General features: G+C 44.9%; 1 protein-coding gene across 9 annotated transcripts; it reads left to right on the top strand.

Annotated features, from left to right (window-relative positions):
- The first annotated feature begins 252594 nt into the window (after nucleotides 1–252594).
- ABLIM2 (actin binding LIM protein family member 2) lies at nucleotides 252595–967039 on the top strand. Of its 9 annotated transcripts, XM_069203370.1 has the most exons (21): nucleotides 407371–407771; nucleotides 466939–467082; nucleotides 597467–597650; nucleotides 626500–626615; nucleotides 634263–634389; nucleotides 661016–661109; nucleotides 716012–716099; nucleotides 741857–741915; nucleotides 745840–745917; nucleotides 766011–766157; nucleotides 781955–782075; nucleotides 787099–787197; nucleotides 811973–812074; nucleotides 812538–812591; nucleotides 818911–818963; nucleotides 843236–843377; nucleotides 846564–846622; nucleotides 849175–849229; nucleotides 905137–905144; nucleotides 910885–910965; nucleotides 949153–967039. In XM_069203370.1, the coding sequence occupies exons 1-21, from the start codon at nucleotides 407756–407758 to the stop codon at nucleotides 949264–949266; spliced, it is 1941 nt and encodes a 646-aa protein (XP_069059471.1). In that variant the 5' UTR covers nucleotides 407371–407755; the 3' UTR covers nucleotides 949267–967039. The 9 variants fall into 9 exon arrangements, with proteins under 9 accessions (XP_069059423.1, XP_069059471.1, XP_069059415.1 ...); XM_069203322.1 differs by lacking the exons at nucleotides 407371–407771; nucleotides 905137–905144; nucleotides 910885–910965; nucleotides 949153–967039 and adding exons at nucleotides 252595–252841; nucleotides 779281–779313; nucleotides 818630–818668 and having other exon boundaries at nucleotides 849175–849278; XM_069203314.1 differs by lacking the exons at nucleotides 905137–905144; nucleotides 910885–910965; nucleotides 949153–967039 and adding exons at nucleotides 779281–779313; nucleotides 818630–818668 and having other exon boundaries at nucleotides 849175–849278.
- The last annotated feature ends 11243 nt before the right edge of the window (nucleotides 967040–978282 follow it).

Below are 978282 nucleotides of genomic sequence, written 5' to 3'. Positions count from 1 at the left end.
CCTTAAGGCAGCCATGAGGACCAGAGGGGCACCTGATATACAGCAGGAGTTGGACCCATTGGAGGAGCAAGTGGCATCTCTCATTCCAACAGAGTTGGTAGCTGGAGTGGAAGGTCCGGACAGTGATGAACTGGAGGACCAGCAAGAACCCGCAGGGTGCGTGGAAACAACGGACCATATTGTTCAAACGTCATACAGTGCAACGCAGCAAGACACTTTGCTGTGCTGCGCTGTGTGAAAGAGAAAGGGCAGGAATGCCCCACATGTTAACACATCCATCACATAACATTCCTTTCCTTGGGCAGTAACAATTTTTCCAACCCTGTCCAGCCCTGCCAAATTCCCCCGGGCCATGGGTGATGTGCTATCTCAGTCTGACTTTTGATTACTTTTACCTGTAGTGTAATATTTAACATTCTAGAGCAGGGCTATAACTCCCAGAATAAAAAGTCAAAACATCTGGACTGGAGCAGCACATCATGCGTTGGTCTTGCAAACCTGTCAGATATTGCCAGTGCCAATAAAGGTCCCTTTGCACCATAATCCAAGTGTGCCTCTGTTGGGGTTAAGCGGGTAAACGTGTAATGTAAATGAAAATCATGTATTGTGAGGATGTAGCAGGTCATCATGTAACCAGAGAGGGTATCCAGGTTCTGAGTAGGTGCATGCTCTGCAAGTAGGATCACTTGAAGAGGCAGTTGTTGAGTTACTATCATAAATCTATATTTGACGCAGATGTCCTGATGTAGCGGGTGACTTTACACAAGGTGTAACCTGGCGTGTAAGAGAACACCCTACCTCCTGTCTTGCTTATATGGATATTTGGGGGAGTAGGAGTGGAAGTGATGCAAAGCGTGGAAGTCTAGTTGGTGTGTGATGTAAGTGGGTTCCTGGAAGTGCAGTGCTTTGTAGGTGCAGGTGAGCATCTTCAACTGGCAGTGCGTCTGAATGGGCACCCATTGTACTGTCCTGTAGTGATGTGTGTTCTACAAGGTAGGTTGAGAAATAGTTTGCAAGTGCTGTTTTGGACAGTTTGCCTCTTGTGGAGCAGGTGTGCAGAGATGCTCTATTACAGTGCATTCTTGTAGTACAGTTAACATATGACGAGACACCTGTGTTGGTCTCACAGGTGTCAGGAGGAACCATATGAAGAAATGTCGGAGCATGCAAAATGTATGGAAGCAGATGGAAGTGTCAGTGACAATTTAAAGTTTCATAGTGAGTCTGTAGTCCAGGATGATGGGCAGGATTCTAGTGTGGTTGGAGGGTAATGGCTTTGGGCCTAGTTTTGTGGGCAACCAGGGTGAGTTTATGTTGCAGAATTGCATCAGTACTATTTTGGCAGGTTGAGAATAAGCAACTCCTAAGAGTTAATGTATGAGTTAATGTATGACCTGGGTGTCATAGGTGTAAGCAAATGTTGTAGAGTCCTTTATTCTGACTGATGCTTGCAAGAGGTATATGTTACACATATCCCTTTGTATCTGAAACTGAACAAAAATATTGTTTGAATGTTAACAAAAAACACTCATGTCTAATATAATCATATCAACTTACTGACAATTTTCTATTTTTTTTTACAGATGGTCAAACAGCATCTTCTGTAGATCAGCCTGTCTATGATGTCCAACCTGTTGAGGACACCATCCTGCTCCCCCATTGATGAAGACACCTTTCAACAGCTCCTGGACAGTACTGAAACCTCTTTTCCAGCACTGCCAAGGGAAGTCGATGTGTTCTAACAGCTGAGGACTCCGAGTACCCCAAGTTACTTTCCAACAATGAGTGTTAGGAGGCCAGCAGCAAATGCCTGAGGTAGTCTGGTTGGGGATGGAGACCACAGTGAGCACTCTTGAAGGAGTCCATAGGTGTCTTAGCCCTAATAAGGGGTTGACTAAGGTTATCAACCTCCATGGGATTGATGAGTCCCTAGCTAACATCGCTGGAGTCATGATGCAGAAAAACATCAGCTTGTCTACATCTGACACCAGTGAAGTCGTCCAGCAGCTGGGAGCCATCAGTACTTCCATCCAGGCCCCGGGGGACAAGATTGACTCCTTAACATTAACAAGTGCCCTCAATAGCAACATTGTTGCTTTGTTGGCTAACCACCAAACCCTTGCCAGGTACTACCATGCTGCCTTACTGGCACTTGCAAGTATTGTTGGGAACACAGGTTTTACATCTTCTGCCTCTGATGAGTGTGTGTCTGAGGCTATTAACAACTCTCAGCTGCCTCCCATTCAAACACTACAACTTCCAGGGGAGACAGAGCATGCATCAGAGGAGGAAGAAGCAGCGTTCCCCAGTTTCCATTGAAGAGCATTCTGATAAACATTTGTGAATGCCCACTGGCCAGTTTTCCTATCTGTCCTGTGTAGGACATCATGCGACCCTCTTTGGAACTCAGGACAGTACTCTTTGTTTGTGCAGTAATTTATCTTGTACCCTTGTGGCCCTAAATACTATGCAGCACTTGATAATGGCAATTGTTTTGATCCTCACTGATCTTGATCTTACTACATACATAAATGTGTTGTAACATGTGTAATCTATTGTATTTTTACACACTATACCTAATGATTTGACATTTATGTTTCTAAAATTGTATAAAAATAAACCTACTCACGTCGTAATGTGAGGATAGGAACCTCTAGAAGAAAATAAATATTATTTTCAGAAAGCATTATGAGGCTGGTATCGTTGTTCCTCAAAACTCTAAAACAATAATGTAACTATAGCACCCAACGTCACTTTTTTAAATCTGAAGAGTGGGCTCAACTTAAATGCACAGACTAACTTTGTATACACACCTACACTAATTACATCCATTGCAATGTTATGAAGAGTAATGAGTACCTTATCAATGTTATGCCAGCGTGTCTCAACCAGATGCATTTTCTTGATAGACACACAGTAAGAAGTTTCTTGCAATGTACACACAAAGTTACCTCCTAATCATGGGATGTGTGAGGCATGTGAGGCCTAAACACTGTTACAATGATCTACATAAATGTTGCAAAGTAAAGAAGTCTACATCATTAGCAAATGTGATAAAAATCACTGCTCACAGAAAAGGTAAGCAACAATGTATAACTCTGTGTGGTTGTAACAATACTAGCCAGCTACTGATGCCCATATTTCTCATGGATTTTTATTATGCTTGTGCCACAGAAGGTTTCACAAGGGCAACCCAATACAGCGATTGGCAGTAACCAAGAAATGCAAGAGCACCGTGCCTCTCCCTGTGTACACTGACAGGTGTTGAGAAATACAACACAGGCCAAAGTAGCACACTTACGTTACTTTGCCTCAGAGAGGCCTAACGTGTTGGGTGTGAGTGCATCCACATAAAATAATTTGCATGTTTAAGTGTGGCAGGTGGAAGACGAGTGAACCTGTATTAATGTTACACCTCCCCCGGGGAAAGGGGGGGAAGAGAGGCGGTAGACATATGGTAAAAACATATTTTTGTCCTGGCAGGTGTCACTTCCTGTACAATTACAATCCACACAACAATGGAGACCCCTTGCACACCTTGGGCTAGATATAAGTACAATGTTCCTTCAATACAATGACATCTCCTAATACAATATGTCAAACTGACAAAAGTAAGGTCAGTGTAGGTGTACAATATATTTATTTATTCAGAATATAAAAACATGCATTTTACTAATACCAGTGATCCACTCTCATTCAGATGCGTCAATGCCAAAATCTATCCATGGTCCAGATATGGTCACTTTTGGTGTTGATCTAGCATCATGCAAGGTGGTCAAGGTCTTGTCAAAATCTATGTGAGATTTGTAAAGTTAAGCAAGTTGAGCTTTTGCGACTTTGCATTCCATAAGTTATGCAAGGCAGCACACATTGCTCACTTGCCTTACTCTGAGGCAGGTAGTCAGTCTATAGATGGAGGGTGGTGTCTCAGTGACTAATCACTTTAATTTTGAAGACTTCACAGATTTGGCATAAGTGATGGTCCTGGAAGTGTGACAATGCATCAAGTGCACCCGTGTACCAAAACCAGGAAGAAGTTTAGATTTTTACATTTTTTTTCATGTATTCTCCCTGTGCAGCATTCAGCAGCACACAAAGAAAATACTAAAGCTTCTCAGAAGTTTGTATGCAGGCAGGTGTACGCACTTGACCAAGAACTATGTTGCTTGCAATGCAGAGCCCCTTGCACCATGATGCAAGGGTGCCTGTGCATGTGGAAGGCAGGCAAAAGTACCCCCACAAGTAGGAAAGGACAGTAATGCTCTGTATAATGGTATCACTGTGCGCTCCTGCATTTTCACTTTTACACAGTGAATCAAGTTAGCTTGCCACCTCACACTGTGTGAATGCTTAAAAAAAATACCACATGGGGGAGATAATGGGTAGGAGGCTGCCATTGGTATGCCAATCCATGGTAATTTTAGTGCGCTAGTCCCTGACCACACTCATGCCAATGATAACGTATCTATGCAGTGGGGACTACTGGAGCTGCATAGGTTTTACTACAATGAGATTGGCACACTGCGCTATACCGATACACATATGGCTAAGCTATGCAGGCTTACATACACTTTACACCTGCTAAGCCACAGAACAAGATCCCTGCCATGTGGACACCTATCCTCACAGTGTCAACCAGATAGGCTGAAAGCTAATGATCAGAACAACACCTTTGGTTGATAGAGCAGCTGCCTTACATCTCTGTTATTGGTCCTCCGTCACTCCATTTTACGTAGGTATGACACTGGCACCTCTGAGGGAGGCTCGGTCACCCCTGAGGCAGGAGTACAACAGCCGTACCTCAGGTAAGTGTTCATAATGATGAAATATCCAGACTTCATCCAAAATACTCGCATGGAAACACATGTTGACATGTCAATTGTACTTTTTCAGGTGATTTCCTGATCCTAAAAAACTTTGGGATGTAATTGCCACATCCTCAGCATTTATCAGTTGTACAATAATTGCAATGTGATTCCTATCCTGGCGACACTGTCATCAATGTATATTCAATTTGGGTTTAGGCCTGACACACAGGCAGTACCAGCTTTAGGGCAATGTGACCGGTGCGGCCACACCGGGTACTGACATGGATAGGGGGGCGCTGACCTCACGGGGCGCTGTGTTTAGCAATAACTTAAAAAAAAAATCGAATTTAAAAGCACCTGCTGAAAAGTTCCTTGTGCGTTCAGCCTTCAGGAAACAATTAAAATGTTAAGATAACTTGTGATTAATGTTCCTGCTAGAGAGAGATATGGAGTTTTGTCCAATTGGCAGCTTTGACTCACCATAAAGTAGCGCAGAGGGTTAGTATGCCTACTGCAAAGAACAGAACTATATTTTATGCGGACAGCTGAGTGGATTGGTAAAGTGAGCCTTTACAAGCACTTTACAACAAATGAAATGTAGTGAGGAAATCCGAGGAGGTGGTCATGGGGGTAAGAGGTGCCAAAAATGATTGTCGCACCAGGTGCCACCAGCGCTAAAGTCGGCCCTACACACAGGTACAGAAACAAGAATGCATTTTCGGATCTGCAAGAATATTTATCCACATTCACATCAACATGTTTCTTTGTCAAATCAAAATGAATCTGTGGACACATGCTGTTGTGTTGGCACACTTAATATCATTGCTTGCAAGGCGATGAATACATTGCCATGCACATCACACTGTTACAACTATCATGGATCACACCCAGGCGTCACAGAGCTACAACCATGTACTCATGACACTTATTTTCCGCACCAGAATCCTGAAGCTGTCAACTTCTCCCTGGGTGAAAAGGCAATGTCCTCCTGCAAGACATTAATTTGAAATATGCATTTTGAATAGTGCAACCCTACACAACTAAAGTTACAAACCAAACACTATGACATCCCATTGTAATGGCACTTTTCAACACCCTTAAAAACATTTGTATACTGTTGGACTTTTTGCCTTACGCAGGGTCATGCCCAGTCTTTTTGCTTCCTTCCTCCTGGTTTTTCTGACCTCTCGCTGTTGGCTCTAGGACTCTGAGCACTTTATCACTGCTGACCAGTGCTAAAGTGCAGGTGCTCTCCCATCTAAAGTTGGTATGATTGGCTTATACCTAATTGGCATATTTAATTTATCTATAAGTCCCTTGTACAGTGGTATCTCTATACCCAGGGCCTGCAAATTAAATACTACTAGTGGGCCTGCAGCACTGCTTGTGCCACCCACTGAAGTAGACTTTCAAACCTGTCTCAGGCTTGCTAGCGCAGGGCCTGTGTGCGCAGTTTTCTGCCACAGGGACCTGGCATCTAAACTTACTTGCCAGGCCCAGAACTCCCCTTTTACTACATGTAAGTCACCCCTAAGGTACGCCCTAGCTAGCTCTATGGGCAGGGTGCCATGTATGTAGAAAGGCAGGACATGTGCCATATTGCATGGGCTGTCCTGGTAGTGACAAACAGCCTAACTTGATGTCTCACTGCTGTGAGTGCTGCCTTCTCATAGGATTGCATTAGAAATGCCCTGCCTGTAAGGGGTATTGTCTGATTTATGAGGGGTAGCGTAGGCGTGTTTGGTATGGTTGTGATGGTGATAATAAATACTGCTTACTGTTGTGGGTGTATTTTTTATTACTATCACAGAAATGCCACTTCTAGAAAGTGCACATTTATCTGTACTTATGACTCTGGTGTTTTGCAGCTTGACTCCAATCCACGTCTGGGCAGAGTGACAGTTGGGGCTTTGTGCATACTTTTCAGACAGCCTGTACACAGGGAGGGTGGAGGTGTCACAGAGGTGTATCTGCATACTGAATAGTCTTCCTGGGCTGAGAGAAGGGAGAGGCAGGGCACACCTTCATTTGTAAAGACTGTGCCCTGGCCTCACACAATAGGGTCGTTAACCCCCCACTAATGTTTGGAGCCTGTGCTGAAAGGAGAGAGGGGGCACTCCCAGAACCAGTTGTAACTGGCTGGAACCTCCTCTCCCTACCATTGTAAAACACTGTAAGAACTGACTATAAGTACAGGGGAATTTTCCCCACAATTTGGAGACTCTTGGAATCATCTTGGAACTGGACACCAAAGGCTGAAAGGACTCACCAGGAACCGCCATGGACTGCTGCTGCTGTGCTGACCTGTGACCTGCCTGGTCACTGTGAAGGACTTGCCACTTGCTGCCTTTCCCTGGTGCTGGCCTGTAGCTGGGCCCTCCACCTGAGGACCTTGTCTTAAGATTCTGCTCCCCAGGGGCAGGGTGCTGTGGCCCTGACCCCTGCATCCATTTCTTCACGAGGGGTGCTTCTCCGTGGTTGCGGCTGCCATAGTGCTGATTGCAGCGCGCTTATGGAGCCTTGGGAGCTCGTATGCTCCTTGCTGCATTGTGCCCCTTTAAATAAGATCACCACAGCAGCCCGGGAAGCTGGAAGAACACTCGTGCACCGCATCGGGTGCAGGCGAGTGTCTGCTCGGGCCCCAGGAGGGGTCTGATCTTCTTGTGGCTTCACGGCAGGACCAGGAGAAGGCGCGGGGAGTGCCCCCTAACCTCTGCATTAGGAGCAGGACGCTCCTTTTCTGCTGTTAGGTAAAACGGGCATTATTGTTCCACCCCCAGCTTGGTGGAAGGGTTAGTGGAGGCCCGGGGGGGCCCCCAGAGATCACGGGTCCTGGGAGGGGCCTGTCATTAAACCGGAGGGGGTGCTTGGTGCCCCCCTCCTGCCCTAAGTTGTTTTTGCTGGCTTTGGCCCCCCTCGTGAGGGCCGGTTGAGGCCCTGGGGTCCCCAAGTAATCACGGTCCCCGGAGGGGCCTGTCTATAAAAGAGAGGAGGTGCATGTTGCCCTCCTCTGACCCCGTTTTGCGCATAGGAGCACCGGGGGCCCCATTGTTCGCCTTCTAGGCACTGGAGGTGCCTTCACCCAACCAGGTACTGTTTAAAGGACCAATATAGTTGCAATCCAAAGTTCTTTCTACAGACTTTTGTTTGATTCATATATTACCTACCTGCGTTTGATGTTTTTACGTATGTGTATGCAAATGTTCCTTTTATGGACATGCTTGCTAATATGTTTTTCTAACTTGCCATATGTTTTCTAATGTTCCTACTATGGGCATTTTATGATATTCTTATGACAAGTGCTGTGATGTAATAACATGTTTTCCTGACTACTGCTTATGTTGCAGAATACTGAGTAACCTGTGTATTATGTGTGACTACTGCTAGGTTGCAGAGTAACTAATGTTTAACGTTCTGACAACTGCTAAGGTAGCAGGATAGTACTAATATGTGATGTTTGGTGTGATAATTGCGTTGTGTGCAATATATTTTCATATGATCTGGTGTTGTGTTTCCTTTGTGGTGGGTTTATTGTGTCACATGTGTTGTGTGTGTTGTGCAAATGCTTTACACATTGCCTCCGGGTTAAGCCTGACTGCTCGTGCCAAGCTACCAAGGGGGTGAGCAGGGGTTATCTTGGACGTGTAACTCCCTTGCCCTGACTAGAGTGGGTAGGTTCTGCCTGGCTGAGGTGCATACCCTAGCCAACCAGAAACCCCATTTCTAACATATACATTGTCAGGGCAGAATGCAGCTAGTCACCTTGTGGTCCTGACCTGGGTGGAGGAGAAAGGTCAGAGATGTCTCACATCACATGCCAGAATCATGCTTCAGGTATGTGGTGTTGAAAGAACTGCTACCCAGTATCATCACAGGCCCCCTTTCACCATAACACAAGGATGCAACCACTGGCACTAGGCAGACAAAAGTGTTCCCAATTTAGAAAAAGACAGGAATTCCCTATAAAAGTTCGACAATGATGCATTCCTGCCCTTTCACTTTGGCACAGCACAGCAAGGTAACTTTCTGTGCTGTGCTGGGTGTAATGATATTATATGTGACACTTGGTACATACATATTAGCCTTGTCACACAGACATACCTTTTACTGTGTGCAGTGTGGATGGTGATATGTAATGTGAAAGTAACCATAGGGGCAGTTTTTCTAGCATAGTGTGCAGTGTTACCGTCACTTGAGTGAGTCAAATCAGCAATACATTATGAATGCCATTACACTGATATGCCAAAACATTCATCAGTGCAGGTTATTGGTAAATAGTAATCCTCAGTTAGGGAAGGGATGCTTGGCATAACTTGGTGCCATGAGTGCATGCTCCGTATAATGCAACACAGCATTTGTGCCAGCTGTGCTGCTTTGTGTGACCGTTTAATACATCTGCCATTTGGTGTCACTCTGTCTCTCGCCTTGTGTTTCACATGGCATCCACACATTGCAACTACAATTTGTGACTACAATTGAGCATAATTAATATATCAGCATAACTATATGCTCTTCCTGCATAAATACATATCTACGGGGTCTTCAACCTCCAAACCCAGGAGGTCTACCACATCCGCCTCATGGGATACCACATTTGCCCACCGATGTTTCAGATGGGAAATAGTCAGTTCACCTTTAAATACCTGGGCCATGTGCCAGTGCACCCTCTCCCATCTGTCCTTCCGATCCTTTGGGAGGTAATCTTGGCTTACCCTTCCCCCAGCAGCCACCATCTGCAGAAGGTAGTACACGACCACCCAGACAATGCATCGACCACTCCCTCAGTGAAGTTCTTGCCTCTATCTTTTCAGTCATTAACCCTATTTCTCCTAATAACACTATAAAAAAAAAAAAAACCTTAAACCTCAAAACTACAAATAAATACAAAGACAAATATAATTACAAAATACAACACTAAGACACAAAAAAGGACACAATCTATAAGTATCAGGAATAGACCAGACACAGACTACACCACAAACAGCCACATGGTCCTCCAAACTGCAATCCAAAGGAAACCACCAACAACCAACATATACTAACAGAAAGTGAAAGTAATATACAGAACCTGGTATGCAGGCACACCCATTAGATCATTTGCTTGGTGTGACAGGCAACTTGTCGTAATTTGTGCCGATTTTTCTGATGCATCGCTACTCATATGTCCATTGTGTGATGCACTAGCCATGCAACTTATACATTACCTACACAATGGCCTAACCAGGACACAGAAAATAGCCACACAATGTCCTAGATGGAGTGCCACAAAGGGTCATGCAACGGGCAACATAGTGATACGCCATTTATACAAATGCAACCCATATGTTACCTACGTAATGGCCTATGTAGAATGCAGCAAATAGCCACACAATGCCCTAGACTGAGACCCACAAAGATCTATGGGATAAGCAACATTGTGATACACTGCAAATACCCACGCAATGCATATGTTACCTAGGCATTGGCCTAGCTACAATGCAGCTAATACCCACGCAGCACGTTACCTACCAACAATGAAGCAAACAGTCACACATCGCAAATGTGACCTAGGCCATGGCTTAACTACAATGCAGCAAATACCCACGCAACACATATGTTACCTAGGATATGGCATATTTACAATGCAGCAAATACCCATGCAACACATATGTTTACTTGTCAATTGACGTTTTAGCACAAGACAAAGGCATGCACTTTCACATATGAGGTTATGCCAAGGGCCGCACAACCTAGATGTTCATGGAGCCCAATTTACCATCACATTTAAGGATACAGTATTATGTGTATATGGTTTTCAGCACTATGGATTAGAAGCAAAGTAAGAAAGTTGAAAGCTACAACATATTTGTGTATGAATACATATTGCAGATAGACATGGATATCTGCACACTAATGTTCACAAAGCCTAATAGGTTTGACACATCCATGATACACAACACTTACTGGATACGTTCCAAAGTGTTATCATGCTTGGTGCACAAGTGTATGTAACATTCACAGGTATTCATGTAGCTGCACTTTTCATGCATTACAGGGGTTTCTAGTGTGATACATGCTATCACTATCCACACACAGTTACCACTTTGGAATAACTTTATGACTCAGGTTCTAAGGATATGTTGAAATGTGTGTGTTCACCTTTCACTGGCCTTGTACTGTGAAACGTGGTAGTATGGTTCAAGATCACTGTAAGGTTGGCATCACCCTCCTTGGCCTCGTGTAGTACAAGTGGACTTCCCAACATTCACGTTTTGATGTTATGGTCCCACATATCAATCACTTGGCTTACGTGTTTTGCCCAGGTATTCAACTGAACATCATGAATTGTGTGACATTGACATGTATAAATGTGTAGTTCTACTGAAGACTATGATGTGACACAACAGATATTTATGTGTTCTTCTATGAGCCATATAACCGGATTAGGATGTGTGTAGGTTGACATAATTGCTTTAGATAAGTTTGTCCAGTTCAGACTCCTTTGCACTCATACACGATTCCTGACTGTTGCTAATAAGTGGTAATCCTTTAAAAAATTTACCTATCTGGGGGAATATGCTGGTACCTCAAGCGTAAGTGTGACTTGGTGGCTGACCAAAGATGGAAATGTTTTGGGTTTGTTCTTCTGAGTTCCCATGTTTTGTCATCACTCTGATTACATGTCACAACTGCTTGTGTGACAATTTTTTTTGTTCAGTGTGATCCCCAGTGTCCACGTGGCATTGCTGAAAATTATTTTTTTATGCACAAATTCCTGTATGTCTAATTTAGTACACCAACATGTTTGGTATGTTTGGAAATCACCAATGAATTCTATATATGCTTGATACATCTGTAATGGTACTTTGCGCCTTTCAAGTAGATGTTGTAAGTGCCACACTACTAGTGTAGAGTTTGCACTATCCTTTGTTCTCATACTTTAGTGTACTAACCATTACATGTTAACCTTCAACATGGATATGCACAGATGTATGCACACACCTACATTACTCATTGGGTGAGAGTGTCTCACATCTGGCATCTTTGTGACAACCACCACAGTATGCAGATGATTGTTGCATATCTAAATTTAAGTGAGACTTGATTTTGTATGGGTGCCATCTGTTTGAAATTGCACACGGGGACTTCTTTTTTGTATTTGTCACCTTATGGAGAAGTCTCAGACATTGCACAGTCACCTACCATTGAAGCTCAATGAAGCAAATAGTACTTGTATGTTGCAGCATTATAAGATGAAACAACATGGTAATATGATGGAATTATATTGGATGTGAGCCATACATTGAGGGCGATGTTTTATATTTTGCTGTTGTATATGGCCATTCTCACAAATATTTGTGTATTATGTATCTAATGTACACATTCCAGCTTCATCACTTCAGATGTTGTTGTACAAGGTAACTTGGGATTTAACATGTCTGTGAGATATGTTGTCACATAGTTTGGATTAGTGTCACTGTAATTAGCTAAACATTTGCAATATGGGTTGAAAGGAAACAAACAAGGAGATCATTTGAGGTGTCAATTATAATTATAATTATGATTAACAACTCATGTGTTAGTGTAAAGTGTTTCTCACTTTTTTAAGTGAAGACATTTTCAACAATTCTATCTCGTCACTGATGGCGGCATAGTGTGGACAATCTCTCCCTCAGAGTCTTTGTCCTATTCATGGTCAGGTAGGACTGTACCCTCATAGTCCAATGGGACATTTGTCCTTAGAGAGATATTGTGCAATATTGCACAGGCTAATGTGATTTTGCACACCATGGCAGGTCTGGTGCCTGAATTGTCCTGGCACCTGAAGCAGGACTTTAGTACCCCAAACATATACTTGAGAGTGTTTATAAGTGTCGATGTGCGTGCATGTGTAAGTATGTGTGATTGAAAGTGGAGGTCACAGTGCATGTGATGTCACTTCCACTACCCCTGGCATTTTGGTGAATTTACGTCCATGAACTAGACCCCAGCATGAGTACTTAAATTATGGTGACCAAAGGGTCATGCAATCATGCAAGTAATGGTAGGTGCCAGAGCTTTGAAATGGAAAGCAGAGAAGTGTTCATGTAATGATGGTGAGCAACGCAGAAAAGCGTCTTGGCAAACTTCAAACAGTGTAGCTAGCATTAAGGTAGTAGATCACCGGGACTAATCCAATAAAAATGGGTTATAGTATGATACAAAGAAGACGCCATGTAGGAGGCAAACACTTTTATAATGATGATTCAGTAAAAGAAAAAGAAGGTACCTAGACACCACAACCATGGTTCTAATAACTGTCACCATGTGAACAACACATTTGTGAGCACGTCTGGCCTTATTTGAGTTTGATAATTTATTCATAAGGGGACGTATTAGAGGTTCGATGGACCTTTTGACTCTGCTAGGAGTGATCCACCATGGACACAAATTTTACTCATGACCTAACCAGCAACAATACAACTTGTTTTATCAAATCATTATCAGAAATCTTGAGTCAGGAAACTTTACACATCATGGCCCCTGTGACCATGAATGACCACACCTTTTGGTAAAGTTAGAACGTTTATTTCCCTAGATTAACAATGCTAATATCACGAAAAGTAATCTTGTAACCAAATGATAAACATATAAGAACAACACAGGCTGACCAAAGTGACGGAAAATTGCAACCTAACCAAAGCATTTATCATTAAACATTCAAGAGTTACTGTACAAATGAATAGCAGCAATAACTGCAATAACTGAAGAAACAACTGAAATTACATACATTTAATCAATCCTTTGTTAATAACATTTGTTTGGACAGTGACACTCTAACTAACCCTCAAATTTGAAGAGCATGTTTGGCTTTCATGCAAAAGAGAAAATTAGACAAAAGTTAATTTGGAAAACATCTAGCTAGGGCTATAATAAAATAGTGGTTAGTACCTAAAAGAAAGGACAAAAATCTACAACAAATACAATTGCATTTTGTTATATCTCTCCAAATGGATCAGAAAGCTATGATTTCTTCGTCAGTTAGGCACCTGTCTGGTCAGCTATGGCAAGGAAAAAAAAATGAAGGGGATTGGCTGAGCCACGTTTGGGCTTTAAGCTAACCAAACCAATTTAGTAAGGGTATAAGACTAAGGGAAACAGTAACAGCAAACAACTTTAGTGATAATGGCAGTAGAAGGAAGGACAAACATATGGACACTCTGCTTCTCTCTGAAGTGGCCGTCTTGCTATATCAAATACCCAGCAGTAACACTCAGGGTTCCCATTGGTCAGTTTTCTCTGAGGTTCATAACAGAACCAATAATATTTAATTTCCGAAATATGTGATAAAGTTCAACAGTCTTTCACACATTTGTGATTGGATCCTCTTCTACCGCTCTCATCATCCGTTCTTGTCAGGTGACATTACTGTTGCGATCATAACTCCAGTCAGTAGTACTATTGTCACGTTCTAGGAACATCAGTTTCTCATGCGCGAAAGAAACAAATGTATCTACATCTAGGACATCACATTACAGCAGACAGTTCTCACAAGAAAGTTTGAGGCATCAACTTATTTAACGTTGCAACATTACATTTGGGTCAGCACTGTCTGACTGAAGAACAATGAACAATTGTGAATTGTGCTGAGAGAGAAAAACATTTACGAACATTATTTATGCCATGAAGCTTTAACATGAGGCTTTGCCTGGTAGGCCCATTTTCACAATTAGTTGCGTTCATTTAGTTTATAAGTGAAACGTTTAATTCATTCCTTGCTAATATAAGTTTCTATTACAATTTAGTTATACATGTGCACATTTTCTCGGCAGTTAATTTTATTAATATGTCGTACATGTTATGGTTGCCAACTAGGTGGGCACATTTTGCAAAACTCTCAATTTCAATTTATTAGCATAATAGATGTAAATTCTTCGCTATTAAGCACTGAACATTTATTAGTACTTAGTTTCACACATTCATGATGCTAACAACTACTTCTATGCACAGATTCTAAGTGCAAATTCTAAGTGCATCTGCCTCCACTTAAATCTTCAAATTAGTTTATTTCACTTACCCATCCTGCCCGAATAGAGTAGATTCTTAGTCATATATTAAGACTGACAATCTACTTGGAAGGTATTGGATGGAAAATTGAAAGTTTCACAGTATCCACCACCTGAGGCTTTAGCCAGCAGATCTATCAATCTTGTTACAGGTCTTAAGTGACTAAAAGGCAGGCAGCCTTGAGTTACACCTTTCAAAAGACTTAGGCCCTCATTACGACCTTGGCGGGCGGTGGACCGCCGGGCGGCCGCCAATGCAGCCGCACTCCCGCCACGGCCATCAGGAGATCCCCACTGGGCCGGCGGGGGGAAACCTGGTTTCCGCTCGCCAGCCCAGCGGGGATCTAGGCTGCAATACAGGAGACGCCGCTTTTCACTCTCTGCATAGCAGAGAGTGAAAAGCTGCATGGGGCCGTGGCAGGGGCCCCCTGCACTGCTAATGCCAGTGGCATGGGCAGTGCAGGGGCCCCCCGGGGCCCCGCAACTCCCCGCACCGCCAGCCTTTTCCTGGCGGTTCAAACCGCCAGGAAAAGGCTGGCGGTAGGGGGACTCGTAATCCCCTGGGCAGCGCTGCTAGCAGCGCTGCCCTGGCTGATTAAATCCACCGGGACCAATGTAGCGGGAAACCGCCGGTCCCGGCAGTGCGACCCCATCGCTTTCGCCGTGGTCGTAATACTGTGGATTTTACCACCAGCTTGGTGGTGGTGAAATCCGCCACAACACAGGGTTGTAATGACCCGCTTAGGCCGCAGACAGCTCTAGTGTAAAAATGTCATAAAAAGTTGTCTATATCGATGAAGAAAAACTTTACTTGGGTTTCACGAAATAGTAGAAATAGCAGCAAGATCTGTTTAAATACAAGTTTATTCCTTTCATCCGTATTGCAATTTTAAGTAAATATTCATCCTCTAGATCTCAAATACTAGATTTTATTTGCTGTTAATAAATTGGTTTTCTTAAAACGTCTTTGCACTAGATTTTAAAACAAAACACACTCAACCATCTAATATTAGCTTTTTATCTTTTGTTATACAATTCCTCGCAAACAATAGCTAAACTTTTATTGAAAACATACCCCATCATGATTGAGGGAGACTGACCTTTAGGGCACTGTTGGCGACAGGTAAATAAAGATCAGGAACACACGCTATTTTAGCTAAACCCCTGAAGAGGAAGCAGCACATTGGCTCTCCCATGGAAAATCTGCGCTGGCATTGCAAACTCTTACTTTCCCCCATCCCAGAGTGTAGTGTACTGGGTGCAGCATATGATATGTTTCACAAGGGTGTTGGCTCAAGCAGCTGTACACCTTGTAAATGGTCCCTAAGTAGGTCACAGTCTGTGCTTGCACTAAATAGTGGTCTCCCATAAAGCTGCATTTGCTCTCCTGTGAATGGGTTAACCCTTCAGGTGCCCAGGACGAGGTGGTTACGTCTGCTGCAGTGACGCTCAGGCGCAAGCGACGTAACCACCTCGTCCTGCTACCGGCTCTTGGGGAAGTGCTAGCGCTCCCCAGAGGGCCTTGCACCCACCTCCCCTGGGCAGGGATGGAAGGGGAATTGTTTCTCCCCAACCACCCGTCGCATCTGATGACGACAGCGCGCGTTCAAACGCTGACCTCATCAGAGGCTGCCCCCAGATCGGAAGAGAAATGCAAAAGCATTTCTCTTCTGATCACGTGGAGGGAGCGAGAGAGGCATCAAAGGAAAGGAAAGGCTTTTCCTTTCCTTTGATGTCTCTCTCAGAAGTTCTGCTGCCCAATCTTGAAGCGGTCAGGCAGCAGAAATGCCCACTAGACAACAGGGAATTTGTTTGTTTTTTTATTTACCTATAAGGAGAGCTGCCCTTGGGCAAGGGTCGCTCCCCAGGGGGGACAAATTATTTGAAGGCCATTTCTGCCCCTAAGGGGGGCAGAAACCACTAGACACCAGGGATTTTTTTTGTCAATTTCACACAAGGGGTGCTAACCCTTAGGCAAGGGTCGCACCCCAGGGTGGAGTGGTACATTTGTTTTAGGCCATTTCTGCCTATTGTAATTCGGATGATATGCCCCCGGGAGGGGGGGGGGGGGCGCAGAACCCTGTAGGCACCAAGAATCCTTATTTTTTTTTTTATTTTTTTTTTTTAGATGTGGGGAGCGACCCCGTAGGTATGTGTTGCTTCCCTGGTGGACAATTTTATTTTAGGCAATTTCTACCCCCCTTGGGGGCAGAGCAGCCTATTTGTATTAGGTCAAACCATTAGACACCAGGGATTTTTTTTTTTTTGCATCAATTTCACGCAAGGGGAGCGACTCCTTAGATAAGGATCATTCCCCTGGGGGCAAATTTATTTTAGACCATTTCTGCCCCCCTTGGGGGCAGATCGGTCTATTTTTATTAGGCCAATCTGCCCCGAGGGGGGCAGAAACCACTAGGTACCAGGGATTTGTTTTTGTGCCAATTTCATGCAAGGGGAGCGACCCCTTAGGCAAGGGTTGCTCCCCTTTGGGGGGGCAAATTTGTTTTAGGCCATTTCTGCCCCCACTGGGGGCAGATCAGCCTGTTGTAATTAGGCTGATCTGCCCCCAGTGGGCAGAAACCTCTAGGAACCAGGGATCATTTTTTTTTTATTTTATTTTTTAGACATGGGGAGCGACCCCTTGGGCAAGGGTCACTCCCATGGTGGACTATTTTAGGCCCCTTGGGGGCACATCGGCCTATTTTTATTAGGCCAATCTGCCCCCAAGGGTGGCAGAAACCACTAGACACCATGGATTTTTTTTTTTTTTTTTTAGTCAATTTCACGCAAGGGGAGCAGCAGCCCCTTAGGCAAGGGTCATTCCTCTTGGGGGCAAATTTATTTTAGGCCATTTCTGCACCCCTTGGCGCAGATCGGCCTATTTCTGGAAGGCTGACAGCCCACCAGAGACCAGGGAAGATTATTATTATTTTTTTAAAAGAGGGTGGAGGTATGGCCATACCCGCACCCCAAAAAAATGGGGCCGAAGTTGTCCTGCTCACCGGTGAGCAGATGGGGAAATTATCCCCAAGCCACTCCCAGGGGGTGGGAGGGAGAAAGCCTACTAGATGCCAGGGAATTAAAAAAAAAAAGAATTGTGGGGTGGTGGCTACCAACCAGTATGGGCATGGATGTTCCACACCCCAACTGAAGGGGGTAACAGTCTTTCAGCTCTCCCCCACACAATAAAACATCTTATTCCAAGGCAAGCAAGAGGACATTTGATTATTTTGGGTATTGGTTTTACATTTGGGCCATGAGAGGTTGTCTAACTCTCAAAATCGTCCCACTTGGAATGGTGAGGGCTGCTCTTTTGGACTTCGGGACGCTGCATGAAGAAAAATCCACAAGCTCTAGACACATCTGAAAACTAAACATCTGGGTGAGTCCAGGGTGGTGTGCTTCACATGAACCCCACACCATTTTCCTACCCACAATGCCCTGCAAACCTCAAACTTTGCTGGAAATCACACATTTTCCCACATTTTTGTGATGGAACCTTCCAGAATCTGCAAGAATCCTCAAAATTCCTACCACCCAGCATTGTCACATCTATACCAATAAGAATTCTGCCCCCCTTGTTAGCCTAAAAAGGTTTTTTTCAAACTGCCCTTTTGGACCCGCTTTGGTTCCCCCTCAATTTCAATATGTTTTTGGCTCTTCCCTGTCACAGGCACTTGGCCCATCTACACAAGTGAGGTATCATTTTAACCAGGAGACTGAGGGGAATGTTGGGTGGTAGGAAATGTGTCCCAGTGTGGTGATTCCACACAAACATATGGTATAAATGTGATTTTTTTGGCAAATTGTGCGGTTTGCTGAGGATTCTGGGTAAGAAAACACTGGGGGATCCACGCAAGTCACACCTCCCTGGACTCCCTTGGGTGTCTAGTTTTCAGAAATGTTTGGGTTTGGTAGGTTTCCCTGTAGGGCTGCTGAGCCCAGGACCAAAAATGCAGGTGCCCCCGCGAAAACAAGTAGTGTTTTGTATTTGATAATTTTGATGTGTCCACATGGTGTTTTGGGGCATTTCCTTTCACGGGCACTAGGCCTACCCACACAAGTGACATACCATTTTTATTGGGAGACTTGGGGGAATGCTGGGTGGAAGGAAATGTGTGGCTCCTCTTATATTCCAGAACTTTCTATCACCAAAATGTAAGGAAATGTGTTTTTTTGCCAGATTTTGAGGATTGCAAAGGATTCTGGGTAACAGAACCTGGTGAGAGCCCCACAAGTCTCCCCATATTACATTCCCCTGGGTGTCTACTTTTCAAAAATGCACTGGTTTGGTTGGTTTCCCTAGGTGCCAGCTGAGCTAGAGGCCAAAATCTACAGCTAAGCACTTTGCAAAAAACAGCTCTGTTTTCTTTGGGAAAATGTGATGTGTCCACGTTGTTTGTTGGGGCATATCCTGTCCCAGGCACTAGGTCTACCCACACAAGTGAGGTACCATTTTTATCGGCTGACTTGGGGAAACACTGGGTAGAAGGAAATTTGTGGCTCCTCTCAGACTCCAGAGCTTTCTGTCACCGAAATGTGAGGAAAAAGTGTTTTTTTTGCCAAGTTTTGAGGTTTGCAGAGGATTCTGGGTAACAGAACCTGGTGAGATCCCCACAAGTCATACCATCTTGTATTCCCCTAGGTGTCTAGTTTTCAAAAATGCACAGGATTGGTAGGTTTCCCTAGGTGCTGGCTGAGCTAGAGGTCAAAATCCACAGCTAGGCACTTTGCAAAAAACAGCTCTGTTTTCTGTGGGAAAATGTGATGTATCCATGTTGTGGTCTTGGGCATTTCCTGTCCCGGGCACTAGGCCTACCCACACAAGTGAGGTACCAATTTTATCAGGAAACTTCGGGGAATGCTGAGTGGAAGGAAATTTGTGGCTCCTCTCAGATTCCAGAACTTTCTGTCACCGAAATGTGAAGAAAAAGTGTTTTTTGGCCACATTTTGAGGTTTTCAAAGGATTCTGGGTAACAGAACCCTGTGAGAGCCCCACAAGTCACCCCTTCTTGGATTTCCCTAGGTGTCTAGTTTTCAAAAATGCACATGTTTGGTAGGTTTCCTTATGTGTCAGCTGAACTAGAGGCCGAAATCCACAGCTAGGCACTTTGCAAAAAAACAGCTCTGTTTTCTTTGGGAAAATGTGAAGTGTCCACGTTGTGTTTTAGGGCATTTCCTGTCGCGGGCACTAGGCCTACCCACACAAGTGAGATACCATTTCTATTGGGAGACTTGGAGGAATGCTGGGTGGAAGGAAATGTGTGGCCCCTCTCAGATTCAAGAACTTTCTGTCACCGAAATGTGAGGAAAAAAAGTGTCTTCTTGGCCAAATGTTGAGGTTTGCAAACAATTTTGGGTAACAGAACCTGGTGAGAGCCCCACAAGTCACCTATCCTCGATTCCCCAGGTGTCTAGTTTTAAAAAATGCACAGGTTTGGTAGGTTTCCCTAGGTGCTGGCTGAGCTAGAGACCAAACATGTCAGATTTCAATGTAAAAATGTGATGTGTCCATGTTGCGTTTCCTGTCACAGGCACTAGTCCTACCTACACAAGTGAAGTACCATTTTTATTGGAAGACTTGGTGGAACATAGAATAGAAGAACAAGTGTTATTGCCTCTTGTCTTTCCCAACTGTTGGGAACGTAGCGGTGCCTTACATGTATAAAAAGGGAAGGTTTAGGTCTGGCAAGTGGGTACACTTGCCAAGTCGAATTGGCAGTTTAAAACTGCACACATAGACACTGCAGTGGGAGGCCTGGGTTTACAGGGCTACTCAGGTGGGTCGCACAACTAGTGCTGCAGGCCTACTAATAGCATTTGATTTACAGGCCCTGGGACATATAGTGCACTGTACTAGGGACTTACTAGTAAATCAAATATGCCAATCATGGAAAGTCAATTACACATATATTTTACAAAGGAGCACTTGCACTTTAGCACTGGATAGCAGTGGTAAAGTGCACAGAGTACCAAAAACAGCAAAAACAGAGTCCAGCACACAGGGCCTGTAAATCAAATGCTACTAGTGGGCCTGCAGCACTGATTGTGCCACTCACATGAGTAGCCCTGTAACCATGTTTCAGGCCTGCCACTGAAGTGCCTGTGTGTGCAGCCCTGCACTGCCAATTCGACCTGGCAAGTGTACTCACTTGCCAGGCCGAAACCTTCCCTTTTGGTACATGTAAGGCACCCCTACATTAGGCCCTAGGTAGCTCCATGGGCAGGGTGCAGTGTATTTAAAAGGTAGGACATGTGCTGGTGTGTTTTACATGTCCTCATAGTGAAATACTGCCAAATACTGCCAAATTCGTTTTTCTCTATTGCAAGGCCTTTCTCTCCCAAGGGTTAACATGGGGATTGCATCTAAATTCCTCTTGAATGTAATTTCTCATTGGGAGCAGATCTAGATGTGGAGTTTGGGGTCTCTGAACTCACAAATTTAAAAATACATCTTTTGTTATTTTCTGTCTGAAAATGCCACTTTTAGAAAGTGGGCATTTTCTTGCCTAAGCATTCTGTGCCTCTGCCTGTCTGTGGAATCCACGTCTGGGTCAGACTGACAGTTGGGCTGTTTGCGAATTTCCTCTAGACAGTGACACAAAGGAAGCTGTGGTGTAGCCTGCATATCCTGATGAGTCTTCCTCAGCTAAAGTGGGGAAAGAAGAGCTGACACCTTCACCTGAAAGAGCTGTGCCTGTCCTCACAAAATTCAGTCTACGGCCCCCTGGAGTGTGTCTGGAGCCAGGCCCAGGCAAGGCAGAATTTTGTTTGTAAACAACAGAGACTTTCCTTTGAAGTTAACCTACTTCAAAGGCCAGAGCTGGTATAAGTAGTGGACCTGAAAACCCAGACTTTTAGAACACTTTTTGATCAAGAGTAACCTCTGCCAAGGAGAAGAGCTGGAGGAGGAGTACTTCCCTTTGCTGTGTGTGCTTTGCTGGGTTGGCCTGCAGTTTCAGCTTCTGCCTTAAAGAGGACAAAGACTGTGTATCTTGCTTTTTAAGTTTCTCCAAGGGCTTGAAGTACAGCTTGCCTCCTGTTGGAAGTCTCAGGGATATCAAAGACTTCAGCTTCATCTGTCTACAGCACTGGGAAATGTGTGCTTTGTGCTGAAACAGAAGAAAAACCACCACAATGCCGTCAACAACGCCACTGCCTGAACCTTGACCTGACATCACCGCATGGAGCTGTGCCCCACTCCGCACCACAACCCGGGTCCCACCAATGATGCCACCTGACGCCGTCACTGAGCCGCGTGACATGTGGGCCCTGCACTCTCCATCGCCTTGCTCACCCCGCGATGATGCCCTACGCTGACACCGCCGCCGCTGACTGCACCGTGGCATTAGGACACTGCTTGTGAGGCACACAAAAGACTTTCCCGCACCACAGCCTCGGTCGGCCAAGCCCATCAACTATAGCATCATCAAAAGACACCCCTGTCTGCACCGCGACCCGTGGGTGACGCACGGCAACAATGACGACGCTGCCTGCACGTGACCTGGAGACACTGTACATCGCACCGCCCCACTTCACACCTCAGCCCTGCTCTCACCTACGCCGCAGGACACCGTCGCTGAGCCTCTGGGTACACCGTGACCTTGTTCACCTCACGTTGCATTGCTCAGCTTCGCACCACAGTCCCGACGCCATCAACGCCAGTGCTCCTGACTTTGTCATCAGCCCAGAGTTTGATCTGCAACATGTGTGACTTCAAGGGCCTCACGACCCCTGCATCGACCTCCAGAACCGATGCCCGCCAATGCCTGCAGACGCCAACAACGCCACTCTCTGGATCTCATTGCGAGGATCACAACGTCCTACATTTCCAGAGTACAGTTTGCGGGCCTTACCGACACAGTAGCCGGCCCACGAACGTCCAGTCAGCCTGATCTGTTGGATTTATTGTTCACGACGTCGTGATAGCCCCAGGCAGAGCTATCGCCTTCAAGGAACTGTATTCTTAAGTAATTCTTGCAAAATTCATATCTTTATTACCGTATGTTGGATTTTTCTCATTTGGTCTTGTTTTACACAGATAATATTGGCTATTTTTCTAAAACTGGTGTGGTGTCCTTTTGTAGTGTTTTCACTGTATTATTGTGTGTTATGTGCAAAATGCTTTACACATTGCTTCTGAGATAAGCCTGACTGCTTGTGCCATGCTACCAAGGGGCTGAGCAGGGGTTATCTGAGCTGGGTATCTTCCTTACTGACTAGAGTGAGGGTCCCTACTTGGACAGGGTGTAAACCGACTGCGAACTTGAGACCCCATTTCTAACAGGGTGTATGTTGAAGACACCTGTAGTTTGACGTGCAGTTGCTCCATGTAGGGGGTTGCAGCTTCCATGCTTGTAGTGCAGTTGAAGGATACTTTATATATGATTGTGATTCCTCCTCTTGGTCTGTGTTGGTGGTGGTCTTGGTGTGCAAGTCTATATCCTGCTGGGATAGCTGTGGAAATGTTGGGTGCTGCTTCAGAGGTCAGCCATGTTTCTCTTCCAAATTTGTTATTTCCTATTAGGAAATCGCAAATCTGGGGATGCAAAACTATTCGTACGTATGGGCCATAGGAACGAATGCTTTTGCATTTTCTAAATAGCTCCACCTTGTATTAATCGCTATTAGGAAATCACAATTTTTGTACATTACACTTTGCATTTACAAATAGCGATTTCTTGGTATTCGCTATTTGGATGCAAAATGGAACTTTCGTACATATGGGCCTTGACCCGTAAATTTATTTTCGTGAAAGCCCTATTTTTATTAGAAATCATTGTGGGTTGGTTGCCCTTGCCTCATAAGTTCCAACAAATGTATATTCCAGCGGAAAGTTTTGGGAGCCGCGCTGCACCCGAGGAGTGTCCTACTCCAGAGGAGTATCCATGACAGGGAATTATAGGGTGACAAGACGGGTTACTTTGTTTGCATTTCTCTTTAATTGTTTAGCATGGCCTTCTTGCTCACTGACCTGGCCTCCCTAGTCTCAGAGAAAAGGAGTAGGGCACAGCTGAAGGAAGTGCGAGGAAAACCTTCAATATCCAGACTAATATACAGGTGCTTTCTTTCTGAGAGGCTGTCCAGAGGCGTGACAATTTGCGATTTGCATACGTGGATAAAATGGAAACATGCCCATGGCTTCAGTAATAAGCAACCTCTCACTTCATAACGCTCCTTTTTACGTGTGCCAACCGAGCAGTACGTTGGTTGAAAATGCTTAATGTATATGCCCAATAACCGTTTAATATATGAAAAAAAAACACGTGGATTCGGATAAGTGAACATACTTTTTTTTCATATTTCTCTGTGTGATATCTCTTCCTATGATGGAGGGACATCATATACTATACAAGTTACGAACCACAGTCCTGGACCTTCAATGTTTCTCATTTAGCGACCGCATCGTGCTAGTGTTTGAATAGTAATATGTATAAAAAAGTAAATTATTTTTTCATAGCACCCCTTTGCCTCCCTATAAAAAGCACCCTTTGGTAATTATACATCAAACATCCACAATATAAGCGAATTTGCACTCTGTCTAAACAATAGGACTGTTGACGTGACTAAGCAAATATTATTTGAAAGGAAGCATCAGCATTTCCTCTTCCGTGGCTAAAACAAAATATCCCCGTTAACCCTATCAGTCGGCTCTCTTTACATTGAAAAACATGGAAGCAGCCTGGACAATCTGGGTCAGAGATTGCATGTAGAAACCAAGAAGAAAGGGAAAAAAAGACAGAGCAAGTTAAGAGGAAATTCCGTCGCCTCATAGTCTACAGAAAAGCGCTGACTGTGAAAATTCCGCTGTGACAAGAATGCCATAAAGAAACGCAGACATTTACTTATCGGACCACGGCACGAAGCACCGAGTTCAGCGTCTCTCCACAGAAAAAGCAGCCAAGTTTCCTCACATGATTTCGTTATCGTGGCATTCAGGTGTAAAAACAGCATTTCTCAGGCTTTCGCAGAAAAGGCTGCCTGGGATACCGTTGTTTCTGTTAAAATAACATAATTAACAGTATCTACTGCAGACCTCTCGAATTCCCCTATTGCTAGCTCACGCTTCTGGTTTATACTTTGCATTCCGGTATTTGTGGTACCATGTTCCCATTATAATTCGAAGACTACATATCCCAGGATACTTTTACAAACCCTGGAAGTGGGTAGTTACTCAACCATTTGCATGCTGCGTCTGAAATATGATTTAAGAAAGGGTGCGACATAGATGAACACCTGCCATTCAACAAAACAGTTTAGACCTTTCTGTTCTGGAGCTTCGTGATCACCTAAGCGCTTTTTTATCGTTGTTTCCACTTCAGCGCTATTAAAATAACTGTGATTGATAAATGTATTATTTGCGTGAATAGGACAACGTTTTTTTGCAGGTGTTGTCGCTCTCGTGTGTCCTAATAGTTCTATGAAAATGGCAAAAGCGTTCACTTATAGCGCTGGCATTATTTTTCATTGCCACGACACACAAGCTAACACCCTCGATTTACTATGAAGATACGTTTAATAAGCAAAAATGAGTTTGTGCCTTCTTTCTTCCGCCTAGAAAATCCTGCACTTCAGGGGGACGCCTTTTTTCAGAATCCCCCTCTTAGTTCTCAAAAGTTGGCATGTATGAGTAACTAGTGGTACACATCAATGATTTACCCAAATTCTCAATTTTTAATTGATTCATAGTGTATTACAGTATTTTGTGTCAGGTGGTCCAAGTTTTGTTCACTTGGGGACAGGTTGCCACTTTATTGTTCACACATTCCTTTTTGGCATGATTTCACAGAATAACTTTGAAAAAGTACTTGCCTTGATTTCGTGACTGCCAATTAGAGGTCAAGACAGTGGGTTAAATCTGTTGAAGGACTGTGAATCCATTGGTTCGAGATTCCTAGTCAAAGCCGGATTACTAAATAGGCAAAGTAGGCCCGTCCTATGGGCCCCACTCCTTTCAGAGGCCCTGCGACAACGATCAAAATAATATTGATTTGATTTTGAAAGACAATTAAAATCAAGCTTTTTTAACTTGTTTCCAAAAGATAGAATAAAAAATCAACTCAAACAAACGAAAACTTTACATTAAAGACTCTATAGAAAAAAACGGTATTAATGTAATGTGCCCATCAGCTACTTAAAGTGCAGAAACCATAAACATGAGATTCACATAGTTTGTCTCTTAAAAGCTCATCTTCTGTCAGCTGTCAGTTTGTAAAACAATTTGGTGCAAACTACCTATGTGTAATGTTTAGTTTTGTGTAATAAATTTGGTTTATTAAAATTGTTGGTTGGTAAAATTAAAAACGTATTAGGAGATCATTTGTGAGGAGGCCCCGAAATTTCGACTGTCTAGGGACCTCCACAGGGTTTAATTCCGCACTAGTCATAGTCTCTTCAAACCTTCCATAATCACATTTATCCCCACTTATATATTTTGTAATGTCCATTTTTAGATGTGTAACACTGACTCAAGATTTGGCTACCTCTGTCTTTGCACAGATCAACTACCTTGATAGTGGTGCAAACAGCTTTAGGGGAATTCTTAACTGAAACCATTAAAATAAATCTGTATAACGTTTTTGAAGTTAAAAAATAAAGCAATTGTTCTATACTTAAGAGTGGTTGGTGAAATGTATTTGCTTATTGGAGTTGGTTCTAAGTAAACTAATATTATTGACTAAGTTACAACATCTTCAATAAACATAGATTGTGGCATGAAACCACCTCTTCGGCCAAGTGGACCTATTTCATATGTGTTAGAAATGGGTTCTGTAGTTGATAGTGGTTTACACCCTGACCAAGTAGAGACCCTCACTCTAGTCAGGGAGTCGCACACCAAAGATAACACCTGCTCACACGTTTGGTAGCTTAGCATGAGCAGTCAGGCTTATCTAAGAGGCAATGTGTAAAGTATTTGTACACTCACACACCCAGTGACACAGTGAAAACACCACAAAAGTACTTCACACCAGTTTAGAAAAATAGCCAATATTTATCTGAATAAAATAACCAAACAACACAAATCCAACATACACAAGCAAAGATACAAATGTAAAAAATTAAAATCTCAGTAAAGTGCTTGGAAACACAATAGCTCCAACTGGGGCTATCGCGGCATTGCTGACATAGTTGTTCCCAAAGCCATTTGCAAGTCTGACGCCACTTGCAAGGGAGTGTGGGCCAGCACGGAGTCGCACGGACCCCCAGGTACACTACCTTGGAAAACGATGAGGAAGCAAAGACGTTGAACAGAGTCAGGGAGGTGAGGTGTTGCTGGAGCCAGTGCGGCATCGGTTGCTTACTGCTACCGGGGAAGTGAGGCGTTGGTTCCTTACTGCGAAGCAGGCGAGGTGATGCATCGATTCCTTTCGGTTGCAGGAGAGGTGATGCAGTGTCGGTGGCAAGGCATTGGTTCCTTACGATCCGGCGGGGTGGATGAGTTCAGCAGGTCAGGACATGCGGCATCGACTTTGTGGTGTCGCGGTCACATCATAGGGCCGCAAGTGCTGCAGTGGAGTCGGAGTCGGCTGTCCTGGACGTCGGGGACACGGCACTCAGGACTCACGCTGTGTTGGGACTATGGAGGAACTGCAGCGGCATCAGCCCTGCGGCGTCAGTCATGGTCGTTGCACTCAGCGGAGACAATGGCTCCTAGTGCACGCAGCAGCGTGGAGTTTGACAGCGGTGCCAGTTCCGAAGTCGCTCTGGAGTCGATGCACTTGGTTTCTTCTTGGCTTCCCCAAAACTCACACCCAAGGGCCCATGAACTGGATGTGGCACCACTTGGCAAGTCAGGACTCTCAGCAAGAAAGCCCAGGTGCTGGCAGATGAAGTCTTTGATGTCCCTGAGACTTCTAACAGGAGGCAAGCTCAGGTCAAGCCCTGGGAGAACCTTGGAAAGCAGGATGTAGCAAGCAAAATCCAGTCCTTTCACTCCCAGGACAGAAGCAGCAAGCAGCAGGCCAGCACAGCAAAGCAACAGGCAAAGTGGCAGTCCCTACGGTATCTAGCTCTTCATCCTGGCATAATGTCATCAGTCAAGAAGCGTCTGAAGCTGTGGTCTCAGAGGTCCAATACTTATACAAATTTTTGCCTTTGAAGTAGGCAAACTTCAAAGGAAAGTCTTTGTAGTTTCCTGCCCTGTCCCCAGACACAATCCAGGGGGTTAGAGACTGCTTTGTCTAAGGGCAGACACAGTCCTATTCATGTGCAAGTGTCAGCTCATCCTTCTACTCTAGCCCAGGAAGACCCATCAGGATATGCAGGGCACACCTCAGCTCCCTTTTTGTGACTGTCTAGAGTGAATTCACTCACAGCCCAACTGTCATTTTGACCCAGAAGTGTATTCCACAGACAGGCAGAGGCACAGAATGGTTAAGCAAGAAAGTGCCCACTTTCTAAAAGTGGCATTTTCAAACGTACACTCTAAAAAACAACTTCACCAAAATATGTATTTTTAAATTGTGAGTTCAGAGACCCCAAACTCCAGATCTCTATCTGTTCTCAGTGGGAAATTACACTTGAAAGGTATTTCAAGGCAATCCCCATGTTACCATATGGGAGAAATAGTCCTTGCAATATTGAAAAACGAATTTAGCAGTATTTCGCTATTAGGACATGTAAACCACACCAGTACATGTCCTACCTTTTAAATACACTGTACCTTGCACATGGGGCTTCCTTGGGCCTGCCTTAGGGATGACTTACATGTAGTAAAAGGGAAGGTTTGGGCCTGGCAAGTGGGTGCACTTGCAAGGTCGAACTAGCAGTTAGAAATGCACAAACACACACACTGCAGTGGCAGGTCTGAGACATGTTTACAGAGCTACTCATGTGGGTGGCACAATCAATGCTGCAAGCCCATTAGATTTGCTTCTCTACTGCACGTACTCAGTTGCAGTGTTTTGTGACCGCATCGATCTAACTCACATCGCTGGATTCTGCTTCTGGTTCACAGCCGCTGCTTTCTGTTCCGGGCCGCTGCTGCACAGCGGCAGCAGCGCAAGAGAGCTGCAGTATCACAAGAGAGCAAGAGAGCTGCGGCCGGGTGCCACGAAAGCCGTGAGTGCCGCCGCCGGGTTCCACAGGTGCCGCAGCTGGGAACCAAGGGCACAGCGAGAGTTGCAGCCAGGAGCCACGAGAGCTGGGAGCACCACTGCTGGGTGCCGTGAGGGCCACGGACCGGAAGCACCACGAGAGCCGCGAGACGCAGACTGGAGCCGGTGCTGGAAGCTGCGAGTGCTGCTGGCAGGGAGACAAGCAGCTGGCCAGGTCCGGGAGGACTGTGGTAAGAGGCAGAAGAGCTGCTTGGGTGTTCCCCTGCTCCCTGGCATCCCCCACCCTCCTCTTTCAGTGGCTCTCGCACCGCTCCTATCGGCTAGGCCCCACCTGTGCGCCGTAGGACGCCACCCTCCTGGCTCTCCTTCGACACTCAAGCCACCGGCCCCCGCAGGGGCATGAGCAATCCACTGATTGACTGTGCTACAGTCTGCCAAGATCGCCAAGACTGCACCAAGTCCGTGCAGTCCATCGCAAGGCTGCTCTCTTGAAGGGCATAAAGACGCTGACTCATAGGCCGGGAGACCTAGCCATCCAACCAGCAGGCGGCCCTCAATCTAACGTGGGCCCGCAACTATCACAATATAGTAACATGATCCTGGTCCAGGAGGCTCCTGTTCAAAAGGCTCAAGCCATATAAATTCCAGCAGCAGTGTGCCTGAGATTTCCTGCACGATCTGCCCCCGGAGTAGATGCGTGCAGCATTTCAGGCCATCAGCACCGGGAGCAGCATATCTGGAAAAGGGTTAAAAGACTACTGGGATCCCGGGTGGCCCTAAGGGTTCCCTAGGGCTTCAGAGGGGTGGTCTCATACAGGAGAGAACATACAGGAGTTTTCAACAGAGTTCGGTCAGCAGAAGTGGCCAAGTGTCCCTTTGGTGCGGTTTGCTGCCTTTCTCCTTCCTCCTCCCAGTATCTCCGGCTTGTCTCGCCCTGCTCTCTATCATTTCCACCTTGAAAATAAGGCACTGCTGCCTCAAATACTGAAATACTTCTGATTGGTCTCCAAGGCGTCACATCCTCTTCTCTGCCAGTTCTCCCCCTGCTCCCCTAGCTCTCCATCTGAATTACCTTCTTACTGGAATATTCCACCGGCACCCAAAAGAAAGCAGGAGGTAATCTCTGTGACTCTCTAATATTGGCATTAGCGAAGGTAAAATGACCGCCAAAAAAACGAGATCTGTCTGTCTACTCCCAGGGACGTCTTGCTCCAAAACAAAATCCAGTCCTCTCCGCAACAAGGGTATAACCGTCCTGGGGCTGAAATGCAGAAACCAAATCTTTTCTCTCCGGAATAAAGCTCCCCCGCACCCGTGGAGTCTCTACCCACTGGCAATAGGATCACTCATTCGCCAGGGGACCAACAGCACTCTAGTTTCAAGGGGTTAGCATGCTTCAGCGTATCCGAAGATGTATTTCAGGATTTCCCCATTCCCCTAGTATCTTCCTCCCACACCAAGACTCTTGCTCCAGGTATAGTTGCCGCACTCTTCCACAATACCATCCTTCCTTCAGCTTGTAACTATGACGGCTTTGCCCCTAAAAGGGAGGGCTTGCTCATTGGAACCATGGAAAAAGTCCCCCCCCAAAGTACTGACCTAGGTCAACGGTCGGATGACTTCATGCTTCCCGATTTGGACTTAGATCTATACAAAAGATATTGTCCTCCACAGGAGGCAAATACCCTTCAGCCCTCCCCCTGCTATTATCTACGGGATTGAAGCTCTTTAGTAGCACCCTCTCTAACCATCCCTCACCCTGCTCACATCTTTCAGTGACCCCTGACTTGAATATAAATGTCAATCTTCCAAGTAATCCCCTGGATCAAAATATACAGGTCTCTTCTCTCCTTAGTCTAGAGAGACTACTTTCATCTATTTTAAATCTCTTGGAAAAGTTCGTCTGGGGATCTGACTGTATTTTTGACACTGTTACAGTCATATTAAAAGAACTAATCACCAGCAAAGGAGACAGCCGCAAATCTTCTACATCGCAACAAGAAGAAGCTTCAGCGCCATCTAGTGCCACTGAGAAGAAGGGGAGTCAACCTGGGATTGACTTCAGCTCCCAGGCAGGGAAGCCTCTGGTTAAGGCACTCTTAGTGAACTCAGTTCCTATCGAATGTCCGGTCAACGCTATTAGATTTTATTTTGAATGATTTTTCCCTAGAAAAAAATCATGAACTTTGAACCCCAAAGCACAGTACAAGAAGTATTCCCGATTTTTAAAGCATGTCTAAAGTCATATATAGTGACTGAAGAAACTCGTCCATCTCCACAAATGCCCATGCGCAAAAAGAAAAATCTCAAAAGGGCCAAAAAACTATATCGAAGGTTCTCCAAAAAGGTCGGAGAAAGGTGCACTTCTCAGAGGGTCTCCTTATGTCACAAGAACTCCCTTCCCCGAGGATCTCTTTCCACAACACCATGCCGTATTCTTTGATTCTCGAGTACAGGTCGCTCCACTTTGTACTGCCTGCGGGCCAAGTATGGCCGGCCCACCCTTGAGCCAAAATATTCCTCCATTACAAACAAGTATACTACCATTGAGTCCTTTAGCACAACCGTTTGGAGCTCCAACGTGGTCCAAGCATCGGCCGGTCAGGTCACCACCTCTACAAAGGATAGAGAGTCGAAATTATGTGGACTCTTTGGCTTTAGACTTTAAGCTTCTGTTTGACACAGAACCATTTTTAAATAGCTCTCTACTTCTAAAGTGTTTCTCAGAGGTAGAGTTGCTTAGTTCAATAGTTAACAATGACTTACACTTAGTATCTCTGGAGGACTCGTGTTTTGGCTCATAACAAGAGTGTTTTTTTTTCTCTGAATTGTTAGTTTGCAAAATTCTAAACAATTCAGATAGTTTGCAATGCAAAGGTATTGATGTTGTCCCCACTCCAAGTGTCCCGGGGAGCACCCCAGCTGATAAGATTCCACAATATCTCCCCACTGGTGCCGGGATCCATATGCCTATGCCCCCACACCATATGTGTACGCCCCCATACCTATGTCACCCAGACAACCACTTCCTCAGACAACAGGGTTTGCAAATCTCTCTAGGAAAACATGACAGGCAAGTTTAATTTAGGAACCCATCGAAGAGTGCATCACAAAAATTAATTGTCAATTGGAATTGGTTACCGGCTGCCTTAAGTAGTTCCTCTACAATGTCCCGTCCAATAGTCCCATCACTTTAGCAATGAGCTCATTATCATATCTTGGAACATTGCCGGCATAGGAAATAAGGGGGAAAAAATTGAGTTTTTGAACTCTCTTAATGCAGATGTAATCTGTTTACAAGAGACTTAGGCCCTCATTTCAATATTGGTGGTAAATGCTGCTTACTGCCGTGCAGAAGACCGCCAACACACCGCTGCGGCGGTGGAATTCCGCTACAGCTATTAAGACCCACAGCTAAGAATCCGCCACAACAAAGGTCAGAGATAAACTGGCGAAAACAAAACCTCCACTGTCACGCCAACAGGAATACGCCCTGTAAGGAAATGCCTCCTTGGCATGGTTACCCCCTGACTTTTTGCCTTTGCTGATATGATTTGAAAGTGTGCTGGGACCCTGCTAACCAGGCCCCAGCACCAGTGTCCTTTCCCTAAACTGTACCTTTGTCTCCACAATTGGCACACCCCTTGCACCCAAGTAAGTCCCTTGTAACTGGTACCCCTGGTACCAAGAGCCCTGATGCCATGGAAGGTCTCTAAGGGCTGCAGCATGTCTTATGCCACCCTGGGGACCCTCACTCAGCACATACACACTGCTTGCCAGCTTGTGTGTGCTGGTGGGGAGAAAATGACTAAGTCGACATGGCACTCCCCTCAGAGTGCCATGCCAACCTCACATTGCCTATGGCATAGATAAGTCACCCCTCTAGCAGGCCTTACAGCCCTAAGGCAGGGTGCACTATACCACAGGTGAGGGCATAGGTGCATGAGCACTATGTCCCTACAGTGTCTAGGCAAGACCTTAGACATTGTAAGTGAAGGGTAGCCATAAGAGTATATGGTCTGGGAGTCTGTCAAACACGAACTCCACAGCACCTTGAAGTTTGGTATCACACTTCTCAGCACAATAAATGCACACTGATGACAGTGTGCACTTTATTGTAAAAATACACCCAGAGGGCATCTTAGAGATGCTCCCTGAAAACATACCCGACTTCCAGTGTGGGCTGACTAGTTTTTGCCAGCCTGCCACACACCAGACATGTTGCTGGCCACATGGGGAGAGTGCCTTTGTCACTCTGTGGCCCGGAACAAAGCCTGTACTGGGTGGAGGTGCTTCTCACCTCCCCCTGTAGGAACTGTTACACCTGGCGGTGAGCCTCAAAGGCTCACTCCCTTTGTTACAGCGCCACAGGGCATCCCAGCTAGTGGAGATGACCGCCCCTCCGGCCACTGCCCCCACGTTTGGCGGCAAGGCTGGAGGAGATAATGAAAAAAACAAGGAGGAGTCACCCCCCAGTCAGGACAGCCCCTAAAGTGTCCTGAGCTGAGGTGACTCTTACTTTTAGAAATCCTCCATCTTGTAGAAGGTGGATTCCCCCAATAGGATTAGGGATGTGCCCCCCTCCCCACAGGGAGGAGGCACAAAGAGGGTGTAGCCACCCTCAGGGCCAGTAGCCATTGGCTACTGCCCTCCCAGACCTAAACACACCCCTAAGTTGAGTATTTAGGGGCTCCCAGAACCGAGGAAGATAGATTCCTGCAACCTAAAGAAGAAGAAGGACTGCTGACCTGAAGCCCTGCAGTGAATACGAAGACGAAAACTGATTTGGCCCCAGTCCCACCGGCCTGTCTCCCTACTTCGAAGAAAACTGCAACAGCGACGCATCCAACAGGGTCCAGCAACCTCTGAAGCCCCAGAGGACTACCCTGCATCTAAAGGACCAAGAAGCTCCCAAGAACAGCGGCCCTGTTCAAGAAACTGCAACTTTTTGAAACAAAGAAGCAACTTTTAAAGACCACACGTTTCCCGCCGGAAGCGTGAGACTTTCCACTCTGCACCCGACGCTCCCGGCTCGACCCGCGGAAAACTAACACTACAGGGAGAACTCCCCGGCGACTGCAAGCCCATGAGTAGCCAGAGTTGACCCCCCCTAAGCCCCCACAGCGACGCCTGCAGAGGGAATCCAGAGGCTCCCCCTGACCACGACTGCCTGCTTCGAGGAACCCGACGCCTGGAAACCACACTGCACCCGCAGCCCCCAGGACCTGAAGGAACCGAAATCCAGTGCAGGAGCGACCCCCAGGCGACCCTCTGCCTAGCCCAGGTGGTGGCTTCCCAGAGGAGCCTCCCCGTGCCTGCCTGTATTGTTGAAGAGACCCCCGGGTCTCCCCATTGATTCCTTTTAGAAACCCGACGCCTGTTTGCACCCCTGTGCCACTGAGGGTGTACTTTCTGTGTCTGCTTGTGTCCCCCCCGGTTCCCTACAAAACCCCACTGGTCTGCCCTCCGAAGACGCGGGTACTTACCTGCTGGCAGACTGGAACCGGGGCACCCCTATTTCCATTGAAGCCTATGTGTTTTGGGCACCACTTTGACCTCTGCACCTGACCGGCCCTGAGCTGCTGGTGTGGTAACTTTGGGGTTGCCTTGAACCCCCAACGGTGGGATACCTTGGACCCAACTTTGAACCCTGTAAGTGTTTTACTTACCTGTGAACTTAACATTTACTTACCTCCCCCAGGAACTGTTGATTTTTGCAGTGGCCACTTTTAAAATAACTTAGTGCCTTTTTCTTCAAAACTGTTCATGCTATTGTGATTATTCAAAGTTCGTAGAATACCTGAGTGAAATACCTTTCATTTGAAGTATTGTTTGTAAATCTTGAACCTGTGGTTCTTAAAATAAACTAAGAAAATATATTTTTCTATATAAAAACCTATGGCCTGGAATTTGGCTTTGAGTATGTGTTCCTCATTTATTGCCTGTGTGTGTACAACACATGCTTAACACTACCCTCTGATAAGCCTACTGCTCGACCACACTACCACAAAATAGAGCATTAGAATTATCTCTTTGTGCCACTATCTTACCTGTAAGGGGAACCCTTGGACTCTGTGCACACTATTTCTTACTTTGAAATAGTAAATACAGAGACAACTTCCTCACGACCCACAAATCCATGTGGCGGTCTTTCAACCACGGTATTCCATTGGCGGTACACACCGCCACACTCAAAATACACACACATTTACAAAACACAACCACATTGGACACATCGAAATACACACACCTGATACACATACACACACCGCTCCCACACACCCAATCCAATATAAAACACACACCCACATCACCCACAAACCCTTACTACCAAAAAGTCTGAAAGAAGGCCGGAGAGAGACACCACCAGAAACAACACTAGCTTCCACAGACACACAACATCATCACTCACACAACATCCACGCACCTCAAACAACACCCAACAACACATCCCCTCACAGATCACAACACACACCACCTCACACATCACACACGCCACATCATGGCACCATAGCGACACCCCAGGTTCTCTGAGGAGGAGCTCAGGGTCATGGTGGAAGAAATCGTCCGGGTAGAGCCACAGCTATTCGGATCACAGGTGCAGCACACCTCCATTGCTTTTGAAGATGGAGCTATGGCGCAGAATCGTCGACAGGGTCAACGCAGTGGGACAGCATCCAAGAACACGAGATGACATCAGGAAGAGGTGGCATGACGTACGGGGGAAGGTGCGTTATGTGGTCTCAAGACACCAGATTGCAGTACAGAGGACTGGCGGTGGACCCGCACCTCCCACACAACTAACAACATGGGAGGAGCAAGTCTTGGCAATACTGCATCCTGAAGGCCTCGCAGGAGTAGCAGGAGGAATGGACTATGGTAAGTCAACTCTTAACTATTATATCCCCCACCCTACCTGCATGCCATTACATACCTCCTCACCCTCACCCCCATCACTCCAACACCTCACATATGTTCCACTATCACAACCCACCCATCCCAACACCAAGCCCTGCATGCAACACCAAAGCAAGGACACCCATCACCAAAGCATGTCCACTACAGATACCCACACAGACCCCAAACCAAATATCGCACAAGGACCTAGGCAAGAATGTAAGCACTGGAGAACAGGGTCACTCACCCATTGCACACAATGGCACACACAGATGCAATAATCATGCCTTTACACCCCTGCAGGACCCCTACCCAATGTCACCGGACAGGAGGTTCCAGACATATTCAGTCCCCCCACAGAAGAGGCCCAGAGTGATGACAGCATCTCTGCACAACTGGATCAAGATGACCAGCCCGGCCCATCTGGGACCTTGGGACAGTCTGTTCCCCTGACACTGGCACAAGCTACCACAGAGCCTCCCCCTCAGGAAACACCAGCACAGCACCCACCCAGCGGCCCATCACTCTGTCCCCAGGACACGTCAAGCAGCAGTGGGTTCACCACTACAGGGAACCCAGGCAAACCCACCACCCCAAGAAAATCAGGGACCTGGGGGCAGTGGCAGTGGGCACACGGTTCAGGGGACAGAGGAACAGGAAAACAGGGGAACTGGGAGGACAGCTGTGCGACAGGGGGAGGACAGGCCCAGGGAACCCACTCTCCACAAGGCCCTCTCCAACATCATGGGAGCGTACCATCATTCCCAGGAGATGATGGCAACGGTACTGGCCAACTTTCAGGAGACCCAGCGGCTGCAGGAGGAACACTATCTGGGGATCAGGGAGGAACTGAAGCCCATTAACACCACCCTGGTCACCATTGTAGGGGTGCTGAAGGACCTTGTCAACACCAGGAGGTACACTGTGGCACAACAAGGGGCCCCTGACACTAGCCTGGATGATGAACAGTCCTCCACCTCCGCCGGCACTAGTGGACAGGAGGCACCGCCACAGGACCACGACACCAACACCCCATCCCCTGCAGATGGAGAGCCACCCCGCAAACGGTCCCTGAGATCCAGGAAAAAGACAGAGAACATTGCCAAGACCCCCGCCAGGAAATGAGACCTGCCTGAATGTCACCCTTCTGTCCCACTTTGTCACCCTGTCCATCCTTCAACTGCCCTTGCTCCACTTCCTATGCCCCTTTGTACAATGCACCTGTGAAACAAATAGACTGGACTCTGCCATGGACATTCCTCCACCATCACCCTTGCCCATTTTACAACCCCCTCCACTTATTTGCACAGAAATAAACACACATCAATAACAAAACAATCTGGAGTCAGTCTGTGCTTTCACTAATGTGTAATTGCAATAACTATGGAATATAGCAATGTCAATTTAATTGTCCACATACCGATGAAACACAGCCATAGGTCTGGAGGAAATATAGCAGAGGGCACAAAGTGGGACCCACATCTGTTAAATGGAAAGTGAAAGTGACAAGTCAGGGTCCATACACTGGGTGAAAATGACAGACTTCTGATAGCTCAAACAGTAGTATGAGATGTGTGAGGCAGTGACATTTTCTTACCTGTGTCTCACTGGAAGTATTGCTGGATAACGTTGTTTCTGTTGGCGATATCCTCTTCTTCTGCCTCCTTTTCTTCACTGTCCACAGGCTCCACAGCTGCCACAAGACCTCCAGCTGGACCATCCTCCTGCAGAAAAGGCACCTGTCTTCGCTAAGCCAGGTTGTGCAGCATACAGAAGGCCACGATGATCTGGCACACCTTCTTTGGTGAGTAGAAGAGAGAACCACCTGTCAAATGGAGGCACCGGAACCTGGCCTTCAGGAGGCCGAAGGTCCGTTCAATCACTCTCCTAGTTCGCCCATATGCCTCATTGTGGCGTTCCTCTGCCCTTGTCCTGGGATTTCTCACTGGGGTCAGTAGCCATGACAGGTTGGGGTACCCAGAGTCACCTGCAAATTTCTGAGGGACAGCTGTTAGACACACACTAACCCGTAGGGACAACCCCATACCAAGACACCTATTTACACTGTACAGGGTCCTTGTCCTCACCTATTAGCCACACATGGTGCCTCTGGAGTTGCCCCATCACATAAGGAATGCTGCTATTCCTCAGAATGTAAGCGTCACGCACTGAGCCAGGAAATGTGGCATTCAAATGGGAGATGTAATGGTCGGCCAAACACACCATCTGCACATTCATCAAATGATAGCTTTTCCGGTTTCTGTACACCTGTTCACTCCTGCGTGGGGGTACCAAGGCCACATGTGTCCCATCAATGGCACCTATGATGTTGGGGATATGTCCCAGGGCATAAAAGTCACCTTTCACTGTAGGCAAATCCTCCACCTGAGGGAAAACTATGTAGCTGCGCATGTGTTTCAGCAGGACAGACAACACTCTGGACAGCACGTTAGAGAACATTGGCTGGGATATCCCTGATGCAATGGCCACTGCTGTTTGAAAAGACCTACTTGCCAGGAAATGGAGTACTGACAGGACCTGCACTAGAGGGGGTATCCCTGTTGGATGGCGGATAGCTGACATCAGGTCTGGCTCCAACTGGGCACACAGTTCATGGATTGTTGCACGATCCAGTCTGTAGGTGACTATTACGTGTCTCTCTTCCATTGTGGACAGGTCCACCAGCGGTCTGTACACCGGAGGATGCGGCCATCTGATCACCTGCCCCAGCAGACGTGCCCTATGGAGGAGAATAGCGAGCAGAGAGTCACCCTACACTGAGGTATCACAAAATGTCATTTGCACACATTTATTAATCCGCAATGTGCATGTTACTGTGTATATGCAAGGCCTAGATAGGTGTGACGCAGTTATTATTAATGCCATGTGGCCTCTGAAATGGCAGCTGCCTGACCTGTAAGGTGGGACAAGGGGATATGAGGTAACTGCGCTGGTGTTCTACACCGTCGCGGTAGGCGGTCGAAGACCGCGGCGCAATCCTGCATTGGTTAACATTGGACCCTATGGGTCCGAGGAGCCAATGACGATGTACGTCGGCGGTGACGGTACGCACTGCCACGGACGTGACCGCCATTTTCTGTCAGTCCACTCACTTGATACCTGACCTTCAACAGGAGAGGACCTAAACTGCAAGTGCTGCTGTGACCTCAGTCTGGAAGCGACGATGGCTCACGTGTCTGGGGAAAGGGCCCCTGCCTTCACTTCGGAGGAGTTGGAGAAATTAGCGGATGGGGTCCTCCTCCAGTACACACAACTGTACCGTCCTCTAGACACACAGGTGAGTACACTGTGAGCATGCTGCATGGGCAATGCCTGTTTGGAGTGGTGTGGATGGAAGATACATGGGGGGGGGACTGAGGCCTGCATGAACGTACGGTGAGTGTATGTGCGTCAGGGCAAGGGTGGGAACGTGGGCTAATGAGTATGATGGTCCGGACGGGTAAAGATCTTCCTTTTCCCCTGTACTATTTCTCTAGGTCAGTGCCCACCAGAAGAAGGATATTTGGCGTGCCATCGCCAAGGACCCTGGGGGTCCACCACAGACAGAGACCCACTGCCGTAAAAGATGGGAGGACATTCGTCGATGGAGCAAGAAGACGGCGGAGGCCCAGCTGGGGATGGCCTCCCAACGTGGGAGGGGTGCCCGTCGCACCATGATCCCCCTGATGTTCCGGATCCTGGCGGTGGCGTATCCGAAGTTGGATGGGCGCTTGAGGGCAGCCACAAGGGGGTGAGTACAGTCACATTCATCTGACTCTGCGCGCATTACGAGGTGTCTGGGTGGGGGAGGTGGGCAGTGGGTTCCTCTAGGCCAGGGCGAGCTTGGTAGGCAAGGTCCCTTGAGAGTACCCCCTCAAAGAGAGGCCATGCCAAGGGAGGGGTAGCCTGTTTGCTGACTAATAGGCTTAGCTGTCGCTATGAAAGTTATAGAGATCCTAGCAATCTATTCTTGGTCATTACTTTATACAGTGCTGGAGAAGGGTCTCATGGAACTCCTCTTGCGATGGTAAACTCCTATATCCCCCCTGGTGCTTCCCAAGACCTCTTCTTAGATAAGGTATTCCTTTTTATTAATGAACCTTGCGACAAGGAGCCAGCTACTGGAATTATCATGGTTGGGGACTTAAATTGTAAAGTTTTTAATTCCGCCCTCTTACGTTTCTGGGATGAGGAAAAAGATGAAGCATTTGGTATTCCCATTAACGTCTTTCCAGAGAAAATAAGATCAGATAAGCGCAGGAAGCTTCTCCTTGAACACTTGAAGGCGAGTGATTGTATTATAGCGAATGGTAAACTCCCCTCCGGTTTGACAGCCCATCATACGCACAAATCCTCAGGTGGCTCTGCCATTCTAGATTATGTGATAACCAACTATCAGACATTCTCTTTGGTACAGGACATAAAAGTAATAGACAGCACTCAGCGATCATAATATCCTGGTTGCATCTATTTACCTGACAGTTCACCCTGTTGATTCATGGTGCCTGGATGGGTAGAAATTAAAGTTTAATATTAAAACTGGTAGAACGCTTTGGGCCCGTGACAGGGTTAAGGGGCTTGATTTTATTCTAGAGACCATCTCAGGCAATCTCGAACACTGGGTAGGAAATATTTTGGAGAAATCTTCTGAGTTTATGCAGCAGCTTATAATGATCACCCTCCATAAGTACCAGGGCAAGCATACAGTAAAACCCCGTCCCCTACTTCTACTAAACAGAGAAATCAATGCCCTTATTTGCAAACAATACAGGGAATACACTTTGGAAAGGTATACTCAATTGAGCTTATTAAAAAGAAGAAGGAAGCGTATAAGAGCATGTCTAAAAGGAGAAGCTATCGATAGATTCTGGACCGATGTAAGGGAAGCAGCTTTTAACAGCCATTCAAGACACTTTTGGTCATTGGTAGCTGATGGGTCTGGCTCGAGAACCAGATCTCTCCCAATTGTCATTAATAAATCAAGTTGGTGCACTTTTATCTCTGATCTTTACGCATCCAATGGGTATACCATGGAGATCCCTCATACTCTCACCCCACTATGAAAGAAATTGAGGATATTATTAGAAGCTTGCGCAGCTCTGCAGCAATGGGTCCTGACAAAATCCCTATATTAGCTATAAAACACGATATTCTCACCTGGAGTAAAATATTGTTTCTGGTCTTTAAGTGTTGCTACGAAACCAGAAAAATTCCACCATCCTGGAAGGGTAGTATTATTGTTCCCCTTTTCAAGACAGGGAACCATAATTGTCCCAGGAATTACCGCCAGATTGCTTTGTTAGATGTGGTGGATAAAATATTTGCTAAACATTTGCTCTCCCAGATTAGTGACTTGGAAGAAAGAAACAAAATCATCCCTCTGGAGTAATCTGACTTTCAACATAAGCATGGTACAATTGATAACATCTCGGCCCTTCAGGTAATAAATGAGAAATATGTAACTCTGAGCGGAGAGGTAATCTATGCAGCCTTTATTGACTTTTCTACGGCATTTAATAAGGTAGATCGGACTATGCTATGGTCAAAGCTCTCTTGACTAGGCATGCCAGGTACTCTTCTAGATTTGGTGATTGCCCTGCATTCCTCCACCTGTTGTAGGGTGCTGTTAGGGGGCGATAGGGGCTTATCCTATCAATTACCAACTCAGAATGGTTTAAAACAAGGTTGAATGTTGGCCCCGATGCTGTTCTACTTGTACATCTCTGACTTACCCACTCACTTATCCCGGTGCAAGGGTTTTGCCCCTATATTAGGAGGAAGGACCATACCCTGTTTGCTCAATGCCGATGATATAACCATATTGGAGTGTACACCAATAGGGTTAAACAATTGTCTTCAGGCCTTGGGGAGTTTCACAGAAGCCCACTTTCCAAAAATAAACTGCTCCAAAAGTAAAATCCTGTGTTTTCACAGTAAAAAAAAGGGCTCAAATACAGCAGTTTCTGTTGGTCACTGGGAGCTCAGAAGCTTGAGAGGGTAACCTCTTATACATTTTTGGGTAAAATTGTCTGTGGGAACCTCAGCGACAGGGCACACATAGAACAAAACCAACAAAAAACTCTATCCCACGGCTTGAACACCCTCTATAGGGTTACCGGCAAGAGACATTTCAAACCCCTCTTAGAGGTGTACTGGGCAAAGATACCTCTGTCTTTACTCTATGGCCTAGAGCACATCGAAGTTTCAAAATGTTTTTTTTAAGATAAACTAGAGGGCTGCATTTTGAGGAAGCTCTCTTCAAAAGCTCAGCCCTCTCCGCAGCAACCTTAAGGCTTGAGATGGGCCTGTGAAGTGCTTTTGTCCAAGGCCTCGCTGGGGTTGTACTTTGGGTGGTTAGCATGATGAACTTTGGTGACGATTCTTTGAGATCACTGTTAAAAAAAGAAGTCTTGGCTGGCAGCAGGTCAAAATACACCATTGGCAGGAATGTTTTACAGGCCACAGATCTCCTACTGTTAGACCCTGCCTCCATTCCCACACTTCCTCAGTCACAGTTAAAAGCCATCCTTAGACAATTAACTTCGCTCGGGAAAAAAAGGCCTGCGGATACAGGCAGGGCTTTCAATTTATAACTGACACTATCCTTTTGAGGGAAATGCAGCCCTACCTCAGCTGGAACCTGCTTCACAGGATCAGGTGATTCTAGCTCCTACTGCGTCAGGGGCTGCTTCCCGTAAACTCATTGTGGGCCAGATGGTATGGATCTTCAGCCACTTGTAATCTTTGTCATAATGGTGATCAAGACCTGAACCATGTAGTTTTCATATGTCCGGCCTTGCTGTTATTCTGCCGTAAGTGGATATGACCTACCTGTCTCAAATATTCTTTACGTACAGCTTCTGAGCTAATGTTGGCCTTTTCTGGTCCCCCTAATGAGATGTTTTGCTATAGAGTTTTTACCTTCTTCAAAAGCTTTTTATTCTTGTATTAAATTTAATTATCAAATTCTGTTTAAAGTTTGCTCAGGAATAATGTGTACTTTCTGTGATTAGACGCTTCTGGGGGTTGGGAGGTTGTCATATATATGATATTGTGTTATTTATTATTTATGTGGACCTCTATAGAGTTCAGTATCCTAATAACAAACTTGAAACTTACTGAACATTTGATTTACAGGCCCTGGGCACAAATAGTGCACGTTACTAGGGACTTACTGATAAATCAAATATGCCAATCATGGGTAAACCAAATACCAATACAATTTAGACAGAAAGCACTTGCACTCTAGCATTGGTCAGCAGGGGTAAACTGCCCGGAGTCGTAAAGCCAGCAAAATGAAATACAGCACAAGATCAAAACAGGAGGCGAGATGCCAAAAAGACATGGAAACCCTACAGAAAGGGCTGTTTCCAACAATGTGCAACACCTTTAAGCACTGATGGCTTCTTAGCCAACAGTGCTTATCGAGATGGGAATTTAAAAGCTTCATATACACGTTTGTAAGAGGAACTACAAGTCACAGAATGCAGTGTGCTGTTCCCTAAAAATCCAGGTCTGCTTGACGATGTCACACATGGCAGGAGCTCACTTGGCAGTTATATAGAGGGAGTCATTGGGCATGAGGGACCTAACATGGAATGATTGCTTCAAGAATCTAGAACAGAGATATCACCACAGAGGGTTTGTCCCTTCCTTAAAACAGTGCTACAGATTACTGTGTACTAACTGTTTTAGGTTTCTTCAGCTCTCCTAGATTTGGCATGTAGAGTAGCTCATTCTGTATCTGTTAGAAATGGGGTCTTTGGTTGACAGTCAGGTTACCCCCTGTTCAAGCAAGGACCCTCACTCTAGTCAGGGTAAAAGAGAATCATCCTCAGCTAACCCCTGCTTACCCCCTTGGAAGCTTGGCAGAGCACTAGGCTTAACTTCAGAGTGCTAGGTATAAAGTATTTGTACCAACACACAGTAACTTAATGAAAACACTACAAAATGACAACACCAGTTTAGAAGAATAGGAAATATTTATCTAAACAAAACAAGACCAAAATGACAAAAATCCGACATACACAAGTCGTTATGAATTTTTAAAGATTAAACTGAAAAATAGGGCTTAGAAACACAAAATGCTTCAATGCAGTGTTAACACGGCGTCGTGACGGAGTCGTTCCCAACAAGCCGACACCAGCGGCACCGGACATGGAGTCGCGTAGACCCCCAAGTACAGTACCTTTAGTGAAGAGTGAAAACAAGTCGATGTGCGAAGTCGGGAAACGTGGCATCTTTGCGAAACGTTGAATCCGCGCACTACGAGCGGCGTCGGTCACGATGTGGTGCGGTGACTTCCACAGAGTCACAGACTTCAGCGGGGCTGCAGCGACGTCGGGCCTGCGAAGGTCATCGCGTTCCAGCGAAGATCACAGAGTCGGTTGCAGGCGGCATCACCGGATTCAGCAGCGGCGTCGAGTTATCCGAAGTCGATTTCCTTGGATTTCCACCAGCTTTCCTTTCAAGGGCCCAGGGACTGGATAGGGCACCACTTGTCAGAGCAGGAGTCTCTCCAGAGACTCCAGGTGCTGGCAAAAAGAAGTCTTTGCTGTCCCTGAGACTTATAACAACAGGAGGCAAGCTCTAAATCAAGCCCTTGGAGATTTTGTCACAAGATGGAAGACACATAAAGACCAGTCTTTTCCCTCTTACTCTGGCAGAAGCAACAATTGCAGGATAGCTCCACAAAGCACAGTCACAGGCAGGGCAGCACTTCTCCTCAGCTCTTCAGCTCTTCTCCAGGAAGAGGTTCCTCTTGATGTCCAGAAGTGATCCTAAAGTCTGTGGTTTTGAGTGCCCTTCTTATACCCAATTTCTCCTTTGAAGTAGGCCTACTTCAAAGTAAAGTCTCTTTTGAATGTGAAATCCTGCCTTTCCCATGCCAGGCCCCAGACACTCACTAGGGGGTTGGAGACGGCATTGTGTGAGGACAGGTACAGCCCTTTCAGGTGTAAGTGACCACTCCCACCCTCCCTCCTAGCACAGATGGCTCATCAGGAAATGCAGACTACACCCCAGCTCCCTTTGTGTCACTGTCTAGTGTGAGGTGCAAGCAGCCCAACTGTCAAACTGACCCAGACAGGAAATCCACAAACAGGCAAAGTCACAGAAATGGTATAAGCAAGAAAAGGCTCACTTTCTAAAAGTGGCATTTTCAAACACACAATCTTAAAATCAACTTTACTAAAAGATGTATTTTTAAATTGTGAGCTCAGAGACTCCAAACTCCACACGCCCATCCGCTCCCAAAGGGAATCTGCACTTTAATAAGATTTAAAGGTAGCCCCCATGGTAACCTATGAGAGGGACAGGCCTTGCAACAGTTAAAAACGAATTTAGCAATATTTCACTGTCGGGACATATAAAACACATTACTATATGTCCTACCTTAACCATACACTGCACCCTGCCCTTGGGGCTACTTAGGGCCTACCTTAGAGGTGTCTGACATGCAAGAAAAGGGAAGGTTTAGGCCTGGCAAGTGGGTACACTTGCCAAGTCGAATTTACAGTTAAATCTGCACACACAGACACTGCGATGACAGGTCTGAGACATGATTACAGAGCTACTTATGTGGGTTGCACAACCAGTGCTGCAGGCCCACTAGTAGCATTTGACTTACAGGCCCTAGCACCTCTAGTGCACGTTACTAGGGACTTACTAGTAAATCAAGTATGTCAATCATGGATAAACCGATCAACCATACGATTTACACAGAGGGCATATGCACTTTAGCACTGGTTAGCAGTAATAAAGTGCTCGGAGTTCAAAAGCCAACAGCAACAGCCCAGAAAAAATAGGAGGCAGGAGGCAAAAAGATTGGGGATGACCCTGCATAAGCAAAAAAGTCCAACACGACCCCCTACCGGCCTAAAACCAGGGGAGAACAATCAATACCTTGATGTACTTTCCTGATTTGGGCGATAGAACAAGAACCCAGGCCCACAACAGCAGGGGCATGTTCCAGTTCTACGCCTTCCTGACTCCAGTTGGATCCCTCTGTCCATACTCTCAGGGCCCACTAAGCGAACCCATGCGGAACCCTTCTCCTCATCTGCAGATACCATCTGTGCACTACCTAACTTTACTTTGCTCACAGAGGTATCGCAGGGGGTAGATAGCACCACCAAGGCAACACAGTGGTGTTGCCCACTCCACCCCTGGGGTGTGACTCTCGTTCCCCCCTTAGGGCTGTCTCTGTCCACCAGGATAGCAAGCCACAGTGACCCCTGACAACTGTCAGGGATGAGAGCCTGACCTTAGGCCTCTCCAACCACTGTGACTGTAGAGAGTGGGGGGCGGTAGCCCCAGGTGCCTGGCACCCTTTGACCACTATCTCTTCCACTAGGTCAGGGATGACACCCTGACCCTGGTCCTCCCCTCTGGGGCTCGGTACCCTCCCTGCAGGAGCGGCACCCCCTTAGAGTCCAAAATTGTCAGGGTGCTTGTAGAAGCAGTCCTGCACAATTCTCCCACCAGTGCAGGGAAGTTAACCTGCAACTGGTCCTCCAACCTGAAGTCTGTACCTTCAGGTTGGATTAGGGCCAAGGATGAGGCTTCCCTCCGCCTTCCCTCCCTCCTGGGGTCCTGTACCCCCCAACTAGGAGTGGCCCCCCAGAATGTAACGTGGTAGGGGCACTGTTAGCAGTAGCCCCTTCCTCCAGGTCAGGGGGGACACCCTGTACCTGGCCCTCCAGTCCAGGGTCTGTACCCACAGACTGGACACCCATCTGGCAACCCAGGACTTCCTTTGGGGAATACCTACCCCCCACCAGGTCAGAGTTTACCCTCTGAACATGGTCATCCAACCCAGAGTCACGACCCTGCGGTTGAACCACTGTCTGGCGCACCAGGGCTTCCAGGGGGGCACACTTCCCCCCTCAGGGGACACACTGTCCCCAAGGGCCACACAAGAGTCTGTCTGGCATAGGTCTCCTTACCCCTGCCCATCTGGCAGAGTCTGGATTCCCGCCAACCCAGAAATGGTCTCACCTAGGTCATTCCTGGGGGGCTCTGCTCTCAGAGGTGACCCCTGACCCTCCAGGTTCTCCACTGGGGTCCGCAACCCCCTCTCAACCCTCTGTCTGGACTTCTGCACCCCCTCACTAGGAGTGGTACTGCCAGACACCAGAACTGGTGGGACGCTGGCTACAGCCGCCCCCAAGTTCTCCTGACACTGTGGGGTCTCCCTCAACAGAGGGCCCTACGGTGCAGGCTAGGTTCCCCTCCTGGTGTTCTCTCATGAAATCATCTAGGACCTGGGACCAGATTTCGGGCACCTTGGGCCTCAGCCCATCCCCATTCCCTCTCCTCTGACACTGGACATGGGGTCCCTCACCCATCCCACTACACAGGGACCTACCTGGGACACTACAATCCTTCCCTACCTTACCTGGTTGGAAAATACCTAGACCACTCCCCTCAGGAGCACCCCCAAATGCCTTTTCAGACTCTCTGGTACTCACCCACAGGTCTGCCTCCAGTGTATGTTCCCTGGGGTCAGAGAACTCACACTCCACCTGGTGTTGGTGTAGCTCTGGAAAATAAGGACTAGACACATGCTCTCCAGCAATTACATCACTCAGCCCCTCACATGAATTAACCAAAGTACCCTTCACCCAACCATCCAGCGACTGTGCTTTGAAAAACCACCCCACATCACCCTCCTGAGACTGGTGAGACAGTACCTGACTGTCCCTGACACTCAACCCACACTCTTCTGGTATATCTTCACACTCCATAACCAGGACTTCTATCTGGGGGAACCCCTCTCCCTGTCACTCTTACCTAGAGCCAGTAGAGTGTCCCTCCCATAACTAGGAATATGACTCCCTATGCCAGTTCCCCAATCCACCTCCGGGACCCTGCGCATCACTGGAGCAACCTCATACCCCTGAACCTCCTCATGTGTGTTAACTCCCTCCTTCAAATAGGGCACCACGCCTCTGGGCATACGCACTTCTTCAGCAGCCCTGGATAGAAAATTGTTGCTGCCACCTTTCCAGCTGGACTCAGCCCTCATGACTTCCTGCTCTTTCAATTTAAGCTCGTAAGCATAAATCATCCTTTTTATCTCTAAGTCTCTAAGTCCCTCCTCCTCTCTTCCAATCCCTTCCTCATCCTCTCTAACTCCAACTGGTGAGCCCTCTCTGCCTTTCTGTCCTGCAACTCTGCAGAGGTCAGACTCTTGGAGGACCTACTGCTACCTCTCCTGGAGACCCTTCCCCCAGGCGTAACAGGTACCTCCACTACACCACTGTGTATCCTCTGTGTAGGAAAGTACCATCTTGCCTGGCATGTCACCCCCATATTTCACTGTATATATGTTGTTTTAGTGTATGTGTCACTGGGACCCTGCCATAAGTATGTGCCCTGTATGTGTTCCCTGTGTGATGCTTAACTGTCTCACTGAGGCTCTGCTAACCAGAGCCTCAGTGGTTATGCACTCTCTGCTTTCCAAATTTGTCACTAACAGGCTAGTGACTAAATTTACCAATTCACATTGGCATACTGGTACACCCATATAATTCCCTAGTATATGGTACTGAGGTACCCAGGGTATTGGGGTTCCAGGAGATCCCTATGGGCTGCATTATTTATTTTGCCACCCATAGGGAGCTCTGACAATTCTTACACAGGCCTGCCACTGCAGCCTGTGTGAAATAACGTCCACGATATTTCACAGCCATTTACCACTGCACTTAAGTAACTTATAAGTCACCTATATGTCTAACCTTCACCTGGTGAAGGTTGGGTGCAAAGGTACTTAGTGTGTGGGCACCCTGGCACTAGCCAAGGTGCCCCCACATCGTTCAGGGCAAATTCCCCATACTTTGTGAGTGCGGGGACACCATTACACGCGTGCACTGTACATAGGTCACTACCTATGTACAGCGTCACAATGGTAACTCCAAACATGGCCATGTAACATGTCTAAGATCATGGAATTGTCCCCCCAATGCCATTCTGGCATTGGGGGGACAATTCTATGATCCCCCGGGTCTCTAGCACAGAACCCAGGTACTGCCAAACTGCCTTTCCGGGGTCTCCACTGCAGCTGCTGCCAACCCCTCAGACAGGTTTCTGCCCTCCTGGGGTCCAGGCAGCCCTGGCCCAGGAAGGCAGAACCAAGGACTTCCTCTGAGAGAGGGTGTAACACCCTCTCCCTTTGGAAATAGGTGTGAAGGCTGGGGAGGAGTAGCCTCATCCAGCCTATGGAAATGCTTTGATGGGCACAGATGGTGCCCATCTCTGCATAAGCCAGTCTACACTGGTTCAGGGATCCCCCAGCCCTGCTCTGGCGCGAAACTGGACAAAGGAAAGGGAAGTGACCACTCCCCTGACCTGCACCTCCCAGGGGAGGTGCCCAGAGCTCCTCCAGTGTGTCCCAGACCTCTGCCATCTTGGAAACAGAGGTGTTTGTGGCACACTGGACTGTTCTGAGTGGTCAGTGCCAGCAGGTGATGTCAGAGGCTCATTCTGATAGGCTCTTACCTCTCTTGGTAGCCAATCCTCCTTCCTAGGTAGCCAAACCTCCTTTTCTGGCTATTTAGGATCTCTGCTTTGGGGATCTCACCAGATAACGAATGCAAGAGCTCACCAGAGTTCATCTGCATCTCCCTCTTCACCTTCTGCCAAAGGATCGACCGCTGACTGCTCAGGACGCCTGCAAAACCGCAACAAAGTAGCAAGACGACTACTAGCAACCTTGTATAGCTTCATCCTGCCGGCTTTCTTGACTGTTTCCAGGTGGTGCATGCTCTGGGGGTAGCCAGCCTCCTCTCTGCTCCAGGAGCTCTGAAGAAGTCTCCCGTGGGTCGATGGAATCTTCCCCCTGCAAACGCAGGCACCAAAAGACTGCATCACTGGTCCTCTGGGTCCCCTCTCAGCCCAACGAGCGTGGTCCCTGGAACTCAGCAACTCTGTCCAAGTGACTCCCACAGTCCAGTGACTCTTCAGTCCAAGTTTGGTGGAGGGAAGTCCTTGCCTCCCCACGCTAGACTGCATTGCTGGTTCCCGCGTGATTTGCAGCTGCTCCGGCTCCTGTGCACTCTTCCAGGATTTCCTTCGTGCACAGCCAAGCCTGGGTCCCCGACACTCCTTTCTGCAGTGCACAACCTTCTGAGTTGTCCTCTGGTGTCGTGGGACTCCCTTTGTGACTTCGGGTGGACTCCGGTTCACTTTTCTTCCAAGTGCCTGTTCAGGTACTTCTGCGGGTGCTGCCTGCTTCTGTGGGCTCACTGAGTTGCTGGGCACCCCTCTGTCTCCTCCTCCAAGTGGCAACATTCTGATCCCTCCTGGGCCACAGCAGCACCCAAAAACCTCTACCACAACCCTTGCAGCTAGCAAGGCTTGTTTGCGGTCTTTCTGCATGGGAACACCTCTGCAAGCTTCATCGCAATGTGGGACATCTATCCTCCAAAGGAGAAGTTCCTAGTCCTCTTCTTTCTTGCAGAACTCCAAGCTTCTTCCAACAGGCGGCAGCTTCCTTGCACCCTCAGCTGGCATTTCCTGGGCTCCTGCCCACTCTCGACACTGTCACGACTATTGGACTTGGTCCCCTTGTCTTACAGGTACTCAGGTCCAGAAATCCACTGTTGTTGCGTTGCTGGTGTTTGTTCTTCCTGCACAATCCCCCTAGCACGACTTCTGTGCTCTCTGGGGGTAGTATGTGCACTTTACACCTACCTTTCAGGGACTTGGGGTGGGCTTTTTTTCTAACCCTCACTGTTTTCTTACAGTCCCAGCGACCCTCTACAAGCTCACATAGGTTTGGGGTCCATTCGTGATTCGCATTCCACTTTTGGAGTATATGGTTTGTGTTGCCCCATACCTATGTGCTCCTATTGCAATCTACTGTAATTTTACACTGCTTGCATTACTTTTCTTGCTATTACCTGCATAATTTTGGTTTGTGTACATATATCTTGTGTATATAACTTATCCTCATACTGAGGGTACTCACTGAGATACTTTTGGCATATTGTCATAAAAATAAAGTACCTTTATTTTTAGTACTTCTGTGTATTGTGTTTTCTTATGATATTGTGCATATGACACCAGTGGTATAGTAGGAGCTTTACATGTCTCCTAGTTCAGCCTAAGCTGCTTTGCCACAGCTACCTTCTATCAGTCTAAGCTGCTAGAAACACCTCTTCTCCACTAATTAGGGATAACTGGACCTGGCACAAGGTGTAAGTACCTCTGGTACCCACTACAAGCCAGGCCAGCCTCCTACACTCTGTACTTCCCCACCCACATTCTCCTCCTCTGTGTGCCCTTCAGCCTCCTTGGCTGTCACCCAGGCCCCCGGTGCCTCTTGCAGCTCCCCCTTCCTGGTGGAGCTCTTAAAGGGACAGGCAAGATCTTCACAGAACTGTTTCAATTGAGCAACTGAGTACCTCTTCAGTTTCCCCAATTCAAACACAGCTCCAGCTGTTGCATCTCCAGATTGAGACATGATGGCAACAAGTGCAAAGTTCCAACGGCAGGAAACAAGTTCCCAATAAAGTAAAAAGAATCAGTCAAGGGATCAGCAAAATCATGGAAGTAGAACAAAAAGGAGTCCCCAAGAGAAAAATGAAAGAACACCAAACAAGTAGTATGTGGTCATGTAGTGGTCTGAGATCAAAACAGTAGTGTACCCTTAATAACTGAATGTCAAGTACAAATACAAGTCCAAATCCCAACCGCTGATCACCACTGTTAGAAATGGGGTCTTTGGTTGACAGTCAGGTTACCCCCTGTTCAAGCAAGGACCCTCACTCTAGTCAGGGTAAAAGAGAATCACTCTCAGCTAACCTCTGCTTACCCCCTTGATAGCTTGGCAGAGCAGTAAGCTTAACTTCAGAGTGCTAGGTGTAAAGTATTTTTACCAACACACACAGTAACTTAATGAAAACACTACAAAATGACACAACAGTTTAGAAGAATAGGAAATATTTATCTAAACAAAACAAGACCAAAACGACAAAAATCCGACATACACAAGTCAAGTTTTTAAAGTTTAAACTCAAAAATAGAGCTTAGAAACAGAAAATGCTTCGATGCAGTGTTAACACGGCATTGTGACGGAGTCGTTCCCAACAAACCGACACCAGCGACACCGGACACGGAGTCGTGTAGACCCCCAAGTACAGTACCTTTGGTGAAGAGTGAAAACAAGTCGATGCGCGATGTCGGGGATCGCGGCGTCTGTACGTAACGTTGAATCTGCGCACTTCGAGCTGCGTCGGTCACGACGTGGTGCGGCAACGTCCACGGAGTCGCAGACTTCAGCGGGGCTGCAGTGGCATCGGGCGTGCGAAGGTTGTCGCGTTTCAGCAAAGATCACGGAGTCGGTTGCAGGCAGCGTCACCGGATTCAGCAGTGGCATTGGTCCGAAGTCGTCCAAAGTCGATTTCCTTGGATTTCCACCAGCTTTCCTTTCAAGGGCCCAGGGACTGGATGGGGCACCACTTTTCAGAGCAGGAGTCTCTCCAGAGACTCCAGGTGCTGGCAGAAAGAAGTCTTTGCTGTCTCTAAGACTTCAAACAACAGGAGGGAAGCTCTAAATCGAGTCCTTGGAGATTTCTTCACAAGATGGAAGGCACATAAAGTCCAGTCTTTGCCCTCTTATTCTGGCAGAAGCAGCAATTGCAGGATAGCTCCACAAAGCACAGTCACAGGCAGGGCAGCACTTCTCCTCAGCTCTTCAGCTCTTCTACAGGCAGAGGTTCCTCTTGATGTCCAGAAGTGATCCTAAAGTCTGTGGTTTTGGGTGCCCTTCCTATACCCAATTTCTCCTTTGAAGTAGGCCTACTTCAAAGTAAAGTCTCTTTCGAATGTGAAATCCTGCCTTTCCCAGGCCAGGCTCCATACACTCACCAGGGAGTCGGAGTCGGCATTGTGTGAGGACAGGCAGAGCCCTTTCAGGTGTAAGTGACCACTCCTCCCCTCTCTCCTAGCACAGATGGCTCATCAGGAAATACAGACTACACCCCATCTCCCTTTGTGTCACTGTCTAGTGTGAGCTGCAACCAGCTCAACTGTCAAACTGACCCAGACAGGGAATCCACAAACAGGCAGAGTCACAGAAATGGTATAAGCAAGAAAATGCTCACTTTCTAAACGTGCCATTTTCAAACACAATCTTAAAATCAACTTTACTAAAAGATGTATTTTTAAATTGTGAGCTCAGAGACTCCAGACTCCGCATGTCCATCCGCTCTCAAAGGGAGTCTACACTTTAATCAGATTTAAAGGTAGCCCCCATGTTAACCTATGAGAGGGACAGGCCTTGCAACAGTGAAAAACGAATTTAGCAATATTTCACTGTCAGGACATATAAAACACATTACTATATGTCCTACCTTAACCATACACTGCACCCTGCCCTTGGGGCTACCTAGGACCTACCTTAGGATACACTCGCACACATGTCCGCATACCCGCACACATGTACCCACATGCTCTCATACAGAAACATCCCCCCACTCACCCATGCACTAGCGTCATACACCCCCATTCACACTAGCATACATACACAAACACTACACTCACACACAAATTCACTCCCCCTCCCCGATCCAGCGCATACATACATTCACACCCTCCTCCCCCTGCCACCCCATACAGGTACTCACCCCCTCTCCCCGTCCACTGACACACACGCACCGGCTCTACCCGTTCACTCACAAAACCGCATCCCCCTCCCCGTCCACTCACACAAACACTCAACCTCCTCCCCGTTCACTCACACAATTCACAAAATTCTGACACGCACTCACACACTCACACAAACACACAAACACACACCCTCCCCTGTTGGATGATCCACTTACCTCTTCCGTGGAGGAGGTCTTCCGGGAAGGGACACGTCCCGGCGCTTCCACCGCAAGCAGTGCCCCCCCATCAGGACACTGCCACGTCGTATTACGGGTCATAATGTGGTGTGCAGCATCCTTTTGGCATGGTGGTGCCAGCAGTGGAACCGCCTCTTCACCGCCGTCCGCCAGCACGACTGGTGTCATAATAGGGTGGGCTTACGCGGCATGGGTGGTCTTATAAAAAGACCACTGAAGTCGAAATGAGGGCCAATGTCATTTTGTTATACCGCTTCTGAATGGATCAGCAAGCAAAGATGTCTTTGTCAATGGGGAATCTGTTTCATCAGCGTTGGCAGGGGAAAGTGAAAGGGATTGGCTCAGTGACGATTGGGCTCTAAGTTAACTGAACCAACGTAGAAAGAGCATCAAACTAAGGAAACAGCATTAATAGCATTAACAATCACTAATAACAGTAATTACGCTATGAGACTAAAAACTAGGAAGTAAGGGTATCTGGAACTGAGCCTTTCCTGGTAAGTGCAGTTGGGATACGTCAAATCCACAAAGTAATTTCTCGCGCCATCATTGGTCAGAACATCGGGTGTACACAGTAGAACGAATAAACATTATTTCTTATATCTGTAATATAGTTAGTCTTTCACATGTCGATGACTGGCTTCTCTTCTCCCGTTCCCATCACTAGTTTTTGTCAGGTAACTTTAGTTGCATCATAACTCCAGTCATTGAAGCCATTGTCATGTCCAGGAAACTTCAGCTTCTCACGCACCAAAGATACAAATGTACCGGTAACTAGTACATCGCATTACAGCAGACAGTTCTCACAAGAAAGTTTAAGACATCAATTAGTTTAACATTGCAACATTACAAATCTATTTGGTCAGCACTGTGTGAACAAAGAACAAGTGTAAATCCTGCTTGAGACAGAAAACATTTACGTGCAGTTATTTATGCCATGAGCTTAACATGAGGCCTCGTTGACTAGGCCCATAATTTAACAATTACTCTATGCCTAGTAAAATTAGGCAAATCAATTTCATTAACACATTATTATGATCCACTAATACATTTAGTTCAGTATGTGCATATTATTTCTGAACAGTTAATGTTATACCTTTATTAATGTCGTACACAATATGGTTGCCGCCTGGTGGGCACATTTTCCAAACACTCAATTTCTCTATATTAGTATAATTCACGTCAATTCTTAGTTACTAATCAATACAGATTTATTATTAATTAATTCAGCTTTCATAGAAATCAGACAGTGCCCCAAGGGCCGTTCTGAAAGGTCAGTATGTCAGCATTGTTTTGGGTGTTCGGTGGCCTGTTTCATTGTCTGCTTGCCAGACTTTTACTGTTGAGTTCTCTAATATTAAAACAAACATTGACTGCAGCAACCTCAAATCCATGCACTGCTACTTAGCTTGCAAAACACTTAAACAATGTGTCTATCTGTACAAGGTTAAAATTGGCTCAATATTTAAACATGCACCAATTCACTAATGGGGCCACTTTTACTTTTGTGCCCGGGCCTATTTTGTGTTTCAGTCCGACCCTCCGCAAATCTATTATGTGTGTTTTCCAAAAGGTCGCCAAACATAAACTTAGGGTCATATTTACAAGCCCCTAGCGGCACACTGCACCACTGGAGCGTCATTTTTTTTAATGCTCCAGTGGCGCAGTGTGCCAGCCCTTATTTACAAAGCCACACAAAGCCACCTTGAGTGGCTTTTCATGGCCATGTAAATATGGCATCTTTCGTGCGTAAAACTGCGTGAAAGGGGTGTTCCATGGGTGTTGCTGTGGGTGTTTCCCACATGGGCAACACCCATGGAACACTAAGGAATCTGATGTATTCCCAGATCTCAAAGTCTGGGAATGCATCAGATTCCTACGCCACCTCAGAGGTGGCATAGAAGTGACGCAACGGGGAGAACTATCTTTATTTCTCCCTGTTTTTCCTCTTTCTATGTGCGCTGTGTCTTGTAGGCACATCTAATTCTGCCCTTTGCCGGTGGTACAGGGGGGCGCAGAAAGACACTTGCTACGCAGCTCTGTGCCACAGGGCTTGTAAATAAGCCTCTTAGTACCTTGTGAAAGCTTGTTACTATGCAGGTGGAAATAACAAAAACTAATCTAGGCCATGGCTTTTCTTTGCATTGAGAATAGTGTAGTCTTGTCGTTCCATCATAAAATCAGTACTACAACTCACAGATGAAGAGAAAAAGCCTGGGTGGATGAGCTACCCATGCATGGACCTTGGGGACCTGAAAGCTCTGAAGAAACCTTCAATTTGCATAGCAAAAGGTACATAAATAGTTCCCACTCCTTGCCACTCTAACAAGGGGGGGGAAAATGCCGCTTCCAGAGCCTTTTCCATTGGCAGAAACTGTGAGAGGCCCACTATGTACTCTTTTCTGCCTGGCTCCCCCCAAAAATGGTACATTCCTTCCATGCTCCTCCTCTCAGACGGGCACTCCCATCTGCCTGCCCCATCTGAAGGCCCCCAAAAGCAATCTCATCTTCCTCCTCCTTCTTCCAGGAGCAATGATTGGCAGCTGCAATTGGCTGCTCTTAATACCCCTTGGCTACCCTGCATGCTCCTGTCCACCTTCTCTCCAACCAAGCGCATGTCTCTGTGTACTTGTGAATGTGTGTGAGTGCAGGTCTGTGTGTTTGTGCTTGTTTGTGCACATAGATTTCTGTCTATGAAAGTGTGTGCATGTGTGAGGAGTGTGTTAATGCTTCACCCAGTACCAAACCTGGTAAAATACAGGTACTGGCAAAATGGTGGTAATCATTAGCAACTTGTGGACATTGATCACATGAATTCCATTGTCTACTCTTGGTAAAATGCTGACAACTGCTTAATGGTGGTAATTTTTGACGACTTGGGCATCCATGACATGTTGTAACCACCCAATGGTTATTCTTTGGAACTTGTGAGCAACAATGTCATGTTGCTCATTCCCACACTAGTACAATGTTGGCCCTGACACAATGGTAGTCTGGAGCAACTTGTTGGCATCAACATTCACTTGTTGGAATACGCATTGCTTTTCCTTCGTAAAAAGTTGACCCTAATGTAATGTGGTATTTCTTGGCAACCTTTGAGCAATGGCAGTCTACACTGATGCCTGTTCATCCTAGGGCTGCTGTACTTAACCTTTTGACTTCTGTGGCCCCACAGAATCATTACTGGAATCCCAATACCCCCACTGAGTCAATTTTGGAAGCTAGGCACCCCAGCCTAAGAAAGTTCTAGTAATTTGAACTTCAAAACAATATACAAAAAGAAGTATATGCTAAACAACTGCTCAAATATTGAAATGTCTAGTGTGATTCACAATCAAATATAGAAAAAGTTCTACCATTTTGAATTTTGATTCCTTATTTATGTACACCTCATTAATTTTAATGTATTAATTTTCACATTCTTTCATTTTGCAAAACTTTCACAGACCCCTTGAGCAGGCATGGCGTACCCCCATAGGTCCTCACACCACTGGTTAAAAATTACTGTCCTAGAGCATTGGTGGTAATTCCTAGAACACTGTGGAAATCTGTAGTACCGTAATGGCCCTGTCAAAAGTTCCTACCATATTTAGAATATTATTTGAAAAATAGTGGTGATCATGATAAATTGTGCACCTCCATGTCACCCACACCTGCTAAAACGTGGGTCCTTACCATATGGTAGTAATTAATTAAATGTATTGTCATGCATGGCATGATAATGCAGATGATAGCGTAATGTTAGCCTCAACCTAATGATGGTGATTCCTGTCAACTGTAAGCAGCCATTGTATGATGGTGCCAACACAGAAAATATAAATAATTTTGAATATCTAGAAGTTCAAATAGATGCAGAGAAGAAGCAGTGCAAGTGAACATATTTCCATGCTTTGCTAACAATTTATACAAAACCTGGAACAGATGCATCTCTGTGAATCCCTTTTTTTTTGTTTGCGGTTTGGGCAAGGATAAATCCATTACATTTTCAAATTATGGGCCTCATTTACAAGGCCATTGTGCCACTGTTGCATCATTTTTTGATGCAATGTGGCGCAAGCAGTGCGCTATACTGCTTCACATGTACAAACTGACACATTGGGCCCAATGCGTTAGTTTGTAAAGTCTTGCATCACATTATACCTGCGCCAGATATAATGTATGCAAGGCAGGCATTCCCACGGGAAAAGCCATGCAGAACAGATGCAGTGAAATTTACATTTCACTGCGTCACTCTGCGACCTCACTGCATCAGAATTTCACTGCCTGCCAAGAGCAGGCATAAAACTGACACAGAGCTTTTCTTAATGGGGGCCTCCTGGCATTGCTGGAGCAGTGTCATTTTTTCATGCTAGTCCAGCAATACTTGCATTTAGTGACACAGATGCGTCAGAATCTCTGATACATCTGTGAAAACGTGCGCCATGGAGCTCTGTTTTGTAAATTCAGTGCATCCATGGGGTGGTTAGAGGGTCACAGGGCAGCGCAAGAAATCTGATGCAAGGCTCTATATTTGTTAGCATGGTGCTGAGAATGTTTTTAGAGTGACTGCCTCACCTTGGTTAAGCAAGTAAGTAATCTGTAGCATATTAGTCATTTTTCTAGTTCCATTGGGGAAGCGATACGGTGGGTATTATGCTGGGCATGCTGATTTTCAAGTATTTGTAGCACATAAAAGTCAATACAACCCATTTGTTTTGGATAACTTGCATCCACTCATCTTTTTCTTTTTAAAGATCAGAAACCATGTCATGTTTTGTAAATGTGTATTTGCAATTAAAAAAGATTACATTAATTGCCAATTTACTTATTGATTTGGCTGAAAATACACGTCTATCCAAAAATCACTCTTGAGACTTCAGTCCATAGACCCAAGGGTTACCAGGTGTCTCCATATTAAAAATGATGCAATGCTCCAGGCCTGATATTTTTGATTTCAAATCATTGCTTTCAGTTCCCATTGCCCTAGTCTGTGGTAAGTAGAGCAGAGAGACGCATGGTGCACATGGTTAACTTCAGTGTGAGTCACCCACATTCTGGTCTTTCACATGGAGAATATCTTACAAAGAACTTTCTCCTGGCATCACGGACACATTTGGCATGATGGGCTTTTGCCTTACTGGGTGTGCTGTAACAAAGTATTTTTTTTCATTCTTGTTCTCTTTTAGCTTCTTTGGACAATTTATTTGCAGCATGGAGTCAGGTGAGTGCTTTTCCCTTGATGTGATCATTTTTCACTTTTGTGGCATTGCAGTCCATTCTTTCAGTTCATAGCAAACACAAAGAATTCATTTCTACAAGTACCTCTGCATTCTACCTTGGCCATAAAGTTTTAGATAGACAACAGAGATGGCATCTCTGGATGACAGGGTCTGATACTGAAACAGCATCTGAGGGAGAGGTTCAGGGAGTGGAATATGGAACTCATTTTTCAGTCGGAGATCAGTCCAGTATTGACTCCTCTTTACATGTGCAATCTGTGCAGTGGAGAGCCTGTGACAAGGTACACCAATCCAGATTGCAGACAGGTGCATCGTTGAGCACAGACAGAGTGCTCAGGTAGCAGCTTCCTAGTTTACTTCTGCCACAAATGTCCTCATCCACTGCGGATGCTGGATGTAAAGTCAACACTACAATCAGTTTCCCTATTGATCACTTCCACCATTTTTCTTGTGATGCCTTCATTTAGGAAACTATGCATCAATTATATTTGCATGAAATCAGTTTCAGAGGGAGTATGATCCTGTACACCTCACTTGAGATGAAAACATTTCTGGCCCTAGCACTGAACATAGGAATTGTGCGCAAACCAGCTGTACAGTCCTACTGGTCTACTTTTACCATATGGGCAGCACACAGCTTCACACTGATGATGGGCACAGACAGTTTTTTTATTTTGCGGCATATGATGCCTTTTAATGATAACTCTGCTGCATTACCCTGGAACCAATTAGACCATGACAGTTAAAATTCGACCCGTCATTAAACATTTGTCTTTTGAATTTTCAAAGGTTTATATTTCTGGATAGAGTATAGTGGCCAAAGGGTCCTTGATTTTCAAGAGTGACTGTTAGGCAGAACATACTAAGTAAAAGAGCTTCTTATTGCATCAAGATGAACATGTTGTGTGAGAGCTCTACTGGTGATATGTACAGGCTGAGAGTATATACTGGGGTAGACTACACAATAAATCCTGCAGGTTGCCCTTCCATGGTAGGAGTTACGGAGAAGATGGTGTGGAACTTTGTTCAATCCCTCTTTCATAAAGGTTATAACCCTTATAAAAGTCACATCTATACAGGAGTCCAGCTTTTTAGTGAACTATAAAAAGTTGGGACTATGGCTTGCAGTACAATTTGAAAGCACCGCAAAGGAGTCCGTCAGGACCTTGTTTACAAGAAGCTCTAAAAAGTCCAGAAGACTGCATTGAGTTGCAACAAACTACAAAGGGTCAAATTCTCATACAGACATGTGTTATATCGGCTCACTGTAATACTTGATAAAAGTCCTTTTTTAGTCACAGTTTGGGGTCAGTTGAAAGAAGTCCCCAAGCCCTTCTTTGTACTTGACATGATAGAGTGGATAAAAATAAACAGGTTCTTCAAACATATATTGTGAGTCATAAAACATACATGTTATAAAATGTTAGCTACTCATCTTCTTCATTTGGCAACAAACAATATGTTGTCTGTTGGCAGACCGTGGCTGATGCCCTTCCTTGATTTCAGTTGGTTGTTATCAGAGGCTTTACTGCTGTAGAAACAGTAGCCTCCACTTCATCTGTTGTGGAGAATGTTGCAAGGCTGCAGGATTGGCACTTTCCAGAGTACATTCCTTCAACAGAGAAAAACAGTGTTCGATATTGCTGATTCAGAGTTGTTACTTTGCAAGGAAAGAGGCAGGAGAGTAGGTCTTACTGCCCAAGACCCCCTTTCAGCCTGGACTGTGTTTTCCAACTTGTTTTACTTTGTACCGTACAAAAGTTAAATTCTGGGGAATTGACTGACATGGAGCACATAGATTAAGAGTTAGAATCTGCCCTGAGTAGCTGTTCATGGATACATACCTTCCAGGGGCCATTATTTGAGTAGGTGAGTAGCTTTTTACATTATTCCATCTAATTTGGAAAAAAAGACTGTAAATGTACTTTCTAAATTAGAATTCAGCCTCTATGTCCTTACTGGCTCTTGTAAAGAGGCACACATTAGTCTTGCATTTGGCTGCTTGACACCATCATCAACGCCAAAACATAGTGGACGTTCTTTCCGCTGTATTACAAGTACATTATAGTTAATGCACTGCACATAACGGTGGACAGAACATGCGCCATGTTTTAACTAAATATCCTGGCCACTGAATACTAAGGCCCATAATCAGTGCTTTATTGGAAATTTAGTAAAACCTGCACCAGCATGTGTATCTCAGTTTTCAAAGGTATATTTGATGACACTGAAAAGGAATAGGCCACAAGGGCATTCTCAAACACCCACACAATGGATGTGACGCCGTGAACTACAGCGGCGTCTCTCTATCGGACAGTGGTCGGGCCAGTAGTCCTCATTTCGGGATGCCGGCACCGCAGCAGCCCATTTTTCTGTGTTCATTTTGCTGCAGTGCGGCTCAGGAGGCACATTTCGTGCTCTGGGTCGCGCCGCAGCCCCTGCCAGCCTCCCTGATTTTCCCTCTACTCACCTCCTTGGGTCTTCCGTCTTCTTTCTTCCTTTTTCTTTTTCTTCTGTCTTTCTTTCTTCTTGGTCTCTATATTGTCTTCCTCCTTGGTGTTCTTCTTCCCAGCATGACTTTTTCCTTTTATACTTGGTCTTTTTTCCTATTCATTTCTATATGGTCTTTCCCAATCCAAGATGGTGTTGTAATTTCTCCCTGTTGTGCCAATTCCTGTTTTCTGGTATATAAGCACTGCAGTTCCTTTCTTCCTTGTGTTGCGAACACTCCCGTTTTGGTGGTGATCCTCGCTCCTGTTTTCCGTGCTGCTTCTTCCTGCAAGATTACATTCTATTTTTTCCCTTTTCTGATTGTTTTTTCCTCTTTTTCAGGAGTTCCTGTGGTAGAGTTTTTTTTCCCAATTTTTGGGTTTTTCCTCTGGGACTCCTTCTGGAGGGTACAATCTGCCTTGGCATCTTTTCCAGTAAGCAGCACCAGGGTTGCCCCTATCTTGGCCAGTCCAGAACCAGTAAAAGACCGGGTGTTCCTTCAAGTTCTTCAGCCTACGGTGGTAAGAGACGTGCAGACCGTGACAATGGAAGAAGTTAGATTTAGTGCACTAACTGTGCTGATGGTGCATGAAAGGCCATTGTTCCAGAGCCTAAGCAGGCTTCCATGGTGAGATGTTAGTAAAGGTGCACCAGACACCCTTGCGATATTAGGATTCTACATGAGGCAGACATGAAAAGGATGTCAAAACGTGTGTAGGTTTGTTTTCATAGGGATCTCATTTAGGTAGAAGACGCCTGCAGTTTGTTAATGTGATTGCTGTGTGTGTTGAGTGTGTGGCTGGCATTGTGAATGGCTTTGTATGGCACACATGAAAAATGTTTCAATGAACCGTAAAATGGCTGGTACCTTGATGTGCTAAAACCAACTGATATAAGCTAGTACTTCAGTAGTGGATGGACTCTGAAAGAAAAATTACAGCCCCTCACATTTTTGAAAACTGAACACCCAGCAAATTCCAGGGTAGTGCAACTTGCATGGATCTCACTCACTTACCAACAAGGCCTCACACACCTGAAGATTTGCCTATCCAGTCAAAATCATACATTTCCCTCATATTTCTGTGAAGGAAACTTCATGAATCTGAGGGGATCCACAAAATTCCTACTACTTAGCATTTCTGCACTTGACCTAGTGCCCGCAACACAAAAGGCCCCAAAACGCTATGTGAAGAGATCAGTAATGGGGGTAACTGTGGTATTTGGGCTTGGGCTTGCCTGCCATGCAGAGAAACCTGGAAAATGCAGAAATGTTTTAATGCTAGACACCCAATGTGTGCTTGTATGGATACCATTACATGTTCTTACCCACAATGCCCTGCAAAACCCAAACATTTACTAAAATCAAGCAATTTCCTCACATTTCTGTGATGGAAACTTCTGGAATCTGCAAGAGGTCCACAAAATACAAATCCATACTTTTCAGGAACTAGACACCCAGGGGAATCTAGGGTAGTCTGTAGTGTGCTAACAAAAAGTGGGAGAAGGAAGGTTTGATGGGACTGGGTCTATCCTCCTTAGAACTTTGGTAACTGTACAAAAAGGCCCAGTCGGAAGGGACTTCCACAGGGAGAGGAAAAGTTTTTTTGTATGAAAAACCCTCACCCACCAGGGTTATCCCTTGGTGGCATGCTTCATCATTGGGTTTCCTCCCATTCTGTTACAGAACGAGGCGTGTTGCGACCGACGGAATACGTGGGAGCACTGATGGTTTCAACAATGTGAATGCTAAAAGGGATGGAGTGGTGGGATCTTGGTGAGTTAAAAATACCGCCCTATGGATGGTATTAATAATTTAATATGTCTCACACGGGTGGTATGGTTAAAAAGGGGTGCTAGAGGTGGGTATATTATGTACCTTACCTCCTAAGTGGTCTAACATGTTTCGGAGTCTACCTCTAGACTCCTCATCAGGACCAAGGGGAACTCCCTAGTGTCACTCCTTGTACACCTACCACTAATGAAAGCACTATCGCTACATGCTCTGTGGTGTGGTTTAATATATACAATTAAAATGAAAAAATACCCATTGATATCAAAGTTCTGCTGGACAAACCTGTGGAAGGATGAAAGAATAAAAGTTGCTAATTGTATCTTTCTGTGCAATTGCCACCATCACCCTGCCCAATGGCACTTGTAATCCACATAGAAAAACAAATACGAGACATACTACATATAGAAAAACATTACAACACACTTCTGTAGTCTGTAATGCACAAATTCCCTTATCTTTTCTTAAGCACAATGCTATTCAAACCACAAACCTTTATTAAAAAACATAATTTTCCTCACATTTCAGTGAGAGGAAAAATCCGGAACCTATGGGGATTCCCACACTTATCCTGATAAAAATGCTATGGCACTTGTGCGACTAGGCTTAGTGCCTCACAACATGATGGGATCAAACCGGGTGTTAGAAATTGGGTCTCTAGTTGGCAGAGGTATGCACCCTGTCCAAGTAGGGACCACAATCCTAGTCAGGGTAAGTCACAACACAACTGAAATTATCCTGTGCTCATCCTCTGGAAGATTGGCACAGAGCAGGCAGGCTTAACTTAGAAGGCAATGTGTACAGTATTTGTGCAATACCTCATACAATGAAACCACCTCAAAAAGACTCCACACCAGAATAGAAAAACAGATTGTGATTTTATAAATAAAACAAGACCAAAATGACAAAACTCCAATACATAGATCCTGAGATATGCAATTTTAAAGATTTAGGGGAAAATAGTGCATAAAAGCGTAAAGCTCCACCTGTGGTTATTTGGTTGTGTTGGACCCGGGCAAAGTCACAAGTTCAGGCAGACCATGATGGAGTGCGGGCCAGCTACAGGGACCCACTTGGGCTCGCTGAACACAGTACCTTAAATTCTGGTGCGTGGTCTATGCTGCATTGCTTTGCGTGGCTTTGCGTAATTTGGCATCAGATCTGGGAAGCTGTGCGGCGGGGCTTGACATCACTTCACGTTGATCCCAGAGAGCTGTGCGTTGAGGCTTTGTGGGGCTTGAGGAGCTGTGTGAAAAAGATTTGCAGGGCTTGGCATCACTGTGCACCAGTTCTGATGGGCTGGCCGCTTCATGGTGAGGCTTTGAGGAGTTTTTCACCACACGTTGTTGGGTCCGGCGAGGCTTTGCAGGGCTTTGTGTTGGTTTGCAGCAGTTCTTATGAACACCACAGAAGGTAGAGCACCTTAGGCCCACTTCCAAGGCTGGGCAGACTTACAGCTTGTAGAATCCAGATGCAGATGGTACAAATCTTTGATGTCCCTGAGACTTGGGAATAACTTGTGGTAGGAAGGTAGAGTCCCTCCAGCAGAGTCAGGGAGCAGCAGATATCAGGGCAACATGCATAAATGCAGTCCAGTTGAGTCCTTTGAACAGCAGCACAGTCCTTCTGAGAGAGTCCAGTTGTAGGTCCAGAAGTGTCTGATTTGATGGGGTCAGAGACCCAGGGCTTAGTTTACAATGTTTTGGCACAGGACAGTGTCGCTAGCCTTTTTGTTGCACTGCCCTACATCAAAACAAATGGGCAGGAATGCGCCGTATTGACAAGATATGGGGCACTACTGTCCTTGTCCCCTGCGCTGGCACACAAATTGCTGCCATGTGCCAATGCAGGCACCCTTGCACCATTGTGCATGGATGCTTGCATTGCAGGGATGATAGTTTTTGTGCAGGAAGGGAGACATTCCTGCACAAAAATAATTGCAATAGACATTTTCCTCTTTCTATGTATGGTGCAGAATGCAGCGCATATAGAAAGAGGAATGAATGGGGAGAAATAATGTTATTTCTCCATGTTGAACAACTCTTACGCAACCACTGGGGTTGCACAGGAAACTGACGCATTCCCAGGTTTACGAACCCTTGAAGGTGGCTTTGCGTGGCCTTGTAAATATGTCCCTGCAGCCTGTGCCACTGGTGCATAAAAAAAAACTGCTGCACTGGTGTCGCAGGCAGCTTGTAAATGAGGCCCCAGTACTTATATCCAAATGTTCCTTGAAATGGTTTAGACTTCAAAGAGTGGTTATGAAGCACACCAGTTACCCTTGCACTTTAGTACTGGTTAGCAGTGCAGAGTCCTAAATCCAGCAACAATGAAGTCAGAAAAAGAGGAGGAGGAAGTCAAAATGTTTGGGAATGACCCTGAAGTAAAGGGCTATTTCCAACACCAGTGACAAAAGAGAGTCCTTGCTTTGGGTAGGTAGTGGGGTAGCATTTTCATGGGACAAGTGTGGGAACATCGCATGGTAGGAAATTTGCAACATTCTGCAACATTGTGGAGGCTGTTTGTTGGCAGCCTAATCAGGGTGTCAATGCAGTGGATGACAGCAGCAAGCCAGTTTTAGGAGATATGACTGTGCCATGTTTTCCCCCTTGAGCATTGTAGTACAGCATAACTAGGTGCTGTTCTATGTTGCATGAAACACATAGGCCCTCATTACGAGTGTGGCGGTCTCAAGACCGCCACACTCACGATGGCAGTTGGACGGCCGCAGACAGGGCGCAGAGCCGCCACAGTCCAATCTCTGACACCGCTAGGCTGCCGCCAGCCTGCAGCCTGGCAGTCCTGGCGGTTAGAATCTGCCACGGCATTGCCACAAGCAGCACTGCCCTGGGGATTATGAGTCCCTGTCTGTCAGCCTTTCCATGGAGTTTTACACCACCATGTAAAGGCTGGCAGAATGGGGGTGTTGGGGGCCCCTGGGGGCCCCTGCACTTGGCATGGGCAGTGCAGGGGCCCCAATGCACAGCCCCATCACACATTCCATTGCCTGAACTACAGGCAGTGTAATGCGCGATGGGTACTACTGCATCCGCTGCACCACCACATTGAAGCCGGCTGGATTATGAAACGGCTGTAATGTTACGGCCCTGTTCCCCGCTGGGCCAGCGGAAAACTCAAAATAGGGCCGGCGGGGTTTAGCTCACAATGGCGGTGTACCACCAAACTCATAATGAGGCCTATAGTGTCCACAAGCCTAGAAACCTAGTTCATAGACGTGGAAGGTGCTATTTTTGCTGTATGCGCTATTGTCACTTTCCCAATGAAAAGGCCTACATGTGAATTAAAGTCAACACTAAAGACTACAAAGTTCATTCAGACATTTTCGCTAGGTGGGCCATTCACTGCAGGCTAAATGTGACCTTACGAAAGGGCTTCCTAGAAGGGTTGAGCAGACAACGACATGAGCCAAAGTAAGACAAGAAAAAGCCAATCTGTTTTGAGTTAACAAAGACCGAACTCTGAAACGTGTCTTATTGGGAAAGCACCTTCCTGTACTCTGTGAGCTTCAATTTCACTGCATAATAATTTGAAGACTAAAACTGAAGGTTCAATATCTATATATTCTGAGGCCCATATTTATACTTTTTGACGCTAAAATGCGCTAACGCAGTTTAGCGTCAAAAAATTTAGCGCCGTCTAACGCCATTCTGAAGCGCCATGCGGGCGCCGTATTTATGGAATGGCGTTAGCCGGCGCTAGCAGACCGGCGCTGCCTGGTGTGCGTGGAAAAAAACCACGTAGACCAGGCAGCGCCGGCGTAGGGGGAAAATGGCGTTAGGGCGTCTTAAAATGGGGCAAGTCAGGTTGAGGCCAAAAAATCGCCTCAACCCGATTTGCGCCATTTTTTTCGACGCCCAGACGCCATTTAAATGACTCCTGTCTTAGTAAAGACAGGAGTCATGCCCCCTTGCCCAATGGCCATGCCCAGGGGACTTATGTCCCTGGGCATGGTCATTGGGCATAGTGGCATGTAGGGGGGCACAAATAAGGCCCCCCTATGCCACCCAAAAAAATTAAAAAATATAAAAAATTATACTTACCTGAACTTACCTGAATGTCCCTGGGGTGGGTCCCTCCATCCTTGGGTGTCCTCCTGGGGTGGGCAGGGGTGGCAGGGGGGGTCCCTGGGGGCAGGGGAGGGCACCTGTGGGCTCATTTTGAGCCCACAGGCCCCTTAACGCCTACCCTGACCCAGGCGTTAAATAGTGGCGCAAATGCGGGGTTTTTTGACCCGCCAACTCCCGGGCGTGATTTTTGCCCGGGAGTATAAATACGACGCATTTGCGTCGCCGTCATTTTTTTAGACGGGAACGCCTTCCTTGCATCTCAACGCAAGGAAGGCGTTCACGCAAAAAAATGACGCTATTTGCCCATACTTTGGCGCTAGACGCGTCTAACGCCAAAGTATAAATATGGCGTTAGTTTTGCGCCGAATTTGCGTCGAAAAAAACGACGCGAATTCGGCGCAAACGGAGTATAAATACGGGCCTGAGTGTGTTCCATATTCCATCTATTTACGCAGCTATGGGAGAATCAATTTGTTGAATCATATGAATGACACTGCAGCTCTTGTAGACAGATTCTGAGTGCAGGATAGGTTGTTCTGCCCGCGGCTCTTGTTTTTTGTGCACACCTACAAAGTCATAATTAATCTATGTACTAGACAATCAAGTTGTCAATTTGTGATTTGAAATGTTAATTAACAAGCTCACGTTTGTTTTCTCAAGAACGGTTTTCCTTTTTAATTCTTTGTACTTACTTTGTTTAGGGAACATCCCCTCAAAAGATACCTTTCTGGTTCACTAGCTCACATATCGTCTCATCTCTTGTCCAGTTTTACAAAGGCTGAACCACACTACACTAGTATAGTTATGTAGCAGCAATACCAAGTTGGGCTGCTTTGTGAAATAGACTGTCAGAAACAGGACCCCATACTTCTGTGCCTTACTGTAGAGACAGACAGCCTGCATCCTTTCTGAGAGCAGACTGAGGACTGAGGTTTCCCTTTCCCTCCCCAGCTACTGAACACTGGAGGAGGGACACTGCCTGCTGAACCAGGGACTCTGCAGCCCTGTGAGGTCACGCGTGAGATATGGGACACGGCTGACCGTCTGGCTGGGCTGGGGATGAGAAAGGCCACCTCAGACTTGGGTGAATGAGGGCAGGGAGGCCCGAGCAGAAGTCGTGCCCAGCCTGGTTGCCTCAGAAAAAGAGGCTGAATTATGGGGACAGATATTGAGACTGCCTTCATCATTAATGGGTGGATCATAGGCTGGAGGTGATCGGGTGAATGGAGACCATAAGTGACTGCCACCCCCAAAACCAGCTTCACTGTGTTGCACTGTGTGAATCTGGTTTGAAACTGATTACGAACAATGGGTATTTTGAATGACATGCTGTTGCCAGTTGTAAGGAAATGGCTCCCTGTTGCAATTACCCCCCACTTTTTGCCTGATACTGATGCTGACTTGACTGAGAAGTGTGCTAGGATCCTGCTAACCAGGCCCCAGCACCAGTGTTCTTTCACCTAAAATGTACCATTGTCTCCACAATTGGCACAACCCTGGCACCCAGGTAAGTCCCTTGTAACTGGTACCCCTGGTACCAAGGGCCCTGATGCCAGGGAAGGTCTCTAAGGGCTGCAACATGTCTTATGCCACCCTAGGGACCCCTCACTCAGCACATACACACTGCTTGCCAGCTTGTGTGTGCTGGTGGGGAGAAAATGATTAAGTCGACATGGCACTCCCCTCAGAGTGCCATGCCAACAATCACACTGCCTGTGGCATAGGTAAGTCACCCCTCTAGCAGGCCTTACAGCCCTAAGGCAGGGTGCACTATACCACAGGTGAGGGCATAGGTGCATGAGCATTATGCCCCTACAGTGTCTAAGCAAAACCTTAGACATTGTAAGTGCAGGGTAGCCATAAGAGTATATGGGGGGTTATTCTAACTTCGGAGGAGTGTTAATCCGTCCCAAAAGTGACGGTAAAGTGACGGATATACCACTAGCCGTATTACGAGTTCCATAGGATATAATGGACTCGTAATACGGCTGGTGGTAAATCCGTCACTTTTCCGTCACTTTTGGGACGGATTAACACCTCCTCCAAAGTTAGAATAACCCCCATGGTCTGGGAGTTTGTCAAAAACGAACTCCACAGCTCCATAATGGCTACACTGAATACTGGGAAGTTTGGTATCAAACTTCTCAGAATAATAAACCCATGTTTGCCAGTGTTGGATTTATTAAAAAATGCACACAGAGGGCATCTTAGAGATGCCCCCTGCATTTTACCCAATTGTTCAGTGCAGGACTGACTGGTCTGGGCCAGCCTGCTGCTGAGAGACGAGTTTCTGACCCCATGTGGTGAGGGCCTTTGTGCTCTTTGAGGACAGAAACAAAAGCCTGCTCTGGGTGGAGGTGCTTCACACCTCCCCCTGCAGGAACTGTAACACCTAGCAGTGAGCCTCAAAGGCTCAGGCTGCGTGTTACAATGCCCCAGGGCACTCCAGCTAGTGGAGATGCCCGCCCCCTGGACACAGCCCCCACTTTTGGCAGCAAATCCAGGGGAGATAATGAGAAAAACAAGGAGTCACTGGGCAGTCAGGACAGCCCCTAAGGTGTCCTGAGCTGAGGTGACTCTGACTTTGGGAAATCCTCCATCTTGCAGATGGAGGATTACCCCAATAGGAATAGGGATGTGCCCCCCTCCCCTCAGGGAGGAGGCACAAAGAGGGTGTAGCCACCCTCAAGGACAGTAGCCATTGGCTACTGCCCTCCCAGACCTAAACACACCCCTAAATTCAGTATTTAGGGGGTCCCCAGAACCTAGGAAACTAGATTCCTGTAACCTAAGACGAAGAAGGACTGCTGAGCTGAAAAACCTGCAGAGAAGACGGAGACACCAACTGCTTTGGCCCCAGCTCTACCGGCCTGTCTCCCCACTTCAAAAGAACTGCTCCAGTGACGCGTTCCACAGGGTCCAGCGACCTCTGAAGCCTCAGAGGACTACCCTGCATCTAAAAGGACCAAGAACTCCTGAGGACAACGGCTCTGCTCCAAGAAAGAAGCATCTTTGCAACGAAGAAGCAACTTTGAAAGAACACACGTTTCCCGCCGGAAGCGTGAGACTTTGCACTCTGCACCCGACGCCCCCGGCTCGACTTGTGGAGAACAAACACTACAGGGAGGACTCCCCGGCGACTGCGAGCCCGTGAGTAGCCAGAGTTGACCCCCCTGAGCCCCCACAGCGACGCCTGCAGAGGGAATCCAGAGGCTCCCCCTGACCGTGACTGCCTGCTTCAAAGACCCGACGCCTGGTAAGAACACTGCACCCGCAGCCCCCAGGACCTGAAGGATCTGTCCTCCAGTGCAGGAGTGACCCCCAGGTGGCCCTCTCCCTTGCCCAGGTGGTGGCTACCCCAAGGAGCACCCCCCTCCTTGCCTGCCTGCATCGCTGAAGAGACCCCTTGGTCTTCCATTGAACTCCATTGCAAACCCGACGCCTGTTTGCACATTGCACCCGGCCGCCCCCGTGCCGATGAGGGTGTACTTTTTGTGCTGACTTGTGTCCCCCCAGTGCCCTACAAAACCCCCCTGGTCTGCCCTACGAAGACGCAGGTACTTACCTGCTGGCAGACTGGAACCGGGGCACCCCCTTCTCCATTGACGCCTATGCGTTTTGGGTACCACTTTGACCTCTGCACCTGACCGGCCCTGAGCTGCTGGTGTGGTAACTTTGGGGTTGCCCTGAACCCCCAACGGTGGGCTACCTTGGACCCAACTTTGAACCCTGTAGGTGGTTTACTTACTTGCAAAACTAACAAACACTTACCTCCCCCAGGAACTTTTGAAAATTGCAGTGTCCAGTTTTAAAATAGCTTATTGCCATTTGTGTAAAAACTGTATATGCTATTTTGCTAATTCAAAGTTCCTAAGTGAAATACCTTTCATTTAAAGTATTGTTTGTAAATCTTGAACCTGTGGTTCTTAAAATAAACTAAGAAAATATATTTTTCTATATAAAAACCTTTTGGCCTGGAATTGTCTTTGAGTGTGTGTTCCTCATTTATTGCCTGTGTGTGTACAACAAATGCTTAACACTACCCTCTGATAAGCCTACTGCTCGACCACACTACTACAAAATAGAGCATTAGAATTATCTCTTTTTGCCACTATCTTACCTCTAAGGGGAACCCTTGGACTCTGTGCATGCTATTTCTTACTTTGAAATAGTACATACAAAGCCAACTTCCTACACCAGTTGTATCTGAGGGGGGGTATTTGGGAGATGTTGATGTTGTTAGTTTATATCAATTCTCTATATGTTTGCTACTGCTTCCTACCATGTTCAGGGCTCGCATGGGTTGCAGGAGGGGATAGAGGGTGGAGAAGCGCACCCTCGACTATTACAATGTATGAGGATATGGAACCCCCACGCAGTGACTACTGGAGACATGAATGGGGTGACTAGGTATACCTTCCTTACATGCAACGTACATCGCCTGGGAACTGCTAGCAAGTGCTACAAAACACTGGCCTTTCTAAAGCCCAGGGGTATATATGTGGCACTGCTTCTGGAAACGCATCTCACAGCAGGGGATATACTGAAGTTACAGAGGACAGCTGTGTGCAGCAAGCTACTCGTCCTTCGCCCCAAGTGTTGCACGGGCAGAGACTTCCAAGACTGGCCGGCTCACTGGGATCTAGCTGACAGCTGGAGGGACAAGAACGTGGGAACGAGGGAATACTCCTACTACTCAGCAGTGCTTGCTCTCCATATCCGTCTGGACCGATATCTGTTCAACCGGACTAGCCGAACACATCACACACATGGAGTACCTGAGTCGCATACTCTCAGGTCATAATCTCCTACTCAAGTGCACGAGCTGGAATAGATGGGAGCACAGTTGGAGACTCCGGGTGGGGCACCTACAGGAACCAATGTTTCGCAAGCCCTAGCAGAAATCATCACTGACTATTCCCAGCAGAAGTGGCATACAGCAGAAAACACAAATGTGGACTGGGACGCCTTTAAGGTGAGGGGTTTCTGTATTGGGCCCACAGAGCTTTGATGTGGGAGCTACCTACCCTAGAAAGGGAAATAAAGGAACTAGAAAGGAATTTTGCAAATACTCCTACACTCCAGCAAAGAGTACTTGAGGAGAGGGGAGCTGGCCTCGCCACCCTGGGGGACCTTTATGAAGAGGGGAATTTCAGAAGCATCGATAGTGTGGAGGCCAGGTGAGTGCTCCCTGGGGCACAGTCCCTGACCTACTGAATGGTCAAGAGATCAGTGCTCACCTTTCTGGGGGACATTGAGCTAGAACCTTGCATGAATGACACATTACAGATGGTGCTTAAATTTGGGGATAGTCGCAGACTGATCGCCTGGCTGTACAAGATGCTACTGGCATCTCACATTGTTGGTTTGCCTCATGTTCGAGAGCACTGGGAGGGACTACTGGGAAGGCACCTGAGAGACAAGGAATGGGCACAGGCATTGGAGCACTCCTACAGACTGACGAGGAGGATAAGATTTAAACATACACACTTTGATCATTTACATGTGACATACCTCTCCCCACACAGGCTCAATATGATGCTACACACCAGACCTGAAATGCCCCCAGTGCCATCTACTGGACATGGACTTTGCCCAAATGGTGTGGCAGTGCCTGCACATTGTCACATTTTGTGAGGGAGTAATAGCGGACTTGGAAAGCACCCTTGGTAGGAAGGACTTGAGAATACCAAATGTTTGCCTGCTGGTCTGTTTCAGGAGCAGAGAGTGGAGAATAGCTTCCTGGATATTGCACTGGTTGCAGCCTGCAGAGACATAGCATGCCACTGGAAGAGTCCAGAGGGGCCACCATACATTAGACAGTGGGTGGAAGTCATCACCTGGGCGACGACTGAGAGCACAGCATTGTAATTAGAGGAAGACTGGGGTGTCTGCAGGGTGCTACTAGTGAACAGCCGGTTGGAAATGCTGACTGCATTGGAATTAGTTGGGGAGGAGGAGGCCACAATGCCACCACCGGAACAGCAGCAAGTACCTGATGCCCATAACATGGAGGGCCGTGCAACACCCCAGATCCAGAGACTGGGCCACCACATGGATGGGAACTTGAGCTAGCACACACAAAGCTCCACTCACAGTTATCTGGTCATGCTGAACCAAGAGAAGTCACAGGTTCAGGCTGACAGGATGAATCATGGGTCGGATACAGAAACCAGGTTAGTCTTGTTTAAGAGATACCTTCTAAAGTCCAGAGTAAAGGGTGGAGTTCACGTTTGTTGGGAGCCACGAGGAGGAAGCTATTGACGCGAGGAGCACGTCAGGCATTGTGTGTGTTTGCTGCTATGGAGTGAAGAGCCGGACATTGGTGAAGATACGTGTTGCGGTCGACATGGGCTGTCACTGTCAGCGCGAAAAGGTCTCACTGGAGCTTCGCGTTGGTGGTCGCCGTGGACAGTGACTGTTGACACAACAAGCAAGTCTCGCTGGTGGTCATTGTGGGCAGTTGATTCTCAATGTAAAGAGTTCACTTCACAGTTGCGAGCAGCCCAAAACTCCTGCATCTTCACCTTTTCTTCAGGAGGACGTCACACTGATGCCATCCAGGGGTCCAGTACCTGGGGTGCACCTCGTGGGAATCAGAACTCATGCCAACAGAGGCCACCCGCAGTGCTAAGGCAGGTCTGGTGCAGGTCAGCTGGGCAGTTTCAGGGAGGCCTCTGGAAGATTGTAATGTCCCTGTAGTTCACACATGAGGTCAGTGTACTAACCCTCGGAGTCCCTCGCAGTCTTGGACTCCGGGTAGCCTGGGTTCAAGGCAATGAGGTCCAGTCTTCCTTCATCCGTCAGTAGGGCAGTCTCTCTTCCTCAGACAGCATGGCAGACCTCCTTTTGATCCATCCGCAGGCCCAGGAGTGTTCTGATGAAAGGTTCTGAAGGCCCCATTTTTATACCTAGAGTTAGGCTTTGTGTGGGGGAATTCCTTCCTGAAACTGCGTCTGGTCAGCTCTTCCCTGGCTCTAAGCTGTCTAGGGTGATAACGGCATGGGCTGGCCTCGTGTCAGTTTCCTTTAAAGTGTGCTGCAAGCAAGGCCCCTTGAAGTGCAATTGGGGCAAGGGTACGCCTTCTCCCTGGCCATTCTGTAGGAAGACCCTTGCCCCTCACACCTAGCTTTCTTTGGGTCAATGTACTGAAGCAAATCACAAAACACAATAGGAGAGCCATTCCCAGTTATGTGACCCTGGACACAAGCAGAAAGGCAAATTTGCTTTAGGACAGAAAACTGCCAACTTCTAAAAGGGCATGTATAGAAAAAGTATCTTAAAATTCAACTTTATTATTAAAGAGCATTTGAAATTACAATTCATTTGAGCGCAAACAGCATCTCTATTTTGTTAGTGTTAGTCTGTGGGAGAGATAGGCCTTACACTGGTGAAAAATTACTTTAGGAGTTTTTTCATTGTCAGGGCATGTAAAACTTAAAAACACATGTCTTACTAAGTACCATGCACTCTGCCCTGAAAGCCTTTAGGGCCTAACCTTAGTGATTTTAAGAGTGACCTATGGGCATTAAAAAGGAAGGTTTATGCCTGAAAGGAAGGGTATTTTTCCCAGGTTGAAATTTCAGTACATAACTGGATTACAGGTTGCAGTGGCTGGCCTGGACATGTTTGAAAAGTCTACTTTAGTGTGTGACACAATGAGTGCTGCAGCCAATAGTTTTAATTTATATGCTTTGGGTACATGTATTACCATTCACTAGGGGCGTACAGGTAAATGAAATACTCCAGTCAGGTGTAGACCAATTAGACCATGTTTAAAGGAGAGATCACAAGAACATGATGTAGAGCATATTGCAATAGCCTGCAAGTACAGACTTTTGCAAGATTCTGAACGATTGGATGCTGATTAGACTTGAATCGCAAAAGCAGACTATGGACAGCAGAACCTCTGCAGAGGCCTGGCATGAGGCAGTGTGGTAGGAGACTGCAGACAGCATAGTGTTGAAAATTCTTGAAAGAAGTATTATAAGAGAGACATGGAGAGAGTACTGCTGGAGCGTTGCTGACGATGTCCAGAAGGAGCAAATGATGCAGGAATTTTAATACACGGAGGCCACAACATTTTAAATGGTGATAGCACTGCAAGAACCTCATAGTGAGTTATGCCGAATCTTAGAGGGAGTGTCTGCTGCAAAAACTGGAAGGGGTGCAGGGATAGAGTGTTGCAAGAGCCCTGAAAGGACAGAGTGATGCAAGAATCTAAAGGATAGAGTACAGCAAAAGCTGTAAGAAATGCAGGAACCCGGAGGGAGAGAAGAGCCACAAAGGATTTAAAGTGCAGATGAAGAACCAAGTCTGGAGCCAGGGAGTGCACAGAAGTACTACACGAGTGCGTGTGGAGGGAGTGCTGATACAGAAGTCTGTTACTGAATTTTTACTGCAGGACCTTGAAGGGAGGGGGCACTGCTGGGTCCCGAGGGAGAGTATTCCGATATAGCCTGGAGAAGAGCTTTGCATCAGCCTGGAGGAAGCCAGTACGAGCAGCTGGTCTGAAGTGCAAGCACGCCAGTCCTAGTACCAGTGGTCGCTGATTCTATTTGAAAGTAGTGGGGTAATCAGTTTAATATTTTGACCCAATTTAAGGCACTTTTAGAAACCAGGAATGCCCTTAGGCACAACGCCAACGCTCTCAATCGTGGTCCGTTACAAACACTGTTTGTAACTTTCCATGACTAAGAGCTCTGGAGTCGAGGCTGAAGGCAGAGCGAGTTTCTCACACTGCCTGATGGTGGGCAAAATAGAACAATTTAAAACTAAAAAAAAAATACTTACCTACGCCTCTCCATTCCAGCAGTCCGTGGCTCCAAGGAAGCGATGGGTCTCAAAGCCAAATCCCTTAACCCATCCAGGCTCTCATCTCATGCTGTTAACCAACATGAGAGAAAAGCTAGGATTGGTTGGAGCAGGTTGGCTCAGCCTCTTACAGACACTGGAGTCCTGTGTCTTCTCTCTACCTAGCTGATGAAGACAGCTCAGGTTGGAGAGGTTTAAAGTGCGCATGTCAGGCTATCCATCGCAAGACAGCTAGCCAAAATGACACACACACTTTAAACTGACGTGTGCAGCACTTCTCCTCCCCTGCTGCCAGTAAGAAGCAATGGCCCTGCCCTGCCCTAACACGGGCTGACTGCACTGAAAAAATGATAATAAAATAATGTTATCACCATTACATTTTTCATTTTTACTGCACTGGCATTGGGGTGGGCAACACCCCTCTGCCCTAATGGAGGAACCACTGCTGCCTAGTACCAAGGGAACCTGTACCACAGTCATTTACTGCCAGGATAGTTACCTAGCTCTCGACTAGCTCCATGCCATCCAATGGGGTGGCAAGGGTGACATGAGCCCTTCTACAAGCAAGGAAAATGTTAGGTGGTAAAAGACAAAAACTAGTACAGTACAGTGGGTCCATGTGCCCCGTTGGCACTGAGCGTGCTGGATCATTGTTAGCAATGCCCCTTATGACATCCTCCTAGTGCTCATTCTACAACTGGGAGGAAGGCTTGAACTTGGGTTTAATTGATTACACGTCAGTGCGTTCTGCTGTTGGGGCCTAAGAGTTTGGTCAGTGTTTATTAAAGGTGTGAATAAGTGCAACTCAGCGTGTAGCTTATGTGGTATAACAAAATGTCCCTAAATAAACAGTGCAAATACGAACAGTCACGCATACACGGGGTGAATGCTCATGATTCATAGCCGACTGAAATCTGTTCACTAATAAAGGGGACATTTAAGGTAACTCGATAAAACTTTAGTGATTTTGAAGGCCAGGGACATGTTGCTTTTGCTTCTGGTGTGACAAAGGTTGTCCAGTTTTATGACAGCACTCTTTGGGGATGCATAAAAAACATATATCCAGAGGGTCTTCTATGGGTATCAATTCACCAAAATGTAAGGGGTAGCAGAATTAACATCACACACCATTTGACCCTTACTTTGATTCACACACACATTCTTACATAAACACACAAATTCACACTCTCACATGCACAACACACTCTCACTCGCAAGTGCACACACAGCATAAATTTAATAGCATTTCTACTTATCTTATCTGCCACATAGTGTCCTATTCCAACTAAATGTACTCTATTTTTATGACACTAATAGTGAATAATAAAAAAAAGTGATAGAAAACCAGGAAAATATAGCCCAAACTGATGTCTATTAGGACGAGCTGACCCTATGTTCCAGGCACAAGTTTTGCCACAGCTGACGCCATGGGTCGCAAAGGCAGTGCCAGCGGTCGCAAGAGGCAAGACGGGAGTCGCTGCTGTGACCCTTACCGACCCCTAAATGACATCAAGGAGGTCTTCTATGACAAAAGGAACGATCCCGCTCACTTGATTGCCTCGTGTAATTCATACCCTTTGTTTGCTTTTTTTCATGATCTGGCCTGATAGCACTCTTGTCGCCAGACAATGTCACTAGGAAGGGTCTTTGGCTCCGCCCAACATGTTGGGGGCCAGGAGTACATGTTTTCATTGGGTGGAAGTTGCGAGCTTCCACAAAAGTTGCTTGTCCTTTAGTCTTCTGTGATCCTTTTGTTTGTTTAATCAGATGTCTAGCTTCAACTTTTAGGGACACACACATGACATTGGAACACTATTAAAGTGTCTTAGATAATTAGGTAATTTATGGTGTTTTTCTTTGACAGCAGCGCAGAAGGATGGAGGGCAGTCATTAACCTAAATGGAATTTTAAGTCTGGCTTGACAGTGCAACTGACACCTGACCTTTTTTCCTGTACCAAATATTAATAATCCACTTCGCTTCCACACACATACATATCTGTTGCCATGCTATTTACTTATAATGCTTCACATTACCATACACTATTCTTTTAAAGCCAGACTTATTGACATTGTCAGTGCTTGTTTCTGGTTGTTTTGCTAGTTCTCGTTCGATAGTAATGCTATTTGTAAATAAATGTGTACATAGTTCCGAATGGTAAGGGTGCCCTCTAGTGGAAATTACTATGTACCTTCCTGGGAAAGCAAACATGGAAGTTTAAAAATAACCTTCATCTGGCCCTTTACCAAGGTAAAGCGCTGACAAAAATTACCAGAACATGTGTGTTCTCACCCTGCTAGATCACGAAATAACATAATACTTTGACAGGATCTATTTGTAAGTGTGCGCATTTCCCCCCTTAGATTCTGATGAACTTTCTCTTAGGATGTATTTTCCTATGCTTTTGTTGTTCTAAAAGGTGGATTTCCTCTGCCTCTCCATATTGCGTCACTCAGGTAGATGCAGAATTTTAATGCCGCAGGGCTCTCTCTGGGTCACCTAAAGTGCACTGAAACGCTGTCTGAGGGCTTGCAGCTGGTAATAGTCGAACTACTCACAAATACAAGCGTGTCTTGCGCTTGGAAATAAGTTATAACTTTCCCATGACAATGTATATGCATTTTAAAAAGCAAAAGTTATCTAGATTATGCATAATTAATGCAAAACCTCCTAAACTACTCGTGTGAAAGTTTTAAGGATTAGTCAGCAAAAAATTGATGACCAAAATTACAGTAATGAAAATGTCTATTTCACAAAATGAATTTGCAATAAAAGATAAAACGGAATAAGTTGGCTCCAGTAATTGCAGACACTGTTAAATGGTAATCACAACTGGCGCCACTAATACATGTATTAGACTAACATGATAACACAGGGCACATACTCCGTTAGCCCAATTCTCGCTGTACTCTACGGAGCATAAACGCGCCATGGCTACATCATCCATACGATTGACTGTTGCGTTGATCAGTTGCAGCTCTGTCCCTTTCAGGCAAGCGTCCCTAGCATCTTTACAATACACGCAGGGCAGAACAAGCACACTGCAGGCCAGATTTATCACGGGTTTGCGCTAGTACAGTGCCACCAAAAGGGATGGAATCTGTTGCAAAGGCTAGAATTGGGATTCACTTTGCACCGCAACTCTTGGTTTACATTGGAAAGTAGCTTCAAAGTAACTTAAAGTATGGCTTTGTGCTACTTTGCACCTCTTTGCATCAAGAGCCTTTCCATGGGCATTGACATGAAACTACTAACATTGGTAGATATGGAATTGCATCCAAATGTATGCCTCCTCTAGGCGTCAGCAAAGTTGGAGAAAAGTTTAAGTATAGTACATTTTACTAGAAGGGCACACTCCTAGAACAAAACCTATGTTAAACATGCTGAATGAACACTTGCACTATGGCACAAGGGTGTGTGTGTGTGGTGTAATGCAGGCAAACGTGCACCTGCGCAGATCGAGGGAGAAACCACACCATATCTTAGTATATGACACTGTTTTGCAATGGCAGCCTGAGGATTCTGGTTTGCTCTGCTGAAGTGGATCTGACTTCCAAAAATGTCTTTATGTCTGAACATAGAGAGCTTCATTGGGACAGACGCTGAGCAGCAACCCATCAAAGTCAAGGCCTTCCAGGGCATGGATTTCAGACTTCGCCTGTCAAAGCTTTCCTGCCTTCGTCGGGCATCACATAGGGACCCCGCTCACCACCAAGCCACCTTCATTGAGCCACACTTCTGATCCTGACTGCAGCCTGCCCCATAGATGACCACCGTTTCTCACCTATTAAACACACAAATGACAAAAGTCTAATCAGTAGAATCAGAGCTATGAATTTTTAGACAATCAAAAGCAATGTAGTGCCTAAACGCATGAAGTGCCAACCACTTCAAACCTTCCTTTTCCACAAATAAAGGCACTCAAAAAGACCATACGTTGCAAATTAAAACCATCCCTCAGTGGTTAGCACACTGGAAAATACTCACCTCACTTACAGAAATACCATCTTTTGGTGAATACCAATTACAAATTTTGAAAAGAGAGCAAAATACATGACTTCACGTCAACGTTTGAAGCATTCTAATTGCCACCCCTGTTACACCACACTCTACAAGGGAGTGGGAACAAAGGGAGCAATTAATGCACATTGATATCTGATGGCTGTATGGCCTGCTAGAGAGACATGTTTTGTATTTTGCAAAACTGTGATTTCTTTTTTTCATCTGTGTCATTCTTTTGTTCATTTTATCATCTGCTTGGAGGCTTGCACATACAAAATCACAAAGAGGGAGACAAAACAGAAGCTCTGATTTTTGGGAGGAAGTAAAGAAGTAGAATGCCAGTGCATGATAAAAGTACAAGGCCTACCCCTGTATATTTTGTAATGTTTGTATAGAGTGATAGGGGTTGTGGTTTAAGGACTCCATGTCGTGGTTCATGCTTTCCATCCTATTCTCTTTAGAAATGCAATCCTGACAAATATTGATTAAATTTCTATATATGTCTTTATTCAACGTAAAAAATTATTTGGTGGTGTCGCGTGACACGGAAGACAGATTTGCATGGTACTTTCACCAGTATTTGCTTGTGGTCTAGTAGCATAATGGGCGTGAACTTCTGAAAGCCATGGACTTGTAACTGAGAAAGAGCAAAGAGAGAGGACAATCTCTTTAGAGATGTTGGAGATAGTGATCCTGCCAAAGCAAATCAGCATGCGTCTTTGGTGCTCTGGAAGAGTCAGAAAAGTTGTTGCGTCCATGTGCTACCTCCACAGTGATTTGTGTTGCTGGTATATTGTCTGGTACAAATGTACTAAGGTCACTGCTTTCTAATTGCTTGCAGTTTCAATATTATCTGCCTAAATAAACATGTAATACTGTAAGCAAAATACAGGAATTAAAACCTATCGGAGACAGAGCTGTCTAAAAATTACATAAACTAGGGTGTCTTAAAGAAGAACGTAATACAAGGCAGGTTTGATATTGAAAACATTGTGGTAAATACCGATGATTTGACATTCCATTTAGATCAATGGCCACTAAATAACTCCCGCCCAAGTGCTTCGATAAAGAAAATGCCCACCCACTTTTGGGCTTTGTTCCTTGACTCTGAGATGCCCTTGGGGGGAGATTTGTCCAATCTTTCATGTAAGACAAGAGGCGAATGAGAGTTTTGGTTTACACAAATCGTTTTTTTATTTCTTTTGATTAGATTTTCTTTCCATTCTGCTTTCACTCCTTCGATTAGTTCTGATATTCTTTTCCTTTCTTTTTCTCTTCTTCTTTCCTTTTCTTCCTAGATCTTAATGTCCGCACTTTTTTGGTCCTTTCAGTTGCGTAAGTGGGTTCTACCCGGCGGCGGTCTGGCGGTTGTCCTCCTTCAGAAGAACAACAGAACCGAGGTTAGGTAAATTATATTTTTATTGCAGGGATCGTGAGAGAGCGAGAGATCTGCGAGGGCGAAGGGAACAAAGAGTGCCCAGTTAGTGAGGTCAACACACCCACAAGTGCTCCTTTGCTAGCCACATCCCTCCAGGGACATGGCAGGATGGAATAGCTTCTTCTTGTTGTCCTGGCTGTGTTTGTTACGTCTCCTGGTGGTCCGTGGTCTATTCTTCACTGCTGCTGCTTCCTGGGTGTACCTTCTGCATGGCAGACCTTCCTGAGGTTGATTCGTCTTTGTCCCACTCCGCGCTGTTCTCCGGAACTGTCTCCATCTTGTCGTGCTAGATTCCCACGGTGTCTCTCCCTCCTGTAGTGTGTGGCTCCCTTCTCACCAATGCTCTCCTCTCCTCCATCTCACCATCCCTCTCCTCTTCCTCTTGGCTTGCGCGTGTGGCTCCCGTCGGGATCCAGATCTTGTTTGGTCTCCCAGGAAATGAGAGTTCCGGTGTTCCCCCGGGAGACCTTTGAGCATACACAGGCTGTTCCTGTTCATTTGAGGGGATCGCGAAAGTGACCTTGTCACATTCCTCTTGTAGTTTTGAGCTCAAGTAAGTTGACACCTCTGAATTTAGTGCTACTGTAAAAACTACACAGTGGTCATTGTACATTTAAAAGCAAAAGTGGTGTTATGTTATGTGTATTTGTAAAGCCCACAATTCACCCAGGCATGTATTTTGGCACTGGAAGCAGGCTCAGAGTGGACCTATCTCAGGCAGACAATTAGGTGAAGACCCAAGTCTTCAGTTTCTTGTTAAATTCAAGAACTAAGGAGGAAACTCCGATGTGTAGAGGCAGGTCATTCCAGGCTATAGGAATGAGATAGGAGAAGGCAAAGCCACCAGATCGTGTTCTGTTTATGTGGGGAATGTGTACAAGTGGGAACCCAGCAGAACTCAGGTGTCTGGTAGGTTTGTGGATATTTATGCAGATGATGAACTAGGTAGGGCCCATGAGGTGCAAAGCTTTGTATGTATGTGTGGGGAGTTGGAATAAAGCCCCTTCATGGATGTGGAGACAGTGAAGGTTTTTGAGGTGTGGATTGAAGTGGGAGAAGGGTAGAAGTCTTCACTGTGAGTCTGGCTGCTGAGTTCTGTATGGTCTGTAGTCTTCAATTGAGTAGTGTGCTGATGCCTATGTATAGTGTGTTGCCATAGTTCAACTTGTGATGAGGGTCTGGTTGACAGTTCTGTGGGTATAGAGAGGAAACCTCTTGAAGAACTTCTTGGGCATCGTCAGGGTGTGGCAGCAGGAGTCAGAGATTGTGTTCACTTGGTTTGTCATGCAGAGTAGATCGCCAACCAATTTTCCGAGGTTCTTTGAATGGTTGTTATGGTTGGGAGTGGGTCTGAAATGAGCTGATAGAGTTCCATATCTAGATGTCTTTGCTTAAGATGACTACTTCTGTCTTGATTATCTTCAGTTTGAAGCAGTTGGTCTTCATCCACCTGACGACTTTGGAGATGTAGGTAGAGAAGTCACTCCGGGTGCTTGAAGTTTTGTGGTAGAGGGAGAGGATGAGCTAGGTGTCATCCAGGTATGAAATAACATTGATTCTGTGAGTTGAAATGATGTTAGTGAGTGGGGTCATGTAGATGTTGAACAGCATAGGACTGGGCAAGGATCGTCATAGCACTCCACAGATGAGGTTGACTGCAAATGATGTGAAAGATGTCAGGTTGACTGAATGGGTGCATCTTGTCAAGAAGGGACAGATCCATCATAGTGCAGCTCCTTGAATTTCAGCATCATGTAGGCGCTGAATGAGGATGGGGTGGAACACAGCATCAAATACAGCAGAGAGATCGACAAGGATGAGGTCTCTTCTTGTCCATGATCAGTTGGATGGCATTCATGGTGGCAACGAGGGTTGTCTCAGTGCTGTGTTAGTGTCTGCAATCAGATCGGCTGGTTTCAAGGAGCTGGTTGCCACTGACGCAGGCTGCTAATCACTTGTTCATGATCTCTGAGATGTTCACCAGGAAAGTAAGCAGGGAGATGGGCCGGTAGTTGGCAAGCATAGTAAGGTTTGCTGAGGGCTTCCTAAAGTGAACTGTAGCATTGTTCCAGGCATCTGAGAAGGTGACTGTGTTGACTGAGTAATTTGGGATTGGATTAGGGCCATGCTAATGGGGTTCAGTGTTTTGGAGAATACATGATATCGGGGCATCAGTCTGATGGTGCACCAGAGCACATAGATCCTATGGTATCTGCAGTTAGGAGGGCTACAAGAGTTGATGGTCCAGTGGGGTTTGAAGTTGTCATAGATGCTGTTGATCTTTATGCTAAAGAAATGAGACAACTGGTTTCAGAGGTCCTGTGATGGAGTGATATTGGTGGAGGTTGCTGCCGGAGTGGCAAAGCCCCTCATGATAGAGAATGAGCGTGGATATCTGAACCTTAGTCTCCAAGTGAGATCATCAAATATATTTCCTGATTGGTCATATGGACCTTTGTTATTTGACTTGACGCATTGTAAACAAGTGCACATTAGAAATACATGCAAATTTGTCAAGCCAAATATTACGCCACAATGAAGACTGGGAATCTTTTGATTTTAAGTGTTTATTTAAGTACATTAATCCAACCAGTGTATATGCAAAATAGGAATACATTTGTTAGGTGTAGCAATATGGTTGAAAAACCAAAAAGTGCCAGTAAATTTAGTCGTAATAAACCAAGGTACAGAATAGTAACAGCCACAATAAAGAAACTTTAATTTCCTAAATTAAGCATAAGATTGGAACAGGGTTCTCTACAGAAAGTGTCTAAAGGGGAGCATAGAGGGTATCAGCATGATCTTGAACTTCAGTAGAAGTTCTGAGAAATAGGACAAGTGTTCCGCATAAAGCTTACACTTCAGGAAGCCCAGCACACAAAGAGATCTGTTCCCTCTCAAACTCAGAAAGAAGTCTGACTAACTAACTATGACACACCAATTAAAAACATGGACAGTAGTTTCTAGAACATTCATCTCTCACTCTCTCACTGAAAGCTATTTCAATAGTCTTGTTCGAAGGCAGTAGACATACTCCCTAATGTTCCCATCCTCACACAATTAGGTATGCGGTCTGTAAGCCTTGAGCGTTGTCCTTTCCTGGTACCCCGTAGACAGGAGGCCTTCTCTTGCAGTCATCCTTCTTACAATTTGTTGCCAACTTTCTCCTCTCTGGCCTCACTATCAGCAGTCTAGTACAGAACAATAAACCTTTCACTAGCTAATGAGAAACATGATACCACACCTGTAAAAGGAAGAAAACAGCATAAAGCAGCATGCAGGCAACGTTAAAGCAAACATTTTCAGTTATGGCTTAGTGTCAGACTAAGTTTAACTCGAGACGCAAAATAGATTAACATTACAGTACTATAATCAATGGAAGCATGATCAATGTTTATGTGAATATATATTGAAGATGATTATATCAGTTGGTGACTTAGGGCCACAAATGTGACAAATATCCCATTCTGTACGCTATAAAGAAATTGTTATACGGCGGACGGGATATCTGTCACAATTGTGACAGAGTAATCCCCTCCGCCAAACTCTAAATCAGGCCCTTAATCTTGTGCAGGTATGTATGAACCTAATGCAATCATTATGTTTATACGTATTATTATCATTTTGGTTACATATGCCACACACATTAATTAAGTTATTCCACATGTTGAATATAAGTGTTGTATGTAGGTGCATAAATGTATATCCATGACCCAAACAAGGTGGAGCCAATGTTAAGCTGCTCCAAAGGTAAAGATTTCCTTGACACTGTAGGTTCTGTCCTTGATGTCTTCAGTGAGGGTATTTCGTTTGATGGTCTTTTTGGCTTAGTCTCCATCAGGGCTCTTGCTGCTTGCAGTGGCATTTGGTGAGATTGCGCTCTTCCGTGTACCAGTTTGTCTGAGGTCATCTTCTTTTTTTGGTGTTATTTTTATATTTATACAGAGATCACAACATCACTGTTTTCAGTTCCAAAATAACTCACTAAAAGCGATGCTTCATATTTGCTATACAATAATAATTAATGTTAACATCCTCAAAATTCGCTGATTAAAGTACCTAGCCCTTTGCGGTAGGTTGGGCTGTTGTCAGTTATCAGTAATCTCAAACATCAAACACCCTTCCCCAAGTTTGGAAAAATCTCTTGAGCCCCCCTGATCTCACAGCGTACTTCCATTCCTGATTTCTTACTTGGATCATTTTATTGAACCATTCGCCTATAGTTGGGATCTGCGTGGTGCTCCAGTTTTTTAATAAATGGGATCTAGCCATCGCTGTGGGAATAAAAACAATTTTTACCCATCTAGGTGCAATCTTCGCCCCAGAGTAGTAGCCCAGAACCAATAGCCACAGCATGGGATTAATTTCCATCTGCGTTACTGTCGTCAAAGAGTTATACACCTCGCCCCAAAATCTAAAATATACCAACAAGTGACTATGACGTGTCCAGTTTGAGACTCCCTCCGCTTGACAGCGAAAACAATAATTAGGAGAAATGGGATTGACCTGGGTCAAAAATTGCAGAGTACGGTAGAGCAGACATTTACTAAAAAACACCATTCTGTGCCAGTTTGCTCCTCTCAGTGCTCCAAAATTTAATTCATTGATTTTCTCCCAGATACTCTTAGATAATATTAGTCCTTCATCCTGCTCCCATTTCCTGGCGGCTTTATTAAAAAGGTTGGGGTTTTTCCACTCCGTAAGTAGCTTTTTCCATTCCCCCGCTCGTCTAACCCCCAGCGTGTCAATGAGTTCTTTTGCTATCTTCTGAGTGTCACATATCTGACCACGATCCAAGTCATTGAAATAGCTGAGCAAGTTACTATAAGACCCCATGAGAAAAAAATCATTTTGCACCGCAGCCCTAATATCCGAAAGCGCTTCCCATCTGTCACCACTTAAAAAAGCTCAAATTTTCCTAAATCCGGCACATTCCCATCTTTTAACTACATCTGAATCGATCCTAGAGCTGGACCTCATCGTGAAGTCGGACACATGTGCAAAAAAGTTCACATATGGGATTGTGTATCTTCAAAAAAAAGCTTACTTTAAAAAAAATAAAAAACTAAGAATCTTATCACGTACTTTCTTTGGGGATTTTACCAGCAATATTAAACCCTCAGACCATAGTCCTTGTAAATTAAGTCACAAAATTCTTGAAGGAATAGACTGCCTTGACGTGATACAGGTTTAAAATTGGCCATATATTGGGCATAAAATGCAGAGTAGTAGTTTTGATGTTAGGAAGTGCCAGACCACCCTTTTCCCAATCTACATATAAAGTGCTTAGTGCGATACGTGCCTTCCCGTTGTGCCAAATAAAAGATGTAATTAATGAGTCCAGTTTCCGAAAAAATGAGGAAGTCAAAACAGATTGGATGGCTGAGAACAAAAGATTAAATAACTGCAAAATTAACATCTTAATCAGTGCAACTCTCCCTACAACAGTTAAAGGAAGTGGCCCATACCTTGCTAGTAATGCCTGCGTTTTAAGAAGGATGGGGGCAAAGTTAAGGTCGTAATGATCTTCTATTTTGGATCAGAATCTAATCCTGAGGTACCTCTTAGGTCACAAATTCACGCACTGCAGGAGTTCCAGAAGAGGTCTACTAGAAGAGCAGCCACAGAGTATAATTTCAGTTTTCTTTTGATTCACCTTATACCCCTCTATTTGTTCAAATTGAGCAAAAACTTCAAAAGCCTTCTCCTGTGAGCTTTGATTATCGTCAAGGAACAAAATTATATCATCTGCGTAATGTTTCATCTTCCCCATCTGCTTGAGTGGGGGATGAATCAGATCATGTTTTCTAATTGTGATAGCTAAAGGTTTGATAAATAAAGCAAACAGAATGGGTGAAAGGGGCACCCCTGACGGGTACCCAACCGAACTAGTAGTTTTCCGACATTTGCAGAGTCAATTATAATGTTTGCTTCAGCATCTTGATACATCCTTTGTATCAGCCCGGTGACCTGGGGGGCACCCGGTATCTAGATGGAATCACCGGCAATGTACCGTGCTGTTGCCTTGGAAGGAGCACAAAGTGATCAAGAATGTCTTGTTTGAGAAAAGAGTGATGGCCTAGGCAAAAACAGTTAGTTAAACCGTAAAAATTGTTATTGGAACAATAATAAGACGAAGCTGAATAAAATATATCTAGGTTAAAGTGCACAGCGGCCTAGTGTGTTAAAATAACGTGCATGGAGCTATAACTAAAATGGCTACACAACACCCTCCCCATGTCAGTTGAAGGTGGTTCAAAGCCTAAAGACATATAAAATTGTTACCAAAAAGCTCAACCTAAGATATATATATAAAAGCAATGTCAATGATGACAAGTTGAAGGGACACGTGAGCATGTAAAGGGACAATTTAAACATGAGCATGTGTCATAAAACCGAATTTCAAAAGGCAAAGTCAATTTTAAAAGGTTCCAATCGATTCCGGGACCATAGAGGACAGGACATCTTCCACTTCAGCCGATGTTAAAGTTGGAAAGTCATCGCCAAGAAGGATCAAGGAGCAGTTGTGTTCCGTAGCTTCAGCCTCAGCCAAGGCGGCATTCCGTGGTGTGCCCAGTGATGAGTCGTGAGCTACATCCTCCAGGAAGGGCAACTCATAAGTAGCTTCTCGTAGCAAACGCAACCTCAATGAGCATGTCCGGTAATGAACCCTCAGCGAGAACATCAACAGATCAGCATCCAATGTAGGCAAGCGCTGCATTGAAAGACAGACTTCCAGTGCGTGTTTGAAAGAGCACCAGAGGCACCGAAACACGGGCTGCACAAAATGCAAAACCGGTCTAAATGACAAACACCAGCCACACTCCAATTGCTCCAGGAATGTTGCTCCAAAATACTGCATCATGCGTTCACGGCACAGCTGCACTGATGGGAGCGTTTTCATTCCTCCTTGTTGCGGCGGGACAGCCATGGCGCATAAAAAATAGCAACAGCAAGATGCCAGCTAATAAAGTCAAAGTTATCAGAAATCCCCCCAAAATACTAGAGAAGACTGAGTGGATTGCTGATGGTATTAAACCGAATATGGAGGAGAAGGTGTGAATGAAACCAGAACCAACAGCTTTAAAAAAATGTGTGATTCCAGTTGTACTGGAAGCATTAAATATTCGTCCCACGAGTTCACCAAAGTGTCGCGGAAAGTTTGTATTTAAAAGGGACTGTATTTCTGCTGACGACCTTGCCACCTGAAGTGCATAGGTCTTGCGTGCAGATGTAAGGACCACATGCTTTTGAATCAATAAAGCCTTGAGTCTGCTCAACTTGTCCAAATTCACATTTGAAGTAGCAATGTGAGGCCAAATGTCAGCTACCTCTTTAATTTTAGTGGGGGGAAAAAGTACATTCCTGCAGCATGTAACGACCTTAGAGACTGAAACAACATAAACTATTCCGGCTCGCATACCACAACAGTCTTCACCATTGAGGAGGACGTAGCTGCCGTTTGAAAGCACCTGGATCAAAGGTCTAATCAAGGGGACTGGAACTCCCTTCAGATAACAAGCTAAGTTCGCTGCAGAAGCGTTATACCCCCCATGCAAGGACAGCTGTTTACAAACCATTGAATGGCTGACTGAAGTCTTGCATTCACTACCGCTAAGAAAGACTTCTTTCATGCCACTGAGACATTTGTACGAGAAGGGAAGCTCCCACACCTCATGGATGTAACTATCTCCCAGCCTTTCATATCTACCTATCAGAATTTGTTTTAAACAGGAGGTGAATTGGAGTGTAGAAATAGGCAGATTGATGACCCCGTGTATTAGCAACTCAGCAGATGGTATTTAAGCCACAGTAAAAGGCAACTTTTTGAACTTCTCAATATTAAGCATGACATAAGTTGCTTCTTTCTTAGCCATTAGTTGTTGTTGTCGCGTTAAGTTAAAGGAAGAAAATATCTCCCTCGCTCTGACATGCTGCCAGGGAACGCAACCTGCCTTCATTGTTTGAAGTGTCCAATTTAACTGCATAATGGACCTTAGCTGACTTTGCCCATGATATAAGGAAGACATATCTGTTTGTATGATGTCTATAGCAGAAGAAACAATGTTATTTAAAGTGTATGTCCAGTAGGACAAGGTATTAATCCCATTATCCACAACAGCTAATGCCTTTTTCAGATTTTCCTGGTCTATTTGCCTTAACTGGGCAGCTGCTTCTTGTTAGGAAAGCTTCCAAATTTCATTATATACTTCATATAAGAAACGCTTCCTACGGTGTTTTCTGGGGCCTAACAGTAAATCCTGTAAGTCACTGCTATTAGAGAGGAGACTGAGGACTGAGGTGTTTTCTAAACACATCTAGTGAGGAAGTTCTTAACCATTGCTGGCATAGTTTCCCTACACTATATGTCGTAACTATACCTGCATGTTCGGATGATATATAGCGAGGGTCCAGCCTACTAGTTCTAAAACCGCCCAAGGAGTTGATAAAACGTTAATGACACCCATTGGTATCTATTGGCCACAATAACCACCCGCCAGGACGTGTCAGTGAAAAATTAAATGTACCATTCTGGACCCATTCGTCGATCTGATCTTCAGTTGCATTTGTATATTTTTGCCATTTATAAAACTTTGCAGGGGCAGGTATACTGGGCATGTTTAATTCCTTAATTTTAGCCAAGTCTAAACAACTTGTTTGTTGTACTGTTTCATTTAAGAATATCATTTGTACAGGTATGAGGTATGCTCTAAATAAAGCTTCCTTTCCCCTAATTTGCCAATGTCTAGTTCCCCATACACTTTTCAGATCAATCGACTTCAACCAATATTCATAGCCTTCTATAGACAACTGGGAAACAAAGGATTTCGAATATATAAATTTCGTATTCGTCAATAGTATATGTATATCTTTAGTAGGTGGTAATTTAAAATAATATGACTCAGCATTTTTTACATTGTGCCTAGAAAAATATGTAAACTTTTCAGAATATGTTTTGGAACTCCCTTGTGGTGGAGTCGGACAATGTTCCCATTGTGTATAATTGAAAACAGTTTTGGGGTTGCTCGCTCTATGTATGAAATGGTGTTCATAATAATTAAAGCAAAACATATCACCATCATTTTCTTTAGATTGATAAACATCTTCATTTTCAAATACAGTATAATACTGCAATTCAGTCATCATAGAATCAACTGTTTTCACATCCCAATCATCAGAAACAATGCCTGGTATTATTATATTGTTCATTGATAGTTTGGACACATATGGTATTTGAATAACTTCTGTGGGACCGTATGTATCAAATATTACTTTGTCCAAAACAATCCCATCAGGAATTGGTACTGCCGAAATGTTCACAAATGATAAGTCGCTTTGGACCTTGTGTGATGAAAAATGTGGCTTTAAGACCTCCTCCACCAATTCAACTGTTGATTTTTCAGGGAGAAAATGACCATGTATTAACAAGAAGAAAGTGATAACAAAACCAATCCAAAGTAGGAAAGCTAGGACCGTCAAAGAAAGCCATAGATAGTTCCATGGAAAAATAAAATATGTTTTTTTTAAGCCAGTTCGTTAGCTTACATGTTTTTGACTATTCAGGTGATGAAGAGGCGAATGAGTCTGAGATGTATTCATTGAAGTCGGCAAAATATCCAGAAGTAGTACGTGCAAAAGCTGGAGCCGTGGTCATTGGTGGAGCTGGTGTTTCCCGTGATGGTACACAATATATAGCACCATCCGTTTGTGTTGAAGTTGAGTCAAATCGGTCAATTATTTCTGTATTTTTCGATGTTAGTAGAACCAATGCAAGATCATCTTCCACCCTCCCCAAGCTCGGAGAGGTGTCAGTGTTGCTGTTAACAACTTATAGAGGGACTTCTTGACCAGTAGTGAGAGGGATTCGGGAACTACTGGATATTCCTCTTGGTCTGCTGTGCAGGATCAGCCACATGGTGTAGTTTGACATTGTCGATGGAGACAAAACGTTTTTCTTTGGCACCTGCCAACGGTGGTAGAATTACAGTTCTGGTACTGTGTATTCCCAAAACTGGGACTGGTGCTCGATAGGAAGGGCCAAATTTGTTTTTCACAGTGACATTTTCACGTACAAGATCCCCGACTCTGGGAATCCAGCCGGTAGGTGTTACAGGCACATCCTTGATTCCTATGGAGGCAGCACTGATAGAAGAATTATCGTCACGGAACTGTTGCAATTCCTGTAAGACAGTGACACTTTCATTCATGTGAAAAGATGTTTCTGCTGCCTCCACGCCAAGACCATCAAGATCTGTAGCATACATTCGAGTTCCGAACAGGCACTCATATGGAATACGACCTCCCAGGGACCTTCCAGGCAGATTATTAAGTGCTCTCTGGACTCCATACAGGTGATTAAACCAACTACGGCCCGTACCTAAGACTCTGGCTGTTAAGGATTGCTTTGAATCACGGTTTAATCGCTCCACTACACTATTTCTCTTCGGATGAAATGGAGACGAGTGCTGGAGTTGGACCCCCAACAAAGCCATGGCGTCCCTGAATGCCTTTGAGGCGAAAGCAGGGCCCTGGTCCGAGTGGAAAGCTGCAACCGCATATGTAGCGATAAAGACTTGCAAATCTTTAATAACAGTCCGAGCGTCAGCCGAGCATTGTGGCCACACCCATAAAAATCTAGAGCATGAATCAACAGCGACCAATATAAACTTGTATGCACTATCCGGTGTTAGGGGACCACAATGGTCCACACATTGTAATGGTTTGTTTGAAATCAAGAGGGGTGTCTGTGGCGGGCGTTTGGCAGTGGAAACTTTGATTTGTTGGCAGATGTCACAGCAAAGGACATACTGCTTGGTCTCTTTGTAGAGGCCTGGCCACCATTAATGGGCTTGCAAGATCGAAATTGTAGCCGCCACACCAGCATGGGCAGATGCCACCCACTCATGCGTTGCTTTATTCAATTATGATCTTATATCTCTATTGGGAATGTCTTGTACCCCTACACCTGGTCTCTTAATCTCAGCGTTCAGCATACCTTCCATTTGGTAGGAATATTTATCAGGAAATCCTTTGGGATAGGGCGTACCATCAGCCGTAGCCTTCACTGCAGCCCATATGTCTGCGTCCGGTATCAAACTCAAACGAGTCACTGCAGCTACAGCAGCCACAGCCACTGCTGACTTTGCGGCTTCATCAGCCAATGTATTTCCAGCAACGTGTATCCCAATGCACTGGTGTCCAAGTGTATGTACAACATGGACATTTTTCCCCCACAGAAGTCTGTGTTAAATGGTGTTGCCTTTGGAATCTCTGAACCCATTCTGGTGCCAGTAATGCAGATTTTCATTGAAGGACTGGACACAATAATATGAATCACAAACAATCAGCGTAGGCTGTGCAGGATCCGTATGTTCCAGTGCCATCAACAGTGCTTTTAGCTCTGCCAATTGTGCTGTGCAATCCCCTAGGGTTTGCGTAAATGTATGTAGGGGACAACATTTATTATCCTCAATGTAGCCACTTACGACAGCGCAAGCAGCAGAATATTCATGTTTTGTGCCAATTGCAGGTTGTGCTGAGCCATCGGTGTACATGACTCTATGATATTGTTCAATAGGCAATGTATTTGCTGGAACTGGGTATTCTAGTTCATACTGCAAAAATTCTTGAGTTTGTAATTTTGGGTCAAAAATGTAGTCTACATCAGTGGCTGTCAAAGATGTAGCCCATTGTATTCAACGTGGATGTAATGCTTTTGGGCTTGGAACGCTGGCTTTCGTAACAGCCTCCAGGGCTGGGATTGGAGAAATGACAATAATGTATTTTCCTTGGGAAAGAGGTCGTTCTTTAATGACAGCCATTTGTACAGCAGTTAGTATTTTCTCAGTGGGAGCAAAGCGTTGTTCAGCCACTGAATATAAGTGTGATTTGTATGCAATCAGGACTGTCTCACCTTCATTAAATGTCACATAGGTGAAACCGATGGCACCAGCTATTACTCTGATGACCAAATGTGTTTTGTTGTCACTTGTGTGTAAATGTTGTGCTTCAAGCATATCTGTTTACAATTCTCTAAGAATGTGTGTATGTTCAATTGTCCAGTATTTGCTTGAAAAATCAGGACGTATCAAATCATATAAAGGTTTTATGCGTGTAGCATAATCTGGAATGTAAGTTCTACCAAATTTTAGGAAGCCCAATACAGATGGAGTTTTTTAATTGTATTTGGGGGTTGTAACTGTGTGCATTTTTCTAAGAATTGTGGCGCTAGGCTCTTTCCTTCACTTGACATCTCATATCCCAAAAACAGAATGCTGAGGAAGGCGTTTTTTTTTTTTTTATTGAATTTGTAGCCAAATTCAGCAAATCCTACAACAATGCGGGCTACCCGTCTTAAATGTTGTAGCAATTCATCACCTGTAAAATAGATATCATCTACATAGGACAATGCTTCAGGATCAATCTCGTGCAAAATTGCTGTCACACGAGCTGCGAACAGTCCTGGGCTGTTCTTATATCCCTGAGGTAAACAACTGAATTTTTTCCGGGAGCCTAGTGTACTGAAACTTGTGAAGTCTCTACTCTCAGGCGCTATATTCTGGCAGAAGAAACCATTGGAATGTCTAGTGTTGTTTTGTATTTTTTACGCACTATACTGTTCATTAGTGCTGTGCTATGTGAGTTTTGTATGGCATATGTGCGTGTATGACTGTTTAAGTGTCTGTAGTCTAAGACTATTCTATATGAATGTTCCGGTTTAGCTACTGGGAACAATGGATTATTCATTGGGGAGACACAGGGTTCAATTACGCCCTGATACTCTAATTGTGTGAGTATTTCTCTCACAGGTGCTTTTGCTTCATGTTTTATTGGATACTGAGGTTTGGGTTGAGGTTCATTTTTGATTGGAATTACATGGTAGGGGGATTCTTTATCCCATCCTACGTGATTTCGGTATAACGCAGGTGCCTGTGCCGAAGCCCAATCAATGGCATAGGATTCAGCGAGTTGCTCTGGAACAAGGGGCGAGAAAGAAGGCTTAATGACATCTTCTCCATATGAGCAGGTACAGACAAATTCAGGTGGCCAATCTTGTTCGGCCAACAAAACATCATATATGTTCACTACGCAATCCCAAAAGATTGTGTCTATTATGCGCTCAACGTCTCCTTCTAACTCTAGCGTTACTTTATACACCCTATCAGGCGTGGCAACACGCATGTCCACAGTTTCTACTTGTATAAAGTGATCAGCTGCCTTCACCTCCAGATGCTCTAGAAGACTCCGGCGAACTATTGTGACCTCTGCCATGCTGTCTAGCAGTGCTAGCGCCCACTTCTTGTTCTTCAAGAGGACCCTCTTCCTGAGTGGCATGTCAGACTGCGACTGCTGCCACTTTTTTCTTTTTGAATTAGGGTTTTTGTTGGGAAGGTTTCTCTTCCTTTTTAACAGAAACCACAGAGAGCGTTGTGATTCCTGTCTCGGTTTCACATACTCTGTTCTTCGCTCTGATCGCCACCTCTCTCATTTAGTTTTTCCAATGAGTCCTGAAAGGAACGATATTGGTGTGTATCAGTATATTGATATCTATCAGGCATTTTTATATTATCTATATTTCTGAGATTATATCTATTTTATGGGGTCTCCATCTGTGGAGATTCTCCCCTCTCTTTTTTAGGAGTTTGTTGTTTTTTATCCCAGTGTTTCTTATTACCCTCAGGAGCTTACTTGGGAAAATCTTGATTAGAATTGCCTTGAAATTGTGGTTTAGATGTTCTGGCCCCTAAACTATCTCGACCAATGCTAGAATAGGTCTCTGCGATAATCTTAGGCAGCTCGCATTCCTGATCCTGTTGTGGAACGTCACGGAGCCGCATGCGTGCTGCCAGTGCGACCGCTTCCCCTTTAAGGTTACTTAAAATGATTGAGGATACTGTGGCAAAATTGCCCATCAATTGCATACCCAAATCCAGGGCCGGGGCAGCCCCGTATTCATCTTGAATTTGTTTCAACACCTACGGTAAATTGGCATGTGTCGGTGTACCGTGTTCGGTTGTATAGAGCACGGCAAATACCGTGCCCCAGGTATTACAGTTATCCACTGTAGGGACCATCCCAAATGGCAATCACATCATTAATATTCTATGTTTATCCTGAGGTCCCGTATGGGAAATCACTGCCTCCAGCGCATTTATTTTTTTGTGCTAACCAAAACGGAGTTTCCTCTCGTTTGCTGGGTACTTTACTCATGATTGAATGCACAGTCACAGGGTTTATACCTGGCATTACTGCATGTGGATGTGCTGGAGCAGCACGTGCTGGGTCTGTATTCAATGTTTGCATTGCGAATTGTACTAATCGTCTATATATCGCGGTTAATTCTGTATATAAGCGCCGAACCTCAGCTACCACTAAATTTGCAGGATGTGGTGTATAGGTGGCCAATAAAGGCCAGGTAGGACCATCATTAATTAGAGGACCTAACCTTACTGGTAAAATTGTGTGGGGTATGGCGCCATCAAGCCAATTATTATTTTCTTGATAAAATAACTGTATTTCTAAATATGCGTATGCTCTGTATTGTCCAGGTGCATTTGCAAGTGTATAATGATGAAATGTATTTGTGTTCCCATCAACTGCTGGAAATGTGACCCAAGAATAAAAGAGCTCTGTTCTATAAGCTGCATGGGTATCCACCACAAATGTGACTGGACTCCCCTTGGCCGTTAGGCCATTTGCTAATAAGTGTGCAGTCAGAGGTTGTCTCATTTTAACTGCTATTTGTATCTGCTGTGGATTCGCCATCATAGACAGACTATGGCCCTCATTCTGATTTTGACGCAGCCCGCCAAAATCTGGCCGCCGAAAGACCGCTCTGCGGTCAAAAGACCGCGGCGGCCATTCCTACTTTCCCGCTGGGCCGGCGGGCTCCCTCCAAAAGAGCGCCCGCCGGCCCAGCGGTAAAGCCCCTGCAACATTGAAGCCGGCTCCGAATGGCGCCAGCGGTGTTGCAGGGGTGCGACGGGTGCAGTTGCACCCGTCGCGATTTTCACTGTCTGCAAAGCAGACAGTGAAAATCCTGCTGGGGCCCTGTTAGGGGGCCCCACGACACCTGTTCCCGCCATCCTGTGCGGTGAAAACCGCCAGAAACAGGCTGGCGGAAAGGGGGTCAGAATCCCCATGGCGGCGCTGCAAGCAGCGCTGCCATGGAGGATTCCCCCAGCCAGGGGAAATCCGGCGGGTAACCGCCGGACCCGGCTGGGAGGCCGCGGTCAGAATGCCATGTGAAGCACCGCCAGCCTGTTGGCGGTGCTTCCGGCATCCTCCACCCTGGCGGTCATAGACCGCCAGGGTTGGAATGAGGGCCTATATGTTCAGAGAAGGCACAAATGGGGTTTTTCCTTTTAAAGTTCAAGCTTGAACAACCTCCAGCCTCAGATAGGATAGCCTACGTAGCTGGGGTGGAAATCCTCAGTACCACGGACGTCTCCGTATACAGTATTGAGGCGTCATTGTATATTATGAAACAGAGATAGTCCGGAGGACCCGAAAATTAGAGCCTGACCAAATGTTGGCGGCGCCATGTCGCGTAGGCTTTCATTATTCTAATGAGACTACTGGATTTGGAACGGCAGAATCGCCCACGGTGTGGGAGACTAAGTCCAACCCACTGCGGGTGACCTCTGTCGCTCCAATCCGGGTTTTGCTCTGGCTAACTAGCAGTGCCTCATCTCTACCCAAGGATAGAGATGACTGGGCAGCCAAGCGAATGACATACTTAGGGGGTCATTCCCAGGGGCCCCACGACACCCATTCCCGCCAGCCTCTTCCTGGCGGTGTAAACCGCCAGGAACAGGCTGGCGGGAAGAGGGTCGGAATCCCCATGGCGGCGCTGCTTGCATCGCCGCCGTGGAGGATTCCCTGGGGCAGGGGAAAACCGGCGGGAAACCGCCGGTTTCCCTTTTCTGACCGCGGCTTTACCGCCGCGGTCAGAATTGCCCCTGAAGCACCGCCAGCCTGTTGGTGGTGCTTCCTCCGTCCCCGGCCCTGGCGGTCCATGACCAGGGTCGGAATGACCCCCTTAGCTTCTTAGGGAAGTTGTGGTCACTCAGGTCTCATCCGTTTCTCTAATTTACAATTCAGTCTCATATATAAATGACAAACAGAAGCAGTATATGTTTTAATAATGAGTTTAATAAAACGACTGCATCTTAGATAGCAAAGCGTGAGCTGCAATAACCAGGATGACACAACATGACCGTATTAAAATTGTGACGAGAAGAGTGAAGCATAAAAACAACGCTATCATATTGTCACTATAATCAATGGACTACCTAGGCTATGATAGAGCACAGCATGTCAAGCTCTAATTCAGCCCTTCAGGTTCCCCTGGGAAGACATCAACCCCCATACCTGAGCAAAGGCCTGCGGTCTGTGTTAGTATTTGTAGCGAAGCATTCAGCAATCAGCAGTCGTGGTTCCCTGGCTGGAATCTCCCTCTAACATGTAAGGGACAAGGAAGTGTTTTTATAACAACATAGCTGATATTCTGAGAAAATTTCCCTACGTAAGGATGTGTGTTTTCTATGAATGTTGGAGACTAAACTTCTACCACGTACTGTGCTGTAGCCTTGGAAGAAGCACAGAGTGATCAAGAATGTCTTGTTTGAGAACAGAGTGCTGGCCTAGGCAAAAACAGTAAGATAAACGGAAAATAAAACAAGACCGTAAAAATGGTTATTGGAACAATAATAAGACAAAGCTGAATAAAATATATCTAGGTTAAAGTGCACAGCGGCCTACTGTGTTAAAATACCGTGCATGACGCTATAACTAAAATGGCTACACAACAGCATGTCCCAAACCACTAAATCAAAAGCTTTTTCTGCATCCAATAGGAGGATAACAGCAGGGACTTTATTAACAGCAAGATAATCTAATGCCTCAGCTAAATAATAAGTATTAGTTACAAGTTGCCTGCTGGCAATAAACCCATTTTGGTCTTGATGGACTAAAGTGGTAACAACTGCATTAAAGCGATTAGCTAGAAGCTTCATAGTGATTTTATAAGCGGTATTTAATAGCGTAATTGGGTGATATGAATTTGGATCTTCTTTATCTTTGTCTGTTTTAGGAAAGCTACCACATTCCCTGCACAAAAAGTATTAGGGATTGCCCCGCCCTTTAACATATCATTAATTAGAAGCAAAAAATAATCTGCCAGAACATCAATAAACATCTTGAAATTTTTTGCCTGGAAGCCATCAGGGCTACAGGCCTTCCCCTTTGGGAGGTTTTTAACTACCTCCAAAAGTTCCAGTTTGGTCAATGGCCAGGAAAGGGCGTCCCTATCTTTCCTTGATAGAGTGGGAATCTTTAAATTCCCTAAAAAATTGATAGTTATTTATAATTAAGTCGATAAAGTGATTTGGGCTGTATATTCGTCTATCTTGCTCTAACATTACCTCTCCCTCTGTCCTAGGCTCAGTGTGTCTTCTCCCTGTAATTGGATTTCTTAAAGCGTGAATCCTATTAGTTGCCTCTTGGTCCTGGACTTGCCAAGCTAGAAATCTGCCTAAAAGTTACTCCCCTCATACACTTTCTGCCAATGGGCCTGGAATGCTCTCTCAGCCCTGAGAGATACCGGTCGGAAAGTGCCTGCTTCGCCTGATCAGTTAATATTTTATTGCTTTCCGTAGGGGACCTAAGATATTTATCTAATTTCCTCAGGTACTTCTTTTTCCAGCTCCCAACTCTGTTGTTTATCACGGCATCTTTTGCAATTACAATGCCTCTAACATAAGCTTTTAATGTATCCCAGACTATGCTCGGAGCAGCAGAGTCCCGGTTCCTATTAAGAAAATCCCTGACTTCATCAATACAGACCTGCACCCATCCATCCACTTGCAGATACTGCTGGTTGAATATCTACCTTTTGGATTGCAAAGTATCTCGATCTGGCTCCAGCAGTATATCCAGGATAAGCAGAGTATGATCTGAGAGGCCGGAATGCAGTGTGCGCTGACCCTTAAAGTGGAGTGATTTATTTACCAGAAAAAAATCAACATGGGAGGCACTTTTAAATCGCTGGAAAGACATGTATAATCTCTTTTATTTGGCGTATTGGACCTCCAAGGATCACATAACACCAATATTCTTAAATAGTCCCTAAAGATCTTTGCTACCTTTGGTTTAGGTTGCTTTTTCCCTTTGACTGAAGAATCAATATGAGAGTTCTGAAGAAAATTTAAATCCCCGCCAATAATGCCTTTGCTTGGAATTTGTAAGAGAGATATAAAAAGCTCCTCGAACGGCCCGGGATCATCTTCCAACGATGCGTAGAAGCTCACAAAAGTAAATCTCTCCATTGACATTTTACAGCTTACCCAGCACCAGCGTCCATTTTTATCACTATGAAAATCTAGTACTCGGGCGCTCAGGTTTTTGGTTAAAAAGACTGCGGTACCCCTATGGGCAGCTTGCGCTGCAGCAATGCCCTTATACTCGACCTAATTTTTGGACATAGCAAATTCCCTCCGTTTTTTGACCGGAATGTGGGTTTCTTGTAGTAGAAGTACGGAGGGATTTACTGTTTTGACCCACTCTTCAATTGCACCCTTCTTTTTGCTATTATTTAACCCATTAACATTCCAAGAAATAATTCTAAGTATGGGATTGAGCCCCGCCATTTGGTTATTTTGAAATGCATGTGCCCAATGGCTTCCCTCCCGGAGCCCCTATGATCTGCATTTTTATAATCGTCTGAGGACTGCAATGACAATTCAGCCTACCCCTGCTACCATTTCTCATATACCTAATCCTAACATGCCTCGCCTCCTTCTCCAAGGCTGACTTCTTCTGATCTGTGTTAGAATCTAATTTTCCTCTTTACCCCAGCAACCACCCCTTCCCTTGACCACCTTGCAACCTGGGCTACTAAGAACCCATCCCTCTCCCTTAGTGGCCTACACCTGGAGCCTTCCTGTCTGAGCAAACTGTGACCACCACCCACCCCCAACCCACTTGCAAATCTCCCTACCCCCAAAGTGGCAATGTGACATGGCACCAATGTCGCCAGAAGCAGCAGAGGGGAATTGGAAATAGATTATATTTAAATATGCTGTACATTGTGCAGAAGAATGTAAAAAAAAAGCAAAGCTTGTCGCCCTTGTCTTAGCTGCGTCAACTGCTTGTAATATATTAGATCGACCCTTAAAAAAGACTTTAAGCGTTGATTGCTGAATAAGCCCTGCCAAGTGTAGGAAAGTACCATCTTGCCTGGCATGTTACCCCCATTTTTCACTGTATATATGTTGTTTTAGTTGTATGTGTCACTGGGACCCTGCCAGCCAGGGCCCCAGTGCTCATAAGTGTGCCTGAATGTGTTACCTGTGTTATGACTAACTGTCTCATTGAGGCTCTGCTAATCAGAACCTCAGTGGTTATGCTCTCTCATTTCTTTCAAATTGTCACTAACAGGCTAGTGACCAATTTTACCAATTTACAACGGCATACTGGAACACCCTTATAATTCCCTAGTATATGGTACTGAGGTACCCAGGGTATTGGGGTTCCAGGAGATCCCTATGGGCTGCAGCATTTATTTTGCCACCCATAGGGAGCTCTGACAATTCTTACACAGGCCTGCCACTGCAGCCTGAGTGAAATAACGTCCACGTTATTTCACAGCCATTTTTACACTGCACTTAAGTAACTTATAAGTCACCTATATGTCTAACCTTTACCTGGTAAAGGTTGGGTGCTAAGTTACTTAGTGTGTGGGCACCCTGGCACTAGCCAAGGTGCCCCCACATTGTTCAGGGCCAATTCCCCGGACTTTGTGAGTGCGGGGACACCATTACATGCGTGCACTACATATAGGTCACTACCTATGTGTAGCTTCACAATGGTAACTCCGAATATGGCCATGTAACATGTCTAAGATCATGGAATTGCCCCCTCTATGCCATCTTGGCATTGTTGGTGCAATCCCATGATCCCACGGGTCTCTAGCACAGACCCTGGCACTGCCAAACTGCCTTTCCCGGGGTTTCACTGCAGCTGCTGCTGCTGCCAACCCCTCAGCCAGGTTTCTGCCCTCCTGGGGTCCAGCCAGGCCTTGCCCAGGAAGGCAGAACAAAGGACTTCCTCAGAGAGAGGGTGTTACACCCTCTCCCTTTGGAAAATGGTGTTAGGGCTGGGGAGGAGTAGCCTCCCCCAGCCTCTGGAAATGCTTTCATGGGCACAGATGGTGCCCATTTCTGCATAAGCCAGTCTACACCGGTTCAGGGACCCCTCAGCCCTGCTCTGGCGCGAAACTGGACAAAGGAAAGGGGAGTGACCATTCCCCTGACCTGCACCTCCCCTGGGAGGTGCCCAGAGCTCCTCCAGTGTACTCCAGACCTCTGCCATCTTGGAAACAGAGGTGCTGCTGGCACACTGGACTGCTCTGAGTGGCCAGTGCCAGCAGGTGACGTCAGAGACTCCTTCTGATAGGCTCCTTCAGGTGTTGCTAGCCTATCCTCTCTCCTAAGTAGCCAAACCCTCTTTTCTGGCTATTAAGGGTCTCTGTCTTTGGGGATTCCTTAGATAACGAATGCAAGAGCTCATCCGAGTTCCTCTGCATCTCTCTCTTCACCTTCTGCCAAGGAATCGACTGCTGACCGCGCTGGAAGCCTGCAAAACTGCAACAAAGTAGCGAAGACGACTACTGCAACTCTGTAACGCTGATCCTGCCGCCTTCTCAACTGTTTTCCTGGTGGTGCATGCTGTGGGGGTAGTCTGCCTCCTCTCTGCACTAGAAGCTCCCAAGAAATCTCCCGTGGGTCGACGGAATCGTCCCCCTGCAACCGCAAGCACCAAAGAACTGCATCACCGGTACCCTGGGTCTCCTCTCAGCACGACGAGCGAGGTCCCTTGAATCCAGCAACTCTGTCCAAGTGACATCCCACAGTCCAGTGACTCTTCAGTCCAAGCTTGGTGGAGGTAAGTCCTTGCCTCCCCACGCCAGACTGCATTGCTGGGAACCGCGACTTTTGCAGCTACTCCGGCCTCCGTGCACTTCCGGCGGAAACCCTTTGTGCACAGTCCAGCCTGGGTCCACGGCACTCTAACCTACATTGCACGACCTCCTAAGTTGTCCTCCAGCGGCGTGGGACTCCTTTGTGCAACTTCGGGTGAGCACCATTTCACTCTACTTCGTAGTGCCTGTTCTGGCACTTCTGCGGGTGCTGCCTGCTTCTGAGAGGGCTCCTTGTCTTGCTCGACGCCCCCCTCTGTCCCAGACGCAATTGGCGACATCCGGGTCCCTCCTGGGCCACAGCAGCATCCAAAAACCCTAACCGCACGATTTGCAGCTAGCAAGGCTTGTTGACAGTCTTTCTTCAGGAAAGCACGTCTGCACGACTCTCCATGGCGTGAGGGATCCGTCCTCCAAAGGGGAAGTTCCTAGCCCTTGTCGTTCCTGCAGAATCTTCAGCTTCTACTGTCCAGTAGCAGCTTCTTTGCACCCACAGCTGGCATTTCCTGGGCATCTGCCAATCTCCGACTTGCTTGTGACTTTTGGACTTGGTCCCTTTGTTCCACAGGTACCCTCGTTTGGAAATCCATCGTTGTTGCATTGCTGATTTGTGTCTTTCCTGCAGAATTCCCCTATCACGACTTCTATGTCCTTTGGGGAACTTTAGTGCAGTTTGCATTCATTTTTCAGGGTCTTGGGGTGGGCTATTTTTCTAACCCTAACTGTTTTCTTACAGTCCCAGCGACCCTCTACAAGGTCACATAGGTTTGGGGTCCATTCGTGGTTCGCATTCCACTTTTGGAGTATATGGTTTGTGTTGCCCCTATCCCTATGTGTCCCCATTGCATCCTATTGTAACTATACATTGTTTGCACTGTTTTCTAATACTATACTGCATATTTTTGGTATTGTGTAGATATATCTTGTGTATATTTGCTATCCTCATACTGAGGGTACTCACTGAGATACTTTTGGCATATTGTCATAAAAATAAAGTACCTTTATTTTTAGTATATCTGTGTATTATGTTTTCTTATGATATTGTGCATATGACACTAGTGGTACTGTAGGAGCTTCACTCGTCTCCTAGTTCAGCCTAAGCTGCTCTGCTAAGCTACCATTATCTATCAGCCTAAGCTGCTAGACACCCTATACACTAATAAGGGATAACTGGGCCTGGTGCAAGGTGTAAGTACCCCTAGGTACTCACTACAAGCCAGTCCAGCCTCCTACACCAAGGCTCCTGTTTTGTGAAATTCAGGTATAATTTCCTTCAGCTCCCTCCTCCTCTGTGCGGTGGCGACAGACATATCTGAAATATCTTAAAGGTGAAGCCTCCTGAGACCTGATATGCTTTGCTTTTAATCGCCTGCTGAAGAATACGTTCTTTAATACAAGAGTCACCAAAGTTCACCAATATTGTTCGAGGATATTTGGCATGAGGAGGTTGCACTGCAGGCACTCGATGACCACGCATAATAGAAAGATCTTGGTTTCTGTCAACCGACTCTGGGAGAACATATTGCACAAGGAGGTTAGTAATTAAGGCGATCATTCCAACTCTGGCCAAGCGGGAACCGCCAATCGGCCGCCATGCGGCCAAAAGACCGCTGCCGGCATTCCAACATTCCCGCTGGGCCGGCGGGAATGAGGCCGCAACACAGAAGCCGGCTCCGAATGGAGCCGGCGGTGTTGCGGCGGTGCGACGGGTGCAGTTGCACCCGTCACACTTTTCACTGTCTGCTAGGCAGACAGTGAAAAGCTGGCCGGGGCCCTGTTAGGGGACCCCTGCACTGCCCATGCCACTGGCCAGTGGCATGGGCAGTGCAGGGGCCCCCAGGGGCCCCAGGACACCCCTTACCGCCAGCCTCTTCCTGGCGGTGAAAACCGCCAGAAACAGGCTGGCGGTAAGGGGGTCAGAATCCCCAGGGCAGCGCTGCTTGCAGCGCTGCCCTGGCGGATTCGCCCAGCCGGGGCAAAAACGGCGGGAAGCCGCCGGCCCCGGTTTTCCGACCGCGGCTTTACCGCCACGGTCAGAATGGGCTTTGAAGCACCGCCAGCCTGTTGGCGGTGCTTCCGTCATTCTGCGCCCTGGCGGTCCAAGACCGCCAGGGTCAGAATGACCCCCTAAGTGTGTTACAATTTGCCCATCTTCGCGACTTTCCGGAATCCCTGTGAATCTTAGATTGGAACTGCGTGAGCGATTTTTCACATCATCTATCCGAATCTGCAAATTCACAGGATCTGCTTGACATTTGAATGTTGATGGTTCGAGGTGGGTCTGCCCATCTTCCAAATCTGAAATGTGCTGCTCCACCTCTTTGATACGAGTATTAAGTTGCTGCATATTATTACTTATCAAATTTAGTCCTATGGGTTGCCTCTTCTTGTGAAATTTTTAAGGTTTTTAATTCGCTTAATATTTGAAGAAGCAAACTCTCCATGGGTGTACCGGCCCGCTCCTTGACACTTTAGTCCTGAGTTTGAGGAACTGCCTGCACTCTATCCTGCTCCAGCTGTGGGGTCCCATTCCCTGGGCTGCTAATGAGGGAGACAATCGCTGTTCCCCCCTCACGGGTGCAAGTGCCTAAGCACTGTTGATCTATCGAAAGGAGATTAGCTTCAGAGGATATTGAATTATGGCCATTTGTCTGGGACCCAATGGGAACTTCCTTTGGCCCTCTGCCTCCACCACTAAATAATGGATACTGCTGCTTGAGGCCTGGACCAGTCTCCTGGCTATCATTGGTATTAGATGCTGACCCAATACTTTGTTCTCAATGACAGAATTCTTGTCTGTGATTGTCCAAGGGTCCGATGTCACTTGCTCCTTGCTTCCCAGATACCAACCAAGCCTCTTCTCTGTCTACTATAGCCTGAATTTTGTGATGTCAATATCAGGTGGGTCAGGCTAATGAAGGGGAAGGACCCTAAAGCGGAATTGTTGGCCATCTTTTGGGGGACTTTTAAAGCTGGCTCGATGTTCATCATCTTATCAGGGAGTGTGGGGTGCTTACCCCTACCAGTCTATGCTGTTTTAGAGGTTTTCATTATAGGGTGACACTTGCTCTGTAAGTCTCTGGAAGACTTTCGCATTGTTGAATAGGAGTTGTGCCCTGCGCCCCTCTGCTATAAAGCTACAGCACCCGGGGGGCCACAAGCCGCACCTGTGTCTGTACGACCCACTTCCGTGACCACCCTGGGCTTCTAATAACCTGACGGTAAAAACCTGGTGGCGCTACTGCTGGAGGGGGGGGGGCTTAAGTTTATATACGTCTTTTACAATTAAAAGTAGGCAATAGTGACTATAACGATCATTCTTCTGCTGTTCTTGTTACTGTCCTTGTCGTATCGTTATAGCATTGCTATTAGGGCAGCCAAGGTAGAGCAGTTTTGATTCAAATTTCCAATACAAAACAGAGCCACCCTCAGTTCAGGTTCCAACAGGCCCCCACGTTATTTTATAAAACAGAGTTGCCTGTGTGCTCAGTTCCCCCTCCACACAGTCTATTTGGTCTCCATGAGAGGGGCTTTAGTAAGTCCCCCCCATATTGAGTCCTACCGAGCTTCCAGCGAAGGGGCCTCTCTCTCCTCTCCACTGCTGAGCCTGAAACTTTGTGAGCCGATTATAAGCTCCCGCCCCCCCAAAAAAATCTGATTGGCTGCGTCCTTCTCTTCTCCGCTTCCTTCTTTGAAAAGGGAAAGTTCATGAGCCTGCGGGGGGTTCGCGTGCTGCCAGCCTCGTCAATTCAGTTTTCTCCCCCAGTCTAGGTACAGCGTGGCCGCCATCTCTGCTTGTCACTCCTCTCTGCAGCGTCCGGCGAGTCAGCTGCGGAGAATGACGGGAGCTCCTACGCGGCCGCCGTCGTTTCGAGTCTACCCCTGTGGTCATCTTCTGATGGACTTGGTGATCTTGATGGGGCCAGGTGTCTCTGCAGCAGGTAATCCAGGCATTGAAGTTGGAGATGTATCTGATGAGGTCATATAGGTGTTGTGGTTGGTGGTGTAGGAGATTTGAGGACCACTGTTCTTCAGAGATCTTGTTCCAGTCATGACAAGTGGATTTGATGGTTGCATTCCTGTGGTGGTGAGGGATGAGTATATTAAAGTGGATGAAGGCTTGGTCAGACCAGGTAATCAGTGTATGCATATCCACTTTGAGGGTGCTGAAACTTGTGAAAATTGGGTCCAGAAGGTGTCCGATGGTGTGGGTGGGGCAATCCACTCTCTGTGGGAGTCTAAGATTAAACCGGTCTTTCAGTAGGTTGTATGCGTTGGGGTTAATGGGGTCCTCCAGTTTGTTGGTGTTAGTTGTCCCTGAGATGTTTTAAGGTGCTGGAGTCGACTGTCACCGTTGAGACAATATCCACAATTGTGCTTAAAAAGTTGGCTATGAGTCCCAGGGGTCGGTAAATGAGAGTGCTGCTCAAGATGAAATTGGCAGTGATGAGGAGCTTGTAAGATTGGTGCTCTATGTTGCCATTGGCATCCCTTGTTGTTGTAGTATACTGGATATGTTCCCAGAAGATGATGAGGCTTTCCTTGCCAGGTCTGATGGTCCTCTCCTTTCTTATGATAGTAGAAGGGAGACAATGTGGGAAGGGGATCGCTGTGGCAATGTTGGAGGACAATGTGAGAATCAGCCAGGTTTCATTCAGGAAGAGCAGGTCTGGTTTGCAAGATTTTGGTGGCATGTCTGGTGAGTGAGCAGGTGTTGGGAAGGATGAAGGCTAGGGAAGGGTGAGTTCAGAGAGTGATGGGGTTGAGGTGAGGGTGGTCAGAGAAGGTGCAAGAGGAGCAGGAGAACATCCCTTCGATGTTGGCCGGCAAGGCTTGGCCACAATGTGGGGCAGAGCAATCGGCTCGAGAGCACAGAGAGTCAGAAAAGTAGCAGCCATGAGGCGGGCGGTGGGGGTGGATACCAAGGGTCCTGGTCTGTGTGGGGCGTGGACGGGTGCAGAGGGCTTTGCCTTTCGCATGCCAGCAGCATGTCTACCATTAAACAGGAGCGGTAGATGGAGCTTTGCTAGAGGTGGGCGGGCTTAGCAGGTAGTGGAAAGCCTGAGAGGAGTGTAGCACAGGGGAGGCGATAGGAAAGGCCCCCACAGAAGATAAAAGGGCACAAGAGAGAGAAGACAGCGGGAAAGAGGAGAGCAGTGAAAAGGCCAAATATGGCAAAAAAAGTCCAAAGAAATCTCGTGGAAAGAGACTAAAAAAAGAGCAAAAAGAGGTACCGAACAGAGGAAGACGGGAATTCGTGAGAGGAGTGAGAGATTGCTCAGAAAGTGGCAGAGAATTAATGTGAGGCGCTCAAGGGACGTCAAAGAATAAGTGAGAGTGAGTGAGTAAAAGGCAACCGAAAGTGGCAGAAATGCTCGAATAGAGGCTTGGAAATACAGAAAAGCAAGAATGTCAGTGCAGAAAGTGGCAGAGAGAGAGAAAGCCGGGTGCTAGAAGGAAGCGTATGGGGACTGTGGAGAGAAAAATACGAAAGAGCCTAGAATAGCTGTAAAAACAGGAGCTCTAATGGCGCAGAGAGAGGGTCGATCCGAGTGGGGAGCCTCGAACAACACTGGAACTGGGCCCAAAAGGGCTATGCCTGTATGGAGTACTGGGCACAGGTAAGCAGGCAGGCGCTAAGTAAGCGGCAGGCGATGCTTGCTTGCTCCATCTTAAAGACCAGAAGAAAAGGTAAATCCCGATTTATGTGTGGGCAGAGGAGTACCTCATGTAACTGGTTGGACAATTGAGCACCTTCAGGAGAAAGAATGAAAGGGCACACTTTAGAACCAAATCCTGCTTTTGTGTTTTACCTTTAGACAAAACCTTTTCTCAAGGTTCAATCGATCAGTGGGTTAAGGCTGGAGGCTGCATCCAGGAAGGCCTTCACAACATCAAATACTTCCTGGAAGGGGTCTACTGAAATCTTTTTTAATGCAGCAAAATGCTATGAGCAAGGCAACCTTGAAATCTTGTACACTGAAGTCACACCATCGTATGTAATCCTGCATTCGTGTCCACGTTCTTTAGAGATGAAAAAGTTAAATTAATCCTAACTTTTAAAACTTGCAGGAAATGTCCTGTATCTTTTCATGTTGTCTAAATGTTTCCAACTTTCAGTGACTACTCCTTGGATAGCAAGTTACGGGTTAATGTAGAGGGGAAAAGGATTTGCCCTCTCCCAGGAGGACCATAGCCAAAAGACAATACCAACAGGTATAGCTAGTTTTTGTTATAGATATGCTGGATCCTCTTCTTTTTTCTCCCAGTGGACCAGCAGGAGATGAACTTCTCTGACCCTTAGTGTACCCTTTAGAATCGAAGCTTGAAGGGGAAACAGGGACAACCCCCAACCACATTTCATTCAGAGAAGATCTACTAAAATAACAGCCTTCTTCATCTTGTCTTCCAGGATTCCAGCAGCACATTGAATTTTGAGCGATGGTAGCAGTATTTTTCACATCAGCCCAGCCAATGAATGGCTGAATTCCCTACACAAATCACATCAGAATTCCCTGACAACCTACCCACCCCTAACGTTTTAGCACAGTGATAGCTCTCCCTACAGTTTGCCGTAATCTATCCAATACTTACTATTCTCTCTCATTGCTACCTAGCTGCACCCAGAGACCACCTGTTAAACCTGGCATCCTTTGTGTGGCTCCCCTAACTTTTTACCATCTGATGATCTGTTTTTTTTACTCATTTTTGATGGGTATTAGGATTCCAGGTGCTTAACCACTGCTGACCAGTGCTAAAGTGCTGGTTCTCTGTACTTTAAAACATGGTGACATTGGCTTATCCACAATTGGCATATTTAATTTACTTTAAAGTCCCTAGTAAAGTGCACTATATGTGCCCTAGTAAAGTGCACTATATGTGCCCAGGGCCTGTAAATTAAATGCTATTAGTGGGCCTGCAGCTCTTATTGTGCCAACCACTCCAGTAGCCCTTCAAACATGTCTCAGGCCTGTCTCTTTAGAGCCTGTGTGCCGTTTTAAACTGCCATTTGGACCTGGCAAGTGCATCCACTTGCCAGGCCCGAGCCTTCCTTTTTATTACATATGTCACCCTTAAGGTAGGCCCTCGTTAGCCCCAAGGACAGGGTGCAGTGCATTTAAAAGACTGGACATGTACTTTTAAGTGTAACGTCCTGGTGGTGAAAAACTGCTAAATTAATTTTTCACTACTGCAGGGCCTTTCTCTCCTATAAGTTAGCATGGGAATGGCCTTAAAACATCTTTTAAGTGTGATTTCCCATTGGGGCAGATGAAAATTGGAGTTTGGTGTCCCTGGACTAATTTTTTATTAAATTTGTTTTGTAAATTGCAGGTCTGAAAATGCCACTTTTAGAAAGTTGCCATTTTATTACTTTAACCAGCCTGTGCCTCTGCCTGCCTCTGAATACACGTTTGGGGTAGATGTCAGTGGGGCTTTGTGCATTCTCTCTAGACAGTCACACAAAAAGGGAGCTGGGGTGTGACATTTACATCCTGATGGCGCATCACCAGGCTGATGGGTCTTACTGGGTTAGATGGGCGTAATGAGCTGACACACCTGAATGGGACTGTGCCTTTCCTCACACAAAACGCTGCATACCCCCTGAAGAGTATCTGGAGCCAGGGAAAGAAGGGCAGGGACCTTGTGATCTTCAAAGGCCTCTTTGACGTCTCTTCCACTTCAAAGGCACATTTGGATGTAAGTATTGGATCCCAAACCCCACCAATTCAGTTCACTTTTTGAGTCCTGGGAGGCTCTGCCAAGAAGAGAAGCTGTGTTGCCAGGAGGGGCTGCCACTTTGCTTACTGCCTTGCTGTGTTGGCCTGCTGCTTGCTAATTGCTGTACTGCCAGGAAGGACTGCCCCTTTGCAATCTGCTCTGCTGTGCTGGCCTGTTGCCTGCTGCCTTGGGCAAGACCTTCAGAAGAACGGTCACCCACGCCCTCGTTAGCAGTAGACAGGACTACGGCAACACACTCTACGCAGGAACAACGGCCAAGCTCCAGAAAAAACTTCAGCGCATTCAGAACGCCTCAGCACGACTCATCCTCAACCTCCCTCGCCACGAACACATCTCAGCCCACCTCAGAGACCTCCACTGGCTCCCCGTCAACAAAAGGATCATCTTCGAACTCCTGATCCACGCTCACAAGGCTCTACTCGACGCCGGCCCTGCCTACCTCAACGAGCATCTCAACTTCCACGTCCTGACACGCCAGCTCCGCTCCGCCAACCTCGCCCTCGCTACCGTTCCCACCATCCACCGTACTATGACCGGCGGCAGATCCTTCTCCCACCTCGCCATCAAGACCTGGAACTCCCTCCCCGTCAACCTACGTCTGACCCAGGACCTTCTGGCCTTCAGGAAGCATCTCAAGACCTGGCTATTTGAGCAGTAGCACCCCCCCAGTTCCTTGAGACCCTACCGGGTGAGTAGCGCTCTTAACAAATGATTGATTGATTGATTGATTGATTGAGAAGGACTAAAATCCACTCTACAACCTTCAAACCCGTTACTCCAAGGGCTTGTTGGCTTGCCCCGTTCTCGAAGTCTCAGGCCCATCAAAGACTTTGCTTCCTTCTTTTTATTACTCTGTGACAAGAGCCATCCTATGAACACCAGCATGTCACTAGCGCTCCGCTTTGCATAAGGAAGGACTGTGTTGTAAAGATCAAGTGCTACACTTTCACTGGAGCCCAGCGCTCTATTTTATGAAGCTGCAAGAGCCAAGATCAGAGAAACGTGCTCACCTCTTCCAGCCTGAGTGGATGACGCAGAGTCGAGGGAAACCTCCGAGCCCGTCCAGTGCGTTGCCATAACAACTTAGTTTCTCCTGTGATGATGCATCAGCAGAGGCCACGCTGAATGCTGTAGAGAGGACAAGCCAGGCTGTATGCGTAGATCTGACCTCGCCAAGCCTGCCTCGACCATCCGATGCTGCACCACTTGCCAAACAGGAGGACCGTTCCTGCACTGAGAGGTACTGTGTTCAGGGTCGGTACCAGCAAGGCCCTCTGTGTTCATCCCATGCCCGCACAGCAGCCAAGTAGCTCTTACCTATTGGTTCTGAAGGACCTGTGGCTAATTTCTCATTTGGGTGTGCCTGTAAGCTCACCCAGTACAGTGCACATACCTGTTGATCCCTTGTGGGAGCTCTGTCAAACACCCTGGTTAGTGAGACCGCAGCGACTCATTGATCGATAAATGCTCTTCTAGCACTCTCAGCTGAACACTACCTTAATTACCCCATGAGAAACAAACATATTTCTTTCAGCACTGTGATGTTGCATGCATACTTGAAAATGTTTTAACTTGCAAACTTCTTATTGTATCTTTGCCTTTTTGGTCTTTTTCAACTCACATAAATATTCTCTATTATTCTAAACTGATGTGGAGTCTTTTTGTGGTGTCTTTCACTGCGTTACTGTATTTAAGTGTTGCACAAATACTTTACACATTGCCGCTTAAGTTATGCCTGACTGCTTTGTGCCAAGCTACCAAGGGGTGAGCACAGGTTAATTTAGGTTGTGTATCTGACTTACCCTGACTAGGATTGTTGTCACTACTTGGACAGGGTGCAAACCTCTGCCAACTAGAGACACAATTTCTAACACTGGTGATCAGCGGTGAGAAAAGGACTTGTGTTTGTGCAGTTTCTTACAGTAATTTGGTGTACAATACTACCCACATCCAGACCACCTTGAATCAATCACCTTTTGTTCATTTTTCATTCCATCTCTCTATAAATTGGTATTTTTAATTTTTCAGTTCTCCCTGATTGGCATTTGCCTTTTTAGTCTAAATGAGTTCTCTGATTGGAGGTCCTATAACTCATCTGCACTTGCACTTGCAAAACTGGAGTTTGAGTTGTCCAAATTGGAGAATTACACGGTGAAACAATTTAAGGATTTGTGCAAGGAGTTTGGGGTTAATACCAAAGGCTTCACCAAGAAGATGGAGCTGAAAAAGTAGCTGAGAGCTTGGTTGTAATCAAGGGATGTAGCACATGAGAACCCAGACGAGGATTATGTGCACTTAGAGGATGATGATGAGCTGGACCAGGATTCAGCTGAGAATCCAGGACTGCCTGTGGGACAGGAGGCAACCAACCAGCAAGTAAAAATGGTCCCCCTAGGGTAGGAAACAGTGTGTCCTCTAAAGACCTGACCCCAGAGTAGCTGGAGTACAGGAGGGAGTGGAGGAAATTGAAATTGGAGCTGGCTGAGCCCAGATTGGAGAGGGAGAATTCCTTGGAGGAAAGGAAACAGGTCTTAGAGGAGAAAATATTGGCCATGGAAGAGAAGAAGATGGTTTTGGCTCAGGAACTGAGTTTTAGGGAGCTGGACAACAAGGCCAGACAGGTGGAGTCCACAGTAGTGGTGGCAGCCATTCTTCTGTGCACTCTGACAGGAGGGTCCACATACCCAAGGGTCTCATGTCTGATTTTGTGGTGGGAGATGACATAGACAGATGGTTTGTGGCCCACAAAACTGCTTTGCAAAAGCACAAGGTCCCTGTAGCAGATTGGGGAGCTAATTCATGGAGACATATCCCTAGTGAGGGGAGGAACACTCTACTGGCCCTAGAAAGGAGTGACAGGCTTAGGTATCACCCCCCATGAAGGAGGCCCTAATTGGAAAGTTTGGTTTGACACCAGAGAAATTCAGGGTTAGTCAGAATATTTCCCAACAGACCTGGGTGTATTGTATGGATTCTTTTTGCAAGGCACTGGATAGTTGGATGAACGGCAATGAGGTGCAAGATTGCCAAGAGTTGTACAATATGTTTGCAACAGAGCACCTGTTCAGTCTTTGCTTTGCTTTCCAGATCTGCACCAACAGCATGTTCACAGTAAGATTACTGACCCCAGAGAGCTTGCTGCAGAGGCAGACCCCTCGTTTAGCACCCATGCCCCTAAGAAGGTACCTGAAGGGGACTACATCAAGGATGTTGAAGGTCCTCACCAGAATAAGGAGAGGGGGCAAAAAGCATAAGGAGTACTCTAAAGGACCCCAAACTAGTTCTGTGGGACAGGGTTCAACCCCAGAGAAAAAGAAGAAATGGTTCCCTGAGAACAAGTCTGCATTGAAGGCTCCCATGAAGTGCTATGAGTGCCAGCAGACAGGGCACTACAAGGGAGATGCTAAGTGTCCTAAGTGGGCACAGCCCGCACTAGTGGGCAGTCACCAGAACTGGCTAGTGTAGTGCCTGGAGATGACATTACTCCAGATAGCTTTGGGAGAGTGTAGAATTGACGTTAAGTGTCCCTGGATGATGGAGAGATGATACACAGAACCCACATGCCTGATTATGCTAAAAGGTACAGTCAGTGGGTATCCATCAATAGGCAGAGGGTGGAGGCTCTGAGAGACACAGGAGCCAGCATGACAACCGTCAGGAGTCATCTGGTGTCTTCCGAGCAAGTAGTCCCTAACACATTTCACCAAGTTGTTGCTGCTGAAAGCCTTGAGAGCCACTATCCAGTGGCTCTGGTTCCCTTTGATTGGGGGGGGGTCAGGTTCCTTGAGGGTAGCTGTGAGTCTGTCCATGCCTGTGGATTGTCTGCTGGACAACGACCTGGCGCACACCATCTAGAAAGAGGTGGAGATTAGGTCATACTTGGAGATGATAGGTTTACCTGAGCGGGTGTGCCTGACCACACGGTCCATGGCAGCTCGAGTGGGTGGTCAGTAGGACTTGAAGACTTGAGAAATAGCCCAAGGTCCTGCCAAGAAGAGAAAGGGCAAGGGGCATGGGAAACCCACTCCTGAGATTCCCATAGACCCGGGAGGAGGCTGGATACCTCGGTACCTACAGGGGAAGAGGTAGACAAATTGGGGAACCTACCTGAGCTGTCCAACTGGCAGCAGGAAGAGGGTCTGACCAGGGAGGAGTTCTGCACAGCACAAAGAGAGTGCGCTACTCTTGTGGGTCTTCGGCAAGAGGCTGAGGCCCAGGTGGCTGGTGACGCCCCTGCAAGCACCTGTTTTACTGGGAGAATGATATTTGGCATAGCAAGCCTAAGGATCCTTAACCTGGTGCTTCACATGTGTTGGTTGGTCCCCCAGTGCTACATGACCTTCCTGTTGGGTCTGGGTCATGATGTGCTACTGGAAGGTTATTTAGGGCAAGACAAGACCTTTGACAGGCTTGTCAGCCACCTCTATTAGCCTCAAATGAAGTAGGCCTCAACTGCCCACTGTAGGTCCTGTCCTACCTGCTAGGCAAGTAGCAAGTGAAGGGGGAAGTGCAAGGTCCCCCTACAGTCTTTACCTGTCGTTAGCACCCCTTTTGAGATGGTTGGCATCAACAATGTGGGGCCTCTGGAGTGTGGGGTAATATACAGGTTTTCCACTCATTACCACCCCCAAACCAATGGGTGGGTTGAGAGATTCAACCAAACCCTCAAAGGCATAATTCTGGGTCTACCTGAACACATGAGGCATAAGTCGGATGTCCTCCTGCTATGCCTGTTGTTCACCTACAGAGAGGTATCACAGAAGGGAGTTGGCTACAGCCCTTTTGAACTTCTGTATAGACACCCTGTGAGAGGGTCTCTCACTCTGGTGAAGGAGGGCTGGGAACAAGTCCCCCAGGATGTGGTCACCTCATGCTGGCCCTCCTCAGACAGACCGAGGACTTCAGGAAGATCGCCCAAGAGATCCTAGAAGCCAGCCAGGAGGACATGAAACACTGGTACAGCCAGAGTGTCACTTTGGTGGAGTTTCAGCCTGGCCAAAAGGTTTGGGTCATGGATCCTGTGGAGCTCTGTGATCTACAAGACCGCTGGTCTGGGCCCTATGAGGTAAAGGAAGCAGAAGATTGATGTCACCTACCTGGTAGACCTCTAAACTCTTAGGAACCCCTTGACGGTCCTACATGTGAACTGCCTCAAGCCCACTTTGAGAGGTCGCCGATTACCATGCTCTTGGTAACTGATGATGCGAGTGGAAGAGGAGATTGAACCTCTCCCTGACCTCTTTTCTTCCAAAGAGCAGAATGGATCTGTGGAGTGTGTCTGCCTCTCCCCTTCACTGACCCTAGATCAACAGAGACACTGCCACCAGTTGTTGGGGCACTATGCCTCTCTATTCTCACTTATCCAAGGTGCACCCATGATATTGACGCTAGGGAAATCCACCTGTGAAGAAGGAAATGTACAGGTTGTCTGACAAACTGAAGGCTAGCGTTAAGGAGGAAGTCTCCAAAATGTTGGCACTTGGGGTTATTGAGTCCTATAACAGCCCTTGGACCAGCCCAGTGGTGCTGGTCCTCAGGGCTGCACCGCCAGGTGTCACCCCCTGAACTCTGGTTCTGTGTGGACTACCATGGGCTCAATGCAGTCACCAGAACTGACGCACACCCTGTCCCCAGAGCTGATGAGCTCATAGATCGGCTTGGAGCTGCTAAGTTCCTCAGCACGCTTGAACTAACATGTGGGTACTGTCAGATTGCCTTGACCAGTCGGGCAAAAGAGAGATCTGGATTCTCTACACTAGAAGGGCACTTCCAATTAATGGTCATGCCTTTTGGATTAAAGAATGTCCTGCCACCTTCCAGAGGTTGGATAAATCAGGTCCTGGCTAGACTGGAGAGCTTCAGTGCTGCCTACGTAAACAACATTGTGGTCTTCAGTTCTACCTTGGAGGACCACCTGTGCCACCTCAGGGAAGTGCTTCAGGCTTTGCAGAGGGCATGTCTGACCATCACGGCCAGTAAATGCCAGATAGGGCAGGCTTCTGTGGTCTACTTGGAAAACAAGTTGGTCTACTTGGGAAACAAGTGGGGTTGGCAAAGTGCAGCCCTTGCAACCTAAAATTGACACCATTCTGGCTTGAGTACTCCCCAAGACCTAGCCATAAGTGAATGCATTCCTAGGCCTCACTGGATATTACAGGAGATTCATCAAGCAGTATGGCACCATTGATACCCCCTTGACTGAGTTGACTTCCAAGAAGCAGCCGCTCAGGTGATCTGGACAGAGGCGTGCCAAAAAGCTTTTGACACCCTGAAGAAAGCCAGTGGCACGGCACCCATGCTCAAGGCCCTCGATTTCTCTGAAGAGTTTGTTGTGCAGACGGACACTTCAGAACATGGCAGAGGGACCTTGTTGTCACAGCTAAATGAAAAGGGGCTGGATCAACCTGTAGCTTTCATCAGTAGGAGAACCAGAGAACAGAGGTGGAGTGGGATTGACAGGACAGTCTTAGCTGTGGTCTGGGCGCTGAAGAAGCTAAGGTCGTACCTGTTTGGCACTCACTTCCTGGTTCAGTGAGAGCACAGGCCCCTCAGATGGTTAATGCAGATAAGGAGTGAGAATCCCAAACTGTTTAGGTGATCCATCTCCCTACATGGAATTGACTTCACTGTGGAACGCCGCCTGGAACAGACCACACCAATGCTGATAGTCTCTCCAGGTTCTTCTGTCTTAGTGAAGAGAACTCTCGAGAGGTTGGGTAGCTCTCCCCACCTTCAGCTGGGGAAAACACCTGTTAGCCCTGGCATCCTTGGTGTGGTTCCCCTAACTTTTTGCCCTATTTTCCTGACTCAATTGTGCTGGCTTTTACGATTCTGGGCATTTTACCACTGCTGACCAGTGCTAAAGTGCAAGTGCTCTCTACTTTAAAACATGGTGACATTGCAAGGCCTATCTCTCCCACGGGTTAACATGGCGATTGCCTTGAAACACAGGAGGCTTCTCCATGAGGATGGAGGAGGGTTGCCCCCCCGCGAGCAGCTACAGCTGCAAAACTTTTGCCAAACAACGATAATAAACCATGTTTATTATCGTTGTATGGTAAAAGGGCAGGGCCACTGGGGTGACGAGCATTGAGGTGGAGTGCTCAGCACTCCCCCTCAAAGCGCATGTGTGTTTGGCCAGCCGTCTTGGGCTGGCCAAACACAAATGCGCTGTAGGCTTTCTCCAGCCCAGCAACACTGTGCTAAGGCTGGAGAGAGCCTGCACAGACTCCCAGTCCCTTGCTTTGAGCAGTGTCAGGATTGGCCACAGGGTAGGCTGGGAGCCTGTGCCTGTAGTCGACGAGGGACAGAGGAGCAGCGCGGTGGACAAGGTAAGTTTTTTAAAATTACTAATTGTATTTTAATTCGCCCCCGCAGCCCCTCCCCCGGGTGCTGCCCCACCCACCCCTTTACCTTGCCGTGAGCCGCTGCTGCCTTAAAACATCTGTTAAGTGTAATTTCACATTGGGAGCAGATAGAAAAATTTAGTTTGGTGCCTCTGGACCAATTTAAAAACACATCTTTTAGTAAAGTTGTTTTTAAATTTCAGGTCTAAAAATGCCACTTTTAGAAAGTTGCCATTTTCTCCCAGCGCATCCCTCTGCATTGACATAACAACTGATCCATTGTTCTTTTCCTCACTAGTTCGTACTCAGCCATATGCAAATCAATCTTGGCCCTGTTCCTCATGGGAACATTCCAGCCCAAACTGCCAGGGCAGGTCCTCCCTGGACCGGAAACAAGCATCCTGAGACCGGTTTCGGGTTATCACCCTTCATCAGCGAGACTACTTTGAAGCCAGTGGCACAGTGAGCAAGGGACCCACGTCTTTGCATACCTTCCCACTTAGGGCAACTTTAGCAACACAAAATCTATTGTTCTTTTGCCCACCATGCTACCCCAGGTTGGACCCATCCATATGCTGGAAACAAGCATTTTATTTTGTGATGTTGGAAATGCAGTGCCAGGGGTCGCAAGGGACAAGGTAGGGGTCGCAGCTGCGATCCCTGGTGACTCCTAAATGACATCCATGACTACCAAGTTAGAGTTTCCATCAGTGATAGACAGTGGATCTGTTCAACCTAACACTACCTTCCCCGACATTGGTGAATTAAAATGTTTCTCAATGATCCATTCTACTAAACCGTCCTTTAGATTCTTAGCAAAGACTTTTCCAATACTGTTTATAAGAGACATAAGGCAGCAGGAGCCTGAAAAATCTATAGGAAACTTGTCCTTAGTTGGGACTCCAATACTTTCATTCCAGGAGTGGTGAGTTCCTGCTTCCTACTCCTATGCATATGGGAAAATAGGATGTGCAGGTTGACGCATTTTACTGAATGAATGGGGTTTGCTTTCAATAAAATATTAGATGTACCATACAGCCATAAGAAATTCAACAGTAATATATAATATGCAGCTGTTTGAGAATATATACAGTACATTACTTGTGGGCTGGACCTTCTGGTGCCAACTTTTCTGTTATTAAAAATAACCTAGAGATGTGCTTATGGTTGTTGACTTCTCAGGAAAATACTGCATTCATACAGATGACTGGCATGATGTAGCCATGATTTCTAATATTTAAATTTATATTGGAAGAAGGAGCGGCTTTTGTAGTGCAGTGCATGCAGAATGGAACAGCTTTTCTTCAGGGTTGGTCTTCCTATGGTGTGTGCATTCCTTCTTTTGGGGCGGAAATGTCCTTTTCATGGTGAAGACTTGAACCCATGCCCTGAGTGCCCAACTGTATGGTTGTCTGGATCCCTGATGCTGATTTTTTTGGTCATAGGCAAACACGGATCATGTGTGTGAGCCATGACATAGGCCTGTCACATGGATTGCTGTCTTGTTGGACTGGGAGGGGCACCCAAAGCGCTACCCTCATAGTGGTGGAAGGCTTCTGCCTTCACCAAGAGATAAAAAGCGCATGCGGGGTAGTGGCAGCATGCCGTGCAGTGATCAGTAGTACTGAACAGGTTCTCTAAACCCTGTGTCACTAGAGTGAGGCCTACATGCTCACTCACCTTTTTTTAAAGTTCTGCTGCTGTGTGTTTAACTTACCCTTGGCCTACATCAGGTTGATGTGGTAGTGCATGCCTGATGAAAACATGTGCTTAATGCATGTGAGAGCGCAAGCCATACACTACACAAAGGGTGTAGTTTGGAACAGTGTGAACATGGCAAATGTGTTTGTGTTGGCAGTATGTGTTTTTAAAGTGACACACTCAGGTGCGTAAAGAGAGACTGTAGGTACTGAACAGTGTGCACAGACTCAGTGCATGTGCTGCATGCAGGAAGGCTGGTTATAGTATGGTACATAGGTACAACAGTACTAGACAGTGGAGTGTGCTGTTAATGTACACTGAGTGCATAAGTGCTTACACTGATATATCACATGGAGGACCCTGGTTTCCATTTTGGGATGCCTGGGCTTGTCGGGTGAAAACATGAGAAGTAGAGGAATCCTCTCCAGATAGAGTTGTATATTGCTGCATTTCTGTAAGCTGGGAGGGACAAGCACTAGATGAGGGGGCCAGACTCTGTCTGTGCATTTCAAGGAGCTCTTTGATGTAATGACAAATCATGAGGAAGGGGCCTGGACACATCTCAGGAAGAGGGAGATGGGGCTGATAAGAGAATCATAAAGAGTAGGGCTGAGGGCCCAGGATAAACCTTTGATGCACATATCACTGTTGCTGACATCCAATTCTGAACTCCGGTCACTCCCATGAATCTTGTTGTGGGTTAATCAGCTTCAGAGTGCTGCCTGCTGTGACAGATATCCTTTCAGGAGGAAGGAGAAAAAAGTCCATTCAAAGAAACAGAATCCCAACATAAAACTTCAAAGGTCCAGACCCTAAATCATATTTGGTGTCTGGAAAAGAACTATAAGTAGGGGAGTTTGAGACCCTCAACTTTGTCATCTGCCAAGCAGCGAGTTGGGCTGCATGAGGAGGGAAGGCTCTGCAAGACTTCTGGCTGTGTCCAGGACTAGGGGCTAGTCTCCCGCTTGGTAAAGGGACATCACCCAGTGAAGTCAAGATCACCTGTACTGGAGTCTGGAGCACCAGTACCTGTCTGCAAGACCGGCGTGCCCGTGCGGGAGAGGAGTGTGTTGAAGAGAGCCAGATCCAGAGGGAAACCCAAATGTGTGGGGTTCCTTAGCAAGATGAAAGAAGCAGTGTAGCATCGATCGGGCCATTGCCCATGTGCAACGTTGTGATTTTGGCAACCCTGAGTGCCAGGAGGGCCGCTGGGCACCAAGTACAAGTGCTGCATCAATTGGGCCATCGCCCATGTGCTGCATTGTGGAAGTTGGCAACCCGAGCCAGGAGGGGCGGACATGCACAAAGGAACTGTGTTGCATCGATCGGGCCATCACCTGTGTGCAGGAAGTTATTGCAACCCTGTGTGGCAGCAGGGGCTGCAGTAGAGGCAACCTGAGGCCAGCGTGACCCGACAGTGAGGTTGGTTGGAGCGACCCTGTATGCCAGGAGGGACCACCCGAAGCGCTGAGGCCAGAGATCCAGGTCATTGCCCGCAATCTGAAAACTGTGGCTCAACCAAGATGAGGGAGGCTTTATGTCTGAGGAGGCCAGAGAATAGAGAAGGCACTGTTGGAGTCCCGCCCCTATCCCGGAGCAATTAAGAAAAAGGACTTACCACATGTGGCTGGAGCTGGAGTGGCTCATATCGTAAGGATGCTGATAAGCGTGGCTCAGGAGAGAGAGACAGCACTTGCCAGGAGCTGAGCATGTAAAAGCATGCAGCCTGACTTTGCTGATCCAGGCCAGGAACACACTGCATTTCTGCAAGGTTTTGCAGCACCGGAGAGGCTAAGCTGAGAACAGGGCCTTCCAGGCCCTGGGGGATATACCTCCTGTGGTTTTTGCAACCCTACTTGACTCTAAGTGTTTATACCTTATTGATTGAGTCTGAGATCTGAGAGGGGGAGACCCCATGAACAGTAGCAGTTTATATTCCCAAGATGTAGCTGCGTGTGAATGGGCGATAACAGCACACCCTTTACATGGGAACTTAGTAGCCGGGAGGATGGCCTGACAACTACTAGTGTGCCTACCTCAAGGAGGGCTGTGTTATTGTTTTTTTAATGTTGTTTACCTTTGCTTGTGTAGGATCAGAATTAAAATACTTTTTTATACAAAATAAGTATTTGACTGGACATTTGTGCACGCTGCTTACATGTTGAGTTATGAGTCGTGTTTACTGATCTGTATCTACACTTCCCTCTGAGGGAGCCTTGACTGCTCGCGCTATGCTACCAACTGAGAGTCAGATGCAGGAGGTGCTAGATCCAGTTGAGCAGGATCCATAGCAGGGTGGAGCCAGGGATATTAGGAATAAAAGGCCTCAACCACCTTGGTTGGGCCCAATAACCCCTGCTTGCCCTCTGAACAGGTTTCTGACACCTTCAAATGCAGCACAATGTTCCTTTTGAGACATGTAATCCTGGCCCCTGATATACTGCAGAGACAAAATTGTTGTCCAGACATTTTAATTTTTAAGTTATGTTTTTGGATTATTAGAGAGGTAACTTAGCTTGGGTAGACATTGCTGATCCGGCCCCAATTTTTTTGGACGACATTTTTAAAAATGGCGTATGTTTGCAGTGATTATGTAATATTTCAGGAACCAAGAGACCTATATACTTCAATTTGGTGTCAAAACATATGTTTTGGGGTCAAGTAGTCTTATTGAGACAGAAAATAACTCCTTAGAGGAACCGTTCTGCCATTTTCCAAAATGGTGGCTAAAATAGAGGAAGAAGAAACATATACAGAAATTAAATAAATAATAATGTTTTTGAATCCTTTTATGTGTACACCAAACAATGTTTATGATCTGAATATGAAAAGAAATATATGTTTATCACTCCCGTTTTAGACATAGTTCACTTTATTTGTTTCGCCTATCGCTCGTGGTACATTTACAGAATGTTGAACATTTGAGAAGAGCATATCGACAAGGACATCTTTTTGTAGCACAGGTTTTGCAAGTATATGTACGTGTAAGTTCTGTGGGTAGAGGTTTTAGAAATTTCATAGGTCTTAGCACTGCATCAATATCTTCCCAACCAAATTCACACAGATCTTTCTCTACATATGCATGATCCTAAACATTTACACATTTTCTAATCAAGTAGAACGCTCTTTTAATGTGTTTTTGCACAGAATATGATGTCGGTGGAAGGTCACTTAGCAGGACTGATCTCTTGAACTCACTGTACCAAAGATCGTCAAATGCGCGACAGTCAGAACTTGCTTTCCACACACGCACAAGGTGTTTTTCTATGTCTTTAAGGTCACATTCTTCTATCTCAGCTAATCATTTTTTTAAATTCACATGTTCAGCAGTTAAAGCTCCTAGCTTTGTTCCACTTTTTTTCATAGTGTCATCACTGGGCATCTCTGGGTCAAGTTTCCTGTACAGAATATGAAGCGGGATTAAGTGTCTTTTCTCTCCTGTTCCATAACATATCCATATTTATCAATCCTTGACTTATGGCCATTGCAACAAATCTAAGTAGCACAATTATAACATCTGTGTCATTTGACAGTGCAATGACACAATTGGAACTATTTTGAACAGCCCACTCAACATGTGGCACAACACAAAGGTCAGCTTCCTCTAATTTTCTGTTAAGTTCTTGACCAATGTAGTCCATACCTTTTGAATATATCTCTGCAGGCATCAACTCTTCATTGACTATCATTACACTTGCAATAATTGGAAATTCAGTGCTCGCTGAAGCATCAGCAATGTTTTGGTGAGTTAAAATTTCCAAGTTCATCTTGTTCAATGTTGATGACCAAAAGATATCAAGTTGCACAGGTATAGGTGTTGAATTTTTGATGCAGACAAAGTCAATTGTTCCACTGGTAGACATTCCTCTAATTCTCTCACATTCTTTGACAGATAATTCAAGATAACTGTCAAAGACAACGTGCAGTTCTTGCAAGGTGCACACTGACTTTGCTATCTGTAGAACAGTCTTAACAACCTCTCCGAAGTTTTTCAAGGATGAAATCTTGACCATTCGCAATCTTGACATATAGGGGGTGATTCTAACCCTGGCGGTCGGTGATAAAGCGGCGGCCAACCCGCCAACAGGCTGGCGGTCCAAAAAATGGAATTCTGACCCTGGCAGGAACCGCCAACACAGCCCGCCACATTAACACTCCGCCCGCCACGGCGGTACAGACAAACAGTGCGGCGGTCACCGCCAACAGACAGGGGGCAGACAATGTACCGCCCACAGTATCATAACTCACCAATCCACCACCTTTTCCGGGGCGGGAGCCCCGCCGATAAAAACACGGCGGAAACAGACTACGAACGGGAAAACGCTCACCTCTACGCACTCCACGAGGAAGGAGGACAGCATGGAACCCGAATTAAACATCCTACCTGCTCTCGTCTACCTGCTCATCTACCACGAGTACGAACGCCGGCGCAGACGACAACGGTGAGTACTGCACCTACGACACACGGGAGGGGGGAGGAGGAAAGCTTACGGCACACACATATGCGACCCCCACCCCCCCAAACTATGTACACACCAATGCAGAGCAACAAGTCACAGTGACACCACCCAAACCCCACTGAAAAATGCAAAGACATAATTAAATTGTGCATAAAAATTTATGTACAAAATAGGCTCTGAAAAGTATTGGTCAACTAGCCAAAAAATCAATATCAAATTAATTCTATATACAGTGCAATGGATAACCGAGGCAATTAGTCCTGCACATCAAAAGAAAATCGAAGTGTCCGTGGGCCAAAGTGTAACAACACAAGGGCAAAACCCACACAGGAGACCTGAGTCCTTTGGAGAGAACACTGCAGGGGCATCTGATGAAAAAACTACAGGCACCTCAGGGGGAAGGGAAGGGGGGGGGCACCACAGCCACATGAGTCCACGACGCCAGATCCACGAAGGGGCCTCCATGCCTACTGTGCCATCCTGGGGAGTGCAAAGCCACAGTCTCTCAATGTCTCTACAGTGGGTGGGCTGCCCACTGTACCATCCTGGGGAGTGCAAAGCCACAGTCTCTCAAGTCTCTACAGTGGGTGGGCTGCCCACTGTACCATCCTGGGGAGTGCAAAGCCACAGTCTCTCAAGTCTCTACAGTTGGTGGGTTGCCCACTGTGCCATCCTGGGGAGTGCAAAGCCACAGTCTCTCAAGTCTATACAGTAGGTGGGTTGCCCACTGTTCCATCCTGGGGAGTGCAAAGCCACAGTCCATCAGGTGGATTACAGTCTCCACTGGTCAAGGAGGAGGCATGGTGGGCACAGTGAACCGTTAACAGTGCATGCAGGAAGGGCCCAGCGGAGCGGTGCTTGACAGGAAGGGCCCAGCGGAGCGGTGCTTGATACGGCGGGGCCCAGCGGAGCGGTGCTTGACAGGAAGGGCCCAGCGGAGCGGTGCCTGAGACGGCGGGGCCCAGCGGAGCGGTGCTTGACAGGAAGGGCCCAGCGGAGCGGTGCCTGAGACGGCGGGGCCCAGCGGAGCGGTGCTTGACAGGAAGGGCCCAGCGGAGCGGTGCTTGACAGGAAGGGCCCAGCGGAGCGGTGCTTGAGATGGCGGGGCCCAGCGGAGCGGTGCTTGACAGGAAGGGCCCAGCGGAGCGGTGCTTGAGACGGCGGTGCCCAGCGGAGCGGTGCTTGAGACGGCGGGGCCCAGCGGAGCGGTGCTTGACAGGAAGGGCCCAGCGGAGCGGTGCCTGAGACGGCGGGGCCCAGCGGAGCTGTGCTTGCCAGGAAGGGCCCTGTTCAGCGGTGCTCTTCTGCACGGCGGGGCCCTCTTCAGCGGTGCTCTTCTGCACGGCGGGGCCCTCTTCAGCGGTGCTCTTCTGCACGGCGGGGCCCTCTTCAGCAGTGCTCTTCTGCACGGCGGGCCCTCTTCAGCGGTGCTCTTCTGCACGGCGGGGCCCTGTTCAGCGGTGCTCTTCTGCACGGCGGGGCCCTCTTCAGCGGTGCTCGTCCAGTAAGTCAAGGGAGCCAGACCTGGCCTGGACTCCCTGCTCAGTCGCCCTCCGACCGTGCTGTTGCTGGATCCTTCGGTGACGGAGTCCTGGGCCCTTTGGTGTCCTCCCTAACACCCGGGATGGGGCTTGTGGGGCCCTCCTGCTCCGCGCTCCTGCTGGCTGACTTCTCCGCCCTACTGCCCTTTCGCTCCTTAGATGGGGCTCTCGGGCCCTTGCCTCCCCTAGATGTTGTGGCTGGTGAAGTGGGTGAACTATGCTCCTTGGGGGCAGTCGTGTCAGTCCTCTCACGGCGGCCCTTTAGTTTCCTGGTCCTCTTGCCTGGGGGGGGGCTGGCTGTCCCCTTGCTGCTGATTGAAGTGTCACTGCTGGCAAAGGGTGGACTCCAGAACCCATGCACCACAGTGACACTCGAAGCTGGGCTGGTGGTGGCTGAGGTGCTCTTGGGACTCTTTGCAGATGGAGGGGGTGGGTCATGGGAGGGAAAGAGGTTAAGATTAGCGAGGAAAAGTTTTTTATGACCAAGGTGAAGGGTAGGAGAAGTGGTGATGGGAGTGGAGGAAGAGGATGTGGTTGTAGGAGAGTCAGGTGTGCTGTCTTTTGGTGCAGGTGCTTGTGCTGGAGGCTGTCGTGAGGTGGATGGCTGTTGGGTGGGTGTCTGCTTGCGTTTGTGTGTCTTGGAAGAGGGGGTGACAGACACAGTGGGAGAGGACACAGGGGACGTGTAAATGGTAGTGGGGGTGGTGACTGCACGTGTGCGGACTGTACTGGAGGGTGTGCTGGTGATGGAAGCACTGGCTGATGGTGGTGTGCATGCAGGTGTGAGTGTAGACGTCACAGGGAGGGAGGAGGGAGACGAGGAGGAGGGGGACACAGAGGTGGTAGTGACTGTTGGAATGTCTGCATCTGGGTGTTGCTTGCGTGAATGCTTGTGGGTTCTGTGGTGCTTGTGTCTGGATGAGCTGCCCTTGGGTGTTGAGGTGTGTGCAGGCTGGTCTGATGGTGTGGATGGGATAGGCTGAGGAACAGGAGACAGAGACAGGGTGGAGGCAGTCAGAAGAGGGAGGCTGGAAACAGGGACAATGGCTGCCGTCCGTGCTGAGGCCAGAGCATTGAACGATCGTTGATGGGCAGCCTGACCCGAATGAATGCCCTCCAGGTAGGCATTGCTCCGATGCACCTCCCTTTCTACCCCCTGGATGGCATTCAAAAGGGTAGTCTGCCCAACACTGATGGTCTGAAGGAGGTCAATGACCTCCTCACTAAGGGCAGCAGGGGTGACAGGGGCAGGGGCTGAGGTGCCTGGGGCGAAGGAGACGCCCGCCTTCCTGGGCGAGCGGGCACGGAGCGTAGGCTGAGGGGCTGCTGGGAGGGCGAGGCTGGTGCGCTGGGTGGCGGCTGTACCTGTAGAGGCGGGGGGCCCGGATGTTGCCGCCACCGCTAGGGAGCTCCCATCCGAGGACGTGTCGGTGTCGCTGGTGTCACCACCGGTCCCCGTTGTGGTGCTCCCCTCGCCCTCCGGATCACTGGTGCCCTCAGTGTCTGTTCCTGGGCCCACCGGGGCCTTGTGACTTGCAGCTCCCTCGTGCTCCGATGCCAATTCTCCTCCGCCTGATGATGCTAATGCACACATGCACAAGCAGATGAAGAAGAAGGGTGGGGGGAGAAAAACGAAGACCAGGTTGAGTGCATGCAATGTCAACACCGTTGGCGGAGAGGACAGACACAGGAGCCTCATGCACTAAGCCGCGCATTCGGGGTACACTACTCAGTACTTCTGACTAGGACAACAGGTCTAGAGACGACAAACGCGCACATGTGTGATGCTGGACCATCGATAGCTGTACTTGTCACCCTACAGAGGTGGGGGCCGGGAGCACAGGGCCATGCCTAAAGGAGAGGACTACACTACAGAAAGCGCCCTGGCCTAATGTCACCCACAACCCTCCTCCCCCACCCAGACGCCTCCACTGCGCAGAAAGATAGCAGAATGTGCTGATACTCACCCCCTTGTGTCTGCTGTGATGTCCTCAAGTGCCCATCCAAATCAGGGTAGGCCACCGCCAGGATCCGGGACATCAGGGGGGTCAGGGTACGACTGGCACCCCTCCTAGGTTGGGAGGCCATCCCCAGCAGTGACTCAGCGGTCTTCCTGGTCCCGCGGCGGATGTCCTCCCACCTCTTGCGGCAGTGGGTGCCCCGTCTGACGTGGACCCCCAGGGCCCGGACTTCCTTGGCGATGGCACGCCAAATGTCCACTTTCTGATGGGCGCTGACCTATTTTACATGTACAGGGTGGGAAGGAAAAATTCATCAATTTTCTGCATGTAAGATGTGATTGGCCCCCCCTCCCCAACCTTGCCATATGGCACATGCTCTCATCTGTCGTGCGTTGCACTCCTCATTCGCCCCCCACCCCACCAACTTACATCCACCCCACTCCACACAGGCATAGGCCATTCAATGTGCACCCAGTGTACTTACCTGTTGGTCTGGAGGACCGTAGAGTAACGCATACTGGGGGAGGACCCCATCCACAAGTTTCTCCAACTCCTCAGACGTGAAGGCAGGGGCCCTTTCCCCAGTCGCAGCAGCCATTGTCACTTCCAGACCGAGGTCACAGCATCACTTGCAGTATAGGTCCTCTCCTGTGGATGATCAGGTCTCGAGTGATTAAGCAGATAGAAAATGGCGGTCACGCCCGTGGCGGTGCGTACCGCGGCGGTGCGTACCGCGACCGGTGGCGCACCTCGTCATTGGCTCCTGAAACCCATAGGCTTCAATGTTAACCAATGCGGCTTCGTATAGCGGTCTTCGACCGCCACGGTGTGCCACGCCAGCGCATTGACCTCACATCCCATTGTCCCACTTCACAGGTCAGGCAGCCGCCATTTCAAGGGCCCACATGGCATAATTTGTACTGCGTTACACAGGCCTAGGCCTTGCATTGCCACACATACCCGCCTTTCAATACATAGATAATCGTGTGCTCGGCATGCTGTGGTGAACGTACCTGTGATTTGCTTGACTCTGTGCTCCATGTTGTCCTTCCTAGGCACCGTCCGCTGGGACTTGCGAGGAGAAGGATGAATCCTCGCGTGTACCGACCGCTGATGGACCTGTCGACAATGGAAGAACGCCGTATCATACTACGATACCGACTTGACCGAGCCACTATACATGAACTGTGTGCCCAGCTGGAGCCAGCCCTGATGTCCCCCATCCGCCAACCCACAGGAATTCCCCCTCTAGTGCAGGTTCTGTCAGTCCTCCATTTTTTGGCAAGTGGCTCATTCCAGACAACAGTGGCCATGTCATCTGGAATGTCTCAGCCTATGTTTTCAAAAATTTTGTCTAGAGTGTTGTCTGCCCTGACGAAACACATGCGGAGCTACATTGTATTCCCTGAGGAGGTTGATTTGGCCACTGTGAAGGGTGATTTTTATGCCCTTGGACATATCCCCAACATAATTGGTGCCATTGATGGGACCCATGTGGCTTTAGTACCCCCAAAAGACGATGAGCAGGTGTACAGAAACAGGAAAAGTTACCATTCTATGAACGTCCAGGTGGTCTGTTTGGCTGACCAGTACATCTCCCATGTGAATGCCAAGTTCCCTGGGTCAGTGCATGACGCGTATGTGATGCGTAATAGCAGCATCCCTTATGTGATGGAACAGCTACAGAGACAACGTGTGTGGCTAATTGGTGACTCTGGTTACCCCAACCTGCCTTGGCTATTGACCCCAGTGAGGAATCCCCGGACCAGGGCAGAGGAACGGTACAATGAGGCCCATGGGCGAACTAGGAGGATCATAGAAAGAACCTTTGGCCTCCTGAAGGCCAGGTTTAGGTGCCTGCATATGACAGGGGGATCCCTGATGTACTCACCAAAGAAGGTGTGCCAGATCATCGTGGCCTGCTGTATGCTTCACAATCTGGCATTGCGACGTCAGGTGCCTTTCCTGCAGGAGGATGGTCCAGATGGTGGTGTTGAAGCAGCTGTGGAGCCTGCGGAGAGTGAAGAGGAGGAAGACGAAGAGGATGACACAGACAACAGGGACAGAGTTATCCAACAGTATTTTCATTAGCACACAGGTAAGAATCACCCACGCCATTTAACATTTACTGAAAGCCCCTTGCCTCTTTACTTTGTGTATTTCCCCCCAGTTCTTTTAAACTGATGTTTGATTTTCCCTTCCCTTTTCAGTGCTGTATGACCCACTGCGTGACTTCTGCTTGGTTAGCCCATGGACTAATGCTTATTGACATCAGTATGTTGTCATCACAAAAATAACAGAACATTATTTATCAGTAATGTGTTATACATTTGTAAATAATACAGGCTGACTCCTGAATGATTTCAGTGCAATGAGTGATTTATTTTTAGTGCTAGATATTGGTACATGATATTAAAACGGTGATGGGTGAGGGTGGAGTTATGTCCATGGCAGAGTCCAGTTCTCAGTTTCACAGGTGCATTTTCCATATGCCTGTGGAAGGATGGAGCAGGGGCAGTTCAAGGTTGGACAGGGTGACACTGTGGGACAGTGGGATGACATCAGGGGGTATCTTATGCTGGCGGGGGTCTTGGCATCCTACTCTGTCTTCCTGTGAGATCTCAGGTTCCTCTTGCGGGGTGGTTGTTCTTCAGCAGGAGGTGGGGTTCTGGTGGGCCGTCGTTCTGTGGGGGCCTCCTGACCACTAGCGCCGGCGGAGGTGGTAGGCTGTTCCTGGCTAGTGACAGGGGCCCTTTGTGGTGCCACATGGTCCCGCAATGTGGTTTCTATCCGGTTGAGGGCCTGGACTATGGTCCCCATAGCGGTAGCGATGTTCCTGAGTTCATTGCTGAACCCCATGTACCGTTCCTCCTGCTGTGCCTGGATCTCGGTGAACCTGGCCAGTACCGTCGCCATCGTCTCCTGGGAGTGATGGTATGCTCCCATGATGGTGGTGAGGGCCTCTTGGAGAGTGGGTTCCCTGGGCCTGTCCTCCCCCCCCTGTCGCACAGCAGCCCTCCCAGTTGCCCTGTTTCCCCGGGCCTCTGTCCCCTGGACGGTGTGCCCACTACCACTGCCCCCAGGTCCCTGTTGTTGTTGGGGTGTTGGGTCAGCCTGGGTGCCCTGTAGTGGCAGACACACCGCTGCTTGACGCGTCCTGGAGACAGAGGCATGGGCCCGCTGGGTGGGAGCTGTGCTGGTGTTCCCAGAGGGGGTTGGGTCTGCTGTGGCCTGTGTCTGTGTGTGGGGAACCGACTGTCCAGAGGTCCCCGATGGTCCGGGCTGGTCATCAGGTTCTAGGTCGACAGAGCTGCTGTCCTCGCTGGGGGCCTGTTCTGGGGGTGGGATGGACAAATCTGGACCCTCTGTGGCGGTGTGTTGGCATTCGGGCCCTGCAGGGGTAAAGGAGTATGGTTATTGTTTCTGTGTGTGCCATGGCGTGCATTTTGAGTGCCCTTGTCCCCCAGTGCTGGCATTCCCTTGTGGGAGGTGTTGTGAGGGTGGTGGGGGGGGGGTGTATGGGTATGTGCAATGGTCATGCTTTGGTGGTGGCTGTCTATGGTTTGTGTTGGCATTCAGGGGTTGGTGTTGTTTAGGGTGGGTTGTGCTGGTGAGACATTGGCAGGGAGGTTGTGTGCTGGGGGGTTGAGATTGGGGGTAAGGGGGGGGGGTTGGCATGCTGGTGGTTGGGGGGGGGGGTGAAGTAGTTGAGATTCGACTTACCAGAGTCCATTCCTCCGTGTACTCCAGAGAGGCCATCAGGATGCAGGATGTTTACTACCTCTTGCTCCCATGCTGTGAATTGGGGTGGAGTGGGTGGGGGTCCGCCGCCAGTCTTCTGCACAGCGATGTTGTGTCGCAACACCATCGAGCGCACCTTCCCCCGTAGGTCGTTCCATCGCTTTCTGATATCTTCCCGATTTCTGGGATGCTGTCCCACAGTGTTGACCCTGTCTACGATCCTTTGCCATAGCTCAGCCTTCCTTGCTATAGTGGTGTGCTGCACCTGTGTGCCGAAGAGCTGGGGCTCAACCCTTATAATTTCCTCCACCATGACCCTGAGTTCTTGGTCCGAGAACCTGGGGTGTCTTTGGGGTGCCATGGGGTGGTGTGGATGAGGTGTGGGGTGGTGTTTGTGGTGATGTGCGTGGTGATATGTGGTGATGTGTGCGTAAATGTGGTGTGGGTGATGAAGTTGGGTTCCTGTGTGTGTTGGGGTTTTCGAATGCTGTGCTCGCTCTCTCTATCTCTATCTCTATCTCCTTCTCTCCGATTTCCAACTAGTGGGGGTTTGTGGGTGATGTGGGTGTGTGTTTTATAGTTGATTGGATGTGTGGGAGTGTTGTTTGTATGTGTGTCAGGTGTGTGTATTTCAAATTGTCCAATGTGGCTGTGTTTTGGAGCTGTGTGTGTATTTTGAGCGCGGCGGTGTGTACTGCCAATGGAATACCGCGGTTGAAAGACCGCCTCGTAGATTCGTGGGTCAGAATGGCATGGGCGTGTTTGTGTTGGCGTGACGGTGGAGGTTTGGTCATCTCAAGTTTTCCGCGGCCCGCTGATGAGGCGGCCTTCCTTGGTTGTCGGGTTTTTGGCGGTTTCACAGTTGGTGGTCAGAATGACCGTGGCGGTTTACCGCGGCCACGGCGGTAGAATGGCGGACTTCTGACCGGCGGTAAGGGCCTTTTACCGCCGAGGTCAGAATGACCCCCATAGTCCACAACAACAGCAGTTTTCAATGAGGTCACTTTTTCGAATTGAAATTCTTCAGGTGAAAGTTGTTTTTCAAGCTCTTGTATGAGTTTGTGCTTCACTGGTTTGTTTGCAGCATCTCCATCAAATAATGTGTTTTTGGAATAAAATCATGCAACAGAATGTCCTTGATAAATTCACCCCTTTGTTTTGCTACATCCATCTCTCCATGTGCTTGCAAAAGTTTTTTTTTTTTTGTAACCTGTTTTGCAGTGGCTGGTTGGATGAAACTCTTACTATGGCAATTAGCAAAGTGTGGCTTTAATGATTATGTCGGACAGATTTTTCTCTTTCAATACAAATCTCTCCTGCTTCAGTTCTGCGTATAATTTCGATGCACGTTCCAGGACATCTAGTAGACGTGTCTTTATATTGCTATCCGCATATTGCTTGGTCAGGAAGTTGTGTAGTCGCACAGGCTTAGTCATTTCAAAGAGGTTTCCTTGCTGCTGCATGAAACGAAGAAGGCTGTCAACATGTTTTTTAAAACGTTTGTGTTGGACCAGGCCCTTTTTGCAGTCATCCCCAAACTTTTTGCCTCTTTCCTCCTATTTTTTCTGACCAGTTTTTGTTGGCTTTAGCAATCTAGGAACTTTACCACTGCTAACCAGTGCTAAAGCGTATATGCCCTATGTCTAAATTGTATTGGTGATCAGTTTATCCATGATTGACATATTTGAGTTACTAGTATGTCTGAAGTAGAATGCACTACAGGTGCCCAGGGTCTGTAAATCAAATGCTACTAGTGGGCCTGCAGCATTGAATGTGTCACCCACACGAGTAGCCAGGCAAACATGTTTCAGACCTGCCACTACAGTGTCTGTGTGTGCAGTCGGGCACTACCAATTCGACCTGGCAAGGGTACCCACTTGCCAAGCCCAAACCTTCCCCTTTACTACATGTAGGCCACCCGTAAGGTAGGCCTTAGGTAACCCCAATAGCAGGGTGCAGTGTATTGAAAAGGTAGGACATATACTAGTGTGTTGTACATGTCCTGATAGTGAAATACTGCCAAATTCGGTTTTCACTACTTGAAGGCATATCTCTCCCATAGGTTAACATAGGGACTGCCTTTAAATATCTATTAAGTGCATTTTCCCATTGGGAGAAAATAGAGATATGGAGTTTGGGGGTCTCTGAACTCACAATTTAAAAATACAGCTTTTGGTAGAGTTGGTTTTTAGATTGTGTGTTTGGAAATGCCACTTTTAGAAAGTGGGCATTTTCTTGCTGAACCATTCTGTGCTTCTGCCTGCCTGTGGAACCCATGTCTGGGTCATACTGACAGTTGGGCTGTTTGTGAATTCCCTCCAGACATTGACACAAAAGGAACTGAGGAGTGGTTTGCATATCCTGATGAGTCTCCTCGACTAGAGTGGATGGAGGGAGGAGCTGACACTTACACCTGAAAGGGCTATGCCTATCCTCACACAATGCAGTCTCCAACTCACTGGTGTGTGTCTTGGGCCAGGCCTGGGCAAGGCAGGATCTTGTGAACAACAGAGACTTTCATTTGACGTTTGCCTACTTCATAGGCAGAAATGAGTATAATTATTGGACCCAAAACTCCAGACTTTTAGAATACTTCTGGATCAAGAGGAACCTCTGCCAAGGAGAAGAGCTGGAGGAGGAGTACTGCCCCTTCGCTGTGTTTGCTTTGCTGGGTTGGACTGCAGTTGCTGCTTCTGACTAGAAAGAGGACAAAGACTGAACTTTGCTGTGTATCCTGCTTGTGAAGATTCTCCAAGCGCTTGGACTGAGCTTACCCTTGTTCAGAAGTCTCAGGGCCATCAAATACTTCATCTGCCAGCACCTGGGATCTCTTGCTGAGGCCCCTACACTGCCAAGTGGTGCCACATCCAGTCCCTGGGCTCTTGAAAGGAGAAGCTGATGATCCCAGGGCGAAAATTAATTCACCGGAGCTGAGCAGGAGAAAAATCGACATAGCTCCTGCACAGTGGCTGAAAAATAAACACATTGCTGGTAAAATCGACCCGTCGCGAGGTCAGCGCAGATTCATTGCTGCTGTGCATCCAGATTTTCAACACATCATCCCTGAGTTTCAAACCCTGCAATATCACCACCAAACCAAAGTTGCTTACCCAAAAATCAACACATCTCTTCCCCGCGAGGAGAGAATCAATACTTTGTGCTAAAACAACACATTCATTGATTTCTATAGATTAAGACTCATTTTACTTTAAAAATTAATATTTTTGCTTGTGTATGTTGGATCTTTCTAATTTAGGATAGGTTTGATTTAGATAAATATTAGCTATTTTTCTAAACTGGTGTGAAGTCCTTTTGTGGTGTTTTCACTGCTTTACTGTGTGTGTTGGTGCAAATATGTTACACATTGCTTCTGAGATAAGCCGGACTCCTTGTACCAAGGGAATGAGCAGGGGTTATCTGAGCTGTGTATCTCCCTTACCCTGACTAGAGTGAGGGTCCTTACTTGGACAGGGTGTAAACTAACTGCCAACTAGAAACTTCATTTCTAACACTGGTGATCAGCGGTGAAGATAGGACTTGTATTTGTACTTGACAAAGTGAATGGTGCACACTACTGTTTTATTGCAGACCATTACACAACCACATACCGTTTTTTCTTTTAGATTTATTTTGCTTTTTGTTTTGGTCCTTTTTGGGATCTCTCTGCCTTGGAGACTTTGCACCTTAATTGAACCTTGTCTACAAAGATGTCTTAGTCTGGGGAGCCATCAGCAGTTGTTGCAAAAGTGGTGTTTGAGCTGGAGAATTCAGAGGGTTACCCATTGGCCCAGCTCAAGCAATTTTGTAAGGAGATCCAATGCCCAATCAAAAGCTCTACCAAGAAGGATGAGCTGCAAAAGGCACCAAGGGCCGGGTTGGCAGCAAAGGAGGCTGAGGGGCACACAGCAGAGGAGAATTTGGCTGTGAGTGAGGAGGTTCAAAGCATGCATGGTGATTTGGTGGATAACCTACACCTGCCTGGAGGGAGGGCCTCTAGGGCAGGCAGCAGTGTTTCTTCTAGAGGTCTGACCCCAGAGGAACTGAGGAACAGACAGGCAGAAAGGCAGCATCACTTGGAGCTCGAAAAGATCAAGGTAGAATTGGTCAGACTGGACTGAGAGGCAGAAGTAAAGAAAATAGCAATGGCCATGGAGGAGAGAAAAATGGTGTTAGCTCATGACTAAAATTGAGAGAGCTGGACCATAGAGTCATGAGAGCTGAGTCCAGTGCAGGTGGTGGCAGCAAAATTTTTACATCCATTGCTGTTGAAGAGGTGCACATGCCCAGAGACTTGGTGGCCAAAGTGAAGGAGGGAGATGACATACAACAGGAGGTTCAGGTTTATGAGGTACCTCCAGTGGTGCGCAGGGTCCCTGAGGTGGATTGTGGAGTGTGAGTCTCTGACCCCTGGAACCTGCATTGGAGGCAGGCCTCTGGGTGAGTACCAGAGAGTCTGAAGAGGAATTTGTGGGTGCTCCTGAAGAGATTGGCTCAATTTTTCCCCAACAAAAGGAGGTGGGAAAGGCTACGCTTTTCCGCCCTAATGCAGGAGCCGCCGCTGGGGAAAGCATCACTCATCCTTTGTCTGCAATTTCTGCTGCATCATCTCTGTTTTGGGAAAATCAAGGAAATTAAGTGCAATATTTTGCAAAATGTGTGAGGGAGGGCAGGAATCAACATTTTTTTCCTGCATTTGCATTTTTCATTTTGTTTGTTGCTGTATGGCTTGTAAAGTGGACTAGAGAATACAAGGTAGATGAAGGTGGGGATTAAGAGATAGGAATGTGAACACAATGGCCAATTGTGTTGTGTCTGGAGTCATATATCCTTATTTCCCTTGTGTTTGTTGTGTTGCTGGCCAGATCTGTGATTATACTGTGGTGTTTTACTGTTTGGGGACTAGTCTGCTGTAAGTCATTCATGCTGTTTTTAATGGATTTTCACATTTTCCCTGATGCTGTGCTAGATATATTTTGGGGCCTCTGGTTGGCATTGAATTTATGCCTAATTTAGGCCATTTTTGTCTGCATATGCCTATTGGTGGCAGGGGTGGGGTTGATTCAGTAATCCTGGCCCATTGTGAAAGTGTGTTTTCTGCAACTTTAAAAGTATTTGATTGAAGTAATTCTTGCCTAGGGTCATTTGTTTTGGGCATTTTCCATGTAATTGTAATTGCATTTATAAAGCACTTACTACCTCTGATGAAGAGTTGAATTGCTCTACGCTGAGCAGCACACTGCTCCGGAACTCACGTTTAGTGGTTAGTCTAGCATTCATTATTATTGTTGACAGTTGGGATTAGTCTTGTGTGTCTGTAAGGTTTGGGCAACAGTAAGGAGTCAAAGTCTGCTTACTTGCATGTAGTAATTTTATTTAAAGTGTATAGAATTGCAGGATAAAGGTGATTATAGACTAAATCATTTTCTTCTCTCTCTTGCTCCCGGCCCAGACTCAGGAGGATGCGTCACTGGTTCCTCAGAGAGAAGGAAACATGCAGGTAATTTATCTTTTATATTACAGGGTTGGGTAAAACCACCTGCACTATGTCTGTAGAAACTCTGTGACTGTAACATTATACATTCCATCTGGTCAGTTTCCCTTCTTGGCACCCACCCATCTTCTCTGAACCCGAACACGATCACACACCTGCGATAGTCACTCTCCTCCTGGAGCGCGACTGGGACTACAGTCTGTGGGAAGAGTTCCTCTCCTGCTGCAGCTGCGTCACCTCCACATAGCCACTGATTCACTCTTGCTTCACCTCCTGACCGTGCTGTGTCTTCCTCACAGTCTTCCACAGTTACGGCTGCCTTCAGGGTCTCTAGGGATGCCGGTTTCCCTGGATTGTTGGTGTCTTCTTCCTTCTCTGCATCATAACTCCCTAACTCTTCCTTCTGCCATGATGATACACCACTTTGGTTCCCTCATGTCTCTTTGTGTTGGTTTTGGGTCCCACACCATGCCTCAAGTCTCGTCTCCTCAGTTTCCGGAGTATTCTCCTTCAAGAGGCAGGCGCCGTCCTGTGAAAGAAAAGGCTCCTTTTCTTTCCGGTCAGACGCCTGGCCACACACACCCTCCCTAAAACATTCCCAGTCGGGGAAAGGGGAAAGCGAGACAGAAAATCTGCATTGCCCTGTTCCTTGCCCTTACAATGCCGCACTTCAAAATGGAAAGGCTGTAGAGACAGGAACCAATGGAGAATCCTTTTGTTGTTTACTTTGTTTCTGCATTAGCAGGAAAAGGGTCATGGTCTGTATGAAAAACAAAGGGCCTTTCTTCTAGATAATGGAGTTTCTCAATGGTCCATTTAAGCTCAAGGCACTCCTTCTCAATGGTGGGGTATCTTTGTTCACAGGGGAACAGGTTTCTACTGATATACACTATGGGTCATTCATTCCCCTCATGGTCTGTCTGTGAGAGTGCAGCCGCAATGTTCACATCAGATGCGTCGTTTTGTACTATAAACATCTTCTCAAAGCTTGGGGATACCAACATGGGGTGTGTAGTAAGGGCTGTTTTCAATTTGCCAAAAGCCTCTAGGACAGTAGCTGAGGGTTGTACAAAAGCATTCAAGGGGACTGATTTCTCTAGGAGGTCTGTCAAGAGGGCAGACAATTCCAAATATTGTGGAATAAAGCGCTGATAATAGACTAGTAGGTCTAAAAATACTCTCATCTCTCTTTTGTCTTAAGAAAAGGGATACTGGGTATGCCCTTGATCTTTTCTAGTTGAGAATCAATAACTCCCTCACCCAAGAGATCCTCCCGGTATTATCCTTTGCGGCATGCAAACCTAGATTTTTTTGCATTGATATGGATTTGTGTGCGCTGTAACTCTGTGAGAATCAATTGGAGGTGGTGTAAATGTTCTTCTCAGGTATTGCCGAATATAACAATGTCATCCAGATAAACTGATGAGTAACCCTGGTGCTGTTGCAACAGGGTGTTCATGAGCCTTTGGAAGGTAGCAGGGGCCCGATGAAGACAGGAGTACAGTAAAGTGACAGAGACAATCAGGAGTGGCAAAGGTGGTTTTCTCTTGATCACAAGGCCTTAAGGGGACCTACCAGTAGCCTTTTTTTTAATCGATGGTGGTGATCTACTCCTCCTCCAGCCTCTCAATTAGTTTGTCAACCCTTGGCAAGGGGTACCCATCTAGCTTAGAGATTTTGTTGATGGCCCTTAAGTCAATGCAAAAATGCAAACTTCCATCTGGTTTCAGTACAAGAACACTTGGAGAGCACCAGTTACTAGTGGAATGGACAATGACTCCCATTTTTAGCATGTTTTGGACCTATACCTGGAGCGCCGTGTAACAAGCCTCTGCTACCCGGTAGAGTTGCTGCTTGACAACTCCTTCAGGGGTAGGGATGGAATGTTCAGCTAGTTTTGCTCTTCCTGGTAAGTCTGAAAAGATACCAGAAAAAGTGGTAAGGACTCCAAGCTAGGCCTTTTTCTCACTGTTTGGTAAGAGTGTTATTAATATCAGTTTCCCAAAGAGAATGAGCCATTGGTAAGAGATGTGCATCATAAGGTGGAGGCCTAACCACTTCTATAGGAGGTTTATGTGATATATTTGAGTTTTGATGGCAGACATTTGCAAATGATAAGTGACGTGCCTGATTCTTTTCATTATTTTGACGGGGCGTTGCCACTCAGCTTTCATCTTAGTGCTGGAAGACGGTAAGAGGACTGAGACCCAATCCACCACAGTGTATTTCTTCCACTTTTATCCTTTGTCATAGAAAAGCTTTTGTTCCCGCTGTTATTATTTTTTAGGTTCTTGTGAGCCAGAGTCCATAGCTTTTGAGATGGGGCTGGGTGGTATACTCTATCTCATCTTCAATATCTTTTTCCCATACTTCCTTAGTAACTATGAGGTTGCCTACGGAAAAGCAGTTGAAGTTGAGAGAACCCTAGAGTGTTTTATACTTGACTACGGAGGACAAAAATGGCTAAGAGCAATAGCTTGTCCCAGTTATTTCCATCCCCTGGCAGCATCTTTTCAAGGGTCAGTTTGAGGCTACAGTTAAATCATTTCACCAAACCGTCTGTTTGGGGATGATACACATACATATCTGACTGTCTACATACCTCTTTCATCAAGTTTGAAACAAAAGGGGTACCCTGATCACTGGGAATTTCATGTGGAAAACCTTAACGTGAAAATACTTCTATCAGGTGTGCAATAGCTTTTGTGGTAGAAGCGCTTAAGGGTATAGCTTCAGAATAATGCATTGCATAATCCAATAGGACTAGCATTTTGATACCCTCTAGATGTACAAGGAAAGGGTCCAATAAGATTCAAACCAACTCTTTTGCATGGTTTACCTATAATAGGCATGGCTTGTAAGGGCACTCAGAGAAGTTGGTACAGATTTTTTCTTTTGACACACGTCACATTCCTGACAGTACTGTTTGATTTGGACATAGATGCCAGGCTTATAGAAGTGCCTAAGGATAGCATGATTGGTGGTATTTATTCCACTATGACCAGCTAGCAGGTGGGACTGAGCAAAGAACAACACCTGGTCTCTAAATTCCAATGGTACAAGGAGCTGCGGTTCCTCATTTGGGCCTGCTACCCGATATACCAATCCCTTCCTTCTTTAAAAATGTGGAAGCATTGAATTTGCTTTTCCCTAATTTTCCTTTGCAGCCTGCCATGCGTTCTGTAAAGCGGTCTCATTTAACTGAGCAATCTTGGATCCCCTATCTAGAGTCCAGGGCTCAGGTTTACGAACGCTGATTCCTTCCATTCTATTATAGGAGTTTTATTTCTCACATTATTCAGGTTATGCTCTAATAGATCAAAAAATTAAGGGTTAACGGTCCCAAGGATTATTGGCTCTGGGAGGTTGGGTAGAACCCCTACCTCGACTAGACTTCTCTGTCCTGTTTTATTTGTGAGGAAGAGGTGTGCTATGGGGTAGGATTTCTTATCTCCATGCACACAACAAATGTCCACTTCACTATGAGGGAGTATTCTGAGATAGAGAGCTCAATTCTTTCTTAACAATGGATTGTATACAACCTGAGTCGTGTCCCACTTATGGTTAATACATGGACTCACATATTAGACGTGTCCCATCTCTTGAGCATAAAGAATGCAAATGGGGAGCATAACTTATACCCATGGGTTCTTCTTCCTGTTTTTCTTTTTGCAAAAACTGGTGATATGTCACCATTTCCCACACTCAAAACATTGGGTCCTGTTTTCTTATTGATATCTAGGCGTGGGTTCTGCTTTTAGGGGGCTCAGAGGAAGTTTTATGGAGTGGTTTCTTCCAATCCTAGATATCAACTGTAAGGTGGGTTTAATAGTATTTTCCTGCTCTATGAACACACTACGAGAGTGAGCTTGGAAAAATGTAGAGGCCATCTCGACAGCCTGTTCCACTGAAAGACTCACATGTTGCCTTGACCAATTTTGAGCCTGATAAGGTAAGGCCTCAAGATACTGTTCAAGGTATATCTTGTTCATTATTTCCTCCTTTGTTGATTCTGATGGTTTTAGCCACCTATCGGCTGCCTTTTTCATTTAGAAAAAAACAGAGTTTTCGGTGTATCTCCAGGGAGACCTTTTTCTTTCCTGGATTTGAGCCTGTAGGTCTCATCATCCACCCCAAGATGATCCAGTATAAATTTCTTTATATCCACATATGAAGAGGTTCCATCTGCATTAGCGACCTGATAAGTGGTCTGTGTGTCACTAGTCAGCTGGAGAGCTAGATAAAAAGGTCACTTCTCCACTGATGTCACTTCTCCACTGGCCATGAACTGGCTCTAATGGCACGTTCAAAGCTGGGAAAAAATGCAATTGAGTTTTACCTGGCGACATACTTCTGTAGTGGTAACATAGGACTAGGGGCTGTTAATCCCTTGCCTTGGGCTATTACAGAAACTAGCTGGGCCTGAGCCTCTGACATCTTGGTCATGTTCTCGCCTTGGGCACATATGGCATTGGTAAAGACCATACGTTCTATTTCATCCTGTGTCATGTGCTTCTTAAGGGCCTATTCCAGTTCCCTCTGGCCCTCCCTTACTTGATGTATTTTATTTTCCATCTTGTATCAGATGTTATAATGGCTGCATTCTCCACCACCTTGTAAAGTTCAGTTGAAAGCAAGGAGTCAAAGTCTGCTTATTTGCATGCAGTTATTTTATTTAAAGTTTATAGAGTCTTAGGATAAAGATGGTTATAGACTAAGGCCCTCAGTATGAAATTGGCAGTAAATACCGAATACCGCTGTGCTGACTGCCGCCAGCATACCACCACAGAGGCGGACATCCGTCCACCACATTATGACACATACATACAAAACCGACAGAAAACAGCCTCAACCACAAATCCGCCAGACCCTCTGAACGTGATAAACTGTTGGTACTACCACCCATACCGTTACGCCACCAATACTACGCCCTCCAAATAATGACCCACCAATCACCACAGTGGAAATTCAACAGAGGTGGTGAACACCACCGCGGCGGATATGGACACACAAAGACAAAACAAGACAACATTGGCCAGAACAAAAAACCCACACCTGACACAAATCCACACACCACCCACACCCACCAACAGCACTATAAAATAAAACACACCCACATCACCCACAAACCTTTGCAAACACGAAAAGACCGCAACAGCTAGTCACGCAAATCACAGAGACAACTTCACACACACACCACAACCCCCCATTCATCCGTCATGCACCCCACACCCCACCACATTACTCAACACCCTCTGCACAACCCACACACACCACAACACCCATGTCCCCACAAAGGCACCCCCATTTTACTGATGAAGAGTTGCGGGTCCTGGTTGAGGAAATAGGGTAGAGCCACAGCTGTTTGGAGCACTGATCCAGCAGATATCCATTGCCAGGAAGATGGAGCTATGGCGGAGGATCGTGGACAGGGTGAGTGCCGTGGGACAGCATCCACAAACAAGGTACGACATCAGCCCACTCCATCCCACACAGTGCACCACCACAATTAACAAACTTTAATGCCAAGCTCTGCATGCCATACCCACTGCATTCACATCCCTTCCAGCCCTGCATGTACACCCACCATCAGTGCGTGCACAGCATGGAGAACTAACAATCCCACTATACGTCACCATACACAAACAAGTGTGGTAGGGCAGCAGCAATAAAATAGGGGAAGCTAGGGATGCAGAATATGTCACATACATGTAGCATAATACACCACTTATATTCCCACAGGTGCCCCAGCCAATCTCAGCTGGATGAACTCCCTGGCCCATCAGGGACCACTGGCCAGTCAGCTACCCCGGCCCACACCCAGTCCACCACAAAGCCTCTTCCCTCAATATCCAACACCACATCAGCCACCCAACGTCCTCAAACCTCTGTCCCCAGGACACATCAATAAGCAGTGTGCCCACCTGTACAGGGACCCTAGTCGACATCTCACAGGCAAGACAATGAGGGACATGGGGTCAGTGGGCACACCATTCAGGGGACACAGGCACAGGAGGCCAGGGACAGTCGGAGGACCGCTGTGTGCCAGGGGGAGGACAGGCCCAGGGAACCGACTGTCCAGGAGGCACTCACTAATGTCCTGGGGTGCTTACCAACAATCCCAGGAGAAGATGGGTCAGGTGAAAGACATCATGCAGGAGAAGCAGCAGCTGCAGGAGGATCACCACCAGGAGACCAAGAAAGAATTGCAGGCCCGAACACCACCATGGTCTCCATTGCAGGGGTGCTGGGTGATATGGGCAACATCATGAGGGACTACACATCACATCAGCGGGCCCCTTCCACTAGCCAGTCTACTGACCGGCCCTTCAAATCTGCTGCAGATATTGGACAGGCCACCAGCACCCCCTGCAGAAGGTGAACCACCCCGCAAACGACCCAGACACCAGAGACACTTGCCAAGACAAAGACCACTGCCAGGAAATGAGGCCCTCCTGAATGTCCCCCTTGTGTTCCACTGTGTGACCTTGTCCACTTTGAACTACCATTGCTCCCCTTCTTACGGCCCCTTGGACACTGGACCTGTGCTACAAACAGACTGGCCCACTACACTGGACTATTCCCAACCATCACCTCACTCTATTGCACTTCCCATTGTATAACAATTTTCAATAAACACCCTTGGACACAACTTGTGTAATAGTGCTTTATCTACAGGTAATGTACAATGTATTGAGCTGTAATTAACTGCATGGTACTGTGTAAATGTCCAGTAACATGTTGATCCATCCAACAAATGTGTCTCAGCAGTCTGTAAACATCACAGCAGTACACTGTTGGAACAACACCAACATCTGCAATAATGGAAGGCATAGGTGACAGCCAGGTGGGATGCAAAGGGAATGACTTGCATTATGCTGCAGTCACACAGTACAACACTAAACTAATGTTTAGTTCAACAGTCTTACCTGAGTGTCATTGGAAGTACTGCAGGATCAAATGTGACCTGTTGTTCACATCCTCCTTCTCTTCCTCCTCCTCACTGTCTTCAGTGCCTGCTGCTGCCACAGCTGAACTGTCACCCACCTCCTCCTGATAGGGTACATGCTGTCTGAGGCCCAAATTGTGTAACATGCAGCAGACAACAACGGTTCTGCAGACCTTCTCAGGGGTGTAGCATAGGCATCCACCTGTTAGATGGAGGCACCTGAACCTAGCCTTCAGGAGCCCGAAGGTCCTTTCTACAATCCTCCTGGTACACCCATGAGCATCATTGTACCTATTTTCAGCCCCTGTTCTCAGATTCCTAACAGGGTTCATGAGCCATGACAGGTCTGGGCAGCCGGAATCACCTGCAAGAAGTAAGGGACACACATTAGCCCTGCACAATGGCATGGGCAATGACTCCTGAAGGCATACATTCACATACCTTGGGTGGGGACTCAGGCTCACATATTAGCCACACTCTGTGCCTCTGTAGTTGTGCCATCAGCTGTGGGACACTGCTATTCCACAGGACAAAGGCATCATGCACCGACCCTGGATACTTGGCAGTGACGTGGGAGATGTACTAGTCAGCAAGGCATACCATCTGGACATTGAGTGAGTGGAAACTCTTCTGATTCACTTACACTTGTTCATTGGCCCGGGGAGGGGGGACTAAGGCAGTATGGGTCCCATCGATGGCCCCACTAACATGTGCTATATGTCCCATTGCAAAGAATCCAGCCTTCACAGTGGGTAAATCATCTACCTGGGGGAATGCAATGTAGCTGCACATGTGTTTGAGCAGGGCAGACAGAACTCTTGTAAGCACAATAGAAAAAATTGGCTGTGACAGCCCTGCAACCTAGTCCACTGTCACCTGGAAAGAGCCAATTGACAGGAAATGGAGCACTGAGAGTACCTGCACAAGAGGGGAGATTGCTTTGGTGCTACGGATAGCAGGTAGCAAATCAGGCTCCAGTTGTTCACACAGCTCTGTGATTCTGGCCCTGTCCAGATGATAGGAGAGTATGATGCGCCGGTCCTCCAGTGTAGTCAAGTCCACAAGGGGTCTGTACACCTGTGTGTGCCTCCTCCTATTCCTCAGCAGTGGTTGGTACCTGAGGGACCCAAATGTAAGAAAGGAGTAACAACAGGAACCATGAACACACTACAGCAGTGTACACAGAGCATGCTTGTATTTTGGACACTGGCATTATGTAAGTGAGTACATTCAACTACAATGATGCACCTATCTATCTGTACATGTGTACCAGCATTAGAAAATGGCACCCGCCTGTCCAGTATTCAAGGACAGGTGGAAGTAACCTCACTCTGTTGGCGTTCGCATCATGGTCGGCGGCGGTCTGCACCGCCATGCATGGCCCTCTATAGAGAATGGGAACCAATGATTATCAACGCCGGCAGTGACGGTGTTCAACGCCATGGACGTGACCCCCACTTCCTTTCTACTACTTCACTTGATTCCTGACTTTCCACAGGATGACACCTCCACTGCGTGTGCTGCTGTGACCTGTGCCTGGAACCTGCCATGGTGCGTGCAACAGGGGAAAGGGCCGCAGCCTTCACATCGGAGGAGTTGGAGTGCCTTGCGGACAGGGTCCTACCCCAGTATGGGCAGTTGTATGGGCCTCCAGACCAACAGGTGAGTACACCATGGGTACGTTGCATGTAACATGGCTGCATGGAGATGTGTGTGTGTGCTGGCAGTGTTTCAGGTGGAGGGGCATGTCTGGTGGCAGCGCTAATGCAGGGGTACGGGGCATGTGTGTGCCTGATGAGGGGAGAATGCTTTTTGTGGGCCGTATGTGTGACAGGCTGGATTGTCAGGTTCATGGTGTCCCACCTTCTGTGTTTCCTCTGCAGGTCAGCGCCCATCAGAAGAAGGGGTTATGGCATGCCATTGCCTAGGACGTGTGGACCCTGGGGGTCTATAGCAGGAGGAGCACCCACTGCAGGAAATAGTAGGAGGACCTGAGACGCTGGGCCCAGAAGCCTGCAGAGGCCCAGCTGGGGATGGCCTCCCAACGAAGGAGGGGTGCCCGTTGGAGCCTGATCCCCCTGATGGCCCGCATACTGCCGGTCGCCTACCCAGAGCTGGATGGGCCCATGAGGGCATCACAGCAGCCACAAGGGGGTGAGTACAGTGTGTTGGTCAACCATCTCTGTTGCCTGGCATGGGATTTGGGTGCAGGGTACTAGACAGTGGATGCCCCAATATGTCAGTTCAGACATTGCTGCATGGTCCAACTCAGATTAATAGGGTAAAAAGCATGTATTAGATAGCTAGGTAAGTGGCTTCCCATCTCAGACAGGACTTAGCTGGTCCCAGGTGGTGTGTAACTGGCAGTGTTTGGCATCTACCTGCTATGGTACTTAGCCAATTGTATGCCAGTGTGGTCCATACTTCCCACTGTCAGTGTGTGACAGTGATGTGTCTGCCATCTGTGCTGTTGGTGCTGAGGTTGACCCTGTGCTCCCTTTCTCTCTCCCCCTTCTCCTTTTGTCATCCTGTCCATGTGCATTTGCATCATCTGGGAAGGAGCAGGGGCACCAGCGAGTGAGGAAGCTGCAGCCCATGGGAACCAGGAGGCAGAGTCCACCAACGCCAAGGGGACCAGTGGGACGGAGGGAGAGGGGAGCACCACGGCAGGGACAAGAGGTGATACCACTGACTCTGATTTGTCCTCTGATGGGTGCTCTCGTGTGGTGGTGGACCCCTCTGGGACCACCCCAGCTACAGGTTCTACCGCCAACTCCTGTACCGCACCACCCGCCCAGTAGCCCCCCACTGAGTTGCCTGTGCCCGATCACCGAGGAGGGTGGGCATCTCCTTTGCCCCAGGCACCTCAGGCCCTGCCCCAGTCAGCCCTGCAGTCCTCGGTGAGGAGGCTATTCACCTCCTGAGATCCATCTCTGTAGGGCAGTCAACCATAGTGAATGCCATCCAGGGGCTGACATCCCAGATGCAGCAATGCAATGCCTTCCTGGAGGGCATCCAAGGTAGGCTGGTGGCCCTACAAAGATCGTTTCAGGCTCTGGCCTCTTCACTGATGGCAGCCAGTGTCCCTGCTTCATCTGCCCCACCTCCAAGTCCCACTACCCAGTCTCAGTCTCCTCACCCCATCCCTCGCACACATACTGACAAGCATGCACCAAAAACAACACACAAGACTCGCACAGAGAAACACAGGCAGCACACTTTTGTTCACAAGCACTCACACAGCCAACACACAGATGCATACACAACATCATCCACTGCCTCCTCCTCCTCCCTCACAGTCACATCCTCACTCAAACCTGCATGCACCGCATCAACAGTCCCAGAACCTTCCACCTGCACATCCTTGCCCACAGTCACCACAACAGCAGACCCGCAGACAGCGCACCACATGCACAGTCACCTCCACCACCATTACCACCTCATGCAGCACACCCACCTCACTTGAAGACGCCACCACAACATCCATCCACACATCCTGTTTGTCCTCTCCCACCCTGTCTGCCCCACAGAGACACACACATACGCTCGCACTCAGACCCCCCAACAGCCATCCACCTCACACATGCACACTGTCCATGCACTTGCACCCAAGTCCAGCACTCCTCCTCCTCCTACAACTACTCACTCTACCTCCACTCCAATCCCTCCTCCCACATCCCACCCCATTGTCCCTAAAAAGCTTTTCCTTTCCCGCCTTGACCTCTTCCCTCCCCCTCCCACCCATCCTGCCCATAAGAGGAAGGTCCCACCACCCCAGCCCAGTGCCTCAAGCACCCAGTCTGACACAGCTCCAACCCCAAAGTCTCCAGCTGCCACCAAGGGACACATGAGTGTGACGCCAGCCCCCAGCACCAAGGACACTCCTCCCCCCAAAACAGAGGGCTAAAGTGCCGCCCCCTCCCAAACAGACTGGCACTGCAACTTCCAAAACCTAGGGCCACGGAGGCTCCAACAAAATCCAAGGCCAAGGAGGCCCCAACAAAATCCCTGGCCAAGGAGACCCCACTAGAATCCAATGCCAAGGAGGCCCCACAAAAATCCATGGCCAAGGAGGCCCCAACAAAATCCAGGGCCAAGGAGCCCACACCCAAATCCCTGGCCAAGCAGCCCCCCACTCAAAATTGTGCCCAAGGAGCCCCATCTGGAACTAGAGGTCATGGAGCAGCATCCCAAAACAGAGGCCATGGAGCAGCATCCCGAAACACAGGCCAAGCAGCAGCATCTGGTACTAGAGGCCATGGTGCAGCATCCTGAATCAGAGGCCAAGGAGCAGCTTCCAAAACCAGTAGGCAGACATCCTCTCCAAAACCAGTGGGCAGGCAGCCCCCTCCAGAACCATGGGGCAGGCAGCCCCCTCCAGAACTTGTGGGCAGGAAGCCCCCTCCAGAACCAGTGGGCAGGCAGCCCCCTCCAAAACCTGTGGGAAGGAAGCCCCCTCCAGAACCTGTGGGCAGACAGCCCCCTGCAGAACCTGTGGGCAGGAAGCCCCCTACAGAACCAGTGGGCAGGAACCCTCCTCCAGAACCTGTGGACAGGATGCCCTCTCCAGAACCAGTGGGCAGGCAGCCCCCTGCAGAACCAGTGGGCAGGCAGCCCCCTCCAGAACCTGTGGCAGGAAGCCCCTTCCAGAACCAGTGGGCAGGCAGCCCCCTGCAGAACCTGTGGGCAGGAAGCCCCCTCCAGAACCAGCGGGCAGGAAGCCCCCTTCAGAACCAGTGGGCAGGAAGCCCCCACCCAATGGGTGCTCCCCTCAACCGCCCCCACCCCCCTGAGGTGCCTGCCCATTTCCAACATGACGCCCCAGAACAGTGGTGTCCTAATGTTGTTAGGTTGGGGTTTGGACTTTGTCCTGTGGGCATTTGTGACTTTGGACTGGCCTTTGGGTGTGCATGTATTTATTTCTGCAGTTGTGTATGTTTTTGCATTTTACATATTCATACAACAAGAATACAGTGGTTAGAACTGTGTTTGTGTCCTGGGTTTCTTTACTCCGGGGTCCTGTTACTGTTATTTTCCTCTGCATCTGGTTCTGGGTGTGTGGTCTGTGTATGGTCTGTGTTGTGCATGTGTGTGTGTCACTCTCCCACCCTCTCTCTCTCCTTTGTGTGCTAGGTGGCTGTACTCACGGTTGTCGTCTTCGTCGGCGTTGGTGCCCCAGGATGGCCATGGCGTGGTACAGCATTGGGAAGACTTGCAGTTCTCGTTCCATGGCGGCCGCGGACTCCTCTGTGTCCCTGGAGGTAAGTGTCTGCTTTTATGTGATGTGTTTCCACCAGGTTTTTGGTGTTGTTGCTACCGCCCCGGAAATCATGGCGGTGTGGTATGTCATAATATGGTGGGCGGATCCTTGTCTTCCACCTGCCTGTAGGTGGCTACCGCCATGTTCGGTGTTCGTACCGCGCTGGGGGTTGGTGTGGTACATTGGCTGTCTATGGGAGGGATCACCGCGATGGTCACTATTTGGCAATCATTACCGCCAACATGTTGGTGGTGATACTGCCACGTTAACCCTGGCGGTCACAAGACCGCCAGGGTCATAATGACCACCTAAATCTTTTTTTCTTTCTCTTCTTCCAGGTCCAGACTCACGAGGTTGTGCCTCCGGCCCCCTGGAAGAGAAGAAAACAGGTAAGTTACCTTTTCTAATATAGGTTTGGGTACTACCACCTGCACTGTGTCCGTAGTGATCAATAAACCTTTTATTCAGGGCTTTACAATATAGTGACTCCAGTGCAGTGAATTTTAACAGGAGCATAGAGCATAAAGGATATTAGACAATCCTGCCCCCTATAGAATTGCCACCACCAAGTGCCCGTACATGCGCACAGCGGGAGAAAAAACAGAAGTTTGAAATCAAGCAAAAGAAACTCTGTGACCGTAACATTCTACATTCCCTCCAGTCAGTTTCCCTTCTTGGCACCCACCCGTCTTTCCCAAACCTGAACCTAATCACACACCGTGATAGCTATGCTCCTCCTGGAGCGTGGCTGGGAATGTCAGCCTGCCAGTGGGGTTCCTCTCCTGCTGCTGCTGTGTCACCTTCACGTAGCCCCTGATTCACTCCCGCTTTGCCTCCTAACCATGCTGTCTCTTCCTTGCGGTCTTCTGCGGTTAGGGCTTGTTAGACTTTTGAGTTTATGCAGGGTCATCCCCAATCTTTTTGCCTCCTGCCTCCCATTTTTTCTGACCTATTGCTGTTGGCTTTTGAACTCTGAGCCCTTTACCACTGCTAACCAGTGCTAAAGTGCATATGCTCTCTGTGTAAATTGTATGGTAATTGGTTTATCCATGATTGGCATATTTGATTTACTAGTAATTCCCTAGTAAAGTGCACTAGAGGTGCCCAGGGCCTGTAAATCAAATGCTACTAGTGGGCCTGCAGCACTGGTTGTGCCACCCACACAAGTAGCTCTGTAATCATGTCTCAAACCTGCCACTGCAGTGTCTGTGTGTTCAGTTTTAACTGTAAATTCGACTTGGCAAGTGTACCCACTTTCTAGGCCTAAACCTTCCCTTTTCTTATATGTAAGGCACCCCTAAGGTAGGCCCTAGGTAGTCCCAAGGGCAGGGTGCAGTGTATGGTTAAGGTAGGACATATAGTAATGTGTTTTATATGTCCTGACAATTAAATATTGCTAAATTTGTTTTTCACTGTTGCAAGGCCTGACCCTCTCATAGGTTAACATGGGGACTACCTTTAAATATGATTAAAGTGTAGATTCCTTTTGGGAGCGGATAGACATGTGGAGTTTGGGGCCTCTGGGCTCACAATTTAAAAATACACCTTTTAGTAAAGTTGATTTTAAGATTGTGTGTTTGAAAATGCCACTTTTAGAAAGTGAGCATTTTCTTGCTTATACCATTTCTGTGGCTCTGCCTGTTTGTGGATTCCCTGTCTGGGTCAGTTCGACAGTTGGGCTGGTTGCACCTCACACTAGACAGTGACACAAAGGGAGCTGGGGGTAGTCTGCATATCCTGATGAGCCATCTGTGCTAGGAGGGTTGGGAGGAGTGGTCACTTACACCTGAAAGGGCTGTGCCTGCCATCACACAATGCAGTCTCCACCCCCCCTGGTGAGTGTCTGGGGCCTAGCCAGGGCCAAAAGAGACTTTGCTTTGAAGTAGGCCTACTTCGAAGGAGAAATTGGGTATAAGAAGAGCACCCAAAACACAGACTTTAGAACACTTCTGGAAATGAAGAGGAACCTCTGCCTGGAGAAGAGCTGAAGAGCTGAGGAAGAAGAGCTGCCCTGCCTGTGACTGTGCTTTGTGGAGCTATCCTGCAGTTGCTGCTTCTGCCAGAGTAAGAGGGCAAATACTGGACTTTGTGTGCCTTCCATCTTGTGAAGATCTCCAAGGGCTTGATTTAGAGCTTGCCTCCTGTTGTTTGAAGTCTCAGGGACAGCAAATACTTCTCTCTGCCAGCACCTGGAGTCGCTGGAGAGACTCCTACTCTGCCCTGTGGTGCCCATCCAGTTCCTGGGACCCTCAAAGGAGAAGCTGGCAGCCTAAGAGGAAGAAATCCACGCACAGGACTGTATGGTGGATTTTTGTTGTTTTGGTCTTGTTTTGTTTAGATAAGTATTTCCTATTTTTCTAAACCTGTGTTGTGGTATTTTGTAGTGTTTTCATTAAGTTACTGTGTGTGTTGGTACAAATACTTTACGCCTAGCACTCTGAAGTTAAGCCTACTGCTCTGCCAAGCTACCAAGGGAGTAAGCAGGGGTTAGCTGAGGGTGATTCTCTTTTACCCTGACTAGAGTAAGAGTCCTTCCTTGAACAGGGGGTAACCTGACTGTCAACCAAAGACCCCATTTGTAACAGGGTTGCCATCCTGGTCACTAGGGATTCTGGTTCCTTGGGGTTGTTGGTGTCTTCCTCCTTCTCGGAGTTGTGCCTCTGCAACTCCTCCTCTTGTCACGATGACGCGCCATCTTGGTTCCCAGGCATCTCTTTGTGTTAGTTCTGGGTCTCAAACTATACCTCCAGTCCAGTTTCCAGAGTATCCTCCTTAGAGGAACAGGGGCCAGCCTGTGAAAGTAAGAGTTCCTTTACTTGCATGTCAGATGCCTGGTCACAGTGTCCAAAGAAACAAATTCATGTATTTACTCCAGTTTATTGTGTTGAATAAATTAATAGAAGTTATTTGTGATCATTAGTTTGATACTATTAATAGATCAGCTAGGGAAGGTTAGGTATTGTTAGGTTGCAGAGATCTGACTTTCAGACAAGGTGAGGTTGGGATTTTGGTGTGGTACAAGCACAAGATGGAGGGTGAGTACAGCTTCCTCAGACAGTGGAAGTGTATTGTCTGCACTTCTGTTGCTGGAGGTTGCGGATCCACAAACTGAGGTGTGGTGAATGGTGACACACAGTCTGTCTCTCTGGAGCAGCCTGGAAAAGACATTTGGAAAGTAGGACCACCTCAAACTGGTTCTTATGCATGAGGCTGTGACTGAAGAGTAAGTCACGTAAATTCAGTTTTAATACAAATAAAGATACATTAGTGAAACAACACATAAAATAGTTTCACACTTCATTCTGCAAGTCCCAAGTAGTCCTCTATTGTATTTTAATTTTCCCAGACCGAAATACAGATTCAGAACTATCACATTTTTGGGGGATGAATGTTTTCTACAGTACAGAAATTAATATTTGAAAGAAATCTACCTTGCATATTTTTTCCATTAAAATAAAACAGATCCTAATGAAAATCACCACTTGTAATGGTTATAGTGCAAACCCTTCCACAGGTTCCCATATTAAATGTCAGATAAATAGATGAAAATGACAGGATTTCAGCCCATTCAGCCGAAAAGCAAAGTATTTGTTTAGTAACAAGCTAGTGAGAACTAGGCCCTGAGAAGCACCTCAGAGGCCACATGGTGGCCCTGTGAAGAAGGGAACTAAAACCAAATGCACACAGAGCATTTGCAGGTTGAATATAAAGCATTTGCAGAGGAAACAGAGTGTGCATGCACTCTCGGTGCAGTGCAGTCTCACGTAGAGTGCACAGAGCATGTGTGCATGTGCAGCAGGTAACTGTGCACTGTTGTAATTTGGGCTACTGGTTGAGGAGTGTGGAACATTACTCAAGCTGAAACCAGTCTCTCTCAGGGTGAAATACAAGCAAACCCCAAATTAACCTCTGTTTGACCCTCTGGTATCTTGCCATAAAAGCAGTCAGGCTTAACATAGTGGCAATATAAAGTATTTATACAGCACTTCAAACAGTAATAAAGTGAAAATACAACCCCAGAAAAATCCCACACCAATTTAGAACAATAAAGTCAAATTTTATAATTTATTTGAGATCAAAATTCTGAAAATCCATTCAGTAGAATGGGAGATGCGCAATTTTAAAGATTTAGGTAAAAATAGTGCCTAAAAGCATAAAACTCCAACTGTGGTTATCTGGTTGTGCCGGATCCCGACAAAATGCGAAATTCAAGTTGACCATGATGGAGTGCAGACCAGATACAGAGACCAACTTAGACCCAATTCTGGGTTGAGGAGTGTTGCAAGATCCCACGTTGAGGATGTGTCGTGCAGCAGCAGTTCCGAGGAGCTTGAGTGGGTGGCACAGTCAGTCCTGCAGGCCAACTAGTAGTATTCAGGAGATGAATCATCCCTATCCACTGAGTGCTGCATCTCAGGGCTTGCATCCAGGCCTGCTCCTTTTCCTCCTGTATCATCCTCCTGATTCCTATCCTCTGTTGCTGTCTTCAACTGGTAAACCTCTACAGAGACTTCTTGGTACAGAACTGCATGAACTCAACCAGAGTTTAGCTCTCCAGGCTGATGAGATCAAATTCCATCTCCACCTCAAATTATTTATCTGGGATTTTAGTGCTACACAAAATCACTGTATGGTATGCAGAAAACATCAGTCCTAATCTTACAGCTGAAAAAGAATGTTGGAAATTGGGTTACTGGTTGAAGGATGTTGAACCCTACTCGAGCAGAAACCACAATCTCTGACAGGGTGAAACACAAACAAAACCCAAATTAACCTGTGTTTAACCCTATGGTAGCCTGGCACAAAAGCTTAACTTAGAGGTAATGTGTAAATATTTATGAAGCACTTGAATCAGTAATAAAATGAAAACAGAAAACAAGAAAAATCACATACCAATTTAGAAAAATAGAGTAACATTTATGAAATTATTTGAAATCAAAACAACAAAAATACAAACAGTAGAACCAGAGATGTGCAATTTTAAAGATCTAAATGAAAATAATGCCTATAATCACAAAGTTCCAGCTGTGGTCATCTGGTCGTGCCAGACAGGGCAAACTCACAAGTTCAGGCCAAATGCTATGGAACATGGGCCAGATACACGGAAGAGGTTAGGCCTGCTGAAAAAAGTACCTTAAATCCTGGGTTGCAGTGCATTGTGAGATTCCATTTTGAGGCTGCGTCTTGCAGCAGTAGATCTGAGGAGCGGCGAGGCACAGTCCTGCATTGTCACCACAGATGCCGTCAACGAGGATGCGTTGTGCAGAGGCAGTTCTGAGGAGACTGCGGGCTGTGGTGAGAGTTCAGGCGTCAGCGATGCGTTGTGCTGCAGTAGTTCCAGTGTAACTACAAGGAGATGCCTAGCGCTGCATAGGTTCTGCTCACAGGGCCAAAGCTGGGCTGCCAGAGCACCTTCACGCCCAGTTTGAAGGTCCAGGACTGGGGTGGCACCACTTGGGGGGCAAGACTGACAGCAGAAAGAGACCAGGTCATGGGTTCAATGTGGCTGGAGCCTTTTCTGTTCTTGAGGCTCTTATCAGTAGGGTAGCCAACTAGCCTTGGAGTCACTCTGGTCTTCCTGGGATCAAAATGCACATCCAGTCCTTCTTACTCAGGAAGCAGGGTATCAAGGCAACACATGTGCTGTTATTATTTTTTTAATCTTTGTTGGTTCTTTTTATATTCTCATTGCTGCTTTATTGGTGATGCATAACCCCATGTATGTGCCCAGCCACATTTCGGTTAGACATGTGTGCAATTATTTCCATGCAAAGTTACACATGTTTATTTTTGGAGGGAAACAAAGGGACTTCAGAGAAAGCAGCCATGTTCACTTTGTCCTTCATGCCTCAACCTTCCTTGCCATGTGCACATTTTGTCAATATTCTGAATCCTGCCTCCTTTTTTGCCATGTGCTCTTTCACTATTTTGTGTGCCTCAGAGAAGAACATCTTTTTTTGTTCTCAATGTGTACTGCCTTTTAAAGCCACATGATTGTCCACCATTTTGTGAAACCAATTTAATTAGTAGATCATTGATTATTAACCATTTTATGTCACTGAATTGTGTCTACCTAGTGCGTGGTCCAACAAAACAATTAGTTTACAAATGGGTATTTCTTTTTTGCATGCCCTATATTGCATCGGCTACACTGGCCAAGTCTGACTGCCCTCCATCTTATTTTTTATTGCCTGCAGGTGGACTAGAAAGAGACAGAGAGAAATATATTAATTAGATAACACCAGAGGCCAGAGACTTCTCTACTACTGCTCATACAAACCGCAACGTAGTGAGGAAGATGGCACATAGGAAACAAGTACCACCTAGAAAGCGTCAGTTACTCAAAGAGGTCTGTTGCCACCATTAGCAGCAACCACTCTTCTGTTTTTTCCAGGAAGGTGATAAATGTAGTATACCTGTTGTATCCTGTTCTGGGCAGGAAAAAGGTTAAGAGGGCAAGCCCTGGATCCAAAATGGTACCACCCCACTAAATCCAAAGGAGATGGTTCTCCGTATTGGAGTGACTGCATTCACAGTGATATTAGTGTGTCCAAAATTAAATTGTCCCTGTGTAATGAATTTTCCCAAGACTCTCAACAACAACCCAAGTCTGCTACACCTCATCTTCCTGAGGTAGAAGTATAACAAGAGGCTAAGCTTGCTGCACAGTGGGATGCTTTGACTGCTTTCACAAAAAAAGAAACAGATTACTCCCCCCATCATCTCCAAGCCCCACTTCAGGTCAAGGTGGCATGGAGTTGATCCCATGTTCTGCAACAGGAGAAGAAACAAAAGAAAAATTCCAGAAATCTTAGTTGTTAGTGGAGAAGATTAACCAGTGATTGTTCATGTCAAGAGTGACAATAGGAGAGAGTATAGATGATACCTATTGGACTAGTTCCTGTACCACTGAGACCTTCTTCTATCTTTTCTAAAATCCAGAAACCAGCACCAAGAACCCCTCCTACAGAAATAGCCAGTCCAATGTAGCTCTACCTCAATGTCTGGTTTTGGTTTTTAAGAAAGCTCTCTTAACTGGTTTGGGGTTACTGTACACTTAGGTTAAATAAGGACCACAATTCAAACTGCACAGTACGTCACAAACTTGCCCATCGTGGAAATCCAGTAGGACACTATGGTACTAGGGACGAACTGACCTGCATGGAATCCCGTGGGACCACCATCTCAAAATGATAGCTGTTGCTGAGAGAGAAGAATATGAAACATAGCCCAGTCACTTGTAGGGTATACTCATATGCTCATTACTAGCAGCAACCTACGCTTGTGACTTCTCCGCCCTACTGCCCTTTCGCTCCTTAGATGGGGCTCTCGGGCCCTTGCCTCCCCTAGATGTTGTGGCTGGTGAAGTGGGTGAACTTTTCTCCTTGGGGGCAGTCGTGTCAGTCCTCTCACGGCGGCCCTTTAGTTTCCTGGTCCTCTTGCCTTGGGGGGGGCTGGCTGTCCCCTTGCTGCTGATTGAAGTGTCACTGCTGGCAAAGGGTGGACTCCAGAACCCATGCACCACAGTGACACTCGAAGCTGGGCTGGTGGTGGCTGAGGTGCTCTTGGGACTCATTGCAGATGGAGGGGGTGGGTCATGGGAGGGAAAGAGGTTAAGATTAGCGAGGAAAAGTTTTTTATGACCAAGGTGAAGGGTAGGAGAAGTGGTGATGGGAGTGGAGGAAGAGGATGTGGTTGTAGGAGAGTCAGGTGTGCTGTCTTTGGGTGCAGGTGCTTGTGCTGGAGGCTGTCGTGAGGTGGATGGCTGTTGGGTGGGTGTCTGCCTGCGTTTGTGTGTCTTGGAAGAGGGGGTGACAGACACAGTGGGAGAGGACACAGGGGACGTGTAAATGGTAGTGGGGGTGGTGACTGCACGTGTGCGGACTGTACTGGAGGGTGTGCTGGTGATGGAAGCACTGGCTGATGGTGGTGTGCATGCAGGTGTGAGTGTAGACGTCACAGGGAGGGAGGAGGGAGACGAGGAGGAGGGGGACACAGAGGTGGTAGTGACTGTTGGAATGTCTGCATCTGGGTGTTGCTTGCGTGAATGCTTGTGGGTTCTGTGGTGCTTGTGTCTGGATGAGCTGCCCTTGGGTGTTGAGGTGTGTGCAGGCTGGTCTGATGGTGTGGATGGGATAGGCTGAGGAACAGGAGACAGAGACAGGGTGGAGGCAGTCAGAAGAGGGAGGCTGGAAACAGGGACAATGGCTGCCGTCAGTGCTGAGGCCAGAGCATTGAACGATCGTTGATGGGCAGCCTGACCCGAATGAATGCCCTCCAGGTAGGCATTGCTCCGATGCACCTCCCTTTCTACCCCCGGGATGGCATTCAAAAGGGTAGTCTGCCCAACAATGATGGTCTGAAGGAGGTCAATGACCTCCTCACTGAGGGCAGCAGGGGTGACAGGGGCAGGAGCAGGGGCTGAGGTGCCTGGGGCGAAGGAGACGGCCGCCTTCCTGGGCGAGCGGGCACGGAGCGTAGGCTGAGGGGCTGCTGGGAGGGCGGGGCCGGTGCGCTGGGTGGCGGCTGTACCTGTAGAGGCGGGGGGCCCGGATGTTGCCGCCACCGCTAGGGAGCTCCCATCCGAGGACGTGTCGGTGTCGCTGGTGTCACCACCGGTCCCCGTTGTGGTGCTCCCCTCGCCCTCCGGATCACTCGTGCCCTCGGTGTCTGTTCCTGGGCCCACCGGGGCCTTGTGAATTGCAGCTCCCTCGTGCTCCGATGCCAATTCTCCTCCGCCTGATGATGCTAATGCACACATGCACAAGAAGATGAAGAAGAAGGGTGGGGGGAGAAAAACGAAGACCAGGTTGAGGGCATGCAATGTCAACACCGTTGGCGGAGAGGACAGACACAGGAGCCTCATGCACTAAGCCGCGCATTCGGGGTACACTACTCAGTACTTCTGACTAGGACAACAGGTCTAGAGACGACAAACGCGCACATGTGTGATGCTGGACCATCGATAGCTGTACTTGTCACCCTACAGAGGTGGGGGCCGGGAGCACAGGGCCATGCCTAAAGGAGAGGACTACACTACAGAAAGCGCCCTGGCCTAATGTCACCCACAACCCTCCTCCCCCACCCAGACGCCTCCACTGCGCAGAAAGATAGCAGAATGTGCTGATACTCACCCCCTTGTGTCTGCTGTGATGTCCTCAAGCGCCCATCCAAATCAGGGTAGGCCACCGCCAGGATCCGGGACATCAGGGGGGTCAGGGTACGACTGGCACCCCTCCTAGGTTGGGAGGCCATCCCCAGCAGTGACTCAGCGGTCTTCCTGGTCCCGCGGCGGATGTCCTCCCACCTCTTGCGGCAGTGGGTGCCCCGTCTGACGTGGACCCCCAGGGCCCGGACTTCCTTGGCGATGGCACGCCAAATGTCCACTTTCTGATGGGCGCTGACCTATTTGACATGTACAGGGTGGGAAGGAAAAATTCATAAATTTTCTGCATGTTAGATGTGATTGGCCCCCCCTCCCCAACCTAGCCATATGGCACATGCTCTCATCTGTCGTGCGTTGCACTCCTCATTCGCCCCCCACCCCACCAACTTACATCCACCCCACTCCACACAGGCATAGGCCATTCAATATGCACCCAGTGTACTTACCTGTTGGTCTGGAGGACCGTAGAGTAACGCATACTGGGGGAGGACCCCATCCACAAGTTTCTCCAACTCCTCAGACGTGAAGGCAGGGGCCATTTCCCCAGTCGCAGCAGCCATTGTCACTTCCAGACCGAGGTCACAGCAGCACTTGCAGTATAGGTCCTCTCCTGTGGATGATCAGGTCTCGAGTGATTAAGCAGATAGAAAATGGCGGTCACGCCCGCGGCGGTGCGTACCGCGACCGCCGGCGCACCTCGTCATTGGCTCCTGAAACCCATAGGCTTCAATGTTAACCAATGCGGCTTCGTATAGCGGTCTTCGACCGCCTACCGCCACGGTGTGCCACGCCAGCGCATTGACCTCACATCCCATTGTCCCACTTCAGAGGTCAAGCAGCCGCCATTTCAAGGGCCCACATGGCATAATTTGTACTGCGTCACACAGGCCTAGGCCTTGCATTGCCACACATACACGCCTTTCAATACATAGATAATCGTGTGCTCGGCATGCTGTGGTGAACGTACCTGTGATTTGCTTGACTCTGTGCTCCATGTTGTCCTTCCTAGGCACCGTCCACTGGGACTTGCGAGGAGAAGGATGAATCCTCGCGTGTACCGACCGCTGGTGGACCTGTCGACAATGGAAGAACGCCATATCATACTACGATACCGACTTGACCGAGCCACTATACATGAACTGTGTGCCCAGCTGGAGCCAGCCCTGATGTCCCCCATCTGCCAACCCACAGGAATTCCCCCTCTAGTGCAGGTTCTGTCAGTCCTCCATTTTTTGGCAAGTGGCTCATTCCACACAACAGTGGCCATGTCATCTGGAATGTCTCAGCCTATGTTTTCAAAAATTTTGTCTAGAGTGTTGTCTGCCCTGACGAAACACATGCGGAGCTACATTGTATTCCCTGAGGAGGTTGATTTGGCCACTGTGAAGGGTGATTTTTATGCCCCTGGACATATCCCCAACATAATTGGTGCCATTGATGGGACCCATGTGGCTTTAGTACCCCCAAAAGACGATGAGCAGGTGTACAGAAACAGGAAAAGTTACCATTCTATGAACGTCCAGGTGGTCTGTTTGGCTGACAGTACATCTCCCATGTGAATGCCAAGTTCCCTGGGTCAGTGCATGACGCGTATGTGATGCGTAATAGCAGCATCCCTTATGTGATGGAACAGCTACAGAGACAACGTGTGTGGCTAATTGGTGACTCTGGTTACCCCAACCTGCCTTGGCTATTGACCCCAGTGAGGAATTCCCGGACCAGGGCAGAGGAACGGTACAATGAGGCCCATGGGCGAACTAGGAGGATCATAGAAAGAACCTTTGGCCTCCTGAAGGCCAGGTTTAGGTGCCTGCATATGACAGGGGGATCCCTGATGTACTCACCAAAGAAGGTGTGCCAGATCATCGTGGCCTGCTGTATGCTTCACAATCTGGCATTGCGGCATCAGGTGCCTTTCCTGCAGGAGGATGGTCCAGATGGTGGTGTTGAAGCAGCTGTGGAGCCTGCGGAGAGTGAAGAGGAGGAAGACGAAGAGGATGACACAGACAACAGGGACAGAGTTATCCAACAGTATTTTCATTAGCACACAGGTAAGAATCACCCACGTCATTTAACATTTACTGAAAGCACCCTGCATCATTACTTTGTGTATTTCCCCCCAGTTCTTTTAAACTGATGTTTGATTTTCCCTTCCCTTTTCAGTGCTGTATGACCCACTGCGTGACTTCTGCTTGGTTAGCCCATGGACTAATGCTTATTGACATCGGTATGTTGTCATCACAAAAATAACAGAACATTATTTATCAGTAATGTGTTATACATTTGTAAATAATACAGGCTGACTCCTGAATGATTTCAGTGCAATGAGTGATTTATTTTTAGTGCTAGATATTGGTACATGATATTAAAATGGTGATGGGTGAGGGTGGAGTTATGTCCATGGCAGAGTCCAGTTCTCAGTTTCACAGGTGCATTTTCCATATGCCTGTGGAAGGATGGAGCAGGGGCAGTTCAAGGTTGGACAGGGTGACACTGTGGGACAGTGGGATGACATCAGGGGGTATCTTATGCTGGCGGGGGTCTTGGCATCCTACTCTGTCTTCCTGTGAGATCTCAGGTTCCTCTTGCGGGGTGGTTGTTCTTCAGCAGGAGGTGGGGTTCTGGTGGGCCGTCGTTCTGTGGGGGCCTCCTGACCACTAGCGCCGGCGGAGGTGGTAGGCTGTTCCTGGCTAGTGACAGGGGCCCTTTGTGGTGCCACATGGTCCCGCAATGTGGTTTCTATCCGGTTGAGGGCCTTGACTATGGTCCCCATAGCGGTAACGATGTTCCTGAGTTCATTGCTGAACCCCATGTACCGTTCCTCCTGCTGTGCCTGGATCTCGGTGAACCTGGCCAGTACCGTCGCCATCGTCTCCTGGGAGTGATGGTATGCTCCCATGATGGTGGTGAGGGCCTCTTGGAGAGTGGGTTCCCTGGGCCTGTCCTCCCCCCCCTGTCGCACAGCAGCCCTCCCAGTTGCCCTGTTTCCCCGGGCCTCTGTCCCCTGGACGGTGTGCCCACTACCACTGCCCCAGGTCCCTGTTGTTGTTGGGGTGTTGGGTCAGCCTGGGTGCCCTGTAGTGGCAGACACACCGCTGCTTGACGCGTCCTGGAGACAGAGGCATGGGCCCGCTGGGTGGGAGCTGTGCTGGTGTTCCCAGAGGGGGTTGGGTCTGCTGTGGCCTGTGTCTGTGTGTGGGGAACTGACTGTCCAGAGGTCCCCGATGGTCCGGGCTGGTCATCAGGTTCTAGGTCGACAGAGCTGCTGTCCTCGCTGGGGGCCTGTTCTGGGGGTGGGATGGACAAATCTGGACCCTCCGTGGCGGTGTGTTGGCGTTCGGGCCCTGCAGGGGTAAAGGAGTATGCTTATTGTTTCTGTGTGTGCCATGGCGTGCATTTTGAGTGCCCTTGTCCCCCAGTGCTGGCATTCCCTTGTGGGAGGTGTTGTGAGGGTGGTGGGGGGGGGGTGTATGGGTATGTGCAATGGTCATGCTTTGGTGGTGGCTGTCTATGGTTTGTGTTGGCATTCAGGGGTTGGTGTTGTTTAGGGTGGGTTGTGCTGGTGAGACATTGGCAGGGAGGTTGTGTGCTGGGGGGTTGAGATTGGGGGTGAGGTGGGGGTTGGCATGCTGGTGGTTGGGGGGGTGAAGTAGTTGAGATTCGACTTACCAGAGTCCATTCCTCCGTGTACTCCAGCGAGGCCATCAGGATGCAGGATGTTTACTACCTCTTGCTCCCATGCTGTGAATTGGGGTGGAGTGGGTGGGGGTCCGCCGCCAGTCTTCTGCACAGCGATGTTGTGTCGCGACACCATCAAGCGCACCTTCCCCCGTAGGTTGTTCCATCGCTTTCTGATATCTTCCCGATTTCTGGGATGCTGTCCCACAGCGTTGACCCTGTCTACGATCCTTTGCCATAGCTCAGCCTTCCTTGCTATAGTGGTGTGCTGCACCTGTGTGCCGAAGAGCTGGGGCTCAACCCTTATAATTTCCTCCACCATGACCCTGAGTTCTTGGTCCAAGAACCTGGGGTGTCTTTGGGGTGCCATGGGGTGGTGTGGATGAGGTGTGGGGTGGTGTTTGTGGTGATGTGCGTGGTGATATGTGGTGATGTGTGCGTAAATGTGGTGTGGGTGATGAAGTTGGGTTCCTGTGTGTGTTGGGGTTTTCGAATGCTGTGCTCGCTCTCTCTATCTCTATCTCTATCGCCTTCTCTCCGATTTCCAACTAGTGGGGGTTTGTGGGTGATGTGGGTGTGTGTTTTATAGTTGATAGGATGTGTGGGAGTGTTGTTTGTATGTGTGTCAGGTGTGTGTATTTCAAATTGTCCAATGTGGCTGTGTTTTGGAGCTATGTGTGTATTTTGAGAGCGGCGGTGTGTACCGCCAATGGAATACCGCGGTTGAAAGACCGCCGCGTGGATTCGTGGGTCAGAATGGCATGGGCGTGTTTGTGTTGGCGTGACGGTGGAGGTTTGGTCATCTCCAGTTTTCCGCGGCCCGCTGATGAGGCGGCCTTCCTTGGATGTCGGGTTTTTGGCGGTTTACCGCGGCGGTAGAATGGCGGACTTCTGACCGGCGGTAAGGGCCTTTTACCGCCGAGGTCAGAATGACCCCCATAGTCCACAACAACAGCAGTTTTCAATGAGGTCACTTTTTCGAATTGAAATTCTTCAGGTGAAAGTTGTTTTTCAAGCTCTTGTATGAGTTTGTGCTTCACTGGTTTGTTTGCAGCATCTCCATCAAATAATGTGTTTTTGGAATAAAATCATGCAACAGAATGTCCTTGATAAATTCACCCCTTTGTTTTGCTACATCCATCTCTCCATGTGCTTGCAAAAGTTTTTTTTTTTTTGTAACCTGTTTTGCAGTGGCTGGTTGGATGAAACTCTTACTATGGCAATTAGCAAAGTGTGGCTTTAATGATTATGTCGGACAGATTTTTCTCTTTCAATACAAATCTCTCCTGCTTCAGTTCTGCGTATAATTTCGATGCACGTTCCAGGACATCTAGTAGACGTGTCTTTATATTGCTATCCGCATATTGCTTGGTCAGGAAGTTGTGTAGTCGCACAGGCTTAGTTATTTCAAAGAGGTTTCCTTGCTGCTGCATGAAACGAAGAAGGCTGTCAACATGTTTTTTAAAACGTTTGTGTTGGACCAGGCCCTTTTTGCAGTCATCCCCAAACTTTTTGCCTCTTTCCTCCTATTTTTTCTGACCAGTTTTTGTTGGCTTTAGCAATCTAGGCACTTTACCACTGCTAACCAGTGCTAAAGCGTATATGCCCTATGTCTAAATTGTATTGGTGATCAGTTTATCCATGATTGACATATTTGAGTTACTAGTATGTCTGAAGTAGAATGCACTACAGGTGCCCAGGGTCTGTAAATCAAATGCTACTAGTGGGCCTGCAGCATTGAATGTGTCACCCACACGAGTAGCCAGGCAAACATGTTTCAGACCTGCCACTACAGTGTCTGTGTGTGCAGTCGGGCACTACCAATTCGACCTGGCAAGTGTACCCACTTGCCAAGCCCAAACCTTCCCCTTTACTACATGTAGGCCACCCGTAAGGTAGGCCTTAGGTAACCCCAATAGCAGGGTGCAGTGTATTGAAAAGGTAGGACATATACTAGTGTGTTGTACATGTCCTGATAGTGAAATACTGCCAAATTCGGTTTTCACTACTTGAAGGCATATCTCTCCCATAGGTTAACATAGGGACTGCCTTTAAATATCTATTAAGTGCATTTTCCCATTGGGAGAAAATAGAGATATGGAGTTTGGGGGTCTCTGAACTCACAATTTAAAAATACAGCTTTTGGTAGAGTTGGTTTTTAGATTGTGTGTTTGGAAATGCCACTTTTAGAAAGTGGGTATTTTCTTGCTGAACCATTCTGTGCTTCTGCCTGCCTGTGGAACCCATGTCTGGGTCATACTGACAGTTGGGCTGTTTGTGAATTCCCTCCAGACATTGACACAAAAGGAACTGAGGAGTGGTTTGCATATCCTGATGAGTCTCCTCGACTAGAGTGGATGGAGGGAGGAGCTGACACTTACACCTGAAAGGGCTATGCCTATCCTCACACAATGCAGTCTCCAACTCACTGGTGTGTGTCTTGGGCCAGGCCTGGGCAAGGCAGGATCTTGTGAACAACAGAGACTTTCATTTGACGTTTGCCTACTTCATAGGCAGAAATGAGTATAATTATTGGACCCAAAACTCCAGACTTTTAGAATACTTCTGGATCAAGAGGAACCTCTGCCAAGGAGAAGAGCTGGAGGAGGAGTACTGCCCCTTCGCTGTGTTTGCTTTGCTGGGTTGGACTGCAGTTGCTGCTTCTGACTAGAAAGAGGACAAAGACTGAACTTTGCTGTGTATCCTGCTTGTGAAGATTCTCCAAGCGCTTGGACTGAGCTTACCCTTGTTCAGAAGTCTCAGGGCCATCAAATACTTCATCTGCCAGCACCTGGGATCTCTTGCTGAGGCCCCTACCCTGCCAAGTGGTGCCACATCCAGTCCCTGGTCTCTTGAAAGGAGAAGCTGATGAACCCAAGGCGAAAATTAATTCACCGGAGCTGAGCAGGAGAAAAATCGACATAGCTCCTGCACAGTGGCTGAAAAATAGACACATTGCTGGTAAAATCGACCCGTCGCGAGGTCAGCGCAGATTCATTACTGCTGTGCATCCAGATTTTCAACACATCATCCCTGAGTTTCAAACCCTGCAATATCACTGCACCAAACCAAAGTTGCTTACCCAAAAATCAACACATCTCTTCCCCGCGAGGAGAGAATCAATACTTTGTGCTAAAACAACACATTCATTGATTTCTATGGATTAAGACTCATTTTACTTTAAAAATTAATATTTTTGCTTGTGTATGTTGGATCTTTCTAATTTAGGATAGGTTTGATTTAGATAAATATTAGCTATTTTTCTAAACTGGTGTGAAGTCCTTTTGTGGTGTTTTCACTGCTTTACTGTGTGTGTTGGTGCAAATATGTTACACATTGCTTCTGAGATAAGCCGGACTCCTTGTGCCAAGGGAATGAGCAGGGGTTATCTGAGCTGTGTATCTCCCTTACCCTGACTAGAGTGAGGGTCCTTACTTGGACAGGGTGTAAACTAACTGCCAACTAGAAACTTAATTTCTAACACTGGTGATCAGCGGTGAAGATAGGACTTGTATTTGTACTTGACAAAGTGAATGGTGCACACTACTGTTTTATTGCAGACCATTACACAACCACATACCGTTTTTTCTTTTAGATTTATTTTGCTTTTTGTTTTGGTCCTTTTTGGGATCTCTCTGCCTTGGAGACTTTGCACCTTAATTGAACCTTGTCTACAAAGATGTCTTAGTCTGGGGAGCCATCAGCAGTTGTTGCAAAAGTGGTGTTTGAGCTGGAGAATTCGGAGGGTTACCCATTGGCCCAAGGGCCGGGTTGGCAGCAAAGGAGGCTGAGGGGCACACAGCAGAGGAGAATTTGGCTGTGAGTGAGGAGGTTCAAAGCATGCATGGTGATTTGGTGGATAACCTACACCTGCCTGGAAGGAGGGCCTCTAGGGCAGGCAGCAGTGTTTCTTCTAGAGGTCTGACCCCAGAGGAACTGAGGAACAGACAGGCAGAAAGGCAGCATCACTTGGAGCTCGAAAAGATCAAGGTAGAATTGGTCAGACTGGACAGAGAGGCAGAAGTAAAGAAAATAGCAATGGCCATGGAGGAGAGAAAAATGGTGTTAGCTCATGACTAAAATTGAGAGAGCTGGACCATAGAGTCATGAGAGCTGAGTCCAGTGCAGGTGGTGGCAGCAAAATTTTTACATCCATTGCTGTTGAAGAGGTGCACATGCCCAGAGACTTGGTGGCCAAAGTGAAGGAGGGAGATGACATACAACAGGAGGTTCAGGTTTATGAGGTACCTCCAGTGGTGCGCAGGGTCCCTGAGGTGGATTGTGGAGTGTGAGTCTCTGACCCCTGGAACCTGCATTGGAGGCAGGCCTCTGGGTGAGTACCAGAGAGTCTGAAGAGGAATTTGTGGGTGCTCCTGAAGAGATTGGCTCAATTTTTCCCCAACAAAAGGAGGTGGGAAAGGCTACGCTTTTCCACCCTAATGCAGGAGCCGCCGCTGGAGAAAGCATCACTCATCCTTTGTCTGCAATTTCTGCTGCATCATCTCTGTTTTGGGAAAATCAAGTAAATTAAGTGCAATATTTTGCAAAATGTGTGAGGGAGGGCAGGAATAAACATTTTTTTCCTGCATTTGCATTTTTCATTTTGTTTGTTGCTGTATGGCTTGGAAAGTGGACTAGAGAATACAAGGTAGATGAAGGTGGGGATTAAGAGATAGGAATGTGAACACAATGGCCAATTGTGTTGTGTCTGGAGTCATATATCCTTATTTCCCTTGTGTTTGTTGTGTTGCTGGCCAGATCTGTGATTATACTGTGGTGTTTTACTGTTTGGGGACTAGTCTGCTGTAGGTCATTCATGCTGTTTTTAATGGATTTTCACATTTTCCCTGATGCTGTGCTAGATATATTTTGGGGCCTCTGGTTGGCATTGAATTTATGCCTAATTTAGGCCATTTTTGTCTGCATATGCCTATTGGTGGCAGGGGTGGGGTTGATTCAGTAATCCTGGCCCATTGTGAAAGTGTGTTTTCTGCAACTTTAAAAGTATTTGATTGAAGTAATTCTTGCCTAGGGTCATTTGTTTTGGGCATTTTCCATGTAATTGTAATTGCATTTATAAAGCACTTACTACCTCTGATGAAGAGTTGAATTGCTCTACGCTGAGCAGCACACTGCTCCGGAACCCACGTTTAGTGGTTAGTCTAGCATTCATTATTATTGTTGACAGTTGGGATTAGTCTTGTGTGTCTGTAAGGTTTGGGCAACAGTAAGGAGTCAAAGTCTGCTTACTTGCATGTAGTAATTTTATTTAAAGTGTATAGAATTGCAGGATAAAGGTGATTATAGACTAAATCATTTTCTTCTCTCTCTTGCTCCAGGCACAGACTCAGAAGGACGCGTCACTGGTTCCTCAGAGAGAAGGAAACATGCAGGTAATTTATCTTTTATATTACAGGGTTGGGTAAAACCGCCTGCACTATGTCTGTAGAAACTCTGTGACTGTAACATTATACATTCCATCTGGTCAGTTTCCCTTCTTGGCACCCACCCATCTTCTCTGAACCCGAACACGATCACACACCTGTGATAGTCACTCTCCTCCTGGAGCGCGACTGGGACTACAGTCTGTGGGAAGAGTTCCTCTCCTGCTGCAGCTGCGTCACCTCCACATAGCCACTGATTCACTCTTGCTTCACCTCCTGACCGTGCTGTGTCTTCCTCACAGTCTTCCACAGTTACGGCTGCCTTCAGGGTCTCTAGGGATGCCGGTTTCCCTGGATTGTTGGTGTCTTCTTCCTTCTCTGCATCATACCTCCCTAACTCTTCCTTCTGCCATGATGATACACCACTTTGGTTCCCTCATGTCTCTTTGTGTTGGTTTTGGGTCCCACACCATGCCTCAAGTCTCGTCTCCTCAGTTTCCGGAGTATTCTCCTTCAAGAGGCAGGCGCCGTCCTGTGAAAGAAAAGGCTCCTTTTCTTTCCTGTCAGACGCCTGGCCACACACCCTCACTAAAACATTCCCAGTCGGGGAAAGGGGAAAGCGAGACAGAAAATCTGCATTGCCCTGTTCCTTGCCCTTACAATGCCGCACTTCAAAATGGAAAGGCTGTAGAGACAGGAACCAATGGAGAATCCTTTTGTTGTTTACTTTGTTTCTGCATTAGCAGGAAAGAGGGTCATGGTCTGTATGAAAAACAAAGGGCCTTTCTTCTAGATAATGGAGTTTCTCAATGGTCCATTTAAGCTCAAGGCACTCCTTCTCAATGGTGGGGTATCTTTGTTCACAGGGGAACAGGTTTCTACTGATATACACTATGGGTCATTCATTCCCCTCATGGTCTGTCTGTGAGAGTGCAGCCGCAATGTTCACATCAGATGCGTCGTTTTGTACTATAAACATCTTCTCAAAGCTTGGGGATACCAACATGGGGTGTGTAGTAAGGGCTGTTTTCAATTTGCCAAAAGCCTCTAGGACAGTAGCTGAGGGTTGTACAAAAGCATTCGAGGGGACTGATTTCTCTAGGAGGTCTGTCAAGAGGGCAGACAATTCCAAATATTGTGGAATAAAGCGCTGATAATAGACTAGTAGGTCTAAAAATACTCTCATCTCTCTTTTGTCTTAAGAAAAGGGATATTGGGTATGCCCTTGATCTTTTCTAGTTGAGAATCAATAACTCCCTCACCCAAGAGATCCTCCCGGTATTATCCTTTGCGGCATGCAAACCTAGATTTGCATGATATGGATTTGTGTGCGCTGTAACTCTGTGAGAATCAATTGGAGGTGGTGTAAATGTTCTTCCCAGGTATTGCCGAATATAACAATGTCATCCAGATAAACTGATGAGTAACCCTGGTGCTGTTGCAACAGGGTGTTCATGAGCCTTTGGAAGGTAGCAGGGGCCCGATGAAGACAGGAGTACAGTAAAGTGACAGAGACAATCAGGAGTGGCAAAGGTGGTTTTCTCTTGATCACAAGGCCTTAAGGGGACCTACCAGTAGCCTTTTTTTAAATCGATGGTGGTGATCTACTCCTCCTCCAGCCTCTCAATTAGTTTGTCAACCCTTGGCAAGGGGTACCCATCTAGCTTAGAGATTTTGTTGATGGCCCTTAAGTCAATGCAAAAATGCAAACTTCCATCTGGTTTCAGTACAAGAACACTTGGAGAGCACCAGTTACTAGTGGAATGGACAATGACTCCCATTTTTAGCATGTTTTGGACCTATACCTGGAGCGCCGTGTAACAAGCCTCTGCTACCCGGTAGAGTTGCTGCTTGACAACTCCTTCAGGGGTAGGGATGGAATGTTCAGCTAGTTTTGCTCTTCCTGGTAAGTCTGAAAAGATACCAGAAAAAGTGGTAAGGACTCCAAGCTAGGCCTTTTTCTCACTGTTTGGTAAGAGTGTTATTAATATCAGTTTCCCAAAGAGAATGAGCCATCGGTAAGAGATGTGCATCATAAGGTGGAGGCCTAACCACTTCTTTAGGAGGTTTATGTGATATATTTGAGTTTTGATGGCAGACATCTGCAAATGATAAGTGACGTGCCTGATTCTTTTCATTATTTTGACGGGGCGTTGCCACTCAGCTTTCATCTTAGTGCTGGAAGAGGGTAAGAGGACTGCGACCCAATCCACCACAGTGTATTTCTTCCACTTTTATCCTTTGTCATAGAAAAGCTTTTGTTTCCGCTGTTATTATTTTTTAGGTTCTTGTGAGCCAGAGTCCATAGCTTTCGAGATGGGGCTGGGTGGTATACTCTATCTCATCTTCAATATCTTTTTCCCATACTTCCTTAGTAACTATGAGGTTGCCTACGGAAAAGCAGTTGAAGTTGAGAGAACCCTAGAGTGTTTTATACTTGACTACGGAGGACAAAAATGGCTAAGAGCAATAGCTCGTCCCAGTTATTTCCATCCCCTGGCAGCATCTTTTCAAGGGTCAGTTTGAGGCTACAGTTAAATCATTTCACCAAACCGTCTGTTTGGGGATGATACACATACATTCTTAGATGTTTGATATCTGACTGTCTACATACCTCTTTCATCAAGTTTGAAACAAAAGGGGTACCCTGATCACTGGGAATTTCATGTGGAAAACCCTAACGTGAAAATACTTCTATCAGGTGTGCAATAGCTTTTGTGGTAGAAGCGCTTAAGGGTATAGCTTCAGAATAATGCATTGCATAATCCAATAGGACTAGCATTTTGATACCCTCTAGATGTACAAGGAAAGGGTCCAATAAGATTCAAACCAACTCTTTTGCATGGTTTACCTATAATAGGCATGGCTTGTAAGGGCACTCAGAGAAGTTGGTACAGATTTTTTCTTTTGACACACGTCACATTCCTGACAGTACTGTTTGATTTGGACATAGATGCCAGGCTTATAGAAGTGCCTAAGGATAGCATGATTGGTGGTATTTATTCCACTATGACCAGCTAGCAGGTGGGACTGAGCAAAGAACAACACCTGGTCTCTAAATTCCAATGGTACAAGGAGCTGCGGTTCCTCATTTGGGCCTGCTACCCGATATACCAATCCCTTCCTTCTTTAAAAATGTGGAAGCATTGAATTTGCTTTTCCCTAATTGTCCTTTGCAGCCTGCCATGCGTTCTGTAAAGCGGTCTCATTTAACTGAGCAATCTTGTATCCCCTATCTAGAGTCCAGGGCTCAGGTTTACGAACGCTGATTCCTTCCATTCTATTATAGGAGTTTTATTTCTCACATTATTCAGGTTATGCTCTAATAGATCCAAAAATTAAGGGTTAACGGTCCCAAGGATTATTGGCTCTGGGAGGTTGGGTAGAACCCCTACCTCGACTAGACTTCTCTGTCCTGTTTTATTTGTAAGGAAGAGGTGTGCTATGGGGTAGGATTTCTTATCTCCATGCACACAACAAATGTCCACTGCACTATGAGGGAGTATTTGAGATAGAGAGCTCAATTCTTTCTTAACAATGGATTGTATACAACCTAAGTCGTGTCCCACTTATGGTTAATACATGGACTCACATATTAGACGTGTCCCATCTCTTGAGCATAAAGAATGCAAATGGGGAGCATAACTTATACCCATGGGTTCTTCTTCCTGTTTTTCTTTTTGCAAAAACTGGTGATATGTCACCATTTCCCACACTCAAAACATTGGGTCCTGTTTTCTTATTGATATCTAGGCGTGGGTTCTGCTTTTAGGGGGCTCAGAGGAAGTTTTATGGAGTGGTTTCTTCCAATCCTAGATATCAACTGTAAGGTGGGTTTAATAGTATTTTCCTGCTCTATGAACACACTACGAGAGTGAGCTTGGAAAAATGTAGAGGCCATCTCGACAACCTGTTCCACTGAAAGACTCACATGTTGCCTTGACCAATTTTGAGCCTGATAAGGTTAGGCCTCAAGATACTGTTCAAGGTATATCTTGTTCATTATTTCCTCCTTTGTTGATTCTGATGGTTTTAGCCACCTATCGGCTGCCTTTTTCATTTAGAAAAAAACAGAGTTTTCGGTGTATCTCCAGGGAGACCTTTTTCTTTCCTGGATTTGAGCCTGTAGGTCTCATCATCCACCCCAAGATGATCCAGTATAACTTTCTTTATATCCACATATGAAGAGGTTCCATCTGCATTAGCGACCTGATAAGTGGTCTGTGTGTCACTAGTCAGCTGGAGAGTTAGATAAAAAGGTCACTTCTCCACTGATGTCACTTCTCCACTGGCCATGAACTGGCTCTAATGGCACGTTCAAAGCTGGGAAAAAATGCAATTGAGTTTTACCTGGCGACATACTTCTGTAGTGGTAACATAGGACTAGGGGCTGTTAATCCCTTGCCTTGGGCTATTACAGAAACTAGCTGGGCCTGAGCCTCTGACATCTTGGTCATGTTCTCGCCTTGGGCACATATGGCATTGGTAAAGACCATACGTTCTATTTCATCCTGTGTCATGTGCTTCTTAAGGGCCTACTCCAGTTCCCTCTGGCCCTCCCTTACTAGATGTATTTTATTTTCCATCTTGTATCAGATGTTATAATGGCTGCATTCTCCACCACCTTGTAAAGTTCAGTTGAAAGCAAGGAGTCAAAGTCTGCTTATTTGCATGCAGTTATTTTATTTAAAGTTTATAGAGTCTTAGGATAAAGATGGTTATAGACTAAGGCCCTCAGTATGAAATTGGCGGTAAATACCGAATACCGCTGTGCTGACTGCCGCCAGCATACCACCGCAGAGGCGGACATCCGTCCACCACATTATGACACATACATACAAAACCGACAGAAAACAGCCTCAACCACAAATCCGCCAGACCCTCTGAACGTAATAAACTGTTGGTACTACCACCCATACCGTTACGCCACCAATACTACGCCCTCCAAATAATGACCCACCAATCACCACAGTGGAAATTCAACAGAGGTGGTGAACACCACCGCGGCGGATATGGACACACAAAGACAAAACAAGACAACATTGGCCAGAACAAAAAACCCACACCTGACACAAATGCACACACCACCAACACCCACCAACAGCACTATAAAATAAAACACACCCACATCACCCACAAACCTTTGCAAACACGAAAAGACCGCAACAGCTAGTCACGCAAATCACAGAGACAACTTCACACACACACCATAACCACCCATTCATCCGTCATGCACCCCACACCCCACCACATTACTCAACACCCTCTGCACAACCCACACACACCACAACACCCATGTCCCCACAAAGGCACCCCCATTTTACTGATGAGGAGTTGCGGGTCCTGGTTGAGGAAATAGGGTAGAGCCACAGCTGTTTGGAGCACTGATCCAGCAGATATCCATTGCCAGGAAAATGGAGCTATGGCGGAGGATCGTGGACAGGGTGAGCGCCGTGGGACAGCATCCACAAACAAGGTACGACATCAGCCCACTCCATCCCACACAGTGCACCACCACAATTAACAAACCTTAATGCCAAGCTCTGCATGCCATACCCACTGCATTCACATCCCTTCCAGCCCTGCATGTACACCCACCATCAGTGCGTGCACAGCATGGAGAACTAACAATCCCACTATACGTCACCATACACAAACAAGTGTGGTAGGGCAGCAGCAATAAAATAGGGGAAGCTAGGGATGCAGAATATGTCACATACATGTAGCATAATACACCACTTATATTCCCACAGGTGCCCCAGCCAATCTCAGCTGGATGAACTCCCTGGCCCATCAGGGACCACTGGCCAGTCAGCTACCCCGGCCCACACCCAGTCCACCACAAAGCCTCCTCCCTCAATATCCAACACCACATCAGCCACCCAACGTCCTCAAACCTCTGTCCCCAGGACACATCAATAAGCAGTGTGCCCACCTGTACAGGGACCCTAGTCGACATCTCACAGGCAAGACAATGAGGGACATGGGGTCAGTGGGCACACCATTCAGGGGACACAGGCACAGGAGGCCAGGGACAGTCGGAGGACCGCTGTGTGCCAGGGGGAGGACAGGCCCAGGGAACCGACTGTCCAGGAGGCACTCACTAATGTCCTGGGGTGCTTACCAACAATCCCAGGAGAAGATGGGTCAGGTGAAAGACATCATGCAGGAGAAGCAGCAGCTGCAGGAGGATCACCACCAGGAGACCAAGAAAGAATTGCAGGCCCGAACACCACCATGGTCTCCATTGCAGGGGTGCTGGGTGATATGGGCAACATCATGAGGGACTACACATCACATCAGCGGGCCCCTTCCACTAGCCAGTCTACTGTCCGGCCCTTCAAATCTGCTGCAGATATTGGACAGGCCACCAGCACCCCCTGCAGAAGGTGAACCACCCCGCAAACGACCCAGACACCAGAGACACTTGCCAAGACAAAGACCACTGCCAGGAAATGAGGCCCTCCTGAATGTCCCCCTTGTGTTCCACTGTGTGACCTTGTCCACTTTGAACTACCATTGCTCCCCTTCTTACGGCCCCTTGGACACTGGACCTGTGCTACAAACAGACTGGCCCACTACACTGGACTATTCCCAACCATCACCTCACTCTATTGCACTTCCCATTGTATAACAATTTTCAATAAACACCCTTGGACACAACCTGTGTAATAGTGCTTTATCTACAGGTAATGTACAATGTATTGAGCTGTAATTAACTGCATGGTACTGTGTAAATGTCCAGTAACATGTTGATCCATCCAACAAATGTGTCTCAGCAGTCTGTAAACATCACAGCAGTACACTGTTGGAACAACACCAACATCTGCAATAATGGAAGGCATAGGTGACAGCCAGGTGGGATGCAAAGGGAATGACTTGCATTATGCTGCAGTCACACAGTACAACACTAAACTAATGTTTAGTTCAACAGTCTTACCTGAGTGTCATTGGAAGTACTGCAGGATCAAATGTGACCTGTTGTTCACATCCTCCTTCTCTTCCTCCTCCTCACTGTCTTCAGTGCCTGCTGCTGCCACAGCTGAACTGTCACCCACCTCCTCCTGATAGGGTACATGCTGTCTGAGGCCCAAATTGTGTAACATGCAGCAGACAACAACGGTTCTGCAGACCTTCTCAGGGGAGTAGCATAGGCATCCACCTGTTAGATGGAGGCACCTGAACCTAGCCTTCAAGAGCCCGAAGGTCCTTTCTACAATCCTCCTGGTACACCCATGAGCATCATTGTACCTATTTTCAGCCCCTGTTCTCAGATTCCTAACAGGGTTCATGAGCCATGACAGGTCTGGGCAGCCGGAATCACCTGCAAGAAGTAAGGGACACACATTAGCCCTGCACAATGGCATGGGCAATGACTCCTGAAGGCATACATTCACATACATTGGGTGGGGACTCAGGCTCACATATTAGCCACACTCTGTGCCTCTGTAGTTGTGCCATCAGCTGTGGGACACTGCTATTTCACAGGACAAAGGCATCATGCACCGACCCTGGATACTTGGCAGTGACGTGGGAGATGTACTAGTCAGCAAGGCACACCATCTGGACATTGAGTGAGTGGAAACTCTTCTGATTCACGTACACTTGTTCATTGGCCCGGGGGGGGGGACTAAGGCAGTATGGGTCCCATCGATGGCCCCACTAACATGTGCTATATGTCCCATTGCAAAGAATCCAGCCTTCACAGTGGGTAAATCATCTACCTGGGGGAATGCAATGTAGCTGCACATGTGTTTGAGCAGGGCAGACAGAACTCTTGCAAGCACAATAGAAAAAATTGGCTGTGACAGCCCTGCAACCTAGTCCACTGTCACCTGGAAAGAGCCAATTGACAGGAAATGGAGCACTGAGAGTACCTGCACAAGAGGGGAGATTGCTTTGGTGCTACGGATAGCAGGTAGCAAATCAGGCTCCAGTTGTTCACACAGCTCTGTGATTCTGGCCCTGTCCAGATGATAGGAGAGTATGATGCGCCGGTCCTCCAGTGTAGTCAAGTCCACAAGGGGTCTGTACACCTGTGTTTGCCTCCTCCTATTCCTCAGCAGTGGTTGGTACCTGAGGGACCCAAATGTAAGAAAGGAGTAACAACAGGAACCATGAAGACACTACAGCAGTGTACACAGAGCATGCTTGTATTTTGGACACTGGAATTATGTAAGTGAGTACATTCAACTACAATGATGCACCTATCTATCTGTACATGTGTACCAGCATTAGAAAATGACACCCGCCTGTCCAGTATTCAAGGACAGGTGGAAGTAACCTCACTCTGTTGGCGTTCGCATCATGGTCGGCGGCGGTCTGCACCGCCATGCAATTCCTCATTGGCTAACATGGCCCTCTATAGAGAATGGGAACCAATGATTATCAACGCCGGCAGTGACGGTGTTCAACGCCATGGACGTGACCCCCATTTCCTTTCTACTACTTCACTTGATTCCTGACTTTCCACAGGATGACACCTCCACTGCGTGTGCTGCTGTGACCTGTGCCTGGAACCTGCCATGGTGCGTGCAACAGGGGAAAGGGCCGCAGCCTTCACATCGGAGGAGTTGGAGTGCCTTGCGGACAGGGTCCTACCCCAGTATGGGCAGTTGTATGGGCCTCCAGACCAACAGGTGAGTGCACCATGGGTACGTTGCATGTAACATGGCTGCATGGAGATGTGTGTGTGTGCTGGCAGTGTTTCAGGAGGTGGGGCATGTCTGGTGGCAGCGCTAATGCAGGGGTACGGGGCATGTGTGTGCCTGATGAGGGGAGAATGCTTTTTGTGGGCCGTATGTGTGACAGGCTGGATTGTCAGGTTCATGGTGTCCCACCTTCTGTGTTTCCTCTGCAGGTCAGCGCCCATCAGAAGAAGGGGTTATGGCATGCAATTGCCTAGGACGTGTGGACCCTGGGGGTCTATAGCAGGAGGAGCACCCACTGCAGGAAATAGTAGGAGGACCTGAGACGCTGGGCCCAGAAGACTGCAGAGGCCCAGCTGGGGATGGCCTCCCAACGAAGGAGGGGTGCCCGTTGGAACCTGATCCCCCTGATGGCCCGCATACTGCCGGTCGCCTACCCAGAGCTGGATGGGCCCATGAGGGCATCACAGCAGCCACAAGGGGGTGAGTACAGTGTGTTGGTCAACCATCTCTGTTGCCTGGCATGGGATTTGGGTGCAGGGTACTAGACAGTGGATGCCCCAATATGTCAGTTCAGACATTGCTGCATGGTCCAACTCAGATTAATAGGGTAAAAAGCATGTATTAGATAGCTAGGTAAGTGGCTTCCCATCTCAGACAGGACTTAGCTGGTCCCAGGTGGTGTGTAACTGGCAGTGTTTGGCATCTACCTGCTATGGTACTTAGCCAATTGTATGCCAGTGTGGTCCATACTTCCCACTGTCAGTGTGTGGCAGTGATGTGTCTGCCATCTGTGCTGTTGGTGCTGAGGTTGACCCTGTGCTCCCTTTCTCTCTCCCCCTTCTCCTTTTGTCATCCTGTCCATGTGTGCATTTGCATCATCTGAGAAGGAGCAGGGGCACCAGCGAGTGAGGGAGCTGCAGCCCATGGGAACCAGGAGGCAGAGTCCACCAACGCCAAGGGGACCAGTGGGACGGAGGGAGAGGGGAGCACCACGGCAGGGACAAGAGGTGATACCACTGACTCTGATTTGTCCTCTGATGGGTGCACCCTGGTGGTGGTGGACCCCTCTGGGACCACCCCAGCTACAGGTTCTACCACCACCTCCTGTACCGCACCACCCGCCCAGTAGCCCCCCACTGAGTTGCCTGTGCCCGATCACCGAGGAGGGTGGGCATCTCCTTTGCCCCAGGCACCTCAGGCCCTGCCCCAGTCAGCCCTGCAGTCCTCGGTGAGGAGGCTATTGACCTCCTGAGATCCATCTCTGTAGGGCAGTCAACCATAGTGAATGCCATCCAGGGGCTGACATCCCAGATGCAGCAATGCAATGCCTTCCTGGAGGGCATCCAAGGTAGGCTGGTGGCCCTACAAAGATCATTTCAGGCTCTGGCCTCTTCACTGATGGCAGCCAGTGTCCCTGCTTCATCTGCCCCCACCTCCAAGTCCCACTACCCAGTCTCAGTCTCCTCACCCCATCCCATCCCTCGCACACATACTGACATGCATGCACCCAAAACAACACACAAGACTCGCACAGAGAAACACAGGCAGCACACTTTTGTCCACAAGCACTCACACAGCCAACACACAGATGCATACACAACATCATCCACTGCCTCCTCCTCCTCCCTCACAGTCACATCCTCACTCAAACCTGCATGCACCGCATCAACAGTCCCAGAACCTTCCACCTGCACATCCTTGCCCACAGTCACCACAACAGCAGACCCGCAGACAGCGCACCACATGCACAGTCACCTCCACCACCATTACCACCTCATGCAGCACACCCACCTCACTTGAAGACGCCACCACAACATCCATCCACACATCCTGTTTGTCCTCTCCCACCCTGTCTGCCCCACAGAGACACACACACACGCTCGCACTCAGACCCCCCCAACAGCCATCCACCTCACACACGCACACTGTCCATGCACTTGCACCCAAGTCCAGCACTCCTCCTCCTCCTACAACTACTCACTCTACCTCCACTCCCATCCCTCCTCCCACATCCCACCCCATTGTCCCTAAAAAGCTTTTCCTTTCCCGCCTTGACCTCTTCCCTCCCCCTCCCACCCATCCTGCCCATAAGAGGAAGGTCCCACCACCCCAGCCCAGTGCCTCAAGCACCCAGTCTGACACAGCTCCAACCCCAAAGTCTCCAGCTGCCACCAAGGGGCACATGAGTGTGACGCTAGCCCCCAGCACCAAGGACACTCCTCCCCCCAAAACAGAGGGCTAAAGTGCCGCCCCCTCCCAAACAGACTGGCACTGCCACTTCCAAAACCTAGGGCCACGGAGGCTCCAACAAAATCCAAGGCCAAGGAGGCCCGAACAAAATCCCTGGCCAAGGAGGCCCCACAAAAATCCCTGGCCAAGGAGGCCCCACTAGAATCCAAGGCCAAGGAGGCCCCACAAAAATCCATGGCCAAGGAGGCCCCAACAAAATCCAGGGCCAAGGAGCCCACACCCAAATCCCTGGCCAAGCAGCCCCCCACTCAAAATTGTGCCCAAGGAGCCCCATCTGGAACTAGAGGTCATGGAGCAGCATCCCAAAACAGAGGCCATGGAGCAGCATCCCGAAACACAGGCCAAGCAGCAGCATCTGGTACTAGAGGCCATGGTGCAGCATCCTGAATCAGAGGCCAAGGAGCAGCTTCCAAAACCAGTAGGCAGACATCCTCTCCAAAACCAGTGGGCAGGCAGCCCCCTCCAGAACCATGGGGCAGGCAGCCCCCTCCAGAACTTGTGGGCAGGAAGCCCCCTCCAGAACCAGTGGGCAGGCAGCCCCCTCCAGAACCAGTGGGCAGGCAGCCCCCTCCAAAACCTGTGGGAAGGAAGCCCCCTCCAGAACCTGTGGGCAGACAGCCCCCTGCAGAACCTGTGGGCAGGAAGCCCCCTACAGAACCAGTGGGCAGGAACCCTCCTCCAGAACCTGTGGACAGGATGCCCTCTCCAGAACCAGTGGGCAGGCAGCCCCCTGCAGAACCAGTGGGCAGGCAGCCCCCTCCAGAACCTGTGGCAGGAAGCCCCTTCCAGAACCAGTGGGCAGGCAGCCCCCTGCAGAACCTGTGGGCAGGAAGCCCCCTCCAGAACCAGCGGGCAGGAAGCCCCCTTCAGAACCAGTGGGCAGGAAGCCCCCACCCAATGGGTGCTCCCCTCAACCGCCCCCACCCCCCTGAGGTGCCTGCCCATTTCCAACATGACGCCCCAGAACAGTGGTGTCCTAATGTTGTTAGGTTGGGGTTTGGACTTTGTCCTGTGGGCATTTGTGACTTTGGACTGGCCTTTGGGTGTGCATGTATTTATTTCTGCAGTTGTGTATGTTTTTGCATTTTACATATTCATACAACAAGAATACAGTGGTTAGAACTGTGTTTGTGTCCTGGGTTTCTTTACTCCGGGGTCCTGTTACTGTTATTTTCCTCTGCATCTGGTTCTGGGTGTGTGGTCTGTGTATGGTCTGTGTTGTGCATGTGTGTGTGTCACTCTCCCACCCTCTCTCTCTCCTTTGTGTGCTAGGTGGCTGTACTCACGGTTGTCGTCTTCGTCGGCGTTGGTGCCCCAGGATGGCCATGGCGTGGTACAGCATTGGGAAGACTTGCAGTTCTCGTTCCATGGCGGCCGCGGACTCCTCTGTGTCTCTGGAGGTAAGTGTCTGCTTTTATGTGATGTGTTTCCACCAGGTTTTTGGTGTTGTTGCTACCGCCCCGGAAATCATGGCGGTGTGGTATGTCATAATATGGTGGGCGGATCCTTGTCTTCCACCTGCCTGTAGGTGGCTACCGCCATGTTCGGTGTTCGTACCGCGCTGGGGGTTGGTGTGGTACATTGGCTGTCTATGGGAGGGATCACCGTGATGGTCACTATTTGGCAATCATTACCGCCAACATGTTGGTGGTGATACTGCCACGTTAACCCTGGCGGTCACAAGACCGCCAGGGTCATAATGACCACCTAAATCTTTTTTTCTTTCTCTTCTTCCAGGTCCAGACTCACGAGGTTGTGCCTCCGGCCCCCTGGAAGAGAAGAAAACAGGTAAGTTACCTTTTCTAATATAGGTTTGGGTACTACCACCTGCACTGTGTCCGTAGTGATCAATAAACCTTTTATTCAGGGCTTTACAATATAGTGACTCCAGTGCAGTGAATTTTAACAGGAGCATAGAGCATAAAGGATATTAGACAATCCTGCCCCCTATAGAATTGCCACCACCAAGTGCCCGTACATGCGCACAGCGGGAGAAAAAACAGAAGTTTGAAATCAAGCAAAAGAAACTCTGTGACCGTAACATTCTACATTCCCTCCAGTCAGTTTCCCTTCTTGGCACCCACCCGTCTTTCCCAAACCTGAACCTAATCACACACCGTGATAGCTATGCTCCTCCTGGAGCGTGGCTGGGAACGTCAGCCTGCCAGTGGGGTTCCTCTCCTGCTGCTGCTGTGTCACCTTCACGTAGCCCCTGATTCACTCCCGCTTTGCCTCCTAACCATGCTGTCTCTTCCTTGCAGTCTTCTGCGGTTAGGGCTTGTTAGACTTTTGAGTTTATGCAGGGTCATCCCCAATCTTTTTGCCTCCTGCCTCCCATTTTTTCTGACCTATTGCTGTTGGCTTTTGAACTCTGAGCCCTTTACCACTGCTAACCAGTGCTAAAGTGCATATGCTCTCTGTGTAAATTGTATGGTAATTGGTTTATCCATGATTGGCATATTTGATTTACTAGTAATTCCCTAGTAAAGTGCACTAGAGGTGCCCAGGGCCTGTAAATCAAATGCTACTAGTGGGCCTGCAGCACTGGTTGTGCCACCCACACAAGTAGCTCTGTAATCATGTCTCAGACCTGCCACTGCAGTGTCTGTGTGTTCAGTTTTAACTGTAAATTCGACTTGGCAAGTGTACCCACTTTCCAGGCCTAAACCTTCCCTTTTCTTATATGTAAGGCACCCCTAAGGTAGGCCCTAGGTAGTCCCAAGGGCAGGGTGCAGTGTATGGTTAAGGTAGGACATATAGTAATGTGTTTTATATGTCCTGACAATGAAATATTGCTAAATTTGTTTTTCACTGTTGCAAGGCCTGACCCTCTCATAGGTTAACATGGGGACTACCTTTAAATATGATTAAAGTGTAGATTCCTTTTGGGAGCGGATAGACATGTGGAGTTTGGGGCCTCTGAGCTCACAATTTAAAAATACACCTTTTAGTAAAGTTGATTTTAAGATTGTGTGTTTGAAAATGCCACTTTTAGAAAGTGAGCATTTTCTTGCTTATACCATTTCTGTGGCTCTGCCTGTTTGTGGATTCCCTGTCTGGGTCAGTTCGACAGTTGGGCTGGTTGCACCTCACACTAGACAGTGACACAAAGGGAGCTGGGGGTAGTCTGCATTTCCTGATGAGCCATCTGTGCTAGGAGGGTTGGGAGGAGTGGTCATTTACACCTGAAAGGGCTGTGCCTGCCATCACACAATGCAGTCTCCACCCCCCCTGGTGAGTGTCTGGGGCCTAGCCAGGGCCAAAAGAGACTTTGCTTTTAAGTAGGCCTACTTCGAAGGAGAAATTGGGTATAAGAAGAGCACCCAAAACACAGACTTTAGAACACTTCTGGAAACGAAGAGGAACCTCTGCCTGGAGAAGAGCTGGAGAGCTGAGGAAGAAGAGCTGCCCTGCCTGTGACTGTGCTTTGTGGAGCTATCCTGCAGTTGCTGCTTCTGCCAGAGTAAGAGGGCAAATACTGGACTTTGTGTGCCTTCCATCTTGTGAAGATCTCCAAGGGCTTGATTTAGAGCTTGCCTCCTGTTGTTTGAAGTCTCAGGGACAGCAAATACTTCTCTCTGCCAGCACCTGGAGTCGCTGGAGAGACTCCTACTCTGCCCTGTGGTGCCCATCCAGTTCCTGGGACCCTCAAAGGAGAAGCTGGCAGCCTAAGAGGAAGAAATCCACGCACAGGACTGTATGGTGGATTTTTGTTGTTTTGGTCTTGTTTTGTTTAGATAAGTATTTCCTATTTTTCTAAACCTGTGTTGTGGTATTTTGTAGTGTTTTCATTAAGTTACTGTGTGTGTTGGTACAAATACTTTACGCCTAGCACTCTGAAGTTAAGCCTACTGCTCTGCCAAGCTACCAAGGGAGTAAGCAGGGGTGAGCTGAGGGTGATTCTCTTTTACCCTGACTAGAGTAAGAGTCCTTCCTTGAACAGGGGGTAACCTGACTGTCAACCAAAGACCCCATTTGTAACAGGGCTGCCATCCTGGTCTCTAGGGATTCTGGTTCCTTGGGGTTGTTGGTGTCTTCCTCCTTCTCGGAGTTGTGCCTCTGCAACTCCTCCTCTTGTCACGATGACGCGCCATCTTGGTTCCCAGGCATCTCTTTGTGTTAGTTCTGGGTCCCAAACTATACCTCCAGTCCAGTTTCCAGAGTATCCTCCTTAGAGGAACAGGGGCCAGCCTGTGAAAGTAAGAGTTCCTTTACTTGCATGGCAGATGCCTGGTCACAGTGTCCAAAGAAACAAATTCATGTATTTACTCCAGTTTATTGTGTTGAATAAATTAATAGAAGTTATTTGTGATCATTAGTTTGATACTATTAATAGATCAGCTAGGGAAGGTTAGGTATTGTTAGGTTGCAGAGATCTGACTTTCAGACAAGGTGAGGTTGGGATTTTGGTGTGGTACAAGTACAAGATGGAGGGTGAGTACAGCTTCCTCAGACAGTGGAAGTGTATTGTCTGCACTTCTGTTGCTGGAGGTTGGGGATCCACACACTGAGGTGTGGTGAATGGTGACACACAGTCTGTCTCTCTGGAGCAGCCTGGAAAAGACATTTGGAAAGTAGGACCACCTCAAACTGGTTCTTATGCATGAGGCTGTGACTGAAGAGTAAGTCACGTAAATTCAGTTTTAATACAAATAAAGATACATTAGTGAAACAACACATAAAATAGTTTCACACTTCATTCTGCAAGTCCCAAGTAGTCCTCTATTGTATTTTAATTTTCCCAGACCGAAATACAGATTCAGAACTATAACATTTTTGGGGGATGAATGTTTTCTACAGAAATTAATATTTGAAAGAAATCTACTTTGCATATTTTTTCCATTAAAATAAAACAGATCCTAATGAAAATCACCACTTGTAATGGTTATAGTGCAAACCATTCCACAGGTTCCCACATTAAATGTCAGATAAATAGATGAAAATGACAGGATTTCAGCCCATTCAGCCGAAAAGCAACGTATTTGTTTAGTAACAAGCTAGTGAGAACTAGGCCCTGAGAAGCACCTCAGAGGCCACATGGTGGCCCTGTGAAGAAGGGAACTAAAACCAAATGCACACAGAGCATTTGCAGGTTGAATATAAAGCATTTGCAGAGGGAACAGAGTGTGCATGCACTCTGGGTGCAGTGCAGTCTCACGTAGAGTGCACAGAGCATGTGTGCATGTGCAGCAGGTAACTGTGCACTGTTGTAATTTGGGCTACTGGTTGAGGAGTGTGGAACATTACTCAAGCTGAAACCAGTCTCTCTCAGGGTGAAATACAAGCAAACCCCAAATTAACCTCTGTTTGACCCTCTGGTATCTTGCCATAAAAGCAGTCAGGCTTAACATAGTGGCAATATAAAGTATTTATACAGCACTTCAAACAGTAATAAAGTGAAAATACAACCCCAGAAAAATCCCACACCAATTTAGAACAATAAAGTCAAATTTTATAATTTATTTGAGATCAAAATTCTGAAAATCCATTCAGTAGAATGGGAGATGCGCAATTTTAAAGATTTAGGTAAAAATAGTGCCTAAAAGCATAAAACTCCAACTGTGGTTATCTGGTTGTGCCGGATCCCGACAAAATGCGAAATTCAAGTTGACCATGATGGAGTGCAGACCAGATACAGAGACCAACTTAGACCCAATTCTGGGTTGAGGAGTGTTGCAAGATCCCACGTTGAGGATGTGTCGTGCAGCAGCAGTGCCGAGGAGCTTGAGTGGGTGGCACAGTCAGTCCTGCAGGCCAACTAGTAGTATTCAGGAGATGAATCATCCCTATCCCCTGAGTGCTGCATCTCAGGGCTTGCATCCAGGCCTGCTCCTTTTCCTCCTGTATCATCCTCCTGATTCCTATCCTCTGTTGCTGTCTTCAACTGGTAAACCTCTACAGAGACTTCTTGGTACAGAACTGCATGAACTCAACCAGAGTTTAGCTCTCCAGGCTGATGAGATCAAATTCCATCTCCACCTCAAATTATTTATCTGGGATTTTAGTGCTACACAAAATCACTGTATGGTATGCAGAAAACATCAGTCCTAATCTTACAGCTGAAAAAGAATGTTGGAAATTGGGTTACTGGTTGAAGGATGTTGAACCCTACTCGAGCAGAAACCACAATCTCTGACAGGGTGAAACACAAACAAAACCCAAATTAACCTGTGTTTAACCCTATGGTAGCCTGGCACAAAAGCTTAACTTAGAGGTAATGTGTAAATATTTATGAAGCACTTGAATCAGTAATAAAATGAAAACAGAAAACAAGAAAAATCACATACCAATTTAGAAAAATAGAGTAACATTTATGAAATTATTTGAAATCAAAACAACAAAAATACAAACAGTAGAACCAGAGATGTGCAATTTTAAAGATCTAAATGAAAATAATGCCTATAATCACAAAGTTCCAGCTGTGGTCATCTGGTCGTGCCAGACAGGGCAAACTCACAAGTTCAGGCCAAATGCTATGGAACATGGGCCAGATACACGGAAGAGGTTAGGCCTGCTGAAAAAAGTACCTTAAATCCTGGGTTGCAGTGCATTGTGAGATTCCATTTTGAGGCTGCGTCTTGCAGCAGTAGATCTGAGGAGCGGCGAGGCACAGTCCTGCATTGTCACCACAGATGCCGTCAACGAGGATGCGTTGTGCAGAGGCAGTTCTGAGGAGACTGCGGGCTGTGGTGAGAGTTCAGGTGTCAGCGATGCGTTGTGCTGCAGTAGTTCCAGTGTAACTACAAGGAGATGCCTAGCGCTGCATAGGTTCTGCTCACAGGGCCAAAGCTGGGCTGCCAGAGCACCTTCACGCCCAGTTTGAAGGTCCAGGACTGGGGTGGCACCACTTGGGGGGCAAGACTGACAGCAGAAAGAGACCAGGTCATGGGTTCAATGTGGCTGGAGCCTTTTCTGTTCTTGAGGCTCTTATCAGTAGGGTAGCCAACTAGCCTTGGAGTCACTCTGGTCTTCCTGCGATCAAAATGCACATCCAGTCCTTCTTACTCAGGAAGCAGGGTATCAAGGCAACACATGTGCTGTTGTTATTTTTTTAATCTTTGTTGGTTCTTTTTATATTCTCATTGCTGCTTTATTGGTGATGCATAACCCCATGGATGTGCCCAGCCACATTTCGGTTAGACATGTGTGCAATTATTTCCATGCAAAGTTACACATGTTTATTTTTGGAGGGAAACAAAGGGACTTCAGAGAAAGCAGCCATGTTCACTTTGTCCTTCATGCCTCAACCTTCCTTGCCATGTGCACATTTTGTCAATATTCTGAATCCTGCCTCCTTTTTTGCCATGTGCTCTTTCACTATTTTGTGTGCCTCAGAGAAGGACATCTGCCTCAGAGAAGAACATCTTTTTTTGTTCTCAATGTGTACTGCCTTTTAAAGCCACATGATTGTCCACCATTTTGTGAAACCAATGTAATTAGTAGATCATTGATTATTAACCATTTTATGTCACTGAATTGTGTCTACCTAGTGCGTGGTCCAACAAAACAATTAGTTTACAAATGGGTATTTCTTTTTTGCATGCCCTATATTGCATCGGCTACACTGGCCAAGTCTGACTGCCCTCCATCTTATTTTTTATTGCCTGCAGGTGGACTAGAAAGAGACAGAGAGAAATATATTAATTAGATAACACCAGAGGCCAGAGACTTCTCTACTACTGCTCATACAAACCGCAACATAGTGAGGAAGATGGCACATAGGAAACAAGCACCACCTAGAAAGCGTCAGTTACTCAAAGAGGTCTGTTGCCACCATTAGCAGCAACCACTCTTCTGTTTTTTCCAGGAAGGTGATAAATGTAGTATACCTGTTGTATCCTGTTCTGGGCAGGAAAAAGGTTAAGAGGGCAAGCCCTGGATCCAAAATGGTACCACCCCACTAAATCCAAAGGAGATGGTTCTCCGTATTGGAGTGACTGCATTCACAGTGATATTAGTGTGTCCAAAATGAAATTGTCCCTGTGTAATGAATTTTCCCAAGACTCTCAACAACAACCCAAGTCTGCTACACCTCATCTTCCTGAGGTAGAAGTATAACAAGAGGCTAAGCTTGCTGCACAGTGGGATGCTTTGACTGCTTTCACAAAAAAAGAAACAGATTACTCCCCCCATCATCTCCAAGCCCCACTTCAGGTCAAGGTGGCATGGAGTTGATCCCATGTTCTGCAACAGGAGAAGAAACAAAAGAAAAATTCCAGAAATCTTAGTTGTTAGTGGAGAAGATTAACCAGTGATTGTTCATGTCAAGAGTGACAATAGGAGAGAGTATAGATGATACCTATTGGACTAGTTCCTGTACCACTGAGACCTTCTTCTATCTTTTCTAAAATCCAGTAACCAGCACCAAGAACCCCTCCTACAGAAATAGCCAGTCCAATGTAGCTCTACCACAATGTCTGGTTTTGGTTTTTAAGAAAGCTCTCTTAACTGGTTTCGGGTTTCTGTACACTTAGGTTAAATAAGGACCACAATTCAAACTGCACAGTACGTCACAAACTTGCCCATCGTGGAAAGCAAGTAGGACACTATGGTACTAGGGACGAACTGACCTGCATGGAATCCCGTGGGACCACCATCTCAAAACGATAGCTGTTGCTGAGAGAGAAGAATATGAAACATAGCCCAGTCACTTGTAGGGTATACTCATATGCTCATTACTAGCAGCAACCTACGCTTGGCACCAGAAGAGGAGGGATGCCACAGTCACCCAACGCGTCCAAGCAGACTACCCCCACCAAAGGTGACTTGAAATGGGAGATTTGTCACATAAACAACATACACACCCCACTATCAAGGCTTTGTTTTTTATGGATGCATCATTCCATCAAAACCATCAAAAACTCAATTTGAACAAAGGGACATTCACCAAAATGCCAGTGCTTGGCCTCTTCTTTTTTCTTTTTTGGACGAATGGGGTATCTGCAATTTTTGGAGGCTCTCTGTTCAATATAGAAAGTTCCAAGCTGAACAATTGTTACTGTGTTAAAACTGCACCATCAAGTGCTAGAATCAATTGCTGACAAAATCAAGAAGAGCACTGTGCAGTCCATTCATGTTACTACAGAATCAGTCATCAAGCTACAGACTATATGCACATCACTTCACACTGGGTTTCCTTCATTGGTGTTAAGCATAGGCTGCCAGCACCACCACTGTAGATGTGTTTCAAGGTATTCAAGATGCCACATCCTGGACGCTTTTAATACCAAAGACTACAAATAGTTTCAGCCCCATGGTCTCAACTTTTGGTTTGTTGACACTGACAATGGCAGTACTATTGTAAAAGCCAAAGCCAATGGAGGATACTTCGGAATGCTATATTTTAGCTCACTGCATCAGCCTATTTGTGCCAGGCCTCCTAAAAAAAATGGTAGCATTCTGCAAAATACTGGTCATCTCACACAATTTGCACACATTTCAAACATTCCTTCAAAATATAGAAACAGTTGGGATCCTTCAGTCTGCTACTAGAGTCCTTATAAAAGCACCCATATTTATGAGGTTCCAACCCCTTTCTTGCGGGAGACGCCAACCAATTTGAGGTCTACCTTCTATACGCTACAACACCTTTCTGAGCAGCATAGGTCTGCCCGATGATTATGTGCCTGTCACAGTGGTGAGCCCTCAAGTAAAGAAATGGACATGGATGACTTACCTTAAATCCTCCCTTGGTCCGCAACGGCACCAGCACCTAAAAAGGAAACAAAGAAAAGAGTACAAGCAGGACAAGAGAAATAAAAGGCAATAACACTAGAAACAGAAAAATGACTTTTCCTTTTATAGGGGGTTGCAGAGGGGATGGAGAGAGAGGAAGGACTAACAGCTTAGAGAGGGAGGAGCTAACAGAGGTGAAGGAGGAAGAAGCTGACGAGGAGGCACCACAAGAGAGAGACACAGAGTGATGGGTGCAGAATTGTCCCATCACTCTAAGAACAAGAGGGAGGAGCAGAGAGCGACGCTCCAGAGTGGAGTCCCGCTCAAGTAAGAAACTTTCCGGTCAGAAAATACTGAAACAGACTAGGTCAGACCCCGGGCAGCAAGGAACCCAAGAGCAGCAATACTAGCCAAAGGCAGCTTTATAGCTGATTTGGAGGGTGTAACCCACCGAGAGACTCTCAGACCCGCCATGCTCCAGGAGGAGCTTGGCATACAAAGGTGCGTGCAAGGGTGCAGGTTGGAGGGCAGTAAAAGGTGACACTAGAGACCCAAAGTTATATAGAGAAGAGAAAACACCTAGCATGGAAAAGTATAATGAAAACACAACAAACGATTTGGTGACCACTAACCTAGCCAAAGTCGGCTACTGAGAAGAGGGGAAGACTTGTGACTTAAATTAAGTTTTTTTTTCTCTTGCCTGTTTTTGAAGGCCTACAGTGGTGTTTTTGTTGAACATTAATTACAATTTAGAAAATACTCCTGACAAAAGGACGGAAAGTTATAAGGAAAATAGTAAACATATGTGCTGTAGGTTTTGCTCACCAGGCTCATATCACTCTTGCCTTGTGGCTTCTCTCTGTACCGAGCACTCTAGGTCATGCTTTCCTTTTGGTGCCCGCACTGAGGATACGAGGTCCAGGGAGTCCCGATCCTACTAGGCAGTGTACGAGACACCCGTGCAGTTCCCTCAGTGACGCAAGATCTTTTTTTTTTTTTTTATCCCATTCCCGCTTTCCCCCTGGAGGCAGTGGATGAACGAAGGCTGACTTTACCTTAGTTCAGTTCAGTCACTGTCTCAGGTGTAATTGGAGGTCCAATATCCTCTCTGAGGTTGGAACTAGGTGAGTGTGTGACCCATACACCCCAGGAGAGTTCTATAAATCCAAAAGGGATAAATTGCAAGGAACAGTCATTATTTCTAAATCAGAAGCCTGAAAAGCACAATAAAAAGTGCAACATAAAATTACTTGAGAGGATAATCCTAGAAGAAAAGAATAAATAAGAGGAAAAGGAAAAAATAAAAACAGAACAGAACTTATCTTTGTCTTTGTTTTCCAAGAGCACCAGCGGTGAGGAACAGGTACCGCCAGGAAGTAAAACAAAAGATGAAACATTTGAGAGAAACCACATAGAAAACAGTTATTCAGCAGAGTTATATTGAACCATAAGGAAGATCCAAAAAAATCTAGTGAAAGAAGGTATACGGACTGAGCATTGGACTAGCTAATTCAGACAAAAATGAAATCCTTTTAAATCCTATTTTCACAGTGGTTTCATTTTACAAGACAAGGTGACAAAGGAGAAGGGATGCAACTACCAGTGCCATGTCGGTGTTGATTGACTAATGCAGGCTAATACATTACAGATGACAAATGATAGAGAAATGCAGGCAATGCAGGCCTGATCCAAATGATTGTGCCTGTTAAAGATTTTGATGTGAGAAATCAGCAAGGATTATTGTACCAAGTACCGAGCCATTATCTTGTTGCACTGCTGCAGGCCAATTTGAGATAATGTCCTGAGAAGAGTATACTTGTGCCACTATAATGGATCCATGGTACACACATGGGCTATCTTCTTTAATTTCTTTTTCAGCAGAGGATATCATGATTTTTAAGAATTGTATTGTTAAGAAAGCAGTTGAATTGGGAGATGAAAGATTGCAACCTTAAGTGCAAAGAAAGAACTGAAGTGCTCATCCACTAACTTCTGAAGAGCACAACGGTGACCCGAGTCCAAAATCACGTCAAGCATGTAAATAACAAGCACACCCTTATCAGCCCATGTAGACCAAGGTATACTGTATTAAACAACCAATTGTCCTGTGGGACTCGTTTATCTTGGGTACCTTGTGTAATAAAAGAGAGCCCAGAGTTATTTGAACGAATTCTTTACAGACAAATTTAAAATTATGGTGAACAACAGATCATGGGGCACATTTGATTTATAACTGGAATACATTCATCGTAGTCATATATAACAAACACAAAAGTGAGTGATCATACTGCAGATACCACTGATATCCAATACTGAATGTATTTACATCATAAATCAATAAAGGCGTTGTACAAATCCCAATGGTTATCAACATTAACTAATAACAATCATAAAAGAGTTACATGAATCAATATTCCATACCCTGAGGGTAATTTCAAAAAACAACCAAAAGGGAGGGTTCGTCAACGTTTTGCACCCATGTGAGTGGTAGGACCTCATCAGGACATAGTCATCTGGCTAACAAACCTGCACATAATAGAGGACAGAAAAACAATAGAGGTTCCTGAGATCCTCTGTTTGAACTGAAATATCAAGAATAAATAACCAATCATTAAATGGCTCACCACTTAGTTACTGTGATGAAATAGTAGTCAAACTTCAAAAGCTACCAACCTGTCTGAAGCTAAACAGTAAGGAAGCAATCATTAATCCTGTGGTAACTCACAAACTGCTAAAACACATATCAATGAGGGGGCATCATGCCGCGCATCCCGGCATGAACGTATCGCAAGAAGATATTAACTGCTTGTAGAAAGAAAGATGTCATTAGATTGACCATCGCATCCGTGAAGCCTCACCATAATACATTACAGAATACCACCGCCTGGTTGTGTTTATCATAGTCATGGATGAAATACTCACCACCTAATGGAGTGATAGATTACTTGTCAAAATTCCAGCAGGTTTCCAACCTATATAAAGTTAAGCAGAGACATAGAGGGAACTGTCACCCTTCTATCTAGCAAATCATAGCCATTAAAACACTTATCCCTGAATGTGCTTCATGCTCCACTACCCCACCAGTGTGCAAGCTAGGTGTGAGGGATCCTTATCCAAATACAATGCATCCCGTTGCGCACGTGTTGCAAAAATGTCTTCACCATTACTGTAAAGCATGACGTAGGTGAGTCGAGAAGGCGTTATATAGGACCATAGCAACCACAAAGTGAAAACTGGTCAAATCAACTTAAGCCTTCAAAAAAACGAAAAAGGTCAAAGGCAAAGAGCTAGTCAACTCACCCCTGTGCAGTAGAGCTAATCCAAATCACTGAAACACTTTGCCTTGAGAGGAGACTCACCGACTTGCCCCTCAGCAGTGGAACTAATCCCACTCATCGACTCGCATACCTGTGTGTGGAGACAAAGGGAAGATGCATCAGATGCGCCGGGGATATCCCTCGAGGATATCCCCCGATGTCCCTAAAACACTAAACTGCAACAGCAGCACCTACCAGTGGTAAAGCAATCACTGTTCCAAGGCACACCTTCTACTAAACTAGCAACACCAACAGCATCACTTCCACCATTCTCTGCATTGGGTTTGCTCCGAGACCTAAATCAAACACACAGGGGTAGGGGACTCAAAAACAGCAAATGTCAACAACCATGACAAGAGAGAAGATGTTACAAGACTACTTTGACAATCAAACAGAGGTTTAGATGGATTTAGACCAATTGATCTATTGGCATGGAAAGGGAACTTAGCAAGTGGGCATTAATATATCTAGCATGTCCTTTAGCCAGTGCATCCTTTGAGCATTTTTCTGTGCACATGGTGAAAATGTCATGATTAGAGGGACCAGTTTTTCTCCTCAAAAAGTAGCAAAACTGATGATGATTAAAATGAATAAACATTGGACCCCCCAACATTTTTAGGTACCAGCTGCGAGTGAGGGTGTTTTCTAGGACGTCTGAAGCTTGGTTAGTGATCATCCTTTAGATGGAGTCAGAATATAAAAATAATCTGTACATTCTGGATTAAAAAGTAAAACTAATACACTAGAAACAGAACAAAAATGTTAGTTGTAAAGAGCAAAAAAGAGAAGGAAAACAACTAATTGTTAGATTTTTATATTTGGTGTGCCAAGAAATACTAATAAAATTAAATGTATTAGTGTGCAAGGCATGGACAGATAATCAAGGAGGGCACAGACATTTTTGGCCAGGTGATGGAGTGGTTAAAAGTCATTCAAATTCAGGGGCAACGTTACATTTTGCACTAAGCAACAGCCTCTGAGTCTGCAATGGACACTTCTTTTTCTTAAAAGAACAAAAGCCCTCATTATGACATTGGTGGTAAATCACACTTTCCGCCACGCTGACTGCCGCCAACGTACCGCCACCGCAGCGGATATCCGTTCACCATATTATGATACACACACACCAATCGTCACTATTCAGCCACACACACAATTCCGCCACACCAAAGGTCAGTGATGAACTGGCGGTGTCCAAACCCACACCGTTACACCAACAGAACTACGCCCATCGCATTATGACCCATGAATCACCACGGCAGACATTCAATGGTGGTAAAACATTGGCAGTACAACCCGCTGCGCTCAAAATACATACACTCAAACAAGACAGCACCACATTGGACAATTCAAACTACACACACCTGACACCAATACACACACCACACCCACCCACACACCCCACCCACCCACACCACTACAAAACACACACCCACAGTACCCACAACCCTGTACGAATACAGACCATTGGCACAAGACAGACACCACAACCACAGACAAGACCAGTCACACACCACCATCACCTATACACCAGCCACTTACATTACATCACACACCCCAACACATCACCATACACACCCTCACCCACACTACTCACACAACACCCATGGCACCACAAAGATACCCCACATTCTCAGAGGAGGAGCTAAGGGTCATGGTGAAGGAAATCATCCGGGTACAGCCTCAGCTATTTGGAGCACAGGCGCAGCAAATATCTATTGCTAGGAAGATGGAGCTATGGCGGAGAATCATGGACAGGGTCGGATGATATCAGGAAGAGGTGGAATGACCTACGGGGAAGGTACGTTCCATTGCAGCAAGACACTAACTCGCTGTACAGAGGACTGGTGGTGGACCCCCAGCTCCTTCCCCACAACTAGCAACATGAGAGGAGCAAGTCTTGTCAATCATGCATCCTGAGGGCCTGGCAGGAGTAGCAGGAGGACTGGACTCTGGTAAGTCAACTCTCTATTACTATCACCCCCCTACCTGCATGCCATCACATACCCCCACCCCACCCTCACTCCCATCACTCCACCACCTCCCACAACACCCACCATCACATATCACCCATCCCGATGCCAAGCCCTGCATGCACCACCAGTGCATGGACATCACTCACAGCCCTGCATCGACACCTATCACGAAAGCATGCACACCAGAGAGAATCAGCTAGCCCACCACATGCCAACTCACACAAGTCAATGCTGCCAGGGCGAATACAACCAAAGAGGGCAACCCACCGATGCACAATATGTCACACACAGAAACAATAATACTGCATTTACATCCCCACAGGTATCCTAGCCAATGTCAGCGGAGAAGAGGTGCCAGCAATATCCATTCCCCCCACAGAAGAGGCCCACAGTGCTGACAGCGGCTCTGGTCGCCTGGATCTGGATGACCAACCTGGCCTATCCGGGACCTCTGGACAGTCGGTTACCCAGGCATAGCCACACACACCACCACAGAGCCTTCCCCCTCAGGAAACACCACCACAGCACCCACCCAGCATGCCCATACCTCTGTCCCCAGGACATGTCAATCAGCAGTGTTTCCACCACTACAAGGACCCCAGGGCACACCTCTCCCCCAAGACGATCAGGGACCTGGGGTCAGTGGCAGTGGGCACACCGTTCAGGGGACAGAGGCACAGGGCAACAGGCACACTGGGAGGACTGCTGTGTACCAGGGGGAGGACAGGCCCAGGGAACTGACTCTCCAGGAGGCACCCACTGAGATCCTGGGAGCATACCAACATTCCCAGGATATGCTGGGCCAGATCCTGGCCACCGTGCAGGGGAATAGGCGGCTGCAGGAGGGATAGTACCAGGGGATCAGGGAGGACTTGCAGGCTATCATCACCACCCTGGTCTCCATAGCAGGGGTGCTGGCAGACATGGCCAACATTATGAGGGAGGCAGTCTCAGAACAGGCTATGCCTGGGTAACCGACTGTCCAGAGGTCCCGGATAGGCCAGGTTGGTCATCCAGATCCAGGCCCAGGGAACTGACTCTCCAGGAGGCACCCACTGAGATCCTGGGAGCATACCAACATTCCCAGGATATGCTGGGCCAGATCCTGGCCACCGTGCAGGAGAACAGGCGGCTGCAGGAGGGATAGTACCATGGGATCAGGGAGGACTTGCAGGCTATCATCACCACCCTGGTCTCCATAGCAGGGGTGCTGGCAGACATGGCCAACATTATGAGGGAGGCAGTCTCAGAACAGCGGCCCCCTGCCACTAGCCAGACATCTGAACTGCCTTCCACCTCCGCTGCTGCTAGTGGACAGGAGGCATCGCCACTGGACCAACAGGCCACCAGTACCCCTCCCCCTTGAGAAGGTGAACCACCCCGCAAACGTTCCCTGCAATCCAGGCAGAAGCCAGAGACTATTGCCAAGACCCCCGCCAGGAAATGAGACTCTCCTGATTGTCACCCTTGTGTCCCACCCTGTCACCCTATCCACCTTGAACTGCCATTGCTCCCCTTCCTATATCCCCATGGACAATGCATCTTTGCTACAAATAGACTGGAACTATAACCTGGACTTTCCTCCATCATCACCCTATCCCAATGCACTTGTCCCACTCCTCCTTATCACTTCAATAAATACCCTTTGAATAAATACAAGTATGGAATATGTCATATGATTTAAGTATGTATTTGTTTAACCAGGTTCAAACATTGCAATTCAACTGTACAATAATGTGCACATAGGACAGACCTGTAGTTGGTTGCAGTGATCACACCAGGAGCAATAGTGGGGCACCAACATCTGTAAGATGAGTTGCCAAAGGGTACAGCGAGTGGGCATAGAATTGGGAAATAACAGCCTGCCAGTGACAAAGATAAACAAAAAAATGACAATGAAATGTGAAGTAACACTGTCTTAGCTGTGTCACTGGAAGTATTGTCGAATCACTGCAGTTCTGTTGTCCTCATCCTCATCCTCTGCCTTCTCATCCTCACTGTCCACATGGTCCACTGCTGCCACACGGCCATCTCCCGCCTCCTCCTCCTGCAGAAGAGGCACATGGTGTCACAAGGCAAGATTGTGCAACATGCAGCATGCCACGATTATCTGGCAAACCTTCTTGGGTGAGTAGCACAGGGATTCACCTGTTAGATGGAAGCACTGAAACCTGGCCTTCAGGAGGCCAAAGGTATGTTCGATTATCCTTCTTGTTCGCCCATGTGCCTCATTGTAACGTTTCTCTGCCCTTGTCCTGGGATTCCTCACAGGGGTCAGTAGCCATGATAGGTTTGGGTAACCAGAGTCACCTGCAAATATCGAGGGACAACATTTAGCCACATACTATCCCATATGGCCCACACCATACCCATACACCAGCATCCACTGGGTGGGAACCAGGGCTCACCTATTAGCCACACCCTGTGCCTCTGTAGTTGGGCCATCACATTTGGGATGCTGCTATTCCTCAGGATAAAGGCATCATGCACCGACCCAGGATACTTAGCATTGACATGGGAGATGTACTGGTCCGCCAGGCACACCATCTGGACATTCATGGACTGAAAACTCTTTCGATTTCTGTACACCTGTTCATTTTGACAGGGGGGGACAAATGCAATATGTGTCCCATCAAGTGCTCCAGTGAAGTTGGGGATATTTCCCATTGTATAGAAGTCAGCCTTCACTGTGGCCAAATCCTCCACCTGGGGGAAAACAATGTAGCTGCACATGTGTTTAATCAGGGCAGACAACACTCTGGTCAGCACTATTGAGGACACTGGCTATGACATTCCTGCTGCCAAGCCCACTGTCATTTGGAAAGAACCAGTTGCCAAGAAATGGAGCACAGATAGCACTTGCACAAGAGGGGAGATACCAGTGGGGTGACGGATAGCAGATATCAGGTCAGGCTCCAATTGGGCACACAGCTCTGTCATTGTGGCCCTGTCAAGTCTATAGGTGAGGATAATGTGCCTGTCTTCCATTGTTGCCAAGTCCACCAGGGGTCTGTACACGGGGTATGTCTCCATCTCCTATTCATCCGCAGCGGTAGCAATCTATGGGGCAAAAGAGTGAGGAGCCGGTCACAAACTGTACATCGTAGCCACAACAGTACAATGCATGATGTCAATTTCTAATGTATATGTGGCATTTGTCCTGTATGTCCAACTGTGTACTATGATTCAGTTATAATCCAGGGCCTGCCCCCCCTGAAATGAAGTCTGCCTGTCCTGTGTGGAGGGACAGGTGGAAGTGAGGTAATTCCGCTGACGTTGTGCACTGTTGCGGGATGCGGTCTGGAACTGCCGTGCAGCGCCTCATTGGATAATATTGGGCCCTATGGGGTTCAGTGGCCAGTGGTGATGTACGCCGGCGGTAACGGTATGCACTGCTGCGGACCTGACAGTCATTTTCTATCTGATCACTCACTTGCTACCTGACCTTCAACAGGAGAGGACCTACACTGCATGTGCTACTGTGACCTGTGTCTGGAACCTACCATGGCTCGTGTGGCTGGGGAAAGGGCCCCTGCCTTCACCTCGGCGGAGTTGGAGCTACTGCTCGATGGGGTCCTACCCCGGTACCGACTGCTGTATGGGCTTTCTGACCAACAGGTGAGTACACTGTGAGCACGATGCATGGTGCATGAATGCATGGAGTGGTGTGTGTGAAGGCCTCGTGTAGGGGGGTTGGTGGATGGCCCCTGGGCGACGGGCAGCTTGTGTGCTTGGCTCTGTGTGTGCAAATGGTGATGTGAAGGGGTATGGTGGGCCATGAGTGTAGCAGGCAGGACGGTCTGACTAATACCTTTCCCTGTACGTATTTCTCAGCAGGTCAGCGCCTACCAAAAAAAGGGTATATGGTATGCCATCGCCAAGGACGTGCGGACCCTGGGGGTCTATGGCAGGCAGAGCACCCACTGTCGGAAACAGTGGGAGGACCTCAGAAGCTGGGCACGGAAGACGGTGGAGGCCCAGCTGGGGATGGCCTCCCAACGAGGAAGGGGTGCCCGTCGAACCCTGACCCCCCTGATGGCCCGCATACTGGCGGTGGCCTATCCGGAGCTGGATGGGCGCTTGAGGGTATCACAGCGGCCACAAGGGGGTGAGTGCAGTTCCCATCATTACAACTTAGGCATGGTAGGGGGTACCCGGGTGGGGGATGTGTGTCATTGGGTGCCCATAGGCCAGGCCTGACTTTGCAGAGTAGGTCACACGTTGGGCAGGGTTCTGAAGTGATATTCCTGCTGCCTAGCTTGTAGACATCTACTACTGGGCAGGGCTGTGTGGGTCCCAGGTGTGCTGCAGTTGGCGGTATGTGTCCCTCCCCATGCCCTGATGGCTAGCATTATTACTGGTAGTGCATTCCATAGTGCATAGGGCTGTTCCCTGTGTGTGATGGTGGTGTGTACGTCAACGGTGGTGTTGGTGCAGCCATTGACCCAGTGTATCCTTTATCTCCCCCCCACGTTTTTGTTTAGTCATCCTGTCCTTATGTGCATTAGCATCATCTGGCAGAGGAGCACAGGCACCAGCGACAGAGGGAATAGCATCCCACAGGACCCAGGAGGCGGAGTCCACCGATTGTGAGGGGACCTGTGGGACGGAGGGGAGCACCACGGTGGAGACTGGAGGGGACAGTTCGGACACAGATACCTCCTCCGATGGAAGCTTCCTGGTGGTGGCGGACACTTCAGTGACCACCCTAACTACAGGTACATCCGCCACCCCCGTACCTGCACATCCCTCTTAGCAGCCCCTCAGTGAGTTGCCCGGGCCCGTCCACCCAGGAGGGTGGGCATCTCCTTCGCCCCAGGCACCTCAGGCCCTGCCCCAGTTAGCCCTGCTGCCCTGAGTTAGGAGGCTATTGACCTCCTGCGATCCATCTCTGTAGGGCAGTAAACCATTGTAAATGCCATCCAGGGGCTAGCAGCCCAAATTCAACAGACCAATACATTCCTGGAGGGCATTCACACTGGCTTGGCGGCCCAACAGAGATCAATCCAGGCTCTGGCCTCCTCTCTGATGGCAGCCATTGTCCCTGTTTCCACCCTCCAACTTCCTCTTCCCAGTCCCATTCTCCTCAACCCCAACCTATCCCAAGCACACAGGCAGACGAGCATGTACACAAGAGAACACACAAGAGTGGCACAGGCAAACACAAGCACCACACATCATCCCACAGGCACTCACACAAACACCATCCAGATGCAGAGATACCAACAGCCACTGTTCACTGTGTCCCCCTCCTCCTCCACCACCTCCCTCCCAGTTGCGTCTACACTCACACCTGCATGCACTACACCATCATCCACTGCCAGCATCACCACCATACCTAGCAGAAAACACATCTCACTGGCAGACACCACCGCAACAGCCATGCACACGTCCCCTGTGTCCTCTCCCACTGTGTCTGTCCCCTCTCCTAAGGTACACAAATGTAAGCACTCAGACACCCAACAGCCATCCACCTCACAACTGCATCCGGCCCATGCACCTGCACCCAAACACAGCAGACGGACACCTCCTACAGCCACTCTCTCTTCCTCCACTCCCAAACCTTCTCCCTCTCCTCGCCCCAACGTCCCTAAGCAGCTTTTTCTCTCCACCATTGACCTCTTCCCTACCCCTACCCCCGTCCTTTCACATCTGGCCAGGCAAGCACCTCAGCCACACAGTCCACTGGCTCAGTAGTCTCCACACCCATTCATGGTGGGAAAGGATCCAGGGCACCTATCAGCCTCAGGGAAAGGATGCCTGCATCCCCAGCTGCCTGAAAGATGTGCAAGGATCCATCCCCAGCCTCTGCTAAGAAGAGCAAGGACTCATCCCCAGCTGCTACCAAGAAGAGCAAGGAGCCATCCCCAGCTGCTGCCAAGAAGATCAAGGAGCCATCCCCAGCTACCAGGAAGGGCAAGGGGTCTGCACCAGCAGGCAGGAATGACTAGGGGCCTGGTGCAGGGACTCAGTCGGAACCCCTACCACCAACCATGGTTGTGCAGCCGTCCGAGGCTGCCGGGGATGGGCTGGAGCCTCCCGACACCACCAGCAGAAGCACCACTAGCAGTGGGCAGCCGTCCGAGAATGCAGGGGATGGGCTGGAGCCTTCCCCCACCACCACCAACAGCAGCACCACCACCAGCAGTGGATAGCGTCCGAGGCTGCAGGGGATGGACTGGAGCCTCCCCCACCACCAGCAGCAGCACCACCAGCAGTGGGCAGTCGTCCGAGGCTGCAGGGGATGGGCTGGAGGCTGCAGGGGATGGGCTGGAGCCTCCCCCACCAGCAGTGGGCAACTGTCTGCGGCTGCAGGGGATGGACTGGAGCGTCCCCCCACCACCACCAGCAGCAGCACCACCATCAGCAGTGGGCAGCCGTCCGAGGCTGCAGGGGATGGGCTAGAGCCTCTCCCCACCACCAGCAGCAGCACCACCAGCAGTGGGAGGCCGTCCGAGGCTGCAGGGGATGGGCGGCAAGGCTGCAGGGGATGGGCTGGAGCCTCCCCCCACCACCACCAGCAGCAGCAGCACCACCGCCAATTAGCAGCCGTCACCACTGGCGGACGGTGTGTAGTCCTGCCTCCATGGGCTGTTATGCGGCCTGCCCCATGCAAATCCTGTGGGCAAGTCACCCACTTGAGAGACTGTGGTCTTGCACTCCCCAGAACCAAGCTAAGGGCATGTTGCCCCCTCCAGAGTCAGGGGGGGCAAGCCACCCACTTGAGAGACTGTGGCCTTGCACTCCCCAGGACCAAGCAACAGGGCATGTTGCCCCCTCCAGAGCCAGTGGGCAAGTCACCCACTTGAGAGACTGTGGCCTAGCACTCCCCAAGACCAAGCACAGGGCATGTTGCCCCCTCCACAGCCAGTGGGCAAGTCACCCACTTGAGAGATTGTGGCCTTGCACTCCCCAGGACAAAGCACATGGCATGTTGTCCCCTCCAGAACCAGTGGGCAAGTCACCCAGTTGAGAGACTGTGGCCTTGCACTCCCCAGGGCCAAGCACAGGGCATGTTGCCCCCTCCAGGACTAGTGGTGTTGTATCATCTGCCGGTTGAGGTACCACCCCGTTCCCTGTCCCCCTAAGGTGCCTGCCTTTTTTCCAACTGATGCCCCTGCAGTGTTCTCTCCTTGGACTTTGTCATGTGGCCCTGTGGCCCACGCACATTGAGGACTGGGCAGTGTCCGTTGAACTGTACATATGTATATATCATTAGATTGAATTTTCGTATTTCTACTGTATTTAGATTATTACACTCACTTTCATCTATTCCTGTATTCCTTGCATTATTACTGAGGGGCACGGGGCAAATATGTTTTATTACTGCATCTGATTGTGTGTATGGTGTTGGGGGTGGGGGTGTTGCCTGTGTGTCACTCTCATTTTCCTCCCCCCTCCCATGTGTGCTCTGCGGCTGTACTCACCGTGGTCATCTTCGCTGTCGTTGGTGTTCGTGGTGGAGCAGGACGTAGAAAATCATTGAAAAGATCTGAAGATCAGGCTCCATGGCGGCGTGGTTCTTCACTGTGTCTCCAAAGGTGAGTCCTTTGACTTCTGTGCAGTGTTTCCGCCAGGCTTTTGATGTCATTGGTACCGCCCCGGAAAAGGTGGCAGATTGTGTTGTCTTAATACGGTGGGCAGAACATTGACTTCCGCCTGGCTGTAGGTGGCTAACGTCGTGGTGGCTGTTGTTTCCGCCCTGGCGGTCAGTGTGGTAAAGTGGCTGTCAATGGGAGTTTTCACCGCCATGGTCATAATTTGGCGGTAATTACTGCCAGCCTGTTGGCGGTATTACCGTCACTTTATCACCGACCGCCAGAGTTGTAATGAGGGATAAAATATTCCCTGCCTAATCTTCTTGTCCATGTATGGCTGTCTGTGAAGATTCAAAGGACTGCACTACTTATGTGTGTGGCTAACATGAAAAAAGGTGCATAGTTAGATATCACATTTGGAACAAATGTCAAAAAAATATTAATGTGACAGATGGGACGGGCTTGAGTAAACCTGGTATTTTGAATGTTTATGTGATCATTCATGTTTCTATGTATCTCAAGTAGCGTTATTTGATTGGCCTTTCATTAACTGCACACCAGCACTTGTTGGTTCTTTGGGACCTCTCAGTTGACTTTGACACTAAGGGCCTGATTTTAAGTTTAATGAATGATACTCAATCAGTCCAAGTGGCTGAGGACATTCTCTCCACCATCCTGATGGACTACCATCTATCACATTTGTAGATACCCACTGAGCCAGCCGTCATCTCTGTACCTTGAAGGGAACTGCTGCCATGGTGATTCCCTTCAAGGTACAAAAATGCTGGTGGATGATCATATTCGGTTTTGATGGCTTCCCACCAAGTTTTTAACATTTTTTTGTTTTCAAAAACAAACTGCTTTTTTCCATACCATGTTTTCTCAAACATTGTTCTTTTCTTTTCTCAGTCAACTAGTTTTCTCTTAAGCAAGGAGCCTCCCTGGCACGTCTGCTCTGTGGTACCACCCTGTTTCCAAGGCATGCGATATCAAAATACGCAGTAGCACCATTTTTAGGCAATATCAGATTCATGTAAAATGTTTTGAACTGTGTGTTCTCCCTATTTTGCATTACAGCCTAGGTAACGAACCTGGAAGTAATTGGACTGGTAATGGCTGTTTTTACAATCTTTTCCCCACAAAGGATCTATCAGCTATAGAAATATTCTCCCAATTCCTGACTTGTATGTGGATGTAAAATAGAATAATCAATACTCTGCCTATAACGTATATAATATTGTTATAGATGGTAGCCTACTTTTATATTTGAAAAATATGATTCTTGATTCATTAAACTGTTTCAGTCTACTGTATTGTAATGCTGCTCTCTGTTTTTAGTTAACTGGTCTTTTTTGCTGGTTCACCTGCTTTACCGGAAATGAGGAACCTCATTTCCTGTGGCCTGTTACCTGTTTCGGTCTGCTAGCGCTGTCACCAGTTAGTCAACTGGGCAAAACCCCTTCATCAACAGCTACACAAGAGAGTTGAGTTGACAGCCCTCTATACATGAGTGAAAATGGAGAGATTTGGTAGCATAGTTGTAATGTGCTATATATATTGTTCATTTACTACAACTTAGTGGTGATTTCAGAGGGGAGGGCCACACACATTATTAATGGAAGAGGGTTCAGGTTACAATAAGTGAGAAAGGAGGGATAAGAATGGTCAGATTTTCAACACTGATTGCAGGAAGGTGAAGGCCCACATTAGCTGTGTCCTGACAAGTGTACTCAGGTAGAACGATTTAGAGAGAAAATTGTAGCACATCTTTGCTCTTTATGATGGATCTGGTTTGGGTCTTTATTAGTAGGTGGGTGATCTTCCCTGGTTTTTCACTGGATCCTACGGCTTGACAAATAGTAAAGTAAACTTTTAAACTAACACAGGAAGAGAGACTTTGGTGCATAAAATAACAATATTTAAATATATATTTATGGTAGCTACTCCCACCATGTGCAACAGGCCTCCCTCCTAAACCATAATCAATATCCCACCTCTTCCCCAACTCATTATACCCACACCACATGAAACAAATCATCACCTCTCTAAACAATTCACTATCCTACCCCCTTCCCTAGCTCATCAAACCCACACCCTCTGCAACAGACCATTCCCTCTGTAGCTTTTAAACTTTTCATTTCATCTTGTGACCCCCGATTATCGCCTGTCCCGTCCTCAAGGCCTACATAGGTTTGGGGAGAGGGTGATGCTGGCTGACCAGGGAGGAGTGAATATGGTGCTTCTCGACTTCCTAATGCAGATGTGGAGGTACCCATCTGATGGGGAGGTTGATGGACCTGCTACCTTCTCTTTTCTTGAGGTTCCCCAGTTGGCCAAAAGCTGATACAACAGCCTCCATTTTGGTCTGGTGCTGGGACTTTTGCTGTGGGTCTCCCTCTTGAGCTGACCTTCAGTGGGAGCAGCAGGCTGGTCTAAAGAAAGAAGAAAAAGACATGAATTGCGGCCGCTGCAGGGATACAGTTGTCCCAGTCACACAACGCTGCAGGTTCTCTAGGGTTGTTATGTGATTCTGCAACCCTTGTATTTTTTTACACATAATGGAGATTTTCTTAGCTTTTAGTGAAAGAAAGTTTTGATTTTATTAAAGACACGGAGGCGAGTATTATGCTTTCTTCTCTTTCTTTAATTCGAATAACAGCCAAGAAACACTACAAATCCCAGCATTCCTGGCTGGGAAACTACAAAAAACATGTCATAAAGAACGAACCAATCAGGACACAAGGTAAGTATAAACTTCTTGACTGAGAGCAACAAGTCCTCTTTTCTTGCAGAACAGTTAAGAAACTCTGAATAAAGGAAATATAAGTATGAAAATAAAACAAGCTAGAATAATAGTGAAAAAGCCTTCCAGGCGATTGATAACATTGAAAGCCTTTTCGTCGAAGTCTGGAACAAAAGAAATGTCTTGGAACCCCTTCAAGAAAGACAGCTTGTAAGCAGTTGCAGTCAAACCAGAAGAAGGGCTGAGCCGAAGAGGAAGGTCCTTCTTAAGACATCTGGTTAGGAGTAGCGATTGTACCTGATAAGACAAAGGGAGGGTTAATGTAAAGTGGAGGGATAATACTCGCCTCCGTGTCTTTAATAAAATCAAGACTTTCTTTCACTGAAAGCTAAGAAAATCTCAATTTTATTACAAAACAAGGAGGCTCCTATTATGCTAGTTCAAAGCATAGAAACTAACAAACTGGCAACATGAGAGACTGGTTTACAACAAAACGTTCTGAAAGTTGAAACATTTGACCAATCGGCCGATTTGATAATGTCAGCTAAACTCAATCCTGCCCAAAAGGCCTTGGATGCCATAGCTCCTATGGTGGAATGAGCACCAAAAACAGAAATGTCAATACCCGCCAGATTCATGATCCATTTTACCCAACGGGCCAGAGTGGTAGAAGAAACAGGGTTATGTGGGGACCTAAAAGAGACTAGGAGTTGAGGTTCAGATGACTTTCTCAAATCTTTTGTTTGCGAAATGTATTCTCTCAAACAGCTTCCCACACATAGATTTGGATGATCCGGAAAGTATGAATACAATACAGACATCAAATTAGTTTTTGTTCTTCTTCCTACCTGAAAGAAAACACCTGCAGCAGTATATTGGAAAGAGGTTACCTCTAAAGCTCTAACATCTGAAATACATTTTAAAGATACTAAACTAAGGAGGATAGTTAACTTTGCCGAAAGAAATTTCTGGGATAAAAGGGAATTAGGTTGTTCTGGATGTAGAATAGCATTAACATCCCACATAGAATTATACTTAGGTAAAAGAGGTTTAGAAAAACTTACTCCCTTTAAAAGGCGGCATATTAATGGATGCTCACCGACTGGTCTATTGTTAACTCGAACATGTTCGACAGAAATTGCAGATCTATGCATATTAACAGTTCTATACTGTGAGAAAGTAGCCTCTTTCTATCCTTGTTACCCCCACTTTTGGCCTGTTTGTGAGTATATGTCAGGGTGTTTTCACTGTCTCACTGGGATCCTGCTAGCCAGGGCCCAGTGCTCATAGTGAAAACCCTATGTTGTCAGTATGTTTGTTATGTGTCACTGGGACCCTGCTAGCCAGGACCCCAGTGCTCATAAGTTTGTGGCCTATATGTATGTGTTCCCTGTGTGATGCCTAACTGTCTCACTGAGGCTCTGCTAACCAGAACCTCAGTGGTTATGCTCTCTCTGCTTTCCAAATTGTCACTAACAGGCTATTGACCAATTTCACCAATTCACATTGGCGACACCCATATAATTCCCTAGTATATGGTACTGAGGTACCCAGGGTATTGGGGTTCCAGGAGATCCTTATGGGCTGCAGCATTTATTTTGCCACCCATAGGGAGATCTGACAATTCTTACACAGGCCTGCCAGTGCAGCCTGAGTGAAATAACGTCCATGTTATTTCACAGCCATTTACCACTGCACTTAAGTAACTTGTAAGTCACCTATATGTCTAACCTTCACCTGGTGAAGGTCGGGTGCAAAGTTACTTAGTGTGTGGGCACCCTGGCACTAGCCTAGGTGCCCCCACATCGTTCAGGGCAAATTCCCCGGACTTTGTGAGTGCGGGGATACCATTACACGCGTGCACTATACATAGGTCACTACCTATGTATAGCGTCACAATGGTAACTCTGAACATGGCCATGTAACATGTCTAAGATCATGGAATTGTCACCCCAATGCCATTCTGGCATTGGGGAGACAATTCCATGATCCCCCGGGTCTCTAGCACAGAACCCGGGTACTGCCAAACTGCCTTTTCAGGGTTTGCACTGCAGCTGCTGCCAACCCCTCAGACAGGTTTCTGCCTCCCTGGGGTCCAGGCAGCCCTCGCCCAGGAAGGCAGAACAAAGGATTTCCTCTGAGAGAGGGTGTAACACCCTTTGGAAATAGGTGTGAAGGCTGGGGAGGAGTAGCCTCCCCCAGCCTCTGGAAATGCTTTGATGGGCACAGATGCTGCCCATCTCTGCATAAGACAGTCTACACCGGTTCAGGGATGTGGACAGTGCCAGCAGGTGACGTCAGAGACGCCTTCTGGTAGGCTCTTACCTCTCTTAGTAGCCAATCCTCCTTCCTAGGTAGCCAAACCTCCTTTTCTGGCTATTTAGGGTCTCTGCTTTGGGGAATTCTTCAGATACCGAATGCAAGAGCTCACCAGAGTTCCTCTGCATCTCCCTCTTCACCTTCTGCCGAAGGATCGACCGCTGACTGTTCAGGACGCCTGCAAAACTGCAACAAAGTAGCAAAGACGACTACTGCAACCTTATATCGCTTCATCCTGCTGGCTTTCTCGACTGTTTCCTGGTGGTGCATGCTCTGGAGGTAGCTTGCCTCCTTTCTGCACCAGGAGCTCTGAAGAAATCTCCCGTTTGTCGACGGAATCTTCCCCCTGCAACCGCAGGCAACAAAAGACAGCATCACCGGTCCTCTGGGTCCCCTCTCAGCACGACGAGCGTGGTCCCTGGAACTCAGCAACTCTGTCCAAGTGACTCCCACAGTCCAGTGACTCTTTAGTCTAAGTTTGGTAGAGGTAAGTCAACCCCACGCTAGACTGCATTGCTGGGTACCGCGTGATTTGCAGCTGCTCCGGCTCCTGTGCACTCTTCCAGGATTTCCTTCGTGCACAGCCAAGCCTGGGCCCCCGACACTCTAACCTGCAGTGCACAACCTTCTGAGTTGTCCTCCGGCGTCGTGGGACTCCCTTTTCTGACTTCGGGTGGACTCCGGTTCACTCCTCTTCTAAGTGCCTGTTCCGGTACTTCTGCGGGTGCTGCCTGCTTCTGTGAGGGCTCCTTGACTTGCTGGGCGCCCCCTCTGTCTCCTCATCCAAGTGGCAACATCCTGGTCCCTCCTGGGCCACAATAGCATCCAAAAACCCTAACCACAACCCTTGCAGCTAGCAAGGCTTGTTTGCGGTCTTTCTGCGTGGGAACACCTCTGCAAGCTTCTTCACGACGTGGGACATCCATCCTCCAAAGGGGGAGTTCCTAGTCCTCTTCGTTCTTGCAGAACACAAAGCTTCTTCCATCCGGTGGCAGCTTCCTTGCACCCTCAGCTGGCATTTCCTGGGCTCCTGCCCACTCTCAACACTGTCACGACTCTTGGACTTGGTCTCCTTGTCTTACAGGTACTCAGGTCCGGAAATCCACTGTTGTTGCATTGCTGGTGTTGGTCTTCCTTGCAGAATCCCCCTATCACGACTTCTGTGCTCTCTGGGGGTTGTATGTGCACTTTACACCTACCTTACAGGGTCTTGGGGTGGGCTATTTTTCTAACCCTCACTGTCTTCTTACAGTCCCAGCGACCCTCTACAAGCTCACATAGGTTTGGGGTCCATTCGTGGTTCGCATTCCACTTTTGGATTATATGGTTTGTGTTGCCCCTATACCTATGTGCTCCTATTGCAATCTATTGTAACTTTACACTGCTTGCATTACTTCCTTTTGCTATTACTGCATATTTTTGGTATTGTGTACATATATCTTGTGTACATTTGTCATCCTCATACTGAGGGTACTCACTGAGATACTTTTGGCATATTGTCATAAAAATAAAGTACCTTTATTTTTAGTATATCTGTGTATTGTGTTTTCTTATGATATTGTGCATATGACACCAGTGGTATAGTAGGAGCTTTGCATGTCTCCTAGTTCAGCCTAAGCTGCTCTGCTATAGCTACCTTCTATCAGCCTAAGCTGCTAGAAACACCTCGTCTTCACTAATAAGGGATAACTGGAACGGGCACAAGGTGTAAGTACCTCTGGTACCCACTACAAGCCAGGCCAGCTTCTTACATATACGCTATACCTTGAGCTGCCAAAGAGGCCAAAAAATTGACTATCAGAACTACATCCGCTAAAAAGGGATCGGCACACCTGTCCAAACACCAATTATGCCATGCTCTCCAGGCTGACTTGTAGGCATTGGTTGTTCCCGGAGCCCGGGCTTGATGTATGAAGCTTGCAGCTTCCTGCGAAATTCCTGGGGCTCTCCAGGAAGACCCGAAACCATGCAAGCTACCAGCCGAAGCGATGATTGATTATAAGATTGTGAGGCATTCTAAGCGGATTCAAAAGGAGGGAGGGAAATTGAGGAAGAAGAATTGGAAAGTCTATTGACAACTCCAGGGCTGAGGGGAACCACGGTTGGCCCTGCCAAAAGGGGGTGATTAGCAAAATCTTTGGAGATTGGCGTCTGATGTGCGCAAAGACTCTGGAAATCATAATGAAAGCAGGAAAAGCATAATTCGTTTGATTGGACCAATCCTGTTGAAAAGCGTTGGTAGCTAACGCTTGAGGGTCCTGTCTCCAGCTGTAAAACCGAGGGAGTTGAATATTCAATCGAGAGGCAAAGAGGTCGACAGAGAAGGGACCAAATCTGGAAGAAAGGTTTTTGAAAACACAAGGATGAAGATGGCAATCGCTGGAATCCCGCAGATATCTGGAACACCAGTCTGCGATCGTATTCATGTTTCCCCAAAGATATTCTGCTTAAAGGGAAATTTGATTCTGGAGGCAAAATTCCCAGAGACTCTTTGCTAATTTGGTTAACGGTTTTGACCTAGTACCTCCTAAATGATTTATATACCGGACCGCTGATAGATTGTCCATCCGGAGGAGAATAGAACAACTTACCTTGTCTTTGGCAAATGTTTGGATCGCAAAGCAACCTGCAAGAATCTCTAAACAATTTATATGCAACGATAACTCCTCTTTTGACCATAGACCTCCATTTGAAAACTGACCACATCTTGCGCCCCAACCAGTCCGACTTGCATCGGATTTTAAGACAAGATCTGGTGCTGTAGAGAAAATTGCTCTTCCGTTCCAGGCATCTAGATGATCCAGCCACCACTGGAATTGGATACGAGAATCGTGATCCAGGCAGAGCAAGTCTTCGTACCCATAACCTTCGCGAAGATGGAGAATTTTTAGCCTTTGGAGAGCTCGATAATGGAGCGGACCTGGATAAATAGCCTGAATGGACGAGGCTAGAAGACCGATTATGTGAGCTAGACACTTGATTGTAAGCTGTGCTTTGCTCAAAACCAAAAGGATCTCCTTTTTTATGTGAGCAATCTTCTGGGCCCAAAGTTGAAGGGTGGCTTTGTTTGAGTCTATAAGGTAACCTAGAAATTCCATCTGACGAGAAGGGGTGATATTCGACTTCTCTTTGTTTATGAGAAATCCAAGGCTTTGGAGGAGAGGTAGAAAACTCTCTAATTGTTCTGTGAGGACTGACCTGTCCTGATGCAAAATAAGAAAGTTGTCTAGGTAAACCATAAGTCTGACTCCCTGAACTCTTATATGTGTCACAACTGGCTTCAAAACCTTGGTAAAACACCATGAAGCTGATGAAAGGCCGAAGGGAAGGCATTTGAACTGGAAGAACTGGTCCTTCCACAGAAATTGAAGAAACTTCCTGAAAGATTGATGGATTGGAATAGAAAGATATGCATCTTGGAGAACTAGACGAACCACCCAATTGTTTCCCAATAACGAGTCTTGAAGATGGAGAATAGTTTCCATCTTGAAATGGTGATATACTAGAAACTTGTTGAACAACTTCAAATTTATCACTGGACGATATTTTTGGTTAGTTTTTTTGGATTAGAAATAAAGCACTGACAAAACCTAAAGGATGAGGGGAGCAAACTTCTATAGCCTGTTTGTGAATAAGGGAGTGAATCTCTCTCTCGAGAGAAGATTTTCTTGTTCCTTAGAAAAAACCAATGGCTTTGGCAGGCATTGTTGAACAGGAGTGGAATAAAGCTCTATGCAATAACCTGAAACAGTTTGCAACACCAACAGATCTGCAGTTAACGTTTGCCAATATGCTAGAAACAAACCTGTCCGTCCTCCTCCCAACAACGGACCGGAAAACTGATCTCTTACCTGAATTCTGGAAACCTCAGGATCTGTAACCATGTTGTCTGAATGAACGATTCCTTTGGGGATAGAATTGTGGTTTAAACTCTTGCTGGTATCCAACGGAGCCTCTGTTTTGATTGACCGCACCTCTGTGGCCAAATCGGCCAGCAAAGTGACTCCTGCCAAAAACCCAAGAATAGAAATTCTTTTGCATGGACGATTGCGCCTTATCAATGGACGTAAAGGTGGCCACATATCTACTGAGCTCCTTAATAAAGGAGTCTCCAAAAAGCAATCCATTAGCGTCCTGTCCCATCTCTTTGGCAGCCAGGTTGCTTAATTTTGGATCAATTTTTAACAGGAGACTCTTCTGTCTTTCCTGCGCCATAGCAGCATTAGGGTTCCCTAAAAAACAAATAGCCTTTTGGGCCCAATTTGATAAGATGACTGGGTCGACTTTGGTACCCTCCATTCTAGCTTCTTCAGCCAAATCCAAAATTCTTGTTAGTGGACCAGAAAGATCCAACAGTCTATCTCGACAATTAGTCCATGCTCTGTCCACACCTTTTTTGGGGTCCTTGCCAAATTTACTAAAGAACATTAACATGTTAGGGTCAATCACCGGAGTGGCTGAAATGTTATTAGATAAGAATGGTCTGGGACATTCTGATTTTAATCTATTACAAGCTAATTTGTCTAAGGGTTGACGTAATTTATTGGAGACATAAGTTGCAACATGATCACAGGACGTCACCTCAGTGGAATTTGGGTGACGGATAAGCGCAGGATCAAACATCGGTTGACCTGAGAAATCTGGAATAGATTCATTAGAATTAGAATTAGCAACTTTAGAGGACTCTCCCAGTTCGTTAAGAGAAGTTTTACGCCTCTTTTCCACAGGCTTTGACCAGATCATTATGTCTGGATCATCCTTATCCATGTCCGAATCACCCAAATCATTGTCCGTGTCTCCCAATCGAGAAATATGAATGGGAATGCTAAGGTTTGTGGAAGTACCAAGTTCAGAAACTGAATTTTTTGAAGGAGAGTCTATATTTGAAACCAAATTATCTGACCTTCTTTTCCTGGACTTTTTAGAAGCCGAAGTAGAAGAGTCAAAAGTCAATAATTTTTTAACTGAGGCCTCAAAGGACTTAGAAAAATCTGAAATAGAGCTTGAAACAGCTTTTTGGACTGAATCTTTAATAAAAGAGTCTAAATTGTCCTTAAAAATTTGAGCTTCCTCATCTTCAGAATAATTCTCCATAATTAATATGTTTTAAATATAATTTGCAACAAGTAAATAAGGGTTAATTATAACCAGCCGCCTCCAGACATACACAGAAACGAATCGCCGGTAAGTGCGCTACCGTTGTGAATGACAGTTTGAACAGCACGCGCTGGAAGACGCTCGTTATAGAACATTGTGCTCAAAGCGAACAGAAACGGCTAATACACACGTTAGTTACTGAAACATGACAATAACTTAAAAATACAGATAAAAGTAATAAACAACCACAATGAATGTATAAACAGAAGATAACAAATAAAATTGGTACTTATCTTGGCTGAGAGCAGCAAGAAAAGAGGAATTGTTGCTCTCAGTCAAGACATTTATACTTACCTTGTGTGCTGATTGGTTTGTTCTTTATGACATGTTTTTTGTAGTTTCCCAGCAAGGAATGCTGGGAGTTGTAGTGTTTCTTGGCTGCTATTCAAATTAAAGCAAGAGAAGAAAGCATATTAGGAGCCTCAGTGTTTTGTAATAAAGTTACTGTTTGCGATATCTGCCATTAATTAATGCACCAACAAATTGATATTCATTAATTAAAAGTTGTTTTCTCAACTAAATGTGACAAGTTTAAAACAATTAATTGATGAGGTGACACTCATACCAGACACCATTAACGTATGTTTAAAGAAAAGTGACCAAAATGCAAGGACAGACTTTTGCTGAAACGTTTGATACAATAGATTAGGAAGTAAAATGTATTTTACCTTTTAATTGAGCTAACCAGGCTGCATGATTTTTGGACCACTATCGGCACATAAGGATAACTGCAAAGGGTCCTACTTTTTCCTCACTGGACTCCCAACCCACTGTCAGGAATATAAAGGAACATAGTGAAACTGTGCTATGTACAGTCTAACATCCAGGGTTCAGACCCATATATAAGATCAGAAGAGTTCAGCCACGAAAACTATGGAAGACTTCAAAGTTAGTGATGATACTTCTATGGTCATAACATAGAAACAGCATAAAAGACTTTCACAGGAATTTGGTAGAAATCTGGCAAAATGTCCCGGTTGTCATCACCTGGCCTTGTGTCTCTGTGCACTTTATTATATCCTATCCTTCTAGGCTCCCTGTCCCACAGACGTTATTATTCTTTCCCTTTGTTACCCCAGTTCCTCGTCCTGGTGAATTGTACAAGATTTCTACTTCCTTATGTTCGTTCTTGACTGTTGTTAAGGAACTGCTGTCAGAATACTGCCTTAGTTCAACTCCGCATCACTGCTTTTTTCTCCACACATAACTATAACAGAATTTAACTTTTTGCTTTTTCAATGCATTTTTCAGGTTTTTAACTTAATGTATAGTAAAATAACATTATCAGACCCAACTATAACTTCACTTAAACTTGTTATTTCAGTAATTTTCTAGGTTTTTTTTAAACATAAAATAATATTGTATGCTAGGCTATACTATATAGATTTTTGAAGCGCTCTAATCGCCTCTGGGGGTATCCAGGCAGTTGCTGGTGTGTAGGTGGGGGTGCTTTCCTGGAGTTAATAGAAGAGCCAGGCCTTCAGCTTCTTGAGGACTTCATGGGGAGATGCAAAGGGCCTGACATGGTGGGGGTGGTTGTTCCAAGCCTCAGGGGCAATGTATGAAAATGTTTGACCTCCTGTTCTCTTCTTGTGTATTTGGGGGATGTGCGAGAGTGAGAGACTGGCTAAACAGAGGTGCTTGGAGGGTTAGTAGAAGTGGATGTGTGCATTGAGGTAAGCAGGGTCTAGGTTGTGTAGAGTCTTGTATGTGTGTAAGGAGTTTGAAGTGGATTTACAGCTCTTGTTCTGCCAACTTCACCTTTCAAGGGCCCAGCAACTGGACAGAGCACCACTTGGCAGGGCAGGAGTCTCAGCAGAAAGTCCAAGTGTTGGCAGAGGAAGTCTTTGATGGTCCTGAGACTTCAAAACAGGAGGCAAGTTCAGTTCAAGCCATTGGAGATTCTTCTCAAGCAGGAATGCACAACAAAGTCCAGTCTTTGTCCCCTTTCATAGACGGAAGCAGCAACTGCAGGATAGCCCAAAATAGCATAATCATAGGCCAGGGCAGAACTTCTCCTCAGCTCTTCAGCTCTTCTCCTTGGCAGAGGTTCCTCTTGAATCCTTGAAGAAAATCTATAGTCTGGAGTTTTGGGTCCACTACTTATACCCCTTTCTGCCTTTGAAGTAGGCAAACTTCAAAGGAAAGTCTCTGTTGTTCACAAGATCATGCCTTGCCCAGGCCAGGCCCCAGACACACACCAGGGGGTTGAAGACTGCATTGTGGGACGACAGGCACAGCCCTTTCAGATGTACGTGACCTATACTCTCTCCACTCTAGCACATAGCCCATCAGGATATGCAGGCTACTCCCCAGCTCCCTTTGTCTCACTGTCTAGAGGAGATTCACAAACAGCCCAACAGTCAAACTGACCCAGACAGTGAATCCACAAACAGTCAGAGTCACAGAATGGTTTAAGCAACTAAATGCCTACTTTCTAAAAGTGCCATTTTCAAACTGACAATCTAAAAGATGTATTTTTAAATTGTGGGTTCAGAGACACCAAACTCCATATTTCTATCTGCTCCCAAAGGGAATCTAAACGTTAAAGTTATTTAAAAGCAGCCCCCATGTTAACCTATGAGAGAGATAGTCCTTGCAACAGTGAAAACTGAATTTAGCAGTATTTCACTGTTAGGACATGTAAAACACAACGGTACATGTGCCACCTTTAAAATACACTTCACCCGCTGCATGGGCCTACCTAGGGCCTACCTTAGGGGTGCCTTACATGTATAAAAAGGGAAGGTTTGGGCCTGGCAAGTGGGTACACTTTCCAGGTCGCATTGGCAGGCTAAACTGCACACACAGACACTGCAGCAGCAGTTCTGAGCCATGTTTACAGGTCTACTAATGTGGGTGGCACAACCAGTGCTGTAGGCACACTAGTAGCATTTGATTTACACGCTCTGGGCACCTCTACTACACTTTACTAGAGACTTACTAGTAAATCAATTATGCCAATCATGGTAACGCCAATTACACATAGAATTTACACAGGAGCACTTGCACTTTAGCACTGGGCAGCAGTGGTAAAGCACCCAGAGTACCAAAAACAGCAAAAACAGAGTCCAGCACAGTCAAACTATGGGAAGCACAGGCAAAAATGACAGGAGAGACCACGCCAAGGATGCCAGGTCTAACACTGATTGCGTGGGTGGCCATGTTGTAGATGTGATGTTAGCATGGGTCCGTAGGTGATCTGTAGTGGATGGCTCTCATTGTGCTTGTTGTTTATTCAGTGGTGATGGACTTCCACTTCGACAGTGTGCTTCCAATGTGGTGAGTTGGAAGGTTGACGGCAAGTTTGTTAGGGTCCAGTTGATGGTCAAAGTTGTTGTGAGCCACATGTTGTTGGCCACAGAAGTCTGGCCTGCATCAGCCAACCCCCATTGTGCATGGCTTTCGGCTGTGGCCAGGCCCCTGTGCCCAATCCCCCACCGGTGGGCAAGACCGTGTTTCTGACCAACCCCCATGGTCTTGCAGCACCCCAAAGTCCTGACTAGATATTTTTTTTTTAGGCGCTGCTGCACTATTGCAAAATTACAAAGGGTCCACATTGAATAGTGCGGTAGTACCATGGTACCACAACACCCTGAATTTTTTATTTTTTTATTTGACCCCTGGGGTGACCCTCTAGGATCCCCAAAAAGGGGCAGGGTTTGAGGGTACCCCTACACTCCCCCTTATTCCTTCTTTTTATTTTCTTTCTACAAAAAAGGGACTGAGTCATAAAACAGTAGCTGCAAATTTCTCTTCATGTTGCAGCAAGCCAATAAGGTTGCATGCCTTGAACTTGCAGTATTCCACAGTAATACTGATGTAAAACTGTTCTGCTGTACATACATTTTTAACCTTAATTTCATTAAAAAAACTACTGAAAGGATTTATACTAAATCACAAAAAGCATGCTTTCTGGTTAACGATTTAGCTATCTGTCAAATTTGTTGTAATTCAGTTCACCTTTTTCTACGCCCCACTTGTTGGACTATCTTGAAACTATTCACAATGGGGTTGAGCTGGCTCCAAATTTTTTGGGTAAAGTTCTGTGAAGATTCATCAAACAGTTGACCGTTTGATGAGTCTCCACAATACATTCCAAAAAAGTGCTACTTTCTGACTAGTTTGCGCATGAAAAGTTTTGGGGTGATCCATCAAGCAGGGGCTGAGGAAAAAAAAGGAATAACAAAATGTGTTTTCTCCATTCATTATTTTATAGGACCTTTAGGCACTGTTACAGCCTTGACAACATGTAAATTCTATGTTTCATGCAGTTCCTAATTATTCTGTGCTAGCCAAGTTCTATTTATTACTGTTCACTAGTCTATTTCTGTGAAATGCTTATCTGTTGACATACCATTAACTGCCAACTGTTCCTGACACTCAGGAACAGTCGAATAGAGTTATTCTTTCCTGTCTTGTAATTGCTCAGGATTCAAGGCTTGTCTCCTGTTATAGAGGACAGATGAGGCCTGCAGGAAATTCATCTGAGTTGTGTGTTTTTACTCTGGAAAGTCTGGTTAGGCCTTTTCTGAATTTATGTTTGAAACTAATGAGGGAAAGACAAGAAGTCTAAGGAAGTTCAAATGTGGTATATCTGTCAAGAACATGTATAACCATCTCCTTACAAGAATGTGAGCACCCACTGTGATATTTTTGTTTCCTGACTCATATGTTCCAATTCTAACCAATGGTCTCTTAAACAGATATATGTCGTGTACATGTCTAATTCGGAAGAGTTGACGGTCTGAAGGGTACCAGGCTCTCTGCATTGCTGCAACTAAATAAACAAAATTATTTTCCACATCTGCATTCTGTCCTCTTTGTGAGCAGTGACATTATTTACGCTCTATCAAACTGGAAGCACTGCTGAGATAGACGGTATCAGTCTAGCCTGATTTTTTATGCCACAGTTCCAGGGGCTGGTTTGTTCCTTCTAGGTCTGATATGTACACCTCCAGAGGGGATTGCCTTTCTCGGAGTCGGCACCAACCAAGGGACTGACCGTGTAACTCCGAGATACGAGACTGATTTCTTGCTCTCTCCAAATTATTGTGAATGCAGGCATGATTATCAGGTAAGATTGAAATCTTAACAGTTTCTCCTTTGTTAAGTTATGTTGTATTAATGAGATAAGTCTGTGCAGCAAACAGGGGTTAAATTCCCCAATAACAACAAAAAGGGGTTAGAGCCCCCTGCGAAATAGTATGGGTTAAAGTCCCTGCGTTAGAGACCCTAATAAACTAATAGTGGTTAGAATCCACAAACAAAAGTAGAGGGAGTTAGGTGTCCTCTTTCTCCTCTGAATACTGATGTTAAATTTCTGGCCTATGTATAATTTCCCTGCGTATTTTTGGGGTTCCTCAAAAGTAATACAGTTGGTCATCTATTTTATACACATACCCGGGTGGCTCAAGCACAGCCAAAAGATTTGCCTGCTTTTGAAATAATGATGAAAAAGGGACTTCAGTCTGGGCTTTTTCTGAAACAGTGGAATAACTACGCTTGGAAAAACTCAGACTTACAATTCCCGACTACGGGCACATTTGCCTTTCAAAAATTAGATTACGTTTGTGAAGCATTGTATTCACTAAGTAAGACAAAGATAAGAATAACACAATTTGAAATATTAAATATATGAGAGGACTATGCCAGGGAGTGATTGGTAAAAGAGGCCATGGTAAAGAGAGATAAATAAAAAGACTAACAGAGAAGTGGCAAGGTAAATAAGGGACCGAAGAAAGAAGCAAGGTAGATAGGATGAATCAATAAAAGAAAAATGGAACCCAGCCAGGCCTCCGGCACTATCAAAGCTAGAACCAGAACAGGGAAACTTTATTATAAATGGGTTTGGCGCCATATGAACTGCCTAAAATAGATAATAGACAGAAAGATGGAAGTGAATGACCTGTACAGGCTAAAACTTCAACATTACTTATACCAGTTGTATCTCCCAAAAGCTTAACTGCAAGGTTTAAAAGATTAGTAGGTACTGCGTTGTACACCGCTGTTATTTTTGGAGACAATGTGATATGCAATGACATTGATCATTTTGGGGGTGATGTTGAAAAAGTATCATTTCCTGGAGAGTTTACCTTTATTATGAAAAATTATGTTTTAGAACACGTGTGCTAACATATATTTTAAGATTTGAAAGAACATATGGCCAGGGCAAATGAAAAGAAAGTGAAATAAAAATGTGAATGGGATATAGAGCTGCAGGATATTGATTACCAGGCTTGCAACGTTCAAGTTAGAGCAGAAAAGGCACCATGTCTGGTGTTGCTTTTAGTATCCACAATTGAGAACATAAAACAAGTATGTATGGATGGTCAGTTTCCAATATGAGAAGTTCCTGCATTTAATGCTACGCAGCCTGTATTTTATGTACACACACCTTGAACTACGGCAGAGCTATTAGCTTTCGTAAAAGACTACTCAAACATTAGGGAAAATGCAGAGGAATGGTAAACCACGTAAGAAAGGATACTAAAGATAAGAGAGCTGACAGTAAGGGACTTAGATCAGATGTTTTCCATCATCTTGCCAGCAGAGATTAAAAAAAAGAAAAAAAATGTAAAAAAGACCGAACAGTAGCGAAGTGGCATAATGCAACATAAAAAAGGAAAGAAAGGATGACGAGAACATACATGATGAAATAAATGAATGTAAAGGATGTGCCCTTGCTGTCGTTACTCAGTAACATGGGAACCGCAAAAGACCATGTGCATATTTTTCTGTGGTGTTCGACTCCTAGCTAGAGGTCTTCCAAATTGAGAGCTATTGTAGTTACAGCAGTATCATTACAATAGGCTGAAAACTTTGATATTAGGAAATACATGCAACGTATACATTGCATATGCTGTTGACCTGATTTTGAACAAAAAAGACACAGCATTTAACTAATATTTGATTGTCACATTATGAGTTACTTCTGCATCTGTGCACCACCTTGAACCTAGCCACAATTATGCCCCTGCCTGAAGAGACAAAGGTTATATCACATGATTGTGTCCTCATAACTGAAACACAGTCTAAAGGACAAACTGATTTAACAGATGTTCCTTTTCAGGAAAGAGATGGGGATCTATGGGTAGATGGTCCTGTTGCCAAACAGGGATATTACTGTTGCATATCCTGTTGCTACAGTAAAAAAACAACTGTTGTTAAAATTTGAAAAATTGCATACATATCTTCACAATCAAGAGAGATTAGTGCATTGACTAAAGCATGTGAATTAAGCAAGGGATTGATAGTAAATGTGTATACCGATAGTATGCATTCGGAGTAGCCCATAGCTTTGGAAAGCTGTGGCAAGAAAGAGGGTTTCTCACTACCACAGGAGAGAAAATGAAACATGACCCACTCATTTTAACATTGTTAAACACATTCATGTATATCTCTCATTGTGTTACTGTATTGACAATTGATCCTGTACACTGAAGTCCCCAAGAATTGCAGACGTCAGCAACCCACCAGGAGATACAAAAATGGAAAAAGGAAGGACCACTATTGAATGATATTTGGGTATGATGTGGGGAAAAGAATAAGAATGCTTGATTCAGTGGTTCAAAATATGGCACTAACTATACACAGTCCCATCCACTTAAGACAGTGCACAATGTGCAGGCATTTCGCACAGTTTTGGTGCAACAAGAACTTTAGAAAGCATGCTGAAGCTGTAAACTTGCTTGACTTGTGGACTGCATAATGCTGGAAATATCAATGGAAAAAGGACATTTTATACCATTTGAGGCACCTTTTGAACATTTGAAAACTGACTTTATAGAGGTGCGTCCAAGAAAAAAAATATTGGAATGCACTGGTGGTGGTCTGTATGTTTTCAGGCAGGATAATAGCCTACCCCACTAAGTTGAATGATGCCATCAATGTTGCAAATAACTTGTTGAAAGAACTATTTCCAAGGATCAGGCTGTTTAAAATATGTTCCTCTGACAATGGGTTAATCTTTCTTTTTTTGAACAAAGTGATGAAATGGGTGACCAAAGCCTTAGCCATCAAGCAGAAGTTCCATTGTGTATATCATCATTGTGTATAAATGGGCAGACCCTGCAGGCGCAGTGGAGAAACAGGATGAAATACTGAAAGCCAAAAGTGTGAAAATGTACACTGAAAAAACCATCACATTGGTAGATATTCTGCCATTGGAACTCATGAGTGTGCACAGTACACCTGGTGCATCAAACAAACTGAGCCCCCATGAAATAGTCACAGTGCATCTATTGTCTGCCTGGGGGGCTCCTCTACATTCTGCAACATTGGGTTTGTCTAATGAATAGCTAAGAGACTATTGTATTGCCCTGACTAAGCATGTACAACTTTTGCACCAGCATGTGTAGGAAGCTTTTCTGGAACCTCTGCAGATGCCAGGGCATAATCTCAAGACTGGTGAGTGGGTCCCAGTAAAAATATTTTCAAAGACAAACTCTGCAGCAGATGTATGAAGGTTTGGTGCATATTCTGCTGGTGAGCGACACTGGAGTAAAAAAACTGGATACATGCCTCTCATGTGAAGGGGGCACCTGCATTGACGTATCAAGAACAGTCTGAACCTGGACGAGATTTACCACAAGCAGTGCATACCGACAAATCTCAATATAATATGAGAACAACAGTGCAAAGGAACCATAAGAAAGTAAAAAAAGCAAAATTGATAAAGGACTCATAAGTGCTGGAAACCTTTGTGAGCCTTAGATCTACGTGATTTTGGGAAATAATGGATGGCAAATTAAAAGAGAAGCTGAAAGAACTAAAAAGGAACATTTCTACAAAACCTGGTAGTATTATGATATTAGCATTTTTGAAGTGTTTCTTAATAGGTTGTGCCATATTCATCTATGGAATATTAATGCCTGTTATATTGCCTATGTCATCTCCTATATCACAAGATGTCCATGATCACCACCATTAGGAATATAAAGACAATGTCACTATATAGACTATGAATTCTTAACACAAGGAAAGAAATGTTTCAGACTGTTGGATATGTTTGAAACTCACAGGAACAGTGGAAGAAAAGGTTTTTCTTACATCTTTCTGTGTTATACGATGATTCATGTTTTAATATATATAAAGTGGTTATTACTTGGGTTCCAAGAACCAAACAAATTCACTTATGTAGCCTACATCGAGAAGAGGTAACTATATCTGGTTGTAGTAATTATTTACAAAGGTCACATTGGAGGATTCAGCATACAAAGGTTTGCTAAAGTGTGCTACCATATCTAGGAGATCTAAGGTTTTCCCTATGTGGCTAAATATCTCAGAAATAGAAGACATCAATACTCCACATCTTATGTTATTAGCTAACATTCTAGGAAAGTTGTGTAAACATGGCGACGGGTCACAAATATTACAAAAGCCCATCATAGTGGGGGACAGTGTATGAAATACTACATTTTCACGTACCAATAGTTTATGGTCTTTATATGCAGGGGATGGAATCTATTAGATATGTGGAGTGAAAGCCTATTCCTGGCTACTTTTAAATTGGGCAAGTACTTGCTACCTTGGAATTGTATTTTCCATGTCAGATATCACATTAGAGACAATATGAGGTATTGGATGGTGGATTATAAAACAGTGAGGGGAAAAGGGAAAAACAGAGTCTCCAACCTTGCCAAGGTTCTCTTTATACCTTGGGTAGAAATACATCTCAGTCCTATTAAGATTAGGAAAACGGATAGATTGCTGAAGACAACAATAAATGAAACAACTGTGGAAATAGCTAATCTATAAGTAGAAATAGCTGCAGTAAGTTTAGTAACTTTACAAAATAGGAGTGTTATTTAGTTCATGAGGGTTGTGGTAGACAGTTTAGCTTAAATGGGCACTAATAATACTTGGCCTGTTAGTTCGGGGTTGTCTCTTAGTGAATTTGTTACCAAGCTGTTTGTCAACCTGTTTATTTACATGTTGTCGTCAAATTACTAAGGTGATGATGGCAAAATCAAGGGCCAAACAAGTTGATAATGGTGATGGAATATATGATATGATGAAAATAGAAATAGATTAAAGTTAAACATGCTGAGTTGCGTGTTTTTACCCTGGAAATTTGTGTTTGCATTAATGAGGGGAAAAAGAAGCCTAAACTTAATAAATCCAAAGTGGTATATCTGTCAGGAAAGTGTATAGCTACATTCCTTTAAGGACGTGAGCACCCTCTGTGATAGTTTTGTTTCCTGACTCAAGTGTTTCAATTTTAACCAATGGTGTCTTGAACATATATATCATGTGCATGTATCATTCAGCAGAGTTGCTTGTCTGAAGTGTACCAGGCTCTCTGTAGCGCTGCAACTAAATAAACAAGATTATTTTACATATCTGCATTCTGTCCTATTTGTGAGCAGTGACATTTTTTACACTCAGCCTGAACCGCTGAACGGATTTAAACCAAATTTGTCAGGAAAGTTAGATCTTGGTCCAAAAAGAGTGATTTTGTGATCTGGTGTAAATACTTTCAGTAGTTTTTGAGCAATTAATGCTGAAAACTTTGTATATCCAGCGACACAGAGCGTCCACGCATCTTGACAGATCTCAAGCTGAGATCTGATTGGCTGCAACCATCTCTACTAGGACTTGGGACTCAGCCCTAGGTCTTGACCCCCTAAGCCTGGTGGTGGGGTCCCAGAGGGACTCCGCCTGGATTAAAAAACTTTTTTTTAAATGCTTACTGCAAATTCACAGAGGAACCATGAATCTGCAGCAAAATTAAAAAATAAACCAAGCACAGCCTCCTGCACATCTTTTTACAACCCCCCCCAAAGGCCAGGGCTTGTTTTTTTTTGGGAGGGAGACACTCATAGCCCCGACCCCAGGCTGATTTGAAACCTGTAGACCCCATTCCCTGGGGCCCGATGTATTTTTTAAGGGAGTGGGGCATGCGGCCACCCTCCCCAGGCCTTAATCAGTCCCATCCCCTGGGGCTCACTGTATTTTTAAAGAAGAGGATTGCCCCAACCTCTAAAGGACCTGGGCACCCTATACCTGGGGCTGCAAAAGTTTGAAAAGAAAGGGGGTCCAATGGGCCCCCTCCCTGAGCCGTTGATGGCCCTGGGGAACCCCTGCCCCTTGGCCAGCTCACTAGCTATGTCCCGGGGGTTTCCCTACCTGCACCAGCATGGGTAGGGAAACCTGTGTTTGCTCCTGCTTGGCGGAAGCATTTTCAAAATTTCCACCATGCAGAAGCAAACACAAAGGGGGTCAATACGACCTCGGCGGTCTTTTCGCAAGACCGCCGAGGTACCGCTGTGCTGAAAACCGCCAGTGGTGGCGGTCTTCCGCGCCGCGTATTATAACCGCTGGCAGCCCACCGTCCTTTTACGTACGGAAAGCCGCCAGCAGCCATACTGGTGGACGTCGGGAAAGTGGAGGTTGCTCAACCTCCACCGCCACGTCAACAGAACACCGCCCACTGAATCAACACCCCATGATTCGGTGTGGCGGTGTTCTGGTGACGGTGTTCTGGTGGCGGAGCTGCCCCCATGGATCCCGTCCCCTACCGGAGGATCAACGGACAAGGTAAGTTGATCGTCCGTTAGGGAAGAGAGTGGGGGGGGGTGTTGTGTGTTGTGTGCGTGCATGGGGGTGTGCGTGTGGGAGTGTAGAGGGGGTGAGTGAGTGAGTGTATGCATGCGGGGGTTGTGTGTATGGGAAATGTGTGCGGGTCGGACGGTGTGCATGTCTCTGTGTATGTGTGCGGATATGTGTTGTCGGGGTGTATGTGTGCGTGTAGGGGTGTGTATATGTGCATGTTCGGGGTCGGGGTGGGGTTGTGCCACCTTTGGGAGGATTTGTGGGGGGTAGCAGGGGTGAGGGAGACCCCTATCAGTGCCAGGGAAGGAAATTCCCTGGCACTGATAGTGCCTACCGCCATGGATCTCATGCCGGTTCCCAACCACCCGAGATCCATGGCGGTATGCAGGTTCCTGATACCATCGGCGGTCTTGTGACAACCGCCGGGCTGGAGACCGCAATCTCCAGCCCAGCGGTCTTCACCGCCATGGCAGTCGGAATAGTGAAGTGGCGGATGACCGCGGCGGTAACCGCTGTGGTCATAATTCCATTTTTTTTCCGCCGGCCTGTTTGCGGTCTTACCGTCGCTTTATCACCGACCGCCAGGGTCGTAATGAGGGCCAAAGTCTTCTCCCAGCCGGCCGGAGCTGAGAAAATGCTCCAGCCGGCTGGGAGCAGACTTTTGATCTGTTTCTTTGCTTGCATTGATACAGGCCAGGAAACAGGTCAAAATATTGGTCCTACCCAGAAGGTGCAGCGTACGAAGCTGCTCCCTGTGGGCAGAAGCAATGCCAGCTCCAGCTGCATGCAGGGAGCAAGCTGGGGTCATGGGGACCTTAAGGCTCCCTGCGCAGCACCCAATGAGTATATGATGGGTGCCCTGGATGGGCACCAGGGTACCCACCCTGAAGAAATACGGGCCCCAGGGGAAGGGATCCTGGGGCCGATAACTGCTTTGGGAGCAAGACCACATGGTGTTCTCCCCTTTATTTTCAGTAGTGGCTCAGAGGGATGGTGTCCCCAAACCTAATACGCCTCAGGGAGGGGGCCATGTGGCTCCCCTCCCCTTCAACAAAAAAATGGCCCTGGGAGATGGAGTACCCATTGCCTAATAAAGCTTGAGGAGGGGGGCTGCTGCATGCAGGCGGTTGGCCACAGGACCTGGCTGGAGGCCAGTCCCTGTGGCCAACCGCCGTTGTGCATGACTGATATATATTTGTCTATATATGTATGTAAATATGTTCAGTAGTTTTGTAGAAATTTAGGGAAATTCAAATTTGTATATCTCTGGTCGCAAAGTATTCGCGAACAAAGACGAGCTCATGCAGGGAAATACACAGCTCTGATTGGCTGCCAACACTTCAAACCAGGAAGTGTTGGCAACAGTAAAAATAAAATAAAAGGGCCATGGTAGACACCCAGACCCCTTAGCACTGGTAGGGGGTCTCAGAAGGACACCCCCAGATTAAAAACAAATGTTTCATCATTTTTTGCCATGAGTTCATTATATTTGCAAATTTGCGGCAAAAAAATTAACAAAAATAAACATAGACTTCCGGCTTGTTTTTTTTTTATAGGCTCCTGGGTGGACCAGGTTGTGGAGGCATTAAAAATATAGTGAGTGGGGGGCCTTCTGGCCCCCCACAGTTCTGGGAATCACCACCTCCCTGGAGCGTTAATTTTTTTTATAAACGGGGGGCACCTTAGCCCCCTGCTACCCATGGCTTTTTTTTATGTCCCTATATAGTTACCTTAGGGCATGAGTTATCGTTACTTGAGGTAACTCTAACTATAACTGCTAAATTTCTATGGTTTTGTACGCTTAACCTAACTATAACGGCCCTCTAATCTTTGTTTTTTCCAGTGGGAATAAAAAATTATATCTACATATATATGTATATATATACATGTATGTATATATATATATATATATATTTATATACAGTCATGTACACAAAAATAAGACAATTCTTTATTATTTATATATATATGTACTTTAACCTTTGTTTTTTCCAGTGAATATATATATATATATATATATATATATATATATGATATAGACTTACACGAACACATAAATATAAGACAAATATTCATTTTTCACATATATGTATGACCCATAAAGGAATGTGTGTTTAGGTTTAACATACACAAAAGGGGTTGAATCCACTAAATATACATGAACAAAATGATCTAATATATTTAAAATAATAGTCTCACTGCCTTGTTTAATACTCATTTCCATCAAGAACGCACAGCCCCTTCATCAAGAAAGCTCAAATTCGCTCAGACACCCCTGTAGGTTTTGCCACAAAATGTGTTTATTATTGGCGGACCTGCAACACTGCCCATGGTGGCTGGAACTGTCCACACCCTCTTGCACCCTTAATGAATAAAGCAATTTCTTCTGCCTGCTATCCACGGCAACGGAAGGAAGCGGTGGTAAGGCCAATTCTTAAAAAGTCCAACCTTGACATTATATTTTGGGCCATCTGTATAGTTAACAAGGCTCTCCATCAAGCTAGTTCAGTTAAGATTAGGGAGATGTTCCATTGGTACATTCCGGGTTGAAATCTCCGTTCAGCCCAGCTTAATCTGGTTAACCTGGCCGGAGTCCAGAAGAAGAGATAGGGTGGCAGAGCTTTCTCAGTCACTGCAGTAAGACTGTGGAACTCGCTTCTTCAGATTCTGATTTCGATCAAAGGGCATTTGTCCTTTAGAAAGGCCCTAAAGACCTTTTTTTTAAGTTATAGGCAGACCCATTCGTATTTTGTAAGTGTTTAATCCACCGCTGGACTGTAGAGGACTTCTGTGACTACAGCGCCTTGGCGCCTTTGGACATTTGTCGCTCTTTATAAATCCTTGTCAGATCAAATCAAATTAGACATAAAGATTATAGTGGGTGGGGCTCACAAACAGTCTTGAGTAACACCATGTAGAAGAGATTTAAAATTGGAACTAAAGGGATTTAAGCAGACTGCTTGGGAGTGGTTGCGGAAATAAGACTAGATCCATCAGAGTACCTTGTCCTGGATACCAACCTCTGTCAGTCATTATCGTAAGACTTGGTGGGACACTGTATTGAATGCAGCAAACAGGTTGTTAAAAAAAAACAGGTTTTTGTTTGAAAGGGGTGAGAATCCTTCTCAAACTACAACCACAATCCTTGTCAGCGAGAATCGTGAAAGTCACTAAATCAACCTGTGCTTAACCCACCGGTAGGTTAGCACAAAAGCAGTCCGGCTTAACTTAGAGGCAAGGTATAAAGTATTTATGCAGCACACAGACAGTGATAAATTGAAAACACAACACAAGAAAAATCCCAAATCAGTTTAGAAATATGGAGTACCTTTTATTAAATAAAATGATACCAGAACCACAAAATCCAATCAGTAGACCGTACGATTAATAATTTTATTGCTGAAGCTTTACGTTGGTGGTCACTGCAGGCTTTTGGTCGCTATATAATGAAGAGTTGAGTTCAACAGAACTTCATGCTGGTGGTCATCGCAGGCAGCATAGAATTGGCATGAACGAGCCCATTGACAGTCACAAAGGACCCAAAACTTCAGGAATTCTCCTTTTTTCACAGAGTGATGCACTCTGATGCCAGCCAAGGGTCCAGGACTTAGGGAGGCACCTCTGTTGAATTGGGGCCTCCCCTTAGCAGAGGTAAACAGGCTAGCTGCAAGTCCAAGCAGGTCCAGTTGAAGCAGGTCAGCTGGACAGTTGCAGGGAGCCCTCTGGAGCTTTTTGTGTCCCTGTAGCTCTGAACAAGAGGCCAGCCAACTGACCCTTGGAGTACTCAGGATAGCCTCAGATGAAGGGAACAGGTCCAGTCTTCCTTATCAGAGAGCAGGGCAAGATTGATGTTGTGCACATGGGGTTTGCCTTCGGATTAGGTGCGCGTTCTATCACCTTTTCTCTCTCTATTGGACTCGGTCCTTTCTGTCTTTTATTTTTACAATATGTTCATTTGTATATGTCTGTATTCTTTCTTTTTTTCAGGTGTCCCATTTTATCTGTTTTGTTCTGATGAGAGCCTGCCTTTGTTTAAAGGGTCAAAACATCAACGACTGTGCTCACAACAAACCTAAACACATGACTATTTGAAATTAATTGGGTCACAAGCATGGACTTGAATTTTCTTAGGTTGTTTTGGCTGTGTTTGGAAACCTCTTTCATGGTGTAATGTGTTATTATGTGTGTCATTTGAATATTACAGTTTCCACAGTTGTTTTTGGTTCTTCCCATAAACATATATGAACCCTGCACAAATATATTGATGTTAAGATTGCTTGGCATTTGTGAACTTATTATTATTTTTTTTCTGATAATTGAGGTTGTCCTTCCATTCTTTTCTTCTTATTATTATTACAATACCAATATGATTTTGTTTTGAATCTATCATATATCCATTTATATTCTACTACTGTGCTTTAGAGTATTTTGTTAAGGCCCAGTTCTTGTTAGGTAGGGCTGCCTTTGTTGCATTGCCGTTTAAATTGTATTCTTCTCTTGACACATTTAGTATACATTCAAAGACAGAGGTAAAATGTCAGGCTCTTCTTCTTACTTCAAAGTAAGAGAATTTTTCTGACAAACTGGGGGTTTTAAGGGGAAAACTTTTTTCCTGAACATAAAAACATTTAAAGTCACTAAATTAATTGTGCAAATGTTTCAGAATATATTGGAATTAGGAAAGCAAGAATTAAGTAAATTTTCTGTAATTCTGAAGTGTGCTGGAAACATATTTTAATACAATAACAAATCAATACTCTAGGTGATGTCATTTCCACACATTATAGTTTGTGTGTTGTGTAGTTTTATCAATAAAACTGTATGTCTGTGCAAATGTAATGATATGAATGATACGAAAAGCCTCATTTAAAGCTCTCAGAAGGAGCTTTATATCTGGGAGAGAATTTTTATTGGTGATACCATGATCTGCCTCATTTGCCCCATATTGTATCTAGACTTATGTTGTAATAATTGGATTAATATGTATAACTTTTATGGCTGAAACGACAATCTGCTCTATTTGCCTCACACATTGGAAAGACTTTTGATGCATTCATTGTATGATATTTTTTATCACCATCTCTCCGAAGCATTTATAACTGTAATATTAGGACCACGTTGGAATTATACATGAGTTCCCTTATTTGCCCCTTAGAGTAAACAGACGTATGGAGCAATAATTATGTTCCTATGAATAGTTGTTGATCTTTAAATGATTATCTGCTTCATTTGCCTTATAAGGTAAACAGACTCAGGGTGCCGTTATTTTTTAAATTCAGCATATTAATTTGCACCTGTACTATGAACAGGCATAATTTATTGTTGCCAGATGTAGGAAATTGTGTTACTGGTTGGTGGTGGGGGGGTGAAACCCTACTCAAGCAGCAACCACAACCCTTGCCACAGCGAGGTCACAAGCAAACCCCAAATTAACCTGTGCTCAACCGTCTGGTACTTTGGCACAGTCAGGCAATATGTAAAGTATTTATGTAGCACTTCAAACACCAATAAAATGAAAACACAACACAAGAAGGATCCCACACTGATTTAGAAAAATAGAGCTAAATGTACTAAATCATTTGACTCCAAAGTGGAAAAAATCCAATCAGTAGAACTGGAGATATGCAATTTAAAAAATGTAAGTGGAAATAGCACTAGAAAGCCCAAAGAGCCACTCACGGCTTTCTAGTCATGCAAGACTAGGAGAAATCTTACATTCGGGCCAACCATGATGGACATCAAGTTGTATAAACGTACCTTCTCAGTAGTCAAGTTCATGGTGGAGATGGCTACAAGGAGCAGGGAAACATCACGGACGGTTGTCGATGTAGCGTGAAGAGCAGGCTTGGCAGTGCAACAGTTGTCACCGAAGTCCAAAAATCCCATTGTTGTTGCAAGCCGACAGGCTGGTGCTTCACAGTGGCACTCCCCATGAGCAGTCGAGGCTGTAGCGCGAAGGATCGGGTTGACAAAACTTTGTGTTAGTGGGCTGTTCAAGCAACAACTTTTGGTGGCAACAGGCCTGCTTTGCGAGAACGTAAAAACTTCAGTTCTGCCCTCTAAGGCCACTCCAAGTATCCAGGACAGGATGGACACTGCTTAGAGCTCAGAGGCTTGCTCCAGCTGGATCTTAGTGCTGATTATGGTGGTTGGCAGCCATGTCCCCGTGGCTCTGAACAGGAGGCCAGCAGACTAGCCCTTGCAGTCACTCTGGCAGTTGTGTGTTCAGGTGTAGGTCCAAATACCTCTGACTCAGGCAGGAAAGCAGCAGAACAGTAATCCAGCAAGGCAGCAGTTCAGCAGGGCAATAGCCCAGCAGGGCAGTAGTCCTGAAGAGTGCCAGGCCATTCAGCAGTATAGCAGTCCTCCTTCCTAGCAGATACTCCACAAATCCAGAAGTGTACTGAAGAGTTGGTGCCTGAGGTCCAATATTTATACCTAGTTCTTCCTTTAAAGTAGGAGAAGCTTCTAGAGGTTTCCCTTTGAAGTCTTGCAGGCTTCCTCCCTTCCCTGTCTTGAGTCCAGACTAACTACAGGGGGAATGCAGCCCTTTTTGTGGAGGCAGGATACCGCCTATTTACGGATAAGTAGGCCTGTGCGGAGCTCCGCCTTTTCATCCTGCCAGTGATGGCTCATGCAGGCACACCTAAGCTCTCTATTTTGTGTGGCTGTAGAGGAGGAATACACAAAGCCCAACTGTCAGCTGCACCCAGTCATATGACCCAGAAAAAGGATGCAGGCGCCAAATAGCTAAGGAAGAAACCTGCCAACTTTTTAAAAGTGGCATTTTCAAAATTGTAATTCAAAATCCAACTTTACCATAAGATAGGATGTTTTTTACAATTCCAAAGACACCGAGCGTGAATTGGTTGCCTGTACAAGATTTAGCATGTCAGCTTAATAAATGTAATGAGGGAACCCCAATGTTATCCTATGGGAGAGGCAGTCCTTGCAGTAGTGAAAAACAAATGTAAAGGTTTTTCACTAGCAGGACATGTAAAACTTAAAAGTACATGTCCAACTTTTTAAATAGTCATATAAAGGTACACTGTTCCAAAGGGGGAAGTAATAAGAGGGATTCAAGGGGACCTAATCCTTCAGGAGCAAGAACCCTCATGCACCCCAGTGGATGACTGGCTTCATCATCGGGAAAGCTCCTCGACAGGCCGGCGCTGCAATGCCTGTCGGGCTCCCCGAATGGGGCTCGTGACCGTGTTGCTCTTAAGTAGACTAGGAATCAAGTCAAAAAGATGAGATACCTTGTTCTAGGTACCTGAGCAATATGGAGAGAAGGGAAAAGTAAAATTGGCTATCCATCTTGTACACACATCAATTTAATCAGTATCAATTAGATGGAGACCAAGATTAAAAACAAGGTGAGAGTGAAAGTTGAGTAATTACTAACTCTCAACACTACAAACATGAGAGGACTGAACCAATTAGGGTGCCTCTTATCGTGGGTCTACATGTTTCGCGTCTAGTGGCCTAGCCGGATCCATTGAAGCTTCATCAGGACCATAACAAAAGAAAACAACTTCTCCAAGACTTAAATTAGAAAGCACCCATGTGCAGGAGTTGAAAAATCACAGAGCTGTCACTTACTTTAAGTACAACTGGCTATGTCAAAAAAAGAAGAAGGTCACCCTAAAAAAGAATAAAAATACACATAGAGGTAGTGCCACGAATAAACTGATCAATGTGCACTTGTGAAAATCAGTGAATGGTGCCAAATCACATATTAAAACAATAAATTGAGCTCACCATCCCCAGATTCAAGAGTAAGCTCCTTGAGAATCACATGTCAGGAACTGGAACTGCCGCTGTATATGTATGATAGTCATGAAGATTTTATGTTGTGAAACAATTCATCATGGAAAAACCATTAAGACATAATTAAACAGCCGGGAATTGCTTGCTTAACTGATGGAAATAAAGAAATCGATTCATGAAAGTCAAGAGTGTATAAATAAGCATAATCCTGTAGTGCACAGTATATCTGCTCTGAAATACAATGCATCTGTCATTACACATTAATATAGAGGTTAGATCCCAAAGACCACTAGTATGTGTTAGAATTACGTAGAGGCATGTGACTAATACCAAATGGAACCAACCTCAACATATGTAAAAAGAGAAAGACAGGGGAGCATGTCATAGTTGTCAAAAAGGTAAAAATACATTCTTTTAGAACCATGGGCGTGAGCCCGTGTTGTCGTATAGGTTAATGTTTTAAATACACCATTATTGCCCATCAACCTAGTGACAAAATATCATGCAGAGCCACGATAGGCATGTGTAGAAAACGCCCATCAGAAAAGATTAATTAAAAAGGAAGAGTTGCATCGAATGACTTACAATTTAGTCAGCGCGTCCAAGGGCATTTGACCTACCCTCCTGACAGCGTCCCGTATAATAACCGGCGGGCATAGTCAAGGAGGTAATAAGCGTGGCGAAGACCCGGAAGTAAAGGCATATTCCGGCTCGCACGCGCGTACAGGAACATAGACATAAAAAGTGGACTCCGTGTTAATTACTGAAAAAGGAAGAAAGAAAAACGCGAGCCGAAGTCCCCTTTTAACTTGGTTTGGAAAAACCTGAAATTCAGAGCTTAATAACAACCAGTGTGTCAAAGAGCAAAGTTTGACAAAGGAGAAGTCTCATATAGGCAAAAATGTAAAAGTGGTCCAGGTGAAGGACTAAAACAAAAAATTGCACTAGGACAATCTATTTAGACGAGGATAAGTACCATCAAGGGGCATAGAGATATTAAAAGCCACTTGTCTGCATGACATGGTGGTATGTGTAAAACAACAAAAATCGTGTAGACATAAGTAGGCTTTTCCCTACATGGGGGTAACACCTATTAGTGATGTTCAAATAAATATTGTCTAGAAATGTCCTAGGATGTACCAGTCAAACAGAAAGGGTAGTCCATGGGATCTCATCATTGAGTCTCCGTATACTGGTCCTTAACTTGAAGACCCATCTCTGCTCAATTCTGAAGAGAGAATCAGTGTCAATATGTCGAACTTGAGGGGCCTCTAGGACCACCCACCAAAGGTCATCCGGGGTATGGGAAGTGTTAATGAAATGCGCACATAGTTTTGTCGTGACTCGACGGCATCTGATATTACTCCTGTGTTTGTTGATGCGTGTCTTGACTGGTCGTGTGGTCATACCGATATAGCGTAATTCACAAGGACAAGTGAACATGTAAATGCAATCCTTGGTGTTACAGTTAGTGTGTTTTTTTAAACACCATCGACCAATAGGGTCTAAATCAAGTGTTGTTAAGCGTCTGGTTAGTGAGCAAATGTTACAGTGACCACAAGGATAGTGTCCAACCACTGGAGGCAGATCCCACAATGTTTTTTGAGTTTGTACGTCCTGGGGCCTTGGGCGAGTATGGACCACAATGTCTTTAATGTTGGCAGTACGTTTGAATGCGAACAGTGGCTTAGGGAATGCAGTGCCTCCACTCTCCAAAATCGACCATCTTTGATTAATCAATGTTTTAATATTGTTAGACAAGGGAGTAAATGTCGAGACACAAGTTATCCGTGTCTGCGGACTCTTCTGCTTAGCTGCCAGTAGACTTTCCCTATGGTTATTTTTTGCTCTTTTGCGGGCCAAGTTAACAATCTTTGTCTGGTAGTGTCGTTCATAAAGCTTTTCTTGAAGATCAGAAGCCTGATGGTTAAATTCTTGTAAGGAGCTACAATTCCGTCTTAATCATAGGAACTGACCCACAGGCAAATTGTCTCTTAAGGTCTTCGGGTGGTGACTCTCATATAATAGAAGACTGTTGCGGTCTGTTGGTTTATGGTATGTGCTAGTAGTCAATTGTCCATTCTCAATGGTGATCATCAAGTCCAAGAATGGAAGGTGAGTGGAAGATACAGAAGCAGTGAAACTCAAATAAGGGTCAAGAGTATTGATCCAGGTTAGAAATTCATCTGTTGTTGACAATGGTCCATGGCATACAACCAAAATGTCGTCTATATAGAGACGCCATAGTTTAATATCATGCTGGAATGGATTAGTTGATGGCAGAATATATTTTTTTTCAAAGTCATACATATACAAGCATGCTAAGCTTGGAGCAAATGTGCTGCCCATAGATGTACCCCTAATCTGATGGAAGAATTGATCATCAAATTGAAAATAGTTCTCTGTCAGGGCCAAAGATGCACATTGCATAATGAAGATAATCAGAGTAGAAGCGGGAGTAAGGTCATCCCTAAGTGCTGACTCCACAACCTGCAGGGTAGCTTCTTGTGGAATATTCGTATATAATGCCTCCACATCCAGTGTGATGATCCCTTGTATCCCCCCAGTGTCATTGATAGATTCAGTCAAGTTCAGGACATCCTTGGTGTCCTGTAAAAAGGTAGAATTCCTCACTAATGGTTGTAGAAAGTGGTCACAAAAGATAGATAGTGGTTCCAGAATGGAACCTATCCCTGATACAATCGGCCATCCTGGAGGAGGTGTTGTTCCTTTATGTATCTTGGGTAAACAATAAAAGTAAGGGATACGAGGCTGGACTGTATCTAGAAACTCGGCCTCCTTCGAGGAGATCCAAGAGTTACCTCTGGCTTCTTCGATAAGGCGCCTAATCTGAGTTTGTAGTCTTCTAGTCGGGTCACTGGTTATCTTGACATAGTATGTGGAGTCACTTAGAAGACGCAGACATTCACATCTATAGTCAGCTGTGTTCATGATCACGATTGCGCCTCCTTTATCAGCCTGTTTTATGACTTTTTTGGCGTCAGATGCTAAAGTTTGTAAGGCCTGCTTCTCTAGTTTGGGAATGTTGATGTAAGGATGTTTGGGACGTAAGCGATTTACATCGGCTAATACTGCCTTTTCAAAAGTCAACACTTCACTGGGCATCATGGCTATAGGAGGAACAAAAGTAGAGTTTTTTTTTAAACCTGAGTCGGATTCCAGTGGTTCAGCTGGCTTATCTTTGAAGAGGAAATGCAACCGAATTTTTTGAAAGAACTGAGCTAGTTCAATATGTAGGCGAAAAAAGTCTTCGTTGGGGGTAGGGACGAAACCAAGGCCTCTATTAAGGACATTAGACTCATCCACTGTAAGTTGTCTTGAGGACAAATTTACAACTAAGGTCTCGGTATGGGGGTCTTCGTTTGACTCCTGGTTACCATTTGTGGTTCTTCTCTGGACCACTGGACATGTCTCCCTCTTCCTCTTCTTCTGCCTCTGCCTCTGCCCAGTCCGCGGCCTAAAAAAAGTCACAAATGGCATCAACGGGCGAGGTTGGAAGAACGGGTAGGGTGGTTGCCAAGACATGGGATTGTGCACAGGATAAGGAGGATAATTATAAAAGGGCTGGGGTGGATTCTCGTCAGTGCTCCACCCGTCGGATGATGATCCGCTACAAAACTTGCGTGGTTTTTTAAAAGCTGTCAATGTAACGGTGGTCTTCAAAGTGTTCTCTATGGCACTAATTTGGATGGTTATGGAATCAGCTATGTGTTTGGAAGTGTTGATTATCAGTACCAGCCAATCTCTGGTGCACTTCCACGCTATCTGTGCCCAATCTTTCCTGAAGGCTAGATCTTGCAGGAAAATCCTCGGTACATTGGATACCAGAAGACCATTGGGCGCTATGTTGGCGCGCAAATACTCAGTCAGAATGGTCCCAGGCATAACAGTTTTTATCAATTCACGTTTTAGAGCAGAGAGTTTGTTCCAGTCTTCCTTAAGGCTACCCGATGGGGCAGAACCATCACTACTGAGGATAGAGGGTGTCTGCAAAATTGCTGACAACTTTTTAAATACACTGCACCCTGCCCTCTTGGTTGTCCGGTGTCTACAAAAGGGATGATTTCTATGTATCAAAAAGGAAGGTTTGGGCCTGGTAACATTTGTATTTTGTCAATTTGAAATAGCAGTTTAAAACTGCACTTACAGGCTGCAATGACAGCCCTAAGACATGTTTAAAGGGCTACTTAAGTGGGTGACACAATAAGTGCTGCAGACATACTAGTTGCATTTGATTTACTGGCCCTGAGTACATGTAGCACCACTTTACTAGCCACTTCTAAGTAAATTAAATATGCCAGCTGGGGATAAGCAAACATTACCATGTTTTAGGGAGTGAGCACATACACTATATCACTAGTTAGGAATGGTAAAGTGCCCAGAGGCATCTGGGGGGCCTGTGGTTTGTCTGAACCCAGAAGTGAGTCCCAAACAGGTATGGTCTCACCTTCTTCTGTATCCAGACCACAGCAAAGGCGTCCCTTACAATCACACTCCACCTCTGTTCCTGGGGACCTTAGCTCCTTCTAATGAAGGCTACCAGTGGGTCTAGGCCCTCCTCATTTAACTGTGCTAAGACTGCCCCTATGCCAAACTCGGATGCATCTGTCTGCATGATCAACTCCTTCGAGAAGTCAGGAGCCTTGGCTTCTGGTGCTGCACACATGGCTTTCTTAAGAGTGGCAAAGACATTTGGTCATCTTTTGGGGCTGCTTTTTAGAAGTCAGTTCAGTCACGGTAGCAACAATGGTGTCATACCCCTCAATAAACCTCCAATATTATCTTGTAAGGCCCAGGAAGGCCTTCATCTTAGCCTGTGTTTTAGGGTGTTGCCAGACCAGGATAGTTTCAGTCTTAGCCTTGAGGGGTTGTACCTTGCCCCACCCAAATTGTGGCCCAGATATGACATGAAGCACTGTCTGATCTGGCATTTACTGGCCTTGACCAATAAGCCTGTCTGCTGCAGGGCCTGAAGTACCCCCAGATGTGGAACAGGTGTTCCTCCCAGCTGGAGCCGAAGGCAGCTATGTCGTCCAGGTAGGTGGCACAGAATGTCTCCTTCCCAGCTATGACCCTGTCCTCTGAAAGGGGGGAAGGGCATCCTTCAACCCAAAGGCCATCACACTAAATTAGAAGTTGCCCTCTAGGGTTGGGAATGCAGACCTCTCTTTTGACCCCTCGGTCAGAGCTTTCTGCCAGCGCTTTGATGAAAGATCAAAGGTACTGAGAAGCTTGGCAGCACCCATCCTGTCTATGAGCTCATCAGCTCAGGAGATGGGGTGTGTGTAAGTGGTTGCGGTGGACTGAGTCCTTAGTAGCCTACACAGAACCTAAGTTTTGGAGTGGTGCCTGGTGTGTCAGTCTTGGGTACCAGCACCAGGGGCCTGGACCAGGGACTGTTGGAGGGCTCAATCACCCCTAACACCAGCATCTTGGTGCCTTCCTATTTGATGTTGCCCCTCACTTTATCTAACGACCTGTACATTTTGTTTTTGACAGGCATACTGTCTCCAGTATCTATGTCATGGATACAAAATTGTGTAATCCAAGGGTTGAGGGAAAACAGAGTAAAACTGCTTTAGCAAGTGGCGTCAGTCACTCTGCTATTCTGGTATCAGAGTAGGGGAGAGGTTGGCACCCTGTACCGATCCATCAAGCTGTTTGGCACACAGAAGGTCAAGGGGAGGCTCGCTCTCCTCTTACACCCTTTCATCCATCACTAAGAGCATGTTGACATCAGACGTCTCAAAGTGGGATTTAAAACACTATGGGGGTCATTACAACATTGGCGGTAAAAGCCGCTTACCGCCGTGCAGAAGACCGCCAACACACCGCCGCAGCAGCGGAATTCCGCCACAGCTATTATGACCCACATCTCGGAATCCGACAAAATTCAGACACCCACACAAGTCCGCCACACCAAAGGTCAGTGATAAACTGGCGAAAACAAAACCTCCACCGTTACGGCAACAGAAAAACGCCCACACTATCACGACACACGAATCCACGCGGTGGTCTTTCAACCGCGGTATTCCATTGGCGGTACACACCACCGCGCTCAAAATACACACACTCTTACAAAACACATCCACATTGTACAATTCGAAATACACACCCCTGATACACATACACACACCACTCCCACACACCCAATACAATATAAAACACACACCCACATCACCCACAAACCCCTACAACCACAATTACAGAGAGAAGGCCAGAGAGAGACACCACCATCAACAAACTAGCATCCACAGGCACACAACACCATCACCCACACAACTTCCACGCACAAAACACCACACACCACTACATATCACCGCACTTATCACCACACACACCACCCCACACATCACCCACACCACCCCATGGCACGGCAAAGACAGCCCAGGTTCTCGGAGGAGGAGCTCAGGGTCATGGTGGAGGAAATCGTCCGGGTAGAGCCACAGCTATTCGGATCACAGGTGCAGCACACCTCAATTGCAAGGAAGAGGGAGCTATGGCGAAGAATAGTCGACAGGGTCAACGCAGAAATCGGGAGGACATCAGGAAGAGGTGGAACGACCTACAGGGGAAGGTGCGTTCCGTGGTCTCAAGACACCACCAGGCGGTTCAGCGGACTGGCGGCGGACCCCCACCTCCTCACCCACAACTAACAACATGGGAGGAGCACGTCTTGGCGATTCTGCATCCTGAGGGCCTCGCAGGAGTCGGTGGAGGAATGGACTCTGGTAAGTCAAATCTTAACTATTACATCCTCCACCCTACCTGCGTGCTATCACATACCCCCACCTTCGCCCCCACCCCTATCACTCCAACTCCTCACAAATGTACCGATATCACAAACCACACATCCCAACACCAAGCCCTGCATGCAACAACAACGCATAGACACCCATCACTAAAGCATGCCCACTGCACATACCCATACACCCCCCTAAACCATCATCACACAAGATCACACAGGAATGCCAGCACTGGGGTACACGGCCACCCACCCATTGCACACCATGACACACACAGATGCAATAATCATGCCTTTACACCCCTGCAGGACCACTACCCAACGTCACCAGACAGGAGGGTCCAGACATGTCCACTCCACCCACAGAAGAGGCTCACAGTGATGACAGCACCTCTGTCCACCTGGATCTAGATGACCAGCCCGGACCATCATGGGCCTCGGGACAGTCGGTTCCCCTCACACAGGCCACCACAGACCTTCCCCCCTCTGGAAACACCAGCACAGCACCCACCCAGTGGGCTCATACCTCCGTCCCCAGGACACGTCAATCAGCTGTGTGTCCACCACTACAGGGAACCCAGGATAACCCACCACCCCAACAACAACAGGGACCTGGGGGCAGTGGGCACACGGTCCAGGGGACGGAGACCCAGGAACACAGGGGAACTGGGAGGGCTGCTGTGCAACAGGGGGCGGACAGGCCAAGGGAACCCACTCTCCACGAGGCCCTCTCCTCCATCATGGGAGCCTACCACCACTCCCAGGAGACGATAGCAACAGTACTGGCCAAGTTTCAGGAGACCCAGCGGATGCAGGAGGAACAGTATTTGGGGTTCAGGGAGGAACTCAGAACCATCAGCTCCGCCCTGGGCATCATCGTAGGGGTGCTGAAGGAAGTACTCAACACCAGGAGGGACACTGTGGCACTACGAGGTGCCCCTGACACTAGCATGGACGATGAACTGCCCACCACCTCCGCCGGCGCTAGTGGACAGGAGGCACCGCCACAGGACTACCACACCAGCACCCCACCCCCTGCAGACGGAGAACCATCCCGCAAACGGTCCCTGAGATCCAGGAACAAGACAGAGCATGATGCCAAGACCCCCGCAAAGAAATGAGACCACCCTGATTGTCATCCAACTGTCCCACTTTGTCACCCTGTCCATATTGAAACTGCCCCAGCTCCACTTCCTATGCCCATATGGGCAATGCACTTGTGAGACTAATAGACTGGACTCTGCCATGGACACTCCTCCGCCATCACCCCTCACCATTTAACTTCCCTCTCCAATATTTTGTATTGAAATAAACACACCTAAAGCACCAAAAGATCTGGAGTCTGTCTGTGATTTCGAAATAGTGTATTTGCAATTGCAGTGACAAAATGTTAATGAAATAGTAATGTCAACATACCTATGTCACACAGCTCTAGTCCATGAGGAATCTAAGCAGATGACACACGTTGGGACCCACACCTGTGAAACCGTAAGGGAAAGTGACAACTCAGTGACCATACACTGGGTAAAATCAACAGAAATGATAGAGGTAGAAGTGTGAAAGTACATGTAGTAGGCAGGAATGTCTTCTCACCTGTGTTTCACTGGAAATATTGCTGGATGACTGAGTCCCTGTTCTGCATGTCTTCTTCCTCTGCTTCCTCCTCATCACTGTCCACAGGCTCCACAGCTGCCACAACACCGCCATCTGGACCATCCTCCTGCAGAAAAGGCACCTGTCGTCGCAAAGCAAAGTTGTGAAGCATACAGCAGGCCGCGATGATCTGGCACTCCTTCTTTGGTGAGAAGAATAGGGTTCGACCTGTCATTTGCAGACACCTGAACCTGGCCTTCATGAGCCCAAAGGTCCGCTCGATCACCCTCCTAGTTCGACCATGGGCCTCATTGTACCGTTCCTCTGCCCTTGTCCTGGGATTCCTCACTGGGGTCAGTAGCCATGACAGGTTGGGGTAACCAGAGTCACCTAATAGCCACACACGGTGCCTCTGGAGTTGACCCATCACATAAGGGATGCTGCTATTCCACAGGATGTAGGCGTCATGCACTGAGCCAGGGAACATGGCATTCACATGGGAGATGTACTGGTCGGCCAAACATACCATCTGTACATTCATGGAATGATAACTCTTCCGGTTCCTGTACACCTGTTCACTCCTGTGGGGGGGGGACAAAGCCAGATGTGTCCCATCAATGGCACCTATGATGTTGGGGATATGTCCAAGGGCACATAAGTCACCTTTCACTGTAGGCAAATCCTCCACCTGAGGGAAAACGATGTAGCTCCGCATGTGTTTCAGCAGGGCAGACAACACTCTGGACAATACGTTGGAAAACATAGGCTGGGACATCCCTGATGCCATGGCCACAGTTGTCTGAAAAGACCCACTAGCAAGGAAATGGAGCACTGATAGCACCTGCACTTGAGGGGGGATTCCTGTGGGATGGCGGATTGCTGACATCAGGTCAGGCTCCAACTGGGTACACAGTTCCTGGATTGTGGCACGGTCAAACCTGTAGGTGATAATCACATTTCTTTCCTCCATTGTCGACAGGTCCACCAGCGGTCGGTACACCGGAGGATTTCGCCATCTCCTCACATGTCCCAGCGGACGGTGCCTATGAAGGACAACAGCGAGCACAGAGTCAAACAACTCAGAGGTATGTACCCACAGTCTACACAGAACACCATTCATACACAAAATGTGGCCTGTATGTGTGTTGAGACTAGGCCTAGGTATGTGTGACGCAGTTGGTAATTAGGCCATGTGGGCCCCTGAAATGGCATCTGCCTGACCTGTAAAGTGGGACAATGGGATGTGAGGTAACTGCGCTGGCGTTGTACACCGTCGCGGTAGGCGGTCGGAGACCGCGGCGCAATTCTGCATTGGTTAACATTGGACCCTATGGGTCTCAGGAGCCAATGACGATGTATGCCGGCGGTGATGGCACGCACCGCCGCGGACGTGACCGCCGTGGACGTGACCGCCATTTTCTATCTGTTGAATCACTCGATACCTGATCTTCGACAGGAGAGGACCTACACTGCAAGTGCTGTTGTGACCTCGGTCTTGAAGAGACAATGGCTTGTGCGTCTGGGGAAAGGCCCCCTGCCTTCACTGCGGAGGAGTTGGAGAAGCTCGTCGATGGGGTCCTCCCCCAGTACATGCTACTCTACGGTCCTCCAGACCAACAGGTAAGTACACAGAGAGCATGTTGTATGGGCTATGTCTGTGTGGAGAGGGCTGGTTGTAAGAAGGAAGGGGGCAGAGTGCTGCGTGCATGAAAGATGGTGGGTGCATGTGCCACATGGCGAGGGTAGGGATGGGGGCCACTCACTTTGACGGCGCAGTTGGTAATGACTTCTCTTCTTACCCTGTACATTTTATGTAGGTCAGCGCCCACCAGAAGAAGGATATTTGGCGTGCCATCGCCAAGGACGTCCGGACCCTGGGGGTCCACCACAGACGGAGCACCCACTGCCGTAAAAGATGGGAGGACATTCGCCGCTGGAGCAAGAAGATGGCTGAGGCTCAGCTGGGGATGGCCTCCCAACGTGGGAGGGGTGCCCGTCGAACCATGACCCCCCTGTTGTTTAGGATCCTGGCGGTGGCCTACCCGGAGTTGGATGGGCGCTTGAGGGCATCACTGCAGACACAAGGGGGTGAGTACACTCTCATTCAGCTGACTTTGCACTCAGTGGAGGTGTCTGGGTGGGGGAGGAGGGCTGTGGGTTTCCCTAGGCCAGGGCGAGTTCTGTAGCCTAGGCCCCTCCGTAAGGCATGGCCCTGTGGCCCACCACCCCAGCTCTGTAGAGTGCCAAGTACAGCTATTCATGCCCCTGTGTCATCTATGTGTGCATATGTCGTCCATAGCCTTGTAGGCCATTTCCCAGGAATTGCACTGTAGAGCCCAACAGCGCGACGTAGTGCAGGGGGCTTCTGTGTCTGTCTGTTCTGCCAACGGTAACGGTAATCCATGCACTCAACATGTCTTTCTTCTGTCTTCCCCCTCCTTTTTTGTGGTCTACCTGTTCTTGTGTGCATTAGCATCATCAGGCGGAGGAGCAGTGGCACCGGAGCACGAGGGAGCTGCATCCCACATGGCCATGGAGGGCCACACTATGGACTCAGAATACACCAGTGGGACGGAGGGCGAGGGGAGCACCACGGCGGGGACAGGAGCTGAAACCAGCGACACAGACTCGTCCTCCGATGGGAGCTCCCTTGTGGTGGTGGTGGCAACATTTGTGCCCCCCACTTCTACAGGTACAGCTGCCACCCCCCCTACCAGCACCGCCCTCCCAGCAGCCCCTCAGCCTTCGCCCCGTGCCCGCTCACCCAGGAGGGTGGGCATCACCTTCGCCCCAGGCACCTCAGCCCCTGCCCCTGTCACCCCTGCTGCCCTCAGTGAGGAGGCCATTGACCTCCTCAGGTCACTCACTGTTGGGCAGTCTATCATTTTGAATGCCATCCAGGGTGTAGAAAGGCAGTTGCAACAAACAAATGCATTCCTGGAGGGCATTCATTCTGGTCAGGCGGCCCTTCACCGATCCTTTCAAACTCTGGCCTCGACACTAATGGCACCCATTGTCCCTGTGTCTAGGCCTCCCCCCTCCAACTTCCTTCACCCAGACCCAATCCCCTGTACCTCTGCCTATCCCAAGCACACCATCAGACCAGCCTGCACACACCTCACCACACAAGGGAAGCTCAGGCAAACATAAGCACCACACATCCCACAGGCACTCACGAAAGCATCACACACATACAGACACACCAACATCCACTGCCTCCACTGTGTCCCCCTCCTCGTCGTCTCCCTCCTCCCTCCCAGTCTTGTCTACACTCACACTTGCATGCACTACCTCTACAGCCACTACGTCCCGCACCAGCACACCCACCAGCACACCCCGCTCACGTGCAGTCACCACCCCCACTACCATTCACACGCCCCCTGTGTCCTCTCCCAGTGTGTCTGTGACGCCCCCTCCCAAGATACACAAACGCAGGCACACACCCACCCAACAGCCATCCACCTCACGACAGCCTCCAGCGCATGCACCTGCATCCAAAGCCACAAAACGTACACCTCCTACAACCACCACGTCTTCCTCCACTCCCAAACCCCCTCCATCTACCCGTCCCAGTGTGTCCAAACAACTTTTCCTGTCCACCCTTAACCTATTTCCCCCCGTCCAACTCATAGGTCCCGAAGTAGCACCTCAGCCACAACATCTCCGGGACCAGTGGTGCCTGTTGTCACTGGTATGTGGAGTGCACCGGCCACCAGGACACCCAGTGTGGTACGGAGCCACAGTCCCCCCCCCCTGTGAAGCACCAGAAGTTGGCCAGTGCCCGGCGGGAGAGGGGGAATACTCCAGCCACCCAAGCCGCTCCCAGGGGTCCTGGTGGGAGTGTGGACTCAGCTGTGACTCCTCCCAAGGTGGTGAAGGGCCACAAGAAACCCGGCAAGTCTGGGAGGAGCAGCACGGCGGAGAAGACCGCCATCATCCCCGCTGCCCAGGAGGGCCCCGCCAGCCCCATCGTCGCTGCCCAGGAGTGCCCCGCCAGCCCCATCGTCGCTGCTGCCCAGGAGGGCCCCGTCAGCTCCATCGTCGCTGCTGCCCAGGAGGGCCCCGCCAGCCCCATCGTCACTGCCCAGGAGGGCCCTGGCAGCCCCATCGTCGCTGCCCAGGAGGGCCCCGCCAGCCCCATCGTCGCTGCTGCCCAGGAGGGCCCCGCCAGCCCCATCGTCACTGCTGCCCAGGAGGGCCCCGCCAGCCCCATTGTTGCTGCTGCCCAGGATGGCCCCGCCAGCCCCATCGTCGCTGCCCAGAAGGGCCCCGCCAGCCCCATTGTCGCTGCTGCCCAGGAGGGCCCCGCCAGCCACAGCCCAGCTGACCAATGAAGGACCGCCAGCCCCAGCCCAGCTGGGCAATGAAGGACCGCCAACTCAAGCACCGCTGAACAGGGCAAGCACCGCTGAACAGGGCAAGGACTGCCAACTCAAGCACCGCTGAACAGGGCAAGGACCGCTGAACAGGGCAAGGACCACCAACTCAAGCACCGCTGAACAGGGCAAGGACCGCCATCTCAAGCACCGCTGAACAGGGCAAGGACCGCCAACTCAAGTACCGCTGAACAGGGCAAGGACCGCTGAACAGGGCAAGGACCGCCAACTCAAGCACCGCTGAACAGGGCAAGGACCGCCAACTCAAGCACTGCTGAACAGGGCAAGGACCGCCAACTCAAGCACCGCTGAACAGGGCAAGGACTGCTGAACAGGGCAAGGACTGCCAACTCAAGCACCGCTAGCCCATGAGCGGCAGGGGCACTGACGCAACTGGGACCGTCACGGGGTGAGTGATGCACTCTGGGCACCAGTCCCCCTCCAGAACCAGTGGATTATCACATCCACTACCTCAGTCCTTGGCAGGATGAAGCACTCTGGGCACCAGTCCCCCTCCAGAGCCAGTGGATTATCACATCCACTACCTCAGTCCTTGGGAGGATGAAGCACTCTGGGCACCAAGCCCCCTCCAGAACCAGTGGAGAAAGACATCCACTACGTCTGTCCTTGGCAGGATGTAGCACTCTGGGCACCAAGCCCCCTCCAGAACCAGTGGAGAAAGACATCCACTACGTCTGTCCTTGGGAGGATGAAGCACTCTGGGCACCAATCCCCCTCCAGAACCAGTGGAGACATGCATCCACTACCTCAGTCCTTGGCAGGATGAAGCACTCTGGGCACAAAGCCCCGTCCAGAAACCAGTGGAGAATGTTATCCACTTGAGAGACTGTGGCTTTGCACTCCCCAGGATGCAGCAGTGGGCAACCCACCCACTTGTGAGACTTGAGAGACTGTGGCTTTGCACTCCCCAGGATGCAGCAGTGGGCAACCCACCCACTTGTGAGACTTGAGAGACTGTGGCTTTGCACTCCCCAGGATGCAGCAGTGGGCCACCCACCCACTTGTGAGACTTGAGAGAATGTGGCTTTGCACTCCCCAGGATGCAGCAGTGGGCAACCCACCCACTGTAGAGACTTGAGAGACTGTGGCTTTGCACTCCCCAGGATACATCAATGGGCATGGAGCCCCCTCGTGGATTTGGCGTTTGCACTCATCTGGCTGAGGTGCCCCCCTTCCCTTCCCCCTGAGGTGCCTGTTGTATTTCTATCTCATGCCCCTGCAATGTTCTCTCTGTTTTGATCTGGTATCGTGTGTGGGCCTCGCCCATGCATTTTGGGCCCAGTGGTCCACGGACTATGAATGGTGCAATACCTGGACTACTAATCTTGGTGTATATTTTGTTAATAGTGTATATATGTATATTTTTGCTTACTGAATTTTGATATATTACAATGGTTACACTCATTTCCTTTTGTCTTTGCATTCTTCCGGGGGGGTTGGAGGGTGTAACTATAATGTATAGATATGCATTAGTGTGTGTGTTGTAGTGGGTGAGGGTGGGGGTGGGGGTGTTGCGTGTGTGTGTCCCTGTTTTTTCCCTCCCCCCTCCCCTGTGTCATAGGTGCAGTACTCACCGTGGTCTTCGCCGCCGGCGTTGGTGCTCCTGGTACAGGAGCAGGAAGACTATCGCAAGGAGGATTTGGAGTTCCGGGTCCATGGTGTCCTCCTTCCTCGTGGAGTGTGTAGAGGTGAGCGTTTTCCCTTCGAAATTCCTGTTTCCGCTGTGTTTTTATCCACGGTGTATCTGCCCCGGAAAAGGTGGCGGATTGGCCTGTCATAATAGTGTGGGCGGTACATTGTCCTCCGCCTGTCTGTTGGTGGTGACCGCCAAGCTGTTTGTTTGTACCGCCGTGGCGGTCGAGGTGTTAAAGTGACTGTCTTTTTTGACGGTTTCCGCCAAGGTCGTAATTCCCAAAAAAATTCCGCCGGCCTGTTGGCAGTCTTACCGCCGCTTTAACACCGTCCGCCAGGGTTGTAATGACCACCTATATGTGGAGCACCCTTAAGGGGTTTCTATTGTCTTGGGATCCACCAGATAGAAGGATTTCCCCTTCAGCTCCTTCACCTCTTATGGGCCTATCCAGAGATCCTGGAGAGCTGTGTGCTCCAAAACCTCCATAACCCACACCTTCTGGCCAGGTTGACACTCTACCTAAGTGGAATTCTGGTCAAATCAGAATTTAATAACTTCTTGACTGCCGTCAAGATTGCTTTTTGGCTTTTTGTAGAAGCGATGCATCTGGTTGCAGATTGCCAGCATGTAGCTGACCACATCCTGAGAGTGTTTCCTGGGTTATTGATCCCACCCCTCTCTTACAAGGCTGAAAGGTCCCTTAGCAGGGTAGCCATAGAGGAGTTTGATGGGGCTAAACCCAACTCCCATCTGTGGTCCCTCGCTGTAGGCAAACAGATGTCATGGCAAAAGGACCTCCCACTTGTGCCTTAGGGACTCAGGAAGACCCATTCACATGCCTTTGAGTGTCTTGTTGAATCTCTTCACAAGCCCATTTGTTTGGGGGTGATGGGATTTAGAAAACGTGTAACTCACTCCACACTAATTTTACATGGATTTCATATATGCTAACATGATGTTTGTACCTCTGTCAGACACTACCTCTTTGGGGAATCCCATATGGGTAAAAATTCCCATCATGACTGTAGCCACTGCATGCACAGTCACTGGCCTGAGAGTGATGGCCTGTCGATAGCAGGTAGCCTGGTCCACTAAGACCAGGATGAACCTGTTGCCTAAAGCTGTTTTGGGGTCCAAGGGACCAACAATGTCGGTGTCCACCCTCTCAATGCAGTGCCAATGACAGGTAAAGGGGTCAGGGGAACCTTCAGCTTTTTCCTTGACTACTCACTGGTCTGGCAGGTAGCACAGGACCTACAGAATGCATCTGAGGCCATCTTCGTCTGGGGCAAATAAAAGTGGGTGATAAGCCTGGCGAAGGTCTTGTCTTGTCCACGATGTACTACCAGGGGGTTATTGTGAGCCAACCCCAGTAAGAAGGTCCTATAACAATGAGGAGCCACCAGCACACAGGCTGCCCAGGTCCAGGAGTCTTAGGTTCAACATAAAGGAGGTCATTCCCCCAATAGATAAGGTAATTTTCAGAGATATCACCTGCTGTCTGGGCTTCAGCATGCCACCTCAAACCCTCTAGTGTAGGGCTGTCTTTCTGTACTTTGCAGAATTCCTGCCTGGTGAGCCCACCCTCAACTTGTCATCCTGCAAGCTCCGGCACGCCACCCAGGACAGCCATGTCCTCCCTGGTAGGCTCAGGAGCATCCTCCTCAGGTACCCCATCAACCTGGATTGCAAGAACTTTGTGGGCTACTTTCCTGCACCCCTTGACCTTACTGTTCTTGGCAGCTACCTGGGCCATTGTTCCTGGCTCCAGGCACCACTGTCTCCCTTCCTGGGCAGCCATGGCCCTTGTGGTCATACAGACCCATTCAGCAATCCCAACATCTCCAAGTGTGACATAAGCTCTACCTCCTTCCAGACACTGTGTTCCAGGTCATTGCACAACAGACAACCTATAGACATGACAAGGCTCACAGCTACTTTTAGAAAACCTGAGACCGCCCTCCCCCCCTTCCTTCAAAGGGAACCAGAGACAACAGTATATGACTCTCACTCTGGTGTGCAACTATGACTTGGTGGAATGATAATGAGGATTTTCTCTAAGGATACCAGCTGACAGCTCACAGTAGCCATGCCATCTCCTGTATCCTTCAGAGCCTCCACCTGTTGCCCATTAATGGTAACACACTACCTATACTTACAAGTATTTGAAGGCATATGTGCTTTTGGCACCATCTCCATATCCCCTGAGGACACTAGGACAACCTTTGTCTGCTTCCCAAATCTACCTAGGACTAACTTGTCCCCAAACGCTACACTCACCAACCCAGATGTCTGCCCACCAGTGGGGGGCTGTGCCCTCTTGAGACATGTGGTGTCTCCATAGGAGTCCCCATCCTTGTAGCACTCAGTACATTGGGGAACAAACCTCCCTTTCTGTTTATCAAAGAACCCTTTCCTCTTTGGCTCAGACAGGGAATGGTTATTGCTGTTCCCTTTGAAATTGTGTTGGGGCCTTTTGAGAACTCATTTTTAACCCCATCCCCCACCTTTTTCTTCTGGTGTGATCCCTGACCACCCTTTTGGGAGTTCCCCCAGATAAATATTTTGGACACTATGGTGCTGACCCAAAGGTCCGCCTACTAAGCAAGCTTTTAAAAATCAATCAGTTTGCCATTAGGTGGTAGTGCAGCTCTATAAAACAAATAATCAGCATGTGCTTCCCAAGAATCAGGTTGTGCAGCCCATTGTAATAATTAACCTTACTGCTCCTCACCTAGCCATTCAGTGCCTTGTTGGACTGCTCCAGGAATCCACCCAAGATTAATTTGGGAGAGTTTTGTTTCCTTTCGCCATACTTCTTAGGGGTCACTTCAAAATTAGCTAGAAAAATGGCTTTCACAGGGGTATATCTAATTTGGTCCTCTATTTCTCGGGTAAAAAGTGTGTCCCTCCCCACTGGAGGCACATGCTTCCACAGCCCCCTCCTCTTCCCCCAGTGCTCCTCTGGGATCCTGTGTACTCTCAGGGTCATTTAATAAGCAGAAAACCATTTATCTATGTCATCCCCCACCACATATCTGGGCACCAGGTCTTTAGGTATACAGACCCCCTTGCCTTCTTCAGACACGGAGTGTATTCTGCCATCATTGCTGCTGGACTTTGCTTATCCAGTTTTAAGGTCCAGCTCTTTGAGGCTCCTCTCATGAACCAACCTTTTCTCCTCTAGGGCCAGCTTTGCCTCCATTTTAAGCTTGGAGGTCTGTAGCCAGAACTCCCTCTCTGCCTTCCTGTCCGCAGCTCCTCTGAGCACAGGCTAAGGGAGGACACACTGCTTGCTGTCCTAGCAGGGAGTTCCAACTCAAGAGATGGATCATCCTGCTCTAATAGAGGCTGTGCTTCAGGGCTGATATCAGGTTCTAATCCTGCTCATCCATATGAGCTTTCTGCAGTGCCAACTTCTTGGTACCCTTCTTGGTGGAGAGTTCCCTCTCCTTGCAGAACTGTTTAAGCTCAGCCACAGTATAATTTTCCAAGTTGGCCAGCTCGAATTCCATTGCAGGTATATTGACACACAATCAGGTAGTAGAAATGAGAGTAAATTTGAAGAAAGCAAAGGAGCCAATCAAAGAGAATATTAAAAAAAAACTTGAAATGGTCACAGATTATTTATATGGGATAGTGCAACCCAAAATTACTGTATGGCACTGCACAAACACATGTCCAGATACTCACCGCTGAACACCAGGGTAAGGAATTGGGTTACTGTTTGAGGAGGTTGCTTTCTTACTTGAGCCGCAACCACAATCCTTGTCAGGATGAAGTGACAAGCAAACTCCAAATTAACCTGTGCTGAACTCTTTGGTAGCTTGGCACATAGCAGTCAGGCTTAACGCAGAGACAAAATGTCAAGTATTTATGCACCACTTCAAACAAGAATAAAGTGACAACACAACACAAGAAGGATCGCACACCGACTTAGAAAAAAGAAAAAATATATATTAATAATTTTATGCCAAAATGACAAATATCCAATCAGTAAAACTGGAGATATGGAATTTTAAAGATTTAAGTGAAAATAGCACCAAAATGCTCAAAGCACCACTCGCAGCTATCTGGTTGTGTGAAACTGGGAGAAAGTCACAATGTCAGGCCAACCGTGATGGAGCGTGGGTCATATACAGGTGCCAGGTTAGTCCCGCTAAAAAGTTACCAACTCAGTCCAGCACAAAGAGTCCTGTTTGTGATGAAGGGTTCACAAGGAGCAGGGAAGTATTGCAGATGGTCGTAGATGTAGCACAAAGAACAGGCATGTCTTTGCTGTAGCGCAAAGATCTTGTTGATGTCACAAGTGGGCGGGCTTGTGCTTCGGGTTGGCACTCCCCGCAAATGGTCAATGCTGTACTATGAAGGGTCAGGAACTTCTTGTTGGCAGCTATGGGACTGACAAGATGTCAGCGCCCATGGGGCCGTTCAAGAAGAGCCAAAAACTTCAATTCAGCCTCTCTGAGGCCACACCATGGGTGTAGGGCTTGAGGTGCATCACTAAGAGGTCAGGAACTTGCTTTAGCTGGATCTGGGTACTGGCTCTGGTGGTTGGGAGTCTGCTTTGTCTCTGTGCCTCTGAACAAGAGGCCAGCAGACTAGCGCTTGGAGTCACTCTGGAAGTCCTGGGTTCGGGTGCAGGTCCAAATCCTTCTGACTCGGGCAGGAGGGCAGCAGGGCAGCAATCAAGCAAGGCAGCAGTCCAGAAAGGCAGTAATCTACCAGGGCAGCAGTACAACAGAGTGGCAGGTCTTTCCGTGGCACAGCAGTCCTTCTTTCTGGCAGAGTCTCCACAGGTCTAGAAGTGTCTGAGGTCCAATATTTGTACATCGTTCTTCCTTTGAAGTCGGAGAAACTTCTAGAGGTTTCTGTTGGAACTCCACAGGCTTCCTCCCTTCTCTGCTCTGGCTCAGACTAACTACAGCAGGTATGCAGCCCTTTGTGTGGAGACAGGACATAGCCTACTCAAGTGTAAGTAGGGCTGTGCCCAGGTCTGCCCTCTGATTCTGCCAGTGATGGGGCAATCAAGCACACCTAAGCTATTATGTGTGGCTGTCTAGGAGGAATACGCAAAGCCAGACTGTCAGCTACACCTAGTCATGTGACCCAGAGACAGGCTGCAGGCACTGAATGGCTAAGGCAGGAAAATGCCAACTTTCTAAAAGTAACACAAAAGGATGATGGACGGAGTTTTGAAACTTTTCAAACCATCACCCCCAGTCACAGATCTGGGTTTAATACATTTTTCTTTTGCTCACCATGCCACCCCAGTTAGGACCCAGTCATATGCAAATCAGCCTTGACCCTGTTCCTCATGGGAACAGTCCAACCCCAACTGCCAGGCCAGATCCTCCCTGGACTGGAAACAAGCATCCTGGGACCGGTTTCAGGGTGTCACCCTTCATCAGCCAGGCTAGCTTGAATCCAGTGACACAGTGAGCAAAGGACCCATGTCAGGGCATACCCTTCCCACTTAGGGCAACTTTAGCAACACAAAAGGATGATGGACGGAGTGCTGAAAATTTTCAAACACTCACCCCCAGTCACAGATCTGGGTTTAATCCATCGTTCTTTTGCTCACCATGCCACCCCAGTTTGGTATGCAAACCAGTCTTGACCCTGTTCCCCATGGGAACAGTCCAGCCAAACTGCCAGGCCAGGTCCTCCCTGGACCGGAAACAAGCATCCTGGGGCAGGTTTCAGGGTATCACCCTTCATCAGCCAGGCTAGCTTGAATCCAGTGGCACAGTGAGTACAGGACCCACATCTGGGCATACCCTTCCCACTTAGGGCAACTTTAGCAACACAAAAGGATGATGGACAAAGTGTTGAAACTTTTCAAACACTCACCCCCAGTCACAGATCTGAGTTTAATCCATTGTTCTTTTGCTCACCGGCCACCCCAGTGTGGACCCAGACATATGCAAATCAGTCTTGACCCTGTTCCCCATGGCAACAGTCCAACCTGAACTGCCAGTCAGGGTCCTCCCTGGACCGGAAACAAGCATGTTGTGAAACCAAGAGTTAATATTGGTTGTTCGAAATAATCATTGTATTTATCCCTTGCCTGCTAACTGTTGTGAGTTTGCATAGTCCTATGGTCAGCAAAAACTAGATCAGCAAAAATAGAGGAGGAAGGTGAAAAATTTGGGGGAAGGTCACTAGATTGCATGGGAGTGAACTGACATTTCGTGGCTAAATATCTACACATATTTTCACATATGAAAACTGAACTAAGTTAAACATGTAAAGTGAAAATAAATGATTATGTTGAAGCCTGCCATAAAGTATGTGTCTGGTTGTGAAAGACTTATGGGGGCATATTGATATCTTATCTGGAAAACAACTTGACCTGTTACGTTCCATTGGTTTTTTGATTTATTACTTTTATTCTCCTGCTTTTTTTCAATGTTTTTATTTATTTTAGCACATCCATCTGCTCCTTCTAGATGTGCCTGTGGAGCATAGCCTGTTTACCATCTCTTTGATTGGCTCCTATAATCCTTCCACAAGTGCCTGCTTTTCTGGAGTTTTTTTCTTTTTCTAAAAGCACTCCATAAGAGTGCATATGTTTACCCCTTTCTTTTTGGTTTCTCACCTCTCCCAGCACATTATTTTCTGTACTTAAAAAAAATATAATTTTCCACAACTTTGTCCTTGAGCTGCTCTTACATGTATTTTCCCTTTTATAGAGCTTTGCCCTACGAGCTGTTCTTGTGTGCTTTAACTACGCGTTGCACTATCTTGTTTGTTAGCTTCTATTCCACCTCCGCGTTGTTCTGTCTGTTTACTTCCATCCCTCCACTCTGTTGCTTTCCCTCACCTGTGCCCTCTGTATTGCTTCCCCCGCAGACACCTGTGCTGCTTCCCTCCACCCTCCATGTTGCTTCCCCTCATAATTCTGTTGCTTCATCACCCTCTGTAATTTCACCCTCTGTGTTGCTTCTCACACCTGCGTTCATTCCCCCCACGTGCGTTTTTTCTACCCACCCATTCATGTTTTTTTTTTTTGTCTATTGATCCATCTTGGCTTAATCAACCAAAAAAAAGCTTGTGTTATTGTGTAGGCTTGGTGCATGCTTGGTGCGTGCAACTGCGATATCATGTAGCTGGCTTTGTCTTCTTTTTTCAGTTTGACTAAAACCATGGGCAAACCCAATAGGTCCCAAAGGAAAGACCTACTGGCTTTGCCAATGCTTTTTGGCAATGTGTACTGCGGTCTGACAAAGCAATGTCTGACTTCTAATAATATTTACAAACTACCTGACCCTGTGCCTCTGTCTTTTATTACCGTATCAACTAAGTTGCAACACTAAGGGCCATGATAAAGTTGATGCTGCATACAGTATGTGCTAACTATTTCTCAATCACACAAGATCAACAAATATTTCTTTAGGGACGGAGGTACAACATTTGACTACTATCAACAAAGACATTTTTGGTGAAATATAGTTTATTGACATACACTGGAAAATTATATTATTTTAACTGCCTAAAGAAGAGCAATGATTAAACTGGAGATAAAACCACAAGCACAGTGCCTCATAAATTAAGTGGTTATCGTTTTTTTCTTCCCAGCTCTGAAATAATCTGGCAGCCTCAGTGACAATATAGCTCTTTGGTACAGAAAGGCGTTTGGTAAGGAACCTGGCTATATTGGAAAACTCTACCGTTTAAATTATATTTGCATAGAATTAGCATAAATAGTTAAAAAAAAAAAAAAAGGAGATCTTGTATGTGGAGGCATGTCTGGGGTGTAAATCGCGAGGACTCAAGATCCTTTTATATTCATACTAGAGGGAAGGGTTGGTACGTTATTAGCGTGCTGCGCGCTAGCTGAACATTCAAAACATGTTTTGCATTCGCGGTCTTCAGCTCGGTATCAGTCTGCTGCTCTTCCTCGCTGGGGTGACCTTCAGCGAGAGTGGGTCCCCCAGCATTCCTCTCCGCCAGGCAAGTTGGCAGTCTATTGGGGAAGAGGAGACTCTGTGCCTATTCTGTCAGCGCACAGCCAGCCATAGCCGCCTTCCAATTTAATGATGCTCTGTGCGCATTGCATTTTGGATTACGTAGTTTTAAGAAGCACGCCCTTTCTGAAATGGCGTGACATTTTCAGATACAAGGAAACTACATCTCCCATGCTCCTCGACTGGTCCACTGCGCTGGAGCTGTCAGGGCTGCTCCTTATCACCTGGTTTCTGGAGGAGAGCCGAGCTGTCCCAGGGATGCTGGCACTGGAGAGGATGCTCAGGGGAAGATACGCAGGCCGGCCCTCGCTGTAGCTGAACTGGCTGCACTGGCCTGCGGCTGTTGCTGGACTCTGCACGCGCTGCCAGCCCTGTCTTGCTGGGAGGGGTGGGTGGGTGCAGAGACTGAGCAGGAGGAGGGTCTGAGCAGCTGGAATACAGGCAGGCTGAGCAGAGAAGCGCCCAGTGATGCACTCCCCAGGAGCGAACGGAGGATTCTGCTTAGTGCGTAACAGGTGGTAAATGACGTCCTGGGGCGTCTCGGACGGGGCACCTGTCTCTGTAGCCTCTTCTGCACCAGAGCGGCCTGGACTGTGCGGGCCCATAGGCAGCAGCGGACGAGAGCCGGAGGAGAAGCCAGTGCAGGATGAGTGCGGGTGAGTACAGCTCAGTCCGTGCGTGAACAGCACATTACCGCGCCTGGCGCCATCCTCTCCCTTGACAGAGAATTTAAGAGCTGCGCCCTAAATAAGCCGACTCTGTGCCATGCACCAAAGTTGCAGTACATGCTGGATGGCGTTGTAGGGAGGGAGGTGTGGCGGGGCAGCTTGCTGGTTGGTGCATGGTCCCTCGGGTCAGCCTCCCGCCTGCCTGCCAGTTTACAAGCCGTGTTGCCCCGTGGAGCCGTGCCAGGAGCTGTGCACACAGTGTGCGCGGCGTCTTGCAGCAGGTGCTCCTGGTCGGGTGCACGGGTTACCATATCCCGTGTTTCTGCCAGTGCTTGATGGAAGTCGGCAATCGAGGAGCAACTTGCATGCAGTGCCCGGGTCTCACTGTCAGTCGTAACTGGCCCTTTTGGGTGACTGGGAGCTCTCCCACCAAAACAAATATATTGTTCTATCTATTTTTAAAACAGGTTGCGTCACCAAGGCTTTTCAATTAGCGCATTTGGAATGGAATGGGATGAATGGTTGGGCGAGGTGATTGCAGGAAGGGGTGCTTTGTGGGATGGTGGGGGTTCATTTTAATTTGGAAGTGAAGTGATTTGCTGATAAACATGATTGAAATGTAATTGTTTGCCTGGGGCTTCGGTGGGTGAGTTGGCGAATGGCGGGGTTGATCAGTGGGGTGAAAGTCTTTGCTAAAGAGTGATGCTTGGCCATGGTGATCGCTGCAGGGTGTTCATTGCAAGAGGCTGCGTTGGGTGGTCTCCTCTCGGCAATGATTGAGAGAGGGAACTCTTTACTTATCTAGGGTAGGCCTGCGATGGTAGTTGTTCCGGTGCGGAGAAAGTTGAGCTTAGTAGAGCGAAGGGGGGAGGGAACGAGGCCTCTGCGCTAGTGTACAAGTCTGACAGCCAGCACTATTCACTGCGGCTTCATCTGGGCAGTCAGGGTGGTGGAGCTTGCAGCGGAGCACAGAATGCCGTGCCAAACCGCCCCCCTCCACCCTTTCAGGAATGCAAGTTGTTGTTTGTTTGCTATGTTTACAAAAAAAGGAACTGACTCCCATCCTGACAGAAGGTCTTGGAAACTTCCTTGATATGGGAATGTGGTGCACTGCTGCGGCCGGGGCCGGGGCCGTGGGAGGGCTGGAATTCTGCGTCGAGGCGTTGCCGAGCCTCCCCCATCAATCTGGAAAGACTGAAATCCGCGTTTAAGCATTTAAAGGACTGACAGACGCTTAGGCCTGGCTCCCTTTTCTGGATCGCTGAATAGCTGCTTGTATGCAAATACATGACTGGTAAAACATGGAGTACGAAACGTTTCCAGTCAAGCTTTTTTTCCTGCCAATGCACCACTGGTATTGCTGCTGAGTTATTTGAACATTATTGCTGCCATTTGCATTTTGGGGGCTTAGAGTCTTAGACTGGCATCTTCTATCCCCTGTGTAGAAGAGGATCACAGCAGCAGTTGCTGATGAAGACGGTAGCGTCCGGTTTACTGAACTGGGGAGAGACACTGGCATTTAGTGGCGGTGCTTCAGGGTGTGATGGGTCGTTTCCCATGCCATCCAATCAGATGTCGGCTTTACCGGAAATAAAATTGGCCAGTTCCATTTTCGAGTATTTTGAACTGCACCACAGTTACCTTCTGACAGGCACAGGAGAGGCATTCTTACCACAGAATATGTAAAACAGAGTTCTTCACGCAATTTCAGCACGGTTTTCACATTTATGGTCAGTTTACCTTCTGTATCATGGTCGTACCTTAATAAACACAGCCATTCTGTTATTCCCTTTACTAAAGCATAATAAATGATCTGTTGTGCACCACGGTGCCTCCTCGGCTCAGGCCCCTCTGGTAGCTTCCCTTGTTTGCAGTCCCCCTGGATGACTTCGGTAATATCTTTGGCCACTAAGGGAAATGAATCACACGGAGAATAAGGCGATTTGCCCAGAATCATATAATATGGTCACCCACAGGAGCTGGAGTTCACCCAAGTCCTTCTGCATTCCCAATGTGCAACACACCCACTAACGATGCTATTGCCCTCCACTCGGTGAAGGAGCCCCTGTGGGCTCACCTGCGAGTGTAACTGGGAGACCTATTAGGAACCACAAAACCACAGTAAATTCACAGGCATCTCCAGAAATATGTAAATTCAATTAATCACCTTTGCATCCGTCTTTCCTGCTGCAAGAACACAAAACCGATTTAAAACACGATCAAATGCAACACAAAAGCCAAAACGGAACAAAAAAATCCAAATATTAAATGGAATCTGGCATTAAAGTGGCAATCACTGATCAGGATCACCTCCCATCTCGGGAACTGTATTAAATACAATTGTGCATATCACTTTGCGGGAATACAGTTTGCACCCGTTGTTGCATCTTTAAATAACGGAAGCCCAGCAGCAGGGCTTTGAGGAGGGGTCTCACGTGGATGCAGCATTTAACAGCATCTGCCTGTGGTTGAGGTACCTGAGTGGGGTTCCTGTGACAAAGTGCCATCCTCCCAATGGACTAGTTCACATAGGGGACAGTCACTGGTCTTTCCAATGTGTAGTTTACCTTTGCACTAATTCCTGTAATAAGGTGCGGGCACAGGGACAAAGCAATCCTCTCATTCTCGTCACAGCCTTATTTATAAGAGGGATCATTTTGCCTGGTTTTACGATCAGTATTACAGTAGGAGCTATGCACGGGTCTGCAGTCCCTTCTGTAATATCAAAGTGCTCATGGAAAACAAAAAGTGAGGGCAAACACCCTATAGGTCCCCTGGGCACTATATGTAATAGGGACCCATGAGTCTTCATTGGTTTATATACTAAATACAATTACAGCCCTTCCCTACTCAGTCTCCCCTTAATCCTTCTTGAAGGTCTCCTAATATGTGAGTTCAGTTTGCAGTTGTGGTAAGGGTGACGGTGTGCTTGTGCCTGAAAGATTCTCAGACTCCAACGAACCATTAGGCACTGCTTTCCATAGCTTCTCCCACCGCCCATTTCTAGGTGACCGCTCTGTATTTCTCACACAGGCAACTATTCATGTGGAGAGTGAAACAACACGTGTTCAAAATGAAAATTCTGGTAGATGCAAAACGGTAGCAAAATGCACAACAATATACGCTCTAATTCGAGTGTACATCGCAAGATATTGTTTTATCCATCTAAATATATTTATGGTATTATGCAGGAGATTTGTTTCTTGGCAATTGACTGCTCTTGGAATCTGCAGTTTATCAGACAGGTCAGTCGCATACCTCAGAATAAAGTAACAACAATGAGTTGAATGTGGGGTAAAAAAAATACACTTTTCATTCCACTGTTTAGTTTCACAATTTAGTCTGGAAAAGGAAACGATCTTGTCATTTTAAGTTGGTTAGATGTTTAACTGCATTTTAGAAATTGTCAGTTGATCCTCATGTGATTTCTTTAAACGGAATCAAAACGAACTAAATAACATAAACAGAAAATGCACGGAAAACTGTAGCTAAAGGTAACCGTTACTACCTTCCAATGCTATTTGGGTTGCTTTGCAAGCCCTTTGATTTCACATATCTGGTTATTGATCTTTTAAAATTAAGTGATACTTTTGTCTGTCTCCGTTCAGTATTCAAGAACGATGTTCAGAAAACTTATAATGTCACCAAATTGTTGCGGTCAAATATCCTGGAATGCTTCCCGGATCAGAGACAGTTTGACTTCGCTTCTGCTGGCCTGTTCATTTGTTGAACTGTCTCTTCTGCTGTTGATAAAGGAAAACGTAGGCTATGGCATAATCTACCTAAAGGTATCTGCAGTCAGAGGCTTTCTTTTTTCTAAAACTAAAAAGTTTGCTACGAGTAGGTGTGACTGACTATTTTAGCACTTCCGGCTTACGCCTGACTTCTGGGAATGAACTACAAATACTCCTTGCTTACTTTTGGAATTCAAGAACAAGACTGATGTGCTCCTGAAGTAAGTCATAGCCGAACTGCTTTGATCTGGGCCACATGGTGTTAAACATTCATTTAGTATCAAATTTAACATGAATTAATTAGGAAATGGCCAGCATTATGTAGTCATCACTGAGAGCCAAACTAACGTGTCTGTCGCAGCATTAAAGTTCTCCAAAACTAGCTTGAAATGTGTCTGCACACCTCAAGAAATTCCCTACCATTCACCATGAAACACTTTGCAATGGTACCATAATTGTAACACTTATCATTCGTCTGCAGCATATCAGTTATCATTGTTGTCGACATTCTACAATATTTCCAATTCACATCAGTGCGGTTGACACTAGTGCTACAGATTAATACTGGTTGTAAGAAATTGGGTTACAGGTTGAGGAGGGTGAAACCCTGGTCAATCAAAAACCACAATCTTTGTCAGGGTGAAGTCACAAGCAAACCCCAAATTGACCAGTGCTCAACCCTCTGGTAGCTTGGCACAGAACAGTCGGACTTAACTTAGAGGTAATGTGTAAAGTATTTATACAGTGGCACGGAGCTGTCAGGCTTCACATAGAGGTAATGTGTAAAGTATTTATGCATTACTTGAGACAGCAACAAGGTGAAAGCGCAACATAAGAAGAATCCCACACCAACTTAAAAAATTGGAGTAGAAAACAAGACCAAAGCAACACAAATTCAGTAGGTAGAACCTGAGATATGCAATTTTAAAGATTTAAGCAAAAAAAAAAAAAAAACACCAAAAAGCACACAGTGCCAACCGGGGCCGGCTTTTGTGCTGGTGGAACCCTGTGCAGCAGTCTTTTTTTGGCACCCCCTTCCTCCCCCCATGACCACCTCCTCAGATTCCCTCATTACCACCTGGCAAATGTACTCCTCATCTCTCTATAGCCCCCATTTCACATACAATCATGTGTTTTAAAGCGCTTGTAAAGGCTGGCTTTACTAATACACTCAGCCATCCACACAAAATATCATTCTGTCCTTTGCAGCAGGCATATTAACCCTCTCCGCTACTTGACGGTGAGTCAAAGCTGCCGCAAGACAAACCTCCGATCTCTCTCTAGCAAGAACATTAAGCAATTTGAATTGCTTCCTGAAGGCTGGACGCACAAGAAACTTTTCAGCAGGTGTTTTTAAATCGCAAGTTTCGTAAGTTATTGCTAAACACGGCGCCCCCCTGAAGTCAGCACCCGGTGCGGCTGCACCGCACTAAAGCCAGCCCTGGTGCCAACTGTGGTTACCTGGTCACGTCAGACCGGGCAAAAGTCGCAATTCAGGGTGACCCCAATGGACTGTGGGTCGGCTGCTGGGATCCATTAGGCCTGCTCAACAAGAGTATATTAATCTGGGTTGCAGAGTGTTGCAAGGTCCCACTTTGAGGATGCGTTACGAAGCCAGCACGGTGCAAGGTCCGGATTGGAGGTGCGTCACCCCATGTCACTTCTGAGGGGCTGCGATGCCAGGTCCTGCATAGTTGTTGGGGAACCCGTCGGCAAGTGGGGTTGCAATATGAAATCCTGCATCAAGTATTCATTGCGCACTGGCTGGTTCTGAAGAAGCTACGGGGTTTGCATTGCAAAGTCCTGTTTCATCCTCAATGCTACTGTCAATGAAGGGCTTGAGAAGAGAGGCCCTCATTCAGGATGTGTCGCAATGCAGTTGTTCTGATGAAGCTGTGGGCTGTGAGGTCAATGTGAAGTCCTTGCTCCGGAAGAATCCTCACAGCAGAGGCGATGCATAGGTTATTTTCGGGGTTGTACTGTGAATCAGAGGATATGCATCGGTTCGGCTAGATCCACGAAAGGGATAGCAAAGCAACTTCAAGCCAACTTCATAGGGTCCATGATTAGGGTGACACTGCTTGGCAGGGTAGAACTTACAGTTGCAGAGTCTAGATGCTGGTTACAAAAGATTAGCCCTTGGAGTTGCTCCAGTGTTCCTCGGTACAGGTTGCATGTCTAGCCCTTCTCACCCAGGCAAGGGGGCAGGGGGCAGCAGACAGCAGGTCAGCACAGCAGGCAGAAATCCGTCAGAGGGGCAGTCCTTCAGCAGCACAACAGTTCCTCTTCCTGGCAGAGTCTTCCGCAGGTCCAGAAGTGTAATGAAGAGTTGGGTCGAAGGAGCCAACATTTATAACCAGTGTTCACTTTGAAGTGGAATAAGCTTATAGAGGTTTCTACCCCCTGAGGTGTCACGCACCCCCTTCTTCCTGTCCTTGCTTGTCTGGGGTCACAAAAGACCAGTGACAAACCCTTTGAGAGACTGCTTAGACATGGCTTTGTAATGTGCAAGTATGGTAGGTCACAGCTCCTTATTTCCTCTGTTCACTCAGAATGGCACATCCTGCCAACACCTATCTTCTCTTTGTCTCACTGCCTGGGAACAGCACACAAAGACCAGCTGCCAGCTACACCAAGTCATGTGACTCAGGATCAGGCTACAGACACCAAATGGTTAGGACAAAAAAATGCCAATTTTCTAAAAATGTCAGTTTTGGAATTATGAGTAAAAATCCAACTTTAAATTAAAGAGTGATTTTAATTACAATCTTTTAAACACCAAGCTGACCCTGTCCACCGCTTCCAATTGGAAAGTACAGCTCATTAAATTTAACAAGATAACTCTAATGTTATTCTGTGGCAAAAGTAGGCCTTGACGTAGCAAAATACAAATGTAGGTGTTTTCACTACTGGGACATTTAAAACTTATAAGCACATAACCTACATTTCAAATACACTACACCCTGCCCTCTGGGCTGTGTAAGGCCTATTGTAGGGGCAACTTATATGTATTAAAAAGGAGGATTGTGGCCTAGTAAAAGGTTTATTTTATCAGGTCGAAATGGCAATTTTTGAAACTGCACACACAGGCTGTAATGCAGGTCTGAAACATGTTCAAAGGGCCATATAAGTGGATGGCACAATCAGTGCTAAAGGCCTACTACTAGCATTTAATCTACAGGTCCTGCGCTCAGGTAGCACCACTTTACTAGGGACTTATAAGTAAATTAAGTATGACAATTGGGTGTAAGCCAATTATTCCATGTTTCGAGGGGAGAGAGCACAAATACTTTAGCAACTGTTAACTAAGGCCAACAAAAATGGTTTCAGTAAACAGCAGGGTCTGTGCAAAAGAAGTTTGAGGGTGACCCTGCAGATAGGGCCAAGTCCAACAACAGTCAAACCAGTGGGGCAGGATACTGAACAGCTACGCATTTTCCTTGCAGAGCAAGGTGAAAGGAGCTGCATATTTGCCAACAAGTTCTTCTTTCATTTCTTTTTCAGTAGATCTTTCATTTCTTTCAAATCCCAACTCTCATGTTGTCGTAGCTAGCCAGTTGAAAGATGTCTTGGAACTGCCTGTCAATTTATATCTCACTCGTTTTCTTTTCAACACCTCTTTGTATGTATGTGCTGATAGCTAAAAGAAAGGAGCTGTACAGTTGTAAAGTTGTGTTTAATTTCCTGTACACTTTTAGCCCTCATGTCTGTGTCCCAAACCACAAGTATTTTTGCTACGCCATACAGATCCTGGCAACTCACATCAAAATAACTGGGAACCTAGAAAGATGCTGTTGACTCTCCCTTTTAATTTTATGAGGGGCTGTCATCACAAAATGCAGTGGAAGTGTGAATTCTTCAGGTTTCTCCATCTTAAAATGTCCAGATTACCCTAGTAATTGGAGAAAGGGAGTAATATACTTTTCATCCATGCATATATCAGTAAAGCATGCCATCCTAACCCCTATCCTAAAGAAACCTTCATTGGACCCAAATATCCTCAACAATAGCAGGCCCATCTCTGGCCTTCTCTGTGTGGCCTAGGTACTCTACCCAGTAGTCTCCAGAGAACTATCACACTGTGCAGAGACTAACAGCCTCTTCAGTGACTTCAAATCAGGATTCAGGACAAAATGAAGCATCAAATCAAGTCTGCATTAGAGAGGAACTCCTATCTGCCGGAGATCTCTCTCTCCCTTGCGTGCTGATACTATTCGACCTTTCAGCTGAATTCGATACCATTGACCACAATGCACTAGTAAACAGGCTGGCATGATCCATAGGCATCGGAGGCAGGGCCCTGTCATGGTTTTCCTCCCTCTTCCAAAACTGCACACAACTAGTAAAACCATACCAATTCCTGCTGAGAAGAGAGTACACTGCTTACTTGCTGGACAAATTCATAACTGCCTGAATGCTACAGTGTCTCCAACTTTACCTTGAATATTTGGACCTGAAAGCAGCTCCAAAGGCTTACTTGGATAGTCTTTGCTGACCCACAAGTTGTACAAGTCCTTACCAGTCAAAGGAAAAAATAACCAGCCTTGGCTCACATGAGGTAACCATCATCTACTAGTCTGTATATGCAGAGGCTAAAAGGCTTCTAACTTCTGTCCATTGCATTTCCTTCTACAGCACCCTTTTCAATTACATGGTTATGCATCTGGTGTAGCTAGCTGTATGGATGTAAGTAAGTACTTCAGAAACTGACATTAACTAATGCACTTCTGTTCTTGCATTTTAAATTTGAATCCCCATAATCTTCAAATGCAGAAGCGACTTCACAGATAAACGTTTGCTGAGCCAAGCTCTAATCAGTTTAGAGTGTTCTACTATTCATTCCTCACTTCATCGGTTGCAATACAGTCATATTATACGTACTGTCTGACCTCAAAACCTCAATACATTACAGCTGTTTTTTTCTGTGTTTATATTATCATATTTAATGACAATGTGATATATTGTGTGAATTAATATCACAGTACATTGCTTAGTTTAGCAGTGCAAAGTGCTGTCTCTTGCACTTCCTAAAACTATGTTTTATTTGCTACTCTCATTAGTAACATGATTTCCACATTTATTGTAGTTAAAGCTTGTTCTGATTTATTAGTACAGTATTCGTAAGTCAACAATTCTTTTGAAATAATGCTACACAATAATTTAAAATGATATTCCATTTAAATATTTGAACTTTTGCAAAATAGTTTATAAGTGAATGAGTTTCTTGTAAATGTATTGTATTGCAATTGTTCAATCCATGAAATAGAGCATATATCCTGTCAATGTTTTGTACCATTGAATTCCCTCTTCTATTTTGTCAGCTTGAGTCACCAGCTGTAACACTCCATGTAGATTATGCCCAGGTGATGTGATAGTTGGAGGAGTCCAGGAATTTATTTTGGATCGTGCAACTGAATGAGTGCAGCAGGATAACACACACAACAGCAAAAGTATAGGATTTATCATATGTGGCAGTAAATACTTTTCTCTACAAAGTTACATATATTTTTGAATTGCTGCAATATGTTTTGACTGTCAACAGCACAGTTCATAACAGATTGTGACCTAAAACAGTAATTATATAGTACGTAGTGAGTTTTAAGGCTATTGAAAGTAATGAGGACTTCTGTGACCAGGTGGAGGAACAAGCCCAGAGACCGGTTCCTTTATAAAGTCACAGAACTCCAAGGGGCTTCCCACCGAGCATGACTTAACTAACCATGCTTCTAGTACAATTTCAAGGAACTCTTCTGATGTGCTCTTTGAAGGGCAACTATGTGTACTCTTATTTTTGTGACTTAGGACGTGCTTCTCAGCCGAACACCTCATTTTGCTTCAGAGCATGGGGAGGAGCATAGCACATGGTTGTCTAGGTTGCTAGTTTCACCCATTGCACGTTTCCCATAAGTTAGAGTGGGTCAACAATCTTATTAAGACTGCCTTCCAATATTCGCACACAAATACCTTTCTTGCCATTTTCTCAAAACTCTGTAATGGGTCAAATGTTAAAAATGGATATCTTTCTTATGCCCCTGCAGACTGCCAATTAGGCCTAAATCATTGTACCTAAATTGTACAGGCTTTTTGGGTGACTGCCCTATTATGGAAACATGCTACGCAGCCTGACGTGCTGCTGTAAACAACCTGATGTTCAACAGCCTTTCCTCAGAAAATTCCCTTTAATATTTTCTTACTGCTACTGCTACTGAAGACACTCTCTTTCAAAATGAGTGTTTACCAAAGAGACTTGTCTCACTTTTCTTCAACCCCAATATTTTCTTTAACACTGTCTTCAACCCCTACATGGGAAAAACTTGATATCCTTGCAAACCAGAGGCCATCCGGTCTTTTTGGTTTCATAAGCAATCCCTTAGTCTTACCTTTCCCTTGGGCAGATACTCTTTATTTTGATAAAGCAAATTATTGAATAAAAAGTATCTCAGACTATGTTCTTAGGATTTGAAATGATATCTGATCCATTTGGTTGAGTCCCTGTTCCCCCTACTCACTTTCCTTATCCACGTGGCTCCATTGAAAGAGCTGAGGAATTCTCTTTGGAAAAACGATGTTCTAACAATCATTTGCAAACTTCACCTATGTAATAATCTCCTGTGAATTGTTAAGGAACTCCTTTTCTCTTTTCAGTGGTGAATATTGGTCACAGCTGACTGTAATTTTTTATAATCTGAATTGTTGAGGCATCTCGACTATTTCACTAGCTTTGGTTGACACTTTGAGTCCTGTCCAGACCAAGACATCTACTGCTTCCATAATGGCATCTTCTGAGAGTTAAAGTTCTTCACTTCTATTGATTATCTCGAGGCTTCCTCTAATCCTTAATCCTTACTTTTCCTCCTATGCCAATAGGAATACTGTTGATAGTAACTTCAGTCAGTGGCACCGATTTTCCAAAGATTCTGGTCTGCCACTAGTTCTGGCATTCTGAATGTCTCTCATGTAGGACGGTTATCTCTTTCTTGGTAATATCACTTATTTAATAGTGGAGCAGATATTAGGATAACAGCAGCACAAAGCAACAACAAAAGCAGGCCAGGGGAGTAGCAGACTAATCATTGGTTGGGTGTCTCTGTTTCACTGTCACCACCCAGCATTTACTGGTAAATAAAGTGAATGTTCCTAACGTCTTCACCATGGATGAGCTATGTCCTCAAGGTTCGTGAACAATTTATAGAAATGTATGTTCTGTCCATTCCTCCCAATAAAGACTCTGCTTGCTAGTTTTTCATTACATCATCTTTTTTAGAATGCCTTCAAGTCCTGCCTCTTCTGCTCTACGTCAATATTTGCTTGCAGATCATAAAGGTGAAATTACACAGTTCCCAAGCCACAGTGTTAAGCTATGCCTTCCACTTGTATTTTCTTGAAGGAAAGTACCAGCCTATAATCTTGATGTAACTCCAGATGAAATGTCTGTATAGGAATATAGTGAACAATGCAGGGTGGTCTGAACCTCTCGCTTCTACTACTTTAGGTGACAGGAGCCTACTAGTCCATGGGATAACTGCATATACTTGTACGATCCAGCAATGCAATTGTGCTAACACATCTCAATGTATTCACTAGCTCCATTTAGCAGACATTTTGTGTGTCTGCTTCTTTTTTTTGATGTGCACTGCCACTTTGCTTACTGTACAACTCTCCAGTTTAACTAAAATACACCAATTTCACAGGATTGTGTTCATTAGGTCAAAGCCTGCTAGACAGCGCAGCAGTCTGGTTTGCTCATGACATCTTGAGGACATTTGGAAAGCTTTCCTCCATTGCCACCATTGCCCGCCGTTGGCTTTCTGATTTGTAACTCACATTTCCTTCCCTTCTGTTTGCTGGATTTATTTTGTTTGAGTTAGTCCATCCCGTAGCACATAACCTGTTTACCAGGGCCCCTTATATTTTTCCGTGAGTACTCCCTTTCTGTAAACAGGCCTCTAAATTATGTTCTTATCTTGTCACATTTGCTGTGCATTCAAGGAGAGATGTCAAATGTCAGGCTCTATCTTCTGAGGGTGCTTGGTGTTCGCTTTCTTTCTCTGACTTCAAAGTGAGAAGATTTATGTGACAATCCTGCTGGGTACCCATTTAAGACAAAAGACTGTATGATGTTATTTTTTCTAGCACACAAAAATTGTAAATGAACTGTGCAACTATTTCAGAATATATCAGAATTAGCAAAGCATAAACAAAGCACTTTTTTGTAATTCTGAAGTGTGGAGGAAACAAATATTTTAATATGATCAAAACAAATCAATACACTTGGTGATACCATGTCCACGCATTATCGCTTGTGTGCTATATAGTTTTGTCAGAAAAACTGTAAGCCTGTGCAAATGTAATGACCATTTCATCAAACATCTGTTGTCTGTAATGGCCGTGTGCTATCACACATTGCATACTCCACTCTTTGTAACTTCACTGTGTGACACTCTACTCCACCTTACGCCAGTCCACTCTACAACATGCCACAGCACACTATGACTGTCTACTCTCTTCTCTGCCACTCCACTCTGCGCCACTCCATGTCACTCAACTTTATGCCACTCTACTCCACTGTGCGTCACTCTACTCTACTCCAATTGATGTCACTCTACTGTACTCCACTCTGTTGTACTCCACTTATGCCACATTACTCTACTCCACTGTATGCCACTCTGTGACACTCTACTCCATTCCATTTCACACTACTCCACTCCACTCTATGCCACTCCACTCTATGACACTCTATGCCACTTTAGTCCACCTTATGCCACTCCTCTCTAGGATACTTTATTCCACTTTATTCTGTGGTGCTCCATTCTGCTTCACTCTATATCACTCTGCAGTACTCCACTCTATGACACTTTAGCCCACTCCACACCACAACACTCTACACCTCTCCACTCTATGCCCCTCTACTCTATGACAACCTTCTACTCCACTCTGCTGCCCTTCACTATATGACTCTTCGCAACCCTCTACTCCAAGACACTCCATTCCATTCCACTCCACGACATTCAACGCCACTCTACTCTACAACACTCTATGCCACTCTAATCTACAACACTCTATGCCACTTTACTCCACTCTATGCCACTCCACTCTATGCCACTCCAGTCTGACACTTTACTCTGTGCCCCTCCACTGTATGCCATGACACTAAACTCCACTTTACCCCACTCCACAACACTCTACTCCACATTACTGTACAACACTCTATGCCATTCTGTGCCACTCCATGACACTCTTTGACCCTCCACTCTATGAAGACCACTACGCTCTATGATGCTTCACTACACTCTGCTCTATGCCACTCCACTCTGTCACTCCACTGTATGGCCCTCCATTCTACTCCATTCAGCACTATGACAGTCCACTCCATTCTATACCACTCTGTGCCACTCCACTCTACATCACTCTGCTCTAACACTCTATTCCATTTCACTCTGTCACTCCACTCCAGGCCATTCAACTCTGACACTTTACTCCACTCTACGACATGCTACTCCACTCTACAACTCTTTACTCCACTCTGTTACTTCATTCTATGCCACTCTACTCTGCTCTATAACACTCTACTCCATTCTACTTCACTCTGCAGCCCTAAACCACTCTACAACACTTTACTCCTCTCCATGCTATTCCACTCTATGTCCCTCTATAACACTCTACAACACTGTACTCCACGCCAGACAATCTGTGCCCCTCTGCTCCATGCTGTGCCCCTCCACTCTATGCCCCTCCATTCTGCTTCACTCCACTCTACACCACTCTACTCTACACCACAATATTCCATGCTAATCCATGACACTCCACTCTGACATTCTACTCTATGACACTCCACTCTAAGACACTCTATGCCACTCTACAACACTCTAAGACACACCACTCGATGCCACTGTACTCCACAACACTCCATGCCACTCTACTCTGCTCTACACCACTCCATTTCACTCACCATTTTCCTCTTCACCATAAACTTTTAACCATGATGCACAGCAGCCCCAGTGGTGTACAACATGGCAATAACAGATAGGCAAGGCAATAGCTGTTGTATAGGCAAGACCTATTGATTTTGCCAATGCTTGTTCATACAAATATTGGTAATTGTATGGCTAGTGATTCCAGGGCCACATCTGCAGCCAACCCAGCGTACTGCTGCAGAACCTGACTTGTGCAGTTTCAATTCTTAAATTTTTTTAAACAATTCAGATTAGTGGACATATACATCATCTGCGGACTCAGGAAACTGTCCGCAGTGTTTATGGCTTATTATTCTCATCAATTCTGAACGGGAATATTAAGCAGATATCAAGTGGACTAGAAGTAGTTTGAAGAGCAGTTGCCATGATTATTTGTGTGAATGACTGCCTCTACCTAACTGAAGGTCTTCTTGCATTGGATGGTTTGAAAGCAGGAAAGTTTGCAGAGCACTGTGACTTTTGTTTAGAAATAATTGTACGTGGTTGTAAGTAATAGCTTTCACTTTTAATGGGGGGGGCTGAAACTCATCTGCGGAGCGCAAATAGCGAAGTAGTCGCGTACACTAAAGCTCTGTTCTCACAGTAAAAGGAGCATTCTTTTGCGAAGACTATGCAGCTGTTTCTGGTCTAAGGGCCATATGTACGAACACTTTTTCCCATAGACACAGAATGGGTAAAAACCTTTGCTATATCTGGCCCTAAGACTCTTACAGATGACCTCCTTTGCTTGTCAAAGAAGCTACTGGCACGTGCAGCCGTGGCTACTGACAGGCAGCGCTCTGATCCCTTTTGGATATTCAGGTACTATAATGCTGCGGAACACATCAAAACAATCGCCCTACTTTTATAATAGTCTAATAATGCGAGCACAAGCAGGGCCCTAGATGTCCCAGATATGACGAGAAGGGATTTGTTACTATACATAACAGGAGAACAGAGAAATAATGCGATGAATGTTTAGTGCAGGCGAAAAAGAGAACGTGATAGTGACCTTAAGGTTGATCTGCAGTCTGGATTTTTTTTTACATTCTTAAAAACAATGTGCCCTTGTGATTTCCCATGTTGGTGTTAATATTTTATGAACCTCGTATGTGGTGGAAAGTACTTTAAAATAACCCTTGTCTTTTTTCCTGTCTTGTCTACTTCATTTCCTCTTGCCATGTGCTCTCCCTGCGGATTTAACTATTTATAGAAAAAGAATGTTGAATCTTGAACTACTCGGAACCTGAATTTTGGCAGAAATCCTTAACTATGTGATCTGAATCGCCAGCCTTCAGGGGTCAGGCTTTATCCCGGCGATAAACCCGGTGTTCATGTTGATTCCTGGATATATTCTGCTCCCCACTGTGAAACTTCCAATGGGTCACAATTATGACCTGTTAGCTAGTATTGCAATCGATTAAACCTTTCAGGTTAAGGGGATACATTCTGCATGCAAAGTCCATCTAATGGGAATTAGAAAATCAGCAAAGATTACATGAGACAGATGGGTGGAGCAACTTTGCGTTTCAGTTGGATTATAGTAAATTGCGAATAGATTTGCAAATAATGGGAAGTCCTACACAAAGGGATGCTGTCAGCACTGAGAGGGTGGGGGGAGTTTAAGGGAACTCTTGCTATGGACTGCGGATCGCACCGTGGGGGAGTGGTGCTGACAGGGGATGTTAGTTTCAGCTGTGTTAAGTATTTCTTTTCACTGATGCTATAAATGTCAATTGGTTGTATTGGTGCATCTTTAGTAACAAAAATATATAAAAAGAAATTCCGGAGGGAAAAAAGCGCTGTTGTCCCAGACAGGTCACAGTCACCCACAACTGGACATTTCCAATAACTTAGCACCGAAAATAACACAACTAATCAGACATTTCTGAGTGACCCACGACTTTTCAAATTTAAACGCTCTAGTGGTGTGTCATGAACAAGTGCGCTGGCAAATAGCATAGCTAAATGCCTGTATTTCAGACATTGCACTGTCCAAGCTTGGAACTTCGCCTGGAAATTCTGTGTGTTGGTCAATAAACTGGTGACAGTAAATCTCGGAAAGACAGGGAGAGAGGCTATTGCTTCTCTCTCTTTCCGAGCGGTGAGGTCTGCAACACGTGCCTTAACTGAGAATTTGAGTTAAGTGTAGCACTTTAGACAGTGCACTTTGTTTGAAAGAGCAGCAGTAGGTCATTCAGCCTACTCCACAAGAAACAAAACCACTAGCTGTCAGGCACCACTAAGGGTTGACTTTGGCTGTCGGACATCAATGCTGCTATATTGTGTAAAGAACACCGACCATCACGTGGTTCCTCTCCACAAATGCTCAGGAACCTTAGCAAGTCCCCCACATGATCCTTGTTCATGTCCCCATTCTGATAGATCTGGGAGCTATCCAGATTATGTTTGCCCAGGAGTATCTGAGAAGTAGCATTTCCTGGGCATGAGAGTAATAGATGTTTGCCATGGGGCAAATATTAGGTACTAATAATACAGGGGAACGGAGATGAGGGGGAGGAAGGGGGATTTAGGAGCTATGATAAATATTTGAGGCTTACTGCATGCCATAAAGTTGCATAGGCCCCTTCTTCTCCTGGATGGAAACAGAGTGAAATGCCAAAGCACTGTCAGTATAATATCAACGTCCATGTTCACAAAGATATTTTGTATTATGCAAAGTGATTGTTAGTAAGTTATTTTCTGCCTGCATCATTGCCATTGATGCACTCTTTATGCGTTTGTGTAAATTCAAGTCAGTATAATCTGTGCAACACTATTACATCAGCACCATGATGCATTAAGGCTTTATCTGTTCACATGTGCATCCAATTGAGTGAATACATTTGGGCAGAATATCATCTGCTCCTCCCAAATTATGTGCATGAAATTCTGCTGTTGTTTATACTGCATTACTTTATTCAAGACGCTCTGAGGTTTCCTGAGCTCACTTCTTCATGTGTACATGAGAGGACACAACAGTGTAGCTCTTGCTTCAGACCCTGCGTGTGCATATTTTACTAATATTTGTGTGGCAGGGGCTTGTTGAGATATGTTACGTTTTGGCTAATGGACCTTTTCTGATGTCAAGATTGATGATGATTGCTTGGCGATCATGAATGTTTCATACCTGAGGTACTTTGCTACTACCGTGGATGCTTTATGCTAAAACTCTCTGAATTATTTATATGCAGTGAACCATGTACGCGAACAGTTAAAGTATGGAGATGGGATTCACAGTTGTGCCTCTTGACTAACATGTGACTTTCAGAATTGTACACATATTCCAAGTGTAGCAGACTCTTTCCGGTTGGCTGTTTTGCAATGCATTTGCATATCAGACTTAAACATAGAATGTTAATGTTATTCCCCATGGCAACTCACCTAACTTGTTGCTTCCTCATTTAGGTCTGGAGTAGAAATACAGGTTCTACTGCCTCCTAGGGCCTGATTACAACTTTGGAGGAGGTGTTAATCTGTCCCAAAAGTGACGGTAAAGTGACGGATATACCACCAGCCGTATTACGTGTCCATTATATCCTATGGAACTCGTAATACGGCTGGTGGTATATCCGTCATATTTGGGACGGATTAACACCTCCTCCAAAGTTGTAATCAGGCCCCTAGTGTCTTGTAATCTCTACAAATAATACATCATTATATAGTAATATATAGTGAAGATGGCATTGGGTCAGCCTTTTTACCTATTGGTTTATTGAAATGCCAATCATTTATTGGCCGACCCATACAGTGATGGGGCAGCCCGGTTCAAAAATTAACTTTGCTGCATCATTCACTTTTTGGCTCAACCCACAGAATACTCTTCATTTTGTATTGTGTCTGCAATGTGAGTGGCAACATTTTGCATTTATGAGAAAGAACGTGTCACATTTTGTGTGCATATTAAACAACCTCATGTCACCTGTTTGTGTTTTTTCAACTTTACTTTTGCTTCACAGATTAGCTGCCTTGATACTGATGGAGCATTTTTTGTATACTCTAATTCGGCGCTGATGAACCTTTGAATCAGTGCACAGGGTTTCACTAGGGAATTGGGTAACAATCAATCAACATTTAATTTACAGAGTAACCAATTTGCCACACAATGAAAACCCAAATCGGAAATAAAGTTAAAGGGTTTTATTACAAATTAACATTCAAGTTAATGTAAACAAATCTCAAAAATATACTATAGAGATACAGAATAACCACTGGGTAGCCAAATCTGAAGAAATTTAGATAAGACAAACCAAACATTCAGTAACAGCAATAAAAAATATCAACAAAACTATCTGGTGCTCTGAAAACAGACGGTGGTCTATTTTCCTACACATTAGTGCAAACTAAAGTCATCTACCTAATTTAAGCTATGGGCAATAGGATATCTCCTAATGAGCTTAAGTAATGCAGACATTTAGATCTAAATAAAAGATATAAGGGCAAAAGGTAAGAAGCAAAAATAGGATTGGAAAAATGAAGAGGAAGGTGTCAGCATTTCAGAAGCTCAGTAAAGAGAGAGAAAAGTGTAAGCTTAAACCACACTTAGCAAAGTATGGGACAAAAGGAAAAGTCAAAGGTCTGTACCTCTCAAAGTCCAAAGAAAAGTGTCTTACAATCAATTAGTGAAAGCCACAATTATTCACTCAAAATCGGTTAGGCAACACCTTCGTCACTCCACTATGACTCCATTATGCTCTCTTCTTCCACGGTTCAACTTGACACATCACCTGCAGCTTCCTACCACACTCTTGTGAACATTGATCCCCTTGGTCTTCTGGACATCTTTTGCAGCATGTATGAATAAAGGACAGTCATCTCACTCTCAAGCTCCCAGCGTTCCACATTCAAGGCCTTTCTCTCAGACTCTCTATTAGTAAAACAATAACACATCTGTTTCTAAAGTAACATTTCATGAGAATGCACCTACTATGAGAATGACACATCTAAAAATTCGACAGAGTTTCTTACGCTAAGGAAATTCAGGCCTAGTCAAGTTAACGTTAAGCCAATGTTTTTTTATTTTCACAATATATTGTGCACATACTAAATTGTACATTAATAAGAATGTGAATTACATTTTCTCAATCAGATTACATGTTACAGTTATTATGAATGCAGACTTCACCAATACATAAGTATAGGTGTGACAGAGAAATACATTTCATTAGACTGCAAACATTAGTGTACACATTGCATAAATTGTTGACATTTTAGATGTATTTATTGAAATAATAATATGATGATGGTTAAAATACTATACTCAATGATTGCATTTCATTTTAATAAAGTCAAGCAGTACAATATATGTTTCCTAACACTAGAGTCAATGCACCCTGTTGTAGGCTTCTAATGCATCACTTTACATTAGTGCAGTATTAATTCACACGTTATGCTCTATATCATTATTACACATAGATCAACATTGTGATGTCAGGGATGGCAGCAAACCTATGCTGATCCAATACTAAAACAAGGTTATAGCTAGGAGTAGTTTCACACCTTCTTTCTAAAAGCGGCACCAGAAAAGCAAATTTGTCATTGGCAAATGCCATTTAAAAAGCACTAGTCTGATTGCAGGGGGGGGTCAGGGGAGCAACTAGTCGACATAAATACCTTCTCTTCCACCTCTCTCAAAACAGTCCTTACTTTTGAGATCTATTCTTCATCCAGCAGACTACATTCCCTAACTGACAAACAATAAATAGCTCCCCCAAGATGGCCACCACTTCCCAAGAACCATCTCAAAACACTTCCTGTTGTTTTCATTCTTCAGAACTCAGCCCTACAAGGGCATGCAGGTAAGTGAACCAATTTCTTTTTTAGTATTATATTTTTTGGGGGACTTGCTTGAGCAGTGTGATTTCTTGTTTCCGTGCTTTGCTTGCTTATGCTCGCAATGCTTTCTGTAGCGTACAGGGTTTTTCAGCTGCATTCTAACTCGATATACTAGCTGAGCAGTCTTCCTCAAGATTAGACATCTCTGTTTGGTTGTTACTTTGTTTACTTGTTGTGATTTATTATGGAATTTGACACTTGCCCACAAAGTGATTTGGGAGCTTTGGCAATATTGTTTGGTTTTCCTGTCCAACATGGCGGCTCTCGCGAGAATGGCAGAGGGACTTTGTTGCTTTGATACCAGCCGAGAACAGGAAACTTTTAGTCGGGTCTTGGCCTCACTTGCTGGTCTCCCAGAGAGTTACAGTCTTGTGACCTTTTCTGGACTATGCCGCTTATGGTGCTATCTTGCCATGGAGGAAGGGGAAGAGATTGCTGGGCCTTCATCTCAGGCACCATCCAGGATATCCTTGAAAACCACAATTATGAAGCTGCAGTTGAGGCAGTCCTCCCCCCTACACATGTCCCCAGAATACAAGACCCTGCAGATGATCCTGGGATTGACTTAGAGGAAGAGAACTGGAGGTGTTGGTACATTCAAGGTTCACACTTGATTGAACTCTTGGAGCATTTGCAGTATGTTGAGGAAATATGAAACCACCTTCTCGAGTATGGGTTTCTCCTAAACTAACTGAAATTACACCTTCATCTTTCCCTATCTCTGAAGTTCTTCGGAGCTCACTTGCAGATGGATTTGAGGGAGGTATTTCTAACTCTTGAGAGGAGCAGCAGACTGGTACTTCACTTAGATCTTTTGGAGTTTAAATAAGACTTTGGCTCAGAAGTCACGGCAAGATGGCATTGACTCTAGCTATAGTTCTTTCAAGTTACTTCCCCTTTATCCCATGTTTCACCATATTCTTCGCCATTGAAACCCAGTTTCACAGATCTATGAGGTCCTTATACCAGCCACTCCTCAAATTTGTCTGAACATGCAATAGTGGCTGAATCCATTCAACCTAAATAGGGACTATCACTTACTCGAATCTCCCCTCATTGTGATCTCAATGGATACCAGCAGGTTGGTGTGGGGGACGGTCCCAGGAGAACACACAGCTCAGGGACAATGGAGCAGACAGGAGGCTGTAAATTCTTTATGTCCTTTCGATGATCCAGGGTTACATAGTCTGCTTTCAGACACACAATAAGGTAGTGAAATCATCCCTGTGCCATCAAGAGGGAATGATCAAATCCCTAGCTCTCTTTTCCTAGGAGATTTGTTTGTGGTTGGAACAGAATTTTCTTTCTCTGGTGGCAGTTTATTTTCCAGGGATAGAGAATGGGCCTGCCGATCAACTCAGTCAGAGGTTTACATCCTTGATCTCCCTCTGTCTGCCCCCGCTCACCTTTCATGAAATTACCAGGAGGTTCAGAACACCCTGGTTAGAAATACTTCAGATGAAAGTCCCATGCTCTTCTACCCCAATATTGCTCCCTGATTCCATCTCCAGTGGTAGGGGATGTAGATGCTCTGTTGGTGTCATGGCCAAAGGGCCTTCTGTATTGCCCCCCTCCAGTTCCACTTATGCCGAAGATGTTGTAGAAGATAATTCCAGAGTTCTTCTAATAGTACCTTTGTGGTAGCAGAGACCATGGTATCCTCTCCTGCTTCAATTGGCCATTTATCCACCATGATTCCTTCCCTTGATTTCCTCTCCTTTGAGGCAGCCGACCATGTCAGAAAAATCTCTCAGATGCCTCAGTCTGGGGGTCTGGCTGCTGAAAGGCCGAGTCTTTTAGTCCAAGGATGTTCTTTGGAGGTGGCTGAGTCAATTCAACTATCCCAAAGATCTTCAACTTGCAATTCTTATAGTCATCAATGTTGAAACATGGTGTCAATCTAAGGATCAAGTTCTGATGTCTAGTGATCCAGTTCAAATCCTAGACTTCTTGCAAGATGGATTTTTATTGGGACTGGCAGTTTCTACCATACAAATGCAATGGGCTGCTTTTCAAAAATTTAGGGGGGAAGATAGTGACCACAATATCTCCATTAGCACCCGGTTTGCTTAGAAGTTTTTTCTCCAATGGCTGGTAGTCCACTCTCCGATTCCTCCTTGGGATTTGCCCTTGGTATTGCATTTGAACCTTTTGCTTCAACAGAGTTCAAATATCTAGTTGAAAGGATGGTATTTTTAGTTGCCATTTGCTCAGGCAGAAGGATGGCTGAGATTGACCACTGCTGGCAGTTCCCCCTCTTTATCTGCTTTTTTCACTATTAAGTAGTGTTTCGACTGAGTCCATCATTCTTACCCAAGATTCCTTTGCAGTTCGATTGTTCAGAGTTCATTGTTCTCCCAGTTTTCAACTCCAGTTCTCCTTTGGCTGAAGAGGAATCTTTGCATTCTTTGGATTTGCACAGAGCTTGATGCATCTATCGTGAAATGACTTTAGCTCCCTGAAAAGTTGACTCTATTTGTAACTTTTGAAATCCATAATAGAGGCTCTCATCCCTCTAACTTGACTATTTCTTAATCGATTAAATAAACCATAGTTGAAGCATATGAGATCACAAATTCTCCAATTCCATCCCATGTGTGGGTATGATCAGCATGAGGTATCTCCACCTATGGGGCTTTTTTCAAGAGTGCCTCTCTATGAGATGTTTGCTTTGCAGCTACCTGGAAGTACTTGCATACCTTTCTCTCTCACTGCCATTTACAACTGGGGGAAGAGTCTTTTTAAAATTTCAGTGATTGTGTTCTTTTTTCTATTTCTGAGTCTTAATCACTATTATGTATGCTTGTGATATTTACAGGTTATACCACATAATACATCAGTATTCTGGAATCCACATAACTTACTTTCCTTTTCCCTTCATTTCTTAAAATAATCAATTTTCAATTACTTGGGTTATATCTCAATTTTAAGGACTGCATCTTGGGAAATGGACGCGGAGCTAATGCCCCGGCTACTTACCGGTATTCTTCATTACTCCAAGCCTAGGTCTTCCTCGAAAGTCCTGAAAAACCTGGGGTGGAATTGAACTTAAGTTTTTTGTATTTTAATGTATTCCAGTGATTTGTTTTGTGTGGCACATACAGAATGTAATATGAGAGGTACCTCCCTTTTGAGATGGTTTTTGGGTGGTCGTGGCCATCTTGGAAGAACTATTTCTTGTTTGTCAGCTGTAAAATCCATTCTGCTGGATGAAGAGTGGATCTCAATTGTAAAAACTGTATCTAGGAAGACCTGGACATGGAGTAATGAGGATTACGGTAAATAACTGGGGCATCACTAGCAGGCACGAGGAGCTGGAAAACCACTGCAATCACAGGTTAGCTAAACCAGATTAATATTACAGAAGTCTGCTATTTTAGTGTTATTCATGCACACATTTTGCATTATAGGCAAACTCTCAAACATTTTAAAAGTACCTCTTCCTAACTGCCTTTCAGACCTTTAATTTACAGCCAATATTTTTCAGAAATGTGGCAAATAATGCCAATTATTTCCCATATTCTTAAAACAAAAGTGCTTGACCTAGCACATATATGTCACTATTTTACTAATTTAATGTACCCAATCTACTGATTTTAGAAGGATGGAAGGCCAAACCAACCTTGCTGGGATTTAAATTAATCGTTTTCAGATTGTTGTATTCCAGCAGTGATCCTGAAGCACTTTAAGCTCAAATATCGATTTACACATTCTGCTTACACCTAAATCAATCACTGCATACCTCTGCATACATACACCCAGAAACACAGCCACCACCCACTTTCCAACCTCACCTCTCACTGGAATAAGCTGGGAAACGATCAGCCTGTTTCCTTTGCTGAATTGCTGTTTCTGAGTCGGGTGGGAGACACTGCTTTTAGTTTTTCTAATATTTGCTCTACAGGAATCACACCATGTAAAGCATTTAATGAAAAGTAGTATCTTTTCTTTTATAAATTTATTGTGACTACTCTATTTAAATCGATTTTTTCTTACACAAAAATAATTGAGAGATGCAAATAGAAAAACATAATCTTAATAAATTTATGTTCCAAGCACAAATTGGCCAATGCGAGTTTTACTATAAAAATCTATTCCTCTGGGCCTATTCGACAGTTCCAGTGGTCCAGTAAGTTTATTAAGAGCATATTTTTTATGTATGAAATTTTAATACTGTGTTCCTGTGGCAGCAGGCAGGCAGATCCTGCAATTCATTGCCGGTCTACGTGGATCTGCCCCAGTTGTGAATTTGTTTGTAAATCGATTCTTGTTCACAAACTTTTTTGTGCTACGAATATCAAAAAGGCAAAAAAAGTACAATTGTTACATTTTAATAATGTACCTAACAGGAGATTGGATTCAGTCATTTGCTCACCTGAGTTTCTGCCTAGCCAGCTTGGTGCACTTCTTGTTCTGGTGAAGACAGTAATGCGTTTGAGAGTTCTGTTTGATCAAAATTAATCCTTTCTCCAATAAATTTAGTATGTGTTGTCCAAAGTGGTTGCCTCCGATAGACTTTGAGAAAAATCTGCCCATTTCTGCCTATAGAAAATGTTGTCAAATATTATATACTTCTAGCTCACCTAGAGTAAAGTAACTCATTTATCTTGGTCTACCAGGTCACTCAGTGTCTGGGCTGCAGCATCTTCAAATATGGCTGTGAGGGTGGTGGTGGGATTTAGGAAGTTTGATAATGTTTCAAAGGGGAGATACTGGACAACAATCAGAGTAAGAACTCTATTGAGAACACTATTCCTGGTTGACAGAGCTTTTTATAATATTGTCTCTGCCTTTCTTTTTAGCATGGTGACTCCTTATTTCCCAGTTAAACCTTTACAGTCAAGCACTGTCCTCCTTTGAGCATTCCATGGGTCCAGCAGACAGATGCGGGGGCAGAGCTTTATGGATCTTGCAAGCAAAGCTCTAGAACGATGTACCTCTTGTGTTCTAACCTTTCAGCATTGAAACGTGTAGGCAGATTTCCAATTATGTTCATAGTTATAGTTCCGGGTCTGCTATTTTCATTGTGTCAGGCCATGGGGGAGTCTAATCATAGAAGTACAATTAAACACTCAGTACATATTCATGCTAGGGTATTTCATCTCTGGTAACGAATGACCATAACCGTTTCATTTATGCTCAGAGTGCTGCTGCATTGGGATACTTGGTTAAAAACCTGTACATCTTTACTTGTGCAGTATGTGTTGTGTGCAAGAGAAAAGTGTGCATTTTGCTGCCTATTATGTACCTATTGTACATGTGTCAGGGCATGCACTGCTGGCATAAATAATTTCCTGGTTCTGAAGTAAGCTTGTGCTGCTGCACGTGCTCTATCTATTCAATGTGTCAGCATTTGTAAAATATAGTTTTATTATCCACAACCTAAAACGTGTACCTATGATGGTGCATCCCTTCTGGGGTAGCCCACAGCTTAGACACAATTAGGAACTAGACCTCTGGGGATTAGGAGTTAGCGTTTCTAAAGCCTCTATACCCCATTTGTGAGAAAGTGATTATGACCCACTTCAATCCCCCTATATTTTTGATTTTGGGCCGACCTGTTTTTTAACCTATGTTGTGAGTCTCTGTAGTTGAGTTTCACTCAGTTGAGTGCTAACCACCAGTGCCTGCATTTTGAAATAAGGTACGTTTCTTTGCATGGTGAGTTAAGCAATAATGTGCTGATTACTCGTTAACCTGTGTGAGCATGCATGTGACTGAGCGAGTGAGACTAGTGTCTAACTCATCTTGGTATCTGTGCAAATGTAGCCTCTCTCAGATGGAGCCTTTGACAAATTGATTAAAGCCTGTGTAGTCCTCATGATTTAATTAGGCATCCAAGAAGGAATGTCTATATCTTCTTTCTCTTTGACTAGAGTGTGTGTCTATAGTGTTTTACTATGAATCTGTATTCCTTTCCTGATTAATGTCTCTTTTCCAATGTTTAAAAAGTTTCAGAGTGCAAATATGATATTAGTTTGGCAATATTGGGACTCATTCATATATTAGGGTTTGCAGTTTTTTTCTGAATCAGCCCTGAATGAGATTTGGGCTTTGAACTACTATGCTGGGCCAAGTTAATTACTTTGCTAGCCAATAGATAGCTCAAAAGCTCCCAGATAATATGCCTGTTTGAGGAGAATAAGCCTTCTCTTGGTAGAGGAAGTGAGTGATTGAGAAATATGCATGGACACTGAAAAGTGCCTTCCTCACAGAGACAAAAGACAAGGCAAGACCTTTCAATCAATCAATCAGTATTTCTAAAGTGCAACTACTCACCCGTGAGGGTCTCAAGGCGCTGGTGGTGGGTCAGGGCCTCATTTGAAAAGACATGTTTTGAGGTTCTTCATGAAAATGGTGAGTGATGGGCTCTGTCTGAGGTGCGTGGGCAGGTTGTTCCAGCTCTTAGCTGCGAGGTATGTGAAAGATCTTTCTCCGGAGGTGGTTTGCTGGATGTGTGGGATGGTAGCTAGTGCCTGGTGGGCGGAGCAGAGGTGTCTGACGGGGTTATGGAAAGAGATGCGATGGTTCAAGTAGTCCGGTCCGATGTTGTGAAGGGCTTTGTAGGAGTGGGTGAGTACTTTGAAGTTGATTCGCTTCTCCACTGGGAGCCAATGGAAGGTCCTCAGGTTTTGGGAGATGTGTTCCTGGCGGGGGTGGTTCAAGACGAGTCTCGCATTTTGGATGAGTTGCAGTTTCCTCATGTGCTTTGTTTTGGTGCTGGCGTAGAGTGCATTGCTGTAGTCGAGCTTGCTTGTAACTAGGGCGTGGGTGATTATCTTGCAGCAGTCGACCATGGTCCATTTGAAGATTTTGTGGAGTTGGCGGAGGGTGTGCCAGCAGGAAGAGGTGACTGCATTTGTGTGTCGGTCATTGATAGGGAAGAGCCGAGGATGAGTCTTAGGTTGTGGGCTTGGTCAGTCAGAGTAGGTGGTGCGCTGAGCGATGTGTGCCACCAGGAGTCGTCCCAGGCTGAAGTGAAGTTTCTGATGATGATAATATCGGTCTTGTCTGAGTTGAGCTTGAGGCAGCTCTCCCTCATCCAGACGGCAACGCCTTTCATCCTGGTGTGAAAGTTCTTCTTAGCTTTGTCCGGGTCACCACTCATACTGGAGGTTCCCTTTTGAAGTCTTGGAGGGAAGGAACCAGTTTTCAGTTTCAGGTAGGGGTGGAGCTAGGGACCTGGAAGGAGAACTGTTAAAAACCAAAGATTAATTCTGCATTAAAAAGTCACATCATCCTTGCGAGACAGTCAACCACAGTAGACTGTCCTAAAAAGGCCTTCTGGAGAGTCGTGGATGGACCAGTTAGGGTCCTTGGAGGACAGTGTCCCCCTTTAGTTTCTACAGACCAGTTCTATCCGGCTGTGTACTATGCAGTGATGCCCTGACCTGCTGCAGGTCACAGGTGCCCTGCATGTGGCAAAGAGGCTGTGAGACTTGAAGAGTACAGGTAGTTAGTGTGGTTTGCCTTGAGAACTGTAGGGTGCTGCTGCCAGGAGAACCTAGGACAAGATGACTGCTGAGAAGATGTAGAGATAAGAGGGCGAGTTCCAGAGATGACCTTCATTGGAGGAAGACCAACCTAAATCAAATAAAATGTATATTAAGAAATGTTGATATGTGCGAGGCCAGCCAGCATTATTGGTGGCTAGAGCACACCACCAGGAGCAACCCGCAGAAAATATTGTCTATAAAAGGCCCAGTGTGACTAGAGATATCCATTTTATTGTTCTCCTTTGTGAGAAAGCTCCCTGAAAGTCACTGGGGCTACTGGAATCAGCTGTCCTGCATGTATTGTGTTTTGGTTAATCCCCTGTAAGAATTTGGATTATTGGTTGACTGTGGTGTGAGCCCTGGTCAAGCAGCAATCACAATCCTAGACAGGGCAAGGGACGAGCAAACCCCAAATTAACCTGTGCTCAACCCCTGGTAGCTTGGCATGGAACAGTTAGGATTAACGTGGAGTAAAGTATTTGAGCAACACTTCAAACAGTAAAAAAGTGAAAACCCTCCATAAAAAGATCCTTGAAGGTTAGAAAAATAATTATTAGGACCGGAGTTAGGAACTTTTAACGAAGAAGCTGCAGTATAGCGCCTAAAAGCATAAAGTGGCAACTGCGCTATCTAGTCATGCTGGACCGAGTCAAAGTGAAATGTTCAGTCTGGCCGTGTTGGATTGTGGACGATATCCAGTCCAAGATTAGTCCTGTTGAAGTTTTACATTCTCAGGATTTGTGCCAAGAGTCCTGTTCAGGATGGAGAGGGTCGAAAGGAGAAAGCAGATCATTGGGGGTGTGGCAGTCAGCGTGGCATGATGGGCAGGCTGGGCACTGCAGATGAGTGGGCTGGAGCTTTGCATTTTCCCTTGGCATCTGTATATATTTCTTACTTTGGATGGTAGTATTTAGTAATGTGTGTAATAAAGCACATTTCCTTTTTATAAGAAAAGTTCCAGCCTAGATAAATTATTAAATGTTTGTTGCATTGCTGAGTTGTCTCTCGCCAATAGCTTCTCCCCTGAAGAAGCAGTGGATTGCTCTGCCTTTCTACTTTGAGTGTCAAATGCTGAAAGGGGCACCTGGTTCCTAGTTGGGTGTCCACAGGACTTGTGCTCTAGGATACCAGTGACAAAAGATTTGACATGCAGCTGAGGCCTACTTCCCTCTGTCTTCCCTCAGCCACTCCAACCTTGGTTTATTGTACCAGTCAATGTGTCATGGTAGTCCAAATTGAGTAATGTATCGATTAGGAGCTCACATTACTCTTTAATGGGACACATCCAGCTGTTTTAAATAGCCCTGAGGTGACCCAGACTTCTTACTCTAGAACTCTAGTTTCTGCCTTACAGCAGAAAGATGGGTCTTAAACTTTATACTGTGGAAGAAGCCTCTGTCTCTTCAATGTCTGTGTGTGCGCTTTTGTATGTGTGTGATATTTGAATAGTACAAATCTAGCTGAAAGGCAGAAGAGCCCTGTGTCCCAGGCCAAGAATGATATGAAGGGTAGCTGGTAGACTTTTACTTTATCTTAAATTGTGTTCTTTAAAGAGGTGTGTGTTTCAGCTCTTTCCTGATTCACAACAGGGCTTCGGAGATCCTGAAGATCATGGGATGTTATTCAAGTCCCTAGGTGCATAGACAGGAAACGCCTATTGTCTTTTCTTTGTCTCCTGACTGATAGAGTTATGCCTGTGGTGGGTGTGCCGAAAGCAACTAGAAATGGTGAACTTGTCAGCCACATAAGCAGGGGTACTGTTTACAATGTCCTTGTAGATGATGCAGCTGGTTTTGAAAACTGAGCATACTGGCAAGAGAGCCAATGGAGTCCTCTCAAGGTCATGGTGATGTGGCCATATTTCTTCAGGCTCTTGATGAGATGTTCTGTTGTATGTAGGTGTCTCTTAAGAATGGGGCTGCCACTATCTATATACAAGCAAACAAGGGCTTGCATGTTAAGACAAAAGAACTGGTTCAGGGTTGTTTTCATTTTCTTGGTGATGTGTTCCTCGATGAGGAGTTCAGTAACCAGGATGTATCATGTCACCTGGAAATGGGTGGAAATTGAGGTTTGAATCTGTCCTGTTGAGACGGGTTTGGATTATTTGTTTATTTTTGTTTTTGCTGAAAAGTAGATATTCTACTTTTGTGGGGTTTAGAATCATGTAGGTGTTGGATGTCAAGGACTTGATGAGGTGCAGACAGTGGTTGTGAGACTAGATATCTGTGGAGGAGATCTTCAAGTAGAGTTGTGTGTCATCAGCATACTGATGGATTTTATGCTGTTTTTATCAAGTAAAGTACCAAGGGGCTTCCTGTAGGGATTGAATATGATAGATGACAGGATTGGACTCCGGGGGACTCCACCGCTGATAGGGAACATCTGTGACCTGGAGGTGCACATGTGAAAGAATTGGTGTTGGTTGGGTTGACTGGATAGAAGGTAATCCAGACAAGTGTGTTTTCACTGAACACTATGCTGGACTTCAGGTTGTGGATGAGGGTGGAAAGACTGACTGTATCGAAGGCAGCTAAGTCAACCAAAATGAAGCAGCAGAAGTCATTTTTATAAGGTATAGTATATGATTTGTAATGTTCCTGTTTACATGCTGACGTGTGATCTGGAGTTAAGTTGTCTGTAGACTGCTTTTTTTATAATTTTTTGATGAAATGTAGATAAATGATTGGTGGGTGATAGGCGAGGTGATCAGGATTTTTTGTGGGTTTCTTCAAGAGCGGGAGGATCTGGTCTGTCTGGGAAGGTTCTGGAAAGATGCTGTTTGTAAAGGAAGATGTTGACAGTGATAATTTGGGATGAGAGAGCTTCTCTACAGGGGGTTTTGATGGGGTAGTTGGCAAAGTTGGTCAGAGAGAGAGGATTGAAGAATGACCATTGTGGCATGCAGTGGAAAGAAGTGGGTGTCAAACTGAAAGGACACTTGGTTTTATGAATGAGCAGTATTTTTTTTATTGAATATGTGGTTGATGGAATTGCGCTTCTATGTGTGGTGTGGAATAGGTTGGACCGGCTTGTTTGTTTTGAAGAGCATTCATTGTGTTTCTGTTTGCAGCACGATTTATGGTGTTGGACAAGTACTTGGCTTTGGCAGATGCGGTGAGTTGATTGTGGGTTGTGCAGCAGTTCTTCCGCAGTATGAGATCAATAGGGGTTCTGTTTTTCTTCCATTTTCTTTCCTGTTTGGGTATGAATTGCTTGTTTTCGGACAGGCCTTCGGAGTACCATGGTACTGAAGGGTTTAGCTTGAACTATGTATGTTTTTGTTTGAGTATGGGTTTTCCTAAGTGTGTTAACTTGTTTCAATAGGGTATTGATGTCCGATGTGGGAGAGATAATTCTAAACATTATTTTGTTGGTGGAGAAGTGTCTGAAGGATATGAAGGTTTATTGTTCTCTTTGGGGGCCCTTATTGTGTCGCTTGGGCAGGATAATGAGGATGGCAAGGTTTTTGGATTTCGCATTGGATGGTTGGTGATGTTGAAACAGCGTGGTTGAGGATATAACCTTTTGGCTATGTTATATGCCTTATTTTTTGCATATGCCAGTGAGATTGAGGAGGGTGTCTCTTGTGTTTTTTATGCTTGAGTTTTCTGAGGGGGATTAAATCATCAAGGAGGTTGGGGTAGGCATGTCAGATGGATGAAGTTGGTGAGGAGGTCTGAGAACTTATCTATGAAGTACTGTAGAGTATCTGCAAGATGGTGGACTGAGTTGAAGAAAGTGTAAAGTGGCATATCAGGAGCTCTTTGGAGCTGAGTGTAGCTTGCATGCCTATGATGCAGGACCAGGGGGACCTATAGATGATGGACAAGGCTCCTCCTCCTCCCTTCTTATGTGCATAGTCGGAACTCGGCGCCGCTGTGCTGATCACAATCCCACTTACCGCCGGCCTTTCCATGGCGAGGACCCCATGTCTGCTTTGCAGACAGTGTGCATTCCAAGGGTGCTGGGGTGCTACAGTATTGGCTTCGGCTCCCCTAAGGGAGCCAAGGCCAGTACCGTAGCACTGTTCCTGCCAGTCAGCCAGGCGGGAACGTCATGCTACAATGTTCCCACGGGTCAGCCCAGCGGGAACATTGTAATACGATGAAGGGGAATGCCACCATGATGATGGTGGCATTCTCCCCACGGCTTTGGTGGTCCCATGGTGGGACCGCCATAGTCGTAATGAGGCTCTTAGTGTGTGTGGGGAGTTGTAAAGGGAGGGCAACATCCAAAATGTATGGACATGTATGAGAAGTAGTTTCTCCACTAGGAAAGTTTTGCCCTGGTGCAGAAAATAATGTTTGATATGCTAATGTACAGATGCGTCACACTTGCTTGTTAGGTTTTGCCCTTAAGAATACATATAAATGAGAAGGAGTACATATCAAAATGTATGATGGATAGATTTCCATAACTGTACCAGAGCATTTTTACAAATCCTCTACACATTGATAGTCCACACCAGTTGTAGGCATACATTTAGATTTCTGACTGTTACTAACATTTTTTTAACCAACTTCTATTTAAAGGTTTTTCCACTGTTTGGCTACTGTTAAGGCTAGCACGTGGCCATGCAGATACCAGAATACTGTGAAGGAAAACTAAGCAAGGTCCATCCTGATACATTCAAAGTGCATTGTGTGTTACATGGTATGTGAATGTTTCGGTTTATGATGAAAAACATTCTGCTTACATGAACCCAAAGGCATAATTGCAGCTGACAGACAATTAAGTTAAGCATCGTTGAGTCATTAGTGCCTAATTGGTCAGAATTCCACTGTAGGGGCAAATTTATTAATTTAGTCCACTGAACTTGTACTCTGTTGCGTGTGACAGAATAGCCCGTTGTTTCAGAAAAACATGATGTCACAAGTAGAGAATTTTAAATAGTTTCCTTTGAGTCTCGAATGAAGGAAAATTCTTGTATTCACCCAGGGCACTTGATATCTATTACATTCCTTGGGTTATGGATTGGTAGGGAGGTTTTGTTGAGGCATTAATAATGTGACCAACCCACTCTCTGGGGTCACGCTACTGCTTTGTGACCTTGTTCATCCTTATTTACATAAAAAATAAAATATGCAGATAGCAAAAATGGAGGGATACTAATCAATGGAGTTTGATGGACCTGCATTTCCCAAAACACTGCAAGAGCATGATTGATAATTAATCAGATTGTTTTACGTGGATCAAAAGATTCCCTACCTTACAGGATTTCTTTTGTGCACAAAACAACCAATAACTATATGAATTATTTTGACAATTGTGTTCAGCACATCTAGTGGCCATTTTAATTTTATCACCTGTTGTCCATTAAGCTCCACATTTTTCGTACACAAATATCGAAAGGGATAAGTTTCTCAAATGAAGGAAGAAAGTCTGAGTTATAATTTTAAAAACTCTAACCTAGTTTGACATTTTGCCAAGGTGACAAAAGGACTCTTGCTGTAGTTCACTTTTCCATTAACTTTCATTTCCCTCTCATCTGGTTTAACGTTTTGTATGAAGCATGGAGAGACTTGCAGGGTGTTGTGTTTTCTGATTGATGTGTTCAGTGCGCAGCACAAATATGTCAGCTAAAGACAACTGTCCTCTTGTACTGCATCCGTGAGACATTTAGGAGTTTGATATCAGCTACGTACCCATTTTCCACTTTCAAAGAAGATAGCCAGAAAATAGTAAAGGAGCAAACAACAATATTAAAACTAGCAGGGGAACTTTCTGAACAGTACTGTCTTGTGCTACTGTTTTCTTCCTAAGTTTTTTGAAGTAGGTGAGAGTCTGAGGCATGTACCATAATGTATGAGGGAAGTGTGAGTTTTGGAGGTTGCTGTGACTTTTATGTAGTCGTTAAAACTCGTATTCAGAGTTTTCTACCACAAAAATATTTGTAGTCATCTACAAAACTCATTTTAAGAGTTGGTAAAGTTTTATAGACTCCTAAATTGGGAGTGTGACTGGCTACTAATCCGTTATTTGAAAGAGATGTGTTTTGGCATCCTTTCCAAATACTGAATTAGTGCCAGATGGATCAATGGACATAATTCAGGTACTTAATTTGTTGGCTCCGAAGGTGGGGTGGTACCTAATATGCTAAAGTGAAGGGGTCCCCTTGAGACCCCTTTCTCTTTGTGAATTGGGTTAAAAGTTTTAGAGAGAATAGGCAATGGTCCAGGGCACCACTGCCAACTTTCACTGAAACTTTTAAGGTAAGACTTTTTTTTTTTTTTTAAAGCAGAACCATTTCCTTCAAGTTAATAGGGCTATTTAAAATATCTTCTTTATTTGAAAGCAATCACAGGAATGGTGATCAACTGAGCCTTGCAGGAAACCATCCCTGTGATTTTGACCAATTTGTGACCTACCTAATGAATATTTAAATAGGTTAGAGTATGACCCACTCCAATTCCTTATTTTGTCTATTTGATCTATTAGTACGTAGTCGCAAAAAGCAGAGCGACAAGTTATGACTGCTTTTTCGAGCTAGAAAGCTAGTACATGTGGGCATAAGATTCCTAATGGTGAAAACTACCATGAAGCATCCAGCCTTTAGAGTGCATCATTCTGAAACACGTAATAATAAACACATTCTGGAGCTAAATTCTCTACTCTGTCATAAGGCAGCGATTAGCCAACACCGGCAATAGATCATGCAGTGTAAGCACAACCATGAATAGAGGACTCTGGAAAATATCAGGCGCGGCTCCTCACGGCACATGTATGTTTGGCTGGCCGTCTTGGGTCGACCAAACACACATGTGCAGTAGGCTCTCTCCAGCCCGGCACTGTGTTGCTGGGCTGGAGAGAGTAGGCACAGGCTCTCAGTCTGTGTCGGAGCGCCCTGGCTGGGTGCTCCCAGCCAATCCTAACACTGCTCTGAGCAGCGTCAGGAATGGCCGCAGGGCTGGCTGGGAGCGTGTGTCTGCAGCCTCTCTGCAGGAGAGGAGCAGCGCAGTGGTGACAGCGGCTGCGGTGATGATACAGGTACATTTAAAAAAATATATTATTTCACCACCACCAGCGCGCGTGCCACCCCTAATTAGCACCGCAAGCTTCTCCTGATGAGCACAGGACGCGTTAATATAAAAAAGGTCTCTGCCACAGCTTAAGGTTGAATGTATCTTAAATAGTTAAGAAAGAGCAGCAGTATTTTACCACCTTTGACAGTAGTAAATTGCTGCTCATCCCAGAAACACTAAATGCATGAAAAGCACGTGTTCGGTATTGAGTGCACATTTACAAGCAGTTTGCTCATGCAGGATTTCCACTGGTTAGAAAATTCCAACACATAAACTTTTGGATTTGAGTATTCCTGCGATATGAATTAGATCAATGGCCACACAACTGGAAGCTGCAGGCTAAAACCCCAAAATAAAATATTGGTTAAATGAAATATCAAGAATCTAAAAATGCAAAGGGAAAAAAAATGATACATTAATGAAACAGTCCCATTCTACTCAAATTGTACATCAAATTCTGCAACAGTTACAGAACAACCCTGGAGTGTGCTCAAGAAAACATGCAAGAGTAAAACTTTCATAAAATTCAAGAAATGCAGAAAACAAAATACCATCAATCCTTTCTTTCTCTCTTTGCACTCTCTACCCACTCTCTCTGTAATTAGATATAACTTTGTATTTCAGTTAGAAACAAGTGCCGAAGCAAATTAAAATGTGAACCTTGCTAGAAATTAAGTCTCTCAATCTGAAGATCAAACACATTTTTTATTGGTGTTATTGCATGCCCTTACTGCTAAATGGTGCTCTAGGTGGTGCAAATTGCTTTCATCACTACATCCTGAAAGCAGATATGTGCTAACGGTGATGTGCACCAAGAATATATGCGCATATTTAAACATTAAGTGCATTTTAGGTACAGCATTAACACAACAACAATATACCTGATTCTGATAACACACCACAACCACAAACTCACAAGAGAATGCAATGAAACAAAAAAATAACAAACCAACACTATAACACAATGAAACCACAAGAATGCAACACCACAATAACAACAAAATAATAAAGTGTAATAAATAATATACCCACATAGCAGAAGAATATTGCAAATGTGGTGGATTAGGGTGTATTATGTTGATGTGTTGTTATGACATTTAGTTGTTTTGTGTTGTGTTTTGTTGTGATGTTTTGTGTTGCATTGAGTTGTTACATAGTTATATTTCTTTAACTGTCTGTTTTGTGTTATTGCTGTATATGTTATTGGTTTATTTGTTGTGATCACTTGTATTGTGTTGCTTTGTTATTTTGTGTTGTGCCATTCTGTTACTTTTCAATAGTTTTTCTGTTTTTGTGTTGTGCATTTATGAGCCAAAAGACAACAGCAGGAGGCAAGCAAGAAGTATTCTAAAGTGAAATATGTTAATCAATAGACTTCTATTATTCAATAATATCATATTGGATAAAAAGTATCGAGAATTACTTGCCATATGCTAACACATTTCACATCATAAACTTATTTTCATAACTTGATCGGGGAGACATTTAACAGAATATCTCATAAAGCCACACTACTGAAAATTAAAAGTAGAGATAGAAAGAAAGAAAGAAAGAAAAGATTATATTGTGCACATTTTTTAAAAGTGAAAAAAATATTGCAGCGAATAAAAGTCATGAAAAACTAAAAAAATTACACATTCCCAAACATGTGGAATGTTAAAACTTTTTTTTTTTAAAACAAGTTAATTCTTTTCATATGGAAAGGATCATTAGATTTTAATGTATAAAAATCTGATTTTATAAAGAATATTAAAGATGTCAGTTATTGAAAATATTACTTACTGGACATCCTCATTACCCCAAACATCTCCTTCCAGGCCATACATAATGAGGAGGTGTGTCTTCTCCCCTAGACAATGTCAGTCCTGTAGTCTTTCTTCCATTAAAAAATGGAAGAACCCTCCCAGTCCACCACAAATGTCCCTCCTCTTGCAGACCTATGCTTTTATTATCAAGTTGCTTTGAGGAATTAAGGACCGCAAGGTGGGAGGGAGGGATCTTAGAGTGGGAAGAGGAAGGCTAAGGTCTTGAGCAATGAAGATTAACAGTAAGTAATATTTTCTTTACCCATAAACCCGTCCGCCCATCCCATGCCACATGTAAAGAGGAAATACACAAGCAGTACTATAATTAAGTAGTGCCCCAGCACAAAAGACAACATATACTGATGAACAGTCATTATTCATTTTAATACCTAAATATATCACAATAGAACTCTGCTAACTTCATAGCTATTTTTACCACTCCTAAAATGAAATTAACAGTCACTTAGTCCTAACCTATAGTTCTTCACAAAAGTGTCCTTAGATGACTTGGCTGTAGTGGTATTTAGGCAGAATATCGAGAACACAAATATCATGGGACAACATATTGTGTCAAAAATATTGAGAACAAAAATATTGTGAAGGTACATTTCTACAGGTAAGTACATTTTTACTATATATAACGTCACAATATGTATATCTTCAAGGTATGCAGATGTGGAGTTAAGAATAGTAAATCTATACTTACATATTTAATCTTACCTTCTCAATATTTTGGTCCTCGAATATCTGTCCACAAAATATGTGTGTTTTGGATATTCTGTCACTGATCTGGTTGTAGCTCTGCATATTTCCATTCAAGAGACACCATTTGCTTTTGCCCAGGAGGTTGCACACCCCTTGTAGACCTACCCTGAATCGAGCCAGGTACTTAAAGTTGCATGTTTGAGTAGGTTTTGTTATGGATTGATGAACCTACCTACTGATAGTGAATGTAGATGGCCTTTTTCATGTGTTTTCTGAAACTGAAACACAAAAAGAGACATAGGGCTCGGTTTAGATCTTAGGGGAGTGGAATACTCCATCACAATGATGGATATCCGCCCGCCATATTACAATCCATTATATCCTATGGAGATCGTAATATAGCGGATAGGATACCCGACACGTTTGTGACGGCGTATTTCCTCTATTGAGATTTAAACCAGGCCGTTAGTCTTTCTTGTACCCTTCACCATATCTAGGTTATCCGCTCTTAACTTCTAAACAAGGAGAGAATCCTCACTCTCAGATTGAAAAACTTGAAGATTCTAATGGAATTGAGATTACACTGTGGAATGAAACTTTGGATCTAGCTTTAGGATCACGCCATGTAGAAAAAAACATAAAAGGTTATGAGGCTGAGAGGGCTCCCAACTCCCCCAGAGCCTTGTTGCTGACATTTTCACGACCCAGCAAACAACCTTAACTGTCAGACAATGAAGGGAATTCACCTTTAAAAGTTCAAAAGATGTTTTGAATACCCCTAAAAACTGTTGGTAAATCCCATGAATGAACCACCACCAATTAAATGAGTCTCTTTATTCTGACCCCCCTAATCAACCTCTCAATTAGGGAGGGATTTTAGACACTTCCAGACTGAACCCCAAACACCAGCAATAGCTGCCCACTTAGGAGGCAATGTTGATGATGACAGACCCTTTTCAAAAACACCCCTGAAGGAACTACAATATCTTGAGACTCACAAAATGATTCTATATAGTCGTTATTTAAACACCATGTTTCAAGACCACACCATTGTTATGTGTATGCTGATAAGGTGGATGGTTTCCTAGACTTGTGTAAGATATTACCATGCCCTTTGAACAATGCAAGGGCTGCAATCCCCTCCTCTCAGTTTTCCGGCCGACAATTTTAGTACCTGAAGAGTGTTGTAAGGAAGAAGGGAATAACTGATTGGTGGATGGTGGAGGAAAATGGATTAGCTGCTTGGCCAGAATGGAGCTACTAGAATTATTCTCACACTCTCCTCCTGAATATTCCTCAGCTCCCTGTGGAGAAGGAGAATGGGAGGAAAGGCATATAAAAGCTCTTTCGGTCATTTAAAAGACAGAGAGTCCACGTTTCAGGCTTGACGGTCCTTGGTGTTCATGCAGTTTTTCTGAAACAGAGCATTGCTTGGGAGGGAAGAATGTTCAACCAATGCTGACCAAAAGTCTCCACCAGCTGTCTGAATGCCTCTTTACTTAGCCAGAAGTTTACTGACAAGGGCATTTTCCTGCTTAAAGGGACTTCCTGGAATTTGGCTTTGCTTGGTATATACATTGTCAAGAGTGGCAAAAGGTGACTCTCTGACCAAAGAAAATTCTGTGTGCCAGAAGTTTCCATCACTTTATCTAGAATGCCTTCCCATGACTATTGATTTAGCTTTTGGTGACTTGGATTACAGTCCTGATCAGGACATCTTTATGCGGAATCTAAGGAGCAAAACTAGTTGAGCTTTCTCAAGAGTCAGTGGTGTCCAAGGAGCTGGTAGGTGACTTATCAGAGGTTTCAGGTGGAGGCATGCCCTTGGAACCACTGCTGCCATGGTTAGCATTAGTTCTTACACTCTCAAAAACATTCTTGCAGAAGCATACTGACAGGAAAGAAGATGATTTAAGGCACGCAGTTGGACCCTTGTCTCAGGCAAGAAGACTTTTGCTTCCACCATATAGAACTGTACTTCGATAAACAGTATTTCTTGTGATGGAACCAATCGTCCAGGTAGGGAAAGACCTCAATATCATCTAAATGTAAAATAGCTACCACAGGTGCCAATACCTTTGTGAACACCCTTGGCGATATCGTCAGTCTAATAGGAAGAGCTCTGAATTGAGAATGGTTTCCTGCCATGACAAACCGTAGCAATGGTTGGCTTGTACGCTAGATGGGCAGTTAAAAATAAGCATCTTGGAGATTGAGCTCCATCATGAAATCTTTTTATCACAATCATCATTTTGCTGCCATCATCCTGAGCTGAATCATTTGAATGTTGAGGTTCAGTTTTTTTTAACTCCATTACTGGATGATAATATCCATCTGTTTGAGAAACTAGGAACAAAATTGAATAAACACCTTGGTTTCTTTCCAAAACTGGAACTTCCACTATTGCCCCTTTCATCATCAAAGACTCCACCCCTTTTAAGAGGTAATCCCTTTTCCTCACATCCATGTGCACGGGAGTCTTACAAAAAATCAGCTGGGGCTGATCTAATTCTTTAAAGTAGACTATTTTCACAACTAAAAGAACCCTCTCACCATTGATTCACTGTTTCCATTTCTCATGGGAGTCAAGAAGTCTTGCCCCAACTATTCCATGATGATAGTCATGACTGAGATGAGGGTCACCTGTGGTTGAGATTTTTCTTCTCACACAGTGGCCCAGACCTCAGGCTCTACCACGAAAGGTACATGTACTCTGTGCAACTCTTTTTGATGTAATTAATTTCTTGATGAAAATGTCCTGAAAGGTTGAAACACTTTCTTTTCTTCTGATGCATTTTGAACGAAAAACAATAAGGTGATGGGTGGAATGCCTGCATTAAATTCAGCCACTGTCAATTGCTCTGGGTCCCATCCCAATCCATTGTTTTCTTTTCTCACCATGCCACCTCCATTTGGACCCAGCCATGTGCAATTCATTCTTGACCTTGCTCCTCATGGGAACAGTTCAGCCTGACCGGCAAGGCCAGGTTCTCCCTCAACCGGAACTCAAGCTACGTAGGACCCAGAATGAGGTGGCATGAGTACCTCAGTAAACTAGAATGGCAGAAGCAGGGGGGTCCGTTTTGAAAGCCCCTGGCCTGCACATGTACACAAGATGGAGGTGAGGTGAGGTTGCTTTCCAGGAAAGTGGAAGTATATTTCTGATATTCCTTAGACTGGGGGAGGAAGCCCATACACTGAAGTGAGAAAAGTCAGACAGATAATCCATGTTCCTTGTCTGCTAACTCTGTATATAAGTGGGAGCTGCTGAACCACATATGGCTTCAGTTTCTGTTGCAAATTCTCTCTGACCAAGGAGGGGGTGCTTCCCAAAGTACCCACAGGACTACTCTGTAACCAGCGCTGTGGGGGTCCTGATACACAGCTTCCCAGAGGTGAGGGGGCATCATTTGAAGTCCAATTTGGACTGCCTGACTTGCTCAGGGAACCAAAGGAGTCCTGCCTGAGTGAAGGAGTGATCCCTCCCTACAAGAGGAGTTAACTTCTGGAAGGTGGATAGCAGCAGTTGACCTTGGTGCAAAGGTCTGTTCTCCAAAGACTCACTGACTGTGTGATTGATGTGATCAGCACTGGGGACTGGTCCCAGAAAACCTCGGAGGACAATGGAGCTTCTGAAGTGAGCATGAGTGGTCTCCGTGATCAACCCTGTTGCCACCATGGCACTTGAGAAAGTGTGCCAAATTGGCAGGCCCAACTGAAGCTGGGATCAACATTTTCTTTATGACTCCCACTGCCTTCCTGCAACCCCAGACAGCATGACTATGGAATTGCCAACACTGTGATGTGTGGTCCCAGCTGCCCTGAAACGGAAGACTGTAAACCTGCAATGACTATTGACAGTGCCCACAAATGAGTGGCTAGTGTGGTACTGACCCAGAAGTTTATTGCTCTGAAAATGTATGCTGTCACTTTGAGGCCCTACATGCCTGAATAATGCCTGGCAACCGAGGTGCTTAAGACCTTTGTGCCCAAGCAGACTACTGCCATTGTGCTCCCAGAAAAGCCTATAATTGCCCCATCGTTGCCAGAGCCCTACATACAGAGAAGAGGATTTTTCAACCACCTTCACTTCAGAAGGTCCCAGCTTAACTGAAAATGTACTCACGGAGTATTTGAACAGTCAGATCTGCAAAGCCTATTGAGCCACTGTGGAGTCCAGAAGAGGGCTAAGGCAAGAAGCTGCCGTACCTGCTGCTGATCTTGAAATTCACTGCCCACTCTGCAACTGTATTACCTTAGCAGGACTGACACGCAAAGTGCTCTTGGTCCTGCGCACCACTGGTGAACTTACCAGCTGGAGGCCCATAGTGGCTCCATGTGAAGAACAAAGAACAGGTTAGAGAAATACAGGAACTTCAGCCCTGCAAAATGGGGGTGTGCTAAGAGAGTGGAGAGAGTTCTGAGGGGGAAGGAAGGGTGTAGAGTGCCTAGCAGCGGCCCCACTAAGAATCACATTGGACTCACACCTGAATATCTAGTATGTCACACAATATTACAGTGTGCATTATTGTGCTTTTATATCAAATAAAGTACTTGCCTTTTCAACATAAAAACTCTGGGATGGCTAATTTGTGTGATGTGGTCATAGACTAAACTCCTTGAGAAGCTTGTGACTGCAAGCTGTCACTACCAAGTACTTAAAAGGGTTTTAAGTGACCAAGTTTTCAGAGCCCTATTAGAATTGACCTCCAGGAACTAAGAGGCAAATTACCCTAGCCCACACAGCTCTATCCCAGTAACCACTGCCTGCCCCGGGAACAGGGTTTGACACAGCCCATACTAATGAACAGCTCCTATATCAACCATTCACTACTGCAAGCATGAGCATCAAGTGTAGATGTCTAAAACAAACGTCACTTGAAAATACAAAGTGGTATAATGCATGAGGTACATAAGTGTCCATTCTGTATAAGGACAGCGTATCTGAATACAATGAAGTTGAAATTCCAAATTGCTGTTAAGAATATTATTTGGCTCTACACTCATGTTCTGCTAGATCAGAAACACTTGGAGAGGCAATTACATTCTCAATGTGGAATCATTGGAATATTCTCAACATTAACTATGATAATTGTAGCCTAAGTTAATATATTATCACAACTAAGCAGAAGAACGCTCTCCAAACCTATATTTGATAGTAAAACCATAATGAAATCCTTTTGACCCTAGTGTACACTGAAATGTAAAACTCTAAACAATGTAAAGTAACATTTATGAAAATCATATATGCAGGAATCATTTTTGTACAATGATTAGATGAAACTACTTTCTGTCTGAAAATAATTACACAGCAACTAAACACTGCCATGCATGTACCATTTTAGACCTGGCATCTTTGGCATGAATTGCCCTGACTTTTTGCCTTCAGACGACCTGTTTTTGATTACTTTGGTTATACTGGCTTTAGAATTATGTGCACTGTACTACTGCTAACCAGTGCTAAGTGCTTGTGCTCTATCCCTAAAATATGGAAACATTGGGTTATACCCAATTGGCATATTTAATGTACATATAAGTCCCTAGTAAAGTGCACACCATGCCCACTGCCTGTAAATGAAATGCTACTTGTGGACCTCCAGCACAGATTGTGCCACCGACTTCAGTAGCCCTCTAAACATGTCTCAGGTCTGCCACTGCAGAGCCTGTGTGTGCAGTTTAAACTGCCATTTCAACCTGGCAAAGTAACCATTTTGCCAGGCCTAGGCCCTTGGCAGCCCTAAGGGCAGGGTAAAGTGTATTTAAAATGTTGGACACATACTTTTAAGTCTTGCATGTCCTGGTAGTGAAAAACTCAAATTTATTTTTCACTACTGCAAGGCCCATCTCTCCTATAGGATAACATTAGAGTTGCCTTTTTACAATTTACTTTCCACAATAGGAGCATAAGCGTGACTTGACGGGCCATCCTGACAGGATGGGAGGGAGGAGCTGGACCCAGCCTCACTTACACCTCAATAGACTGTGTCCTGTCCCCACACAAATGACTGGATAATCCCCTGTAGTGAGTCTAGAGCAGTCAGGGTAGGAAGGGAGGACCTCTGTGCAATACAAAGCTATGTCTTTGAAGTCTCCCACACTTCAAGGCACCACTGGGTGCTGGACCTCAACCACCACCACTTCAGTACACTTCTGGACCTGTGGATACTCTGCCAGGAAGAAGGACTGCTGCACTGCTGAAGGACTGGCTTTGTTGTGCCGATCTGCTGCCTGTTGCCCTCTTGCCTGGGTGAGAAGGACTAGACCTTCATCACCTAAACCCAGAACCCAGCGTGATCCCAAGGGCTAGTTGGCCTCTTGATCTGAAATCTCAGAGACATAAAATACTCCCAATCACTCTGCTACTGCACCTGGGCTCTGCCATCTGTGAGTCTCCCTTTCCAATTGCTGCCACTCCATTCTTGGACCCTTGGAAGCTGACCTAAGCTGCTTGCCAGGGCAGCTGATGCATCCTCTCTACTGAGCGATGCATCTTCGAGCTGAGCCGATTCATCGCCGCTACTGTGTGGATTGACCCCGTTGCAAAGACTTGCATCACCGCCGCATTCCTGCATTTTGGGACTGATGCATTGCCTTCGGAACTGCCGCTGCCTGACGCCTTTCCTGGCGCAAGCTCCTCACATCCTTTGTGGATGGCAGTCTTAACAATGCCGAACCTCCTCATCCCAGTCTAACTGCTCGTTGGAATCAACTTATCACCTGTGCTGTGCCATGCATCCTCAACCCCAGACTTCGCATTGCAAGGCCAGTTGACAGGATCCTCAGCGCAACAGGACCTCACACGCATCACCTTGACTTGGTGACGCATCTTTGACGTGGATCAATGTAACGCTCATGTAACGGATTTAAGGTACTTTGTTCAGAAGGCCTAACTGGGTCCCTGTAGCCAGCCTGTGCTCCATCGTGGTTGGCTTGAACTTTTGACTTTGTCCAGGTCCGGTGCAACCACATATCCCCATTAGAGCTTTGTGCATCTTGCTGCTATTTTTACTTAAAACTTTGAAATTCAATATTGCCAGTTCTACTTACTGGATGTGTGCTGTTCTGGTCTTGTTTTATTTATGAAACTAAGGGCCAGATGTAGCAAGATATGCTTTTGCGATTCTGAAATTGCGAGTCGGTGCTACTCGCAATTTCCGAGTCGCAAAAGAATATGCAGAATTGTGTCTCAGACACCTTCTGCGAATCACTATGGGGTCGCAAAGACCCACCTCATTAATATTAATGAGGTGGGTCGCATTTTGCGACCCCATAGCCATTCCCTGCACTCACAGGGATGGTGGCCTGCTGAAGACAACAGACCTCCATGTCTGTGACTGCTTTTTAAATAAAGCAGTTTTTATTTTTATTTTGCAGCCCCTTTTCCTTAAAGGAAAACGAGTTGCAAAATAAAAAAAATACCGAAACCATTTGGTTTCGTTTCTTCAGTGTAGGCAATGGTCCATTGGACCACTGCCTGCTTTGAAAAAACATTCTGGGCAACATTCACAAAGGGGAAGGGGTCCCATGGGGACCCCTTCCCTTTTGCGAATGGGTTACCACATTTGTGACACTGGTGGTAACTGCTAATTGCTTTGCGACCGCATTCGCGGTCACAAAGCAATTTAGCATAGCGATGCGATGCGATGCGATGCGAGTCGCAATTAGGAAGGGAACACCCCTTCCTATTTGCGAGTCGCATTCACAATTTGCGAGTCTGTACCGACTCGCAAATTGTGAATGTGCATCGCAAAAGGCATTTTGCATGGCGCAAACTGCGATTTTCGCAGTTTGCACCATGCAAAATGCTTTCTACATCTGGCCCTAAGTTCTATTTTTCTAACCTGACATGGAATATTTTTGTGTGGTGTTTTCACTGTTTTACTGTTTGAAGTGTTGCATAAATACTTTACACATTGCTTCTAAGTTAAGCCTCACTGATTTTGGGTTTGCTTGTGCCTTATCCTGACTAGGATCTTGGTTACTGCTGACCAGGGCTCATACCTCAGTCAACCAGGAACCCAATTTCTAACATACCATACAAACAACTCTCCTACTGAACCACAGTTTTGGACTACTTCCTAAATACCGTAATCTGCATTTTACTGGACAGCACAATATTATAGTATGACAAAACAAATTAATACCACAAACACACACAGCAAAGCAACTGTGTCATAACACAGCCACTAAAGTCATAGCACAAATGATCAAGTCCCTAAAGGGAGGTGAAGTTTCTTAAGGGAGTAGTTTGGCTAACCAGTTGAAGTGCACCAGTGGGACACCAGCAGTAACAAAAGCATCCACAATATTTTCTATTACTTATTACTTTCAAACATACTTTGTGCATGATGGAGAGCTAAAAAGAGGAAACAAGCATTTGCAAGGCAATTGGTCTTGCGTTTGTTCGGGTTAGAGCTATTAGCGCTATAAATTTGTAGCTGGACATTTCTTGCCACATAAATTGAAAATGAAAAGTAAAACAGATGACATAAGCAAGCAGATTCAAAGCACCACGGCTGCCAGGAGCATGAGTGAGAAGGAGAGATACAAAAGGAAAAAGAAGTTTGCTCGCAGTCAAACGTATTGGCAAACATGCAATTATCCATGTAACAGGGTTGATGGCTAAGGTGGTAACAAAACAGCCCCATGGGGGGCAAACGTAAAGCATTTACCAATTATGATAAAGGATTTTTGAAAGGCAAGTCCATGAACGAATTATAGTGATGGGCGTGCGGTGAGCGTGGTCAAAAGCCCACTGATAAATTACAACATGTCAGAGCTCTTTCACGCTCAACCTACAAAGGAACTGAAGCATGTGGCATTATATGACAGGCTATGGTAATGCATCATAGGTGCATCATGAGAAGTATCAGACTACAGACGTAGATAGGGCAGCAAGGTAGGCCGAGAAAGGAGTAGCCAGATAGAGATGTGGAAATGGAGATGCACGATTAGAATTCTAAACAAACATACATTGCAAAGAAATATAATAGAAATTGAAAAAAAACGTACAGCCATAAAGTACAGTATATGGATATTTTAAAAGAGCAATAACTCACCTCTTGGTAGGTCAGTTATATATTGTATACCATTGGATTGCGACAACGCAATAAAAAGAACGCAAAAAGCTTTGCAATAGGTTCTTGTCATGAGTTGAGTTTTATAAACAGCGGCACTGTCGGTGTTAATCTTTCGATCATTATTTATTTAAAACTCTTGAACTGATATAAAGGCAAGGACTGCACATTTGGGAAGAGGCTCATTTGTAAGAGGAATCACCAAAATGTAATGTTCAGCTTATCAGCATCACTAAGCAATCTCAATGTCCCTGTCTTGAATCAATGTTTTCATTACCATAATGGTGCAAGGAGAACCTGAGTCTTCAAAGGTCAAAATGCTTTTTTGTATGTTTGTGAACTTGGAGAAGGGCTTATCTATGACAGAGGTATCTTAGAAAAGCACTTTGTAATACCAAACAAAACAGCCAGGCAACAGCTTGGGAGCGCAGCACCGAAGGTATATTGAATTTCCTGCTCATAATAAGATCTACTGATGAAGGTTCTTTCTGTTCTGTTGTCTCAAAATGGAGGAATGCAATTTGTTTAATTGAAATGGAAATCTGCAGTCCCCAGAGCACAGGGGAGTCAGAGTTTACCTGGACTGCAAAACGCAGAGCAACTCTTAACATTTACGTTAGTAAAGATGACGGTGGCCTCTCTTCTGTAAATGCCATACTCATATAAACATTTCTACATATTTTTTTTCCTGGTGTGAATGCTTATCATTTTTGTAATATTAAAGGTCGGTGGTCCATTGAAGGTAGGTGGTTCATTGTTGTAATTAGAAGTCAGGTGTTTTTAGGGTGCCACCCATGATTCATTGAAATGCAATCTAACCTGGGTGTGTTTTGTTGTAGCTTGAAACACTATTCCACTTGTCTGCTATTCATTAGATCTTCCTTTATTACCGCGTGGTTTAGTCTTGGCCCCTTTGAAGTCCTCCAGGCACGAAGCACAGATTTATTCCACGCTCTCACTTTCTGTGTCTTTTTAGCAGTCTCTTCAGTGAAGTACTGTTTGTGCACTGTCTACCTGTAACTTACAATACAGGGACCTTGTAGTGTCATTTGCTTTCTGATAGGTGGTCATCAACCGTGACATTGTTTGTGGATACTTTTAAAAGTGTTGGTGTCATTTGGTGTCTGTGTTGCCAGAACTGTCCTAGGTGCGATCAATTTGAAAATGCTTGACAAGTCACAAGGGGATTTCTGTGTTTGCTAAGGCGTTTGCCTTTAACAGTGGACTTTAGCAGATTTTGGGATTGAAACACGTGCAAAATATTTTTTTAACAAAATGAGCTGTGAAATCTATTGTTTCATCAGTAGGAAAAAACTGTGCAGGACCTAAATTTAAGGTGATAAATTAAGGGGTGGGGGAGTGACAATTTGAGAAAAACACAAAATAACATAAAAAAAATAATCGTCAGCCCTAAAGCACTGATGATAGGATGCTGTTTGAATAGTTCATATGAGGCAACAGTGGCTGCCAGTTAGACTATGGCCACCCTCTAGGTAGGCCATGTATTCGCTGTCACCCCCTGGATCACATTTGTACTGTGAGCAACGTGATACCAAAAAGAAAACACGGGTAGTTTGCAGTAGCTTCTTGTTACGAGTTGAGTTTTATAAATATCTGCCCTAAAGGTCTTAATTTTTCCAACATTACTTATTTAAAATTCCCAAAGTGATGCAAAAGCATAACAACTCGTTTTAGAAAAGACTCATTTGTAACCCATACTTCTTTGATTGAGAAGGGCGTCTTCTTATCTTAAACCAATTACTTTTGCCAGGTGTCCCTGGATGTAAGAATCTATGAGGTAATAAACTACAGCTATGGGACCACTAAAATGTGCATCAAACACACTTGACATGGTTGCAAATACTATGTTATTATTTATCTACGACGGATGTGATACTATCTAGGTATGGGATACTGTCAGAAGAAGAGCAGGACCATGGGGCGAAATAATATTCACTAATCAAATTAGAATTCTCTAAAACTTAAATGTCGCATCAAAGAAAGGTCTGTTTCTGCTATTTACAAGTTCCCCATGTCCCCAAATTGTACACAAACATTGCATTTAACAATATATCGCTGTGTGTGTAGGTTTTCTTGAAAATAATCTTATTAAAACTAGTCCGTAAAATGTCACAAGCTGCTTGGACAGGAGCAGCGGAAAGATCCGTCTGAATACAGAAGTGTATAAAAGGTATTACCAGGTGTTTGCATTTCTGGCTGTTCTTGTTTTCTACTGAGGTCAGATTTATTGATATATGACTGTTCTTCTCTTCTGAGAGCACCGTCGAATGCCACAACATTAATGGCAGCAGCAGATTCTGTATCCTCAACAGGGGCGCCTCCTTCGCTAGAGCATCATAAATTTATTTGTAATCAATTTCACCTTCATATTTTTACATTTTAAAAGGAAAGTCAGTTGATTAGTAAATAATTATTTGATGATATAGAGTATGATAATGCCTATGTCATTTTTTAGTGAGTTTGAGGTATTCTGTTTTTTTAAGAAAGTTGTGTTCTTTTAGATAATTTGTAAAAATATTTATGTTTCTAATAAAAAAGTATATTATTTGTGTGTAATGAAAGTGACCCTCCACAATATGCTTTTCCTCAATATCTGTTACACTGGGGTTAGATCAATAAATCTGACCACTCTCCCCAGTGCACACTTACAGTCTGGCATCAATCACTGTATTGGTGGGAAGCAAGGCCTGTTATGTTACGGGAGCCAGGACCTCGTGTCGAGGCTCATGAGGGAGAGGTGAGAAAGAGTGTGCAAGATATAGGCAGAAACAGAAGTCCACAAAGCAATACATTGCAAGCACTTCCGGGGCAGCAAATAGCAGGTGGCCCACAATAGACAACAGGTTAGAGAAATGAACTGACGTTATGAGTTAGGGCAGAAGGTAGTTTTAGAGGAACACATTCTGACCGATGATAATTGCCAGATTATTTGCTTTTTGGACCTCTGGTATTTGGACCGCTGTGCTAGTCAAGCCGTCCTAATGGATTCTCACCTCCATAAGCTTCTATTAAATATTAATTTAAGCTGCAGCTGGCAGTTCCTCCATAAAAAAAGAGTTGAATGTTCTGTACAGAGAGAGAAAAGGGTTTGAGCAGGTTGCACACAACACATTTTCACTTATGTGCACATGTGTAGATGCTGAGAGAATAGTTCCGGGGACTGTTAATAGGCGTAGGTGGTCCAGTACCCTTGTCTCCACATTAAACCAGAGTGGCTTTTCAAAGCCTGAAATTTCCCCGATGAGGCCCTACCTTTAATATTTGGAGGGTTTTTGGATTTCCGTATTGTGGAAGTCCGAATTGCTTAAAGGATTAGGTATGTACTGTGGTCCTGAAGAATCGCATTAAGATCATTTATTGACTAAAAAAAAGGCGAGAAACATGTTGACCTATGATATTGAGTAACACAGGGGATCCTGTGTTCACTCCCTTTTTTTACTACTCTCGATTATGAAACGTAGTAACTATACTACTTTATTTTTATATGGGGAGTGTAGACATTAATCTACCATATCCCTGTGTATTGTTTTTAATCATGTCAGAGGTTTCAGCATTAGAATACATTTGTAGGTCTGTTACCTCTAGTCATTTTTAACTATTCTTACACCAATCCTTCACGATTTTTGACCGGTTGTGCATCACTTCCAAAAGATCTCCGGCAAAGAGCCCCTGTGTGGGGCCCGTCAGGCATTGCAGTGCCGGCCTGACGAGGAGTTTGGCCCTATGATGAAGCATGTCACCGGAAGGTGAGTGAGGGCCCTTGCTTCGACCATTTTTGGTTTCCATTGAATGCAGAACCATTTAGTGTGAAAGAAACCTTCTGGCATTTTTGGAACCGTGTGTACCTTTTTTGATTTATTGATGCTGAGAGAGTGACTGCTCCTTTGGCCCAGCCTGGCATTTGCGCACACATAGCAGTGTGAATGTATATCCAGGTTGGTTTTACTCTTCATGAGTCTGTTTATGTACTTTTAAAAGTGGGCATGAAAAAGTGGGCATGTTTTCCTGACCCTGCGCAAATGGAATTTCTGTTTTGGCTACTGAGCTAGGACACGCTAATTAGCTTCTTGGCCAGTTAGCAATTCATAGCTCAAACTTGAGCAATAGATACTTTGTTGGAGATTAGACTTCTCCTGGCAGAAGAAGGAGGGGGATACAATATCTGTCAGTTAATTACCTGTGTCTTCCTGTCAAGCAACAGCAGGATGTTTCCACAATGATTCTTTGAAACTTGAATGTAAGTAACCAGACCTGGTTTGACTGTCCCTGGCTCATAGACAGGGATGTGTCCCAATGTCTCTTCATGCCACTATTTTTGTTCTACCCAAAAATGTGTGTTTTGGGCAGCCAACTGGAATGTTCCTGGAAGGTGCCCGTTAGCAGAAGTTGGGTGATATGGTATGTATTGATTGGGTAGGCGCTCCCTCTTTGTAGAACTCTGCACCACCATTTTTAAACCTAAACACAGGGAGCAATAGTTCAGAACAAGCGGATCAACAAAAGGAGAATGCAGAAACACACCATTGAAGAAAACCTGTGTGGACAAGAGAACACTGTGGACTTGTACTTCTTCGAATATTGTTGCACCCTGTCTCCAGATACATTAGCACTAGCTCCCTACCTCCCTTTTTTGCACAAGTAGAGAGTATGCTTGCCAAGCAACTTAAATTAAAGTGTCCCTTTATCTTCTGTGGACTGATTGGGTTGAGGGTGATCTAGGATTGGGTGCCTCATGCTCTTGCTAGACATACATGCACCTTGCAAGTGGCTGCAGAACCTTGGTGCTTGGGGACTGCTGGCATGGAGAGTAGCATGCCTTGAGGACTGTTTGTACTGCTGTTAGGAGACCCCATGTTAGTTGACTTAACAAAGGCTGGGCAAGAGGGCCAGTTCAGGCCAGTTCAGGTTCAAGGTCTGAAGAAGAAGCATTAGTATCAACCTGCGAACAACAATCCTGAATCTTTAATTAATAGCAGCATGCCAAAAACAGCAGGACAAAGGCAACACCATCAAAATTGTTTCAATGGGGCCATGAGTCTCCAACGAACAAGAAGACTGTCATCTGTGTTGAGAAATCAGCAGCACGTGCCCTGAGGCTTGGGACACCTGCTGAGTCATTGCATTCCAAGTGGGATCAAGAAATCACCCTTTCCCCCTCCTTGGGGAACCTTTGTGCAGCACCACTTTTCTGAATAAATCACTAGGAGGTTGGGTGGCTATGTCATCATCAGTGTGGCCCTGTAGAGTGGGTGTGACTTCTCTGTCCCTAGAGCATCCTGCACACTCTGAAGAGTGAAGTATGTGGGAGCTGAAGGCAGTGGTCTTCCTCACTCGTGGTGTAGAGAAGTGATGGGCAGACTGGAGACAAGGAGGAACATGCACCCTGGAGATCACTTTTTGGCACCTCAAAGCAAGTACATGGGCGCCCACAAAAATGGGAAGGAGCGCCAGCTTGAAAAGAAACCATGCAATGAGTGCATCATATGGGTGAAACAAAAAAAAAAGAAGCAATCTTCAGGAACTTGTGGCCACATCAGCAAAATACCCTTGCTGGTGAAGAGCGTGCCCTATAAGCAACCGTGTGTACCTTCAAATTTTCATATTTGCTGCTTTGGTGCCCCCAGAAGTGTTTAGCTGTCTGTGAGGGCAGTCAGTTGCAGCACAAATCCCCACAAAGAACCAGTGCTTTAACAAAGGTGTCTCCCTAAGTCTCCCAAATATATCACTTTTTTTTTTTTAACCCTGGTAGATGTTTTCACCTGGTATAACTGCTGCTGGGGCTGACCTTCTCTATACCACTGAGTTCATGGGACCTGTGGAGGCTGGGTCTGGTGATAATGCTAGGTGGCTTGGTACACCAGAATAAATTAGAGGCTTTCATGAAGGTGTTCAATTTTTGCATTATTTACGGTTGAAAGTGAGCCAAAGCTCACAGGAGTTGGTATTCAATGCTGAAAGACAAGATTCCATCATATTATTGGAATGCCATTTCTTTAGAGCTCATCCATTGTAGTTTTCAAAGCCCTATCGAGGGGGTTCATATTGTTTTTGCCACCTGGTATTTTGTAATTATTTGTAATGATATGCACTGTATATCATCATATTTGTAATAAAGTAGGTTTCCTCTTTTAAAAGGACGGACTGAACAATGGATTTTGAGTGCTTTATAATGTGTTATATGTTGTGTTGCTGACTTTTGTTGCATTGTTCTACGTTTGCAGCCCATGGCATCTCCCTTAGTCAGTATTGGAATGCTTTGCCACACTAAAAGCGGGGATGCCTGGTCCCGTTTCTGAGCGTCCACTGTAGTAGGGCCCTAGGACAATAGAAGCAAAATACCCCAGTTGACACAACTGGTCCCAGTAACTTCCTACTACTGTGGGACCTTCCAACCTTGATTAATCACAATAGGCTTAAGTGGCAGAGCATTGTAGACATCCAAGGTTTTCTTAGATTTGGGAAGCTAGAGTTAAATTAGGGAAATGAGGGTCACAAATTCCTCATTCTGAAATTATGGCCTTACTTTTATCAATTGCAAGTGAATCAGAACAGTTCAATATTAGATTTGTGCTGTGATTTTTTGCTTAGTTTAAGGAAATCTGGCTTTTCTGCATGGTCACCCCAGATTTCTCACCTTTTGGTGAACCCTATTTTTGCTCGTTTTTTAACTCCCTGAACTTTTCGCCTGCTAACCAGGAGTAATGTGCCTGTGCTCCTCTCTAAATATTGTTAAATTGGCTTATTCCTGATTGGCACATTTAACTTTCCTGTAAGTCCGTAGTGTATGGGATAGAAAGTGCACCGGGGCCTGGACTGTAAATGTCACATGTAGACTGTAGCTTTTATTGTGGTATACACTACAGTGGCACTGCAAACATGGCTAACTGCCTATCCTATATAACCTAACTGCCCAAGTGCAAAACCTACTGCACAGCCCATCAAAATAACCCTTTCTCACAGTTAAAGACCTTGCTTTTGAATATTAATAAGTCACTCCTGAATATGCCTTATAGCCCACGAGGCAGGGTGCATGCTGTTTAAAAGTGGGATAGGTAGAAAATCAATATTGCAATATCCCTACAATGTCAAGGCCCAATGAGCTATTTTTACTCTAGAGCTGTAGAGCCGAGATTAAACTACTGGAAACGGGAGCAGCTTAACACATATTTAAGAAACTATTTTTAATAGTTATTAAAAATCCAGTTTGTGATTTTTAGTAAATATTAAGGAAAAACACTTTTTTTTAAAGTTACCTTTTTCCTACATGAAATTCCTGAAGGCTAATTTGCATTAACTCTCCAGCAACACCAAACCTGTGGTCAGTACAGGAAGAGGTGTGAAATCTCTCACAGAACCACACAACAGGTTGACCTGAATCTGAAGAGATAACTCAGCTGAGCTCAATAGAAAATGCAGGCTGGGGGTTGTGGGTATTCTGTTTACACCACTGTGTCAAACCTTGCCGGGCAGATCTGTTGAGCTACATGCAACACTTTAGCACACTTAAAAGGGAGAGAAATGGATGCCAAGATATTCATTTTGTATCCACTGTCTGGTTGCTGAAGGATCCTGCTTTTGCACTACCAGACTTCTGTCTTGGGTTTCTTGTGGGTACAGTATCTGCTTCAAACTAGATTTTAGTGTTAGATGTGGGAGGGTGCCAGCCTTAGCTGTGGCACCCCAAGGCACCTGGACAGAACAGTTTCTGGACTGGCGAAAGAACAGAAGAGGGCTGGACCAGCTGCCTGTGGCCCGATAGGAGCTCTGAAGGACTGGACCTGCTCTCACTTGTACCCAGGAAAAGGAAATGGACTCCAAGGCTCAGTTGGTTGACTTCCTGTGTGGCTTCAGGGACACAACAAGCTGCAAGAAGTCTTTTCTCCGGAGTGCCATGCTGACCAGGACCATCTGGACCTTGCTGGTGGCCTCAGCTTGAGTAAGTCCTGCCCCCTAAGCACTTTTCCCAAGGTCCTGGGATACTAAGACGTGAACCAGAGGAGCTGCTCTAGAGCCCCTGAAAAGTTGGGACTTAAAAGACTACATCAGAAGGTAAAATCTTTGACCTGGATGGACCTGGTTGGTATATCCAACCTCCGCTCCATCGCAGTCATCCTGAAATCATACTTAGGTCCTGGCCTACCTCAACCATGGACTATTATTGGTGCTTAGCTATTGTTGGCACTATTTATACTTAAAACTGTAAAACTTCATATCTCCCGACCCCCCTTTTTGGATTATTGTCATTTAGGTAATATTTTGTTGATTACATTTTAGTCTGTTTTTCTAATTCAGTGTGTGATTTTCGTTGCTTGGTGTTTTTACTTTTTTGCAGTTTTGGTACTGCATAAATACTTTACACATTGTCCTATGTTAAGCCTGTCTGCTCTATGCAATAGCTATCACATGGATGAGCTCAGGGTAATTTAGTGACTATAAGGGTTTATCCTGACAAGAGTTATGATTATTCCTTGAGGTGGGTAGTGACCCACCCAAATAATGATCCAAATTCTTACTACTGTTATGTAATATTTGGTGGACTACACCACATTGACGTTATTTGTTCTGCACGAAATACGACTGCCTTTGTGAAAAAAGAAGAGCTTTACATCACTCAACTAAGGAATGACTCTACAATATTTAGATATCGTCCTACAACAGTAAGTCCTTCGAGGTAATTTGAAGATGACACTCTAATGAAAGTTGTACATAGTAAATATATAATTGCATGCGCTTATAGAAGCCTTCTTCAATTGATGTGCTTAAAGCTAAGTAATCATTCTGCAACCAGACCAGCTCAGGAGTGTTTAGATTTGGTCTAGTGTAGGGACTCCTTTGACCTTTAGAATGCAGAAAGAATGAGCTAATAATCTACTTGATGATCTGATTTGTGCACCTTTATTTTACCAGTTGTTCTGTTTTGGGAAGATACTTCTCCTCAGTTCATTTTCACATTTGTAAGTTCTAGAAGCTGGTTAAACATGTAAAATACCATTGCAGTGACTACATATGATTTAGAATCAGAAATAGATATTATAGTTGTGTTTTAAAATCTATCGAGCTGTTAACATTTCCACATCATATTTTTAAAGCTAATAAAATCTATCTTTTTGGTTGTAATAGGCTTAAGGGATGCAGTAAAGGAATTGATCAGGTACACGTATAACTCAAAACCATTGAAATTCGTAAGTTGTGGTGCACATTTACGTGGGGGGTGTAGAATACCAAGTTCTGGTCTTACCTAGAGCTTGCTATTTTGTTTACAATGTTGAGTATTCCATTCTTAAACTCCTGCATGATGTTTTACAACATTGACTGAAGTTTATGTGTTTGGGGTTAACTACATCTTATGAGAAATAAATACACCATCTACATCGAATACCCCTATATTGTCAAGTTAAGTAGATGTAGATGCATCTGCAAAATTTTTGTGGGTCGATATTGTGGACCTTGATATAGTTCTTTACGGTAGTGGATGTGAACAAATGTAATATAATCCCTCATTTCTGATTTGGAATGGGTGGAATGCAGTTGAAAAAAACACTCTCCCCTAGGGCCCTGGTTACAAGTTCTCACGTAATTCTGATGGCCTTAGTCACCAGCACCATCAGAATTCTAAGCTTGCGCATTAATAGGGCGATTTCGACTGCTGAAAGCAGACTCTGTGTGAAATTCCTGGGGAAATGATGAATAACCAGGGGAATCAGACCCATAATTACAGGTTCCATTAGTAATGCCACATTTTATGGTGGACTCACAGAGACTCAACTCACAATGGGCCTGATTTTACCCACCTATAGCTATCAGTCCCCCATGTATCAGTAGCTGGACCATTTTTTGAGACACTCATAATAAGGGCCATGTTCAGGAGTGTGGCAATCGATGAACACGCTTTTTCATTATACTGTTATCCATGGGCCTCTGGGTATTCTTCTATGGGTAGCACAAATGTATTTAAAAATTGTCTGGGAAAAATGGTTTTGTTTTTTTCTGATGTGTCATTATCAGGTGAAAGACCAACAAATGGAGGAGATGGACATGTTATGTAACAGAATATTGTGATTTCTGTAATTATGTTTCCTTGGTAGGAATGCCATTTAGGATCTTATTATTAAACCAGAAGACTGAGAATGATGTGCTTTGAAGAACCAGCACAAAAGATTAGATTTACTTTTGAAGGCGTTTGAGAAATACCAACGGAACAGCAGTGTGTTTTGTTCACTTTTGGATTTATATTGGAGTACATCAACTTCTGTTGTAGTTTGTTTGTGGTTTTTCCCATGCATCCTGATTTAAGCAAGTGACTGAACTGATAATGCATAAATGGAGGGTCCAACTAATGGTTCACTGGATTACTGGATTATCAGTTTATATATATAATAACAACAAGAACACATTATCTATCTATCTATCTATCTATCTATCTATCTATCTATCTATCTATCTATCTATCTGTCTGTCTGTCTGTCTGTCTGTCTGTCTGTCTGTCTGTCTGTCTATCTATCTATCAAAAAAGTGTTCTTGCTGCTTAGACCTTTTGATTTATTCTTTGCTTCCTTTATAATAATTCATGATGATAAGTGTTTATTTAATTTATTTTTTTAATTTTCTCAAGCGCGAGAATGACTCATAAAACATAACTTCAAACCACTTAGATTTCACTGGTGATTCACAATAAATAGTGAAAGTATGGGTAAACTCAAGTGACTTGATTTCATTAGAGTTTACAAATATGAGGAAACATTTGTCATTGTTTCTATTTCCTTGGTGAAGAGGTTTCCCTTTTATGTTGAGGTTCTTAACTTGCACTGAGTTTGATTTTGCTGTAAGACTGGTGTTCAGTGGATTCCTTAGTTTTCTTCACTGGACTCACAGAATATTGCCTATCTACTTCATCTATTTTAGGTTGCCATTGTGTGAAAAGTCTAGCAGTCACAGAGGTCAGTTTCTTGTTAGGGGAATAGTGGGCCTAGTATGGTTAGAGTATTGTGTAGTTAACTTTAAATGGAAGGGTTTTTAGAGGTAGTTTCAGATGGCTATACTTCCTTAATTTAAGAAAACATCCAGCCAACTGGTTGTAAAGCCTTAGCAGTCTGACAACGATTTTCATTTGGAACGAGATTTAAACAATATTACAATAATTGAAGCGTTTTATCACCAGGCTGGTCATCAGCTCCACCTGTTAAATAGTTTGAAAGGGTGTCAGGATTTCAATGGATAAGGAGAGTTACAGGTCAATTCCATCACATTAAAATGACAATTTAGGGGTTGCCCAGAATCAACTAAGAACTCCAGGTGCCATATACTTAGTGCAGGAGTTTGAGTCGTTCCAAGGGTAAGACGGAACTGACAGTACAGAAAATTAAAGTATGCACTTCTCAGTACCGGGAAATCAGTGTTGGTGACATTTATGCATAGTAGGCTAGTATCTATCCAGTAGAATACACAGAAGTGGAGATGCTGATCTAGTTCACTACCTAGTTTTCCATCAGGAAGTGGATTAGGTCATTGTGAGCTGTAGGAAAAGAGTGCATTTGGGTGCTGAAGAATAGACATGTGAAGGGTGAACCTTGAGATATTAGACTTGTCGCCATGTAGGACGATGATGCAATTGTCTCTAACCTTAAACGTCAAAGCATATTTTATTCACTATAATTTCCATGGTATTACACAATGAACAATAGTGACAATGTGAACATAATTTGGTTGATTTCGTCATAGGAAAATAGTTTTTTGACCCCCTATAACTCTGATGTCATTTGACGCAGAAGGAATACTTGATGTAAATTGTTTTAACAATTAGACTACATCAAACTGAATAATTCCTCTATGATTATCAATTAGGATTTACAACCCCCTAGGGGCATGGAATCATCTCTGTGCAGTCATGTGGAGGATTACCTCCTTTCCCTGGGTGAGGATGAGAAAACCACCTTTGTCTCTACAGCCTAGATCACTGTTGACCTCACAGTTCTGCCAGAAAATCTAAACCAGTGAGCCAGAATATCTTAATATGCTCTGATTTGGACTGAATATTTTCTTCACCAACACAGCCAATTGGCAGGATTAGGCCAGCTGAGTTTTCCACTATCCCAGCGTCATTCATTGTTGGACAAACCAACTTTTTCTTGCCTACTGTTTAATGTTTACACTTGACCCCTTGTCTCATTACTTGGCCATTTAAAATGTATGCTGATGACACACAAATTCACTTCTGGTTAGAGTAGACAACCATCCAGATAATACCACCAACATCACTTGAAGCTTGGATGATGTACTTTTCTGGATGACAATAAAGATCTCATACATAAAGGAGAAAAAACAGAGATCCTTGCAATAAGATTATCAGTGTCTGTTCTCTGCAATCCAGCAGACCTTTAATCCTAGGCCATCTCCACCAACCATACAAAACCAGAAACCTGAGTAAACATTTTGACTTGGAGTTATCATCGCCCCCCCAAGTCAATGCATCAACCCCTTGTTCTCCACACTGCACATTATCCTCTCACCGCTCTCAATCCATAACTGGGTGGAGCTTGCAATGTCACTTATCCTGGCATGCCTGGAGTGCTTCATTTGAGCCAGTGGTTGCAGGTGGGGGGCACTGGCGCTTATTCCTGGGGACCGGTAATTATTTTCCAGCATCAGGTAGTTCTTGAGACCAACAGAAAGAAAAACAAACACAACGAAAAGATGGAGGGAGAGCAATTACACCTGTAAGAGTGAGGTAACGTGGCATGAACTTCCGGGCAGTTAATTAAAGAGGCCCTATGCTGGATACGGGACCGCACAGCTTTGCTATTCACGCTGTGACATTTTATAGCGTCGCCGCAGGTGCCTGAGCAGTGCTTTGAGCACCGGCACTTATTATTTTACAAATAAAGCACTGCATACTTAGACTATTGCAACATAACCTACAGTCTCCCTGAGATATTCAGCTCTGGCTACTAATGATTTAGAACCAATCAGACAGACTGTGTTTAAATCTCTTCATACACGAACATTCAAGCCTGAAATTAAATTGCTCACGAGGCTTAGTAGAGAAAAGGCTTGGAATATTTGCTGAAATGAACACATCACTACACACCAGCTAAATACCTCAGTTCATCTGCCCACCAGCTGTGGTAAATAATATTTAAGAAGCCAAACATGGGGAAATATCGCACGGATTGCAGGGTCCTAGGCAGGGAATGACCTCACTACCTTGAGATCTAAACCCAAACATATTCAGTTCAAGAAACGCCCGAAGGCTAAATTATTCAGGCTCGCTTTCTAACCGAATTTATCACAATTTAAGGGACTGAAAAAATAATATTGTATATGGGCTCTACCCATATGATCCGACTCCAGCACCCCTTTTCTCCTCTTCTCTTATCTGCATGTTGTCTATTCCTTTATTACTCTGAAGTCATTGAAAGGTAACACAGGCCACAGTTCGCTTAGTAAAAAAGCTCATTTAATTTATTTTCTCTAACATTTTAGAAAAGATCCCAGTAAAAAAAATGAAGGTTGTGTCTATCCCGTACATGCTGCAGACATATGCTATGGGGTGCTGTTTGTTAAAATGAGCTACAGTGATGAATGTTAAAAGTCACACACTCTTTTTTCCTATAACACTATGGGGGTCGTTCTGACCCTGGCTGTAAAAGGCAGTTACCGCCGGTCAGAAGACCGCCATAACACCGCCGCGGTAACCCGCCAGGGTCATTCTGACCCACAACTGGCAAACAGCCAAAAACCCGACCTCCACTGAAGGCCGCCACATCAGCGGTCAGCGATAAACTGGAGATGACCAAACCTCCATCGTCACGCCAACAGAAATACGCCCATGCCATTACGACCCACGAATCCACGCGGCGGTCTTTCAACCGGGGTATCCCATTGGCGGTACACACCGCCGCGGTCAAAATACACACACATCTACAAAACACTGCCACATTGGACAATTACAAATACACACACCTGATACACATACAAACACCACTCCCACGCAATCAATACGATATAAAACACCCACCCACATCACCCGCAAACCCCCACAAATCGAAATTCAGAGACAAGGCGCAATACACAGAGAGAGAGCACAGGGAACGCAAACCACAACACACACAGGAACCCAACATCATCCCCCACACTACATCTACGCACAAAACACCACACACCTCTACACTCATCACCACAAACACCACCCCACACCTCATCCACACCACCCCATGGCACCCCAAAGACACCCCAGGTTCTCGGACCAAGAACTCAGGGTCATGGTGGAGGAAATAATCAGGGTAGAGCCCCAGCTCTTCGGCACACAGGTGCAGCACACCACAATAGCCAGGAAGGCGGAGCTATGGCAAAGGATCGTCGACAGGGTCAACGCTGTGGGACAGCATCCCAGAAATCTGGAAGACATCCGAAAGCGCTGGAACGACCTACGGGGGAAGGTGCGGGCGATGGTGTCAAGACACAACATCGCTGTGCAGAAGACTGGCGGCGGACCCCCACCCACTCCACCCGAATTCACAGCATGGGAGCAAGAGGTCTTGAACATCCTGCATCCTGAGGGCCTCGCTGGAGTAGGCGGAGGAATGGACTCTGGTAAGTCTAATCTCAACTACTTCACCCCCCCCAACCACCAGCATGCCAACCCACACCCCCACCCTCACCCCCAACCCCCCAGCACATATCCTCCCTGCTAATGTCTCACCAGCACAACCCACCCAAACCAACACCAACCCCTGAATGCCAACGCAAACCATGGACACCCATCACCTAAGCATGACCACTGCACATACCCATCCCCCCCCCAAACCACCCTCACAACTCCTCCCACAAGGGAATGCCAGCACTGGGGGACCAGGGCACCCACAAATCTCACGCCATGGCACACACAGAAGCAATAATCATACTCTTTTACCCCTGCAGGGCCCGAACGCCAACACACCGGCCCGGAGGGTCCAGAAATGTCCATCCCACCCCCAGAACAGGCCCCCAGTGATGACAGCAGCTCTGTCGACCTAGAACCTGATGACCAGCCCGGACTATCGGGGACCTCTAGACAGTCGGTTCCCCTCAGGCAGCCACAGGCCACAGCAGACCTACCCCCCTCTGGAAACCCCAGCACAGCACCCACCCAGCGGGCCCATGCCTCTGTCTCCAGGACTGGTCAAGCAGCGGTGTGTCTAACACTACAGGGCACCCAGGGCAACCCACCACCCCAACAACAACAGGGACCTGGGGGCAGTGGTAGTGGGCACACCGGCCAGGGGCCAGAGGCCCAGGAACAAAGGGGAACTGGGAGGGCTGCTGTGCGACAGAGGGAGGACAGGCCTAGGGAACCCACTGTCCAAGAGGCCCTCACCACCATCATGGGAGCGTACCACCACTCCCAAGAGACGATGGCGACAGTCCTGGCCAGGTTCCAGGAGATCCAGGCCATGCAGGAGGGCCAGTACATGGGGTTCCGGGAAGAACTGCGCAGCATCAGTTCCGCAATGGGTACAATCGTGGTGGCACTCAACCAGATTGTCACCACATTGCGGGACCATGTGGCCCCCCAAAGGGCCCCTGCCACTAGCATGGAGGAAGAACAGCCCACCACCTCCGCCGGCGCTAGTGGTCAGGAGACCCAGACACAACAGCAACGGGCCACCCGGACCCCACCCCCTGCAGAACATGAACCACCCCGCAAGAAAGGCCTGAGACCTAGGAAGAAGACAGAGTAGGATGTCAAGACCCCCGCCATGCACGGATCCCCCCGGATGACATCCCACTGTCCCACTTGTTCACCCTGTCCAACCTTGAACTGCCCCTGCTCCACCTTCCACAGGCATATGGACAATGCACCTGTGCGAACGAGACTCTGGACTCTGCCATGGACATGCCTCCACCATCACCCATCACCCTTTTTGAACTATACACCAATTTTTGCACTTCAATAAACACAATTATTGCACAAAAATCATCTGGAGTCTGCTATTTATTTTTTTAAACCAAATGTATTCGATATAACCAACCAAAAATGTCCAATTACATTGTGATGACAAAATACCAGTGTCACACAGCGGTAGTCCATGGGGAAATAAACCAAAGGGCACTCCGTGGGGACCAGATCACTGAAATAGGAAGGCAAATTCACAACTAAGTTACCATACATTGGGCTGAAAGGTCAGACAGTAGAGAGCCAGTACTGTTACAGATATAATAAAATGCAGGAGTAGATTCTTACCCGTGTGTTACTGGAAATACTTCAGTATCACTCTGTCCCTGTTGTCTGTGTCGTCCTCTCCGTCTTCCTCCTCTTCACTCTCCGCAGCCTACACAGCGGCCACAACACCACCATCTGGACCATCCTCCTGCAGGAAAGGCACCTGGCGTCGCAAAGCCAGGTTGTGAAGCATGCAGCAGGCCACGATGATATGACACACCTTCTTTGGTGAGTACATTAGGGAACCACCTGTCATATGCAGGCACCTAAACCTGGCCTTCAGGAGGCCGAAGGTCCGCTCGATCACCCTCCTAGTACGCCCATGGGCCTCATTGTACCGTTCCTCTGCCATTGTCCTGGGATTCCTCACTGGGGTCAATAGCCAAGGCAGGTTGGGGTAACCAGAGTCACCAATTAGCCACACACGCTGTCTCTGTAGCTGTTCCATCACATAAGGGATGCTGCTATTTCGCATGACGTACTCGTCATGCACTGACCCTGGGAACTTGGCATTTAAATGGGAGATGTACTGGTCAGCCAAACAGACCACCTGGACATTCATCGAATGATAACTTTTTCGGTTCCTGTACACCTGCTCATTGTCTTTTGGGGGGACCAAAGCCACATGGGTACCATCAATGGCACCAATGATATTGGGAATGTGTCCAAGGGCATAGAAATCACCCTTCACTGTAGGCAAGTCACCCACCTCAGGGAATATGATGTAGCTCCGCATGTATTTCATCAGGGCAGACAACACTCTGGACAATACCTTTGAAAACATAGGCTGAGACATCCCAGATGAAATGGCCACTGTAGTTTGAAATGATCCACTAGCCAAAAAATGGAGTACTGACAGCACCTGCACTAGAGGCGGAATCCCTGTGGGTTGGCGGATGGGTGACATCAGGTCTGGCTCCAGCTGGGCACACAGTTCCTGTATAGTGTCAGTGCTGAGTCTGTAGGTGAGTATGACATGTCGTTCTTCCATTGTCGACAGGTCCACCAGCGGTCTGTACACGGGAACATTCCTCCGTCTCCTCGCAAGTCCCAGCGGACGGTGCCTAGGAAGGACAACATGGAGCACAGAGTCAATCAACCCACAGATAAGTTCCCACAGCCTGCACAGTACACGAATCTCTCTGGATTGAATGGCTTGTATGAGTGTCGATGTAAGGCCTAGCCATGTGTGACGCAGTAGGAATTAAGCCATGTGGGCCCTTGAAATGGCGGCTGCCTGACCTGTGAAGTGTGACAATGTGAAGTGAGGTCATTGCGCTGGCGTGGCACGCCGTGGCGGTAGGCGGTCGGAGACCGCGGCTCAAAGCAGCATTGGTTAACATTGAACCCTATGGGTTTCAGGAGCCAATGACGATGTGCGCCGGCGGTCGCGGTACGCACCGCCGCGGTACGCAACGCCACGGGCGTGACCGCCATTTTCTCTCTGCTTAATCACACGAGACCTGAGCATCAACAGGAGAGGACCTATACTGCAAGTGCTGCTGTGACCTCGGTCTCGAAGTGACAATGGCTGCTGCGACTGGGGAAAGGGCCCCCTCCTTCAGTTCCGAAGAGTTGGAGAAGCTCGTGGACGGGGTCCTCCCCCAGTATGCGCTACTCTACGGTCCTCCAGACCAACAGGTGAGTACACGGGGGCCAATGCATAGTGGGCAATGCCTGTGATGAGTGGGGTGGATGTACGATGGAGGGGAGGGGAGCGAATTACAAATGCATGGCACGACAGATGAGAGCATGTGCCACATGGCAAGTTTGGGGAGGGGGGGCCACTCACATTGAGCATGCAGAAAAGTGATGATGTTTCTTTTCCCCCCCTGTACATGTCACATAGGTCAGCGCCCATCAGAAGATCGAGATTTGGCGTGCCATCGCCAAGGACGTCCAGGCCCTGGGGGTCCACAACAGATGGGGCACCCACTGCCGCAAGAGGTGGGAGGACATCCGCCACGGGAGCAGGAAGACCGCCGAGGCTCTGCTGGGGATGGCCTCCCAACCTAGGAGGGGTGCCAGTCGTACCTTGACCCCCCTGATGTCCCGGATCCTGGCGGTGGCCTACCCCGATTTAGATGGGCGCTTGAGGACATCACAGCAGACACAAGGGGGTGAGTACCAGCACATTCAGCTATATTTGCGCGCAGTGGAGGTGCCTGGGTGGGCGAGGAGGGCTGTGGGTATCCCTAGGCCAGGGCGATTTCTGTAGGCTAGGCCCCTCCGTGAGGTATGGTCCTGTGCCCCCACCCCCCATCTCTGTAGGGTGCCTAGTAACGCTATTCATGGACCTGTGTATTCTGTGTGGGCAGTTGTCGCCCATAGGCTTGTAGGGCATGTCCCAGTGAATGAGTAGTGTACCCCAAGTGCGCAGCGTAGTGCAGGGGGCTTCTGTGTCTGTCCTCTCCGCCAACGGTGTTCCCAATGCATGCACTCAACTTGTCTTTATTTCTCCACCCCCCCCAATTTTCTTTGTTTTTCTGTGAATGTGTGCATTAGCATCATCAGGCGGAGGAGAAGTGGCATCGGCGCAAGAGGGAGCTGCATCTCACATGGCCCCGGAGGGCCATGCAACGGACTCTGACATGACCAGTGAGACGGAGGGCGAGGGGGGCTCCACCACGGGGACCCGTGCAGACGTCAGTGACACCGACACGTCCTCGGATAGGAGCTCCCTTGCGGTGGCGGCAACATCCGTGCCCACCGAAACTACAGGTACAGCCGCCACCCAGCGCACCAGCTCCGCCCTCCCAGCAGCCCCTCGGCCTTCGGCCCGTGCCCGCACGGCCAGGAAGGCGGCCATCTCCTTCGCCCCAGGCACCTCAGGCCCTGCCCCAGTCACCCCTGCTGCCCTCAGTGAGGAGGTCATTGACCTCCTGAGGACCATCATTGTTGGGCAGTCTACCCTTTTGAATGCCATCCAGGGTGTGGAGATGGAGGTGCATCAAAGCAATGCATACCTGGAGGGCCTTCATTCGGGTCAGGCTGCCCAGCAGCGATCGTTCAACGCTCTGGCCTCAGCACTGACGGCAGCGATTGTCCCTGTCTCCAGCCTCCCTCTTCTAACTCCCTCCACCCAGTCCCACTCCCCTGTTCCTCTGCCTATCCCATCCACACCTACAGACCAGCCTGCACACACCTCAACACCCAAGGGAAGCTCATCCAGACATAAGCACCACAGAACACACAAGCATTCACACAAGCAACATACAGATGCAGACATGCCAACAGCCACTACCTCCTCTGTGTCCCCCACCTCCTCGTCTCCCTCCTCCCTCCCTGTGACGTCTACACTCACACCTGCAGGCACACCACCATCAGCCAGTACACCCATCACCAGCACACCCTCCAGCCCAGTCCGCACACGTGCAGTCACCACCCCCACTGCCATGTACACGTCCCCTGTGTCCTTTCCCAGTGTGTCTGTCACCCCCGCTTCCAACCCACACAAACGCAGGCAGGCACCCAACCAACAGCCATCCACCTCACGTCAGCCTCCAGCCCAAGCACCTGCACCCAAAGACACCAGACTTGACTCTCCTACAACCACATCCTCTTCCTCCACTCCCATATCCACTCCAGCTACCCTTCCCATTGCTCCTAAAAAACTATTCCTCTCTAAAGTGAACATCTTTTCCTCACCTGACCCACCCCCTCCATCTCGTAAGAGTTCCAAAAACACCTCAGCCACCACCAGCCCAGCAACTCCCAAGAACGTCGTGCCTGGTTTTTGGAGTCCGCCCTTTCCTTGGGCAGGGACATCGGCCAGCAGCAAAGGCACAGCCAGCCCCCCCCCGTGGGAAGAGGAGCAAAAAACTGAAGGGCAGGCGTGAGAGGCCTGATACGCCTGCCCCCAAGGAGGGTAGCCTTGCACCGTCACTTGCCACATCGGGTAAGGGAGCCAAGGGCCACGGAGAGTCTGCCATGGAGGGCAAGGACAGCAAAGCGCCGAAGGCAGGGAGCAGCCGACCTGGCCATGAGGGCCTCACCAGCCCCATTCCGGGGGTATCGGAGGAGACCCAGGGCTCCATCACAGGAGGGCCCCGCAACGGAAAGATCCGATGCTGACTGAGCGGGAAGTATTGGCCAGGTGTGGTTCACTCGAAACACAAGACAGGCACAGCTGAACAGGCCCCGCCGTGAGAAGCACCGCTGAACAGGGCCCCGCCAAGACAGGCACCGCTGAACAGGGCCCGCCGTGAGAAGCACCGCTGAACAGGGCCTGCCGTGAGAAGCACCGCTGAACAGGGCCCCGCCAAGACAGGCACTGCTGAACAGGGCCCGCTGTGAGAAGCACCGCTGAACAGGGCCCCCCAAGACAGGCACCGCTGAACAGGGCCCGCCGTGAGAAGCACCGCTGAACAGGGCCCCGCCGTGAGAAGCACCGCTGAACAGGGCCCGCCGTGAGAAGCACCGCTGGACAGGGCCCCGGCAAAACAGGCACCGCTGAACAGGCCCCGCCGTGAGAAGCACCGCTGAACAGGGCCCGCCGTGAGAAGCACCGCTGAACAGGGCCCCGCCGTGAGAAGCACCGCTGGACAGGGCCCGCCGTGAGAAGCACCGCTGGACAGGGCCCGCCGTGAGAAGCACCGCTGGACAGGGCCCCGCCAAGACAGGCACCGCTCCGCTGGGCCCTCCTGTCAAGCACCGCTCCGCTGGGCCCTCCTGTCAAGCACCGCTGGCCCATTGGCATGCCCGGTTCTGTGTTGGGCAGGGCTTCACAAGGCACTCTGCCCACCATGCCTCCTCCATGACCAGTGGACTCTGTAATCCACCTGATGGACTGTGGCTTTGCACTCCCCAGGATGGCACAGTGGGCAATCCACCCACTGTAGAGACTTGAGAGACTGTGGCTTTGCACTCCCCAGGATGGCACAGTGGGCATGGAGGCCCTTCGTGGATCTGGCGTCGTGGACTCATGTGGCTGAGGTGCCCCCCCTTCCCTTCCCCCTGAGGTGCCAGTATTTTATTATTGTGATGCCCCAGCAGTGTTCTCTCCAATGGACTCGATCTCGTGTGTGGGCTTTGCCCATGTGTTGCTGCACATTGGCCCACGGACATTTGAACTTTGCAAAAATGTGCCGGACTTTTGCTACTTGTACATATATAGTTCTAGATGTGTAATAATTCTGTATATATTGCTAAGTTCGCTATACTTCATTATTGCTATAATATAGTTCTATTTTTACAATCATTGCCTTTTGCCTTTGCATTTTTGTTTTGTGGGTTTGGGGGTGTCACTCTGACTTTTTAATCTGCATTGGTGTGTAGGTATTTTGGTGGGGGTGAGGGTGGGGGTGGGTGTGTGGCGTATGTGTGTGCCCGTAACCTTTCCTCCTCCCCCCTCCCTTGTGTCGTAGGTGCAGTACTCACCGTTGTCGTCTGCGGCAACCTTCGTGATCCTGGAAGATGAGCAGGAAGGCAATGGCTGGGAGGATGTGGAGTTCCGGTTCCATGCTGTTCCGATTCCGCGTGGAGTGTGTCGAGGTGAGCGTTTTCCATTGGAAATGTCTGTTTCCGCCGTGTTTTTATCGGCGGGGCTCCCGCCCCGGAAAAGGTGGCGGATTGGTGAGTCGTGATAGGGTGGGCGGTACATTGTCTGCCGCCTGGCTGTTGGCGGTGACCGCCGCGCTGTTTGTTTGTGCCACTGTGGCGGTCGGAGTGTTAAAGCGGCGGCCTGTGTTGGCGGTTCCCGCCAGGGTCAGAATTCCATTTTTTGGACCGCCAGCCTGTTGGCGGGTTGGCCGCCGCTTTAACACTGACCGCCAGGGTCAGAATGACCCCCTATATGTGAAAAGCATTACATGTGATGGTATTTATGAATGAGGATAAACTTCTGCTTCTCCAGCTCTGTAACTACCTGGGACACCAGTCATCTCGAAACTTAGGCAACTGAGACTTACTCCTCCTGCTATTGCTGAGTTTGATTTTGTTGGCTTTCGGACTCCGCTGGCTTTGCAACTGCTAACCAGTGCTAAAGTGCTGGTGCTGTCTCCTTTAAACATGGTGAAATTGGCTTACATTCAATTAGCACAATTAATTTACTTGTAAGTCACTAATAAAGTGGTAGTACGTGTACCCAGGTCCTGTAAATTAAATGCTGCTGATGGGGCTGCAGCACTGATTGTGTTGCCCGCCTAAGTGCAGTTTAAACTGACATTTCGACTTGGAAAAATAAACCTTTTGCCAGGCCTAAACCTTCCTTTTTAGTACATATAAGTCACCCTTATGGTACGCCCTAAACAGCACATAGGGCAGGGTGCAGTGTATTTAAAAAAGTTGAACATGTATGTTTAACTTTTACATGTCCTGGTAGTGAAAAACTCTTAACCAGTTTGGTGCAGAGGACAGCTCCAAGCCGTCCTCTAACATGAGGCAGAAAATCTCTCTGGTGCCTTTTAACTAAAATTAGTCTCTGGAGCTGGGGAAGAGCCTCCTCAGCTCCCAAGGCTAATTTAGTGTTTTCATTGCAGTGACGATTAGTGCACATGGTGCACTGATGTAATTTCAATGAAAATGAATGTGAGATGAGCCTTTTCGGCTCATTTCACTTTCACTGCATCGGTGCTCAGGGGGCTATCTCAGCCCCTTGATCACCAATTTAGATGGGAGAGGTATCATAGGAAAGCGGAAAATCTCCCATTTTCAATGATATCTTTCTGTAGTGGATCCCTGCTTGGAGATCGCTGCAGGAGGGTGATTCCCAAGCAGGAATTCAACCACTAGATAGCAGGGATGGAGGAGTGGCCCCTTGGACAACGTTTGTGCTCCCTCTAAAAAAATAAATATCACAGCCTTTCTACCCTGCCTCAGGAGTAGATGGGGCAATTACCCCCATCTGGTCGCAGTGGCGGAGAAAGCCCACTACACACTAGGGATTACCTTTTTTTTATTTGTAGGGGGTTGGGGGTACTGAGCATGAGCATAGCCACGCCCCACCCTACCCAAGCAAGGGAAACAGTTTTTCTACCCCCTTGTGAGGCGCCTGGTGACAATTACCCCATTTGGCCCACAGGGCATAAAACCTCTCAGGGGCAGATGAGGGGCAACTACTCCCATCTGTTCTTTTGGATGTTGTATTTACAAATGAGTCAGGAGAGTTTGACTAACTCCCAGTATCATTCCACTTGCACTGGTGAACAGCTGCTCTTTGTGGGCTCGGGTAGGCTGCCATGTGTAAATACCTACCAGACAGAGCTGTCATCTACCACATTTGCACATAGTAAGACTCTGGCTCAGGACTCTTACAGAGGGTTTCACAGTAGTCTTTTGTGACCCCAGACAAGCTGATACCAGGGCAGGGAGGCAGAAAATGCCATCCAGACACCTCCGTAGGGGGAGGACTCTAAAATCTTCTCCCACTTCAAAGTGGGTACCAGTATAAATATTGGCCCATCAGACCCAGCTCTTCAGATCACTTCTAGCCCTGTGGACTCTGCCAGGAAAAAGGACTGCCGCTGTGGAGTTTACCCTGTTGACCTGCTTGCTGAGCAAGGACTGCTTTGCTGCCAAGTCCTGCTGTTGCTGCATCAGGACATGTCTGCTGGTGTAGGAGCTGCCCTGCTGAATTCAGCCTGCATTTGTGGACCCAGAACTTTAGGAAATCTCAAGGGTTAGTTGGCTAGCCCCCAGTTCAAGCCACAGGGACATAGCAGGCTTTTTCGATGTCAGCACCTGTCCCCGCATCTCAATGCAGCGCAAAGCAGCCTGCCATTGACTTGGCTTAGCATGACGTAGCTTGTCCTTGATGTTGATGCATCTCAGTAAGTCCTTGCAAGCACCGAAGGCTTCTTCAATGCAGGCCAGCGTGACGTACCTCGTCCCCTGCACTGACTCATTGCGATGCAAGACTACATGAGTCCCAATGGAGGCTTCTGCAACGCAGGTCAGCACCATGTATCTCATCTCCTGCACTGACTCATTGCAGTGCAAGACTCCGAGAGCCTCACTGGCTTCATTATCGATGATGCAGGACCTTGCATCGCAGATCCTCGTTGATGGTCACTGACTCTGCTGCACGACACACCTCAATGCCAGACCTTGCATCGTCGCTCCTGATCGATGGGTCTTCGACCCCAGCCCACCCATCTCGACGCAAGGGCTCCTCATCTTGATGCCCAGGCCCCAAAGTACTTTGGCAGCAGACTGAAGTCAGTCCTTATCCATCCCGCGCTGCATTGCCGTCGGCTTGATCTTGTGACTTGGACCCAGTCTACTGCAAACCGGATTGGCGTTTTTTTCTTTTTGACGCTTGATTTTCACAAAACTTTGCATATCTCCAGTTCTACTCATTGGATCAAGGTATATGTGTTATGACTATAGGAAGATGAAATTTAATACATGACAGAAGTAATTTTTTACAAGGAACTATACTGGATTTTGGCAATTTTGCCAAATTTGGTTGGCAAACGAAACAGAACTTCATCCAGTGAACCTGACTGGTTGATTAGATCATATGGTTTGTGCATGTAGACTATCTTTATGGGTAGAGTAGGGCTCAGAAGTTTGTTTGCTTTATGCAGTCTCATTGTTCTGGCATGGGCCATCTCTCTGTGAATGAAACTGAAGAACCTATAAAATCATATTATTCATCAAGAGCTTCAAGACTGAATGGTGTCCCTGTTGTGAAGTTTACGTTAAACCCATGCTTCTAGGCATTATGACTATGATGTGTGACTGGTGCAACCCCACCATCTCACTTGCCTAGACCATGTTTGGCTAGCTACAGGATGATTGGTGCACTTGGCTGCAAGGATAAGATATTTACAAAGCTAATTTGGGGTCATGTTATGGATATGATTAATATCAGTACACATCCTAATGAGCAAGTGGGTTCCAGTACTAAAGCTTGTACCAAGATAAATTAATGGTATTATGCTGTCTTAAGGAAATAGCAGTTCAACATGGCATGAATCTTGTCACCCACTATATGGTGGACTACTGTAACCCCTTAAGAAGGGACTGTCTGTTGTAAATATAATGATACAGAGTTGTTCAAACTGACCCAAACACTCAACATCAACATGTGAGTCTTTGCTTAAAAGGGGATAGATGGTGCAAGCACTGGTCACATTTGGATGCTTGATGGCAAACAACCCTTAAAATTCAACTTATATGTGACATAGTGGCATGAGATGTTTTGCAGAGTGTTTTGAGTGCTAGAGCTAAGTTGAATGTGTATAGTTCTGAAGTCAAGGATCTCAGCATCACTGAGTTGTGACCTCTTCAGACAAGTCTACCCTAGGAAATTCCATCACGGCTGGTGATGCTATTTGAGATAGTTCTCCTGAGCAGCAAACACTCCAGATCTACCAGATACCTTTCTCTACCTTTCTCCACCAGAAACCACCCTTAGAAAATTGTGGTGATCTATATTCACTAAATGTCCAGGCAGTGCACACGAGTCAAGAGTACGACTTTTGCTACAAGCGTACGACTACATGATTGTACACAAGCTGGGGAAGGCCAAAACCCTTGCAGACTACTATTCACAAGTGTTGCTAAATCACCAGAGTTTGTCATCCAGAGGGGCTGAAGAGTGTCTCAATTTCACTGTGAGGTTCAGCCAGCAGCTCTATCCTAAGAACAGATCATTGTTGCTACCAAGGCAAATAAAGATATGTTTACCCTCAATCACCTCATTACAACGCATTCTTGGAAGACAAGTGTTAGACCTTTTGCTGACGATGTTGAATTCCAAAAGTTAAAAAATGTCCAGGATGAGTTACCTGTTACTCAAGAAGGTATCATATTGAGAGGCTTGAGAATTTTCCTACCTGAGAACGTGAGGCAGCAAGTTATCAAGCAAGCCCATGAAGAACATCATGGCATTGTAAGCACCAGAAAAGCCCTAAGACACCAAGTATGATGCTCTCTCCTAGATGAACAAGTTGAGAAAGAGCTAAGAGCATGTCATATTTTCATCCCCCAAGGTAATGCAGCATCCACTGATGATGCCTGACCTCCCTGTGCATGCCTGGGAGAGAGCTGCAGTTTATTTCTTTGGGCCTCTGGAAAACAGACATCTACTCATGTTAGTCATTGAATAATACTCAATCAATCAAGCAAGGATTTATAGAGCGCACTAATCACCCATTAGGGTTTCAAGGCGCTGGGGGGGAGCTACTGGTCGTAGAGCCATGTCTTGAGGCGTTTCCTGAATGTCAAGAGGTCTTGGGTCTGGTGAAGGTGGAGCGGTAGGGAGTTCCAGGTCTTGGCGGCTAGGTGAGAGAAGGATCTTCCTCCGGCGGTGGTGCGGCAGATGTGGGGGATGGAGGTGAGGGCGAGGCTGGCAGGGCGAAGATTGCGGGTGGAGGTTTGGAAGGTGAGTCTGTCGTTGAGGTAGGCTGGGCCTGTGTCGTGGAGAGCCTTGTGTGCGTGGATGAGGAGTTTGAAGGTGATCCTCTTTGATACTGGTAGCCAGTGAAGGTCTCTGAGGTGGGGGGAAATGTGGTCACGGCGTGGGATGTCCAGAATGAGGCGGGCGGATGCGTTCTGGATTCTTTGCAGCTTTGTTAGGAGTTTGGTTGTTATTCCTGCATATAGGATGTTTCCGTAGTCCAATCGGCTGCTGACCAGGGCGTGAGTGACAGTTTTCCTGGTTTCGACGGGAATCCACTTGAAGATTTTGCGGAGCATGCGGAGAGTGTTGTAGCAGGAAGAGGAGATGGCATTGATGGCATGAGTCATGCTGAGTGTGGAGTCCAAGATGAAGGCTAGGTTGCGTGCGTGGGTGGTGGGTGAGGGCACGGTTCCTAGGGAGGTGGGCCACCAGGAGTCATTCCAAGTTGAGGGGTTGGTGCCAAAGATGAGGATTTCTGTCTTGTCTGTGTTTAACTTGAGGTGGCTTGATTCCATCCAGCTGGCGATGGCGTGAAGTCCGTTGTGGAGGTTGTTCTTTGCAGTTGTAGGGTCTTTTGTGAGGGAGAGAATGAGCTGAGTGTCGTCTGCGTAGGAAACTGTTGATGTGGTGGGTTTGTGGGATGTTGGCGAGGGGGGCCATGTAAACGTTGAAGAGTGTGGGGCTGAGCGAAGATCCTCGGGGAATGCCACAGATGATTCTGGAGGTTTCTGGTAGGAACGGTGGGAGGTGGACTCTCTGGGTTCTGCCTGAGAGAAATGACGAGATCCAGTCGAGTGCCTTGTTGCGGATTCCAGTGTTGTGGAGGCGTGTGCGGAGAGTGTGATGACATACCGTGTCAAAAGCTGCGGAGAGGTCCAGGAAGATGAGTGCTGCTGTTTCTCCTTCGTCGAGCATGGTCCTAATGTCGTCTGTGGCAGCAATGAGTGCAGTCTCGGTGCTGTGGTTTCTGCTGAATCCGGATTGGGAGGTGTCTAGTGCCTTGCTGTTTTCCAGGAACCGGGATAATTGGCTGTTTACAATTTTTTTGATGATCTTGGCTGGGAAGGGGGGGAGGGAGATCGGCCGGTAGTTCTTGGGGTCTTCTGGGTCTGCCTTTGGTTTCTTCAGAAGGGCATTGATTTCTGCATGCTTCCATCTTTCTGGGAAGGTGGCTGACTCAGAGGAGCTGTTGATGGTTTTGCAGAGGTGGGGGGCGATGATGATGTTTGCCTTATTGAAGATATGGTGTGGGCAGGGGTCCGATGGTAATCCGGAGTGGATGGAGGCCATGGTGGTGGCGGTGTCCTCTATGTTGACGGGGGTCCAGGTGTGGAGGAGTTGGGTGTTGCTTGGAGCGTTGGGTTCTTGGGTGTTTTAGTCAGCTGGTGGGTCTGGGGATTGAAGCTATTGTAGATTTCTTTTATCTTTCGACGTAAGTGGGTTGCCAGTAAGTTGCAGAAGTGCTGTGATGGCGGGGGTTCATTGGAGCAGGTCCTGGGGGTGGAGAGCTCATTGATGATGCTGAAGAGCTCTTTACTGTTGTGAGCATTGGCGTCAATGAAGTTTTTTAAGTGGGTCCTTTTGGTGGTGCGGATCAGTTGGTGATGTTTGCGTAGGGCATCCTTGAAAGCGATGTGGTTGGAATTGGTAGGGTCGAGGTGCCAGCTTTTTTCCATTCTGCGACATAGCCGTTTGGATTCCTTTAGTTCTGGGGTGAACCAGCTGGCCTTGATTCTGTGGGAGGTGTTTGTTTGTTTTTTGAGCGGTGTGAGGGTGTTGGCGCAATCTTCAATCCAGCGATGCAGGTTGATGGTGGCTGTGTTGAGATCCGGGGTCTCAGGGGGTGGGGCCCGGGCAAGAGTGGAGATCAGTTGATCTGTTGATATTTTGCTCCAGTTGCATCGGGGGGGGGTTGTGTGCGGTGGTGGTGAGTGACTGGTTTCTGGTAGGAGAAGTGGAAGCAGCGGTGGTCTGTCCAGCTGAGTTCGGTGGTGTGGCTGAAAGAGACGTGGTTGCTGGCTGAGAAGATGGGGTTGAGTGTGTGGCCTTAGGAGTGGGTGGGTGAAGTGACGAGTTGCTTGAGGCCGAAGTTGGCGAGGTTGTCGATTAGGTTGGTGATGTTGATATTGTTGTTATTTTCTAGGTGGAAGTTTAGGTCACCGAGGAGGATGTAGTCTGTTGAGGCGAGGGCTTGGGAGCTGATGGCGTCGGCGATGTCATCGCAGAACTGCGGTCTGGGTCCAGGGGGTATGTAGACCAGTGTTCCTCTGAGTGTGTTGTTGGTGTTGATGTGGATTTTGAAGTGGAGGTGCTCGGCGGAGTTGATGGTGTCGTGGGAGTTGGTGGATACTCTTATGGTGTTTTTGTGGACTATGCGATTCCTCCTCCTGGTCTGTTGATTCGGTCTCTTCTGGTGATCTTGTAGTTTTCTGGTATGGCTATGGCTGCGTCTGGTTCCGAGGCCGAATTCATCCAGGTTTCGGTGAGGAATGCGACGTCGGGCCAGTATGTGGTCAGGAGGTCCCAGAGTTCAATTGCATGTTTGTGGACAGAGCGGGTGTTAACTAGGATGCATCTTAGGCGGTTGTCTGTTTTGATTTGGAGTTTGGAGGTTAGGTTGCAGGTGAAATTGCAGGCTTTGCAGGAGAAGGGTCCTTTGGTGCGTGTCGGTGTGGACTGGAAGCAGAGGAGCATCCTGGATTAAGGGCGTGGAGTTCGTTGGCAGTGTAAAGGTGTTCGGTGGAGCGGGAGGCATGTTGGCCAGGGGGTCTGGCGCTGGGCGCGGACGGGCGCAGACGGGCTTGCCTTTGGCGCACCAGCGGCGCACCCGCACTGCGGCCTGCATAAGAGGGGAGGTGGGAGGGAGTGGCAGCTGGGAGGAGGGAGGGAACCCTCCAATGGGAGTGCGGGGCGGGGGCAGCAGGAGTCAGGAGCGGGAAGAGCTCCGAGGAGGAGGGAGGGGGCGGGCCGCGGGGAAGCAGCAGCGCGAACCTTCCTGGAGATGAGAAGCCAAAAAGCCCAAACAAGCCCAAACAAGCCCAGACAAGCCCAAACAAGCCCAAAACAATGGCAGCACTTACCGGAGCAGTGGTGAGGAGGAAGCAACATTCCTGCACATTTTCCTTTGGTGGAAGACATCATCTATAACCCAGAATGAAGTAATTGAGCAGCTTGATTACATCTTTGCAGCGTGGGGCATCCCCGCTATTCTTAAATCTGACAATGGCTTGCCTATCGATAGCAAAGAATTCAAGCAGTTTATTGATCGACTCAGTGCTAAGCCTGAAAAGAGTACACCTCTCTGGCGCGGCCCCAAGCCAATGGTGGTGTTGAAAGATATATGAGTACCCTAAATAGGGTAATTCAGTGAGCATCAATGGAAGGAACCAACTAATTCAAGCCTGGGCCCAGCACTTCATGCCTATCGATCGCGTCCTCACTCCACAACTGGTAAGAGCCCTACCACCTTGCTATCTGGGAGAGCCATCAGAGCCAAGCTACCACAATGGACATCAAGCCAATCTGTGAATGTCGAAAAGGTTTGTTTCACAAACTCATCACACTTTAAACATCTGCCAAAGTATTTGTCAGCTCCTGAGATCACAAGTGAGGCAAACCCATCTGAATGTTCAAGTCTCACTTCTGATCCTATGCCCCCAATGCCTGATGAGGGTGCATCTCAATGACCTTATATGCCCGATCTGACAGGTGAGTCAGTGATAGCGCCTCAACGACTCATTAAGTAAACATGTTCCTAGTATTGTTTGTACTTTTTATTTACCAAGAGAGATGATAAAGTGTCTTTGATATCATGCACACTAGGGCCCTTGAGGTCCTGGGTGGACTTCAGACAGGAATGACGTAATTGGATGGAAAGTGTTAAGGTGTGGTTATAAAACGTATGATGCAATGTGAGCAGAGGGTGATAGTATGTTGAAGAAAAAAGACATCTGTTACAGAGCTCCATGTGTGATCATTTGCATGGTCCTGGGCTGGGTAGACTCACAAAGCTAAAACAGGAAGCTCACAATTGACTACAAATACATGTGTTTCAGGAATATGTTAATTTGGTGTTTAATTTCTGTGTTCACGCAATCTGTCAAATTAACTTCCACGTTAATAATAATAATATAACATTTCATTTACAGAGACAGGCAGCTGCAGAAACAGCCGTCGTGTTTAGTTCGGTATGCAAGTTGAGTGAAAAGGCGAAAATAGGGATAATGTATCTTGAAACACAATTTTCATACCTTCCCCCTCAGTCTAGAACAGGCTGCCCTGGAGTAACACTACTGATTTACAAGGACTGACGTGTTAACATTTTAACTTGTCTCTGTGGCAACTAAAGTCCCTAACATAGTGAGATCTAGGGTACAGAAATATAAGCTGTTACAAGGATGTACAAGCATGCCATATGTACAGAACAAGTGCGAATTCGGCCCTTTTAGTAGGCCTCAGACTAGAGAGGATGTAAACAAGGCGCAATTGAAATGCTGAGGATGTGCCTTAATGGGCCTTTCCACTCAATCCCCAGAGATACTGGTAGAACAGTCCTAAATCTGTGAAAGGGTCAAACATTATATCTGGGTATCACTGCTATGTAAAATAAGATAGCAAGTCGAACCAGGATTCAGAAAGACTCCTCAGTGGCTAAGGCATCCACCTGCATGTCATGTGCCTCTAGGCACATATGGATGTCAGGGTATCCAGATTCATATTAGGGACACATAATTGTCTGGCCACTCTGTTCAATTTCATTGTGAGGTTCAGCCAGCCAGCAGCTCTAGCCTAAGAACAGATCATTGTTGCTACCAAGGCAAATAAAGATATGTTTACCCTCAACCACCTCATTACAACGCATTCTTGGAAGACAAGTGTTAGACCTTTTGCTGACGATGTTGAATTCCAAAAGTTAAAAAATGTCCAGGATGAGTTACCTGTTACTCAAGAAGGTATCATATTGAGAGGCTTGAGAATTGTCCTACCTGAGAACGTGAGGCAGCAAGTTATCAAGCAAGCCCATGAAGAACATCATGGCATTGTAAGCACCAGAAAAGCCCTAAGACACCAAGGGGGTCATTCTAAATCTGGCGGGCGGCGGAGGCCGCCCGCCAGAGTTCCCCCCTCCGAAATACCGCACCGCGGTCAGTAGACCGCGGAGGGTATTCTAAGTTTTTCCCTGGGCTGGCGGGTGGTCGCCAAAAGACCGCCCGCCAGCCCAGGGAAAAACTCCCTTCCCACGAGGATGCCGGCTCGTAATCGAGCCGGCGGAGTGGGAAGGTGCGACGGGTGCTGTTGCACCTGTCGCGTATTTCACTGTCTGCCAAGCAGACAGTGAAATACTTGTAGGGGCCCTCTTACGGGGGCCCCTGCAGTGCCCATGCCAGTGGCATGGGCACTGCAGGGGCCCCCAGGGGCCCCGCGACCCCCCCTACCGCCATCCGGTTCCCGGCGGGCGGACCGCCGGGAACTGGATGGCGGTAGGGGGGGGTCGGAATCCCCTCGGCGGCGCAGCTAGCTGCGCCGCCTTGGAGGATTCCAAAGGGCGGCGGTACACTGGCGGGAGACCGCCAGTGTTGCCGGTCCGACCGCGGCTTTACCGCCGCGGTCAGAATGCCCTGCGGGGCACCGCCGGCCTGTCGGTGGTGCTCCCGCCGACCCTGGCCCCGGCGGTCTTAGACCGCCGGGGTCAGAATGACCCCCCAAGTATGATGCTCTCTCCTAGATGAACAAGTTGAGAAAGAGCTAAAAGCATGTCATATTTTCATCCCCCAAGGTGATGCAGCATCCACTGATGATGCCTGACCTCCCTGTGCATGCCTGGGAGAGAGCTGCAGTTTATTTCTTTGGGCCTCTGGAAAACAGACATCTACTCATGTTAGTCATTGAATAATACTCAATCAATCAAGCAAGGATTTATAGAGCGCACTAATCACCCATTAGGGTTTCAAGGCGCTGGGGGGGAGCTACTGGTCGTAGAGCCATGTCTTGAGGCGTTTCCTGAATGTCAAGAGGTCTTGGGTCTGGCGAAGGTGGAGCGGTAGGGAGTTCCAGGTCTTGGCGGCTAGGTGAGAGAAGGATCTTCCTCCGGCGGTGGTGCGGCGGATGTGGGGGATGGAGGTGAGGGCGAGGCTGGCAGGGCGAAGATTGCGGGTGGAGGTTTGGAAGGTGAGTCTGTCGTTGAGGTAGGCTGGGCCTGTGTCGTGGAGGGCCTTGTGTGCGTGGATGAGGAGTTTGAAGGTGATCCTCTTTGATACTGGTAGCCAGTGAAGGTCTCTGAGGTGGGGGGAAATGTGGTCACGGCGTGGGATGTCCAGAATGAGGCGGGCGGATGCGTTCTGGATTCTTTGCAGCTTTGTTAGGAGTTTGGTTGTTATTCCTGCATATAGGATGTTTCCGTAGTCCAATCGGCTGCTGACCAGGGCGTGAGTGACAGTTTTCCTGGTTTCGACGGGAATCCACTTGAAGATTTTGCGGAGCATGCGGAGAGTGTTGTAGCAGGAAGAGGAGATGGCATTGATGGCATGAGTCATGCTGAGTGTGGAGTCCAAGATGAAGGCTAGGTTGCGTGCGTGGGTGGTGGGTGAGGGCACGGTTCCTAGGGAGGTGGGCCACCAGGAGTCATTCCAAGTTGAGGGGTTGGTGCCAAAGATGAGGATTTCTGTCTTGTCTGTGTTTAACTTGAGGTGGCTTGATTCCATCCAGCTGGCGATGGCGTGAAGTCCGTTGTGGAGGTTGTTCTTTGCAGGGTCTTTTGTGAGGGAGAGGATGAGCTGAGTGTCGTCTGCGTAGGAAACTGTTGATGTGGTGGGTTTGTGGGATGTTGGCGAGGGGGGCCATGTAAACGTTGAAGAGTGTGGGGCTGAGCGAAGATCCTCGGGGAATGCCACAGATGATTCTGGAGGTTTCTGACAGGAACGGTGGGAGGTGGACTCTGGGTTCTGCCTGAGAGAAATGACGAGATCCAGTCGAGTGCCTTGTTGCGGATTCCAGCGTTGTGGAGGCGTGTGCGGAGAGTGTGATGACATACCGTGTCAAAAGCTGCGGAGAGGTCCAGGAAGATGAGTGCTGCTGTTTCTCCTTCGTCGAGCATGGTCCTAATGTCGTCTGTGGCAGCAATGAGTGCAGTCTCGGTGCTGTGGTTTCTGCTGAATCCGGATTGGGAGGTGTCTAGTGCCTTGCTGTCTTCCAGGAACCGGGATAATTGGCTGTTTACAATTTTTTGATGATCTTGGCTGGGAAGGGGAGGAGGGAGATCGGCCGGTAGTTCTTGGGGTCTTCTGGGTCTGCCTTTGGTTTCTTCAGCAGGGCATTGATTTCTGCATGCTTCCATCTTTCTGGGAAGGTGGCTGACTCAAAGGAGCTGTTGATGGTTTTGCAGAGGTGGGGGGCGATGATGATGTTTGCCTTATTGAAGATATGGTGTGGGCAGGGGTCCGATGGTAATCCGGAGTGGATGGAGGCAATGGTGGTGGCGGTGTCCTCTATGTTGACAGGGGTCCAGGTGTGGAGGAGTTGGGTGTTGCTTGGAGCGTTGGGTTCTTGGGTGTTTTAGTCAGCTGGTGGGTCTGGGGTTTGAAACTATTGTAGATTTCTTCTATCTTTCGACGTAAGTGGGTTGCCAGTAAGTTGCAGAAGTGCTGTGATGGCGGGGTTTCGTTGGAGCAGGTCCTGGGGGTGGAGAGCTCATTGATGATGCCGAAGAGCTCTTTACTGTTGTGAGCATTGGCGTCAATGAAGTTTTTTAAGTGGGTCCTTTTGGTGGTGCGGATCAGTTGGTGATGTTTGCGTAGGGCATCCTTGAAAGCGATGTGGTTAGAATTGGTAGGGTTGAGGTGCCAGCTTTTTTCCATTCTGCGACATAGCCGTTTGGATTCCTTTAGTTCTGGGGTGAACCAGCTGGCCTTGATTCTGTGGGAGGTGTTTTTTTTTTTTTGAGTGGTGTGAGGGTGTTGGCGCAATCTTCAATCCAGCGATGCAGGTTGATGGTGGCTTTGTTGAGATCCGGGGTCTCAGGGGGTGGGGCCCGGGCAAGAGTGGAGATCAGTTGATCTGTTGATATTTTGCTCCAGTTGCATCGGGGGGGTTGTGTGCGGTGGTGGTGAGTGACTGGTTTCTGGTAGGAGAACTGGAAGCAGCGGTGGTCTGTCCAGCTGAGTTCGGTGGTGTGGCTGAAAGAGACGTGGTTGCTGGCTGAGAAGATGGGGTTGAGTGTGTGGCCTTAGGAGTGGGTGGGTGAAGTGACGAGTTTTTTGAGGCCGAAGTTGGCGAGGTTGTCGATTAGGTTGGTGATGTTGATATTGTTGTTATTTTCTAGGTGGAAGTTTAGGTCACCGAGGAGGATGTCACTGTTGAGGCGAGGGCTTGGGAGCTGATGGCGTCGGCGATGTCGTCGCAGAACTGCGGTCTGGGTCCAGGGGGTATGTAGACCAGTGTTCCTCTGAGTGTGTTGTTGGTGTTGATGTGGAGTTGGCCAATGGTGGTGTTGAAAGATATATGAGTACCCTAAATAGGGTAATTCAGTGAGCATCAATGGAAGGAACCAACTAATTCAAGCCTGGGCCCAGCACTTCATGCCTATCGATCGCGTCCTCACTCCACAACTGGTAAGAGCCCTACCACCTTGCTATCTGGGAGAGCCATCAGAGCCAAGCTACCACAATGGACATCAAGCCAATCTGTGAATGTCGAAAAGGTTTGTTTCACAAACTCATCACACTTTAAACATCTGCCAAAGTATTTGTCAGCTCCTGAGATCACAAGTGAGGCAAACCCATCTGAATGTTCAAGTCTCACTTCTGATCCTATGCCCACAATGCCTGATGAGGGTGCATCTCAATGACCTTATATGCCCGATCTGACAGGTGAGTGATAGCGCCTCAACGACTCATTAAGTAAACATGTTCCTAGTATTGTTTGTACTTTTTATTTACCAAGAGAGAAGATGAAGTGTCTTTGATATCATGCACACTAGGGCCCTTGAGGTCCTGGGTGGACTTCAGACAGGAATGACGTAATTGGATGGAAAGTGTTAAGGTGTGGTTATAAAACGTATGATGCAATGTGAGCAGAGGGTGATAGTATGTTGAAGAAAAAAGACATCTGTTACAGAGCTCCATGTGTGATCATTTGCATGGTCCTGGGCTGGGTAGACTCACAAAGCTAAAACAGGAAGCTCACAATTGACTACAAATACATGTGTTTCAGGAATATGTTAATTTAGGGTTTAATTTCTGTGTTCACGCAATCTGTCAAATTAACTTCCACGTTAATAATAATAATATAACATTTCATTTACAGAGACAGGCAGCTGCAGAAACAGCCGTCATGTGTTTAGTTCGGTATGCAAGTTGAGTGAAAAGGCGAAAATAGGGATAATGTATCTTGAAACACAATTTTCATACCTTCCCCCTCAGTCTAGAACAGGCTGCCCTGGAGTAACACTACTGATTTACAAGGACTGACGTGTTAACATTTTAACTTGTCTCTGTGGCAACTAAAGTCCCTAACATAGTGAGATCTAGGCTAGAGAAATATAAGCTGTTACAAGGATGTACAAGCATGCCATATGTACAGAACAAGTGCGAATTCGGCCCTTTTAGTAGGCCTCAGACTAGAGAGGATGTAAACAAGGCGCAATTGAAATGCTGAGGATGTGCCTTAATGGGCCTTTCCAATCAATCCCCAGAGATACTGGTAGAACAGTCCTAAATCTGCGAAAGGGTCAAACATTATATCTGGGTATCACTGCTATGTAAAATAAGACAGCAAGTCGAACCAGGATTATGGATGTCAGGGTATCCAGATTCATATTAGGGACACATAATTGTCTGGCCACTCTGCTCACGCAAACACAAATGTTGGCGGAATATCCTTTGGACGAACAATCAGAGAAAATCATCTGAATGTATTTCTCTGCTCATTTTGCATATTAATGGTCATGGTCAACTCTCAAATGCAAATTTACATTTGTAAAAGTGAACCAATATTTTCTAATCTGAGCCCAATAACATCTAATGTCATTATCTAAACGTGAGACTTGTATTCCAGCATCCAACGTAGGTAACAACAAATACTGTAATGCACATAGTACAATTACGTGAATCCTGTTTTTTGTACATGACAGTCATGTATGTCTAGGCAGATTTATTATGTTTAATCTTCTTGGAGCTGTCAGTGGGAGACTTAGCCGTAGCGCCAAACAGACCGTGGCACATATGCTGTCGGATTGAATAGAACTGAAGAGCTGTAGGAAAGCAAGTAGTTGTGGCAGATCAGTCCACTTACAGTGAAATATTTATAATAGTATTTCAAAGTATGTGAAGGGGTTAGTGCGTTTTCAGCATTCAGGTCCAGCTAGAAGAGAGAACAGAGTAAATGGACCACTCCTACAGATGCTCTTGCATTTCACTGCACACACAACTGGCCTACACAATGGCATTGTGCGCTAGCAATATGTAAATACCTTCATTTATAACTGCGGCAAAAAATAAAGCAGCATTCTATACATACTTATACATTACTGAGTGTAACTATATATATATATACATATATATATATATGTATATATATTTACATATATATATGGATGTTTGTGTGTATATATATATATATATATATATATATATGGATGTTTGTGTGTGTGTGCGTGTTGAAGGTAACAGTGCAGCAACAGGGGACTCATGGAGAAGCCCCAACACGCACAGGACCTTCACTCATGACTTGGCCACTCCTCTTTTATTTATCTAAATATTTTGATAAATACACACAGACACACACACACACACACACACACATACACATACACACACACACACACACACACACACACGATTCAGCAGCATGATAAAGGCTCACGCTGAACCACGTTGTTTGCTTGTTAGCAATAAACGCCTTTCAGTAAACCACCGCTGGAGTGCCGATTTCGTCTTATTGGAGAAGTTTGGTGGAATGTGATGCATGTTTGCGGACATGATTGCGAGCACCGCCGATGTTTTCAGGAGCGCACCGGTACTGCACATGAAGGGATACTATATATATATATATATATATATATAGCCACCCACTGTCAGTTGGGTGCAGGATCTGACCTAAGCTCAGCTGCACACAGTCAAAGGCAATGTGCGGTGAGGCTTGGGGCCCCTGCCCCATGAAGGAGGCCAAGCGCTGCGGTAAACCCCTTGCTGTGCATAATCAAAAGTCATATGTAGTAGGGGGCAGGCTGCACTCAGAGCACTGGGTGAGGGCCCTAAGGCTAGTCCTTGCATTTAATTTCACTGCACATGGCCTTCAGCTGTGCACAGTGGGGGGGTTGGTCACTAGTGGACGGGTGGTCGTGAAAGGAGGATTGAGCTCTGGGTCTGCTGGAGACTAGAGGTTATGGGTGAAGGTCATGTGCAGCGGGGCTTAGCTGCCCACAGAGTGTTGGATGAATGGTCTGGCTGAAAGCCAGGCTCTGTGGCCATCCTTCTCGTGCATGAGCCAAGGACATGTACAGCAGGGTTGGCTGCCATCAGAGGAATGGGCATTCATGGAGGGTTGGGAGTGGGGCTGGATGGACGTTAGCTGTAAACAGAGATGAGGTCCAAAAAAATCAAGTTAGAACATGATAAAAAAATACAGAAAATAACTTAAAAAATAATAATGATTAAAGTGACATTATAATTAATATTTGATAAAAAGGTCTTAAAGTACATTTAAAAAAATCAAGAAATTAATTGAAAAGAAAACATTTATGTTTACAAAACAAAACCTAAAGAAACTTACGTTTGCAAGCTGTAGATCAGTGAGCTAACTATAACCTGCATCCTAGTCATGCACCACTTAGAAACTCACATGTTGAGTCACTCATGACATGTTAAAGGGCATCACTGATGACATCTCTGATGAAAGTTCAAATTACATCATTGAATACCTCCCTGATGGCCCAAAGGGGATGGTCCAGTTAAAAAAGGGGTCAGAGGTGATCATTTGTTAAGTACCCTGGCATCAAATTTGGTCGGCATTTAAAAGAATGAATTTTTTGTTGGTAAGTCAAGTTTTGTGCCCATCACTTACAGCAGAGAAAACTTAAAGGGCAGGCATACATTTGCTAATAAATGTGGCTCTGCTCAATACTGTAGATCTGCATGAAACGTAACAATCAATTAACATGCTACAGCAAGTATAGGTGGTTGAGATTTTGTGCATATCTATTGTACGTGCAGGTATAGTAATACAATGGGGATCAAGACATTATTGATTTGCTATTAACTTTGGCACCGTTTGATGGATCTGCATTACATTTTGCAGAAACTTAGTCTGCTTACTTTACTCTTGGTATTCTCACTTTCATTTAGGTCTGTTAGTGGAGCATATTCCAAGGGCAGTCAAACAGTGTTAAATTGCTAATAAATGTGATACTGCATAATGGGTGCACATGAAATTTGGCAGACGTTTACCAGGGTTTGCTGAGTTAGGTATGCCCAATTTTAAGCATATTTGTAAGGGGGTTAGAGATACATGGGAGATATATACGTGTCATTCACTATTTATAACTTTGGTGCTGCTTGCATGAAATGTGGCACACAGATAGCAAATTAATCCGACTGCAAGACTATCCGATTTCATGCCGATCAGCCAGGGGTAGTAAAGTTAAACCGAAGGTTAAAATGCATTTGTTTTTCTAATAATGTTAATATCAATTGGGGGATCAGTGTGAAGTGTGGCAAACAGCATGGTTAGCTTGATCTTGGTATGTTGTATTCAATAGGAGACACAGTTAGAGAGGCCAAAAAGATATTTGTTTCCTAATAATTTTGGCGCAATTTGATGAAACTTTGGCAGATTTGTTAATGGAACATAGTTTTTGGTGAGGAAAATGATAGCCTTGACATGGTTTGTTGAATCTGCGTGAAAATGGCTAACTGCAGATTGAACCTAGTGTGGGATATCAAGCTTTATTCAGATCCAACAAGGGTTCACACTCACCGCCAGATGCAACCAGACATCTGCGTTCAGAAAGTTACACCATCAATCCTTAATCAACACGTGATTCCAGGATGCGTTGTTCTGACATACATTCCCATAAGGGAAGCAGCCTGAACCACGACTCCCGAACAACGAAGTCATAGACAACGAGAGCGGAACAACGCTTTTGTTAACCACCACTTCCTTGTTCGGTGCCTTTACCACGCATATGCTGAACCACGCACATGCGTGTTTAAGGCACAGAAGAAGGGAGTTGGCTGAGGAGGATGACATGATCAGGTAAGTGGTGCTGGGACAGGGGCTGTTTTAGGGGCAGGGAGGGGTCGGGTATTTCTAGTTTTAGGGGCGGGGTCGGCGTATTTTTAGTTTCAGGGGATGACGGTCGGGGTGGTTTAGGTTTAGGGGTGGGGGTTGGGGCATTTTTAGTTTTAGGGGTGGGGTTGGGAGGCCCGGGTATTTTTAGTTATTGGGGGTCGGTGGTTTAGGTTTGGGGGCGGGGAGGGGGGTCGGGGTATTTTTAGTTGTAGGGGCAGGGGTGGCGGGTCTGGGGTGTTTTTACTTTTTGGGGGTGAGGGTTGTGGTAGTTTAGATTTTGGGGGTGAGGGGTTGGGGTGGTTTTAGGTTTTAGGGGTGGGGTAGGGAGACACAGAAATTTTAGGGGCAGGGTGGGGTGTTGGGGTGGTTTTAAGTATTAGGGGTGAGGGTGGGTGGTCGGGGTAATTGTAGGGGTGGGGTGGGGGTCGGGGTATTTTTAGTTGTAGGGGCAGGGGTGGCGGGTCTGGGGTGTTTTTACTTTTTGGGGGTGGGGGTTGTGGTAGTTTAGATTTTGGGGGTGAGGGGTTGGGGTGGTTTTAGGTTTTAGGGGTGGGGTAGGGAGACACAGAAATTTTAGGGGCAGGGTGGGGTGTTGGGGTGGTTTTAAGTATTAGGGGTGAGGGTGGGTGGTCGGGGTAATTGTAGGGGTGGGGTGGGGGTTGGGGTGGTTTTAGGTGCGGGGTGGGGGTTTGAGGTAGTTTAGGTTTTAGGGATGAGGTGAGGGTTGGGGTGGTTTTAGGTTTTAGGGGCAGGGGTGGGGGGTTCGGGTAGTTTAGGCTTTAGGGGTAGGGTGGGGGCGTTGGGGTGGTTTTAGGAGCGGGTGTGGGGGGTCATGGTAATTTAGGGGCAGGGGTGGGGGACTGGGGTGATTTTAGGTTTTAGGGGTGGGGTGGGGGTCACAGTAATTTTAGGGGCAGCGTGGGGGGTTGGGGAGGTTTTAGGGGCAGGGGGTTGGAGTGGCTTTAGGTTTTAGGGGCGGGTGGGGGGTGGCTGTAATTTTTATGGCCTGGGGGGTCGCATGCTAGATCCATGCATGCCGTTTAGTAATGCCTTTACCAGGAATGCCTTTACAATGAAAAATCGGTGTTAAGGCATTTGTGGTAAAGGGATTAGTGGTAACAACGCAGTCGTTGTTCCGCCTGCTTTGTTCAGGCATGCGTGGTTCCAGCATGCTTTGTTCTGACATACATTCCCACCATAAATCTCTATCTAACCACCACCATATTTGAACATCCCTATTTAATTTATATTTGTTTCCACCAATATGTGGCGATCAGCATCTAATGCTTTTGCAATTTGTGGATGTTACCGTCATATTAGATCTGTCAGCCACCAGCTTCAAACCGGTCTTGTTGGAGCTGGGATGATACAGTTTTTCTGACAAGCTAACCATCAATAATGGCGGGAAACAAGTGAGATAGGTCAGTGGTTTCTGGATAACATGGCAGTTAAGCCTATCTGCATCCTATACTAAGGTTAGTTGCTTTCCTAGGAAGTTGTGCTCGTGGGCAGACGCAGCACTGATGTGAGCCGGCAGGCTTCTGTTTGCTCTCTGTGACATCATTGTGCAGGCCAAAATATGATTGGAAGTCAATCTCCAAAAGCAGGTGCATATACTTGGCGCCAATTTTATTGTGTATTGAAATGGGATTAGATTAGCACCAGTGGGCACTTTAAGAAAACTTATTTGGCCAGACATAAGTCAACCCATTGTATATTTATCTGGAATCATCAATCAGTATCGTGCAATGTGATTAGATATGGCGTAAGCAAGTACCCTAACTCTAATATTTAAAAAATGCCCAAGAGGCAAGCTAAAGGAATAGCTTTTAGATCTACAATGTGAAAATACGAGTAGACATATTTGGATGAGTATAACATAATTTGACTTTACCCACACCCAGAAATATTTGACATTCATCTCTATTTTATAAGGAAACGTTAACTGGGCAGGCTAAGATACCACCTTTTCCATTATTGTATTTTAGAAATGGCTGAGAAAGTTGGAATAACAATTTACACTCTTATATTTGCTCTTACAAAGACAAAATATTATTGCACATTTTATGTATCTGCCAGGCATTAGGTGTGCAGGCTCTTAATGAAATTAATATATGTTTGCCATGGCACTAGGCAGTGCAGGAAGAATGTAATTGCTTGTCTGAGCAGAGACACTGCACAAATAACAGGTTATGGAGAATGTTGAGCAAGTATATCAACCACAGATTGATTTCACTATCACTAATGCTGTCCATGTGTCTAATAGAGCTTTTAGTTTCTGAGAGGGCAGTGGTATGTGCTTTCTAACTCTTTTACTTGAAATTATTTTAGTTAACATTGCAATAAATGTGGTTACTTTCTTAAATAGGTGGATCAAACGTAGCATGAATGTGGAATACCAGTTTATGGAAATTTATGGGGAGCATAATCTCCAGCGAAATTAGGTCAAGTACTGATAGTAAATCAACTCTCATTACAAACCTATCACACATGTACGACTTCATGCACTCACCTACTCACCATGATATGGCAATAAACACGCCATCATACATTCAAGTAACTCGTGAAATCTTCTTTTGGAAAAAACAGCGATTCACTGAAAAAATAGTTAAACTAAGTTATGGTTCACAGAAGGCATTTACTTTTCCCTTTTCAAAGCAAAAATGTGGGAAATTCCCTGGTAAAAAGGCAAAACTTTAAAACTACTGAACTTTGGCAGTTTTGTTGCACTGCCAGAACCCTAACGTGCACCTCCACCATGGACCACTCACAGTCTCATCACATTGTTACTCGTCATCAGTGATACGAACACACATGATGATCAGTGAAATCGACAGGTGTGAGTTATGGTATTTCTAGAGTACAAGTGACACATTTCAGGAATTGTAAGTTTTTTTATGTGAACCATAACATACTTTTAACAGTGTTTTCCCAGTTAAAGGATCATCATGATTCAGAAAACTTTAAAGCAGAACAAAATAACTAAAATTCATCAGTTATGACACATCATAACAGCATATGTAAGAAACTAATCTATAGTGAAGTTATGCTTGATGTGAATGTAATAGTGGCTAGAGCACAAAAAGCCATGAAATACACAACCAGTCGAGGCTTGCGGGGGCGGAGGCGGCACACGGAGGGTGGTATTAATAATATTTAAATATGAAGAAAAAAACGTACCTGTGCGCCGTGCAGCCGCTCCTCCATCTCTTCAGCAGGCAGCATAGGCACCCAGCCTGCCCTGTGGCCAATCCTGACGCTGCTCAGAGCAGCGTTAGGATTGGCTGGGAGCCTGTGCCTGCTCTCTCGCCAGGCTGGAGAGAGCACAGTGCGTATGTGTGTTTGGCCAGCTCGAGACCGCCACCCCGAGACGGCCAGCCAAACATACTTGAGCTCTGAGGGGAATGCACAGTGCACTCCCTTCGTCCCGTCATCCCCAGTGCCCTGCCCCTTAACAATGAAAGGATAATAAACTTTGTTTATTATCCTTTCATTGTTAAAGGTTTGTGGCGGCTGCTGCTGGCGTGGGTGTGATGCTCCTCCTCCATAGCAGAGGAGCTGCCGCTGTACACAACACAAGTTATGGTAGCAACTTAACCTGAATCCCCTCCCAAGGTCCCCACTTATCCTTAATCATGCATGGTTTTGAACTTCAGAACCTCATACAGTACTACATTATATAATGTACAGTATCACAAATTATGTCTCTAATGAAAAGACAGTGACCTCTGATAACGCATCCAGCCCTTATAAATTACCTGTACCTGGACACGTTGGAGGTTGGTGAATCTTTTAACCGAGTCGGGCTCTCCTCATCCTCAATAGTCGAGTCACTCAGATCAATAATCAATAACTGTTGTAATCGGTAATCAATACTCAATTAATAGATCAATATAACACATCAGAAATCAATAACAGTTGGTATTTCGGCGCACCATGACCTTTCAGTCATGAATAACCACACCAGTTTATTAAAAGTTAGTGAATTTATTTCCCTATATTAACAAAGCTAGCACGATATATATATGTCTCAAGACCAATTGATATATGTATATGAACATTACTAGCTGTCCATAACGGCGGAAGAAACGCAATCTACGTAAAATCTGGATAATGATACACTCTGTTATAGCAATGCAAATCACCAATGTGACTAACTGTATTTGACTAATTGCATACATTCGGTCAGCATAACAAGATTTCAATTCTTCATGATACATTGAATGAAAACCTCGACTAACCTCTAATTAGCATTGGCATGTAGGACTTCATGCAAAACGAATTTAGTCAACACAAATTTGGAAAACTTCTAGCTAGGACTCTATCAAAATAGCAGTTGGTACCTAAAAGGAAAAACACAATGCATAATACATTTATCCTTTCATATTTACCAAATACAATCAGCATTCAAGAAAAGGCTTCGTCCTTCAGGTACCGGTTGGTCAGCATGGGGCAAATTTCCAAGGGGCAAAGTTAAGGTCAAACTTCCTTGCAGCGGCAAGGAGAATGGGGCAAAGTTACTGCATGGGCAGGACGGGGGCAAATCAAAGTTAAAGTCCCTAGGGTGAGAATTCTTAAAGTCTCTTTCTCTCAGATAGAGAAAAGGGCATCAGGGTGTCGTCCAAAATGGAGTCTGGCATCAGGCTTCAAACTGGCATCGAGGAAAAAATGGCTGACTTCTCTTTGTCCGGTGGGTTTAAGTAAGAAACATTCCAAATTCTGCAGGGTCTTCCATTGGAGGGTTCATAGGTTGGCTTCAAATTGTCCAATCAAAAATTGTCTTTTACTAGCGCCCATTTATGCATACACTGTCCTTGGAGCCTTGGAACACAAATTGTATCATGGTTTGCCAATTATTTTACTATCTGTACCTTCATTGTCCGCACCTGCAGACTGACCTTGTATCAAAGGGGATGAAACCGGCCTAGCACGAAACCTTGGAGATAAGTGTACCAGCCAGTTTCTACTGGAAAAATACAACTTCAAGCAAGAATATATGTTTCATTAGTTCAAGGAAAAAAAATCACGCAGTTAGAATTTGAAACCAGGCAACTAGGCCAAAGCCTGTACTAAATTTAAGCTAAGCAAAACAGTTTTCGAACAAGAAATCATGACATACATTTGCGATTATGACGGATTACTACATTTTTCAATACTTCATGATTAATAAAGCTCGTTTACAATGATGGCGAACTACCCCGAGGGCACAATTTCCCTTGTACATATTTTCTTTACTAAAATCACACTTCATTATATGTATTGGTTACTCGGTATACATGAATATATGTCAGACCTTCTTTTTCTGCGTCATCAATCCCTCCTCTGATGACTAATTATGTCATCACATCAAATCTACCCACAAATTTTATTCCATTAAAATTCTGTATAGTAATTTGGCACTTCAGTCAATTCCATTTTTCTTTTAGTCCCTTTTGACTTCTCCCTATATATTTCCACCATTTTGTTCTCTATTTTCTCTTCTCTTTTTCTTTTGTTCCTTGCTTTTAACATTTTGAAAGCTTTCCATATTCCCCAAGAGCCTAATAAACAAATTAATATTATCAATATTCCCTTTACTATTTTTAGTAACAATCCGTTCCAAACGTTGTTGAGCCAATTTCCCACAGAAGAAAATCCCTTTCCAACCTTCTCCCAAACTCCGGGCTCTCTCAATTCCTTCAAATCTACGCTTTCCTTGGTTAAGTTCGTAAGCATTGTTCTAATTTTTCCACTACTGTCTGGTATATAGGTACAGCAGTGACGTGTACCAAGCATTTTGCAAACGCCGCCATCCTTTGCTAAAAGAATGTCTAAGGCAAGCCGATTTTGAAGAGTCATAGCTCTTTCTGCAGCAAGTTCAGCATCCATCAGGATTATAGCTCCTGAAAACTTCGTCAGCATGTTATCCACAATAGTAGACAACTTTCATATTTTGATTGAATTCAATATGACTCCTACTGAAGGAATCAATGCTCCAAATATGTCTCCTACCACACCAGAAGCTGTCTCTCTTTTCTGAACACGATGTGATTCAGACAGCTTTGGAAATTTCTTTAAGTCATCTAGTTGGTAAACTTTTGGGAACACTATTTCCAAGTAACACCTCCCATACCATCCTTTAGGAAGACGATAATAGGCGTTGAGTCCACAAATATAATATACTCCAGGAATAACTGGATCTTGTCCATTCAGCATGAACGTCCACTTAGATTGAAATGCGTACGTATGTTTACATTCACTCGTTCCCACAAAAACTGTGTCATAATATGATGGAAATCTATGTATACAAAATCTTCCTACATGCAATGTATCTAAAGCTATTTTCCCTTGTGTCTTTATTGCAGCAAAAGCATAATTATCCACAGACGTCCTTTCGTGTAATTCCCTCTCTAATTTCTCCTTCATTTCATTCTTCCTATCATCAGTGCGGTCTAAAAATTCTATTTCTACTGGTGAAAGCAAGCATGTAAGGTTCTCTCTATGTGCGTGAGCTGTGTGAAAAGGTGACATCGGTTCAAAGAATTCCCTCATTAATTTGGCATAATAATCTCGAGCTATCTTACTTAAATGCCCTATTATGGGGACATATGCAAAAGTAACATCGTAATTAGTATAGAAATAATGAATGTCTTTTTGAGCATAAAATCTAGAAGCTACTATACTACATGTAATTCCATACGTAAGAGGCATGCTGTGATACGTTACCCCTTCCACTACTGAGGTAGGTATTTGTGTACACACATAACAATCTTTCGCATCCATGGTCTCAACATACTCACTCAGTAAGCGATAGAAAACGTTAGGTGAGAGTTCCTTCTTATCGTGGAAGTGTCTCTCGTCTTGCTCGAGTCTCTTCAGAGCTGTTAGTTCAGTAACGATAATAGGTTTAGAAGTAGAAGCATAATTCGTCTCACTCTCACTTTTACCATGCATTCCAAGAACTATTGCTACAATTATTAGTACGCATGCGGTTATTAAGCCTATACACATGTATTTACAACACTTCATTTTACGCCCCTGTGTAGTGAAGCTAGTCATGATCTGTATAGAATCAGAAAGTTGAAGATACTTTATCAAAGCGTTTTGCAGGTATTTACAAGGCTGAACGAGTTCAATGTTCACACAGTTTCTTTAGCAGCTTAGGGGGTTATTCTAACTTTGGAGGAGGTGTTAATCCGTCCCAAAAGTGACGGAAAAGTGACGGATTTACCACCAGCCGTATTACGAGTCCATTATATCCTATGGAACTCGTAATACGGCTGGTGGTATATCCGTCACTTTACCGTCACTTTTGGGACAGATTAACACTCCTCCAAAGTTAGAATAACCCCCTTAGTCTCTTATCGGTTAGCAGCGTTGTCTCAAAATCGGTTTCAAAGTCAATCAAATTAGCAATGTCTTAGCCGGTTGAAAAGTCAATCAGGCGATCAATGGTTTCAATCAACAGAGTCCATAAAGTTTTTATTTCCAAAATGAAGTTCTGTCTCTTCGTTCTCAAGACTGAGGGATACGAATTCGTCTGACCAGTAGTTATTGGCTACGTACGCCCACTCCGGACCGGAATACCTCCTGCTCGGTATCCTTTTTCTTTTCAATTTTGCATCTCTCTTTGATTCTTTCTCACTGGTGCTTTCCTCTTTGGCCAAGTCCTTTTCTTCACGTGGCGTTGGTACTACCACAGACACTTCCTTTCTCTTTTCTTTCACTCTTGGCCCTTCGCTGTCGTTCAATGTTTCTCTAGTTCTTAGTTTTACTGGTGATATGCTTTGTCTACGTTTTGCGCTGGGTCCACTCGACGGACCTGCAACTTCTTCCGAAGGAGTTTGAACAGTTTCACTCTGTATTGTTTCGTCTTCTCCCTCTGGAAAGTCAATCAGGTTTTCCTGTTCCTTTCCTGTATCGTCTGCTTCTGGGAAAGCCCTCCTCTGATCAGGCTCTCCTGCTTCTTCACCCATTTCGAGCCTTTTGTCACCGTTACTTTCTTCAGGCTCTTTGTCACTTTCAGCTGCTTCGGGCTCTTTGTTACCTTCAGCTGCTTCGTCGCTGTCTGAGGCTCCTCTTTGGTCTTCCCCAAGTGAATCAGTTGCTTCGTCCTCAGAGAATATTTCTCCCTCCTCTAATTCTGCCTGTTCGCTTCTGGTTCTTTTTCGCTCCGTCTCAGCGCTTGATACTTTGTTATCAGGTACTGGTAACTTCAGCGCTTCAACTTCCTCATCTGTGGGACACAACACCCTCTTTGTGTGACTGGCGTGAATCCAGTTGGGAACTCCCGCACACTTCACAGCGGTGGTAGTCGTCAGAATCACCTGGAAAGGTCCTTTCCAACGGGGTTCCAAACACGACTTCCTTACGTGCTTCTTTATCACGACCCAGTCACCTGCTTTCAGGGTGTGTCCTGGACCTTGGATCGGTGGCAAGGTGGTTGCCTCCACCTGGTGAGAGAAAGATCGAACCACATCAGCTAGACCTTTGCAGTAGTCTAACACCATATCGTCTGTAATATTCAAAAGCGCATTTGCGGGAACTGCTGGAAGTCTCATAGCTCTGCCCATGAGAATCTCGTGTGGGGACAGTCCAGTCTTTCTGTCAGGGGTGTTTCTCATTGACATTAGTACCAAAGGCAATGCGTCAGGCCATTTCAAGTTTGTCGATGCACATATTTTCGCCATTCTCGATTTCAATGTGCCATTCATTTGCTCCACTAGACCTGATGCTTCAGGGCGGTAGCTACAATGCAGCTTTTGCTCAATGTTCAGTGCTGCACAAAGCAATTTTATTACTTCATTATTGAAGTGACTTCCCCTATCTGATTCTAAAGAGATCGGGAATCCGAAACGTGGTATTAACTCTCTCAAGAGTAGTTTTGCAACTGTGAGACTCATTTCTGCGTGTAGGGTATGCTTCAATCCAGTGACTAAAAATGAACACAACCACCAACACATACTTCAGGCCTCCATGCACAGGCATCTCAATGAAGTCCATTTGCATCCTGCAGAATGGACCCCCTGCTCTTCCAATGTGGCTCAAATTTACTACGGTTCCCTTCCCTGCGTTCATCTGTTGGCAAATGATGCAACAGTGGCAAACTGCTTCAGCAACTTGGCGGAATTTGGGGTTAAACCAATCAGTTTTAAATAGTCTAATCATGGCATCCCTCCCAAGATGAGCTTGTCCATGGTCAAATCTGGCTATCTGTGTCAAAAGGCTATTTGGAAGAACGAATTTCCCTTCACTTGAAACCCATAATTCATCTAGTCTCTTTACACATTGTGATTTGGTCCACGAGAGTTTTTCATCCTCACTGACATCATTCTGTAGGGATTTCAATTCGTCCATCGTATCTATCACCTTTAGAGCAAATATTTCGCTTGGTTCGAGTTCTGGTTCACTTATCAAATTCCATTCATCCCTAAGCAATATACAGTTCAATGCGCAAAACCTTGCGACTTGATCCGCATATCCATTTCCCAGGGAAACATAGTCTTGTCCCTTCGAGTGTGCACTGCATTTTACCACTGCTACTTCCCCTGGCAATTGAATGGCATTTAACAATTCTCTTATTCTTTCACCGTTTTTCACTGGTGATCCTGAAGAGGTCATGAAGCCTCTCTGTGACCACAGTTGTCCGAAATCATGCACTATTCCAAACCCGTACTGGCTGTCAGTGTAAATGGTAACTTTCATTAATGCAGAGAGTTGGCACGCTCTGGTAAGGGCTACCAATTCTGCTACCTGTGCAGAGTAAACTCCTTGAAGCCAAGATGCTTCCAGAACACCTGTTACAGTACATACAGCATATCCTGCTTTCAATATTCCCAGTGCATCTCTTAAACATGAACCATCAACAAAAATAACTTGATCATTTTCTTCCAATCGGGTATCTTTGATATCAGGTCTTGGTTTGGTGCAAAATTCAGTCACCTGAAGACAGTCATGCTCGATGTCTTCAGCGTTCTCAATTTCAGCATTTTCACTGGGAAACAAAGTTGCTGGATTCAACGTAGTGCACCTTTTCAGCTGCACATTAGGTGATCCCAGAATTATTGTTTCGTACCTTGTGAGTCTAGCACCAGTCATGTGCTGTGTTCGGGAACGTGTCAAAAGTATCTCAACTGAGTGAGGGACCATGACTGTTAAAGAGTGTCCCATCACTATTCCTTCACTCTGAATGAGGCTGATACCAACTGCTGCTACGGCGCGCAAACACCCTGGCAGTGCTGCTGCTACCGGATCCAAAGTAGCTGAAAAATATGCTACTGGTCTGTTCACGCCACCATGGGCTTGGGTCAAGACAGACAAGGAACATGCATCACGTTCATGACAAAACAATGTGAAAGGCTTTGTGTAGTCAGGCATACCTAAAGCTGGAGCCCTGCACATGCATTCTTTCAATTCAATAAAAGCATCCATCTCTTCTCCTTTCAGTTCAATTTCATCCAATGCATCCTTCTGGGTCAGTTTCAGTAAAGGTTTTGCTAAGGTTGAGAAGTTGGGAATCCATTGGCGACAGTAACTCACCATTCCCAAAAACTTCCTCACCTCCCTCCTCGTCTTTGGGGGACTCATTTGAAGTACACTTGTTATTCTTTCCTTCATTATTCTCCGTGACCCTTTCTCTATTTGGTGACCCAAATATTTCACTTTCTTCTGACAGAACTGTAATTTTGAAGGAGACACCTTGTGTCCATTCCTTCCCAAATGGTTCAATAGGGCAATGGTGTCGGCTGTGCAGTCACTTTCTGTCTTGGATGCAATCAGTAAGTCATCAATGTACTGTACTAGGGTTGATCCAAATGGCAATTCCAACGCTTCCAAATCTTTCTTTAGAATCTGATTGAAAATTGACGGTGACTCCGAAAACCCTTGAGGAATTCGACACCAACTGTAAACTCTGTCTAAGAATTTGAAACAAAAGAGAAATTGGCTGTCCTCATGAAGAGGCACCGAAAAGAATGCTTGTGACAAGTCGATGACTGAGAACCACTCGGCATCACAAGGGACTTGAAACATTATCACAGCTGGATTTGGTACTACAGAGCAGCATTTAATTATTATGTCATTTATTTTCCTCAAGTCCTGCACAATTCGTACCTTTCCACTTGGCTTTATTAGTCCCATAATTGGTGAATTACATGGACTGCTTAACACTTCTTTCAGTACTCCCTGCTTTACAAACCCATCAATGAGTTGGGCGACTTTCATGAGGGTGTCTTGGGCCATATGGTATTGTGGGGTCTGGGGAAAGGTTACATTGGGTTTTACGGTCACTTTCACTGGTTCCACTCCTTTCACCAATCCCACCTCTTTTCCTGTCATATCCCACACTTCTTTTCCGACTGTTTCCTGTAATTCAGCTGGAATATCTGCTTCAGTAATCATCGGAAAAAGGGTAATCAGAGGATACTCTTCATCGACAGTCTCCATCTCATCCCCTTCTACACTGTCCTCTTCTTCCCCATCACTGCTCGTCTGAATTCTAATTCCATCGTTCGAACACATAATCGAACATCCCAATTTGCACAATAGGTCTCTCCCTAACAGTGATATCGGGCTTGAGTCACATACCACAAAATTATGTGACCCTTGATAGTTACCAATTCTGACTTGTACTGGATCTGTGATTGGGTTCGTCAGGTACCTGTTTGCTACTCCCACTACTTGAACTGTTCTCCCTGAAAGTGGCAAATTTGGTACTTCAATGCTCCTAACAGTTGAACGTGTAGCTCCTGTGTCAACCAAGAATGAAACGCGATGACCCATGACTCTTCCCTCCACATACGGACCCTTTTGATCAACTTCCAAAGATGCTGCAAGCACACAATTTCCCTCCTCATCTGAACTTCCGCTCTCCTATACATTGTTTATTCCATTCTCGCTGTGTAGTGGGAATTGGTGTACTGCGCCATTTTGACTCATTCCCTGACCCGTGACCTGTTGAGGAAGCATTGCTTGCTGCTGATTCATTGGTGCTAAGGGTATTTGCATTTGCTGATTAGGTACCATAGGAAACTGCTGTTGCATTGGCTGCAATTGTGTCATTTGCACACGAGGCATTTGCACCTGTTGCGGTTGCATGGGTTGTAGACCCTGGATCTGGTTCATATTGTTTTGAAAATTTGGGTTCGGACCTCTCAGTTTCGGTCCTCTCATATTCTGAAATGCATTGACATCATTGTTTTGCTGACCTGCACCTTCCTGCACCATCATTGGGCACTCCCGTTTCCAATGCCCGACAATTCCGCACGTGTGACATGGCATCACCTTTTTCATTGCCTGTATACCATTTGGAATCACAACGGTATTCAAATCAGGACCATTATTCACAAAACCTCCTCGGCCTCTGCCTCTCATCTGCGGCTGAAACATAGCATTTCCCTGCTGCTGCTGCTGCGGCATCTGTTGTTGAAAACCTTGCAAACCTTGTAAACCTGTCTGAGCTGCTCTGAGCTGCATCACCATCACCTTTTCCTTCAATCTTTTCTGCTTTGTCTCAATCTCATCACTGCAGTATTTTGCATAATTCAACACTTCATCGATCGACTTTGACTGCCAACAAATCAAATGCGATTTAATCATCTGGCTAATTTCGGGTCTCAGCCCTTCCACGACCTGAACACAAAATGGAGCATGTCCTTTGGCTCAATCGTTTCCGTGCCACTGTAATTTTTTAACGCTTTCAACAACCTCTCATAATACGCGTGTATAGATTCTTTAACCTCTTGAGCGGTCCTGTCAGTCTTTTGCCAATCCACATTTTTCGGCGCAACCTTGGTTTTCAAGTGCTCGATCACCTTGTGGTACAAACTCATTACCGTAGGTGATGGCGCACCTGTGTCCCTATCTCTCTCTGGTTCACTCGTCGGCCAACCTACAGCCCTTTTACAATCTTCCCACAAATCAGCCGGAACCACAATTTCAAATAAGGTATTCAGGTCTTCCCAGAGACACTTCGCGAGTTTCACAAATCTATCCGTTTGTTGATACCACTCAATCGGCTTCTCTCTTAATTTGGGAAAGTTATCCGTAAAGGATTGAATATCGCACCTGTGCCATGGTACATGTACAAGTTTTCCCACTGCTGTCTCTCTCATTGGTAACATGGTTATCAGATCGTCATTCTGTTGTTTTTTCTCACTTCGTTCTGAAGTATTTTCTTTCTTTTTGTCCTTTTTCTTAACCCACCTGCTTTCCCACTTGTCTAAACATCTCCAAACCTGTGCACTCTGCAGTATCTCTTTAAGGTGTGTTTTCATCCCTGCGGATCTCATGTGTTCAAAATCTTTTGTCTCAAAGTCTAACCTGTAACTTCTGCTTAGGTGTTTGGTCTTACCTATATCGATCTCGTTTCTGTCTGCGATTTCTTGTAATTTCTTATGTATGTTGCTCACTTCTCTTGTAATCCTAGGGCACATGTATCTCAGTTCTTCCTCTGTGTATGATTCCAATCTGTTCAAACCCATTGTTCCCTCTACCAGTTCATCTGCCTCCATACCCAACCTTATTTTATTCAGGTATTCTTCTCCCTTCCCACTTGATGTACTCTGTGGGGAGTTCAGGCTGTTGAACCATTGTGTCAACTGTTGCGCATTCAGTCCCATCAATGTAGCAGTTACATCAACTGCCATCGACGGTTTGTGTAATGTTTCAGTCTGTGAGGTTAACGGTACTAATAGTGGTGGGTGTGACCTTACCACGGTTGACGGAGCACAAATTGGAATTGGACTAAATTCCGACAAGGACCCAGATCCATTTGGCAGTGCCGCCATCGGAGTTGTCTCTGGAGTGGTTTCTATGCATCTCCTCCCTGTCCCATTCTGTATCATTAACCCTTGGTCGCTGGTGCTTGAATTTGCCTGTATGTACAGTGGACCTACAGTGATAGGTAGAGATGTCGCGTCTGGATTCTGTCTGTTCCCCGAATTCTGTGGCATGTAAATCCCCACATTGTGGTTCATCATTGCTGGCATACCTAACTGGCTTTCTACTACTCGCACTTCTTGTGTCGGTTTTTGGGGCATCGAGAACTGTGTTGATTCAGCTTGAATCAATGTCGGTCTCTGATAGTTTTGTCCTCCCTGCGCCATTGAATCGGAAGTCATTCCCACATTATGCTCATCGCAACAGTGCCTTTGAACCTGTGGCTGATAATTATCAGCAGGTTTCAATGTTGGCACGTCTGGGTACATTCTCTGAATCCGTGGTATTTGTGGTGAGAAAGGCATGTCAGAGCTGCTCGGCCTTTGAGATATTCTCAAATTTGGTGTTACATTACCCTGTATTGGTTCTGGAGGGGCAGTACTAATACTTGAGCCTTTTTCGCTTTCCACGTATGGTGGTGGGCGATCATTCAGCAATTGTATAATGAACTCCTCATCATCTGACTCGTCTCCCCTTTTCGAGTTTCTATTGCTCTCTCCCTCTCTGGACTGACTCCTGTTTGTCTTACAGGTGGCTTTCCTTCCTTCCGTCTCCGCTTCATCAGTAATCGCTGGAAACAATTTAATTCCCTGCAATACGTCTGATCTCCAAACCTTTTGTGTGCTGTCCCATCTAGCATCCGCTAGTGTCTTTTCTACTTTCCTTATTCTTGTCTCAAATTTCTTTTGTTGTTGGTTTCTAGCTATTAGCTCCCAAATCGCTAATGCCTCAAACTGTGCTGGCCTTGGAGGTACTTTCATGTCGTATAGCGCAAATCTCAGATTTTCTAAAACCCTTAGGTTAAACGACCCATGGATAGGGAACGCTACACTTCCATGTTTTTCTGTCAATTTGCACCATTGTTTTAGCCAACACTACACCCTTTTCTTCAATGACGATGTAAGCTGGTGTACCCTCAGGCGGTGTTTCTTCTCCTACATTTGCTTTAATATAAACATCTCCCCTCATGGCACTCTTAAATGCTTTGAAAAATTTCATCTTTCCGTCTTTTGTTTTTCTAAAATATGTAATCAATAAGTGACTTTAATTCCCGGAATACTCTTCGCTTGCCTTTCCCCTTCCAATTGCGCTTCACGGACTGCATCCAATCCGTGCGCGACCCTTCTCACCAACCGACCTATCCCAGCGCGGCTCCTAGTGACGTCACACTCACACACTGCGGCTGACAAAGTCCCGCGGCTTGTCCTCTTTTCATTCGGTTTCACTCATAAACTAATTTCTGCAATATAACGCGAGCACTTAACCAAAAGAATAAAACAGATCTGTCGGTTTACTACAGGAAAGGTAATACAATCGCTTCAGAAACCTTAGGGATTTTTCACTAGCCTCAGCAGTTATTCCATCTTTCTCGGTTTCCCACTTTCGCAAGCAAAATTTGACCCACAAACTTTACTCTCAACTGATCAATGAACTATTCTAGTGCACTTTAGAATTCGTCAAATCTCAAAGTCGAAATTTTCTTTCACTCTGCAACATTCATACCGACTTGTTGACCACGCCCGATCAACCTATTAAACCGACCAGATCACAACATCAAACAAGTGTCACATACACTTTTCAACATACTCCGGAGTCTCTTGACCTCGCAGAGCCCGTCTCAACATCAACAACCACGTGGACAATTTTTTTTCTGCTCAAAAGCGCTGCACACACGTGAAGTTCGACAACTTCCCTACTCTCACAACTTTGGAGTAACACTCCTCTAATATCTTTTAACCCCCCTAAAGTCCTCACAAACTTCTCAATTAATCTGCGGCGATAAGCTGTGCAAGCGCAAAACCCTAACTTCACTCATACCGTCACTAGAAACGCCAAAACCATTTTCACACCTCCATGTCCTCCATTCGCAAGCTCCGAGATCCCGGGAAAGTCATTGGGGACTTAGGGCATCATCATCTCTCCAACTTGTTTTATCAAAGAAAATTCTAACCTGACTCTGTCTATTGTTCGGATGGGGTCCCAAAGGGCGAAACCATCAATCTCTGCTACCATCTACTGATAACGCGTCCAGCCCTTATAAATTACCTGTACCTGGACACGTTGGAGGTCGGTGAATCTTTTAACCGAGTCGGGCTCTCCTCATCCTCAATAGTCGAGTCACTCAGATCAATAATCAATAACTGTTGTAATCGGTAATCAATACTCAATTTATAGATCAATATAACACATCAGAAATCAATAACAGTTGGTATTTCGGCACACCATGACCTTTCAGTCATGAATAACCACACCAGTTTATTAAAAGTTAGTGAATTTATTTCCCTATATTAACAAAGCTAGCACAATATATATATGTCTCAAGACCAATTGATATATGTATATGAACATTACTAGCTGTCCATAACGGCGGAAGAAACGCAATCTACGTAAAATCTGGATAATGATACACTCTGTTATAGCAATGCAAATCACCAATGTGACTAACTGTATTTGACTAATTGCATACATTCGGTTAGCATAACAAGATTTCAATTCTTCATGATACATTGAATGAAAACCTCGACTAACCTCTAATTAGCATTGGCATGTAGGACTTGATGCAAAACAAATTTAGTCAACACAAATTTGGAAAACTTCTAGCTAGGACTCTATCAAAATAGCAGTTGGTACCTAAAAGGAAAAACACAATGCATAATACATTTATCCTTTCATATTTACCAAATACAATCAGCATTCAAGAAAAGTCTTCGTCCTTCAGGTACCGGTTGGTCAGCATGGGGCAAATTTCAAAGGGGCAAAGTTAAGGACAAACTTCCTTGCAGCGGCAAGGAGAATGGGGCAAAGTTACTGCATGGGCAGGACGGGGACAAATCAAAGTTAAAGTCTCTAGGGTGAGAATTCTTAAAGTCTCTTTCTCTCAGATAGAGAAAAGGGCATCAGGGTGTCGTCCAAAATGGAGTCTGGCATCAGGCTTCAAACTGGCATCGAGGAAAAAATGGCTGACTTCTCTTTGTCCGGTGGGTTTAAGTAAGAAACATTCCAAATTCTGCAGGGTCTTCCATTGGAGGGTTCATAGGTTGGCTTCAAATTGTCCAATCAAAAATTGTCTTTTACTAGCACCCATTTATGCATACACTGTCCTTGGAGCCTTGGAACACAAATTGTATCATGGTTTGCCAATTATTTTACTATCTGTACCTTCATTGTCCGCACCTGCAGACTGACCTTGTATCAAAGGGGATGAAACCGGCCTAGCACGAAACCTTGGAGATAAGTGTACCAGCCAGTTTCTACTGGAAAAATACAACTTCAAGCAAGAATATATGTTTCATTAGTTCAAGGAAAAAAAATCACGCAGTTAGAATTTGAAACCAGGCAACTAGGCCAAAGCCTGTACTAAATTTAAGCTAAGCAAAACAGTTTTCGAACAAGAAATCATGACATACATTTGCGATTATGACGGATTACTACATTTTTCAATACTTCATGATTAATAAAGCTTGTTTACAATGATGGCGAACTACCCCGAGGGCACAATTTCCCTCGTACATATTTTCTTTACTAAAATCACACTTCATTATATGTATTGGTTACTCGGTATACATGAATATATGTCGGACCTTCTTTTTCTGCGTCATCACCCCCGTTCCATCTCTCAGTCTCATCTCCTTGCAGCTACTGAAGTGATAGTGGGGTGGGAGTTAAACTTCATTCCCACGCCCACTGCTCTCCCTCAGTCTTAACTTCCAGCATCACCATCATTTGTGTGTCTGAGTAAAAATATGTTTCCAGTGGAGAAAAAGAAATATGCGTGCAAATGCATGTTCTATGTCATTAAATTTTGAGAATTGGAGTACAAATGGAAGCCTACGAATTTCATATACGTTCAAGATTTCTCATGCAAATCTTTCTAAATTCCACACCTGTCGTCACATTGCTCTAAACTTTTTCTTTTGTGAATCTTGCTGAGATTCAGTAGTTGCACGGATGTCCACCGAAAATGTGACAATTGCCGCTGCTATTTCTTCCATCAGTAAAAACCATAGTGTCCTGATAGTTTTCCACTTTAATTAGCTCATATTTGTGAAGCCCTCTTATCGTCACAACTTTATGCATTCCAAGAAGTACCTTTAAAACGGATAAACCTGAAGCTATTCGGTATATTGGTGTTATATAAATATTTAATAATGTAGAATTTGTGAAAACCTTATCTCCTTACTGCTCAGGATCTGTTTAATGATAAAGACGCCATGTAAATGCATTTTAATGCAGTCCTGTTTCAGTCATTTTAACTCAGTATGTTGTATTCATATTCAGTATTTCACATCAGTCGGAAAGAGTTGCAAATCAATTAGTGAAGAAATAGATAATTTGGACAGCATTGGTCATTTGTTTTGTTCCACACAGCACAAAAGAAGCAGTTAACGATCAGCAATTAGCAAGTAAAAGAAAGGGGTTGATTAGCTCAGCACTCTTTAAAGACCACGTGAACCTTGTCAGGATTTGTTTCTAAAAGTGCTTCCACTAATTAAATATACGGGATAGCCGGTATGTTTCTTGTCCTCTACAAACACTCCAATGTCTGATAAATAAAGTTACATTGTATAGCACAAAAGGCAGTGATATTCTTTTATACTGCACATTAAAACATCTTATAAGATTTCAACCCTTTTTATTGTACAGTATTTGTTCTGTTGAACAACTGATGAGATCAAACCATGCCTATGTGTTTCTTTATTATGTTTCTTTATAGTTCATGTGACCAAATGTGCAATAGTAGTTTGAACCCCTCAGAAGTCCATCTCTTTCCCTACTGTTGCACATAGTGGAATGGGAATAATATGTTACACCTCTGAAGTACAAGGCTTTCCCTACTGTTGCACCGACTGGAGGGGCAATAGCAAATTTTACCCCTCTGAGTTCCAACACTTTCTCTACTGTTGCTTAGACTGGAGTGGTAATAGTCATTAACCCCCTCTGAAGCCCAGCCCTTTCCCTACAGTTGCACAGACTGGAGTGGGAATAATACATTTTATCCCTTCGAATTTCAGTGCTTTCCTAATATTTCTTAAATTGGAGTGGGAATAGTGCCTGGATTATTCCCAGATTTAAATCCATTTCCTAATATTTTTGAAATATATTTATTAATAATATTTGTTTATAATATTATTTTTATAATACTCGTTTATACTTTATTTGTTTCTAAATCCTTATATTTGTTCTTCATTTGTTTTATTTTATTTGTTTAGTGATTTATATAATGTTTTGGAATTCAACTGTTAGTATGTTTTATGTAATATATATATATTTACATGTATATATGTGTGTGTGTATATATATATATATATATATACATATATATATATATATATACTCTTTATAGTAATAACTTTAAATAATTACACTAATAAAATTAAAATAATGTAAAACATATATTTTAATAATTGTGCTATATGTATATATATATATATGTATAGGTTTGTTTATATATGTATATATTTTTATATAGCATTTCATATTAGTGAAAGTTATTGAACTAACATTCTATTAATAGTATATATTAAAAAAATTAAGATGTATTACTTTATATATATTAAAAACATATTTTTGTATGTTTTAAGAATATTAGTGTGGAACAATATTTCATTTCGATGTGTTGATACTTAGCATTATACGTACAGGAAAACAATATTTTTGTTAACAATCTTTTTGACACAACATTTTTGTTGCACGATATTGTTGGTTTCAAAATTGTCAGTGATCTGTCCATAGGCGAGCAAAAGCAAGACATGCAGCATGAAAATTGCACTACTCTACTACATAAAGAGGGAGTCGCAAAATCCAGAATTTTAATTAAAAAGATGGAATGAGCAAAAGGAAGGTGAACACATCCATACTGTATTTTCCATACACCAAAAAACGTTTTGCATAACTAACAATTCATGTAGAACCAAGATGGGCAGAATGCTGATTGGTACATAGAACAAAGTAGAAACGTTACAGCTTTTGCTCAATGTTGCATCCATGGAGCAATATTTTTTAACAGGAAAAACAATCTAGAAATGTACACATAAATGATAATTTGATTGTTTGCCCATTCATTGTACATCATTAAATACCTATTAATTATCCCTCAACTAAAATTTCTTGTCAATCAATCAATCAAAGCATTTGTAAAGCGCACTACTCACCCGTAAGGGTCTCAAGACACTGAGGGGGAGTGAAGGGGGCTGCTACTGCTCGAGCCGGCAACTCTTGAGGTGTCTCCTGAAGGTAAGTAGGTCCTGTGTCTGTCACAGGTGGGTGGGAAGAGTGTTCCATGTCTTGGCAGCGAGGTGGGAGAACGATCTGCCACCGTCATTGATAGCGATGAGTCCAGGATGGTGTTGAGGGCAAGGCCAGCGTAGCAAAGCAGTCGGGTCAGGGTGTAGAAGGAGAGCCGTCTGTTGAGGTATTCCGGTCTGGTGTTGTGCAGTGTCTTGTGAGCGTGGGTAAAGAGTTTGAACGTGATTCTCTTGTTGACGGTAAGCCAGTGCAGGTCTCTCAGGTGGGCTGTGATGTGGCGGGGGTGTCCAGGATGAGGCGTGCAGAGGCGTTCTGTATGCGTTGCAGTCTTTTCTGGAGCTTGGCCGTGGTTCCTGCATAGAGGGCATTACCATAGTCCAGTTTGCTGCATACGAAGGCTTGGGTGACCGTCCTTCTGGTTTCAGTGGGGATCAAATTTGTAGATCTTACGAAGCATGCAGAGGGTGTTGAAGCAGGCGTTGACTTGCTGTGTCATTGATAGCGATGAGTCCAGGATGAACCCCAGGTTGTGTGCGTGGTCTGTGGGTGTTGGTGCGGTTCCCAGTGTGGCAGGCCACCACGAGTCGTCCCATGCGGAGTGGGTGGAGCTGAGGATGAGGACCACAGTTTTGTCAGAATTCAGTGTCAGGCAGCTGTTCTTCATCCATTCGGCGATGGCTTTCATTCCTTCGTGGAGGTTGGTATTGGCGGTTGCCGGGTCCTTGGTGAGGGAGATGATAAGCTGGGTGTCATCGGCGTATGAGACGATGTTGAGATTGTGAGATAGGGCAATGTTTGCAAGCGGAGCCATGTAGACGTTAAAGAGGGTCGGGCTGACGGACGATCCCTGGGGTACGCCGCAGATGATTCTGGTGGCCTCAGAGGGGAATGGAATGAGGCGGACTCTCTGAGTTCTGCTGGTGAGGAAGGAGGTGATCCAGTCCAGGGCTCTGTCACGGATCCCTGCGTCATTGAGCGCTTGCGTAGGGTGTGGTGACAGACGGTGTCAAACCAGGCCGAGAGGTCCAGGAGGATGAGGGCCACGGTTTCGCCGTTATCAAGTATGGTCCTGATATCATCGGTGGCGGTGATGAGGGCGGTGGCGGTGCTGTGGTTGCTGCGGAATCTGGATTGGGATGGGTCCAGAGTGTTGTTCTTCTCAAGGAAATGGGTCAGTTGTTTGTTGACAAGTTTCTCGATGTCTTTTGCCAGGAAGGTGAGCAGGGAGATGTGCCGGAAGTTGTGACACTAAAGCTTATGAGCTTGATTTGGAGTTGGGTGGTAACAGAAATTCCTTCAGTCTGGAATGTGGCTGGTATTACTAAATACTTTTGATGCTGATTTGAGGCTGATTTGGATGGCTTTGCCATCCTCGAGCATAGAGTATTTTCATATGCTCAGGAAAGAGGGAAAGGATGCATGATTATATTAATTGAGACTGTACTCCGATTAACCAGACAAGAAATAGCGATTGAATATAAAGATATACTGGTATTCCAGCTGAGCAACCTTGAACTGAATAATCACAAATTAAGTGCTATTATTTGCAATGTTTATCTACAATGAGATAAAGGTCGTGTTGAGCTCCCTTTGCAGACACTGATTAGTGTTTCATTTAATATTATATCTATTTCCCCCAATTATCCATTATTTGTGGCTGGGAAACTGAATGCTAATTTGTTTCAGAAGGTGATGGAAGGAATGCTTGCAATTTTTATAAGCACTGGCAATCTCCCGGGTAGCAGCCCAACCCCTTGTTCTTTTGCTCACCATGCCATCTCAGTTTAAATGCAGTCATATGCAAATCAGCCTTGAACCTGTTTCTCAGTGGAACAGCCCAACTACCAAAACAGATCATCACTGAACTAGAACACAAGTTTCACCCTGATAAGGACTCATCAACCAGATATAGCTTGGTTCCAGTGGCCCAGTGAGCATGGGACCCATGTCTGGGCATACCCCTGTCGCTTAGGGTGGTACATCAAACACACAAAAGGTGATGGGAGGAATGCTTGCAGTTTGTCTAACCACTGGCAATCGCCCACGATCACATCCCAACCCATCATTCTTTTTCTCACCATACCACCTCAGCTTGGACCCAGCCATATGCAAATCAGCCTTGACCTGTTCCTTGTGGGAATAGTTAAGCCCAAACTGCTGAGCCAGGTCCTCACTGAATGGCTAATAAGCAACCTAGTATGGCTTTCACCCTGATAACGGCTCATCAGCCAGGTATAGCATAGTCCCAGTGGCCTAGTGAGCATGAGACCCACATCTGGGAATCCTCTTACCACTTAGGGTGGTACATTAAACACCCTCAATAATTGTCCACCCGAAATTATCAAATGTGCAATATCATCTTTAAATGAAGAAATACATTATTTATTTAATTGTTCTTTGAATGTGGGCATTGTTCCCACGATTTGGACAAAAGCATTTGTACTCCCTTTGCTAAGAAAATCCAGTGTAGATCCTGGGTGTCAGAGTATTTACAGACCAATTTCCTTTTTCCAGCAATAGGGAAAATACTGGAGTAGCTGTTTAATAAACAGCTTGCTCAATTTATTGATAGGAAAGGGATGTTGCTCTGCACTCATTCAGGTTTCATACAAGGCTTTAGCAAGGAGGTTGCTTTTCTAGAGGTCATGGAGTTTGTCAAAGCCATCTAGACACTGGTAAAAGCAGTGGTCCTTGTCCATTTCCCAGCTGCTTTAATACGATCTCTCATGAAATCCTACAAGGCTGAAATAAGTGTTACACCATGCCGTTGGTAAGTCTGAGAAGGATTCAAACGAACCATCTTCCACCTTATTCCTCAAGTTTTAAACAAGTGAGATCTGGTGTCCCTCAGGGTTTTGCATTGAGCCCTGCATTGTTTAATATTTATATCGCTGAGTTGGAGAAGGCTGTTGAACAATTGAGCTTTAACCTGGGAACAAATGCCACACTGGTGGTTAGGGTAGAATTTCCATAAGAAAGGCGTTTTCTGTTTCTTTAATACCTTTGGTGCCATTTAACAAATCTGCACTAAACTTTAAAAAAATGTTCATCATGATTGCCTCTGTTATAGAAACAACTTAGAATTTTACTGTGAGAAACCATGTTTTTTGTCATCTGGTGTAAATTCGGTCAGACATTTTTTGAGAAATAGTGATTAAAAAGAGGCTTGGTTGTGCATGAAGAGGTCAACGTTCAGAAAAAATTGGACCTATCTGAACAGTTAGTCCATGGTACTCCACCGAAATATTAAAAACATAAGCGCTTATAACTGATTGAGAGAGCTTTTGCTCCCAACAGTCATTTTGGTACTGCAGCACCCAAATTATCTGATTGGCTGGTCACAAGGCTGAAGAAAATGTTGTGGTCACTGTTACAGGACACAGGGACTTGGTCCCCAAAGCGTGAAAATAACTGAAGTAATGAAACACCACATCAGGGGACGGGGTGGGCACACCCTGACCCCAAGGCCATGTTGGAAGGGGAAAGTCCCAGAGAGTCCTTCTCTTAAGAGAAAATTGAAAAAAGTATTTTGGATTGCCAGTACTGTGGTGTTAGTGCTTGGTACAGTGCTACCTAGCGAAGCGTCTCCTGTCGTACTGCAGTAGCAAAAATTATTTTAAAAAATGGGAAGTGTTAAAGTAATACATAGCGCTTCAGGAAGCCCAAAGTCCAACATACTTAATGCAAAATAGCAAGAATAAAGACAAATGTAAGTTCAGCTAATCTGTGCTCTCAATAGAAAATATTCATTTGAAGCATAATGCTAAAATACACCCCAGTTTGCAGTTTTTGTAGGCTTTCTCTTAATATAAAAGCTAATATAATGCCATTCTATTGAAGGGTGGGTGGTGAGCTAGCAGAGCTAACGGAGTTTTTGGCACTCCACCCACTGCTTGGAGGACGGAGTTCAGCAAAACTCTGCTAGCCCCACAAGTGGAGCCGAGCTCACTGCCTGTGCACTGCAGCCCAGTTGTGCGCCCCACAGCGCAAGCGCAGACAGTGTGCACTTGCACTGTGTAGCCCATAACTGGGCTGCAGTGTGTACTCACCCAATGCAGCGTGGGGCTGCTCACCAGCGACCCAGCCCAGCAGCTCTGGATCCAGTGCCAGGAGGCAGAGACCCAGCCAGGCCGCTGGCAATGAGGAACCCCTGGAAAGAGGATCCAGGTAAGTCATTGTGTTTTTTGTTTCAATGTGCACACTGGTGCACAAAAGACCTAAAATAGCAGGTTCTACTACCTACGGCTGTGGCCTGAATTCAGACCAGGGCTGTAGGCAGCAAAAGCTGCAGTTTCAGGCGTCTTGTGCACTGTCTTGCCCCATGTGCACTGACTGCACACTGGGCACGCCGGTGCACAAGAGGCCTGAAATGGCAGCTTTTGATGCCTGTGGCTTTGTCCTGAATGCGCCCAATCTCGGAAGCGCTAAGCAGGGTCGGACCTAACTGGGCCATTCAGGTCCACTCCACAGCTCACGGAACTCTACCTCCATGGAATTCCATGGATTTATTAACGAACTCAGTGGAATTCAGCGGAGTGAAACTCCGGCAGCTTTGCCCACCCCTAATTCTAATTTGAATCAACCTTTTAGCATAGATGTTTTACTGGTCTGTTACGAACCCCAGAGCTATTGTGGTGCAATTAGATATTTTTTTAAAAGCCTCTGTATTTCTTCTTATTTATTCTAAAGCAACAGTCATCCCGTACACAGTAGTTAAAGCAGAAAAGACCTAGTAGTGGCTAAAACGGCCTGCCTACCCAATGATCATCAGAAAGATCATCATGTTGTCTTATAGCATGAACAATATATCTTGGACAACAGGTCACAGTTCGGACTAAGGGCAGTCAAGGGTAGGCTTTTGACCCTCAAATGAAATATACATGACCTCCTTGCAGGTTTCACATGAAAATCTCCAATCCATGGGGAGATGGTGCTCAAACGTGGGTGATTCAAGAGGAATGTTCTGCACTGTTAAATTTCATTTGCTATGTCCAACAAAAACACTAGATAGGTTTCCTCATCTGTGCTCAAAACTAAGTACTTGCCCATTCATTGCAAGATGATTCACATCTGGCATGTAGCAATTCAAAGGATTATTAAACTACTACCAATCAGGGATAACACAAGTGGAATGCCTCTAAATACAGTTGAAAACAAAGAGTGTATAAAAAATTGTATCACTCCGAAGACAGGTAAGAACGTGCTGACAAAGCCAGACCCAATCGCCTTAGAAAAGTGTACAAAACCCGGGGTGTTGAAAGCATTAAAGATGTGACTCACAAATCACCGAAATAGAGGGGAAAGTTGGTGATTAACAGCGATTGTTTTTCAGAGGACGAACTTGCATCTCAAATGTTTTACAGGGAGATGTAAGAGACACTTTTTTCTCAAACAATAGTGCTTTTAGCGTAGCCAGCCTGTCGAAATTAACATTAAAGGTTGTAATGGAAGGCCACAGACTAGCTACTCAAATCTCGTGAGCAGGAGTAAATAGCACATTATTACAGAAAGTTGCTCTTTGAGAAACAGAAACCACACAAGGGACACCTGCTCTAATCCCACAACAACCTTGATCATTCAGCATCAAGTAACTTTCATTTGAAAGTAACTGATTCACTGGGTGAATCAAAGAAACTGGTAATCCCTTCAAGCAACTTGCCAGGTTGGTCATGTATGCCTTCCACCACTGATACTCAAAGTATGGCCCGGGGGCTGCATGTGGCCCTCCCGACCTTTACATGCGGCCCCTGGTCAACAGCAGCACTAGGCTGCTATTTACCCAACTCAGCAATAGCATAAAAAGATGTTACATAAACAGGCAATCATTTATTTATAAGTTAACGAAGTTAAAGAAAGGAACACCTTCATTTTAAAGACATCTTGCAGCAAAAGTCACTTGAAAATTTACAAGCAGAACTGTTTCCCCTTAGTACATCAGATTATATATGAGCATTGAGATGTGTTTTTTTAAAGTGATAGTTTCAAAAATGGATTTAGGAGCCTTCCCCCCCCCCGCCCATCCCCCTGCAATGAGACTAGTGAACTAACATGAAAGCCAGTTGTTATATGCACTCTTTGGGTGGCCTGGGTTCCTATTATACATGAACACCTTTATAGTTTATTAAACCAAACACAGGGCAAAGTTTTGTATGGCACCCATCCTGAAGTTGTGTATTTTCAGGCCCTTATACATGAAAAGGAGGGAAATAGAAATAAAACAATTGACTAGAGTCACACGATTTGGCTAAGACGGTAAACTGGGATAAATCCTAGATTTTCTGGTTTCACATTGGGCAGTTCAACCACTAGATGATTATGCTTTGCTTCCCCTACACCCTCCTTACCAACATCCCCCTTCCTCTTCCCACACCGCCCCCAGGCCCCTGACTACTGGCGTTAATGCAGCCCTCTGTTACATCACAGACCAAAGATTTTGGCCCCTGGGAAAATGTTTGTGAGTACCCATGCCTTACACTCTCCTTTTACAAGTCATGGAGTTGGTTGGAGACGTTTTGTATTCGTTCCCACTAAGAAAAACCTCTTTGTCCCCACTCACACATCTGTAATTGAATCGTAATTCCCACACCTCATGAATAAAACTCTCCCCTAAAGCTTCATATCTGCCTACTGGAAAATGTTTCAAGCATGACGTGAATTGAAATGTTGAAATAGGCAGTGAGATAACTCCATGAATGAGCCATACTATTGATGGTGTTTCGGCTACTATGAAAGGCAACTTTTCTAATCTCTCAGTATTAAGCATTGGATATGCAGCATCTTTCTCTGCCATTATTTGTTGTTTACAGTCAGCTTAAAAGGCAAAAATAATTCTGTTGTGTTCATGTGCTTCCACCGCACACCGTTTGATTTCTAAAAGTGTAATGTCCAACTCAGCTGTATATTAGACCTAAGCTGACCTTACCCATATTGTAAAAAAGACACGTCATTCTGTATGATGTCAATTGCAGATGATACAATGTTATTTAACATGTAAATATGAGTGGACAATGTATTCATTCCATTATCAACAACAGCCAATGCTTTTTTTCAAAATTAGCCTGATCTATTTGCCTTAGACAAGCAGCAGCTTCCATTTGTGAAAGCGTCCATATTTCATTACAAATAGCATAAAGAAACCCTTTGGAACATGGTGACCTAGGACCTAACAAGAAGTCCCGTAAATACATGTCCTCAGAGAGGAGAGAGAGGTGTTCTTTTACTGCAGACAGAGTAGAATGCTGCAGCCATTGCTGGCATAATGTCCCAACGCTATAAGTGGTGACCAGCCCTGAGTGTTGGGACTGAAGATAATAAGGGTCCATTTGCTTGCTTTAAACCCCTGTGAAGAGTTTAAAAAACATGCATGACATCCATTTGTGTCCACTGGCCACAATAACCACTCATTAGGACCTGAAAGTTTAGAGTTAAATGTACCATTCTCTACAATACCATTGAGCTGTTCTTCAGTGTAATTTACTAGGTGTTGCCAATTTTTAAATCATACATTTAAGGGGATACTGGGCACATTAATTTCTTTAATTTTTGCTATACCAAAAGAAGTTGTCTGCTCTATTGTGTCATTCAGAAACATCACCTGTATTGGAATTGGACACGTTTTAACAAGGGATCTATGCCTTGCACTTGCCAAAGTTTTGTTCTCCAACCATATTTTTAATCAATTATTTCTTTCCAATAATCATATCCTTTAACTGCAAGTTGGGAACACATTTATGTGAGTCATCATATTTTTTCTTGCCTTTGATGGAGTTAATTTAAAGCAATAAGAAAGATGATCCAACGTATCTTGTCCAGAAAATATGTGAATTTGTCCCAATATGTTTTGGAACTTCATTCTGATGGAGTCAGGCAATGTTCCTATTGTGTATAGTTGAAAATTATATTTTGAGTACTAGCTCTATGTAGGTAATGCTGTGCATAGTGATGATAACAAAACATTTCATTATAATTTGCTGAATTTGTTTATATATCCTTCCTTTCGAAAACAGTATAATATTCAAGCTCAGAGAGCGTTGAAGACACTGTTTTAACATCCCATTCATCAGATGTAGCACCTGGCGTTATCACATCATGCGTAGCAACTTTAAAAACATGCAGAATTTATATAGTCTCTCAAGGTGCAAAAATATCATAGGGGCCCTTATTCCAAACAATTCCTCAATTCCAACAGGACCTGAAATGGCAGAAATGTTCATAAGGGACGGGTCTCATCCTACTTTGTGAGAAGACGAACTGAGGCTTCAGCACTTCTGCTACCAGTTCTACAGCAGAGCATTTTGGGAGATAATGCAAATTTATAGGCAAGAACTAAACACTCACAAATCCAACCCACAAGAGTAGAGAAAGTAATGCAAGTGTAATCCTCAATACTCTTGCTATAAAGGATTGCTTTAAGCCTCTGTTTTCCCTCTCCACAATGTTTGTTGGGATGGTATGGTGAGGAATAATGCATAGCTATACTCAGTGTTCTCATGGTGTCCCTGTAAGCCTTAGAGTCAAAGCAGGGTCCTGGTTCGAGTTGAATGCATCTACTACATATGTCTCGATAAAGACTTGCGAATATTTAATAACAGTGAGACTGTCAGCCGATCAATGTAGCCACACCCAGAGGAATTTGGAGCAAGAATCTACAGCAAATATAATAGATCTGAATTTAGGGGGCCACAATGGTCTGGGTACACGCATTGAAGTGATTTGTTTGAGACTTAGAGGGATGTCTTCGGTGGGTGCGCAATGATGTAGCTTCTAATTTGTTAGAAAATGTCACATCTAAAGACATTTTGTTTTGTCTGTTTGTACAGACCATGACACCAATACCTTTTTTACAACAGGGAGACTGTGGCCACCACACAAGCAGGGGCAGATGCTACACCCTCATGTGCTGCTTTAATTAATTCTAGCCTGCAGTCTTTGTTATGGATCAGACAATCACGCACCCCCAGGACGGTAGCAAAAGGAATGTTCTGGGCACTTAAATGGTAGGAATATTTTGCAGGATATGATTTTGGTAAAGGGGTGAAGTTGCCTGAGGCATTAACCTTCGTCTACCCTCATATGAGAATGAGCAAGCTCAGCTACTGTGGCAGTCTTAACTGCAGAATTGACTGCTTCATTAATCAATGAATTCCCTTCAACATGTATTCCAACATGTTGATGACTCACTCTATGAATTACATTAGCCTGTGGCAGGTTGTTTTTGAGTTCTGCCACCTTTTCCTAAAGCACTTTATGCTTTATAGCATTCCCTTTTGCACCTTTGAATCCATTTAGGTGCCAGTAATGCACGTTTGCATTAAAAGCCTGGACACAGTTATATAAATGACACACCATTAGAGTAGGGAATTTTGGATCTGCATGTTTTAGTGGCAATATCAAAGCTTTTAATCCAGCTAGGTGTGTAGTGCAACCCCCTAAGGACTGCATAAACATTTGTTGAGGGTGGGATTGTTCATCCTTCATTACTCCATAAACAGCTGCTCAAGCCATGGAGTATTGGTGTTTAGTGCCTATAGCAGGCTGAATTGAACCGTCAGTATACATTATATACTTTTCAAGAGACAATATGTTAGGGGGAATCGGGTACTCTTGTTCATACTGCAGAAATTCTTGAGTTTGTGGTGTAAGGTCAAAGACATAGCCTACATCAGTGACCGTCAGGGAAGTGGTCAATTGTATCCTGGCCTTTGTGACAGCCTCTAAGGCTGGGATAGGAGTAGCAACATTTATGCATTTCCCTTGAGCCATGTGTCTTTCCTTTATGACAGCCATCTGAACTGCAGTCAGTATACTTTCAGTGGATACAAAACACATTCCAGCATTAGAGTATAGATGTGATTTATGTGCAATCGGCACTGTTTCATTCTCATTGACTGTGACATAGGTAAAACTATTGGTGTTAAAAATTGTGTCTCTAGTTGGCAGCGGCATGCACCCTATCCAATTACACAACCTAAATGAACCTGTGCTCACCCCCTGGTAGCAGAGAAGGCAGGCGTAATTTAGAAGAAAATGTGTAAAGTATTTAAGCAACACACGCACAATAATGACATGAGGTACACCACAAAAAGACTCCACCGAAATGTACAAAAATAAAGATTGCTTATCTGCATAAAGATCAGAGATTCAATTTGCCAATTATTAATTATTCACTTTGCAGGATTAAGTAAAGCAAAATGCATAAAGGATTAAGTAAAGCATAAAGCATACATTATAATGGGAGAGAAAAGGTGGTACCAGGGACTCCTTGGCACATGTGTGTGTTGTTTCCACAGATCATGGTAGTGTTCGGGGTACACTCCTCTTGGAGAGTGGCTGAGTATGAGGTTCCCGGTGCGGTCACCAGGAAAGCAGGCAGGGACCTCGGCAGTAACTGTGAGGTAGAAGTCAGTAATACCAGGGGGATGTTCACGGCCCCGGGCCTTGGGGAAAGAGCAAACAGCAAAGCATGCAAAGCTGCTCAGGACCTTTGTCGAATGCGGGAGGCCAAGTTAAGCAAAGCCGCTCGAGGTTTTTGATCAAAGCGAGCTGATGAGTTTAGCAAAGCTGCTCAGGGTGATTGTTGCGAGCAGGCAGCAGAATGTAGAAAAGCCGCTCTGGGTGGTTGAAAAATGTGGGTGGCGAAGTTTAGTAAGGCCGCTCAGGGTGATTGAAGAAAGTGGACATCGAAGTTTAGAAAAGCCGCTCAGGTTGATTGTAGAAAGCGGGATGCGAAGTCCAGCAGAGCCTCTCGGGACGAATGAAGAACATGAGCGGCCAGGTTTAGCATAGCCGCTCAGGGTGATTGTAGAAAGCGGGTGGTGAAGTCCAGCAAAGTTGATCAATGATTGAAAAAAATGAGTGGCAAAGTAAAGAAGAAGTGTCTTAGAGTCACTTTGGAGTTGATGGATGAGTCCTGGGCTACCGGACAGAGATCAGCAGGAAGCAGGGCAACACAGCAGGGCAGGGCGGCAGTTCCTGGGAACAGTCAATCCTGGCAGAGTGGCAGTCCTGGCACACAGCAGTCTTTACTCCAGCAGTGGTTCCTTGAGTCTGGAAGTGTACTGATTTGTGTGGGTCGGGCCTGGTACTTATACTAGGAAGTGTGTTTTACATAGGGGATGGCTACAAAGAATTTCTGTGAAGTGCACAGATCCCCCTTTCAGGACAGCCCTGACTTCAGACTGTCTGTGGGAGGTAATCCGTCCCTTTGTGTGAACTCTAGTCACTACCCTATGAGGTGTAAGTGTGAGTCATTCCCACCCTTCACCCAGGGAAGACCCTTCAGTATGCAGATGAATGCAGATGCAGTTGAGTATTCTGTGGTGTGGATGTCTGGAGGGAATGCACAGGTGCAGCTATCACCTAGCCCAGGTCAGACACGTAATGGAGATAGGTTGTGGGCACACAGGGCAGTGAGTGCAGAGAAATGCCCACTTTCTACAAGTGGCATTTCTAAATTAGTAACAATAAATCCAACTTTCCCTGTAAAGAGGATTTATTATTACCATTCCAGTGGTACTAAACATGTTGTAGCTACTCTTCTCAGATCAGGAATTACCCCACATTTGTTTTGAAGTCTCTGCTGCTTGCTTAGTATTGCCATTATCAGCACTGTCCTTAAGCTGTGGCTTATATATCATCAGTGGAGGGAACCATCCAAAATGGATGCACATGGTGAGAATTCTGTATTTATCCTGGGATCCCATATGGAGAAACACTGCTTCAAGCTGGTTTGTTTTTGTGCAATCCAGATTGGAATTTCTTCCTGTGTAGTTACTGGGTTAATCCCAAGTGTAGTCAATTGTGATTGGACAGTATGAACAGCCCGTGCTGGTGCAGTTATGGTGTGCTTAGCAAACTGAGTTAAATGTCTGTATAATCTAACTAGACTAGTATATAGTTGGTATAAATCAGCCAAATGTAATTGTTGTAAATTAGGGCATAGTGTATAACTGGCTAAGACTGACCATGTAGCCCTGAGATTACTGAGGGGACCCAATCTAATGTTTTGTCATACATGCGGTAGGGTGCCTTGAAGCCATTTTTGGTGTTCCTGATATGTTAATGGTATTTCTAAATCATTGTAAGCACTGTATTGGGCTGGTAGGCTGCTTCACTGAAGGTGTGTAATATGTTTGTATTAGTATCGACTGCAGAAATAGTGACCCATGAGTAAAATACTTCAGTTTTATAGGCTTCATGATCCTCAGCGATGAAGGTAACATCTCCACCCCCACTATGTAGCCCATGTACATGTAAATTAAATATGCCAATGGTATGACCCATGTAATTGTAAATGTGCTCTAACAGCGGATCTGCAGTTAGCAGGAATATTAATAACATTCTCCATTTTAATAAATGGAGTTCAGAGAGGGAGGTATCCTTTTAAAGGTTCAAGCATGAACAACCTACAGACAAATATAGGTGCTTCCTATAATACTGAGGAGTATTTAGCCCTAACACCATGGATGTCTCCATTTTAAGGTGAATAGGGGACCTTGGGACACACAAGAAACTACTCAGGAGACCTGTAAAATAGGTACCTGACCTATGAACTTTGGCGCACTATGTTATGCATTTTCTACTAAGATAATAGGACTGCGGATTAGGACGACAAAACGTCAGAATGTGGGGGCTGACTCCTTCCACACCATCAGAGGTTGTTTGCCCAATTTCTGGCTAGCTCACAGTGCCTCAGTCGAACCCCTAACCCTATTGGGGTGGAAGGTGATATTGGCAACCTGAACATGACAATATGATCCCTAAGGGAATCATTGAAACATATCTTACTCTTTCATTTTATTACTCATGCATGCTCAGGCAAAACACAAGGAAGATATGAGGTAGGTTTTCAATATATTTATTGAAGCCATCATAGTCTTACATAGAGACATTGAACTGCAATAATTAGGCACATCAAACAAAGCAGTGTTATCAGCATTACAAACATGGTAAAGAAAATAAATAATCCAACCATGGCAAGTGATTTCTAGATATTCCTTCATAACCTAAGCTTATACTGAGATCATAGTGGCTGTACCTTCTGCCTTTGTCTGATCTAAGAGGATAGCCTTTACCACCATACCTGAAGAACTTAATAAAGAATCCGCCAGTAGTGTGGATGGCAATCCTCTCTGCAAACTGGAAGATCAGTGTCAGCAGAGCTGCATGTAAAACACAACATTTGGCCCAGGAGGGTCATAGCTTGGGTGCCCCTCTGCTCCTTCTGGGTCATTGCATCATTTGTATAATCAAAGTAACACTGTGTTAGAGGCACAGCTCTAATGTGATGATATGTTTAGGTGTTAGAAGCTGTCTCCGAATGGGCAACAAAAGCACTAAGATTTCTTATTCTGTATCTGTGTTACTAGCCTTGGACAGAATGTACAGAATATATAGCGAGAAAGGATAACTAAAACAAGTGACAAATACAATGTATTCTTGGACTAAATCATGCCAGCAAGAGGAAGAATTGGTTGTCTGCATTTTTCCAACAACAACACATATAAATAACTCATATGTAGAGTAGTGGCCCTACACAATAGAAGGTTCATTGCAATTTGGTCTTGTGATAGTTCCCAATCTGGTACAAAAATGTATCCCACCACCAACTAGATGCTCAGAACAGCAAAGAAGATAGCAGGCCCTTCCCCACAGGGGAATCCAGTATCCAAAAGCAGGATGATGCTTACCTCAGATGGAAGTAGTAGCAATGAGAGGCTACAGTTTTAAACTGATATTTTGACCTAGCAAGATCAACCTTTTGCCAGGCCTAAATCTTAATTTTTTTACATATAAATCATCATTAGGGTAGGACTTGGGCAGCCCAAAGGGCAGTGTTCAATATATTTAATACAAAGTAGGACATGTACTACGTTTTACCTGTCCTGGTAGTAAAAAGCTTTTAAATTCACAAGGCCTGTATCTCCCAAAGGATAACATGGGACTTATCTTACAACATTTTATAAGTGTAATATCCAAATGGGAACAGGTAAATAGTTCATGTTTGGCGTCTCTGGAATTGTAATGAAAAATTCTAACTTATGGTGAAGTTGGATTTTAAGTCATAATTCTCAAAAATGCCACTTTAAAAAAGTTGGCATGTTCTTGTTCTAACTATTTGGTGGTGGAAACAGGTGACCCAGCCTGTTTCCTGGGTCTCATGGCTAGGTGTAGCTGGCAGTTGGTCTTTGTGTACTACGCCCAGACAGTGAGACAAAGGGAGAATAGATGTTGGCAGGATGGACCATCTCTGACTTGATAGTTGGGGTGGAGCTGTTACCTAACACACATGCACATCACAAGGACTCTGTCTCAGCAAAGTCAAAAAGGGTTTCACACTAGCCTTTTGTGTCCCCAGACAAGCTGGGGTCTCTTTAGAGGGAGAGCTCCAGAAGCTTCTCCCAGTTCAAAGTGGCCACCAAGAATATAGTGGCCCTTCAGCCCCCAACTCTTCAGTACACATCTGGACCTGTGAATGACTCAGAAGGACTGCTGTGCTGCTCTGCTGTAAGAAGGTCTGCTACTCTGTTGTCCTGCTACTCTCCTGCCATGCTGCCTGGATGGACTGGCCTGAATCTTGAACCCAGGACCACCCGTATGACTCCAAGGCCTAGTTTGCTGGCCTCTTGATTAGAGCCTCAGGTATAGAAAAGCCTCCGACCACTTTGAATTCTGCACCTGTTGTGAGTCCTGCCCCCCATGTGGTGCCATCCCAGTCATGGACCCTCGGAAGTGGGTCTGTAGGTGCTCTGCCAGCCTAACTGTGGTCCTTGTGGAACTGACGTAGCACAAAGCATCACCTTGCAGGATCTCGCAGCTCCTTGAAACACAGCTGTGTAACACATCCTCAATGTGGGCCTCAGTTTGCAGCCCAGAGCTCCCCTGCCACTACATGATGCATCCTCCATGCATCCTCCATGCATGAAGTCACATCGCGGGCCGCAGCTCCTTTGTACAACTGCAATGGGACACATCCTCAATGCAGGACCTGCACCTGCTGTGTGCGACCAACTTTGACGTGAGACATGGTAACACTCAACAACCAAGATCTAAAGTACTTTGCTCAGCACGATTAACTTGGTTGATGTATTCAGCCCATGCTCCATTGCAATCATCCTGAACTTATGACTTTGTGCTGGTCCGGCACAACCAGATAATTCCAGCCTGTGTATATTGTTTTTATGCACTATTTTTACCTTAACCTTTAAAATTGCATATTTCTGGTTCTACCAATTAGATTTTTTTTCATTTTGGTGTCAAATAATTTATTAAAGTTTACTAAATTTTTCTAATTTGGTGTTGATTTTTTCTTGAGTTGTGTTTTCACCATATTACTGTGAGCGGCATAAGTACTTTATGCATTGCCTGTAAGTTAAGCCTGACTGATTTTGTGCCATGTTACCAGAAGGTTGAGCATAGGTTAATTTGGGGTTCGCTTTTGTTTCACCCTGAAAAAAATTGTAGTTATTGCTCGAGTACAGTTTCACCCCCTCATCCAATAACCCAGTTTTCTACACATGTGATTTCCCTTCTTGGATGCACAAACTGACAATAAACAGGGCCTTAGAAATGGAATGTTTGGCTTTTTTGCACTTTGAATATCTTTGCACTTCACTGCTCACTTATATGTCACTTTTTTCTTTGTATGAGTTGGTACTTCCTTTACTTTGTGTTTGAAAACAAAACTGGGAGAGTTGCTGTAACAAACCCTAAGCAGAAATCCATTTAGAAGGGAGACTGATAAAAAAAGGAAACTCTTGTGTCTTCTTACTATCCCTCGGCTGTGGGCCACATTGGAAAAAGATTGTACCTGCCAATCATCCTTGGTCTCTAGTAGTCTTTGAACATCCATGACCATGATTACCGAAACAGCATGGCCAATATGCCTCCAGGTGAAGGGTAAATGTTCTCAATTATTTTGGCCCCTTGGGGAAGTTGGTCCCTTGACCAGGAGGTCATCCCCATAGTAAAATAATTTCCTAGTGGCCTAGTGTAGCATTCCTGATCAGGATTTGCAAACCAGGATTTCCCAAGCAGGACATTCTTCGGAAGAGGCATCATTGAAAAGAATTGAGGCCCCCGTGATGGTGCTGTTTCCATCTGGCTTCCAGTAGGTGTTTCACATCTTCAGGTCTAATTGTAGTGGCCTAGGCCCAGTGCTTAATTTGAGCCAGTGGTTTCCAGTGCTCGGCATCGTCACTTAATTGTCAACACTGGCACTTATGACACTGCCATCAGATGGCACTGATTATCTAATTTAGAGATGAACACAACAACTGTTGTTTATTTAATAAATTTACATTACAAATGACTCACAACTACTGCCCAGCGATTCATATAGCTTTGGGGGTCTGAAAGAGTCTGAATTGTCACACTTGTAGGCATGTAATGGTTAATAGTTGCATTGAGGCAAGCTGCAATAGCCTCCCAATGAGGGCCCTAGCACTTATTGTTTCAACCCACAAGTAATGGAAAAGCTCAGATTTAATTACCCTGGCCTTTATGAAGGTGGAGCACCTTAATTTTTTTTTAAAAAACAAGGATCGTGGGTCACTGGTGGCCCCTATTCACAATATCCTGAGGTAAGGACACCTAGAGTCATCTTTGAGGCTCCCAAACACAGCCACATGATGGAGTTATCACTTGAGGTGTGATGGTGCAGGGAGTCATCCTGTAATCCCAAAACTGTAAAGCTTAATGTGGAAGAGATTGGATTGCCCAATATTGTTTTAATTTGTGCTAAGATTGATGTTGCAGGTAAGATCTTTTTCAACTTAGTGGGGTAGAGGTACCAGCTGTATAGTATTTTATAATGTGCCTCTCTAAGTCCTAGTGAGTGATTAAATCTGGCGATATAATTCCACAGTTTCTGCGATTATTATTCTGAAATCATGGTAGCTAAGAGGCAGTCCCAGAAGTGGACATGTAAGAAAGAAATGGAGCATTTAGTGCCTCTTGTCTGCTCCATACATTTCTCGAGAGGGGTAAGATCTCTTGAGGCCGCATATCAGGGCTTAGTACCCAATGTTTCAATAGGGGTAATGATACAATTCGGTATCCGGTAACCCAAAATCACATAGACAATTTTCAAAGGTTAATATTTCCCATCCATGAAAGAGGTCTGACATCATGAGGCATCCCCCTTCACTCCATTTATCAAAGGCACCCTGTATCAATGCAGGTGGGAAGGCCAGATTGATGTGTATGGGAACATAAGAGGAAGGGAAAATGGTCTATCACAGTGTTCTCATAACACTGTCCCATATTCTAAAGGGTAGTGTGCTAAGATACGCACTGGGGGCCTATCAGCTTTCAGTTGATAGCCCACATGTATTTGCCAACTATGGCCCTGTCCATGTGATGCCAGTGTTTATCTGATTCTCTCAGCGCCCACTCTGTGATTACACGTAATTGTGCCACCTTACAATATAGATGGAAATCCGGGAGCGCCAGTGAGGCTCTCTTTTTTTTCTTTACAAATAATTTCATTATATTGGTGTTTTGCCTTTAGGCACACTAAAAGAAATAGTTGTGACAATTTTCTCTGTTGCCTTTGACACCTTTCTCCTTCCTTAGAAGAGGCTTAAGGGGCTTGAGGCTGATTAGCCCCCTTGAAGGGAAAATATATTTTTTTTAATTGGCCCCTGGGTGGGGCTCGTTCCTAGGCAGACAGGCCCCCTTCTCATGTCTAACAACCCTGGTGGCCTAGTGAAAAGGTTCCATCTGGGGTATCGAGTCCCGTTGCATCCAGAGCAGCAATACTTTGTGGATGGGCACCTTTGGAAAGGTGCTCACTTTCCAAACAATTTGTCTGGGTAGGGCCACGCAATGTCCTTGGGAGGAGGGTGTGGTTTAAAAATAAAAAAATGCAGCCACCATTATCCCTGGTGTCTAGGGTGCTTTCCCATCCCTAAGGTGGTATCAACAGGTCTGATTGGTCTTCATGTGTAGGGAAAAGGTTCAAAGCTTATTATCTCCCTAAGGTTAACATTTATTATAGGTGGGTTGTTAGCCTCCACCTCTGAACGAGAAAAAACTCCGATTGCATTGTGGAGGATTCCAGCACCAGGATAGCAGTTTGGCCACAGTCCTGAAGCTGACATCTTTGGGAGCACCGTTGCAAAGGGGAATCTCTCCGATCCATTTGTACCTCAACGGTGCTGGAAGATGGTTTGAGGATGGGTATGCTCCCTCAGAGGCGTACAAGACTCACCTGTCGCTAGGTATGCCCTTCATGGGCTCCCGACACTTGAGGGTCCGGAGGTTGATATGGAGGCACTTCTACATCACCCCCCTTTAAAATCATAAAAGAGGGAAGTCTCAGGTTTGAGCATTGTGTTTACACTGATGTTCTCTGCTCTGCAAAATTAGTGCAGAGACTATGAATGTCACGTTTTCTGCTTTAAATGGATTAAAACATCATTTGCATAGCTGTAAAAAAGTATTTTTGGAGGAGTTTGTAACAGATTTATCTTTCAAATCCAGTAACAAACTTTATGTGCTTGAGTCTGATACAGATGGTCCGGGTAAACTGTAGCTCTCCAGGAAAGTCCTATATTTTTACTATTCTCTTAAGCTGTACCAAAGAGTTCTTTTCCAGGACCATATGATCTGTTGTCATTGATGGACCGGGCCAATAAAGCTGTGCTTTCTGTGGAATCCTAGTTACCTGTGTCAAAGAAAGGGAACGGGGAGCAACAGTTGAGAAGGATCATGGAGTGTGAAGACGTGCCGGCTTTTGCCTAATAAATTAATTACCAACCCTACTGCCCTGGAGTCGTTCTTACACTTTCCAGTAGGTCATACTCTATAATTCTGTCATGCGATGCTCTGTTGTCTGTGTGTCTCTGTGATGCTCTCTCTTGCCACTCTCTTCAATGCTTCTTACTCCCCCCCTGCTGTGGTCTCTGCCCCAATGTGCTCTCACTTCACTCTCTGCGCTCCCCTGCCATGATCTCTCTGTCTACACCAGTTGTCTCCAAACTCTTTAATACCGCACCCCCCCCCCCCAGTTGAAAAACAAAAACCATTGGGCCTCCCCTCAGAATTTTTCACAATTATTTTTTAAAGCTGCCAGTGTTTAAATATGTCTAGACTTATTTAAACATTGCAGTTAAGTACTGTTACCTTTTAAAAAATGCAATAACATGTTTCTGCTCAAAACAAAGTCCTGTTAGCTCTATAATGCTTCTTTTGGTCAGAGCCTGGCGTTCCCCTCGGATCACTGAGGTCCCCGAAGGGGGGCCCACCCCCCGGTTTGAAGACCCCTGGTCTACAAGGTTGTGCTCTACAACAATTGGCCACAGTTTCAGAAGCCCACCCTCTGGGCTGGACTCTTGACTCTCACTATTGCTGCCCCCCTCCAGCTGCACTGCGCTACCACGTGCCCTCTGGCTGTGTTCCCTGCCCTCCCCAGTTGCTGTGTTTTCTCTATTACTCTCTCCTCCCACTCCTTTGTTGTTTCCGGTTTGTTTTGGAGAGAGGAAAAGACAATGGCAAACCTATTGCATTTGTGAAAAAGTGTCTTATTACGTCATGAAACACGAAGCCTTGCTTTCCTCGGTGAATGTAATGATTGCATTGGTTTCTTTTTACGTGCATCAAGTTATTACCAGATGCTGATTACATTTTTATTTGTATAAAGTGTGTGATCTCGAGGGTCGTGCAGCCATGGTGCACAATGTTTTACACATCAATACACTTTTCATTGTTGGCCACATTGAGAAAATAGGTTGTGTAAATCATACAGTTTACGTGCAGAGAGCATATTTGTATTACTAGAGGAAGGAGAGTGGGTGGCCATAGGTACTATGGTGAACTCCCACAGAACTGTATCTTTGTACTTATTTGCCCACATTTCATATCGTTTTCAGGTATACTTTGTGGATCTACACTTTGGCGCTAATTAAGGAGGTCACTTATTTCTCCACCAGGAAAAATATTTTTCTTGTGAAGAAAAAAAATACAAATTAACTTACTCCTGCAGATTTTCGACCTTTGGGAAATTGTATGAGTCACTGAGTAACTTTTTTTCGTCCTCATATCGCCAAGCAGAGGCTTCCAACCAAAGACCGCTATGGAGGAGCAATCTTTAGCTCATGCAGATAGGTTTACCAAATCCGAATTCGCCCGTCTGCTACGGCACAAGCCACTTAGGCCACTGTGATGTAATCACTGGACAATGCTTGACTTAAGGCATTGTCCCCTACCATATGGTGTAAGAGGACCAAACGTTGTCTGCCCTTCTACTACCACAGCCCTCAATATCCAATTTACACAAGCGTTCTACTGCTTCCAGCCATGCACGACACGAAGAAGGCCAGGGCTTAACCAGTTTCTACAAATCTCCCTTCTAGCAAGCAGTATCAAGAATAGCAAGCATATCTGCTGGAGCTCAGAGAGGCTGTCTAAAGACATGTCCAGGCCAAATAAAATGAGGAGAGGGGTTATCTCGATTTTGACTGTGAGGATCTCAGAAATTATATTACTCATAGTGTTCCGAAAAACAGAGAGGGATGGGCAGGATACCAACATGTGCTAATCATCAGCCTGAAAGCATCTGCACCTTCTGCAGCACTGGACATGGTTCCAGGCAAACTGTGCAATCTTCTGAGGACTCCAGTAAATCCTATGGAAAGTGTAGTAATGGTTTATTTTTAGGGTGGCAAATTTAACTCTATAGTATAGAAGTTTCAAAACTACTTGCACAAATACTGTAACTCTGCTTCTGGCCTCAATCCCTCCCAGATCTGGGGCACAGGCTTCAACTTTTCCTCCTCAGCATCCAGGAATCCCCAGTACCAGATGGAGACCTCTTTCTTCAGAGGCTGTGGGATCCTGTGCTTTCATCTCGAAGTCTGAGGAGCCACCTGTATCCTGCCTCTCTGTGGCATACCACAAGGCCAGGAAATATTTATATCTGACCACTGGTCATCCCGTATAGCATCTCCCATGCTATTAACCATTGAGATGTCTCAAACTGACAGCAGAGAGTAACATCATTCTCCTCTAGTGACAGACTTAGACTGTCTAATAGGAACTCCGGGGTGCAGTTGTGAAGTTGAAATAATATTTGATCCCCAGAGAGCGCCTATATCTAAGCCAAAGATTAAGGGCTACCGTAGGACATTAAGGTGAATTTTTTAAAGAATTCCCGTGCCCCAAACGTATAGAGAAAACCAACAGACCCCAGATTACTAATCATAGCCTTCAGCAACAAGCCCCATGTTGAAGTGTCAGGGGAAGTCAACAACATCCTACAGTTCTTGAATTGGAAGGCATTGCAGTATACCCTCACATCAGGGAATGTCAGACCCCATTTCTTCAATCTCGCCCTTTTACGACGAGAGCCTGATTGCCTTAGATGCCCAGATAAATATGTTATACTCTCTTGAATATCAAAGGGGAAGAGGCAGGGATGCTATTAAATAGATACGTCAAATTGGAGAATAGACACTTTTATCAAATTGACATGACCGTATAATGTTAATGCCAAATTCCTTCACTTAGCCAGTAACTGGTTGATATCCTTAGGCACCTTCCCCAGATTTTGCTGCAGTATTTTGCCTAGGGTTTGGATAATGGTGGTACCAATATATTTAAGTTCTATCTCAACTGCCCTGTCTATATATTGCACATTCCAGAACATAATCCCAGTTTTGGCCTTATTTATACTGTAACTGGAAAAATTCCTTAGGTCCCTGATTAATTTCTCCAATCAGGGGATGGTCTTTGTCGGGTCAGCCATGTAGACTATAAGGTTGTGTTTCTGAAAACCTGGGAGACAAAAGAGAATACCTGTTGGTTGAACCTAAAAGATTGTGCCATCTGCTCGATATACATATCAAAGAGGAGTGGAGAGAGAGGGCAGTCTTGTACCTCTGGATATGTTGAACACTTCAGATGCAGAGGGGAACATGGTAGCCGCATACTAGCTGAACGCGAGCTCCCCGTCAGAGTAAAGCCTTTGTCAGGATGTACCGATCAAGCTGAACTCCACCCTTCAAACCCCTCCACAGAACTGACATATAAGTGCATGCAAAACATTAAGGGAAAATAACATTGTTTAAGCCACTTTACCTGCCAAGCAGTCTTTGTGGATGCTTCAATCACTTGCTCTTGCCTCTAATGCGTCTGTTTGGCTCCCCTGCTGGAAAGATGCCGTGCGTGAGATACGACATTACAGGGAAGTCCTTGCCCGGGTTTGTCTGGCAGAGCCAACACAAGCTCCGTCCACAAGCACGCAATTGAACTCTGGGACCTACTGACCACATCCTCGCCTGACATTGCATTTCTCACCGAAACTTGGATGAATTCGGCCTCGGAACCAGACATAGACATAGCCATACCAGAAGGCTACAAGATCACCAGAAGAGATCACAGCAACAAACCAGGAGGAGGAATCGCCATAGTCCACAAAAACACCATAAGAGTCTCCACCAGCTCCCACGACACCATCAACTCTGCCGAGCACCTCCATTTAAAAATCCACATCAACGCCAACACCACCCTCAGAGGAACACTGGTCTACAGACCCCCAGGCCCCAGACCGCAGTTCTGCGACGACATCGCCGACGCCATCAGCTCCCAAGCCCTCGCCTCAACAGACTACATCCTCCTCGGCGACATGAATTTCCACCTAGAAAACAACAACGATATCAACACCACCAACCTAATCGACAACCTCGCCAACCTCAGCCTCAAGCAACTCGTCACGTCGCCAACCCACACCGCAGGACACACACTCGACCCCATCTTCTCAGCTAGAAACCACCTCTCCTTCAGACACACCACCGAACTCCTTTGGACCGACCATCGCTGCATCCATTTCTCCTTTCAGAAGCCGGTCACTCACCACCTCACCACTAAACCCCCCCGCCGCTACTGGAACAGAATCTCAACAGAACAGCTGATCTCCACCCTCACCCAGGCACCTCCTCCCAAGACCCAGGACCCCAGCACAGCCGCCACCTACCTGCATAAATGGATAGAAGACTGCGCCAGCACCCTCGCACCACTCAAACAACCCTCAGACACCCACCACAGACCCAAGGCCAGCTGGTTCACCCCTGACCTGCAGGCCTCCAAACGGGAATGTCGAAGAATGGAGAAGACCTGGCGCCTTGCACCCACCGAATCCAACCACACCGCCCTCAAGACTGCCATCCGCAAACATCACCAGCTGATGCGCACCACTAAAAGAACCTACTACAAAAGCCGATTAGAAACCAGTGCCCACAACAACAAAGAGCTCTTCGGCAACATCAAAGAACTCTCCAACCCCAGGACCTGACCCCATGAACCCTCGCCATCACAGGAACTCTGCAACTCCCTCGCCAGTCACTTCCATCGAAAGATCGAAGACATCCACAACAGCTTCAAACCCCAGACCCATCAGCCAACCACAGAAAGCCAGGAACCCAACGCATCAAACAACACCAACCCTCTATGCTCCTGGACCCACGTCAACAATGAGGACACCATCAACACCATGGCCTCCATCCACTCTGGGCCCCCCTCGGACCACTGCCCGCACCAGATCTTCAACAAAGCCAGCAACATCATTGCACCCCACCTCTGCACCATCATCAACAGCTTCTTCGATACAGCCACCTTCCCGGAGAGATGGAAACTCACCGACGTCAAGCCCTGTTGAAGAAACCCAAAGCAGATCCAGATGACCCCAAAAACTACCAGCCCATATCCCTCCTCGTGAACAGCCAACTATCCCGCTACCTGGAAAACAGCAAAGCGCTCGATACCTCCCAATCCAGTTTTCGCAAGAACCACAGCACGGAGACTGCACTTATTGCCGCCACAGATGACATCAGGACCATGCTCGACAAAAGTGAAACCACAGAGCTCATCCTCCTGGACCTTTCTGCAGCTTTCAACACCGTCTGTCACCACACCCTTCGAACACGCCTCCACAACACCGGGATCCGCGGCAAGGCCCTCGACTGGATCTCCTCCTTCCTCTCCAACAGAACCCAGAGAGTCCGCCTTCCGCCCTTCTTGTCCGAATCCTCCAAGACCATCTGTGGTGACCCACAGGGATCCTCCCTCAGCCCAACACTTTTCAACGTTTACATGGCTCCCCTCGCCAACATTGCACGATCCCACCACATCAACATAGTATCCTACGCAGACGACACCCAGCTGATCATCTCCCTCACAAAAGACCCCACAACAGCAAGAAACAACCTCCACAAAGGACTTCACGCCATCGCCAACTGGATGGAATCAAGCCGCCTCAAGCTAAACACAGACAAAACAGAGGTCCTCATCCTCAGCAGCAACCTCTCCGCCTGGAACGACTCCTGGTGGCCTACCTCCCTCGGAGCCGCCCCCACCCATACCACCCAAGTACGGAACCTGGGCATCATCCTTGACTCAGCACTCAACATGACTCAGCAGGTCAACGCAGTCTCCTCTTCCTGTTACAACACCCTCTGCATGCTCCGCAAGATCTTCAAGTGGATTCCTGTCAAAACCAGAAAAACAGTCACCCACCCCCTAGTCAGCAGCCGACTGGACTTCAGCAACGCACTCTATGCAGGAACAACGGCCAAACTACAAAAGAAAATGCAACGTGTCCAAAACGCCTCCTCCCGACTCATCCTTGACGTCCCACGCCGCAACCACATCTCTGCCCACCTAAGAGAACTACATTGGCTACCCGTATCGAAGAGGATTACCTTCAAACTACTCAATCAATCAATCAATCAATCAAAAAAATTGTAGAGCGCGCTACTCACCCGTGAGGGTCTCAAGGCGCTGGGGGAGGGGAAACCGGGGGGGGGGGCAGGGTGGGTCACTGATCGAACAACCATGTCTTGAGGTTCTTTCTGAAGACCAGTAGGTCTTTGGTTTTGCGAAGGTCATGGGGAGGGAGTTCCAGGTTTTGGGGGCGAGGTAGGAGAAAGACCTGCATCCTGTGGTGGTGCGTTGGATGCGGGGGACTGTGGCTAGGGCGAGGTCGGCTGATCGGCTGATCGGAGGTTGCGTGTGGGAGTGTGGAAGTTAACTCTTTCATTGAGGTAGGTTGGGCCGGTGTTGTGGAGGTATTTGTGTGCATGGATGAGGATCTTGAATGTGATTCTCTTGTCTATGGGGAGCCAGTGAAGGGATTTGAGGTGTGGTGAGATTCGTTCGTGGCGGGGAGGCCAAGGACGAGGCGTGCGGCTGTGTTCTGGATTCTCTGGAGTTTGCGTTTGAGTTTGTGTGTGGTGCTGGCATTGAGGGCGTTACCGTAGTCCAGTCTGCTGCTGATGAGTGCGTGGGTGACTGTCTTTCTGGTTTCTGGGGGAATCCGTTTGAAGGATTTTTTTAGAGTGCATAGTTTGTGGAAGCAGGAGGAGGTTAGAGCATTGATTTGCTGTGTCATGGAGAGGGAGGGGTCGAGGTTGCGTGCGTTGTTTGCGGGGGTGGGTGCGGGGCCTAGGGCGGTAGGCCACCAGGAGTTGTCCCATGTGGTTTTGTTGGGGCCGAAGATGATGATCTCGGTTTTGTTTGAGTTGAGCTTGACGTGGTTAGTGGTCATCCAGGTGGCGGTGTCGAGGAGAGCGTCGTGTAGGTTGGTTTTGGCGGTGGTGGGGTTGCGGGTGAGGGAGAGGATGAGTTCGGTGTCATCTGCATAGGAGAGGATAGCGATTCCGTGTGCTCGGAGGATGTTGGCTAGGGGGATCATGTAGATGTTGAAGAGTGTGGGGCTGAGGGAGGACCCTTGGGGGACTCCGCAGGTGATCTTGGTAGTGTTGGAGTGGAAGGTCGGAAGGCGGACTCTCTGGGTCCGGTCGGTGAGGAAGGAGGTGAGCCAGTCTAAGGCTTTGTGGCGAATTCCTATGTTGTGGAGGCGTGTGTGGAGTGTGTGGTGGCAGACGGTGTCAAAGGCTGCGGAGAGGTCTAGGAGGATGAGTGCGACAGTCTCGCCTTTGTCGACTTTGGTCCTGATGTCGTCAGTGCATGCGATGAGGGCGGTTTCCGTGCTGTGGTTTTTGGGGAACCCGGATTGTGAGGGGTCAAGAGTGTTGTTTGCTTCGAGGAACTGGGATAGGCGGGTGTTGACTAATTTCTCTGCAACCTTGGCGGGGAAAGGGAGGAGGGAGATGGGGCGGTAGTTGGAGAGGATCTCCGGGTCGGCTTTTTTTTTTAGGAGAGCGGTGATTTCCGCGTGCTTCCAGGGGTCTGGGTAGGTGGCGGAGTCGAAAGAGGAGTTGATTATGTTGTAAAGTATGGAGGCGATGGTTGGGCTAGCTTTGTTGTAGATGCGGTGTGGACAGGGGTCGGAGGGGGAACCGGAGTGGATGGAGTTCATGGTTTTTTCGGTTTCTTCATGTGTGGTGGGGGTCCATGTGGAGAGTGTGGTGGTCATGAGTGGGGGTTGGGTTGGGTGAGTGAGGGCCTGTGTCTGGTGGGTGTGTGTGGTATGAAGCTGTTGTGGATGTCCAGGATTTTTTGGAGGAAGTGGTTGGAAAGGGTGACACATAGGGGCTGTGTGTGTATGGGGTCTATGTTGCTGGCTTTGGGTTTGGCAAGTTCATTGATGATGGTGAAGAGTTCTTTGCTGTTTTGAGAGTTGTTGTCAAGGCGTGTCTTGTAGTGATCTCTTTTGGCGGTGCGTATGAGTTGGTGATGGGTGCCAATGGTGGTTTTGAGGGTGGAGAAGTTGGTTGTGAAAGGTTCTAGTCTCCATATTTTCTCAGCTTGGCGGCATTTGTGCTTGGAGTCCAGGGGTGAACCATGGGGCGTTCTTGATGTTGTGTGTGGCGATGTGTTTTCTGAGGGGGGCTAGTGTGTCTGCGCAGGTAGTGATCCATTTGGAGAGGTTGTGTGCTCCTGTGTTGGGGTCATTGGTGTGTGGGGGGTTATGGGCCAGTTGGGAGTTTAGTCGTTCTGTGGGGATCTTGTCCCACATGCGGTAGGGTGTGGTGTGTTGATGGTAGTGTGTGGGGGGTTTGGTGAAGGAGAAGTGGACCCAGCGGTGGTCAGTCCAGAGGAGTTCGGTGGTGTAGGTGTAGGCTATGTGTTGGCTTGAGGTGAAAATTGCGTTGAGCGTGTGTCCTGCTGAGTGGGTGGGTGCGGTGACCAGTTGTTTGAGTCCGAGGTTGGTGAGGTTGTCTATGAGGGAGGTAGTGTTGTGGTCTTGTTGGTTTTCTAAGTGAAAGTTGAAGTCACCGAGGATGATGTAGTCTGTGGCAGTGAGGGCGTACGAGCTGATTCTGTCGGCAATGGTGTCGCAGAAGGCAGGGCGTGGTCCGGGTGGTCTGTAGATTAGTGTACCTCTGAGGGTGGAGTTGTTGTTAATGTGGATGAGGAAGTGGATGTGTTCAGTGTTGTCGATAGTGTCTTGGGAGCTGGTGGTGACTTTGATGGTGTCTCTGTGTAGGATGGCGATGTCACCGCCTTGCCTGTTGAGGCGGTCTTTGTGTTGGAGTTTGTTTCCCTTGGGGGTGGCTATGGCTATGACGGGTTCTGAGGAGGGGTTGGTCCAGGTTTCCGTGAGGAAGGCGATGTCAGGTGAGTGTGATGTGATGAGGTCCCAGAGTTCTATGGCATGTTTGTGAAGGGAGCGGATGTTGAGGAGCAGGCAGTTGAGGTGGTTGTGGTGGGTGGCGTTGGTGTGGTGCGTGAGGGTGTTGTTGCGGGTGTGTTCTGGTTGTATGCTGGTGTGCTGCTGGGTTGGTTGGTGGGGGCAGGGTGGGTGAGTCTTTTGTTGGGGGTGTTGTGTTTGTTGAAGGTGGGGTCGCTATGGTTGGTGTATGGTGTGAGGTATGACGAGCAGGAGAAGTGGCAGGTGTGGCAGGTGAAGGGGCCATGAGTGTGTGTGGGGCTAGATGGGGTGCATGTAGGGTGGGGGCCTGGGTTGAGAGAGTGGAGGGTGAGGAGGGAGTAGGTGTGTCTGAGGGGAACAGGGGGACTGGCGCTAGACGCGGTCTTGGCGCAGACAGGCTTGCCTTTGGCGCGGCAAGACCGTGCCAGCGGCGCGCCCGCTGCACGTGTCTGCTGCGCGACTGCCATAAGAGGAGGGGATGGTGGGAGTGGCAGCTGGGAGGAGGGAGGGCTTGACGAATGAGAAGGCTTGGGGATGGGGCCGCAGGGGATGCAGCGGCAGGAAAAAAGGCAGATATGACGGTGAGAAGGAGGAGGGAGGCGGGAGGGGCCGCAGGGGATGCAGCGGCAGGGCAAAGGAATTCAAAAGAGAAGAAATGGAAGTGAGGAGGAGGGGGAGACAGGAGGGGCCGCAGGGGACGCAGCGGCAGGGCAAAGGAATTCAAAAGAGAAGAAACTGAGGTGAGGAGGAGGGGCGAGGCGGGAGGGGCTGCAGGGGACGCAGCGGCAGGGCAAAGGAATTCAAAAGAGAAGAAACGGAGGTGGGGAGGAGGTGGGAGGCGGGAGGGAATGCAGGGGACGCAGCGGCAGGGCAAAGGAATTAAAAAGAAATGAAACGGAGGTGAAGAGGAGGGGGAGGCGGGAGGGGCCGCAGGGGACGCAGCGGCAGGGTAAAGGAATTCAAAAGAGAAGAAACGGAGGTGAGGAGGAGGCGGGAGGGGCCGCAGGGGACGCAGCAGCAGGGGAAAGGAATTAAAGGGAGAGACGGTGAGGATGGCGCTGGGCAGCGCAGCGGGGAGCGACCTGCCTGCAGAAGCAGGGTCAAGGGTTGCTCACCCACACACACAAAGCCCTCCACAACACAGGTCCGGCCTACCTCAACGTCAGACTCACCTTCCACAGCCCCGTCCACCAGCTCCGCTCCGCCAGCCTCGCCCCCGCCTCCGTGCCCTGCATTCACTGCACCACCACCGGAGGAAGATCCTTCTCTCACCTCGCCGCCAAGACCTGGAACTCCCTACCGCTACAACTACGCCAGACCCAAGACTTCCTGACCTTCAGAAAACACCTCAAGACATGGCTATTCGACCAGTAGCTCCCCTCCCCAGCGCCTTGAGACCCTGACGGTGAGTAGCACGCTTTATAAATTGACTGATTGATTGATTGATTGATTGATGTGCAGGAAAAGGCCCTGAGAATAGTCAGTAGGAGCTCAGGAGCAGGTTCCATTATGGATTGTCCTGGTCTGACGACCCAACATTCTGATGCCCGCATTAAGGGAGATGAAGCTGAGATTTCTACACTTCAAGGCATCCCTAGGAGCCTTAAAGGAAGCAACTTTAGAGTCCCTGCCTGTAACCATATGGATGTGAACGAGCAGGAGCCAGACCAATGCTCCAGGTATTAATTGTGTGCTCAATCTTTCAAACCTGACATATATTTAAAGTACCAGCAGCAAAGATCTCTAATTGTCTCCAGCAGGCTCCTGAGTACCCAGTAAAGATGCTGGATATACCTTTGGGAGGATTTGAAGGCCTTGGAGGCTAGTCCAAATTTTATCAGGGTAATTCAAAACTTATATAGATCATCTTCTGCCCGAATCCTTCTTAATTGGTCGTTTTAAAAATAATTAGTCGCTGAGTATCACCCAAACACACACAATAGCCCACAAAAACGACCTTCATCACACTGTAGGTAGGATCAAACTTGCCACTTTCAAGAATGCCATCAGTGACATCCGACTTACATAATAAATTTGCTGACGCAAAAGATACACAGATTTATTTGATGTCTCCGTAGTCTTACATATGATTACACATTGACGCATACTCGCGATCGGAACAGACGTCTAAACAGCGACGGTTCACTTAATATTTCATCTTCAGCAGATTTGAACGGCCTAAAAACTAAGGCGTTTTTGGAGTGGAGCATTATATTAGCCCACAAATAGATGACCCACTTCTACAATACCTTAAGATTTGTGACACCCGGCTGATTTGTTCTACAGCCCTGATGAAGTTGATGGGTTATGCCCCGGACGAAACACGTGTTGGCTGTGGGGTCAGATTGGAACATCACTCATGGCAGTATTGCTGAATAACTGACTGGATTGAATTTGGACATTGACATTAAACCTCAAGAATTTTGGAATCGCACTGAAGACTGCCTCGCCTCTCAATTATTGTGTTTGTATCTTACACCATCCTAAAGACATATAGCATGGTGTTCTACTTCAAATGACAGTTGCAGTAACTTTGGCAGATATTGTTGCACTATCTGTTATACAAATGTTGATTTAACGAATGCCTCTTGTTTGTTCATTATGATTACACATTGGACCATTATGATTGACTTGGATGTGAGGATCTCAGCAGAAAACGTTGTCATTGTTCCTCACAATGCAGGTTATGTCTGGGCACATCGAATATTGACAGGTTGATCAGACATAGCAATTACTAGTTGTAGATGCACGTATATTTGCAGTAATCCACAGGACTGAGCTAAATAGAGCGCAAAACAGGTATGGTTTTACCGCATACTTTACCAAATGTTTTAGCTTAGCCTTCTGTTAAACTGTAAACAGAGTGGAATTTGCTCACCTCTCAGAAGCTGGAGGCTCGTCCGCTGTTATTCTCGGTATTGCCCATATAGTCCAAATGATACCTTTAATACCATTAATTCACGCTTGACAGAAGTCAGCTGCTTGTTTTACAGTGCAAGTGAAACGTGTTTTGGTCGCATTTCAGCACTGAGGGGGCATGCATTTATTTCACATCAGAAAATGTTACTATTAATTCCCACTCGGTTGCTCGTCTCAGAAGAGATTAGGTGCGAATAACAGATGAAATCTAAATATGGCACTTCTTCTCTAGAGTAGAAGTATTTGTTGATTTATTGTATTGGTGAGAATGTAGGATCATGTCTTCACTTGTGGTTTCTATTCAAGGGGGAACTGGAGCTACAGGACTCTCAAATTTCCACTCTTGTCAATAGAATATTCCGTGTTGAAAATACATGTCAGCGTTTACTGGTGTATCTTCATACACCTAACCTCAAGGAAAACTATACAAATTAATCAGAGAGAATTAAACTTGAATGAGGATAAGAACTTTAACAATAATTTCGGCTCTGCAAAATGTGTTTACGCTCAAGTAATCTGTATAATTAATGCACGTTTGCGTTAGTGCATTAGGCAAAATTATGGGAATTATGTGAGCTTGAATTTTTGCACATTTTTTTGTTAGAGGAACTGATTAGAGCAGGAAATGTTTTGCTGAAGGGTGCTTTGAACAAACAATAAAAAACACAAGAAAAGTGGTGGATGGAATGCTTGAATTAATCTCATCCAGTGGAGATTGGTTGGGCTGCATAGCCAGCATCATTTTTTCGCCCACTGTACCAATTTAGACTAGACAGCTCTATGCAAATCAGTCTTGGGCCTGCTCCATTTGGAACAGTTTAGTCTGAAATGCCGGATCAAGTCGTCTCCAAACCAGAACACAAGAAATCCAAGAGTGTTTTGGCCTCACTGGGCCTCTTCAGCTAGGTTGCACAGACAGCACTTCACGCATGTCTGGGCTTACCTATCGCACTTAGGGTGTAACAATGACAAATTAAAGAAAGTGATGGACAGTGTACATCAATAAAGTTCAGCCAGTGGTGACTGTTTGAATCCAAATCCCAGTCTCTTGTTTTTCCCCAACATTTCATCTCAGTTTAGACCCAGTTACATGCAAGTCAGCTTTTAGTCCAGCTCCATTAGCAACAGTCCAACCCAAACTGTCAAGCGTATCATCTCTGAACCTGAATGCTAGCAACCCAAGACCAGTTTTGGCCTAATTGAGCCTCTTCAAATAAGGTGCAGCTTGGATCTAGTGGCACTTTGTGCATCACAATAAGAAAACAAAAAAAGAGAGACAAAATGCTTGAATTAATCTCAGCCACTGGCGATTGCTCGGGCTGTGTACCAGTCCATTGTTAACTTGCTCATCATTTCACCACAGATAAGTCCTGGTTATATGTAAATCAGCCTTTGTCATGCTCCGGTAGTGTTGAATTTTGCTCTTTTGCGGGGTCATCCCCAGTCTTTTTGCCTCCTGCCTCCTATTTTTTATGACCTGTTTCTGTTGGCTTTTGAACTCTGAGCACTTTACCACTGCTAACCAGTGCTAAAGTGCATATGCTCTCTGTGTAAATTGTATGGTTGATTTGTTTATCCATGATTGGCATATTGAATTTACTAGTAAGTCCCTAGTAAAGTGCACTAGAGGTGCCAAGGCCTGTAAATCAAATGCTTCTAGTGGGCCCGCAGCACTGGTTGTGCCACCCACATAAGTAACTCTGTAATCATGTCTCAGACCTGCCACTGCAGTGTCTGTGTGTGCAGTTTTAACTGTAAATTCGACTTGGCAAGTGTACTCACTTGCCAGGCCTAAACCTTCCCTTTTCTTACATGTAAGGAATGCCTAAGGTAGGCCCTAGGTAGCCCCAAGGGCAGGGTGCAGTGTATGGTTATGGTAGGACATATAGTAATGTGTTTTATATGTCCTGACAGTGAAATATTGCTAAATTCGTTTTTCACTGTTGTAAGGCCTGTCCCTCTCATAGGTTAACATGGGGGCTGCCTTTAAATATGATTAAAGTGTAGATTCCCTTTGGGAGCGGATGGACATGTTGAGTTTGAGGTCTCTGAGCTCACAATTTAAAAATACATCTTTTAGTAAAGTTGATTTTGTGATTGTGTGTTTGAAAATGCCACTTTTAGAAAGTGAGCATTTTCTTGCTTAAACCATTTCTGTGACTCTGCCTCTTTGTGGATTCCCTGTCTGGGTCAGTTTGACAGTTGGGCTAGTTGCACCTCACACTAGACAGTGACACAAAGGGAGCTGGGGTGTAGTCTGCATTTCCTGATGAGCCATCTGTGCTAGGAGAGAGCGGAGGGGTGGTCACTTACACCTGAAAGGGCTGTGCCTGCCCTCACACAATGCAGTCTCCAACCCCCTGGTGAGTGTCTAGGGCCTGGCCTGGACAAGACAGGATTTCACATTCAAGAGAGACTTTGCTTTGAAGTAGGCCTACTTCAATGGAGAAATTGGGTATAAGAAGGGCACCCAAAACCACAGACTTTAGAACACTTCTGGAAACCCAGAGGAACCTCTGCCTGGAGAAGACCTGAAGAGCCGAGGAAGAAGAGCTGCCCTGCTTGTGACTGTGCTTTGTGGAGCTATCCTGCAGTTGCTGCTTCTGCCAGAGTAAGAGGGCAAAGACTGGACTTTGTGTGCTTTACATCTTGTGAAGATCTCCAAGGGCTTGATTTAGATCTTGCCTCCTGTTGTTTGAAGTTTCAGGGACAGCAAAGACTTCTCTCTGGCAGCACCTGGAGTCTCTGGAGAGACTCCTACTCATCCCTGTGGTGCCCATCCAGTTCCTGGGACCCTTAAATGAGAAGCTGGCAGCCTAAGAGGAGGAAATCCACGCACAGATCACTGTGCAAGGAAAAGATCGATGCAACTCCGATCTGCGGCTGGGAAATCGACGCCCGCCAGCTTCGTGGCTGAAAATCAACGCTCGCCTGTAACGCGACAGAAGAATCGATGCACGGAGCTGGAGAAACAACACGCAGCATCGCTGACGGAGGCTGGGAGATCACAACCCACGCTGCATGGTTTTCGGATCATCGTTCGGCTGGATTTCCGACGCAAACACCGCTGGGTGTGTAAAAACAACGCAAGGCCTGCCCGGACCCAAGAGTGCTGACCAGATCGACGCATCACTCTCCTGCGGAGAGAAGAAACGACACGCCCGACCCGACGAAAGGAGTAACGACGCAATGTCTCGTTTGTGAGTGAAATCGACGCATCGCAAGCCCTTTTTGATGCACACTTGCCCGTGCTGGGTTATTTTTGACGCACCCAAGGTACATTTTCACGCTAACAGCGTTAGTGTGTGTTTAAAACTACATGAAGACTCTTTTTGCTTTTTAATTGATAATTTGACTTGTGTACTGTGGATTTTTGTCGTTTTGGTCTTGTTTTATTTAGATAATTATTCTCTATGTTTCTAAACCTGTGTTGTGTCATTTTGTAGTGTTTTCATTAAGTTACTGTGTCTGTTGGTACAAATAATTTACACCTAGCACTCTGAAGTTAAGCCTACTGCTCGTGCCAAGCTGCCAAGGGGGTAAGCAGGGGTTAGCTGAGGGTGATTCTCTTTTACCCTGACTAGAGTCAGGGTCCTTGCTTGGACAGGGGGTAACCTGACTGCCAACCAAAGACCCCATTTCTAACAGGTAGGAATTGTCGAACCCCAACTGCCAAGATAGGTCCTCTCTGAGCTAGAACGCAAGCAAACCAAGGAGAGTTTTGTTCTCATTGGGCCTCCTCAGTTCAGTGCAGTATTGCTCAAGTGGCACAGTGAGCACAGAACACACGTCTGCCATTGCACTTAAGGTGTCACAATGGACAATGTATCTTCTCTAAGTTATCCTTTTGTCTGTATCTCGAGTAACTTTTAAAAGTAAGGTATGCCCTCACATTCAAGTTTCACTTGAGATACCGGGAAATATATTTTGTGAAATGTATGTATAATATTAAGCGATTTTCCTAAATATCACTTTTTTAAAAATATATTTGTGTTTTTGGACACCTCCTATTATCTTTTTTCTCTCTCTATTCTTGCCCTCACACAATGTTGAGACATCTTGTAGAGAGAGCTAGTGAATCATAGGGTACATACAGGCACGACATTGTAATCTGGGAGCACCATAGAAATAGCAGAAGTGTTAGCTTCATGATTCCTGACCCCTAACTTTTAAGAACAGCATTGGGCTGTTATTTATCAATTGCAGTGTAAAGAAAAAGACACTTAGGAAATATAAAGCATGAGTAGTTTCACAACTTAGTGACAGAGTACCATGTCCACCAAAATGATGGTCTTCCTACTATATTTTGAATCAAGCTGACCATCATGTTTCTGCTGACGGAGCCCTGCTGGCTCTGCTAGCCAAAAGCTTCGGATGACAACCTAACAGAAGTTTGGTTATTGGTCTAATTACCTCAGACCATTCACCCTGTTTAAGGCGGATATTCAGGAGTCCTTTTTTTCCCCTTCAGGACCAGCAGGTCCTGCTCAAGGAAAATTAAAATGACAGCAACACCAGTCGCGGCTCGCTTCCCTAATGAGGAGGGGGGCGGCTCGCGGGGTGGTGGGGAAGAGCGGGTCTTCAAATTAATTTAAAAAATAAATAAAATAAAAACGTACCTGCTTCTCACATGCCATTCCTCTCTTCCGTCTCCTCCCTCAGGCACAGGCTCCCAGCCTGCCCTGCAGCCAATCCTGACGCTGCTCAGAGCCTCGTCAGGATTGGCTGGGAGTGCCCTGGCTGGGTCCTCCCAGGCAGACCGGGAGCCTGTGCAGGCTCTCTCCAGCCCAGCAAGAGAGCCTACAGCCCATGTGTGTTTGGCCGGCCCGAGATGGCCGGCCAAACACACATGCGCTCTGAGGGGAGTGCACTCACCTTGTGGCCCCACCCCTTCCACCATGAAGGGTTCGTGACTAAAGGTTTGCAGCTTCTGCCACTGGCGGGGGGACAACGCTGCACCACCCATATAGAGGAGCCTCCCCTGATCAACACCCTTAGAGGAACCTCCCAGGGTATCAGGGCAATTCACTTTCGTGTTTTTCAAAACAAACTCCTGCTTTGAGAGTTTGTATTTGAAACAAAAAAGTTTGCTGGGTGACCACATGAAACATGGCAGCTGCTAAGCAAACTTACGGTCCTTCAGAGAAGCTGCCAAGCCACTGGATCCCCTAATGACAAAGAGGTTTCTGACAGGCAGGTGGAGATCTGTGATATGATTGTCTGTAATTCATCAGAGCAGCAGGGTAGATACCTCTTCTGCCCTGGCGGAATGGAGCACAGCCCCCAACCCTTCAATACCTCCTAAGTTGCTTTCACCCCTTTTTAGATTTCGCCTGCACACACACTTGTGCTCCTCTTGCAAAATATTTTGTTAGTTAAAAACTTAAAAGGGGCTTAGAACCAGCCCCTTATTTACCTCGACTTAGCATTGTCTTACTCCAACGTCGTTCTGATTTACCTGCTTTGGATTGGCTAGCATGTTGTCTTCACGTCACTTCCTGTCATTCTTCATCTTCTTCGCTGATCTTGCCATCGAGTTGCCTGTGGACCAAGTACTCCTTTTGTCACTTCCTATTGGACACTGGTAAGTGCCCTTCCTCTCCCTGCAACACTGAAGGTACATATTTTTTCTTCTTTCATGCCGTCTTCTTTCTTCGTTGACATCTTCTTTCTTTGCTGCTGTCTTCTCTGTCTTCTTTTTCTTCCAGCATACCGTCTTCTTACTTTGCTGATGTCTTTTTTCTTCGATGCCTTCATCTCTGTCTTCTTTCAATGTTGCTGTTCGCCTTCTTTTTTCTTTCTGCATACCGTCTTCTGTCTTTGCTGTCTTCTTTACCACATGCCGTCTTCAGTCTTCTCACGTCTGCACTCTTATTACGTTTTCTGTCTTCTCACATGCCTTCTCATGCCTTCTGTCTTGTCTTCTACCATCTTCTTTCTTCTTACGTCTTCTGTCTTCTCATGCATTCCATCTTCTTCTGTCTTCTTTTTTTTTCTGCCTTCTATCTTCTTCCGCCTTCTGTCTTCTTCTGTCTTCTCCCATCTTCTGCCGTCTTCAGTCTTTTTCTGTCTTCTTCCACCTTCTGTCTTCTCAGGCCTTCTGTCTTATTCCATCATCTGTCTTCTTCCGTCTTCTGTCTTCTTTCTTCTAACACGTTTCGCCTTTTTCTTTTTTCTATGTAACTGGCTTACAAATATTGAATTTTTTTTACAATAATGCAACTACCCCTGGGTCTTCATCCTCATCCTCACGTTCTCAAGAGGTCAGGGCTGAGTCTGGATCCGAAAAAACTGCACATATTTCTTTCCAGTCAGCTATGTCAACCGATGCTTTATCATCATGCCAATTTAGTTTAATATACATTTCTTCTGCTACAGACCATTCCAAGACATCCACTCTCCAGCGGGAATAGTCCTGGCCATTGCAACCCATCCACGTTATGGCAACCCTACGCTTAGCTAACACCAAGGATAGATGTTAAAACTTATACTCCATTTTCCTAACCTTTGGACGTGGGATGTTGCCTTGTCACTCCCTCACTTATAATACATATAGTCGGCTGGATAGAATACTGGTAGGGGGACCATATCAGTTGGCGGACCTTGAAGTTACACATTTGGCCTGGTACTTGTCTGACCACTCCCCAGTAGTTTGCAAGTTAGACTGGGGTGATGATTAGGGAGGCAACTCTGGGGTGTCTGAGCGAAGTTAAATCTTACCACTCTCTGTATTTTATTAATCACTTTCATCCAGTAATCACGTACCAGCCTACACTGCCAAGCCAGATGCAGGAAATCTGCCACCCCACTGCCGCACTTCGGTCAAGTGTCAGAACATGAAGCAGAAATGCTTCTCAACCCTTTAGGAGCAAAATAAGTTCTATGTAGGAAATTATAATGCACTAATTTGAAGCGGGCGTTACACGAAACAGTGTGAGTAAGAGCATTAACTCAGGCCAAATCACCATCTGTTAGTGGGATAGGGAAGTCCTAGTTCCGAGCTACTGGAGCCAGCGGTGGTGGGCCCGTAACATCTGAGTGCATGGCTTTATATAATAAGGAGACCAGGTGACTACCCGCGTCACAGGTGAGAATACCTCCCAGTGTATGTGTTGTGGTGGGTGCAGCAGGAAACATTAGCCATATCTCCCGTGCCACACCTGCCAGACATGTATATTGCAAAAATTGTCCCGGACCTAGGGAAAAAGTATCCCGAGCTTCCTTGAAGGAGAGGAACCGTTCATTTTGGTAGCTCGCAGCCTCCATCACGCCATTGCTGAAAGGACATATTGTTCATCATGTGGTGAACCGGTTTCAGAATCCACACCAGGAGTTCATGGTAGAGCAATTCGCACAAACCTGTGCCAAATAACTGCAGTTCGCTAAACTAGATACGGGCCATCTGCGCCACACTCTCACCCTCCATCAGAAGCTCAGGCAACTGTCCGATCTCCACCACCCTGTCTAGAAGACGTGTTTCCCAGTCATCGGCTGGATTCAGCCAACAAGCAGCATGTTAAATATGTGCCAAAAAATAATGCAAATCCAATTTCTGGACTTCTAACCCTCCCTCTTCATATTGCCTCATTAGGGTTGACAAGGCAACCCTAGGCCTTTTATCCGCCCATAATAGTGAGACAAGAATAGAGTCCAGTTGCCGGAAATACCTCTGTGGGATAATGGTTAGAGAATTCTATAAGGTATACAGGCACCTGGGAACGAAAACCATCTTGGCCATTGTCAGTCGGCCCATAAGGGAAAGTGGCAACGTGTTCTAGAATGTGACTGACTTTTTTAGGCCCTCCATTACTCTCACCAAGTTGAAAGTAATCTGCGATTTGCATGTACGTGCAACTCTAACCCCTAGAGAGCCAAAATCAGAGGTCCCCCAACGGAGTCCCACATCAGGGAGTTGTTCAAGAGGGATGGAGGCCAGTCCTGCAAGCAGGAACACCAATGACTTAGATTTATTCCGTTGCAGTCCAGAAATGGTGCCAAACTCTTCCAAGAGTTGCAAAAAAGCAGAAACAGCCTCTCTAGGGGAAGACAAGTAGAACAAGGCATCATCTGCCTATAAGGAGACAGCATGACGATTAGCCCCATCTGTATTCCCCAGGGTTGCATCTCTCGCCTCGCCCAGAGTGCCAGTGGTTCTATTGCTAGCACAAATAGAAGCAGACAGAGCTGGCATCCCTGGCATGTACCCCGACCCAATGACCATGCTTCGGACAAATGCCTTCCGACCCAGACACGAGCGTGTGGGCCTGTACACAATAAGTGCACCCACCTGCAAAACTGTGGGCTAAATCCCATAACAAGCAGAACCTCCAGCAAGTAGCCCCAGTCCAAGGTATCAAATACCTTTTCCAAATCAACGGCCACCAGGGCCATCTCATCCTGCTGGTATTGAACCTCATGCAACACATGAGCCAGCATGCGCAAGTTCAGATTTGTGCTACGTCCGGGGATGAAGCCACATTGGTCCTCATGAACCAGAGAGGGCATATGTCCTGCAAGGTGCATGGCAAGGGCCTTGCAGAGGATTTTTGTGTCAGAGTTAATCATCATAAGAGGCCTGTAGGTGGACGGATTTGTTGTATCTCCGCTTGGTTTAAGAAGCATACATATTTCCCCTTCCCTCATAGACTGAGGCAACCTGGCCAGCTTGTGTGCCTCATGCAAGACTTCCAGTAGTTGCGGCACCAGTGTCTTAGAAAAAGCCTGATAATATTCAGGTGGGAAGCCATCCCCACCCGGAGCTTTGGATTGCGGAAGGGCCTGGAGGGCCTCTCGAATCTCTTCTAGTGTCAGTGGGCCGTCTAAATGCTCAGCAATGGCTAGAGTTAATCTCTGCAGTCCTGCAGCCACCAGAAAAGGGACATATCCATGCATGGTGACCCTGGGGTCCGCAGTATAAACCCCTTGTAAATGCTTCTGTAATGTGTGCACTGTAACCGCCCTGGTGACCCTTACTCCATCTAAGTTGATCAGGCCATTAGTGGGTGGTAGGGATTGCACTCTTCGCAATATCCAGGCTAACAGTCTGCCGAACTTGTCCCCTTCTCTATGGAGTCTTTGACACTACGCTTGCAGGGTATACTTGCCTAACAGATCCCAGAGTTCACCTAAGCTTCTATGGCTTTGAACTTCCCACTCCTGTGCATCCAGAGTAGCCGGGGTAGCACTCTACAGTGCAGCAAGGGCCGCCTCCTCTTTCTGCATGTCAATTTGCAGCTGTCATCATATACCACATTAGAGGCCACACATGCACCCCTCATAACTGCTTTTTATTCTTCCCACTCCATGGACCTAGTGGAGACAGAACCCCAGTTCCCTTCCATGTAATCTACAAGGACTTTCCCCTGGGCCTCACAAACTAGTGCATCCTCAAGGATATATGATGGCATCCGCCATGTCCTCCCTAATTGAAAGCCATCACCCTAGTCCAACTTGCAAAGTACTGGGGAGTGGTCAGACAAGTACCGAGCCAAATGTGTAACTTCTAGGTCCGCCAACCGATATGGTCCCCCTACCAGTATTCTATCCAGCCGACTATATGTATTATAAGTGAGGGAGTGACAAGTGTAGATCCGCCTGGCGGGATGCAATATTCTCCACATATCCCTTAATTCTAAGTTGTGCATCACCTTGGAGAGGGCTTTAGTCATGGCAGGTTTCGTCCCGGCTCTTGGTGGTGACCAATCAAGGCAGGGGTCTAGTACAAAGTTAAAATCTCCCAACCAAAACAGGGGAGTGTCAGAAGTAGAAGTAATAAGGTCCTGCATGGCATAGAAAAAGCCTGAGTCATCTGTACTAGGGGCATAGGTGTTCAGTAAAGAAACCTCCCTGCCATCTAGTGTGCACTGCAGGAAGACATATCTACCATGTATGTCAGCCTCCACATAAGTGAGGGAAAACGGGACCCGAGGTGCCACCCAAATCAGAGTTCCAAGAGCGTATGTTGAGTATGAGGAGTAGTATATTTGTCCTCTCCATTTTTTAGCTAGTTTAAATACCCCAGCATCATCCAGGTTTGTTTCTTGGAGGCAAGCGATGTCTATATTGTGTCTTTTAAGTAGTGACAGAATCCTGTATCTCTTCACGTATGTACCCAGGCCCGAACATTCCCGGTAAGTATCTTGTAGTCACTATGCCCCATCTAAGTGTCGTTTTCAGAGGCCATCACCCTCCCACCCGCTCCACCCAGTGTCCACATCCAGCTGTGATAACTAGAACCACATAAGCAGAACACAACTAAACATTTGCAAACATTACATCCCCCCACCCACGGGCAAACAATGTGCAACTGCAAATCAATTGTAGCCCAACCCATATGTGTGCCAGGCACGTACAGCCACCCCACACCCCCATACAACAATGACCAACCAATACCTGATGAGCTCTGCCAGTCAGGCAGACATCCATTCTGTCAACATATGGTATTCAAAGTAATGCCGTTCTCCCCTGACATATGATTATAACATCCTGCCAGAGATCAGTGGAGCCTCAGCAAACCCTGCCCAGCTGATCTATAGAGTAGGACCATACTCCCCTTTTGACAGGGCTGTTCAAGATCAAACCTTTGCTGCCCACCGGCACTGTCCCTCCCCATTCAATGCTTCCCACTCTTTCATTAATCAATAAATCAAAAGTTAATGAAGAAGGGAACTAGTGTGGCTCCCCCTCACAGCCTGGCAAAGTATCTGGTACAACATTCGCTAATAGGCTTGATGACCCCTGCATAGGAGAAGTCACAGCACCGGGCAGTCGAGTCTCCGTAGCGAGATGCATGGCTCCATCTTCTCCAATGTGCACTTGATGCAACCCCAGAGGAGTAAAATTCTGATTTTCTGTACCTGAGCGGGCCGTCCCCATCCCAGGGAGCACGCCTCATGTCTTCTTTCCGGGTCCAGCAGGTCCTCCCACAGTAGAAACATCTCTGAGCTCCAGCCATTCCATACTTCCTCGGGTTTATCAAAAACATGTTCCTTGTCCTGAAAGATTACTTCTAGACGGGTGGGGTAAAGGAGCATATAGCATAAATGTAGTGTTATCAGTTTTTCTTGACAGCAAGATAGGACTTACAATGTTTCTGGACCTGCTTTGTGTAATCAGGATAAATGTCTATCTTGCAATTCTCATAATAGGGGATCTCCTGCTCCCTTGCCACTTGCAGGAGGCAATCACAATCTCGATAATTCAGTATTTTCATAATGATAGCCCTGGGGGTGCCCCTGGCCGGGGCGGGGGCACTAGAGCCCTATGTGCACTTTCGATCACACACAAACTGGATAGGCCTAGTGGTTTCAGAACAGTCCGCACCCAGTTTTCGACGAATGTCTCTGCTGAGGCCCCCTCCGACCTCTTTGGGAAGCCAATAAGCCGCACATTATTACGACAAGAGCAGCCCTCTGCATCCTTCACATCCTCCGCCCTCCTGTCCAAATCTGACACCGCTGCCTTCATCTCCACCATAAGTTGCTTTAATGTAGAGACCTCTCCCTAAAGTGCCTCAATGTTTGATTCTGCCATTGTGACTTTCTCTGCCACTCTGCGAAGGTCAGTGCACAATAAATTTACATCAATAGAAACAGAGTCAATACCTTGTTCTAGGGCATTGCGGGTCCCATGTATTGCAGATAAAATCTCAGCCCTGGTGGGTTTCACCTCTGTCTCTGGCAGATCCCCTGCCTGTGGGGGTCCGATCTGCCTTGTTAGTCATTGTGTGGGCTGCCGAGGCATTGTATATTGTGTGATGGAATTCAATGCATGTGAACGGGCTGTCTTATCCTTTACCATGCTGCCTACGGGGTATGCAGCTAACACGTGGTACAATGGTTAAATGACCGCCAGCATGAACACAGTGGTTAACACTTGGGACACTTGGACTCGCCCTTAGAGTGACCATACTTGGAGCACTCTGCACATTGAGGTACAAACCTCCCTGTCTTATGGTTAATGGATCCTTTCCTCTTGGAATCACACTGTGACTGGTTACCACTATTCCCTGGGGAATTACTTTAGGGGCCTTTAGAGAACTCCTTATTTTTAAGATTTTCTACCCTCTCTTTCTTCTGTTGGGAACCCTGACCACCTTTGTGGGTGTCCCCCCAGATACAATTTTGGACACTCTGGGGCTACCCCAGAGGTCTGCCTCCTCAGCAAGCTTCCTGGGATCAATCAGCTTGCTGTCAACTAGGTGCTGGCACAACTCTGTAAAGCAAATACTGAGCATATGCTCTCTCAGGATCAAATTGTACAAACTCACATAATCGTTCACTTTACTGCCCCAAACTCAGCCATTCAGTGCCTTACTAGAAGAATCAAAGAAGTCTACCCAAGTTTGGTTAGAGAGCTTGGTACTGCCCCTATATTTCTGGGAATAATTTTCAGGGGTCAGTCCAAACTTGCCAATTAAAATGGCTTTTATGAGCGTGTATGTGTCCTGGTCTTTAACTTCTAATGTGAGAAGTGTGTCCCTCCCAAGTATTGGCACGTGTTTCCACAAGCCCGCCCTCCATTGCTCTTCAGGAACCCCATGAGCCCTTAGTGCAACTTTGTATGCAGAAAACCACTTATCAATGCATCTCCCACCACATAACGTGGCACCACATCCTTGGGTATACAAACTTTTTTGTCTCCAGCAGGTCCTGTGCGTATTCTGCCACCATCACTGCCAGACTCAGACTGCCTAGGCTTGAGCTCCAGCTCTTTCAGACTCAGTTCATGAGCCAAGATGAGTTTCTTTTCAGCTAAGGCCCTTTCAGCCTCAGCTTGTTTGGCTTCTCTCTCAGCTTTCCTCTCCTCTGTCTCCATGTTTAATCTTGCCAGCTGCAGCCTGAATTCTCTTTCCTCTGCAGTAAGGCCGTGACTTGAGACACTGCTCCCTGGTTTAGCAGAGGGCACAAATTCATGGGTTTCACCCCCACTACTGTTGGCAAGTTCTCGGGAAACTCATCCACTTGCTCTTCCAACTCAACAAGCTCTTGTGAATGGGCTTCTGCCCAGGCCTTTAGCGCCTTTTGGTACTCCTCCTTCTTGAAGGCTCCTCAGGTAGGTACTCCCATCCCCTTGCAGAACCCGTTCAGCTGGCTGACAGTGTATGTCTCCAGCTTGGCTAGGTCAAACTCTCCAGCTCCTCCTTGAGACCCAGCCAGAGACATGTTGTATAGGATACTGATTAAAGAATGTCAAGCAGAGAAATTGCAGCAAAAAGAGAACAAAACAAATTAACCTTTAACTATGGGTAGGTAGTGTATACGTAGTTATTTTATGTCACTGCACAAACACAAGTCCTACCCTCACCGCTGATCACCAACGTTAGAAATGTGGTCTCTAGTTGGCAGAGGTATACACCCTTTTCCAAGTAGGGACCACAAGCCTAGTCAGGGTAAGTAAGCCACAATCCAAAGTATCCTGTGCCCACCCTCTGGTAGCTTGGCACTGAGCAGTCAGGCTTAACTTAGAAGGCAATGTGTAAAGTATTGGTGCAATAAATCATACAGAAACACAGTGAAAATACCACAAAAATACACCACACCGGTTTATAAAAATAGATCATATTTATCTGAATGAAATAAGGTAAAAATGATGAACATCCAATGTACACAAGCAGAGTTATGAATTTTCAAAGATTACATTCAATTAAAGTACCTAGAAACACAATAGCTCCACCTGGGGCTATCACTGCGTCATTGACGGAGTCATTCCCAACAATCTGACACCACCAGTGCTGGCCACATAGTCACACAGACCCCCAGGTACAGTACCTTTGGAGCATGAAGAACAAGGACGTCGCACGGAGCCGGTAAGAGGCGTCGCTGGAGTCGGTTCAGTTTCAGTCCCTTGCGGCATCCGAGGAGATGAGGCGGATGCTGGTGGAAATGATGCAGAGTCCTCCGCAATTTGTCGATTCTTTGTGACCTGGCGGGGTCGCTAGTTCCGGTCAGTCAGGATGTGATGTGTCGACTTTGCAATATCGCGAGGACCCTAAGTGACGTCAGCGGAAATGCTGGAATGTCGGACTTGCATTGCAGGCCGCGGTCATTGCATGCAGCAAGGTCCACGGAGTGGGAGGAGGCTGTGGCCTTGCTGGCATCGCTGAAGTCGTTCCAGCATCGCTGAAGTCGGAAACTATTGAAAAGCTAGCTGGTAAAGTCTTTGTTGGCCCTGAGACTTCAAAACAGGAGGCAAGCTCAATCCAAGCCCCCGGAGAGCACTTTTGGGGAAGGCAGAGTCCTTCTCAGCAAAGTCAGAGGCCAGCAGCGCAGCAGGGCAACAGCAGGGCAGCAGTCCTTCTCAGCAAAGCAGTCCAGATGAGTCCCTTGGGCAGCCAGGCAGTTCCTCTTGACAGGTTGCAGGTGTAGGTCCAGAAGAGTCTGAGTTGGTGGGGTCAGAGACCCAGTTTATATACCCAAAAATGCCTTTGAAGTGGGGGAGACTTGAAAGAGTGGTTTTGAAGTGCACAAGTTCCCCCTTCAGTGCAGTCCTGTCTGCCAGGATCCCAGTAGGCGGTTTGGCAGTCCACTGTGTGCGAGCAGGCCACTGGCCTTTGTAATGTAAGTGTCAGGCCCTCCACTCTTCCAGCCGAGAAAGACCCATTCAATATGCAGATGAGTGCAGGTGTGACTGAGTGTCCTGTGTTTGTGGTTGTCTGGGTGAAATGTACAAGGGAGCTGTCAACCATCCCAGCCCAGACATTGGTTGGAGGCAGGCTGTGAGGCAGAGTTGGTTTTTAAGTGTATGGAAATGCTCACTTTCTAAAAGTGGCATTTCTAAAATAGTAGTACAAAATCCAACCTCACCAACAAGCAGGATTTTCTATTACCATTCTGGCCATACTAAATATGACCTGGTTACCCCTTTCAGATCAGAATATATCACTCAAAAAGTATATGAGGGCAGTCCTAATGCTAGTCTATGAAAGGAGCAGGCCTCCAAGTAGTGGAAAACGAATTTATGGGTTTTTCACTACCAGGACATATAAAGCACATAGGCACATGTCCTGCCTTTTATCTACATTCACCCTGCCCTATGGGTTACCTAGGGCCCACCTTAGGGTGACTTATGTGTAGAAAAAAGGGAGTTTAAAGCTTGGCAAGTACTTTTAAATGCCAAGTCGAAGTGGCAATGAAACTGCAAACACAGGCCTTGCAATGGCCTGAGGCATGGTTAAGGGGCTACTTAGGTGGGTGGCACAATCAGTGCTGCAGGCCCACCAGTAGCATTTAATTTACAGGCCCTTGGCACATGTGGAGCACTTTACTAGGGACTTACAAGTAAATCAAATATGCCATTTGGGGATGAACCAATGTTACCATGTTTAAGGAAGAGAGCATATGCACTTTAGCACTGGTTAGCAGTGGTAAAGCGCACAGAGTCCTAAAACCAGCAAAAACAGTGTCAGAAAAGGGGAGGGAGGCAGGCAAAAAGTTAGGAGATGACCACCCTAAGGCTGTCAGGTCTAACAAGCAGCAAATGCAAAGTATGTGACTCAAACTTGCCACGCCAAGCCTACTTAACCTACACATATCAGTGAACATAGCAAGTGCCCTGATTACCATTACCAACATCTTGTTTCCGTAATGCAACTTAAACATTGTCTAGTACCTGCCCAATAGTTTCTCCTAGGTAACACTGGTGTTCATTGTCACATAGGTGGTGAGCAGTATAATCTCCAACTTAGATTTACCAGCAGTTTTACTTTCAGCCTCAAACGCGTTCTGCCTATTGCCTGAACGTACACTGCTTTAAAATTGTCCCACAGATATCTGGCAATTGATAGTAATCCGAAATGTATGAGAGGCAGGTAGTACACTCTTCATTGCTCTGCATGATGCCTGCCCTAAAAAGGCATTCACTGGTGAAGTGGATCACAATGCAGCTAGAGAAATTCACTGCAAGCAACCTCATCCACTTTTGATACCACCAAACTGCTATGGAACCCCTGCGTAATCACCGCCAAATTGCAGATCTTCGGCGACTCCTTACATTCAACCTGTGCTGACTTCATTTTGCGTTTAGCAAAGTATACAAGCGCACAGTGCTTCAAACTGAGTTAACTTTATAATAAACCAATTTTAGAACAGAGGGACAAGAAATAGTGTCATACAAAGAGTGGACGCCTCTAATCCCACACTGCTTATTGAGCATTTAGTTGCTTGTGCCATCAACTGGGCACTGCAGGGCGGAGAAAATTATAGTCGAACTCTTGAGCACTCACACTCCTTGACCACATTTTATCTAGTGCTTAATTTGTAAAAAACAGTAAGATCCAGGACTGTAGTTATTTATCAGGTGGTCACTGCAGGGTGCAACCCTGTGCCCCTCTCAGCGCAGCCCAGTGCCTTTACCAGGGCTATCCACTGACCACCACAGCTCTACAAATGTGACAGTTTAGGCTATTCTGCATCACCCAAAGCTGTTAAAATGCACTGAAAGCGCTGGTATTAAGTTGTTTTAATATATGTTAAATTGTTAACTGCGGTGTTGATGTACTTATTTCGAAAATAATCAGACAGTGCAATCGTGTGCTAGGCTGGCAGAGTGCCCGTGTTGAGAAGTAGGTGTCAGTACCGAGTACCAACAAACACCGGCACAAAGTAAGCGCTAATCTTATCCCCTTTTACAAACCACGAAAACATAAGTCGATTTAGGCCAAGATATGCAGAAAGTGTGTTCAACAAATGGTGCAAGCCTGCATGTCCAGCAGTACAAGATCGTCGGTCTGTGCTAACCCCAAAAGCTGACCCCCTCCTCAGGCTTTGGCATTAAACGTTGTATAGATGGCAACAGTTCTTGGTGTTCATCCATCTAGAGAGATGCCACGACACTTTGCTTGTTCGCTTGTGGTAGTAGACAGGCAGTGCTTAATTTGTGCTTCTTGTTTCCGGTGCTGAGCACCGCCACTTATTTTTGAGGGCCGAGGCTTATTCTTTTCCCTCAAGCTTTTGCTTGCGAGCAAAAGACACATGGGAAAGAAGGAGGAACGGTAAAACGAAAAGGCGTCACAAAGGGAGAAAGTAGAAAGCTGCAAGAGTGAGCTGAAGGGGCAGGGAGTGGCTGTAATGGATTGAAGAGGCCCGAGATGGCTTTAGGATTAGCCTGCCTCAGTATTCAGTGTTCACACATTTAATTGCAGCAGCCGCGTGTTTAAGAGGAGGGCTTTGGGCACGAGCACCTTTTTATTTACAAATTAAGCACTGGAGACCGGTGTCAATACCACGCTGTGCCAGTCTGTGTCACAGTCCGCCTTTAACAACCTTATTGAAAGCGATAGTAATGCCCCATATAACAAATTCCGATGTTGTACTTTTTTGTTGAACTGGTTGTATGATGTATACTGTACCTTGTACGCACCTGGGTACCTTTTAAATGCAAGTCTCTGCTTGTTTTTCTTTTTTACAATTTTGCACAAAACATGCCCACTGGCTTCGGTTCTTGGAAGAATTGAGGCTTCCGGATGTGTTTGCTTGCCAAGACATCCTGGTCGAAGCAAATAATGAAATGCAAATATAATTCCCTCATCGCCTTTTAGTTAAGTGATTCGTAGCTTATAATGCCCTGATTTTAGCTGACAGCGGTGTTCCTTCTGCCATGTGGAGCATTAGAAGTAAATATTGGCCTCAGTGACCGAACGATTCGCTGTACTTCATTTCCACGAATATAAAACCATATTGGCATCATTTGTGTTAAACTATCTCTAGCGCTTCTTGCAACTGACTGATATTTGCAATACGCAACAACTTACTAAACATGGGACCCTTAAAAGTGAGGTGGCATTTCTGCATAATTGAACCTGATTTAGCGTCGCAATTAATGGCCGATTCGTAAATAAGATTTAGGATGGGTTCGCTGCTTAATTTGGCTGGTGGTTGCAGGTGGGGGCCGCCTGCACTCATTTCTGCTGTTCAGCACTTAATTTTACTCAACAGTCTGACCAAAAGCAAGAAAGAGCAGAACACACAAGAAGGAAATACGGAAACAGTGAGCTAGGGCTAGAGTGAGACAGAGGGGCAGGGGTGCCTGGTGATGGATGAAAGCGACACGAGGTGACGTCGAGACCGCTCCCCTTAGTTATTTGGCACCCCGACATTCGATAGCGTCTGCTGCGGGCTTCTGAGTAAAACGTCGGCACCGGCACTTATCCTTTTACAAATTAAGCTCTGTGGATTACTAGTGCAACAGTGTGTACTGTCGGTTATTGGAAATGTTTATTGGAAACCGGAACAATATTGTCCAGAACGAGTGCAAAATTGCCCGGCAGAGGTGCAACCGCCATGGCCCAGCCCGAAGACGCCTGGGTGTGACATACAATGGAACATTTTATTCTGAAGGCCTCTGTGAGAGCCGCATATCCCGCCTTCCTGTCTGCTCACCGGGTGTCACATAGAGCTGTCAGTGAGGTGAGGCCTAGTCCGAGAGGACATGCTAAGCATACCTCCGAGGCCAGTCACGCACGGATGTATTTCTGTGGCCTCTCCCAATGGATTCCCCGGGAACGCGAGAAGTGTTTGAAGCTTGCAGCATTCTATTTTTAAGAGACCTCAGTAATAACTTGCCAGCCGCCTGGCCCATCTCCAAGCCCACTGAGGGTCAGATGACACGCGGCACCTTGCTTTCAGGGCTTAGTCCAGTGGCGAAGCAGCCACTGCGAAGTAACCGGTGGTTTTCAACTTCATTTCTTCATTTGGACTCCTTTAATTATGCTTGCTGAGCAAAAGCTGCCCATTGACGGAGCCGTGGCGTTGGTGACAGACTAGTGGATTGTTGCTGGATAAGGTTGCCAACATGCCGGACGAAACAGGTACCTGGTGTGTGCTACGCTTGAGTTCGGATACGGACTCAGACTGGTTTGATTTTCTCTTTTTTATGTATTTATTTATGTTTTTTTTTAACCAGTTTTCAGTTTGTTTCAGTCCGGAACAGGAACGCTCTTATGTTGCCGCCGTAATGTTGTAAGGCTTGGGTGACATTTTCTGTGTTTTACAGGGGAAACGATTACAGTCTCCACGTAAAGTTATAGTGAGCCAGCAGCGTAGGGTTCGGGCGGGGTGGGGTGCTGCAGGGGCCCCCAGACCATTTATGGGACCCTGATTCTGTGAGATATGGGAGACTTAGGAGCATCACATTCTGCCGGGGGGGGGGGGGGGGGGGGGGGGGGTGAAATGTTAGGTCATCATTTCGACTACTCCAAAGCAGCGGCGAGGAAGTGGCGTAACAAAGGCCCCCGCAGCCCCCGCGGTGCTGGGGGCCCCCTGAGCTGCAGGGGCCCCCCTCAGTACGGGGGAGGGGCCCACCTCCATGTACTTTGCAGGGGGGGGGGGGGCTCAAGTTTCCTTACGCCGCTTCAGCGAGCATCCTCACGTAGTGAATGCTTTCGTTAGTTTGTCCAAACGATAGCGGCGTTAACCTTCAAGGGCAACCTATTGTAATGCTAGTATTGGAAGAGCGTCTTTTGGGAGGAAGAACTATCCCGAGTCGCTATTCACTTTACAGATTAAGATCGTTCTTCTGGCTTTCTCAAAAGTGTTTCATAAGTAGGACTATAATGTACAACTCATTTTGGGCATGCTACTAAAAAGGAAAAATGGCTAATTTAGTTCACTTTCATTAATGTTTTCTATTGTGCTGATATAACTGTACAGATATGTGCCAGCATGAGTTTGTGAGGTCCTTGATGCATTTCCACTAAAATGAACCACCTCGCAAAGCAGCAAACAGCCATTCTTCGTCCCTGACCAATGTCAAAATGAACAAACTCATTATAATTTGAAGCCTTTTTGACAAAGGGCCAGGTATACACAGCTTTTTTTTGCGGTTGCAAAAACTCAGATTAGGAATTTGCACCCACCCATTTTTTGCCGTGTACAAATCCCATTGTAGAAGTTGGTACACTGTCTGCAAACATTATTTAGGAAAGATGTATGGTCTTTGCAAACAAGAACCACATCCTATGTGTAAAGCTGGCCTCGTGGCATTCCTTGTTGATATTTTGCATTATCTGTATTGAAGATGAGCTCCTTATTTGGGCATTAGAAATAATCATGAGCGTAATAAACATAAATGATTTGATAAATGTCGGAGCTATATTAGGGAACTTCCTTATATATGTATGTACTTCTTACTTACTAGAAGGCCATGCTGTTTGTGTGCTAATTAACTGAAGACAAATAATTACCTTGGAAATGATACGAAATAAAGTTTTAATGAATCAGCTTGATTCAACCCTAAGTACGAAACTAAACAACAAACTTCCGTTCAGAGATGTATAATAGTGTGATGTAATAACACAATCGATATTTTTTTCCTTATACTCTTCCTGTTTGTTCTTAAACATCAATTGGCTAGAACTACATATCCCACAATACAATGGGGTGTAGACACAGTACCTGGACGTGCACTACCATTTTTTCCAGAATGGAGACACTGAAATACCACTTTTAACCGTGAGCTACAACTTGAGGTCAAAACGCAACGGATTTGCACTGTTTGAGATCTTAATACCACTTGATGCGCGACTAGAGAGTTTAAATGCTTACCTGAGTGCTGTGTGATCCACAGGTATTGGAGTGCCTTGAGACCCTCACGAGTGAGTAGCGCGCTTTACAAATTCCCTGATTGATTGATTGATATCGGAGGATTGTTGTTAATTTCCAGAAACTCTGCAGCCACATATATATTTAATTTCGTTTTCTTAAAAAAAATAATAATATATATATATATATATATATATATATATATATATATTACCTAGTGGCGGTTGCCACTAAGTAGTTAGAGTTAGGACCGACCATGTTGTCACAGAAAAAGCGTTTTTTGACTTGCTTATATCTTTGGCACGTTTCACGAATCTTCACGAAAGTTTCCCAAAAAAGTGTGGCAGTGATTCTTGTTGTTCACGTGAAATATCGTGGTGATCCATCCAGCGGAGGCAGAGAAAAGGGGTGGGTCAAAAAAGTTGCATTTCCCATGTTAATTCCTATAGAACACTTAGGCACAACTACAGCCCAAAACGCTGGACGGAATTACACCAAATGTGGCAGAATTCTAGCTTTCAGTATGAAGACTAATCTTTCATTTATTTGGTGTAAATCTGTCTAGTAGTTTTGGCAATATTAAGGGGAAAACAAATTTGTATATCTGAGGTCCAGAAGTTTTTGCGACAATCGCGACATATTCGCAAATGCACGTTACAACAGAGATGCTGTGCTTGACTAGCGGCAACCTGAATACAAAGTTGCAGCCGCCATCTTAGGCAATGGGTTACGATCCCTAGGGCTGAAATTTGACATGAATAGTGGTGTAAGGAGTCAGGTTGGAGTTACCCTGACCACAGGGCTGCTATATAGAGGATTATGGTAGTCAAATTATGACCTTAAAATAATTTTTTGTTGCAGCTAGTGATATTCGCGAATACCTCTCGGTGCTCAATGTGTAACGTTGCAATGAAATTATGAATATCGGCGACAACAAATTTATTTTGCAGTCATACATACACTAATTCATTCAGCTACAGTGTTACTCTGAAAGTCATGCACCCTTTCAAAGAACTACTGAATAAGACCCAATAGCAATCTATGCACCCATTCACAGACTCAGTCACACCCTCATGCACCCATTTATACTCTCATACACCCATTTGCAGACCTAGTCACACTCTCATACACCCATTCACAGATCCACTCACCCCCTTACACATCTATCTGCAGATTTAGTTACATCCTAATGCACCCATTTGCAGACTCACTCACACTGGAACACACCAATTTACAGATATACTCACACCCTGATGCGCCCATTCACAGACTCACTCATACCTTCATACACCCACTCACAGATCCACTCACACCATGACACACCCATTCACAGACCCAGTCACACCCTCATGCACCCATTCACAGATCCACTCAAACTCTCACACACCCCTTTGCAGACCCTGTCATGCCCTGTAGAGCCAGTCACATGCTCATGCACCCAATCACAGATCCACTTACACTCTCATGCACCCATTGGCAGACCCAGCCACACCATCATGCACACATTCACAGACCAAGTCACACTCTCATGCACCCATTCGCAGTCCCAGTCACACCTTCATGCACCTATTCACAGACCCAGTCAAACCCTCACACACCCATTCCCACACTCAGTCACATCCTCACACATAAATTGACAGACCCACTCACACCCTTATGCAACCATTCACAGATCCACCCAGACCCTCACTCACCCATTCACAGATACACTCACACCTTTATGCACCCATTCAAAGACCCAGTGACTCTGTCATGCTCCTATTCACAGAGCCAGTCACACCCTCATTCATAGTTCCACTCACACCCTGATGCACCCATTAGTAGACCTAGGCACACCGTCATGCACCCATTCACAGATCCAATTGCACCCTGACGCAAACATTTGCAGACCTAGTCACACCCTCATGTACCCATTCATTGATCCACCCACACTCTGATGCACCCATTCACAGACATAGGTCACTCTGATGCACCCATTCACAGACCCACTCACATCGTCATATGCCCATTTACATATCTAGTCACACCCTTATGCAACCATTCGTAGACCTAGTCACACTCTCACATGCCGAATTGCAGACCTACTTACACTCTCACACACCCATTCACAGATCTCTTCACACCCTGTTGCACCAATTTGCAGACGCAGTTACATGCCCATGCACCCATTTGCAGTCACTCACAGTGTCACACAGCCATTCAGAGATTCACTCACACCCTCACGCACACATTCACACATTCACAGACCAACTCACACTTTCACACATCCATTCACAGATCCAATTACACCCTGAAACACCCATTCTCAGACCTAGTTACACCCTTATGCACACATTCATAGATCCAGTCACACTCTTATGCATCCATTCGCATACATAGATAAATTAAAAGAGGCACACACAATACCAAACACAAACCTTAAAACTACCAACTAACATTTCATAAAATACTATAATAGAGAATTTTCCAGAAGACTGTACAATGTGTAACTATTTCTCACACAGGTGAGTATTGCAGGCTCAGATTCAGGTGTATCTGGTTTATTAGCATTTCACTAACTGTAGCGTATAAACACATGCAGTATATAACCAATGTACACATTCATCTTACCGCCTAGAGAAATAACCATTATTTTACATAATATATACTTTACTGAAACAATTGCTCACTTCTGTATACCCATTGGCTAACTCTGATAGAGTCACTAACCTATCCTTCCACCACTTTCACACTCACTCACTCACTCGTTCATGCAACCACTCACATACCCATGTACACACTCATACACCCTGTCACTGATGTACTCAGACCCTCAGTCATCCAGTCAAATTTGAATACACTCATAAACCTATTAATACACCTACCAAAACACGCATACAGCCATAACAGACCCACTCACGTACTCATGTACCCACTCTGAATTTTAGATGGACAATTATACACCCACTGACATACCTATACTACTACTCATAGAATCACTCACCTACCTATACATCCAGTCACACCAACACTACAAAATAACATTCTAAAAAATCTGATAAAAATCACTAAAAAAAGAATATTTTGGATGTAACACTTAAAAAATACAATTTGTTTTTAAAAACAAACCTTAGAAAGTCACAGAAAAACTAAAGGTTATAGTAACATTATAGTTAGAAAATAAAATAAAAAAAACTTAGAAATTCACTTAAAAAACAAAGGTTACAGGGGTGTTATAGTTAGGTTCACATTTCACAAGTACAAAACCATAGAAATTCATCAGTTATAGTTAAATGAGCTAACTATAACTTGGGTCCCCGTAATGCACTGCATATGACCTCACATATTGCATCACTCATGACATGGTTAGTGACATCACTGATGACATCTCGAATGGGCCTCTTTACTTTGATCTCCAAAGTGGTAATATCTGCCTACTGGAATGCATCCGTGAGCAAGTTAAGGCTAAGTGTTTCATGGATGGGGTCTAGAGGTGAGGAGAAGGGTTCCACTTGAGCCATTTCAGTGGCTCAGGAGAGTGTAGACTGAGGAATTCAACTGAGTTTAGAGGGGCACAGAACTGGCAAGGTCCTCTGCAATAGGGGGCAATTGTCTGTGTTGTATCGCCTAAGCAGGAAAGCCCAGTGAGGTATTTATTAGTCTCCATATGCTTTTGACTGACAGGAGGTCATATTGGGCTTGGCCTTCTCTGCAGGGTCATTCCCAAACGTTTTGCCTTCACTCCTACTGTTTTTTGCATTTTGTTTTGGTTGGCTCCAGGACTAAGCAGTGCTAAAGTGATTGTGCTCACTCCTTTAAACATGGTAAATTTGGCTTACAGTCGATTGCCATATTTCATTTACTTATAAGTTCCTAGTAAAGTGGTACTACATGTATCCAGGGACTTAAGATGAAATGCTACTATTGGGCCTGCAGACCCAATCTTCCATTCACTTCTGGGCCTGCGGAGGACTCTCACAGAATTGCCCTGCTCTGTACTTCAGAAGGCTGCCTGCTGTACCAGGATAGCAGTCCTGCTACCTCATGCCTGCTCTGTGCCCTCACAGGACTGCCATTCAGGGCTCATAGAGCCCTGCTTTCCTGCTTGAAACCAGGACTTCCAGATCAATTTCAAATGCTAGTTGTCTGGCCTCCTGATAAGAGCTTCAGGGACAGAAAATGTTCCAACCATCTTGAACATGCGTGTGGACCCAGCTTGAGTGAGTCCTGACCCTCCAAGTGGTGCCCCACCAGTCCTGGAGACTTGGAGGTGGTGCTAGAGGTGCCTAGATAGCCTAAATCCAAAACTTGGGACTTAGAACATTTTCTGCCAAAAAGTGCCCTAAAAACTCAGAGGAGACCAGGAACTACCTGCTCTAAAAGGGGAGCATTGGTCTGACAAGATTGACCTTTATCTGTGGTACCTGGGCATGGTGCTTGCTCTGAATGTGTAGTTTTTAAATTAGGGTATACAAAACCCAAATAAATAAGGCCTAGATAAATGACCTCGATGCCACCCATGGCCAAGATGTAGGGCCTGATTTAAGGCCAAGACCTGTGACCAACCACGGCTGAACATAGCTGAAAGCTGCATGGTGGGGTTGGGTGATCTTGGCAAGGTGGGGGCAGAGTGATATCCATCATGGCACATGGTCGAAGGCTGTGCTCAGCTGGGGTTCGACGCCTACAACAGGATGGGTACAGGATCTGAAAACAGTAGATATAATATCAAAGAGGGGAGGTGAAAGTGTTATTAGTAGATTCTCTCCTTTTCCACAAGACTACGAATCCATAAAAGCTGAGAGAATCCACTTGTTATTCAAATTTATCGACCCACCTTTCCACAAGGGGAATCCTTTTAATTTATTAGGGTACTGTTTACAATGATGGCGGAAAGAGTCCTGCCATTGCGTTTTCAACAGTCCTCCCGCCCACTTCCCTGCTGGTCTGACCGTCTGATCAGGACGTGAGCAGGAACACCGCCTCAGGACCGCTGCCTCTGTTGACATTTCTGCTCTCGTGGTGGCAGAGGCAGAGGAGAGGGTCCCGTGCAGCTCACTGCCGGCCCAGTCAGGACCTGCCTTTCCGCCGATCTGTTTCTGGCTGGGACACTGCCATCTGAGAATCGGCAGGAAAGGCAGGTAGTGAGCCGAATTAATGGCTCAAGGGCAATTGTGCCCTTGTGTAATGAAACTGGTGCTCGTGTGTTGTCTTCTAATGTCTTCAAGTCGGGTGCGTGCACAGTTTCTCTTGCACATCACTAGGCAAGGAAGCAGTGCGCCCAACTGGCTGGAGGCACTGTAGCATGACCGGCATTGGTTTCTAGCTCATTTCCAGAGCAGAAGTGTGTCACCGCCATGACTCCGCCGCCGGGATATTAATACGTCGGATGGAATGCTGCCAGCTTGGTGGCATTTTCTGGACTGCAGCGGGCTGGTGGTAAGACCACCTAAGTAGTAATTAGGCCCTAAAAGGACTCTCACCCACTAGAGTAAATTAGTGGCATGGTTCATCATCGAATCTTCACTCATACACCCACTGTGTGTGGGTGGCTCAATTTTCATATGAAGGGAGCTCTTATTTAAAGTTTGGGATCTCTGCCTAAAGCTAACATTGTCTGCAGTTCCTTCTTATTCAATTTAATATGATGCAGGGCTCCTGGACAACGAGGGATGCCTGCAGGAACAATTAGTCATCCCAAGCATCTGCAAGTCTGCATGTTTCAGCCAGCTTCATGCAGCCAAAATGGGTCTTGTGGCTTTCTTAAGGGCCTGCAAATATCAGATCCCTGATTGTGAATAGGAGAATGTCCATTAGTTTTACCTTTGGAGGTTCAAGTGATGTATTGAGTCCAAATATGTGCAGGACAAACACACACAATCATGCATGTTGTTAGAAATTGGGTTTTTGGTTGGCAGTCAGGTTACCCTCTGTCCAAGCAAGACCCCTCACTCTAGTCAGGGTAAGTCACACACAATCCAAATTATCCTGTGCCCACCCTCTTGTAGCTTGGCACGAGCAGTCAGGCTTAACTTAGAAGGCAATGTGTAAAGCATTTGTGCAATAAATCATACAATAACATAATATAGCACCACAAACATACACCACACAATGTTTAGAAAAATATATAATATTTATCTGGGTATTTGCAGGTCAAAATGATCAAAGATGCAATATGAATTTGTAAAGACATCACTAAAAAGAGATATGAAGTGTCTTATGTCTTTAAAAAGTCTTTAAAAAGTAAACAAAGTCTCTTTGAAGCACAAAGTACCTTGTTTGGAGTGGAAAATCTCCGCAGAGCACCGCAGAAGAGGAGATGCGTGGAAAAATTGTGCGTGCGTCGGTTACGCCCCTTCACACACGGACTTGCGTCTGTATTTTTCACGCGGGGAGACGTGCGTCGTTCTACGGGAGGAAAAATGTGGTGTGCGTCGGGTGCGCCCCTTCACACACGGACTTGCGTTGTTATTTTTCACTCGGGGAAGACGTGCGTTGTTTTCCGGCACACGGATCGTCTCCTTCTATGGATCGCGGGATTACCAGATGTCCCAGCATCTGTGCGTGGATTCTTTGGATTGTTATCCGGCTGCGCTTCGTTCCGGGAGGCTGTGCGTGGAATTTTCTTTCTCACGGCAGGTATCGGGTCTATTTCCCCTCTGGAAGTCGCGGCGGCGTTGTCCATGCGAGGCCGTGCGTCGAAGTTCCGTCTTTCTGGAACGGCGTGCAGTGAATTTTTCACCGCGGAACAAGCTGTGCGTCGAAAATTTTGGTGCACGAAGAGTCCAAATGAAAAAGAGAAGTCTTTTTGGTCCTGAGACTTCAGGGAACAGGAGGCAAGCTCTATCCAAGCCCTTGGAGAGCACTTTTACAGCCAGACAAGAGTTCAGCAAGGCAGCAGGCCAACAGCAAGGCAGCAGTCCTTTGTAGAAAGCAGATAGGTGAGTCCGTTGAGCAGCCAGGCAGTTCTTCTTGGCAGGATGTAGGTTCTGGTTCAGGTTTCTCCTCCAGCAAGTGTCTGATGTGGTAGGGCAGAGGCCCTGTTTTATACTAAATTGTGCCTTTGAAGTGGGAGTGACTTCAAAGAGTGGCTAAGAAGTGCACCAGGTCCCCTTTCAGTTCAATCCTCTCTGCCAGGGTCCCAGTAGAGGGTGTGGCAGTCCTTTGTGTGAGGGCAGGCCCTCCACCCTCCCAGCCCAGAAGACCCATTCAAAATGCAGATGTATGCAAGTGAGGCTGAGTACCCTGTGTTTGGGGTGTGTCTGAGTGAATGCACAAGGAGCTGTCAACTAAACCTAGCCAGACGTGGATTGAAGGGCACAGAAAGATTTAAGTGCAGAGAAATGCTCACTTTCTAAAAGTGGCATTTCTAGAATAGTAATATTAAATCCGACTTCACCAGTCAGCAGGACTTTGTATTACCATTCTGGCCATACTAAATATGACCTTCCTGCTCCTTTCAGATCAGCAGCTGTCACATCAACAATGTATGAGGGCAGCCCCAATGTTAGCCTATGAAGGGAGCGGGCCTCACAGTAGTGTAAAAACGAATTTAGGAGTTTTACACCACCAGGACATATAAAGTACACAGGTTCATGTCCTGCCTTTTACCCACACAGCACCCTGCTCTAGGGGTTACCTAGGGCACACATTAGGGGTGACGTATATGTAGAAAAAGGGGAGTTTTAGCCTTGGCAAGTACTTTTAAATGCCAAGTCGAAGTGGCAGTGAAACTGCACACACAGGCCTTGCAATGGCAGGCCTGAGACAAGGTTAAGGGGCTACTGAAGTGGGTGGCACAACCAGTGCTGCAGGCCCACTAGTAGCATTTAATCTACAGGCCCTAGGCACATATAGTGCACTCTACTAGGGTCTTACAAGTAAATTAAGTAGCCAATCGTGGATAAACCAATCAACAGTACAATTTACACAGAGAGCATATGCACTTTAGTACTGGTTAGCAGTGGTAAAGTGCCCAGAGTTCAAAAGCCAACAACAGGTCAAAAAAAATAGGAGGAAGGAGGCAAAAAGTTTGGGGATGACCCTGTCAAAAAGCCAGGTCCAACACATGTCAACTTACGAAAACCAAAGTGTGCACTGGCCCCTTTTTTCGCGATCAAGGGTGTTCTGTACCATAAAGAGAGTTTTGAGGTATGCAGACACTGTAGTCACACATTCATCAATGTGTCACACACATCTTCTGCATCTGCAATTTGCTTCAAATCCCTGGATCCCTTTGATGGGTCTGGCAACAGACCAGGTCCTGATGCCAACTCCTACAGCACACTGCTAAAAATCTCACAGCCAAAATCATGGACAGTGAGGATTGGCCGCCTGTGTTGAGTTTGGCATATTGCATGACCCTGCAGCCAGACCCCACAGCGCCCAACTGAAACACATGTATAGTGATAAGAACATTATAAAACAATAAAATTCACAAAAAAAACACAGTTTAAAACTGAATTATGGTTCTGATTCAGACACACTGATCCAATAAATTTTGCTAGTTATGGTACGCAACACACGCCATAACTTGCATCTCCTGCAAATGCTCAAAACACCAGTTTGCCCAAAGTACAGAAACAAAGTAAAGAACTATCAACATTGTGAGTGGCATGAATTATGGCTTGTGTTGTGTGCATTTCTAACCATAACTGACACATTTAATTTATATATAAAGCTGGGACTCCTAACTGTGAATGAGAAGAGGAACTGACAGTCGGGGAGAATGGGAATACCGAAAAATGCAGAGCCTGTTTTCACAACATTAAACCAACCTTTTTTCCAGTTTGCATGAAAAAATGGCAGCCAGCCCTGGCACAACAGGAAAACATGATAATCTTACAGGATTAATGGCATGTAATTCTTAAGCAAAACAATAGATATCTTTATCAGGCTTCTTGATTGGCATTTACAATGGTACAAGAACCATTTGCTTGGTCAGAACAGCTATGATTGTGCAAATCGTTGCTTCTGCCTTGGGATGTAATTGATATTCTGAAATCCTAATAAGCTTTTTTATTGGATTCAGCCTAATGTTTAATCAAACCACCAGTCAGTATACACCCTACATTGCTATTACGTTGACACCACAGTTGTAACCTGACCAATATATCAGACAAAGTTTTGGTGCTTGTTAGACTTTTCATCCTTGGCATGGTCTCCCTTAACTTTTTGCCTCTGTTCCCCAGGTTGTTGATGTGTGCTGGACTCTGATTTTTCTGTTTTTGTTACTCTGGGCACTTTACCACTGCTAACCAGTGCTAAAGTGCAAGTGCTCCTGTTTAAATTGTATGTAAGTGGTTCATCCATGATTGGCATATTTGAATTACTAGTAAGTCCCTAGTAATGTGCACTAGAGGTGCCAGGGCCTGTAAATCAAATGCTACTAGTGGGCCTGCAGCACTGGTTGTGCCACCCACATAAGTAGCTCTGTAATCATGTCTCAGACCTGCCCCTGCAGTGTCTGTATGTGTATTTTTACACTGCAAATTCGACTTGGCAAGTGTACCCACTTGCCAGGCCTAAACCTTCCCTTTCCTTACATGTAAGGCACCCCTAAGGTAGGCCCTAGGTAGCCCCAAGGGCAGGGTGCAGTGTATGGATAAGGTAGGACATATAGTAATGTGGTTTATATGTCCTGACAGTGAAATACTGCCAATTTCGTTTTCACTGTTGCAAGGTCTGTCTCTCTCTCATAGGATAATATGGGGGCTACCTTTAAATATGATTAAAGTGTAGATTCCCCTAGAGAGTAGATGGACATGTGGAGTTTGGGATCCCTGAACTCACAATTTAAAAATACATCTGTTAGTAAAGTTGATTTTAAGATTGTGCGTTTGGAAATGCCACTTTTAGAAAGTGAGCATTTTCTTGCTTAAACCATTCTGTGACTCTGCCTTGTTTGTGGATTCCCTGTCTGGGTCAGTTTGACAGTTGGGTTGTTTTTCACCTCACACCAGACAGTGACACAAAGGGAGCTGGGGTGTGATCTGCATTTCCTGATTAGCCATCTCTGCTAGGAGGGAGGGGTGGAGTGGTCACTCTCATCTGAAAGGACTGTGCCTGCCTCTGACAATGCTGTCTCCAGCCCCCTGGTGTGTGTCTGAGGCCTTGCCTGGGCAAGGCAGGATTTCACAAGAAGGTGTGAGTCCCCTTTGAAGAAAGGTGACTTCAAAGACTAAAATGGGTATAAGAAGGGCACCCAAACTTACAAACTTTAGAAACACTTCTGGAACCAAGAGGAACCTCTGCCTGGAGAAGAGCTGATAGCTGAGGAAAACGTGCTGCCCTGCCTGTGACTGTGCTTTGTGGAGCTTTCTTGCAGTGCTGCTTCTGCCAGAGTAAGAGGGCAAAGACTGGACTTTGTGTGCCTTCCATCTTGAAGAAGAAATCTCCAAGGGCTTGATGTAGAGCTTGCCTCCTGTTGTTGAAGTCTCAGGGATAGCAAAGACTTCTTCCTGCCAGCACCTGGAGTCTCTGGAGAGACCCCTACTCTGCTCTGTGGTGCCCTTCCAGTTCCTGGGACCCTGAAAGGAGAGGCTGGCAGCCTAAGGACAAAAATACACGCACCGAGCGCCGTGCGGAGAAAAGATCGACGCGAATCCGATCGCGGCTGAGAAAACGACGCAACGCCGGTTCCGCAGCTGAGAAACGACGCCGCAGGAAACGCGACCGAAAAACCGACGCCCGGAGCAGGAGAAACGACGCGCAGCATCGCTGACGGAGGCTGAGAGATCGCACCCTGCGCCGCGGGACTTTCGGATCGTCGTGTGGCTGGCTTTTTCAACGCGCACCGCCGTGCCGAGTTGTTTTCGACGCACACAGCCGTGCAGGGTTACTTTCGACGCACACCGCCCGTGCGGGGTTATTTTTGACGCAAACCAGGTACATTTTCACGCTAGCAGCGCTAGTGTGGTGTTACAACTACCTAAAGACTCTTTTTATTTTAAACCTTTAAAAAATCATAACTTGACTTGTGTATGTTGGATTTTTGTCGTTTTGGTCTTGTTTTGTCTAGATAAATATTTCCTATTTTTCTAAACTGGTGTTGTGTCATTTTGTAGTGTTTTCATTAAGTTACTGTGTGTGTTGGTACAAATACTTTACACCTAGCACTCTGAGGTTAAGCCTACTGCTCTGCCAAGCTACCAAGGGGGTAAGCAGGGGTTAGCTGAGGGTGATTCTCTTTTATCCTAACTAGAGTGAGGGTCCTTGCTTGAACAGGGGGTAACCAGACTGTCAACCAAAGACCCCATTTCTAACAGTGCTGTATTCAAATTATCATTGATTTCTGAGGGGTCATTGTTTTCACACAAATAAGTCAGAACAGCATTTTCATTCTTAAGTGGTAGATTCAAAAATACACCATCACTGGTTCACAACAGAGTCCAATTCTGTTTGCTTAAAACATTCATCCCTGACAGGTTCACAGGAGAGGTGGAGCTCAATAGGAAAGCATGCTGATTGGTAATTGGTCCCAAGAAAATAGACACAGGATGCGTAATATAGTGAAGTGCATGTGTTACAAATGTCAGCTGCATCGCTGGTTACCAACTGTTAGAAATGGGGTCTTTGGTTGACAGTCAGGTTACCCCCTGTTCAAGCAAGGACCCTCACTCTGGTCAGGGTAAAAGAGAATCACCCTCAGCTAACCCCTGCTTACCCCCTTGGTAGCTTGGCAGAGAAATAGGCTTAACTTCAGAGTGCTAGGTGTAAAGTATTTGCACCAGCACACACAGTAACTTAATGAAAACACTACAAAATGACACAACACCAGTTTAGAAAAATAGGAAATATTTATCTAAACAAAACAAGACCAAAATGACAAAAAACCGACATACACAAGTCAAGTTATGAATTTTTAAGATTAAACTCAAAAATAGCGCTAAGAAACACAAAATGATTCGATGAGGTGTTAACACGGCCTCGTGACAGAGTCGTTCCCAACAAGCCGACACCAGCGCCGCCGGTCACGGAGTTGCGTAGACCCCCAAGTACAGCACCTTTGGTGAAGAGTGAAAACAAGTCGAAGCGCGAACTCGGGGATCGCTTCGTCTGTGCGAAACGCTGAATCCGCGCACTTCGAGCGGTGTTGGTCACGCCGTGGTGCGGCGACTTCCAAGGAGTCGCGGACTTCAGTGGGGCTGCAGCGGCGTAGGGCCTGCGAAGGTTGTCGCGTTCCAGCGAAGATCACAGAGTCGGTTGCAGGCGGCGTCACCGGATTCAGCAGCGGTGTCGGTCCGAAGTCGTCCAAAGTCGATTTCCTTGGATTTCCACCAGCTTTCCTTTCAAGGGCCCAGGGACTGGATAGGGCACCCCTTGTCAGAGCGGGAGTCTCTCCAGAGACTCCAGGTGCTGGCAGAGAGAAGTCTTTGCTGTCCCTGAGACTTCAAACAACAGGAGGCAAGCTCTAAATCAAGCTCTTGGAGATTTCTTCACAAGATGGAAGGCACACAAAGTCCAGTCTTTGCCCTCTTACTCTGGCAGAAGCAGCAACTGCAGGATAGCTCCACAAAGCACAGTCACAGGCAGTGCAGCACTTCTCCTCAGCTCTTCAGCTCTTCAGCTCTTCTCCAGGCAGAGGTTCCTCTTGATGTCCAGAAGTGATCTAAAGTCTGTGGTTTTGGGTGCCTGTCTTATACCCAATTTCTCCTTTGAAGTAGGCCTACTTCAAAGTAAAGACTCTTTTGAATATGAAATCCTGCCTTGCCCAGGCCAGGCCCCAGACACTCACCAGGGGGTCGGAGACTGCATTGTGTGAGGGCAGGCACAGCCCTTGGACCACTCCTCCCTTCCCTCCTAGCACAGATGGCTCATCAGGATATGCAGGCTACACCTAGTGTGAGGTGCAACCAGCCCAACTGTCAAACTGACCCAGTCAGGGAATCCACAAACAGGCAGTCACAGAAATGGTGTAAGCAAGAATATGCTCACTTTCTAAAAGTGTCATTTTCAAACACCCAATCATAAAATCAACTTTACTAAAAGATGTATTTTTGAATTGTGAGCCCAGAGACCCCAAACGCCACATGTCCACCCACTCCCAAAGGGAATCTACACTTTAATCAGATTTAAAGGAAGCCCCCATGTTAACCTAAGAGAGGGACAGGCCTTGCAACAGTGAAAAACAGATTTAGCAATATTTCACTGTCAGGTCATATAAACACATTACTATATGTCCTACCTTAACCATACACTGCACCCTGCCCTTGGGGCTACCTAGGGCCTACCTTAGGGGTGCCTTACATGTAAGAAAAGGGAAGGTTTAGGCTTAGCAAGTGGGTACACTTGCCAAGTCGAATTTACAGTTAAAACTGCACACACAGACACTGCAATGGCAGGTCTGAGATATGATTACAGAGCTACTTATGTGGGTGGCACAACCAGTGCTGCAGGCCCACTAGTAGCATTTGATTTACAGGCCCTGGCACTTCTAGTGCACTTTACTAGGGACTTACTAGTAAATCAAATATGCCAACCATGGATAAACCAATCAACAATTCAATTTACACAGAGAGCATGTGCACTTTAGAACTGGTTAGCAGTGGTAAAGTGCTCAGAGTTCAAAAGCCAACAGCAACAGGTCAGAAAAAATAGGAGGCAGGAGGCAAAAAGATTGGGGATGACCCCGCATAAGCAAAAAAGTCCAACACCAACTGAGAAAGGAAGAGTCGACATTCAGAGGTGTTTAGAGCTGATCGACTATCACCGTTATCATTCAGCCATGAAGTAGGCTTTCTGTTAATAATGTACCTTATGTAGGGCTCCTTCTGATAAACAGGAATTAAAGCATGTTCAAAGCAGTCTGCTCCGGTCAGACTGTCCTAAAATGTTGACTATCGATTTGGAGAGGGAGGGAAATCAGATTGTTCTGGTTATTTATATAAACCCTGTCAAAGATTCTTATACGCTCATTTCTATTGACCTATTTCACCACAATTGAAACACAAGGAATTACCAGGAGGAGCAAACTTTCATCCAGGCCCGGCTTTAGCGCTGGTGGTGCCCTGTGTGACAATCTTTTTGGGCACCCCTCCACCCCATGACCACCTCCTCGGATTCCCTCACCACCACCCAGCAAATGAGCCCCTCATCTCTCTATAGTCCCCATTTCACATCATTTGTTTTAAAGTGCTTGTAAAGCTGGCTTTACTAATCCACTCAGCTATTCACATAAAATATAGTTCTGTTCTTTGCAACAGGCACATTAACCCTCTACGCTACTGTAGGAGGCTGGACTGGCTTGTAGTGAGTACCAAGGGGTACTTGCACCTTGCACCAGGCCCAGTTATCCCTTATTAGTGTATAGGGTGTCTAGCACCTTAGGCTGATAGATAATGGTAGCTTAGCAGAGCAGCTCAGGCTGAACTAGGAGACGTGTGAAGCTACTACAGTACCACTTAGTGTCATATGCACAATATCATAAGAAAACACAATACACAGTTATACTAAAAATAAAGGTACTTTATTTTTATGACAATATGCCAAAGTATCTTAGAGTGTACCCTCAGTGAGAGGATAGGAAATATACACAAGATATATATACACAATAGCAAAAATATGCAGTATAGTCTTAGAAAACAGTGCAAACAATGTATAGTTACAATAGGATGCAATGGGGAAACATAGGGATAGGGGCAACACAAACCATATACTCCAAAAGTGGAATGCGAACCACGAATGGACCCCAAACCTATGTGACCTTGTAGAGGGTCGCTGGGACTATTAGAAAATAGTGAGAGTTAGAAAAATAACCCTCCCCAAGACCCTGAAAAGTGAGTGCAAAGTGCACTAAAGTTCCCCTAAGGACAAAATAGTCATGTTAGAGGGAAAATGCAAGGAAAACACAAATCAGCAATGCAACAACGATGGATTCCTGACTGAGGGTACCTGTGGAACAAGGGGACCAAGTCCAAAAGTCACAAGCAACTCGGAGATGGGCAGATGCCCAAGAAATGCCAGCGGTTGGTGCAAAGAAGCTCTTACTAGGCTGAAGAACTGTGAATACTGCAGGAACGACAAGGGCTAGAGACTTCCCCTTTGGAGGATGGATCCCCCACGCCTTGGAGAGTCGTGCAGAAGTGTTTTCCCGCCGGATGGACGCCAACAAGCCTTGCTACACGCAAATCGTGCGTTTGGCGTTTTTGGACGCTGCTGGGGCCCAGGAGGTCGCAAATTGGACCTGAAGAGAGAGGGGACGTCGAGCAAGACAAAGAGCCCTCACAGAAGCAGGTAGCACCCGGAGAAGTGCCAGAAACAGGCACTACGATGATGCGTGAAACGGTGCTTGCCGAAGTTGCACAAAGGAGTCCCACGTCGCCGGAGACCAACTTAGAAAGTCGTGCAATGCAGGTTAGAGTGCCGTGGACCCAGGCTTGGCTGTGCACAAAGGATTTCCGCCGGAAGTGCACAGGGGCCGGAGTAGCTGCGTAGTCGCGGTTCCCAGCAATGCAGCCCAGCGAGGTGAGGCAAGGACTTACCTCCACCAAACTTGGGCTGAAGAGTCACTGGACTGTGGGGGTCACTTGGACGGTGTCGCTGGATTCGAGGGACCTCGCTCGTCGTGCTGAGAGGAGACCCAAGGGACCGGTAATGCAGCTTTTTGGTGCCTGCGGTTGCAGGGGGAAGATTCCGTCGACCCACGGGAGATTTCTTCGGGGCTTCTGGTGCAGAGGGGAGGCAGACTACCCCCACAGCATGCACAAGCAGGAAAACAGTCGAGAAGGCGGCAGGATCAGCGTTACAGAGTTGCAGTAGTCGTCTTTGCTACTATGTTGCAGGTTTGCAGGCTTCCAGCGTGGTCAGCGGTCGATTCCTTATCAGAAGGTGAAGAGGGAGATGCAGAGGAACTCGGCTGAGCTCATGCATTCGGTATCTAAAGTTTCCCCAGAGACAGAGACCCTAAATAGCCAGAAAGGAGGGTTTGGCTACCTAGGAGAGAGGAGAGGCTACTAACACCTGAAGGAGCCTATCACAAGGAGTCTCTGACGTCACCTGGTGGCACTGGCCACTCAGAGCAGTCCAGTGTGCCAGCAGCACCTCTGTTTCCAAGATGGCAGAGGTCTGGAGCACACTGGAGGAGCTCTGGACACCTCCCAGGGGAGGTGCAGGTCAGGGGAGTGGTCACTCCCCTTTCCTTTGTCCAGTTTCGCGCCAGAGCAGGGGCTAAGGGGTCCCTGAACCGGTGTAGACTGGCTTATGCAGAATTGGGCACCTCTGTGCCCAACAAAGCATTTCCAGAGGCTGGGGGAGGCTACTCCTCCCCTGCCTTCACACCATTTTCCAAAGGGAGAGGGTGTCACACCCTCTCTCAGAGGAAGTTCTTTGTTCTGCCATCCTGGGCCAGGCCTGGCTGGACCCCAGGAGGGCAGATGCCTGTCTGAGTGGTTGGCAGCAGCAGCAGCTGCAGTGAAACCCCAGGAAGGGCAGTTTGGCAGTACCAGGGTCTGTGCTACAGACCACTGGGATCATGGGATTGTGCCAACTATGCCAGGATGGCATAGAGGGGGCAATTCCATGATCATAGACATGTTACATGGCCATTTTCGGAGTTACCATTGTGAAGCTACATATAGGTAGTGACCTATATGTAGTGCACGCGTGTAATGGTGTCCCCGCACTCACAAAGTTCAGTGAATTGGCTCTGAACAATGTGGGGGCACCTTGGCTAGTGCCAGGGTGCCCACACACTAAGTAACTTTGCACCTAACCTTTACCAGGTAAAGGTTAGACATATAGGTGACTTATAAGTTACTTAAGTGCAGTGTAAAATGGCTGTGAAATAACGTGGACGTTATTTCACTCAGGCTGCAGTGGCAGGCCTGTGTAAGAATTGTCAGAGCTCCCTATGGGTGGCAAAAGAAATGCTGCAGCCCATAGGGATCTCCTGGAACCCCAGTACCCTGGGTACCTCAGTACCATATACTAGGGAATTATAAGGGTGTTCCAGTAAGCCAATGTAAATTGGTAAAAATGGTCACTAGCCTGTTAGTGACAATTTTAAATAAATGAGAGAGCATAACCACTGAGGTTCTGGTTAGCAGAGCCTCAGTGAGACAGTTAGGCACCACACAGGGAACACATACATGCACACCTATGAGCACTGGGGCCCTGTGTGACAGGGTCCCAGTGACACATACATATAGGCCACAACCTTATGAGCACTGGGGTCCTGACCAGCAGGGTCCCAGTGACACATAACAAACATACTGAAAACATAGTGTTTTCACTATGAGCACTGAGGCCTGGCTATCAGGATCCCAGTGAGACAGTGAAAACAGTGACAAACACCCTGACATACACTCACAAACAGGCCAAAAGTGGGGGTAACAAGGCTAGAAAGAGGCTACCTTCTCACACAACCCCCCCCCAAACGAAGGACAATAAGGCTAACCTTGGCCAGTTGAGACTTTATTGTCTAAGTGGTGATAAGTAGAGAGTAGCTCTGCAATAGACTGGTTACTCCCTTTATCATCCACTATATGGTTACTTCCCTGTGGGGATGTAAACCACCCTGTTTGAAGATTTTTAGCTAAGCAACAATGTGAAGATGTATTTTCAGAGTTTCTATCAGTAAGTTTTAGTTTAGAGCAGTGGGAATTGTCCACTGAACCTATTTGTAGTGATGGAAATGCCAGACAGGGATGCTGTCTCAGAAAAGCCATAGCTGGGCAAAAACTTTGTCCATCTGGCTGGAAGAGAGAACAGGGATGCTGTTTCTCTTGAGTTGGAGCAGGGCAGGGATGCTGTCCTATGAGCTCCACACTAGGGCAGGGATGCTGTCCTAAGTGTTGTGAGGTAGTGCAGGGTTTCTGCACTAAAGTTTCTCTGGGAGGGTTGGAGGGATGCTCCATGTTAACTAAAATGGTGCTGTTTTTCTCACCAATGTTAGTTATCCCACAGAGAGGTACTTCCACCTCAGGGAGTCCAGCTTTGCCAGCTGATGATTCCCTTGGAACAGGTGCCACCCCAGGAGAGGTTTCTCCCACCACAGGAATAGTATCCTGAATGGTAGGGTGGTTAGGGGATACTGTGATACCCTTTTTACCTGTTGATGGAGAGGGATCCTGAGTTTTCAGGCCTTTTCTCCTTTGCTTTTTCATTTCACTTGAAATGAGAGGGAACAATTCCTCAGGGATGCCCAGCATGGCTGCATGGGCATAAAACTCTACATCAGCCCAACCTGAGGCCTCTAGGTCATTACCTAAGAGACAGTCTACAGGTAAGCTAGGTGATACCACCACCTGCTTAGGGCCAGTAACTCCACCCCAACTAAACTGAATTATAGCTAAGGGAAGAAACTTAGTGGAGTTATTGACATCAATAATCTTATACTGTTGTCCAATGATGTGTTGATCAGGGTGCACTAGGTTTTCAGTCACCAAAGTGAAACTGGCACCTGTGTCCCTGTAGGCCAAGGCCTTAACACCATTTATTGAAACTGTCTGCCTGTACTTATCCATTGTAAGGGGACAAGCAGTCAGTGTGGCAAGGCCAATGCCACTAGGTGTGACAGAAACTGTCTTGGGAGTGACTACCCCAGTTTGTACTATGGACCCAAAAGTGAACCCAACTACACCCTTCACTTGACTGTTGCCAGCAGTCCCACCACTAGTACCACTACTGCTAGGGGCACTAGAGCTTGATGTATTAGTGGTGGTAGGCTCAGGGGGTTTACCTGGACAGGACTTATCCCCTGGCCTATGGCCTCTGTTTTTACACACAAAGCACCAAGGCTTTTTAATGTGTGCAGGTTGGGAAGAAGAGGAAGAATTTGTTTTATCCCCACCCTCTGAAGAGTGTTTAAGATTTGAAGTGGGATCTTTGGTTTTACCCTTATCCCCATGCTTATCTTGAGATTTTTCACCATCTTTCTTCTTATTGCCATCTTTGTCACCCCCTGTATGAACTTTTCTGTTCACCCTTGTTCTGACCCATTTGTCTGCCTTCTTTCCCAATTCTTGGGGAGAGGTCAGATCAGAGTCTACCAGGTACTGGTGCAACAAATCAGACACACAATTATTAAGTATATGCTCTCTCAGGATTGTGTTATACAGGCTTTCATAATCAGTAACTTTACTGCCATGTAACCACCCCTCCAAGGCCTTCACTGAATGGTCAATGAAATCAACCCAGTCTTGTGAAGACTCCTTTTTGGTCTCTCTGAACTTTATCCTGTACTGTTCAGTGGTTAAGCCATAACCATCCAGGAGTGCATTCTTAAGAACTTGGAAATTGTTAGCATCATTTTCTTTCACAGTAAGGAGCCTATCCCTACCTTTTCCACTAAATGATAGCCATAGGATAGCAGCCCACTGCCTTTGAGGGACATCCTGTACAACACAGGCCCTCTCAAGTGCAGCAAACCACTTCTTAATGTCATCCCCCTCCTTATAAGGGGGAACTATCTTGTGCAGATTCCTGGAATCATGCTCTTTTGCAGGATGACTATGGGGAATACTGCTGCTGCCACCATGGGTATCTAAACCCAACTTCTGTCTTTCCCTCTCTATTTCTAAAGACTGTCTATCCAAATCCAGCTGTTGCTTCTTGAGCTTCAGTCTGGTTTGTTCCACTCTCAATCTATTGAGCTCCCTTTCTAACAATCTGTCATCAGGGTGGGTGGGAGGGACATTTCTAGATACAGAGGTATGATGGGAATGAACAGAAGGAGACCTGTCCCTTACAAGGGGCACCCTAACAGCTTGGCTACCAGCATAATGTGAGAGCACATCATCAGTATGATGTGATTCAACCTCTGTACCAACTATGCTAGACTGTCTAGTAATGGGCAGGCTGAGAAGTTTCTTTCCTGAACCTTTTCCTGGGGGAGTCCCTGGATCAGATTGAGAACCATTAGCTACTTTTTCTACAGATTGGGCACTTATGGCCTTATCCTGTACTCTAAGCATATTAATTAACAGTTCTAAGGAAGGATTCTTCCCTACACTCAAACCTCTCTCTATGCAGAGACTCCTTGCTCCTTTCCAGCTAAGGTGATCATATGCAAGTTTGGACAGTTCAACATTTTTTCCTGTGCCAGACATTTTTTAGAGAGAGTTAAAGTGATAGCAAAAGAGAAAGAAGTTTTCAGAACTTTTTGGAAAGACAGAAAAAAACTTTTTAAACTTTTAAGAACTTTTTGAAAGTTTAGAAGTACTTTTCAGCACTTAGAAAAGAGTGAAAAGAGGAAATGCAAAACTTTTTGGCTATGTGTATATACACTGACCTTGTTTTGTATATTTTTCTCTTATGAAAAGTACAATGACAAGAGTGGTAAGTAGTCTCAAAGCACTTATCCCACCGCTGCACAACCAATGTAGGAGGCTGGACTGGCTTGTAGTGAGTACCAAGGGGTACTTGCACCTTGCACCAGGCCCAGTTATCCCTTATTAGTGTATAGGGTGTCTAGCAGCTTAGGCTGATAGATAATGGTAGCTTAGCAGAGCAGCTCAGGCTGAACTAGGAGACGTGTGAAGCTACTACAGTACCACTTAGTGTCATATGCACAATATCATAAGAAAACACAATACACAGTTATACTAAAAATAAAGGCACTTTATTTTTATGACAATATGCCAAAGTATCTTAGAGTGTACCCTCAGTGAGAGGATAGGAAATATACACAAGATATATATACACAATAGCAAAAATATGCAGTATAGTCTTAGAAAACAGTGCAAACAATGTATAGTTACAATAGGATGCAATGGGGAAACATAGGGATAGGGGCAACACAAACCGTATACTCCAAAAGTGGAATGCGAACCACAAATGGACCCCAAACCTATGTGACCTTGCAGAGGGTCGCTGGGACTATTAGAAAATAGTGAGAGTTAGAAAAATAACCCTCCCCAAGACCCTGAAAAGTGAGTGCAAAGTGCACTAAAGTTCCCCTAAGGACAAAATAGTCGTGTTAGAGGGAAAATGCAAGGAAAACACAAATCAGCAATGCAACAACGATGGATTCCTGACTGAGGGTACCTGTGGAACAAGGGGACCAAGTCCAAAAGTCACAAGCAACTCGGAGATGGGCAGATGCCCAAGAAATGGCAGCGGTTGGTGCAAAGAAGCTCTTACTAGGCTGAAGAACTGTGAATACTGCAGGAACGACAAGGGCTAGAGACTTCCCCTTTGGAGGATGGATCCCCCACGCCTTGGAGAGTCGTGCAGAAGTGTTTTCCCGCCGGATGGACGCCAACAAGCCTTGCTACACGCAAATCGTGCGTTTGGCGTTTTTGGACGCTGCTGGGGCCCAGGAGGGACCAGGAGGTCGCAAATTGGACCTGAAGAGAGAGGGGACGTCGAGCAAGACAAAGAGCCCTCACAGAAGCAGGTAGCACCCGGAGAAGTGCCAGAAACATGCACTACGAGGATGCGTGAAACGGTGCTCGCCGAAGTTGCACAAAGGAGTCCCACGTCGCCGGAGACCAACTTAGAAAGTCGTGCAATGCAGGTTAGAGTGCCGTGGACCCAGGCTTGGCTGTGCACAAAGGATTTCCGCCGGAAGTGCACAGGGGCCGGAGTAGCTGCATAGTCGCGGTTCCCAGCAATGCAGCCCAGCGAGGTGAGGCAAGGACTTACCTCCACCAAACTTGGGCTGAAGAGTCACTGGACTGTGGGGGTCACTTGGACGGTGTCGCTGGATTCGAGGGACCTCGCTCGTCGTGCTGAGAGGAGACCCAAGGGACCGGTAATGCAGCTTTTTGGTGCCTGCGGTTGCAGGGGGAAGATTCCGTCGACCCACGGGAGATTTCTTCGGGGCTTCTGGTGCAGAGGGGAGGCAGACTACCCCCACAGCATGCACAAGCAGGAAAACAGTCGAGAAGGCGGCAGGATCAGCGTTACAGAGTTGCAGTAGTCGTCTTTGCTACTATGTTGCAGGTTTGCAGGCTTCCAGCGCGGTCAGCGGTCGATTCCTTATCAGAAGGTGAAGAGGGAGATGCAGAGGAACTCGGCTGAGCTCATGCATTCGGTATCTAAAGTTTCCCCAGAGACAGAGACCCTAAATAGCCAGAAAGGAGGGTTTGGCTACCTAGGAGAGAGGAGAGGCTACTAACACCTGAAGGAGCCTATCACAAGGAGTCTCTGACGTCACCTGGTGGCACTGGCCACTCAGAGCAGTCCAGTGTGCCCGCAGCACCTCTGTTTCCAAGATGGCAGAGGTCTGGAGCACACTGGAGGAGCTCTGGACACCTCCCAGGGGAGGTGCAGGTCAGGGGAGTGGTCACTCCCCTTTCCTTTGTCCAGTTTCGCGCCAGAGCAGGGGCTAAGGGGTCCCTGAACCGGTGTAGACTGGCTTATGCAGAATTGGGCACCTCTGTGCCCAACAAAGCATTTCCAGAGGCTGGGGGAGGCTACTCCTCCCCTGCCTTCACACCATTTTCCAAAGGGAGAGGGTGTCACACCCTCTCTCAGAGGAAGTTCTTTGTTCTGCCATCCTGGGCCAGGCCTGGCTGGACCCCAGGAGGGCAGATGCCTGTCTGAGGGGTTGGCAGCAGCAGCAGCTGCAGTGAAACCCCAGGAAGGGCAGTTTGGCAGTACCAGGGTCTGTGCTACAGACCACTGGGATCATGGGATTGTGCCAACTATGCCAGGATGGCATAGAGGGGGCAATTCCATGATCATAGACATGTTACATGGCCATTTTCGGAGTTACCATTGTGAAGCTACATATAGGTAGTGACCTATATGTAGTGCACGCGTGTAATGGTGTCCCCGCACTCACAAAGTTCAGTGAATTGGCTCTGAACAATGTGGGGGCACCTTGGCTAGTGCCAGGGTGCCCACACACTAAGTAACTTTGCACCTAACCTTTACCAGGTAAAGGTTAGACATATAGTTGACTTATAAGTTACTTAAGTGCAGTGTAAAATGGCTGTGAAATAACGTGGACGTTATTTCACTCAGGCTGCAGTGGCAGGCCTGTGTAAGAATTGTCAGAGCTCCCTATGGGTGGCAAAAGAAATGCTGCAGCCCATAGGGATCTCCTGGAACCCCAGTACCCTGGGTACCTCAGTACCATATACTAGGGAATTATAAGGGTGTTCCAGTAAGCCAATGTAAATTGGTAAAAATGGTCACTAGCCTGTTAGTGACAATTTTAAATAAATGAGAGAGCATAACCACTGAGGTTCTGGTTAGCAGAGCCTCAGTGAGAAAGTTAGGCACCACACAGGGAACACATACATGCACACCTATGAGCACTGGGGCCCTGTGTGACAGGGTCCCAGTGACACATACATATAGGCCACAACCTTATGAGCACTGGGGTCCTGACCAGCAGGGTCCCAGTGACACATAACAAACATACTGAAAACATAGTGTTTTCACTATGAGCACTGAGGCCTGGCTATCAGGATCCCAGTGAGACAGTGAAAACAGTGACAAACACCCTGACATACACTCACAAACAGGCCAAAAGTGGGGGTAACAAGGCTAGAAAGAGGCTACCTTCTCACACAACCCCCCCCCAAACGAAGGACAATAAGGCTAACCTTGGCCAGTTGAGACTTTATTGTCTAAGTGGTGATAAGTAGAGAGTAGCTCTGCAATAGACTGGTTACTCCCTTTATCATCCACTATATGGTTACTTCCCTGTGGGGATGTAAACCACCCTGTTTGAAGATTTTTAGCTAAGCAACAATGTGAAGATGTATTTTCAGAGTTTCTATCAGTAAGTTTTAGTTTAGAGCAGTGGGAATTGTCCACTGAACCTATTTGTAGTGATGGAAATGCCAGACAGGGATGCTGTCTCAGAAAAGCCATAGCTGGGCAAAAACTTTGTCCATCTGGCTGGAAGAGAGAACAGGGATGCTGTTTCTCTTGAGTTGGAGCAGGGCAGGGATGCTGTCCTATGAGCTCCACACTAGGGCAGGGATGCTGTCCTAAGTGTTGTGAGGTAGTGCAGGGTTTCTGCACTAAAGTTTCTCTGGGAGGGTTGGAGGGATGCTCCATGTTAACTAAAATGGTGCTGTTTTTCTCACCAATGTTAGTTATCCCACAGAGAGGTACTTCCACCTCAGGGAGTCCAGCTTTGCCAGCTGATGATTCCCTTGGAACAGGTGCCACCCCAGGAGAGGTTTCTCCCACCACAGGAATAGTATCCTGAATGGTAGGGTGGTTAGGGGATACTGTGATACCCTTTTTACCTGTTGATGGAGAGGGATCCTGAGTTTTCAGGCCTTTTCTCCTTTGCTTTTTCATTTCACTTGAAATGAGAGGGAACAATTCCTCAGGGATGCCCAGCATGGCTGCATGGGCATAAAACTCTACATCAGCCCAACCTGAGGCCTCTAGGTCCAGGGGTGTGGAATTTATTAAAATATCTACTTGTCCACGGGACAGGTTGCTTCTCAAATCTACTTGTCCTGTAAAAAGATCTACTTGTCCCTTTGGTGCCATGTAGTGTGGCGCCAAATTATAGCAGCAATCTCATTATGTAAGAGCTCTGATAATAGCCTCTCTGATTATGCCAGGGCTACTACCATAGTAGGGCTTGAATACTAGCAGTTTCAATCCCTACTGTAGCAATTTCCTTATTTTTCCACCTTTCTGCAGATCTGCATACTGGGGCTGGAGGAAGCAGTAAGCAATAGTTCCAGGGCTGGAATGCCTTTGAGTCTGCAAACCTACTAACCTGCATGTTTTAAAGATTTTCACCAGCTTCTCTCTAATATTTTCCCATAATAAGAAAGGTTGGACATTTACTCCTGACAATGGCAGAATTAGAACTTCTTCCATGGTTGGGAAGAAAGTGGCTGGAGGGAAAATGAACTTGCAAATGCTCAATAGATTTTCACATGAGCAAATCTACACATGTGTATTTACCCATGCTAAAATACAGTTCACAAATATTTTATAGGGGTACGACATATACCATGGGTGCACTTTTGTGACTTTCTTTAAGAATTTGGGGCCACATGTGGGTAGGTTCAGATTTGTGACCCGCAAATTGCGAGTCGCAAATCCGAATGTAGGATGGTGTCCCTGACACCATCTGTGATTCGCAAGGGCTTCGCAAATGCTCACCTCATGAATAATCATGAGGTGGGTCGCAATTTGCGACCCCCTTGCGAATGGCGGCCTCACAGGGATGGTGGCCTGCTGGAGACAGCAGACCACCATGTCTGTGACTGCTTTTCAATAAAGCAGTTTTTTTTCAGTAATGCAGCCCGTTTTACTTAAAGATGCATTCCAAAAACGAAAAATGAAACGTTTTCGTTTCATTTTTTCAGAGCAGGCAGTGGTCCGCAGGACCACTGCCTGCTCTGTAAAAATGTTTACAGTGACATTCACAATGGGGAAGGGGTCCCAGAGGGACCCCTTCCCTTTTGTGAAAGTGTTAGCACCCATTTGAAATGGGTGCAAACTGAGATTGGTTTGCGCCCGCATTCGCAAAACAATCCTACATTGCACTGCGAGTCGCAATTAGGAAGGGAACACCCCTTCCTAATTGCGAGTCACAAACCCGTTTTGCGATTCGGTAACCAGGTTACCGAATCGCAAAACTGGGTTTGTGCATCACAATGTGCTTTTTGCACGTTGCAAACAGCGAAAGTCGCTGTTTGCGACATGCAAAAAGCTACCTACATGTGGGTCTTGGTCCCTAATTAGGTCTGGTGTTAACAAAGACATTTTGTTTTTATTAAACTTCTATTTCTCTCTCTTTCAGCTGGCTTTACTGTGAGTGATCGCATTCTTCTCTTCCACAAGGAGCATATTGGCACACAAAGTAGTTTTGTTCAGTGTCAGGAACCACAGTGGCAATCAGTGACGTAATGAAACTGGAGGGTGCCCCTTTGCAAAGAACATGGAGGAGCCCCCTCTCCAGACTCACTCAGGGCAGGTGCTGTGCTGAAGGGGCCCCCTGGAGGGCGGCTGCGGGGCCTTTGTTATGCCACTGGTGGCAACTTGTGCTTTTAGAGTTCAAAAACGTTTTGGTTTTTTTTTGCCAGTGTTTGTTACAATGTTGAGGACCTGGTAGCTCCCACAACAATAAAGTGTTACAAAAGCCATGTCAAAACAAGACACGCATTGATGAAACTAAAAGACTTATAAAAATATGTCAGATCAGTTGGCTTTGTCAGTGTTTGTTTATTTTCATGCTTCCCATAATCGTGTTGAAAATGGTTACACTGATTTTCCATTAGAAATATTTTTGGGAAATACTAGCATGCATCAAAACATTTTACTAAATGACACTTCATTTGCATATAATCAGAGAGCATTCTGGGAGCATTATACTTAGCCTCATAGCCTAAACTTTTCAAACATGTGTATACACGTTTTTGTTTTTTGTACTTGAACCAACGTCAGTAGTGAAGTGTGACATTAAAACATTTATTTACAGCACTCACCCTAATAATGAAGGTTTTCAAATAATGAACCATAAATACAAGTTCGAACAGCATTATCTTTTGGAAACACATTACCTCAACTGCAGAGAGTTCCACTCTCTGTAAATAGGCAGCCAAAGGGTTTGTGCTGCAGAGGGGTGCGTCTACTTGTCCCAAGGACAAAGTAAACATAAAATCTTGTTGCCCTTGACCCCAAACAAGATGTCCCGGGCGTCGGGCGATAGGAATTCCACATCCCTGAGGTCATTACCTAAGAGACAGTCTACAGGTAAGCTAGGTGATACCACCACCTGCTTAGGGCCAGTAACTCCACCCCAACTAAACTGAATTATAGCTAAGGGAAGAAACTTAGTGGAGTTATTGACATCAATAATCTTATACTGTTGTCCAATGATGTGTTGATCAGGGTGCACTAGGTTTTCAGTCACCAAAGTGAAACTGGCACCTGTGTCCCTGTAGGCCAAGGCCTTAACACCATTTATTGAAACTGTCTGCCTGTACTTATCCATTGTAAGGGGACAAGCAGTCAGTGTGGCAAGGCCAATGCCACTAGGTGTGACAGAAACTGTCTTGGGAGTGACTACCCCAGTTTGTACTATGGACCCAAAAGTGAACCCAACTACACCCTTCACTTGACTGTTGCCAGCAGTCCCACCACTAGTACCACTACTGCTAGGGGCACTAGAGCTTGATGTATTAGTGGTGGTAGGCTCAGGGGGTTTACCTGGACAGGACTTATCCCCTGACCTATGGCCTCTGTTTTTACACACAAAGCACCAAGGCTTTTTAATGTGTGCAGGTTGGGAAGAAGAGGAAGAATTTGTTTTATCCCCACCCTCTGAAGAGTGTTTAAGATTTGAAGTGGGATCTTTGGTTTTACCCTTATCCCCATGCTTATCTTGAGATTTTTCACCATCTTTCTTCTTATTGCCATCTTTGTCACCCCCTGTATGAACTTTTCTGTTCACCCTTGTTCTGACCCATTTGTCTGCCTTCTTTCCCAATTCTTGGGGAGAGGTCAGATCAGAGTCTACCAGGTACTGGTGCAACAAATCAGACACACAATTATTAAGTATATGCTCTCTCAGGATTGTGTTATACAGGCTTTCATAATCAGTAACTTTACTGCCATGTAACCACCCCTCCAAGGCCTTCACTGAATGGTCAATGAAATCAACCCAGTCTTGTGAAGACTCCTTTTTGGTCTCTCTGAACTTTATCCTGTACTGTTCAGTGGTTAAGCCATAACCATCCAGGAGTGCATTCTTAAGAACTTGGAAATTGTTAGCATCATTTTCTTTCACAGTAAGGAGCCTATCCCTACCTTTTCCACTAAATGATAGCCATAGGATAGCAGCCCACTGCCTTTGAGGGACATCCTGTACAACACAGGCCCTCTCAAGTGCAGCAAACCACTTCTTAATGTCATCCCCCTCCTTATAAGGGGGAACTATCTTGTGCAGATTCCTGGAATCATGCTCTTTTGCAGGATGACTATGGGGAATACTGCTGCTGCCACCATGGGTATCTAAACCCAACTTCTGTCTTTCTCTCTCTATTTCTAAAGACTGTCTATCCAAATCCAGCTGTTGCTTCTTGAGCTTCAGTCTGGTTTGTTCCACTCTCAATCTATTGAGCTCCCTTTCTAACAATCTGTCATCAGGGTGGGTGGGAGGGACATTTCTAGATACAGAGGTATGATGGGAATGAACAGAAGGAGACCTGTCCCTTACAAGGGGCACCCTAACAGCTTGGCTACCAGCATAATGTGAGAGCACATCATCAGTATGATGTGATTCAACCTCTGTACCAACTATGCTAGACTGTCTAGTAATGGGCAGGCTGAGAAGTTTCTTTCCTGAACCTTTTCCTGGGGGAGTCCCTGGATCAGATTGAGAACCATTAGCTACTTTTTCTACAGATTGGGCACTTATGGCCTTATCCTGTACTCTAAGCATATTAATTAACAGTTCTAAGGAAGGATTCTTCCCTACACTCAAACCTCTCTCTATGCAGAGACTCCTTGCTCCTTTCCAGCTAAGGTGATCATATGCAAGTTTGGACAGTTCAACATTTTTTCCTGTGCCAGACATTTTTTAGAGAGAGTTAAAGTGATAGCAAAAGAGAAAGAAGTTTTCAGAACTTTTTGGAAAGACAGAAAAAAACTTTTTAAACTTTTAAGAACTTTTTGAAAGTTTAGAAGTACTTTTCAGCACTTAGAAAAGAGTGAAAAGAGGAAATGCAAAACTTTTTGGCTATGTGTATATACACAGACCTTGTTTTGTATATTTTTCTCTTATGAAAAGTACAATGACAAGAGTGGTAAGTAGTCTCAAAGCACTTATCCCACCGCTGCACAACCAATGTAGGAGGCTGGACTGGCTTGTAGTGAGTACCAAGGGGTACTTGCACCTTGCACCAGGCCCAGTTATCCCTTATTAGTGTATAGGGTGTCTAGCAGCTTAGGCTGATAGATAATGGTAGCTTAGCAGAGCAGCTCAGGCTGAACTAGGAGACGTGTGAAGCTACTACAGTACCACTTAGTGTCATATGCACAATATCATAAGAAAACACAATACACAGTTATACTAAAAATAAAGGCACTTTATTTTTATGACAATATGCCAAAGTATCTTAGAGTGTACCCTCAGTGAGAGGATAGGAAATATACACAAGATATATATACACAATAGCAAAAATATGCAGTATAGTCTTAGAAAACAGTGCAAACAATGTATATTTACAATAGGATGCAATGGGGAAACATAGGGATAGGGGCAACACAAACCGTATACTCCAAAAGTGGAATGCGAACCACAAATGGACCCCAAACCTATGTGACCTTGTAGAGGGTCGCTGGGACTATTAGAAAATAGTGAGAGTTAGAAAAATAACCCTCCCCAAGACCCTGAAAAGTGAGTGCAAAGTGCACTAAAGTTCCCCTAAGGACAAAATAGTCGTGTTAGAGGGAAAATGCAAGGAAAACACAAATCAGCAATGCAACAACGATGGATTCCTGACTGAGGGTACCTGTGGAACAAGGGGACCAAGTCCAAAAGTCACAAGCAACTCGGAGATGGGCAGATGCCCAAGAAATGGCAGCGGTTGGTGCAAAGAAGCTCTTACTAGGCTGAAGAACTGTGAATACTGCAGGAACGACAAGGGCTAGAGACTTCCCCTTTGGAGGATGGATCCCCCACGCCTTGGAGAGTCGTGCAGAAGTGTTTTCCCGCCGGATGGACGCCAACAAGCCTTGCTACACGCAAATCGTGCGTTTGGCGTTTTTGGACGCTGCTGGGGCCCAGGAGGGACCAGGAGGTCGCAAATTGGACCTGAAGAGAGAGGGGACGTCGAGCAAGACAAAGAGCCCTCACAGAAGCAGGTAGCACCCGGAGAAGTGCCAGAAACAGGCACTACGAGGATGCGTGAAACGGTGCTCGCCGAAGTTGCACAAAGGAGTCCCACGTCGCCGGAGACCAACTTAGAAAGTCGTGCAATGCAGGTTAGAGTGCCGTGGACCCAGGCTTGGCTGTGCACAAAGGATTTCCGCCGGAAGTGCACAGGGGCCGGAGTAGCTGCGTAGTCGCGGTTCCCAGCAATGCAGCCCAGCGAGGTGAGGCAAGGACTTACCTCCACCAAACTTGGGCTGAAGAGTCACTGGACTGTGGGGGTCACTTGGACGGTGTCGCTGGATTCGAGGGACCTCGCTCGTCGTGCTGAGAGGGACCGGTAATGCAGCTTTTTGGTGCCTGCGGTTGCAGGGGGAAGATTCCGTCGACCCACGGGAGATTTCTTCGGAGCTTCTGGTGCAGAGGGGAGGCAGACTACCCCCACAGCATGCACAAGCAGGAAAACAGTCGAGAAGGCGGCAGGATCAGCGTTACAGAGTTGCAGTAGTCGTCTTTGCTACTATGTTGCAGGTTTGCAGGCTTCCAGCGTGGTCAGCGGTCGATTCCTTATCAGAAGGTGAAGAGGGAGATGCAGAGGAACTCGGCTGAGCTCATGCATTCGGTATCTAAAGTTTCCCCAGAGACAGAGACCCTAAATAGCCAGAAAGGAGGGTTTGGCTACCTAGGAGAGAGGAGAGGCTACTAACACCTGAAGGAGCCTATCACAAGGAGTCTCTGACGTCACCTGGTGGCACTGGCCACTCAGAGCAGTCCAGTGTGCCAGCAGCACCTCTGTTTCCAAGATGGCAGAGGTCTGGAGCACACTGGAGGAGCTCTGGACACCTCCCAGGGGAGGTGCAGGTCAGGGGAGTGGTCACTCCCCTTTCCTTTGTCCAGTTTCGCGCCAGAGCAGGGGCTAAGGGGTCCCTGAACCGGTGTAGACTGGCTTATGCAGAATTGGGCACCTCTGTGCCCAACAAAGCATTTCCAGAGGCTGGGGGAGGCTACTCCTCCCCTGCCTTCACACCATTTTCCAAAGGGAGAGGGTGTCACACCCTCTCTCAGAGGAAGTTCTTTGTTCTGCCATCCTGGGCCAGGCCTGGCTGGACCCCAGGAGGGCAGATGCCTGTCTGAGGGGTTGGCAGCAGCAGCAGCTGCAGTGAAACCCCAGGAAGGGCAGTTTGGCAGTACCAGGGTCTGTGCTACAGACCACTGGGATCATGGGATTGTGCCAACTATGCCAGGATGGCATAGAGGGGGCAATTCCATGATCATAGACATGTTACATGGCCATTTTCGGAGTTACCATTGTGAAGCTACATATAGGTAGTGACCTATATGTAGTGCACGCGTGTAATGGTGTCCCCGCACTCACAAAGTTCAGTGAATTGGCTCTGAACAATGTGGGGGCACCTTGGCTAGTGCCAGGGTGCCCACACACTAAGTAACTTTGCACCTAACCTTTACCAGGTAAAGGTTAGACATATAGTTGACTTATAAGTTACTTAAGTGCAGTGTAAAATGGCTGTGAAATAACGTGGACGTTATTTCACTCAGGCTGCAGTGGCAGGCCTGTGTAAGAATTGTCAGAGCTCCCTATGGGTGGCAAAAGAAATGCTGCAGCCCATAGGGATCTCCTGGAACCCCAGTACCCTGGGTACCTCAGTACCATATACTAGGGAATTATAAGGGTGTTCCAGTAAGCCAATGTAAATTGGTAAAAATGGTCACTAGCCTGTTAGTGACAATTTTAAATAAATGAGAGAGCATAACCACTGAGGTTCTGGTTAGCAGAGCCTCAGTGAGACAGTTAGGCACCACACAGGGAACACATACATGCACACCTATGAGCACTGGGGCCCTGTGTGACAGGGTCCCAGTGACACATACATATAGGCCACAACCTTATGAGCACTGGGGTCCTGACCAGCAGGGTCCCAGTGACACATAACAAACATACTGAAAACATAGTGTTTTCACTATGAGCACTGAGGCCTGGCTATCAGGATCCCAGTGAGACAGTGAAAACAGTGACAAACACCCTGACATACACTCACAAACAGGCCAAAAGTGGGGGTAACAAGGCTAGAAAGAGGCTACCTTCTCACAGCTACTTTATGGCAAGTCAAAGCTGCCTCTAGACAAAACTCCCATCTCTCTCCCTAGCAGGAACATTAATCACAAGAGGTATCTTGATATTTTAATTGCTTCCTGAAGGCTGGAAGCACAAGGAACTTTTCAGCAGGTGTTTTTAAATCGCACGTTTGGTAAGTTATTGCTAAACACAGCGCCCCCCTGAGGTCAGCACCCCAAAATCCAGGTCAGCACCCGGTGCGGCCGCACTGCTCACACGGCCCTAAAGCCAGCCCTGCTTTCATCTTCTATGCGCCTGGCCTTTAACCAGTCTTCCTATTCCTCCTCGGCCACCCCCTCTTCCCATTTGGTGTAAAAATTAAATATACAGTGATATAAACTAATTCTTACACTCATTGATTTGCTATAGAAACCAATTTTGCGAGATGTTTATTTTGCCAACCAGTGCATATAGTTCCCAATTGTTCTTGCATCGTAGTTAACAAGCCATGGACAAAGTTAGCATGCACTGCTTCAGGAGCAATCTCGCCACCTTTTACAATATCGCAATAACAATTGAAAAAATCTTTAAAGAAATCAAGGAAGAAAGCAGGGGCTTCTTCTTTGTTTTGTTTGAAATTCTTACTCTTTCTCCAGCCATTTTCACATGACATACTTTGACAACAGCATTTAAAAGAGAATCTCTATCAGCAAGTAAAACATCATTAGCCAGTGGTTGTTGTGGCTAATTGGCTTTTGCTGTCAGCCACTACTTTACCTCTTCCAGGTTACTGACATGCACCAATTGATAAACATCACTGCTATTAGGAATATAACATTGAAAGACAACTTGCAATACATCTCTGAAATTCTGTAGATTTTATCCCGTGTTTCGGGCAATTGTCAGATTATATTCAGAAGATCAGATGGGGACAGTGGCACGAGGATGGTGGACTTCCCCCTTGTCTGGGGCCAGGGTTCTCTTCCAAAGATTGCAGGTCAGCGGGCGGTACATATGAAATGCCAGTTGAACCATCACTGTCCTCGTCACTACATGGAGAGGCTTGTCTTTTTGCTCAGGCCTCTTTCACCATCTCTCGCCCTTCATCCAACACGTTGCCTCAGACTATCATGGGCAATAGTCAATTGTGTACTGAACACTCAGAACCAACATTTCTGATCAGTGGGATAGGAAGCAAGATTGTACCAAAGGTGAAAAATGTGGGGACGTTTTTCCAGCCTCCTGTCTTGCTCGCTTGCTGATGGCACGACCATCAGTCACACCTGCACTTGCCACAACCGCTGCACGCACCTATTGCACTGGGTTCACTTGTTCAGTCCTTGCGTTGGCCCATCGCTCTAGGCATTTAGCGGCTGCTGCATCGTTTCCAAGTGTCTCTTATGGTGCACCCCCAGAATCTCCAGCTGGTGTGAAAAACTGAGGACCTGTAAAAGATCCTCCTCCTTCTCCTCTACTGCTTCAGGAATAACATTAGTGACTTGGGCATATAAATAATGAGGTGGTATATTATGGAGCACAAGTCCTAACTCTGCCCCTCAGTTGACAAATTTGGTTTCTTAGGGCCAGAAGTAGGTAGGTTTCATTTTGCGAGTTGCAAATTGCGAGTACTAGCGACTCGCAAATTGCAACTCGCAAAATGAAATGCAGAAAGGTGTCTCAGACACCTTCTGCGACTCGCTATGGGGTCGCAAAGACCCACCTCATGAATATTAATGAGGTGGGTCGCAGTTTGCGACCCCATAGCGAGTCTAGGCACTCACAGGGATGGTGGCCTGCTGGAGACAGCAGACCACCATGTCTGTGACTGCTTTTAAATAAAGCAGTTTTTTTTTCTTTTTGCAGCCCGGTTTTCTGAAAGGAAAACGAGCTGCAAAAAGAAAAAATACCGAAACCATTTAGTTTCGGTTTTTTCAGAGCAATAGTGCTCTGAATACTGCTCTGAAAAATACTTTTGTGGCATTCACAAAGGGGAAGGGGTCCCATGGGGACCCCTTCCCTTTTGCGAATGAGTTACCATCCACTTCAAGTGGATGGTAACTGCGAGTTGGTTTGCGACCGGAACACCCCTTCCTATTTGCGAGACGGAATCACATTTTGTGAGTCGGTACTGACTCGCAAAATGTGACTCTGCATCGCGTAAGGCCTTTTGCGCCTCGCAAACTGCGTTTTTCGCCATTTGCGAGGCGCAAAAGGCTTCCTACATCTGGCCCTTAGTTTCTCATGGGTGTCTCTCAGTCCCCACACCTGTGATTCCCATCTGTGTTTCATGGATTCCTCACGCCAGGTCACGAAAACAGGTTTGTTTCCCAGGTTCTTTCAATCTCTTTTTAAGATTATTCAAATGTTCAATATCAAATGCACTTTCTTACAGAAAAGAGTATTTAGCATCATCATTAGTGCACTTTACCCACTTCTCTGTATACCTGCATAAGCTGTTACCATACTGGTAAAACATAACGTGAGCGAGAGTCACTTTAGATGGGGTCTTATTTCACTGGTGCTCTCCCAACCCATTTCCATTACTACAATGCCATTAACTACCCTGAAAACACTTATGTCATCTGCTGTCTTGTTCCACAGCTCACCCCATGGAGGGTGTTGAACAGAGGTGTCAGAAAGCAAAGAGATGGTCTGACAGCTCTTTCACTCACCGGCTACCTAGGAGGTAGATCAGAAAGTTCATTTACGCTTGTCCACTCTCCCCCTTGCAATTGGAGGGCCGTAAGTCACAGCATTTTTGGGATTGCATATGGCCTGGGGTTGCTGAACCGTGCACCTCTTTCCAATTCCATACATCCAATTGGGCCTGACCTGCTCTAGGTAGCCCTTGCCTCCCCTCTTTGGTGCCTCCTGCTCTTATACAATGGATTCCATTCACACTTCTTTCATTTAAATCCCAGGACTATCTCTGGACTTACCCAAACCAGTCTTATCACATTGTCAACTGTCTTGGCGACAATTCTTAGTTCATCTTATATCTAGTACAGACAATAAACAATATCAGACTCATGCTTCATAATGTAAAAACACTCTGAACTCCATCTGCCCTGATAGATATCCACTACCCAAGTTTTCCCGTGGAGGAACCTCCAACTTACTTTGGCATCTGGGGCACTGGTGTGGAGGTCTGGTCTATCTCCAGTTAATGCATCCAGCCAAGGGGAAGAACATCTGGATAAAAGTCATTTGCAGCCTGAAAGCGTTTGTTGACTAAAAGAAAGATTACTAATCTGTGAATCCCGGGTTCAACTGCACATGTCTTGCCCTAATATGAGTTAGTGGAGCAAGTTCATAAATAGAAAGTGAGACGTATAATTATACTCTTACATACCCAAGTTTCAGGTTTGTTTGCATGTCCATTTTTACAATAAGCATTAGCAGGTACATTGCTTGAGACCATTGAAACGTGAAAGGATGGGCTTCATGTGGTAGCAGATATGTAAACAGTTTTGGAATGGGTACTTCTTGTGGACAATGTTTTTTATAGAATCTTTTTATTGTTTCCAGCATATAAGAATGCACAGTTATCAATAAGAATCATTACAACAACTAATAAAATGGCGAAGGTCACTGCCAGTTTCAATTCTTTGCAATTCACATACAAATGTATACATGTTCCATATCTTAAACTTTAGGCCCTCCCTCATCTCAAGTTTCATGTGTACTTCTATCCGCTCCTACTTCCCTCCTGCAACCATCAGGGTGTCAGTCCCTGCCTTTCAAGTGTTTAGCCTTTGTCCCCGCCTTCAAACTTGGGCAGGTATTCTTCCAGACCTGCAAATCCTCCACAACCATATCATCTCACCTGCATTGTTTAAGGGAAATCTCATCTGCTGCTGTCCATTTTTCCATGTCTCTTTTCCAGTTCTCTAGATTTGGGCCCAGCTGACCCAACAAGGCATTTGCTACTCTATATTTGGCTAGCAGCAGTGTCAGCTGTGTAAATGTATGTTCCACCTCTCTGCCCCTTCGTAGCTTTATGTTATCCGATATACAACTCATAGGGTCCTGTTTAATATGTATTCCACATGCAGTCTCCAGGTGTTGCACCACAGACTCCCAGAAATGCCTTAACAGGTAGGCAGTGCCAGGCCAAATGCAGGAATGATGATGTATGTTCGAGGCATCGGTGACACCCCCTTGACTTCGAGGGGTCGATCCTGTGACGGAACACTAGAGTGTAGATGTAGTGGAGATAATTAAAGTGCATGAGTTTAAAGCACGTGTTGCTAGAAACAGTGCACATCAGTGAGCATAACCTGCATCACCGTGCCTCCGCAATTGGAGATCTCTGTTCTTCCTCCCATGCAGACTTAGCAAGAAATTGGATCCTGGGTTTGTCACTTAGCATGGCCCTATACAGTTGTGACACCAGGTGTCATATCCCTCCCAGCTCCAATAGTGCCCGGAAAAGAAGAAAGGATGGGGGAGCAGCTGGGTAAATGGGCCACGAGCTATATTAGTTATACTTGCATACAGAAGGAACTGTCTGTCCCCCCCACTGCAAATGTTTCCTGTGCTCCCTTGAAGGTAATAATTTCCTCATTAAAATAAACTTCTCCATGCGTCTCACAGCACCCTCTCCCACCACACCGCTGTGTCTACTGCAGCTGCGATTGTACAGAAAGTGGGTAAGTCCTAAAAATTGAATTCCAGAGCGAATGGCGCCCACTCCAGCACCACCCGTACAGACCATTCCCATAGCGATGCTGTATGTTTAATAAGGTATGGCACTTTAGTCGGGTCCCTGCCACCAGTACATAGCAAGTGTGGTAGAGTGTCATCGGGGTATAGGGACACCAAATGTGTCATGTCCCCCACCCGTACACCCCACTCTGCCGTCTCCTATTTAATCTGTATCGCCGAGGGCTCCAAAGCAAGCGCATCAGCAATAATGGACAAACCTGTTGCATCCCCCCGTCCATCCTCCACGGTGCAGAGCACAAACAGCCCATTCTAACCCTCGCATTGGGTTCAGTATACAAGTCTTATCTATGAGCAGAATTGTAGGCCAAATCCCATCAGATATTGTCAGTCAACTGTATCAAATGCCTTGGCTATATCAATGAACACTACTGTGACATCCTCCCTGTCGTCCTCAACTTTGTGCATCACATGCATTGTTGTGTTCCTGCCGGGTATAAAGCCACATTGGGCTGTATGTATTAAATGAGAAATTACAGGCCATAGTCTGAGAGCAAGTGCTTTACATAGTATTTTAGTATCCGTGTTAATCATTGTAAGCAGGTGATTTGAGGATGGTTCTGAGGGTGTTGAGCCCGGTTTCAGTATAGTAGTGATTCTACCTTCCCTCATAGATGGGATAAGAATCAGTTTGCTTTTGCTTCTAAGTACACTTCTAGCAAATGTTGCGTGATGTCCACTGCATAGGCCTCATAAAATTCTGCTGGGAAGCCATCACTCTCTGGTGGTTGTGGACAATGTTGGCACGAGTAAGAAAATGTGGCTGAAGCGGGTTATAGTTACACTAGCACACTGGTGCCTATAAAAACTGCCAGAAACTTGGTTACCCTGTTCAATGACAAGCTCCCCTTTAATAGTCACTAAAACAACATCTTCTTGCTTCATTATACTTCACTTACTACATAGAATTCTTCTGCTTCTTCTACTCATGTCACACATAACTGCAGTTCAGACGTTAGACTCTTCATGGGCGGATTTCTCTAACTCCCAGCAGTGGCTCCTCCGGTATGACGTCGCACTGCAAACCTTTTACAATAAAACAATAATAAATTATGTTTAATATCATTTTATTGTAAAAGGGGGAGGCCATGGGACATGGCAGGGCCGGAGGGCGAGTGCACAGCACTCCCCTCAGTGTGCATGCATGCTTGGCCGCCCGGCTTGGGCTGGCCAAACACAAATGCACACTGGGCTCTCTCCAACCCAGCTCTGTGTTGCTGAGTTGGAGACCGCAGGCAGAGACTCCCACTCAAGTGCCAAGCTAGAGCACTCTGGCCAATCCTAACACTGCTTTCATCCTGCCAGCAGCATGAAAGCGGGGTTAGGATTGGCTGCAGGGTAGGTGGGGAGCCTATGCCTGCTGTGAGGAGTGGCATGGCGAGGTAGAGGTGGCGAGGAAGGTATGTTTTTTTGTTTGTCTGACACCCACCTCCCCGCCTATTTTCCCATCCGCGACTGCTAACTCCCTCTTCCTTGGTCTGCCTGTATATCTGATAAACAGACTAGAAATTGCCTAGAATGCTGCTACCAGACTTCTGCCAAACATCCCTGTGTCTGAATCAATAAAACATTGTTTACAATTGCTTCACTGGCTCCTGCTCTACAAACAATCTACCTTCATGGCTCTCTCCATTGTAAGCCCCTGCTGACCTATGCTGATTTTGAGCTTCACAGTGGCATGGAAACACGCTGCATTCCATCCACACAGTTGCTCCTCTTCAAAGTCATCTAGTTCACTCCACTGGGTGCTTGCAGTCAGCACACCATTTCAAGACCAACCACACAGTCCTGCATTTTCCTCACTAGGGCAAGAGTTCTTCACAGAGACATAGTTAAGTAATCTTCTTCACATCCTGTTACCTTCTGCCTCTGTTGATTCAGATTAAAGTCTTCAAATTTGGGTAAGTTAACTCAACTGGATTTATTGCTAAGACGTCATCCACAAGAAGCATCCTCTTCTCATATAATCAGTCAATCTTCGTCTTGCAGCAATTGTTCCCCCAGAGTCCTAGAACCTCAGATCAAGAAAAGATATAACACTTAATTTACAAATGTGTCTTTTTTTGTTATTTGGTGGGAAATCAATGAAAGACTTAGGGCCTGATTTAGAATTTGGCAGAAAGATTACTCTAAAAGATAGAGTAGAATGGGATTTAGATATTTGACGTAAGGGATATTCATCACTGTTGTGACAGATTGACCCATCCACAAGTTCTAAATCAAACCTTTCGTCTTTAGTTCAGTTTTCAGTAAAGGATATACTTGCTTTGCAGATTGTTTTTAATCCCTCTCCAATAAATGCGCAAAATAGGAAGAAAGTGGCAGCCTTTTAAATCTTACTGAGCTGTATATGAACATGTCAGAGCCACATGCCTACTTGTGCTGTGGCAAAGAAATGGTTTACAAAGTATATTGCTTAATTATCACAGTTGTAGCTATGAATACCAGGTAGTTATATTTTTGTGAAGTATAAACCATGAATTTGTAAACGCTTTAAAAAGCTGCAGGCAGTGTTCGAAATGGACACTGTTGTATAAAAGAAATCCTATTTAACAGAAAAAATCATGCTATGTCTTTTTTAAAATACTTCCCTGATGGGGGACTGCTGTTTCAACATTACACAAATTAACTGGAAAGTGTGTGCTGATAAAATTGGAAGCCTAGAAAATGTATGACATTTTACAAAGTATATATTTCCTCAACCGCTACAACAACTTGGGTAAACCTTACCTTTTTACATTTTAACACCTCTTTTCAAAACATCATAAACTACGTTGCTTAACTTGTAAATATGTATGTTTGTGTGTATGTATGTATGTATGTATGTATGTATATATGTATGTATGTATGTATATGGATTTTTAGAACATGAACTAGCTACAAACTGGTTACAAATCAACCCAGGCCTTGTTATGAATTGCACAGTACTGTTGAGGTGGTAATGCACATGTGAAATGTACATTAACATGTGGTAACACTATGCTAGGGCTGAAGAAAGACTAGCTGAACCGAATGGAAGGAAGACTTACCTTATAGAATTGGATTTATTGGGTATACAACCATACAGAATTACCCATTCTCTAGGATTTAACACATTAATTTACCACCTGCTTTGAGAAGGTGGTAAGTGTAGGAAGGGCCCCCTGTGTGGGGTGGGTTGTGGGATTTAGGGGATAGAAATGGCAGATAATGTCTGTTGGGGGAGCATTGAATGCCCCCCACCAGAAACATATCAGGAGACAAGGATTGGGTCCTGCTGCAGCCAAAGTCTGTTAAAACCTGGTGTGGTGAATCAACACCTGGGAAAACCAAGTGTGAGAAGTACAACTCACTCATGATCAGTCCGAGCAGATTTCCATACGGTAATTCAACTCCGAGTGACTTATAATTAGTACTTGAGTGCCATAAGGTTATGGGTTACATATTACCAAAGAAGAGCTGAGAGCATGTTTAGAGGAAAGAATAATTAGGGGGACCAAGGAAATAGTGCAAATTAGGGCTGGGGTTCTGGCTACAATGGGGAGAGATAAGGGGAGTCGGGATGGGGACATAACAGAAGTTCTGTGATCAGGATTTTTCACACTAGATTTATTATATACTGTGCCCTGGGGTCCCAACAATGTGTGCACCTGCTTTGTGCACCCCTGAAGTACAATGATATTGCAAAAGGGGCCACGGAGCTTGTGGGTCCCCTTCTGTAATACCGATAGTGCTGGTGCCCATGGAGCGCTAGCGCTACCATGAGAGGGTGTTCCTTTATTTGCATGGGGGGCATGGCTCCATGCAAATGAGGAAATCACTTTGCCTCTGTGCCGTATTACTGATGTGGGTGCAAAGGGAAACATACCTTTTGGAGGCACACTAAAAGTGTGCCTCATAAAGTCAACCCTCTGAAGGGGCAGGGGAGGAAAAGGGTCTCATTGACACCCCAGACATCCCCCTGCAGACGATTGCAGTCACTTACTGAACCCGTCTGTAAGGGGATCTCTCTGCCCTCTTGAAAGTACAGGCAAATAGTTCCATCTCCTTGCTAGCATACAGTGGGAACAGACAAGGATATGCCTATACTGCAGAGGCCAAGCTGCAGTGAAGCATGTAGAACTCTCATTTGATTCCCTGATTTAGAAAGCTGATACACCCTGGGATATACTCTACTCATGTCATTATTTTTCACTCTTAGTATTGTATACAGATTCAAACATGAATGTGGACAGCTTTTTGGAACGTGTATGCTACTTCAGCTTTGATTCAGTACCTATCAGTGCCCTGCCTGGCATATTTTCAGACAATTCCCAGACGTCTCCATCAGCTTAGCTATATTTGGATGACAGTAACAAGGCCCCAGGGACTATTTTGAATGGTGTATATGTTTATGGCAAATGGAAGGTACCATTCATTTACATCTGTCCTGCTATTTTCCAAGACTAAAGCGATCTGTTCACCCATATTCTCCTTTTCCATCTCATGGCATCTTGTTTTGCTTCATGCTTTATAGTCAAAATGGTGATCTAAAAAGTCTGCATTCGAGAGAGATGAAAATTATAAAGTGCAAAGGGCTGTGTAACATGCATTAGGATTGTGGGGCTAAGACCTAGGAGACAGCCAGAGGAACCCACTATGTGCCCAACAGAAACCTGCAGCAATCAGGCAGCAAACAGTATCACTAAATGAGTCTTCAGATGGAATAAAGGAGACAGATCCTGGAATTCCTGAAGTCTCATAAAGTAACTAAATTACACCCGTATCAGTAATTGCCTAAAACTGTGCTGTCCAGAGTGCATTCAACTATGCTCCTCAACTCAAGGGGCTCTGACATCCTGCCTTCATCGATTAGGATCTTTATTTCATCTAGCACTTTGGATTGACTGAAAGGAGACGCAGAGTACTCTTAAAATGAGTAAATAGATTAGAGCCATTTATATTGTAGAGCTTCAACAATTTCCTGGTCAATCTGAATTGCATGCCTACTACACGTGATTACAACTAAATTACATTACACAATGGTCAGTCACACAGTACACTAGGGGCACATCATGATTCTCTTGGGGCAAATTTACAGTATGTTTGGCAATAAACATAGCCTCTCTGAAGGTGCCACTTTATATTTCTGGTCATAACATTTACTTGTGTCACTAAGTGTGTTTCCCTTGTTGAAGCTACATGAAAAAGTCAGTTTATGTTCTAGCCTTTTATTTGCTACATAAAATATCCAATAAATGATTAAACACATTTCTGTATTTTTTATTCCTGATTAAAAAGAGCTGATGACATTTCAAGTTGGATAGGATAATATTTAAATAACAGTAAGTAAGCAAGCTCTTTATCCTTGTCAGCATCTGTGGCCATCTATGGGGAAGAGGTGGAATTTGATGGCAGTTTTGAAAATCAATATTAACAATGTTCTACTGAGCAGCACAAATGTTACAGTTTATTTGAAAAAAATCTTTATTTGGCTTAAAGCCTTATAAGTATAAAACATAATAAACTATACAATAGTTCATTGAAATTATCTATTACATGATATATTCCCACACAATATTCTTAATTCATAACAGTTCATATTTACCATGACCTCCTTACATAAATCAATAAATTATTCTAACCTCAAATACAAATGTCATTTTCCTGCTAATTTTACAAAGTGCATTGTGCATACTCACTTAACCTGCTTATAATTCTGATGAACCCTGGGTTCTTATAATTTCCATGAGGGACAACTTCTAAATAAAGTGACACTGCATTTTGCTTTAAACCTCATTATAACAAGACAAATGTCCTATGTTACAATCAGTCAATATAATTTTAAAAACAATCTATTTGTAGACTCTTCATTCATCTGAGAAAGTGCCATCTCTTGTTCGACTTCACTTTCTACATTTTGCGGGACCCTATAAGTCCAGTTAAAACCCCTTGTAATCCAATTGAAAATCAGCCTAGAGCGCACGTTACATTAAGAAATCTCACATCTACTAGTAACTTAAGTGCTTGATCCCGATTTATATTATATTCCTTAAAAATTGGTTTTAAAAACTTCTTATGCATTTCTAAAAACCAAAAGTATATGTTGAGCGTTATATTTCTGTTGTAAGCCACATGTACAGAGGCCCTGGACATCCTTAAAAATGGTTTTTGCTTTAGGGTCCATATAGCCAGGGTTTAACCCAATTCTTAACTGTAACCCTGCGTCTCTTAGTCTTGGGTTGGGTAGGACCTCTACATAGGGGAAACTATCAGGACCTCCATCCACCTACCATAAACTGGGTGGAAATTTTACGCTCCAGGAACTCCAGATCTACTTCTCTTGCCCTTCCTTTACAATTATACGTAGAGTCTGATTCAGAATTTGTTCTCTGCACCACTGGTTTCCAGATAAAGAGGCCGCAAATCTTTTCTAACCGTCCTCTCACTTGTGATCCCAATGTAACACAATTGTTATTAGTTCTTTTTTACACATTCTTGCGATCTTAGAGATTCCCTCATCTCTTAAACGTAACAAAAATTTCAGTGCGGCCTGCATTCCCTGGTAGGTCCATACCGTCATTTGACATTCTGCTCTTATAGCTTGTATCATGCTTGATGGAGGCAGCAATAGCATACACTTTACACATGTGCTTTCTTCTGTCTCCCAATTACATTTTCCAGATAGTGTTAAAACTTCAACCCCATATTGAAATTATTGACGTACAATAGCATTAAAGGCAGAGACAACAGGCTGGAGGGATGGTCCCCCATATTTACTGCTACACTGTTTCAATACCCATACCGATGTTAAAGCTCTATTCTTTAGAGCTTCAATATGATCTTTCCATCTTAATTCAGGGGCAAACCACATGCCTAAATATTTATATTTATTTACCTTCTCTACTTTTTCTCCCCCCCAAAAAGTAGGTAAATGCACTCTTCTTTTTCCCTATTGTCATCATTTTCCTTCTATCCATATTTACTACTATTGTTTTCCTTTGACAGTAAGAATTAAACACATCCAATTTTCTTTGTAGCCCTAGCTCCGTCATATCGATTATCACTAGGTCGTCTGCATATAGTAAGCAGGAAATATGGACCCCATCCATTTTTGGGCATCTTCCTTTAACAACCCTGGTAAGTCTGACAGAAATATAGTGAATAATAATGGAGCCAAAACACATCCTTGGCATAAGCCATTCCTTATGGCGATCTTCTTTGAAAGTGAACCACTCGTGTCTAAAATTACTTGGGCCCAGTTTTGTGAATGCAGATCCTGAAGGAGAAATAATAGATCCGAATCAACCCCCAACAGTTTTAACATGTCCCATAGTAATTTTCTATCTACCAAATCAAATGCGACATGAAAGTTAACAAAGCAGCAGAACAAACTTCCTCGCATTTCAATTGATATTTTTGCTAATGACCAAAGGCTGAAACAGTGGTCCGCCTTGCTCTTCTGGTATTAAGTCATTTATCTCTGTCCTTGATTTAATTAGCCCCTTTAATAACTCTGTGAAAACCTTTTTGCCAGCGTCTAATAAACATATTAGGCAATAGTTTTTTGGTTGTGTTAGGTCATCCTTTTTATAAATCGGTCTTATAATGACACCCTTCCAATTCTAAGGGAAACAGCCGTAATCAAAAATTTTATGAACCGTAGCATGAAATAATTTAGCCCACCAATCAATATTATTTTTTATTATTATTGCTGGAAGATTGTCTAGGCCCAAAGCTTTGGTTAGTTTGAGTGCTACAGTTATTTATTTTATCTTTTGTAGGGCAAAAGCTGATCTCACATCCCTACCTATCTTCCTATTAACTCCATATTCTTCCTCTGCATCAATTCCTTTATATACATTACACAGGTGTTTATTCCAGTCATCTTCTCCAACCAAACACTGCATAGTTCCTGTAGTTTTGCCCTCCCTTATCAACTGCCAAAAACCCCTGATATTTTGTGTTCTTATCACCTCTGTCATTATCACCCAATTCCTATTTATATACACCCATTTCCCCTGTCTAATAATAGTTTTATAAATTTGCTTTGCTTGGCGAAGCTTCTCTTCTATATCAATAGAAGGTCTTTTCTTATATTCCCTTTCTAATTTCCGCACCTTCCGCTTTTGGCTCCTATGCTCCTGATTATACCATATATTATTGTTGGTCTTACATACTTCTCCCTTCATCTTTTCCTCTTGCGTTGTTTTTAACTTTGCTTTTAAACAGTCAACTATTACTGCAATTCCCCTACTGTAACCCTTAAAAGCGTCATTTGTCTCTTCCTCCATTCTGATATTTCTATAATTTACTATCAATTCATTAAGCGCTTTTAGACTACTTTCTGTAATTCGGGTAGTTGTTCTACGAGGGTACTCTACCTGCACTATCAGCACTTTTTTCTCTTTCTTTTTGGGCTTTATTTACTGGCCCTATTGTTAACCATAGGGGCAAATGATCACTGCCCTCTATGTGCTCAACTCTGAAGTCCAATACTTCTCCAAAATGCCAAGTATTAATAAAGTATTAATAAAGGCATAGTCAATAGAGCATGCCTGATTACCTATACGAAAGCTCAGTTTTGCCGGGCGATCCATATTGATACGTCCATTTATGCAGAACATGCCTAGGGATCCTAGAGTTCTTGCCAGGGACAAATCCTGGGCAGAACATTCTACAATTGGGAAAGTGCTATATGGAATTTGTGCAGCTGCAAGCAGCTCTTTATACAATTTATCACTGCTATTGGGGTCAGGCCTATGGTTAAAATCTCCCAGCATTAAAATCAAGTGTCCTGCTTTACCTATACATATTGCTTCCAAGTCTTCCTCAAACAAACCCCGCTGGATGTCATAATCATGCATATTCCCTGGTTGTATGTATACATTAATTATCATATGTTGTCTGAACCCTCCAATTATATTGTAAAGATCTACCTGACCTGCCAGTAACCAGCGACATTTAGTTTTTACCTCTGTAAGTCTGTTCGCTATTCTAATTGAGGTCAAAGTTATTAGGCCCCCTGACGGATGGCCTGAACCTTGCCGAGTTGCTCCCCTAAAGAGCCTCATAAAACGATCTACTGGTTCGGGTTCTTCGCACAAGCAGTTTTCCTGGAAGCACATTATATCACATTTTTCCAACCCTCCTTTAAATAGATCTTGTTTTAATTGTTTTTTATAGCCTCCTAAATTCCAGGAAAAAATCTGATGGCCGTGAGAAGAGCTTAATTCCTAGTCCACATCACTCAATTCCCCCCTTTTTAATTATCAAGGGAGTTTAAAAAGGGCTCAAAGCAGTTCCTCAACTGTGGGTCACAATTCCCCCCGCTGTAATTATCAAGGGAGTTTACAATGGGCTCAAAGCAGTTCCTCAACTGTGGGTCATTTTACTCAGTAACTATAGTTACACTTAATCTGCCCTTATTTCCATACACACACGTTCTTTGGTTTTTATTACATGCCAAGTTACACTGCACTTGATTGGGAAGCAGACCTGCATGACACTTAAGGGCTCTACTATTTCTTTCCTCTACCTCTGGTTTTCTTGATTGTACCAATCTTATTCCCTCCTTCATTAACTCCATCTCTGCTTGCAATACCAATTGTCTGACGCATTCAGAGTAAAAGAGTGCCTTTTTCACCTGCTCCCCTTCCGAGTTTAAGGTAAATCCTATTTGCTTTATATCTTCCGACTCAATCTCACATAAGCTTGGACACAGGGACATAACTTCTAGAAGGCACTTGCAATTCAAGGGCTTTCTCTGCTGTTTTCTTGCGATCTCCCTTCCCCAGGGCTCCAACTATATCCACCTACTCTTACTTCCTTTAGGACTATCCATCTTCCTCTCATTTCCAGGGCCCTTTGCTGGAGGCAATATCTTGCTCTTCACCTGGCAAACTGAATTATCTACTTCTCCACTTCCCCCTCTTTTCACTAATCTCCTAATTTTGTTCTCTCCCTTTAATCCACTACTTTCCCTTCTTTCTTCCATTACCAATCTTTGGGTGCACTTCTTTCCTTTTACTGGCTGACTATCTTCTCTGCGTGGTACAATGGGTACCTTTTGTGGTGTGCTCCCCCTGTCTGGGACTATTGCTTCCCATCCTTGTCCTTGGATTGTCCATAATTTCTTATCCTGGATTTCCTGGACTACCTTCCCCCCGTCTCTCTGCTGGTGGTTTACTCCTGATGTTTCTTTGCTTACTTTGCTTACTTCTTTGGGGGTTATGATAGAATCTATAGGGTCTATGTCCTTTACTCCCCCATCCTTGATTCCTTTTTATCACCAGCATTGGTTGTTTAGAAACATGTACTGACAGACACTTTGATGTCTTTATTAAATCTACCCCTCCTTCTCTACTTTGTTCTGGGGTACCTGTCTCTTGATCCCTTTTTTCCGGCACAGGTGATACCACTGCTGGCATGCTGCTGTTAATGTGTTTCAACTCTTTCGTTATCACTTGTAATTGATTATTATGTACTTTTCCCAAGCTATTATTTGCCGTCAGTACCTCTAGAATTGCCTACAGGGTTTATCGCATTAGAAACATTACATCTAGTAATGATTCGTCAGGTACGGCAGTGGTGTCTAAAGCAAGTGCGCACTGTCTACCCAAGGATGAAGACCGCTATCCATTTTACTTTCTCCTCTGATACCTCCTTCTAGTCCTCCTAGTCCTCCTACAAAGCCCTCCTCTCTTCCTTTCTCTCTGTAACAGAACAAGATGGAAGTCTCTCTTCTAGCCTAATGCTATCCCTAACTTGGGGTGAGAGGCATGGAGATGAGGATTGCCTAGGTTCCAGCGAGACCCTCCCCCCAATAATCTCCACTGCCTCCCACCCCAGGAATAAATCCTCTATCTGCAGTGAGTCTGAGGTCTGAAAGTCATTCCTTATAGATAGTTCGATTTTACTCTGGTTAGAATCAAAAATATTATTTCCCTCTTACACATGTGACATGTAGTGAGTCTTTTTAAAATGTTTCCCCACAAATTCTCTAATTGATGCCCCAAGTGGGGTTACAGCAGACCTTTCTCCATTGTCTCCATTATCTCTATGGGTATCCTCCTGTTCCAATGATTAGAGTATATTGCCTCCTTCTTGGCTACTCACTGTTACCCCTCAAGGCTGATACACATCCATAATTTCCTTTGCTTTAGAAACTGTGTTCGGTCCCTTCTTTGTGCCACACGTATACTGGATGCTGTATACTATATATCCACACCTTACAGTGGCTACTCCACGCTCCAAATACCAGACTATAAGGGGTTCTTGGGTAAAGGCCAGGGAGGAGAAACCCCTTAGAGGAGCAAACGGCACTGGCCTAATACCAGCTGCCTCCGCACCACCTCTGAGGACTGCAGCTCTGAGCTTACCTCCTCTGGCTCAGCTTTAGTTCTACTATAGCTCTCTCAGGACTCCTTACCTTCGCATATCCTGCACTTATTTGCGCTTAATTTGTGCTTGATTATAGCGCTTGTAATAGTACTTCCTGGGCATAAATAAAATTCTCAGGGCTCGAAGCCAAGGAAGCCAAGGAAGCCACTGGCCACTCACCGGGTTAGCTGGACTTACAGTTTACCAGGGGAGCAAGAGGACTGGCCCACTGGTTGCTAGTCCCTTTGTTGTCAAGTCAAATCAAAGTCATATCAAGTCAGCAGGTGGACCGGGGCCCGGTCGTCTCACCTCTTCCCATCATGCTTCACTGCCATGGCTCTCTCCACTGCTGCTACTGATAACGCGTCCAGCCCTTATAAATTACCTGTACCTGGACACGTTGGAGGTCGGTGAACCTTTTAGCCGAGTTGGGCTCTCCTCATCCTGGAATAGTCGGGTCACTTAAATCAATAATCAATAACTATTGTATCCTATAACCAATACTCAATTAATAGATCGAAATAACACATTAGGAATCAATAACAGTTGGTATTTCGACGCGCCATGACCTTTCAGTCATGAATAACCACACCAGTTTATTAAAAGTTAGTGAATTTATTTCCCTATATTAACAAAGCTAGCACAATGTATATAAGTCTCAAAACCAAATGATATATGTATACGAACATTACTAGCTGTCCATAGCGGCGGAAGAAACGCAACCTACGCAAAATCTGAATAATGATACATTCAGTTATGGCAATACAAATCACTAATATAAGCAACTGAATTTGACTAATTTCATACATCGGTCAGCATGACAAGATTTCAATTCAACATGGTGCATCGATTGCATACCTCGATTAATCTCTAATTAGCATTGGCATGTGGGGCTTCATGCAAAACGAATTTAGTCAACACAAATTTGGAAAACTTCTTACTTGGGCCCTATCAAAATAGCAGTTGGTACCTAAAAGGAAAAACACAATGCATAATACAATTATCCTTTCATAATTACCAATTACAATCAGCATTCAAGAAAGTCTTTGTCCTTCAGGTACCGGTTCGATCAGCATGGGGCAGAGTTTTAAAGGGGCAAAGTTAAGGGCAAGTTTCCTTGCATCAGCAAGGAGAATGAGGCAAAATTACTGCATGGGCAAGACGGGGCAAATTAAAGTTAAAGTCTCTAGGGTGAGAATTCTCAAAGTCTCTTTCTCTGGAATAGAGAAAAGGGGCATCAAGATGTCGTCTAAGATGGCGTCTGGCATTTGGCTTCAAAAATGGCATCAAGGAAAAATGGCTGACTCCTCTTTGTCCAGTGGGTTTAAGTAAGAAACATTCCAAATTCTTCAGGGTCTTCCATTGGAGGGTTCATAGGGTGGCTTCAAATTGACCAATGAAAAATGTCTTTCTACTAGTACTCATTTATGCATACATTGTCCTTGGAGCCTTGGAACACAAGTTGCAACATGGTTTGCCAATTATTTTTCTATCTGTACCCTCATTGTCTGCACCTGCAGAGACTGACCTTGCTTCAAAGGGAATGAAACTGGCCTAGTACGAGACCTTGGAGATAAGTGTATTAGTCATCTCTACTGAAAAAATAAAATACAACTTTAAGCAAGAATATATGTTACATTAGTTGAAGGAAAAAGCCACGCAGTTAGAATTTGAGACCAGGCAACTAGGCCAAAGCCTTTACTAAATTTAAGCTAAGCATAAAACAGTTTCAACAAGAAATCATGGCACACATTTGCAATTATGACGGATTACTACATTTTTCAATTCCTCCTGATTAATAAAGCATGTTTATAATTTTGGCGAACTACTCCGAGGGCACAATTTCCCTCGTACATTATTTTCTTTACTAAAATCACACTACATCATACGATTTTGGTTACATGATATATGAATATATGTCGGACCCTCTTTTTCTGCGTCTTCACTACTTCTGCTACCATCGCCGCTGCTCCTCAGCTCCCTCTGCATTTGCTACATTTGCTGCATTTGCTGCGCTGCTGCTTTTACTCCCCCCACTCGAACCACTACCTGCCCTTTCCTGAGAAAGCCACTGAATAGCACTGGGTACCTGGGCAGTAGGCGCGGGGGGAGTGTGTGGCTCAGGCCAGCGTGGGGTATTCTGGTTTGCCTCTTACTACTCTTGCTGTGACACGCTGATCCATAATAGTTGTAGATGTGGGCATGTAGATGTGAGCAGGTGTCACGATCTCCAACTTCTACTTTTTTCTTTTTTTCCCCCGCCGCTACCGCCCATGGCTGTGTCAGGGCTATGTCAAACCACCCAACAGGCAGTAATGGCCAGTAGTGCTGGTGGGCGGGCGCGGAATGCCGCCGGATGCCAAAGTACCTTGAGTCGTAGCTCCCGGCTCCCAGCGCCTCTCTGCCCTTGCTTCGCCTCGCTTTGCCTCGCGGTCCTGACGGCGGTCCTAGCAGTGGCTCCTCCCCTTCCGTATCCTTCTGACGTAACTGGCACACAGGTCCGTAACCAGCTTCCCCTCCACAACCCACTTACATTTGTATTCATCAGCAAAATCCTAGATTATCAAGGAAGTGTTTGTTGTTTTATTTTGTCTACTTAACCAGAAATGTAATCTTCAAAAATGAGAGCCAGTAGACATGAGTGAATGTGCCAAGCTCTAAATAGTTTACCAGGTCTTGCGAAGAATGGGGATTGTATTCTATTGGTTCCCTATGGGGTTATCCTTAGTGGGACAACGGTGGCGTATGGCGTTTGTTGATATGGATGTTCATTTTCAAACAAAAACAATGGCTGCTCATTGGCCAGACATATATAATAAGATTGTGAATTGGCAGAAAAATCATTGTGTCAAAAAATACCGCACATAAAATGACCCTCATTTATACCCCTTTCATGACTGTTTGGTTAATCTACGAAATTGATAGTCAAAATTTCCGGACTCTAAGAACAGTATTCCAAGGACGAAGGTTCTCTGTTCTAGATCGATCCAAAACTAATTTAACATAATATGCTTTCCTACATCAATTTCTCTGGGAAAAGTGTTAAATATTTGTATTGTAATCTCTTTAGCAACACCACTCTGTTCCAGTTTTCTAAATTCCATGCTTGTATGATATAGAAATCACAGGCTTGATTCATAATGGTTGCTGTACAACTTGTCATGTTGTCTCCCATTATACTAATGAGACTACTGGATTTGGGTGGCAGCACTACCAGGTTGTGGGGAACTGGATTCAATTCCACACCTTGTGACAACTGTCAGCCTAACCCTTCCAGCCAGTTAGCAGTTCCTCACCAGCACCTGGAAGTGGTGGTGATTTGTGGCAGCCATGTGCATGACATTCTGATTTGTTAGAGAAATCGTGGTGTAACAGATATCATCCTTTTCTCTCAGTTACATTTGTCTCACACATGCAAAGACAACAGAAGCATGAATTAGTTTAATGTATTTTATTGAATCAACTGCGTTCTAGATAATATGGCATGTACTGCAATGCTTAGGATGATAGAACATAATAATAGCAATGCGGTGACAAAAAGAGAGAAACATAAGAAAAGACCCATCATAATGTCAATATGCTAATTGGTATAATTCCTACCTACTCCACTAAGGTACTACTAGAGCTTAGCAGTGTTAGCCCTACTCCACCCTTCAGGGTCCGTAGGAAGACACCATCCACCATACCTAAATATGGGGGTAGCGAAGAGGGCTGTTGGTCTACTGAGAGTCCCCTCCCATGTAGGCGGAAAAGACGTCAAGTCTCAGCAGTCAGCTGCAACAGCATGCAACTGCAATTTTCTCCTTCTAATGTATAGCGGGCAGATGGATGTTTTATAATAAAACAGCTAGTGTTCTGAGAGAAAAACTGCCCTAGTGTAAGAACACATATGTTTCTCGTGAAGTGGCAAAGATTGTGATGTTCCACTTTGTTCCACTTTGTACTGACAACAATACCGGGTACAGCCTTGAGCAGAGTACAGAACGAGAATGTCAGACTAAGAAGACTGAAAACAGTTCCTAGCGTAAGAATGCACGAGATAAAAGAAATAAAACATCACTGCAGAATAAAGCTTCTGCTCAGAAAATCAAATGAATAAAATAAATTGTTATAAGGCCAAAGGGCACAAGCTGCAGGCCAATGGCTAAAATAATGTGCCCATAAAAGCTTACTAAAATAACCTCACAACAAACTAAACTAATCTTTTTGACGGGTATATTCCCAAACATGCTCAGTAGAAACTGGATTAACAGAATGCTACCTTTCAAATGGCAATAGACTTAGGCCCTCATTACAAGTCAGCTGAAGAAGATTTGCTCATCCTGATTCCAAGTGGGTCAGGGTTCCACACCCAGTTTTCTGGATGTGAGAGAACCACACCCATTTTTTTATCATGAGCTAATTCTGCAATGTAGTACAGTGGGAGTTTACAGTTCTTCTCCCTGCAGGAAAATATCTCCCCCCTTCCAGTCCCTATTCTCCCACCCCTCTTCCCTACCCTCGAACCCACCCAGCAATCCTAACATATATTTACCACCAGCTTCCAGCAAGTGTTCAATGCATGTGTGAAACCTCTCAGAACTGGGGATTCCGTGTGAGTTTACCAAGAAAAATCACTCCATTGTGGTACTTGCCTGTTCCCTGGAGTTTAACTTGTAACTGCACGGCCCTGGGTCAGATTTACATAACGATAATGGTTTAGCATGTTGTAAATCAGCATCAGTAGTGTGCAGCTTGCAATGAGGGCCTTTGTAGTGGCTCTATGTGCATTGTTGGGTGGTCAAACATGCAAGGAGCATGTGTGCTCCTTTAAATGTTATACATTTGTGTGTATTCACGCATACCTTACTGGTAGCTTCCTGTACTTTAAGCACACACAAAGTTACTACTGCCAAAAGGAGATATAATTTCTTGGGTTGGCATGGGAGTGGAACAAGCTCACCCTATATTTTAGGAGTTTTTAACAGAATGGGTTCCTCCATAGTAACAGTATAGCATTAAATGTACAAATTCATGTTTGCATTACATTTTTGAAGTGGATATTTCCTCCTGGTGAAAATTCTGCATGCATAAATATTATGCATGTGAGTACTCCTGAAAATCTAACACTGGCATAGATTTTCAGGAATCTATCTGGAATTCTTTGTGAATCACTGAAAAATCCAGAATTACCCCCAAATGTAGGAGTCATTCAGTGGAATCAAATTTCAAAATTGTATTCCCTGGCTTTCAGTTCTCTCTCTCTGATCCGGTTAAAGTGTCTTGACACTTTTATCTAGGTGGACATGTTATCTCGTCTATAGTATGGGTAGGTTCTTAGCGTCGGATGCTTGTTTCTGTTCCCACTATTTATGGTCATTTGACATTTCATGGACTATACACCCCCTGCTATCCAATTTCACTCTCGCTGTGCCTTTTCATGCGTTTTGGTGATTTTTGCTATATTATTTAGATATGGTGGAGATTGTATATTGTCTTTCAATATTATCAATATATGCCTAGTCACAATTGTCATGTCTGATTCCCTTTTCACCATAGATAATTTATCTATGTACATATATATGCTATTTATCTGATATCCACTACTGTGTACTATTGGCTATTATTATTTTTTGTCACTTATGTATACAATGTCTTTTACAGCCTTGAAATAGTCACTGTGTGACGAAACACGTGTTGGCTGTACATGAACACATATATATATATCACAAGCACTTGCTGACCCAAATAAATTACTTCGTGAACACCAAGAGGATTACTGTAGTTTATACCTTGGACATTCTACATCAGATTCTATTTCCTTATTTACAAATATCTGTGTTGTGAGTGCTGTTGTCTTAGCTGTTCTTCTATATATTGTGTATATATTTGTATACATGAAAAGTAATTGCCTTGAAGTAGTAGGAAAATTGACCAATGAGCACCATTCTGAGATGAGAGGGTTATTGCTGGCCATATCTCCAAATTATTGCACCAAGACCCATCTGAAGGATCAACCTCTCAAGAAGTATGCTGATGAGGAGAGGCGATGGGAAAAAACATATGTGTTTAAATCAAATGTATGGAATGCTATTATAATAATTTGCAGTCTCTCAATTTACAGTGTGAGGTGATACGTGAGCCAAGAAATGTACAGGTTTTACATCTTTCAATTGGAATATTGCCAGTCCAATAGACTGGTGTACTAATTGAACTGGGGTAAAAGGTCACTTTAATTTTAGCAATGCCAATCCATTGTATTTTTATTGTTGTACAGGGCATTTTAATTGATTTTGGAGAACCTTTATCTTTGTGAATCTATGTAACTGTTGCCTGCATGAACAAACAACAATTTTGAGAGATTTTCCATTCCAAATATCATGATACTTTTCTTGAACTTTTGCAAACATACAGTACAATATGGGAACTAGGGCACAACTCTGATGTAATCCACTTGTCATTGCAGACGGTGCCGAAAGCTTCATAAACTCTAAAGTGATATTTAGCTACACATTAGTTACGTATTGGAGTGTAATATCTAAAGGATAGTCTGAAATGCACATGACATATTAAAATCCTTGAATGTTCATTTCAAATTGTCACTCGCAGTTTCTTCAGGCAAAATGCTGTAGCACAAAAAGCAGGACATGGGATTTCATGCCACTCAGACAACATTCTCCTTAACCCTGAACTACAGTTGAGATTAAACAAATTTATCACAGCAGAGTAAACCCTGCATTTTTGTATTTTCAATCAATGTTATATGAGTTAACTCTGCAAATAATTTTGAAGTATAATACAAACGTATAATGTTAATTAAATAGTTTAACAGAACAAAGGACTATGGCAAATTATACCAGGATATATTCATGTGTAAAGTTCAGTTTGTTGGAAACATGTTTAAGGTTGAAGATCTTTTGATTTGTTTAGAAGTCAGCGAGGTTAGGAAACTCTGAAAGAGCCATCAGATTGCGAATTAAACAATAGCCCTGACATATTGTTCTCACTGAGAGGGGTAATAATTTCTGGCTCTAATCACAGAAGAGCCATACATTTACTTCAACAGTGAGCCTCCTTTGAATCACATGGTTGATTAAAAAAGCAGGATAACTGCTGAAGCTAGGATTCAAAGATACTTCTGTGAAAGTAGCCTGTACGATTTTGGATACCTGAATCTTGATTCCTCAAAGTTTGGTGAGGCCAAAATCTGAGAATCAGGATTTAGAATAATTCAATGAAAACCTGTGTTTTTGTACTTTCAAGAAGTATATCAATAAGAACAGAATGTTTCTTTATTCATAACCGAGATTGGCTGACCCCCCTATATACAGACCTTAGAGAAGTTACCTGACACTCTTGTAGAAAAAAGGGAGAATTGTTCTTCCTTACTTGGGTCTTTGCTATACTGAAGACCTGGATGCCAGCAACAGACCAGTCAACTCCTTGATGGACTGACATGCTCAGTGCTGTCCGTCTACTTGATGCTACAGTCCAAGTGCCAAGAGCCAAGTGCCTCACTCTGATAGCATCAAAGTCCTACTGATAGCTAAGGTATACATTTTCAATATCCTATTGAAGGAAAGAGTTTTTGTTCTCTCCATGAAGACAGGTATTTCAAGGAGCACTGAGCATGCATCTGTAGCCTTTTATCAGTACTATCGATGTGCAAATAGGCTGAGCTAGATAACGTCAATCAATCAATCAATATTTGTAAAGCGCAGCTACTCACCCATGAGGGTCTCAAGGCGCTGGAAGGGAGGAGAGGGGCCTCACCTGAAGAGCCACGTCTTGAGGTTCTTCCTGAAGGTGGTGAGCAACGGGCTTTGTCTGAGGTGCAGGGGGAGGTTGTTCCAGCTCTTTGCTGCAGTGTAAGTGAAAGATCGTCCTCTGGCAGTGGTTTTGCGGATGCAAGGGATGGTGGCCAGGGCCACCTAAGCGGAGCAGAGGGATCTGGCGAGGGTGTGGAAGGAGACGCTGTGGTTCAGGTAGACTGGTCCTGCGTTGTGTATGGCCTTGTACGTGTGGGTAAGGCTAACATAACGTGGGATACTTTGTGTATCAAGCTGATGTACAGTGATCGTGGCCATTGACAAATGATCTGCATGAAGTGATCCCCTCTAATGGATCCCTTTGTTAAAAGACTATTTTTTGCATGCATTTTGAAAACCTTAATGCTAGACCTGCTATCCTTGGTATGGTTTTCCCCCTAACATTTTCCTTCAACCCTACTCTTTGCCAACTTCATTTTTGATGGTTGTAGGAGTCTTCTCCCTTTTCCACTGCTTACCAGTTCTAATGTGCTTCCTCTTAAAACCTGGCAGAAATGGCTTGGGACCAATGGCATCCTAAATTTACTTGTACATCCCTAGTAAAGTGGCAGTACCTGTGCCCAGGGCCTGTAAATTAAATTATGCTAATAGGTCTGCAGCACTGTTTGTGCCAACCACTAAGTAGAATTCTAAATATGTCTCAGGTTCAGTGGGCCTAACTGAGTCCCTGCAGTCATCCCGCATTCCATCGTGTTTGCCTGAATGTATGACTTTGTTCTGATCCGGCGTGGCCAGATGTTCATAGTTGATGCTTTGCACTTTTTGGCGCTATTTTCACAGAAATCTTAAAACATGCATATCTCCAGATCTAGTGATTAGATTTGTCTTATTTTGGTCTTCTTGTATTTATTAGAAATACATCTATTCTTCTAACTTGATTTGGGATCCTTTTTGTGTGGTGTTTTCATATTACTGTTTGAGGTGTTGCAGAAATACTTTACACATTGCCTCCGGATTAAGCCTGACGGCGCTGTGCCAAGCTACCAGAGGGAGGAGCACACAGTTATTTACTTGCTTCACAGTGACAAGGATTGTGATTGCTGCTTAACAAGGGCTCACAACCCAGTCAACCAACAACCCATTTTTTTATGCTTAGTAGATTATTGTGGAAAGTTGTACTCCAAAAAGACCCTATCTTAATCCTATTTCTGGATATTGTTTATTTGATAGATTTACCCTTATGTATTAAAATCGATGAAGTATCAACCACCCAAACACTAATCTACTCCTATCACCTATATAAGTTTGATCTCTGTTGTTCACTGCTTTTATTACTCTTTGGGTTGGACTATTAATGTATTTATTTCTTATTCCCAGTGCTGTTCGAATTGTTGCTGGCTTGCACACTCACATCTCTGATTGTTAGATATTTGAGAAAAGTGTGCAGTCCCAAAAGTTAAGCCAGTCAGTGTCTTTTATGAAACTGCAGTTTGCCTATATGTTGTCTACTGATCAAGTTGTTGGGTGCAACTTCATATATTGACGTAGAAAGGTCTTGGCCACGCCCTCCTTGGCCCTCCACTCATCCTCCTCAACTGACTCTCCCCGTTGAACTACTCACAGAAATCACTGCTACTAATGTGTTGCAGTGTGTTTATCAGTGAGAACTTTTATAATCGAATGCCAAGTAAAGGACGGGTTCAAAACATTCCTATTTCACTTTAGTTGGCTGTACTTTGTACGTATTGTTCATCTAATAAATTAAAACCTTGCCAAGCTTGTGTGCTGCAAATCACAAACATGTTTTCTTTTCTTTGCAGTATCTCATCACCAGGCTGTTCATAGCCATCTAGAGAAGCCAGCAAGTACTGCAATCCTCTGCCACAATTGCGGGAATGCTTGTAAAGGGGAGGTTCTGAGAGTGCAGAACAAATATTTTCATATTAAGTGTTTTGTCTGCAAAGGTAAGCATTTACTTCACCTGAACTTTAACATTACAGTAAAAACAGATTTGTCTTGAGATTTGTGATCCACTTACTACTAGCAAAATTTAGCATAATCTGCATTAATGTTGACTCCCTCAGCACATGTGTAGTAGTATTGCCTGAGGTCCCTCAAAAGATGCCTTGTTTGGGTCTGGGTCATATGCTTTTTTTGCAATGACTTTCGCTGTGGCCCAAACTTATATGTATATTAATGCTTTGCCAGTGAAAATAAATGCAGCACAGGAGCCCATAATATTTGGAGCAAGATTATTAATAAACACACTTTTGCTCGCATATTATAGTGCATTGGCCACATTCCAAATAATTACCACTGTGCATTTTAATTAGCTTGAGAAAACAAATATATTTTTCTCTCTGATTTCATTCTAGAATCAGCTGACAGAAAAAAAAAACAAATGGGGTACACTTGAAATTATATTTATTATGATTCTACTTTGTTGTAAAGATTTAAGCCTTTGTGTTCAATATGAATATTTATTTTTTTACTATTGCTCATTAAAATAGTGATGTATGTGAATTAACGGGAAAAGGAAAATTGAGAAACCACATTGGAGGAAACCAAATCATGGAAAACTAATTTAGTTTTGAGGAAAGACAATTTTAATGAAATACAAATAAATCGAAAAGTAAAGGAAAAATTATGAAGGGAAGACAATGTCAAGAAAAGATACATACATTGAACTTACATTGAGCTTAGGTGGCGTTTAGGGCTAGTTAGGAATTTAACGGTTTAGTGATGGGTGATGTTTAGGGGTAACAAGGGGTTTTAGGTGTCAGGGATGGGTAGAGTTCAACCACAGAAAGAGTTTTTAAGGTTCAGTGATGGATGGAGTTTAGAGGCGGTAAGGCAGTTTTAGGGATCAGGGATGAGTGGAGTCTAAAAGAGGAGAAGGGTTTTTAGGATTCATGAATGAGTGGAGTTTAGGGGTGTGAAGGTGTTTTTAGGGTTCAGGGATGGTTGGAGTGTACGAGTGTTGAGGGTTTTTAGGGTTCTGGGAATTAAAGGAGTTTGGGGTGGTTAAAGAATTTTAAGTTTCAGGAATGGGTGGAATTCAGGGGTTTGAGGACTTTCAGGGGTGAGTAAGGAATGGGTCAGGTGTATGGGCAAAAAAAGACTCGGGGGTCAGGAATGGATAGAGTTTAGATGTAGAAAGGGGTGGTTGGAGCTTAGTGGTTTTGAGGGCTTTTATTAGGGGTCAGGGATTGCTGGTGTTTAGGGATGGTGAGGGGTTTAAGGGTTCAGGGAGGGGAGGGGCTTAGGCGTTGGAAGGGTGTTTAATGTTCAGGGATTGGCTGAGCTTAGGAGTCAGTGACAGGGCATAGATTAGGTGTAGAGGAGTTTCAGGGATGGTGTAGTTTAGCGGTAGAAGGGGCTTTTAAGATTCAGGGACTGGTGGTGATTAGGGGTCAGGGATTGGGGTAGTTTTTGTTTTTTTAGTGACAGGGATAATAGCGCTTAAGGGTTGTGAAGAAGTCAAGGACATATGTTGTTTGGGGGGATGAGTGGTCAGTTAATTAAAAATATCCAATGCGATTGCATGACAGTGTAAAAACATAAATCCAAAATTAAGTCCCTTGAAATAAAGAGAATAAGTATCTCCAACAAACATATTTCTGAAAATAAGACCTGCAACCCTGTTCCTTAAAAAATGAAGCATGCAAAAGCCAATTTTGAAAAAGAGACCTTGGATGAATTGGTTTCTATGAAATGGTAAATATCATTCATCCTGCAAATTTCCATTAAACAGTTAAGGTGAAATGGTTTCTCTGTACTGGTATTCCATGAACTTGTTTTTCTATGAAATCACACACAACGACATCAAAGCATCAACTGTACGTACAGATGTACAGAGTGTAATATGCCATTTAGTAGGATTGTATCTGTGACCCTATTGTACTAGTTTATTTATGAGATTATGGGGGTTATTCTAACTTTGGAGGAGTGTTAATCCGTCCCAAAAGTGACGGTAAAGTGACGGATATACCACCAGCCGTATTACGAGTTCCATAGGATATAATGGACTCGTAATACGGCTGGTGGTAAATCCGTCACTTTTCCGTCACTTTTGGGACGGATTAACACCTCCTCCAAAGTTAGAATAACCCCCTATGTGTGAATGTATTAGTGTGCAATTTTATTAGCTCTATTTGTATTTTTTTCCAAATGGTGAGAACCTGATCGTTGAGGGCAACATTTTGCTGAGCAACAGGACTTGGGTGAGTGGGTAGATAGTAGGATACATGCAGTTAGCAAAGCTGTGATTAAGCATGGAGGTATATCATTCATTGATTTAGTCCACAAGGATTTGTGGCTTCTGTAGGGACATTACCTTAAGTTAAATTACATTGCACCTGTTATGAAAGTCTTCTTTGCATCAGTCTAATATAGGTTTAGAAACGCTGAAATATAGATGGATCAGTCATGTGATGAGAAAAGACATCATGTGGAAAAGATGATTGGGGTTAAGACACATATTTTGAGATACATAGTCATGCTTCTAAAACAGTTTGGAACTTGATATTAGGGTTTGGATTCTCAACATACCTGTTTAGTCTTACATCTGAGGAGTCATTTAGCATCACCCAGTTCCCACTGTGTTGGTCAAGAATCAAATGTGCAAAATCTGGGTTTTTCAGTGAGATCTAACTTCAAAGAAAGGTTTAGAATTATTTTCTAATTGATTTAACACAGCATAACATAACATGGTGTACACAGCTTTTTTTGCCACATTTTTGATGATGACAGACACAGCTTCCCACCTCTCAGCTTTAACACTGAAATAGAAATCTCTGACATTGTTATGTCATAGGGCGAAGTATGTCCATCCTACTCTCACATGACATATCTGCAAACATCTACATGATATACTTATCTGCATCCTCTGCTCACGCAGACCTGTCCACCTCTATTAATGATAACTGCAGTGTCCCCGCTGATGGATGCACTGCCTTCATTTCTGCTAGGAGATACACCAGGAGTCATTTATAACCTCCCTTTGACAGCAGTCATGATCATGCAACTAATTATCAGATGAATCTAACCACTCCTCTTTTCTAGGTAACCAAATCCATCATTAAAAGCCTAGTAATGAGCAAGCTGGTTTACTGCAACAGCCTCTGACACTATTCCTTCTGAAGCTGGACAAAAACAATCAATAAACACCTCGATCATGCAAACCTTCTTTAACACCACACAGTCACTTACTCATACTGTCCTAACAACACCTAACTCTTACGTGCCATCCAGTACAAACTCCACACCCTGGTCTTTAAGCCATCTTTCCTGCCTGATTTGCAAAATGTTTCAAAATATGTTCCTCACCCCATGGTCCTGAATTATTAAGCCATTTATGTGTGTAATCATATGAAAAGAGCAAGTGATTGCATTTACGACTGAATGTTATGTACCAGTGGTCTCCAATCTTTTCTGTAATAAGTGCAACTTATACATAGTAAAAATCATGCTAAGCTACTAATATTGTTAATGTTGTAATAGAGACCACATCAGACATGTTTATGTTAATGGTCACCATGTTCAGGGTTACTAGCATTCATCACCTCAGTGTATCAGGTAGAGTTACCAGCCGTAATGTAAAAAACGGCTTTGTCAATTTGATATACGTCAACATGGGTAACACACAACAGCCATAGTTACAATGCCCTTAGTACCAAGGTAATAATCCCCTATCATCAAAGGAATTATCACTAAAATATCACATTTGATTTACAAACTCGTCTTTGATCCATACCCACCCTACAAATAGGTGAAGATTTACATCTGCCGAGAACAGGAGTAAATACTTTTTCCTGGTGGGTAGGGCAAACACAACACCCATGTGCTTTGTGATGGTGTATGGAAAGAATTGTCTCTACAGCGAAAAGTATCTTCCTTATTGAGATAAAACATAAATGAAAATAACTGTGCAATTTCACAAAGGTTGTAGCTTTCCACAATGTGTAATTGTACAATGTATAGAATTCCACAATAGGGAAATGAAAAAAGGGCATTTACTTGACTTTCCTAGTAAAATACCTGTAACACTGTGCTTGACACACCTTTCCAGGTTTTAAGTGGGAAATAAATGAAATGTGTTAAGCTAACACCTAGAGTGGAGTGGCATAGAGTGGAACAGCATAGAGTGGAGTTAGCTAGATTGGAGTGGTGTAGAGTGGAAGAGCTTGGAGTGGAGTGGCTTAGGGTGAAGTGACGTAGATTGGAGTGGCATGTAGTAGAATAGCATAGAGTGGAGTGGCGTAGAGTGGAGTGGCATAGAGTGGAGTGGCGTATAATGGAATGGCGTAGAGTGGAGTGACGTAGATTGGAGTGACACATTGGAGTGGCATGGAGTAGAATGGCATAGAGTGGAGTAGCGTAGATTGGAGTGGTATAGACTGGTGGTGTATAGTGTAATAGCATTGATTGGAATGGCGTAGAGTGGAGTGGTGTCTCATTGAGTGGGGTGTTGTAGAGTGGAGTGGGGTAGAGTGAAGTGGGTTGTCATAGAGTAGAAGGGAGTGGCATGTAGTGGAGTGATGTGTCGTCAAATAGAGAGCAGTGATGTGTCATGGAGTTGCATGTCATACAGTGTCTTATAGTGGAGGGGCGTATAGAGGTATTGTGTAAAGTGGTGTCGCGCAGAGTGGTGTGGCATAAAATGAAGTGGCATAGAGTGAAGTGGCGTGGCATAGAGTAGAGTGGAGTGACATGTTGTGAAGTTGAGTAGAGTGTTGTGTCATAGAGTGACATGTCGTACCGTGTCTTACAGTAGAGAGGCACAGAACTGAGTAACGTAAAGTGGAGGGGAGTGGTGTGTTGTAGGTTAGAGTGGAGTGGTGTAGAGGTGAGTGGTCTGTCATAGAGTAAAATGGAGTGGTGAAGAGTGGAGTGACATGGAGTGGCATAGAGTGGAGCACCCTAGAGTGGAATAGCATAGAGTGGAATGGCATACAGTGGAGTGGCATACAGTGGAGTGGCTTAGAGTGCAGTGGCGTACAGTGAGATAGTGTAGAGTGGAGTGTCATGGAGTGACATAGAATGAAAGGACGTAGAGTAGAGTGGCATGGGAGTTAAGTGGCATAGAGTGGCATAGCAAATACTGGAGTGGTGTACCATAGAACAGAGTAGAGTGGTGTGGAGTGCCGTGGTGTGGTGTGCCATGGAGTAGACTGGAGCGGCATACAGTGCAGTGGCATAGGGTGCAGTGATATAGACTTCAGTGGCTTATACTACAGTAGCATGGAGTTTAGTGGCACAGAGTGCAGTTGCATACAGTAGAATGGAGTAGAGTACAGTGGCATGTAGTGCTGTTGTGTATAATATAATAGCTTAGAGTGCAGTGGCATAGAGTGCAGTGGTGTGAGTGCAGTGGTGAAGAGTACAGTGATGCAGAGTAGATTGCTGCAGAGTGCAGGGGTGTACAGTATAAGGGCATACAGTGCAGTGGTGCACAGTGCTATGACGCAGAGTTCAGTAGCATATACTGCAGTGGTGTACAGTGCAGTTGCATAGACTGAAGTGGCATAGACTGCAGTGGTGCATAGTGCAACAGTGTAGAATGCAGTGGCATACAGTTCAGTAGCATAGAATGCAGTGCTGCAGAGTAGAGTGGTGCAGAGTACAGTGGTGTACAGTGTTATGGTGATGAGCAAAATGACCTAGAGTACAGTGCAGTGGTGGAGAGTACAGTGGCATACAGTGGGGAAGAGTAGAGTACAGTGGCGTACAGTCCAGTGGCATGGAGTGCTGTGTTTTAAAAAAAAATTGTACTGTGGTATTTTCAAGGTGGTGCCCTGGTACTTTGTTAACTTTTTTTTTAAACCATAAACATATACATATATATGTCCCAGCTTAGTGCAACCAACTCAAGTCTACCAAGAAGTGAAAAACAGCCTTTAAGTAGATTTTGTAATGAAACTCAGAAGGCACACAAAGTATGTTAAGACAGTATGGCTGCCTTTTCATGTTGTAAGGGCAGTATTTAGCCAGTAAAGTGTGCTTTGTAAACATTATGTACTGCGGTATACCATGGCCCAATATATCACTAAGTTTCCTGCTCAGTTGGAGGGCACGAGTGGTGTGGCTGCAGTCATTGACTTTGCCTTCGGATTTGAGGATGTATATATGTATGTGTGAATATTTTATATATATATATATATATATATATATATATATATATATATATATATATATATTTGGAAATGACCCCTCTGTAGTGTCAACCCTTCCTCCTTCTCTTTTTCTGACCTCATTATTTCTGGCTTTAGGACTCTGGGCACTTTACCACTGCTAACAAGAGCTAAAGTGCATATGTTCTCTCCCTTAAACATGGTAACATTGGGTCATACCCAATTGGTATTCACTTGTAAGTCCCTGGTAAAGTGCACTACATGTGCCCAGGGCCTGTAAATTAAATGCTACTACTGGGCCTGCAACACTGTTTGTGCCACCCACATAAGTAGCCCCTAAACCATATCTCAGGCCTACCATTGCAAGGCCTGTGTGTGCAGTTTCCCTGCTACTTCAACTTGGCCTTTAAAAGTAACTGCTAAGCCTTAAACTCCTCTTATTCTACGTATAAGTCACCCCCAAAATAGGCCCTAGGTAACCCAAAGGGCAGGGTGCTATGTAGGCAAAAGGCAGGACATGTGCATGTGTGTTGTAAATGTCCTGGTAGTGGAAAGCCCCTAAATTTGTTTTCCACTACTGTGAGGCCTGCTCCTTTTTAAGGATAGCATTAGGGATACCTTCATAAACTGCTTGAGTGGTAGATTCTGATCTGAAAGGGGTAAATAGGTCAAGTTTAGTATGGCCACAATGGTAATAGAAAACCCTGCTCATTGGTGAAGTTGGAGTTAGTAATACTATTTTAGAAATGCCACTTTTAGAAAGTGAGCATTCCCCTGCACCTAAAATCCATCTCTACCTTACAGCCTGTCTCCAATTCATGTCTGGCTGGGCTGGTTGACAGCTCCCTTTTGCATTTCACCCAGACAACACAAACACAGGATACTCAGTCACACCTGCACTCATCTGCATACTGAATGTGTCTTCCAGAGCTGGAAGAGTGGATGGGGCTGGCACTTACATTTCAAAGGTTAGTGGCCTGCCCTCACACAGTGGACTGCCAAACCCCCTACTGGGTCCCTGGCAGACAGACCTGTACTGAAAGGGGACCTTGTGCACTTCAAAACCACTCTTTGAAGTCTCCCCCACTTCAAAGACATTTTTGGGTATCTAAACTTGGTCCCTGACACCACCAAATCAGACAATTCTTTACCAGATCCTGCAACCTATCAAGAAGAACTGCCTGGCTGCCCAAAGGTCTCACCTGTACTGCTTTGCTGTGAAAGACTGCTGCCTTGCTGTTGCCCTGCTGCCTTGCCAGCCTCTGACTTTTCTGAAAAGTGCTCCCCAAGGGCTTCGATTGAACTTGCCTCCTGTTTTCTAAAGTCTCAGAGCCAAAAAGACTTTGGCCCTCATTACAACCTTGGCGGTCAGTGTTAAAGGGGCGGAAAAATAAAATGGGATCACAACCACGGCGGAAACCGCCAACACAGACAGCCACTTTAGCACTCCAACCGCCACGGGTGTGGCAACAAACACTGCGGCGGTTACCACCAACAGACAGGCAGAAGACAATGTACCGCCCACCCCATCACAACCTGCCTATCCGCCAGCTTTTCCGGGGCGGTACCAACGCCATCTAAAGTATGGAGGAAACAGGACTTGGAAGGGAAACCACTCATCTCTCAACACTCAACAAAGAACTAGGACGCCATGGAGCCCAAGCTACAGTTCCTGCCCATCCTGGTCTACCACCTCACCTACCAGGAATACGAAAGGCGGCGGCGATGACCACGGTGAAAAAAAGAGTGACACACACACACAACACGCAACACCCCTTCCCCCACCCACAACACCATACACACAAACACATGCATCAACATTACATTTACACCCCGTAACCCCATGGAAGAATGCAAGGACAAAAGGAATTGAGTTAAATCAGTGATATTTTAGAAATAGGCAGATATACTTAATGAATAGAAAAACAGTATTTACAAAAATATACAATATGTACATAAGGCTGTACATTGTTCATTCCAAATGTCCGTGGGCCACTGGGCCAAAAATCATGGGCCAAGCCCACACTTGACTCCTGCCTCAATACGGAGAGAACACTGCAGGGGCATCAGGTCGAAAACACACAGGCACCTCAGGGGAAAGGGAAGGGGGGGCACCTCAGCCGGAAGATGGAATAACACCACTGCTCCTGGAGGGCGCTCCATGCCCACAGCGATGTCCTGGGGAGTGCAAAGCCACAGTCTCTCAAGTGGGTGGTTTGCCCACTGCTTGGTCTTGGGGAGTGTAAAGCCACAGTCTCTCAAGTGGGTGGTTTGCCCACTGCTTGGACCTGGGGAGTGCAAGGCCACAGTCTCTCTAGTGGATGGCTTCTCCACTGGTTCTGGAGGGGGCCTTGTGCCCAGTGAAGCAACACCTGGGGTGTGGCAGTTCACATTCCCTCACCTGGGTGTCTGAGGCACAAGATTTGCAGGGAACAGGTTGCATGATAGTTCATGGAGGCAGGGCTAGACTCCATCCTGCGGTGGCTAAGGCTGCAAACTGGTGGTAGTGCTGGTGCTGGTGGGGGTGCTGCCAGTGGTGGTGGGAGGCTCCAGGCCTTTTCCTGCAGCCTCGGACGGCTGCCTACTGGGGCTGCTGCTGCTGGTAGTGGTCCTACTGTCAGTGGTGCAGGTGGTGGTGCTTGCGGCGGGGTCTGCGGTGGTGCTAACGGTGGTGCAGGTGGCGGTGCTGGCTGTGGTGCAGGAACCGGTGCTGCCAAGGGTGGAGGGAGGCTCCAGCCCTTCTCCTGCAGCTTCGGACGGCTGCCCACTGGGGCTTCTGCTGCTGACAGTAGTGGTGCTAGCGGCGGTGCAGATGGCGGTGCATGCAGCGTGGCTGCTGGCGGTGCGGGCTGTAGTGCAGGTGGCGGGGCTGGCGGTTGTGCTGGTAGCCATCGGGCCTTCACCTGCAGCCTCCGACAGCTGAAGTGCCTTGCCTGGTGTTTTCTGCCCCTTCCTCACTTTGGCAGATGGTGGTGTGACCTTGGGTCTGGCAGCTGGAGTTTTTGAGGAGGCCTTGCTGGGTGGTTCGTGCTCCTTGCCCTTGCTGCATGCTGTCCCCTTCACCTTGGCAGGTGGCGGAATGGTTTTGTCCTTTGCAGGGGTTGGTGGCACACAGGCTGGCCTGACGGGTGCCCCCTTTGAGCCTCTGTGAGTTACAGGTACCACAGTGGATGTAGACTTGGTGGCTGAGGTGATGGCCTGGGTTCTGGACACCCTTGCCCGAGGGGAAGGACGGGGGGCGAGGGGTAGGGAAGAGGTCAATGTTTGCCAGGAAAATCTTCTTAGAGACACTGGGGCGGGAAGAGGGAGAGGGTTTGTGAGTGGAGGAAGAGGGAGTGGTTGTAGGAGGTGTCTGCCTGCTGAGTTTGGGTGCAGGTGCATGGGCTGGATGCTGTTGTGAGGTGGATGCCTGTTGGGTGGGTGGGTGCTTGCGTTTGTGTACTTTGGGAGGATGGGTCACAGACACACTGGGAGAGGACACAGGGGATGTGTGCATGGATGTGGGGGCGGTGACTGCTTGTTAGGGGTGTGTTGTGATGGGCGTGCTGGTAATGGAGGTAGTGGATGAGCATGTAGTGCATGCAGGTGTGAGTGGAGACGCTACTGGGAGGGAGGTGGACGATGAGGAGGAGGGGGACACAGTGGAGGCAGTGGATGTTGGTGTGTCTTCATGGGGATGGTGCTCGTGTGAGTGTCTGTGAGATGAAGTGTGGTGCTTGTGTTTGCGTGAGCCACTTCTGGGTGTTGATTTTGGTGAATGCTCGTCTGAAGGAGTGCTTGGGATAGGCTGGGGTTGAGGGGATTGGGTCTGGGTAGAGGAAGTTGGAGGGGGGGAGGCTAGACACAGGTACAAGGGCTGCCATCAGTGTTGAGCCCAGAGCCTGAAATGCTCTCTGCTGGGCCGCCACACCAGAGTGAATGCCCTCCATGTATTTGTTTGTTGCAAATGCCTCTCGACACCCTGGATGTCATTCAGTATGGTTGACTGCCCAACAGTGAGGGATCTCAGGAGGTCAATAGCCTCCTCACTGAGGGCAGCAGGGATGACTGGGGCAGGGCAGGTGGTGCCTGAGGCGAATGAGATGCCCACCCTCCTGGGTGAGCAGGCACGGGAAACACGCTGAGGGGCTGCTGGGAGGGCGGTGCTAGTAGGGGGTGGTGGCTGTACCTGTTGTTGGGGTGGGCACAGAGGTGTCCACCACCACCAGGGAGCTTCTAATCGGAGGATGTGGCAATGTCTGTGGTCTCCCCTCCTGTCCCCATTGTGGTGCTCCCCTCACCCCCCATCCCACTGGTGCCCTCACTGTCAGTGGATTCGACCTCCAGGCCCATGTGGGATGCAGCTCCCTCCGTCCATGAGGTACAATGCCTACTGCCATTAGCTGCACATCTGAAGCCCACAGGACCCTGCCCAGTAGTAGATGCCCACTTACACTATTGGGGTAGGAGTGCTTCAGAACCTGCCCAACAAGGGCCCTACCCTGCCATCTTCGCCCTGCCCTAGTGGCACCCATACCCCACATCCCCCACCCAGGTAACTCTTAAAGCGTGCAAAGTCAGGATTCTGTATCTGTACTCACCCCCTTGTGGCTGCTGTGATGTCTTCAAGCACCCATCCAACTCCGGATAGGCCATCGCCAGGATGCAGAACATCAGGGGGGTCATGGTGCGATGAGCACCCCTTCCTCGTTGGGAGGCCAGCCCCAGCTGGGTCTCCGCCGTCTTCTTTGCCCAGCGATGCAGATCCTCCCACCTTTTGTGGCAGTGGGTGCTCCGCCTGTCAAAGACCCCCAGGGTCCGCACCTCCTTGGCGATGGCACGCCAAATACCCTTTGTCTGGTGGGCACTGACCTGCATGGAAAAGACAGCAGAAAAGTGAATTAGTCAACCGTCCGGACCGTCACACTCATGGCCCACCAGATCCCTCCCATCCCCTGATGCACATACATTGACCACCTTACATGCAGCACTCTGGCCAGGACGCCTCTACCCCCCACTACATGTGGCTTGCACACACAACACTCCATACATTCATGGCCACGGGCTTACATCGCCATTGGCTCCTTGAACCCATAGGGCCCAATGATAACCAATGCAAAGTTGCGCGGCGGTCTTTGACTGCATACCGCGATGGCACACAACGCCAGCGGAATTACCTCATTTCCACTTGTCCCTCCTCACAGGTCAGGCAGCCGCCATTTCAGGGGGGCACAGGGCATGGCACCTAACTGCGTCACAGCAGACATTGGCACAGCAACAGATTGTCGGATTCACATACTGGTTCTGTAAAGGAAAAAAATCATCCTTAGTGCAATAGTGTGTGAATATGACCCTCTGCTCACCGTTTTCTTCCATAGGCTTCAACCGCTCAGGCTGAATATGAGATGGCGGCATTGTCCGGTGTACAGACCCCTGGTGGACCTTGCGACAATGCAGTACAGACACATTATCATAACCTACAGACTTGATCGTGCCACAATCCAAGAACTGTGTGCCCAATTGGAGCCAGACCTGATGTCAGCTATCTGCCAGCCCACAGGTATCCCCCTTCTCGTGCAGGGCCTGTCAGTTCTCCTTTTCCTGGAAAGTGGTTCCTTCCAAACAATAGTAGCCATGGCATCAGGGATGTCTCAGCTAATGTTTTCCAACGTGTTGACCAGAGTGTTGTCAGCCCTGCTGAAACACATGCACAGCTACATCATATTCCCCCAGGTGGAGGATTTAGCCACAGTGAAAGCTGACTTTTATGCCCTTGGACATGTCCCCAACATCATTGGTGCCATTGATGGTACACATGTGGCATTTGTCCCCCCCGGAGAAGTGAACAAGTTTTCAGGAATAGAAAAAGCTATCACTCAATGAATGTGCAGATGGTGTGTTTGGCGGACCAGTACATCTCCCAAGTGAATGCCAAATATCCTGGCTCTGTGCATGACGCCTTTGTCTTGCGGAATAACAGCATCCCATATGTGATGGGCCAACTCCAGGGGCACTGGGTGTGGCTAATAGGTGAGCCCAAGGTCCCCACATAGTATAAGTAGGTGTCTGGGTATGGTTTTCAGTGGTTTTCTTATCAACAAGGAAAAGATCAAATGGGTGCCTCCTGAAAGAAAACCAGACTGACGTTGAGTGAGTTTTTTCTTGTACATTGCAAAAAGACTTCAGCTCCTGAATGTGGCTCTGCCTATTGACTTTTGTGACACTTTTGTGACTTCCCCGTCATTGTAAAGTGATGAGTGCAGCATCATTGGTCAGTGCTGAGTCAGCCGAAGTGGTGCGGACTATGGCCCTCATTTTGTCACTGGCGGTAAAAACTGCCTACTGCCGCGGTGACGGCCGCCAAAATACCGTCATCACAGCTACCATCTGTCTGCCATATTATGATCACCGCCGGACTTCCACCACAAGAAGTAACTTTCAATTACTGCAGCAGGCTCACACTACGATGTTCAGAAAGCAAAATATAAACAAGCTGAATACTTCAGATTAGCTTTGATTAACTGTATACCAAAATGCATGTTTCAATTACTGCAGCAAGCTCACACTACGATGTTCAGAAAGCAAAATATAAATGAGCTGAATACTTCAGATTATGAACACAGTGCAAGCATAATAATCAATCATAATAATAGAGCAGAGAAACAAAGCCTTTCATCCCTGTGTGGAACTTAACTTAGACCACAAAATGCTGGGAAGCCCTCTACCGCCCACTTGGACCTCTCCCCCTCTCAAGCATCACGGTCTCTGCACAGCAAACAGGGAGGCAGCACTGGGTCTGGAGATGGCAGCTTGCACAACCCCATCTGCGAGCTTCAAATCCCTCACCCGCACTTCAGTGCTTAAATAACTCGAAACTTGGATTCTATCTCTTTCTGGCATTTTCTAGCTTTGTTATCAGCACTTGTCTCTTGGCTGCTCTGCCCTTCCCCAGCCTTTGTTTTCATTCGATCTTCTCTCTGCACTCTCGTTCTCAAGGTTGAGACGAAGTTTCCTACACAAAAAAGCTGGAAAATAACATCATGAACTTTTCCACGTTGTTCGGGGGTTTCAGCAGGCATCACGCTCATCTACACTGCTCAAGCTAATTAACCCTTCGCGTCACAATGTTTTCCGCACCTTTCCCTATACTGATCAGCATATTATTTTCAGATCTCTGTGGCCCACTCTGGCTCCTGCTATGTGTACTGCTTCCACCAAAGGTCATTCCAAAGTATAGTTAACATAAGATGCAGACAGCATCAACTGGCTCCAAGAAGCATAAGAAGTGCTACTAGATTTCCATGCTCATGGCGTTTAGACATCTTATGCTTCCCCTTTGTCTCTTTTGTCTCCCCATTTTCTGGGTAAATAGAGTGTGCATGGATCTTAAATAGAACAGCCAAGGCATTTTTGAGGATTTCACTGGTCATTTTGGGATATAGGGAGTTTACGTTGAGACACAGTAGGTCAAAGGGATCGACATGCAGAGATAAGTTAGCTTTTTTCTGTTTTTTTTGTCATTCTAAAGTATTAGCCCTGAAGGCAAGAAGATGGCTCCATATGATTTTGGGGGGATTCCTCAGGGTGGGGCACAGGGGTGGGGAGCAAGTGGGATTTTTTTTTTAAATGATCCTGTAGTTGCACTCGAGAAGGGTCTTAAAGTATGAGGAGATCATCTGTAATTTTGCCGGTGGCGAGGTGATCTTGAGATGGTGTGTGCAGGTAAGGTAGTGACATGGAATGTGAATGGCCTGAGAAGGGGAAACAAACGTAGGCGGGTATTAGAATTCTTAAAATTCATAGAAGCCCAGATTATTATGCTACAGGAAACACACTTGGGTGTGCAGGAATGTAGTGGGTCTTAAAGAAGTGTTTATAGGTACAAGAAGTTATCTGCACAGAACAGACAGGAAGCACAAAACAGGTAGCCATACTTATAAAAAAAGAACCTGGGGATAAAGGTGATAAACCATAAAACAGACAATTTGGGGAGGTGGATAGTTGCTGTTTTGCAAAGTGGAGATAATGGGCTAACCTGTACAGGATATTATGACCCGAATTGTGATGATCCTACATTCTTGGCTTGTTTACAGCTAGGCTTAGCTGAGTGTCTATCACCCTATTTGGTGGGGCAGACTTTAATGTGGTTTTCTATAGAGATGTCGATAGGACTTTTAGGTCCCTCTTTGTGTATGTATACATGTACCCAGCTACAAGTGACCGGATATATCCCCATGTAGACGTTAAGGCATTACTGGTTATAATACTTTTGTTTAACCTATCTACAAAATGTAAATGCACAACATAACACAAATTACATATCTTAATTGACAAAATAGCATACCTTAACAAAAAGTAACTCATATTATTCCAAGATAAAATACCATAATTTTTTAGTCACATGTTTGTCCATGATCCACATTTACCGTGCATCTTTAATTTACACTGAGTCACACTAACCACATTACTGTTAATCTAATCATGTCACAATGTAAAATAGACCATGGATAGTGGGAGATAAAGATATCTTGTCTTATCAATATTTCTCCTTAAGAAAATGTTTCTTGACATGGGCTTGGCTAGTGATGCAGATTTAAAGTGCTATCTTTGTTTGATTAGGCTTTCCAGGATGGGTTCCAAGAAAGTTACAGGCTTGCAGTTTCCTGTTTGTCTCGAAATTACAGGAAATATGTACCTGCTGTCCTGGCAAATGTCGAGTTGAGAGAAAATCATTGGTAATAAGCTGACAGACTACCACGTGATAGTAGTTACAGGCTTGCGTTTCTTAAAGAAGTGCATTAAAACTACATGCAGAATATTAAGCTCCTAAATGGCTGAAGGTCCATACTTTTCAGGAATTCACAAATCGCTCATCTATTATGTTGGAAATCTCCACCATTTGCAGTGGTGGCTGCTGACTTTGAAAGACGTGGGGCATAAAGGGAAACATATTGAAATTGTACATTATAATTATAAATACTGTTAAAGAGACTTACCTTCACGAGACTGTAAGCAGTCCCAAGGGTAATCCTCTCACCTCACGCTGCCTGCTTCTGAAAATGTGTTTCCAATCCTGGTTGGGGAAGCTCTCCAGCCAATCCAAGCACTGCTCTTATGCTGCATATAATACTAAGAAGCATAAGGCAGTGCTACGATTGGCTGGGGCATGCAAGTACAACGCTCCATTGAAGACCAATGGGACTGTGCCTTTGCTGTCGCAGCTACATGGCAGCCTTCAATGTGAAAGCGTGAACTGCGCATGTCAGGTTGGCCACAGTAACAATACTGGGCAAACTGACATGCGCAGCTCAGTTTTAGCCTCAGCTTCAGGTCCCACCCACATCGAGCTCTGTGGCCCTGCCACTTGAGAAAACAAAATGAATGGAGGTACAGCCCTACGCGGCTAATTTCAACTGTCAAAATGGTCCTGGAAGATAGTGACTCGCAACAGTAGGGGGGTCAACGCCCCAGTGCTCCTCTGAAGGAACCGCTGCTGACCAGTTAGTTGCGGGTTTCCATGAATAATCAATGAAGCATTTTGTAGATTCAGTTTTTCCATAGGTCCTGGTTTTTTAACAATACACAATTGTGTGTAAGCTACAATTAGTTGCTGAGTGTCAAATGCCAGCGCTTTTGTCCAGTGGTACACTTTTTTCTTCTTTTCACCAATGTGAAACCATTTTCCCTTCCTCTATGCACCCACACATTTTGGGGGTGTTCTATTTCCTATTCCACATAGGAAAACTATTTAGGGCCGTATTTTTAGAAAAGTGCAGTGGAAAGCCTGTCACAGTCGTGGCGTTTACAAGGGCATTCTAGCCTATGTCACTTGCAATACAGCAGCTGGGACAGTCACCTAGTTTTGCAGTGGCAGTCAGTCCGCCAAACTTTAAACAAATCCCCTGGCCCTGCCATTGTCCAGTTTACATTTCTATTTCCACACTATGAAATGTTTGTATGAAATGTTTGAAGGAACGTTGTGAATAACAGCAAAGTGCTATATTTCAGGACGTACGCAAGTTTTCAAAGTAGAACATGCCTTGAAAATCCCTCTCCCCACCCACCTTATGTGTTCAGTTTACTGCAGCGTAATATTACTCTGTCTTTGAATTGTATTTCTCGAAGTAACAGGATTTATAACTGCACTACAACTTTCCTGAATCTCGTGCAGCCATAAATCTTGTATTTTGCGCATATAGCACTGTTCTATGGCCTTAAATGGATCCTTACGTGGAATGAAGTAAGCAAAGCATAAAGAAAGTTTGGCCAGAATAAGGTGCTATTTCATCAACTCTGTGCTAGGATGGCGAGTATACTTTCAGTTTCTGCAATACTAATCACAGCAGCCACACCACAAAAAGGTAATTTAACTTTTCTAGAGCAGTTCATGAACAGAAAACAAACTTAAGCGAGAGAATAAATAACTGCTCGTTCTACGGGATGGAGGTTCTGCTGTTTCTTGCACGGCTCCATCTCGTCCTGCGTCCTGACTCATTAATATTAATGAGGAAGCGGAGTCAGAAATATCCTTCCAATATGTATTTTGCAATAAAAATGATTAGTACATACGTTGTATTGAAAAATGCTGGGCAGATCGGAAAAGTCAGCGCACGGTTTTTACCGACTATTTGCCACTTACCCAGTGATTGATGAAGATTTCCGTTATTAACATTTTGGTAACTTTTAGACTACTGTTCACTATTCAGCTCATTTCCACATGCAAAGTGACTTTGAAAATGTGTCCACGTCATTTAACATACTAAATTGTATTTATATAATTGCTTACCTGTCCTTACAGGAGCAACTATTTTCTGCGTCATATTCTGTAAAGAAATGCTGTTATTTTTATAGCACTTTTAGCTGTCCAAAGAGTGCATTTATAGCAGCAACTCAGATACAGAAAGAAATTACCCCATAAAACATAGATAGTAAACTATTTTTGGACGAGAGACCTATTTTCTGTGTGGTTGTAAGCACACAAGTGTCATCGAGGTGCTTTCAAGTGGCCCTTTAGTGACAGTAATTCAATTTAAATACCCTTTCACTGATGTATCACTGATAGCTGCTCACTGCCTACTTTCTTGATGGATGACATGGGTTAGAACAGATCATAAGGAAAACGAATGCCACAGTTTACAAAAAAATCTCACCAGGGAACAAATGAAAAGCTCTTTTTAGGAGGAAACCCTCCAGAGAGTGCAGCTGTTTGGTTTGCTAAAGACATCTTGGACACATTCAGAAAGCTTCCCAGGGCATGCATTCCACCCATTGCTTATCATTGGCTTTGTGGTTTGTAAGTCACATCTGCTTGCTTCCTATTTGCTGCTTTTATTTATTGATGGCTCTCTTGCTTGAGTTTAGTCCATTATCCTTGTATCCTTGAATTCTTCCATGAAAACATCAAGTGTTTGCTTTCTGTAAATAGACCTTTACCTTTTGTTCTTATATTGTCATATTTGCTGTGCATTCAAAGACAGAGGCTCTGTCTTCCGAGGGAGATAGGTGTATACTTTTCTTTCTCTGACTTCAAAGTGAGAGGATTTATGTGACAATGCTGCTCTGTAAGCAAGTGAGATGAAAGGCTGTAGGATGGAAACAACTATTTTGATACAATCAAAATAAATCAGTATATAAGTAGATGCCCTTTCCACACATTATTGTTTGTGAGCTGTATAGGTGTATCAGTAAAACTGTATGTCTTTTTGTTAGATATGGAGTCTCTAGTTGGCAGTGGTTTTCACCCTGTCCATGTAGGGACCCACCCTCTAGTCTGGGTAAGGGAGTCACACACCTAAGATAACCCCTGCTCACCCCCTTGGTAGCTCGGCTTGAGCAGTCAGGCCTACCTCAGAGGCAATGCAGTAAGTTTTTGTACCCACGCACAGTAACACAGTGAAAACACTACAAATGGACACCACACCAGTTTAGGAAAATTGTTAATATTTATCTAAGTAAAACAAGACCAAAATGACAAAAGTCCAACATACACAAGCAAAGATATGAATTTTTAAATATTAAATCCCAGTAAAGCGTTTAGAAAACACTAGTTCCAACTGGTGCTATCACAGCATTGTGACAAAGTCATTCTCAACAGTCCGACGCCACTCGTAAGGGAGTGTGGCACTGGTCATGAAGTTGCACGGACCCTAGGTACAGTACCTTTGAAGGTGGAACAACAAAAGTATGGACTGTATGAAGACCTAGTATGGACTTTTACTTCTGGAACTTTTGTGGATTCTATCATCAGAGCTAGTGGCACTAGCCCTATGCCTCCCTTTCAAGTCTAGTAGTGGGTTGATTTCCTTGATACCAAGAAGGGAGGTAGTTCTACATGTTTCTGCTGGATGCACCAGCACTGAGGTACCTAAAAGCCTGGGTGCTTTGGGAGTGTAGGGAGACAGAGTGGCCTGTCTGAAAACTGTGGGGTCCTGCTACCTGGAACAATTCAAGGGATACCACCAGGTTTGGGCAAGAGCGTAGGTCCAGGCCCCAAAAACCTCTCTATTATGCCGCAGGAGAAAGCAGCAGTGTTAGATGGTGTGAGACGCAATAATGAACAATAATCCCAAAAGGTCACCCACAGTGGCTGGAATGCACCACATGGAGCAAAAAGCAACAAATCCCACAAATTCTGGCCAATCATAGCCCGGGATATTTCAGAAAGAAGCAGCTCTGAAAACCCAGCCGCAGGTGCCCTGCTGGTAGGGGGAACATGGCTCAACCATGAAACTCTAGAAAGGAGTACATTTTCCTTTCCAGGGCTTTGGGGCCCTCCGAAAATACCTGGAGGGTGAGCCCATGCAAAGTTAATTTACCCCATTTGAAAGTGGGGACCACTGTCAGTTTTATGTACCTGGAGATCCTGGGCACTGCGTGGAGAAGGGCTCCCCAGGCACAAAACTTCTCTGCACCTTTCCTCATTCTTGGACATGAGGGTGGGCATAAGGGAGAGCAGAAAATAAGCAGTCTCCTGTGCTGTACCTCCTCTTTCTCAGTGCTGAACACAGGTGAAGATCACAGGACCATGCAGCCCATGTGGTCTAGAGGATTAAGTGTACATGTGCACAAGGCAGGGACAAGGGCACCCATAGTCTTTCCCTGACTAGTGGGTACAACAGAGTCTAAAAGCAAAATACAATAAAAGTTTTCCTGACCCACACAGCTATAATCAGTGGAACAGTCATGGAGTAAAGGAACACCCCAGGATCCCCAAGAAGGCCTGGAATAGTGTGGAACCTGGACACCAACACAATCTACAAGTGTGGCTGCAAGAAAGAGGACTGCAGCACCAGGAAGGGAGAAGGCAGCACATTAGTGAGCCTAGGAGAGCCTAAGGACTAGTTTAAATTGTTGCCAACACTGAGCTTTTGTGTGCTGTGGGAGTGTAGTATGATCCTTGGTGTTTTGAGTCCTGAATAGTTTTTAGACAATCCAGTTTAAAAAGAGAAATATGGTCTTTCAATGTTTGTTTTGAAATGTTTATCACTGAAAACACGTTAAAGCCAATCATTCAGGCTTTTCAACAGGAAAAGGCAAAATATCTTCATATTTATGTAGTGCTCTGATATACCCATTGTTAATAATATGCACATTTTCACTATTAATTTAATTGTGAACAATACTTTACAATCCCAGTTGTCATAACTCTTTAAAATTGCATGTCTTACAAGACATTTTAGAGGCATATATGTAAGTCAGAAAGTGGATTATTAACTTCAAAAGGGGGACCCTTAGACACTTAATAAGTATTAGTGAAACACTACTTAACCCTTGGTAGCTGTAGCATAAAAGGCAGGTAGTATTCCAGAGAATTGTGTACTATGTTCAAGCAGTATCAACAAATCTAAAGTAAAGGAAGCAATACCTTAGCATTTCCAAACCAATTTAGGAACATAGACAGAAACATAATAAGCAAACACAGGCAAGGGGACCTGGAGAGGAGATATGATTTTAAGGCAACAACCCACCTAGAAAAGGTAAAACTCCATTAAAAATATCAGTTCATGGTTGAGCAGTAATTTCAGACCCACCACCATGGAGCCGGTTTGAATACACAAAATGAGTCATCTGGTCAAATTTTTTACCATAAGTCTTAACAATGTTTTTGGGGCTCAGTGCCTTCCATCGGGGCAGGTTACACAGTTGAAACCAAGGGGATCCCTGAGAGTCAGATACATAGTCCTCGAGCTCCCTTCAAAGCCTGAGCGTGACAAAGCTGGATTTTAAACACACCGAGGTAGCTTAATCGAGGGGATTGATTTGCTTCTTTGCCCTCGTCCAAGATTTTACAGTCAGACTTGCCACTTTCTTTGGTTCTCAAAATGCATCACCAGGTCAGGGCTTAAAACTGTAGCCAAGCAGGTCTCCTTGATGTCAGAGTCCGCACGAACCTGTTGAACAAGTATTTAGCACCACAAAAAGATCTGAGCAGGAAGAAACTGGTTTTCTTGCCTGCTTTTGAGGCACCCTCTCTTGACAAGCCAGTACCTTTCAGCAACTACTAGAAAACATCATTGTGGTGCCACATGCAGCCTTCAGGTCCTCAGGGCAGGGTTTTAGGCACCAGGTCTCTCTTCAGCCCGGGCTCCTACATTGTTCAGTCCTTTATGGTCAGCTGATCCCTCCTAATGTCAAGAATCCTTATTGTTTTTGAGAACTTGGAGCAGGCAAACTGGAGAGCAGCCCCTGCCCCTTGGAAAGCAGTTTCAGTACTTGGGTGGCAGCTGGAAGGAGGAGTCTTTCAGTCCTTTAACTTCAATGAGGACTTACATTTTCAGGTGTTGTCTTCCCATACCCAGGATTGTTCTGGGGAGAGGTGGTGATTTGTTGGTCAAAGGCTGGGTCTCCTTCCTGCAGGGAGCATAGTCAGAAGACCTAGGATGGCCCTGGGAATGAATAGAAGCAAATCCTGCTAGTCCAATTCAGCATATCCAATTAAAAAATGCAAGACTGGCTTTTTTTTCCCAATGGTTCTATCCTGACCGCTAATTCCTTTTAAGTGGCCATTTAATGGCAAGCCTGCTTTCCTGGGCTCAAAGGCCTTGCCATTGTCCTTTGCGAGGAGTGTCTTTATCAGTCAAAAATGTTTATTGAGCCTGCATAACAGCCTGGTTCTAAACCAGCTTTGGCTTAGGCTGCATAAAGTGTACTTTTATAAAGTTGTTTTTCAATCAATGTTATTAAAAATATACTTTGACTATCAAATTGATCAAATTTGATGTTTGAAAATAAGTGGAAAATAACTGTGCATAATATTTCAAGCATTTTACCAGATGAAGATGTGAAATAAGATTTTAGTCACATCTATCCCTGTTCATGAAAAACCTAGCCCGACCTTCGCAGTGAAAACAGGTTTTGGGTATGTATTCACTGGCAGTTCCCACTATTTCCAAATTTTAGGGTATCTTTCTACATACTGTGGACCAACCACTGTGTGGTTATAAGGCACACTTTCCATACGACTCCACATTGTGTTTTGGGGACTTTCCCCTTGCAGGTTTTAGGCCCACCCACCCAAGTGTGGGAACGCAGATACAGCATATGGTATAACATTTGTTATTATCAATTAAATTACTCTTCATTTTTGGCTTCCATATGGAAGCCAATTTTTAAAATGCCACGATTCACATGATAGTATGGGTAACCGTAAGTTCAGTGTTGTAAAAATAACCACTTTTTCAAAACTCATTGTCTTGGGCACATTTAAAAAATGCATAGGTGTTGGACCGGGCCCTTTCTTCAGGTCGCCTCAGACTTTGAGCCTGGAATCCACGTCTCAGTGGCTGAGATTATTTCAAGCTTTCCATCCTTCAATGTGTGGCCAGACGTGGGTCCTGTGCACACTGTGCACTGAAACCAAGCTGTACCTGGCTGGTGAGCCCATAACTAGTGCAAAACCAGTCCTAGGTTGCTTGTGTTCCAGGACCTAGCTTGGCAGTTCGAGCTGGATGGTTCCAATTCGAGCAGGGTCACAACTGATTTGCATGTAGCTGGGTCCAAACTGAGGTGGTATAGTGTGCAAAATCCTAAATGTGACAGTCATGCCCAGACGTGGGTCCGGTGCACACTGTCACTGGAACCAAGCTGTACCTGACTGATGAGCCCATAACTAGGGCAAACCGTTCCTTGGTCGCTTGTGTTCTGGTTAGAGTTCGCTGGGTTTACACCTATCTCCACCTATGCCACCTCTGATCTGATGGCCTTGCCATCATTGGCCCTTTAGATCAAAAGTGATGGTCATCCAACTCTCTTTAGGACAGGCCAACCTTTGGTCTTAGTCACCATTTTTTTCTCAAAATCCTCTCTGTGATGCTAGTTTTCTCTACCAAGAGGTCCAGCTGAAGTTGTTCTGTTAATGGCGAAAAGCTTCAGGTGAAAGAAAACCTTGATGCTTGATATGGGAAACTGGGTTACTGATTGATGAGGAGGTGAAATCCCACTCAAGCAGCAACCTCAATTTCTGTTAGGGTGAAGTCAAAAGCAAACCTCAAATTATCATGTGCCTCACCCTAGGGCAATTTGGCACAAAAGCAGTTAGGCTTAACTTAGAGGCAATATGTAAAGTGTTTATGCAGCACCTCATCAGTAATAAGATAAAGCCAAAACACATCACAAGACAAATCCCACAGCAAATTAGTAAAATAGAGTACAAATTAATAAATTATTTGAGACCAAAACAACAAAAATCCAATCAGTAGAACAGGACCTATGCAATTTTAAAGATTTAAGTGAGAATAGTGCCTAAAAGCACAAAGCGCCAACTGTGGTTATGTGGTTGCACCAGACCAAGACAAAGTCACAAGTTCATGCTGACCTCAATCAAGAATGTGGGGTCCAAGGTAGGTCTGCTGAGCAAAGTTGCTTAAATCCTGGTTGCAGAGAATTGCAAGATCCCACGTTGAGGATGTGTCGTGCAGCGTCAATTCCAGTAAAGCCATCGACGAGGCTTGAGATGTGAGGTCCTACGTCATTGCCAGGGATGCCGTCAATGGAGGCTTGTGATGGGAAATCATGCATCAGGGATACATTGCACAGCAGCGGTTCCAAGGAGCTGTGGGCTGTGATGCAAGGTCCTACACTGGGGATGCATCAATCCGTGGTGGTTCTGATGTGGAGCTCCAAGAAGCCTGATCGATTCTGCCCAAAATCACAGCAAGGATGCTAGAGCACCTTCAAGCCCTCTTCCAAGGGCCCAGGACAGGGGTGGTACCACTTTGGGGGCAAGACTCACAGTAGAGAAAGTCCAGGTTCTGGGTTCAAGGTGGTTAAAGCCTTTTCTGTTCCAGAGGCCCTGATCAGGAGCCTGCACTAGCCGTTAGAGTCACTCCAGTTGTCCTGGGTTCAAGATACAGGTTTAGTCCTCTTCCCTCAGACAGCAGGGCATCAAAGTATCAGGGCATCCGAATAGCAGTCCTTCTTGCAGAAGAGCAGCACACAGGCCTTCTGTGTCTTTCACAGGTCCAGAGGTGTACTGAAGAGTTGGACCTGAGGGTCAAAAATTTAAACCTAGTGCCAGCTTTGAAGTAGGAGACGGTTCAGGAGGTTTTCACCCCTAGCGGTGTTTGGAATTTCCTACCTTCCTGCCCAGGCCTCAGCTTGTCTGGGGGCACAAAAGACTAGTGTTAAACCTTTTGTGAGTATGCCCAGGCAGAGCTTTATGATGTGCAAGTGTGGTAAGTGACAGCTCCTCCCTCTCATCAAGTCAGAGATGGACAATCCTGCTAATGCCTATTTCCCATTTGTTTCACTGTCTGGGAGCAATACACAAAGACCAGCTGCCAGCTACACCAAGTCATGTGACCTAGGACAAAGCTTGCAGGTTCCAAATGGTTGAGGAGAGAAAATGCCAACTTTCTAAAAGTGGCAGTTTCAGAATTTTGACTTAAGATCCAACAATTCTTTAGATACCAAACTAGAGCTTCCTGACTTCTCCCTATTGAAAGTTACCTTTTTTTAGATGTAATAAAAGACTACACGGCCTACCTATGAGAGAGGTAGGCCTTGCAGTAATGCAAAATGCATTTAAGAGTTTTACTACCAGGACAGATAAAACTTAAAAGTACATATCTAACTTCTTAAATACACTGCACCCTGCCTACTGGACTGTGTAGGGCCTACCCTAGGGGTGATTTACATGTATTAAAAATGAAGGTTTAAGCCTGACAAAAGGTTTATTTTCCTAGGTCAAAATGGCAATTTAAAACATCACACAGACTCTGTAATAACAGGCCTGAGACATAGTTAATTAAGTGGGTGGAACAATAAGTGTTGCAGGCCCACAAGTAATATTTAATTTACAAGCCCTGGGTATAGATAATACCATTTTACTGGGGACTTACAACTAAATTAAATATGCCAATTGGGTGTGAGCGAATGTTAATGTTTTAGAGAGTGAGCACATGCACTTAGGAACTGGTCAGCAGTGGTAAAAGGAAAAGAGCCATAAGGCCATCAGAAACGTGATCAGCAAAAATGGAGGAATAAGTCAAAAGGTTTGGGGTAAGACCTCACTAAGGTGCATATTTATGGTTTTGCAACAAAACTCCGCAAAATCCTGAGCAGCGGCTAGCGCCATTCCATAGCAGCAGCCGTACACCATATCTATGGAATGGTACAAGCCGGCGCTAAAGATAGGCTAGCGTCTAAAACAACGACGCTAGCCTGGGGGATGGCAGTAGGGTGGAAGGGGCCAGAAATGACGCTAGGCTGGTTAATGGCAATAAATATGCAGTTAACCAGCATAGCGTCATTTTCTGACTTACTAGCACCCAAAAATGATTCCTGTCTTAATTAAGACAGGAGTCATACCCACCACCCCAATGGCCAGCACCGTTGACCAGTGTCCCCTGGGCAAGGCCATAAGACCCAGTGCCAAGCAGGGGGGCCCGTGTAAGAGGCCCCAATGGCACATTAAATAAAATAAATAAGACTTTCATATACTTACCCAGGATGGGGTCCCCCGTCCTATGGTGTCTCTGGTGTGGGTGGGGGTGTTGCTGGGGTTTAGAGCGAGCATCTGTGGGCCCATTCCATGGTGTTTGACCATGGAAATGGGTCCACAGGCACCCTACCGCCTGGTCTGATCCAGGCATTAAATAATGGCTCTAAGCAGGATTAGCACCATTATTTGGGTCAGCCTACTCCGTGTGCATCATTTCTGCACTGGAGTATAAATAAGGCAGTAGGGGGTTAGCGTCATGTTGTGGACGGGAACGCCTACCTTGCATCTAATTAGCGCATCCACAACATGACACTAACATTTGACGCTAGACGGGTCATATGCAGTAACGTTTGCGACATTTTAGCATCAAAAAATTATGCTAAAACGGCGCAAACTGACCATAGATATGGGCGTAAGACTGACAGGTCTAACACGTTACCTCTGTTGTTGCATTGTCCCCTGTAGGTCACAAAATGATTGAGGGTTATATGCACTGCATTTTACAGTTGCAAACCCTGCACTTTATAAAATTACAGAATTTGTGACAGTAAAATAACAAAACAACCTTTCCAAATTGCAAGGGGGTTTTACAACTGATTATGTATTACAGAAGGGGCATCTCCTATTTGCAGATCACAATGAGATGTAGCAATGTTCAGCAATTGCAATTGTGATTGCAAACAACTGAAATGTTAACAACTTCTCAAAACAGTCAGTAACAAATTCACTAAGGGAAGTTGTCCACATTGGTCAGCCTCACATTTGGGAACTATGCCAGGCAGCCTCCAGGGAGTATGCAGTGTCCAAGGGACCACTGACTGTTCCTCATGATGTCTTCTCAGATGGGATTCTTTTTTTTGAAGCAGCACTGGCTGTTTTTAAAGACAAAGGCCCATATTTATACTATTTGACGCAAAACTGCGGCAACGCAGTTTTGCGTAAAAAATTTTTTATGCCGGCTAACGCCATTTCTTTGCGCCGCTCGGGCATCAACTTTATACTTCGACGCTCGGCGGCGCAAACCACTGGTGTGAGTCTTTTTTTTTTACTCAAACCAATGTGTCACGTCGTAAAGAAAAATGATGTTAACGCAGCAAAAATGACTTTGATCCTGTTTATGGCGTCGCAAACCGGATGCGTGCCTTTTTTTGACGCAATTGCGTCAAAAAGCGGCACAAACACAGCAAAATGTGCAAAGGAGAGCCAAAATGGATCCCAGGTGCTTTGAGAGACCCCAGGAAGATGACAACTGACCAGGAACCAGCCAGGAGGACCCACAGAAGACCCAGGAGAGGGAGAAGAAGACAATTAAGTGTCGGTTCAGTGCAGAGGAGCAGGGAATACTGGTGAAAGAGCTGACGGAACACCAGCACCAACTTTTTGTCACCTCCAAATTGCCAATTAGTAGGAGAGAGGCAATTTGGCAACAAATTGTTGACAAGATAAACAGTGTGGCAGAAGTACGGAGAAAAGTCATTGAGTGCAAGAAACGCTGGCATGACTGCAAGCGCAGGACCAAGGAAAAGATGGCCAGGAACATGAAGGCAGAACCGCAGACTGGAGGTGGGTGTCCAGCACCGCAGGAGGCCCTGGACCACATGGAGGAGATGGTGGCAGCCATCATCCCCGAGGAGATCGTCACAGGGATTCAAGGACAGGACAGCGCAGACTACCAGGAGGCAACACAGATGCAGGGTAAGTGGCATGGGGAACTAAAATGCCTAAATGTTAACTGTAAGCAGGGGGAGGACATACCTACTACACAATGCATGTAAGTCATGATAATCAGGGAGTGGAAAGGGCAAAGGGGCACGGCACGGGGCATGGGCTGGTCAGAGGAAACCTGCAGCACAGTACAACACTACACCAACAACCTTTGCATTGGGGTATGCTGCCATGCCAAGGATGTTGGAAAGGTAAAGCCAGTCCAGGAGGGTAGGGTACAACATAAAACTGGCCTACTGTCACAAGACAGCTGCTATTCTCCCTACAAGAACTAGGGCTCAATTAACAGTCTCAGGCCATATCACAAGTGGAATTTAACATTGACAACAGTTGCCACTACCACCTCTGCTGTGTGTGTGCAGGTCGAGTAGCTAATGGCAGCTACGTGCCCATGGACAAACACACCCAAATGAGAGGGTTCAAGATGACAATGTTATCAATCCCCTGTAATCAATACAAATTTGCTAATCCTGTCAAATGTGAATGTCCATAGTCGCTACAAACATCAGCCATTGTCATAAACATTATGAGGTACACAGTAATAATGTCATATCCATGCTGCACATATCAGGGTCCACCCTGTGCCTGGGTCACAATAGCTGCAATGACACCATGCAATATCCCAACTGTCATACTGCTCAGACAACAGCATTGAGGAGGAGGACATATGTTTCCGGCTAGTGAAACGCACCCGCACAGTCAGAAGAGGAAATGGAACACTGCTAGGACCATCAGTGCAATCCAATGTAGCACACATTCCCCAACATCAACATTACACACTACCAATGCTGACATCTGTATTGTGCCATGCCAATGCTATACATAGTATATGCTAGGTCTCAGCAACATCCAGCTGGACGTGTAATATCAGAGTCTGGGGCAGTTCCAGATTGTTAAGTGTGGTGCAAGTGCCATCAGAACACCCACAGCCAGTGCAAGGCCTCACCATGAGAATGGAAGTAGACAGAGGGTTGAGTTGTACAATAAGGTGGCAACATACAATTTGGGCAGAACCGACACCTAGAGGATGTGACGCAGACAGTTCCCCAAACTGCCCACACTACATGTGACATGCAGGTGGGGCGTAGGCCTGGGAGAATGCTAATTGTAAAGACAGGAACAATGAACAGGAACCAAGATCACAATGTGCAACGAATAGGAAGTCAGGCAAGTCATGTTACAAATGCCACAACACAGACACAGTAATTTTACTATATCTCATTGCAGAGGACGATGGCTCTCCTGGGGATATGCCTGTCCTGGACTTTCCTGATGACATGGATGACAAGCTGACAAACATCAGCCAGCAGACTTTCAGGATGTCCTTAGAACCCTCCAGACCCCACCTTCAGTCGCAAGGAGGAGCACAGATACAGCAGCCATCACAGAGGAACGACCCCAATTGTATGACCTGCCAGCTCCAACCCAGCTTAGGGCTCTGACAACACTGGCACCAGCTTTGAGAGGACTGTAGTTGGAGTACAGCGGGAGCTGGCCCAGGAGGTGCGGGTGGGATGCAAAATATGGCAGCCAGCCTAGAGGGGGTGTGTTCGTGCATGATGTAAAGTGCAGAACAGGCCGCAGCCATGCAAGGGCGAACATTAATCTTGCAAGAACTTCAACAAAGTGTGAAGGAAATCAGCACAGCAGTAAGGGAGTTGACACAACACCTCCCACAACAAACCTTTCAACACGTGCATGAATGCAATATTGACCCCTTCAGGGCCGACCTGGCTGCCTACCACAGTGATGTAGCTGCTAACCTTAAGAACCAGTAGCTCCTTCTTGCTGCAGTACTGCCCTTAATAGCCCCACACTTGGCAGCTACCGGGATTTCTGACTCCACGTCTTCAGTCACTGAAGTGTGTGTTGCCCCTTCAAACCCACCACCACCAAGGGCAGAGGAGACGACACACACATCAGAGGATGAAGACGTGGAACAGATCACCTTCACCTGTAAGAGTACCCAGTAGCACTAGTCCCTGCCACATGGGCACTTATAATCAAGGTCCTGTGCTTTGTAACATGCCAGCCCTGCAACAGCTGCTCACAAGTACTGTTCTCCAGCTCACTGTTTACCTTGCCACTATGCTGTGTGATTGTCTCTCATTAACTAATTGGCAATTCATGTCCCTCTGCACTGTGACACTTCACCCCAGCATGTCCAATGACATGTCCTTATGCACTTGTGTAGTATCACAATAGAAGGCGTAACACTAATGGACTCACGGTCCTGGACTATGTAAATATAGCACTACAGCACTTTAAAATAAATAGCACTTACACAACCACTTTACCTCTGTGTAATGTGGCACATCAACCGTAAGGGAGATTAGTGATGTTTGCCTCATGTCAATGCCCATGGAATGTCAATACAACTTCAATGAAAGATTGTGGGCTGATAACTATACACTGTGGTCTGGATTGTACCATCATCTGCCCTTCATGAGGGTTAAATCTGAAGTAAATAGAAACATTACAGTTTAATGCTGTGTGGGACAGAATAAGTCTTCTTCAAGGGATGTCTAAGAAGAAATTAATTGTCTTCAAATTCTTCTTCAAGACAATTTTTAGGTATGTGACATTAGTCTCAATTTTTTCATCACACACACCGTACAGCAGGAATGGATGTGTACGAGTGTACATACAAATAAGTAACCTGGCAGTACAACATAAGAAATTATAGGTGTGAGTTATGTATACTATAATACATGAGATTATACCATCACTCACCTTATCAGGGTTCACATGAACATCAGGCTGCAGGCAGACATACCACAGTGTCCTCAATACCAAATCTGGACTCAAAGTATGACAGATTGAAAACATACATCCAAACGTAAAAACACATTTCGAACCATAGTAACCTTGAGTGGTGGGTGGATTGGATGGCAGATTCCTAGCGAAGTAGCCTTGGTGTAGCTGCTAATGTGACAGCTCAAATGGGATTTGGATGAAGGATGGAACACAAATGCAAATACTAAATTGACACTGATCACCCATGCCAAGGCTCTGATCCCCAAGCATATGACACATACTGTAAAGGAGTACCTAAATATTTATTTAACTGTAAAAAAGGATAATAAAACTAGGGTAAACACCTTAACTAACCTAACCTATCCTAAATACACATTACCCACAACTGGCCCCAACTACCCTAAGCTAAACTTACTTATCACATTTAACTTATCACTCTAAACATCAACCCCCTAACCCCCTTATATGACGGGACACATGGAGGACAACATATACTAACCTAAACACATACTATCTTATACTAAACTAATATATATATATTTTTTTAATTTTTTTTTAATAATACACAAAAACCCCAACATCATCCCCCACCCATCCACTCACAAAAAAACACATGTAAAAATATCATACCCTCCACCCCCCAACCCACTAATACTAACTAAACTAACAGCCTATTCTAGCCTAACACTAAGCCCCCTAAACCCATTAAATATAAGAACCAAGAAAGAGGAGGGAGGGGCGGGAATCATGGCTGTGGGTATGAAAGTCACAAGTTCGCCATCTTCAGGGTCTTTTTAATCCCATGCACTCTCTTGTTTATCTGGGGCACCTCCTGCTGCAGCCTGTCCAGTCTGCGCAACATCCGTTGCATGTTACGTTGCATTGCACGAAATTCCACATTGTCAATGACTGCAGAAGGGGTGGTCTGTGTGCCAGTTGTGGAGGGTTGTCCAGTTGCTGGTGCCATGTTTGGAGGGGGAGGTGCAGGGGCTGCTGTCACTGGTCCAGGAGCTGAGGATGTTGATGGACTTGCAGTGGTGGCTGTCATCCTTACTGCCACCTGGGTCGTAGTGGTGGTGCTGGTGGTGGCGGCTGTTGTGAACACAGATGGGCCCCCTTGGGCAAATCCTCTCCACACCCCTGAGGCTCTCTCATGGCGATAACGCCATGCCATGTGGTGGAACCCAGACTCTACAGCCAGAATGTGGCGGTAACGCATCACCCTTCTCGGAAATTCACGGATCTGGTTGGCATCCATATTGGCTGCTGTTAAAAAAAGATAAAGCCAAACATTAGTTACATCATTGTGTGATACAGCTATTGATGATAATCAGAAAATACATCTAATGTAGCTGAAACAGGCCATTTCACCGTACAGGTCACAGATTCTCCCTGAGGAAGTACATGCCAACGAAGCCTACACATGTCCTATCTAACAGCACAGCAATGCTCAAAAAGATGTGTACATACTTAATTGCTCTAAGTATCATTGTTCTGCCATTAGTCACATAACAAATGCTGCAAGTCCTCCACATGTGGCAGGCCAAATAATGACTATCTTCTGGATGACAATCAAGGGCCACAAGATCTGTGATTTGTAAATGGAATTGCCAGGATGGTATGCTGTTGCTAATCAAGAGTGGGTATCCTAGGTTGGAACAAATGAATTACAGATTTACATATCTGTGTACTACACTTGGATCCTCACACCTAGGAACACATATTTCATAACCCTAAGCCTGTGTCTCGGGGGGGGGGGTGGACAAGCAACACATACTTTCAAACATCAAGGACAGCCAGGAAGCTTTGGACAGCTGTACATGGGTTTAGTCAGTCCACCACATGTAAGGAGGGTGTCCAACTAGGATAGACACAAACATTAGACAATCCCATCTACATTTAGGTTTGTAATTGCAGACAATTGTCAACGTCATTTGATACCACCAATACCTGTCCTACAACAAGCAGATAGATGCAAGCAATCATCTGGGCATGAGCTGCATGCACACCTATGACATTGTACTCAAGTGCCACATACACGTAGCACAACATGTGGAGCTAGATGCTGCTAGGAAGTCAAACATACAGTCTAACATGTTCATTATTGAACAGGGAGGCTCAAGTGTGTGGGTAATACTTTGGACACCCTATTCTGTGTGATTCAGGGTATGACTTGCTGACTAAATCATGAAAATGACCCTCTCCAAATTTTTCTTTACAAGAAATGTAACAACAAATGTCACCCTATTCACATGCCCATGCCTACAGGGCTGCACTACAATCCCAAAATATGACTCTACGCCACTGACTGTCCAACTCAAATATGGAAAAAAAAGTCAAACTCCAGTCAAGTTACATATCAGATCATGTGCCAGCAAATCATGCCTTGCTATGTGTCCAACACACAGGAGTCAATCACACAACAGCTGCAAACACAACAAAGAACTAAAATATAAACACTCACTGGATATGTTTGGGTACCCAAATCGAGCCACTTCTCCAATCATGTAAGGGGCAGGTCCACATGTAAAGCATGTGAGGGTGAAATGTGCTCAATGTCTGTGCACTGTACAACACTTTCAAGTAAAATTACTGTGTGTGACATTATATCTGAAAGTCCAGCCCCTCAGGCATGTTGATACTCCAACATACATACCACTGCAAACATGTATAGACCCTGTCACTCCAGTGAGTGATACACACACATATGCACACATACAGTGGCCCTAACTATCATGTGGTGACAAACATGATTCCTCAATTGGTTGCAGACTCATTTATAGAGTGTACTCCATTTCACATTTGTTGTAATGAGAGAAATGTAAAGCCACAATCCTGGTGCACTGCAATACCAGTCACTCAGGTATTGTGGCTTGTGCATCAAGGGACAATCAGTTACTGTGTGATGCTCATGTGGTGTGAGTTAAGCTTATGATTTATTATGCTTTCTTGGGTCCCTTACATGTGGGCCTGTGTTGTGTGTAGGTTACATATGCTACATTTACAGTGTCCCCAGAGCCACAAATGCCCCCTATGACACCATAATGACAGGGATCCTGTGTGTTACTTGATGACAATCTGATGCTAAACATGGATTGGCCATTTATCAAAATTAATACAACAAAGAAATATATGCTCACAGTGTATATTTTGGTCATCCATGACAGAATGCATGTGCACAGGTGTAGTCATTGCACCTGAAATGTGTCACTCATTGCCCTGTGTACCCATATTGGGTATTGGAATTCACAGTTAGCCACATTCATCATCTTACATTTGCCAAGTTGGGAGATCAGCGGGTATACAGCAAACTGGCACTGTCCCATTATTGAAACATGGTTTAGCAAATGTCCTACTGTGTCAATCATGATGATGTAGGTTTGAATTTGTACGTACCTTCGGAATGGCAGCAGTCACAGGAATGCTGGTCTTCTGATCTTAGCATACACCCATGTCTGTGATAGCCTATATACTGGGAAGCTAGCTATTGTACATATGCTGCACTAGATCAGTAGAGGTGTACCAAACATAAAGTAGCAAAGTATTTGGGAACTTTATATGTATGATGGAATTGCTCATGGGTCCCTTGCACAACATCATGCAAGTAATACATTGTGACCATGCATTCCCCAAATTCAGGTATCCCATGATGACCCAATAACTTATGAGAAGAGCATGGCTATAAAGTAACACAGATGGCAAATGCATCAGCTCAGTTCCAGCTATTGTGCTCAAGACCAATTTAAAACATGCAGGTACAATGAACAGAGGGCCAGGGATATTTTTTATCTCTCAATTTGTATCATTTGCTTCATGTTTCTTGCTACAGCTATGGAAAGCAGCACTAAGCATTTAGAAATGAACCCATGTGCATTACTTTGGCATCCATTCCTAATTTAATTGCGGCACAACCAAGTCAAACTATCAGCCTAAGATATTACCTGAGGTTAGGAAGAAATTTGTACGTATGGGCCAGAATACAGTTCAAACATGTATTCAAAATAATTGGGGAACATTTTAATTCCTTGCTTTAGCTTGTGAAAAACATCTCTTTCCTGGTACACTCACAGACCATGGATAAAACATATGTTTGAGCCGCATTACCATCATCTATTGACGTGAAAGCAGCACTAATTTACAAGATCAAGTTGTGTATTTGTAAGTTTGTGCAGCTGTTGCATCAACAAATTATGGTAATATGTAGCAATTATTGTATAGCTCACGGCCACTGTATGTTTAACTTGCATTCCACATGTCCAAAAACATTGCCTGCAGCATATCAACAAATCTGCTACTGTCACTACAGAGCATTTAAATGTGCACATTACTCTGAATTGGACTCACTAACAGGGCCACCAATCACAACACCCAGGTGGTCCAGCAGGCCTTGCTCTCTGGCAACAAGGTCAGCCCAGCGGTACTTCAGTTGGTGGTCGTTGCGCGTTGTGTTGAAAATGCGATGCAGATGGTACAGCGCCTTGGACCACCTGAGCCTCCTCGCCTCTATGTGATATCATCAGGGGGAGGAAGTGGCACACCTGCCAGATGAATGCCCCCAGCTCCTCCTCACCCATTCTCCCCAGACGTGGCCTACCCAACATGACAGAAATAATAGTACAAAAAAGGGTACGGGGAAAATAAAGGGAAAGGAGGGAGGAAAATGAAAGTAAAGTAACCCACAAACAGCCCAACTATCCCCAAACTAACAATACCCACTACAGACTCCCAACAGTACAAAGAACAAATTAGACACCAAATAAGACAAATACACACTTACAATGAACAACTGAGACAATTACAAATAAAACAGATGACAAATAGGATGGCACACAGGAGACAAAAGCACAAATTGGACTGACAAAACTCTCGGCACAGCCACACAGTCAAGAAAAATCACAGACTGCAAAGTGAAAGTGAAAGTACACCCACTGTACCATTTCTGTAAACAGGATATCCTATTACATCACCTCCTGCCTCAAATGTGGTAAGTTTTTATTATGATGCGTCAACATTTTATGAAGCTTACAGTCTGTGCATAAACTTTTTTTTACACAAATGCTTAAAAATCATCCAGCATCCATTGTTCAAAATATTTAGCATTTGTAACCAATTTCATGGGGTACAATGTAGGAATTACCGCTCGGGGCCAATGGATGTATAATGGCTGTGAGCGTAATTTTTCAACGCATATGCGGCGATTTTTTATGCGTTTGTGTCAAAATATGTCTTTTACTGTGTGTGTCATTCCTCACATTTTTAAAGTACATGACAGCTGTAACTGTACAGAGATAGGCTGTTTGCACCTACATTGTGTATTCCAGTGTTTGGGCACATGTGGCAGATCACACTACTGGGGACCATGATACTCATGTTGTTGAACTGGATGAGCACTCTTCACTGACGCAATAGATACCCAAACCTTTTTAATACAAATTAGTATTACCCAGTTTGAGCAGGTTGTGCATCAATAAAGGATACCAAGGCTACGTTACTTAATACATTACCTCATTGCCTGTGTGTCAATGTCTCTGAATTGGCTATTTCAATTTTTGTTGGGCCTCTGTGTGAACGTCACAAGACGTGCTTTCATTAATGTGCTTCTATGCATGTGTTGTAAATGTGGATAACCTTCACAAACTATTCAGTGTAGATATGAGTCAGGATATGTGTTTGTCATACACGTGGCATCTAATGCTGTGTAAACTGCACTGACTTTTGGGACAATACAACTCCCATGACAAACTATGCACAGGATAGATAGAGGACAGTTGATAATGGCAATGAGTAAGCCATCACATGTACAGGAATGTTGGATAACACATCCTGGTAACTTGTTTGTATACTAGCCATGAAAATGCTATGTGGGTACATTGTTTGTGGCACAGAGTCGGAAAACGATCCAAAAATGTAATGTCACTCCACAGTTTGAGTCCTATATATGACCTACGTTTCTTTTGTGGCAGTGAAGGACCAGCAGACCAAGCTGCATATGTTCACATATTTTCAGTGGTTAATTGCACAAAGGTGTCCAGTTCAAGTGTGTGGCCATGTGTACCCGGTGTCATTATTATCCTCCATGTTGTCACTGTTACGTGCATGTCTTCTCATGAGTCTGTGGATCCATTCCCTACATTAACAGGGTATCCTTCAAAGCAGAATTGACCAAAAGCCAAAGGGGAATCGACAACATACATGGGGATATTTGAGCTATGGCACTGCAGAAGTTTTATGAGGCTGACAACAGGGTAACCTTGGTGTGCTCACAAACGTAATGGATCAGTGAATAGAACCTGGCAGCTTTCATCACAACATTTGTACACAGGGTGGTATTGAAAATTCCCACTGCAACAGGGAACATCAGTGACTCTGTGCCGATTAATCTCACAGCTAGTCACCACGCAACCACCATCATTGGGTTGCAGCCAGTGTGAATCTTTGTGTGGACCGTGAGGGCACAAACATGTTTTGTCCATTCATGCACATTAGCAAAAGTTGTTTTTTGTGCTGGAGGCACCATTCCCCATCCATGCATACAGCCATAGTACACTGTCACTGTTTGTCACTCATGCATACATGAAACACAGGCAAGGGATAGTGACGGGATTAGGCTATTTGAATACATGTCCCAGACATTGATACCATATGTAAACTGATTCAACTTTACAATATATTTGTGGATTCATCGTAGACCTACCAGACACAATACCCCAGGAATAAAGTGAGGGCATGGAAAGCAACTATGAGAGAAATGTAGCCACAGGGAACCTCTATGGTAACACAAAGACAGGTAACAATCAGGCTTACAGGATGCACCCTCTGCCAGGAACTAACATGAACAAGGCAAATGCACAGTGAGCAGACTCAGACTGGGAAAAGCCTGAACAACACTGTGGAAACTTAAAACTGGATTTGTGCTGTCGGCTGCAACGTTACACAATAACCCAAGAGCTGTGTTACACAAGTGGTTTATACGGCAATGCACAACAAGGATATACATAAAATGTCAGCTTCTAAGCAGTTCCAGGCAGCAGCAATGGCAGTGCAGATTCAAATGGCTGGTCTGCATGTAAGTGCTCACAGGTGTCTGCAGCTTCGGTCTCTCAGAAGTCCTGTAGGTGTGAATCCAGTTCAAAGGACCAACAGTACCTTTCACATGGGAAGCAATGGACAAGTGATTACAGGTCCTACAGACTACCAGGCAGTGCATTTTGGGACCTGCAGTCCATGCAGTCAGATGAACTAGGACTATGGCATGCCATACTAAAGAGAGAAGCACACTGGAGTCAGAATGTGAGTCTGGGTGTGTGTAGATGATGGATTATCAGGGTACAAATAGTCCTGTTACAGGGCCACCCAGATAAGGGTGGGGAGAGACTCAATAAATGCCTGTGACAGAACTTATAACCTGGGATGGCATGCACAGTGCATGTCTTGTGAGCAATGCTTGTCATACTTGGGGCACTCGTGCTATCCATTTGCAGCTTACATGGACTTCTTGTCACACATGCTCCTTGAAGAGATAGCTGATGTCACACTTACTGCTGTCAAGGGTGTAGTCATACATTCCTGTAACTAATGCAATTGCAAATCCACTGGCTCATGTATGAAGCAGGTTTTTTACTTTGATTGATGGTGTCTTAGTTGTGTGCCATATGCTGCAATGAACCATGTTGCCAACATGGATGTGTCCCATAGTTGTGTTACTCTGACATTGCTTTTCAAATGTGAAATGAACACCATATATGTCATTTACACTGTGTGTGAAGTTGGGTGTACATTCATACCAAACAAATGTGATAAGGCTTTTTCAGTATCCTAATCTGTATTACTGCACTGCTCCATGAGGCTAAACTCAGATTGTGATTCCTAGGGATCATGTGATGCATAAATAATTACCCAGAACATGATTTTGTGTTAAGTTTAGGTGTTTATTGAGATATGGTAAGAAAGTGGTGATGGTGACTATAGGTAAAAGAAGTTTTGTACAATGTGTTGTCTCCGACGCAATCCTGCAGCAGTGTTTGGATGGTCCCCCTCATGTTGAAGGACAGCATCCTCCTCTTCCTCCTCTTCAGGCATTTGTGGGTCTGGTTCATAGAGGGGAATGTTCCTCCTTACACATATATTGTGCAGGATGGCACAGGTCAGAATGATCTGGCAGACCATTTCCGGGGAATATAAGAGGCTGCCTCTAGTGATGTCGAGGCACCTGAATCTTGACTTCAGGATGCCAAAGGTCCTCTCTACTATGGTGTGTGTCCTATGATGTGCCTCATTATAGGCACGCTCTGCTGCAGTGCTTGGGTTTGCAAATGGGGTCATGAACCATGGCTGGATCCCATACCCCTGATCAGCTGAAAGAGAAAATGAGTGAAAACATTTGATTGAGTTGCACCATGATTATCACTTTGCATGGCAGTTGTTATCTTGTGTTGTCTGTGACTCATCTGTGTTTGTGTTATTGTGTGGAATCCTAGGATTCTAGGATGTACCATCAGCATTGGGTTGTTTCATTATCTGAACTGGTGTTTGGCTGATTGACCGGATGTCAGCTGTATTTTTGTAGACTTGCAGTACATTGTGTACTCCCATGCATTATGTCATATGAAAGAGGTGTCCATGTGTCTTAACTGGGGGTGACATGACACTTCCATACACAGAATCAATTCCACAGTGGTGGTAACACAGTTGCATCTATATGGCCTGGACATCCCATCCAATTTACCATATGCAATAGAATTTGTTAAACATCAGTGAGGCCCTTTGATTTGGCTAGGTGACAATGTACAACACATCTCCATAAGTTGGCAGCACTGAAGTGTTGACAATTGACAGTGCACAAATATCCCATGTGTGACAAGTTCTATGCAAATCTATTTTTCCGCCCTCACCGAGTTGGCTCATGTTCAAACGTGTACCTACACTACTGAACCTTGTCCACATAACGTGGCTAACTTGGTTGTGGGGGTGAAGGTTTAATTCTAAGAAGGTCCATATGCCTGTACATCTGTTGTGTATATGTGTAATTGTCTCAATCCGTATGTGTAGCAATGTGCACATTGCAATATTGTCACATCAATATGTGTTCTTAGAACAATCCACTTGCTTATTGGTAGTGGGCAGTGTCAGCCCAGGAGTGATGTGAGATGTTGGTACAGCCTCAATGATTCCATGTCCCATTCATTAGAGTCATCATCATCATCATGCTATGTGCGTCATGGTGTTTGACCTGCAGTGAAACATATTGCATACCCCTTACACAGTACATATTGGTTGGAAGGGTGTGTGATTGAGTGTTATTGATGTGATGTTGGAAGATTCATCTTCCAAGTTGTACTGCCAGTTAAGGCCATGTCATTGTCACTGTTTGGTTTTAAATTGGTCCCTTGTGTCTCTGGAGTGGCATCTGTTGTTATTTGCGTTTGTTATTTGTCCATAGGTGTGTATCCCATTGAGTCAGGATATCAAACATGACTAGCAGTGTCACAAACTCATTGTCTTCCTGGCCACTTGTCAATGTAGTGGTGTATGTGTTGTGTGTCCTACAGGGTTGCTGTGCTGTGTGTATAAAACTGGGTTTCTGTACCTACCACCAAGTAGGCCATTTCCATATCATCCATCCTGGAAGTGTTGATTGATGGTGCTGTGGTGGAAGATGAATGAATCATGTATACTCCCAGGATACTTTGCCACAATATTGGTGATCAAACCCCGGTGATCCACAATGGCCTGCACATTGATGGAGTGTGTGTGCTTCATGTTGCGGTATAGATGCTCGGTTGCAGCAGGTGGCACAATCCGTACATGTGTGCAGTCAATGGCACCAAGCATGTGTGGGAAGCCGTTGATTTGGTAGAAGCCTTGTTTGGTCTCCTGCTGCTTCAGCTGTGTGTTGGGGAAGCTGATGTGGCGGGTGTGAGGGAGATGATGGCATCCAGTACCTTGGGTAGGAAGGCAGAGAATGAGGGCTGTGAGATCCCGGCAACCAGGGCACCAGTGGTTTGAAAAGAGCCACTTGCCAACATGTGAAGGACAGCTAGCAGCTTGGTCTCTGGTGGAATGATGTGGGGTGTCTGCAAGCTGGGTGCCAACTGTGGCTCAATGTGGCGCAGCAGCTGCTGTATGGCTTGCCAGTTTAGTCTGTACCTCTGGATGATGTCATGTTCCCTGAGGCCCAGAAGGTTTGTCCTGGTCCTGAATATCCTCTCCTGCCTTCTGCGTTGCCTTTGGGGTCCCTGCTGGTGTGGTGGAAGCTGCTGCTGTTGGTCCTGTGCTCTGCGTCTTCATGCATGCAGGATGAATAGCACCTTCATGTCTTCCTTTTGGAGCTCTGCTGTTGCTTCTGTGTGTTTTCCTTAAGTACTGGTGTGTTTGCCCCATTTTAACGCCTGCCCTGACCTAGGTGTTAATTTTTGATGCAAATCGGGCTGTGCGCCATTTTCTGACTCCGCCTCCAAGCCGTGCAGGATTTTTGCGTGGTAGGATAAATATGGCGCACGGGTGTTTAAGTCATTTTTTGGACGGGAACGCCTACCTTGCATGTCATTAACACAAGGCGGTTTCACACATCCAGAAAATGACGCACACGGAGGAATTTTGGCGTTCGCGGGCATCAAAGTATAAATATGGTGTTAGGTTTGCGCTGAATTTGCGTCAAAATTCTTGACGGAAATTTGTCGCAGACAGAGTATAAATATGCCCCAAAATGTTTCCCACTGCTGCATGTGAACACAGAGATGGTGGTCTGATGTTCTTTACAGGTCACCATCACAGTATTTGTAGCCAGTCACAGGGGTCGCAGGTTGCAAGCTGCCTAATCAATATTCATTAGGCAAGTTGTTCAGCGATCCTCTGTGACTGGATATTGTGTAACATGACCAAACAGTATATAGGTTGAATCTCAAAATTACAGACAGGTCTCCTGTCCGACGAAATCTAAATCCCATAGCAAATAACGGGATTTACATTTCGGGGAATGGGATATCCATCCCCATTGTGATGCAGTAACCTATCCACTGAGTTTTAAATCAGGCCATTTATCAGTATAAGTGAAGTACACTGACTGGTGCAGTTGCATGATGGTCAGTGTGCAATAATCTTTGATGAACCGATCTAAATGCATATCTGCTTTAGTATCCCTCGTTAGTAAGGACTGGAACGATGAAGACAAATGTTAGAGTAATGTCCAGATTACCACTACTAGTCCTCCTCTTCTTCACCACAGTATGTATGCCCAGCTCAACCATGTGGTCTGTCTGCCTTTTGGATGGGCTCCAGAGCTTGGTATACTCACTCAGGTATCTGAGATAAATTAGCCTCTCTTAGCATCCATTTAAGATAGACAGGGCAGCTAACTCAGTATCTCTTTAACTGACGTTCTTTTCTCAGAGATGGGAGCTATCTCATTAGCATGTACTGTGACAAGAAAGAATTGTTCAAGGAGTAATTAATCTGACTATGAATTAAATTGAAAGCTTGCACGAACAAAACATAATGGATCAGTACTTACACAACTGAAGCAGTAATACTCCAGATCCGTTTGGATAGGTCTGTGCTAGACAAATTCTGTACATGCATGCATACAAATATCCTGAAAACCTATTATTAGATTAGATTATTAGATTAGATATTCAGGAGTGTTCAGGTAAATATAATTGAATTCTTTAAAAGGTAAAAATATACTACAAGCATAGGAAGAAACCTACAGGCGTAGATTTTCAACTTTTTACTCCTGGCTATACTAATCTGTTGCAAATGTCTAGAATTACTGTTTCCGTTTCCAGCTGTCCTATACATGTGTAGGGGAATTCAAGATTGGTATTTTCAAAGTAACTGATAATGTTTGTATCAGGTAGATTGCCAGTTTACACCAGTTTGAAACTAAAAATTGAGTTTCCTGATACCATAGTTTGTTTAACCATACATCTGAACTACCTCAGAATTGCCAAAATATTTAGCGTTGTTTTTTTGTCATTATATATACTATCTTAATTCTAGGAACTTTGCATCTTTAACTTTGAATTATAATACAGTAATGTGAGCAGATAAATTACGTCTGCCTTCTATATGCCACGCTGTATGCATATGGCTCTTTCTGTGAGACAACACTTTATCTGCATAAGGCACATTCACACAGTAATGCTTTCTAACACTTAGCCTTCAACATAATACGCCTTAACTAATTTAAAATCAACCTCTGTAAACAATGTCCTTGTCTTTCCATTTTTCCGGCACTTTTATTGTTTGTGATGCAAAGCAGATAAAAAATGATTGCACATTATTTGTACAGCAAGCTTTAGCCATGACTCATCTTACCACTTCCTAAACGTGCTTGGAAAATGAATTGTTTCTTTGACCTTGCGAAATGGAGACTTGTGACTTTTGCTGTTAGACAGATCATACAGCAGGGACATCTGTCAGCTAAATCATTTCTCCAAAGCAAAATGATGATAATTAGATTGAGTTGGACACAGTGCAGAGTTTTGTATATTTGCCAGTGTGCTGTCTTATAAAAGGAAGACAAAAATAGGCTGATATGTAATACCAGTTATTAGTTTTTTGTTGTTGCGCTCGGGCGCCCTCTTTGATGCATGTCTGACTATAAGGGGACACTCCCTCTCCTGGATACCAGAGGCCATTAGCCTCTAGGGATAGGGCCCCCTCCAAGTAGTTCCTTGGTAAGGTAGGCCCCCCCTCTCTTGTTTCCTTTTCTTATACTGTTAACTACCGGACAGTATTTTCTTATACTCCTAACGTGAGTCTTAGGGATCCTTTGCCCTGATGAATGCCCCGAGACCTTCCTAGGCTCACTACTGAGGGCAGAAACATGTCGGCTTTCACTCTTTAGATAGGTAACCCTGTGAGTCCTTGCTCTCACAGAGGTGTCCCAATCTTCGTTTTTAATCACACCAAACAGACCCTACTATTAAAATGCTCACACAGGTATCTGTTTAGGTGTTTTTATTCCCTAGATTAACTGGATCCCAATCTTTCCAGACCTAGAATTGATTTACGCACTCCCTCCTGTTCTTTTAACAGTGAGGTTGAGTCCGCCCAGGTGGCACTGTCCTACCTGGGTGGGGCTAGGTGGTCATATGATGAAGCATGACACTATATAGTGTGTGAGACCACCTAGTCCGTAAAGGAAATTCCCCCCTGTTCTCCAGACCCACTGCTGTCCCACCTCACACTGATACCCCTCCTCCATTAGAGGACCACGAGGAACCTAGGGCACAACTGGTGCACCAGAGGTCTGCCCCTCGTCGCAATAGAAGAACCCCGTACTCCTTTTTGTGTGTTTTCAGTTATATTGGGAGTTGAGTACGGTTGTGTTCCCTTTAAATCCCTTTCTCCCACATACTCTCTCTATGTGTATTGGTTGAAAGGATTTTTACCAAATACATTTTAGCCATATCCATGCATGGTTCAGTTCTGAATATTTGAAAATTGTAAATTCTTCTGGATATGCTCCATGCCGGTATAAGAAGTAGTCTACGAAAGTTGATCCACATTATATGCACATTGTTTTGTAATTTCATAACTGTAAAAATGTCCTGCATATTCTCTCTGTCATTGCCAGTACTTTTCATTATATCCCACACATGCAGACTGAAGGGATGGTTGTTATCTGAATGGCCGGTGGGTGCTGCTCCCTCTTGGTCAACAGAGACTTCAGTGCCCCCTCACTCTTCTTGCTTGGTGTATAGATATTGAATTGATTTCCAGTCCAACCACTGTAGGATTTTCTGACTCTTTCACCCTCCATTGATACTTAGTTTCTTTCCCCAAGTAAACTTACAGAAACACCGAGAGAGGTTTGACTTTTCAGAAAGAAGATCTGATTCACGGGCCAATTCCTCGCACTGTATTCAAAGCAGAAAAATGTGATAATTGCATGATATTTTTGGTATCTCAATGTTCTTTCACTCTTCTCTTCTGCAAACACATTGGTGATGCTAATCTAGCCAGGAAGCAGCTCGATCCATCACATCTCATTCTTCTAACTGGAGCTGTACATTTTTCCCTGATACTATAAATTGGGCAGATGTATGGGCAGATGTAGCCTGCTGTATCTACATTCTGGCTCCATCTGAAGAAAACTTATGAAGCTGCGAGTGTCAACCTGCCCATTGTTCCTTGCCTTCATCGACCTTTTGTACACATTTGACTACGTCAATTGATCTAAATTATGGTCACTGCCTTTCTATATGCGGATGATACAGTGCTACTTGCACAAACCTCCCTAGGATTTTAAAAAATGTGGTTGCAGATTTTTCTAATTTGATGACAGGAGATCATTCTGGCACTAACTATTTGAAGTCCCAAATCATTGTCTGTGACCTTGAGAGTTTGAATATGCACACACTTTCTATCAATGATAACTTGATAAAAGCGTCCAGCTCTCTATATTCATAGGTTATTTTCAACTCCTCAACTTTCAGGTATACAAACCTTGCGGCAAGACATCAAAAACTGTAATCAATCAATTAGCACTTTTTAAAATTGACTACTTCAATAGGTGGTAAGCTTATCTCAGTGTTTTTAGGTATATAAATCCCAGTGTGTTCCTATTGCCACTTACCAAGCTGGAGTATGAGGCAATGCAAGCATTTTGTATCTGCAGCAATCAAGAGGAGAATTGCTTTTGTCGAGGGCTACTCTCCCTACGTTCCAGGAGCCCATATCTCACTTATCACAAAGTATTAGGCCAGTCGTTTATTGAGAATTTTAATTAAGTTTTCCCCTTTGATCCTTTGTTTGTCCATTTCAAGTAATCCCCACATAATTTGTTTTAATCTGCATGCTATTAGGGATTACCTCAGGTATGACTTGGGGCTGGATTTTCTGTGGTTGTCCTATGTTAAACATTCTTTGGGGCAATGGGTAGGCCTTCCCTTTTTGAGAAACTTTGCCTGATTACTAAACAGATAAGCCCGCCCAAATAGGACCTTATTAGCCATCCAACTCTTTGACAGGGAGTGGAGAGAACCATTCAAACGCCCAGAATCAGACAGTACATTGCCTTACAGACCACCTTTTTCACTGAACCTTATTTATTGTATCCTATTGACCATTGGGAAAGTGCCTTATTATTTAGATTTGGGTATGGCTTCTTGCACAACCTGCTTTAATCTGGGCCAGTTTGGCAGCAGTAGCATCACTGTATGCCCCTGAGATGACTTTTCTAAGCAGACGTTGCTGCAATTCTTATTTTTTGTAAGTCTTATGAAAATTATACGAATAGAATAATTGTTCTTGAAGTATAATAACGTTAGCACATGCGGACCTGCACTTTGCTTTCTGCAGATGCTAAATGACCAGGAGGTTTGCTTTGCAGTTGTATCCTTCCTATATAAACTGTACTGTTGTAATTCTGCTGTCTTTTTAATACATTTCCTCAGTATTTTAATGATTGCACTTTTATGATTATTGTACATAATTGAATAAAGTTTTATGACTGACTTACTCACAATAATCAACCTCGCTGTGTACACTGAAAACTTTTTTTTTAAATCGTGTCATTGTTTTTGTGTACTACTGCTGGCAACCCGCACAGGGCTGCTGAGTGTAGCACAGAATCACAATTAGTCCTGAGTGGTGATGGATCGCCTGTCCGACCTTATTCATACGTCTGATCTCATTGATTGCGGTACCTTTGCAGTTTTGGATTCATTCCCAGAGTACACAGGAATAAATCTCTTGTGATTGAAACAAGGTTTTCTCCTAAGGAGATGCGTTCGACTGAAGGCATAAACTTACCCCCTTTGGCAGCAGCATTTCAAATTTAGGGGCCTTCATCCGAGGGGTATGCAAACATCACACTCCCCAAGAACTGCAGTGGTTTAGAAGGTAGAGAGGTCATGGGGGTGAAGCTTCTTGTGAATTGTCGCCATAGTGGAATGAGTATATAGATTAGCTGAATAATGCATTTATCCTTTCTGTTTTTTTGTGAGAAATTGTGCTGTCAGAACAGCAGGATGGCTAGATGGTTTAACCCTTTCTCCAGGGATGTGTAATGATCTCCAGGTCACAAGCTTGGAAACTGCTTTGACAGTTTTCATGTATGATACCTTCTGCCAAAATCTTTGTTGTAGCTTCCCAGATACACTGCTCATATTAAGCCATTGTTTGTTTTGCACGAATCTTTCTGCCAAGCACTTGCACTTTGTTGGTGAACTGAGAGGAAGGTTTAGGAGGATTATACTGCAACATTGCTGCTACTTATAAAACGGACTTACCCACACTAGCTACACTCGCCATTTTTGGTGCACGGGGTCATTCATCTGAATTTAGTTTTCCCTGGCTGTGTTCAGAGCCAGTTACCTCCCAACAGCACACAAGCAGGATGTCATCTTGTTTGGTGGTCTAGCTTTCTCCCTGCCTGGCCAGACTAATCAATGCAGCCCAGTGTGCAGCCGTGCAGTGGGCACACCTCTGGCACGCTGAATATGCGCCAAAGGCAAGCTTGTCTAAACCCGTCTGCAGCCGGCCCAGGGGCCAGAACCCCTGCACCTTTCAATCCAGATTGTCTAGACTATTCTGCAGAGGCCTTGACTAACCTTAACCTGCTGTCTAACATCATGTGTGGTCACACTTTGGACCCTGAAAACATGTCTAGTGAGTGCCCAACATGCGTCTATGCCTGGAGCTTTGCTGCAATTAAAAATACTCATGAGCCCCCTGCCGATGGGAGTAGACAGACACAGGTAACATCTAAACAGCTGACTTCCTGGTGGCAAATGTTATTATTGAACTGTAGACCTCTCCCTAAACACAAACTTAAGATATTTGTTCTCTTGTAAGAAAAGCAACCTGAAGTCATCTTTTTAATTTTTAATGGAAAAATTTGAGTGTCAGAGGATAGCTGGCCAGATATAGCGGTCATACTTCCACCCAGGTACACTAGTTTGAGAAATGACCGGGTTGGGAGAAAATGTGGAGGAATAGCCATCATTTATAAGGAAAACATAGAGAGCAAAACCTCTCCAGTGGAGATTATGGGAGTAAAAAATGTACTTTTCTCAATTAAACTGTCACACTGGTTTATATTCACTGGTCTGCTCATAAACCAACCACCAGGGCCAGCTGCTGAATTTGTTCAGGTGATGTTAGAAATGATAGTGACACACAGTCTTGAGTCAGCGAATTGTACGCTGTTGGGGGACTTAAACATTAATATAGATGACATCACATGCACTCAGGCATTTAACCTTAGCCAAGATTTATCAGCGCTGCAGCTTATCCAGTTAGTATTGTTCCACAACCATGTTAAAGGTCATAAGAAATATTTTGATAGTGCACCACTTATTTAAATATATCATGAACGTCCAGGAATTATATAACGTCACATTGTTGTCTTCTTTTTATTCAACTTTTTCTTGAAACATATTCATAAAAACATCAGCCAACGCGTTTCGTCCTCAACACAGGACTTCTTCAGGGCTGTAATACAATGAGAATAATATCCTCAATATAATAAAAAGTATATTGAATGAATACTCAAAGAAAAAAGTGCTCTTTTTCTAAAAATGCTAAGAAAAAAAACATCCTTAACAGTGCAAAAAAACATAATCCCCAATAGACCCGCTGCCAAACAGTATATTAGTTTTATGTTAAAGGTCATACATTGGATCCTATTTATACAAATATGCCTAACACGAAAGTAGATTCCCCCTTGCCAGTAGTATGGTTGGATCATCATTTGATGAAATTGTCCTTCCCTTGGAAAAAATCATTCAACTCTAAGGTATCTCTGTCAAATCCAATTAGACAATGGTCCAAGTTAGATATCAAGAGCTGGGATACAGCCCTTTCTAATACTCTTCCAAGTTTGGGAGACAACATCACATTAACATTCATGCAGTGGATATTCTTGCATTAGAAAAGCTAATGCCTATGAAAGGAGACAAGCTTCCTTGAGTCAGAGCCCATGCTAAATGGTTTTCTCTAGACCTAAGGGAACTAAAGAAGGAACAAAAATATGAGAGGATCTGGAGATGTCAATATGCTGACAACAGTAAAACAATCTAGAAGAAAGCACTAAAAAATTACCAGCATGTGATCCGCAGAGCCAGGCCACAAGACTGCAGACCAAATCAGTCAGTCTTCCTAGCCTTCTAAAGAAATCTATTCTATTGTGAATTAATTCTTAAAACATAAGGGACTACATGTATGAAAGTTTGGTTTTGCGACTCGCAAAACCTTATGTTGCACAGTGCCAATGACACTATTTGCGATTCGCAAGGGGGTCGCCAATGCCCTACCTCATGAATATTCATGAGGTAGGGTGCAATTTGCGACCCCTTTGGGAATGGCCACCCTCACATGGATGGTGGCCTGCTGGAGACAGCAGACCACCATGTCTGTGACTGCTTTTAAATAAAGCAGTTTTTTTTGTTTTTTTCAATGCAGCCCATTTTCCTTAAAGGAAAACAAGATGCATTTCAAAAACAAAAAATGACCACTGCCTGCTCTGAAAAAATGTTTTTACTGCCATTGGGACCCCGTCCCGTTTGCGAATGGGTTAGCACCAGTGTGACACTGGTACTAACTGCGATTGTTTTGCGACCGCATTCGCGGTCACAAAACAATCATACATGGGACTGCGACACGCAATTTCTTTTTGCGATTCAGTAAATAGTTTACCGAATCGCAAAAATGGGTTGGAACATGCCACAGTGCATTTTGCATGTCGCAAATGGCCTGATTCGCTGTTTGCGATGCGCAATGCTACGTACCTGTAGCCGAAGGTCACAAGAACGGGCCCTCCTCCATTCCAAGCCCGATGTGTTCAGTTGGTCAGTTCCTTCCTGGGAAAGGTTAGGAATCTATGTAAGTCGCTATTAGATGCCTCCAACACTTCCGTCACTTTCACCGCGGTAGCCACTGTAGGGATGTGTGGAGTGGAGCCTGCTACCTCCCCCCCCACTAAGTAAAGATAATAACTGCTAGCTTAGTTAAGTCTGGCTCCCCACTGGACCCAGCTCCAAGAGAAATTCTTCTGAAAGGGGGAGATCGAATTTTTTCAGCGTTATTGACCATTTATAATCAGTCAATCGAAAGTAGACGTTTTCCGGAATCTTGGAAATTTTATCATTTGTCCACCACTGAAGAAACCCTCATTAGACCCCGATCAGGCAGAAAACTATAGGCCTATTTTGCTACTACCAGGAGCAAGCAAAATATTGGAAAAGAGGATCAACAGACATCTTACAACCTATTGAGAAACTAATAACTTACTGCACCAGCCACAAACTGGGTTTCATCCTAGTTGCAGTACAGAGGCAGCTCTACTGCTAGTTACAGAAGATCTAAAAAAATACTGGACCAGGGAGCCTCAGCTGTGCTTATTCTTCTAGATCTAAGCACAGCTTTCGATAAGTTGGCCAACCCTACTCTGTGTGAGAGGGTGGAAGAGGTTGGTATTATCAGCAAGGCGCTTAGCTGGTTGGCCTCATTGCTACAGAATAGGAGTTTCCAGGTCAATAAAGGGCTATTTTCATTTGCCACAGAATTCTTCCCTGAGCCTCACACTTTTTAATGTGTGTGTCCACCCATTAGCTGTCATCATCTGTGTTTCAGGCTTTACCATTGTGTCATATGCGGACGACACCCATATCGTGGTCTCTTTATCAACTAACATTAATTTAACATCAGAAAAACTTTCTACGTGTTTGGAACAGATGTCTAGCTGGATGGTGGCCAGCTGCCTCAAATTAAATGGGGATAAGACATAGGTCGTGGTGGTGGGAAACAATCCATCTCTATGGTACCAACTTCTCTGACCCCCTTGCTTGCGGGAGCTTCATCTCTGGAAATCTGAAGTTAAAAGCTTATGGGTGGTTTTGGATAAAGATCTGTCCATGGACTCTCGGGCTAAAAAATTGGCATAGACATGTTTCGGCCTTTTAAGTGCCCTCAGAAAAATGCTTAAGTGGCACCCATGGAAACCAGAAAGATAATTGTTCAAGGTCTTTCACGCCTGGACTATGGCAAATCCCTCTATTTGAGAAGTCCCTCTTATGCTATAAAAAAGTTGTAAGTCATCCAGAATACCATGATCCGTGTTTTGTTAGGTCTCCCCAAAACGCAAACAGCTTGTCCTGCCCTTGCTAAACTTCATTGGCTCCCAATAGCCAAAAGAATACAATTCAACGTGCTGTGTATTGCTCACAAGCTAAAATATACATCCAGATCCAATATCCTTCAGTACCTCATCATTCCACGCCAAGCTGCCAGAGAGCTGGGATCTAATGACCTCTCCCTTCTTATGACTCCTAGAATTAGGGAGCAAGAGGTGGAAGTCGGTTGATTGTTTATTTGGTTGCGAGACTATGGAACTCCCTCCCCTTCAGTCTCAGGGTGAATGAGAATCTGTTAAGTTTTAGGAAACAGCTGAAAACACATTTTCTCAATCAAAACTCACTGGGTTCTGTTAACGCTAGGAAGCCAGCTCCATGGTAGCTATGCGATCTATAGAAACCAAAATAAGACAAGATAAGATACCTGTATTTTGATATATGCTATGACGATACACTATGAAGAACTACACATATAGTGGGCATTTTATTCTTTACCTTTTGCATCTAGTGTAGGTCGGTTTCATTGAGTTTATAGACTGGGATTATTCTTGGATGAAGAATGAGAAATGCATTGTTTCTAGTTATGCTTTTTCTATTACATGTTTTGGTTGTATGAGACTTTATCAAGGTTGATAATATCGACCTAGAAAAATATACCATTGACTGCATTGCCCACCACTACATATTTGTAAGTAAATGTTTGTTATTCTCAATCCACATATGCTTATCTAACTTTATCTGGCAACATATTTATTAGTATATGTGGTGGTTGGGACACTTTTGTCATATGACATACCAAATATGATAGAGTGCGGGGGTACTCACACCCCCACCTCAACCAGAGACCAACTCTAGAGATAGCATGTGCGGCCTCCCTTTTGCCCTAAACTGTTCTGTCAACTAGAGGGCAGTACATTTGGTGAAAACATGCAATTCTGTTTGCCAAAGCATGTCGTTCCAAAGACAAGCCTCCAAAATAGGGTTTGCTTTTGTAAAATGTAAAATTAATATCTTGCTGTGCGGGTGATTCATTCCAGTGTGTGGGCAACATTGATTGTTTTTGCCTGCCAAGTTCTTTCTTGCTAAGCTTGGCAAAGCTGGGCAGGCAAAAGCACAGCTGAAATAGTGACTTAAACCTCATACTGAGGATTCTACAGATGGATGGTGCAGCAGTGTCTCCACTTTTAAAAGAACCTCCAACGCGATGGTCGGGTAAGATGTCCACAGTTTTTGGGCAGATGCCCTAATCCTCCCAGCCTCTGAATTAGGCATGTAGGCTCTTTTGTGTTTGGGCTCACTGAAGACATTTTGTATCTGTATAATTGAAGTTGAGCCAAAGTGGGAGCGATCAGTTCATGAAACTACTGAAGGCCTGCAATGTAAGGTGTCCGGTGATAGGCTCGCAATGTTTTTGATGCTGAATGAGAGGTCTCATCTGCTGTTTAGCTAAAGCTATAAATATGCATATATTGAAAGATGAGCCAGAATGAATATTTGTTGAATTATTATAATGGGGGAAATATTACATTGTAATGCCTCAATGGCATTTTAAAAAGATTTACGTGAAGCTGCATCAACTTCTAATTGTTCAGGTTCATAGACAATATAAATTGCACTGGAAAAGATCGACTGGTCAGAAAGGAAAGTACTGTGTTATTCGATTAACTAAGTTTTAGATGCTGTGTAATAGAATGCACCAGTCTTCAAGCAAGGTATTTCAGTGTTTTAATTGTTCTTCATTTATGTTCTTGTTTGTTTTTTTCAATAATTTTTGTATTCTGGTGTCTGTAACCGAGAATATAATAACAAAAAAAGTGTTATTCATAGTGTACATAAGTGTGCCTCACTTGGACAGATCTTCACGCTCCTGACATTTCTGCTTCTGTAGCTTCAATGAAAAAACCTGCATCGTCCTCTCATGTGTGTATGTCAGTAGGCGAAAAAAATGTACATCAGTAGTTTTTAACTTTTTTGGAAGTTAGAGAGGAAATAATTAAATGTTTAAGTTTAGCCCTTTACAGCAAACCTAGACTTACACTCCACTTTAGGTCCACCTCTTGCTTTTAAGTTGACAGCTTTCTTGAGAAAAGTTCAGTGGCCTGTTAGTAATGCCATGCTTCCTGATTCATTGCTTACCTACCGATTCCTGTGTTTGACCCACCCTTGGAGCATTTTAATCATCATATTTTGAATGGGAGAGTTTAGCCTTTGACTGCAGAGGATCTTGCATTGCAGTCCTTGAGGGACTATTTTCTCACCCTTTGTTTTTCGTGGTTTTCCCTGTTCCACCCTTCTTTTCTGCCCCTGCTAAAATTATTTAAAAACAGTTTTCAAACCATTCCAAAATGGCCTCCCATACATGTGCATATGCACATGCAGGACTACTGTCTTTCCTTTTTCTTTGAGAAAAAGCATTCCAAGATGGTTCACATGCCGGCAGGTCTCTTAGTAAACTGCTGGTGCCCTCTTGCATGCACCATCCACCACTCAAAAGGCATCAGATTCTTCCCTTTAGACCCTGCAATAATGTTACTCACAATCAACAGCAAATCAAAATAATTTTGTGACACACAATATGTTGAAAGCTTTTGAGAGTATCTCTACTGTAGCCCTTGAGGGAGATATCTGCCCCTGTGCTCAACAGCAATACTCAATTGGATCACATAACTCGGTTTTACATACAAGAAGCAGAGAGAGATGCTTATAAACAAAGATTTAAAAAAGGGTAACATCTACAGAGAGATGCAAATCAATATGCACCTTAAAGTGTGATTACCCCCTATGAAGCCTCAGAAGTATCCATTTTGAATACCTGAATCAATCCAGAACCAAAATATATCTCCTTGGCTACACTTGCAATATGCTGATATTTCGTTGCTAGTAGATGGGCAGTACATGTGCCCAGGGCCTGTAAATTAAATGCTGGATGTATGATGGAACAGCGCTTGCATTTACCACGCATGCCTTCACACAGCGGTAAGTACAACACATGGTCATTACCACGCATGCACTTACCACAAAATGTTTTTACCACGCATTTGCTTTTACCACACATGTCTTTACCACAAAAATTGCGTAGTAAAGGCATAGTTGGTAAAGGCATATGCATGGTAAAAAGCAGAGGTAAGTATAACATACATTTTATATATATATATATATATATACACACACACACAAAACCTAAACCCTAAAAATTACCTTACCATACCAAAACGCATACCTACCCTAAAACCTAAACACCCCTTACTACCCCAAATCCCATACCCACCCTAAAACCTAAAAATGCCTATTCCACTCCAAAACCCACACTCACCCTAGAACCTAGAAATGCCCTTACCACCCCAAATACCATACCCACCCTAAAAATGCCCTTACCACCTCAAAACCCATACACACTAAAACCTAAAAATGCTCTTACCACCCCAAAACCCATACCCACCCTAGAACCTAAAAATGCCCTTACTAGCCCAAAATCTATAACCACCCTTAAACCTAAAAATATCCTTGCCACCCCTGTGTTGTGCACAATATTCACATTTATTAGTCCTTCCGATGTTCTATCATAGCCACTGTTAGAACGATGCATACAAATAGAGCTTTGTTGTTTTGGTCATTAAATGTAAACAGACTTACAAACTACCTAAAACAGAAGCAAGTGCTAGGCTTCTTGGCCTCCAGGAAACAGAGAATGCGCTGTTACTGCAGACCCATGTCTTGCAGAAGGTGGCTGAAAAGCTGAATCATAATGGGGCTGGAAAAATGATTGCAGCATTGGGATCAGAGACTGCAACAGGAACCTTTACCTCTCAGCACCTACCATGTAGGAAAATCGGGAAGGCTATTCTTTTTGATTAACATATACCTGTCAAAGATCAGAAAACAAGTGTTCACCAAACTATTACTGCAAAGACATGCTAAGATTATTGGATCTGTTTTCACCTCAGCGAGGTAAAAACAGAGTTCATCTCAAAACTAGAGAGGCTACTGACAGAATTGTGAAATACAACCATGCTTGTAGGCGGTGATTGGAACCTGTCACCAAATTGACCACTTTAGGCAAATCAGACCTTCACAATAACAATGTTATAGGCTTACTTAAAAACCTGATGTCAGACCACAAATTAATACAACTAACAGACTAGCCCTAGAGACTCCCACACCCTGCCAAAAGAGATTATACCTTCCTTTCCTTTACCCATGGTATGGAAACCCAAATAGATAACTTGTTGACCCAGGCTAATTTACTTTCTATGATTAATAAATGTGAGATGTGGGCAGTAGTATTTCAGATCAATCACCTTTAGCTCTTTTCCTAGGCTTTTAAACTGTGGTTCCCGAGGATGAACACTTTTTGATATAATCTGCCCAACGAAAAGAAAAAAACTACAAAGTCAGTTTAAATCATTCCTAGACCTCAACAATGGTTGAGTAGCCTCCTGTTACATCATTATGTTTGTTGATATATAGATATTAGCTTATGTTACTTTATGGGCTTTGCTTTCTTTTTAATGTCACTGTCTCCCTGAGAGTTTTGGTTCTAGATCTTGGGATAGTTTGAATTTGACTGCCTTAACTGTAGGCAGGTACTGTGCTGTTCTCCCAATAAACCTTTTGGAAACTTTTACTGGATCTACTATCTAGATTACAGCACCTCTGTGGGCTGCAAGAAAAGCATATAAAAGTATCTTGATGATCAGTGTCACTACACCTGCATGTAAAGCGACGGCTATGAGGAAAGCTTTTCTGGAAGTGGAAATAGCCCAAGCCCAAGCGCTATATTGTAATTCACATATAAATGCAAATTAAGGAAGCCTTACCTCAAAAAAAGTCATAAACTAAATAATATCTTTCATAGAAGTTAAAATAAATCTTCACCGTATTAAGAGCTATCTTTTTGAGAATGCTGGCAGACTCCTTGCACTACACCTGAAGCAACAACAGTCCTGTTAGAAATGGGGTCTCTAGTTGGCAGAGGTATTCACCATTGTCCAAATAGGGATGACAATCCTAGTCAGGGTAAGTCACACACAATCCAAATTATCCTGTGCTCCCCTTTTGTAGCTGGGCACTGAGCAGTCAGGCTTAATTTAGAGGGCAATGTGTAAAGTATTTGTGCAATAAATCATCCAGTAACACAGTGAAGACAGCACAAAAATACACCATACAGGTTTAGAAAAATATGATATTTATCTGGTTAAACTAAGGTCAAAAAGATAAAGATTCAATAAGCACAAGTTGAGATATCACTTTAGAAATCAACAGTTGTCTCTTGATCACACAAAGTACCTAGTTTGCGTAAAAAATAACATGCACAGAGACCGCGGAGGAGGAGATGCGTGGAAAAATAGGGTGTGCGTCAGAATTTCTGATGGGGCACAGACAATGCATCATTTCTTTCCACTCTGCAAGGGGCTTTGCGTTAATTTGCGGCGCGCAGTATTGGTTCCTCACTGTGGTGCAGGGAAAATCCTGGGTGTGCAGGAAGAAGTCACGGGCGTTGCGTCAATCCGGTAGGCGATGCGTCAAATTTTCTGTTGCATGGCAGGCGCTGCGTCTATTCTTCACTCAGGAAGTTAGACTGCGTTGTTCCGAGTCAGCTGTGTGGCGATTTTCTCATCACAAGGCAGGATGTGCGCCGTTTCCGGCAGGCTGTGCATCGTTTTTCGGCACACAAAGAGTTTCCTCAAAAGATGAAGTCTTTTTGGCCTTGAGACGTCAGAAAGCAGGAGGCAAGCTCAATCCAAGCCCTTGGAGAGCACTTCTCAGCAAAGTCAGATGGCAGCAGGGCAGCAGTCTTTCACAGCAAAGCAGTCCAGATGAGTCCTTTGGGCAGCCAGGCACTTCCTCTAGACAGGTTGCAGGTTCAGGTCCAGAAGTGTCTGAGTTGGTGGGGTCAGAGACCCAGTTAATGTACCCAAAAATGCCTTTGAAATGGGGGAGACTTCAAAGAGTGGTTTTGAAGTGCACAAGGTCCCCTTTCAGTATAGGTCTGTCTGCCAGGGTCGCAGTAGGGTGTTAGGCAGTCCATTGTGTGAGGGGCAGGCCACTACACTTTGAAATGTAAGTGTCAGGCCCTCCACCCTCCCAGCCCAGGAAGACCCATTCAGTATGCAGATGAGTGCAGGTTTGACTGAGCATCCTGTGTTTGTGGTTGTTTGAGTGAAATGCACAAGGGAGCTGTCAACCAGCCCACCCCAGACATGGATTGGAGAGAGGCTGTAAGGCACAGATGGATTTTAACTGCAGAGAAATGCTCACTTTCTAAAAGTGGCATTTCTAAAATAGTAATATAAAACCCAACCTCACCAATAAGCGGGACTTTGTATTACCATTCTGGCCATACTAAATATGACCAGGTTACCCCTTTCTGATCAGGATCTACCACTCAAACCGTATATGAGGGTAGCCGTAATGTTATCCTATGAAAGGAGCAGGCCTCACAGTAGTGGAAAACCAATGTATGAGTTTTCCACTACCAGGACATATAAACCATGCATGTACATGTCCTGCCTTTTAACTACATAGCACTCTGCCCTATGGGTCACCTAGGGCCTACCTTAGGGGTGACCTATATGTAGAAAAAGGGGAGTTTAGGGCTTGCCAAGTACTTTTAAATACCAAGTCAAAGTGGCAGTGAAACTGCACACACAGGCCTTGCAATGGCAGGCAGACCTGAGACATGGTTAAGGGGCTACTTATGTGGGGGGCACAACCAGTGCTGCAGTCCCACTAGTAGCATTCAATCTACGGGCCCTGGGTACATGTAGTGCACTTTACTAGGGACTTACAAGTATATCAAATATGCCAATTGGGTATGAACTAATGTTACCATGTTTAAGGGAGAGAGCATAGGCACTTTAGCACTGGTTAGCAGTGGTAAAGTGTTCAGAGTCCTAAACCAGCAAAAACAGTGTCAGACAAGTGGAGGGAGGGAGGCAAAAAGTTGGGGGATGACCTCCCTAAGGCTGTCAGGTCTAACAAGTCTCAATCCACAATAGCAGTGATTTATAACAATCAAACCGGACTCCTTTTATGTCCTTTGAAAATTGCAAGTGGGGCTTTTTCCTATTACACTTTCGAGGCTGTAACAGATAATGACTGATAATTGGCCTGTATATACCAGTTAAAGATATCTCCTCTCGCAATAGACCACCGGGTAGAATTGGACAAGGAAATCATTGATGAAGAAATTGCAGAGGCAACTAAATCAATGTTGATCTGAAAGGCTCCAGGTGAGGACGGCTTACCCACAGAACTCTATATAATCACTGCTAGAGTGTCAGTTCTATTGCGGGGGAAATTTGTATCATAGCGCTCTGGAAAGTGGTGGCCTCAGTCTTTAACAAGGCCTTTATATCACTAATCCACGAACTAGGTAGAGATCCTTTACAAAGCGGTAACTATTTGTAGACCTATAACAGCAATGTGAATATTCAGGCCAAGGTCTTAGGCACCATATTAAAAAGTAATACTATTGTTGATTCGCAATGAATGCCTACACTTCATTCTACCCCAATCACCATGAAATCACATGCATATTCTTATTGACCTCCCATGGCAAACATAGAAAGGAATAAGGCATATATTCTCTCACCCACAAAACTCAAAAGACCTGCAACAGAGTATAAAATGGAATTACTCATTCCGAACAATGGCAAGGATGGGTCCATGGCAAAGGTTCATCACAATGACGAACTGACTATATCATAATCACACAGCCATAGTAACTTGCAATGACTTTCTAGCAGAACTAATAAAAAGTGGCACAAGACAGGGCTGCTTGTTTTTCTTCCTTTGCTTGTTTCGTCTAGCATTAAAACTACTAGTTGTTACCATCGGTTATACCGAAAATATAACATAACTACCGCAGTTGGCACTCTTAAACTGATGCTCTTTGTGGATGTCATTTTACTGACATTGTCCATTCCCAGCATTTCCCCGCTATGAAATTGGGTGAGAGTGAAGCAATGCTAATGAATGCACATGCCACTTTGGATGCCCTACATTGAAATGACTCCCTTCTCACATAAAATATATTGGAATGCTGTTTAGTAATGATTTTAAAGCAATGCCAGGAGATATCCTAAAACTTGTGATGGAATAAATACAGAGACTTTGTGAAATGGGGAAAGGTAGAGCAGAATACAAATGATTAAAATTGTTGTAACCCTTCCTCCCCACCTTTATCTATGTGTTCAGCATGGTACCACTTAGAATATCTAACTCTCTTTCGAACACTTAACAAATAGATTAAGAACTATATATGGAAAGGGGAAAAGCCTAGGCTAGCTGTGTTCAAATAACATTCGAACACAACCTCTGGGGGCTAAAACTCCCACAGCTAGTACTGTATCATGCGGTTGACCACTGACCACCTACCACAACTGACATACCACTTTTGTGAAGATCTTGAAGCTCCTGACCAAGACATCATAGTTAAGAAAATGGTATGCACAAGTCACAACTAATATTCAGCTGACAGCTGAAGACAAGGGACAAGGACAATCCTATCATATGAATTTGTTAAAAGTAAAACACAACATGTCCAAAACAAGTGGTTAATGCAAAATAGCAGATAGCAAACGATCAAAGAAAATTGTCATTTCAATTGACCAGGGCTCTCACTAGAAAACGGTCAGTTGGAGCTAAAAACATGTAAAAACTACCTACCTAGTGTATATACCCTTTCCCTCAATACTAGTCACCATAACATGACCACGTGACAGAAACACATTATTTTCAGTGAAAACATACCTACTGCGCACCTCCCTACCCCCCAACACCACCACCACCTCAGAAAGCCCAGGGCAGTCTTGAAAGGCAAATGTCATTCATGTGCACAACAATAGCGCAATTATTTTCACAAAATCCTACTTTTCTTGGAAGGTTTGAAAATTAGGTTACGCTACTTGAAAATGTGCAGTGTAGAACATGGAGTATTTTGACTTCTGGGCCTGCTAAGGCCATGAAAGGTTCGCGATTAATGCAATGCCCTGAGAGGCTTGAAGCAAATAGAAGGCAATATTGATATTTGATTAGTAGTTGATGCATCCATTCTTACATTCATGATTGTTAGCATTCCTAGGTGTATATGAACATTACTCAAATATATTCTAAGTATGTTTTCACAATGTCCTATACATGTGTAGTCTGGTAGCCATTAAACTATTCAGCAAAATGGTTTCTTACACTTGTAAACCACCATATGGAACAACACTGAGCTGGCTGCAGATAGGAGGCTACTTCCTTCTTTGGCCATCATTCATGTACAAAAGCATCCTGAGCCTAGCATATTTGATATCAGAGTATTCCATCAAGCCTTTTGATGATCTATGTAAATAATTTATTCTTGCAGTGGATCAGTATTAGAGTTTTTTTCAGCATAAAAAATACCTCCAAGGAAAACTGGGCACACAACAATTCACTCTGACTAACTCAAACTTCAAGCTTACCTAGAGTGATGGGAAAACTACAATACACTAATGTCTGGCCTCTGTTTTTGATTGAGAAAAATAATCTAATACCACTAGATGCCTTCTCGTACATGCATGGCAACCAACTAATCAGAAGCCTTATTCTGAAAACTAATGGGATGAATGTAAGAAATTGAGTTACTGGTTGACTGGGGTGGGAGCCCTGGTAAAGCAGCAACCCCAGTCCTTGTCGGGGTAAGGCACATGTTAATCCCAAATTAACCTGTGCTTAACCCTTTGGTAGCTCTGCACAAAGCAGTGAGGCTCAACTTAGAGGTAATGTGTAAAGTCTTTGTGCAACCTTTCAAACAGTAATACAGTATCACACCACACAAATGGGGTCCCACACAAATTACAAAAATAGAGATAATTTGTAATAAATTAAGCAAGTCCAAAACAACAAATATCCAATCAGTATAACCGGATCTATACTAATCTTTAAAGATTTTTGTGAAAGTAGGGGCAAAAAACACAAAACACCAACTCGCTGGTCAATGTCAATGGACACCAGGTCAAACACAGTCATCAGGTCAGGCTTGCTGAAGTTTTACCTCCTCAAGTTCATGCCAAGGGTCTTGTTCATGTTGAATAGGTCCCAAGGAGTAGGGAGGGCATCTCAAGAGGTTGTCTGCGAAGCAGAAAGAGCCAGCCGGCATCATAGACAAGTGTTGCTGGAGGTTTGCGTTGGCAATCCCCATGAACAGTTGAAGCTGAAGTGCGAAGAGTCGGGCTGACTGAGCTTTGTGCTGATTTGTGGTCCTAGCAACGAGGTCTCGTTGTAAACGGCCCATGTGCAAAGAGCCAAAAAGCTTGATTTCAGCATCCTTTAGCCATATCAGGAATCCAGGAACTATGGAGCACCACTTGGTGGCCAGGAGCTTGTTGCAGCTGGGTCCAGGCACTGGTACAGGATGTTGGTCAAGCCTTTTATATCGCTGAGTCTCAGATCAGGAGGCTAGCAGACTAGCTCATTGAGTCACTCTGGTGTCCTGGGTTCAAGATGAAGTTGCAGTTCCAGTTCTTCCTCCCCAGGCACAATGGCAGCAGATCAGCACAGCAGATGAGCAGTTCCCTCAGAGTAGCAGTCCAGCTAAGTAGCAGTCCTTTCAGCAACACAGCATTCCCTCTTCCTTACAGAGTATCAACAGGTCCAGAAGTGTACTGAAGCGGTGGTGTCTGAGGTCCAGTATTTATACACAGTTGTGCCTTTGAAGTGGGTAGAAACGTCTAACGGCATGCTTGAAAGTGCCCAGATGCTTTCCCTTCCTGGCTCTGGCTCCATACTAATTACAGAGGGTATGCAGTCCTTTGTATGGAGCCTATTGTGTGTGGCTGTCTAGGAGGAATACACATAGCCCAACGGTCAGCTACATCAAGTCATGTGACCCAGAAGCAGGCTGCAGGCCCAAATGGCTAAGGCAAGAAAATGGCAACTTTCCAAAAGTGGCATTTTTAGGGTTACAATTAAAAATCTGACTTCACCATAAGGTATGGTTTTGAATAGTGATTCCAGAGACATCAAACATGATCTAATCATCTCGTCCAATTTGGAAATTACAATTATAGAATGTAATAAGGCAACTCAATTGTTACCCTATAAGAGAACAAATTTAAGAGTGTTTCACTACCAGGACTTGCAAGCCTCAAAAGTACATGTCCAACTTTTCAAATATACTGCACCCTGCCCTCTGGGATGTCCAGGACCTACCATTGGGGTGACTGGCATGTATTACAAAGGAATGTTTGGGCCTGGCAAGTATCTTTGCTGTGCCAACATGGCATTTCAAAACTGCATGCACAGGCTCAGCAATGGCAGGCCTGAGACATGTTTAAAGGGCTACGTAAGAGGGAGCCACAATCAGTGCTGCAGACCTACTAGTAGCATTTCATTTACAGGCCCGGGGCACAAGAAGTGCCACTTTACTAGGGACCTATAAGTAAATTAAAAATGCCAATTGGTTATAAGCCAGTGTTGCCATATTTTAAGCAGAGAACACAAGCACTTTAGCACTAGTTAGAAGTGGTAAAGTAGGCAGAGTCTTAAGGGCAGCAAAAACAAAGTCAGCAAAGGTCTGAAGGCAAAATGTTAGGGGGAAACCACACCAAGGATGCAAAGTCCAACAATGAAGTATTTCAAGATCACAACAAGGGACTGAGTGAAGCTCATCTAAAATGTTGCTATTTAAGCTGCACCATGCACTTGTCACTTGGTAAATCAAATCATTAGCATTTATAAAGCGCGCTACTCACCCGTGCGGGTCTCAAGGCGCTAGGGACAAAGGGGGTGGTTATCGCTGCTCGAACAGCCAGGTCTTTAGGAGTCTCCGGAAAGCGGAGTGGTCCTGGGTGGTCCTGAGGCTGGTGGGGAGGGAGTTCCAGGTCTTGGCCGCCAGGAAGGAGAAAGATCTCCCACCCGCCGTGGAGCGTCGGATGCGAGGGACGGCGGCGAGTGCGAGGCCAGAGGAGCGGAGGGGGTGGGTGGGGACGTAGAAGTTGAGGCGTCTGTTGAGGTATTCCGGTCCCTTGTCGTGGAGGGCTTTGTGTGCGTGGGTGAGAAGTCGGAAGGTGATCCTTTTGCTGACTGGGAGCCAATGCAGGTGTCTCAGGTGTGCGGAGATGTGGCTGTTGCGGGGTACGTCGAGGATGAGGCGGGCTGAGGCGTTTTGAATGGGTTGCAGGCGATTTTGGAGTTGGGCGGTGGTCCCAGCGTAGAGGGTGTTGCCGTAGTCCAGGCGGCTCGTGACGAGGGCGTGGGTCACGGTTTTTCTGGTGTCGGCGGGGATCCAGCGGAAGATCTTGCGGAGCATGCGGAGGGTGAGGAAGCAGGCGGAGGACACGGCGTTGACTTGCTTGGTCATGGTGAGAAGGGGGTCCAAGATGAAGCCGAGGTTGCGGGCGTGGTCTGCGGGGGTCGGTGCGGTGCCGAGGGCCGTGGGCCACCAGGAGTCGTCCCAGGCGGACGGGGTGTTGCCGAGGATGAGGACTTCAGTTTTTTCAGAGTTCAGCTTTAGGCGGCTGAGCCTCATCCAATCTGCGACGTCCTTCATACCCTCTTGTAGGTTGGTCTTGGCGCTGGCGGGGTCCTTGGTGAGGGAGAGTATAAGTTGGGTGTCGTCGGCGTAGGAGGTGATGATGATGTCGTGCTTGCGTACGATGTTAGCGAGGGGGCTCATGTAGACATTGAAGAGTGTCGGGCTGAGTGATGAGCCTTGAGGTACGCCGCAGATGATCTCAGTGGGTTCTGAGCGAAACGGAGGGAGGTAGACTCTTTGGGAGCGGTTTACGAGGAAGGAGGCGATCCAGTCCAGGGCCTGGTCTTGGATCCCGGTGGAGCGGAGGCGGGTGATTAGGGTGCGGTGACAGACGGTGTCAAAGGCAGCCGAGAGGTCGAGAAGAATGAGGGCGACTGTTTCACCGTTGTCCATCAGGGTTCTGATGTCGTCAGTGACTGAGATGAGGGCGGTTTCAGTGCTGTGGTTGGTTCGGAATCCGGTCTGTGAGGGGTCGAGCAGGTTGTTGTCTTCCAGGAAGGTGGTCAGCTGTTTGTTGACGGTCTTCTCTATTACTTTGGCTGGGAAAGGCAGAAGGGAGATGGGGCGGAAGTTTTTCAGGTCGCTCGGGTCAGCCGTAGGTTTCTTTAGTAGGGCGTTGACTTCGGCGTGTTTCCAGCATTCGGGGAAGGTAGCAGAAGAAAAAGAAGAGTTGATGACGGTCTGGAGGTGCGGGGCGATGATGTTGTCGGCTTTGTTAAAGATGAAGTGCGGGCAGGGGTCCGAAGGGGCGCCGGAGTGGATAGAGTTCATGATGGATTTGGTTTCTTCCGTGCTGATGTGGGTCCAGTTGTTGAGGGTGATGGTCGGGGATGTAGGTTCGGTGGTGTTAGGTTGGGTCTGGTGTCCGAAGCTGTCGTGGAGGTCGCTGATCTTGCGATGGAAGAAAGTGGCGAGGGATTCGCATAGATCCTGTGAGGGCGTGACGGCGTTGGCGTTGGCGCTGGGGTTGGAGAACTCCTTGACGATGCTGAAGAGTTCTCTGCTGTTGTGGCTGTTTTTGTCCAGTCTGTCGGTGAAAAAATTCCTTTTGGCAGTGCGGATCAGGTGGTGGTGTTTGCGGGTAGCGTTCTTGAGGGCGGTCATGTTGTCAGCGGTGCGGTCCTTGCGCCAGGCTTTCTCAAGTGCGCGACAAGTTTTCTTTGATTCTTTGAGGGTGTCAGAGAACCAGAGGGGTTTCTTGGTGTTGTTCTGTCGCTGCGAGCGTTTGAGGGGAGCAAGGTTGTCTGCGCAGTTGGAGATCCAGTTTGTGAGGTTGAGGGCTGCGACGTTGGGGTCGGTGGTGAGGGTGGGTTGGTTGGCGGCGAGTGCGGCGAAGAGTTGCTCTTCAGGGATCTTGTTCCACTGTAGGCGAGGGATGGGTTGAGTGCGGAGGTGGCGGGTCTCGCGTCGGAATGTGAAGTGGACGCAGTTGTGGTCGGTCCAATGAAGGGCGGAGGCATGGCTGAAGAAGACGTGTTTGCTGGCGGAGAAGATAGGGTCGAGTGTGTGTCCGGCGATGTGGGTGGCAGTGTTCACCAGTTGTTTGAGGCCGAGGTTGTCGAGGTTGTCGAGCAGGGTGGTGGTGTTGGGGTCGTTGTTTTGTTCCAGATGGAAGTTGAGGTCGCCTAGGAGGATGTAGTCCGGTGAGGCGAGGGCGTGCGGGTAGATGAAGTCGGAGATGGTGTCGCTGAAAGGGGCGCGAGGTCCGGGAGGACGGTAGACGAGGGATCCTCTGAGGGTGGTCCTCGGGTCGGTGCGAATCTGAAAATGCAGGTGTTCAGCGGCAAGAGGGGAGTCTTCAGTGGAGGTGGTGACGCTGATGGAGTCTTTGAAGACGATGGCGATACCTCCTCCTACTTGGTTGGTGCGGTCTTTCCTGGAGATCTTGTAGCCTTCGGGGATGGCGGTGGCGATGTCTGGAGCAGAGGAGGCGTTCATCCAGGTCTCCGTGATGAAGGCGACGTCCGGTGCTGTGGAGTCTAGGAGGTCCCAGAGTTCAACGGCGTGTTTGTGAACGGAGCGAGCGTTGACTAGGAGGCACTTGAGGTGGTTGATGGCGCGTGGGCTTGTGGTCGTAGTTGTTGCGTGGTGGAAGATGCGTTTGCAGGAGTTGCAGGCGAAGGGTCCATGGGTGCGTTTGGGGTGAGCTTGGAAGCAGGTGTTGGAGCGTCCTGGGTTGAGGGCATGGAGGGTGGTGGGGTCATAGCGGATCATCGGGGCTTGGGAGCGCTGGGGACCAGGGGTCATGGCGCTGGGCGCGGGCCAGGCGCGGACGGGCGCAGACGGGCTTGCCTGTGCAGAGCTAAGCTTGCTTCAGCTTCTAACTGCTTAAAATGTAATCCACTTGATGGAGACATGATACTTATTTTGTGGCTGCGTCCAATACTAAAGACTTTCTGGGACTCAATAGGAAACAACCCCAAGATACCAATAAAACCCCCATAACACCAACTGTGGAGTGAGCACTCCTTCAGGGTACATACAACATTGCTGGGATTATCAACCATACAAAAATATGACCGTATTCTGCATTTGCAGTATCAAAACTCTGTATTTTACAATGATGGGAATCCCAGGTATTACTGATGATACAATAAATTGTGAGATCGGAAGTCATGATGGTAATAGCAACATATGATAAACAGATATACAAACTAAATGATCAATTGCACATCGTTCACTAAATATTGGGCTCTATTGTGTGATTTTGAATGATATAGTTGATTAGAATAATGTCTTTGTAGCAAAATGTATATTCCTATTTAATCCTCCTTGATTTTCGCTTTTTGATCACCTGGTTTTTGTACTTTTTACTGTGGGCTAGTCTCATTGGCGCCGCTTGACGAACCTTCACAAAGCTTTCCAAAAAAATCTGTCAACCCTGTCAGCTGCTGCCTGGAAAGTTGCGAGGTGATCCGTCTGGGGGAGGGCAAGGAAAAAGGGGGGTGCCAAACACGTTTCCCCCATTAATTTTTCCATACGGATTTTGAACAGCAATAGCGCAAAAGCTACTTGAATGAATTACACCAAATTCGGCAAGAAGGTAGGTCCTGGTCCAGAAAGTGTGCTTTTTCTTGTTTTGGTGTAATTCCATCCAGCAGTTTTAGAGAAGTTAAAGAAAATCCATAATTGTATATCTAGGATTTGTGACCCCTCCCGATCTCGTGCAGAGATCTGATTGGCTGATAACACTTCAACAACAGAAGTAGTGAGGCCGAGCACGCATGCAGGGGACAGAGATGAAAGCTCTGCTGTTTGACAGCTGGACCTTCTTTCAAGAGTGTTTGCTGTGGCTTGGCTGCAACTGCAGCGCTGCAGCCAAGCCACAGCAAACAGCTATGCCCTGGGGTTGGCAGCCCAGGACATAGCAGGAGACATGCCTGAGGGGTGGCGGTGCCCGCAGCCATCAGAGGCTCCACGATGGGGGCTGCGCGGCCCCTCTCCAATGTGAACATAGCCCTGGGGGTTGTGGTCCCCAGGAAATGGGGGTCCAAAATGGACCCCCTTTCAATTGTTTTCAGTTTGCCCCAGGGGGTGGTGGTCCCCGGGGCACAGGGGCCACAGGCCCCGCGCATATATATATATATATATAGAAGCCCCAAAGGGTGGTGGTCCCTGGGGGATTTGCCCAGAGGTGGTGGTCCCCAGGATGTCCCCACTCAAAATTCAGGGTGGCCCCAGAGGGGGTGGTGGTCCCTGGGACTAGGAGGGGTCCCAAAGGGACACCCTTTTCTTTTTTTAAATATTTGCCCCAGGCGGTGGTGGCCCCCCTGCATATCATTTCTTAAATGCCCTGGGGAAGTTGTGGTCCCCAGGGCAGCATTTCATAATAGCCCTGGGGAGGTGGTGGTCCCACAGGGCAGCAAGGGGCACGCGCCCCGCATAAACCACGTAAGCCCCGAGAAGGTGGCGATCCCCGGGGCAGTAGGAGGGGGCCAGGAGGCCCCACGGGGGCTTTATGATAAGGAATTACGGGAGAAAGCCCTTCGTTTATTTTTTCATTTTACAGCAGATCTATGGATCCGCTGCATCTCCACTTGTAAAATTAAAAAAATGCATTTTAGCCCTGCTGGGGGGGTGGGGGGGTGGTCTCTTTGGGGCACCACCACCAGAGCTAGGGGATCAGGGTGTTCCTACCCTAACCCCTTTTATATTTTTTAATATTTGTTTGGTAGTGGTGGTCCCCGAGTCCCAAGATGGCTGATGGCTGACAACACTTCTGTTGTTGAAATGTTATCAGCCAATCAGATCTCTGCACGAGATCAGAATTGGTCACGAATCCTTAGCATCCCTATATATACAAATTTGGATTTTCTTAAATTCTCGGAAACTACTGAATGGATTTACACCAAATAACAAAAAGGGCTCTTCCTGGACCAAGAGCTATCTTTCTGCCAAATTTGGTGTAATTCTGTCCAGGGGTTTTCGCGCTATCGCTGTTCAATTTTTTCTATGCGAATTAACATTGGAAAAGGTGTGTTAGAAATGGGGTCTTTGGTTGGCAGTCAGGTTACTCCCTGTCCAAGCAAGGACCCTCACTCTAGTAAGGGTAAAGGAGAATCACCCTCAGTTAACCCCTGCTCACTCTCTTGGTAGTTTGGCATGAGCAGGCAGGCTTAAACCCAGAAGTAATGTGTAAAGTATTTGTATCAACACACACAGTTACTCAGAGAAAACACTACAAAAAGACACAACACAGGTTTAGGAAAATAGATAATATTTATCTAATCAAAACAAGACCAAAATGATAAAAATCCGACATACACAAGTCAAGTTCTGAATTTTAAAAAGAATTCGAGTCTTAATCCTTAGAAAACAGTGAGAACGCTATTATTACACAAAAGTACCTGGGTAGCGTAAAAATAAAGCCGCACAGGTAATCGTGCATCGGAAAAGGCCAGCGATGCCTCAATTTCTCACTCACCAGCAAGAACGTGCATCGTTCCTCCTCCAGTCAGGTCGGCTTGCGTTGTTTCTTCTCTCCCGCAAGACAGCAATGCGTTGATTCGGACAGGCACCTCGGGTCTGGGCAGGCTTTGCATTGATTTTCCATGCCCAGCGATGTTGCGTTGAAATCCGGTCGCACAGTGTCAAGAAACCGCGCTGTGTGGGGGCTTGCGTCATCAGCAGCTGCTGTGGGTGTTGTGCGTCGTTTTTTCCAGCTGCATTGCGTTGATCTCCCAGCCGCGATGCAGGTGGAGCATCGATTTTAGCCGCAAGGCCGGCGGTGTGTCTTTTAGCAGCCGCAAAGCGGGTGGTGCATCAAAAGTTTCCCCGCACAGTGGTCTTTGCGTGGATTTCTGTCCTTTTCCACTAGCTGCACCTTTCAAGGGCCCAGAGACAGGTTAGGGCACTACTTGGCAGGTAGGACTCTTAGCAGAAAGTCCAAGTGCTGGCAGAGAGAAGTCTTTGTTGTCCCTGAGACTTCAACAACAGGAGGCAAGCCCAGTTCAAGCCCTTGGAGATTCTTCACCAATGGGAAGTCACACAAAAGACAGTCTTTGTCCTCACTCAGGTAGAAGCAGCTGCTGCAGGCCAACCCAGCAAAGCACAGTCATAGGCAAAAGGGGTAGTACTCCTCCTCCAGCTTCCAGCTCTTCTCCTTGGCAGAGGATCCTCTTGATTCCAGAAGTCATCTGATTTTCAGGGGTTTTGGGTGCTCTTCTTATACCCCTTTCTGCCTTAGAAGTATGCCTACTTCAAAGAGAAGTCTCTGTTGTTTTCAAGATACGGCCTTGCCCAGGCCAGGTCCCAGACACACACCAGGGGGTTGGAGACTGCATTGTCTGAGGGCAGGCACAGCCCTTTCAGGTGTAAGTGACCACTCCTCCCCTCCCCTCAGCCCAGATGGCCCATCAGGATATGAAGGCTACACCCCAGCTCCCTTTGTGTCACTATCTAGAGGAGAGGTGCAACCAGCCCAACTGTCAAACTGCCCAAGACAGGAAATCCACAAACAAGCAGAGTCACAGAATGGGTTTTGTAGGAGGCTGGACTGGCTTGTAGTGAGTACCTAGGGGTACTTGCACCTTGCACCAGGCCCAGTTATCCCTTATTAGTGTATAGGGTGTCTAGCAGCATAGGCTGATAGATAATGGTAGCATAGCAGAGCAGCTTAGGCTGAACTAGGAGACAAGTGAAGCTCCTACAGTACCACTTAGTGTCATATGCACAATATCACAAGAAAACACAATACACATATATACTAAAAATAAAGGTACTTTATTTTTATGACAATATGCCAAAAGTATCTCAGTGAGTACCCTCAGTATGAGGATAGCAAATATACACAAGATATATGTACACAATACCAAAATATGCAGTAATAGTATTAGAAAACAGTGCAAACAATGTATAGTTACCATAGGATGCAATGGAGACACATAGGGATAGGGGCAACACAAACCATATACTCCAAAAGTGGAAAGCGAACCACGAATGGACCCCAAACCTATGTGACCTTGTAGAGGGTCGCTGGGACTATTAGAAAATAGTAAGGGTTAGAAAAATAGCCCACCCCAAGACCCTGAAAAGTGAGTGCAAAGTGCACTAAAGTTCCCCAAAGGACATAGAAGTCGTGATAGGGGAATTCTGCAGGAAAGACACAAACCAACAATGCAACAACGATGGATTTCCAGTCGAGGGTACCTGTGGAACAAGGGGACCAAGTCCAAAAGTCACAAGCAAGTCGGAGATGGGCAGATGCCCAGGAAATGCCAGCTGTGGGTGCAAAGGAGCTGCTACTGGACAGTAGAAGCGTAGGTTTCTCCAAGAACGACAAGGGCTAGAGACTTCCCCTTTGGAGGACGGATCCCTCACGCCGTGGAGAGTCGTGCAGAAGTGTTTTCCCCGCCGAAAGACCGCCAACAAGCCTTGCTAGCTGCAAATCGTGCAGTAAGGGTTTTTGGATGCTGCTGTGGCCCAGGAGGGACCAGAATGTCGCCAATTGCGTCAGGGGACAGAGGGGGCGTCGAGCAAGACAAGGAGCCCTCTCAGCAGCAGCCAGCACGTGCAGAAGTGCCAGAAACAGGCACTACAAGGATGCGTGAAACGGTGCTCACCCAAAGTCGCACAAAGGAGTCCCACGTCGCCGGAGAACAACTTAGGAGGTCGTGCAATGCAGGTTAGAGTGCCGTGGACCCAGGCTGGACTGTGCACAAAGGATTTCCACCGGAAGTGCACGGAGGCCGGAGTAGCTGCAAAAGTCGCGGTTCCCAGCAATGCAGTCTGGCGTGGGGAGGCAAGGACTTACCTCCACCAAACTTGGACTGAAGAGTCACTGGACTGTGGGAGTCACTTGGACAGAGTTGCTGGATTCAAGGGACCTCGCTCGTCGTGCTGAGAGGAGACCCAAGGTACCGGTGATGCAGTTCGTTGGTGCCTGCGGTTGCAGGGGGACGATTCCGTCGACCCACGGGAGATTTCTTCGGAGCTTCTAGTGCAGAGAGGAGGCATACTACCCCCACAGCATGCACCACCAGGAAAACAGTCGAGAAGGCGGCAGGATCAGCGTTACAGAGTTGCAGTAGTCGTCTTTGCTACTATGTTGCAGTTTTGCAGGCTTCCAGCGCGGTCAGCAGTCGATTCCTTGGCAGAAGGTGAAGAGAGAGATGCAGAGGAACTCGGATGAGCTCTTGCATTCGTTATCTAAGGAATCCCAAGAGACAGAGACCCTAAATAGCCAGAAAAGAGGGTTTGGCTACCTAGGAGAGAGGATAGGCTAGCAACACCTGAAGGAGCCTATCAGAAGGAGTCTCTGACGTCACCTGATGGCACTGGCCACTCAGAGCAGTCCAGTGTGCCAGCAGCACCTCTGTTTCCAAGAGGTCTGGAGCACACTGGAGGAGCTCTGGGCACCTCCCAGGGGAGGTACAGGTCAGGGAAGTGGTCACTCCCCTTCCCTTTGTCCAGTTTCGCGCCAGAGCAGGGCTAAGGGGTCCCTGAACCGGTGTAGACTGGCTTATGCAGAAATGGGCACCATGTGTGCCCATGAAAGCATTTCCAGAAGCTGGGGGAGGCTACTCCTCCCCTGCCTTCACACCGTTTTCCAAAGGGAGAGGGTGTAACACCCTCTCTCAGAGGAAGTCCTTTGTTCTGCCATCCTGGGCCAGGCCTGGCTGGACCCCAGGAGGGCAGATGCCTGTCTGAGGGGTTGGCAGCAGCAGCAGCTGCAGTGAAACCCCGGGAAAGGCAGTTTGGCAGTACCAGGGTCTGTGCTACAGACCACTGGGATCATGGGATTGTGCCAACTATGCCAGGATGGTATAGAGGGGGCAATTCCATGATCATAGACATATTACATGGCCATATTCGGAGTTACCATTGTGAAGCTACATATAGGTAGTGACCTATATGTAGTGCACGCGTGTAATGGTGTCCCCGCACTCACAAAGTCCGGGGAATTGGCCCTGAACAATGTGGGGGCACCTTGGTTAGTGCCAGGGTGCCCTCACACTAAGTAACTTAGCACCCAACCTTTACCAGGTAAAGGTTAGACATATAGGTGGCTTATAAGTTACTTAAGTGCAGTGTAAAATGGCTGTGAAATAACGTGGACGTTATTTCACTCAGGCTGCAGTGGCAGGCCTGTGTAAGAATTGTCAGAGCTCCCTATGGGTGGCAAAAGAAATGCTGCAGCCCATAGGGATCTCCTGGAACCCCAATACCCTGGGTACCTCAGTACCATATACTAGGGAATTATAAGGGTGTTCCAGTAAGCCAATGTAAATTGGTAAAATTGGTCACTAGCCTGTTAGTGACAATTTGAAAGTAATGAGAGAGCATAACCACTGAGGTTCTGGTTAGCAGAGCCTCAGTGAGACAGTTAGGCATCACACAGGGAACACATACCTATAGGTCACAACCTTATGAGCACTGGGGTCCTGACTAGCAGGGTCCCAGTGACACATAACAAACATACTGAAAACATAAGGTTCTCACTATGAGCACTGGGCCCTGGCTGGCAGGATCCTAGTGAGACAGTGAAAACACCCTGACATACACTCACAAACAGGCCTAAAGTGGGGGTAACAAGGCTAGAGAGAGGCTACTTTCTCACAGGTTTAAGTAAGAAAATGCCTACTTTCTAAAAGTGGCATTTTCAAACACACAATCTAAACGCCAACTTCACTAAAAGATGTATTTTTAAATTGTGAGTTCAGAGGCCCCAAACTCCACACGTCCATCTCCTCCCAAAGGTAATCTGCGCTTTAATAATATTTAAAGGCAGCCCCATGTTAACCTATGAGAGAGATATGCCTTGCAGCAGTGAAAAACTAATGTGGCAGTTTTTTACTGTCAGGACATGTAACGCACATAAGTACATGTCCCACCTTTAACATACACTGCACCCCGCCCATGGGGCTACCTGGGGCCTTCCTTAGGGGTGCCTTACATGGATAAAAAAAGGAAAGGTTTAGGCCTGGCAAATGGGTACACTTGCCAAGTCGAATTGGCAGTTTAAAACTGCACTCACAGACACTGCAGTGGCAGGACTGAGCCATGTTTACAGGGCTACTAATGTGGGTGGCACAACAGTGCTGCAGGCCCACTAGTAGCATTTGATTTACAGGCCCCGGGTCCCTCTAGGGCACTTTACTAGGGACTTACTAGTAAATCAAATATATATATATATTTATATCTATACATACATATATATATTCACAATGGCTGTGGTCTGTCTGTCTCCTATGTGTCCTCAAAATCTTTCCTCTTGTAGACTGTAGGTCCTCTCGGTCTCTTGAGGGGTGGGCTGTACCTCGGAGAAGAAACAAAGATAGAGGCCTCTCAGGTCATACTGTATGTTTTTCCCCGCACCACACCGTGGTGTCACACATTTTGACGGTGGACCCACTGTGCAGCACTAAATATATATAGAGGCTTTTTTGTGCATGTACATAGGCTGGATGTTTTTATCTTTCTCATGGATATATGTGCCAGAACAATAAGGCAGACCAATAAGCAGAACGAACCCCGTCATCACCAGCCACCACTAGTGCCAATGTCCCACCAGCACAACAACCATCCGCTAGGCTGCCCTGACATGTGTGCTTGGACTTGCCTGAGGCACAGCTCTGGGTACGATCTGTAGCGACCCTGACCTGCAGCCTCGCTCCTGGATGGTCACCGTCCTCTCCACAATTCTTCTGTCTATGTTTGCGTCTTCCTGGTCTCCAGTCGGCTCTCCACGGGGTTCGCTGGTCACTCCTAGCCACTTATTCTCGTCCTTGCCTTCCACTTGCTTCGATGGCTGTGATCATTCTTTGGTCCTGCCTTTCCTACTTGCTGCTCGTTCTGGGGTGGTCCAGCTTTGCTGCTCCATCCGCTCTCTTACCGGGTCTTTACTGCCATTGTGGATGTTCCCTCCCCCTTTAACCTGCTCAAGGGTGGTAGTGTCCAATACTAGACCACCAACTGGATAGTCAGCAGTGCCCTCGGGGTCCTGTTCCACCATATTCGTACGGCCAGCCTACGGTGGTCTGCCACATAGGGCTTGAGTGGAAGTTTTTCTATTGTTGCATGGGAGCCATTTGAAGATCTTCCCTAGCATTGTCAGGGTGTGGAAGCAGGGTGCAATTACATCATTGACTTTTGCGGTTATGTCCAGTTTACTGTCAATGATTATTCCTTGGTTTCTGGAGTGGGTACTAGGTGTGGGTCTGAGTTCGGCTGACCATCAGTTGGAGTCCACTTGACAGGGCCATCTTGGATTGTCCCAGCATGCTGTGCAAGAGATTTGGGACAGGGGTGGAGAGGTGATGTTGCACCCTAGGATTGGTCAGGGGAGCCTGGCATCTAGAACTTCCCACCCCCACTTAAAACCTCTTCCACAAGGGATAGACGGGTGATTGGACACTGGAATAGGAGGGCAGCAACATCAAGTCAAACCCCCGATACCTGAATGGAGTAAGGACTGACCCCATGACCAGTGTATGTCTTCAGGACCAGTGAGGCTGGTTTCCTTACACACTCAGAGGACCAGTTGAAGTAAGAACTGGTCTTCTGTGCCCCAGTGTGAGAAGAGGAGCACCATAGACAAGGTAACAGAGAAAAGCTGACGCATGGAGCCAGCAGAACCAGGTCCTTTCAAACTGTACCTCTTAAGACCACATTAGGCCTATTGAAAAGGCTCCAGGTTGCTAGGGCTTGTCACCTGGAGCAAAATGAGCCTGAGATCAATGAAGATGGCCCAACGGAGACCAAGATATGCAAAGGGAAAGGATTTGACTTTTGACCCAGGGTCAAGCAGTCAAGCATGTGGGGCTCAGCCTCAAATTCTTCTAAATACCGTCAATGTTGACCAATGTGCTGGAGTCAGCACAAGCCTTGTTAATTATCATTGCTCAGGAAGGGAGCGTACATGGGTCCCCATGTCTAGAACTCTAAAAGGCCTCTGCAAGTCCTGGGGACCCCATTCCATGGCCAGCATATGCAAAGAAGGGGCCCAGGCCCCCAACTCCATGAGAATAGTGGACTTGGAAGCACCATCATTCCCCCTAACAATAGTAGTGGGCTCACCCCCTCCTCAAGGGCAGTGGACTTGCCCCCACTTCCCGAGCCCGTGTCCGAGGCGAGCGGGGTGACCATCACGAAGGTAACGCTCGCCTGTGCCGAGCAGGTAGGGAGAATCCTGTTTCCTGCTTCCATGCCTGCAGACAACAGAGCTAGCTGAGTGGGGAGCCATCTGAGCAGTGTGGGAGTGGGATCTCTCTGCTGCCCCAACAAAAGTACATGCCGTGGTGTCTCAGGTGGCACCAACCACCCCAAAACAAGAAAATAAAATAAAAACCCAAAAGAAAAGAGAAGACTCGGGGCTCAAAGCCCCATGCTTTGAAAAGGCCTATCAAGGTTGACACATTAAAAGGCCAAGAATCACATGCTAAAAATAACATCTTTTAATCACCAAAGTGGTGCGCTGCTACCCTGAGAGTGTCAAATGCTACAAAGGGGTGCTTGGTCCCAATGAGGGGGTGATTGTGGGCCTATTACTTGCGCAAGTCTATCGTCCCACACAACTAATTACCTGGTGCCCTTACAGTCCTGATCCTGATAGATCAATCAATTTGTTAATTTGGATGTCTTTGTCTAAATTGTTTAGCTATAATGATAAACCACAGAGGAAGATACGTCTCTATGCTGATAGCAGCAAGTATCCTAATGTTCTTACTTATATTTACTTCGGTCGATTTGTAATAAGGCATGATGCTGACTTATTTACACTTTTCATTGTAGTGGTTTTATTTCCTGAAAATACAATACAAATATCTAAACATGAAAGCATGCATAATACAATCTATCTTCCTTGAGATGATATCAGTTTGCTCTAGCTTGTACTGTGAAATGTAATGTCGGAAATCACTTTAATTTGAAATAATATATATGTCCTCTGTGGCCTGTGTAGAAGGTATTTTCCAAATTACCTTTCATACAACAAATTCATTTAATTTAATAGTCTTGGCAAAAGCAAGCTGGAAGATTTGGAAAACTATAACAGTATACGAACGTTTTCATGAGGAGTGGTTTGTGCACTAAATCCTTGCACTCTCTTAGACTGTAAATGAAAGCTATCAGAAACACTGGACCCAATTAACAGAAGAAGGCTGTAAATCTGTATCTGTAGGATTACACTCTTGCATCAGCGCATATTTACAACATCAGATAACTCGCATTTAAGTTGAGGGCTGATGATGTCTGCTTACTAGCTTGTTTGGTACTTGCTCATTTCCTGAGCCTAACCAGTTGACTGGTGACGGATTCTGTGAGTCTGTGATTGTTTTGCCTGTCCCTGTGCTTCTATCCTCTAAAGAGTAATCCTACAAACAATGAATCTTCACAGTTAATATACTCGCATCACACTGAATCTTTCTTTCCTTGTTATGAGGGGTGAGGAGGCACACGTTACGCTTTACACTACAAATTATAGTGCAACTGGTGGTCACACATTAAATCTGAGAAACCAGGTAAAGTTCAAAGGGCTTTAATTCAGACTCAAAGTCAAACTTACATATATGAGTCTCAAAACCATGGTATACATACAGTATATAAGATCACCAAATGAGAATTAAAGAGTCACACAATATCGAACTTAATCAACATATGAAGTTCTACCTATTCAATAGCAATAAAGCAGAAAATAAGGAAAAACGTTTGATGCATCAAGTCGAAATCCAAGTTTTCCTGTCTAACCATTAATTATAGACTCCTAATTAGTCTAATATCCAGGAAATTCAGAGACAAAAAGGTCAGCACAACAGAACGTCTGTAGACATTTATGTCAAGAGAGTTGAGGTGGCATGAAGCCAGATAGAAATTAAAGTCTGAGGTCTGTACCTCATATAGATCCACTCTTAGCAAAGAACAAGGGGAAATTGAATCTTACCACTAACTAAACCATACCACACTTACATTTCAATTCTTCCAAAGATGACATCACATTCAAAACATTCACTTCAAAAACAAGATCGCAAATCACAAATTTGAATTGGCTCTTTAGCCTTCTGAGGTCTTCGGCATTCGACCTTGGTGCCCCCTCACGCTTTGGAATTTCAGTAGAGTAGAAAACTCAGCTCAGCTCAACTCAGGAAACTCCTTCCGCTATTGATAAAACATTCCTCCAGGCCTTCTTATCTTCCCTCACAATGAGCTCTCTATTTTCCCAAACTCATATCCTTAAACCTGCAGCTTTTAGAAAATGTGCAACAAACAAGCTCTTGCATTGAAAATTAAAACACAAGGAACTCTGGCCTTTACTCTGGCCAAGCTTAAAACGAACATGAATATACTTCAGTTTAAATGATTTGTCACACACTTCCCACAAATGCCATGAATATAAAATGATTACGAAATAACATTTTGAAACACTACAGCATAAACATACTGCAATACGATGAATAAATGTGATTACATAAAGGTACATTCATTGTGCACTTTACTTATATACATTTCAGTGCCTCGTTTTATTATCAGAATCATCTTACACGTTTATATAGGAAAGCAACCACTCCTTTAATTCAAAGTTAAAAACCATAGTGGCACAACTGAGTTATGCTCTCCCAGTCACTTATTCTGGCACCATAACACTCACAGTTTTTTGTTGGCCAATGATTTTGCACTGCAACAGCAAATCCAGATCAACTTATTAAAAGGCTGACAAATGCCAAAGAAGATTGTGTTTGTTCAAAAATGATACACTATTCTAAATCACTTGGTGTTGCACTAGTCAACAGACTCAATTTACGCCTCTATCAGCAATTCTTTTTTAAATAAATCAGAAACATAATCCCTACTGAAGATCTAAAACAAAATGCCACTGCAATAGGCTTCTTAACGTTAAAATATAGGAAACATGTAATCACAGTCCTAGGTGGTATTTGAACAAACTCACTAAACAACAAATTTCAAAGTAGCCATAAGGTTGCTACAGATATTTAAATACACTAAAATATTTTTCTTCACTACCCTGTACTAATGTAACTTAAATTCTTCTTTCTCCAGGTGCTTGTAGGCTGTAGCACTAAGACTAAAGACTGTGCACTAGTTAAAGAAAGAAACTTTCTACATCAGGAAGCTAGAGGCATCTTCGGATCACTAATAATCTCCACCATTACACCACAAATGTACCTTTGACACAAATACTAAGGAGTTATGTATCTAGGAAAAGTTTAGGACATTTTTCGAACCCTAAGAAAATCAGGCACTCTTCATAGAGGAGGATAAAGCACCGTCTAATATAAAGAAAGTTGGTGCTATAGAAAATACTCAACCCCCCCACCCGAATAAAAGTGGGAATGTGCACTCAATTGTCTTTGGATGATTTAAGCTCTCGCCCTGAAGCGATTTTTTTTACTAGATATCCTATCTGGGATACACACAATATGACACAAACAGTAAAAAAAGTAATTAGATTTAAATATTTTCATGTATAACAGTACGTGTGTGTACAACAAACATCTGTGTGAAAGGTATCACCACAGCACAGGTGTACATCTCCATTTCTTAATTAAGACATTACTTCTGTCTTTATTAGGACCTCTTTGGGTGTGGTACATCCAACATATCTGAGCAGCCAATGTGGCAAGCTCCATCTAGAAATATCCCAGTTCACAAAATATTTTAGATAACCCAGAACTAATTGTAGGAGAGTATCAGGAGGATATAACAAAGCTCTTACCAGTTCCCTCCACATAGTCAAATCCTCCTCCACTTTTGGGTCAGTTCTAGACCTTTTCCAAATTACCTTTCATACAACAAATTAATTTCATTTAATAGTCTTGGCAATAGCAAGCTTGAAGATTTGGAAAACTATAACAGTATACGAACGTTTTCATGAGGAGTGGTTTGTGCACTAAATCCTTGCACTCTCTTGGACTGTAAATGAATGCTATCAGAAACACTGGACCCAATTAACAGAAGAAGGCTGTAAATCTGTATCTGTAGGATTACACTCTTGCATCAGATAACTCACATTTAAGTTGAGGGCTGATGATGTCTGCTTACTAGCTTGTTTGGTACTTGCTCATTTCCTGAACCTAACCAGTTGACTGGTGACGGATTCTGTGAGTCTGTGATTGTTTTGCCTGTCCCTGTGCTTCTATCCTCTAAAGAGTAATCCTACAAACAATAAATCTTCACAGGTAATATACTCGCATCACACTGAATCTTTCTTTCCTTGTTATGAGGGGTGAGGAGGCACACGTTACGCTTTACACTACAAATTATAGTGCTACTGGTGGTCACACATTAAATCTGAGAAACCAGGTAAAGTTCAAAGGGCTTTAATTCAGACTCAAAGTCAAACTTACATATATGAGTCTCAAAACCATGGTATACATATATAAGATCACCAAATGAGAATTAAAGAGTCACACAATATCGAACTTAATCAACATATGACGTTCTACCTATTCAATAGCAATAAAGCAGAAAATAAGGAAAAACGTTTGATGCATCAAGTCGAAATCCGAGTTTTCCTGTCTAACCATTAATTATAGACTCCTAATTAGTCTAATATCCAGGAAATTCAGAGACAAAAAAGGTCAGCACAACAGAACGTCTGTAGACATTTATGTCAAGAGAGGTGAGGTGGCATGAAGCCAGATAGAAATTAAAGTATGAGGTCTGTACCTCATATAGATCCACTCTTAGCAAAGAACAAGGGGAAATTGAATCTTACCACTAACTAAACCATACCACACTTACATTTCAATTCTTCCAAAGATGACATCACATTCAAAACATTCACTTCAAAAACAAGATCGCAAATCACAAATTTGAATTGGCTCTTTAGCCTTCTGAGGTCTTCGGCATTCGACCTTGGTGCCCCCTCATGCTTTGGAATTTCAGAAGAGTTACGGCTGTCAACTCAGGAAACTCCTTCCGCCATTGATAAAACATTCCTCCAGGCCTTCTTATCTTCCCTCACAATGAGCTCTCTATTTTCCCAAACTCATATCCTTAAACCTGCAGCTTTTAGAAAATGTGCAACAAACAAGCTCTTGCATTGAAAATTAAAACACAAGGAACTCTGGCCTTTACTCTGGCCAAGCTTAAAACGAACATGAATATACTTCAGTTTAAATGATTTGTCACACACTTCCCACAAATGCCATGAATATAAAATGATTACGAAATAACATTTTGAAACACTACAGCATAAACATACTGCAATACGATGAATAAATGTGATTACATAAAGTTACATTCATTGTGCACTTTACTTATATACATTTCAGTGCCTCGTGTTATTATGAGAATCATCTTACACGTTTATATAGGAAAGCAACCACTCCTTTAATTCAAAGTTAAAAACCATAGTGGCACAACTGAGTTATGCTCTCCCAGTCACTTATTCTGGCACCATAACACTCACAGTTTTTTGTTGGCCAATGATTTTGCACTGCAACAGCAAATCCAGATCAACTTATTAAAAGGCTGACAAATGCCAAAGAAGATTGTGTTTGTTCAAAAATGATACACTATTCTAAATGACTTGGTGTTGCACTAGTCAACAGACTCAATTTACGCCTCTATCAGCAATTCTTTTTTAAATAAATCAGAAACATAATCCCTACTGAAGATCTAAAACAAAATGCCACTGCAATAGTCTTCTTAACGTTAAAATATAGCAAACATGTAATCACAGTCCTAGGTGGTATTTGAACAAACTCACTAAACAACAAATTTCAAAGTAGCTATAAGGTTGCTACAGATATTTAAATACACTAAAATATTTTTCTTCACTACCCTGTACTAATGTAACTTAAATTCCTCTTTCTCCAGGTGCTTGTAGGCTGTAGCACTAAGACTAAAGACTGTGCACTAGTTAAAGAAAGAAACTTTCTACATCAGGAAGCTAAAGGCATCTTCGGATCACTAATAATCTCCACCATTACACCACAAATGTACCTTTGACACAAATACTAAGGAGCTATGTATCTAGGAAACGTTTAGGACATTTTTCGAACCCTAAGAAAATCAGGCACTCTTCATAGAGGAGGATAAAGCACCGTCTAATATAAAGAAAGTTGGCGCTATAGAAAATACTCAACCCCCCCCACCCGAATAAAAGTGGGAATGTGCACTCAATTGTCTTTGGATGATTTAAGCTCTCGCCCTGAACCGATTTTTTTTACTAGATATCCTATCTGGGATACACACAATATAACACAAACATTAAAAAAAAGTAATTAGATTTAAATATTTTCATGTATAACAGTACGTGTGTGTACAACAAACATCTGTGTGAAAGGTATCACCACAGCACAGGTGTACATCTCCATTTCTTAATTAAGACATTACTTCTGTCTTTATTAGGACCTCTTTGGGTGTGGTACATCCAACATATATGAGCAGCCAATGTGGCAAGCTCCATCTAGAAATATCCCAGTTCGCAAAGTATTTTAGATAACCCAGAACTAATTGTAGGAGAGTATCAGGAGGATATAACAAAGCTCTTACCAGTTCCCTCCACATAGTCAAATCCTCCTCCACTTTTGGGTCAGTTCTACACCTAAGTGTATGCAACTCTTCAGCCGCACTTTATTCCATCATGTTTTATTACACAGTTCCTGGGACCTGGTGGTCTGTGGTGGCAGAGAACACAAAGGTCCAGAAGGATCTTTGCAAGTGTGTTTCCTTTGTCAGATGGTCATTTTAGCGCATCTAGAGCTACCACCACTTCCATGTTTATGCTATGGCCCAGACGAAAACCAATTTGTAATTGGTCCAGTATTTTACTTAATTACAGTTCAGTGGTGACCCTGAGGTCCTGCTATTGGCTAGGTCCAGCTTCACTGCTGGTGACTCCCAGTACACATTTTTTGTTTGCGCCGCCCAGTTACCTTAATTACCAGTGATTCACTCACGACTGCCCTTCAAAACTGCCACTCAATGCTCCTTAGTCCCTCTCTCACAGCACTTTACATGACACACAGATTAATTAGCAACACCACAAAATAAAATGATGGCTGGCCAAGCCAGGTCCTCCCTTGATGTATTTTATTTTGTGGTGGTGCTATGTGCATCTTAAGTGCCTAAACTTGCCTGACTGATGAGCGGTGATCCCCCAAAACCAGTCCCAGAATACTTGTTTCCAGTCCAGGGAGGACCTGGCTGGCAGTTCGGGCTGGACTGTTCCCCTGGGGAGCAGGGTTAGACTGATATGCATATGGCTGGGCCCAGACTAGGGTGATGTGGCAAACAAAATAATGATTGATTAAACTCAGATCTGTGACTGTGGTAAAAAGTTTCAACACTGTCCATTATTTTATTTTGTAGTGGTGATAAACATTAATTATACAGCTTTTTTGATTAAAGTATATATATCACTGTCCTGTATTAGGATTCTAACTTATGAACTGCAAGTAACAAATGGATCTTCAAAGATATTTTGAAACACAGTGCCTCCACCCTGAGCTCTGAGCCGCATGCTTTAGCACAGGCTGCACCGCTCTAACGCAGGCCATGCTATTGGCTACCAAAAGCCCAACCTCTTGTTCTGTTGTGGGTCTAAACGATTCTAGATGACAGATGGACTGTACTGGCATGTCAGCCTAACTTTGGTACAGGCGAAGCTGTAAATGGCATCATATTAATCTTGAAATAGTGTGCAAACTCATTTCACTTACAATCTCCACAATCTACCTATCAGCTGACCTGAAGAAACTAGCTTAAATCTACCACAGCCACACATACCTATATTGCCATCAAAGCCAGTAATGGACAAATGCATCAATTCTGGAAAGGTCATCACAGCACCCATTGAGTCTGTTCCACATTTTGGGTCCTGCCCTTGAACTATGCCCTTTTCACTGCAGTGGCATGTGAGAACAGAGCATGGGGATTTGGTGTTGAAGCTACTATGTCTTATTTTGATTACCCCATTGCACTTCCCCAAAGGGTATATTTTCAGGAATTTATCTCACTATATTCTTCAGTTATATTGATGTGGAGGTTTGGAGGAATTCTTCTGCCACTTGCTCACTGTCTTACACCCTATTTACCTGTACCTGTATGCCATGGGTCTGCCTCAATGGACTCTGTAGAGCATCTACACTGACTTCAATATTGTACTCCTCTTGGGTGGGCTGTAACAGGCACATTCTGAAATCTACCTGACACTGTTATGTGTCCCTGATAAAAGACTGAATCTGACATGTAGAAGATTGGCATTGGAGCATAACCTCAGTATGAGAAATTGGTTAGTTGAGAGGGATGGAACCCCAACTCAAATTAGGGTGAATCACAAAAGTCCCTAACTAAACCTTTTACACAGCGGGACAGGAGAATACAATGGAGCTCATGACCGTGTTATTGGGATAATGTTACCTATTTGGATATTGTGCTAATAACTAGGGTAACTAGGGTTTTCACTGATTGATTTTAGGACACTTTCCCATGGACTTTGAGAGGTACAGACTTCTGATTTTCCCCTTTGTCCCCATGCTTTGCGTAGTGTGGCGTAGGCTTACACTTAACTCTCTAGTAAGACCCTTGGTCAAGCTTCTGAAATGCTGACACCTTATTTTTACTTTCTTCATTTGTGTCCTATTTCTGCTTCTCGCCTTTTTATCCGCATGCTGTTTCTAAATAGTTTTTTCCATCTTGTTATAGTTTAGACTTTTTGGAGACTTTTAATTGCCCATAATTCAACTTAGCTAGATGATTTCAACTTGCACTACTGTGTAAGAAAACTGACCAGTGATTGTTTTCCTAGCATCGGAGACTGCTTTTGATTTTCTGTATTGCAGTGACAGAATTCTTGGTTTGTCTAATGTTAATTTGCCTAAATTTCTTTACAATATTTGGTTACCCAATTGCTATTCTCCATCTTTACAGTATGTTTTTGAGATTTGTTTACATTAACCTGAGTGTTATTTGTAATAAAATCCTTCAACTTTATTTACAATTTGAATTTTTCAGTGACCAAATTGGTTACGCTGTAACTTAATGTTGACAGATTGTTACCTAACTTCCTAGTTAATGCTCTTGCAGGGAAAAAGACTGTGGACATCATGAAAAGAGCATAAGAATGCTCCATCACATGCTACCGGTCCATTAAAAAGCTTAAGTGGCTCATTGTGTGTGTAATATGCTATATAAATACTACTGCTAGAACTAACAAAATGGCTGTGTGCATCACAATTGTTTATCAAGTGTGAGCGCATCTTGCAGCCATGTGAGAATGAAGCTTGGACTATCACGTATACTAATCGTCTCCTTACATCATGCCATGCTTTGCTCATGTCTGTCTGTATTTTTTCTGATTAGCCCATGCTCTCAAGACTCGTGCAGTTCATGCATGCCAAATTCCCAGCTTGTAATCAACTCCTTGTGATTATGTGGACAACATTTCTTCTACAACAATGATAGATCTGCACCAATGTCTAAAGTGAGGGTTGTGCCAACTGTACCGCATCTACATATTGTTAGAAATTGGGTTTTTGGTTCGCAGTCAGGCTACCCTCTGTCCAAGCAAGAACCCTCGCTCTAGTCAGGGTAAGTCACACACAATCCAAATTATCCTGTGCCCACCCTCTGGTAGCTTGGCACGAGCAGTCAGGCTTAACTTAGAAGGCAATGTGTAAAGCATTTGTGCAATAAATCATACAATAACATAATATAGCACCACAAAAATACACCACACAGTGTTTAGAAAAATATATAATATTTATCTGGGTATTTGCAGGTCAAAACGATCAAAGATGCAATATGAATTTGTAAAGATATCACTAAAAAGTGATATGAAGTGTCTTAAGTCTTTAAAAAGTAAACAAAGGGGGTCATTCCGACCCTGGCGGTAAAAACCGCCAGGGCCGGGGTCCGCGGGAGCACTGCCAACAGGCTGGCGGTGCTCCGTTGGGCATTCTGACCGCGGCGGTACAGCCGCGGGCAGAAACGGAAAGTCGGCGGTGTACCGCCGACTTTCCGCTGCCCATGGGAATCCTCCAGCTGCGCCGCCATGGGGATTCCGACCCCCTCACCGCCATCCTGTTCCTGGCGGTTTCGACCGCCAGGAACAGGATGGCAGTGAGGGGTGTCGTGGGGCCCCCGTAAGAGGGCCCCACTTTGAATTTCAGTGTCTGCTCAGCAGACACTGAAATTTGCGACGGGTGCTACTGCACCCGTCGCACACCTTCCACTCCGCCGGCTCCATTCGGAGCCGGCTTCATCATGAAAGGCCGTTTCCCACTGGGCTGGCGGGCGGCCTTTTGGCAGTCGCCCGCCAGCCCAGTGGGAAACCCAGAATGACCGCCGCGGTCTTTTGACCGCGGTACGGTCTTCTGGCGGTCCCAGCCAGGCCGGCGGCTACCGCCGCCGGCCGGGGTCAGAATGACCCCCAAAGTCTCTTTCAAGCACAAAGTACATGGTTTGGAGTGGAAAATCTCAGCAGAGGGCCGCAGAAGAGGAGATGCGTGGAAAAATGGTTTGTGCGTTGGTTACGCCCCTTCACACACGGACTTGCGTCGTTATTTTTCACGCAGGGAGACGTGCGTCGTTCTACGGAAGGAAAAATTGTGTGTGCGTCGGTTGCGCCCCTTCACACACGGACTTGCGTCGTTATTTTTCACTCGGGGAAGATGTGCGTCGTTTTCCGGCACGCAGACCGTCTCCTTCTATGGATCGCGGGAATACCAGATGTCCTACCGTCTGTGCGTGGATTCCTCGGCTTGTTATCCGGCTGCGCGTCATTCCGGGAGGCTGTGCGTGGAATTTTCTTTCTCACGGCAGGCGTCGCGTTGATTTCCTCTCTGGAAGTCGGGCGGCGTTGTCCATGCAAGGCCATGCGCTGAAGTTCCGGTCGCACCGCAGGCGTCGCGTCGAGCGGCGTCTTTCTGGATCGGCGTGTGGCAATTTTCGCACCGCAGAGCAAGCTGTGCGTAAAAAATTTCGGCGCACAAGGAGTCCAAATGAAAGAGAGAAGTCTTTTTGGTCCTGAGACTTCAGGGAACAGGAGGCAGGCTCTATCCAAGCCCTTGGAGAGCACTTTTACAGCCAGACAAGAGTTCAGCAAGGCAGCAGGCCAACAGCAAGGCAGCAGTCCTTTGTAGAAAGCAGACAGGTGAGTCCTTTGAGCAGCCAGGCAGTTCTTCTTGGCAGGATGTAGGTTCTGGTTCAGGGTTCTTCTCCAGCAAGTGTCTGATGAGGTAGGGCAGAGGCCCTGTTTTATACCCAAATGTGCCTTTGAAGTGGGGGAGACTTCAAAGAGTGGATAAGAAGTGCACCAGGTCCCCTTTCAGTTCAGTCCTGTCTGCCTGGGTCCCAGTAGGGGGTGTGGCAGTCCTTTGTGTGAGAGCAGTCCCTCCACCCTCCCAGCCCAGGAAGACCCATTCAAAATGCAGATGTATGCAAGTGAGGCTGAGTACCCTGTGTTTGGAGTGTGTCTGAGTGAATGCACAAGGAGCTGTCAACTAAGCCCAGCCAGACGTGGATTGTAAGGCACAGAAAGATTTAAGTGCAAAGAAATGCTCACTTTCTAAAAGTGGCATTTCTAGAATAGTAATATTAAATCCAACTTCACCAGTCAGCAGTATTTGGTATTACCATTCTGGCCATACTAAATATGACCTTCCTACTCTTTTCAGATCAGCAGCTACCGCTTCAATACTGTATGAGGGCAGCCCCAATGTTAGCCTATGAAGGGAGCAGGCCTCACAGTAGTGTAAAAACGAATTTAGGAGTTTTACACTACCAGGGCATATAAACTACACAGGTACATGTCCTGCCTTTTACCTACACAGCACCCTGCTCTAGGAGTTACCTAGGGCACACATTAGGGGTGACTTATATGTAGAAAAAGGGGAGTTTTAGGCTTGGCAAGTACTTTTAAATGCCAAGTCGAAGTGGCAGTGAAACTGCACACACAGGCCTTGCAATGGCAGGCCTGAGACAAGGTTAAGGGGCTACTGAAGTGGGTGGCACAACCAGTGCTGCAGGCCCACTAGTAGCATTTAATCTACAGGCCCTAGGCACATATAGTGCACTCTACTAGGGTCTTACAAGTAAATTAAGTAGCCAATCATGGATAAACCAATCAACAGTACAATTTACACAGAGAGCATATGCACTTTAGCACTGGTTAGCAGTGGTAAAGTGCTCAGAGTTCAAAAGCCAACAACAACAGGTCAGAAAAAATAGGAGGAAGGAGGCAAAAAGTTTGGGGATGACCCTGTCAAAACGCCAGGTCCAACATGACCCCCCACCAGCCTAAAACCAGGGGAGAACAATCACTATCCTGATGTACTTTCCTGTTTGAGGCGATGGAACAAGGACCCAGGCCCACAACAGCAGGGGCATGCTCCAGTTCTTCGCCTTCCTGACTCCAATTGGATCCCTCTGTCCATACTCTCAGGGCCCACTAAGCCAACCCATGGGGAACCTTTTTCCTTACCTGCGGATACCATCTGTGCAGCACCTAACCTTACTTTGCTCACAGATGTATCCCAGGAGCAGGATAGTACCACCAGGACCAACACAGTGGTGTTGCCAACTCTACCCCCGGGGTGTGACACTTGTCCCCTCCCCAGGGATAACTCTGCCCACCTGGACAGCAAGCCACAGTGGTTACTGACAGCTGTCAGGGATGAGAGCCAGGCCCCAGGCCTCTCAAAGGTCTCCAACCACTGTGGCTGTGGAGAGTGGGGGGCGGTAACCCCAGGTGCTGGGCACCCTTTAACCACTCTCCCTTCCACCAGGTCAGGGATGACAGCCTGAACCTGGTCCTCCCCTCTGAGGCTCTGTACCCTCCCTCCTGGAGCGGTACCCCCAGAGTCCAACATGGTCAGGGTGCTTATAGAGGCCCCCAGCACCATTCATCCACCAGTGCAGGGCTGATAACCTACAACTGGCCCTCCAACCTGGGCTCTGTACCTTCAGGTTGGACTAGGGCCCGGGGTGAGGCTTCCCTCCCCCTGCCCTCCCTTCTGGGGTCCAGCACCCTCCAACTAGGAGTGGCCTCCTCAGAAGACAACAGGGTAGGGGCACTGTTATCAGTAGCCCCTCCCTCCAGGTCCGGGGGGGACACACTGAACCTGGTCTTCCAGCCCAGGGTTTGTACCCTCAGACCGGATCACTGCCTGGCAAACCAGGACTTTCTGGGGGGTACACCTACCCCCCACCAGGTCAGAGTTTAGCCTCTGAACCTGGCCATCCAACCCAGAGTCACCACCCTGAGGTTGAACATTTGCCTGGCAAGCCAGGACTTCCTGGGGGGCACACTGACCCCCCACCAGGCCAGAGTTTAACCCCTGAACCTGGTCATCCAACCCAGAGTCACCACCCTGAGGTTGAACAATTGCCTGGCACGCCAGGACTTCCTGGGGGGCACACTGACCCCCACCAGGCCAGAGCTTAACCCCTGAATCTGGTCATCCAACCCAGAGTCACCACCCTGAGGTTGAACAATTGCCTGGCACGCCAGGACTTCCTGGGGGGCACGCTCACCCCCCACAAGGGACACACTGTCCCCAAGGGCCACACAGGAGTCTGGCTGGTGCAGGTCTCCTGAGCTCTGCCCATTTGGAAGAGTCTGGATCCCCCCCAAACCAGAAATGGTTTCACCTGGGTCATTCCTGGGGGGCTCTGCTCTCAGCGCTGACCCCTGACTCTCCAGGGTCTCCACTGGGGTCCGCAACCCCTTCTCAACTCTCCGTCTGGACTTCTGCACCCCCTCACTAGGAGTGGTACTGCCAGATACCAGAACTGGTGGGGTGCTGGCTACAGTCACCCCCCCCCCAAGTTCTTCTGACACTGCGGGGCCTCCCTCAACAGGTGGCCCTACAGTACAGGCTAGGCTTCCCTCCTGGCATTCCCTCATGGAGCCCTCTAGGACCTGGGACCTACCTGGGACACTACAATCCTCTCCCACCTCACTTGGTTGGGAAACACCTAGACCACTCCCTTCAGGAGCACCCCCAAATGCCTCTTCAGACTCTCTGGTACTCACCCAGAAGTCTGCCTCCATTGTAAGCTCCCTGGGGGTCAGAGAACTCACACTCCACCTGGTGTTGGCGTAGCTCTGGAAAATAAGGACCAGACATATGCTCTCTAGCAATTACATCACTCTGCCCTTCACATGTATTGACCATAGTACCCTTCACCCAACCATCCAGTGGCTCAGCCTTGAAAAAGCACTCTACATCACCCTCCTGAGACTGGTGAGACTGGTCCCTGACACTCAACCCATACTCTTCTGGGATGTCTCCACACTCTGTATCCAGGACGTCCACCGGGGGGAACCCTTTTCCCTGTCACTCTCTTCTAGAGCCAGTATAGTGTCCCTCCCCCCAGTAGGAATATGACTCCCTGTGCCAGTTCCCCAATCCTTCTCAGGGACCCTGTGCATAACGGGAACTACCTCATACTCTTGAACCACCTGGGGTGTGTCAACTCCCTTCTTCAAGTTGGGCACCACATCTCTGGGCTTGTGCCCTTCTTCAGCAGTACTGGATGCAAGATTTTTGGTGCCACCATCTGAACTGGACTCAGCCCTTCCGGCTTCCAGTTTCAGCTCTTCACAGCTCAGCTCCTGAGCTGCAATCCTTTCTTTTTCCAGGGTTAAGGCTCTTGCTGCCTCAGCCCTTTCAATAAACTCATCTAGCTCTTCCACCCTCCGCTCTTGAGCTAGGAGCCATTCATCTCTCACTGGTTCTCTTTCCTCATCTGAGTAGTCCTCCTCCTCATAATCATTCTCAGGGCTATGATTCCTTTGGTTCTTTGCTGCCTGTTCTTCTGCCCATTGTGTTTCTCCCCAGGCTACATAGATATCTAGCAGTTCCATCTTAGTGGATCTCCTTGACATGGGAAGTCCCCATTTTCTGCAAAGCCCCCTCAGCTCAGCCTTAGTGAGGGATTCAACAGGTACAAGGTTTGACACATCGTAGTCTTCTGTGAAGCTGGAATCCATTCCCAATCTGGCAAGGTATCACAGGGAAAACCAAAAAATCTAAGTCCAAAATCAATATTATATCCAGGAGGACATCCGAGAACCAAAAGAAAAAAGATGAAAAATCAAGTTGACCTTCAACTGTGGGTAGGTAGTGAAATACTTAGCTACTGCATGTCACTGCACAAATACAAGTCCTATCCTCACCGCTGATCACCAGTGTTAGAAATTGGGTTTTTGGTTGGCAGTCAGGTTACCCTCTGTCCAAGGAAGAACCCTCACTCTAGTCAGGGTAAGTCACACACAATCCAAATTATCCTGTGCCCACCCTCTGGTAGCTTGGCACGAGCAGTCAGGCTTAACTTAGAAGGCAATGTGTAAAGCATTTGTGCAATAAATCATATAATAACATAATATAGCACCACAAAAATACACCACACAGTGTTTAGAAAAATATATAATATTTATCTGGGTATTTACAGGTCAAAACGATCAAAGATGCAATATGAATTTGAAAAGATATCACTAAAAAGTGATATGAAGTGTCTTAAGTCTTTAAAAAGTAAACAAAGTCTCTTTCAAGCACAAAGTACCTGGTGTGGAGTGGGAAATCTCCGCAGAGGGCCACAGAAGAGGAGATGCGTGGAAAAATGGTGTGTGCGTCGGTTACGCCCCTTCACACACGGACTTGCGTCGTTATTTTTCACGCGGGGAGACGTGCGTCGTTCTACGGGACGAAAAATGGTGTGTGCATCGGTTGCGCCCCTTCACACACGGACTTGCGTCGTTATTTTTCACTCGGGGAAGACGTGCGTCGTTTTCCGGCACGCGGACCGTCTCCTTCTATGGATCTACGGGATTACCAGATGTCCCAGGGTCTGTGCTTGGATTCCTCGGCTTGTTATCCGGCTGCGCGTCGTTCCGGGAGGCTGTGCGTGGAATTTTCTTTCTCACAGCAGGCGTTGCGTCGATTTCCTCTCAGGAAGTCGGGCGGCGTTGTCCATGCGAGCCCGTGCGTCGAAGTTCCGGTCGCACCGCAGGTGTCGCGTCGAGCGGCGGCTTTCTGGATCGGCGTGCAGCGATTTTCGCACCGCGGAGCAAGCTGTGCGTAGAATTTTTCTGCGCACAAGGAGTCCAAATGAAAGAGAGAAGTCTTTTTGGTCCTGAGACTTCAGGGAACAGGAGGCAAGCTCTATCCAAGCCCTTGGAGAGCACTTTTACAGCCAGTCAAGAGTTCAGCAAGGCAGCAGGCCAACAGCAAGGCAGCAGTCCTTTGTAGAAAGCAGACAGGTGAGTCCTTTGAGCAGCCAGGCAGTTCTTCTTGGCAGGATGTAGGTTCTGGTTCAGGTTTCTTCTCCAGCAAGTTTCTGATGAGGTAGGGCAGAGGCCATGTTTTATACCCAAATGTGCCTTTGAAGTGGGGGAGACTTCAAAGGGTGGCTAAGAAGTGCACCAGGTCCCCTTTCAGTTTAATCCTGTCTGCCAGGGTCCCAGTAGGGGGTGTGGCAGTCCTTTGTGTGAGAGCAGGCCCTCCACCCTCCCAGCCCAGGAAGACCCATTCACAATGCAGATGTATACAAGTGAGGCTGAGTACCCTGTGTTTGGGGTGTGTCTGAGTGAATGCACAAGGAGCTGTCAACTAAGCCCAGCCAGACGTGGATCCACAGGCACAGAAAGATTTAAGTGCAAAGAAATGCTCACTTTCTAAAAACGGCATTTCTAGAATAGTGATATTAAATCCAACTTCACCAATCAGCAGGATTTGGTATTACCATTCTGGCCATACTAAATATGACCTTCCTGCTCCTTTCAGATCAGCAGCTACCACTTCAATACTGTATGAGGGCAGCCCCAATGTTAGCCTATGAAGGGAGCAGGCCTCACAGTAGTGTAAAAACGAATTTAGGAGTTTTACACTACCAGGGCATATAAACTACACAGGTACATGTCCTGCCTTTTACCTACACAGCACCCTGCTCTAGGGGTTACCTAGGGCACACATTAGGGGTGACTTATATGTAGAAAAAGGGGAGTTTTAGGCTTGGCAAGTACTTTTAAATGCCAAGTCGAAGTGGCGTGGTGAATTTGACCTCGTTGGGCCACATTAGCGTAAAAAAGAATTACGCTAATGTGGCACAAAGAGACGCTAGGCCCTCTCAAATCAGGGCCGATATACATACATGCATATTAATTATCATTTTGCTCTGATAAAATGCACAACCAATGCCAACCGTATCCCCAGTCACCTTGTTACATCTCCCTGTGGTTGGAGGATTCAGGCCATTAAACCCATTCCTTCTTAGAAATAAATAACGAGAGAGTTTTTTGGAAAGAGTCAATCAGGCTGCAACACATCCTTCTGGGTAATCCATTTTCCTATGTTTCCAACTAATTCACTTGTCTTTAAATGCAGACCATTGAAACGACATGAAAATGTCATAGAAAAAGCTTGAAGATGTATTCGATAATGGTACACTAGCACAATCAATTCTAAAAATTTCAGTCAGTTTCCTCCATTAATAAAAGGCATTCTTCCAAACAGACTCTTTTGAGTACTTCTGTGAGTACCAAGTGAGGCTGTGTACAGTAATACTATGGTGCAATATTGCATGGGGTTGTTATTTAGCATCACATGACATACCGTTAAGTTATGCTGTTTTGCTGCTTTTAATTTTGCGGCGGTCTCTGCCGCTGTTGGTTTGTTGCCTAGGGATGCTTACATAGGCAACAAAACAAAATTGGTGTACGAACATACAATTTTGTGGCCACAAAATATGTTGACCGCTGTTTAAAGCAATGGAGTGCAACTGCGCATCTTTATAGTACAGCATGCTGCTAAATATCATCCCAGACCAAATAACACCCCCCTGGCAGTTTATCTAATCCAGGCCCCAGATGCTTCCTCGATTACTGTCAGGATACGTTATTATGAATTGTCTGTTTTAATAAACTCTGAAAGACTTCTATGCTTGTGTGCAAAGCTTCCTGGAAATTTAACAGCACACACAAGTATGCTGTAACTGGTTTCCTGCCGGATGTTCCTTAACCAATAAGTTTTAGCAAATGAAAATGCAGTCCTAAACAATTGTTCTTTATTGTGATGAAATAGATGTCAGTAAATGTCTGCTTGTACTGCAAGTACAGTAAAAGAAATGTGTTTTTCTAGTTTTCCCTTAGTAAAAAAAGGTTCTGTGATGTCACAATATTGTGAAAGAAATATTACTTGACATAAATATCATGTCCTAAATATTGTTCAAATCATTTTGTTCCATTGGGTGTACATCGTCTTATAGTGTCTCCAATAAGTTGATATTTATGTAACTGATATCCAGAACATGTATGATAGTCTAGCAAGAGTATTCTGGTATCATGGACTGTAGGCCTGGCTGAAAATCCCATACCTAGAGGTGTTCAGTGACATGGGCCCTCATTATGTAATGTGGCGTTGTAGGAAAATGCCACTGTTGGCATGGTTACCCCCTAACCTTTTGCCTTTTGTTGATGCCAGCTTTGATTAGAAGTGTGCTGGGACCATGCTAACCACTCCCCAGCACCAGTGTTCTTTTCTTAAAACTGTACCTTTGTCTCCACAATTGAAACAGCCCTGGCACACAGGTGAGTCCCTTGTAAAAGGTACCCCTGGCACCAAGGGCCCTGTGGCCAGGGAATGTCTCTAAGGGCTGCAGCATGTATTATGCTACCCTGCAGACCCCTCACTCAGCACATACACACTGCCTCACAGCTTGTGTGTGCTGGTGGGGAGAAAAAGACTAAGTCAACATGGCACTCCCCTCAGAGTGCCATGCCCACAACCCACGGCCTGTGGCATCGGTAAGTCACGCTTCTAGCAGGCCTTACGGCCATAAGGCAGGGTGCACTATACCACAGGTGAGGGAATAGCTGCATGAGCACTATGCCCCTACAGTGTCTAAGCCAATTCTTAGACATTGTAAGTGCAAGGTAGCCATACAGAGTATATGGTCTGGGAGTTTGTCAAACACGAACTCCACAGTTCCTTAATGACTACACTGAATACTGTGATGTTTGGTATCAAACTTCTCAGCACAATAAATCCACACTGATGCCAGTGTGGGATTTATTGAGAAATGCACACAGAGGTCATCCTAGAGATGCCCCCTTTATGCCAGCCTAACTGCTAGTGCTAGGCTGACCGGTCTCTGCCAGTCTGCCACTTCCCGACCAGTTTCTGGCCACATGGGGTGAGTGCCTTTGTGCACTCTGTGGCCAGGAACAAGTCTGTCCTGGGTGGAGGTGCTTCACACCTCCCCCTGCAGGAACTGTCACACCTGGCAGTGAGCCTCAAAGGCTCAAGCCTGGTGTTACAACACCCCAGGGCACTCCAGCTAGTGGAGATGCCTGTCCCCCCGGACAAAGCCCCCACTTTTGGCGGCAAGTCCAGGGAGATAATGAGAAAAAGAAGGAAGAGTCACCCATCAGCCAGGTCCACCCCTAAGGTGACCAGAGCTGATGTGACCCCCTCCTTAGAAAATCCTCCATCTTGGTTTAGCGGATTTAGCCTAATAGGAATAGGGGTGTAGCCACCCTCATGGACAGTAGCCATTGGCTACTGCCCTCCAGCCCTAATACACCCCTAAATTTAGTATTTAGGGGCGACCCTGAACCCAGGAAATCAGATTCCTGACGACCTACATTGAAGAAGAACTACTGACCTGAAAACCCCGCAGAGAAAAAGGAAGATGACAACTGCTTTGGCCCCAGCCCTACTGGCCTGTCTTCTGATTCAAAGAACCTGCACGAGCGATGCATCTTGCGGGCCAGCGACCTCTGCCGACTCAGAGGACTGCCTTGCAACTACAAAGGACCAAGAACTCCCGAAGACAGCGGAACTGTCTACCTCAAGCAAGAAGAAACCATCTTTAAAGGGACTCTCACCTCACTCCAGAAGCGTGAGTCCCCACCACTCTGCACCCGACGGCCCTGGCCCGTGTCCTGAGAAACCAACGACCCAGAGAGGATCCCCAGGCGAGTCTGATGACATATCCGCCCTGGGCTAACCTCTCCGTACCCCCACTACTACGCCTGCAGAGGGAATCCCGAGGACCCCCCCCTGACTGCGACTGCCCGGAAATAAGAAACCCGACGCATGGAAGAAGCGCTGCACCCGCAGCCCCCAGGCTCGTGAAGAACAAACCACTGGTGCAGCAGTGACCAGCAGGCGGCCCTCACCCTTGCCCAGTCAGTGGTTGGCCCAAGAAACCCCCCTGTGCCCTGCCTGCAATGTCTGAGTGACCCCCGGGTCCCTCCATTGATTTCAATTACAAACCCAATGCCTTGTTTGCCCACTACACCCGGCCACCCCTGTGCCGCTGAGGGTGTGCTTTGTGTGCCTACTTGGGACCCCCCGCAGTGCTCTACTAAACCCTCCTGGTCTGCTCCCTGATGACGCTGGTACTTACCTGCAAGTAGACTAGAACCGGACCACCCCCTGTCTCCATAGGTGCCTATGTTATTTGGGCCTCTTTTTGACCTCTGCACCTGACCGGCCCTGTGTTGCTGATGCTGGGTTTTTGGGGTTGACTTGAAACCCCCAATGGTGGGCTGCCTATACCTCAGAGACTGAACTTGTAAGTGCTTTACTTACCGTATTAACCAACCTGTACTTACCTCCCCCAGGAACTGTTGAATTTTGCAGTGTCCACTTTTAAAATAGCTTATTGCCATTTTATGCCAAGCTGTGTACATTACTGTTTTGATTCAAAGTCCTATCTATACCTATGCAACGTACCCCACATGTAATATACTTACCTGCAATTTGAATCTTGTGGTTCTAAAATAAATTAAGAAAATAATATATTTCTATGTAAAAACCTATTGACCGGTAGTTAAGCCATTGAGTGTGTGTTCTCATTTATTGCCTGTGTGTGTACAACAAATGCTTAACACTACCCTCTGATAAGCCTAACTGCTCGACCACACTACCACAAATAGAGCATTAGTATTATCTTTTATTGCCTCTGTCAAGCCTCTTGGGGAACCCCTGGACTCTGAACAAACTATCTCTCATTTTGAGATAGAATATACAGATCCAGCTTCCTACAGATGGTATTACCGCCAAGGGGGCTGGCGGTACATACCGCCACATTATGAGATTGGCGGGTAGGCTGGAGCTACCGGGCCGGAGATGTCTGTCTCCAGCCCTGCGGCCAACATAGTACAGCCTATGGCATTATGAGTTGGCCTACCGCCATAGTTTCAATGGCGATAGCAACGCCACAAAAACTATGGTGGAAGGCCCTACAGGTGACAGGGAATTCCTTCCCTTTCACTGGTAGGTGGCTTCCCCACCCCCCAACACTCACCTGATGCCCCCCACCACCCAACCATCCAAACTCACCCACCCACCCCCTTACACACACTAACACCCACACCCCAATACACTAACACCACCCCACCCCACCCCTTCTGATCCACATAGACCCCCACCCCCTCCGATCCACAAACACCCCTACCCCAATACATGCACGCACCCGCTGACACAAGCACACCACACAACTGGCCCCATCCCCCACAGCCCCACATGCACACATCACACCCTAACCCCCCCACCACTACAGTCACAGCACCCTTCACCCCACACCACCTCCCCGCAGACACGCACCAGACACCCACACGCACCATGCCTACACTCATTCACTAACACTGCCATACACACACTGCATACATGCATTCATACACACACTGGCAGACACGCGTTCATACACACACTGCATACACACATTCATACACACACTGGTAGACACGCATTCATACACGCATACTTCCAGACATACTCACACACATTCTTACACAGTCACACTGACATGCAGATACGCACTCACTTCACCATTCTTATGTGCATTCACTCACACGCATACAACCATGCAAACAACAGAACACACGCAGACGCATTCATACACGCACTCACACACACAACACCCCCACACTTCCACCCCTGTCGGTCGCCCGACTTACCTTGTCTGGCGACTCAGTCGTCCTGCAGGAAACGGGAAGGGGCACTGCTACCGCCGGCAGCGCCCCATCAGCAGAACACTGGCAGGCCGTATTCCTGGTCATAAAACAGCTGGCGGCGGTCTACTGGTGTGGCGATGCTGGTGGTAGCAGCTCCAGGTTACCACCTTCCGCCACAATGAACAGGCCGGATTTCTGCCCTGATTGTGGCGGAAGTCAGGCAGTGCTCATAATATTGCGGACGGATGGTAGCTGCAGTGGCGGTATGTTGGTGGCCGGCACTGCAGCGGTAGGCAGTATTTACCGCCAATGTTATAATGAGGGCTATGATGACCTGCTCATCCACTTCTGCTGCCCCCATGCAAATAGATTTCTTACCATAATCCATTATGCCAGTGCTTTGCCATATATCAGAAAAAAATACCATTTGCCTCAGTGGACGACATGTTTCCAGGTTTTAAACGTTTTCCGGTAATTTAAGCTTTTTAAAACTTTTTGTAGTTAATTATGAGCATGTTCAAATACTTAAGAAGCCACAAATGTTAGTTTCGATGGAATTTGCTGCCCTGGTAATATAAGAGAAAATTCAACAACAATAGTTCAATGCTTAGCAAAGTTGGCATAATTTCACTTTTCAATTGTAATTCCTAGTTAAAAAAGGACGCACATCTGCAACTGATGTTTAAAAGAACATATGGCTTATTATTTTTAATAATTAAAATATTCCTGTTAGATCCGGGTATCCTTGGCGTGGTTTCTCCTAACTTTTTACCCTCAGACCTCCTCTTTTTCTGACTCAATTGTATTGGCTTTCGGGATTCTGTGCACTTTACCAGTGCTAAAGTGAAGGTGCTTTGTACTCGAGAACTTGGTAACATTGGCTTATCCATAATTGGCACATATAATTTACTTGGAAGTCCCTAGTAAAATGCGCTATGTGTGCCCAGGGCCTTTAAATTAAGTGCTACTAGTGGGCATGCTTCATACAACAAGAAAACCCAAGGATGTCAAGGGACCTGAGGTCTTAGTATGTTAAAAGGTACAGGAGTCCTTTACCAGCAAGATATCATTAGCCATTTACACATAGAAATAAAATGAGTTCTATATGTAATATCAAAGTAAAATTCTCTATTAATAAAGAAATCATGGAAAAAAATGAAGGAACGTGTACATACATATTAAGGAATAACATAAAGAATGCTACTTCCAGCTTATCTGGTGTACTGAAAAGGAGCACAATAATTAGCCTCAAGTTTAACAATTAAATATATAATGTTTCCAATCACAAATATTAAGTAATAAATAATGTTCAAGGCATATTGCAATAAACAATAATATGGTCCCATATTGATCGGAGACCAGGACTCACATACCGCTGTAAATTGCTTCACCGATTAATCTCCTTGGCTCTTGAACACTGTCTATTTTCTAAATAGCGACAAGGCGCATTCCCAGAGTTCACGTGCCACAAGGCACCCCTCCTTTTTTCTTTGACTTGATTAATGTTGATCGTGAAGTCTTATTATTTTTTGCCCAAGATTCCATTCTGGTATGTGGTTACGACTGATGGTAACCTATCTGCTCTTCTCAGACACAATCCCGTGAGTTGTGATGATGATCCCATGTATCTAGCTTTAGGGAAAGAAACGTTGTTGTCAGGCGTACCTTAACTCATTTAAGTACTTGTATATTGGTTCTCTATATGGGTCCTGGTACTGCACAGATTTGACACAAATTTCTGTACTGCACTGTGTCACCTGATTTTCCCTGAGTCTTATTACCCTGATTAGGATTGTGGTCCCTACTTGGACAGGGTGCATATCTCTACCAACCAGAAACCCAATGTCTAACATTTCCCATGTGAGGCCTGTGTATAGACAGGCAAATTTATAGGTTCCTCTTTAAGTTCTAAGAAAGAAGATTTGTACTTTCTTTACAGAATCATCAGTGCACCTGTCTTAGTCAATAATGGGAAAAATATTTATCAAACCTTCTACTTTATGCCTACTGAATATTTTTTTTTAAATGATATACATCATTATGAGACTATAAAGATATGTTCATTGTTTTGAAAAACCTAAAATACAATCACAGTTAAAATATAGTTCTAAGAGCTTTGGGGTCATGTCCTGAGCAATGAGTTTCTTTAACCGTTATCACTTTATAGAATGCCATTGTAATAAATCATACTTTTTGTTTTGTCTATCTGTGAGACAGTGAATTATTAGTTGAAGTGGATATTAGTCCTCTTCAAGTACTAATGGCACTATTCCTGGCTAGGTCCAGTTAGGCCTCAACCTGAGCTCAACCCTTGGTAGCTGTACATCTGTACAGAGTAGACGGGCTTAACTTGGGAGAAATGTGTAAAGCATTTATCAGTACTAAAACAATTGAAAAGAAGAAAATGCAACACAATAAAAATCCCACTCCAGTTCACAAAAGGTAGGGAAAACATTAATGAGCAACCAGAGGTATGATTTTTCAAAAGTTTTAGATCTTTCCAGCACCAAAAGGTACAAAGCACCAACCATGCGTATCTGGTGGCTCAAGACCAGGTCAAGTCAAAAGTTAAGGCTGACTGCAATAGAGCAGGGGTCAGGTTTGGTCCGGTGGAAAATTTACCTTCTGACTTATGGGGCTGATGTATCCGTAGGCTGGAGCAAGAGCATTGGAGTATTTACCTCCAATATAATGGTCCGCCTGACCGATTTAAATGCAAGTGAACATTTGGTGTAACTGTGGTGTAGACTACTCTGTTTCCATCAAGGTTACACACTTTTAACAGCCCAACAAAGTAAGGGAGGTTGAAGGTTGACCTCTATGTCTGCCCATCTAATTTAGATGGGTGGACATACAGGTCAGCTTTCACTGCCCGTCACCACCAGGAAAAACCGGGCCGTAAGCACCAGGGAAAACTAATGCCCCCATCGCCATGGGAGATAACCGCTGGAGTGCAACGACTCGACTGACATCGCAGGCCTGATGCGCCACAACCCCGTTGATGTCCTGCGACTTTGTGAGTCCCCAGTGCCGTATCACCGACGTCCATGACACCTGACTCTGCCGGGGCACCTGCAGCCCCGTGCCGTGAACGCAACCTCGTGACTTCACCCCCCCTGCACCTTGACCCACTTGACATTGACCCCACCGGAGCGCAAGGAACCAATGCTTTGCACCGACCCCGTCTCATCTCCACTGCTCCGCAGCAAGAACCCGACGCTTTGCACTGACTGTTCCGCTCCACTGCTCTGCAACACCGGAACCAACACTGCACTGTATCTAGCGATGCCTCACTTTCCGGACTCCGTGCACCGGCTTGTTTCCTCACTTTCGAAAGGTACTTTATCTGGGGGTCCATGCGACTCCGTGACCGGCGTCATTGGTGTTAGATTGTTCGGAATGACTCCCTCATGACGCTGTGATAACACCAAATTTAAGCATTTGTGCTTCTAAGCGCTGTATTGATGTTTAATCTTTGAAAATTCATAACTTTGCTTGTGTATGTTGGATTTCTGTCGTTTTGGTCTTGTTTTACTCAGATAAATATTGGCTATTTTCCTAAACTGGTGTTGAGTGCCTTTGCACTGTTTTCACTGTGTTACTGTGTGTTGGTACAAATACTTTACACATTGCCTTTGAGATAAGCCTGACTGCTTGTGCCAAGCTACCAAGGGAGTGAGCAGGGGTTATCCTAGGTGTGTATCTCTCTACCCTGACTAGAGCGCGGGTCCCTGCTTGGACAAAGTACAGACTGACTGCCAACCAGAGACACAATTTCTTACAGATATGAACATAGATTTGTTTTTAAATGCATTTGGAAGCGTATTGTCTAGTTTTGTATATGTAAGGAATTAGGCTATTAGTTGTAAGGCCTGGACAATTACCACTTGGAACCAAGCACTCCATTGTAGCGTGTAACTCTCTCACAGTAGCAAAACAGGGCTGACCAAGGCCTACTCAGGGGAGGTGCTGTGGGCTAATAATCACTACTTGCTAGCACGCAATAATAAATTTCAATAAATGATTGTCGGTCTGGGCCTTTTCTTTAGAAGAGGAAAATTGCATTTATTACACACACACTACCTAATACTCTGCAGTAACTTACAAATATACATAGGGCAGGTGGAAATACCTTGGATGACTTTGGAGATTTACCATCCTTGTGGGTGTTGGTTAGAACAAATATAGTAATACACCTAGGAGCCATGAACTGAAATCCTCAAGGTGCTTGATGAGAAACACGCATGGCCAACAAACTGTCATCATCTGTGGTTTTCTAGGTACGTGCAGGCCAGGTCGTTATCATTTGACAGCAGTTTTTTTAATTTGGTGATTGATTAGTGAAACACCTCTTGTGTAGCCTTGTGTTTTTTTGCGGTGGTGGCAGGTAGAGATATTGTCAACGTGTCTTGTGAAGATGAACATGCAGGGACATCTTGTTTAGTCACTGTTGTTACTTACAAAGCATTTTTAAGTTGATTAAGTATCATATTCATTTGCGCTACATTGGAACTTAGAAGACCTAAAATATTGGCATAAAGATAGCGGACACCATTAGAACTGCAAAAGACCACAGAGTTTATGTATTTTTCTTATGATTTATCACTTGGGGTTATAAATCACCCTGTATTTGGTCTGACCACTTTTTGTGGAGTTCTTCTACACTTCCAAGAGCCAACATTTCATTTCTCATTCACCTACGACACTGATACGAAACTGTAGGATGGGTGGTACTGCATCAGAGGTCATTCCACTTTAGCTAACTAAACATTTATTTTGGCTCACAATCCTGAGGTGTGTGGATTTCTGCCATTGCCAATTAATTAATGTTCATGCATAGAATACTCCTGTGTGCCCCTGCAAGCAGCCAGAGCCGTTCTATGCCATGGTTCTCTCTAGAGTTAAAGAAAATGAAGCAAGTGAATCACAGAAATGAGGCAAGGTGGTTACCAAGCAGACACCAGATGATAAACTAGTTTCCTAAACCTATTTAATATCATGAAATGCTGTCAACCACCTATCCAAAGCCTGCTTGAGGATCATAATTCCTTCCTTAATGAGAATATTTCAGCCACCAGACACAACCTATCTGTGACTGCTAAGCACCTAGGTTTGTCCACAAAGATAGCAAATTACAAGGGAGTTAAACTCTATGACTGTTTTGAATCTCTGCAAAACTATTACCATGCTTTTTAACCCCTCGGACTCTGAAGTCTGTGTCCCCTTACTCTGGAAATAAACATCTGGTGATCTCATTATTAACAAAAAATCTAATCTGAATCATAGCAGTTTCATCAATTTTCACCTGATCACCTTCCTGCCCATTTGATCTAGATGTGTTGAAAAATTCAGTCTTATGCCAATTACAGGATTTTCTCAACAAGTATTGTTACCTCTCCCCTTTTTAAAATAGGGTTCCGTCCTCTTATGTGACTGGAAGTGCCATCCCAGCGTATATACGCTTACGTTTGTGATATCGTTTTGCTTAAAATGTCACTAGAGGGTGGTTCTCTTCTTTCTTGATTGACACATAATATGTAGCTTCTTTTGGAGAAGGTTTGATTATTACACACAGGAGATCACATAGAATGTGGCAGAGACACCACCAGCCTGCCAGGCCACTAGTTCAGCAGAGGCTCTGGCAACCACTCTTCTGGAGGAGAACCACATACCATGTAAAAATTTACTGCCTGACCCTTAAGTGTTCTTGGTGGAATGGCAAGAGTATACTGAATATACATCTAAATGCCCAACCCACTATTAGTAAAAGTGCACACAGGATACAGTCCTTTTTTTTCTACTTTTCCATTTTCCAACACAAAAGGATGATGAATGGTCTGCTGAAACGTTTCAAACACTTCCCCCCTGTCACAGATCTGGGTTTAATCCATGATTCTTTTGCTCACCATGCCACCCCAGCTTCGACCCAGCCATATGCAAATCACTCTTGACCCTGTTCCCATGGGAACAGTCCAGCCCCAAGTGACCAGGTCCTCCCTGGACAGGAAACAAGCATCCTGGGACCGGTTTCAGGGTATCACCCTTCATCAGCCAGGCTATCTGAGCATACCTTTCCGATCCGTTTTTTGTCTCTGACAGTGCACTAAAGCCTGCTAAATGGACCTCTGTGCCTGTACCCCTAAACTAGTATGTCGAATTGACTCTTATCCAACTGTCTAAGCTAACTTACCTGTAAGTCCCTAGTAAATCGTCCCCAGGACATGTAAGTTAGAGGGTTTCCCCTAGGATTGGAGCACTGGTTGTGACACCCTAGGTATGACATGAGTGAAACAAGACTCCCTACCCCCAATTTACAGGCTGGGAGAGCAGCTTAAACTGCTAGCCCGACATTGCCCTTTGAAACAATGGCAAAGCCAGACTTCCTCCTGGTATATGTATAATTCAGCTCTATGGAAGGCCTATCGAGTCGGAAGGCAGGGTGCAACAAATCCTGCGAGCAGAACATGTAATTTTACTTGTTCTGATAGAAAAAATGTAAAACTGATATTTTTAGTGTTGAAAAGTTTGGTCGCCCAGTTTGAGAGTGCTGACTCCGCAGCAGTGCTAGCTCTGGAACGGTATGATCAAAGTGGGCTATCCAAGGTATCAAACAACTCATTACATTAAGCCTAACTTGTTTCTTGGGTCAAAATTAAGGTAACAACTTCCAATGTGCAACTTAGCATATGTTTCATTTTGTTGCATTTAGTCCCCTGTGCCTCCCTACAGGTTGTACATGGAGTCCTGTCATCCGGACAGTTTTCTGCCCTCCTGGGAGATGGGCTAAGAACTCCCAGGAAAGAATACAATAAAGGCCTGCTCTGGAAGGAGGTGTCACTTCCCTCCTGCAGTAAGCCACACAAATGTTGGCCCAAAACGTGAGCACCAACCTCTGGGTTGGGCTAGGGCGCTCCACAGGCCAGGAGAGGGGTCCTGCCATATTGGAAGTGGGAAGAATGTTGCATCCTAGGATTCCCAGATGCCACACTGGTCATCAGGTGATAGGGAACCTGATAGCCCATTGGCTAACAACTGCATCCTACTCTGAGGGCATTTTCTGAGCATAATTAGGGCACCTCTGGCACCCCAAACTCAGATCTCAACTAGTCTGGAAAAAGGACTGAAAAAGGACTGCTCAGCTAGACCATGGAACTGGCAGAGAGAGGCTGCACCGTTGTGGACTGTCCCTGCTGCAACCAGTGGCTAGCAAAGTAGAGGGACTGTGCCTGATGTGTCCTGCTCAAGGAGAGGTGTCTCCAAAGCCTAGGCAAAGTCAAGAGACTCCAAGGGTCAGTGAGCTGGTCTCCTGTTCACAGTATAGGGACACAACAGCTGAGAAGCCTGCTGGTGCAAGTTGACTTCTGCCAGCACTGAGAGGACTTCAAGGAATATCAACCTTGTGACCAGGACCACCTCACACCCTCCATGGCCCAAGAAGTATTTGCAGCAAGACCCCCATCAAACATGATGAGCATCTTCTGCATTCTTCATCCCTTCCATCAGGACCACTTTCAAATGAAAGCCCTGCAAAGGATAAAAGTGCCTAGACTTACTGAGGACTGCTTCACCGGCTGAGGTAATTGTTTCTGAGGACCTTGCTGCTCCCCCTGACTGGCTCCCTACTAGAACTGGCCACCTAAAGTGACTTCAAGTGACCCCACTACACCTAGCCCAAACCTTTTCTAAGGGCCTGATTTAGAGCTCAGCAGACAGGTTACTCCATCACAATGGTGACTGATATCCCATCCGCCGAAATCTATTTCCCATTCTATCCTAAGGGATTCAGATTTCAGTGGACTGGATATCAGAGTGACAGAGTAACCCATCCCCCGAGTTCCCATATCAGACCCTAAGTGTTGTATTCGTTGAATTTGCCAATGCTTGTTTGCAGTTGAGTGAAATGCTTTGATTTACTATACCCTGTAAATCCTATTTCTCTGGAACCCTCTGTGGTGTCTTAAATTGTGTAAAAATACGGTCTATTTTTATAAATTGGTGTCAGATTTCTTTGGTGTCTTGTCGATTTCGTCTACAATTGTTTTGCTGCTGTTTAAATGGTTTACACATGTTCCTTTGTGTAAGTCTTGCTGCTCAGAGACACAGCTACTCAGAGTCCAGTTGAAGGTTTGACAAACGAAACCTAAGGGTCCTTACGGGGTTAGTAAGGGTATTTCACAGTAAAGTTGCTACCATGCCATGTAATACACCCCAATTTTTTACACTTTTTGGTCAATTTATATGATCTTTTTTCTTGAAAATTCACCTTATTTTTTTAAAGGATGTCTCACTGGGAAAATCTCTATGAATTCCAACTTTGGAAACTCGTGTTGTGCTCATTTACTATGCACTCTCACAGTGGAATATTCAGGACTTGAACTTGAGCCCCACCACTTTCAAAGGTCACCAGCTGCTACTGCTCCACTTGACTCAGAATCAGGGCCTAAATGTTCACCCAACAATGTCTCCCCAAACTCCTGCTTGTTACAATCCTTTGGATTTGATATCCCTCATGCAGGCTAAGCCAGTGGGTTACCTCAGGGATTATACTGTGTCAAGGAACTTTATAGGCACATATAGACTTTATCCACAGACTTCCTATACACACTCCTAAATGTTCTACTTCCTTCCCTCTTGATGGATAAAATCCAAAATGTTGTCCTAGCATATAAACTTAGTTATGACTCAGAGCAGCCACGTGATAAGGCTCATGGATGACAGAACTCCAAGTGTTTTTAAACCTTAGCCAGCTTAATTTCCCTAACTGAGAGCTCCACACAGACATCTCTCCCCGCCTTTAAAAGTAGAAATTCTCTGTTGCACAACAGAATAGTAGAGTCCTCAATGACCTTGCTTTGATTCGATCATAAATGGTGTTCTCAGCTCTATGGATATGTACTTTTGAAATGTGACATGACAACTACGATACCAATAAGGCTTTGTTTCTATATAAGAAGTTTTTAAAATAATGAAAATATTCTCTTGTCAAAACCACCACTTGGCCCAAGATTAAGCAGCTGTCACTGACACTAACTGAGTGCAAAGGCTTCTGCATCACTGTTGTGTGCTAAAATGATTAGTGAATGCTTCACATCAGTGCCTATCAGTGTAATAAATCTATGAGCAGCGTTTTGACACAACAATCAAGTGAAATATAATATCAGTATTAGTTACAAATACTCATGCCATATGGATGGCTGTCTTAGAACAACATCTGTTTCATTAATACAGTATTCTTCAAAGTAAATATATTGTGTACAAATGCCTTCATCACAATAGACTGTTTTGCCTGAATACAAACAGTGACAGTTGTTCTGGTAGCTGCTATCTTTGATCAGCTAGGGTTGGGAATCATCTGTAGATTGGCATTATATTTGCTCTCATATTTCTCTTCATGCACCAGTTTTAAGAATAGCTGTTTATGGTACATATTGTGAGGAAGTATTTATGGTTTTTTAATCTCTGTTCGTTGGCTCCTGGGTTATAGTTAGGGTGCCCACTGATGGAGCATGGGTACTTGAACCGCAATCTCTTGGGGAAGTCATCACAGAAAATCCACCGCTGCTAATATGGGCCTTTGGTTGTCTAGTTGAAGCATTGAGAGGGAGCTAACATCGGTAATATATTTCAAGTACAGTGAACCCAAGAGGCTGGCTTCACAGTGACAATAGAGAGGATGATATTTTAACCATAAAGTTTCTATTTTTCAAGTTATTACTCAATCATCAATCAGCAAAATTGGCAATGATTCAGAAAGTATAGTATTACAGCCAGAATATTAAGGTGCTCAAGTATTCTAAATGTAAGTATTATGAAGGATACAATAGTCATAAATAATATGCAAAAAATGAAAAATATCCAAATAGTGTGTTCCATAGAAAAACCCACACTGTTTAAATTAAAGATAAAAGAGAGTCAGGATTTCTGAAGATTAAGGAAAGGAGGTGTCACCATTCTGTGAACCTCAGTAGAAGATCACAGAAAACAAAGAGTGTCTAGCATAACGCTTTACACTCAGAGGAAAAACCCACAGAAAAATCAGTTCTCTCAAATGTGAGGGAAGGTCCGGCTGAAACTAACTGTGGGACACTAATTAAAAGTGCAACAGAATGTTCCAGAACATCCATATCTCACTCCCACAGTTCAGGTCAAATCCCTTTGCGCATTGGCTGAGTGTAGGAAAGTACCTTCTTTCTTGGCATGGTTACCCCCATTTTCTGCCTGTTGTCAGTGTGTTTGACCATGTTCACTGGGATCCTGCTAACCAGGATCCCAGTGATAATGCTCTCCCTTTTTAAACTTGGTTACTAGAACCACATACACCCACATGTGGCATACTGGTGCCCCCATGTAAGTCCCTAGCAAATTGAACCCAGCTACCCAGGACATTGGGGTACCAGGGGATCCCCATGGGCTGCAGCATGTATTATGCCACCCATGGGGAGCCCATGCAAAATGTATCTGCAGGCCTGCCATTGCAGCCTGCATGAAAGGGTGCATGCACCCTTTTCACTACAGGTCACTCCACCAGGTCACTGTAAGTCACCCCTATGGTAGGCCCTCCTAGTCCAGAGGGCAGGGTGCCAGTACCTGTGTGTGAGGGCACCCTTGCCCTAGCAGAGGTGCCCCTATTAACTCCAGTTCTATTTTCCTGGACTTCATGGGTGAGGGGACGCCATTTTATGCATGTACTGGACAAAGGTATGTTTGTATCAAACATGTCGGAATCATACCCCAATACTGTTGTCAGTATTAGAAGTATGATTCCATGGTGTCTGGGGGGCTCCTTAGATGGCCCCCAGCATTGCTCCTGCCAGCCTTCTGGAGTTTTCCAGGCAGCCCACGCTGCTGCAAACCCCTCAGACAGGTTTCTGCCCTGCTCAAGCCCAGGAAGGCAGAACAAAGGATTTCCTTAGGGTGAGGGGGGGGGTAACACCCTCTCCCTTTGGACATGGTGTTACATGGCTTGGGAGAGGTAGCCTCCCCAAGCCACTGGTATGCTTTGAAGGGAACATTTGGTGCTCTTCATGCATAAACCAGTTTACACTTGGTCAGGGACCTCCAGTCCCTGCTCTGGCATGAAACTGGACAATGGAATGGGGAGTGGCCAGGGGTGGTGCCCAGAGCTCCTCCAAAGGGTCCCTGGTATCTGCCAACTTGAATCCAAGATGGGCAGGGGCCTCTGGAAGAATCTGAGTGGCCAGGCCAGGCAGGGGACGTTAGAGCCCCTACCTGATAGATGGTCACATGGCTAGGTGACCAATCCCCCTTTCAGGGCTATTTAGAGCCTTCCTTTGGGGTGGGTCCTCAGATTCAGCTTGCAAGATTCCAGCAGGACTCCTCTGCAACCTCTACTTTCACTTCTAGCCACTGAAACCGCAACTGGACCCGCCAGGAACCGACATTCTGCATCCCCGCCGAAGACTCTGCTTGCAACATTGTTTCCACAGCTTTTCTCAGCTTCTGCAACATTTCCCCAGCTGTGCTGTGCATTCTCTGAGGGTGACAAGTCTTCAGTCTGCATGAGAAGGAAGAACGAATCTCCATTGGAGTGAAGGAGTCACTCCTCTGCATCCGCAGGCACCAACTGCTACAATGAACAGCTGTGTGGATCTCTTCTCATCCTGAGCTGCGTGGATCCTGCATAACAGGTGGTGGTCTGGAGTAGTCCTCTTGGTCCTCTCTGCCAGCTGTCCAACTTTGGTGGAGGTAAGCCCTTGCCTTCCCACACAGAATGGACCCCTGTGCACAGCGTCTCTTGCAGCTACCAAGGCTTGTTGGCCTCTTCTCCAAGGGAACTTCAGGCTCCATGTAATCCCAGCCCTTAGCACTCCTTCCTGTGATGTACAGCTCTCTGTGTGCCTCTCCTGCAGCGTGGGACTGTTCTCCAGTAGTGCTGTGTGGGCTCCTCTGTGACTCCGGGTACCTCTTCCAGTGGGTCTCCTGTGTGGGCTGCCCTTTCTTCTCTAGAATCTCTGCCTTGCTTAGGGTCCCCCTAGGGCCCCTCTTGGGTTGAGTCCTCCTGGACCTTGCTGGTCCCTGGCAGCTCCACTTTTGCTTCACCGCGACTTCTGCTTTTGCCAATGCTTGTTGGTGGCTTTTCCACACCACTGACTGATTGCAATCATCCATCGTGTGTGGGATGTTAACTGTATCATCCAGGAACTCTTCACCGACTCCAGGGCTGCATTGCTAACTGTCTTCGTCTTACCGTCGACCGACTCCTGCAACCACAGACGGGTGGGTAGTGGCTCCTGCCCCCACTGGATGCTTCCTTGACTTTGTTGTGTAGCCATTTCAGTTATAACTTCATACACATTATTTTAGCGAACTAGTCCTTCCGCTGTGCACTTTAACCTGGATATATTTTATTCAGCTTTGTTTATTATTTTAACAATAGCCACATTTGTGGTCTTGTTCTATTTTCTCTCTCTAGTTGTTCCTTGCCTAGGCCAGCACTCCGTTCTTAAACAAGACATTTCTTTCTCAAGGCTGCAGTAAGATAGGTTGTCGGCAAACGTGGTAACGCTTTGTCTCTAGTGTTCATTGAAATATACACACGTAGGGATCCTTTCTTGGAACATCAGCTGTTTTATTATAAAAACACTACTTTGACCCACTTATGTTAGAGTGAGATTTCAGCCAGATGACCACGACTGTATGCTGACTGCTGAGTGCTTCGCTACAGCTGCTTAAGTAGACTACTGGCCTCTTGCTCAAGGACGAGGGATGATATCTTCCCAGGGGAACCTGAAGAGCAGAACTAGAGCTTAACATGCTGTGCTCTAACATAGCCTAGGTAGGAATTATTTTAATGATTCTAGTGACAATATGGTAGTGTTATTTTTATGCTTTACTTTCCTCGTCCCAATTTTAATCCTGTCATGCTTCATCGTCCTAGTTATTGCAGTACATGCTTTAATATCTAAGATGCAGTTGCTTTAATAAAACCTTATTGAGATATATTCTGCCTCTGATTGTCCTTGTACATGTGAGACTAATGTAACTGACAGAAACGGATGTGATCCGAGTGACCACAATTTCCCTGAGGAGTCAATTGTGTCATGTGCTCGGCTGCCCAATCATCCTTGCTCTTGGGTGGAGATGAGGCACTGCCAGTTAGCCGGAGCAAAACCTAGATTAGGCCGACGGGTGTCACCTGTAGTGGGTTCAGACTCAGTCTCCCACAGCGCAAGTGATTCTGCCGCCCAAATCCAGTAGTCTCATTAGAATAATGAGTGCCTATGTGACAACTTCTGGCCCTGGTCCCCTTCTTACCCGGTCTTCCTCTTCAGGAATCCACCACTGGCTTCTTGCAGTCTTGTCTGGGTGTTGCATTATCTTCTTTTGCATCCTTTTGGGTGGTTTGTGGAAAATCCACTAACTTACTCCTGGTCACTGGAGGCACTGTGGCACTTACCCTTGGGGTTTCCTAGTTCCTCCAGCTCCCCACTACACATCCCACTCACCTTGGTGGGGGTCCTGCATTTGCATTCCATTTTTTTTAGTATATGGTTTGGGCTCCCTCTAGGGTCACTATTTCTTATTTGCTGTTGCACTGTTTTCTATCACTTTCTATGCCTATTTCTTATTATTAGTGTACATATCTAGTGTGTTACTTACCTCCTATTGGAGGGTTGCCTCTCTAGTACTTTTTGCTAATTGTGTCACTAAAATAGAGTACTCCGGATTCGAGCTGGGAGCCAATCATCTCTTTCTGTTCCCTCCTCAGGGCCACTGCCCTCCTGCTCAGAGTAGTCCTCCTCCTCAGACTCATTTGGTGGTGTTGCCTGACAACGTTTCAACTCATACTGAAACAGGGCTGACTCAAGATCCTCCCTTCTGGATTTCTTGTTTACAGCCAGTCCCCTTTCCATGCAGAATGCTTTAAGCTGCCACTTTTTATACATAAATAGGTGCCAGAAATTGACTTCCATTCTGCAAAGGCTTCACAACCAAAAACCAAAGAAATGCTATAAGCAAGAAAATGCTCACTTTCTAAAAGTGACATTTTCAAACACACAATCTTAAAATCAACTTTACTAAAAGATGTATTTTTCAATTGTGAGCTCAGAGACCCCAAACTCCACATGTCCATCCGCTCCCAAAGGGAATCTACACTTTAATCAGATTTAAAGGTAGCCCCCATGTTAACCTATGAGAGGGAGAGGCCTTGCAACAGTGAAAAACGAATTTAGCAATAGTTCACTGTCAGGAGATATAAAACACATTACTATATGTCCTACCTCAACCATACACTGCACCCTGCCCTTGGGGCTACCTAGGGCCTAACTTAGGGGTGTCTGACATGTAAGAAAAGGGAAGGTTTAGGCCTGGCAAGTGGTACACTTGCCAAGTTGAATTTACAGTTAAAACTGCACACAAAGACACTGCAGTGGCAGGTCTGAGACATGATTACAGAGCTACTTATGTGGGTGGCACAACCAGTGCTGCAGGCCCACTAGTAGCATTCTATTTACAGGCCCTGGGCACCTCTAGTGCACTGTACCATAGACTTACTAATAAATCAAATATGCCAATCATGGATAAACCAATCAACATTACAATTTACACAGAGAGCATATGCACTTTTGCACTGGTTAGCAGTGGTAAAGGGCTCAGAGTTCAAAAGCCAACGGCAACAGGTCAGAAAAAATAGGAGGCAGGAGGCAAAAAGACTGGGGATGACCCTGCATAAGCAAAAAAGTCCAACACCTGGCATCTAAATTTACTTGCCAGGCCCAGAACTCCCCTTTTACTACATGTAAGTCACCCCTAAGGTATGCCCTAGCTAGCCCTTTGGGCAGGGTGCCATGTATGTAGAAGGCAGGACATGTACCATGTTGCGTGGCCAGTCCTGGTAGTGACAAACAGCCTAACTTGGTGACTCACTGCTGTGAGTGCTGCCTCCTCATAGGATTGCATTGGGAATGCACTGCCTTATGTGTAAGGGGTATTGTCTGATTTATGAGGGGTAGCATAGGCATGTTTGGTATGGTTGTGATAGTGGTGAGAAATGCTGCTTACTGGTGTAGGTGTATTTTTTATTACTATCACAGAAATGCCACTTCTAGAAAGTGAGCATTTATCTGTGCTTATGACTTTGGTGTTTTTCAGCTTGCCTCCAATCCACGTCTGGGCAGACTGACAGTTGGGGCTTTGTGTATACTTCTCAGACAGCCTGAACACAGGGAGGGTGGAGGTGTCACAGAGGTGCATCTATATATTGTAAAGCCTTCCTGGGCTGAGAGAAGGGAGAGGCGGGGCACACCTGCATTTGTAAAGGCTGTGCCTGGCCTCACACAATAGGGTCGTTTACCCCCCCAGTGATGTTTGGAGCCTGTGCTGGAGGAGAGAAAGGGCACTCCCAGAACCAGTTGTAACTGGTTGGAACCCCCTCTCCTGGCCATTGTAAAACACACTGTAAACCTAGTATAAGTACAGGGGAATTTTCCCCCTAATTTAGACATCTTTTGGACATTCTTGGGACTCCAGGAACCTTACCTGGAGCTGGACATGACGCTGTTGAAAGGACTCACCAGGACCACCTTGGACTGCTGCTGCTGTGCTGACCTGTGACCTGCCTGGTCACAAGGAGGAACTGCCACTGCTGGTAACCCCTTGTTGTGCTGACCTGCTGCCGAATTCTCCAGCTCTGCGTTCCCCCTTCTTCACTTGTTGCCTCCAGAGGCAGGGTGGTGGGCCCTGACCTCTGTCAAACTTTCTTCAGCACACGGAGTGCTGCGTTGCTGCCCTTGCGCTGCTTTGAGCGCTCTCTTGTGCCAGCAAGATCACCACTGCAGCCCGGGATCACAATTGTGCCCCTCGCGCTGTTTTTAGCTCTCTCTTGTGCCTGAAAATCTTCACCGCCGCAATCCGGGCTTATTCTGGTGCTCCTCGCTTAGTGAAGTGCTCTAAATTTGACCCGAGTTCACTGCCGCAGCCCGGGGATAATTTTGCTTCTGGAGTGCCCCGCTCCATCCCGTGCCCCCAGGGCACCAAAAGGAAAGAAAAGGGGAGTGAGCGAGCTCCAGCCGTGCCCCCGGGGTGACGCGCTCTATTTGACGCGCCACTGGGGCACTTGCAGGCACCATCCTCGGTGCCTACCACACGTAACAGCCCAGGTCGGGCTGGAACGCGACTAGTGCACAGGGCGGCCGCATGGGGAAGCAGGAGGGAAGCCTCATCGGAGGCCCCTGCTTCCTCCTTCATTCCCGGCAGCCACACCGAGGATGAGGGCGGCTGCCCACTACTCCACAGGACACGGGGCAGAAAGGGAGTTCCCTTTCCCCTGGTCACTGCCCTAGGGGCGCGATCGCCCCAACTACTTGATTTTCTTGTGGCTTTTGGGCCCCCCTCTTTGTAGAGGTCCATTAGAGGCCCGGGGGGCCCCACAAGGATCACAGGTCCCCAGAGGGGCCCGTTTCAAACACTGCAGAGAGGACGCTGACCGCCCCTCTCCCCAGGAGCAGCGCGTGGTCCCCGTGAGCGCACAGGAGCACCTGGGGCCCCCCCATAGTCCTCTTTCCAGGCACAGGGAGTGCCTCTACACTAGGAAAGTGGGTCAGTGAGCCAAGTATGGACCTAGGGAAATTATATGTTTTACCTGCTTTTCCTTCCAATACATATATGTGCTGATGTTCCTTTTATGGGCATGGTTTGCTGATATGTATTTTTATGACTTGTGAGATGTTTTCTAATGTTCCTTTTATAGGTATTTAGGAGTTATTCATGACAAGTGCATAGAACTCTTACTGTAATTCCTGACTACTGCTTATGTTGCAGAATCCTGAGTACTTACGTGTTCTAATGTGACAACTGCATATTCTTGCAGAGTATTAGTAACTTGTGTAGCGTTCTGACAACTGCTAAGGTAGCAGGGTATTACTAATGTGTAATGTTGGTCTAATTATGTTTTGTGCAATACAGATTATTTTTACATAGCTCAGTGCTGTGTTTACTTTGTGGTGTACATTTTGCGTCACGTGTGTTGTGTGTGTTGTGCAAACGCTTTACACATTGCCTCTGGGATAGGCCTGACTGCTCGTGCCAAGCTACCAAGGGAGTGAGCAGGGGTTATCTTGGACGTGTAACTCCCTTGCCCTGACTAGAGTGTGTAAGTTCTGCCTGGCTGAGGTGCATACCCTAGCCAACCAGAAACCCCATTTCTAACACCCCCAAAATACGTTTGGCCCAGCACCCCTAAAATCCTGCTGCAGAGGAAAAAGAAATTGCACTCTAGCCCTCTTCAGTATGTGAGATACTCAGCTCAGGCCTTGAGTCAGGCTAGGTTAACATGAGAATCAAAATGGACGCACATTACAGTATTATTAATCCTTAGCAATCAAAGAATTAACATTAAAATATGAGTACATTCAGTACATTCAGTAAAGATGGTTACATTGATTATCATCCAACTTACTATGACTATGCAACAAGGTAAGAAGTGGTGGCCTACTACAATTCCTATTAGAGTGGAATGCAGGTTAATGAACGTTAGGTACACATTGAATTTATGAATCACACATAAATGCATATAACAATACATTAGAAGGTGAAGCCTAAAATTATGCTTCTCCACCACCTTTCCAAGAGAGAAATACCAGCCATTTGTTGTTGTTTTAGGAGTCTGCAAAGGCCTGGACACCTTCCTGACAAAAAGGATCCATGGAGGCTGTATTTCTTTTATCTGTGCTACAGAATGTAGCACACATAGAAAGAGGAAAAAACAAGGTGTAAGAAAAGATTCCAAAACAAGCATTGGCAGTGGTATTAGATCTGGTTCACGAATGGCAGTACATTTTGTGTCATTGGTGGGTTTAGGCACTCATTAAGTCATCATACATGCACTCTGTCATTCATTTGTGCACTCATGCATACATTCATCCAGGATTTCTGAAGATTAATGAAAGGAGGTGTCACCATTCTGTGAACCTCAGTAGAAGTTCACAGAAAACAAAGAGTGTCTAGCATAACGCTTTACACTCAGAGGAAAAACCCACAGAAAAATCAGTTCTCTCAAATGTGAGGGAAGGTCCGGCTGAAACGAACTGTGGGACACTAATTAAAAGTGCAACAGAATGTTCCAGAACATCCATATCTCACTCCCACAGTTCAGGTCAAATCCCTTTGCGCATTGGCTGAGTGTAGGAAAGTACCTTCTTTCTTGGCATGGTTACCCCCATTTTCTGCCTGTTGTCAGCGTGTTTGACCATGTTCACTGGGATCCTGCTAACCAGGATCCCAGTGATAATGCTCTCCCTTTTTAAACTTGGTTACTAGAACCACATACACCCACATGTGACATACTGGTACCCCCATGTAAGTCCCTAGCAAATTGAACCCAGGTACCCAGGACATTGGGGTACCAGGGGATCCCCATGGGCTGCAGCATGTATTATGCCACCCATGGGGAGCCCATGCAAAATGTATCTGCAGACCTGCCATTGCAGCCTGCATGAAAGGGTGCATGCACCCTTTTCACTACAGGTCACTCCACCAGGTCACTGTAAGTCACCCCTATGGTAGGCCCTCCTAGTCCAGAGGGCAGGGTGCAAGTACCTGTGTGTGAGGGCACCCTTGCCCTAGCAGAGGTGCCCCCATTAACTGCAGTTCTATTTTCCTGGACTTCATGGGTGAGGGGACGCCATTTTATGCATGTACTGGACAAAGGTATGTTTGTATCAAACATGTCGGAATCATACCCCAATACTGTTGTCAGTATTAGAAGTATGATTCCATGGTGTCTGGGGGGCTCCTTAGATGGCCCCCAGCATTGCTCCTGCCAGCCTTCTGGAGTTTTCCAGGCAGCCCACGCTGCTGCAAACCCCTCAGACAGGTTTCTGCCCTGCTCAAGCCCAGGAAGGCAGAACAAAGGATTTCCTTAGGAAAAGGGGGGGGTAACACCCTCTCCCTTTGGACATGGTGTTACATGGCTTGGGAGAGGTAGCCTCCCCAAGCCACTGGTATGCTTTGAAGGGAACATTTGGTGCCCTTCATGCATAAACCAGTTTACACTTGTTCAGGGACCTCCAGTCCCTGCTCTGGCATGAAACTGGACAATGGAATGGGGAGTGGCCAGGGGTGGTGCCCAGAGCTCCTCCAAAGGGTCCCTGGTATCTGCCAACTTGAATCCAAGATGGGCAGGGGCCTCTGGGAGAATCTGAGTGGCCAGGCCAGGCAGGGGACGTTAGAGCCCCTACCTGATAGATGGTCACGTGGCTAGGTGACCAATCCCCCTTTCAGGGCTATTTAGAGCCTTCCTTTGGGGTGGGTCCTCAGATTCAGCTTGCAAGATTCCAGCAGGACTCCTCTGCAACCTCTACTTTCACTTCTAGCCACTGAAACCGCAACTGGACCCGCCAAGAACCGACATTCTGCATCCACGCCGAAGAGTCTGCTTGCAACATTGTTTCCACAGCTTCTCTCAGCTTCTGCAACATTTCCCCAGCTGTGCTGTGCATTCTCTGAGGGTGACAAGTCTTCAGTCTGCATGAGAAGGAAGAACGAATCTCCATTGGAGTGAAGGAGTCACTCCTCTGCATCCGCAGGCACCAACTGCTACAATGAACAGCTGTGTGGATCTCTTCTCATCCTGAGCTGCGTGGATCCTGCATAACAGGTGGTGGTCTGGAGTAGTCCTCTTGGTCCTCTCTGCCAGCTGTCCAACTTTGGTGGAGGTAAGCCCTTGCCTTCCCACACAGAATGGACCCCTGTGCACAGCGTCTCTTGCAGCTACTAAGGCTTGTTGGCCTCTTCTCCAAGGGAACATTAGGCTCCATGTAATCCCAGCCCTTAGCACTCCTTCCTGTGATGTACAGCTCTCTGCGTGCCTCTCCTGCAGCGTGGGACCGTTCTCCAGTAGTGCTGTGTGGGCTCCTCTGTGACACCGGGTACCTCTTCCAGTGGGTCTCCTGTGTGGGCTGCCCTTTCTTCTCTAGAATCTCTGCCATGCTTAGGGTCCCCCTAGGGCCCCTCTTGGGTTGAGTCCTCCTGGACCTTGCTGGTCCCTGGCAGCTCCACTTTTGCTTAACCGCGACTTCTGCTTTTGCCAAGGCTTGTTGGTGGCTTTTCCACACCACTGACTGATTGCAATCATCCATCGTGTGTGGGATGTTAACTGTATCATCCAGGAACTCTTCACCGACTCCAGGGCTGCATTGCTAACTGTCTTCGTCTTACCGTCGACCGACTCCTGCAACCACAGACGGGTGGGTAGTGGCTCCTGCCCCCACTGGATGCTTCCTTGACTTTGTTGTGTAGCCATTTCAGTTATAACTTCATACACATTATTTTAGCGAACTAGGCCTTCCGCTGTGCACTTTAACCTGGATATATTTTATTCAGCTTTGTTTATTATTTTAACAATAGCCACATATGTGGTCTTGTTTTATTTTCTCTCTTTAGATGTTCCTTGCCTAGGCCAGCACTGCGTTCTTAAACAAGACATTTCTTTCTCAAGGCTGCAGTAAGATAGGTTGTCGGCAAACGTGGTAACGCTTTGTCTCTAGTGTTCGTTGAAATATACACACGTAGGGATCCTTTCTTGGAACATCAACTGTTTTATTATAAAAACACTACTTGACCCACTTATGTTAGAGTGAGATTTCAGCCAGATGACCACGACTGTATCCTGACTGCTGAGTGCTTCGCTACAGCTGCTTAAGTAGACTACTGGCCTCTTGCTCAAGGACGAGGGATGATATCTTCCCAGGGGAACCTGAAGAGCAGAACTAGAGCTTAACATGCTGTGCTCTAACATAGCCTAGGTAGGAATTATTTTAATGATTCTAGTGACAATATGGTAGTGTTATTTTTATGCTTTACTTTGCTCGTCCCAATTTTAATCCTGTCAAGCTTCATCGTCCTAGTTATTGCAGTACATGCTTTAATATCTAAGATGCAGTTGCTTTAATAAAACCTTATTGAGATATATTCTGCCTCTGATTGTCCTTGTACATGTGAGACTAATGTAACTGACAGAAACGGATGTGATCCGAGTGACCACAATTTCCCTGAGGAGTCAATTGTGTCATGTGCTCGGCTGCCCAATCATCCCTGCTCTTGGGTGGAGATGAGGCACTGCCAGTTAGCCGGAGCAAAACCTAGATTAGGCCGACGGGTGTCACCTGTAGTGGGTTCAGACTCAGTCTCCACAGCGCAAGTGATTCTGCCGCCCAAATCCAGTAGTCTCATTAGAATAATGAGTGCCTATGTGACAACTTCTGGCCCTGGTCCCCTTCTTACCCGGTCTTCCTCTTCAGGAATCCACCACTGGCTTCTTGCAGTCTTGTCTGGGTGTTTCATTATCTTCTTTTGCGCCCTTTTGGGTGGTTTGTGGAAAATCCACTAACTTACTCCTGGTCACTGGAGGCACTGTGGCACTTACCTTTGGGGTTTCCTAGTTCCTCCAGCTCCCCACTACACATCCCACTCACCTCGGTGGGGGTCCTGCATTTGCATTCCATTTTTTTTAGTATATGGTTTGGGCTCCCTTTAGGGTCACTATTTCTTATTTGCTGTTGTACTGTTTTCTATCACTTTCTATGCCTATTTCTTATTATTAGTGTACATATCTAGTGTGTTACTTACCTCCTATTGGAGGGTTGCCTCTCTAGTACTTTTTGCTAATTGTGTCACTAAAATAGAGTACTCCGGATTCGAGCTAGGAGCCAATCATCTCTTTCTGTTCCCTCCTCAGGGCCACTGCCCTCCTGCTCAGAGTAGTCCTCCTCCTCAGACTCATTTGGTGGTGTTGCCTGACAACGTTTCAACTCATACTGAAACAGGGCTGACTCAAGATCCTCGCTTCTGGATTTCTTGTTTACAGCCAGTCCCCTTTCCATGCAGAATGCTTTAAGCTGCCACTTTTTATACATAAATAGGTGCCAGAAATTGACTTCCATTCTGCAAAGGCTTCACAACCAAAAACCAAAGTCCAAAAATATTAGCAATATTTCCAGGAGGACATCAGATAACAAAAAGCAGAATCACAAGACAAGTAGTATGTGGTCACGTCGTGGTCTGAACTCAAAACAATAGTGTACACTTAATCACTGTGTGTCAAGTACAAATACACGTCCAAATCCCAACCGCTGATCACCAATGTTAGAAATGGGGTCTTTGGTTGACAGTCAGGTTACCCCCTGTTCAAGCAAGGACCCTCACTCTAGTCAGGGTAAAAGAGAATCACCCTCAGCTAACCCCTGCTTACCCCCTTGGTAGCTTGGCAGAGCAGTAGGCTTAACTTCAGAGTGCTAGGTGTAAAGTATTTGTACCAACACACACAGTAACTTAATGAAAACACTACAAAATGACACAACACAGGTTCAGAAAAATAGGAAATATTTATCAAAATAAAACAAGACCAAAACGACAAAAATCCACCATACACTAGTCAAGTTATCAATTAAAAATCAAAAAGAGTCTTTAGTAGTTTTAAAAACACACTAGCGCTGCTAGAGTGAAAATGTACCTGGTGTGCGTCAAAAATAACCCCGCACGGGCGGGTGTGCATCAAAAATAACTCTGCACGGCGGTACTTAAGTCAAAATCCAGCCACACAATGATCTGAAAATCCCGCAGCGCAGGTTGTGATCTCCCAGCCTCCGTCAGCGATGCTGTACGTTGTTTTTCTCCTGCTCAGTGCGTCGATTCTTCAGTCGCGTTTCCTGCGAGCGTCGTTTCTCAGCTGCGGAGCCGGCAGTGCGTCGTTTTTTCAGCCGCAGATCGGATTTGCGTCAATCTTTTCCCCGCACGGCGCTCTGTGCGTGGATTTTCTTGTCTTTAGGCTGCCAGCTTCTCCTTTCAGGGTACCAGGAACTGGATGGGCACCACAGGGCAGAGTAGGAGTCTCTCCAGTGATGGAAGGCACACAAAGTCCAGTCTTTGCCCTCTTACTCTGGCAGAAGCAGCAACTGCAGGATAGCTCCACAAAGCACAGTCACAGGCAGGGCAGCTCTTCTTCCTCAGCTATTCAGCTCTTCTCCAGGCAGAGGTTCCTCTTGGTTCCAGAAGTGTTTCTAAAGTCTGTGGTTTTGGGTGCCCTTTTTATACCCAATTTCTCCTTTGAAGTAGGCCTACTTCAAAGTAAAGTCTCTTTGGAATGTGAAATCCTGCCTTGCCCAGGCCAGGCCCCAGACACTCACCAGGGGGTTGGAGACTGCATTATGTGAGGGCAGGCACAGCCCTTTCAGGTGTGAATGACCACTCCTCTCCTCCCTCCTAGCACAGATGGCTCATCAGGATTGTGTCACTGTCTAGTGTGAGGTGCAACCAGCCCAACTGTCAAACTGACCCAGACATGGAATCCACAAACAGGCAGAGTCACAGAAATGGTATAAGCAAGAAAAAGCTCACTTTCTAAAAGTGACATTTTCAAACACACAATCTTAAAATCAACTTTACTAAAAGATGTATTTTTCAATTGTGAGCTCAGAGACCCCAAACTCCACATGTCTATCCGCTCCCAAAGGGAATCTACACTTTAATCAGATTTAAAGGTAGCCCCCATGTTAACCTATGAGAGGGACAGGCCTTGCAACAGTGAAAAACGAATTTAGCAATATTTCACTGTCAGGAGATATAAAACACATTACTATATGTCCTACCTCAACCATACACTGCACCCTGCCCTTGGGGCTACCTAGGGCCTAACTTAGGGGTGTCTGACATGTAAGAAAAGGGAAGGTTTAGGCCTGGCAAGTGGTACACTTGCCAAGTCGAATTTACAGTTAAAACTGCACACAAAGACACTGCAGTGGCAGGTCTGAGACATGATTACGGAGCTACTTATGTGGGTGGCACAACCAGTGCTGCAGGCCCACTAGTAGCATTCTATTTACAGGCCCTGGGCACCTCTAGTGCACTGTACCATAGACTTACTAATAAATCAAATATGCCAATCATGGATAAACCAATCAACATTACAATTTACACAGAGAGCATATGCACTTTTGCACTGGTTAGCAGTGGTAAAGGGCTCAGAGTTCAAAAGCCAACGGCAACAGGTCAGAAAAAATAGGAGGCAGGAGGCAAAAAGACTGGGGATGACCCTGCATAAGCAAAAAAGTCCAACACCTGGCATCTAAATTTACTTGCCATGCCCAGAACTCCCCTTTTACTACATGTAAGTCACCCCTAAGGTACGCCCTAGCTAGCCCTTTGGGCAGGGTGCCATGTATGTAGAAGGCAGGACATGTACCATGTTGCTTGGCCTGTCCTGGTAGTGACAAACAGCCTAACTTGGTGACTCACTGCTGTGAGTGCTGCCTCTTCATAGGATTGCATTTGGAATGCACTGCCTTATGTGTAAGGGGTATTGTCTGATTTATGAGGGGTAGCATAGGAATGTTTGGTATGGTTGTGATAGTGGTGAGAAATGCTGCTTACTGGTGTAGGTGTATTTTTTATTACTATCACAGAAATGCCACTTCTAGAAAGTGAGCATTTATCTGTGCTTATGACTTTGGTGTTTTTCAGCTTGCCTCCAATCCACGTCTGGGCAGACTGACAGTTGGGGCTTTGTGTATACTTCTCAGACAGCCTGAACACAGGGAGGGTGGAGGTGTCACAGAGGTGCATCTATATATTGTAAAGCCTTCCTGGGCTGAGAGAAGGGAGAGGCAGGGCACACCTGCATTTGTAAAGGCTGTGCCTGGCCTCACACAATAGGGTTGTTTACCCCCCAGTGATGTTTGGAGCCTGTGCTGGAGGAGAGAAAGGGCACTCCCAGAACCAGTTGTAACTGGTTGGAACCCCCTCTCCTGGCCATTGTAAAACACACTGTAAACCTAGTATAAGTACAGGGGAATTTTCCCCCTAATTTAGACATCTTTTAGACATTCTTGGGACTCCAGGAACCTTACCTGGAGCTGGACATGACGCTGTTGAAAGGACTCACCAGGACCACCTTGCACTGCTGCTGCTGTGCTGACCTGTGACCTGCCTGGTCACAAGGAGGAACTGCCACTGCTGGTAACCCCTTGTTGTGCTGACCTGCTGCAGAATTCTCCAGCTCTGCGCCCCCCCTTCTTCACTTGTTGTCTCCAGAGGCAGGGTGCTGTGGCCCCTGACCTCTGTCAAACTTTCTTCAGCGCACGGAGTGCTGCGTTGCTGCCCTTGCGCTGCTTTGAGCGCTCTCTTGTGCCAGCAAGATCACCACTGCAGCCCGGGATCACAATTGTGCCCCTCGCGCTGTTTTTAGCGCTCTCTTGTGCCTGAAAATCTTCACCGCCGCAACCCGGGCTTATTCTGGTGCTCCTCGCTTTGTGAAGTGCTCTAAATTTGACCCGAGTTCACCGCCGCAGCCCGGTGATAATTTTGCTTCTGGAGTGTGCCCCGCTCCATCCCGTACCCCCAGGGCACCAAAAGGAAAGAAAAGGGGAGTGAGCGAGCTCCAGCCGTGCCCCCGGGGCGATGCGCTCTATTTGACGTGCCACTGGGGCACTTGCAGACACCATCCTCGGTGCCTGACACACGTAACAGCCCAGGTCGGGCTGAAACGCGACTATTGCACAGGGCGGCCGCATGGGGAAGCAGGAGGGAAGCCTCATCGGAGGCCCCTGCTTCCTCCTTCATTCCCGGCAGCCACACCGAGGATGAGGGCGGCTGCCCACTACTCCACGGGACACGGGCGGAAAACGAGTTCCCTTTCCCCTGTTCACTGCCCTAGGGGCGCGATCGCCCCAACTACTTGACTTTCTTGTGGCTTTTGGGCCCCCCTCTTTGGAGAGGTCCATTAGAGGCCCAGGGGGCCCCACAAGGATCACAGGTCCCCAGAGGGGCCCGTTTCAAACACTGCAGAGAGGACGCTGACCGCCCTTCTCCCCAGGAGCAGCGCGTGGCCCCCGTGAGCGCACAGGACCGCCTGGGGCCCCCCCATAGTCCTCTTTCCAGGCACAGGGAGTGCCTCTACACTAGGAAAGTGGGTCAGTGAGCCAAGTATGGACCTAGGGAAATTATATGTTTTACCTGCTTTTCCTTCCAATACATATATATGCTGATGTTCCTCTTATGGGCATGGTTTGCTGATATGTATTTTTATGACTTGTGAGATGTTTTCTAATGTTACTTTTATAGGTATTTAGGAGTTATTCATGACAAGTGCATAGAACTCTTACTGTAATTCCTGACTACTGCTTATGTTGCAGAATCCTGAGTATTTACGTGTTCTAATGTGACAACTGCATATTCTTGCAGAGTATTAGTAACTTGTGTCGCGTTCTGACAACTGCTAAGGTAGCAGGGTATTACTAATGTGTAATGTTGGTCTAATTATGTTTTGTGCAATACAGATTATTTTTACATAGCTCAGTGCTGTGTTTACTTTGTGGTGTACATTTTGCGTCACATGTGTTGTGTGTGTTGTGCAAACGCTTTACACATTGCCTCTGGGATAAGCCTGACTGCTCGTGCCAAGCTACCAAGGGAGTGAGCAGGGGTTATCTTGGACGTGTAACTCCCTTGCCCTTACTAGAGTGGGTAAGTTCTGCCTGGCTGAGGTGCATACCCTAGCCAACCAGAAACCCCATTTCTAACACCCCCAAAATACGTTTGGCCTAGCACCCCTAAAATCCTGCTGCAGAGGAAAAAGAAATGGCACTCTAGCCCTCTTCAGTATGTGAGATACTCAGCTCAGGCCTTGAGTCAGGCTAGGTTAACATGAGAATCAAAATGGACACACATTACAGTATTATTAATCCTTAGCAATCAAAGAATTAACATTAAAATATGAGTACATTCAGTACATTCAGTAAAGATGGTTACATTGATTATCATCCAACTTACTATGACTTTGCAACAAGGTAAGAAGTGGTGGCCTACTACAATTCCTATTAGAGTGGAATGCAGGTTAATGAACGTTAGGTACACATTGAATTTATGAATCACACATAAATGCATATAACAATACATTAGAAGGTGAAGTCTAAAATTATGCTTTTCCACCACCTTTCCAAGAGAGAAATACCAGCCATTTGTTGTTGTTTTAGGAGTCTGCAAAAGCCTGGACACCTTCCTGACAAAAAGGATCCATGGAGGCTGTATTTCTTTTATCTGTGCTACAGAATGTAGCACACATAGAAAGAGGAAAAAACAAGGTGTAAGAAAAGATTCCAAAACAAGCATTGGCAGTGGTATTAGATCTGGTTCACGAATGGCAGTACATTTTGTGTCATTGGTGGGTTTAGGCACTCATTAAGTCATCATACATGCACTCTGTCATTCATTTGTGCACTCATGCATACATTCATCCATCCACTGACTCATTCTTGCTTTCACCCTCTGACATAACTGAAATAAAACATGCACAAACTCCACCTCATATGCAAGATAAATTAAAAGAGTACAGGTATAAAAAGAAAACATGCAAAAATGATGGGCGTATGTTTGCAATAGTGAAATTAAACCATGAGTGGGTGTCCATCTTGACAATGTATTGTAAATAGTCTACTGTTGTTTTAAAGTTCAAGCATGGCTACCAGCAGTGGGTGTCGTCTTGATAATGTATTGTAAATAGTCTACTGTTGTTTTAAAGTTCTAGCATGGCCGCCACGTTTAAAACCAATGTGTTGGCCATCTTGGAATGGTAAAACCATGATATAGTATGGACAACAGCATGTCATAATGGTCTCCGGGGTTGAGGAAGTGGCCATGTGGAATGTGGCACACTGTAAATAAATGAGTGGCAAGCAACCTGTCAGCACTGTCGGAAGAGCTGTAATATCCTGTTAAAACATTGAAATAAAAGAGGAAAAGCAAGTAAATGAAAGGGGAACTGTAAACGGAGAATATTTAAATTAAGAGACAGGCCAACCAGGTCTGACACTGAAGCATGTTCATATTCAGATGGATGTACACATGTGATTAGAAAACGCCATCATTCATGAGGCAAGACACAAGAGAGCTAAGGAGTGATGTGGACTTAACCATTACTCCGTTCAGTTCGCTGACATGGATGGAAGCAGAGTGTAAGTGACACAAAGACAGACCAATGGCAGAAAAGAGCTAACCCAAAGGCCCTCTATGTAACTATATATATATATGTGTGTGTGTGTGTGTACATATATATGTGTACATGTATGTATATATACATATATGTATGTATGTATATATGTGCATATATATATATATATACATATATATATATATATTGGAAGTTGAAGGATCACAAGAAAACAACAGCCAGCCAGGGCAAAAAAAAATATATATATGATTATTTTATTACACTTTTCTAGCAAACAATGAAGAAGAGATTCTAAGAAGAATTAATGCAGTGCAAATAATCTCCCCCTAGGGTCTATCTTAGACAGTAACCAACACCGAAATCATTCCCTCCAAAGCTAGTCTGGGATATTTTGTGTAAAAAAAATGCCTATCTGTAGGCTATAATACAGCGAGATATGAGTCCACCCTTAACCGCCTATTGGTTTTCACATGCTTTTTACAATCAATATGTCAGGCCTAATGTGCTTATCATAACTTTTCATAATAAACAGAATACACCGAAAAAAATATTTTTCCTTGAACCAATCAGGCTTGTAGCTGTTATCATTGGCTTATTACCATAACCAAATGAGGCCTGCTAGACTGAGCATAATTGTTCCCACGAGGCAACCCTCAGACACACAGTCACACAAGCATACATTCATAAAATTACGTACCATACAAATTTACAGGTGGCAAAGCAAAATAGAGTCTCTGCTCAAAGGGGCAAACAAGGATTTTGACAGTACAAATTTACTGTACCTACAGTTTGTAGGAGGGTAATCAGCACCAAAACCCTCGCCACTATGGTATATGTATATATATATATTATTATATATATATATATAATAATATATATATATAATAATATATATATATATATAACAATATATATATATATATACATATATATATATAATTATAATATGTATATTTAAAAATATATATATATATATATATATATATATATATATATATATATATATATATATAATTTTCACAATCAATATGTCTGGCCTACTGCCTTTATCTTAACCTTTCATTATAAACATTCAGGCCTATAACCTTTATCATTGGAGTGTCACATAACCAACTTATACCAACTGTGTTTTTTCATAAGCCTTCTCACAAGACAACCATCAGGGATGCCATAATAAAATGACAAATAGGTACAAAATACATGTGTCAAAACATTTGTAAATCTCTACTAGTAGGGCCTGCCAAGGATTATCATAGTGCAAATTGTCTATCCCCATAGTCTGTTCAGCTGGGTCACCCAATCTGCAAGATTCCCTGTAACAAAATACCTACCTACAGTTTTTAGTACAGTGTAATAACAATCCACTTGTAAAAGCCTATTGACTTTAACACATGCTTTCCGCAGTAAGTAAGGCCTACTTTCTTCATCATAACTTTCTGTTACATTCAGGTCACATGTAAGGAATCTGACATAACCTTTACCAGTAAACCAATAAATCCTCTAGTCTCACCAGTGGAGCTGGACACTATATACAAGCCAGGCCTCCTGAAGTACATATAAACTGTCACCCATCAGCAATACATTTACAGAATTACAAAGATGCACAATAATACCATTGGCAAAACAATATGCAACCTATCAGTAGAATATCCCCTAACAAAAATCAATGTGAAATTCTACTTCCAGAGTTTTTCAGAGTGGATGACCATCACCAAAAGCTTTGCCTAGTATGGTAATCTGCGAGATTACACGTAACCAAATACCTTTCTATGGCCCGTAACATAATGTGATAACAATACACTGTTAGAGGCCTGTTGATTTAACCATGTGCTTTTTACAATGAATAAACCAAACCTATTGCCTTTGTACTACATTTTCATAATAAACAGGCCAGACCAGTGGCATCTGGCATATTGTTTCCCTGCACATCAATCAAGTGAATCACGGTTACCATTGGCTTGCCACAATAAGCAACATAGGTGCATTGTACCTACTGTAAGCATGCCCATACGGCAACCAACAGACATACATTCATAAAAGTGCAAATGTACACACTATTACACAAGGTGAAGCAAAATACTATCTCTCTTAATGGGGTTTAACTGGAATTCTCAAAGTGTAAATCTTCTATACACATGGTTTGTGAGAGGGAGTAACCAACACAAAATGCCCATGCCTACTAGGGTAATTTATAAGATTCCATGTAACAAAACAACTATCTGTATGCTTGAACTGTATGTGAGATACTCAGCTCAGGCCTTGAGTCAGGCTAGGTTAACATGAGAATCAAAATGGACACACATTACAGTATTATTAATCCTTAGCAATCAAAGAATTAACATTAAAATATGAGTACATTCAGTACATTCAGTAAAGATGGTTACATTGATTATCATCCAACTTACTATGACTTTGCAACAAGGTAAGAAGTGGTGGCCTACTACAATTCCTATTAGAGTGGAATGCAGGTTAATGAACGTTAGGTACACATTGAATTTATGAATCACACATAAATGCATATAACAATACATTAGAAGGTGAAGTCTAAAATTATGCTTCTCCACCACCTTTCCAAGAGAGAAATACCAGCCATTTGTTGTTGTTTTAGGAGTCTGCAAAAGCCTGGACACCTTCCTGACAAAAAGGATCCATGGAGGCTGTATTTCTTTTATCTGTGCTACAGAATGTAGCACACATAGAAAGAGGAAAAAACAATCTGTAAGAAAAGATTCCAAAACAAGCATTGGCAGTGGTATTAGATCTGGTTCACGAATGGCAGTACATTTTGTGTCATTGGTGGGTTTAGGCACTCATTAAGTCATCATACATGCACTCTGTCATTCATTTGTGCACTCATGCATACATTCATCCATCCACTGACTCATTCTTGCTTTCACCCTCTGACATAACTGAAATAAAACATGCACAAACTCCACCTCATATGCAAGATAAATTAAAAGAGTACAGGTATAAAAAGAAAACATGCAAAAATGATGGGCGTATGTTTGCAATAGTGAAATTAAACCTAGCAGTGGGTGTCCGTCTTGACAATGTATTGTAAATAGTCTACTGTTGTTTTAAAGTTCAAGCATGGCTACCAGCAGTGGGTGTCCGTCTTGATAATGTATTGTAAATAGTCTACTGTTGTTTTAAAGTTCAAGCATGGCCGCCACGTTTAAAACCAATGTGTTGGCCATCTTGGAATGGTAAAACCATGATATAGTATGGACAACAGCATGTCATAATGGTCTCCGGGGTTGAGGAAGTGGCCATGTGGAATGTGGCACACTGTAAATAAATGAGTGGCAAGCAACCTGTCAGCACTGTCGGAAGAGCTGTAATATCCTGTTAAAACATTGAAATAAAAGAGGAAAAGCAAGTAAATGAAAGGGGAACTGTAAACGGAGAATATTAAAATTAAGAGACAGGCCAACCAGGTCTGACACTGAAGCATGTTCATATTCAGATGGATGTACACATGTGATTAGAAAACGCCATCATTCATGAGGCAAGACACAAGAGAGCTAAGGAGTGATGTGGACTTAACCATTACTCCGTTCAGTTCGCTGACATGGATGGAAGCAGAGTGTAAGTGACACAAAGACAGACCAATGGCAGAAAAGAGCTAACCCAAAGGCCCTCTATGTAACTATATATATATATGTGTGTGTGTGTGTGTACATATATATGTGTACATGTATGTATATATACATATATGTATGTATGTATATATGTGCATATATATATATATATACATATATATATATATATATGTATATATATATATATATATTGGAAGTTGAAGGATCACAAGAAAACAACAGCCAGCCAGGGCAAAAATATATATATATATATGATTATTTTATTACACTTTTCTAGCAAACAATGAAGAAGAGATTCTAAGAAGAATTTATGCAGTGCAAATAATCTCCCCCTAGGGTCTATCTTAGACAGTAACCAACACCAAAATCATTCCCTCCAAAACTAGTCTGGGATATTTTGTGTAAAAAAAATGCCTATCTTTAGGCTATAATACAGCGAGATATGAGTCCACCCTTAACCGCCTATTGGTTTTCACATGCTTTTTACAATCAATATGTCAGGCCTAATGTGCTTATCATAACTTTTCATAATAAACAGAATACACCGAAAAAAATATTTTTCCTTGAACCAATCAGGCTTGTAGCTGTTATCATTGGCTTATTACCATAACCAAATGAGGCCTGCTAGACTGAGCATAATTGTTCCCACGAGGCAACCCTCAGACACACAGTCACACAAGCATACATTCATAAAATTACGTACCATACAAATTTACAGGTGGCAAAGCAAAATAGAGTCTCTGCTCAAAGGGGCAAACAAGGATTTTGACAGTACAAATTCACTGTACCTACAGTTTGTAGGAGGGTAATCAGCACCAAAACCCTCGCCACTATGGTATATGTATATATATATATAATATTATATATATATATATATATAAATATATATATATATATATACATATATATATAATTATAATATCTATATTTAAAATATATATATATATATATATATAATTTTCACAATCAATATGTCTGGCCTACTGCCTTTATCTTAACCTTTCATTATAAACATTCAGGCCTATAACCTTTATCATTGGAGTGTCACATAACCAATTTATACCAACTGTGTTTTTTCATAAGCCTTCTCACAAGACAACCATCAGGGATGCCATAATAAAATGACAAATAGGTACAAAATACATGTGTCAAAACAATTGTAAATCTCTACTAGTAGGGCCTGCCAAGGATTATCATAGTGCAAATTGTCTATCCCCATAGTCTGTTCAGGTGGGTCACCCAATCTGCAAGATTCCCTGTAACAAAATACCTACCTACAGTTTTTAGTACAGTGTAATAACAATCCACTTGTAAAAGCCTATTGACTTTAACACATGCTTTCCGCAGTAAGTAAGGCCTACTTTCTTCATCATAACTTTCTGTTACATTCAGGTCACATGTAAGGAATCTGACATAACCTTTACCAGTAAACCAATAAGTCCTCTAGTCTCACCAGTGGAGCTGGACACTATATACAAGCCAGGCCTCCTGAAGTACATATAAACTGTCACCCATCAGCAATACATTTACAGAATTACAAAGATGCACAATAATACCGTTGGCAAAACAATATGCAACCTATCAGTAGAATATCCCCTAACAAAAATCAATGTGAAATTCTACTTCCAGAGTTTCTCAGAGTGGATGACCATCACCAAAAGCTTTGCCTACTATGGTAATCTGCGAGATTACACGTAACCAAATACCTTTCTATGGCCCGTAACATAATGTGATAACAATACACTGTTAGAGGCCTGTTGATTTAACCATGTGCTTTTTACAATGAATAAACCAAACCTATTGCCTTTGTACTACATTTTCATAATAAACAGGCCAGACCAGTGGCATCTGGCATATCGTTTCCCTGCACATCAATCAAGTGAATCACGGTTACCATTGGCTTGCCACAATAAGCAACATAGGTGCATTGTACCTACTGTAAGCATGCCCATACGGCAACCAACAGACATACATTCATAAAAGTGCAAATGTATACACAATTACACAAGGTGAAGCAAAATACTATCTCTCTTAATGGGGTTTAACTGGAATTCTCAAAGTGTAAATCTTCTATACACATGGTTTGTGAGAGGGGGTAACCAACACAAAATGCCCATGCCTACTAGGGTAATTTATAAGATTCTATGTAACAAAACAACTATCTGTATGCTTGAACTATGAGAAATAACAATTGATTCTTACTTTCCTACTGACTTAAAAATATGCTTTTCGCAATCAATATATCAGGCCGGCTGCCTTGTCATAACTTTTCATAATAAATAATCAGTTGCATAACCTTTATCATTGGCTTGTTACCATAACCACCTCAACTCAAATGTACAGAGCCTGAGGATTCCACAAGCCAACTTTCTGGTGGACGGGAGATGCCTCATATGTAGAAGGGGTTGTTCAAATCTGTGGCGAGTGTACTAGCGCTGACAAATCCAAAATCACACTTAAGCCGCCCATTTAAATGTAATGAGAAGTCTCAGGAGGTTTTAGCAATTGATATTCTTAGGCCCATTTTAGATGTTTTGTGGTTCTTCCAAACTGTAGTTGTATTTTTATAGGTTTTTTCTAAATGGCCAGATGTGGCTATTGTTGGCAATGTAATGTAGCTTTAGTGAATCTTCTGAAGCCTTGTCATGGGAAGGTATTTCCATATCAGTCCTCAGTGATAATGGCCCCCAGTTTCTGTCTGATTATATGAAAAAACGTTCTTGTCTTACAATGTGATTAAGATGAAATATACTTCCTTGTATCATCCAGACGGCAACGGTGCATAGATTTTAACATGGGTCATATTCATAATTCCATTAAAGGTTATATTTACTTTAGCACACCTTATTAATTTCAAAATGCCAAATTTCTCTTAACACGTCATTCACTTCAGCAAATATTATATTATTTTTAATTCATTTTATATGCATTACAGTGCTTGCTGTATTTTTCAGTGAGGGCCATATTCCTTTCAGCATGTTTGATATATTTTTGTATATGGTTTATTCAATTTAGCATACGCCATTTATATAATTCACCAAGTTGGGTATTCCTTCTGCTCTGCCCTTAATTTCTTAAATTCCCTTAATTTATTTTTGCTATATGGTATATTGATTCTGCCAAGCACCACATTTCTTTCGAAATGTGTCATTTTCATTCTGGTGTGTGTTGTATTCTGTTTGCTGTGTTATCTATTCCAGGACATCTCATAGTTGTATATATGGGTATATAATTTTGCAAGCACGTGTAAATTTGTTTGTAATAACATTTCCTTCTTTGTTTTCTTTCACTGACAGTGTGTGGCTGTGACCTTGCGCAAGGAGGATTTTTTATGAGAAAAGAGGATTACATCTGCACTCTGGACTATCAAAGACTGTATGGCACGCGGTGCATTAGCTGTGATAATTTTATCGAGGGAGAAGTAGTCTCTGCTCTGGGCAAGACTTACCATCCTGATTGTTTTGTGTGTGCTGTTTGCAGGTAAGGTCCACACAGGCTCATATTTAGTTTTTTTTTAAATGTTTCATTGCATGACTGTTTCTTTTCTAATTAAACCATTAAACCAGTGGTAGGCGAAGAGTTTCATGCCTCCCTCCCGCATTTAGCATAACTTAACTTAACCCCTATGGAGCAATGGTTTTCTATGAGCACGTGACCTATTTGATTTTGCTGATCATCCTTTTTTCCTTCTTTGCATAACTGGTTCAGTGACCCTGAACGTCATTTAGGGGTCTCCGGTAGTTGTAGCTGTGACCCCTGGCTTGCCCCTTGTGATCCCTGGTACAGCCTTTGTGATGCCTGGTCTCAAAGGTGGCAAAGTCAGTGCCTTGAACAGGGGACCTGCTTTCCCATTATGGTGTTAAGGCCTCACCTTCCTTTTCCTCTGCTCGTGTTTTTTTATTTTACAATTTGTGAATAAAAATCTGTTATTCACTATAAGAGTTAAAAACAATAGCTACCAAGAGCTGGAACAGGACCTTTGCTGCTAGATGACGTAACTTAAAATAAAATGCTTCTAAATTTATACTGTTTGCATCTGTGCAGGTTAGTGTGTGTGTGTGAGAGAGAGAGAGCGTTTGTATGCGTGTTTGTCTGTTTATATCTCTGAACATGTGTGAAAGTGAGTCACCAATATGCCGAGGGGAGAATGAGTGTGTTTGAGGGTCAGTAAGTGTGCATAAGTGAGTCAGAGTGACACCAAATGAATGAGCGACACAAAAAAATGACTGCAAGTAAAAGTGAGTGACAATGATGAATAAGAATGAGTATGAGGGAGTGTGAGTGTGAAGGAGTATGTGTGACAGAGAGTGCAACTGTGAGCGAGAGTAAGTGAGCCAGGATGAGTGAGAAGGAGAGAGTTTAGAGTGAGTGCAAGTATGTGAGAAAATATGAGTGAGTGAGTGTGTAGTGAAAGTGAGTGCAAATGAATGAGTGGGGCTGGGTGAGAATAAATAAGATTGAATGGGACTGGATGAGTGAGAGAAGGAGTTGCAAGTGAGTGAGTCAGAGAGTGAAAACGCATGCTTGAGTCAGTAAGAGGGAGTGAGATTGTGAGTGAATGAGTGAGCATTGTATAAGAGTAATGCACGAGAGTGAATGTGAATGAATGAGTGCGACTGAATGGTAATGAGTGTGAGTGAATGTGAATGAGCATGTGAGAATGTGGTGTTATGCTTCTAAGTCTGCTGTTGGCACTCTCATGCTGAAGGTAGTTCTTTGCGTTTAGAAGCACCCGGCAAAAAGTTGGTGCTAGCAGACTGGAGGCATTTCTTAGCATGACAGGCACCAATGACATAATACTGGCACTGGAGTACTAGAAGTAATAGGGTGGCATATGAAAGGTCCATAGCAAATTGTTGGCGCTGTCATGCAGGACGTGGAAGAATGTTGGCACTAGCATACTGTAGCAAATTCTTGACACTAGGACACCCGTGGCGAAATAGTGGCACTGGCACATTGGGGGCAGACGTAATACTTGGAATATGCTGGCACATGGTAGAGGGTAACCACAACAAAATGCCGGCCCTGGCATACAAAAGTTTTGTTTTTTTTTGGTTTTTTTTTTACATAAGGGTCACTCATGGTATACGGAGGGAAATGATTGCAAAATTCTAGCACTAACGTTTTCTGTGTACTTTTTGGCTGAAGGTGTCACCCACGGCATTTCGGGGGCACCCATAAGAAAGTTCTGAAGCTGGCATAATTGAGTTACTTTTTGACATATGGGAGGGCAGCCATAACACATTTTGTAAAAAATGTAGTCATCTTAATGGTAGTTTCGGGTATTACTGACTTCATACACCATGAAAGGATTGACATATTTAAGTAGTGCCTTTTCAGAGCCTGTGTTTTTTAATCAAATATATGTCAAAAACGTAGCTTTAAAATGCATTATTGACCCTATTGTTTTTCAAAATGTTTTCGAGGGAGGATCCCAGTTTCTCCAAGCCCTTCCTAGAAAATGATGGGGCTTGCTAACTTCACGCGCTATAGTACAGCACAAATATTATGAAATATTATGTTCCATCACTCTTAAATATCACCAGCTGCCGGTGCAAGAACAGAACGCAACTAGTGTCTTCATAAGTCCTGTCTACTCTCTGCAGCTTCCACTCGGACAGAACATTACACTTTAGGTTTATAAAATAAATAAATTCAGCAGTGCAACGCGCACTCCTCTGATTAAGTAAAAACATTGAATTACAAAACACATTTATTTGTGGTCACTTTTCATTACTGTGAAAACATGAACTATTATTTGTTTGAATAGAACCTTTACCCTGTGCTCCGCCCAGTGGCGTAGCGTGGGGGGTGCAGGGGGGGCCGGCCGCACCGGGCGCAACATCTTGGAAGAGACTAAATCCACGGGTTAGGGGGCGCAAATTACTTGCTTTGCCCCGGGTTAGGGGGCGCAAATTACTTGCCTTGCCCCGGGTGCTGACAACCCACGCTACGCCACTGGCTCCGCCCAAATGTTAATGCATTGCAAATTATCAGATGTCGAAAAGTATTAACAGTAAGGAATAAGTTAACCAATAACGCAGTTAATATTCAATATATATTCATATTCTATATCAATTAAAACAGAAGGGAAAAACTACTGTTGTTTTTTTAAACCTCTTTTTTTTTTACATTTCCCCATGATTTATCAACCCATAATAAATATTCACAGTTTGTGGTATAAATAATTTAGGTTATCAGTGGTGTTCTGTGCTTTGTGCCACTATACCCTCTACACAAAAGAATAAGGCACTCCTACCATGTGATGTAAGCTCCTTAATATAGCTGGTGTGTAAAAAAACATTTTTCTGTGTTGTTTTTTTATATTAGTTATGCAGTTTTTATGGAACTTCAGTGATTTAAATTATTGCGATGCCATTAGGGTTAAGCTCAGATGACCACAACAAATAAATCTGTAGTTTGAACACGGGATTGGGTGACCGCAACGTACTGTTTTTAACTACAGCGTTTCTTTTGATAGTGATTGGATAAGACTCAGGGTGTCGAGTTATTATACATTATATTTGATTATTAAAGAGGTGAGCCTTTCTGTACAACAGAGCGTCTCTGACCTACGTTCTCATGGACTGGATTCCTTTTCTTCACTTCTGGGACACTTATCTAAGGGTGTCCTGGCACTCCAGCACATGCAAAAGGTTTTGGCTGTCAGTGGGTGTTCCTTTCGGCTATTATCTTATTCTGGTACACAGGAAGTAATTGGACAACACTTCTGTTGCATGTGATATGCAGAAGTATGCGTTTTAGACTGCCACACTGATGGTATTTAAGCATCAATATGTGTTACACTCATTGGAACATTAACTATTTGGTATCTTATTTTGGTCTTTTGCATGATCGTATACATTTTGATTACAGTATTGTTTACCTTTAAGTTTTGGAATCTACATGATTAAACTGCTTACTAACTATTATGCGGCATTACATATAAGTCATTGTATTTTGTGCTATGTAGTTTCTAGCCTTGATGAAGTCAGTTATGACAGAACATGTGTTGGCTAGAATGGAAGAAAAATCAAGGAACACCTTACGACTCTGGAGTGACCAGCAGCCACCCCTACCCACTAGAAGCACCACGTGTGGTAGTCAGAAGAGAAGTCGGAAAACTTTTCTCTGAGCGATGTTCAAGAAATCATTAAACTTGCCAGGATAACTTTCTAAGCAGTATATCAGGGAGGGAAGGAACTTTGCTCTGATCACCGTGAGGAGCAGCCTCCAGCTTGGGCTTTGCAGATAAGTGGATAGTTTCTGTAGGAATGCAAGTTGTGATGCCACTCTGGCTTTCAAGGTGTTTAAATGCAAGGCGGCGAGACCACCTTTCCTTCAACCAGACTCCCAAATATTTGTAGCTATTAATTCTGCCCACTAGCTGGTTTCCACAAAGCCACTGCTTTTTCTTTATTATGTGCTTGCCGAAGATGAGTACCTTAGTTTTCTCCAGTTTTAACAGCAGCATGTTGGATTTGCGATACTGATCCAGGATATTTAGCAGGTTATGCAGCCCCATGCCTGATAGGTTCAAGAGGACGATGTCATCTGCATAAAGAAGTGCTGTTAGAAGTTGGTATCCCAATTTGGGGAGATGGGACCTGACAGAGTTCAGATGTGCACACAGGTCTGCAAGATATAGATTGAATAACATCAGGGCTAGGACGCAGCCTTGCTTTACTCCTCTTCCTATCGGAATTTTTGTCGAGACTCTTCCATTGCTGCCAACATTTACCCTAGTCCAATTGTCAGAATATAAGAGCTAAATTCCTTTCAGCAAGTTTGGCGGAATATTGAGATCCACTAATTTTTTCCACAATCTGTGCCGTTACACAGAGTTGAAGGATTTAGAAAGGTCCACGAAGCAGGTGTACAAGTACATTTTTTTTTTGGTATACTTTTCTGCCAGCATTGCTAGTGCTACCAAGTTGTCAGTGGTGCTTGATGAGGGATGGAAACCTGTTTGGTTCAGTGGGATTAGGTTCCGTCTAGTCGCCCAGTCTTTTATTTCCACTAGCAGGCACTCCGCAAATATTTTTGCATCAGTTTCAAGGAGGACGATCAAGTGATAGCTGTCTGGGTTCCCATAGGGGCCTTTCTTATAAATTGGGTGGAGAATTGCCCCTCTCCAGGAATCAGTGATTTTATTTTTTGTGACGCAAGAGGTGAACAGATTACTAAATTGTTTGGACCAGAATTCCAGATCATGTTTTGGGACCCCAGTGGGGAGGCCATTTTGGTCGGGGGCCCCATTGGTTCTGCAGTGCCGAAGGTGTCCTTCGATCTTTTGTACTTCGAAGGATAAGTGATTTGGCTTGTAATTTAAGCACAAGTTGTGTTCTACCACTTCCTGACAGCCGTATAGTTTGGAGATGTACTCGATCCACATTTCTTCAGGCATGGTGTTGCTTAAGGTTCCTGCCGCCCTGCTCTTTTGTTTGCATGCCTCAATGACTTTGATCCATTCCTGGTCTCGGTGTGCCTGCTTTGCTTCCCATCCTGCCTTCTTGTATTTCTTTCTAAAAACTTGGAAGATACCAAGTTTTCTGCTGTCCATGTGTTGTTTCTTTAGGGCTCTTTCAGTTTTGTTGAGCTCTTGCCTTTGTTACTTTAGAGATTGTGTGAACCATTGGTATTTATTTTGTGGGGGTCAAAGCCTGTGCAATTGTAAGGGAGCAAGCTGGTTCCTTAGTGAGGTTAGCATTGCTTCCCATCTGGTGATTATGTCCAGCTGGGTTGGATAATAAGCTTGATTTACAAACCTCATATTTCTCTATGCACAGGTTTGACCATCTTATACAGTGGAGGTGGCTACCTGGACCCTGTGCCCTTCTGTTGTGCACTTGTGCCATGTAACGGTTGTTGTTTGTGATTTCCAGGACTTGCGGATGATGATCACTTTCGCATCTTACTTCTATGTTAAAAACTTGAATGTCTTTGAAGAATGTTATGGACATAAATGTGTAATCCAGGTTGCTAGCTGATTTCTTTGATATGTGCGTTGGGTTCATTGGGATGTCTGTGGGGAAACGACCGTTCAAGGCCCTCAGTCCTAAAGCCTCCAAGGCTCTCACCAGAGGGTGATCGCATTTGTCCATGTCACTGAAGCATGATACTTGCTGTGGAATGCCCAGGCGTTGATCTAAGGCTCCTTCTCTGGTACTTCTATACCCATGGTTGGCCGTAATTAGGTTGAAATCGCCTCTGATTAGCCAGGATGCATTTCCTTAGGAGGCATTTAGAGATTGCAGTTCTTTTTCCGTAGTGTCTAATAACTGCAATTTGCTGGTCACATTGGGGTTGATATAGATGTTTAATATTATGACCGAAGTTGATACCTGGTCCAAAAGCCAGTTTTCAGTGATGACGGCTAATATGTTTGCCTGGAAGCTGGTCTGTTCTCCTTGCCATTAAAGATTTACTTGTAGTTATGTAGGTGGGAAGACCTCCCTGGGCATGTCCCTTGCTCTTTGCTTTTGTTGCTGGGCTAAAGAATTCTTGAAATCCTGCTAACAGATTTTCATCCACACGTAAGTTTCTTGTAGGCTGATGATATCAACGTTTCTCAAAAAGGATTCCATGTTTGGGTCATGAGTGATTTTGGTTGTTCCTGCTATGTTCCAAGATATTATTTTTGTGTTGCCCAGCGCATGATTGGGCCGTGATCCAGAGTTTGAGATTTGTTTGTGTTCCTGGGTCCCGAAACCTATCTTGGGGTGCAGGGGTGTGTCAGGGTCGAGAGTCTAATTTGTTCCAACTAGTTTCTTCTTTTTTTTCAGGTCCGTTACCTGGTCACATCTTTTTACTTGGTGTTCATGTGTGATGGCGACAATTAAATTTCTTGGTCTGGGAGAAGGAGGAGGAAACTCCCTTGGCATGTTGTAGGATTGATCTCTGAGTGACGTTCCTGGGGTTTGCTGTCTGTGTTCCATTGCATTGTCCCCTGGCTCCATGCAGGATGAGGAATGTCGGGTACTTTGCCTTGTTCAATTCCATCCTTTAAGCTCTATACCTCAAAATTCAAATGCCTCTTATTTTGATAGTATCAGCTGCACTTTTTCCACTCTACTAAGGCAGACATCCGTGCACTCGTTTATGTTGCTCTTACTTGGTGCTAGAAAAGCTACGTGCTCGAGATCTTTGCTGTTTAATTGTGCCATCCCTGGGATGGCATTACAGATTCTCAAGAGGTTGCCTCTACCTAGGATGTCCCAAGGGCCCTGCAATTTATACGTGGGATGATTTCCCCTATCCTTTGAATTCAGCGGAGAATTGGGCCAGTTGTGTGGGGCTTTGTAAAGTGCAGCGCTGATGTAATTTCAACATCTGTGATAATCATTTGCTGTGCCTTGGTGTGTGCTTGCTCTATGCAGCTTGAATAAAACAAGTGGGCTATGGTCTTTGTGATGGGCCTGAAAGTCCTGGTGTCCAGGATGAAAGACCCATTGTGGAAGGATCGTTCAATTGATCCCTTGTCTTCTCAAGGACTACCCCCGGACAGTTGGCCTGGATGGAGATTGCATATTTATCAAGTTGGGCGCAGTTTATGTGAAGCTCCATTGGATTAGTTGCAGTGGGGTGTGCCCCTTCGGAGGCAGTGGGGCTAAGGTTCACCTCTGGCTGGACCCAGGGCCCGGAGGTTGAGATCTGAAGGAATGAGCCGGAGGGTGCCAACTGTTCATGTTCAGCAGAGATGGTTCATTCCTCTATCTGCTGCCTTTGAGGATAGTTGCCACTTTGTAACCTACGAGGCAGAGATTTTGTGTCTGTCGACTGGGAGGGTGGTGAGCGTGTTATCAACTCCTCTTTGATGCTTGACTCTTTTTCAGAGTTCCCTCCCAATGGGTTATTGCACCAGTTTCTGTGTGCAGGATGGGTTTTGATTTCCTGACCCATTAATGGTTTGTTGTGCATTTTCCTTAGCCATTTCTTGTTTTTCCTGGACAGAACTGGAAGAAAGGGTCTTTTTCTTGGGTGTGCGCTTTTTCTGGACATTCTGTTATTACTCCCAACGTCTGTTCTGGGCTTACTTCGGGCTGTGTTGCGACGTTGGGGACTCCAAGGGTTGCTTGACCTTGTGTCCGTAGCCTGCCATTTCTCCACTGTTCGGCTTCATATTTCAAGTTTACTACTATTGTCGCCATCAAATATGGCAATTATTGCAGCTTATCTAAGATTGGGCTGTAGTTGCAATGATGGCCCTGGGTGGGTAGTTCCTTGTCAGCCTCCTCTTGTGCTTGAGCTCTTTTATTAGCAAATGTAATCCGTCCAGTGTATTGTCAATGGCCATAGTTGTGTTTGCCAAGCTTTGCAACATTTGAATTTGAATGTCTAGTTTGTCTGTATTGAAAATAGTAGCGTTTGTTATGGCTGTGAGGGTTTTGTTTAAAGCGTCCCATCCTGCCAGGAGAAGAGGGTCTGAGTCAATGTGTCCCTGATTTTGTGTAGTTTCTGATGTGTTCAGTGAGTTTGTGAAGGGTTGGTTGATGTTCCTGTTTCTGGGTGTGAGTTGGTCATGCCCTTCATCTGCATCAATGTTGAAGACCTACTCTAATTCCTCCTGTGTTAGAGAGGCCTGACCGGGGTGGATGGGCAAATTTGACCTTGGAGCTGATAATTTTGAGGCCAGATTTTCCCAGCTGCCTTTTTGAACTTCCTCAATGCAATTCCCTTTGATTTTTGATGGGAAGGTCGTCAGGGACTATGGTTCTGTTTATTACCACAATGGTGGGTGATAGAGCGATTGGCCACTTTAGTGGCTGGAGAGTGTGCCCAGTTTTGTTGTATGAAGGATCCAAGCGGGAGGGGAGCTTGGTAGTGAAAGTTCAGGCATTGATTCTTGAGCTGTATTGCAAGGAGGGAAGTCTGCCCAGGAGCTGCCCAGGGTGATTGCACTGTCGCTGAAGGATCTCCATCCAGGATGGGATCTCGGGATTGATTCTATGGGGACAGTTTTGTGGCTGGCGTTTTTCTCCAGTGTCCTAAAGTACTCAGGGATCCCTTTGGGTCCACCCTTCACCCTCTGGCTCCCGATCCGAGTGCCAGTGGGAGCGGATCCAGAGCCTGGTCAGGCAGCTCTCCTCGAAGAGTCCGGACCCTGCAGTCCGGTTAGGAGTTTTTTTTACTAAAGGAGAGCTTTGGGCACTGGCACATTTTTATTTACAAATTAAGCACTGCTTCAATCCAACCCCCACCGTGTCCCATTTTCCCCACCCCAAGGATGCCAGTTAAACCTGTCAGGCTTTCCTAAAGGAGTCAGGTTGGAAGTTACTCAGCTGTGAGGCAGGGCTGCCAGTTCGTAAACAGCCAAAATAAAAGAGCTAAATTATATTACTGGGGTTTACAACTACATTTACAACCCCTGCGTCCCCAAATGACAAAATAATGTCCCATAATTATTATGTGAAATGTACAAAATGTACAATATGCCGAGCAAGCTAACTCATTTTGTTGGTGCTTGAGTGTGTTTAAGCTATGAAAAACAGACTAAACTGATAGTGCGTTTTAATTCATCACATCTAAGAAATTTATACGGAAGCAAATGTTCATTACTAACCTGTATTTTCTCCCGTCAAACTATTTTATTTCGTACATTTGAATGATGTACAGCTTCACTCACCTATCTAGACATATCTCTGCCCACCTGCCCCCAGTAACCCGACTCTAGTTTGAAGGCATCTGTACTCGAATAATATATTTCAGTCCATTAACTTTAATAGCTCATTATAGTTCCTCAGTACACATCTCTCTTTATGACAATGTTGCTATAGTAGATTGGCCATGATATCAGTTCTAGCCCCATCAGTTTGGATCTCATTTCTGGAGTTCCCTAAAATAACTTGTATCTTTAAAATAGATGGGTTAATATTGTGTTATTTTCAACCTTTGTCGCGGGAATAGGACTCGTCCGTTGCTAGGCCAGTGTAACATAACTATTAAATGTATCCAATGCAATTTTCTTATTTGTCCACTGATAAAATATAGGGGTTTATTACAACTTTGGAGGAGGTGTTAATCCGTCCCAAAAGTGACGGTAAAGTGGCGGATATACCACCAGCCGTATTACGAGTCCATTATATCCTATGGAACTCGTAATACGGCTGTGGGTATATCCGTCACATTTGGGACGGATTAACACCTCCTCCAAAGTTGTAATAACCCCCATAATGTCTTACTCATACCAACATGCGGACTGTAGTCTTGTTCTGGATATAATTTCTTTTAAATTACTTAACATAGTTGTAATATTATATCACACCCTTCGACATTAATTACATTCACCATTTCCTTTAATCAATATTCACAATTTATATAATAATTAATTGCACTACTAAGTGCACCCAACTTTATAAATGAAACCAATACGCAATAAAAAACGTTGTTAAAGGTAATGGCACTGGCTCCTCATGCCTATTCATTTATTCACCCACACAAACTGTGTTAAGTTATTTATCATGTTCTACAGTCCACACACTCATTGTGGTCTCCATGAGGGGCAGGAGCCACCCAGGAGCCACCAGTGTCCTTAAAATTAAGGATTGATGATGTAAAGTTCACCATGGGCCTCTTCTTATGTCCAATTATCTATATTCCTGTGTAGTTCACCTTTTATCACCTGCCGATGCATTTCAGCCTCCTGAATGGGACATAACTCTTTGCGGTCTTCATCAGGGCTTTGTCACTTGTCTGTCTGGGCACACTTTACAAAAGCTGAATGTAATCGCTTATTGTAGAGTACAGATTGATAACAAATTGAAAATGGAAAGAAAAGTAGGACGCTAGACCTTCGTCCCCTGTAAAAGGCACAAATTGAGGCACACAACCTAGGGGAGGACTTTTGCTACATGATGCATTGTACTCACAATTTAGGATTGTAAGCCTTACGATACGCCTCGTACATGATGGAACAGCTCACAGCTACAGAAGCATGGTCACACTTAACTAATGTCATCAGGGACACATGTTGGCCTCAGGCACATACGCCCAGTGACAGTCAACCTATCCTAAATAGGATGGTGTGATTATTGCAATGACCTGGCGGCCTTTTGGTGGGAGGGCTGCCCTGTCAGTGGTGTTCATAGCTGAGGTTTCACAAATGAGGACGGGGAACAACAGGTTTAGTAGGGCAGGTGTACCACTAGTTTATAACAGTTTACTTGCTCTGCCAAACTCTAAATCACCCTCTAAATTCTATGGTAGACAGGTTAACTTATGTAACCTGCCAGGTTTACCCAAGACCCTCTCCTTCAGCTGTGGCATAACGCCATGCCTAGGCTCCATGATTTGCTTGTGAGAAAACATTTACTTCGCCGCACCCTTGCATTAAAGATTGGCCCTGAAGAAGTGACTTGAATGTCACAAAACACGCATTGGTCATTTTCTGTTTGAGTTGATCAGCTAAAAGGCCAATGTTTTGTTATGGAAATAAATCTGAGATGAACCGCAAATATTTCTCTGTAAGGAATTATTGAATACTTATTCACCTTAAAAATATCATTGACCTACTGCTTTTCTGAAGACTTCAGATCAAGTCTGTTTTTGTCTCATAGATTTGTAAATCCTGGGGGTTCGACACCACATAAATTCTGAGGCTTGCTTTTCTAATTATTTGTGCCTTTTTCCCTCTCTATGCTTAACTGTGTGTTATGTGTGTTATGTATGTGTGCGTTTGTATGTGTAAAGCCACAAATGTGTTTTTATGACTCCCACAAAATCATAAATCTACAAACCTGTGGGAGGGTGTAATCTTAGGCATGTGAAGATTTTCAATTTAATATGAAATGGTTCCCTTGACATTCCTAAAGGCCTGGCACAAACCTTTGTTACTAACAGTAATATCAACGATGCAAATGGTAATTCTTGTATTCTCTGTCATCAGCTCGTTCGAATCAATCAAACCAGTGGTACTTTATGGAACCAAAAACAGCTACAGACTGGCATTAATCATTCCTGAAACCTTTCTCTCTAATTAAACTCCATAGCGGAGAATGTCTCCGAGAGCAGATAATGTATTTTTCTCACTGTTCATGTTAATTGGAATGAACTGCTGCCTTGTTTTTCGGATTCTTGCCACCACAGCAACTGTGTTTGGAGAAATGACTGCATTCCACTATGTCTATGACGTAAGGAATTGACTTGTGTCAGTTGAGCCTCGGTGTGTTCCTGGACGGACCTGTTCCTCGTACTCTGTTCTTAATAAAGAAGAAAGTTACTTACCTTCTGGCTCCAGAGTATCCATCCTGCTGTAGCCACTCCAATTTGGCGACGAGGTGTCCAACGGTGTAGTGGCTGGTGTGAGCAACGTTTTAGGATCCACGGCCGGCGCACACCAACAGAGATGGTCTGCGTATCACTGGATTCTTCCTTTCAGGTGATTGCCATTTTTTATATAAAACGTTGGGATTCTCGACAAAAGTTTTTATTTATCACGGAGTGGTTATCCGCGTACGCCCTGCGCAGACAGAAACGTTCGTGCAGAAACCTTTGTGCTGGCAGGCATGAACGCGTCACCTTGGCAACGGGGACACTGCGCTTACAGACGCGCACGTGTTACCCTGACAACGGAGACGCTTCCTTCTGTGTTTTTTCTCCGCTCGAGCGTCACCTTGACAATTGGGGCGCTTTCATTTGGAATTGACTTTGCTTGTGTGTTCTGGGTGACGCGTAGCGATATTTTTTTTTACAACTTTAACCTGCACATTATCTCGCACACGGGGAACAGGTCCAGCATTAATTGAATGTAATCACTGAGATATTACCTTTAACCTGCACAGACGTTTTACAATTTCTTTGGCACTAAGCACTGGGGTGGTGCAGTATGGCACAACCAAATTTTACCATTATTCCTCCACAAGCGTTTTGGTCTGCTTGAAGTACGCCAACCGTCAAGTGGGTGGAATGGAAGGACTATTTCCTAAATTACCTTTGTGCAATTGATGTAATGAACAAAATGACTGCGGAACAGAAGAAAAGGATCTTACTACATTCGCTGGGACCTATTGGATTGCAGACATATAATAAAATGCAAAAATGTCCTGTGAGTGGGGACGTATGCATTTTTGGTGCAGGGATGCAAGATCTTGACTACTTTGCACCCAAACTTTGCATTGGAATTGTTCGATATAAGTTTTTTCAAAGGAAACAAGAGAAAGGGGAGTCTGTGGATGACTATGTTGCGGACTTAAAGAAGTTAGCACTTGACTGCAAATTTGGCACAATCCATGATGACCTAATAAGGGATCAATTTGTCATGCACTGCAACAACCAATCCATTCAAGAAAGATTATGGGTAAATGGTGATTCTCCACTTGAGGATATCTTAGCTATTGTACGGAAAGCGGAAATTTCTGGAAGTTGTGCTTTGGGGTTGAAGTCAACGGAGAAAGGCACTGATTGTGTTTATAAAGTGATGAATCGCAAACTCGTGAAGGAACAGAAAACTCCGCAAAGTGGGGATGGTGAACAAAGGTGTTACAGATGTGATAGCAAGGAACATTTGACGTACGCTAAAACATGCCCAGCTTTAAAACTTAAGTGTAGCAAGTGTGGTATTATGGGTCACTTTGCAAGAGTGTGCAAAAATAAAAAGAAGGTAGTCAAATGCATATATGAAGGTAGTGACCAGACAGGAAGTGATATCGAAGAGAAAAGTGTTAAATCCGGAGGAGCTGTGGATGATGGGAATTTTGTTTTGAACATAACTGAGGAGAATACTAAAGGGAAACCAATGTGTGAAATGGAAATTGGTGGTGTTCCTATTACAATGTGCGCGGACTCTGGTTCACCATCCACCATAATTAATGAAGAGGTGTGGAACAAAACTTTTGGGGACAAAATTGGCACACATTTATTGCAGCCAGATATTCAACCTGAAAGTTATACAGGGGAAAAAATTGATTTGTTAGACTTCAGATGGCTTTCATTCTCATTTAAAAACAGGTGTGCCACAGGGAAGCTGTATGTGTCAAAAAGAGGACATCTGTGCTTGGGTGGAAGGATCAAGGATAATTACAAATGGTTTTGGATCCAAACGGCAAGGAGAAAGTGATGGTAGTGGATGAAGGGCATTCCTTGGCCATGGAAATGGAAAATGATTTTCCTAAAGTTTTTGGTAAACAATTGGGAAGACTAATAGGTTTTGAACATGAGATCGTACTGAAAAAAAATGCTGTACCAAAAATCCACAAGGTGAGATCTGTGCCGATAATGATAAGAGATGATATATAAAAGGAGTTGGAGAAATTGATGTTGATGGATGTCATTGAACCAATAGAAAGTTCAGAATGGATTTCACCTGTGGTAATAGCACGGCGCAGCAATGGCAAGATTTGCTTATGCATCGACCTACGGTATTTGAACGATAACATTGTTATCGATCGTTTCCCATTACCGAAGATCACTGAAATGGTTTCCAGTCTTAAAGGTGCCTGTTGGTTTTCCACGAATGACTTATCTGCAGCTTATCATCAGATTCCACTTTCTGCAGAATCAAAGAAACTTACGGCCTTCATTACACCTTTTGGTTGCTTCCAGTATAAGAGAATGCCGTTTGGACTAGCGTCAGCTGCTGCTGTTTTTCAACGTTTGATGTTTAAGTTATTTGGGAAATCCAAAGGGGTGATGTGTTTTCAGGATGCATTTTGGTGTTTGGGAATGATAGGAATGTACATGATGGAAGGTTGCGACATGTGTTGGAGGTGTTGGAAAGCAAGGGCTTAACTGTGGAATTGAGCAAGTGCAGATTTGCTGAGAAAAGTGTGGAGTATTTGGGACATGAGATCAGTGGTGAGGGAGTAAAACCTAAAGTGTCATTGGTTGATGCACCTACTCCTACAACCAAGGATGACGTAAGGTCATTCTTAGGAATGGCGGAATTTTGCACAAAATTTATCTCAAATTTCACTGAGAAGGTTTATAACTTGAGACTTTTAATGAGAAGAAATGCACGGTTTGTGTGGAATGATGTATGTGAACGAGAGTTTGTAAAAATAAAGAAAGAGTTAAGCAAGGTACCTAACTTAGGAAGCTTTGATCTGGAATTAGAAACTTTTGTAACTACGGGTACTAGTAACAAAGGACTTGGTGCAGTTTTATCTCAAAGAGACAGGAATGGAAGGGATAGGATTATTTTGTTTGCTTCCAGATCTTTGTCGCCATCTGAGGAAAGGTATTCTGTGATTGAAAAAGAGGCTTTAGCTTGTGCTTGGGCATTGGAGCATTTCCGTGCGTTTGTGTGGGGTAAAAATATAACGATTCAATGTGATCATAAACCTTTGATCAAGCTACTCACTTGTGAAGGTAGTGTATTGGCATCAGTGAAGATGCTGAGGTTATCTCTGCGCATTAAGGATTTTACGTACCGCATGGTGTATGTACCTGGTAAGAACAATTTGTTGGCTGATTGTCTAGATTGCCAAATCCATTAGAAAAGTGTGTGGATGATCCGTGGAGTGAATTCAGTATTGCTCTTGTACATGATTCTGGCAAACCTGCTCTGAATAAAGATTTTTGGGAAAAGGAGATGGAAGGGGATGCTGTATTGCAATCTATTCTAAAGTATGTTATGGAAGGGTGGCCTAGGAAGGACCAGCTAACAGAATCTTGAAAGTACTTTTGGGAAGTTAGATCTGAACTTTCAGTGATTAAGGATGTTATTTTGAGGGGAGATAAAATTGTTCCTCCATGTGGTGTGAAGGAGGCGATTTTGGAACTGTGTCACAAAGGCCATTTTGGCATGGTCAGGACCAAATCTGTGGTTAAGGATTTATTTTGGTGGCCGGGCGTGGACAAGGCTGTGGAAAGATTTGTTAGATCTTGTAGGGTGTGTTCTACAGCTGATAAGAGTTTGTGTACTCTAAGACCACTTATGGAGCAAATACTTTTACCCAAGCAACCATGGGAGTGTGTTGCTGTGGATTTGTTTGGTCTGGTAGGAGATGCACAGGAGTATGTGATTGTACTAATTGACTTGTATTCTAAATGGCCGGATGTTGGAATAGTAGGAAGGGCTGATACTACTACAGTTTTGGAATTCCTGTACAAAACGTTTTTGTCCGAAGGTATTCCAGCAAAATTGTTGAATGACAATGGTGTGCAATTTGTTTCTGATGCTGCAAGGAAGTATTTTGAGAGAGTGGGGATTAAGCATAAAACTACATCTCTATATAATCCCAGTGGTAATGGCACTGTAGAAAGGTTTAATCGAATCATCAAGGGTGTTACTCAAGGAGCTTTGGGCAAGTGTGTGGACTGGCATACTGCTGTTTTCAAGGCGGTGTGGGCATATAGAATCACAGAGAATGGTGCAATGGGATTAAGTCCTTTTGTTATTATGAGAGGAAGAAATCCTAGGAGTAAACATAACCCTGCTTGGTTGGTGGATACCGGAATTAAACAATGGTCCACAGAGTTGGTAAGGGATTGTTTGGACAGATCATAAGCAAAAATTAAATCCTATTATGATAACCTTCATAGTGTGGAGTCCGTCAACGTTAATGTGGGTGATTGGGTCCGTGTTAAGAAGCCCTATAAGGTTAGGAAGGGTGAGAGTCAGTATTTTGAACCAGAGCAGGTGATGGAAGTGCTGCATAATGCTGTTAAATTGAGTGATGGTAGGGTAATGTGTTGCTTTGCTTAACTGTGGGCAGAATCTTACAGGTAGTGACATGGATATGGATGGAGCAGTGGATGTAAGAAGAACTTCTGATTGTTTAGAGGATGAGGTAGAACGTCATGTGTCTGGTGAGGATGGTTTTCATAATCTTGACCGGACGAGTGTTGTTGGTGATCGTGAGGTTGGTATGAATGAGTACGAAGGCTGTACAGGAGATGAGAGGCAAGTATCGGATCTTGTAATGGAGCCTTCAGATGGTGTGTTGTGTGAAGGAAGGAGGAAGGTGATACCACCGTGTTGGTTGAAAGATTTTGTGTTGGGATACATGCAGGTATTCAGGATATCTAGAGGGTGGGTGGTTGTACTTGTGTTGCGTGATTTTTTTTTTTGTGTGTTGTTTTTATTAGTTAGGATAAAGGGGGGGTGTTGTGTGTGCTTATGCTAGGGTGGAATGTTGAGGCCGGTGACATGACTGGGTTCCACTACGTCTATGATTTGAGGAATCGACTTGTGTCAGTTGAGCTTCGGTGTGTTCCTGGACGGACCTGTTCCTCGTACTCTGTTCTTAATAAAGAAGAAAGTTACTTACCTTCTGGCTCCAGAGTATCCATCGTGCCGTAGCCGTTTCAATTCCATAGTGTAGCTTGCACCTTGGTGTACTCTTGAAACTCCAAAGGCATATTGTTCTTTGTTACCTCACAGTGATCTTTGTGCGCTTAAACTAAATTTGCCATCAATGCATAGTGATATTCAGGTAAGTTAACCCTATTTCTAGCACAAAATATATTGAATCGGTGACCTGGGTCGGGCTTTCCTTTCTTTTACGTCCTGTACTTGATGTTTTTTTTAGTCTTCGGGTACACGCTCTGGTGTTCGTTCTTGGGAGTGCCAAAGGCCCTATCATCAGTTCAGCACGAATTAATGTATAACGTGTGTCTGTTTTCATCTGATAGGTCAAGACTAAATGTTCAGAGGTGTGTGTCGTTTTCAGTAGTAGGGCCGATATGTCAGCCTCAGTGATAGGCAGTCGTCAATGAAGTGGTATTAGTAAGTTGCTAGTTAAGTTCCACATATAGTCCATCATGTTTTCTGAGAATGGTGCCATCACTTTTCGTTTTCATTACTTTGAAGTCTGGGGTTCTTGGCACAGAGGGACACCCGGCATTTTCCTCAACGTTTAATCTGTCACCTACTTTCCGTGTTCAGTGTGGTCATCTGGTGCCTCACGGCAGTTGGGTTTTGAAAACCATGAATAACATTTATTTTATGGGGTTTTCTCGGTTGTCATTAGTCCATTGCCTTCTTTTTTCTGGTGCTCTGAGACAAGTGGGCTTCGGGATAGTCATGAATTTAAATGTTTTTCTTTCAAGGAAAATGTGATTTCTGTTCAGCTTAATTAATAAGTGCCTCTTTACTCTTTATTCTGTTGTATCCCCAGTCATCCATTTTGTTTTGCATTCTTCAGCAATGGAAAAACATACACAGTGCTTCATTTGTGAAAAACAAAACATATGTGTCAGCGACCTTGTTAGGAGACGACTGCAGCTTGGACCACCCATTGCCCTTGACATCGCTGTCAATGACAGTACCAACACAACTACTGACCATCACACTCCTACAAGTTTGACAATTCGTTATAGTCTACGCCCAGAGAGCTATATTAATAACTTGGTATGTAGATATTTGCCATTTTTAATGGATAGTCTGTTAACAAACAACTGTTGTTGTGCTCACCTGTAAATTAGACAAACAGAACCACCACATGGCATACTGTCATAAATACCCCTGTTGACAATTAAGATACGGTACTGAGCACCGGTAATCACTGGGTCAAATGAAGTACTGCTTTCTCATCCTAAATTATACAGCAAATTAAAAGCGGTTGCAATGGTAGGGCACCTCAACCAGAAGCGTAGCTTCGGGGGGGTGGTGGTACACCCCCCTCATAAATGTATCTTGTGCTAAATAGTTGGGTACAGGGGCTTTTAGTTGGGTATGGTGAGGTGTCTGTCGGATTTCACCTGGAATTTTACACACACAAAAACGCACACACGCACTCGCCCTCACTGTGTTTAGGAGTACTTAAAAATGCTGGTTATTTCACATAATAATGTGCTTTCTCCCACTTAGATCTGCTACCAAGTTGCACCCAACTCCTTTTACGCTAACCCTAAGCCCCTCTTGTGCACCATGCTTGCCCTATAATGTATTTTCACATTATTTGCCAGTGTGACTGTTGGGAAATCTGAAGCTCACACCATCCTAATCTTAAAGCCCAAGCTACACCCTTGACCTCAACACATCTTTACATAGTTGTTTTCGAGGGGTGGAGGAGCGTCACCCGCCCTCCCCCACCAGCAGCGGCAGCTGAAAACCTTTTCCCCAAAAACGATATTAAACTGTGTTTATTATAGAATTTTTGGGGAAATGGGCGGGGCCACCGGGTGACGAGCAATGAGGGGGAGTGCACAGCACTCCCCTTCAGTGCGCATGTGTGTTTGGCCTGCCATCTCAGGCCGGCCAAACAAACATGCGCAGTAGGCTCCCTCCAGCCCAGCAACACAGTGGCCGGGCTGGAGAGAGCCTGCACAGGCTCCCAGTCTGCCTGGGAGCTCCGAGGCTGGGCTCTCCTAGCCAATCCTAACACTGTTCTCAGCAGTGTTAGGATTGGTGCAGAGCAAGCTGGGAGCCTGTGCCTGCGTGCAGCGAGGAGATGGAGGAGCGGAGTGGCGCCCAGTGGTAAGGTAAGTGTTTTAAAAAAAAATTACATTATTTTTTAATTTAATTTAATTTCCCCTGCGCGCCGCTCCCCCCTTCTGCTTTGCACGAGACGCGATTTGTTGTTTCAGATATATTTTCTCTAAGCTAAAAATTGCAGACACAGAAGAAAGAGGTGAATCACTTCATTTGGGCTTGTAAGACATTGACAGTTACAACAAGCCGGAGGATTTTCAAAACAATATGTTTTGAGCAGTTGACCCAGGAAAAAGAGCAAGAAATATTGTGTCAAGTTTGCTACAGGTATTTGCTAAACATAATCCTCTGTGTCAACTTTATGCTAATGGCCTTCATAAAATGTAAGAGATGTTTTGCCTTGCATGTACTGTACATCTGACAACAGTACTCACCTCACATTTTGTACAGATCCACAAAGGTTTGACTTAGCTGTCAAGGACTTGTGTTCTGACTTCATTAAAGATTTCATGAAGATTATACATTCAGCTTTCACTAACTATGTCAGGGAACAAAAATCAAATTTCAGTTTTATTGCTTTAAAAATCACTGCAGCCCGAGGTAAGCCTAAAGCCTTTGCCCTCGAAAAGATCAATTTAGGGACGCTTTCGAGAACTTAACCAGGAAAAAATATAAATGACTAGAGGTGTTACTTTAGCTTTGTATTATCAAAGTAAAAGATTTAATAAATGGCCACCATAAAAATGATTAAACCTGCTTAGAGGTAAGCTTGTCATCGAAGTTGACTCCTAGATGTTGGTTGGATTTCACTCTCTTAGCCTAATAGCATTTAACATTCAATTGAGTGAACCCTTCTTCTTACCATACTGCAAGACCTGGCTCTTTCAAACATTAATAGTGAGTCAGTGAGATTTACAACATATAAAGGCAATCAAATACACCTTTATACCCTCTGCAGTGTTGTCAACTTTTACAGGATCACCAGCACAAGAGAGGAAGTTAACTTGATGAATTTTCACCTTAAGCTGTCTTCTCCTGGCAACACATAATGTAGTTGGGAGGCCTGATAAACAACAAAGGTGATAACACATGCTTGATTCAAAACATAATTTCTTTGGATTCTGTTCTGTCGTTTCCCTCAAAGACCTGGGATAAACCTGTGCTCAGTATCTCTATGAAAAGTTATCAGGAGTGAGTAGAACCCATAAGGTATCCCACAATTTACCAGTTTCTTCCACCACAACCTCCTAACCACAAATCAGTTTTCATTTCAAATTAACATACCGAATACTTATCCTTCCGCTTCTTACAGCTGTGCAATAGATGCGCTCAAGCACAAAAATGTGATGAAAAGTTGATTGTCCAAGCCTGAACTCAGCTTCTTCAATTGGCATTAGCCGATTATCTGTCACTCATTCTTCAACACTCCTAAGCAATACCCGAGCAAAGATTGTGAAGCAACATCTGTCATTGACATGAACATGTGCGCTCAACGATCCTCAGGGTTCCTTGTCTTAAAATGGGAGAACCCTTCCAACTAGGTAAAAGCACAACTAGATTTTAAATGATATTAAAATATGGGCACAAAGCCTCGCCCCATTTGTGATGCCACCCGCAGCTCTACTAATTTAAAAGCCTTTAATTATATCTGTAATTTCCTCCAGGCTGATTGAAGGGAAATATCGACTCTCAAAGCTGCCCAACACTTCACAGTCATCCTCCATTGTGGATATTCCATCCATTCTTACTCTTTCTTCTGATTAGTTGACACTTTCCATAACTGATGAAACCTACTTACATATAAGCCCCTGAACACTTTTACATCCCTATTTTCTATTACATTTGTAATTGTTGTCCACATATTACTAATGATATCTAATTTCTCTTTAAATTAATAATTTAGGGCCTCATTTGAACTTTGGCAAGGCTGGAAAGGCTGACGGTGAGGGAAGTTGTAATCAGCCAGGTGGCACTGTGTTCAGTGCCGCCCTGCCTGAGTACAACTCTGACTGTCATCATGCCATCAGGAACCATGTTCCTGGCGGGGACGGCAGTTGTCGGGTGGGTCCGCCTGCCAGGATTGTACTTGGGCGGTCAAACCTCCTGGAGTACGGCAGTCCGACTGTCAAATTCAAGTGTGTCGGTCCTCGGACCGCCACACTCATAATGAGACCCTTAGGCCCATATTTATACTTTTTGACGCTAAACTGCGCTAACGCAGTTTAGCGTCAAAACATTTAGCGCCGTCTAACGCCATTCTGAAGCGCCATGCGGGCGCCGTATTTATGGAATGGCGTTAGCCGGCGCAAGCAGACCGGCGCTGCCTGGTGTGCGTGGAAAAAAAACACGTAGACCAGGCAGCGCCGGCGTTGGGAAAAAATGACGTTAGGGCGTCTTAAAATGGGGCAAGTCAGGTTGAGGCAAAAGAATCGCCTCAACCCGATTTGCGCCATTTTTTTACGACGCCCAGACGCCATTTCATGACTCCTGTCTTAGTAAAGACAGGAGTCATGCCCCCTTGCCCAATGGCCATGCCCAGGGGACTTGCGTCCCCTGGGCATGGTCATTGGGCATAGTGGCATGTAGGGGGGCACAAATAAGGCCCCCCTATGCCACCCAAAAAAAAAAAAAAATATATAAAAAATTATACTTACCTGAACTTACCTGAATGTCCCTGGGGTGGATCCCTCCATCCTTGGGTGTCCTCCTGGGGTGGGCAGGGGTGGCAGGGGGGGTCCCTGGGGGCAGGGGAGGGCATCTGTGGGCTCATTTTGAGCCCACAGGCCCCTTAACGCCTACCCTGACCCAGGCGTTAAATAGTGGCGCAAATGCGGGGTTTTTTGACCCGCCAACTCCCGGGCGTGATTTTTGCCCGGGAGTATAAATACGACGCATTTGCGTCGCCGTCATTTTTTTAGACGGGAACGCCTTCCTTGCATCTCATTAACGCAAGGAAGGCGTTCACGCAAAAAAATGACGCTATTTGGCAATACTTTGGCGCTAGACGCGTCTAACGCCAAAGTATAAATATGGCGTTAGTTTTGCGCCGAATTTGCGTCGAAAAAAACGACGCTAATTCAGCGCAAACGGAGTATAAATACGGGCCTTAATCTCTTTCTGTAGATTCCTAAGTTTTTCCTTTCTGTACTTATGGTGTGATTTTGAGTTTTGCAGCCCTTACTTCAAACTCAAGGTCACCTGTGTTTTTCATTTCTGCCACATAAACTGCATAAGCATGTTTTGAAAGTTTAGGAATGTTTTGAAAAACTTGCGTTTAAGATTTTTTCCATGTAAAATATGTTTTTTAATGCTAGTTCCTCAATGTGTACATAGCTCTGAGGACAAAATCACATTTCAGCGAGGTAAGAAAGTAACTTGGACTTTCAATTTGCGTATGTTAAATAATCTCAGATTATCCTTTGTGATTTCTTTTTATATACATGCACTCCATGTCTCTGTGTCTTGGCACTCCATACTGGCAAAGAACCTTGAATATTTGTTGAAAGTCAATTCAACCCTACTTTGCCATTTACCACTTTGCCTCAATGTGTACCGTAATCTCTGGATGCTAGCTTTGTTTTTGGAATATCTGTGGTCTAATAAAAGATCTAGTACATAGTCATAAGTTTGAGCTTGGTCATCTAATGCACAGTAACTGTTTCATTGGGATGCCTATTTTTTCTGTTGTCCTTTATTCAGCCTCATAATCACTTCTGCATTAGTGCAGGAGGGTGTGACCCCTGTTCATGAGTGATATTTATGTTCCTTTAGTTTTCAGGGTTCTCTTCCAGTGCATATGATCGCTTAGTGTCCTATCTCAGGACCCACTTTTCCTGCTGCATAGATTGATCACACTTCCTTTTATTTCAGTCTCAGAGTCTGATGCTTTGAGAAAGACACTTCCTTTCATGATGTTCATTCTTACACCAACTAATGCCTTTCTTCCTGGTAAACCGGTTTTAAATTTGTTATCATTTGAATCATTTCTACTGCCAACAGTAGGCCCTGGCTTTTTGCCTACCCTAGAAAGTGGTATTGTGCCATTTCTCCCATCATTAGGTGTAATTGTCTGTCTTCCCTATATTCATCTATGCCTGACTTATCTGTAAAGAGTCTAAGTCAATCAGCTCAAATGCTAGGTCTTTTTCGGAATGAAAAGATGTGGGCTACTGCCCAAGCAGAAATGGCATAGGATGCTTTTCTATTGCTCTCTATCCCAGCCTTCTCCACTAAATAGTAGTAGGACAGCAAGACCCCTCATCTGCACTTTGTTTGAGTACAGAGGCACCTGGAACCCTCTGGAAAATTGAGCAAGTAGAGTATCACCTATCACAAGGGTGGCAAGACATGCAGAGACCGAAATTAACTTGAGGCCTGGTGGCCTGGTGGCTGAAGCATGTGAAGGCATGCGATGCTGCCCCACCAGTGTGGAAGTAGCGTAGGAGTACGCTGAAGGGTAGAAAAGAGTCAGCCTTGGTGGCCTTAATACTTGGGCTCTATGATCCTGAGAAGATCAACAGCTCAAAAAAGTGGAGCATTGCTGCAGACTTGATTTATACTGAGGCCTCACTGACATAGTCTGATGCATAGAAGCAAGTCCAGCAGCAACAGGGGCTTGGTCTCACGGTGCAGTGCTGTCTGGCATGTGGCATGGAACACTAGAGTGAAAGCCCAAAAGAGGCCCCGAATGAGGGGGTGCAACATTGCTCCCAGCGATGGGTGGGGTCCCTGAAGGACAACTTAGAGAAACAGTCATGACAAAAGTGATCTTCTTCCTGAGAAGCATTAATAGGTGTGAAGTGAGGAGGCCCACACCAGAACAAAGGCAGGTACCACAAAAGAGAGTGGCCAGATTTTTGCCTTAGTTATAGACATGAATATTCCTATCATGGGCTCTACATAAGCAAGATAAACTCTGAGGAGGGATCCACCCAATGTTCTCTAAATGTTTATCTAGCTGGATTTGGACCTCCATCAGGCCACCCTTTGATATTTGCACCTGCACAGTCTCAAAGCATTGCAGCAGACTCTGGGTGCAGAGACCTGGGCAATAGTGGGAATAACCACAAACAAGAAAGGAGTTGAAAGGAAGAGGCAGTAGGTAGAAGAGGTGGACAGGTAAATCAGATTTATCATCAGCAGCAAGGAGGCAGAAGGAGATTATAATATCAGTAGGGGAGGTTGAAAATAAACACTAATATGTGTCTCATACAAATTGGGTGAGCTCACAGCAGTGGGACCGATCACCATGGCAAGAGTAAACATGTGCCATCTGTAAAGGACATACTAATAAAGCTGGATCAAATTAAAGGAGACACACAAGAGAAAGGGTCGAGAGACAGTGAAGCCTGGGATAGTAACACATCTGCGACATGATAATCAGGGACTTTTTAGACTCCCTTTTCTAAGGATTGAAAGATGACATATCCTACCTAACATACTGACCAAAAGTGGGAATTGAAGGATGTGAACAAAGACACCTCTGAACTTGAAGAAAGGGAGCTGGGGCAGATGCAGCTAACAACAGATTTTTGGAAAACGAGAATTTGAGCCGGAGGGTAGTTTCATCGAAAGAGGAGTGCATTATTTTTCAAGAGAAATCTGAAGATGTATAAAATCAGTTTAACTGAAACATTTGTAGTCATAAGGGATGTTTCCTAAGGGTCAAAATGAGATCATGTTGCAAATTATATGTATAATGAGAAGATTATCCCCTGTTGAGTGAATACTTGTCATTTTGCACCATGCAGAAAGTATTCATTGATAGGAACTCTTGCTATAGCGTGGTCGTGTTTTGCTTACATTTTCAAATGTTTTATTTGACACCGATTGAACTCTGTCTTGTGTTTCAGTTACTGTTCTCAAGTTCATTTCATAGTGCCTTGTAAGCCAATAAACACTTTTTTCAAAACTTTTCTTGTGCAAGTAACTATAGCTGAAATGCCAAAATATACACATTTACCATAGACATTTGCAGAAACTGATTAATGGAAGAAGCCTGGGCTTGGTTACTGAGCAGGTATTGGATCCACAAAGTTCTAATTTTGTGAGCATTTACATACAATCCCAAAATACAAATGTAATTGCACTCCAAGGAATATTGGAGTAAGTGGGATCAACTTTGGTTGAATTATCTTGGACGGACTATGTGTTGGGGCAGCATGGGTACTGGTGATACTGTTTGACTTGCATAGATGTCTCTTACTACTCATGGGGGTTTTTGAGAATCTTAAAAGAGTTGGAAATCTAATCAGATCATAGAAGCCCTACAATGAGGAGAAATAGAAATGTGAATATGTCTTTTAGTCAGCCTTATTTATGCAGGTGGCCTTTTGTATTTATTAGTGTTTTTTATTGCCTGGCTAATATGTGTTTGGACTTAGCCTTCTGAAGCACAGCCAACCCGTGGTGTTCCCATGGGAGATGTAACCCGAATGGGGCCGGAAGCTTCTTTTACTTGCCACATAGGGGTTATCAGGTCACTCCTACGGAGGTCCTAACTTGGGTTCTAATGCATGACTCTACATCAATAAACTAATAACCCTAAATTAATGCATTTACCTTGATTTCAAATTTGAATTCAGGGACCAGGACTCGCAGTGGCATAACAAAACTGGAGTGTGCCTCCCTGAAAAGAACATAGTGAGGGCCCCCTCCGGATTCCAGGCGGGTCATTTTAGATAAATTCGAGATTTGGGCCTTATCCGCTGCTTTCCTTTCACCGCTACAATACGGCTTTATATCTAAATTGGGGACAGTGGAATCTAACGCTCATTTGAGGGAAGTATGTGAAAGCCAGGAGAGGTTTGCTTCATATGGCATTTATGGAACTCCCCTGTGCTTTTGACCTTGTGGGCAGGGATACGTTATGGGTCTTAAAGGATCAGGCAGGGATCGATCTTTCTTTTGTGGATTTAGTGCAACACCTTCATACTGGTACAACTACTAAGGGGCATTATACTCTTTCTGGTGATTGTACAGAATCAATTGGGGTATCCAGAGGAGTGAGACGGGACGATATACTTGCTCCTTTTTTATTTTCATTATATATTAACTCCTTAGGTCCCTTTTTAGAATTATACAGTCCAGGCATTCCCCGATTCGGCACACAGGCCATCCCAGTTCTTCTTTATTCAGATGATGCTGTTCTTTTGATGTTAACCGCCAACTACCTCCAAGAATTGTTAAATGGGTTTTATGACTTTGGCCCTCATTCTGACCCTGGCGGTCAAAGACCGCCAGGGCGGAGGACCGCGGGAGCACCGCCGACAGGCCGGCGGTGCTCCAATGGGGATTCCGACCGCGGCGGTAAAGCCGCGGTCGGACCGGCACCACTGGCGGGCTCCCGCCAGTGTACCGCCGCCCCATTGAATCCTCCACGGCGGCGCAGCTTGCTGCACCGCCGCGGGGATTCCGACCCCCCCTACCGCCATCCAGATCCCGGCGGTCCGACCGCCGGGATCCGGATGGCGGTAGGGGGGGGTCGCGGGGCCCCTGGGGGCCCCTGCAGTGCCCATGCCACTGGCATGGGCATTGCAGGGGCCCCCGTAAGAGGGCCCCTACATGTATTTCACTGTCTGCTGCGCAGACAGTGAAATACGCGACGGGTGCAACTGCACCCGTCGCACAGCTTCCACTCCGCCGGCTCGATTCCGAGCCGGCTTCATCGTGGAAGCCTCTTTCCCGCTGGGCTGGCGGGCGGTCTGAAGGCGACCGCCCGCCAGCCCAGCGGGAAAGTCAGAATTACCGCCGCGGTCTTTCGACCGCGGAACGGTAACCTGACGGCGGGACTTTGGCGGGCGGCCTCCGCCGCCCGCCAAGGTCAGAATGAGGGCCTTTATGTCTAAAGTAAAAAGTAAGGTCAATTTTCAGAAATCGTTTATTATGACCTGCGGCCCAAAAGCAACCAAAATCAAGGCCTTCTCCATTGGAGGGACCAAGTTAATGAAGGTCCCATCCTTTTGTTACCTGGGTATTCTGTTTGTTGCTCATGGGTCTTGGGAGAGGCAGATTGCCCAACAAACACTCAAAATGGGGGCAGCCTCTGAAGCCCTAATTAGATTTGCTGGTCGTCTTGACCACAAACCTACTATGGTATTAGTCCAGGTGTACAGGAGTAAATGCTTCTTGCTTGGGGTGTATGGTGCTGGGGCGTGGGGTTGTATATCACTGGGGTGAGTGCAAGCAGTCAAGAATAAATTTCTATGTCGACTGCTAGCACTGCCACAAAGTACTGAAAGCTTTATTCTTCATCTAGAATCAGGTATGGCCTATATCGAGGATTTGGCACCCCAAAGGCTAATTTTTTGCGGTTAGTATTAACAGACTGCCTAAATCTGGATAATTGGCATACTATACCATGGTTGGTATATGTATGAAACCTCTTTTATAACCTCGATCTAAAGGCGGTTTTTGATCTTGTTGCGAAGATATGCCTCCTGCTAAAAGAATGTGTTGAAAGGCGTTATTTGTATTATGCTGAAGAAGGGTGCATCACTAGGGCCCTAAGTATGGTCTCAGTGCTGAAGTTTATGCAACTTGACAATATCTCACGGGCAAACATGTACCTGTTATGGTTATCTAATCCCCAGCACAGTTTTTATGTGACAAGGCTGAGTCGCAACTTAATTAATCATTTAGTTGCCTTTCCAGTGGCTGGTTCAAGAGAAACTATGTGCATCAGATGCCCCTCTGACAGTGTTTCAGCTCAATCCACGAGGCACTTTATGCTGTTCTGTAAATTGTATTCTGAGCCTCGAGGTCGCTTTCTTCGGCCCATTTAAAAAAGTATGTACTTTACGTCTCGCATAAATGGCCTGAGGTATTTGCAATCTACTGTTACACCAGAAGTCTGTTATGGCATTGTGAACTTTATTAGGGTTGCCTTAAAATCACAAAAGCTATATGGTTACAGGGGTCTGAATGTTTAGTCAGTATCCAAAATTCATACATTTAAGGCAAATGTTTTTAATATTTAAATATTGTGTTTTAACGCATTTTCTTTAAACGATGATGATGATTCCTTAGCGTGTTGTCAGTTCTATGGGCTGTACTGTTTATGCACTTTTATGTGGGAAGCCCTGTTCGCCTTATGGTATACTAGGATAGTCTAGTTTTATTGATTAATATGTATAATAATGGCTGTTTTTTAAAAATTGTTTTATGTTTTTAGTATCCTGCTCTTCATTATTTATGAATATGTTGTTGTTTTTGCACTTTTATGGCGCAATTGGGGCCGAAAAAAGTTATTTTGATGATGATGATATAGGTCATACCTTATAATTTGTGATTCCGTAAGGTATGTTTCAGTGGTTTCCAACCACAATTGCTGTTGCCTGCAATTGATAGGTTACCAACACCTCAGAGGAAGTGATAATCCATTTGCAAACAGGTAATGGTCCCCAATGAGCCCCTTCCCCTTTATGAAAGTCAGAAAAATACATTTTTTAGGAGTAAGCAGTGATCTCGTGGACAACTGCTTACTCCTAAAAAAGGATTTTGAAGTGTTTTATTTTTTTTAATCCATCCTGATTGCTTTATTTAACCTACCACACTAATAATACTCATGAGGTTGGTAGAATTGAGCCTGACTACAGTGTGGTATTTTCTGAACCGACATAATAATTACCTGTGTCAGTTCGCAAAATACCAATACACTTGTTGAAAGTTAGTGCGACCAGGTTAACCAAATGCTTTAGGACAGGATGCCCCTAATACCTAGGTAAAAACAAGCTTCTTAATTCAAGTAAACAGATTTGACATACGATTTGTATTAAATATGCTACCACAAGGTGTCAGTGTAGATATCCCTTTGGCATAATGTAACCGCGCTTACTTACTGCCAGGGTGTTTTCTTTTGACAGCTGCCAGAAAGCATTGTTGTAAAAAACAAATGAAGAATCCACAGTGACATCTTATTAACTTGTTAGTGATGCAGTTAAATTTAGTTTGAGGGTAAAACACTGAAACAACATAAAATGTTTTGCTTTTTTCATTATTTTTATTTTATTTTTGCAGGCACCCTTTTCCTGCTGGTGATCGAGTGACCTTCAATGGGAAAGAATGCATTTGCCAAAAATGTTTCGTACCCTCAACCAGCGGCAGTGGAAATATCCCAGTCCAGGGTCTGAGAAGTAAGGGGGCACACATTCCATTCCACGTTCATTGGTAGAATCCTGAAAGTAAAAGTTGCTTTAGTATAAACGATAAAAGAGTATTCTATATCGAAATGGTGCACTAACTTATCATTTTCAGATAACAAAAATGACCTTACTGCAGATTTTTCTTTACTGAAAATGCATGCTTTAGGCAGTAGGGGATATGCGGGTATTTCACTATTTAACTTAATTTTAAGTGGCTGATACTGCAATGGCGCTTCTTTTTAGAAGTTGAGACCGAGTTGCTGTAGAAAGGAAAACGTGTTATTCAATCAAATACGAGAGGTAATGCAAACTACACTGCACAACATATTTAGGAGATTTCATTCATTACAGTGTAAGATGCAAGATGTAACTGAGCTGAGTTTTGTACCAAGTGTCAGTCTTCCAGGGCACGTGGCTTGACTTGACATCTGCGTTTTACACTGTGGGCCTGGCTTTGATCATTCCAGTGGATTAAAAAGACCAAAAAACTAAGTCAGTATGTCACTGAAGTCATCACTCAGTATAAATTAATGTCACCGGATTCAGCACCCATGGGAACAAATTTCACCTGCAGAAGATATTAGGAAAGTGTTCGCCAAAGGGCAATGAAGAGACTGTGAAATAAGGTCTAGCCTTTGAGACAAATTAGCTGTCTCTTCAGAGGACTGTCTTTCTCAAAATTGTATATATAATATAAATACGTAGAGGGGCTTTTATTCAGTAGGCTTCATCCATTGCACTGCTAAATTGTCATTCACACTTTACCTCTGCCCACCACAGTCAGCCTACTTTACTCATTGGCTGACTTCACTTTCAGTATCTGCAAAAAAAGTGTGCACATCGCTACCTAAAAAGAGTTCCTTTCTCTTTAGTGACAAAGTTGGTTCAAAGTGTGCTTTTTATATTTTTTTATATTATTTTAAATACTAAGGGCCTCATTAGAAGTGTGGTGGTCCTAGGTCTGTGTTGACGGTCGGACCTTCGCACTTCAGAAGACTCCTCAAGACCTGGCTCTTCGAGCAGTAGCAGTCTAACCCCCCCCCCCCCCGCCTCAGCGCCTTGGAACCCTAACAGGTAAGCAGCGCGCTCTATAAATATCTGTGATTGATTGATTGATTAATCAGGCGGTTCAACTGCCCAATTATGACCCCAGTGGGCGGACCTGCCAGGGGACTGCAGCCCCCGCCGGGAAAACTTTTCCTGACAGGCTGAAGACAGTTTTGGTTGTCTGCCAGGGCGGCGCTGAACTCAGTGCCGCCTGGCTGATTACAGCCTTGTTCTCTGCCATCCTTTTCATGGCAGTTTCCCCACCAAGAAAAGACTGGCTGAGAACAAGTGCAACATTCTATGGCATGGGCAGTGCAGGGACCCCCCTGCCTTGCACCCTTGGAATGCTTTGCAGACAGTGCGCATTCCAAGGGTGTTGGACAGCTCCCTCTGTGCTGCGATATGGCACTCAGCTCCCTTGGGAGCCAATTGCTATATCGTAATATGCTCAGGGGGATGGTGGTGGCATCCTCACCACGAGTTTGTCGGTCCCGTAGTGGTACAGCAAAAGTCGCAATGAGGGGCTGAATATTTATTTTGCCTGACCTACCGATCTTCTGTTAGATAGTGATTTATTTTCCATCTCCTTTTTATAGTTGCTATTATAAAGTGTTTAAATAACATTGTAAAATTGTAGCTGCCTGCAATATGAGTGCTTAGTTGGATCCTGATTTCATCTTGTTTCCTTCACAAACAATGATAATAGTAAAATGCATGGTGCAACTTGCAACTGAAAGGCTTATTAGTTAAAAAACATAACCAGTAAAACAGCCACATAAGTGATTTAAAAAAAAAGTAAGATGTTTATTCTAAGAGTATGGCACCAAGTTTTGGTGGTGGCATATTTTCTTTATATCTTTTTGTTCTTTTGGTACTGGCTTGCAATAAATATTAAAGCAAATAACTATTACACTGTCTTTCCAAGGCCACACCTATCCGCTCTGCCAATGCTTGTAACAAATGTGCATGCAAGCTTACTAAAGACTAATGTAAAATAAGTCTTGCGCTATTACCAGAGGTGACAGTGCACATCTCTTTTTGTGAAGCCACCAAAGAGCTAACTTTAGCTGTAAAAAGCAAATGTTGTATCAAATTGCATTTCTCTCCGTCATTTAGTTGCAGAGCATAGAAGAACCACATAGGTTCCATACAGGTGCGTATCCTTGACAAAGTGTGACAGGGTCCGCCCGCTTCTAACAATAGATGAGGCCCCAAAAATAATGAATAAATGACCCACTAAGAAAAGTTATCAATATGGGTTGTATGTATGTCATGTGATGCGTCTCTAAACCAGAGGAAAAGCAGAATTAGAAAATGAAACAGATTGTCCTGTTTACTTTGAATTATAAACCATTACTTTATGAAAAGCGTGAAGCCATTTAGTGGCTGCAAACTCTGCGATTCGCTGAAAACAGGGTTTGCAACCCCTAAGTGCCTTTTAGGAATGTACTAAACCCATTTTCCAACAGGTTACCTAAACATAACATTGTTCTAGAAGGTCATAATGAATCTCTGTTTGGAAAGAGCATGTTTAGGGCACCCCTTCTAAATAGCTATTCAGTACAGTATGTGTCAATGTTTTGTAACCAAAATCCTGTCACAAACATTTACATTTTACTGGCTCCCAACATGGGGTGGTAAGCCATTCGCAGAAGGGGAAGTGGTCCCACAAGGACCGCTTTCTCTTAGTGAATGTAAAACAACATAGGGTATTAGGTAGTGGCACAGGGAGTCACTGTCTACTCTCAAACTTTTAAAAAGTTTATTTTTTTAGGGAAAATGGACTACATTTTATAAAAAACATTCTATGGGTAATCCATTTGCCAAAGAAGTCACTGAATTAGGGTCTTTCTGTGGCATGTTTGAGGCAGATCAATCATACTGGTCATGCTAGGTCTGGAATATATTGCAACATGGGCTCATTTTAAACAGCTTTCTGATTTGGGATGTTCTATACCCAATTAAACATTCCCCAAGTCATTGAACATCAGACACAGCAACGTCGAATTAATAACTGGAAAATATATTGATTTATTGATGTTGATTTTTTATGTGAAAATAATGCATAGTTTATCATACTATAAACTCTAGTTCTTGCCCATAAAAATAACAGAGACACAAGCCACCCTGCAGTTGTGAGAAGGACTATACTGAAGGAATTACATCACTAGTCTCTGCAAAAAAATGGCATCTTTTCCACATACCAACACAACCTGCTTTGAAACCACAAAAACTAACTTAGGCAAATAGCCATTTTCATTAAAGGATATAACTGACTGTACCAAATTGCTTATGAGATATTTAAATCAGATTGACATTTGCTTACAGGATCCTGAACTCAGGATGCTTTAAGTGTCTATCTTAACAATAGCTTCAGGGAAATGGTTCTTAAGAGGAAATAATTATTTCAAGTTCTCAGTCCTGTTCTACTCCTTCTACTCCTAAAACATAAGCGTAAGCGTGAGTTCCCAAATTTTGAAATGCTTAATGTCAGTTAGCAAATGTGGGAGTACAGTTTAGAAAAAACTAAAAAATGCTTTTGTGTCTCCAAAGGTTACATGATGCACTATTTCAACAATTGTAAATTTGCTTACTGCATGTATATAGGACAATGTGAAAGTCAAACATTTTATGTGGACATCAAGATTCCCCTTATTAAAAAGTGTATCATGGAACATCGTAAAACAATTGTAAATTGTGGTTTCGCTTCCCAGAAGCACTTATCTACCATGACACAAATGACAGTAAAGAACCCAAAATGATATTTATATGAAATGAGCAAGTTCTCTTAACTCTTAACTAAAGTTGGAGGAAACTCTATTTTAAGCTAAAATGGGAAAGAGTAAGCTTATTAGATACTTAAAATTGTCAAAAATAGACTGAAACATAGACAATGTTATGTGAGTGTTTTTAGATGATTAATCCCATGCACACCAGTATATTCATATACCATGTTGTAAGCATGCAAACTCTTCACTGTTGCCCAAAAACAGCACCCACTACATATGCTACTAATATTTCATACATTCAAGATAAATATAGTAGAAGATGGAGTTTGGACAAAATATTGTTGTAAAATATTGGGAGACATAAATATTGGAAAATAAATACTGTGGCACACAAATATTGTGATGCACATATATAGTGGACAAGAACATAATTTTTTAGGTAATATCGTAAATATTATTGACATTTTTAATATTGTTTTCACTAATATAGTGGTTAAAAATAATTCTTGAATTATTTTATTGTGTTTTAGTTGATATATTAATCTTATGTTACTATTAAATAAATATTATTCATTGTTTTTTAAATATAGCTGGTCATTTTAAGTAGTTTAGAATTTTTGTTATTAATTTCTAATAGTAATTCGTAGTGTGATAGTGGGTTGTTGCATTTGTAGGCAGAGTCGGAAGTTAATTAGGTAATAAATAATAATGAATTATTCAATACAATTTATTTAATAATTTGTTTGATATTTATTTTTTAATTTATACTATATTGATGTATTTTGGTTATATATTTTTTGCAAGCTATTTTGTAGAGCTTTAAAGAGTGAAAAGGTAATTAGGTAATGGTTATCAATTAATTATTAATATTTAATAAATTAATTGATTTTTAATTATTTAATTTATGTAAAACTGATGTGTTTTACTTCTATTTTTGTTCCAGGCTGCTATGTCTGTAGGAGGTAGGGTGGGAAGTTAATTAAGTAATAATTACTTAATAATGTATTATTATTTGGTAATTAATAATTTAATCCATTTTTAATTATATAAAATATGTAATACTGATACTGATTTTTTCACTAATATTTTAGGTGTGGGATCGTAGGGTTGGAATGTATTGATGTAATAATTAACTATTAATTATTTGTAAATTAATTATTTAAATGCATTTCAAATTTGAACATTCTGGAATATTTATTTTATTTCATTTTACTTTAGTTGTGGGATGCTAGGTTTGTAGGGGGTCTAGGGTGGGACATTAATTAAGTAGTAATTAGCAATTGTTTATTAATAGATAATTTTTTTTTTTTTTTTAAATATGTAAGTTATAAAATATTTATTGTTTTAACAATGTAAGTATTCTACAAGTACAAATAAACCCATGATATTATATATATATATACCTACTTGTTAAATACTTACATTTCATATTAAAGGCTTTTGTTGTAAAAGCTTATTCGTTGTAATAAATGCCGATGTAAAATCCTTCAATTGTAAAGATATTTTCGTTATGACGTTTCGGTTATAAACCCATTCATTGTAATAGCATTCGGTATTCCTTAATGAATACTAGAACAAAGAATTCTACAGAAGATTTTATGTCTTTTTTCATTAATGCCATTACTAAAATACCTCTGGTGAACTGAAGGTCTTGCAGACTGGGAGATATTGTTTTGCCCCTTTGCAGAGGCATATCTGGCAATAGTGCCACAGGTGCTGTTGTACTGTGGCACCTGGATCTGAGAAGCCTAATCGCCCAACTTATAGCTGTTCAACAAACAGATCTGGAGGTAGGAAACCCATTTTCTTTGCTTTCTTTAGGGCCTAGGACACCATTGTTACCAGAGACAATCTTGCATAGTTCAGTGATAGTAGAGATGCTGTAATTTTAAAAAGATAGAGCATGTGGCTGGGATACTTGCATCCTAGAGTTTAAACAGACTGGAGCCTAAGTGGTCGGAACAGGTCTTGATCTAGAACAGGACTGTAATTGAAAATTCTGCCAGAAAAACAGGACCACTGTCCAATGTTAAAGAAAATGCATGTTGGATTTCCTGCTGAATGAGTTTTCTCCATCAGAGTCCATTATGAAGTGGCATCAGTTCCACCGGAAATGTTGGTAGGGTGGCTTTCCCAATCTATGACAACTGGTCCATATTTTCTAGTGACATTAACACTGTAAAAGACTGTTATGCGCATTATGGTAATCCGTCAAGGAACACAGGGTGTTGGTACAATGATGGGAAACCCCAAGCATGTTAGAGCTGGGATGCGATTCCTGAGAATGTGCCTCCCGTACTGTGGTGGTACTTTCCCAGGGGTCATAAAGGTTGCAGGAACTCCAGCATCCACCTCTGATGTGATGTTTTTTCTGCCCTCTGTTTCTCCTTAAAGAGAATATTCTCATGTCACAGATCATCACTTCAGGAAAAAACATTACAATATGGAGTAGATTTCACCGCTATTGCAGCAGAGACAATGCCTCTGACCAAGTTAGACGTAAACTCATGGTGCAGCATATGTTCAATTAATGTGTGATGTTTAGGTGTGTGTTTCTTCATCTGTCTCTAGCCCTCTTGCTTCCACAACAACCTAAATCCTATGCATTTCTTCATGTTGTTGGTAAATGTAACTTAATAAGGAGTTGACATCATGCAGTATCTGTAGGTCATCTAAAATTGATACAGGGGATCACCATCCAGAATACTCAGTCACAAGAGGCCTTGACCTCTGCTCATTTGGGGGGTATGGCGGAGTGGAGGGACTGTCCACCTTATTGTGATGTCTCTGCTTGCCTGGTGTGATTCTCACTACCTTCTCAGCAACCACTTGTGTTGCAGTAGCCATGAAGACCGAAGAGTTTGGTGAGTGGGCTCCATGTTGTTTTGTTTTGCAAACTTTGGGCCTCATTATGAGTCTGGTGGTCAGACAAGCCGGCTGGCAGCCTCCCCACCAGTCCCATTACAAGGTTTCCACTGAGCTGACCAGTGGAAACCAAGGTTTCTGCCGGTCAGCCAAGGGGAAACTGTGCGGTGGCATTGGTCTCTGCTCCACATGGAGCCGAGGTGAATGCCATTGCACATTGGGGCCCCCGAGTGCCATTCGAATGCGCAGACAGTGTGCATTCTGATGGTGCTGGGTAGGGGGACCCCCTACACTGCCCAGGCCATCAGCATGGGCAGTGTAGGGGCTCCCCTATGGCTCCTGGCACTGGTGTTCTGCCAGCCTTTCCATGGGAGGCTGGAGGAAAGCTGAGTTGTAATCAGCCAAGCTCCACCAACACAACATCGGAAACCATGTTACTGGTGGGAACGGCGGTCTTCAGGTGGGTCTGCCCACGAGGTTTGTAATATGGCGGTTGGACCACCAGAGTTGCAGTGGTCCGACTATCACCACGAGGCTGGCGGTCTTTGGACCTCCAGCCTCCTAATGAGGCCCTTTTTTGTTTTTCAAAAATAAAATGCCTCAGTGAGAGTTTGCTACTGAAAAACCAAACATGTCCCCTTACACTAGAGAGTTTTCTCTCTGCTTGGTTGATCATTGTTTTATCTACTTACCCATGTGTGACATGCCCCTCAAGGTGATCCCTGGCATGAAAATATAGTGAAGCTCACCATGTCATTAATAATGCAGGACGACCATTGCATGAAAAGACAGATTGAGGGTTTCTACTAGTGGAGCCTGCAAGTCCCCACCAGTGAAAACCCTGTGATTCCTGCAACAGGAGTTGGCACCCAGAGGGTATATATTGCCCATTGTACTTAGGCCCATAGACAATTTCACAGACCACAAACTCTACATTGCAGTGGCCTACAATATATGTTTTACTTCAATTTCTCCAATTGTTTTCTATCTTTTTCAGATTGTGGTGGTTGTGCCCTTGAGATCAAGAATGGCCAGTCTTTGGTTGCCCTGGACAAACACTGGCATTTGAGCTGTTTTAAATGTAAGGCATGTGACACACTACTGAATGCAGAATACATCAGCAAGTGAGTTGAACAGTAAAACCTGAAACAGATTTTGTTTTCATATTATGCTGTTCTGTTTATTACCATTGAGCTGTTATAAAAATGCATTCCACTGCACTAGAAGCCTTCAATTTCAATTAGGTTCACTTCTTATTTGTGGCATCTCTCAAGCAGAATCAGCAGTAGATTCAGTGCTGATTCAGCATGCAACTTATTGATCAGAATAGAAATATGTGTTAGAACTGCTATATAAACAATCGAGGGATAGAATTGTGGTATCAGAAATTCAGCAGGGCAGGCATCGCTTACTATAAGGTTAGTGAAACACCATCACCACTGGAATATTACTGACAATAATCGAGTGAATCCAAAACGTTTTTGATAAAATGTTGTTAGGTGTTGCTGGGTAGTTCAAAGATTTTGAAGTTTTGTGTGGAGTAAGAAATGTACTTTAATGCCAGATCACAAACCACTTGTTAATATTCTTTAAGAAAATGTTCCAATATACCATACTCTAAAATGTCCAGTATTAAGCTCTAAATTATCGTAGCATACCATTAAAGAGATTCAAATTCAGGAGGAGAAAAATGTGGACAGACTGTCTTTGTAGATGCCTTTTCAGGTTGAAGAAAAGAGGAGAGAAACAAGTATTAAGAGTGTTTGGTTGCTCTTGTTGATGTAATAGGTTCACGTGGTGTGTCAGAAGAAGAGTAGTGTTAATAACAAAGAAATGGACAAAGAACTTACCTAAGTAAGAAAGTATGTGATCCAAGGTTGGCTATGTGAAACAGCTATTCAAGTTGAAGTCAAGGCCTACACGAAAGATGCAGATGGAAAATGGCAAAATGTTGATGTATGGTGACAAACTTATTCCTCTATAAGAACAAAGGGAATAGCCAGAGAGAGAAAAGCCCCAAATTTTAACCACATCACTCATATTAACGAGCAAGCAAATAAGGCAAGCTAGGCTGGCACTCATTTATGGGGGTTTGCTCCTCTGGAAGGAAACCTGAAAACAGGTGGCCAGTTGGTGCATTTTACACCTCAATTATTAATGAATTTTGCCAATAAGGTGGATGTTCTCTAGGACATTCTGTTTGGATTTTCATAAAATAAATTAATTAATCAAGGTCGTATACTGTGGTTGACCATCATCAGAGATGTTTAGTGGTCACTCCTTCCAGTTAAAACTTTAAAAAATTGAACTGTATTGTGTTTACAGAACAATTTTCAAAACAAAACTTCTTCCTTGTATCTATAATTCTTTTTCTCTGAACTTCTGTTCATCTATTTCTTCATTACTTTTAACTTTCTTTCTATCTTTCTTTTTCTTTAGTTTGTTCTTTCTAACTTCCTTTCCTTCTTTCATATCTTCTTTATTTCCATCTTTTCCTTCTTTCTTTGTATCCTCTTTCTATGCTTATAGTCCCTTTACGGTCTGATTTTCTTTCCTTTTGTTCCTTCATCTTTGTTTCCTCTTCTGCATCCTTCTGTATTTTGCTATCTTTCCTTCCTTCTCTTTGTCATTCATTCATTTCTTCCTTCCCTCACCCTCTTTTTTATCTTTTATTTAGTTCTCGCTATCCTTATTCATGCTTTTATCTGTCTTTCCTCTCAATCCTTCCTTCTTATTTTCCTTTCTTCCTGTCATCCATCCATCTGTCTCCCAACTATTTATTTCTTCTATTTTTGTTCCTTCATTCCATTGAAAAATACATTCATCAATCACCCATCCTACCATTCTTCTTTCTCCTCATCAATCCATTCATCCATCCATCTTCCCTTCTCTCCATCCATCCACCCATCCTTTCTTCCTTTCTTCTCTCCATCATCTAGCCTTCCACCCATCCTTCCTCCTCCCATCCACCCATACTGCCTTCTGTCCTTCCATGTAGCTTTCTTTAGCTACATCCACCAATCTCTTTACCCTCTCTCCATGTATTCATCTCTACATCCGCTCATCTCTCCATCCTGCTCTCACTCCTTCGCTCCCTTTCTATAGTGCTTACCTGTTCCATTAGTTCTCCAACCCTGTGGCTCCATCGTAATATACTGTTATAATATTTATGAGCTGCTATTTGTAGGTAAGCATCTCCAAAGTCAAATAAAGAACAATTTAAATGCTGTATTACAAAGACCCTCCCCGGGACACCCTCTCTTTCTTAAACTGGTAAATTGAGACAGAAAATAATCCAGTATAATTGAGAAGTTAAGAAGACTAGGAGCTCTAAAGTGGCAAGTATGCACAGAAGATAATCTTTAATGCACAAATTAATTGCAGAAGTCCCTATGATTCATCTGCTCATTAGTTTTTATAGCTATACATAAATGTGACCTTATGTTGCAGTATATCGGACTTCTGCAGATGCCTATTTATTTTCAGATGTCATGTTAGTTGGTTCTTACTAGCTGTTTATATATTTTTGCGTTCACGAAAGGAGATGTTTATGTATCTATGATTATATGGGATATTAGTATAGCGCAAACCTGTTTGAAAAGACAAGAAGATATGTACAGGGACAAAGGTAGGCATACGGTCATGGAGTGAAAGGAGTGGTAGCTGTTTAACTAGTTATTACAGCATTGTGATGTAGTGTTCTTTAAAGAGTTGGGTCTTCAACTCTTCCTTAAATTTGGAACAGCATTTGGGAGATCCTTAAGGATATGAAGATGTTGTTCCAGATCCTGGGTGCATTGGCTGAAAGGGCCTGCTACCTTGTTAATTTAAGTGTGGACATTGGTCATGGTGGCTTTGTAAATGATGCAGCTGGTTTTGAAAATGGTGTCTGCTGACAAGGGGAGCCAATGGTGTTTCAAGAGGATGGGGATAATATGAGTTCTGGCCCTAGATGAGACATGCTTCAGTGGGTAGGATTTTCTTAAGATGTGACAGTGTGGAATCTGGTAAGCCATGGAGCAGGTCAGTCAGTGAAAAAGGCATGTTTATGTAGACCTTGGTCTTTAAACAACATAAAACAGCGCAGGAGTTAATCATCATAAAACATATGTACAAATAAAATCTTGTGTAATTTATATATAAGTAATCATGACAATAATCATCACAATACATATGAGTACGAATAAAATCTCATCATACCATTTCTAAGACAAATCAAACATTCACTCATTAGAATAGCTAAAAACCAAATTAAAAAATGTAAATTCTAATAATCTAATAAAACCCCTTTAGCGGCAACCACAAATCTGACTAAGACACAAGTCACATCCAAATATCACACATCTTTTAAAAGTGCCACTACTTGCACACGATTTGGATGCCTGGTACACTTTACACGAAAAGCACAGGTACATTTATCAAATGCATCCATCATTGCCATTTTTACTTTGTTACTTCTGTGGTACAGATTAATAACGGTTCTCAACCTTAACAATTCAGATCTGAACCGATGGTTTGGTAGTGAATCCACGTAGGGTAACCACTCCTCATTTTGCCATGAGCTAAAAACCAAATTAAAAAGGGTAAACTTCTAATAATCTAATAAAGCCCACTTAGCTGCAGCCACAGATCTCCTTAAGGCCCAAGTCACATCCAAATATTGCATATCTTTTAAAAGTGCCACTGCTTGCACACTGTAGGAAAGTCCTCCTTTTTGCCCTGGTCACCCCCAAACGTTTTGGACAGGTATTGGTGGTTACTGACTCTTGGCTGTGCCCTGGGTACTGCTTACCAGTCCCAGGGCCAGTGCTCTGTGTAAAGTGAATATGCAAATTAGGCTAATTATAATTGGCAAAGTTAACCTACCTATAAGTCCCTAGTATATGTTAGGGCATGGAGGTTTAGGGACCCCAGCATAGGTAGTGCCCCCATAGGTGCACTGCTGAGGTGCCCAGTGTCATTTTAAAGGCAGGCCTGCCTTGCTGGCTGCTTTTAAATTAAAGTTACATGCAAATTCGACTTTGGAATTAAAAGTAGCTCCAAAGTCTTAAACTACCTTATTTTTACACATAAGTCACCCCAAAGGTGTGCCCTATGTGCCCCTAGGGCTGGGTGCCATGTAACTATAAGCAGGGACCTTATAAAAATAGTTTTATAAGCCCTGGTGAGGTAAAACAGCCAAATTCGTTTTTCCCTCAATGGGGAGACTTTATTTTAATTTTAAAAGTCCCCTTCAGTAACAGATTCCAGAAGTTTGGTATCAAATTAATTGTTATAATAAACCCCACAACTTCCAGTTGTTGGATTTAATATAACTTGTTCAGGTAAAGAGTTTTAAACTTTACCTGAAATGTTGCCAACTTCAGCCTTGCAGTGTTTTTGCTGCTGTGCTCTGATTGGCCAGCTTCTGACAGCCTGGCCAGGCTTGATGAGGTGTGAAGTGGCCTGGCTTCACACAACGAGATGTGCCTGTGGGGGGAGATCTCCCTTCAGCAGATGGTGAGGCAGGAAGGGGTAGGGCTGCCAAACTGGTCTTCAAAGGCAGAGAAGGACATTTGGAGCAACCCAGCAACACCCCCACATCCTGCAAACCCAGACAATTAGGTGCCCCCTTGATTAGATTAGGAGAGGGCAGGAGAGGGGTGTGTTTGGTGGGTGGGCTCAGCCAGATATAACCTCCAAAAATCACTTTCAGCCATGATGGATTTTTGAGGAACGTTGCTTCCTGGGACTGATTTTTGCCACACTTCCCAGGAAGTGGTCATCACAGAGGGAAGGACCCTGCCCCTGATTGGATAACCAGTACCCCCCTGTTTTTCACCCAGGAGCAGGGATAAAACTGGCAGACCCTCCCACACCTCAGATCCCCATCAGATTCCAACAAGGAAGAACTACAGGAGAAGAAGGACTGCCCTGCTGGACCCCTGGCCTGCACCTCGACCCTGCATTCTCTTGGTTTAATTTACTGAGACCTAACTGGACCTAAGTAGAGGTTAGTGGCCTATTGCTAAGTGTAGGTACCTACCTGCCCTTACCAATAGCCCATTTTCCAACACACACGATCTTGGACGCCATATTTTTTGGAAAAAAAACATCAAAATAGTTTTCCGAAGGGTATGAACTTTTCAACAATTCAAGAGGATATGGAGACTGTCACACTTTACTCGCAAACCACAGATATATTTAGCAAATGCATCCATCATTGCCATTTTTACCTCGTTACTGCCATGGCACAGATTAATACGGGTTCTCAACCTTAGCAATTCAGATCTGAACCTACGGTTTGGTAGTGAATCCAAGAATAAATTGGACTGAAGGCTTCCCCCTTTAAATACTGCATATCATGTTCTCTAGCTTTATTCTTTGTTAAAATGTAGAGTTTGCATTCCGTTGTATCTGTTTGCAGATTCTGAAAGCCTATACTTAGACCCAGTACCCTACATATTTTCTCTAGGTTTTTCCTGACGCCCTTAGCCAACTTCAGTTTGTTCTACGTAATCACATTTTTACATAACAATGATAACTTATGGATATCTCCTGAGTTGAGATGCAGACAAAATCTAACGGCCTCAGCAAATGCCAGATAGCTCCATTATGTTATTCCTATTGCCTGAGACACTGAAGACCTCGACAGTGATAGCAGGCTTTTCAACATTTCCCCTCTTCATATTCCTTTTGCCGCTTAGGCTGAGCAACTCGGCTCCATACTGGAATTGAGGGTGGATCATGGCTGAATACGCCATTATTAAAGGTATTAGGGACATATCTCCATAATTTCTGTTACATTTTATCAGACCACTTACTGATGCTAAGGCTCCAGCTTTGAGTGATTCGGTATGATTGTTCCACAGTAAACTCATCTCGAACCATACCCATAGGTACTTATGTTTATTAAAGGTTTCTAACTTTGTGGGTTCTAAGTACCATCCAAAGTTTGCAGTTTTTTTTGCTGAAGCCCATCACCATAGTCTAATCCATGTTTACCACTAACTTATTATTATTGTAGTTTTCCACAAAAGTATTCAGTTTCCTTTGTAAACCTATTTCAGTCAGATCCATAATGACGATATTATCCACATTTAGGAGGCATGCTATATGTTTGCCATCCATTTTGGAGCTGATGCCCTTTGCAACTGCTAATACTGATGGTAGTGCTAGCGTGCCTGGTCCTTAGTAAGTAAACTCACAAGGGGACGTGTATAGATCGATGAACCTTTTGAATCACATGGAGTATCCTAGTCATGCAGTGAAATACTAATCCATTAATCAACATTAATAAATCAAAGTCAACTTTGAAGGAACTAAGAACAAACCCTATCTAACAAAAATAACCATCACTCACAAGAAAAGGTTAATAGTTTTTATTCCCTATTGGTTACAATTCTAATCAAAAACCCTTATTTGACTATTATTAGTAATTAAGCTTTATTAATCATCACGGAAACATTATTCATCCAAGAGACACAAATAATCAAAGCAAACATTAACCTAATAATTTCTCAATCATTTATGTAGCGATTCAGCAAAGCAATTCGGTCAGTCAACTGTCACCATCAATGTCACCCCTGTCAGCCTACCTAACCAAGATTAGCATCAGCATGTGGGACTTAATGCGAAAACAATTTGGGCAAAACATTAATTTGGAAAAATCTATCTAAATGAGAAATTCTGTACAGCACAGTTGGTACATAGAAGAAAAGGCAAAGGTTTATCAGTCGCATTATTATAGCTACCTATCCAAGATGGGTCAGCAACGAGTCAGTCTTCGTCTCCAGGTCATCGATAGTAAGCAAAATATCCGGCTCACAGAGTGTAAGCCCAATTATCAGCACTTCAGACAGCGTCTCCTGACGTCATCAACTTTCTCCTCTCCGCTCTGATTTTACTCCCCTTGTCATGACTTTTTATTAGGGTCTCTCAGTCCATCCCACTAATTGCTAATTGGTCAACCTTATCAGAAGTTATGATTCTAACCTATAGTTTTTGTTTACCGCATCTACACGTCTACTTAGGATTCAATTCCATTAGTTCCATTGGTTCCTCTGTTGAACATCATCCGGCTCTTCAGGTAACGAAATTGTTGCACACAAGTCTTTTAGTCAGAGCTTCCATTGTTCAAGTCCTGGGAAAGTACGTTTAGCATACACTATACATAATTGTATAAAATTGTCTTCATCATCTCCTGTCCGCTGGTACATTGCAGAATGTTCCAGCAGAGTCATCTCAACTCTGCGCAGTTAAAGGTCCCTTGCTCCGGTTATCACTCCTTGCAAGCCTTGTCACGTCTTCACGTTATAAGCAGGGAAGGCCCAGTGAAACCAGGCCTTTAGTTTGGCCAAGTTAAGAATGCAAATTAACATAAAACATAGGTTATACATCCAAGTATGACATATTAATGCATTTTACATGAATATTTCTCATTATTTAGCATCTTGTTAATACACATGGGGACCACTCCCGGTGGGCATATTTTGCTTATACACGTTATTTTCAGATATTAGTTTCTTCATTGAATTTTCTTCATTAATAAACACACATTAATCATTAGAAATTCCTCATATTAGCATATCTGTTCCATCAGTAGGTAAACAAGGAAAAGAGCAGGGGGAGCCAAAACACATCCCGGGTGCATCCCATTATTAATTGGTATTTTCAGGGTCAAACTCCAGTCTATATCTGTAATTACCTGGACCTAGTTGTGTGAGTGCAGCTCCTTCATAATTGTCAGGAGGCTGTTAGGGATGTCTAGTTTCACCAATGTTTCCCATAAACAATTCCGATCAACAAAGTTAAGGGCTGCACAACGGTCTACAAAGCAGCAGAATAAGCTGCCCATTTGCTCCATAGTCTTCTGCGTGAGTGACCATAGGCTAAACCAATTGTGGCCTTCGTTAAAACCCCCTTTTTACAGGGGAACAATACGATGTAATTCTGCCAATTCTTTAAGTCTACCTACAATTATTTTTATGAATAGTTTTTCACCCACATCAAGCCGATTAATCAGTCTGTAATTGTTGGTATTTTTGTGTTTTCCCCCTTGTGTATCGGTCTGATCATTGCCCCCTTCTAGTTTCCTGTGAATGGGCCCATAGCTAAGATTCCTTGGAGTGACAGGTAGAAAAATATTGCCCACCAGTCAACCCTAGTCTTAACTATGACATCAGGTGGATTATCTGGCCCTGCTGCTCTAGTCAGATCCAGGGCTAAGATTGTGTTTTTAATACTGCGCAGGGAGTACTGGGTTTTAATACCCTCATCCACCCCATACCATTCTGTTAGACTCATTCTCTCAGCCTCCAAACCCCCTCCATATATTTCTTTTAGATGTTCTACCCATGCTTCTTCTTCCTCCACTCATTTCATTGACTTCCATCTTGCCTGAGCTCAGCTGCACGAGCTTCCAAAACATTTTCACATTTTGTGTTTCAATAACTTCTAGCATATTTTTTCAGCAGCTCTCTTTATACGCTCTTTTTCAATCTTCAAAAGTTTTTTTAGTTTTTCCCTTGGTGTTCTGGAGGCTGGCATAGGTCTCTTGATCAAGCTTTATTTTTACAATTATTCTCCTCTTTCCTAATCTGACATTTTAACTTTGTGCAATCCCTGTCAAACAAAGCATTAACATTCCTAGTATTGGTCTGTGTGCTTTTTTGCTTCTTCCTGTTGGCATTTAAATCTACCTTTAAGCAGTGAACTACTTGGTTAATTACATTTTTATAATATCTTACGCAGTTGGCTGGAGCTTTTCAACTCTTGGCTCTGTTGGATATTAGCCAGTTGCACCAGGTGTTCTTCCTTGATCCTAGTAGTGAGGTGCTTGGGGTGTTTTATCTGTAGGGGAAGAACCATTTCTCTAATCCTATTTACCCCCATAATTATTTCCAGGTGTAGGAGGTAATGGTCGCTTCCCTCTGTTTGCATTACCTTGAATCTTCCAATTGTGTCCAGGCCTGCATAAAGATATACTCGATTGGGCATAGTTGCAACCCATATTTAAACTTCTGGCATGCTGGCCGACGGAGCTTCTCTGCCCATTTATACAAAACATTCCCTTTGAACCCAGAAACTTTCCTAGTGAATTATCACATGTAGCTAACATACATACAGGCAAATTAGCAATGTTAATGTTATATGTTGAAAAAATCTTCTCAAACAAGGGGTTAATCTTTCTTGGGTCCAATCTATGGTTAAAATCTCCCAACAATATAATCATATCTTTGTGGAAGTTTGTACAAATGTATTCCACATCTTCCTTAAAACTCCTTAGCTCAGACCCATACTCTCCTGCACTCCCCACGTGGATGTAAATGTTGATTATTAGCATACTATCATATCTATTGTCTGGTTTGTATAAATGTACTCTACAAGTCACGATCCAATTACATTTTACTTTTACCATTAATACCGTTTTTGCTATCTTGGTGGATGTAAGCAATATTAACTCCCCCCAGATGGTCACCCCTGTTGCCTCTTCTTCGGTGTTCTATTTACCTGCACAAACCCATCAGTGGTAGATGTTTCATTGCACAGCCAGATTTTCTGTAAACATATTGGCCCTCATTATGACCTAGGCGGTAAATGCCACCTACCGTCACCGTGGCTACCTACCGTCCGCCATATTATTACTGTAGCTTGAACGCTGCCAGAAGGCTGGCGGAATTCTAGTTACGGTCATGGCGGCGGACGGCGGTAAGGTGTTGCTGCTGCCAGCAGCAGCGCCACGCTAGTAGACCACCGCTGACCGTATCATGACACATGATACGTCCTGGCGATGTTCCGCTGGCGGACGCTGCTGTTGGCAGCAGCGCCGTATCCTGTCTCCTGCCGGAGGACCCCCTGCAAGCAGGTAAGCCTGGTGCTCCGACAGGGGAAGGGGGTAGGGGGTGGTGTGTGTGCATGTTTTTGTGTGCGTGCATGCAGGAGTGTGGCGTTTGGAATGCGTGTGTGCATGAACGGGTGTGAGTGTGCGTGTATGTTGTGTGGTGTGAATGCGTGTGTGCTAGGATGTATGTCAGTGTGTGTTGATGTGTGTGTAAATGAATATATGCATGTGTGGGTGAATGTGGGTATGGGTGTGTGTATGCTTGTGTATGTCTGTGCATGTAGGTGTGTGTATGTCGGGGGGGTCAGGGGAGAGGGGGAGTGTGGGGGAGGAATCTGGGGAGGGGGAGGAAAGACCCCTATCAGTGTCAGGGAAGGAATTCCCTGGCACTGATAGTGCCTACCACCATGGTTTTCGTGGCACGAAAACCATGGCAGTAGGCGGGGTCATAATCCAGAGGGTGGGACTGTGACAGCCACCTGACTGGAGACCGAGGTCTCCAGCCCGACAGCTGTTACCGCCCTGACGGACGGAGTGGTACATTGGCGGTTTGGCTTGAGCCAAACCGCCAATGTCATATTTTGGGGAAAGGTACCGCCAGCCTGTTGGCAGTACCGTTCTCCAAAATACCGCCGTCTGCCAGCGACGTAATGAGGGCCATAATCTCATGTCGATATGTTATCTCTTTTAACATTTCTGAGCATGACATTTTCACAAACCCACTAATATTCCATTATAGGATCCATAGGCTGTGCGACCACACTTTGGGGGTGATTTTAACCTTGGCGGACGGCGGAGGCCGTCCGCCAAGGTACCGCCGTGAAATGACCGCACCGCGGTCAAAAGACCGCGGCGGCCATTTAGACATTTCCACTGGGCCGGCGGGCGCTCTCCGAAAGAGCGCCCGCCGGCCCAGCGGAAATGCCCCTGCAACGAGGACGCCGGCTCAGAATTGAGCCGGCGTAGTTGCAGGGGTGCGACGGGTGCAGTTGCACCCGTCGCGTATTTCAGTGTCTGCTTTGCAGACACTGAAATACTTTGCGGGGCCCTCTTATGGGGGCCCCGCGGCACCCCCTACCACCATCCTGTTCCTGGCGGGAGACCCGCCAGGAACAGGATGGCGGTAGGGGGTGTTAGAATCCCCATGGCTGCGGAGCGCGCTCCGCAGCCATGGAGGATTCTGTAGGGCAGTGGTAAACCGGCGGGAGACCGCCGGTTTACCCTTTCTGACCGCGGCTGAACCGCCGCGGTCAGAATGCCCTCGGGAGCACCGCCAGCCTGTTGGTGGTGCTCCCGTGGTCGGTGACCTTGGCGGTCACCGGCCGCCAGGGTCAGAATGACCCCCTTTGTCCTAGTCAATATCACTCAACCACCCACCCTCGTTATTGGCTGGTGAGGAAAAGGCAGTATATCTATTCTCACAAATACTGACACCCTAGATTTCTTCAGAGCTGCGGTGTGGGACCATTATTTTTAGATCTTCCTTCTTACTGACTTCCGTATTCTATTCTATTCAATCAATTTAACCTGCTTAGGACTTAACCCAGCATGATACCTCAGAAAGGGATTATTAGAGTAACCTTCTTCTGGTATTTCTATGTCTGGTATGAATTTAATACCTTCCTTTTATACCTCGCTTTCCATCTTTGAAAGCGCTACCTTAACAATAATACCTTTGTTACTTTGTTACCCTTATTGTTGTTTGTAAACCCTACTTATCTGAGATCCTTTGACGCAATTGCTTTCAGGCTGAGGCATTTTGAGAAGAAAAATTATAACTGAGAGCGATTCAGGGGGACTAACTTCCTTTCTTTTTTTCCTTTTTAAAACTTTTTGTATGAGCTCTAGATATACTGATAACGTATTTGTTTTCCACCCCTTTATTGCTGATGTTCTGTCATTTGCACCTTTCATGCTAGTATCTTGCTTTGCTTTATTATCATTACTTTTATGTATCTTACCCGCCCTCATTCACCCGGGCCTCGGTGTTCTGCTCTTACTACCTCTTTGTTAGCATTCCCAAGCTCTTTCTTGTTCAAGGGTTGGTAATTATTTCGATTATCACTCCCTGAATCTCCCTTTCCTACTTCTTCTATATGGACATTATTAGATCCCTTTTGTGTGGTTCTTTGGAATTCTTTTTTTAGAACTTTGACTATTTGTTTTGTCATTCTTGGTGTGTTTATGGACGCCTTCTCCTTTTTCCCTTTCACAGCACCCCACTCTATGCCTTTTCAAATTCTCTTCATACGAGCGATATACTGTCTGTACATAGAGAGTTCTCCCCATTTCTTTATCAACATAGGGTGTTTGGACACGTATGCAGTTGTAACCCATCCATTTGCGATAAAGCCTCTTATACTTCCTTTTGATTTTTATTGGCCATGGATTTCTTATTTTCATCAATAAGCCTTACTAAGGTTGACATATGGTCATTTATTTATTTTAGTTCCACTGTGGTAATCTGTAGTTGTGCCTTCTGTGACTTTAAAATGTTATTGTTCAGTACTGTCACCTCTAATATTCCTTGCAAGGTTTTTTGTAGGATTAACATTATGTCCAACATTGAGGAAGGCAGTGACGCTGAGACCTCCAAGTTTAGAATAGAATTTTGTGCGGATACACCTGCTTCTTCATTTACCATTGAATTGATCTGCTCCTGTGTATTGCCAAGCTCCTCTCTGTTTTCCTTTGCAATCCCTCTACTTGCCTGTAGGTCTTTCGTGCTTTCTGATGCCCTTTTTTGCATCACCCTATTGTCTAATAGAGAAAATTACCTGGGGGAAGAGTATAGTCTTTATAGTCGGTTGTAGCAAGAACTGGTTACAGTCCGTCAGATCGGAATTATTTATGGAGGGTAGACTCGGGTCCAGAGTCCGGTAACTTGAATTCTCCTTGTCACTGGTATCCCTCTCTCTCGATCCTGATGCCTTGAGTTGTGCTTGACTTTTTTGAAATGTTCACCCACAGAGCCCTCAATTGATTTAGTTACTGACAACCCACCAGTCTCAATCAGTGAGGGGCTTTAGTTGAGCATATGCTTCTTTACGTTCTTTGTGAGACCTTCCTTATTTCATCTTTTTGCACCACCTGATTTCCTTCTAGGGTCATATTTCTCCCTTTTGTCATTGATTGTTCTGCCTTTGGTGAGTTCTACCACTAGCCTGGGCCATTCTTATGGGTACTGCACTGGAGTCTCTCTTTTACTCAAGGGTTTATACCTCTGGCTCCCTTACAAGTTGTGAGGCAGGTGATCTTGCTCACTGACCATTTTATCACACCCTTTATCACACCCTGATTAAAGTCCCATGGTTTCCTCCCATTTTATTTCCCCCTATACATGTTCCTAAGACTCACTCTAGTAGGGATATATTGGTCATTCCTCATTTCTTAGTTTTTCACAAATGTCTCCGGCACTTATCTATGCACTCGTGGTATGCTGTGCAGCTATGTAGCTGCCGCTGCCTCCAACCTTTCTCTCATCCAGAGCACTTTTAAAGGGCATACCTCCTAATGTTTCAGGTTTCCTTGGTACTGGGGGCTTTGCTTAGCTCCCCTATTCTGTGATCCAAAATAGGTGTTTACAGATTCCAACTGTGTTCCAGATGATACTTGCGCTCCCGCCTGCCAGGCTACTCATGGCAACCAAGTGAGGCAGGCACAGTAGCAGTACGTCAGGCCCCAGAGGCTCTGGTAGGGCACAGAAAAGTGTGTCAAGGCGGCGTTAGCCTGCCCCCCTGCCTTACACCCTACACCAAGGGTGTCTCAGAAGATGTAGCAGGATGGGGGGCTGCTGGGATGAACGTAGCATAAGTGAAGCTGATTCAATTGTAATAAAGTACTCCGGACAATACAGGAGGTGTCCGCAATCGCCGTTATGCTTGGCTGGCAATGCGACTGGCATAGGCGGCGGGCACAAGCACTGCAGCATTCACGTACATACAGTGTACGGATCAGTAGGCAGAGTCAGGAGACAAACTGCAAACTGTAGGCCATTGAGCAGTATAGTACCACCCTCGAGATGCAAGATTACAAGTGCTATGTGTGTTTCCAAGCACTGCAAGGGTATCCTGGTGCTGAGCAGCTGTGTGTGCCTATGCCTGCCTATGGTTGGTTGGTTAATTGAATAGCCAAGTCTTCAGCTTTTTGCGGGATTCAAGAAGAGAGGAGGAAGTTCTGATGTAGAGCGAAGCGAGAGGTCTTTCCACCCTTTAGGAGGAATGTAAGAGAGCTCCCATCCTCCTGATGTGGTTCTGTGTATGTTTGGGATGGGGGCAAGGAGGAGTCCTGTGGATCAGAGGTGTCTTTGGTGTGACTGGTGGAGGAAATGCGACTATTGAGGTATGTAGGCCCTAAGTTCTGTAGTACCTTGAGTGTAAGGAGTTTGCAATGAGTGTGATTGTGTATCAGGCGCCTGTGGAGCTATTGTGTGATGTTAGTTCTGTGTAAGAGGTTGAATCTGGATGGTCTGTAGTCCTATAGTGAGTTGCTTGGTGATCCCAACATTGAAGGTGTTTTGTCTTGTTGGTAACTAGGGCATGAGTGACAGTTTTTCTAGTGTTGCTTGGCAGTCGTTTGAAGACATTCCTCAGCATCCTCAGGGTGTGGAAGCAGGATGCAGCGGCAGCATTGACTTGGGCGGTCACGTCCATTTTGCTGTTGAAGGTAATTCCGAGGTTCCTGGTGTGGGTGCTGGGTATAGGTGTGGGTTGAGTTTGGCTGGCCACCAGTTAGAATCCCATGGTAAGGCCCTCTTACAGAAGATCACTACTTCTGTCTTGTCTGTGCTGAGCTTGATACAATTGGCTTTTATCCTGTTAATGACTTCTGTCATGCAGGAGGTGAACTTGCTTCTTGTGTTGGCGGTCTCATCCAAAAGGAAGAGGATGAGTTGCATATCATCGGCATAGGAGAGGATGACATTGGCCAGAGGGATCATGTATGCGTTGAACAGTGTTGGGCTCAGCAATGAACCTTGAGGCCCTCTGCAGATGAGTTTGTGGGCTTCCAAGGATTAAGTTGCCAGGCTGACAGCATGTGTTCTATGCATTAAGGAGCAGGTCCAGCAGAGAGCGGGTCATTGGATGCCAATCTCATGTAGGTGCCTGATGAAAATGGGGTGCTGCCTCCCTGATAAGTAGAAGATCTTTGGTGAAGATGTACAAGTGTCAGATGGAGGCTCCTAGTGGCTGATCTGTATGATAGCACCAGTTTTGACAATGGTGATAGTGGGCCACAACGTCGTTCTTCAGCTGTGATTGGAAGTTGAGTTGCAATGGTTATGTGATTCAATTGTGGTTCAGTTGAGGGTTGAAGATGCTGTAAATGAAGGTGATTTTGTTACAGAAGACTTTTGAGAGCTTGTTGCAAAGGTTTGTGAGTGTGTGAAGTCTCTGGAGGTTGCAGGAGGTGCTGTGAAATATTTGATGATGGCAATGGTTTCCTTGCTGCTGTTATTGCTGACATTGATTCGAGCTGCAAGAGCTTGGGTTCTGTATCTGTAGGTGATAGCATCTTAGGGCTGATTCGAAGATTTCTTCAACTGTCGTGTCTTGACTTGTTCTCCATTTGTGTTCCAGTTACTTGCAGCAGCATTTTATCAGCCTGTGTTCCTCTCTATACCAACTGGTCTGTGTTTGGGCTCTTGCCATTGGGTTTCACCTGAGGGGATCCAAGATGTTGGTGCATGCAGTGGTCAAGCTGTTGAGGTTCTTGATGTCTTTCAAGTTATTGGTGTACCAATACAATGAGAGGGTGGAAGCCCATTCTACATCTATCATGCTTTTCCAGCTGTGGCAGATGGTTCCAGTGGTAGTCGGCCTGTGCAGATGTGGGATGGTTATGCTGAACCTTACGAGGGGTGTCTGTTCAGGTCATAGTTGCTGGCTTGATTGAACAGCAGTTCTGAAGTCACTTCCTATGATAAACTGTTTCACTTCTTTTAAATGCGAGAGTACCAGGGAGTCTTTAATTTTTTTGCCAATTGTTCCTTGAGGGTGTGTTTGGAGTCCAAGATCAATCCGTGAGACTTGGGGTTTGGTGAAAGTTTGAGGTTCAAAGCCATCAAGGCACATGTCATTGAGCCAGGTTCGGCTCCCAGGAAATCCTTTTTATTACCCATTTTGCGTAATTTGCACACTTCTTCCTACAAAGAAGGACTGATTGGCATCCAAAGCCTCTCAACCAAACAAATTTGTATTTCTATTCTTAGTTTTATTAAATCCGCTATCACTATTAGAAATCGATATGAATTGGTAATGTGATCATTTATTAAGAGAAATTAGGAATTGTCCTTTTTACTATATTGTCTCATTGTTATATATGTTTTTATAAGCACTTATTTTTTTTTTTTTTTTTTACTGTTTTAGTAAGCTTGGGTGGCAAATTTAGATTTAATAGACTCATTTTAATGAATGTTATAAGTACTGTATTTTATGATGATCTTTATGTATGCATGTTTACTTTTGTGGCTAACCGCCGAATAAAGTTATTTTGACTGAGCCAGGTTTGTACTATTTTCTGCTTTTTGTCTTTGGCAAATAACAGAAATTCTGTCTTTTGTGGATTGAGCTTCGGGTAGGTCCTGGACATTCAGGTCTGGATGAGGTGCAGGCAACGTTTGAAGGGTTGCATGTCCTAACAGAGGAGACTTTCAGTTAGAGCTGTGGATCATCAAGAGATGTCATTATAATCTTGGGAGAAAAGCTCTACAACTATACCTGAATGTGTGTACACTCTATGTGAAATACCCAGTTCATGTACTTAATGTAGAATGTTATGGTTGTTTAGATTAATATCTTCAGTGAAAGAAGGTTCAGAGGAATGTATGTGTTTGAATGTTCATAGCATTTGATGGCTAACTGCTCCCTGGTGTTGTACGGGAGCTGTGGCAGAAATAAACATCTGTTCATATTGGAAAGTCTTGCTTCTTTTCTGAATCACTGCAGTTTCTGCAGCACAGACATCCCGAAAAATGTCAGGGGTAGCAGAAGTGGCATAATGCACACTTTGGCCTATAGTGGCTCCAGAGGGCTAATCACTTCCTCAGCTTGTTGCATCTCAACCACTTCTTGCTGTGACAGAAGATAAAAGGATGTCTCCAAAAGAGCTGTTCCCAAGAGGGACATTTGCTCAGCATCTTCCTTTCTAGTGACTTTCACTCTCCACTGACTCATTTGGTCTACCCCGAGAAACCATCACCAAACATCTAAATATTGTACTCCATACCTGCAATTATCTATCCCCTGCACCCATTCAGGAAGTCTATAATGCACTGCAAGCGAGCCACAAAAGACCCATTACCAAAACCAAATCCTGCTACATTCTTCCTCACGGTCCCACAAATTACTTCATGCATAGCATTAAATAGAAACACTGTGCAATGCTTCATGATTATGGGTAGAGACACAGACGATTTCCATATATTTAAATTAGACTCCAGCTGAAACAATCCTGAAGGTGGCACTATTTACTCATATTCCTTCAGTGCAGTAACGGTTTGAAAATACACAAATGAGAAATACTTCATTACCAAATATAGAATAGGAATGAGTTACACACTTCTACTTCTCCCTCAAATATAATTATTCAAAGCAGGCCTCCATTACGAGTAAAAAGTATAGTGAAAAATATCTAATGAAGCTTAATTATAAAGCACAAGTTCCAGCATCTTTGAAGAAAACACATGATGCGGAGGCCTTCATGGACGTTTCCAAATCATTGGCATCCAACTGCGGTGCCAAACGACACCGACTGGGGGGGTCAGTCTATGTTCAATTATACATTGAAGATTTACTCCCGTAAAATGAGGAATCTCTGTGATGAATGAAGTGAAAGTGAAAGGCCTTATATCAACGCACAAAACTTCAGCATGCATGCCCTGTGGGAAAGAATTTAATCGGTTGCACACTTCGTCAATGCTGGGGTATATTTATTGTACAAATCAAGGGCTACAAAACGGTGATCCTTACTTAAAAGACGCACGTACATGCGCATTGGATGGCCCGTCGTTGCTTGCATGCCTGTCCATGCTCAGGTTGAGTGTAAAGAAGCCTGGCACTTAAGGTAACTCCGTAAGTACAGGGATCAAGGAAAATATTCATAAAGGTCTGAAAATAGATTGGGTGCAACCCCTGAGCCCTAGAGCAGAATGCAAGACTTTTCTTTAGCAAGGGCACTAAGTGAAAACTACAACAAATGAACAGGGCTCCCTGAGCCCTGCGTACTCTCTTTTCCTGTCAATCAATAAGCAAACAGGATTTGAAAAGCACGACTAATCACCCTTTAGGGTACCAGGCACTTGCAGGTCTCTGCGGCTCATTCAAATAGCCAGGTCTTGTGGGCTCTACAGAATTCCAGATGAGAGGTAACGGCCCAGAGATGCATGGGAAGGCTGTTCCAGGTTTTTGCCGCCATGTGGGAGAAGACAGGCCCTCCACTTCTGCTTCGTGTGTTGGAAAATGATAGGGAGGTGGAGCATAGTCTTCATGACGGTTGGTGGAAATTCAGGCGGTGTTTAATGTAGGCAGGTCTTTCGTTGTGTAGAGCTTTTTGTGTGGGGGTCAGCAGCTTGAATACTCACCTCTTCTGTGCGGGGAACCAGTGAAGTTGCCTTAAGTGTGGTGTAACATGGGATCGTCGGGGAAGTTCAATGATGAGTCACACTGCAGCGTTCTGTATAGTGTGAAGTCTTTGTAGGAGTTGCAAGGTGATTCCTATGTAGAGCGTATTGCCCGTGTGTAGTCAGCTGGTGACGAGGGCCTGTGTCACAGTGTGTCTCGTGTGCGGGGATAGCCACTTGAACATCTTATGTAGCATGCGCAGAGTGAAGAAGCAGGTGGAGATTGTGGTAATCTGTGATTTCATGGTCAGCATGTTGTAGGTAATGATTCCAGGATTTCTGGCATGTTTGGAGAGAGTGGCTGCGGTCCTAGTTCTAAAGGCCACCAGGAGTCGTTCCATGTGTTGCTGCTCTTGCCGAAGGTCAGAACTTCAGTCTTGTCTATGTTTAGCTGCTGGCGGTTTTCTTTCATCGAGACGGCAACTCTTGTCATGCATCTATGAAAGTTAGTTTTGGTGGTGCTGGGTCCAACAGTGAGTGAGAGAATGCGTTGTGTGTCATTTGCATAGGAGATCATGTGAGGCTGTGATATCTGACGGTCGGCTAGTGGGGTCATATATGTTTTAAAAAGCATGGGGCTGAGGGATGATCCTTGGGGGGCACCACAAGTCATGTCTTTTGGTTCCGAGATGAAAGGAGGTGGGTGAATCCTCTGGGTTCTTCTGGTGAGTAAGGAGGTGATCCATCTGAAAGTGTCCCCTTGGATATCGATTTAGTGGAGTCTTTTTGATCAGCACGTGGTGGGGTATGGTATCAAAGGCTGCCAAGAGGTTGAGGAAGATCAGGGCCACTGTTTCTCCTCAGTCAAGGAGGGGACAGATGTGATCTGTGCGTGTGATCAAGGCGGTCTTGGTGCTGTGATTGCTGTGGAAGCCGTATTGGGAGGCGCTGAGTAGCTGGTTCTGCTCCTGGTATGTCATGAGTTGCTTGATGATGATTTTTTTCCAGTACGTTAGCTGAGAAAGGGAACAGGGAGAATGGGCTGTAGTTTTTGAGTATACTGTGGTCTGCAGTGGATTTGTGAGTAGTGGTTTGAATTCAGTATGTGACCAAGTGTCCGAGAAGGTTGCGATGGTGATGGAGGTGTTGAATACAGTGGTGAGTTCCTAGCCAACCCTTTGGTTTCTGAGATTGAAGCTGTGGTGCAGCAGGGGTCTGTGGGGGCTCCAGAGTGGATGGAATTCATGGTGGAGGTGGTGTCCTCGGTGGAGAGAAGGTTCCAGATGGTTAGTCTATGGTTGGTGTTGGTTGTGCTCATGGCGACTCTGTCAATGAAGTCTATAGGTGTAGGTTGTGGTTCGAAGTTCCTGTATGTGGGTGCAAACGTGTTGTGAAAGAAATCGGCACGGTTGTCGTACAGCTCCTGTGCGGGTGTGATGTTGTTTTCACTAGCCGTCGGGTTGGAGAATTCCTTAACTAGGTTAAAGAGTTCCTTGGTATTGTTGCTGCTGGTTTTGATACAAGTGCTGCCTTCTTTGTTGCTTTCAGCAGGCAGTGGTACATGTTGAGGGAGGCCTTGAAAGCTGCCCCGTCGTAGGTGTTTCTGCTGGCATGCCACTTACTTTCAAGCTGTTTGCTGTCTCATTTAGATGTTCTGAGTTCAGTGGTGTACCAGCTGGCTTTTTGGAGGTTTTTACTGGGTTGCTGCTTTTGACGGGGATGATGCCGTCAGCACAGTTGGTGATCCAGGCATTGAAGTTCTTTACTCCTTGTGCGAGGTCTGTGGGAGGGTGGAGGTGTTGAGGGCATTAGTCCAGTTGGTCCTTGAAACTTAGCTCCACGCCCAGTGGAGGCTCTGAATGTCTTGGGTCTTGGGGGTGTTGGTGCGGGTACTGGAAATGTTGAAGTGGACAACAGAGTGGTCAGTCCATTTGGGTTCGGTGACTTAGCTGTATGTGAGACACGGTTCCTGGAGATGAAGATGGGGCCCAGTGTGTGTCCTGCGGTGTGCATAGCGTCCTGGATGATCTGAGTTAATCCGAGGCAGCTCATTCTGTCAAAGAGGTGTGCTGTGTTGTTGTTGGGGTCGTCGATGTGGAGGTTAAGGCCACGGAGGAAGATGTAGTCATTGGATTCTAAGGCTAGGGGTGCAATGAAATCTGCAATGGGGTTGCAGAAGCTTGAGCACGAGCCTAAGAGTTGTTATGCCAGGGTTCCTCTGATGGTAATCTTGTCATCCGTGCAGAGCTTGAAGTTGAGGTGCTCCATGGGGTTGTAGTGTTGTCGGTGGAGGTAGTGCATATAATGCTTTCTTTGTGGACTATAGCTGTTCCTCTTCCTGGCTTGCTGGTGTGGTCTTCGTGAGTGATTTCATAATTATCTGCGATTGCTGTGGCAATGTCTGGGAGCACGTGGATTTCAGTCAGGTTTCGGTGAGGAAGAGAATGTCAGGTGTGAGGGTAGTGATGAGCTCCTGTAGTTTTGTAGAATGCTTGCACATCAAACTTGTGTTAAGGAGCAGGCAGTGGAGTTGATGTGTTGCTTCTGGTGTGTTGTGGTGAGAGTTTGGTGTGGTGCTATGCGGCATGACAGTGGTCATACAAGTGAAGGTGCATCTGGCGCAGGAGAACGCCCTTACCATTGATTGTGGTGCAGCGTGGCAGCAGGTTCCCTGGGTCATCTGGTGTTTAGGGCATGGAGCATGGCAGCGTCATAACTGGGTGGGCCGAGAAACAGAAATCCTGGTGCTGGGCGCAGACCAGGCATGGAGGGGTGCAGATTGACTTGCCTTTGGCACATCGGTGGTGCACCGGCAGTGTGTCCACAGCACACGGCCTCGCTGCGGCCTCCATTAGGTATGTCCTAGGAGGAAGGAGGGGTGCTGGGAGGCAGTGGGTGGGGCTAGGTGGGAGGCAGGAAATAACAAACGACAGGCAGGAGTGGCAATGAGAGAAAAAGCAAGGAGAAAGCAGTGAAAATGGGGAAAAGCAAGGAGAAAGCACACAAAAAATGGAGAAAAACAAAGAGAAAGCAGTGAAAGCAAGGGAAAAGCAAAGAGAAGGCATTCTAAAAAAAACGGAAGGAAAAGCAAGGAGAAAGCACCGAAAATGAAAGAAAAGCAAGGAGAAGGCACACAAAAAACAAGGTAAAAGCAAGGAGAAGGCACACAAAAATGGGGAAAGAGCAAGGAGAAGACAGGAGCAAGAGCAGTTGCAGCAGTACAAGGAGAGTTGGACCTGGGACCTGTGGTCCTGCGGCCCTATGTTCTGTGGTTAATTTGATTCCCCCTGAAACTAGGAGTGATAAAGTGTGAGAGGCACCAGAGGGCAATATAGAGGTAGTAGGAATCCTGACTACACCTCGTTGACTTCCTGGAATGGCACAACATCATTATTAACAGCCATAAACCAAAAACGATACTTATAAGACCACTGGGATAACTGTTATTAATTTACCTCTTATGAAAAAATGTGAAAAGCATAGAAAAATTAACCAAGCTGGACATTTAAGCTGACCAGTTAAAAAAGTGTTCTTCTAAATGCAGTTGTTAGAACGAGTCGTTTTTAGTATCTATTGATCTGCCATTAAGATAATTGCAGTTGATTCCACTTGCATCATTCCCAGAATTTCCCCCATTGTTCAGATTAAAAAATACACATGTCGAAAATAAATAGATCTTTTTAAATAGTAAGGTGTCCATTAAGCAACTAGTCTATACAGTGCCACATAAAATCCTAAACTTGAATTTCCACCAAAATGTCATTGGAGTTATTTCATGTGAATAAGATACTGCTAGCTAAAACAAAGGTTTCAGAGGGTAGTGACTGGAACATCATCTAAGTGGCGCATGGTACATTTATAACATTAAGAGATGACAAAAAAATCCCTGCAGTCTATCACCTTGTAATCTTGGTCAGCAGTTGGACGCCATATTACTCCTGTAGATTTAAAGATTCCTCAGTGGACCACAAAATTGCTTTTGTCAAAAAGCAAATAAGGCACCTTCAAGATAATTAGCATAAGCACCACTACATGCTCTTGGATCAACTGCAAACAAGCCTCCTTCTCTGGCTGTAGGAATAGCTAGGGCACTTTTTGCAAAGACTACAGTGTCAGCCTCTCCCTCCATGGGACGTTATGATCGCACAGAACCAAGCAGGGTACTAATCACAATTTCTGAGCTCCTGCCAGGCTGCACCAGGATGGCCTGTTGACCTCTACATCAGCCTCTGGTGTTAGTGATCACCTGTGAAATCAGTACAGCATGCCATGCATAACTGCTCAAACACACATCAAGCCAAGGAAAATGGATGAAATAAATTCTCGCTATGAAAAAGTAGCAAAACGCGCAAAAACAAATAAGCCCATATCTACTGTTAATTGCCTTTCATGTTGAAGTCCCTTATTCTCCTGAAGTCAAAAGCCAAAGATGGGATAGGATAACTCTCTTTACTTGCACATGCTGTTAGAGGTCTTCTAGTCCATGCATGCAAGACAATGAACATAACATCTTGAGAGTGGAAAAGTTTGGCACAAGGACAGCCTCATGAGATGAGCAAAAGAGAAGGGGCAGCCTCACCCAGATGATGCCTCTAGTACTACTGGGGCCAAAGAAGGCACCTAACGACTTCTGGATTCTTCGCTTCCTTTTTAGACTCTAGTCACAATATGGCAATATGCCCAGATACTTGCTGTGCTGTAGTTCTAGCATAATAAGTGACCTTTTTAATACATACAGGTCACGCCTAGGATAGGCCCTGAACAGGCCAGAGGGCAGGGTGCCATGTACTTAAAAAGTTGGACATGTACTTTTTGGTTTTACAGCTCCGGGTAATAAAAATCTCTTAAATTTGTTTTTCACTACAGATTACAATTAAATTACAATTTTGAAAATGCCACTTTTAGAAAGTTGGCATTTCCCTGCGTTAGCCTTAGCCATTTAGTGCCTGCAGCCTGTCTCTGGGTCACATGACTGGTTGTAGCTGACATTTGGGCTTTGTGTATACCTAAGGAGCCACACACAACTGAGGGCTTAGGTGTGCTTGGATGGACCATCACTGGCAGGATGGGAAGGTGGAGGTGGAGGTGGAGCTTGGCACAGCCTTACTTACATTTGATTAGGCTGTCTCCTGCTGCCACACAAAAGGCTGCATACCCCCTGTACTTAATCTGTGTACTTCAAAGGGAACCCTCTAGAATTTTCTCCTACTTCAAAATAAGGCCCAGGTATAAATATTGGACCCCAGACACCAACTCTTCAGTACGCTTCTGGACCTGTGGATCCTCTGCAAGGAGAAGGATTATTGTGCTGCTGAAAGGACTGCCACTCTGCTGGACTACTGCTTTGAAGGACTGCTGCCCTGCTTTGCTGACATGCTGCCCTCGTGCGTGGGTGAGGAGGATTGGGCCTGCATCTGTTGAACCCAGGTCCTCAAAGTGACTTTAAGGTCTTGTTGGCTGTGGAACTAGCAGAACCAATGCATCTCCTCTTCTGTGTGGCGCAATCTCAAGCAAAATCGAAGCAACCAACTTACTGCCTTGGCTGGGCTACTTAACCTCAACACTGGACCTCGCAATGCTCCGCACCAAGGACTTAAGGCACTCTTGTACAGGTCCCTGTAGCCAGTCCTTGTGCCATCAGGGTCAGGCTAAACTTATAACTTTGTTCTGGTATGCCGCATCCAGATAGCTACAGTTGATGCTTTGTGCTTTTTGGTGCTATTTTCACTGGAATCTTTAAACTTGCATATCTTCGGTTCTACTGATTGTTTTTTGTCTTTTTGGTCTTGCTTCATCTATTAAAATGTACCCTATTTTTCTAAATTGGTGTTGATTTTTTCTTTAGTTGGGTTTTTACTTTATTACTGTTTAAAGTGCTGCAGAAATACTTTACACATTACCTCTAATTGCTCTGTGCCAAGTTACTAGAAGGTTGAGCAAAGGTTAATTGGGGGTTTGCTTGTGTCTCACCCTGACAAGGTCTGTAGTTGCTGCTTGAGAAGGTTCCTGCACCCCCGGCCAGTAACTCAGTTTCAAACACTCACATGTTTAATTCACTTTAGCATTTCCATGAAGGTTGCGGGTCCAGTTTTCCTTCTCAGCAAGCAGGGCAGCAGGCAGCTGGGCAGGAGAATAGCAGAGCAGCAGATTAGCAGCCCTTTTAGAAGCTGAGCAGTACATCAGTCCTTCGTCTGTAGTATCCACAGGTCTTGGAGTGTACTGAAGAGTTGGGTCTGAGGGTCTTATCTTTATATATGGTGCTCACTTTGAAATAGGAGACTTTTCTAGAGAATTCCCTTTTTACCTGCCTCCTCTGCCCAGGCTCCAATCTGGCTACATGATCAATGCAGTGGTGACAAATCATTTGTGTGAAGGCAGGGCACAGCCTATTCAGTTGCAAGTGGGGGGTGTGCCCAGCTCCATCCCTTCATCCTGCCAGCTAATGGCCAATTCAGGCACACCTACTCCCTCTAGTATTTGGCTGTCTGGGAGGAATAAACAAAGTCTAAGTGCCAACTACACCCAGCCATGTGACCCTGGAACAGACTGCAGGCACCAAATAGTCAGGGCAGGAAAATACAAACTTTCTAAAAGTGTTAATTTTGAAATTGTGACTTGAAATCTAATGTTACTATTAAAGACTATTTTTAATTACAGTTTCTCAGACAGCAAACATGAAAAGTTTACCATTTCTCAATCAATCCTTAGCACATATTAAATGAAATGTAATAAAGCAACCAAATCGTATCTTATGGCAGATGTAGGCCTCACTATCGTGAACAACAAATTGAAGAGTTTTTCACTGCCAAGACCTATAGGTCATGTCCAACTTTTTAAGTACACTGCACAATGCCCTAAGGGATTACCCATGTATATTAAAAAGGAACTTTTAGGCCTGGCAAAAGATTTATTTTGCCAGATAGAACTAGTGTTTTAAAACTGCACACACAGTCTACAGTGGCAGGCATGAGCCATGTTGAAACGGGCTACTTAAGTGGGTTACACAATCAGTGCTGCAGGCCCACTAGTAGCATTTAGTTTACAGCCCCTAGGTACATGTAGTACCACGTTACTAGGGACTTACAAGTAAATTAAATGTGCCAATCAGGTGTAAGCCAATTCTACCATGTTTACAGGAGAGAGCACTAGCACTTTATCTTTGTTAGGAGTGGTAAGGTGCACAGAGTTCTAGTGCCAACAAAAACAAGAGCAGCATAAATGGAGGAGTAGGACAAAATGTTCGAGGGAAGACCACCATAAGTCTGTCAGGTCTAAAGGTGGCCCCATCTCCTTGATAATAACAAATATGTCCAAATATTTTCAGGGAGCCACTCCTGTACACTGTTTCTGTGTTCCATGGCTCACTAGAAACGATACGCCTGGATCTGTTAATCTGGCATTATATCCAGGAAGTATGCCTCCTTTGCAACAAGAAAACCAGCTGGAAAATCATGGTCCTTTACCTGTAGATAATAGCACCACATGAAGAGCAAGTATGGACAAAGGACCTATGAGTAATGGGAGAATGGGCATTGGAACCAGAGGTAAAGCAGCTGTAGTCAAATGATCTTCAGTAGAGGCAATACTTACAGAGTCTGTCTTCCAAAACTTGGAGACCTTACACCACTCCAGCACAGCACTTTGGTTCATCAAGATCTCAGGAGGTGCCCTCTTTCTAGGCTTGCTATTTGTCTTTGCTCACTACCTGCCCTCTGTTTTCTTTTTTCTTACAAACATCCTGTGCTCTGGCAATTCATCACACAAACATCCTGCCTATTAATGAGCTAGTTATTGCCTCTGTTGTGGGAGGCTTGACATCTGCACATCTACTGCCTTTATTGTGGTTAACTTTACAGAGCATGAGCATTCCCCATCCATGGAATCAGGAGATCTAAAGAAACGAGCAGGACAGTTCACACACAAAATATTTTATTATACTCTGCTTTTTATACTGTACTGCTGTAACTTGGATGTCATTTGAAGTGCTGTACAATCATTGTCCATTTTTTGCTAGTCAAACGCTACCCTTTGCTTTCGCTCTCTACTCTTCTTCCCCCAAGACCTCCAAATCCCTTAAGAAAATCAACAGGCAGTGTGAAAGACCTTTTCCTGAAAAGCTGAAAGTCTGTACAACGGGAGAGCAGACTACCTGGATGGGATTATTGGGATGGGTTGCACCTAGATACCAGTATTATTGAAATGTGGCCCCTAGTTCTCTCAGGCTTAAGGAGTAGATGCAAAATTCATTGTAATTTCATGTTGCATGTATTTAAATTAATTGTTGGGTTTGGAAAGATATTATATAAGAACATACTGTCTCCGTTCTCATGAACAATAGATGAAATAATCTTTTATCTGTATTCCTTAGGGATGGAGTTCCTTATTGTGAAATGGACTACCATGCTAAGTTTGGCATAAAATGTGACAGCTGTGAAAAGTATATCACTGGAAAAGTATTAGAGGTAAGTCATGCACCTTTAAACCTGACTTCAAAATATACTTCAAACTGTTGGTGACATATTACTTTAATTTTCTACATTATGTGTGCCTAAAGTTCAATGTGGATATTGATATTTATTTAATGTTACATTTTAGCATCTGATATTCAGCTGGTATGATGTCTTAATAATATGAGATACAAGTAGATTAGGGAAATACATGTGAATGAAAGTAAAGTAAAATTGATATTTTAGAGTAATAGTAAGGATTTTAAACATGAAAAATACCCACACCATATGGTGGATGGCATGTGCACAAGTTTCCTTATACTTTTATATTATAGGTAATACTGATGGTGAAATAAAGTGTTTTAGTTGGGTCGTAATGGTGAGCATTTATTTAGTCAATATTTTCTAAATTATTAAATTGAGGCTGAACAACAGTCAACTGAGAATGCCCAGTCATAGTCCTCATGTGTCATATTCAGAGGGAACTTAGGCATGGTGGTGCTCTAAATAGTAGTTAGAATTATAAATATTTCCATAGGTGTTTTCAGTCTTTCAGGGAATATAGTCACATTATCATCAGGAGTTAAACTAAGTGTAACTTCAATTTCAATATAAGACCTGTATTTTAAGGCTGCCATTCTACTTTAAACAATTTTTTTTTTTTTCAAATGAGTAATCATTTCCTTAAGGCAGTGGTCTCCAAACCTTTTAATGCCGCGCCCTCCCAAATGAAAAATAAAACTCATTGGACCCCCGCAGGATTTTTCACAATTGTTTTATAAACATGGTGATCTTTAAATATGTCCAGACCTATTTAAACATTGCAGTTAAATACTGTAACCTTTTAAAAAATGCAATAACATGCTTTTGCTTAAAACAAAGGCCTGTTATCTGCATAATGCTTCTTTCGGCCAGAGTCTGACGTCCCCCTGGGATCACTTGAGGTCCCCCTAAGGGGGTCCGCCCCCCAGTTTGAAGACCTCTGCCTTAAGGGGTTCCCTTTAGAAATGAACTAGGCAAAAACCCTTTTTTCTACAAGTTTCCTTCATGTCCTGGGGTCCCTAATCTTAAAAATGTATTGTGTATTAATCTGCTCCACAGATGGTGTCTGCATTAGAAAAATATGTTCTTGTCTATGTACTAGAATCCTCACTCTCCAGGCTCATGCTAATTATTTCTTTATTTTATAGTTTATCAGGACAAATTGAAGATTTGCTTCTTAGATCATCATACAATAAAGATTCCATACAAAGATATAGACTGAAATTGAGTAACAAGGTGATAAAAACACTCTGCAGCATCTTTAAGAGGGATGTATCCCAAATGATGCAATAGCACTGTGACCTGAAATGTAGTAAATCTCTTAACATATTGAATGGTTGTCTTTATTACTGATGTCCCTGTGGGTAAAATTAGAATGTGTCAGAAAATGTTAGCTTGTGAGATCTAGCATAATATACATTAATTAACAGAGCTTCCTAAGACTATACGACATAAGGTTCATGCCTTAACTACACAGGCCTGAAGATTATCATATTTCTGGGCCTAGATACCACAGACCATTCGCCCTTGTTTACTCTGCAGTCTAAAACATTTACCAAATTGGTTCCTGTTAGACCAGATAGCCCTAGGGCTATCTTCCCCCAAACTTTTTGCCTGCTTGCCCCACATTTTTTGCTGATTTGTTTTTGTTGGCCTTAGGACTCTGAGCACTTTACCGCTGCTACCCTGTGATAAAGGGCCCAATTCAAATATTGGCGGATGGCTTACTCCATCACAATGGTGACGGATATCCTGTCCGCCTAAATCTAAATCCCGTTGTTTGCTTTGGGATTTAGATTTCGGCGGACAGATTATCTGTCACAGTTGTGACAGAGTGACCCGTCCACCAATATCTAAATAATGCCCAAAGTGTTTGTGCTCTCTCCCTAAAACATATTCTGACTGGTATACACCTAACTGGCGTATTTAACTTGCTACACTTACTACAGGTCCCTAGTAATGTGCATTTTATGTGTCCCGTAAATTAAATGCTAGTAGCGGGCTTGCAGCACTGCTTGTGCCACCCACTTAAGTATCCCTTTTAAAACATCTCCAAGGCCTGCCATTGCATCCTGAATGCAGTATAACACTGCCATGTCGACTTGCTATTTAAAACCCCTTGACAAGCTTACTTTTTATTACATATAGGTCACCCCAATAGTCCTTGAACTGGCTATGCTTGTTTGCGATGACATGCACATTCATGCATCAAGAAGCAGGAGTACACATGTCCAGCTGTCCAGTAAAAAGAAACCCATTCCATGGTGGACATCAGGCATCATGATGCATATGAATGCAATGCATATATGCACCACACAACATGTGTGCATGTGTTGCGAGGCATACGTCATGTCGCTTTGACAGTTGCACATACATGCGTCATGACACATCGAAATGCATGCATCATGACGTGGCAGTTTTTTTATATTTTTATCTTTCCAAGGTGGCAGACACCCATTTTGGAGTAAGAAATTTGAACTCTGTAAACGAGTTACTCCTTCACAACGGTGACGGAAACCTGCCAGCGGAAATCTAAATCCCAATATATTCTATGGGATTTAGAATCCAGGGGATGAGATATTCGTCACCGTTGTGATGGAGTAACACGCCCACCACGTTCTAAATCAGGCCCTAAATGTGGGGATTGTGCTTTTTAAGAAAGTAAAGATAGTAGTGACCAGCACCAACTTGCAGCTACTTGGCAGCCCCAAAAGTAAGTAAATGACTTTTTTATTTTAAATGCAACAGGGAGGGGTCGGTGAGTAGCAAGAACAAGGGAGGGACATTTGAATAGCTTTCTTTAAAAAAAAAAAAATATCAAAAACTGAGAGGAATAGAGGTGGAGTACGCAATGTATGAGGTTGGAGTGACAGAGGAATGTGAGTGGGAGAACCAGTCTTGGGGGGAGAGTTCAAGAAACACATGCAGTCCTGTAGGGTGCTCAATGTAAAATAAACATGAATTGCTAAATCCTATAGGTCTGACTTTGGCCAGCTTCTGTGATAATTATTGATCTATTTTGTATTATTTATTGCAAGCACATGCCACAAAAAAAGAGCCTGGATGAGGATTAATGAAGATTCCTCCTAAATAAATACCTTTTCGTCCATTTTCCCATTACCCAAACAGAGAAACAATTGATTTAAATTTCTAAAATAACACAGCCAACGCTTAACATGATGCTACACCTGTGATGTATTATATTTAAAGCTAAATTTATACATCGCATGCCAAGGAAAAAACTTGGAAAACAAAGTTAGCAGCGAAGCCATGCCCCAACTGCAGACTAGATTGAACCGTGATGTGGACCATGTACCTGCAGGATGTGCCTAAAATTAGCTCCTTTAAATGCTGGCAGGAGGTTGACTTCCCTCTTGTAGACTCTCCTGAACTGCAGTAGGTAGATCTTGCCAATGTGATTCATAAGTCTAAGCAAAGGCTAATTTAACAAATCTGGATAGGGCAGAGGAAGATGGATGAAGACCTCTCCCTAAAAGGATGAAGGTGACAGCACTATTCAAATAAAATAAACATCCAGAGTATATAGCCTGGAGTCTTCATTAGATAGACAACTAGGGATAAATACAAGAAGGCTTGCGAGAAAGGATGGACTTGGTCTAAGGACCACTTTATCTGGGAAATGTGAAACCGTGTAAAGCACCAATATCTCAGGTCCATCTCCAGGAACAAATTTACACTAAAACATGATCTTTGTAGAGAGAAACTCGATATCTACTGTTAGTAGAGGTTGAAATGGAGTTCTCTCTAGACCACGAAGAACCAGAAGGAGATCACTAGAAGGAACTGGACAAGGAACTATCAGCCAGCTCAGGAGAAAACTGTGAGAAGCTAGAGAAGCAATGTGCAATGTATCAGAAATATGAATACCTTAGATCACAGACCAGTGTCTTTTAATCATTGAGACCGAAGGTCCCAAAAATAGCCATCTATAAGAAAATCAAGAATGTTACTCCTACATCGGATTTCAAAGTTTCGCCAGTGTCTACAATATGAGTTTAAAGTCGAAGGCTCTCTTGATTGCTGAATACTTTCAGCATATTCATCCCAACAGCCCTGAGAGCAAAAATGCATATCAAGATGCCACACAGAAGTTGGAGATAGGAGGGACACTCTCAGGGAAGATGGATGAATTGGAAATAGCCAGTGGTGGGCTACTGACATTTGCACAATGTTTGGGTAACATGATCTCCTGGTTCAACCTGGCGCTACTGGAAGATCCTCCACATGATCCTGCAAATTTTCCTCATGAATCTGGGTAGTTGAAAGGGAGGAAAATGCATGAGACCTTGAGGACAGTGGATCGAAACTGCATCTGTCGCTCAGAGCTTCTGAGAAAGTACAAGGCTTCAAAAGTTGAGAAGAAGGGAGTCCTCCTCCGTGGCCATGGGCAGCTGAAAATCCCTGTGAGTCTATGAAACAGGAGAGGCCACAGGCACAGGTACATAGAAGATGGGAACTGGTGACTCAGAAAGTCCTCAGGCCCACTCTCCTTCCCCGATAGACAGACTGACAAAAGAGACAGGAGATTCTCTTCTGCCCGTAGACAAATCTTTTGGGAAAGGAGCCAGCACAAGTAGTTTCGTAGGACTGAGCCGGGCCCACACCATCTGGAAGCTGTCGGTCTGACGTCTTCAACTAGCTCGCAGCGCCTCAGCCAAACCTGGAAAGTAAAGGTGATTTGTGGCAGCCTAAAACATGACACCCTGACTGCTAAGGAAAGTCATGGTGAACAGATCACACCATTTTCTCTCAGTTACACAAAGTCTCACACATGCCAGGGGAACTAGGAGATGCAAAACAGGTTTCAATATATTTTTGGAAGAGATTGCATTCAATTATAAAAAAAAACATGAGCTGCGATGATTAGGCAGATGAAACATAATATAGTGATTATTGTTACCATTAGAGTAAAAAAAAGGCAAATAGTCCCACCATCCTGGTATGATCATAAAACCTAGTGGTTCCTACCTATAACCTAGTGTCTAAAACCTCAGAGCATAATGGTGTTAGCTCTTCTGCCTATCCTGGTCTATGGGAAGAGCCTTGACTCCATGCCTGAAATACGGATAAGGGTCTGCCTGTTGTCTGCTGGCAATCCTCCCAGTTGGCTGAAGAGTCAGTGCCAGGATCAGTGAAGCTGTCAATAAAATGATGTACTTCACAGGACGGCCAATGCTGGAATGCCCTGTACCCTCCTTAGGCCTATGTGGTGTTTATATAACAAGTCTTGCAGTGTCCTGAGAACAGGCCTGATGTGATAATAGGTCTAAATCTGAGGGCTGGCTCCGTACATCCTGGATCTGCAATACTAGTTAGAATATCTTGTATTGAACATGACAACCTGGAGCAGGGCACAGAATGAATTGCATGTGAGGAGCTGATAAAATGAGCAACACAAACAACCATGCCTTCTCAGAGAAGGCAACTGATTCAAATATAAAAACGAGCTAAAAGGTTGCTGCACTAAAAATACGAAATTAATAAAATTAATAAAACGTATGTCTCTGAAAGGGCACATACTGTGGGCCTAGAGCTAAAATACAGGTGCCCAGCTTAAGCTCAAAGGGGAACCCACAACAGTAGTCCCATACTCTCTTCATGTTTTATCTATGACCTGACTAGCTGTTTGTCAGTCGCACTCACACTGCCTGATCTTCAATTAGAAAGGTGAAGAAGAGTTCTCTGAAAACCCACCAGTTCCTTCCAGTTTAGGAGAGGACTGCTTCCTGATAAGATCAATTCCGTTTGGATTTGACATCCTTGAACACTGATCCCTAACTCTTCTTGCTTGCATAGGGGGAGATGATTGGAATTAACCCTATCTAGATACAACGGATTCAGCCCCCACTGGAGCTCGTTCCAGATTTCTGCAGTCATTGTGATGAGAGCCTTTTAATCCTCTGATAAAAGGCTCCGAAAATATAATAGATGATGCACCAGGAGATGTATATGGAGACGGTTCCAAGGATGGATGACTAGAGGGGAAACTATCTGCATTTGACTCCTGAGCCAGGTCCTTGCTGTTCTTGCTGAGGCATGCATCTTTTCCAGAACTGATGCTAGACGGGAGAATAACCTTGTTTTCTTTTATATGTCAGATAAACCTGGCCACAATCTGTGTGGAATATCACCCCAATGAACAGTAAGCTCTGAGATGCACTGAGAGGATCTTTTAAGGTTGAGAAAGAAATCATGCTTTTGAAAAATCCTGCAGACTTGCTTGATCTCTTCTTCCATCGTGGAGAAACAAGTAGATGCCATTAATTAGTCACCCAGTTAAGGATACTCTTGAATACCTGAAGAATGTATGTACACACAAAAGAGTACAAGAGCATAGTGAAAACTCTTGGCACTGAAGCTAAGCTAAAAGGAAAGACTGGGAGCCGGTAATGGAAAGCATCTACTGCAAACCAGAGACATATTTGGGAACATGATCTGAACGTGAATGTAAGCATCCAGCAACGGAAATGAGCAGAAGAAACGTGCCCTAGTTTGATGATCAATGTAATCATCTGCAGCTACACCATACTGAAAAATTGGTGAAGGATAAACCTGTTCATACCCATTTAGTCTAGGACAGTAGTCCCCTGTAGACTTCTGGACAAGAAAGACAACTGGGTAAGATACCAGAAATCTCTCTTCTTTAGGAATTAGCATCACTGTGGGCTTGTCCAGCAAGTTCAATCCATTGTAGCATGCTTGATAACGCAGAGAACATTGAGGAAGAGGAGTTTACTGAAAATAGTGAGGTGGTTGTCCCTGAAAAGGTACGTGATGACCTCTTGAAACAATCGTCTATGTCCAGGTGCCTTTTATAGAGGCTTGCAACAGTATACCAACAGTCTTCCCTCAACCAGAATAATTATGCTGTTGTGGGGGGTGGGGATGGGGAGGTGGAAGGGGACTGGACCTGGAAATTGTTTACAAGAGGGGACCCCGGCCACAGCCCTTGCCTTGAAAGGACTGGCTATTGCCTCTGGATGCTCTTGGTCCTAAAAGCCTTCCATACCTAAAGCTGCAACTCCTAGTGAAGGAAAGAACTGAGGGCCTGATTTAGATCATGGAGGAGGGAATACCGTGTCACAAACAAGACCGATATCCAGTCCGCTGTATTACGATTTCCATAGGATTTAGTGGGATCGTAATACAGTAAACGGGATATCCATCACGTTAGTGACTGAGTATTCGCCTCCGCCAGGATCTGAATCAGGCCCTGTGTCACCAACTTCTTGTTCTCCACTGATTTTTTACCACCTCTTCAAGCTGCTGGCCAAAATCTTTCTCACCACCAAAAGACAGCTTTATCAGGATAGCATTCTGTGACACGTCAGTCGTCCAAGATTGCATCCATCTATGTCTTCAAACTGCGATGGAGCCTCCTCAATCTGCAGCAGAGGCACACAAATTACCAAAAGATATGTCAGATAAAAAGCAGGCTTGTTATTCCATTAGAGAAGAGTCTCTTACAAGTGACTACACCATAAAAGTCACATAGGCATTAGCTTGGATGGCAAAATGTGATGCCTCATAAGCTCTTTTAACATCACTCTCAGTTTTGTTTATTAACCAGATCTGTGTGTATGAGTATGCTCAGATATCACAGTGCCCTGAGTTGACAAACCGACCATAAGGTTGTTGATTTTTATAGCAGCATAGAACTCCCATAAAATTCTCAAGAGGTTAGCGCTTAGTGAGGAACCTTGGGAATGACTGTTTCTCCAAATTATTCCCTTTGTGAGACAAAACACGGTGAACACTGCTATGGAGTGGAAGAGATTCTGGTTCAATACATAATATGGTTCAATGCACTGATATAGTTCAAACAAATAAGAAAATCCCAAATTGTCTCCAAGGTATTGCATTATTTCAAACAAATCAGAGCCCTTTGTAAAGCAGCCTTTGATATTTTCCTCCTCAAGGTCAGTAGTATCATCATCCACTTGAAATCTAGGCTATTTAAGAGGGATAGGTGCCTCCCTGGCCTGTAGTTTAAGATCCCACATCCTTCTCAGGCGGAGTGTGATTGGTACTTCCCTGTACTAGCTCCTCGTGAGAAAACTCCAGAGAACACTTGAGTCCTCCATATTGGAAACAGTCAGGAGAAAGACGATTTCCTCCGTATGACTGGAACACAGTAAGTATCAAGTGAGACTCTGCCTAAGTTCCTCAACTCAGGAAGGAATTACTCTCTGCAAATGAGCACCACCTGATGTATTATACCTAGAGCACCCAGTCACGTCTACTTGCCAGAACAGTAAGACCGATACCTTTGATGCATGAGGTCGATAGACCAGATCTCAAACAAAGAAAATATTAAAGATTAATACAACAACAAAAAATATAAATATAGAATTTGCTTGCCCTGGTTACGAAGGCAAACTGCCTCTGTAACAGAAGAAAAAAGCAGGAAGAACACAAAGTGTTTTAAGACGAGTTACTCCTTTAGTCCTTCTAGGTATTAAGGTGCCATGTTGGTGGTAGATTTCGGTTGGGCTAGGTAAACAATGTCTGTGAGGAGAGAAACAACTCATGGAGTAAGGACGGTACGAAGAAGACGGATGAGGAGGTAATGCTGCCTGACATTGTGCCACTTCCGATGGGTGACAGCGTGCTCAAGCTCTGCACGACTAGCAGCGGTCTCAGTACATCCATCCACAACGGTGTCTTGAGATGTATGCCCATCTGATGAACCATTTTTGGTCATCATAGCAGATTCATACCTGTGTGCCGACTTTTGGGGACCTTACTATAAATGAGACTCTGCATTACCTTATTTTCAAGGCTGCTACCTTATCTGTCCTATTACGACAGGCCAAAACGTCAACTTATCTGTTGATTGGGATTCATAATAATGTTACAAAACCGTACTCTAAACCTGAGTTGCTTTTTCAGTAATTTAAACACTTACTAGTTCACTGTTGTCACTATTCACCAGGACTGCGCCGTTATTCTGGGGCCTCTACATCATGGCTTTGCATATGAAGGAGAAATAAACAACACATGAAGTACATCTCTATCTATACACGCGTGCAGGTAAATTTGCGGTGCCAGGAAAGCATAGACGTATAGCTTCCTCTGGGGGAACCACCGTTGTTTCAGATTAGGCTATTGGAGGGCATGATTATGTGCACTCTTTTTATGTCTCCATTGCAAATTCAGCACTATGGCCACCATGTGGTTAAGTTGAAAGACAAAGATTACGTAAAAAGCCAAGATGCTTGCCGCTGCACGGGTTAGAATTGGAGAAGACTCTGCCGAAGAGAAAGCAGTCTAAATTTAAGGAGAGTTTATCACATGAGCCCTGGAACTGATGTGAACTACCTTTTGAGGTAAATGTGCTCACGTGCGCTAGCAATATACGGTCACTCAAATGGTAGAGAGCCATTGGCCAGAATGCGCTAACCCATTGCTCCATGCTGTATGCTGTGGTGGGTGGAAGCAAAATGTGAATGAAAACTGAACAGACCAATACACCACGAGCACTGACTCAAATAACCTCTATGTATGCATTTTCAGGATAACAATAGTCTAGTGAGACCATTCCTAAAAAAATCATTGGTAAAGCAAGTAGATCTCACTTTTTCCCAGCGAATTCAGTAGGTCTTGCCTGTTTTTTTTCTGCAAGCATTGGCAAAGCAAATAGGCCTTGCTTATAACCACATGCCTCTCCATTGATGAGTTAATGTGCAGTATTTAATGCATGAGAGTGGATGGGAAGAGTCAATTGCGGAATAAGTGAAAGCAGGACTGCAGGGATGAGTGATAGGGTTAATGGACAATGGGTGTACTGGCAAAGCCAGTAGGTTCGGCTTGCTTTACCTACATGCTATCTTTTATGTAATGTTGCATGTTGTATGCCATGTTTGCATGTGCAAAGAAATAACACTCACACACAGGCATCTATATACACATACAGACACAAATGCAGGTAGGCAACACACATGCAGTACATAGAGACACAGGTTAATGTTGGTTAGATGCATGAATGGGTTAATGGATGTGTGGGTGTATACATGAATAAATAGATAGGTGGGTTGCTGTGGGTACATACAGCGGTTGCTTGGTGGGGAGATGACTGCATAGGTGTGCATATATTGGCAAAGCCACTAGGTTTATATTTATATAGTGTGTACACACGCATATACTCGCATGAAACAGCACCTTGCTATGCCATTGCTGGTGATAGTGAGTCAATAATCCACATGAGGGTAGGCTTCATACTGCAAAAGCTTACACTATGGATTAGGCACCGTTTGCCTGGAAGCATACAAATCAAGTCTTTTCACACCCACATCTCAGAGGATAACAAACTTTGCCTGATGCAGCCTTGTGACCAGGGGCGGTTCCTCCTCTATGAGATCGCCTCCACCCCCCCCCCGCCAGCAGCAGCAGCTGCAAAACTTTTATAGTAAAAACATAATAAACTCTGTTTATTATGCGTTTGCTATAAAAGTGGGCGGGGCCACAGGTGTGGCAGGGACAGAGGGGGAGTGCTAAGTTTGGCCAGCCATCTCAGGCCGGCCAAACATACATGCGCAGTAGGCTCTGTCCAACCCTGCAACGCAGTGCTGGATTGGAGAGAGTAGGCAGAAGCTCCAACTCTGCCTCAGAGCACCCTAACTGGGCACTCCGTCCAGTCCTGCTGCTGCTTCCATGCTGCAAGCAGCATGAAAGCAGCAGTATGATTGGACGTAGGGCAGGCTGGGAGCCTGTCCCTGCAACGACGGAGTAGAGCAAAGCAGATGGAGCGATGCGGCGTGGAAAAAGGTACTTTTTTTGGGGGGGGGCCCCACCCTCCCCGCCATGTACTGTGCCTCCTTGCCCTTTTCCCTCCCACGAGCCGCACCTGCCTGTGACAGTAACACCACCAGGTACACTTTCAGCCACATGAAGGCCTTGCCAGCGACACCTCCGGTATCATGTAGCTCTATGTTAGGGATGCCACAACCACATGTAGGACACACATGTGCCACAATGCTTGCAGAACCCTATGCCATATGCAGCAGTGTGCCACAAAACGTCTTGCACAATATAACCATGTGCCAGGTATCCTCTCTACCATATGCATCCCCCATCCTGAGCCAGAGGTATCCTTTGACGTGCATTTTAGTTCCTCACCACTCCCCCCGCTCCATGTAGGCCCCTACCAAGTATAATATCTGTAGCATGAACTTCAGTGTTCCAGGACCAACCTTACAAGCACATAATGTTACTAGAATTACAAGCCAATAGTCCTTCCCTGCCCAAAGCAGCAAAGAAATGAAGGGCACCCACCCTGTCTGTGATGTACAACCCTTGTCACCTGTGACATGCAATATCTGTGAACTTCTCAAGGCTAAAATTCCACCTCATGAAGCTTGTGCCATGCTTGGAGCTCAATGCCACAGACATCCTCAGCATCTTGCATTCCTGTGCCAGGAAAAAAACTTAGCCACACATAGCCCTGTACCAGGGGGCTCCTCCTGTCACATACACCACATGCCAGTTGTGCTCCACCACATGCTCAAAGGTTTCCCAGTGTAGAATGCAGACGCTTGCCAAAGATATCTAAACCACACTCTCTCTGGTGGCTCTACATGTGGTTGACACTTTGATATGGTTTGTTTTGAAGTAAGCTTGTGATAGCTTAGTGGAAATTTAAATGAATCAATATCAGTAGAAAACTTGTCCTTTGTGATGCAGCTTGCTTTGTAAATGCCAAACCCTCCCTATGCATCATCTTCTGCAGTTTCCACTTTGCCCAGGCTAATATAGGAACTATTTCCACAGAGAAGGCGGCGGCCCAGCAGTATTCATTTCAAATACCCCTTTGCCTCAGGCCTTGCTAGTGAAGGAGCTGTGGGGCACAAGAAGGTGTCTGTGGTCGCTGTGAGAGCAGAACCCAAAACTGCAATGGTGTCCCCAAGCTCCTCTTACAGAAACCCCATTCTTAGACCTGTTTTCCCCCAAACCTTTTTGCCTTACTCCTCCATTTTTTCTGATCTCGTATTTGCTGGCCACAGTACCTTGGACACTTAACCGCTGCTAACCAGTGCTGAAGTGTATGAGCTCACTCCTTAAAGCATGGTAACATCGGCTTGGCCCCAGTAGGTATCATTCATTTACCTACAAGTCCCCAGTAAAGTGGTATTACTTGTGCCCAAGGCCTGTGAATTAAATGCTACTAGTGGCCTACAGCGCTTCATTGTGCCTTTCATTTAAGTAGCTCTTTTAAACATGTCTCAGGCCTGCCATTTCAACCTGGCAAAATGAACCTTTGGTTATGCATAAACCTTCCTTTATAATATATATGTCAACCCTAGGGTAGGCCCTAAGAGCCCAGAGGCAGGGTGCACTGTATTTAAAAAGTAGAACATGTACTTTTAAGTTTCACATGTCTTGATGGTGAAAAACTCTTAAATTAATTTTTCACTATTGCAAGGCCTACCTCTCCCGTAGGTTAACATTGGAGTTACGTATTACATTTAATAGGATGTAACTTCCAAATGGGAGTAAACGGTTCATATTTGGTGCCTTTACAATTGTAATGAAAAATCCTCTTTTTTGAAAATGTCACTTTTAGAAAGTTGGCATTTTCCTGACTTAGTCATTTAGTGCCTGTAGCCTGTCTCTGGGTCACATAACAGTGTAGTTGGGTTTTGTGTATTTCTCCTAGACATCCACACACAATAGAGAGCTTAGGTGTGCCTGGATCGGCCATCACTGGCAGGATGGGAGGGAGTAGCTGGGCACAGACCTATTTACATTTGAATAGGCTGTGTCTTGCCTTCTCACAAAGAATTACATACTCCCTGTAGGTGGTCTGGAGCCAGGACGGGGAAGACAAGAAACATGTGCATTTCAAAGGGAAACCTCTAGAAGCTTCTCCCATTTCAAAAGAGGGACAAGGTATACATTTGACTTTGTCCAGGTGGTGCTTTGTGCTTTTGGCACTGTTTTCACTTAAAACTTTAAAATTGCATATCTCCAGTTCTACTAATTGGGTTTTTGCCATTTTGGGCGTGTTTTATTTATTACACGTTAATCTATTTTTCCATTCTGGAGTTGGATCCCTTACGTGGTGTGTTTTCACTTTGTTATTGTTTGAAGTGATGCATAAATGCCTTACATACACTTTGCCTCTAAGTTAATCCTGACTGCTCAGTGCCAAGCTATCAGAGGGTTCAGCATTGGTTAATTTGGAGTTTGCTTGTGACTTCACAGTGACATGGGGTGTGGCTGTTGTTTCAGTAGGGTTTCACCTCCTCAACCAATAACCCAACACAATTTCTTACACCCATCATTACGCATGAAACAGTCAAAACTCTGCAACAAACAGGCGAAGCAGCTCTGAAGTGCAGGGGGTCCCCCGTGAGCTGATCACAGCAGAAATGAAAAGAGCATGGAGCACACAAAACCCTCTTTCAGGTCTAACAAGGCATGTTCTCATTGGCCAACTAAGAGTAGAAGCTGAGTCAGCCCTGAGGTTGTTACTGCAGCCTGAAGATCTCTACAGATGGAGTCAGCAATTATATAGACATGCAAAGTTCTGATCCAACATGCCACTGAAATTGATACAGTTGCAGTAACCATTCTCAAATATAACCTACTGAAAGTGAAATCTAATTGAAAAATGAATCGTGAAAGTAAAAGACGTACTAAGAGGGATTAATCAGTTTACATCACTGAACATGGGCAAAAATATCTAAATCCGACCACGATGACATGAAGTTTAACAAAACAGCACTCGGTATCCCTGAAGTCTACAAGCGCTACCTGCATTGTCTCTGCACACTTCAACTCTCCACACCTTGCACATGAAAGTATTGGGTTTTGTATGAAGCCCTAGTCTTACATGCAAAGACTTCATTATTCACACCCTTATTGAGGCTAAATCCAGGATGACGGTCACCTAAAACCACCCGCACCCTATGCCCCCAAATCACTTCATTTGGTTCTAGTGCAACAATGAAAACCTGGGCTGAATGCTCTTTTGTTTGTGCGAAAGTCAAACAGAGCTGAGACACTTGGAGTGCTTACTAATCCCTAGCAGACTATGAAGCACTACACATTGGAATTGCATATAGTTTGTGTTCAGTAATACAGCTTGTTAGACCTGACAGCCTTAGGGTGGTTACCCCTAACTTTTTGCTTGCCTCCCTCCACTTTTTGGACACTGTTTTTGCTGGTTTTTAGACTCTGCGCACTTTACCACTGCTAACCAGTGCTAAAGTGCATGTGCTCTCTCCCTTTAAACATGGTAACCTTGGATCACACCAAATTGGACTACGTGCTTTACTTATAAGTCCCTAGTAGAGTGCACTATATGTGCCCAGGGCATGTAGATTAAATGCTACTAGTGGGCCTGCAGCACTGGTTGTGCCACCCACTTTAGTAGCCCCTTTACCTTGTCTCAGGCCTGCCATTGCAAGGCCTGTGTGTGCAGTTTCACTGTCACTTCGACTTGCCATTTAAAAGTACTTGCCAAGCCTAAAACTCCCCTTTTTCTACATATAAGTCACCCCTAATGTGTGCCCTAGGTAACCCCTAGAGCAGGGTGCTGTGTGGGTAAAAGGCAGGACATGTACCTATATAGTTTACATGTCCTGGTAGTGTAAAACTCCTAAATTCGTTTTTACACTACTGTGAGGCCTGCTCCCTTCATAGGCTAACATTGAGGCTGCCCTCATACATTGTTGAAGTGGTAGCTGCTGATCTGAAAGGAGTAGGAAGATCATATTTAGTATGGCTAGAATGGTAATACAAAATCCTGCTGACTGGTGCAGTTGGATTTAATATTACTATTTTAGAAATGCCACTTTTAGAAAGTGAGCATTTTTCTGCACTTAAATCTTTCTGTGCCTTACAATCCACGTCTGGCTGGGTTTAGTTGACAGCTCCTTCTGCATTCACTCAGACACACCGGGTACTCAGCCTCACTTGCATACATCTGCATTTTGAATGGGTATTCCTGGGCTGGGAGGGTGGAGGGCCTGCTCTCACACAAAGGACTGCCACACCCCCTACTGGGACCCTGGCAGACAGGATTGAACTGAAAGGGGACCTGGTGCACTTCTAAGCCACTCTTTGAAGTCTCCCCCACTTCAAAGGCACATTTGGGTATAAAACAGGGCCTCTGCCCTACCACCTCAGACACTCCTGGAGAAGAAACCTGAACCAGAACCTGCACCCTGACAAGAAGAACTGCCTGGCTGCCTAAAGGACTCACCTGACTGCTTTCTACAAAGGACTGCTGCCTTGCTGTTGCCCTGCTGTCTTGCTGCTCTCTTGCTTTGCTGCAGAAATGCTCTCCAAGGGCTTGGATAGAGCTTGCCTCCTGTTCCCTGAACTCTCAGGACCAAAAAGACTTCTCTCTTGCAACTGGACTCCTTGTGCACTGAAAAATTAGACGCACAGCTTGTTCCGCGGTGAAAAATTCACTGCACGCCGAACCGGAAAGACGTTGCTCGACTTCACGAGGAAAAGATCGATGCGGCGCCTGCGGTGCGACCGGAACTTCAACGCACGGCCCGCCTGGACAACGCCGCCCGACTTCCAGAGGGGAAATCGACGCAGCGCCTGCCGTGAGGAAGAAAATTCCACGCATCACGCACCGGAACGACGCGCAGCCGGACCACAAGCCCAGGATTCCACGCACAGACCCCGGGGCATCTGAAAACCCCGCAACCCGAAGAGGAGACCCGTCCGTGCACAGGAAATTGACACAACGTCTTCGCCGCGTTGAAAATAACGACACAAGTCCGTGTGTGAAGGGGCGAAACCGACGCACACACCATTTTTCCATGCATCTCCTCCTCTGCGGCCCTTTGCAGAGATTTTTCACTCCAACCAGGTACTTTGTGCTTGAAAGAGACTTTGTTTGCTTTTTAAAGACTTAAGACACCTTATATCACTTTCCGGTGATATCTTTACATTTTCTTATTTCATCTTTTATCGTTTTGACCTGCAAATATCCAGATAAATATTATATATTTTTCTAAACACTGGGTGGTGTAATTTTGTGGTGCTATATTGTGGTATTGTATGATTTATTGCACAAATACTTTACACATTGCCTTATAAGTTAAGCCTGACTGCTCAGTGCCAAGCTACCAGAGGGTGGGCACAGGATAATTTGGATTGTGTATGACTTACCCTGACTAGAGTGAGGGTCCTTTCTTGGACAGGGGGTAACCTGACTGCCAACCAAAGACCCCATTTCTAACACAGCTGAATTTACATAAACCACAAACTCCCTCCAGTTCCTTGTACAACATACCCCAGCAGCACCCAGCAGCACAGGAGTGGGGCCCAGGGTATTGAAACAAGTACAGGCGGGGATGGCTTTCACCTCAGAGAAAGACACATAGGTGCTTCTCTAGCACAGAGGACTACAGATGCTGGTGAAGCTATTTGTGAATGAAGGCAAAGGGTTGACTTATGTATGACAGACGGCCGGGATTGGAACACATAATCAAATGCTTTGTATAGTACCTCTGTAATTTTCAGAGATGATGTACAGATTCCTCCAATAGCAGGATGACTAAGAACCTCATGTGTGAAGAAGCCTGCTAGCATTCATAAATGGACGTGGGAGCACATGATGATGCAGAGCGGTACCACCTGACTTCAAGTGAGGACACACACACAATGGAGTCTAGGACTGAGGTAGGCAGGAGGGGATGCATATGGAAATGGAGGACTGTCAAGTGTTTTGTGTGTGTGAGTATGGGTGTGTGTGTGTGTGTGTGAGAGAGAGAGAGGGAGAGAAAGAGTCTGAAAGAGACAAAGAGAGGGAGAGAGAGAGAGAGAGAGAGAGAGAGAGAGAGAGAGAGAGAGAGAGAGAGAGAGAGCAGTGACACAAATTTTTAGAATGCTCATATTAGCAAAATGCGGTGGGCTGATACAGATACTAATAGGCAGCTATCTTAGGCAGTGCAAAACCACCATGGCTGAATTGGGATCTCTAAATACCCCTTTCTGTATATGTTTGTGTATATATGTTGTGTGTCAGATGTATGTTCTGTGTATTGTGTGATTTCAATAACTCTTGCCAGAAAGCTAAGCTTCTCTGTAGATAAGACCTAAAATAGTTCCTCAGCTAAGCAGAACAAGGGCACAACTCATCCAACCAATCATTTGTCCCATCTTCCATCTGCCCAGGAAGTAACATCCCAACATCCGTCTGCACTAGAAGTGACATCAATGGATTTCCCATCATCTATCTAGAATGGAAGAGACATCACTGGTTCCCCATCATGGTTTCCAGCCAAAACATCTTTAAAAGATGATTGCAAGCAAGAGGACTTCATTTTCCATCATCTATCTCCATAGAAAGTGACACCACTGCATTTCTCAGCATCCATCTGCGCAGGAAGCAATATCATTGGTTTCTTGCCAAATCATCTTTTGAAGAAAAAACTGTGCACAGGAACTAACACTACTGTATTTCTCATCGTCCATCTGCACAGGAAGTGATATATCTGGATATCCCATCATCCAGCTACACAGGAAGTGACATCACTGTTTTTCACATTGGCATTCTACACAGGAAGTGATATCACTGGTTTCCAGCCAAAACATTTTTAAAAGAAGGAGCCAAAAAGGTTAACTTACTCTTCCATGATCCGTCTGCACTGGAAGTGGTATCACTGTATTTCCAATCACCCATCTCCACAGGAAGTGACATCACTTTCTGTTTTTCTCTACTTTAGTCAGCTCTTAAAGGCATCCCATTGCCTGTGCGTCCACTGCAAATGACACATGCAGACAAGGGCTTGCATTTTTGGGCCTCATCTATGTGCACAGAAAATGACATCACTGGTTTCCCACCACAACATCATTAAAAGAAGAAACCACGCAAGAGGACTTCATTTTCCATTGTCTATCTTCATAGGAAGTGACATTACTACATTTCCCATCATCCATCTGCACAAGAAGGGACATCACGTTCTGTCTTCACCCTACTTCAATCAATTCTTCAGGGCATTCCATTGCCCAAATGTCCCCAGGAAAGAGGAGACACAGACAGGGGTGTTGCCTGTTTGGGCCTGTTAGGGCCATGTAGAGCCTTGCGACAGAACACTCACTCTGCAGCACTCCAGGCTCTAGACATCATGGACCTTACCATCTATCAGAAGCTTGATGCCCTCTTTATCAACAAAGCATGGTTCATGCCCACATCTTCCTATATCCTAGATGACCTTTTCCCTCAAGGCTGCAGTGTGGACTTTGCACATAAGAAGGGAGGAGGCCTTGCTTTCATCCCTAAGTCCTCTTGGTCCTGTACCCTAGACAGGCTAGTAACACTTAACTCCATGGAGCTGCTGACATACCATTTCCCATTCTCTGCAACTCAGATGTTAATCTTCCATCTCATCTACAGGCCTCCAGGAAAGAACAAGAGTTTTACTTGATGAATGCTCAGAGTTTCTTAACCATCTCATCCATTGGACATGCACACCATCCTCTTGGGTGACTTCAGCCTCCCACACAACCCATGCTAAAAAAAAAATCGACAGACACACTCTTCAGTGCCATTGATACACTCAACATGGTACACCGTATACATGTTACACAAACCATCACTCTTCTAAGGCCACACCCTAGACCTTATCTTCTAAACTTCATTAACGTTCTTTCATCATATTGTTGTTTCCTTAATTACATCTAGGATTGATTACTGCAATGCCCTTTATATGGGCAGCAAACAGAAACTTATGAACATGCTTCAGATGCTGCAAAACGTGGCATGTCATTTATTAAGGAAAATCCCCAAATGCAAGTCGGTATCGGGTACCTTGGTGGAACTACACGGGCTTCCGATAAGAAAGAGAATTGTTTTCAGGGCTTTCTGTTTAGCACACAAAGCCTTCCATGGTTCCAGCCCAGAGTATTTAAAAAACAAATTTGGATGGTACTTCCAAAACAGAGCTTTACGTTCTGCGACATCAAAATCTTTGATCATCCCCAGAATTAAGAAGGTATCATAGAGCAGTCGCAACTTTGTGTATACAACCAGTCAATTTTGGAACAAAATGCCTATGCAGCTTAAAGTCAGACAAATTTCCTTTGTTTTTGCAAACTTTTAAAAACGTGACTGTTTTCATTATCTCTTGACTGTGCACTTATGGTTGCTTTGAGGTTTGAGTGAGAGGGTTGCGCTAGCGCCAAGCCACCTTTGGGTAATTGCGTGCTCTATAAAACCTAAATCAAATTAAATCTAATCAGCAATCCAGTCATACCAATTATAACCGTGGACTGACAACTTGATCATACCTATCTCCTTGCTTAGCATCCTACCAACAAACCAAGGTCAACACAAAAGAAAAGACCAAAGCTTCAGATCCTTAAGACTTCTCTATAGACAACCTAATTCTTAGACTCATCTCTTACCTTGCCAACACCCTTCTGAGCAACTTCAAAAGTTTTTTTGAAAGCTATGTGAACATCCACAACCCAATAACAACAAGCAACTGCAAGTCAAAGCCTTCAGCACATTGATGCGCAAAAGACCTTTCTGACAATAAATGATCCATCAGTAAACAGGAAAGAAAATGGAATTAAAAAATGCACTCCGGAGGACCTCTTAATACTGAAGCCCTATTTGCACCACTCAGCCCGCGTATCAGAGGACCCAAATCAAAGGATTATACAAACACCATTAATAAAGCCACTACCAGAAGCAGAACCCTGTTCAAGACAATCACCCAATTAATCAACCCCCGGCTGGGCACACCTGTTCCTTGCTTTACCGAAAAGTGCAATGCCATGAACCTTTTCTTCATTGATGAAATGCTGAAGATCAACAGAATCAAGCTTGCTTCATCTCTTACACCCACCGCTTACCATAGAATCCTACAATAGACAGTCTTTGAAGCTATAGCTTACCCAGATCTTGCTGGCATACTCAGCTCCCTCAAAGTCACTTCTTATGAAGATGATGTCTTACAATTGTCCCTCATCAAAGCTCTCTCTGAGGATGCTCTTTTACCTCTACTTAGTATTGTCAATGCCTTCCCAGAAGCCCTCAAACAGCAGGCTAGTCCCACTCCTTAAGAAACCTGCACCAGTCTCTAATGACCTCACCAACTTCCAGTCTATCACTAATCTACCATTCATCACAATGATCACTGAAAAAGCAGTCTATGTTAAACTCCAAGATCACATTAATACTAATCATCTCTTCTATGACTACCAGTCTGGCTTCATATCATGCTGTAGCATAGAAACCACTACCTTGCACATCAAAGACAAAGTCCTGTTGATCCCTGATAAAGGTGACTCCTGCCTCTTGACATTGCGTGACCTGTCTGCTATCTTCATCACAGTCGATTATCCCAACCCCATAGGCAACCTGGTCTCTTGAAAGCAATTCACTAGCATGTCTGTCACTGGTTCCCTTCCTACCTCTTCCCTACAGACATCCGTTTGTTCATCTGGGAACCTCCAGATCACAAAAGATCCCTATTACCTGTGGAGTCCAGAGGGTTACATATTGCCTCCTGTCATCAACCTTCACATGGAGCTGCTTCGTGCTCTATTCATGCATAACAGTATTAACATTCACCAATATGCCAATGATACACAACCCTACTTGAAGGTCTCCTCTGCTTCAGACATCAAGGCTGAGATTTACTAAGATTTTGCTTCAAGGTTATATCACTTTCTGATGCAGCACCATGCAAAATGTATTTTGGTATTTAAAGTCATGCGAAGTTTGATTTATTTGGCTTTGTAAAAGAAAAGTAATGCAAATCATTGCATAGCACTGCTTTGAGTTACCTTGAGTCGGGGAGGTGTTACATAGTTGGAGCACTGGCGTACCAGTGCATCCACCTATGTATTTTGATACAAACCCATATTTACTAAATTCAGTAAAAATGGCCTTGCTCCAGAATGGTGCACCTACCCGAGGTTAACGTATCAAGGAGAAATATCATATCTCTATTTCTCCTTGTTACATTCTGTTTGCATGTGTTTTTCATTGTGCAACACATATGCAAAGAGAAACAAGCCTCACAGAATAGTTGTTGTGCAGGAAGGTACACCAAGGGGGTCATTCCGACCCTGGCGGTAGACTACCGCCAGGGCCGGGGACCGCGGATGCACCGCCAACAGGCTGGCGGTGCATCCATGGGCATTCTGACCGCGGTGGTACAGCCACGGTCAGAAACGGGAAACCGGCGGTGTCCCGCCGGTTTCCCGCCGCCCTAGGGAATCCTCATGGGGATCCCGACCCCCTTATCGCCAGCCTGGTTCTGGCTGGCGGTAACGGGTGTCGTGGGGCCCCTGGGGGCCCCTGCAGTGCCCATGCCAATGGCATGGGCACTGCAGGGGCCCCCTAACAGGGCCCCACCAACATTTTCAGTGTCTGCCAAGCAGACACTGAAAATCGCGACGGGTGCAACTGCACCCGTCGCACCCCTTCCACTCCGCCGGCTCCATTCGGAGCCGGCATCCTCATGGAAGGGGGTTTCCCGCTGGGCTGGCGGGTGGCCTTCTGGCGGTCGCCCGCCAGCCCAGCGGGAAACTCAGAATTGCTGCGGCGGTCTTTTGACCGCGCAGCGGTATTCTGACGGCGGGACTTTGGCGGGCGGCCTCCGCCGCCCGCCAAAGTCAGAATGACCGCCCAAGTCTCTTGGAGTCACCCTGGACACCAAACTCACTCTCACAGGATACACTGCCAAAAAATTAAAGATGGGCTAATCCTAACTTCTATTTCAAAGAAAGTAAAAATGTTTCTTCCAGAAATCGACTTCAGTACTGCAGCTGAAGCCCATGCACTCTTTCTTATGCATGGTGGCAATGCCATACTCCATGGCCTCTCAGACTCCACACTGTTATGCCTTATGGGCATTCAACACGAGAATCAACGTCTCATCCTGGGCTTGAAGAAATATGATAACATCACCCCATCCTGATGGAACTAAATTGGCTCATCTTGCTTGCCCAATCCATCTTCAAAATCAGCTGCATCCTCTACAAAGCTGTCACAAGCATGCTTACTTTGCAGGAAAGCTCACATCTCAGCCCGACTCGCTCAGCCCGACTCTCTTCAATGTCTACATGAGCCCCCTCGCCGACATCGTAAGCAAACACAACATCAACATCACCTCCTACGCTGACGACACTCAGCTGATACTCTCCCTCACCAAAGACCCCACCAGCGCCAAGACCAACCTGCAAGATGGAATGAAAGATGTTGCAGAATGGATGAAACTCAGCCGTCTGAAACTGAACTCAGACAAAACGGAAGTCCTCATCCTCAGAAACACCCCGTCCGCATGGGACGACTCCTGGTGGCCCACGGCCTTTGGCACTGCACCAACCCCCTCTGACCACGCACGCAACCTCGGATTCATCCTGGACCCACTTCTCACCATGACCAAACAAGTCAACCCCGTATCATCCTTCTGCTTCCTCACCCTTCGCATGCTCCGAAAGATCTTCCGTTGGATCCCCGCCAACACCAGAAAGACAGTGACCCACGCCCTTGTCACGAGCCGCTTGGACTACGGCAACACCCTATACGCAGGAACCACCGCTAAACTCCAGAAACGCCTGCAGCAAATTCAAAACTCCTCCGCCCGCCTCGTCCTCGACATACCCCGCAACAGCCACATCTCCACCCACCTGAGACACCTGCACTGGCTTCCCGTCAACAAAAGGATCACCTTCCGACTCTTCACCCACGCACACAAAGCCCTCCACAACAAGGGACCCGAATACCTCAACCGTCGCCTCAGCTTCTACACGCCCACCCGTCAACTTCGCTCCGCCAACCTCTCGCTCGCCGCCGTCCCTCGCATCCGCCGCACCACGGCAGGTGGGAAATCCTTCTCCTACCTGGCGGCCAAGACATGGAATTCCCTCCCCACCAACCTCAGGACCACCCAGGACCACCTCGCATTCCGGAGGCAACTCAAGACCTGGCTCTTCGAGCAGCAGTAACCCCATCCCCCTAGCGCCTTGAGACCCGCACGGGTGAGTAGCGCGCTTTATAAATGCTTGTGATTTGATTTGATTTGATTTGATCTCTGGTGGTTCTGGGCACACACACTCAGGACACTACCAGCCTTTAGACTAAAAAGTGTAAAAAATAAACACTTCCATCTCCCTTTACGCACCCAGGATCTGGGTCAACATCCCCTTACCCATCAGGACCACTCCAATACTGCTCCAATTTTAAAAAAGTGTTGAAGACTCACCTCTTTAAAGAACACTACACCACAGTGCATGAACTCTTCACACCCAGCTTCATCTCTTATTACTTTTTGACTTTATGCTTTCCTTTGACCATGTACTGTGTTCTGCTGCCTTTTGGCTAGGTTTATGCTATAGAAATACCACATACATACATATATGCATACATACACACATACAATATGAGACTGAAGTACTTCTGGGTGGAACAGAGATAAGAAAAGAGAGGAGGAAAGTCATAGAAGCAGGAGCCGGCATGTGAGAGACAATGAAACCATCTAGTCATGAGCAAGGGACTGACCCAAATCACACTGTATGGATACTGGAAACAATAAGTCCGTCTGACACCCGACAAGAAGACAAACAATCAATGGAAAGTCAACGACAGGAATGAAGCTCCTTCACACAATCAAGTCAGCAGAATTCTTACTTTAATTTCAAACGTGTAGGTTGTTACCAAAAGGATGCATTTGTCGGGACTTCAAATTTTATTTCAGTTTTGACCTATCTTTGTTTTGGTGCTTTGCATTTTCTATTGCAAACGCATATTATGCATAACAATAGGACGATATTAAGTCCTCCAGAAGGGTTTACAACTTTCTGAGGCTACTGTGAGCACTAGTGGAATCTTCTGAAGAGCCCACTAATCTGCTGTTCAATCGACGCCTGACAGCAGCACCCGGTGATGTGTAAAAAGCACTGTGACGAGCCCAGGGAGAGACATAAGGAGAGGAGTGTGCTGGTGAAATGCTGTACATTTGGAGAGCACACCCAGTGGGATGGCTGAGCTTTGAAAAGGCGGACGGAGAGAGCTGGAAAGAGCTGAAGAATCCTACGCATTCATCACTGCAGGCGGCAGCCCACCGCGGGTTACACACCACCCACGAGATGCAGAGACAGCCGACGAGACACGGCTGGGGGCTGTAGCTTGGGCACCGTGAGAAGCGCTCTCGCAACGACGAGGTAGGAACCTAAACATTCAATCTAAAAAGGATGAACATTCAAGGATACCTCATAGCTGCGTGAAGTGTTTCCGAATGTAATGCTGGGGCTGTGGTATTTTGTTATTCCCATTAGTTCAGCGGTACAAATGAGTTCATTGTCTATGTATTCACACGAATAAACTGAAAAATACCATTTGCAGCAAGTATTGCACTAAATGGTCCGACGAAACAATGCTCCCAGGAGATGCTAATAAAAAGGAAACAGATATCTCTTCTAGCCTCATTCACAATATGATAAATTGGTGCACCCCAAAACAGTGTGCATCTACAGCTGTTAATATCCCACAGTCGTAGGTATCAATAATGCAGCATGTACAGTGGCACCAGGTCAGGGGGTCGTAGGAGGACACACATTCTGGCTGTTTTTTACCATCCAACCAGTAGAGGAGAGTGCAGTTTCCTTGCTTGTAACCGGCCATGACACCCTTGGTACCCCACTATTCTTGTAAATTAGGCAGGTTGTAATAATTAATTGCAGTTCGAAGCCATGTTTGCTTGATGGCTCTGAGAAATAGATTCAGTGCGAGAGAAAGGTTGGGGCCCCATAAACAAGTATTGTTGATAATTAAGGGCACCCATCTGCGAACTGAAGGCCTTTTTATTTGTATTTGCTTAATGAGAGAGCTCTTTTTGATATCTTTACTGCACACTGCCATGAAACTGGATTGTTCTGTTTAAAGAAGGAGCAAAAGAGACAAAAATAGATCTTATTCTAGGGATCTGCGCCGGGTGACTAATATGATGCTGAGATGTGCGAAGGAGCATCTCTCTCCACGGTACTGCGGTATCTTCAACCAAAATATAATTATGTCGAACATGTGTAGTTTCAGCCGAATGATCTTCACACATAAATGTAACAAATATTTTTACAGTTTTTTTGAACTCTTTTGGTTGAGGATCGGAGGTGATAATTCTTTTAACATGTTTTCTGTGGCATCTTTTATTTTCTGTATTGTAGGAAAATATATCAATTATAATACTCGATGCACAAATCATGGTGTTTCAGTACCAGAAGTTAAAATATAAACATTTTCAAAAAAAGGAAGCCTTATTTCTAGGATCTCAGTGTGTTCTTATCTTATTTGAGTCATTTGGTGAAGGTATGTCGGTGAACATTTGGTGAACAAATCAACGCTTTTGACTTAAATATGCATATCAACGTTTTGGTGACATGGGTTTCCTTTATTTAAATGCCTAGGTTTGGCAGCACTTAGGTTAAGAGTTTGAAAGCAACCTTATGTTTTATATGCTTGTATATTATCTGTCACTCAAGTTCACTTGCACTAGTACAATGAAGGCGCGGCTCCTCCGCTATGGCGGAGGAGCGTTGCCCTCCCTGCAAGCAGAAGCAGCTACAAACGGCCTGCCAAACATTCATGCACACTGAGTGGGAGTGCTGAGCACTCCCTATCCATGCCTGTCATACCATGTGGTCCCGCCCATTTACGGCGGGACTCGGGCTATGATGAGGACGGAGGGGGAGTGCTCAGCACTCACTCTCAGTGTGCATGTATGTTTGGCAGGCCACCTCGGGCCGGTAAAACACACATGCGCACTGTGCTCTCTCCAGCCCAGGACTGTGTTGCCGGGCTGGAGAGAACAGGCAGAGGCTCCCAGTCTGCCTGGCAGCGATCTGTTTGGGTACTCTGACCAATCCAGACAGTGCTGTTATGCTGCCAGCAGCATGACAGCACCGTTCGGATTGGCTGCAGGGCATGCTGGGAGCCTGTGCCTGCAGCTGCAGCAGAGGAGCAGCGCTGTGGTGGCGGCGGCAATACAGGTAAGTGTTTTTTTTATTTTTTATTATTAATTCACCGAAACTCCACCCCCCCGCACACACCTCCCTGCCCCTATAAAGGTCCATGAGCCACTCCTGGAACAATGGGGTATCGCAAGTTGATATTTTATATTGAAACCTGCGTAGACCCTGGTAGACCCTACCTGGTAAGCTGACAATATGAGCATTCTTTGATTTGTTTACTTGACTAACAATGGTAAATATATGAACTGATGATCTGCATTTCTTTGATTTTGTCCATGTGGCCACCTTTGTGTGCATTTTCGATGCAAATATAGCCCAATTTAATTGTCACCAGACCTGCTGGTGTTTCTGCAGCTTGGCTCGAGATGTCATAGATGGGAGATGTAGCTGAACGGCCAGAGCTGCTAACTTTGAATCTGGGGAGTCAGATTTGGGTTTTAACCTTAGCTCAACACCCTGTGAGTCTGTACAAATTACTTCATCTCCTTGTGCCAAAAAATGTGTAATGTAATCTGGTGTTCATATGCAGCGCCTTAATGCCCTTGAGCCACGTTCCTGCTATATAAAACTGCAAAAATTAAACTAAGTAACAATTACTACAACAGTGTGCAGCCCTGTCAAGTTTCCAGGGCCCATGCGTGATGTGCTGCTACAGTCCATGTTTTGTTTTTGAATTCTGGGACTGGTTGTTCTGTTTATTCCATTATAAAACATAACTACAAGTCCCAGAGTTGAAGGAAGCCTCTAGACTGGAGCAACGCATCACCCATGGACCTGGGAAACTTGGCAGCTATGATTGCATGCTCTGGGGCTGCCTCAGAAAAACACAGACCTCAGCAATTTAAGGAGAAGCCTTGCTCATCAGTTCTACACTTGGATTATGCAGTTTAGGGCCCTATTTAGTGTTTGACAGATGTGGGACAGCCACATGAAAGTGGCAGATGTGCTGCCCGCCCTACTGACAGTGCAAAAAGGTACTATATATTTAATATAGGGTGGATATGACATCCTCCACTTTTTGACTAATGGGACACATCTGCCAAACTCTAAATAAGGCTCTACGATCTCCACGCTTGCCACAGCAGTTGGTGTGTCCAGGAGTGTGCCACTGAATTTGCCATGAAAGTCCTTTGCACTGTCTTTACTTAGTGTAGCTTCATAAACATTTCTTAAAATCATTAACCATATACATTAAACATATTGTTCGAGAATCCAGTTTTCACATTAAAGGTCCTAAAGTAAATGGTGTTGAAATGTTGTACAGCAATCAATCAATCAACCAATCAATCAAGGATTTGTATAGCGCTGCTAATCACCCATAGGGTCTCAAGGCGCTGTATGTGGGCATGCTGCTCAGACGAAGAGCCAGGTTGTGAGGTCCTTCCTGAACTGCTTCAGTGATGCGGCACATACAATAACCAAGAATTCAGAGGGCCTTGTAGGGAAAATAAATTAAAGTTGAATGGAAAAATAAACCAAACATTGAAAGATAAATTATTTACTTTTTTCTACTCATTAATACTCCACATAATGCACAGTTCACCCACTCCCGCCTAACTAAAACAGTCTTTGGCAGCAGAATAACTTAGTCACTGTTGTTATGGCTGCTGTCACTATGAAGAAGCATCACCGCAACCTTAACCTACGGCTCAATCACAGGGTTTTGGAGTGATTATTAAATGGGCCCTTAGAGCCCTCTAGAAACTGGTACCAGATATTATGGCACACACCAGAGCCTACTGTCTTTCTCCTCTCTGCAGCTCAACTGGTTAAGGCTAATTGTATCTTTTGAAAATGTTGTAAAGATACAGGGGGTCATTCTGACCCCGGCGGTCAAGGACCGCCGGGGCCGGGGTCGGCGGGAGCACCGCCAACAGGCTGGTGGTGCCCCGCAGGGCATTCTGACCGCGGCGGTTTGGCCGCGGTCAGAACAGGAAAACCGGCGGTCTCCCGCCGGTTTTCCGCTGCCCTCTGGAATCCTCCATGGCGGCGCAGCTTGCTGCGCCGCCATGGGGATTCCGACACCCCATACCGCCATCCTGTTCCTGGCGGTTCGCCCGCCAGGAACAGGATGGCGGTATGGGGTGTTGTGGGGCCCCTGGGGGCCCCTGCAGTGCCCATGCCAATGGCATGGGCACTGCAGGGGCCCCCGTAAGGGGGCCCCACAAAGAATTTCAGTGTCTGCTGAGCAGACACTGAAATTCACGACGGGTGCAACTGCACCCGTCGCACCTTCCCACTCCGCCGGCTCCATTCGGAGCCGGCTTCCTCGTGGGAAGGGGTTTCCCGCTGGGCTGGCGGGCGGCCTCCTGGCGGTCGCCCGCCACCCCAGCGGGAAACACAGAATCACTGCGGCGGTCTTCAGACCGCGGAGCGGTGTTCTGTCGGGGGAACTCTGGCGGGCGGCCTCCGCCGCCCGCCAGAGTTAGAATGACCCCCACAATGTTGGCAACACATCTGGAGCATGCATCCTCCAAATTTTTGTTCCCTTGCCCAAACCCGATAGCCCATAATTTCTGTATTTATAATTACAAGGGGGGGGGGAGGCGGCTTTGTGCCCTAAGGTATCTATAACTCACGCCCTTGCCATGCAGTGCTAATTAACCCACATATTACATCACTCATAACATCTTCTATCACATCAATGATAATATCACTGCAACATTTGCTGGTAATATATATATATATATATATATATAGAGAGAGAGAGAGAGTGTCACCAGTAGGTATAGTTAGGATCTAGTTTTGATAGGAAAAGTGTTTTTTGTTTTTATAATAACTTTGGCGACACTTGACAAATCTTTACAAACTTTTGCAAACTAGTTCACCACTCACTTGAACTGCTGTCTTGAAAGGTTCGGAGGGATTCGTCAACTTAAGGGCGAGAAGAATGGGGTCCCATACCAGGTTTTCAACATGTAGTTTCCCATAGGGATTTTGGACATGACTACAGCCTGAACCACTGGACAGAATTACTCCAAATTTGGCAGAAGTCTAGCTCTTAGACTAGCTCTTGGTCCAGAAAGAGTCCTTTTTGTCATTTGGTGCAAATATGTTCAATAGTTTCGGAGTATGAAAGGTAGAAGAAACTTGTATATTTAGGGAAGCCAGTGGGTAATATAATATATATATATATATATTATTTTTTTTGTTCACTAAAAACAAATGTTACGTTATAGTTAGGAAATAGAATTTAGAAAAACATAGGAATTCACTTAAAAACCCAAAGGTTACAGGGACGTTATAGTTAGGCTCACATTTTAAAAGTACCAAACCATAGAAATTCACCTGTTATAGTTAGTTATCTCTAGTAACTATAACTCATGTTCTAAGGTAACTATAACTCATGCCCCTGCATGCACAGTTTTTTCGTCAAAAATGCAAATATTACATTGATATCAATGATGTTATAAAAGATGTTCAGAGTGCCGTAATTTGAGGGGTAATTAGCAGTGCATGGCTAGGGAGCAAGTTATAGTTCCCTTAGGACACGAGTTAGAGTAGTTACTTGAGATAACTCTAACTATAACAGGTGAATTTCTATGGTTTGGTATGTTTAAAATGTGAACCTAACTATAACGTCCCTGTAAGCTTTGGGTTTTTTTAAAGTGAATTTTTTTATTTTATTGTATTTCCTATCTATAACATCCCTGTAACCTTTTTTTTCATTGCCTTTCTTTGTTTTTGTTTTACACAAACATATAGTAATTTTCATTATTATACATGAATCCAACCATCGCCATGCCTGGCCTTTGCCAGTGTGCAGTAGCAGTGGGTCCCAGGAGGCCAACCTCCTATAAGCACCCATGCCTGCATTGTGCATGACCTTTGGCTGTACGCAGTGGGGGTTGCCCACAAGGCCTGGCCTGCAGCTATTCCTTACTGTGATACTTCTAGACATACTTATGACTGTCAACCCAAGCATGTGATTGGAAAGACCTTGACCATTAGGCCAGCAGTGACTATGTTCTGCTCTGCATCTAAACGTAACTTTAACATTCGTACCAAACATCTTGCTACTCTAATTCTTTGATGTCTTTGCACGGAGAGATCGTTGTAATGACAATCTCTCTCTCTCTCACTTCCATCCCACTTTGGGATGGAAGAGAAAGAGAGAGTGACAGGACCGTGGGGGGAGCCTCAAAGCCCCCTGCAGTCCTAACCAGCTCCCCACATCCTGTGGGAGCTGGCATTGCTCCCACAAGCCTTAAATAGCAGATCCCTGCTTGTGGGAGCAATGTTTTCATCTGTTTCCCTGCACACATATTTGCTGTCAGAAAGCGGACTTTGTTTGTTTTTGCTTGGTAGGAGCTGTCAAACCTTCCACCAAGCCAAAGCAAACAGCCATGTCCTGGGGGACATAGCAGGAGCTGGCCCTGTGGGGTCGAGGTCTTAAGGGCCATCATTGGCTCCTCGAGGGGGGCTGCGTCCCCCCTCCAACAAGCATTTCACCGGGGAGATGGCAGTCCCTGGGGCTGCAGGGGGAGGTGCACGGCCTCCCACGTCCAATTAGGTTAAATCCCCGGGGAAGTGGTGGTCCCTGGAGATGCGGGGGTCATGCGGCACCCCCCCCTCTGTATTTTAATTGAGCCCCGGGGAAGTGGAGGTCCCTGGTGCTGCGGGGGGGCGCGTGCCCCCTCCACATCATATCAGTTTAAAGCGCTGGGGAGGTGGCGGGCCCCCCGCATCCATTTTGATAAGTGCCCCTGGGAGGTGGCGGACCCCAGGGCTGCAGAGGGGCCAGGTTACCCCTCCGCATTCATTTTCAGATAAAAGCCCCGGGGAGGTGGCGGTCCCCAGGGCTGCAGGGAGGGCCCCCATGCAAACTTTAATTGCCCTCGGGACCTGGCCCACCAGGGGCTGTGAGAGCCTATGCTTGTTTTTCAAAACTTTTTTACAGATCCGTACTGAAAATCATAAAAAAACGTTTTTTTTAAGCCTTGGGGGTCCCTCTGGGACCCCAGCACCAGAGCTAAAGGGACAGGGTGTCCCTACCCTGGACCATTTTTTTACTTTTTATTTTCAGGGGCTCAGCAGAAGCTGAGTCTCAAGATGGCTGCCAACACTTCCTTGATGAAGTGTAGCCAGCCAATCAGATCTCAGCACGAGATCGGGAGGGTTCGCGGACGCTTGGCATCCTTACGTATACAAATTAATTTTTTCTTAAATTACTAAAAAAGAACTCAGTGGATTTACACCAAATAACAAAAAGTTCACTTTCTGGACTGAGAACTACCGTTCTGCCTAATTTGGTGTAATTCCGTCCAGTGGTTCGGGCACTATCGCTGTTTGAAAATCCCTATAGAAATATTAATGGGAAAAAGTGTTTTGGGGCCCCGCTTGACGGATGACCCAAAACTTTCAAGACAGCAGCTCACGAGTGTCAAATTTTTTGGGGAAATTTCTTAACGATTCGGGTAACCGGCGCCAAAATATAGGTAAGTAAAAAAATGCCAAAAAATATTTTTTTTCCATGGAAACTAAATTATAGGTGTTATATGTAAATATCTATGTTTATGTGTGTGTGTGTGTGTATATATATATATATATATATATATATATATATATATATATATATATTATTATTACCTATTGGTGGTCGGTGCCAAGTTCTAAAAACAAAATGCAAGAAAACAATGTAGGGGGTAGGATACGGATGCCCTGACCCTCTAGGCCTGGGGCCAAACATATTTTTTTAAATGTTGGTGCAAATTCACTGAGGCAATAAAAAAAAAAATACACGTTCAAAAAAACCAAACCCCCGGGCAGGCCAGGGCCTGGGGAGAAAGGCACGAGGTATGTTTGGGGGGGTGTATTGCCCCCTCTCCCCAAGACCCCAAGTAGCCCTGAGGACCCCATCCCCCAGGGCAGATAGCTTAAGTAAAGGGGAGGTGGGGCTGTACATCCTCTCTCCTTGAGCCATTAGAGACTGCAAGGACCCCACCCCGGGGCCACCTTTCAAATAATGGGAAGCGGGCCCGCGCAGCCCCTCTCTCTGAGTACAATAATGGCCCGGGACCAATCCTCTGAGGCAGGCTCTGTGATGGTATCCTGCGGTCCCTAATCCCTTCGATACCATCTATTTCCCTGCTTATGAGCTCAGCAGTGAAATTACAAAGTTCTTCTACCTGGTGGGAGCACAAAGCTGCTCCAGCCCAGTGGGAGAACAAAGGCTTTCTTTGCCCACGCTCTTGGGTGGGAAAATGCTCTTATTGCTCCCACCATTTGGGAGCAAAAGAAACTTCGCTTGCGTGGCTGGAGCAATGCCGGCTCCTGCCGTACCCGTGAATGGTGCAAGCTGGGGAGCTGGCAGGGCATTGCGGGCCCTGGGCCTCCCATCCCAGACCACAGTGAGGGACACACTGTGGGGTGCCCCAGGTGGGCACGTGGCACAGCATACAAAAAATGGGACTAGTTGTGTTGTGGCACTGGGACATTGCACTTAAAAAATAATGTCGGCTTCTGCATGAGCAGAGAGCCAGTGGGGCTGTGGGAGGGGGGCTGGTCCTCCCTCCACAGCACCCACTGACAGACATGCACCAGGGAGGTCACCGGGGCACCCCACATAAAAAAAAACAGGACTAGTTGTGGCATGCCTTGAGTGGGCACAGGGGCATCCCACTTTAGTGCTTTTAAAAAATGAAAATGCCGGCGGTGTCGCGGCGGCCTGGGCCTGAAAAATCCAACTGAGGCCCCAAAAAAAAAAATAATGAATCAGTTTATATCCCTCTCCACCACCTTGGCTACAACAAATCCCCTTGTAGTCTCAGTTGCCTGTTATCATGGTTTGCATGTGGTGGCTGATGTTGATGGCTGTTTCTGTTGTGCAGCAACACAATGCTCATCTCACCACAGTCTATACTACAAAGACAGAAAGGGACCACCGCTGCCAAATGTCCTCTTTCTACATCCACTTCTGAGAGATGCCAAATCCATAGCTGTCCAGCTGCAGATCTGAAGACCTCCACCAATGCACCAAGAATGAGAAGGCAAAAGCCAAGCCAGTGTCCCTCCAGAAGCAGCTGAGTGCTGACCTCCCCATCCTAAACTCATTCAAACCCTTCTTAGACATCTTGACAACTCGCACTAAACTCGAAGACAGGGAATGTGTGTAGCACCAATGTATTTAGTAGAGTCCCAGACCCCAAGGAACAAACAAGCATGGTAATGGACAGACTGGCAATCTGTTCATCCTTGTCTTTTGGCAAACTATATATTGTTTTTACTATTGTTCTCTGTAACCATCCAGTACCTAGTTAGAGAACATAAAGTAACAAATCAGCTGGTAAGGTAACTTCTTGATTCGTCCGACCAAAACCATAGAGGGCTCGTGCGTCACTATTTATGGGAACAGCTTTGTGAAGAGAAAAGCACCTCTTCCCCATAACCACTGCCATGGTAACAACCGAGCGCATCCTGACTTTGAATATTTCTAAGTAGTAATTTATTCTGCTATTGTTGTTTCTTGTATCCATGGTTACAGGAATGCATGAAAAGTCTTGGCAGTTCCACCTGTTTTAAAACGTTGCTTTATTAATTTGACGTGAAACAGTGTTTTTTACTTTCCCATTTTCTTTGCATATGATTAGCATGAATGAATTGTTTAATCTATATTAAGGAGTATTTGCACATTGAGATTTTATCTTTAGAAAAAACATCTATTTTTTCATTTTTAATAATACATGTTTAGATGCTCATTCAGTCATTGGAAATACTTATAAATCCGATGTTATCAGAATTTTTATAACATTCAAATATAATTTTCCAAAATATTGTTTTAGTAAGTGCCAATTGTATAAATGGTTTTGCCAGTCAGTGAATCAAACATGATTTCTTTCGTGCCACAAAGCTAGGGGCCTTAAAACAGGTCGACCAGCATTTAGCTCAAACTAAATGTAAGCAATACAATGGCAATTTGATTTTTATACTTGAAAATACCTGTGTATGTGTTGGTACAGAAAAGTTCCTTGCATGGTGACCTACATGCACCCCTGCCCTAAGTGCACCAACTGCATGGATTTCTGGTCAAAGGTGAACACAAATCATGCATGTGCAATCTGACTTAGGCATGTCTCATGGTAATACCATGACCAGACTGGCCAGATCTGCAACTACCTGATGCTGGGCACCCCAAGAGCCTGATCCTCAACAGCCAAAAGATGGACCCCAGTCAGCCAGACCTGGGAGTACCATCAGAGTTCAGATTGGTCACCAAAGAGGGCCACCAGCCTCCACCAAAGGTTTTCACTTCAAGCACTGGGTCTAGAGACCAGTAGCCCAGCAGCAGCTGTCCTACTGTATCAAAGATGACTTTGTGGGACTCTGTCTTCTGTGGCGAACGTTACTCCATATCACCCGTGAATTGCGGAATAACCACAGATTCACCTGCGTCAACCGCACAGCAATCGAAGCATCCTTGACAATCTTTTCATCCTGCATTCCCAGCACCAGGACCATTCCACTACAGTATATGGCAGCTGTGTTGTAAAGTTTAGAAGTGGACTGGACAAATCTACTCCATTGGCTGCCCCCAGACCATCCCATTGTATTTAGTAGCTCAAACCAGACCAGAGTAGCGGAACTAACTTTTACAATCTTTTGAAAAGTTTCCAAACTTTTTGTTGACCAATGCTTGCTTGTGGTTAGATTAAAAAGTGATCCCTTCCTGCGTGCAACACAGGCATCCTTGCATTATGGTGTAAGGGTGCCTGCATTGGCAATAGGGAGCCAAAAGGGCGCCAGCACAGGGGGAAAGGACAGGGATCCAATAATATGCATCCCTCCCCTTTCCCTGTGATGAAGGCCAGTGCAGCAAGGTGACTTGCTGCGCTGCCCTGCACCACAAAGCCCATAAATATGGGCCTCAGTTCCTTTGTGCAAGCTTTGATACTCAAAAGCCATAGCTACCCAGGGTTGAGCTTAAAGTTGTTCAAATGAACCTGACTAGACCCACGGCAGTTTGTGTGAGTGTTTTCCACAATAACGCATCACATATTACACCCACATACTCACATTGGTGCCTAGTGGTGGGATCCAGAACTTGTGTTTATCTGTATGACATAATTAATAAGTTAGTAACCATTGAGAGAAACTACCTAGTCTATATCGAGCAAAATGTTTACAAGTTGCCAACTACTGAAATTCCAAAGGTACTGTTTTCGAAAAGTTAAAATATTTCCATAGTCTGCAAAAGTCTTCAAGGATGGAGAACAAGGGAACTGACTTGGCCACCTTGCGCACATTGAAGATCAATGACCTAAGGATTCTATGCAAGGACAGGAACTTTTTTCCAGGAATCACTGCCAAGAAGTAGGACCTAGAGAAAGCCCTCAGAGCCTGGAGGAAGCAAGGAGAGCTCAGGCTCAACTGGAGAAAGTGATCACCCTTGAAAGTGCAGATGAAGAGAATGGCAGTGACCTTTCTGAAGCTGAGGGGGACCCTGAGAGTTTGGTAGCCACACTTTTTTCAAGGAGTCATTACTTGTTTGGGAGCAAGCAGAGCTCCACAGTAGTGAGAAGGCCTAAGAACTGGAATGTCCAGCTCAGGCTCCTAGAGATCCAGGAGAAGAAGCTGGCCCTCGAAGAAGCAGATTGAAGAGAAGAGCATTAAGCTGGGGATGAAACCCCAAGGACATGGTGACAGCAACAAAGAAGTAGAGGTGACTGCAGAGGGTGCCTATGATCCCAGGTTGCCAAAAGGGATTGTTCCCAAGTATGTAGAGAAGGATGACATAGATAAATGGCTGGCATCCTATGAGCTAGTTCTAAGGATGAGAATGGTGGGTGCCCAACATTTGGGGTCCTTATTGTGGGAACTCATACCAACAAGGGAGAGATAGATTGCTAACCCTAGAAGATGAGGTGGCAGAATCTTACACTCACATGAGGGATGTACTCATTGAGCTATTTGGTCTTACCCCAGGGAAATACAGACTTAAGCTAAGCTACACACAAGGGGGAACCCAGACAGCTGTGGACTTCGTAGATGCCTCTGTGGAGTCACTGAAAGGCTGGATTAAAAGTACCAGAGTAGATACCTATGAGGGGCTTCACAATTTGGTGGTGAAGGAGCACATACACATTGTACCTCAGAAAAGGTACACCAGCATCTGATAGATTCTAAGTTATCCTAGAGCCCTAGAGAGCTGGGGAAGATAGCTACTGATATCTGATGAACTAGGGTACCCAAGCAGTTCGAAGATGGCGAATACAAGAAAGGGGGACAGGCCCCCTCAGGGGAAAGATGAGGTCAAGTTTAAAAAGACAGAAAGGCCTAAGGAGACCCCAAAGGTGCCCAGGGCGAGGAGCCCAGAACCACATCCCAATCAAAGGGGGTGGGGGAGTACCTGGGAAAGAATAATGACCAAACAAATGCTGAGGTGTGCTGCAACTGTAAACTGCCATGGCACAAAAGGAGTGTTTCTGCACCAAAAAGTCACCCACTAGGGACAATCTCAAGGGTGCTGCCAATGTAGGGATTCGGGTGGACGTTGTCCATGGGGATTGCAGGGGTTACACTGAAGCCACATTAGTTTCCATGGGTGGGGAGGAAATTGAACCCTTGGCTCACTGGCCTGCCAGTATGTTTCAATACAGACAGTGGCCGAAAATCAATGGGACTTAAGTTCAGGCCTTGATGGATACAGGTCCCAGCATTACCATGGTCATGGCTAAGCTGGTTTTCCCAAGCAAGATCATCCCTGATGAGGTACATTAGATAGTCAACTCTGACAATGTAACAAAGTCACATCCCATAGCTGTGGTAAACTTTGAATGGGGAGGGGTTACTGACCCTAAGGAAGCTGGATCCCCTGTCATCCCAGTGAAGTCTCTACAGGGCAACACCCTTGAAACTTGTGCCTTGGGCAGAGGTGGAGAGAAGGGCTCTCTGAATGGGCATGTGTCTCCACTACAGCGCTAAAAGGCCTTATGGGAAAGTCAAGGGATTGTGGAGCCTGAAACATCAGCTCAACTCCCCAGTACCAAGAGGAAAGGTAGGAAGCCTGGCAAGGCTACTTTCAAGAGCCTAACTCCCAGGGGGAGGATGAGGGTGCCTCCTTGAGAGACCTGCCTTACCTGCCAGAACTTCAGGCTGCAGAGGCAGCAGCCAAAGTAGGGCTGAGCTTTGGCTCAGTGTTGTGTCCACCAGCACTTATCTTGTGGGTTCACACAGGTGGCAGCCAGTGCAGGGCTTGGCTCCTTTCTGGGAGCCCAGCACACATTTCCTAATCATGAGCGGTGCTCCTTCCTTATGTCGAAAAGCCCCTTTATCAGAGGAGCAGTCAGAAGAAACCCACTGGGTTCTCTTATTGTTAAAATAGGAAGCCCAGGGGGTGTGGCTTAACAGCTGAACATGGGGGGTCACACTGTAATTGACCTCCCGGCAGTCTCCAACAAATCCGGCATCATCCTCCCACACTGCACCCTGACAGCCCCTTGAGACATCCCTGAGGCGGTGGGGAACCCAGGACTGGTTCTGCAAATAATGTGTCAGATCCGGCGTCGCCCTTCTGGAGGTTGCTGCCAGAATATGCCACATCACAGTGCAGCGCTGAGGAGAGGCGCGTGGAGCCGACTGGTGTTGTGGGCCCATTGGCCATATTGGATTACTGGCATAACTGATATGGCTACACTGGTGCCCAGGGGGAGACTGCTGGTGTGCCCGCAGGGGAGCGACCTCTATCAAGGGCAAAGCTACGCAATGCATTGGACAAGAGGCCGCTGCGGGGCCCTTGAGGTGCGGTTCCTCTGCTGTGTGAGGTAGCAGCCTTGCTGCAGTGGGCCCCCATGCCCTAGGAGCTCTTGTGAGACAATTTGTTTGTACTGCCTGTGGCGGCACGATTGCAGCGTCCCTGAGCTGCCATGAAGGTGTTCGCCTGGCTGCATTTATGGGGCGCAGTATTTACCTTGCAGCGGAGAAGGCCCGGGAGGATTTTTTGCATAGTGCTACTGGAATGCCATACCGGTGAGCCTTTAAGAGATCGCACAGTTGGGGGCCTTTGTATGCTGTCCCTCCCATCTTCCTCCTCTTTCCTCCCATGGCCCCCGCATGGACTGATTTAATTGAGACGCATACATAGCTAGGTGGGAGTTGGCAGTGAGAATTTGATGACTGACACTGCTGTGTGACTGCCACATAAGGAAGAGCTCATCTGGGTCCCACTAGGGGTCCTGTGGACAGGTGACCAGTAGGATACAGTGGTGCTGTTTGTGCTGTGTGGGCGCAAACCTCGGCAGACGGCTGCCCTAAGTCTAGCCCAGTCATATCCTTATTTGTTGTCCTTCACTCGGAGGCTTTGACTGTTGAGCCCCGCCGGGGGTGGAGATCGACCTTGGTCCTGATCTGTGAACCCCTGAGTGGGCTGTCCATGCCTACCGGAGAGCCTCTTTTCTGCCCTCCTGAGGTGCCCTGCTCCTGGTGGCCAGTGGCCGAATGCACATGGCACCCCATTCATCCTCCAGGGTTGTCTGGCGGGTCGTGCCTGGACTTGAGTGTTGGTGTGTCCCAGGAACAACACGCCAGCTATGACAAAAGACAAGAACACAACGGACATAAAACAGAGTACCATGGATAAATACACACAACCGACCCTGCCTACCGCCCCCAGAGATCAGCCACCCTCGATCCCTGAGAACGCAACACACTTGCGAGCCATCACACAATCTTGCAATATGCTGAAAGCCAAAATAGGGGCCATTGGATCGCATGTCGTTTTACTCTGGCAAGATCTCTGCAATGCAGTCGAACGGAGGTGTAGACTAGGGTTTTGGGTGAGGAGGACTCAATAACCACCTTGCAGAAGATGGTAAATAAGCTGGAAGTGGTGACCAGGGAGTTGGCTTTGTGTGTTGAGGATGATGAAGGGAGCACACCGAAATAACGATTTGTGGGGTTCCCTGATGGTTGCGAGAATCAGTGGGTGGATGCCTTCTTGACACAGTGGTTATGCTCTGTGGTGCCTGAGGAGGTTCTTTTCTCCTGTTTCATGATTGAGTGGGCCCACAGGGCCCTGTTGAGGAAGCTCCTGCCGGGAGCGGACCTAAGACCCATAATCGTCTGGATCCTAAATTATATGGACAGAGTTGCAATCCTTTAGTTTGCTCACATGCGGGACAAGAGTTGCAATCCTTTAGTTTGCTCACATGCGGGACAAGATCGTCTTCTAGGCCTCCTCCATCATAATCCTTCCTGACTACACCAAGCTGGTACAACAACAGCGCCAGTCCTTGATGGCGGGTAAACAATGGCTGTGTGAACACAAATTGCAATATATGCTGCTGTACCCTGCACACTTACGAGTGGTTTTTGAGACTCAGACCTACTTCGTTGATACTCCAGAGGAGGTCTTTTGATGGACCGATGAAAAGGTGACCTTAAAGCCTCATACACCCTTGGTTCTTGACTCTGACTCATCGCAGGGTGGGTCGAAAGATCGACCCAAGAAATTCATGTTAAGGTGGCAGGAGAGGTCCTGCTTCTCCTGGCAAAGCAGCAGGCGAGATAAAGTTGCATGACGATCAGTAACGGCTGCTGCCAGGAAGGGGAGGGAGGACAGGGGACAGCATGTGGAGCGGGCACCGCTCTCGCCGCCTCAGTTCTTTTTGTCTTCTACCTCCCCTCCCTACCAAATCCTGACGCTTCTCTCATGCTGTTACTACCATGAGAGAAGCACTGGGATTGGCTGGAGTGGGCAGAAATGCCACTTAGGGAGGAAGTAGGAGATTGCATTTGGTCGGCACCCGGCAGTGCAACACAGGCGGGTGGAGAGTTCTAAGTGCGCACGTCAGTTTGGCCGGCCTCATGCGCAAATAGAAGTGGACATATCACTCTTCTTCTCTGGTGACATGGGGATGGCTTGCCCCACCCCACACTCACTACACAGAAAAATAAAGTGATAACAATTTTTATCACTTTATTTTTCTGCTTTCAACAGCGGGGCGACGCTCCTCCTCCATAGCGGAGGGGCCGCCCCTGATGATGATGCGATGCTAGGCACCCTTGGGGATGCACTGACCTCCCCGGTGTTGAGCTGGGATCACATGGTGTCTTGCTTATTCATGTTTTGTGTTGCAGTGTGGGTGACATCACAACCACGTCATATCGCCGGTGACAACACTAGCCATCCCCCTGGTGATTACCCTTTATGGGGTGTTAGGATCTCTTGGACGTGACCACTGGGGTCCCTCATTGGGGGCCCGTGTTGTTGCTGTCTGCAATAGATGCTTCCTGGTTAGTGAAGTATGTGGGTGGGGGAAAGCTTCTTCTAGTTGTGTTTTATCTGTTGGCACTGACACATCATCCACCACTGCACTCATTTATGTCCAATCACACACTACAGATGCTCTAAACTGTCATGAGTGTAGAGAGACAGGATGACCCCCTGGGGCATGTTCGCCTCATGCCTTGGAATGTCCAAAGAATTCTTTTTAAAGTTAAATGTAGAGCTGTTTTGAAATTGCCAAAATGTCAGGGGCACACATTTTGATGGTCCAGAAGACCCATCTCCTGGGTAACAGGGCTCCTTGCCTGTCCTGGTATGGATATAGCTAGGTATTCCATTCAGGATTTACAAGGGGGTCCACAGGTACATGTATCCTAATACAGAGATCTTTGCCCTTCCAAAAACTAGACTGTGGACTGATCACCTGGCAGATACACTGTGGTCACAAGCATGCTGTATGGTGAGACTGTTGCCCTTGGTTGTTTCCTGGGACAGCCCTTTGTTGATGGAGTGGTGTGCCTATGGGGTTGTCGGATCATTCTCCAGTGGCTACGGGACTGTGCCTGGAACCTGAGAGGTCAACCTTTTGATGGCACTTATCGTCATGGAATCTACATCTTCCTTCTTACGGGGCACATCTCACCGGTCACATTAACAAATACTTTGCACTTAATACAGTCTCAGTGAAGTGGGCGGTTATGTTATTGGAGGCATTTAAACCAGTCTTTTGGCGGAATCAACATTAGTTATTGCCCAGGTGATCAAATGGCAGAGGTTGCAAGATTCAACCGACCTTGAGGCACAGATTCATAAATTGGAGGAGGGTGGCAGCCGGGCGGGAGGGGATGTTGCTCGGAGACAGTTGGGGCTGGTCCAAAAACAGAATAGGCAGTTACTGTTAGATGAAGCTAAACTTACCTGGTGGGCTGCACAGAGTCACATCTATCAGTGGGGTGACAAAGCGAGTAGAATTCTAAATAGGCTATGCCAGGCCACATATCAGTCACCTCCCCTACCATTAATCTGAGGTGAGTGGGAGGCTTTGATGGTTGAGCCCAGAGAGATTTCTCACAACTTCGCAAAAGACTTCTGGGTGCTATACATCTGGCATGAGACGCTGCCTCTGGATCAATCTGTCGACTTTGTAGATGCTCTGGCCCTTCAGACACACCTAGATACTGCCTGAGCTCACCTCAATGAGGCACTTGCAGACTCTGAGGTGGCTTCGAGCCCTGGTGGGACTCCAGTCACAAAAGCCTTCAGGCCCTAATTGACTCCCTGGGGAGATCTTTAAAATCTTTATACTCAAACTGGGGAAATATTATGTACCATCAGTCCATGCCACCAAGGTTGCTTCACTCCTTCTACCGGAATGGAGTTATGCAGAGATAGTGGTCTACACCAAACTGGGCCACCCTCCTGATGCCCTCTTGTCCTTTCGCCCGATATCCCTCCTGAACATAGAAGCCAAGCTCCTGACCTAGGTCCTTTAAAATAGACTGATCCTGTATCTTTCTGATCTGATCCCGCTGGACCAGGCAGGCTTTATGCCAGGTCGTGTAATGAGCCACATTAATCACTGAATCTCTAATGCCCTCGCTCTGGCTGGTTGCCTTGGGGGACCTGCAGTTGTACTCCTAGCTGACATGGACAATGCATTTGATTCTATCTCCTGGGATTATTTGTTAGCCCTGCTTGGCAGATTGAACTTCAGCCCCAGATTAATATCCTATATAAGGCTCTTGTATACAGACCTGGTGGCAATGACGAGAGTGGCGAGCTACACATCAGAAGAATTTCCAATAGAGCTGGAGCCCCACCAGGGTTCCCCTCTCCCCCCATTGTTGTTCGTCTTGGTGTTTGAACTGCTGGCGGTGTAAGTCAGAATGAATGCCCAAATGCAGAGTATTTTCCTTGACGGAACCGAATGCCTCAGGCCCACACATACTTCAGATCATGCGTCAATTTGGTGAAATGTCTGGTCTCATTCTTAACACCTTAAAATCTCTTTTTTTTCCCCCTCATCTAGGGGATGGGGCTTTGGATACCTGGGGATGTATAGCTCACCAGATGCAGAGTGGCCTTGGTAACAGAATATTGAATCAGTGTCGCCCGGATGACATGGGAGGTGAGGGTGTGGCAGGCAGGACGGTTATCTTCAAAATGGTCTCCCTGCCCTGACTTTATACCAAATGAAAAATTGACCATATGCAATTCCCTGGAGCTAATTTGGGAGGACCAACTCCCTTCTGTCTGGGTTCCTCTGGAACAGTGGCACCCCCCCGAATTGCGCTAGCCACATGCTTTCAATCCACCTATTGGGATGGGCATAGTGACTGCAGATATATACTCCTACTACTCAGTCTCACATCTGATGATCATAAATGAGTGGTGGCATGAGAACCACCGAGACTGAGAATACATGGCCGTAAAATGGGCGATGGGCAATACCCACATGTTGGACTACCTCTATCGGAAGGCAAAGATCGCCTCGCTATCCTCAGCGACATTTGTGGTTCTTAAGTTATGCTGCACCACCCTGCGCCACATGGGATGATGGGGTAGGTTGACAGAGAGGACCCCACTATGGCACGGCACAGTGCTGCATCAAGTAGCCCATTCGGAGTGTTTAGGGCGGTGGAACCTCAGAGGTATTTCAACCCTGGGAGGTGTCATGTGCGGCACTGTACTGAAATCTTTCCAAGACCTACAGCAAGAATTTCAGCTGCATCGCAGCCAGTTCCACCACTATTTACAACTCAGGCACACCAATAACCCCTACATTAGACACATAAACACGCTCTTGAATTCAACCCATTGGAGGGCAGACTCCTTTCAGGCACCCTGGGGGCCCACAAAATATCCCAGATACATTGCTTCTTGGTATTACACAGTACTCACGCCCTCTCGACTCACAAGAGCTCTTGGGAGGTGGATTTAGACACATTAGATGAGGATGACTGGTCAGACACACCGCACTCCCCCTGCGAGGCAGGCATTTTGGCTCGCCTTCGCTTTATCCAACTAAAATATCCACACAGGGCATACTACATGTGACATTGCTTGTGACATCTAGGCCTGGTGGCCTCCCTGCTATGCACGTAATGTGAGTTTGACGACAGCACCTTCCTACATCCAGTCTGGAGCTGCACCGTGTAAGAACGCTTCTGGAGGGGAGTCACCTCCTTCCTGGGTAAAGTGACCTGGACCATTCCCTTAGACCCAAGGTTGATCCTCCTCCATATCACAGATGGTCTTAGTGGTAACAGATACAATACAGAGGTCTATTATTTCTTGGGCTAACTATAGCTAAATGGGATATAGCAAAGGTGTGGAAGTCAGAACATGCATCTTCCCTAGCAGTGTAGAAGCAAGGATTGGATCATTGCATGGGGCTAGAGATTACGGTGTTTCAGGCAAGGGGATGCCCCCAGAAGCACCCCAAGATTTGGCAGAGATGGGCAGATTACAGAGGAATCACCCTAAGCCCATCCAAACCCCCACATCTTGCCTGGACGATGAGTTTAGAAAATATAGAACTTCCCACCCCTGATATAACACATAGTCCTACGCTCTTTATCATTCCAACTTCAGGAGCTGGACAATGGCACAGGATGGCAAGGTGGGGATTTATATGTGCCGGTTATATGTTATTGTTTATTGTTTCCATCTTGCATCACATTTTTGGTATCCTTCTGGTCATCAAGGCCAGGTTTACCTGGAAAAATTCAATGATATTTGCCATTAAAAAAAATAAGAAGCTCCATCTGGACCATAAATCAGTGTGCCTGATGTAATATTGTTAGACCTGTCAGACTTAGGGTGGTCTCCCCCCAAACGTTTTGCATACTTATCTCCAATGTTTTGCTGACATTTGTTTTAGTTGGCCTTAGGTCTCTGTGAAATTTACCACCGCTAACCAGTGCTAATGTGCTTGTGCTCACTCGCCGAAACATGGATGGATGGTCATAAACCTAATTGGCATATTTGATTTACTTCTAAGTCCCTTGTAGAGAGGTTTACCGTATACCCGGGCCCTGTCAATTACATGCTGCTAGTGGGCCTACAGCATTCATTTTGCCACCCACTTAATTAGCACCCTAAAACATGTCCCAGGTCTGCCATTGCCTGAATGCAGTGTTACACCGCCATGTCGACCTGGCTTTTAAACCCCCATACCAAGCCTTCAACTCTAAGTCAACCCTAAGGTGGACCCTAGGTAGCCCATAGGGCAGAGTGCTGTGTAATTAAAAGACTAGACATGTACCTTTAAGTTTTACATTTCCTGGTAGTGAAAAAAATCCTAAATTAATTTTCACTACTGCGAGACCCACCCCTCCCGTAGGATAACATTGAGGATTCCTTGTTACATTTATTAAGCTGAAATTCTTAATTGGGAGCAGGTACATATCATGTTGGTACCTATGAAATTGTAATGTAAACCCTCTTTAATCGTGAAGTCAGATTTGTCATTGAAACTTTGAGAATGCCACTTTTAGAAAGTTGGATTTTTCCTGCCTTTAGCCCTTCATGTCTGAAGCCTGTCTTGTGTCACGTGGCAGGGAGTAGCTGATAGTTACACTTTGTGAATTCCTCCCAGACAGTCACACAATAAAGAGATTTGGTGTGCCTCAGTAGGCCATGTGCTGGCAGGATGGGAAGGGCGGAGCTGCATAGATTGTGTTCTGCCATCACACAAAGGGCCTAACAACCCTTTATTGTCACTGCAGTCGGCTTGGAGTGAGGAGATGCCATGAACTTCAAAGAACCTGCCTTCCAGAAGAAGGGCATCAAGGTATAAAAATAGGACCTTCAGACCAACTTTTCAATTCACTGCTGGATCTGTGGAAGGACTCTCAGCGGACTGCATTCTGCTTTGACCTGCTATGCACTCTGCCAGACACTTGCTATACCTGGAAGGACTGCTTTGCTGCCTGGGGCCTGCCTTACACCCTTAAGGCCAGCCCTGTTGTTGAGCTCTGCATCTTCACCTGCACCAAGGCCTACCAGAAGTGACTCCAGGGGCTAATTTGGTGGCCTCCTGTTCAGAACCAGAGGGACATAAAAGGCTCCAAACATCTTGAACAAAGCACCTGTACCCAGCTTGAGTGAGTCCTGAACCTCCAAGAGGTGTCTCACCAGGCCTGGAACCTTGGTTGTGGTGAAAAATGTGCCCAGATAGCCAATTTCTAAAACCGGGAACTTAACATTTGGCCAAAAAGTGCTCTGAGAACCAGGAGGAGAGCAGGACCAACCTGCACACCTATCTGCCTGAGGTGCTTCACCAGTCGGATTGACTACATATTCTCCCACTACGGTCTTCTCTGCAGCAGCAAAACTGTTTCAGCTGTCCTTTGCCAACGGGGTATCCAACCTCGTGGAACTGTCTTCCGCTACAGCACTCAGCTTTGTCCCGTTCTAGTTTTTTTACTTCCATTTCGGCAACTAAGTCTGCACTTAATTTTTACTGCAGTTTTGACCCAGGGCTGCCCGATGTCAACACTCCTTCTTAGGATACCTCCTGCAGTCTTGCCCCACTGAACTTTATCTTCTCAGATATTTTCCTTCAAGAATTGTTTTACGTCCAAAGGTAAGCGCTGACAGGACCCAATCCACTTCTTGTATCGGTCTTATCTTTCAACTTTGACCTGGTCTCGCACAACTAGATGTCTGCAGGTGGTGCTTTGATCTTTAGAACTTTAAAAAAATCATAAATCCTGTTCTACTGATTTGATTTTTGACGTTTTGGTGTCAAATAATGTATTAAAATTTACTCTATTTCCCTAAATTGGTTTGGGACTTTTCTTGTGTTGTCACTTTATTACTGTTTGTTGCTGCTTAAATACTTTACACATTGCATCTCAGTCAAGCCTGACTGCTTTTGTGCCAAGCTACCCATAGTTAAGCACAGATTAATTTAGTGATTATTTGTGGTTCACCCTGCAAGGAATTGTGGCCGATGCTTGACCAGGACTGACACCACAGTCAACCAATAGCCCAATTTCTCACAAATATGTAATGCCTTTTCAGGATGTGCTCATTCCTTGAGTCCAAATGAGTGGGATTGGATGGAGGAGGAGTGTTTGGAAAGTACTGATATATTAATATTCCTGTTCATTTAATATTCAGTATCCAAGCAGCGCCTGTTCTCCACACCTGCCCAGGGCCTGAGAGCCCAGTGTACCACCCTGAAAGCTTTGATATTGTAAGACCCTCATCTGCCAAAATAAATTGCTTGCTTAATTGATGTACTGGCCTGATGAGAATTGTGAGAGGTGACCAGCGGTGTTTGATTGTGCGCAGTAAAATGCATCATCGTCTTACTCAGGAATGCTCTATGCTCTGTCTCACGCAAGGATGGGGGAGACTGGTTAGGTGGGTGTCAACCTGCCAGCGCCATCAATGTGAGGCCACACTGCCAGGCTTCCTGCGATACTCGGGTTGGTGCTTGCAACTCGTACAAATAATGACAAACGCATCTAGCATCTGTTAGCACGTTTGCTTGCGCCACGGACATGAAAAGAGATTGGCACTGCAGGCCTAGCTAAACATAATACAAGACTGCAAAAATGCAGTTCATTGTAGTTCAGCACTTTCGTACAGTACGTTTCCCTACATGGTGGAGTCCCAGCTGAGCCACATTCAGCCTCAATACTTAAAGAAGTATTTCAGCCATGTAGTACCATCAAGACATCAGCCAAATTGAATCTAAAGACTTGTTCGCCAAAGCCAGTGACAGTGAGTCTATGCTTCTGGCTACTATAATAAGCATGTTCTCTGCTGTGACACAGTATTCCAGATTCTGCTCGGAAAGCATAGCACAGTCAGGATTTCTCTACTGCTTTGCCACATTGCTTAGCCTCTTTGAAGGCATCTAATAGAATATACCTGACTATTTCTCTTTGATCGCTGCCATCACACAAAGGGTTCCCTATGTGTGGGTTCCCTATGGACATGACGCTAGCTGTCTTACTGGGACAACAGCTGTATGTCATTGCAATTAATTGAAGAATAACAGAAATAAAAGGCATTTACAAAGCTACTACATTTTTCAAGACGACCTGTATGGCTCCTCAGGAATGGCACAATGCTCAATGGGGTCCACCTCGTGGCAGCGCCACCTATCTGACTTATACCGTTTCTGGAACATGGAGTTGCATAGGCTAGGCTATGGTAAGGAACGGTTAGGAGGGATACCTGACAAAGTCAAAAGAAAACGTTTTAGAGATAATTTCAGCCCACCTCACCATGCCGCTAAAGGTTTGTTCAAAATACCTTTCCATAAGAAAAACATAATTCTTAAAACCCAGCCTTAGGGAAGGACTTGTCAGCAGCATGTTACTAGTCTACATAAGAGACAAACGTAACAATTGTTAGTGCACTTTAATCAAGTTGCTCTCATGATTTGTCAGCAATACTGAAATTGCTAGTTCTCACGATTGGGTTAGAATTACCTCGAGAGGATGCTTTTTAGTCCTTGAGTTCCCTTTTGTTGTAAGGTCTGTATTCTTCACAAGTAATTTGAATGATAGTCGGGGGTTGTTCTGCCTTCATTCAAGATTAGACTCTGTGCTTTTTGGGGCTTCAAATATTTTAGTTAGTCTCAACCAAATACATATCAAATATTAAGCAAAAGAAGGCAAAGAAGAGTTCTGTTCTGTGGAAGTGTAGCCTCAAATAAATAATTCTGTAGTTGCACATCTGGGTGCCTGCCTTTATCTCTTTTCCAGGGATTCAATGATTCATTGTGAAAGATTCCAGAACAGCATCCCATGCACTCACTCAGAATATTAAACATGACATTTGGACATTTGCACCACAGTAAGGTTGTAGTCTTTCTGTGTCACGCCCTGCAATTTTGAACAACTATTAGAGGGTACCCATTCTCTAATAAAAAAAAGCTCCTCTGAAGGACCACTATTTGGAACTTCCTCCTGATGTTGGGTAAACTCGATAATAGGCATGAGTGCCACGACCTTTCTCCCTTTCATAATGGGAGCCACCTAAGATTGCCACTGCTTTTGTACTCTAGGAATTGTAGTGCACTTCCTTTTACTGCAGCCCTAACCACTAGCAGCAGTCCGGATTTTCACTGAAATGGTCATATCCAGACATGTCTGTCACCTACAGGTACTTTGCTTTTCCCTGCCACATTTGGTACCCTTCCAGTTGCAGCCACCTGTCCCTGACAACATCTGACTTTAAAATTGGCAACTGCGCAAAAAGGGCATTTACAGGGATATTTCTGGCTTGTGCCTCTTCAGCCATATCAAATATTTTCAAGAGTGGCAAAAATCCCAAGATTTGATCATTGCACATCTTAAAGAATTTTAGAAACCTCTTGCCTGATTACCTGCTGTGGTAGAAGATTTTGAGATCATAACCTATATGCACGATAAGGTAAGCTTTGGTGCCAGTTCCTGCCTAGGATCTATCTAGTTTCCTTAGGCCTGATTCACAAAGGTAAATGTACACAATTGTGTAAGTTTACTCTTATTTGGCATTCATAAAAATGCAATTTAATAGTAAGTTTACGACTGTGGAGAATCCCTGAGAGCCCTTTCCTATATTTTTAGGTGTGGATTTCTCCTCCCCGACTTCGCATTCTCCACAATTGTAATCTTACTATTAATTTGCATTTTTGTGAATAGCGAATAAAAGTAAACTCACACAAGCGGGTAAGTTTAACTTTGTGAATCAGGCCCATAGTGTGGGGTTTCCAAATATAAGATTTAACTAAACTTTGCTGCAAATTCATAGTCCATCGGTCTGCTGACTATGTCTGGTCAGTTGGAAAAGGTTCATACATAATGCATCTGGAATCCTTTCCTGCAAATGACAGAGTTCTATTAGATGAGGACAAAAGAGCTAAAACCGTTATAATTCTAACATCCTCATTTTTAAAGTGGTCAGCCAGGCCTTCAGACATGTTGCCTTCATCAGGCTACAAGATACCATAAAAAAGTTATTTTTATTTCTGCTTTATACTTCAAAGACTCATGAGACTCATGGGAGGCTCAGGCACCTGTTAACATCAGTTTCTGAGGGACACTCTTGTTAGGTGACAGGCTATGGGAGAGAGGCTAGAGTCTTGATGTGAACTGGAGATGAGCTTCCACAGTGCTCTAGCAGAAGAATCCAAATGAGGACATAAGTCTCATATATGGAAAGCCTGAATCATCTTGTATGATTTTTCTTGAGTTGCAAGATAAGCTACTGGTAAAATGCACGAGGCACTGAATGTTTGGAAACAGCCTAAGAACATTACAGTTGAAAAATTAAAGAACTTAAAAATCCACACTAAATTTAACTATAGATAAAAAAAATACAGAAAAACTGAAGAGGGATTCCAAAAGTATGAAAACAAAGACATGAATGGTAGCCATAAATAACTACCTTGTGCTTAACTGGATGGACGACTCTGGTCAAGAATATTTTTGATGTAATAGAAAAAGGGAAGCAGCACCTCCTTGGTGGCTGTATAAGTTCAGGTGTGCATCATTTGCAAGAGAAGAAAGGTTCTCTGTGTGATAAGTAAATTCATCAATCCCATGCGATTGCTCCTTGGTTAGATGGATGAAACTGCTTCAATCTTGTCTTCTGAAGCATGGGAAAATAAAGCAAATGAAGCGTTTGTCCCATATGTCTGCTAAATGTCACGCAAATTGTTATAGACAAGATGAACTTCTAGAAGAGTAACAGTTTTCTTCTGGCATGCAAGAAGGAATTTTTCTAGCATAGCAGGCAGGGAGGTATGTTTCTTCTGTTTTCTCTCTGGGCATCTGGGTATAAAGTGCCATTGGATCAAAGAAGAATTTTATAAAGTAAAGCAAATGTGAAATAGGCATTAGCATCCCCAGAAAATTCCTATCCACACATTGTACTCCATCGTGTACTATAGTGTATTGACTTTTTTATTCCTAGAGAATGGTGCCAAATCCTCCAAGAACCCCTTGCAAATATGATACAACATTTTGTTGCAAAGCTCACTCCTGCTTTGCTTTCACCACTAATTAGTTCAGGCCAAAATCGCTTTAAAATCATTCCTGCACCTTTGCCAGGTCATCCTAGTGAGGAGAAATAGCCTAGAATGGCCCATTCCTGAAATGTTATGGCAGAGCCATCCACTAATGAATTTTATTGGGCGTAAGTTCAGCCCACTGCCTCCTCTCCTGGTTTGTGTGTGTCCCTTTGTGATATTTGAGCTGATAACTGGCTTAGGTGGATCATTACGAGGCACAAGTGTGAATACCTCATTCACTAAATGGTAGAAATGGGATCTTTGGTTGGCAGTCAGGTTACCCCCGTCCAAGCAAGGACCCTCACTCTAGTCAGGGTAAAAGAGAATCACCCTCATCTAAACCCCGCTCACCCCCTTGGTAGCTTGGTACAAGCAGGCAGGCTTAACTTCAAAGTGCTAGGTGTAAAGTATTTGTACCAACACACACAGTAACTTAATGAAAACACTACAAAATGACACAAAACAGGTTTAGAAAAATAGAAAATATTTATCTAAACAAAACAAAATGACAAAAATCCACAATCCACAAGTCAAGTTATCAATCAAAATTGAAAAAGAATCTTCATGTAATTTTAAACACAACACTAACGGTGTTAGCATGAAAATGTACCTTGAGCGCGTCAAAAATAACCCTGTACGGGTGAGTGTGCATCAAAAAGGGCTTGCGATGCATCGATTTCACTCACGAGCGATACCTTGCTCGTTTCTCCTTCAGTTGGGTCAGCGTGCGTCGTTTCTTCTCTCTGCAGGGGAGCGATGCATCGATCCGGTCAGCACTCGGGTCCGGGCAGGCCTTGCGTCGTTTTTACACGCCCAGCGGTGTTTGCGTCAGAAATCCAGTTGCACGATGATCCAAAAACCACGCAGCGCGGGTTGCGATCTCAGCAGCTTCTGTCAGCAATGCTGTGCGTCGTTTCTCCAGCCACGAGCGCCGATCTTCCAGTCGCGTTGCAGACGAGCGTCGATTTTCAGCTGTGAAGTCGGCGGTGCGTTGATTTTTCAGCCACAGATCGGAGTTGCGTTGATCTTTTCCCTGCACGGCATTCTGTGCGTGGATTTCTCATTCTTGGGCTGCCAGCTTCTCCTTTCAGGGTCCCAGGAACAGGATGGGCCCCACTTGGTAGAGTTTTTGTCTCTCCAGAGACTCCAGGTGCTGGCAGAGAGAAGTCTTTGCTGCCTGTGAGACTTAAAAAAAAAGGAAACAAGCTCTAAATCAAGCCCTTGGAGATCTTCACAAGAAGGAAGGCAACACAAAGTCCAGTCTTTGTCCTCTAGCACAGGCAGAAGCAGCAACTGCAGGATAGCTCCACAAAGCACAGTCACAGGCAGGGTTGCTCTTCTTCCTCAGTTCTTCTCCAGGCAGAGGTTCCTCTTGGTTTCCAGAAATGTTCTAAAGTCTGTAGTTTTGGGTGCCCTTCTTATACCCATTTTCTCCTTTGAAGTAGGCCTACTTCAAAGCAAAGTCTCTCTTGTTTGTGAAATCCTGCCTTGCCCAGGCCAGGCCCCAGACACTCACCAGGGGGTTGGAGACTGCATTGTATGAGGGCAGGCACTGCCAAACCAATTACATACACATTTTGTATAGGATCACTTGCACGTTAGTCACGTTAGTCCAGCACACATCCGCAACCTGGGAAACAGAAGCAAAAAGTTAAGGGTGACCACGCCAAGGATAAAAAGTCTAACACTAACTTAATCTGATGCAGGCACGCTATAGTCCATATTTCATTAGTGCTAAAACTAAAAAAGGAAACGCAGATTTCATTGTGAATTGTTTTTTCACATCAAATTGCTGATAACCTATACATTTGTTAACAATTGTTGCTACTATTTTTGGGAGTAAGAATTAGTTTAGAGATATCCCTAAAAGATATCTGTCTACAAAATAGGTCCCCAATCCTATAACTGGTCCAGATGTAAAAGGCGGGGCAACCTAAACTTTTATTATTGCCTTACAAAATCCTAATGGTTGATATTCTACTATTTCTGACTGTCAGCATGAATCTGTGCTAGGCAGTCAAGCTAGCTTTAATGGGGTCCGGAATAAAGCAACAGGTGAAAAAACGCTATACCGATCTAGTTTTTTCCATTAGTATCATGTGTGGCTTCTGTTCCCTGGAAGTAAGGAAAATGGATTATTAAAACATTTTTTACTCTCAAGTAGTCGGACTGATAAAGAAGTTATAATCTCAGTTCACTTTAGTTGTTTGGAATTACAGGATGGTTTGCTTGCAGTTTTTCTCAATGGTTTCGTTCTCACTGACCAACCCACATTAGTGTCTGAAAACAAACATAACCACACACCTTGACTGGGAATGCTTTTTTTAGTGAAATTTCTTTACATAATGACTACTGAAAATATTTCAATCTGAATCTGAATAGACTGACTCAGACTGAAAGGCCCTAGTTAAAAGATAGAGTTATCAGGGTTAGATATTTCACTTTGGAGTAGCAGGAATGGTCTGCTGAGACCTACAGGGTTAGACTACCTGTCCTTATAATGGGTATTGTACTATCTCACATGCAGGGAAGTCTTAAGGAAGCAAAAGGATCGAAAAGTGATATCGAGAGTTGGAAAATGTGTACAAGGAGGTGAGGAACATTATCTGTCTTGAGTAAAAATACCATGCAAATAGGTCAGTATATCCGGTTGGTCTGACTTCCAAAGTGTAGAAGTATGGCTAGCCCACACACTGCCAAGCACCAATTGGGAATGACCTGCATCCTTGTCCATTTAAAGGCAGTTTCAGTCTTTTTAGATCCCAGAGCTTGATTGCCCACGCATGTGCGCACTCTTTGAGGACCACCAGCTACAGCTAGTTTAACAGCCCTATTAAAATGTGGGGGAAGTGGAATGAGGGAGGTGCTTAGCAAATTGCGGTGGTGGAAAGTTATCAGAAAGGTAAGGCTTTAAGGAACATTACATTTTGCACTAGAAGCCCAAGAACTAATGAAAATGTTCCCACTAGAAGAGAGGGCAGTGCAAGCACACATGTAGATCGAGAAAGCAAGTGTGACTTAGCACTTCAAAGAAATAACAGATGATGAGGTATCCTAGAGATGTATCCTGGGGATTCCACACTCTGTGTTGCTGTTAGAATACCAATAAATAAATATTTCAGTGTTGTTACTATCCGTACTTGATTTACAATCTTATTAACATTTATTCCACTGATTTTCATAAGGACATATAGTTTATCTGTTGCCTCACTGCCGTCAAAACTGATTATGTTATTTTGAAGGGGAGTGATGCACAATCGTTCAGCCCACTTTCTAAACTGGTGATGAAAATCTGAGATCCCATTGCCATATCTTAAGGGCAAGGGTAATAGATTCGTCTCATGCTACAAGCCAGCTCAACTGGTGCATTGTCTCAACTTCTGGAGTCGTCACCTGGAGGATTATGTCCAGTGTCTAAACCTAATTTAAAGTATAGCCAGTTTACTGCAGTTCTGGGGACCACATTTAGAGTGCTGAACCTAGCTCTGAAGGCTACACCAGCAAAGTAGTATCCAGTTTCAGAGGTCAGTATGACTATGCTAACCAATCTTGATTAGTATAACAAGATTTAGAAGCTAAATATGGAACTTTACATCCAGCTCCGGAGGCCAAGTTTAGAATATTGGGGTGTTGGATGACTCACTTCAAGAGTGGCCAGCTCTGAATTCTGGACCTGGCATTAGTTAACTAAACCAATGAAACAAAGAATTGCATCAAAGACATATATGAGCAACACCAGGAGCACAACTGAGCTGTATCAAATGCATGTGCAAAGGCATAACTAACAAGTACCAGAGCATGCATAACATGCAGAGGAATGGTTGACTAGCACCAGAGGTATAATTAATGTGCAAAAGCTCGCCCTTGAGTAGTTCTGGACCTAAATGAGCATCGCTCTGGCCTCAAGAAATGTATGGGTCGCCCTCTGTTATACCATGGGATTTATGACTTATTTTACTGCTGTAGCACAATACATTATGTGCCTGTGACTGTGGATCCTTGGAATAATCCACTAAAAAATTTAATTTGCCATTTGTAGATTTAATAGTATGAGTTTTGTAGCTTATTTCTGATTTTCAGATTTACAAAGCTAATGTCAGAAAAGCATATGAATGATATATTCCATGTTATGTGCCAGTTTCCACTAAACCAATCCTGTTGATTCGCTACAGACAGACAATAAAGTGATTTAGAGATTACCACATAACATTCCTCCTCATTTTCTCATTAAACCTCCCGGAATCAGGAATTCTGTGTGGCTTTACAAGGGGTTAATCGAGTCCCATAAAGTTATTCCCCCATTCCGTGTGGATTAACTAGTGATGCCACAATACTGGTTCGATACTACCACCCATTAACGTTAATTACGTATACAGGGTATGAAGCCTCCCAGTACATTTCAAATTGAATTCAGGGCCTATGACAAGATCGGGTACAATTCCACTCTCTTTCTGACTTTGTTTAAACGCGCAAATATCTTCCGTTCTTACCAGGAAGTATTTGCACCAGATAAAAACTAAAACTTGAGTTCAATTTGCGCCCGATTTTGAAAACAAATCTGGATTTTCCATGTTTGACGGAATAAGGCGTGAATATTCATATGTCCTTCGATTCCCAGATGATTTGTAAAATCAATAATTGTTTGCTTCTTTTTTTCTCTAGGCAGGAGAGAAACATTATCATCCGACCTGTGCACGATGCGTGAGGTGTCATCAGATGTTTGCAGAAGGAGAAGAAATGTATCTACAAGGTAAACAAAGAAAACTGTAGTTGCAATGATGTGCAAATAGGTCAAATAACTAGTTCTGTGTGTATTAATGCGGTCCGGTGATCGTGGTTCATTTCAGTCACATCTTCAAAGTGTTGTTTAAAAAGAAGGTGCATGATTGCTAAATGAAGAATGAGTTAAGGCAGATGGGGAGTGTTGGAAATGGCCTCTGCAGGGTCACCCCCCTCAAACATTTTGCCTGTCTACCTCCTCTTTTCGGAAACTGTTTTGTTGGCTTTAGGACACTGCACACTTCACTACAGCTAACCAGTGCTGAAGTGCATATGCTCTCTCCCTTAAACATGGTAACATTGGTTCATTCCCAACTTGCATATTTGATTTACTTGTAAGTCCTTAGTAAAGTGCACTACAGGTGACAGGGCCTTTAAATTGAATGCTACTAGTGGGCCTGTAGCACTGGTTGTGCCTCCCACATAAGTAACCCCTTAACCATGTCTCAGGCCTGCCATTCCAAGGCCTGTTTGTGCAGTTTCACTGCCACTTCGACTTGGCATTTGAAAGTACTTGCCAAGCCTTAAACTCCCCTTTTTTACATATAAGTCACCCCTAAGGTAGGTCCCAGGTAAACCATAGGGCAGGGTGCTATGTAGGTAAAAGGCAGGACATGTACATGTGTGTTTTATATGTCCTGGTAGTGGAAAACTCCTAAATATGTTTTCCACTACTGTGAGGCCTGCTCCTATTACAGTATAGCATTAGGGCTACCCTCATATATTATTTGAGTGGTAGATTCTGATCAGAAAGGGGCAACCAGGTCATATTTAGTGTGGCCAGAATGGTAATGGAAAATCCTGCTAATTGGTGAGGTTGGCTTTTATATTACTATTTTAGAAATGTCACTTTTAGAAAGTGAGCATTTCTCTGCACTTAAAATCCATCTGTGCCTTACAGCCTGTCTCCAAACCATTGGGCTGGGCTGGTTGACAGCTTCCTTGTGCATTTCACCCAGACAACCACAAACACAGGATACTCAGTCACACCTGCACTCATCTGCATACTGAATGAGTCGTCCTGGGCTGGGAAGATGGAGGGCCTGACACTTACATTTCAAAGGCTAGTGGCCTGCCCTCCACAATGGACTGCCAAACTCACGTACTGGGACCCTGGCAGACAGACCTGTACTGAAAGGGGAGCGTGTGCACTTCAAAACAACTCCTTGAAGTCTCCCCCACTTCAAAGGCATTTTTGGGTACATAAACTGGGTCTCTGAACCCACCAAATCAGACACTTCTGGACCTGAACCTGCAACCTATCAACTGGAACTGCCTGCCTGCCAAAGGACTTTTCTGGACTGCTTTGCTGAGAAGCACTGCTGCCCTGCTGTTGCCCTGCTGCCCTCTGACTTTGCTGAGAAGTGCTCTCCAAGGGCTTGGGTTGAGCTTGCCTCCTGTTTTCTGAAGTCTCAGAGCCAAAAAGGCTTCATCTCTTCAAGGAACTCCTTGTGCGGCGAAAATCGAAGCGTAGCCTGCTGAAAACGATGCACAGCCTGCCTTGCGATGAGAAAATTGCCTCACTGCCGAACCAAAACGACGCAGCCCGACTTCTGAGGGAAGAATTGAGGCAGCACCTGTCTTGCAGCTGGAAATTCGACACACAGCCCTACTGGATCAATGCACAGCCGAACCGGAACGATGGAGCCCGACTTCCAGAGTGAAGAATCGATGCAGCGCCAGCCATGTGACAGAAAATGTGACGCATCGCCATGCTGGATCCCCGCATCACAGTGAGGAAGCAAGACTGCGTGCCGGAAATCGACGCAAAGCCCCTTGCAGTGTGGAAAGAAACAACGCATTGCCTGTGCCATGCCGGAAATTCTGACACACACCCTACTTTTCCATGAATCTCCTCCTCTGCGGTCTCCATGCGTGTTATTTTTGACGCAAACCAGGTACTTTGTGAAACCAAAAGACAACTGTTGATTTCTAAGATTTATGAATCGTTTTCATTTTGTAAAAGTGATATCCCAACTTGTGCTTATTGAAACTTTATCGTTTTGACCTTAATTTAACCAGATAGATATCTTATATTTTTCTAAACCTTTGTGGTGTATTTTTGTGATGTTTTCACTGTGTTACTATATGATTTATTGCACTAATACTCTACACATTCCCTTCTAAGTAAAAACTGACTGCTCAGTGCCAGGCTACCAGAGGGGGGGGCACAGGTTAAATTGTGTGTGACTTACCCTGACTAGGATTGTGGTCCCTATTTGGACAAAGGTGAATACCGCTGCCAGCTAGAGACCCAACATCTGCCTGACTGTCTTCATTGCTTTCTTTAATTGCTGCCTCCAGTATGACGATTCCTGGAGGGGGACCACCTCCCTATAGGACATGCCAGGAACTGTTTACAGTTCTGGACTTTCATGTGATAACCTAATTCTGAATGTAACATCCATGTTTTGCTTCAAGTGAACTACTTAGACAACACACCTGAAATCAGCAATTTATAGATGAAACTTTCAATGCTGAAGACAGTGTCCATAATGACCGGGAGTAAAATGGGTAATGTATGCAGCAAGTAACAAACAGGACCCTAGAATTATGAAAAGTTCATTCATTGACACAAACAACCCAAAAGAAACACCCTCCTGCTCAGCATGTAAAGGTTCTTTGGGCAGGAATCTGGTGCAGTAACAAATACTGAATACATTCAATGCAGATCAGGAATAATTCAGTGAAAAAAAAATCTGTAATTCGTACAAAAATATTAACAGCTATATGAGAAGGCATGGGTCAAACAAACACAAATATAAAAAACAACTGCAGGCGGGGAAGGAAAGGACAAATGTAATGGCTCTTTAAAAGAAAGGGACAAATAGGTCTATGTCAGAATATTGAGGACACAAATATAATATAGATGTACTATTCATCCCTCCACATCTACCAGCCCTGAATATATGGAATGTTGCTAGATGTGAAGTTAAGAATAGTACACCTATATCTGCCTGTACATGATTACCTTCATGATCTGCCTGTACATGATTACCTTCATGATATTTTGGTAGGCTGAATTTAGGTCACAATATTTTTCTAGGATGATATTTTATCCATGATATTCCAGTACTATACTGTCAGAACACCATGCAAAGCAGAGCCACCACCATAAAGCATATTTCCTATTACATGGTAACACGATAGTCTGACCAACATCACCAAGCAATGAATGGTTGAACACCATTAATTAAAGACAAGAGTTTTGAAGCAGAAAACCAAAATGAGAATACACAATGACTCCCCACTAAGAATGTGAAAATGTTGAGGGTATTGATCCTACCTGGCACAATAGCCCACTTACTGTGTCTTAATACAGTTTTGCTCCTCAACCCAGCAGAAGGTGGCACTTGAGCCTGTCAGCCGACCTCCACTGCTGCCTCACCCACCTTACCTTCAGAGAATAGTAAGCCCAGTGTCGTATCCCCACCTATTGGCTGTATGTATGCACCGTAGCACCACATACTATACAAATACAAATGTGTCACTCAAATATGCCTGTGGTGCACTCCCAGCAATCACCCACTGGAGAACATCATAAAACTGAGTTATCAGTGGGTTATCCTAAGTGCCCATATTTTCATATGACACACTGGGCCCTATAAATAGACAGATCCCTATGGGTATCCTCAGAAATACTAGTTTTTTGCAGGGATCACAAATACAAGTGTTGCAGTGTTCATCGCACCAGATAATTACCATGACCAGTACAATTGGGAAAAGTCCTTTCATTTACAGGGACATGCGCATTCTGGTTCGACAGCACCAGATCAGCATGTTATTAAAAAAATCGGAATAAGTGATAGTCATCGCATCGGATAAATTCTGTTCACCTCGGTTTCAGATTTATTTGGATACTTTGGTTATCATATATGGCAGGGGACACTTGTAATCAGGTCCAAAGTCTCTAGCTTTATCAGATCTGTGCAGGGTCACTACTCTACAACTGTTAGGGAGGAAGCACACTAGCCTGCTTAAATCGCATGCAGAACAACCTGTGAGACATCCTGCTATTGACTACAGACTTTAACAATCTGGAGGATGGACTGACAGTATGTAGCACTGCTTTTAGCCTCATCTTAATATTAGACTGAGGACTATCTTACAAGTACAGGTGCCATTAATCGCACATGGTAAATAACGTTACTAAGGGGTTCGTTATTTTTCGGTTGCGATCAATAGCACCTATTATGAGTTTCTGGGCAATAACATGCAGATTTTTATGTTTAATGCACCAACATCTGATATTACGTTAATTACCATATGGTCTTCTATGTTAAATTTTAGCAGGTTGAGGTATTTAACGCATCTGATAATTACTGGGTTACTGCAGCAGACAAATTCATGCAGCCATGCACAGCCCAGTGCGGACTTTGAGGTGAATTAGGCACTATATTCTATTGCATAGACTTTATTTTCCACCCACAAAATTTGAACAGGAGGCAGAAGTGTAGACAAAAGCGCTTTACAAATAAAGTTAACTCAATATTTTGGGAAACAATTAGCCGTTGTAATTCGGTTTTAACTTAAAAAATGTAAACTAAGTTCAACCAGCCACATTCTATTTTAACAAGAACCAAATGTGTTGGTTCTTTCACAATACACTACCTTCTACTTTTGCCACTGCATGAATAGACTGCAAAGTTTATTTGTTTTATTGCAGCCTGGAAAATCATGGGGTCAAGCTTCACGGCTAATTTCACTTTAAATTAGCAAAACGCAAAATTGCGAAAATCTTGTGTTGTAATTTTTTATTACGTATTTCAGCAGGTAACATACACTATAAGGCACAGTATAACACAGCCTCTCTGGGCAAGTAAATAAGTCATATGCATAAGGCTAGTATGCTTCAATCCGCACACAATATGGTCCAAAAAAAAAAAAAAAGAAACGCAAAAATGATGCCTGGGGTAGGACGGTGAGAACATGGCATGCATATCAATGTCTATGGAACCAAGTGTCAGGGAGAGAAAATGAAAAAAGATCAAAAGGAAATAATAATAGTAAGTAATAATAATAATAATAATAATAATGGGGCAACCAACGACACGGAACGAACTGGCCAATACCAAGAAAAGGGAGGGGGGAAGGAAATAAAAGGAGGAGGGAGGTGGATGGGGGACGTATGCCTTTCAGAAATCTGCTGACAAAAAAGGGGGGGAATTGGCTGTCAAATTTAGGCAGTGTTCTGAAGGGTATCCATCGCGCATGTTTCCTATGTCTCTGTATATCATCTCCTCCCTCGTTTAAGATTGACGTGAGCAAATAAGCAGGTGTTTGTCGCAAGCATGGTCCATCTCTTCAGCAAAGGCTATCCAACAGGGTGTGTATGGGGACAGGGGAAGTCGCTCCATGGTAGTTGGGCAGTTCGAGAGCAAGGATTGCGGAGGCAGGGGTGATAGGAAGGTGGGAAGTCACAGGTCTTGCAGGGTTAATCGGGAGATGGTTAAAGAGGAAAAAAGAGGAGGACTGTGAAAAAGGGGAAGGAGAGGGATCTGGTGTCAAAGAGAGAGGAAAGAAAAAACAAGAAAAGAGGGGAAAAAAGGGGGAAAATCAAATTAGAAATAGATAGGCGGGAAGGGAGAGTGGGTATGGGGGGAGGGGTGAGAGCGGTCAGGTGCAGTGAACCCAGGACTAGGAGAACAAAGGGGGGTATGGAAAGGGAAAGGGTGGGGTAGGGTGGGTGGGAAAAGGGGGTTGGGGAGATGATAATAAAAAAGAAAGAAAGAAAGAAAGAAAGAAAGAAAGAAAGAAAGAAAGAAAGAAAGAACGAAAGGAAAGAAAGAAAGAGAAATAGGAGGTGCTTGAGGTGAGCTGGGGAGTAGTAGTGGTGACAAGAGCACAGACTAGACGTCAGTAAGGAAAGGGGCCCATACCTGAGCAAAAATAGCAGCCTGGTCCTGGAGGTTGTAAATGACTCTCTCATGTGTGGCTACGCTGGTCATAACCACAATCCATTCCTCGGGCGTAGGGGGAGTCACAGATCTCCAGTGTCGTAAAATACATATTTTCGCAGTTGCCAAGGCTGTGTGCAAGAGTCTTTTTTGCGGTCACGATAGAGCCGGGAGGGAGGCCGTGTCATGCAGCATGAACAATGAAGAAGGTAAGGGGGTTGAAAGCAACATGGAGTCCGCCGGGACATGCTCCACCGCCTTCCATAGAGGTTGTACCGACGCACAGCTGCTGAGTACGTGAAGTAAATCACAGCACGGGTCTGCGCAGCGCCAACAGGCCGCATGCGGGAGCAGGCCAGCCATGTGTAATTTCAGCAATACCAGTCATGGAGGACCTTAAAGAGGCAGAACTTTAAGCAAGCCTTGCGTGTTCCTCTGTCTAACGCTTCCACCGTGTCTGCCCAGTCCTCCTCGTCAAAGGTCTGCTGGAGGAAGGTTTGCCACTGCAGATGCAACTTGTCCAGGACCGGTCGGGAGAATAGATGACTAATAAGGACTTCATACAGGCCCGCCATAACGCCCTTATGCCTCCCCCATGTCACCAGATAAGCTATTATAGGTGAGGGTTGTAGTCCCCGACATACAATATCAGGGTTTTGATGCATACAATGCTGGAGTTGTAGGTACTTCCACTTCTGTGTAGAATGGAGACGGAATTCCTTCCTCAGACTGGAGAAAGGTTTGAGCCTATCGGTTTCCAGCACCTGATCTCGATGAGTTATACCGGCTTCCCTTTATTGCGGCCAATTGAGGGCTATTCCACCTATGCTTATACTGTTGTTGTGCCACAGGGGAGCCTGGGCTTGAAGAAAGGGGTGGACTCCCAGGAGACGGTGGGCCCTCTGCCAAGCCACTCCCGTTGCCTTCAGAATTGGATTCGGGTCGCCAGGGGAGACAGGGGTTGCGCGGTAAAGCCCACTAAGGCCTCCTCTGTGGGAGAGCAACTCTCTCCACTGGCATCCACTGTGGTGACTCTGCAAGGCTAGACAATGTGGCAGCCAGCAGCAACAGATGGAGGTCTAGAGCGTAATGTTCCACTGAGGGGAGTCCCATTCCTCTGTGTGACCTACGTGCTATTAACTTGGCCGATTCTAGACGGGGGCGCGTAGATCCCCACACAAAGGCCCTGATTGCAGCGTCAACCGACCACAGCGTGGAGAGGGGTATCTGGAGGGGGAGAAGTCCTAGTACATATGTGAAGCGCGGTACCGTGACCATTCGCACCACCTGCAACCTACCCCACATGGAGAGGCCTAGTTGGGCCCATTTTTCAAAGTCGAGCCTCATGCGTGCAACAAAGAGGATCCAGGTTGTCGGACGTCATTTGTTCCAGGCCACGGTTAATAAGGACCCCCAGATATTTAAGGCGCTTCGTGGTCCAACGGAATGGGAAGCCCAGGATCACTGATTTCATCAGAGGGACAGATGTGACGGAGGGAGAGGCTCGCTCTTGTCCCAGTTTACCCGGTATCCGGAGAGAGGAGCAAAGCCATCTATAATCTCCATAAGGGTAGGCAATGAGCAGTCCGGGTCAGTTAGGGTGAGTAGGATGTCGTCAGCATATAAGTAAAGTTTAGAGGTGACACCACTCGGAAGGGGGATGCCTGTTATCTCAGGGGATGCACATATCGTGGCCGCTAGCGGTTCCAACGCCAGCAAAAACAAAAGAGGGGAAAGAGGGCAGCCCTGCCTTGTTCCCCTCCAGATAGGAAAAGTATCCGAGGGGAAGCCCCCACAATTGACCCGCGCCATAGGATGATCATATAGCAGTCGTACTTTGGAAATAAATTGGTCCCCCAGGCCGAATTTGGTTAGCTTTGCGAAGAGATATAGCCATTCTATGTGGTCAAATGCTTTTTCGGCGTCAAGGGACAATGCTAAGGCGGCCTCAGGGATGTCCCGAACCCCCCAAAGGGCGTGGCATAGGGTACGAAGATGATTCCGTGAGCTGCGACCTGGCACGAAACCGACCTGTGACTGGTGTATAAGGGACGGTATGAACATGCAGAGAAGGTTCGCCAAAACACTGGCCAACATCTTAATATCGCTGTTCAAAAGAGATATGGGTCGATAACTGCCGCAAAGCAGAGGATCTCAGCCAGGCTTCGGCATAATAGCGATTACGGCAGCATTAGATATCGCACCCAGCAAGCTAGTCTCACAAGCTTCGTCCAGCGCCCCATGCACAAGCGTTTCCTCCCCTGCCCACTAGTAAAATTCCGCTGGGAATTCATCTTCTCCAGGCGACTTGTGATACGGGAGACCGGAAATGACCTGCAGAATTTCCTGACGGGTGAAGTCCCCCCCACCCAGCAGCTCCTGACCCTCATCGGAAAGTGAGGGCCAGGTGACAGTGTTGAGGAAAGCCTCTATCTGGGCAGGAGAGGACTGTGACTCTGAAGTATAAAGGCGGCGGTAGAAAGTCACCAATTCGCCCACTATATCCTGTGGATGCGTGAGAATCTCCCCCGATTGAGCCTTGATGGCCGGTATAGCTGGGGTCGCTGCTCTCTGGCGAAGTTGAGCAGCCAGTAAGCGGCCAGCCTTCTCCCCTTGTTCGTAATGCAGTCCCTGCACTGGTTGCAGCACATATTCAGCCTGAGAAGTAAAGAGTTCATTCAAAGCCATGTGGGCTCTCTCCAACTCCCTGCGGGTGGAGAGGGAGGGGTGGGCTATGTAGCGCCGCGTCAGGAGTTCAATGTCAACTTCTAAGGTCGCTTGCCGTGCCGCTCTGTCCTTGTTTGCCAGTGCAGCATCACGCATCATAGAGCCCCATATCGTTGCTTTAGCCGCAGCCCAGATGATCCTCTTGGACTCCACTGACCCAAGATTGTCCCGGACGCATGTGGACGTGTGTGCCTGTAGCTGTGCCTTCCCCTGAGAAGTTTGGTAGTGGTGGACAGCGAATTGCCATGGCTTACGACACCATGCCCAGCTGTATGATGAAAAGAATCAGGGAATGGTCCAACAAGCCCCCACTCAGTATATGAGAGTCCTGCGTGTGTGCCACAAGGTTGTGTGAGATGAGAAAGTAATCCAGTCGGGATTGGGTACCATGGACTGGGAATAAGAAGGTATATTCCCTATCCCCCGGGTGTGTTAGTCTCCAGAAGTCCACCAGGCCGTGGTCGTGCATTATGTCATACTGAAGGGCTCTGTCTCTGTTATTGATGGTGTCCAGAGGCCCAGTCCTGTCTAGTATGGCGTCCCGGGCCAGATTCCAATCTACACCAATAATATACCGGGAAGCTCCGATTTCCGTCAAGAGGCGGTTAATGCAAAGGAAAAATTGTCTTTTGGGGCCTACTGGGGCATAAACTGATCCCACACAAAGCAAGGCACCCCCCAGATTCAGTTTGGCAAATATATACCGCCCCTCCGGATCAGCCCATGATTTAGTAACCGTAAGAGGTAGGCTCTTTCGCAGCAATATCGTAACCCAGCATTTCCACAAAGCACCACTCTGGTCATTCGACGAGGGGGTGCTACAGCTGGACAGCGCAGTCCCCACCCAGTTCCCCCGTAGCTTATCAGATTCAGGCTTGGTCAAGTGGGTTTCCTAAAGGAGAGCTATATCCACCCGCTTAGTGTTGCGGTACAAGAGTATTTTCTTCCGTTTAATGAAATGGGTGAGGCCATTGACGTTCCAAGAGACAACCCGCAACGGGGCAGGCGGGGCATACGGACGTCCAGTCATGGGGAAGAGCTAGAAGGAACGGCGGGGGTAAAAGATGCAGAGGGGTGGGATAAAGAAATAGGGAAGGGGGTTAAGGGGTACTAAGCACTGTTTAATATAACATAAGACTGAAAAAATTATGAGTGGGGGAAAAGGGTGTGAAGAGAGATAGGAGGAGGAGAGGGCGAGATAGAAAGAGACACCTGGAGGAGGGGAGAGAAGGGGGGAGTAAAAGGCGGAGGACAAGAAAATAAAGTATAAAGTGTGGGAGGGTGGGCAGATGGGATGGAGGAAGGGGCAAGGGAGAGAGAGAAGGAATAAGGAAGGGGGGAGAGCGGGGCAAGGACAGGCAAAGAGACAGAGTCAACAGAGCAGAACCGGTCCCGGTCAGGGTAGGGAGGGTAGTAAAGAGAAAGAAGAAAAGAAGTACCAAAGAAAAAGAGAGTCAAGAAAGAGAAAAAAGTAAAGGGGAGGGGCAAGGGAGAAGAAGAAAAAAAGGGGAAGAATAAGAAAAGAAAAAGAAAAATGGAGCAAACTAGAGCCCCAGAGAACCTAAACTTTAATCTGCGGGTCTATACCCGGACCCTACTCATCCCAGCGCCAGGCAAGGCCGGCAGGGACACGGCCAGGAACGGGGGCGCAGGGCAGGGCCACCATTGTCCATTGGTACTAACTTCGGTACGAACTTCCCAGGGTCTCGGAGCCGGGTTCTCTCAGGAGGGTGTGACATGGCGAGATGTGATTTGGACTGGTATCCCTTAGCGGGGGTAAAACAGCGCAACACCACACAGCTGGAGAACATACCCGTCGATGGGGAGTCCGAGGGACGCCGCAGCAGAGTCAGCAAACCCCCCCGGGGGAGGACGAAGGGGGGGAGCGAAGGGAGGGGGGAAGGGGGGAGCAAAAGGAGGAGGGAAGGGGAGGGGGAAAGGAGGGGTAGTGAAGGCCTCCATGGTGTCAGTGGTGCTGCACGCACATCGGGGGGAGGAAAAAAGGGGAGGGCGGAACGAAGTGCAAATAGAGAGGAGGGAAAAGGATGCGAAGAGCAACATGTGAACCCCAAAGCGAATACAGCAGTGATGAACAATCAGACAATCAAACAATCGTCATCATATTAACAGTTATAACATTAGGGCAATCGTGGGGCTACAAGGCCTGAGGAGCATGTATTGTCCCACATACTCAGAGTCCCAGCGGGGTCTGGACAGTCCTCATGGCTCAACTCGGCTCCCGCACTGTGTCTATAAGAAAACTTTACTTGACAAAGATAACAAAGGAAGAACAAAGCACTCAACATTGTGCAGTAATAAGAAAACTGTACTCAGCCAGCCGGTGGGTCAAGGAAGGGTCCGCCGTCCACAGGGCGGGTGGAGGCCGTGATCGCCAGGTACTCGATTCCTGCAGACAATAAAGTATGGCGAGTTCAAGTGGGCTCTGTAGAGGGCTTCAAAGGGGAGCGGGATTTGTCTCTGTCTGTCACCTGTGTATGAAGCGCCACTGTGTGCAGTACCTGCCCTCTGTCATCGTGGCTGTTAAGGAGTCTGTGCAAGTCTCGTCCCCTGGGGTGGGAGAGGGGAGGGTGGTGGGCAGACCCTGACCCTCCTGGAGCAAGGTCGAGAGAGGGAGTATTCTGGTCCGCAACCGTTGCATCTCGGTATGGAGTCGGAGTGGAAGAGTCCATAAGCAAGAGGCCATCCAAAAAGGAGCGTAGGTCTTCCGGGTCGTACAAGTCTTTGGCTGTGCCATTTATTGTTATCCACATCTGCACCAGGTCGAACAGGCCATATTTCATCTCCATCTGGCGTAGCGGAGGGCAGAGGGCCAGGAAGGCCCTTCGGTGTTCACTGGTTTCCTTGGAGAAGTCTGACAATATTCGGATTGTGTGTCCATCCAGCTGGCAGGGAGCCTGTGTGTGCACTTTCTGTATAAGTTGGCGGGCTTGTGTGTGGCGAAGGAGGCAGGCTATGATCGGTCGGGCCGGGCGTCCATGCCCAGTCTCCTGGGGCACAGTCTGTGAGCTCGTTGGAACTCCAAAGGTGGATCAAAGGTAGTAACAGTCATCCTAGGCAGCGCATCTTGTAGAAATCCATGGAGATCTTCCTCTTCAATATTTTCAGGAAATCCTAGGAAGCGGACGTTGTCCCTCCGGCTCCTGTCCTCCAGGTCTGTCAGCTTACTGTGAAGAAAGAGGAGTTCCTGGTCCCTATCATGGAAGGAAGAGGCACGGGCCTCCACTGTTAACACCCGCTGTTCCAACCCCAGGACACGGGTCTGAAAGCTTGCAATTTACACATGGATGGATTTTGTTTCCGCAGTCAATTAAACCATTTCACTATCCATCCCCTCCAATCTGCGACCAACAGCCGAAATTTCCTGGAGGATACAATCCATGGTGGATTCCTGAGCTGAGTCCGTCATGTCGTGGTGTGCGGCAGCTGGCTGTGTCACCGGCGTGGGAAGAGGGCCCTTTGTCTGGAGTAAGGCCTCAGAAAAGAGCAACTGTCTCGCCGGCTTGCCCTAGTTCTTGTGGGACGGCCGGCCGCCTGGCATCTCTGGCCTCATCGCAGAGCCGGATAGCGGTGGTGCAGGGGGATCGGGGGTCCCAGAGGTCATCACGCAAAGCTGGAATTGGTCTCACTCTTCGTGGTCGGGCAGATGGGTGGGAGAGGGGATAGGTTGAAGGGCCCCGAGTCCCACAATAGCATGGCCGATGTGCGGTTCAGTCCCAGCGGGCTCTGCGGTGCAGTTCGTGCTCCAGGAAAGGAAGAGGGTCTCAGCCCGGGAAGAAAAGGCGTTTGTCCGTCGCGATATCAATGTGACGACAGAGCGAGGGCCTCCGACTTCAGCTTGCAGGGGCAAAGGCGCTCCACTAGGCAGGGAGCACCGGTTCCATACGTGTCGTATCGTGCCGCGGGTAGCCTCCCAGAGGGCCCTGCGGCAGGCGATGCGTCCCTCCACACCCGGCCCTCACAATGATGAAAGGAGGGAGGGGGGATGAAGCAAGGGGTACAAGTTTTATTCTTCGTCTCAGTCACACGATGGCAGATCTCCAAGGATCCCGGCAGACTTCCAAGAGGGAGGCTGCGAAACCCAGATCCCATGCAGCCCCTCCTTCACTGCAGTGGGTCCACCAGGCTCCGTCCAAGATAGCTGGGCAAAGACAAAGTCCAGAAGGCAGCCAGGCGAGAGTGCTATTCAAGCCGCGATGGTAGGCTTCATCTCACGTCTCCCGGCATTGCGCCCGACCCCATCAAGGGCTTCTCCAGGGTTGCCAGGTGGCTCAGGCAATGAACGGAGGGGTAGGCACGGGTGTGCCAAGAACATCCGGCGTGGCAGGGCACCCAGCACTGAGAGGTGACCGGCCTGTCCATCGGTCCTCTGTCGTGGCCCCCCAGTGATCCACAGCTTCTCTTCCTGGCAGCAGGATGGGGGGGCAGGCAGCCGGGGAGAGAGCAGATTAACTCCCAATGGAAGGGGGCAAGGTCCCGCAGGGCCCCCAACACAGCACGAGTCTCCCCGAGACATCCGGCATCCCTCCTGTACTGTTGGAAGGGCTGTGGCAAGCACTGCGTATGAATCTGGCCACCAGGGACCAAGGCTCCGGGCCCCCACCGCTGGCTGCGCATCAGCAGCAAAGTGGGGAGCTGGTCGCACTGATTGCAGCGGCGGTGGGGGGAAATCAGTAAGACTTACGAAATTTAGGCACCCAGGGGCATCCGCTCTGCTCCTGGGCCACCATCCTCTTAAGCGCCGGGCTACGAGATTACGAGAGGCTGCGGCTCTGGGCTCTTCTGCAGGCCGCTCCTGTATGCAGCTGAGCGCCCCGGGTTCACAAATCCGGGGCGCCCGTCGGAAGCGTCCTCGCCAACACGGCGCCTTCCGTGCACCTCTGCGCCCCCAGGAAGAGGCTCCATGCCCCCCTCGCTGAGCTCTCCGTCTAGGCGGCCATCAAGCTCCGTGGCCAGACCACACCCCCTAAATAGCAAATTTTAAGAAATTGCTATTTAAAAATTATAAGATGGGATGTATGAAAATTGCGATTCGGCAATAGCAATTTCTTAAAAAATAAAATCCCTATTAGCGAATCGCAATTAGGGAATGGGACTCCATTCATCCCTATAGGTATGATTGGTTTTGCATTTCTGAATTTGCGAATTCCATTAGGTAATGCAGATCCCAGGGTGCTGGGGGCCTAAGGCCTTCTTTGATGCACCCCCAAAAATATCTGTGGACATGTAAAGTGCACAAATTCCCTTTTTTAATGCATTTTAAAAAATTGCACATGCTTACCACCAAACTTCAATTTGTGGTAATTGCATTTCCTAAATGCCAAATTTGCATTTAGGAAATGCATGATACATGTGCACTGGCGATTACCTATTTAGGTATTCGCCGGGGGGGGGGGGGGCAGAAATGGCCTAATAATAATTTGCCCCCCAGGGAGCGACCCTTGCCTAAGGTGTCGCTCCCCAAACATAAAAAAATAAAAAGTAAACAATTTTTTTTATCCCTGGTGCCTAGTGGCTTTTTCTGCCCCCCCCCCAGGGTCAGATCAGCCTAATAATATTAGGCCAATCTGCCCCCAGGGGGTGCAGAAATGGCCTAATAATGATTTCCCCCCTCCCCCTGGAGCGACCCTTGCCCAAGGGGTCGCTCCCCAAACATAAAAAAAAAATTAAAAAAACAATCAAAAAAATTATCCCTGGTGTCTAGTGGATTTCTGCCCTCCCCCCCCGGGGGCAGATAGGCCTAATAATATTAGATGGCATAGAAATAATTTGCCCCCGAGGAGCAGCCCTTGCCCAAGGGGCTACCCCCCATTACTTCAAATAGCACACAAAAATATATATTCCCTAGAGCAGAAATGCTCAGAGAAGCCTGAAAGGAGAGGAAAGACCTTTCCTCTCCTTCCAGGCTTCTCTGACCCCCTCCACGTGATCGGAGGAGAAATGCTTTTCATTTCTCCTCGGATCGGGCGCTGGAAGCTGAGCTTCCAGTGGCGGAGAGAAGGCCTCTGATGAGGGGGTAGGAGGTGGAAGGGGAAGCGATTCCAGTTTCATCCCTGCCTAGGGGAGGGGTGTGCCTGGCCATCCCCCCGGGGGCCCCTAGCAGGACGAGGTGATCTCGTCCAAGGCACCGGGGAACCGGCGCCTTGGATGAGATCACCTCGTCCGGGGCACAAAAGTGGTTAAAGGCAATGGGGCATATTTAGAAGAAAGTGACACATCATAGATGTAGCAGCAGATTGACCAAACCGGCTGCCGAGACCCCATGTCGTGGGCCTACCACCTAACAGACAGCAGGCTATTGGGCTAAAGTGAGAACGGGAAGCAACCATTTGATATATGTGGTCCATCTGTCAACAACCATCTCTCTTTCGCTGTTGACTACACTATTGTAGATGTTTACCACATCACGTGAATTTTAACATTACCCTGAAAAGTCTTACCAGTTTCTTCTATGCGCTGGGTGTTTTTTTTATACCTTCAATTTATTTTACCTTGTATATTATGCTTAGTACTGCAGTGCTTAAAAGGCACAATTATGCATGTGATAATTTTTTTCAAAGTGAGGTGCGACTTGTACATATTTTTCTTAGGACATTTAAATAATGTTGTGAGACTGCAGTGAGCAATGTGAAACACTTTTTCATAGACCCTGCCATGGTTTGTTGTATTTGTAATGTTGCCAACATTTAAGATTTTGAAAAACCAAATAAACTGACCTCGTGTATTGTGATCTGGTGCTCATGTAAAGCGTTTTAATACCTTTAGGTATAAAACTGAAGATTTTTTTTTTTTCATGTGCGTGCCAGCAGATGGTACACCTAAATCGCGGTCTCACTGGTACAAATTGCAAGATGACATGTACCAACACTGGTAACAGTGACAAGTATTAGCAATACCATCGGAAGTGTTCACAGCATATCTTGCTGGCTGCATTACGGTTTTATGAGCTTGTTATATGACGCTTGATTTAGAGTGCACCATATGGCCAAGTTATTACGTTGCTGCCTGGCTGCTCTTGGTTTATGGACTGACCATTCGCAGCTCCCGCAATGGTGAAGGGGCGGGCAACGCGGGGGGAGGGAGTTGTTGGAATGAAATTAAAAATTCAAAATTAAAAAAACTTACCCGGGCCAATGCCGCCTGAAGAACCGCACTGCTCCTCGCCTCTGCCTGCAGGCACAGGCTTCCAGCCTGCCCTGCGCCAATCCTGACACTGCTCAGAGTAGCATCAGGAATGGCTGGGAGTGCCCAGCCAGGGTGCTCCCAGGCAGACTGGGAGCATGTGCAGGCTCTCTCCAACCCAGCCCAGCAACCGTGTTGCTGGGCTGGAGAGAGCCCTGTGTGTTTGGCCGGCTCGAGACGGCCAGCCAAACATACATGCGCTGTGATTGGGAGTGCTGAACAATCCACCTCATTGCTCATCACCCCTGTGGCTCCACCCCTTTCCCCCCAAAACGATAATAAAAAAAGTTTATTATCGTTTTTGTGGAAATGTTTTGCACCTGGCGCTGCTGGCAGGGGGAGGAGGGTCAACGCTTCTCTGCCTTTATGGAGGAGCCACCCCTGGGACTGACTACCCTGCTGAAGGAGGAGATCATCCAGAAATACACTTCCACTTCACTGAAATTTTCCCACCTCCCTGAGCCCCCAACCTGGGCCAACTTGGGGGCCTCAGATATCCTATGCCCCCAAGTCTGACACAAGGCAGTGTTCCGGGTACCCCATCTGCCAGTCCACTGTATTGTTCCCTGCCAATGAGAGTGCGGTATAGGATTGCTCCCTCCCAGCAAGAGCAGAAACAAAAGCTGCAACTTGCCGGTAAGGAGCATAACAGTGTAGCCAGCTTCCACCGGCACCCAAGATGGGCACCCGTGAGGTAAAAAATGGAATGCTGGCTTATGCTGCATCCAGAATAGGGCAGCGAGGGCCATAGGCCTCCTCCACAGCCCACAATGTTGGTTATAATTGTTGGGTACACCAGGTGATACCAGGGCACCTAAATAAATAAAAATGTGTGGCCTGCTCTTGCTTGCAGGACAGCAAGGGCATGCAAGCATAGAGCTGGTGGGGCCATGAATACAGTGGGTCTCCCCCCGCAATCCCCAATTTTCATCATAGTTGTTGGGTGCCCAGGGTGGAACCAGGGCCCTTAACCAAGAAAATAAAATGTAACAAAAATACACAAGAAAAAGTATGAAATGAGCAAACAAGCCACTCATTTTATATTCTCTGCTCTTACCTTGGAGCACCACCAAGCATTTTCATAAATATTGTGGGGAAATGAGGTCCCTCTGATTTTTTTTTTAAATAACAGTAAAGATCCTGGATCATTGAATGCAGGACCCCAGGAGAGCCTTCCTTTTTTTAAAGTACTGCAAGCTGTATGTTCTTCCGCTGTGGTGGGGGGAGGCATGTGTTTGGTTCTACATCTGTATTTTGTGGCCTGAAGATTCAAATGCATGTTTATGATTCTTTTGATTAAAAATACTTTAGTTAAAATATTTTTTGTGCTATAATTATTATTAAGCATTGCCATGTGTGTATTTATAAGGAATGCGTTGGGTAATGGAATAATTATTGTGGGGATTTTTTGGCAAAGTCAGTAGGTCTGCCTTTTAACGTTTTGTTGGTCTGAACCTTTGACAAAGCCTTACTTTTTTTTTTTTTAACTGTATTTATTATCAAATAGGAAAGTATTACAACAGTTACCTTTTGCATAAAGGTTAGGAAAAGGTGCGTACATAAAGCAATATAGTCAAAGTTGGTTAAAACACTGCGTACCACAATGGAGGAACATTCAAGGCATATCAATCATAAATATATCAATTGAACAGTTGGGTCAGTTGATACAGAAAAGGCAAGCTTTTTCAGGGAACTCCTAAGGGGTGGGGGGGCAGTCATGTGAAACCACAAGTCATTGGTAGCACAGCATGACAGCTCAGGAAGTTTGGCTTGAGTTCCCACTGTCAAAAGATATTTACAAAGAGGTTTGCCAGAATGCTTTTGCCCAAGAGGTTGGGAGCTGTAAAGATGCATACAATTTGTTAGTGGTGTCAGAAAATAGTAGGCTATCGAGCCTGGCTTTGGTAGTGGGGGAGTGTCTGTTGTCCTAATGAAATGCAGTTTCATGCTTAGCTAGTAATAATGCAATGGCAGTGAAGCAACTGACAACTTTGGGGATGTCCGGCACATATCCCGAAAATGCAACCAATGGTTCAGGTGTAAGATCCAAGTCTATCATTTGGGTCAGTAGGCCATAGACAATCTGCCATTAGAGTTCAGTAGAGGTGCACGTTCATGATTGATGGACAGAGGCCGCCCCTGGGGGTTTGGCACTTGGGGCAAGCAGAGGATTTCAAGGTGTCTTGGCCCGTCAGGATACTAGGTGTAACATATGCTCTGCGCAAGAACTTATAATGTACAAGTTTGTGATGATTGGGTGAGACAAGATGTGTTCGGGCACCACAAGCCAGCCATATTTTGTCAGTGAGTGAGTGCCCTAGATCGGATTCCCAAGATTCCCAGGAGCTGCAGAGTTTCTCATTAAGTGGGGAAAGGAGAGCAATACTTGTGTGGTATAGTTTGGAGACCAATCATCTCCTGTCATCAATGGCAATCAGTAAGGTCAAGGGGGGGAACTTAGCAGGGGCCAAGGGGTAGGAGTACGTCGGGATGGGGGCCCAAAGCACACTCTGAATATGCTGCATAACAAAGTGGTCCATATGGGTGGCATCAGGAAAGTGGACCTCATCAGATATGTCAATCACATGACCCACAGAGAAGAGATCCCCAAAGGTGTGCAGTGCGTGTCGTGTAAGATTACGATTTACTAGTTTTTCCCGGGTAATGAGGAGCCCGGGATTGGATGCAAACCGTAGCATGTCTGCCTTATTTAAAATGACACCCCTTTATATTGCTACTTTACATTAAAAAAATCCTCAAAACAAAGTTAACATTTTAAATTCTAAAAGTCACTGAAATTCACCAGTTATAGTTCAGTCAAGTAAGTTCAATGTGTGCCCTATCAGTCACTGCTTCTGACCTCACAAATTACATCACTCGTAACATTTTCTATGACATCACTGGTAACGTGGCTTTTGATAACTAAAATTAAATCATTGATGACAATACTGTGCTTGGCTGAGGTATGAGTTATAGTTACTTGCGTTCATTTGAGTGAATTTTCAGTTTAAAATGTCACGTTTTTACCTAACTATAACTACACTTTAATCTTAGTTTTTTTCTGTGGGAAAAAAGTGTATATATATACCACAAGTCATTGGTAGCACAGCTACCACTTGCCACTGGGTAGCTACAGTAAGTACCAAGTTTATATAGAAAATTTATTTTTTGGTTTGCCAATAACGTTGGCACCGTATGATGAATCTACATGAAGCTTTCCAAAAAAGTCTCATCCACTTCATCTCCTTTGTGGACAGAGACTGCGAAATAAAGGAGTTCCCTAACACATTTTCCCAGGAAAATGAAACGGCGATACAGCAAAAAGGACTGATTGCAATTACACTAAATTTGGCAGAAAGCTAGATATTTGTCAAGGAAGTGTGGTTTTGGTGTAAATCTGTTTAGTAGTTTTTGAGGACTGAGGCTCAGAATTTATGTATATATCACCCTGTGGAGGATGCGACAGACCTAACAATAAGATCTGATTGGCTGACACCACAACAACAAAGATGTTGCTGCAGTCATTTTAGGATTTGTGGACTCCGTCTCCTGTCCAGAAAACAAATTTTTAAAAACGAATTTGATCAGGGTAGGGGAAACTCTGCCCCCCCCTATACCTGCTGAGGGGGGTCCAATTGAGGGAAATTATATTTTTGTCATTTTTTATTATTATTAATTAGGGGGAGAGTGGCACATGTCCACCCCTCCCTGAGCCAATATCAGACTCCAGGGACCCCATTCCTGGGGTTACACTACATTTTTATAGGGAGGGAGCACACAGCCTTTACGAGGCCCCAGGGATTTCATCCCCCACGGCCGAAATACATAAAAAAAATGCTGTGGATGTCCAGGTACCATTGAGGATACCCACATCAAATGTAGCCCATGAGGCCACAAAGGGATCCCCACTGCCCCATGGTCTCTGTCCACTCCCCTGCCTGTAACCATCCTGGGTGCGGCAGTAGACAGCTACATTTGTTTGCTCCAACCCAGCGGGAGCAGCTTTTTTCCACTCCATCCAGGTGGGAGCAAACCTGTGTTCCCTGCCTGCAAGAGCACAGGCAGGGTGTTGAAGTTATTTCTGCCTACAATCTTGCTGGCAGGGAACTGCAGTTTCTTGGGTATGGGGGTCCCTGGGATAATGCTGCTATCGGGTCCTGAGGGAATTGGTCCTTTGGGCCACTGGATGGCTCAGAGAGGGCGGTCCTCCACAAAACAAATGCCACAGCCCCAGGAGATGGGGTCCTCAGGGCCGTATGTGGCCCAATGAGTGGGTCTTTTGCCCCTTTCCCCCAAAAAATTATTCAGCTTACAGGGAAAATGATTCCTAGGGCCAGTGCAAGCGTTAGGGAGGGGACGCACAACTCTGTCAAAAAAAGCAAAACTTTGACCCAGACAGAAGGGGTCCCTGGGGCCCTTCTGAATGTTCAGGGAGGCACCATGTGTTCTAAGTTCAAGCAATACCAACAGGTTTAAAGTCAAGAAAACAACACATCAAAAGTCCCAAACTAATGTAATGAGCAAAAAGTCACCAAGAATCTAAAAATTCTGAACAGGAGCAATGACTTTCCAAAATTTAAAAGCAAAAGAAACCCTAGAAAAAGTAATGTGTCAGTGTAAAGATTCATTTCATAGTTGAATGGGACCTAGATGTAACTTGGAACAACCATTATAAAGCGGAGGTTGGGTATGCCAGGCGAGTCACATTGTTCCAAGTTTTTATCTTGGGGCTTGTACAATGTGAGCGTACTGTTTGGAGCTCAAAGTCCATTGCAAGGCTAAAGTCCAGTACTGGAGTTTGCAGGGATACCTTAAAGTCAGGTATAGCTTCATTAAGCTCCCACCAATGCTGCTGGTTTTGGCACCAGAAGCTCACAGCAGGAAAAAGCTGGAAATCATTGCAGCTTAGATCGCTTCACTACTGAGATACATTTTCCATCTTGCCCAGGTCCAAGGTTTTGCCTTTGCACCAGGTTACTTTTTCTGATTCTCACAATGCACCATTTGGAAGTTGTAAATAGAGAGGGCTCCACAGGATTGGATAACTTTACAGCCAAGAACTGCTGAACCAATTTCCATAGTGCAAAAAGCTCTGAGCTGGATGGACCAGGCTTTCATGCCCTCTTGGACATCATTCCAGTCTTCCAGAGGTATAATGGTGAATAAGGGCCTGATTTGGATATTGGCTGAAATCTAAATCCCATTATATCCTATGGGATTTAGATTTTGGCAGACTGGATATCCAACACTGTTGGGATGGATTTACTTGTCCGCCAATATCTAAATCAGGCCCTAAGTCCTATTTTTCTCACATTGTTGGTAAAGTACTTCCTGGTCACTCCTGTAAACCTGAGATGCTCAGGACACTCACAAGTCAGGGCCCCGCAAGGGTCCAGTCCTCAGTAGTTTTCTTGTGTCAGAAGTCTTTCTTCTTTTTGTCTAATTAAGGCAGGCTCTTGCCCTTAGAGAGAAGCTCCAGCCTCTGGGTACATACATGAGTAAGCAGTTCTTGAGAAGTCGTCTTCCAGCCATCAGTCATTGTCTTAATCTTGGAAGGTGTTTTCCTCCCAAGTCCAGGAATGTTCTGAGGATGTTCCAGTCTTATCCTGTGCGCTATCCATTGACACTCTCCACCTAATCCTATCTTATTTCTAGCAAGTCACTCACTTCATTTTTTATCACATTTAACTACAGATGTTTACATGAGCCCTAAAGTAAAATTATTGCTCCAGTCTCCACCTAGAGGAGCTTTGGTCCCTTTCATTAGCCTCTCCCCTATTTAGATGAGGTGTTTCCCCTTGGCAGGATTAAAACTGGCATCCCCCTTACTGGGGCTGGAGCCAAACAAACGTAGGGCCCTGGGTATTAATTTCAGCAGTTCTTGGATGCCCCATTTGACAGTCCAGCCAGAGCACAGTGGAGCTCACTGGAGCCATATTTACATGTTGATTTCGTTGATAGTATAAAAACTCACTACTATCCACATATGACTTTTAACCTCCAAGGTACTTGTGCATTTTCTGTGCCAGCTTACAATGTCCTCATCAGATGGATAAATGCACTGATTTAGGGGAAAATACAATACCATTTTAAGGACATAGCCCACACACTGTGGCCTACACACTACTGCAATAACACACTGCACAGTCCTAGTAAGGCAAAAAATCCAGAATAACTACACTGAAAAAGCAGCTTTGTGACAGCTTCCATGATCATGTTCCTGCTTACTTTTATTGCCTTGTGTGACATGCTCATTTCCAACACTGCTATGCTAAGACTTGTGTTATGTTGGCCACTCTTGTTGCATTTTATTCCATGATGAATTTCAGTTATGTAGGAAATATTGGCAACATGTAACTGCACTCAACATACTCACTGTCTATGACATCACAGTCAACTTATCTCTAGAACCATCCACTTTCTTCTTTTATGTACATGCCTTTCCCTCCCTATGTGACATTACCATTTCCCAGTCCTGCCTTGCTGTTACCTTCTATGATCTATGTCATCTAGGCACAGATCCACCTAAAGATGAGTCAATTATGCCTGCCCATGTTATTCTCAGTCCTTCCTTGGAATGCTGCAACATAGGTATGCTATTCATTCTTCTGACTACTTTTGCCAGCCTCCACTGCATGCATTAAATTCTGCTCACCTCGGCACAGCCAATATCTAGTCTTCCCCATTGAAAGTAACAACATGAAAATTGTCCAGTTTAATGACACTGAGATTAATTTTGTGTCTATTGCAGTGTTTGCTTTCACTAATGACCGAGCTGAAAAAAATCTCTGGAATACACTTCTTAGTTTAAAGAAGACATTTATTATTACTTCACCATGAGGTTCCTGAGAGAAGAGATTAGTAGGTTGGAGGCACACGATTAAATGTAGTCACAGCAATGAAAGGAAAATATATGAAAGTGATTCTCAATTGCAATGTACACAGCATATATATGTGATTATATTATAGTATAACTTCAAAGCAAAGAATAAAAGTCAAAATTCATCACTGTAGGGCCTATCACTGCTCTTCATCTTTCTTATGCCTGCATGTTGATGACTCCTGTTCAACTGCGAGAAAGAGATTTTCCACCCATACGGGAGGTTAGGCAGCTGACGTCCACTCCTGACTGAAGTCTTGAAAAATTCCCCCTCTCTGCTGCCCAGGGACACCTTTTATAGATTAATTATTAAAAAATGCTGGCTTGTTTAGGTAAACCTTGACAGGAATGTGTCGAAAGTTGGCCACCGTTTCGAGACACGCCACTCAAGGTCAAACTGTTTTCTGCACTAAAGAAAAACACCAAAATTTGCGGTTCCTTATCATGCTATTGGGTACGGTGAGATAAAAACACAAGCTTAGTTTGCCATGTGGAAAAACACAGCTCATCTGCAATGTCTCAACTGCAATGTCTAATGCCACGATAAAGCCCATAGGCAGCTAAACTGAATACAGAATGCAATGTCTAATGCCACGTTAAAGCCAATCGGCAGCTAACCTGAATACAAAATGTAATGTCTAATGCCACGTTGAATACAAAATGTAATGTCTAATGCCACGTTAAAGCCAATAGGCAGCTAACCTAAATACAAAATGTCATGTCTAATGCCACGTTAAAGCCAATAGGCAGCTAAACTGACTACAACATGTAATGTGCTACTGGTGAACATTGAACAACTAATATGCGCAGTGGTGAAACACAAAGTCAATGGTCAAACACAGTTAATGGCATAACATGCAGTCTGTGTGTATCAATTACTTCATTTTCATGGTTCATGCTTGCCATGGCAGAAGGCATGAGTGGAGTTGTAGTGTTCATCTAAAATGAGCATACCTCCTTCTCCTGCAGCTTGATGGGGTGTGATGGTGCAAGAACCTAAAGAAGTTAGCAAATGGTTTCTGTACTCACCTTGAATCCTGTTGTAGCCAACAGTATTCCTCCATTGTGTTTCCTCAGGAGTCCAGAAGCCAGAAGTTCTTTTAATTCCATCATGTTGAAAGAGCTTTGTGCTGTAGTCGCAGTGGCATTCATTCAAGCTTGTCTATTTGCTGGTGGCATATGTCAGTATTTGATCCCTAGCTGTATCTCCATTGCATAGCAGTTTCACAGGAGGCCAACTCTCATTTTCAGGCAGTAAAGTTGGGCATCTAGTTAGGTGCTACTACCTTGCAGTTCTGATGTCTTTCATGGCTGGAGTCATTTTGTGGTCACTCCTGCTTGAGTTGGTCGGACTGGTGGTGTCTTCTTTCTCAGTCATTGTCAACTGTTATATCCCATGGACTGGTGGGTAGGTGGTGGATGGACTATGTGCTGAATCCCTGTGAGGCAGTGCTCTGGTGGCAGGTTGTAGAGATGTCTGTATGTGCTCCAGTCTAGTATGTGAACTCTGAGGGACTGATTCACAAAGGTAAACGTTGACCTGAAGTCTGCATTTAGATCTAAAGTGTAACTTTAGATCTGAAGTCTAAGGGCCAGATTCAGAAAGGTAAACTTAGGCCTGAAGTCTAAGTTAAGACTTCAGGTCTAACTTAGACGTCACATCTAAAGTTAGACTTCAGGTCTAAAGTTAGACGTCAGGTCTAACTTAGACTTCAGTCTAAACTTAGACTTCAGGTCTAAGTTTACCTTTGTGAAGCAGGCCCACAGTGTTGGAGAGTTAAAGCTTCTCAATGTTCTTCCATTATTCTACATGCCTCCCTTGCTTCTTCATGGGACTGGTACTGTCAGATATCATTGTGCCCTTGACTTCTGATGCACAGTCAATTTATGGGTAATGCAGAAGGTATCCTGCATTACTTGGATTTTTGTGGGTTCAGGTACTTAATGGGTTAATTCAAGTTAGTTTATACTAGACATGTTGATAATTGGTTTCCTGTGGTCAGTTTGAAATGAATGCAGGTGTAATCCAAGTGCATGCAGTGCTACCTTTTGATATATTTGTGGCATACAACAATGGGTATGTGCTAACTTAGCATTTCATAAGTAGAGTGGCTCATGGTGAGACTAGATTTACATGTATTAGAGTGTGGTGTCTCCCCATAGCAAGCAGGTTTTATCTCCTATGGTGGCGAGGTCAATTTCCTTAATGTTATTAAGTTGTGCATTGTCATACTTAGCACATTCCAATAGCACTGTGTTTTGTTGTGGTCATGGTGCTGGTGCATGATGTAGTCATGTGGATAGATTGTAGTACTTTGCAAATATATCACCTTTTATTACCTCTTTATGGTGATGGACAGGAATATGGGGTCAAAAGATTCCCCCCCCCCCTAAAAGATGCCACGGTTCAGAAAGATGGGGTCCTCAGGGCCCTCATGAGGTAGAAGACAACGTTTATTTGTATGTATGACACTATGCTTCTTTAGACATTATAAGCGTAGCATGTATAACAGTAGAGTAGAGAGTTTGACAGTGGAGTGTTGGTGTGATTTGCACCACATTGTGTTTGACGATGCTGGCAATGAATCCCCTGCTTTGCGTTGCTTGCTTTGAATCTAGCCTTTTTATGTTAGAGTCGATCGAAAGTAGAGATACCATTATTATCCTCTGTTTGGCTGCACAGGAGGCCTGGGAAAAGCTATTTTATTCTTCCTGTATGTTTTTGTGAAAATCGCCCAATCTACTATCTTTAATATCAATATTAAGACATACGCAAGTAATATGAATGTAGACTGTATAATGTCATGAAGTTACAACTGTCAGTAGCAGATTAAGCATGAAACAACACAATAAGATTTTTTTTATTGCTGTATGTCTCATCTCTTCAGTTAAAATTGGTATATGACTCTGTTTTGGGAAAAAACAAAAATGAACATGTATAGCTTTTTAATGATAACTCATTTTATCGCCACTGTTAGCAAAATAAAGGTAACAAACTATGGTACTGTTCCCTCTTTGTTGCAGCAACTACCATTTGGCATCCATCTTGTAGGCAGGCAGCCAAAGCAGAAGAACGTAGTAAGGTGAGTGTTTTTTTTATTTTATTTCTACTACTTGAATATGTAAATATGCATTATAGTTACACTGTTTACCTTTTGAATGCATTTTATTTTATTTCTACCACTTGAACATTTAATTTCTTGACAATAATTTTACGGTTTGAGTTTCTATTTCTGATGTTAAGGGAACTGCTGCTGTGAAGTGAAAATCTAATAATAGCACTAAAAGGATTCTCAAGATAAATAACCCTGGTGATTTGCAGTGAATACTGCCTCACTTCTCGAAAACGAATAGGCATTGAGATGCATACACTTTGAAAGAGTAGCAAATCTGTATGCTGTTGTTAACGCGTCCCTCTATGATAATTTATTACACATTAGGACTCGTTTTAGGCCAATGAATCTTTTGACCCAGTAGAGAGACACCTTAGGACGAGATAGCTAATCAATATGTCAATCAATACATCAATAATGTCATCAATATTTATTACCACAATGCATTTCACTTTAGTCAAAGACATTAATCAATCCAAGACATCACCATGACCTTGCAGTCATGAATAACCACACCAGTTTAGTAGAATTCTATGAGTTTTATTCCCTATTAATTACAATTCTAAAAGCAGATGCGTTAATCTCAAAACCAAGAAACACAATAGCATAGTCACAATATGGCAACTCTGATAAGATTTTATTAAGGCAAGAATCATAAACATTAGAACATAACACAGCGTGTACATAGATCAACTTTAGCAGAGTGTCATCAATGCGTCAGTTCAACAAAGCTTAGATTCAGTCGTTTGTCTATTTGTGTCAGTTTAATGAACACCTGTCCTAACCACTGATTAGCATTGGCATGTTGGGCTTCATGCAAAACAATTTATAACACCAATTTGGAAAACATCTAGTTATGGTCTCTGTCAAAAGTAAGCAGTTGGTACCTAGAAAGGAAAAGCAAACAGACAAATCACAATTTCATAGTCATAGTTACCCTCCAAGGTTTAGGTCAGCACTCAAGTTCAGTCTTCGTCTTCAGGACATCAATTGATTCGCCATCCGTCAAAAACTCAACTCTGGGGTAAAAAGGGGCACTTCCCTCATAAGAGGCAAAGTGTAAAAATGGGCAATCTAAGGAAAATGATGGCTCTAAGTAAAATCAGCAAAGTCACCAGGCAAAGTGTCAAAGTCTCTGGATCAAATCAACAGAATTTCCCTAACCAATCCTAAATGGTTCCCCATTTCATGGGTTTTTATCCCTTTTTCGTAGTACATTCCCCTCAAATTTCATTGGTTCATGGTTATACCCCACTATCTTTACCCTATTAGAAAACAGATTATGTCATTAATCTTTCACCCCATATTAATTTACAGGCATTTTATTGGTCCATATGATTGACTTCTTCAGAGCTAGCACGTCGGGTATGATTTGATCCTTCTGTAATTCTTTGCACATCTTTGGTCAGTAGCTCCATTGTCTTCACCGGTTTAAACGACCTTGTACATTACTCTAATCTACACTGTCGCATTTTAGCTAACACTTTCCTATAAGCAATATGAATTCCATGAGAACGGATCAACTATGGTTACATTCAACTTCTAGTTGAGGAAAACAAGAGGTCATGTCCTTTTGTGAGTCAGCACACTGCACGTTTAGAAAAACACATTTAATATGAGAGCCAGGCAGATAAGCTTCGGCTCATGCTAACGTAAGGCCTACAAGATTCATTTAGCATAACTGTAATAACATAATCATTAATTAATTAGTACAAAACCATACTTTAATATAATATTTTATCAATATTAGTCATCTTCGTTAGTCCTCGTATACATTGACGGCCACTCCCCGTGGTCACATTTCAAGTGCACGTTTAAGCAAAATGTATTAATACAATTTCTATGCGGCATTATCACACATTAGTTCATAAACATTTCATGTTAATATAGAATATATAAGCTACGCTCTCTCAGTCCCTCCTCTGATGCCGCTCGTCATCACACAAACCTTTCCCTTCCAACCTTTCACTTTCAATTTTTCACTTTGCGCATAATGCACATTTGAACATCTTGTCCTTTGTGTGAGCTCTCCCAGATTTCATTAAACATTTTCTCCCTTTCATGTTCTTCATTTCTCTTACTACGATTGGTCCAATTTCTTCTAATTCTTTCATTAATTTTGCATGCTCCCCATAAACCTAATAAACAGATCAGGACAGTTAATAGACCCCCTAATATTTTTGCAAGCACCCCGTTCCAAATATTACTAAACCAGCTCCCTACTCTGGCAATTCCTTTTCAAACTTTCTCCCACACTCCTGGTTCTTTCAAATCCTTTAAATCTGCACTATCTCTAGTTAAGTTAGTAAGCATACCTCTAATCTTTTTACTATTATCCGGTATAAATGAGCAACAATGACGCTCGTTGAGCATCTTGCAGACTCCGCCGCTCTTTGCTAAAAGAATGTCTAAAGCAAGCCGATTTTGAGGAGTCATAGCTCTTTCCGCAGCAAGTTCAGTATCCATCAGGAGTATAGCTCCTGTAAAATATACCTGCTCAGGGAGCTGGTATACTGGCACTACATGTGGTACACACTGTGTGGTGTATTTTTATGGTGCTATATGGTGGTATTGTATGATTTATTGCACCAATACTTTACACATTGCCTTCTAAGTTAAGCCTGACTGTTCAGTGCCAAGCTGCCAGAGGGTGGGCACAGGATAATTTGGATTGTGTGTTACTTACCCTGACTAGAGTGAGGGTCCTTGCTTGGACAGGGGGTAACCTGACTGCCAACCAAAGACCCCATTTCTAACACACTTTAGCACTGGTTAGCAGTGGTAAAGTACGCAGAGTCTTAAAACCAGCAAAAACAGTATCTAAAAAGTGGAGGGAGGCAAGCAAAAAGTTAGGGGTGACCACCCTAAGGCTGTCAGGTCTAACAGATGTCATAACTACACTTTCACAATTGCCTTATTAACTCTCTTGCTTTCTCAAATTTGCTTGAATATGCCCCATTTGCCAACTCTTTTTTCGAACTTTTCTCAGGGGGAGAACCCACCGAACTCCCCTTATGATGGCTGGGGTCACTCACCACCCTTTCTCGCCACAGGTCACTCATACGGAACTTTTACGCCCCACCACTTTCAAATGTCACCAGCCGCCACTGCCTTACACAGGTCCAGTAGTGAACTGAGGAGCAGGTCTGAGAGCCCTCTTTTTATACCCTGATGCCCTGCTTCTAGAAGTTGGGGGAATTTTCCAGAAGGGTTCTCTGAAGTTCCAGAAATTTCTTGCCGCCTCTGCGCTGGCTCCTTGCTGGCTGCACTGACAATATAGGGTTTGCATGCTACAAATAAGCAGCAATAAAATATATCTTTTCATGCAATGGAAGAAGAAGAAAGTGTCACAAGTATATTGCACCCACTGGCTAATCATATTTTTTTCCACATCTAATTTAAAAAACGTGGCAAAATGCAAGCAAAATCCTCAGTTTTGCACTAGATTGTATTAATGTCAAATAATACTTTTGTGCAACAATAAAATAGAATATATATTTTCATGAGATAGAAGAGAATTGTGGCACATACAAATACTGTACACATATGTTCAATTCTATTGTTTTATAATTCTGTTTGTTAAAGTGGAATAATTAAAGATAAGCATTGTGTTTGTGGTAAAATGCATAGTCTTATGCAACAAATAAGTAGCGTTGGGTACTATGAATATGCGTTAATAGAATGCAATGATGGAAAAGTAAAGTAATACATATGTACAGATTACAAATTCAGGAAGTGCGCCCTCTGCTGTGCAATCCAAGTGCCTCATGACATGACTCTTCGTTAGTATGCCAATCCACAGGCGTGTTTGCAACAATACAGACAATGCAGCTCTAATCGTTGTAAAAGCAGCTTTTTCCATGATTGTGAGTTTGTTTTTTCTTTCTGTTCCAGGAAACTAGAACTTCCTCTGAGAGCATTATTTCTGTTCCTGCTTCCAGCACATCAGGGTCGCCGAACCGAGTGATTTATGTAAGTTCTGTTAATGAGGCATTATGCAGTGTGACAATAAGTGTCTGTACTGAGTCGACTTGCACTTGGCACCACGCACTGGCGGCTCAACAGCTAAGAAACACAGACATTACAGACTGTTATGAATTGAATACACACATTTTACATGGTTTATTGTGTATGTCTTTTCATGAGATGGGTCAGAAGCATGGAATGTTGCAACAGTAAGTGACAAGGGGCTAGATGTACGGAAAGAATAATTGCAAAAAATAGTAACTAACTGACTTATTGCAACCATTTCCTGGCTTGCAAAACTGATTTAGTACATTTTAAAAACATTTCATTGCAGGATACGCAAACCCTGTGATTTTGAGAATCAAGGGATTTGCGAATGCCAAATGGTTTAGTAATTCTGCATTCTCTTTAGGTCTGTTTTCATTTAATATCTGTTATACATTGTATATGTATCCTTTATGGAATAATGTATGTTAACCCAACAGACATATTTTTAATCTCTAGTTTTTTATCCACCTTCAGAGAGCAAACCATATAAATCTGTCTTTTTTCATTAATATATTTGTAGGAAAATTGATTAATATTTGGGTTGGACGAATCCATCATCTACTACATGTCACACACATTAAATTAAATAAACCGGTGCTCAATCCCTGGTAACGTGAAACAAAGCCTAAATGAACACAAACACTTTTAAATAAAGAGAACAATTTTAAGAGTAAAATAAGACATAAACAACCAGCATCCAATAAGGGGAACTGTGAGATATGATGAGGACACAAGCAAAGTCCAGTCCAATATCCAATTGCCACAGATGTCCAAAATACAAAAGCAAAGACATGAATTTTTAAAGATTAAGGCCCTCATTATGACTTTGATGGTCTTTTTCAAAGACCGCCAAAGCCACGGGCGCCAGATGACCACCCACCATATTACGGGTGCTACTGGATTTCCACCACATTTTGGGCAGAAATCCATTAGCAGTCGTGCTGACGGGTGGAGGTGCTTGGGCGGTTCCACCACCGGCCTTCCCTGCCAGATGGAGCCTGCCTGCCGTATTATGAGCAATAATGCGGCGTGGCAGTGTCCTGATGGTGGGGCGCAGCCGGCGGTGGAAGCACCCATTCCCATTCTCTGCCAGACGACTTCCTCCCCAGACCAGGTAAGTCGATCATCTGACAGGAGAGGGGGGTGGGAGGGTGGGGGTGTTGTGTGTGTGTGTGAGTGGGTGTTGTCTGCATGTGTGCATGTATGTGTGTATGCGTGGTTGTATGTGTGTATGAATGTAAGTGCGTATGCATGTGTGTATGCGTGTGTGTATGCGAGTATGAATGTTGTGGTGAATGCGTGTATGGATGTGAGTGAATGCGTGTATGTCAGTGTTGGTGTATGAGTGCATGTGGGTGTCTGTGCGTGTATGTGGGGGGTTGGTAGTGGGTGGCGTTGTACATGGATGGTGGTGGGGGAGCGGGAGGAGGGTGCTGTACATATGGGGTGGGTGGGGGTTTGAGGGGTATTGTGCTTGGTGGGGGTGTCATCTGCCAGTGACACGGAAGACGTTCCCTATCACTGGTAGCCTTTCTTCCAGGGTTTTCATGGTGGTGCTACCGCCACAGAAACCCGGGTGGAAAGGCAGCTCCTAATACTGCCGGAGGTCTTCTGTGGACCGCCGGGTCGGAGATGCTCATTTCCAGCCCAGCGGGTCCGACCGCCCTGGCAGTATGACTGGGGATGTGGCGGGTTGGCAGAGGCCAACCCGCCACCCTCATAATGTGGCGGTCTTCACCGCCAGCCTCTTGGCCGTGAAACCGCCATCTTTGCCCTGGTGGTCAGAACACCACCAAGGTCATAATAAGGGCCTAGATCCCAATAAAGTGCTTAGAAACACAATAGTTCTGTTACACCTAAAAGTGGCATTTTCAAACTAACAATATAAAAACAAACTTCACTAAAAGATGTATTTTTAAACTGTGAGTTCAGAGACCCCAATTCCATATCTCTTATCTGCTCCTAATGGGAAATTACACTTGAGAGACATTTCAAGGCAATCTCCATGTTAACCTGTGAGGGGGATAGGTCTTGCAGTAGTGAAAACCGAATTTGGCAGTATTTCACTATCAGGACATGCAAGACACCACCAGTACATGGCCTGACTTTTAAATACACCTCATCCTGCCCATGGGGCTACCTTAGACCTACCTTATGGGTGTCTTACATGTACTAAAATGAAAGTTTTGGGCACTTGCCAGGTCTACATGGCAGTTTTAAACTGCACACACAGACACTGCAGTGGCAGGTCTGAGACATGCTTACAGGGCTACTCAGGTGGGTGGCACAATCAATGATGCAGGCCCACTAGAAGCATTTGATTTACAGGCCCTGTGCACACCTGGTGCACTTTACTAAGGGCTTACTAGTAAATCAAATAGGCCAGTCATGGATAAGCCAATCACTAATATCATTTAGACAGAGAACACTTGCACTTTTGCACTGGTCAGCAGTGATAACGTGCCCAGAGTGGTAAAGCCAACAAAAAAAGGTCAGAAAAAAATAGGAGGAAGGAGGCAAAAAGTTTGGAGATGAGCCTGCAAAAAGGGCCAGGTCCATCAGTCCCTGTAACCACACAGGAGGTCAGCCAACTAACTTGGTGTCTACCTTTGTCCTGGTTACAAGAAGTCCAGTCCATCTGGGCTCCTACTAGGTCACAGGCTACAGACTCAACCCTGTGGGCAGCAAGGTATTCAAAATAAAAATTTCCTATCTATCAAAAGTGTTATTTTAAAAGGTTCATGCAGAAGGGTTCAAGCTGCTGCTGCAAGGCTACACAGGGCTGAAACACTGTATTCATGTTTTCAGTTCACTGCTGGTGTAGTGGATGTTACAATAAGTGCTGTAGTCTAAAACTAGGATTTAACTTTCCATACCCTGGATGTGCCTCGGCATCAAATACTATTGCCTTATAAGAAAGTTAAATGTACCAATTAGGTTTTAAGCAGATTTTGACATGTTTTAGGGAACATAGAACATACAATGGGCACTGGATAGCAGTGTCCCAGAGTTAAGGTTCATGACAACCAGCAGAATCATCTGAAAAAGGGTGTGACCACCCAAAAATGGTTTGCATTGCAGCAGTACTGTAGTGAACAAGTTGTTTGCACCAGTTGTCACACCTTGCATATGAATAATAAGCTATCACGATTTTTTGTATAAAAATGTTATCACTTTTAATCTTGTGTATATGTGGCTATATATATGCTTGTGTAGCACTCTAGGACACAATGATGTCAAGTTTACACTTTATAAAACAAGTATAAATAAATAAAATAATATATAGGCTGTGGATTTCACAATCAATATGTTTAAATACTTTGTGTGAGCAGTGTAAATCCTGTTTCAAAGAGAACACAGAACCACCCTTCAGTTATTGCGGTCCTTCTTTACAATTGCGACATGTTTGCACTCCGGAGAGTTTTAAAGATTGAAAAATATAGACATGACAAATGTGAGTCTATATAGCTAGGCGCTATCCCACTACACTTTGGCTCTTGGCAGATGATGAAGCAGCTCATCATTTGAAATATTTATGGCTCTTTAGAGCCAATGAGTGATTACAACATTATGTTTACAGATACCTGCATAAATATTGCCACAATTTATGAAACCTTTTACATAAATAAGCCTGATTACAAATAGCAAAATGCATCAGTCATGTATGTAACATCAAAATCTTGATCGCATTGGTCCTACTTATGTACTCTACTAAAGACACTGCAACTACTTTGGCACTATCTCTTCCCCTTCACAATCCAGACCTCTACAAGGGAAAGAGTAGGCAGAGAAGCAGCCACGGCCACCCTGTACTTGGTCCACCTGCACAGAGTCCAGAGAATCCTTAAAGATCCCCAGTCTCAGTAACAGTTCAATCCTGGGCCACATACGAGATGGTCCAATGTTAGTTTTTTGCTCATCCTGACTATTGTAGGGGCTCTGAACTGTGAAGGAGACCAGTCTTTCCTGACCAGCCTTACTCAAACCCTGTTTATGTTTCCCTGCTTCTCTAATACTGTTGTGGTCATCTATAGGGTACTTCAACGCTTATGCTGTAAACTGAAAGACACTTTACAACTTTCCATCTCTTCCATGGCATGAAGCTGCCCATGTTATACAGTTGCTACTTTGGTAATAATACGGCATGTGTTGGATAGCAGCCCTGTAGAGTGTAGGAGACTGAGTGCACCTCAGACTGTTGGCTGCTGTCGTCCTAACTCCTGACTAGCTCACAGTGCCTCACCCAAACCTTCAAACCTGTTAGGGTAAAAGGTGATTATTGAAACCTGAACATAACACTGCACCTCCCCCATGAAGTCTTGGAAACAGATCGTACCCCTTTTACTGAGTTACTCACGCATGCTAAAGCAAGACGCAAAGATGCAAGATAAGTTTTCAATACATTTATTAAAGCAATCGCCATCTGGTTTAAAAAACATGTACTGTGAGAATAAGGCAGATGAAACAAAGCAAGGTAACCAACATTATGATCAGATTGAAAAAGATAAACAACCCCACCATGTTGTGCGTGGTTCTAGATGTTCTAGAGCAGTGATTCCCAACCTTTTGACTTTTGTGGACCCCCACTTTATCATTACTAGAACCCAGGGACCACCACTGAGCCATTCTTGGAATCTGGGGACCCACTACTGAGTCATTAACTGGTAGCCTAGCCGGAGACCCCGGCCTAAACATTGTCCATAATTTGTACCGCAAAACAATACACAACAATACATAAACAAGCTTTCCATCAAACACATACACAAATGATAACACATTTTATTTAATTTGCAAACAAATATAAATAAAACAGTAAAAAGCTTTTCTAAATTAATTGAAGCCACACATCGTCCATATTATATTCTGTTTGATGAACCTGCACTGCTCCCGCAAATCAATTTGAGGATACTAATTTAATGTTTAGCCTCCAATTTCAAATTCCTTGACATTTACTGAACATTTAGAAATTTTCAGTTGTGCATTTAGCCACTTTATTTATATACACTTTATTACTCTGTTAATATTATTTAATCTTCTAAGCAGTCGCAGACCCCCTGAGGAGGCTCCGCTGACCCCCAGGGGTCCTCTGACCACAGGTTGGGAACCACTGTTCTAGAGTTTCTAGAGATTCCTACCTAACCCTATGTCTACGTCTGAGAGCACAATGGTTGTAAGCCTCTAAGGGATCAGCCCCAGCCCCAGCCCCATACCTGGATAGAGTATCAGGAATTGGCCTGTTGTGTAGAAGGCAATCCTCTCAGGGAAGTGGAAGATCAGAACCAGTCAAACTGCTTGCCCTGCAGTATGTGTCCCAGGATGGTCATAACCAGAGTGCCTTCTACCCTCCCTGGGTCAGTGTCTAGTTTATATAATAACTCATGCCACATTGGGACCACAGTTATGATGTAATGCTGTCTCTCAGCTATATAAGCTGGCTCCTGGACTGGCAACACATGTTAGCATATTGTGCACCGTGTGTAACAGCCTTAGGCAAAGAGTACAGATTATATGTAGTGCAAAGGCTAATAAAATCAACAGCTTGCCTTCCTAGAATGAAGCAGCTGATAAAATTTGTAAATCTATTGCTAAAAGCAGTCTCACTAATTGTAAATGAAAACCTGTATAAAATGTGAATGAGACACAAACCGTAAAACTAAGCCAAAACAGGGCTGCCCACCTCGGGTACTTAAAAGGTCCCTCACGACACCCATATTCCAGTGCTAACAGACAGAGAGAAAGACTATGGCACCAGCCTTTTCTTTACAGAACCTGTGATGTGTTAACCATTCAACAGAAGACTAACTGAAAAGACTCACATTTTCATCCTTTCCTTGGTAATGTGTTATATTTAAATACAGGGAAGTATAAATACAAACTGAGATGCTAGAGCTGGAAACATAACAGGTTTGTTAGTGGGAATCTGGGAATCCTTGACATTCTGAAAGAGGCTCTCTTGCTTGTTTATGAACGGGATAACAGTATCTAAAATTATATTCCCCTTGGCTGCTGTATCACTTTGCGGTCATATTGGTGAGACTATGTGAACTTTTCTTGCTGATCTCATATGGAGCATATAATTTCCCTGATAGAGTATCATGGCATGAAGAGAGCTGACCAAGTCAGTGTTCCAGACAAGCATGGTACAGGAGTGCCAGACACAAAATGATGAGGGAGGAATCACAGAACTGGAGAAGCATTTGAGCCTATGTGTGTGAAACCAGACCCTACATAAACAGTCCCTTGTAAGAGTTTATAGTTGAAATAAAGAGTTAATTACAGGGCATCTCTAGGGACTCCTTGTACCCAACAGTGCACCATGAAATCTAGCAACAAAGGTGGTGGTGGCACAACCCACAAAAGTCAAGTGTAAGACAGCCGACGCACCACTGGACAAAATGAACAAGTTGTCTCATTCTCACACTGCTGTGACCCATAATGTGGGTGCAACAGCAAGTGCGACAGACCCAAAGGAGGAAGATCAACCCACCTACTGTTGTACAAGTAATGAAGAAACACAAGGGTCAATGTGCATCAGATTCAACAATCAAAGAAAAGGGGGGTCAAAAAATGGGCCAGGAATCCCCATTGCAGATTAAAACTTACAACCATCTCAAAGTCAGGCAACCTCATTTGAAAGACACAGGCCGTCAGCCTGAAATCAGCCACCCTTATTGGTTATCTTTGGGAACACCATTGTGATGTCAGGCAAGACCATTCAGACTACAGAAGACACCCTTTAAAGGCCAGGCACTCTCAGTACAAGGCAAGGAAGCAGCCATTTGGACCCATGAGACAAAGGAAAGCCAAGCACCACAACTGAAGAGGAACAATACCCATAACAGCTACAGAAACAAAAGCAGACAACAAATACCAGAAAGACAAAAATGACAGATGTCTTCATGGCCATGGAGATAAAACCAGGAAAAGCTTCAGCTTCATATCTCCAACCCCATAACTAGCCGATCTTGACCTCTGGAAGCAACATTGGGCCACAATATTTGGGCTGGCTGAAGGACATCACCATCTTTATCAAACCATTTGGAGAAAAAGATCAAAAAAACACATCCTGTTAACAATGAAGAATCTTATCAAAAAAGAAGTATGTAAAATAATTAATGAGCTGATGCCGGCTCACTTAGCCACAAATCAAAAATTATGGGAAGCTCTCAATGCCAAATTCCTATAAAAAAGAACGTGGACTACAAACGATACATGTTCACCCTAATCTCCCAGGAAAAAGAAAAGCCCATGGGTGAGTTCAACACAAGGCTATATAATTTAGTCAAATACTGTGAATTCAACAAGTTCTCAAATGAGGTCAGTCGGATGCGATTCATTGAGGGCTATCAGTACGAATTGCTCCTACGTCCCTTACTGAGAAACTTGCACAAATGATCAAGCAGAAATCTAAGCAAAAAGGATTGAATCAGGGAAGACTGAAAAGTGAGAACAAACCTTCTGGCTACAGAAACATAACCACAAGAGATCATACAAGATTCACTGCCAACAATCTAGGTCAAAGGACCGGTACAAATGCAAGGACAAAGAACACAGCCCAAAAGAAGACAGAATGCTATTGCTATGGACATATGTACCTGCACAAGGGTGCGTGTCCTCCAATGGGACAAGAGTGCCAGAAATGTGGCAAAGACAACCATTTCAAAAAGGTTTGTAAAGAAAAGTGGCATGGAACACCAGAGAAACCAAAAGAATAGCCAGAGAAACACATGAGAGCTCTTGGGGAAAAATTTAAGTGCCTGTCATCCTAAGCTATCTCGGACACCAGGACAAGATTGAGGAGATCATCATCCAGAAGTTCAACCAGCAGCTCAAAGACACCCTATATGCAAGGAAGTGATGCATATCTTCTTATGGTTGCTCATTATGACATTGCAAGAAAACAATATCCATGATTAAGGGCCTGATTTAGAACTCTACATAAGGGTTACTCTGTCACAACAGTGACGGATATCTTGTCCAGTGAGATCTAAATCCCATTGGACATAATAGGAATTAGATTACGGCAGACGGGATATCCATCACCAGTGTGATGGAGTAACCCATCTGCCGAGTTCTAAATCATGTCCTAAATCTGACAGTGTGAAGCTCCCTGCCTGCTTTATACTGGACAACAGTGCATCATTAAATTAAATCTGCTTCACAGAATACAACAAGATGAAATCCAAACCCTTACTATTGCAACCGAACATTCAGGTTTACTCCTGGATGAACATAGAACCATTTTCATGTTGTTTCAAATTTCCAACAATACTCTTCTACAAATACCACACCATCAACACTATGGGGGTGATTCTAACCTTGGCAGGCGGCTACCGCCGCCCGCCAGGCGGGAACCGCCAAGCAGCCGCCATGCGGCCGCAATAACACAGCCCCCATTCCAACATTCCCGCCGGCCCAGCGGGAATGAGGCCGCAACACAGGAGCCGGCTCCTAATGGAGCCGGCGGTGTTGCGGCCGTGCGACGGGTGCAGTTGCACCAGTCGCACTTTTCACTGTCTGCCATGCAGACAGTGAAAAGCAGGCCGGGGCCCTGTTAGGGGGCCCCTGCACTGCCCATGCCAGTGGCATGGGCAGTGCAGGGGCCCCCAGGGGCCCCAGGACACCCCTTACCGCCAGCCTCTTCCTGGCGGTGTAAACCGCCAGAAACAGGCTGGCGGTAAGGGGGTCATAATCCCCAGGGCAGCGCTGCTTACAGCGCTGCCCTGGTGGATTATCATCGCCGGGGGAAAATCGGCGGGACACCGCCGGCCCCGGCGGTGCGACCGCGGCTTTACCGCCGCGGTCGGAATAGGGAATGAAGCACCGCCAGCCTGTTGGTGGTGCTTCCGTCATTCTTGCCCTGGCGGTCCAAGACCGCCAGGGTCAGAATTACCCCCTATGTGTTGGATGGACTGAGTCTGGCTGTTTGACTTATCAGCCTACTGACAACAGAGCAATTTAAGCTTGTATCTGTTTTCTACGTGGTGAAGAACATATCACTCACTGTTTGCAAATATATGATACACTTCACCAGACAGGGAAAGATAAGAGAGTTTACTGCGAAAATTGCACATCAATGAGCATGTCAAATCAGTGGTCCAGGATAACCGAATAACACGGTTCCACTTCAAAAGTCAGTTGAAGAAGAATTGCAAGATATGATTATGGCAGACATCACTGAAAAATCACAAGGACCGACCTCATGATTAACCCTAATGGTAGTTATCCCAAAACACAACACTGAAGGAAAAGTCTGAGTCTGCATTGACATGAGGCTGTCGAACACAGCCATTTCATATAAATGACATCCGAGACCCCCACCTAGCCAATATGTTCCAGCTCCATAATAGGTGCGGATATTTTCCAAAGTGGACCGTGAAGGCTCTTGGTACAGCTCAGTGTTCACCATGAACCAAGGTCTACTTTGCTAGAAATGCCTCATCTTTATGGTATTATTGGCTGTAAAAATATTCGAGAAAGCAATCTGCAGAGTTATCAGCCCCATCATAAATGTCATGAACTATAGTGATGATACCTTAGTATTGGGACGACAGAAGAAGAAGAATAACATAACCATACCCTAGAGCAAGTGTGCAATGCACTAAGAAAAGACAGCTTAGCTCTGAATATGGCCAAATGTGGATTCCACAAAACATAACTGATATTCTATGAACTTCTCAGTCAAAGGGATGTGAACAGACCCCGACAAACTTAAAGCCCTCAATAACACACCTGCTCCCAAGAACATCAGTGACATCAGGTGTTTTGCCAGGAAGCAAGATCTCACTTACAAAGTACACTGAAGGATTGTCATCACCACATCAGCACTCCAGGAACAAGTATGGTTTCTAGGATTAGATCAAATGCTGGGCTGTCAATGCCAGGTAGTCAACCATGGTACCATGTCGTTACCATTTCCAGTATCCCCACTACCAGAGGGCATCTGTTGCAACGTTGCATTTGGCTTCTTTGACCCACTACAATCAGGCAAATACATATCAGTCCCCACCAGTGTGAAGACAGTAATAATGTGATCCTAGACCAAATATTTGCTGAATGTGGTTTTCCAGAAATAGTCAAGACATACAACTGCTCTCCCTTTAGTGGTCTTGCCTTCATTGATTTCACCACTCACCTGGACTTCCAACGTCAAGAAGCAGCCCCACTACGGTCACAAGCAAATGGCATGGTCAAAAAGTTCATGCAGACACTGAAAAGGAGCGTACAGCAAACAGAAAATACCAGCAGGCTCTGAACATGGTCCTCAGGGCAAATCAAAATACGCGACATAGAACCACAGGTCATTGTTCAGCCACTTGCATGTTTGGCCAGGAGACAAGAATACCCAGCTGGAACCCTTTACTGGATCACAATTGAGCAAGCAAGATTAACTAAGTGCAGAATAGAAACAGGAGGAGAAAAGTCAAAAGGTGCCAAGAGACATGCCCAAGCCACAGATATTCAAGAAGGCAAATGTGGCTTGGGGTAGCAACAATCACGATGGAAAGCAGAAGCTAAAAATGATTCCACTCAGCTCAAAGTAAGCGTGAAGAAAGGGACCAAGATGAGCCCCCAGAACAGACAACAAACAATTAACTCAGAACATCTAACACTTCAAGCCATATCATCAGCATCATGACCATAGGAATTAAAGAGCCACAGCAAAGATGAGCTCAGACAACAAAGATAACATGTGACACCTAAAGGTGGAGGAAACTCCTCAAATAAGATGTTGGTCAACATGGAGTCACAAGAAGCCAACCAGACTGCCTAAAGAATGTTCTCATTTAGAGTGGGGGGTAGAGCTCATGTTGCTGTTAGAGCCCCGTTGTCGGAAGAGAGGTTACCATGTCAGCCCTCCATAGCACCATGGTTCTGGGGAGGGCATGTTAGGCAGGATGTGACAAGGAGGAACTGGGGAAGCAACAAGCCGGTGTGTGGGAGACCATTTTCCTACATAAGTAGACCCTTGTTAGAGTTTAGGGTTGATTTGTTAATTCCAGCATGCCTCTGGAGACTTCTTACAAACAATACAGTGACATGAAAGGGGGACAAAGACATAAATGCTCATTGACTAAGCTACAACTACAACCAAAGGAAGGGGACCTGGGTGCATCAAATCTTGAATCTGGTGGCCCAACTCCAATGGACTGCTAGATGGATATCAATAGCAAGAATGTATAACTGGCGTAGATAGGTGATGCCTCTAATGGCGAAACGTAATTAACTCCTTGCTTGAATCTTAGTAAAAGCATTCAACATTCTCCAGATCCTTAAAGGTAACTAGATACTGCTAGGCTGGGATGTTGCTGTGTGCAAATTCTATGGTCTCCTTTACCCCAGATTTGCCTTATGGTTCTTGACGCTGTTTCACCAGTTGTCTGATAGGGCCAAAGTGCGACTCTGAAATCCTCTCAGTATTACAGCTTTGTGGGATTTAATTAAGAATGAATGACAGCACACATGTATTGCTTAATCCAGAAATTTCAAACACATTGTCATTTTTTGGTGTTCAACACTGTTAGACCTGGCGTCCATGGCGTGATCTCCCTTGACTTTTTTGCCTTCTGACCTCATGTTTGCTGACTTTGTTTTTGATGGCTTTAGGACTCTGGGCACTTTACCACTGCTGACCACTGCAAAAGTGCATGCACTCTTTCTCTAAGACATAATACCATTGGCTTATCAAATGATTTACACGTCCCTAATAAGGTCCACTGCATGTGCCCAAAGCCTGTAAATCAAATACTACTGGTGGGTCTGTAGTACTGATTGTTCCAGCCACTTCAGTAACGCTTTAAGCATGACTCAGGTTGATGTTGCAGAGCCTGTGTGTCTTGTTCTAAACTGCCATGCCGAGCTGGCAAGTTAACCTTACTGCCATGCCCAAACTTTCCTTTTTATTACATATGTTACCCCTAACATAGGCCCTGGATAGCCCCAAGGGCAGGGTGCAGTGTAGTTAAAAAGTTGGATGTGTACTTTTAAATGTTACATGTCCAGATAGTGAAAAACTCTTAAATTCATTTTTCACTACTGCAAGACCTATCTCTCCCTTCTGTTAACATTGAGGTTGCCTCATTACAGTTTGTAAGTGCAATTTACAATTGGGAAGAGATTGGACCACCAAGTTTGGTGTCTCTGGAATCACAATTTAAGATCACAATTTATAGTGAAGTTGGATTTTAAATTGTAATTCTGAAAATGCCACTTTTAGAAAGTTGGACTTTTCTTACCTTAAATCATCAAGTGCCTTCTGTCTGTCTCTGAATACATGTCTGGATGGGTGACAGCTGGGCTCTTGTGCATTCCCTCCAGACAGCCACACACAAAGGGAGTTTAAGTATGACTGAGTGGCCATTTGCATGTTAATGGCCTATCCTGGGCAGGATGGAAGGGAGGAGCTGACACACCTGAACGGACTGTATCCTGAGCTCTCAGATGGGCTACATAACCCAACTTAGTGTGTCTGGAGCCAGGACAAGAATGGCAGGGACTTTGTGCTCTTCAAAGATCGCTCTTTGAAGTCTCCCCTCTTCAAAGGCACCATTGGGTATAAGAATTGGACTTCTGACGCCACCAAATAAGTGCACTTCTGGACCTGGGGACATTCTTCCAGGAAGAAGGACTGCTGTGCTGCCGAAAGGACTGTCACTCTGCTGGACTTTGCTGGGCTCTTGCTTTGCTGTGCCTGCACTGCTGCCCTCCTTACCATCGAGTGATAAGGACTGGACCTGCATCTCTACATCCCCAGAACCAAAGTAACCCCAAGGGCTTGCTGGCTTGCCTACTGTTCTGAAGTCTCAGAGACATCAAAGTCTTCACTCACCCCTGCTACAGTCGCTAGACTCTGCCAACTGTGAGTCCTACCCTGCCAACTGGCGCCACTCCAGTCCTGGACCCTTAGAATCGGGTTTTGCAGCAGCCATCATAATGCCGATCGGAACTGCTGCATATCTTACCAAAGCATCGCCACTGCCACTGAGAATGAGGACATCGCAGCACTGCCTGCACAGCTTGGAACTGACGCATCTCCCTAAGCACCAACACATCGCCTTTGCATTGCCGGCTGTGCAGTTCGACGACGATGCTTCATCTTCATTGCAAAGGGTTCACTGACGATGTATCCCCGAGTGTGCGGATTAGAAATTACGCATAGCCTGTGCATAACCTCCTCTGCTCCTCACAACAGGTCTCCAAAGTCAACGCATTCTCCAACCAAAATGCACTATTTCAGCGGGACAAGGTTAGTCCCTGTTTCTGACCAATGCTCCATCGCGGGCTGCTTGACTTTTCAGATTTTATCCTATCTAGCAGGATCATATAGCCCCGGTTGGTTCATTATGGTTTTAGGCACTATATTTGCAGTTATTGTTTAAAAATTCATATCTCAACTTTTATTTATTGGATTTTTGTCATTTTGGAATTGTTTTGTTAAATAAATTAAACTCTATTTTCCCAACCCAGTATGGATTATTTTTGTGTGCTGTTTTCACTGGTTTACTGTTTTAAGTGTTGCACAAATACTTTACTAATTGCCTCCTAATTTGAGACAGCCTGCTCTGTGCCAAGCTACCAGAGGGTGAGCACAGGTGAATTTATGTTGTGTAACTGCCTTACCCTCACTAGGATTGTGGTCCCCACTTGACAGGGTGCATTCCTCTGCCAGCGACCCAATTTCTAACAAAAATTATAATAAGACTGGGGAACAGTAAAAAGGCAGGAACACAGATATGTAACATACAAAATGAAATGATGGATGTGGTGCTGGTGGCATGTAGAGTGTGTCTGGGCAGAGAATATATGGGAAGGTTTAGCCGATGGGGAATGGCAAAATGCTTCAACAATCCAAAAAACAGTATCGGGAAATACAAGATTTAAACCTCTGCAGTAGAAAACACTGTTTGCCCATATATGGCACCCAGTAGGCCGGGAATAATTTTGTTGTCACCAGATAGATGCCCACTCTGCTGCTCTGGAGACGCTGACCTATTAAATATGTTCCTGTGTTGCCCCACATTAGGGAACTACTGACCAAATATTCGGGAGAATAGCAAAAAAATAATTGATCACGAAATGTGAATGGATCCTAAGCATGCCTGTTGGAACTCATGTTAAGACCCAAGCAACATTAAGTGGCAAGGAGATTTGTACACTTGGCACTGACCCTCCCCAAAAGGCAAATAACTATAATGTGGAAAAGTTAAAGTGATGGTGTGCAATAGCGTTATACTCGTACAAATCTGTAAAAGAATCCTACATATTTGCCTGATACAGAAGAATATTTTTCTCAAATAGCCATGTTTTATGATGTTGTTGTAGACACATGACAAGGGGATGCCCTAGGATAGAAGAGTATTGGAGAGTGCTCAAATCCCTGAATGCCACCACTGGTTGGTTGACACCCAGAGAAGTGGGAAAATGGCCCTCATTATGACATTGGTGGTTTACTGACCGCCACTGTTAAAATGGTGGTAATACCGCCAACAGGCTGGCAGTAATTACCACAAGATTATGACCATTGCAGTGATACCTCCCATAGAGAGCCAATGTACCACACCAACTGCCAGGTCGTTAACACCACTGACCACGGCAGTAGCCACCTACAGCCAGGCGGAAGTCAGGGTACCGCCCACCATATTATGACATAGCATACCGCCTGGATTTCCGGGGCGTTAGCAATGCCATGAAAAGCTTGGTGGAAACATATTACAGAAAAGGAAAGACTCACCTTCAGGGACACAGAGGACTCCGCGGCCGCCATGGAACCGGAACTCCAAGTCTTCTCAATGCTCTACCATGCCATGGCCATCCAGGAGCATCAACGCTGACAAATACGATGACGGTGAGTACAACTCCCTAGCACACAAGGGAGGGAGGAAAAGGAGAGTGACACAGACATGCACAACACACACCATACACACACACACACAACCAGCTGCACAGTACATTGACAGTTACAGGACCCAGGAGCAAGGAATGCAAGGACACATACCTGTAGTACAACCACTGTAATTTTCTGCCAACAGCCACCATAATGAATATATAAATAACTATATACGTGTCAATGTACAGATTAGGCCAATGGCCAGTCCAAAGTACTAACGGGCCACATGGCCACAGGGCATCGTCCAAGCTCCAACTTGACTACTGACATCATCCAGACTCTACTGTTCAGGGGCATCATGGTGGAAATGGGCAAGCACCTCAGGGGAAAAGGGGAGGAGGTGGGGGTCCACTGCCAGTCCTGCTGATGGTGAGCTGGTGCCTTGCTGCAATAGAACACACCTTTCCCCGTAGGTCATTCCACCTCTTTTGGATGTCGTCCCTTGTGTGTGGATATTGTCCCACGGCGTTGATCCTGTTGACGATCCTCTGCCATAGCTCCATCTTCCTGGCAATGGATATCTGCTGTACGTGTGCACCAAACAGCTGTGGCTCTACCCTGAGGAGTTCCTTCACCATGACCCACAACTCCTCATCGGTGAACCAGGGGTGCTTTTGTGGGGCCATGGGTGTTGTGTAGGGTGTGTTGTGCAAAGGGTGGTGTGTGTGCTGTGTGATGCGTGAGGGATGTGTGGGTTGCTGTAGTGTGTATGGGCTGTACTGTGATGTATTGGTGTGGCAAATTGTAGCAGTATTGGTGAGTTTGTGGGTGATGTGGATGTGTGGGTTGGTGGGTGTGTGTATTAGTGTCAGGTGTGTGTTTTTCGTATTGGCCAATGTTGTGTTGTTTTGTATTTGGGTGGCCATTATGACTGCGCCGGTATGTCCGCTGTGGTGATTCGTGGGTCATAATGTGGAGGGTGTTGTTTTGTTGGCGTAACGGTATGGGTGTTAGTACCGACAGTTTAACACATACCTTTGGTCTGGCGTATTTGTGTTTGTGGCAGTTTCTATCAGTTTGGTGTGTGTCATAATATGGGGGACGGATGTTCGCCTCCACGATGTTACGTTGGCGGCCGTCACCATGGTGGCAAATGGGATTTACCGCCAATGTCATAATGAGGGCCAATGTCTGTTAGGTCGGATCCCTGTGAAAAAAAAAATGAGTAGGAAGTTCCACTTGCTGATCATACTGGCCAAACGCAGAATTGCCCCCTGTAGTTCCAACCATTGCGGATTGGCTGAGAGATATGGCTGGATGGGTAAAAGCAAAGGAATGTCACATGCACAAAACACACATGGACAACAAACTTGCAGATTACTTGCAGTCTTGGGCAGCGATGCTCTTCAAACTGTTGGACCCCTCCCCCAGATACTCTACCACCCTGATATCAGATTTAGAAATAGGATAAGGGAACACAAGATGATCAACTGCAGGGGGAGCCAGTAAAAGCTTAAAATGTTACAAATGCTATGGAGAATGTACCTTTACAGGGAGTGCAGAATTATTAGGCAAATGAGTATTTTGACCACATCATCCTCTTTATGCATGTTGTCTTACTCCAAGCTGTATAGACTCGAAAGCCTACTACCAATTAAGCATATTAGGTGATGTGCATCTCTGTAAAGGGAAGGGGTGTGGTCTAATGACATCAACACCCTATATCAGGTGTGCATAATTATTAGGCAACTTCCTTTCCTTTGGCAAAATGGGTCAAAAGAAGGACTTGACAGGCTCAGAAAAGTCAAAAATAGTGAGATATCTTGCAGAGGGATGCAGCACTCTTAAAATTGCAAAGCTTCTGAAGCGTGATCATCGAACAATCAAGCGTTTCATTCAAAATAGTCAACAGGGTCGCAAGAAGCGTGTGGAAAAACCAAGGCGCAAAATAACTGCCCATGAACTGAGAAAAGTCAAGCGTGCAGCTGCCACGATGCCACTTGCCACCAGTTTGGCCATATTTCAGAGCTGCAACATCACTGGAGTGCCCAAAAGCACAAGGTGTGCAATACTCAGAGACATGGCCAAGGTAAGAAAGGCTGAAAGACGACCACCACTGAACAAGACACACAAGCTGAAACGTCAAGACTGGGCCAAGAAATATCTCAAGACTGATTTTTCTAAGGTTTTATGGACTGATGAAATGAGAGTGAGTCTTGATGGGTCAGATGGATGGGCCCGTGGCTGGATTGGTAAAGGGCAGAGAGCTCCAGTCCGACTCAGACGCCAGCAAGGTGGAGGTGGAGTACTGGTTTGGGCTGGTATCATCAAAGATGAGCTTGTGGGGCCTTTTCGGGTTGAGGATGGAGTCAAGCTCAACTCCCAGTCCTACTGCCAGTTCCTGGAAGTCACCTTCTTCAAGCAGTGGTACAGGAAGAAGTCTGCATCCTTCAAGAAAAACATGATTTTCATGCAGGACAATGCTCCATCACACGCGTCCAAGTACTCCACAGCGTGGCTGGCAAGAAAGGGTATAAAAGAAGGAAATCTAATGACATGGCCTCCTTGTTCACCTGATCTGAACCCCATTGAGAACCTGTGGTCCATCATCAAATGTGAGATTTACAAGGAGGGAAAACAGTACACCTCTCTGAACAGTGTCTGGGAGGCTGTGGTTGCTGCTGCACGCAATGTTGATGGTGAACAGATCAAAACACTGACAGAATCCATGGATGGCAGGCTTTTGAGTGTCCTTGCAAAGATAGGTGGCTATATTGGTCACTGATTTGTTTTTGTTTTGTTTTTGAATGTCAGAAATGTATATTTGTGAATGTTGAGATGTTATATTGGTTTCACTGGTTATGATAAATAATTGAAATGGGTATATATTTTTTTTTGTTAAGTTGCCTAATAATTATGCACAGTGATAGTCACCTGCACACACAGATATCCCCCTAACATAGCTAAAACTAAAAACAAACTAAAAACTACTTCCAAAAATATTCAGTTTTGATATTAATGAGTTGTTTGGGTTCATTGAGAACATGGTTGTTGTTCAATAATAAAATTAATCCTCAAAAATACAACTTGCCTAATAATTCTGCACTCCCTGTATTCTGCCCTCATATGCCCTATATGACTCAATGCATGATGTTTGATATACATGAGGAAAAGGGATTGAGTCTTTTGGAAAGGGAGGAGGGATTTCGACTGTTCTTGTAATTCGGCACAATATCTTGTTATGTTATGTTAGTTCGCCATTATTGTTTTCGTTTATTGTACACATGCCAATGAAAACCTATACAAAAAAGCAACAAAAAAAGAAATCACCACAGAAGGGTTCATGCTTTATCCAGTAAAACATCAGCTAACTTCCTTCTGTCCCGGTGTTTGCTTTTTTTATACCCATCCTTCCCTCATTGAATAACCTGCGCACTTTTATTCATCCTGAACAGAAAGCAGTTTACTGGGATTTATTTTGAGTTTTTCTATAGACATATTCTTCCATTCTCTCATTCTTTCTTTCTTTCTTTCTTTCTTTCTTTCTTTCTTTCTTTCTTTCTTTCTTTCTTTCTTTCTTTCTTTCTTTTTCTCTTTCTTTCATCTCTCTTTCTGTATTTTTTCTGTCTTTCTTTTTTGTCTATGTTTCTTTCCTTTGCTCATCTCATTTAAAGTGCTTAATATGAGGGTACAAAAACAGCATATTTTTCCCCTCAAATCTTCTTTTGACAATTTCTTCCCCCTACCACCCCAGAAACAAGGGGTAGAAATAGTGTTCCTTTTCCACCGTGAAAAAGAATACATCTCCCTTCATTTCCAGTGTGGAAAGAGGTTGAAATGTGGCTTGTAAATAGATCTTTGGGGGGGGGGGCCCAGACATGCAGGGTAAATTTCCCCCACTCTTGGAATGTCACTCTTAACTCACAGCAGACTTGCTCGCACAGAATCCTGAGTGCAAAACCAATGTTTCTTAATTGAAAAACTGGCTTCGTACTATTAAATAAAGGTACTTGTACATGTAACATTAAAGTATGCATGGAAGTAGCTTCCAGAGTAAGGATAGTGCTCTTTTGAGTCATAAATGTGAGGAATGAAACATAAACATGCAGTACACATCACCATTTTGGTCCAGATGTATCAATTTACTGGTAGCAAAAAGTGATTTGCAACCAGCCTTTTTGCGACCAGTATTAAATATTGGGAAGTGACCTACGCACTAATAGGTCTAGTCACAAAATACTGAACTGGAGTGGGTCACAGGCCGTGTGGCTCACTCTATTTGGTGGCAATCACGTGGATGATAGCCTGCAAATGTTAAGCAGACCACCATGTCTGTGATTGCTTTTTAATAAAAACTGATTGTAGAGCAGCCTGATTCCCTTAAAAGAACAGGGCTGCTTTAAAACTTCTTTTTTAAAACATTTCTGTGCGAGTTGGCAGTAGTCCTCTGCAACACTACCTACTCCTCCTGAAACCTTTTGCACAATTGACAAAGAGGAAGGGGTCAAAAGGGAACCCCTTTTCTTTTTGCGAATGTGTTAACACCCTAATTTGGGACTGTGTAACCTTTCAATGGTCAGCAACCAAAATTCTGGTTACAAACCTTTGGTACAATTAGTTTGGAGGAGACACGTACATCACATGTCTACTAAATTGTGAATCTGTAACTGAGTGGAAACCCATTTTAGGAGTTGTTTTACTGACTTTACTGACCCCTAAAACGGATTTCATACATAAGAAAAAAATATTTTGTGGTCACATTTGCGACCACAAAATTAGGTTAGTACATCTGTACTTTTCTCTTATTTTGAGTGTTCTGCTAATTTAGAATCAATTGTAAATAGGATTTACAATCCACCATAAATCTAAAAGTGTTTCTGTTCAGATTTCGCTGGGAAACCCTGGGGAAATGTGACTAGTAAACACCAGTCGTAATCATGAAAAATCAGCTCTTATTGGGTGCAATAAACCAATGCCATATTCTGAGCTCAATCTGAGCAGACATGGGCAATACTGAGGGAATATCTCCCCTATTAAATGACACACACTGCGGGGTCAATATTTACTGGGCGCTGTACTTACATACCAAGTAGTGACTCACCCAGTATGTAAGCCATAATGTTTTAAATGTTTTGCTTTTAAAATCACTGTCCCTCTCAAGACAAACTAAAGTGGTAGTAGGAATGGGAGAGCCTTTCATTGTTTTCTTTTTTCTCTTACTTAGGCAAAGCTTGGAGATCAAATTATTGACTATAAGGATTTGGCTGCTCTGCCCAAAAACAAGGCCATCTATAACATCGACCGTCCGGATATGATATCTTATTCACCCTACATATGTTACTCCTCAGATGACAGACACAGTTATGGAGAGGTATGGTGACTGGAGTTGTGTGAGCGGCTGTCCTAAAATGTGCCAGGTCCATCTGACATTGAATGTGCAGTGATAAATACAACAGACACATGGCCTGATTCACAAAAGTAATCAACACTTTTCAGTAAGGTTACACTTTCGGAGAAGTTTACTGCTTTTGGTAGTCACAAACTCAGGGCCTCATTCACAAAGGTAAGTTAAACTTTTGAGTAAGTTTACATTTCGTAGTACGTTTACTACTTCAGGTACTCACAAACTCCAAGTGTAAACTTACTACAAAAACGTAAGTTATATGTCCCTACCCTCAGAGTAATGCAATTGGCTAACCCTTGCTTGGGCCGGTGACATCCCTTTCTTAAAACCCTCCCTGACCCTCTCTAAATCCCTCTTACTCCTTCCTAATGCCTCCTTAAAACCCTCCCTGACCCTCTGTAAACCCTTCTTGCTCCTTCCTAATGGCATCCAAGTTAGTAGTAATTCTGCCCCTTTTCACACCCACTCCTCTGTCCCCCTCCCACATTTACTAGGAAAACCTATACTTATTTGTGCAGCGACTCTCCGCACACAGTTTGTGTTTGATACAGTACATTTTGCTGTACTACAAAGGTATTACAAATGTGCAGTTTGTGAATCAGGCCTTAGTCTCTAAATGACAAACAGAGAAATCAAAGACAGATAACATACTACAATAATTAGTCACATTGTATGACACATTACAAGCAGTTCATCTGTCCACACTTTAAGCATAGCACGGTCCTACGAAGCCAGTAATTGCTTTTAATTTCATCCAAGGTAAGGCAAAGCTTACTGTAATGCAATATTTAAGGAGCTAGTAAAGTAACATAATGTCAATGTTTTCTTCAAATGTAATCCATTCATGTCTTGAGTTTCCAGAGTATTCTAATAATTACAGATTCCAAATTCCAGGCCAAATAACTTTTACACTCCCTAGATGTACAAACAGTTGATTTGGCAACAACAGATCAGTTGCTTTGGCAGCAACCTTGCCAAGACGTTTCAATTATTTCATATGTACACATAACAGTTGTTACCTTTCTTTTGCTCTACACCTTGCAGAGGTCAGTGCTGAGCACTAGCTTTTTACCTTTGTTACCTTTTTCCCATCTCCTGGATGTCATTTTTCAGTCGAATAAAAAATCCTGCTTGCACTTAAGAGTGCAAATTGTATATGTTAATGCTCTGAACTTTACAGTCTGATGGATTCTTCTGAACAGATTCCTCACCTTTAGAATATTCCCCAGGTACCAGACTGGATCAGGACGTTTTCATAGCGTGCTCCTGCACACCACAAAGTGGCACCACATTGGCTTTGTTCAGACCCAGAAATGATGGTGTGGAGCTGCATATGAAGACCATCCATGTGCGCAGATGTCGGTTAACTTCTTTCTGCTCCTTCAAGCCCCAATTTGGGGTACTGCTTCCTTTTTTGTTAGTTTGCCACGTTTTTAAACTGAATTTGAGTGTGCAAAGGAATGATGTCCCCACTTAAGATTACAGGATTTAAACTATGCTGTGATTGATATAAACAGATGACGGTGACAGACCCACACAATGTTCAGTGATGAATGTGGCCTCATGCACCCGAAGGCGATCTGAGACTGTGAATAAAGCTGTACATCCCTGATTATCAAAAGATGCCACACAAATCCCATTCCTGCTTTTGAGGCTTATCTGGCAGCAGATCCTCTTCATGGCCGAGGCTATCCAGTAAGTCGATGTTCAAATGAAAGCTAAAGTACAAGAAGGTGAAGCAGAACTCTACTTCATCCCTCTACTTTCTAACTAACGAGAGGTCTCAATGACATCAAGGTTCCAGTTGATCCTGTTCTCATTCTCCAGTTGAGGAGCCAGTCCCACAGTTGATTCTAATGGGTCCAAATTTACTGGGCCATTAGCAACGCCGCAGCAGGTCAAGGATTTTAAGGAGGCTGTGGTGTGTATTGTTGGGACTCTTCCAGCTCTGTCTGCGTCTCTGTCAGGCCCCAGAGATCCTCAAAATGGCTTACCATGTGCAAGTCCATCTTCACCACCTTCTAAGCCCCCGGAGTCCACCATTGGTTCTGCACTGACTCTAGTGCTTTCTTACATGCTGGCTTCAGGACCTTCACTGGTTCCTTCTTCATTGACACCAGTTCTGACTGTGCCAAACAGGGATGTGCTGCAGATTCCAGCATCCAAACTTGATCCAAATCAATGTCAGCCATACCTGAGGTCACACTCACTCTGACCCTGTCCTAGTGAACCCGGTCCCTTCTCATTCTGATTCAGACTAATCTCTCCCTCTACCACTGAGTCACACTCAGTTGCTCCACCAGCTTCTCAATTCTGATTCTGACCAGAGACTATCAGCACTTGGAGATGACAATGGTGATGATAGGTACGGTTTACCTCAGCAAAATCACGATAACAGTTTATATATGGATCTACAAAAGGACATTGGGCTTAATACTTCCCCTGTTACAAGGTTGATTCCCTCCCCTGGGCCGCCAACAGAATAGAGTGCTTCCTTTGCTGTAGTCATTAGACTTGTTGCAGAGGTCCTTGCTCTACAACTAAATTCTGTTGAGGTTAAGACAAATGTGCTTACAAAAGTTCTTCACCCTAAACCCTTGCTTCCGTTAAACAAAGGCCTAACCTATACCCTTATGGGCACTTGATCTAAACCTTACTTTTGCCCCCAATGAACAGGCAAGTGGCCAGATGCCACGTATCAGCACCTGGCAACCCTACTTTCTTTCACAGCATCCTAGCTGTAAGAGTTTGGTAGCCTAAGCATCTACGAGCAAGGTGAATTCACTGTCAGGTAGGGTGATGTTGGAAAAATAAATGTTCTCTTCAGGCTGCCTACCCTTGAGGCCAGTCAATGCATTTGCTTAATAGGCCGTTATATGCACGTCCTCTTGATCAACAAAATCTTGTCTGCTGTCCCAAAATAGCTCAGAGCCGTCATAGCTCAAACCATTTAATAGGGCCAGGATACAGCCAGTACATATTTCCTGTGCTCCTAGACACTACTGATTGTTTGGGGCAAGCAGTCACTACTCGTGTGGTGCTTCATCGCCAGGCATGGATGAGGGCCACAGGCCTTTCCTGATATCCTCAGGCATCCCTCATGGATATGCCTTTTGATGGATGCTGAAAAAAAGGTATTTCCACTCCGAAGCGCTTCAGGTAAAGTAGGACCACAGCACACTCTTTGGGCTTTATGTTTCCTGGCATACAGTTTCCTCATTAGTTTCGGTCCTTCCAAGGCTTTTCTAGAGGTTTGGCCTATAGGTACCACCAGCCCCAGTACCCCTGCATCAGTCACCTCAGCTCATTTGTGGCCAGGTAAGGGGATCAGGCAGATAATGTGCAAGCCATCAGAGACACTGACCTTCCCATTCTGCTTCTGCAAGCCACTTTAGTTTGCCCTCTGCACCACATATCCATCAGCAGAGAGGTAGGAGCTGGCATTTTCTCTCAGGGTGGCACTCAATCTCATCTGACAGATGGATCATCCAGTGTGGCTATGCACTTCCATTTCTTTCTAATGTACCAGAGCTTCTGCCCCATCACAGCAGTCCTCAGGGGAGCACCTGTCCATCTTGCTACAAGAGCTATGAGCTCTACTGGCTAAAGGTGCCGTCAAGGGGCTGCTGGTCTCAGAAATGGGAATGAGCTGTTACTCCTGCCATTTCCTCATACCATAGAAAGATGGAAGACATCATCCTATTTTAGATCTTTCCTCTAAATGCCCTCTTGTGGAAGGATAAATTCAGAATGCACACACTGGGCCAGGGTTTGTCTGCAGCGGGTCCAGACTACTGGATGGTAGCCTTGGACCTGCAGGATGCATGCACTCATGTGCCCAACCTGCAGTTCCACAGATGCTAACTGTGATTCAAAGTAGGCCAGGAGCATTTACAGTGTGCCATGCTCCCCTTCAGCCTTATCAGCTCCTTGGGTGTTCATAAAAGGGATGATAGTAGTTGTGGCATACCTTTGGAGCTTGGGGATACTAGTTCCCCCTAACTCAACGACTGCCTGTTAAAGGCAGGCTCATCACAGTCAGTCATACATCACCTCCATACAGTGATGATCCTCCTGACATCCTTTGGGTTCTTGATGAATGAGCCAAAGTCACAACTGACTGCTTCACAAAGACTTCCTTTTACGGGAGCTGTATTAGACATGGTGTGTGCAGTGCAGGGCCTTTCCTCAGCCCCAACAAGTCCAGGACATTCAGGCTGTGATCCCAATGCTTTAGCCTTGGCCCTGAATCTTGATAAAAGTGGCTGTGAGGCTTATTGGCCTGTTGGCCTCATGCATCCTCTTTGTCCACTTTGCTGGGTGGCATTTGCGGGCTCTGCAGTGGGATCCGATGTCTCAGTGGGCCCTGCACTAATGAAACCTGTCAGATCTCATTCAGGTTATGAAGGAGACTGCAGAAGATCTTCATTTGGGCATGCTTGACTGAAACCTGAATAGTGGCAGACACCTCTCCCTGTCCTACCCAGAGCTGACAAAGGTGATGAAAGCACCACCGCTGGGTTGAGGAGATCATCTGGGAGAGGTGAACATCAGAGGGTTCAGGTCTCCTTCGGAATCCCAGCTCCACATCTTTCTTTTGGAGCTGCTGGCTATTCGCCTGGTGTTGAGGGTCTTGTGTAGGTTCTCACAGAGAGCCCCACTGCCATACAATACTGCAAGAAGCAGGGTGGTGGTGGGTTTGCTGGCGAGTGACTTCAGCCTGCATGCACACTGAAGGAGTGGCCGGGAGCTCCGTCAGCGACGAGGGAGGTAGGCACCGTCCATAAGACATGTGCCATCACCCTGGAAGCTGCTCGCTATTCTAGTTTCTCAGATGCAGCTTCCTGGCATCGTGTCACTTCCCCTTTGTTCCGCCTGGGAAAGCACCTGTTTCTTTGGCATCCTCTTCCTGCTGCATTCTGCGCCCACGTCCGTGGTTCATTGGTTAGTGGTGTGTTCAATGGTGGATTTCCTTGTTGCCTTTTGGAATACTGGTGAACTTCTTCCTACGAAGAGGAGTTCCTTCACGAAGACACAAAGCTATAAACAGGTATCTTTTACATTTGGACATCAATTACTGGTAACGCACTTGTGCTACAAGTATGGCAATGCCTTTACAAATACGTATCTGATTTCAGGAGACTGGGGTTTTTTCAAGCTCTGTATATTTTTGAAAACTCTGGGACACATGATCTGTAAAACAAAAGGATTGACATCTTGAGCTCTAAGCCACCACGACTTATGTTTGCAAGATATTACTTTTGTTTATATGTAAAAGAAGGATTCTCTAAAGAAAAAGGGAACATTGTTATGTTAGTGCATGACCTCAGCATTTACAGAATTATTTGTGTTATTTTTTTGTTATTAAGTTTGCAGAGCACTGTCATTGTACTTGGATGTAAAGGAAGCATTAACCGACACATAGCAACAATTGATCTTATCACCATACACTCAGGAAAAGGGGAGTATACAGGGAGAAACTCACTCAGACGAATCCTTGATTGAAGTACCTTGGGCTGCATCCCCTCTTCATGGGCATCTCTTGTTTATTCTCTGTCTCCCTTCCCATTTTCCCCATTGGTCGGATCATGGCTTTGGCCCCTCCGATCGAAAGGGAGGTGGGGATTTTGTGTTGTATTCTCGGTCTTCGCTCCTGCGGAAAAAAGCCAAGGTGATTTCTTGTCAGATGGTGAGGGATCCTATGCCAAGAGAGAGCTACACCTCTGGTGTTGGTTGGAGAATCAAGGCAACTCCCTGATCGTGGATTACATGACAAGATCTTTAAAAGCCAGGGTGGAAAACCTCAACTGACGATGCCTGGTGGATCATAGGTGGCAACCGCCCACTAAGGTGGTACAAGGCATCTTACGACTATTGGGAGAACCCTGGCTATATCTTTTCACCACCATAAAGAGTGCACAGTGTCAAAACTTCTGCTCACTTCAGTTCCCAAGAACGTTTTCTGTAGGAGACCCATTCAGGCTAGAGTGGAGCAAGGGACTCCAGTACAAATTTCTGCCTCTGCCTCTCCTTACCAGAGTTGTGAAATACATCAGGAACTATGGACCCCAGGTCATCCTATTGCGCCCAGATTGGGCCCGGAGACAGTGGTACCCAGAACATCTGGGCTTGAGCATTTCTTCTCTGATCAGGCTACTGCTTTGGGAGGATCTTCTCTCATTGCAGCACAGAAGGGTACTGCACATAAAGCTGTGTAATCTAATCTCCATTCATGCATTTGATCTACCATCTACCATCTGAGGTTGTGGATGCCATTCTCAAGGCACTGGGACAAATTTGTACCCTGGTGTGGAGTCCACCAAACAAACCCCTTACAAGCCAAACTGTCAGATGTCTTATTGTTTTTTCAGTCTTGGGCCCAGCAAAGCCTTGAATGGGCACCAGTAAAGGTCATTTATTAGCTATCCTTGCCTTTCTGTATTTACCAGACCAACTCACCTGTTACAATGAGGTTTGTTAAATGTTTGACAAGCATGTTTCTGCTCAAACCATTTGTGATGCCACAGTAGAATCTCAATTTGGTCCTGACTTTCCTCATGTGCACCCCTCTACAAGTAAATGCACAGTTGCTTGTTGTGATATTTGAATCTCAAGACTGCCTTTCTCATTGCAGTCGCTTAAGCTCATCGCATGAGTGAGCTCCCAGTTGTCTCGGTGCAGCCATTCTATACTACCTTTTTCTGAGATAAACTGGTGTTGAGGACTGTGGCAGCCTTTTTGCCAAATGTTGTGACTCCTTTTCATGTTGGACAATCCATCCCACTCCCAACATTCTTTGCTCTGCCTCTCCCCTCAAAGAGGAGGAGAGACTCCATCGATTCAACCCTAAAAGAGCTTTAGCTTTTACATTGATCGCAATAAAGTGAACAATTAGCTCTCAGTAAACAATTAGCTCTCAGTTCTCGGTGCTGCTGGAAAGAACTTTGTCAAGATGGGTAAACTTGCTACACATTGGCCAAGAAGCAGCCTCCAGAAGGACTAAGGAATAATTTCACCAGGGCCAGGACTGCCACCACTGCGTTGTCACATGGAGGTACCTGTCTGTCAGGCATCAATGTGTCAGTTGATACATTCACAAAGCAGCACTGCATTGACAGCCATGTCTGACTGGAAGGGCATTTTACCCATTCAGTCCTGCAGGACATTGGTCTAAGCCCACTCCAAAGACCCTCCACCTTGAGGAGGTACTGCGCTGTCATCTATTCTAAAGATGAAGAAACTGTTGTTAGAAGTATCCATCAGAAGAACAAGTTACTTACCTTCAGTTACATCTTTCTGTGGGATACTCTATCTAACCACATGTTCCTCACTTGCTTCCCTCCTCCCGTTCTGTGCAGTAGCCTTTTTTACCATCTAAAAAGGTCCCAAATTAGACATCTGCCCACTGGCACCACTGATTGTGTTGTGCTCTGTGTCTAAGGGCAAGGAAAGAGTCAAGCAAGAAAATGACATCAGAAGGCAGTGGTGCTGCTATGTGGCTTTCCACCATCACCTCCCGGGTGGGACAAAGTCATTGCAGAGCTAGACAGGGCCATGTGGTGAGACCCTCAAGCACTGCTCTGAAAACTTCCAGACCCAGTCTGGTGCACCGGGAATAAAAAGGTGAGCAGTCAGCAGTTAGATAGAGTATCCACCAGAAAGAACGTTACTGAACGTACGTAACTTCTTCTTCGTTGTGATATTCTGTGCATAACTTCTATGAGCTCTTAGGTACCCAAGTACATGATTATGTTTGTCGGACCAATTTTACCCAAACGTCACAAATATTTATGTATTGATTATTTAGCATTGGTTCACAGAAGTCAAAGTGGATGATGGTTAGTGAGAACATTTCCAAGCTTTTTAAATTATGCCTAAATTGTTCCCATACAAACAGTCCTGAGTGGCTTATGCCAACCTTGAATTGCCTGAGGCTGAAAGAGAGGGAGAAGTGGGTTTTGTGTACTGTGGAGCTGAGAGGGTGAACATGCAACTAAAAGAAAAAGCCCTTCTCAGAAGGGTACTTGATTCTTGAAAGAAATGTAAATGTGTGCAGTAAATTCAAGAGCAAATCTAAAGCAAATAGGCAAATCTAAGCCAGTATGGGGCTCTAATTAATTGAGTCATTTGAAGCTTTATGGTGACAAAGAAGAAATTGTATGACTGGTATGGGATAGCATGTAGGATCACAATTCCTGTAATTTTTTATGAACTTTAAGTACTGGTTATATAGGTGAATGCTTCGCACCCTCTGTTGCATGGGGGTCCACCCCATCATGTAGCTTTCACTTGCCCAATGTCATGTTTGAAGCAGCCAATGAAATTCTGAGGGTATTCCTCATTGTTTTCAGGAGGAGACGCCTCCCCCTGAAAAAAATGCTACTGGTTACTGTGCCTGTTTTAACACAACTTCTTTCAGTACCACAGTTTTCCACTTTCAAGCTTGGCTTATGGGTTTTTCTCTGCTCACTTTCTATATTATATTTGTGGCTTCATATACACTTATACCTCTTTATAAAGACATATGACCATACTTCTCCTGGGTCTTCTCAAAATGCGAATCTTTTCTTTTAATTTCCAAATATTCAGCACTTCCTCTCTTTTTAATGTATTTGAATCTAACTATATTCAATCTGCCAAACAAGTAAAATTACACTAAAATCAACTTGGAAATTTAACAATTAATCCAAATCATCACAAAGCTAACAGGAGATTCCAAAATGACGATCACTACTACAAATCTCCTAGTCATCCATAAATATGCACAATTACTCCATATATGTCAGATGGGTTAAAACCTGACATGCCGATAAAATGCATGAAATTCTGGATCTTGAGAAAGATAATTATATTTCTGTGTTATGTTGTCTCATGGTGAAATACGATATTAAGAAATTGTATCTAGATAAACATGCTATCAGCCTACTGAGCAAAAATACATGACTAAAGATAAAAATGGTGAGTTTGAACTAGCAAGCAGTTGAAATATATTGCCACAAACTACCTCCATATTAATGTGCACCATCACTGACAATACGTGTGTGGATGTAGATACTCATGCTCTGCATGCTCCTGCCAACTAGTGGTGGGTTTGGAGTGTTGCAAGTTGTTTTTCTTTGAAGAAGCATTTTCGAGTCAGGATTGAGCGAGTCCTCCTTCTTGGTGATACTGTGCATGGGCAACAACTCCTTTGTTAAATTGTTTTCTCTCCGCAGTCGAGTTCAGACGTGGATCTCTTCACTCTGTTCTCCCTTTGCTCCAGTTTCACAATCTTTCTTCCGTCTTTCCTTAAATTGATGGTATTGTCTCTGATCATGCTTCTCTATTATCTCACTCGTCTCTGTTGGTTCAGGAAACAACCGACCGCCCTTCTGGGAGTCTTCGCCCTTTCGGCCCTACCTCACCTCATGGCGCCGAACAGCATGCCATGCTGATGGAATGAACATTGTTTCGATTCTACCCTCGCTGCCACTCCACATTCTTGCACACCAACCAATATCTTGTGTGGAACCTGTGCCTCTCCCCAACCATCAAGAAGCCACTTGTGATGCCTGCAGACCCTTCTAGTCAAAAAAGACACTTCGAGACCGGAGGGAGCCCAGGAGGAGCCAGAACAGAAGGAGGCCTTCTTCATACAGGATTCCGACATCCAGTTAGACATCAAAAGTCAAGAAGTCACTCCGGCACAACTTGTGAGTACCGTTGCCCCACCTGCCTCCTCTTAGACTTCTAAAAGTCTCTTTACAGAGGTCACCGGACCGCCACTGCCTTCAGGTCATGGCTGGATCCGAAAAACTGGCTTGGATGCCCCACCTTCCGGCTGGGCATCTTCAGCGTTAACATCTTCGGTTTGAAACAGTGGTCCCATTCCACCTCGAACCTTGGCATCGACTACTTCAGCACCAAGCTGAACAACCAGCACCTCAGCTTTGGTAGCAAAGAAAAGGCACTGATCAAAAACGTTGGTGCCGAAAACAAGGGATGCATCTTCTCAGAGACTCTAGTCAATCTTTAGCCACTCCATCGCCAGTTGAACTCATTTTGGAGTTTATGGACCCTCATCAGAACCACATCCACATCCAGAGGATACAGGGTGCTTCATTGTACTCCCACCCGTAACTTTCAAGAGAAAATTATCTTTCCGGGAGGCTCTGGACACATCACCACCTCCGAAGAAGATCAAGGAGATGGCAACCTCCATTTACAAGCCTTTTCCTCCTCCTCCTCCTTCTCTTACACTACCTCAAACACCTACCTCTCCTCCACCCTCATCCCCTCCTCATTCACCCACCTCTCCTACTGCAGCAGACGTAACACCACAGGGTTCCCCGTTATTCGGTAGGGGAAGCATTGGTGACACACACCAGGACCCTGATCCCATGATCTCTATGGATCAAGATCTATACCCCGTGCAATCTTCACCACCAGAGGATCCTACATTCTACCAACAGGTGATTGCTAGAGCAGCTCCCTTACACAATGTCCCCCTTTACAGTGACCCCATTGAACAAGACTTACTTTTTGACACCTTGACTTCAACACATAGGTTCTTCAGTTCCTCCCCATGCTCCCTGGCATGCTTTGTCATGCTGATGACATATTTAAAGAACCCGAGTTATCACCCTAGAGTTAATAAAAAATACAAGGCTGCACCCTCAGATCCCATACATATAAAATCTCACATTCCACCATATTCTATTGTGGCTTCTACCATGCGTAATGGGCCAATAGTAAAGCCACAGGGGACTCTCCTCCCTCAAAAAAGGAGAGTAAAAAGATTGATGCCACTGGTAAAAGAATGGCTGCACAAGCAGCCAATCACTGGTGTATTGCCAACTCACAAACTTTACTTGCGAAATATCATCGGGCTCACTGGTATGAAATGAAGGAGCTCCTCCAATATGTCCCAGATGAGCACCGTAAAAGGGGACAACAAATTGTCACTGAAGGGCAGACAATTAGTAATAATGCCATCATATATGCCAGGAATGCCGTGGACACTGCTACATGAGGTATCAACACTGCCATTTTAGTTAGGAAACATGGCTGGCTTATGTGCTCAGGGTTTAAACCTGAGGTACCACAACCAGTATTGAAAATGCACTTTGATAAGAAGCATCTTTTCAGCCCTCAAGTGGCTGCCACCCTTGAGAAACTGAAGAAAGACACAGATACTTCAAAGTCCATGGGCATTTTACTATCTCCCTCACAAAGAGGTACTTTTCATCATCCCGCATTTTTTGGGTGGTTACATACCAATGACCTCAGAGGCCTTCACATCAGGCCAGACAGCTTTCTAGCTCCTACACACGAGGATTCTACAGAGGCACCTGTAGAGGTAACAACACAAGAGGTAGAGGTAAGACCACCACCATCCACTCCACTACCGCAACAGCTAAACAGTGACTACTACATCTACCCACCCCCCCACTCCACACCTGTCTGGGGACAACTTCAAGAGTTCCATACACAATTGGCCAACATCAGGACGACTTCAAGATTTCTATACACAATGGGCCAACCTCACTTCGGACCAATGGGTCCTATCCGTTATCCAACATGGGTACTGTCTGTATCTCACTACTACTCCTCCAAACATTCCCCCTCAGTCTCACAAGCTCTCGAAAGAGCACCTTCTCTTTCTCAAGCCAGCGGTACAATCCCTTCTTCTCAAAGGAGCCATCGAGCCAGTTCCATTACAACTCAATCCTGTGACTCGAAAATGCTTCTTCAAAGAAAAACAACTTGCAACAGTGCAAACCCAACACAGATGTCAGGAGCATGTAGAGCATGTAAATCTACAGCACTACATGCTGCACGAACAGATGCTTACTGTGTAAGTAACATTTTCCTTATCCATAGATAAGTCACATTCCTACCACTAAAATGCTTTCTTATATTACCTGGTGAGCTGTTATCACTAGTCATATCCCTAAAGAAAACTATTAAAATTTATATGGGGTCATTGTAAATTGGACTGATTTATTCATGTAAGATTGTGGTGATATGACCTTTCAAGATAAGGGTGAAACGTATACAATACACGGTACTAGTGAAGGAAGCCAGGGCTAAGATGAAAACAGAATTCAAATTCAGTGGGAAAGGATGTTGGTTAGTGGGTGGGGAGATTTTGGAAGTGTGGAAGGTGAAATATTACCTATATTATTTGAAATGTGTGAGAAAATAGGCAGATCGATGGCACTTGGTACTGAAAATGGAGTCTATGAATATCAAGACACAGGAATATCATGGAGAGAACATCAAGGGACAAAATAGCAAACGGTAGGGGCACATGGTGGAAGTGCAGATTTACTGTTCTTAACTCCACATCTGTACTTACCCTTTGATATTCTGGATTCAGTATTTTGTCCTCAATATTTGTTCGATACTCTGCCTTCAGTATTCTGGGGGCGCACAGTAGAATTCCATGTGCAACACAAAAGGAAACCAGTGGAGGCGGGTAAGCAAACCTACCCACAGATGTCTAATAAAGCACATCAAATTTGCAATAATTTTCTTAAGACTGCAGTTATAGGAGCGGAAGCGCAATTAATGCAATCATATCCTAAATCGTATCCTAAATCTCTCACTTCTTTGCTAAAAAGGAAAGGCATTTTTCCCACAGTAGAATAAGAAAAAATGTTTCAGTGCCAAAATATCACTCAGTCAATATCGCGTAAGCCTCTTAAGCATGTCATATGTGGCCCTTTATACTTTCACTTTAATTCCATTATGCCACCATGAAAACACTAAGGCCCATATTTATACTTTTTTAGCGCTGCATTAGCACTGCTTTTTGACGCAAAAACGGTGCAAACTTACAAAATACAATTGTATTTTGCACGTTTGCGCCGCTTTTGGGTAAAAAAATTACGCAAATGCGGCACTAAAAAAAGTATAAATATGGGCCTAAGAATGCAACACACCTTGATTGTTGTATGGGTGATGTTATTGGTAGAGAGTTTGTAACAAAAACAAAAGCTCAGTGTTTACGTAGATGAATTACAGTAAATTGACTATTTGTTTTTCCGCAAATAACATCATGCATGAACTTGCCACTAATTTGCTATTTGTGTATTGTGCTTTGCAGTCACCTCAGTTCATCTCTCCAACGCCTACCGAGGTAATGCCAAATGCCAATGCTTCTTATGATTTCTCGATTTTAAGTCATGATTTGCCTCATTATTTTCTGTATACACTGCATAAATGCAAAGTGGCGCACATGAAGAATACAATTCAGAAACAAGGGCTACCTGTGTTTCCTTTAGGATAGTCGGTCAATACTGTAGCATTCCAGCAGTATAACAGTGATACAACAGAATGTAATTGGTGTCGTTGGTGACCAGGAAAAGAAGATGAACTTTCACTCTCATTGTGAAAGTGCGCATTTGATTAAAGAAGAAAAGGAGTCTACAGTTTAGGGGCGGTTAGAGAAAAAACACTGCAAGTGATAAAATCAGAAATTATGATCATGGAATATTCTCATTTAGCCAAACTTTGAAGCAGGACATAGAGGTGGGTAAAATATTCAAAATGATTGCATGGCATAATGTTGGAGTTAATCTATGAATAAGTGTAATTACAGTTGCTAAAAGAGGGCTGACATCCTGGAAAATGTTCCAATACCAGATTGTCATGCCCCTTGCATTGGTTATATTTGTTTGCCAGACCTGCTGGATGAAAAGGGTCTTCCCAAATTTATTGTTTAAGCCACCAGTTTTAGGTCAGTCAGTCATTGCCACCGAGAGTGGCCAATTAACTCTATAACAAAATCAAAATCATGTTAGCTGTAAGAAAGCAGTTATAATCAAAATGACTGTACAAGTCAGAGCAGAAGAGGAAAAGTTATAGTCGCACCAAGGAGTAGAGAGAAGTAAGTCTAGGGAGAGGTAAAGTGCAGACAACTACTCGTTGTACTTGTAGTGATATCAGCATGGGGATGAAAAGTGTGAAATGAAATACTGTAGTCAATACCAATTCAGGGACATTTGCAAAACATGTTTGGTGCTTGAAATGAGTAGGGCGGGCTAGTATTAAAAAGGGACAAATGCAAATAAGTAACTTGAAAAAGAATTGTATGATGAGAGAATGAAAGGAGACAATTTAAATCTGATATTTGGATAAAGATCTCCAGTGATAATGGAGGTACAGAAAGTGGACTCAACATTTCTGGCAAAGGTCAAAGACTAAATTGAAGATGGAAGGGCAAGTGATACAAGAAGCCTTTGTCTTCGATTGGCCTAAACAGAAATTTTGTGAGGCATTCCCGGTATTTACCATGATAAGAATGTGAGAGGTGGATTTTGCTCAAGCATAATTTTCAAAGTAGTCTTTTCAAGAAAATATTAGTGACAAATATCAAAATGGAGAGCGAATGATGGATGCAAATTAAGAGGTGTACTTTGTTTAGAATTTATTTTAAAAAAATGTTTGCTTTTCTGCATACAAAAAGAAATTGCAATGGCACAGTACATGAAACGTATCCTGGCAAATATAGCATGTTATTATTGGATCTTTGCTTTAAACCACAAGCAAGAATTACATTTCTCCATTTCAATATGTGTTAATGTTCTGACACTGTGAGCATTATTCACAAAACTCTGGGCAGGTGGGTCTGAAATTCACATTTGTTGAACAGAGTCCATGAGCGCTGTGAGTCAAGCCCTGTATTTTTGAGTACTCACAGTGCAGGCTCAATCCTATTATTTCAATACATTTTTCTTATTCGTAAGAAGGCTACTTAAGGTGTGCGGTTGAAATTCAACAAGCTTTATTTGTGCTACCTTAGTGTAGAAAATACTTTAGCATATTAACATTCACACATTACTAAAAGTATAGAGTGATAATGATTAAGTAATTTAAAGCTGCGGAGAGTAAGGTGAGCTATTGTGATGCACAGTGGCTACAACCTAGGACATTTGGCATATCTGTCTTCCCTCATTGGCAGCATTGTGGTCTAATAGAGAGGAACAGGGCTCAGAGAGTCTTTCTTAAGCAAAACTGGCTAGACAAAGTCCACTTCTGTCATTTCCTATATATATCCATGCTTCACTCTCCACTTTGACCTGTGATACTAATGTTCTCTTGAAGAGTGTACTTTAAAAATGTTGTATGGGCAAAACCCACCTCTCATACATTCTTTTCATGGTCAATGACTGGAAGACCTAATACTATTTCTGTTTAGGCCAATCTAAGACAGATGCATCCTGTATTACATGCCCTTCCATCCCCAAGTTGGCCTTTGACCTCTTCCATTTTTTCATGTGAACAATAAGTTGAAAAGATCCCACATGGCATCAAAGGGGTTTTCTGTGCATTGTACTTAGAAAAGTGCTAAAACACTACAAAAAGGCTACCTTTCAATATACTAGACCAGCAATGTGATAACAGGGTGTCTTAGCATATTAGAATGTATAGGCACCCAAGATTTAAGGGAAAGCAAGGTTCATTGTATGATCCCACGAAGTACATCTGGGAAATAACATATGCAGTTAGAAAATGACAACTTTGCATCTATTCACTCTTCAAGCGTTTAAACAGATAACTTCATGCAATGCAGCTTCTTTAAACATGGTATTGTTTTGGGGCATTTTCCATGCATTTCATAGCCTGTAGAGCTGTGGCATCAAAGCTACTTCTGACAGATTTGAAGCAAGCCTACTGACCGTACTGTTGCTCACTTCTGTTGATTTGTCTTTCGATCACTCTCTTTCTTGTTTAAAAAAAACTGTGTTTCCTGATAACTAGGGTTACTGTATTTTCAGGGTGATCAGGACGACAGGTCTTTGAAGCAATACCGGGCATCAAGTCCCAGCTCCACCGGATCTGTGGGCTATGGGCGATACACACCAACATCCCGCTCTCCTCAGAGCTACAGCAGAGCAGGTAAATGCCCTTATGTCACAGCACCAGTGCCTGCAAAGTTCTTATGAAACAATGTTGCCATTTGTGCCACTGTTCTAAATGATTACCATTTAATATGGACATGGATTGCATTGGGACTGGATTGGACTGGATTATATTGCTAGAGCTTCCTCTGGTCTTTTGCCTTTGATGAACACATGTGTATACATAACTCAAAGATCTCATGATATTTGTTGGAGGTGATTCAAAGACTCTATGTCACAGGTACACACCGTCTCCGGTAATGGACATTTAGGGCCAGATGTAGCAAAGGTTTTTATCCATTCAGTGTCTATGGGAAAAAGTGTTGGTACATATGGCCCTTAATTATTAAATGAGTGAGTTACATCGTTATAGTCACAGGGTGCTTCAACTAATTTATTGGTCATTTCAGCTTAAGAGAATGTTGAGGCAAATCACCTGGGGCCAGATGACGTAGATGCAATTTTGCATTTCCTAAATAGTGACTTCCTAGAAATCACTATTTAGGAAATGCAAAATGCTATGTACAAAGACACCAATTTCCTAATAGCATCCGTACAAAAAGTGGAATTGCTAGTTGGAAATCACAAATAGGAAATCCGATGCCATTTGTGACAATGGGCCGGTTTTGCATTTCCCATATAGCCATTTCCTTTTAGGAAATGGCTATTTGGGAAATTGTTTACCAAGGATGGCTATGGGCAAAAGGCCCCCTGAAATGCACCCCAATAATAGTGGTGTAATGTAAAGCACACATATGCCCAAGGGGCATGTGTGTGCTCTGTTGCACTTCACAAAAAATTTAACATGGTTAGCATCGACTTGAAGTCGATGGTGATTGCATTTCCTAAATGCCCAATTCACATTTAGGAAATGCTTTGTGCATCTGAATACGAATCACAAATAGGTAATCCCTATTTCAATTCCCTATTCAAGGGATTGCAAATTGAGATTTCTACTGGGTAGAAATGGTAATTTGCGATTCCCTAAAAGGCATAATACATCTGAAAAGTAAATTTTTCATTTCTTAATGTCCTGAAATAGTGATTCGGACCATTAATAAATGCACAATTGCTTTGTACATCTGGCCCCTGGTTTGGAGACAACTCCAGAAAGAGGCTGTTGGCATATTCTGTTGAGACCTAGATGACTCGACTTACTGCTAGCATGCTGCACCCAAAAGAGAGAAGAATAAACACTGTATGGTGTAGATGCAGATGGAAAAACAGAAACCGATGTACTACGGAGCCCCAATTTGTGTTTGGGTCATTGTAGGAACCTGTTTTACTCCCCCCATGCAAACACTCATGCAACACATCCCATAGTTCATGCAGTGTAAAGTGCAGTGTTGTAAAGATACCACAGCATACATTCATACAATCAGGAGCCTGCTCCAGAGCTGTTGTCCATGGATTCACACAAAGAATTCTACTTCAGTGGGAAAGAGGGTTTACTGAGTTTTCACTTGAAGAACTTCATTCTGGTCTACACGCGGTATTCAAAGGCACCAGATACTCAAAAGCTTAGTCTAAGAAGCAGATAAAATGCATAGACTATAAATTGGAAACAGTTATGGGGGTTTTATCAATTGATTATGCATATTGTATTTCCCTCCATCTCATTACTGCTAGGGGGCCTCAACCTCTAAAACGTTACAGAATTGCCCTGGGTCCATTTGAATAAGGAACATCCCTGAAAGCGGCTCCTATTGCTGACTACTTCCCTCTAAGACATCAAAGATGGATTCAAGCTCATTTTTTTCCCACCCAAGAAGTTTTCCATTAATTCAATCAAGTCATAAGAGTGAGGAATACTGACATTGGAGAAATGAATACACGCCATGGACATTCGCAAAGAGCAAGGACCAGAGTGCTACTCCCCATTCTTTCACCGTACGCACAGTTGTCACCATCTTTACCTTAGCTTTGCAAGCATATTCCTCCTCATTGTGCGGGTAGGCAGGACTGAACTGGAAGGAAGGTGACGCAAATTAGTATATGCATAGGATCCTAATGACAGCAACATTCAGAGGGCCAGGGCTTTATCCACCAGTTTCCAGAATCTGCTTCACTGTAATGAGCAGAATGACAACCAAGAATTGTACATTTTATTCACAGTCTCAAAAATTGCCAGTGAACCAAAAATGTCAACAAAAAAAACACTTGTAGGGTAGCTTGGGGTACCGAGCACAGCTTCCTCCTGACCTGCGCCTGAGCCTATTCAAAAGTGAACAAAGAATGAAATATTTCAGTGATCTTAAATGGAGCAAACAATATCTTTTGGATATTGACACCTGAAAGACAAAAAAACAGCAATGTAGAGAATTGTCCTCACATAAACTAATTCAAGACATAGATGTCACAAACATAATCCCAATTTGAGAACACAAAACCTGAAGGATGAAAACGGTCATGTTATTAACTTACAGGATGAATGTTTATCCTCTGCACTCATCTTGAACTGCTGAAGGTGAAGCCTTCTGAACTTTTCAGAAAGTTCTGTGGTTTATAATAAACCACAAATTCTGTTCTCATTCAGTTCTGCATTTCTAGTTCTGTTAGTTAAACATAAGGACAAGTAATTCGTATTTAGTAATTAGGTACACATTACAATCGTGTTATGAATTTGGTGAGGTAACACTCTCCTGGTAAATACTGATACTGTGGAGATCGGTGGGTTCAGTGCTACAGCATCATTTTGAGCTTCAAATCTCGGAATGGGGAATAACACAGTGTTGCCTATTGTCCCTCATTCTGTGGTCCAAAACTCTGAATGGTGCTTTTTTTCCACACATGCCTTCTGATTGATTTTACCTTATGAAATTCTTGCGGAGTGGAGTAATTTCTGCAGTTTCAGTAACAGGAGTCTGCATCTAAACAGGGATTTCCGAGGCCCTTGGAAGGGGGACTGCAGTGTGATATAACTGAAAAATGTGCACTTGTTAATCTGTGCTGCTCTATTAGTTACAAAGAAAATGACCATCAGGATCACTTAGTGATGCAATTCAACCTGTGGCTTCAAGCCAAATAGAATAATATAAAGCAAAATATATGCATGGATTTTCTCAGTAGCTGATCTGTTCTCAACTACCATGCACCTGCAGGTGAGGTATTGCATTTCTAATAATTCTACACCCAATATTTTCACAGTATTAGTTTTTCTCTATAGAATATTAACACAAATGGTTGTTTTATCACAGGTTTAATATTCTACAGTGGATTTTGCACATAGTGTCTCCCATCTTACTCCGACATCAACTATTTTTAACTGATGTTCAGTTTTCTAGACCGTGATCTACGCAAAATAAAGCATAAACTCCACTCGAGAACAATTCTGAAGAAAGTAGCATCCAAATCTTTCTCTTTTTTTACACTAATTGAAAGATATGATATTTTAAAGTACCCGAGACACCAAGCTTCCATTCAGGGAAGGCTTTGTGAAGGAGTTCATTACTCCAGACTTCTGTATACACGAGGGTGGACAAGGGCTTTTACAATATGATGTCCTCTGCGAATCTTGAATCAAACCATTTAGTAATCAGGTCATGTATACAACACTGTCCCCTGACGATATTCACAAATTCAACCAAATAAGTCACAGCCATAAAGGTTTGTGGAAAATGAGACCAGGAGACTTGGTATCATTCAGGAAAACATACCCATGCATGCAAGTTATTCTTTAGCTCATCTAATTGCCAACCACGATGAAGATTTTCATTCAAAACCACTCATACAATGGTATGCGTCTGAGAAACGCTTTGAGGCATTATTTGCACACCCACCCAGGAAACATCATTAAGTATTGGGAAATTAGTGCCCTACTTGAAATCAAAGGTATGACAATTTGGGTTTGGATTCCTTTCATTTATCATTTGTTAAACCAAGGAATGCCAATGTGGTGTAAGGAAAGACACCTCTGGAGACAGTTAGGCAGCCTTCCTCTTCTTTCTGGAACCATTGATCTGTGAAGCTACTCCTTCTACACACGTAAGACAAGACCACAGAGAAAGGGACAACCCAACTTGCCTAATAACTGTAGCAGGACTCGTGGCCCTACTGCTTCTACAGTCTCTCGAGTTCTGGGTGGGTATATGGTACTGGTAAAAGAAACATCCTAGTGCCAATATATCAGTACTCTGTCATTTTGTATTATTAAAACAACTAGAGAATCAATACCTCATGTTAACAATTTGTTTAAGATTTTGACTTAAGCAGATTTGTATGAGCACTGGTATTCACAATGTTATCATAGGCATTTCTTTAAACTCATTTGATTTTGGTATCATCTTACATGGTGAAACCTTTATAGAAAATTTCAGAATACCATACCTGAGGCTTTGCACAACGATTGGATTACAAAATATTCTGAACATCTAACATGAGGCTATATTCAATTTAAAAAAAAGGGGAATATCTTTAAGTAAACTTCACAAGTCTATTGTTAGTGCAGAATAAACTTCTAAATTTCAGAATAACACAAAACAGTTTGAAAGTGTTATGCCACTGATATGATCTCTTTTATATTGGCATTATTGGCATTATAAACTGACTCCTATTTAAATTATTAATTCTTTTTATATTTCTCAAATTTTCATCCAACTCTACCCTGCCACGGTTGAGAACGAGGAAGCCTTTCAGGATATACAATATGAATATACATGAGATAAATTTAAATACATGTATGATGGTTGATTGTAAACCTATTTGATTATTTTCATGGTGTATCTCTAGTGACCTGACAAGTTTACGGCCTTGAGAACTGGAGTGTGACACAGCTAATTTAGACATTTGCATTTGACACTTTCATCATCATCACTGTTGTATTAAGACCTGCGGGGAGTACATGACTTAAGGAAGCGATTATATTATAATGAAAGGTTTGGAAATGATCAAATGAAAACTAGAGAATAGTGTATATTTAGTATAGACTTTTTGTAGTATGATGACATTGCAAGATTTGCTGCATGACTCTCAGTAAGTTCACTAAAGAGTTTATTTTTCACTCGCTCTTTGTTGCCTCTCAGCTGGTACTCAGAGTCTTGGTACCAGTAGCTGCATCTCCCTGCCCCAACACCCCAGCCTTACATCTGCATTCAGACATCATTACATCCCTTTCTTCAAAGGTAAGGCCTAGCAATGCCAACCGTGCTGTGATGCCTGTAGACTTTTGGACGTGTGTTTCCAGTTCATGTTTTGTGAAGGCATGGCTTCTAATGGAGTAAAGTCTGTCCTAACTCATGTGAATGCTTGGTCTATGTAATGCACAGTAGCCTAGGAAGCCTGCTTCACTGAGTTTTGAATGTTTTCACAAGGATGTTGTACTGTGTTGTCAGAATAGTAAGTTAAAGACAATGCCAACACCTAGTGTTACATAAGCATGTCGGGTCACTGCTGTCTGATAGACGTTACTTCTTTCCTACATGCAAATGTTGTGCAGTCAATGTGGCAATTGGCCTAAAGATTTCCCTCTGCATGGCAATTACTTCCACCAGCCAGTTCAGCTGTGCACAGGTTCTGGTCTATCCAAAACATGTTGCCAAAGCTCACGGATTACCAGTGGAGTGTTAGGGATTGTGGCATTTTAATTTAAGGATTATTGTTTCTATGATAAGGTCTCAATGTGAAATCTCCTAGTTATCCCTGGGAATTATGATGACAGTGTTCCAGCAGACCGGTGAAAAATTCAAGAACAAAATAAAAACAATTAGCAGTAAAATATTTTTTTTCACTTTGAGGCTTTTACTATAAATAACCAATAAAGCTGCTTGTACCTGCGTCTTATCCTTAAAAACCTGCCTAATTCTTTGCTATTGTCATAACCCTAATCCCAGCCCTGACCACACCATAACCATTAAAACATCAATTATCCTCCCTCCAACCCTTTCCCATACCCAAACCCGAATCCCTAACCCCAACCCCAACATTAACCTTAACTTTAAAAAAATTATTTTTGCAAATATAACTATTTTGAAAGCTACATGTTACATAAATTGTTTTTTGCTGTAATGTTTATGTATCACAATTGGTTTTATGGCCTACTGATCTGCAAACCACCCAGTGGTCTAATTTGCCTTAGTAGTGGTCATGAGTTACCTCAATGTTTGAAGGAAAATATTTAGTTTTCTATAGGTTCCAAGCTATATTTTGGTCTTATGCAGTCTGGCTCTACATTCCAAAGCCTGTACGTGCCACACACCATCAATGGAAAAACACAGTTGAAAACTGACTTATGGTTGTGGCTGAAACATTGGGCACAACATGCCATAACGTGATCAAAATAAACCCAGAAACTCACTTTGTGTATTTTTCACTGATTTACTAGGATTTTTCAACATAAACTCACAAAGCCACTTGTACCTTCTTCAACCAGAAATGGGATTAACAGTGGTCTTTGTTCATTTGGAACTTAAGGAATGATCACACATCACAGACCTTGAAGAGGAAGAAAGAGTGCAATCCAGAGGACAGTCCCTGTGATGAACCCCCATTGCACATGGCCAAAAGCTGTGCACAGTGGGGGTTAGCAGTCTGAGGTGGGTTGGGCATGCAAAAAGGATTAACATTATTATATCGTTGCCATTTTAACTTGCGAGACATGAATCCTGTCAATCACATTTTGATTTTTTTGCAAATAGTGATTGACTGAATTAGGGCTGATTTTTTTCTGCCCTTTTGAAATTCAAGATTCAGCTCCGACTCACGAGTTTCATGCTGTAAAAAAAACACATTTAACAGTCCAGTAGGACCTGCCAGAAAGGTGACCATCCCTAGGACACTGGTCACTGGTACCATTTTGTGTCTGAATGTTAGGCAGTGGAAACAAAAGCACAAGCAAAGCCAAATACTGTAATAAGGACAGCAGGAAGGAAGTCAGGCTGTGCGCTCATCCCCAAATGCATACAGTCTTAAGCCCTAGCATTGAGAGTTGAGTGTTTGCAGCAGGTTGGACACAGCCAAAGGCCACAGGTCAAAGCCCTGCACTCAACCCAGCTAACACAGCTAAAGGCTGTTTGTAGTGGGGGGTTGCCCGCCTGCAGCAGGTTGGGCTCAGGGCCTGACCACAGGTTGGGTCCATTTGCCTGGCACTGGGGTGAAAATGAAGTACATCATAAAAAAACTATGATATTTGCTGAAAAAAACATAGTTAAAAACTGAGCTGTGGCTCAAGCACATAAAAACCACTAAAATTCCCAAGTTGTGGGTAATAATCAAACTACATCCCTTAATTCATAGCATCTACCATACAGAAAATACCTCTTGTGCATTGACACAGGTACACAGAACAGTTAAGAGTACATCAACAAGGCGGTTGAGGCGAGTTATGGCATGTGTTGTGTAAGTTCATAACTATAACTGGTGAATTTCAGTCGGTTTATACGTTTGAGCCCAAACCACAACTCAGTTTTTTTACTGTGTTTTTTCAGTGAATAGATATGTTTATACATGTACACCTTGTTGAATATAGAAAGGATGTGTTGGAAAAGGCAACAAGGTTATAATTATAAAAACAGAAAATACAATAAGGAATTTAAAAACTGTTTGTGCGCTGCATATATATATGCAGCACACAAACCTTCATATATGTATGTATATATATATATACATATATATACAGCACACAAACATTTTTAAAATTCTTTATTGTATTTTCTGTTTTTATAATTAGAACCTGGTTGTTTTTTCAACACATCCTTTCTATATTGCAGAAGTGACAAGATGTACAAGCAATACATAATCTATAATCAACACAAAAAAGAATTAAAAAAAACCTTTGTGTCAGTATCTATCTATCTATCTATCTATCTATCTATCTATCTATCTATCTATCTATCTATATATATATATATGTATATATATAGATATACATATATATATAGTGTGCTAGTTTGTTTTATAGCTTACATAGCGGTGGGTAAGTGCCGTATTACTTATCTACATAACTTTGTATCGCATAGTTCCAGCTAATGAGTGTAAGTGTCTACATGACACATCTGTTCCCTATGCACCATAGTGGGTGTATAGAGGTATTAAACACATTATAATTTTTGTATTGAAGACTAACTCTGTGTGCAGGTGACAGTTGGCTGGTGTTCATTATGTTCCACACAAGTTTCTTATTTTGGTTGAAAACGTCTTCAACAGGAGTAAGATTCTAAGTAGTAAATACTAACTTTTGTAAGCAGCTTTGAGGTATTTGACAGAATCGTGGCAGCATGTCAATATGTCCATCGCTTAGAAGACTGTGTGCACCAGGTATACACGTGTGCTTGTTTTGCTTGAGAAGATGGACTATCTGTATATTTTTCACAACAGCATAAAGGGTGCAGGATGTTTAGAACCTTCAGATCTTGGTTATTTATAGGAAATAGTGTCTTTTTTGACAACTTTTGCATAGAATGAACACTGTTCTTAGTAGATACGTTTTAGTACTCTGTGGTGTGATTCTTATGAAAGCTTCACTGTTTGAAAACAGTGTAGTATAAATTAAACTCTGTCCACTGTTTAGAGGACCCAGTTCTCTACTGATATCAACTTAATTTCTCAATGTAGTGTCTGTGAGTTTCAGATGCAGGTAAAACCTGCCCATAGTAGGTCATTTGTTTTGGAACTGACATTAACTACTTTTAGCAACTTGGCTTACTCTGAACAGTTGTATGCAGATTCAACACCATACTCAATGAGGGTTTCCTATATATCTGTGGTTGATTGTTAATGTGAGCTATGCTAGCTGTAAAGTTAGTGGTATAGAGTCATTGTTGCATGTAATGCATGCTTTTTACACCTGAGAGAGTTGTATCTGTGATGCCAGTAAGGATGGCTGATATTCTCCGGAGCCATTTTGTCCTTACTGCAGGCCTCTAATGCCACAGTAATTTATAGACCAATGTGCGATAAAGCGAAGCTTGGATGATGTCTTCAGTGTTGTCATCAGTGATGTCATCAATGATGTCATTTGGAATGTCATCAGGGAGGTCATAAACAATGTCATAGAAAGCCATGAATGATGTTGTGTGAGGTCATAAGCAGTGCATGGTGGGGGCGTAAGTTATAGTTTGTGCTGCTAACTTTAATTTATTGAATTTATGTGTTTTTTTTTGTTGAAAACGTTAATGTAGTCATTAACAAATTCACCTAACTATAACGTTACTTTAACCTTTGTTTTTGTCAGCGAATTTCTTAGGTAATGACTTAGTTAAAAAAAAAAAAAAAAAGATCTTTTTATCACACCTAACTATAATATTACTTTAACGTTTGTTTTTTTCAGTGAATTTCTAGGTTTTTTTTAACGTAAAGTAATACTTAACTACCATATGCACATAAAACATCCCACCGTGCATGGCCAGGTTGACTGCAGGGCCTTGCTAGGGCCTACAGCCAGCCCCCTCTCCATACAGCCAATCCCACGTTGCTGACGTCCTTTGAAGCGTCACTACACCCCAAAAAAATTGTTCAAGTAACTATAACTAATGCCCTAAGGTAACTTTAACTCGAGCCCCTGCTATGCACAGTTTTGTCATCAAAAGTTGTTGTAAAAATGTTGTAATGATATTATCAATGATGCCATAGAAGATGTCATGAGTTATGTAATATGTTGAGTAACTAGGAATGCATGGTGAGGGGGTGAGTTATAGTTAACCTTAGGGCATGAGTTATAGTTATGTGAGATAACTCAAATATAACTGCTGAATTTCTATGGTTTTGTGTGTGTAAAGCTGAGCCTAACTGTAACGACCCTATAACATTTGGTTTTTTAGTGAATTACTAAGGCCTTTTAATCCTATTTCCTAACTATAACGTCCCTGTAACCTTTGTTTTTTTCAGTGAATGTTAATGTTTTTTTAATGCTATTTCCTAACTAAAATGCTGCAGTAACCTTTGTGTTTTTTCAGTGAATATCTAGGGTTTTTAAATGTAAAGTAATATTTAATTACCCTATGTTAATCCAACCACCGCTGCGCACATCCTATGACCAACTCCCAAAGGCAGAAAATCCAGGATGGGGCACAGAGATCCCCCCCTTCCCCAGTCTGATTTTGGCCCTGGGGACCGCATTCCTCAGGGCCTGGTGCTGTTTTGGGGGGGCACGTGCCCCCCTCCCTGGGTTGATTTTGGCCGTGGGGACCCCATTCTCAGGTCCTGGTGTGTAAATTAGGGGAGGGGGATAGGTGGCCTCCCTCCCCAGGTTGTTTTTGGCCCAAGGGACCCCATCTCCCAGTGCTCAGCCATATTTTAAATAGGGGAGGAGGCACACAGCCCCCCCGGCCAATTTGGCCTAGTGACCCCATCTTCCGTGAGCATGCCATATTGTAAAGGGGAAGGAAGCATGCAGCCCCCCTCCCTAGGCCAGTTTGGCACTGGGGACCCCATCTCCCATGGCCCTCCACCTTTTTAAATGAGGAGGGGGGCAAACAGCCCCCTCCATGGGCCATTTTCAGCCCTGGGGACCCCATTCCAGAGGGCCAAGCCAATTACTCAAGGGGTAGGGCAGTTACACGCCTCCCCATGGCCATTTTTGGCCCCAAGGGGCCCATTCCTCAGGGCCCAGCCAATTATTCAAGTGGTAGGGAGGCCACACAGCCCCCCTCCATGGGCTGGTTTCTGCCCTGGGGTTCCCATCCACGGGACCCGGCCAATAAAAGGTGCGTGCCCTAAAGCCCACCCAGGGCACCCACAATATTCTTGTTGGGGAGTGTGGGGGGAACCCCATGGCCCTGCAGCCCTAGCCAGCTCCCCATCTCCAGAGGGAGCCAGCATTGCTCTCACCCACGGGGAGCAACAAAAAATTAGTAATCTTTTTATCTGTTTCCCTGCCTGCTTCATTGCAGGCAGGGAAACAGATGAAAAGTCTGTTCCCAGCGGAGTGTTTTCCATTGAGAGCAGACTTCAGGCTGGATTTATTTCCTGGCGGTGGGTTACTCCATCACAACGGTGACAGATTTCCTGCCTGCCGAAATTTAAATCCTAATATATTCTATGGGATTTACATTTTGGCGAATGAGATATCTGTCACCATTGTGATAGAGTAGCCAATCTGCCAAGAACTAAATCAGGCCCTTAGTGTTTGTTCTCCCTTGACAGGAGCTTTGAGATTGCTCCTGCCAAGTGAGAGCCAACACAGGTTTATGCTATGTCCTGGGGTGAGCACCCCGGGTCATAGCAGGAGCTTCTCCCTCACCATTTAATGTAAGGCCAGGCCCCAGGAGATGGGGTACCTGGGGCTGAAATCAGCCTGGAAGGGGGGCCACGTGGCCCCTACTCCACGTTTTCATAATCGGCCATTCCCCAAGGTGTAGGGTCCCCAGAGAGGGTCCGCTTACGCCCTGCCTCCCCAGTAATAATAATAATATGAATTCCTCAATTGGAGCTGGCCCACCGGGGAGGGGGGGCAGGGGGAAAACATGCACAGATAACCATGCTTGCTCATTTGTTAAATTTAGCTGTAGATCCTCTGCAAATTTGTGGCAACATGTAAATAAAATCCCTATGTGACCCCACCAGGCCTAGTGGGTCAGGGTACTCCTACCCTGCTGCCTTGTGGTTTTCTTTGCATATTTTTCTTAGAAGGCAGCGGTTTCCAAATCTCAAGATGGCTGTCATCACTTCCTGCTTGAAGTAGTGTAGGCCAATCAGATCTCATTTTAATATCTTTAGGACTAGCGGACCTTCCGCCTCTCTAGATATACATAAATCTTTTTCTTGGCCCCTCCCTGACAAATCACCCCAAATCTTTCCAGACAGCAGCTGATCTGACTGGCACACTGTTTTGAAAATTTTGTGAAGATTCGTTAAGTTATTATTAAAACAAAAAAACACTTTCTATGGAAAGTAGGTCCTAACTATAATTACCGACTGCCAGTAGACTATATATTGTTATAAAACATATATATAGAGTAAAGTGTAATACGCTATTTAATACCATTTTTGAGGAATGAGAGAGACATTGTGACCCACTCAAGGATTTGTAAGGTTTTGTGAGTCATGGCCCTCCACATACTTAATAATACTAATAAATAGCATATTACATAGTACTCATCCCTCTATAAATTTTAGTATGCAGTGGTGGTCACCATATGGTACGGATAGTTGCAGCAGCCATTTAAGAAAAAGGTGAATCAATTTACTATTGTAAAAAATCCATGAAGGAAAGGAGGATCTGTGATCTTGTAAAAAAAAAAAAAAAGGCGGGTATCCCACCCTTTTTAGTATAAATGCCCCTGGCTGGGATATGACATGGCCCCAGAGACCACCGGTCCCATTGAACCCAGCAAATTATAAGTAGCTGTGAGTGTCCCTGTCTCACAGCACCCAGAGCAAATGCAGGCCTCAGGGCACAGAGGGAACCAATGGGCCACCCGGAGTGCAGCAGGAGCCGGTTACATTGGTTTGCTCCCACCCAGGGGGAACAGTGTTTCTCTGTGCTCCTGCCAGGCAGGAGCAAACCTCTGTTCCTTGCCCGCAAAAGCATGGGCAGGTAATTGAATCTGTCCCTGCCAACACTCTTGTAGGGAGGGAACAGCAGCAGGACGGGGACCTCTGGACAGGGCGACCATCAGACCCCAGCTTATGGCGTCCCCAAGACCACTGGATGGCAAAAAGAAATTTCAGCTCTCGGGAGAGGGGTCAACAGGGGCCGTCAGATCCTCATGGAGGGGAGCCCTGCATCCCCCTCCTGCAGAAAATCTTTAGCCCAGTGGCATAGGGATCACAGGGGCTCTTCCTAGACTGGGGGTGGGGTCTTTGCGGCTTTGAAAAGGCTTGGGGATGGTAGCTACACTCCCTCTCACCCTTAAAAAGTGATCGCCCTGCGGTATAGTCCCAGGGGGTCTTGAAATGGCTCAGGGAGGGGGGATGCACACCCCCTCTCCAAATAAAAAAAACAAAGCAGGAATGTGAAAAGGAGCGAAGAAGCTACCTATTTCACATTCACTGCTCCAGCTGGGGAGCGCTCCATAACCCCTGGAAGGGCGTTTTTTTTAAAAAAAATTGTTATGCTTGTGGTGCCCATAGAAGAGGCAGTGGCGCCACCAAGCTTTTTCTAAATGTTGTGTGGGGAGCTTCAGGGAGCTCAGCAGCCCTCCTAACAACATTTTAAAAAAAATTGCAGTTAGTCTCCTAGGTTATTGGACTCCATGCCCCCAGGAGAGCTCACCAATATTTTCAAAGCACCCTGAGCTGGAGCTGTGTGCTCTTTAGTGGGAATGCAGTCACCTTGTGGTTGGTTCCATGGCTGCTCCTTGTGACCTGAAAAATGTTTAAAAAACACCTCAAAGACATGTTAATCTTTTTTAAATGTTTTATTAAAAATGTTTTGTGGCAATCACTATTAAACCTTTCAATGTGTCAATATATAAAATATATATTTTGATAGCTTATAGGCTCTCTTTTTTATACTTAGGTGTTCTGACCCTTTGACAAAGGCAGTAGGTCTGCCTTACTTAGCTGACACATTTTATAATGTTACATAACTTAGTGATCCATGCACAGTGGTAGAAGGTTGGGTGCAGGGCCAGGCTGCAGTTTTTTTAATGTAAAGTAAGAAATTCCAATTCCTAATCGTAAGCTTATTTAACCTTTGTTTTTATTCTCTGTGTGTGCATGTTTATATTTATTTAAAAAAAAGGTTCAAGCTTCACAAAACTTAAACTACACAAACTTTAGGAATTCTAAAGTTATAGTTATAACTTTCATTTGCAGTTTATCCACCACCTTCATATTGTTATAGGTAGTCCACCTCCATACACACTATTTTCAGCTTGCTAACCAGAACACTAACTATAACTCGCTACTCTCCCATGCACTGCGTTCTCACAAATAATGACATTCCACTGTACAACACTACACTGTACAAGACTCACCACCACTCTACTACATGACAATGCACTAAACAACACTGAACTGTATAACACCCTAATCTACTGAAGTCCTCTCTATGATAAATTTTAAATGAAAGTTATATCTGTAACATTAGACTTTATAAAGTTTGTGTAGTTTAAGTGTGGTTTGTAGAGGGAAAAAAAGTTGTCCTAGCTATAACTAAGCTTTAACCTTTGTTGTTTCATTGAGTCCATTGTTGATTAGTGCAGTGTCGTTATGTAGAGTATTGTGCATACAGTGGAGAAGATTGTTGGAAAGCCTATTGTCTTAGGGTGGAGTAGTGTACAATGGAGTAGAGTGGAGTGATATAGCGAACAGTGTAGTAAAGTGTTACATAGTGTAGTGGAGTCCAGTATCGTAGAGTGGAATAACAAGTTGTACAGAGGACTGGTGTGTCATACAGTAGAGTAGGATGTCATAGACCGTCATAGAGTAGAGTAGAGTGTTTTAGAGTGGAGATGCATAGAGTGCAGTAGGGTGAAGGAGAGTGTAGTATTGTCGAGTGGAGTTTCATAGAGTACAGTGGAGGAGAGTGTCATAGAGGAGAGTGCCATGTCATATAGTGGGGTGGCATGTCAAACAGAGAGGAGTATAGTGGTGTGTCATATACTGAAGTACACTAACATACAGTGGATGGGCACAGAGTGGAGTAGAGTTGCATTGAGTGTAGTACAGTGTTGTACAATGGAGCTGCTTACAGTGGAGTAGGGTGTTGGACAGTGTAGCGGCCTAGAGTAGAGTGGTGTACACTGTAGTGGGGTAGAGTGGATTACTGTACACTGGAGTAGCATACAGTGGAATACCATCCAATGGAGTATAAAATAGTAGAGTGGCTTAGAGTGGAATAGAGTAGAGTGGTGTAGTGGTGTAAAGTGGGGTAGGTTATTTTATAGTGGGTTAGTGTTAGACTTTTCATCCTTGGCGTGGTCTCCCCTAACTTTTTGTCTCTGTTTCCCTGGTTGTTGGTGTGTGCTGGACTCTGTTTGTTGCTCTGGGCACTTTACCACCACTATCCAGTGCTAAAGTACAAGTGCTCCTGTGTAAAATGTGAATGTAATTGGCTTTCCATGATTGGCATATTTGATTTACTGGTAAGTCCCTAGTACAGTGCACAGGAGGTGCCCAGGACCTGTAAATCAAATGCTACTAGTGGGCCTGCAGCACTGGTTGAGCCACCCACAATAGTAGCTCTCTAAACATGGCTCAGACCTGCCACTGCAGTGTCTGTGTGTGCAGTTTTAAACTGCCAATTCGACTTGGCAAGTGTACCCAGTTGCCAGGCCTAAACCTTCCCTTTTCTTACATGTAAGACACCCCTAAGGTAGGCCCTAGTTAGTCCCATGGGCAGGGTGCAGTGAATGTTTAAGGTACAACATAACTAATGTGTTTTATATGTCCTAACGGTGAAATACTGCTAAATTCGGTTTTCACTGTTGCAAGGCCTATCTCTCTAATAGGTTAACATGGGGGCTCCCTTTAAAAATTATTACAGCGTAGATTCCCTTTGGGAGCAGATAGACATGTGGAGCTTTTGGGTCTCTGAGCTCACAATTGAAAAATACATATTTTAGTAAAGTTGGTTTTAAGATTGTGTGTTTGAAAATGCCACTTTTAGAAAGTGGGCATTTTCTTGCCTAAAACATTCTGTGACTCCCTGTCTGGGTCAGTTGGACAGTTGGGCTGTTTGCACCTCTCTCTAGACAGTGACACAAAGGGAGCTGGGGTGTACCCTGCATATCCTGATGAGCCATCTGTGCTAGGAGGAAGGGGAGAAGAGGTCACTTACACCTGAAAGGGCTGTGCCTGCCCTCACACAATGCAGTCTCCAACCCCCTGGTGTTTGTCTGGGGCCTGGAATGGGCAAGGCAGGATTTCACAAACAAGAGAGACTTTCCTTTGAAGTAAGCCTACTTCAAAGGCCAAAATGGGTATAAGAAGAGCACCCAAAACCAGACTTTAGATCACTTCTGGACATCAAGAGGAACCGCTGCCTGGAGAAGAGCTGAGGAGAAGAGCTGCCCTGCCTGAGACTGTGCTTTATGGAGCTATCCTGCAGTTGCTGCTTCTGCTTCTGCAAGAGGACAAAGACTGGACTGTGTGTGCCTTCCTGCTAGTGAAGAAATCTCCAAGGGCTTGTCCTGAGCTTGCCTCCTGTTGTTGAAGTCTCAGGGTCATCAAAGACTTCTCCTGCCAGCACCTGGGCTCTCTGCTGAGACTCCTAGCCTGCCAAGTGGTGCCCTGCCAGAAGCTGGCAGACCAAGACTGAAAATCCACGCACAGACCGCCGTGTGGGGAAAAAGTTGATGCACCTTCCTAGACACTGCTGAAAATCAACGCTCCACCGGCATCACGGCTGGAAAATCGACGCAGGGAGCTGAAAGAACGACGCACAACACCCACTGACGGAGGCTGTTAACGTCACAACCCACATTGCGCGGTTTTGCTGATACCGTGCGGCAGGATTTTTGACGCAAACCATGCTGGTAGGGGAAAAACAATGCAACGCCTTCCCGGACCCGAGTGCTGCATGGATCGACGCATCGCTCCCCTGTGGGGAGGAAAAACGACACGCGCCGACCCGACAGGAGAAGGAGAAATGATGCACGGTCTCGCTTGCGGGTGAGAAATCAACGCACCGCTTACCTTTTTCAATGCACACTCACCCGTGCGTGTTATTTTGACGCTACCCAGGTACTTTTCAATGCTAACCGCGTATTGTCTGTTTTCTCAAGGATTTAAGACTCTTTTTGCCTTTTAATTAATAACTTGACTTGTGTATGTTGGATTTTGTCATTTTGGCCTTTTTCTGTTTAGATAATTATTTTCTATGTTTTTAAACCTGTGTTGGGTCATTTTGTAGTGTTTTCATTAAGTTACTGTGTGTGTGTTGGTGCAAATACTTTACACCTAGCACTCTGAAGTTAAGCCTGCCTACTCGTGCCAAGCTACCAAGGAGGTGAGCGGGGTTAGCTGAGGGTGATTCTCCTTTACCCTGACTAGAGTGAGGGTCCTTGCTTGGACGGGGGGTAACCTGACTGCCAACCAAAGACCCCATTTCTAACAGTCAGCATAGAGTGGAGTGGTCAATATAGAAGTAGGGTAGATTTAAGTAAACTATTACAAAATGGAGTAGCGTCCTATACAGTAGAGTGGAGTTCTGTGGCGCTCAGGTTTGGAAACCAGTAGAGTAGAGTGTTGTACAATAGAGTGTATAGGCACAGAGTCAAGTACAAATTTGGATAGTGAAGTGTACTGGGGTACTGCAGAAGAATCTAGTAAGTACTGTATTTCTTAGGATTTTTTTATTTTATTTTTAAATTGCATAGTATTTGTGTGGTAATATGTAGGTATATCTGCAGTACTCCATACACTTCTTTTTACAGAATGAATATGTTAAACATTGCTAATACACTGTACTACACTATATTTGGGAAATGTAGTGTATCAGAGTGTTTTGTCAATTTTATAAGATAATAGTTTTTTAATATATTTACTTTGTTTTAAGTACTTTGGTACTTCCTAGATAGTACCACATTACTCCCTAAAATACATAGAAAAGTATAATTATTTTTCCCTACCTATTACCTCTTTAGTAAAGTGTAAATGTTATATTACGTAAGAAAATACTTACCCTACTTGCCAGCAGTACCCAAAAAGGATCACATTTCATGCAAATACCTTCAGCAGTTTTTGGGCGACATCAAATACCATAATCACTGGAAAATGAATTGATGGAAAAACTCACTTTGGGACTCCCCCTTTTATCTACGCACCCTCTTAATGATTCAACACAAAAATGTCCATCATCACAAAATGTAGGAAATGCTATAAGTCAAAACTACTGAAGTTCACCAATTATGGTTCAGTACACAAACTACAGTGCATGCCCCCTATGAAAATCATAATTGAGCCCCAAATTAAGTAATGGGACTATAACACTGTTTACCTTAAATGGGTGGAAGACCACTTCTTTCTAGGGATACTCCCTCTAGGCAAAACAGGCATGTTATCATACTGCTCTACTGCCTCTTGAGGGGTTCCACTAACCCCATAATCATGCCTTTCAGGATCCTGTTCTCAACAAGCCCCTTGGTCTGGGGGTGATTAGGTGTAGAAACATATATGTACTCCTGCAGTAATCTCGCTTAGCCTTCAGATGCACAAACAAATATGTCCTCCTATTAGAAACAATATTCTAGAGATTCCCAGCATTGCCCTACTAATGCAGTCATCATCCTCAGGCATATTACCTGAGGGTGTTTAATTGACTAATTCACAACCACCAAAACAGCCTTTTCCCTGAGAACATCTTGGGATCTAGAGGCCTTACAATGCCTATTCCCACTCTCTCAAAAGACATCCTTAGCACTGTAGGTTACCCCTGATTTGCCACTGCCTTGGCAGGCCATGCACGACTAGCAGAATTCCATTACCATGACTTCTGTCTAGGGCAAGGAAGTGGCTCATAACCATGGTCTTGGTCATTCCAAGATATGCAGCCAAACAGATATTGTGGGCCAGCTCCAACAACAACAATTCTATGTATCATTGGAGTATCACTAACCTACTCATATCTCCCAATTTGTGGATTTTAGCTCACTACAAAGGACACATCCTCCCAATAGATTTCAAAGCACTGTGCTCTCCTGTTCCTTGTGAGTCATCATTGCGTCAAAGGCCAAGCAGAGTTAGATACCCCATCTGAGCTTCACAGAAGCCAGCATGGGTTTATCCTCCTGCAGCATGCACCTCTGTGAGTTCAAAAAGGTCCTTCAAGGCAGACACAAGTCCCACTTAGGTGCTGGGTGCTCCCCACTATGATCAGACTCCTTCAGAATCTCAGAGGCTGGTTTTTCCATGGTCATTGTTCCTTCTCTTTGTAGCTGGTAGCTAGACCACTGTTCTAGGCTCATGTCCTCCTGACTCCCTAATGTTTTTTGAGCCCTAGTGGCCACAAGCACCACTCAGGCAGCCCCAGCGATTCTGCATGTGGCCATCTTTAAACATCTATCCTTACAAATTCTTTTAGGCCATTACCTAACAGGCATTCCACGGAATTGGCAGGGATAAAAGCTATTTTTAAGTCCTGTGACAACCCTCACTCTAAGGTAGTCATCACTAAGGGATGGTACTTCACCCTGTTGTCTGCTTCGACTATACATTGCTACATTTCACCTATGATATGCTCTAAAGACACCGCTTTGTCATCTTACAATCCTAAAATACCCCATTCTGAAAGTCTACCAAAATAGCAGGACACTTGGGTCAGTGTGCAAAGTTCTAAATCATTACTCAGAAGCTGTTATGTATAGATGAGGGAACTCCCCTGGAAAACCAACGCTGGCTGACTTCATGGCCATGTCCGGTGTTGTTATGAGAAGATTGTTCATGATGGCCCTTGTGTGGCTTTCACAGCCTCAACTAAGGTTCCATTAATGTAGACACGCCTCCTGTATTCCACCATGTAGTGTGCAGGTTTGTTGCTGGTACAACTTAAAGCTACCACAGAAACTAGTTTAGTCTTTTCCAACCTCTTCAATTCTCTGGGCCCACTCACATCCTAATCCTTACACTAGCAATCCATGTGGAGTGTCTAATATAGAAGGCATCACTGGACAAGTCCCATAAGCCATGGCTGCAGATAATTTAAGCAATGTCCTTTATTGGAGGGGTGATTTGCTTCTTCCCCTGGTAACCACCTGCTTCCTGCATGGCATGTTTCAGTTGTGCTCTTGAGCCTGGCCTTATTCTACCTCCTCCCAATGCCTAAATGCCTCACTCAAGACCACAGTCTAAGAGCCAGAGAACCACGTATCAGTCATATTGCTGCATAGATCATAGAATGTGTTGATAAAGTCTACCAAATAAAAAATGGCCGCCGGCATACTAGGTGACCTTGTAAGGAGCAAGAAAGAGTGACGTAATAGGAGCAGCCAACAGTTGGAAGTGATAGGGGTGAGCTAAATAGAACAAGGGTGTACCTGACTCCCACAAGAGAGAGGAGGCAGATATGCTCTTGCCAGTACATCACAAACCAAACTGAAAAGAGTAGATGCGGCCTGGGGCTGTCCAAAATGGCACTCACAGGAAGCAGTATGCATGAGAAGCCGAAGGATATATCACCTGATTGGCACGCTGCGGGACCCAATAAATAAACTGAGGCCTCTTGGTGTAAGTGTATGAGGTACTGGGCACCGCCTGAGAAAGAGGGGCACTACAGCAGATTATAAGCGGGCTCCACATGGACGTCCTTTAGGGGTTGCCAAGGGGTCACAGTTGCAACCCCTGGCTTGCCCCATTGCGTCCCCTGGCCTCACAGGTGACAAAATCAGTGCCTGGAACACAGCAGCAGCTCCTCGTTATAGACGTTGTTTGGGGCTCCACATGCCTTGTTTTCTCTCTGTTTATTCATTACACTAATTAGTGTAATAGAAAACGGAGTAAAATTAGATGGTATATGATTTTTCTGGGCAGTTGAAGTAAAAAAATGCCTTTCAATGTTTGTTGTGTGCATGCTTGTAAAACGCATGGTAAATCGCATCAACACAACAGGCCTGAAGGGAATACCTTGACTCCCAGTAATGAACTTAGCGCCTTCTGTGTTACATCCACCCTTAAACCAGTGCCTTAAGTGAAGAAAGCACTGTATCATGACCAAATGAAGCGACTATGGCCACCACAAGAGGGAAAAATCCCAAAACAACATCCATCAAATACATCCTTGCCACTAATAAAAATGAGAGGCCTAGCACTCAGGGGTTTCAAACCTTCCATCCAGAGGGGGTGATATAGACAATAGCACTGCTTCCCCATATACCAGAAGTGATATTTGTCTGCTGCTACAAGAGTTCAAAAAGGATATTTCAGCTCTACACACCAACTTTCAAAGGCCTTGCAGATCTTGACCAAGCGCTGCAAACTGCGGGTAAAAAATAAGAGCAGGTGGAGCCCAACCTGCTGCAGCAGGACCATGACCATTAGGAGCTTGCAAACAAGGTGGCCACACTTGAGACAAAACACAGCTTGCTCTTTGAGAAGATGGAGGATTGCAAAAATATCTCATATCACAATAATACAAGGGCCAGAGGTATAGCCTTTACAGTAAGTATGACTTAAAAAACATGTTCATCTCCTGTTCTGACATATTTTCAAGGCATTGTTAGACTGAAATAATTTTGGATTCCACCTTTCAGCAACACAAACAGCTCACAAAACATGTATTGATTAGATTATGCTTCTTTTAAATAACAGAAGACATTCTCTCAGTCGCCAAAAAAGCTGAGCTGGAGATACTTTTACTCAAGAGATCTCACCCATCACATTGGCAAAAAGGAGAAAAAGTAATGGCTCACTCAAGACTAAAACATTTTCCAAATCACTGAGGCTTTACAGTCCATTTAATATTCATGTTGGCTAACAAATACATTACAGTGAAAGCTTCCAAAGAATCCAGAGAGATCTTGAATCTAAACCTGAAAATAGAGACCCATGATATGTAGCCATGAGCCAAAACATTGGGTGTAGGGTTGGGCGAAGAATTCCGCTCCACTAGCAGATTTCGCAGAGTTTTGCGCTCTCCACCCGGAGAGCTTGGAGTTCCGAAATACTCTGTGAAGTGATGCGGAGCAGAGTTTTTTCTCTCATGTGGCTTAACATCATTAAGCTGGCGAGTGAGAGAAATTGCTATGTTGGCGAGTGCAAGCGAGATTTCCAAACGCTTTGAGAAAACTGCAGCTTGCGTTGAGGAAGCTGCTGCTCTAGTAGAAAATCTACTCGAGCAGCAGAAAGAAGTTAGCGCCCTCTGGCACTCTGCATGATGCCATTTGCGCTGATTGTACAGCGCGGGAGAAACTCCTGGTGCTGAAAACCAGTGCAAACATTGCGACTTACCGAAATGCGTAGCGTGGCAGAGTTACCAAAGGGGTAAGCAGGGATTATCTTAGCAGGGTGACTCCCTTACCCTGACTAGTGTGAGGGTCCCTACTTGGTCAGGGTGCAAACCACTGCCAGCTGAAGATCCCATTTCTAACATCAGGTAAGAGAAAATAAGGGTGCATTGTACTTCTGATCAGACAGGAAGTAGCACTGACAATAGCTCTGAAATATACTGACAAAGGGGATATAATTGTAGGATTGAAGAGCAAGTTGGTCTCACATTCACTGCCTGTGTTCTCCTTTTATGGGCCAAATGAAAGGAAGAAGGCATTTTAATTGCTGTTCTTCCCTGTTCTGGCTGATTTCAGGAAGGAGGATTTAATCATGGGGGGGAGACTTTAATAATATTGTGACTACATCCAGAACAAGATAGATTAATAGCCCAGTTCAAGCTCTACCCTGACCCCTCATCAATGTTACAAAGAATGGCAAACTTGAACCTAGTGATAGTTTGCAAAGAACAACAATTGGGTGAAAAGGAGTGCACATTTTATTCAAATGTAAATAGGACACATCCCAGAATTTATTTTTCCTCACCCCAGGTAAAATAACATAAGCGGTTCTGGACACTAATATGGGCTCACAGTTTGTCTGACTATGCCTCGATTACACTGACTTAGACCTCAAAATAACCAAGTGACCTCAGACCACTGCATGGTATATCATCAAGATATCCTTTCATGATCCAGCACTAAAAGACTCCACAAAAACACTGCTAATCACCCATACGGTCTCAAGGCGTTGTTTGCGGATGTGCTGCTCAGTCAAAGAGCCAGGTCTTGAGGTCCTTCCTGAACTGCTTCAGTGATGTTGTCTGTCTGTGTTTGAGAGGTAGCGTGTTCCATGTCCGGGCGAGAGATAGGAGAAGGATCTTCCTTCTGATGTGCTTTTCCGGATCTTGGACCGACTGCGAGGGCAAGCTGTGAAGAACAGAGTTGTCTGTTGGGTACTTAGAAGGTGAGGCGGTGGTTGAGGTATGCCAGTCCTATGTAGTGCAGTGTCTTGTAGGTGTGGATCAGGAGTTTGTATGTGATGTGCTTGTTGGGAGCCAGTGTAGGTCTATGAGGTGGGAGGAGATGTGGCTGTCGGGGGATGTCCAGGATGAGTCTGGCTGCTGCATTCTGGATTTTTTGCAGTTTCTTGGTGATGCCAACATAGAGTGTGTTGCCGTAATCCAGTTTGCTAGTGACAAGTGCTTGGTGACTGTCTTCATCGTGTCGGAGGGGATCCACTTGAAGATCTTTTCTAAGGAGTCAAAGGGTGTGGAAGCATGACAATGAGACGGCATTGACTTGACTGGTCATGGATAGAGAGGAGTCCAGGATGATGCCCAGATTGTGTGCGTGGTCTGTGGGAGCGGGTGCATTTCCCAGCGCGGTGGGCCACTAGGAGTCATTCCAGGGGGAAGGGGTGGAGCCAATTACAAGGATCTCCTTCTTGTCCAAGTTGAGTTTGAGGCAGCTGACTTCCATCCAGGTGGCGACTGCTCTCCCACTTTGGAAATTTCTCTTGGCCTTTACAGGGTCTACTGACAGGGAGAGGATCATTTGGGTATCGCTGGCGTAGGAGGGGATGTTTAGCCCATGTAGTTTGATGATCTTGGCTAGAAGGGCCATGTAGATGTTGAAAAGCGTTGGGCTGAATGATAATCCTTGGGGCACTCTGCAGCATGTATGTCTGTGTTCTGATGTGAACAGCGATAGTCTGCCACTCTGTGTTCTTCTGGTGAGGAAGAACCTGATCCATTTCAGTGCTTAATCTCGGATGCCGTCGTCATGGAGTCTGGTGCAGAGGGTGTAGTGGGAGACGATGTTTAATGCGGCGGAGAGGTCGAAGAGGGTGAGTGTGGCCGTGCTTCTGTGGTTTAGTATGGCATAAATGTCGTCCGTGGCTGTTAGAAGTGCTGTTTCAGTGCTGCAGTTGCTCCTGAATCCAGATTGGGATGGTCTAGGATTGGTGTGTCTCGAGGAATTTGGTGAGCTGCTGGTTGATGGCATTTTCTGTTACCTTGGCTGGGAAAGGGAGCAGAAAGATAGGTCTGTCATTTTTCAGCTCCCTTGGGTCGGCGGTGGGCTTCTTGAGTAGCGGGCTGATCTCTGCAGGCTTCCAGTCTGATGGGAAGGTGGCAGTCTCAAAGGGTCACTTCATAGTTTGGCAGAGCTCAGGAGCTATGGTGGCGCTGGCCAGATTGAAGATGTGATGAGAGCAAAAAGAACAGATGATGGACGGAATGCTGAACAATCCAAACATTCTGAAACAAACTGGAATGGCATGGCAGGCAAAAAACTGATAGATTAAACCCAGATCTGTGACTGGGGGTGAATGTTTGATTTGCTCTGCATTCCATCCATCATCTGTTGTTTTCGTATTTGTCACCCCAAGTGGAAGGGTATGCCCAGACGTGGGTCCCGTGCTTGCTGTGCCGCCAGATTCAAGCTAGCCTGGCTGATGAAGGGTGATACCCTGAAACCGGTCCCAGGATGCTTGTTTCTGGTCCAGGGAGGACCTGGCCTGGCAGTTCAGGCTGGACTGTTCCCATGGGGAACAAGGTCAAGACTGATTTGCATATGGCTGGGTCCAAACTGGAATGGCATGGCAGGCAAAAAAACTGATGGATTAAACCCAGATCTGTGACTGGAGGTGAATGTTTGATTTGCTCTGCATTTCGTCTATCATCTGTTGTTTTTGCATTTGTTGCACCAAGTGGTAAGGGTACGCCCAGACATGGGTCCTGTGCTTGCAATGCCACCAGATTCAAGCTAGCTTGGCTGATGAAGGGTGATACCCTGAAACCGGTCCCAGGATGCTTGTTTCTGGTCCAGGGAGGACCTGGCCTGGCAGTTTGGGCTGGACTGTTCCCAGGGGGAACAGGGTCAAGACTGATTTGCATATGGCTGGGTCCAAACTGGAATGGCATGGCAGGCAAACAATCTGATGGATTAAACCCAGCACTGTGACTGAGGATGAATGTTTGATTTGCTCTGCATTCCATCCATCATCTGTTGTTTTTGAAGATGTGATGAGGGTCCGGATCCGAGGATGCTCCCGAGTGGATGGAGTTTTTGAGTCTTTCAGTGTCTTTGGGTGTCCTCTTTGGTGATTGGGGTCCAGGAGTTCAGGATTTGGTGTGGTGCTGGGTCCATGGTGGTATTTGTGGGCAGTGCGTGCGGGCTTTAGTTCTTGAAGGCTTCGTAAATGTCCTGGATTTTTTTGTGATAGAAAGTGGCGAGGTAATCGCAGAGGTCTTGGGAGGGAGGGATGAGGTGTCTGTCCCGGAGTTCATGGCTAGGGTATGTCCAGACGTGGATCCCTTGTTTGCTGCGCCGCTGGATTCAAGCTAGCCTGGCTGTGGATGGTTGACCCTGAACCGGTCCCAGGATGCTTGTTTTTAGTCCAGGGAGGACCTGGCTTGGCAGTTCAGGCTGGAATGTTCCCATGGGGAGCATGGTCAAGACTGATTTGCATATGGCTGGGCCCAAACTGGGGTGATGTGGCGAGCAAAATAACCATGCAATAAACCCACATCTGTGACTGGTGGTGAGTATTTGAAAAGTTTGTTCATCATTTTAGTTTGTGATGTTGCTATGTGGGTCCTAGGTGGCTACTGTATACCTAGACATGGGTCCCTTGCTCGCTGTGCCACTGGATTCAAACTAGCCTGGCTGATGAGGGGTGATACTCTGAAACCGGTCTCAAGATGCTTGTTTCCATTCCTGGGAGGACCTGGCTTGTCAGTTCAGGCTGGACTGTTCCTATAGGGAGGGGTCAAGACTGATTTGCATATGGCTGTGTCCAAACTGGGGTGATGTGGTGAGCAAAAGATCAATGGATTTAACCCAACTCTGTGACTGGGGGTGAGTGTTTGAAAAATTTCAACACTATGTCCATCATTTTAGTTTGTGATGTTGCTATGTTAATATTATTATTATTATCTGACCTTGAGATGGAGATCTAACAAGGCACTTGTACCAGAATGATGTTACACCAGGTGCCTTAGCAAGGTTATTGTCTGCGCATCAGAGACCTCATTTACAAGGCCAGGTCCACTCACCAACGCGCATTTTGGGTCATTTGCAAACGAGCAATTTACCAACTGCTATAAACTGTAAGTGCAAATATGTCCTTCTGTTAGGCATACTTTTGCGTGTGCTTCCATTAAAATGACACATTTCCTCCTGATGTGGCCGAATTTAGGTCACATCCACACTTCTTTTGGATAAAAATCTGTCATGCATCTGGGCATTCAAATAATTTAATATGCAAAAATGAAATTGGCATCAGTCTGTTTCAAATCTTTAACCAACGCTTAAGAATTTCAGGTTAAGGACTGATATAGTGTTGAAGGTCACATCACTGAATTGTGCAAATGTAACCACCACTTTTTCAGATCCTAATATTTAGATATATTTTCAGATGTGTTGTCATGAGCAGAATGGGTCACTCTTGTTCTGTTGTTGTAAACTGAAAACTGTAAACAGTAAATTCCCAACAAGAACAGAAACTGTAGCCACATATTAAGTCAAGGAAGTGAGTCATTGCAACAACAGGAGAAACCAAACCTGAATGTCTTAAATGTGCCATCTGATAAAATATGTCACATTTTGTCTCAAAACCCAAGTAGACATTCTTAAACAGGGGAATCACTTGCTGGTGATTGTTAGTGACGCTAGACTAGATAGAAAGTACTTGATTAGTGCAACCCAATAGGAAATAATGCTATCTGTCCATAAAATCTCACATTGAATGAAAGGCGGTGGAAACAAAATGGCGAATAACACAATAGTACTGTGTACGGTGCAAACACACAAAAAGGTAAAAAATGTATTTAGCTTATGTTAGAAATTGGGTCTCTAGTTGGCAACGGTTTGCACCCAATTCAAGTAGGGACCCTCACTCTAGTCAAGTCATGGTAAGGGAGTCACACAACTAAAATATCCCCTGCTCACCCCCTTGGTAGCTTGGCACGAGCAGTCAGGCTTATCTCAGAGGCAATGTGTAAAGTATTTGTACACACACACACACACAGTAACACAGTGAAAACACCACAAAAGTACTCCAGTTTAGAGAAATAGCCACCGTTTATCTGAATGAAACAAGACCAAAATGACAAAAATCCTACAAACACAAGTAAAAATATCACTTTTAAAAAGCTGCAGAGCCTTAATCCAGAGGGATCAATGGCTGTCTCTTTTTATCACTCAGTACCTGGGATGTGTCAAAAACAAAGACAATGCGGGCCACAGAGAAGGTGAGGTTCTGGAAACAAAGGTATGTGTCAGTTCCTTACTGCGCAGGGGAGGTGATGCATTGGTTCCTTACTGACCGGGGAGGAGAGACATCTATTCTCTCCTTGCAGGAGAGGGTATGCATTTGACTGGCAGGGGAGGTGATGCGTCGGTTCTCTCCCCACAGGAAAGGTGATGCGTTGGTTTCTGGTCATGCAGCCTCGGTTCCTTGCTGAGGTGTGGGGTCAATGCAAAAATTATGACCAAGCACAATGCATGGGAAAATCCAGATGCACTGGGATGATAGAGCCACAGTGGAACAGGCCCTGCGTCAATCCTACAGGTGCTGCATTGATCCTTCCACGGCAAGCCTGGTGCTTCGTCCATTCCTCAGCCGCAAGGCAGGTGCTGCGTTGATTCTTCTGCTGCAAGCCAGGGGATGCATCGATTTTCAGCTGCGTCGATCCGATGCACGGATTTTCTTCCTCGGGACACCAATTTCCATGTCCAAGTTCCAAGGGACTGGATTTGGCACCACCTGGCAAGTCAGGACTCTCAACAGAAGAGTCCAGGTACTGGCAGATGAAGTCTTTGATGTCCCTGAGTCTTCTAACAGAAGGCAGGCTCAGTTCAATTCCTTGGAGAACCTTGGAAGGCAGGATGTAGAAATCAAAGTCCAGTCCTTTCATACCCAGGACAGAAGGAGAAAGCAGCAGGCCAGCGCAACAAAGCAGCAGGCAGAGTGGCAGTTCCTCCTACAGCATCCAGCCCTTCTTCCTGGCAGAATGTCCTCAGTCAGAAGTGTTCTGAAGTTGTTGTCAGAGAGGCCCAATACCTATACTCATATCTGCCTTTGAAGTATGCAAACTTTAAAGGAAAGTCTTTGTAGTGCACAAGACCCTGTCTTTCCTGCCCTGACCCTAGAGGGTTGGAGACTGTTTTGTGCAAGGATAGGTACAGCCCCATTCAGGTGCAAGTGTCCACTCTAGCCCACTCTAGCCTAGGAAGACCCACCAGGATCTGCAGGGCACACCTAAGCTCCCTTTGTGTGACTGTCCAGAGTGAATACACAAACATTCCAACTGTCATTCTGACCCAGACATGTATTCCACAGACAGGCAAAGGCACAAAATAGTTAAGCAAGAAAATGCCCCCTTTCTAAAAGTGGCATTCTCAAACTTACAATTTAAAAAACAACTTCACCAAAAGATGTATTTTTAAATTGTGAGTTCAGAGACCCCAAACTCCATATCTGCTCACAATGGAAAATTACACTTGAAGGATATTTCAAGGCAATCCCTATGTTAACCTATGGGAGAGATAGTCCTTGCAATAGTGAAAACCTAATACAGCAGTATTTCACTATCAGGACATGTAAAACACACCAGTACATGTCCTATCTTTCTATACACTGCACTCTGCCCATGGGGCTGCCTTGGGCCTAACCTACAGGTGACTTACATGTAGTAAAAGGGAAGGTTTGGGCTGGCAAGTGGGTGCACTTGCCAGGTTGAACTGCAAGCTAAAACTGCCCACACAGACACTGCACTGGCAGGTCTGAGATGTTTACAGAGCTATTCATGTGTCTGGCACAATCAGTGCTGCAGGCCCACTAGTAGCATTTCATTTACAGGCCCTGGGCACGCACTGTGCACTGTACTAGGGACATACTAGTAAATCAAATATGCCAGTCATGGATAATCCAATTACCAAAACAATTTAGACAGAGAGGACTTGCACTTTACCACTGGTTAGCATCGGTAAAGTACCCAGAGTCCTAAAGCCAGCAAAAACGAAATTCAGCACAGGATCAAAACAGGAGGTCAGCAGCCAAAAATGTAGGGGAAACCACGCCACGAACTGACAGGTCTAACAACATAATAATAAAGTATCTTACTTTAGGTAGCAGACAAGGATATTATGTGGATAATTTCAGTCAGTCAAGAGTGCCTACTTATGGTAGATGAGGGACGCCTCCTCTCACGCTGCAGGGTTGCCTCTTCTCACACTGCATGGTTGCGGGTGCATCACAGACACGTTGTGGTTCGGTTGCAGTATTTGACATCCAGGCGCTTATTCTCCTAAGGCAGGAAACCCTTACTGTTCTTAGGCGACCGATGTTTTCTAAAAGGAAGTGATGCAAAGGCAGCAGTAGGTGATAGAAAGCAAAATAAGGGGAGCCATGCTAATTCAAAGAATGATGCCCCACTCTTGGGTCTCTCACCGGAATCACCAAGTTTTATAAAATGGCAGATGTAACAATATGCTCTTTTCTCTGACATATTACATATGTATTTTCGTTCTTCTCAGGTCTAGATATGCCTCATGTTGCGTGCCCTAATCAATGAACAGAATATACAATATGTGACAGCATACACTGCTTCTTGTACATGCCATACCTAACAATGTAAATGCAGTGCTTGCTTCGCTGAAAACCTTCAGCTTCATGGTATCATCTTGCAGTCCATTAGTTCCATTAGACGAGGGTCTCATTCTTTCATTTATAACACATTTTTAGCTATTAATGAATATGACGTTAACTAAGCCAACAGCAGGGGTCTTGAGGTCTTGCTCCAAATGAATGCACCTGGCACTCCAGTTCTGTGTGTGAATTGTGTATATGTATGTCTACACGTACATAAAAAATGGAAGCAAAGGTAATAGTTGAAAAAGGCAGCCTTATTAAAGGGGTGATGTGTTTCCGCCTGAACCCTGCGCATGACCTGAAACGAGTGCGCAATGCAGGCATGCACATGGAATATTGGATCTGCACGTGATTGTGGGGGCACTCTTCTGCTTGAGGTACTCTACTTTGCTTTCCATTTTTCCCTTTTATCTACTTTCTGTGCTCTTCCCCTTGGAGGCAGTGAAAGTGGCCGGAGCACTCCAAGCCTGTCCACGCACTCAGACAGCAAATCTTCACCTTCTTCCTATCAACAAGCTCCTAGACACTTCCATGTCCCAGGTAGGACTTGGTGGCTTGGCTGTCTTCCGCTACTGCTTCTCTCTGTTAACTTGCGCTTCTGATTGGTGGCTGCATCCCAGTATAAACATTTCATCCAATCAAAAGTGGATCTCAAGGTAAATTCACTTTCCATTAACAACTGCTCACCTGATAATCAGCTACATATTTTGTGAGTTGCATGCACGTGCCCTTAAGTTCCTTCTGCTATTTCTACTAAGGGGCTCTGATATCACAACATGCACATATATGACGTTTCACGTTTGTGTACCTTAGTTACTCACACAGAAACCAATGGGCATTAACACACCATTCATGTTCAACAATCATAACGCATTATTGCTTTGCAATCACAAGTTCAGTCCCACCAATGGAGTGGGCGGTTCCACAGTAAGTTTTCAGTCAACGTGAAAGAAATACTTGCCAATCTCACTCTTTTGTTCTTTCCCTTTTCTTTCCTGTTCAGACACCGGAGTAAAAGATAACATCTATAGAAAACCCCCAATCTACCGGCAGCATGGTACAGTCCGCTTTTCTTTTGTTGCGTTATAACGTTTGCATGCTTCTATTGGTGAAAAGCCTTGCAGGTCGCAAAACCTTCTCTTAAATCTATGTGCCCAAATGTTCAAAGCACTGGGTGTGTGCGCGCGCATGCAGTGTGTGTACTTGCAATTCATACATTAATCGACTTAAGCTTTATCGCTCTCCAGTGTTGTCGGGAATGACCTGGCTAGTAACAGTGTGTATTCTACTCATGCACTATTCATAGCATTTCCTACGGACAGATTGTATTACGTGTTTTACTTTGTATTAATTACATTAGACGGATTTCAGGATTGCACATAGATGGCTTTGTTCCATATACACTTTGCAAAACCACTGTTAATAAGCATCGTCTTCAGTTCAGCTGGCAGTGGCATCGAAAACGAAGGGCTGTGACATCAGAGCAGTGCATGACGTATTTACGTATTTTGCATTGTAATACGGTACACATGGCCTGTGGGCGTTACAGCGCTTTTTAATGACAAGTACAACAGTTACAAGTGAAGTACGGAGTCACAGACAACCAAAATAACACATAGCCAGTAAATGCACAGCAAACTGTTAAATAACAAAGCGACTTTATACATAATAATCATACAGTCAGCAATTGATCACATTCATAAAACCTGAGTTTTACAGGGAGCAGGGATAACCTAGGTGGGTTAGGCAAAGGGCAAATTGTCATAAAAGAGGGGGTCAGAAGAATGTAGATGATGGGAATACGGAATAGGAAACAAAAAGCGGAGAATGTGATTAGAAGGGAGGAGGCAGTGAAACATTTCGTACATACATGTTGCATCATGATGGTGTACAACGAATAAACTATCTCCTGCTGGCAGGCAGCAGGTGGCCCAAAACAGTCTCTCACACCTTAAGCAAATGCCTTCGTTATGCCATCAGATATAGTAAACACTCATGCACTGACCATTAGGCAAGGCCAGGCTGAGAGCTGCATAATTCAGTCTGCAGAGGGGATCATGCGAGGATCATGTAGCTTCCTGCTGAGCTGGAGTTTCTTGTCCTGGCCTACTCAGCAGGCCTGGGTTCAGCCTATTCTGAATTAGCAGCCAATTGCTACTACTGTAGGACCTGGTCCCATCTGGGAGTGGCAACAGAGCCACAAGCTGGTTCTGGGTCTCTCTGTTGACCATGTAGTGCTAGCAGAGTAATCTGTGATCCACATGATTTGGGGTTCTTAAGTTCCTGGCCGGGTTTATTCCAGTGCAGAATATGCTTCGAAGCAGCATGTCAGCCACTGGGCCGAGCAGAGTGCAAGGATAAGGGATTGACTCACCCACATGTGTCCCAATCCTCATGTAGAATGTCTGTGTCTATGGGTGTGTTTAGGGGACAGTGTTGGTGGATGGATATTATTCCTTGTGTGAGAACAGTCTCTTTCTGTTGGAAATGGTCTATAGGTGAGGTATGTGCACAGAGATATCAGAACTACATGTCTGGGGTAGACGTCTTTCTCTGGGTATGTCTATGTGGATGCATCTATGTTTGGTCTGCTCGTGTGGGATATGTTTGTGGGTGCATTTGAAGTTGCGTGTTTGGGATTGGTCTGTGAATGCGAATGTCTCTATGCATTTGTTTTCTAAGCGTCTGATGGTCCCTGTGTATAAAATAATATGTGTGTAGATGTCTGTGTTTGGGTGTGCATGTCATCCTGTCTTTGAAGATTGGCCCTTGTATGTATTTATATGGGTGTTTGTGTTTGCAATTATTGATATGAGGAAGTATTGGGTTTCTGTTTGGGGGTCTGGCTCTGTTGGTTTGTGTGTTGGGGGTCTGGTGGGTGCACGTGTGCATGGTGGTGTGTGTTTGGTCTATTTGGAGAACGTGTCATGTGTCCGAGGTTAGTGTGGCAGGGGTCTGTGCGTCTGTTCTGTGAATGTGGTGTACTTATGTGTCAGAGAGTGTGCATGGGTGTGCACTTGCTTCTGGATGGTGATCGTGTTTATAGTGATCATCTTTGTTAATCCTGTCACTTTTGTAATCTAGGATTATTTACAAGCCCCACCCCAATGCATTATTAATATTTATCCTTTCTGCTAGCCTAATTATTTCAACTACTGTCTGATTATGTGTAAAATCTCACCATGAATGGCCATTATTTTAGATCTTGCCTCGTCTACATTTTTTTCTATTTCTGGAAATTGTCATTTTTTCAATTTTTTGATCATTATTTTAAATCCTGCCTCCTGTGGGTGGTGAATATCGCTAATGCTCTGATACCTTCTTCATACCTAATGTTGTCAAATACTCTCATTATTGCTAACCCATCCCGATGTGGTCATTATCTCAAAGTTCAACGATATGGTCTTATTTAAAATCCTACCTTTTAATGTTACTATTTCTAATTGTTCTTGGTATTATCATGGCATTGATTGAGAAAGTGGTTTAACTACAGAAGGGGGACCATGTCAGCCATGTTCTAGGCTGAGTAGTGTTTTTTCACGAAGGTCTCTCCTGAATTCTCAACCAAGACTGGCATAACTGTGATACACACACAGCATCTGTGCCACATCAAAATTGAAGTTGAACATGCGATAGGTGTAGAGAAGGGGATCTGCACATGCAAGGGTTAAATTAGAGGCAAAGGAGGCATATTACTCTGTGAATTGTCAGTTAATTGAGTTTTACGCCCCACGGTCAGGAAAAATCCTTACAAACTCCTTACTGGAGGAGCAGGTGTGTGGGTGCATGCATGGGAGTATGTGTGTCTTTGTGTGTGTGTGTGTGTGGTTTAAGCACTGTACTATGCACTGAAGCCCTAAAGTCAGCTGAGAGGACATGATCATACATTGTAGTGGCAACAAGGTTGCACGGTGCAACTCATATGAGGAAGGGTGTATGACAAAGGAAACTATATCAGACATGAGTCAGTCAAGTAGTACACATCATGAGGTAGTAATGCATACCACACAGGGATACAGTCTTGTCAAGCAATATGGTACAATGTGCAGGATATCTTGCTTGGCATCAGTGCTGTAAGATGTGGTTGGTTCGAAGTGGCTCCTTCAGGTGATGAAAAGGGGTAATGCCTTTAAGTTGTAGGTGCTTATTCCAGAGTCTGTGTCCATGCACTAAAACGATTATTGACAAAATAGTCCTGTTTCATGACATTGAACACGTAAAGGACGATATGGTATGTTTAAATTGGATACATTTCTCATTGTTGGAGAAATATGGTCAAGTTTATTTCGGCTCTAAACAATGACTTTATTAAACAAATGTCAAAGACATAGCTAACAGGCTGAAAAGTAGAGATGGGACAAACACGTGCATGCCTGTGCGGAAATTAGCAGTAGGGGTGTATGACTTGAAATTACGAAGGACATTGAATTCTACATTCAAGATTGTGCCTTTTTACTTACACAGCATGATCTTTGAAGGAGACAAAGTGCTGTGTGTGTATGTACAAGTCAAGCAACTTGTGCTTCCAGTGAGAGATTGGAAGAGGAGTTTGGGAGAGTTATGAATGATGTCTTCATTTATTCACTGTGCTTCTAAATCACTCTATAGCACTTTTAGCCCTTCAAGGCTCTGCCTTGTGATGTAGAATAACGCACATGAGAGCGGATATTCAGCAGTGACAGTGGAAGGGTCATAGAAGTCAACAGCAATGGCCAGAAAATCTGTTTGTCTGCACTGGAATATATCATTTTGTCCATTATGTTTGTGTTGGTACAGTATCAGGAAGGAAAGAGAAAAGAGGTTGACTTTACACCTTGCATGTCTGTCCATTTTGTCATATATAAAGGTTCAACTTAATAAGTGCATCTGACATATGCTTCAACATTCCTATAGGGGGAACAACACTGTAGTATCACACATGCCAAATGCTGCAGCTCACCATCAAACATGGACCGGCAAATTGTGTGTTACTGTTGCATGTGTATAGAACTTCATACCCATCACAAGGCCCAGAGCACTTCTGTCTTGTTGGGTATGAGTTTACACAATTTGCTTGTCGAGTGAGGGTTTATAGTCTGGCCTCTATGGGAGTGTTGTGTGTTGTGCATGAGATTCAGAAGGGAGCTCTCATCATACTAGGGTTAACTTGTCACTCAAAAGCAAAAGTCTCAAGGCCCTGTTACATGTAATTTAAATCCCCAACAACCAGAGCAGGCGGTTAAAAACTGGACTAGAAAATGTTTCTTCATGTGACATGAGACCTCTTGAGATCTCTGCAGAAACAATGTAAACGGTAAAACTGAGTTATCACCAGGCAGGAGTGCATTGTTCTCCCAATAACAGATGTATACACATATTACATCCATTGAACCTCAAAGTCACCCACCCCTCTCATACAACCCGTGTTCAGAATCCCCTCCCTCCTTCCATTACTGTAGCCTCCATCCTGAAACTGCCATAAAGTGCACTTACTACACCCTGTCCACAGCAGGTCTCACTTGTACATAGAACTGGGGGATATGCAAGGGATTATCAGGGTCTGAAGCATGATGAATGGATGCTATCCTCAGGCTGCCCCAAAGTACACTTGTATTAAGTGTCAGTCCTCATTCCCTCCAAAGGTGGTCATCTGACCCATGGTACCCTTTCATACCACAGCTAATGACAGCACATCAGTCAATACTAATGGGTGTGGGATGTGCAAAGATGTATGAGTTAGGAAATATTTTTATTTTTTGCCCCAGTTCTGAAAATGACCTGATACATAGACAGGCACAGTGGCTGAGTATATAGGGGGTGATTCTGACTGCGGCGGACGGCGGTCGCCGCCCGCCAAGCGGTTCCCGCCGAAAGACCGCGGTCATTCTGGCTTTCCCACTGGGCCGGCGGGCGACCGCCGAAAGTCCGCCCGCCAGCCCAGCGGGAAACACCCTTCCCACGAGGACGCCGGCTCAGAATGGAGCCGGCGGAGTGGGAAGGTGCGACGGGTGCAGTTGCACCCGTCGCGAATTTCAGTGTCTGCAAAGCAGACACTGAAATTCTTCGTGGGGCCCTCTTACGGGGGCCCCTGCAGTGCCCATGCCATTGCCATTGGCATGGGCACTGCAGGGGCCCCCAGGGGCCCCACGGCACCCCCTACCGCCATCCTGTTCCTGGCGGGAGAACCGCCAGGAACCGGATGGCGGTAGGGGGTGTCAGAATCCCCATGGCGGCGGAGCGCGGAGGATTCTCAAGGGCAGCGGGAAGTCGGCGGTACACCGCCGACTTTCCGTTTCTGGCCGCGGCTGAACCGCCGTGGTCAGAATGCCCAGCGGTGCACCGCCAGCCTGTTGGCGGTGCTACCGCCGACCTCCGCCATGGCGGTAATTACCGCCAGGGTCAGAATGACCCCCATAGTGTCAAGCATTTTCACAAAATATACAGCTCTGTTAAAGGAATGAGTTCTAATGCAGTCCATTATGTTACATGCCGCACAATAAGTTGATTCCTTGTTTCTCAATGCCTCGCGAAGGACAGTCTTACATGTTTAACATGGAATATCTATAATATATCCTAACTTGCACATATTACCCAAATATAAATAACATGCAGAGACAATATGTCCTCTCCTGGAGACTTCTTCCCACTGCCAAAAATAAGCCTCTTATTATTAGTCATATAAATATTTCATGATTCATAGGCATCTAATCAAGCAACAGTAAGAATCAGCAATACAGAGGACCACTGGAATCTGGTTGGTTTGTGCCAAAACCCTGCAGTTTCAAAAAGTATTGAAGCCAAAATACAAACAACAAATTAACAAAAGCTATAAAAGTATATATTTAAAGTATACAAATACATAAGCAGCAAATCTACACTCTAACCTATTTTAAAACAAACATATTAGCACCTCCTGGGCAAGTTGCTCAAGTAGTTTACAGTTTTAGCTTGACAGAACCAAACCTTTCTACAGATGTACAGTCTGAGAATGAACATAGTAAAGTATAACATATGATGTGAATATCTGCATCTGCTTGTTTGTGTAACGGTTACCCATTTATACATGTATCTTTTTTTTCTTTTAATCATTCTCTGTCTGTTTCATTGTATCTCCAGATGATTCGTACTGTCATGTATTATCTTCAACCCTACCATGTAAGTTTGAAAACACAATTCTGTCCCTTGTATTCCATTTCCATCACTTGTTGCACTGTATGTATACCATTTGTTATCAGTTAATCAAAATCACCTCTAAACACAGAACAAATAGAAAAGGAGGGGAAATGTGTGCCAAACATCAGTAACCTGAGCTAGTCCGATGAACACGTATTTGATAGCAGCATATTAATATCATAAATAGTATACTAATTTTTTATTCACTTTACTTCATATTTTAGCATCCAGAAGGTCTGAAGGAGATGAGAGGCAGTTTGAACAAGATGGTCGAAAGGTAAAATGGCTTCCAACATTTTATGGCCATCTCTCTAGGTTTATGGTGATTTTCCAAATAAATGTAGTGGTTTGCCAAAAAATAGGTTGCAACTCATAGGTGTCTCTTTTATTAGTCCAGGAGAATGTAATCTACCGAGGTCTATGTCGAGCAGATGCGATAAGGAACACACCGCAATTTTGTTGCTGCAATTTCATGTGTCAACATGTATGCTGCAGTAAAAAACAAGAGAGATCCCTATGTCCCCTCTTCTATTCTGAAATACCTTCTTTAACTTCTCTTCTGACAGATTTTCTTTACCCACTCTTTGTATATCTCTATAGCCCACTCCCAAGTGTATACCTTACTCTGCTTTGCATGACTCCTAACTCCTGGTGTTTTTTAATTCATGTTTTAACTACACAAACATACGCATTGCCCATCGAAAGAAGGGGGTATCACATTTCCAATATAAATGTACAATATATATCAACAATTTAAACCCAATTATGAATACACCAAGGAAACCGGGCCTATACTAAAGACCTAGTAACTTCCTCTTAAACACATTAATTATTCTAAATTATCTACATCTGGTTCTCAAAATGAAACCCTAATTAACCTGCATTATTATGAAGTAAACCTCACTCTTCAATAGGCATGTTTTGCATCAAACTGACCCTTATTTTTTAATTCAGTTTTATATATTTGCTTAGAATAATATTTCTATTCTAACACAACCTTATAGAAATGTAAAATTGTACCTCACCATTTCACACTACACTTTAAAATGATAGAATATGCTTTTTAGGCATATCCTACACTTCAGACATTTCCCACAACATTCACAACTGTCCATTCTTAACATTCGTAGATATGTCAAAGGTGTTGGTAATTACTATTAAATATATTCAATAGTTGTGGTGTGAGATGAAAGTAATAAGATAATTTCCAATATCTCAAGTCAAGATCGTTTTCCTTTACTATCGTGAGCCAGTAATCTCCAGTTATTTAGTGACCTTTCCTCTTCTATCTTGTACCGAATGCTCAGCTCCTCATGCATCTCTAATTTTCCTTATCCATCCTTGAATACCACCAGTATCCAATGTTCTCAACGTTCTGCAATATAAATTAAGCCCTTACTCAAGGGATTATGTTTACACTAAATAATTCAGTGTGGCCATTATTTAATTAACTTGGTGTCACCTCTGTCACCTCACTTGTACTCTTAACATTGTCACAGCTCATCGTGCGTTGTCCAGGTCTGGCCCGCAGTTTCTGACTCGGAGGCTCTGTTTTTATAGTGTGGTTAGGGGTTTACTTGTTCTTCCCAATCTGTCTTGGCTGTAGTTTTCTAGGGTCTAACTAGTTAGGAGGAGTGGACGCTCATTCTCCTTTCCTGTGATGAAGGCCTGGAATTAACTTCCGTTGGATCTTCGCTCCCTTCAGAAAAAAACAGAAAAACCTCGTTACTCCCTTTGCATTAATCTTCCACATGCGTCATCACCACCAGGACGCACCCACAAGCATCTGTGAGCTCTATAAGATAATTTCCATTCACTCATTCATTCATTGCTTCAAATAAGGGTCCTGTCATGGAAATTCAAGCCTGTTAATTACATGATTATTCTTGCTTAACCCATCTTGCACAAGCATGTAGTGGACTAGGCCCCAGTTTTGTTTCACGTACATTACAAGACCGCCTTAAAACTTGGTAGTGAGGCCAGTGGCATGAATTTATATATACAAACCCAGCTACTCTGGATCATTCTATATATTTAACTTACTATCATCAATTACATTTTTCACAGAGGGTGTGGTGCCCTCACAAGAAGATTTTGAAAGAAATTGATTTTGTAGCCTGCATTTGGAAAAAAAAGAGGAGATCCAAATTGGGTGTTGTACTGCACAAGTGTCAGGGAAACATTAAAAGCAAGTCAAATGTTGGACCACCCCCAAGCCAAGTGCAACCCAGACCCACCCATGAAAATAGGCACCCCGAGTGTTTCCTACCTGTAACTTTTACCTCAAGGTGCTTTACTGCACAGAATGCTTCAACCAAGTTTGGTCCAAATATGATAAGACAATAGAGGAATTATCGGCACTGGCAACCAAAACTGCACTTCCAGCACTGCCAATAGGGGTGTCTGTCCCTGTGCTACAAAAACATCTCTAAAAATTGACAGCAGCAACAGGCAGTTCCAAATAAAAGCAGATACCAGCTTCCTTCCCCTTATGTCTGCACCTCATTGCGCTGTCCAATATGGCACATTTTACGTGAAATATTATGATAGTACATAACATAACATAATATAAAATATCTATTATTGTCTGTTCTCAGAATCGAATCTCTCAGCTAGGCCACCTACCTATCTGGGAGGGTGGCCCATCATACACAAATAAAGATAACCACATTGCAGCTCAATAAACTGCATAAGTTTTCTAAATGTTTGTTTAACATTAAAAGAATTTCACCTTGTCGAGACATAAGATTCAAGAAAATGATCTAACTGTGTTGAGCATTTTAATTAATTTATGACATCAAACATTAGGCTTAATTTTCCCTAAAATACATAGGGCCTGATTTAGAACTCAGCGGGTGAATTACTCCATCACAACGGTGACAGATATCCCGTCCACCGAAATCGAAATCCCATAGACTATAATGGCATTTCGATTTCGGCAGATGGGATATCCATCACCGTTGTGATGTAGTAACCGTCTGCTGAGTTCTAAAACAGGCCATAATGTGATTTAAATTATTTCCTAAAAATCAACAGTCCAGGTTAGTAAGTTCTAAAAATAAGTAAATTCAACTGGATTCATGTTAGAGTTAATATAAACAAAACTAAATTGTTAACGCATGTAATTGAATATAATGGGGAACTACATTTAATCAACAACATTATTCCACATATTACATGAAACAGATATAGTTTTAAAGGTAAGTACTCCCAACTAATGTGAGGATGGTTATAAAAGTATAATAAATGATTACATTTAACTTACTAGGGTTATACCACATAATACATGTTTTTATATCACTACAATGTATGCACTTCATTTTAGAATTCAAATGCACTACTTCACATTAATGTACTATTAGTTCACACTGTATGGTCTATAATATGGTCACATATAGATCAAGTTGTGACTTCAGGGGTTACAGCAATCTATGCTGTTCCAGTTCCTCCTCTGATGGCCAGTCAAGCCATCACATCAATCTGTAATCGCATCTTATAAGTGAGACACATCAAAATCTCAGAGGTCCATCCAGGAAAGATCTCCTGGACTCCTCTAATTGCTTGATGTTACGTCTGTTCTCAAGCTCTATTTCCTTCTTTCTCCCTTTCATTTTCTTCCTCATCTGAAATCTCTTGTATCCTTTGTAATGTCCAAACAGGATCAATACACAAAGAGAAATTATTGAAACGGTCTGAAGATCCTTCCAATATTTCCACTTCCTAGACTTCCAAAGCATTTACCAAAACCCACACCCTATAGCTTCCCAAGCGCCTATTGCTTCTAACTCCTCTAAATCTCCTCTCAAGTTTATAATGTTCTTAATGTACTTCTTCAGCTCTTTACTATTATCAGGGATGTTAGTGCAACATTGTTGAACTTTTAAGACTCTGCCCTCCATCCCAAGAAGGGTGTCTAGTGAAAGTCTTTTTTTGCAAAGCCATTGATCTTATAGCAACCATTTCAGTCTCGAACAACAATAAGCCACTTGCTGTACTAGGAGGCAACGTATCTACTAAAGTTGACCACTTTGGTATTTTAAGATTATTCAAGATCACTTCTCCAGAAGGAATCAATGCACCAGAAATGTCCCCTACAATTTTGGAAGCACTAGCACCTCTCTTTGCTTTAGTGTTTGTCTTTGTTTCCCATACAGGCTCATTGAAATGTTCCACATGATAAATCTTTGCAGAAACCACTCCTACAAACCATATTCCATACAATCCTTTAGGGAACCTATAGTATGCATGTCTCCACAATTGAAATACGCTCCAGGTATGGTAGGATCTTGTCCAGATAACATAAAGGTCCACTTGGTTTTAAAGTCAAATATGTGGTCACACTCACTGTTACCCACAAACTTTGTATTAGCTGTTGATTTTGCTCTGTATTTGCACAAAATACCTCGATTTTTCCAGTCTAGTTTCAAGGAAGCTTGATTTCCTGCATCTGAATATGCTAATTCTTTCTTCCCCAACTTTGTACAAATACACCCTTCTCTAATTTTGATTTAATTCCTCCTCTCCTATCTTCCACTAAATCCAGAAAATCCTTTTCAGCCAAGTTAAATTGTTTCGATAAGCATAAACTGTACCAAATGTCATGGTAGGTTCAAACAATCCTGCAACTGTCTATATGTTCTTTGTTTTTACATTCGTGTTCAAATATTTTAAGATGGGGATGTTTGAAAAGATCAAATCATAGTTTTAATAGTAATACTGAAAGTGTTCCTGTTCACACAAAATACTTGTCAATAAACTACAAGTAACACCATAAGTCAAAGGACTATGGTCATAAGCTGATGAAGGAAAATGCATACATACGTAGCAGTTCTTTGTATCCATTGTATCAATGTACTCACAAAGCAATTTATAATGCACATCTTTCTCACTTAATGAATGCATTCCATATCTAGCAAGTGGTGTAGTCCTAGGTACACTAGTAGATCTAATGTTCCATATATTAGAATTTGTAGGTAAGCTCAATCCTATAAGCAAGGAGCTCACTATTATAATGGTTACTACTAACACTCCTGTACATATTTACATCTATTATTGTTTCTAAGTTCCATGGGTTCTCTCAGTTCAAACAGTCAAATGGAAATGCAGCAATGGCTATAGCAATAGTCTATTTCAATTATTTTTGTTTGGGTAAAGCAGCAGCAAACATTGTCTTTGTGACAAAGTTCGATATGAATTGCAGTCTTCCTTACTCTTCCTTCTCCCTACTCTTTTTTTCTAAATGGCAACCCTACAATGAACGCTGCAGACTAGGGTCTGTGTATTCATCTTTATTTTCTTCAAAGTCTATCAAGGGTCTCTAATAAATGCTAAATTCAAAGTCACTAATAATCACATCTAGGATATAATGTCTCTGTCTCTCAACTGACAATGTAATTTCAAAGCTCAGTTCTTCCACAAGAATCAATTCCAGTATGTTCAGTTGGATACAATTTGTTAAAATGAAAGATTCTGAATTCTATCTCCCAGTAATTTGCCGCAAATCACCATCACTGTCACTTTGTCCAGGCTCTCCGGGTTCCTCTGGGATAGTTTGCGGAGCTTGCAATTCAGTTATAGTCTGTTCTCTTGCCCACTGGTCTCCAGGCAGTACTTAATTTGCTCCTAGTCCTTTGTCAGCATCTGAGTTTTGCACAGTCAATATTTCTTTGCTCGACCCTTCTGTGCCAACTTCACCTGTTGACTCACTCAGACCCCTCTCAGATCGAACCTGTGCTGTTTGAGTTGCTTGCTCATGGCTCGTCTATAATGATTTCAGGGGGTGATGTTCCTGTTTTTCTGTGTAGAGTACTGCGAAGACTCATCAACACAAGTGGCAATGCATCAGGCCATTTCAATGAAGTGGAAGCACATACTTTAACAAGTCTGGATTTCAGAGTTCCATTGACTTACTCAACAATACCAGAAGCTTCTGGTCTATAACTGCAATGTAGTATTTGTTCTACTTGCAATGCTGCACACAGTAATTTCAGGACCTCCTGACTCACGGGAATCCGGGAACCCAAAACATGGAATCAGTTCTCTTAACAACAACTTTGGCACTGTGAGACTGTCATTTCTCCTGGTAGGGAAGGCTTCAACCCAGTGAGAGAAAATGCTTATAACAACCGAGGCGTATCTCAGTCCATTGCACACAGGTAGCTCGATGGAATGTAACTGTATCCTATTGAAAGGACCTCCTGATCTGCCTATGTGACTCAATGTTACTGCAGTTTGTTTGCCTACCTTGATCTGCTGACATGTAACGCATCTGTGGCGCAAAGCCTCTCCCATCAACCAAAACCTAGGATTAAACCATTGCGATACGTCCCACATGAGATGCACCATGAAAATGCCTCACCATAGGTTATAACAACCTATTAGGCATCACAACTCCTCCATCACTTGAACTCCAAACATCATCCCCATGTCGTTTGACGCATCCTGCTCTGATCCAACCCTGTTGTTCAGCTTCTGAATCTTCTTCATGTAACCTCTTCCTTTTCCCCCATATATCTGCTGCAGTTAACAACAGATTGTAATTTGTCTCATCTGCTCCCCAATTAAAATATTCACCATTCAATGCACAAGAATTCAAAGCACAGTGTCTAGTTGCTTCGCCCGCATAATTGTTACCAACAGTGACATAATTGTTTCCCTTGCAGTGTGCTGAGCACTTGACAACCACAATCTGGACAGGCAATTGCAATGCGTTCAACAGGTTATGGATTATCTTTCCATTTCTAATAGGAGAGTCAGAAGAGGTTATGAAACCTCTCTGGGACTATAACTTTCCAAAATCATGAATGACACCAAAGCCAATTGAAAATAGTCAACTTCAGTTGGTCTGAAATACATCATGCTCTTGTAAGGGGAATCAGTTCAGCCACTTTTGCACAAAAGACTCCTTGAAGCCAGGAGGCTTCTACCACTACTGAGACAGTACATAATGCATATGCAGCTCTCAGACTTCTTCATGGTCTCTCAAACAAGAGCCATCAACAAACATCACGTGATGTGATTCAGTAAGTGTCAAATCTTGTCTGTCAGGTCTCTGCTTGGTGCACAACTCACTGACATGGAGACAGCCAAGCTCATATTCATCATCATCATCATGATTCTCATTTCCAGGCAATGGAAGCAAATTAGCAGGATTTAACGTTGTACCTCTCCTTAAATTCACATTGGGAGCAGCCAGAATGGTCTGCTCATACCTTGTAAGTCTGTTATTGGCTACGTTTTGTGTCTTTGTGCACAAATCTCTACAGAGTGGGGAACAAAAACATGCAGTGGATGACCCATAAAAAAGCTTTTGCACTGTTCAGTGCTGACACCGACACTAGCAACTGGCTTAAGATGAAGTCACTGAGCCAAGTGTTGAGGAAAAATAGGCCACAGGTCTATGTGTCTTTCTGTGCAACTGAGTTAACACTGAGAGAGTGCATTCCTCCCTCTCACTGCAGTACAAAGTAAAACATTCGTTGTAATCAAGCATTGCCACAGCAGGGGCATGACTTTTGAGATTTTCTCTCAGCTCTGTCAAGGCACACATGTAGTTGTCATCCAGTGGTTCCTGATCAGACACATGCCTGTGTGTCAGCCTCTGTAAAGGCTTGCCCAAAGGAAAAAATTAGGAATCCACTGCTGACAGTAACCAAACATTCTCAATAACATGTTGACTTCTTTCTGAGTTTTTGGGGAATTCATTTTCAGAATTGCAGGATTAATTTACAGAATTGCTGAGATTCCGTCTTGAGACCTTCTTTGTACTTTCACTGTGATTAACAAGGTATAAACGTTCTTTCTTACATTACTGCATTACTGCAGTTTGGTCAGGTATAATTTTTGTTCATTCTCAGCTAAGTGATTCAGTAGAGCAATTGTATCTCGCCTGCAAGCTTCTTGTGTGTTTGACGCCACCCATAGGTTGTTAATGTATTCGATCACAACGGAATGATAGGGCTTCTCCATTTTCATTTTGACCATGTGCAGGTCTTCCACAAGTTACCATATTTCAATGTCTGTGTACAAAAAAATCCAGTTTTTGGCTATCTGACTTCAGCAAATGTACTGCAATTCATTGGTTTTGTGACCAGGAGGCAAACATTATCAGGCTATAATGAATATTACCACCATTTGGTAGTACAATCAGAACAAACATTAAGCATTTCAGCTCCTGTATTAGCATTCAACGTAACTCTGACTGACTTTTAACACAATTGTCACCCAGTAGACAGCTGAAATCTTACGGGACCAGGACATGTGATAAAATCAGCTCCATCCCCTCTACATCTGAGGTATTGCTCAGAATGTCTAGTGTAAATCTTGTGAAGTAATATTGGAGTGAGGTGCAGCATATGGAAGACAATGAAGGAAGACACACTTAATCTGACATTTCCTAGCAGTTTTCATACTTGTATGCAGGCCCCATGCTATTCCTTCTCTCTTAACGCCTTCCCTACAGTTGTACTCCAATATGACTCTTATTAACAGTGTTTGATGACGTGTAACCAACTGTAGGACCTTGGACAAATATGAATCAAATATGTGAATTGAATCATCCTTCGCTGAGGGACAGGATTTCTTTCAGCTTGGTACTGTTCCAAATACCTCTTTTACGGGCCTGCAATAGATCAGAAACAGCCTTTTTGTGCCTCAAATTGTGTGAAAGCTACCAAGAAACTGAGGAATCTATCACGCTATCATCAATATAAAAATGTACCATGAACAAACCCACAAATCTCAATATATTCCATCGCTATTCTGTCTTCCCATAAAAGTGCCTTCAAACAGAAATAAGTGTTTTTGATCACTCTGCTTTCTAGTGGTCCATCACCAGACATGCACCATCAGGTGGATCAAATAAAGAGCAGCCTCAATAGGCCCTTTCTCTGACTTTAAGAGGTATTCCAGTTTCCCTGTCCAATATGTGCCTACCAGCAGTGTTTTCTCGAGATTTGGGCCCTGTGAAAACAAATTGTACTAAGTGTCGCAATTGGGACACTCTATAGTATAATTAAAAGTCATGCAAGTCTAAACTTCCTTGTCTAGCCATACTCTACTATGGTGACCACCCACACAAGATAACGTACGAATCTGTACAATTCCCTGCATGTCTGTCTGGGTACTAGGCGCATACATCCTTGCATTACATATAGATACAGAGGCTACGTTACCATGTTAGCCAAGGACACACTGACAGTTTCTGATGACAGGTACATAGCCCGACATAAAACCAGCTTCAACTTCCAAATAAACCTGTCAGGGAAAATTTGGAACAAAAGTGTCTGTAATTGCAAGTCTAACTGGTATAGCTTGGTCATTGAAGCTATGAATTTGTGATTCTAACCCAAGATTTGGGAATATCTCTCAACTCATCCCATCATTATATCCTTTAGGAGTAATCTGGACTTATCCTAAATTGTGTGCAGACTGCACGCTGGCCAAATCTCTCTAAGAGTTCAGAAGGCGTTGAATCCATACTCAGGGATCCCACAGATATATCAATTTATCATCAACACACAAGGAGACAGTGGCGACAAACATCTTCTTAAACTGAGAGAGAAAAAATCAATTTGAACTATTCAGTGTGAGGAAGGAGATAAATGGGTAGTGCCACACAAAGCAGCTCTGTTCCCCCTTATTTAACTTACAATTCACTCAAGCCAAATAGATTTCTCAGAGAAAAAACAGGTCTTGCTTGAACATTTCAGTATTGAAAAATTGCCATGCCTCCCTCCACTTTTTGGACTCTGTTTTTGCGGGCTTTTAGACTCTGCGCACTTTACCACTGCTAACCAGTGCTAAAGTGCATATGCTCTCTCCCTTTAAACATGGTAACTTTGGATCATACCCAATTGGACTATTTAATATACTTATAAGTTCCTAGTAATGTGCACCGTATGTGCCTAGGGCCTGTAGATTAAATGCTACTAGTGGGCCTGCAGCACTGGTTGTGCCACCCACTCAAGTAGCCCCTTTTCCTTGTCCCAGGCCTGCCATGGCAAGGCCTGTGTGTGCAGTTTCACTGCCACTTCAACTTGGCATTTAAAAATACTTGCCAAGCCTAAAGCTTCCCTTTTTCTACACATAAGTCACCCCTAATGTGTGCCCTAGGTAACCCCTAGAGCAGGGTGCTGTGTGGGTAAAAGGCAGGACATGTACCTGTGTAGTTTACATGTCCTGGTAGTGTAAAACTCATAAGTTCGTTTTTACACTACTGTGAGGCCTGCTCCCTTCATTGGCTAACATTGGGGCTGCCCTCATACATTGTTGAAGTGGCAGCTGCTGATCTGAAGGGAGTAGGAAGGTCATATTTAGTATGACCAGAATGGTAATACAAGATCCTGCTGACTGGTGAAGTTGGATTTAATATTTCTATTTTAAAAATGCCACTTTTAGAAAGTGAGCATTTCTCTGCACTTAAATCTTTCTGTGCCTTACAATCCACGTCTGGCTAGGTTTAGTTGACAGCTCCTTGTGCATTCACTCAGACACACCCCAAACACAGGGTACTCAGCCTCACTTGCACACATCTGCATTTTGAATGGGTCTTCCTGGGCTGGGAGGGTGGAGGGCCTGCTCTGACACAAAGGACTGCCACACCCCCTACTGGGACCCTGGCAGACAGGATTGAACTGAAAGGGGACCTGGTGCACTTCTAAACCACTCTTGGAAGTCTCCCCCACTTCAAAGGGACATTTGGGTATAAAACAGGGCCTCTGCGCTACCACCTCAGACACTTGCTGGGGAAGAAACCTGAACCAGAACCTGCATCCTGCCAAAAAGAACTGCCTGGCTGCTCAAAGGACTCACCTGTCTGCTTTCTACAAAGGACTGCTGCCTTGCTGTTGGCCTGCTGCCTTGCTGAACTCTTGTCTGGCTGCCAAAGTGCTCTCCAGGGGCTTGGATAGAGCTTGCCTCCTGTTCCCTGAAGTCTCAGGGCCAAAAAGACTTCTCTTTTTCATTTGTACTCCTCGTGCACCGAACAATTTGACGCACAGCCTGCTCCGCGGTGAGAAAATCGCTGCACGCTGACGCTGCCTGACACGACGCCTATGGGGCGACCGGAACTTCGACGCACGGCCTAGCATGGACAACGCCGCCCGGCTTCCAGAGAGGAAATCGACGCAATGCCTGCCGTGAGAAAGAAAATTCCACGCACAGCCGCCCGGAACGACGCGCAGCCGGACAACAAGCCGAGGAATCCACACACAGACCCTGGGACATCTGGTAATCCCGCGAACCATAGAAGGAGTTGGCCCGCGTGCCGGAAAACGACACACGTCTTACCCCGAGTGAAAAATAACGACGCAAGTCCGTGTGTGAAGGGGCGAAACAGACGCACACACCATTTTTCTTCCCGCAGAACGACGCATGTCTCCCCGCGTGAAAAATAACGACGCAAGTCCGTGTGTGAAGGGGCGAAACCGACGCACACACCATTTTTCCACGCATCTCCTCCTCTGCAGCCCTCTGCGGAGATTTTCCACACCAAACCAGGTACTTTGTGCTTGAAAGAGACTTTGTTTGCTTTTTAAAAACTTAAGACACTTTATATCACTCTACAAATTCTTATTGCATCTTTTATTGTGTTCATCTACAAATATCCAGATAAATATTCTATATTTTTCTAAACACTGTGTGGTGTATTTTTGTGGGGTTATATGGTGGTGTTGTATGATTTATTGCACAAATACTTTACACATTGCCTTCTAAGTTAAGCCTGACTGCTCGTGCCAAGCTACCAGAGGGTGGGCACAGGATAATTTGGATTGTGTGTGACTTACCCTGACTAGAGTGAGGGTTCTTGCTTGGACGGAGGGTAACCTGACTGCCAACCAAAACCCCCCATTTCTAACACCAACCAACTGGGGTACTTTGTACTGTTTTTGTATCTTCAATCTGTCTTTTCTCTTTACTCTTCCAAGTCTTACCTCCCCTTTATTCTCACATTATGTTATGCTCAAGAAACCATCCACAGACCCATCTAAGCACGCAAACTACAGACCTGTCGCCTTCACCTGAGTTCAAGCCTGCTGCTTGAACCCAGGACCACCAGAGTGACTCCAAGGACTAGCTGGATGGCCTCCCTTGTGGGCTACAGGGACACAACAATCTCCAACTTACCAGCTTGTTGCTGCTTCAAACATTTGCCAGCAGAATGCTGTGTTCTGTGCCATGCGGATGTCGCATTTCTTTTCCCTAATTGCATAGGAGCATGGACCCATGTAAATAAATCTAACCACAATAAGTTTGGGGCATCAAGAGGGAAGCCACTTTGTTCCATATTAAATTTTACTAGGTTGAAAGACCAGATTCATTTTTTCTGAATAAGGAAGCCTCACCCACGTAATGTGACATGCCTCTCATCATAGGCTTCCTCACCCAACTCTGGTAAGATGGTGCTACCAGATGGACCCAACCTCATGGTTATGAGGGAGTTCTTGATAAATAATTCCTGGATAATTGCAGGGATCCAACTTGGAACCATTTCGAACAACCCACTCAGCGTGTTGCACAACACGAAGGTCAGCTTCCTCCAATTTGCTGTTAAGTTCTTGAACAATATGGCCCATACCTTTTGAACATATCTCTGCAGGGAGAAAAAGACACATATGAGAAAGACGGAGGAAGAGAAAAACAAAAAAGCGTCACAAAGGGAGAAAGCAGCAAGAGTGAGCTGAAGGGGCAGGGTGGCTTTAAATGGATTGAAGAGACCCGAGATGGCATCAGGATTATGCTGCCTCAGTGTTCCGTGCTCGCACATTTAATTGCAGCAGCCGTGTGTTTAAGAGTAGGGCTTTGGGCACCGGCATGTTTTTATTTACAAATTAAGCACTTCTTGTTTGATGTTGATGACCAGAATTTATAAAGTTGCACAGTTATAGGTGTTGAATGTTTGATGCAGGCAAGGTCAATTGTTTTACTTGTAGACATGTGTCTGATTCTCTCACTTTCTTTGACAGATAGTTCAAGATAACTGTCAAAAACAATGTGCAGTTCTTGCACGCTGCACACAGACTTTGATATCTGTAGAGCAGTCTGAACGTCCTCTCCAACGTTTTGCACTGATTCAATCTTGACCATTCGCAATATATAGTCCACAGCAAAAGCAGTTTTCAAAGAGGACAGCTTTTTTAACTGAAGTTGTTCAGGTGAAAGGTTTTTTCGAGCTCTTGTACAAGTTTGTGCTTCACTGGTTTGGTTGCAGCATCTCCATCAAAAAATGTGTTTTTTGGAAGAAGATCATGCAACAAAATGTCCTTGATATATTCACTCCTTTCTTTTCCTACATCCATCGCTCTACGTGCTTGCGAAAGTTGTTTTTTGTAACCTGTTTTGTAGTGGCTGAAACTGTTACTATGGCAATTAAAGCATGGAAGTAGTGATTATGTCAAACAGCTTTTTCTCTTTCAATACAAACCTCTACTGCTTCAGTTCTGTGTATAGTTTCGATCCATGTTCCAGGACATCTAGTAGACATATCTTTATATTGTTATTCACAAATTGTATAGTCACAAAGTTGTGTAGTTGCACAAGCTCAGTCAAAGGGGTTTCCTTGCTGCTGCATGAAAATAAGAAGGCTGTCAACATGTTTATTAAAGCGTTCTCCACTCTTTCCCACAAGTTCGTGGTGAGGCACAGTTTCACGGTGGTCCGTTAATTTTGAATTTGTCACCTCTCTGAAAACATTGCAAATAGAAAGGACTTCATGGTAAACTAGCTGCCATTGAGCAACATATTCACTTTTACGTGTCTGACCAACAATTCCCTTGGAGCTTTTCTGTGATCTCTCGATCGTCTGTTCCAGTTTCATATCTGGAGCCATAGCCTTGAACCTTCCCTCTCTGTCTTTCACTAGTAAATGTCTTTGGATGAATTTTCTGTAGAGGTATGGTTTTTCAAACTCTAGCTTCTTTGCTCTTTCCAAATACCAGAACCCATATCACAGGTAGTTTATGCAGTCGAATTTGTGAAACCGAGTAATCAGTCTTCACGTGCAGCTCCCAATCACCTTCCAGATCAGCATGTACCAAGTTTTTCACTAGAGCTATCTTGTGTAAAACATTTCCCCAGTACTTGCAAAGTTCTGATTTTTCTTCACATTCTTTGACAAACTCTTTTGACTTGGTTTTCAAGTTTTCTGATTTTGACCTTAGTGGATTGACCATTGCCTACCTTTGCATTATGTAGTTTGAATGAAGTGCACCCTGTGCCTTGTTCACTTCTGAGATAAGATATGCAAAACATAATTTGTTTCTTGCTCCAGAAAGCATTCCAACACAATGTTTCTGTAGCCTCAGCTATGATGAGCATACCTTGTAACGAACTAACATAAGGAGTTCCTCTCAATACTGATTGGACAATTTTGCTTTCAAAGATTTCAGCTTCAGTAAGTGCATCATCTATGTCAGAATCCACTGAGATAACTTCCTGCACACCGCAACACAACTTTTGTCATGTGGAAAATGTCCATCATTGGATATAGATCATCAAATTCTACTGAATTGCTCATAAAAATGTCAGCTACAATACAGAAAACACCGTCATCACAGAAAATTGGCAGGATAGGCTGGCCTTCAAGTTGAGCATCATGTTTTAGGATTTTTTTTAGGGCTGTGTATAGTGTTGCATAATTTGTGACTGTAGATGGTATTACTGGCAAAAAACCCAGCCTTTTCAGTGGGACGTTTTTCTGGGAGATAAGAGCATGAATTCCAGCCCAAGGAAGAACTGGCTTTTCTTCATCCTTCAATCCACACCGACTAAGCAATATGATAAATTCAGTTAAATTATCTTTGCAGACCGCAGCATCAGGTAGAAGATCCATGTCCTCAGCCACTTTCAAACTTTCTGGTAGAGGGGGACGTGTTGATGGATTGTAGTGATTTTGCACATGTTGGCAAGGCAGTTGGCAGTTGGGTTATAAGTTTGCAGCTTTGTTTGTTTATGCCTACAGCTGGCATAGCTTGTTTTCCAGCAGTTACTTCATTGGGACAGTCTTGAAAAGGCTCCATAGCACTATCATGTATGCTGGATGTTCCAGACAAAGATGAGCTGTCTTCAAAATCAATGTTATAAAGAGCAGCAATTGTAAATCCTTTCCTGGTAAAGTGACTTGGAAGTAATGTGCTGTCAGATTCACAAGATTTTACAGCATGAGATGCTAACAAGTTCCTCCTCTGTACTATGTTGTACTTGTTGATACACCAATCTAATTTATTGAAGTGATTCGTTCTCTATTTTTGTACTTGTCATAGATTGTGTGGACAGTCATCATACATAGCGGAGTTTTCTTTTTGCTGTGATGTAATTCATAAAACATGATTTGGATCAGACAGAATGTTTGCACAGCATAAGCCTTTCAGATCATGGGATTATCTTCCACTTATATCTTCAAAGCCATTATCAATGTTGTCAGTTTCTGTTCCGAAATGAAAAACTTTAGTTTGTAACAGTTTTGCTTTGCTGATATTAAAAAATGATGTAAAAAATTTTAAGACAACATCAGGCATTCTTGTTGACTCCCATGATTTGAGGAACTCTGGGGTGTTACAAAATGTGTAATTAAGTTCAAAATCTAAATAATTCAGGACATTTCTTAAAATGGTTCCTGCTGATTTTACTGTATCCCACGTGTGAGAACATGGTTCTTATTGTCTGGTTTCCCTGTTTTTTTGTGCTTTTGGAACACTTAGGCCCGTATTTATACTTTTTTTAGCGCCGCATTTGCGCCGCTTTTTGGCGCAAAACAGCGCAAACCCACAAAATACAATGGTATTTTGCAAGTTTGCGCCGTTTTTGCGTCAAAAAACGACGCAAATGCGGCGCAAAAAAAGTATAAATACGGGCCTTGGTTTTTGATCTTTTACGGTGACGGAGCCTCATAGTTTGGGACTCAACCACAATCAGCTTATGGTTAAAAGGACTGTGCATGTTTACCGCCGGTGCCGCCTTGTTAAGCAAAGGCTGTTGTGATGCAGCAAGGGTAGGAGGCCCAGGGCTGGTTACACATGGTCACATGTGTGCACCCATGTGAGGGCTGCGCAGGAAGGATTCCTGGTGTGCACAGCCCAAGAACTGTGCTTAGGTAGCCCAGGTGCAGAAGAGGACATGGGTGGTGACCTGGAGAAGGCCTTATGAGATGGGTGTACACGTGAGGAATAGGCAGTGTGCTTACTGTCTTGATTGTAGTGACACTCCATTATATGTCAATGGGAAAGACTTGCCTACTGGGCAACTCCAGTTCTCTAGGGTACAGAGACTCCAGAGTCACACCAATGTATACTGTAACCTGCATTAAAAGAATAATGCAGAAGGCTACAAAAGCATATTTGTACAGTTTATGGGTAATGCAGTGATGTCATCTTTCTCTGACATAGCTCAGGATTAGAGCCAATTACTGTTCTGTCCATCTGCAGAAGCAGGACCTTGCATCAATCAGCCACCTGTCATTCTGTGCCAGGAGCCAGGCCTGCCCCAGGCCCCTTTGGGAGGAGAGGCTCCTTGGAGGAATTGCTGGGAGAGTCCCTGGCAGGAATGTCAGGGAGGAGGGGCTGAGTCTCTCAAGCCACATGTGGTAACTGACTCCTGGACGACACCATTTTGAACTATCCCAGAAGACTGTACATGAAGGTTGGGATGGAGGCAGAGAAGTGATGTGGCATATCAGGATAGACCAGAGGCGCACCCCTGCTGGACACTTCCACCTCCACTTAAAAGGTCTTGCACAGGGGAAGTCTCCCTCTCTTGGCTGTGCTTCTCTGCAGAAAACTGGGACTGAAGACAGGTGTCATAGACAACTGGAAAGAATAACCCCTTGACTGCCCACTGGGGCAAGGACTCTGTCCCTGAATGACTCTAGATCCAGTGGGGCACACCCCAGGACCATGGAATCCGGTCACCTTACACCACTTGAGAACCAGTTTGGGGAAAGACTGGGCTCTGGCGCAAGGAGAGCACGTTCCCAGAAGAAAGGAAGGCACACAGATGAAAGGCTGGTGCAGGGAGTCAGTGGGACTGCTCTGCAATGCTACCATATGAGAGTCAAGCATTACAATGCAATTACAGTGTTTGGTTCCTAGTGGTGATCAAGTGCGGACCCATTATTTGTACAGGCCACACAAGTAATGACCCATCCTCCAACAGTGTGATCTTATTTTGGCAGTAAGAACTTCAGGAGTCAGAACAGCTAAGAACACCAAAAGTGGCTCATTCTTTTTGTTAGACTGACAAAACCGAATTCTGTCATTGTACATTCCCACTAGATAAATCTTAATTTCATTATTATGGATCAATACAGTTTCATCAATGTTGACTATTATTTCTCTGATCACCCTGCTTTTTAGATAAGCTACTCTGCTAAAAACTTTATCAGATAAAAACATGTGTGCCTTTGTGACCCACATACTCTGTACCTTGTTCTTTCGTCATTCTCTTTGACCCTTGTTCTGGCAAAACCACAGATAACACATTGAAGATCCTCTGCTTTCTGATCACTTGTTAGAGGTGAATGAGGGACAGCCATCGGTCTTCTGAGTGGATGGGCATTGGGTTTGGTTTTCATTGCTTTCTCAGAAGACTCAGATTCTTTTTTTGATTCACTGGTTTCTGCTATTTTTTAAAATAAAATCCAGGTTTTTTTCCGTTGTATACAACGTGTAGCACTTGTCACAATGATAAAATATTTGATCCTCTTCACCCATCAGTTTCATTCTTTTGTGAACTTTGTTTTGCCGTATTTCTGCAGCATCTCGAGCTCGCTTTTATACAGCTGCAGTTGATGTTTGCTTCTCTTTCAGATTAGTTTGGCATATGTCACATTTTTCTTTGTTGAAGGAGTCCTCAGATTTTGTAGTTAGCAATCCTGTTAGGAGGTACAGAACCTCTGCTACCACCTGCTTCACTCATGTTTACGAATTTGACTTAACTGAAAACCTGAAACAATATTAAAATAAATTACCAATATGATGGCTAAAACACATCATTATAGAGCCGCCATTTTGGAAAACCACAGAAGGGTTACTCTGAGGAGTTATTTTCTGTCACTATAAGACTACTTGAGCCCCAAGGCTATATAGGTCTCATGGTTCCTGAAATATTACATCATCACTGCAACACATCCAGACAGGGCCAAGTCCCACAATTGGTGTAGTAATATCACTCTCAGCACCACAGGTTTTTACCACAAGCTACTTAAACCCTGAAATCTGGGGCAATACCACACTTCCAGAACTCTGTAACATATTCTGAAGTGTGGTATTATAATGAGGGCTTATAAATTAAGGTAATTTTGGGGCTCAAAGGATTTGAGTATCACTGATCCGCTAACATAGGATCACAACCTGTTAGAAAAGAGGTTTTTGGTTGGCAGTCAGGTTACTCCCTGTCCAAGCAAGGACTCTCACTCTAGTCAGCGTAAGTCACACACAATCCCAATTATCCTGTGCCCACCCTCTGATAGCTTGGCACTGAGCAGTCAGGCTTAACTTAGAAGTATTTGTGCAATAAATCATTCAATAACACAGTATAAACACCACAAAAATACACCACACAAGTTTAGAAAAATATAGAATATCTATATGGTTAAAATAGGGTCAAAACGATCAAGATTTGCAATAAGTAAAAGTTGAAATATGAATTTCAAGAGTTGAAAAATAGTCTTTCGATAAGAAATAAATAGTTAATGCTTGGTTTGACAAAGTACCTGGTGTGCGTCTAAAATTACATGCACAGGGATCGCAAAGGAGGAGGTTGCGTGGAAAAAGAGAGGGTGTGTGTCGGATTTTCCAGCGCCCACAGACGATGTGTCGTTTCTTTTCCCACATTACAGGTCTGGGTTCCTCACTGTGGTGCGGTTATCTTTTTTGCACCCAGGGACGATGCGTGGAAATTCTGGGCGTGCGGGACAAAGTCACAGGCTTGCGTCGTTCCAGTAGCGCATGCAACTGATTTTTTGTCACACAGCAGGCGCTGCGTTGATTCTCCACCTGAGAGTCGTGCTGCATCATTCTGGCTCAGCTGTGCGTCGATCCAGTGGGCTGTGTGACGAATTTCCGGTCGCAACGCAGGCGCTGCGTCGATCTTCACTCAAGAAGTCAGGCTGTGTTGTTCCGGCTCGGCTATGCAGCGATTTTCTTGTCGCAGTGCAAGCTGTGCAGCGAATTTTTGGCCCGAAGACTTCAGAAACAGGAGGCAAGCTCTATCCACGTCCTTGGAGAGTACTTCTCAGCAGAGCTAGGGGCCAGCAAGGCAGCAGTCCTTTACAGCAGAGCAGTCCAGGTGAGTCCTTTGGGCAACTAGGCAGCTTCTTTTGGCAGGTTGCAGGTTCTGGTTCAGAGTTTCTTTCCCAGTAGGTATCTTGTCAAGAAGTGTCTGAGTTGGTAGGGTCAGAGGCCCTGTTTAAATACCCAAATGTGCCTTTGAAGTGAGGGGGGGCTTCAAAGAGTGGCTTAGAAGTTCACAAGGCCCCCTTTCAGTTCCATCCTGTCTGCCAGGGTACCAGTAGGGGATTAGGCAGTCCGTTGTGTGAGTGCAGGCCACTGTCCTTTGACATGTAAGCGTCAGGCCCTTCTCCCTCCCAGCCCAGGAAGACCCATTCTGTATGCACATGTGTGCAGGTGTGACTGAGTATCCTGTGTTTGGGGTTGTCTGAGTGAAATGCACAAGGAAGCTGTCAACTAACCCAGCCAGACGTGGATTGTAAGGCACCAAAGGATTTAAGTGCAGAGAAATGCTCACTTTCTAAAAGTGGCATTTCTAAAATAGTAATATTAAATCCAACTTCACCAGTCAGCAGGATTGTGTATTACCATTCTGGCCATGCTAAATATGACCTTTTTACTCCTTTCAGATCAGAATCTACCACTCAAACAGTATATGAGGGTAGTCCTAATGTTAGCCTATGAAAGGAGCAGGCCTCACAGCAGTGTAAAACGAATTTAGGAGCTTTACACTACCAGGACATATAAACTACACAGATACATGTCCTGCCTTTTCTCTACATAGCACCCTGCCCTATGGGTTACCTAGGGCCTACTTTAGGGGTGACTTAAATGTAGAAAAAGGAGATTTAAAGGCTTGGCAAGTACTTTTAAATGCCAAGTCGAATTGGCAGTGAACTGCACAAGCAGGCCTTGCAATGGCAGGCCTGAGACATGGTTAGGGGGCTACTTATGTGGGTGGCACAATCAGTGCCTGCTAGTAGTCCTTAATCTACAGGCCCTGGGCACATGTAGTGCACTTTTACTAGGGACTTATAAGTAAATTAAATAAGCCAATTGGGTATAAGCCAATGTCACCATGTTTTAAGGGAGAGAGCATATGTACTTTAGCACTGATTAGCAGTGGTAAAGTGCACAGAGTCTTAAAACCAGCAAAAACAGTGTCAAAAAGTAGAGGGTGACCACCCTAAGGCTGTCAGGTCTAACACAACTGAATCACAAATACTATGATTTGACCGCAAATGTTTAAATAGTGTATTTTAATCATCAGTTGAAAACACAAATCGTGTAAAATAACAAAATGTGTGTCTATTCATCCTATTTTTTCTTTTGTTGAACTCCCATTCAAAAGTTCAAACAAGTTTGCATTTTCTGGATCATAAGCGGTAACACATTTTGCAACTATTCCAGAGGTCTCCTAAGTAGATAAGGTCAGAATGGGAAATGCAAAGCCCCTTTCTAGAGTCTGAAGCTGTATTTACTCTCAGTAACATTTCCCATAATAAATGTTTCACAAGAGGATGAATGACTCTACTAACCATGAGTGATATATTGTCTAATTGTCTAAGCTCTCAGCTGTCTCACATGTTGAGTTGGGATCAGCCATTGTGATTCTAGGGAAATGCATGTGATTATACAGGGAGTGCAGAATTATTAGGCAAGTTGTATTTTTGAGGATTAATTTTATTATTGAACAACAACCATGTTCTCAATGAACCCAAAAAACTCATTAATATCAAAGCTGAATATTTTTGGAAGTAGTTTTTAGTTTGTTTTTAGTTTTAGCTATGTTAGGGGGATATCTGTGTGTGCAGGTGACTATTACTGTGCATAATTATTAGGCAACTTAACAAAAAACAAATATATACCCATTTCAATTATTTATTATTACCAGTGAAACCAATATAACATCTCAACATTCACAAATATACATTTCTGACATTCAAAAACAAAACAAAAACAAATCAGTGACCAATATAGCCACCTTTCTTTGCAAGGACACTCAAAAGCCTGCCATCCATGGATTCTGTCAGTGTTTTGATCTGTTCACCATCAACATTGCGTGCAGCAGCAACCACAGCCTCCCAGACACTGTTCAGAGAGGTGTACTGTTTTCCCTCCTTGTAAATCTCACATTTGATGATGGACCACAGGTTCTCAATGGGGTTCAGATCAGGTGAACAAGGAGGCCATGTCATTAGATTTCCTTCTTTTATACCCTTTCTTGCCAGCCACGCTGTGGAGTACTTGGACGCGTGTGATGGAGCATTGCCCTGCATGAAAATCATGTTATTCTTGAAGGATGCAGACTTCTTCCTGTACCACTGCTTGAAGAAGGTGTCTTCCAGGAACTGGCAGTAGGACTGGGAGTTGAGCTTGACTCCATCCTCAACCCGAAAAGGCCCCACAAGCTCATCTTTGATGATACCAGCCCAAACCAGTACTCCACCTCCACCTTGCTGGCGTCTGAGTCGGACTGGAGCTCTCTGCCCTTTACCAATCCAGCCACGGGCCCATCCATCTGGCCCATCAAGACTCACTCTCATTTCATCAGTCCATAAAACCTTTGAAAAATCAGTCTTGAGATATTTCTTGGCCCAGTCTTGACGTTTCAGCTTGTGTGTCTTGTTCAGTGGTGGTCGTCTTTCAGCCTTTCTTACCTTGGCCATGTCTCTGAGTATTGCACACCTTGTGCTTTTGGGCACTCCAGTGATGTTGCAGCTCTGAAATATGGCCAAACTGGTGGCAAGTGGCATCGTGGCAGCTGCACGCTTGAGTTTTCTCAGTTCATGGGCAGTTATTTTGCGCCTTGGTTTTTCCACACGCTTCTTGCGACCCTGTTGACTATTTTGAATGAAACGCTTGATTGTTCGATGATCACGCTTCAGAAGCTTTGCAATTTTAAGAGTGCTGCATCCCTCTGCAAGATATCTCACTATTTTTGACTTTTCTGAGCCTGTCAAGTCCTTCTTTTGACCCATTTTGCCAAAGGAAAGGAAGTTGCCTAATAATTATGCACACCTGATATAGGGTGTTGATGTCATTAGACCACACCCCTTCTCATTACAGAGATGCACATCACCTAATATGCTTAATTGGTAGTAGGCTTTCAAACCTATACAGCTTGGAGTAAGACAACATGCATAAAGAGGATGATGTGGTCAAAATACTCATTTGCCTAATAATTCTGCACTCCCTGTAGTTTCATATTAAACTTAGATTGGCCCTTCTGTGTAGTGGCTGGGATATTATCCAATCGCTCTTTGAACAAGAGCCAGATGCTTTCAAAGTTTGCATCTCACTTCAAGGCAAGAGGGTCACTTTAGGTGAGTCGTGTATCTTCAGGTTAAACGCAGTACACTGAATCCATGCGCTTCATTTAATTCTCTTTGTTAGCTAAATGAAGTATGGGGGTGATTACTATACCATATATTAGGCAAACATCACCAGGTATCTTTGTCAGATGGCATATGAAGTAAAAAACAGTGTTCATGCTGTATGCCTTGTTTGCTCTTATTCATTTCTAAAACGAATCACAAACATGCATGGGCTGAGGCGGAAAGAAAAAACTATTTCAAGAGAAACTTTAAGTAATCAAGCCATTGTTTGGCTAAAATACTTACATAATCAGAGGTAGTCGTCATGCTTGCCAGATTTTGACAGGCTCTGTTTTTGCAAGGAGCTTGATTCTGGACAAATGTACATATTAGGCTGTAACTGTTGTGGATGAAGCACGTTTGAAAGGGCACTAGTAGAAGAGTGTCGCTAGTAGGAACACCTTACGCAGAGAACAGTAGGCATTATACTTCACTAGGAAGAAAGCTAAACACTCACACAAACTGGCATTCCAAATAGATCTGCCTTTCCCTGAAGGTATGGCACCAGGATCTGGGTGAAAGGGAATCACATGAAGGTTTGTGTGGCCATCAGAAAAGCCACAACCCTGTACCTCTTGCCTGGGTAGGACTTTGCAATGGAGTACCCTCTCCGCCAAACTCTAAATCAGCCCCATGGATCCCAGATGCCGTGTGTTTCTCTACTACGCTACTTGATTCATCCCACAGGCACTCCTCTGGTAATGACTGTCTTGACGGCATATGAAGTCAGAAGCTAGTGAGGCAGAGGGCAGAGAGGGAACACCAACAATCCATTCATCAGAAGCCTTCACTGCAATGTCAGAGATGACGAGTGGTTGATTTTCGCACATGCAGTTAAGCAAACCGCACATGTAACTTCTGCTCCCAGAAAGCAGATACCTCTGCGGTTACTGCATGCTTACCTTTGACCCTGTACAGCACGCCACTGCCTTTTGGTTAGGTTACACAAATTCCACATACATACATCCCTTAGAAGATACCTAGGGTGGGCCTTTAAGCAGCGTGCAAGGGGAATGATGACTTCCGGGGTGGCAGCCATTGTCTTTACCCTTTATTTGCGTGACAACTGGGAAGAATTTCTGGCAGTCTTATGCGTCATGGGACTACTGCCTCCAGGGTATCGAACAGGGAGATGACAATGCCTACCTTGGGCAAAGTTGGACTTTATCATTTTTCTCAATGGTCAACATTTCCAGACTTCACCTGACTAGCAGAGCAAAATATAAAAAAGGATGGAACTTGTTAAATAAAGTCTAGTTGGTCCCTTGATCTATTGAGTGTTACAGTTCTTAAATGTGTATTATAAATTTCAAAAACCGAGGTGATTGTCAGTGTAGGACCTCACCAGTATTTGTGGACAAATTACTTTAGGTTGAGAAGCATTGTTCCAGTTTTTTGAATTCCCTGTTATAAAATGTGTGCGCACAGCATTCACGTCATGAGATCTTTCATTAGTCTATCACACGTCTCCCCACCAACATTCGTCTTCCTATCAGGAATTTCTTGACTTTACCTCTGCTAGCTGGGTACTCATGAATTGTTCCATCCTCCTGGGTCATCCTTATGCTGATCCTGGCCTACTGGCACATGGCTGAACTTGGAGCCTGTACAGCTGATTTTTTTCCAGTGTCTAAAATTGTAACGTGATATAAAAAATGTGTCATGGAAAGTATTAACTACATAGTGTTTCGCCTCAATTGCAGTGTCTCCTTCCCCGTCACATTTTGATTTCTTTTAGAGGTGCTCCTGCAACAATAGCATTCTTCTGCTCTTAAGAATACAATTTGCGCCACAACATGTAACTACCTACCATAATTTTAGCAAAGACACTGTAATTGAGGCTCCAACTCTACATTTATAAACCTCTGAAAGGCGGCCAATTGTAATAAGATGGAGACCCCTTTTCAGAGATGCATTGTGAAACGTCTCTTGTCATTTCCTTGGTTCAGGTGAAGACGAGTTGGGTCATCCTCAAAGGAGAGATGGAAGCCCTCGCCAATGCCACGGAGCTGGATTCTCAGTCGCTGACTCAGAGCCCGGGGACTCACAGAGAAGCTTCACAGCGAGTTCAGGGGGACCCCTACTATTCACGTAAGCTTTACTTTGTACAATGACCAGAGGGATGCACTCATGGAGGGCACTGAAAAGGTTAAAACAAGTAGAGATGAAGATGTCGCTTGAAACCCTAGACAGCTACCTTTATCTGTTATCGTAGTGCAAAACATCACATCTGCTATACAAATGAAGAAGAAAGAAATCATCAAAACTATTTCAGGAAAATTGACTTCATTCAGGAAACCTGAGTTGTCCGATTCAGGATTACAAGTAATGCAAAAACCGCACATTTTTCTCTGAACAAATTTTGTCAAGTAAAACCTGGTATAAATTGTATCATTCGGAGTTTTGCGGATCAGGGTGGGAGAAAATTATGACACTGAAAGAGTCATACCCAAAAAGTGCTGCCCGGCCTACTGAAAGGAGCTGCAACACCACACTAATGGAAGATTGTGTGCTGTGCATGTGCCCAGTTCCAATAGCAATTAATGCATTTACTGAATTGTCCCCCATTCTGAAATGGGGAACTCGAAGCAGGGGCAGTTATACTGTCCCCAGTAAATACCTCGTCTGGCAATATAAGTAAGCACTGGCTGCGATTGCCCCCACTAAAGAGTCAAGCATTCCTCATGAGCCCCTTAGATTTTTGAACCATTAGTCTGATAATCTCGTGCTGCGAGCGTAAATATTAGAGGGAATCAATTACTGTTCGCCACCTATGGTAAACTGGTAGCACACGGTAACATCCTAGGATGGTTATGGGACATAAGAGGCATGTTTTGAGGGTAATTGTTAATGTGAAAGTAAAAGGCTAATTATGATTGTAAGTGGTAAAGCCAAAGGTAGCAGTAACACATTTTTTATTTACTTTAAATGTTCGAAATAGTATTTCAAGTGGCCCAATGTGTCCAGCTAATTCAGGCTTTGGTACACGTCTTTACTCTAAACTGAACAAAATGGGTCCAACTCACAAAGCCATTTGCGCAACTACTTTGGTCTTAAATGAACAAATGGCTTTTGCGTGAGTGTAAATTCTCATTTTGTGAAAAAACGCGAATTACCGCAGCAATGCATTCATATGAGCAGGAATGGCCGCTCCCTGTAACCGTTTCAGCTTCGCAGGTGTTCTCCTGGCCTTTCTTATGAATCCTGTAATAAGGCACAGATTTACTCCAAACACAGGACGAAGTCTACGGAAGCAAATTTTCATAATCAGTCCAAATGCATCAAATGGTGCAAAGCAAATGCTATCAAAGTCCGAAAGACGACCAGATGTCCGTGTGCCTTAAAAGGCTCATGCATCAGACATTATTTTACGTTACTCGGTCACATGTAACATTTGTACATTTAGGCTTTGCTCGCTCACTGCCCATCCCTCTTTTTGCACCCAGCTGAGATAGCGACAATAAGATGAGTGCTAGGAAGTTTGTGGCTAACAGGCTTTAGGCAAATCATACCTGATAAGAGCCCCTGCCTGACAACTTCCAATGACCTTTACCTGAGGAGAATTAAAAATTGAACAAGCTCTTAACTCTAGCCTTGGAAGCAGAGTTCATGGTGGGAACATGCAGACCATCCAGCGCTCCAGTGGTTATAAGGGCTTGTGCGATGGTGAGAACATGTGAGCTTCATTCCCTAATGGTGAGGTGTGAGACACAGGTTATAATAGTGTCTCGGATTCTAAAGCACACACTCTTCTCATCTTATCGCCCATGGTGTCACTCGTGACTTGCTGGTGTAGGCCCTCCCTTGCACGCCACGGTTTGCTATATCTTCCATGGTGTCACTCTTGACTTGCTCTTGTAGGCCCTCCCTTGCTTGCCACGGTTTGCTAGATCTTCCATGGTGTCACTCTTGACTTGCTGGTGTAGGCCTTCCCTTGCATGCCACGGTTTGCTAGAACTTCCATGGTGTCACTCTCGACTTGCTCTTGTAGGTCCTCCCTTGCACGCCACGGTTTGCAAGATGATGCGTCACATCTCTCCAGCACTTCGTAGGATGATGCTCTGCACTTCAGGAGTCAACACTTCCTCTTACATCAGGCTGTTCCTGCTGTTTTCACTATGGGGTGATCTGTGTCTGGCACACCTGGTTTGTCTGACCTGCTGCATTAAGAACTTACAGAGGCAGTGTCTGGAAAAGGAGCCACAAAGCCATGGCCTGAGTGATCAAGAAACTTCCCTTTCACAACCAGTTTCTCTCCATCCATTCCTCAACAAGTCGCTCCGCCAAACAAGCCTCCTTCGCAGCATCATACCCACCCACTCCCTATTTCTTGCCCTGATCCCAGCCCGGCCTGGCCTCCTTTGTATCACTTCCGATCTCCGCTCCCATTCTGGCCATGACCACTGACCTGATGACACTCTCTTGCAACGCCCCCCCAAACAGCACTTTTTCCTATTGCGACCAGGAATTTCGTATTGCCCTTCCTTTGCCAACCCATTGTCATCTCCCTCACCACGCACTTTCTTACTTAAGATCTCCTTCGCTCGACCTAAAGCTGTGTTCTCCTAGTCCCCTCCTTCCGCCATTGTTCGTGTCTGATCTCCATGTCCAAGCCTTCCATGGCCCATCTGCAGCACTGATGTAATATGACTAAGGTGCGGCGGTCACCGTGAAGGAGAGGCCACTGCAACAGCTGCATCAATAACACCCTCTGAACTGTCTTCACAAAGTGTGAGCTGGAGGAAGAGAGCCTGAAAAAGCAGTCAGAGTCCTAGAATCAGGATCCAGCGGTGAGAGTAAAAAGTGGATCTTCTGTCCACCTCGGCACTATAGATGACAAGGTTCAAGATTTTAAGGAATCTGAAGGAGGATGAAGCTGTGTCGTTTAGGTATCTTGGACCAAAGTGATTGCATTTGGCGGGCTGCCTCAATGCACACAATGTATGGCCTGTGACCTTGATTACTGCATTCTTTGTAAACGAAATAATCATTATTTAGCTGATGTTTTAAATTATTCTTCGAATGTGATTTTGTGTAGATGCTCCATTGAGGCAGAGATAGCTTGCGTTAAACAATACAAACTTTTTCTATTTTTTGTGTATAGCTTGAGATTGCTATATTAAAATCACAAATATATGAACCAATTAACAACGCGTAAATGTACACAGTAATGTTTCGAACTGCGCATACTCTGGATTAAGGCTGTAATTATGGAAGGAGGCCTTGCAGCAATATGTTTCGCTTGTTTGTCAGTAATGTTTTTCATCTTTGTTGTAGGATTCCCATACTCAAAATCTGCTTCTCTACCTGGATATGGCAAAAATGGGTTGAATAGGGTAGGTGCCTTCTTCGGGATGTTTCATAAATTTGCAAGATTGTGCCCGATTCTACTAACATTCTGTGCTTACATATATGCACAATTTGCAAATATTAACTCTGGCAAGCCAGATATACCTACTATCAGAAAGCATGATGTACAATGGTTTCAGGTAGCTCTGTCCTCCAGAATTTGGGGCTTTTAAACAGATAAAGTGAACCATATGAAGAAATGTAGCTGGTGTGATACTAGGCTAGTTGAACGTATAGCGTGTGCATAGACGATCTTTAGCTTTTAGTAAGTGATGCAGATACATTAAGTATGCATAATTATTTTAACCTCAATCCATTCATCAGATTAAAGGAAATAAATTACCTATATAGGGCATTGTGTCTCAGTGTCCAGGGTGAAACTGTTTGTCCAACCGGTAGACGTGCCTTGCAGTTTTCATGCGTAGGACAGTTCGTCAGCAGAACTCTAATAATCCAGTAGATGGCGCTGTTGCATTTTAGTTACTATTACAAGCGCCATATTAAACTCAAACGCTGCAGACAGTGAAACTCAAACTTATATCCATTACGTATGATCAAAGTGAACTTCATTAGCACAAAAAAATGAAAAGAGGGAAGCCTCGCATTGTTATTCTATACATTCACTTATATGGACAAGTCTAGTTGATAATAATGATGACAGACAGCTGGAAATGCAGGGAGAAACAATTTACTTTATTAAGTAGTTTTCTGTGGAATGTGATGATGCAGGCTATTTAAAAGAAATAAAACCATCACGTGGTAAGTGGGATAAAGACTCCAGGTAACAATGAACTACAACTTCACCCAATACCTTACAGAAGTAGAATTGATAAGGCCATAGCCTTTGGCTGTGAGAATCTTATAAATCATTCTATTCACCACAACACAGAAGGGCATCACAGGCTGTAGATGGAGACCAGTAAGTAATGATATACACGCATGGGGCATGGAGGTATGAATCGCCCTTCCACGACACACTTAGGGGCATATTTGCTAAGGGCTTGTATTGCCCTTGCATGACGCAAGTCATCGCCAGTCAACACAAGTCCTTAAATGGAGTTTACTAAGCCTCGCAAAGCCACCTTGCGTGGCTCTATGTGGTTTAGTAAAGCCAAAGTAAGGCAAAGCAGAACCTATCACAGCCTTGCATTACATTGGAGCAGGGAGAACGTTCCATGGGTGGATCGTGTGCATTCCCTGGCACTGACCCAAGGTTTTTCCCATATTGCCAGATTTACTAAAACCAGTAAACCTTGGGTTGTGTCATAATGCTGCGCCTTCCTGACCGAAGCCTAACGAGGAAAAATAGGTTTATTTCTACACGTGTTTTCCTCTTTCAGCGTCTTCTGCAGCACACACTGAAAGAGGAATGTGCCTCTAAGGATTGTTTTTGTGCAAGGATGCCTGCGTTAGTGCCAGGCTGCAGATTGTGCCCCAGCACATGCAGAGAGCAGGAATGTGCCATTTCTTGATAGATATGGTGCAGGCCTTCCCTCTCCTTTTCATGCAGTGCAGTGAACCATGTTGTTTTGCTGCTTTGCGTTCCGTGTAATATTAGTAAATATACCCCTTAGTGTGAAGATTTCAATTTCGCTGTGCCTGTGAGAGAAATAGGTGAAAACATCACACATATAAAGTCCTTTTCTCACCTTATGGCCATCATGCTCTTTTCTTTTCTGGCTCTGCACTCATGATGAGAAGGGTAATGGGCCACAGGGGTGTTGATGTTTCTGTGTTCACTGATCACGTATTTCGAGGTCCCATGGCTTTGAAAGCTTTTTGGGGGCAGAATTCCAATTTGGGAGACATTCTGTGGTCAGCTGGTGTGTAAGGTTATTGAGGTACTCTATTGTAAAACAGTGATTCATGCTTCTGGTGACTATAAGGGACATGCTTCCACCAATCATGCTTTGTCACAAATTTTAATTTTTCTAACTGTCATGAAGAACATTCCTAATTTTATTAAAGACACAGAAGTTGTATTCCCTATTGCCACATTTGCTGTTGATGATAACTCATTCTGTTTTGATTTTCCTGCTCGAGGTTGCTTTCAGCTCCAGTTTCCATAACCACTGTCTGATGTTGTCAGGTGGAGTTGTCATACATTGCTATTCTTTTGGTCTGGGTGTTTTGGGCCCAAAGCTTCACTCTGTTAAAAGTGAAGAAAAGATGGCTTGTTGCCTTCAGAGGAGACTACAGCACATGGCTTGGTGAGGCTGAATGGTGGTCTGCAGAGGCAGAGTGACATTGATGTCTTGGTTCTCTCGTACAGTATGTTTGTTGGAAAATACCTTTTTGTATTCATGCTGGTGAATAAGGAAAATCAAGTACATAATACTCACGATAGAGTCTTTAATAGGATCACGAATGTTCTTATGGACAGTTTTGAAAAACTACAATGCAGTGGTTTAATGCTAAGCTCACACTAACCTTGTCACTACTGAACACTAACCAAATTAAATAGTGTCCCTCTGCCTGTTGACATTGTCTAAACTGATGTATCGGCTTTACAATCATCCTTTTCTTCCCTCTTGTCTAGACCGCCAATTTTGGCCAGTTTGAAAATGACGAGGATTCAAGTTGGGGCATGAGAGGTACAGCAACGATATGATTTATAAAGTGTATATAGTTACTTGGAACAGTGCCCACATACTATGCAGAACTGCAACATGTGCTAGAGTGAGTCACTGGCTGGAACAGACTATACAACATATGGCTAAATTAAACATTTATAAAATATGCATGAATCAGCCTCGCTCGCATTAAGTACTGGATACGAGTATCACCTCTTCAGCTTGCTGCTCTGAGGAGTAACTGATACCACTGTGTGTAGAGAAGTTGGGTGTGCTATTTTGAAGCTCAGTATTCAGTTCTCCTTTGTCAGACCTACATTTTCGTGTCTTACAGTTACAGAGCAACAGAATTAGGAAGTCATTAGTTGTCTGTTTATTTGTGTGGTAATAGCACACTCGGTGAATACCGATACCACACAAGTGACCCACAAGAAGCGGAATAGGAACTTCCTGCATGTTTTGCCTCATTTAGAGTAGTTTTCTGTATTTATATTTCACTAGATTGTTTGTTCATGTCCATTCTAATATAATTTCACTAGAAGTGAAAGTTCTCAAAGTATTTTGCGATTGCAGCCTATCTGAGCAATGTGTTCTTCCGCTAATGCATAGGTTGTTCCATGGATGCACACGTTTCCTAAAACCAAAGAACTGAGTTAAAATAGTGTAACATGACTAAGGACTAAGGATTTAGTTTGCTTTCCAATGACGGTGCCAACTCTCTGTAATACCTAATTCCAGGACACAGAACCAGAAAATATATAAAAGACTAGAAAATTGAGCTGTCACCAAAGACCAGCTCCAGAATTTTAACTGGCTTGCAGTCCCCTCAAAAGATTATCCTTTGTAAGAGTAAGGCCAAGCACTCATCCAACAAGTGGCTAACATTTGAGGATAAGATCCTCATAATCATCAGCATCCAAAACCTACTAGACAGCATCTTCTGACCAACCAAAGGACAAGCTTTCAGAGACCACACCACTAGAATAGTAGCTTAAGGGCTTGGATAAAGGTGAAGATACTAGGACAGAGGATGAGTCTATTAAAGGCATTATTAAAGAAGATTCTTGGATAACAAGCCAATCAGCATGTGTATAGTGTGTAAGTTATTATTAATCACAAAAAAATTGGAAAATCAAATCAGTAAAGAGATTCCAATTGTAATAACGCTAATTGTGCGTTGACTCAGAGGAAGGTTCTGGTATTCCTATCTCCTGGTATCTGTAAACAGAACAAGCACCACATCAATACATTTCTGTTTCTTATTGGTGCTCAAATTCGTCCTTAATGATCATACCATATGGATGCACCAACAGCTAGCACCAGAAGCAGTGTAGTCCTGATACGGACTTTGATGCTCCCCGATTAGACCCGTCACAGTGGTTTAGGTTCAATAATCAATGCTGAAGCATCTTTAGAAGAATGACAGACACTGTTTGTGTTTTGAAATTTTTATATGAAGAATTAATAGGCAAAGACATTTAAAATTGCAATTAGCAGGCTAGCAGTTAAGCATATAGATCATAAGTGTAGGAGGCTGGCCTGGCTTGTAGTGGGTACCAAGGGGTACTTACACCTTGCACCAGGTCCAGGTATCCCTTATTAGTGTAGAGGGGTGTCTAGCAGCTTAGGCTGATAGAAAAGGTAGCTTAGCAGAGCAGCTTAGGCTGAACTAGGAGACGAGTGAAGCTCCTACAGTACCACTAGTGTCATAGGCACAATATCATAAGAAAACACAATACACAGATATACTAAAAATAAAGGTACTTTATTTTTATGACAATATGCCAAAAGTATCTCAGTGAGTACCCTCAGTATGAGGATGGCAAATATACACAAGATATATGTACACAATACCAAAATATGCAGTAATAGCAATAGAAAACAGTGCAAACAATGTATAGTCACAATAGAATGCAATGGGGGCACATAGGGATAGGGGCAACACAAACCATATACTCTAGAAGTGGAATGCGAACCACGAATGGACCCCAAACCTATGTGACCTTGTAGAGGGTCGCTGGGACTGTAAGAAACCAGTGAAGGTTAGAAAAATAGCCCTCCCCAAGACCCTGAAAAGTGGGTGCAAAGTGCACCTAAGTTCCCCAAAGAGCACAGAAGTCGTGATAGGGGAATTCTGCCACAAACAACAACACCAGCAATGCAACAACGATGGATTTCCTGATGAGAGTACCTGTGGAACAAGGGGACCAAGTCCAAAAGTCACGATCAAGTCGGGAGTGGACAGATGCCCAGGAAATGCCAGCTGTGGGTGCAAAGAAGCTGCCACCGGATGGTAGAAGCTGTGGATTCTGCAAGAACGACAAGGGCTAGAGACTTCCCCTTCGGAGGATGGATGTCCCACGTCGTGCAGAAAGACCGCAAACAAGCCTTGCTAGTTGCAAGGGTCGCGGTTAGGATTTTTGGATGCTGCTGTGGTCCAGGAGGGACCAGGATGTCGCCAATTGCGTGAGGAGACAGAGGGGGCGCCCAGCAAGAGAAGGAGCCCACTTAGACGCAAGCAGCACCCGCAGAAGTGCCGGAACATGCACTACGAAGTGGAGTGAACCGGAGCTCACCCGAAGTTGCACAAGAGGGTCCCACGAAGCCGGAGGACAACTCAGGAGGTCGTGCAATGCAGGTTAGAGTGCCAGGGACCCAGGCTTGGCTGTGCACAAAGGAAATCCTCGGTGAGTGTACAGGAGCCGAAGTAGCTGCAAAACACGCGGTTCCCAGCAATGCCGTCTAGCGTGGGGAGGCAAGGACTTACCTCCACCAAACTTGGACTGAAGAGTCACTGGACTGTGGGAGTCACTTGGACAGAGTTGCTGAGTTCAAGGGACCTCGCTCGTTGTGCTGAGAGGAGACCCAGAGGACCGGTGATGCAGTTCTTTGGTGCCTGCGGTTGCAGGGGGAAGATTCCGTCGACCCACGGGAGATTTCTTCGGAGCTTCTAGTGCAGAGAGGAGGCAGACTATCCCCCACAGCATGCACCACCAGGAAAACAGTAGAGAAGGCGGCAGGATCAGCGTTACAAGGTCGCAGTAGTCGTCTTTGCTACTTTGTTGCAGTTTTGCAGGCTTCCAGCGTGGTCAGCAGTCGATTCCTTGGCAGAAGGTGAAGAGAGAGATGCAGAGGAACTCTGATGAGCTCTTGCATTCGTTATCTAAAGAATTCCCCAAAGCAGAGACCCTAAATAGCCAGAAAAGGAGGTTTGGCTACTTAGGAGAGAGGATAGGCTAGCAACACCTGAAGGAGCCTATCAGAAGGAGTCTCTGACGTCACCTGCTGGCCCTGGCCACTCAGAGCAGTCCAGTGTGCCAGCAGCACCTCTGTTTCCAAGATGGCAGAGGTCTGGAGCACACTGGAGGAGCTCTGGGCACCTCCCAGGGGAGGTGCAGGTCAGGGGAGTGGTCACTCCCCTTTCCTTTGTCCAGTTTCGCACCAGAGCAGGGCTGGGGGATCCCTGAACCGGTGTAGACTGGCTTATGCAGAGATGGGCACCATCTGTGCCCATCAAAGCATTTCCAGAGGCTGGGGGAGGCTACTCCTCCCCAGCCCTGACACCTTATTCCAAAGGGAGAGGGTGTAACACCCTCTCTCTGAGGAAGTCCTTTGTTCTGCCTTCCTGGGCCAAGCCTGGCTGGACCCCAGGAGGGCAGAAACCTGTCTGAGGGGTTGGCAGCAGCAGCAGCTGCAGTGAAACCCCGTGAAAGGTAGTTTGGCAGTACCCGGGTCTGTGCTAGAGACCCGTGGGATCATGGGATTGTCTCACCAATGCCAGGATGGCATTGGGGGGGCAATTCCATGATCTAAGACATGTTACATGGCCATATTCGGAGTTACCATTGTGAAGCTATACATAGGTAGTGACCTATGTATAGTGCACGCGTGTAATGGTGTCCCCGCACTCACAAAGTCCGGGGAATTTGCCCTGAACAATGTGGGGGCACCTTGGCTAGTGCCAGGGTGCCCACACACTAAGTAACTTAGCACTCAACCTTTACCAGGTAAAGGTTAGACATATAGGTGACTTATAAGTTACTTAAGTGCAGTGGTAAATGGCTGTGAAATAACGTGTACGTTATTTCACTCAGGCTGCACTAGCAGGCCTGTGTAAGAATTGGCAGATCTCCCCATGGGTGGCACAAGAAATGCTGCAGCCCATAGGGGTCTCCTGGAACCCCAATACCCTGGGTACATCAGTACCATATACTAGGGAATTATAAGGGTGTTCCAGTATGCCAATATGAATTGGTGAAATTGGTCACTAGCCTGTTAGTGACAATTTGTACAGAGAGAGCATAACCACTGAGGTTCTGGTTAGCAGAGCCTCAGTGAGACAGTTAGGCACCACACAGGGAACACATACATATAGGTCACAAACTTATGAGCACTGGGGTCCTGGCTAGCAGGGTCCCAGTGACACATAACAAACATACTGAAAACATAGGGTTTTCACTATGAGCACTGGGCCCTGGCAGGCAGGATCCCAGTGAGACAGTGAAAACACCCTGACATACACTCACAAACAGGCCAAAAGTGGCAGTAACAAGGCTAGAAAGAGGCTACTTTCTCACAATAAGTACAAAGAACTTCATACAGTTCTGTATAGAATCTGGTATAGGTTTGCTTTCTACGGGGAGGGAGTAGAGGGTGCTCCCTTATACAGAAACTACACATCCTTTATGGGACTCTAGACATAGATTTTCATACTTTCCACACAAGCACATGGTTCTCAAGATGTGCACCAATAGGGAACAAGCAAAAAGAAGCAATTTACTATAGAATACATTTGGAGATTCTCCCATGGTAAAGCTACATTAGATTTAGACATTATCATTATAAATTCGAGCATGGTACTGGATACACTATGGGGGTTATTACAACTTTGGAGGAGGTTTTAATCCATCCCAAAAGTGACGGTAAAGTGACGGATATACCACCAGCCGTATTACGAGTTCCATAGGATATAATGGACTCGTAAAAGGGCTGGTGGTATATCCGTCACTTTACCGTCACTTTTGGGACGGATTAACACCTCCTCCAAAGTTGTAATAACCCCCTATATGACACTAGTCTGTGATGGTTGGGATGGCCTTGGTTAGGTACAGTCAAGAAAAGGTAATTGGAAACATTCTGTTTTATTAGTGTAAGACTCCCAATTCTTCATTTAGAACAAAAACATCAACAGCAATTGTTAGCATACATTCAACTCAGAAATGCTTTTAATGGAAAAACAACCCCTTCTCGGATGACTTCTAAATCATCTCAAGTCTCTTTCTCTTTCTTCCTGCCTTTGCTGATTGCTCCTTGTACTCACAATGCATTCAATTTCGTAGTGAAATTCCCTTACAAAATATTAGGAAAATAGGCACACATGCATTAGCGATGAGTGTGACCAAAAAGTGGTGTTAAAAGCCATTTTAGAATTCCTCCAACTACACTACCAAGCCATTCTCCTATCTTGGCAAATTCTCTTCCAATAGATCCAAATAGTCATCCATCCCTTCCAAGCTCTTGCTTCTTCCAACTCAGTTAATTCATGTGTCATATTCGTAATGATAATAATGTAGCTGCCAAGCTACTAATATATGCGTGGAATGTATGCACAACATTTCCAAGCTTGAATGACTTTGCAAACTCTGCCTTCCTTTGCGAGGAGTAAATCTAATGCAAAGCAATTTTCCATAATCATAGCTGTCATTGAAAGCAATTTTTTATTTATCACAGTTAGGGGGTCATTCTGACCCCGGCGGTCTTAGACCGCCGGGGCCAGGTTCGGCGGGACCACCGCCGACAGGCCGGCGGTGCCCGGCAGGGCATTCTGACCGCGGCGGTAAAGCCGCGGTCAGACCGGCAACACTGGTGGTCTCCCGCCAGTGTACCGCCGCCCTTTTGAATCCTCCAAGGCGGCGCAGCTAGCTGCGCCGCCGAGGGGATTCCGACCCCCCCTACCGCCATCCAGTTCCCGGCGGTCCGCCCGCCGGGAACCGGATGGCGGTAGGGGGGGTCGCGGGGCCCCTGGGGGCCCCTGCAGTGCCCATGCCACTGGCATGGGCACTGCAGGGGCCCCCGTAAGAGGGCCCCTACGAGTATTTCACTGTCTGCTTGGCAGACAGTGAAATACGCGACGGGTGCAACAGCACCCGTCGCACCTTCCCACTCCGCCGGCTCGATTACGAGCCGGCATCCTCGTGGGAAGGGAGTTTTTCCCTGGGCTGGCGGGCGGTCTTTTGGCGACCGCCCGCCAGCCCAGGGAAAAACTTAGAATACCCTCCGCGGTCTTTTGACCGCGGAGCGGTATTTCGGAGGGGGGAACTCTGGCGGGCGGCCTCCGCCGCCCGTCAGGGTCAGAATGACCCCCTTAGTGTGTCTGCGGTGTTAGTAGCAAGCCGATCTACCAGTGTGGATAGCTCTATAATCTTCATGTCATTTAGTGCCACTCCTATAGAAGCTATGAGTGCTCCAAACATCTTGCTAACAATCTGCTTAAAACTGTGCCTGCTTTTTATTATGCAGTGCTCAAGTGGAAAGTCTAATTTGTCAGTGTGATAGATCTTAAGGAAAACGAGGGCTGCATAACAACTACCTGCCCAATTGTGGGGCAATTGGAAATAAGCTGACTTGCCACATCTGTAATAGATGCCTTGTATCCTTACTTCTATCTTTAAAATGTTTTCTCCTTTAACAAAGTAATTATGTTCACACTTGCTCCATCCCACTGTCTGAAGTGTCTCATTCCCCTCTGATTGCCTCATAATACAAAACAATCCTTCCTTGACAACAACACTACTTAACCTTAGGGTGGTTCCTTTAGGGTCTCCTTACCCTTTCCGATGGTATGTCCTGCACCTGTTTTTTTTTCACCTCTAGTTTTATCTATGTTTCTTCTCTTATTTAGGTCTTCTACAGGTCTTCTACACATACTGTCTCATCTTTGTTAATTTTACAGGTTACATCATGCATTCTCTGGTTAGTTTTGCTTCTGTTAGAAACAGGGGTAAAGAATTTCATCATATACTCATGCTGAATCCGTGACTTAAACTCATTGTAAAAATGAGAAACATGTTTAGTATGCAATGTTGGGACAACGATTCCCACAATGCACCTGGACAAGTCGTTAAAAGTCCACTGAACGCTATCCAGCTGGGCTCCTCTGGCAGAAGCTAATGCAGGTGACACTTGGTAGCTCCTTTATTCCTGTCGCTTATAGGAAGTCCACTCCTGAATCCTGTAGAAGCCAGGCAAAGTCCTCATTTGTGAATCCCAGAGTGTGCAGCAGTTTCAGTCCTTGTGAGCGCAGTCCTTTTTGGTTCAGACCAGGAGTTCAGCAGGGCAGTTCTTCTTCTTCTTCTTGTTTGCAGGCAGGGATCTTTGGGTATCCACAACACAAGAGTCTAGAAGCTCTGAGATGGTCCTTGGGGTGTTGGGACTACATTTCCCTGAATGCATCTGGCCAATTCCTTCAAAGGCTGTCCAGCTGGGGTCTTCTTGATGGAGGTGGTGCGGGTGAAGCTCTGTTAACCTGCTGCTTTCAGGGAGTCCACTCTTGAGTCTTTTTTGAAGCAAGGCAGTCCATACGGCTGTTGTTCCAGTGTGCAACAGGAGCAGTACTTCAGACTGCAGTCCTTGGGGTTGCAGACCAGGGTTCCAGCAGGACAATCCTTCTCGAGATTTCAGGCAGCAGATCTGAGTTGCAATGCAGCTCAGCCACTTTTATTCAATCATCTTGGGGGACACGCAGGGGGGCGCCCTTGTGCAATGAGCTGCAGGGTGCCACCCAAAAGCACGACAGCTTCCTGCAAAGTGTGACATTCTCTTGTCCCATAAAGCACTGCACTTTAATATTCCAAGATCAGTGATTTTCCTCCAGAGGAGTAAGACCTGGTTAAACCAACCTCTTTGTGTGGCTCATTTCCATTAACACTCCCCCTCTGGGCATCTGCAAAGTTCTTAACTGGGCCTGCTATCTATCTGTGGGGTACAGGGTGAGAGGGCAGGCCTGGCTGGCATTCCTTTCTGTCCTGCTTTATTTGAAGTCCAGTTTAATTTACCCAGCCCCTTCCTGGCCTTGCCTCAGCATCTGCCACTCTCCCACATCAGATAACCTCTAATCAGTGCAGGCCACTTATCACCTCATCAAAGTGTCCTGGCTAATCCTTTTAAGGCTGACCAGTCAGGAGAAGCCACTAGCAGGCTGGAATTTGGCTTACAAAAAATAAAGTCTTATAATGTATTCTCTGTATTAGTTATGTTACATTCAACAGTGGCAAGTTGTTGGATTTATAATTACCAATCTTTTGAGTCCTTTCATGATGCATTTATCTCCTTCCTAGCAATATTTATGCTCATGGAAAATATTCTTATGTTAGCCTATGGAGCTAGGTATCGACAATGAGGAAAAATGAAAGGTGCAGTTTTTCCCTCACCAGGGCATATAAAATATATTTTATAATGTCCCTGATTTTAGTTACCTGGCACCCCTCCCCTGGGGCATCTAGGGGAGACCTAAGGGGTGTCGGATATGTAAAACCAAGGTAGATTATCACTTTGGAAATACCTTTAGTTCCAAAGTTGAATTTGCACACATTTTACTTTTTAAAGACAGACTGCAACCTCCTTGGGGCTCCCTCCTTGAGGTCTCTGGCCTCAGTGTATAGGATTCCCTCATTCCCTCATCCCAGTAACCCTTATGGGTTCCTCAAACATCACCCTCCTCTTGCCTAGAGGCAGTCTGGGACACTCTCTTTGTCCCTGGCAAAACTCCTCTCTGGTTGGTCCACCACTCCTGTCAATTCTGCCAAGTCAGTCAGATCTTGCAGTGGCAGACCCTGATGCAGAGATCTGGCCTGTGACCAGGGTTCAATTCCCGCCTTGGCGGGTCTTGGGCTCAATTCCCTTGGACAAGATAATTCTCGCCTTGGTGCCTAATCTAATTAATGGGTCCCACTCTGTAACTCTGGGCAATAGCTTGCTTAATCTCCACCACTGCCCTGACAGCGCTTGGATGCCTGGCTTCACCCTGGGGGTTGCCCAGGAGTGGGTGCCTCACAGGGAAAAGCCAGGAGGGGTTCCACAGCGGTATGAGTACAGCGCCTTAAGACCCTAACGGGTGAGTAGTGCGCTATACAAGTGCAAAGTTTACAGTTTGCAGGGTGGAATACCATCCTCAGAGGTCAGAACCTCCTGCACCTCTGGTGTTCTTGGGTTGGCTCACCAGACCCACTGCCCTTTCTCTTGTCCCAGCAGTCCATTGTAGGAAGTTGGCTCTGTATGTGCTATTTCAAAGTAAGGAATAGCATGCACAGAGTCCAAGGGTTCCCCTTAGAGGTAAAATAGTGGTAAAAATAGATAATACTAATGCTCTATTTTGTGGTAGTGTGGTCGAGCAGTAGGCTTATCCAAGGAGTAGTGTTAAGCATTTGTTGTACATACACATAGACAATAAATGAGGTACACACACTCAGAGACAAATCCAGCCAATAGGTTTTTATATAGAAAAATATCTTTTCTTAGTTTATTTTAAGAACCACAGGTTCAAATTCTACATGTAATATCTCATTCGAAAGGTATTGCAGGTAAGTACTTTAGGAACTTCAAATCATCAAAATTGCATGTATACTTTTCAAGTTATTGACAAATAGCTGTTTTAAAAGTGGACACTTAGTGCAATTTTCACAGTTCCTAGGGGAGGTAAGTTTTGATTAGTTTTACCAGGTAAGTAAGACACTTACAGGGTTCAGTTCTTGGTCCAAGGTAGCCCACCGTTGGGGGTTCAGAGCAACCCCAAAGTCACCACACCAGCAGCTCAGGGCCGGTCAGGTGCAGAGTTCAAAGTGGTGCCCAAAACGCATAGGCTAGAATGGAGAGAAGGGGGTGCCCCGGTTCCGGTCTGCTTGCAGGTAAGTACCCGCGTCTTCGGAGGACAGACCAGGGGGGTTTCGTAGGGCACCGGGGGGGACACAAGTCCACACAGAAATTTCGCCCTCAGCAGCGCGGGGGCGGCCGGGTGCAGTGTAGAAACAAGCGTCGGGTTCGCAATGTTAGTCTATGAGAGATCTCGGGATCTCTTCAGCGCTGCAGGCAGGCAAGGGGGGGGTTCCTCGGGGAAACCTCCACTTGGGCAAGGGAGAGGGACTCCTGGGGGTCACTTCTCCAGTGAAAGTCCGGTCCTTCAGGTCCTGGGGGCTGCGGGTGCAGGGTCTCTCCCAGGCGTCGGGACTTTAGGTTCACAGAGTCGCGGTCAGGGGAAGCCTCGGGATTCCCTCTGCAGGCGGCGCTGTGGGGGCTCAGGGGGGACAGGTTTTGGTACTCACAGTATCAGAGTAGTCCTGGGGTCCCTCCTGAGGTGTCGGGTCTCCACCAGCCGAGTCGGGGTCGCCGGGTGCAGTGTTGCAAGTCTCACGCTTCTTGCGGGGAGCTTGCAGGGTTCTTTAAAGCTGCTGGAAACAAAGTTGCAGCTTTTCTTGGAGCAGGTCCGCTGTCCTCGGGAGTTTCTTGTCTTTTCGAAGCAGGGGCAGTCCTCAGAGGATGTCGAGGTCGCTGGTCCCTTCGGAAGGCGTCGCTGGAGCAGGATCTTTGGAAGGCAGGAGACAGGCCGGTGAGTTCCTGGAGCCAAGGCAGTTGTCGTCTTCTGGTCTTCCGCTGCAGGGGTTTTCAGCTGGGCAGTCCTTCTTCTTGTAGTTGCAGGAATCTAATTTTCTAGGGTTCAGGGTAGCCCTTAAATACTAAATTTAAGGGCGTGTTTAGGTCTGGGGGGTTAGTAGCCAATGGCTACTAGCCCTGAGGGTGGGTACACCCTCTTTGTGCCTCCTCCCAAGGGGAGGGGGTCACAATCCTAACCCTATTGGGGGAATCCTCCATCTGCAAGATGGAGGATTTCTAAAAGTTAGAGTCACCTCAGCTCAGGACACCTTAGGGGCTGTCCTGACTGGCCAGTGACTCCTCCTTGTTATTCTCATTATTTTCTCCGGCCTTGCCGCCAAAAGTGGGGCCTGGCCGGAGGGGGCGGGCAACTCCACTAGCTGGAGTGTCCTGCTGGGTTGGCACAAAGGAGGTGAGCCTTTGAGGCTCACCGCCAGGTGTGACAATTCCTGCCTGGGAGAGGTGTTAGCATCTCCACCCAGTGCAGGCTTTGTTACTGGCCTCAGAGTGACAAAGGCACTCTCCCCATGGGGCCAGCAACATGTCTCGGTTTGTGGCAGGCTGCTAAAACTAGTCAGCCTACACAGATAGTCGGTTAAGTTTCAGGGGGCACCTCTAAGGTGCCCTCTGGGGTGTATTTTACAATAAAATGTACACTGGCATCAGTGTGCATTTATTGTGCTGAGAAGTTTGATACCAAACTTCCCAGTTTTCAGTGTAGCCATTATGGTGCTGTGGAGTTCGTGTTTGACAGACTCCCAGACCATATACTCTTATGGCTACCCTGCACTTACAATGTCTAAGGTTTTGTTTAGACACTGTAGGGGTACCATGCTCATGCACTGGTACCCTCACCTATGGTATAGTGCACCCTGCCTTAGGGCTGTAAGGCCTGCTAGAGGGGTGTCTTACCTATACTGCATAGGCAGTGAGAGGCTGGCATGGCACCCTGAGGGGAGTGCCATGTCGACTTACTCGTTTTGTCCTCACTAGCACACACAAGCTGGTAAGCAGTGTGTCTGTGCTGAGTGAGAGGTCTCCAGGGTGGCATAAGACATGCTGCAGCCCTTAGAGACCTTCCTTGGCATCAGGGCCCTTGGTACTAGAAGTACCAGTTACAAGGGACTTATCTGGATGCCAGGGTCTGCCAATTGTGGATACAAAAGTACAGGTTAGGGAAAGAACACTGGTGCTGGGGCCTGGTTAGCAGGCCTCAGCACACTTTCAATTGTAAACATAGCATCAGCAAAGGCAAAAAGTCAGGGGGCAACCATGCCAAGGAGGCATTTCCTTACACAACCCCCCCCCAAACGAAAGAGGATGAGACTAACCTTTCCCAAGAGAGTCTTCATTTTCTAAGTGGAAGAACCTGGAAAGGCCATCTGCATTGGCATGGGCAGTCCCAGGTCTGAGTTCCACTATAAAGTCCATTCCCTGTAGGGAGATGGACCACCTCAACAGTTTAGGATTTTCACCTTTCATTTGCATCAGCCATTTGAGAGGTCTGTGGTCAGTTTGAACTAGGAAGTGAGTCCCAAAGAGGTATGGTCTCAGCTTCTTCAGGGACCAAACCACAGCAAAGGCCTCCCTCTCAATGGCACTCCAACGCTGCTCCCTGGGGAGTAACCTCCTGCTAATGAAAGCAACAGGCTGGTCAAGGCCATCATCATTTGTTTGGGACAAAACTGCCCCTATCCCATGTTCAGAGGCATCAGTCTGCACAATGAACTGCTTAGAATAATCTGGAGCTTTGAGAACTGGTGCTGAGCACATTGCCTGTTTCAGGGTGTCAAAGGCCTGTTGGCAGTCCACAGTCCAGTTCACTTTCTTGGGCATTTTCTTGGAGGTGAGCTCAGTGAGGGCTGTCACAATGGATCCATATCCCTTCACAAACCTCCTGTAGTACCCAGTCAAGCCAAGGAATGCCCTGACTTGAGTCTGGGTTTTTGGAGCTACCCAGTCCAGAATAGTCTGGATCTTGGGTTGGAGTGGCTGAACTTGGCCTCCACCTACAAGGTGTCCCAAGTAAACCACAGTTCCCTGCCCTATCTGGCATTTGGATGCCTTGATAGAGAGGCCTGCAGATTGCAGAGCCTTCAAAACCTTCCTCAGGTGGACCAGGTGATCCTGCCAGGTGGAGCTAAAGACAGCAATATCATCAAGATAAGCTGTGCTAAAGGACTCCAAGCCAGCAAGGACTTGATTCACCAACCTTTGGAAGGTGGCAGGGGCATTCTTTAAACCAAAGGGCATAACAGTAAACTGATAGTGCCCATCAGGTGTGGAGAATGCTGTCTTTTCTTTTGCTCCAGGTGCCATTTTTATTTGCCAGTACCCTGCTGTCAAGTCAAAGGTACTTAGAAATTTGGCAGCACCTAATTTATCAATGAGCTCATCAGCTCTTGGAATTGGATGAGCATCTGTCCTGGTGACAGAATTGAGCCCTCTGTAGTCCACACAAAACCTCATCTCTTTCTTTCCATCTGTGGTGTGAGGTTTGGGGACTAAGACCACTGGGCTAGCCCAGGGGCTGTCAGAGCGCTCAATGACTCCCAATTCCAGCATCTTGTGGACTTCCACCTTGATGCTTTCCTTAACATGGTCAGACTGTCTAAAGATTTTGTTCTTGACAGGCATGCTGTCTCCTGTGTCCACATCATGGGTACACAGGTGTGTCTGACCAGGGGTTAAGGAGAAGAGTTCAGGAAACTGTTGTAGGACTCTCCTACAATCAGCTTGCTGTTGGCCAGAGAGGGTGTCTGAGTAGATCACTCCATCTACTGTACCATCTTTTGGGTCTGATGACAGAAGATCAGGGAGAGGTTCACTCTCTGCCTCCTGATCCTCATCTGTTACCATCAACAGATTGACATCAGCCCTGTCGTGGAAGAGCTTAAGGCGGTTTACATGGATCACCCTTTTGGGGCTCCTGCTTGTGCCCAGGTCCACCAAGTAGGTGACCTGACTCTTCCTCTCTAGTACTGGGTAAGGGCCACTCCATTTGTCCTGGAGTGCCCTGGGAGCCACAGGCTCCAGAACCCAGACTTTCTGCCCTGGTTGGAACTCAACCAGTGCAGCCTTTTGGTCATACCAAAACTTCTGGAGCTGTTGGCTGGCCTCAAGGTTTTTGGTTGCCTTTTCCATGTACTCTGCCATTCTAGAGCGAAGGCCAAGTACATAGTCCACTATGTCCTGTTTAGGCTCATGGAGAGGTCTCTCCCAGCCTTCTTTAACAAGGGCAAGTGGTCCCCTTACAGGATGACCAAACAGAAGTTCAAAGGGTGAGAACCCTACTCCCTTCTGTGGTACCTCCCTGTAAGCGAAAAGCAGACATGGCAGGAGGACATCCCATCTCCTTTTGAGTTTTTCTGGGAGCCCCATGATCATGCCTTTTAATGTCTTGTTGAATCTCTCAACTAAGCCATTAGTTTGTGGATGGTAAGGTGTAGTGAATTTATAAGTCACTCCACACTCATTCCACATGTGCTTTAGGTATGCTGACATGAAGTTGGTACCTCTGTCAGACACCACCTCCTTAGGGAAACCCACTCTGGTAAAGATACCAATGAGGGCCTTGGCTACTGCAGGGGCAGTAGTCGACCTAAGGGGAATAGCTTCAGGATACCTGGTAGCATGATCCACTACTACCAGGATATACATATTTCCTGAGGCTGTGGGAGGTTCCAGTGGACCAACTATGTCCACACCCACTCTTTCAAAGGGAACCCCCACCACTGGAAGTGGAATGAGGGGGGCCTTTGGATGCCCACCTGTCTTACCACTGGCTTGACAGGTGGGGCAGGAGAGGCAAAACTCCTTAACCATGTTGGACATATTGGGCCAGTAGAAGTGGTTGACTAACCTCTCCCACGTCTTGGTTTGTCCCAAATGTCCAGCAAGGGGAATGTCATGGGCCAATGTTAGGATGAACTCTCTGAACAGCTGAGGCACTACCACTCTCCTAGTGGCACCAGGTTTGGGGTCTCTGGCCTCAGTGTACAGGAGCCCATCTTCCCAATAGACCCTATGTGTTCCATTTTTCTTGCCTTTGGACTCTTCAGCAGCTTGCTGCCTAAGGCCTTCAAGAGAGGGACAGGTTTCTTGTCCCTTACACAGCTCTTCCCTTGAGGGTCCCCCTGGGCCTAAGAGCTCAACCTGATAAGGTTCAAGCTCCAACGGCTCAGTTCCCTCAGAGGGCAGAACTTCTTCCTGAGAAGAGAGGTTCCCTTTCTTTTGCTGTGTTGCAGTTGGTTTCCCAACTGACTTTCCTGTTCTCTTGGTAGGCTGGGCCATTTTTCCAGACTCCAGCTCTACTTTTTCACCCTGTGCCTTGCATTGTGCTCTCGTTTTCACACACACCAGTTCAGGGATACCCAGCATTGCTGCATGGGTTTTTAGCTCTACCTCAGCCCATGCTGAGGACTCCAGGTCATTTCCAAGCAGACAGTCCACTGGGATATTTGAGGAGACCACCACCTGTTTCAGGCCATTGACCCCTCCCCATTCTAAAGTAACCATTGCCATGGGATGTACTTTTCTCTGATTGTCAGCGTTGGTGACTGTGTAAGTTTTTCCAGTCAGGTATTGGCCAGGGGAAACCAGTTTCTCTGTCACCATGGTGACACTGGCACCTGTATCCCTCAGGCCCTCTATTCTAGTCCCATTAATTAAGAGTTGCTGTCTGTATTTTTGCATGTTAGGCGGCCAGACAGCTAGTGTGGCTAAATCCACCCCACCCTCAGAAACTAGAGTAGCTTCAGTGTGGACCCTGATTTGCTCTGGGCACACTGTTGATCCCACTTGGAGACTAGCCATACCAGTGTTACCTGGATGGGAGTTTGGAGTGGAACCTTTCTTGGGACAGGCCTTGTCTCCAGTTTGGTGTCCATGCTGTTTACAGCTATGACACCAGGCCTTTTTGGGATCAAAGTTTTTACCCTTGTACCCATTGTTTTGTGAAGAGGCTCTGGGCCCACCCTCCTGTGCAGGTTTTTGGGGGCCTGTAGAAGACTCTTTACTATTTTTAGTTTTGGTTGTCTCATCACCCTTCTGCTGGGGAGTCTTTGTGACCCCTTTCTTTTGGTCACCCCCTGTTGAAGTCTTGGACACCCTTGTCTTGACCCAATGGTCCGCCTTCTTTCCCAATTCTTGGGGAGAAATTGGTCCTAGGTCTACCAGATGCTGATGCAGTTTATCATTGAAACAATTACTTAACAGGTGTTCTTTCACAAATAAATTGTACAGCCCATCATAATTACTTACACCACTGCCTTGAATCCAACCATCTAGTGTTTTCACTGAGTAGTCAACAAAGTCAACCCAGGTCTGGCTCGAGGACTTTTGAGCCCCCCTGAACCTAATCCTGTACTCCTCAGTGGAGAATCCAAAGCCCTCAATCAGGGTACCCTTCATGAGGTCATAAGATTCTGCATCTTGTCCAGAGAGTGTGAGGAGTCTATCCCTACACTTTCCTGTGAACATTTCCCAAAGGAGAGCACCCCAGTGAGATCTGTTCACTTTTCTGGTTACACAAGCCCTCTCAAAAGCTGTGAACCATTTGGTGATGTCATCACCATCTTCATATTTAGTTACAATCCCTTTGGGGATTTTCAACATGTCAGGAGAATCTCTGACCCTATTTATGTTGCTGCCACCATTGATGGGTCCTAGGCCCATCTCTTGTCTTTCCCTCTCTATGGCTAGGATCTGTCTTTCCAAAGCCAATCTTTTGGCCATCCTGGCTAACTGGATGTCCTCTTCACTGGAGTTATCCTCAGTGATTTCAGAGTTGTTGGTCCCTCCTGTGAGGGAACCAGCATCTCTGACTATTATTTGTGGAGTCAGGGCTTGAGAAGCCCTGCTCTCCCTAAGTAGGACTGGAGGGGGGGAATTTCCCTCCAAGTCACTATCTTCATCCTCTGAGTTGCCATCCTCAGAGGGGTTGGTCTTTTCAAACTCTGCCAAAAGCTCCTGGAGCTGTACTTTGGTAGGTTTGGGGCCCATTGCTATTTTCTTTAGTTTACAGAGTGACCTTAGCTCTCTCATCTGTAGATGGAGGTAAGGTGTGGTGTCGAGTTCCACCACATTCACATCTGTGCTAGACATTATGCTTCTAAAAGTTGGAATACTTTTTAAGAAACTAAAACTGGTTCTAGAATCTAATTCAAACTTTTACAAACTTTTAAACTCTAAAAGAAATGCTAAACAGGATCTAACACAAGGCCCTAGCAGGTCTTTTAAGAATTTAGAAAACTTTTCAAATTGCAAAAATCAATTTCTAATGACAATTTTGGAATTTGTCGTGTGATCAGGTATTGGCTGAGTAGTCCAGCAAATGCAAAGTCTTGTACCCCACCGCTGATCCACCAATGTAGGAAGTTGGCTCTGTATGTGCTATTTCAAAGTAAGGAATAGCATGCACAGAGTCCAAGGGTTCCCCTTAGAGGTAAAATAGTGGTAAAAATAGATAATACTAATGCTCTATTTTGTGGTAGTGTGGTCGAGCAGTAGGCTTATCCAAGGAGTAGTGTTAAGCATTTGTTGTACATACACATAGACAATAAATGAGGTACACACACTCAGAGACAAATCCAGCCAATAGGTTTTTATATAGAAAAATATCTTTTCTTAGTTTATTTTAAGAACCACAGGTTCAAATTCTACATGTAATATCTCATTCGAAAGGTATTGCAGGTAAGTACTTTAGGAACTTCAAATCATCAAAATTGCATGTATACTTTTCAAGTTATTGACAAATAGCTGTTTTAAAAGTGGACACTTAGTGCAATTTTCACAGTTCCTAGGGGAGGTAAGTTTTGATTAGTTTTACCAGGTAAGTAAGACACTTACAGGGTTCAGTTCTTGGTCCAAGGTAGCCCACCGTTGGGGGTTCAGAGCAACCCCAAAGTCACCACACCAGCAGCTCAGGGCCGGTCAGGTGCAGAGTTCAAAGTGGTGCCCAAAACGCATAGGCTAGAATGGAGAGAAGGGGGTGCCCCGGTTCCGGTCTGCTTGCAGGTAAGTACCCGCGTCTTCGGAGGACAGACCAGGGGGGTTTCGTAGGGCACCGGGGGGGACACAAGTCCACACAGAAATTTCGCCCTCAGCAGCGCGGGGGCGGCCGGGTGCAGTGTAGAAACAAGCGTCGGGTTCGCAATGTTAGTCTATGAGAGATCTCGGGATCTCTTCAGCGCTGCAGGCAGGCAAGGGGGGGGTTCCTCGGGGAAACCTCCACTTGGGCAAGGGAGAGGGACTCCTGGGGGTCACTTCTCCAGTGAAAGTCCGGTCCTTCAGGTCCTGGGGGCTGCGGGTGCAGGGTCTCTCCCAGGCGTCGGGACTTTAGGTTCACAGAGTCGCGGTCAGGGGAAGCCTCGGGATTCCCTCTGCAGGCGGCGCTGTGGGGGCTCAGGGGGGACAGGTTTTGGTACTCACAGTATCAGAGTAGTCCTGGGGTCCCTCCTGAGGTGTCGGGTCTCCACCAGCCGAGTCGGGGTCGCCGGGTGCAGTGTTGCAAGTCTCACGCTTCTTGCGGGGAGCTTGCAGGGTTCTTTAAAGCTGCTGGAAACAAAGTTGCAGCTTTTCTTGGAGCAGGTCCGCTGTCCTCGGGAGTTTCTTGTCTTTTCGAAGCAGGGGCAGTCCTCAGAGGATGTCGAGGTCGCTGGTCCCTTCGGAAGGCGTCGCTGGAGCAGGATCTTTGGAAGGCAGGAGACAGGCCGGTGAGTTCCTGGAGCCAAGGCAGTTGTCGTCTTCTGGTCTTCCGCTGCAGGGGTTTTCAGCTGGGCAGTCCTTCTTCTTGTAGTTGCAGGAATCTAATTTTCTAGGGTTCAGGGTAGCCCTTAAATACTAAATTTAAGGGCGTGTTTAGGTCTGGGGGGTTAGTAGCCAATGGCTACTAGCCCTGAGGGTGGGTACACCCTCTTTGTGCCTCCTCCCAAGGGGAGGGGGTCACAATCCTAACCCTATTGGGGGAATCCTCCATCTGCAAGATGGAGGATTTCTAAAAGTTAGAGTCACCTCAGCTCAGGACACCTTAGGGGCTGTCCTGACTGGCCAGTGACTCCTCCTTGTTATTCTCATTATTTTCTCCGGCCTTGCCGCCAAAAGTGGGGCCTGGCCGGAGGGGGCGGGCAACTCCACTAGCTGGAGTGTCCTGCTGGGTTGGCACAAAGGAGGTGAGCCTTTGAGGCTCACCGCCAGGTGTGACAATTCCTGCCTGGGAGAGGTGTTAGCATCTCCACCCAGTGCAGGCTTTGTTACTGGCCTCAGAGTGACAAAGGCACTCTCCCCATGGGGCCAGCAACATGTCTCGGTTTGTGGCAGGCTGCTAAAACTAGTCAGCCTACACAGATAGTCGGTTAAGTTTCAGGGGGCACCTCTAAGGTGCCCTCTGGGGTGTATTTTACAATAAAATGTACACTGGCATCAGTGTGCATTTATTGTGCTGAGAAGTTTGATACCAAACTTCCCAGTTTTCAGTGTAGCCATTATGGTGCTGTGGAGTTCGTGTTTGACAGACTCCCAGACCATATACTCTTATGGCTACCCTGCACTTACAATGTCTAAGGTTTTGTTTAGACACTGTAGGGGTACCATGCTCATGCACTGGTACCCTCACCTATGGTATAGTGCACCCTGCCTTAGGGCTGTAAGGCCTGCTAGAGGGGTGTCTTACCTATACTGCATAGGCAGTGAGAGGCTGGCATGGCACCCTGAGGGGAGTGCCATGTCGACTTACTCGTTTTGTCCTCACTAGCACACACAAGCTGGTAAGCAGTGTGTCTGTGCTGAGTGAGAGGTCTCCAGGGTGGCATAAGACATGCTGCAGCCCTTAGAGACCTTCCTTGGCATCAGGGCCCTTGGTACTAGAAGTACCAGTTACAAGGGACTTATCTGGATGCCAGGGTCTGCCAATTGTGGATACAAAAGTACAGGTTAGGGAAAGAACACTGGTGCTGGGGCCTGGTTAGCAGGCCTCAGCACACTTTCAATTGTAAACATAGCATCAGCAAAGGCAAAAAGTCAGGGGGCAACCATGCCAAGGAGGCATTTCCTTACATCCATATTTTAAGCCTATGCCTGTACCTCTCCATACTGGGAGACAAGGGGTCAGGGCTTCAATTTCCCCCCATCCATAGACACTAAGGTTGCCTCTGTTAGCCCTTTCCCCATCTCTGGGGCAATCTCCACCCCCACGCCTACACTAGCTATCCCTGTGGACTGCCCACCAGTGGGAGGCTTCTTGGTGCAAACAGCATCACCTCTTTTGTGTCCTGGCTGATAACAGTAAAAACACTGACTTGCCCTTATCAGGTCATGAAACGTTCCTGCCTTTGTAAGATCAAAATTCTTCCACAAATACCCCTTCTTTTTTAAAGTGGGATGGCTCGTGGTCCCACACTCTTGTGCTGATTTTTTTGGGCCTTGTGAGGACACTTTCTGTTTTAGACCCGCTTTCCCCTGGGATGGGACCTGTCCTCCTTTTTTTGGTCACCTTCCTGGTGTTGATTAGAAACCCTGGTTCTCACCCACTCATCAGCTTTCTGCCCCAGTTCCCTGGGACCAGACAACTTTGAGTCCACTAGATACTGGCGTAACTTCTCTTGTACACAATGAGTCAGGATGTGCTCTTTAAGAATAAAAATTATACAGCCCCTCATAGGTACTCACTTGGATACCCTTAATCCAGCCCTCTAGTGCTTTTACTGAGATGTCTACAAAGTCCACGCAGGACTGTATGCTCACCTTATGGGTGTCCATGACCTTCACCCTGTACTGTTTTTGGGTCAGACCAAATTTCTTGACTAAGCATTGCTTCATGTGTGAGTCAGATTTTGCTTCATCCCCCTGTAGGGTTAGGAGCCTATCCCTCACAGCTATTGGAATTAGTTCCCACAGAAGTAAACCCCACTACTTAGAGTGAAACTCTTGAATCTCAACGGCCCTCTCATATGCAGTCAACCATTTGTCAATATCATCCCCCTAGCATACACTGGAAATATTCCCTTGGGAAGCCTGGAATTAACCCTACCCACCTTGGGTACCTCAGTTCTTTCTTCATTGTTGCTGCCACCATTTCTTTTCTCATCTTCCCTTGCCCACCTCTTCTTTTCCAGCTGTAGCTTCTCCTTTTCTATAGCTAAGGCTTCCAACTCAGCCTGAAGTTTTCTCTCTTTAAGAGACAGTTTTGGTTCCCTTCTGGGAGAGCCTTCCCTTTTTCCCCTAGCTGGGAGCACAAATCTAGTACTGGAAGTTGTGGACAGTGTGCCATCCTCCTTCTACTGGTGGAGGTTGTTGATGGGACCACATTCCCCCTCCCCTTCATTTTTTGGAGCTGTCTGTGCCCAGGCCTTTAGTAACCTAATCAACTCAGCCTTCCTGATCTTGTTGCTATTAGGTAACCTCCTGGACCTACACTGAATTCTAAGCGCAGCCACTTTGAGTTTATACAGTTTAGCCAGATCAAGCGCTTTGGTATCCCTAGTTTTGATCACATAAACTTCACAATCAGAAATAGAACACATTTGGCAAAATAAAAAGTATGGATTAAAATCAGTTTTAGTCACAGTTTAAAAAATCCAAAATCAAACGTTTTATTTAAGTCAATTTAGTGGATTTTTACTGATCCTAACTCACTTTACTGTATGGCGTAATTCAAACACAAGTCCACATCCACACCGCTGAATTAAACTCATTGAAAAAACAAGAAACATGTTTAGTAGCCCATAAATATAGTTAACACCAACTGGCACTTCTTCTAGTGGGTCATCGAAATCAGAATAAAATAGTTTAATCAAATACTTTTGATAAAATAGATTTAAGAAGACAAAGCAAGGAAAGGAGTATGGCAGGGGCAAGTGAAAATAGGCAACTTCTTCATCTGTGGACCTAGGTAGATAAGAGCAAACAAAACAAATTTCCACCTCCATAACTTTCACATTTATTCAGCCAACATCTGATAATAAACATTATACCAATACACACTCTTATGTCGTGGTGCATGTGAGAACCTGCTCTCAGGTGAGGGAGATCTGGGTACAAGTTCTAGGGTGGAATTTGTCGAAACGCAAGGGATATCTCCTCCTAGCAAATAAGCACCCAACAACCATCCAAACATGAACATAGAAATGGCAACGGCCAAACCTGCAAGCAACATAGTGCAGCTTTGCTGCACAATGTTAGCTTAAATCAGATCAAGGAAACTCAGATAAATGGTTTAGTCCTCTTGACACTATCCTATAGTCACTTCTCTATCTAGAAAGTCACCAGGATTTTTATTCTACGTTAACTGGAGTCCTAAGGGAATTATTGTCCTCAGACTGTTGTCCTAGCTTGCTGACCGACTTTTTAAAGTCGTCAGTGGTCAGTGTGAATATGATGTCATTGTAACTTGTCTCAGCTTCAGAGAGGCTTGTCAACGTCAGAAAGGCAGACATCAAAGTCAAACTTGATCTTGGCAAGATATGTCCAATCTGAACTTGAATACTCCAGGTTGAACTTCCTCTCTCTTTTGGGTTGCTTATTACTAGACAAGTCCAAGCTGTCATCCACAATGTCAGTCTAATAGACCTGCTCTGGTTCTTCCTACTCACTGTGTTCTGATATCATCTCTGATTTCTTCTTAGCAGTTCTCTGGTTCTGATCAAGCTGATTAACTCTTTGAGGTGGAGCATCCTTGTCCCACACCGATCTCTACTGTTTGCAGCTTTCACTGTGGCAGATTAGTTTCAGCCTTCCATAAATTTTCACTGTGCCGGTTAATGTATATTCTCATTCCAGTGGTTGGTATCACAGTGGTCACTGAGATGACAATACTCTCATTGTCTCATGTCCTGGGTGGTGCTCCTCTAATGGAGACTGTGGCCCTCAAACTGGTCTCCTTCTTTTTCTGAAGCTTGGACTGGTCTCTTTTTTCTCCTGAATCCTCAGACACTTCAAACCTGGGGAGGCTCAAGGAATTAATGGATGTTGGCTCTTCTTTTTCCTCTTCGTGTGTTACCTTCTGTGAGGAAGAGCCCCACAAATCCAGTTACTTACCTGTAATTGTTCCTGAGGTCCATTGTCCCATTGCGCCTCATACCCAATGTGCCTATGGTGAGAGAGAGGGGCCAGGGTTACAACAGGGTGAATACCCAATCATCCACCAACAGGAACAAACTCAGGTGGGCAGTGCCCCAATCTCGACAGACTTATCAGGAGGAAACAAAAGAGGGGAAAAGAAAACCAAAGCGGAGAGGAAAGCAGAGAAGGTGCGACAGAGAGGAGTAGAACGGAGAGAAGGAATCCAACACTGAAATGACAGAAAGATAGGAGGAACCCCGAATCAGGGAAGAACTGCGCCAGTGACCCCGATGAGTCCCAAGATGCGGTGACTGAAGACTGGTGGACACTGCTGGAGGACACTGTGTGGCTCGCTGCATCTCAGGAGAGTTGCGGTGTTTTGGGTGAGTGACTCGGGGGGGATGAAACAGAAGGCAGTATTGGGGGAGAGACTCAGGCAGCATGGCTTTAAATTAACTGTTCTCATGAAACCTCTTGCTTGAATATTCACCTGCTCTAGAGAATGAATGAGAGAATTTACAATTTGTTAAAAACGCATGTTGTAAGGATCACTGTTTATTTTTATGACCACCATTAAGGAATGCGCACAATTTATACCAGATGTATACTACCATGTGAGACACTACTACATATATAGCAACCGGGGCAAGCTGAGAAACAGAATTAGCTGCTGTCATTTACAATGTTTGTCTACATAAATTAAAAAAGAGTATAAACGTTACTGGTGCCCTGGAAGGAAAACACCTAAAAACGCTCTCAGACTACGGTTTTGTGTGGGGCAGTTTTCAGATATAGATTGGGTCACCTAAGCCTACCCCTTACTGGTCACTGTCATGGGTGAGGTGAAGGTTTAAAGCCATTAGAGAAAAGATGCCAGACTTACACTTACTTCTCCTTTGTTTTCCCGAGGACTCTGGCAGTTCCATGCTCTTGAGGTAAACCCTGAAAGAAAAGAAAAAAAGTAAATCATCAGTCTCCCTGGGCGAGGAAGACCGGCCATCCAACAAATCACCCAAATCCTCAGAAAGACATCTCACCCTTATCTGATCATCAAATAAAATCACAAAATTCAGAAACCCACACAACCTCTGCATCCATATACACCCTCTTTGTATGGGAGGATCGAATCCAGCAGACCAGCACACTTGACGGCAGTGTTGGTGACCAGGATCTCCTGGAATGGGCTTCTCCATCGCTCCTCCAAGCAAGACTTCTGAACATGTTTCTTAACATGAACCCACTTTCCAGGGATCAGAGCATGTCCTGGTGACCCTCACACAGCCTGGGTAGCAGTCTTGACCTGATGAAAGATAGAAACACCACATCGGACAATCCCTCGCAGTACTCGAAACCTCGAAAACCAGATCACCTGTGATATTTACAAGAGCTGCTGCTGGGATGGGAGGAGTTTGCATGGCTCCCTCCATTACCTCACAAACATGGAAGGAGAGGCAGGATTTGGCGTTCCAGTATACAGCCACCGAATATCATATGAAAATAACAATAAGGTATACTGTGCAGAAGTCTGTTCTCCAGGAATCCAATTAGGGGTCGGGAGTGTTAGTAGTCATTTAAAGCATTTGCTTTGTAGGAGCAAGTGCCCTCACCCACCCAAATGTGGCCTGCTTTATCATCGAGCCTGCTCCTTGTTGGGCTGGCAGTGCAATGACCAATGGGCCGCTCGATGGGGCTCTTTTCAGGAGATCTTCTCAGTGTGCCAAAGTGGTACCAGAGGTGTGAAGTATTTCCCAGTATAGGTTAACTTAGTATAGGTTCAGTATAGTCATTCTACAACCCTGATGCCTCAGGTCTGTATCTACAATGGAATTTCTGGTCAATCCTTAAGGCTTCACACAGCAACTGCACCACCTGGCTCTTGAAGAGAGTTTCTTGATCCGATTCAAGATGAACTGGCATCCTGAATCAGGGTATCAAGTGCCTGGTGGGATATTCCTCCATCCATCGTGAAAACAAATACACAATGATGAGGCTATACCTCAACTGGTTACATTGGGGCATCTCCACAAAGTCAATCTGAAGACGCTTGAAAGGACCAACAGATTTCCCAATGTCACTCACAGTTACAGCAACTCTCTTGCCCATATTTTGCTTTTGGCAAGTGATGCACCGCTGGCACAAACATTCTGCCATTGATCGAAAGTGGGGATTATACCAATACAATTTAAAGGTGTACACCACCCCACGTGTGTTGGGACATGCATGTGCTGCACCATTACAGGCAAGAGTTAACCAAAAAGAACTGTTCCCTCTCACTGGACACCCAAATGTCACTGGAATCCTTCACACATCCCATTTTTCCCATTTGGTATTTTCTAGCTCTTGGGCAGATGGTTGCAATTCCCTCATCTCATTTAAGAGTGTGTACAGTAGTCAGTAGCATATAGGGAACAGTTTCTCCGTCTGCATTACAAGGTTTATCCAGATGGAAGGAGCTAGACTAAAGAGTACAGTAGCAGGCAAATTCGTCCGCATTCCGGTTGTACCTAGTAACAAAATCACTGCCTTTCTTGTGTGCAGCACACTTGGCCAGAGCAGTCTGTCTTGGCATTTGCAAACCATCCAACAGATTTGCCACAAACAGTCCAGTCCGGATGGGGGTACCAGCAAAGGTCAAGAAACCTTGCTGCAGCCATAGCTGGCCAAAGTCATGCGCTACCTCAAACCATACACCTTGTTGATGTAAATGGTGACTTGTGAGCCTTGTGAAGTACAGCAGGCTCTGCTAAGAGCAGTCAACTTGTCTACTTGCAGAGGCATTACATGGCACAAGTAACATGCTTCCATCAATCCACTTAGTGTGCATACAGCACACTAAGGGCCAGATGTATAAAAATCACATTTTGCATTCCCTGAATAGCAAATTTGAAGAAATCGCTATTTAGGGAATGCAAAATGCTATAAAACAAAATAGTGATTCCTACAGAATTGAATCACTATTAGGGATTGCGACTCCATTCGTTCCTATGGGCTTGAAGGCCCATAGATGTTAATGGTGTTGTATTTCCAAATTTGCGATTTCCTATTAGGAAATCGCAAATTAGGAAATGCAAAACCAAGGGTGCTGAGGGCCTAAAGCCCCCTTTAATCCACCCCAAAACAATTGTGCACATGTAAACCGCACACATGCCCTAGGGGCATGTGTGTCCTACATGGCACTTTAAAAAATGCATTTTAATGCATTTTTTAAAATTGCACACGTTTTCCATCAACTTAGAGTTAATGGAAATAGCATTTCCTAAATGCTCTGTTTACATTTAGGAAATGCTTGTTACATGTGCATTGGGAATAGCAAATAGAAATTCACTGTTCGCGATTTCCTATTTAGGGAATCGCAAATTGCAATTCCCTATGTGGAGTCGCAATTTTAGGGAATTGCAAAACAATGTGATTTCCTAAAATGGGACTGCAATGCCTTTCATACATTGTGAAAGGCTATTTTGCATTTGCAAATGGTGAAATTTAAATATTCGCACCTGGCCCTCTGTGTCTTAAAATGCTGTACTGATTTCTCAAACAGGACCTATCAACAAAAAAAGGTGTGGTCAGATTCAGAAAGAGGTACATCCAGTATGTCAGGCCTTTGTTTTGTGCACAACTCGGTAACACTAATCCAGTGATAGTTGAACTCACCCACATCGTGTCCCTCTGGGGTTGGCAATAAAGAAGCAGGGTTTAAAGTTTTACATCACCAAGTGGCTGAGACAGCTGAGAAATACCACTGGGCCACTTAGGTTCTCCATGGGCTTGTCTTAGTACAGCTAGAGCACAAACTCTTTCATATAGTCTGGCATTCCAAGAGCAGGTGCACTACAAAGTAGATTCTTCAGCTCTTGGAAGGCTTTCATGCTTTCCTCATCCCTTGGTACCAGGTCATTGACATCAGTGTGTGTCAGCCTCAGAAAAGGCTTTGCCACAAAGGAAAAGTTTGGGTTTCATTGTCAGCAGTAGCCAACTATGCCCAGAAACATTCATACTTCTCCCTCTCTGTGTTTGGGAACTTCATCTTGAGAACTGTCCCTATGCGTTTATGTAATACAAGCCTCACACTCTTCTCTATCTGGTGTCTCTGGTACATGACTGCTTTCTGGCAGTACTATACCTTCTCAGGCAAGATCTTGTGTCCATTCTCAGCCAAATGTGTAAGGAAGGTAATTGTATCTTGCTCGCAAGCTTCCTTGGTCATCGATGCAATGAGAAGATCATTGATGTGTTGTATTAAGGTTGAACTAATGGACAACTGCAAGGACTCCAGTTTTTTTTTAAGTATGTGATTAAAATAGGATAGACTTTTGGTATACCCTTGTGGGGTGCGACACCACATGAGGGTCTTCTCCCTAGAACCAGAAGGCTAAAAGAAACTAGCTCTGTTTGTGTAACAGAGCTGAGAAGAAGGCTTGAGAGAGATCATTGACCATGAACCACTCAGCCTGTGGGGGAATTTGGAATAGGATTACAGCTGGATTTGGTACTGCAGGATAGCATGGAACTGGTTGATCTTTCTGAGGTATTGAATGATCCTCCATTTTTTTTTTTGCTTTCTGCAAGGCCATGATTGGTGAGTTACATAGACTTTCCAATATCTTCCCTCACAATGCCTTGTTCTGTCATGCTCTCAATTACAGGGGTGATCCCTGTGATGGCTTCTGGAGTCATTTTCTCAGGACAGGTCTGACGTTCAGGGCTGACATAGGGGGTCCAGGTATTGGGTGAAGCTCCCCCTGCCCTGCTGGATTCACCATTTGGGGATCGGTCATGATTCCACCTGGATTATAACAGCATTCGCACTTCAACTGCCGCATCTTGTTATACATGTGACAAGGGGTTACCTTCTTTAGGGTGCTTATGTTGGTCCCTGACATGTTGGTTCGCCCTCTTCCTATTCTGGGGACATTCCCACGGTAGTTCATGGATACTACTTGCATGGTCATTCTGTAACTGGGGTCTACTTTGCATCCCTGTGGCAGGTTTTTAAGCCCCTTTGCCACCTATTCCGTGCCAACTGGGTTTGGGCTATCACACATTTCTCCTTAAGGCCCTTTCGCTGTGCCTCCAACAAGTCACTGCATAGTGCAGAATTTCATCAACTGGTTTGCTCTGTCAGCAAAGGGCACCTTGGATGGTCTGATTGCTGAGCTCGGGTCTCAGTCCATATACAAGAGAGGCAAGAAATCCTCCCATATTGTCTCCCATCATTTGTTCCTCCCTGCTCCCTGTACACCTGCATCAATCTCTCAAAGTAAGCATGCACTTACTTTTTCAGCTCTACAGAAGTTCTGAAATTCTTAGGCCAATTCATCTCCTTCTGAGAATTCTGAGAAACCTGTCTTTAAGTGCTTTAGGAACTCATTATATTTGGTTTTGATTATGGGTGAATGAGCATCGGATCCTGCGACTTGCGGATGCTCTTCTGTTGGCCAATCGACTACCATCTTACATTCTGCCCACAGGTCTTTTGGCATCGCCACCTCAAATAATATGTCCAGGTCTTCTCACAGAACTTTAGAGATGGTCACAATCTGTTCCATCTGTGTGTACCATTTATCAAGATTCTTTCTGAGTTTAGGAAGGGTATTGGTAAAATACAAAAGGTCTGATTGCGACCAGGGAACGTATACATATGCTCCACCTTGTACTTCTTACAAAGGATACACTCCTACCGCCCCTCTTGCAGCTCCTCTCCCTTGAACCTTCTCTCTTTTGTTTCATCATGACCTTCTCCTTCCTGGACCACAACTCCTTAAATTTCTCCGTCGCACTCCATTCCCTAATGTTCTCAACCAACTCTCCCACATGTATCCTCAACTCCCTTAATTCCCACAGTTTTAGCTCCTTCTCACCCATTGCCATCTGAGCATTTGTGTGCAACTTCTTTCACTGTTTTAGATCAATTCTACATGCGTCCACCACTTTTTCCATCCTTCCGTGAGCCTCTCTCGTTACTCTTGCTGCTTCTTTAGTCAGGGTAAGCGACTCATTCTCACCATTTTGACCTAAAGAATCCATTCCCACATTTCCCTTAACAATCTCTTCAAACTCTGTTTTCAACGGGGATGTTAAGTTACTTCAAGGTCTGTACTGTGCTTGGTGCATTAGCAGGTGAAGCTGTATTAGCTGTCGGAACTCCCATCCCACTGGTGACCGTGATCTCTCACTGCAAGGTCAGTAGTGCCATCACTCTAGGCCTCCGATTAGGATTGTGGGGGTATGCTTGGGATAGGTGGGCTTGGTAAGGCACTAATAAGTGTCTCAGCCTGAGAAAGGAATACAGTGCATGGTGAGGACAGGAGTGCTTACTGCGGGAGGTACGTGGGCCTTATCATGGGATGGAATAGTGTCGTCTGGATAACTCGGAGGTGCAGACATTTCTACAGGGCATTCTACAGGTTTTCTGCCATCTGTTACTTCCGGGGCTGTGAACCTCAGGGCAGTGGATGCCGCATTGTATGGGTGTTGTCTTATACAATTCTTCTGCTTGACCATACAGGTCAAGAGATTGTTGGTCAATGGATGCCCGGAATACTGCAATGTTACATCCTCAGGGCTCTCAAAGAAACTCATCAGTAAGCTTCAAATGTTGCGAAATCAGGCAACATCAACACGCATGAACAGTTGCAAATGTGATAGCATCAGACATCAACAAAATATTTTTCTGTAGCTGTTAATGGATGCTCTGCACTGTTCATACGCACAACTAGGTGACCAAAGTAGTCAGTCTATAGCCCCATTCAATTCTACAAGCAGAAGCCTTTATCCTTGGGTGTCCATGACCTGTGCCTGTGGAACACTCTCAACCCTACTACAAGTGGTTCAGAAATCCTTTGAAGACTGAACATTTGAGATTTGTACTGAAGAATATCAGACAGGGTTCAGCATTTCTGATCAGACTATCACAATCCTTTCAAGCATCTAAAGGTGATTCCTCCTTCCCAAGACCTCAGTGGTCCGAGGTAACTGAAAGAAGCCCTGCAATACTTAATGAACTCTCAACTTAATAAATAGACAAACACAGAGAGCAGCACAAGTGTGCATAAGCACAATACATTTTTCCGTGGAAGAATCTCTTTTCCTGTAATTCTGTTAAATTAGTGATGCTGACTTCTCATTCCCACCATGGAAATGCATGTTCTCCTGCCCTTAAAAGGCTTACATTTCCAAACATTTCTGGGGTGGACAGCGCCCTGCCATGGGTGTGCAAACCCATGATTCCTGCAACCGTAAAGTTGCAAGTGTAAATTCCCCAATCCTGATTATGTGAAGCGAGATTGCCATTTTTGCAAATGCAATCATTTGTACATCAGAGGTGCAAAGAGGCACACAAACAGCTTTGAGAATCGGTCCTTAGGGCGTTAAAGGCAAGGTAGGTCCCTGCTCAAGAACCTGCTGTTCTGCATTTATATTGTGAAACAGATCTAGAAGGCTGCGTGTTGCAGGCCTCATGCAGGGCTACTGCCTTGATTCCCTAGCAGCAGCACAACGGCATTTAAATGCAATTTTGCTACAAAGCATAATATGCTTCTTTAGAGCCTAGCACAGCTTTATGCTGCAGCAGAGGCAAAGGACTGCTGCGTATCCATTTCACTCCCAGTCGTGTTTAAATCTACACACTTTCAAAACATATTTGTGCAGGCCCCAGCTAAATGCTTCTAAAGATCTCAGCACTAGGGAAACATAATAAACAAAAATGCATTAACGACTTTAGGGACAATAGGTGATTCTAACGGAGCTTATCTTCGGGTGTGAGGCCTGCCGCCGATTCCAGTTAACCCAGACCACCTACAGACATAAACAGGACTCGCCTTAGGTGTGGGATTTTCGTTATAGACTTGAAGTGTTCTTTTGTGTACCTGGGTGTAGAAGTCATTTCAAACTTAGCTGACAGTGTCTCCTTGTCTATTGTTTGGCATGATGCATTTCTGCATTGAATTATATTGGATTCCATTGTGGCATATGAGTTTCTGGGCGCTAAGTTACACATGCTCAGTCAACAAAACAGAGTAAATTATGCTGGTTTATTTAGAATACCAACTGAGACCATTATACACAATTAGGTGTCGGTAACCAGTTCCGATGTATCACTGGCAGTGGCGGCCGTCAGCTTTAGGATGGAGGGGGTGGGCAGGAAGCACACAAACATACACTCATTCTGTCACACACACACACACACACACACACACACACACACACGCACGCACGCACATCCATTAACACCACTCATAACATTCAAACATGCACGCACAGGCCAAACATTCATTTTAGAAGATCACACACACACACGCACTCATTCTTTCACACACACACACACACACACGCACGCACATCCATTAACAACACTCATAGCATTCAAACATGCATGCACGCCCCAAACATTCATTTTAAAAGATCACACGCACTCATTCTTTCACACACACACGCACGCACATCCATTAACAACATTCATAAAATTCAAACATGCACGCACGCACGAAACTTTCATATTAAAAAATCTCACACACATAGACACACACACTCATTCTTTCACACGCACACACACATGCACGCACATCCATTAACAACACTCATAACATTCAAACATGCAAGCACACACCAAACATTCATTTTAAAAGATCACACACACTTACCTTCAGCCTCAGAGGTCCCAGGAGGGTTGGGACTGCTGCCTCTGAGGGAAGGCAGCAGTCCCAGCCTCGTCACAGAGTGGGATGGGGTCAGTGAGACTGCTGACCCCACCCCACTCTGTGACGAAGTGTCACTGATTGACACTCGCCCTGGGTGCTTCAGGGCTTAAACCTGAAGGTCCCAGGTCGAAGTCAATGGGTCACACTTTCCTCATCACCCAGGGGAGGGCCTCGAGGCACCTTTACTGAGCCAAGGAGGTCACGCCCATAGGAGCTGTGACCTCCTCAGCCCAGCAAAGTTCAGCTCAGGCAGCCAGGAGTCTGCGCATATCACGCATGTCTGCTCCTGGCTGCCTGACCTGAACACAAAGAGTGTCTGTCAGGCTAACCTTTGTTCAGCCTGCCAGACACTCTTCATGAGGGGCAAAAGGTGGGGGGTCATGGCCCCTCTGCCCTTAAGGACGGGCCGTGTCTGATTACTGGAGTTAGCTAGAAACGGGTCTTTTAGTTTATTATCCAAAAATCCACGTGCCGCAAAATGCATTTAGAGGAGCCCAATTGTTTCTGATTAATAAGAATTCCTTCTAGGGGAGGCGCACGAGCGACTTGCTAGCTACAGTTCTTTGTCATGTCAAGTGTTTTTCTCTCTATAAAAGCTCAATATCAACCCATGACAATAAGCTACCACAAAGCAATCAGACATATCAGAAAGATGAAGTCACAACTAACTAATCCTGCTGTAGAAATATGATCAAGGGCCAAAAGTATAACTGTAAAGCATTACATTCAGCAGTGTGTGAAAATAGAGAAAGAATGTCCCAGCCCCACACAGCCCGCAAGTGGGATTAAAACTTGAATGGCAAGCCCCTTAAATGGATTGATGGAGTGTCCCAGCTTTTAATTCACCACTAAAAACAGGCCATAATTTTTGGTAATTCCTCACCACCTCACCGTCTGAACCTGATACTGACAAGACCCAAATTGAATGAACGTCCTTGAAAGCAAAAAGTGCATCTAAACGTTCACTCTGGAATTCACCTTTAACTACTGGAGACTTCAGGGATTGTGAGTAGATGAGATGTGGGTACAGAGTTGCAAAATTAGGGGTGCTGCCTTGATGGAAAGGCATGTGAGCTTCTCAATGGCCAGCTGGTACAGTATCAATACTAGGACCAATGTCTGCAAGTCAGTTATTTAATGTGTCAACATAATCCCCTCTCAGAAGAAGATTTAATCATGTGCTGACTTAGTAATAGCCACAACATGATGTTTCAGTGTCAGCGATGAGAGAAAGATAAACCGTACAGATCACACTTGGAAAGCCTAGATAGACTGCCTAGATGGGCATCCCACTTTTTTATGCAGGATCATCATGCCAAGACAGAACATTGAAATAACAACTATGGGCCTGATTATGACAGCAGCAATCCAAAGACAGCCAGACCCATGTTGACAGTCTGACCGCCGCAACCTTGGCTGGCGGTCGGTCCACCATAAGACCGTCTCGACCATCAAGATCGTGGATCCTGGATCCTGACGCGCTGGTGGCGGTGAAAAGCAAGTTCAGGGACTGCCGTGCTGATCACGACTTGCCTTTCCACCAAACTTTTAATGGTGGGGACCGAGCCATGAAAAAGGCTGACATAAACGCAAAGACTAAGCCACAGGGGGCACTGCAATGCCAATGCCCATGTCACGGGCAATGCAGAGGGCCCCCTGTCAGCACAATTAGAATGCACACATCTGCCATGGCAGACAGTGCACATTCCGACTTTGCCGGCAGCACAGTAAGCGCAGTTTGCATTGGCCTCAACTCTCTTTTAAGGCAAAGCCAATGCCGCCGCAATGACTGTCCAGCCAGCCCCACGGGAACATCATAATACGGCGGTCTGGAGGCCGCCAACTTGGCGACAACCTCCAGACCGCCGTATTGGCAGTCCGAAGGTTGGATCACCATACTCCTAATCAGGCCCTATATCCTTAATAAACCAGTCATGGAAAGACTGAACTTAATTCAGCCAAGACTGGAAAATAATTTAATCCTGGACAAACAGTTTTCAATAATCATCAGGCAGTACATCAGTTGCTGAATGTCACCAGGAGATGATGAGCATGGCATCAGATAGATGGTTTCAGTGTGTTCATATATTAAGATACCCAGGTGGTATCAGGTCCTGCAGTGACTCGAAATGTAAATTGAAGAGCATATATAAGAAATTGAATTAATTAATTGGGGTGCATGGAGGTCCACCACAGGTAATAGGGTCATCAACAAAGGTTTCAATAATTTAACCCTGAGCTTAACCCCTGTTAGCTATAGCACCGAACAGATAGGCTTAACCTAACAAAAATGTGTAAAGCATTTAGAAGTAAGAAAACAGTTGAAAAGTGAAAAACACAACATAATAAAAATGTCACTCCAATGTATAAAACTAGAGTAAAATTTAGTAAAGAAATTGACACCAAAACAACAAAAATCCAATATGGGTAACCATAGATATGAATTTTTAAGTATTTAAGGCAGAAAGCACCAAGAAAAAAGTGACACACCAATCTTATAATTACTGTTCCCAGTTCACAAGGACTTAAGTCCAATTTCACGCTGACTACCATGGACCGTGGGTCAGATAAAACAAACAGGTTCATCCCGGTCTAACATATCTTTTTATGCCTTCTAAGTCTCTGGAATGGAAGTCAAATCCTCCAGTGCAACAAGGCTGCAGGCAGTATCTGGCAAAGTCAGATAGGTGTTGAGCGGGGTGCAATGAAGCCATTGGTTTTGGTAAGAAATGTTCAAAATTTCACACCCAGGGAAGTCCTATCATCAACCGGAATTTCTTTTGCCCCTTTCCCTGGTCAAGATTTCTACCTTTAGACTTAATCTATTTTTTGGAGCTTGGATTCCTGCAGCAGGCAATGCAGCAGACTGTATCTGGGAAAGTTGCACAAAAGATTCTCTCAAGGGCCCTCTGAACTGGATTGTCAGCCAGGAAAAAGCGCTGAGATGGACCTAATTGATTTTCTTGCACAGCCGGGTTGCACTGACTTGAGTGGTCAGTCCTGGTCCTCCTGAGGTATGGAAGTGCAAATTGTTTTGAAGTTCATATTTTACAGAGATTTCTGAGAAAGTACTTCAGGACACCACTAAATCTCCCAGGAACTCAAGGACAGCACATATGAGTAAAGACTGACTCCTACAGACACCCCCGGGGGGTCTGGACTCCTTCCAGTTGCAAGTGGTTACTGATCACTCAAGAAAAGGCCTCTTGCAGTGTTTGATGTCCCTGTAGCTGTATATTACCAATGAGAAAATAGTTCCCTGGGACAGCCCTTTTCACTTTTATAGCACAACCTGCTTTTCGTACCGCAAACTTTCCCACAGTGCACTATTATGAAGCTAATCTAACATGGCAAAATCTTTTGGCCCATGAAAGGAGCTTGTGTGCCAGCCAGGAATGTGTTTAGTGAAATGAGCAGTCACCTCCTCCTCTGCAACAAAAACGTGGTTCTGAAACCTGCTCCTGTGGGTGCATTTTTCATCCTTCACAGGACTCAAATGCACTACAAGGTCAACGGACCTTTGGACCCACAAAGATGTGTGGTGAACCATCAACAATACTCAACACCACCCCAACAATTTAGGCACCATTACCAATGTGGCCACGGAAGGAAAACTCCAATCAGGAATAAAGTTAAAAGACTTATTACAAACACAAGCTCAAAGTCATGTAGACAATGTGCAAAACCAAATTATAAAGATACATAATCACCAAGGGTTTCCCCAGGCCACGAAATAGATTAATATAACCAAGCATTCAAGAAGAATAATGCATGAGGTCAATACAAATATCTGTGAAACAGATATCACACGTTGCTCATAATTTACAATCATTAGTCAATTCAAATTTAGCAGAGTCAATAATTGTTGGCTGGGTACAGGTCAACCCTGCAGCTAACCAAATTTTTGAAATACATGTTTGGGGAGGGACACATGTGAGCAAAATACAACAAGCATTTACAATGCAACGGGTCTCCCGCTTGCTCATGTTAGAGCTGATCGCGTTGTAAACTCCTAACCCGACTTTTCACCTATCGGGCAAAAGTGCATTTATGTACGTAACCCGAAAAAGTGAAATTAACTATGTAAAGCGCTCGACTTCTGCCAAGTGAGATCGCGCTCGTAAAAAATTTGAAAAAAAGAAGTCCACGAGCCCGATGGAAAACAGCGAGCCTCGCATGTTTTCTGTACTTGGTCGCTGCGCTCGAGGAGGGCTAGCCACCGGAAAAGGCATGACGTATGCGTGCCTTCGACTAATGAAAGCAAGCAGATTTTATTAAGCAAGCCCACGAACCAATAAAAAACACTGACGTGAAGTTGACAGGGCTCTGAGCCCTTTTCTATATACTAAAGCGTCTCGCTGCGATACGCATGCAACGCAGGCTCGACCCTAAAAAGTACAAAAAAGGACAAAAATTATTTGGTAAAAGAATAACTTGGGCTACAGATCACTAACTAAACATAAAAAGAAAAGAAAAGAAAATAGGCATCAGAATAGTGGAGTTTTTCACCTAACAAGGCATTTCAAGGGGCAGTGACAAATGGCAGAGAGGAAGATACCGCTCCAAAGAATACAGCATTCAGAGAATCTTCATCAGTAAAGCATCTGATCAGCAAGGCATCTGCAAACATCACGTACTGCGTGGGACTGCTCAAGAAAATGCTGCAGACTGATACTGGACTGGACTGGACTTGGACTGAACAAAGTTCCAATGTCCATCGGTATAATAATTCACAAAAAGTCTTCTGATTTGTCAAAGGTGGCAGTTGATATTACATTGAATAGGAATCATTCAATCATAAATTATTACCAGACTCCAAGTTGCAACAGTTCGACAATTTCCCAAGTATATCATGGGAACATCTCCTTTTGATGTGACTCCAAACAGGTTGTAACAAATGTATACAATTTTAGTCCATGTTCCTGCATTATATTATTTTCAAGGACAACTGGTTATGACTTCCATAGTTAAACAATAGACTTATTACAAACTGACTTTGCTTGTCAAGGGAACCAAATTGAAAGAAGACTTCACGCTTTAAAAAAATAACTCAATACTTTTACATGACTGCAAAATGTAAGCTCTGCATGGCCAGTTATGCTAACACAGGAAAAATATAAATTGTACTTAATACTTTTCAGTAAATCATTTATAATATGCACACTTATAAATTCATCACTAATAATATTTCATCAGTAGGAGTAATACATTTCATTTAAATGGAAAAACTTAGTTTTTGCACTACAATAAATATAACTGCATTTCTCTCACTTGCACATATTTTCAGTCAATAATCTTCTATAAATCACAAAAAATCGAATATTGTTTCTACAAACACTATTCGTTTAGAGCCTAAATTACATTTTAATATCAACTTTGACCTTCTAGCATGTGATTTAATTAAAAAGGCACCTTTGTCGAACTTTGAAATACAAATAAATGCACATTTAAAATGCGTGTCAGTGCAGCTTTCCATGTTAGTTTTTCCACTCTTTGCATTCATAAATTAAACTTGTCACAGTCTAATGACTTTTGTGACACGTGGGACAGCACTAAAATTCACACTCTGTCATTCCCAATGGGCTAGTACTACACACAGCCTACAGAACAAAATGATTCATATGCCCAGGTCTCCCTTTACGCTGAACTTTGAATGAGCAGTCCTCACGCTAATCCCCTTCATGTTAGTGAAGTTCCTGGACCCACACAGCTGTCATTCAGGGGATATCTGTCACATATGTCACACTCAGGCCTTCCTGTGAAAAGTCCCAAACTATTGCTCCTGCTATGGAAGCAGTTTTAATGCCTCATTTAGGAGAAACACTGGTTGGATTATTTGCCAGCAGGCTAATGGTAATTAGCCTACTGGAAACTCAGGCAGGTAAAATGTGACTTTTTAAAAGTAACTTTTCCTCAATATTTATAAACAATACAACTTCAGTATTAAATTAGAGTTTTAATTGATATTAAAATTAGTGTTTGAATTAATCTAATAGCTTTTCCCAAACCAGAGATTATGATTTAATTCTGAACTGTTGTTTTTTTCCCTCACAGGACAACTACAGCCCTAACAATTAAAATCGTTTTTGGAGGTTAGTCACTGTAGGCACACGCCAACATCAGATTGTATCATATGCCACTTTTCAATACTAGGCACCCTGCTTTGTGACTACAAGGTCTACATACAGGTGACTTATTTAAGAGTTAAAAGAAAGATTCTTTCCCATTAAAAAACATTTATTTGACAGGTTCACCTGCAGGTTTAAAAGCTACACCGGTAGGTTTTCGTTGTCGTTCTAGTGAATGGCACAAGTGCAGCAGTCTAGATGGTGACAATTAACTCTCCATGCCATTGGTGTACTTTCCTGCATCAGGTACTATGGCCTTAAGGTAACACTAAATATGTCACTTTTGGATTAGCCAATTTCACCATGTTTTAGGGGTTAGAGAACATACAATGGGGTATGAGAACATATATTGGGGTCTGGACAGCAGTGCCTCAATATAGAGAGCTCAACCCCCAGTGGTACCAGTCAGCCAAAAATGAGGGTGACCAGGTGAAAAAGACACTTTCTCACACTGGGCATGAGATATTTCTGCTATAAGATAATTTTAGGGTGAACACAGTAAAAGAACAGTCCTCGCATTTATTCCTGCACAGATGCAACTAGGGAAATGTTTGCGTATAGAAAGCTTGCCTATTCAGAGTGATCATCAATGATAAAAGAATGTTAAAGACTATGGGCCTGATTACGACCTTGGTAGATGGGATACTCCGTCAAGCCAAGGCCGTAATCAGGCCCTGTGTGTCTAAAAGATAACATGTGAAAATTATATGTGAGATGTATACTTTAATATTATCTCAATTACAGTCATGATTTCCTCTGTGGATTGAATGGGGCTTCGTGTTAATCGAACCCCTTGTTCTTCATGTCAATTCCCTTAAATAGCTGTCTCTGATATTATGAAGCTAAATACCAATTTGTGGCAGGTTTAAATTTGGTGTACTTTTTTTTCTGATTTGTCCATTTTAGTCTCTTCTCTTATTTTTGTGTTCATTAGTGATACACTGCTTCGCTATATCAGAGAGTTTCCAAAAAATACATACCATTTGCTGCAGTAACAGTCTCACAGGTCAGGCTCGAAATGTGGGACTGCAGTTAATGTTTTTTTCAAATGTTAATAAAGTATTTATTTATTTATTGGTTTCTTTGTTTGTTTAATTATTTATTTATTTGGTAAATTGTGTGTCTTTCCCTTCTGATATATGAATTATGAATTTGTATTTAAGGTAGCTGGGGCATCCGTGGTGAGTGGATGTGTTAGAATCTAGGAGTTCTCTCAAGATAGGGATGGCGTCTTTCATTTCTTTGCCCCTCTGGCTAGCCATGCAGCTGCATGAAAGATGACTTTGAAAGGAGCTAAAAATAATTTTTGGGTAGTCGCACAAGTTAGGCGTTGCTCATGTCTCAGTAAGAAATGTAGTGCAGATCTGAAATCTTCTGGTGGAATGCATGGCTTTAGTTGTTTCAAGAAGATTGTTCAGAATTTGTGTTGTTCCACCAGTTTAGTGATGTGTGCAGATGTGAAAATATTTAGCCATATAATGAAACCAAAGGATTTTGCTTTATGCACAAAGGTTGGGGAGAATCCAGCATGCGGCATAATGGAACTTAGTGACAACCTGGAATGTTAAGAGGCTGTAGGTCTTGGCCCATTTTCAAAGATTGAAATAGTCTGCAGTCATCCTTTAACAAACACACTATTCTGCCAAGGAGTTGGATAAACTAAACAAATAGTGGTGCTGTGATATACATTTCTGACCTGCTACAGCAAGAGGTAGGGGTTTTCACATTAAAGCCCATAGTCCGTCAGAAACCGTTTGAATGATTAGTAAATATAATAGATGGATGTTGTTTCCATACCTGTTCCGTATTGGAAGCTAAAGAAGTCCATGTTGGGAAATGTTCCTATGCACCTTCTAAAGCAAGATAAATAGAATCTCTCAATCCCCTAGCAAAGCTACAAGTCAACCAACAGATCTGTAAACATCAAAACCCACAAATTTGTTGCACATCCTTGACAGACTAAGATGTGCACAATATGTAGCGATCAATGCCACTGTACGTTTAATTGTTCAGACACCGGACGGCGGGGATCGAACGAATGAATAGAGGAGGCGCGGACATATAAGGAGAATGGAATGCTAGTGACCCCTGCCCCCGAGTGAACGAGAAAAACGGGGGACGGCTACCCTCGCTTGGCAGAACGGAGGGAGTGACGCCCGCCTATCGAGGTCGTAACAAGTGGAGCAGAGGGAGCGGGCCTGTCCCTGGGCGTGGGGGACGCTATCGGCTATCCCCCGAGGCGCAGTAAATCGCTGGAATACGGAGCGCAGGGACTACCCCACAAGCAAAAGAACCGAGAGAGCAGGAATAAGGGAGAGCCTGGCAAAGGGCGAAACGGACCTGTGACGCAGCCCGAGCACTGAGGAGCAGCACCACATACGCTTAAACAACTCAGGCGAGTGGTACGGCTCCCAACAGAATCACCGGGGGGTTAAAACAGATGGCAGTAGAAGCACACAGAAGCCCGAGGCACAAGTGATATCCAAGGCTGGAACCAGTAGCTCCAGACTGCCTGACACCATTCTTCGCGCTAGAGAGAGCGCACCGAGTTCCTGCGAGACAGCCGGCACCAGGTCGACCGCCAAGGGTGGTGATAGCACGTTTGCTACATTATAGAGACAGGGACATCCTGCTCCAGAGGGCTAGAGAGATGGGCCCCCACAGAGTAGGCAACGGAGAAGTGACCCTCTTCCCAGACTTTACTCTTGAGGTTCAAAATAGGAGAGCCTCCTTTATGGCAGTAAAGAGAGCACTGAGAGAAGAGGGAATACAGTACTCACTCATCTTCCCGGCCAAACTGAAGGTGATGATCGACGGTAGCACCAAGTTCTTCCCTAGTCCAGAGGAAGCCTGGGAGTGGATGGAAGCCTGAGGAAGCGGCGGAAAGCAAACTGAGGGCCCAGGGCGTGATCCCACCTACTCGGCCAGAGGCAGGAACAAGAGGACGAGACGCAGACCCCGCTCACGAGCTGGTCCATCACAGACTCAGAAAGACCTGAGTAAAAGAGAGGCCCTAAGAGCAGCGGCCTCAATTAACAAAGAAACTTCACCAAAGAGGAAAACTGACAATGAATCGGACGACACAGCAGCATCATCCGCGGAGAGCACCTGCGGCTCAGAGAACCAGCCGACAGTGACACCGCAGACGGCGGACGAATTAGGGTGATTGTGGTGCAGCCGCGCACCAAGGTGGGGCACACCGATCAGAAGTAAGGCCCCAACGGTCTCTGTACCAGCCCCCCAAACAGACTTCTCGCCTATTCAGGAGAATGGCGAGAACCAGACAGACTTGTTGTATTAAGTTGCTCGTTGGCACATTTCTTCTGGGCACCCTACAGTTAGGGAGGGGCCCTGGGGCGGGGGAGTTGGGGTTGCGTAAGTTTGGAACCAATAGGTGCATAAACCGAAAATATCATACACATGTAGGTCGACAGAACACACAACAGAGAGAGAAGAGATTAATGGGAGGGGGTGGGACCAGCATCCCTCACAGACATACCCAGATGACAGACTATAGCATCCTGACATGGAACGTACGGGGAATGGGGTCACCGGTTAAAACGACACAAAGTATTGGCCTACTTGAAAAGAAGAGGCATACACGTAGCAATGCTTCAAGAAACCCACTTGACAACGAACGAGGTAGAAAAGTTAAAACGCAGATTGCGAGGACAGGTGTTTGCCACCGGGTACTCGTCTTACTCCTGGGGGGCGCTGATTTGGATCCGTGCTGGTGTGCCATTTGAAGCGAGATCAATAGAGGTAGATCGGGAGGGCAGATTTGTGGTGGTGGAGGGACGACTACATGGGATCCCAATAATGCTGGGAAGCATCTATGTCCCCAACCAAGATCAAGCACCCTTCCTGCAGCATCTCTCGAGCCGCATCACCTGCCAACAAAATGGGGACTTATTAATAGGAGTAGACTTTAATAGTGTCATGAATGTAGACTTAGATCGCTCTTTACCTCCACTACAGGGGGCAGCGACACATAAAACAACGAAGAAAGTAAGAGAGTGGATAGAAGCTTGGGGAATGGTAGATATCTGGCGAGAACAACACCCAAACGAAAAGGATTACTCCTTTTATTCTGCACTACACCAATTACACACTAGAATCGACAGGGTGGTGTGTACTACTGGGATAGCAAGAGGTATCTTTCATACGGAATACCTGGGACGAACAATATCAGACCACAACCCACTTTTGGTGAGATGGAGACTAGATGAGGATAGGCCCCCCATTCCGATCTGGAGACTTCCACCAACAGCATTAGAAGATCAGACATTTAGAGAAAATCTTAGATCCCACCTAGCAGACCAAATTAACATAAACAAAGGATCAACGTCTTCTAGGTATCTAGAATGGGAGGCACTAAAGGTGGAGGTGAGGGGCTACAGTATAGGGCAGACAGTCGGGATTAAGCGCACACTAGAACAAGAAGTAATCAAGCTTGAAGACGTGATACATAGGTGGGAAAAGAAAGAGCACAAGAGCGCACAAAGGGAAGAGTACGAACAGGTGATGAAATCCTACTCCTGCGCTGAGGAACATCTAAGATGCCACTGTTTCCAGAAATACTTGGCCACAGTACAAGCTGAAGAGGGCAGATCGGGGAAGATGCTAGCATGGCTGGTGAAAGCGGGAGGAGAGGGAACACCTATAGTGAGTGTACGCAACATGAGAGGAAACCATAGATTCCAACCCGGACCCATTAACGAGGCCTTTAAAGAGTATTACACTCACCTATATAGGGAACCAGACGAACTAGAGAAAGACAAACTAACGGAATTCTTACGATCACTCCCGCTCCCGACCTTAGACAGGGGAGAAGGTGAAACACTAGGGGGCCCAATTACGAAGGAAGAGGTACTGGAGGCTATCACACAGCTGGCCCCAGGCAAAACACCAGGAACTGATGGGTTGCCAATGGATTTTTACAAGAAATACCCCAAGCTATTGGCCCCACAGCTGGTAGACCTTTATGCAGAGGCACTACACAGAGGCCTTCTCCCAGACACACTCAGGGAAGCAGTGGTGATTCCACTGCCCAAAATAAAGTCTAACGAGGCCTCAGTCACCAACTTTAGATCACTTTCAATGTTAAACAACGATTTCAAAATCCTCAGCAAAATCCTAGCTAACCGGCTGCTGCAACATATACCAGCTCTGGTACATGTGGACCAAAACGGGTTTGTACCGAATCGCAATACATCACTCAACCTCCGACGACTCTTTGCCATCTTACAGATGCCAGCAGAAGCTAAACCACCCAAAGGGATGTTGCTGGCTATAGACTTTGAGAAAGCCTTTGACTCGATCCGCTGGGATTACCTTAGAGTAGTAATGCTAAAGATGGGTATGGGAGACAAATGGGTAAAATGGGTAGACCTGCTCTACATAGCCCCACAAGCGAGAGACAAGACAGGGAAAGTTAGCTCAACCCCCTACGCCATCCATAGGGGAACCAGGCAGGGATGTCCATTATCACCGCTACTGTTTGCCCTGGCCATTGAACCGCTAGCCACCTACTTCCGTAGGGAGGGTAAAGACAGAGGGGTGAGATGGGGAGGGAGTGAACACAATATCTCACTCTATGCCGACGACATCCTAATCTACCTTAATGACGGGGACACTGGACTTCAATGGGCCTTACAGGCCCTGGATAGATTTGCTGAGCTATCAGGGCTAAAACTTAATAGAAGCAAAACATACGTTTTTCCGATCAAAAAGGGCTGTACCCAGCCAGCGACATTCCCGGAGACATTGGAATGGGCTCCTGACACATTTAGGTACCTAGGCATCCAGGTGTATCATGATCAGATGGATCTGTGGGAGGGTAACCTTGGCAGGGCGCTCGGCTCTCTAAGAGCATCCGTAGGGTTCTGGAGAACCCTGAAACTCTCCATAATGGCCAGAACAGCACTAACCAAAATTATCATGTTACCTCTCCTCCTTTACTATTTTACTAACTTACCGATATTGATCCCAATGCAATGGTTTAACGAACTAAACTCACTACTCAGAGAGCTAGTCTGGGACGGAGGATGAAGTCAGACAGCACTAGCTACATTATGTAGACCAACTACTGAGGGAGGACTGGGAGTTCCCGACTTTGAGTTACATTATTTAGCTTGTCAATTACAGTGGTCAGCCAGATGGAATGCAGGGGAGGGCAAGCTAGAAAGACACACGGGGAGCAGAGTGTTAAGCATGGAAGAGATCATATCGGAAATGATAGGACGAAAGCTGAAGCTCCACGGAAAAAGCATGTTGACGAAAGTAGCGTTGAGGTGTTGGAAGAGATGTTCAAAGAGGATAGGAATAGGTAAACCCTACTCCCCGGCATTACCACTACATGTGTTGAAGGCAGAGACAATTGATGGGAAATGGATGGACACAGACCTAGGGCCCTGGACAAGAGCTGGAATAGGGACGATAGGAGACCTATTTGAGGAGGGGGTACTGAGCTCATTCACTGAGTTAGCAGGAAAAAAAAGGGGTTCCCAGAGGTCAGTTCCTAGTGCACCAAAGACTAACCCATATTATACAAGAACACTGGGAAACGATTAACGCAGAACCCGCCACGCACTGCATGTTACACCAACTACTGACAATAGGGACAGAAGCCCACCAAATTACCAAGCTATACAAAACACAAATTGAAGGCACATTAGACCAATTGAGAACATTGAGAGATAAATGGGAAAGAACACTCGGAAAAGACCTAACAGACTGGGAGTGGAGGAAAATACTGGCGTACCCAAAGAAAGTATAGAGAAATACCCGTTTAAGATATAACCAGTATAACTACACTCATAGGACATATCTCCCCCCACAGCGCTTAACCCGTATATATGGGGGCACCCCGGCGGAATACCCCAGATGTGGTGTGGTGAGTGCTGATCTAGACCATATGGTATGGCAGTGCCCAGAGATCCAAACTGGATGGGGACTGGTAACAAATGACCTAGAGAAGCTAGTGGGATGCCCAATCCCACAGACCCCGGCGATATGCTTGGTAGGCTTGAAACAAGACCTCAAAATCGGGAAAGTGCAGGAGCGGTACATAGATACTGCGCTAGCACTATATAGGCGGCTAATAGCAGCAGGCTGGAAATCAACTAAGGCCCCAGTAATAACGGAGTGGAGGCGGGATGTAGAGAGATGGGCGAGGGCTGAATTACAGGCCCTAAAGAGCGAGGAAGCAAGAGGGTTGCATCAAAAACCAATAGCCCAGGCCTGGGAAGAGATATTGTCAAATTGGAGAAGTGAAGTAATGGAAGAAAACAAGGACACAGAAGGCTCAGATTAGCAACTGGCAAGTGAAATAAGGCATAGCAAGAAGAGACCAATGAAGAGTAAATGACCCAACTTATCAATAGAAAGGGTAAGAACTAATCAACAGCAGGATGATATAAGACAATGCTCTAAACTGCACCCACATAAAAAGACATTTGGGAAAATAGCACCAGAAAGTTTAGGTTCATGTTTAAGTTTAGATAAGCCGACAGGATAATAGTAAGGACCAATCAATGACTACACCTCACTAAACTGAATGCAGAATAAGACATCGAACATAAATGAAAAGAATAACAATGACGCATGCTGAAAAGGAGAAAAGAAAAAAAAAAAAGAATAATGATGAAGAAGCACAAATAATGTCTGAAACTGAACATACATATAGTAAAGAATGCAACCTGTAAATGGCAAATGTTAATAAAAATGTTAATAAAAATATATTTTTTTTAAAAATGGGTGACAGAGATTTGCTGTTTCATGCTCGTGTGCGCAGGGTGCCTTCCTGCTGCTTCTTGAAACTGTGCTTAGTGCAGAGAATCCTTCAGTTAATTTCCTTGAAGCACCCTGCCATTGCCACTGGTGTTTGTGTCCTCCCTATGGCGCTGCTTTTAACTTAGGACTCCTGAAGTCCAGTGATAAACAGATGCATCATGTGCTAAATGTTACTATTAGATTGGCTTGACCCACGCATCACATCTCTGCGGCTTGGTGTTCATTGCAATGGCTACCTGTTAAGCAACCTCTCCACTTGAAAGCACTGTGTGAGGTTCATCATACCTTCTTTGTGGCTCGGCACCATTTTCTGTGCCACTCAGTGGTTTCCATATATGACTTTCAGACCTCTTAAGTCAGGAAGCAAGTGTCCCCTACAGTTTCCACCTATGATCATGTATGGGGCTTGTTAGAAATGGGATCTTTGGTTGGCAGTCAGGTTACCCCCTGTCCAAGCAAGGACCCTCACTCTAGTCAGGGTAAAAGAGAATCACCCTCCGCTAACCCCTGCATACCCCCTTGGTAGCTTGGCACGAGCAGTAGGATTAACTTCAGAGTGCTAGGTGTAAAGTATTTGTACCAACACACACAGTAACTTGATGAAAACACTACAAAATGACACAACACAAGTTTCGAAAAATAGAAAATATTTATCTAAACAAAACAAGACCAAAACAATAAAAATCCACAATACACAAGTCAAGTTATCAATTAAAAGACAAAAAGAGTCTTCATGCAATTTTAAACACAGCGCTACCGCTTTTAGTGTGGAAATGTACCTGGATGCATCAAAAATAAACCTGCACGGGCGAGTGTGCATCAAAAAGGGCTTGCGAGGCGTCGATATCACTCACGAGCGAGACCGGGTGTCGTTTCTCCTTCAGTCGAGTCAGCTTGCATCATTTCTTCTCTCCGCAGGAGAGCGATGCATCGATTCAAACCGTACTCTCGGGTCCGGGCAGGCCTTGCATCGTTTTAACATGCCCAGCTATGTTTGCGTCGGAAATCCTGCCGCACGATGATCTGAAAACCAGGCTGCGCGAGTTGCAAACTCACCAGCCTCCGTCAGCGATGTTATGCATCGTTTCTCCCGCAACGTGCGTCGATCTTTCAGTCGTGCTGCAGGCGAGCGTCAATTTTTCAGCGGCAGATCGAAGTTGCAGCGGTCTTTTCCCTGCACGACGGTCGGTGCGTGGATTTCTCACTCTTGTCCTGAGAGCTTCTCCTTTCAGGGTCCCAGGAACTGGATGGGCACCACTTGGCAGAGTAGGAGTCTCAGCAGAGGTTCTAGGTGCTGGCATAGAGAAGTCTTTGTTGTCCCTGAGACTTCAAACAACAGGAGGCAAGCTCTAAATCAAGCCCTTGGAGAGTTCTTCACAAGAAGGAAGGCACACAAAGTCAAGTCTTTGTCCTCTAGCACAGGCAGAAGCAGCAACTGCAAGATAGCTCCACAAAGCACAGTCACAGGCATGGCAGCTCTTCAGCTCTTCTCCAGGCAGAGGTTCCTCTTGGTTTCCAGAAGTGTTCTAAAATCTGTGGTTTTGGGTGCCCTTCTTATACCCATTTCGCTCTTTGAAGTAGGCTTACTTCAAAGAAAAGTCTCTCTTGTTTGTGAAATCCTGCCTTCCCAGGCCAGGCCCCAGACACACACCTGTGTGAGGGCAGGCACAGCCCTTTCTGGTGTGAGTGACCACTCCTCCTCTCCCTCCTAGCACAGATGGTTCATCAGCAAATGCAGACTACACCCCAGCTCCCTTTGTGTCACTGTCTAGAGAAAGGTGCAAACACCCCAGCTGTCAAACTGACCCAGACAGGGAATCCACAAACAGGCAGAGTCACAGAAATGGTTTAAGCAAGAAAATGCTCACTTTCTCAAAGTGGCATTTTCAAATACACAATCTTAAAATCAACTTTACTAGAAGATGTATTTTTAAATTGTGAGCTCAGGGACCCCAAACTCCACATGTCTATCCGCTCCCAAAGGGAATCTACACTTTAATCGTATTTAAAGGTAGCCCCCATGTTAACTTATGAGAAGGACAGGCCTTGCAACAGTGAAAAATGAATTTAGCAGTATTTCACTATCAAGACATATAAAACACATTGCTATATGTCCTACCTTAACCATACACTGCACCCTGCCCTTGGGGCTACCTAGGGCCTACCTTAGGGGTGTCTTACATGTAAGAAAAGGGAAGGTTTAGGCTTGGCAAGTGGGTACACTTTCCAAGTCGAATTTACAGTTTAAAACTGCACACGCAGACACTGCAGTGGCAGGCCTTAGCCATGTTTACAGAGCCACTAATGTGGGTGGCACAACCAGTGCTGCAGGCCCACTAGTAGCATTTGATGTACAGCCCCTGGGCACCTCTAGAGCACTGTACTGGGGGCTTACTAATAAATCAAATATGCCAATCATGGATGAACCAATTACATACACATTTTGTGTAGGAGCACTTGCACTTTAACACTGTTTAGCAGTGGTAAAGTGCCCAGAGTAACAAGAACAGCAAAACCAGATTCCAGCACACATCAACAACCTAGGAAACAGACAAAAAGTTAAGGGATACCACACCAAGGATGAAAAGTCTAACCGGGCTCATCAAATAATTGCTGCTGTTCTGCCCATCTGCGTCCAGGTTTTATCTTTCTCATTAGCTTCATACTATGATGTTTGTCAATATGCACATGTTACTAAATAACATTGATAATAAAATAAAATTGAAATGAGCGCACCACATTAGGGCAGTTGTGTAGCACACTCTCTATTGTGCATTGAGAATCTGTCATCAAATAACCAGAGAAAAAATATTTTTGAGAAAATATTAATTAATTTAAGGAACTAATATGGAAGGAAGCATATGTGTTGCATTAGAAAGGTGAAGAAATGTTATATGTTTGCAGGAAAAAAATGTAAGATTGGATTGGGGGCAGACTAAAGTGAGATGAATTGGATTGGGGTGGACTGGAGAGGGGCAGATTGGACTGGGGTGGTTTGGCGTGGGGTGGATCAGAGACACACATTACAGGGTGAAACAAAATTCATCTAAAATGAGTAGCTAAAATAATTATTTTTTAATTCTAAAAAAAAAAAAAGTGATCATATAGCCCAAACCTAATTTTACTCCTATGATCTCCCTAATAATCATTTCCAGGTTCATCCCTCATGCATCCCTCCTCTGACTAATCCCAAACCTCATATTAATAATATGATCTCCCTAATCTCTTTCTAGGCTCTTTCCTCCTCCATCTTTCCTTTGACTCATCCCAAACCTCATCCTACTACAATGAGTTCCCAAATAACACTGTCTAGACTCTTCCCTCCTCTAGCCATCCATTATCCTATTCAATCCAAATAACAGACTTGCCTGTCCACCGCACAACCGTACTTATATTTCCATATACTAACCCACCACTAATCCTTTTTGGGTTCCGGAGTAGCATCGTACTCGCCAAAAAGCGGTTCGATGCCTTGTCAGGGATAGTAAGCTCCATATAAATACAATTACATTACAATACAATTACCTTAAAATACAAGGGAAGAGTCTAATTAATCTGTGGAAAGGATGTCTCACTTCAATTCCAAAACTTCTCAAACACCATCAAACTGCATTCACTGTATCTATTTGGTTTTCTACTTCCCTGAATCAAGAAATGCATTTTTTCCACCTAAGCATCTGCACCAACATTTCAATTACAGACCCTTACATATGGTAGCATATGACATCTTTCCTAAGTAATTTCACAGTGTTCAGTTACTAACCTCACCCAGTTTGCATTCACCAATAGCTGCAGTTTAGGGGCGATGCAGAATGTAGGTTCTAAATCAGCCACAAATACGAATGCATTTTCACCATTTTGGAAGGGTGTTTGCATTGGGGAGAGGCTTTGTGCATTTCCGCGTTTGTTGCAAAGATCTCTGTACAAGCTGTAGCGTTGAATCCTGGCAGGGCAGACTGAGCTTTTCATCTTTTCAAGGCTGATAATATGGCTACAGTCGATTTGGGTGAAAGTAACACCGACTAAATACACGGACATGAAATAGCAAAACTGCCATAGTATGTGTAATCCAAAAACACGATTTATGATTATGTGGCTGGAAATAAGTCCCAGAGGTCTCCTACGCAGGAGGACATTCCTGGCTGATATTGAAGATCACACCTCATTTCTTGTTCAGCCGGCTGCCATTGTGTCACCTGTTTCTGGTTTAATTCAGATTTCCCCATCTGGGCAAACACACATCTACAGCAGTGATGAATGTGTGTCTCAGACAAGTCCCTTTGGGGGAGTTACCTCTGTTCTGGTCCTCAGACCCGGGCCAGGTACTCGGAACTCATAGATCATGGCTGTCTCGTTCGGAGGCCCAAGTTGGATTTTCACAGTTTCTCGTTTCCCTTGTTTCTCGTTGTCATCCTACATTTACGTCTGCTGATAACTGTGCTTTAGTGTTCTAGCAATTTAACTAGCATTTACTGTACTCTGTTGTTCGGATGTCAAATGTTCTTGGACAATATGTGCCTTTTAGGGTACAATGTGTATATTTTTGTAACTTTGCAATGGAAAAACACTGATCTTTTTAAACAGAGAAAACGCACTATGACAAGCCACATCTGCTTGCGTTTCACACATGCAGTGCGAATTCTGACAGATAATAGACTTCTGTTGACAACCTTCTCGCATTTATTCAACAAACACAAATGCGTGTAATCCCAACTTTCATTGGAACATGCCTTTCCAAAGCCAAGGTGGGAAACATTAACAAGAGCTTCTGACGTAACCCCATCTGTAGGCCATAGAGTGGTATTTACTCTGCACTCTACTGTATATGATAAATGTGTACACTAATCTGGATTCTGAAAGGATTAACCGAAGTTTTCAACAGACAGACTGTTTGGACTTGTCAAAATGTGATCACTGTTAAGATATTTTCCAAAAATATATTGTTGGGAAAGGAGTTTACAGACGTTTTGTATACTGACTTTCTTCTCAATAGTGTTCTCTGCTTCTTAGCACCTAAACAAAAATTAAGAACTCAATGGGGGACGGAGCTACTACGATGGCTGCAGATCTAGTGAGCTCCCAGCTAGGTGCACTTGATGCTTGGGGTCCCAGAAGCATGTCAGTCCCTCCAGAATGGAGGATTGAAAGCAGAACAACAGATTTGTGAGGTTTGGGACTGACCAGGACAGGAGATTCTACAGCGCTCGCTCTTGCGGCCTTCCATTGGAGACGCACATTTACACCTAGACCGGCGGAGACCAACAGTGTTGCCCTCATACAGCTGCCCGGTCAGGAGGTAGTCGGAGAGGACAGTGGAAAAGCGTTGGATAAAGTGTGCACTCGAGAGGTGCGTTTTGAAGGTCAGTGAGGTTTGCTGTGGTGACACCGGTGTTGGGTCCCAGCACAGCATCAGTTTCGGAAGGCGTACCTAGCTGTAGATAAAGTGGTTGAGTGATGTGATCTCCTTGAGCAGGTGGGAACAGGCCCCCTCGACCATCAGACAGTAAGGACCACTGCAGATGGCCCATTGGACACCAAAGCCCATCTATTTAATCCTCTGTGATGCCCACAGCCAAATCGAGTGCTGTTCGGGTCAGAGGGAGGAACGCCAACCCCTGCTGAATAACCTGATATGTTCGCTGTTTCACTGGCTCCCTCCCCCTCGAGTAACACATTGGGGCACAACAGCAGGGAAAAAAAAGAGCAAAGAGGACTTCTTCAACCTGAAGAGATTATGGGGCATATTTACAAGAAAGTGGTGCATCATCGATTTAAGGTGGCGTTAAAAATTGTGCCAAAAATGGTGCAGTGAACTCTTGTAAATTTCATTGTGCCCCTTTTGCAGGCCTCCTGGTGCCGGAATGCCCTCCCCCCCTTGCATACATTATGCCTGCCGCAGGCATTATGTGGTGCAAGGCGTTACAAAGTGGCGTAATGCATGCATTGCTCCCCTTTGTAAATATGGTGTGGCAAAAACCCTTCCTTAATGCCACATTAGCATTAAAACATTACAGTAATGTGGCGCAAGGAGGCACTAGGGGCTTGAAAATATGTCCCCGCGTGTTAAAAGTAGAAAGAATGACCATGTTGTGGAGTCCATGATAACATCCAGCTAACTGGGGGTGACCAATCGCTATTATGGTCTACTAATGCCCTCCATGCTGACTTGATGGAGAAAACCTCGTCAATTGGTGCTGCCGTGGAGAGAATGGAGGAGAAACTGGAAGTCTTGCCAAGCAGAATGCTAGCATATTAACAATGTCTGAAGTCTGCAGAAGGCAGGGTTACTGCATTGGAGGGTGGTCTTGCTGAAATTGCCAGTGACGTAGGAGAGACCCAGAAATTCAAGGGAGCTGCTATTGATGCCATGGTGAAACTGAAGGAAACAATGTCAGACAATGAGAGAAGTGTGAGTACTTGGAGTTCTGGTAGAAACAAGTACTGAAATGGTGCAGCCCAGGCTGACTATATTGCTGACAGCAGTGGTGGATGGCCTCTTGTATGTGCAACTGGCAGTTCAAGGGATCTTGGTAAAAAGAGCTTATCGACTTCTGACCAGAGGAAAGAGCAGGACCCGAGGGGCCGGTAGCGCAGTGGTGGCGGTGGACACCCCTCGCCTGACAAACAAATTCTTCTGGAGGTCATTTGCTGAAAGATATTAAAAGTGGACAGACAAAGTTTATTATTCTTCCCTGACTTACACCGTGCCACTTCGGAGAGGAAAAAAAGGAAATGTTGCGGATTGAACGAGAATGTGAAAAGAGGGGACTTGCAGCACTGGTGGGATTTCCTGCCAAATAGAGGTTGAACTGATCTGTACCACTGTACGTGTTTTTGCAGCCTGAATGAGAAAGGGCTTCCTTGAGTAAACTATCTGGACTATGAATGAGAAGTTACTCAGTGTACTGAGTCCTTAGGGTCGATGATGGATAAGGTGTATATAGGACATCTTAACGGGGTGAGCTCCGGGTTGGTTGTCTGGAGAGGGTGTGTGGATACTGTTACAAGAACCACATTCATGATGTTTCTAGACTTTACCTCCCCCCAGACGACTCTAGAGTAGCAGGTGACTTCAATATGTTATTGCTCATGAGATGTTTATTTCATAAAGGTGATACTAGCAATGGTGTAGTAAGTTTCATGCTGGGCACAGGCTCGTTGGAAGGTAGGTGCCTCCTTTGTGCGTGTTATCACCCAATAAAGACACTTAATGAAAAAAAGAATAAGTACTCATAAAACTGTGTCAAACACATACTCGTTACCATCCTGTGTATACTTATCATTATCGAAATGCTCATTCAATAAATATGACTGTTTTGTTACAGTACATGTTCGTTTAAATAATACATCTTTCTGTAGTGTTTGCTACAGCAGCGGTTTGCATTTCCCAATGGTGTAATTGCAGGGTGTTACTTATACCCAACTCTCAGGTACTCAGTTTATTGACCTTGCAACAATGAAGGTTGGCTACAGCACACTTAACCATTTGGCTGCAGGTCGCACACTGTTGTCAGCAGAGAGTGATCAAATCACTGAAATATATTACTGGATATCTTACCTTGCCTATTAGCATATCAGTAATTCAAGACTGAGGCTTTTCTTTTCCACTAATCTGGTTTACTAAAGAAAACAAGTACAGGTTTCCTATTCAAATGAAATAATTCTCTACAGGTTAGTTTTTTTAATAAGAGCTACAACGTTTATGTCAAGTTATGCCATTTTATAGTAATGTCTTTTGAATAGCCCATGTTCTGCTATAGGTACTGCCTCGTAATGCTTTCAGCAGTATGGATAACTTACAAATATTGTTACACGCTTTGCTTCACAGAACAGAGGTCTAATTCGGCTTTTTTCCTCACATAATTTAGTAAGTTTAGCAAAGATTTCACTGATTACTTAGAATGTTCTTCAGTAGTTGTCTGCGTGAAAATGTATGTGAGGTTGCAGCTTATATACAAAAGTAATGGAACATACTGCAAAGAGGTTGGTTCAAGCAGACACAAAGACCCAGTGCTTTGCCAATGCTTATTGGATTATAGTTCACAATATATTTTCTACAGAGAACCTTTTCTACAGTACCTTGTGAAAATGAGTAAACAAGCCAGTGCACGGAGTTGGGAATCGAGGCATCTATGGATCCGATGCAGCGTCATTTCTGGTGCTGCAGAGCGCAGGAGCGGAGGTGTCCTGAAGAGGTGTCGGGTTCTTGCTGCAGAGCAGTGGAGGTGAGGCTGCGTTGATGCAAAGCGTTGGATCCGCTCACTTTCTGCGGAATCAATATCTGGCGGTCACGACATGGTGAGGCGAAGTCAGATGTCACAGACGTCAGTGACACGGCACTTTGGGACTCACAGAGTCGCGGACTTCAGCAAGGCTGCTGCAGCATCGGGCTCTGCGGGGTGGGCGCCCTCCAGCGAGTATCACGGCTTCAGTTGCAGACGGTGGCCCTTTCAAGGGCACAGAGACTGGATTAGACACCACTTGGCAGGGCAGGAGTCTCAGGAGAGAGTCCAGGTGCTAGCAGAGGAAGTCTTTGATGTCCCTGAGACTTCAGAACACGGGGCAAGCTCAGTCCAAGCCCTTGGAGATTTCTTCACAAGCAGGAATGCACAACAAAGTCCAGCCTTTGTCCCCTTTCTCAGGCAGAAGCAGCAACTGGAAGTTTGCCCAACAAAGTACAGTCACAGGCAGGGGCAGCACTTCTCCTTCAGCTCTTTAGCTCTTCTCCTGGCAGAGGTTCCTCTTGAATCCTTGAAGTGATCTAAAGTCTGGAGTTTTGGGTCCAAAACTTATACCCCTTTCTGCCTTTGAAGCTGCCCAACTTCAAAGAAACGTCTCTGTTGTTTACAGGATCCTGCCTTGCCCAGGCCTGGCCCCAGACACACACCAGGGGGTTGGAGACTGCTTAATGTGAAGGCAGGCACAGCCTTTCAGGTGTAAGTGACCACTCCTCCCTCCAGCCTGGCCCAGATGGCCCATCAGGATATGCAGGTTACCCCCCCCCCGCATCCTTTGTGTCACTGTCTAGTGGAGATGCACAAACAGCCCAACTGTCTTTGTGACCCAGACAAGGAATCCATTAACAGATTAGGTCTCCAACTTTCAGTAATAACTCAGTGGAGGGATCCCCGGATTCCAATAATGATTCAGTGGGGGGTCCCTGGGTTCCAGTAGTGATAAAGTGGGAGTCCATAGTAGTCAAAAGGTTGGGAACCACTGATTTAGAAGGCAAAAGCAAAATGAAATAAAGTCCTTAAATGTGAATGGGTGCAGTGTATGTTTGGGGTGGTAGAATGAGGGAGATGCGAGGAAGTGCATTCAGGGGAGAGAGAAAAAAGGGTGCTAAAGAGGAATGAGAGGAGGTTGAAAATGTGTAGATAGATGAGATGTGAAGAGAAAGGGGGCATACATAACTGAAGGCCATACTCCTTCCATAGGCCTCAATAATATTTAATTCACAGTCTCGCAATTTCAGAATTTAAACATGTCCAGTGTTAATTATTTAGAACTAATCATTGTTGTTACTCATTTATCTTAAAGAGTTAACAACCATTGACAAAGCCAATAGTACTGACAGGTTTTAGCCAATAGTACTGACAGGTTTTAGGTGTATGTCAGCTGTTGTGTTATATTTCTGCATGCAATAACATCTCAGCGAAAAACCAAAATAGAGTCCAGGTGAAATTTATTTTATATGTTCCCTTTTGGAGAGCCCACACTTTTTTCACCCCACTTAAAGATCTGTCTGCACATATTTCTGTGTGATTGATTGCAGCCAGCAGCTGTGGGTGCTTCCTGTTGCCAGGTCAGAGATGCTTCCACAGTTGAGGCTGCATACAGTGCAAGACACTGGGCAAGCACACACTTTAAAGGACCTGAAGTTGCGCTGTACAATTTGCACATTAAAGTAACTGTTGAACATATTAATTCAGTAAGATATGGGGCAGTTTTTATTGTGTTTAGTATTTCAAGACAATACGTCCCCACTGCTTTATAAACCTTGCTTAATCACTAAATTCATTTGCATTCAAATGCACTGTTTGTCAATCTTTTTTCAATTTTTTCTTGAGAGGAGGTCTCGCCTTGGACCCCACGTTTATCCATTAAGCTTGTTAGCTTCACTCGCTACATAAAAGTCATACCCAACTTTTACGCCCCACCACTTTCAAATGTCACCAGCCGCCACTGGATGGGGTTGTGGTGGGTTTCAACCCATCATACATTTCATGGACCTTTCTAATGTCCCATTGCAACAATGGGCACACGAAATGGACCCCACCGATCCAAGCTGCCGAGTTGTGATGTTTATAGCTTATTTTTTAACTGATCCCTACATTAATGTATGCACTACAGAAATTGTGATTTCTTTGAAAGTGGGATTATGTCCCCTTTCTACACCTTATATGTGAAAATGATATGTGAACTAATATGTAAAACATGCCAAGGAAGGCGTTTCCTACTTAGTCATAAATTCATTGAAAGCCTGTTACTTGATGATTTAATTGAGTCAGCCTTTGATACCATAAAAATGTACTTCACAGTTGTGACTTTTGTAGGAATAGATGTTCTTAAAGACTGATGCTTGTTTCCTTTGTTTCTTTTCTTTCAGAATACAAGGTAAGGAGTACACTCCAGTCCTGAAAAAGCAACAGAAACGTATCTACTTAGTCAAGTTAAGTGTGCCTTTCATTTCTTGCCACGATCAATCTTATTAATTTCACAAATGAGCATCTCTACAATTTCTAATAAAGACTTAATGACGAAGATTTTGAATTATAGTTATTATATATCCACTTAATTGTAATTGCTTCTATTTGTTTGACCATACGCCAGTGCAGAAAACAACGTAAAGCATTGCCACGAAAGCCAGTGATATCTAAAAAGATCAAAAAGATGGCTTGAACATCAACAGTGTAAGGCCTGTTGTCAGTCAGAGCACAGCAGTCTGCAGCCTCTGCAGACGGAAATGTTATCTAACATTGCTGTCATCTTACAAATAACTTCTGAAGTCCTGTTCATTAATCACTATTTAAAAAGTACCTAGTTCAGTGAACAACCTTGTAGGAAACCACAAGAACAGGATGTACCTGCCGCAAGACAAAATAGCATACTCACCCTATAGCTAGAAAAGAGGAAAGCCTAGGTAAGTTGGTATTTATCATGGGGACTTTAAAAACCAATCTGGTGTGGCCCATGGTTTATAAGAGGCCTGAGATGACCAAATCACTTTCATCTTTCCACAGGTTAAATTCCTAAAAGCTATGCCATTATCAGCATTATTATGGAAAAATGGCAGAACTGGCAAGCACTAAAACACACAGTGGCACATTTCATGGCAAACGCCAATGACAAGAGACAGGAGCAGTAGTCACTTCTTCCCACGGCTCTTAAACTGTTTATTGTCCTAGAACATATAAGATCCTGGGCCTATGCTTCTCATCGGCACCATTGATAGTCTATTGGCCCCAGAAAAGGGAGTGTGACTTGTTAACCACACAATCAATGATATTGCTTACACAGTGGTAGGACTACGCTGGCTCCCCTCTCAACAAGGACCCAGCTCAATTCACTGTGCATTGCCCATAAGGCTGTTACCATCATACTAACTCGTGGGAAGGTAGTGTTACCCGGATTCTCCCACTTCCCTGGAAGGAAAGCCTAACAAAACAGGTAATCAAAAAGTGCTGCAAAGAGAGGCCTCATCCATATATATCAGTATATAATCTTTATTGTACATGGTTGATTAAAACCATCACAATTTATCAAGGGTAAAAGAATTGAGCATACGGAGTAAAAGAATCTCTAGGCATAAAAAAAGAACTCACACAGATTAAAATGGTATAATGAGCTAAGGCAATGGCTCGGATGTCACATCACTTTTACATAAAAAATCCAAGTGCAAGTGCAAAAAAGGACCTAATAGAAGCAGTGGAGACATCAATGTGTTAGATAAAAAGTGTGATCAGTCAAATTTACCTTGCACGGAGGCCATTTAAAACATTTTAAAAAAACCCAAATCACTGATCTTCCAATGAGAGAAAATATCTCACAGGTGCTGTTGCAATAGATATAGCAGCGAATTATTCGTTAAAAAATGTTGTCATCAAAATTACAGAACACTAAAGTCACTGACACATGTTGAAAACATACAGAGGCTGTTAAATGCCAACATTTCTTTGAGAAAAATAACTCACAAAGTGCTGGTGCTATGAATGTAGCAGCAAATTGACCATTAAAGGACAGCCTGGAGACCAAAAGATAAAATGAGTACTGTTCATCAGGTAGGTGATACAATGACCATTAAGAAGGGATCAGGAAACATAATTTCAACACATTTGAGGACCAGACTAGAGAGGGTATGCAGTGGCTGTACGTACCTGAGAGGAAGGGGGGCTAGGCAGAGCCTACTGAGGGCGTACTGGGGGTGGATGCAGAATTCCCCCGAGGGTTCCACTGAATGACTGAGCCTGTTGAGTGCAAGGGAGACAAATTTGGTCAGCAGGATATTTAAAGAGGTAATGTCTGGGTTAAAAGAAGCAATAATAGCCTGCCGACAAGTACGAACTCCCACATTGTTCCACTCTTGCCAAAGCCTGATTTTGCGCTCACCTAACAAAGCTGGGCAGAGACACACAACATGTTCAAGAGATTCTTTGGACTGGCCACAGCCCCTACAGGATGTTCCCTCCATGGGTCAACTCCAGCTGGCAAGGTCCTTCAAGAATGGCCACTCCACCAGCCTAAGGGCCATAAATCTTGCCTTTAAGTGATTGGAATACGTACAGGCAAGATAGGGTGAGGGGGATGCTGGCTGATATGTGTTGATAACTGCTTACGCGTGCCTACGTTTGGCTAGGATGGCTCTGTCAGAGCGGTATGACCAGAGGCGGACACATTCATGCAAATATGTTTACTATAGAATAAATTCCACCTTCCCATAAGATTTTCTCACACCCTCCTAAATTTACCAAAAAAACTAGCACTCCTGGTACCCAACTCTGAACCACGGCATATGAAGAATACTTAACATTATTCACAAACATCTGCCAAGATGCCCCTCACTCCCCCCGATATGCTTGTTGGTGTTTATTAATTCTCATTGGGTAGTTATGTACTCTGTAAATGATGATCCTACATAACCTCACACCCAGAAACACGCTCTCTATAAAGTACCTGGTGATATCCTTAAGGTAGGTTTATTTTTATTACTTTACACGTGCGTAGGTTAAGGCATATATATGCTGAGAGAGGGTCTGGCGAGTATGTGGCATGTCAAAAGGCTAGGATTATCAAGCATACCCAGAGGCGGGTAGGAGGAATATGATCAGACTCATGATTATCCAATGCTGGTAGGTGATGGGACTCGGTTTAGACACATGGAACTTGTTTTTTTGCTGTTCTTTTCTATTTCTTGTTCACAACAAGCGCTCCTTGTTCATGCCGGCCTCTCGGTTGTAGAAGGTGAGGCCTCTGTTTGGAAAACCTTAATAAATATTTGTCCCATAAAAATATATATACAAACATGTTATCTATGCAATTTCATAGCATATTATGGTAATGTCTTACATCTTAATTAAAAACATTGACTTTATTATGAATGAAATTGCAACCAATTTGCACGTTACTTAGCAAGCCAAATAACTTCCTATCCAGCTTGCTTTGCAATAAGTAGAACATGCCTAGCAGACTTGTATAGTGACAATAAATTCTAAAATCCTACTTGCCTTGGGATTAGACATCCACCCTTCTAACACCTAAAATGTGCTGAACTAGATCTGTTCCATGAACAGCCATAAAATAAAATACACATTTGTCCAAAATGTTTTCTACATAGAAAGTATACATTGTAATCAGCCAACTAAAAAGCAGCCATTTTAATGTTCATCTTAATGACTTTGGAAGTCATGACTTTGGAAGAGTGAAAAATAAGTAATCCCCTTTCTGTCACAATGTCTCTTGGAGATGCTTACTGCAGTTCATGCCACAGGGCTACATTTTCTGTTAACGCCGATGAGAATAAAACATTTAAAAGGGTCTGTTTCTACTCTAAGACAAGGATCTAAACTCTAAATATACAAACCCTAAAATGTTAATGTTACAAACCTGAATCAACAACTCCCTCGCTTTACAAATCTGCAAAAACAAGTCTGTTACATATTTTATTCTCAGGAAAGCAGTACTGCTGAAATGTATGCTATTGATAATAGTCTGGCACACAGTCTGCTCAGCAAGGCAAGGTTTTTGCTTTGAAGTCCTGCTTACAAAATTTGTATCCATAACAGCAATCTGGCTTCCTACCTGCAGTGAGATTAAAGTAGAGTAGCAATCCTGAAATAAATCCATCCAGTATTCTGGGTTAAAAAATCCTGAAAATAATATACATTCTACATGCTCAGCATAATGCATGCATTACAGTTCTGAAATATCACCTACTCAGCAATGAAACAAATTAAAATATATATTATGAAACAGCTCTACCATATCACCTACTCAGAAGAGTACCTACTGTTTCATTTGCCGTCTCAACAAGGCTGTGTCTTGGAAATCCACAAACAAGATATACATAGAGTCTCTTGAGCAAAGGTCCAGCAGGAGAAAGTTTTGGAAGTACTGCAAAGATCCTGCCAATTAAAATGCAGCGGTGGCTCCTCCCCTATGGTGGAGGAGCGTCGCCCCCCGCCAGCAGCAGAAGCTGCAAACCTTTCACAACGAAAGGTTAATAAATGATGTTTATTATCCTTTCGTTGTGAAAGGGGCGGGCATTGGGGGTGACGAGCAGTGAGGGGATTGCACTGTGCACTCCCCTCAGAGCGCATGTGTGTTTGGCCAGCCATCTCGGGCTGGCCATACACACGTGTGCAGGGTGCTCTCTCTCCAGCCCAGCACTGTGTTGCCGGGCTGAAGAGAACATGCACAGGCTCCCAGTCTGCCTGGGAGCGCCCAGCCAATCCTAATGCTGCTCTGAGCAGCATCAGGATTGGACGCAGGGCAGACTGGGAGCCTGTGCCTGGAGCCTGCCTTCAGCAGAGGTGTAGAGCAGCGCGGTGCGGAGGTAAGTTTTTTTTTTTTTTCATTTTATTAATCTCCCCCTCCCTCGCGCGGTGCCCTGTAACTCCTGTGAGCCGCAACTGTTAAAATGCTTAGATAGCACACGTTTCCTTAGCAATAGTCACTGGTGGTGGGAAAGGAAGACATAAACTGTTATCAAGACTTTAACCCCTACCAATTGTGCACACTACAAGCAAGCCCCTCAAGTGGGCTGGTAAACCCAACACTGAAGGGCAATTTTTTTTGTGCTAAATTTAAACTACGAAATGTGCAAAATATCTATAATTTCCATTTTTTTTCCTGCACATATTCCTGTAGGTGCAAACTGGAGAATCTACGATGGAAAAAGGGGGTTTTAATACATACAAATTGCATACTACAAACCGCGTCTGCAAGTTAGTTCCCATTTCAGCTTCATTAACTCACAATATTGCTGTAAATCGCCCTGGGTTATACCGCAGGAAGTGCTAATGCAATTTTATCACACAGTGATTGAATGCCACACCTAATGAGGAGAACAGACACGATGAGGAACAAATTGCTATCCTCTCTCCCCAAAAAACAGGAGGATGGTTTAATCCTGTTGTTTGGGATTTGTTGACAGAGGGGACTCCAGCTTGGCCTGAGCTGTTACTGTCCTCGTGCAAAAGGCAGTCATGATTCCGCCTGTCCCAACTAGGTGGCTGGTGGAATAAAGGTTTTAAGGGTAGGAGCATGGATAGTGAAGCCTATCTTAATCCCAATCCCAGTGATCTTGGACTTTCAAAAGGAGAGATGGGACAGCTGCAATATGACCTCTTCACATCACATCACAGAGAATTCAGGATTGTTAAACATAGCAAGAAAGACATCAAAGTTAGGTAAAGGAGCAACAACCAGCTTCAGTGAGTCACTTAAATATCCGGGAAACAATTACTACAGACATACAATCTCTGCTACCGACTGAGAAATGCAGAAGAAACCAGAAAATAGTCTCATTCTTTTTACTATGTCATTTCTCAGAATATCAGTTTTGAAATATGCAAAAAAAAAAATAACAGGGAATAAAAGTGGTTGGTTTTATCGTTTTTTAATCATTCTATGTAGCTTATCATAGCATTTGTTTAGTAAAGCCTTAAAGTGCAGTTTCATCTTGGCCTTTCAGCCGCAAATGATGGTGTCCTTTTCTTAAAAAACATCATTATACCTCCAGTCAAGTAAGCTAATACAGTGTTTTATTTTTGTTAAAGTGAGTAGTAAGCAAAGGGTGTAGCGTGCAGTGATTCCACTCATTAGCTCTGCCTTAATTCTTCCCCGTGTTTTGCCACAGATCTACCCCTATGACATGCTTATTGTGACAAACAGAGTTCGTGTCAAGCTGCCTAAAGATATTGACAGGACCAGACTTGAGGTGAGAAAGATATTACATTTTTGCATTTTCTTACGTACTTTGTGTTCCTGGTTAGGTTTCAGATTCACTATTGCGCCTCATGAGCAAATCAGTAAATGCGGCAAAACTTTTATCATGAACAAACATTATATTTAAAAATAAGAAAGAAACCAAGACTAATACCTTGTTACATCATTGTCAGTGTATGGTCCGATGCAGAAATAAATTACTGAGATTACACCTGGGGATTGTCACTCTAGCTTGGGTGTACCTTCTTGCTTTTTTCGTATTTACTAAAGTTTCCTGTGATATGCCCACTTCCCAACTCCTTGTGGGGTATCTACTCCTCAAATAACATGAAAATCACTGGGTTAGTATTATGATGGAATAGAAGGATTTACAACTGCAAAGTCATCTTTTGTGGGAATATGAGTTAGAAATGGCATTGTGTGGTTATAGCGAAAAAGTGTGGGTTTGATGGAGATACACATGCGTTTTTTTTGCTAGAACCAGGGGTGTAACTGCACCTGGGTTTTGATTGTACTACATAATTTAAATGTATCAGTTATGAACAAGTGACTATATCATACTATGGGTTTGTGAAGCACGTCTGGAAGTCCACAATATTGAGTTTTGAAATGTCTGATTAGCCCTGAAGAAGATCTTTGCAAATAGGGAGCGACACATTTTGGATGGCTTTTAATTCGTGATGCAATACATAAATAAAGAAGAAGCTGAACTGAATGAAAACCCACGTGTTCATTCTTTGAGTCATTTATGAATAGAGACTTTAATGTATTGAGAATTTGTGAATTAACTGACATCTTTGGATGGATAGTTTTAGTGTGTATTCCAATATATAATGTAAATAGTTTATTTTGCAGTATATAGCGTCTTCGGCCATTGCAGGACCTGCTAAGTAGTAACGTTTAGCCAAAGGAATAATAATATATATAGTTTTCTTAAACCACGGCTGTTAATTGTAAATTGCTCGGTACAAAGACTGGATATTTGAAGTTTAATAAAAAAGCTAAACATGAAAAATTGAGAAAATATATCCAACCTTTATGAAGAAAAAAACAAGACCACGCCCATTCATGACACAAATTTGCATACATGGGGGCGGAAATGTAGATAATTAAATGGTTAGCTGGCAGCCAGTCACCAAAACCGAACAAATAAGACCACAACATTGCACATGCACCATCGCACGTTCTCAAAGGCATCGCTGCTTCAAACATCATTAAGCTTAAAGTATTGCACGTCGTTTTAGGGAGTTAAGAAACGTTAAAGCTAACGCCGATGTAATACCACCTCTGCTTTTTGGAAACAAACCTCTTCATTGTTAGAAATCAAAACGTAAGAGGGTGTGGTTGCCAGGAAGTTAGTTTCCACAAACTAAACAAGGGCCGGGTACTCCGGGGGAATGTTCAGGGCGGTCCTGTTTGTTGGGCCTGGCACGTGTTCTCCAAACACTTCACTGCCCTCCGCGCCTGACTGCTCAGCCAGTGGCACGGACTGGTCTGCGAGAAGGAGAGCGGCCCCTATGTCCGTTTGTGTGTCTGGCACACAGAGTCTCCTGGGGCAGGAAAGGAATAAGTGAGAAAAGCAACAACATGCGCACATCTGGGTCCATCGTGGAAGGGGTGGACTCGGTTTTCAGGGAAGAATCCAGTCTTTGTTCAGAGTGCGCTCGCTGGTCAAGCCTGCAAGAGTGGATCAATCGATGCTGATTTAAGATTAGTTCACAGTTTGCTTTGGACAGCTATGGCGTATCGCGGCTGCCTTTATCTGCAACACATTTCGTGACCGGCGTCTGTTGTCCATTAGGGCTCAGCATCTCGCCTGACGTAGGCGCGGGCCTCCGGGTCACGTGTCCGCCGGGGAGCTCCGGGGCCCGAGCGTGCGCGCAGATAACACGAAGGCCTGGGAGCGATAAGCGGGAGCATGTGTGTGAGAGACTGTGTAGTCTTCAGATTAGATCATTGAAAACACCTTGCTGCCAATCTTTACTTGAGAAACAGCTGTCATTCCAGCATCTTTGTTTATTGAAGAAATGTGTGGTTTATACCAAGAAATTGTGCAGTGCAAACAAACACACCCGTGCCAAATGCTTGCGTCATGGTTAGAGGCGGGGAGAGGTTGAAATCCTTGATAAAGCCCTGTGATTTCCCAAAGTGAAATAAAGCAAAGATTTTAACAAGGAAAAAAGTCCACTACAGTTGCACAGTACAACACCAGGACCACCCAATGCTTGTCACCTTTCCTGTTTGTGAGAGGGTCACGTCTGAGTACTTATATAGACATTTCCATGGAATTTGCGAGAAAAGTGCTTGTGGCTCCGAAGTTTCTTGTAAACCCAACACCATACATCTAAGATGTGCATTGTTAGTGTAATGATATGTAATCATTATTTGTATTCTGTTCCATGAATTCTCTGTCCAAGTATCCTGCACATATATACTATTTCAGATCCCTGAGCGGACGGACAGGGCCTGAGTTCCACACTTTTTATGTCATTTGATTATAAATGTTTAAGATTATGCAATGGCCCTTTTGAGTTTTAAGATGACGCACCTGTTTAATACATCATGAGGACCTCTAGACATGTATCGTGGGATCAATTCGAGCCTTACCAAAGATATATCAGTGGAGTTGTGTATTTGTAGTGATGCCCTCCGCGCTGGGAGTTGAGGTGATCGAGGGGAGGGATAGCGTCGCTGATCAAGTGGGGCAGCAGACATCTCTAAATTGGAAGTACGATATAACACGTACTCAGAAGTCTAAATCAAGCCCGTATGTGTCCAGTTTCCCTGCTGTCATTTTGATATTTGTATTTGCCAGCCTTTTTTGACTCTTCTATTTTATGGTAATGTGAAACTGAATTTCGTTGGTCCACTGGAGTCTTCAACATGCAATCATTGTGTAAATGCTGTTGTAGAATCCACCTTTGTCATTGCTCTGTTACGTATTGGTGGTGTGCTTGTTTTTTAGCATCAATGTGGTAAAAGTGTAGTAAATACTGACATCTCAATGAATTCCTACACTTTCATTGTCGCACTATTTGTCATTAACCGTGCTAGCGTAGTTGCCCCACTTAGCTGACCCTAATGCTGCTTTTAGAAAATGAGAGGTTATGAAATATTAATCACCAAAAGTACAATTTTAAACATATATATCTATTAAAAATAATTATAGAGTCCAAACCTAGCTGTAGAGTAGGGCCACTGGAATTATGCAAATCTGCGGCCGCTGCATTTCTCGCCTAATTATGCATTTGCTGCATTTGCCACATAATCCACAGTCTGCTGCATAGTCTGCAGATTTTACCCCCAAAAATTGTTTCTAGCTCAACCGGATCAATTGTTACTGAAATTTTGGAAACCTGTGTATCTCAACAGTGGAAGGCCCTATGCAAAAGTTGACTGGTCATATTTCAGATGCTTATTACTCTATTTGGATTTTAAGCTGGCACTAACAATATTGAACCTTTGCCTAGTCAGTTTTAAACATGTGAAAAAATGTCAAAATTATTAAGTAATACTATCACAGAACTTTCCTCAGTAGGTCACATTATTTGCCTTTTCTTGATGCATAATTTAGTCAACCGTGCCGCATAATTTGGTCCTCCTCTGTCACACACTACAAGTTGCCCTGCTGTAGAGCAGTGGAATGCAGTATGATGGATGTGGCCTGAGATGTTCCCAGAATCACATACTTTTCAGCTAAGTACCCAGGATTCAAACCAGGTCATGCAATTCCAAATTCAGCAATTTAGCAATCTCCAATTGATAGACATAAATTGCTAGTAACATAGCCTTCAAGTTGGCTAAGAAGAAGGGTAGTAAAGGTAAACAAAATTGACTTAATGTTACTCCAACACCAATATAAAAATCAAAATTGATTAGTTTCTACGTCTCAGGTTTCTCAGGGTCCCAGGACCTCATTGTAATAAAGATGAATCTTGATGGTACAAAATGTAGGTTCTTTAATAGGAGTATATTAGCCACATACAGATCTGGTCAAGCCAACAGTCAGCTCCAACAGCTTCCTCGGAATCCCTTCTCTCTCACACTCTACTCTGATGTCAGATATGACATCAGTGCCACATCAGTGCCAGAGAGAGATGAGATCCCTCACATTCTAATGCTGCATTTTATCATTACACTCTACCACACACCTTCCCCTTTTTTTAGAACAATTACAAAACCCATGAGAACAAAAGAAACTATATACAGGAAGAAAATATAATACCAAAACAACAAACTGTAAATTGGAATAAAATTAGGTTACATTTTCCTTGAAACAACCACACGGTTGAGATTCCAGACTCTACCATCTTTAATTCTCACCGCATTTCCAATTCCTGCCAGCTGCAACTTCCAACTGTATACATTCCTTTATTCACTTATTGAATCTTTCTACTGTCCCATTACCCTCAGGATGATACAAGGAACATCTTTTATGCACAATACCCCTGGATTTACAGTACTCTTCCATCTCATTTGAAACAAATTGGGGCCCATTGTCCGTGAGAATGGTGTTCGGCAAACCTTCACGGCTGAAAATTTCATTAAAGAAATTAATCACTTTAGTAGTCTCCATGCTACTACCAATCGCTATTTCTGCCCACCTTGAAAATTGGTCCACTAAGACTAGAATATAGTTGCAACCACCTTTACCAAATATAGGTCCTACTACATCCACTGCCACAACATCCCACAGCTTAGAGGAACATTCACGAGTACACATCGGTGGAACTCCGGTTTTATAAACCTTATCACTATTACAGCAATCATAACATTCCCTTACTCTCCTTTCGATCATAAAATCCATTCCTGGCCACCATTAAGGCGAATTCTTGCTTTAGTTTTACTCATCCCTTGATGACCCTCATGTGCTAGTTCGATAATTTTTTCTCTCAACAACACTAGGACAACCAATTTTGTTCCCCGCAGCAAAATTCCATTCTCCATAGATAATTCCTCTCTCACCTTCCAAAATCTGCCTAACTCTTTATCCCACCTTCGTCGCCAAGTGTAATAAAGATGAATCTTGATGGTACAAAATGTAGGTTCTTTAATAGGAGTATCTTAGCCACATACAGAACTGGTTAAGCCAACAGTCAGCTCCAACAGCTTCCTCGGAATCCCTTCTCTCTCTCACTCTACTCTGATGTCAGATATGACATCAGTGCCAGAGAGAGATGAGATCCCTCACATTCTAATGCTGCATTCTATCATTACACTCTACCACACTCATGACCAGCACTTGTGTACCAAGTATCACTCCAGCGGAAGCCACCAGCAGGGTCCTGGGCATGTCCAATTGGATCTGGTCAGTACCTTTTGTAAAATATTTAGTACAAATCCAACTTTAACAATGAATTGGAATTGTAATAAACATTTTAGAAAGTTCAGGAATGAACTTTTTTTAGACACTTCCTAGGTGGAGATCACATTATTTAATTTTAATATTAACACTAAATTCATACATATGGAACATCTCACACTGCTACAGTGAAAATAGCTTTTGGCACCTCATCACTGTAAGGGCATGTTTTACATAAAACATTTACACGTCCTACTTTTAAATATTATGCACCCTATCTTATAGAGCTTTAAGGCTTACTTAGGAGTGATTTTCATTTTTTAAAGGGGATTAGGCACATCAAAAGAGGTTATTTTGACAGAACATATTTGCAGTTTAAACCAACATAGCCAAGTTACTGGTGACAGTCCTGTAGTCATGGTTTTAATTATTTCTTTAGTGGTGTCACAGTATGCTGCAGTCCACTAATGACATTTACCTTACAGGCCCTGGCTACCCTTAGTACCATATACTCTGAAATTATAGGGAAGTTAAATATGTCTATTAGGAATGTAGCCAGTTTCAGAATTTTTAGGGGGTCAGAGCATGTGCCTTGGGGCCTGGTTAGCAGAGTCCCAGCGTATAGAGTAAAAATCAACACCAGTCCCACAAACATGAGAGTGATTATGCAAAAAAGAGGCATTTTCCTACAATGTGATCTTGGTCTATATTTTTCTTGCTAAGAATCATATTTTTTCAGGACCAGCACTAGACCAACAGTGAAGCCTCTTCTCTCAAGTATAGAGTACCAATTTGTTGCTCAGTTTCGCTAGTACACTTAAAGCTTTGCCACTGGGATAAAACATTGGTTAATGAAAATGAAATCATTAGCTATGTACACTTCCTCCACTGACTACCTACCTTCCAGGACTTTCACAATTTAAATGTTACATTAAACTATTTTGTGAGAAAAATAGTTGTTCCCCTTGATTGTGTAGTAATTATGAATTTCGTCTGCCAACCTCAATAGCTTTCATTTGTCTGCCTCTGAATCTATGTAATGAGTTTCCTGCAAGGAAACCACATCCATATTGAGTTGTCTATGATGATGTTGAGTCTTTCTTCTCTTAATAGGGTTGTTTAACCCATTCATATTCAATTTTGCTTTAACTACAAATGTGTCCCTACCTTCCTCCACTTATACAGGTTTGCTGGACAGCTCCAGTCTCCAGTGTCCCAAAGACTACCGATGAGATTGCAATATATCTTAAAATAAACCAAAGCTTTCATACCATGCAATAGAATGCTAAAAGATGATTACAAAAAAAAATACTTAAAGAGCAAAAACCCACTGAAAAAGTTAAAAATAACGTCTTATATGTTAGGATTTTTGTGTCATACATCAATGACAGAAGCCAAATTACAAGATGAACTTCAGAACAACTCCCACCACTCCTCATCTATAGCTACCATTCATTGTCTATAAAGTCATTACACTTAAACTACAGATGTAAGTTAAATAGTCCACATCCAGTCTTCTCTACTTATAGCATTTCTTATAAATAGCCTACTAGTTAGAGCTTCATATTTTCCTGCAGATACCAAGGGTATTCCACCGTCAATAGTGGCCAGAATATTGTGCTACTAAAATAGCATAAACAAAATATTAAAGGCCAAAACATTGATAAGGTGAGTATTTATAGGTTAGCATAGGTGGAGTTAAGAATACAGCATGTTTCGGTAGATGATTTTTTGACACAGAACTAACACCAAATCTTTATAATTTACTCGTTGTATTGCTATAAGTGTAAGGACTATCAGGATGTGCTAATCTTATGCATGGAATCCAATGGGTGTGATGCGCTCTTCCGTCTCTCACAGCCTCCACTTGTGACCACCTATAGAGGAATATGAGAGCCCATGGTCAGAAACTGTTAAAGTAAATGGGATACGAGAGATAGCAAAGACACCGGACTCCACTGCTCTCACTCGTCACTTCTGTTGATCAAGGATGTATGCATGATGTATTGGATATCTGCAAGGCAAAGATGTATCTTACCTCACATGCCATTGAAAGTCCTATACTTAGCTGTATCAGTGAATGGATATTCATTAGCAATATTTCTGTATTGCCAATTCTCTCTACTTTGCTTGGAAACTTACTATTCCTGGAAACATAGTACTTTATACTTGCCATTACAAATCCATCGAAAAGGAATGATTGTTTACCAGGAAATGGGAGATGCTTGTAATAAGGTCCTGGCTGCAGCCACATTGTTTCATGAATGCCTAGCAAAGGCACTGTCAGCCACAAGGGAGGTTATACCCAGATATCTGAGATGACCACCAACTCAGAATATGCAATTGTTCATGCCTTCTGGGAATTGTAGTTCATTGTCGGAATGCAGCAGCATAATGCCATTTCCATGCAGACTCAATCAAGACAGTGCCGACATTCTGCAGTGACTGCAAGCCATACCTTTCCTGGAAGAAGCTCAGCGTGAGCTGGTTTGGAGTATTGATCCCCTGCACTCTTCCAGCACCATTGGGAAACAATGTTTACAGCCCATCTTTCTGACAATAACTTGCCATAACCATTGCACAATTTCCCAGGTACTTTCTTTTCTGTGTTTTCTTTACTGATTTGATGTTACATCTCTGCCATCACCTGAGATCATGACTTCTTTGGGGCATTTAAATTACCTCTATTCCTTTACTGCACGCAAATGATCAGAACCCTTATCTGAACTTCACTTATATTTTGAGGCAAGCTATTTGATTCTCTGAAACCTCGCCAGGGTTCAGTTTTATAAAATATAATTCTATCGAAAAATAAGTAGCTCTTTGCAATCATTTGCTCAATTTTTGTTCAAGAAGAATAGTAAATAATTGGGCCCTTTACATCCACGTTCATTAACCGACAGGCTCCAGCGTGCAACGTGTCCACAAGGTTTCACAATTATCGCCCGATCGGGGAATGAGGCCTTGTCTAACTGATTCCTTATTGGTGGTTACAAGCTCCACCCATTGGGTTTGTGTTGTATGAACGGCCTAGTGCTGTAAACTCTCAGATGCTTATTATGGATGCAGAACCAGTTCTTCCTCTATTTCTGTGATGCACCACAATACCGCATAGGCTGAAGATTATGACCCTGTCTCAGGCTAACATGAAGCAAAGCGGGTGACACCAATAACCCCAGGTTGTTATGCAGATACCACTCTTTGTGTCCACAGTAATATATGACTACATTGTTTTATTCTATTTTTATTAAATGAACACATCATGAATTGGGGCTGTTTAAGTCCTCTTGTTGTGGAAGCACTGCGGTTTTTCATATTTGTGTTGACTTTTTTCTGAAGTAGTTATGTAGGTATGCCCTTATTATTGTGTAAAATATATTGTATGTTTAGTACACTTCATTTTGTTGTTGCAATTGAACAAAGGAAATCTGAGCCTTGTGTAAACAGTGGTCGATATTCCACTCCATTGCTCCTCTAGAAATAAGGTATAAGGACAATTTCTGTAGTATGTGTATGTTAATACAAACCAAAGGAAGATATTCAATATTTGGTTACTCATATTAATAATGACAAAAAACACAGAATGCCAGTTAACCTTTTACAAACTTAATTCAATTCAATACAACAAAATTATCTATAGATGTATAAACACACTTACTTCTGTCATATTACTTGGGTTGTTGGTCAAAAGAGTATTGGTGTAATGAGATGTTGCCCCTTTGGCACCTGTAATTAGCATTATAAGGAAATCATAGAGTGTGCAGTCAATACTTGGAGAAGACTATTGACAGTGATACAGTTAGTAGAGCAGGTAGCAAGGCAATTCATGTGTTAGGCTGGATTATTCAGGCACCCTGACGGATGATGTAGCAGTACCGATTTATTCCAGGAGATGGACCCCCAATGGAGTGGAACCACATCAGGCAAGCATGTGAGCCAGGAGAGCAGTGGTGGTAGATACAGATCTGCAGTAGGCAGTAGAACTATGCTGTAGGACTCACATAGCAGGCCATTCTTGGCTGTGGGACTGAAGGACACCGCAATTTGGCATTAAGCAGAGTGTTGCAAGAGGTTGCATTAATTTATTTTATTGCATTTTATGGTGCACAATAAAAATGAAAATAATTTATAAACATAACCTAAAAAGGTTTAGATTAAAGAAAGCGCCATGAAGTACACTGAATAGAGGAGAACCTGTTGGTTGAGAGTAGGAGACAGCAAGACTTATAGAAAAGTGAACCTCAAAAATGAGTTTCGGACACTGAAAGTAAACCATTTACGCTGATAATTAGCCCAGAGTGGGCAAATACTTCAAGAGAAATCGAGGGAGCATTTTAAACCAAAAGCCCAAAACCCATGTTTGATATCTCCTTTTTCCGTGGAATAAATCTACTGTATGAAAGTAAAAATGTAATTTGATCAAAGGAGCCATAGTGTTGGGACTAGGGGCGCATGCCATCCAAGAAATGATGCTAAAATAAATGTTTACGGTACCTTTTATTTTATGACAAATGACTTATTTAACACTTACAGCATTGCAGTGATATTTAATTTTAAAAGCACCATCATGTACATTGTCAAAATTGAAAATGTCAGAATATCCCATTAACATTTTTGACACTACAGATCAAGCCTTCTACCGGCGAAGTTCATTTTCAAGAGTGGTCCCCAAGCAAGGGGAGTCTGTCCCCGCCCATTGCTGCTGTGCAGTCCCTACAATGTTTACACAAATGGCAGAGATTGGGCCAGCATGGAAAGAAATAAGATCAGTGCCTTCCCACTGTTCTATTTCCGGTGACAATGTTGTTCCCCAGCAGCAGGTTTATTTTTAAATATTTAGAGGTTCTTCTATAGCGTGGACAGAACCCAGTGGTGACCGAGCACTTTATAAAATCTTCATAGGTAAGCATAATACAAGTGAAAAACAAGAAGAAAATGACTGAGGTTACCACACCCAGATGTTTGGTTGTGCCGACTTGTCAAAACCTTCTGATTATAGGAGGAAAACATGAAATAAAAATAGTTCATTGTGTAGATTACGACTCAATGAGTCATTAAATAAAAGGCTAGAGTAGGAATTGTTTATAACCGTTTTCTGCATTCTAGGGCCTCATTTAGACTGTGACAGACAGCCTGTCAGGGTGGTGGAGGTAATTACCTTCAACACCCTTCCTGAACTACAACCACCACCTCTGCCGGCCTTGCGGGACTCTCTTTTCCCTCATAGGAGCCACGACCACAATGTAAAGACAACCAACTCACAAATGACCCTTGAAGTTTTGCCCTAGGATGTGGGTGTCATTTGTAATTTTTTCAGTTTGTGACAACCAGGGTTATCCTGGCAGTCCTGAACTGAAAAGAATTACATCAGACCATCTGCTCTTAACAGGGTGGATGGTGTAATGCACCTACAGCGATGCTCCTAACTCCTTCAGATCGTTTGTGTTGGGTTTGCAACAGCAAAACCACCAGCACCGTTGTAAACATGACAGTGTGCCTCATTTGAAATAGAGCGGGTAGACCATCAGTCTGGCGGACAGAGAACTACCTCATGTTTGCAGCAGAGTTTCTGTAAACTGTAAATGAGGCACCAAGTCTCTAATAAGTTGAAGGCAAAAGGTCAGCGCCAGGGGTGGTTCCTTTGTGAGAGCGGAGGAACTTTGCCCCGCTGAAAAAATGCTCCAGAGCAGCTGAAAAATAAAATGTGAACCAAGTTTCAGGACTGGGCAGGGCAGGGCAATTGCTGGTGAGTAGCAACAGGTAGCTGTGCACTATGTCTAAAATGCGCATGTCCCTTTGGCTGGCTGTCTTGGGGCGGCCAGCCTGACATGCGCACTTTAAACTTCGCACTTTAAACTTCTCTAACCCAGCTGTCTAAAGACAGCTGGGTTAGGGAAAGCACAGGCCTCCAGCGCTCTTAAGAGCGCTGAGAGAGCCCGCTCCCTCCAATCCTGATGCTTCTCTTATGCTGTTTAACAGTATAAGAGCAAAGCCAAGATTGCTTACTGCAGTTTCCTGGGCCCTGAGCTTCAAAGACAGAAGACACGAGAGTGAGGAGGAAGTTTTGGCAACTAAATAAGGTAAGTGCCCTTTTTTCTGTTATTCTGTTATTGCCGCCCTGTCACTTTATATATATGGCACCACTGGTCAGCGCCCTATTTACAAGAGAGATTACGGAGAGTCCATCCCTCCGAGACTTATTTTAGAGTCAGTCCATACCTCTGACTAGGAGGTCTGTGTTTTCTGGGAAGAGGTGGAGTTCAAGCAACAGTTCTTTGATTACATTTTGTATTATTAAGAGGAAGATATTGCCCTGATCTCCCGGGATGGATTTCTAGATCCTGTTGAGGGCTACTTGGGAGTGGGGGCCTTGTCACTGGACCACCAAAGCCCCCACATATATAGTTACATATTATTTGAGAGGTGTGTCATGTCCCTGTGCCTACGGAGCAGTGTATAATAAAATAAAATAAAATATAATAAAATAGGCCTGTGGTGTTTTGTAGATTGTCTGCGCTCTGTGATCTGTTTTCTTATTTGTTGAGTAGCTTATTGATATGTATAATGCATCCCTTAGATGCATGGGTAGTATTTTGTAATGCAGCTGATTGTGATAATGTGTGGTTCAAGATTTTTGTGTACGTTAGCGACAGCTGTAAAGTCCTTAAAACACCTTTGTCTTCATGAAACATGAACTGAATGCGATTCCTGGTCCGCAAATGAGGTCTAATATCAAAACCTAAAACAATATTTCAGAATTGAAATGTAGTAATCCGTGTGATTAAATTCACTTGTTTGGTCAGTATGGAATACACAGTCATTCAGTGATGTCCTGTTTGTTTTCATTTGGCTGCTTCACGTGTGAAATGTTTTAACATATACTTTATGTCAGTTGTGCCAGAATGTAATTTCTGAAGGACCACACACGTGTTGGTTTAAACTTGGGTGTGGATGCCGACATCTAAATCTGTGAATCACCCAGAGAGGAGCGTGCCATTTATCCGTCACCAGAAATGTAGACCAAAATTCAGTAATGAAATGTTTGCATCCACATTTTCCTCCCAGCTCTGTTGTTCTGCTGCCCAGATGTTAAAATACACACCACCCCAACCACATGAAGAGCATTTTTCACAACGTTCAATGAGTAACATGACTGATTAGCTTTTACTTGTAGGAATACAGATTTGACATAAAGTATGGCGCGTGATTCACACTAAACGTGTTGTGAAAACAGCTGTTAGTATACATGCTATTAGGTGGCCTTTAAATCAATATTCTACAATCAGTGATTCCCAACCTTTTGACTTCTTTGGACCACAACTTTATCAATACTGGAACCCGGCGTCCCCCACGGAATAATTATTGGAATCTGGGGACCTCCCACTGAGTCATTACTGAAAGCTGGGGACCTAATCTGTTAACATTATAAAATTTTCTAAGTAGTCGTGGACCCACGGAGGAGGCTTCGCGGACCCCAAGGGGTCCCTGTACCACAGGTTGGGAGCCACTGTTCTACATGAAATTTATCAAGCTGTGGCCTGGGGCAATGGGATGTGAACCTCAAGCTCTTATAATCAACCAAAATTATTATTGTCTAACACTTAAAGCTGTGAAGATATAGTTTCAAATGTACCTCTACTTTAGTACTTATTTATTTTATTTTAGCACGAACGAGACCATAAGGCATCAAAGTGTTTTGCATGAGCACCAGATTACATTACACTATGGCAGTTTTTACTTTTTTGTGTTTTTTAGGTACAGGGGGCTTAAGGTCCTTCCTGATTTAGGTGTAGGTGGACGGCCCGCCGTTCCTCCGTGGGGAAAGAGTAAATTAATCTGTCCCCCTTGACGAAGGGACTCCCCGCCTAATTTATAAATGACCACCAAGCAGGCAGTCATTTATAAAAGCATTTGCAGGGACTACCATCACAGCTATTCCTCTCAATGCATTTTACTTTTAGCTATAGGGCTGCATTATCAGGACGCGATGACGGGATTTTCTTTTTGTAAAGAAAAAACATAATGTGCCCCTTGCCATGGAAGTCTTCTCCCATGGTGAGGGCGGAGGAGGGAGTGGACACTCTGACAGTTTTACTGTTCCTTACTGCCGGGTAAAACCTGGCAGTAAGACACAGTAAAAAAAAACAAATGACTACATGTCTGCCCATCTAAACTGGGTGGGCGGACAAATATTCATTTTCTCAGACTTTCCTTACTCACCAGGGCTGTTGGAGAAGTTTGGCCATGGCGGGGACAGAGTACTCTCCATCGTAGCAAAACTGAAGGTCCGCCCATAAAAAGATTAGGTAGGTGACCACTATGTTGGTGGGGAGGGCAGAGCCCCTAGGGTTTTGCAGGGGACCTCTTCTTACACCTTTTCTCAACTTCCAACACTTTTGTGGATGAAGAAAATGTTTCCACGAAGGTCTGTAGGAAGGGGGCTGTGCCTGGCACTCCCAGGTTAGTATTTCAGTGTCCAATGCAGTGCCAGCGCGGCCTACAGGCCCCTAAAGCTGGGCACGTATTCCAGTAGTGTAGCAAGGATCCAATGGGCCCAAGTGCCAACAAGGTCAATGCCCCCTTAGTCCATTGTTGGGGTAATAAAATACAGCAATTTGCAAGATTCAGTGAGCCCCTCAGGGCAGTGGTGTAATATAGCCTTAGAACCCGCCGTAGCGGGCTCTACCGGCTATTAAAGGCCCGCTCCCGAGTTAAATGCCCGAGCCGAAGGCGAGGGCATTTAACAAGGGAAAGGGCCTTTAATAGCCGGTAGAGCCCGCTACGGCGGGTTCTAAGGCTATTAGAACATTCTGCCACTCAGGGCAGAATGTTCTCTTAAAAAAAACAAATTGCTCACGGAGCCCGAGGGGATTAGAATCCCCTCGGGCTCCGTGAGGCTTTGTTCACAGCTGCTGCTGTGAACAAAGCCCATTGGAATGTTGGCGGCTGCGGGCTTTTACCGGCCAGTAAAAGCCTGCAGCACTCCATTGTTTTCAATGGAGCTGCCAACTTAAAGTGTTCTAATAAAATATGAGGGAGCCCCCTGCAAGATATGCTGAGGGGGTACCCACACTCATCAGTAGGGGCACAAGGAGCCCCCAGCATTGGTAAGTATGGGGGGCCCCCTGCACCATGGAGGCTGCAGGGGCCTCTGTTACACCCCTACCTCAGGGCTCTGGTCCCAATGCCACTTCACCTGCTAGCAAATGGTAGCTACCCACTTGCCCTTAACCGACCTGAAATGATGTTAGTCATCTCCCCAACTCAGTAAATCATCCATTTCACAGTTTACAGAGCTGAATCCCAGGGGAATGCATGAAACTGCCCACCACCACGCAGACCTTCATGTGGCGTCAGCATTAGAACCTGCATGCTTCTAGTTCATGCAGATGACTTAAACTGTAGAGAAATGTTTGTGCCAACGGAGACTAGAGTCTTTGGTTTATATTATACAGATAAGCATAACAGTCAGTGCTTAATTTGCACTGGTGGCTCTAGGTGCGGGGCAACCAGCACTTATTTTTTAGGGCAGGCACTTATTTTTCTGCCTCAAGCATTTACTACCTGCCAAAAGACGCATATGGGAAAGACGGAGGAAGAGAAAAACGAAAAAACGTCACAAAGGGAGAAAGCAGAAAGCTGCAAGGTCAGCTGAAGAGACAGGGAGTACCTGTAGATGGATGAAAGCGGCTTCAGGATAACATATTCCCTACTCGCACATTTAATTGCAGCAGCCGCGTCTTTTAGAGGAGAGTGTTGGGTACCAGCACGTTTTTATTTACAAATTAGGCACTGATAACACTGAGACAAATTCCTAGAGGTGTAACACAAACAATAATGCTCGTATGCAAGCTTCTATTAGTTTTCAAAAATGCCAATAGGGTTATTTATGAAGGCATTTTGACTTATCAGAATATTCCAAATGTCATAACTTTTTTGTATAGTGTTACAAAATATATCATAGCTAAAGGTCCAATTCCCAGACCTTTTTGTGAATGAGTGTGATTTGTTTTATGGAAATGAGAGGAATATGCCACCCAAGTCAGAAGTAACTACTTACAAAATAAAAACTTTGTGATTCGGATCTCAGTCACGAGATAACATCTGCTCATCTTTTTGTTCTTATTTACAGCGTCCCCTCAAAGGGGTGGTTTACAGGCAACCATTACTATGAAAGGCCTCATTCTCTTGCACGGCGAGCCTCACGGGAGACGACCATGTCTGTGTTTGCATACACAGGGTTCATTTTGATTGGCGGTTTGCCCTCGTGTGTTATATTGTTTCTGTAAACTGTAACAAATTGCCAACATTGCCTTACTGTCTGCATTTACAAACACAGCCAATCTAGTAAAATTGCTTCTGGGAATTGAGTAAACGGTTTTGAATACAATCAGTCAAAAATTTAGACTCTATGCTTCATATGTATCAAATGCATCTTATTTATAGAGTTCCCCATGTATAAACAGACACAGTTCTCACCTATCAAATCCAGAGAAGCAATCGTATTTTGATTACAAAGGGAGCATTACATATAATCATACCCTCTCTCCTCCCAGACCGCGCAGACCGGTCTCTTCTTCCTCCAATTGAAGCATGCTTCTCTCTGAAAACTCTATCAATGCGCATGTATAAATAATTAGATATTTAGCTAAATAAAAAGTGATGATAGCATAAGTAAAAGTATATCGTCATGGTAGAGGGATGAACTTGGACAGAATATAGGCCCAGGCACCAAAATAAAAGTGGCCCCTACAATCAAACCTGATGGCTAAGAAAATATCCAGGGCCGGCTTTAGGGAGGTGCTAGCAGTGCGGCCGCACCGGTGCTGACCTGGGTTGGGGGCACTGACCTCAGGGGGGGCGCTGTGGTTAGCAATGACTTGAGAAACATGCAATTTAAAAGCACCTGCTGAAAAGTTCCTTGTGTGTCCAGCCTTCAGGAAACTATTAAAATGTCAAGATACCTCTTGTGATTAATGTTCCTGCTAGGGAAGGAGACTGCAGTTTTGCCTAGTGGTAGTTTAGACTCGCCATAAAGTAGCACAGAGGGTTAATATGCCTGCCGCAAAGAACAGAACTATATTTTATGTGAATAGATGAGTAGATTAGTAAAGCCAACCTTTACAAGTTCTTTAAAACAAATGAATGTATGACAAGGGGGGGCTATGGAGAGATGAGGGGCACATTTGCTGGGTGGTAGTGAGGGAATCTGAGGAGGTGGTTATGGGGGGAGGCGCCGGCACCACCGGTGCTAAAGCCGGTCGTGAAAATATCCCCTGTTATCGAATCGGATAGCTAAAAAAGTGGTCCACATTCTCCAAATCGAGGTTGTTTTGAACTTGTAAAAATATGCTGTATAAGTGTTTTGCAAGGTACGGAAGATTGCATAGATTTCAGCTTGCAGCAGGCAATTCTAAAGTAGAAAAAATGCCAAGCAGACCATTAAACAGACCCACAACTAGAAAAATGCTTTATTACCTTATAGGCCAGTCTGATATTGTCTTGGTATCAAATGAAAGATGGCAGATGGTCCTTCTTCAGGCATCTCCACTCCCTTGATTTGTAAATATATGTATGCCAGTGCACGGATGAGGCAAGAGTTATAATTAATGTAGTGTGGCAAGTGAGGTGAACAGACTCTGTACGGTGGTGATTGAAGGTTGTGCATATATTAGAAATTTAAGTTATAAATTTAAAATTTCTAATGTTTATATAATTGGGTTTGTATAGAGAGATTAAATAAAGTTTTCCTTACTATAACGTATCCTTAACCTTTGTTTTTTCAATGACCATAAAACATATAAATGTATATATTCAATACCCCTCACAAGCCACACGTTTAAAATAACACTTGCCTCCTCCTTGCGCTGGTAATACCTTTACATTTTACATCACATGTGAAATTATAGCATTGATAACACTTATATCTCAAATTACATAATTTGTGAGAACACATTGTACAGTGTCATACGCTGTAGTACAGGGGTGTAGAATGGATGGTTATAGAGACGAGTACCTACCTCAACGAAAGAGTGAACTTCCACACTCCCACACGCAACCTCCGACTAGCCGACCTCGCCCTAGCCACAGTCCCCCGCATCCAAAGCACCACCACAGGAGGCAGGTCCTTCTCCTACCTCGCCCCCAAAACCTGGGAACTCCCTCCCCCACCAACCTTCGCAAAACCAAAGACCTCCTGCTCTTCAGAAAGAACCTCAAGACATGGTTGTTCGAACAGTGACCCTCCCTACCCCCCCCCCAGCGCCTTTGAAACCCTCACGGGTGAGTAGCACGCTCTATACATTTTTTTGATTGATTGATTGAGTACAGTGTCATAGAGTGGCACAGAATATAGCCAAGCTTTGTAGTGTGGATTTGCATATAGTCCAGTCAGGTCCCGTACAGTGGACCTGCCTAGACTGTCCAACAGTGGCATAGAGTGGATTAGTACAGTGGAGTGCTATGTTGTACAGTAGAGTGGCATGGGGTGGAGTAGTGTGGACTGGCCCATCATATAGTGGTGTAAAGTGTCATAAAGTGGAGTGATGTGTGGTACAATGAAGTGGACTGGCATGCAGTAGAGTGTTGGAAAGTGGAGTGACATTGAGTTGAGTAGAGTGCTGTAGAATGGAGTGACCTACAGTGCAGTCTTGTAGGGTGTAGCAGTATAGAGTGTTGTTGAGTTAAGTGACGTACAGTGGAGTTGTGGCGTACAGTGGAGTAGTGTGCCATACAGTAGGGTGGAGTAATGTGGTGTGGGGTGGCATAGAGGTAGTTGCATAGTGTGTCTTAGAGAGGAGTAGAGTGTCATTGGGTGACATTGAGTTGAGCAGAATGTTGTACAGTGGCATGGAGTGGACTAGAGTGTTGTACAGTGGACTTCTGTAGAGTAGAGTGTTGTAGAGTGGAGTGTCGTACAGTGGTGTTTAATAGGGTAAACTGTCATATAATGGAGTGGCAAAGTGTAGAGTGAAGTAAAATTTCATATAGCTGAATGGTGTTTTGTACAGTGCAGTGCTGTGGACTGGTGTAGCATAGAGTGGAATAAAGTGTCATAGAGTGGAGTGGGGTGTGATACAGTGAAGTGGTATGCCACATTGTAGAGTGTGGGAAACTGTAGTAGAGTAGAATAGAGTGGAGTGGCGTAGAATGGAGTACAGTGTTGAAGAGCGGACTCAGCTAGAGTATAGTGTGGTACAGTGGAGTAGCAGTAGAGTCAAGTGGCATACAGTGCCAATGAGTGGAGTGGCGTGGAGTGGAGTAGTGTATTATAGAGTACAGTAGAGTAAATTATGGTGGAGTGGCATAGAGGGAGTTGCTTAGATTGGCTTAGAGTCTGGTAGAGCAGCATAAAGTGGACTGCAGTGTTGTACAGTGACAAACTGGAGTACAGCGTTGTAAAGTGGAGTATCATAGAGTGGAGTAGCATGCAGTGGAGTGGGATGGAGTGGAATGTCCTAGACTAGAGAGGCATACAGTGGAGTGGGGTAGAGCGGAATAGCGTACAGCGTAGTGGTGCAGAGTGGAAACGCATAGAGTGGAGTGGCATACAATGGAGTAGCATAGAGTGGATTTGCATAGAGTGTACTGGCATATAGCACAATAGCGTAGAGTGGAGTAGTGTACAGTAGAGTGGAATAGCATTGAGTGGAGTGGCTACAGTGGAGTGGTATACAGTGGAATAGCGTAGAGTGGAGTGGTATAAAGTGGAGTGGCATAGAGTGTAGCAGCATAGAGTCGAACAGAGTACTGTGGAGTTGCGTAGAGTGGAGTGCCCATATAGTGGAGTGGGGAAGTGTGGAATAGCATACAGTGGAGTAGTATAGAGTGTGCTTGCGTACAGTGAGATAGTGTAGAGTGGAGTAGAGTGGAGTGGCATATAATGGAGTGGCATACAATGGAATGAAGTAAAAGGGGTTGGTTTACAGTAGAATAGCATAGAGTGGAGTGGCCTAGAGTGAAGTGGTGTACAGTGGAACAGCATAAAGTGAGTGGCATAGAGTGGTGTGGCGTAGATTGGAATAGCACATAGTGTAGTGACAAACAGCAGAGTGACGTAGAGTGGAGTGGGGTATTGTGAATAGTGTACAGTGGAATAGCACAGAGTTGAGTGACATAGAGTGGATTGGCATACAATGGAATCATGTAGAGTGAAGTGGGGTACAGTGGAGTGGCATAGAGTTGAACAGTGTACTGTGGAGTGTCATAGACTGGAGTGGCATACAGTGGAGTGTCGTAGACTGGAGTGGCGTACAGTGGAAGGGCTTAGAGTGGTGTGGCGTAAGGATGCACATTAAATTTAGCATGGATGTACATTATGGTGTGCAGATTAGTGCAAGACAGCAATTTGCGCTGACTTGCTTTACTCCATATTTACCAAGCAATTCAGGCCCAATCATGGTGGCCTTGTGTTGCTTTGTAAATGTGACTTAAGTATTGCATTGTCCATGCAAGACAATGTGTGATGCAAGGGTAATGCAATGGAATACATCTGGGACCTAGTTAAATATTGTGCCAAGGTATACTGCAGTAACTTTGTAGTATACTGCAGTATATGTGGATGACAAGGCAGCATATAAAATTGGCTAATTGCTGATTTTACAAACTGAAAAGTTAGGCATATTTTTTACTACACTTTAACTGTGTTCTGGGTTCACGCCTTAAATATAGGTAACTAGTAGATTTGTATTATTGTTCCCTCATTATTACCACTTTATTAAAGTATTAATAGGTAGGCAAATGTATTTATATTTTTCTATACATTTTGAAAAAGATTATCGAGTACCGTTCTAATACGTAGGAAGTACCATGTTTTTTAAGGAATGTACCTTTTTAAATACTTTTTAAGTTGTGCAGTAATTTTTCTGTATTTCCGTGGTCCTCCCTACACTTTTTTTTTTATAAAGAATTAAATTTGTACAAAATGAAAAATACACTGTCGTACACTATATTTGTGAAATTTTGGGGCAGATTTGAGAGCCCCTATCGCCAACATAGCGGCGCCATAGCCTCATTTTTTTTACGCTACGGCAGCGCTGAAGTGGCATTTTTCCCGCACCATATTTACAAAGTGGCGCAATGCATGCTTTGCGCCACTTTGTATACTAAGAGATTTCCTTGCGCCATTTTCTTGGCACTTTTAACACCTACTCAGAGCAGGCGTTAAAAGGGGGCATACCATTATTTTTAATGGGCATTTATGTACTCTGCAGGAGTAGCGCCACAATTTTGGTGCTACCTCTGCAGAGTACGTCAGTAGCGTAAAAACTAATTACGCTATTGCCCCCTACCCTGCGCCATGGTGCGCAGTATTTTAAATACAGCGCACACATGGTGGTGGTAGGGGGGTCCTAAGGGGCAAATGGAAAGTGGCTCTGCACTGGGTGCAGCGCTGTTTTCCTTAACTCTTCCCCATAGTGTTTACAGTTTAAAAAAAAAGTTTACATATTTTACTTCTTTTACATTTTTTTAAGTACTGCGGTACCGCCTAGATACACTGTGATTTAAAAAAATATATATATATAGAAACTTTATATAATTTTTCCCTACCTATTACCACTTTAATTAAGCGGTATTAGGTAGGGGAAAATGATAAAACCTAATACTTACCTGTATATAAGGCCCTAACACAGAACACAGGGAAAGTGGCTTTAAAACAGCATGGCTGTCTTTAGCTTTTTTAAACACAGTTATTAGCCATTCACATAATGACTTGTCATTGCCATGTACCAGAGTAGTTTTACGAAATTTTGAGAAACTACCGCAATCACAGATATTACTAATTTTAAATACCCTATAACTATACAAGTACTTACCCTACTTACTGCTACTAAGCAAAAGGATCATCTACACACCATAATGTATAATCCTACAAAATTTCATGGAAATCGGTTCAGGCGTTTGGTTGCTATACATGAGTACAAAGACTATAGAAAATGCATTGGTGTCAAAACACGTTTTTGGGACTCCCCTTTTTTGTTCACCCCCTTGATGAATCTCCGTTAAACTTTTCATTGTCCGCCAATATAGAAAAAGCTGTAGGTCTGGAAAGGTTAGTGGAGAGTGATAAAAACAAATATATATATATATATATATATATATATATATATATATATATATATATATATATATATATATATATAAATATATAAATAACAAATTGCCACACATGCTGCCGAACTCGTTTCAGAATGGGGCACCTTTCACAAGCGTGGCCTCATGCATTAATTATCCAATTAAGTTCCATAAGGAGTCAGGGCAGTCAGCGGGTTCCAGATATCAAATGTATTTGCCAGTCAGACGCATTTCGGCAAGTCTTCCTTTTTCAATGCTGGTAACTTGAGAGATACCTGATAGTGAGCCTTAAAATCAGTCTTTGTTTGCTCCTATTGGAAGATAAAACATGGTCCTTAAAGAGGACTGCCCTCCTCCGCATATGCCTCCACCAACAGGCCGCCATCATAGCATATGTTTTCTAAATATTAGTTGTTCCCAGTTAGTAGTGCCCATCAATACTAAGGGCCTCATTTTGAGTTTGACGGACAGGAAAGCCTGTCCACCAAACTCCTGACAGGGTGGCCGCCTCTGTGGCAACCACCCCACTGGCCCTATTAGGAGTTTACCGCTAGGCCGGCGGGCGGAAACCTTGGTTTCCACCCACCGGCCTAGCGGGAAACAGACTACAGTATTGTCTCCAGCTCATAATCAAGCTGGCGGCAATGCTGTAGCCTGCAGGGTGCAGACCGTGAACACTGCGACGGTGCTGGGTAGGGGAACCCCTGCACTGCCCATGCCAAGTGCACAGGCTGTGCAGGGTTCCCACTGTGGTCTCCTGCACCCGTTCTCCCCCAGCCTTTTCATGAGGGCTGCCCTGGTAGATTATGATCTCTGCCACCACTAGGCCTTTGGGATCATGGATCCTGGCAGAACCCTGGCAGTCTGACCGCCAGGGTCTTTATGTGGTGGTCGGACCACCACAGAAGCGGCGGTCCTCTCCGCCCTACATTTTTAGTAGATATTAGCCATGGACTGATATTGGTTGATATGCTATCTTCTTCCTTGCAGTCTGCCCACTTTTGCCCTGAAAGTTATATATCTCTCAAAAATAAATTTGATATCTGGAACCCGTTGACTGCTATACTCATATATAGATGTATATATTTAATATATATATATATATATATATATATATATATATATATATACAGGGCTCTCAACAGGTGAATATTTTTATGGCATTGTAATCTCCTAAATTATTATATTGAATTTATGATTACAGGGTAGTGCTGCTGTTAAAGTGCCTTATGGAATCAGCATAAAAATAATTTTCAATAGTACTACTGATAGAAGGGCTTTTAGCATGCTGATTTTTCCGAATAGAGCATTTGAATGGGCAGAAATGATGTGCTTCCACTGAAAAAAGGGTGTCTGTAATGCATGTTTTGTCTCTAGTTAAAGCTAATGCTTTGTTTAGCAGGGCTGAGTTTGCTATGGTGGCTAGCCAATGATACAGGCTGTAGGAATGCTTGATTGGGAAAGGTTATGTCAGATGTGACTTGTCTGATGTGGTTATTATTACAGCAAATGTGGTAGGCCTGGTTTATTCGTTGTGAAAAGCATATTTTTATAGCCAATAGGCCTTTAAGGTTGAATTGATACAACACTGTTTTAAAGCCAGTCAACATTTAAAACGTTACTTGAAATCTCATAAAATGCTGTAGTAGGTAATAATTTTGATGCTGGGTAACCTCTGCTACAAACACTGGGGGTAGAACATTTGCACTTTGGTAGCCCTTGCTAGATTTTTACCAGTGATTGTATATTATTATTTTGCCAAACGAAAATGTGTATATAATAATAATTTTGTGGGGAAATTTTATGATAAATACACTTACTCTACATTAGTTATGGTGATGAGCCCGTGATGAAGGTTATAAGCGTGATTGGTTCAAAGTGAAAAGTTTTGTCAGGTGCCTTAGGTCTGAGCTGTTTATTATGAAAAGTTCTTGCTTATTTATTATGAAAAGCATTTGTGAAGCCTATAGTTCTTTAGGAGTGAATTGTTATTGCAATAGGTTAAGGGCGGTAGGGAGGCCTTTGCTTTCAGTTAATCTCACAGATTACCATAGAAGGAAAGGGTTTTGATGTTGGTTACCCTGTCTGGCACAACTTTGGATAGTAGATCTACACTGTTGACAACTTTGATAGACCCTTTTAACAGGCGTTGTATACTGATTTGCTAACTGTGATTTTACTCATACATGTAATGTTATGTCTCCGTACATGATTGCTGCTTTGTGGGAAAGCTTATGTGTAATACAGTACGCCTGATTGGTTGTGGCAATAAGCCAGTGTTAAATGCTATACACACGATTGGTTCATAGGGAAATGGTATGCGAAACATATTCCAAAATGTAATTTCAGTGCAACACTCTCAACTCCTGTTATTTTTATGTATCCTTATTCAGTGGCGGCCGGCAGCTTTAGGATGGAGGGAGGGGGCGGGCGGGACACACACACACACACACTCATTCTTTCACACACAGACACGCACGCTCGCACATCCATTAACAACACTCATACCATTCAAACATGCACGCACGCACCAAACATTCATTTTAAAAGATCGCACACACTCATTCTTTCACACACACACGCACGCACATCCATTAACAACACTCATAACACTCAAACATGCACACACGCACCAAACATTCAACTTAAAACATCACACACATACACACACACACTTACCTTCAGCCTCCAGGTCCCAGGAGGGTTTGGACTGCCGCCTTCCCTCATTGGCTGACCCTATGTCAGCCAGTGAGGGAAGGCAGCAGTCCCAACCTCATCACAGAGTGGGATGGGGTCAGTGAGACTGCTGACCTCACCCCACTCTGTGACGAAGTGTCACTGATTGACACACGCCCTGGGCACTTCAGGGCTTAAACCTAAAGCGCCCAGGGAGAGTGTCAATTTTGTGATGCTTTCCTCATCACCCAGGGGAGGGCCTGAGTCACCTTTGCTGAGCCCATAGGAGCTGTGACCTCCTCAGCCCAGCAAAGTTTAGCTCAGGCAGCCAGGAGTGTGCGCAAATCGCGCATGTCTGCTCCTGGCTGCCTGAGCTGAACATGGAGTGTGTCTGTCAGGCTGACCTTTGTTCAGCCTGACAGACACTCTTCATGAGGGGCAAAAGGTGGGGGGCGTGGCCCCTCCGCCCTAAAGGACGGGCCGCCACTGTCCTTATTTACTGTTTACATGTTGAGTAACCCATAGAGCTATTGGTCTAGGTTGACATGGAAAAGGAGCAGTGTGTGAATGGTGAAGGGGAGCAGAGAGATCAGGTTGAGGCATTTTTTATGTGTGGATCGGGGTTTATGATTCAATAAAGAGGAATGGCTCACAGAACTGAAGGGGAGTGAAGTGAACCAGGACAGAAGGGAATTTGAGGAAATAATAAGGTCACAGAGTTGGTCTTGAGTGCTACGAGTGGAAAGTCTTCCTAACCACAAGTTTGTCAAACACCTGAAGCCTATTTTGAGAAGGCACAATGGTTTCTACTTGGTTGTCGGGTACCAAAGTCTCTTAAGCTCTTTGACTGACATGTTTGAAAAAGAATGTTGAGATGTGATATTACATGTCCAGTTGCCAATATTTCTATCAACGTTTGAGTTTTATGAATAAATATGTTTTCTGGAACATGGCTCTCATAGGTGAAAATATATTTCAGTTCTAAAGATTTTCTAAAATGTTACTATTAAAATGCCTGTGAATCACCTTTTTCTGTAAAATGGTGCAGGTTTCCAGTGGGATACACTTCTTTAAACCAGATTAGAACCAGACATTGACACTTTCTAGATGGGGATTAGTTTTTATAAAGTGTATATATCCCTTAGCGATGGGGGCACTCAGTTAGAGTTCCCACAAGCCCTTTGAAAGATATTTTTTTTGTGCATGTTTGAATGGGAAGAAGGTTCCAGGGAGGAATTGTCAGGTTACCACTTTAAAAGACATTCCAAAGAAAATATGTGGAATTTGTGCTAACATGACTTACATATGCCATACACTGATTGGTTAACTAATTGCATAACATGCTTTATGGGCAGGGCAACTTTTTTCTGTGTTGCAATTGTATTGTAACCCTGACAAAATCTCTTTAGCGGGCAGTGGAACAGGCTACCATGTAGAGTGTGGCTTGTTCGGAAGGATGTGGGTTTGTATTGTGGATGACATGGGAACTGTTTTCGCGTTGTCTGCGATGACAGGCTGGTGGTCCTTGTCATCTGTTTCTGAGTGTTATCCCATCATGGTCCCACACAGGACGAAAGTACTCCATTTAAGTTACAGACTGTTGAGACACTCTAGGTCTACATAAATAAAAGCCCCAACCTCGAAGTTCCAGTCCTTAACTTCTTGGAACTCTTCGCTGAAACTGACTCCACCAACTTGCGTTTCATCTCCTCTCTCTCCGCTTTAAAGATTGCTCTAAAGGCACACTATCCTGTTTTTCATCCAGTGACACATCGACAGACAAGGGCCCTAGTGCAAGGAAGGAAATGTTTCCTCTATCCCAGGTTAAATAGCAAGAAAAAAACATAAAACTGATAATAGCTACACCGGTTTTCATTCTGGGTGTCCCCAGCCCTGTCCCGCTTTAAACCATGTCCCCATATAAATACACATATTGTAAGATATATTTATACAACTAGGGGCATATTTACAAGAAAGTGGCGCATCGGTCCAGACACACCACTTTTCTTGCGTCACCCCTGCCCAACCTAAGGACACCATGGTTGCGCCATATGTACAATAAGACGCACCATGGCGGTCATTAGGACAATAGCATCAACATTTTTGACGCTATTATGGCGCTTTGCTCCACAAGCAGCAAAAATGTTGATGCTAGTGCAGCAAAGCACAAGGAGGCCCATTGATTAAAATGGGTGCTTCATTTTAATGCCTGCTCTGAGCAGGCATTAAAATTGACAGAAAAAAATGGCGCAGTGAAATGTTGTAAATTTCACTGCACCATTGTTTAGGTCCTCCCTGCGTGGGATCGACCCCCTTGCATACATTATGCCTGACGCAGGCATAATCAGGTGCAAGGGGTTGCGAGGTGGCATAATGCAAGCATTGAGCCATTTTGTAAATATGGCGCAGGGGAAAAGCAACCTTTGCGCCGCCATAGCATAAAAAAAATGATGCTATGGCAGCGCAAGGTGGTGGTAGGGACTTACAAATATGCCCCCTAATGTCTTGTAATGTCTGTGCTGTCTTATATCATCAGTCAGTTACTAGCACCAGTAACACCATCTTGTTTGAATCTTATCCACCAAACTGTTTATTTTTGCGTTACATATAATTTTACTCGTCCACTGTTCCTTGACAAAATGCTGTTGTTATTGTGTTGCTATTGAGTGTTTTTTAGGGTCGAGCCTGCGTCGCATGCGCTTGCACATGCGTATCGCTAGCGAGATGCTTTAGTAATTAAAAAAAGGGCTCGGAGCCCCGTCCACGTCACGTCAGTATCTTTCATTGGTTCGTGTGCTTGCCTGTTAAAATCTGCTTGCTTTCATTAGTTGAAGGCACGCATACGTCATGCCTTTTCCGGTGGCTAGCCCTCCTCGAGCGCAGCGACCAAGTACAGAAAACATGTGAGGCTCGCTGTTTCCCGTCAGGTTTGTGGACTACTTTTTCTCTATCTTCGCAGCGCGATCTCACTTGTTTTGATTCTCGTTTTTTAGTTGGTTCAGTCTTTGCGGGATAGATTGATTATGGCTGTGGGAAACTGGCTGTGCACACACTGTGGTTGGTTTATGGGCGCTTTACCAACCGTGGCATCACAACCCTGAATCTTTCTCAAGTGATGGATTTTAGTTCTAAACGTGTCTATTTTTCACGGTATGCTTTTTCAGTCGTAGTGTTCCAGCAGTGAAAATGGACTGCGTTCCACATCAGGGCGCGTACATGCGTCCAACTTGGGTTTATTTGAATGGAATGTGAGGTTATGAGTTGGTTCTCCCAGTGCTCTAGGTTTGAGGACAGTTCGTTATGTCCCTTAGAGATTTCACCCTTCATTTTAGAGATGTGGTCTTGTGCCAAAAGAGCTGCCGACTTTGAAAGTGGGAACCAGGTTCAAATTCCTGTATCGGTTCAACAACACCCTGTGATTGCTGAGCAAATCACTTAATTTCCCCATGCCTTAAATAAAAACAAAGGTTTAACATATGCTGGTGTTCATGTGAAGCGGGTTAATGACCTAGAGGCAGGTTGGTACTAGAGGGCTCTGGTTTAGCTGCTGCTTGTCTGAGAAACAAAGTTTTACTGCCAAATCAAACACTTTTCGAAGCTGTTTACATTTGGGAAATGAGAAGAGCTGTTATGTATGGGGCAAAGAGGCTTGAAATGTGAATAAGAACGGATGATGTTCATGAATTTGAGAAAGGTAGTTTGTATAGCAGTAGAAAGGTGAAAATATGAAAGGTGTAAAATAATATGAAGGCAGTCTGAATGGTTGCGGTCTCTAAGGATGTAATGACTGGGAGGTGAAATCAGCCATTTGAGAGAAAAAGTTCAGTTTTTTCTTAGTGCATTACCACTGACACTTGATGTTTTTAGTGACAGGGAATAGAGAATGTGGTCGGTTTGAGAGATCAGTAAAATTGTATGTTCAAGATGCAGGAATTTGGAGAAAGTCTTGAGGTTCAGATATCTCTAAAGATTCCCCAAAACGTCTCACCTTCCAAATGAAGTACAGGCACTTGGTTGCGTGTAAAGAATCCTTTTTAAAAGAGTCGTAAAACATGGTCAACATAGCGGAAAATTTCTCTATGCCTCTACAACTAGTTTCTATGAGCTCCGCTATATTCAAGCTTTCAACGTTACGTAGAGCAGGGCTGATATGAGCACTTTAGTTTATATTATTATTCTTTACATGATGATTTACTATTTTGCTCACTACAGCATAATACAAGTGTACTTCTTTAGCAAGAATTTTGACTTTGCCTACAGTGGATACTATCAACACCAGTGTGTCTACATTTGGCGCTTTTATGTGTGGCTTGATGCCTTTTTTATTAGAGTAATTTTCAGATATACTGTTGGTCATTTATCTGTTACAAATGTATTAACATTGATGCGCTAAAGAACACATTGTGATTTATGAAAAGATATGTGCCCCCGTTTTCAAATTGGATTTAATACATTTACTCCAGAGAATGTTTTCTTTATTTATGATGTTGTCAATCACATATGATTACCCAAGATCTGTGCAAAATGACGCTGAGTATTGTGACAAAGACAAGTGTCCTGCCGAATCACGTCATACTTACTGATGCTGAAGCTTTAATCTAATTCTTTACACGCACCCAAGTGCCCGTTCTTCTTGTGGATGGTGAAAAGGTTTTGGAATTTGGACGGGCAGAGAGCAGCAAAACACTCATACTGGCACAGCTAGCAATTTGGAGCAAACTGGCACTGCTGTAATTGGAGGAGATATCTCTAATGATGGAGGCATGAGCTCAAAGGCAGATCCTAAAAGGAGATGATGACGTTGGTAAGAGACAGATTGAAGGCTAATTCCTATGTATCAGGGCAAAATTCAGTCCCTGCTTTCCTTTCTAACAAAAAGGTACTCAAAAGAGGGCTGATATAATAAACCCTTACAGTACAGTGTTTCATAAAAATTTCTATACAGAAAAATAACATTTGTGACAGCAGAGCTAAATGCACATTGAACACTGATGCTGCTTCCTTAAGCTTCATCCCAATATTTTTAGGTTGAGCGCACAAGCATCTATATGTGGGCTTTTAACCACACCCACCGCACGCCTATCACTATCACTCGTTCATGTGCTTGCCTTTCAAAAATCCTTTGTTATTATTGGAAACTGCTTTACGTTTGTCCCTCCTTGGGGAAGTTTTGTTACTGCTTTTGCCATCGTCCCTGTTACATGGATAATTGCACATTTGCCGATGCGTTTGACTGCGAGCAAAGGTCTTTTTCCTTGTGTGTCTCTCGTTTGCGCTCACGCTCATGGCTGCCATGGCACTTTGAATCAGCTCGCTTATCTCAACTGTTTTACTTTTCAATTTCAATTTATGTGACAAGAAAAGTCCATTTAGGAATCTACAATGCTAATAGCTCTTCCTTGAGGCTACAGCAATATTCTGTTAATAAATACTGTTCCGCACAGGCACTCATTTTAAGCCATCTTTGTTATGATTAAGATTATTATTTACAAAATACACATCCATATAAACCTCTGATCTATACGTAAAAAAGTATGCTTTATTAAAAACAGTGGGTGTTGGTGCTTCTCTTTATCAATGCTATGATTTGTAAGCAAGAAGGCTAGAACATTTTTTGAGTGCAAATATTTAAATATCAGGCTCTTCTTTATTTTGTCCCACCTTTTCTAACATACAGTACCTAACCAACCTTACCCATCAACAGTATCACCGTACCTAAGCTACAATTCCTACATATCATGCCTACCTAGAAGTCTTATCAAAGCTACGTACCATACTACCATGCTTAACCTATCTACCATATCTACCTTCCAATCCTAGCACATTGAAACTAACCACCTAGCAAACATGCCCAACAGACCTACCATACCCAACCTACTTTCCCTTAGCTACCATATCTTCTATACTTTAGATAACTACCTACCGTACCTACCTTACCTAACATCCCTAACCTATCATACCTACCTACCCACAAACACACACAATCTACCAACCATACCTACTTACCTGTCAGCCCTTCCTAACCTACCATACTTGCATACCATACCTACCATACTTAACCTACTTTACCTAACCTTACACTAACTTCCATACCTATCATATCTAATCTACCTACCATGCCTAATGTATTATGGCTAACTTTATTACCATGCGTAGCTTACCTATCAAATCTACATTCCAAACATACCTGCCTACCATACAAACATACCTACCTAGTGAACATAACCTACCACACCTACCTATCTACAGTACCTATTGTACCCAGCCTACCTACCATACCATACCATCCGTAACCTTACCAGTATACCTGACTTCTATATCGACCACACCCAAACCACCAACCGGTACATGGTTTTCATTGGAAACCTTTACTGTAAATAACCAGATCGGAATCCGTTTATTTACTGCTGTGATGCCACAAAAGAGGTTAACCAACATGATTAGCCTCTGTTGTGACGTCATCCAAATGAAGCACTTGCTTCCCCTTTGTTCTTCTGCCTTGCTCGGATCTCCAGACATCAGAGTGGGATGATGAAATGGAGGTTGGACCCACATCTCTCATGTCAGCACAGAGCCAAGGCAGATAGGAGAATGTGTGCAGCTGTGTTCCTGCACCAGTCGCCTTCTCCGCTGTCAGCAGGAATCTGCAAAGACCTGAACTGAGGAGAATAGAATCCACCCAGCACCTCTGTTGGTGCAGCGCCAACTCTCCGCTCTCAGTGTGAGAGCAGAGAACGCGGCTAATGGCTGGGAGGTGGTGGGATTGTGAAGAGGATGGTCAGAGGAAGGTGGTGTGGCAGGAAGCCAGATATGTGTTTTGTCAATTTTCTTCAGGAGGGGCGGTTGTGCAGATATACAGTATGCATAGGGTGGTGAGAATGGGTGGCCGGTAGTCACATATGTTTTCTTCTTTTTCAATTTATGCATAGTGGGGGTTCTGCAGAGGGTGGTCGGTGGCAGGAGGACAGGTTTTTTTTAAACTTTTTTTTAATTCATGTTAACTCCTCCAATACAGCTCTGACCCTGCATATACCTTAGCAGCAGAGGCAGATGATTTTGGGGTTGGCATACACAACGTAAAATTACACATAACAGTAGTTGTGACTGACAGGGATGGTATTCACCTCGGTATGTTCTGTGACATCATAGATGACTTGAGCTTCACACTCATTGTCGATTTTCTCATTCAGAACTCATTGGTAAATAACATCCCTGTATTCACAATTATCCAACTACAATTCTATATGTCTAACACAGGAAACTTACCTACGTCTCTGTAGTATGTGTACCTTACGCCTGCCTGAGGTGGAAACGTTTTGAGAAAGGAGCAAGTTATGGCTATGAGTTCTCAAGCAAGGACTTAAGGGACTGCAGGTTGATACAGAAACACGTGTGTAACACGAGGGACTCATAATTAATGCCTAAAGTACTGCAGCTTCAATTGGGAATGTGCAGATTGCAGTTATAAAAAATGAATGCTTTTGCAACTTTACAAATATTGAGACCTAAGGGCTTTGCCAATGCTTGTTGTTCTTGTGATTTCTTTCCATCACAAATGATCAACAACTCTCACTCTACTATATTACATTCTCTCCGATTCTAGCTCGTAAAACAGGTTGCTGTAGCAGATTGCTTATTCTCCCTACATAGCGTTGTCAGTCTCCCAATTTTGTCCCATCCATTTGTATTATTTGAATCAGTTCTGCAGCTGAAAGAGAGTCCTCTCGCATGGTCATGTCAATCCAGTGAAAACCAGGTGTCAACTCCGACATATCATAGGAATGTATTCAGCAAAGGACATGGCAAGAGCCACCCTTCTCTTCCTGTACTGATTGTTGAAACAGCTTAGAATCTGGATCATGCTTTGTGCAAGGATGGGAAGGGGCAGCTCAGCACTGTGCTGCTCACACGTTGAAAAGCAGTTACCGCACTAAGGGGCATATGTATAAGCCTCTTGCGCCAACTTAGCACCACCATAGCATCATTTTTTTGATGCTAAGGCAGCGCTAATGTGGCTTTTCTGCCGGACCATAGTTACAAAGTGGTGCAATGCTTGCATTGCGCCACTTGGCAACCCCTTGTGTCACGTTATGCCTGCGTCAGGCATAATGTATGCAAGGGGGGGAGTTCCCGTGCAGGGAGGCCCGAAAAAATGGCACAGTGAAATGAACAATGATTTGTTTCCATAATTTTTAATGTCTGCTCAGAGCAGGTGTTAAAATTACGCACCCATTATATTTAGCAGGCCTCCTGTGCTTTTGCTGCACTGGCATCAACGTTTTTAATGCTAGTATAGCAAAGTGCCACAATAATGTAAAATATGTTGACGCTGTTGTGCTATCGACCGCCATGGTGCGCCGTACTGTAAATACGGCACAACCATGCTATCATTATGTGTGGGTGGGTGGGGGGGGGGGTACAAGAAAAGTGGCGCATCATCTATGATGCGTCACTTTCTTGTAAATATGCCCCTAAGGATCCTGGGTACTTTCATTCTGACCAATTAGAAACACAAATTGATTGCAGTGCTAACTGATTACAATGTTTCCATGATTGAAATTTCGAGTGCACAAAACCAGTCTTACCTATGATCTTCCATTATTTTTGAAAAAGTGAGTTTATACTGAGATTAAAAGGACATTGAATCCCCAGCAAATAAATGTGGAAGGAAGTAACAGATTGTGACTGCAAAGATATCATTGGTGATGTTAATGGAGATGTGATGTCATTTATGAATATAGATTACAATATAGCAGTAACACCATAATTAGAAGGGCAAACGGCTGAGCCCCATATCTCTGAAGGTAACTGTAATAAATCACATGCGAAAAACCAAAGTTTTAAAACGCTTCACAAACTTTATTGTATTTCATTTTAAAGTAGTCATCCAGGTACATCTCATGTGGTGCAACATACAAATGTCTGAGTGCAACGTATGTGTTTATCTATATAATAAGAATACATTCTGGTGCAGTTAATTTTCAACATATAGGTCTAGTCCCATATGACACATACAAACAAAGCTGCTTACTTAAGTTGTTAGCAGGCATATGTATACTGTTGGTGAGTCAGTAATATCATGGATGATTCCATTGCTCTTGTGATATTTGATATTGTCAATCAATCAGGAGATTTATAAAGCGCGTTACTCACCCTTCAGAGTCTCAAGGCGCGGGGGGGAGAAAAGAGCTACTGGTCGAAGAGCCATGTCTTGAGGCGTTTCCTGAATGTCAGGAGGTCCTGGGTCAGGCGTAGGTGGAGCGATAGGGAGTTCCAGGTCTTGGCGGCGAGGTGAGAAAAGGATCGTCCTCCGGCAGTGGTGCGGCGGATGCGGGGGGCGGAGGCGAGGGCGAGGCTGGCGGAGCGGAAATGGCGGGTGGGAGTGTGGAAGGTGAGTCTGTCATTGAGGTAGGCTGGACCTGTGTTGTGGAGGGCTTTGTGTGCGTGGGTGAGGAGTTTGAAGGTGATCCTTTTCGATACGGGTAGCCAGTGTAGGTCTCTGAGGTGGGCTGAGATGTGGTTGCGGCGTGGGACGTCGAGAATGAGGCGGGCGGATGCGTTCTGGATTCGCTACAGATTCTTTTGGAGTTTGGGCGTTGTTCCAGCGTATAGTGCATTTCCGTAGTCCAATCGGCTGCTGACCAGGGCGTGGGTGACTGTTTTCCTGGTTTCTACGGGAATCCACTTGAAGATCTTGCGGCGCATGCGAAGAGTGTTGTAGCAGGAAGAGGAGATTGCGTTGACCTGCTGAGTCATGCTGAGTGTAGAGTCCAGGATGAATCCTAGGTTGCGTGCATGGGTGGTGGACGAGGGTGTGGCTCCTAGGGAGGTGGGCCACCATGAGTCGTTCCATGCTGAGGGGTCGGTGCCGAAGATGAGGATCTCTGTCTTGTCTGTGTTTAACTTGAGGCGGCTTGATTCCATCCAGCTGGTGATGGTGTGAAGTCCATTGTGGAGGTTGCTTTTTGCAGTTGTAGGGTCTATCGTGAGGGAGAGGATCAGCTGGGTGTCATCTGCGTAGGATACAATGTTGATGTGGTGGGTTTGTGCGATGTTGGTGAGTGGGGCCATGTAAACGTTGAAAAGCGTTGGGCTGAGGGAGGATCCTTGGGGGACACCACAGATGATCTTGGAGGCTTCGGACAGGAACGGAGGAAGCCGGATTCTCTGGGTTCTGCCGGCGAGAAATGACGAGATCCAGTTGAGAGCCTTGTTGCGGTCTCCGGCGTTGTGGAGGCGTGTACGGAGGGTGTGATGACATACGGTGTCGAAGGCTGCGGAGAGGTCCAGGAGGATGAGTGCCGCGGTTTTGCCTTTGTCGAGCATGGTCCTGATGTCATCCGTGGCAGCGATGAGTGCGGTCTCAGTGCTGTGGTTCTTTCGGAATCCGGATTGGGAGGTGTTGAGCACCTTGTTGTCTTCCAGGAAACGGGATAGTTGGGTGTTCACGATTTTTTCGATGACCTTTGCTGGGAAGGGGAGGAGGGAGATCGGCCGGTAGTTCTTGGGGTCATCTGAGTCTGCCTTGGGTTTCTTCAGCAGGGCGTTGACATCTGCGTCTTTCCAGCTTTCCGGGAAGGTAGCTGACTCGACGGAGCTGTTGATGATGTCGCAGAGGTGGGGAGCGATGATATTGCTGGCTTTATTGAAGATATGGTGTGGGCAAGAGTCCGATGGGGAGCCGGAGTGGATAGAGGCCATGGTGTTGGCGGTGTCTTCTTTGTTGACGAGGGCCCAGGTGTGGAGTTGGTTGGTGTTGCTTGGAGCGTTGGGTTCGTGGGTATCTGTGGTCTGCTGGTGGGTCTGGGGGTTGAAGCTGTTGTGGATGTCTTCTATCTTTCGGCGGAAATGGGTGGCGAGGGAGTTGCAGAGTTCCTGTGATGGCGGGTGTTCGTTGGAGCAGGTCCTGGGGTTGGAGAGCTCTTTGACGATGCCGAAGAGCTCTTTACTGTTGTGCACGTTGGTGTCTATGAGGCTTTTGAAGTGGGTTCCTTTGGTGGTGCGGATCAGCTGGTGGTGTTTGCGGATAGCCGTCTTGAGTGCGGTGTGGTTGGATTCGGTAGGTTCAAGGCACCAGGTTTTCTCCATTCTGCGGCATTCCTGTTTGGAATCCTGTAGGTCGGGAGTGAACCAGCTGGCCTTGGCGCTTGTCAGAAAGATAACCTTGTATTACGAAAACAATAGGACTGATGCACTCCCAACTATAACTCTATTGAGTACACATAGAATGAGACACATACCACAAGTGAGGACAAGTAAATAGGCTAAGATAGACATTTGATACCACTTTCTGCCGTGTCACTCTGTTAGGCACTAATGTCTGCAGGTGGAAATGGATATCTAAACTATGTAAGAAAAGAAGAAAAATGTTTAATGTCTCTTGGATCTCCGCTGCTTCCCAAGATGCTTATTTACAAGCCCCTCTTCGTCACCAGAACGTCACTTTCAGTTACAGTCCAGCAGCGCACACTGCAGGGCCATATTTGCAAGGCCACGTAAAGCCACTTTGCGAAGCTTTTCATGGCCTTGTAAATATGGACTGAGGTAATGCAGCACAAATCGCTTTGTTGCCTCACCCTGCGACAGGGAGGCGTGCCATGGGAGTTACGGTGGGTGTTCCCACGTACCACCCATGGCATTTGACACACTCCCAGATTTACAAGAGTAGGCGTAAGGGAGGTGCAATGAAGAGAAATCCTTTTAGTTCTCCCCGTTTTTTTTCTTTTTCTATGTGTGCTGCATTATGCAGCACAAAAAGGGGAAAATGCCTCTCGTGTTTGTTTTTGTGCAGGAAGGTTTCCCTTCCTGCACAAAAACAATCATCCTTGCAATGCAGGCACCCTTGCACCATGGTGCAAGGGTGCCTGCATTGGCTCATGGCAGTCAGCTGTGCGCCAGTGCAGGGGAAAAGGACAGGAATGCACCATATCTTATAGCTACAGTGCATTCCTGCCCTTTTCCTTTGACGCAGGGCAGTGCAGCAAGAAGGCTTGCAGCACTGCCCTGGGCCAAAAACTTGTAAATATGCCCCCAAGTCTCCAGCCTAGGTTTCCAGCCTGTGACCTGAAGCTCTAATAATCAGTTTCATGTGACCTGAAGCTCTAATAATCAGTTTCCATGTGGCTCATATATTTTATTAAATAATCAGAAAACACAACATCTGAATAATCAAACCTCTCTAAATTAAAGAATTATAGGCTGTTGTTTTAATTCGTCAACTTCACAGTAGCATGTTGTTCTATTCACAATACCAGGTGTGGCACCTCCGTTAGGGCGGAGGAGCATTGTACCCCTGTCAGCAGCGGCAGCTGCAAAACCTTTACAAGAAAACAATAATAAACAGTGTTTTCTTGTAAAGGGGCAGGGCCACGGGGTGACGAGCAGTGAAGGGGAGTGCACAGCACTCCCCGTCAGAGCACATGTGTGTTTGGCTGGCCAAACACACATGCGCAGTGTGCTCCCAGCCAATCCTGACGCTGCTCTGAGCAGCGTCAGGATTGGCCGCAGGGCAGGCTGGGAGCCTGTGGCTGCAGCCTACAGCGGAGGAGATGGAGGAGCGGAGCGGTGCAGCAGCGTGCAGGTAAATGTTTACCTTCTGCGCCCTGCAAGCCGCGACTACACAATACATTTTGTGCTTTGAATTCCAGCTGCCTTGTGCTACAAGGGCAGTCTATAATTGGAAATTTGAAATTCTGAATCAGAATCAGGACCTGCGTAATTCTTGTTGGCAAATGACATCAGGGACTGCAAATAATTTAATCATAACCATCAGGTGGATTTGCTGAACGGGCAGTCCCATGAGCACGTAGTGGTAGCAGGCATTGCAAATGTGCTGGAAACCCACCAAGTTATATTTCTTTGGGTACTCACTGACATTTGCGTGAGAGGTGATACTATAAATTTGGGGAAGTGAATCCACAGAGGTTGTACGGAAATGTATTTCTTCACATAGAAACCTGTTTTTAAATTAGATAAAGTAAGTGCCGACATCCAACCGCACATTTACCCTAACCGTGCATTGCTTTATATATAAATTGTACAATCACAAATGTGAAATAAGAAAAGATTATTTAACACAGTTGAAAACAAAAAGCAGTGCACTTTCTAGAAAAAAATAGAATGCAAAATATGTGGTACACATCAAATTAACCTATAAACTATATCTTTGCTATAACAAAGCTCACATTTGTCTGCTGTGCAGGGTAAAGGCTGCCAGATGTATGCCTGAGAAATTACAAATATCCTAGGGCATATTTATGAGTGGTTGGCCCCATGCTTGCACCACACAATGTGGTACATGCGTGGCGCAAACCACTGTCATATTTTCGAATCCACACAAGCCACTTTGCTTGAATTTGAATTGCTTCAAAAATATGGAGTAAGGCAACACAGTGCAAATCACTTTGTTGCCTTACTCTGCCCTAGGGATGTGTTCCATGGGCGTTGCGTGGGCTTTCCCACGCAACTCCCATAGTTTTTGACGAATTCCCAGATTGACCAAACCTGGTGAACCTGGGAATGCGCCAAATTCTTACACTTCCCAAGGTGAGGTGTAGCACGGAGAAATATTTTTATTTCTCCTCATGGTTTCCTCTTTCTATGTGTGCTGCACGCTACAGCACACATAGAAAGAGGAAAACGTCTTTGAGGATTGTTTTTGTGCAGGAAGGTGCTCCTTCCTGCACAAAACAATCCTGCTTGCAGCACAGGCACCCTTGCAGAATGGTGCAAGGGTGCCTACATTGGCGCTAGGTAGACGAAAGGGCGCCAGCACAGGAGCAAAAGACAGGAATGCACCATATTGGATAAATACCACATATTCCTGCCCTTTCCCTGTGACGCAGGGTAGTACAACAAGGTGACGTGCTGCGCTTCCCTGCACAACAAAGCCCATAAATCTTGGCCCTAGTTTTCCCTGTATAGCTGCGGCTCCATGATCCCAAAACGTGTGCAAATCTTCAAAAATCATAGCTGCGTCCTATGCAATTATAGTCTTTCAAGGATTCTTGTGAGTTGACCCTACAATATTTTGATTATGAACCCAGCAGTCTCATTTTAGGAGTATAGTGACAATGGGCAATAGCATTCTTTCGAAGATGTGACTAATGATATGTCTTTCCTTTTCAGAGACACTTATCCCCTGAAGAGTTCAAGGACGTCTTTGGAATGACCATCGAAGAATTTGATCGCTTGGCACTGTGGAAAAGAAATGATCTAAAGAAAAAGGCCCTACTTTTCTAACCTCACACAGTACTTGTCCACCGGAAGAGCAAAGCTTAGTGTTTGCTAGAACTATCATTCTGTACCTGCAGCTGAACCATTGTCCAGCTTTCTTGCTTCCGCCACGTGGAGGAAAAGAAAATTATATAGGAAATGCACAGGCTGCTAATCGTGCATGAGCAGCTGGCGCTTTCTGTACCTCCTGGTCATAGTCACTGTACAATGGAGTTCAATTGTTGCTTTCAGCTGAGGCTCAACACAGGTATTAGGGAACCACTTCAGTACAGCGTGACAGAAGGAATCCAAGATGGCTGCCAGCATAATGGAATGTTAAAAGCCAATATTTAAAGTTTGCTAAGGGACACTTACGACAACGTATTCCTGAATGGAGAGTCAATAGATGTGTATGGTAAAGGCCAAAGAGAAGCATGTTAGCCACAAATTATTGCAGTTGTTTATGTGTGGTCCATTATTGGAATGAAAGCATAACTCAAAGCACTTTAGTCTAGTCATTGTGCTTCGATTCCAGTTATAATGTTACTTTTTACACCCATCAAATTGTTACTTAGTAGACTGGATCACACTGCAAAGGTTTTACTTCATGTAAAATGTAATGTAACGCTGTCCTCTTTTGAATTATGATATTTTGAAAAGAAGTGAAAACTTTTAAACCATGTGCTTACAAGTTTTCTTTCCATGCTCGATGCTGTTCTCTTTTGAATTATTGCCTTTTAAAAACAATTGAAAACTTTAAAACCATGTGCTTAAAAGTTTTCTTTCCATGCTCCATTTTTGGGCATGTAAACTAAAGCCTTTAAAGTGGTGGTTGGTGTTTGCCGTAAAAACGCTGGTGGTTCTTATTTTTTAATTTTTTTTCCCGGCTAGCTTTGTATAACAAACTCTAAAATAATATATCTTCCCCTCTCACAGGCTTCTTAACATTACTTACCTTACATTTATAATTGTCTCTGTAGACCAGCAGTTTGCAAGCAGAGAAGCCCCTTCTTAACAAACATATTAGAGAAAATGGCCATTTCCTCGTTGGTGGATGACCCACCAGACCAACAGAGACTCTAGCTTCCATAACCCTGGAGAAGGACCACCAGCCATAATTGGCTATCCAGGTCTGCCTGGTGAGGATCACTATGGTTTCAGTGCTTTCTCCAGTTGAGCAGATGCAATTTAAGGAAAAGGACTTTGCAGAGCATTTCATTTACTTGGCATTTTTCACTGAATGAAACCCCTACGTGGCCCTGACAAGTAGGGAATTTTCTGCCTCCGAGTCAGTGCTATTGTTTGTTTTTCTTATACGGACAGCCGTACCTTGCTTGGCGTTGTCCTAAATGGGGTAGAGTAACTGCCTCTGTGACCTGGTATCTTGGGTCTAAGGTTTGTGATGCAAAGGCATCTGAGTTTTCGCTTTTTAAATTTTGGGTGCTTCCCCACCTCTGAATGGGGATGAAAAACTGCATGTTTGGTAGGGCCAATCTTCTGCTCTGGCAAGCTTTAAATGAGGCCATATTATTTGTATTTTTTATACTGCACAATTCACCCAGAAGGGTATCCTTGCGCTAAATAGGCAAAGCCAATTTTCTGCAGAGTTCAAGACTTGAGGAGGCTCTGAAGTGCAAGTCATTCTTGGCTTTAGGGGTTACGTAGAAAGCACAATCACTTGATTTGGTTCTTTGTATGTAGAGGGAGGTGGGTGCGAGTAGAAGCCTGTGCAGTTCTTGAGGTGCATGGGCTAATGTTGTGTAAGGTTTTGTATGTGTGTGTGTGTGAGGAGTTTGAAGAGTGCTCGTTTGTGAATTGGGAGCCAGTGGGGTTCTTGAAGATGCATTTGTGATGTGAGTGTGCGATGCGAAGTTGATGGTGAGCCTAGCTGCAGAGTTTTGTATGATCTGGAGGATTCAAGTGATTCCAGCAAAGAATGCATTGCCGTAGACCAGCTTGAGTGACGGCTCTGCCAGTGTTGGAGAAGAGCCATTTGAAGATCTCCTTGAGGATCTTGAGTGTGCAGAAGCTGGAGACTGCACAGGAGAGGGGAATAATACTATATAAGACAAGCTCATTGATAGTGTTATGACATCATTCTTTCGAGAGCCCATCTACACTCATACCAGTTACATAAAATTAATACAGAATCCCAAATCAAAGGCAAGGTTAAGTTACTGGGGAAATAAGCCAGAATGTAAGTTTCTTCCTGAATGTGAGATAGTCAGGCAGAAGTCTTAGAAGAGGCAATTCCAAAATATACAAGCAAGATCCAAGAGCAGCTTCCAATGCTGTCTCTGAAATCCAGGAAATTTAAAATTAGAGTCTTTGAACCACAAGTTTCTTCTGGTCAATACAGTGGAATTATGTCTATTGTGCAAAGAGATTGTGCGTCCCAATAAGATATGTTAACAATGCAAAGCATTTTCTCTTTTGTCCAGGAGATGATAGGCAGGCAATGGAGACAATGCAATAGATGAATAGCTTGGCCAAACTTGTGAGCTCTAGTGGCAATGAGAGCAGTGGTATTTTGAAGCGCTTGCAGACATCTAAAGGACCCCTTGGTAGGTCCTAGGTACTAAATATTCACATATTATAACTGAAATACAAATATTACTAAAAAAAAAAAAAAAAGAGAGTGGTTAAATATGCCAAAAATCAATCTGCAACTAGGACTAACACAGCAGATGCTGTGTCCTATGCTATAAGTCAAAAAAAGATTCTCCATAAGACTGTCAAATGAATGAAAACATGAATAAGAATCCACACACCTTGAAATCAGGTGAGAGAGTGGGATCAATGTGCAGATCAAATGTGTTTGGAAGGTTGCACTACTTCTTGAGGCAGAAAATCGCATTGGTGTCCACTATAATCTTATTTCAGTTTTAATGTTCTTTAATTTGTATAAGAGCTTAACGGTCGATTTCTGGATTGATAACATAACAGAAGTTGTTAATGGCAGAACTCTGTTTTCGCACAAATGGAGAAGGGCCTGGGAATCGTCCGAAAAGATGGGCAGGACCGACCGCTGGCTGAGGCTACTCTTTCAAGAATGAGCAATATCTGTTGAATACACTTTCTCCTAGCCTAATCTCCCAGACATTCCATCAAAAGAGCATGGTTGATGGTATTTAACTCTGTCCACGTGTCCAATAAGGCCATGGCACCAATACAACTGACATAAAAGGATTGTATAAGGTTGTCAGAAATGGCCATGATGACATATTCTATAGCCTGCCAGGGGCTAAAACTGACCTGGTACTCATTCAAACATTCACTGGTCTTAAAGCAATTGTGTAGCTTGATAGCTAAGATCAGGGACAAGAGCAATTGGATGATGGTTGCATGTAACCATGGGATTGGGATACATATTTCAAAAAGATGGTTGACAATGGAATGTTTAGTGGCCTAGGATACCAAAGCAAATATAACAGAATTCTTACGCATGGGTGGAAATATCTGAATAATTTTTAGGTAAACTTCATGAAGAATCTAAATATGGCATACCAGAATACAGAGGTGTTCTCAATTACAAGTTAATCTACAGAAAATGAATACTGAGAGATGAGATGCGTGGACAAGGAAGGGACAAAGGCAGACAAAGAGGGCCAGATAAAGGCAGAGCCTTTCCTACTGCTCAGAGCTGTGGATCAAAAATGTGTCTTCCAGAGATTCACAGAGCTTGAGAAGCAATCATTAGTAATGGAGGCAGCTATAGAAAAGAGAAACTCTGTAATAATGAAATAAATTGTGTGTGTTAAGGGGGGTTTAGAATTCAATTATGAATAACAGTTAAATCTTCAAAATTATGATTTTTAATTTTAAAGTCCATGTTTGTAGCTTTCAAGAGCAGAGAGTGAGTATTAAGAGTGTAATTTCCTTTCTACAGACCTGTTTTGATGTGTAAAAGTGAGAAGTACTGGAGAAAACATGGAACACGTTTGAGGCACTCATGGTAATTTTATTGGTAATGGTAGCCTGTTTTCTATGCTAGTAAAATGCCACGAATGGCAGAACACTAGGTGGTTTGTGGTCTGTCAATATTATGCATGCAGACATTTCCTCCAGATGGAAATTCTCCATGATTTAAGTTTGACCTGTGTCTACCATAATTATTCCGCAGTACACCTATGATTTTTGCATGCAATCTGTCTTCTACAAAAGCAACGTAGGATCTAGCAAAAACTCAAAAATATAGAAAATTGGAGTTAAAGGAATTCCTTATGGAGTAATCACACCTTAACTCGCCTGCTGAAAGGTTGAGTTATGCAGTATGTGGAATCATAGCCTTCATCTATTGACAGATATCGATTGCATAATGCCTAAATAGTTGCCAGCTTACCTTCTTAAAACTCTTTGGATGCTTCTGATTCAGACATTACATACAGCCCAGAAAATGGAGCAGAGAAAACAAACTCCATTTGTAGGGCTAAAACCTACCATCAAACCTTTCTGATGAAAATAAACTGTTCTAACTCGTGTACAAGTGGAGCCTCACAGACTCACAAGGGCAAATATTCCAATTGGCTCAATTAATAGACATGAAACGATGTTAGGACTGTATGGGTACGATGTTAGGACTGTATTTTTGGTGTAGAGTGCTTAGTTATTTCATTCAAATTTATAGAATTCGACCACTACGTCAAGCTTCTAAGGCCAAAAAATGTACTTTCATCTTATACTCTTATATTCCAAAAATATTCAATATGTTTTACTATCAAGGCAAATATATTTACAAGAAATCATCTTTTAAGAAGAGATAACAGTTTCCCAGTACATGTAGTTGAACATTAATTTACAGTTCCTGGGCACATGTAGTTCACTTTACTAGGAACTTATTGTAAATGAAAAATACCAATCGGGGATAAGCCAATACTACCATGTTTAGAGCAGAGGGCACAAGCACTTTAGCACTAGTTAGCAGTGGTAAAGAGTACAGTCCTCTTTACAAACTTTTCTACCAACCTAATTTTAGTTTATCTGGAATTTGTTCCATCAGACTGATGGTTTGAAGTAATTGAGTGTCTGTGACTTCTAGTTTGGAAAAGCTGTATCAAGGCCTATTTAGTGACATCCATAAAGAGAATAGCAGAATAATTGGTATATATTGAGGAATCAATACAAGACGTTTTGGTCCTGTTTGTGAAAAGCCTATCAAGGACAGTCCTGAGTCTCCTAATCAATACCAGTAGTTGAGAATCACCACCAATTAGTATCTTTCAAACTTTGAAATTGCAGACCCTTTCAACCCTGTCTATCGTTGATTGAACAGAGCATGTTGTGTTATTAAACAGAAATTAATGTTATAAAAATAAGTTCAGAATGCTCGTGTTCTCAACACTGGCCTTCCACACTAACGTTTTGGTGTAATTTTACGTACCGGTCAATGACTGGTCACTCAAGCACTATGTTAGAAGCTATGTTGTCAATAGCTTCACATATATACACTGTAAATAAGATAAGAGATTTCAGCCTGAGAACGAATGAAACATCATTTCCTCACTGTGCCCAGTAAGTAACAAGACTGGTATTATTAACCATTGATTCAGCCATTAGTGCCTACTGGGACTCCTAAATTTACTCCTAGACACATTACAATGGTTGCAAAATTCTGAAATCCATGATCACTGTTACCTTCCTATACGGAAGATTGCCTGGTTCCAAGTACAAAGCACATTATGCTCTGTTTATGTGTAGCAGACCTTGATCCACAGGTTCAAAAGGTCGCTTGGTGAGAGTCTGCTTTATTTGTACAAGTGTGAATTTCCTCTTGCACATTAGAGGAAAAACAAGATGGCCACCTTTCATTTAGGTGTGACCTCAAACACACCTTTGTCCTTCTAAGTAACTGAATAATCATCACTAAACTCCATGCATCTTCCGTTTCTTTAATTGCCACATAGGCCACCTTGGTGGTAAATGCTGAACTTAATAAAACGCCAATAACAGGGTATGTAATAAGAAGACCAGGCCATGGCATTAAACACAAGGAAGCATTTTCCAAAATGAGAGTATCCTTGGGTTCTTCTCTCCTTCCAATATTTTCTGTTAGTGCTTTGAGGCACAGGGTGGGACTGGGCTAATAAGAGATCGAAAAGCATAGGTTTTGTGCCAGGTGAAAGGAAAATCCATAGCATGGGATTTCTAGTTTGTCCTAGAAATGATTGTAAAAGATAGAAGGTAACTCCCGATAAATTAACTAGTGTCTGTAGGAAACATATTGGGTGTAGAATCTTGTATTGAAATGATTAAAGAAATGATCAGGTTTTACTGTCTCTCTGAGAGAAAAAAACTCCAGCAAATGTGACTTGTTAGTACCATACTTAAGGTCAATTAAAAGTGATTTGAGGGTGGTTCCATGGTCCTTGCACCTGATTCTCAGACTGGGGCTCTTGTCAGATTCGTGTCACCATCTGAAAGGCTATCAGAGCAAGACCTACCATAACTCTGTGTCAGTTACTGCACAGGTGTTTCAAAGAAAAGCTACTCAAATAACAGAAATCTACTGCATGAAGCCATGACCCCATACAACATGTTCACCAGGTACACCACTATGAAAAAGGCAAGCATTCGTTTATACTAAAGTGCACCAGGTAAATTATGGAATTCACATAATTCAGGAGGGCAAATGAACAGTTTGCCTCCCCATTTAAAAACACGGCAGACAGCTTATTCTTGGTGCTGCTTAGCAAATAAATATGGAAAGCGAAGATCCTTGGCATCTTTGCTATATGTTTAGAAAACTCTAAATAAACGTCCGGCTGAAAGTGCAAACTGTTTACTAATGCAACCAAAACAACTTGATAGGGTAAATATTGAAGCTCCTTTTCTCCGTTACCCAGATGAGCATAACGTCTAAGAGAAAGATGTGGGCTATGTCTTTAGCAACATTCCCAGCAGCCTATTAAACGGGTTTTATAACATGAATGAAATAGCAGACCACTGGGCGAAGGTCTCTGGAGTGTGAAATACAAAATGCAAACAATCAAAATAAAGAGGGACGATTCAGGTTACTATATAGAGTTAACTGCTAGGTTATGGGAAAAATAAGACAGTCTCGATGTGAGCTGCCACTGAGCACCGCATTACCCATTTAGAAGGACTTGCAATGGCAAACAATTAAATTGTTTCCTATCAGAAATCGTGTCTCACATTTGGTTGTTTGAACTGAGCAGTAATGCAATCCCCTGCGAAATCTGGGTGAGCTGTTATGTTTAACAAAACATCCAGAGGGGGTGTGGTCAAGGGTGTCAAGATGGCGGTCGCACTCTGAGAGTGCTCTGGACCCCTCCGTCATCCACCACCATCGCCTGCTCAGTGGATCCTTGACTGATCGAGTGCCTGCGAGGAGGCCGGGGCTGTGTGGAGGGAGGCCTGGCGTTGGATCACAGGCAGAGGCGGGATCGAGTGGCCTCCCCCACCATCTGCTTAACTTAGGATGCTGCTGGCCTTGGCTTGAGCCGACCGGAGCAGAGGAGAGCGACATCGAAAGGTCATGAGTGATGGCCGACTACTGAGCAAGTAGAGTGCTGCATGGAGGGCTGGCGACCCCTTTCCGTCCCTCTCCCCTTGTTTGTGGGGCCCCTCTGCAGCTGTCGTGAGCTGGGGCTGGTGCATTGGCACTGGGCCACTTGTGGCCGGGGGCATGGCCTGCACGCTCGTCACTGGGCTAGAGCTGCATAGTTTCAGCTGAGACGCACAAAAGGACCCCCAGTAGAACCTCCCCTAGAGTTGGAGCCCTGCAGATGGAGGTGGGCCGTGGCCCCGGTGAGTGTGGTGACCTGGCATTTGGGGCGGGGTCATCAGCCTATAACTACCTCCTGATCTAGTGCTGGACTTGCCTGGTATGGTCAGTGGGAGCAGTAGGCACTGGAGCTTACTGAACCCCAAGCATCAAGCAAACCTCTTCCAGAGACATGCTACTGGAAGTTTGGGGAGGCTGGGGTCCTTGGAGTGGGCCTATTACTTCTCACCCCCTTTGCTCTGAGGACCCCACTGGGGCACAGGATGGCTCGACCTCCAAATGGGTGGCTCACCTGTGGCTTGACTACATAAGCAGAGAATGGCTACAGGCCCGCGTGAGGCTCAATGGTCACTTCTGATCATGCCAGAAGCACCTTTTCCTGGCTCTAACCAGTCTGCCACTGACTCCTTGGGTCGCTGCCCAGCCCGGGCACATCACAACGTAATCCATCGCTTAGCCTTCAACCACCGCCTGGGTCGCTCCCATCTAGCCCTGGAACCAGACTTGGGCTCGGCTGCTTGTGCTACCGCGCTCTGGTGGTAAGCGGGCCGAGCGCTTGGGGGCACGACCATCTTGGACTCCACCACCATGGGTAAATAAAGCTACAAAGCCACCGACATCCCAGTCCCGCATAGATCAATTCACTACCCCTGGGGAAGTTCAGGGTGGGCAGTCTCGGTACGGACCTAGCACCTGAAAGGGACCTTAACACAATCCTGCAGGCTATACGGTCTTCCTAGGCAGGGGTGAAGGCGAAAATTAGGGAGGTGCATGAGGATGTGCCGGTCTTCTGCCAAGACTTGTGGAACTCTGTGGGCCAAATCACGGAGGCTGAGGGTTGCCTTTCTACCATACAGGATGAAGTTACTGAACTGAAAACTAGGGTGGCATGACTCCATAGCCGGGCAGAAGATGCTGAAAATTGCTCTTGCTGCAACAATTTACGTTTTGTCGGCTTTCCTGAAGCAGTTGAGAGCCCTTAGCCCATAGAGTTCCTTTAGTGGATAAAATCCTCGCTGCCCCAAGACAAGCTGTCACCCTGGTTTGAGATAGAACATGCTCACCGAGCACTTACCCCCAAACCTCTGCCCTTGGCCAGCGATGGCCCATGATTGCTTGGTTTATCAATGTTAAGTACAGAGATGGTATCCTGCGGGAAGTCAGAACGCAGTCGGATCTCCACTGACAGAACTCTAAGATACTGATTTTTCCAGACTATACCAGTGAGGTCCAGGTCAAACGCCGATCCTACGAAGCAGTCAAGCAGGAACCACGGGCACTAAACCTCTCTTACATGCTCCTATTTCCGGCAAGACTTAAAGTGATCTTCCGAGGAAAGACTTACTATTTTGACTCCCCAGAATCGGGGTGGGAATGGCTCATGGAGGAGAGGTGGCTGGTTCATCTGTCTCCCCTTATGCCGGCGCTAGCTCAGAATGTCCCGGCCCAGGAACTGCAGTCCAGACCCCAGTGGCGCATCACAGGGTTCACGTCCCTATTTCCAAGTTTGAGAGACTTCGCAATACTCCCCCCTGCGGATGATGTCTCGCCTACTCGTAGAGTGGGTCACCCCGTGGAAGAGGCAAGTGACTGATCGACTGAGTCAGACTCTGTCACCTCTCTATTTGTGATCTGAGTGAACAAAGAGAGGGTCCAAATGGATCATCGACTTAAGAGGCAGCATTTCAGATATGTTTGAATGACGGTCCACACCACAGTGGCTTTATCCTACTTACTAAAGGGGTCCTCCACGTCCAATTATTGCAGGCTATGTTGGTTTTGCATTGGGGTAATTGTTTGAGGGCGACAGATGCTTCTTGGGGTGAATTATGGGGTGGGGGAGATGGAGAGGTAAGGGACTTGCATGCCAAATGACTTATTGTTTTGGTATGATATTTGTCTATGGGTTTTTCTTTCTTTAGGTCTCTACACTGATCTGACATTCTCTGCCAGTCTGGGGTTATCCATTTCCCTTGGCATTTGCAGTACAAAAGGATGCACATTGACCGGAGCGTCATGTTTCTCCCACCTGCTCAGTTACTTTCTATCCACTATGACACTCTATAGTGTGCTATCTTGGAACTTTGATCTTCTGAACAAGATTAAGCATTCCACAGTACTGCAATACACCCTCTGTTTCTTGCCCTCAGTGTTAATGCTTCAAGAGATGCATCTGTCGGGCAATAACTGTCCCTTTCTTCGATAGCAGGGCTATGATAGCGTACATCACGCGGGGTGTCAGGGGTGTTGATTCTTTTACACAGAACCTTCCCAACGGTGGTGACCCGGTCTTGATCTGATCCCCAGGATCACTACATTGCCCTGACGGGTGTGGTGGAGGGTCACCCACTTAACCTTATGTGCGTCTATGCCACTCCTGTCACACTGGACTCCTTCCTGACTACTCTCTTGGAAGTGGTAGCACAGTTGCCCTCCAGCCCTACCTTTATTGGGGGTGACTTTAATGCAGTCATGGAACTTGCTCTGAACTCCACTGGGCCCTCTTCCAATGTCTGCTGCAGTGGGGCTAAGACGCTTCTCAAGTGGACCAAGACTCTGGGCTTGTGTGACACAAGGAGAACTTGGCACCCTAGACAGAGATAGTATACTCACACCTCTGCAGCACACCACACCCATGCACTCACTGACTTATTTTCTATGCCCGCTTCTGACGTCCCCTGCGTATCGCAAGTAGAGATGCTCCCTCGAGGGATTTCAGACCACGTCCCCCTACCACACTCCGTTTGGGAGACTCTAATGCAGTACACTGCCACATGTGGTGGCTTAATGCATGGCATCTCCAAGATAGGCACCTGGTCCGTGACCTGAAGAACAAAATCCAGCAGTATTTATGAACTCAATGTAGGTACGGTACAGTCAGCTGGTGTTCTTTGGGCCGCCGGTAAGGCCACAGTCAGAGGGCACGCCAAGGCACTCATTAGACGCAAAGTAACATTACAGGACAATGCATGGCACAATTCGAAACCAGAGCACTGGAGCTAGAGATGCACTCTCCCGAGCCCCCACAGGCAACTCACAACAGACACTTGGCATTGATCCGCAAAGAGATTAAACATCTCTCTCTATCGACAGCGAAGCAGATTTTGCGAATGTCGACAGCAAGAGTTTATGAATGAGTGGTACAAAAATGGCAAGTTGTTGCACTGGTTGGCGAACCGGCCCTTAGCCAGTAGGGTTATCCCCAAAATAGCTGACAAGGGTGGTCAGGTTCACCACAAGTCCCCAGACTTTTGCCGACTACTACTCATCACTTTATGCCGGGGTACCTAGACCAACTGCTGAAATAATGACACCTCTTCTAGACGAGGTCTCCCTCACTCGCCTATCTGAATCAGACTGTAGGGATTTGGAGATTTCTATGACAGCGAAAGAGGTTGGTGAAGCAATTGCGGGTATGGCGCACAGCAAGACACCGGGCCCCATTCATTACACCATGGCATTTATTACTAAGTACAGGAATATTCTTATCCCACACTTATTGAATCTGTATAAGGAAGTGGTGGCTGAGGTCTCTTTCCCCGCAGACCTCGAACAAGCCATCTTTGTTGTAATACCTAAATCCACGGCCCCATTGTAGTCATGTATGGACTACCTCCCGACTTACCTTATTAATGGGGTGGTTACAATATTCACAACCATTATAACCACGCGCTTGAAGCGGATTCTTCAGTCCCTCATTCACTCAGACCAATGCAGCTTCATGCAGGTCAGAAGCACACGTCACTGTCTGCGGTGACTTCACGTAGCACTAGCACACCATCATGCCCTGCCTCCTCCACTGGCGCTCTTGCTTGTGGATTTTGCAATACCATTTGATACAGTGGATTGGGGGTATCTGATGAAGGTTCTTGAGAAGGCGGGTTTTGGGCCGCGATTCCACCGCCTGATATGAATTCTTTATACCACCCCGACGGTGTGGTCTTTGACAAATTCCCTATCCTACTGGGGACCCGCCAAGGCTGTCCCCTCTCTCCTCTCTCTCTTGCTCTTGTTATTGAGCCCCTGGCACGACTTATAAGAGGCGACTCATGGGAATGGGATGTAGGCCATGAGGATCGCATTGCGTTATACGTGGACGATGTCCTCTTTTATTTAGTGAATCCGGGTATTAGTCGCCCCCATTGCATGCAGATATTACAACTCTTGGCCAAGGCTTCGGGCCTGACAGTCAATCCAGTCAAGTCGGTGGTGGTCCAATTGGACCCCTCCCGCGAATGTGTGGACTGGCAGACAAATATACCTATCCGCTGTCTCAGCTTTTGATATCTGGGAATTAAAGTAGCATTGATCCCAGAGTTGTCTTAGTCCCTCAACATCACCCACCTCATGTGTAAAGTTAGGGAAGACAGCTAAATGGCAAAAGCTTCAGCTAAATGTTATGAGGAGAATATCACTGTACAAAATGATGGTCTTGCTGAGTCTCCTTTATATACAGCAGAACTTCCATCACCTGGTCTCTTGCCAGTGGTACCGGGACATAGACTCATTGGTGATTGCTTTCCTGTGACATAGCTCTAGGCCTTGACTGGCATTTCGTACCTGCCAGTGCACCCCCTATGAGGAGGGGACTTGGCATGTCAAACTTGCCAAACTAGATGTACTATCTGACTGCACAAGTACTGGTCATTCACGGTTGGTTCAAAGGCAGGTGGTTGGATTCAGCCTATAAGTTGGAACTCCTTACCTATGGTTTTTCCCAGGTCCTGACAATGCTTTATGGCGGCATAGTTTCCAATTCAATTCTGGACATGACCCGCATGGTGTTTTTAATATGGTAGAAGGCCCGCAGGCACATGGGGTGGTGGGCAAGGCTTACACAACACTCTCCCTTGTGACATGGTGCTTGGATTGAGGGAGGTTGCTTCCCTCGAGGTATTCGGTCGCTGGGATTCCATCAGCATTACACTTCTAGGAGATGTATGGAGGGACACTCATATGGCTTCTTTTCAAGATTTGCAGCAGACCTAATCCCTGTCCAAGACGCAGTTTCAGAATTATTTACAGCTGCAGCATGCGTAGCAGATACAGGTTCTTCCTGGCACTGTGATCCCAAAGTTTAGTCCAATGGAAGCGTAGGTTTGGATGGGGGCACTGGGTAAGGGAGAGGTGTCACAGATCTATTGAACTCTGGTTTAAAACACTCCTGACACACTGGTGACCCTCCAAAAGCGCTGGGAGAGCTGGCTTGGGCCTTTAGATGACTCAGACTGGAGAGATGCCCTAATGGCTCCTAGAATAATTATCATCTCTTCCAAACTTTGTTTGGTGCAAACTTATGATTTGCATGCCACATATCTTTCACCTGATAGGCTCCACAGGGCGGGTCTCCTGGCTGCTCCAACTTGTTTTCGTTGTTCATATGGCCCTGCTGACATTTTCCATTTGACATGGCCTTGCCCTGGGGTGGCAAAATACTGGGAACTGGTCTTGGCAGAACTAACTGACATACTGAATATCGTGATTGATCCCTCACCTATACGAATATTGTTGGGGGTCAGGAAGGGCGTTTAAGGAACCTTCCACTGATTGGGCGTTGTTGGGGACAGAGCTGATGGTGGCAAAGAGAGACATTGCTGCTCATTGGAAGGCCTCCCGGCCACCGACGATATCACAATGGAGACTTGGGGTGGACAGGTGCGAGCAGCAGGAGAAATCAGTGTATAAAGCCAGAGGTCACCCGGCGAAACATAAGAAAATATGGAGCAAATGGTATGGTGCGGTGGTACAGATTGAGTGTGACGGGGTCATTACTGATCTTATATGTGCATTACATTCTGAGCCTAGCCAGGGCTTATTATCAGATTTCAGTGTGGCTTGTTATTATGAGCTAACAAAAAATAATAAAAGTTTAAGATTAAGATCCAAATCAGAAAATCTAGAAAATAAGAAAAAAAATGTAAGTACCCTTATAGAAATGTTACTGAAGATCTTCCAATTTCAACCAACAAGTGCTCTAGTCAGATATATGAAGTGGCTTGGCTAGGTTAATGTTTCTACACTTTCACTTAGATGTTTATTTAGAGTAAAACTCAATTCAGAAGGATTGATACTGAATAGGGACGTTTTAAGACATGGGCAAAGTGGGAAATTGGCTAGGGCCCCAACCTTCCAGGGGGTCCTCTGGGAAAGTGAACTTTCTCTCCAGCTCACATCTGTGTAATTTTGTCTTAACCTTTATCATATAATTCTATATTGTTAGCAAACATAGGGCTTGCTTTAACAAAAAATAGGTAATTAAATTGAAATTTGTTCCAAAAAGGAGCTTTCAAAATATTTCTTACCGGGGCCCCCAAAAACCTTAAGATGACACTGATGCTGAAGACCTTGTCTGAAATGGGTTCTAAGATCTCAGATACACTCAGCTGCAACACTAGGTACACTGCAGATATTTGGTATGAAAAGTTCTGAGTGCAATAAGAAGTCTTTCAATAGTTGACTCCTAATGTTGGGATTCTGTACCTGGCTCTTCATTGGTTAATGTCCTGCATGCTTCCATGAGCTTAATTTAAGTCAGTGGACCCAGTCAGATTTCGTGAGGCAGGTTTAAATCAGATTCCACTGATTCTCTGTCTTGGTTAGCATTTTTGTGAGGAACAATACTAGTTTCAGGGTCTTAACCTTCTTGGAAAAAGATGCCGGTGGTTCCCAACAGCTGGCACCTGCCACAAAGTATTGCCAGGATTAACCAATTTATTGAGAACTCTTCAACTAGTTAACAGACATCTACTGGTTCAGGGCATTTTCATATCAGCCACAGATGGCAGATCCCCCAGCTGGCCTGGCAGGCTTGCCCCAACAGGCCAATGTTACATTAACCCAGGAAAACTGTTCATGCCTTTTCAACAACTACTGAGCAAGTAATTAGAGACAGGGTTTGCTGTAACACTTGTACATCTCACAAGTTTTTCTTTGGCCACAGAAGGGCAGCCCTTTTCAGCCTCTCATTTTCCAGTCTTGGCCTGCTCTGCATGGGGAGGTAAAGGGGTCATGCTAGTTTGACATTGTTAGGCACCCTTAGACTAGGATCTGGCTTGTCAGAAGAGCGCTGGCTCCAACCTTGCCACCAGTGTGATGTATTTATTGTGGAGAAAGAGATGCTTTATGGCAGATCATGTCTCTCAAAGTCATCTTAAACCCAAATACAAAATAGCTGAAAGCTTTCTTGGAAAGAAAGAGCTGTCCCCAAATGTTAAACTAGCCCCTCTCCACAACAAATTCAGGCACCTTCCAGTTACTCATGGGTAGCGACCACCAACAGGGCAAAGATTCAAAAAGCCTGGGAATGAACTGTATAGGAGGTGAGAAAAAGAATGCATGCTTTCCTAACAGGCTGAGCTCAGCACAGGGAATGCCTTCAGCAAGTATCCTGTCTTCAGTTGGGTAAACTTTCAATATATTGGGTTGGATAGAACCCAAATAGTCAGTAAATGCCATTTTATATGAGATAATGAGATTCCATCCAGCTTTGAAAAGAACAACATTTTAAGATAAATGAACAGTGAATTCTGTTTTCAGATGTAGCTATTTTGAGGCGAAATTCATGCCCCTTTGAAAGATGATGTATGGAACTACCAATAGTCCCATTTATTAATTTAGAGCCAAATGGGACTTGCATGGTGAATGGTTCTTCAGACAGAGGATGGAAGTTAGGTGCACATAGGGACAGTGCACCATATTGGAAAGAATGTGCTGCCTCCAGGGCCACTGAGAACTCATGCTGCACTCTGGGTAGCGCCTTCAAATGAAAATATGGAGCGACTGCTTTAAAGCCGCTCCTTGTTTCACAGTGCAGGTGGCCTGCCACCTGCACGTTGACGAGAGTAGAGAGTTCCTCTTGCAGGCTGCCTTTAGGAGGCACACTAAAAGTGCACCACGTTTTTTGTGGTTCACTTTCAGTGCACCTCCTAAGGAGGGCATGTTTGCCTCTGCGACCACATCCATAATACTGTGCAGGAGACAAAGTGATTCCTTCATTCACAGGGGGCCACGCCCCCTGCAAATGAGGGAACACCCTCTCATGATAGCTCCGGTGCTACATGTGCACCAGGGCTATCAGTAGTACAGAAGGGAAAGCACAAGCGTCTGTGGCCCCTTCTGTGATACAAGTATGCCCCAGGGGCACTGAAAGCAGGTGCACACGCCTATTGCACCCTCATGGCACAATGTATAATACGCCCGCTGGTATTATTCTATTTCTTCAGAACAGCAGTGAATTAAATATTATCTTTTATTCTTATATTAGAGCCATAAATGAATTAGGATTTGAACAGAATTTCTATCTATTGGGAAAAGTAGAAATATATTCAACACATATAATGCATATACAATTTCCCACCACTCAAGACTACTGAGTTACGCGAGCCAAATCAAGGCCAAAACTTGTTTGTCTTATTCATAGATTTACAACTGTATATCAAGACCATGGATGCTTCATGCTTTATAACTAATTATGTACGTGGTTTCTAAATAATTGCATAACAGTAAAACCATTGCTAGCACCTCCAATATTTGTTGGCTTATAAGAAAGAGAGGTTCCACAAAACTTATAGTGCGCATAAGAACCTGTTTTTTTTTCAGCATGTGTGAAAGGTGTTGTAAGTCAGAGCATAAAATAAAGGCAGATTTATGAGAGAATAAATAATTTATTCAATTGATTTAAGAACACTGAAACGTGAATGGGGGAAACGGAGTGTTGTTTTTAAACTTGCAGGAGTGTTACAGTGCCAAAGTAAGGTGTTATATTGGATTTTTTAAGTTTAGAGTAGCGGGACCATTGTTGTAAACTTGTGGTTCCCTACTCTGTTCAGAGTCGGAAGGAGTGCCAGGTCTAGCCTAGATGAGCTTCCGCAGGGTGTGCCAGTGTAAACCTCTGACCTGGCAGTTCGTCCAATAAAGGACTGCCATGTCACAATGATGATCACCCTAATGATGGTCACTCTGTCCTATTCAGAGCTGGGGATGACCATTTCTCACATTCCTCAGTCCTGTTTCTGCACGAAATAAAATGCAGAATGGCCCCCACATGCATGAAGAAAACTCCCCCTGAAACCATTTGCTTTATGCTTTGAGAGTGCTGAGCAGGTGCTGTAAACATGGTGACCGCTTGTCAAATGCAGTGCTTTGAAGGGGAAGCAAGGATCTCTAAAAAGGCTGGACCGTCCTCTGCCAGGGTAATGGAGGCCATTGCCTCTGCCTCCCAACTGACCGCCCTTTCAGACAGGGAAAATACCTCTTTTTTCTCTCAATTTTCCCAACCTTCATCTCCTTCCACAGTGGCCTCTTGCACCACCTCTGGTTTTGTACTTCCTAAAGCCCAGTTCTATACCTTCTTCGCCTCTTTACATGCACAAAACAACCACTTTTCTTACCCACCAAATTGTCCATGTAGTCGGCATAGTATCCTCAAGGCTTATTGAACCTTGGATTTTTTTAGGTTCACATAACCTACATATATAGCCAGGGTGACCTTAAGACACTCCCTCGTTATAAGATAGGTGGCATTAGCCTGTCCGCTCTCGTTAGCAAAGTCCATTCATCTAAGAGTTTGGATTCACTTGCTTGTGTGATCTACTGCCATTGCGAGCAGTCTCAGCAGTCTCAGCAGCTACACCATAACTAGCAACAACCCAGGTAACACACTTTCTTGTGAGCAAGTACTAACCGAAGGGCTGCAACTGATTGCTGTATTTAAAAGTAAAATACAACACCTCATTACTTCTCCCGCATCCACTTCATATGTTGACACCTGGATAGATGATTGTGCGCACAGATTAGAAACCCTGTAAAAAGACCTGCAGAAATTATTGACATGAAATTGTTGTGTTTTCTTACTGCCTTGACTTCAAAAAGCAACGGAGTGTTACATAATCATAGGGGCTGCCTTTGTGTAGGATGCTACAATCCGTACTATTTTTGCAAAAATCATGCAGCTAATATTGTCATATTATTCAAATATGGTCGCTAGTCAATTTATTTTCAAGTCCTGGCTTTTCTGTAATGATAAAAGGTGTTACAAAAATAAAATTTCAACTATGAGGTGAGGTTTTTCTGTTTTTTATATTTTGATGTCTGCTGCATTCGACACACCAACAGGTTTACATTGTTAAGACATATTACATGATTGCCTGTAAACCCAAGGTAAGATAAGCTTATTTTATGATCCTAAGTTTGAAAAATGTGGTGGACATTTTTAATAAAATATTATTTTAGAATAAATTGTCACATTTAGAGCTATAGAGATATTTTTACTTGAAATGTTCAGAAATAGTAAACATATCCTGCTATGTAAATGCATCTCTGAATTAAGAGGCCCGTATAACAAAGCACTGTTGTACCAGTGACTTCTTTTCTGCCTTGTCCCCCTAGATGTATCACACTTTATAGACTATTTTTTGCTGGTATTTGTATATTGCCATTCAGTGTTCCTAGGTTTTTGCCTTGAGTGGCACCTCAGAGCAGCAATGCAAGATTACCACTTTTTGAATACATTGCACATTTTTATATCCCACAAATTATTCTCATGCTCCAGTTAGATTAGTAAATAAGCCACTTTTACTATTTTGGGGAAAGAAACGATTTTGGATTTTTAATGGTTAATGTATGAAGGTGAGACATGCTAGGTATTAAACAAAGGTATGTCCACTAGTTAAACTACAGAAAAATATGCCCATACAGTAAACAACTACAACATGTTGTTTTCATTGTATGAAGTTATATTTTGTTGTGATTAAAATGTTTTGTTCTTACAGTCTCATCTTGGAAAATGATATAATCTGCCCTAAAATCTTTTTTATTATTTCTAAACAATCTAGCTCAGTGGTGTAAGGAGATTTCTGTTACCTTCGCTGAACAAAGTAACATTTTGCTGCCTGAAAGCCTGGTAGAAATAAACCACTTTTTGGCCTTACTTCTGTGTGTGAAAATGGTCTTTGCCAGGAAAGAATAGGCAGAAGAATGGAGCAGGGAAATCACCGAAGACCAGTCTGGGATGTGCCATCTGTGATTGAACAGGAGGAGATTGTATCACAAAGGGCACTGCTAGAGTTCTAGCTTTTGACATGAAGATGGCAGCGTGAAAGAAGCTTTTCATCAGCGGAGACTTCGGAGGCATTCATATGTATTCCTTTAAGGAGAGAAAGCTGTTTCCAGACAGGGAAAAGAGGATGGGTCTCATTTCCATAGGGGTGAACCTGGGGCGAGACTAGGAGCTCTGGAAAGGTAGGCCTGACTTCTGTCATTTTGAACAAATGTTTCTAGGACAGTAGCAGTCAAACAAGACATGAAGCAATGTAAAGGTGGGATAGCTTGGGGGCGGTGGTGAGAAAGTTGGGTTTAATAGGTCTTGAACCTTCATCATAATAGTGCCTCACCATTAGCATGTGAGAACATTCCTTAATCTGGAAAAAATATCAGAAGACATGGGACCCCCCATGGTGCATCTTCCTTGAATAAGATTTTCAAAACTTAACTTAGTTAATGTACGTTCCTTTCAAAAACGTGTTACTGAGAAGCCTATCTCACTCATAAGTTAACATGGGGGCTGCCTTTAAATGTCCTTAAAGTGCAGTTCCCACTCGAGAGCGGATAGAAATGTGGAGTTTGGGGTCTCTGAACTCACAATTTAAAAATACATCTTTTAGTGAAGGTAGATTTTAGATTGTTAGGCCCATATTTATACTTTTTTAGTGCCGCGTTTGTGCCATATTTCGACACAAAAGCTGCGCAAACGTACAAAATACAATTGTATTTTGTAAGTTTGCGCCGCTTTTGCGTCAAAAAATGACGCAAATGCATCGCTAAAAAAGTATAAATATGGGCCTTAGTTTGAAAATGCCACTTATAGAAAGTAGGCATTTTCTTGCTTAACCCATTCTGAGACTGCCTGTTTGTGCATTCCTTGCCTGGATCAGACAGACAGTTGGGCTGTTTGTAAATCTCCTCTAGACAGAGACACAAAGGGAGCTGGGGTATAGCCTGCATATCCTGATGAGCAATCTGGGGTGCAGTGGAGGGAGGAGTGGTCACTTACACCTGAAACGACTGTGCCTGCCCTCACACAAAGCAGTCTCCAACCCCCTGGTGTGTGTCTGGGGCCTGGTCTTGGCATGGCAGGATCCTATAAAGAAGAGATACTTTTCTTTGAAGTTGGGCAACTTCAAAGGCAGAAAGGGGTATAAGTATTAGACCCCAAACCCCAGACTTTAGATCACTGACAGGATTCAAGAGGAACCTCTGCCAGGAGAAGGGCTGAAGGAGAAGTGCTGCCCCTGCCTGTGACTGTGCTTTGTTAGGCTATCCTGTAGTTGCTGCTTGTGCCTGACTTCGGACGACCCCGGAATGACTCAACTGCTAGATTCTGCTACGCCGCATGCAACTGAAGCTGTGGCCCTCGCTGGGGTTCAATGACTCCGCAAGCCCGAGGCCACAGCAGCCTCGCCAAAGTCCGTGACTCCATGAGTCCCAAAGTGCTGTGTTACCCAACTTCGCCGCACCATGCCGTGACCGCCGGGTAACGACCCTGCCGGAATTGCTCAGATCCAGCACTTCGCACCAGCAGCACCTCACCTCCACCGCTCCACAGCAAGGACCCAATACCTCTTTTTGACGCCTCCCCTCGTTCACTCCACAGCACTGGAACCGCCGCCGCATCAGATCCAGCAACACTACAATCCCCGCCTCTGTGCACTGACTTGTTTTCTCATTTTCACAAGGTACTGCATCTGGGGGTCCGTGTGACTCAATGACCAGCACCATTGGCATCAGATTGTTGGGAACGACTCCCTCACGATGCCATGATATCACCAATTCGAAGCATTTGGGTTTCTAAGCGATATAGTGAAGCATAATCTTTAAAAATGTATAACTTTGCCTGTGTATGTTGGATTTTTGTTGTTTTGGTATTTTTCCTCAATTAAAAATTGGCTGTTTTTCTAACCTGGTGTTGAGTCATTTTGTAGTGTGGTCACAGTATGACTCTCTGTGTTGGAAAAAATACTTACACATTGTCTCTGAGTTAAGCCTTTCTACTTGTGCCAAGCTACAAGGGGGTGAGCGGGGGTTAAACAGGTGTGTTTCTCCTTTGCCCTGACTAGAGTGAAGGTCCTTGCCTGGACAGTCGGTAACCTGACTGCCAACCAAAGACCTCATTTCTAACAGTTACATATTTCTTAGATTTGGACGCCATGTTTCTGGCCGAAACCTGGCTAATAGACTCCAGTCCTGACATATTTCAAGCTGTTATTTCAGGGTTTCTTGTTGATAAAGAGGATCGGGTTGGCACACATGGCAGGGGAATTGCTGTCATTGTTCAAATGGAATATGAGACAGTATATGGGTGTCTAGAGAAGGCTCACTAACACAAAGGCATTAAAAATGACAGAAAGAATAGCTTAGTGATTTCACTGCACCATTTTGTCAGGCGTCCCAGAGCTGGAATGCCCCCCTTGCATACATTAGGTCTGCTGCAGACATAACGTGGTGCAAGGGGTTGCAAAGTGGCGCAATGCATGCATTGCACCACTTTGTAAATATGGTGCAGCGAAAATGCCTCCTTAACACCACATTAGCATAAAAAAGAATGACGCTAATGTGGCACAAGGAGGAGCTAGGGGCTTGTAAATATGCCCCATAATATATTAGACTCACAATGGGATGGAGCTTGAATTTTTAGGGGCATGCACAGTGCACTGTTAAAGTGTCACTGATAAGAATTTATGGTGTTTGTTTTTCTCCAGTCAGAGGAGAAAAAAAGCAAATGGAAAATCAAAAATGGAAAATCAAAAGCACAAAAGAAACAGAGGCTCCACCAGTTACCTACCACTTAATCTGTTGGCTGTAACAACTCTAGGGAGCAATGAGGTGGGAAAGAGTAGGGGAGTTTGCCTCCACTTCAAAACAACTCCGCCTCCCATCCTCTACATCCTACTGTCTTCTCCACTACAGAGGACCTCATGAACGCTTGGGAGCAACCCTGCAATTTACATTTCAAGCTGGGGCTATCTTTAGCTTCCTTGTCATGAGTCACTCTGGCTCAGGAAATCAAAATGGATTCCTGGGTTAACACACTCACATGTAGCACACTCACTTGACTCACATTCTATTACCGCTGTGTAAATTGCACACCTGCGGGTCTTAAATGTCCCACATTGGTAGAGTGAAGGACCTGGTTGCAAGGGACTGACAGACCATTTTAAACTATGGAATTATGCAGCAAGGAACGGGTAAACTAAGCAGCAGGGTTGACTAAATTATACGTCAAAAAAAGGCAAATTATGCCCCGTAATGCGCCACATATTGTGATGGTAATACTTCATTAATTTTTCATGATTACACTTGTTTACACTGTTTAGGCACTGGTTTCGCCTCATCAGTGCCAGTTTAAACCTCCAATAGAGCAATAAACAACAGAAATGTGAACTGTCAAACTTTGTAAAACCTCTTTTTTTGCACGGAAACAGGTTTAGCTGTGTGTTTAGTATTGTTTAAACCGTTTGAGCTAGAAAATTTTTTTTTAGTTAAAATCAGCAGATTATGAGAGAGCTAGTGAATTATGTGGCAAATGTGGCAAATCTATAATCATGAGAAAAATGCAGCAGCTGCACAGTTGCTTAATTCCAGTGGCCCTTTTTATAAGTCACAGATAAAAAGGCCTGTCCTGCCACTAGAATCTGTTGCTGACACATTATCAGTCTTCCACAGCCTGAAACTCAAAAACTCACAAAGTGAAACTGGAGTTAGGGGGACATGCTCCCCAGAGCCATGCAGCACACCTTTTCCGATCCGCTGACTCAGTGAGAAATTTTGAGTTACTCAAAGTTGCTCAAAATGGTAACTCAGGTGGCTCATAATGGGGAGGCCAGCAATGCATTCTCAGATTGCTTCTTTATTTACATTTCTCTCCTGCCAACAGGTTTTGTGACTACAGTCCCTTCTACTTCTTCATGGCTGTGTAATCATAAAAAACGTACACTTAGCTCTCATTTTTAAGAATGCATTGGTCTACATATTTCAGTCAATGACTAGAATGTATGTAGACTAGAGAGAAGCACTGGAGTTGATTTGTCGGTTAATGGGTGCTTTTTGCCACTTAAACTAGAAGCCACAGTAGATAACCAAATTCGAGACTACGAAGAGATGACTCTGTAAGGACAATGAGCTGCAGATCATCTCTCAAGAATAATATCCAATATTTTAGGAAAAGGATGTAGCTCACCAGATTCAGTACTAAACTAAATTTGAAGATATTGCTCTTTATTTAGCATGACATTATTCCAATAAAAGGGATTAAATATTTTTTGGGCACAAACATTGTGTAAAGTATAAAAGAAATAAGGCTAAAGAGTAGCTGATGAACTAATAAGTCACGAGTTATTCAAAATACTGATTTTACACTTAACTATTATGGTAAAATATTGGTCATTTAGGTACACATAATGGATTTTTTACATTGTTCCAAAACGAATTATATGTTTATATACATTTTTATGGCTAACTTTGACACTCAGAACTTTGCAAGTGTGTATTACAAATAAGAAATTACTTAGATACTAAATGGTTTCTTAAAATATAAGGAATATAGTACATGTGTTAGAATACCTATGTGATGTTTATTGTGTGTTACAATAAACTGGAACATTAATAAGAGAAAGAAAATATTTTTAGTCAATGAGTCCCGCCCATTTACACCACCAGGATTTTTCACTTTTGACTACAGAGTATTTTAACTATTCTTGCGAGGGAATCTCACTACTTGAGTCTCACTCACTAAATACACTGTAATTGGAGTCTTAACTGCCAGTGTCCGTTTTTAGGTCGAGCGCGCAAGCTCCTTGACCGGTTGTAAGTATCGTGGGCTTTTAGCCATGCTCGCCTCACACCCATCACTTTCATTAGTTCGTGAGCTTGCCTTTCAAAAATCCCTTGATGGCATTGGTAATTGCTTTACGTTTGTCCCACCTTGGATAATTGCATGATTGCCAATATACTTGAGCGTGGGTGAACTATTTTTTCTTTTGTCTCTCCCCATTCATGCTCCATGGCAGCCATGGCCCTCACAGCGCTCACTGTGCCAACAGCACCAAGAGCGCAAACTCTATCAGCTGTAGTGGGGCGCTGGTCACATTGCTCACACTGTTACCTAATCAGGATCATTTCTTTTGGCTCTCCCCCTCACTCTCCATAGCTTTCCCAAAAATACTTATAATTGCTAAATGTTTTACATAAAAATCACAGAAATCCGCAACAGCAGTTCTCTTGGCAGAGGGGGAGAGCTGATACTACAATATTCACCGCACTCAGGAAAAGTTGCTCCATCATGATTTACAAGCATTCTTTTTCAAACAATTTTTGCCCATAACTCAGCCTATGGTGGTCCTAGGACAATGGGACCACCATCAAAACGTTCAGGATGATTAGGTCATCTATGGGTCCCCACACTAGGTTATTGTCGACGCCAAAAGAATAACCCCTGCCACCATTCAGTCCCTTTTAAGCTCTCTTACAACTGGGAATGTTTGTTTTATAGCTTCAAGTAGTTTGTGTTCTAAGGGCCTTAGTATTGCAGTAGGCCTGCTAGGCCTGAAAATGTGTATGGCACTATGCCCTCTAGGGGCTAAATATAGGGTTGCACTACATTACTGTGTACCATTCTATTTTCATGTGGTTATGCCCTCTAGGGGCTAATTATATGGTTACATGACCATGCTTCTTTCAAATTATATTTCTTTGTGGTGTCCTTTGGGGCTGTTCTGAGCATCATAGTCAACATACTACAATATTTGGTGCACTCTGTTGTCCCATAATGCTTTGCAATGCATTATTTTACGAAATATTTTTGCTCATAACTCAAGAGGCCACCTTCAAAACATTCACCACAACCTGCCTTTTCTGTCTAGAACATCTCTGGGTCCCCACACTAGGTTAGTGGGGACCCCAAAATAATAACCCTCCCTCCACTCAGTGTCTTTTTAACCTCTCTCGTAGTTAGAACTTTTGTTTGTGTTTTAACCCCTTCGCTGCCAGGCCTTTTCCCCTCCTGTGCCGAGCCTTTTTTGGGGTTATTTGGGGCAGTTTGCGCTTAGGGCCCTCATAACTTTTTGTTCACATAAGCTACCCACGCCAAATTTGCGTCCTTTTTCCCCAACATCCTAGGGATTCTAGTGGTACCCAGACTTTGCGGGTTCCCCTGAAGGAGACCAAGAAATTAGCCAGAATACAGTGAAATTTCGTTTTTTTTAAACAAAATGGGAAAAAGGGCTGCAGAAGAAGGCTCATGGATTTTTCCCTGACAATGGCATCAACAAAGGGTTTGTGGTAGTAAGATCACCATCTTCCCAGCTTTCAGGAACAGGCAGACTTGAATTAGAAAACCCAATTTTTCAACACGATTTTGACATTTTACTGGGACATACCCCATTTTTACTATTTTTTGTGCTTTCAGCCTCCTTCCAGTTAGTGACCAAAATGGGTGAGAAACCAATGCTGGATCCCAGAAAGCTAAACATTTCTGTAAAGTAGACAAAATTCTGAATTCATCAAGGGGTCATTTGTGTAGATCCTACAAGTGTTTCCTACAGAAAATAACAGCTGAAATAAAAAAAAAATTGAAATTGAGGTGAAAAAAACAGCCATTTTTCTCCACGTTTTACTCTGTAACTTTTTCCTGCGACGTCAGATTTTTTAAAGCAATATACCGTTGAGTCAGCTGAACTCATCTGGTTGCGGAGATATATAGGGCTTGTAGGTTCATCAAGAACCCTAGGTACCCAGAGCCAATAAATAAACTGCACCTTGCAATGGGTTTTCATTCTATACCGGATATACAGCAATTCATTTGCTGAAATATAAAAAGTGAAAAATAGGTATCAAGAAAGCCTTTGTATTTCTAAAATGGCCACAAGATAAGGTGTCGAGAAGCAGTGGCTATATGCACATCTCTGAATTCCGGGGTGCCCATACTGCCATGTGAATTACAGGGCATTTCTCAAATAGACGTGTTTTTTACACACTGTCTTACATTTGGAAGGAAAAAATGTAGAGAAAGACAAGCGGCAATAACACTTGTTTTGCTATTCTGTCTTTCCCCATGTCTCCCGATACAAATGGTACCTCACTTGTGTGGATAGGCCTAGCGCCCGCGACAGAAACTGCCCCAAAACACAACGTGAACACATCACATTTTCACAAAGAAAACAGAGCTGTTTTTTGCAAAGTGCCTAGCTGTGGATTTTGGCCTCTATCTCAGCCGGCAGCTAGGGAAACCTAGCAACCCTGTGCAGTTTTGAAAACTAGATACCCAGGGGAATCCAAGATGGGGTGACTTGTGGAGCTCTGACCAGGTTCTGTTACCTAGAATCCTTTGCAAACCTCAAAATTTGGCCCAAAAAACACTTTTTCCTCTCATTTCGGTGACAGAAAGTTCTGGAATCAGAGAGGGGCCACAAATTTCCTTCGACCCAGCGTTCCCCAAAGTCTCCCAATAAAAATGGTACCTCACTTGTGTGGGTAGGCCTAGCGCCCGCGAAAGGAAATGCCCCAAAACACAACGTGGACACATGACATTTTTCCACAGAAAACAGAGGTGTTTTTTACAAACTGCCTACCTGTGGATTTTGCCCTGTAGCTCAGCCGGCACCTGGGGAAACCTAGCAAACCAGCGCATTTTTGAAAACTAGACACATAGGGATTCCAAGATGGGGTGACTTGTGGGGCTCTGACCAGGTTCTGTTACCCAGAATCCTTTCCAAACCTCAAAATTTGGCCACAAAAATACCTTTTCCTCTCATTTCGGTGACAAAAAGTTCTGGAATCTGAGAGGAGTCCCAAATTTCCTTCCACCCAGCATTCCCCCAAGTCTCCAGATTAAAATGGTACCTCACTTGTGGAGGTAGGCCTAGCGCCCGCGACAGGAAAAGCCCCAAAACACAACGTGGAAACATCACATTGTCACAAAGAAAACAGAGCTGTTTTTTGCAAAGTGCCGAGCTGTGGATTTTGGCCTCTAGCTCAGCCGGCACCTAGGGAAACCTAGCAAACCTGTGCAGTTTTGAAAACTAGACACCTAGGGGAATCCAAGATGGGGTGACTTGTGGGGCTCAGACCAGGTTCTGTTACCCAGAATCCTTTGCAAACCTCAAAATTTGGCCCAAAAAACACTTTTTCCTCTCATTTCGGTGACAGAAAGTTCTGGAATCAGAGAGGGGCCACAAATTTCCTTCGACCCAGCGTTCCCCAAAGTCTCCCAATAAAAATGGTACCTCACTTGTGTGGGTAGGCCTAGCGCCCGCGAAAGGAAATGCCCCAAAACACAACGTGGACACATGACATTTTTCCACAGAAAACAGAGGTGTTTTTTACAAACTGCCTACCTGTGGATTTTGCCCTGTAGCTCAGCCGGCACCTGGGGAAACCTAGCAAACCAGCGCATTTTTGAAAACTAGACACATAGGGATTCCAAGATGGGGTGACTTGTGGGGCTCTGACCAGGTTCTGTTACCCAGAATCCTTTCCAAACCTCAAAATTTGGCCACAAAAATACCTTTTCCTCTCATTTCGGTGACAAAAAGTTCTGGAATCTGAGAGGAGTCCCAAATTTCCTTCCACCCAGCATTCCCCCAAGTCTCCAGATTAAAATGGTACCTCACTTGTGGAGGTAGGCCTAGCGCCCGCGACAGGAAAAGCCCCAAAACACAACGTGGAAACATCACATTGTCACAAAGAAAACAGAGCTGTTTTTTGCAAAGTGCCGAGCTGTGGATTTTGGCCTCTAGCTCAGCCGGCACCTAGGGAAACCTAGCAAACCTGTGCAGTTTTGAAAACTAGACACCTAGGGGAATCCAAGATGGGGTGACTTGTGGGGCTCAGACCAGGTTCTGTTACCCAGAATCCTTTGCAAACCTCAAAATTTGGCCCAAAAAACACTTTTTCCTCTCATTTCGGTGACAGAAAGTTCTGGAATCTGAGAGGAGCCACAGATTTCCTTCCACCCAGCGATCCCCCAAGTCTTCCGATAAAAATGGTACGTCACTTGTGTGGGTGGGCCAAGTGTCTGCAACAGAAAAAGGCCAAAAACTTGTAGAGATTGAGGGGATAGCACAGGAAGTTGATAAGCACATATTTTCCTTTTATACATGTTTTAGGCTGACTCTGCTTTGGGGACCCATGCAAGTGAGGTATCATTTTACTTGGGGGACTGAGGGGAATGCTGGGTGAAGGAAATTTGTGCTGCAGCGGCGATCCTACAAAGAAAAGTGAGGAAAATATGATTTTGTATGCAAATTTTGAGGTTTCCCGAGGAGTCTGGATAAGAAAATGTTTCGGGATCCAGGCAAGCCACACCTCCTTGGACTCCTTGGGGTGTCTATTTCTAAAACATGTCTGGGTTTGGTAGGTTTCCCTAGATGAAAGCCGCACCCTGGACCAAAAACATAGGTGCCCCCCCCCCCAAACACAGGTTGTTTTGCAATAGATCATTTTGGTGTGTCCACATACTTATGTGATGTTCCAAACACTAAAATTGTGAAAAGAAACACACTTAGGTTATGTTAAAAAGACCCCTCACCCACCAACCAAGTTGGTGGCATGCTTCATCATCGGAGTCCCACCCAAGACGCCTAGCGTGTCACAGGTGTGCTGAGACGCCTGATTACAGTGGAGCAGGTTTTGTCATTTTTACCACACATTCTGGTTGGATTTGGCACGAGGGTGAGTGATGGTTGAGTGGATCAAATTTTATTAATAAGAGATTTCACAAAAATGAAATGCACTGTTAATAACTGAAAGGCCAAAAAACTGAACCAATGACTCACAGCTCGTGAGCTGTAAAGCCACGGCAAGGCACCAACCGCTGTACAGTCCATTCACACACCTTTCATACATGACATGCACAAGACCATTCACGCTGCCAGCCACGGGCCCAGCACATTACAACACTCGCATCGACAGACAGCGCCACTCAAGGGCCCATCACTTACATACGCCCACATGCCTGATACAGCAATCACACCAGCTGATGGGAGTGTGTGGACTGGCGTTTGGCTGGCAGTGTGTTGCTGTAGCCAACAGCAAGTCAATATGTACACCGTCAGCCAAGCGCCACTCCACACACAATGGCATCACTTTTTTTTTTTTCAAACAAAGAAACCACTAACTAATTAAAAATTATTACAAAACTACAAACACAAAAGCTCTAACTAAGTACATGACAGAAATGCCAACCATGAAACTGAACGCATGAAAATACAAAACAGGCAGTTTACACACATGGTTGTTCCCAGTAATTC

The sequence above is a fragment of the Pleurodeles waltl genome, chromosome 1_2, assembly GCF_031143425.1.
Source record: "Pleurodeles waltl isolate 20211129_DDA chromosome 1_2, aPleWal1.hap1.20221129, whole genome shotgun sequence".
NCBI classification, from domain to species: Eukaryota; Metazoa; Chordata; class Amphibia; order Caudata; family Salamandridae; genus Pleurodeles; species Pleurodeles waltl.
Note: the sequence above shows the minus strand (reverse complement) of the source record. Positions and strands in the feature narration are given on the sequence as shown.

Bases quoted from the DNA above. Each gene is read 5' to 3' on its own strand.
- ABLIM2 (XM_069203370.1), top strand. The intron at 467,083-597,466 runs GTAAGCATTTAC...TTTCACTGACAG, and splicing joins TAAGTGTTTTGTCTGCAAAG to TGTGTGGCTGTGACCTTGCG. The intron at 782,076-787,098 runs GTAAATGCCCTT...GTTGCCTCTCAG, and splicing joins TCAGAGCTACAGCAGAGCAG to CTGGTACTCAGAGTCTTGGT.